The 1153433-nt window shown below is 42.8% G+C and overlaps 1 protein-coding gene and 1 pseudogene across 7 annotated transcripts; one reads left to right on the forward strand and one right to left on the reverse strand.

The window, feature by feature from the left end:
* Nucleotides 1-17636: 17636 nt before the first annotated feature.
* On the reverse strand, nt 17637-915605 carry TENM2 (teneurin transmembrane protein 2). 7 transcript variants are annotated; one of them, XM_036312664.1, is made up of 29 exons: nt 915365-915605; nt 844810-845085; nt 370256-370465; nt 297096-297327; nt 262366-262604; nt 208957-209079; nt 195186-195391; nt 176628-176823; nt 171456-171557; nt 155520-155714; nt 149332-149532; nt 147557-147742; nt 115850-115996; nt 92819-93029; nt 88378-88497; nt 85183-85444; nt 84164-84431; nt 80209-80352; nt 79317-79566; nt 72021-72041; nt 68836-69068; nt 67514-67668; nt 64620-65494; nt 58331-58506; nt 56327-56562; nt 37171-37467; nt 34100-35714; nt 21665-21795; nt 17637-19878 (listed from the first exon to the last, which is right to left on the reverse strand). In XM_036312664.1, exons 1-29 carry the CDS (start codon nt 915588-915590, stop codon nt 19117-19119), a joined length of 8295 nt encoding a protein of 2764 aa, XP_036168557.1. In that variant the 5' UTR covers nt 915591-915605; the 3' UTR covers nt 17637-19116. The 7 variants fall into 7 exon arrangements, with proteins under 7 accessions (XP_036168557.1, XP_036168552.1, XP_036168556.1 ...); XM_036312659.1 differs by lacking the exons at nt 844810-845085; nt 915365-915605 and adding exons at nt 421638-421720; nt 422271-422731; XM_036312663.1 differs by lacking the exons at nt 370256-370465; nt 844810-845085; nt 915365-915605 and adding exons at nt 421638-421720; nt 422271-422732.
* On the forward strand, nt 864785-866227 carry LOC118657932 (annotated as a pseudogene).
* Nucleotides 915606-1153433: the final 237828 nt, after the last annotated feature.

Genomic DNA, 1153433 nt, shown 5'->3' on the forward strand with positions numbered 1-1153433 from the left:
CAAGTGTAGCCGGCTCTCCTTTGGGCCCCTCCCCGGAGAGGATTTCCAGAGGGTGTCAGGGTGAGCACTTTGTAAAAATAATAGTCATGATGTTGCTGTTGTTAGCCAAACTGAGTTCGGAGCCGTCCCAGGCCGTGGGCCAGCAGCTTCACATGCTTTCTCTTCTTTGCTGCCTTGAGGTATGTTACATATTTGGTGGGAAGGGGGTTTTGAAAAAGAATAAAGGACACACAAAAAAAAATTCATCTTGAAAAAAAATTAGAAATTTTAAAAGCAGACCTGATATTTCTTGAGAAATGAAAAATATGTCATTCAAAAAAAGAAGGTGACATGATTGAGTGGGTGGTCCCCTGACTTGTCTGTGTTTCCTGAAAGTGTATCACCGTTCTTTTGCCTTGGACATGTGTCCGGAAGCTGGACTGAGGGATGACGCCCAGGGCTTCCGTGGATCCTCTTGCTGAGCCCCCACAGTCTCCCCGAGAAACCAGCATCTTGTGTTGTCTGGGCCCAGGTGTGCTGAACGAGGGAGGGAATCCCAGGTCTGTGGTCTCAACAGAGAAGACCCGCCAGAGCAGCTCCTCACCTCCAAGTGCCTTCTGCAAAGTCAATTACTTGCCTGAGGCCAGACCTAGGACTCAACTCAACATTTGCCCTTTCTTCCCTCCATCATTCCACAGATGCCACGCATAAAAATCCGGAAACGTGGACCTCACACTGGCCACCAACAACCAAAAGTAGGAGTTCCCCATCTTTTCATGGGGGATTCCCACAGCCCTCTACACTTCCTCTGCTTGGACCATGACTTCACTATATAAAAACCTCCCACGAGTGATTAGAACAGCAGTTCAAACGGAAAGCCAACATGGTACTAAGTGCTTCACATACGTGAGCTAAATTAATCCTCACAACAACCCTCTGGCGCAGGGAATGCTACTTATTATACCCATTCCACTGATGAGAAAACTGAGGTTCTGAGATGCTGTCCTATTGGCCAAGCTAATAAATAGACCCAGCTCTGTCTGACTAGAGCACTCGGGTTCTAACATTAACTTATACTTTCTTTTTCTGTTTCAATTATAGCGGGTCCTCGAATACTGCCATATTGTTCAATGGCATTTTGCTACATTGAGGCTGTAGGCACTTAACTCTCTGCAAATTGGTTTCATTATTCCTTGTTCCGTTTAAAGTCCTAGAACCTATGGACGATGTTGAATGAGGACTGACTACTCTGCAGCTCCTGGACCTACTCCTGGATCTGAAACATTATAGGTGCTGATGAATGCTGGTCTCTGTTGAAGCTTGCTTCATAATTTTTTGGGGTGAGAAGCAAAAGCTCTGGAGTCAGTCTGGTTGGGTCCCAAATCCACCCTATGATCTAGCCCTTTGACCTTGAGTAACTTTGCTCAACCCAAGTCGCAGTCTTAGGTCTGGAAAACAGCATGATAATCCAGACTCAGCAGGCCTGTTGAAAGGGCTAAAGGAGAGGAGAGATACAGAGGGCTTGGCGTCAGCAGTGAGCCATCATCCCAGGCCCATCGTGGGTCTTCTCTGTTGAGGAGTTGAGACCGCAAACATGGGATTCCCTCCCTTGTTTAGCACACCTGGGCCCACACAGCACAAGATGCTGGTACATTCCAAGTGCCGATGCCTGCTAATAAGCATACCCCAATGAAACGTGAAGCGATGCCCTAGCGGCCTAGGGCCTAGCTGATTTGGCTCAGTGTATAGAGCGGGGGTGGGCAAACTTTTTGACTCGAGGGCCACAACGGGTTCTTAAACTGGACCGGAGGGCCGGAACAAAAGCATGGATGGAGTGTTTGTGTGAACTAATATAAATTCAAAGTAAACATCATTACATAAAAGTGTACGGTCTGGTATAGAGCGTTGGCCTGCGGACTAAAGGGTCCCGGGTTCCATTCCAGTCAAGGGCATATGCCCAGGTTGCGGGCTTGATCCCCAGTAGGGCGTGTGCAGGAGGCAGCCAATCAATGATTCCCTCTCATCATTGATGTTTCTATCTCTCTCTTCCTCTCCTTTCTTCTCTGAAATCAATAAAATGTATATTTAAAAAAAAACGTGAAGCGATGAAGTGTTTTCTCTTCCCAACACAAGCCCATGATGCCCTTCCAATTCCCCTTCCTGAACAGTGTACGTGGTTGCTTGTGACAACCCTCCGAATGACTGATATTGTTTTTGTCTTATTTTGCAATCAAGCCTCCTCACTGTTTGCCTCGCTAGTGAAGGGAAAGCACCTTCTAATCTACACTGACAAATTCAACTCTCTCCCCAGCCCAGGTGCCCAAGCCCTGGCCTCTTCCAAATGGCTTGTACCTTTGGACCCTGTAGACCTGAGCTAGGGAGCAGGAAAGCGAAACCAGAGCAGGAACTGCCTCCTTGAAGCCTTGGTCTGTTTGTCCATCCTTCTTACCTCCATCCCCGACCCCACCCCCCAACAAAAGAATCCCAGGTTATCTTCCAGAAGCTGCAAGCCGGGTGAGGTCATAAAACAGATGACTGCCTGCCCCATGTGATGGTGGGTGAATCATCCCCAGGCATTCTTCAAAGCTGAGGACAAACGTGAAAGGGATTAAAGGAAAAACCGGCTAAGCCACGTGACTTGGACGTTACTCTACAGGTGACTGAGCCGCAGGAATCCCAAGGACAGGCCAGCAGCCCAGCCTCCCCCGCCTCCTTCCTGGGGTGGTGTCTGGCTGCCCCAGAGCCGAGCTGGAGGACATGGCGAAGTGACCCTAGGCCAAGCCTTTCTTCACTTGCATTCACATCCAGGTGGCCCACAGGAGACACCTGTGTCCGGGACAGGTCGTCTTGTTTTTGAAAAAGACGCCCACTTAAATCCTCTCCCCCACGGCCACAGCGAAGAAGAAAGACCCGTTTCCACACGTGTGTTTCAGAGAATCTCAGCGTGTCAGGGTAACACATGTCACAAAGATGGGAAGGAGGAGACATGAAGCTTTAAAAAAGGAACAGATATGTCAGCAGTAGTTTCCTGTTGGCTTCTGTTTTCTCCCGAAAGTAGAGGCTGTGGAAACCGCTGCTGAGGATTTTCTTGCTGCCATGACGTTACCTCCCACACATCTGAGGAGCTCACACGGTGATGCTTCTGTGACTGAGCCGACCATGCCCCCTTTCTTTAGTCATGCATTAGCTGAAGTTCATAATTGAGCCCATGTGATTTTTTTTTTTTTTTTTTTTTTTTTTTTTAGTGATGGGGAAACACGTCATAAGCCAGGGAAAATTAAGGTAGAAGAAACTTGGCAATAGAAATGGTTTCTTATTTATCTCTGGGTCCTTAGTGCTTAATACAGTGCTTGAAAATAAATCAAAATAAGTCTAGCATTGCCTACTTAGTTTACAAATAGGGAGGTGGAGTTTCTTTCCTTTTTCTTTTTCTTTTTAAAATAAGTTTTATTGATTTTAGAGAGAGAGGAAGGGAGAAGAAGAGAGAAATATCAATTGGCTGCCTCCTGGGGATTGAACCCGAAAGCCAGGCATGTGCCCTGACCAGGAATCGAACTGGTGACCTCTTGGTGCATAGGACGACACTCAACCAACTGAGCCACACTGGCCAGGATGGGAGATGGAGTTTCTATGACTCATGACACCTTACCCTGGTTCTTATTCGTCCCCTTTTACAGATGCATAAACTGAGACTCAGAGACGTGACTTTCCTATGGTCACATCATAAATAACAGAGCCAAGATTCCAACTCAGTTCCCAGTGGGTTTTACTGGTGAATTCACCGAAGTGTGGGCTCTACCAGGCCAACAAAGGAGGGATTTTGGGCACCACCAGTCGGTTTGGAAGGGGGTGGAGGAGCAGCCAGGACTGGAGTGGTTGGAGGTGGGAGGGCACATGCTGAGGTCGGAGCTGCCAAGGTCCGGGCAGAGTTGAAGTGGGTGTCTGAATTCTAAGCTGAAGATGGATCAACCTGGGTTTGAACTCCACCCGTGCAGCAACAAGCCGCACCTGGGGTTAGCTATCTGGGAATTCAACAGGCTGAGCTGTCGCCATGGGAGGAGGGGCATTTCACCCGGGTGCTGCCGGCCTCCTCTCCCCCTTTCTCCTTGCCGGTTCATTCCTTAAATCAGTGGTTCTCAACCTTGGCTGCACATTAGAATCACCTGGGAATCTTTTTAAAATCCTGATTTCTGGGCCTCATCCTCCGGAAGTTCTGTTTCTTTGTTATGGGGTGGGGCCACAACATTAGTGACAAAGAAACAGAATTTCCGGAGGATGAGGCCCAGAAATCAGGATTTTAAAAAAGATTCCCAGGTGATTCTAATGTGCAGCCCAGGTTGAGAACCACTGCATTAAATGAACTGGATTTCTCCTGGACACGAATATCCCGGGTCTGAGAGGCTTTCTACTCTCCCGTCCAAGAGTCCTCTGGGTACTGAGAGCTGGGAGCTGTGTCTTTCACCAACAAGGAAATGAATTATGCACGGAAGGAGGAGGAGGAGATGAAATCTCAGTTTCAAGGGCGGGGGTGGGGGGGGAGTGGAGAGGAGAAAGACCATGTGAGCCGAGAGAGAGAGTTCCTGCTGAGCTCCCCTCTTCTCCCACCCCAGCAACAGCCGAGGAGCCCTGGTGGGAGCGGGGGTGGGTGCCGCAACCAGCGGGCGGGCTGAGAGAAGCCTCTCTCAGGGTATTTATAGCGCTTTATACGGCCTGCATCGCCATGGTACCCAGGCACTTCAATTACACTCCAGCCCCACTGCCTAGAGACCGGTGGGACGAAACGCTCTTTACCTGTCCGCTGCTCCTGGTTTGGCTAAGAATGTTCAATGAGCAATCGGAGGGAATGTCACAAGATACTGCAGGGGAGGCTGGGGCTTAAGCCCAGATAACAGGGTGGCTGGGTGGAGCAGTGGGAAATACATGGGCAGGGGAAAAAATCCATGCATGAAACTCAGCTCTGCATCTTGGTCGATGTGTGACTTTGGGCATAAGACTGTACCTCTTTGAGCCTCAGTTTGCTTGTCTGTCAAATGGAGCAACAATACCCACCTCCCTGTTCACTCGAGACAACTTAGATGATGGAGGTAAAGTGCTAGCTAGCTCAGCTCCTGAAACACCAGAGTTCTTTTAAAGGTGGGTCCCTTCCCTTCTCAGCTCTTTATTCATTTAGTCAATAAGACTCCGGTCTGTCAACTGTGTACCAGACAATGAAGCAAGTGCTCGGGACACCCCGTGGTACCTGGTCCCATGGGGCTTACAGCTGAGAGGAGAGACGATGAGCAAATAATGAGCAAATGATGGCACGTTGTGGTCGACAAGAAGGAAACAAACAGGTGCCACGGAAAAACTTGGGAGGGTGGGGATTGGTGGAAAACCTACCTTAGCACCAGAGAAGGTCTGCGAGAGGAGGTGCCATTCAGGCAGAATCCTGCAGCAGCAGCCACGTGAGGAGGCAAAGAAGGAGCATTGCAGGTGAGGGAGCAGCAGGTAGAAAGGCCCGGAGATCTGGTATGTTCAAACCAAAGAGCCCTGTTTCCCTTCCACTGAACACCCCCGAGGGGCTTGTTTCCAAGAGGGGGTGCGGGAACCCGTCCTAGGAGGTGGTCGCCCTACAATCTTGTGAGGATCCCTGAGCCCAAACACATGGCTTCCTGCGCTGTCATTGACGTCCTGCCCCCAGGCCTGGTTACCCTCGGGCAGCAGGCCCTAAGGGTCTGACACAGCCTCGGGAAGACTGGCCTTCTCTGTCTTTTTATTTTTTTTTTAACTTTTTAAAAAATATATATATTTTTTATTGATTTCAGAGAAGAAGGGAGAGGGAGAGAGAAATAGAAACATCAATGATGAGAGAGAATCATTGATCGGCTGCCTCCTGCACACCCCCATCTGGGGATCGAGCCTGCAACCCGGGCATGTGCCCTTGACTGGAATCGAACCTGAGACCCTTCACTCGCAGGGTCAATCCACTGAGCCAAACCGGCCAGGGCGCTCTCTCTGTCTTTAGGTTTCAGAAGCTGATGTGTCCTGGTGCGGGTTTCTTAGGTTTATTTGGTGTGGGGTTCTCAGCTTCTTGAATCTGCACTTTGATGGCTCCTGTCAAAGTTGGAACATTTTCAGTCGTTATTTCTGAGTCCTTTCACAGTCCCACCCTCTTTCTCCCCTACGCCAGGGACTCCCACTTTTTATTGTAGTCCCTCAGGCCCCTGGGGCTCTGTTCATTTCTTTATTTTTACTTTATTTATTTCGAAGATGTTTAACATAGATTTTTATTTTTTTATTTTTTATTTTTTTAATATATTTTATTGATTTTCTACAGAGAGGAAGGGAGAGAGATAGAGAGTTAGAAACATCGATGAGAGAGAAACATCGATCAGCTGCCTCCTGCACATCTCCCACTGGGGATGTGCCCGCAAACCAAGGTACATGCCCTTGACCGGAATCGAACCTGGGACCCTCCAGTCCGCAGGCCGACGCTCCATCCACTGAGCCAAACCGGTTTCGGCTTTAACATAGATTTTTAGAGAGAGGGGAAGGGAGAACGAGAGAGAGACACATTGATGTGAGAGCGAAACATCGATCGGTTGCCTCCTGACATTCATCGCTCAGTCTGAGCCAACAGCACTCAGTATGTCTCAGCTGGAGTCCACTCCTTCCCCTCAGGTCAGCTCCTTATCCTGCTGGTCCTCTTCCGCCCTCTACCTCCCTATCTTCATTTGTGCTCTCTGCGTTTGCTTATCTGCATAGGAACCTGCGGGTTCTCCCGTAGATCTCTTCCTGCTGTTTGACCCAAGCCCTACCTAGCTCAGGCCCTTTTGTCTAATTCTTATAATTTTAACAGTCTTAATTGACCTCATAACGTGTATTCTCACCGATCTTTACCCCTCCATCACACCCCCCAATCTTTCTAATGCAAGTGTCTAAAGATGCATTCCTCAGGGTCAAACTAAAAAATGGGCCCTAGCTGGTTTTGCTCAGTGGATAGAGCGTCAGCCTGCAGACTGAAGGGTCCCAGGTTTGATTCTGGCCAAGGGCACATGCCTGGGTTTCGGGCTCAACCCCAGTAGGGGGTATGCAGGAGGTAGCCGATCGATGATTCTCTCTCATCATTGATGTTTCTCTCTCTCTCTCCCTCTCCCTTCTTCTCTGAAATCAATAAAGAAATACATTTTAAAAATAAAATGGTCTGGGCCCTGGCCAAGTGGCTCAGTTGTTCGGAGCGTCATCCCATACACCAAAAAGGTTTCAGGTTTGATTCCCAGTTGGGGCATTAATGGGAGGCAACCAATTGATGTTTCTCTCTCTCATCTTTCCTTTCCTCTCTCTCTAAAATCAACAAAAACATATCCTCAAGTGAGGATTTAAAAAAAAAAAAAAAGCTTAAAAAATGGCCTGGGAGCAAATACATTTGGGAAATGTTGGCTTCCATAAAGGAAAGAGACTTCCGTACTGTGGGACTTCCTGAGTGTACCTACAGCCACGGTGAGCAGCCAGGAAGACAGTGTAGAATACAAAGTGCCTACACGTATTTGACTAAAGAACCAGATAAGAAATACTTTCAGCTTTGCAGGCCATATGGTCTCTGTCGAAACTACTTAGCCTTTCATTGTAGCTGAAAGCAGCCTTGGACCATATGTAAACTCAAGGGCCTGGCTGTGTGCCAAGAAACCTTTATTTACAAAACAGACCCCTGGCCCTGGGGTTTTAGCTTACCTACCCCTCTGGTGAGATCATCAGTTTAATTACGGAGACCTGGGTATCGTGCTGGAGGCCTTCCCTTTCCCGATTCCCTATGTACGTCTACCTACAGGAGCCTTGGATTCCATTTCCTGTGCAGCCTCCCACCTGGGCTTCCTCTGCCCCATCATTCTCTACAGGCCCCGGGGCACCTGTTGCACCCCTCAATGGCGCTTCACTGGCGCTGGAATAAGTCCTTGCCATGGGACCTAAGGCACAGTTTGGGGCTGGCCCTGGCCTACCTTCCAGTGTCGATTTTCTGCCTCCTCCCCTCAGAGCGCAGTTGAGTTTCTGTATGTGGTTTGCAAACGTTTGACTCTCCTCACCTCTGGCCTGTTAATGACACTCCTCCACACTTGGTGGGCGGCCGGTGTGGCTCAGCAGGTGAGTGGTGACCCAGGAACCAAGAGGTCACTGGTTCGATTCCCAGTCAGGGCACATGCCGGGGTTGCGGGCTCAGTCCCCCATGGGGGCTGTGCAGGAGGCAGCCGATCCATGATGTTCCTTTCTTATTGATGTTTCTATCTCTCTATCCCACTCCCTTCCTCTCTGTCTAAAAAAAATCAGTTAAAAAAAAGAACATGCCTCATCTCCTGACCAATGAAGCTCAATTGGTTGAGCATTGTCCCATGCACCAAGAGGTCACCAGTTTGAATCCTGGTCAGGGCACATGCCTGAGTTGCAAGCTTGATCCCTAGTAGGAGGTGTGCAGGAGACAGCTGATCCCTGTTTCTCTCTCATTAATGTTTCTCTCTCTCTCTCAAATCAATAAAAACATTTTTTTTTTTTAAAAAAAAGCCCTCCTCCTCTTCCTTCAACTTGTGAATTCTCCTTCTTCAGCTTCCAGCTAAGATGTGACTTCTTCTCTCTCTGTCCAAGGTCAGGTTACGTGTCCCTCCATCCACTTTACCCTGTTTTGTTGTCCCTCCCAGCTAGACGGTTAGCCCATGAGGACAAGATTGTTCTATTGTCCCCACATCTCTGATGCCTGAAACTGGCCCAGCACAGCCCACATGGGCCAGTGTTAGAGGACAGACCCCCTGACACTACCTCCTAACCCTTTCCCTCCTGTAGGGAGCAGATGGCATTCATCTGTTGGAACAATTAGGAGTCCAGATGCCCCTCTAAGAAATAATTCGCCCATCTGTGGTGAGGAATGAGGATTATGCAGCAGCCCAGGGTCCTGCATGGGAAGATTTTTCCTTTCAGTTTGAGTCTGAAGTGTCCTTCTCTAAGCCTCTGTGTGAGAACTCAATGTCTTTCTTTACAAAGCCAAATGCAGTGTGTGGTGCATGAGTGGATCCTGGGTTACTTACAACAACAACCACAAAAAAGCTACAAAGAATATTCTGGGACAACTTGGGAAGCGTGCCTGCCGCGTGCACTGTAGGCAGTATCGCCGCATCGGTGTTAAGCATCCCGCGGGTGACAGCATGTCACAGTTACAGAGGAGAGCACTACAAGCTGCCGCGTTTGGGAGTGTAGTGTCCTGATGTCTACAACTTACTTTCAAATGGCTCGGTCACCACTGGGGCTTTGCAGAGGCAGGGAGGGGAGGGAGAGAGCTCAACTGCGGCACAAAGGCGAACAACTGGTAGGCATTTTATAATTCCTTTTTTAAAAAATGTTTTTATTGATTTCAGAGAGGAAAGAAGAGGGAGAGAGAAAGAGAAACATCAATGATGAGAGAGAATCATTGATCGGCTGCCTCCTGCACGCCACCAACTGGGGACTGAGCCCGCAACCCGGGCATGTGGCCTGACCGGGAATTGAACCGTGACCTCCTGGTTCATAGGTCGACGCCCAACCACTGAGCCACGCCGGCCGGGCCTGTATTTGATATTTCATTCAACACTCATCTCAGGTAGCATGGCGTCTGTCACGGAGTGCACACACCTCCGTCAATGCCGCCTGCACTTCAGCAGCTGCTGGCTGCCTGAGGCTGACACTGCATTGCTTAGGATGCTCTGTTGACTTCCTGTCTCTGAACCTCTGATACTGGGCTTGGAGCAGCTTTATAACTGAGAAGCCCAGCAAACACCCGCCTCTTTCTGGGTGAGCCATATGCCTGAGCTCCAATGGACTCCATAGAGCTTACCATGTGAATAGTGGAAGCACAGGAAACAAACCAAAAGACGGGGGCGAAACTTGCCTAGCATATTCCAAATACAGGAAAAGAAAGATGGACGTGGATGTGACTTTGGGTCACAATTGCTGGCCTGGTCCAGGGTGCAGACTCTCTCTGGTCCATCCTTCTGGAGAACTCCCCAATGTCCCTTCAGGAGCTCAGCTGCGGGCGGCCTCCGGTCCCTCTGATGTCCACCCCATGGTCCAGCCTCAGGACCGAAATCGCCCGGGAGGCTGAAGACGCTCCTGCATGGAATTGACAGGGACTCGTGGGCAAGTGGGGCCCCTTCCCTGGTCTCAGTCCCCTGGGGTCTGAGGTGGCACTTCCTGCATCCAGATCTCATTCCAGCCTCAAAAATGTATGTAACCCTGTGGATTCAGACCCAGACTTGCCTGACATTCAAATCCAGGCTGCAGAGGCCGCAGAGTGGCCGGTACAACATCACTACCCCTCCCCCCACCCCCCCTGGGAAATAGCGAGGATTGCACCTGCCATGAGAGCTTGCACCTGAGAGCTTGGAAAAGCTCCAGGCTCATCTGAGTGGAGGTTGGCATCACTGGTGTTCTGAGGGCACGAGGACCAGGAGCCCTTCTCTCCACGGTGCTCATGCTCAGCTCCAGGGCCAAGAGAAACGAATGTCCAATCAGCAAGTTAACAAGTAACATGGCTGCCCCTTCACCCCCTCCCCCCAGGGGCAAGGTTCACAGGTGCGCCTTTGGCGTGCTAGACGGGGCATGGGAATTCCTGGGGCAGGTGGGGGGCAACTTCCCAAACTGCACGGGCACAGTCCACTGCCTGGGCTTGCTCAGCTGAGCCCTCCCGTGGGCAGGGGGCCAGGAACTCCCTGCTCCGGGTGGTGGGACGGTCTCCATCTGGGAGGCATCCCCTGGGGAGGCGTGAGCGGGGCTCACATCACAAATGGAGCTCCGGAGCCAGAAAGATGGCCAACAGTAAGCCCAGTGAGGCCTTGGGGGTGAAGGAGGGTGCTCCATGAGCTCTGGGGGGTCACGCAGAGGCCGGTGACAGGGCTGGAGCCTGGTTCCTCAGCTTCCTCCCTTGCAGTGACCGTGCGCTGGGCCCGCTCCTTGCCATCCCCGCTTGAGCTCCAGGACTTGGGATGCGGGTGTTTTGTCCCTGGAGCAGGGAGGGTGTGTGCATCTGCACGCTCAGATCTCTCTCTGTGCAGCCAACAGAGCAGGTGGCTCTTGCTACAGAAGTCCCTTAGTAATAGTAAGTGGCTGATCAACAGCCACCTCCACGTGCCAGGCACTAGACTGGGTGTTTGTTACAGCAACCTGTGAGGTGGTGGAATTACACCCACCTCACCGGCCAGGGAACGGAGGCTTCCGAGGTTCAGTAAAGGCCCAGACTTGGTTAGAAAGGGCGGCGGTTGGGATTTAAAGTTCCTTTTTCCCTCCAAAGACCAAAGACCAGAACTCAAAGATGCCCCACTATTGTTCTTGAGCAGCAGCTGAGTGTGTAGCATGCATTTATTAAGTGCTGGGCACTGCCAAGCACTTTGCATAGATTCTTTTCACTAGTCTTTTCAAACAATCCTATAAGTAGATGTTTTTATTCCTATTTTACAAAGGAGAAAAGAGGGGCGCAGGAAGGTGTGAAAAGTCTACCCAGGGAGTGAATGGTGGAGCCGGGCTCAGAACCCAGTCTGGCTGTCGCATGGCAGCTGCTCTTTGGAATCTGCTTCCTGGAACCAGTTCCAGGGGCCTCTTTCAGGAGCCCCTGCCCTGAGCCCAGGGCTCCCCTGGTGGACTCTTTCTTCTCAACCAATTTAGCTGCCTCTCACCTTCCCTACAACGGCCTGCCGCGCCCAGGTTTTTACAGGAAAGGCTGCCACCTAGTGGCCTAACTGAAAACTTACCATTTACCAAGTGGACGCCAAGACTTGGGAAGCCGGGGGGAGCTTTGGGAATACTAGTAGATAAGCGGTTCTCAACCTTCCTAATGCCGCGACCCTTTAATACGGTTCCTCATGTTGTGGTGACCCCCAACCATAAAATTATTTTCGTTGCTACTTCATAACTGTAATTTTGCTACTGTAATGAATTGTCATGTAAATATCTGATATGCAGGATGTATTTTCATTGTTACAAATTGAACATAATTAAAGCATAGTGATTAATCACAAAAACAATATGTAATTATATATGTGCTTTCCGATGGTCTTAGGTGACCCTTGTGAAAGGGTTGTTCGACCCCCAAAGGGGTCGCGACCCACAGGTTGAGAACCTCTGTAGTAGATGAAGTCAGTCTCTGGGAAGAGACCCCGGCTGGAGCCGGCTTTTCAAGGGCTGCCTCACACCCAGAGTGCCAGTTCTGGGCATGGGGGGAGGGTTTGGGCTGCCCAGGAGCCTCAGGACAGAAAGTGGGGCTTGGCCGTGGGCAGGTAGGTCAGAAGTTTGTTGGAAAGTCCTGACTCAGGCCCACCCGAGGCCCCCTGAAGGTGAACCTCAGCTAGACTTTTTTGTTGTTGTTGTTAATCCTCACCCGAGAAGATTTTTCTTTTCTTTTTTTAAAATATATTTTTATTGATTCCAGAGAGGAACGGAGAAGGGAGAGATAGAAACATCAACGATGAGAGAAAATCATTGATTGGCTATCTCCTGCACAGCCCACACTGGGGATCGAGCCCGAAACCTGGGCATGTGCCCTCACTGGGAATTGAGCTTGCAACTGAGGTACATGCCCTAGACCGGAATCGAACCTGGGACCCTTCAGTCTGCCAGCCAACACTCTATCTACTGAGTCAAACCAGCTAGTGCTCAGCTAGACTTCTTTTTAAAAAAATAGATTTTATTGACTTCAGAGAGGAAGGGAGCGAGGGAGAGAGAGAGAGAAACATCAATGATGAGAGAGAATCATTGATCAGCTGCCTCCTGCACGCCCCACATTGGGGATTGAGCCTGCAACCCAGGCATGTTCCCTGATCGGGAATCAAACCCTGACCTCCTGGTTCATAGGTCAATGCCCAACCACAGAGCCACTCCAGCCGGGCTCAGCTAACCCTCTCCCAAGGAGCTCTCCTTTCTCCCAGGTGCGGCAGGGAAGAAGCAACGTTGGGACGATGAGGCTTCCCCTGGAGAGAGCCCCCCAGATCCTGCCCTGGGTGTTCCACGCGGTATAGACACTGTCCCCAACCCCGAGGGGGGACAGAAGCCCATCCGCACTTCCCACACCTGCCCCTGTGTGAGGAGCTCTCCCTCTGTCCTCAAACCCTCCTCCAGGCTGTGGCACTCGGCTGTGGCAGTCTCCCAGGCTCTGTGCTTTCTAACCCCCTCTACCCCCACCCCCCCACCTCCACCCCCGCCCCTCCACTTTGCTAATCGAAGGATTTACCAGGCGGATTTCTCCGCAGTGACGAGAACCCCACCTTAGGCTCCGCGTGGCCGGCAGGAGAATGTTCAGCGTCTGGGCCTAGTTTTCATTCCTGCCTCGTCCTCTCAGATGGGCCTGTCTCAGGCCACGTGCCTCTTGGGGGTGGGGGCGCAGTCCAGCACATGCAGGTCACCTGGGGAGTCTCGGGCTGCAGATGCCCAGACCACACCTGTGGAAATTCTGGTTTAATTGCCCTGGGACCTGGAGGTCGTGGCCGAGTATAGGAAGCTCCCAGGTGATTCTCATAGGCAACCAGCGACCTCATGCACAGCCATTGCTCTGCGCGTCTCCCTCCTGCCACACCCGCTCCCCTCTCGGCCCGGGGTGCCCTCTCCACCGCTTACCTAGGGTTCTCCCACGCGGAGCCCCTCGCTGCAGTGCTCGGGAGAGACCTCTGGCCTCTCCTCTATGCATCTCTTCTGTGCCAGCTTTTAGCCTACTGTGCCCCCCACTGATTGGCTTGTGAGCTTGTCTCATACTTTAGACCAGTGGTTCTCAACCTTGGCTGCACATTAGAATCACCTGGGAATCTTTTTAAAATCCTGATTTCTGGGCCTCATCCTCCGGAAATTCTGTTTCTGGCCCCACCCCATTAGTAACAAAGAAACAGCTCACTGGGAATTGAGCTTGCAACTGAGGTACATGCCCTAGACCGGAATCGAACCTGGGACCCTTTCTTTGTTACTAATGGGGTGGGGCCAGAAACAGAATTTCCGGAGGATGAGGCCCAGAAATCAGGATTTTAAAAAGATTCCCAGGTGATTCAAATGTGCAGCCAAGGTTGAGAACCACGGCTTTAGACTGAGAACTTTTGGACCATGTTTTATTTACCTGTGTATCCCCTGATTCTGACAGTGCCTGGGACAACACTGTGCTTGGGGACTGTGCCCCAACGGGTGTCCTGCTCAGATGCCAGTCTTCATGGTGCTGAGACACCCAACCTTCCAAAGTCCCCCGTTCTTAGAAGTCCTGAGGCCATGAGCAAGGGTCTCATGCTGAGAGTGCCTGGTCACATCCCCTGGCTGGGGTCGGGGGTAGCACCCTCCCCACACCCTGGATGAAAATGCCTCCCCTATGACGAATGGGTCATGCCTGTTTCCATGTTTAGAAAATCTGGGCTTGGAGCAAAGATCCTATATAATAAAACCCTAATATGCAAATTGACCAAACAGCAGAATGACCCGTCGCTATGCCATGCACTAACCACCAGGGGGGCAGACGCTCAATGCAGGAGCTGCCCCCTGGTGGTCAGTGCGCTCCTATGGCAGCGCTAAGGAGGAGCAAGCCCGGCTTCTGGCTGAGCCCGGCTCATGGCTGGTGAGCGCAGTGGCGGTGGCGGGAGCCTCTTCCACTTCCACAGCAGCACTAAGGACCCCTCGGGGGATGTCTGATTGCCGGCAAGCGGACATCTTCCGAGTGGTCCTCTCCCTCCCTCCCCACCCCCCAAGTGCACTATTGTCGTGCACTGGGCCTCTAGTGAAATAATAAAACCCAGGAATTCTTGAGTACTTACGTGTGTCAATGACATAGGCAGTGTTTCATTGAATCATCCCAGCAGCCCTATCTATCAGGCCTCCCAGGGGGAAACTGAGGCTCACAGATGTTGCGTTGTATGCCAACCTCTTGGCCTCACCAGCATCGTCTCCTCGCCTGCCTGGGCTCAGAGTCCGACTACATTTTCAAGTCTCCCGTGGGGTCGGGGGGTCCATGCAGCCCCTCGGAGTGTGCGGAGGGGTGTGCGTGCACCTTTCCAGGTGGGGCCTGTTAGAAATCGTCACACGTGTGACCTTGGGTCTCTTTTCCCATCAACCAGCAGAATGGAGAGGACGTCAAAGATCCAGAGGGCCTGGATGAAGGCCGGGGCCTTTGTGGACCGAGAAGAAGGCCAAGCCACCGACTGGAGGAGCCCAGGACCTTGGGCAACTGAGCGCAGTAACCAAGTCCCATCTCTGACCCACCGTGGACCCCATATGAATGAGGGTTCAATTTTTTTGTTTGTTAATGTATGTTTGGTTGTCTTGCAAAGCGGCTGCTGCTACTTAGCCTAATGGATACCCTGGGACCTTCCCAGGTCCCCCTGTTCAGTGAGTGTGGAGTTCGGGCCTGTTCCCAGGCGAGCCGACTTCCCAGGGCACCTGTACCCCGTCTTGTCCCCTGTGCTGCCTTCCGGAATTCTATGTCAGTGTGCAAATACTTCTGGAAGTGGTCACTTCATCCTGGGCTCGCCCACAGGCCACTCAGAGATGTCGGCACGGAAGAGAGTTTCAGGTTCTAGTAAAATTCGGGTGACATGACCCTGTGTCAGCTTCGCTAGGCGCCCAGCCCTCTGGGTCTTCCTGCCTGGACTTGGGGCTCAGCTGGCTGCCCCCCTGGCTTCTTGCCTGAGGTCAGCTCCCTACCTTGCTGGGCCCCGTGGTTGCATGTACCCCAGGGAGACAGGACACGGTGGTTAGTGCTCCTTGTAGCTTCCACCAAACCAGGATTTGATCTGGAGGCTGTTCTGTGGGTTCACGTCCACGTGGTCCTGGTGCTCGTCGGGTTAAACAAGGCGGCTGGACCCCAGCACATGGAGGAGCTGTTTCCTGCCTCCTGTTATTTTCCCTGAAGGATAATGGGCCAAACCCTCGGCACTTGGGGTACAGGGTTTGCGTGTGCTTCCGAGGAGGAAGTCTCTGGAACACGTTCAGGCCCCGGTTTGCGTGACCTGTTGGTGATGCTGCCAGGGCGCATGAGCCCACACCTGGTGCAAAGCCTCCCTCTCCCTTTCCTTCCACCCGGGAAACACCCGCCTGGCGAGATGGCCGGGAGGCAGCATGATTTAGGGGCTCAGGGTGAGGGACCACCGCCCTGGAGAAGTTTTGAAATCTGCTTCAATCTGATCCCACCACTTACCAGCTAGGCGCAGTGGTTCTCAACCTTCTGGCCCTTTAAACACAGTTCCTCATGTTGTGACCCAACCATAAAATTATTTTCGTTGCTACTTCGTAATGTTGCTACTGTTATGAATCGTAATGTAAATATCTGATATGCAGGATGGTCTTAGGCGACCCCTGTGAAAGGGTCGTTCGACCGTCAAAGGGGTCGCGACTCACAGGTTGAGAATCGCTGGGCTAGTGGGATGACTGGCCTGTTCCCTCACCTGCGCAGTGAATGCTTTGCAATCTGTCCGCTCAATTCACTCCCATTTCTTCCTCTGTCACCCACAGTGCCTTCACCTGGGGTCAGTGGCTGGCAGCCTCTTCCTTCCTCTCACACAGATGACCACGCCCCTCCCCTGCCTGTCCTCCCGGCACCAGAGCACTTGTTTGTGAAATTAAAATGGCTCCCTCTTGTGTTTGTTTGACAAAATGCAGCCTTCAATCATTGAATCTCCTGACCCAGCCCGAGGTCTCACCACAGGCCCTTTGCATATGCGGCTCCCTGGTCTGGAAGCATGTCCTCCTCTTCCCCTGGTTACCTCCTACTTCACGTTCAGACCTCAGCAACTTCTGTGACACTGCCAGTCTAGCGCACATCCCCACTTATGTGCAGTCACAGCTTTATCAGTCTATCCCTTTCGGCACCAATACCCCTGTCATTTTCTCCACTATTGTCTCTCTGCAACCCTGACCATGAGTTGCACGAGGTGAGGACCTCTGTTTATGTCTATTCACCTCGTTTATCCCCACAACTGAGCACAGGCCCTGGCACGTGGCCAGCTCTCAGTATGATGATGAGTGAATAAAAGGTGAGGATTAAGTGAAAGTATTGTGTGCAGGGCACTTAGCACTGTTCTTGGCATCTATAAATATTAGCTATGAATGATAATATTCTAACTAGGATTGGTGCACAAAAATTCATCTAAATCCTAAGTCCTCTTTTTACTTGGGTTGTCCTAAGTGTGCCCATTTTGAAGTAAATTGACCTAATCTGGAAGAAAATACAAACACATACACCAAGCATGTCAAATTCAAAGGCTAACACTGGCCAAATAAATGAGGCATGCGGCCCGTGGGCTGCGAGTTTGACATGCTTGACATACACACACTCCACACACAGAACTATACAAACACATGCACGTCTCCCAAAATGTGAAGGTGTTTGCGGTCAATTTCCTGCCGACACTTCCCAGAACTAGCAGGGAGAACCCTGGCTTCCCGGGAGGCCTGCAGGGACCCATTTAGCCTGGGTGGGCCTGAGGGTCCTCACTGCCCGTGGGCCCCAGCCCAGACTCTCTGTGTCATGAGAGAAGGGGCTGCAGGTGTAAGGAGAGACCAGTCTAGAATGGAGAGCGGCCTGGGGGCCCTGAGAGACCGCCAGCAAAAACTCCTCCAAAACTTCAACATATCAGCGCATCCATCCCCCTTTCTCCAGCGACTTGTACCGTGCCCTCCCCTCAAAGCAGTTCCACAGAAGACCAGTGTCCACAGGAGTTTTAGAGACTTTATTTATGTATAAACCATTTAAACACTTTGCCATAAATTATCTTTGCCTGTCCCTAGTCTTTGCTTAGCAGCAAATTAAAATTAATATAAAAACTCGATGAACAATTCATACATGTATATTACAAAAAAGTTCCTGTACCAAAGTTCTTATTAGACATTTTTTTGTGTTTTTTTTTTAAACTCTTTTTGTTTGTTTTTTTCCTTGATGGGTTTTCTTTTTTTTTTTTTTTAATTTTTTTTCTTTGTTTTGTTTTCTCTCCTCGTGGTGACTGTCATGTGATTGTCTCAGTTTCTGGACCAAACAAACACACTAAGAATTTTTAAACCGGAAACAGTGATTGTGCCTCGAGGCTAAGGTATGTACAGGGTGATCGGAAGTGGTGCCCGTTAGCAAGAGTGTCACGATGCCACACCTCTACTGCAACTGATAACCCACGAACTACGGAATCTAGACGGACTACACCCTGTGACTGCGGATTACTGTCCACAATGGAGTCTTCAAAGACAAAAGAGTATGAAATCCCCCTGCGGGGACGAGAGCCGCCGTTCTGAATGGAAGGTACACTCTGCGCTCCCATAGGTGAGCTCAGGCCCCACGGTGTCGGGACCTGAGAGTTAAGTGCTGAACGGTATTATTTCGCTTTGACGTTGGATAGGAATTTCCTTTTCCTGCTCCTCCCCCCTCGTGTTTTTTTTTTTTTCCTTTAAATTTTTCTTTAAAAAGTATGTCCAGTGCTCACTCTTTCACGTGTACGCCCCCCTCCCCAGTCGCTACGCACAAATTGCCCCCCCTCCCCCAAGTCATGTTTTAAATGCACCTGTATTGAAACGAAAAAAACGTCGGTAGTAGTTTGTCCATCAAGCAGTCTGATTGGGTCTCCTCAGCTGGCTGGGCCGGGTCAGGGGTTGCCGTCCCGGGGGAGTCTCTGCGTCGCTCACCTGCGAGTCAGTGAGGTAATAGCACAGGAGGCCTGCTCGCCTTCATCGCTTTGTTTTTCAGTCGTGTGTTTGTTTTGCTTTTCGTTTTATTTGCGTGTGTGTGTGTGTGCATGTGTGTGTGTGTGTGTGTGTGTGTGTTTTCTCTTTTGTTCCTTTTGGACATTTTGCGTCTCTTTCCTGTGTAGACCCAGAACAAGTGGGTCGTATGTTAGGGGAACTTGGAACATGGTGTGTGTTCGTTCGTTCATTCGTTCATTCATTCGTTTGTTTTGTGTGTTGTTGTTGTTTTTGTTCTTGTTATTCTCTCGGAATTGTCAGCCGGGCTTTAGTCTGCTTTGGGAGGAGGGACGTCTCACTTGGTCAGTAGCATTGGAACTCAAAAAATGTGAGCTTGCTTGCCACTGGTCCCCAAGGCAGCCCGGCCTCAGTGCCCCTGTTAGGTCTTCATCTCCTTAGGAGAGGAGAGGACAGTTACTCCCGCGGAGCCATCCAGACACAGGATGGCAGCCGGCGATTGTGTTACCTCTTTCCCATCTCGTTCTGTCTTAAGAACTGGATGTTGCTGCTACAGTCTGCGAGCTCTGGGTACTGCTCCACGGGAAGCACGTAGTAGCCCTCGTACCCCTGCACGCGGCCCGCGCTCAGGAGCTGCTGCCGCTCGCCCTCAGTCCACAGGCGGCTCCCCTCGCGCCCGTCCCTGGCCCTCTGCTGCTCCTTGGCCCAGGCGGTGCCCAGGGCCCTCTGTCGGGCCTGGTCCAGCACGCGGGCCTTCTCTTCGTCCAGGGTGTCAGAGGTGAGGCCGTAGCGGATGCTGAGCAGCAGTGTGTTGTACTGGAACTCGACGTTGGTGAACCTTCGAGTCCTGCCGTTGACCAGCAGCGTGGGCTGCGACACGGTCACGTTCACCCCGCTCTCCAGCACCTTGCGGCCGATGGTGGTGCCCAGCGTGACCAGGTCGCCGTCGGCCGCGCCGATCTTCACAAAGTAGTGGGTGTCCTTGCCCTCGATGCTGTAGTGCATTTTGTCCAGGTAGTAGGCGTTGTTCAGCACGGACGCCACCTTGCGGCTGTCCTCGCTGGCGATGCTGGACACGCCCGTGCTCACCCGCCCTTCTTTGATGGCGAACAGGATGCCTTTGCCGATGATGGGCGTGGTGGTGGCAAACCAGTGGCCGGCTTTCTCGCGGATGTTGGCGTGCAGCTTCTTAGAAATGACCTGCCCTTCCAGGGCCAGGAAGGCCTGGTTGTGCCTCTCTGTCGTCTGCTGGACCCCTGTGATGAGCTGCGGGCGTAAGAAAACACGAGAGCTGAGACCGTGGGCACAGGCTGGGAAGCTTGTTACAGAAAGGGAAGAGCTCGGCCTCCCTGCAAGACCGAGGCTTGCGTCTTTGATGACATGCACTGGCTGTTTTTAAAACATGTTTTTATTGATTTCAGAGAGAGGCTGGGAGAGGGAGAGAGATAGAAACACCAACATCGATCGGCTGCCTCCTGCACGCGCCCTATTGGGGATTGAGCCCACAACCAGGGTATGTACCCTGGGCAGGAATCAAGCAGGTGACCTCCTGGTGCAGAGGACGAAGCTCAACCAACTGAGCCACACCGGCTGGGCTCGGCTTACCTTTTGAGACTGGGACAGGCTGGCGGTTTCCAGGGCTCTGGTGGGGTGGCCTGTCCACTGGAACTGTGCCCCTAACTAAAACGACGGTATGGGGGTTTGCCACCTCGCTGGCACCCGCGCCCAGGCCTCCCCACTCGCCTGGTCTGTCCCTTGGAGGAGGAAGAGAGTCGCCGCATTCCGCATTCCGAGGGCTCGGCAGCTGCCTTGCCCACTTCACACCCAGGCTTATGCTGGCCTGAAGGGTGGGGTGTGTGTTTGAGCAGCTGGGAACCTGGCTGCCGTGACCTAGATTGTTTTGAGGCCAATGCCCTGGATATTCATGAACTTCCTTGGGTTAAGACCTTGCTACTCAAAGTATGGTTGGGAGCGGGGGAACCCCTGGGCCCGCCCTGGTAGAAAAAAAACAGAAATCTCAGACCTCATTCAGGAGCCCTCTTCTAACCAGACAGACACCCTGGGTGGTTTGTAGCATATTCATGTCTGAGGTGCACCTGGCTTCGTGGGCCAGAGGTATGGTCCCCGGGCTCTGAGTCATTTGCCTTGGATTTTCGCCCTTTCTCCGCGGAGGGAGGAAATCACCGTTATCGCCTTGGCCTTCCGTTCTCCCCTCACAAATTACAGCTTGTCTCCATTGGTGGTTGGGGGACAGGCTGGGATAATGGAAGAGGCTGTGTTGGGGAGGTAATGGCACTTAGAGAAATGAGAGAAATGATGGCTATTCATCCGCTGAGTGGTCCCCGAGGGGCCGGACGGAGAGAAGGCTATTCTCAATTACCCAGCGGCTCCTCCTCGTCGCTCTCGTTACACAGTCTGGACCGTTCTCCAGCGCAGCTGGGACCTCTCAGGCCTTTATGGTGCTGAGCGCCGGTTCCGTGGCGGGGGCTACGGGACATGCCGCCCATCCCACCTGTCCCCTTGTGGCAGAGCTCGGAGCTGTACCCACGTGGAAAATGACCACCCCTCGGTCATCACCGAAGAACCAAGGACAGATTATGTACTGAAAACTCAATCTGTATACGTTTGGGCCATAAAACTCTGACGTTTTATGCGGGGCATAAAAATATGCTTTAATGGGACAGAAACGGCAAAGCATCGTTTTATGACGTCCCATAAAAGCCGAAAGGTTTATGGTATTACAGGCAGTGCAGATGGTAGGTTGCTGCTAGATTTCTCTGTGCTGTTGTTAATCAAAGAGTCACTCAAGGGTATATACTGAACAGCCCATGATACCACAATTAAGGTCGTAATCGAGGTTCTGAAGAAATGTGTGCTGCGCCAGACAGGTGACAGCATCGACGCTGGCTTTCCTGGGAAGCCACAGCGGTTCATGCATCTTTTATACCCAGCTCCGGTGTTTCCCCCTCTGCCCCCTTGGCTCCCATGCAGTTCTCTTTGCAAAAGGGAATGGTGACAGTCCTTCGTGTTCTTGGCAGGAACCCCCGCTTACCTGTCCATTCTCACTTGCTTGGCTCTCTGACAGTTCATAGGGAGGAGGCACGAAATACATTTTGGCTCTTGGGAAGCCAGGAATTATGTTGCTTAGCTGAAATCCAAACATCACAAGCCAGCTTTTCACATCTATGGTGGAAACAAAAACAAGGGCTTCTGAAATCACCGTGGGTGGGAAGCAATAGGGGATGTTGGAAAGAGAGCAAAATAAAATGGATGGGTGGGTGTGAATCCAACAGGAGAGGGAGGCAGGAGCCCGTGAAGGTCTCCTGGTTCAGACCCAGAGCTTTTTTGCATGGGTTGGAGAAAGAAGATGCCCTCCCACACTTGGTCAGTTGTTAACCCCCCATGTGGTGACGTAGAAGACCAGTGATGGAGCGAGGTAGATCTAGGTTCAAATGCCCTCGCCGTGTGACCTTGGACAAGCTCCTGCCCTTTCTCTACGCTTCAGGCTCCTCAGATGGGACTTGGGTAACCCCTGTGCCGATCTCGTTGGGTTGTTGTGAGGGTTGAAGGAGAAAACCCATGGGAAGGGCTTACCACAGTGCCTGGCATGTGGATTGCTCCACCCAGTCACCCTCCCATTCTCCTGGGCAAGTATTTAAGGGAACATCTATTACAGGCCAGTGGGTGTGTTTAGAAGCTAGAGATACAGTGATCAGCTGGATGGGTAAGTGGTGATCGTGAACACTGCGCAGGACATCTGGGTGGGGTGCTGGCTCGTGATGGAAAGGAGAGTCTGCGAGTGCGTGGGATGCAGAGTCCTCTGGCTCCCGAGCCCCTTGGCTCAGGTGACTACTCTTCAAGGAGAGGCCAAAGAGAGTCCTGTGCGCTCAGAGTAAGACTGCCCTCCTCCCGCTAGAGGGCAAGATCGAGTCTCTCACATTGGGAATCATACCTCCTGCCCCCTGGGTCCTCCCCTCCACTGAACGGTCCGGCTCTCATAGGAAGACTGTGTCCCCCAGAGCACCTGGCCTCCTCCCCCAGTGACCAGTGGAGAGTCCTGGACATCCCTTACCACACTCACAGCCTCACCCACACCATTCGGCACCCCAACATCACGCCTTCTACCCAGCTCACGAAACATGTCCACTGGGCTCTGGAATTCACATCCATCAGCAGCGAAGTCCCCCATGTCATCAACCTCCTTCCAAAGGCTCCTTTCCCTTCCCGCTCTAACTGGAACCATCTCTCCCTCATGGACGCTGGTCTGTGTGCTTCTCCTACAATTGCTGAACCTGAGGTACGAGAGCTCCTTGTTGCAGTCATTACTGACAACAGGACACTCACCTGCATTTCTTTCTTTCTTTTTTTAAAAAAATATATTCTATTGATTTTTTTACAGAGAGAAAGGGAGAGGGATAGAGAATTAGAAACATCGATCAGCTGCTTCCTGCACACCCCCTACTGGGGATGTGCCCGCAGCCAAAATACATGCCCTTGACCGGAATCAAACCGGGGACCCTTCAGTCCTCAGGCCAATGCTCTATCCCAGTGGTTCTCAACCTTCCTAATGCCGTGACCCTTTAATACAGTTCCTCATGTTGCAGTGACACCCAACCATAACATTATTTTTGTTGCTACTTCATAACTGTAATTTTGCTGTTATGAATCATAATGTAAATATCTGATATGCAGGATGCATTTTCATTGTTACAAATTGAACATAATTAAAGCATAGTGATTAATAAAAAAACCAATATGTAATTATATATGTGTTTTCCGATGGTCTTAGGCGACCCCGTGAAAGGATCGTTCGACCCCCAAAGGTATCGCCACCCACAGGTTGAGAACCACTGCTCTATCCACAGAGCCAAATCGGTTAGGGCTCACTGCATTTCTTCATGCTTTTCTTCTCCACCATCATTCTCCATCTCTGTTCCTGAATTCATTTTTAGTGATTTCATTATACAAGCACTTGATCCTTCAACTCCCTGCCCTCTTAGTTCCTTGGTAATCCTTCCTCGCTCATTCTCATCCTCTGGATCTCATCACCAATCATTCTCATCTTCCGTCATGTCATTTTCATGCACATCACCCTGGAACCACTGCCGGGATACTCATTTTTGTAACCTGATATACATACTCCTTGACCCTCTCCCCTCCCTAGGACCTTCAATCCATCCTAACCCTCTTTCCCTCATCCCCAACATCTTGGTCTCTCTGCTTCTCTCACTGAGCACACATCCATGGCCAAGCATTAGACTCATTCCCTTGTGTATAGGCTCAGATTCTCCCCTTTCTCACTTCTTCACACTTGCTTGTTGAAGTCACAGTTTTGGTTAAATTTGAGTCTTTGCTTATTCCATGTTTGGAGCTGTGCAGCTGAATGTGCCTGGAGAAATGAATGTAATCATGCTGACTGTGTCACTTTCAATTCCTGACCACCAACCCTAATTGTGCCTTCAGTGGTTCTCAACCTTCCTAATGCCGTGACCCTTTAATACAGTTCCTCATGTTATGGTGACCCCAACCGTAAAATTATTTTCGTTGCTACTTCACAACTATAATTTTGCTACTGTTAGGAATCGTAATGTAAATATCTGATATGCAGGATGTATTTTCAGGGGTCGCGACCCATAGGTTGAGAACCACTGCTAGTTGCCTGGCCATCTGACTATGTTCCCTTCCTCCACTCAGGCATCCTCCCATTCTCCTGGGTGATTTTACATCTTCTCATCTCTGCTTTCCCTTCCTCCCTCTAGCGGCTGACCGTGTTTCCTATTCTCCTGAGAAAACTGATGCAGCTAGAGGGGAGTTTCCGAAACTCTCTCCCAGCATCCGTGCCCACATTCCCCACCTTCTTCCTGGAGCTGTTTAAGTCAACCCTCCACTTACGCACTAGGTCACATCCTTCCCTGGCCACTCAAGAGCATCACTCCAGCAACTCTCTCCCCCCCATGTCACCAATCTCCTCTTCTTTCAATGGATCAACCTCATCAGCATACAAACATGCTACTAAATGTCCACCCTAAACAATTCCTCCCTTGTCTCTACTTCTCCCTTTAGCCATCACTCGTTTCTTATCCCCCTTTCAAAAAGTTTCTCAAACTTAAAATAATTTTCTATACTCATTGTCTCCCATTCTCTTCCCATTCTCCTTTGAAACCCTCAACCTGCGCTGGCTGGTTTGGCTCAGTGGATAGAGTGTCAGCCTGTAGACTGAAAGAAAGGTCCCAGGTTCAATTCTGGTCAAGGGCATGTGCCTGGGATTGTGGTCTCGGTCCCCAGTAGGGGGCGTGCAAGAGGCAAGCCGATCAATGATTCTCTCTCATCACTGATGTTTCTATCTCTCTCTCCTTCTCCCTTCCTCTCAGAAATCAATAAAAATATATTTAAAAAAGCATTAAAAAAGCAAAAAAAACAAAACAAGCAAACAAACAAACAAAAAAAAGCACAACCTGGGCATGTGCCCTGACTGGGAATCAAACCTAAAACCTTTCAGTGCATGGGACAACACCCAACCAACTGAGTCACATGGGCCAGGGCTTAGCATTCCTTTTTATGGCTAAAGAATATTCCATTGTTTGGATATACTACATTTTGCTTATCCATTCATTAGTTTATGAATATTTGGGTTGTTTATACCCTTTTTCCTTACTATTATGAACAATGGTGCTATGACCACTGGTGCACAGATTTTTGTTGAAAATCTGTTTTTAGTCCCGGACAATTTTTTTTTAAAAATATATTTTATTGATTTTTCACAGAGCGGAAGGGAGAGAGATAGAGAGTCAGAAACATCGATGAGAGAGAAACATCGATCAGCCGCCTCCTGCACATCTCCCAGTGGGGATGTGCCCGCAACCCAGGCACATGCCCTTGACCGGAATCGAACCCGGGACCTTTTAGTCCGCAGGCCGACGCTCTATCCACTGAGCCAAACCGGTTTCGGCATCCCGGACAGTTTTGATCAATGGATAGAGAGTTGGCCCTTGGACTGAAGGGTCATGGGTTCAATTCTTGGTCAAGGTCATGTGCCTTGGTTGCAGGTTCAATCCTTGGCCTGGGGTTGGGGTGCATGCGGGAGGCAACCAATTGATGTCCCTGTCTGTCTCTCTCCCCCTTCTCCCTCCTTTCCACTTTCTCTAAAAATCAAAGGAAAAATATCCTAGAGTGAGGGTTAAAAAAAAAGAAAAAGCCTGTTTTCAGTTTTGTTTTTTTTTAATATGTTTGTATTGATAGGTGCTCAGTAAGTGTCCCTGGAATGAATGAATGAATGAATGAATGAATGAAGTAAACACTGAACAAATGTGGCAAAGGCTTCCCTGACTGGTGTAAGGGTGACAGAGGAGCTAGCTATCCCTGCCTCAGAGCATGCTTGTGAAGGGGCTAGGTCTGCCCCAGGACTGTCATGAGTTAATGCTGACTTTGTTTTTTTTAAAAAATATATTTATTGATTTCAGAGAGGAAGGTAGAGGGAGAGAGAGAGAGAAACATTAATGATGAGAGAGAATCATTGATTGGCTGCCTCCTGCATGCCCCACACTGGGGATTGAGCCCACAACCTGAGCATGTGCCTTGACTGGGAATCAAACCATGACCTCCTGGTTCAGAGGTTGATGCTCAGCCACTGAGCCACACCAGCGGGCTGTTTTCAGTTTTCTTGATCACATACCTAGGTGTGAAATTGCTGGGTCATATAGTTCAATCCTTTACGAATAGATCTAGAGTCTGTGCCACTTCTTGTCATTTTCACCACCTCAACCCTGGCCCATCACCTCTTGCCTGGACTTCTTACTGGCTTCTCTGCTTCCACCTCGGACCCCACATGCCTTATCAGCACAGCAGCCGGAAGGAGCCTTTAAACATGGAGCAGGCCCTGTCATTCCTCTGCTGCGAACATGCCATGCCCTTCCTCCCATTTCTCTCCATGAAAAAGCCCAAGTCCTCCTGATGGTCTCTAAGGAGCCTCGTCCGAGGACTCTCTGGCTTCACCTTCTCCCCTCGCTCCCTCAGCTCCAGCCTCTGCTATGGCTCCATCATGCCAGGTGCACACTCATCTCAGGGCCTGGAATGCGCGCCCTGAAAAGTATCTTCAGGCTCCCTCACCTCTTTCAAGTCTTCTCAGATGCTGCCTTTCCAATAGGGCCAACCCCAACCACCACATTTACCACCTGCCCCCACCCCCAAAAAGTCCCAAGTCTCCTTACTCTGCTCATCCCCTTCGCCCCCCAGTAGTCACATTCCAACATGCTGTATCACTTGCATGTTTATTATACCTATTGGCTCCTGTCAGAATGTAAGCTTCACAAGGGCAGGGAGTAAAAAAAAAAAATCTATTTTAGTCACTGATGTCCCCCCAAGCCCTACAACAATGCTTGGAACAAAATAGGTGCTCAGTAAGTGTCCCTGGAATGAATGAATGAATGAATGAATGAATGAATGAATGAAGTAAACACTGAACAAATGTGGCAAAGGTTTCCCTGACTGGTGTAAGGGTGACAGAGGAGCTAGCTATCCCTGCCTCAGAGCATGCTTGTGAAGGGGCTAGGTCTGCCCCAGGACTGTCATGAGTTAATGCTGACTTTGTTTGTTTTTTTAAAAAAATATATTTTATTGATTTTTTTACAGAGAAGAAGGGAGAGGGATAGAGAGTTAGAAACATCGATGAGAGGGATTGAACAGCTGCTGCCTGCACGCCCCCGACTGGGGATGCGCCCGCAACCAAGGTACATGCCCCTGACCGGAATCGAACCTGGGACCCCTCAGTCCACAGGCCGACGCTCTATCCACTGAGCAAAACCGGTTCGGCATGACTTTGGTACTGAACATACAGGCTTATAAGAACCCTTGAATGGGAGGGAATCTGGGATTCATGATGCATTCATTGGCCTTGGGCACAGACTAGTCCCTTGAGCGACTTGGCAATGACATATTAGCGCTAGCCCATTTAAGAATTATTTAACAATGCAGGCTTGAGATTGCCTTCAAAAGTGTGTCAGCATCCAGCAGAGAGAAGCCTGGCTTTAGTGCAGCAACAATCACATATTGACGAAGCAGCTGTTTTGTGCCGGATGCTGTAGAGCCTGGCTTTCCCAACTGTGGATATTCATTTTTGAATGGCCATTCATTTTTGAATGGCCTCGGCACCATTGTTTGGCCATATCTACCTATCACCTGCGCAGGCATTTACTTCCTGATTTCGGAAAAATAAAGTTTTCTTTTTCACTTAAGCCACTCCATTTTTTCTTGAAGAAAACTCTTAAAATTTTTCAAAAATTATTTTTAAAATGGATTTTTAGAGAGAGAGGATGGGAGGAGAGAGAGAGAATTACTGATGTGAGAGGGAGACAGTGAGTGGTTGCCTCCTGCACACCCACAAACTGACCAACCTAGAATCAAACTGGCAATCTTTCAGTGCACGGGTTGACACCCAACCAACTGAGCCACACGGGCCAGGGCTTCCCTCAGTCCATTTTTAAAGACAGACATTGCTACTACCATCAATGTGAAAGCAGACTCACTTGATGCAAACAGAAAATAACTGTAAAATTAAAACAAAGAAAACAGAATCGATGCAATTAAATTGAGCATGATTTTGTTGCCAGCTACTGAGGGAGTCTTAGATCTGCTCTCTCCATTAAAAAGGGAGATTAGAAGTGTTAATGAGGTGGCAAACACATCCCAGTGTCCAGGGTAGACTTTCTCCGCCTCAACTGATTGGGAGGAATACAAGGAAGACTGAAAAGAGACTAAGGTCCCCATCTGTGTTTCCATGCTGCTTAGTACCTCATCTGCACACCTTCACAGAGACGTGGGCTGTGTAGGGAGTTCCCTGAAAGGCAAGAGAGGTCTTTTCCCTGTAGGATCCTCCCTAGCACTCAGGAGGTGATTCCTGGCCCCTGCCTTTGAGACCAGGAATTTGAAGGGCCACACCCACGAATAATAATTGCTCATGCCACCTGCCTTTTTTACCTTCTAACATGGCTTGGTTTCTGAGTCTAAATCTACTGTAAAGTGTTTATTCGAGTTGCTGGTCTCCTCCATTCGGCGGGAGACACACCTGGCACCACAAGCCCCCTTCTCCCTTGGAAGTCACTGGTACGTGACGGGCTCCTTAAACATCTGGCAACCTGGTGCCTCCTAAGAACTCATTCCCTCCCTCTTCTCAGGTTCTCCAGCGCATCTGGAAGCACGTTCTCTCTCCAAAACCTGCTGTCAGCACAGCAGCTTGGTGCTAAGCAGAGATGGGAGGAGGGGGTGCGGGAAGGAGGAGGAGGCGCCTTCCTCGTCACCGAGGGAAAGGAAACCCCACAAAATCTGACTTGATGCTCACAGGTGCCTGGGGTTATAAACCCAAAGACCCACTCAGGACAAGGGGTGGGGGGAAAAATGCAAGTCATGGTGGGTGACACCTAGGAGGTTCACTTGGCTCCAAATTTGTTGGGGTTTCCGGTTTGCCAAATCCATGCCACTCAGAGCAGAATTTGGATCTGTTTCAGGGTGGAGCTGGAGAGTCCTCCCTCCACACCCCAGAAAATGATTCAGGGGTGGCGTCCCCACTCTTCATCTACAAGTTCCCACTCTTCATCTACAAAGTTCCCATGTCCAAGTTCATTGCTGTGTATGCATAGCAACCGCATTCCATTCGCCTTCGTGCTGAGCCAAGTGCGTTACAAGTCACAATTCATTTATTTTTCCCAATCCCATGGGGGAGAACTATTATTATCACCATTTTGCCGAAGAACTGAAAGCTCAGAAAGGTTAAGACGTTTGTTCAAGTTACACAGCAAGTGATGGGCAAGGCCAAAACGTGCTCATGGCCTGAGGACAGACCAGGCTCTGGGCTGGGCTCTGGTCCAGGTTTGTCCAGGACTGGGGAGTCTCCTGGGATGCTAACATTGGGAGGGACATCTGTCTCCCTGTCTTTTTACTAATACCTTTTAATCACAGACATAGCAATCATCAATATATCACCTTAAAAAAAGAACTGTTAAGCCCGGCCATCGTGGCTCAGTGGATTGAACATGTCCCATGCACCAAGAGGTCACAGGTTCAATTCTCGGTCAGGGCACATGATTGGGTTGCGGGCTTGATCTCTAGTAGGGGGTGTGCAGGAGGCAGCCGATGGCTGTTTCTCTCTCACCAATGTTTCTATTTCTCCCTCTCCCTCTTTCTCTAAAACCAATAAAAACATTTAAAAAATATTAAAAAAAACCCACAACTGTTAAAAAGGCTGCATTTTTGGATCCCGTGAGTGGGAAAGGAATCTTTCCTGACCTCCGTCGCCCCTTCCTGGCAGCTGCCCCTCTGCTCCAGCCCAGGTGTTTTGGAGCTGCTGACGGGGCCTCCCCCGCCCGCTCTCCAGGGAGCCTCTTGCATTCAGAGAGCAATTTCCCAACAGCCAAGATGCTCTTGGGCACCAGAGAGAAGGTACCGTGCTTCCCGTTCCTACCGACTACATCTTAATTATTCTTCTGCTTAAATGGCGAGCGGCAAGTTCAACCACTCGGCTGCTCTCCTAAGTGGCAAATGAGGGCTCATTGAGATGAGGTTACAGGTGAGCCACCGTGCACAGAGTGGAGACGAGTTGGTGTTCTCCGCGGGGGTCCCTGCTCCAGGGGTCCCCTCCCCTTGACGGGGCAGCGGGTGTGGGTGTGTGCCTGGCCCTGCTCTCCCCCCAGCTCCCTGGTCCAGCTGGGATGGGAAACATCAGCCCAGGCCACGTGGCTTCTCTAACACTACCGTTTATGTCAGACTCTTTCTAATAGTTTCCGGATTTAATTTTGTTGGACTTGGTTCAACCTGATTTAATTCACATTTATTGAGTCTGTAGCGCTGGAACCAGGAAAGCCGCCTTCCTGGGGCGCAGGGCTCGGGAGCGCACGTGGGTGGCGGTTCGCGAGCCGCGGGAGGGGAGGGGAGGGCAGGGGAGCCGCCGTGGCCAGTCCTGGACCCCACGGCATGAACGGCCGGTACTGGACCTCGCCTCGCGGGGTCAGCGGCTGGTACTGGACCTCGCCTCGCGGGGTGAGCGGCCGGTACTGGACCCCCGAGATGGGTGAGGCAGAGGCGGCAGCAGTGTCGCCAGCGGCCCCCAGTGGCGACTCGCCAGTTCGCGTCTCTGGGGCGATAGCGGTGGGGGGACCAGTGCCCGCGGAGCCACAGAAAGCAGGCGGCGGGATCGGAGCTGCCTCGGGCTCCGCTGCTGGGACCCCGCACCCCTAGCGCCTCCCCCCCCCCATCTGCAACGGCAGCCTCGGGGACCCCTGCGCCCCCAGCCGGAGTCAGACGGACTGGCCGGTGCTGCCCGACAGTTCCAGGTCCGAATGGTTACGGATCCATCAACAGGAAGGACACCCAGGCGGATGCCTTGGGTCCCCGGGCAGCTGTTACAGAAGCCCCGCCTCTGCGCAGCCTTGGAGAGACTGTGGAAGGAGAGAAGGTGCAGAAACTGCTCACTTAACTGGGCCCAGGGGGTTGCCAGTGAAGGGCAGCCCCTTCGCCCCGCTCAGGTCGTCCCCCCCCCCCCCCCCCCTAGTCCACGTAGATACTGGGTGAATGGATTCACTGCCGGCCTTGCCCAGCTGCCCCACCAGCCGTGGTGGCGGAAACAGGCAGCGCAGGGAAGCGAGCTGAAGACCCTGCGGGGAGGCCCAGAGGGTGGCTTCCACCACCTTCCTCTATGGACTTGGCTTTGTGCGAGGCCCAGGGACTCGGCACCAAACGGGTAGAACCTAAAGAGACAGCCCCATTGGAGGGGGAACCACAACTAGATGAGTGGGTGCCCCCACCCAGATTCCAGATACAGAAGGTCCTTCCGCCCCAGGCCACCCAGCAGCTAGCCTACCATAAGGTGAGGACGTCGAGACCAAGCCCAGCCGAAGGCCCATGGACGGCTCCCGCCTGAGCCCAGCGCCCATGAAGCCGCCCCTCCTTCCAGTGAAGACAGCAGCAGCCCCCTGGGCCCAGGCAGCCCACAGCCCAGGACCGACCTCAGCCTCCATGAACAGGGGGAGGACTCCCCCCCACCCCCCAATACAGCAGTGATTCCAACTCAGAGGACACCCAGAGCTACCATCTGGTATCTGCCAGTTCAAAGCACCAGTTTTCCCCCTTTTCCTGAGACTCAGGAGGCCAAAGCAAGAGCCTTCTGCTTTTTCTCTCTCGCCCCTACCTTGGGACGAAGGAAGGGGTCTGTCCTTTGTGTTGAGAGGCACCAACCCCCTCCCCTAAACCAGGCCGAGAAGGAGCCAGCCAGCTCTTACTGCTCCTGGTGGGTTTTCTTCCCAGCTCCAGTTTATTTTCTGGGTCCCCTCTACCACTGAACTTCGTGTGCTCCCTGAGCCGCCAGGAATAGCAAAAAGGTTCCCCCCCCCCCCCCTTTCAGAAGAACCAGGAAAGTGGCTGAGGGGGTCAGTGAGGTCGAGTGTACTCTGCGAATGATTTTGTTTGGGCCTTGGCAGCTGTAGGCACCTGTTCAGCTCATTTTGAGGGCTTTAAAAATGTGCCTCTGGCTGATCCATCGCAAAGGTATCCAGCGCCCAGCAGGGCTTAGGGAAGCCCAGTTTGGGTGGTGGGAGAGTCTTCTCCTATGCACCCCCCCGCCACATCGTTTCCTCCCGTTGCCCCCTCCCTCCCATTTCATAAAGATCTGCTCAAATGCCACCTTTTCAGAAAGGCCTCTGTGAGCACCCACGTAGACGCTGCCTATCACTCTCTAACCCTTTAGCCTATTTTATTTCTCTTCATCGCACTTATCATTATCTGAAACTATATACATATGTGTGTGTGTTTTCCTGAGAGGGGCTTTAATTTAAAACTGCAGTGAACTGGGGTCAAAAGTCAGGCTAAGCCACAGGGAAGAGAGGAAGCCTGGCAGAGTAGCATGGGAGTGCCTCCCAACGAGGTGCAGGGGGGAGGATGGGAGGGAGCCAGCGTGGCCGTAGCTCCTGGGCTCACAGGTACCCGCTGCTTCTGTTGGGGGTGGGGTACTCGGCTTGGCTCGAAAGGACCTGGAACTTGTGTATGAGGCATGGCATAGCCACAGGTTGATCGTTAAGGTCGAACTATTTCTCTCTGCAGCACGGGACATAGTGGGCCGCGCAGTGCTCCTGGTAACTGCTGCTTCCTTTCCTATCTGGGGGATGGACAAGTGACTCCTTGTCATGGGAAGGTTGGGGCCCCTTAGGCTTGATGCCTCTCTGGCCCATGGCCAAAAGCTGTTAAGTTTCTTGGAACTTGGGGGCCTTGGACTTGGGGTCCCCGTGTTGTTCCTCTATAATGCATGGGCAGGCGAGATGGCCTTGGCTTCTTTGCTGGAAGTTGGTCTCTTTGGATCTCCATCCATCCATCCATCCATCCATCCATCCATCCATCCATCCATCCATCCAGACTTCCTTGCTTATTTCCCCGAGGACGGGGACTTTAACTTGCTCTCCACTGCATCTCGGGTTCTAAGTATATGTTAGATGCTATGAAAATATTTGTTGAATGGGTGAATGGATGGATGGACATGTAGGTGGAGAAGACCCTCTCTGATGTCTCTCTTCATACCCTGTCAAAGCTTCCTGTGTCCTTCTGACTTTTGCTCATAGTTCTTCAGCCTTGAGCCCATTTCTGCCAACCAAGATCACTTTCATCAGGGGAAGTTTGACCCTTGGGGCCCTTCTGTAGTACATCAAACTTTTAAAATCTTAAGTCACACACACACACACACACCTTTGAGAGAAAGGTGTTTGTCTTGTTCAGCATTGTATTCCCCAGAAACTAGCCTGGTCACTCTAGAAATGCTTGTTGAATAAATAACAGGTACCTGTAAGGTAGCATAGACTTAATTCTGTTTTGTGTTATCATTGGTTATGTGTATATGTGTCCTGCCAGCCTGGGGGTGAGGTGGGGAACTGGGTCTTAGTCATCTCCATACCGAGGCTAACTCATTGCTTCACTAGTGACGATGATGTTAACAGCATGAGCAGATGCCCTTTGGTGAACATCCACTGTCTAAGTGCCAGGTACTAGACTTCACCTACATTAGAGTTCATGTACTTTTCAAGACCACTCTCTGGGGTGGTTTTATGAGTGTCCTTTCACAGAGAAGGAAACTACAGCTCAGAGAGATTGGACAAGTAGCCCATGGCCCATTGGTTTATAAATCAAGGAGGAGAGTTGGAACCAGATAGCTCTGACACTAGCATCCCTTTCTTTCCCTCTTCCTACGGTGGTTTTCCTCTGTGGGGGTGAAAAGCCTCTTATAAAACTTATTTCAACTAAATGGACTTGAAAATGGTCAGGACATCTTCAGACTGACTTGGTGACTGCTCTGTACTGCTGTCCCTTGACTGTCCTAGATACTGTACAGCCCAGGGTTTACAGTTCTCCACATTCTCCTAGTATAAGACATAAGACCTTCTTTTGAGGTTCCCAATGGTGTACCAGGACAACCACCCCACAGGGAGCCACTGCCCAGCTGAGGCAGCAGTGTCCTCACCTGTCACGTAGTTCTTTAAATCCAGCTCATTGCTGAGAGGATTGTTGCTCTTGAACATGTACAGGTTAAAGGGGGCTGGTTCCTTGCCCACGTTTTTCCACATGGTGTAGTCTGGAGAGGTCCATCGCCCAGCCAGCACATCATAATCACGTTGAGTGAAGTGGACCAGTTTGGTCAGGGGATCGTAGAGTCCCCCATGGAAGCCAATGACCATCTGGAAGTCGGGGTTGGAGTCATAATAAATCTCCCCATAGGCTGTATATTGCAACTGTTTGATCATGAGACCATTGATGCTGAACACAGCCAGGGGAGTCCCTGTGTTATCTGAGGCAACATAGTACTCCTCCCCACTGCTGCTCTCCATGGCAAAGAGGTGACCTTGGAGGTCATAGTAGAGCGAGGTTATCTCTGAATTGGAGTGATTGTAGACATGGGTGATGCGAGTCGGGTTGTGGAGGTCAGAGTAGAAATATTGCAGATGGTGGCCCAAGTTGGTCTTGTAGGAAGCCCGCCGCCCCACACCATCATAGCGGTATTGGACGCTCCACCCACTGGCCTTGTTGTAGGCTCTCGTCAGGAGGCCCTTGGAGTTGTACTCGAAGATGTCAGCCCCTCGCTGGCACAGATAGCCATCGTCGTCAATTTTGTACTGCACATCGCCAAGTCTGGTTATCCGATCCCGGAGGTCATAGCGCAAGGGCATAAGGCGCACACTATTGCCCGGGTTCAGCAAGTGAAGGTTCCCATTGAGGTCATAGCTGTAGCGCCAGGTCGGGCGGTCATTGACAGCCACACTCTGAAGCTGCCCGTCCCCGTCATAGTCATAGGTGTACTTGGTGGTGTTGGCATAGGGCCCCAGTTTTAGCTCTCTCTTGATCACTCTTCCCATGCTGTCATATTGCACCGTCATCCAGTACATGAGGGACCTGAACATCTCGTACTGAACTTCCTTGATCCTCCCGTGGGTGTCAAAGTGTTTGCTGAGGGTCATCACGGCGGTGGTAATGATCTGGTTGATGTCATAATAGATAACTCCAAACTTGCCAAAGTGCTCCACCTTGCCCGAAATCTCATCATAGCGGTAGAGGTCAACAGGAAGGGGAGTTTCACTTATGACGGGCTTAATGCTTGCGATCCGGAAGCTGTTGTCATGATAGGTGTAGTCGAACCTGGCATTGACCATGCCTTCCTCAGAAAACCTATAGATCTGCTTGTCCACGAGCGGGCCAATCTTCCGGTACCGGATGGTGCAGGAGAAGCCCCCACTTTGGAGGTTGACCATCTTCAAAACACCAGTGGTCTCGTCGTACCCAAAAGTGACAGCGGTACTGTCATAGACAATCTCTGATAACTTGGAGAGTTTCCCATACTTGTAGAATACCTGGCGCCCGGTGCCCAAAAAGGACGTCTTCAGGATTCGGCCATCATCACTGTAGTCAAAGATGACCGAAGCATTGCTTTCAGGCGGGTTGTAAATGTTGCGGATGTAGCCAATGGAGGTGTGCGTGGACATGCTGTGCCGGGCGACGCTGGGCATGGTGACGGCGTGGAGACGGTCGGAGGAGTCATACTCAAATATGTACTGACGCTGACTCTGAAGCAGGAGGACCATGGACTGGAGGATGGAAAGGGGAAGGAAATCCATGAGTTGGCTTTTGAGGACCAATCACTCACACGGACAGAATTTATGTCATTTCTCCAAAAGTCCATTCAAAAGGCACGAGGGATGGGGAAGTTTAGACCAGAGGTTATGAGTAGGTTGATTTCATTGGGCATGCCAACTCTGATGGATCAGGGTGGCTGTCCGGAGCAGCGCTTCTCAAACCTTAATGTGCATGTGAAATACCCAGGGATCTTGTTAAAAGGCAGATTCTGATTCATTCGTTCTGGGAGGGGTGGGGCCTGAGAATCTGCTTTTATAACAAGCTCCCAGGTGGTGCTGCTGTTGCTTGGAGGGCTTGGAGGACCGAGCTAAGAGGCATTGGTTGAGTTTGCCTATAGACTCAATAACAAGAAATCCCGAGATTGTTTAGTAATGACTTGCCACTGACGCAGCAGGGGACAGGTGTGACACACATACTATGTTTCTGCCACCCCTGATTAAAGAGAAAGCACAGCCTCCCTTTAGAAGCTACTGAAAAGATTAAATAGTTCAGAATCATTGATTCTTTGGGTAAAAAAAATGGCCTTGAACTTGAGGCCATTGGGCGATTCCTGCCTCCTCTGGTCAACCATTCCAGTATTTTATGGCATAATGAGAACAGTATTTGGGAGGGACCCAAGGGACAGCAGCCCCTCTCTTGCAGAGGAGGTAACAACAGCTCTGTCTGCAAGGGATCACTAATCAGGGGGCGAGGAAGGAATGAAATGGACCTGTGTCAAGGTGAGTCCAGCAGCTTCTGTCTAATGACGAGATGACCAGGGCAGCCTCAAAAGTCGTGACTTGTGTCCTGAAGGGACCTCTTTTTATTGCATGGCCAACCTCCGCAGACCTACACGGAGACCTGAACCTGGCAATTTTAGACACAGGGAATCTGTGGAGAGGATCCGTTGGCTGGTTCAACAATAGGCCCAGAGGAAGGGCGTTGCTCTGTGTGCTTGAGTTTTAAGCACAATCTCTTCCTCTGATGGCTAAATTCTGGGCAAGGCATTTCTAATTTATAAGTAATTTATAAGAAATGATTAGCCATTTCTAATTTGTAAGGAAGGATTTCTACTTTGTAAGTGATGATTAGCCATGTTGCCAATGGGTTGATTCTGTCAGCTTCAACAGCACTTATTAGGATTTTTGAAATAAAATCAGACAGTCTATCTGTTTTGCCATTCCTGAGTATCTAGTATTTTTTTTTTTTTTTTTTTTTTTTGCTTTTAATGGTAATAGTGCTGAGCTATGAATAACATTTCATTCAGATTGCCTCCTTCCCAGTGAGGGGGGAGAGTGGGAGGGGAACCCTTGTGGAATCCAAGTAAAGATGTTCAGATGCCTTATAGCAAAGTGTATTCGGTCAGCTGAAAAAGAGCAGCCTTAGCAAGAGACAGCCCCTCTGGCCCAGGGTGGCACGGATACCCACCTTGTCAAGGTAGGAGTAGCTCCACACTTTCCCGTCAGCAAACATGCGTGACACGATCCGGCCTTGCTTGTCGATGTCTGTCCTCTCACTCATGGCCCCACGCTGCAGGCCAGCTAAGCGCCCATTGAAGAAGTACGAGACGTTGACGGCTGCCAACCCGCTGCTGGGGAGCCAGAGGAAGGGGCGGCCCACCTGGTCGTAAATGATCCTCAGGGTGAACTTCCGGTGATCATCATAGATCTTTTCCGTTCGAATATTCCGGTCATAGTCGATGGACAAGAGATTCCTTCCGTGGACCTAGGCAAACACAAAGGGCCTGGTTTGAAATATACCACCTGGGCATGTTAGCTCAGGCTTCTATGGAGGACGTGTTTGGTGCGGCTGGGGCACAGTGTGCGTCGGAGGAAGAAATAACCCTGAATTTACCTAGAGGAGCGCTTTCTAAACTCTTACATCACGGTATGCATAGAAAATGGCGATATTTGTGGGATGTACTGGAATACAGACATGGGGCTGCTTAAGGTCACTGATGGCTGATCTGGGCATGGCAGCCAGGAGCAGTCACATGGGCTGGGATTTGCACAATTACAAGGGTGCCACCAGGTTGTAGAAAGCCTGGATGGCGACAAATGTGCAGTGCACGGCCACCGAGGGGCCAAGAGGATTTGTATATTTGCACACTTAGAACCGTTTTTGGCCATGTCATCAGCTGAGCAGCTAACAGTCTGTAATAGCAGGTGCCAGGATTTCTTCTGAAGCCTTAAGTAGAAGTACCCAGGAGGGTAGGGAGAAGGTCTTGGAAACCCATATTTTACAAAGACCTGGGAGTCTGAAGGCTCATTCTTATGTGCACTCCTTTACTTCTATGTAGAGAAAAATCTTACCACTGTCAGGGTTGCAAGAACTCACTGGGGAGACCTCAACAGGGCTGAGAGATGCCAAAAAAGGGAAGGGCTGACTCTTGAGGTTTAGCTAGTCCTGAGAGGATGGCTGGAAGTGAATAAAATGAGGCCGACTCAGTCAGGCTCTTTCAATATAATTGACTGCAAATCCAGACATCCCTGGAGTGACTGCTGAAGGCAATGGAGGATATAAACAGGCAGAGGGAAGAGATGGGAGAGATGTCTGGTACCTCCTCACCTTACCCTAATGGTTCACTAGCACCTAATGATAATAATGATGCTGGTGATGATGATGGTAACAATAACTTTCACATGGGCCGAGGGCTAGTATGTATAGGCATTGAGTTAGGCGATTTGCATCTACTGTCTGAACTGATGCTCACAAAGATCACTGGATAAATGAGGAAACTGAGCTGGAAATAGAGAGGTTACGTCCTTGCTCAAGGTCTCACAGCAATGACGTGGTGGGGTTGGTCTGGGATTTACTAGTAGCTCTAAAGACTTTGACCAGTTAACCACTTAGACATGTAACCAGGTTTACTGCTTCCTGTGTTATATGTGCATTGAGTGCCCTGAGGTATGTCCACGGAGGCAGAGACGGTAAGGCAATGCCACGGCCCTTGAGGGCTTCATGTTGCAGCGTGATGGGGAGACAAGGACTTCTTCTAATACCTCAGACACCTGTATTCTGCAGAGCAGTATTGTACTCAGGTAAAGAACGACATTTCACAGCTTCCTTTGGAGACAGGGGTGGCTAACACGATGTAAGTGATAGTTATTAGCTCGGTCTTCTGGGAACCTTGAAGAAGCCGACTCAGCTAAGAAGTAGGCACCCTTTTGTTTTCCCCGCTTTCCTCTCCTCTTAGGTGGAATGCGGACGTGATCTCTGGAGCTCCAGCATACACCTTGTGATTATGGGCTGACTTTGAGGATGGAAACCTCAAGGATGATGGCTCTCTCTCTCTCTCTCTCTCTCTCTCTCTCTCTCTCTCTCTCTCTCTCTCTCTCTCTCTTTCTGTTGACCTAGGTGTCTTTAATGGTCATCCATACCAACCTTGAATTGCTTACCTCTAGACTCCTTTTAGATCATAAAAAATAGCACGTTATTCCTATATCTCTGTTACATTGCAGTTGAAACTAATCTAAACTGATATAAGCCCCTGATGCTTTGACAGGTACTGTGCTAGGTACTTTAGATACCTGATCCCAGTTTAATTCTCACAACATAAGTAGAAGTTATTTTTTACATGGGCAGTTAGCTCAGAGGGTGACATAGCTAGACAGGTTCAGGGGCTGGATTTGAACCCAGGACTATTTGACTCTTCAAACTGTTGCTATTTCCATGGAGAGAAAGGGATAGAACATTTGAGATAGAACATTTGGAAAAGCCTGGATATAGGGATGAAGGTGGCAAGTTCTTGGGATTATAAGAAGCTTAGCTTTCAGCAGAAGATGCACACCATCAGACTCACAGCAATTGGGAAGAACAGTCAAGAAGACAACAGGGGAGGGGTAGCACTTTTTTTTTTAACCAGTCCAAACTTAATTCTGCCAGAATTACTGGGGATCTTGATCCCAAATTAGAGTCACACAGGCTGGGGCCACCTCCTCTGGAGACAGAAGTTTGGCCACATCGGGTTGCTCCATTTGGGACAACTGCAGAAGATTCCAAGACCTGAGAGTTTAAGAATTCCAGCTCAAGCCCTCGCCAATGTTTTATTCAGCAGAATGAATGATGCGGCAAGAGGGAGGAAGGATTTTTAGCATTCTCTGAGCCAACTGCTAGTGACACCCCACCATCTCCTATCTCCTATACCCATTCCCTTTCCCTATTCCCCCTTTTGCTCTCTTTGATAACAGTGTATAGCCCCCAGTGCATTTATTATTCACTAGAGGCCCAGTGCATGAAATTCATGCACTGGGGGGGGGGGAGTGGATCCCTCAGTCCAGCCTGCATCCTCTCGCAGTCCGGGAGCCCTTGGGGGATGTCCTTGGGGCTGCTGTGGAGGCAGGGGAGGCTCCCGCCACTGCCACTGCACTTGCCTGCCATGAGCCTGGCTTCTGGCTGAGTGGCAGTCCCCCTGTGGGAGCTCACTGACCACCAGGGGGCAGTCCTGTGTTAAGCGTCTGCCCCCTGTGGTCAGTGCGTATCATAGTGACTGATCGTTCCGCTGTTCAGTCAATTTGCATATTAGCCTTTTATTATATAGGATTGAATGTTAATTCTGCGCCAACATCAGGCTTGGTGCCTGTGGTGGAAGGCGGGACGAGCACCACCAACAGAGCCATGTGGCCTGAGGACCTATGATGCTCTTAGCCTGCTCCGAGCACTGCCCTTGTTTTATCTTATTCAATCCTCACAATAACACTCCTAGGCGAGCACTGTTATTATCTTCCTGTGACATGCAAGGCATGACTAGGTTTAAATGCCCTTGCGCAAGCTTATACAAGTGGTAAGTTGTGCAGCCAGGACCCCAAGCAAGAGTTCATGGTCTTCACCTGGCTCAGTCCTGCCTCTCCGACCAGCGCATGTGATTCCATCAGGCATGTGATTCTAAACCGTGGGGGCTATTGTAGCAAATCCTGCTGCTGGACTGATTCCACAGCACAGAGTCAGTTCCCAGGGAATAGAAGTGGGTGGTTCTGATGTGTGCTCTTGGTTAAAATATCTCAGTATGGGATGGCCAGCATGGCTCAGTGGTTGAGTGTCGACCTATGAACCAGAAGGTCACAGTTTGATTCCCTGTCAGGGCACATGCCCAGGTTGTGGGCTTGATCCCCAGTATGGGGTGTGCAGGAAGCAGCTGAGCAATGAGTCTCTCTCATCATTGATGTTTCTATTTCTCCCTCTCTCTTCCTCTCTGAAATCAATAAAAATATATTTTAAAAAATACACTCAGTATGATAGAAGGCCCTGTCTTCAGTTACGTGGGAGAGAACAGGCAAATAGTACATGCAACCATAATATAATCACGCCTGTGTGTGTGTATACATGTATATGTATACTATAACATAATCAGGGCAGAGACCAACATGTAAGTCACATACACATGCATGACTATCATTACAACTAAACTAGAGGCCCAATGCACGAAATTCGTGCAAGAGTAGGCCTTCCTTCCCCTGGCTGCCAGCACTGGCTTCCTCTGGCACCGGGGCTTTCCTCTGGCTGCAGACAGGCACCCAGGACCTGGGCTTCCCTCGCAGCCCCGGCTTCGTCCAGAAGGTCGTCCAGAAGGACGCCTGGTCTAATTAGCATATTATGATTTTATTATTATAGATTAGTACATGAGGGTGTTAAACCTGCAGAACTGAATAGTGGACAAGCACAGAAGAGGGGTCCCAGACCTCTGATGGCCAACATTTGGGTTTGATGCTACTACTGAGAGCTGAGGAGGCCTTTGCCCCCTTGTCTGGGTGCACCAACCGTGAAGAAGTAATAAGCACTAACTATTAGCCATTGATAATTCAAGGGGGCATTTTATTCCCAAATTCACCATGTCCCTGGGAATTGGATTTTATTATAGCACTGGTTAGAATTAACTTTTTATTTTCTTGTTTATTAAGGTGTAATTGGCATATATTAATGTATAAGTTTAAGGTGTACAGTGTAATGATTTGACTTACATATATCGTGAAATGATTAGAGCAGTAAATTTAGTTAACATCCATCATCTCAGATAGAAAAAAGAAAAAAAGAACAAACACTATTTTCCTCCTTATAATGAGAATTCTTAGGATTCACTCTCTTAACAACTGTCTTATGTATCACACAGCAGTGTTCACCGCAGCCATCAAGTTTGCATTACGTCCCCAGTACTTAGTTATTATTTTTATTGGTTGGAGAGTTAGTTGGCATTTATTATTTTTTTACTGTGGAAAGTATTATAGATGTCCTTTATTTTTTCATTTTTGCTCCCCTCCACCTGGCCCCTGCCCTACCCTAGGCCTTCATCTCACGATTGTCTGTGTCCATGGGCTATGCATATATGCGTATACGTTATTTGGTTAATTTCTTCCCTACCTGCCCCCCTCTCCCAACTCCCTTCCCTCTGAGGTCTGTCAGTCTGTTCCATGCATTCATGTCCCTGGACTTACTTTGTTCATCAGTTTTTATTGTTGTTGTTCTTTAGAGTCCACATATCAGTGAGATGATGTGATATTTGTATTTCTCTGGCTGGCTTATTTCACTTAGCTTAATAATCTCCAGGTCTACCCTTGCCCTTTCAAAGGGTAAGAGATCCTTCTTTTATACAGGTGCATAGTATTCCATTGTGTAAATGTGCCACAGCTTTTTTATCCACTCATCTGCTGATGGGCACTTGGGCTGTTTCCAGACCGTAGCTATTGTAAATAGTGCGGCACAGGGGTGCATATATCCTTTCTGATTAGTGTTCTGGAATTCTTAGGATATATTCCCAGAAGTGGGATCACTGGGTCAAATAGCAGTTCTATTTTTAATTTTTTTTCTTTTTTTTAATTAAATATTTATTGTTCAGATTATTACATTAGTTACTCTTTTTTCCCACCATAACTCCCCTCCACCCAGTTCCCAGCCCACCCTCCGCCCTCACTCCCCACCCACTGTCCTCATCCATAGGTGCACGATTATTGTCCAATCTCTTCCCTCACCCCACACCCCACCCCCCCAAGAATAGTCAGTCCATTCCCTTTCTATGTCCCTGATTCTATTACAATCACCAGTTCATACTGTTCATCAGATTATTTATTCCCTTGATTTTTAGATTCACTTGTTGATAGATGTGTATTTGTTGTTCATAATTTGTATCTTTACCTTTTTCTTCTTCTTCCTCTTCTTAAAGGATACCTTTCAGCATTTCATATAATACTGGTTTGGTGGTGATGAACTCCTTTAGCTTTTTCTTATCTGTGAAGCTCTTTATCTGGCCTTCACTTCTGAATGATAGCTTTGCTGGATAAAGTAGTCTTGGTTGTAGGTTCTTGGCATTCATCACTTTGAATATTTCTTGCCACTCCCTTCTGGCTTGCAAAGTTTCTGTTGAGAAATCAGCCTACAGTCGTATGGGTACTCCCTTGTAGGTAACTGATTTTCTTTCTCTTGCTGCTTTTAGGATTCTCTCTTTGTCTTTTGCTCTTGGCATTTTAATTATGATTTGTCTTGGTGTGGTCCTCTTTGGATTCCTTTTGTTTGGGGTTCTCTGCGCTTCCTGGACCTGTAAGTCTATTTCTTTCACCAGGTAGGGGAAGTTTTCTGTCATTATTTCTTCAAAGAGGTTTTCAATATCTTGCTCTCTCTCTTCTTCTGGCACCCCTATAATTCGGATGTTGGTACGCTTGAAGCTGTCCCAGAGGCTCCTTACACTATCTTCGTATTTTTGGATTCTTTTTTCATTTTGCTTTTCTGGTTGGGTGTTTTTTGCTTCTTCGTATTTCAAATCTTGGACTTGATTCTTGCAACCCTCTGGTCTGCTGTTGGGAGTCTGTATAATTAATGTTCTTTATTTCAGTCAGTGTATGCTTAATTTCTAGTTGGTCCTTTATCATAACATCGAGGGTCTCATTAGATTTCTTGAGGATCTCACTACATTTATCGGCGGTCTCACCAGTCTTCTTGAAGATCTCACTACTTTTATCGGCGGTTTCACCAGTCTTTTCCAGGGCCTTATTAAATTTATCAGCGGCTTCTAGACAGTTCTTTAAAGACCTTAAAAGTGTGGTTTTGAACTCTATATCCAGCAGTTTACTTTCCTCCAATTCTGTCGTTTGTGTCCTGTTTCTTTGTCTCGGCATTTTTTATGTTTCGCTGTGTCTACAGAGTTCCTTTCTGTGCTAAGTGTCCCAATTACCTGAGGTAGACACTCTTGGTGCACCCTCTTGAGGTCTTTGTGCACAGTCTTGTTGTAATTAAGCCTTGATTGTTGTAGTTATCACTGTGAGGAACTGACCTCCAGGCCAATTGGCTGTGAGAATCAGCTGTGGCTGCAGTGGGAGAACTTCTGTGCTGGAGACACCCCTCTGGGGCTAGACTTGTTTCGATGGGGCTTTGGTGCTCACTGAGTCTGCCCCCTGAGTGTGTCTTTTATTGTTCCACGGAGCTGCAAACTGGATGGTCCCACTTTGACCTCTGGGCTTCCTGGCTCCTGGATCTCTAGGGAGGTGCTAATCTAGCCTTTGCCTGAGGTTATCCAGCAAAAGTCTCCCTGCAGGGCTTGGGTGGGCGGGTCCCACGGGATCAACAGGGCGGGGTTAGCAATTATGGCTGCTCTCAGTCTTGCCCTCAGAGGCTCTGCTTCTCAGTGTCCCAGTAATTGCTGCAAGCCCCACGGAGAGAAAGCTGCCCTCGGGTTCCGACCGATGCCAGACAGTCCCGCTACTCCCGTTTGAGTCTGGGTCCCTAGAGACTCACCCGGAACTGGAGCTCAGAGCCTGAGACTCCCTCCCAATTGAAAACAACAACTGAACCCTCAGCCACCAGCCTGCTCCGCATGCACTCTGCACCTTAGTATTTTACTTCAGCACTGTGCCTCCTCTGAGTCTTGGTATGCTTTTCTCTTTCCTCCTAGTTGTAGAACTTCCACTCAGCCAGCCTTCCTGTGGTTCTGGATGATGTCCGTTCCGTCTTTTAGTTGTATTTTTGAAGTGGTTGTTCGAGGCAGCAAACTCCGGTGTTTACTTATGCCGCCATCTTGGTTTCTCCTATTTTTAATTTTTTGAGGAGTCTCCAGGCTGTTTTCCACAGTGGCTGCACCAGTCTGCATTCCCACCATAGTGCACAAGGGTTCCCTTTCCCCCACATCCTTGCCAGCACTTGTTGTTTATTGATTTATTGATGGTAGCCATTCTGGCATGTGTAAGGTGATACCTCATTGTATTTTTAATTTGCATCTCTCTGATGATTAGTGATGTTGAACATTTTTTCATATGTCTGTTGGCCATCTGTATGTCCTCTTTGGACAAGTGTCTATTCAGGCTCTTTGCCCATTTTAGTTAGATTGTTTGTCTTCCTTTTGCTGAGTTGTATGAGTTCTTCACATATTCTGGAAACGAACTCCTTATCAGACGTATCGTTGACGGATGGTTGGTGAATATGCTCTCCCATATAGTGGGCTCCCTTTCGGTCTTGAGGATGGTTTCTTTTGCTGTGCAGAAGCTTTTTAGTTTGATGCAGTTCCATTTAAAAAATTCTTTCCTTTGTTTCTCTTGCCGTAGGAGATGTACTGGTGAAAATTCTGTGATGTGAGATGTCTGAGATTTTGCTGTCTATGTATTCTTCTAGGATTTTATGGTTTTCTGACTTACATCGTCTTTTATTCATTTCGAGTTTATTCATGTGTATGGTGTAAATTGGTGGTCTAGTTTCATTTTCTTGCATGTATCTGTCTGATTTTCCCAATATCATTTATTGAAGAGACTGTCTTGACGCCATTGTATGCTCTTGCCTCCTTTGTCAAATATTAATTGACCATAATGGTGGGGGTTGATTTCTGGGTTCTCTGTTCTGTTCCATCAATCTATACGCTTGTTCTTGTGCCAGAACCAGGCTGTTTTGCTTACAATAGCTTTGTGGTATGGTTTGCTATTGGTATTGTGATCCCTTCACTTTGTTCTTCTTTCTCAAGATTGCCGAGGCTATTCAGGGTCTTTTTTGGGTTCCATATAAGTTGTATTTAGTTACTTATGACTGGAAGTTTGTATCTTTTCTTTCGTCCAATTCCCTTCCCCTCTGGTAACCACAAATAATATGATCTAATTTTCTATGAGTTAATTTTTATTTTTTTAAGATTCTACATATAAGTTAACTCATACAATATTTGTCTTCCTCTGACTTGTTTTACTTAGCATAATGCCCTCCAAGTCCATCCATGCTGTTGAAAATAGCATTTTCTCATTTTATATGGCTGAATAATAGTCCATTGCATCTGTCTGTCTACCTATTTACCTTATATTTTCTTTATCCATTCATCCATTGATAGACACTGAGGTTGTTTCTAAATCAGGGGTCCTCAAACTTTTTAAACAGGGGGCCAGTTCACTGTCCCTCAGACTGTTGGAGGGCTGGACTATAGTTTAAAAAAAAACTATGAACAAATTCCTATGCACACTGCACATATCTTATTTTAAAGTAAAAAAACTAAATGGGAACAAATACAATATTTGTATTTGCATGTGGCCCGCGGGCCGTGGTTTGAGGACCCCTGTTCTAAATCTTGGATATCTACACTAATAAAAGAGAAACATGCAAATTTGTGTCACTCCACTACACCCACCAGCCAATCAGGATGAGTATGCAAATTAACCCAACAAAGATGGCAGTTAATTTGCATACCCAGGCACAGAGCGAGGACTGAAGGCTCCGGCTGGAGTGAAGACTGAAGACTGAAGAGCCTCACTGTGGCTGGAGGGGAGAAGCCTAGCTTTAAGGCTTGGCTTCTCTGCTGCGGCCCGACCAAAGGCCTGGGTTCTGGGTGCAGGAGGAAAACTGGTGCCGGCAGCCAGAGGAAGGAAGGCCTATTGCACGAATCTTCATGCAATGGGCTTCTAGTTATAAATAATTCTTCTCTGAAAATATGGGAGTGTAGCTATCTCTTTGACATAGTGTTTTCATTTCCTTTGAATATATTCCCAGAAGTGGAGTTGCAGGATTATATAGTAGTACTATTTTTATTTTTGGAGGATCCTCCATGCTGTCTTCTACCAACAGTACACAGAGTTCCTCTTTCTCTATATCCTCATTGGCATTGGTTTCTTATCTTTTTAACCATGGCTATTCCTACAGGCACGACATGGTACCTCACTGTGGTTTTGATTTGCATTTCCCTAATGATTAGTGATGTTGAGCGTCTTTTCATTTGGTTAGCTATTTGTGTATCTTCTTTGGAAAATGTCTGTTTAAGTCCTTTGCTCATTTTTAAATTGGATTATTTGTGGCTTCCCATGGCAGGTCAGGGCTGGGAGCCACACTCAGCGTGGGTGGGGTATGGCTCAGCTCCCTTGCCTGGGTAGGGTAGGAGGGCCCATGTTAGGCACCTCCCAAACTTTCCAAATAGGCCTCCTGGTCTGGAGGGCCAGGAGCTATACTCAGCAGAGGGTGGGGCTGTGAACAACCTCCCCCTGCCTGGGCATAGCAGGGGGACCTCCCCTCCTGGTACTGGCTCTGCTCTGGCATGGTCATCTCTGCCTGTCCACCTGTGGGCTTGAGTCTTGCAGGGCTATGCAGCCTCCGGGTGTTCTCATCAGGCCTTCCAGTCAGATGGGGCTGGGCTGGCGCCAGGACTCAGCTCTCCTGCCTGGGCGAGGGCAGACCATCACCCCGCTGCCTTCCCTGGCCAGACTGTGCCACAACTTGGCGCTGCAGATGAGCAAAGCCGCTGGTTGGGACTGCGGCTTGTGCTCTGCCGGTGGGAGCTGGGTCTGCCAAGATCTGAGTGCTGGCTGTTGGAAGCCCCTCCTTCCTTCTTCGTCACAATCAGACCCCCCTGCCTTCTCTGTGGGGTGGGACCAGAACGGGGTTCTCACGAAGCGACCCTATAATGTTGGGGCAGCTGGAGGTCCCCTCGGGGCTCCCTCTTCCTATGGAGGAACCGTAGGCTCAGGGTGACCTCTCTGCAGGGCGCTGTGCCTGCCCAGGGGTGGCGCCCGTGGGCACCATGTCCCTGCCCCTCTTCTCCTTAAAGTGCCGACTGTCTTGGCCTTTTCGGGGCCGGGGATGCTTCGGCCTCTCCCGTGTTCCCTCAGGTACTTGTCTGTGAACAGTTGTCAGTTTCTCTTATGGGGGAATGAAGTCAGGAGCCACCTATGTCACCGTCTTGGTGACTTCTATAAAAATGCCCACTCCTTCTAATAATTAAATATGATGGATTCACCGGAAGCTGAGCCAAGCAGTGCAGGCCAGTTGTGCAATCTGATTAGAAGCAAGTAGCGTTAATTATGAGGGCACCACGTGTGAAGAGGAGGTGCCCCAGCTGTGGGGTGTGGGGTGCTGGAGGGCTGGCTGGCTCATGGGCACCTGCCCCCCAGTTCCGAGAGTGCAGAAGCTTTAATTTAGCCACGCCGTCCTCTTCGCCTGAATTAAATTATCCATCTAACCATATTTAAATTAACCCCGAGGCTTCCTGGAGAACATAAAAGTTATTTTGAATGATTTCCACTGCCGGGATCAGCACAGTTCCCTTCCCAGCTGGCTCGGTAGGTGCGGAGCAACACAGAAACCAATTTTTAAATTAATACAATTTTGTGTTCGTAAGGAAGCCATTATTTTTAATTATCGAGCATTTTCCTCAGCCTGGCTTTCCCAGTTAATAAAACTCAGCTATTTAGCGCGCTTTTTATTTTTGCAGAGGGCAGGCTTGGGGAGGTAGCTTCCCCTGTGGGATCCCCCCGCCAGAATGTTTGGCTCTCACCAAGCACCCGCCTGTCACAAGGAGGCTCATAAAAAACCCAGGGAAAAGGAAACGCTGGCGTCAAAACGGCCCTAGTGGGCCCATAACGGGTGACTCCAACTAGCTCGCGGGGCAGAGATGGGAGCTGGTGATCTGAGAAACCGAGGAAATGAACGCTGGGCTGGACCCCGCCCCCCTCCCCCCAGGAGGCGGCACTGGAGCACAGCAGGAGAGGCTGCAGTGAGACTGACAGAAGAACCGTTTGCCCATCCTGCCTCCAGTAAGGGAAACACAGAGAACACTAGTGAGGAAGGCCTGGGAGTGTCCACGTCTGGCCACGTTTAAGGCAGCAGTCCTGCTGTGGAGAGGTTAGTTATTCACCTTCTGAGAGGAGAGGTCTGGCGCAGATGCCATCTTCATTTCTTTCTGGGCCGGTTATCTGGGATTTATTTATTTTATTTTTATTTTACTTCTTTTTCTTTTTAATCCTCATCCGAGGACATGTTTTTTTTTGATTTTAGAGAGAGAGGAAAGGAGAGGGAAGGAAGGGGGGGAGGAGGAAGAGAGGGAGGGAGAAAGGAAGAGAGAGGGAGAGAGAGAGAAATATACATTGGTTGCCTCCCCTATGCACCCACCTGCAACCTGGGTCTGTGCCCTGACCAGGACTTGAATCTGTGACCCTTTGGTGCATGGGCCGACATTCCAACCAACTGAGCCACACCAGTCAGGGATGTCTTCTGGGATTTAAAAAGTAGCTTCTCACCTGGCTGGTGTGGCTCAGTTGGTTGAGTGTTGTCCCGTGCACCAGGGGGTTGCAGGTTTGATTCCCGGTCAGGGCACATACGGGGTTGCTGGCTCAATCCCCAGTAGGGGGCATTCAGGAGGCAGGCGATCTATGTTTCTCTCTCATCACTGATGTTTCTATCTCTCTCTCCCTCTTCCTTCCTCTCTCTGAGATCAATAAAAAACGTATTTAAAAAATAAAAAATTAAAAAGCAGCTTCTCTCCCAGCTCCCATATAACAAGACTCAATGCTACACTGGGATCAGTGCTTGTGCAGACAAAACAACTCACTAAGTTTAAATAATGCATAATCAGAAGGGCAAGCCTCGGCAAACACATTACATAATGTATTTCCCCAAGCAAACACTACTTTCGGATGACTTGCTATTTTGGATGGTGGTGAGGTGGAAAGACCTGAATTGTGAGTTGCAGCTTTGACAACGATTAGCTTTGTCACTGCAAAGCAGCACCTTTACCGCTCGTGCCTCAGTGTGCTGATCTGTAGCGGCCTGTGAGCTTCTGGTTGGCAGTAACTTCATCTCAATTCTCTTAGTGTCTCTATTATTTTGGGCATTACTTGGTGCTCAACAAACGTTTTAAAATAAGGGGCTTGAATTAGGTAGAGTTTAAGAATCCTGGCAACTCTGATGATCTAAGGTTCTCACATGGAAAACCTAGAACAGAAAGTATGGCGGGACATCTGTGATCTCCAAATGTCTGAAGGGCTTCATTCCAAAGAGCCATTAGAGTCACTCAGGGAGGCCCCCCAAGACCTGGAATCAACAGTGGTCGAGCAGATTTTCATGATGCCACCTTAAAATCCCATTCATTCATTCATTCATTCATTCAATATTGACTGAGCACCTACTGTGTGCTTGTTACTGTGATCAACACTTAAGATCGAGCAAGGTAGTTATGACCCTGCTCTCATGGAGCTTCCAGGCCAAGGATGATAAAGACACGTGAACCAACAATGAAAAATGTGAGTGTGGTAATGAGGGTAAACATAGGGAAGAGGAAATGGGAGCAGAGGAGGGACACAGCCAGAACTGGGCTGACAAGGACAGTGTCCCAAAGGCAGTGGGTTGGTGAGCAAGGGAGAGCTTGAGGAGTGAGCAAGGGCCCCCGCGCAGGCAGAGGACTCCGTGTCAGAGGCTCTGGGACAGTCTAATGAAGGTGGTGGTGGTGGTGGGGGGGCATGGGGAAAGAGATAGCAGAAAAGAGTCGCATCTGCTATGGAAGCTCAGCCCAGACGACCAGAACGAGCTTGTACTTGTCACCCTTCAACTTGAACTTTCAGAAGCCAGGTATGTCACATGTCTCCAGCGTCTAAGAAGGAAGCAGCCGGTCAGCCTGCCGATGAATTCTCCTTCGCATTCACTAGAGCAGGGGTAGGGACCTTGTTTCTGCCAAGGGCCATTTGGGTATTTATAACATCATTCGAGGGCCATACAAAATTATCAGCTTAGCAATTAGCCTGCTGTATTTGGTCAAACATTTCATTAACTCACCCCTCACGCCTGGGCAGGGCCAGACCAAATGATTTCATGGGCCTTATGTGGCCCTCAGGCCGGATGTTCCCAACCCTACTCTAGAGGGGAAATCCGAGGAGGACTTCTGTATTTTCAAGATCCTCACCAGGGCCAATAAGCCCCCATGCCCTTGATCTCTCCTCCTGCTCAGGTTACAAGCAACCGTCTTTTATGTCTCAGGGCCTTTGCACATGCTGGTACCCTCGCATAGGAGGCTTTCCTTCCATCCCATGCCTGGAAAATTCCTATTCATTCCGTTCTCAGCTCAAATGCCATTTTCTTAGGGTGGCCTTAACCTAAACCAGACATTTCCCATTGTCCTCACCCTACAGTTTTCTTTCTAGCCGCCATCACAAGTCCCATGACTAAACTCCACCAGGGTCTTACCCCTTTTCCATCACACCCTCCCAAACAGCAAGTCACCCAAAGTAACACTTGCTTGGGGAATGCCTTATTTAATGTGTCTGCAGAAGTTTGTCCTTCTAATGAAGCATTCTTTAAGCTAATATGAAATGTCTTACAAGTTGTTCTTTCTGCACAAGCATTACTCGCAATTTAGAGTCTTGTCTGTTCTGTTTACCAATAAACATGCAATGCTGAGTACAGTTCCAAGCACATACGAGGTATTTGCAAAAGGAAACCTTAGTCGGTGCAGAGCGGGTGCACTGGAGCAGGAAGGAGCTGGTGAAATCCAGGCTTTCATGACGACCGCGTATGTCAACAGATCTACCTGAATGGGCTCCTTGCAGAATTGGGTTCACGGGTGTGTGTTCCCAGGCACACACGCATGGCTGCCTCATACCTCGCTCCTCTGTCACAGTCATTCGCCACAAAAGCAAAAGTAACGCAAGCCAACGTGTAATTGCCATGTCATATTAATTATATGGAAACCAAAACAAAATTACTAACTCCCACTTCCTCTGGGAGTACTCATGACGCTAATACCAATATCATGATGGAAGATTACCTTGGAAGCAATTTTTCTTTTGTTCTGCCTCCTACACAAGCGGCTGTTTCTTGCTTTTGCAATCTTGATGCAAATCATAAGCCGGAGGAAATATCCTGGTTACATGCCTTCCTTTTCGGAGTGCATCACGCACCAAATCCATTTCAGGATAGAGCAGAAGTTTTAAATCTTAATAGAAGGGGTCAGTTTCAGTTCTGTCTTCCAAAAAGTCTAGGAAAAGAGCTTGCTGGGGGGAGGGGAGGCATTAATGTGCTTACCAATCCATCCTCAGGGCCAGCATTTTGCCTTGTGAGAATTTTGGCTTTGGAGAATGCAAAATATATCTGGTGTGTGTGTGTGTGTGATTTAACCTACATTATTTTCCTTCTTTTTTTAAAAAAATTTTTTTATTGATTTCAGAGAGGAAGAGAGAGAAACATCAGTGATGAAAGAGAATCATTGATTGGCTACCTCCTGCACGCCCCACACTGGGGATCAAGCCCACAACTTGGGCATGTGTCCTGACCAGGAATGGAACCGTGACCTCCTAGTTCACACATATGCATACGAGGTCTTTGGTTGACCTTGTTGGTGTTAAGTTGTGTGAGTTCTTTATGTATTTTGGGTATTGACCCCTTATCAGATGTATCCTTTGCAAATATCTTCTCCCAGTCAGTAGGTTGTCTTTTTGTTTTGTTGGTGGTTTCCTTCACTGTGCAAAATCCTTTTAGTTTGATGTCTCCCATTTGTTTACTTTCCCTTTTGTCTCCCTTGCTTGAGGAGGTATATCCAAAAAGATATCGCTAAGACCAAGGTCAAAGGGTTTCTTGTCTATGTTTTCTTCTAGGCGTTTTATGGTTTCAGGTCTAACACGTAAGCCTTCAATCCATTCTGAGTTGATTTTTGTATCTGGTGTAAGAAAGTGGTCCAGTTTCTTTTCTTTTTTTTTGCACGTATCTGTCCTGTTTTGCCAACACCACTTACTGAAGAGACTGTCTTTATCCTGCCGTATATTCTTGCCGCCTCTGCCTTATATTAATTGACCATAGAAGCAAGGATTTATTTCTGGGCTCTGAGAGGTCTTTCTAATACTACACACCCCTACCCATCACTCTGCTAATTAAACCTGCAACCGCCCCCCAGGGTCCTCAGGATAAATGCCAGCCCAGCAAACTATTCCCTCCCATGTGCAGCCCGCCAGCTCGATTTTTTTTTTTTTTAAATCTGCACCCCAGTGTAACACATTCCCTTCTCTCGGGCCACGCTGAGTTAAAGCTTCTGAAATGCCATTCCCTTTTCTGACCTCTTTCTGTCTCACAGGCAACACTCCGGCTGATCACGCCTTCCCTTGATCTTCACCTGGCCAATTCCTGCTGCTCCTCAGGACTGACTCCCACTCCTCCACGAAGCTCCTCCTGCCCGCCTGTCAAACCTCAGGCCTGACAGGGCGGCCGGGTCCTGCTCAGTGCTCACCAGCATTTCCTGGGCCTCCTTGCGGCTGAGTTGAAGTGACCCCACTGTGTCCTCATCCAGCCCTGCTCAGTAAGTGCCCTTGTCATCCCAGCCTGCCTCCCCTTCCCCAGTAACCCGAGAGGCCATGCGCTTACAATGGCAGGGTCACAAGAGAGAGCGATTAGAGCTGCGATACCTGGTTTGATGCGCCGAGCCCCCGAGATGTCAGGGCTTGTTCCCTGCCACAGCCTCTCCTCTCCTGACGACCCCACGCAGCGTCCCTGCCCACGGGACATTAGCCTCTATGACAGCTTACATCACTCTGCTCCCACTGCCTTCTCCACTAGACCATCAGCTTCTTGGTGGCAAGATTTCGTTTTCTTTTTCTCCCTCTAGTCTACTCCCTCCATCATCCTGCATGTAGAGTTGGCACTGTGTAAACATCTTTTTTAAAAAAATTTGAAACATGGGTTTCATTTTCAGTCCCAATACAGGAGAGACTTACACCTAGAAGAAAATAAAACTAGACCTACCCAGGAGGGCAAGCAATTATAATCATCACATGTAATGGCCTCCTAAGAGTCCATTCTGTGAAATAAATGAAAAAATTCGGGGTGTCAAAATGGAGCGAAAAGAAAGGTCAGGACCAAAGGTAAGGAGAGAAGGGCCTGCAGTCCCATGAGCCACCAGACAGCTTGGGTGAGCGGCTGCCAACTTCCCTGCCGTGGGCGCATCTGAGGAAAGGGCCGCTCCCCGGTCTCTTAACCCACATCCCACTCCACCCTGCCTTTCCACCTGCTCCCCGCCAATCTCCGCGAGCTGCTTTTATTTCATTCACTAAACAATTTATGAATTGAATTAAACTAAATGAGATGCAAATAAATTCCAGGCTTTCTCCCTCATTTTCAAATTACATTTTCAGTCCACTCGACCTGTTATAATCTCATAGTGATTTTCATTTAAGAGCTAAATGGATATGTGATTATTGTTACAGGAACTAACACTAGACAATTAAGTGTTGAGGTGTTGATAGATAAAGCTGTGTTCTGATTTGCATAAACATGATGCCAGCAAATCTAACCCTGGCAGAAATGCAGTTATAAGACCTGCGTGCCTAACTTCTGCTAATTACCAAGAGTCCCAATATTAAGGTTGTTAATATTCAGAGTTGGGATGATAGCCATTTTGTTTTAGGCCCACATTTTATCTTTATTTGGAAAACTCAGTCAAAATGCATAGCTGAGTACTACATGAGAAGGTGTGATTACTACGTATGATCAACTTCTACCATGCCAAGTATTAAAAATCAATCACACAGCCTTGAAATCCAGTTATGAAGGATTTAGCTAATGACCTCCTTTCATTTTTGTCTTTTTTTTAAAAAAGAATACTTTTATTGCTTTCAGAGAGGAAGGGAGAGGGAGAAAGAGAGAGACAGAAACATCAGTGATGAGAGCGAATCATTGATTGGCTGCCCCCCTGCACACCCCACACCGGGGACTGAGCCCACAGCCTGGGAATTGAACCGTGACCTCCTGGCTCATAGGTCGATGCTCAATCACTGAGCCACGCTGGCCAGGCCATTTTTGTCTTTAGGAAGATACTGTGCACAGCTTGCGACTCTGCAGATAGCCAGCTGATAACCTGACGTGGACAATTAGACTCCAACTAGACAAAGGCGAACCCTAAGATGGAATGGTCTGGCTCTGCAGGGCGGTCACCTGGGTCGGTTGGATTTCAGCCCAACAACCCGGCATAAGTGATGAGCCAAGTTCTCTGGAGGGCAAGCCTTTTACTCTCAGGGGCTCCGAGCATTTGTTAAACCCTGCCCGGCTCCACTGTGTCCTATTCTCCTAGTGCTTATCTCCATCTGCAGTTATTCCAGTTATTGATTCATTTACTTATTAACTGCCCTCTTGCCCCTTTCCGCCCACCTCTGTAAGTGAGCTGCGGGAGGGGAGGGGTTTTGTGTGGTGTGCCCTGTATTCCAGGACATAGCACAGTGCCTGGCTCATAGTAGGGGTTCAGTGAACACGTGCTGGATTTTATGAAGCCTGGGATCCTTAGGATTGCCCCCTGGGGGTCAGAGACAGTCCTGAGTGCCAGATAAAGGACCAGAGCAGGCCCCAGATGACCTGGGTGCCCGGGGATCTAAACGGGAAGCTGTGTGGCCTGGCGGTTAAGAATACCGGTATGTGAAATACACGGAAAGATGGAGCTGGGGCTGAGTCCCGACTTTGCCATTTTCTACCCGTCGTGCCCTTGGATGGGTTATTTAACTTCCCAAACTCTGTGCTTTCTCACTGAAAAATGTAGATGATAATAGCTCCCCCCATGAGGCTGCTGGAAATAAAATAATGTAAGTAAAGCACCTAAGGTAGCGTTTGTATCATGAAAGTTCTCAACAAATGTTATTTGTTAATTAAAAAAAAAAAATCCTCACCCAAGGATATTTTCCGATTGATTTTCAGAAAGAGTGGAAGAGACAGGGAAAGACAGAGAGAAATATCGATGTGAGAGAAACACATCGATTGGTTGTCTCCTGCACGTGCTCCTACCAGGGCCTGGGCCGTAGAGGAGCTTGCAACCAAGATACATGCGCTTGACCAGAATCGAACCCAGGACCCTTTGTTCTCCTAAGAGTCCGGATGTAGGCCGACACTTTATTCACTGAGCCAAACTGATTCAGGCTGTTATGTGTTCATTTTTGAAAGATACAACTTATAAGTTGCCTAGACTGGGGAGGTGAGGGTTGGTCAAAACTTCCTACTGTGGGTTGCTTCCTCCTGGGAAACCTGCCCTGATTCCCAGGCTGGGGGACAGCTCCTCCTCTATCTTCTCGCTGAGCCTGTAGGATGGTCCTGCATCTACATATTCCACCTGACTGTCAACTCTTTGAGTGTTTAGCAAATTACCCGGGAGGCACTGGCACCAGTTGTCTGCTGAACTGGCCAACCAGCAGTGGGCGCTGAGGGAGAAGAAGGAGTGTGTGAAATGAGGACTCAGGCTACCTGTAGCTGTAGCAGAAGGTCAGTCCCCGAGGGATACATGGCTCCTACCGTCTGGGGGAAAGACCTGTCTTTTCCTGGGAAGCTCGAGAACAGGGACATTTACTCTGCTCCCGAGAACGAAGTGCATCCCCTACCACTTGGTGGTGACAAGTTCGGTGGAACCACTTACCCGGAGCTTCCTGCCAAAGATGGTGACTTTGCCTTTAATCTGTTCCTTTCTTAGGCGCCACTCAATGGAGTTTAGGCCATTCTCCATGGGCAGGGAGATGTTGCAGCGGCCAATGGTGGGGGTGATGGTGCCCGCTAGGACGTGGGGCTCACTGTGGAAGCTGACACCCATCCCATTGGCATACATCACCCTCAGGGTCCCGTTATTACAGAGCTGGTAGCTGTTCCGCACTTGATCTGGAGAAATGCAAGTGGGGGCGGGGACAGGGAAATAAATTATCCACTCAGTCGCAAGAGAACAGAAGTCCTGTTTTTATAGGTTTCCATGGTGCTTTGCAGCTGTCAGTCTAAGGCAGCCTTCAATTAGCACACGCACAATGTTCAGGTGGGTAGCAGAGATGCTACTGATCCGTGGAAAGAAAAACATTATTAATATGTGGCACTCCAGAAACAATTATGCCGTGATTTTTTCCTTTACTCGCTGAAGACTATTAATAGTGCATTTAAAGATGTCTATCGCCTACACAATTTGTGTCAATCAAATCCCTGATCCTTAACATATATGTTAGCTCAAATGGACAAAAATTAACAAAAACTACTAATATATATATATATATATATACATATATATATATATATGTGTGTGTGTGTGTGTGTGTGTATGTGTATATATATATATATTCCCCCAACAGTGTATACACTTTTTTCCTGATAGCTCAATTGATGTTTCTTTCTTTTCAGATTTAACTCATTGGAAGTAATTATTTAAAGTGCGTACATACATTTTTGGATACCACACACAATCATAGATATACATGTATATTTATGTATATTTTCCCTTTCGTCTACCATCAAACCTGAGGTTGATGGGTTAGCCACAGATCAGATCAACTGCAAATCAAGTATAGGATTCTTCAAGAAAATCAAGAGACACAGCAACCGTCCTGTCCTTGGTGACTCTGCTGCTGACTCCAGTACCACGCCACCTCCACTCAAGAGAACCCTATGGAGGTGCAGCTGGCATGAGGCAGACTGTGCCAGTGGGCGCTGATAACGGGCGCTTATCTGCCCGAATGGAACTTCCACGGGCCCATCAGACTTCTGACCTTTTCCTTTATCGGAAAGTTCCAGGAAGGAAATGCGAGTGAGAGACCCCTTTACAGATATGTCACTTCCTGATTATTTGGCCAAAGGAGTCCAGCTGGGCTGGCCTCTGAGACGCGGGCTTCGGGGGCAGTGAGCATGCGTGTACCTGTCACTCCCGCACCCGCAGCCGTCATGTTGGGAGACGGGATCTACATCATTAATCACTTGGCAGAGCAGAAATAGAGTCGCCGAAACAGACTCTGCTGCAGGATCGCAGTCCAGAAATGTCACCATTTATCTACTGAGAGGACACTTTTATCCTCTGACAACGGGCTAACCCACTGACATTCTATCTTAATTAAAAGAAAAATTAATCTGCACAGTGCCTTTTCTCGCCAGCCCCTGTGCTTGTCTGGACTGTGTGTCATGTCGAACAGCAACAGTAACCAGGGGGTGGTCAGACACCTTTGAGACCCCAGTCTTGGCAAGAGATTGCTAAAGAGCTGTGATGGCAGGACAACCGACGCCACAAACAAATGCCTGGGAAAGAGAATCAGACTGGGAGCCACACACACACAAACATGGGGGGCTCAAGAGAATCAACAGCCTTTGAGAAGGTAGCCATGTGTCCTGGGGCGGTGGGGAGAGGTGGAGAGAGAGGTAGGAGGTGGGGATAGCACGTGGAGAAGACAACTGACTGATATTTTCAGATAAGCCTGTAGACATTTCCAAACTTTTCAATGGTTTGGTATCAATGACCTTCTCCTGAATCTGATTAAGTCGTTTTCTGCAAAGTTGAGCTCTTATAGAGTGTGTTTGCTGTGGATATTTCACTAAAACAGCAAGTGGAGGGGTGCTGTAGAGCTCTAGAAGTCTGCTGGGCTGGGTCTGGTGTGGGTTTTGAGGTTGGGGGGCTTACCTTGCACCACCGTGTAAGAGGCCTCCACTGAAGACAGGTTGGTAATGACAGTGACGTCATCGTCACGGTTGGAGTTCTCAATGTCGATGGTGATGGATTTCTCCATTTCCCGGTGCAGACTGGTCACCACCCCCGTGGGGCGTGTCACATTGGTCAGGCGGCCCTCATGGTCATAGCTGGAGGAGGAGAGACACACGGTGGTTAGAACACAGCTGTTGGGGCTGAAGGCTTTCCCAACCCTCAGAACTACACAGAGAAAGGTTCATGGGGCCAGAGGAAGAGATTGGAAGGTGGGGTGACCAGGTGGTGCATCAGTCTGAGGCCCCCCGTCACAATCCTCAAAACCCTGGCCTGCCCTGAGAAATGGTGGTGGCACTTATACCTGACTCAGCTCAGTGAAAACCTTTCCCCTGTGGCAGGGTGCACTCCATTATGCTCTCCCACGTTACTGGGAACACCAGCTTCTGAGCATCTTTTGCTCTTTGTGTGTCCCACAAAGCCCCCAAATTAACCTTCCTAAAAATGATGCTTCCTTATGTCACTTCTCTGCTGAGCTAACCACACTCCTCTTCCATTGTGGTTGCTCAATCAAACCAAAGCCTAGCATTTGAGACCATCCATGCCCATCTAGGTCTTCCACACTCATACAACCAACTCATACAACCCACTTGTCACCTCACGGTCCTCCAGACAGTCAGCCTGGGCCAAATGCCACCTGCAGGCCTTGGCTCAAGCACAACAGGCCTGGCTGCCTGTAACTTATTCTCTGACCTTATGACCCCAAACCAACCCTGGCTCCGCTCCCCAAGCAGCCTTTTCAGACAGTTTCCCAGTGACTCATTTGACCTCAGTTGTCCTCAGCACCCACATCTAGTATACCAGCGATCGAGCTCCTACCAGAATGTTACCTGAAATTGAACCCTCCTTTTTTTTTTTTTTTTTTTTTTTTTTTTTTTTTTTTTAAATATATTTTATTGATTTTTTACAGAGAGGAACGGAGAGGGATAGAGGGCTAGAAACATCGATGAGAGAGAAACATCGATCAGCTGCCTCCTGCACACTCCCACTGGGGATGTGCCCGCAACCAAGGTACATGCCCTTGACCGGAATCGAACCTGGGACCTCTCAGTCCGCAGGTCGACGCTCTATCCACTGAGCCAAACCGGTTTGGCAGAACCCTCCTTTTTGATGTGTCATCTTTTCTCAAAGTGTGGAGTGCTTTGAGTTTTTAGTAGGAGCTTCATTGTTCCATTTGATGGGGGCATTTCCCTACTCTGGAAGATCCATTGTATTCAGAAAGTGTGGGCCCTCCTTAAGCTCCAGGAAAGGGAAAGACACTCTTTTCATTTCAAGGTCTAAATGTCAAAGCCTTTGCTGTCTCCCAGATCAGCTTTGCTACTGGAGAAGGGATGAGAAGGAAGATGGAATATAGGAGATCATTTTGCTTGGAGGGTTAAAAAGAAGGAAAAACGACTCAACCTTTGGTGTGGGCCCCTCTGGATTGGAGGGAGACAGGGACAAAGTTAGAGATGGGAGCTTGGGCAGCAGGTGCAGGGAGGAGGGCCTGAGGGAGGACTCTTGTGCACAGAACCCTCTGGCCTATTTGATGTAACCACTTAGTGCCTAGGATACACAGCGCAGATGGAGGCGCTTGGCCAATGCTTCTGCAATAAAGGAACGCAGATCTGGCTCCCGACTTTCAGTGAAGTGAGGAATTTTGCTTCTGGGGCGAACTTGGAAGAGTCGAGCTCTGTGGGTGTTGGAAGGCAGTGACCAAGTGGGGATTTCTTTCCAGGGATGAAATTGCTCAATGTCCACAAATCAATCAATGTGATATATCAACAAAGTGAAGGATACAAATCCTATGATCATCTCAATAGACTTAGAAAAGGACAATATTCAACATCCATTTATGATAAAAACTCAACAAAGTGGGTATAGGGGAAACGCACCTCAACATAATAAAGGCCACCTATTATAAGCCCACAGCTAGCATCACACTCCATAGTATAAAGCAGAATGGTTTTCATCTAAGACCAGGGAACAAGTCAAAGGGATGCCACTTTAGTCAACCTAACATCAGAGAAAACCTAGGCAGAGAAATTAGGCATGAAAAAGAAATAAAGGCACCCAAATTGGAAAGGAAGAAGTAAAACTGTCACTATTTGCATGTGACATGATATTACATAGAAGACCCTAAAGACTTTACCAAAGCACTGTTAAAATTAATAAACAAATTCAGTCAAGTTGCAGGATACAAAATCAATATATAAAACCAGTTGCATTTCTATACAGTAATAACCAAGTAGCAGAAAGAGGAATTAAAAAGCAATCCCATTTTCAATTGCATCAAAAGGAATAAAATACCTAGGAACAAATTGAACCAAGGAGGTAAAAAACCTGTCACCGAAAACTATAAGACACTGATGAAGGAAATTGAAGATACAAATAAATGGAAACATATTCTGTGCTCATGGAGTAAAAGAACGAAGATTTAAAAAAATGTCCATACTACTCAAAGCAATCAACAGATTCAGTGCAATTCCTATCAAAAGTCTAATTCTTTCCTATCGACAGGGAGAATTCTTTCCTAGTCAACAAGTAAAACTCCATTAAACTAAAAAGCTCCACACAGCAAAGGAAACCATCAACAAAATTAAAAGACACCTACTGAGTGGGAGAAAATGTTTGTAAATCATATATCTTGATAAAGTATTAATACTCAAAAAATATAAAGAACTCATACAACTCAATAACAACCCCAAACTACTTGATTAAAAAATAAATAGAACAAACAATTCTAAAATTTGTATGGAACCACAAAAGATCTCAAATAGCCAAAGCAATCTTGAGAAAGAAGGACAAAGCTGGAGGCATCATGCTCCCTGATTTCAAATTCTATTACAAACAATACGATATTGGCATAAAAGCAGACACACAGATCAATGTGGAACAGAATAGAGAGCTGAAATAAACCCACGCCAATATGATCAATTAATCACCGACAAAGCAGCCAAGACTATACAATAGGGTAAAGGCAGTCTTGTCAATAAATGGTGTTCGAAAAACTGGGCAGCCACATGCAAAAAATGGTACTTGTCCACTATTACACACTACTCACAAAAATTAAATGATTACAAACTCGAAAGTAAGATCTGAAACCATAAACGACCTAGAAGAAAATAGCTCCTTGACATTGGTCTTTGTGATTCTTTTTTTTGGACTTGACACCAAAAGCAAAGGCAACAAAAGAATAAAATCAACAAATGGGACAACATCAAACTAAAAAAACTTCTGCACAGCAAAGGAAACTACTGATGAAATGAAAAGGCACCCACTAAAAGGGAGAAAATATTTGCAAATCATATATCTGATAAGGTGTTAATATCCCAAATATATAAAGAACTCATATAACTCAAATTATAACACCAACTTGCCAAGTTCAACCTATGAACCAGGAGGTTGAGGTTTGATTCCCGGTCAAGGCACATGCCCGGGTTGCGGGCTTGATCCCCAGTGCGGGGCTTGCAGGAGGCAGCCAATCAATGATTCTCATCATTGAAGTTTCTATTTCTCTCTCTCTCTCCCTTCCTCTCTGAAATAAATTAAAAAAAATATATAAATGAAAACACCAACATGAGAATATGTATGCACCACATATTCATTACAGCATTATTTACAATAGCCAAACTATGGAAACAACCTAAGTGTCCATTGATGTCTGAATGGATGTAGAAAATATGGTGTACTATATATGCAATGGAATAGTATTCAGCCATAGAAGAATGAAGTCTTGCCACTTGTGACAGTATGATGGATCTTGAGGGCATTATGCCAAGTGACAGAAGTCAGACAGAGAAAGACAAATTAAAAAAACCCAAATGAGCTCATAGATACAGAGAACAGATTGGTGTTTGCCAGAGGCAGGGGTGGAGGTGGGGTGGGTGGTTGTCATGGGTGAAGGGGGTCAAAAGGTGAAAACTTCCAGTTATAAAATAAGTCATGGATGAAACATACAGCAGGGTGACTCTAGTTAATAACACTGTATTGCACATTTGAAGGTTGCTAAGAGGGTAGATTTTGAAAATTCTCATCACAAGAAAAATGTTTAATAATTATATGGTGAGAGATATTAACTAGGCTTATTGTAGCTATCATTTTGTATAAACACTGAATCATTATATTGCACATCTACAACGAATATAATCTTATATGTCAATTTTACCTCAATAAAGAACAGTATGACCGTTCCAAGTGTTTGGGCATGGGGTACCTCGTGGAGTATGCAGTAACAGGCAGAGTCCCAGCTCTTGCACGGCAGGGACCGGGAGGTGCTTATTCTGTGGGACCCGGGCCAGGACTGAGTTCCAACCCCTGCATTACCTGGACACCTACGATGTGCAGGTTGCCTGGCTTCCGTATGACAGAAGTGGCAAGCATTGGATAACTTCCGGGGAACAGAGGATTGGGGTGGTGATCAGAATCCCAGGGGAACAGGGTGAGGAACATGTCCTCTTTCAAAGAAGATTCGGCTGCCTCCGGCTCTGCTTGCTTCCCCCGTGCAGTGGGCCTCTTCACCCTCAGGCCTTTTTGAGTCTACGTGTGCAAGGAGCTGTGGGCTCCTGCGATGGGATCTCAAGGCCACCAAGAAGCCAGTCCGGCCTCCCTCAGTCTGTGTGGCGCCGGAGGCTGCCTTTGACTCAGTTATTCAGCGAGTATTCACTGAGTGCCTACTATGCGCTTGGCACGATGCAAAGCACTGGAGACATTGCTAGCAACGAAATGGGTGAAAATCCCTGCCCGCAGGACCTGTGTGTGCTGGGCAGAGAGGGCTAAAATCAACCAAGTTGAAATGTACAGTGTGGTAGGTGGTGACAAGTGGCAAGATGCCACTGAGATGCGCTGGGTCTTTCAAGGGAAGATGAGGGCCTGGGAGGTGTCTGGGTCACTTGCATAGCTTTAACCTAATTTAGCGTGAGAGATAAAGATGGCACTCGGATGGTGCCTTTGGGGACAGAGTAACCGGGCTGTAAAATTTGGTCAAGTTCCTGTGCCTTGAAGGATGTTAGGATGCCTCAGAAATCTGAGAAAGATAGCTATACCCAAAGAAAGAAGACAGAGCAAGGGAGAGCGATTCTGCAATGCAGCAAATTCCCAGCAGGTGGCAACAGCTTCCTGTACATTCTCCCAAGCCCACCGTCACTACCATCAGAAAGTGAACATTCTTGGATTTAGGAGTGAGCAACGATGTTTCTCTCTTGTTCCCCCTTCCCTCTGTGACAACCCCTCCCTACCGTACTAAATTCTTGGCTAGCAGCAACACCCAGACAGAAAGCAAACCCCTCGAACACATAGGGTTTAACCAGATCCTTCCCCATCCAGGAGAGCCAGATGTTTGAAAATTCCACCCCCGTCTGAGGCAGCCGTGGGCAGAACGATGCCTTAGCAATTTCCTCCAGCCAGCATCCCAATGGTCAATACCTGCCGTTGCCGGCAGTGTGGCCAAGCGCTGCCTGCAGCATGAGGGGCAGCAGCTTTTTCTGGCAAAACACACGGCGGGACTATTAAGTGTGAGATAATTGTGAGGGGAAATATGACCGGCGCTGGCGTCTTTTAATATACCTAGCACTTTATCTGTATTGATCTGCTTCTGCTGGAGAGGAAATGCAGAGTTTATCTACCTGTCTGTGCAATCAAGTGTGTGGCCGGACCTATTGGCAAATTACAGGAGTCCCGCCAGGATCTTGCCTTTTAGGTTCTAATTTCCGTACACACGGCAAACACGAATAATCAGCGGAGTTAATCAGCACTTGATCTCCCAGGTGCGGCGTGTGTCCAATATCCTGACACTCTGACGACAGGCAGGCAAGAGGAATTCCCAGCTCTTGCAGGGAGAAAGCTCCACAGTGCAAATCACTGAGGAGTCAGGGAGAGCGGCCATGGGCGCCTTAGGGCCATGGGAGACATGAACGTTAGAAGGACAATATGACTGAGCAGTTCTAGAAGCTACTTGAGGGCCAGTTCTTCTTCTTCTTTTCTAAAATATATTTTTATTGATTTCAGAGAGGAAGGGAGAGGGAGAAAGAGATAGAAACATCAATGATAAGAGAGAATCATTGATCGGCTGCCTCCTGCATGCAACCTGGGCATGTGCCCTTGACCAGAATTGAACCTGGGACCCTTCAGTCTACAGGCTGATGCTTATCAAACTGGCTAGGGCGAGGGCCAGCTCTGATGCCAACGAGGGTGGGGTGAGTGCTCTTGGGACATACTTTATAAACCCACTTACTCATAGAATGTCGTCCATCCCGTTTCGTCACTCTTGGTGGCGAGGAGGCCAGTGTTCCCGTCGTAGGTCATGAGGCCAAGCTCCAGGGTCTGCGTGGCCACGACTTTGAGGCCCCCGTTGGTGCCCACCGTGAGCGTGATGATCTGGTTGTCAGGCATGAGCAGGTGGCGGGCAACGCCGCTGCTGTCCCGCCGGATCTTCAGGGAGTTTCCACTGTTGTCGATCAGCTCCGTGACGTCGTTGTCCGCGCTGTAGGTGAAATTGTACAAGTGCTCCCCCGTGACCAGGCTCACCGTGTACTGGTGGATGCCATCGGCGTTGAAGACGTACAGCTCCTGCTCCCCGGGGGAGGCGGCCTCGTACTGGTTGAAAGCATTCAGCACGGGCTTGTTCTTGCTGACCGCCCTGATCCGGATGTTCCCCAGGTCCGCGATGTAGATGGTGCCGTCGGGAGCCACGGCCAAGGAGGACGGGGCGTTCAGGATGGCGTCCGTGGCGTAGGCGTCGTCTCCCGAGTAGCAGTTGCAGTTGACGTCGTTTTTGCAGTCGCAGTCCGAGGCCGCGCCCGCGAGCAGGCAGATCTCCCCGTTGGTGGTCACCTGGCGCAGACGGTTGATCTTCTTCTCGTCCGTCTCGGTGATGTAGAGGACACCGGTGTGGGAGATGGCGATGGCACTGGCCGACTCCAGAGCGGAGTGAATGGCTAGCTTGCTGAGCGAGTAGTCGATGCCCGGGACCTGGCAGTGCATGGGGCGCCCCGCGATGATGCTCACCTGGTGGTTCTCTGTGATGCGCAGGATGACGTTGTTTTCCAGGACGTATAGGGAGTTGTCCATGGGGTTGACGGCAAGGTCTGTGGGCCACTCCAGGCGGACCTGTGGGTGACACGGCGTCTGATTAAAGAACAGCATCTAATGTGCCCAGTGTTTACCTGTGTCGGACACTTGTGTTGTTTTTTTAAAAAATATTTTTTATTTCAGAGAAGAAGGGACAGAGAGAGAGAGAGAGAGATAGAATGATGAGAAAGAATCATTGATAGACTGCCTCCTGCATGCCCCCTATTGTGGATCGAGCCTACAACCCATGCATGTACCCTTGACCGGAATCAAACCCAGGACCCTTCAGTCCGCAGGCCCACACTCTATCCGCTGAGCCAAACAGGCTAGGGCCACTTGGGTTGGTTTTATGCGGCTGGGGAAAAAGGACTTTTTACTAACATCCTGTATGGAGACCCGCCCATCATCAAACCCCTTGCCCACTGCCCATGATGATATACACGACAGAGAAGAAGAGACTGTGTAACACATATCTCTTACTGCAGTGGTTCTCAACCTTCCTAATGCCGTGACCCTTTAATACAGTTCCTCATGTTGTGGTGACCCCCAACCATAAAATTATTTTCGTTGCTACTTCATAACTGTAATTTTGCTACTGTTAGGAATCATAATGTGAATATCTGATATGCAGGATATATTTTCATTGTTACAAATTGAACATAATTAAAGCATAGTGATTAATCACAAAAACAGTATGTAATTATATATGTGTTTTCCGATGGTCTTAGGTGACCCCTGTGAAAGGGTTGTTCGACCCCCCAAAGGGGTCGCGACCCACAGGTTGAGAACCGCTGTCTTACTGTATCGTCAGCTGTGGCTAGAGCAGGTCACTAGCTCTCCCAGGATGTTTTTCTCAGCCCCAGGTGATTAGGCCAGGGTCAGAGTCATCATACACGACTGTACTGGTCGTCCACTGCCCAAGGGGCTAATGTGACCCAGCCCATATCCTGCTCACCGAGCCATGGGCTGGAGGAAGCTATGTTTGTTTTAAGATGACCCCTTTATCTAATTCACAGAAAGAAGCTGTGAGGTTTGGAATGTGGCCCTGACTCAAGGGCAGCCCCTGGCAAGGCTGGCCAGCAAATTACAGCTCGGGTGTTTGCTTGAAAAAATGAACTGGACAGTCCTGGCCGGTGTGGCTCAGTTGGTTGAGGCTCATCCCATACACCAAGAGGTTGGGTTGCTGGTTTGATTCCCGGTCAGGGCACATGCCTGGGTTGCTGCCTTGATCCCCAGTTGTGGGTGTGCAGGAGACAGCCAATAAATGCTTCTCTCTCATCCATGTTTCTCTTTCTTTCTCCCTCTCCCTTCCTCTCTCTCTCTCTCAAAATCAATAAAAACATTAAAATAAATAAAAGAAAAAATGAACTGGACAAAACACATTTCTTCTCTGCAGAATTTGAAATGAAAATCTCAGTGGAAAGTTGTCAGTTTGTTGTAGAATTTGAGCTGAAATTAATGAGGTTGACCGAGGGTTGAAAGGCCCCTGTAGGAAGGGTCCACATCTCTCTACGCCAGGTTGTTAGTCCAGTTTCCTAGGCTGTCCAGCTGCATGAGCCTGCGTTCTCTGCTGCAGCAAGAGCCCGGACTAAAGAACATCACTTGGGGCATTGTGTAGAGGGCTCTGCTCCAGCTCTGACTGCACAAAATAAAGGTTTATGTAGTGAGAATGCAATCATTTCAGATTAACAGGGAAGTTCTGATGGACGTATAACACTGCACGGTACATTCTCAAATAATGATGGAGAAGAGAGGCAATTACACAGGAACTCCTACCCTGTAATCTGCCACGGCTGCAGTAGGCACCAGCTCCACTTTTCTGAGCAGAATTTCTCTCTCTCTCTCTCCCTCTCTCTCTCTCTCTCTCTCCCTTATCCTACCTGACATTTCCCAGTCTGTCTTGCTGCCTAGTTCATCTCAAGCCTTTTGCAAACACACCTGTGATCTCTATCTATATCTCCCCCTTTCCACTCCACTCAGACAGGTTGCTGGTGAGAACTTCAGACCAAGAACCAGGTGTGGCTTAGTTAGTGATGAGAAATAGAGAGAGAGTCCTACCTGGGCCACATCCATACTGGAGTCACAGCTCAGTGGCCGGACGGCAGTGAGGTCATTCGAGCCCAGCAGGGTGGAGATGATTCCATTCTGGTCGACCTTCCGGATCATGGTGGCATCGACGAAGTACATGAGGCCATTCTTGTCCACTGCGATACCTGAGCAAGACAAACGGGGGGAGTGTGTCTCTCGGCAAGGAGCAGGGCTTGCGCGGTGAAGGTGGGGATGGATACTGGGCCTTCCCTTCTGGGACCTTACTGAGAGGGTATTACACTCAGAGCAGTGGTTCTCAACCTTCTAAGGTGACCCCCTTTCTCATGAGCACTGCGTTGAGATCTGCATAATTCCTGGGGTGCTGGCTGTATCATCACTGAACTGCAGAACAAACCTTGGGCTGCAAATGAACCAAGGCTGCAAATGAATGGATGGGGAAATAACGTTGCATCTGTTCTTTTTGGGAAAGCAGTTATTTCCCAAGTTCCTTGCTTGAAAAATTATTGGTGGTAAATTACTTGACTACCCTTCACGACTGATTGCAACACTGAGGTAGAGAAATAATGATTCTTGCAGCCACACTCGCCCCATTCAGAGTGTATCCTCCAGGAAGCATTCCCCATGAAGCCCTGACTTCACCTAGCACATCAGCACCTTGGGGGAACGCAGGTCCCAGGACCACCCTTCCCCGCCTAAGACACAGACAGAGGCTTCTAATTCTTTTGCATCTTTATTCTCATGTCCACACCCAATGCTTCTTACCAGCTGCTTTCAGGGTAGCTAAAAATGGTGACAATAATTGGACCTTCAAATGATTGTCCTTAACCTTAATTATCTATTCCTTTTCAAATAGAGATCCATTGGTTCCAAGAACCCCTCCCACCAATCCCAGGTCCTTGGAAATTATGCCCATTCTTACTGGGCATTTACAAAATGTCAGGCGCAATGCTTTAGACTTTGTGTGCACTGTTGTCTAACAGGAACATCTGGGAGAGGTTGGAGGCCACCCACTGGGCTCTGTGCTGTCTCCAGCCCACACAGCTAGACCTCTGGCTCCTTCCGACTCTGTGACTGACTGCAGTCAGAAGTCTCCAGGAGCAACCACTTTCCACTTGTAGCATATGTGGGTGGTGAAGTTTACTTCAAATAAAATAAATACACTTAAAAAAAAGACACTCCCCCACACACCCAAGCAATCGATCAGAGTTAAGCCATTCTAGGGAAAGCTGTGCTTAGAAGTGCCTGGGCTCGGCTGAGCTCCAATAAGGAGAAAGCCAAGCTCGTGGCCAGCTCTCTCTCTGGGGCGGGCTTCCTTCCTCTGCAGGCGTTACCTCGAGGGCTCATGAGGGTTGCATCCACAGCCTTCCCTCCGTCCCCACAGCGGGCCTCATCAAAGGGCAAGCATTGCTCTCCAGTCCCTGCCACGACCTCCGAGTTCCCGGCCAGGTCTTTAGCTCCGCTCAGGGACTTGACTCGGTAGATGCGCCGACTGTTGGTGTCAGACACGTAGAGAGAGCCCGACACGGGGTCTACTGCCAAGTAGTACTTGTGTGCTGGGTTGTTGCTTTAGTGGAAGAAACACAGAGAGAAACAGGAAAGGGGTGATGCAGATGACCTGCTCCACCGAAGAGATGACAAAAATCCTAGCACGACTGTAACCATTGCCAATGTCTTTCCACTTTAGTGAACTGGAAAGAATCTACCATATTAACTTAGTGCTCTAACACACCATGGTTTTTAGCTACTTCTAATTGGGCTTAACCTGCTCCCGCCATCAGAGAATCTATCGCTTCCCATCATGCTACAGTACCATTGCTTCAATTAGCCGATGCGAAAGACCCCACTCTGGTCCTGTGTGTGTGTGTGTGTGTGTGTGTGTGTGTGTGTGTGTGTGTTTTGTGTGTCAGCCTCCTTGATCCCTCCGTGGGTTTAACATGTTCTCAAGGGGATCTAGGGACACTTCCCTGGGACAATGTTCTCTTTTTAATCCGTGCCTCCCCAGTGCCTCCGAGATACTGGATCATTCATCCCGCAGCCGCTGGGAATCTTCCTGGTTTTGTAATGGGAGGCACCCCAGCCCTCAGCCTCAGATCTTTGCTACTAGTTCTCAGTGTGGACACGAATCAAGTTCGTGTGAAGGAGTGTGATGTCCTCCGGACACCACGTCCAGAATCTGAATTACTGGGGTTGGAGACCCAGTTTTTGAATCATGGGTAAAATGAGGACACAGGTATGGACCAAGATGGGCCAGGGCCCTAAGCCTCCTCAGGAGACAAATACCTTAGGTGTGTGGAATGCCTTAGGAAGACATCAAGCCTCAGAGGCCTAGACCTCTTTCTCTGATCTCCTATGTGTTACTGAACAGGACAGAGGAAGATCTGTAGACTTGGCTCAGGAATGAGACACAGAAAACTCTAATTCAACTCTGACTCGGCTGGTGACCTTAGGTAAATCTTCTGGCTCTGCTGGGTCCTAGATTCCTTGTCATGAAGAAATCAAATCAGACCACTCTCATGTTCCTTTTGGCTCAAACCCTACAGCTTCTTCCCTTTGCACTGTCTGTTGCTGGTTGGAGGTTGAGGCCAGAATGGGTGCTCATGCCCCTCCCATGCTGGTTACTAAAATCACGGCCTCGGGGATGCAAGCAGCCAACGCTTCTCCGCCCTAGGGTGACAGATGAGGTTTCCGTGCCCAATGCCTAAAATGAACGCAGGCTTTATTTTTTATTTTTTAAAAGTTATTTTTCAACTGCAGTTTGGCATTATGGGAAGGGAGGAGCTGGGAGAGGTGAAGGGTGGGCGAGGGTGATAACAGTGTTGGATGCAGTGTCCTGTAGACACCAGCTAGTAAACGACTAATTAAAACACCCCCGTTTGGGTTCTTCCCTGATTTAAGGAAGAAAAGAAGAAGGAAGCTATTTTTAGGAACAATCTGTGAAGCGAGACCATCTTTAATTCCAGCTTCTCCTCAGGTTGCTATGAAGACACATAATTGAACTAGAAGTCAAGGTCTTTCTAAAATTCCAGCCTAGATAACTAGTCTGGAAGGGAAGGCTACCCGGATCCCTTCCTTTCTCTTTCCTTTTTTTTTGGCTATTAAGTCTTCAGAGAATATCCATATATACACAACAAATGAGGGTAGAAAGGGAGATATTTGTGCCATTTTTAATTAGACGCTGTACTTTGTTACTGAGTGGACAGTAGCTGGCGTGGCCAGCAGAAGGATCGGGGCTTTGCACATCTGTGCCTATCTGTGAGCAAGATTAATTAATTCTGGACTTTCTAGGAAGCCTGACTCAGGAGGCTTTTCAACATCTCTGGCAGAGAGCAGACAGTTGAGGGTGTGGGGCTATTCTTGCTGGGGCCTCCTTCTTCCCCACGGCCTCTTGCTCATTCCCACCGGATTCTTGCAGGAAAACTCAGCTAGACGCACAGACATCCTTCCACTTCTGTGGCTAAGGTGAAGGGCCAGTGGGGTGAGTTTGAAGGGGGGTGTCCCTCCAGGGTGTTGCTGCTGCTTTTATTATTTGATCCATTGGGGTGCCTATAACCAGCCAATTTGGGGGTGCCTGAGAAGAAGGCAGAGGACTCCTCCTATGCATTGCAGCTTTCCCACTGACTGGGATGATTGTGGGTATCTGGACTCCACCCTTTGGCTAATTTTGACCTAACATTTCATTTTAAGGCGCAAGGGAGAGGCATGTCTCTCGAGTATTAAAATACATTTCCCTTGAGTATTAAAAAGCTTTGCTTTTTCTTGTCTCCCAAGTAAAAGTGAGATCATTTTTCTTCCAGAAAGCTCATGCTACATCCATTTCAGTGCGCCTGAGGCAACCTGGATTTGTCCTAACTTTGTAAGGGGAAGCTCCCCAGAGCCGTAGGCACACATATGTGTGTTGGTACCAGTGTGATTTTAAATGCTAACCTTGGAGCAATTGAATGACAAAGGCTATTGAGAAAAAAAGTACTTGGTCTATACCCTTCATACTACTTAAAAGTGACTGAACTCCATGAAAATCCCCAACTCATCCAACTGTTGGATTCATTCTGACCAGCAGATTGGCAATTAACTTGTTTTTTTTTTTTTTAAAATGACCATATATCCAGGGGGGAAAATCATTAATGAGTTGAAAATGAGTTTTTGACCCGTTTCCAGTTCATTAAAGCTTTTGTGAACCCAGTCCAGCATTTACAAAAGCCAGAAGTTTGCCTCGACTGTTTAGCCCAATTATGGACTGCACTGAGCAGTTGGGATAAAAGTTCGCTGAGGGTTCATTATCTTGCTTTTGCATCTCCCGGAAATTCTAATTACTGTCAGCTTATTTGGTTGCTTTTTGACTGCATTTCATAATTGCCAAAGCTTATCATATCTACAACACACAATCAGCACATAAAAAAGTGACTATATTTGGTACATAAAAATATACAACATTACATAAGAAGCACGAAACAGAAAGCAAAGACAAGGAAGCAAACGAACCATATCAAATTATACAGGAAAGAGTTTTTTGTCTTACCTATGTTTAAACTCTTTATTTCTTTATAGAAAGAAAACAGAAGGAAAAAGAACAAACAGTTAGCTGAAGAACTGATGATAAAACAAACATCACATTTTCGTTTATTTATTTTTTTTATAAAGGGACCGAAAATAGGCCGTCTTTTTCTCCCCCCCTTCTAGCTGACAGCTCCTGGCTCCATTTCCTGGGAAGCCCCCTGATTTGGAATTCCTCCTGGCCATTGGGAAATCTAGGCAAGAATGCTTGCATTCCTGGACCAGCAATGTGGCTGTCACACAGGTGGCAATGGGTAAGACAGGTCTTCTGGCCAATGGAGGGCTGGCAAGCAGGTGACCTCTTGCATGCCAACACCTGCTGATGAGTGATGGCTGCGGCGGGACAGGTGCAGAAAGATTCTGAAGCCAAATTCAAGCTCAGCTATGAAGAGCACCGTGACTCATCTGTAACATCTGCCCCGGGTGTGGGGGGGATCCTGGTGCCACCTGGGCCACCTACTTGCCATCGGTGCATTACAGGGTGGAGCCAGTACCACCCAGGAGAAAATCCCTGCCCACACCCAATCTTAGTTTGGCCAATACTGTCAAACCCTGAGAATCACAACCATTTCCTATGCCTGCTCCCTGCCACCTTCCCTCTCCCCATCCAGTGTTCTTCTTAAATGAAATTCATAGGTAATCAGATCCTATTGTCATCGGAGCCAAAGACCTTTCCTTTTTGGAAAACTAGTAAAAGTTTTGCTGTTTGTTTTTTTTCTCTTAAGAATAAAAAGACATGGCAATTTCAACAGGAAAGTGGTGGGAAGTTAACTGCATTACAGAGAAAAAAAGAGAGAAACTGCTCCCTGTTCCTGAGGCCTCCAGGCTAAGGCAGAAGGAGCCCCACCCTTCTTTTGCTTCGGGCCGAGGGAGGAGACTTCAGGGAGAGAACAAAGAGGGTTTGAGGCCTGGCTCCTGCTCAGGTGCTGCTCAGGCCTCTGCTGGGGGCCATCATTAGTGGTGGGTTTGCACAGGGATTACATTTTTATATTTTATTCCAACGTGTTAGTTTTTGCAAAAAAAAAAAAAAAAAAGTTAATTAAATGATGCTGATAACTCCTGAGCTCTGACTGACATGGTACAATTTGAGATTCATTCTGCAAAGCGTGGTGCACCGGGGCGGCAGCCGGGAGTCTGTGTGTCTGTTTTATATTGCTTAATGAAAGTGAAATGTTATCTGCCACCAGTGGTAGTCATATTTGGCTCTTAATTATTGCAATATCAATTCCACTTTTTTTTTTTTTTAAAGTCAAGATTTTGTAAAAAGACTGGATGGGATTTGGGTCTGCAAACCTGACCTACTTATTGCCTAAGAACATCTGCTTTAAGTTGATTAAGATAGTATCTATGTTGGAGGAAGGAAAAGGGCAAGGGTGGGGGACCAAGTCACTGAGAGTACAGAGTCTGAATGATCACATGGACATGAGCTCTGCTGAAAGGCTGAGGTCACTGCTATTCCAGTCTAGGGCCATCAGCAGAGTGGGTGCTTAGCAAGAAACCAAAATAACAGCATCGTTGGGTCTATGTATCCCTATGTTCAAAGCCCAGGCTTTGTGTCCGTGGCCTCAATAACACCAAGCTTTTAGGCTTATGCTTTGAGGAAAAAGTGGTGCCTCAGGTTCAAGAATGGAGGTGGATTAGCCCTTCACACGGTGGAGTCTCAATGACTCCCCTGGGGGCCTTCAGGGTCTCTCCGAGCGCTCTCAGCTTGCCTTGCAGAGCACTCATCAGGCTGTCTGGTGATTTATGTGTGTGTGCTTGTCTTTGTTGTGAACAGAAGAAGTAAATACGGACATGACTTATTCTCAGGCTGCTGATTTTTAGGAAGGAGTCCTGGAAAGAGGTAGACTGGGCAAATGGGTTCTTGAGTGATGGAGAGTGGGAATGAGGCTGGGTAGACCCTGCCTTGGACTGGTTCCAACCCCTCATATTCTACCCAGAATCACAAAGCTGCAATCAGCTGTTGTCTCTTTTTTTTTCTTTTTATAAAAAAATTTACCTTTATTGTTGAAAGTATTACAGATGTCCCCTTTGTTTGTTTGTTTTTCTCATTGACAGCCCTCCCCCCCCCCCCCCCCCATCCTGCACCCACCCCTCCCAGGCCTTCACTGCTCTATTGTCTGTGACCCCGGGCTATGCAGCTGTTGTCTCTTTTCTATTCCAACTCCCTCCGCACCACAGAAGAGGGTGGAGTTGGAATGGCCACATTTTTTGTTTGTTTGTTTTAGTTGTAACTAAACAAAAGTGAGTTGGGACACACTTAGTTTACTTTTAGGGGGATGTACTTATGTGGTTGCTATGTCCTCCTTGCACCATCTTGTTAGGTTATTGATAGACACTCTGGCTAGGAAGGACTTTCAGGAATGTCCCTTCCCTGTTGAGCTGATTCATCTCCCACCCTGACGGGAAGTGCAACGCCCAAGGTAGAAGTCACACTGCACTATTACCAGGACATCAGTGACAAACTGGCTGATGAGTGTCGGTCCAAAAAATATTTAGATTATTCACTGCACACAAAAACCTGAAATGCTCAGAATACTATGAAAGAAGCTTGATGAAGTTTTCCCAACATTGACAATTCTAACAATTCTCACGACTTTGCCCATAATCAATCATTGAACATCAAAGAAATATTTCTAATTTATCAGCACTCTGAAGCAACTTTTGATCAGCTATACTGAAGGCAAGACTGAATCTATCTCTTTTTATAGATAATGATGTTACAAAGTCATTGTCATATTAAGAGACAATCAAAGAGGATGCAGTCAAAAAGTGTAGGAAAACAAGTATCCTGGACATGTATGAGTAGTTAATTAATAAAAAATTTAGGTTATTTTTCTGAATTTTGTGATGTTTGGAGTAATTGTCAGCTTTTCAAAATCTGCAGTTGCTTTGGTTTCTTTTCTCATCCTAAATAATTTCAGTTTCATTCTGAAATTGCACGAAACCTAGATCTGCCTTTGGTAAAAGAGCTCTTTGAAAACAGAGCCAAGAACTGCCCAAAGTTTTATGGTGATATTGTTGTTACTGCTATTCTGGGTGCTGTGGTCTCCTGATCTCCGTGTTTATACCCTGACTACACAGGGCAAGTGTCTGCTCTCTAACTAGAACCATCTTCCTCCTGAACATCCTGTGTTGGCATCCAGCAGGGTCTGTCCTGGTTGGAACTCTCAGGCAAAGCTTATCTTTGCCTGGTGAGGCTTATTCCAAATTCTGCTGCCCTTGCCCTCCTTCCGAGGCTCCCTCTTTCTCACGTCTCCTCCCTCTCTAGCACTGACAACCCTGAGCCAGACATTCCCTCCCCTGAAGAGCGTCCCCAATGCAATGATGCCGTTGAGTCACCCCAACAGCACCATCAGAATCTCAGCATGGCAAGTGTTTTAGTTGGAAAAAAACATAATAAATATCATAATATAACTTTATATTTGGGAAATTAAAAAAATAGACTATGAAATATTATGGAAAGTGCAAGAGTCTTATGTTTGCCAAAGGGGCCACATTAAGAAAAACAGCAAGACACTGTCCCCTCCCTTATCAGTTACTGCCTTATTTTGGGGTCCAATTGCTAAGATAGTCTCAAACTGGGGGGGAAGGAAAGATTTGTCTAGGGTAGAAATTCACCCTAAGGTGGTAGTGACTGACATTTATTCTGCTCCACAGGGCACAGGTTTTCTAGGGATCACCTGGAGAGGGTGATAGTCATAAGAAGGGAAATGGGCTACAACAGGTCATGTCAGGCTTTTGGGGGAAGTGAATGTTGAAAATGTCTCCAGTGCTGGTGGCACTGAAGAAGGCTTTTGCCAGCATTGGACGTTTTCCAGGTGTGTTTTCCATAGGCAAAGGAAGGGAGAAGGACAGCGAGAGCACAACGGGAACGTCTAAATAAAGTTCTGATTCAGGCGCGGCTCTGGGGTGGGTAAGCGAGAGAGGGATGGGCACTGGCTCCTGAAATGGAATCATTGGGCTGCCAGCTCACACTGGAGAAAAGACATAAGCAAGACAGGTCCCTCCCTCCCTCCTCTCTCCCTTTGAAGGTTACTGTTTTGAAGAGCGGGGATTGACAGCCCTTTGTTTTCAGGTATGTAGTGGGAAGAAAAGAAGAATCAAACCAGTGTTCTTGTAAAAGCTTAACTTCTAATCATCTCTGGATCCCTGGCTGATGAAAGCAAGAAAGGCAGTTAAAATGGAAACAACAACAAAAAAAACCATATGGCTGTCTAGGGAAATTGGTAGTTCCATGCCCTCCAGCCATGTCATTGTCACCATGTGGGTGTGGCATAGCTCTGTGTGGGCCCTTGGCTGGTATCACTGATACTGTGGCTTCTACAACTCTAAGAAACACAGAACCAAGGGCAAATTCCAACAAGGGGAGGACACTGGTTTGTGTCTGTTTTAACTCAAGCCACAGGTCTTGAGCTGCTGGTGTGGATCAGATACTACTCTAGGCATCAAGGGGCAAAGATACCCAAACTGCCTGCTCCACAGAAACTCACACACTAGGGCCCTAAGATTTACACAGAAATATCTAAAAAACAAGGCAGTGAACACTATCAACTTTTGTGGAAAATTAGACAAAGTGACCCAGATGAGGTTGAGAATTATTTCCACTAAGGAGATCGGGCTTCAAGGAAGAAGGGGCCTTCAAATGGAGCCTTAAAGATGGGCTCGGTGATGAGGTAGAGAAGGTATTGTAAGTAGGCTGAGGGGCAGGAGTCAAGGTTGGGAGGTGGGAATGCAGCTGGCAGGTGCTGGTTCAGCGCTGAGCAGGAAGAGCAGTGACAAGGAAGAGGTGGAGGGCGACAAATGCCAGTGAGAAGCGTGACCCTCATGGGAAGGAATGCTACCTTCAGCCCCCTGCCTCCTGTCCTGGGTCTCCATGGCCCACAGGAGGCCTGAGAAGAAGAGGACTCTCCTGGGACAGAAGAGGAAATAAACATCTTGGGAAGGGGACCTCCTCGGGGAGCTCTAGAAAAAGTGGTTTGTCTGGCTGTCAACTTGGTAGGTTGAGTTTATCCAGCCTCTTCCTTTTTGCCTCCTTCTTCCTCTCATTAATTTTTTGGTTATTACACCTTATTCACATGAACTCCCCCTTTGTCCTTCTGTGGTGGTAGGTTGCTGGCTCTTCTAGAACACAGCTTGAATTGCCTCACTTGCCTGGGTGCCCATCTCAGCCTGGAATGGCTGCTCTTTGAGCTTTGGTTTCATCCCTGTCTGGACCTCAGAGCCCAGCACAGGTGTGGCTCACCATCACACTCAGGAAATGTCCACTGGACCACAGAGGTTGCAGCCTGCTAAGTGTGGAGCTGCAGTTTACTCCTTTCTTTTTACCTCTCCCAGGGCCTGGCACAGTCTCAGCTCCCAAGAATACTCAGCAGCACTTGCTGGCGCTCAGGTCATTGATCTCTCTCCCAGAAGGGGCCTCAAAGATATTAAAATGCAAGAGCAACTTGTGACTTCATCTAAGTCCCGCACCTGGGAGCTGAGGCTGCTGCAGAAGGGACCACCATCCCGTTAAATGCTCAGGTCAAAATCCTAGGCATCACCCTTGATTCTCCTCTCTTTCTCTCTCTCTCTCTCTCTCTCTCTCTCTCTCTCTCTCTCTCTCTCTCTCTCTTTTCTGTCTCTCTCTCCTTCCCTTCCCCCCATTCCTTATATCCAATCAATCAACAATTCTGATCAGATTTATCTTGAAAATATATCCCAGTTAGAATACTTCCCCATCTCCCTTGGTACCGCCCTAGTCCATATCACCATCACCCAAGTCCTGGACAACTGCCATAGCCTCCACTCTTGCAGTCTATTCTCCACACAGTAGCCAGAATGTCTCTAAAAAATGCAAATCAGATCACATCAACTCCACCCACTTTCTACTTCCACCTCCAATGGTTGTCCATTGCACTAAGAATATGATCCATTCTCATCAGCATGATAATGAGACCCTGAAGCATCAGTCCCCTCCCTACCTCTCTGACCCCCTCTGAGACACTCTCCCCTGAGCTCACCATCCTTCCGCCATATTGGACTTTATTCGTCCCTTAAATAAACCAGGTTACTTGCTGATATGAGGGCTTCTGCACAACTTCTCTCTGCCTGGAACCCTTTCCCCCAGATCTTCCCATGGTTGACTTCATCATTCAGGACCTAGTTCAAATGTCACCTGGTCTGAGAGGATTTTCTGACCACTTTACCTTATGTAGCTTCCTCATCCCTCCTCCATCCCCACCATAATTGATATCCCTTAGCCTGTTAGGTTTTCCTTAAAGTATTTAAGGCAACTTGAAGTTATGTTTTAGTTGTCCACATGATTTAAAGTTCCATATCAGACCACAAACACAATGACTAGGACTTTGTTGGTTCCTATCTACGCCGCCCCCCCCCCCCCCCCGGGCCCCCTCAGCCAGCCAGTCCCAGGCACAGTATACATTGCCCAAGTATCTGTTGAATACATTTCTCCCCTATTTATAGACTTCATCTCTCTCTACTTACAGATCCCTCTCAAGGTTCAATGGCCTGGAATCAACGTCCCTGGGAAGAGAGTTTCCAAGAAACTCTGTTCAGCACAGGGGAGTCTGGGCTTTAGACTTAGCAGCAAGCACTGAATCTACCGGGGAAGGGGGCAGGAGTTGCCTAGTGGCCTATTCTAAGTCATCCTAAGTCACATCCTAGTGAAAGTGGGAAGATGCAGAGAATTTACAGAGAGCTCACACATAGAGCTGCTCAACATAAACGTGTGAACCAGTAAATAATTATCAGTGGTTCTCAGATGTTGACAGGCACTGGAATCTCCCACCGAGCTTGTCAAGGATAAAGGATGCCTTGGCCTCCTCTAGACCGACTGGATCAGTCCTCTGGGGATAGGCTGCGGGAATCTGTATTTTTAAAAAGTGCTCCTTTAGAAACCACAGAAATGGACCAACAGCTTTGAGCAGCTCTTTCACTGTCTGGTGTGTGTTAGATTCAGGCCTGGGGGTTTGACAACACATAGCTACCCAGGTCCCAACCCAAACACCAGGACTGACATCACTTTTCTGGCTTGTAACTCAGGTATTGACAACTGTCTGAAATGCGTGTGTGGTGTTTTACAGCTACACAAAGCCTTTCCCCAAATCCTCACTTGAGTCTGGTCCTAGGTTTCGAACCTCACCCCATCACAGGGAATGCCTATTCTCTGGAGAAGCCCAAATGCAGCCACCGATTACCCATGGAGCCGTGTGGCCGTGGCAGCGATAGAACAAAAGACGGTGTCTGTGTGGCCGCTTACCGTAACTCCAAGATGCTGGTCACGTTGCGGGAGGGATAGATGCGCCGGATGTAATTAAAGTCGCCAACGAAGAGGCTCCCATCGACGCCCACAGCCAGAGCCACTGGGGCCAGCAGCTTGTTGCCTTCGGCGAGGCCGTTGCAGCTGGGGCAGGAGATGCTGCGGCGGCGGCCGTTGCCCATGATGCTGGTGATGATGGCGGGCTGCTGCGTCAGGAACTGGTTCTCCCCGGTGCCCTTGTGCAGGATGCCTGCGGGCGGTACAGAGGGTGGCCGTGCAGCCCTTAGGGCAGTGATGGCGAACCTATGACACGTGTGTCAGAGGTGACACACGAACTCGTTTTTTTGGTTGATTTTTTTTTGTTAAATGGCATTTAAATATATAAAATAAATATCAAAAATATAAGTCTTTGTTTTACTATGGTTGAAAATATCAAAAAATTTCTATATGTGACACGGCACCAGAGTTAAGTTAGGGTTTTTCAAAATGCTGACACGCCAAGCTCAAAAGGTTCGCCATCACTGCCTTAGGGAGACACTTCTATGGGCCTGCCGACGGGACGGGAAGAGATGTGGGAAAGAGAAACCCTAGGAAACATCAATCTGATTTCTTCCCTTTGCTGAGAGATGGGATGGGTAGACCCCGGGCAATGGGGTTGGGTAGGATAACATTTGTAGAGATAATTGAAGAGTTGTGAGGTACACGAAGGCGGACGGTCTGGGAAAACCAGCCCAACATTCTTTGACATTTAAAAAGAGAAGGTGGGAGAACCAGCGAGTATTTGGGCGTTTGATGAAACTGGCCGAGGGAAGGGGAGAGACTACCAATGCAGTGCAGAGAAGGCTCCAGGAGAGAGGAGGCCGTGTTTGAGGAAGGGAACGTGCTCACATACCACTCTTAACATTGAGGATGTGATGCTTGTCCAGGGACCAGCCGCCGAGGTTGGACGGGTCCAGCTCAAAGCCCTGCAGGAGGGCGGTCCTCTTCTCCCACAGGATGAGGCTGGGGCAGGTCTCATACTCGAACCCCACCGACACTGAAAGACAAGAGGGGAGGGCCGGCGGGGACCGGAGAGTTGACTGATGACAGCAGAGCACTCCTCAGGCCCGGGAAACACACGTTCACCCCAAGACCCAGCCCGCTCCCAAATCCCGCCCAAGGAGGCGGCTGATTGCTCTTCTCCTCACGATCCCACACAATATCAAATTCAAATTTCAAGCTGAACTCCACCTTGAAACTTTACACAGCAGTGCTCCGTGGGGATGGAAAGACCTTTCCGAAGAAGAGCTGGCTTTCAGAAATGACCCCAGTGACGTGGAGGCAGGAGCTGAATCATTTAAGAACCGATGTAGCTCTCCTTCCGAGATGGACAGGAGAGACCATCTCCCTCAGCCCGCTGTTCGCGGCGTGCATTTATTATAGTTTTGTTATTTATTTGCAGTTGCTGGGAGAAAGGCCTACGGAAGCTTAGTGGCTATTTTTATCGATTTCAGAGAAGAAGGGAGAAGGAAAGACAGAAACATCAATGATGAGAGAGAATCATTGATTGGCTGCCCTCTACTGGGGATCTAGCCCACAACCTGGGCATGTGTCCTTGACTGGAATCAAACCCGGGACCCTTCAGTCTGCAGGCCAGCGCTCTAGCCACTGAGCCAAACCGGCAAGGGCTTAGTGGCCCATTTATCAGGAAACTGGAGGCAGCAGCCTGGGTGAGTGGTGGCACTCGAAATGTTCACTCCGGATTCCAGAGGGTGCCGGGCAACTCAGGCACCGGACCCAGCCGCCAGTTCCATGGCAAGTCAGTGGGGAACAGAACCCAGAAACTGCAAAACCCCCGTGTTTGCTGCAGGGACAAATGGGAGAGAGAAGCAGGAGATGAAGGGCTTAATCCTCACTCTGCTCCGGCTCAGACCTCCTCGTGGCTTCCCTTTCCCACGTGGAAAACGGAGCGAGTGAGGCCTTAATTTCTCAGAGAGATGCAGGAAGGAGACACGAGATAGAACACCAAGAGGCCGTACATTTTTAATTGGAACGCTGCTTTCGAAAGATGAGCCACTGTTATTATTGCGATTCCTACTACATTAAATTCTTAACTGAGTGTGTCACCTTCGGGGATTCTTGCAGCTTCTTTTAAATCCTGAGATATAGGAGTGTCGATAGGAACAGAAGATGCATTTGATCTTTTTTAGAAAAACCATATATTTCCTAGCTTGTCCTCTGAAAATTCCAAGAAACAATGACTGTCCCAGCAGCAGAGAGAATTGCTAGTGCCTGGCTTGTGGCCTTGAAATATGATTTCTCATTAAAAAGAATCAGGGCTCCTTGAAGATATAGTCAGAGCAAGAAATGAACAAGATGAGGCCTGGGCATTTTATCACACCAGATAGAAAGGAAGGAACAAGAATCTACTGGGGTCATGTTGAAAGAATTTGGGAGTCAGCTTGAAGAGGCTTCTAAAGATGGTGCAATCTGAGCATTAGTAAAGAAAATAACTTCCATGGATTAAAACTACTATATTAGAGACACTTCACTCTATGAGTTCAGAATGGTATTTTAATTTATTTATTTAAAATATATTTTTATTGATTTCAGAGAGGAAGGGAGAGGCAGAGAGAGATAGAAACAGCAGTGATGAGAGAGAATCATTGATTGGCTGTCTCCTGCATGCCCCCTACTGGGGATCAAGCCTGCAACCTGGGCATGTGCCCTTGACCGGAATCAAACCCAGGACCTTTAAGTTCGCAGGCCGATGCTCTATCCACTGAGCCAAACTGGCTAGAGGCAGAATGGTATTTTTAAAAAACAGTAATTTGCCACCATTAGAGGATGTTAAAGAAACTGACTTATTATACTGAAAATCCTATCTAATAAAAGAGTAATATGTAAATTAACAATCACTCCGGGATAAAGATGGTGGTGCCCATAGTGGCCAGGGTGGGACGCTGGCAGCGTCATCCCGGCAATGTGAGCCCAGCGTCTGCACCCCTGCTGTGTGGAGGGAGGGGAGGGGCCTCAGGCTGGAGGCCGGGGCGAGGGACGCTGATGTTGTTGCAGGTTGGGCTGTGGGGATCCCACCCCCCACTCCCCTGTGCACGAATTTCATGCACCGGGCCTCTAGTTAGTAAATAAAGGGAAAGAATCAAGCCTTTATCCTTTCTTATTTGAACTATATCTCAAATAACCAAGCAGTTAAAGAGAAAGCATCTCTAAATGAAAGTATTCTAGCTAATCAATAAGGAAGCAATGATAGAATTAAAACACTAATTTGCAAATCCTAATGGCCTAATGGGTCCAAGCCATACACATCAATGTCCGCTAAAATCACCAAAGAAAAAGTCCAGCTGACATTAGGTGTCATCTGATGGAGAAGACACCACCACCTAGCAAGTTGTCCTGCTTAAAATTTTTTAAAAAATTAAAGAATAAAATACCTAGGAATAACTTTAAACACGGAGGTGAAAGACCTGCATGCTGAAAATTACAGGACACTGATGAAAGAAATCGAGGACGACACAAATAAAGGAAAAGATATTCCATGCTCATGGATTAAAAGAATTAATATTGTCAAAATGTCCATACTACTCAAAGCAATTGACTCATTCAGTGCAATCCCTATCAAAATACCAAAGGCTTTTTTTCACAGCAAAAGAACAAACAATCCTAAAACAATCCATAGGAATGTTGAGAAAGAAGAACAACGCCAGAGGCACCATGCTCCCTGATTTCAAACTATATTACAAAGTTAGAGTAATCAAAGCAGTATGGTATTAGCATAAAAAAGACACATAGGTCAATGGAACAAAATAGAGAGCTCAGAAATAAACCCATGCATATATGGTCAATTAATTAATGACAAAGCAGCCAAAACTATACCATGGGATAGGACATACAGTTTCTTCAATAAATGCTGTTGAGAAAACTGGACAACTATCTCACATCATATATAAAAATTAACTCAAAAGGGATTAAAGGCTTGAATGTAAACCTAAAACCATAAAACTCCTAACACAAAACACAGGGTGCCATTTATGGTGAAAATGCCTGAGTATGCTGGTTTTTTATTTTGGTAACTTACTACGGTTCTTGAAAATCACAAGCCTGTTGGTAAAAAAGGAAACAAAACCAAAAACCAACAACACAGGAATCTGCATTTTAATTAACCCAGATAGCTTTCTACCAGTAGGAAACCATACTGGGTAGGTTGACATTAATCCACAGCCCACAACTCTTCAAAGCCTGGTACCCACAGGACACTTCTCTTGGGGTGGTCTTTCATAAGTGTGTGTGTGTGTGTGTGTGTGTGTGTGATGTGATCTCAAAGGCAAAGCCTGAGACACAGCTCGTGGCTTCCAGCTCACCAGCGCCAGTTTCTGATCCCCACGGTGCATTCTGGGTCATTTGCATGTGCTCACTCGGGAAGTGACCACCTCTCTCCCCTATCTTGAATATTCTCCTTGTCCATTGCATCCCAGCCTCATTGGCCTCCTTGTTGTCCTCCAAACACACCTCATTCTCCTCTCTTTTTCTGCCAGGATGTCACCCTCTGAGGAGCCTTCCCTGAGCGCCTTGGATAAAAGGCGTTCCTAGTGTACATTACTCCTCCCTGGTACAAATCACAGTATGAGCACATATCACTGCTTGGTATTTTCTTGTCTAATTTGGGTTTATTATCTCGATCCCCCACTAGCACAGAAGGTCCCGGGATGGGACTCTTGTCTGTCTCATGGACAAATGCATCTCTATCTACTAGAATAGTTCTTGACACATTTTAGGAACTCCATAACTATTGGTCAAATGAATACATGATGAAATTCAAGCATCAATAGGGGTTTGAAACCCAAACGTACCGACAGCGTCAGAGAGTCCGTAGACCCTTTGGCCGTACGCATCGGTCTTGTCCCAGATGAAGGTGTAGGCCAGGTTGGAAGAGGCCTGGAATGACTTCTGGAAGAGGTGTCCCTCCACGGCCACCATCAGGTGGACCTTGATGAGGTTCAGGGGCACGGTGGACTGGGTCATGGTGATCTTCAGCAGCGACTTGTAGCCTGCGGTCCGGGAGCTCAGGTAGCGGAGCTTCACATTGGAACCGGGGAGCTCAATTTCCTCATGAAGGACCTGAGAACACGCGGCACACACACTGCATCAAATGCCCGCGGTGGGTGGGCTGCTCGCGACCCCGGGGCAGCCCGCCTGCGGCCACCCTCACGGAAGCATCCCGCCCCGTGTGGGGTGCAAGAACCACTTCCCGAGGCTGATAGAAAGAAGAAAACCACACCAAAACTTTATCCTACACCATGGAGCGAAGGCGCTGAGGTTATGATTTCTGGATTAATAATTAGTCTTGGTCACCATTGTGTTTCTTTTTAAAAGCCACGCGGTTGGCAAAAGATGTAAATAAGAACAGCAGGCTTTATTGCTAGCTGCACGCGAGGAGGCCGCGAGAGGCTGTAATTATATGAACCCGCAACTTCCACTGACAATTGGTATAAAGCAACAGGGAGGCAATAATGTAATATGCCCTCTGTTGCAGCCCCGAGGTAGATCATTAAAGCGCCTCTTATCATGTGTCTCTGTGACTAACAGGAGTGAAAAGCGATTTACAGGTGGGTTACACATCTGTATATTGTTTTTTGTTTATTAAAAGCGCTGGTGACGGCCAGAGTCTTGCACGGCTATCTGGAAGCATCTCGAACGTCCAGGAGAGATTCGGTCTTCTCTTCAGTGACTACAGATTCTACTGTGTTCCTACTTTTTGCTTCTCCCCTTCCTATTGGTTTCTGGGCCCCCCCGGCGGAGAGACGGGGTGGCCAGCCAGGTTCGGTCAAGGCGGTATTGAAAGTCCTACCCCGGTCCCCGCCCTTCCTACCTGGGTCTCGGGCACGATGGGGTTGTGCCCAGGGGCAGCACTGAAGAAAGTGGACAGCGGGGAGGAGATGATGATCGGATCTGGCCGGACAAAGCCGCTGAGGTCACAGCTGGGGATGGAGTTCTCCTCGGTCTTCATCACCAGGGTGTCCATGGCATAAAAGCTGTTCCACGGCAGCCACACGGTGCGCTCCTGGCTCATGAACGGGGCTCGCTCGAAGTGCAAGGTCAAGGAGGCGCCCCCATTGGCGATTAGGTCAAACCTGGAGAGGCGGGAAGTGGGCTCCCTGAGATGGTGAACGCACCCTCAGACGAGGCAGGCGCTCTGAGAGCAGAGGGAGGGGCTGAGCATTCGGGGGAAGAGCCTGGGCTTTGGTGGCCCACGGGCTGGTTGGAACCCAAACTCTTCCACTTACTAATTGCGTGTCTGTGGGCAAGTTACTGACCCTCTCTGAGCCCACATTTCTTCATCTATGAGCTGGGGATAATTACAGCAACTTCACAGAGTGGCTGAGAGAAGGAGAGATCGTGGTGAGTGCAGAGCAGGGGCTAGCTAAACCTGGCCTATCCCCTGTTTGGGTATAAAAAGTCTTATTGGAATACAGCCCATTCATTACTTATCTGCTGGAGATGTTGTGTGCTACAAGGGTAGAGCGGAGTAGGTGTAACAAGGAACCATCTGTCATGTAAAGCCTAAGATATTCGCCACCTGGCCCTTTACAGACAGTGTTTCGCACTCCTGGTGTCAAGCACTTAGCATCGTGCGAGGCTCACACACAGCGGGGCTATAGCGATGCGATGCCAGGACAGAGAGGGGCATTAATGCTTCCTTCTCACCCACCGGGGCTGTTTCTGGGCTTTTGTTTGTTTCAGAGAACCTCAACTTTTTCGAGCTACAATGGAACATATGACATTACATTGATTTTAAGTGTACAACATGATTTGATATTTGTACAGATTGTGAAAAAGTCACCGCAATCAGCCTAGTATCACCCCCACACATAGTTACACGTTTTTTTTTTTTTTATTTCTTCTGATGAAAACTTCAAAGATCTCTTAGCCACTTTCAAAGCTACAATACAGTATTATTAACGATTACCGTCACCATGCGATATATCCACCCCCGGGGACATTTCTATCTTATACCTGAGTGTGTACCTCTGGACCCCTTCACCTCCTATTCCCGTTACTGATGCTTTTGCCAGTCATCCTTAAACTACCTTCCCCGTGTGTCCCTCCAGAGCTGGACGGAGGTGCATCGCTAGTAAAGTAAAATAAAGGCTGCTCTTTCCCAATTAACAGATGAGGAGGAGTTCACGGCAAGAAGTCTCAGGTTTAAGCGTCCCTCCTCCACGGGGTCTCACCCTTCGAGGGCAGTTCATTCCCAAATCCCCGGCAGCTCCCGAGAGCCTGCGTCTCAGTCACACTCAGCGAAAACACATGACCCACAGGCTTCACCCAATTCCGGTAACACCTTTGGCGTTTTTAAGGAACGAACACGGTGCACGTGAATATTGAGATAAGGAACAGAGCATGCACAGTATAATAATTTATTTATTACAAATTTGTGTATTTACAGGGGTGGGCAAAAGTAGGTTAATAATAAAAAGGAATACAACAATTAATAGATAAATAATAACACAAGAATGAACTCTGTTTCACACACTCACAACGGTACACCTGTTTTTGTCCACCCCTGTATTTATTTGGGGGCATGTACGCTGCTCGGGATGGTTTTGTATGGGACACAGAAGAGAGGCAAGTGTTTTGAAGGGAAGTCATGTCTAGTTGGTGTGACAGAATCAAATCGCCAGTGTCAGTGGCACCCACCTGCCGCTAAACAATGGGGCTCCTCAGAGCACCCCCAAACACATCCTGTCCCTCCCATGGCTTTGCAACCTGGACAAGCCACAGAATCACCTATCGGGAGCTTGGAGAGATGACCTGGGAGGTGGATTTGGGCCATAATTAGTCAGGAAGCGGCGGAGGGAGATGGGGCAGCATAAAGTGGGGACAGACAGCAGGACGAGGTCTCAGAAATGCCCTCCTGTTTGTGACAGGACTTTGCAAGGCAAGAGCCCTGGGTTCTAAGAATTTGCAAGGGCCCGAGTAGCTCTGCATGGCACACAGTCCTCAGAAATGTGTGGGTGAGATCCTCAGAGACTTAGCAAATATTGAGACTGCAGTGTGAATCCGCAGATGTCTTCCTCGGGTTTCATAGGTGGGCAAGTGAGGATAGGGCTGCTGTGGGCTGGTAATCTTTGAAACTACCTGTAAGGGTACCTTAGGGCATTACAGAATAAGACCAGACTTTTCACCAGAGAGAGGCAAGAAGCACATTTCACGACACGGCTATGATTTCCCAGAGTCTAGTTTTATAGAAAAAGTGTTGCATCCGATTTACAGCAACAGTCTCTTCTTCCATTTGGAATAGAATATAAGTGTGTGTGTGTGTGTGTGGTTTAGCCCAGGGTGAGTGAGTTTCCCCCTTCCCATAAGTTTCTTTTATTCTTATCTTTTTCTCTGAGTTGCAACTCCGTGCCCAATGGATTAGGAAAATGACGGGCTTTCATCTTGGTGGGGGCTGCACGGGTGCGTGTTTCTAATCAGAAGATAATAGGGAAAGGTTGGCTCCTTCCCACAGCAGGGTGATGGCTAAATGTATTTAATTAGATTTCTCTGATTACATCCCACCTCCTCAAAACAGGAGCGCGGACAACACAGCTCCGAGAGCCGCAGATGAAAGCAGAAGGGGTTCACCACAGGACGCTGTGCCATGCGGCTCCTTGTCACCTGGCACTGCCTTTGATTTAAAACAGGAATGAGCTTCCAAGAGCTGCTCTCCATTCTTCTCCCCAGAATCCACCCCCAACACACACACACACACACACACACACACACACACACACACACACACACACACCCCAGGTAGACAAAAGCGTTTACCTGAGATGGGAAAAGGAGGAGGACTGTTGGCAGCCTTCCAAAGCTTGGCTGTTCTATTTTGTATTTTTATTTTTGATATCATACCGAAAAGCAAAAAACTATCTCTGGCGGAATCCTCACAGAGCTCTGACCTGGTGGGCCTTCCATCCGCAAAGGGCAGCGGCATGGTTCCTCTGAGGCTCGGGCAGCCAACAGCACCACTGCCGCTCTGTCTGCTCCCCGAGAAGGGAGAGCCCCACAAGCTACTTACGTGCCATCTTGGCGGGTGATGGTGTAGCCGTATTTTGGGTACTTGACAAAGGACACGTTCACACCAACCAGGGGCGTCCCATCTGTAGTTACGACTTGGCCTCGGATGAGAGAAACCAAGCTGAGAGAAAAAGAAACAGGCCTTTGAGCCAAGAGCCACGCCCTGGAGAACAAGGAGACAGGGGGTCCAGTTCCCTCCCCTTCCTCATCGCCACTGTTCCTCCCACCCCCGTCCTCATCTGGTCCCTCAGGCAAGACCAAGACTCTCAACAATAACTTCTGGCTCACATGACCACACCTCACAGACAGGTGTGGGCAAGAGGTTGCCTCACTGCCCGCTTCACCTGAGGAGCAGGGCTGGAGACACGCTGGGGTGACACCCAGGGCAGCATCTCACCCACTGGGCTGGGCCATGGGGTCCCCGCACACATCTCTCTCCCCTTGGCCTCGCTTCATGATAGACACCGTGTGACGTTGGTGTGGCCCAACCTCAGGCTGCCCCTTGTCACCAGGCTGTGCCTTAGCCGGGCACAGAGTACTCTGCTCGGGCGAGTGCCTCGGCGGCTGCGACTCATTCCTTTTCTTGTCTGGAAGGAAGGCAATGCTCCCTACTCCTCTGGGCCGGGATGGCAGGGGTGGCGGGGAGCACATGGACGGTTATGATGAGGCTGGACATTTACAGACATTGCTTTCTGTTGCCCTTTAAGAGCAGAGTTCCTCGCAGTCCATGACCGGCCGAGGAGAGGAGAATGTTGGAGCTATATGTTTATCTCCTGGGAGACCTAGCTTGGATTCTGGATTCCATGTGACTATGTATTTCCCATATCAAATCCCTGCTCTCTCGGAGGCAGGGGAGGTGGCTGGAATCCCACTCAGCTCCTTTCCACTGTCAGAGGAAGCTCCCCTCTCTCCAGACAACAGTCCCCAGAGCTTCCCCCAGAAGGTTCCTGTCCCACCAGCTGCTCCTGGGAAATCCGCAAAGCCACAGAGACACCACGACACTCTATTCCAGTGGTTCTCAACCTTGGCTGCACATTAGAATCACCTGGGAATCTTTTTAAAATCCTGATCTGGGCCACAGAAGTGGGCTAACGAGAGCTCCTCTTTCGCACTGAGCCAGGCAGGTCAGCAGCTGTCCTGCAGGCCTTTAAGCCACTGGGCACTTTGGCAAAGGCAGAGGGTTTTCCAGGTTCCTGGATGCACTCCCAGCTTCTGGACTAGGTAATCAAGCTGACCCGCTCTATGCCAGAATCTTGTCCAAACCGGCTCAATTTTTGGAATGCACTTAATTCTGCAGTCCCAGGAGACCCCGCAGTTGGAGGGATGCATTCTCCAAGCACCTCTCCTTTTCATTAGCAATACCCCCAACTGTTCAACCCCAACACTTGGGTGATCTCGGGAGGGTTGAGACGTTCCACTGACAGCTCTAATTGTCTGCTACTGGCTGCCTAACAAACGAAGCCCATTTTTAGCTGGTTCCAACCACAATGCTGGAGTCTTTTGAAAGTGGAAAACTAATTTATGCAAATAATTCTTTTGTTCAATTTCTGGTTCCTTATCTTAGCTCCGACTAAGATTTCTTTCAGGTCTTCCCAGGCACGATTTTAAGATCCATGACGTGTGTTGATGACCACAAGGTACAAAGTGCTTGTGATGAGAAAACAAAATTAGGAGTTCCCCCCTCCCTTTTTTACACAACTGGTAGTTCTTTTAAATCATTCTTGTAGCATGAGACTTGGTAGAGGGATAGGAATAGGAGTAGCTGGGTTGCCTCTGATTTCTACCCCCTACTTTTCTAATTCTTCATTGCTCCTGGCTTCCTATCATTTCTAGGCAGTCGATTTGCAGAAAAGCTTGAGCTCAGACATGCTGTCCATACATTCCTATTTATGATTATTGATGTGTAACAATTATCACATTATCTAGATAGTGAGATCTGCTCTATAAATTATAGTGGTGGAGTCAAGGCATTTTAGTTATTTTTGTATGCTATTATCTAGGGGAAATGCTTTCTTAGACATCTTGGATTAAATTTTTTTTTACTCTAGTTTTGTTCTTTATTATTTGACAATGTACTGTGATTCACATGCTTGGTGAACTTCAACCTATGTCTTGAAGTAACCTTTTGTGTTTCTGAACTACGCATCCATGCCCATTGTGATGGAGCGTGGGTTCACTGCGTGGTGCGCTTCCTCTAAAGCAAGTTTTTTTTGCCCAGATCTCTGGGGCTGGGCCACCAAAGATTCTGGAGTCCCTGCCTGCTCTCCTGCATCTTTGGCTCCAGGAGTCTTCTGCAAGTGGCGACTGACTATTGGTGAGGAAGGTAAGATGAAATTGCAAGGAGCAGGTGAGGAGAGAGTATGAAAAGGAGAATACCAGGAAATGACTAGGTTGAGGGTAGGAATCATGAAATGTTAACCAGAAGCTGATAGAAACAGAGCCTTTGAAAGGGGCATTTGCAGGATAGCAAGCTATATGCACACCACACCGGAATGCTTATGGCCCAGTGCAAGGACCAGTCATGGGTCTCTGGCAGTAGGAATTATGTTCATAATTAAAAAGGAAACACCCCCTGCCCCAGAACCAGGATTTAACAAGCAGAGAAAATACATTTTTGGTCAGAGATTTGTGGTTTCTTTTATTTTTCTTAGGGAGGGGTTCTTGTATTAAAATAATATGACTGTGTGTGGTATATTCTACACATATAGCTGGGGGTGGCGGGTGGAGTGGTCAGGGCTGAAATAGAAGAGGGCTGAGATTATTTTTTCCCTTTTCTGTTTTATTGTTAGTGAAACCAGAAAAGAGAGAGGCTCAAGTGGCTGGCCCAAGGTGACCTTGCTTGGAACCCTCATGTTCAAAGAGCTGCCAGGAACTGGGGCTGCATGACTTCCCAGGGAGTTCTCAGGGGCTGTCAGATTAATTAGCTCCACCATTACCCTCACCTCCCATCCCAGCCTCTCCAGGGAGGCGCGGGGTCTGAGTCCTGGCCTGAGGATACCTTCTCCCCAAAGTCTAATAGGGTGGGGTGGGCGGCTCAAGAGAACCCCTTATGAAGTTAGGGGCTCTTGTAGGAAGTGAAGTCTGGTGTTTTCTGGATGGAAGCCACTTAAACAGCATACTTCCTGAGTTGCTCCTGGCACCTCGAAGAACTAAACGAGGATAAAGAGAACTAAGGGAAAGATGGCATGACCCGGGCAACCAGGAGGCCAGGACCACCCTGCTCAAGTTCCTAGTTCCTGGAGGTTTTGTGAAAGAGGACCCAGCCAGTGGTGCTGTTTCTCCGTGGGAGGGAGCTTGGAGATAGGGTGGGACACTCCCAAGAAGGTCCTGCTGGCCATCCTCCCATCTGCAGACACAACTGACGTCTGAACCCAGACCTACCAAAAGTGAGCTGAGCTACATGCAGGCAGGCCGTAAGAAGATCCCTGTGTCACCTGTCCTTCTTCTCACCCTCAGAATCAGAAACAGTGCCTAGGCCCAGCCAGTGTGGCTCAGTGGTTGAGCGTTGACCTATGAACCAGGAGGTCATGGTTCGATTCCCAGTCGGGGCACATGCCTGGGTTGTGGGCTCGATCCCCAGTGTGGGGTATGTAGGAGGCAGCCGATCAATGATTCTCTCTCATCATTGATGTTTCTAACTCTGTCTCCCTCTCCCTTCCTCTCTGAAATCAATAAAAATACATTAAAAAACAAAAATAGTGCCTAGAGGAGAGGAGGGGATGGTCAGTGTCTCAAAGCCAACCTTTCCCCTTGCTCTCTTGAACAGGGGTACACTTCTAAATGTCCTAGGGAGAGTGGTGTAAGAGGCCAAGCTGACTATAAAATAAATCCAGAATTTGTTCCTAGAATATTCATAAACCTCAAATGAGCAACTGAGAGCAAAAATAAACTCAAGAGAAACCCCACCAGTTTGGAAGGAGAGTTTCAATGCACTGGCTAACACAATGCCTGGCACACAGCAGGCAATTAGCAGATAAAATTGATGGGGTTGACGTGGGGATCAGAGACAATCTACACAAAGTCTCTGGCTCATCACAGGTCCTTAATATATTCTACCAACTGGCATCATCTGGACTCTCAGGTGCCAGAATAAGTTATGCTATCAAGTTAATACTCCACAGAATGAAATATTTTAGCAGTGATCAAACAAAAGCCACAATCAGAGGTATTATAAAGGGACACTTCAATAATACCAATAATATCATAAAACAATAGCGCCTATAAATGATCTCAAAACCAGGCCATCAACAGGTGTCTCCAGCAGGTTCTGACGGCCAAATCCTCTAGAGATCGACCCCCAAAGCAGATACGGCCTCCTGTGAACTGGACCTTGGGGTAGTTCCCAGGCCCCCTGGGCCCACAGTAAAACCAGGAGCACGTGGTCCTGCTCTCACAGGGAGGGAAGCAGAGACCTCAGCAGCCTGCGAGGACAGAGTGCCTACCTGCTGTTGAAGGGGTTGTCTCCAGGGATGATGTGGGTGCTGTCTTTGCCTGCCAAGAGCTTGATGCGGTCGTAGAAGGACTTCACTGTGGGTGAGTCTGTCTGGCCCTGCTGAATGATGTCCAACGGGTCCCGGGATCCCCGGCAGAGCAGGCTGTTTTGACAGGCTGACTGCAGGCAGCAGTCCGGGTCCAGACAATCCACCAGGCCATCTGGAAAGGCAGAGGCAGAGATGGGTCAGTGCACTTCATGGCACAAAGCCACTCAAAGATGCTAACGCCTTTGTCCCAAGGCCACGGACCCTGCCCAAAGGCCTGACCTGGCAGCTTTCACATGACGATCCCAGTGTAATTCCAGTTTATGTGCAGAGAAAACTTAAAGACTGAACAGAAATAATTGAAATGTTGACAACTGGCTATCCCCAGGTTGTAGATGAGTGAGCTTCTCTTCCTTTATTTTTACTTCCTGGAGTTTCTACTTTTTCTATTCTAAGCAGGTATGCGTTGAGTGCTTGGGAATAAAAACATACACTTTGCTTTAAAACAGCACAGCACAAAAACTGACCCAAGGCCAGTTCTCAGGGGCCTGCGCGAACGGGTGCACAAGTAACCAAAATGCATGGGATTCCTTACATCTCGCGTTAGGGGAGAAAAGCAGTACATCCTGCTCCCGCTGGGCCAGGGAGCGTTCTGCTGACCAGGTGGTGCTCCGGGTGCAGGGAGCTTTACATTTATTACATTTATTTGCCAGGAAAGCTGAACCAATAGCTTTGGCTTGAACACCCCGGAATTAAGCCATGAGTTCACCCAATTGCTTCTGGTGCTACCTTACCGCATACCTGAAGGACTTTGAATATCCTGATCATCTTGCTTAGATTTCCACCCCTCCGTCCCTTTCCTGGGCTGATTTCTATTTGCTCATCTACCATTCAACAAATGTCTGAGTGCCACCCATGTTCTGGAAACAAAACAGGGAACCAAGAACCAAGAATGATGGTGTTTGTCTTTAAGGAGCTGACAGTATAGTGGGGCAAACAGATACGACTCATCCTTTAAGACCCCAGCAAAGTGTGGCCTCCTCCCCCAGGAAGCCTTCCTGATGGTGTCCCTCGCGAGGTTAGGCATTCCTGTTCTGTGTATCCTTGAATCAGAGGTTCTCGAGAATGGTTCTGCGTCACACTCCTGTGAGAATCGAGGGCCTGCCTCAGCCTCCAGGCACAGGTCCCGGAAGCTGCATTTTAAACACAATTCTCTCATGATTCTAATGCACAATCAATTTTAGAAACAGTTGGTAATGCCAACTTTCTTGTACAAGATTTAATGATCTCTGTATGCTTGTCTTCCTGCCTGAAATCTGAGCTCTTTGAAGGCAAGAACAGTGTCTTACTCATTTCTATATTCATGCCTCATTTAGCCACAGAATTGGGCACTCAACAAGCGTTTGTTGAATGACTATATGACTGTTTCGCATTCCTCACTTGTTCATTAACACAGAGGGTGGGGATGTTTAGGACAGTGTGTGCTCCTTGGAATTCCCTATTAGAGCGGTTTAGCTGGCCTTCCCTTATTCACTTTTCTGGGGATTGATGGAACACAGTGGAGGGGCTTGGAGAATATCTTGCTTGCCCCTCCTGGATTTGATACCAAGGCATATTCAGGCCATAATTAGCATCATAGGAACACGCACGCAAAGCCTGGGCTGTGACTGACAAACATTTGTGCTGGGATGCTGAATCGGAGGCCTGGCTGTGTGCGTTACATTCACTACAGTGCAATTTCTTTGGTTTTACCCTTCTCGTTTGGGCCCCCTAACAAAATTGAAATATGTAATTCCACCAAAGTTCCACTGTAATTTAACAATTAATGTACAATTATTTTAACGCACTACCTTCTTTTTAGCAAACAAATTAGGAGGTTGCATGCTTTACTCCGCTTTCGATGACTAAAACCAGCCTCTCATTTTCCACACGGGCAAATGTGGCTCGTGCGTCTCAGAACACAAGTGAGATTTACACAATTTCCTAGAAATGCAGGCACAGGAGGGTGAGAAGGCACACAAAGCTTTACATTCAGGGACTCTGGAAGTCGAGGCTCCGAACACCTCAGCCCAATGTGCTGGCTGAACCCAAAATCTCACACCCACACCACGTTCAGCAGGGTTTTACCAGCAGCCGTGGGATGGAGCTGAGCCACTGTTTCAGACCTCCTGGCCAGTGGATCCCAGGGCCCTTGGCAGAATAAGGGAAAGAAAAGAAACCATCCTTTCACATCACCCTCCGTGGACCACCTTCCCTAGAAAGAGGGAGTCTACCGCACAATGCCTCCCTTGGATGAAGCAATGTCCCGCTGAGCTATGTTGGCAGCGCTTCATTCCGCAGCTGCACAAACGTCTCAGGTGAGAGGAAACCCACTGTTCCTAGCGCTACAGATGTCTTTAAGGCCGCCGGCCGCTTCGCATTAGAAGTTCCATCCATCTCTGGTGGCCTTTTCTTCCGGAAGCAGGGAACGTGCCCCCTCCCGCCCCCAACCATTTATACACCCACTCCGTACCACCAGCTGGAGACCCTCAGCAGCTCAGCTAATAGCTTTAGACAGTTTTCCTATTAAGCCCTGAACGTGTTCCTCCCCGAGCCCCCTCTTGTCTGCCAGTGGCTCTGGACTTGTGAGCTCTTCAGAAGTGTGGCCCCCAAGTCTCCCCACTATTCTGTTGGTTTGTATCCTGGGCTTTTTATTCAAGGGCCTGTCTGGCAGATGTCCTACAAACACATCAGCAAGAGCAAATGGCAAATGCTAAAGGGGGGGCGGAGGAGAGAGAGAGACCCCCCCCCATATAAATGATTTCCTCCTATGTATTTACATCCATCTGCTTCAGAGATGGTGAGTTTGGGGTTCTATTCGTTATTAGGCGTGAGCACACGTGACTCCTGAAATGACCTCACCATGTTGCGTGATTACAGGCTGCCGCCGCCGAACACTTTCAGACGACACCGTGAACTTTAAATTGGCACTCCAATCTCCCGGTGGCCTGTCAGTCATGAGAATCGCGTCTTTATGCCAGCAAGCCCCTCGCGTGGCGTCTGACACGGCAATCTTCAGTAAATTACCCTGTCACTGACAATCGCGCAGTTATCTTGCAAACAATCACGCGGGCAATCAGAGTGTTCTGAATTGCCAGTTCAGGGCCCGAGAGCTGCCAACGTCTCCATTCAACAGGGGCCCGAGAGTGGCACAGCCCTCTTATGACATCGGACGATTTCTTTCTTTCTTTATTCTACCGACTCATGTGCATGTCTGGTTGGCTTCCCCCATGGTGAGGGTGGTGACAGAGGCTTGCGGAGTCCTCCCAAAGGGCCTGGTTCTGACTCAGCAGTCCTGGGAAAGGGACCCAGGCTCTCCTGGCCAGCCCACAGCAGAGTCCTGGGTCTGCGTGACTCACTGACTTCACTCTGGGTGATGCGGCCATGGAGAATTATCTAGGTGCTTTCTGTGAGAACACACAGAGATCACAGCTCTGGCTGCGTGCCCCACGCAGACAGTGTACACTAATTGTAATGGCCGTTTCAGAGAAATATGGGCATGGAGACATTTTCTGGGAACAGTAGAGAGGGCATTCTTTTTATTGCTTTTGCTAAAGAAAACCAGACTCCTCCATGAGTGTTTAGGCATAGGAAGCAGAAATTAGATTCGTGCTAAACTGAACCCTCTCAGTTAGAATTACCAATGTAAAAAGCCAAAAAAAAAAAAAAAAAAAAAGAAATCTGCACAGCATCAGAGGGATTTGGCTTTGAAGCTTGTCTCTAGTCCCCTTGGGTGTGTGAGCTTAGAAAGAGGATCAACTTGCTGAACCTTGACTTCTCTACCTTTAAAACAGTTATAAACAACACAACAGCAAAAGAAAACAAACAAAAATGATAACAACAACAAACAAGTAAAAAACACACCCAAAAAACAAAGAACAACAACAACAAACAACCTGAGTTAGAATAGTGCATGTATCATCGGGTGATGTGATGGGGAATGAATGAATTTATATGTATATATAATATCAGTCTGGCACATAGTATCTGTTCATAGTAGGTAATACTATAACCAGAAACTTCCTAAAGTTTTCAACTTTCCAGTTTATAAAAACTGGACATGAAAATAAATTAATTTCCCATTATTAGAGTCATTTACTGGTATGTGCTTGGTAGGTTGGATCTTGGCCAGAATGCTGTTTCCAGGTAGTGATCAGTTAATAATGACTGACGGTAATAATCAGTGCTATAGCTTGAACTGGATTTATATCATTGATTTAAATCCTCCTGGCAACCCTATAAAGCAGAATACTGTAACCCATAAACTGCAGACTGTGGGCATCTGGGTTTGAATCCCAGATCAGCTACTACTGATCTGACCTTGGAAACCGTGCCTAAGTTTCCTCATGTACAACATGAAGAAGAAGAAGGAGATGTGATCACGTGCTGTTGGGAGGATTAAAGCGGTTATTATGTGCATAGTACAAGGAACACTGCGTGTTTTGTGAGGACTCAATAAGTGTATTACCCCCATTATCACAATACCACCCAACCTACAGAGTTGAAAACTGTGTCAAAGAAGCAGGGTAAGTTATCCAAGTGGCTAAGAAGCAGCTTTGGATAAGAGGTCGGAAAAGGCAACCAATGAGATCATCACGTTTGGTCTTTTTTATCAGGAGGAGGAGATGCTTCCTTCCAAAAAAGAGTCAGAAGACAGGACAGTGGATGCCCATCAAGTGTTTGTGTGGGTGGCCATGAGACTTGATCACTTCTGAAGGCCTGTCTACTCCTACAGCTGGGAAGAATTTGGTTGGTTGAAATGAGCATTTGAAAAGGAATCAACAGGAGAAACAGGACGCCTGGGAATTCACTTCCTGCAATGCGGGCTGCAGGGACCACACTATCTACCTGGAAACTTCAGTGGCTTACCATTGGATTTTGTTCACTTTTCCCTGCCTTTTGTTCCCTTTAGTGTGGTATGCAAGTGACTCCCTCTTCAACCTGTGTGAACTCTCCGGCTTTCTTGGGTATGAAAGGCTTCAGAGAAACATCCAAATTTACTTTTCTCAGTTTCATTTTGTTACAGGGTGGCACCAATTGATGCCAACAATTCGCTTCAGATGCCATAGATAGCTCTGTGAGGGTCTGCAACACAGGCCCAGGCTGGTCAGCAGTTCAGACTGAAAAATTGAGCCTTGCTATTTCCAGATCACGGTTTCATGAGAGGCACCACCAACCATCAAATCCACCTTCCCTACTCATTGGACCAGGAGGCCATAGAGTGGATTGGTTAAAGTGTGGGCTTTAAAGAGTACATTCTGCTTTATTTATAGCATATTCAAGGCTAGGCAAAATTAATCAAAAGTGGTAGAAAGTTAGCAATTATAGCACCTTTATGGGGAGGTATTGGATGGGAAAAAATATAGGGGAACTTTATGGGTGGTAGGAATACTCTTGATCTTTATCTTATTCACCTGACTACATAGGTGAATGTATATATAAAAGTTCATCAAGGTGTGTATTGAAGATTATGCACTTTATGTATCTGCCCATAGACTGACTTTAGGCAAGATATCAAATTCTCTGTGTTCTGTCTTCTTCATTTTCAAAGTGGTCATGATGATGGTGATGGTGGTGATGATGGTGATGGTGACGATGATGGTGATGGTGGTGATGATGGTGATGATGATGGTGATGGTGGTAATGATGATGATGGTGGTGATGATGATGGTGAGGTAGTGATGGTGACGGTGGTGGTGATGATGATGGTGATCCCTCACAGGAGCCCTGGGAGGATTAACTAAAATAATCCATGTAGAACAGTTGTGAGTACCTAGTAACCTACTAAGTGCCTCTGAATCATTTCTATGTCTTTCCTTCTTTTTGAGTCTTTTTTGGGCACCATTTAAGTTTGTTTAGCACACAGAGTGAGGTACTTGCTAAGTTCTCTTGTCCCCAAGAAAAATACAAGGAGTCTAGGTGATGCACCCAGTACATCCTAGGCCTGTGTTTGAGATCAGTTAATGATAGGAGAGTCGGACAATCAATGAAGCATTGGAGAGAAGGAAGGAGGCAACAAGTTGAAGCAAGAAGGAAGAAAACTATACTGTTTGCTCTTTGTGATGGGAATGAAGGAGGAGTGCTGGTGGCTGGAGGGCCCTCTTTGCTCTGGCCTGGCAAAGGCCAAAGGCTCCTGAATTTTAGCCAGAGACATGAAGGGGCTTTTGGGTGAAAAGAAATATGGCAACTGTGGGATTTGTTCTGCCTTGGGAGTTATTTTGTGTTAAGGTGAGCTTTTGAGAGACCATGCCTAATGTGTGTGGGGCCCATGACAGATAGTCTTTTGCCAGGCATTTCTCTTTATAAACAATTTGATTTGCCCAAATCAGCATATCAGTATCATTTTGACAGTCTGATCTCACATGATCTTGCAAAAGAAATACTCTTCCAGCCAGCAGGAGCAATCTACTAGTCAATCTGCGCTCTGAAATTGAGGTTGGGCATTGGGCCTGGGCATCTGGTCAACCCTACATACATGGGGTTGGGAGTGAGGGATGGTAGAGGGTCAGAGAATACCCTGAAAGGGGACTATGGCAAACGGGGGTCCTACACTGGGTTGGGTGCTCCTCCCAGACAGCACCACTGACCCTGGCCAGTCCCTGGCATTGGAAAAACACTTAGAAAATTTCAAGGAGGGCACTGCAAAGCTCAGGCACACTTGCCCAGGGTAATGCTGGGCTCTTGCCCAGTTAGACAAATAGCAAAAAGAATATGAGTCAGAATGGTCTGGTTTTAGAACCTGTTCTATCATTCTATCACGGTAGCTACGCAACCATGGCAAGTGACTTTCTGTGATGGCTGTTGTTTTCCCAGCTACAGAATGGACTTAACTGCACCTACTTCACCAAAGATCACAGGGATGCTAAAGACGGTGCACGTGACATGAGGTGATGAAGGTACCGCACTGATACAGAGGAAAAGCACAATAAATGGAGGCTACTCTTAATGATACTTCCTGCTCGCCACCAGGGAAGGGCACTGTTCCATTTGCATTTTACCCAATGCTTCCTGACAAGTTGGAAGTGAGGGATAATTGAAAGTATTCTGGCTTGATGTAACTAAGAAGTGAAAGAAATGGGCAAGGCTGACTTGATTTAACTTGGCAACATGAGATTAGTTCTTCATTGCCTCTGTTAGGTCTTCCGCATTGCCAACCTTTTAAAGCAATAGATTGGCTGACAGAGTGCTCATTTGGAAGGTTTCACCTGCCATTAATACTCAGGCTGCCTGATGGACCGTTGTTCCGCAGGCGTCCCCCCACCTCTGCCCACGGAGTAACTGCCATTCTTAAATATTGCAAGAAGTAAAATTGTATTTGTGCTCCCTCTGGATGGCCTGTTGGAAGTGTTCCTCTTGCTTTTTGCCAACTCTTTTTGTCAGTCTCTGAATCCAAGGCCAGAGTTCCTTGCCCCAAAGCATCTTCTGGCTTTTCTGATGACTTAGGAGTGGAAGATCAATCATGTCCCCCCAAGAGATCTGGCAAAGTGGAGGCCCCGCTGAGAGGTGCTTTGCTGGACTTCCTACTTTTCAGGATGGATGTGGGAAAGAAAGGAAAGGCTGCTTAGGCACACCCAGGCACTGTCACCCATGGCAGGGGTATGATCCAGGTGAGACCTCTAATATGACTCTGGCTTTATCGTGAAGCTACTGGGGCATCTGGTCGACCCCACATACATGCATGGGGTTAGGGGGATGGAATGGTAGAAATTTGGTGACAATGAGCTCACAGAGTGTGTCCAGTTTTGTTTTTGAATGTTTTTCCCCCCCCGCCAAAATGCCAAGTAAGTGAACAACAAAACAAAACAAAAACAAACACCGTCAACAAAAACCTTTTAAACCAACGCTTTTCAAATTCTAACCAGCAACTGAACACTGGGGAACTTATTAAAATTTATAGATTGTAATTCTGTGGTCAGAGCCTGTGTTTCTCACAAGCTCCCAGGTGATGCCGACACTGCTGTTCTGAGCACCGTATTTCTAGAAGCCAGGCATTAACCTGCTGCTGGTCAAGGTGTGCTTCCTGACATAGGGGTGTTAAAATGCTGATTCCTGCTGTCACCCTGCCTACTGAATTCCTCAGAGTGGAAACTGGGAATCTGCATTTTCAAGAAGATGCCATGACGATTCTTTTGCTCACTAAAGCTCAAGACCTTCTGCTCTGAATTCTTTAAAACACCCTTCAAATATCCAGAGTGGTATCACTGCCCTGAGGGCGACAGCGGCTCCCCAAACGATGTCTCTAACAGGGTTTCTCTGAAAGCTAGGAGGACCTGTGGTCAAATACAATTTGTAAGACGTTGGTGAGACCAAGCTAAGCTGGTTTCCTTACAGCTGGCCTTCTCAGAGCCTTGATATGTGCGTATGCATTATGAATCTAATGTCGGGATGCAGCACTTCCTGATCACGGACCCCTTTTGGCTCAGAGCATCCATAGTCCAGTGCCATACGGGTTGGGAAGTACTTCATGAGAACATAGGGCTCTAGATTTGGGGACTCTATCTCTGAAAGGACCAGCTAAACCTTTATCTTCTCTATAATCACAAGTAGCAGCCCCGGGCTTGAGTGACCTTTCCATAAAATGCTGGCTTGTGGGTGACCGGGCCCAGCATAAACCACACCACTAGCACCTCAGCTCCGAGACCTTGTCCGTGGGCTCCCAGTGCTTCCCGAAGCCAGTGCCCTTCAGCAGAGGGACCCTGTTTGAGGGGACAGCATCCTGGGGGTCAGTGGGACGATGAAGCATCAGTGGCAGCCACGTCTAATGAGAGCTAACGGTTGGCACTTGTGAAAGCTTCCTAGGTGCCAGGCACCATGCTGAGCGCTTCACATGCGTCTCCTCATTAAATCCCCGGCAGAATCCCGGCATCATTAGCACCTTCGGTTACAGATGAGAAACAGGATGTGTAGCGAGAGATGAAACAACTCGCCTAAGACCACACGACTTCTCCATGGTGGGCTGGGTCTTGCTCCTTGAAGCCAAATCCCACATGAAGCTGCGTGGAAGGTCTGTGGCTGTTAAACACCCCGCATGGCCAACACACAGCAGCCATCGGGCCCGACACCACGACATGCTGCGTGCCTGAGCCAAGCTCTTCTATCTAAGGCAGGGCTATGCCAACCAGGAGAGGAATGACTTAAACACATGTCCAAGGGCAATTTCTTCTTTGGGAAATTGGGATGCAGGATGTTTTAGCCGGCCCTCTGCCCCAGCTCCTAACTTCACCCGGCTTACACTTCTGACTCCGGTGGGTCCCTCCAGGGCTGCCCCCGTCCCCCGCCAGCAGCCTACACCTGTGTCCTTACCCAGCCATCACCCAGCAGTGCGCACAAGAACCCTTTGAGGTGGGTCCCCTGGTTTCCATTTTGCAGATGAAGAAATGGAGGCTCAGAGAGGTTAAGGGCCTCCCTGCAATCACACAGCCAGTAAATGATGGAGGAGCGGTTCCTCCCTAGGCTGTCTACCTCTGAAGCCTATACTCTGAACCCTCAGTTCCAATCACAGTCATAGAAAGGTACCTTGTCAGTGTTGGAGGACACTGAGGGAGAAGTGCTGAGACTCAGAAAACAGCCTTGTTTTCAGGTTGTTGTTCTCTTTCTCTGTGTGTCTCATCTTCTTCATCCCCCTTACACCGCCCCCCCCCCCCCCCCGCCCCTCTCGCCCATCTTTCCTCAGCACAGACAGAGCCTCCAGGAATAAATGATCTCACTTGATCTGGTTGCCACTGTGGGCATTCCCTGACAGGCCTCTCTGACTCAGCCTCACCCTCGTTAGCCCAGGGCCATGAGCTTTGTACCTGGGGGATTTCTGTTGTGGCTACTGCTGTCTCCCCCTTTTCTGTTACAAAACCCAGTGACAACAGAGAGCAGGGGCCTCTGATCTCAGCCACCGATTTCCCCAAACACTCGCCCTCCGCTTGCAGTGTCTGGCCTCTCTCAGCCCTGGTCCCCCCCCCTCCCCCCCAACCCCCATCAACCTCCATCTCGAAGAGCCGGTTGACAGGTCAGACAGAAGCAGGCCGTGGCCAGTGAAGTCTGGCCCGGCAGGCGGTGGCAGCCTGGTGGGGTGCCAGACAGTGACCTGCTGGGCCCCTCAAAACGGAAAGGGACTGTCACCACCTCGGAGCAACAAGCCAGAACAGGTATGTCCTGCCTGAGGAGAGACCCTGTCTCCTGGGGAAGAGGGGGCTGGCCCCAGAGCTGAGAGAATTAGCAGGGGACAGGCAGGCTGTCTCTCCTTCTGCTTCATAAAAAAAATACCAGTCTGCCATCTGGGAGAAGAGATCAGACTCAGTGATCGTACCAGCCTCTGGCTGGATTAGGGAAATGAGAAGTGCTAATTCCTAAACGTGGCCATTGCCACGCTGCAGTCATGGTGCTGAGCACTCCCTGCAGATTTGCTCATTTAATCTTCTCATGTGGGTGGCAGGAGCCAGGATTGTACTGCCAGTGATGATCCCAGGATCTGGAGGTCTGCAACACAGTAGCTGTGTGGCCTTGGGCTAGTTACTGTGCCTCTCTGAGCCTCAGTTCCCTCATCAGTAAAATGGAAATAATCATATCAGCTTCACAGGGTTGTTACTAAAGATTGAATAAACCTATGCAGAAGCATCTAGCCCAGGGGTGGGCAAACTTTTTGACTCGAGGGTCACAATGGGTTCTTAAACTGGACCGGAGGGCCGGAACAAAAGCATGGATGGAATGTTTGTGTGAACTAATATAAATTCAAAGTAAACATCATTACATAAAAGGGTACAGTCTTTTTTTTTTTTTTTTTTTAGTTTTATTCATTTCAAACGGGCCGGATCCGGCCCGCGGGCTGTAATTTGCCCACGGCTGATCTAGCCTATGTAACCATCTGTTGACTGGCTTTAGAGATGGAGAAACCAAGTCCTAGAGAGGCCAAGTGACTCAACAAGGTTGGGCAGCTGCTAGTGAGTGCTGGGGACCAGCCTTGGGCTTGCTGATCTCCCACACTGCTCTATGCCATGCCCAGCAAGCCACAGTTTGGGAGGTCTGGGGTCATGAGGAGCAGTGATTCTCAGTCGGCCCTGCCTTTCCTCTTGTCTTTGAGGATGATCCTGGTGCTTGTGGCCTACGCCATCGGCCCATAGGAAGTGGACAGACATGGTGAGCAAAGCTGACAATGAGGATGTGGTCATGTCTTACTGAAAAGAAATAATGTAGCTAAGATTTGGATTTTCTTTGCATTAATCAAATAATGTCAATGGTATATAGTGACTTGGATATCATTGTCTGTATGGGTGTGTGTTTTTATTTTTAAATTTTAAAATGAAATTTATTCATCCTAAAATAATCTATTGAATAAAAGACAACTGTTCCCTATTCCAGATACTTCTCATTAAAGCTTTCATCCATTCAATTCATCTAATAATGAGTTGACCAAGACAGAGAGGGAGCCTGCAGCTTTAGAGAGAAAATAGACAATTAAATAATCTATAATAATAAAAGCATAATACTCTAATTAGACCAGATGTCCTTCTGGACGACCTTCCAGATGAAGCCAGAGGGAAGCTGTTGCTGGCAGCCAGGGGAAGGAAGGCTTACTCTTGCACTAATTTCGTGCATCAGGCCTCTAGGAAATGTATAAAAGGCTTTGACAGAGTGATAGTGTTTTGAAAGAAAGTAAACCAGGACAAAGGTTTGGAGAGGGATGGAGGAGAGAGGGAATTTGCTGTTCTAGATGGTGGTGTGGCAGGGAGGGATGGCCTTTCTGAAGAGGTGATGTTTGGGTAGAAACCTAAACGAAACAAGAAAACAAGCCATAGGAATATCTAGGGGAAGAGCATTCTGGGCAGAGGTAACAGAGGTACAAACACCCAGGGGGGTGGGGTGTATTGTGTGAGTTACAGGAACAATAACATGGTGCATGTTGGGCAATGGGAGGGAGAGGGATAGAGGGAAGAAAGGAGATCAGAGTGGAAGCAGGAACCCTCTCATGCACAGCAAAGGTGGCCACTGTTGCAGCCTGGGTGCCATCCTGTGGGAGTTGAGGTGCCCTGGGAAGGTGTGAACAGGGGTGGGACATGGTCTGACTTTTAGGAGGATTCTTCTGACGGCTCTGTGTGAAATAGGAGCTGGAGGGCCCAGCGAGATTGGTGGCACACTCTGGGTGGAGATGGAAAGACATTAAGGAACCGTGGCCTTAAGGGTTAGGAACAGAGGGAGGAGGGGCCAGACAGGGAGCATCCACAGATCTTCCCAGAAAAATGCACAGTCAAGGGCAGCATGTGGAAGACCCCAGGGATGGTCACTCAGGTGGTAGTCGGAAAGGGGTGGCATTGGAGTGGTGTATCGGAGAGCCAGGACTCAGGGGGCTGGGTCCTGGGGGGCTGGAATATTCTCCTTGGATCTGCTTCCCTGTGTTGGGTGCTCTATGAGTGAGTCCCCTTTCCCGTCCTGACTCTCTGAACTTCCCTTTGGACTCCCTGGCAAACCTGATATGCAACTACGTTCAGAAAATGGATCTGGGAGGAGAATGGGCAGGACATTTACAATGAGGAGGACTGAGCTTCCAAACTAGGGCATTGCTGCTGACCGTGGACAAGCCACTGGCTGGCTCCTCCGTTTCTTTGTGGTTTAAATGGAATCCTCTGCTGCTAAAGGTCAGCAATTAATGCAGAGATTTCTGTAGCCCATGCCGACCAGACAGGACCGGTCAGTGAGCCACCCATGCCAGGGCTGGTGGGTGTGGGATGGAGGGCGATAGGTTAGAACAGAGACCAAAAGATGGATTTCTCATTTTGGAATGTCCTGATGAGATGATGTTAATCTGAGATGATGAGCTGCTGATTGGGGGCAATGCGTGTTTGTAGAGTTTCTGAATCGCATTATAGAGGGAGATACTCATGCTTAGAGCTGCCACTGAAATCAAGTGGCATTAGGGCACCTGCTATGAATGTTCTAATCCAACCTCACAACAGGCCTATGAGGCTGGTGCTGCTGTTCTGTTTACAGATGAGGGACAGAGGCCTGGGCATGTTAGGTTCTTTGTAAGAACCGGAGCCAGAATTTACACAAGTAGGCCCAACCCCAGTGCCCGAGGAGCCCAGCGGTAAGGGCATAGCAGCGGCTGCTGGCCAAGGCGACCATTGTCCTGAGTGGAAACAGGAGAAGCAGTGATGCCACTGAGGACAAGAGCCCAGCCCCAGCTGCCACCCCCTTCTCCCAGCCTACAACTTCTTTGTTCCTGAAGCTCTTGAAAGAGGAGGGTGGACCCTGGAGGTTGGAGCCCTGAGCCCCCTCCACAGCCACATCTCTGTAGCTGAGACTTCAGTGAGCCCGGTGATGTCCCCAGGGTCCGCACGCCAATCTAGCTGCCGCCGCCTCAGGGCATGGAGCTTCTGGCCTGTCTGTCCCCAGCAGGCGGCCTAGAGCTGCCACGCTTGGAGCAATCACTGCCGGCACTTGCACCGCGCGAGTCAGTGGTTCTCCAGTGTGGGCATCCTCGGGGCACTTGTTAGAAATGCCGGGAGCAGGCCCAGCACTCTGTGATTCTCACTTAGGGGAACCACCGTGTTTTGCATCACCTCCACCTCACAGCATCCTACTATTAGCCCCATTTACAGAGGGTGAAACTGAGGCTCGGAGAGAGCGAGGCCTGCTAATTGGTAGAGGAGCTGGGACATGAACCCGACTCCAAAGCCTCTTTCCCGCACTGCTGAGCGGTCTCCTCTGCCCACGGGGAGAGAATGCGCTCGTGCCATGGAGGAGACACAAAGAAAGGCCACTCTTTCTCCCTGCTGCGCGCATGTGTGTTTAGGAACAACTCAAGCAGAGATGCCAGCCGTCTGGCTGAGGGAGGAGGGGTGGTTGCCATGTTAGAGCCCAGGAAGCTAACGGAGGAAGGCAAAGCACATCCTTGGAGTACACTGCACCCTGCCCAGCATGGCGCACCAGTCCTGTCTGCCCAGACCCGCCTCCCCTGCCGCACCCCCCTGCACATTCCACACGCCCTAGCGGTCCCCACTTCTCAGAGGTCCCCAAACACCCACTGCTGTCTGGCCTCTGTGCCTTTGCCCTTTTCTTTGTCCACAGAACCCTGCCCTCTGTCCTCATCTAACTCCTCTGTAGCTTTCAAAACTGCAGCCTGACCTGCAGGGAGCCTGGATGCCCCTGGCCTGGCCTGCCCTAGCCCCTTGGCCTTACTTCTTCCATGGGTTCTACAAACATGGCTGGTTTTACCACCAACAGTCTGCGGGTTCTTTGCGGGCCCTGTAGAGTAGAGGCCTGGCATGTACTTGCCGAATGAATAAATGATTTCGGAGTGTGGCTGGCTTGGGGTGAGGAGAGTAAGGCTCACCTAGGGTGCCACCTTAAAGAAGGCGTCACTCTCAGGGGAACAGGCATCCCAACTCATCCTTATCTAGGTGCTGGTTTGGAGACAGACCTTAGATCAAAGCAGTGATGCCAGGGAGGTGACTGGTCCCTTTGTGGGCAGCGTGGCATGGAGAAAAGTGGACTGAATTTAGAACCAGGAAGCCAGGCCTCCAGCCCAGACCTGTCCTGTTCTGTTATTGGAAGAAGTCTCTTTCCCTTTCGGGCATGGTAGCTGTTGGGGACTCTATCTTTTGGCCTTTCTGCATCTGACATCCTGGACCTCGTGACCCCATCAGTGGAAGAGGTAGTGTGCCTGAGTGTGCTGGTCACTGGGCTCCAGAAAATGGGCTGGGCAGACTGATACCAGCATAGCTCCAGGGTTGGAAAAGGGAGGGGATTCCCTTGGAAAGGTTCAGCCTTGGTTGTGAGTGGGGAGAGAGGCAAGCACGGGCACAGAGCTTTGGAAGATACCTTGTGGTTTTCTTGGATTCACATTTGACCACACAGTGCTGGCCCCGCTCCAATCCCCCAGAACTCTTGGCTGAGAAGATGGGAAGTCAAAGACACAAGCACGGGCCACGGGCAGCCGCTCTTGCTGTGCCGTGGAGAATGCCTGGTGATTTCAAGTGCGACTGCTCCTGCCAGCCCCGGGCATTCCGGTGTGTAAGCACTTTGCGGCAAAAACACATTCCCCAAAACCGGGGGAAAAGCTCAGGCCAATGCTGCTTTTCAGAATGCCGCAGACTTCGCGTTTCTGAGGGACCCAAGGGTGCTGAGCACTCTGGTCTGCCTTGCCTGATTCCGGGCTCGACACTCAGGGGCTGGGAAGGGCCTACCAGCAGGCACTGGACCTGGGTTCTGAGTCCGGGTGTGGCCGTGTTTTAGTGGAGGGACCTGGATAAACCTCTGCACCGTGGTTTCTGCTTCTATGTAAAGGATCTAAGAAGGCTCTTAGGGTTCTTGTGAGCTCTTGTCCTGATTTATTTGAGCAATGTGGGTGGAGTCGCAGCCCAGGCCTGGCCCCTTGAAGGTGCCCCATGCATCATGACCTCATGTCCTTTGACATGAAGTCAGAGGACACTCCCTGTTCTGGGACCATTCGGACCCTCACGTTTGTTCTTGGGTGATGTTAATGTCTACTCCAGTTTTCTCGACCTTGGCCTGGTTGACCTTTGGGCCGGGTCATTCTTTGTTATGGGGGCTGCCCCCTGCATATCAAATATTTAGCAGCCTCTTGGGCCTCCACCTGCTAGCTTCCAGTAGTACCTTCTCCTGACCTCCCTTTAGTGACTCATAAAATATTTCCAGTCATTGCCAATGTCCCCTAGAGCAGTGGTCGCCAACCTTTTGGACCTTATGGACCACCAGTTGGAGACTGCTGTCCTAGAGAGCAAACCTGCCCAGAATTTCAGGGCTGGTCACAGAAACTAAGAGAGTACTTGCTACAACCTAGGCAGTTTCTCCAGCCAAGGCAAAGCGCCTTAATGATATAAATGTTACCTCTTGGCCACCAGCTAAGCCTGTGTGTTGATTCTTTAATTCCCTAAAATAAGTCCATAGTGATTTAAATTATTAACATTTTTTAATAGATTGTGCATTTGAATCATAATTGTATGATGAATATTTGATTTGTTATCTAATTAGGGGATAATATAATCCCTTAAGAGACACTGAATAACCATTTAAACTACTAAAGACTTGATTAGAAAAAAACTGAAGGTGCCACATTAGGTAAACTCATAAACTTTAAACACTTTTTAGTTTTTTATGAACAAATTTCATGGCCAACTACATTTACTGGGAAGCGATTTTCAATGGGAAAGTCTTATCATCTAGGGGACTCTCTCTGAGGCCTCTGGGCAACACCACCGATGTGGAACTGGTTTGACCCTTCTTCGGAAACAGGCCCCGAATTTTCTTTGCTTTAGGAGAAATGAGAAGTTGGCTTTCATGTGGACACGCAGTCCATCCTAGTGGTTAGCTAAAAGGCCCACTTTGCATGTTACCTTCTTAACCCTCTGATTCCTTATCTGTGAGATGGAAAACCTAAGATGAAATAGACTCCCAGACTGACGTCTAGTGTGAAGACACAGACAACATACGAGACAGACAGAGGGACTGAGTTAGGAGTGTGACGTTGCTGAGACCGGGGAGAGGCAGAGGGAGACTTCAGAGGTGAAGACAGCCTCTTCGGGGAGCCTATGTTTGAGCTGAGAACTGGGAGTGACCAGAGGGAGCCAGTCACACAGAATGCCAAGGTCAGAGCATTTCTGATGGTAGCATAAGCTTAGCACCTGCAGGAGGGAGATGCGGGCCAGAGCGAGTGAGCAGAGCTGGGGTGGGGGTGGGGGTCGTGAGAGAGAAGGCAGAGGATGCTCATCACAGGCCCTCTAGGCCAAGGGGAAACATTTGATCTTGACTCTAACTACATGAGAAATGATTTGAGGGCATGATCTGATTTACAACTTAAATCCCTCCCTCTGGCTGCCATGGGGAGGAAGAGAGGTGAGGGTGGAGTTGCTGTAGAGAGACCCATGGCTGCCTGTTCCCAGTACCCAGGTCGGTACTAAGCCCAGCCCAGTGCTCGGTCCATGCCAGCCCTCAGAAATCTTACTGGTGATAGTTTTTATATTCAAAAACATGGATTCTATCATTTTTGGCTAACCTCAATAGAATAAAAGAAAACTGAACTCCAGTCTTTAGTTTCCTAAACAGAAGGCTCTCTACTCAAATATGCCCAGAAAGTCGAAGATCTACTTTCAATGGAAAGATCCTGAACACTTTCAGCGCCCTGTTACCATGTGGCCCACTAGGATTTCAGGTGGGGCTCGTTCTGCTGCCTCCCAAAGAAGAGAGACCAGCGCCTGGCCAGCTGGCAGTGGCCTCAGGGCCAAGTTCTCTTCTGAAGCATTAGATATATTGCTTTCCTCTCGGGGAGCTAAAATCGGGGACTCTGTTTATGGCTCCAGCTACATTTGCCACAGGTCTTTGGACTGCAAGGGGAATCCTCAATCCAACCCAATTAATAGAGCACTGCTGCACTTTTAAGCTGTCCCCCTCCCAACCAATCCATCAACATGATTTGCACACATTAATCAAGGCATTTACAATGGGTCCACCAAGCTTTATCTCTCACTGGACGAAGAAACGAGACTATTTGGACTTGAGAACCATAACTCTTCCGGAGTCCCTGAAGTCCCGAGCTTGGCTCTGCTCAATGCACCGACAAGGTGAGTTATTAATTAACAATTGAGATAAATGCTGGAATAGCATCCCTGAATCATGTCAAACCAATTTGGATGGTTATGGGATGGGGAGGGGAGGGAGGAGGCAGTGGGCAAGGGGAGGGTTTTGTCTGTTCCAAGTGCTTTGGACAGACGCCAGTGTTATTCCTCCTCATTTAGACCTGGCTGGAGTGCGCGGAGCGCAGGCCAGCATCCTCATCTCTTCACCCAAGGCAGCTTCCTTGGGAGAACAAGGAATCAGGCCTCGCAGATGGAGGTGGGCTGGGAAACGCTGTTCTGAGTCCTTAGTTCAGGGAGAGAAATGTGAAAGCTGTTGGTGGGCAGAGGGTCCTCACCATGGATTACTGTTCACACAGGTCTGAGGTTTAGAGGGCCCTCTAGGGAGGCAGGCTGAAGACGCTGGGCTCACCACTGTGATGGGCCTTGTCTCCTGTCCTGCGGCTGACACCCCACTCCACGACACTCGATTCCCTACACTCCTACTGCACTAAGATGCTTCACGCCCATCACGCCTCACACACAGGATTCAAATAATAATAATAACATGTTTATACATCTTATCTTTTTAGAGGGATGTGAGCTCTTTGTGGACACGTGTCGTATTTGTCTTAGTATTTCCAAAGTCTAACATTTAGTAAACATTCAACAAATGTTTGCTAAACCATGAATGGCTAATGATGGATGGATGAATGGATGGATTCACACTTAATGACACTTTTTAAATTCAGAAACAAACATCAGTCACCTCTCCAACTAGGAATCCAGAGCACTTTTAAAGTATACTAAAGTTATTCACTCAGGAAGTAAACATGAAAATATGTTCACAGTTTTTTCAATTGCTCATTTCTTCTTGAAATAAAATTCCCCTTTTCTCACATCACTCCTGTGTCCTGGGAATTCTAGGGGTAGGTGTTTGGGGTGTAGGTACTGTGATATTGGGCTGGGTCAGCAAACTATGGGGAAACCATTGTTTAAACAAGTTTTTTTCAAAACACAAGCTGCAGACCACGTACCTAGGAATTCTCTGGGTGCCTGGTCAAAATGCGGATTCCTGGATCCCATATGTGACTTAATTAATAGGAACCTGAAAGGCAAAGGCCTGGAAATCTAAATTTTAAATCAGCTCTCCAGCGTGGTTATGCAACACCAAAGTGTGACGAGCCCTAGTTAGAACCTCAGGGGTTATGTGCTGTGGGAACACTGTTGGTTGAGCTCCATCTATGTGGATTTAGCATTTGTTCTACAAAATAACATTAATACGAATGAGGTGAAAGCTAGCACAGCCAACATGTGAGGGTACCCTCTGAGCCAGGCACTTGTAAAATGTATTGCATGCATTTTCTCGCGGAGACGTCACACCTGCCCACGAATGGAGGAGGCACCGTGAAGCCCATTTTATAGACAGGAAAACTGAGGCTTTGAGGAGTATCATGACTTACAAAAGTAGGACATAAAGACTGCCTCCTGACCCCAGGCTCTTAACCCTATGATGTTAGTGTCACTGAATCTGAAACCAAGGAAGTGACAGGAGAAGGAAGAAGAGGTCTAACTTCAGGGCTGTCTTGAAGCAGAACAGAGGGGAACAACGACAGCCCCGAGTGTAGGAAGGAGGTATCTGATGCAAAGGTGACCTGTGGACAGGCTCAGCTTAGGAAGGGCTTTCTCCTCCCCGCTCCACCCCCAAGCCTCTGCCCCACGCTGGCTTAAAGTGATAGGAGTTGGGCTTTGCATAGACAGAGGGCTGGGGCTCCTGACACTGAGTTCGGGGTGATAAAGGGTGTAGCGAAGGAGTAAGGACTGTCACTCCAGGCAAGATAGTCTAACAACACCTCCGCACCTCCCGGCTCCCACTTTTAGAGGACATCCACACCCTCTCTCCTACCCCTGGCGGTGAGGAACCGAAGCTCACACCTCCGTCGTGGCGGTGATAATTAAATATTATTCGCCTGTCACTTGCTGCACATGTTGTGTGCTTGCTCAGACTTTAACGAGCTGGTGTTTGTCTTTTGTAAGCAAAAATATTTCTCGGAGTCTCTTCTTTTTCCAATTGGGGTGAGCAGTGCACGTGGAGACGTCTCACTGTTAAAAAGGCGGTCTGCTCGCCGGCGTGTCTGAACCGTTTCTACTTCTTTCTTCGGGGCCACGGCAGGTAAAGCTTGGCCCTTCCGGGGAGCAGCCAGGGCTCCCTGAGGTTAAGTCAGCCGTCGCATGGCTGGGGCGTTGCGAGATGTTAAAAGTGACGGGAGTCAGGAGGTAGGGAAGCGGCATGCATTGCTTTTGTGGGCTATTCCAAGGCAACAGGGTTTCTCCTCTGAGCACCTCAGGCTACTGAAAAGATTTGAATGTTTTCTCACGTCGTCCAAGGAAGGCACTTCGCTAGTACCATTCTAGATGCATGGGGAGAAGTTCGTTCATGGCGTATAATGGACGTCTTAGGACAGTGGTTCTCACAAAGAACCTGCGTGGGCATCCCCAGGAAATTTACTAGGAATTCAAATTCTGGCCTCCCACCCCAGGCCAAGAGAGTGAGAAACCCTGGGGGTGGGGGCTCGCCAATCTGTGTCCACACAGCCCTGTGGGTGGTTTTGCTGTAAGTTCGAGTTTCTTCACTCTCTCACGGAGGAACGCAGGTGAAAAAGGCTGTTCAGGGCTTCAATCTCCATATTCGTATTTGTATCGCTATCTAGCACATTAAACTGAGATATATATATATTTTTTAAAACGAAAAGCGCTCTTAGATGGGAAAATGATTGGTCTTTCCCAACTCACTTTGGAAGAGCGCTCTGCTATTTCCCCCTTCATGAGGTGTGTAGGAAATGTGTTCCTTGCAGCTGCTGGGAGGAAGGGGGTGCGGCATTCGCAGGGTGCCTGCTCTGACCCACCAGCACGTTTAAAAACCCGCGGAGAGCCCCTTCTGAGAAGTCCCCAAGCAGGACAGAGCCTGGGGCAGAACTCCTACCCCCACCCGAAAACAAACACAAACAAGGGACTTAATTAGCGTGCTGCAGGATTGGATCTGGAGTAGATGAGGAGTAACTTTAATATTTACCAATAAACAGCGAAGTGCTTAGCACACCTCCCCGGGAAGTAATTAGCCATAAAAAGGATACTCTGCACAGAGGACTCTCCTCCCAAAAAAGAACTCAGTTAATTGTGAATTGCTTCTGCCAGGTGAGAGAGAATCGGTGCCTGCATCTCACCTGACACAAGCAACTCTGAATTAGCTGGGAGTTTCTTTTTATAAACACTGTGCAGAGCCTGTTTTGTTTTTTTTTTGTGGTTAATGACTTCCTTGGGAGGCTCCCACAACAAGGCCGTCATTGTCTTTAGCATAATCACCGCCTCATTGGCTTTGGTGGCCTGCCGCTCTGCCTCTGCCCACCGCCTGGGAGGGACCCTGACCTGTGCCCACTGGGGAGTCTGGAAGCGCCTACCATGCCTCCAACAGCTCTACGCTTGGGGATTTTGGTTTTCTCCTGGTGGGAGCCTGGATCAGGGGTAGGGCTGGCCGGGAGGGATGGGGCTGAGCAAGGCTTCCTCGGGAGGCTGAATCCCCGCCGTCATGTGCGGATGCTAGCTTCTAGCTCAGAGCAGCTTCTTTCTGGAAGAGGAAGGAGCTGGTCTGTTAGCAACCGCTAGGCTCCGTGAAATCGCCAGGGACCGGGAGCAAAATCAGGGAACCCTACAAGAGAAGCAGTGCGATGTGGACTCTCACCCTTGAAAAAACACACATGCATTGTGTAGTTATGTCTCACCTCACTCAGAAATGAATGTAAGTGCCTTCTGTTTTGGCTCTGTTTCAGGAAGGGAAATGAATGAATGGGGCTCTGTGAGCTGCGCCAGGCCGATAAGCCCTTTTCTGATCGGTGCACTCCTACTGTGTAGGTACGTTTGTTTATGTACAAGTTACATACGTGTGCAACTGCAATAACAGATTGTGGAGACGCACAGTGTCTAGTAAGAGGGTGAGGACTATAAAGATGGAGTGACTCACACTCTCAGCCATTCCCCTGAGGGACAGTGCCTCACTCTGGACACCCCTGGAGCTGACCCCCTGGGCAGGGGCTGACACCCCAGAGCGCAGTGATCTGCACAGAGCAGGACATACACACCTTTGTTAAATCCAATAATTGACACATGGGTCCTCTGACACCTGAAACAATTTTGGTGGATCCCACACCTGTACTTATGTTCACGGAACATGGCATGCTATTCTCAGGAATTCAGGTGGCCCATATTCTACCACAACCCCATTTGCTCCCAGAATCTTAGCACTCACTCCATCAGGGAATTACAGGAAAATTCAGCTCAGAGGTTAAAACAGGGGTCGGCGAACTTTTCCAGTAAAATAACACCCGAGAGAAAAATAGCTCAGGTTTTGTCAGCCATGTGGTCAGTGCTGACCTCTGGGGTGAAAGTAGCTATGGCTGAGACATAACTGGATAGGCATGGCTATGTTCCAATAAAACTTTACATATGGACACTGAGATGTAATTTCCGCATCGTCTTCACTTGTCATGAAATTTTATTCTTTAGATTCCCCCCCCCTCAACTATTAAAAATGTAAAAACCATTTTCAGCTTTTAGACTCGTACAAAAGCAGGCTGTCGTTTATCAATCACTGGTTAGAAGGTGGACTCTGAAATCTGAGCGAGGTTTGGCCCCAATTTTACTATTAGTGACTGAGTTATCTCTCTCTCTCTCTATCTATCTATCTTATTGATTTCAGAGAGAGGAATGAAGAGGAAGAGAGAAATAGAAACACCAATGATGAGACTCATTGATTGGCTGCCTCCTGCACGCCCCATACTGGGGATTGAGCCTGCAACCCAAACATGTGCCTTGACTGGGAATCGAACCGTGACCTCCTGGTTCATAGGTCAACACTCAACCACTGAGCCACGCCGGCCGGGCTGTGTCTGAATTATCTTTAGACAGATACATAACTGCTCTCTAGACCTCGGTTTCCTCATCTGTGAAATAACATCCCTTAGGCTGCATGAAGGGATGCATCGCTTAGACAGCTCAGCACAGCGGGAGGCGCATTTAATTTTCAGCGGCAGAGATGTATTTGTGACTCCCAGGCCTGAAGGGTCTGGCAGGACGGGTTACTCAAAGGCAGAGCCTGGGCCCAGCCACCTTTCTGTGCCACATGTACTTGAGAATCCAAAGCTGCATCAAACCCCGGCGCCTGCAGCCCAAGTCTCTAGGAGCCCCCACTGCCCCGAGGACACTGCGTTTGCTTCAAAGGAAATGTCACGACAACATCTGACAATAGTATAGGGGAGATCTTTCAGGAAAAATGACTCGTGACGACCATATAGATGCCATGCTCTGTTCTTGAGGGGCTGGGAATTAGAAGACGCTTGCTCACCTCCCTCATTATCCTTGTTATCAGCACAGGAGGTTTCCATGGCAACGTTGCATCCGGGCCCTCTCCAGCCGGTCTGGCAGACACACTGCCAGCTGTTCTGACCCAGTGTGCATCTCCCATTGCCGTTGCACAGATCGGGGCAGCCATCTGGTTGGAGAAACGGAGAGGATGAGAAAGAGGGACGTGAGGCCGCGCTAGGGCAGCAGGGGAGCCATGCAAAGGGGGAGCAAGGTCACAGGCAGCCGCTGGGCCAGTCTCAGAGTGGGGCTGTGTCTGTCTGGGAGTCAGGGAAGCAGGCAATGCATGCAGCTGCAAGACGAAGTGGGGTCCCAGATGCAGGGGAGCCCCAATGACACTGACCTGTGTGTAGGGGACTGAGGCAACCTTCCCAAAGTGGGGAGCAGTCCAGAAAACTAAACTAGCTCTGAGCTTATGATAGGACTAGCGAGGCTGTTATTTCCAGCCACTGGCTCAGGACAGATGCTACCTCAAAAAAACATGTATTTTTTTTTTCTGTTTTTAGACGTGTCTTCTGTAGAAGAGAGAAAATTCCCTATCAACCCAGGAAGGAGCCAAAGTGCCCCCTGTCTTTCAAAATTTTAAAGATAAACTTATATGTGATTATCATGGGTTTCTGATGGCTAAGAACTGGATGGGTCTGCTGATCTATTTGCACTGTTTTGTAATATTTAGTTTCCAGGGGCACTTTAAAATGTTGGCTGCTTATCACTCAACCTACTTATGGCCTGACTTAAAAACACTGCAGGACCTGAGGGCTGCGGTAGGAGAAGGTGACGAGGGACAAGACGGAGGGAGGAATGGACATGTGCCTGGGGGAGGCAGTGGGGTGCAAGTAATGCTTATTTTGTGGTTTTCTTTTCTTTTTATTTTTTTTGGGGGGGGTTAGGGGGGGATGTGTGAAATCAGCAGCCTACCTAATTCCCTAATCGCTCCAGCACCCAGACCAAGGGCAGATACACTGTCCTGACCTGAGCCTCCGCAAGCAGAGCCTGAATGAAGAAAGAAGAAGGGCGGGGGCACGACGATAGCGAGAAGGGACGTCTCCCTCGTGGCCCTGTCGCCCTTTATAAGATGCGGAGAGACGCACAGAATCGGTAGGATGTGGCCACACTCACAAAACCCACTTGCTGGCAAGAATTCCCAGATAAGTTTTCTTTTTTAAAAAATTTTCTTTCTTTTAGCAGCTTTATTGAGGCATAATTTCCATACCGTAAAATGTACCTGTTTTAAGTGTACAACGCAGTGACTCCTAGTAAATTTACAGTCGTAATCTAGGTTCATTTTCTTATTTCATTTATATATCCCAAATGACCATTAATTTCACTGCCCCTAGAAAGTTAACTTTCCTGCATCTCTCTGTCTCTCTAATCCTATCTCTCCATCTGCTGACATCTCTATCTCCATTTCTCTCTCTCTCTCCCTCCTGATCTCTCTCTTTTTGTTAATCCTTACCTGGCAATATTTTCCCATTGATTTTTATGGAGAGAGTGAGAAGGAGAGAGAGAGAGAGAGGCAAGAGAGACACATCGATTGGTTGCCTTGCACATGAGGTACATGTCCTTGACCAGAATCCAACCCAGGACCCTTCAGTCCTTGGGCAGACGATCTATCCATGGAGCCAAATCAGCTAGAGCTCTTTTAATCTCTTTTTAAACCACACAAAGTGTAGGGTGGATTGGGTCATGGCAGAGGGATCAAGAGCTTTGAAATGATGGAGGTAATTGATTTGAAGCCTTTCTGGCCCAAATCTTCTGAATCTGAAGCATTCCAGAGGCCTCCCCCGGCATTGTTTCTCTCTCCTCTCCAGTACCCTACATGAGAATGCCAGGAAACCAAAAGGGGGCATGTGGCAGTGGTGGGAATTTAAAGGTACGTTTAGAGGAAAGGTCTGGAGGGTCTGAAATTGAGTTGAAATTTACTTCTCTAAGAAGTTTTACTCCTCAGTGCTGCTTCTCTCCCATCCTTTCCCCTGCAGCCTGGGTCAGGTCTGAGAGAGCAGGGTAAGCCAGAGGAGAAGCTCCGTGTGGGCAAGTCTTTAAGGAGGCTGCAGCGTCTTGAGGGGAGAAAGAAGGTCCTGGGGAACCTGTTTTCTTTTCTTTTTTTTAAAATATATTTTATTGATTTTTTACAGAGAGGAAGGGAGAGAGATAGAGAGTTAGAAACATTGATGAGAGAGAAACATCGATCAGCTGCCTCCTGCACATCCCCTACTGGGGATGTGCCTGCAACCCAGGTACATGCCCCTGACCGGAATCGAACCTGGGACCTTTCAGTCCGCAGGCCGATGCTCTATCCACTGAGCCAAACCGGTTTCGGCGGAACCTGTTTTCTTATTGCTGCACAACCTGCACCAGATCCAGTGTGCACACGATGCACTGTGTTTGCATGGCCCTCGCAAAGCCCAGATTCACATGTCCATTCCTTCCTTACCAAGGAAGTGACCGTGGTCCAGCCTGGAACACCTGGGACACACTCCCTGACAATGCCGGGAGGGGAAGCCACCCCCACTTTCAGAGAAATGACACAGACGTTTCTGCAGGAGCAAAAGGGAACTCCGGAGGAAAAGCCCTAGGGACATTTCCCAGGTCCTCCAGGAAAAGAGAATACTTCCAACCTCCAGCCACCGCCAGCCACCTCCAGCTGTACAATTTCCACCAGTTGAGTTTTGGGGAGCGGATCTCAGAGAGGACACTAAATGACAGACCCACCTACATTTGCTCAGCGTGCCATCTATTATATGAGCTTTGCTATTCAGCTACTCTGAGGTCTCATGTTTGACTAAAATCATGCCCAAAGTCTCAAGAGAAGCCTTATTCTGTAGGAAACCCACGTCCACTATATACAATTTAAATTTGCAAAGAACACTAGCGTGCCAGTCAGAGATATGCACTCAAAATACGTATGCTCCTAGATTGAATGAGGCTCCCCCCCTTCTCTTTCTCTCTTCATTTTTTTTTCTCCTTTCCGACCAACTGAAGTGAGATAAACAGACCACAGTAGCGGGTTTTCTCCACATCATATGAGGAAGATGAAAACACGAACAGTAGGAAGCTGGCAAATCTCTGAGAAGTTTCGGGGCAGCTGGGAATTAATGGACAGGACTTTGCTTTTAGCTTGAAGAGGAAGAAAGCAGCCTTGGTAGGTGCGTGGCGTTGCTAAGCAACCCCAAGCTACCCCCAGCACAAGTTCATTTTGCTGGTGGCCTTCTGAGGATGCTGCGATGCATTGTGTCTTTAAAGTGCAAAGCCAGCTTCTGCTTAAGGGAAAACAAATGTAGGGAGCAATTAGTCTGGAGGGCAAATGGGTTATCGGATGCTGGCTTTTCCCTGGGGAAGATCCTGTCACTGGAGTTGGACTGGGCCTATGGGCTCCTACTTGGCATCCAGGAGACTTCTGGCTTTCAGGCTAGCATTGCTGACTCCCTGAGTGCCCATCTCCAATCCATGATGCAGAATGCTTCAGGGCACAGGTGTTTAGTTCTTTGTGCAGCTAGAGAGCTGGCTGTCTGGAGACTTCATCTCTCATGAGCCTCGATCAATAATTCTCCACTGAGGCAAATGTGTCCCCCATCGTTCCCTCTGGGGGCATTTGGCAATGTCTGGAGACATTTTTTTTTTTCCTGTTGCTGTTGTTAATCCTCACCCGAGGATATTTTTCCATTGGTTTTTAGGGAGAGTGGAGGAGAGAGGGAAAGACAGAGAGAAACATCGATGTGAGGGAAACATCGATTGGTTGCCTCCGACCAGGGCCAGGACGCGAGGAGTCTGCAACCAAGGTATGTGCCCTTGACCGGAATCGAACCCAGGACCCTTTGGTCCACAGGCCAACACTCTATCCACTGAGCCAAACCAGCTAAGGCTGGAGACATTTTTAATGATCACATCTGGGAAAGATGCCACTGCTCAGCGTCCTACAATGCACAGGTGAGTTTCCATAACAAAGGCTGATCCAGCCCCAGATGCCAAAAGTGCTGAGGCTGAGAAGCCCTGCCCTAGACCTGAAGCTACCTGAGACCCCGAGGCTTCCTTGTTTGCTATTGGATCCCAGGGCCTGGCCTCATGCCACACACATAGTGGGCACCTGAATGAATGGAAAGCAGTCAGTAGTCCTAGATTATTTCAGCCTGGCCCTTACCTATAGACTCTCCTGAGAGTCCTGAGGAGATAGCATGGCCTCCTTCTCAAAGTCAAAGTCTACCTTCCAGGGAGAACTTTCAAGGGCATCAGTGATATCTTGGGCTCATTCTGTCACACTTCCAATGCCTTTGGCAGAGTGGAAATGGAACAGTTTCCAACACTTTCTACACACAAAATTCCAACCACTAGGAATGAAAATCTGTTGGCACAGTTACCATAGGCAGGCTTTTTGCCTTAACAAAAATTAGAGTTGCAACTGAGGTACATGCCCTTGACAGGAATTGAACCCATGACCCTTCAGTCTGTGGTCTGACGCTCTAACCACTGAACAAAACTGGCCATGGCAGAAATTTGGGACTAAAAACAAACAAATCTAAACACTCCCTTATATTCAGATGACTCCTGAATTTTCAACTCCAGACCTGGACTCCAACTTGCATCACAACATCTCCATCTGTTCACTCACAAGCATCTCAAACTAAATGGAATTCAGCTCCTTTGTCTTCCTCCCCCCACAAACTCTGATCCCTTGGTCAATGAATGGTACCTCTATGTACCCACTGCCCAAGACTGAAACCTTGGAGTCATTCTCCTTTTCCACCCTCCCTCCCACCAGCTCGCTCACCTCAGGTATTTAGGCAACAACTGAGTCCTGCCTAATCTTCCTCTTAGCTATAACAAGTCCTACCTGTCCTTCCTTCTAAATGTCTCTGGAACCTGCCCTCCACCCCCATCCCTACTGCCACTACGTTAACCCAAGCTATGCTCAACATTGCACTGGACCAGTGGTTCTCAACCTTCTGGCCCTTTAAATTCAGTTCCTCATGTTGTGACCCAACCATAAAATTATTTTCGTTGCTACTTCATAACTTTAATGTTGCTACTGTCATGAATCGTAATGTAAATATCTGATATGCAGGATGGTCTTAGGCGACCCCTGTGAAAGGGTTGTTCGACCGCCAAAGGGATTGCGACCCACAGGTTGAGAACCGCTGCACTGAACTCTTGTCAAACTACCTGGTCTCTCTGCCTCCCGTCTTGCACTATGACCCATTTCTCTCTATTTCTGACGCTGTTGGAACAATTCTACAGCTTTCCACTGACCCCAGGGTGAAGTCTGAAATCCTTAACCTGCCTTAAAATCTTATATGACCCGGTTCTCACCATGTCAGCCTATCTCAGTATCCCTTTAGGCTTTGGTCCGATGGAAGCCATTGGCCCGACTTCCTTTTTCCTTTCATCATCTGCCCAACTTCAACCCATCCTTCTGATTCCCGCTCAGAATTCATCTCCAGGAAGTCTTTCCAAAGCTCCCAAATCTGGACTAGCTACACCTGTCAGGTACCTTTACCCTATCCTATGTTATCCCGACTACCACAATGTATGGCAATGGTCTGGTACCTCCTTGATACTTGCTAGCTCATGTAGGGGCCCTCCCTTAAGGCACTTTACTGTCATCTGTTGGAAAATTGTTGTAGTAACTGTTCACAGCATTATTAACTACAATTTGAACTGTGCCCCTAGAACTGTGCAGTGTACAACTGAACAACGGCCCTGGGCACTCCTGTTATGATGTAACCCTGTCTGGACAAGGACCGCACCTGCCTCATTTACTCTTGGATTACTAGTATTCAAGAGTCAGTGGGATGAATGAATGAATGACTTCTGACTGAAACCTGCATCTCCAAGGCCTTTGGCAGAGTAGACATGAAATAGTTTCCAAGGCTTCTTTACACATAAAATTTCAAATACTAAAAAACCCACAAACAAACTGACCCCTCCCCTCCATCCCCGAAAAAAACAACAACCCCTCCATCGACATACTTACTACATAGGCAGGCTTTTTGGCTTAACAAAAATTAGGCATGAGCAAAATAACGTCTACAGCACAGTAAAAAGGGGAGCATAAATGCGCCTGAAGAAAGCTATAATTACCATAAAAGGCTTTTCTAAAAAAGCATCAAGAAATGTTCTGCCGTGTGCGGCAATTTGGAGGTAGAAAGAAGTGCCTAATGCTGTGGAAGGGGTATGGAAAGAGAAGCAGCATGTTAACATTCAGCATCAAGCACACCCGGGAACAGCAGAGAGGCCAGCACCCTGCCCCGATGGAAATGCAAGCGCAAACACAAACCAGGCTGCATGGAAATGAAGACGGATGACAAGGAGAGCGAGAGAAGCGAGCTGCTCCTGCTCGCTGTCAGAGACCACGAGGAGAGCTGCTGTGTCCTGGATTAACCCCCCGAGGGAAGTCTTTTCTGGATCAAGAGAAAACCTTAACCTTGTGCGGAGTCAGAGAGTTCTGGGATTACAACCTGGTTCTTGCTGTCTGTGTCACCTCGAGCTGGTCGACTCATCTCTCACCCTGTTAGTAAAATGATACATCTCGCGAATTCATCTTATTTATTGTCCCTCCCAACAGAATACAACCTGCTGCAAGGCTGGGATTTGTGCGCCTTTGTTCAATGAGACACCTCAGTGTCGAGAAGAACGGTTGGCACATAACAGACACTAAATGTTTGTTGAGTGAGTAACCTAACAGGGTTGGTGACAATACGTCATCAGATGCCAGAAGGGTTAAATGAAGTGACAAAGGCAAAGATTTTAGCCCAGAGCTCGGAACACTGCAAATGCTCAGCAGGTAGCAGCACCTGCTTGTGCGGCTATGATTTTGGCTATCGCAAATATTATAATTAGTGGTAGGCTTTTCCTTCCATGCCTTCTCTTAGCCTCCCCGTCAGATCAGGAAACGGACAGAGCCTTCCCTAGGGCCACCATGAGAATCCAGCTCCACTTTAGCTAAAGGCAATCCTGAGGGTTGAAGGTGGAGTTGAAGGTAGAATCAATGGTGGCCTTTTCTCTTGGGCACAATTGTACTTTCACATGTTAATTAGGGAACTCTCTCTCCCCCAACTGTTTTATTTTATTTATCATTATTTTTTAAAAAAATATATTTTATTGATTTTTTACAGAGAGGAAGGGAGAGAGATAGAGAGTTAGAAACATCGATGAGAGAGAAACATCAATCAGCTGCCTCCAGCACATCTCCTACTGGGGATGTGCCCGCAACCCAGGTACATGCCCTTGACCGGAATCGAACCTGGGACCTTTCAGTCCGCAGGCCGACGCTCTATCCACTGAGCCAAACCGGTTTTGGCTATTTATCATTACTTTTAAAATATATTTTTATTGATTTCAGAGAGGAAGGGAGAGAAAGAGAGAGATAGAAACATCAATGATGAGAGAGGATCATTGATTGCCTCCTGCACTCCCCACACTGGGGATCGAGCCAGCAACCGAGGCATGTGCCCTGACAGGGAATCGAACCGTGACCTCCTGGTTCATAAGTTGATGCTCAACCACTGAGCCACACTGGCCAGGTTCCCCAAACTGTTTTAAATATCACTGATTTCTGAGAGCTGTGCATTGTTGGAATTAAAGAGCAGCTACACACTGGAAATAGGTAAGAGTCCACCACCGCATTCCAAGGCTCTTTAGGGTTGAAAACAGCTGAGATGTTGGGGACCAGGGATCACCAGGGGTTCAGTGGCCATTTATACAAAGCAGCCGTGGCAAATGCTCAGGAAATTAATCTGGTGCTTGGAGACACTCTGGGGAAAACGCCAACTAATTTTAGAAGACTGGCTGCCAAGGAAGCATTCTGGTCTCAGGAAAACGGCAGGGCCGTCCCTCTCGCTCACGGCGGAGGGCCTCTGTTTCCAGGCACAAATTGGCACGGACGCTCAGCCATGAATCTGAGTTTGAACAGCTGCCCCCACTTTGGTGGAAAAGACACGAAAAATCCAGAGGCAGATGTTTCTGTTTGTTTCAACAGCATCCGATGCCTTCAAGGGTTTGCACAGAGGCGAGTGTGGGGGATGCTGGGGCAGGAGAGGCTGGAAGGCCAGTGGTCCTTTGCACGGTCTACTGCTCGTCTTCTGCTCGGCAGGCAGAATCCCGCCCCTCTGCCCAGCAGCAGCAGAGCCTCTGCAGGTGATGTAAAGCTGCATCCAGCTGTCTACTCTGCACATTTCCTGCACGCACCTGCATTCTCACTGATCAGCATCCTTCCCGTCTGCCTGGGAGAAGGGAGGCAGCCGGCTTAGCCTCGGCCTCAGAAAAAATGAACTAAAAAAAGCAATCTTTTTTTTTTTTTTTTTTAGGAAGAAGCGGAAAGAAAGACATGTTTAATTTTAATTTTTTTTTGCAGTTTTGATGCTTCAAGCTCTTACTAATTTTTTTTTTTTTTTTTTTTTTTAAGTAGAAGATCATGGGGGAGGAAACTGAGAGTTTAGGCAACAGAAACCAGAAATAGCTCTTCTGGGAGGGGAAGGCCATGTCAATTGCCCCGTGAACTCAGACTGAATCATGGTCACTCCATAGCACTGGGCTCGACACAAGCCTGAGCCTGCTTCCCCCTCCCCTTGGAACATCCCTCTCTTTATTCCACCTAGTGGGCTAGCTATGAGCGAAGCTCACCCTGGCCTACGCTGACACCTGCTGAGAGTGCACCTGGGGTTCCTCCCACTTCTTTATTTTATTTTATTTTTAAGATATGTTTTTATTGATTTCAGAGAGAGGAAGGTAGAGGGAGAGAGAGATAGAAACATCAATGATGAGAGAGAATCATTAATAGGCTGCCTCCTACACACCCCCTACTGGGGATCAAGCCCGAAACCCAGGCATGTGCCCTGACGAGAATTGAACGGTGACCTCCTGGTTTTTGGGTTGATGCTCAACCACTGAGCCACACCGGCCAGCCTCCTCCCACTTCTTGAGATCAGAGTGTGGGCCTAGGGCAGCTGTGGGCAAACTACGGCCCGCGGGCCGGATCTGGCCTGTTTGAAATGAATAAAACTATTGAAAAAAAAGACCGTACCCTTTTATGTAATGATGTTTACTTTGAATTTATATTAGTTCACACAAACACTCCATCCATGCTTTTGTTCCGGCCCTCCGGTCCAGTTTAAGAACCCATTGTGGCCCTCGAGTCAAAAAGTTTGCCCACCCCTGGCCTAGGACCAGCTTCAGCAATGTCACCCGGGAACAAGTCACAGATGCACACTCTTAGACTCCATCCCAGATCCCTGAGGCAGCACCTCTAGTGGCGGGCCTGGCAATCTGCATGTTAACAAGCCATGGGTGGGAGGGGGCTTCAGATGCCTGCTCCCTGTGAGGACCATGGCTTCAGAACTAAGACCTAAATTTTTAAAAGGGCCTCTGAGGCCCAGAGTTCCCTGGCCCTTTCCTGTTCTCTCCTCACTTCCTGCCACTCCTAGCTCTGCTCTCTGACCTTTGGCCGCACTGCCTTGCCGGTTCTAGAACAGAGCTGACATCTGGTCTTCTGGCCTTTGCAGATCCCCATTCCTCAGAGCTGCTCCTCGCACTCTCTTTGGCTGAGGCCGTGCCTCAGTGGCTCAGCCTGCATTTGCTCAGGAAGACCCCAGACCACCAGCTCGGGCTCCCCCACCCATGACATGCTTCCACAGCATCAGGGACTCTGGCCACAGCACCTGCCGTACTTCTAACGAAGCCTTTGTTTAAAGCTACGGTCTCAACTTGGCTGCACAAAAGAATCAGCTGGGAGCTGGGAACAACCCCGATGCTAGGCTGCGCCCCAATTAAATCAGAATCTCGGAAGAGGAGACCCAGGCATCCATATTTATGTTTGTTTTGTGAGCTCCCCAGATGATTCCTACGTGAGGCTGAGTTTGAGAACCAGCGGTTTAATGTCCACCGTCCCAGGGGCTGCTACGCCTCCCGCGTGCAGAAACGGTGACTCTGCTCTATGTGGCTGCTTTCCCAGTGCCCGCCCTGGGCCTGCGGGAGAGCCATGTGCTGAATGCATGCATAACTACACCGTGCGACATCTCTGCTGCCTCACCGTGCCCTTGATTTGGCAGCCAGGTGAAAGGAAAAGCTTCCTGCTAGCCACGCCCCAAGTCCCTGGATGGATGGCGTGTCCCCAAGCAAAGGAACAGCTGGTTGTGGCCCAGGGTCTAAAACCAAGCCGATGAGAGCGCCGTGGACGAATGCTGGAGTGGGTCTCTGCCTTTCGATGTGGACGGAGCTGACACCTCCTGACGGCAGGAGACAGAACAGAGAGCCCAGCGAGACAGAAGCGAGGCGCGCGGGTGGATTAAGAGGGTGACAAGTGTTACACAAAGGCAGGGAAGACTATAATAAGAAAGCCCAGTGGTTTAATTTGGTTTTTGGAGGGTAATCAAGTTGTTGTACCTGGTGCTGCTATTCCCACAGCTGCCCAGCAAATAATGAATGTGGTACCTACCGGGTATGGAAACAGGGACAAAGGCACGACTTTGATTTCTTATTTGTTATTTTTAACCATCCAATTTCTACACCCACTGAGCATCCTTATAGCCACAGGAGAGTCATAAAAACACAAATAACACCTAGGAGGCGGCGGGCGCGGACTTGTTACTTACTGCAGGCTGATGGCTCTCTTTCACCTGGCGGAAAATCAGGCCAACGATAAATTGCCTTGTATTTTTTTTGTTGCCGCTGTTTGCAGCACAGTTTTAGGAAATGTAAGGAAATCACCAAAATGTGTGTTTCTTATAGGTGTTTTAAAAAAGGGCAAAGAATCTGCCCAAGGACTGTAGTTATGGGTTTTAGAAAGCTTTTAATATAATGACAACAATAATAGCCAACCCTCATGTAGACATTTTGGTGTGCCTGGCACTGATCCGTGTGCCTTTCATGCATTCGCTCATTTAATCGTCACAACAACCCTATAATGCAGTTACTGTTATTATTCCCATTTTCCAGGCGAAGCAATGGAGGCACAGAGAAGTTAAGTAATTTGGCCAAGGTTGCAGAGTCGGTTAGTGGTGGACCCGGGATTTGATACCAGATGGACAGGCTGCACAGTCTCTGCTCTCAACTGGGGGGGACCAGCTGTTCCTGTTCACCTGGGACTGTTTAGGGTCAGGCACTAGGAAAATAGGTCATCACTGAGGACTCGGAGTGTGGACTTGGCTTTTTTCATTGGGGGCCATGGGAGGCATGGTGGGGATTGAGGCAACTGCACTCAAGGGCAAGGGAGAGGGCACAGACCTTTTTACTGGGTGGCTGATTTGAGACTCAGCTGCCTTCTCAGGCCAAAGTATCAGGTCAGCCCAGGAATCATTCTATTAGAAGGCTGCCTGGGTTCAAATCTCGGCTCCATCCCTTGGCTGCGTAATCTGGGGCAAAAACAATTGTTTATTATTATTCATTCCTTAGTTCCTCCAACTGTAAAACCAGGGCAGTTAAAGTACCTGGTTGTTGGGGTTTCAAAGAGAGAATACATATCACCTGCTAGCCATGAGTTGATTAAGTAAATACGTGTACATGTATGTAATACACATGCTGTGTAGACTGCTTGTAAATGCACATAATAAATGCTCAAGAACTGACAGTGATTATTATTGTTGTTTTTAATATTATTATTTTATTATTATTGTTGTTGTTGTTGTTAAAAGTCACCTGAGTCTGGACCTTTGTGGCTCAGTGGTTGAGCGTTGATCCATGAACCAGGAGGTCATAGTTAGATTCCTGGTCAAGGGCACGTGCCTGGGTTGCTGGCTCAATCCTCAGCAGGGGGTGTGCAGGAGGCAGCTGATCAATGATTCTTTCTCATCATTTATGTTTCTCTCTCTCCCTCTCCCTTCCTCTCTAAAATCAATAAAAATATATTTAAAACTAGAGGCCAGGTGCCTGGCATTCATGCACTAGGGTGGGGGGGAGGGGCGTCCCTCAGCCTGGCCTGTGCCTTTTTGTAGTCCAGGAGCCCTTGGGGGATGTCTGACTGATGGTTTAGCCGCAGTCGGACATCCTTAGTGCTGCCACGGAGGCGGGCCACTGCACTCGCCAGCCATCAGCCCGGCTTGTGGCTGAACAGTGCTCCCCCTGTGGGAGTGCACTGACCACCAGGGGGCAGCTCCTGCATTGAGCGTCTGCCCCCTGGTGATAAGTGCTCATTGTTCTGCCATTCGATTGACTTGCATATTACCCTTTTATTATATAGGAAGTATTATTAAAAAAGTCACCTGAGATGGTAGCAGGAGGGTCTGTGTGGCTTAGGGAGCTTCTGATTTGCACTTGCATTGGCAGTAAGGATTGACTGTTCACTATTATTTAAAACAGGATCAGTATAGTCAATATAGCAAAGACCCCAGGAAGGTGCCCTCTGAAGACTGAAATGGAAATGAGAACGATGAGGTAATCTCCCGAGAATTACATGAGTGAGATCAGCACATAATGGATGTGACACAGTATCCACAGAATCCCCTTAAAATGCAAGAGGTCTCTGAGGTGAGACTGTGAAGGACCCCAGGGTTTGGAAACCTCAACCAGGCTCAGAGAAGGATGCTGACAGAGAGCAGAGGTCTGCCTGGAGTGGAAAGGGGGCCCACAGAGCAAGAGCGAGTCAAGGTCAATTCAGAAGTGAGCATGTTCTGCTCGATGAAGGGAAATAAAGTCACACCACCTGCCATTGATGAGTGGGTACCAGGGGCTCAGCACTTCCTATTATTATTAATTCATTGAGTCCTTTCAAGGGCCATCTGAAGTACGAATTATCATCATCATCAACTGTGGTTGAAAAATCTGAAACTCAGAGAGGTGAACTTGCCCAAGGTCACAATCACTGAAAGTGGTAGCCCAGGGTTTGAACCCAGGCCCGTCCAACTATGAGCTCATGCACTGTGCTCCCCTTCAGCAGGTAGGATTCTACAGGGAGGGGTGGCCTCAGAATGTCTCCTCCTTGCTTTGATTCCTTGCGACCCAAGCCACCTTCTGATTTTGACCTCACTGCCCATATAGAGTTCCTTTCAGGGAGAGACTACGCTGAGAAGATGTGAGTCCTCTTCACTGTGGATCAATGAATGGATGAATCTGGGCTCCTGTGAGGGAGTCAGTCTAGAGCTTGACTCACTCTGTTAACATGACCAAGATGGAGAACCAGACAATGTGCTACAATGATCTTGCCATGGGAAGCCACCTCCACATGTTCTGCCTGAGTTGGGTGTGGTTCCTTGAGAGGTGCCCTTGGTCTCCTTGTCTTTGATGAGTCTAGCGTGCAGGAGTCAAGGGTGAAAGGACTTCTAAGGAAGGAATACTAATCCAATACCAACACTCACCGAGTTATTGTATGCCAAACTCTGGTATAGAACCATGACTTTATTTACTGTGTATCTACTAAATGCTAGGAGCTTTCTGGACACAGGGCATACAGTGGTAAGCAGAAGAGACAATGTCTTGTTCTCAAAGATTGTATTGGGGGAGATCCACAATAAAAAAAAAAGTGAGTACCGGGGACTCAGCCCTTTACATCCATATCTAGTATATTAATGATGATAATTGCTATAGGGAAGAAAACAGGGAGGGGGATTGTGATGGGGGTGGTGTGTGGTGGGGATTGCTGTTGTACATGGGATGGTGAGGGAAGTCTTTGTTGATAAGGTGACCTTGAGTAAAAAGTCTACAGGAGGGGAGGAAGCAAGTCATGCCAATATCTGGGGGACAGTAGTCCAAGCGGAGGACACTGTAGGCGCAAAGGCCCTGAGGCATACAGCACTTGGGTGTTGGATGGACAGCGAGGTGGCCAGTGTGGCTGGAGCAGAGTGAGCACAGGGAGAATGAGAGGACAGAGCGATGGGGTAGGGTCAGGTCACGCAGGCCTCGCACTCCACTGGAACGATACAGGCTTTATTCTGAATGAAACGAAGCCACTGGGGGGTTTTGAGCAGGGGGGGTGGCCTGATCTGACTTAAATTTAAAGGATCCCTTTGTGCTAGGAGAGCAGATGGGGAGGCTGGCCAGGAGGGGGCTCTTGTGATAGTCTTGCTAAGCCCTGGTGGTGGTTTGGGCATTGTACCATGCCCTGCTACCATGACTACAAGGCACAGCTAATTCTATATGTGGTTAGGGTTCGCTACACATCTCTACAAAAGGAAAGACTTTTGGGACACAAATGCCGAGGATGAAATACACTGTCCATAAAATAACACTCTGGTGGATGCAAACAAATTAAACTCCTCAGTTGGGGATCAGCAAACAAATGAGCTTGAGGAGGCTGGTTTTTGTGATGATTCTTCCTGCCTCTTCAAGTTGTTTTACTATTGAAAACAACATCTGGAAGTGAAGGGAAATGATGGCATGGGTGGAGGAGAGCAGAGGACTTGGGGGTCACCCAGGCTGTCCCTAGGGTCAGGCTTGACAATCTAACAGCTCTAGCAAGCAAACTTCTAGGAAGCAAACTTCCTAACTTTCTTAATGTAATGACCCCAGATCATGCAGCTGCATTTATTTCACCAGCTTTGTCTAGTTCTTGGCAATCAGGTCTCCTTGGACCACCCCCAAAACCCTCCCAGGTTATTATACCTGGACTTTTAATCCCTTTGCATTTTATTTATTCCTATGGGTCAGCTTGATCCATATGAATTATGGCACTCAAACACACTAAAAGAAAAAGCAATCTCCATCCATCCATCCAATCCATCCATCCTCCATCCAGCCACCCAGCCATTTATCCATCCATCCTCTATCTATCTATCTATCTATCTATCTATCTATCTATCTATCTATCTATCTATCTATCTTCATTAATTTATCAAGCCTTCCTTACCAATCTCTCCAAATTCTCTGATGATATGTTCTCAAAACACGATGTGTCCAATGACCTCATACAGTAACCATATTTTATCTTCTTTTATGTTACTTTCTGCCTGGTGCAGAAACTATAAAAACATTTCAATCTGTCCTCTTTTTTCTTTCTTCTGGCTGGCAAGTCATCTCCCATCCCCACCCTTACACATGAATCCAGTGACTTCCATCATTCACTCTTTCCCACCCTTGTGACCCAGGTAACCCTGAGTCATCAAGAACTGCTGCTGCTCTTTGCAACTCTATTCGCATGTAGTGTTCTAGTCCTTTTCTTAACACAGATTTTAGCTGATCAAGGACTTGAGGGGTGGCCACTGGCCCTTACAGGGTCTTTAGATATAAATTTCGCAATAGTCTCCACCAGCAGGTGTATTTATGTGTGGCATGGCATGGGAATAAAGAGACTTGTTTTCTGAAAGAGTACAGAATGGGAGCCAGGATCCCCACAATCTGGCCTACGCTATTGTTAGGTGCTGTTCTTTAGTTCTGCATAATGAGCTTGCCCTTAGCAGGCAAGAACGTCCTCTTCCAAATCCTCTCATTTACAGAAACAAAAAATCCCTCCTTTCAAATACATTTTAAACATGCAGAACAGCAGTAGGTTTCTCCTAAGTCACATTTTAGCTAAATGGATGATGGAATGGTGACTGGGGCCTGCTGCTCAGCTGCCGACCTGCAGAGTCTCCCCCATACTCCCAAACTGCAGCAGAGCAACCCCCAGGAGGCAGAAAGCACAACTGATTTTTCCAATAAAGCTCCAGCAATCAATGATCCTTGTAGATGGAGTCCTCACCTCTCTGACCATCTCAGAGTGTCATCTCCCTCTGCTACTCCTTCCCAACAAGCCCCCGTCTTCACCTTGGTGTATGCGACGGATGCCACACCACCAGGACTCAGCCCGAGCTCTAGCCCAGTTCTGCTGATGTAACTTTTAGAGAGGCCCCGCAATGCGTCTTGATTTAGAGACACTTGGGTTTTACATGGCTGTGGGAAATGTGGTTTAGCTTTTCCCGAGCTCCAATAAGTTCTGACGCACAGCTGCGCGTGTCCGCGTGATTAATAGTACGTGCAAGGACTTGGACCTTTCCGAGCTCACCCGTGTGTGCTGGATAATACAGCACAGATCCCCAAATACCCTGGATAGGAATCCTGGCTCCGCACAAGTGCAATGGCATCGCCTGCTGTCACTGACACTGCCCGAGATTTGGTGCTCCTCCCCACCTGAGCTTCAAAGAGACATCGCCTCCCCCAAACTGACATTTTCAAGATAAAACGGGCATCATCTTGTTTTTGTGGCTACTTTTCTGTAAAGTGTCATAGGTACTAGGATAAGCAAGAAGGCTGGGCAAACTAGAAGGCTGCTACGTTAGACCTGGACAGGTCTCCAAGTTCAGGATCGCCAGGCCGAGGTGTGAAGGCAGCGAGCGTCCATGCAGAACACACTGCGCTGTGCCATGCTGAGCTTGAGAATTTAAATGCACCAGAGTGGAGAGATCCGAAATGATGGTTCCCACAGCAACTATAACTCAGTTCTCTGGTGAATATAAAATTAACTTTATTGTAAAACATGCTGTTCAATTTACGCCTTAATATAGTCATGGCAGAGTTACAGTTGCTGTGAGAACGCGAACTCGGAATTGTTTTGAATAATTAATTTAATGAAAAGTTGGTGGAAATGTGAACTCCTGATAGAAAGTCAGCTTGAATTTAGGGACGCTGGCCAGTGATGCCTGGGCTGAGAGCAGGGAGTCATTTTCGGAATCTGAGATCACTTAGTGCATTTTTGGCCTGGGGGGCACTGGGAAAGCAGAACACCCCAAAGTGCTCTGCCAGGGGAATTGCCCCCCCATGACCAAAGAGACACTCCTGCAGGGGGTGACTTTCCTAACAGGAGAGGCTGTCTCCCTGGTGCCATATACCTTCATTTCACTGCTGCCCTCCAACACCATCCTCTTGCTGCCACTACCTGGGGTCAAAGCAGGTGATCAAAACAGTGTAATGGCTACCCCTGGTCTCTGTCGAGTGAACCGGATTTAGAACTCACCTTCCCCTGTGGCTGACAGTTACGTTACGACTTACACCAATTGCTTAACCTCTCAGAGCCAGGTCTCTCACCTGTACAATGATGCTGGTAATAGATTTTACCTCATAAAATTGATATGAGGAGTAGATGAGAGAAGCTATGTGAAGAATCCAGCATGGGGCTGGATAAGTGTGAGCTGTTATTATCTGAAAAGGGAATTCAGTCAATCAGTAAATTCAAAACACATAAAAAAAATCAATTATTTGGCCTTTCTCGTTATTTTAGTCCACAGTGGTTTGGTATAAACCCGAGCCAGCATTTGGCCAAACTGAAGGAATGGACTCTCCCAGAGACCATGTTCCAAGGGTTGGTTGCAAGGGAAAGGGGTGAAGGCACAGCCTGGTAGGAAAACAGATAAACAGGAACCCCCCTCCCCTCCAGCAATGTGCACTTCTAGCCTCTATAGTTCCCAGCCTGGCTTGAACTACTGCCTGTATGAACTGGTCTCATGCTGTTTCCAGGGCCTCTACCTCCTTCCCCTCACGATCTTGGCTTTTGGCTTTTCACCTCGCTGTGATCAGGATCAGTAATGGGTTAATGTCTCCTGAAAGACATGATTTTATAACGCTGTCATATGCACCTTCACTGCTCAGAAAATATTTTAAGGTTGCATTACTTGGTGTAATCCAATCTCACTGGTGATGGGAGCAGAATGCAAATGGCAAGGAAGAGCCGTCCCATTGTGCCGAGAGCAGTGAACCCGGCGTCCATGTGGCCTGCTGGTCTAGCCGGACACTTAGCTCAGCCTGGAGTGCCACTTCCTGCTGACCAGTGCGTCTACACGAGAACCGCCCTGGCTGTCCCTGATTGCCTGTAGGAGCCAATTGGACCCGAAGGCCAGTTCAGCCGGGTGGACTTGAATCTGCCGGCAGACCTACTGTCCGGGGTCATTTCCGGTGGTGTTCCATACACTGTCTGACAGGACACTTTGGGCTTCGCTGGATTTGGCAGCACCGAGGATGCCGGGGGCTTCCCTGACATTTTTGAATTTCTAGAATGTCATCCTGAGGCTGTTCTACCAGAGGTGTCCCCAACAGGGTGACCTTTAACTCCCAAGAATGTATGTATGTTCGTGTATGTGGATAAAACATACAAACGGTGACTTGTTGGCATGACACCTTGAGAGGCGTGATGAATGAAGCTCAAGAGGAGCCTCGCTGACCTTTGAAAGTTTCCGTTCTGAACAGCCACGCAGACAGCCAAGTCACTTTCTCCCAAGGCAGCAAAGAAAGCCACCTCTTCAAGTACTTCAAACATCTCCTACCTTAGAGACATGCAATATTGACTATGACCTCTTGGGACGAGCAAAATCAGCATGATTGGGTCTGGCTGCTCAAGCCACTGCACTTCTGACCAGACCAAGAGATTGCCAACACTTTTCTGTGGGATCTTTCAAGTTTACACCCCCAGAGGAGGCAGTCTGCTTTGACTGGTCAGTGTCTGATTGGCGGGGTCAGGTGGGAAGTGGGTGGGCACGCCAGTCTCTGGTCATCTAAGGTCAATAAGTCCAGTTCTCTCCCCAACACACGCATTTGAAATGGCCACGTGTTTCTCTGGTTCTGCACCTGCCTCTGAAGAGTGTTTATGATACACTCGCAGGCAGAGATGGTGAGTGACTGCAGTGCACTATCATGCTGGGAACGGTAGAAGGGGCTGAGCTGATTTGGGAGGAAGAACGGGGCGATCTGTAAAATGCAGGACACTTGTGCTCTGTTCTCCTGGGAGAAGGATCACAAGGTTACCCTACTGGTAACCTTCTCTCTGGGAAGATCCCTCTGAATAGAGCAGGGTAGAGAGCGCTATGCCTATGAAGCGGGGGGAAGGGGCTGGGCAGTCACAGAGGGGAAATGATGACAGAGGTAGAACTCCAATCACTGCTGGTCAGTGTGACTTTCTCGGCTGTCTCACTCAAAGCAACTCAGAGATCTTTGCTCCCAGCCCTTCACTGTAGCGCTGGGGCCCTCATCACAGCTTTACATGGCCATTCCTGTTAACCCATTGGCCAAAGAGTGGGCACGAATGCCGGCTCTGTGAGGGAGATGGAAATTCTATCGGTTTAAGGAAGAGAAAGTGACATGGGAGCCCCCAGCAGCATGAGTCATTAGCACGTGTCTAGAATCCTAAAGACACCTGTTTGAAGTTTCTAGGTATTGAACATTTGCAAAAGTAGCATTTCAGAGCGTGGCATCAGACCAAAGACAAGTGTGGAGATGTGCTGGAATGGGTGGGGATGGACCATGCTGCGCCTGCTGCGAAGTCAGATGGGCGCACACACATGCATGCACACACAGATGTGTACACACACACACACACACACACGACAGGAAGTGATTGCTGGCGGGGTTTGCCTGTACATTGTTGAGATGTGGGGCTTAGCTGTCAACTAGAGCAGATGGAAGGAAGAAAAGCCAAAAAGGGCAGCAGAGGGGGCAGTCAAGGGAAACCCATGCCTCTTGGATGCTGTGCTTGCCAAGTATGGAGGCCATGGATTTAAATCAATGAGTCAACCTAGCTGCCTGTGTACGATGCTCTCTGCTGAGGCTCATTGTGTGTCTGGGGGCAATAGCTACCTGCCTGCTTCCTGGGGGTTGTTGTGAGGTTGACTGAGGCAACACAAAGTCTTTTGAGCTCCTTGGAGAAAATTCACTGTGTAAGTGCAAAGTGTCCCCATTGTACCCTGGTATGGAGACTTCCGCCAGCTTAAACCGGTCACCAGGAGAGTTGGGCCATCAAAGAAAAGGAGCCAAAGCTGTCCCCATTTCAATCCAGGCCAGTGATGTTCCGGATTCAGTTCCAACCTGCAGAGGGGATGTGTCAATGGCCACAGATGGGGGCTCCCTTTGCTCCCACCCCGTCTCGTTTTCAGGACCTGCACAGCACTCTCGCACACTTTGAATTGCTTGCCAACTTTTGAGAATTGGGAGACTATGCATAACAACCCTGATTTCTGGCTTCTATCGAGAATTAGAAAATTTGGCAAAACTAGGCTCCCGGGCAACATTCAGCAGGGAGGTGGGCGTGTTTGCCCTGCCCAGTTGCGCTTCCTGTTCCCGTTTGAAACCACTCCCTACTGTCCTACCCCCTGTGCGGTGCACTCACGTTGCTCTAGTCCAGCCGTGGGCAAACTACTGCCCGCGGGCCGGATCCGGCCCATTTGAATTGAATAAAACTAAAAAAAAAAAGACCGTACCCTTTTATGTAATGATGTTTACTTTGAATTTATATTAGTTCACACAAACACTCCATCCATGCTTTTGTTCCGGCCCTCCGGTCCAGTTTAAGAACCTACTGTGGCCCTTGAGTCAAAAAGTTTGCCCACCCCTGCTCTAGTCTCATCCAGTCAGAGGCATTGGCGTCTACAACTCTTTCTGTCCTCCCTCCCCTTTCTTGCAGTCAACAAAGAGACCGAATTCATAGTGCCCTCATTATCCAAATCTAGGCCAACTCCCCTAACAGAGGAGAGGCCGGCCCAGCCTCCTCCTGCCAGGGGGGACGAAAAGAAAACTTGGCTTCTTCCACTCCCTTCCCTCGCCAGTCATTCCACCTTTAAACCTCAAGGTTTTCTTCCTGAGAGATGCCCAAGCAGTAAGCCAACTAAATTAGATTATAAACGTCTGAAGGTTTTCCTAATCAATAAAAATATAGCCACAGCTAAGAGAAGATGAGGCTTAATTAACGAGTGTTATTTAACAAGAACACGTTGTGCCATATATGGAGGATTAAAAGATAAATAAGGATAGGGAGGAAAATAAAAATTTAATGAGTTGCCATCTTCATTTGATTTAACTAAATTTCTTGCATTGTTGAAAATATTAACAGCTATGAGGGAGTCATTTGTGTGTATCCACACAGTTTGATACCTGACTGCTTTCTTTTACTTAATTACATTGTGTAACAAATGAACTCAAACTACCATTTGAAGTCGAAGGCTTCCTTCCTTCCTGATCGCCTTGGGAAGCTGTGAGCGAGGAAGAATGCTGAGAAGTCAACCAAAAATTATTGGCAGAAACTCCAGGAAAGGTGTCTTGAGTTAGAAAACAGCAAAGTCTCATGAGGAGGCTAAGCAGTGGGGGTCTACAATTCCTCAGACTGTCGCCACCCCTTTGTTAACCCCTTCTCTCTGAGCCCCGCTGCCCAGGGGTCACCCAGAGGAAGTACAGGCCGCACCCAGCCCCCATCAGGTGCTCAGCCGATGCTCCACGAATGAATGAACACAGCAGCCACTGCTCAGCTGGAAGCAGACAGAGCAGGTGTAGGCCCTGACATGCACGCGATAACATATGTGTGGTTCTCTGGCTTCTGTTTCTAACACACATGTTGTTACAATGGCAGTCGGATCCTCCCTGGGCCATTTCTACACTCTCCCTGCTTGTCTCTCGCTCCCTCAGTTCTCCCTTCTGTAGGCCATATAACCCAGGTATCCTAAGCTCCTCCTGCAGGAGTGAAACAGGAGGAGGGCCCAGACACCTGGCTTAACCCATCAGGGTTCCCACCAGCCTCTCTTCCTGGGGCTTTGGCCCTCTGGCTTGTGTGGTCATATGACTCCCTTAACTTGTCGCTCTGAAAAGACACACTGGGCAAACTAAGGTCAAGGCAGAACGGTGTGGCGCTAATTATTATTATTTTTTAAAATTAATTTCAAAGAGGAAGGGAGAGGGAGAGAGAGATAGAAATATCAATGATGAGAGACTCATTGATCGGCTGCCTCCTGCACGCCGCCTACTTGGGACCATGCCTGAAACCTGGGCATGTGCCCTTGACCGGAATTGTACTGAGACCCTTCAGTCTGCAGGCCGACACTCTATCCACTGAGCCAAACCAGCCAGGGTTAAGCGAACATTTATGGAGTGTTAACACTGTGTTAAGTAAAGTCCTCACGACAGTCGCCCTTAGGTGTCACTGTTTCTGATTGACGGATGGAAAAAGTCAGGTATGGAAGTTATATAACTGGGCAGAGGCCACCCAGCTTGCAGCTGATGGAGGCTGGATTCGAAGCCAGGTCTGTCAGATCCCAGAGCCCCTGCATTTAACTCCTTTGCTACCCCTTTCCCCACACCAGCCCCACCTGCTCACCACACCATAAGGACAAGAGCAATGCATCGCCAGCGAGTGTTTATAGTGAGCGGAGAGGAGGATGTTACATTCCACAAACGCCGTGTGGGAGACTTTGCGAGCGTGGAGTGGGTGTTGTGTATTATGTGCTCCAAGCTGTTTACCTCGGGTAGGTGGATTCCTGCACCAGGCGGCTCTAGGCTATGATAACATTTCCCATATGAGGCCCCCAGAGAGCAGGTCCGTAAGTGAAGGGATCCAGCTCTTTCTTGGCCCCATTAAAATGGAACTAAAAAGTTAAGTCAGTGCACATTCAAGGTATGGCGTGGTGTTGACAGCCACATGCGTAAGGGGCCCAACTCGACGTGCCTGCGCTCCCCAGTTAACAGGGAAAAGCTAGTTTCTCTTACGCCTCCAATGTCTTCAGTCTCTCTCTTAGTCCATGGGCATGGCGGTCAGCAGTGACATTTGGGCTCTGGGCTCTCCTGGCCCTCACGGAGAGGAACAGCTCACTGCCTGCTGCTAGACACACCCTGCAAAGTGGAAGCCGCTGGTGGCTTTGTGTTTCCTGTCGTTAGAGAGTGCGTGTTTCCGATGCGGTCACCTTGTTCACTTGTTGGGATAATCTCAGGTACAAAGGTCTCCTTGGTGCTTGGGCGGCAGTTATTTCATAACCACTGGGGCCCCCACCTTCCAGCATTATTTCTAGACAATTAGGGCTGTCCGGCAATTCCTCTTGATGTGAAAGCATCATTAAAAAAAGAAAAAAAAAAGAAATGCCATTCACACGTATCAGAGCCCGGGACTCTGCTTACACAGGCGACCCTTCTGGGCCACGTTCTGAACGACGTCTTTGCCAGTTTGAGCAGGTGCTGCTGCGGCCACGCTTGAAATGTGTGGCCCGAGAGTCTCATCAATTTTAATTTTTTTCTGAGCAGCACTGATGTGGGGCTTTCTGTCTCTAGAACCTTCCTTTCTCTGGGGTCTGGCAGGATGCAGTTGTTGTGGTGATGTAGTGATTTGGGCTGCGTGGCACTGGGTGGTTAGAGCCGTCAGCCTCAAAGAGCCACGCCAGAAACTGCTGGAAGCCTGGAGCCTGGAGGATATGGAAGCTGTTCTCTCTCCATTCCTCCCGTGACATAACCGTCCTGAGGGTGGGAGACCTCAGGGCTCTCATCTGCCCTTGAGCTGACGCAGAGTGGAAGGAACCCTTGACATACAGGAGGAGAGGCAGGAGGTTTTTGTGAAGCGATGGCTGTGAAGATGCCAGGGGTCCTAACCGAATCCAAATTGGGATTCGGAGCCTGGCTGCGTGTGAACTGGGGCAACCCCCACCAGCCCTGGGAGTGTGTGAGGTGTCTGAGGGCCGGGGGAGGTGAGCAGAGGCAAAGGACCCCCTGGTGTCTGTTGTGCAGCCCAGCCCTGGGACAAGCCCTGGACGTAGGCAAGAGGAGCTATTGGCAAAACGTGAAAGGCTGTTTTCTCAAAGGAGCATGGATGGAGCCAGCTGATAAAGTGTCCTGGCGTGGGGGAGGGTGGCAGCCTCTCCTTCGCTGTGTGAATTCAGCTAAGTGGGGCTAAGGGTGCCGGCTCACATACCCCTGGCATGGACCCTGGTAGAGGGGTGGTCCTGTAAGGTTCCCCTGAAGTGAATTTCATAGGCAGCAGGCTTTAATGAGAACACCAAGCTGGAAGAGCCTGAATGGGCTAATCGTGAGCATGCAAGACCCCACAGAAACTTCTAGAAATATTTGGGTTGAGAGTGGGAGTAAGTTCTGCAGTTGAGTTGAGCCCTGTCTCATGCCACCTACTCATTTTGACTAATTTCCCTAACCATGTGGAGAAGTATATATACCTCTACCGAATTAGTCTCCTCAGTTGGCACTTGACCAAGAGGAGTCAATGACATCTTCAACGACCTGGGAACAGAAAGGCAGGAACGCCACCACGAGCCACGGAATGAGGTCGTTCGTGGAGAATTCCGTGGTGAAAGCCACCAGAGGAGACTGAGCAGGCTCCGTCAGGATCTCAATAATAATAATAATAATAATAATAATAATAATAATAATAATAATAAAACCCGCTGGCTGGCAGCTTTTAATTACTTTGCAGATGTTGCTTCCTATCATTGAGGACCGACCAGGCCTCCTCCCCCTTCACTGATTACAAAGAAAATATGTTTTTAAGAACAAACACTTTACTTAAAACTAGGGATATTTTTTTAATTAGAAGAAAGATTAACTAAATGCATTTCCTCTTGTAATTTAATCCGTTCTAATTATCCCGAGAACGTTTATGATGAAATACTTAGCTCCCTCCTAGCTGCGCGATTTGGTGCGGTCTCTTTGTTACCCGTGAAGGGAAAAGCTCAGAAATGGTCAATGACAGGGTGGCCTTCGGTGGGTCCGATGACAATGATGCACAGCAATGCACGACAGAAGGACAAGGAGGAAAGCAACGGGCCCGGCCTCTGGCTGGTGGGTTTGTGCAGCGATGACACCTGTTTTCCAAAGGCCACCGAGGGGAGCCTTTTGAAGGAGGCTGTAAAACAGAGCGCGGTAACAGCAGCGGCCTGGTCTGAGATGGAACCCCATTAGGCAGGCAACTTGGGAAGAAACGCGAAATCTGTCTCTCACAGGAGCATCTGGGATTCTCTGTGTGGCTCCTGATAACCCAGGAGATGAGCCAAGGGGTTGCAAAGACTACCCAGATGTTACCCATGGGTCTTGCTCCAAGGAGTAGAGCAATTGCAACGCGGGAGGAATGAGGATAATTGTGGAGCTTACTGGGCTGGATAGGAACAGAAGTCAGTGAGAGTTTGGGTCTCCCAAAGGGAGGTGTGCTACTAAGGAGAGCCTCCTGGGTTGTTTCTGTGCACGGCACCACCGCAAATATAAATGTGGCACCCAGAGCCCTGAGGAACGAGATGGAGTAAGACAAGGAGAGGCCGGGACAAGGTGTTCTAAGAGACCCTGACCTGGCAGCATCCTCAAACGTGAGAGATGCCCGGTTCCTTCTTAGAGGAGAAGAGTATCCGTCCTAACGTCTGAAATTTTGTTCTATCCGATAACAGCAGAACCCCAAACTTCTACTTCAAAAAAAGGTTGTTTTTTTTTTTTTTAAACTGTACTTATTATAAAAGTCAATCCAGAGTTAAAAACAAGTTCTCATAGACCCAGTTTGAGACATTTTGGTTGAAAGTAGCCAACTCCAACTTCACAATACGCCTCTACTAACATAAGGACATTCAGATTTTTGATTCCAGGCACTATTGGGATGTTTGCTAAGAGAAGCAGGTTTAATTCCAGTAAGAGAGGCAGTTTATGCTTCTCTGTAAGAACCAGGTTCCAGCCACATTACAGGACTTTTTTTAGGAAATTAATAGTGGGTCAGTGTTATTTTTCACATGCTATCAACTGCCCCATGGATGGAAGGCAGATAGGTCAAAGGGAGGTCGAAATTAGTAGAAATGCGTTAGTGAGAATTGAGTTTGATAATCCTCCCTGCCCTTTAGTTTCTTACACTGGTCCTAGATAATGATGTGATGTGAAGGTGATGATGATGACATGAGCTCACATTTATTTGGCTCTTACTGTATGGTGGACACTCTGCCAAGTACTTTACATGTAACCCAGTGAGGTAGGTAGTTTTAGTATCCCCATTTTACAGACAAAGAAACCGAGGCACACAGACATTAGGAAACTTGCTTAGATTTGACCTTGGGAAGATGCACACAAAAGCCTCTGTCTTGAGCACTTCATTATCACACTTGCATTGTCCTGAGTCCAAGAGCAGTGGACACAGATAGACGAGCCCTTACTTTAACACCATCTCCCTCTTTTAACAAACACGAATATAAATGGATGAAGTGGAGCCTGGGTTAATCAGACTATGTAAGAATGTCTTTCAATGCACCAAAGATACACTAGATCAGTGGTTCTCAACCTTCCTAGTACCACGACCCTTTAATACAGTTCCTCATGTTGTGGTGACCCCCAACCATAAAATTATTTTCGTTGCTACTTCATAACTGTCATTTTGTTACTGTTATGAATTCTAATGTAAATATCTGATATGCCAGATGTATTTTCATTGTTACAAATTGAACATAATTAAAGCATAGTGATTAATCACAAAAACAATATGTAATTATATATGTGTTTTCCCATGGTCTTAGGCAACCCCTGTAAAAGGGTCGTTCGACCCCCAAAGGGGTCATGACCCACAGGTTGAGAACCGCTGCACTAGATAAACTGGATAGAGATGGGAACTAAGATGAGCAGAAAAACTAACAGCAAAGCACCACTGACTATCTTCAATAATTCAACAACACATCACCAGCTGAGCCAGCCCTCTGCTTGATCTACCCTTTAATGTAAAATGTATATTATGGAGCCAAGCAGGAAACTCTCCCTGCTCCAACAGAAGAAAGATCTGATTGTGCTAGAACAGCCCATTCATGATTTTGCATCAAAAGCAATAAAATTCTGGACATGTGGACAGGAACTTAGAGATCTCATCCACGTGTGTTCAAAATTGGTGAGGCAGTTTCCCCCTTTCGTTGTAGCTCACCTTTTGCAGTGCCGTTAAAATGTGTCCCTGTAACTTCTACCTCCTGGCCCTTGTTCTGGGTTTGGGTTAAGAAACCTATGCAGACCGCCTGACCCAGATTCAGTGAGAACTTCTGGGCACACGGCAATTGTCGGTCTTCAATAAGAAGGCTCACATTTTGGCCAAATTGTGGGGGTCGGAGGGGTGGGGGGACAAATCAGAAGTGGAACATCTTTTGTTCTTTGCTAAGAGTTGTTTATAATTTTTAACATGAAAGACCATCACCTTAGGGTTTTACTTAAAAAAAAAAAAAAAAAGATGAAGCTCCTAGGCCAGACTCCAAGTCAGGGCCCCCAGAGGAATGGGTTAATTAACCAATCGGAGAATTAGCTGCTTCCACAGACCTGGTGGTAAGGAGGCCTCCCTTCCACCGTGGTTAATTTCATCTCAATTTGATCTCAGGGTAGAGTCACAAAAGTGTGATGTTCAAGGGTAATAGCTTCAGGAAGAAAGTTTCTGTAACATAGAATGAAGCTGGACTGCGATGCAGAAGCAGCCGCTTTCAGTCTGAAGTTGGCTAATTTTGACAGCCGTTTTCTTCCCAACCTGCTCCCCGTAGTTCTGAGGCTCTCTCCCTCTTGGACTGTGACCTGTCTACTTTAGATGACAATCACTTAATCAGCCCATCAGATCCTCTCACAGCTGGTTCTACCTTGGGTAAAGACTCATTTTCCTTATTAACATCACAAGAACCTATTTCTTCCCCCAACCAATTAAAGAGGAAAAATAGAAGGGCCCCAGTGCGACAGAGGAAAGGGAAAACTTTTCTGACTTGTGGCACATGGGCAGGTCACTCAGCCCCACACGGTCCTAGAAAGAGTCCTCATGATTCTGAAAAGCAACTGGAGGTCAGGATCACATAAGACAAAATAAACAAGTTGAAATAACCATCACAGACATTACTCGCTGCCCAGATACCCAACAGTTCACCTAGGGTCGGTGCCTAGTGTTGGTGGATTTATTCTATGGGCATGTTAGGTTGTATTATTCAGAATGGATGTCTGGACAGTCCACATTCAGGAGATAATTAGCTTTCCTCCTTGCATTCAACGGCTACATGATTGTTGGTTTCTCCCTGTACTGCCCAACTATTCTGCTCACAAAACACAACTAACATCTATTCTATTTCTTTATAATGCAAGAGACGCTTCTCCCAGTTTACCATAGTTGGTCGTGATTTTTGACCTATTCTTTGGTTCCTTTATGCCCTAGTGCTGTAGCCTTGGATGGCTTTCTGCAGTTAAATCCCCTGGATTAATAAGGGGTGGCTGTGGTGGTAGGGGCAGGTTATAGAAAAAACAACGCATTTTAGAATAAAGCTATTCTACCCACACAATATGCCTTCTGACTTATTCATAAGAATAAACGCAGCCTATCCAAATAATGCTACTATATTGCAAAGATATACATGAATTGTGCTTGATTTGGATTCAAAGCTTATTTCTTCTTTATGCAATTCTGTAACTTTTAGCCATACCTTGTATTAACTTGTTAGAAGAGGTAATATAAGAATTGCTGCTTGGTGGAATCCAGGCTACCAATAACTTAGCTCTAATGGTTACCATTGAAATGGTATTCCTTATATTTAATCTCTAGTGATATGTACTCACTTTCCAAATATAAAAAATATGATTTTGTTGAAAAAATTCCAAAAGTGCATTTGGCCAAACATGGCTAGATCCCGATGACTCTACCCTATTGTGTTAGAAGTCTATGGTTTTACCCTCATCCTCCCCACCCCCTGACCCCCGCCCCGCCACCGCAATCTATCATCTTGTTTCCTTCAGCAAAATAAATCTGATCCACAAGTGCTGATGGGAGTTATTCAGTGGACTATTGGCAATGACCCAAGCAAACAGCCTCCCTATGACCTTCTGAAAATAGGCCACAGGCAACCCAATTTCCCCAACCATAGCCACCCAGTGCTCCCCCTCACCCCCAACCCCCCAGTACATTGTTTGAAGACCAGGTGCCATTTCATTCTTATCTATTTCTATTTTCAAAATACAGCATTTGAGGCTCTGCTTGGAGTGAACCAAGGAGCCCCTCTTTCCTTTCTCTGTGTTTGTAAATTGTGGCATTTACTTAAAACGAATGGACAGGAGTGTCTGCTCAAAATAAAAGATGAAAACTTCACGCAACAGCTCTGGGGCCAGAGGTGGAAAAGCAAAGGAAGCAATTATGTGCGTATGAACATCTCTAGCTTCTGAATAGCAAGTCTCAGCAACAAAGGTATGTCTGGCCTTTTTTTTTGAGTAAACCCCAGGGAACACAGCTATGAGGAGACAGCATCTATCCTACAAATGAAACCAGAGAGCTCTAATTTCTCACAAGCAAAGACTTGGTGATAAAGATCTTTGAAAATTACACAGTTGTAAGTAACTCATAAAGTCACGAGAGATCACTGTTTTGAACAAGAGGCTTGCCTGGATCACCACTCTCTTCATTTTGGGAGCTTGACGAGGCATGTAAATTTGCATTTCCTCTACGTCTCTCAAGAACTCATGTATCTTAGTGCACGAAGATGTGAATCTTGAACCAAACATTTCAAGCAGCAGAAACACCTTTTTCTAATGCATCCTTCCCGGAGGGCTAGCTAGAACGAGACATCTCCTGTGTTCTCTGCTGGCTATATCCTCACCATTTTCTACTGAGTCATCTTCTCATCTCATTTCCAAAGGCCCCAGAGACACTTCACCTCAACTCTAGTTTTCTCTCCACTCCATGTGCTGATACCGGCACCTTTCCCCTTTCTCTCGGCCCCTGATGCCCTTCAAGCTGCAACAGGGGTCCTTCTCCTCATCCAAGCTGACCCACCTCTCTTTCTCCTCTCTCTCCATCAAGAATTGTGTGACTCTCTAATTCAGGATTGGCCTTTTTTTTTTTTTTTACTGTAAAGGACCAGATAACAAATGGCTTTGTGGACTAGGAGGCCTCTGTCCCAATCATTCAACGCAGCGACACATGTGGAAACTGACAGTACACCCATGAGAGGATGTGGCTGTCTACTAACAACATTTGTTTACGGACACTGAAATTTGAATTTCATGTAATTGTCAAGTGCAAGAAGATATTAAATTTTTTTCAATGCTTAATAATAAATGTAAAAACTGTTCTTAGCTCAAAAGCCATAGAACAACAGGCAGCAGGCCAGATTCTGCCCCACCGGCCGTGGTTTGCTCTGATCCATCTGGGCTGCCCTCCTGTGAGCTATTCCCAGAGTAGAGAGGGCGGTAGGGAGGAGAGAGCCAGCAGGCATCCCTGTGGGGCACTACATCCTCGGCAGATGTGGGAAGGGGAGAGCCCTGGGGAGGGGAAGCTGGGTTGTGTGGATGGAAAGAAAGTAGATTTTCTACCTAAAGATTATTGAGGGGGCAAGAGCTCTTCTGGGGGAAAGGTCAGGGCAATAGAGGTATGGAGAACTGGGAAGTGTTTAAATCACAGTAGGCATGCAAAAAATATATCACAGGGAACGTCCCTGACAGTGGAAGCTATTAGTAAGAATCTCAAACTGTCCTGCAGTGGGCTGTGCACACCCCTCCCCTGAAAGTCTTCTGAATTCTCCCCCTGACTCTGCAGGGAGCTGAAGATGAAAGTGGCTGCAGGGGGAGCAGGGTCTGAAGCATCATTGAGAGATTGCAAAAACAATTCACTGCCAACAGGCTGTCCCGGCAGGGTCCCAGTGCTACGGCCGTGGCTCGATCGGCACGCTGCCCCTTGGATGTCCAATTAGATGGATCAGGGAAGTCTAATGCAGAGTGCACTTTACCTCTGCCTGAGCGCCCAAATGAACAGCATGGGAAACTGAGTCTGGCCCCACGAGTCAGCCCTGGATAAGCTCCTCACCCCCGTCTCTCACTTCAGGTGGACAACCTATGACTAGGGTTTTGGGGTGGGACAGAGAAGAGGGCCCCCAACTTGACAGCTAGAACCCAAGTGACTTCAAGGGGGCAAGGCAGGAGTTTGGCTGGAGACATCTCTGAGTGATTTCATGCAAGCAAGTGAATTAGCCAGCTTGGCATGAAATGGACCCCGGACCTGACTTGATAAAACAGCAGAGCTGAAAACTGGAGGTAATGCCCTAACCGGTTTGGCTCAGTGGATAGAGCATCGGCCTGCGGACTCAAGGGTCCCGGGTTCGATTCCGGTCAAGGGCATGTACCTTGGTTGCGGGCACAACCCCAGTGGGGAGTGTGCAGGAGGCAGCTGATTGATGTTTCTCTCTCATCTATCCCTCTCTCTTCCTCTCTGTAAAAAAATCAATAAAATACATTAAAAAACAACAACAACAAAAACTGGAGGTAAGATGTAGGGGCGCTCAACTGTCTGAGAGATGTGGAAACCAGAGCTTTCTTCTCCTCACTTAAAGGGACATTGGGTACAGTCAATCAAGTATTTTCCCACTCAAACTATAAGAATAACAAAAAACAAACAAAAGCTCACCACCCCCCGCCCCCCAAAAACAAAAAAACAAAAACTTGACAACTATTACTTCTCAACAAAGGAAATGATCTTTAAAACCCTCTCAGTCGGAAGCTTATACAGAGAGGGGGCTGAGTGAGAATGAAATGGGACCAGAGGAGGCATTCAATGATGGGGGTGGTGATGGGCCCAGGAGGAAGCCTGGTCTAGGGACAGCAAGAGGATGCTCAAACCTATGACAGTGGTCCTTGGCTGCCCAGGAAACCTGGGAGCCTGCCTGCATCCAACCTTGTCTAAAATAAATGAGTTCCATTGCTGCCAGCAAGCAGGGATCCAGGGACCCAGCCAGCTGGGTGAACATCGAAAAAGGGGTGACAGGCAGACCACAGTCATTGGGGAGCTTGAATCTCCAGGCCCTAACAATTTCCCATGCATGTGCATTTCCCCTCCCCAAGATCAGTAATTTGGATGGATCTTCTAATTCGGTCCCTTTCCTCCCAATCTTGAATTCTGGAAAGCAGGGAAAGCCTTTGCCGATAGGGAACCTTGCTTTTCCTTTCGCCACCCCTGTGGGGATTTGGAGAGGCAGCGAGAAGGTTGGAGAGCACTCGTGTCCCTGAAGGAACAGCCGGTTGCAATGCACGACCATCACTATCGATCTACGATTTATGAAAATAAAGCAATATGTGCCTGTTTCGGTGCCTGCCGTTTGCCTACCAATGGTGCAGTGTTCACCATTCCAGCCCTCTCGGCATTCACATTTGCCATCTTTACAGGTCCCGTGCTCAATGCAGCGGGGGTGGCACACGCGTTGGTCACAAGCGGCGCCTGTCCAGCCCTCTTCACAGCGGCAGGCTCCCCCGATGCAGACGCCGTGAGTGCCACAGTCTACTGAGCACACTTCTGGAAGAAAAACAATGATTACAGCTCAACACCACCCTGGCGACACCCTCCGCGGGAGGCCAGACCACGCACCTGGCCCGGGACCCTGGCGCAGGCCCCACGGCCCAGCACTCTGTCACCTTGGGAGGCCTTTCTCTCCCCTGGCCAGGGCCGAGTGCATTGTTACGGATTCTGCAGAGCGGTTCTCTGGCCCAGCAGCAGCACGGTCCCCTGGGAACCTGTGCCTCAGTTGGACCCGCTGAATGAGAAGCTGGGAGTGGGGCTCGGGAATCTGTTCTAACATGTCCTCCAGGTCGGCTTGATGCTCACCAGAGTGTGAGAACCGAGGCTACCGCAGGAGAGCCGGCGTGGCCATCCACTCTGGCGGAGTTTCCTGGGAGGTGCCCCCCTGAGAAGAGACCTGGGAATCCTGACTCCTTAGCCTGCTGGGTCATCGTCCCCCTTGAGAGCCTGAACTGATCCAAGGCCCATTGGGGACCACATGGTGACGTCATTCCTGCACCTAGTAGCAACGATGACCCTGGAGCTGTGCTGCATTTACACAGCCTCTTTCTCAAAGGAGCTCAAAGTCTTTTGTGCTTGGGGAGGAGACAGACAGACAGATATGCACTCTCTGGCTTTCCAGACCTCTCACGCGAGGACAAGCACGTGCCGGACATTCATCCTCAGGACGGACTACTGAGGGGGGCGTGGCTCGTGGGGCCCAGGAGGGGAAATCAGGCCACGGGGGAGGGTCACAGAGCGTGTCATCAGCACAGTGGGCCCCCCTCCCCTCATCCTTTGCAGGGTTTGGCCTGGACCACCAGCATCGGAGCTGAAGCCAGACTCAAGTGGTTTCCAGAACAGCCCATGTTAACTGACGCTTCTCTTTTGCTTTCGGCAATGAAATATTCATTTCTTTCCCACGGTCGGCAAAGCTCCGCATAGATTCACTTACTGATTGCCTGGCAATCTGACAGCTGTCTCGCTACCGGAGGAAGGGGGCGGGACCATGATCACTTGCTTGGATGGGCACTTGTCAGTGTGAGGGGAACCCTTCCCAGGAAGGCTAGGGCTGACTTGAACTGTTGAACCATTCCATTGTAAGGTCACTTGGGAGGTAAGACACACACTCTTAATTTTAGGAAAATAAAGTGTACAGCACAACTTCATTATTTGCCTGCCACGGGAGTACTGTGGAGTTTTATAGAAGGTTCTCGCTGCACCCGAGGGAGCCTCTTTTCTGTTTTATAGGATGTTCCATTCAGCTTGCCTGGGACTGAATTGTTCTGTTTGGCATTCTGGTACCTTTAGGGAGCACACATAAGGAAATTCATAATGCAAACGGAAGCATCCCTCCGGGGCCCCTCATCCCTTTGCAGGGATGGACCAACGAGGTACGAGAACCTATGCAGTGGCTTTTTTTTGTTTTGTTTTGTTTCTCACTGACTTCATGACGGAGGAGAAGAGAGTTAAGAGACCAAAGTCCAGGGACCAAAGGCCCTATGTCCCCAGCTGAGCGTGAGGAGGAGATGCCCACGCATTTGGGCTCACGGGAGGACACAGGACACACGTGTTGGGGAAAGTGAGCAGAAGACCTCGCGGCTTACCAATGGAGCAGTCGGGACCCATCCAGTTGGGATCGCAGCTGCAGAGGCCTGTGTCGGGGAGGTAGGTGCCGTGCCCGCTGCACTGGTCTGGGCACTGGACCCTCGCCAGCTCACAGTTTAGACCACCCCAGCCAGGGCTGCAAAGGCATTCTCCATTTACACAGACCCCATGGCTGGAGCAGGTGGGATCCAAGCAGTCAACTGGAAAAGACGAAAAGGAAAATATCATCACTCATGGGGGATGGGCCACGAGACACCAGATACCAGCTGAATGCACCAGTGGCTCACCAGTTCCTATCCCCCTGCAAGCAAATGGAACAGCCAGGTAATACTGACGTGGTCCCTTAAAGAATTCAAGACTTGTTATTTGTCAAAACACCAAATCTCAAATTTGAAGAGAATGTGAGAGAAAAAAGGGACTTTCTCAAGCAGAGCTAGGATGAATCAGGTATAGGGGCGTGCCATTCAACCTTGAGAACTTGCATTTATAAACATTGGTGCCTTAGAGGAACCTATCAGAGTTTCTAAGATGGAACATGAATATGTTGATACCTGTGTGTGTGGTATTGCCAAACCCAATTACCCCTCATTATTGGAGAGAAAAGTAGAGAGACTCATTCTAGCTTCACTCATACTTGACTTCAGAAGGTACCAAAAGACTAAAAAGGAAGTCAATACAATTCATAAACGATTGACTTTCTAAACTATGTCACTTAGGCTAAGCCTAAAATGAGTTTTCATTTTCTGAGCCTACATCTATTGAAGGAGTTAGTAGATGTGCAGGATAGAAGAATTGAGGTTGGGTGTGGAAATAATCCAATGGGGTAACCTCCCCACAGAGAATCATGAGTGGACTGGATGGGTGAATCTCGGCTGTGGCACCAACCAGGCAGCCAATCGAACTACTTCATGGTTAGATTCTGTTGTTCTTGTCAATTTCATGGTCTGATTGTTTGGCCATCTCAATAATGAGAGTGGATATCTATCCAGTGGGTCACCTGAAGATTATTATTCTGAAATCAACTCAAAGTGAGAAGAGGAGTGAGCTGCAAAGGCAATTCTTGAGGATGGACTTTGTGCATGAGATGAGATCCCAAACTTCAGACATCCAGCCAGCCAAGGGTGGTCAACTTAGAAGACCAGCTTCCTTAGGTATTCCTAGGAATTTGGAGAAGAGAGCTCTGCACACCATGGAGTTTGAAGGCAAATGGTGGGTAGTCTCGCAGGGGGCCCTATGTTACTTTGTAGATCAGAAAAATAGGGAGGACTCATCGCCTTATTTGACCAAAACATATCTTTCCTCCATTTTTAACAGCTTGGAAACCAGGCCTGTGGGCCTAGGTGAAAGCATTTGCTTCTGCCATCACCTGGGGGGTGGGGCACACCTAGCTTGAGACCTCTTCCAATCTTCCTCTTGAAGTGATATGGACCACACGGATCGTGTCATTCCTTCCCTCCAGTGTGTGCATGCCATCTTGTGTTCAGATTCTCAGAGAAGATTTTCATTTTCTCTCCTTGCCCAATGCCAGGATTAAAACATGTAAGATTCTTGGCCTGGAAATGGTTCACCATGACACTGAGAGAGCAACCCCTTGGGGTCCCAGCTTTTCGTAGGACAGTGTCTTTTTTCTTTCTTACGGTAAACACTATCATGATGCATTTTCAAATGGTGTACATTAGCTCTAAATATGACATTATTCAGCTTATCCATGCCACGTGGACACCAGACTTGAGGAACATGGATTTGTTAGAAATCACGATATTCTATGAAGTTTCCAAAGAGCACCCCTCCCTTGAGGCAAAAACAAGCATTTTCAGTGTTAAGAGGTGTTTCTCGGGATTCCATTAGGATATTCTCAGGAAGATATTATTTATGGAAATCAGTTTGCAACTATTTGAGCCATGGGGAAACAGAAGCTACCATTGTTTTGTTATTTATTTATTTTTTAAAAAATCAGGTGTACATTCTCAGACAGGTGAATTTGAGTGATTTACTATTAGTTGAAGCTGTTCTGATGACGGTACTTGCTCTGGTTATAATCACTTTAATGTTGAATTCATTGTCTTGGGGATTATAACTCCTGGTGAAATGAAGCCTTTCTGATACCTTCGAATCTGCTCCATTCAGGATGTGGAGCACATCTGTACGTAAATGAATGAAAGGTTCGACTACACAGAAGACATTTACAAAGAGGCTGTGCAATGCCTTTGTTGTCTCTGCCTAGCACGTATTAAGGGAATATAGTAGGTGTTCAATACACAATTGCTACATGGAAGAATGAATGGCAGATGTTGCTATTAGCATTTGTTGTTAATGGGACAAATTTCCAGTGTGAAGACTGATGAGAAAAATGGTGTTAATGACTTTTTGCTTTGAAGAAGAATGCTGTGCAATTTGGGATCTGCAAAATATAAACTAATTCATTCAGAATCCATGTTTTCCATATTCTTCTAGTAAAAGAAAATCCCTGAGTTCTAGTTTTTATTCTGACCCCATTTCTAACAGCAAAATCGAAATGTACACAAAAACACCTCATGTGCTATGTGCCTCCAAAATTACCCTTCATTTATAATTACCCACTTAAAAGGTTTGGGGAGGTGCCAAGAGCAAGGAGCTTTCAAGAAACTAAAAAACTATATCCCAATCTTTTTCTTAAAAGGATGAAATCAAAAGTAATATACAAAAAAATAAATAAAATGACATTTTTTTCTTCCAGATAAATGAACTCACCCTTCTTTATCCTGAATTATGGTATGAAGGAAGGAAGAAAATCCACTGAGATTTATTAGCCAGGACTGGTATGTCATAAAAAGAACCATTTATTACATCTAGAAATATGAGCTAACCCTTTCTCTGGTCAGGATACCAGTAAATATGCCCCACTGTGCTATGTAATTATAGCAGCTGATGGAATAACTAAGTGTGGACTTTAAGAGGGGCAGTTTCACTATGAATTTTAAATTTGGTTCCAATTTCAGCAGAGGGTCTTGTGGCCACATCCTTAGAGTCTTTAGCAGGCAAGAAGGACGATGGCATGTTACGAAGCTTTATAAATAGAAACAGTGTTATACTTAAAAGGAGGACAGTGGCCTTTACCAGCTAAGTACCATGTGCCTTCCACCACCAGCCCCCCGCAGCAGCTGAGATCATTAGAACTCATTTAGTCTTGAGCCCTCTGTAGGTTTGACGAAAAAGGGTTGTGAATGCAAGTTCCATCCCCGAGGATAAAAAAGGAGGTCAAGGAGTTTCACAAACAATAAGTGCTATAAACCCCCGAAGAACCATGAATTACATTTATGAAGTTAAATGTCATTGAAAAATGACTCAACGGTGAAACTGACATGAAAACATGGCTGACATCAACTAACATGTCAATTCCTCACTCATCACCTTCCCACTCCCTCAGACATCATCGCATGAAACCTCATGAATATGTCTGTTCATTTTCTTGGGCAAATGTGTTAATAGTAAAACAATGTTTATGCAGCAAAAAATGGAGGATGGCAACTATTGATTTCATTGCCACGGCTGTTTCAGGTAAATTGTTTGAACGTTATGACTGTGATGAATATCAGAAATAAAAAAGCTAAATGGAAGAAAAAAAGTGCTGATCCAGACTTTCTGATTCCATTTCCCATTTTGAAAACAGCATATGAATCACTCGGTTCATTCTTTTTGGGGAGGAGAAATCAATAGATGAGATTTCATCCCTTTGTAATGATCCGAGTGGTTTCCTTGTTTTGTTGGATGGCTAATTCATTCTGGGCATTTAAGTAAGATTGGTCGGGAGAGTGGGGAAGTTGAGGAGTCACTTGAAATTCCACGCAGACAGATATGCACAATCTTTACTGGAGGGAAAAAATTCTAAGGTGGGCAATGTCATAGCTCTAGCACTTTCCTCTCCAAATGATGTATGCAAGAGGTGGCTTTAACCTTCTGGTCACATTATTGGCCTCTCCCCTGTTTTCAGTGAGTGCAGCTTTGCCTTCTGCGGTCCATTTATCTCTAGGAACTTTAACCTCTCAGGCAGGGTTATTAGATCAGTACTTCCTCCATCCCTACTCCCAATTTCGTTTTATGATGCAGAAAGAGGGAGGCTACCTTTTATAACAGAGGGAAAAAGTATCTATTGAGTTGAACAAGTGAAGATCCGGGGGTCAGACTTCTGGGCCCCATTAAGGGCATTACCACTGATATATTAGAACGATCTTAGAAGAAGATGTCATGGAAGCTGACTCTCTGTAGCCATAGATCTAAAAACGGTGAAATGGGAGATTTCACAGAGGGAGCATCTGGTTGTGTCTCTAAGGCTAAGCCACCGTCATTGCTTTGTGGTGAGGGCTGTCATGGTTGGCTATTTTGTACAGAAGCCTGGAGATCCATAGGTTAATGGGATGGGACAACGGATTCACTTGCATCTGAGAACGTCAGAGCACCTGAGGTCCCTCCTTATCACCTTGGCAGTCAACAGCTGAGAGAGAACACGGGCATAGGTGTCCAGCTGGATCTTTTCTGTGGGGACATCCTGGGTAGTCCCCTGGACATCTTTAGCTGTTTCCCATGGAGTTGGCTGGGGGCTTCACTTTCCCCCTTAGTTGTTGGGTCAGCTGACAATTCTTTTTTTTCACTGGGAACAGGGGAGAAAAAATGGCGGTTTGAAATGTGCGGGGATGTTTCACTGGGAGATGGACTTAGAGAATGTGTGCTCAGCTGGAAGACAGCCACTAAACTGATTCAAAGGTAGGGGAGTAGGTGAGGGGCAGAGAGGACCTGTCTTCCACTACTTAAAAGTCCATTAGAGAAGCAATAGATGGACAACCAGAGATACCTCATTCTAGAAGGGCACACACAGAGCAGGGTGGCTGGAGGCAGCTGGACTGAGTTCCCTTGCCTTACAGGTACCACAGGGGGTCCCAATACCTTGGCAACAACTAACTCTTCTGAAAGAACTAAGCAGAGTCCCCAGGACTAGTCAGAGTGGCTTCTGAGCACTTCAGAGAAGGGCTCTTTCTCCTGGTCTCTGTTCAAGTTATGTAGGACTGGAGTCGGTTTATGACACCCCCTGACTTTTACCCACAGTGTTCGAGGCCACTTTCCCGTGTGCCCCAGTGAGCTCTTGGTCAGTACCTGCCAGCTCTCCTGCCGCACACTCACCACTGTCCCCGCACCCTGTGATGGTAGGCAACCAAAACGACTTCCCCTACAGGGTGATTTTAAGTGACAGGGACACCTGTGGTCTTTCAGGCCTGACTGCGTTCTAGTGGTATTCGTTTTTCAGAGGTATTTGCACAGACACACACTAGTATATGGGTCTTAGGTTACCAGGAACAGTAACAACAAACAGCTTTGGGGAAGACTGAAAGATTGGGTGCGGGGATTAAGGATTTTTCCTTCTTTTCCGGATAGGTTTTGGGAGTCCCAATGCAGAGCTCTTTAAATAAAGCAAAAGAAAAGAGGGAGGAAGACAGGGGAAGGGGAAGGAAGAAAAGAGGCAGGAAGGGGAGGAGGAAAGACAGTGGGAAAGAGAAGACAGAAAGACAAAGGCAGAGGAAGCAATTTAACGAGGGGGAAAAGAAGGAGAAAGCGAAAAGGAGCGAATTAACATGAAGAAAAACCACACATTCTTTCCAGAACCATTCCACAAGCCTTCTGTCTTCTCCTACTTAAAAGTCCGTCTAACTGTGCTGCATACCTGAAACGAATACAAAGTAAACCTGAATGTAAAATGTGATGGAAAAACAAAGCTTCAGGTTTTGTTTTGTTAAATCCTCCCCCCCAGGATATTTTTCCATTGATTTCTAGAGAGTGGAAGAGAGAGCGAAAAACAGAGAAATATCAAATATCGATTGGTTGCCTCCTGCACACGCCCTGGGCCCCGGGCAAGGAGGAGCCTGCAACTGAGGTACGTGCCCTTGACTGGAACAAAGCCTGGGATCCTTCTGTCCACAGGCCAACGCTCTATCCACTGAGCCAAACCGGCTAGGGCAAGCTTCGAGTTCTTAAAAATAAGCAAGTCCATAAAGCCAAAGAGTTTGAAGTTTTCTGTGCAAAATGTTGAAGTTGCCTTTGCTGAGTGTGGAGCCTGGGACTGGGCTGGTCAGCCAAGGTCTGGGCTTGCACACTCCCCGCCCCCCATCCCTGCCTGCCGCCCCACTAGCACAGCCCGCCCCCGCCCCATGGAGCTCACCTTCCTCACAGTGCTCCCCTTTGTAGCCTGCAGAGCAGACGCAGGTCCCATCTATACAGGAGCCGTGGCCCCCGCAGGAGGGGTCGATGCACTGATTCATGGGCACATCGCACTCGGCGCCCTTCCAGCCGCTGTAGCACTGGCATGTCCCTTTGGAGTACTGTCCGTTCCCGCTGCACAGCACAGGGCAGGCGGCTGCAAAACCAGAGACAGAGCACCAGGTCATGGGGGCCAGCGCCTGAAGGGCCTGGTCGGTCTCAGGAGGCGGAGCCTGCCTGGCGTTTCAGCTGAGCTCGCCATGTCCCAGGCCAGGACGCTGGCCTGGCCGGGGAAGTACAGAGGCATCTTCAAATGATCAGTAACCATCACCACCACCAGCACCACCAGCACCGCAAAAATGCTACTGACAGCAGCAGTCACTGCCAATTCAATGCTTATTATGTGCCAGGCTGGGCGCAGAATGCTTTATGTGCAATTACTCTTACCATCATCCTTGTCATCATAATCCCTCTACAAGGCAGAAGCTAGACTCACAGGTTTGACAGGTGAGGCTCAGAGTCAGGTGGCCCAAGTCACCGAACCCATGAGCGGGTTGGAAGCCAGGTTGGCTCGACTTGAAGCTGTGCCCCTCGCTAAGCTGTACGGACTCTCATGCTGTTGTTGTTGGTTTGGGGGTTGAGAACCCGCTTTGCTGATTCTTCCCCCCACACCCCCACCCCCCAGATTAGTTGATTCCTATTGCTATTATGTTCCCTAGAAAGGAAGGGGGATGGGCCACAGTTGTGCCACCATCTCTCTACGCCTCAGTTTCCTTGTCTAGACCATGATGAAATAACTGCAGCTAGCTCCAAGTCGGTGGAGTATAATCAAGTATGAGGATGGGTGTGCCGGGCCTATTACAGAAACCAGAAAGAGGAGGGCAGGTGGGAGCTGTGGTGTCATGAGCAGTTCCTGTCTCAGCCGGGACCCTCTGCATCTGTTGATGGGAAGAAAGCTGAAAGCCAGCAGGGACTGTCTGGTAGGAGATTTCCCACAGTTTTCACCCATTTGGCCTCAGTTGTACCAATTCTGCCCTTTTAGAGATGGAGAGTGGGATTGCAGTGGTTGCCTTCAGGCTTTGAACTTCTCAGCTCCGGATCGGTTTATAAAGACTCTAAATTTCCAACCTGGCTTCTCCGTGAGTCTAAAATGGGGACACGGCTCTGGGCTACGGACCTGTCATTCAGAGACCTTCAGAAATGACCGACAGAGATGTCATACTATGTCCTGGTTTCCCTGGGATTTGCAATGCAAAGGGTCCAAGAATTCAACATGTGCTGAATGTCTCCCCATCACACGAAACGATTGTACATCTGATCAGATCACTCCCTAGTCAACGGCCCCCCCGCCCTATCAACCTCTCTTACTGTCATGTTTCTGTTTAGGTTTTACAGTAATTAGCTTTCCTCTGCGAGTGTCTGATTTCTCAAAGACATCGTAAACTGCGCGAAGACAGGACCTGGTTTATCGCGGCTGATTTCCTCCTGGTGCTGCACTCATCAATGTTGACTTGATTAAGAAAATCTTTCTCCTATGTTCTGATAATCAGGGATTCCCACGTGGGAAGGTTATGGGCAGGCACCGCATAGCCATAAATGAAAGATGTGGACAGACCAATGTCTGTAGCGAACCCCTTCCCTTTTTCTGGGAAACTGACCGAAAACAAAAACATCTGAGCAGCTGACATATGACCGAGGGTATATTCCACCGAGAGGCGGAAGAGGATCGAAAAAAAAGGAGCAAATAATTATTGTCTTTATTCCTTGATAAAAGCCAGTTCGGATTATTTTCTTTATTCCTATTGAAATGGTTTCTCTTCTGCATACACTCTAAGCGGTGAAAAAAACTAGGATTGTCTAGAAGGTAAGAATGGATTTTATTTAAAATCAGGTGCCTAGGAAATCAAATTTAAAAGGTGACCTATTTAAATTACTCAGGGGGAAAAAAAAAAAAAGGAGGATAGGCAGGTCAGAGAGTTCTCCCCAGTCTAAATGCAGCCTTCCTTCAGTATGTTTGCAGCATGCTCACCGGGAGTGTGGTAAAAAATGCAAAACACTGTGATGTTCTCTGGAAAGTGGGGCACTCGGTGGCTCAGCTGTTGTCACGATAAAAAGCAGAAGGCCGGTCAAAGAGGAGTGAAGCTCTCTAGTAATCCATTGCCATCAGGGCAGAGAGTGCAAATGCCAGATGAGCGCCCCCTAGTGGTCACTCAGTTGACCTGCATGGAGAGGGCCTTGGGTAATATTCATTCTCAGACATTACTGTATGGAAGGCTCAGCCTAGACCTCTTTTCAGAGGCTGGATGTGAAATGGAAACCCCCTGTAGTAATAACTCTTCTCATACTTTTACTATCATGAAGTCCATATGATTTTTTAAATATCAGGTTACAGGACAGACAATTCTGACTTAACACCTTGCCCAATAATAATATGGAATAGAAGTGGCAAGAGCAAGGGTTTGGGTGCTAGAAAGAACTGGGTACAAGACCTAGCCCATCACTTACTGTGGGATTTTGGCAAGATTACTGCACTTCTCTGAGACCTAATTTCCCCTTAAAAAAACCGTCACTCAGAATTGATGAAGTGGTAAGTGAGATCGCGTGCTCAAGGACTCAAAACAGTAGCTGTCACCTGGTTTGCCATGAACGGGTGTTTCCTCATGAATTTCAACCCATATTTCCAAATGGAATTCAAGGGTTGATAGTGTGAAAAATGTCGTAGTTCTCAAGTGTGCGTGCACACACAAACACACACACACACATGCACCCCCACACCCACCACCACAGAAGAGCATCAGAGAGCTCTCATCTGTTCCTTCCCCAGTCTTCCCTGGCTGTGGGCAGTAGGCGGTTCCGGAATCACGTGCAGAGTGTTTTATGTCCCCCACCCCTCTCTTCTCTTCCTAAAGGCTTCCAGGAGCAGAACATCGTGCATTCGAGCTTCTACTTAAAATTAATTAGAATGTTTGTACAAAGTGACTATTCCTGTTTCACTAAATCTGGTAAATGGAAGCTCTAAGGCTCCCGTAGAAGACAAATAAATTACCGTTGTCACTGACGACTGACAAGTTAGCAGGCCAATGACAAAAAAATGACACAATTTAGATCCACCTCAATGGTGTAAAGCTCATTTTAATGATCAAGCTAGAGATTACTTTCCTTCCACCAAAGTTCTTTGTAAGGGATGGGATGAGTTATCAGTGTTATTTACTTGGTGGGAAGTAACAGGACAAACCACTCGTGTCTGCTGTTTTAAGTAAGGCAAGTCTTGTCTACTTGGAGTTGCAGTAGAGAGCATATCTGAAGGAAAGTAGCAATGGTTGAAGAGGCTTAATCATACAGGCAGAGGGAATTTCAAATAATGTCTCTTCTAAAAATGGCTTGAAATCTGATTGAAAACCCAGTTGGAAAAGAGAATTGAAAATATTTGAACCTAGTACACCAGCTAAATTGTCAAAATAGCACTAACAATTGGTTGCCTTGCATCCCAGTTAGTGAATAATATTCGTGAATAACCTAATAGGTGTTAGTAGCTGGGATAGGTAGGAGGGAAAAATGAGGAGAAAGGAAGATGCATTGATTCCCCTGAAGCAATTGAGGATGTAATGTTTGGGTCACGGAGGTGATGCAAACGGAGTTCAGTGTCATTGAAGCCAAAACTGTGTCCCACTGTCTTTCCAGACTGGACCTCGCTGGGCGCTGAGCAAAACAGTGTTAGTAAAGAGAGTCTCACTTCTTGCGAGGCTCCTGCTATTGGCAACCCATTTGGTAGACAATCAAGCTGACCTCTACTGTATGCCACACTCAAAATTAATTCCAGATACATTAAAGATGTAACTAGAAAAAACCCTACAGAACTATTAGAAAAAATATTAAAGCTAATTTTATTTTCTTGGGAAGCGGGATATGTAAGGAAGACATACATTCTAGAAACTAAGAAGGAACAGGAGAAAGATCAGAGCTGATTACATGAATTTTAGATCTTCTGTATGACGAAGAACCAAAATTAAGAGATGAACGACACCAGGAACAAATACATTTTAACGCATTTTACAGAATAAAGTTTGATGTCTGAAATACACAAAGGGTGTTTTCTAATCAATAAAAAGTCAGAGGAATGAAAACCCGGGTAGAGGACATATAAACATAAACATAAAAAGCCAATAAAAGTATGAAGAGACATGCAGTTTCATTAGGAATTAAGTATAGATAAAAATAATAATGAGAGAGAATCCTTGGCTTATCAGATTGGAAGAAAAAAAGGAAACAGCTGAAAGATGGATAAGCCCAGGGCTGTCTTGGCCGAGGGAATTGCTCTGTGAAACACAGCTGGTGGGGGCACAGTTTGCCACCATCTGGATAGCTCCCTGGCTCAATGCACCCCAGAGAGAAGCCTGTTGACCTCAGTGCCTCGGTTTTCCCTCCCTCTTAAATGGGCACAGCAGTAAAGACTTCTTGTGTAGGAAGAGTGAAGAAGTTAGAAAGCAGAACTAAGGAATGATGATGCAACTACAAATGTGAATATCACCCACCATTCTGATCACGATGGGCACCTCCGACCCGAATGGCCCCCCACTCGGACACTCGGACACTCAGACACTCTAGCGTCTCCCCCATCTCTAGCTGGTCTCAGCGGGGGCAAGATCCAGCAGGACCCCGTGAAGAGAGGAAAGCAAAGGGCGCCTCTGACAGACAGGGGCAGAGCGCAGGTGCACCGGCTTCCTCGCTCCCGTTGTGTCAAATGGCACATTAATAAGCAGGAAAGCGACTCAGGAAAGAATTTCTAGAAGGACAAAAACCTCATCAGGTGTGTCAGATGTATGACAGTCAGGAGCCACGTGGGGAAAGAAGCACATGCTGACTTAAGCGTGAAAGTATAGACGCTTTAATTAATCCGGGGTGAATTTAATTGCTTTAGTTAAGTGGAAATCGGGTTAAAAATGATGCAGAGCATGCTGGGGTGTGTTAAAAACATGACATATGAGTTGGATGAATCGATAAATTAAAAGTGCACAGATGTTTTAATTAAACCCAGGGAAGTTAACGAAGATCGCAAGAGACTTTTAAGCCTATGATTAATTCAATTCATTTAAAATACCTGTAGAGATATGGGGACGCCTCCATTTCGAGAGTTATAAAAGTTCTCAATCGATAAGTGCTTAAGCGGTTTTTAAAAAAGTCTTAAGGTGTTTTTCCTTGTGTGTGTGTGTGCGCGCGCGCGTGTGACTGAACCGCATTAATTACATAATGAATATTTAAATTCTTCAGCGCATACAGTAAGCTTTTTCTGCAGCTCCAGTCCAGGCTGAAGTAGCTTTTCATTCTTATTGCGATTCAAGCATCGAGATGAGTTTGCAAAGTATTGGTGTCCACACGCATGGAAGTTTCCGGAAGACATGGAGGGTCTGTTTATTCACTGCTGTCAGGCTGCCCGAATTTTGTGTTTTTTTTTTTGTTTGTTTGTTTGTTTTTTTTTACTCCTCATCTGAGGATATGTTTATTGATTTTAGAGAGAGAGGAAGAGAGAGGGAAACATCTATGGGAGAGGGAAACATCAATGGGGATCTACCCACAGCCTTTTGGTGTACGGGAAGATGCTCCCACAGCTGAGCCACCCTGCCAGGGACCCCTTCGCTTTTCCCCAGCGGCGTGATGACAGACACTTTATGCTCAGCCTTGATTTTTTAATCTTTCCAATGGGATGAGAATCCTGGGATTCCCACCCCACAGTGTTTTTCTGAGGATGAAATGAAGTAATGTCTGTCCAGTTCTACGCACCGTGCCTGGCACACAGTGAGAAATCTATAGATAAGAGTCTATAGATAAGAGTTTGCTATCAGTGTTGTTATTAGGGGGAAATTGTTCAACTCAGCCCATTTAAAGAGACAGGACAGGGCGGAGCACCCTCTTTCCCATCAACCGTTCAGCCAGCCTCCTCTCTAAGGACCCCTTTACTTCCCACACAAAGGTTTTCCTAAGGCACCCAACTCGGCATGCAGGTCGAGGATGTGTGTGCCTGGGCGAGTCACTGCTTCCTAAGGCTGCTCTGCGACGTACCTAGTAGTTTAGAAAGGAAAACAAAGTTTCCACCCCCACAAGCAATTCAACTTGGGGGAGGGCTGCCTGATTTAAGCCCTGGGAAGTGAGTTCTGTTTGGTAATGGGAGAAGCATGAGCCATGCCGTCAGCCGCCAGGTTTTAGAGGTTGCAGGCCTGGACCTGCATGGGGCAGCAGATAAAGGGCCCTGTGACACGGGGGTGGCAGCAGGTCTCCATCTGGAGGCGCTTGAGGAGAGCCGTGACAGGTCCTGAGAGCCTGGGAGGATGCTGGAGGTGGAGGAATGCCACCTGGGGCCAAGTGGACAGGGCATTGGCTGTGAAGACAGAGCATAAATGGCAGAGCGTGTCGGAGGTCTGTGAAACAGGAGCTGGCAGGCGACGGGATGTGGGAGGTGACGAGACATACCTGGCTGAGTGGGGTGGGGGGACAGAGGCGTTCAGAGCAGCAGGCTCTGAAGGTAGACAGGCCTCCTTTCAAATGCTGGCTCTGCACTTGCTACCTAGTAAACCCTAGTTTCCGCTCCTGAAAACGTTGTCTTGGGCTCCGACCTAAATCCTAGTGGGCGGCCACACAAAAACTGCCTGCGAAGCACATCTTCCTTCTGTCTCACATCCCCCGAGGTTAACCTCAGGGCTGGGCTGGCATCAGGGGTCCTGGCCAGAGGCCTGGTTTGAATCTTAACAAGATCACTTACTAGCTGAGGGATTTTTGTTGTTGTTAATCCTTACCCGAGGACATTTTTTCCATTGATTTTTAGGAAGAGTGGAAGAGAGGGGGAGAGGCAGAAAGACAGAAACATCGATGTGAGAAAGACACATAGATTGGTTGCCCTGACCAGGGCGGAAGCCTGCAACCAAGGTATGTGCCCTTGACCAGAATCGAACCCAGGACCCTTCAGTCCATAGGCTGAGGCTCTATCCACGAAGCCAAAGGGCCAGGGCCAGCTGAGGGATCTTGAGCAAGTCACTGAACCTCTCTGTGCTTCACTGTCCAATCTATGAAAGGGGTAATAGCCATTTATAAAACAGGGCTATTGATGATTAAATGACAGGTATGCAGTTGCTTCGTACAGAGGCTGGCACACAGTAGGAACTCAGTAAATATCAGCAATGACGATGGTGATTATAATTTGAGTTGAGAGTTGCAGCCCTAAGAAGGACTGAGTAGTGGGTACATTTGCAGGTTAAGAGGAGGAAAATGGAAGATCCCTGGTTTCTGTTCTCAAGGCTCCGCAGAAGCGGGGTAGGAGCCAAAACCAGCCTATAGGGAGAGTGAGAGGAGACTTTAGGCTCCCATGGTTGTGCCATTTCCAGGCCTCCCCCTACAGCTGTTCAGCAGCAGGAGTTGTCATTTCTAATAGCTACTCAATACGCAGTACCCAACGTGCACGGCTCTGGTGTGTTGAGTGTCTGCTGCTGGTTGGGGCCTCAAGTTCAGAACCAAATAGACCAGCCAAGGAGCCAGTGTCAAAGCACAGTCATCAGAAGCCCTGGGTCTCTTGGGAAATGCAAGGCGGCTTTTCCAACCACCCAAGGAAGCAGCGTAAGTCAATGAAAGACCTTCTAGTAAAAGTAAAATAAAAAGGAATCATAATTAAAGAGCATCGAGCCCGCAACAAATAGCATTAAAGTAATGAGAAAGCCGTGCAAGGGGAATAGTAATAACCAGACACTGTAGACGAAACAATAACTGGAATAATAAGCACAATTATAGGAGGACAGGAGACGCACAAGTTACCAGGAAAGAAAGGCCATTTTTCCTTCGGCTCCGAGTCAGAACAGATTGCTCACTGCATTGCACCAGCTATGAAATTCTACAGGGAAAGACACTATTCCGTGTAGTTCCTTTACACGCTTTCTCCATGGGACTCTGCGCATTCCCCGATGCTCACTGGCTATTTTCTTAGATCCATACTTCATTGCTCCATAAACTTCCTCATCTTCTCCTTTATAATGACCACAGCACTCAAAGCCCACATCACAGCATTTTGGGTTGAACTTGGACTTCCCACTTGCTTATCCTGTGCCTCCACCAGCAGGGAGCTCTCAGGGGCAGGGGCAGGGCCATGGCCCTCCTGCTCACCATGGTCTTCCTGGCACTCGGCACAGGGCCTGGCTCATAGAAGGCACATATTAAACATCTGTCAGATGCATGAGTAAGTTCAGTCTCTCCATGATTTGGAATAATGGGTAGGGACTCTCATGTATTCTTTCAGTGGGAGGGTCAGGTGCATTTTGACTTCTGGGCTGCTCGGGACCCCCAGCTTGGTGGGTGCTGTGGAAGAAAGGCTTTGCAAATGCCTGCTGACTCCTCTGTTCACTGCAAGGAAGTCTGCAGGCGCCTGATGTAGACTGGCAGGTTCATAAGAAGATAGGGAGCTGCCGCCCGCACCGCGCATCCGAGGGCACGGGAGGCGCAGCATGAGGTCAGGAGAGTAAATCCTCATTTCTGTCACTAGGACACATATCTCGTTGCTCAGATGTGACTGGGATCTCACTTGCTAACGTGGCAAATTCTCCCCCTGGCAGGAGGGCCGGAGTCTGCTGGTTGCCTGCAGCAGAAACTGGCAGAACTCGGGGCCTCCTGGCACAGCTGTCAGCGAAGGAGCAAAGGTGAAGGCGAATTTGTGAGGGAGGACCTTGGGCTCGGCCCTCCTGAGGGCTTTTATCCAGAAAGAAGGGGGATGATTGTGGGCCACTGCCAGGAGATGGCGTCACCGTCCTGGGTCACGGGAGACCCGAGACCAGCTGTCCTTCCTCCCTGCACTGGGTAGCACCATTACCTCACCCTGTCTGCTCCAGGTTACTTCCTGTTAACACTCAGGAGCTTCTTAGGCTCAAAAGTTGTTGGTGAGTGGCAGCCTGTGACAGCTGCCAATAACTGTGCTGGACCAAGGGGGTAGGGCCTCCAGTGTCTCTGCTTTATGTGCAAGGGGAAGTGGGGTGGGCACAGGGAAGGTACACACACATACATACTCACACTCACACACAACCACATTTTACATTTTTTTCTCATTAAAAATCAGAACTGCATGTTTGATAGGTTTCACTGAGGAGGGTGCGGCAGGCACCTCACTAAAAATGCATAACCACCATCAAGTGACGAGAAACCATCAGGTAGACCACACTGAGGGACGTGCTGCAAAATACCTGACAGCACTCTTCAGAACGGTCAAGGTCATGGGAGGCACAGAAGATAGGAAAAGACTGAGGAATCCTCAGGGTGGAGGGGACTCAGGAGACGTGACCAGAAAAGGCAATGTGGGATCTAGGCTGGAATAAAAGAACAAAACTGGGAAAAAAAAGTCTGAGAATTAGTCAATAGCATTGCATCAATGTTAATTTCCTGGTCTCAATAATAGGACGACAGTAATTTAAAATGTTGACATTAGGGGTGAACCCTATATTGAAACTCTGTGTACTGTTTTTGCAATTTGTTCACAAGGCTAAAATGATTTCAAATATAAAAAGCTGTAATCATTGGGCCCAGCCTGCATGGTTCAGTGGTTGAGTGTCGACCTACGAACCAGGAAGTCACAGTTTGATTCCCGGTCAGGGAACATGCCTGGGTTGTAGGCTCGATCCCCAGTGTGGGGCGTGCAGGAGGCAGCTGATCGATGATTTTTCTCTCATCACTGATGTTTCTATTTCTCTCTCCCTCTCCCTTCCTCTCTGAAATCAATAAGAAAAAAGAAGATATATATATATTAGAGGCCCAGTGCACAAAAATTTGTGCACTGGCGGGGCGGGGATGTCCCTCAGCCTGACCTGTGCCCTCTCACAGTCTGGGACCCCTCGGGAGATAACCATCTACTGGCTTAGACCTGCTCCCTGGGTGGCAGATGGCAGGCCCGATCTAACGGTGCCTGCCCCGCCGCCCCGGGTCATGCACATGGCAGGCCCGATCCGGGGTTGGGGAAGGCAGCGGATAGCGCTGCCCCGCCCTGCCTGCAGTATGCAAATTTAACAGCCATCGTTATTGGGTTAATTTGCATACTCTTCTGATTGGCTGATGGGCATAGCGAAGGTACGGTCAATTAGCATCTTTGTCTTTTATTAGTGTAGATCAGGGGTGGGCAAACTTTTTGACTCGAGGGCCACAATGGGTTCTTAAACTGGACCGGAGGGCCGGAACAAAAGCATGGATGGAGTGTTTGTGTGAACTAATATAAATTCAAAGTAAACATCATTACATAAAAGGGTATGGTCTTTTTTTTTTTAGTTTTATTCATTTCAAACAGGCCGGATCTGGCCCATGGGCCGTAGTTTGCCCAAGGCTGGTGTAGATGCTATAAACATTGGGAAAGGTGGTTAAAATAGGATTTACTTGATGTTGATATAAAGACGAAAAAGTATGTATTAAGTACTCTGCACAATGCCTGGAACATATTTAGTACTTAACAATGATTCTTATCTATAATAATAAAAGCATAATATGCTAATAAGACCAGATGTCCTTCTGGATGATATTCCAGACAAAGCTGGGGCTGTGAGGGAAGCCTGGGTCTTGGGTGTCTGCCAGAGGCCTGAGGGAAGCCCGGGTCCTGGGTGCCAGAGGGAAGCTGGTGATGGCAGCCGGGGGAAGGAAGGCCTACTCTTACACGAATTTTGTGCCTTGGGCCTCTAGTTTAGAAATAATCTGAAGTAGAGGCTTAACATAGCCAAGTAAGTCTGGCACTGATCATTCCATTCACCCACTAGAAGTGGGGTGTCCGTTTTTACGGGTCTCTCACATTACCATACAGGTGTAGTTAGTGGGTGTTGTTACTTTTCAGGAGCCAGGACTCAGGAGATGAGGGGTTAGAGGAGCAAGGATGGCTTCCCAGCGCCCAGGTCCACTTTGGCATCCTCGATAGAAAATCAGTGTGAGAAGCTGACTTGGATTGAATGCTGCTGAAAGGGTTACAGGTGGGATTAACATTTCCTACCAATTACTTGATTCCAGTGTTCTTTAAAAATTTTTTTGATTTGGACACTGTTCCTTTTTTTTTTTTAAAAAAAATATTTTGATTGATTTCAGAGAGAGGAAGAGGGAGGGAGAGAGAGAAAAAGATTAATGAGAGAGGAACAATGATTGGCTGCCTCCTACATACCCCCTACTGGGGATCGAGCCCACCATCTGAGCATGTGCCCTGACCTGGAAAATTGAACCATGACCTCCCCCTGGTCATCGGTCGATGCTCAACCACTGAACTACACTGGCTGGACTGAACATTGTTCCTTTTAAGGTAAAATTTCCCATGTCAACATGCTGAGCTGACTTTAAGAAATATCCTACCTAATAAAAGAGAAACATGGTAATTGGCATATGACCGCTACCCTTCCCATTGGCTAATCAGGGCAATATGCAAATTAACTGCCAACCAAGATGGTGGCCGGCAGCCAGGCAGCTTGAAACTAACATGAGGCTTGCTTGCTTCAGTGACGGAGGAAACCAACGTTCCCCGCCTGCTTTGCCGGCCTCTGAGCCTGCAGTTTAAGAAACATTGTAACGAATATAGAAGCTAAACAAAACCCCAGAAACCTGCTTTTAGCGAGCCCGGGATCTCAGAGCTGAAGTTGATACAGAGTTTCGGTTCTATAATCGAAACAAACCAGATACCTTCTTTCAGCAGCAGAAGCCTCAGAGCTGGAGCCAGAGCTAAAGCTGGCCCAGAATAAAAAAAAAAAAAAGAAAAAAAAGGAGCAGTTGGGAGCTTCAGTCCCAGCCTGAAAACAGCCCTCAGCCCCTCACCCAGACTGGCCAGGCACCCCAGTGGGGACCCCTACCCTGATCCAGGGCACCCTTCAGGGCAAACCAGCCAGCCCCACCCATGCACCAGGCCTCTATCCTGTATAGTAAGAGGGTAATATGCCTCCCTGCACCGGGATCAGCGTGACAGGGGGCAGCGCCCAAACCCCCTAATCACCCTGCAGCTCTGTGTGTGACAGGGGGCGGGGCCACAACCTCCCTATCCTCCCTGCTCTGTTCATGACAGGGTAAGGTGCCCCAACCCCCTGATCAGCCCTGCTCTGTGCCTGATAGGGGGGAGCTCACCAACCCCCTGATCACCCTGCAGCTCTGTGTGTGACAGGGTGCGGTGCGTCAACCCCCTGATCAGCCCTTCTCTGTGTGTGACAGGGTGTGGTGCCCTCCCCGCCCCCCACGGGCCCTGCTCTGTGTGTGACAGGGTAGAGCCATAACCTCCCCATCGGCCCTGCCCTGAGTGCGACAGTGGCGGTGCCCCAACCCCCTGATCAGCCCTGCTCTGTGGGTGATAGAGGGTGGCGCCCCAACCCCCTGATCCACCCTGCCCTGAGTGTGACAGGGGGTGGTGCCCCAATTCCCCTATAGGCCTTACTCTGTGAGTGACAGGGTTGAGCTCCTCAACCCCCTGATCGGCCCTGCTCTGTGCATGACAGGGGGGAGCTCCCCAACCCCCTGATTGGCCCTGTTCTGTGCATGACAGGATACGGAGCCCCAACCCCCCTGATGGGCCCTGCTCTGTGCGTGACAGGGGGTGGGGCTGGAACCTCCCCATCGACCCTGCCTTGAGTGTGATGGGGCGGTGCCCCAACCCCCCAATTGGCCCTACCCTGAGCGTGACTGAGGGTGGCATCGCAACCTCCCAATCTGCCCTGCTCTGTGCATGACAGGGGAAGGCGCCCCAACTCCCCAGTTGGCCCTGCTCTGAGCCTGACCGGGGCTGCACCTAGGGATTGGGCCTGCCCTCTGCCACCCGGGAGCAGGTCTAAGCCAGCAGGTCGTTATCTCCCGAGGGGTCCCAGACTGCGAGAGGGCACAGGCCAGGCTGAAGGACCCTCCTTTCCCCCCCGAGTGCACAAATTTTTGTGCACCGGGCCTCTAGTCTATATATATATAAAAAGCTAATATGCAAAGTGTCCCCATGGGAGTTTGACTGGGAAACCGGGAGCGTTATTGCTCACTATGATGTGCACTGACAACCAGGGGCCAGTGCGAAACGAAGGAAGGTCCCAGACGGCAGCCGGTAGTTGGGGAAGGGAGGCCCTGGCTAGAAGCCAGAAGGCCTCGATTGACCCTGATTGCTGGCCAGGCCTAGGGACCCTACCCGTTCACGAATTTCGTGCACCGGGTCTCTAGTGTTAAATAAATCACAATACTGATGGCCCATGAATTTGGCAAAAAACGTTAAGGTGGTCCATGAAAGAGCGCAGTTCGGGCAAGAAGGGCTTGGAATAAAGAAGAAAGTGCTGTTAATGCAGGAGCTGAAATTGGGTCCATTTCAGAAATACCATGGAAGGAACATCTTTGGGGCACAGAGAGAGAAGCTTCCTCCTAACACCCTTCAGCCAAGGATAAAGGGGGAAACAAGGAGAAAGCAATTTTATTCTTTAAACGCTTCAATCTTGTCAACCGTATGCATCAACAGCGAAATTAAAATGTCCGAGTTCAAAGGCTGATTTCAGGAACAGCTCCCGAGGATGCAGGAGTAACTACTCTTAACAGCCACTCAATATTTGTTTTGCAAGGATCAATTATACACCGAGGCTAATGCACACTCGGAGGGGCGCCCCGCCCCAGCACAGGTGGTGAATGCAAAACACACCGAGAGTCCTTTTAAGCAGCTAAATGCACACCCCATTACAGATTCATAATGCAGAGTGGCCGCGCGTCGGCAAATGGATTTAGAGCGGAGGGTTCTTAAATGGCCGGGGTACTTAGGCCTGAAAGGCCAGTTGCTGGATGTGCCGTCGGAACACACATGGTTTTGGGGATTAATAATGCATCGATGTGTGGCGGTGTTAATATACATTTACAGCTCACAGCCCGTGCAGCCGAGTGCTCGGCCCGTCTGCAGGCACACGTGAAAGGACTGCTCTGTCCTTGCCCCCATCAATGCCTCTACTCCCAGGAAAATTAGATTATGCAAGAAGAGCCATTCAAATGATACTGAGGTTTTCTCTCCCATAAAGCCTTCTCCAGGAAAAGCACTCAGCACGGGGACGCGGCTCTCTGACCATCTTCCTCCATCAGGGCCCCTCGGGACCGAGGTCCAGGCCCCACGGTCTGCGTGGGGATGTGTCCCCATGCCAATGGGCAGAGAGTGCTAAGGGGAAGAGCAGCCGAGAGAACCAAGGGTCTTCGTGCTGTCTTTTCTTTTTGTATCTGACAAGTTAACCGAATCTTCCGCATTAATGGGTGCCATTTAGGAATGAACCTTACACACATGCAGCCAAATTCAGAACTTTAGGCACAAAAAAGCCCCATTCACTCATCAGTCATCGTTCAGAAAGTCCTCGAAATATCATGAGTATGTGAAAGAGGATTTTCCCTGCACCTGCGGCGAGCACGGGAAGAGGGGTGGCACCATGTAGCATTACCAGAACCGCTACTAATATATTGATAATTGCCTCGCTCTCAGAACCTCGAGGAAGGATGGTCTTTAACTGAAGAGCACATACAAACAACGAAAAGGTTATGTAAGTAAATATAATGTGCATGAATTAAAAGGCGGTAAACAATAAACCCTTTGAGGGCCCACAATGCGTTCTGCTAAGGGCGTGGGGTGTGTCACACCATGCTCACAACAAACTCAGGAAGGGACTGCCCACTTTTCCAGAGGAGGAAGTCAAGATGCAGAGATGCTTGATCACTTGCTCAAGGTCACGGAGATACTTAATGGCAGAGCAAGGGCTCAGACCCTCTCCACTACTGCTTTTCAGACTGGGAGATGACCTACTGGTGGGTGGGGAATCAATATAATGGTAACCCGTGTTTAGAAAAAATATTTGTATTGATTTCAGAGCGGAAGGGAGAGGGAGAGATAGAAACATCGATGATGAAAGAGAATCATTGATCGGTTGCCTCCTGCACACGCCCTACTGGGGATCAAGCCTGCAACCTGGGCATGTGCCCTGACTAGGAATCAAACCGTGATCTCTGGTTTATAGGTTGATGTTCAACCACTGAGCCACACCAGCCTGGCTTAACCAGTATTTGTTTAAAAAATAAAGTAGGGTAGGGGGGAAAAGGGGACTATGTAGTACTTTCAATAATACCAATGAAAACAAAAGATAAACAAAAATTTAAAAAGTTAAATAAAAAAATGAAGTAGGTTAGAATAGAAAAGAAATAGAGCGAAGGCAAGTGTTGCTTTGTGAAAGTTTCCTGTCAGTGTTTTGGTTGCATTTATCTAGCATATGCATACGTGGGTGCACGTGTCTAAAAAGCATGAGAAGCTCTGCTCTCCGCTACCTTTGTGTCTGATTCCGCTGCTTGAAGGTCAAGCTCAAGGTCTCTTGCAAACAGGCATGCAGCCCCTAAACCCCCTATTCCTATGAGAGTCATTTTCTTTCTTTTATTACCTTTCCCCCAAGAATCCCAGGGCCCCAGCAATCCTGTGCAAAGCAGCGCAGATAAATTAATAATACAATTTAAAACCGATTCCACCAAGATAAATAGCACTTCCTAGATTAAGAGCATAGCTGGCCAGAATGAATGAAATTTACTAACCCTGAGATGCTTAATCTTCCATTACATAGAAGCTAATGATTATAAGAAAGGAGTGATGGTAATTCACTTCTGCTTTTACAGGAAATCCAAGCATCTCATTTTCAGCAAATCTTTCTCCTCAGCACACCTTGGTGCCAAGGATAACTGCCCTGCTCCTATAGGTATACTGGCCAATTGTCATAAATCAAGCCCTACTCTTTGCCAAAGGGCTAGGACTTCTAGCATGCATGGGCTTACAAGACGTCCCAGTGGGATTTGGTGGGAGGCCACTTGGGTGCTCCTTCTCTCCTCCCGTCCCCTCCCCTCTCCTCTGAGAAGCCTGCGTTCTGTTTTCCAACCATGGCAGGGAAGTAGGGGTAAGTACCTTTGGCACAGTCCGCTCCTAGGAATCCTGGGAAGCAGTGACACAGCCCAGACACGCATTCGCCGTTTCCGTGACAGTTACGTGGACAGTCCTGCACTGAATCTGAAAGAGAGAGAAGTTTAGCAGTTACCTTTTCCTCCATTTGCTGGTGAAGCAACTTAATAAGCAGCCACCTACCGTTTTAAAGACTAGTGACAGCGACCTCAGGGGACCAGTAGCGAGGAGCATAAGTGAGTGAAGGAAGAGACCAGGGGTTGGTGGGGACTAGGGCAACTTGGACAACGTATGGACGTACCCACCGCTGTCCATCTGATGGACCCAGGCAGGAATGTGGGGCTAATTTACTGCTGCTTTGGCTTTTTCAGAAGAAACTACTTATCTGAATATAAAACCTGAAATTCCCCATGTTTGAATATTAAGTTTTAAACACTTGGAGCACTCCCTCCCCCAGCCTGCCATCCAGCCAATCTGAGAGCTGGACTGCCAGTGGGCATCACCTCAGGTACAGAGGGTGATGGGCCACACGAAAGCAATCGTTCCTCACCTCAGGTTTGTAGAATAAAAATATCTCCTGCTGTAAGGGATTTTCACAAGGAAAAACCTACCTATGTGAGATTGATCAATTCGGGCATGATTTTGGGGTTCGTTAAGTAGTAAGTTTTGGGTTATGCAATAGCCCTTATATGCCTAGCTTTTGTGGATCTTATTTTTCATGAAAATCAATTAGTTCCTGTTTGTTTTGACCTACACGGCCATCCGATTTCATGGTTTATCTTCCTATCTGTACTCTCAAGTAATACCTTCAAAGGGGTCATTTGGAACATTTTCAACATTGATTTGGAGCTGTACAGAAGCATACATCGTCTTTTAAGATTATTATTGCCTCATTTTACTTTAAATTAAAATAAACAGACGTCCAGGTTCCAAATTACTAAGATGACGAAACAAAGCACACAGGCCACTGTGCCCAAATGTTGACATGACGCAGCCCCTGGGGAGCTGGGGACATGGATCTGGTGATGCTGCACGAAGTCTAATTGTTCCTGCTGTTGCCTGGAAAGCAAAGGAGGTTTCTCCTTTAAACGGAAATTCCCATTTATTCCCATTCTGCCCTGGAAAACCAAACCACGCGGTGGGGCTTTCTACAGCGTCCGCCTTCTCAGCTGTTGTAGTCCCCGTGCGTGGCTCTGCTGGATTTTATCCCGGGCCCGGTGGGAACAGACGAGAAGTTTTCAATGTCGGGAGGGCACCACCCAGCTTGTATTTTAAGAAGTCACTCTGCAGCGGGGCAGGGATTGGTTCTCACGGCGTAGCTGGGCCTCCGATGCTTTGGTGGAAACTAACATCGCTGAAGCCAAAGGACCCTTTTCTGGAACCAAACAACTTTCAGAGGTAAAGCAGTGAAGGTCCAGGGAGCTCATTGCCACCCCAGGCCCGTGCCAAAGGCCTGAGGTCTTGCACAGGTTCTCGCTGGGCTGCATGGCCTGCCTTGCCCTTTAAGTGAGGCATGTATCCCTCAGTCTCAGTTTAGCAAACATTTGGCTCCTGAGCGTCTTCCTTCCCGCAGTCTGGGTTCTGAGTCTGCCTCAGTGTTTCCTAAATTCTTATAATTGCCTCTTTATGTCCCTGTCTTTCCTCATCAAGCTCCCTGAGAAAGAGGCCAGATCAGAAGTGCTCACTCAGGTATCCTCCATGCTTGGTGCACAGTGGGTCCTTGGTAAACAGCAGTCAAAATCGGCGTGTGCATGCACGTGTGTGTGTGTGTGTGTGTGTGTGTGTGTGTGTATGTGCCGTACATGTGTGCACATAGGAGGGCAGAAGAATCCAAAAGAAGCAAAAACTTTAATAAAGAGTAGTTTTCATTTAATTTCCCAAGGTCATCTATCTCAAGCACTTCTCCAGCTTTTGAGCACAAAATACTAAGGCTGAAATACAAAGGGAGCCCACCCTCTTCAGGCCCCTTTCCACCCCAAAATGAAGTATGACTGCCGACATTATCAGCTTTCCTTTTTGTCCACGTGGTGTAGGTTTTTGGAGGAGACAGTGGCAGGCAATGGGAGGAAGCCAGGGCAGCGGGATTTCACACATGGCCGCAGCCTCCCCTAAACCCTCACTGCGAGAGTGCATCTCTGTTGCTCCTGAGATGACACTCTCTTCTGATAGCAGGCCGCTTCTCTCCAAATGCACCCCAAGACTTTCCCAAGTCAAAGGTATGTTTAGAGTGACCGCTGGTTGACACCGTCTAACATTTTCCCTTCTGTTCCTATCACCAGACCTTCAGCGCTCCTGGCTGCTCTTGATGGGGAACGTTCTGGTAATAGATAGGTGTGGGAGACCCTCTGAACCAAATAAAACACTGTTCTTTGCCCCGTATTGCGGGACAATCACTATCATTGCTGTACTGAGGTGTCTGCCCAACTATTAGGCCGATTACCTTTGCCTTTCTCTCTCTTTGAGCTGCAGTCCAGACGGGAGAATTCCTCTGGGGAGAATTGCTATTCCCAGCTCTGATGGGCAGGCGGGTGAGGGTAATGGTGTGGGGGAAGGGCACCCCACTACGCCAATTGCCTGTGTCTATGTGGATAAAGGAGGTGGGGGGTTGAAGCTGTTATTAGATAATCTGACCCCCAGAAAACCTTCTGTGCAGGGGAAAGGGATTTCTTTGGCTGGAATTCAAAGCAATCCAGTGGTTAAGAGCACAGGCTCTGGAGAGTTCGAATCCTGACTCCACCTCTTACCAATTGTGTGAGGCCTCAGGCAAGCTGTTTAACTTCTCCGGGTCTTGGCAGTACCTCCCAATGGCGAGGCCATGGGCTGATGGAGACAGTCCCCACAAAGAGCCTAATCCAGGGGCTGGTACCCTGTGTGGTAGTTGCTTTTGTTATTAACCAAATGCTTGTGGACTCTAACTAAGCCAGCTGCAGTGCGTGATTTGTGCTGTTATGCATGAGTTCAAACACAAGGTGACAAAAGGGATATCATTTCTCCTCCTGTTCTTAAGCTAAAGGTTGCTTTTTTCAATCTCAACATCTCAAACTAGTTCGACGTTGTTGCCGGCGTCTTCTTTTTTTAAGCTGGTTTTCATCCTTTTGCATTTCCCCCTTTGGGTACCAAACCTGATGTTGAAATCTCCCGGCTGTGGGCGACTTCTCCGGGGACTTTGGTCATACAGAGTTTGTGATGTTCCTTTAGGGCAGGGGTTGGCATAGTTTTTCTGGAACGGGACAGACAGTAAATATTTGGGCTTTGTGAGCCAAACTGTCACTGTTGCAACTACTCTGTCATTTTAGCTGCCACAGACAATATATAAACAGATGAACATGGCTGTGTTCCAATAAAACTTTATTTGTAAAAACAGGCCATGGGCCAGGCTCAGCCTGTGGGCTCTGGTGTGCCAATCCCTGCTTTGGAGCATTTGGCTGCCCTGATGGGGCCAATCTTTCCTGAGCAGAGGGAATCAGGATGAATTTCAAGCCCATCTGATTTTGTGTCATTCTGATGAAGAATTTCAGATTTGATAACATAGATTTTTCAAGAATCAGCAAGGCCCTCAGAGAAATCCTGAGGCCGGTAGAGCAGTTCTTCAAATGCAGTCAATAGAGAAACAGCTGTACAAGGCGTGCCCCACCATCAACTCTCATATAGGGACTGCCAGCTCCATCCTTGGTGTGTTCCATATATGATGTCACATCATCTACCCTTTAGGGACTTGCTCACTACCTTCCCACAAATAAAACTGAGGCTCAGGAGGAAAGTGACTTTTCTAGGGAGGATGTGGGAAAGACAAGCTGGGATTTAATCCTGGATTGACCAGATCTTTCCTCATGAAACCACCTTATCTAGGCATCTCCAGTGACCCCTGAGATCCGCAACCAGATGCTGTTGGGACAACAAGGTTCTGCAGAAAGGCAAAGGGCAAAGCCCAGAAGCCCATGCTGTTTCTACCATTTCCTGGGACCTTGAGGGACTTAGCAGTTTGAACCTCAGTTTATTCCTCTGTGGAATGGGTCTACAACCTGCTCTGATTCAGCAAGTTCCTACCCAGGACCACTTATTATCATTAGTAAAAAGATTAAAATCTAATGACAAAATAAATTTCATGAAAATATCTGTAGCTTATTTGATTGTTAAAATTCTTATGGTTTGCTCTAGAAAACATGAAATCTTCTCAAACTCAGGGCTCTTGTAGGGTTTGTATGCACATATAAGAAGAAAATTTGGATAAAATTTTAGCTTTTCCTTTGATAGCTAATCAAAAGCAGGGCTAAAACAAGCCCCAAATGACAAGTACTTAATTAAAGCATTTTGATATTTACCTACTTGGGAACAAAGTTATGATTTTTTTTTCTTATATCTGTCTTTTTCCTGATTTATTTTTGAGTTTTTTTAAGCTTTGTGTTTTGAGCTTTCCTTGATTTCTTTTTAATCCTCACCCGAGGATAATTTTTTTTTTTTTTTTTTTTTACTTTAGAGAGAGGGAGTGGAGGGAGGGAGATAGAGAGGAGTGGAGGGAAGGAGGGGGAGAGAGATGCATTGATGTGAGACAGAAACATTGATCGGCCCTCCCCCCTCCCCCGCATGCTCCCTGACTGGGGATTGAACCCGCAACCCTGGGTATGTGCCCTGACCAGGAGTTGAACCTGTATTCTTCTGGTGCACAGATGGCGCTCCAACCGACCGAGCTACCCAGCCAGGGCAAGTTTTCTTTGATTTTTAAGAGAAACTGAGCAGACGTGGTCAATATTTATTATCTCTATCACATGTTTGAGATTTATATGTTTATCTTATTTAATCCTCACAACAGCCCTGTGAGGCGGGCTCTAGAGGTTCCATTCCACATGAGGAAACTGAGGCTTCCAGCAGTCCAGGGACCTGCCTGTGTTGTGTGGCCAGGACTTGGGCCAGGTGGTCTGACCCAAGGCCTTCACCACACTGAATCCTTGGGACTCATGGTGAATCTCGCATGATTTAGGCGAGATTCCTATTTTATTCCTGTTTTAGTTGGGGCTCATTTGAGGGGGGTGGCATTCTGAGGCTTACTAGTACATCAAGGATTCTGCTTTGGTGCTCCACTCAGTAGGAACCGCCTTGGGAGATGTGTCCTCTAGAGAGAAGCCCAGAACTTGCCCTCCTCTCCTCCATGGCATGTCACCTCAGAGAGGCCTGACCTACCTAAGACGACAGTGTTGAAGGAAACCATCTCTTTGTCTTTGCCATCATTGTAGAAGGCCAGGTGCCACAGGCCCACGTCCAGGTACTGCACAAACACGGCCTCGTTCTGAACCAGGGTCTGTATGCTCCGGCGTTCCCTGGGCGACTCGACCACGCTCCACTTCTCCTTCCCGTCCAGGCGCTCCATGAAGTCATACTAGGAGAAGAAGAGAGTGGTATGTGAGACACTCGGTGCAGACCCAGTCCTGTGACCCCCATCCTTCCCACTCCATGAGTTACCGGAGACATACTTTCCAGTACATTTTACTATGAGCTCCTCCAGTAAAATGAGAGTCACAAATGTTGCAGTAACAGTTGCTGTTTACTATGCTTATAATTACTGCTAATAGTTGTATTACTAATGGTCACAATCTCTTTTCTACAGTTTTAAAATCCCAAAAGCTTTAAAACCCAAAGTTTTGATTTCTTCTTCATTTTTGTCATCTTCTTTCTCCACCCCCTCCCTGTTCTCCAGCTCTTTCTCCATCTGCAAACCTGGGAAAACATAGTACTGACATTATAGGATTGTTGTGAGGAATAAAATAATAAGTATGTTTTTATTGATTTCAGAGAGAGGAAGGAAAGGGAGAGAGAGATCAGAACATCAATGATGAGAGAGAATCATTGATTGGCTGCCTCCTGCATGCCCCCTACTAGGGATTGAGCCTGCAACCTGGGCATGTTCCCTGACTGGGAATCAAACCATTACCTCCTGGCTCATAGGTCAATGCTCAACCACTGAACAACACAGGCTGGGCGGAAAAAGATAATAATTAGAACAGTGCCTGGCACAGAGGAAACACAAAATACATGTTAGAATCTCTCATCATCATCCAATTCAATTCTTGCAAAAATCCTATAAGGTAGATGCTATTTCTATCTTCTTTTACAGCCAAGATAACTGAGGTTCAGAGAAGCCATGCAACTTATTAGAAGTCACACAGCAACTGAGTGGCCAAGCAAAAATTTGGACCTAGAACTGTTTAGCTGCAATGTCCATGCCCTCACAGTGCCTGGCCTCGGAAAACCCAGCAATTAAATAGTAAGCTCTGTTTTAATGGAAACTAGGTTCAGAACTAGAAGTCATCAGTGACAGAGGGAGTGGTCAGCAAAGGCTATCAGGATGGGGGGATGGGGATAGCAAGTGTGACTCACGAGAGGCCTGTCATAGAGAACAGTGATGGGCAAGTGGGAGCCACTGAAGGCCCTTGAGCTGTGACTGAAGCAATAAAAGGAATGTTTTGAAGCATTTGCATGTAGAGTCAGGATATGAGATGTTCTAGAGGGAGAATGAAATGAATCAGGGAGACCAGTTGGGAAGGAATAACAGAAACAGGTGACATGGGTCTTGAATAGGATAGTGCTTGGGAAGAGGGGACAACTTTGAAGGAACACTTCTAAGGCAGAGAGGACAGTGTTTGAGTGTGGGCTGGGCAGGGAGGATGAAGGAAAAGGTGAAGAGGACACCAGTGTTTCTTTTTTGTTGACAAGAAAATCGGCAAGACTGGGGTAGAAATGGGCTCATCTTGTGAACTCTTTCAAAATCGCTGCAACCAAAAAGTCATTTAAATACATGGTGACTCTCAGAAGACAAACTGTAGATCTTTAGTAGATAAAAACCACCATGGTGAGATTAAGCTCCGTCTCACCACTTTCCCTCCATAAAAGGTTTTTTGTAGTTTGCAGACATCAACTGGAACCCCTTCTACAAACTTCATAGAACAAAACTCCAGGCATCTACTAATGTGACTTCCCCGTTATCAGAATTGCTGGCTTTTCCCATCTTGAAATGTGATCACTGAAAATAAAAGAGTTTATAATCCTAAGTACAAAGGTTTTGCCATCAGGCAAACCAGGGTTTTGAATTCTGACTCTGCCATCTGCTGCCGTTTGAAGTTGGGCAAACCTACTTTTACCTTCTTCCTGGTGTGCTTTCCAGGGAACGCTAACACCCACCTTTCTGGGTTACTATAAGGATGACATGAGGTAATGCTTAGGGCAGTGCCTGGACAATAATAACCATTTAATTAAGTACTTTGTGATTGTGAGTCACTTACTTGCAAATCATAATAATAGAAGAGAAGCTCACGATCTTCGTTTTTGACACCTGGGAGAGTTGGATAGTCATTGCTTGGGGAGTGGAAATTTCCCCCGTTTCTCAGGAAACGGGTGTTTGTATTTAGCTTTCCTCAAACCCATATCCCATTGGTCATGGCTGTCTTTAAGGGACAAAATCAATGATGTGACGTGATATGACAAAGCGATGCTGCTTTCGGAGGCCTTTGTAACCAAAACATTTGTTCCTTAGCAACCTTGTCAATGTCCAGTAGCAGGACTCATGCCCACAAATTGCTGTCAGCCAGAGGAATGAGCGGAACTGCCTCGGCGCCAAGGTGAGAAGAATATACTTCATCTGGGGGCCAGGATATCACCCCCGTGAGGAAACGCTGGGGGAAGGTGATTTCGTGTGTGGGCCATTGCTCATTATTAATTTGGGCATCCGTCATCTCTTTTGGGACTGGCTGACCGGCCAAGGGGCACAGAAATGGCTTAGGGCTCACGGCAGTGCTCGCTGTCCCACCAATCCAATTACCCCAGGAAGAGGCATTTGTCAGAGGAGAGAGAAGACATTTATTCTGGCTGGTCCCTCAGCATCCTGCCACAGAAGCATGGAGGGCAGTTTTCATTTAAGGAGGGATCCACGAGCCGGGGGCTCTCGCACAGAGCATGGGCTGTGATGATACGGTGGCTGCTGCGTCCCCAGCCCGTGTCCCTTTATTGTGCTTAATTTTTTTCAAAGCACTTCTCACTCTCTAAACTGATATAATTTGTTTTTATGTCTACTGTCAGTCTACTCAGAAGAATGCAAACTCCAGGAGGGCGGGGATTGGGTCTGAGTAGTTAAGAGTGGGGACATCAGAGTTAGGCTGCCTGGGTTAGAATCCCAGCTCTGCCAGTGACTTCTGTGGCACTTGCCCGAGCCCTTTAAATTCTCTGCGCCTCAGTCTCCTTACCTTTAATATGGGGCTAATAATAGTGTCTACGTCAAACCACAGCTAAGCATGCCTTAAAAGTTTCTGCTGTCATGATTATAATTCACTGCTGTAACTAATGTATCTCCAGTGGAGTCTAATGAATACATATTTGTTAAATATCAAACAAAGAAAACACTGAATTTGTCAATGAGTTCCACTGAAAAGAAACTAAATTGGAATGTATTCAATAATAAAGACTTGTTCTTTAATTTTCTAGTTTCTCATGGGCTTTCTTGAATGGGAGAGAAAGGGTAGTGTTACAGTCAGCAACCTGGGACCACGCACCACCCAGTGCAGAACATGCCTATGGTGGGACACCATGGCCCAAGGTGTTTGTGTATGCATATATATCATCGCAATTTGAGAGGTGACTTCATAAGGCTGTTACGACCTCACTTTTCCAGTTCCCAATAGGATGATGGGCAATGCGGGCTTTCTTCCTTAGGGCTCCCTTGGCTTGTTTCCTTCCCTTCCTTCCCTTTCTCCTTTGACTCTGTTCCTTAGTGACCATTGTGGCAGTGACTGCCGGTCATTGTCCATATCCGGTCTGGCTCCTTTCCAGCCTCCTTGCCACCAGATGGAAGGATGTGATGGTGCTCCAGTTAATGGGACGTGAGCTGTGGGATGTACTCAGTTCAACATCCCATGCAGTCCCCTACAGACACTCTTAAAGCTCAAGATGTGGGCGCCACAAGACAGGAGTGTCCTGGACCCTAGAATCAACACTTGGAGGAGAGCCCGAAATTGTAACACAAGTGAGCAAGGACCACTTATTAAATTAAGCCACTGGGATGTTGAGGCTTATTTGTTATTTCAGCAGAGCCTTCCCGGATATTGACCTCATGCTTCTCTTCCTTCCCAGCTCACTCCCCGAGATGGTAGTCAGTCCCAGCATCGAATCCATGTCGTAGGGGGTGGAAAGAGAACCCGAGGAAGGAATGGCAGCATCCTCTGTTGGACAAGTTCCAACCTATTATGGGTGGGGAGTCGAGTTCACCCAGTTCGCCCAGAGTGTCCCAGTTTATACCTCCTGTTCCTTCTTTCCCTCTAGAACAGCGGTTCTCAACCTGTGGGTCGCTACCCCTTTGGCGGTCGAACGACCCTTTCACAGGGGTCGCCTAAGGCCATCCTGCATATCAGATATTTACATTATGATTCATAACAGTAGCAACATTACAGTTATGAAGTAGCAACGAAAATAATTTTATGGTTGGGTCACAACATGAGGAACTGTATTTAAAGGGCCAGAAGGTTGAGAACCACTGCTCTAGAAAGTGTGCTGGTTTGGAATCTATAGTTACTCTATTCGTAGGTTAACACGTACCAACCAGCATCACGTAGCATCAGTCACAGCTGCTGTAACCTGAGGAAGGGCTGGAGGCTAGAAACACAAGGAGGATCAGCCTGGCCAAACACAGAGAGGACCTTCCAGGGCCGGGGAGCAGGAACGCAGTGAGGAGCTGGTTAGCGCCGAGGCCATCTGGTCCGGGGGAGTCTCAGCTCACCCCGATGCCTAGACGGCGGCCTGGCCAGCTTGCTTGGCGGCCTGGCAGACACTCAAAGGAGGCCATTTTCCAAAAGCTCAGGCCCTGGCCAGAGTTCCTTCTCTATGTCCCTGCACTAGGGATTGATTGCTCAGGCTTAGTACCAGGGACATCTGTCACCTCTGCTTCAGAGACCTATCAGGCTCAGTCCTGGATATGGGATGCTCAGGGGACCAGGCTGTGCTTGGTTGACTAAGAAGGTTGCTCCACAGCACATTCTGCCTCATAGATGTGCAGAAGCCCTGGACGAGGATTAGGGGCCCGTGATCAAATCCCAGTAAGGGGGGTATGTGTGCACGGGCTGGCTGCAGGAGGAGGTCTGTCTCCCAAGGCAGCTTGTCTGTCTCGACTTGGCACTAAAGCACAGAACCCCAAATAAACACCCCTACCCCCCAAAGTTCTCTCGTTTTCCTTGGCCTTCGTTGGCATGCAATTCAAGGGCTGTGCCTTTGAGTCATCAGTCATACCCCAAAGTGACATGAAAATGCAACTTTTACGAGCGCTTGAGAGGCAGAGAAATAAACCACAGCAAATATTTGATCCAATTATAACCCTCCCCGCTCTCCTTCTGGGCAGAGACCGAGGAGGAATGGTAATTAAGGTAACTGAGTAGCTTCCAGAGGAGCTGGAAGAAAGCAGAGGAGGTTGGACCGCGGAGTGGGCCTGTCACTGTCCCAGAAGCGAAGGCACCCACAGGCAGGGCGGGTGCAGCAGAGATGCTTCTGGAAGCCACTCGGATACACACCTGCCAAGGAGGGCAAGGTTAAGGACAGACTCATGCCCTTCAGGAAGATGTTATTCCTGCGCCCAGGACCCCAGGAGAGGGGAAAAATAGCTTGACTGCTATCTGGACCATCTGCTGGTGAGGGTCAACATGGATGGGAGAAGCGATAAATGCTGACATTTCCCACCCATGTTGGATGTGGATTCTACCTCAGATGGCAGGGCATGCTCGGCTGTGGGTAGGTTTGCAGGGAAGCGGTGTGTGTGAGCGAGGGCTACTTGAAGCCACATTGCCATGGGGTTTCTTTTCGCATCCAGTGCCGACCGGCAGTGGTGGGTCACTCGTGAGGGCCCGCGAACTTCCTTCTGCCTCCAGCCAGGCCCGTGGCAAAGTGCGCCCGGCTTATTCCTCATTAAAGCTCGGCACGATTTGTCTCTCCTTCAAAGAGGCTGAGTGTTAAGGGAAGCATGGAAGGATGGCAGGGCAGAGACGTGCCCAGTGGGGGCTGGCTTCCCTTAGCGTGGCCCCACCTGCCTTTTTCAGGATTTGACGCTCAGTTCTACCTACGAGTCACTTCATGCGATGCCAACTAGCCCAGCTGCAGGCACTGCCAGGGACACTCACTCCTCTACCAGCCATGAGGGCCCCTAGGCTGAGAGGACACAATATCTGTGTTTGTAGATTGTGACAACTCATGTGTCAGACTCCACAGACAAGCATCAAGTAGATGAAGACAGAGAGGATTCAAACACAGCACCTTAAAATAAGGAGCAAAGAGGAAGAGAGCTACATGATGGGATTCTCCTTTTTTTAAAAAAAATTTTTTTAAATTGATTTTAGAGAGAGGAAGGGAAATGGATGGAGAGATAGAAACATTGATGAGAGAGAAACATCAATCAGCTGCCTCCTTCCAGTCCCCTGCTGGGGATAGAGCCTGCAACCCGGGCATGTGCTCTGTCCAGGAATCGAACTGTGACCTCTTGGTTCATGGGCCCACGCTCAACCACTGAGCAACACCAGGCAGGCCACGATGGAATTCTTTATTCTTTCATCACATGACCTCTTGCAGCAGTAGAAAAAGTAATCGTCAAAAGTGAGAAAACATTATTATTTTTTTCTGGGCACCTGCTATGTGTCAGGTATAATGGCAAATGCTGACATGTTATCTCACTTCATCCTCCCAGAAATGCTATTCTCATCCCCATTTCTCTGGAGAACAGTGGCTGTAGAGATGTTAAGTAGCGCAGCCAGTGCCATTGACCACGGTTGGTGGCCAAGCAAGGACTTGAACTTGGACTCACTCAAGTTTTCCAAGAACCCAGCTGTAGCTGCCAGCATCGCTGGCGGCTGGCCTGGTGTGGAGGTGTCCTCACATGCCTCTGAGCAGAGACGGGGGAGGAAGGCAGAGCTCAGAAGTGTGAGGGTCAGACTTTAGCAGAAGTGGATGGGGCACCCAAGGATGGGTGTTGGCTGTTCCTTTTGCCAACCTCCTAACTCCTCCTGGTGTTCCAGCCACACTGCTCATACCTCTCTTCCAGGAACATGCAAAGCACATTGCCCTCAGGGCCTTTGCACAAGCGAATGCCTCTTGCCTGGCCTGCTCTTCCTCCCCATCTTCATACAGCGGCCTGCTTCTTGCCAGTCCTGACCTGCCTAAACATCCCGACCTCAGAAAGGACATCCCTGGCCACCCGTTCTAAACACCTCTATCACTTCTCCTTTTCCCATTCTCAGTCAAATCTCATCCCTCTCCAAAAAAAGTCACTTGTCTCCTAAGCTACAGTCCACACCCCTCTTCTTGAATGAATGAAAAACATCTAGGCCCAAAGGAAATAACACCCAAAGAGAAGTCTATACCATTTTAGCGGAGTTTTGGTGATACAACTACCGGGAGGACATGACCTCTTTAGGAAATGCTTTTAGGAGATTTCAGTAAATACTGTGCAGTGTTCCTGTATTTTTGTTTACTAGTTGCTCAGGTGACACAATGAGGTAACATTTAATAAGCCCAGGGCACTGTTCTAAGTGATTCACGTGTGCTCCCTTCTCTAATGCTTACAATAGCCCCACTGAATATGCATCATTATCCCCACTTTGCATATGAGGAAGCTGAGACAGGACAGGGTTGAATCCAAGTTCAAGGTCTCGCTTGGCCACCAACTGTGGTCCATGGCACTGGCTATGCTACTTAACGACTCTAGCAGCCTTTGTTCTCTCCAGAGAAATGGGGATTAGAATAGCGTTTCTGGGAGGATGAAGTGAGATCACAGATGTCAGGAGTCGGTCAGTGGTGGCACTTGGGTAACACCTCCCTCAGGAAGCCGTCCTAAGATCCCACACCAGTTAGGCCCGGTGACCTATTTTTATGCTCTTAAACCTCCTGTACCCAACTCTTTAGTAACAGTAATAGCTAACAAGTGATGCGTTAATTGTGCCCCAACAGGAACAGCCTCTGTAGATGATACACGCATTGGCTCCAAGAAATGCACAATAGCACAGAGCTAGCATGCTGTCCTCCTTTTCCTATCCCACAAGAGCTGTGCTGGGGCTAGGCATGGCCGGATGCATTGTGCCTGGTGCCCCAGCACCTAGCCACCTCCCACATTTATAAAAGGATGGAGAGGAGACAGGAATCTCTGGGCTGAGTCAGAAGCCCCCGATCTTCGTGATCTGGATTAGAGTCTTCAGGAGGACCAGCTGAAAGTCAGTCTTCCTATCACCGCTGGTTTCAGCCCGAGGCCTTGCCTTCTCCCTGCAGAGACCGCGGGTTGCTAAGCTACCTGTGAGTGAGCTGTAAGGGCTGTGGACCAGTCAGATGGATTGACTGATCTCCATAGGGTGCTTTCTATTTGCTGGGCATTATCTCATTTATCCTCACAACAACCTGGTGGGCTGTGGTCCTTATTTTACGGATGGCAAAACTGAATGCGGAGACTCATCACAGACATACAACGTAGCACAGATAAGATTCAAATTCAGCCCAGGCTTATGCGAGAGCTAGCTCTTATCTCTCTCCCAATAGTGCATCTCACGGCCCAACAATGCTGCTGCCATCCTCACTCCACTCACCAGGTCCGCATCTCCTCAAAGGCGGAGCTGATGGCTTTCGTCTCTGCATCCTTCTTCAATGAATATTTGTTGCGTGCATGCATGGACTGATTTTATATTTCATCTTCCCACAAGGCCATGCCCCCATCACGCTACCTTTTGATCCAAGCCAGGAGAAGAGTGGAAGGTATTGCTCTGAAGACCAAGTGAGAAACAGTGTCGGGATCCTGGTGAACATCTCAAGGCTGTTCCAAGATGTACCGAAGCTCTACTACGAGGCCAGAAGAATGGAGGTCAACCTCTCAGTGCCTCGCCGATGTGATTTCCTATTTACTGCATGTTCTCATCTTTGTCTTTAGCCAATGGCTTATCCAAAAGGTCATGTTTGGTTCCTCGCCCTCCCAAGGTCAACAGGAGGGTCTTATTGTGGGCTGGTTGTGAAATGAATCAAATGTATTCCCGAGGAGAGGGAGCAAATGGGGAATGTGTCCAGTCGATGAATGATTTCCCGAGGACTACAGAGGGACAGATCCCAGGCACTGGTCGGTTTCTCCCAAAGCCTGGCCTGACCTTTCATCAGACAACGGTGTGACCTTGGGCAAGTTATGTCAACTCCCTGAGGCTCTGCTCTCTCATCCTCAGGGTGAGGATAAGAGAATTACCCACCTCTGAGGGTCACGGTGAGTCTGGCCCAGCTCATGGTAAGCATGCTCACTGTGAGCTATTCTTATGGGTATTATTATTATTGATATAAAAGCCTGACATATTGTAACTCCTTTGGGCTAGCAATTTCATTCTTAAGAATTCATCATAAGGAAATTATTTAAAAATACACAAAAGTATACCTGCAAGGATGTTTACTGTAGAATGATTACAGTGTTGATAAGAGTTGGTTAAAAAAATTTAAATCTACACAATGAATTATTTTTGAGGCATTTAAAATGAGTTCCTGGAAGAATACTCAGATTTAAAAAGATGTTCCCTCCCTATTATTAAGCAGGATAAAAACAGTACGCATGCTATGATCCTGTATTTATAAAAATGATTGCAATATGTGAACAGAAAACTGGAAAATATACTAAATATGTTAATGCTTTCTATTTTTCCTAACATCACCATATATTGCTTTTATGAGGAAAACACAAATAAAAGTTACCTTAAAAAACACAATTGAAATTTGTTGTTTTGTTTTGTTTGGGGGCTTGTGGGGCTTGCATTATGGATGCTTTGAAAAACATGCAAATAATAGCTTATATCATTTCTGCATGCCAGCATGGTTCTGAGTGCTTTATACAGATGACTTCATTTACATCTTACTGCAATGCTGTGAATGTATAATTGTATTATCCCCATTTTACAGCTGAGGTAACTGAGGCCCAGAGAGGCTGCCTGACTTGTCCAAGGTCACACAGCTTGGAGGTACTGGAAGTTGAAATTTGAGGCCAGACAGTCTGGACTGGCCCATACTCTTATGTCTAAGCTTGTTTGTATCTGAAGAGCAGCACAGGCATTCCACAGAATGCTTATTTAAACTTTATCTCATTTTGTATATTTATATATCTTAAAAATATATTTAAATCTCCACACTGACTTGGTATGTACAATAAGATCTAGTTATCTGAGGATATTTGGAATTAGTAAAAAGGACACTTAAAATGAATGCGTGTTTTTTTAACCAATGAGAAAATGATTGATGAGGACTTTAATCTTGAAAAATAGAACTAATTATGAAACTTAAAAAAAATCTCATATTTAGGAAAATTCAGGCTATATCTGCAACTACACTTCAATTGTCAGAGCAAACACCGAGTTTTCATACACTCACAGAAATGTGACACCCAACATTTCATTGTCTCTCAGCTTCATCGATTGCAAAACACATCCTGTTTTCAGAGATGTCAGAGGACCAGCCTCACGCGCACTCACACGCATCTCAGAATCGATGAACCACTCGAGAACAATACAGCATCCCTCCGGCTTGACTGGCCCAACACACTCAGGAGTCCGTCTGTAAGCATACTGGATGCTTTCCTCAAACTTTCCACGGCTGCTCTTTACCTGATCACAGTCTCCCCCTTGGAGGTGCCTCCTGTCACCTCGGTTCCTTCCCTCCGTTGCAGTATTTAATGGTGCTTCCTCGGCCAGACCCACATTCACCCAGGCTCCCCCTGGCCCATTAAGGCACACCCCAGACCTCCAGCATCCCTTACATGGGACTGCAATTCCCGTTTGGGGCCCGAGTGGCCATTGTACTTCATCAGTGACCATGTCTACGCTGCACTGAGGATGCTCCTGGGAACACCGCCCACAGAGAGGAGACAAAAGACGCGCCTGACTGCCATGTCCACTACACACCAGCTCTGTGACCCTAAACTGTCTCGGTTCTTTCCTGTGTCAAGTGGGGCTGCCTCCCTCCCAGGGCTGTTGTGAGGATCAGCTAAGGTTACTCGTGTGAGAACAGTCCTTGGCACGTCGGAGCCCTCCAGCGATGCTGCCTGTGATCACCATGGCTAGCGCCACCTGGGGCGGGACCTCTGCCTGGAGAGCATCTCCTATGAGTGATCAGATGATGAATGGGCATTTGTGACTTACGATAACTTTTGCTTCCCTAGGGAACAGCCTTCCTGAGAGGGCCTTCCGTGAACATTTCACAGCCAGTACTTGCTGTGAAGATCCTGGAGTAACCCTTTTCCTCACATTTTCCAGTGTGGGTTTGAACTCCATTACCTCTGCTGCGTATTTGGAAGTTCCAAGCACTGGTCTCTGAACGCTCGTGGATGTGTATCTGCTCAGAGTTGTATAAGCTCCTGCTCTGGTGAACCCTGTTCAACCAAGTGCCAGGCAGGGCAGGGGTACAAGGTCATGGCAGGACATTAAGCCAGGAATGCAATTTCCAGTGAACATGTGACATCTCCCATAATGACAATTTTTAAAAATAAAGGGTTTCAAAGCTGATTTTAGAAAAGTTTGGGGGTGCAACTTCTCTACTTGTGTATCTAAGGCAAGAAAGTAGTTGTTAGATAGTTGAAGTGATTTAATCTTCAAACAATCATTTCCTGCCTCCCCCCACCCCCCCAAAGTGTGGATCAACTTAATTGAAGAGTAGCCAGAGTATTTTACAAAAGACAATTAAGAAAAAAAACCCTGCTGCTTGCAACTACTTGCAGACATTCATTGTGATTTTTCTCAAAACTGCAAACAAAACGAAGCGCATAAATGAAATGAATATAGAGATCACGTCATCCTCTATAGTCTCTCAACGCTTGTTTTGCTCAAAACAGACTCAAGCTTGTCACAGATTTGCTTTTCTTAAAGAGACAGCAATTACTAAAATGAAGAAAAGTGCAAAGACTATGGTAGAAAATACCCATATTTCAGCTACTCAAATGAATAAACCTTAACATTTTGTCACATTTACTTTCAGTCTTTGTGAGTGCAGTTGTGGGAGATGGGAAGGGAGCTCGCCTTACCTTAAATGCTTTATTACAAATAAAACAAGTACTTTTCAAACCTAATTCTCAGTCCTGTTCTCCTCACCTATTCCTAGAGGTGACCACCGTAGTTTAGTCTGTCTCTCTCTCTCTCTCTCTCTCTCTCTCTCTCTCTCTCTCTCTCTCTCTTTCTCCCCTCCCCCCATATATAATGAACATACATATACAGAGATTAACATTATAGTAACAAATATGGGTTTAGACTATAAAATATACAGCTGTCACTTTATCCACTTATATATGGGGTTCTATATAAGATTTCATTAGAAGATAAAGGTCTTTGCCCAGAAATTTTGCAAAGTGCTGAACTACAGTACCTCTGAGACTCTGCTCAGTCTACAAGGTGATTGGGTGCTGCCCCCTCTGACTTATTTATGTGTTTTGTTTTTGTCTTTCTCCCCGAGCATGACCCTCTGGAAAAGCATTCACAGTGTCCTCCCTGCGCCTCTGTCAAGACCAGTCTCTCGAAAGACTTGAGCCTCCCCTGAGATTCCTCCTTAGCTCTCCATGGTGGCTGCCCCGGAGGGTACCCACCCACTGGAGTGGCAGCTTCGCTTGCTGTGCTGATGCAACCAGGTAATCAGACAGGGCCTTGAGAAAGAGCTTTCAGAAAGCATGTTCGGTCCAACACAGAAGAATCCAAGATTCTCTTGGTTTCACAAACTCTTTCTCCACACACAGTGCAAGGACTTTGGAAAGGGAGGTCTGCAGACATGCCTGTCAAACATGCCTCCTTCAAAGTGAAATGCAATTGCTCTGGGAGCTGCCAGTGCAGCCCGGGTGTTCCCACCACAGCAGGCTCACAGCCCACAGTCCCCTGGAAGGATGAGGTCCAGGGACAGCCCATCTGCCTGGTGAACGGGCATGGGGAGGGAGGGTGCAAAGAGGGTGGCGCAGTAACAGAACCAGGACATGACAGAACCAGGACGCTCAGGAACTCGGGTGATTCTGTCCCAGGGACCTGGTTAGTGCCGCCTCTAATGGAAACGTGTGCAATTTACTTCTTTGGCAAGCAAGACAGGAACAAGGAAGAAGAGAATTTCTTGTCAAATAAGTTTTCAAGCTGGAGGGGGATACCCCGAGGTGACCAAAGCTAACCCTACTCATCGCCATCTACAAATTCACTTTTAAAAAGGGCCATTGAGGGGAATTCATCAGCCCCTGATGAGGACAAATGGGAATGTTTGATCTTTGTCCACACATGCTGGAGCTGCCATATTTGCATTTAGTGGGTGTGATCATGGGGCAATTTGTGGTCTTTTAAATAGCTCCCTGCTGTCATTTTTTACTGTGTGGCTAGTTTTGCTTCCCAGTCCACAGACGCATCCCAGTGGAAAGCGCTCGGGTCAACAGCGGTCCCCTTCCATGCTCCTGCCGTTCAATCCCCAGTCCCACCCTCCAATCAACCCCCTGCAGCTGGAAGGCCTCTGGAAGTCACTGGGCTCCTGGCTCCATCCGTTGGAGAGATGAAATAGGCATTGGTAATATTTGCTAAACAGGACTGTGGAGAAGGCGAAGTCTCGGCAGGGCTCCCAAGCGGGAATGATGTCTTGTTGTCTGGGGCTAATCATGAACCTAATTTGCCGATTATTGACTTGTTCTCGCAGAGGATTGCACTTGGCTTGACACACCCGCCGCAATCAGGGAGTAACTGCCAGATGGCTTGCTCTCTGCCTTAACTACCGGATCCTGACTCGCAGCCGCGGCCTCTGAGGCGTACTGGGTGCCTTGCACTCTATCTGGGTCAGTTCTGATTCCTTTGGAAAGTCTGATGTTTCCTCTCTAGAACTGGGCTGAGCAAATCTGACACGGTTTGTAGGATTGCAAAGATCTGGCAAGATGTGCCAGGCTTCCTTACACACACCACTCCCATAAAGAATTCAAGCCGGTAGGTTCTGACTGGTTTAGGTCAACTCTCTATTTTGGGGGTGTGGGTCTTAACAAAAGTAATGCAGGCTATCAAAAGGCTGCATTTAAAAGACAACATAACATCTACCTTTCAATCTGACAAAGAGTAAACAATGATAATACCCAGTTTATGCACCAGATCAAGTAAATCACATGGGTACTTCCTCACTGCTGGTGGCGGGGACTTTCAGAAGGGCAATCTGACCATTCATGTAAGATCCTTAAGGGTTGCTTTCGGGAAAAGAATGAAGGGTGCTCACAAAGACTAGCCAGGAGGACGGGCATCCCAACACTTTACTGTAAGTGATCAGGGCTTTTCATGGACATATCTGGTGTTCCTCCAACCAGGGGCATTACAGGATTCTACTTCCTGCCCCACTGAAGTTAGGATGACTTGCTTTGGTCCATAGGAGAGGGGCTTAAATGACATGTGTCACTCCCAAGCAGAATTCTTAGGGATAGGTGGACAATTCACCACCTTCTCCTTTTTTTTTTTTCCTGCTGAGAACTAGTCCTGTGTCTGGTAGTGGAGGTTCCATAGGCTTATATCCTTGAATGAGGTTGACATTGAGCAAAGCCCAGTGCCACCCAAGACGAGCATGTGAAGTAGGGTTTCCTAACCTCAGCACGTTTGACTTTTGGGGACAGATAATTCTTTGTTGTGAAGAGCTGTCTTGTGTGTGTTTAGCAGCATCCCCAGTCTCTACCCACCCAGTCTCCACCCACCCACCTCTTCCCAGGGTGACAACCCACCACAGTCCCAGACACCGCCAAATGTCGCCAGGGTGGGGTGAACGTGCCCCTGGTTGGGAACCACTGTTCTGAATAGAAAAGAACTAACCTCTGTCGTTTTAAGCCACTCCATTTCTGAGGTATTTTTTCCCCCTCAAAATATGTTTTATTATATCAAAAATTCTATCTAAATATTTGGCAAAAGGGGACGGCTTCAAATTATATTTTCACATTCTTCCTTTTGTTTTTAATTTTTTTCTTGAATGAAAACAGTTTGTTCTTCAATAAGAAGCAATAAAACTAGAAAGTTAATTTTATTTTAAATAGCTATGTTTACACAATCACCTATTTCTATTCAGTATTTGCTAGGGCCACACAGGATTTCTTAGTACAGTGATATCTTGCATGTGTTCTATCTATATAAAAGCCTAAGCGACCATCGCAACTGAACGGACAACCGAACAGGCTGTGTGGGGCGACCCGGCCGGCGGGGTGTTAGTGAGGGGTGACCAAACGACCAAGCAGCAGGCTGTGTGAGGCGACCAGGCTGGCAGGGGGGTCAGTTGGGGGCAACCAGGCTGGTGGTGGTGGGGCAATTGGGGGCAATCAGGCCAGCAGGCAGAGGCAGTTAGGGGTCATCAGGCCAGCAGGTGGTCAGTGAGGGGTGATCAGGCAGGCAGGCAGGCAGGCAGGTAAGCAGTTAGGAGCCAGAGGTCCAGGATTGTGAGAGGGACCTCCCCCAGGGGTCCTGGATTGGAGAGGGTGCAGGCTGGGCTGAAGGGACCCTCTCCCCCTCCCCCCATGCATGAATTTCATGCACTGGGCCTCTAGTATCTTTATATTGTGTTTCAGTTTACCAAATGTTTTCTTATCTTACCTTTATTATTACAATAGTGTGAGGCAGGTCACACAGGTAGATAAGAAATCTGAGGCTAAAAGTGGCTAAGGGACATGTCCAAGGTCACCGGCGTAATACGTAGCGGGGCCTCCGTTCTCAGTTCTCCCTTTGCCCCAGGACTTTCTCCCCTCTGCCACAGTGCCCCTATCACAGCTTCTCGCCACTTTCCAAAAGTCAACTGGGACAGACTCTGATTCCTGGGAAATTTCAGCAGGTAAGAAAGGATTCTCTCTGTACTTAATATCCTTGGACATGGACACTAAACCTTGTAGGCTCTTGGTCAGAGCCTACAAGGTTTATTATTTTATTAATACTCAATAAAATTTAAGCATAGCCATTACCTGCAACACAGCCAATAGAATTTCATATTCTTTCCCCTCCCCACCTTTTTCTGTCTTTCCAGCTCATATGAGTCACCTTGGCTAGACTGCCAATCCCCATAGAACTTATGTTCCTTGATAGGATATGGCAATAGAATTGAGAAATTCTATAATGAGTTAGTCACCTATCCCTGCAAGGAGCTAAGTACCATCTCCTGGAGGAAATGGAGCCCATCAAAAGGACGTGAATGCATGTAATGACAGTGAACGGGTGTGAGAATGTGTAGGGAGTCGTATTTTCCCTTCCTTTCCTTTTTAAAAGGAGCGCCCTATATTGTACCTGTCTTGTTCATTTCTAAGCATCTGCACTGTGTCTCGCTTACTTGACCCTCCAACGCACACGAAATTTCCAAATTGGCAGCTGGACTGAAACCCTTCAAGCACATCAGCCCATGCCTATTCATTTCTCTTCCCCTGAAATGTGATGGGCCTGTCCTGGGAGTAGAGCTATTTTGAGAGGACGACCACCGGAACTATCACTAGGTTGGCAGGAGATGGACAGTGTGGTGTAGCCACAAAAGCAGAAAAGACACTGTCGCTGAGGATTTGAGTCTTGACTGTCAGCACAGCAGGGAACCTGGGGAGAGTCTGTTTGCCCACTGTCCACTATCACACAGTCCCAGAGAGTTACCTACCCAATTTCCAGGATCACCGGCTTTTCTGTTGCTCAGAGGATGGAAAGGAAGGGGGATAATGGTTCTGGAAACAATGCTGGGAAGAAGTGAGTTTTCCCAGCAAGCTCCCTGCATCCAACTGGCTGAGAGGAAAGCTATGCTCAGCTGTACCCAGAGGCATGCTCACACTTGCTTGACGAATGCCAAAAGGGCAGATTTCACCACTGCAAATCCTTCGCTATGCTGCAATAGGAGCAATGGCACCTGAAGGTCAAGGAGACCACCTCACAACTGGCAGAACTTCCCAGAGCAGCACTCTGCCATGTGCCTGGCCAGAAGTCACAGAAATGCCTCTGGGACTCCTCTCAGCTGAATTCCTCTTTCTCTGCATGAGAAGCTCTTGGAAAAAAAATTGTGTTTTTGGTATCAGGAGTTCTGCTTGGCCAGGGCTACGTTAACATATCTCTGGGTAATCAGTGCCTAGACCAGTAAATATTTTTCTGTGTGGATGGATGCTTGTTCTATTGACAACCACTTTCCATACCGGTCCCTACAGCATGGCCCTCCCTGCTCAGAAAGGAAGAGTCCCTTACACGGATCATTTCAGGCTGTAAAAATGGGATTGCTAATAAGTTTCATCTTGAGAGTCAACACTGGTTGATCATTAGTGGCTGCCTTAGGGATCCTGTTGGAGGGACCTGTACTGAGTTCAGTGAGGAAAACGTACAGCCATCGATTAGCAATGCCTGCCATATACTAAATATGAAGAAATAGTGCCCTCTTGCTTTAGTTTTGCTAATGGGTTTACGGTAAAGCTTTCAATTCTTCCAATTGACTTTTCTAGATGAATACCTTTCCAACACATTTTAAAGTCATCTTTGACTGGATGGAATACTCCTGGAATATTTCCCTAATGTACTTCCTTATGGACTTGCTGGCGTTGAAAGCAAATGAGGCGGGAAACCTCAACGATGGTTTCCTCTGGATATACAATTCTTATTGGAAAAGAAAACCAAGCTAGTTGGGTATTAATTTATTCCAATTGGTATGTATAGTACAATCCCTACCAGGACAAATTAAAGGAGAGGTGAGAGGAGGAACAATGAAATCCATCATGTAATCCAATCTCTTCGTTCCCAGCACTGGGAATAAGGCCACTTTCACAGAGTCCAAGACTTCCCAAGGAGCTCAGTTCAGGGAAGAACAGGAAGTCCCAGAAAAACAGCTGCTGAATTTTGTCACTCTTTTCACTAGGGGTGCCTCCTAGTGAAATTTTAACAAATTAATCTAATAACCAGAACACCTGAACATTAAGTACCCAAAGATTCATCCCCAGGTCTAGCAAAGCTGACTTCATCAGGTAGGGTTGTTACTGTTTTTTGAGATATAGTTCACATAACATAAATCTCACTATTTTACAGTTTGGTAGTTTTTAGAATATTCGCCATGCTGTGCAACCATCACGATCTAATTTCAGAGCATTTATATCACTCCCCAAAGAGACGCCATACCTACTAGCAGTCAGTCCAATTCTACCCTCTCCTGCCCCTGGCAATCACTAGTCTCCTTTCTGCCTCTGTGGACTTACCTATTCTGGACAATATAACTGGAATCATAGAATACGTGGCCCTGTGTATGTGGCTTCTTTCACTTAGCAAGATGCTTTTAAGGTTCCTCCATGTCCTAGCTGTAACGACACTTTATTCCTTTTTATGTTTGAATAATATTTCACTGTACGGGTATGTTGCATTTTGTTTATCCATTCGTCAGTCAAGGACATTTGGGTGGTTTCCACTTGGGGGTTATACCAAATAATGCTGCTATGACATTCGTGTGTATGTTTTTATGAGAAATGATGTTCTCAATTCTCTGTGGGTACATACCTAGAGGTAGAATTCCTGGGTCATATGGTAATTCTACGTGTAACTTTTTGAAGAACTGTCAAACTCTTTTCCACGGTGGCTGCACCATTTCAAATTCTCAATAGCAATGTACCAATGTAGCAAGGTACCAACGTTCCAACGTCTCCACATCCCTGCCAATACTTGTTATTGTTCACCCTTTAATGATAGCCACCCTAGATGGTGTAAAGTGTGTGTGTATTTTTAAAACAGTAGCTCATGGTCAGATCAAGCATGGCCATACCTGGGCATGAGATGGTGGAAGTCCCCTTCTTATGTAAACACCAAAGAGAGCGTCCTTCCCGAGGGAGATGTTGAACTTGAGGAACTGGGGCTGGCTGATGTGAATCTGTGATCTCCAAAACACGCCTGGTGGGACTTCTTGGGTCACACGCCGACCGACCTCTGCTTCGCCACTGTCTATGCTGCTGTTTTTCAATGACCAGGGCCCTGGAAAACAGGGATTGACGTCAAGTCAGCGACATCTATACATATGAGCTGGCTCTCCATTTCTGTTTAATGATATGCCAGGATTTAAACAAAACATATTAAGATTAAACTCATGGCAAGTTCCTCTTCAAGTCACAGCTTAAAACATTCAGGTATTAAATAACAAAACTATAAACCCAGACCCCAGGGCATCTGAGATACTGGCATAATGCTTTCTCAAACTTCCGTGACTGCCATTTGCTGATCAAATATAATAAGAGCCGGAGTCTGCTCAGTACATGCAAAGCTTGCAACGACCCTGAATGTAACTGGGATGTAAAAAAAATATCAGCAGGGCAGGGAGAGTGATATTAATTTGGCAGCATGTTTAATTCTTGCAGCCTGTAATTATTCTTTCCAGCCACAAATCAGTCCAGTGTACTCCAACATTTTTATAAATTAAAAAAAAAAGAAGTGCCAAAACCAGTTTGGCTCGGTGGATAGAGCATCGGCCTGCGGACTGAAGGGTCCCAGGTTCGATTCCGGTCAAGGGCATGTACCTGGATTGCGGGCACATCCCCAGTAGGAGATGTGCAGGAGGCGCCTGATCGATGTTTCTCTCTCATCGATGTTTCTAACTCTCTTTCTCTCTCCCTTCCTCTCTGTAAAAAATCAATAAAATATATTAAAAAAAAAAAGAAGTAACAGTAGATAAAAATCAGTCCAAAGGAAATAAAATAACTCAGTAGAAAACGGGGATTTGATCTTAGGCTGACCTAATATTGGGAGCAACTCCTTCTGTGAGTGAGAGGGAGGGGCTTAGAGACCCCGCGGAAACCACACTGCTCTGGTGGTGACAAGGGAGCACCATCATGGCCCCATTCTGTGGAATTGCTTGTAGGGAACCATCAGTTGCCCACACTCAGCATCTTTTATCACTTTAATCAGAGGAGCTTCAGGACTACCTATGTCATCAGAAGATTTTTAAATCACCAGTGCCTCCCACACTTCTGAGGAACCTAGTTTTATAAGGGTCATTTGTGGTTCCTTCCAATGGATTCTGAACTTGAAAAACAAAATAAGATTAATCTCCTGCCTCCTTGAGAATGTCTAAACCAATGGAAACCAGACACAAAAAGAATCAAGGACATTTTTGTTTTGAGGGTCTTTTCATTTTTCAATGGTCAGTTTGATGGCCTTATTGGTCTGGAAACTTCTTTTTCCCCCCAATCTTTATTGTTGAAAGTATTATATAAGTCCCCATTGACCTCTTCCAGCCGCCCCCCTCCCCGCCCAGTCCCATTGTCTATATCCATGGGTTATGCATATATGCATAAACGTTCATTGGTTGATCTCTTCCCACACACCCTCCCCTGCCTTCCCTCTGAGGTTCGATCTGTTCCATGCTTCTATGTCTCTGGGTCTATTTTTGATCATCAGTTTATTTTGTTCATTAGATTCCACGTATGAGCGAGATCATGTGATACTTTCTCTGACTGGCTTATTTTGCTTAGCGAAAGACTCCAGGTCAATGAACAAAGGATTAGAAATGAGCTCCCCTCTGCATTCCAGAAAGGAGGGACTATTCTGAAAATATTTCTCCGTACGTGGCCACTACACATTGCAGAGGGTTTGGGTGGTCAGGAGAGGGCATGGTTACTGGACCAGCATGGAAGGGAAATGAAGTTACCTTGCTGAGGAGACCTGGCTCTGTTCCTATCTCACCGCTCTCCCGAGACAAGACTCGGGAGTGACTTGGGCCAGTCTCTACATCTGCCAAATAAGACATGGATCTCTGAAGGTTTCCATATCTAAATTATACCTGCCCCCACCCCCCCCAGGGTGACTTGAGGGTCTGAAGTTATTTCCCCCCACTTTTCTTTAGCAAGAAAGGTGATGATTCATTTGTATGTAGCTCAATAGTGGATGAAATAAAAAGTCCACAGGGTCTTAAAATAAAGCAGGGGGAACACTGGTTTAGACCCTAAGAAGAAACTCTTGACCTCTAGAATAAAAAAGAAGCTAGAGGACAGGCTCCGGAGAGAAGTTTGGAAGCTTCCATCATATAACATCATTAAGAAGAAAAGCAACAACTAGGAAGTCCTGAATGGTTCCGAGGTTTAGGTGGGACTAGACGGCTTGTTCCTCGAGCATTTGGATGTTGGCTCACAGACATGGAATACTTGCCTGTAGGGGGAAGAGTGTTGTGTAATATGTAAGAGCAGAGGTGGGTTGACACTCTCTTGGCTCAAAACCCAGCTTTGATCCTTGGTAAATGTACCAATTCTCTCTGCCTCAGTTTCCTTATCTGTACAGTTGGAACACTATTATTATTCATTTCCCAGGATTGCTATGAGGCTTTAGCAAGTCAGTCCACGGGAAGCTTTTAGAATAATTTTGGCAGAAAGTAAATACTAAATAAAAATTAGCTTTCCTCATCATTATTATTATCTGTAAGGCTCTAAGCCTAAGTGTATTCTTTATTTTGCTAAAGTAGTGACAAGTCCAGGGGAAACACTTATTATCACCATTTGATCAGAAGCTCTGATTATAAATTGGAAACTAATTTGTATGTAAAATGCTGCTTCAGATAGACCCCCTGCCTTTCCTCCAAATTAAGGCCTTTTGGGGGGAAGGGCTATGTTAAAAAGAACCAGTGAGGAAGAAATGTAGTAAAAAAAGGCCCCAGAGGAAGAACAGTTTCAGGGCGTTGGAGAGTGACCCAGAGTAACCCCAGCAATCATAGTGTGGCAATAAGTTGAAGAAACAGGTAACGGGGGGGACACATGGTGGTGGAAGGAGACTTGACGTTGGGTGGTGAACATGCAATACAATCTACAGATGATGTATTATACCACTGTAAACCTGAAACCTATATAATTTTATTAACCAATATCACCCCAATAAAGTCGATAAAAATAAAAAATTTTAAAGAAATTATTCATCTTTCAGCTTAATAAGAAGGGCTTTCCTTTATGTCTGCTGGGCTTTTGGGGTTGCTGGGATCATGACAGGATATGAAAAAGAAGCAGGAAGTCAGCATCACGAGCCGCTACTCTGCCACTGAAATCTCAGTGGAGTTTGAGAATGTCAGGTGTGCAGAGAGTGGCCTGGACACGGAGCTGTGGGGCTTTGGTTCTGAGATCAGTGGCACCCACTTCTTTTACTAGACCCTAACTTCAGGATACCGACTTCAGTAAGTTAGCTGCCACCACCTGTGACTGCAGGCTGCCTTCTCAGGTGTCACACGTCCCCCTAGGGCAGTGGTTCTCAACCTTCTGGCCCTTTAAATACAGTTCTTCATGTTGTGACCCAACCATAAAATTATTTTCGTTGCTACTTCATAACTGTAATGTTACTACTGTTATGAATCGTCATGTAAATATCTGATATGCAGGATGGTCTTAGGCGACCCCTGTGAAAGGGTTGTTTGACCGCCAAAGGGGTCGCGACTCACAGGTTGAGAACCTCTGCCCTAGGGTTTCAGGCGCTCCCCTTCTTCATGTCCCACCCACCAAAGGAGGCAGTGCCCCTGGGCAATGAAGTACAGGTGTTGCAGCCAGGCAGAACTGGGTTCAAATCCTGACTCTGGTTCTTCCTGATGGATGACTTGCAGCAGTTTGCTTACCCTCTCTTGGCCTCCAGTCTTTATTTTATTTTATTTTTTTAATAAAACAGGAATGATAAGAGTGACTATCTCACAGGGTGGGAGTAACAAACAGAAGTACACAAAGCAGGGCTTAGTACAGTTCCTAGACCACAATCATAGTAAAATAAATGCCAGCTAGCTGCATTGAATTAAATAAAAGAATGAAAAACTATATGTGAAAGCATTTAGCTTTCTTTACAGAGTAAAGGATTTTCTAAAAGACAAACACCGTGAGTGTGATCTATATGTCTGTATACATGTATATGTGTAGATATGTATACATGTTTGTCTATTTATCTGTGTACCGAGAGAGAGGGGAGGGTATACTTATGAAATAGAACAAAATAACTATGGAACAAGCTTAAAATTAGAAATCATCTGTTTCCATTACTGATTTTTGGTTGGACCCTCTAAGAAGTGATTACTTGATTGATTCGCTTATTTTATTGAAAAACCTGCTTTATTGAATAGCACTGAAATTAAGATGCAGTTCACCTTCACACTGAAGCTCTCTTTTCCTTTACAGCCCCACCCCCACCAGAAAAGTAGGTTCTTCCCGAGTTTCCATAGCTACACTTAACGCTACCATGGCACCTGTTGTAGGTACTAGGATTGGTTTTGCATACCTTCCCAAGTCTCTCTTATTAGACACTGAGCTCCCTGTGGTTAGGCACACCTGCGAATTCATCTCCAGGTTCTCTTTGGTTTGCACTAGCTACACATGATGGTTCTAGAAACGCTTGTTGAACTGAATCAAGTGGCCTGCCCATCTGATGGGCATTTTTACCCAACCCCTGTGATTACTGGGTGAAATGAGTGCCTTAAGGAAGACTCACTGTACACAGTTGCAAGTAAACCAACTTAAACACACACACACACACACACACATACAACTACCTTTTGAAAATTCTATGGGAATATTTACCATTTAAAGTAAACTTCCTTGTGGATCCTTTTGAAAAATCATGAGCAAACTCTTAGTTATCTTTTGTGTAAAATCCTATATAATAAAATCCCAGCGACCATAATGGCATAATGACCAAAACAACCACTCGACCAGACGCTATGAGGTGCATTGACCGCCTCTCGGTCCCTCCCCCCGGCCCGCAGGCTCTGATCATAGCCATATGGCAAATGGGGAACCAGGATGGGTGGCAGCAGCGGGGCGGCACTGGGGACTGGCAAGCGGGTGGAAGATGTCCCTGACCCCAGGCTAGGCCTAGGGACCCTACCCGCGCACAATTTTGTGTGCTGGGCCTCTAGTATCCTTATAAAAACCAGAAAATTAACACTGATACAATGCTTTGTCTAATTTACAGACCTTATTCAAATTTCCCAATTGTTACACTAATATTCTTTATAGTAAAAGAGAAAAGACCTTTTCTATATATTTCTAAAAAAATCTTTACAATGAGTTGTATAACCTCTGTAATTTTAAGGACAATGAGAAAAAAAAATACCTATTTAGTAAATACTGCCTCAGAAGACATAAAAAAGGTATTTTTGCCAATTGCTGCCACCAGAGTGTCAGGAACCATTTCAGTAACTGTCCCCAGGTGTCCAGGAGTGAAGGTCTGGACTGCCTCTAAGGTCACGGGCAGCAGGAGAGGCCAGGCTACCACTCTCCCACAAACTGACCCACTCCTGAGCTGTGCCAGCTGTTCTAGGACCACAAACACGGCTGGTCCCTAACAGGCTGCCATTGAGGGACAGGAAGTGAAGTCCTGAGTTTTATACCTTTACCTCCAGGGAGGGCATCCTCCCACTGGGAATGTCTGAGACCTCAGAAGGCAGTGTGACACAGCCATGGTCAGCCCTGGGCTTGAATCCCAGTGCTGACAACCCTGAGCTGTGTGCCTTCAGGCTACTCACTGCCCTCTCTGAGTTTACCTGCTCATCTGTATAATGGGCTCCTTCTGAGGAGTAATTAGGGTAATAGATGTCGTACCTGACTTGTAGGTGCTGCTACATCTTTCTATTCTGTTGCTGTGTTACCTAAAAACACTGTAACAACCCCAGATTTGGAGGATCAATTTGTGATGGTCTAATTCAAAATATAGGCTGCCTAGTATAGGCATAATTCACTACAGAGGGCCAAGGGGCAGGGTGGGCCTTAAAGATACAGGCCATCATTTTCCAAAGCCGCCCAAATCAATATACAATGAGTGGTCAATATGTCTGCAGACAGGGAGGGACTGTCATCTGAATTAAGGTGCTATGGCCCCAGAAAACAAAGGCACAAATTCATTCGCTCCAAACTGCAGGCGTTGAAATGTATTCTAGCTGCTTTTTGGTAGGTACTACCTCTGTGCAGCCTGTGTTAGTGAAAAATAGCCAGATTTCATTTACTTAGCAATGATTCATGAGTGTCCAAAGCAATGTTAGGTGGGTCATTCATTCATTCATACTTTCATGCAATAAATATTAGTTGAGCATCTCTGATAGTGCAAGGTAATCTTTGGTCAACATCATTGGGGTCTATGTCACATTCCCATCATCTTTCATCCAGGCAGCCTGCAGCCCAGAGTCCCATGGATTCAGGCTGGGCTTGACTTGGCAGTCTCAGGAGAGGAGGAACTAGGCAGCTACTCTGCGAAAGTCTGGCCGCCCTCCTTGGGTTGTGAGCAAGCAGGATGCAGGCCAGCCCACACCTCCCGGAGCTGTGGCTTCTGTGGCAAACTTTTCTCTCTGTCTGTGAGCTCAAAGTGACAAGTGGAGATGATGATCATTTGGCCCTAAGAAGCAGATGCTTCACACACGATCGTTCTGGCTGGTTCATCTCCAGCTTAAAGATGAGATTTCTGGGTTTTTAGGAGCAAACACTCTAATGATCAATTTCACAGCAGAGCCCACCTCTCTCTATAGCTCCACGGAAGATTGCCCGTGTAAATGGGAAGCTATTGCCTATTTCAGAAACATGTACCTAAAATCCCAACCAGTTAAATAAGACTGATGCCGAGCAAATCGACAGCCTTCCATAGCCACATTAGGAGCTAATCATTTCAGGAAACGTTGCCATAATTCATTTATGGGAACAGCGAGACTATTCCCCAAACAAGAGATAACGGGAATGGCCTCCTCATCATACCGGGGAAATGAAGCCTCATCTTCATACTTCCTGAACTTAACCGAACTCCGGAGGCACCTTGGCGTAAATCTGCCTTGCAGATTATTCTGCCTCACATATTTTTATCTATTGCAAATAAAGTTGAATTCAGAATATTGCTTCAGACATTACACCTTGTTTCCATTTATTGGGGAATCAGGACAACCATCTGAGGGTTCTGTTTAACCAAGAGGTGGGCGGAAAGGTTCTCCTAAGGACATTAGCTCACTGCCCTGGATTCTAGCTCTTCCGCGGCCCCAGCAGCCTGTCGGCCTCCACCCTGCCGCTGGCTGGCCATTCGTCACGGACAGATTTCCGTTCCGAGTGTCACTGCTCCCGTGGTGGTAGTCACGGTATCCCACGGCAATAATGATTTTTACAAAATCCTTCAGTGCTTGGGGCGCTAAGCACTGAAGGATGTTATGAAAGTACGTAGCCTTTAGATCTTTAGAAACCTCAGTTTGTCACCTTAGGTAAAAATGGCCAACTCTTTGTCCCCGAGAGTGTTAACCAGTTAACTGCCATGATATTTTGAATTTAATTAAAAAAGATTCACCACTTGTGTCTATAGATGCTTATGGCATACAAATGGTCCATAGATAGTTATACATCTGGCTGTTCAGGTGGTCTTGCTTCTGCATTGCTCTGTAGTTCAGTTCACTCATATGACTTACGGCAGCTAACATTTATTGAGGGGTGACTATTTGCCATGCACCTTTGTGATCCCTCCCCCATTTTTTTTCAGATGAGAGGACCACAGAAGCAAAGTGACCTGCTTAAGGTTACACAGCTCTTAAGTGGCAGAGCCAGGACTGACAGCCGTGTCTGACCAATACCGAATCTCACCTATCTAACCACTATGCTGACTGTATTCCAGGTCCTGGGCTGAGTACAAAGATACAACAAGGTGTGCATCCATGCAGAGAGCAGACACCAGCCCCTGCATGTGTAAGGCAACCCCAAAAGAGAAGAGTACCAAGGCGAGAGGGCCACTGTGGTGGGGAGGGACCCGGCTTTCATTATTAATACCCACACCAGTCACAAGGCTGCTGGGTATAGCACACACTACGCAACTTAGAACGAAGTTGCAGGTGACAATCGGAAGCTAAATCTAGCCACGTGACACACGTAAGTGGTACCCATCTGTGACAATGGTAGAACATGGCCTCCGAAGCGAGGGGAGCTGTGTCGGTGCATAGGTTATTGGTCTATTTTCCACGAGACACGCACCGTCGTCGTAATGACTGGCTCCAACCCAATGACCCCTCGCCCTTCTGGGGACTTCACCGACTTTGAAAAGGCCTCATGCAGGGAAGTGATCATTTTGAAACCCTGAGCTGTGTTCACTGAGAGGCTGACAAGAGCCGGAGGAGGAATTACCAACCTCCCTGCTAATCTGGCTCCTAGTCCCGTGCATTAAGCCAACTAGTAAAAATCATTACGAAGTTTCTGCTGAAAGGGCAAGTGTAGAAAAACATGTTTCTAAACAGCATAACAGTCTTTGCCATTTTTCTTCCAACTTGCATACCATCTGGAAATTCTGATTTTTTTTCAAAGGGGAGGAAAGAAATGTGCTCCAGGCACAAATAAATGTTTACAGCTGAGTTATAAACTGAGAATGGTGGGGCTTAAAACAGGCTGGCAGCAATGGGACTCAGGCTGCAGCAAGACAAGGAACGCCGTGGCAGGACGGCCAGCATACTGGCCCTCCTGCTTCCCACGGATCTTGTCAAGAAAACGTCTGGGAAGAAGTCTTCATTTGGGTTCATTAGAATACTCAGAAGGTAAAAAAAAAAAGGATGATGCAGCATGATTGTCTATTATGACATTCTGAAGGCAGACTTTGCTTTTGGGAAATATAGCACGTTCCCTGGCCAGTGTAGCTCAATTAGCTGGGGTTCGTCCCACACACTGAAAGGTTGCCAGTTCAATTCCTGGTCAGGGTACATGCCCAGGTTGTGGTTTTGATCCCTGGTGCAGGGTGTACAGGAGGCAGTTGATTAATGTTTGGTGCTCACATCGATGTTTCTCTCTCTCTCCCTCTCCCCCTTCCTCTCTTTCTAAAAATCAATAAAACTAACTTAAACAAACAAACCCACAAACAAAAATATAGCCCCTCATAAGAAGTGGCAGCCCATAGAGGCTTGCTCAATGCACCAGCTCTAAGATGTCAACGACAACAACTAATATTCACGGATCTCTTATTAATTTCTGGATCCTACAGACCGTGTTTTACAAGAGTTGTCTCATTTCTGCTGGAAAGCGTGCTCATGAGGGGGGCCCATTTCACAGATGAGGAATCAGAGGCTGAGGGAGGACATGACCTACTTAAATTCATGCAACTGCCAAGTGACGAAGCTGATGTTTATATCCAGGTGCACCACGGCAGAGTCCTATATGAAAGAGGGCCTGTTCGTGCAAAGTCACCAAGATAGTATTATACCCCACTCTAGTCAAGAAGAGAAAACTCAAATATTGGGAGTTTTGTCTCTTCTTCCTAGCCTTCTATAATTTGTGTCGTTCCAGGTAAGACCAAGAAAAGTAAAAATGAGTTTGCGAATGCCATAGAGCAGTCAGCAAACTTTTTCTGTAAAAGGCCACATGGTAAGTGTTTTTAGGCTTTGTGGGCCTCAATCTAGTCTCTGTTGCAACTACTTCACCGCATCGTTGTGATACAAAAGCAGCCCCAGGCAATGAGGGGACATGGCTGTGCTCCAATAAAACTTTATTTGCAAAAACAAGCAGCTGGTCAGATTTGGTCCACAAGATGCAGTTTGCTGACCTCTCATATAAAGGACACCTTACATTTAAAGTGAGCGATAGGTTTTCAGAATGATCCATGAAATCCTACTTGGGAACTTATTCTTTCTTAAGACCAATGAGCAAATTGGCTACCTATGATGTGCCCTATAAAAGCTCTTGTGCACGTTGCCCCTGGGCCCAGCCAATCAAACTGGATTCCCTTATGCTATCTGACCAGGTCAGAACACTGTATTGAATCTTTGTTCTCAAGGCTTCTCTAATCCCAGCTCTATAGAAAACGTGCTCCAAGCTCGTGTAATGAAGACGTATGAGTTCATTCCTCTTAACATAGAAATACACACGAGATGGTGAGTGATTCTGGCAGTGCGTGGGCTCCCTTTTCTTGATCTGAAACCCAACCACCAACCCCATGAAGGTTTAATTGAAAGAGAGAATGGAGTGAAAGTAAGCCACGAGCAACAACAAACGGAAATGGGAAGACAAAGGCCAAAGAACACACTCTCCTAACTAATTAATCAAGTGCTTTGTTTCCACTAACATATCAGAGTGTGTAGGCTGCACTGTCTATTAGATTTCTTTCCAAATCTGAGAAATGTAAACACTCCTAAAGACCAGGTAATGAAATCTCTATCGATGTGCCATCGTAGATGGGACTCACATGTCCGTGTTTTGCTTACATTTCAATTTGCTGCTGCTGGATCCTTACCCAGTAATTGCTTAATAAGATTAACCTCCCTGGCCATGTGTGGTGTTTTTGGTGAAAACATTAGCAGAGGGAAGGATTGTTGTACACCACCCAAAATGGAGGGGGTGTTATTTAATTAACTTATTGCCAATAGTTCCTGATTGTCTCTTTGAAACACTGGAAAAGCAGTCTGTTGGCATTGATTCGGGTGAGCTAAATGTATAGAATTGGGGAGTGGGAGTGAGGGAGGTCACTGCGGAAAGAAATTCAAACCTCAAGTCACTTTCTCTAAAAGAGCTAGCCATGTGTGAAAAAAGGAAAACCTGTCTAATTGTTTTATTTTATCATTTTTAAAAAACATATATTTTAAGTCCACACTGGAGGATATTTTTCTACTGATTTTTTAGAGAGAGTGGAAGGGAGGGAAAGAGGTATATAGAGAGAAACATCAATGTGAGGGAGACAAATCGATTGGTTGCCTCCCGCACATACCCCGACCAGGTTGGGATGGAGCCTGCAACTGAGGTCCATGCCCAAAACCCTTCAGTCCTCGGGCCGATGCTCTATCCACGGAGCCAAACTGGCTAGGGCCTATCTAATTGTTTTATAAAACCAAACTTTACAGCAAGTTGAAGAAGGGATCTGATATCTTCAGTCATCAGAAGAGTACTGTTTTGGTGTTCAAAAATGAGGTGCTCAGAGTTTTATATCAACTGGAAGCAATTTTAAATTCTCACCCCTTTTCGTAAGAGTCCTACTGACAAAATTTATTGGACAATGATTTGGCAACCATTTTTACCTGTCTCATAACTCATTTGGAAACAGCTGAACTGGTGATGATACACGAATTACACAACATCTTCAGAAGCCTATTGCATCTGAGGGGAAAAATTCTGGTCTTTCCATGGAAAGTGTTTCCTCATTGGTGACTTAGAGACCCCACGCTCTCATGTAGGACTCACTCTCTGTGGGAGGTGCCTGCCTGGGCTGGTGGGGGAGGTTCAGGCTTAATCACAAATGGGCGGAATGGCTGATCTTAACTCACAGAAGTCAATGCCTACCAGGGGTCCCCTTTTGTGAAGGACAGTAAGCGAAGACTTTGTATATGATGTCAGAATGTATATACATTTAATAGACATTTCTGTGCCTGAGGATAGACTATGCTTATCCATTTTCGAATATGTATTCTGCATTCTTCACAAATGTGAAGGTAGATCCAAGGACACTCGTGGGTAAAATACAAGTGAGACCCCCAAAGCCAGGTTTCTCAAGGAGCATCCTGGTTGCCATTTTGGATGGGAGGGGCCTGTCTTGTGTATTGTAGGATGTCCAATGGCATCTCAGCCTCTACCCAATGGATGCCAGTTGCACCTACTCTAACTGTGACTATCAAAAAAATGTCTTCAGCCCTAGCCGGTTTAGATCAATGGGTATAGCGTCGGACTGCTGACCGAAGGGTCCTGGGTTCAATTCCAGTAAAGGGTATGTACCTCAGTTGCAGGCTCCTCCCTGGCCCCGGTGCATGCAGGAGGCAACCAATCGATGTGTTTCTCTCACATTGATATTTCTCTCTGTCTTTCCCTCTCTCTAAAAATCAATGAAAAAAATATCCTCTGGTGAGGATTAAAAAAAAAAAAGGTCTTCAGACTTGGCTAAGTGTCCCCTGGTGGGCAAAAATGAAAACCAGTCTTAAAGAAACCAAAATTGCAGGTGGTCTCAAGTCTTGGAGGTGAAGAGATGGAATCTGAGGCCAACACACGTAGCTTGGAGCTTTCTGGTCAGTGAAGGGAGGGCATGATCAGTCAAGGCCAAGTCTACTTTTCATCTTTAGGTGCCGTGTTAGCTACCTGATAATGGAAAGCATATAATTTCATCCTCGGACAAAACTTGTTCATGCTTACTTAAAGGTAATTTAGGGTTATGATTAGGATAGATGAGTAGAGCAGTTATTAAAGACTGGATAAGAAGACCAAAAGTCACACTCTAAGCATTAGGACAGCGCCAGGGAGAAAAATTCCAGCAACGTTAGCATCTTGGGATGCTGACGAACACACACCTGTAAGGGAGGCTGAATTCTGGAATCTTCTCTGTGGAAAACAGCTGATTTAAGGAAAACTCCAGCAAGCTTGCCTACAGATTACCAGGGCACAGATCCGAGTCCAGGTTTGTACCTGTCTACTTATTTGATGTGGGGCAAGTTTCTCAAACCTCTTGGGCCTCAGTTTCTCCGAGATAATCTCTCCTCCCTTTAGAACTGCTGAAGGTACGCAATGCTAAGCCTGGCACACAATAGGAGCCCAATAAACGTTAGTTCCATTCCCATCTTTGAAATGTCCCTGTGCGGTATTTTAAGAAACATGGGGGTGCACTGCCTATGTGTGCTGAGGCAGAGTGAGAATTTCTGTGTCTGGAGAAACCCTCCCGTCTGTGATTTCCTCCAGATTCAGCTAGCTGAATGATGCCACTGGCTGCTGGAGTCTTTTTTTCTTTTTTAAAGGTGGAAGCTTTTGAATAAAGTGCATTTGTAAGCGATCTGAGTGAATATAACAAATCCCCCGTTATAGTCCATTTCTACCTGTGTTGCACAGCACATTCCTTCTACTTTAGTTGCCAATAAAGGGCTACACAACTCAAAAGAAAGAGAGAGAGAGAGAGAGAGAGAGAGAGAGAGAGAGAGAGAGAGAGAGAAAAGATGGTGCAAGAATAATAGTTTTAGTCTGTCCTACAGGTCCGTGGCTGCCCATGGAGCTGTTTCCTCTTCTTCTTAGCTCCTGGCTAGTACCTTTCTTTCCCTGCAAGAATACCGTTGCCTGATTGCTTCAGTAAACATTCCCATTGTCCCCTTCACTGTTCATAGTAGAGAGGCTTGGCTCCCCAATTGTCGAAACTCCTCATTCTCCCCTAAAGCCCAGCTGCTCCGAGTCTGAGTCTATCTGCCAGGCTGTGCCTGTTGGGGCTTCCTCCCCGGGGGGGGGGGGGGGCGCCTTTCTCCCCAGGAGAGGGCTCCCTCCCTCCGCTGGGCTTTCTCCACCAGGAAGGACTTTCTCCTGCTGCTGCCTGGCTGCCGCTCTGCCCAGGCCTCGGGATGCTTTCCAGGCGCTGCAGAGCTGCCGTGGCTGCAGATAGCACAGGTATGCACATTGTTCCAAGCAGGCGCCCTGCCAGCTCCAGCGGCTGCAGCCAAACACAGCCAACAGACAGGAACAGCAAACAGCTCTGAACAGGGGCACCTCGGAAGGCGGAAGGCGATGCTCCCTCCTCCCCCTCCTTCTCTTCCCCCTTTCTCTCATTTTGCATATCTTCCCAGATTTGGATTAACCAGCTGGTGGGAGCTCTGAGCATTCCTGTGACCTCGAGAGGGCCAGCGGCAGCTGTAACCTCACCTTTGCCTCCAGATGGCATCGTTGCCACATCATCGTTTCCTGGTAAGCCGGTCCTGATCCCATTGTTAAAGGTGTGTCCATCTGCCGGCTGGAGTTGCCAGTTGAGTCCGAGCAGATGCATTGCTGCGGGAGAGACAAAGCCATGAGAATATGAACAGATAATTCAGCAATGCAAATGTCAAGGGGGAGGGCCAGGTGTCCTCTCCAAGTCTTGGCCTTTTAAGGAAGCTGCAGTTCAAAAGTATCCTGCCCCAGGCCCAGGGAACAGCTAATACAGAAAGCACAGCTCTGGGTGTTAGGTCTCTGCTGCTGTTCACAGCCCCAGGTGGAGAGGTCCCCGTGGAGGCCAGAGGAGGGAGGACAAAACAGCCCAGACCTCCCAGGTGGCACCACTGAAAAGGGGAGATGCCCCTTTGGAACCGCTGTGCAGGGCGCCGCTGGTCATACCCGGCTTTCCCACACTCTGGATGCAGGTGCTGTTAGACTGGGGGTCCAGGGGCTCTGACCAGGAGGTCCCTCAAAATGTCAGTTTCAGGACAAGGCTACTGAGATGGGACCAGCCCACCCCCAACTATTCCAAACTTTAAAAATATGGTTCCTGTCCACCTTATTCATGGTAAGTGAATACTTTACAGCCCATCACGGAAAAAGCCTGGGTGTGGTGGTGGCATGGGGCCCTTTTCTGAAAACTTCACAATTCCTCTTCTCCCCTCCACCTGCCCAAAGCAAAGCAAAACAAAACAAAACAACAACCCATACACTTGACCACCGTGAACGAGACAGGTCCCAGGCACAGCCTCTTCTCTTTGCTCAGGAGACAAGCATGCATGCACAAGTCCTGCTTTACTTCAATGTGTACCCCAAACCTCCAAATCCAGCTTCCTCTGGTCTTCCTCGTCCCTCTGTCTGTCCCATCTCCCCACTTCCCAGTTAGATGAGCAAACTCAACTCTCCCCCCCCCCCCCCCCCCCGCCCCCATCTCTGTGGCTTCTAGGGGCGTTGTTTGACTGCCTCCGATTAAACAACCTGCGTTCTTTCCAAGCCCCTGCTAGGCTCAGAAATGCTTCATTTGCAAATCAATAAGGAGTTCATTTCCCTACACATTTCCCATTCAGACAATAATCGCGCCACGTCTGTCTGGCATTTCAACCTGGACACAGGCTGACGCTGTTGCTATGAGTCCAGCGCTGCAGGAGAGAAAGGGCTGGTGACAAGGATGATGCAGGGATGGGAGAAACAATTAACCGCAGGAAACACAATTAACAATGCTTAGGAAACTGTTCACACAGCAATTAATTCCGCGGGCCTGCCACCACTTCAAGTCGGGCTGCCTCCCATTAAGGTTAAAAACCTATCTTCCAACAATACAGATTGATGGCCGTAGATAAGGTGGCAAGGTGTCCCTATACGTATAGCGGCTTCTGTCTCACCCGCGGTCCCCACGAGGAACCATATGCTGTTTCAGACATTACTCTGAAGTGCAAGGCCCTCTGCTGCAACTCTCTGAGACGATAAATACCAATAAGTGACATTTACTCACACTTTCCATCCAGGTAACACCTAATTTTCCTCTGCAGTGTATCCGTTACACGGAGGTCGCTACTTGAGGAGACCAGATCCTACTGCCTGGAGTCATGACATATTCTCACGGCACAGAGGCGAGGCAGTGGGAACGAATCATGGGTGCCTCTAGGTAATGACAGCTTCCGATTTGTAATTACAAGGCGAAGGGCACCGAAGAATTAGCTATTTTAAAATGGTTTAAAAAATGTAATGATTGGGCTATCAGGGCTTGCCTCGAGCCAGCTCAGGGCGGCCCCAGAGATGTGGTTCTGTGGAGGGTTTCTGTGCTTTGAGACAGACACAGACAGGCGTAGCAGGTGTACGGGGGCTCAGGCCTAACCAAGCGTTGCTTTTCACAGCTGTAAAAGGAAGAGGTGGCTCCACCAGGCGACGATGGCAACCTCCCCAGGGCCCCCTTGGTATGAAAACTCTTGTCCAAACTGCTCCCCTCTGGCGGGACTCTGTCTTGCCACCCCACGCAGAACACACTGCCATGCTCGCTCTGGGGGCACAGCGAGCGAAGGGCACCCCAACCCGCCTGTGCGGGAACAGGGCATTCTGGGGACTGTGCTGTTTTCAAAGACACCTGTCCTCCCTTTACATTTTGGGTTCCATAGCATCCCTCTCTCTCTTTAAAGTATTTTGAAAACAAGAAAACTATAGATGGGGTGAGAAGGGTTAGGGTCAGAGTACGCAAGTAACTTCTCAGACAACTCCCAAAAGCGCAAAGAAAAGATCAGCAAGTTAGACGGAGAAGCGAAATCTGCCGAGATCAGCTCTGTCCTCCCAGCAGAGGCAATGCCACAAAAATGAGACTCAAGTTTGGGCATATTTCCTGTTGTTCCATTGAATGTTAAGTAAATAAGTGAGAATTATAGTAGGGGTATAACCACCTGGTCTTGTTTCTTTTTGGGGGGAGGGCAGCAGGGTCTGAAATAGGCTTTTGTTTACACATTTTTTTTTTCCTCGATCAGTTCTTTCTCTTTCTTGAGTAAGACAACGGTGGGGATGGGCTGGCGTGTCCTCAGGATAAAGACCCAGGGGAGCTATGAAGTGAATGAGTCTCCTGACTAATGAGAACTGTGTTTCTTACTCGGCTACTGATCTGCTCTGGGGCTGGGGCTGAGAACCAGCAGTCAAACTCCCGCTTCCCCCTTTGTAAAGGTTTCCCTTTACAGGTGGAATAATGGCTGCTTGGGGACAGTGGGGGTTAAGCATCTGTCCCCTGGCAGGTCTCACCAAGTGCCCTACACGCGGAAGGCATTCCACAGTGTTTATCAGAACAGGTGATGCCCATGGGGGAAGATGGAGGGGCTGGATTGTAGGTCGGCATGTTCTTATAAATAAACCTAACACAGAGGTGGAAAGGATGGGATGAGATAGTGCTGGCAGCGATACGGACGAGTCTGCGAAGAGAAGCTATGTTGATTATTAGTATGTTAATACCGGTGGTCCGTCCTTGAAGCCCTTCTGTGGCCAGCACCGGAGGAGACTTCCTGTGGACATTATCTTAGGACTCATGGCTAACATTTGAGGGGCGAACTACCACAATCCCCCTTTCACTGGCCAGGAAACGGGCGCCTGTGAAGTTTGATCACAGGGGCACTTTGGAATCCAAGGAGGGTTACAGTGGCAGTTGTCACAGTGGTCTGGTGACAAATTCTGGTTTGCAATAGGATCTCAGCAAACACGGTCTCTTTCTTGCAATTTAGGACAATCTCACTGTGATTGGTGAGTGACCACTTTCTATACTCAGCACCCCTTCCTGAAGGGGGTTCTATTTTCTCATCTTGTTGAACTCAGGTGTGGGCCGAGACCAGGTGGCACGTACTTTGCCCACCTCTTTTCTTTTTTAAAAAAATATATTTTTATTGATTTTTTTACAGAGAGGAAGAGAGAGGGATAGAGAGTTAGAAACATCGATGAGAGAGAAACATCGATCAGCTGCCTCCTGCACACCTCCCACTGGGAATGTGCCCGCAACCAAAGTACATGCCCTTGACCGGAATCGAACCCGGGACCTTTCAGTCCGCAGGCCAATGCTCTATCCATGGAGCCAAACCGGTTAGGGCATGCCCACCTCTTTTCCTCTTCCACAACATCAGCCTGGGTCTTGAGTGACGGTAATGTGGCTCAGAGCCATGGCTGACTGGTGAGAGAACACAGAATGAGTGAAGTGATAAGCTGCTACTGTTGCAAGCCACTGAGTATGTGGGGTTCTTTGTTATAGCAGCACACCTGGAACTATTTAGACCAGCGGTTCTCAACCTGTGGGTCGCGACCCCTCGGGGATCGAACGATCCTTTCACAGGGGTCACCTAAGACCATCAGAAAACACATATATAATAACATATTGTTTTTGTGATTAATCACTATGCTTTAATTATGTTCAATTTGTAACAAAAAATATATCCTGCATATCAGATATTTACATTACGATTCATAACAGTAGCAAAATTACAGTTATGAAGTAGCAACAAAAGTAATTTTATGGTTGGGGGTCACCACAACATGAGGAACTGTATTAAGGGTCACGGCATTAGGAAGGTTGAGAACTACTGATCTAGACAGACACATTTGGTTTTAGGGAAAGTTAGAAATTCCATTTTCATGTACCAGGTTGCTGTGCCTTCCTTGAAGTTGTTTATTTATAGCGTGAGGATCCTTTCCAAAACCCAGCCAGGAAGAGTTAGGGCACATTGAAGGCCACTACATTTGGTTTTATAAACAACAACAAAATAGCTCTTTCAACATGATGTCATGATATTTCCAATTGTGATCCACTCTCAGAATCCGATTTAGAAAGCTAAGGGGCCTCAGAGGAGCCAGAGTTACTGCTTCTTCACCTGAAGATTGTGGGCGAACAGTGACCTCATCAATCTGCATGCTACAGAACAAGACATCCTGGATGCAGCGGGTGGTCCCCTCTCCCACTCTCCCAGGTGCCCCAGCAGCTCACCCCAAAAGGTCTTGTTTGGACCATCTGAGGGTCAGAAGTGAAATGAGTTTGGGAGGCCCTCTCCCTAACGTTTCTCACGCCCGCCGGCAGCCAAAATGCACAATTTATCACGATGTGACAGGCTCTGCTCCAGCGGGACCCTCGGACAGAACAATGGGCCTCTGTGGGTCAGCAAGGATGGAACAGGGAAAGGCTCCCAGTGGAAGCTCGCGTAATCCAGGTGGCAGCTGGGAAGGCAGCCACAAAAAACACAAGAGGCAGCCAGACTCTGTCTGGCTAAGTGGAGAGGACTTCCATCGAGTGCTGAAAGCGAACCAAGGCAGGATGGACAGACCACAAACAGACCCCACACAGACCCTGCCTGCAGCAAGAATGAGACACAGACCTACCTGGAGTTAGGGGATATTTTCTTATTGAAGTTGCTTGTGTGTTGTTGTTTGTTTTGTTTTGTTTTGTTTTGTTTTTTGTTGTTGTTATTTTTATTTTTTGTGTGTGCCAGATGGGCCCTAAAAGACAGAAGAAACCCAAGCAAAAGGAAGGGAGAAGAGATGGTTACAGGTAACAAAATCCCCCAGCAACCACAGGATCGGAGATTATACGCCTTGGAGAGTGGCAGCTTGGAACAGGGGTGTCTGAAATAGTAATTAGTACGCGTGGGCCCCTGAGTGGCACTTACGATCTCCCGTGTTCATTGGCTGGCAGAGGATCAACCTGACAAAGGAGCCAATCAATACACCAGCCATGCTTCCCAGAGAGCTGCTCTGCCCCTGCTTATCACAGAGGGCAAACATGGGGGCCCCGGGTGCTCTGTGTCTGCTGGGGTGTCTTTAAAGATCAGGCTTGTCCATACATAACCCGAGGAAGAGACTGGGCTTTCCCCTTGAAAATGGAAGCTTAGCCAAGCAGGGTTTAGGGAGTGGGAAGGGGGAGCCACGCCTGCGGAGTCCAGTGGCTCAGCGTCGTCAGACGCACAGGGGCCGCAGAGAGGATGCCAAAGCCCCCTCGGAGACCAAGTAGGATGATGGGAAAGGTCAGGGCTGGGCCTCCCAGCTCCCGAGTCAGCCAATTTAGTCAACAATGACAGGCTCCCCTGGGAAATGCAGCCAATTCCAAAAGTGCCACTGCCTAGAGAAGAGAACCACCGTGGAGTAATCAGAGCTCAAGTGCAGGAGTGCCATCCCTCAACTTGCACGGGCCACCTGCAAACGGTGGCACTTCTGCCAACAGTCGTGAAAATGAACACATGCAAATGAACCTACTCAATGACATGGAGACAATTACCATTTATTTTGACAAGGTGCCAGGTGTTGGGTTCATTAGGTTAATTGCATCATTTATTTGTTTTTTTGTCACCCAGCAAATATTTATTGAGCACCTACTGTGTGTTAGGTGTGTCCTAGGCACCCAGAATAAAGCTGCTAACAAGTTTACATGCTAGTGGGAGACAGAGAAACAAAACAAGTTAAGTGAAAAGTAGAGAATATAGGGTTAGGGAATATCAGGTTGTGGGAGGGACGGAATTAAAAGTTCTTTTGTTTAAATGAGGACTGGCCAAAGATGGCATCTGTGATAGGTGACATCTCAGCCCAAACCTGAGGGATGTGAGAAAGTAATTCATGCTGACAACTGGGGAAGAACATTCGAGGTTGGAATGGAGCGAGTGGCTCCTACCTGAGTCAAGAGGGATGACACTGAGGATTCTAAACAGGATGAAAGCTCACTTAGTATTTCCATTCCAGCCCAGTGAGGCGGTAATGAAATCTACATTTTCTAAAAAGGAAATCGAGGCTTAGGGAGGTTAAGGGACTTGCCCAAGGAAATGGGAGATGTGGGATTCAGACTTAGACTCTGGTAACTGCAGCGTGAGAGCCACCAACCCCACGCTCTCCTGCTGTCAACACCGATAGGGCATGTGGTAACAGCATCACTTACTGAATACTGTCAAGGCTCCCTCAGGGACAGACACCTCCCTTGGTAAGCAGTCACTAGTCTTCTATCAATAAGCCCAGTTTGCTGTTTAACTGAAAGGAATCGCCATTGTCAATAGAAATGACACGTTTGGCAACTTGAATAATTCACTATCAGGCCGAGGGGCACTATGTTTGGCGACTTTTCCCCTGGTTAGTGTATATCATCGTTTGGGATGCTCCTTCCTCAGAGAGGAGGGGCCCGCTGCAATGTATTAATAGCATCCTTCTTAGGGATGCTGCCAATGCCAAAACCTGTTCAAAGGAGAAGACGCAAAGAAAGCCAGGAGGGATGACGTTCTTGGAAATGCTGTAAGTCTTAAAGGAGTTTAAAAAAAATCCCTTTCAAACTGCCTTGGTGACGTGATGTCCCTGATTTCCCTCCCACTGTATTATTATACATTAAATGGAGTGAAATTTCAAAGTGCTGCGGGGAAGCTACACCCACAGAGCCCTTGCTAGCAATGGGGTGTGCTACACCCACCTCCCAAGAGCGCTCTGGCACCGACGTGTGCCTGTGTCCAACATCCAGCTCGCATCTCCCAAAATGGCTGTGAAGCTTGTGGTGTAGGAATCACACAGCAGGGGAAGGAGGACTCAGAGATGATGCCAGAATCCTGGCAGGACCGCCGGGTGACAGAGGGGCTCTGCAGAAATGTACCTGCCTTCACACCTCTACCTGCACTCCCTTGTCCTATAGCCATGGTGCTGAAACGGTCATCGTGGGGGTGTTGTCTGTGTCACCCACGTCCCAGTCCCTTGCGAATGCATGGAGGCTTTCTGTCCCTCCTTCCCGGGCGCCACGAGGATGATGTGACAGTTGCATGAGGCAGCCCTGGGACCAGGGAGCAGTGTACTCTGGAGACAAGAAGAATCCACATGTAGGGACCAGCGCATTAATCTATTCTTGTGACAGGCTCAGGACTGTACAGCGAGTGGGAAGTGGTACGGCATTAATCAATCCCTGTGTTTGGAGAGAAAAAACTGGGGCCCCTTGCAGCTTCAGGATGTAAGGAGCCCCAGGCTGGGGCCATCCCTGCCCCTGCCATCCCCGCAGATGCGCTGCAGGTGGGAACTGCGGACACTGGGCGCGCGGTGTCTGGTGAGCTCAGGTGACCTCTAACAAGGGCCCCTGCTCTCAGCATCGCCAGGCGGATCAATACGCAAGATAGACGCGCGCTCACAGCCACTTTCTGTCCCCGTGCCGGGTCTCTCGGACTGCGCCCTGGAGGACTGGCCATGATGGTCCCGTGTCCCATTGTCCCCTTAGCCAGCTCATTCTCGGGCACCAAACACATGCTTGGAGCCATTTGCCCCACAGGGTATCATTCACCCTGTTGCCGTTGCTGCTTTTCCCAGGAAAGAAATAAAATAAAAGCCTTTCTTTCTCCGAGAAAGGACCCATGTGATCAAAATACCTTTAGAGAATGATAATATCGGTAGGCTTTATTCAGCAAATAAATCATGGTCTGAGATTTTAAGAGCTTTTGTGATAGCAAAACACATCGCCGCGATCCGCACACAGACACCTAAGCGCGCTTTTCTCCACCCCCCTCCGGAGCTTGTCATTCAGGGCTGACAACCCGAACAATCTCTGCCTTTCTTTCAGAAAACAACCAGCGGCCCTGGGAAAAAGGGGGGCTAGTCTGCAAGAGCCCCAACCACAAAGGAACGGCGACGCAGGCTGCATGCGGTAGGCGCCCCCGGGACCCCAGGAAGCAGACATGGCCAGCGGTGGAGAGGATAAGATGTCACATCGATCGGTAGAGGTGCCATGTGCGCTGGAACAAAGAGGGAGAACTCTCGGGTGGAAAACAGCCTTCCGCACGGGGAAGTGGTGAGGGGGTCAGGGAGGTGGCAGCTAGGGAGCAGGCCACACTCTGTTCCTGGGGTACATTTCTTCCTTCCCTAGGCTGCAGTCAACAAGAGGTGGGTCTGGATTCATTTCCCTTCCTGAGTCCCCAGCAGCCCCCCATAAACTACGGAGCCTTCTGATTGAACTCTGGAGCCCACAGCTAGACAACCTGAGGCCTGCAGCAGAGGCAGGGAGGCCTCAGGGATGGGGAGAAGGAAGAGCCAGCTCCCCACCTGGGGTTCCCGAGATATATCCCCATGAGGGTCTGAATCTCCATATGACTACGTAGAAGCAGAGGACCCTGTGCAAACCAATTTACCTCCCGGAGCACCACATTCCTTAGCTTGCATAGTAGCTAACATTTTGCAAAGTGCTGGCTCAGTGTCATGCATGGTGCCCAGCACTTTATAAGCATTCCCTTATTTCCCCATTCCAATAAACATAGAGGTAGGTACTGTTATTCCTCCCATTTCACAGATGAGAGAATGGAGGTGGAGAGGTGCTGGGAAATTGGCTCAAACTGACAGGGCAGACAGCTGGTTAGAGAAGCCAATACAGGCTCCCAGCCACATAGTCTTGCTCTATAATTATATCTCTACTAGTGGCCCAGTGCACGGATTTGTGCACATTGAAAGGGAATCTGGCACAGGTGAACTAGATTCGGGGCCGAAAGGGCCCCAGCAGCAAGCTAACCCAGGAATTGGGCTCCACCAGGAATTGGGCTCCCTCTTTCCTCCTCCCTTCTCTCTGGGCCTGGGGTGCAGGTGAACCAGATTCAGGGCTGACAGGGACCCAGCAGCAGCCTAGCCTACTGGTTGGAGCATCTGCCCCCTGGTGGTCATTGTGCATCATAGCTACTGGTCAAACAGTTGAATGGTCAAATGGTTGAACAGTCGAATGGTTGCTTAGGCTTTTATATATATAGATGGGGAGAAGGGTGGTCACACCAATCTTATAGAGTGTGTGTATACAGGAGGCAGGGGTCTGGGCGTATTAGACACACAGGAGGCACTGAAGAAATGTGTCTCACTTCCTGCTGGGTCAGGGGTCATTGTGTCATTACCACAATGGCATCATGGCTAACTTTTACTGAGTCCTTAGTGTGTGCCAGGCACCAATGTTATGATATGTGTATATTATTTTCCCATTTGACAGACGGAGAAATTGAGGCTCAGAAAGCTGAAGTAACATGCAGCTGGTAAATGACAGAGGTGGGATTTGAACCTGAGCCGTGTGACACCTAACGCCTGTGTACTGTACCTTCCCAGCTTATAGCAGGACAACTGTCAGCTCAACTAACACTAGTGAAGACGGGGGATGTATTCCTCCTCATTTGCATAAACCCTCTCTCAGAGAAAGCTTCGTGGCTTCCTTCTTGCATTGCATCAGAATGGCAGAACCACAGTCAAGATGGGCTCAAAGGTCATGTGGGTCCAGACCTTTGCTGGACAGAGATGACCTTGAGCCCTCCTTAGGTGAAATGCCTTGCCCAAGGTCTTGACTACCAATGACTGGCTGAGTGGGATTGAACCTTGGTCTCTCGACTCTGTGGTTTTCTCTCTATTGTCCTCTTCCACCTCCCTAAAGAAAGACAGAGAATTCTGAAACCTACAAGCAAGGCGACGCCTTATTAATGAGAAAATGAGGGACCACAGAGAAAGCTTCTTCTCTCACCCACTTAAAATTTTTATTATTACCATTTGCAAGGTAGGGCATGAGCAAAAATGACCTGTTAATAAATTAGTCAACAAAGGAGGCATTCTGATCCTTTCTGATCCCAAATTCATCAGATTGGGTTTCTATGATAAATTATGTCTTCTGCAGAAGTTCATTCACAACTAGAATCTGAAATCTCCATTTTTCTATTTCTACCTGGACCAACGGCACCATGGTCAATAGAGACGTGCTCCCTCCTGCACGGGAACTTGGTAATTTTTCAGGAGTGAGAAATGAGTTGAAGAAATAAGGATGTTGAGCAAATCCTGTATATAATTCTCATCTCAATTTGATCATTTGTTCAGCGGAGCCAAATTAGGCACGTGGGGAGGCTGCTGGTGTTCTTTTCAATTTTTAATTCTTGACATGGTTCGCTCAAGGATTTTTTTAAAACTCAGAAATCAAAAATCTTGGATTAGCAAATGGAGCTTGATCTTTCTCTTAAATGGTTTTTAGTTAAGTGGATTTCACAGGTCTAACCTGAATCACTTTAAACTTGATTCTGCTGAAAAGGAACCGCATGTTAAAAAAAATTAGTTCTATCTCTCAGGGCCTTATCATGTAGTGGGAAATGAAATTCCCAGAAATACATAGTCCTAGTCCTCTGATATGCTAATATCAACATGGACAACTTTTTACTGAGAGAAAGAGAAGCTGGGGGGTCGGGGGAAGGATACTTTCTTTTTGAAGTGCAGGTCACCTGTAGCCATTAAAAAAAGAACCACATTTTCATCTGCAATGAGATAAATGACACAATTAGACTTATTTTGAGTTTGTGACCATTTACTTAATAGAGCTAATTTCAGGGGTTTTATGCAAAACTCAAGTCCCACACATTTCTTTCCTGCTAAAGGTACACATTTCTCTCAACAGGTAACAGCATTGTAACTGCTGTGGCATTTTTGGCTTATACGAAGCATTCAGTGACAGAAGAAAGACATAGGACATGGTTCATAATTAACCTCCCTCCTCCCTTTGGCTCATGCTCCCCAACCCCACATAATTCTGTGGAAAACCGAAATCCAGGTGCACCCCGATTCACCTGCAGTTGGGGGGCGGTGTCTCTAACACCAGCCTGGGATACACATTCCCTCAGACCTGCGTGTTCAGAGCTCCAGAAAGATGAACGCATTTGTCGAGTTCCCCAACTTTACATTACTTAGCTCTTTTAGGCTGAAGTTTATAAATATATCAACTCCTGCCTGGCCGGCAGGGCTCAGTGGTTGAGTGTTGACCTCTGAATCAGGAGGTCAGGGTTTGATTCCTCGCCAGGGCACATGACTGGGTTGTGGGCTTGATCCCCAGTGGGGGGCATGCAGGAGGCAGCAGATCAATGATTCTCTGTCATCATTGATGTTTCTATCTCTCTCTCCCTCTCCATTCTTCTCTGAAATCAATAAAAAATATTTAAAATAGATAAATAAATATACCCCTCCTGGTCTTCTCTGATTTAATTTAATCGTTAATGTAACATAAGACACTCCTGAGGCAGGTATTTTATCGTCCTGATTTTACAAACAAAGAGAACGAGGCTCACTGCACTTCTGCAATGTGCCTAACGCCAAGGGTTGCCAGATTTATTTTTTCTTAAATTTGTTAAATCTGGCAACTCCGCGAGTTCCCATAGTGAGGACCAAATCCTCCAAAGTAGGCGGGGCCTCAGATAGGCTCCGCTCCAAGTCTGTCAGAAAGAACTGCCCAAGCTAACCAGATGCGGATCTCTCCTCTGGACGTCTATACCAGGGGTGGGCAACCTTTTTGTGAGTGCGTGCCCATACCAGCAAAATCTCTGACTCAAAATTCTTCTGCGTGCCAACCCTAATTTTTTTGAGAATATGTTACGCCTACTTGATATCTCTTAATGTGAAGAACCTTGAAGAAATAATAAAATTCATTCGAGCAACAAAAACAAAGTATATGATGATGAAAAATACATTTTTAATGTATACATGTTATGTAAAATTATTTATTTATCTAAGATGCACCTACACTGAATTTATCTGAAAAATAAAAAAGTCGATATTAAGAAAAAAATTGTAAATGGAAGATTATAAGAGAGGGTTTGCGTGCCAGCAAAAGTTACTGGCGTGCCATGTTTGGCATGCGTGCCAGGGGTTGCCCACCCCTGGTCTATACCTTTCAACTCGGACTGTCATTTACATTCAGGTTCGGTCCAACAGAACTATAACATGAGCATATGTGACTTGAAAACTTTTAATCACATTAAATAAAAAATGAATTTAATAGTGTGTTTTTCTATTTTTACTTTAAAATATGCTTTTAGTGGTTTCAGAGAGAGGAAGGGAGAAGGATAGAGAGATAGACACATCAATGATGAGAGAGAATCATTGGTTGGCTGCCTCCTGTATGTCCCCTACTGGGGATCAAGCCTGAAACAAGGGTATTTACTCCACCCAGAAATTGAACCATGACCTCCTGTCCAAATTTGGTTCGTATTTTCATTGGTTCAAGGGACATGTGGTCTTGCCAAAACAATAAAAGCATGTTAAAGAGAAAAATATTTTATATTGCTTCAGTTTTAAAATTTCAATTAATTACAATGCAATCAAGTGGAAAATTCAGTTCTTCAGTCACGCTGAGCACGTTTTAGTGCTCAGTAGCTACACGTGGCAATTGGATGGAGCTGTTTCTAGACCATGTGGTTTTTTTTTTTCTTTTCTTATTTTTATTTTTATTGCATGGTCCACACTGGGGATGAAGCCCGCAACCCGGGCACATGCCCCGGCTGTGAATCAAACTGTGACCGCCTGGTTCATAGGTCGATGCTCAACCACTGAGCCACACTGGCCTGGTAAGACCAAGTAGTTTAATGGGGTTCTTCTGGGCTGATTTCCTCCTCAATGTGCCCTGGGATATTTTATACCCACACCTCTGACAACATTTATGGCTTTACAGGGTAATGATTTACCGATCATTCTACCTCCCCCATCCCCTCCCCCAAACTTTGAGCCTTGAGCACTGGGAGGGATGAGACTGAGTCTTCACCCCCCTGTTATGAATTTGTCCCAGGAACCAGTATCAGGTTTAGGATACACTAGTATCCAAGAAATAATTATGGAATGAAAGAATGGCTTGACTAGTCGGGTTTATAAAAATGCAGTTAATTGAGGTCTTACAGTGTACCAGGCTAAGGATAATAATGGTAATAGTAATAAACGATACCTACTGAATTCTGATTTTGTGCCAGGCTCTCAGTTACTACCAGCTTTTAAGGCATTTCTCATTTAATCACCCCCCTCCCCAACCCACCTCACCCCTGCCCAAAAAAATCAACTTTGAGGTAGGAATTATTATTCCCATTTTACAGATGAGAAAACCGAGGCTTAGAGAAATTAAGTTACTCTGTGCCAGAGCCAGGACTATGCAGACGCATCTCAACCCCGTCCCCCAACCCCCTGTATCAGTGTTTCCCTAACCACAGTCATCGTGGGCCAGGTTCACGCTTTTCACTAAATCTGATGTCCACTGGTGCCCTTTCCTTAGCACATTTTAAAATCGCCCCCCCCCCCCCGATTCAGAAAACGTTAATCCACTCAGCCTCCTCCCCAAATAATGTCCGTGAGATGAAAAGCTTGATGTTTTAGCGATAAGGTTTTGTGATGCATTAGAACAGACACGTTGAAAGAAAGTTTGCCCACACACCACACAAAGTCACAGGGTGCTTGGGGAGGCACTGCCCCTGCTCCATCACATCTGCCTTCTGCCAGTTGTCTCTCTGCTCCCAAAGGCCCAGCACTGACCCTGCGCTTCCCCTGCCCCTGCAGGGGTCTCAGCAAGAATAACACCAGCAGCGGAGGAACGGGCTGAGCGGAGGGCTCCCCAGGCCCGTCTTTTCTCATTATTTCCAACTGCATTAAAGCAACCACACGCAAACCACAAGACTTAACCTCCCACCCCCTCCGCCTTGAAGTTTTTCTTCACTTCTTCAAGGCCAGAGGACAGAGACTGCTTCAGAAGGCGGCGTCCATGGGTCAGGGCATCCTGCTGAGAGCTTCCCCACTGTCTGCCAGGCGATGCCAGGAAGAGTCTGGAAACTATTAGCATCCGAGAGCCCGTGTGCTCCCTGCCTGTCTTCTGCTCAGCCCTGAGGGGAGGGCGCCTCCTTAGCCCAGACCACCGCAAGTGCATTCCTGCACAACCCAGTTTCCGCTCAACTCCCAAATTCACCAGCAATCATCAGGCACCTACCATATATACCCAGACGCTGCAAACCCTCAATGCAATTTTCCATAAGAATGACACCAACACCAATGTTAAGTGCTTACTATGTCTAGATGCTGTTCTAAGAACTTTAGATATTTAGACATAAAATTTTTAGTTTTTTGTAGCTCAAGCATGGTAAAATATCAGTAATTTTACATGGCCCAACTTAAACATATTAATCACTTAATACAATGTCTCCGAGAACAGATGCTTTTATTACACCAATTTTTAGCTGAAGAGACCATGAGAGAGAGAGAGAGAGAGAGATCGAGTGACTTGACCAAGGTCATTCTGTCAGTAGTGGTAGAGCTGGGCTTTGAACTTGGGGACTCCTAACTACAATACTTTTCGCCTTTTACAGTAAACATACCCCCCAAAAGAATGCTGTCTTCTGAGGCTAGACTACATTTCAGGTGCACTGTGGGTAAAATATACTTTTGTGGAAATAAGAGAGTATGGTGGTTAGAGAAGCTTTGGAACCAGGCAGACCTGGCCCTGAGGCTCTGGGAAAGTTCTGCTCTTTGTTTTTCAATCTCTCAGACCCTCAGTTTCCCTCTCTGTAAAATGGGCATTTTAGAACTCTCTAACTCACCGGGGGGGTTTGTGACCTTAAATGAGATAAAGGATGCAAATCATGTAGCTCAGCTTGACACAGAGCTCAGAGCTCAACAAACAACAGGGATTGTGTGGACTGGCCAGAAATAACCTTGTCTGTCTGGAGGAAAATCTCTCTCAGATTCCAAATAGCTAAGACTCAAGCAGACAGCCTGAGCCTAAATAGGAGAGCGCCTGTCATCTGAATTAAAACCACAGAATACTTGTGGGGAAATACTTAGGGATCGCCTCCTGCAGAGTCACTTTACAGAAGTGGCTGCAGAGACCTGGAAGGTGGCGCACCTGGGCGGAGAGGCCAGGCACTGGCACCGAGAAGCGCACCTGCCTGGTTGCATTTGTGTGTACCTGTCGCACTGGCTCATGCATTATGGAAAAGGGGCGATTCAGCCAGGGTGGAGAGATGGAGAAAATGCCAGACCCAGACCTGGGCCAAAGTGCAACGGTGAAGCAGGTCCTCGAGCAGGTCTCCTCTCCTTCCAGTCCCTGCGCCCTGTCCATTCTGCCTGCCTAAGATGACCAGTTACCAGAGAGGCTCACGGCCACCTCCAGACTTAGTCGGGCCACTTGCATGGACGCCTTCTCAGTACAGGGGACGCTGCCTGGACTCTCAGCCACACACTACCAGCCACTTCAATAGCATTTTAAAAATCCACCAGAACTTATATGTGAATTCATCCACAGCCCTGAGTACGTTAGATTTTCTCCCAGTAATGGCTGTGCAAGGCTAGAGGAGAATCACGAATGAAGCCAAACATATCAACTCTAAGGGTGAACACTATAGGCACTGTGTCGGTTAGTGGCGGGGAGAGATTTTGAGAGAGAAGATATTTCAGACAGTGGCTCCCAGATGGCAGGGAGGCAAGCCCCCTCCTCCATTGTCTGGGCAGCCCTGACGGGAGGCAGGTGGGCCTTGGGGTTCCCCGCTCTGTGTGACGGGATGACTGCATTCCCATCCTGCTCTCACCCAGAGCTGCCCAGAGCCACAATACATGGGTAGCTGTGGGGGGCATCTGGGGTAGCTGTGGCGGTTTCGTCTGTAAGCATTCCCACGGCAAATTCCTTTTTCCTATAATCCCTGAGGCCAGACTCAGGAGTTTGGGCTGAGCTGCTGAGCATCTCATGGCAGTGGTCGGCAAACTCATTAGTCAACTGAGCCAAATATCAACAGTACAATGATTGAAATTTCTTTTGAGAGCCAAATTTTTTAAACTTAAACTATATGGGTAGGTACATTGTTATTAACTTAATTAGGGTACTCCTAAGGCTTAGGAAGAGCCACACTCAAGGGGCCAAAGAGCCGCATGCGGCTCGTGAGCCGCAGTTTGCCGACCACGGGCTTAGGGCTATTAGAGCTCAGCTCCACCTAGCTTAAGCAAAAAACTGGGTGAGTTGGAAGGCTGTTAGATAGCTCACAGAAGGAAAGGCGCAGCTCACGGAAGTAAAGGGGGGTAAGCCGGAGGGGGGAGGCATGGGAGACCATGGCCACTAAAGAATGCCACAGTCATGTTTGCAACCCCTGGGGCCACCAGAGAAAAGAGTGTTTCCTCCATTTCCCAGCTTCACTTGTAGACATCCTTACCTAGGGCGTCTGCTTGTCTCCACTGGGGTCCCTGGCCTCCCCTGGGTCAATCACTGGGCCAGGAAGGGAACAGCACACTATGACCCCACCTGGGCTCAGGGTGTGACCAAGAAGAAAGGACGAAGAGGGTGTTGGCGATAGATGTGGCCACCAAGTAAAATTTCCAGACTAAGACATAAGAATCAGGTCCGGCCAGGGTGGGTCAGTGCTTGAGCATTGACCTGTGAACCAGGAGGTCACGGTTTGATTCCTGGTCAGGGCACATGCCTGGGTTGCAGGCTCGATCCCCAGTTGGGGACGTGTAGGAGGCAGCCAATCAATGATTCTCTCATCACTGATGCTTCTATCTCTCTCTCCCTTTCTCTTTATCTCTGAAATCAACAAAAATATATATAAAAAATATATGTATATATTTTTAAAAAGAAATGAGAATCAGGATGTCAGTTAAACTTGAAGTTCCCATACACTATTTGGGACATATTTACTCATACTGAAAGCATTATTCGTTCTTGACCTGAAACTCCAGTTCATCTGGGTGTCCTAACACTGAATCTGGCAGTGCTGTTGCCAAGGGAGTTGGTGTGAGTCAGGCTGCCCTGCTGTGGCTGTCACAATCTGCCAGGACCCTTGCAGAGGGACCGAGTTCTCATGGGGGACAGCACTGTCCATGCCCCGCAGCCCAAGGCCCGTCTCCATTTAGCCTTGGGATGGCTCTCTGCCTGGATGAGAATCCGGATCGGGCATCTACACTTTCTACAAAGTGTCAAAACTGCCTGGCTGTCTGGGGTGTAAAGCATATGGGTGACTCTTTTTATCCACCACATGGAGTCCTGGGTGGGACCTGAGGAATTTATCAGAAAACTTCAGCTCAGATAAAATTAGGGCTGCACTCTCGGCAAGCTCCCTGGAGACATCTGACATTGAGGGAGTCAGCGTGGGGCTCACCAGCCGGTCTGAGCCCATTCCCTGGGGCTGGATGTCAGTTCCTTTCCTCCCCAAAGGCCCACTGCAACCGCGTGCAAGGTCTGCCCCTTCCTACTCAAAGTTTGGAGCCCCGAGCTCTCCGCAGGCTCCATTTGCGCCAACCGTGTGGATCCCTGTAAATATTTACTGAACTGGCTCTGCAGTCAAGGCACAGCGGTATTTCCTTTTCCATCTGAAAGGAAGTTTATTACACAAAGTAATAGGTGATGTCTTCTTACGACCGCATAAATCTGCTCCAGTACCTGGGAGCCGAACTTCTTAGCAAGAACAAACAGTTGTTCCCGAAACATTCCACGCAGAGGGAAACAATAAAACCAGAAACAAAAGCAAGACAGCAAACAAAACGTATACCGAGATTTATTCTCTGTTCGAATATTTAACATGAGATAGAGCCGCCCAAAGCTGAAGTTCAATTCTATTTCCTAAAGTGGGAAAACCAAGCCGTCTGACTGAATTTTTCTTTACAAAACGCTTTCTCATGCTGGCGACGAGGAGTGACTCTTTTGGTGCCAAATGTCCAAGAAAGAACCCTGAGCGATGGGGCGAAGTGCTGATCTCGGACTTAGGACACACAAAGCCAGTGCAGGGTCAAGGTCAGTGCTGGGTAAGATTTCAAGCAGAACCACGTTTCCTTTGTGTTCTCCAATCTGGTAGCAGAGGCTACGGTGCCCAAAAAGCTCTGGGTGAATTACCTGATAGTTCTAGTGAAACGCGAAGCCCGTGCAGTGTGCTTGGATTTAAGGGGAACATAACATTTCTTCTTCTGGGAAAGCCTCATGCCCTTGGAACAGACTCTTTAATGAAGGGGCAATGACCTTGGAGCTGACCTTCAACATCCTTTCCACAGAGCCCCGTGCTTCATACCACGGTCAGGAGCCAACACTCATTGGGTGAGCGTGACTTAGGGCTCTCCAGTCTTTCTGGGAAATGTGACTTAGGGTCATCAGGGGTGTGTGTGTGTGTGTGTGTGTGTGTGTGTGTGTGTAGCTAATTTCTTGTCAGGTGCACATGTGACCATTCTGTCCATGGGAGGGATTATCATTCTAAAAAGTGGCTTTAGCTAATTAGTTTATTTTTGCTGAGATGGTCCCATTCCACACCCCTAATGCGATGCCCTGTTCTCATGTAGAAATTGGAAAGCTGGCTGAGTCTTGAATGGTACTGAGTGATTCGCCTGCACTGGTTCTAGCTGGGGAGGCGGCTGTGTATTTGGGAGGAGCATGTCTGGTTCACTATTGTGCACCCCAAACCTAGCATAGAAAAATATCTTTATTTACCCCCTGCTTCTGCTGAGCACTGTGCTAAGGGCTGTTCAAAAACCATCTCAATTAATCTTTACACCCCCCCGCCCCCCCAGCTGAGGTAGGTACTATTACTGTGTCCTTTCACAGGAGGAAACTGAGTCACCGGGAGGTGAAGGATGTGACCTGTGCTCATGGAGCTAGTAAGTAGAAAAACCTGGACTGGATGCTGGGCATCGTGGATTGTGGAGTCTGTTCTCTTACCTTGTCCTAGAAAAGACTGGTTTTATCCATTAATAAGAGGATGACTGGTAGGAGTAAGATTAAAGTGCTCTGTGACACAACCATGGCCTCCAACCGTAGTTATCAGGCCCAGAATCCACATAAAATTCCCTGAAAGCACTGCCATTTCAGCACTTCTCTATGTGGCTTCAGCCCATGACCGTCCACCACCTCTACTGCTCATTCTGACTTCGCCCTTCAGAACGTGTGCTTCTCAGCTCACGGGACGGCTCATTGCTAATCCCATGTCAGTAGATAAGCATTTAGGTGGACACCATTTCTGCCTGCTCTTTGCATGTCGAGAGGGGTCCCGAATACTCAAAGGAACCTGGGGTCAGACCTCCTCACAACAAGACACGCTTCTTGTGACTGCAGGGGCCGGGCTGAGACTCAGCAGAGGCCCACCTGAGATCACACCTTGAGACGAGCGAAGAAATAGCAAAGCTCCCCACTACAATCCTCCCCAGAGAGGAGAACAGACCACGCCGAGTCCGAAGGTGTGTTTTTTCTCAATTCACAGATCCGCTCCCCATCACAGGGGGGGGGCCCGATCACAGCCTGAGAAAGGGAGTGTCACACCCCTGAGCTTAGGCAGATGGGACCTGTCCCAAATAGGGAGAGCAAAGCCCACCTCGTCATCAGTGGCTAATGACGCCTTTGCTGCTGGTCAGCGTGGCAGCTATTTTAGGTTAGACAATCTCTGGGTGGTCTTGTGATGCTTCCCTTTTATTACGTATGATTCACACAAGCAAATCTCTAAACGGTGGGGTTTCTGCTAACCCACAGGACATGTGCTTCTCTAATTTCACACCAAAGAGGTGGTCCGCTGGACCCACATGTTTGTGTCTGCTCTTGGGAACTCATGCTTTGTCAGTAGACAAGAGACGATGGAAGCAAACGCAACTGTTTTCTGCTCTGCTCCCTAATCACGCCACCGAGACCCAATACTTGAGTCTTCCTTTTGCCACTTGAATTCCAATTTTCAGTTCCTGTTAGAGATATCAGTGTTCTCAAGATGGCATCATCTGTTTTTATTTTTTCACATCATCTGTTAATGTCCATTATCAATGGGGAATAGTTACCCAACACTCACACCTTGGGGGGCAAGGAAAGGATTCTATGTTCCAACCAAACCAATCTCCAAAAATTGCTACTAAAGAGAAATGTCAAACACGTCTCCACGTTCAACATTTAAAAAACTTCTAATGAATCTTCTTTTCAACAAGTAATGCCATTAGCATGGATGCTATGCAAATGATATGCAGGGCCTGCATTTGTTTGGCTTCCTCGAAATTGTTTCAGAAACCTGATCACATCAAATATTTTTCAGTTTATGCAAAACAGGACCTCTCAATACATTTTTTTTTGGAAGGGAATGTAGTTTTCTATTTGCATGTGAGTCCCAAGGGTACATTTTACACTTCGAATGTAGGATGAACACATTCCCAGGTCCGTCCTGCATTTTGGAACTTAATCATCACAGTTACTTTCAGATGCCAAGGGCCTTACTCATCTGTGACTGGGTGACCTTCTAGGGAGAGCTGACCTTATAGGAGCTGAGCGCAGAGATGGCACCGAGACAAGCTGTTTCCCCATAAAAAATCCCATTTTGGTAGTTCGCTATTTCAGACAGTGTTCTTTCATAAACTGATCTCAGGTCATCGTGCAGAACTCAGGGACAAGAACACGCGACCTGTAGCCAAGAAATCAGTCAGGCCCTGGGATCCACAAGTCTGCATCTGAACCCTCTTCCGGACTGCTCTTCCCCGGTTTGGCGTGACGGCCCAGCCCGGCAGCGCCGCCTTCTCCCTGCCAGGGAGCCCGTGAGCGGGGTGCTGGCTTGAGAGAGCCACGCATGATCACACTTACTGTAGCATCGGCTGTTTTTTTCTTAATTGTCCTGAGATCCTAGAAAGGAAACCAGCGTCTGTGCTGACAGAGGAGCTCAGCGTGAACCCTCATTTTTCACATGGAGCTAATTAAAAACTGAAATTAGTTAAATATGGAAATGACACTTGCAAGCACTTTAGTAGAATTCTGGCAAAATCCCTCCGGAGTGCTGTGACATTACCTGCTGCTTCGAAACTCCCCGACTGAATTTCACAGTTAAAAGGCTGAGCAAAGGGAAAGTTATTATTGAGATTTCGGATTCAGAATGTGCCTGTAAAACTCCAAATTAAATTTCACGGCTGGCCCTTGAGTGGTTGGCGATAATCTAACGCAGGCCAATGGAGTGGGCTGCCAACAATGGCCCTGCCAGCAGAGGCCCGATTACCCCTCTTTAGGCATGGCACGGTGGGTGGCAGCGGTGCCACAGTCAGCAGGTTAACACGGGTATTTCTCCCGGAATCTGACTCAAGGCGGTTCACACAAACCAGTCCCAACAAAGAGCCTAGACTCATGCATTGGGGTGTGAGGGGGCCAAGCACAGTTCCTGAGGGGTAACAAGACACACTTCTCACATATGGATTCTCTTTATAGGTCTTTCTCCCCCCCCATCTATCTATAAATATATATATGTATGTATATATATATATAGTATATATATATCTCCTTCCATACATGTGTATGTCTTATAGGCATGTCATAGGTTTTTTTTTTTTTTAATCCTTATCCGAGGATATTTTTTCCATTGATTTTTAGAGAGAGTAGAAGGGAGTGAGGAGGAGTAGGGAAGGGAAGGGAAGAGGGGAAGAGAGGAAGAGGAAGAGAGAGAGAGAGAGAGAGAGAGAGAGAGAGAGAGACATCGATGTAAGAGAGACGCCTCGATTAGTTGCCTCCCACACACATCCCCGACCAGGGCCAGAGATAGAACCTACAACCCAGGTACACGGTGCCCTTGACTGGGAATCGAACCACGACCTTTCCATGCTCAGCCGATGCTCTAACCACTGAGATCACCAGCTAGGGCAGCATGTCACAGTTTTTATTCAGCATTGTGATTACCCATCATGAGCAGGGAGGTCAACCAGCACTGAGTCTCACAGGGAAGTGAGAAAGGTCTTCTCTTAAAGTCCCTGGTGGAATAAATAGGCTTTGCAAATGGACAATGAGGCAGAAGAGGGACCTCCCGGCATGGGTGGAAACAGACCACCGCCTTGACAGGCAAAAGCAGCAGCGTTTGCTCAAGGGCAAATTATGGTGTTTGTCTACATCTGCATACGATTTAATTAAACCCGCCTACGCGTCCGATGGCTCTGGATCGGCGGCGGAGTATTTGGGAAGTCCAGCCGCTTTCCAAACAACTGGTGCGTTGTGATTTTATTGTTTTTTTTCAACACCATCCATTTGCCCTTGAGGCACCCCCTCCCCCTGGACCCTGGCCATGACTGAAGCAGGCACTCGGTCCCGGCCTGGGCAGGCCGGCGAGAGGAGCCCTGGTGCCAATGCCGGGCCTGCTCCGGGAGCCGCTGGCAGCGAGCCGGGGGTGGGCCGGGCTGCCAGGAAGAGCTCTCTGGCAGCTCCCATGCTCCTGTCTCTCCATCTCTCCGTCACACCCGAGCTGTGTGCGTCCCGGATCTGGAAACCGTGGCTGCTTCCCCAGCTGGATGGGTGAGAAGCTGCAGCTGTACCATCAGGCCGCCTTATTCTTATTGAATTCTGAATATCCAATTTCAAAGCAATTCCAATGAATGTGCCCAAGGCCGCGGATCAGCGTGGCTGCTGACACTCTCGGCAGCAGGGCTCCGAAGTTCATATTTCTAAACAAAGGCGAGATTACAGAAGCTTTCCTTGTCAGGACCGGCGCCTCGGAAGAACCCTCTCTACCAACTCTGTTAGGGCCCTTGCTGACAGGGTGAAAGCTGTCGGGCTAATCCGTGGTCCTTGCTGCTCAGGCCCCAGCCGGTGGGTGAGCAAACTTCTCCCACCGACTAAAGACTAGTAGGGGGCCTGGCTGGTGTGGCTCAATGGTTGAGCATTGACCCAGGAACCAAGAGGTCACCGGTTCGATTCCTAGTCAGGGCACATGACCGGGGTTGTGGGCTTGATCCCCAGTATGGGGTGTGCAAGAGGCAATTGATGAATGATTCTCTCTCATCGTTGATGTTCCTTTCTTTCTCTCCCTTTTCCTTCTCTGAAATCAATATATATATATAAAAATATGGGTAGGGGAGTGAAGTGGGGTGGGTTTAACCAGACGGGAAAGAGGCAGGACATGGAGGTTGGCGCCTGTGATCTTGCTCACAGAATGCAGGCTGGACAGGCACAATGCCCAGAAGTGTGGCCCTGGGCGGACAGGGTGGCAGGGCTGACCAACCATCCAGAAAGTCAGGAGCAATTCCAAACTTGTTCTGGAACAACTGTACCCCTACCCCGCCTCCATCAAGATAGAAAATAAAAATAAAGAAACACTATCCACGCTGTGGTGTGCCTGGGCCCATGCTGGGAACCCTGCATTGCATGGAGTCTTCCTACCAGCTCCAGAAATCTGTCTTCTCTCACCCCAACACTGTCTTCGAACCCTGCTCTACCTGTGCCTGGAAGGCATTTATTTCAAATGCATGAAGCAACACTTAACCCACAAGGTAGAGGACTGAAGAGGTGCAGAAAAAAACCGGCCCTGGAGACAAAGCCCGGCTGAGTTTGGCTGGACAGTCACAGCAGCATCTGTTCTGGCTTCTTGCACGAGGACCTGGGGTGCGTTTAGGGCTTGGCCTGCCTGGAAAACTGTTTTTGAGAGGCCTCAGGACAAAACCAGGTCAGTCACTATTGATGTTCACGATGTGTCAACGCCTTCCCTCAGGGGTGAAAGGAAACCTCAGGGCAGAGAACAAGTAGGGCTGTGGTGACTCTGAGTGACCCAGACAGCGGCCTCACAGCACAGGCTGCGGCCTGCCCTTCCTCACGCTGCGCCCCATAGTCCTGGTCATGAGTGGGTACTCAATGGGTATTTATGGAATGAATGAACAAGCAAACAAAGGCTGCCTTTATGTCACCTGGGGTGCAATATGGATTTTAGAGCCAGAAAAGACTCCTAATATGACCATTGAATGGTTACACGGCACTGGATGAAGTATCTCTAGGCCTCAGTTTTCCCATCTATAAAATGTGTTGGGTAATGGGACCCCCTATATAGGGCTGCTCTGAGGATTGGAGGCCACCGCTTACAAGGCGTAGGTCTCAACTCCTTCTCTCCCATTTATCAAATGGGTAAGTCCCCTCTCTGTGCCCCTTGCATAATAACCCTATGGAGTCCGCTTCAAAAAGAATAAAAGCACTTCGAACATATAGGAGAGCCTTTATTTTTTGAAAAATGTCATAATCCTTCAAAAGGGACTGTTTTGTCTGCTCAGCGCAGTCAGTGTCGAGGTGTGTCTCGTGAACCTCAAAGGTACGCCATCAATGACGGAGCCATGATTTTCCTTAAGGACTAGTTCTTTAGATTGGGATATAGAGTGAAGACATAGAAACCAAAATGTACAACCAACAGCATCAGGATAAAGCAAAGACACCCAAGATGGAAGCAAAGGAAGGCTGTCGATGTTGAGACCCCGAAGGCTGGGGCATCCTGGGGGAGCTGGGTAGATGTTTCTAGAAAGCAGAGGGAAGGACAGCTACTCACAGGTCACTCCCCTTGAGTGTGCAACCCTGTCAGTTTCAAATCATTTGCTCCTCTGAGCAGACAGCGCTGCTGGTGACTTACCAGGGTCGGCGGATGTTTTTAGTTACAAGCAGAAAAAGTCCTACCGTAGCCCTGAAACCCCTGCCCTCATGCCTAGGAAGCGCTTTTTAATATTTATACATCTAAAGAGGGTTTGCCCTCGCAGACACGGAAAATCATTAGGAAGCCTCCTCAGGAGGCTGTAACTTTGGTCAAGGTCACGCACAAATCTACGCTTCACATTTCCGCCCAGGCTTGCCAGTAGGTGCCACCTTTGTGCCACAAACCATCCCCGGCCCTTGCTCTACTTTATTTCTAGGTTATCAATTTTTAAACAGAGAAAAGGAACAAAAATGTGCGTGTGAGCATAATTCTGAGCATATAAAAGTTGAAGAAACTTTTCTTTTTCTCCTCGTTCCTTGGCATGTCTATTTAACAGAGCTTTTTTTTTTTTTTGATTTGACTTTTTTTTTTTTTCCTTCCAGCACCGCAGATGAATGGGCAAACCACGGAACCGGTGCTCACAGCAATGTCTTGTAACAGCTCTAACTTTGGTTTGGCATGTCACCTGTCTAACGAGACCGGGGAGAGGAAATATTCCATCAAAGCTGTGAGCGTGGAAGGAACAGCCTGGACGGCGTCCAAAGACACACACAGTCTCTTAGCAACTTCTGAAGTTCAGAAAAGCCAGCACTTCGGTCTGGGAAGCTGCCTGGTGGAAGTTCCAACCTCCCCAACCATGGATCACTCATCGACACGCCCCGGGGGGAAGTGGCAGTCACTTTCAGCATCTGTACCCAGGCTGCCGAAAAGCAAGTGGCCCTCCAAGGGCAGGCAACACTGCTCAAGAAAACGAGACAAAATGACTCCCCCTGCCCCCAAACACATATAAAACAGAGCTAAGCAGGGAGGGGCAGACAGATCAGATCGACAAAAGCCTTGTAGGAGCACAGTGGCCTTCCGCTCCCCAACGAAAAGCATAACATTAACCTCCGCAGGAAGACAAGGAATGACTCTCTAAGAATTGGGGTTTGCGCCTCTGCCTTGTGGAGAGAGGGCTTTTCGAGAATCCTTCTTTCTCGCTTATCTCTGGGGGAATGGGAGACCCTGACCACTCGTTATAGATGTTTGGGGGATCATCGGGTAGCCCCAGCCCTGCCTTTTGTAGCTAAGTGGGGAATGTGTATTTGAGTGAGATGAGGACTCTATGAATTTGACCAGAAAGCCTACCTATATCCTTAACATTATCCCCCCAATCCGATGCTGACTGTTAATCCTAACGCTCTAACCCCTGACCACCCGGAACCCGGCCCTGAAGCCCAGTAAGGATCGTTATGCTCAGAGAACCCAGTACACAGTGGTCGGGAGGAGACGTCCCTGCCCTGTGCAGCCTCCCCCAGGGTATCTGCACCTTGTCTGCCCCTTCCTCTCAGGCAATTAAGTCCCAGGTAGGTGAACCGCCATTTCAAGCGAAGTGAAGTAGGTACTTCTTAAGCCTTTGTTCCTTCTAGTGCCTGTTTTTCTTAAAACCTTATTCGGTGGCAACATTGGGAAGTTTATTAAATCTCGTTCTATTGTCTTCCAACTTTTTCATGGCTCGTGTGAAAATAGCTTAGGAGGTACATTGTTGCAGAACCTCCAGCACCATCCAGCCCAACTGGTGTGCACTGATGTAACAGATGTCACTGAATTGTAGGAGCAGGGACACTTCTCTTAGCTACCCCCTCCCCCCATTCCCAGGGGCCAGCCTCGGGTCGCTGTGTCCAAGATAGAGTGCAAGTCTCATCACGCTGATGGAACCCTGCCTGGAGCCCCCCTCTTCTCTACCAGGTACAGCCAATGACTGACCCTGAGCACTCAGCCTGCACAAGGTCTCCCCTCTCTGCTCTCCTCTCGGCCTGCCCTGCTTCTGTCCTCGCTCGGCTCATCTGCTCTGCTGTCTGGGCTTTGAAACAGCCCCCTCGGCTTCTCTTGCCTCTAGTCTTGTCCTACTCACTTCCACCTGCACAGGGATGCCAGACCGTTCCATGCCCTCCTCTATCAGGTATTTCCAGCAGGTTTCGCATCACTTAAGAATCAAACCCAACACACATTCATATGGTACTTTGTGGACTGGCCCTTCCATCCAGCCCCCTCTTCACTGACACCTCAGCTCCCTGTATCTGTTTTGCTTCATTGTTGACTATCTGTGGTTCCCTACAATGTTATGCTTTCTCAGGCATTACTCCCTGTTCTTGGTGTTCTTTACCCCTAAAATGTACTTCTCCGACCTTATCCTTCTGCAAACTCCTTTGCGCCTGTCCAGCTAGAATTCAAATGTCACCTCCTCTCTGAAGTACTCCCTGATACCTTCAGGTGAAGTCTGCCTTTTCCACTTCCTACTCACTTCCTGTGGAGCCTTCCTTGGCTTCCATCTTTGGGTGTGTGTGTGTGTGTGTGTGTGTGTGTGTGTGTGTTTCTTTATCCTGATGTTATAAGTGATTGCGTGCACATCTGTTTCCCTCTGTGTGTGATGGGATCTGTTGGAGGGCAGGATCTTGGTCACCCATCTCTGCATCACTTAGAGAGAAGGAAGGATTCAGTAAATGTTTGCTGCATGAATGGATAAAGGGCAAAGTCAGTCCTTGGAAGGTGGGTACCCCAGAATCAACTCAAACTTGAGAATAAGCCTTAAAATTAAAATAGCAACACAGGGATTCTCTTGCCTAAAAACTCCCCAACTGTCAGACTAGCTCTATTTTGAGAGCTCAGTTGCTTCTTCCCCTTTCTTTCTTCCTATTCCATTTCTTTCTGGAACTTCTGGTGCAGGGATGTGAAGAAAATTGCCCTCCTCCTGCTTGAGGGTGGGTGGGGGGAAGAAGGGAGCAGCAAGTCCTATTTTCAGTCACTTCAGCAATTAGGGACCCAAATTGTTATCAATAAAAGACCTGAGCACAGAGGGCAATCTGATACTTTCTTCCTCCAGGCTCTATTTCCCTGGAAACACTTATTTCCTTTCGGAAAAAAAAGAAAGAGGGGTGGGGAGGGGGGAGCTCACAAGACCACGTTAAAGCAAATGCTTAGACAATATTTGGAAGTAACTTCTATTCACAAATTATCTTCATTCATAAAATGAAAAGGCACATTATGTGAGCTGGGTAAATTGAGCGAGAGAAGAAATTAGATTTAATGCTGGGAGCAGAGAGGAATAGGAAGAAAGGAAAAGGAAAAGACCAGTAATTCGAAATTCTATAGTAAGTAGAATTTTCAAAACAGTGAATATGTATTACTTCTATGACTGCCACAAACCAACTCCAAGATGCTGGTGGGTAGTTAATTCCTCCACATGGCAGAAAAGAAGGTTTACGCTGAACAAAGACATGCTTTCCATCACCCAATGGGAGGAGAGTTGGGGCTCGCAAGTGAGAAGTGTGGGAGAAGAGGGAGGGAAGGGAACAGGGTGAGAAGATGGAGAAGGAATGGAAGAAAGCTAACATGTCGAGAAGAACGAGGCAAGAGGAGCCCTGAAGACTTGCCCACCATCAACACTTAATGGCAAAACTGACCTGAAGAACTTCGCATCCTGAGGGGCAGACTGCTCTCCTTGGATACGTCTCTCTCTACTCGATAAACATGAAATAGCCACATATGTTTTTCAAGGTGATTCACGCATCACATGCTCTCAGAGGCCCACCAGCCCCAGCTGGAGTGGGAAGAGTTCAGAATACAAAACCACGCCAAATGACAGGAGCGGAGAACATGTGCAGAACTCAGATCACTTCTCAGTGGCCCACCGCAAGCCAACTGCCCAATCTCAAAATAACAGCCATCTTCCTATCACACGCCAGGGCGCTTCAAAGCTATTCTCTTGTTTATCTTAATGATCATGCTGCAAATATGGGCATTATTATCCTCCTTTTAGAATGATCGTCGGAGGTTTAAGTGATATCCAAATTCAAACCCAGGTTTAAGAAGATCTGAACCTACATTCTTCCACCTCAGTCCCCTGCTTCTAAAACTGATGGTGAATTGTCTCTACTCCCTTTTTCTCTAGTGGAAGGACAGGAGGCCCTCTAGCTGGGTCAGGACAAGGGGAGTGAAGAAATCCCGAGGGGCAGAAGAAGGTGGTGCTAAATGGAGCACACAGGTAGAAGGCGCATAATGAGCAGGGTGCCTGCTAGGAGAAGAAGTCCCTGCAGAGTTGGGTATTGTCCTGGGCTGGCTCAGTCGGTGACACTAAGAGTTCCACTTTAACCCCTCCTAACAAGCAACGAACGCTCACTTTACAGCCGCTGTGCCAAAAGCTGTGCATGCACCGTGCGATTTAATTTCTGCAACAATTCTCCGAGGTGCATGCATTTATTATTACCATTTTATAGATGACAAAACCGTCTCACGGAGGTTAAGGAACTGACACAGAGTCACACAGCTGTCAGTGGAAGAGTGGGGGTTAGAGCCCTGTCCTGTCTGATTCTGGAAGGTCTGCTGTTAGTCACCACGTCCCACTGAGCAGGGATCATGACCTTATTGCTCTATGAGGTCAAGGTCAAGAGGCAATAAACATGGTTTCTGAGTATCAGCTCCACAGAATCCAGGTTCACATGGGCACTGGAACTCGGCAGGCCTGACTTGGAAGACACTCCTGCCCTTCACTAATTGTCTTTGATCAAGTTTCTTCATCTATGAAGTGTTGCAGGAACTCACTGTAGAGCTGCTATATTTGGGAAGAGAAATACACATTAACTTTAGCCAGATAAAACAGCAGAATGATAGCGTCAGAGTTGAAAGGCAGGGAGCAGTATGGTTACGAGCATGGATGCTTTGCTTAGGCGGCACCTGGCTGTGTGACCCCGGGTAAGTGACTTAATGTCTCTAAGCCTCAGTGTTGTCATCTATGAAATGGAGATAAAAACAAGGTTGTTCTGAGGATGAAACAAGATGACATGGCTGAGTCCAGTGACCTGCACCATTAAGTGTTGCATAAAGGTCTGGTTGTTACGACGGGGAAACAGGCCCTAGGAAGATAAACGCTGGTCCAGGGGACACCACAGGTTAACGGTAGAGAAAGGGACATAATCCAGGCCTCCTGATGTCCAGTTCACTCTGCTTCTCCTCAGTGGTGCAATCTTGGGCAAGTTACTTAGAATTTCTAAGACTCAGCCTCCCCATCTGTTCAATGGGGACAATTCTTATTTCTACCGACAAGGATGTGGAGGGGATTAGACAAGTGATTCAAGCGATGCCCTCAACCTGTAGCATCCTTAGCGCTCATTAAACATGAGCTGCTGTAACGGTCCCTTTCCTTCTGATTTGCAAGAGCAGATTTTTATCCTCAGGAGTAAAAATGAGAAAAATGGGAGGGAACTTTTCTTCGTGGCTGTTTGCTGACTCAGAGAATGAGGTGGGGACACTCAGAGCAGAAAAGAAGCCACTGGGAAGAGGACGATCCCAGGAGAAGTCTCTGGTCACCCTCCAGATGAAACACACTTCTCCTGGAGTAAGCGGTTTAGTCCTCGTGTGGAATTCTTTCCCTTTCTGATTCTAGAAGCTTCCTGTCAGCTCAAATCAGAAGCACTTGACTGTCGTTCTCTGTGGCAGTGCTGATGCTATTGTGGGAAGAGCGGTGTTTGCGGTCTGACTACCTGGGTACCAGCCGCATACCTCCTATTTACTCGCTGTGAGCCTTGGACAAGCCCTCCCCTACCTGAGCCGGCTCCGCGGCTGTAAAATGCGGATAATGACACCTGCTGTCTACCACACAGCCACGAGGGGCCACAGGAACATAAAGCGCCGCTGGCTCTCACCATCATTTCCTGCATCGCCTGCCCCCCATCAGGAGGAAATGAGAAACCTGCACAATGGCCTTTAAAAATGCCCACTTTCCCTTCATGTCTCCAGCCCTTTATTCAAGAGGAAGCAGCCTGCTCTTCCGCTTGGGGAACGGCTGCAGGAGGAGGCCAAGGCAAAGCCCTGGGCGACTGGCAGTGGCCGCGACGGGTCCAAGACGGGGCTGTGTTGCCCAAACAGTGCGGGTCCAGCAGGGGAAGCTGGGTCATTGACACAGATCAACGCCTGGCTCCCGGTGGCTCAGAAGGGCCCCAAGGACAGTGTGGGCATGGACTGCTTGGCCATCAACTGCACTGTTTCATCTTGCTCCCCAAGGGCCCATCCCCCCTGTCGGGCCCACCAGAACAGACCCGCCATCACCCATAAGGCTGAGCAGGAGTGGTGGGCAGAGCCAGAAGCGCCCCTCTGCCCCCTGCCTTTGCCTCAAAGGTGGCACGTTTGATTCCTACACAAATCATTAGCTTTAAATGTGGGAATCCTTCCATTTCATTGTTCCATTAAAGGTGATGTCATCATTTCAGCGAACTTTAGTAAATGATGAAATGCCTTGCTCAGACAGCTCTGCATCTGAATAGGAGGAGCCATCATGCCCAGCACAGAACGCAGTGTTTTATTTGTGTTTCTAAGGCAGTAAAGAAAGCTTTTGAGAAAAAAGACATTTTTAAGCTTTAGGAAACCCATGTGCCTACCCTTCTTCGGCCTTTAGGAGCAGAGCTGAGGATAGCTGTGATAGAGGCAGACTGGATGGTGTCGAAGGGCAAGGACTCAGAGGTCAGACTGAGTTGAGACCTGGCCCCCTACTAATTATGTGAATGAGAGAAAGTCATCTAATATTTTTGTGCCTCAGTTTCCTCTTCTATAAGATAGAAGTTAGAGCCCTGAACTCTTATGGCATTGGGATGAATTAAACTTAAAAAATTCATATGAAAAGTCCAACATGTAGTAAATGATCAAAGTATTAACTATATCATTACTGCTATGATTCTATGAGGATCAGAAAAACTCTGTGTTATTGGTTGAGTTGTGCTGCCCCTCTCCCCCGAGATGTTGAAGGCCTCAAATCCCATATCTGTGGATGTGACCTTATTTAGAAGTGTTTTTTTTTCTTTTTTCAGAAGATGACATGAAGATGAACTCATTAGGGTGAGCCTCCTCCAATATGACTGGTGTCCTCAGAAAAAGGGAACACTTGGCACCCAGCTGGCTTGGCTCAGTGGTTGAGCATCGACCAGGAACCAGGAGGTCCTGGTTCGATTCCCGGTCATGGAACATGCCTGGGTTGCAGGCTTGATCCCCAGTAGGGGGCGTGCAGGAGGAAGCCAACAGATGATTCTCTCTCATCATTGATGTTTCTATCTCTCTCTCCCTCTCCTTTCCTCTCTGAAATCAATAAAAAAATATATTTTTAAAAAGGGGACACTTGTCCATAGGGACAGTAGGCACACAGGCAACATGCCTTGTGAAGACTGGAGCTGTGATGCCTCGAGCCCAGGGACTACCAGAAGCTGAGAGAGCGGCCTGCAGCAGACCCTTTCCTAGGGCCTCGGAGGGAGCATGGCTCAGTCAACTCCTTTATCTTTGACTTCTAGCCTCCTGAACTGTGCAACAATGAACGTTGCCATAAGCCATTCATTTGGTGGTACTTTGTGAAGGCAGCCCTAGCAACCCAGCACACCCTCTTTCAGAATGCCACACGGGACCAGTACACAAAAGAGATTACTTGCCCTAACCGGTTTGGCTCAGTGGATAGAGCGTCGGCCTGTGGACTGAAGGGTCCCAGGTTGGATTCCAGTCAAGGGCATGTACCTTGGTTGTGGGCACATCCCCAGTTGGGGTTGTGCAGGAGGCAGCTGATCGATGTTTCTCTCTCATCGCGATTTCTAGCTCTCTACCCCTTTCCCTTCCTCTCTGTGAAAAATCAATAAAAAAATACATTTAAAAACAAACAAAAACCCCCACCAAAAACCAAAAGAGATTACTTAGAAATAGCTGTAGGATCTACCTCAAGAAAAAGCAGAAGCTTAGCTTTTGAGTGTAAAAATCACTCCAATAAGACACTGTTGGTTTTGGGATTTATCAGACAATTCCAACCTTGTTCCCTGTTGCCTCCTATCAAAGGGCCCAGAAGAGCTTTCCTAGCCTCCTGTGAAGAGGGGAAAGCCATGGAACACAATTCTAATTAATAAGATATAATTAGCAACTAAAATTATGAGCGTGTGTGTGTTTGTGCACGTGTATGGGGTGGGGTTATGCTTTTCCTAATAAAAGGGACAAAACAACAACAACAAAAAACTTGATTTCTTTCCTTCTTTCTTCCCCCTGAAGGTGGATATGAGGTCTGGAGCTACATCAGCCATCCTGTGACAATGAGGCAGCAAAACCAAGGGAGAAAAACGAGAGTGCTGGGAATGGCAAAGTGGAGAGAGAGGAAGAGCGCATGTCACAGTTGGCACCCCTGAGCAGTACAAACAATGTCCATTGCTGCCAACCCGGGATACCAAGCTAGCTAGCTATGCGAGGAAACTAGAGCCTTGTATTTTTAAAGCTGCTGTTAGGAGTTTTGGTGGTTGTTTCTGAGAACTTAAGTTGAATGTATTTTTAACTGAAACACTGTCTTAACAGACCAGACTTTGGGCTCCCCTCCTCACTTTCAGTTTTGAAGTGTATTTCATTTAATCTCCCAATTCTTTCGGCCTGTTTCCAGTCTTCCCACCTGCCCTGAGGCGGAGAACTGGCTAAGGAATGTGTCCTTTCCTAGCTCTCAGGACAAGGCTAAGCTGTTTGCATGAGCAGAGGTACCTATTTTCTTTTCCTTGGAAGTGTTGTCGTTAGGGTCGTTGCAAGGACTTCTGGGAACACAAAAAGTCAAAGTCTCCAAGCACATATTTGTAAGTTGTTGGCAGTATACATATTGGTGAAAAGTGGACTTTGGAGTTAAACAGACCTGAGTTTTGAATTTCAAATCCCAACCACTGACTCGTGTGTGACCGTGGCCAAGTTACTTAACCCCTCTGAATCTCTTTCCTTACTTAAGAATAAGAAAAGTGAGCCCTCGGGAAGATTAGATCAGATATTGAATGTGATGTTTCTGCACATAGTAAGTCCTTCATAAATGGCTGACTTCATTGTCCTTTTCATGGAGAAAAAAAAATAGTGGTGACACTTTGGGAAAGACATACATTCAGGGGTACTTGTCATTACACCTCTTCAGTCGAACCCTCCTTTCATGGCGTAAAGTTGACCAGTTTAAATAACTTCTCAGAACTTAGCACCACCGATGCCTTCGTGATGGGATTGATGGCTTTGAGTCTGAAAATATTGCGCCAAGAGGAGTAAGTGATGGAGAACCAAAGCTGACCCCCACAGGGCAATAGAAAGGTTTGAACACTTTAATTCTGGTGGTGAAGGAGAAAAAGAATATACCGAAAGACCAGTTACAAACCAGTTATGACCTCAGCTTTGGCACTATTGACATTTTGGGTTGGAACATTCTTTGGTGTGAGGCTGTCCTGGGCACTGTAAAATGTTTAGCAGCAACTCTGGTCTCTACCCACTAGGTGCCAGTAGCACCGCCACTTCCCTTGTGACAACCAAAGGTGTCTCCCGAGATTGCAAACTGTTCCCAGGATGGGGTGGGGGTGCACTGAGTTACAGCAAAGGGAGTCCTGCAGGACACAGTGTCACTGAGCATCTTGCATCTCACTGGGGTCGATCTGCAAGTGGTCCCCAGTGCATCGTACCCCTGCACAGTGTGTGAAAGAAAAAGGAAAGAATGCCACACATCTCCAGGCCCTGGCCACTTGCTACATGAGCAGAGATTGAGGTGACTGAACTCCATCCAGTCGACAGGACAAGAAGTGAAAATATTTGGACTGCGCCATCAATCTGTGCCAAGGACTCTTCAAATCAAGTCGTCTTAATGGGTAAAATATTTGATATTCTGCAAAAAGACCCAGCGGGTTCCAATCCATCTTCCTTACACAAAGCCCTATTACAGCCAAACCTGTCTATGAAAGAGCAGTTATGAAAGGGAAGTGGAGCCTGAGCTGTTTTCTAGTCCCCGCCCCCCATCTTGGAATACCAGAGGGCACTCCTGCCTCTGGCAATGCCAGGGCTTGCTAGCCCTGCGCTCCACTCGCACAGAGACTGTGAAACACCCGCTAATCAGTGGAGCTGCGGACCAGCAGCCTTTGCATCTTACTTGCACTCTCTACACCCACCTCCCAGTAGTTTTAAAAGCACTCTTCCCCATGCACATCCCTCCTTATCCTTCATGGTTCTCATTTGCTTACAAAAACGCAGCCTTCGAGCTGCTACTCACTCAGGCTTCTCTCGGGATCTTTGTGGGAGCCCTTGGTCTTGAGATTGTAAAACACTGTTCTGTTAAATGTACCACGAAGCCCTGAAGAGGGTGAGACTCGAGGAAAAGGCCTCCCTGCGTGAAGGTATTCACACACATTAATTCATTACGCACTCGAGAAATGACAAGTTGGTGCGCAAGAATAGTGTAAGATGTTCTCCTACGATTTTACCCACGGTGAAGAGCCTGCTCACTCGGTTCCAGACTCCACTCTGCATTTCCCCTGGATGTTTTACGACGCTCAGCCAGTCTCTGAGTCCCAAGAGCAGATTCCTTTATATTTTAAAGAGGCTTTGAGAGTGTCGTGGGCTACAGAGATGCTATTAGACAATAACACCGTACTGTCCTGTGATTATTCTAATCTGGCTGGTAGGTCTACTCAATTTAAGAGCCATTGAGAATAACTCTCCATGTTTGTGATGCGCTGCTGGGCTTGCTGGAAGTGTACACTGCAATGAATATCACACAACACCTGACACCCAACCCTGGACCTTTCCTCTCAGGGCGGCAAGGGGACATGGTGGGACCCCACGGGCTTCAGGGGTGGGTCCTCATAGCATCACAGTATTGCCTCCCTTGAGGGTGAAGGGGAGAAGGCAAGGGTCTGACAGCGGTCTTAACCCAGCCGGGCTGGGAAAGGGTGACTGCTTTTGGATTCCCTCAAGACTAGCACCATGACGTAGGGTCAAAAACTGAACAGAAATGGGCTGGCTTCATAGCCATGCTTCCACAAAGCAGATAGGAAACTAGAAGAGCTGAGAAGGATATAGAGCAGTGGTTCTCAACCTTCCTAATGCCGCGACCCTTTAATACAGTTCCTCATGTTGTGGTGACCCCCAATTTCATTGTTACAAATTGAACATAATTAAAGCATACTGATTAATCACAAAAACAATATGTAATTATATATGGGTTTTCTGATGGTCTTAGGCAGGGGTCCTCAAACTTTTTAAACAGGGGGCCAGTTCACTGTCCCTCAGACCATTGGAGGGCCGGACTATAGTTTAAAAAAAAACAACTATGAACAAATTCCTATGCACACTGCACATATCTTATTTTGAAGTAAAAAAACAAAACGGGAACAAATACAATATTTGTATATGCATGTGGCCCGCGGGCCGTAGTTTGAGGACCCTTGGTCTTAGGTGACCCCTGTGAAAGGGTCGTTCGACCCCCAAAGGGGTCGCGACCCCCAGGTTGAGAACCACTGATATAGAGAAAAAAGAGATGCAGAGACATAATTATCTACTAAATTTCGGACCATCCGCACAGACAAGCCATATAATGCAAACTAAAGTGCCTTTGGGGCCTACATTATCTTGGTTAGTTTGGAAGCTAATTCTAAAATTCCCCAGGTACGCATGATGCTCTCTGTTTTACTTGGGCCGCCTCGCCTCGGAGAGGGTATTTCATGCACTTCAGCCAAACGTTAACGCATAGAAAATAAATCGAGACTTCAGTGTGGTGCAGAGAGAGGGCGGGGGGAGGAGGGCAAAGGCCCATTCCCTGCTGTCTGGCCCTCTCTGCCCAGATCCATAAACCCATAACCAACTTCATCCATCTCACCCTTCAGCCCAGGTCCAGTGAGTCAGCCTCATCTGCGGAGACGCAGGCAGCGGCATTAGAGTCTAGACCTGCTCATACAGTGAATATGTAGCAGATTTATCATAATTTCCAACCTGCCTCTAAGCAGCTGATCAAAAGGTGAGTTTCTCCTTTGAAGATTTCCAGTTGGAAGCTTCACTGCCCCAAATCAAAAAGGGCGCTGGGCCTGACCGATGCCCAGGACCACATTCTGCATTTGTGAGGCAAGTGCCTTCGGGTCCTGGAGCGCGGGTCTCTGTTTATAAATGGGCCCGCGGAGTTTCAAGGCATCTCCTGGTCCCTCTTTTTGGTTCACAGCATTTGCACTACAAATAAGCATGATGGGGTGGAGGAGTTTTGTTAGCCGTTTGAGGTTAGTTTTAACCCAGTTCTGCTCTCCTTTTTCTCCCCACACTTTTAGACCAAATCCAAAGTGAATGCCTCTGAAGGGGTCTTGGTGGGTTTTATTGGATCAAAGGGCCCTCATAATAAAGAACCCGCACACAGAGATTTACTGAGTGCATTAGAAAAGAATGGCTTCTCGCCAGCCCTGATAGAATTACACACCAATAAAAAATGCTTTGGCTCACCATGCTTTTAGAAAAGCAAGTGCTGATTTAAAGATGGTGGGCTAATTCTTAGTTTTCCGGTTTCCTCATTCTTTTAAAAATATTTTTATTGATTTCAGAGAGAAAGGGAGAAAGAGAGGGAGGTAGAAACATCAATGATGAGAGAGAATCATCCATCAGCTGCTTCCTGTGTGCCCCCTACTGGAGATCCAGCTCAAAACCCGGGCATGTGCCCTGACCAGGAATCGAACCGTGACCTCCTGGTTCATAGGTCTACACTCAGCCACTGAGCCACACTGGCTGGGCAGTTTCCCCATTCTTGACAACATTCCTCTAGTGATCCTAGTTAGAAACCTGGAGGGCATATTAGATATTTCTGTCCTCACCTCCACGGTCAACAGCAGACAAATCTGTCTTTCCTTCTTTGGAAGAAGGCTCTCACGGATTCACTTGTTTTGTTTTTTTTCTAAACTGGGTCCGCACCAACTCGCACACCCACTGATTATTGCCAGAGCCTTTCAAAAAGTCTCTCTGTTTCTGTCCCACCTACCAATCTATCCTGAACCTTCACTCAATTAGCGAATAAATATGTACAGAGCATCTACTAGTTAACTGACACGATATCATGTCATGATTTTGTCACATTCCACTCCCTCTTGTGAACTTTAAGCACCTCCCTATTGCTGAATTAATCAAACGAGACCTCCCATCACATAAGGAGGCCAGCCATCACCTGCTCCTGCTCCACCTTCCCTAGGATTCTTCCACTGCCCTTCAGCAGGCATCCTTCTTCTCCTCCCTGGCTAAGCTCCTCATTTCCTCCTCACCTCGGCCTATTAATTCTGCCCTCTCACCTTCCCTGCTGTGAGTTCCTCTGCCTGGATGCTTCTCAGTCCGTTTCTAGTTCAGTGCCTCTCTGCCCTCCCAGAACTGGGTCAGCCCGGACTTCTCCCACCCAGTCGTCTTCCACTCCTCCAGCTCTCGGGGGGAGTTTCTACTTTCTCTGAACTTCAACAGCTCAATTCCTGCATTGCAACTTAACACGTGTGGGCGTGTGCTCTTGACTGAATGCACAGAGCGGCAATAATAGAGAATATCAATACCTACTCTAAAGTTTACACAGAAAGACTATGAAAAGGTATCATCACGATTATGACTGTCATCAACCATTTCCTATAGTTGAGAACAACGAGGCCCAGGGCATTGAATTGTCTTTCCCCAAAGCCCCCACTTAGCCAGGGATGGGATCTGAGCTGAACTTTCTAAACCAAATCCCAGTCTTTCTTTGCTGGACTCCTCCAATGCCCAGCTGACCCTTACAACAAGGAGCAGTTACAACCAAGATCAGGTTTCCTGCTCCAGATGAACAATAATCCTAGAAATACTCAGTTCCAATGGCCATTGTTTGAGTTAAGAAGGAACAGAGGTAGGAAATTCTGTATTGACAATGTCTGAAAAAGAAAACCTGTCTCAAAATTGGTCATCAACTCCCCTCACCATGGGGGCCCTTGCTGCCTCTGAATCCCCAAACCTTTCTCAAATCCCTACGGAGCCCCAATCCGTTTGGCTCAGTGGATAGAGCGTAGGCCTGCGGACTGAAAGGTCCCAGCTTTGATTCTGGTCAAGGGCATGTACCTTGGTTGCGGGCACATCCCCAGTAGAGGGTGTGCAGGAGGCAGCTGATTGATGTTTCTCTCTCATCGATGTTTCTAACTCTATCCCTCTCTCTTCCTCTCTGTAAAAAGTCAATAAAATATATTTTAAAAAAATCCCTATGAAACTCATCTTTGAAGACCTCAGAGTCTCCTTGGTGACCAAGAAGCAGGATCGGCTCAAATAGTTCCTCAATGACATGGAGAGAGAGAGAGAGAAAGAGAGAGAGAGAGAGAGAGAGAGAGAGAGAGAGAGAGAGAGAGAGAGAGACCGACCTGGAGTGGGTGTGCTGACTTTTGAGTTCCCGTATTAGGAAAATCTCAAATGAAGAGTTGGGTTTGCTTGAAACGAAAGGGTAAAACTTTGTATGATGTGCAAAAGAAAAATACCCGTACATGTGTTGATGAGCATACGTGGGTAAAAATAGAACAGCAACCACCACCCCAAACCATGCCTATCTCTTTATCCCTGTCTCCTCAGATTTCAGCGGGCACCAGGTGGAACCCGACCCAAATTGCAGCTCATTAGCAGAGATGAATAGAAGTTTAAAGGAAAGTGTGTTGTGAACAATGATAATCCTGATTTAAGTGGGAGAAAGAGACCTTTCTCCCTTCCCTGAACCAAATGGCTATCTCGGGCTGCACAGCCCGGTTCGCTATTACCGGTTAATTCAACCGCAGGAGAAAATGCAGCTGTGGCCCTGGGAACAGGCTCCACCGTCAGGCCGAACATAATCCCTCATATAATGAAAAACCTATTTCTATTTCTGAGGCCTCACTACTCTTCATACTGAAGAGCCTTGTGCCTGTCACACATTTATTGAAGCTTATTACTCATGTAGGCAGCGGGGCCCAGTTAGTATTGGGAATTACATTATAAATCGCAATTTTTCTATTATTTATTTTAGGATTCCAAGGCTATGGGGAGAGCATGTCAGTGTTACTCTTTCAAAGGCCTAAAAGCCCCAAATCAAAATTCTTTTCTATGCAGAGAGCCTTTACGCATAAACGGGAAACCTTCCGTCACGACACCACAGTCACCCGCGTGTGCTGAGACCGCCGGACCCGTCCACGATCCTGGATCAGGGTGGATGCTACGCCTTCCCATGTAGCATTACAGAAATCTGTCCTGGCCACTGGCTTCACCTCCCCCTCTCACACCAGGCTCTTTGGCTTTCGGAGATAAATAGGTAGTCTCTTAGGATGCCGGGAACAGGGCGGTGAACAGATGGGCTAAAACTGTAGCTTCATCATCCAGTGGAAACATAAGAACTAGCTTAATCTAAGTCAGAGGATTATCTGAGCCGACCATGAGGCCTGTGCTTCCATTTAGTCACTGGGCCAGTGGTGTGAGCACGCGGTTCTCTCTTGTACAGAAGCCAGGGGAAGCTACAGTTCTCTTCAGCTATTCATCTGGCCTCCTTCTCCCTGTATATTCCTAGAAAAAAATATATGCCACACATACTCCAGTTACTCACAGGACCGCTTTCCCATCTTTTTCCCCTCTTGTGCCTGCTTGCTTTTTCCTGCGGTACTTTCCCCTGCTCCCTCTGTATAAAAATATTCCTTGCGTGTTAGGGTCTACACGCCACTTGGCCTATGCCATGAATGCCAATCAGATAAATCAGATAGCACTTGCCCAATATAAAGAATCCTTTCTGTTGTTCTGCAATTCACACCCAGTCAGTTTTCACGTCTGGAGTCTCTCTCTACATTTCCACCGAGAGAGATTCCAGACCAGCCATTTCAAGAACCCCCTGCTATATCTGCGTCCTGCTAAGTGAGTCTTGAACGGAGAAACAACAAGCCAAGCGCCGATTCAGTTCGCTCTGGGTGTCTTCTGAATGAGCAGGTTTTGTGATTTGTTGTCTTGCTTGGCCATACTGTGGGAGACACAGGCATGGGGGGGATTTGGGGAAGGGCTTGGAGGAGCGAGGCAGTAGTGTGTGAGGAGGAAAGAATTACAAAGGGTGTGTGCAAGATGAGCAGGGGCGCTCCGCAATTATGGGAAGAGCTGGGGCTTGGCTTCCGTGTGGTCTCTGGGTGTTCTCTCCCCTTCTTCGTGCTTTGACAGCATTCGCCCTGGGTGGGGTGCACAACCTGTTTAATAAATCCCTGAGTCAGACACACATGACGGACAATGCTTTTCTTCCTTCTAGAAAAATGTAGTCACGGATATTTCAGTTGGGTCCACTCTCCAATTTCCTCTGACATTAAAACAAGCCATCAGTAGTATTTCACTACACTACAGATAGAACTGGGGGTCAGCTGACCTTTCCAGAAGGCTTAATTCTGTCAGTTTTGAAGAGAGGAATAAAATACCACGCAATCAGTGTCTGCATCCTTACACAAAAAGTAGAGCTATTTCCTCCCAGACAGGAGCGGGAGCACGAGGCACTAGGCAGCACTCTCACCTCAGTGACCTCCACCTAGAGAACCAAGGTTGGGGTGGGGGGAGTAGAGACGGGGAAACGATGTGGATTGGTAGACCAGCAAATTTGTCAAAAGCCTGAAATTCACTGTAATGTATATATTTTCCTTTTAAAAATTTAAACATGATGGAGCAAGATAAGTCTGGCGACTTGCCCTCCAGGATACTTACAGGTGGACTGTCCAGAGGAGAGGAGGGGAAAAACAGTGTAGACAAACACTGGGAGAGATGAAACCTTTGGGGACAGGATCAGATGTGGGTTTCCTTAAAGTCAGACCAAATTTACCCATCAAAACATTTCATTAAATCGCATATATATTGCCCAGCTGCGTGGCTCAGTGGTTGAGTGTCAACCTATGAAACTGGAGGTCACGGTTGGATTCCCGGTCAGGCCACATGCTGGGCTTATCAGCTCCACCTCCAGTGTGGGGTGTGCAGAAGTCAACAAATCAATGATTCTCTCTTATCATTGATGTTTCTCTCTCTATATATACCCCTCTGATATCAATAAAAATATATATTTAAAAAATGCACACATATTAAGAAAAGTTCCTCACCAGAACATGCGGGAAAGAGTCTATGGGAGTAGCGCTGTGTGGGTACCATTTACATGCTGAACAGAGGGGCTGAGATCCCTTTGCCTGTCTGCACTGCCCCACTCCTCTGCACCCCCTGCTCGACCATCAGCCAGGACTTGGGTAAGAAGACTTCCTATCACACTGACAATATCCATGTTCTGTCTTAGACCAAGACTTGCCTGATTAGGAATTAGGAAACGCTCTGAAATGATGCTAGTTCATAAATCCATTGAATTTGATTGGGAGCTAACATTGGAGGGTAATCTCAACTATCCCCACTGGACCTTCCTTACACCATGCAGCCTGGCAAGATAAGGCAGAGAAGGGATCTGGTATAAAATAATTCTCCTCCCTCCTGTCAGTTTTTGATCAAGATCTAAAAGAAGACTTTAGAAAATGCCCTCACCTGATTAAAAACACACACACAAATGTATTCACTCCCTAACTTCCAGGGTCATTCCAAAGACAACACATCTGAAGATAAAAAGTGATTTCTGCCCTCGCCAGTTTGGCTCAGTTGATAAAGCATTGGCCCATGGACTGAAGGGTCCTGGGTTCGATTCTGGTCAAGGGCATGTACAGGTTGCAAGCTTGATTCCTGGCCCTAGTCGAGGTGCATGCGGGAGGCAACCAGTTGATGTGTCTCTCTCTCACATCAATGTATCTCTCTGTCTCTCCTCCTCCTTTCCACCTTCTCTAAACATCAGTGGAAAAATATCCTCAGGTGAGGATGAACAAAACAAAACAAAAAAGTGATCTCTAACCCTCAACTTTCGGCACTCTCCTGGGAACCAACATGAACAGCCATCCTTTCCAGCTCTTGCATCATTTTCAGTAGCAAAGATTGTAGCGGAATTACATGGATATCAATTAGACACGACCGGAGAAAACCAACCTGAGAAATGATTTTGTAGGAGGTATTTTTAGAGGCCCCCCCTACTTCATACACTTTATTTGAAATGTAGATTGATGTTCAACATTAGACACATTACTCTCCTCTATTAGGCAAGAGCCTGCCGTGTCTATAAATTCAATTTCCTTTATCATGGTGGCTTTCTGGTTTATTTGGATGAATGTTGAGCTGTCCACTGTTATTTATCTAAGTAGCTCATGAGGGAACCAAAAGTTTAATGATGTCGGATGAGGTGGTGAAACAGCACCTCCAAGCAATTCTCAGGGATTGCTTTTCATCTCATTACCTCGGCTGGACTTACTGGTTCAGGAAATCGTGCGGAAGACTGTATGTACTTTGCTATGATGGGGGTCATTTTTTCACCATAGCTGTGTCTTTTAATTGTTGCGTGTTTTATCCTGGTTGAATTTATGGTATTTCATAGTTTGTGTTGCTAGTTAATGTTTGTAATTATTCTATTCAGTTTCTTATGCCCCTGTCTTACTTCTCGTCTTAATATTATTCCACTCTTAGTATTTACTCTTCTTTCTTTGGCTCTTCACTCTTCATTGCTGTGGTCCCAAGAAGTATAAGTTAATTACAGGCTGGCTTCTTTTTTCTTTTTGGAAGTCTTATAGGTGTTTTTTTTTTTTTTAAAGATTTTAAATTGATTTTTAGAGAGCGAGGAAGGGAGAGGGAGAGAAACATCAATATGAGAGTGAAACATCAATTGGCTACCTCCTGCAAGCTCCCTACCAGGGATTGAACCTAAAACCCAAGCATATGTCCTGACAGGGAATCCAACCAGCAACCTTTTGGTGAATGGGATGACACCCAATCAACTGAGCCACATCGACCAGGGTAGAAGCTTTACAGCTTCTAAAGTAAATTCAGGAGGAGATAATGCCTTCATTTCACAAAAACAGATTGGATAAAAATAGACCCAAATATCCTCAATTTCTCATTGTGTAATAGTTAGATCACTCCACATTTCTAGGGGGAAAAAATGACTGACCTTTGATTCATACCGATGAGTTAATAAAAGCTTTTAAATAAAAGGTTCTGTGTCTTGATGGATTGGGAAAAATGAAACTCAGAATCCTTCTATCACTGTTGTGTGTGCCTGATTAACACCATGGCATGGGTCACTTGTGCAAACCATAACTTATCCAGGCTCTCTAAGCTTTCCTATTAACTGTACTATTTTATGGGGTTGCTTATTAGACTCTAGGTCTAGGAAAAACATTTCAAGTAAAAATGTCCCAGATTCTGAGACTAGTCAGCGGATTCCAGCATACCATGTGACTGGCTAATCACTTGCCTAAATAAAATTTCTTGCCCAATGGAAAAACATAAACTTTATATAATGCACTGAATACATATTAAATTAATGTAAAATAATTAACACATAAAATTAATATACAAAGTCACAAGAATTTTTTTTTCATGGGGGAAAAAAGTCTTTAACCCACAATTCTCTCAAGATTCAGGAAGTCTTCAAATCTCATTAAAAGAAAGTTTAAACACATATACTCTAACTTAGCTAATGCCCCAGAAGTCGACGTTTGCAAAATCTGGGGCATAAGGTGGCCTTAAAACTGGTTTCAAAAATACATCTGATTCAAAGGCTCACGGAACTCCCTTGAAAGATGTCATCTTGTTTATCGTGGCCCAAAGAACAGGATGCATCTGACACACTGCCACTTACCTTCCCCTGTGGAATAGAAGCAAGGCTAATCTAAACTTCATTAATGCGCCTCGAAAACGCTCATGGTGTAATATAAGTAAGCAAACGGACAGAATTGCATCATGACTGCAAAGGCCAAAGCGAGGTACCGTGGCTTTCTTTTACAAAGATCAGAGTCCCTAAGGGAGTGCCCAACATATTGGCACAAATCTTCCCACCAATGACCTGGTTCCACTGAAAGCCCATCCCAATGGACAGGCCTTCCCTGACAGCCCGCCCTGAAGAAAGTCATGATGAAAGAAATGCAAAGACTAGAGGCACAGCCGATCCTCCCTTCTGGCCCGTAGCTTTGGTTTGTGGGAAGGAAAAGCCTTTGAAAGAGGATCCATATTGTGCCTCTTATCCATTTCTTTCTCTTTGCAAGAATGGAAGACAATATTTTCTTCAGCGAAGCTCTTTTCTTATCAACATGTAGCTTAGTAGCTTAGTACAGTTATATTTTCTGAAGCACTCCAATATTGACATGTTTATTTAAGGCTACAAGTTGATAACATAAAAAAATAAAATAAATGAAATATGCAACGCGTTGCCCCTCCCCCCCCCCCTTTTACGGTAATATTAAGCATGTTAATACAGTTCACGGATCATCTGCTCTCCTAATGCAGATGATGCTTATTCTGAGCCATCAATTTAATAAATGATTTATTCGATGAGCAAAGGGCTCAGGCAAAAGTTCTGGGTGTCTATTCTTAACAACCAAAATATGAATTTTCTATAACTGGGTTTTCAATAAAGGACACAGGAATCTTGGCTTACGGTGACCTTAAGAGAAATACGAATGCTATGAAAGTTCGTTTTTGGGTCAAGTTTCTGTTGTCTGAGGCCGCAGAGCTAAGCAGGGCAATGCAGAGCACAAGCGCTTCCGTATTGCTTGTGCTCACAGACCTAATTCACCATATAATAGTTCCTTTCTCTACTTGGTGCCTTGGAGCGATTGCTTCATTTCTTAGCACATCCTCATTTACAGAGAAGCAGCCAACAGACTTTCAGATTTATGCCATTATTTGCTTCTTCACCTTGAACTCCAACTAAATCCTGCCACACTTTGGTAATGTGAGTGCCAAACGGTGGCCGCATGCCAGACACAAACACTTCCCAGCTTCCCTCAGGAGCTCCCTCCATTTCAGGGAGGCGCAGATTCCTGCCAGAGGGCTTAGCTGTGCTGCTTACGCATCCTCCCGCCGCCCCCCCCCCCCCCCAATGTTCCTTTGCCTAAACGCTTTCTAACTTGGAAATGTAATTTGGGAAGAGAGGCAATTAGAACACCAGGGAACTGAAACATCCCTTTTTCATGGAGGAACAAGTGAAACCAGGGGGCGGGTATTCTGGGTACTTTATAACGCCTTTCACAAATGGTCCAACTCAGCCCTACCCCTAAACAGCATTGATTAATCCAACAAATATTTATCATTTGCTTACAAGGCACCAGGCACTGCTCTGGGGATGCAATGACCCTAAGAACCTGGGTCAGTACACTTCTCACTGGACCTGGCCTGGGAGTGTGGTAGCCAATACAATAATAACAATATCTCCACTTAGTTGAGTTTCTATTGCATATGAAAAATAATATAAACGAAGCTACTTTAAAATGGAGCCGGACCTGCGACCCCAGAAGAACCGCCTTGTGTGTCTTATGCCTCAAAGCTTTGGAACGTTAACACAGGACAAGATAGCCTCTGGACTGGGCCTAAAGGACACTGCGTCCCAAAGAACTGTCAGGCGGGATGGCAAGCAAGCAGATATTATGATGACCAGACTGATGACTCCCAGGCTGAAATTAAACATGTCTCCCTTCTATTGACTTTGTCACCTAATGGGATCACCATTTGGGTTTTTGTCTGCATCAGTGCTCTCTTAGGTTTTTTTTTTGGTTTTGTTTTTATCTCAAATGAAGGCTGCTGCCTCTCACTTTGACCTTTTACTTTTAGGCTACCATGTGCTAAGTACTCCTGTAGCTCAATGATTCTAAGACTCGACTATTTTTTTTTCACATTTTCACATCTCTGAAATCAGAATACACCTCTTAATTGGTGCTTTCTCACAATCAGCCAGGCAGCACACTGGTCTGCTGGTGTGACCATGGACTCGTCTAGTCACATGGCTGTGCATCAATCCATCTGGCCTGTGACTACCTCTTTCCAAAAACATGAAATAAAAATTCTAAGTGCTAAGAAATCATGTCACAGGTGGTCTGTGTCTACCTCTTTCCAAAAAAAAAAAGAAATAAAAATTTGAAATGCTAAGAAGTCATGTCACATTTTGAATGAAACCTTTTTTCTCCTTGAGAATACATACAGTAATGATACTTCCCACATATGATGACATATGGAACGTGAAGAAAAGTTGTCTGTATGTATCATTTCAATGAATACTTGAAACATCTTTTCCAGGTAGGAATTATCCCCATTTTCCTTTTTGGACAGGAAACCTAGGTGCAGGGAGATTAAATAGCAAGCCCAAAGTCAAATGGCTTTTAAGTATATCTATCAGAACTTGAACCCAGTTTCTCTGACACCAAAGCCTATGTCCGTGCTTCCCATTACACCAAGTTGCTTCTTTTCTAATTAGCACAGCAAGGCAAGAACTTCTGCAATGTTGTTATAGGCAAAACACAGAATGAAATAATATCTATTTACAGTACGTTTGAAGTTGTGCCCAGAATCCTAAATCCTGAAACAAGTACAAATAAACGGACAAACGAACGACTCAAGACATGGGGATCTGTGGGCCTGGTGACTGCCCTAAGTAATCCAGTTAAACAAATAGAGTGTGTGGAGGGGGGGACAGTAATGTCACAGCCTCTCATTACAGCTGTTGGACTGGTAGGCAGCTAGAGAGAGAATTATTCCAGAGAAAGTCCAGGACTGAGGCCAGAATGGTGATCAAAGGATAGATGCACAGGTGATGAACCTGCCACACCCTTCACCTAACGTGTACTTTGGCGAGACAAAGTCCTGGGTTGGCAGCTGATATAAGTACCCTGTTTCCTTGTCATTGTCCTCAAGGGACTTGGGGTTGTAGCAACTCCTCACTTCTTCCCCCCTAGTTTAGCATTAAGATGCTCTACAAAGTCAGGACCAAAAGTTGCTTCCTCATTTGCATCCACCGAGTGTGCCCACGAAGATGGACAGCCCATGTTGGCTGACTACGTTGATTTCTGACAGGTGTCTTAGAGGGATGACAAAGGCATGCACCTCAGTGGAGAAACTCATCTTTTCTGAATGTCAAACATGAGATACAAACATTGCCATGTGTCTGCTAGGCGATTAGGGACCCCCCAACACTCCCCCCCAATTATTTACTTGACTTTCTGTAAACTGACAAACCCTTTGAAATCAGGTGTACAGTTATGACGTGGCAGTCCCACTGCCAAAGGCTCACCTATGTGTGAGCACTGACAGGACATAGTACCTGGTTAAGAGCACATTAGCAACTCAGTTGGTGTAGCTCAGTGGTTGAGCATTGACCTGTGAACCAGAAGGTTGTGGATTGATTCCTGGTCAGGGCACATGCCCAGGTTGTGGGCTGGATCTCCAGTGTGGGGTGTGCAGGAGGCAGGCGATCAAGATTATCTCTCATCATTGATGTTTCTCTCTCCCCCTCTTCTTTCCTTTCTGAAATTATATATATATATATATATATATATATATATATATATATATATATATATATATATAATTTAAAAAGCATATTAGCATATCCAATAGATAAAAAAGCTGCCACTAACTGGTCCCCTGGCTTACTTGTGGGCAGTTCTCTTTTTGTTTGTGTGACTAACTGCGAGGTTTGACCATTTGGGCCTGGAGTTGGGTGGAAATGCTATTTGCTGGATTTAATCATTAGAATTTTGCCCCTTAGATACTAAGATGTAAATACATGATTTGGAATTCACAAAGGAGGGAGGGGTTTAGCATCTCTCTGGACAAAGAGCAGGGAGTTGGAACGAGGACCAATTTCCCCCCTAGGCTGGGTCCTCACAAAGGCTGCCAGGTAAGTGTGCTGTTCTCATCATTTTCTGTCATTTTCTTTGTTTTCCCCAAACCTGCTCTGTTCAGTGAGATGGGAATACACACAAAATAGCAGCTGAGAACACAGGATTCATCAGAGTCTCAACATATCAATTTTCAAGTGTAGCAACTTTAAGCACATTGCCAGCTTTTAGTTTCCATAGAAAATAATCCCTCATTGTTTTCGAAAAAAAACAACAAAACCTGAAAGCACCCCAAATTACCGCACTTTTAACATCCTGACATGTTGATGGCCTGCGTTCTTCCCAGATCAAAGCGAGCATGTCAGAAGACAGTGCTGAGCAGCTGACTTAAAACACAGTGTTTCACATTTGGCAGGAATTACCGTAGTGAAAAAAGACAAGGTGACTTTCTACTATATATACGTATTTTAGTTTGGCAGAGATCCGAAGAGCTGAAAACTAATTTAGGATGACACAAATGCTTATCTTTCTCTCTGCCCCCTGCTTCCCTCCTTCTCAACCAGGTGGGGAGTTTTGTCAGTTATGCTGTGTATGTTTTTAACTCAGGGGGGATGGGCTGAGGCTGGAGTCACGCTGAGCCATTGTGTGGATTCTCATCTAGAATTTCTAGGATTATCTGGATTTAAACAGCAAAGTCAGACCTTGCAAGCCTCTTTCTTCTTGCTGAGGGGAAGCTGTGCAAAAACTTTGGTGCCTTGTAAGGAAACGTTAACCTAGGGCCAGAAAACGATGACATTATTCAATGACCCAGCGCTGTTACAACCTGTTGGAAACCCTTGGCGAGAAGGCGGCAGGCCCTGAGTGATTTTGAACAGGCAAAGGTTTTGCCCAGGAAGATGGGGTTTAACTGAAGATGGAGGACAATGAATACAGGGCAACATTGCAAGACAATTCCACTTTATCTGCATTGGAGCACTGTGTCAAGCAGCCTGTTAAGATGGGAACCCTTATCCTACACAAAATTTTCAACAAAGTGGCTTTCTTCTTTGAGTTTGGGGAGTGGGTCAGAAAGGCAGGTGTAATTACTCATTGTGAAATGGGAATGCAATGTCAGAAAATGTCTATCACCTGCCCACCTACAGCGGACATATGGTTGGACTTAGCCAGTTTGAAAACATTTTTCCCCCCTTTTGTAAAGGTGAAAACACTCTGAAAAGGAAATCTTAGGAAAAGAGCAGTAATATAATCAGATAGGGGTTGGCACACTGTGGCCTGTGGGCCAAATCCTGTCTGCCACCTGGTTGTTTGTACGGTTTTAAGACCCCCTGGGCTAAACAGGTATAGTTTTACACTCAGACTGGTTGAAAAAAAAATCCAAAGGATAGTATTGGTTGACACATGAAAAGTACATAAAACTCAAATTTCAGTGTCCGTAACTGAAGTCTCTTAGAGCACAACCATGCCCACTTGTTTACGTCTTTGTTTGCTTTTGCTTAACAACAAGCGGTTGTGACAGAGACTGACTGCATGGCCCGCAAACCCGAGAATGCCTACTCCCTCGCTCTTTAAGGAGAAAGGCTACTGGGCGCTGGGACGCGGGTTAGGAGACTGAGGAGGAGGCTTGGCTGCTGCCCAAGGTGTTAGATGATTCAGGGCCATGTAGGTTTGAGGCAGTATTTGGAGAACATGCCAAATGTAAACTTTAGGAGAGAGTAGTCAGGGCAAAGATGCTAGACCCGACATCAGGAAACCAAGGGTCTAGCCTTCATGCTGCAGCTAACTAGCCATGTGACTTAGATGCTCTGGGCCTCAGTATCAACTCTTGTCAAATGACTGTTGTGTGCCAATTCAAAAATATATATATATTTTTATTGATTTCAGAGAGGAAGGGAGAGGGAGAGAGAGATAGAAACATCAATGACGAGAGAGAATCATTGATCGGCGGCCTCCTGTATGCCCCCCACTGGGGACTGAGCCTGCAATCCATGCATGCACCCTGACCAGGAATCGAACTGTGGCCTCCTAGTTTATAGGTCGATGCTCAACCACTGGGTCATGCTGGTGGCACCAATTTTATTTTCTGCTAGAGTGTGTGTTGGGGGCTGTGGGTATGGTTCAAATTTCATAATTATATAAACATGCTTTAAATGGGAAAGTTTCTAACCTGTTCTTGGTATGTACACGGTAAGGATAAAAACACAGTGTAGTCAGCATAACACAGGTGAGGAGCTCTGTGCTGCTCATACAACTCAGAAATTTCGGGGTCTAGAGGGATTTCTGGTGTTGCTGGCACTGAAAGTCCTTGAGCTGCCCAAGGATGGAAGACAGCTTCTTAAGAGGGTCGCTCCCTTGCGTTCCAGCTTCTCCTAAACTGGTATTCCCTTGGAACCACGTGGGCCAGAGGCCGCATGAGGCCCCAAATGGTCCCTGAGTGGTTCATGCAGCTCCTCAAAGTAATTTATTCCAGGGTGTTCTGTATACTGGGGGAATTGAATGGAGAGTATATCATAAAAGGTTGCTGACCCCAGCTCTGAGATCAGGCACTGGGGGACGAGGGGAAGGGTCCTTCCCTGAGTTGGTAAAGGCCCCACCTTTTCCCATTTCCAGGAGAGCTAACACTATCCTGCGTCGACACCACCCACATGCTGGATCTATGGGAGAACTCGTCATGGGGCTGAACGAGTCCAGATTACTCATTTCTGGAAAGTCTCCTCTGATGGGTTGGAACATGCAAACAAGCTCATTTGACCCATGGTCACCGCTCCTGGCAGGCCTGTCCATAAACGCCCTCGGGCCAGTGCTTCAATGGAGGAGCTGTCATGTTCTACTGGAACACAGAGTCCCACATGGACCAGAATGGGCTTTGGCCCTTGTGTTGCCTCTCCCTCCTTCCCCGAAGGTTGTTTCTAGGTAGGCACCACCCCTTGCTGCTCCCGACAGCACTTTTCTCTGTGTTTGCAATGCTCTGTGTGTGCCCCTGAAGCTCTGTAATTAATAATATACTGCTTTTCATCTTCAAAGTCACCCACATTAATTAATCCTCACCATACTTCAGAGTTTCTGCACATAAATAACCACCCTGTTCTCACGTTTCATTTAGGGAACTAAGACCCACAAGGAAAGCAACTTTGTGAAGGCTGAGGAGATAGGGGTCTCTGGGGTCAAGATCAGAACTCATGGTCTTGACCTCCCACCACACTTGCAGACCTGCCAGCCCCCGTGGCTCCATGCTCTCCCCCATTGCTGCTGGGTAAATTGGCTCATTACATCACTCATTTTGAGTCATTAAACTATTCTTCAATACTCCAGGGTCAGAGCACAATCTTACCTAAAGCATACATAATAGGAGATGATGGATTATAACCTAATAAACCATCCTTAGATGCTCAGGTCCATCCAGTAGCCTCAAGACTGAGAATAAATATGTTTCCTAATCCATCATTTACAAGTTACGCATCCGATTAAAACATTAAACGCTCCCTATACGATGTCCCATTTATGTGATCGCCCTACAGAAAGCTATTATATTTTAACTATCAAGCTCAATAAATCAGGCAGTAGCCATCTATCTCTCTCTTGCCAGTGGAGGAGGAGGTACGCCGAGGACAGTCTTGGCAGTGGCTGGCAGTGCCCACCAGCCCAGCGGAACATCAAGCCTGAGAAGTGAGCTCATGGACCCTTTCTGAAGCTTCTGACATAAAGCCGAATCGTGCAACAACCCCAGAGGCAACCGAAGGCAATTCAGTTCACTTCCACTGAACAATCATCTGGGGAAGCCCATAAAACTACCTCTAACAACACAAAAACGGGTACGCAAGTGATTGAGGGTGTAACAGATGCCCTTCCCCCTCCTTCAAGTCAACCTATTGCTCCATCCTTCAAGAGGTAAGTGAGAGGCAGACAGGACTGGAACCTCTGGCCCTAGAGAGATGGGTTTAGAGCACAAAGGTGTTTGCAAAGCCCCAGATACACACAGTGCCTTTCCCCGGGATGTCAGTGTCCTCACATTTGGAGGGTACTGCTGAGAGGTGCGCCCGGTAAGGAATGTGAAACTTATTTTTCCATTTTAAGATGAGCACACGGATACTATGGGAGAGAGTGAAAACTTCACATCAGTTTTGGGCTAGTAATGGTCGGCCGTGGTCAGGGTCTAAGATCTCCGGGGGTGCACAGTCACCCTCCCTTGCCATCAGGCAAGCTTGGGAAGAATGGGATTGGAGCTCCTGAACCAGCCCTTCTCTGGCAGGCACCATACTGGCTGGCTGAGGATGAAGGAGGTGTGTGAGTCCCACTTCCCAGAGAGAAGGGGCAAAGCCAGCATGCGCAGGGCTGTCTTTTCCCCTCTCCTGTGGGAGGGGTTTCTACATAAATGTTAGGAGCTGTTTGGGGGTTGGCCTCCTTTTGCTGTTTTCTAGGTTTGCTTTGCAACATGGCACAGACAAATTGGGGAGGCCGATCATCACTGCCCTGAAACCAAGCCAGAATCGCCACGTGTTTCAAATAAACTTTCACAAATGTCCCTGTGGCCTCTGCCCAGGCCAGGAGATCTGCCATTGGCAGGCTCAGTTGACAGAGTGGCAGCAGGGGCTCTCTGTCGGGGCCAGGAGCTGCGAGTGGGCTTTGTGTCCAGCCCAGGATGCTCGCATGCATGTGGCACCCTGCCCCTAAGCTCTTGGCACCCACTGCTTCCCATAGTTACACAGGCTGCACCCCAAGGATGCAAACCAACATCCTTGGCATGGGAAAAAAGATACCCCAGCAACTTTGCCAATCTGCTACCCTAAGTCATATTCAGAGTTCCCAGAAGCACAGCTGGCATGGGAGGTGGACCTGATTTGGATTCAGTAGCATGTAGTGTTTATTCCCAGAGATGCTGATCACTATTCTTCTTCTCTTTGATTTTTGGCTGTAGTTAACCAATGCTCATGAATTTCAGAGCATACACCTGGGTTAAAATCCAGTGAGGGAGGAGACTAGAAGGCTACTTTGGGAACGAGGGATGGGTTTGTAGGAACAATTCTCAGGTGATCTCCAAGAAAGACTATAGCAAGGATGCTTAAGTTCACATATGAGAACTGCCGTTTAGAATCACGGAGAAACGCCTCAGATAGAAATGGATTTCAGGAGGGGAAAAATCACTCCAGTCTGTCACTCACTCTTATGTCTTTCAGGAGCCAACAAGCACATTTTGCAGACAACAGAGGGCCTGGTTCCCTCCTCCCCCCAACAGAGGCAGCTGGCTCCCCACTCACCGATGAAATAGGCCAACAGAATGGCCAGGAGGAGGGCGGCGGCGATGGCGGACAGGGCGGCACATTTCCAGCTGCAGTACTTGGAGGGCTTCTTCAGCTTGAAGGCCTTCCTGGAGAAGGTGTTCCGGGGCAGCAGGCGGGGTGGCGGCGTGTAAACGGTTCCTGAGGTCAAAGGGTACCCCGGAGAAGAGCTGCTGAATAGGGGTGTGCTTCCAGAGGAGGTCTTAAAGAGAAAGTGCCTGCCAGGAGAAGGGAGAGAGTCAGGATCCACACGGTGACCTGGGAGGGGCAGCCACTGCTCTCTCACACTCTGCATCATAGATGCTAGGACAGTCCTGGCTAGTGACCCTGCCTGCCCATCAGGAGTGAAGGGGCAAAATGCTACCCTTGATGGTGACACACATGAATTCTGCAAACTCACATCATTACAGACTCTCCCATATGCATCTAGATTTTATCTTCTACAACGATTCGCAATGTAGTCAAAGCAAATACAAAAATCGAGTTACTGAGAGAGATTAAAAATGGTGGTGGAGTAAGTGGATGATTCACAGACACGCTCCCAGGACCAAAATGTAATTATAACTAAAATATAAAAAAAATCCTGAATAATCAATGGAAGACTAGCTGGAGAGAATCCCGATAACTGAGGATAGAAAGTGGAGACCACATACTGGTAGGAAGGGCGAAGGTGTGAAAGAGCTGGGTGGGCTCCCATAGACAGCAGTGGAAGTTCCGGAGAGACATCTCAGCTGTGGGGGGTTGCCAATGAGAGCTTTGGGGTCTAATCCCAAGCTGGGTCCCAGCAGAGAGTACCATAACTGAGAAAGTTGTCCATATGACATCTGGCTAGAAATGCAGGCATCCTCTTAAAGGGCCAACACACAAAATTCCATGTGCAGCTACTTGTGCTCCAGCAGAGAGAGGGCAGAGTGGATTGGAGCTGTGTGAGCAAAAGCCAGGATTGAGAGCTCTGAGGTTAGGGCTCAGAAGGCAGACATCCTGGTTTCCTGTGCTGTCATTCCCTCACACTGCTGAGGTCATCTTTCTAACACAGACTTTTGCTATCCAGGCAGTTTTGCCTGGGGGGAAGACAGTTGACCCATCCTATTGGAAAATACCTTGCCCTCTGGTTTGGAGTGCTGAGGCCCATTAAGAGGCTGAGAATAACAAGTAGCCTCCAGGCAGAAGCAATTGCCTCACCCTGTTGGAAAATTCTCGCCACACTTGTGGACCATTGCCTGAAGGCTACTCAAGATGGAATCTAATCAGTCTGCAGGCAGAGGCAGTCTTTGGAGGCTTTGAGTCTTTGCCTGATCTGAGTAGTCAGAAACAGCATTTGACACTGTATTGCACTAGAGATTGAGAGTCATAGCAGATCAACCTAATACACAGTCACAAAGCCAAACAGGCAGCCAAAATGAGGAGACAAAAAAACAATCCCTAAATGAAAGAACAAGGGAATTCTCCAAAAGAAGAGATAAATGAAATGGAGATAAACTTATCTGATATAGACTTCAGAATAACGATGGTAAAGATGTTCAATAGCACGAGAAAAGACATAGTAACTATGAAAATGGAAATAAAGAATGACATAGCATAAATAAAAAACACATAGGAAGGAATACACATCAGATTAGGGGACGCTGAGGATCAAATTGGTGAATTAGAAGACAGGGTAGAAAAATATTCAATCAGAGAACCAAAAAAGAAAAAAACAACTGAAAAACAGGACAGCCTAAGGGAGCTGTGGGACAACATGAAACAACAATATTCACATAGTTGGTGTACCAGAAGAGGCAGAAAGGGGGAAAGGCATAGAGAAGGTGTTTGAAGAAATATTGGCAGAAAACTTCCAAAACCTGGTGAAGGAAAAAGTCACACAAGTTCAGGAGGCACAGAGAACCCCAAGCATGAAGAACCTGAACAGGCTCATGCCCAGACACATCATAATTAAAATGCCAAAAATTAAAGACAAAGACAGAATCTTAAAGGCAGCAAGAGAAAGGCAAACTATTACCTACAAAGGAGTTCCCATAAGGCTATCATATGATTTCTCATCAGAAACTCTACAGGCCAGAAGGGAATAGCATGAAGTACTCAAGGTAATGAAAATCAAGGATCTGAAACCAAGATTACTATATCCAGCAAGGCTATCATTCAAAATAGACTGTGAAATGAAGAGCTTCCCAGACAAAAAAAAAAGGCTAAAGGACTTTATCACCACCAAATGAGCATCTCAGTGGATTATTTAACATAGCTTACATTAAAATAAACAACTAACTCATATTTAAATGTTATTTGTACTCTAAGTACAAGAAATGTTATTTGTACTCTAAGTACAAATATTTAAATGTTATTTGTACTCTAAGTACAAGAAATGCTAAAGGGGCTGCTGTAATGAGAAGAAGAAATAGAGAGAGAAACCTAGGCCTACAGAATTAAAATGGCAATAAATAAGTACCTATCAATAATAACCTTAAATGTAAATGGATTAAATTCTCTAATCAAAAGACACAGGGTAGCTGAATGGATACAAAACATGACCCAACTATATGCTGTCTACAAGAGACCCACCTCAGAACAAAAGACACACACAGAATGAAAGTGAAGGGATGGAATTTTTTTTTCCATGCAAATAGAAAATAAAATAAAAGCTGGGATAGCAATACTCATATCTGACAAAACAGACTTCAAAATCAAGGCCATCACAAGAGATAACAAAGGTCACTACATAATACTAAAGGGATTGATCTAACAAGAGGCTATAACCCTGGTAAACATATATGCATCTAGTATAGGAGCATAGATATATGTGTGTATATATATATAATCTCTAGAGGACTTTAAGGGAGAGTCATAGTAGGGGACTTTAACACCCTGTTGACTTCACTGGATAGATCTTCCAGACAAAAAATTAACAAGGAAACAGTGGTTCTAAAGGACACACTGGATCAGATGGCTTTAATTGACATTTATAGAACATTTCACCCCAAAGCTGCAGAATATACACTCTTTTCAAGTGCACATGGGTCATTCACAAAGATAGACCATGTGAAATATATTGGCACAACTACTTATGAATAAATATTATAATATTCCCATTTACAATATGAGAAATTAGGCTTGGAGAAGTTAAGCAACTATCCATGGATTTAAACCCTGAGCTCTGTCTTATGCTCAAGTCTGTGCTCTTAAGTGTTACCTTAACCTGTCTCTCTTGAGTCTTCTTCCTAAGCTGTTTTCCCCTCCATCCTGCTTTCTGTTCTGAGACCGTCTCTCAAGGTCATGGTGTCGTGGTTCCTTCTTTGGAAACATCTTTGCCCTTGGTGGCTAGAGCCATGGGGTGACAACAGGGAAATGGGGTCTCCTGTGGACACCTAATATAACCCTTCCTCAGGGTCAGGAGACTGTTTCTCCAAGGACACTTCAAGGACCATCAACTCTCTGATCGTGTGCCATTCAGGGCTTCAAATGTAGCTTGCCACACCTTTTACAATGATAGCTTATCTTCCAAGACATATATACCAGTGGACTTTAAAGCATAGGTTAGGTAGAGTCTAGACTTTGAGCAGCTGAAAGCCAGGGGCTTTGTGTCCTATAACATGTTCACCTTTATGTGCCCAACTCTAAGTTCGTTCAGCATGCAGGGGAGATGTGAATGAACGAGCAAATGAATGAATGCATGCATGAATGGAGCTCCCTCGCTGTGTTGTGATTTTTACTTAGCTTCAATTCTAAGATCCCAAAATCTTTTACGGGCATTCCCTTCTCTTCAAGTCTTCAGTAGGTGCAACTGTATTTATGGACCACTTACTATTTGTCAGTGACAACGCTAAATGTTTTACTTGCACTAAAGCTCACATCAACCCTGGGTGGTAGGTACTATGATGACTGCAGTTGTACAGATGAGAAAATGGAAGTTAAAAGTTAGCAAGCTGGGTCTGTAAAGCTCCAGTTCTAATCTGCCTGACTCTAAGAGCTCTAATTGAGCTACTATACCATACTGCCCCTGCACACTGGGGCTAGCAAGCTTGCCCAGCGGGATTCTGAGGCAACATCCCTGTCATTACACACATTTGCATCTTGGCTGCTTCCAGACAAAACCTTGAAAGTATTTAAATCCTTGACGAAGCTCAAACAGGCCTGATATGACTAACAATCATGTCAGAAAATGAGCATCTCAGTGGATTATTTAACATAGCTTACATTAAAATAAACAACTAACTCATATTTAAATGTTATTTGTACTCTAAGTATGTTTGATGACCTGAATGAAGCTGAGAGGTTTGGGTTGTGAGGGGGCAATTTTAAGGCTCATGGGGTCCTTTCATACATAAGGCCCTGTATTCCTTGTCCAGTAGCTCCAGGTTACAAAGAATCCGTTAGCAGAGGAGGCAGTAGGCTCAGTGTGTAAAGGCAAAATTTTGGAGCAAGATACATCTGGATTGGAGTCCTGGACAAGGAAGCCAGGGAAGAGCCTGCAACCGAGGAACATGCCCTTGACCGGAATCAAACCCAGGACCCTTTGGTCTGCAGGCCAATGCTCTATGCACTGAGCCAAACTGGCTAGGTCGTAACCTTAATAATTAACGTATCTGTCCCAAGTCAAACTGTGAAATCCTTGACACTTGATACTCCAGCTATTACTCTTAGGATGTCCAGAGCCTAAACCCCAGTGCTCAACATCAGCCATATTTGTTGACAGAATCAGTAAATTAGAAACAGGAGTGTTTCAGCAACATGAGAGAAATCACAAGATGAAGATTAGGAAATTTAAGTTGGCGTTAATGTTATTTTTAATGCAGTCATTTATAGGAACAGAAGGAAATAGCCATTATTCCTGTGGTATGGGATTGCTTCATGAGATCCTAAAATTGCCTCCTTGCAATCCAGTCTATTTTCCATACCTCCTTCCAAAAAGATTACATCATAAATCACCACTCCTACCCCTCCCTCAAACAAACAAACAATAAATAAAAAGGCTGGCAATAACTCTTAGAATAAATCTTCCCATGGCCTACAAGGCCTTGCGTGACCTGCCCTCTGGCAACCCTTCCAACCAGATCTTCTACCACTTTATCCTCCCTTTATTGTCCTTTTCCTAGTCTTCATCTTAACACATCCATCATATTCCTGCCCCAGGGCCTTTGCACTTGCTGTTCCCTCCACCTGGAAATATATGCATGACTTATTTCTCCACCTCGTTTCACCACTGCTCCCGAGAAATCTTCTCTGGCCCCCCTCACTCCTTTCTCTGTCATTTTCCATCCTGTTATAACTGTTTTGTTTTTCTTCATCATATATGCATTTGTGTATTCTTTATCACCTGCATCTATCATTCAGAACTGAATCTCTATGAAGTTTAAAATAATAATGTATTTTGTCTGATTTGTTCAATGCTATATCTTAACATCTAGAATAGAGCCTGGGACATAGTGGGCATTCAACAAATCTTTGTTAAATGAATGACCTTCAGCCTTTCCAAGGTCAAAATAATAAATATTAAAAGGACATGACTGTAAACATTTTTAAATAAGCCAGTCAGAGGGAAACAAGTATCACATGATCTCACTCATATGTGGAAAATAAAGTGATGAATAAAACAGATCCAGTGACATGGAACAGACTGATGAATTTCAGAGGGAAGGCAGGGGTGGGGAGGTGGGTGGGAAGAGATCAACCAAAGAACTTGTATGCACATATGCATAACCCATGGACACGGACAATAGGGTGGTGGAGGCCTGGGGTTGGGGGCGGGGCAGGCTAGAAGAGGTCAATTGGGGATAAAAAAGGTACATATATAATACTTTCAACCATAAAGATTAAATAAACATTTTTTTAATTTTAAGATTAGGATTCCTTCTGCCCTATTGATTCTTGCTTTCCAAACAGATTTACAAGTTTGTAAAGCAAGTGTCTACATTTACACATACAGGCGAGATCCCTCCACAGAAAAACAACCCATATACTTCCCGTCAGGCATTGCCCCTCGAAAGATAAACCTCTCAGGCTGCTCAGGGGTATCACAGCGTCTGCGGTAGTCACAGCTAAACGAAACCTGCTCAGTTATCACATCTCTTCTTTCTAGTTGCCGGAGCTTCAAACGATTAAACCAAAATACCAAAGATATGTAGACTCCTGTGTAACCTGCCACAACATGGTTACACCCTGGTGTTACAAATCTTTAGAAGGTTCAATTCAGCAAACAAACAAACAAAAAAAAAAGAAAGGTTCTAAAGAAACGATCTTCAGATTGTGACCCCCAAATACCTGCTTTAGGGTGACTTGCGTGCTCCGTTAGGAAAGTACAAATTCCTGGCTCTGACCAGACCCACGCCTGGGGTCTGGGAGTGCATCCCCTACGAAGCTCCCTAGGTGATTTGAATGTACGCTTAAGTTTAAGAAACTCTACCCTAACCGTTTCTGCAGCTTTTAAATGTGTCTAACTTACAGACAACACACTAGATGGTGAGTGGATATATATTTTTTTAAATGCAAGTTTTGAGTGCTGATGTTTTTAGGGGTGAAGTGTCATGAAGTTGCCAACTTCCTTTCAAATGATTCAGCAAAAAGATCTTTATATCTCTCTGTGTACAGATGGATGAGGCAAATGGGGCAAAATGATAGCAATTGTTGAAACTAGGTGGTTATTCTATTGTGCTATTCTTCCAACTTCTCTGGGTGTTGGGAAATTTTCATAATTCCGGGTTGAAAAAATGGCAAGTTCTGATTCACTCAAGGACTGCCCTCCCATGTTGCAGAAAAAACAATAAATAAAATGAAGCCAGACCCAAAGGTAACGGTCTGGCCAGATGGCCACTGGGAGGACCAAGGAGGCTGAGAGGACTTGGGATTGTTCCCCAAGCCAGCTTGGAAACGAGGAATCATTGCTGATGCCCCAACTGAACTGCTCCCCAGCGGCTGGTCATGGAAGGGGCTCAGCGCGGGACTCCAGGCATCAGCAAAAATGCGTCGATTCCAAATGCACTTGACATTTTTCAAGCACAACTCAACTGCTCTCAGAATTGGCCACTTATGTCTTGGGAAGGAAAGGCAAATGAGGGGCCCCCAAAGTGCTGTCCTTGGAGTTTGCTGACACTCAGACGGATAGAGAGAACCAGCCCTCGAGGGCTCACGAAAAGCACCAGAAGAGCCTGCACACCCTTCCCCAGCCATGAGGGCTACCGGGCTTCGGTCCTAGCACACAGCGTCCCTCCGGGCACAGGGCAGGCCCACAGAATGGCCATGCGATTGAGTAGTGAGACTCAGGAAGGACGGCCCTCCAGGTGCCCAGCTAGGAGCCCTGGGTCCCAGGGATTTCTTAAGAATACAGCCACCATCACGTCCCCCGAAGCTGCCAATCTTTTGGAGAAATGTCTCCCCTTTTCTCATGTGAAAACAAAAGCATTTAATGAACACCGAGAGAGCTAGCAGCCATCCTTTTGGGCATTTTCTGAGAGACGGCAGAAATGTGTAGTCGAGGCAGACTCTTGGCAAACAAGGCTTTGGCCCCAGCTTGGCTTAGAAAATGAAGGGCATGCATGTTCTCTGATGAAACAACCACGGAAGATTCTCCAAAGAAGTCCAACAAACAAGAAACTCGCGCATAGCATCCATGCAAGGAGGGCGCCGTCAATTCAAAATGCCGCGGGGTTTTATTTTATCCTTGGGATGCAGAAGGAGCTTGGCTGCTCTCGAGGGGAAGCTTCGAGAAGAGGTGGCTGGTAAGATGACGTAAGGCCCCAACAAAAGACTTCCCTCTCTCTTTTCAGCGTCAATCACAAGGAAACACACTCACTAGCCACGCAGCCTACCAAAGGAGGAACACATGCAGCTCCGAGCTGCAACCAGTGGGGTCCCAAGAGGCTGGCTGCTGACCGGCTCCGGGTTTGGCTTTACTCCCAAGGGGAAGTCCTAGCAAGCCTTCGAAACAGAGACGTGCTACATAAATAATGGCATTGTCTCAGCCCCAGAGGTCAAGTTTCTGTTTTTTCCCCCTCTTTTCCTTCCTCTCTCTCAACCTGCACCCCACTACCTCGCCCCAGCTCAGCACTCAGCTAAGGGGGACGCCAATGACTGGCAGTGCAGGTGAGTTCCCTTTGGCCCATGAAGTCAGTTTCCACCAACATTCTCCTTGAAACCGAACAAAAGCCCTGAATGGTTTCGATGTAGCGCGTGTGCAAAAAGCGGCTCTGGTATCAGGAAAACGGGTGTTCACTGTTGCTCTACCGAGAAAACTGACCTCCCAGTAAATAAACTCCCAGGTGTGTGGAGCAGCGGATGAAAATATTGATACTCAGGCCATTAATTCCTAAAAGAGTTTTTGAAAAAAAATCCTCACACAAAGATATCTTTTTATTGATTTTCAGAGAAAGAGGAAGGGAGAGAGAGAAAGGGAGCGAGAAAAACATCCATCGGTTGTCTCCCATATGTGACTGTAAATCGAACCAGCAATCGTTTGGTGCATGGTATGACACTCCAAATAACTGACCACCCAGCCAAGAGCCTAAAAGATTTTTAAAAATATGTTTTTATCAATTTTTAGAGAGAGGAAGGGAAAGGAAGAGAGAGAGAGAAACATCAATGATAAAAGATACACACTGATCAGCTGCCTCCTGCATGCTCCCCACTGGGGATTGAGCCTGCAACCTGGGTATGTGCCCCGGCTGGGAATCAAATAGTGACCTCTTGGTGCAAGGTTTGATGCTCAACCACTGAGCCACACCAGCTGGGTCCTAAAAAATTTTAAAGCATAAATACCATTGCTGAAATTTGATCAAACAAACAAACAAACAACCCAGAGAAGGGATAGAGCAGGAATGGGGACGTGGGACCAGTGAGGGAGACCAGGTGTGCAGCAGAGAACGCGAGATTTCATCACATTTTACTGGTACTGGCCGTGCTCTTTGAAGCATCAGGTTTATTGTCTCTAAAGGAGTAAGTTTACTACAGAGGCAGCCTATAAAGGGTACTGTGGCATGTCAAGTTACTGTAATTAGGTTTTCAGGAGTCATAATAAAACATTTAGCTGGAGAGAGGTTAAATAACCAGCATACTTTCTGGAGTCGTTATTATACTCTCCCACACGAGAAGGAATGGTGCTGAAAGAAGGGAAACTCAATGGGTGGGACCCTGGGAGAGGGAGGGCGGGAGGGAGGAAGGGAGATAGAGATAGAGATAGAGATAGAGATAGAGATAGAGATAGAGAGAGAGAGAGAGAGAGAGAGAGAGAGAGAGAGAGAGAGAAATGGGATGTGGAGAGAAAGAGGAAGAGAGAGAGAAGCCTACAGGATGAGATGGAAAAAGCACAAGAGATGGAAAAAGCACAAGAGATGATGAGAAAGGAGACCTTGGATACTGTGCTGCTCAGCCACTTCTTGACTAGCAAAACTAAGTAATCTTTAAAGGGTTCTGCCTTTATTTTCCTTTTTGCAAATGTAAAATGTACACATTATTTAAAAAAACCAAGTACATAAATTAAAAAACAAACAAACCAGACAGCAAAGGCTCCTATACTCTTGAGGGACAGACTGGTAAACATTTGATAGAGTCAGACTTTCCCCCACATATAAACATCCCTGCATTATTGTTCTTCTTATTGATTTAACTAGAGGCCCGGTGCATGAAATTCATGCAGGGGGTGGGGGTGGGGCGGGGATTGGGTCTCCGTCTGCCCAGCCTGCACCCTCTTCAATTTGGGACTCCTTGGGGGATGTCTGATTGCTGGTTTAGGCCAGATTGGGCCTAAATCGGTACTTGGACATCCCTCTCACAATCCTGGACCACTAGCTCCTAATTGCTCACCTGCCTGCCTGCCTGGTCACCCCTAACAGTCCTGCCCTGCTGGCTGGGTCACCCCCAACTGCCTCCCCCCGCTGGCCTGGTCGCCCCTCACAGCCTGATTGTTCAGTCATTTGGTCGTCCCTCACTAACCTCCCTGCCGGCCTGGTCGCCCCATGTAGCCTGTTTGTTCAGTCATTTGGTTGTCCCTCACTAACACCCTGCCGGCCTGGTCATAGGCAGCCATCTTGTGAGGGTGTGAGGGTCAATTTGCATATTACCCCTTTATGGATTGTTTGAAACCAATAGGATTTTACCAAAGAGGCGGTACTAAGCCTACAGATTCTGGACTTGGACGACCAGGGTTTGGCTCCTATACTTATCACTGTGTGACATTGGGCAAGTGACTTAACCTCTCTGGGTCCCGGTGGCCTCACCTATAAAGTGAGAGGATGCTAGTACCCACTTCATGGGCTGGTTTGGGGGAGTGGTGAGTTTATTTACATGACATGCTTCACATTCATCTTGATGTCCAGTGAACGGTCAGTAAGTGTAGCTATTAATCCACTGAAGGGCAGCAATCATGTATATCCTGCTCTTTACTAGATCTCCTTGATCTCGCACAGTGCCCAGCTCACTTCAGCACCTTGTGGGACGAATGAGTTGTTCTAATTAGCACAGCCCCTCAAAAGTCGTTTTATTAGGAAGGGGAGGGAGGGAGGATTCACTAATGTGCTTGCTCTCTTCCCCCAGTTGGGAATTTATGCTTGAGTTGAGAAATGAACTGTTGCTTTTAAAATTAAACTTTAAAAATGTTTTAAAAAAATTGCCACTTCCCAAGTTTGAAAAAGCCAATAACCCAATTAGTATAATTAAAAGCCCATTTCACATCATGATTCCCTAAGCTTCCTCAAACTAATTTTGATTCAGGGGAAAATAGGCTTCAAGGTTTCTGATCCCTGAACCTTTCCGATCACAGGGGACACCACCACATTTGCATATGCCGTGAACAACAGGAAAATCCTCTATGTTGCCCTCTTCAAAATGTGCAGTCAGACCCAAAATGCCCACAGCTGGAATAATTAGCCACTCAATTTATTGCCTTCCGTTTTTCTAAATAGAAGCTTCAACTCTTGATATTTAAATAGTGTCACACTGTGATGTGACATAGCATTTCTCATGGTAAAACTTATTTTCCCCCACTCGCCCCCCAAGAAATGATATACTGCTGAGTGCAACAGGCAAGGTCACTGAGGTCACTAAAGAAAGCTGGTGTTGTGAGCAAATCCATTTCACTCTTTGGGATAAAATGAGGAGGCTTTTTTCCCCTTGGTGTTGTTAACTTGTTGACTTTTTTCAAGTTAATTGGTTAGAGTCTTAATGTAGTAAAGGAAAAAAAGAAACCACAAAGACTTCTGACTCTGACTTCACACTTGACCTTGACTTCACCGTACACTATAATATGGGAGTGTACAGACAGACATCTCAAATAGACTTGCACTGGCGTTCACCGGCAGCCAGAGCGAGATGAAGAAAGAATGCATGCCATCAGATACAATCAACGAGCAGATGATTTCTTCCCTCGCGTTTACCGCCGGTATCATTCTGAGAGTCAAGGAACTGTCGAGCTGAAGGAACCTTGGGGTCTGTCCCTTTATCATACTCTGCTTCATGCCATTACATCTGTCCTGTGTGTTTGCCTTGTCTCCGCAAATTACAAACTTCTCAAAGGCAGGTGCTAGATCTTCTGCTTCCTCTGTTCTTAGTAGGTGCTCACGAATGTCTGCTGAAGGAACACACACAGGATGGCATAGACAGCTCTGTGGGGGCTGGGGGTGTGTGTGGAGAGATTGAGCAAATAAGAAAAAAAAAGATAGAGAACTGATGGACATGGACAACAGTGTGTGACAGTGGGGAGGAGGTGGGAGAGTGGAGGGCATAGAGGGGATAAATGGTGGTAGAAAAAATAAAATAAAGTAAATTAGAATTTAAAAAAAGAGCCCAGCTGGTGTGGCTCAGTGTTTGAACATCGGCCTATGAACCAGGAGGTCACTGTTCGATTCCTGGTCAGGGCACATGCCTAGGTTGTGGGCTCGATCTCCAGTGTGGGGAGTGCTGGAGGCAGCCAATCACTGATTCTCTCTCATCATTGATATTGATGTTCCTATCTCTCTCTCCCTCTCCCTTCCTCTCTGAAATCAATAAAAATATATTTAAAAAAAGAAAGAAAATGGGCAGGCTTTGGAGTGAGGCACATCTGGATTCAAACCTCAACTCCACCGGGAACTGTGTGAGGCTGGGAATGATAATTTCCCTGAGCCTCAGATGCCTTCTCTAAAAAATGGGAAATAACAATATCTACATCACAGAGCTGTTGGAAGGGCTGAAAGAAATCATGAAAATAATTTGTGAGCACAGAAGCTGGCCCACAGGAGGTGTTTAATACATATCTGTAGCATATTTCCCCCATGTCCTTGGAAAGAATACAACATTTAAAATATGAAGTTATGAGTCAACCAATAGCTACGGAGCATGTGGATACAGTGGTGACTACATCTTTATCTTCATCTGGAATTTATGACTGAAGAAACATGCCAAATAAACAAAACTCAAGTCCAGGCAAACCAACAAATACATCAAATAATTGTAAATTGGGAGAAATGTCATGAAGGAAACCAGGAACTAGGACAGGGAAATTGTGGGACTACCTTAGTGTGGTTGTTCCTCTCTGAGGATAAGAAGCAACTAATCATGCAAGGAGCCCTGAAAAGAACATGTGCAAAGTCCCCGAGGTGGAAAAGATCTCATTCTTGAGGATGTGAAAGAACAGTATTGCTGGAGCACAGTGATGCAAAGAGTGAGTGGTAGGAAGAAGAGGTAGGCATGGATGGATAGTAACTATATTACAAATACTTTTGAGGGCATGGAATCTGGATTTTAGTCCAAATGCAAGGGTTTTAAACTTTGTCTTCTCCTTGCAAAAAGGAAGCAGATTTAGAGGCAGTCAATCTCCAAAATGATTTGGTAGAACAGGCTCAAGGAGAATTCAGTCCATTTCTCTGAAAACGCCTGGCTGTCTTCTTTGCCCTCTGCCTTGAGGGTTTTGCTTTTTGTCCACAATATTCTAGCCACTCCTCAATATGGCACCTATTAGTCTATGTACATTTCCATATCATTAGACATTTCAAGTTTAACATGACCAAAATACAACCCTTGATTTTTCACTCTGTACTATCCTTCTCTACCAGGCTTAACCCATGTTGGTTAAAGAAGTCATCACGCTCTGGCTGGTGTGGCTCAGTTGGTTGGGCATCATCCCATGCTCCGCAAGGTTGCCTATTCAATTTCCAGTCAGGCCACATGCCCAGGTTGTGGGCTCGATCCATGGTGGGGGACATATAGGAGGCAGTTGATTGATATTTTTCTCTCACATTGATGTTTCTCTCCCTCTCTCCCTCTCCCTCTCCCTTCCTTCCTCTGTCTCTAAAAAAACAACAAGAACATCAAAACCACACAGAAGTCATCACTATCAGTGGTATAGGTGCCACCCCAGGAAGCATTTCCTAAGGAAGAGAAAGCTGCATGCAGGTTGTTTGTTAGAAAGTGCTCTTGGAAACACCACCTGTGAGGGAGTGAAGAAAGCAGGCTGGGCAGTGGGAGAAACTGAGCTGTGATGCCACTGGAAAGGGCCCTGGTCAATCTCATGGGCAGCTCTGGAGCGGGGATGGCTCTGCAGAGTTGCTCCAATTTGGGCTGAGGGAGTGTGGCTTTATTACCCTCACATGAACCGGCCATCAGGGCAAAACCTTGGGAGAGGTGGCTCTCTTCAGCTGAAGTCTAGTCCCGAGAAGAACTTGGCTGAGATCTGTTGGCTGCCAACCTTCTCAGCCACTGGGGCAAAATGCATGCTCCCATCCTGGAGGGTGGCATCTGGTGGGTGCCATGCCATCTACATCACTAGGCTTCACTATGGCTCCTGTCCCTCCCTCTCACCTGATCCAGCATCAGATGACTTCCTCTCTGCCTCCGACACATATCTGTCCTCTTCTTACCCTTATACCTCTACATCACCTGGCACGTGGCCTACTGCATTCAGTAGCCTCTAAATGGGTTTCCACTTTGGTCCTCTACATCCAATCTCATAGGAGCCAGTTGTTGTCTATAGACACAAATCAAATCATATTCCTCTCTGCCTTAAAATCTTCCAGTTGCTTTATACTTGGAAGTAGTCCAGCTCATCATGGCCCACAAGGCACCTGGTGTGGTGAATCTCATCCCTTCCCAGGCTCCACTCACTCTGCTCCTGAGGTCTCCTCCCTCCTCAGGGCGTTAACATTATATTTCCCTCTGTCTGGAAGGTCCTGAACTCGCCCTTTGCATGGCTCCTCCCCCTCAGGTCTTTCACGTCTCCCCTTCAAGCTCACTTTCTCAGAAAGGCGTCCTTGCTCAGCCTTTCCAACCCCATCATGTTACCAGCCTTGTTGTTGGCACAGGCAGGGTGGTGGTGATGGGATAAAGGCCTGGCCTCTCATTCATTCAACACCAACCCCCTGGAGTAGCTGGCTCACTCATTTCCTTGTTTTTGTTGGCCTGGATTGAGTCCTCCTCACCGCTGTATCCCCACCCCTGAAAGAGTGCATGCTTGGTATTCTATCAATTTCTAGGAGATGAATAAAACATGACCAATGTAGATCTTGAAAAGTTCATTTTATACTGTCTTTAGGAACCGATAAATTGAACGTCTTCTGTCAGCTCTCAGACACAGCACTTCTCTTTATTTATCTTGTAGTGTCTTCTTCAAGGATGCCCTGGCACTAGATTTTCAAGATTTGGGTAAATAAAGACCATGTTCTCATGATACCTACACATAGCTATTTCAAATCCGTTGAGAAATCTTCATCTTTCTATTCTGAGGCTTTTCGAATGATTCCTGAGAGCCTCCTCACTTTCTTGACCTTGTAAGGGGGAATTCTCCACAACTTTTCTGTCCTTTTTTAAAAAATTGAGTTTATTGGGGTTCATAAAACCATACAGGTTTCAAGTGAATAACTCAACAAAACATCATCGGCACACTGCATCATGTGCCCATTTTGTTTGTTAAATTACTTTGTTCGTTAGATTCCACATATAAGTGAAATCATGAAAGAAAACAGACTGGCTTATTTCACTTAGCATACTATTCTCCAGGTCCATTCATGCTGTCACAAAGGGAAAGATTTCTTTCTTTTTTACATCTGAGTAGTATTTCATTGTATAACTGTACCACAGCTTTTTTTTTTTTTTTTTTTTTAAATCCACTTATTTGCTGATGGGCATTTGGGTTGTTTCCTGATCTTGGCTATTGTAGATAATGCTGTAATGAACATAGGGGTGCATAGATTCTCTCAAATTAGTGTTTCAGGTCTCTTCAGATATATTCCCAGAAGTGCAATCGCTGTCATTCCTGAGGTAGGTTAGCTATAATCACATTGATTATTTCCACTGAGCACACACAATGACTTCGGAAACGAGTGGGATAATTTAGATTAATGTCTAAGATGCTGTGTCATTGTGATCCTCCCTCCCCCGCTTTACACAGCAGCCCCACGGATGTTAGTTGACACTGATTTGGGGCCACTTCCTGGTTGGTAACCAGGAGCTCAGAGATAATCTTCAGGTAGGTCTGGAAGAATTTTGGGTAAATGTACCTGCTCCTTATCAGTCCCTTCTTTGCCCACTGACAGAGCAGTTTATCTTCACGGGCCGGTACGTTTGCAAACACGTTTTCTCTTCCAAATCACTTTTAAAAGAATATGATGAAAAATGGTTTCCAGCTCTGAAAAGCCCTGTTTACCTTCCTCCACCCAGGAAAGAATCCATTTATCTGTCTCCTTCTCCCCCCACCTCTGTAACAAAGGAGCCCTGCCTGACACACCTTTCTTTATTTCCTTATCTTTGGTGCTTCAGTGACTTTGGGACCGTCAACAGAGCAGTAGTTCCCATGATGCAGCATGGGGATCATGTCGACAGTCTTCCAGATGTTAACCTATATGGCATACTTGCATCCATGTATTAGTATCGGTCATATGACATATGCTGGTATTTTTTGTATAGTGCCTTCAAAGTTAACCGCTTCAAAGCATGTTTTGGGAATAGACTCCCCCTCCACACCCCCAGCATCTTTCCTGGGAAAGGCTGCAGTAAGAAGTAAATTCTCAAGCCCAAATATCTTGTCTATCTCTTGAGGAGACCTTTCGTATTGAGGGGGACACACTGGCTGTCTGTTTTCTTTTAATTAATCAGTTAAAATTATTTTATTTAGGTGAGATTCACATAACATAAAATTAACTATTTTCAAGTATACAATTTTGTGGCATCTCGTGTAGTCATGATGTTGTACAAATATTCTATTTTCCCCCAGGACATTTCTATCAGCCCCCAAGAAAACCCTGCTTCCATGACGCAATGACTCTCATTTCCTCTTCCCCTACCCCAGCTCCTGGTTACCTGGAACCTGATTTCTGTCTCTATGGATTTCTCTAGTCTGAGTAGTTCATGTAGATGGAGTCACAGAACATATGACCTGTGTGCTTGGCTTCTTTCACTTAACATCATGTTTTCGAGTTCATCTCTGTTGTGGTTTTGCCAGTACTTCATTCCTTTTTATGCTGAATACTATTCCGTTGTAACATAGACACCACACTTTGCTCATCCATTCATCCACTGACGGACATTTGGGTTGTTTCTACCCTTTGGCTGTTGTGCACAGTGCTGCTCTGGGCATTTGTGTACAAGTGTTTGTCGAAGCACCTATTTTTATTCTTTTGGGGATATCCCAAGGAGAAGAATTTCTCGGTTACATGGTCATTCTATGTTAAACTTTTTGAGGAACTTTTAGCTCTTTCCTCTATGTAGAAAATGATGATCAGCATTGAACTCCTCGGCAAGGCCAAATTCTGGCTGGCCCTAAACATTTCCTCAGTCTCCTTGCATCCTACCCATGTCATGAGCTTGCTTTGGAAAACTGTTAATGACTTAAGGGAACAGGGACCCGCACCAAGGAGCCAGGGAGCGGCCGTCACCGAGAGAGCAATAACACTTCGAATCTTACAAAATGTTTGAGCGCACCGGGTCGTCAGGCTCCCACTTCAGGAAAGAGGTTTGGGCGAGCGCGCGCCGAGCGGGCCTATATTCTAGGAAAGCTGCCCATCATGACATTTTTACAAAAAGCTTCATTGTGAGTGCATGTCTGAGCACTAGCTTGCCAGCCCCAAATATTGCAGCAGCTGATAAATGAGTCTTGGTGCGGATGAGTTGCAACAGTTTAGGCCAAGAGAAGCAAAATCACAAAGTCCTTTCTTAAGAAGGGTTTGAAGAAATTCTGGGCTCCCTACTTCTGTCGTGAGATCAGAGAGGATCCGAAATATAAGATCTCAAAGCGTGTTCTCTGGATCGCCGGGTGTATTTGCATATGGCTAGTTTTTGGTCAAGAAGGTGTTTGTTCCACGATATTCGGGAAACACTGGAGTAAACGAAATTAAGGAGATTGCTACCTGTCTTCATAAGCCTTTCATATCTTAAATAACCTAAATATCATTCTGCTAACTTATATGACCACATTTTATTTATGTTTTCATTTATTTGACCACATACATTTTAACCCACCCGCCTCCCCAGTCTTAAAACTGGTGTTCCATGGGGTATACCTTTGGGAAGTTCTGATTTAGTTCCCTCTATTTCTGAATGAGTACACTAAGGCCCAGAAAGAAACAAACAAAAAACAAAACAAAACAAAAACCCCCCAAAACACACCAATAACGGTTATTTCTTAGATTTCAGAAAGTTTTCCAGACCTAGTCACTGGGTAGAGGGTGGGAGGAAGGAAGGAAGGAAAGAAAGAAGGCATGTCTGTGTTATAAAAATTAAAAGGGACAGATTAAGTATTTTATGGGACTTCTTCAAGACTTACACAGAGAAAAACAACACCCTGGTTTATTTGAGTTGATGCATAACTGACAATAATTCTGAAATCATCAAAGCAATCCTAGATATAGAGACTGGCAGAGGAGAAAGAGTGACAAAAACAAACACAAAACCAAGAAAGAAAACTTGCTATTCTCTTTTTTGCCTATTAGATTTGCTTCTTCCAAATCAACAGTGTGTAGAGATTTCTAGCGTTTAAGTCTGGGGCTCTGTTCTTTTCTTTTTAAACCTCACATAAAAGATGGTTATCTTCAAAACAATTTATTTTCCCAGTGGAGTCTACATCAGACCTTTGAGGCATAACCAAATCTAAGATGGCCTATCAGTGTATTTACCCGCGTTTCTTTATGGGTATAATATCCATAGGTACAATATTTTCTTATTTAGCACTCTGTGAAATGATCTAAGGGCCCTTCAGGGATATTAATTAAGCTTTATGGCAACCCTGGTGACACGTCTGCCTGCCTACATATATCTGGTGGACACTCAGAAATTAATGCTTCGCAGAAGTGTGCCATTTAAGTGTGTTTGTAGGCCAGCCACATACCCACTGACGCTGCACAGAGCGGATTCATACATTTCACTCGTCAAAAAATGCCATTAAAAAAGGCAACCGTCATTTCGCATCAGCACGTAAATACTGGCCTGGCCCTTAATACACCCTCAGGCGGATCCTGCAGTAGCATCCCCGTCACAAGACAAGTCCCGGGAAGCAGACTCCACAAACCTGGCTTCCTTGAAAGGCGCCTGGTTTCTTAAATGCTGGGTTTCCTAGGGCCCCAGGCCAGGCTTTTTAAAAATGCAGGTGTCAAGGAAAACTGTCATGCATGCTTGCCTTAAGTACCCGACAAGCTTGTCACTGCCATCTTGCAAGTCGTGACGGAGATGCAGTTGGACAGCCGAGGCGTGGCGAGCTGAACGCTGCCTGACAGGGTGGTGGCGCGTTGGACTAAAAGGCAGGTGCCTACCTGCAGGCATTTTCTTTGCACGTGGCAGGATGAAACAAAACCCCGGAGGGGAGGGTGCAGGGCAGGCTGCCTCTGCAGACACCTCAGACGCGTGGTCCTGAACTGGGATCACTTCCCGGCTCTAAGGTTTTGCTTGACAAGAAGTTCAGTGGTTACATGAACCTCAAAGCCAGGTCTGCATTTCTGCCAGGGCAGGGGGAGGAGGGAGAGGATGGTGGATGGAAAGGGCAAGGGCCGGAATCAGGAGGAAGGCCAGGGTCAGGCTGGATGGGGCAGTGGGCATTGGGTAAACTACTGGCAGTGTGTGGAGTTCGAGCCTGGCTGTCACACCTGGAACCTGGGCAGCCTTTGGGCAAATGACTTCCTGTCGTTGAATCTGTTTTCTCGTATGGAAAGTGGTGAAAAGGACTGGAACTGTTTCATAGGGATATTGTGTGGCTTCAGTGAGGGAGTCGGCACATCCTTGACACCTAGTAACCCCTCAATAAGTGTTGGCTTTGGCTGCCATGGAGATGGCGATCACTGAGTCTGCAGACTGCCTGCCTTAAGTGTACATCTCTTTCCTTCCACTTTCCCTGTCTCCTCTCTTCTCCCCCACTTCCTTTCTTCACTGTGGATCCTCCTGTGAACTGCACTGGACTTTCAGTTCTTGTCTTTTCTGGTATGCCAGCCAAGATCTCTCCTCCTCTCCCTGCAAATGTGATCGCAAGGACCCCTCCCCAGGCCTCACATCCCACCCAGAACAAATCATCTGGCCCTTTACTGGGCCTAGGAGGTGTCCTCACACGGCCAGGAGGCTTCTCGAGCACTGTGTCCTGAGTCCCCAGCTAGCTGACTTAAAATGCTTGCACACTATTGCTTTTCTGGCCTTTTCTCATTCTCTTGCCTCTGCCCGAAATGCGCCTTTGATGGGGTGACTTTCACTTTGTCATCAAAATGGGACTCAGACATCATTCCTACTGGCCAGACTTCCCTGACCAGGTAGGTATGGATCTCTGCCCGCATCCCCTCTTGCCCCCCCCCCCCCCCCCCCGGCCCCCTGCCTCGTCCCCTCCTAGCTCCATCACCTGTTCCCATACATTCATGCAGCCCTCTGAGCTTACCTTCATCTTCCGGCATCCTATATGAATAGAAATGATCTGCTCAGCCATATCTCCCTCACTAGACAGTGATTCCCAGAGGTCATACCTTTTTTCATCCTTCACCCTCAGCCCCTAATAGGACCTCTGTAAATATTGGCGGAATTAAGCTGAAGTCCTATGCACACAGCTAGTAATGGGATTACCAACGGGAGGCGGGAAGTACAAAAATCCTTATTTAGCATAAAATCAGAGTTTCAGATAAAGCAACTATCTAAGTGTGGCCTGAGGGCCTCTTCTTGACAGAGCCCTCCCATTCTCATTTACAAAAGAGGTGTCTTCCTGGGGATTTTCAAGCCCTTGATCATCAGCTCCCCTGCAATAGTTAGAACAATAACACTGCCGATGGAGGCGTCGCTCTTCAACGGTGCTCAACCTGTGGGTCGCGACCATCGGAAAACACATATAGCATATCCGATATTTACATGACGATTCATAACAGTAGCAAAATTACAGTTATGAAGTAGCAACGAAAATAATTTTATGGTTGGGGGTCACCACAACATGAGGAACTGTATTAAAGGGTCACGGCATTAGGAAGGTTGAGAACCACTGATCTAGGTCGTCTTGGACTTCCCTGTAATATCCCCATTAGGTAGATAGCGGCAAGGGAGACGGGGAGAAGAGGCACATTCAAATGGTGGGAAGTTATAAATGAGAAAACAAAAGGCAGGCAAGTTTAGGTGCCGGTAATCTCGCAGGCCACACTGTGCACAGAATTTGGGAATTAAGGGTAGGGCCCTGAAGTAGGAGCCAGGGAAAGTGAGCGGCAGACTCCCCCACAGCCAGGCCTCTTTCTCAACCTACGCCTGGCACGCAAGAAGGAGGGGGGAGGGGGAGTTTCCAGAATGCTCGAGTATTTCTTAGTACATTCATCCTTGAAAAAGAAAATCCTTTCAGCTCTATGTTTAACATCCAACACCATAGACTTCGGGACTCTTTTTTAAAAACCCATTAAAGACATTCAGGCCATTAAAGGAGGAGGAATGAAGAGAGATTGGAACATTTGGATTGAGATGGGTGTAATTTGGCACAATCTATCAAAATTCAAAACGCACATTCTCCATACCCTTTGATCTAGCAATTTCACTTCCAGGAATTTAACTTTTAAATACAATCGTGTAAGTATGCAAAGAAAGGTACCTACGCAAGCCTCTTTCCTTACAGCTTTGTTTTGTAATAGCAAAAACCTGAAAGCCATCTAAGCGTCCATCAAGAAGAGATTGGCTAAATAAATGATGGCATTATGGAATATTACACAGACTTTAGAAAAGAATGAGGTAGGTCTACATGGAATTACCTATTGTGGAAATGATTTCCACAATATCTCATGAAATTAAGTCAAGAAGTTGCAAATGGTCTGTATAACACGATCCCACTTATATTAAACTTAGAAAACCTGCTCAGGCATTCATAAGCATTTCCGGAAGCCTAAATAACAAGCCTTCAAGTGAGATTTTTCCTAGAAATAGGGATGGAGGGGCATGGACTACTACTGTGTACTTTTTATCTTATTAATTGCTAATTTTTTAATCAAGAGAATTATATATTTGTAATAAAATAACTGGAAAAAAACACACCCCAAAACAAAATCTGTTGCAATATGTGTTGCAATTCTTTGTCTTCAATTCTGGACCATTCCTCTGCAGGAGGAAATGCAGATAAAGATTGCCTGCTGCTTACATAGGCCCAGAACCATGCAGGAAAAGAGGCGAGGACAGCTCCATCCAGAGGCCTGCCGGCCGCCCGCCCCACTTCGGGCATTCAGAGGGGGCCTTCAGGAGTCAAGGGGGCCTAAAGAATTCATCAACCTCAATCATGTTGACCTTGATTCCTTCTCACGATCTACCTTCTGATGTAGTGGTCAGCATCAAGGACAACTTCCCAACAAGTACTAGGTACTGTTTCTGTATCCTTATTGCCAGAGACCTTACCTCTCTCTTCCTCTCCCTACCTCTCCCTCCCTTCCCCCACCCTGTCTCCTTTTCTCCCCACCTTCTCTCCTCTCTCCTGCTTCTCTCCCTCCATCCCTTCCTCTCCCTTTGTGACACAGCCCTTTGGCTTTAGCTCTGTAGAGGTTTCTACACTTCTCCCTTTCCCCCAAATGGAATGGGGCCGTGCATTTGAAGACGGATGCAACAGGCAGGACATGAGGAGGTCCCCACCATCACACTACTGTCGTAATTCCAGACAAGGCCCTCAATGGCGAAAACTCAGAAAACAAAGCAAACCCCGACACCCACTGACTATGGCCTCCTTGCCTTCTTCTCACACCCATGCCAACACCACATACACTATCAGACTGAAATTCTAGGTGGGTTTAAATGTATGGGTGACTCCTTTCCCCCTACTTCATTGAGCCTTACTACTTCTAACTATCCAATCGATTCACGGGAATGTAAATGCAATGGGCATAATTATCGACATTAGGATATTAATTTTCTAATTAGATGTACACGGAGGCTGATGCTATCTGCATTATGGTCCAATACGGAACAGACTGGCCCCTGCAAATCGTCCTACCTAACATTTTCAACACAAAGAAGATAAAATGCGTTGCTGAGAACAGGAGCTTGGAGCATGGAGCTAAATGTTTCCCATTCGTGGTTTTAGTAAAAAAAAAAAAAAAAAAGCAAAACCCAAAGTTCTCCAAAGCACTTCAGGTTCATGAAGGTAAAACTGCTTCTCCAGCCATTTTCAGGCAATGGGAGAGGCATCGAGTTTGCTTTGAGTTAACTTTCTCATCACGAGCCCTCGTAAAGAGCACTGGTTAGTGAGACAATAAATGAGCACTTTTTAATTAGAAAACGCGGAATCCAGGCACTTTTGCAGGAAGGAAGATGATCGCTTCAAAGGGACGTCAGGAGACTAATAAAAGTTAAAACGCATGTAGGGGCCGCAGTGAACGCAAAGGTAACGTCGTGGGCCGTTTGGGATGTGAACCAGAGAGGGCGATGATTCAGAAGCGGGTGGGAAGCAGTCATGGAAGTTATTCTTTCCACTTTATAATGGGATCAGCTGTAAAACCCGTTCTGTGTCCAGGCAAGTGAGATAACCCAATGCCCCCTAATTCCTCCATCCCTTCCCCTCAGACTGAGGGTGCCCAGAAGACAAAATCACTATAATCAGGCAAGAGGAGAAGGCAGCTGAGCTGGGACAAAACTAGTATTGCACTTGACCTTTTTTCTTCTTTTTCTTTTAAATGGTCAGCTAATATCACGGTGTTTGCTTATGGCCTCACCCTTCTCTCCACGCCGCCTCCCCTCCTATCAGGCTCTATGTGGGAACATGCTCCAGGTCCAGCCAATCAGCATGGTTTGTTCCTCAGGCCTCGGGATCCGGTCTGTCGTGGGCATAGGACTCTAGTTGGGCTCCAGGAAATTCGGTCAAGGGAGTGTTACTGAAATGTCAGGAAGGAGAAATCCTTTTTCTGTTAGGTTCTATGCTAAGAGAATACAGCCTGTAGATCCCACAAAGATCTCACATAAGGAGGCCTGCTGAAGAATAATGATAGGGCCTGACCGGTATGGCTCAATGGTTGAGCGTTGACCTATGAATCCAGAGGTCATGGTTCAATTCCCTGTTAGGGCATATGCCAGGGTTTCGGGCTCAATCCCCAGTAGGGGGCATGCAGGAGGCAGCCGATCCATGATTCTCTCTCATCATTGATGTTTCTCTCTCTCCCTCTCCCTTTCTTTCTGAAATCAATAAAAGAATACATATATTAAAAAGGAGATTAATGATAGGAAACAGAGAAAAGCAAGGCTGAGAGAAAACGCCTAATGCCCCAGTTTACAGCCTTGAATCTAATTCTGCCAGCATCTTGATTCTGTCCCAACCCTTCATCTTCCTGGTTCATCTTCCCGACATGCCCGAAGCGGATGAGGGTGTCTGTCCCACAGGGCTGCAGCCGGGTAACATGGTGCCAAGTGCCTAATACAATACTTGGCACGACGCAAGCCCCCAGGAGACGATGACGTCTGAAAATAGACCAGAAAGTGCTCAGCTGTTTCCAGGAAGCGAAAAGGTTTTTACATGGCCGTAAGTTCTCACGTGGATTCTGGGGTTCAGGAGGCTTTGGTAGGTAGGGGCAGGATACCAACTAAGAGAGCAGCTACATGACACCCACACAGCCCATGTGTGTACAGCCTGCCCCATGGCCAGAGGGTCCCCCCCCCCGCATTTATTCTCTCATTTTAAGGAATCGTCCAGGGTGGGGTTGGGGTAGGGTAGATTCCCCCAGGGTCCCTCCCAATGCCTTCTCATACCATGCTCCCAAGGCCAGTAAGAGGATCTTGTTGATAAGAGATTAAAATGTCACTAAGATTAAGCTTTCCGTTTCAAATTCTTATCTAAGCACACCAAGGCAAAGGAGAGCAACATTTCCTGCCTTCTCTCAGGGCAGGGTGTTTAAATCTGTTTGTGCAAAAAAATTAAAATTTTAAGAAGCTTTTTAATCATCATACGGTTGGTGTGCAACATCTTCACAGACTGATTATTGAAAAATGGACCTGCTCTGCTCATCCCCCGTTGAAGCTGTAACGCACTTAAAGGCAATTGCAAGACAAGCTAACAAAACAGAAGTGTTACTCGCTGTCGTTGGAAATGTAAGGCATGAGCAGCTGAAACACTGATGACAGGACTTGGGGGCATTTGCTGATTCCCCAAACACTAGTTTGAGCAAGAAGGAGGGGTCCTGTAAGGATTTAAAACACACCATTTTGAGAGGAATCCTTTGTGGTTAGCAGAGTCTCGACCTCTAAAGGTGGATATTTGCAAACAAGGCTCACGGAATAGCCCAAAACTGTTTGGTGGGCTTGGGAGGGAGTAAAGCTATCTGACAAAGAGTCTCTTGAACACTCCCCTGTCGGCTAGGAGGCGCAGCCCCAGCGGCAGGGACCTGTCCAGAGCCTCCTGACGGATAGATTCTGGGGACACAAGATCCCAACTCACAAAAGGCAGGCGAGACCGAGGCTAATAAATCAAAGGAAACTTCAGAGAAGCCGCAGAACCGGCGTGCCCTGCCTGGGAGAAACAGAGGCCTTATCTGACTTCCCTGGAAAGAAAAGGATCACTGGGAGCCAGAATTAGAACAGGACTTTCATCAAGTCTCTCCCTGTCTGAGCCAGATACCAAGTCCTCTGGGGAGGCTGCGGGAAATGCCCCAAGGGGCTGACAGTCGATATTAGCTGGATGGGTGAAAGAGCTCAGACAGAAACCACGGAAATACTCCGCTTTTTTCAACTCTGAGTTTAACCCAAGCGCTTTCCACGTTTACACGCAGGGCAACCTTGCACTTGCAAGGCATGGCCACTAGGTGGCCTCCACCGGTAATCCGGTCCCCTGGCCCAGGCTGCGGAGGGATGGCTTTTGTACAAAAAGTGCTGTCTACCCAGAGGCTTAGCTGTGCTAACTTGCCCTGTAAGAAGTTCAAGTCCCCAAAGCTTTAATACACTTCACAGGGCTTTAATTTTACAGCAGGAGCCAAACGTAAAAAGGACAGCCTCTCCTTGGGCACTTCCACCTTCAAGGATGCCTCCAGGTTTGCAGACCTGGCCCAAAGCAGCCCGGAGTGGTCTTGAATAAGATGCAACGCTTGTTTCTTTCTTCATGCGCCTTGGAATCTGCACTCGTGCCACGACCCTGGGTTTCGTTCATATTAATGGTTGGAGTGCGTTTAAGAGCACAAGCCATAAATTGCAGACGAAACTAGGTTCTCTTTATTTTCCTGCCAATTGTCAGAAAGTAATGTAGGGTCTAGGGTGCTCCCCCCCGTGCCCCGCCACCTAACTGGCTTTTTCTCTACCACCCCACCCCTTGCCTCTATCCAACAACCAACCCCTTGTCTCCTCCTGCCAAGGGCAGGGGGAGGGAAGACACAGCCTGGTTTCTCATTGGAGAGCTTGCCTATCGAGCAGCTCGGTTATTGAGATTAATAAGCTGTCAGTTTCCAAGGAAGACTAAGAAAACTACAAAATTAAAGTGCACCGCGACGTGAAAAGCTGCTGGTGGCCGGCCGGGATCACGGTGTCAAGGAGGCGAGGTGCAGCTATAAAATCAGGCTGAGCTGGAGAGGCTCACCTGAGGGTCTCATTAATGTCCGTGTTGCCGCTGGTGAGAATGGAGAGGGGGCAGAATGTTGTGCAATACGGACAAATCCAGCTGCCTACCGATTCGCAAAGCGCTGGCGTGGTTTCGGTTCGCTCAGAATGAATTCTAGTTTCCAAACCTCACTCGGAAACATAGAAAGTGTAAACAGGTTACCTTGGTTTAATATTCTCAAGATCAAGCTTGTCAGCGATTCTGTCAGGAAGTTAATCCCTCAGGTGGGAAAATAAATCAGAGGACAAGTTTGGAATAGTCTTGGGGTTCTGCATGGTGACGATGTTTCAACAACCTTGCTGCTTCTCCGGGAAAACCTTACTTACTATAAAGGTCTTGCGTCTCAATTCCCAAACATGCACTAAGGCAGTGGTCGGCAAACTGCGGCTCGCGAGCCACATGTGGCTCTTTGGCCCCTTGAGTGTGGCTCTTCCACAAAATACCACGTGTGGGCGCGCACGTACAGTACAATTGAAACTTCGTGGCTCGTGCGCAGAAGTCGGTATTTTGTGGAAGAGCCACATTCAAGGGGCCGAAGAGCCGCATGTGGCTCGCGAGCCACAGTTTGCACTACACTAGGGTATCCAGACTGGGGTAACCTTACTTCATCTTGAAGACAAAAAGTGTGTTTTCTGGAATCCTGATACCAAAATGAGAGTCCTTGGATGCCATCCATCAAGCCCAAAGTACTACATTTTTTTTTTCAGTTACAGTTTACATCCAATATTGTTTGGTAGCAGTTGCAGGTGTACACTTTGTAAAGCACAGGATCGTCAATTCTTTCTCAGAGCGCTTTGCACGACTTCCTGCGAACAGGAATAACGATGACATTCAAAATACAACCCAACGGTCAACCACTGCACCGGTGGCTGCGTGGCTTCCTCCCACCTGTCTGGCAAAGCCCGGCTGGGAGATAAAAATTCTATAAATCAAGGAGCTAAAGAGGTAGCAGTGCTTCTTATTTCTAGACTGTCAGTTTGCTCTCACATTCGATACCACGCAGAGCGTTGAAGCTCTGTGCGTCAGCTCACACGTAGCCTATGCCGCCACTGCCACGGAGCAGGAGGCCTCCCAGTTACCATGCCAGGCTGCCACCAGTCCCACAGCGATGCATACAGGCTTCCTTCCATCCCAACGGGCTTATGGTTTTGTCCATAACCAAGTCTATGTCCAGCAGCAGGCCGGAGTCCATCCCATCGGGAATTTCGTGCACTGTGTCACCGTGTGTCAACCTCACCATTTCCATGGCTTGGGCAAGTTAATTTGTTTGCTATCAGAATAAGCATCATTTTGCTTTGTATTTCTAGCCCCAAAGGCACTATCCATAGTAGCTAAGAACATGACAGTTGGCCCTGGCCGGGTAGCTCAGTTGGTTAGAGTGTTGTCCAGATATGCCCAGGTTGTGGGTTTGAGCCCCAGTCAGGGCACGTATAAGAATCAATCAATGAATGTATGAATACGTGGAACAACAAATCAATGTCTCTCTCTCTCTCTCTCAAATAAAAAAAGAAACAATAAAAGAACTTGGCCTTTGGAATCAGGCAGGCCCAGGTTTAAATCCCAGCTCTGCCACTTGCGTATTTGGAGATGTGTAGGTCACTGAACCTTCCCGAGCCTCAGTTTATATTTTTAAAAAATAGGGATAGTAACATACACCTAGCAGAGGGTAAGAGGGATTAAACGGGGCCATGCATGTAAAACTAAGTGTCAAACAAAAAGTTTTTGACAAGAAGGGTTGTGAAATCAACAAAAGACAAGTGATGGCCAGGATGTGAGGAAAAGGGGACCCTATACACTGCTGATGGGAATGCAGATGGGTGCAGCCTCTGAAGAAAACAGTATGAAACTTCCTCAGAAAATTAAAAGTGGAACTCTCATTTGACCCAGTGATCCCACTTCTAGGAATATATCCTAAGGAACCAGGAACACCAATCAGGAAGAATATATGCACCGCTATGTTCATACCAGCACAATTTACAATAGGTAAGATTTGGAAATAACCCAAGTGCCCATCAGCAGATGAGTGGATAAAAAGTTGTGGTACATCTACACAATGGAATACGATGCAGCAGTGAAAAAGAAAGAACTCTTACCATTTACAACAGCGTGGATTGACCTGGAGAGCATTATGTTAAGTGAAATAAGCCAGTCAGAGAAAGGTAAATATCACATGATCTCACTCATATGTGGAATCTAATGAATAAATAAACTGATGAACAAAATAGATTTAGAGACACAGAAGCATGGGACAGACTGACAGTTTCAGAGGGAAGGTGGGGTGGGTGGGTGGGTGGGTGGGGAGTGATTAACCGGGGAACTTATATGCATATATGCATAACCCATGGACACGACAATAGAGGGGCAAAGGCCTGGGAGGGGTGAATACAGGGTGGATGGGGTCAATGGGAAAACAAACAAACAAATGGTACATCTGTAATATTTTCAATAATAAAGATAAATTTAAAAAAACAGAAGGACTGTGACTCACAGACCTGTACAACCATGTAGAATAACTGTTAAATTGAACAAAATTTCTCAAGGGATTTTTTTTAAAAGAGAAAAATCAATTGCTGAGAGCTTCAGATGCAGCAAATATGCTATTATTTGTAAATGCAGGAATCTGTGTGTTACAACTATTATTTTTGAATCAAAATACGCCTGGCCAATAACAGCTGTGCTAAGTTCTCTTGTTGCCTCATATTTGCACATGTCTAAGACCGAACTTTCGTTTTCCAAAGGCCATCGCTATCCACCTGCCCCTACGTCAAAAGCATTGGTCTTTGTGCTTACACCTACCTCGCCCACAGCTCCCAGTTCTGGCAATCATTCATTCCCACTGATCCTTCCTTCAACAGAGGCCTCACCCCTGGGAGTGTGCACCTTCCTGCCTCAGTGGTCGGAGAAAGCCACACGGCTCCGGGCACTGCAGCTGCGGGGCTCCTGCTGGAAGCCACAACACACCACCTTGCATCTCAGCCATGCAATCACCTCCAGACCAGACCTTTAGCCTTGCTACACCCTCCACCCTACGCTCCATGAACTTACTACCTGGCAGCTACCACCATTAAAAACAAAACAAAACAGTGTTAGCATTTCCTTCTCCTGTTTCAAATGCTTCAGTGACGTTTCACTGTGCTGGGGATAGAGTCCAACGTCTTTACCCCAAGCCTGCGCCATCCTGCCCTTGCCACCTTCTCAGCTTGCTTCCCTTCCTGGTGTCTCAGTGTTCCCTTCCTGGCGTCTCCCCTCCCCTCACCTAGAATGTTCTGTAAGGCTAATGAACACTGACTCATTCTTAGGGGTCTGCTTAAATGCCAGTTTCCCATGGGTCTGGTTTCTCTGTACTTCACAGCGCACTCTCTACATGTGTCAGTGTGGGGCACCTGTCTGGTCTCTCACTCACACTCTGTCTATATTCATCCTTAAATCTGTGTCGGGGAAAGGCTTTTCTTTTCTTTTTCATTGTTGAGCCCTCAGTGATCAGCACATAGTAGGTTCTCATAGGTGTTTCTTGAGTGGATCATGGATGAACTTTATTTTTTTAATTATTATTTTAAAAAATATATTTTAAAATTATTTTCAGAGAAGAAGGGAGAAGGAGGGAGAGAGAGAAACATCAATGATGAGAGAGAATCATTGATCAGCTGCCTCCAGCAGGCCCCACACTGGGGAGGGAGCCCACAACCCGGGCATGTGCCTTGACAGGGAATTGCACCTCGACCTCCTGGTTCCTAGGTTAATGCTCAGCCACTGAGCCATGCTGGCCGGCCTGGATGACCATTTTAAAAAGCAACTTGCAAACCGGTTTGTAAGCTTGAGGATCCTGATGATGAAAATGAGGGCTTTTTGTATTTCAGGGCGAAAGGAAACTCAGGGAGATTTCGTCCTGCTTAGGAATTCTCTTTCCTGCCCTGCTGCTGAGACAGGTTCTGAGGGAGAGCTTGCTTCAGCAAAATGCAGACAAGAAGAAAAGGAAGGCTCTGTCGCTGAGCTACTTCCTACTGTTTTAGATGAGAGGTGCTGACTTCAGAAACCCCCCAGGCAGCAGCGGGCCATGCAGATTCCTGCCCTTGCCCCTCGCAAGAGAGGAAGGGGAGAGAGGTGACATCCACCAAACACGCATGCGGACTATGTGCTAAGACCCGTGGGTCGGCCGAGAGGAAGGGGACGGGCAGAGTCATTTTGTTACGTAACACGTTACAAAAGACAGAACAGACTTCTTGCGATTAGTTCCCCTGGCCCATGTGTTTTCTCTTGGATTAGATAATGGTTTAGTACATGGACTGACTACTTCTGGTAACAGACATTTATCCGCATTACTTATATGATTCACAGCGATACAGAGCTTTTCCTTATATGCTTTGTCTTGTGTAAAATTCCTCATTTGCACAGTCCCATTTATCTGGCCATGCCTCCTCAATCAGCACCTCTAATTCTACTTGTCATGGAAAACGACGGGAGAAGCCCAGCCCAGAGATCTGACACGCCTCATTAAGACAGACAGAACATCAAAAAACAACGCAGAGCGGCAAGGGCTTGTTCCTCACGGGCCTGAAAACACACTGGACTTGGCCTGGAGTGTCTGGGGGTGGCGGGCTTCTGTCATCAAGTGCAAGATTATGAAATCCTTCCATCATGCCAGAAGACTGTGTGCTGGAGCGTGCAGGTGGGGAAGCTGTGTGTAAAGTTCCACTGCGTCTTCAATAGTGATGACTACGTTGCGACCAGCCTCCACGATGTCTTGCCTTCGGTGGTTTTCTCTCCTGGACGCGGTACTCAGTCCTTATTCGAGTGGGAATCCTGGTACGGCAGCATGTCCCTAAAACCAGAGCTCCCATGCCCACACTGCCTTCTGTGAGTAAGAAAATGACTCTTAAACTCACACTGCTTCAGCATTTGAATGCGTGGATCTGTCCACTTCTACAGTTTCCAAGACTATATGGGAACAAATAATATGCTATAATTTTGAGTTTGTTTTTTCCCCTACTTATTCATGAGGTAAACTCTTACTCATCCTTCAAAACCCAGCGCAAACAGCCCCTCGGCTGTGAAACATTTCCTGACCATCCCGAGAGAGTTCATCACTTCTCACACTCCGTTTATTGTATAGACCACACTATCCTTTTGTTCATGTACCTTTCTCCTCCTGTAGCTTCTGTAACCCTGAAGGACAGGATACACATTTTGATCATTATCTCCCCGGTACCTAACATAGCCCTGGGTATACATGAGGGACTCAGTAAATATTTGCTAATAAGACACCGAATGAATCATACTCAAAAGAGAAACATAAAGCTCAATAATCGTATGAATTACTGCCAAAGTTTTTAAACATGAGACCAGTTGCACATCCATGTTATATGTATTCAGTTCCATGAATGGCGTTTTAATTATCGGCTGACTTCTGTATCCCGTGTTTGATTTCCGGTAATAACTCCATCCCAAGGGCCTTGCGTTCTCTAATCCTGGGACCTTGAATGTCCTGACCAAAGAGCCGGAGAGGTTTTCTCCTTCTGCTAGGCTTACAGGTTTCAGCAATCCTGTCTACTCCCCAAGCTCTGTCTTCAACTTGCCTCCTCCAAAATCATCCTTAAGAAGCCCACATCTAGCAGAACGTAAAACAGAAAGGTGACAGGCATGGCTTTGCTGGTCCTTTCCATTAGATCAGCCGTGGGCAAACTACGGCCCGCAGGCCGGATCCGGCCCGTTTGAAATGAATAAAACTAAAAAAAAAAAAAAAGACCGTACCCTTTTATGTAATGATGTTTACTTTGAATTTATATTAGTTCACACAAACACTCCATCCATGCTTTTGTTCCGGCCCTCCAGTCCAGTTTAAGAACCCATTGTGGCCCTCGAGTCAAAAAGTTTGCCCACCCCCCTGCATTAGATCCTTGTCAAGAGAACACAAGTACAAGTGGCTCAAAATAAGTCACCGGGGAAACCAATGGGAGACGGGAGGCAGTGTGAGCACACTCGGTCTTACTGCCAAGGGGGAAATCTTTGTGAGGAGCAACCGCTCGGATGGAGCTTGCCCTGGATATGTAACCGTCAGGGCGGCCAGTGAAGGTGTGTGGTTACTCACCTGTCAGACATGCGTGGAGCCACCAGAGGTCCATCCACGATGGCTCCTAATTTACCATCTCCCTGAAGCCCAAGACCTCCCAGCAATGACTTTGCCGCTGTAACACTTAGACTCCACATATTTAAAAGGGTGATAATAATGGTTCCTTCGGACCCCACTGGATGGCTGTCAGGCTTGACGGAGACAGGCATGCAGAGCACTTGGGTCCTGCACATGCAAAGTGCACAACAAACACGGGTTGTTCATGGGGATAGTGTCCGCTTCCTTCCTCTCTGCTTTCTTCATCTCCAACAGCTGTTACATTTCTCCTTGCCTTTCTCTGCCTCCATCGCCTTCTTCATCTAGTCCACTCTATGTAGCCTTTATGTCCAGAAACTATTTTTCCAAACAACAGTCTGTCAATGTAAAAATTGGCTGACTAGTGCCCAACAAAGTCTATGGCAGTTCCTAAATACAAGGAGGAAAAGACAGAAAGTCTGATCCGGCCTAAAGACCATCGACCATGGAGACACCCTGCGTACAGCCTGCTGGACCAGGCAGCGTCAGCCTGGAAACCAGCCAGCAAAGCTGTTTATTAGAGGGTTACTAAATCAGTGCAGATGTTTAAGTCTACTGCTAACATGTAATATATGCATGGTTTCTACTGACTTTACATATTTTAAGCCTTAGAGATGAAGATTGTGGGCATGATTAAGGATAACCTATAATTGTCAGAAAATAAAATATTATAAAGCTTGGAGTGACGACAGGGACGATGGTGTACAACATATTAATGTTCACAGCCTTATTAAAACAAAAAATATTATAGATGAGAAACAATATACTATTCAGCCATAAAAAAAGAATAAAATCTTATCATTCGTGACAATGTGGATGGGTCTTGAGGGCATTATGCTAAGTGCAATAAGTCGACAGGGAAAGAGAAATACTTTATGGCCTCACTTATATGTGAAATCTTATAAAAACAAAACCAAACTCATAGATACAGAGGACAGATTGGTGGTTGCCAGAGGGGGAGCATGGAGGGTGGGAGAAATGGGTGAAAGGGGTAAAAAGGTGCCAGCTTCCTGAAAGTTGCTAAGAAAGTAGAACTTAAAAGTTGATTGTAAGAAATTTTTTTTTTATAACTTTGTTATGGTGACCGATGTTAACTAGACTTAATGTGGTGATCATTTCACAATATATATGAGTATCAAATCATTCTGTTGTATGCCTGAAACTAATATGATATTATATGCCAATTACATACCTCAGTTACAAAAAGGACCTTTCCTATTAAAGGGGACGATGCTGACGTGAAACAAAACAAAGAAACAAAACAAAGAAACAACTTGAAAATCTATGGCTTGTAAACTTGTTTTCATGTCAGCACAGAAAAGTCAATGATTGTTCCCAAAAAAATTACAGGTTATATCTATCTTTCCTTAAACATAAGTAACTTACAAGAAAAGAATTAGTATTCTTTCATCTGACATTTAGAAATATATAGTTATATTCCCAGTAAGTTAGTTTTTTTCTAAATGTGGCTAACATTTTTGCAGTTAAGACTAATATTACCTGTGCCCTCATTAAAGCTAGTATTAAACTGAAAAGAAAAAAGTCTAAAAACCAGTTAGAGCTTGGCTGGTGTTGCTCAGTGGTTGAGTGTCACTTATGAACTAGGAGGTCATGGTTCAATTCCCGGTCAGGGCACATGATCCCCAGTAGGGGTTGTGCAGGAGGCAGCCAAACAATGATTCTCTCTCATCATTGATGCTTCTACCTCTCCCTTCCTCTCTGAAATCAATAAAAATATATTAAAGAAGAAAACACCAACAAAACTCGTGTGAGAACTTTTGAAAGGGTCCATATGAATTAGCCCCTTTCTCTGTTCAGTCTTTGTGATTCTTCCAGACAAGGAAACCATAACAGCGTGAGCACAGAATCCATGCAGGTGTCCGGGGCGGGAGCACCAAGGCCTGGCCCACCCACCTGTGGCCTTCGCTGTCAATCACATCCCTGCAACCACACTGTGACCCTTGTTGCAGGCCCTGAAGGTGGGCACAATTGGGAAGACCAGAAGTGAGAAAAGGACAGAAGCAAAGGCAAACCCAAAGAGAGCCAGGCCTGAAGATCACTTTGAAACTCTCCCCTCCCAACATGCACGCGGCCCCTTTTTCTCTTGTTTGTTTTTACACATTACTGTGTGCCCCTCAGGCTGCCAGTGTATACTGGAGGGATTAAAGCGAGACCGCTTGCTGGATGAAATATAAATTAAAACTATACTTCCGTCAGTCTGGAATGAGGGATTGTTTCTCAAGGTCTCCCAAAACACTTAATTTCAAATGAGTCTTCATTTATTACTTCAAGAAAGGCCAAATGCATAATTTATCAGTAGCTTTCAGTCAATATATCCTTATAAGCATGTTTCCCATGAGCCTCTGAGGAAAAATATGTTATGCTAATTCTATTAGTTGGGTACACAAGAGCTAAGAGAGTAAACAAGCATTGAAAGGAAACACGTGTGAACAGAGAAATACCTATCACCCTACCATCCAGGGTCAAATTCCCCAGGGAACCACCAGGAGGCGGTAGACTTGCCTCATTTATTTATGCCAAGATTTTCTCCCCCACCGCACCTCAGAGACACCCAGGGGCTCAGTGTGGGTGGCTCAGGTAGGTACACGGGCATGATCGGCCATGGGGACTTACCGGGTCTCCAGCGGCACGTTGCTGTTTAGCACCCAGCTGTCCTGAAGCTGAACGGACTCAGGCGTGGTGGCCAGGTCATTGGGCGCGGGCGCCGGGGCGTGGATCTGACTCCGCCGGTTGGTCAGCGAGTTCCGGTTGAGGGAGTTGGCGGACGAGTGGTGATGGGACAGCGTGTGGTTGTGAGGGGGTGGCAGAGGGGGCCTCAGAGTGGACTGGCTGTGGTTCGGAGGGCCTGGAAAGAGATAGGAGAAACGACCATCAGTGACTGCAGGTTACAGCCGCAGATACTCTGCAAACCTGGGGAGGAAAGCCTGGAACCAAAGTGAGTATGTTGGCGATTGCTGAACGTTGCAAACTAGAGAGAGCTGAGACCACGTAAAGCATCCCAGGGTTACTAATAATAACATGCTTCCATTGGCCTTTTTCCATTGGCATCAAGCGAAGAATGAGAAAGTCGGTTAGCAAAAGAAGGCTGACCGGTGGAGTTATTTGAAATATATTAATCCTGCATGGAAAGTTCAAGGCCGATCATTCCTGCGACAAGTCCCCGTTCCATTTCCTGGTAAAACAGTAGACCGTGCACATTCTGTGAAATGCCTTCCTTTTTCTAAAGACAAGGAGAACATGGCACACTCTGAGCCACGGAGAAGCAAATTTGAACACCTGTAGGGGTCAGGCCGGACCTGAAATGCACCAGTTGTTGGATGGAGGGGAACCAGCGAGGGTAGGGGCAGCCCTCACTCAGGCCCAGGCCCACGTGGCCATGAGGGGATTAGGGCTCAAGAGACAGATCTAGTTTTTCTAAGAAAACTAATGATCTAGATTTTCAGATAAAATTTCCCACTTAAAAAAAAGGTTGACAATTAACTAAAAATATGTGTATCCACATATATGGATACATTTTTATCTGTAAGGAGTCAACACCCACACACCTGGGAGCCCGCTCAAACCAGCGGGTTGGTGCCATCTCTCCTCTGAGAGAGGAACCTCAAGGACTCTGCCTTCAGAGAGGGTCAGGGTGGATGTTTTCAAGCCATGACCTTTGACTCCAAACTGCATCCTGTTTCCCAACCTTGAAATCCCCCTCCGTGCAGGAAACACACACAAAGGAGAGCTCCACCTCTGTACAAAGTCCCTTATAACTATGACCACAGATGACAGCTCCGCCCAGGGTTTTCCGAGCAACCCACGCTCGATCCACTCAATGAGCTATGTTAAGCAGGATGAGCATCAAAGTGGTGCACGATGCAACAGAAGCCTATGAGTTGCTTTTAACGGCTGCGGAAGCATGACTTTTGATTTGTGTCCTCTGAGGAAGTTTATGTTTTGAAGCCTCCATTCAGGGTTGGCAGCTCTGCAGGTGACTGCCCAGCCTTGTCATTTTTGGCCCCTGCCAACTTCTAAAATCCTCAGCCCCTGCTGTCCTGGCTTTAAGAAGTTGGCTCAAGTCATTTAAGCTAGCAATTGGACACACATTTCAACTACTTGTATCCTTCTGTGGCCGGGCGACATCTCCAAAAGGTGTAATCTACACCCCGTGGCTTCTGTGATGCCTGCAGACTCATCCCCAGGAAAAGACAATGTGTCAAGAAGATACTAGGTTTGCAGAGCATCCTGGCCAATGAAAACGAGAAAGGAAAATACGGAGGAAAGGAAAAGACGTCCTCGAAGTTTGCATCTTTGGGCCGAAATTACTTGATTTTTTTTTTTTTTGGTGTTCAGAAAAAGACAACTAAAGCGCAAACCCAGTGGGAAATGCCACTGTACAATTGTACGGATTTTAAATCGCGTCCTCCCAATGAACCTGTAATTCGCATTTTACACTATGCACCGGTGACATTTTAAATATATCTTTGAGGGAGTTTCATAGCCATAGCAGGCTATTATATTTTCTGTCTAGTAATGTATTATTATATAGTTATTTAGCATTTGTCTCATATTAGTGGAAAGAGGTGAGAAAAGGGGGTGAAATGATGTAATCATGATCCTTCGGAGATGCTGGCCAAACCCCTCACTCACGGTTAATGAATCGCATACCTCTCTCACCAGCTCCCTACCCCCCCGCCCCCCCACGCCCATCCAAGTGGTGTCATTATTCTCCATTAGGTGGATAATGATGAGACTTGCCTGGGGAAGATGAGATGAATCAGTGTACAAGTGAGAACCTCCCTCCCTGGCCCCCAAGCCCTAACTTTCCATCTCCTTCTGCCTCTGGCTCCCCCTCTCCAGCTCTGGAGACCACACACTCTCCCAAAGTACAAAGAGGCTGTGTGAGGCATTTAATTCACTAAATGAGACACCGAAACCTGCCTGCTTCCTGTCTGTGCACCCCGAGCTAAAGCTGCTCTGCCCACTCCAGCCTGTGTGGCCCTTCTCTGTCCATCTGCACTCTGTGTGGGTAGGATTCCTGTGGTTGCCTTTCCGCTGATGATACAACGCCGGGGGGAAGCTGAGGGGGAGGCAAGCGCCGACCTGGCACGTTCCAAATGAAGTGGAAGGTGCGTTTTCCAGTTCACCGGGGGAGTCCAGCTCTCTGCACTTCTCCTACAGAGAAGGCCAAGAGCTTCCTGGGGGAGATGGGGAAAGAAGAATCCGGAGGATAAAAGCATACATAATTCTTCACTCACCCAGCCCTCCTATGGAGCAACATGCCATTTCGCTGCAAGTAAATCAAATTATTGCGAGAACCACAAAAATTACCCAGCGTCCTCCGCATTGGAAGATGGTCTCCTCATTACCTTGTTCATTTCCACTGTGACATTGATTATATCTGCTCATTTATCTAGCTATCCCAAAGTCATCTTTTTCAATTAGGAACAGGAGATAGAAGGGGAAGATATTACGATGCAGAGTGCCAAATGCCACCTCTGGGGTCTATGTGGGGTGATGTGGGAGTGCCTGGCGGGGGCTGGGGAGGGGGCATCCAGCCATGGTTAGGAGGTCAAACCTGAAGAGGTGGGCTCAAGGTGTGGGTCTGCCACTTTCAAGATGTGTGAACCTGGGCCCAGGACCTCTTTTCTTTAATTCTCAGCATACCCATCTGCCAAACAGTGCAAACAGCAGTAATTCCCCGGAGGGTTGCTGTAAAAGTGAGAGGGGAAGGATGAATGGAAACTGTGAAAGATGCTACATGATGGCTGGAATGTTCCCCCAAAACCATGTCCGTGGAACACCGCTCAGTTCTTCTGGGAATGAAAGGGCAGGCAAAATGGAGCTGCAGACTTGCGAAGGGGAAGTAAACTTTGTCTATCGAGGGCAGAAGTCACACACCGGCTGCCCTAAGGTGGGTATTGTCAAAAATTCAAAGTCAAGATTTTGTACAATGTTCCGTTTCCTGACTTCTCTTGAAAATAAAGGAACAGAAGTACTGACTCTGTATTCTCTCATGGCAGCAACTGGATAGAGCTGAACACCCTCAGTTGGTTTTTTTGCTTTGCCACCAACCTGAACAACCCCATTATCTTTGATTTTTAGTAAATCCTCACCCAAGGATATCCCCCCCCCCAATTAATTTTAGAGAGAGGAAGGGAGGGAGGGAGAGAGAGAGAGAGGGAGAGAGAGAGAAACATTAATATGAGAGCAACACATAGATTGGTTGCCTCCCACATGCTCCCAACCAGGGCTGGTATCCAACTTGCAACCTAGGTATGTGCTTTTGAGCGGAATCGAACCCAGGACCCTTCAGTCGGTGGGCCAATGCTCTATCCACTGAGCCAAACCCACTAGGGCGACGTCTGTGCTTTCGACTGCTGGTTTAACCTGGCCCCCTTAGTATTCTAAGTGGATAACGTATCCCTGACATGACAACACTTCTGCTACGACTGCTGATCTCAGGCACTACTTGTGTTTATCAGTTTTCATTACAGCCATCCCATGTGCTTGCTGGATGGGATGGCTTTCCATTCCAGAAATACAAACAGTGGCAGCAACATGCTTACTGCTCTCCACAGAGTCAAACTACATGAAAATGCCCTTCTCCAAGGCAACGGAGGCCCCTGATCTACGGTGAAACCAAAAGGACTAACCCAGAACCTTCATGGCCACTCTGTGTTTCACACATTTCTTGGGTTTAATTAATGTGCATATTATTAATGGTTCTTCTAGCACATAAATATGAAATCACATAATAATGCAATTTAGCCACAAATAACTATGTCACATAAATGCTTACATAGTATCAACCTAATCAGTATGCCATTTGCAGCAACTGTCATTAAAATCGCGGGGCTAACCTGTTGTAGTGCACCTGATATGCCTTGAGCTGAGAACCTGGGACTTATTTTAGGGACTGGGTGACTTTTTTCCTAGGGAGAAGGAGCTGTGTATCGGTTCTTTGTGAAAAGACAGGGTGGGACCGGTGAGGCACCCAGCAGAGGTAAGTCCAAGTGTGGACAAGGTGCTTCCTGTCTATTGACAATCTAAGCATTTGAATATGCACTTAATGCATCCTGTATGCTTGTTTGGTCTTGTTTGCCTGAATGGTCTCTACTTCTGTGTTTTTAGATCCGTTGTGGGGGAGTTGCCAGAAATTTTGATCTCGACAGGCATGCCATTCCATACTCTGTTCTTCCTAAATGTCAGTAGGTTGACAGTGGAGTCTTAAGAAAGATAAAGCAGTGCTTCTTTGTTGGGTAACAATATCAATTCCAACAAAGCTAGAGGTGGGGACTGGAAAATCTTGGAGTAGCAACTCTTGTGTTGACTAGACTAGCGGTGTTCTAACAGCCTATAGAAACAACCCACACCCACACTGCAAGTAACGTATAAAGAAAGGATTTTCTTTGGAGCTGAGGTAGTAAATTCTTTATAATTGACCATTGTTATTGCATCTTCTTAAATAAACAGCTGAGGGAGGCATTTAGGCTGGGCCTACCCTTGCCAAGGGGCTGGGGTGGAGGGGTGGATGCACGTGGGTGAGAGGGCAGGGATAAACTTAGATACCCTTGTCTTACTCTAGCGTCCACACCAATTTTTTTCCCAGAGATTAAAAATGATCATAAAAGGTATGACAGAATAAAAAGTTGAGGCCTGCCTGACTGCTAATAATTCACTCATTCTGGAAGAAGCCATGCCAAATGTTGGTCTTTAAATTTTTCAACCCCTCAGACCCCGAGATGATGAATTAACCACAAACTCTCTGCCTTCTACCAAATCATGTCTATGGGGCGAGTTCTATCTTGACAGCAATTTAAAGATGCTACACGTGGGATGCTGTTGGCAGAGACTCTGCAGGCTCTGGTTGATGAAAACTGGCACCAGGACGCCCTGTTCAAATGTGACCTTGAATGGGAGCCAGAGGAAATTAGAGGTGAGGATTTTCAAGAATAACAGCCTCTGGTGAGAGCTAAGAAGAGTCTGCTGCAGATAGCCAAGCTGGTGGTCGGCTTTGAACCTGGGCTCGGCCACCTACTAGCTGGGTGACCTCTAGAAAGCTCCGAATTTTTTTTTTTTTCTGAGCCATGTTCTGCATCTGGAAAATGGGTATAATAACTGTACTTCTCTCATTTGGCTGTTGGGAGAATCAAATGAGACTATCTATTAGAAGCTTGCACAATTCTTGGCACACAGCAAGCTATTAATAAGTGTTATCATATGTTATTGTGTTATAATTAATAACAGGAATCATAGTAATTACAGCAACAACAACTATGGCTCTGGGGCAAATGCTGCGTACCTCCGGGGGCACTCCCATTTTCTCAGCTCTTTGAGTGGCAGCTTTTTGTAGGGTGAGATCAAATCAACATATGGAGGCAAAATTGCCAACTTCAGACCCCATCCCCACCTTCAGATTGTCTGCAGAAGGGCACAGTGGCTAAGTGACATGGCCCAGGCATTAAGACAGGCATTCTCAAGAGCGTCACTGGAAGAGCCTGTGGGAACGAAACTTGGGATTCAGAACTGCTTCATTCCCATAAGCAAAGCAATCAATGTTCATCACTACACAACACTCCTATTGGAAACAGCTGCTATGAGTTAAGCTCTCCCTGTGTGCCTGGTCCTGGGCTAAGTGCGATAGATCAGTTATTTCAATGTAATCCCATGCACTCCTGTGGGGCAGGTTCTGCTATCATCCCCATTTCACAGATCCAGCAGATGAGGTTCTGGGAGGTCAAGTAAGGCACAACAGGTCACGTGGCTTAGTAAGAGGTAGAGCTGCTATTCAACCCCGAAGTCTCTTCCCCACTCTGACAGATGCAAAGGAGCACCAGGCCGCAGGATGCACTCACATAAGCAAAGAGCCAGACCCTGCCCTGGTGCATCCATGACCTTGCAAATACAGAGGACAACTGTCTCAATCCACTTCTTTGCACATTTGCTTAAATGGCAGAACCAAATCTTGCAAGAAATTGGAGGGAACTGCCTGGCTCCAATCTCTGCACCTCCCAGTGCTGCCTGAGTTGGGAGAAATAGGCCAGAACCACCACACTGCAGTGTGGTCCCTCTCCTGCGCCTTCCCCCAAGGCCCCCCTTAAACTTCCTGCTCTGAGCTGAGCTGCAGCGCTGGCTCGCAGAGGGATGGGTAGCAGTTAGGCTTGCCAGAGGCAGACACAAGGGCACACTGGGTTCCAGCTCAGTCCCAGCTGTCCTCCCTGCTCTGGCAAAAGGTACTTTGCCAAAAACCAGGGAATGGAGAGGTGGGTCCAGATCCAGCCTTCTCCTGTGTTTGCAAAGGGATGGAAAGAAATTTCCTGATTAGTCTCTTAAGTACTGGGCACTTTGGAGATTCAGCTTGCTTCCTTCTTCCCTGTCTTGATATCTAAGGAATGATTTGTCTCCTAAGGAATGGGCTTTTATTTTTTGACTAGAGGCCCAGCGCACGAAATTGTGTGCCCATAGCTCGCCGCCCCTTGTTGCTGCTTGTTGCCCCGCCTGCTTGCTGCCATGAGCTGCCCTGCCCGCCACTACTCGAGGGACAGGGTTGGGGGGGCAGACCGAGAGGTGGTCAATGCACCTCATGGCGACTGTTTGAGCAGTCATTCCAGTTGTTATGCTTATGGTCCCTGGCCTTTTATTATATAGGATTACTGACCAACGTATGGTATTGCTGGCTTTGCAGGGCCGTTGGCTGGTCTGCAGTGTTTGTCAGATCTGGCCACTATTGTCACAAGCTGAAGCCTTTCCCCATGGCTCAGAAGAGAGGAGAAGAAGGGGCCAAGTCATGTCTCCTTTCTCATCTCCGGGCCCGAGGCCACAGCCCTGGCCAGCGCATCCTCTGCCCGCCTGCACAGTTCTGGAGCAGGGGGCTTTCCTGGATGGAAAGGCCCCCCTCAGCCAGCACAGAGCGCCAGAGGAGGAAATGGCTGTGCTCACTCATAAGCAATGATTTGTTGTTCTCTTGCTTCCACAAAATATATGACCTCAGAGGAAAACCTTCCAAGCGCTTTCTCAAGGACACAGATCCACGCTGCAAGGCCTGCAGTCGTAGGGAGCGATCATGTGCAGGCCTAGAAACCAAGATGTGGTCGGCTCCACCTGCATTCGTAAAACACCAGGGTTTGGAGGGACATCTTCGATCATCTCAAAGCAGCCCTCGCTGAATGAGCACCAGCTGTGTTAAGCACGCGCCATATCTCACCTCATTTAAAACGTGTAATAACCTTCCAAGTAAATATTATTCTCCATTTTAAAGATGAGGAAATTGAGGTGCAGGAAGGTTAAATAATGTTTCCTTCCTTGAATTTTGTGTTTAACTGTGATACACCTGTGCCCCTCTCAAGGGCACACTGGGCACATCTCTGTTGTATAACCCTTGGCACATGGTTTCATATTCTTTTTGGGCTTTCCTGTTTTCCTGCTACACTGTGGGCTCACCCAGTGCCAGGAGCCTGCCACTCCTGTTTTCCTATCCCCAGTGCAAGGCTGCAGTGCCTGGCACAGAACTAGTACCCAGTGGATGAAGGAATGAATGAGTAGATGACTGACTGACTGAATGAATGATCAAACAGGTGAGTGAAGAACTTACACTCCTGGGGGTTACTTTTGGAGGGCCTCCGGGGAGAAGGGCCAGAGCAGGTCTCTGCCTCTGTTCTTTGAGCATTCCAGTTGTTTGCTGAAATCTGATGGGTCTTCCTTCAGCTTAATTCAGTAAATTCTTATTGCCCTTTGAGGGATCTTTAACAGGGAGACAGTTGGACACAGGGAACGCGACTCTCATCCCTTCTGTTTTTATCTGTCTGTTTTCCCTGGTTCTGCCTGATCACCTATTCTTTTTTTTTTCTTTTTATAATAGCTTTACTGTTATGTAATAAAATTCAGCTTTTTAAAGTACACATTTTAGTGTTTTTTTTTTTGTTTTTTGTATATTCACCAAGATGTGCAACCATCACCACTACCCAATTTGAGAACATTTCATCACCCCTCAAGGAAACTCCTTACCCATTAACATCCTCTCCAGTCCCACCTTCCCCAAACTCCTGGCACACAGTAATCTCCTTTTTGTTTCTATGGATTTGCCTATTCTTTTTTAAAAAAATATTTTTATTGGTTTCAGAGAGGAAGGGAAAGGGAGAGAAAGATAGAAACATCAATGAGAGAGAGAATCATTGATCGGCTGCCTCCTGCGCCCCCCCCCCCCCCCCACACACACACACTGGGGATCAAGCCCACAACCCGGGCATGTGCCTTTGACTGGAATCAAACCCGGGGCCCTTCAGTCTGCAGTGGATTTGCCTATTCTTGACATTACACATACATGGTGATTCCCTCTATTTTTTTTTTTTTTTTTTTTTTTTTTTATAACCAAGATGTCTGTTGTGAGCCCCGCAGGAAGCACAGCTAGATCTCAGATGGGGAACACTTCAGAGTTCAGACCACGCCCAAACATGTTTCCCCGGCAACCTGAAGCCGGTCCTTTAGAGGAGCTGTGGCTGGGACCCTGCTGCTGTGGATCTATTTCAGATGGAGATTGTTAGGTGGTTAATGGCCATCTGAGTGCCTGTTGCACACTCCAGGGTCCCACCGGGATCCTGGAACTTGTGCTGATGCCTCAGGCACGGCTGTAATCCCAGCGGAGAGGGAGCCCCGCACGAGAGGAGGGGGAGGGAGGAGGGAACCCTTGAATTGGGTGTAGAACCAGTGATTGCAGGTTTGGGACCATTCTGCCCAAATAGGGCAAGTTCTCACACAGGAGAGGTCAAAAGGGATTTTAATCATAGGTACCACATCATTTTCCCGTACTCCTTACACTCTTGCTTTCTGAAATCATCAGGAAAGTATCACTCAAGATCAATGTCAACTCCATTTAGCTCCTTTCCAAATGACAAAGCCGAAAAAAGACCACTTGAAATATGTGAGAGGAGCCCCTCTAAAGAGATTTCATTGCAGAGCTCATCCAGCAGCGCCTACCGGCGCATTTCAATAAATCTGCATTACCCCTGGTATCGCGGCATCCTCGGGGAGAGGCAAGCCTATCAGCGGAAAGTAATGATTTTGGGTTTTTCAATTGCCCCAAGGATCTCGCCAGTGCTATTAAGGCCCATGCTCTCCCTATCGAGAAGTTTAGGAGTGAAATTATTAATACGCCCAGGCATTATGTTGATTGTTATGCTGTCGCAGAAAATACTCTCTGTTATTTGAGCTGCATTATCACTTGCCCAAGCAGAGAATTGCATCAAAAATTTAAACTCCCCTCATTCTGGCTCATCGCTTAGCTTTTCAAGGTCTCACTGTAAAATCGGCTGGGCAAAATTTGGATATTTCCCTTCCCATGAAAAGTAATATGTTTTTTGAAGACCAAACTATATATATTTCTTTCTTTTAAATAAAACTTGAAGAGGGATTTTCTTCCATCAAGATGGCATTCTTTAGCTCTTCAGGTTTCCCGTGGGGTGTATCTCATAATTTTTCTTTCTGTCTATGAGATGGTCACAGTGCTTTTCCCTGAACACAGGGAGACAATGGAACAAAGATAAAATATGATTTTGATTCCAGATGAGACTCTGACAAGCAGGAGCCGGGGATCAGCGCTGCTGTCCAGTGTTTGTTAGTCCCACGCACACCCGTCAAAGGGCAAGTGCAGAATAGAGGTTCCTGGGCATTTTCACTTCAAAGCTCAGCAGAATTACTTACTATCTGGGTGACCTTTTCCCCAAATCTCTCATGGTCCGTGCCTTATAGTGCGAGGGAACAAAAGTTTCTCCACACTCGATAAACAGAAGTCAGCTGAATGTTAGACCTCAAGCTGCATCTGCTTTCATGGCTGGTGGCTGCTGAGGTGATGGGATGTATCGGGGGTCCTAGTGATATTCTTAGGAGACCCTTTCTGCCTTCAAAATACACACACACACAAGCATGTGCACATACATGCACACACGCACACACACATGCATATGTGTAGTCAGTTAATTACCCAAGGAAACAAATATCTGAGAGCTTCCTCAAGAAGTCCGCCCAGGACTACATTGCTTCTGGCTCTTCTTATTCTTTTTTTTTTTTTTAATATTTTATTGATTTTTTTACAGAGAGGAAGAGAGAGGGATAGAGAGTTAGAAACATCGACCAGAGAGAAACATTGACCAGCTGCCTCCTGCACACCCCCTACTGGGATGTGCCCACAACCAAGGTACATGCCCTTGACCAGAATCAAACCTAGGACCTTTCAGTCCACAGGCCGACGCTCTATCCCCTGAGCCAAACTGGTTAGGGCAGCCCTTCTTATTCTGTAGCATGAACGCAGGGGTACCCAGTGCTAAGCAGGGAAAGATGAGAAAATCCCGCTCCCCCCCCCCCCCCCCCCCCCCGCCATCCACAAGTTGTTAATAACCATTCCTACTTGGTAAAGAAAGTTCAATGAGATAGTAGACTTAAAGTGAAAGTGCTTAGAAAATGCATTTCAAATAGAAAGTACTTGGGAAATGTCATTTATTTTTGCTTAAATAAGCGAATTCTCTCTTGCGGGTGTGAAGAGAGGAATAGAAAAGACCCTGTGATTCAAAGATTATTAATTTAATGACTTGGAAAACTTCCTGTTGCCAGATATGTTAAAGGTAAATAGCACCATTAAGAATAAGGGCTCCTTTGTCCTACTAATGAGTTATAGGAGCTCGAGGTCTTGCAGAACATAAAGATAATCAGTGCTCCTTATTTTCACCTTTTTTTTTTGCAACTGAAATGAAACCATTCGATGGTGGGCAATTTGAAGGGCCTCACAGTAGCTTTTATTATTATTATTATTTTTTACCTCGTATACATTTTCTTATTCCCTCGGAAAACCAGCCCGCAGAAGGCCCAGGTTTTGCCGAATCCCAGTATTCCAGTTTAACATCAGCCCCCATTTTGCATGAACAGCCTATGGTAGTCAAGGCTTTTAAGTTGCTTTTACTCACACTCGCCCATGAACACTGCAGGTTGCTCTATCCTTGCACTTCACCACTCAACAACTCACCGAGGTCCTGAGTTATTCATCACATTTGGATGGTTTAAGTCATGAATTAGCAATTTGTTTCTCAGGGCTTCTTGGGTTCCTGAAATGTTCTGGTATTTATCATCTCCAATGGGATCACTCTTAATCCCATAACAGAGAAAGTGAGTCATCTCTCTCCTGAAATAATCAGATTTAACGGAGAAAATAATTTCTATCCCTAACACTGTTTATCTGACACTTTAATAGTGTGGTCTGGGAAGGCTTCTCAATAAGACCATATTTGATCAGAGACCTGAAGGAAATACAGAGAGAACCATTCCAGTGTCTGGGGGAACAAGGGTTCAGGCAGAGGGAAAAGCAACAACAAAGACAGTTGAAATCTGGAATGCGGATAGGATTGGCCAGAATATCAGCCTAGGTTTGTCTCTTTCATTCAGGTTCAAGCCCAATTCTCAGCAAAAACATTGAAATAAATATGAAAGGCCCAGATCCTCACTTGCCTTTGCTGGATCTGGGACTGAGCCAAGCAGGTTTCTGTCTCAGGACCTTTGCACTCGCCATGGGGACACAAATAACTGAGTGGCTCTGGGGACACAAATAATTGAGTGGCTCATGTCTTCAACATGTGCAGGACTCAGCTCAAATGTCACCTTTAATTTTTTTTTTTAAATTGATTTCAGAGAGGAAGGGAGAAGGAGAGAGAGATAGAAACATCAATGATGAGAGAGAATCATGGATCGGCTGCCTCCTGCATGCTCCAGACTGGGAATTGAGCCCGCAACCCAAGCATGTGCCCTGACCAAGAATCAAACTGTGACCTCCTGGTTCATAGGTCGATGCTCAACCACTGAGCCATGCTGGCCAGGGTCAAATGTCGCCTTTTAAGCCACCTTTTCCTAGACATCCTCAGCGGTCTCACTCTCCTTACTATACTTCCTTTTTCTCAAAAGCATACATCATCACATTGTTAAAAATTGTCCCTTAGCTCTAGAAAGTAAGCATTTTGAAGGCAAGGATGCTGTTTTAATCTCTACCGAATTCTCGGCCCCTGGAACACTTAGCAAACACAATTATGGGTTATCAAATGAGTTAGTTACATAATGAGAAGTACAGTAACTACAAAGGAGTCAAAGGAAAGTCCAAATTCTACAGAAATGAACGTCTTTCAAAGGAGCTGTTGCATGGTATGATTTGAGACAAATCTCAAAAGCTTATACTTGACCAACGTTCAAGGAAAAATCATTGTTGTGGCTTCCTTGCCAAAACACAGCTCTATCTCATGCAAGTGGTGGCAATTTTTTTATCTTCCTGCAGCAACCAAAACATGCCAACAAATGCTATCTAAGCAGAAATCCCCGTAGAACTAATGATGGCAGGGGCCTCTGACACACCCCACGTGGGAATAGACACATTTCATTTCCAAAACCTGACTGACAGGATCTCTGGTGGCCTTCTGTGCCACCTGAAGTGGTTTGCTTTCCATCGTGAATCTGTTGTATTAAAGAATCTCTGTGACAGGCCCCTGACTTACCTGAGCAGGGTGAATCCTGGTTCAGTGATGTGTATGTAGTTGGTGATACAAAAAACAACTGGATGTGGCAAAGAAAAAACTAGTTCTGCAGAGAGCTTGCAAGTCAAAAGCAAGATATATGGAGTGCCTCCCCCCTGAGAAAGACGTTACAGGCGGGATCGGATGAAATTCAAGGGCTTTCTGACGCTACGATGACAAGTATAAGGCATTTGATGGTGGCTCTGCTCTAGGACTAACATTTGAGTGAACACTGGTACTTTGTATACTGAAAAACTCCAGTGGGCCATGTTTATCCCATGAAATCTTCACGCATCTCTCTAAACTCTACATGGCACACAACTGGAAAGGGTTTTCATTCTACGGCTCTCTCTTTGTACAGAGCCTGGCAATGTCACATGCAAGTAGCCTCTTGATAAACGCTTATCTTCTGGGAGAAATCCAAAGACATGACACCTCTACCCACACAATTTCTTTTGCCTTCTCTCCGATTAAATTGCTTATACAAAACCAGGGACACATGAGCTCAGTTCGCTGTGGCAAACGATTTCCCATCATTTGTTGGTTCGTTCCTTCACTCATGTCTTCATCGGTTCACGTGCTCATTCTTTGGACAATTCATTATTGAGCATCTTTGCTGGGTCCCATGGATTTTTGAGGCTACAGAGTCTCTGACCTCTACAAAGGTAAAGAAAGGGTCATATCTTATGTTGACCTCTTTGCTGAGCTATAACAATTCCACTCTATCTTTCCCCTCCTTGTTAACTATAAAAATGCTTGACTTTTCCATATATGTTTTCATTCAGGTTTCAGCTCCATGTATAAAAATTTTGTAAGGGCCATTATGATATATTGCTCTGAAAAATTTTCATCTATGCATATCATGAAGCTAAACGTGACCATTTCCCCCCACGCTCTCCCCATCAGTTTTATCTCGCGAGGCTAGCTCACTATTGTGTTGGGCCTACATCCATGCATGTCCTGGGGTAGAAGGCTTTTTGTTAGCATACCAGGATGCTCCCTGGGACACAGAGAAATTGGCGCAAATGTTAATTATTACCTGTGGAGAGAAACTGTACCATTTTGGTTCATTTGGGTCTTCAGCTGAATGTGGTATTTAGCAACCGTCTTTTATGCTTAATTCTAGATAACAGAACATGGTGAACTGGAGTCCCCAACCTTGTATGGGGAATACTCGTGCCATATTGCTTTCCTCACAAGGTTCGGATGGGGAATTCCCACTCTGGGTTCTGAAGCAGCCATAGGACCCACGGCCTGGGGTACTCCTTGAACACATAATGAGGATGAGATATTGGATTCGTAAAGTGAAAATGGACATGGAAGGTTAGAAGAAGTTTCACCATTTGGGTTTATTTTGATTGTCCAATCTACCTGCACATCTACCAGCCCCCTGAGCAGTCACCCTGATTCCACGAACCATAGAAAGACACACCCATTATTTATGTTTTTATAATTAAAACACATGTAATCTGCACCAAAAAGAAACTATAATCAGAATTGAGAAAAGCAGGCAAATACATTTTATGCTTCTTAAAAAAAAAAGTTAACTGACAAAAAAATTTAAAGACTGTCTCGTTAGGGCACTAAAAAATAAATGACTTGTGAAATTAATCAGAATTGGCACATGACAAAAGTGAGTATTATGCTGTAACATATTGTTATTATTTTATTGATTTGAGAGAGAGAGAAAGGAAGGGAGAGAAAAAGAAATATTGATTTGTTGTTCCACTTATTTATGCAATCATTGGTTGATTTTTGTATGTGCCCTGAGCAGGGATTGAAACTGCAACCCTGGTGTATTGGGATGATGCTCCAACTAACTGACCTACTCTTCCAGGGCTAGAATATACTTTTGACAGGCATGAACTCTAGTCCAAATACCATGGTAGTAACCCTCATGCTTTGGGGTGGGAATACTAAATGGTACAGTCATGCTGGAAAACAGTTTCCCATGATGTTACACTGACCACATCACCTGACAATCCCAACCCTAGGTATTCACTCTAAATGAAACAAAAACTTGTATTCCTTCCAAACTACATGTGAAAATTTATAGCAGCTTTATTCATAATCATGGAAAACCAGAGACAGCCCAGATGCCTTGCAACAAGTGAATGAACAAGCAGAGTGGGCTAACCTGTACGATGGAATACTATGCAGGCATGAAAAGGTTGACTAAGGTACTGGCAACAACGTGGGCATAGCTCAAAGGCGCCATACTGATTGAACAAGTCAGTTTCAAAAGGTTACACACTGATGCCACTCATAGGACATTCTCAAAAAGACAAAACGATAGGACTGAGGAGGAATCAGTGACTTCTGGGGAGTGGGCCTGGGAGAGGGTGTGACTACATAAGAGAGCACAGGGAGTGTTTTGAGGAGATGGGGCTGTTCTGTGTAATGAAAGTGGTGGTGGCTATACAATCTATACATGAGTTAGGATTCATAGAACTGCACACAATAAAGGCAATTGTACTGTGTGATAATTAAAAATCTATCTATATCTATATATATATGAAAAGCCAGTGTCCGTGATGACAACCAAACAACCAGTCACCATGGGGTGCATTGAGCACCTCTGGGTCCCTCCCCCGAGGCCCATAGGCTCCGATTGCAGCAAGGCAGGCAACAGGCAGGTGGTGCTGTGAGCGTGGCGGGGTGGCGGGCAGGTGGACGGGGCGGTGAACTTGGTGAGCAGCAGCGGGCGGGTGGGCGGGGCTGCGAGCTGCAGTGGGCTACCACGTGCGATTTTGCTGGGCCTCTAGTCTATAATAAAAACTAACTGCCTCGATGAATGCAAAGAACAGGACACACTCATTTGGTGTTAATGGGGGAAGGAAAGGCAGGAGCCACTTCAGGGAGAGAAATGAGGCCATTCTCTCAAAAACAAGGAGCAAGCCTGCCCTCAATCTTGAAAGTTTGTTTTCAACAGACATATCATGTCCTTAAAAATAAAAAATAAAATCGGTCCAGAGACATGGAAGCGTGGAGCAGACTGATGAATCTCAGAGGGAAGGAGGGGGTGGGAAGAGATTAACCAAAGAACTTACATGCATATATGCACAGCCCCTGGACACAGACAATAGTGTGGTGAAGGCCTGGGGTGTGGTGGGAGCCAGGTGGAGGGGGACAAAGGGGAGAAGGGGGGTGGCATCTGTAATTCTCTCAACAATGAAAAATAATTTAGAAAGCGCACTGGAAAAAAAGGAACACTAAAATGGGACCAACCTCTGTGTAAAAATCCCATCAGCACACGGCTAATAGTTGTTGTATTTCCGATCATTTGCATATCATTTGCTAAAGCTCAGGTATCTGTGCAAGGTGCTTAAGGAGCGATGCGGTGCGAAAGGAGCAGGAACGGGTTTGCCACCCGAGCTGCCGGCTTCCCTCCCGACACTCAGCGCCATCCATAACCTCGTGGCAGCATTAACGGCGCTACATTATTCATCCCAATAAGATTATTAGTTGATGGGAAACAAATTACGGAGCTTCGCAACTTGCTCTGCTTCCTGACTGCACGAGAGGCCATTTTTCATGAATGGAGATTGCTACCCAGGAAGAGAAACTTCTGTTTGTCTTGTGAAATTTCCAACAGCAGAAGGGGTCGATGCTGGGAGTGAAAAAGTGCAACATAATAAAAGAAGAAATGGGTCCTGGCCGGGTAGTTCAGTTGGTTAGAGGGTGGTGCCTATAGGATCGATCCCAGATCAAGGCACATACAGGAATCAACCAATGAACACAATACGTGGCACAAGAAGTCTCTCTCTCTCTCTCTCTCTCCTCTCAACAATAAATAAAAACATAGAAGAAACAAAGTTTACGAAGTATTTAGAAGGCACGGCCAAGGGCACTCACGGTGCAGCAGGTCAGGTAGAGATCTGGGCGGGAGTGGAGAAACGGAGACAGTCCTCCCCGCTGCCCTGGGTTTATAGGAAAAGCACTTGCAGGGATGCAGGGACGGCCAGCAGCGCCGAGCACAGGCCTGGCGACTGGTGGAGCCGACGAGGATGCCTTGCCTTGTTCTGGCCCCTGGGTTGTGAATGCCGGCACCTGGCACATGCCTTCTCACCTTTCACATCGCACATCCTCCCGAAATCCCTGCCCGACCACGCGCCTCCCCTGCAGGTGGCACTCACTCCTCTCTCTCTCAGGGCCTCCGGGTACCACACACAGGTGGGATTTGCCCACACGCTGCTCCTTACTGGCCTTGTCCCCCAGCATGAGGGGCTGAGCCCCGGGTCCAGGGTCTGTCACACGAAGGGGTGGGGGAGCAGCAATACCCGCTTGCTGGTAAACGGATGAATGAATGGAAAGGGATAGCAAGATCTCCAATAGCAACGCTTAACCCGGGACACAGGTGTGGTGATTAGCACAGCTGCCTGTGCAGCGCCCGCACCTGGGAGCCGCAGCGGTCCTGTCCTTAGAGCCCAGAGGCTCCTCATTGATGTGCTGGGAACTAGCAGAAAGGAGAGGGAGGGAGGGGAAACGATGCTGTCCTTGTGGCTTCCAAGGGCTCGTCCCAGGAAGGGGACAGGGCAAAGAACTCGACCGGGGGACCGCAGGCGCTGACAAACAACTCAGGATGCACGTCTGCTTTCCCCTCCCCTTCCCGGCCCCCTCTCTCCCTGGCTCCGTCCTTGTCCCTAGGTGTTCTGACCGTTCCCACCATCACTCATGAGGACACAGAGAACATGCCATCTATTGTTTTGCTATTCCCCACCCCTTTCCTTCACTTCTAGTCTCAGGGAAAGTCAATAAAAAGCCCATCGTTCTGCCTACCTGGATGATTCAAGGGCAGAGGCGTCCACACAGATGCCCAGTGGATCGCGTGGAACGCCAAGGTTCCAAGGTCAGCTGCTGCAATAGCTGCCTGTGTGGCCAAGGACACAGACACTGGGCTTGGAGAGTCTTGGCCACAGGGGCGGCACCGATGTGGGCACAGTGTCCCCAATGAATGGGGACAGCCTTGGGGAAGGGCGGACAGGGGAAGCCAGGTGGGCAAGCCCCGGCCAGAGCAGCCAGAGCTACCTCCCAGGGATCACACTGTCAGTCCGGTGACTGCCCACAGGCTCCCGACGTTTCCCGTTGCTCCAGCCAAATTCCCTCACCCCGGTGTCTCCCTCGGCAGCAGCCCTTTCTCTGTGTTACATCAGTGGCTGGATGTGTTTCCCAGAAGGGGGCAGGCCTTTCAGGTCCTTGCTGGTAAAGGCGACGGCCCAGGGGGCATGTCTGTACCTCCCTGAGTCACACTCGGCTAATAAAATGGAGTGTAGTGTGAAGCTGAACAGTTTGAAAGAAAATTTCAGGAGAGAAAATGGACATCTTTCCTCTTCCCCGAGGCGGGGTCTGGGCTGCTGAGGTAAGTAGATGCAATCGTTACTCTTCACTTCCACACTCCCTTCCTCCTCCCACTGTTTAGGAATAAAACAATGTGATAGGGCGCCAGGAATTCAAAATATTAGGGAGAATATAGGACAATCGGATGCAGTAGTATTACATGGGCAGATTTTTACTAGAAAACAGCCTTTCCCAACCTAACCAAGCAGAGTGGTCCGGGGGTGGTATGTGTTCCAGGGGAATCTGTCTCACTCCTGGCCTGGCTTCTAGAACTGGGCTGAGAGCTGCAGGTCAAGGAGCACCTCCTACCAGGTGCAGCCTCAGGTGTGTTCCCCGCATTCACCCTTTCCGCAGTGCCCTTCAGTGCTGTGTGGGTGCCGAACTCATTTTCACACTCCATCATAAACAGTGCTGACAAGGATGGTAATACCAGTGGCTAGCTTATTTAAGCACTCATTTTGTGCCAGGTTCTGTGTTAAGAACTTGACTTAACTTACCACAGAATAACATATCATAATATGCTTATTTACTGATCACAGAATAATATGACTATCTAAGCAAGATAATCTTACCTAGCCCTCCTAGGACCCTAAGGGAAGGTGCCCATTAAACAGATGAGGAGACTGAGGTTTAGAGAGGTAAAGGGACCTGGCTTGGTTCACATAGCTGGAAGGGGAGGACCGGCTCAGGCCCTCTGAGCTCATCGCTCTTGCTCTTCATGCTAGGTGGGTGGCCAAGGTGTCCTCCATCCCATATTATTCATATGTGAGGGGGTCCAAATGAGTGAACTTTGCAGATAAGCAAAACTGACTGTCTGCAAGTGCCTGCATATTTGAATTTTAACCATGATGTGTATGTAGATCTAATACTTTGAAATTGGAAGCTAAATTTGGCTGCATTTTTAAAGAGAGCATAATGAGCATAATTCAACATTTAATTGATGACTGAAAACCTATTAAGAGCAAACATAATTGTGCTCTGCACTCATCTAGCTCGGCATCTCTCTTCATTTACTCCGTCTCCGTCCCCGAGGCCAGGCTGGCAGGTGTCAATCTCAGGGCTGCTCCTGGGCCTGCTGCTCTGCTCTGCACCATCACCTCCCGCTCCCCTTCTCTGTTGCTGTCCATCTCTTAAGTTCTGATTTTCACAAAGCGGTTCTATTGATTAAAAGTTGCATGTTAAATGAGAACAAATAAGACCCCAGATAAGGAGCTAATGAACCTCAGAGCTAGGTCTCCCTTAGAGCTAATTTGAGGATGAAGAAGGCATTGTAAACACTTGTTTTTCAACTTGGGGTTATATTCCGGAAAGCCCAAGTTGCCAGGGCCTGTCAAGGACACCCACTGTGTTCCAAATTGTTGCATCACCAGTTTCTGTGTAGACCTTGTTTTCCCAGGCGGAATATGAAACTGGAGGGTGGAGGTCACTGGATATTTGGAAAATGAACACAAGCCAGGGCTGAGGCCTGCAACGTTCCAAGGACTCGTCTCTGAGGATTCACAGTTTAGCTCTTGTCTATACAATGTGGAGGCTGCTAAGGGGGGATGAAACAAGGGCCACGTGCCTTGGCCTTGGGGTTGGCACACTATGGCCACAAACCATATTTAGCTCCTGAAGTACGAAGGCTTTGCACATTTTTGAAGGGTAGTAAAAGCAAAAAAGACTATGTCACAGAGATCATAGGTGGCTCACAGATGAAGCCAAAAATATTTACTTTCTGGACATTCACAGGAAAAATTTGCTAACCCCTGGCCTAGTGGAGGAGGGAAGGCTTCCTGGCGGAAGAGGTGCATGAGTGGTCTCATTTTACATTTATTAGGGTCTACTTCCTCTTACATGCATAGGTGTATTTGCTTATTGTATGCATGTGACATTTGTTTGAATGACTGGCTGATGAAATAAACAGGCATAACTGGTAGGTTCAATTAACTTTGATCACAGACTAGGGTTCTGGCTCATTCCACTGGACCGATACAGCAAGCAAACACAGATTCTCTACATGAGGCACATTCACATTCATGCCTCAGAGAAACAACTGAGGAAAAAAAATAAAACACAAAAGCAAATTTCCTTTCTCAGGTTCCACATTACCTCCAGTCAATCTAAACATGATTGAGACATTCAGCTATGAAATTAGGGCAAGGGACAAGCTGCTAAATGTCCAAAAGATGACCCCTCATGGACGTTAACACCCCCTGGCCCCTCCCCATGGACGCTCAGCACCCTACCTGAACCTGCTCATCTAGGCAGCTCAGCATGGATGCTGGTAAAATCAGGAAACATGTTTCTTCTCTGGTATTTTATATCTCATCTACTATTTGGGCTTCATCGAAACAGACAGGTCACACTGCTATTTCAGGACACTCATGGAGTTTGAACTGAAAAACATGGTAGCTGATGCCCTAGACCAGCGGTTCTCAACCTTTGGGTCGCGACCCCTTTGGCGGTCGAACGACCCTTTCACAGGGGTTGCCTAAGACCATCCTGCATATCAGATATTTCTTTACATTATGATTCATAACATTAGCAACATTACAGTTATGAAGTAGCAACGAAAATAATGTTATGGTTGGGTCACAACATGAGGAACTGTATTTAAAGGGCCAGAAGGTTGAGAACCACTGCCCTAGACACAAAGCGAGGGGATGCAGATTTCACCCCTGGAAGAGTTAAGTCAGACGCAGCCTCGAAATAGCTTTTCATCTGTGATGGGAAAGGCGGAAAGGCCCAGGCGCTTCCTTCCAACCACGGCTGGAAACCCAAGTTAAATAATCCAGCTATTTCCCAGGCAATTAGCAGTATGTATGATTTCCCAACACTCAACGAACAGAATCATTTTGAAAACCAGGGCTCTTGACACGTTTCCCTATAAAATCAATTGCTTTTTAAAAGCAAGAAGCTCATTCTCCAACCCGGGAACGTATGAGCCACCACCTGCCTGTTCCAAGAGATGCTTCGTATTTCACTTTGTTTTTTAAATGGGATTTTTTTTATGGGGTTGGGGTGCTCTCCCTTCTGGCATTATGGGAACGTTCGTGCAGGAAGTCATTTAAAATTCATCCCTACACTTCCATGACCATTCTGCAGCTAAGTTCACCAGCATCCCCGTGTCTACACCAGCAGGGAACTTTCATCTCCTGGTAGGAATGAAGCTTTGCAAACCTGATAGGATCTTAATGATCAGAAGTGCATTCTCGTCCACATTCGCCCTCTGACATCATAATAAACGGCGGCAGCTCCATTTTAGGCGAGAAAAAGCTGATTCAGGGAGTTACTGTATATGTCTGTTTGCATAGCAGGAATCAGGCCCGACTTTATTTTCTTAGAGATGCTTCACGGATAGCGGGTTCATTTTCATCAAAGGCAAGCAATTTAAAAGTGTCTCTCGCTAGGGACGGTCTGGCTAGCAGGGAGCTGGACGGATTACAGATGGCTATGCTTTTCAAGGGGCCGAAGGGGCTATTTTATTTCCAGAGCATGTGGTGTAAGGCATGGTCAGAATGGTGCTGGATTGCTTTGGGATCTTTTGCTTTTTTTGTGGAAAACAAAGGAAAATAAGGCCTCCCGGCTGAGGTGGGCACCGGCCAAGTTGTAAGCAGTATGGAAAGATAAGATAGGATACACATATCTCTCAGGAAGTGTTTCAAACTGGCCATTTTCTACCAAAGCAAAAATGGTAACTTTTTTTCTAGCCATTCTCAATGTCATTTAATGAATTTTCAGTTTGCTTCAATTAATGAAATCTTACAAAGAAATCATGCTTTCTTTAAAAAAAAATGTTTTTTGTGTGCTTTAGTAATAGTCTACTTGCTGTTTAAAACCAAGCATCTTTGTTTGTTTATTTATTTATTATTATTTTTAAAAAATGTATTTTTATTGATTTCAGAGAGGAAGGGAGAGGGAGAGAGAGAGATATAAATTCAATGATGAGAGAGAATATTTGATCGGCTGTCTCCTGCATGCCCCCCAGTGAAAATTGAGCCCACAATCCAGCATGTGCCCTGACTGGGAATCGAACTGTGACCTCCTGGTTCATAGGGTGATGCTCAACCACTGAGCCATGCCAGCTGGGTTTTTTTTTTTTTTAAAAAAAAGCTAAGGTAATTAAAATTAAACCATAAGTCAATTGTCAACAAACATGAAAAAATTAGGATTTTTGGAGCAAGGCTGGAGTCCATGCCAAAACACTAAAACATTTCTTTAAGGTTGAGGGTTTGATCCCTGGTCAAGGTACATTCAAGAATCAACCAATGACTGCATAAATAAATGGGACAACAAATCAATGTTTCTTTCTCTCTCTCCCTTCCTCTCTCTCTAAAAATCAATAAAAATAAAAATGAAAACAAACAAAAACCACCTTTTCATTCATTCTTCACAGAGTGTCTCTAACTTATCTGTTCCTCCAACAAACTGAAAATTGGGTGACTACACACCTATCAGCACCCTGATGACAATTAATTGTTAAGAAATCTGTATTTGTGGGCTGTGTTTCAGGTCATGGCGAGCTTGTCATTTCGGTTACCTCTAAAAAAGCCTCCTCCATCTGAGAAGGCCAAACCCAATTGATCTTTTTAGGTCTCTGGAAGAAAGTAAAAAATTGTATTTCCCCAGAGCACAGTAAAGAGATCTGAGCATGCCTCTTCTTTAAGCAATAACCATTAATATGGGTTCCGCTCGTACCAGACATCTGTAATGCTTTGGGCTGTATTTTCTGGCACGATAACAGCGTTGTCTTGAGAACTGGTGCGTGAAGAGGACAGAAGGCAGGGAGGCAAAGCTGAACTGCTCACTACCACTCCTGTCTAAGGGACAGAACTCTTATCTTGCAGGAAGACAGAGCCCCAAGCCACAAAGGCAAGTTTCATAAATCTTGCCCCCACCAGCTTTGTCACTCTCTATTCTAGCTCATGGCCCATGGCTGACCTTGATTGGAATCCACTCTCCCGTGTACGGATTTGAAGGGATCTGAAATAAGATACATAAGAATACCTCTCAGACCCCTTCCGGCTCAGATCCCAACTTCTTTGACAACCCATCTATGGGCAATCTTTCCTGACAATGAACCAGAAATCATGCTGAAGAGGTTCAACAGACATTTATTTATTTTATAAACATATATTTTTATTGATCTCAGAGAGGAAGGGAGAGGGAGGGAGAGATAGAAACATCAATGATGAGAGAGAATCACTGATTGGCTGCCATCTGTACCCCCCAATCCCCCTGGGGATTGAGCCAGCAACTTGAGCCATGACCTCCTGGTTCATATGTCAACACTCAACAACTGAGCCACACTGGCCGGCCATCAACAGACATTTATGGAGCATCTGTTTGTACCTGGGCCTGAGCTTGATGCTAAGAACAGAGTAATGTCTACGATTTAGTCCCCATTCCTGAGGAGTCTGTAGGCCAGTAGATGGGATTGACAACTGGAATAGAACTTGAGGAGTGGTTGAAATGGAAATGTGCAGGGTATTCTGAAAATGTCTACTTGTGATAACAGGACAAAGATGCGTATGTTTTTGCATGGACTGAGAATTTTCTAGAGTAGAGCTATTTCATGGGCAATCAAGGCAGGCTCGCACAGCCTCTCAGAGGCATTTCTCAGATGCTCTTAGAAAAGTCTGCCCTTCTGCACACATTCTTCCAACATACATTTGGTGTCTCTTAGGCACCCCTGTGGGGAAGATACAGGCATAGCGCCCCACCTTCAATGATCACTGAATAATTACTTGTGCTGCTCTTCCCATGATCAAATTTCCTGAAGCTCTAGCTATCTGTCTAAAGATCTCGTTCTCACAACTCTACTATGGTGCCTGGGGTGACATGAGGAATTTCCTTTCTGGAGCTAGAGGAAATAGATGCCTCCAAAACAGGTTAAAGCTTCACGTTATTGGATTAATCTAATTGTCACCCCCTTTCTTATCAAGGCGCAGGGTCCTGAGGGACTGAGAGATAGAACTGGTAAGTTCTGATGCTGGAGTGAGAAGGAGATGGAAACCACAGGCATTTGAAAGGGTTCTTAGAGAAGGTAAGGAAATGCTCATAGAACAAATGAGAAAAGACAAAGATAGTTTTCCATACCTGTCTTAGATTCTTCCTGTGTCTCCTCCTCTAGAAGGAGGAGGCGAAGGAACAGGTGGAAGAAGGGAGAAGACAAGGAGGGGAGAAAAAAGAAAAAGAGGAAAAAGCAGAGGTAAAGAAAAAAGAAAGAGGAGGAGGAGGAGGAGGCAGCTGTCTAGCTGTGATTAATTGACTTTCCTGTCTTCGAAATGAGATTAAACCATATCAACCCACCTCCTGGACATCATTGGGCATATTCGGATAATGTTGCTGATATTCTTGCCAAAAGAAGCAGGTAGCCTTCCTAAAGCACACCTTGATAACCACTGACCTTTGTAACCGAGGACACCGGCCTTACTGTAGTAGAGGCTCTGCTATGGCAGAATCAACAGGCCAGGTGATTTCAGAGAGTGTGGGCAGTGCCAGGAGACAGGCCAGCAATGGAGACACAAGGCAGGCGCCCTGCCACCCAGGCAAGCCAGGGCAGGCAACAGCAACCTTGCCCCAGCTGGTGAATCCCTCGTTCTTAGTTCTGTCCAAGCCAGAGCAGCCAGCCCAGAGGATTTAAATAAAGAAACAAAACACCCTAAAACTAGGTTCTGGGACTGCATGCATCCCTTGCTTTTCTCAAATGCAAGCTATCTGCTTAAGGAGGTATCCTGCCCTCCCTATGTGCAGCACACATGAGGAAGCCCTCTGTATGGGATGGCAAAAATAGGAATTGATTTATGTTCTTAAGGCTCCCAAGGGAGTGCCATAAACCCAGTTGGTGTCCCTGCAACCAGAAGTCTACATTAGCACTACGCACTGCCCGGGAGATGTGCAAATCACACAGGGCTGACATCTCCCTGACTCAGCAGCACAGATATCTCCCAGGTGCTGTTGGTTCCACAATGTCAGTGGAATAATGGGACATTCAAGAAAGGGATTCCTTGTAGTGCACGGAAATGTGGGATTATAAGACATTGGGAAGAAGTAGGGAGTGACACAGAGATTGTTGAGCTTCGACTGATGAAGTCAGCCTCATTGAAGAAGTGGATGTTTAATCAGGATCGCACAAAATGAAAATCAAAACAAAAATGGAGACATCAAAATCAAAACAAATTTAAAAACACAATACCCCTCTTTTTCTCTCTCGCCCATAAAACATGCAAACTTACATATACACACAGACACAATGGGTTATTTACAAGAAGACAAAATTCAAACTCCAAGCTGTTAATACCAAATGCTCACTGTTTTGCTTTCATTGAAACGTAAGTTTGAGACCATTGTAGATCGGCAGGCAGTTGTATGAATAATGCAGAGAGATAGTAGGTAGCCTTCATCCAGCTTCCCCCAATGGGAACTAACATCATGTAAAACAATGGCACAAATCACAGAGAAGAGATTGACATTAACATGGTCAAGACACAGGATGTATATTTACCATCACCAAGACCATCTTTTATAGCCACATGCACTTTCTTCCACCCTCCTTTTTAAAAATTCAGGTGAACTTTACACACACAATTTTTATGCATACAGTCTGAAAAGGTCTGATAAACATCTACACCCAGGTAACTTTCAGGTCTCCCACAATATAGACTACTAGTATTTTCATCGTCCCAGAAAGTTCCCTTTCCTAGGCAATCCCCCACCCGTCTGGTCACACTTATGATTTCTCTTACCATCAATTCGTTTTACATGTTCTGAAGGTATATAAAGGGAGTGATAGGATGCATTGTTTTATATCTGACTTCCTTAATGCTGCATCATGTCCTTGAGACTCATCTATGTTGTCATGTGTCTCCATAGCTTACTCCTTTGCATCACTGAATAATATTTCATGGTTTGATGTCATCGGTGCTTGCTCATCTATTCACTTGGACGTGGACATTTGGTTTGTTTCCAGTTTGTCGTTAGTGAGAACCAAGGCTGCTGCTAACATGCACGCACAAGTCCACCTTGGACATGTATTTTTATTTCTTTTGGGTTAACATTTAGGGTTGGGATGTCTGGGTATGGTCTTAACTGTAGAAGAAAATGCCAAACTGTTTCCCAAAGTGATTATGCCGATTTACAACCCCCACCCAGTGAATAGGAGGTACTCTATGCCATGCCAGTTGGTGGCGTCCATCTTTTTAATTTCCGCCATTCTTAATTTCAGCCATTCAGATGGGTGTGAAATGACATGTAACTTTTATTTCTTTCTACCCAAAGAAAGACATGGCAGAATGAGGGTCTGGAGACACAGTTGTAATCCAATGTGTGGAAGAGACTTCTTGTCTGATCTCAGTTAAAGCCCATGTTAGCTTCCAGCTGGCGACAAGTGAGGAGTCCTACAACCTCAAGCTCTCTGGTGCCTCTAAGTTTGTGGTCCCCCAACTTCATGCTGACATATAGACCTGCGGAAAGTTTTCTGCATTTCTGACATATGCACTCAGTGCAGTCCTTTGTACCGAGTTCTAATGAACACTTGATCTGTGCTTGGGTTACCTTGAGTTGAAAGAAGTGTGAATCTCCATCATGAACTCTAAATATTTTACCATTTTTACACTATCACCAGGAGAGAGAAAAATTGGCTCACAGGTCAGACCAGCCAGTTGGACATTCTCACTCACTCTGCATGCTCCTGTCGAGAAAAACAATGCTTGGCCCATCAACAGGCTTCATATTGACGCGCCTGCATGGCTCCTGGCAGGTGCTCATGGACAGAAATGGATCAGAACTGGTCCCCACGACACCAACATGGGTGTCAGCAACAGCACCCCACCTGTCATCCGTGTTCAGCTAACTGGGCCTCAGAGCCAAGAACTGCACCTGACTCTGCTCACCTGTGAAGAATATGCATAAAGACAAATACGTGACTCAAGTGTCGATGTGAAGAGTTGCTATCTTCGGATCCCTGAGCTAACATGAAGCTTCCTTTCCATAGGGTGCATCCAGGAGATAAGAGAACAGAAATAAGGAGACCCAGGACGTGGACCGTCTGTCAGCACATTCAGTTGGTCATGCATATAAACACAGGTATCCACACAATAGGCATGATTATAGAGCTTTAAGATAGACGTTCACAAATGCTTTATTCTGGCATCTTTCTGCTTCACAGCCATACCTCCTGTCTCTATAGATGCATACATATATGCATTCATATCCTGAGAAGGTCTAAGAGAAAGAGAAGGGCCAGTAAAGAGACAGTTGTGGTTGAGACAGCTTGGTACGGTAGGAAACATGGGCTTCCCTCCTGAGAGTTAACTCCAAACCTCCCAATTACAAGACTTAGGTGGGGGCCATGTGGGAAAATATTTACCACATCTAGGACCCCAATTTCCTCATCTGTAAAATGGCAGTGAAAACACTAATTTTATATGGCTACCAGGAGAAATAAACAAGCTAATACCATGGAAGTTATTATTATGAAGCTTGAAACATTATTAGGACTCAAAAGTAGACTGAATCTAACAACAGACTCTGTGGGTTACATCATTCTGGTTTGAATTCACCCGAGCTCTCTTTCTACCTCACTGGCAGAGGTTCAGAGATCATATTGGTAATTTAGATTCTTTATACATCAATTGATCCCATTTCTATTCAGACGCAAACGTGGCTGTTGGAAGAGAGGTGGCTGGTAGACCAGGTGTCCTCACATCATGGATTAAAACCAGGAAACATCCCACACTCTCTTCATAAAGCTTTGGTCAGTGTGGAAGAGATGGATATTGAGGGGAATGCATCTAAAATGTCTTACACCGAACAAGACATTGTGCAAAGGCCATAATACACCTGACCCCATACAACCTTCAGAAGACAATCCTGTGGGAAGAGTCCTGGTATCCCCACTTTACAAACAAGGATTAGAGAACTCTTCCCAATCTCAATGATCATAAAAGTACTAGTGTTTGGGTCTCATGATTACCAAGCACACTTTCTGAGATACATTAAGAGCTTCCCTCCTCCTCTCAGGCTTCCTGTCCATGAGAACAAGATTAGACTCTAGATCTGTCCTTCACAAACTGTAATGCACCTATGAATCATCAGGGCATCTCGTCTAATTCAGAGAGTATGGGGTGTGGCTTGAGAGGCTGTATTTTCCATAAGCTCCCAGGACTGCTGATGTACTGGTCCATGGGCCACACTTTGAGAAACAGGGACCCAGACTCTCTAGGCATTCGTGGAGAGGAGAAGTACATGCAGATTGTAACTACTTTTGCTCTTTTAGTGCATGTCATTTATGCTGACCAGAAAACACTTTCTTTTAGAGCAAAGAGCTTCATTGTAATTGCACCCTCTGTTTCTCCACCTTTGCATTTCACTCCTGCGAATGGGGCCAACGGAAGCTCGCCTAAGTCTTCTGAGGCTCTAAAATATATGACACCGAAGTGGGCATTAATAAAAATAAATTCTTTACTCAGTACACAGAGAGTGAAATCCTTGCACAACCAAATGTAATAAGTATATTTCTCAATGTGTGCTCCATAATTTATCACACAATTTCCCTCTCTGCTTACTGTGGCTTATCATGAGGATAACACCAATCGAATAAGATGAAGATGCTGCGAGTAATTTCTAATATTATGGTGAAATCATATATTTTCCTAGATGGCTGATTTGATACAAGACCCAAGCCCCAGCCCATAAATCTCTGGATGCTTGAAATTTGTCATGATTTCATATTTAATCTATAGCCTATCGATACATCATCAGCACCTGAGGAATGATTAAGAAGGCCATGGAAGATAAGCATGGGAGATAGTGGATAATAACCTAATTTCAAATACATTTATAGGCAGAGAACTCTGGGATGGGCAAAATAAGTCAGGTGGTTATTCCTACCTTATATTATTGATGATTTTTACTTAATTCCTAACTTGCAAGCAAGCTGGGCTCCTTTGGGACGTTTCTTAGGCACTACGGATGTGGTCATGTCAATGGCACTAAATGGAAAGAAAACTCTTCCTTCCTTTTCTGGGAATTTTATTTACTTCGAGCCTTGTATCCAAGTTTCAGGATCCCCCTCAATTATTTATCTCCTTTGAGTTCAGAATTTGCCAAGGGCTGGGTGTGAAAATGCACATGCCCTGAACACAGGGACTTTGCCTTATTCACCACCGTACCCCAGCACTTAGAATAATATTGACCCACTAGAGGCCCAATGCACAAAATTCATGCAAGAGTAGGCCTTCCTTCCCCCGGCTGCCTGCACCGGCTTCCCTCTGGCATCCGGGACCTGGGCTTCCCTTGCAGCCCCGGCTTCATCTGGAAGGTTGTCCGGGAGGATGTCCGGTCTAATTAGCATATTATGCTTTTATTATTATAGATTACAAATATTTTTGGGTGATTGAACTGTGGTGGTTAATCCTTATTCATTTATTGGAAGCCACTAATCCTTGTTTCTAAAACAGCATTTTTGCTCTGTGTTTAGTCCAGGTGCAAACTTGAATTGGTAACATCCTCCTCCCAGCTCCTTCCTGTCACATAGGCCCATCACAAGACAATCCTTGAACACCCCAAGATTCAGACACCCCAGTGTTATTTCTCTTACTCCCAACATGTTGCCAATGAGGAAAGTGTTCCCTCCTCTCACCTGGGCGGTGAGTGTGATCACTGTACTCAGACAGGAGACCAATCCTTCCTATTGGCCTGGTCTCATCTGACAAAAAGAGGGCCCTGATTTATTCTGTTTCAAGTGGCCATGATCTTTCAGGAATTTTGGAAACACAAATAAACTCGAAATGGAAACAGTTGTGATATGGACTCCCCGCAAGAGTCTTTGCTGGACCCATCGCCAAGCACTTCTCATAGGCACTCAACCATTTTCAGGGCACTTCTCATCTGTTCATTGCCACTTGCTACTCTGCGTGCTTTCTGCAAGGGGATTCCAGACAGAGACACACAGCTGCTTTCCAAACAAAACGCATCCTGAGTTCCCAACCAGGGCTGCTCACAGAGGGCATCTTTCCCGAGGCCAAGGGATCACCTGCCGCCTCCCCCTCTGGGAACCTAAGAAAGCTTGAACTCCTTTCCCTAACTTTAGAATAAAAGCTGAGGAATAACGTGTCCTTAAACTATAATTTGCTTGCGTTGGGCGGCTTTCCATCCACCACCACAATAGCCCCCTCTGTAAATCAGATTTATTTATTCATAGGCACTAGCATTTCATTACTTTCATCAAAACCAGTCAACTGCATTCGGCGGCTTCTGCATTCTTATAAACTAACTGGAAAAGCAATTAACATTCACCAGCACTTTAGAGAGTGGGGAGAGGGTGAGGGGCCCCTCCACACTCTTGGTAGCACAACCTCTGTAGGCGGATGGGGGTGCAAAATGACTGCTCCTCTGTGTCGAGGGAGATAAGGGAAGTGACACAGATTAAAACAAATTGTTGATCCAGACCAGGGAGAAGCTAGGGAAACAATAGAAGTAAAAGCATAAATGTCAATTTGGGATGATAAAGGATACAATCTAAATGCAATATGAGAGGCCCCCAGACAAAAGCAAGAAATAGAGATTGCACATTAGCAAAGTATCAGAGTACCGGAGCATTAGACCACGCGCACACGGAGTCATCTGCTCCCAGCATATGAAAACATAAGCAACACATTGCTGATTGCTCAGCAAACCCAATTACGAATTAACCCGAGATTGCAGAAATCCTCCAAAATTATGCTCATTTCAAGCTGCTCGGGAGAACATTTTGTCCCCGTGGAAACTTTGCTTCCCATATTGGCTTCATTCTTTGGCTCCTTTTTTGTCTAAGTGCCTACAGGCTACACACACGCAAAAGAAACACAACAACAACAAAACACCCCAAAAAACAACCAAAAAAAATAACACCCCACCCTGCTCCAGTTGTCAGCCTAACGGTGGGTTCTGGCCAAATGCTCACTGGTCTCTTCGATAGAAAGATGAAGTGCGAGGTCAACCTGCAAGGTCACCATCTCGGCTTCCCAAATGCTGCCATGCAGCTCCCACCTTCCTCCCTGGCAGCGTGCTGCAGAAGTCAAGATCTGAGGGCTCATTCCTAATTACTCTAGTGTCATTTCCAGTCTTGCCTTTATGGTGACAAAAATCAAACTGTGGGCTCAGCTGTGGCTCCGTCTCCTACAATCGCGCAGCATGCTGATGCGGGGGGCAGAGCTAACGGGGAGGTGTGCAGGCGGGAGCGTGCCCCGCCATCCTCCCAGGCTGGGCTGCATCTACTTCCTGAGGCCCTTCAGGTATCAGGGTGGCTATTAATTAGCAGGATGGTCAGCATGATGCCGTGCAAATCAAGGAGTTGGTCACATCGTAGAAATGTTCAGAGCTTGCTCAACACACGTCCCAGCACTTCTTTTTAGGGATTAGTCGTAACTGCTTTTATTTCCGCAATGTAACTATTTTGCTTTAATAAAAAAGAGAAAGAGAAACAAGTGCTTCTTTGCTTCTTTACCTCACAGGTGCAACGCCAAAAATGTGAATGAGAACCAACGTTTGGAAAGGCAGGCTGTGTGTGGCTTCACTATTATTGAAATTTCACTGAGTGCTATCTCTGTGCGAAATACTATACTAAATGCTATCTATCAGGAAACAGTAGCTGTTATGGTTGTCTTCTATAGCCACTAATAATAATAATAATAATAATAATAATAACATTGATTATAGTAGTTATAATGATAGAATGGTATTGGGGTGGTTACAAAAAAAATTCTTCACTTGACAAAATTATTTGTCCCAAGATTCCCTTATATAGTAGTTCCTCAACATGTTGCAAATATTACTTATTTTAAAAGTTAACTCAATGTCATCAGTACATATTGAGTCTTGATGACATGCAAGGCCATGTCCAAGGCACAGGGAGCCAGACAAGAGGGAGCTACTGGGCAATGAACTTGGGAGCGCAGACCGTGTCAGGCACTGGTTAGAACACTTTACATGGATTTTAATCTTTCACCCTCACCACATAATCCCCATTTTATTAGTGAGGAACCTAAGATCCAGACAGGTGAGGTGAGTCTTTCAAGGTCATCAGCAAGCAGGTGGCAGTCCTTGCCCCCAATCAACGAGTCAGAGCCCAAGAACACATCTTTCTTCCTGCTGCCTTATCCAGAGGTAGGGTGGGGGTGAGGAAGGCACAGTCCTTAAACACGGAGACTGTTATGAGAACACCCCCTGCCTTGGGACACCCTGACATGCCCAACCCACAGATGACAATGTCACACGTCTACTGGGTTTATAGCATTCGGTCCCATGAGCCCAGGAGACTCTGAATTCTGGTCGATGGAGAGTTCCACTCACCTAACTGTCCCTTCCCCTTTGCTCAGCCTCTGGGGAATGCTGTCTTCAGCTATTGCTGGGGTTTGCAAGTCTTCCTGGGTTCCCCAGGCCACTGGGTCCAGGAACACGTGTCTGAGTGTCTTAGTCTTGCTTAGATTCCAGGTGATAATTTAGGAGTGAGGGGAGGGGAGGAGGACAGGAGGAAGAAAAGAAATCTCCTTCGAGAGAATTCTTCCTTTGTAAGATGTGTCAGGTGTGTCTGATGCCCAGCAGCACCAAAGACGGGCCTTCCTGGGTTTGAGCGGCCCTGGCACAACCACCCGGCCTTAGGAACAGCATTTCCTCCCTACCCCTCCTACGTGCTTCCCTACACACCTCCACGAAAGGGCCCTGAGTGAGACACCCAGCGCAGTTCCTTGCTTAAGTAGCAACAGCAGGCGAGGTCGTAATGCTGACATCAGAGCGGTAGCATCGCTGCTTGGCCATCATCGGCTTTGCTCACCCTGAGAAGGAGCTGAACTGCGAGTCAAGGGCGGTGGACCACTGAGAATAAGTGAGGCCTCCCACGGATTCTCGCTCCCTTTTTCTTTCTTTCTTTTTTTGGATTCCAGGCCTCCCTCCCTCTCAGGAAGAGCCCAGCTCTGCATGCTGGCATCGCAGCCTTTTAAGGTGAACCCTCTACTCCTGGAGACGTGCTTCCCGGCAGAGGCTGGGGGAGAAGGCGAGGAGGGGGTCCACATCAAAGCTGGCTTTGAAGTGAGTATCATTTTTGGAATGTTGCTAAGAGTGTAACACACAGTTCAGCAGGAAATTGGCTCTGGAAAGGGCTTTGTAGTTGCTCCCCAGGACTGCCGATTCCTCTGACCCCGTGGCAAAGGTGTGCAGCGAGCGGTGGGGGGGGATGAAGAGTGCTGATGCTCACCGATCTGATTTAAATTTTCACCAGCCAGGTCCTTGGGCTCCGACTCACTGAACAGAAATGTAGCATCGTAAAGGCTGAGACCAGCGCCGAGAGAAATGGGGGCTCTTTCTATGAATTCTGAGCCGGCTCCGGGACTGGACAGAAAGAGCAGGAAGGATATTTTGCTTCCTGTGGTAGATGGGAAAAGGCTGTGTAGGCACAGAGACAGAAGCACTCTTACCTGACACTCGGGCACACAACATGGTGTGACAGTTGGTACAAGGTGCCCAGCACAGTGCCTGGCACTCAGCAGGTGCTCAATAGATAGCATTAGCTCCTTAATCCTCATCACAAATCAGTAAATCAGGTACTTTAAAAAATGTTTTTATTGATTTTAGAGAGAGAAAGGGAGAGGGGGCGGGAGAGAGAAACATCGATGTGAGAGAAAAATATCCAACTGTGAGAGAAACATTTATCAGGTGCCTTCTACATGCACCCCAACCAGGGATCAAACCCACAACCTGGGCATGTGCCCTGACCAGGTATCAAACTGGCAACCTTTCGGTGCATGGGATGATGCCCAACCAACTGAGCCACACTGGCCAGGGTTAAATACTTTTTAACCCTCACTTTACAGATGAAAAAGGAGCCAAAGTAACTTCCCCAAGGTCAGTCGGATAAAATGACAACACAGATAAACAAACACTCACCTATCAGAACCGGAAACCCCCTTTCCTACCTACGCACAGGCTGACTTGCATTAGGACAAGAAGAGTTAACAGTGAAGTCTATTTTGGAACAATTAATGCCTGCCAAATTAAGGAAACGCCATCTCTGAATAAAATAAAATCCCGAATATGTTTTCCCATGGAGAAAGGAACACAGAGCAGCTAGTCTTCCTTGTCAGTGCATGGGTTGTCTCTCTCAGGGATGCCAGGAGGGCGGGAGGGGTTCTGTTCTTTTGGCTATTGCCTTTCATTTCTGTTGTTGCTTCTGTTGTAAGGGGAGGGACCGGGAAATGGGGATTAGTGGGATAATTGGTGAATCGATCCAGGGGAACAAAAGATTTTGCTGGGAACATGCAACCTGGCCACACATTCCACATATCTTCCAGTTAACAGAGCAAGGGAGCAAGCTCTGGTGGTTTGTGGGAGTGGAGGGGAGAAAAGGAATTCGACTTGGGGCAAGCTTCACTGGATAGGAGGGGAAAAGACCTCTCCAAGAACAATTCAGACACCTTAAATGAAAGCTGGGTTGGGATGAAATCTGACCGTATGTTGTCAGAGACACTTTCACCTCTTTCTCCTCTCTCTCTCCGACTCTCTGCTCTACGGTGGACTGAAATCCCTGTTGACCACACTGTGTCTAGTGGTCCTTCATGTGGAATTTGGGTCTGTCTCTTCATGCAAGAATGGACATTGAGAAGGCAGCACTTCCATGCTGGGGGTAACATCAGTCTCTCTCTTTCTTTCTCACTCTGTGCTCTATTTTCTCATCCCAACCAGGAAAGAGATGTGACTTGAAGGGAGGGGTGGTGGGTAGAATAATGACCCTCTGAGGACATCCATGTCCTCATCCCCAAAACCTGTGAGTATGCTTTTTATATCTGGTGTTATGGGTTGAACTGTGCTCCCCCTAAAAAACAAAACAAAACATTGAAGTCCTAACTCTCAACCCTTCAGATGTGACTTTATTTGACAATAGAGTTGCTGCACATGTAACTAGTTAAGATGAGGTCATACTGGAGTAGGGTGGGCTCTGGGTCCTACTCCAATACGACTGGTGTTCTTATAAGAAAACAGCCGTGTGAAGACTCGGAGACATGTAGGGAGCACCATGTGACAATGAAGTCAGGAATGGACATCATGCAGTCTCAGGCCAAGGAGCACTGAAGATTGCCAACAAACCACCAGCAGCTAGAAAGGTGCAAGGAAAGAGCCCTCTACTGGTTTCAGAAAGAGAGAATGATCCTACAAGCTATGAGACAATAAATGTCTGTTGTTTGGAGCCACCTAATTTGTGGTACTTTGTTATGGCCTATCAATGGCTGAACTAATACAGAAGGCTAAAAGAGTGTCTACATAAATAAATATGCTTGGTAACATCACTTACATGTATTCTTCCTGCCCGCTATGAGAATTCAGAGGGTGATAGCATGTGAAACTTGTTGCTTCCACTGCTTTATTTAAATTTATCAAAGGCACTGATCTTTGGCACAGAGTCCACACACTGAGATGCCATGCAAAGAGGATGGGTTCCACCCTGAGAACACAGGCAAAGCCCCAGGTGATGCAGGGAAAAGAGACAGGAGGAGGCAGAGTTAAAGTACTCAGCCAGCCAGCCAGGGAGCTCTGGTGAGCACCCTCATGGTTCTCAACACCATGTCCGGGTTATTGCATTTTGCTGAGGTTGCTGCATGGTTTTCCTGGAATCCAAGGATGTTAAGGAATGAGCGCCTCCGGGCCTTCTAAGAGATACCCCTCATCCATCACTTTAATGCCTGCCTGTACATTCCTTGCTGCTTGGCCAGTCCTGTTCAACCTGGGAATGCCGTCTCCTTTCCCTGTCTTTGCCCAAGGTGTACCAGCATCTGCCACAAGGAATAATGATGAACAGAAACGTGTACACTGAGTAAATGACCTCCACTCTTCACTTGCTCTTGAGAGAAAGAAAAGGTAACTTGGACTTCTATTTTCAAAATCACAGTGGTCTAAAATAACCTTATACTGTAGTCCTTCCTGTTGCTTCACATCTTGACACTTGACTTACCTCCAACTAATTCCTTGGATACTTCTAAAATCATTTTGCAACATTTAAAAAATATATTTTTATTGATTTCAGAAAGGAAGCGAGAGGGAGAGAGAGATAGAAACATCAATGATGAGAGAATCATTGGTTGGCTGCCTCCTGTATGCCCCCTACTAGGGATCGAGCCCACAACCCAGGCATGTGCCCTCGACCAGAATTTAACCCAGGACCCTTTAGTTTGCAGGTGATGTTCTATCCACTGAGCCAAACAAGCCAGGGCTGCAACACTTTTTTGCATGCCCATGAGACGCCAAGATCTCAGAACACAGAGATGGCAGGCTTGTGCTCTTCCCTTAGGGAGCTCATTGTTGGCCAGGGGAACGTGCAAAATCACACTCACTCACTCAATGCCTCTTCTCCTCCTTTTGTATAATTGATTCAGTCAACGTGTGTGTATTGAGTGCTTACTACTTGCCAGCACTCTGCTAGTTGCTGGGGATCCAACAAGGAGCTAGACAGGCATGATCACGGCCCCCAAAGAACTTCATTCAGAAGAAAATTAAAATGAATTATTTGTGGGTTGTAAGCCACTACCTCTGGTTGCACATATTTCTATAGTCCGATGGTGCCCCCAGAAGGTAGGGAGACAGCCCAGCACACACACACACACACACACAAACCACATTCATAAATATCCACTGTATGTGTGGCTGTTGGAGTGGACTGCCCTCTGCTTCCTCCACCCTATCACACATACTCCTGTTAGAGCTGCCAGGATGGACCAGGGCCGCCTCAGCTGCCGTTCTGAGCATAACACAGAGTAGGCACTCAACAGAGAGCTCTTGATATCATGAGAGTCCCTCACCTCACTGCCCACTCTATAGCACACATCACCCTTTCTGTGAAACAAGTCCATCTTACAGCAACGATGAAAACCACAGGCCGTCATACTCAAGAAGATATGACACGATTGTCCCTTAAATCAAAAGGAGACAGAAAATCACTCTTAATCCTAGAGATGGTTGCAGTTGGAAAAAATTCAAAACTTCTAATAAGAAGTTTATATTTGGAGCTCTTAATAACGGGTTTTTGATGCATAAACATGCTTTTTCCCCCTGGGGCTTGTTTAACAACAACAACAAAAATGTATTCATAAATTGCGTAGTCCTCAATTTAGCAGAGATCCAAAGAGATTCTGAGCGTAATGATAGGTTCTTGCTCTTGTGAATTTAACTGTGCTGTCTTGGATTGACTTATTTTAATGTAACTTAGGATAAATTATTCCTCCATAAATATAACTCCTTTGAGATTCAGAATAGTTCGTTCTGTGGAAGGACTGATTTAGGATCAGTATTCAAGACAAAGGACACAGCATTCAGAACTATCTGCCCATAGAAGAGTGATTTAAAAATAGAGAAATTGTACTATAAAGGTTGCTTTTACCTTTTTTTAGGGGAAATGAATATAAATGGAGCTATAAGTTAGTGGATTTCAATGATGGCTTTTTGTGTGTGAAAGGGTTAGATCTTGGAGCCACAAAGAAATGCAAAGATGTTAGAAGTTTTTCTCCCAAACAGAATCTACTCAGTGTGCCTTTATTCTTTCATTTGTAAGGGGGGGGGGATATTAAATACACATTCTGAAGAGGCAATTATAATAGGTTTTGGCATCCTGGCCATCCCAGAGAATCACATCTGTGAGATTGCTATTTTATGCAATTACTGTCCTGAATGGCAAGTGCATTTCATCATGCATGCCAATCTGATTGATTAGTAGTGGCTGCTTAGGGGACTGTTGAGAAGTATTGGCAAGCTGCATCTGTTCCCAGCAGGAAAGGGGGCTGTGATCGATTAGTGATGTCTGTCTCGGGCGCAACAATGAGATGTGGTAGTGCATGTGCTTAATATCCGCCAAGATGGATATAATTCAAAAACTAGAAGAGAAAATTTCCATTGTGTTGGTATTGCAGACAGATAAATGAAGCTACACTTGTAAATGGGCCACACAGTTAGAGAAGTCAAAATCAAGTCCTGTGGAAGTCCTAGAAAATGTCAGGGGTCAGAAATCATATAGTAATGAGCCCAATCAGCTCTTCAAAATTAAATATATATAGACACAAAGTTTTATACTTTATACATATGTAGTTTATGCTAGGGAAAAAACATGGCTTATGCACAGTTACAAAGCCAGGTGCGAACTTCAGAAGACCTTTCTAACCACATGAGTTCAATAGTCTGTTTTCTGTTCCACTCATGATGTAAGTGCTAATCCTAAACTCATTTATTTTTCTCTACAAAATAAAACTACTTGTTCAAAATTCTGTTTCTAATTTTCATGAAAAAAATCCAGACATTTGGGTGATAATGCAACACCCTAATCTTTGTGTTCAAATCCCAACGACTTATATTTTTTACTTAAAAAGTAAAATTGTAATCTTTGCAAATACCGATTTGATGACTGATTACTAAAGGAAGGTCAGTCTTTAAGGCTCTGAGAGGATTTTTACCCTAAAATGTACTGATAAGAATTAATGGCCACACAGCTTTAAATGAAGAGGGACAGCTGAGTATTGACAAAGTGGCTCTCTTTAAGAGTGATTTTTATGGAGGCATTGCAACAATACTTTTGATAATCCCTCATTCTCTAAAGCAGTGATTACATTATGCAGCGGGACAAAGGGAACATAGATAATATTTTGAATGTAAGCAATGATCAGACATCCCGACCGTTAACCCTTTCAAAAGTCCAACTGTGAACTATGACACAGGATAAAGTAAAAATACACACACAAACTTCTGTGCGGCATCCCAGATTTTAAAAATTATGCTGTGAGTGTCTAGTTTGTTTTCTCTTCTCTCTTTCGAAAATAAAACTCTCTCCCTTGGAAGAGAATAAAACTGGCTCAATTTTTGCTTTAAAAATAAAGGAGAAGAGAAAAGGAAAATATAAAATTCAGCAGAAATGTCACACCGAGGAATCATAATAAGCATTACACATTATTTAAGTCATGCATAACCACTAAAATGTGTGACCCCTTTCCATAAATTGAAAGGCACCGAATTCAGCAGATTATGGGCCTCAAATGCTGAACTAAGGGAAGCTCCTGAGATGCTCTGTAGACTCAGGGATTAACAGAGATCCAGGGTAGCTTGCTCTCCAAGCAAGCAATGCACTCTGCCTGGGGGCATGCCAACATCTTTCTTTTCTCTTTTGTCAGAGGATATTTGTTGAGAACCCGTGTGCCGAGGACTGTGTTGGAGAGAGAGGAATAGAGAGAGAAAAGAGGGAGAGAGAGGAGGAAGGAGAGAAGAGAGGGAGAGAGGAAGAGAGAAGGAAGCGAGTGAATACAAACTTTCTCTCTAGGATTCACAGCCTGCTGAGGTCCCGCCAACAGTCCCCAGACAACGCTTGTAAGCGCATCTGTTGCTACCACAATGTGTGGTTCTAACAACAGGAAGCCTAGAAGAGAGTGATTCTGACAACCAATAATTGGCTGGAAATATTAAACATGCAACAAGAAGAAATGTTCCCATTTAAAACTTACTTTAACTAAGAGACAAAGAATTTCAGTTCTAGAAGGAACCCTAGAAGATCATCGAGTCGAATGTTCTCTGTTTACAAATGAGGAAACTGAGGCATATAGGCAACTGATTACTCTCTTGTGGTCTTTGTTGTAAAACACGGTGTCTTTATGCTACAGAGAACGGCGTGATTTCCCAAGAACTTCAATGTCATCAGTTCTAGCAGATTTATTTAAGTTAGGGCAGCATCATATTTAAAAATTAGTCATATGGCTATTAATACAAAATTGTGATGCCTTTTTTCCCATGGTGGGCTGTAAGGAAGAAGAAATGGAATGACACCTCCTCTGTATTTTTAGGTCTATACATATGCCACAATAATTTAAAAAACTATATTTTTCCATTTCCAGGATGATTTAAACAAACTAAAGGTTGTAGGACCACCTTGACCAGAAAAAGAAAATTGGGGCCTACTTTTATTTATACCTCTTTTTATTTATTTAAAATACTTTTATTGATTTTTGAGAGAGGAAGGGGGAGGAATTGAGAGATAGAACCATTGATGAGAGAAACATCATTGATTGGCTGCCTTCTGAACACTCCACTCCCTCCTGGGGATCGAGCCAACAACCCAGGCATGTGCCCTAAACGGGAATCAAACTGGCAACCTCCTGGTTCATGGGCCAACACTCAACCACGGAGCCACACCAGCTGAGCTATTCCTCTTTTTTTAAAAAAAATATATTTTATTGATTTTTTACAGAGAGGAAGGGAGAAGGATAGAGAGTCAGAAACATCGATGAGAGAGAAACATCGATCAGCTGCCTCTTGCACACCTCCCACTGGGGATGTGCCCGCAACCAAGGTACACGCCCTTGACCGGAATCAAACCTGGGACCTTTCAGTCCGTAGGCTGAAGCTCTATCCACTGAGCCAAACTGGTTAGGGCATATACCTCTTTTTATAACTGAGTTGGTCTCATTAGTAACAGCATCTAAAGGGACAATGTTCAACTTTTGATGCAGTAATTTGCAAACCAGGCTCTGTGAGCTCTAAAAATAAAGATACAAGGGTATACAGTATAAAAGTCCAAGCTTATGCTCTCAAGTTATAAGCCACCTTCATTTTTTATTTCGTCTGCTGGGCCATGGAGGAGTGAGGGTCCATTTAACTGAATTTTATGTCAGCTCTCAAAAATGTCTACTCCCAATCTCTCTCCCTCCTTTTCCTGGCTTCCTGTCCTCTCTTTCTTTATCAAAGAAATATAATGTGGTCAATCAGCAGTGAGCCTGAAAAGAGAACTAAGCAGCAACAGGGGGCTCCACTCACATTGGACACCCCCAACGCCCAACTTTCCATAGAAAACAATGTGAATGGCTCCCTGATGCTGTGCGCCCGCCTGCTGAGGGCACTCTTGGCTGAAGCTGATGGTCCACGTGGAGTCAAGATCTTGCCTCTTAAGCCCCATTACCACAGACTGGGGCCGGAGTGGGGAGGAGGTGCCGCTGACTGCTTCCAGCTGCTGACCTTGAGTCATTTTGTCAAAGGAGAAATTGAAGGGTTTGATCGTGGCCACTGCGTTCGGGGTTGGCGGGTAGCGGTGCCTTTCTCGGAAAATCAGGGGCTGCACTTGGGCAAACAGGTGCACAGGCTAATTGTGGGCTCCCCGGTGGAGTCTGCGAGCCACCAGAGAAGGCGCCTGCGCCCTCGGAGCTCTTGGAAACGTTCCCTGATTTGATTGTGAAGCACCACCCACAAGAGGCTCTTAATTGCATTCCTAGAGGCTTGGCTTTCTGCAGAAATTACTTAAAACACAGCTTAAGTGTTAAATCTGAACTGTGTAATGTGCAATTGAGGGTTTTCATTTTATTTTATTTTATTTTTTTTTATAAAGAAAAGAACCTCGCTCCCGACTGCCTCCTTGTACGAAACACTGACGGGTTCAGTGGGAAATCTCGGGGCTGGCGCACATTGTAAGTTATCTCCTGCAGGGTTGGCAGGTGTGAGCTATGTCAAATAAATTTATTACAGTCTGTGCTAATAATGAAAATTATAGAAAAGCTGGATGGAAGGGCTCTACAGCCAGCTAATTTGAAGCTACCTTCCTAGACAACAACAAGCTCCTAACAGTTTTTCCTTCTTTTTTTCTAGGAAACACACACACACACACAGACACACACAGACACACACACACACACACACACACACACACATACACACACACACACACTAATTATGCTTAATGTTCCCTGTCGCATTAGCTTTCATGGTAATTATATTTCAAAACTTTTGCAATTAGGGTGCAGTTAATATTGTGGAATATTGCAATTATTTTTCATTGTGACACCTCTATTGAAAACTGGTGGCATAATGATCACATTGTTCAACTAAATCAGAACTGTAGAAATATGGCAAATGAACCAATTACACATTATTATTTCTAATTACAGATAATGTCATTTTCTCCGCTTTTGTCCAAAAGAATTTCTCAAAACACAGGTATTCCGAATTCTCCTGTTTGTAAAGACTCCCTCGTTTTCTCATCCACACACTGGTACATGCTTCTATTAGTACTTTGAGTGCTAAATTTAAAAAGGTCTCGGAGGAATTTCCTGAATTTCCTTCCTCCGCCCCCAACTCCCTCCTGTGGGGTTTTGAAGCCAGATGCTCACTCTCATTGCAAAATCCCAGCCTAAAATCCCAGCCTAAAATCCCAGGCTAGGCCCAGCTGCAGACAGCAGGCCACCACGCCACGCTGGTGTGAATTTAGCTCCTTGTAATCATCATTCATGATGGCTCATTTTCACTCATTCAACAGTTCGAACCTCTCATCCCAAGGAGGATTCATCAGCAGTAATGTGCTATGCAACCCCCCTCGCCCCACCCCATCCATCACAAAACCACGAGGTTGGAAAGTTGAATGTGTTACCTATGAGTTTCTAACTGAAACAACAGAGACTGACAAAGGGTTTCTAGCAAACAGTTGTATTTGAGTTTGGAAATTTTTTTTTTTTTTTTGCCTTTTACCTCCAATATTCTTTTTTTAAAAATATATAATTTTATTAATTTCAGACAGGAAGGGAGAAGGAGAGAGAGATAGAAACATCAATGATGAGAGAGAATCATTGATCAGTTGCCTCCTGCATGCCCCCTACTGGGGATCAAGCCCGCAACCTGGGCATGTGCCCTTGACCGGAAATCGAACCGTGACCTCCTGGTTCATAGATCAACACTCAACCAAAGAGCCACGCTGGCTGGGCCTTCCACTATTCTTACAGATGCTCACTCTAATATAATGCCCATGACCAGGAGATGGCTATGGACTCAACATCCTTGATTGTGTATGGTGGGAAATGCTGTCTGATTTCCTCCTACAACCATGCCTTGAGACATATAGGCCATGCTTTGATATTCAGTTTTACTGGTAAAGAAACGAAAACTTAAAAGTTGCTTAAGACCTTGTATCTACTCTATGACCATCAAATGGAGAAACGCTCTCCTGACTCTTACCCACAGTGGCTACCGCCAGGGTGACCAGCTGTCCAGGCTGGCCTGGGGCCGAGGGGTTTCTGGGAGGCCAATGCAAACACCTGGACAGTCCCTGGCAAACCAGGACGGTTGTTCACTCTACTTACAAATAAAATGAACTTGTCCGCGAACCGGCAGATACACAGGTAAGATGTTCTCTACACCGGGATCCCTTTACGTTCTGAGTTTTCAGAGGAGGAGACAAAGATATGAACGGGAAAGGGGGAAAATAAATAAAAATGGCCCCCAAACCTGGGTTTAAGCACCTTCTATATCTATTTTCCCAATTAACCTGAGATCTCTGTGTTCCCCACTTGGGCTCCAGTGCCTCGCTCTGTATCCAGCTGTGGTAGGTCCCAATAGATATTTCTGAAAGACCATTATGAATATTAATAGCCCATGTTTACAGAGTCCTTATTAAATTACTTTGCTAAGGAACTTCAATGCATCTTCTCAATTCATACACAAACCAACACACGAACAAGTACTGTGTTACTTGTCTCCCTTCTCTACCAGCAAGGAGAAGTGACAGAGACAGTGCAAGTGACGTGGTCCTGGTAGGTGTTTCCCAGTAGGTGCAGCGGAGGCAGATGGGGACAGAGGGCTGACGAGTCTACAGCCCACGCTCTATGGTGATGCTTCGGGAAGAAAGACCACCATGGTTTATCCCACCCCTCCGTGGTGTAGACTCTCTGGATAATCCTACGGCAAAGCATCTAATTTAGGGGAAATAAAATGTGCTATTTTCCTGCCTGGGGGACATAGACGTACATGTTTTTCTCTGCTATCCATTCTCATGGGACAGAAGAGAAACTTCCCAGGCAGATAGCAATGGTCTGGATTAAAGTCACCTCTTGGGTGAGATACTATGACAGCCTCCTTCTTGCCGCCCTTGATCCTTCTCCATTCAGCCAGCGGCATCTTTAAAGATTTCCTTAGAGCGTGCCACACCCGGTGGCTAGCCACATGCATTTTCTTCTAGTTCCTCAACATAACCAAGGGCTATCCCCCCTTTTCCTTGATATTCTGTTTGCCACTGTCCCAGCCCCAGCCCCCCACAAACCTTGTTACATGATGACCTCAATTTTACTTTTCATCTTTCAACGAAAAAAAAATCACTTCTTCAAGAGCCTTTCCCCCCATTCTATCTAAGTAGGCGTCTTTATGTGTTTTTCTCTGTCTCCGCACCTGGGAGTTTCTCTCATTGCACTCGCATGGGTAATCATTATATTTTTATTAAATCCAAGAGTTTACATTCCCCTTGGAATAGAAGCCTCTTGAGGTCAGGGGCCACATCTCCCTTGGGGACCGCGAGGCCCACAGTATTTAGGGAAGTCCTGGCTTGGGGTGGGTGCGTGATCATTATTAGATGAATGGACTCACTGTGCAGTCACATGGTGCGTTTACTTTACATCACAACATTCGTGGGAATCACTGCAGTTGAACTACATTTCCCCGAGGCTGCCAAAGCTCTTTTTCCCAGGAGTACAGAATCATATGTAAAAATGCCAGATTTGTTTTTCTGTTCGCAACAAATACAGCGAACCTAAGTGCCTGGCTCCTTTCATATAAACTGGGGGAGTACAAAAGCAAACTGTCACACACGATCACTTCCCAGGCGGAGCTGAGGCGTCGCAATATGAAAGCAGGTTCCCCTTCATGAGATACAGAGAGCTCCGAGCACGTCAGTGACATCGGGTCTCATTCGCGATGAGTCGGCTGCCATAACACTTTATTTAGACAACTTATTCCATTTCTCCAAGGAGTTTTACAACCATCTTATCAGTTTTCCTCTTGAGGAGGTAACTCCGGAGGAGGGATTAATCCTCTTATGCTGGGGCAGCCGCAGGAAGTGGGTTATATTATCTGTGTCACAGAGGCAGAAGCAGGGGGGCCAAGGAGGCCGGAATGGCCTTGAATGGGATGTCTTGAGAAGAGCAAGGTAATTCCAATGACAGGGCAACCGAGTGCATCAAAACAGACGGAGAGTTCTGCCCTCCTGCGTGCGGGTTCCAGCCCCGGTCCACGCCTTGAGTAGAGCACTTTCTCCATGTGGTTGTGAGCACGTGGATTTACTGAGGGCGGCTGTCTGGCTCATCTCTCATACCCATGCAGCTTCCTGGGACACAGGGTTCACACCTATGCATCCTCGCCCATGCCCCACTGCCCCTCACTTGCACCACCGCCCAGAACCTGCTCCTAAAAATCCCCCGATTGCTGGCAGAGCAACTCCTCGGCCTCACTCCAGCTGACCCGCAGAAATGGAAGGGGATGTGTTCTCCAAGACAAGCCTGCGGAAAAGGAAACAGCCTGGCTCCCACGCTGTTGGTGGCTACTATGCTGTGATGACATTTCAAGGATGGTATGTTATGCACAGTTCTAGAAAGATCTACCGCCTATGATCTTATATTTATACTTCTGCAATTTGATTCTAAGGAAGCAGATACCCAAAGCAATTTCTGTTATATAAGGATGATCTTTGCAGTGATAGTTTTTAACAGCGAACACTTGAAAGAACAAAACTGCCTGAAAGAAGGGAGTAGGTTGAAATAAGTTGTGGCACGTCGGCATGATAAAGTGACATTACTATGGCACCCTGGAGGACTTTTTCATAACATCCAATGGTACTGATAACTAGTACTCACCAGCACTTATGAGCGTGCCCGTCATGGTGCTGGCATATCATATGTGGTACTAATGTATCTCCTCTCCCAAGGATGCTATGGGATGGGTACTGTTACTGCCCCACTTTATAGATTCCTGGTAAGAAACTGAGGCCTGGAGAGATTAAGTAACTACCCGAGGTCACACTGCTAGGAAGTGTTGGAATGCAGATTCCAACTCAGCCAGTCTGACTCCAGAGCCCAAATCCAAACCATAGCTTTCCTGTGTGCTGGTTCACCGTACCGTATTTGCCATATAAAAGAGGGTATGTGGAGAGTAGAATCTCAGGTTGGCATTTAAGAATTGTATAAATATGCAATTACATATAATTATGTGTATCAGATATGATATAATTACATATAATAAATACAATGTATTATCTTTCCATTATTACATCAAAAATATTTATTGAGGGTTTACTATGTGCTCAGTAAGAGTTCTAGGTGAGCAACTCAGTCATAAACAATTAAGATAAAATCCCTTCTGTCATGGATTTTATATTTTAGTGTTTCTTATACTTGGGGAAAGAGATGGGGGGGGGGGAGGGGAGAGAGAGAGAGAGAGAGAAGAAAGCCATATGCTAAAAGGTTAACTCTGTCTTCTTAAATCTTGTCTATATATTCCAACAGTTCCCCTATGTTCATAGAACATAGAAAATATCTTTAACTCAGCTCATTAATGAAAAAATATTTTAAGAGATGAAAAGGCACATACATTTCAAAAGAGACATTGCAGGCTGTGTTGACCCTCCCGTCCCCCTGGGGACTCCCCGTGAGCATGTCCTGAGCTGCCAGTTTCCAACGGAACAGTCCGCTGGGCAGTCCCTGCTGTGCCCCCCTCCTGGCAGCGCTGGCTGAGGTGCTACCAACGCCGCGCCCCCTCCCCACCCCAGCGCCCCAGGCTTCCTGCTTCCTAGCATCCCATCAAGACAGGACACGCCGGGGCCATCTCACTCTGCTGCAGCCACGACAAGGTGGTTATTAACCAACCCCGTGATGAGTGAGAAAATGAACAGTTAGAACTCCAACCCTGTCACTTCAGACACGGATCTGTGTCAGCCTCACCTACCTGTGCTCATTTTCAATTAATTCGCACAGCCCTGTGCGTTCCACCTCCCAACATGGGAGATGGCTTTTAAAAGCCGTGCGTTTACAAATCATTCCCCGGTTTCCAAATTCGACTCTGGTCCGTCAGAGCTGCCGCAATGAGAAAACAAACACAAACGCAGAGAGAGGTTGGCCTGGCGGACCGGCGCCACGCCTTCTCTTCCTGCGGGGACAGCATTTAAGCTCTCGGTTCCATGGCTTCCACTTGCATGAAACACGGGTCATAATTCCTCGCTGCATAAGTGCCGGAGTTTGCGCGTCTGCAAAGCGCTTTGATGATTTTGTAAAAACGGGGAGAGAATCGGCGCCTCACTTCTGAGGCCTCCCTGTGAAGTTGCCAGAGGAAGACGGCTCCTTTTTGCCCCTTCCTTTCTCAGCGGGTTGAGGGCACAGCGGAGGAGAGAGAGATGCTGTAAGACAGGGCATGAGGCTGAACCGTTGCAGGTGTGAAAAGAACTTTCCTTGGCACCAACCTGTGTGTGCCCTGAGCGGCAGTGCCAACAAAATTCAGGCAGGTGCCTGGCCGGTGTGCCCAATGGTTAGCACCAGCCTATGAACCAGGAGGCCACAGTTCCATTCCTGGTCAGAGCACATGCCCAGGTTGCGGGCTCGATCTGCAGTATGGGCCATGCAAGAGGCGACTGATTAATGGTTCTCTCTCATCATTGATGTTTCTATCTCTCTCTCCTTCTCCCTTCCTCTCTGAAATTAATAAAAATATGTTTTAAAAAAATCAGGCAGGTGAGCCAACGGCAGCGGAAAAGCCCAAATTGAGAACGCCTTGGCGTGAGTGGATTTAAACAGAACCCTTCAAATCGATCGACGTACTCCCTTTTATTTAATTCTCTTTGTTCAAATGTCACCTTTTTGTCAGAAGTGAGAGCCGGGCTTCGTCTCCATCCCAACAGGTGACAGGTGCTTGCCCGCCCGCCCACTGACATTCTCAGCAGAGACAATCCGCTCGCTGGGAGGCAGGGCTCCGTCTGGAGCGACCTGGGAGCTATTTCATCTCCCTGGACAGAGACTCTGGGCCCCGGGGGTTTGTATCTCCAGAAGGGCCGCCCTCTCAGTGGGTCCCGCTGGTTTCCGCAGGGTCTGCTGTCGGGCTGCCGTGAGTTCTCCCCCAGCCTCCACCACTCTTTCTCTGTGGAATCTTTGCAAGGTAATGAACAGCTCTGTGCCTCAGTTTCTCCACCTGCAAAATGCACACCCTGATACTTCCAAGGTTGGTGCCGAGTTCACAGAAAGCATTGGCTGAGAGCCCGGCTCATGATGCGGGTTATAAACACTAGCTGCTGTCATTATCTTTATGGCTTCCCCGCTTTCCTCCTACCCGAGACCCTTCCCCCTTGTCAGCCTTTACCATCTGATGCCGTTGCAATCAGGTTTCCTGCCCCCACCCCACCCCACTCTTTCTTTAGCTTTGCTGATGCTACAATAAGCGGTTCTCAACCTGTGGGTCGCGACCCTTTTGGTGGTCGAACGACTCTTTCACAGGGGTCGCCTAAGACCATCCTGCATATCAGGTATTTATTTACATTATGATTCATAACAGTAGCAACATTACAGTTATGAAGTAGCAATGAAAATAATTTTATGGTTGGGTCACAACATGAGGAACTGTATTTAAAGGGCCAGAAGGTTGAGAACCACTGTGCTACATTAACATGACTTCTCCCAACTCTTGCCCGTCTCCCTTCCTCCCTTCCTTCCTTCCTTCCTTCCTTCCTTCCTTCCTTCCTTCCTTCCTTCCTTCCTCCCTCCCTCCCTCCCTCCCTCCTTCCCTTCCTTCCTTCCTTCCTTCCTTCCTTCCTTCCTTCCTTCCTTCCTTCCTTCCTTCCTTCCTTCTTCCTCCCCCTCCTCCTCCTCCGCCTCCTTCCTCTTCCTTTTCTCTTCTTCCTCTTCTTCTATCTCTTCCTCTTCTTCACATGCAGGTGTTGCTGGAGGCTCTGTGCTCATCCTCTGTCCTAGCAGGGTAACCCCTTTCTCAGCATTGACATTCTCTCCACTGGCTTTGTATGTCACCTCTATAGATAACTGCAAATTCCCTCTTTCTCACTTTCCCAGCGTCTCTGTGTCTCACTGTTTCTCTCCCCCTTCATTCCTCTCTCCTCTTCCTTCCTGCTTTTCCCTTTCCTCCCGTGTCTCCTCCCTAAACTGCAGACTAAAATTTTCAGCTGTTGGCGGGGCACTGCCATTGGCCAACCCACACCTTAGAGTGAACTTTACTTTCTACCTCCCAACCAGGATCTCCTTCCCTTCCAAACCGCAATCTCTGCTTTCCTGAGAAAGGGCTCACGATGTCCTAGCCATGCTCAAGGACTCAGAGCTACCTTCAACTTTTCCTTCTCTGTTATTCCTCCACATCCACCCAAGATGCAGGTTCTATAGCTTCTTTCCTGACCAAATCTCTAGCATCTCCCATCCCCCAGTGACACAGCCTGAGGTAAGGTTCTCCTTACTTCTGGGAGCCTGGTCTGTGTCTTACCACAACCAGCTAACTCTTTGCACATCTCCGTCTGCCCCGCCTCCCCAGCCTGTCTTGTACCCGCTTTCTGATGAACTCTTCCCCCAAAGCCTCTGGGAGCTTTGAAACATCCTGCTGCCCAGGCTGCTCCCTGGTCCTATCACATCAGAATCTCTGAGTTGGCACCCAGGTATCCACACTGTTCCAAACTCCCAAAATGATTCCAACTAATCAGGACGTAGGCAGCCAGCTACAGCTTAGAGGTAGCTGAGCAAGACCAAGCTGCTGGATCAGTGGTCCTCGAACGTGAGCCTATGTCAGGATCACCTGAGAGCTTGGTAAACCACAGATGGGGTTTCTGACTCTGTGGGTCTGGGGAAGGGGGGGAGGGTGCTAAGGGCTTGCATTTCTAGCAAGTTCCCAGGAGCGGATGATGCTTCTGGTCTGGGGAAACCAAACTTGGAGAAGCACAGCAGCAAAGCATTCTCTCTAGTAGAGGCATCTGGAGGTGAGTTCTTTGCGAGGAAAACCGCCCTTCACTAAAGGCCGGGTGATGAAGGAGCTGGAGGTGATGCTGCAGCAAAAGGCTCTTGGAAGGTGCCCCGGGTGAGCAGGAGGTGGGAGGACGTCGTGCCTTTTGTGTGCAAGTCTGTCTCTGCAATCCCCGTGCCCGGTGTAAAAGGGCCCAAGTTAACATGTTGGCCTTACTTCCAACCTTCCAACATTTAGGGTGCTGCCAGGCGACTGGCAGATGGAAAGATCAAACAAAGAAAGAAAAAAAATCCACTATGGATTGCTCCTGTGTGATTTTCCAATTCCAACTCCTAAGGAATTTCTCAGGCTCATGAGTTTACTCTCCATCTCTCTATCTATCTATCTATCTATCTATCTATCTATCTATCTATCCATCATCTTCTAAAACAAGGCCTGGGGACCAGCCTAGGCAGCGCTCATAAATGCAGCCAAGAACTGGATGCCAACAGGCTATCCTGAAATATCTCATTACCGGAAAGAATGTGGTTGCTGCTTTTTCTTTTCATTTAGGTTTTAAAGGTAATTCTGACCTGGCAGGCAGATAAATCTGTGCTCACCATCTCCTGACAGGGATCAGGGTAAACAGCGCTCCTACCCGAATCCCTGAGCGTTTATAGTAAGAAAGGAAAATGAGGACTATAATCTGGAATGGGGTTTATACATTTTTTAAGACCTGATTCCCACCCCCCCCCACCTACCCCCACTTACTTTTTTATGCATCTGTATTACAACCAGCTCTTTAGCTAATATTGTTCTTGTGCTGAAAAGCAAAGTTTACCAGAGCCGTCTGGACTGCGAGCCCTTTTATAATTACAAGAGAAGGAAGAGTCTCTGAATTCTGAACAGGAAAAAAAAAAAAAAATACTACAAGCTGAACCAGCTCAGCTAATGGCACAAATGAGACTTAAGAGCCAAATGAAAGAGCAGAAATAGCGTGGGTCCTCATTGCTTGCTAAATTGGGGGAAAAAATCCTACAAACCTCAACGAAACCAGCTCATCAGTCAGTCCTCACTGCTGTTCTAAAAGTGTGGATTAATCAGGGAGCCAGGGAGGAAGGAGCGGGCCGGCCTCCGATGCTCTGAAGCATGCTAGAATGATGAGCCCGACACTGTGAGCCTTTCTGCCATCGCAGCCCAATGAGGGACAAGCATTTCGGGTGGTTCTAAAGATCCTCAGCAGTTATTTAGAGGCTAGCACATCCACCCTCTTGCTAGGCAGGGGACACGCACAGGTGGGCTGTTTTCTGGACGTTTAGCAAGGAGGAGAAAGCAGGCGTGGTCTGCGGGCAACCCCCCTCCCACGGCCTTGGGAGTTGATGTGTCAGTGTCTCTCCCGGCACTCTGAGGCGAAGCTGAGAGCCGTCTGTAAGCATATCCAGAACAGAACGGCCATGAGAGGTTGATCATGGGGACGGCTGTACCTTCCTGCTCTGCCTGTCTTGGGAGAGTTATCACCATCACCCGTGTGGCATCTGTGACCCCGGTCAGCAGCCTCTTGCACCGCCCCCCACTGCCCCTGCCCCCCTGCTGCTCCAGAGCTCCCGTTCTATGTCCCAATGCCTTTGGAGCAGGGCACGTTTTCGCCAGAGCATTGGATTTCAGATTGCAAATGTCCTCTTTCTTTTCCTGGAGGCCAGATTCAGGGGTGATTCTTTTTTGTAAAGTCTCCATCATCTGGCACAGGCTCAAAACCACTTCCTGAATGAATGCGTGTCTGAACACATAGCACATGTTTTGTTTAGGAGTCATGTGCCTCACCCATGAGATCCTTTAATTCCCTGACTTCCCTCATAATCCACGGTTCTCAGCAAGACCCTCCACACCAGATTCCACGCTCACACCCCGTCATTTCCCCTCCTCACCCGGATCTGGACACATCAGCGTGCTCATCATTGTATCAGCAATGCCAGCTTTCCCCCAAAGCACCCTGGTCTTGCCTACCTCCATGCCTCTGTACCTGCTGCAGGCATTTCCTGATCCCCACCTGCCCAGCCAGCTGACTGCTAGTCAGAATTAAGATCTCAGTCAGACGCCATCTTTCCCATTCCAGGTCGGGCCCAGGTGGGGAGCGTATCGCTGTGCCATTCTAGGACCATGTCCACGTCCATCAGAGCATCTGACCTTCGGTACCACAATCACCTGCTTCCCTCTGCTCTCCTTCCTGTCTCTCCTCACTCTGTGCTGCCACTAAATAGATAGGGTCTCCCCAGGGCCATGTGCCCGGTCAGTCACCTCTGACCCTCTGTCTATTCTCCATGTCAGTGGATGCTCAATAAATATTTGTGGAAGTGAAAGGAACTAGTGGTATCGTTGGAAGGCAGCAAAAACCACCAGAGTCTTCAGCTTCTCAAGCCTCTAATAACATTATGACAAAACCTACTAAACAGTGATAGTCAAGCTTTAGGCCAGTGGTTCTCAAAAGGTGGGCCCCAGACCAGCAGCATCAGACATCACCTGGGAACCTGGGAGAAATGCCAATGTTTAGGTCCATCCAAGACCTGCTGAGTCAAAAATTCCGAGGTGGGGCCCCCAAATGTGTAGCTTACAAGCTCTAAAGGTGATTCAAGTGCCCGCTACTGAGATCCTCTGCTTTGAGTAATTAGAAGCAATATTTTGGCAGGATCCAGGTTCAAGCAGCAGTGGCTCAAACCCTAGCTGCTATGCATGAATGTGCGAGTGTGTGTGGATGTGGCCAAGGTAGCTAAGTGCTGTGAGGCTCATTTTCTTCACCAGTAAAAGGCAGAGGGGCAAAAGCAAGGGACAAACTTTAAAAGCCTGGTGCAGTGCCTGGGACACAGTAAATTTCCAGATGTTGATTTCCAAACTTACTGTTTCCCCAGATGTGAGCCAATGAAGGTTAGTTCCAAAAATATTCAGGAGAAAGCAGAGGAAGATGAAAAGGAACAATGCTGCCCGGTCAATACCTTTGAGAACAAAGGCATCTATTCTTCTCTTGGAGATTCTCCATTCATATGAGCCTATTAAAGGCTCTGAGAAGTCCTACAACTTTTCTTTCCACACTTTGTTTGATCCAGTCTTTTCAAAGACAGTCCTTCCTTCCTTCCTTCCTTCCTTCCTTCCTTCCTTCCTTCCTTCCTTCCTCCCTCCCTCCCTCCCTCCCTTCCTCTCTCCCTCCCTCCTTCCCTCCCTCCCTTCCAGGATAGGGGTGTGGTAAAAAGGAGGCAAAAACAAAAGGAACATTTCTCACCTTAGATTTCAGGTTTAGATTGTTTGCTTTTTAATTGGAGTTTGGAAAGAACAGCCTCCAGAATTTTCTTATAGTAACATACTGAATATTTAGAAAATATGAATAGTTATCTGGCAATCACCCAATAGATATTTATTTAGCACTTTCTAAGTGTAAAATGCTCTCTTGAGTGTTGAGGGTATGGAAAGAAAAGAGGAGAACCAGAATTGGATTGAGAAGGCCTGCCTGCCTAAGGGGATGATATTTGAGCCAAGTGAATGAACAGATCAGCCCTGGGGAGATATGGGGAAAGATCTGGGCAGATGCAATAGAAAGAGAAAGGTGATCAAATGAGAGAGCATGGTGGTTTTGAAGAATGCAAAAAAGTCTAGAGTTGCTGCAGAGTGAGGAGAGGAAAGGGGAATGAAAAGAGAAGTTAGGAGAGTTAGGGTCCAGCCAAACCATATCATGTTAGCCATATACATGCTATGGGTTTTAGTCTAAGTGCAGTGGAAATTTGTTTTATTGAACATGCTGCTCTGGTCTGGTTTTTAGGCATGAGAATCTTGCCCTATTTTCTGTATTTTCATTGGTGAACACAGAAACTTGAAAGATCAATAAAACCAAGTATTTTTCCTTCATCCACTCATCCATCCATCCATCCATCCATCCACCCATCCATCCATCCAATAGTCATCTCTGTCTTCTGACATGTGAGGCACTGTGAGTAACAAGTAACAAAGATAGAAAGATAAATCAGACCAAGCTTTCACTTTCCAGGAGTTTATCATATCATACAGTACGTACAATGTGCAAGAGGCCTGGTAGAAGTATAAATGATATGCTTGTTTCCTTGAGCTACCTTGTCATATTTTTCAGGGTGTCAATATGCATGCTGGGACTAAATCTTTTTACCACATTCAAAAGTACGTTAGGCATACCGGTGTGCATCCTGAGCTTGTGTGGAGCACAGAAAGTAGGGTAATAAGAATTCAAAGCTGACAAATCCAACTCAGTTCCTCTGTCACATAAGACCTCATGCTGCTCAGGGGATGGCCCTGTACTTGAATGATGGTCCTACTGCACAGTTTTAAAAGCCCTTGAAGTTATTTCCTTCTTTATTTCATTAACCAACATTCCTCCCCCCAACACTCTCTGGAAATGTCTCTTATAAAGAACGTTTTCTGTTTCCTGTGGCAAAGGAGAGGAAAGGAAGAAGAGTAGCAACGAAGCATATGCTAAGGTAATTTCAGAGTTGTGAGAAGCCAAAAGGAAAAGATAAACAGCCCCCAGAAACCCACAAAGTTAAAGAGCTTGTTCCTTTTAAAGAAGTCTAATTGGACACGGCAGGGGTCTTGATCAGTGTGTCTAGTTGTTTTATGAGCGGAATTTGCTACTACAGTGTAGGAAATTCGAGTGTGTGTTCAACTTCTCTGCAGTTGCTTCTCCCACATCTATCGTCTAACCTTGAACTGATACGACTGATTTTGGAGAGAGTAAGGCCATGGAAATATGTGTGCCAACCCTGAACCTGAGGTATATAAACAGTTTTTATAGTCCATCAACTCTTTGGCCTGAGTAGCTACTGAGTTACCCTCCCATTTTGAATTTCTCTTGCGTTTATCACAGACAATGAGTTCTGAGTAGCCTACCCTCAATTGCTTACAGGAGGTGATGATGCAGAGTAAAAAGGTGGCAAGAGAAGGAGTAACCAGGGAAGAGGTAATGCTCCACCTCTGATTAGCCTGGAGCGAAATCTCAGTTATTGCTAGGTTCCCTGAGGGAACTGGGATGAAGATTCTGAGTTCTATGGGGGAGAGTGCTTGATGCCACAGCCACGCGGTGTTTCATTACTAATAATAAACAAGTAATGATAACTTGCATGCCTGCTTCTGGCTGTGCAAAGGAGAGGCATTTTCCGCCACACACATTATCTCGAAGCGTAATTATCCCTGAGTTATAAATGGTGAAACTAAAACACAGGGAAGTTAATTAAAGAACTTGCCCAAGGTAACAATAGTCCAAATGGAAAAGGGAATAAGGCTGACTTTGGAGCTCTTAAGAGAGGTTGTTTCCGAATGGTGGTGGAGAAAAAAATAAGGGCATGGCTTCCTTTTCTCCTTCTGAGGAAATATTTCTCAAGCTCCTTTGCTAAGCTTGAGCTCAGAAACATTACAGGTTCTGAAAATGGAAACACCCCTTCCCCAGTGGATTTTGGATGGTACAGACCAACCCACGTAAGCACTCTGCCCATGGCCTCTGTCTTGTTTAGCTCCTCACCCAGGGAGGGAAATCCATGCCTGTGTAGAGGACCCTTTGAAGCTTGGTTGCATTGCACTGGGAATGTTTCTTAGGAGATCAACCTAACTTGATCCAGGTTATTCAAAACATGGGACTCTGGGCATGGATGTGAGCGGGGCATCTATCTTCCATACATTTATAAAAAAAAAAATGTGTTTGGTTTATATGAAGGTATGTGCTAGTTCTCCTCCATTCTGGGGAATGGGTTTTCATATTTAACGTTTCTGAAATTAGGACTTTATGATTGACATGCATGTTAAATAAAGCATTTCTTTTTCCTCCCTTGAAATGAAGTCCATAGTATGCTTCCCATCAATACCATTTTACAGTCAATGTATCAAATGTATCTATTTCCATTGCAGGCCCCTTTCACTAGGGATGTGAGGCATCCCATGGCAAAATACAGTGAAATATAAATAGAATTGACTCAGCATAGCATGATTCCCTTTGTAAAAGTTTGAGACTTTTCCAAAGCAGGCTGGTGTCAAATCAAACCCTAGAAGCCTGTGGGTTATTTTGAAAAAGGAATCCCATACTGATCTTGTGCTGTTATGAGGACAAGTTCGGGCCAGCAGAGTCTCAGAGCAGCAGGCCTCCTCGGCGTCAGAATGCCGGGAGGAAACCAAAGGAGGTGCTCTGGTGTGACATGGCCTTTCAGACCCAGGCGATGCCCAGCACCCGAGACACGATAATCACACGGTGGCTTTTTAATCAGGATGTGCCAACAGCACGTGGCTTCTTATACTAAGATCAGAACCAGAAGCGGGCAATCTTCCATGTCATATGCTCCCATGTCAACAAAATACTTGAGTTTGAATTCTCCTTGTAACTGACCTTGGCAGAGCAGCATAAAACTTAGCTATGCTGTAAGGATATTTAGTCCAGGTTCCCTAACACTCATTTAACCTTTTCATGACCCATGCGAGCTTTCCTTCCTCTTAACTAGATGTGCTTGTTGATGAGTTCGCCCAGGAAGGCATGGAAATGCAGACTACTTGTGCAAAGGAACTGGCGAATTTGCCCATTTGCAGTTATAATCTTACACGGTAAAAATATTTAAGTTACCACTGAGAGTAGGGGTTAGATGACAGTTGAAATGTCATTGAAAAAGCTATTGGTAGTTTAAAGGAAATCAGTAAAGAAGGTAAAGGCATATTTTGGGGTAGTACAATCTTAAGGGGTAAGAATTCTATTAATTAAAATAAAGCAATAGCTTGAAATACACATGCATATGTTTTTATGTAACATAAAATGGCAAAAACCAAACTATGTGTTAATACGTGTGAACTGGTGGACAGTGTCCTAGAAAACACGGAGCATATGGGGAAAAAAAATAAAAAGGGACCTTGGTGGTGGAAACATTGAGACCATAAAAACTGACAAGACACTTGGGTTGTCTGGCCCTCAAACTTCTGATCTGGTAAGTGGAGACGGTAATACTTCCTCAGCACATGGCAGTGATGGGGGTTTTAAATAAACAAGGCACACTATGGTGCTTCCTAAAGGCAAAGATGGCATTCCAACAGGGAGACTATGATTAATGACAACGGTGGCTACCACCATGCTCATAGTCATCAAGGATGCCCACAGGTTAGATGACTAGGACGGCAAGTTCAATGGCCTCCAGAGGCCAGGAAAATCACAGAAAGGAGCAAAAGTACAGAAGGTCTGCCCCATATAAAACAGGCAGCCTCTACTTACCATGATGTGATATAGGCCGTAATGTTAGATTTGTTTTTTCAAGAAAGACAGAATTTGAATGTTTATATAAAAATCTCTTGATTTTTGCCCTGGTTGCTGTGTCTCGGTGGCTAGAGCATCTGCCTGAACACTGAAGGGTTGCAGGTTCGATTCCTGGTCAATGGCACATACCTGGGTCCAGGAGCGTATGGGAGGTAGCCAATCCATGGATCTCTATCACATTGATGGGTCACTCTCTCTCCCCCTCCCTCCCTTCCACTCTCTCTAAAAAACAATGGAAAAAATATCCTTGGGTGAGGATTAACAACAACAAAAATTATCTCCTGATTTTTTAAAAATGTTGTCACCTAAATAAAAACATTTTAAAAATAAAAGCAGGGACAAATTAAACAGGTTGGCAAGCTCATCTGTCCAACCCAAGGGCCAGATTTTGCAACCTCTGAGCTAATTAATGTATATAAACTTGTTCTTTGAAAGAGAAAATATTATAAAAACATAAGTGATAATGATTATTATTTAATATCATCATCATCCCCACCAATCCAGGAAGAAGCAACAGTCTTAGTTTCCAATCTTTGGATGGAAAATGTTTCTGTGCTTCTAAAGAGTGGTGCCAGACCCAAGGCTTCCTTGGAAGTGGTATAGTGTCTTGTGCTTGATTCTTGTTCTTTTCATGGAATTTTGACATTCGAAAGTTGGAGGAGACCTTTCTAAACAGCTGGCACAAAATCTCTCAACACTACACAAGGAAAAAATGGAGGGTGCAAGAAGAGAACTGACTGCCCAGGTAACACGGTGGGTTCCCCGCAGGATTAGGTTCAGATTCTGATTCTCTGGCCCCCACTTCTCTAGGGCTCTTCCTTTCTTGGCTTCACAGATTCTTTTTTATCTTGTGAACCCTTCCTTTCAGCAATTGGAGATCAATAAAGAGAGGCAGAAAAGGCCAAGTCTGTCCCGTGTAATATGACTTTTTCCCTCCCTGTGAATTATTTTCACAACCTCAGTCTCTTATATTCTAACCAGTTTTCTGTCTTCATGAGAAGGTGCAGAGGTCGGCAAAAGAAATCATCAAACCAGCATCCTGATATTTAAATACGTGGTGTCCCATCCAATCTCTGCTTATTTTTTTGCAGCAAATTGCTTGACCTGAATGAGAAGAACGTGAGAAGAATGCAGTAGAAACGGGGGCGGGGTCATGAGCTGGTAAAGATCACTGCTCCTTTATGGCAGCCACGGAGCCGCTGATAGAAATGTATCAGAGACAACGACTCCCGCAGAAAGAATAACATGTAAAGCAGTGTCTTATGCAGGAGAGTGAAAGAGGGGTGGGTAATGGTGGGGTGCCCTAGGGAGATGGAAAAGGTCATTGAGATGAAAATAACCTTGGGAACTTGGGAAGAGGGCTCCATTACCACAGCCCGGCAGAAAACACAGGAGCCAATCAGATGGAACAGATTGAAATGCGATGCCAGCCAAGTGTGAATGCCACGGCATGCACTGAAACTATTTGGGGAGCTGGCACGGAGGAATAGGAGTCCTGTCCCCACCCCCAGCCTACGGTTGGACACCAACACAATTCAAAAGCAGGGATTTGTAAGGTCACAACGTACAAAGTGCATCTTTGTAAATCCTATGGGAGGGCTGGGGGTGGGAAAGTGTGATGAAGATGGAGCAGGGTTCGTTCTGCACAAGGCCACCGACTGTCCCACTGAGGTGTTTAAATATGCCATGCCATCAGCTTCATTTATTATTCTTTTTTAAAGCAAAGGGATGCAAAAATCTGACTTAGCGTGGAAGAAGAAAAAAGAAAGAACGATTGATCATTGCCTTTATTGCTGGCTTTCCATGGTTGAGTGTTCTCTGATAGAATTGGTTCAACTCCAAGATGCTGTCTTAGAAACAATTATTGTTTTCCACTAAAATACAACTCTTGCAAAAAGCATTAATTTAAGTGATAACTGCCTAAATGCCTCAGTATCAAGAATGTGTGTGCCCCCTCATCTTTAGATTTATAAGCATCAGAAAGGAACAAGGATAATAAAACAACAGAAATCATAAAGATTTGACAGAAAATGACAAAAGAGAGGGCTGGGATTGGCCCGAGGGGTATTGGAGGAAAGACTGGTACAGTCATACCCTCTTTTCAGTGGAGGGTACGTTCCCAGACCCCCAGTGGGTGCCTGGAACCTCTGATAGTACCAAACCCTAGATATTCTACATTTTTTCTTATACATACCTGTGATAAAGTTTAATTTATAAATTAGGCACAGTAAGATATTAACAATAATAACTAATTATAAATAGAACAATTATAACAATACACCATAACGAAAGTTATGTGAATGTTGTCTCTCTCTCTCTCTCAAAATATCTTGTACTGTATTCACCCTTTTGTGATGATGTGAGATAATAAAATGCCTGGGTGATGAGATGAGGTGAGGTGAATGACGTAGGCATTGTGATGTAGTGTTGGGCTGTACACAAGGGTGACTTGAACCCCAGCACTGCTATACCGGACAGTCATCTAACAACAGAGATGTCTACTGAGTAAGCAATGGGCAGGGAGCATATACAGCGTGGACATGATAGACAAAGGGATGATTCACCTTCTGGGCAGAAAGGGCAACATTTCATCTTGCTACTCAAAACAGCGCACAATTTAAAACTTATGAAATGTTTATGTCTGGAATTTTCCATTTAATATTTTTGGGCCATGTTTGACCATGGGAAACTGAAACCATACAACATGAAACCGTGGATACAGGGGGAGGACTGTACTGGAATTTTAAAATACAAAAGAGTTTTTCTATATTATACTAGTTTATTTAGAATCTAGAGTTTAAATATTAACTAGTAGGTTTCTTTGCTTGCTTCTGGCTTTCTTTGCCGCCCACACTGCTATATGCCATCAGCCAGAAACACCTTAATCCCTCACCTCTTCTACTACAGAATGAGAAAACCAGCCGGTGAGCCAGGGTCTACCCCCACTACGTTCTTGGGCCATTCTTTGGAATTGAAACTACCTTATGCATACCTTTTCCTCCCTCCTTTGGCTTCATTCACTCTTTCTTTCCTCATTTGCTTAATATTTAACATCTGCTTTGTGCTAGCTAAACATGGAGAGTAAAATGGAACACAAGGGAGAAATGGTTCTTGTCTTCAAAGAGCATAAATCTAATGTTGAATCTAGTCAAATGGTGAGTTCAATGACAGAGGAGACATGGGAGCTCTGGAAGGAAGAATAACCCAGATTAGGGAGATCAAAAGGCTTCCTGGAGAAAACGACATCACATGCAAAGACTCTAAGGTATGGACAGGGCACAGTCAGTCACTATGTTAGAAGCGGGTTGAATGGTGAGATATGGGGAGAGGGAGGTGCATAAGAGCCTTTTATGATACGCTACAGGGTATAGACTATATCCAAGGAACAAGGGGGTCCTACTGAAGAGTTTGAAGTATCTTATTCACTTATGCATTTAATAGAAACTCTAATTGAGTTGTGAGAACAGATTAGATTAGGAAACAGACTCAAAGAAAAAAGAATCAATTAGAACCAATTAGATCTTCAGGCCAAAGATAATAGTAATTTGAGCTGGGGTGGTGGCAGCAGGGATGTAAAAATATTTAAGAGTCAAACTGGATAGGGTTTGGAGATTTATTCTAGGTAGAAATGAGGAACAGCAAGGGTGGTTTCTGAGTGACTGATTGGATGATAGGGACAGGCACTAAGATGAGAAAAACCAGAGAAGAGTTAAATGGAAGAATATGTTTCAGATTAAGTGTGAAGAGTTTTATTTCTGAACTTTTGTTTTTGGATTATCTATTGGACATCTTAGCTGAAATACATAGGGGGCATTTAGATATATTGGGTAAAAGATTTGACCTGGAGAAAAGGACACTGGAGCCATGAACTCATAAATTGTAATTTAGTGGTGAGTGTGGATGACTACCCATGGGAGAGTACATGAAAAATAGGGGCGAGGGGCTGGATTTTAACATATAGGTAGCCTGGCATTTAAAGGATAGCTGAAGGAGGAATTCGCAGGAAGGCAGAAGGGGCCAGAAACATGAGAAGCAGAACCTTAGATGCCAAATGAAAGGGCATTTCAAGGAGAAAGGAAGAGTGAAGAAGAGAAGTGTGAGATGTGATGAGAAATGTCTACTAAATTCAGCAAATAGGAGGTGATTTGTGAATGTAGTAAAAATAGTTACCAAGTGAGTAAACATAATAGGTTGCGGAGTATGTGGGAAGTGGGAGAGTAGAAGGGAGGTAGAAAACCCTTTCGAGAAACTTTTCTGTAAATAAGAGGAATAAATCCCCACATATTTAAATCCTACTGGCAAAGATCCTTCAGAGAAGAGAACCTTAATACAGGGAGAAGCTAGGGCCAGCAGGGATTGAGAACCTAAGGAGAGAAGGGGGATGAGGTTTCTTCATTGTAACAGAAATAGGAAGGTAGCCTTGAACTGTACTCCCACACCCAGCATCTAGCTTTTTCCTGCTTTATACTCAGCTGGATGCTGCTGGGAGTGGAACTGTGTCCCTTGAGAAGATGTTGATGCATGTGACCTGATTTGGAAAGAGGGTCTTTGCAGATATGATTAATTTAAGGTCATATTGGTCATTAGGGTGAACCTTAAATCCAATGACTGGTATCCTTACAAGGAGGGATTTGGAGACCCAGAGACACACACAGGAAGAAGATGGCCATGTGAATATGGAGACACAGACTGAAGTTATGTTGCCGCAGTACCAAAATCTCCAACAAACACCAGAAGTGAGAAGAGGCAAGGAAGGGTTCTTCCCTGGAGCCTTTGGAGGGAGTGTGGACCAGCCAACACCTTAATTGTGGACTTCTAGCCTCTAAACTGGAAAGGGAGTAAGTTCCTGTTGTTGTCAGCCACCCAGGTTGTGGTACTTTGTAAAGGAAGGCCCAGGAAACTAATACAGATGCTAAGGCCAGGCATTCCCTACTAGCCTAACTCTCTAGATTATTGGCTGTACCATCAAAAAGGTATCATCAGAGGGAATTAGCTCAAAGGCACTACCAACTCAGAAGAGCAGCTCCTAAAAGGCACGGAGAGAAATATATTCCTTGGGTCCAATGAAGACAATAGATTAGATAAACATGCATCTTTTCTCATCACTCCTTATGGTGCCTTTTCTGTTCTAACAGTGACCAAGCTCACAACCCCCATCAGAGATGATCTCAGATCTTAAAGGTATTACAAGGACCTGCCCAAGTCAGAACGTATCCACCTTTCTGTAGCCCCGGTCCACCACTGCCCTTTACCAGTAAAAGGCTACATCAATAAGGATGTCTTGGACACATTTCAACCTGCACCAAGTGCTAAATGATACAAAAAGATGAGAGAAATGACCCTTGTCTTTAAGTGGTGGCAATTTAATGTTGACACAAGTGACTTATATGCATGAAATACCAAGAGAATATTACAAATCAGAATGTAATGAGGTGCTAAATTGAATAAGGCAGACGATAAGGCTGTTGTGCAGTTCTGGCTCTGCCTCTATTTGGCCAGAGTTGGATGGGAAAGCTTTGGGGAAAAGATGGGACCTGTGCTTAGATGGATGCTGGGTTAGTAATGAGGAGGAACGGTAGTTACAGGATCTTCTCCGTCTCATGCCATCCTAAGCCTGGGATTTTTCAGCAAGGCTGGAGGCTGGGATGGGATAAAGCACTAAAGCCCTAACAACTCCACAGGGCTCCCGAATCAACAGAAGCAGATACAGACAAATCTACGGATTCAAGGAAAATGCTCCAGTGCCTACCCATTCAAGTTCATAGCACCTGGTGTTATCTCAAACACATAGCCCCTAATCAACACCTATTTGTTGAATGAAATATATCTGAGAATATTAAACGGCTACCATTTGGGGTTCTAACATTGTATTGAGTGTTCTATATGCCTGATCTCTTATTTTTACCTTTTCATCTAAAGAAAAATGCATACAAAGAGCGAGATAGTTATATGTATTTGGTTCAAGAATTGCAATCCTTTTTTTATCATCACGAAATTCTTCCTTCCCAGAGGCAACCACGTTTACCTTTTTTAGCTGATTATTTTGGTTTTTCTTTCTAGGTCTATAAATAATATGCTTAGCTGCTATTTCTTGCATTTTAAATTTTAGGCATTACCTAGAAACTTCTGACTTATAGAAGATGCAGACTTAGGCTTTTTTTTGGTGCACCTGCCAAGTCCATGTATGTACCTGTGCCATTTCCCCTTCCTTCTGATATAATACTTAGACCATTATTCAAGGTTTATATGTCATTATGGTCTCATAAATGCTGTGAAGAGTTGAGCCATGTAGTACACGATGACTATTTTTTTATTATTTCTTGAACATATCTATATTTTGTTTCTGGAATTGTCTTTTAAACATTTACTTAAATATATATCTACTTCTCATTGTGTAGACTGTATTCTTTGGGTCAAGTTCCAGCTATACTGCTTAATCACTACCTGTCCTTGGGCAAGTTACTTAACCTCTCTGAGCCACAGTTCTCCCATGTGCAAAACAGGGATGATATTAATCCCAAACCACAGTGCAATGGTGTCAATGTCCTCCAGCCACACACCACCAACAGCACACTGTTGGGTTTATGAACTCCCTGCAAGGAGGGAGAAGGCACAGGAAGGGGAGCCACAGTGCTTCAGCGGAAGGGTGCTAGGAAGGGCTGTGTGAGGTGATGTTAGGGAGGCCTCAAGGCTCACTCTCATTTGGTGTTGTCAGAGATAATTCTATAACCAGATGTCTCATTATGTCTTATCTACGAGAAGGGCTGACTAGAAGAGGCTAAAACAAATTGGTAAAGAAAGAACAGTTACACAATTTAGCCCAAAGAGAGGAATGTTTTGTATTTTTGTATTTGGGACAGCAGCCTTGTTTCTGTCTGTGTTTAGGCAAGATGATGAAATGGTACCATTTTCATTTTATGTCACCTAGTCACAGAGTGGCCTGGCTGAGTGCTGGGGTCCTGCAAGACTGCTTATGTTTAAAGACAGAGCACCATGGCCCAGTTGGAAATGCCAGGCTGGCTCCTGGAAGCACCCATTCCAAGATGTTAGTGTGAAGCCGTTCCCAGCCTCAAGGGCTACATTTGTCTTTCTTAGTGTTGAGGATTAAATGTGTTACCATTTGTAAAAACTGGTAGAACAATGGCCACCATAGAATAAACCCTTAGAAATGTGTGCTATAGGACACTAAAAGCATAGGAAAAAAGAACAAAAATAGGTAAGTTGGACAACATCAAAATTAAAACTTTTGCATATAAAAGGACATTCAACAGAGTCAAAAGGCCACTGCCAGAATGGGAGAAAATATTTGCAAATCATATTTCTAATAAGTGATTGACATAAAGCACATGTAAGAACTCCTACAACACAACAACAACAAAAAGCCTAATTATTAAGTGGTCAAAGGACCTGAATAGACAATTCTCCAAAGAAGATGTACAAATGAATGATAAACACATGAAAAGATGCTCAGCCTCAGTAATCATTAGGGAAATCCAAGTCAAAACCACAATGAGATGCCACTTCACATGCAATAGGATGGCTATCCTGTATAATAAAATGCTAATATGCAAATTGACTGAATGGCAGAACAACCAGTCACTGTGACGCACACTGACCACCAGGGGGCAGATGCTCAACACAGGAGCTGCCCCCTGGTGGTTAGTGCACTCCCACCTCCGCGGCAGCCCTAAGGATGTCCAACTGCCAGCTTAGGCCTGCTCCCCACAGACAGCGGGCCTAAGCTGTCAGTCGGACATCCCCCGAGGGCTCCTGGACTACGAGAGGGAGCAGACAGGACTGAGGGACACCCTCCCCCTGGCCCTCCGAGTGCACAAATTTCATGCACTGGGCCTCTAGTTATATATATAAAAATATCAACAGAAAAGATATCTCAGAAAGGATGTAGAAAAATTGGAAGCCTTGTGCATTGCTATGGTAGGAATGTCAAATGGTATAACCACTGTGAAAAACACTATGGCAAGTCCTTTAAAAATGAAACATAGAATTGCTATGTGATCCAGTATATTCTGAGCACATATCCAAAAGAAGTTGAAGCACGCACTTGGATAGATGTTTGTACACCAATGTTTATAGCATCATCTTTTACAATAACCAAAATGTGGGAACAACCCAAGTATCCACTGATGGATGAATAAACAAAAATGTGGTATTCAGACACAAAAAATGTTGTTCAGTCTTCAACAAAAGGGATTTTTCTTTTCTTTATTGACTAAGATATTACATATGTGTCCTTATCCCCCTTCTGCTCCCCCCACCCCCACACTCATGTCCCCACCCCCTGTTGTCTTTGTCCATTGGTTAGGCTTATATGCATGCATACAAGTCCTTTGGTTGATCTCTCCCCCTTACCTCCGCCCTCCCATACCCTGTCTCTGAGGTTTGACAGTCTGATCGATGTTTCTCTATCTCTGGATCTGTTTTTGTTTATCAGTTTATGTTGTTCATTATATTCCACAAATGAGTGAGATCATGTGATATTTATCTTTCTCTGACTGGCTTATTTTGCTTACATAATGCTCTCCAGTTCCATCCATGCTATTGCAAATGATAAGAATTCCTTCTTTTTTTTTTTTTAAATATATTTTATTGATTTTTTACAGAGAGGAAGGGAGAGAGATAGAGAGTTAGAAACATCGATGAGAGAGAAACATCGATCAGCTGCCTCCTGCACATCTCCCACTGGGGATGTGCCCGCAACCCAGGTACATGCCCTTGACCGGAATCGAACCCGGGACCCTTGAGTCCGCAAGCCGACGCTCTATCCACTGAGCCAAACCGGTTTCGGCAAGAATTCCTTCTTTTTTTTACCGTAGCATAGAATTCCATTGTGTAGATGTACCACAGTTTTTTAATCCACTCATCTGCTGATGGGCACTTAGGCTGTGTCCAAATCTTAGCTATGGTAAACTGTGCTATGAACATAGGGGTGCAATATCCTTTCTGATTGGTGTTTCTAGTTTCTTGGCATATATTCCTAGAAGTGGGTCAAATGGGAGTTCCATTTTTAGTTTTTTGAGGAAACTCCATACTGTTCTCCACTAGTCTGCATTCCCACCAGCAGTGCACAAGGGTTCCTTTTTCTCCACATCCTTGCCAGCACTTGACATTTGTTGATAGCCATTTTGACAGGTGTGAGATGGTACCTCATTGTCATTTTGATTTGCATCTCTCAGATGATTAGTGACTTTGAGCATGTTTTCACATGTCTCTTGTCCTTCCTTATGTCCTCTGAAAGGGACTTCTGACTATAACATGGATGAGTCTTGAAGGCATTATACTAAGTGAAGTAGACAGTCACAAAAGGATATAGGTTGTACGATTCCACTTATATGAGGTGCTTAGAATAGTCAAATTCATAGAAACAGAAAATGAAAGGTGGCTGCCAGGGGCTTGGGAGAAGGGGATGGGGAGTTAGTGTTTAATGGGTTTGGAGTTTCTGCTGGAAGATGAAAATGTTCTGGAACAGATGGTGATGGTAATGGTTTCACAACAATATGATTGAACTTAATGCCGTAGAACTCGTACACTTAAAAATGCTAAAAATTTCCTTTTATCTATATTTTTATCACGTTAAGTGTTAAATTAAAAAGTAAATAATATCAAACTGATCTGTTCCAACTGTCTAAATCTCCTTTCAGAATGGCATTTAATATCCCTAACAGCTTGAGGACTTACAGATGTTCACTCCTGTTTTACAGATAAGAAAACTGAGGCGTGGATTAAGTAAATTATTCAATATCATAGTGTCAGAAAGTGACTGAGTTATGATTCGAATCCAAGTGGCATGGATGTCAGAATCCATACTTTTAAGAAGATAGTTGTTTTTAATTATTATTTTTGGGAGCGATCTGAGAGGTTTACTGGGGCTGAGGCTGTACTATCTGTTGCAACTACCCACTGGTGAAAGGAATCTGTCTTTTCAGTCAACAGAGAACGGAGACATCTCTCACAAGGGGCTGGGGCCACATTTTCAAGTGGCTATCGAATATTCTGCAGAAGCTGGTTAGAAGTAATTGTAGTCTTTAAAGGAATTCTGGAAAAGCGAACGTTCTGGGTAAAAGCTGTTAGGGCAGGAAACTGTTAAGATGTCACACGGAGCCCCCAGGACATCTCGCCAACCTTCTGTTTGTACCAAGGAGCCAAGGACAGAGATGGAGAGGTGAAATGTACACAGTGCGTATCGACTTTGGGGATTTTGTCAATAGCAAGATTATTTGCTGAGCAGGAGCGGTGCTGTGCCGTATGTCACTTCCAGGCTGCACCTCTCCAAAGGAATTACCTGTCCATCTTGCTTGTGTGCTCACGTGCACCGAGGTACGGAAGAGCAGTCTCACCCTATCTGGGCTGGAAATTGTTAGACCTACGAACTACGTGTGTATTGGGGACGGTGGCAAGAAAGCACCTATGAAAGAAGAAAAGGTCTGATCTCTGTTTGCTACACTGCCGGCCAGGGAGCAGGGCCCAGAGAATCCAACAACCATCAGTTCTCAATTCTCAGGGGGAAACCTTGTTTTGGAGGCTGGGTGATGCTCTCTAGGAGCTGGGGTCAGAATACGAGGAGCTATGCCTTCTTCGCTTGCTGCTGGGACATTTCAACAGGTTTTGTAGGACCCCAACAGGAACTATAGGTCCCCAACAGGTGCTATAGGACTCCAACAGGAGCTACAGGACCCCAAACCGTGCTTTTCAATGTTTGTAGTGAAATGACGAGCTGCTGCTTTGCATGACACTGTAGGGCTCAGTTTTGTCCACGGCCCACAGGGTGGAGTGAAGTCTACACTGTCAGGACGAGGTTCTTCCAAACCTTCTTGTTTACAGATGAACTACAAAGTTCTAACATATCTCAGACAGACCCAGGTCAAATATATTGCATATATTTTCAAAAATAAGTATATTCCCCCAAGCTGAGATGTGATCTGTCCTCTTCCCCACCATTATGAATTTTTTTCCCATCATACATAATAGAATCAGGAAATTAAGAAAATAAAGGCCGTTATGAAAGACATTAGCTAATTCATTCATTTACTAAATACTGATTGAGCACCTACTATGGCCTGACACCAGGAATCCTGCTGGGGTCTCCGCATGTTGGATGAAGCTGAGAGGAGAAAGGAAAGCCTAGAAGGCAGGCTGTGAGGTCCAGTGCAGCTCACGAGGGGAGTGGGATAAGCAGCCTCACAATGCACAACGACTTTAAGAGAATGAGCTGGTATTATGAGCAGGGTACAACCATCGATGTGCACAATTATTGCTGCGAGCTATTTAGGAAATTCTAAATTAAATTACAGTGGGCACAATCTGCTTAAGAGGCAAGAAAACTTACAACATGTTAGAGGAAAAAGTCTTCCCCAAAGCTCACTAATGTAGGGGAAGAAGTTTCATTAATAAAACAATTCTGTGCCTCCCCCCCCCCCCCGCCCCTCCCTTCTCATTCAAACTCAGCCCATGGCTGGTGGGAAGGGCCCAGGAGTGAATTCGTCCAGGAGCCACACTTCAGTTTCCATGAGAGGATATCAATGTGAACCTGTCTGTGGCTGTCAAGACAAATCTGTAACACAGAACATTTGCTGTGGCTAATTCCCCTAAACATTTAGTTATGAGCAATGATATTAAAGGTTTAGTGTCTAAGGGACAAGCAGTTTCCATGGTCCTTTATGGAGCGGACGTTTATGTATGGATCAAGTTTTGTCCTTGGGCTGTGTTTTTGGACATTTGTGGAATTTTTTAAAACTGAAAATTCTTTCTATGGCATATGTGGAGGGAGGTTATAAGAATGTCAGCAGGGAATTCTTCAGCACATGCATGATAGCAGGTCACGGGAATTCGGCCTCTTGGAAGCAACTTCTTTCCAGTCTCGCTATGAGGATTGACAGAATTTCCCTGAAGCAGATGATGTGTGTTTATCTCATGAATGTTGTGCATATTGTTCCTTCTCTGTTTCCCTTTTTGCTTTGGTTTCTAGGAAGCTCAAGTATTTTTGTTGGTCTTAAATAATGGAACAGGACTTTACATACATGAGTTTATGTTTTCCTCTCTACAATTTCCTTTACCCTTATTGTCTAACTAGAGGCCTGGTGTGTGCACTGGTAGGGTCTCTTGGTCTGGCCTGCGAGGAGAGGGCTGAAACCAGCAGTCCGACATCCCCCAAGGGGTCCCGGAGTGCAAGAGGGCACTCTGCAAAGTTGCTGTTGCTCTGTGTGCTGTGTGTTGAGGGTCTGCCCCCTGGTGGTCAGTGTGCATCATAGCTACCAGCCAGTCGGCCGGTCGGCTGGTGGCTTAGGCTTTTATATATAGAGATAGAGATTATAATTTCTAGTTTTTAAAAAAATTGTCATAAGCTTTCACAAATTATGGGGGACATATAAGAAAAGGGAAGGAAAAAAAGGGATGGGTGAGTTAATAAATGAAGCTCTTTTGCTTTATGATGCCAGGTAACCAAGATAATCATTAAATGATCTAGCCAGTTGAATTCTTGGGCCACTCTAGGCAACCCCAAACTTGCTGGTTTGGATGTACAAGTTTCCTTTAGAATTGAACCAAGACATTGGCTTTTAAAAAAGGGCCTGGGCACCTTTAACGTGCTCAGTTACACTTGGAGGCTTTGCAGCTGGGAGGGCTCCCCCGTCACAGAGGACCGAGTGGGAGGGCCCCCCCCCCGTCACAGAGGACCGAGTGGGAGGGCCCTGTCTGACAGGTATCCGGTGACATTTCTTCCCTATGTCTGATGCTACTAATGAATGTTCTACACCCCTTCATTCAGACTTTTAAGAAAACGGAAAACGCAACCTTTTATGAGAGGGAGGTAAGCCAATGCTTTTGATTACAGTGTGGCTGCCCGTTTATTTTCTGCCTCATACGCTCATAGCAAAGTGCAGACCCCATTCCTGTTTGAAAGGCTGTCTCATCATGCTTGCATCTGCAGGGCCCTCTATTACGCTGCCACTCGGATTCAGATTTTTTTTCCAGATGAGTTATTTCATAGGGTTTGAAATTATGCCGCTATAACACAAGAAACAACTCTGGAGCTAATCTGGCAGAAGGCCGGACACAGGACGAGCCACCTGCCAGAGCTTAGCTTTGGGGGAAGAGGATGCTGGAGGGAAGGGAAGTGCCACTCTTCTAAGCATCTCACTAGGGTCCCTGGGTATCAGCTTGATTGGCACAGAATGAAGGTTATAGTGATTTGGCTCCAAAGGTGCCAAGGTTTTAGTACCATCCACTAAAGAATGTGCTGCACTCATAGAAAATAATGACACAGAGCCATAAAGGTAAAGCACTGTTGTTGCTTCGAGGAGCTTTTCATGTTGTCCAAAGCATTTTAGTTGTGCAGTTTATGTCTGGTTGTCTCTTTAGAACAAAGGGTCTTCGGGCAGGAAATCATGGCTTACTGTCATGCCTGTGCTGATTGTGTTGGAAGGGGTTTTATTTCACCCGAGAAAGAGATGGAGACAAAACTGATACCAGGGCTTCAGAACACAAGGTCTCTGCCAAGGGACTAACTTAAACAACTCTGTGTAATTAACCAGCTAAACACAACACAGCCAATCACATGGTTGCTCTGTTGGTGCTATGATGCCCTCAGAACAATCCGGTCCCTTTAACATCCAATTCAATTCTGAACGCCCAGGCCCAGCTCTGCACTTTGCATTGTCTGTGTCAAACTCTATTTTCTATCCTTGATGTCAAATTTAAATTCATGGCAACTGCATTCAGATCTTGATAGAATCCTCAATTTACCCTGGACCCTAAATCCATTCCGTAAGACACACACATGCACTTGCATGCGCCCCCACACATGCACACATGTGAGCACACACATATTTGAACTTGATTTGCACTCACTTTGGTTAAGCCAGAGTTCTCAGATAAGTATCCACTGCAAACAAGGGTATTGCACAATTGGGTCTTTATCCCTTATGTGAAGAAATCCTATCAGCTCAGCTCTTGTTTGGGGTGAAAATGGACCCTCCAGTTTTCTGTGGTATTTTGCCCTGTTAGGGAAGCTTAAATCGCTATCAATCTTAAGTGAGCTGGACAAATTGGAGCAAGGGATGAAAAATGGATGATATGTTTGACTCTGAACACATAGATCCATTGTGTCCACCCAAATGAGGTTTCGATTAGGCATAAAGCCAACAAGGATACCCTATCCACAACTTACATTCTGATACAATGTCCAAAAGAAAAGTCACTCATGGCCTCATCACTAAGAAAACACACTAGATGGCTCTGAGATATGAACTGACCTCTCATGAAAATCATCTTTGCTTGTGTACCTATAAATGCATGAAAGAATATAGTTTTTAAAAGCTCATCTTCTCCCAAATAATTGTCTGTTTTTAAAAAGCTATCAGCAGGTGCACCTCATTTCGAAAGCCTCTTGTCCTTCTGAATACAACATTCATCATGATTGCATCATATGAAACAAAAAGCAGCAAAACATAAGTGAGAATCGTTCAATTAAATGCAACATAATCTCAGTAGCAACAACAAAAAAAGGGTTCTGTAGCTAAAACTAGGTTCTGATAAAAGGAGAAAAGGGAATATATTTCTGCATATTTTTAATTACATAGAATTTCCTCAAACATGATTTTTTATAATATATTCCATTAAGTTAACATCATATTTGAAGAAAGAGCATTTTCCGATTTCATTTGAAGCCTGATTTTGAGCAATTACAGTGTCATTGTTCTGCAGTAGAAAGGTTGAATTCATTTACTGCATGGTTATGCTAGTTATGATTGATGTCTCTTCTCCAAATGATAAACCAATCACCCCAATGATGTAATGTCATTTTAAGAGTGCCATAATCACATTTCTCTCAAACTAGAAGCTCTGATAAGTTCTAATAAAGATTTATGATAGATTAAAGGCCTTCATAATATCAACAATGGATTGCCCGTTTGATGAGAGATTTGATTAGGTAATTTTTTGGGGGAAAGAACAATATGAGTTTACTAAATATATCAGGACTGGCTTTGAAGAAGGGCATGGGCCATCATAAGTAGCAGTCCATCATTCCATCTCCAGAATGAATCATCGTAAATGTAGTCATGAGGTCCTATCTAATTGTAGAGGCTGAGGCCAGTGGTGGCGTACAATCGTGGATGGAGCCCAGACACAATCTCATCCAGGAACATTCTTGGCATGGAAACTCGGTCCTGCCTTGGACAGGATATGTTAATGGACACCATGAGTGGCCAGTTCAGAAGATAACTCCAAAGCCTTTGAGTCAGGAGCAATTAATTTCTACAGCTGCCTTGCCTTAGGCCATGGGGACTTAAACCTAGACACTGTCCGCCCTTAGGTTCATATATTTTGTGAACACATCACCAACAGGAGAAGTCAAAATAAAGCATAATTACTGCTGGGCCCGGAGCAATTGCACCTAAGATTTAGAGGTTGGAGCTGAGGCAGTAGCCACAAAATCATCAAAAGTGAGGCAGAACCCTGGGACTTGTGAATGTGAAAACCACAGTAAGAACTAAGAGTAAGAGGCAGTGTTTATCCATCAGAAACAAGAAATTAGACATACACACAATTGGGCACGTGAGGGTGTCCAGGGTGCTTGGCTCCGACCAGAATCACAGTAAAACAAAATTCAACATTCCGCTGTCTCTCTGACTATCCCCTTTGAGACCTGCATGCTTCTAGTTGCAGCAGTGGCCAAATTCCTTTCACCGAAGGACGCCCAAACCCTGTTGAGACCAGCAAAGCCTTATTTGTGACCTTCGACAAAGGTATACTGGAACCATAATGTCACGACAAAAGTATGTCCCCCCGGGATGCGCCCCACACCACCTTCTCCCCAGCCCTTGTTTCCAAATTGCCATTTTGCTGGAGACGCAACGTGACCATGCACACAACAGCGCACATTCAGACCACAGTTTCCTTACCACTGCTGGAGGCTTGCTGGGGCCCTGAGCATGCTCTGAGCAGGTATGAATTGGGGGAGAATTCCTCATCGGGGTTGGTGTCCATGATTTGATGGGAGGTGTTGCTGTCTAGCAATGGCATCTGGCAGCTAACGGGTGGAGGATTATGAGAGCTAGGCAGCTGAGCAGATGGGAGGAGGCTAGACGAAGATGTAGGTGGAATGGGACGACCTGGGAAAGAGGACAGAGGGGTCAAAGGTCAGCAATGAGTGTCATGAGAGCATCCAGAGAAAGTTACATTGAAACCACCTTACAATAAAATTATCTAAAAGAAAGGAAGAAAGACAATGCTCCAGATGTATTATTTCAAGTGGTTAGATGTTTCTCCACAGGTCTAAATTCATACAACATGTAGTTGCATTTTTCAGAAAGCCAGTGTGAGTAGAAATATCCACCTACATGGCTGATGTGGAATCCATCTGGAAAACGTCCAGTTCTTTCCATCTCCCCTGCTGCCGTCCTAATGTAGACGGCATCATCCCTACCCAACAGTCTCCTTGCTGGTCTACCTGCGTCCCCTCTGTCCCTATCCCTTCTCCACAGCAGCAGAACATGGTAAAAATAGAAATCAGGTCATATCACTTGCCTGCTGAGCGCTCCCCCATTGCATGCAGAGAGAAATCCAGATCCTGGATGATCATCTCCATGTCTTGCCTACTCTGGCACCAGCTGCCTCTAACTCCCCTCTGATGGTGGCTTTACCACTCCCCATGTGGCTCCTTGTTTGCTAGCCACAGCGCTGTCTCTCGCTGCTTGAACGTGCCACCTCATTCCACCTTCGCAGCCTTTACCCCTCCTGTGCCCTCAACATGGAACATTCTCCCCGACTCGCCACCTAATATTCACAATCCTGCTTCTTCTCTTCGTTCAAGCCTTCCCTGTTTGTCTTCTTGAAAACGGCCCATCTGTCTGCTTGATCCTATTAGCCTGTTTAAATATGTTCCTAGCCCTTACCACTATCTGAAGGTGGACCTCTGTGTATTTTATTTGCTCCTGTGTCTGCAGTGTCTTCCTAGCGTATTGCACCTCTTGAATGGATGAACAAATAAATAAGGGAGACTAAAACCAAGTCCATGAGATTGGGTTAGACGTGGGAGAGAGGTGGGAAGGGGAACACATTTGCATCCCGAAGAACTGGCCAAGGACCCACTCTGCACCATGAGGGTTGTTTTGACACCACAGGGAATTCCTACAAAGAGAAGCACAGCCACTCCAGGCCACGGAGAGGAGCAGCGAGCCTCATAGAAGGTGGTCAATGACGTGGAACTTCTCTGGAATCAAGAAGTTCTCCCACTTGGAAGGCTGCAGCAACCTCTCAGCACAGGGCAGGGAGCTTCTGGCGGCCAGGTGCCCAGGAGGATAACTGCCATGTGCACTCTCACCCGAGTCACCCTCACATCTTGGGGTCCCTGTCAGTGCTTGCCTGCTGGCTTGTTCATTTGGGAAAAGCTCAGAAAAATGAGCCCGGAGCAGCAGCCAGGGTGCAGAGAGAAGGGTAAGGTGTTGAGAAAGCGAACTCCTCAAGATGCAGGTCTCAATTTCAACTCAGACAATAAGTGCAGAAGAACTGTGTTCCCGCTTTTTAGATGTACTATGTATGTGGGGACATTCTCAGGCACCTCAAATGGATGTTAATGTCATTGTCTTTACAATTCCATTCCCTGATCAATTCCTGACGGCATTAAGTGTTACTCATAGACCAGTATGTTTCAATGAAATGTAGGAGTGCCCCTTGCCCTCTGAGATACTGAGGACACAAGAATAAGCAAGGCATCCTCCCTGCCCCGAGAGAGCTCCCAGTCTAGTGGGGAAGGAAACAGGTGACTATTCCACTTCAGGACGTGATAAAGAGCAGGACCTAAGGACATTGTGCTGTAGGGGTGGAGATAGGGACAGTGGGTCAGCCTGGCCAGGTAGAGGTAGGTGTGAGTCCTGCAAAGGCTCCTGGAAAAGGTGGGGCCCAAGCGAACTTTGTAAGAGGAGGAAAGGGACTTGCGGTGAGAGGAAACCAGTGAACACCAGCACAAAGGCATCAAACCACTGGCCTACCACCCTTTTGAGGTGGGAGGAGTGGAAGAAAGAGACAGGAGATGGGAATACTCCTAAAGCTTAAATGTTAAGGGTTCCTGACCAACAACACGACTGAAGAAGGATCACCCCTGAAATGCATCCATAGGTAAATGGAGTTTCATTTGAAAAACTCAGTTCATTCCTAACTGCTTGGGAGCCATGTGAGGCATGCTACTCATGCCTGATGATCGGGCAAAGATGGACTGAACACATCCAAGTTTCATCAGAATCGGTGCTCACATTTAATCCATACCTTCTCCCTTAGATTTCCCTGGAATTACCATCATTATTATGACTATCTTCATTCCTAATGTTTTTGCACAAAGACTATGTGCCACTCACTGCACTAGCCACTTTACACAAGTTACGTTATTTAATTCTCAAACCAATTATATGAGGTTAGAGTGACGATAATCCCTATTTTATTGATGGGGAAACTGAGGCACAAAGCGGTGAGACTGCACAGCTAGTAAGTGACAAGGGCCCAGGAGTCAAACTCGGGTTTGTCTTTTCCCAAATGCATTCCCTACCCACTCTGCAGGGTGTGCCCTACAGCAGGGTGACAGGATAGGCAACCAATCCAGGTTCCCATCTCCCAATCCCAAGGCACTTTCAAGATTTCATAGAAGACACATTTCTTTGAATAACCATTTATAGCCACTTTCAGCTGGCAGAGTCCAAAGCCTTTCTCATAATTTTGTTATCAAGTTCAAAGCAGCTCCTTCACAGCAATGTTATTCTCCCCTCCTCCTCGCCAAGGCTCCCAGACACCGCGGTGTCCTGACCAGACACTGGGAAGTGAGGCTCTGGTGGGGACAGATTTTAACTCAGTCAATAGGCTTTAGAGTTTGTATCTGAGGATGGCTGGGGGCCAATTTTGAAATTCCTTGGAGTGACTGAGGTGGAACTGAAGTTCAAGTACAATTTTCCAGGAGCCTGATATGACGGTTCTACAAAATTGTTCTTTACATGAACTTTTTGAAATTTTGTTCAGCATGAATTCATTGCATATACTACAGACAGAACTGCTTTTTAATTTAGACAAAGACGGACAATGGGAGAGCAGTCCCAACACAATAAAAGTACTGGGGTTACTTGGGTGCGTTAAAATACACATCACAAAACTGTCCGATTCCCATTACTTTAACTCCATGCTCTGGTGGCTCCCTAAGCCAGTGATGGTGAACCTATGACACGTGTGTCAGAGGTGACACGCGAACTCATTATTTTTGGTTGATTTTTCTTTGTTAAATGGCATTTAAATATATAAAATAAATATCAAAAATATAAGTCTTTGTTTTACTATGGTTGCAAATATCAAAGAATTTCTATATGTGACACGGCACCAGAGTTAAGTTAGGGTTTTTCAAAATGCTGACATGCCGAGCTCAGAAGGTTCGCCATCACTGCCCTAAACTCTGCTTGCCAGCACCTACCTTTGCTTGGGAAATGTCTCAGCCCCTAGATCTGTCCCCCAATCAGATTGTATGCTGTTCTCTATTTGCTATGTCATTTGCTAATTTTGTTCACTTAGGCTACATTTCCTCCCTCCCCGGCCCCCCGCCCCTCTCCCTGACTATTCCAACTGACAGAGACCATCTGTACAGACACAAATAGGTTCCAAGGTGCAGGGGAGAAAGCTGGAACTTCTACAGGCTCACTTCAAGGACCATGATTTCTTACTAAAATACCTAGTGTGCAATGGCAGGTAATCAGGGACCATGCACTTACCTGCTTCCTACTTTATACACTACAGAGACCCCTGGCCCCCAAACTATTTTTGAAGTTCCATTTTGAAAGGGCATAGAGTCCCTTGCAAATATATAAAACACTGGGGACTTGATTGATTTATTAAAAAGCAAGAGAAAGCATGAGAAGGCAGCAATATGTCACTCATTAAACTCATATGGTCTTGTGTATGTGTGGGTGTGTGTGTGTGTTTTCCAAGATCCCCATGTAAATCAAAGTCTAATTAGCTGTGTGAATGGATTCCCTGTGACCTTAAAAATGAGGAGTGATTCAGTATTTTCCCTAATTTATCTGTTTCTAAATGAATACAATTTTGTGGTAGTTTCAACCCGTGCAAGTGTTCTGATGAAAATACCTATAGTCAGACATAGCAGTTGCGTGCTAACTGATGGATTGGTAGCGGCTGTTGGGAATGCTGTGTTAGGAAGGATTCTGAAGATGCCCAGGGTTCGGTGGGAAGCAGTGCCATCATCACTTAGGAAGCGTGTGGACCAGGAATGGGTGAAAGGTAGCAGATGCACTGAGCCCCTCTGCCAGCCAGGTTGCAGGCTCCATCCATCATCTGCCTCAGCTCTACCTGGGACCTTGGTCCTACACCATCTGTGGAGGACGTCACATCGCTCTCACCCCCGTTGTCTCAATTACAACACCATTTTTCTCCTTAAACTGATTTGGATCTAGGTTTAGTTTTTCTACCCAAGATTAAAGGGCTCCAATCTCCTCTCCATCCTCAGAGCAGTAGATATTATCCATGAAATTGATGCTCTGCCCCTAATTTATGACAGAAGGTATGTTGCTAATGAAATCCCCCCGTTCACTGAAAACCATGGTTCCTTTTTCATCCCAAAGATTAATGGAGAGCAGATATTAAAACGTTCTGTGTAGACGATGCATAACTGATTTCTGTAGTAGCAGGGGTATCAGGTTATTTGGTGAAATAGAGACATGATCAAGAGATAGTTTAAAAAACCCAAATAACTCAAAACAAAACAAAACAAACTCCAAAACCCAAATAAAAACCAGTAACAGGAATAATTAATGGTACGTCCAGTGACCTCATTACCACCTATATATGTAATCTTGCTTTGAGCTGAGAACTCAGCCAAGATTTCACATGTACTTTTCCCTTTTAACATTTACAGCTATGAATGGTTCATTCAACTATTTCCCGCATTAGACACAAGTGATTGAGAAAAAATGAATGAGATGTGAACCCCAAATTCATTGCTCCTCTTCTGGAACGCACCACAGAGTTCATCCTGGGGGGAGGGGGGAATGACCCAGGGGCTCATCCAGAAACAGCCACAGTGACTGCCCCACAGAACAAGTGATTTGTAAAGAGAGGAAGCAATTCTTGAGTCAAGAACTGGAAATCTTTCTTGGCTTTATAAGTTCAAAGACTTAATAAAAAGATGGCTTTTGTGTGGCTGAGTATTACAAAAAGGACAGTAGTAACATAGGCAAAATAGTTGGCAAGAGGATTTAAATATTTTCCCTAATGAATTGTTCCAATACTTGCTGTTTATTCAGATGTCTGAGTAAATTATCCACTTACCCCCACATGCTTGGGGGTTTGTGAAGCCACTATGTTTTTTGTTGTTGTTAATCCTAACCCGAGGATATTTTTCCATTGATTTTTAGATAAAGTGGAAGGAGGAAGGGAAGTGTGTGTATGTGTGTGTGTGGGGGGGGGAGGGGGGGAGTGAGAAGGGAGAAAGAGAGATTGGCAACTTGCTTCCCCTCCCTGGGCCTCTCTGATAATTAACACTGACTTCACATGTTGTGTGAAAGACTGGAGGTAATATATGGAAGGTCCCAAGAACTGTGTTTGACACACAGTGGCTACAAGGGACCCAGAGGGAGCTAATGAGACTTGCAGTTTGTTGGTTCCAGTTGGTTCACAAGCACCAATATTTCAATATATGAACCAATTTATTCTCTACCCTACCCTAATTTTTTTTTCTTTAAGCCAGCTTGAGTTGGTACTTGCCACTTAGAACCAAAATCATCCTGCTTATAACTGGTCACCGAGCCCAAGTGAGGAATGACTTGGCCAATGCCATACAGTTACTGAGTAGAAAAAGAAATGGAAATGGATTCCAGGTCTTCTGCCTCCAGAATTACGAATTTTCAGGTTTTATAAGCTGACTTCTTCCATGTTAATTCATGAGAACTCAAATCCGTGGGGTCCCAGAGAACTCATGTACGGTAGGAGATACCTGGTCCACTTATATGAATATTGTGGGCATTACAGAGTGGGGGAGAGATACAGGCAGATGGCCATCTACTTGCCACCAGTCAAGCAGGCAACACAGCAGCTGTCTGTCCTCAGTGTGGTAGGGAAACTCAGACCAACTCCTGGTTGGTGCTGGGCCTTACATGGGCCACATTAATCTTTGGGAAGGGTGAGAGGGACTCAACTTCTTACCTATGGCTTAAATTTTAAAAATAGAACAAAGGCAGTAGTTTCAACTATAATTGTAGAATACAGAATGACCTTAATGAACAGAGCATCTTAAATTAATATAGAGACTGCCCAGCCAGTGTTTCTCAGTGGCTGAGAGTCGACCCATGCACCAAGAGGTCACTGGTTTGATTCCCAGGCAGGCCTTGATCAATGGGTCTTTCATCATTGATGTTTCTATCTCCCTCTCCCCCTCCCCCTCCCTCCCCCTCCCCCTCTTCCTCTCCCTCTCCTTCTCTTCCTCTCTCTCTAAAAGCAATAAAAACATACTTAAACAATTAAAATATAGACCTATGTTATATAGATATTTAGAGTTTATATTGATATCATACGCATATTTATATTCCCTGTAGCAAGCTGCTTATATTTAGTGCTGATGTTAGCCTAGATCAGTCATTCTTAACAGCGGGCAATTTTGCTCCTGAGGGGACATTTGGCAATGTCTGGAGACATTTCCGCTGTCACATTTGTGAGTGTGTGGGGTGATACTACTGGCCTCTAGTGGGTAGAGGCCAGTGATGCTGCTAAATGCCTTACAATGCAAAGAGTCTCCCACAGCAAAGAATTTCAGCCCCAAATGTCACCATGCAGAGGCTGAGAAACCCTGCCCGCACGTGTGAAGGTTTTAGATTAGTATACTTTATGATATCTGGTCAATTTTTAAGTAGCTCTTCTTTTCCAATTGATAAGAATTGGGCAGGTATTAGAAGTGAAAATTCTGACTCAGCCAGCTCTTTCCCCCCACCCAAGAAAACTTCAAGCAAATAAGCTTAAATTGCCACTGGATAACTTAGCACAGGAGAAGTTCCCAAAACCAAGTCTAATTCCTCAAGGAGGGACGTTCTAGCACACAGTCCTCTGGAGCTAGGGAAGACTTGTTGATTGAGAGAGAGTTGGGTTGCTTTTACAGAGGAGAGACTCAAGGGAGAATGTTTTGACTGAGTTGTAGATTACTGAACCTCACCTTCGGACTTAAAGATAGAACATGACCCCTCATGTCTTCTCCGCAAGGCAACAGCTCGACACGGTTTGCTCCATTCCATAATGCCCCATTTCGAGTTTTTATTTGTATAGCGGAAGCCCTAATTGCCCTCTTCACGCGCACTTCACTGAACTCACTAAAGCCCAGTTAAGCATTTTCTTGAAAACATATTGTTTTCAGATGGCCCTGGCAAAACATCCCGATTTCACACAAGCTATTATCCATAATTTATTGGAAGGCTGTGGGACTTTCCCCAGTTAAAGGGCCTCTTTCCGGAGCTCAAGCGAGGACTGTCTTCACAGTTTGGGACCCTGCATTCTCCTAGTGAGATTCTCCCCAGATCTCACTAACACGTATGTGTGTATATGTCACACCTTCCTGGCAGCACTGCACTGGGGAAGGAGTCAAACACATATGAGCCTGTAGACGAGGATAGAGCTTAGCTTTGAACTAATGTAATTTCTGTGACTCTCTCATGCCAAAGCTTTCATATTCATAAGGTAATAAGGTAAAATGCAGTGAATCATTGTAGCTTCCCCTTTTGAGAACTCAAATTCACTTTGCCTGCAGTGATGCAACCATTTACCAAAAGGCAACACACCCTCAAATACGTTCTGAGTAGAAATTCCCAGTTGCTTGGCTATGTACCTTAATTACACCTTCCAGCTCCTTTACGATGAAATGCCATTACTATTTTGGTGATGTGGCGAGTGGAACGGAGGAACTGAATTCTTGATTAAGTTTATAGAGGCATATGTGGCTAGAGGCTCCATATTGGACAATGTAGTCTAGACCACAGTTCCTGCTTCCTGGTTCCTGGTATCACACACTCCTGTATGTCTCCCCTCCTTATAAGAGCAAATATATTTCTGAACACACACATTTGCTTGTTTCCTGCTTCTTCTCTCAACCCTCCCAAGACTCCCCACTGTCCACATAATCCAGTTTAATCTCTTGTACGGCCATTAGTTTTTGCCAGACCACCCCCTACCCCTCATACTCTAAGCCATTAAAACAACGGCACAACTGCCTACCCATCTTCCCTTCCTTGCATCCCTCCTGTGCATGGAAAGCATTCCTTTCTCACTGGTAGCCTCAACCTCTTCCCAAAAACCTCCTTAAATACTCAGCTCCAGCATCACCTTCTTTGTACGTCTTTCCTGATACCCATCCACTGGTACCCAGGGTTTACTTCCATTGTTGTACTTGAAATATATTAGGATATTTATTTGTCTAAATGGCTCATTCATGACACTGTGAGTGACTAGGTAGAGACTGTGGATTATACACTGTGTTCCCTCACACCCAACCAGAGCCTATACACAGTAAGTAGCAGTGGGACTTGTGGATGATAACAATTCACTCCGAAACATTTATCGGGTATATATCAAATGCATATGATGTTGCCTTCACTGCTGGGTGCCATGGCTGCTGGTCTTAGGTGCCTCTCAGTGTGTAGGTATCTTGCTGAGAAGAAGTGATTCTGATTTTCAATGTATTTGTTTTTCTTTTAATCAAGTGGCTAGAATATTAAGTCACTACTTCATCTGGTGCTCAAATGAAGACAGGGCAGCCTGTGACAACCTTGGAGGAAAAACTAAACTGTTAGATTTATTGAGAGACAATATCTCAGTTTCCAAGGGGGCATTTTTCTAAGGACTCTCCAGGGTGGTGGTGTGACCACAATTTCGGCCTCAGCTGCTGACCTTCGAACCTAACCCCTGTGTGAGATGTGATTCTACTCTAATTATGAAAGCTTCAGCACTAGGGAACTGCTTGGAAATGTGACCCAACAGAACACAAGGTGAAAACAATAACCTATGTGGGCAGTTCACTCCCTTATGGAGTTGTCTCTCTGAGCTGAATAACACCAGAGGATGTATTGGGCTGTTTCCTTGTTCTCCTGGAACCTACATTACACTCGAGAAAGAATGGAGTGGGAGTAAAACAGCTACAGAAAGATTTAAAGTTTCAACGATCAACCACTGAGCCATATCAAAACTTCATTTTCAGCCTGGCCAGCATGGCTCAGTGATTGAGTGTCAGCCTATGAAGTAGCAGGTCACAGTTCAATTCCTAGTCAGGGCACATGCCTGGGTTGCAGGCTCGATCCCCAGTAGGGGGCATGCAGGAGGCAGCTGGTCAATGATTCTCTCTCATCATTGATGTTTCTCTCTCTCTCTTTCTTTCTCTCTCTTGCTCTCTGAAATCAATAAAAAATATATTTAAAAAGCACTTCATTTTCAAAGGGCGTCCCATCTTCCATACACATGGGAGTCTATCTTTCTTACTTTGATCTTTACTTTTTGGGTTCGTGATACATGGAAATAACAATACTGCCAATCCCAAAGATTGGTTAAATTCTTATGATGTACCAGGCATTATTTCCAATCCCTTTACATCTATTTCTACACTTAATTTTACTTAATTATCCCCATTTCAAAGATGTTAAGACTGAGCTGAGATGGAACAAGTTGGTTGGGAAAAGAATTTGAGCCCAGGCAATCTGGCTCTAGAGCTCAGACCACACTGCACGGGCAATGACAATAAATGTAATCCTATACAGGCAGTCCTCATGTTACATCGGACTCGATGAATGCCATTTTGTGGTTATGTCTCCATCTCCCATTTACAGTATTTATATAAAAAAAAAGGTCCGTCATTTCGATACATGTACATATGTGCTTTATGTTTTTTATTATTTATTTACCACAAGTAAAGGTCAGGAATTGTTATCTTTCCATTTTTTTTTTACGGTTTCACTTCATTACTGCTGTGTATGTGCTCCATGTGAGTGATGTAGGTGCTTATGCAGGTGGGTTCTGACTTACGGCGAAAATTGCGTTATATCGGCTGTAGGAACGGATCTCCGATGTAGCCCGAGGACATACTGTAGAATAAAAGGCTAATATGCAAATTGTCCTCACAGGCCGAATTCGACTGACCTGGAGTTAGATGTGCGCTGACCACCAGGGGGCATCGGCAATGTGGCGCTGGCAGTGGGTGGCAGTGTAGGTGCTGCTGGCCCTGATGGGCCCCGACAAAAGCAGGACCACAGCAGGATGGTGGAGCGGGTGGTGCCAGGCCAAGGCGGGTGAGAAGGGAGGCCCCAGCTGGTGGCAGTGACAGGCAGCCAGGGGAAGGGAGGCCCCTGCTGGCAGTCGGCAGTGGCTAGGGACCCTACCCATGTATGAATTTTGTGCACTGGGCCTCTAGTTAACTTTACAATGATAGGGAGCCTATCTGTGATGTGGTAACATGATTGGTGTCGGAACCAGATTGAAGTTCAAACCTTGGCTCTGCCACTGATTCACTGGGTGACTTTTGGCAAGTCACCTAACTGTTCTGTTCTCAACTGATAACCAAAGTGTGTATAAACATAATTCTCAGATTATTATAAGCGTCCATTGAGGCATTTCTATAAATGTTCTGAAATAAGTGGTAAGTCATAGGATCAAACATAAGCAGGGTATGAGACAGGTGTCCTAACCCCCATCTCTTCCAGGACATTTTGAGAATTAAGTAATAACCTATGAGAGTACAAGGCACATGGCACAGAGCCCTATGGACAGTACTTGTTTCCCTTCTCATTACCGGGAGCTTTCCTTTCCAGAGGCTCTGTCTGCGGACAGTGAACCTTTCTCAATGTAAATCTGTGTTTTGCTCTGTGCTGCAGGCACAACGAAGATGAAACACGGGCTCGAGGTGGCAGATGCCTGAACTATTTCATTCCTCTACTGCCCACACTTACAGTACTCGCCCATTCATCACTGGATGGTCCTTGGTAAGGAGCTACAAATACAGTATCTTGGGAGTCCAACCACCACCAATCAACCAAAAGGCTGAAAAGCTCCCCTCAAAGGTGTCAAACTATGCCGCTGAGACTAGAATGGGAAATGTAAACTAGATGAATACCATGTCTAGTTTGTTAGGAAGCCATGGATATCATAAGCATCCTTCCCCACATGGTCATTTGAAAGTCATTGTTTTGTACTTAACACATCCCCACTGGAAGCACAGTTAGAAAGAGTCCTGGAGATAGGGACCAGGGTTCCTTACTGGGGCTGCCTGGATGCTAGCCCATTGTGTGACTTAGAGCAAACTGCTTACCCTCGCCAGGCCTCAGGTAATGCATGCAACGCTACTGTTCAAAAACGGAACAGCACTTAGTACTTCATAGAAATGTGATGACATAATTTCAGCCACAATAGAACCCATATTTTAGTGGGAGAGACTAATACTAACTTCATGATGTTCTTGGCAGTAAGCTTAGCACTTTCGTGGTTTGTAATTTACGTAATCCTTCCAGCAATACGATCTGGAAGGTAATCATTCCCATTTTACAGATGAGGAAACTGAGGCTTGTAGAAAGCAAGAGACTTGACTAAGGTTACACAGTAAAGTCATGGGCAGAGTCAAGACAGTAATTTATGATTTAGGATTGCATAGGTACACAGAGTTATTGTAACATTAGAGATATGGACAGAGAAGAGGAATTACAGCTGGGGTAGAAGGGGTAGCAGCGTGGGGGTGACGAAACAATTAGTGGGGAGCTCTCTCCTTTAGCTCTCAAATTCCAAAATTTCAAAATATTGTCCTTCCCACATAACAAGATAACTGGGTCAAGATGACAGATGAGGTGTGTCCTAGCAGAAATTCATACCCCAACGTGTACCTTCCCCATCTCCTCCCAGCCCGGCTTACATTTTTCCCTGAAGGTCAGAACGAATCTCAGTTTCTCACTTCAGGCCCTGCAGAGGCAGGTGCTATGGAGAGTGTCCTCGGAAGGCTCACATAGGACACCCTCCAGGACATCCGTGCATCGGAGCAGATAGCTGGAGACATCACAAAAGGCCTGCGAGGAGCAAGAGGAAGCATCGAGGGAGAAGAAGAGGAGAATTAGCTCCACAGCCAGGAACACGGCAATCGTGCCCACAAAACACACCAGCCACGCGGCTGCTCGGCCTCAGGCCTGGGCACGAGGCGGCGGCTTGGAGTCTGAAACAGCACAGTGCTCTGTTGTGCCTGAAAAGACGTGGAAGGAGAACGTTCTGAAGAGTCTCCAGGATTCCCAGGTGGTCTAATGGCCCCTGGATGATGCAGGCGTCTGAGTCCAGCTCATGGGAAGTTGTTTTGTGTGCGTGCATGAGCACATACGCACACGTTCTTAAATGGACCGGACTCAGCAAAACGAATACGCACCCCCAGGGTACCATTGGCCAAGTCTCTCTTTTCGTAAATAATGCCTTTCTCGCCTTTTACAAGCCTGTTTGAAGACCTGCGGAGCGTCCTGGCTACAATTCAAAGCTCATCTAATGAAAGCACCTCCACTGTCAGCAATGTTAATGTCACTTTAAAGAGTGTGAAGTGTTGCTAAATGTGTCAGGAAACAATTAGATAACATAAGAGGCATGCTTTCTCGGTGCACAGAGAAATATATTATGCAGGCAGGAGATAAACGCAAAGTTTTCTCAGTTCCAGCATATTCGGCATTCTCCCTCTCCCTCTCTCTTTTTAATCCGAGAGAGAAATTGTTTGGCAAGAGTAAGCCCTGTTGCAAATACTTGGAGGAGGGAGAATGCCTGCTTTGCCTCCGACTGCTGTCGCTTGAGCCTCCTGCTATCAGGCTCAGGGAGATACAAACAGTCTTCCACTCAAATTAAATGTGTGCCCTCCTAATTAGCATTATAAATATAGGTTTCTCAGAGCCAGAGTTGATAAAATTACAGAGTAGGGTTGGAGAGGAGCCGGCGGCTCTCCCAGGCCCACACAATGGCTGCAGCGCTGCTTGGTTAGAACAATGCTCCCCAGAGCCGGCCCCTGTCTTCAGAGGTCAGCCTGGGGAGGGAAGGTAAATGCCAGGCCGACCCGATGGCTGGGCAAGATGCAATCTGCTCTTTGTGTGTGATGGAGAGAGCCGTCCTGACTGCAAAGCATCTTTGTAGTTGTGTCATCTCCACCAGCTGGGGGGTTCCCAATGGGGCCTGGAAACCACAGGCAAGGGCTGAATAAAATGGGTTTCCCCTCCCCAATGCCACCTGGCGTCGCTCTCTGTGGTCCTGAAACATCACCATGCACTAGGAAATGCTCATTTCTTTCCTCCCTCCAACCCTGAGATGCAGCTGCCCATCGTCTTGGGGGAATTTTGAAATAAAAGGGATTGATGGCAAAGAGGGAGGGAGGGAGGGAGAGAGGGAGGGAGGGAGGGAGAGAGAGAGAGAGAGAGAGAGAGAGAGAGAGAGACAGAGAGAGAGAGGGAGAGACAGAGACAGACAGGAGGGCAAAGACTCTGGAATAGGCATAGCCCCTGAGTGATTGTCAGGGGGTAAAAAAAAAAAAAAAAGGAAATGATTTGCTTTAACATTATTTTCAAAGAATCACAATTGCTAGGAGAGAAACCATGGCTAGCCAGGCTGAAATACTGAAAGACTTCAGGTTGAGTGAGAAGCTTGCCTGTCAGGTGGCGCAATAATGATGTGCAATTTGGGGCATGAACAAACAGGTGTGTGCGGGCAACCAGCAAGCCCCATCATGGTGGAAGCCATGTGATTGAAGTTAACATGTGCCAAAATTCTCAGGCTTTTTCTTTTCTTCTGAAAATTTGCTACATTGTGCAGAAGAAGAACAAAGCAATTGGGGGTCGTAGTTCACTTTTGGGTCACAATTTATGTAGTTCTTAGTTAAGCCTTAGACGTTGGGTTGGGGAGTGGGTGGGTGTTGACCTGATGCTCATCTTCCTGCTATGCTTCTATTTAGAACATATATCTCGCTAAGGCCCTTTTTCTTCTGAGACTAGTGAAATTCATAGAATGATCTGGATAAAGACCATTGAATGCTAGTTCTAGAAGGAACCTTGGATGGTATCCGCACCAACCATTTCACTTTGCTGATGACAAAGTGAAGGGGAGGGGGTGGGAGAGAGATGAAAGAGTAAGAGAGAGAGGAGAGAGAGAGAAGCTTTCCCCACCACAGAGTGAATTAGTGATCTGAGTCCAAGGCTCTGTCCACTAAATCCCACAACTCTTGATATTCAAATTGAAGGACAAATAAAAAAACAAACAAACAAAGTTTAAAGAAAGTCTAGTTTCACAGCAAACCATATCAATGGACTACAATTCTAATGCAAGATCTATAAAAGTACCTCCCCCACCTCCCAAAGCCCAGCGTATAAGTCACACTCGTCCATACCCTGTTCTTTGGAACACTGGTCTTTCTCAGGATGTAGGCATGTATCTCAGGAAAGAGGGTTCCATGACCGAATGATTTTTGAGCAGCATGACAAAGTATGAGAATTACAGGAAAAGATTCCCACTGTACTCTATGCTGGTGTGATCACGTCTGGATCAGTTGGTCTAGGCCAGTGGTTGGCAAACTCATTAGTCAACAGAGCCAAATATCAACAGTACAATGATTGAAATTTCTTTTGAGAGTCAAATTTTTTAAACTTAAACTATATAGATAGGTACATTGTTATTAACTTAATTAGGGTATTCCTAAGCTGGCCTTTGCTAAAAACATCCTCAATCTGATTGAGGTACGTTCGCTGAGGTCGACCCCTTCCAACTCTCCTATCTTGTCTTGTATACTTGTTTCATCTATCTCCTTTCGTTCATCCTCTCTATATGTCCAAACTATAACATACCTTTCTCAATCCTCGACACTACATCTTCTTTCACTCCACAACGTTCCCTAAAATTAACTTAATAAACTTTACTTTTGTCACCCGCGCGTGATTTGCGGATGCGACTAGCACTAACCACTGTACAATGAGACTGCTGACTGACTCCCTCACTCAACTTGTGCATGAATTGCGTGTGCCTCTCCCGCGCTGTGTATCCTGTGGCGCACGACCAACACCCCCCACTTCTTCTAACGCTACTTCTTCAAAATAGACTCGCCCAGGCCGAAAACCGACTTCTGCGCATGGGCCACGAAGTTTCAATCGCACTGTATGTGCGCGCCTGCACGTGGTATGTTGTGGAAGAGCCACACTCAAGGGGCCAAAGAGCCACATGTGGATCATGAGCCGTGGTTTGCTGACCACTGGTCTAGGCTGACATCCCCTTAAGAGCCTAACTGAGAAACTGGCTTTGCCCTGGGGAGGACATTCAGACTGATGGGTGCATTAGAATCATTTAACAGGTTATAGGCCCTGAAGCTCTTGAGCCTGGGAAAGGGGTAAGGAAAGTTGTAGCAATCTTCAAATCACATGCCCCATGGAAGGACAAGTGGACTTTTATGAACCGGTTCAGATGTCAGTTCCAGAGATGATAAAGTTAAAGGAGGTGGATGCAGCTTCTTATCTACTGCATTTATTTATGTCTCTCCTTTATGCACGTTCTAGCTAGTCTTCTGGTTTCTTAGGCATGTGCCTTATCATTCTTCCTAAAGCAGTGATGGCTGACCTATGACACGCGTGTCAGAGGTGACACGCGAACTCATTATTTTTGGTTGATTTTTCTTTGTTAAATGGCATTTAAATATATAAAATAAATATCAAAAATATAAGTCTTTGTTTTACTATGGTTGCAAATATCAAAAAATTTCTATATGTGACACAGCACCAGAGTTAAGTTAGGGTTTTTCAAAATGCTAGCATGCTGAGCTCAAAAAGTTCGCCATCACTGTCCTAGAGTGTTATCTACTCTTTCATTCATTCGACACGTATTTATTGACTAACTCTTACTCTTCAAGGCTAGGGCACTGCTGTAGGTGGTTGTTGAATCTGCACTATAGGTGTTGTTGCTTTTAATCTTTCCATCTCCCAAAGCACCTAACAGAATACTAGCTCAGAGAAAGTGTTTAATAAATATTTGACAAAATGGATAAATGTGCAAAAAAAAAAAGCTTTCTCACAACAGTTGCTGAATAACAATCAATCGGCATCCTTGTAGGTAATAAGCTCCCCATCACAGAGGTTATTTAAGTATTCCTGAGCAGCCCTTGTCAGCAAGGCCACAGAGACAGTTTGGGCATTCAGAAAGAAATAGGATTTAAGGCCTGTAAATTCAGCTCCGGCTTGAAATTCATATTTTGGTGAGTGTTCTTGTCCCTATCCCGTGGGGTAAAGGGGACAGAGAGTCATTTAGAAGACATCTCTATAGTAAGCAGTCTGCCCAGAGAGTCTCCCTGCCCACCAGAAGTCAGAGACACATTCATGTCCCCGCCGTCTGCGTATCCGAAAATGTTTAGTTCCCAGCTGAAAACTGAGACCCACAAAGATTCATGCATCCTTAGAGGACTTAACTTTATTTAAAGAAAACATATCACTGTGTTCAAGAGTAAGCTCAAATTAATTATAACAAGTGTAATATTTGGCCAACCTTAGTCTCATGATTCAACATTCCCGCTTGATCAGTTTCCAGAGCTAAATGAGAGCCTGTAACCATTTGCAATGTAATAACACTTTCTGCCTTTATGACTGCTTTCATCTGAGGATCTCAAAGCTTGGTGCAAACAGTAATTAAGGTTCACCTGGGAGGTAAGGATGCATTTGCTTGGCTTCTTTGGCAAAGTGGGTGTGGGAGGGGGTGATGGTCAATGTCCAGGCAGAAACTGGCATGGCGGGCTCCCTCTTCCCACTTACATATTTTTTATGATCCCAGTAAATCAGTCACATTGTTTAAGCAACAAGTTGACATATGTGTACTTAAACTAAAATAGTTTCTATCCAGGATAAGAGAAGTTGAAATAAGTGATTATGTGGAAGATAAAAGGATGAGTAGGGGGCTTCTATCAGAATTTCTAGACTAGCTATCATAAAAAGAAATTCTTGAACTTTCCCCCTCCCCTCCCCAACCCTCATCCCTCTCTCCCTTCCTTTCCTTCTTTCCATTTGTTCAGCACACATCCTTTGAGTATCTAATACTGTCAGGTGCTCGATGGGGTGGGCCTATGAAGTGAAAAAACAAAATCTTTGCCTCCTTGGAGTTTATATGCTGGTGAGGAAAGAAAAAAAGAAACCAATAAATAAATAGCAAAAATAATAACAAATTAAAAACAACAACAACAAAATGTGTTTACAGGCACATACATGTAAACATACATATATGTCTGCATGTATATATAGGCTCTAGGGAAAGACAGACAAAAAGAAAGGGAATAAGGGGTGGCAGGGTGGGACTCCAGAGGTGGGTGCTACTTAATCAAAGGTTATCAGGGAAGGCCTCCCAGTTAAGATAACATCTGAATAGGAACCTGAAGGAAGTGAGAGAAGGAATTTGATGGGTGTGAGGGGGTGCATTAGGATGCAAGGAACTGCATGAACACAGTCTCTGAGCTGGCAGCATCCCTTGTGTATTTCAGGAACAGCAAGCAGGCCAGCGAGTCTAGGATGCAGGGAGAGGTGGGGAAGACAGAGACCTTCCAACCACTGCGAGGCCTTTGGCTCTCGCTCTGAGTGAGATAGAAAGCTCTGAGGAAGGAGTGACACGTCTGATATACAGTTTAGCAAGATCACATTGGCTGCTGTGTTGACTAGAGACCTCAGGAAGGCTTGGGCTGAGGCAGGGAGACCCATTAGAAGATGCCTGCAATTATCCAGGTCATAGCTTATCAGGGCTGGGACTGGAGTGACAAAGATCGGGAGCTGGGTACATTTTGATGGTACAGCTAACATGTTTTGCTGATGGGTTAATGTGGGTGTGAGAGAAAGCAGGGAGTCAATAATAATTCAGTTTGGGGCCTAAATAAACACAGTTACAGAGGTGTTTGTCCTACCACATTTTTAGCACAGGATGAAGGCCATACCTGAATGAAAACCCATCCTAAATGTTTGGAAATGATGCTAATTGTTGCCTAGAGAACCCTTCTTAGACAGGTCAATTTATTCACAATTTTACAAAACAAAATAGCTCCCAGAAAGAGATACCAAGAGGGCTTTTCAATGTTCTAGCTTAAGAGAGAAGTGACTAGATCAGTGATGGTGAACCTATGACACGTGTGTCAGAGGTGACAGGCGAACTCATTTTTTTGGTTGATTTTTCTTTGTTAAATGGCATTTAAATATATAAAATAAATATCAAAAATATAAGTCTTTGTTTTACTGTGGTTGCAAATATCAAAAAATTTCTATATGTGACATGGCACCAGAGTTAAGTTAGGGTTTTTCAAAATGCTGACACGCCGAGCTCAAAAGGTTCGCCATCACTGGACTAGATGGATACCCATCTGTTACCACCTTAAGGAACTCTAGTACAGTCTCAGCTGAGAGCTGAACTTTCACTTTGTCCGGACTAGATGAGCTCTCTGTGCCTCAGAGTTAAAATTTCTCTATAGATGCAGGGATAGGAACAGTTCAGAAAAGAAGCCATTTCCCCCCTGCAAACTCATATTCACATGTGGTACAGAGTAGTAAATTAATTTTGGTCCTGTTCTCTGATTTGTCCTTTAGCTTGACCTGATTTTCCTGCAAGCCTCAGGCACGGTTAATTTGTAGGGAGGGGTGCGTGTACACATTAGCGAGTGTGTATTTGTGCATCTGTGCGAGTAGATGGGAATCTGTGCTGAAATATTAATACAGCACCTTTTTGTTATTATTTATAGGACAACTATATCTCCAGGGCTTTTAAAATAAGAAGAAATGGAAGATAGGTGATGGGAAATTATTTTTTAGTCCTCATACCCTTTGGTTGATGTATAAATAATACAAATGAAATGGTAAACAGCATAAGGGTACAATTATTGAATAAACAGACACAGAGGCTCACAACAGTAAAGTTCCCAGTTGTTATTATGATAGGGAAGCGGCTATTTATGCCAAGTCCCATACGTTCGCTTTTTTTTAAGTCTTATTTGAATTTTGCTATAGTTGAATTATTTTATCACCAAACTGGAAGATAAATTTCTATCTATAAAGTTGGAAATCTAAAGCTTGGTTATAAGTGGGCCACAAATATACAACGTCAATCTGCACGGAATAAGTGAAAAGCAAATGGTGATAGTGTACGGGAATAAAAACAGTTGCTTAATTGGTTCTCAGTGACCTGTCATTCCAGACCCGCATGCCATATTAAGGATGGAGAAACTGCTTAAGCCTTTCCAGGAAAATATGCCAAGTCTTGTAAAGAAAGGCAAACATTTTCCTTAAAACAGCGACAAAGGAACCATTCCCACAGAACCACATTGGAACCATCCACTTAACAGTATGTTATGAGTGAAATTTCCTCTTCTCCAATGGGCCCTTGATTAAAAGGAGTATGTCACCCCTGTAATCTCCCATAGGGTTAGGGAACCTCATATATTTAAATTGGTTGGCTGTCCCCTAAGAGTTCTACCAATGGAATGGTGAGAAAACCCATTAGTGCCATTTTGTTTTCATTTATTTATTTATTTACTAGTATTTATTTATTAAATATATATTTTTATTGATTTCAGAGAGGAAGGGAGAGGGAGAGAAATAGAAACATCAATGATGAGAGAGGATCATTGACTGCTGCCTCCTGCATGCCCCCCTACTGGGGGCTGAGCCCGCAAGCTGGGCATATGCCCTGCGAATCGAACTGTGACCTCCTGGTTCTTAGGTCAATGCTTAACCACTGAGCCATGGTGGCTGGGCCATTTTGCTTTTAAATTTCACAGAACAGTCTCAAACTGAGCACAGTCACCCTCTCAAGTGCTCCCCTTCTGGAGCAGCATTGGCGATGGATGTGCTTCAGTCAATCATAATCCCATCACTCAGAGAGAGGTTCCCATCGCCTCACTTTCCTGCATCACTTTGTGGGTAATGAAGCCAGTGCATAATGGCATTTTCTATTGTTATTGTCATAGTTAGCGAGGAATTAATATTAGTAACAGGAAGAGAGCAAAGGGGAGGCTAGACATCGTAAGTATTGTCACCTGGGCAGCTTCACCAAGAAGCTGCAACTTCACACTCCCCAGGAAACCACTGGTCCACTCCCTGCAGACCCCTGCAGGAAGGGATCGAACAAAGGGGGAAATGGGCTCATGCACAGGGAAGTCGGGATGATGTAGGGAAGGGGCTTGCCTATCAGTCTAACCTGGGTAATGATAATTGGCTCAGGTGGTGAGGCCACTGCAAGGGTGTGAAATCTTGAAGGGTTAATTGGTTAAGCTCTTCACTATAATCTCCAGACAAGAGTTCTCTGTCTCTTGTTCTGCTCGTGTTCTCTTGCTTCGCTCTTGCCCTGGATTAAAAGGAATGTGTCGCCCCTGTAATCTCCCATAAGGTTGCTCCTCTCTTGCTCCATGATCCACACTTGCCCGTCCTCTCATCATAGCCACACGGCCTTAAGCAGCCACGTGTACTTCACTTGCGAGACGCTGGCCTGGACTGTGCTTTCATATGGAGCAAAGCCTCTAGGTAGTGGCCTTAATTCTCATCCTGCTGAGAACAAGAATGGACTTTTCCATGGTGAGATGGGGGAAAGGGGATAATGGAAACCCAGGGGTATAAGTCCATGGCAATAAAGATCACTCACCCACCCATGCAAGCCCCAGGAAATTCATTTCCTTGCAACATAGTGAGAACTCCACTTCCACCGGTAATAGATGGGGAGGCAGAGGGCGCCCTACCAGTAACACTTTCCGAATCTGGCTTATGGCAGGACATGCCATCCTTTGGGCCTAATTCTTCAGTTTCTTCTATTCTAAGAGGAGTATACACCATCTCAAATTCCATGCTAAGGAGAAATGTAAAAGAGCCAATCACATAGACTTGCTTTCCCAAAGACTCATACCCGGCTTGTACAGTAGAGGCATGAAAGCCAAAACACACCAACTACCATTAAGCCCAGACACAAAGAGATCAATGCATGGGCTAACAATTGGATGCTGTCAAACCACTACATTTCCGTCTTGTGAAATCATCGGATGGCCGTTCCTTTTTTAGTTAAAGAGGGATAAATAATAAAAAGCAATTTACAACTAAAAGATGCTAGTGTTTTGCAGCTCCTGAATGTCTTTTGGGGAGATTAGATTCTATAATGAGGCGATATAACCATCATTTTATAAAAGCTGTTGCTGTCTTGGGAAAAACACCACGGAACACGATTAGAAAAAGCCTTTTCTTCATAAACCTTTTACAGTCATGTGCCAACTGCTTGGCTTGCTTAATGATATCTCCATAGCCCCAAAAAAGCATAATTTGTTACTGTAAATCTTGACATCGTGTATTAATTTCAACTGTGCTTTTATTGGCTCTACCTTTGACTTGAGTAGTTCAAACTTGCAAAGCCCTACAAAAGCTGAAAAGCAATTCAACCACCTATATTTTAACATAGATATATGTATATATTTCCCGATAGCTTGGCTAGAAGTCTTTCTCAAATAATTTAAATATTACTTCAAGCCTAACTGCGTGCTGGTTCTCCACTTAGGGTATCAAAGACACGGTAATGGGATGAGAATTACAGGGTGGGGAAAATTCTTCATGTAGTATACACAATTAGTATTAGGCAATAAACAGCTAACATTACTATCCTCCTTGTTGTTTTAAATTATAGGGTCAATTAAGACAGTATCAACGGATGTTGCTCTGACAGTCGGAGACATTTTCTAAAAGAGGTAAATTTCTTGGCTTCTCTTCCTTTCATGGGGGAAATGAAAAGAGGAGGGAAGGAACAGGCATTGTTAGTTCCTTCTCTTCCATCTCCACTCCCTCCCAGACCAGGGCTGTGGGCATCTCCAGCTATAGCATCTCCTTAATAGCAAGACCCAAGTAGGTCCTGATCCAAAGACTCCCTTTTCCTGCTGCCACCCACCAAGAGAGAAGTGTCCTCAAACAGAGTTTCATCTCCAGAACATTCTAATTTTTTATAGTCAAAGGTCTACACTCAAGTTGATTAAGAAGTACACATTGCCAGGTATAAACAGTCACGGGGACATAAAGCTCAGCATAGGGAATACAGACAATAATCTTATATAATAAAAGCCTAATATGCTAACTGTCCAGTTGTCTGGTAGGCCATTCAACCAATCAAAGTGTAATATGCTAATGATATGCTAAGGCCACTCGCTATGACGTGCACTGACCACCAGGGGGCAGACGCTCTGACCAGTAGGTTAGCTTTCTGCTGGGGTCCGGCTGATGGAGACTGAGCAAGATGGGCTGGACATGCCCTGGAGCCCTCCTGTGTTCCCTCCCCGGCTGGCCAACCTCCTGCATCCCTCCCTGGCCCCAATTGTACACCAGCAGGGTCTCTCAGCCTGGCCTGCACCCTCTCACAATTTAGGCTGAGGGACACCCCCCTCGAGTGCATGAATTTCGTGCACTGGACCTCTAGTATTGTAATGACTATGTATGGTGTCAGATGGGTACCAGGCTTATCAGGGTGATGACTTCATAAGTTATATATAATCACTATGTTGTACATCTGAAACTAATATAATACTATATGTCAGTTGTAATTAAAAAAAAAAGTCTACCCTTAAGCTCTGGTGTGTTTATATCCAAGGCCAAAATTGGGAGCCTTTCAGGCAAACTTTTTATATCCTAAAACAAGATTAATAACATCTAGAAGGAAAATAGATAATAGGTTTTCTCAGTTTAGCAAATATTTCTATAGTGTTGGCATCATAAAAATTCTTTTTTAAAATCTTTGGGGATTAGAATAAATCAGTATATATATGTGTCTGTAGATATATTTCTTTATAATTTTTTTAAATCATCTAAAACAAAGAACTTCATACCAGGACTTAGAGTCTTAGGATAAACTAAGATCAAATTGGCTCTTCCTCAGACTTTATCCCCCACACCAGGGGTCACACAGATCAACAACCCCCCAGTTAAGCTCCCACTTACTCCAATCAACATAATTTCCAAGTAGGGAGATGGCAATCTCCAGGAAGCCTGACACAGTTCTCCATAAGCAGGTTTCAAAGGCTTTGCTCTGGGCAGCTGGGTTCCATGGAGAAATTTACCTCCTGGGATGCGGGTAACAATTAGTGATTCATTCACCCTAAGAGTGATAGTACTAGGTGAGAAAGATCACACCTTTGTGAATGAGCATGAGAAAATGCAGAGTTGTAATTATTTAGCATTTTTTTCATGCTAAACCTCCTCACACAAGTCCCAGAACCCAGCACTACTGTTAACTCCTTGCAGGCTGATAAGGAAGCAGGGGGGTGGGGTGCTATAGAGCCACATGCTTTGGAGAGGAGGTCTGACAGCACCATCAAGGTTTGTCCTTGCAGCTCCCATCTCCTGATGTAGGCCCAGAGAGTTATTTACCAGGCTTTTCCTGGGTTGCCTCTATGACTTTGCTTACTTTCAGATGCTAGGCTACATCATTCCTGGGTTAAAGATAGGAAGAGGAAAGAATTTTCTTGTTTTAAATTCTGAGCTCAGGAGAGAGGCTCTATCTTCTCTCTCCTCTCTATCTTCTAGTATAGCATAGATACTGGGACCTTCACTTAAGACCTCATGGCATCACCCTCCCCAATGGGCCTTTCCCCACTACAGCCTCACACAGAGGATGAGAATGAAGATTACAGAGCACAGTGCTTCCTCCCTCCAGCAGGACTTGTGGGCACAATAATGGGCAGCCAAGTCATCCATGTCCCAATCCTGGTAACTGAATATGTTAGCATGCATGGTAAAAGAGAACCAGTTGTGATTAAGTTAAGGATCTAGCACTGGGGTGATTGGGGGGGGGGGGTGGAGAAGAGGAAGGCAGGAGGGTCAGAGGTCACAGAAGCAAAGGTCAGAGTGATGTGAGGAAAGGGCCATGAGCCAAGGAATGCAGGCGGCCTCTGGACCTGGAAAAGGCAAGGGCATGGATTCTTCCCTGCCAAGAGCTTGATGTTAATCCACTGAGACTCCTTTAGGACTCTGACCTCCAGAACTATAAGAGAATAAATCTGTGTTGTTTTAAGCCTTTAAGTGGGTGGCAATTTGTTAGATTAGTACAGTCACAGGAGACTAACACAATGCACGATGTGGCCTTAAAGACCTGCTCTAGTGGCCCGTCCTGCCCAGTATCAGGACCGCTGACAGCAGGGTACCGGGAGTAGGGTTGACATGGTGAGAAAGATTTCTAGCCTGCTCCCTGATTCTTCAGCCAGAAAACTGACCTCTGTGGGAGCCACCAAATCCACAGTAAACAGAAATAACACTGACACTGTCAGCTCTGGCAAAAGTCACCACGTAGTGAGTCAACAAACATCTGAACAACTATCCAAGGAGGAAACGTGCTGAGAGCAGTAGCTTCGGAAACCTTTAAGAGCTGGGGATTGGCGTCTGCATGGGGAAACCCACGAGCCCATGTCTTGGTTCCAAAGCTGCTCTCTAGACAGTCTGCCCAGCGGCGGCCCGCTGGCCTCACTTGGCATACAGATGGACATACATTTTTTGGCCAAAACAGTGTTTTATCCCCTTAATTGAATTTTAATGCCTTTGACTGAAATATGCACTCTCTAGTTTGCCATAGGCCTCACCATTCCCCCTCACTTACCCCTGGTTATTTCATTCATTCATATTGCCTAACTGGTCCTTGCAGGCACTTGAGATTTCAATCTAAGGGTAAGAGCTATGGTGACTCATTATTATGCATTTACTATTGGACACTTTGAGGCAACTCTCCTGGCCTCCTCCCCTCCCCCGCCCCAACCCCAGCACTCAGGTCCTATTCAATATCTGCAGTGACCCACCCAAGTCTATTCCTTTGTATGTTCCTTTTGACCCGCCAAAGGGCTCTGCGGTTGGGCATGCTCAGTAGGTTCACTGAAAAACTGAATAAGGACACGAGTGGTCTTATCACTTGTAGGGCTAGAATTAAAACCTTCTATTTGGATAAGGAAATGAAGATCCTAAAATATCTGAATCACACACGCTGAAAACTAAGAGGGTAAATATAAAGTTCTGCATTTAGAAGAAAAGAAAGAAAAAAGAAACTGATGTAAGCACTGGGTGGGAAAATATGATTCCACAGAAGCACATATAAAAAAGCCTTCGAAGTTTTAGATTGCAGAAGCTCTGGCATGAGACACTGATTGATGTGTTTGCCCCAAACAAACCATTCTGATCAAGGAAAACCGTACTTCTACCTAAGATAGTCAGCACATATGCACAGATGCAGCAACAGTTCAAGACGGACATCTGTCAGCCGGAGGTGTTCATAAGAAAATGGGCAGGAGGGTGTTGGGAGTATATCTGAGTCAGGTGAAGGTCAGAGGCAAGTAGATGCTCAGAGAGAAGAACTGGGAAAGCAAGGTCTGGTGTGCACAGGCGCAGATTCAACCAGTCCATACAGCCCAGTTCTGTAGAGGAGATTGGCATGTGTCTGGCTTGCTTGCAGAAGGCAGAAAAGCACCATGAAATAGAGGAACAGAAGGTATTCTAAGGATCTGACTGGTACACACATGGAATGGGCTTTCCTGTATGGGAGTGAGTTCACCTTGGGTGAAGGCAATCAGGCAAATGTTAGACAGCCTTTTGAGGGAATGACAGAGAGGAAATCCAGGTGTGGATAAAATGAGATAAGATGACTTCCTTGGCCCAGTCCAAAAGCAAGATCCTTGGATACCCTACCCCCATTGTCCTCAAGATAATGTACAATTTGGAATGGGATCCTGTGGAGGGAGAAGAGGAGAAATCAAGTTTATTTACGTGGAGTAGAAGATGCCACTTAGGGACAATCCAAAGAGGCTTTCGCTTCCACTAAATTGGTCCCTGGTGAACCTCAGTCTCAGGAATGTGGTTCAGAAGCATGTCCTGGCCTATTCATTTGTTAATCAAAGAGACCCAAAATACCCTAGCTTTTAAGTTTTCAATGTCATTTGTAGCATCTTTTTCTCTGTGGCTTCATCTGTTTTCAATGTTTTAAAAGATTCTTTGCATCCTGTAAACAGCACTCACCCGTTCTCAAAAGGACGCCCAGCACGTGGGACATGACAGGGGTGAACCTTTCCTAGCATCTAAACACTGCCAACAGGTCAGGGTTTCCCTGTCCCTCTTTCCTGATTCAGGATAATTGCTAAATCAGATGATCCACCAGTTGGCACTGCGGATACATGCAGTGTATGCACAAAATAGACACAGAGACATGGTGCATGGAGCAGACTGACAGATGTCAGAGGGAAGGGGGAAGGATGGGCAGCAAAAGATCAACCAGAGAACATACATGCATATTAGAACTTACATGGCCTTGCTGGTGTGGCTCAGTGATTGAACATCAACTTATGAAAATGCCTGGGTACCAGGCTTGATCCCCAGAGGGAGGTGTGTAGGAGGCAATCGATCAATGATTCTCTCTCATCATTGATGTCTCTATCTCTCTCTCCCTCTCCCTTCCTCTCTGAAATCAATAAAAACATATTTTTTTTAAAAAAGAATTACCTATATATATAAAAGCCAAGCAACCAGAAGGACCAGAAGGACCAGAGCGGCTGGTTGCTATGACGTGAACGGTGGCTGGCCAACCAGTCTGATGGGGATGGGGACAGCCAGCCAACCTCCCGCAGCCCCTTTCCCTGGCTGGCCCGCCCCTGATCATCCACCTACCCCAATCGGGGGCAGGGCCAGCTGACCAACCACCCGTGTTCCCTCCCCCCAGCTGGCCCTGGCTCTGATTGGTCCCCCCCCTCAGGGGTGGGGCTGGCTCACCTCCCGAGGGCCCCCAGCCCTCCCACCTGGCCAGGCCCCAATTGGCCCTGATTGCAGGCAGGGCCAGCTGGCCAATCTCCTGTGGCCTCCCCCCACCCCCCCACCGGCCCCGATTGGCTCTGATTGGGGAAGGCCATCTGGACCTCACCCATGCACAAATTTGTGCACCAGGCCTCTAGTATGCATATAAGCATTTCCCATAAACACATGCAATAGTGCAGGGAAGGCCTGGGGTGGGGTGGTAGCCTGGTGGAGGGGGGCAAGGAGAGAAGAAAAATGGGGGACATCTGTAACACTCTCAATAATAAAGAAACTTAAAAAAAATGAGATATCTGGGAAGAGTGTTTTGGAAATGGTTAAAGGTGGTAAATTTAGTTTGGAAATGATAAATTCTGTGCCTTACAGCCTACAGAACACTATGTATGCTTGTCTGCCTGCCTGCCTGTCTGTACGTATAAAACTAGAATGCATTCAGCGGGTGCATAGCATTCTCTCGTTCACTTCAGGCCTTACCACGCCCTCATTTGATTCCGAATGTCAGGCTGCCACAAGCGGCGGGGAGGTGTGACTGCCTAAAACCAGAAGGACGAGCATTGAAGGGTCTGCCCACAGTGATGTGGGAGCCACGGGGAGGTCTGAGACCAGTCTTTCTCCCAGACAGTGGGAAGATGATGCACTGTTCTGAGCTGTGACGTTAATGCGGGTGATTACGAGCAGATCTTTGAAGTTAGTGGTATTTTTCACAAAGCCCTTTTAAATGGAAATAAATGCCATTCCTGCCCAATCAAGTTCGGACTAATGGTCTGAAACGTTCAGAGAAAGAGAAAGTAATGATGGGGAGACTTTCTACTTGAGGAGAGGGAAAAAAAAAAAAAAAAGGAAAAACTTCTGCAACCATTGGTTTAATTGAAATTAAATCCTTAGAGTAAAAATGAATTTTTATCTTATTTGGAAAAAAATGGTGAAACTTGACTTCCAGATGGATCGCCACTATTTGGGGCAAAACATAGTTCAGAAATAAATGTAAGGAGAGGGTTGGGAATTGATAGCTATTCACTAATTCAGAGAAGGAGAGAAAGGGGAGGAATAGGATGCCAGAGAAATAGGAGAAGACAAAGCAAAAGGTAGAAATGCTGAAGGGGGTTGACAAGAAAAGTCATAAAGGGGTTTTTGTCCACTCCCAAATGTCTAAAATAAAATGTACATATCCGAAACCTGCAAACCCAACCCTGAGGTGGGATAAAGCCCATCAGTCCATTACACCAGAAGAGGATCATGTAACGTGGGTGGGAAGAAAGCCTATGCACACGCGTTTGTCCGAAACTTATTGTTACATGAAAAATGTCTGGCAGTAATTTCCCATATTCCAGTCAGAAAATGTCAGCTTAACGCAGGTGCACTGTTTCCCCTTTTCTCCCCCAATTTGAAAACCGTTTACAAATGCATCTTGGTGATTCAGACCCCAAAATTACCAAACCCAATCACAGAGCGAGGCTGCCTAGGAATCTGAACTTTGTTTACACAATTAGGAGCCGCTCACGTGCACATTCCATAAATGACAAGGTTCCCGCCGCAAATTAACAAGAACAATTTTCCCATCTCAGGAGCTGTCAGGATGGGCCCTGTTGGCCAATTTATCTTACTCTCGCACATCTCTGGTGCTTGTCAATCAATGTGGGAAACATTTGGTGCTGATTGCCATTTTTCTCTCCACTTCCTTTTGCCTCTTGTACCAGGCAATTTCCTGCAAGTCAATCAAGGTCAAAGCCGACCTTGTTTAAATAAAACGCGGCTGAGCTCTTTTCACACCAACAATTTCAAAGACGGAATGAGCTGTATCTTTTACATTTACATTTATACTACCTCCCTCCCTACCCTCCACCACCATTTTCTCCAAAAATGCCACCCTTGAGTGATAAGTCATAACTAAAGCCACCTAGAGACTGAGAAAGCTAAGTTGACAAGTGAGGAGGAAATGTATATTTCAGGTATCTATCTTCACTGTTAAATATCCGCTCAGCCAACAGAGAGGTCTTTCCATGAAAAAATACTGATTGTCTGTCTACCAAAACTCAGCCCTAATTGGAGGCAGGACCACATGGCACAAACAATATTCCCCTGATCGTCAGAATTTGATAACTCAAAGTAAGCAGTTTGAACTGCTGGCCCTAGAGATCAGGTCCTGCAGGTGAGAGAGTTTCAGGACATTTTGGTGGTAGTTTCTGTTGTTACTGACTCAAGCATACTAGTAAACACTTATTATTATTATCGTCATCATTATTATACGCCTGGAAGAAAAAAGTGTGGGGCAGGAAGTAGCCAGGTCCTATCAGAATTCTTGAAAACAATCTACTCACAGGTTTGTTTTAGAAACCTTCATTTTTCCTGCAAACCATCGATAATCTCTTTTTCTGAATAAATCCGGCTGTGGTTGTTTATAACTCTGCACCCCCACCCCTGCAGGTGTTAAGAATACGCATTGAAATGAGGCCTGGCTGAATATGACTCTAGGAAAGAAAGGAACACAGCTGGACAAATAGAATTTCCCAAAAACAGTAACACGAAGCTTAACTGCCACAGAAGCGCTATGCTCTCAAAATGATTAATAAGAAGTCAATGCGTTTAAGCACCTACTATGGATACTTAAGACCCAGTTTCGTGTTTTCAAAAGTGTGGATTTCCCCCCTTTAAGCCCGAAACAAACAAGCGAAACATCCACAAATTCTCAGAGTAAGAACGATCCCCATCCTTTTACGCCAAACGCAATCTCACTGGGCTTACTCGGGTGAGCCCACATCTCATTTTGTTTCGTCATTTGTCAGAGGTCACTACTGATGTGGTCACTGGTTTGTGTGACAGTTATCTATTGAGTGTCTATTATGCATCTGGCACCACGCAGGTCACAATGGCAGGTGAAGCCGAAGGAGTCTCCCTGTCATGGAGCCTAGAGTCCTCAGGGTGGTAGATGCTAATGACGTCGCCTCAGAAATAAAAGTATTAGGACAGCCTGAGCTTAGTGCTGAGCAGGAGGCATGCACTGGTGACCTAAACCAGGCTGCATTAGAAATGCTCCATGAGGGTGTCAACCAGCTGAATTCTATTTTTTAAAAAAATATAGTTTTATTGATTTCAGAGAAGAAGGGAGAGGGTGAGAGAGATAGAAGCTTCAATGATGAGAGAGAATCATTGATCGGCTGCCTCTTGCATGACCCCTATTGGGGATCGAACCCGAAACCTGGGCATATGCCCTGATGGGAATCGAAACGTGATCTTCTGGTTCATAGTTCAATGCTCAACTACTGAGCCACGCTGGCTGGGATCAACCAGCTGAATTCTGACTGATCAGAGCTAAATGCCCTAGCCCAGTGCTTTTCAAAGTGTGTGGTCCATGAGCCCCCCGCCCCCCAGGCCCAATGAGAGAACCTTTCAACCAATGGACAGAAGCTTTCAGAGCAATGTGACATTGCCTGATGACACTGTCCACCAGTAGGGGTGGGTCATTTGGGTCACAGACCAGTTTGGGTGAGCTCAGCATCACACGGTGATTCCTATGTGGTACAAAATGCACACACATAAGACCATATTTAAAGGGTCCCTGAAGAACTAGAAAAATTGGAGGTGAAAGTCTTATACCCACAGACAGTCGGAGAGGTTCTGATCTGAGGATGTAAATATCCTCCCCCTGCCTCATGTTCGCTAAGCCGAACACTTGGCTTCATTTAGAGCCCAGGAAGCGACCACGCTCTCCCCTTCTTGGCCTGAGATGTCTTGGTTGCCATCAGAGCCGCATGACTGAGAGCCATACTCATGAGATCCTTTAGGAGGAAAAGGCGAATTTGGGCAAAACAATTTTGTATTTCTTTGGGCTACACAACATGTACAACCAAAGGTAACTGCTGAGAAGGGCTCCAAAGGTCCGCGTTTATGTTCCATTTCTGGTTCTGGAACTGGTACCAGGGGCGCATTCCATCTGGGCAAAATTCATTGGCCTGTGCACTTACGATATATATATATATATATGCATGCTATGTATAAAAATGCTTCCACAGAAGTTTTCAAAAATGTCAATCAAAAAAGATAGAGAAAGGCAAAGAAACTTTTTAGAGGAGGCTGAGAAGACAGGACAACCCAATGCCATGTGTGAAGCAAATGCTGGACCGGGGAAAAAGAGCTAGAATGGGCATTATTGGGGCAACTGACATTTAAAGATGGACTGAGGATTAAGTAGTGCACAAGGTCAATTCTAAGTTTTTCTTTTTTGTAATTGCACTGTGGGAATCCAAGAGGAATGGCTTTGCTTCTAGGAAATACCCACTGGAAATACCTCTTTCAGGGGGAAGGAGGATTGGTGTGGGGGCCTCTTAGTCTTAACTGGTGCAGGAGAAACAATGTGTGTGTGTGCTCGGGGGAACAGATAGAAAGCAAATGACAAATGGGGCAAATATGCACCATTGATGAATCTGGTAAAGAGTGAAGGGTTATCTCTTTCCACTATTTCTGTAATCTTGAAGTGGCATCAAAATAGAAAAGTTATAAAAATGAGGATAACAATTATAAAATCAAAGTCAACTGCTCTTCAAATGAATGAGGGGTCTTGCCAGGTGGCACACGGTTGCTCCGACAAACTGGGTGTTTTGTGAGAAGAAAAGCAACGTTGCAAGGTCTCTCTCAGCATTCAGAGGTTACCGAGGGGCAGTTCCCTGGGCAGACAGGGTTTTCAACCCAGTCTGACACAGTGCAATAGACCAATTTTTTTTTTTTACATTAATTCATTTGTGATCTTTACCCTGACACTGAGTATCTTATCTCGAGGGGGTCCTTAATGGTGTATTATATATTTTATTGATATTTCTTTTATTCTGGGTTTTTCTTCCTTGTGATTCTACCTGTGGTTACTCTCTGTCTCCTTCCAAATACAATTCTCCTGGGAGCCCAGGCACTGCTCAGAGCTTTGTGAGGCTGTCAGAATGTCCCCTGATTTATCAGGTTCTCAGTTAACACACGGGGTGGGGACAGGAAGGATGGTAGACAACACCCCAGGATGAACCAAACAAACATGTTTCTGCATCAAGTTCATGTTCACGTGTGTAGAACTTGTCAAAGGGCGACATTCAGTTCTAGCAGAAAAGGCAGACGTCCTTCAATTCCTCCCATCATCTTAATCTTCTTAAAACTATCATTATTTTATCCTTGGGTCACGTTATACACTCGAATTCCAAAGCTGTTTGCTTTGGCATAAAAGTCGGGGTCCCAACTCTGCTATGCCTGCTAGGGACTCTTTGTGGAAGTTACACCTTTCTTTCTCTGCCAGCAGGCTCTGAGATTCAAATGCTTACATATTGTTCCTTTTAGCACTTCCTTGTGGGCAAGGCATCTGTTGGACTCGCCTTAAATCAGGCCATCTTGTGAGCTAGGCCAGTAATTTAATTTTTCTCCAACCTTGGAAAATTTTCCTTTTTTTTTTTTTTTTTTTTTTTTTTTTTTTAAAGAAACCCTGCCTATACTCACTGTTAATGCAGGGAATATTTTCAATATCAATGGATATTAAGCCATTAATTGGACATTAATTTTTTTCTATATTTTCCTCTCTACTGTTTAAATACACATATGCTCACATGCATGTGCCCACACAGTCTTTCATTTCTAAAATAAAAGTTGGGTTGCCCGGCCTGTGTAATTCAGTGGTTGAGCTTCGACCCATGTACCAAGATGTCGCACCTTCGGATTCCTGGTCAGGGCACATGCCAGGATTGCAGGCTCCATCCCCAGTAGGGGGCGTGCAAAAGGCAGCTGATCTATGATAGTTCTCTCTCATTGATGTTTCTATCTCTCCCTTTCCCTTCCTCTCTCTCAAATAAATAAATAAATATATACACATTTAAAAAATAAATAAAATAAAAGTCAGGTTAAAAAAATCCATACCTCAGGTTCTATCTAACCTCTTCATTTTTCTTTCCTAAAAGCTGCGATGCCTCAGTTTTCTATGCTAACAAATGGTATATGACAGGTTCACCGATTTACTGCTCTGCGCCCTTTTTAATTATGGATGTTTGAAGGAAATTTTCACTGAAGAAAACAATAAATCACCAGTGAAATTATTTGTTAGTTGAATGAGCTGAATAAACAGTTGGCTTCGGGGCAAAGATTCGTCTGGCATCTTTTAAGTCATCCCATATTTTTTCTTTCTATTTCTGCACAAAAGCAGGACGGGGCCTGTCAGAATCAGCTGGGACTGGAGCATGTGGCTGAGAAGTAGGGAAATAAATAAGTGCCCAACCCCCAGATGTCCTGAGGGTTAAATAAAATATTTTTGGTTAAGTTTTACTAATATTCATTAAAATATTAATAATATTATTATATTATAAAAAACGACAAGACACAGAAACATTTACAGAGTATGTACTGTATATATACCTCATTTCATTTAATTCTAACAACAACCCAATTTTCCTGCACCCACGACATGGTCAACAGTTATCTTTACGCTAGAAAGTGGCCAACCCAGAATTTCAAACCAGTTTCTGATTCCAGATCTTGAGCTTTCATCCATCAAGTGTCCATAAATTTCCTCAAAGGGAACCACACCTCCTCCAAGAAGTCCTCATGTAGTACTGAAATGAAAGAGTCCAAGTTGGTGGCTAAAAGCCTGGTTCAGAATGTTACCTTAAACCTAGACAATGCTCATTCTCTCTGTTGAGGAGACGAAGAAAGCAGATTTTCTAGTGTCTCCTCTGCAAAAACTAATAATGTCAACAATAGAAAATAAACTTAAAACAATAAGTTAAATTAAAATATTAAACAAACAAACGAATGAAAACAAAAAACCCCATAAAGATTGCCCCAAACAGGTTGAGTTGAGAATCACAGGAAAAAGCACTATCACTGAGTTTCTTGGGGGAGGTGAGGGGAATAAGATTGTTTGTTTGGACTTGAAAGCATGGAAAGTGTCTGGAATGATATCTAACTGTTGCTTATTTATAATAAATGCCACCCTCAGAGTCACAAGCAGACACTGGGTGCTGGGAGCTTCCATGCAGGAATTAGTTGAGTGCCCCTCCTTGATGTTCCCATTGAACTTGTCCGAAAAGTTATGAAGAATCACAGCCATTTTGAACACATTCATGCAAACAGCACTGATCATCTTCAAGCTGGGCCAAATGTCTCTGCTTTGGACTTCCTCCCACATCAGCATATCGGCTGCCTGTGGGGAATCCCATAAATATCGCAGCTGGAAGCTTTGTTTAAGGGTACTTAAAAAGACCCTGGAGCTCCCAGCTTCGGAAACAGGTTTGAGTCTAATAATCAGATGTTCACATTGGAACTGCTGACCATTGCACTGTTTTAATTCGGACACTACCAACCTGTACTAAGAGAATTGCTTGTGATTCCATATTTCAGACTAGTAGCTCAAGTCTATATCTCTTATGAGCACTTCCTATGTACCTCATTCAAAATCAGGTGCAGGTTCCCAAAGGGCTTCACTGGGATTTTTGAGGGGAACCAAAGGGTCAAGGGGGCCCTGGGTGGTGGAAGGTAGCCATAGAGGCCCCTGGGGCAGTTAGGTTTTTGGTTTCATGTGTTACTTTGAGAGATGAGTGATCCCTTCCCACCCACTGCAAATGCGTAAGAGTGTGGCATGATGATGGCAGCAAAAGACCAAACCCTCCTTCAGACAGCACCGGAGCTAGCTGTGTGTTCCGTTCTACAGTCTGTGGTTTTTTGGCACCAATGAGCTGGTGGCCTTGAGGCAGAGTTATCTCCAGAAATTAAAAAAAAAGAATGAAAAATCTTGACTGTGTCAATAAGAAAAATGGCCAGAGTCGTGGTAAACATGGAACTTACAAATACACATCCACGTGCTCATTAATAATTAGATGGCAAAACATGACTTCACTATTGATCAAAGAAGTTCAACTTTAAAGAATGATGGAATGCTATTTTTAAAAAGTGAGCAACTGGACCAATATTTTAATAAACGTTAATAGCATATGCTGGGGAAAGTATGAAAAATTCAGCACTCTCATACACTAATGAGAGAGTGTACATTGAAGAACAACTTTTTTGTTCACATCCTTGAATCACTCAGCTTTTAGGGCATATTCTTGAGGTAGTTATCACAGATGCATACAAAATACGCAAGGTAGCTGACTATCACAGTAACATTGAGAAAGCAAATGTCCAACAGATGTGGAGTACTTCAATAACCAAAGGGGAAGCCATACTTTGAACCATTTGTAGTCTTTAGAAATAATATTTAGAATAATATTAAACCACGTGAGAAAATATAAACACTATCACTCTTGTGCACACTTCCGTAAAAATATACTATTTTCTATTATTAGTAGAATTATAGTTAATTTTTAAAATATTTTTCTCTTTGTACCTTTCTGAATTTAACTTTCAAAAAGTGAACATAAATTTAATTAAAAATATAGGTTCTTTACTCAGAATCTTGCCACTTTCGGATGTCACTGCACTAATTATACTACAAATCCTGCAGGAAGTGGACACAGTAAGACATGCTATTTTCTTCCAGAGTATTCACCCTCATCACGGTGCAATAGATAAGGCATTGTGATGATTATTCTGATGGAAATTGTGAAACGTGTGACAGTCTTCCTTTTAGTTAGTTGGTTAATTAGTTAATTAATTAAATTTTTGGTGAGGTAGCGTCAAAGCAAAATGGGCAACCCAAGGATGCAGAAGTCTGAAAATGTACCATCCCAGGATGGGGTGGGTCCTTGAAAGGTGTCACATTTGTCACCGTGACTGCCACCTCAATCTGACAACCCACTAAGTCCTATTCGTGTCCTCAAGTGACCACTTGATGGTTTTAGAGGTTTCCAGTGTGAGTCCTCTGGGGGTAGGGCCTGGTCTGAAACCCTTCAGTGAACAGGACTGTTTGTTAACTCCAATAGACAATTATGAAGGGCAATTAAAAATTCAAATTATGTTAATAGGCCAGAGAAAAATGACTGTTTGCAGAAATCAGTGGCAATTACCAGACATAATGGTTCTCAATTAGGCTGGAGGGGATTTTCAGTCATTCATAATTCACTATCTTAAATGTATCATAAAAAAGTAATTGTCACTTGTTAATAAAAGTTACTTAAAAGCAATGTTAAGTATCTTGTGTGGAAAGTAACTCTCCCCTCTCCCTCGTCAGTTTTTCAAAAGGTATACACTTAATTTAAAAATGGAGTGCATGCTATTCCAAAATAAAATCAAACAATGTGAATGTGCTTAAAATAAAGCTCTTTCTAGACCTCTCCTTTGGACTTCCCAGGGGTAAGCATTGTTTCATCCATTCAGTGATTATTCTTCCCAACGACCTCCCTGCTCCCATTAAAATGAAGGGAGGGGGCTGGGGAGACTATTCAAGGAATATGCTGCATTGATATTTTTAGTCAATTAAAGGTGAAAACATAGAAACATTATCTTGCTGCTCTGTCATGTTTATTTTTCTCCCAAGGTTTTTGATTTGTTTATTTTTATATTCATACTAGAGGCTCAGAACATGACATTTGTGCATGGGGATGGGGGGAAGTGCCCCTCAGCCCCACCTCACAGCCCAGGAGCCCTCAGGGGATGTCCGCCTGAGGGCTTAGGCCCACTCCCTGGACATCCTTAGTACTGCCATGGAGGTGGGAGAGGCTCCCACCACCGCCCCTGCACTCGCCAGCCGTGAACCTGGCTCAGGGCTTCTGGCTGAGTGGCGCTTCCCCTGTGGGAGTGCACTGACCACCAGGGGGAAGCTCCTGCATTGAGAATCTTGCCACTTTTGAATGTCACTGAGCTAATTATACCCCTGGTGGTCAGTGCACGTCATAGGGAGCAGTCATTCTGCTGTTCGGTTGATTTGCATATTAGCCTTTTATTATATAGGATGCAATCTCCACTACCCCTAGGAATACATTCAGGCATGTTGTTACAATTCTACTCTCAGGCAATGCAGTTTGTCGTATCAATCGCACTGCACATAGGGTGTGGTTCAAGGACTCTGACCAGTTAGTTCCAAGCTTGATTTCTGGTGCTTCAGGAAAAAAGGACTAAAAGAAGCAAGAAAGAAGGAGAAGAGGGTAGGGGAAGGACAGAGAGTAACTCTTAAATAAGTAAAAGATGAAAGCATGGATTTTTCCGTTGCTGAGTCCCCAGGGAATAAAGCCTTTTGTCTTCTGTTATAGATCCTGCTAAAAGAATGACAGCCACATTCTCAATTTTCTTGCCCAATCAGGAAAACTTCCCTACAACTTCAAGTCCCAAATTGTATCTCTGTGTCCACCAGAAAGACTGAGGCATGAACAGAAAAGAGGGAGACCCTATGCAACAGGAGTCTCACTCTGGTCGGTCACAGTTCAGCGGTATTTTCAGAAACTTTTCTGAAAGGAAGCTTGAGGCTACTCTGAGCCAGGCACATTACAGACCACACATGCTCTTCTTCAGTTTTCACCATCACCCAAGGAAGTGGGCATCCTTATATTTCCAAGTTTATGCTAAGGGAACCCAGATGTTTTTTGATCCAAAGTCTACATATATTCTCCTCCAATACACGGTCTCTTTGATAAAATTGTACAGACACTCACAACTGTGAGATGTCACATTTGATGACACCTCAGCTTATGACCGCCTTTTTTTTTCTTTCTTTCTTTCGTGGAAATGAGGCTGTCCACTACACTGACCAGTACGCAATCTCAGGGCTGTGTAAGAACATGAAATCAGCCAGGCATACACAAACGATCCCAATTTTGAACATTTCCCAAAAGTACTTGGTGCAGTGAACACTGCTTGGGCCTGCTGTGAAACAGTGACCAGGAAGGAGAGAAAGCACCTACACTCTGGCCTTCACTGGACCCGGGTTTTAGAAGTGGGTGCACCTTGAATGGGAGCCACGTAATTTCCATTTAAAAAGAGCATTGAGGACATACATTTTGAAATTAGACCTATACACAGACTTCCTGTCACTCACATCTAAGTTCAAAGTGTACTTCTCAGGAATGACTGCCTTTCCAGGCCCTCCTAAGTAGAGGAAATAAAGTACCTGTCACTCTCCATCTCCCCCTCCTCCACCATCATTTCACATTTTTAAAATGGTACACTCTGGTGTTTTTACTGGTCAACCTATTTCTGTCTGTCTCTGCCTATTGGAATTTCAACTCCATGAAAACAAGGTCCTTGTCTGATGTGTTTGTCACTGTGTCACCTTACTAAACCCAGTGCCTGGCATGTAGAAATATTTGTGGGTGAATGAATACGTTTGTAATATCAAGCATCTCTTTTCATGAATAATCAGGTAAGGGCTTCTGCAATGGGACTTTTATTTGGGAGCATCCTAGGAAATAACAGAAATTAGATCAGGAGTAGGGTATCACCCGGAGGTGGTTGTCATGGAGACAGAACAACTACGATAAATGACAAGGATGGGGAAGGGAGGGAGAAGCAATGAGCTCTCTTTACCTTGCCCCTTATAGAGTGACTAGCAGCGGTAACCAACTGGTGGTTCACAGACCACTGGTGGTCCATGAGGTCCAAGAGGTTGGCGACCACTGGACTAGAGGTCTCAGCATCCCCAAGTGACAAAAAGGAAGTACCAGCATGTCTTCTGGTGGTGAGAGAGAGGCTGGCCCACGTAGACGGGATGGTACATTTTCTGTGAGACTACAGCTCTCTTATTCTGAGGGGAGTGCTTTACTCTTCATTAGCAATGCTTCCACTGCCAACTCAGGGCTGCTGATTAGGTCAAGGCTGGGATAAGGTTTGGGTCAATGACAACATGAGGAGATGCGCTTTGGAGGTACCACGTGACTGTCTTCACTAGAATGTGCTGTGGGATGGGACCCAACCGCAAGCCCTCCACGCTCAGACTGACCTACATTAACCACTTGTGGGTGTTTGTTTTCCTTTTGATTTGGGAGATTTGAGTAAGCTCTCATGACCCAAGGACAATTCTTCTGGCTGGTCTCCCATCCCCTGATCATTTGATGCTATTGGTTATCCAAATTGTTTTCCTTTCGGTGTATAAATACTTTGTGCCTGACTTTGAAAGTAAACGTAATTAATTCTATGTCTATGTTTTAAAGAAGTTTCAGCAACATTTGTGGATTTTAAAAATAATGTTTAAAATGAATAATTATTAACATCAGGAACACTATAGTAATGATATTATAAAGGTAATAAATGCTTGTGAACACTTCAAGTAATAAAGAAATACGTAAAATAAAGGGGGAGAATGCCTTGTTTCTCATCACCAACCCTGGTGTGGCACCTACTCCTCCCTCTCCCGGTAAACCCACATCCCAGATGTGACCACTCTGAAAGATTTGCTGTGTGCCCAGTGGTGTGAGGATAAGAGCTCTCCAAAAAAGAAAGCTCATATTTGCAGCATTTTCTGATTTTCGTGGAGTAAACAGCCTCGCTATCTATAATTTTAAGCTAAGAATATGCTGGGATTGGGAAGGGTGCTGCACAGCCAGCTTAGAAGACGACAGTGCAAGCAGGCTCTAGCACACCGCGTGTGCTCCTTCCAAATTACCTGTATTTCTTCTTCCCTTCCTCCCTCCCTCCTTCCTTCCTCCATTCTCCTCTCTCTCCCTTCCCTCCTTCCTTCCACACACCCATCATTGCACATTCATTCATACATAAACAGACACACACGAATCAATATCTTACATAAACACTGAGTATTTCTGTTCTGCAACTTTCCCCTTTTTCACGTGGTGCATTGAAAGCTCTGTATCTTGAAAATTTCTTGAAACCCCTGGTAACTGGAAACACCCCGTGCTAGCTCCACAGCACCTTGGGGAACCACTTGGTCTCCGAGGACGTGCCTGCCGGCGTGCGTGTGCCCACACACTCGCTGCCGTCTCTCTATTGTAAAAGCGAGCCATTCATCACTGGGCAGCAGGTTCTGCTCGGATGGTTTATTGTCCTGACCTCATTAAAAGCATGTAATCCACGCCGTGCTGTAAATCTATGCCTCTAAATACTCTCCTCTTTAATTTTTTAATACTGCACACATGAAGGGAAAGGTTAAAGCCAATTAAAAGAGATACAAATACCATTATTACTGCCCTGACAAACAGTTAGTTATTGGATTTGGTCGTTTCAGTTTAGAAAGCCATTTATTTTTGGCCCTGAATGAATTAGGAACCAAGCTGTTTATTGACTGCTCTCATCTCCAAGATGAGATGTGTGAGTGTGTGAGTGTGTGTGTGTAATATTATATATATTATATATAATATTACACACACACACACACTCACATATCAGTTTTTGGTCCATGCTCTCACTCAATTAGCGTCATTCCTACACATAAAATCTAGGGACAACTTAAGGTCTAAGTGCAAACAATAACGCCGCAGCTGCCCGTGGAAACCCACGTATGGACAGCGCCATCACTTTCACGATGGTCCAGAAAAGAGCGCGCCGCTCGCTTCATTCTTATGCAGCAGAGAGTTGTCGTGGTGGCTGCTGTTGCTGTTTTCGCCTCCCATTAAGGCTATTATATGATACTGACAGATGCTTAAAAGCATTTAGAGCTGGAAGAGCTGTTGGGAAAATTGCTGCCAAAGGATTGACAAATGATGGTCTTTCTGTCCACAAGGTTCTTATTTCCTGGGCAACATGGACCAAACGAATAAAGGAACAGAGAAAGAATCATTAACACAAGGACTTGGTATTGTTTCCTGACATGAGTTCCCATTTTCCGTCGCCTTTGGTAAAAACTTGACCCTGTTTAGGTAAAGGGGGCAGCACCGCAGGGTTCTAGACTTTCTCGGGTGCCCCCTTCTCTCCTGATCCTCTTTCACTCCCTGAGGAATGTAATGCTGGCCCCATCGGGTCTGAGATGGTTGAGGAGATGTGGGGGTGCGTCTGAAATTTGATTACCTTGTTCATTCATTCCATTGTCCACCCACAGGCCCAGATATTTTTGTGAGAAACAATGCTGACCATAGCATTGGCTTCAGCGCAAACTCCCCCCAGCCCCGCCCCACCCCGCCTGGCTCACAGCTGTAAGAATTTACACAGACCGTAATTCACTTTTCTTAGCATCCTGCTCTTCTTCCCTACAAGAGGTGAAGGTCAGGGTCACAGAATACTACAGAGGTACCTTTCAGACAACAGAGCACATACTTTCCTAAGGAAACTCACAACACAGAGCAGGACAGAGGGGCTAAAATGGGGCGTTTTAAATGAGGGGGGAAGTGTCTTCTGTTTCGTCTTGCCTCTAGAAAGACTAAGGCAGGGGTTCTCAACGTGTGTTTCCTGGACCGGCAGCGTCGCCTGTGTCCAAGAACTTGTGTGATATGCAGATTTGGGGACCCACTTGGAACACACCGAATCAGAGCTGGGGTGGGGCCTATCCGTCTGTCTCAACAAGCCTCTGGGAGATTCTGATGCCTTGTTTTAGGGACTATCGTCTCCTAAGCTGCTTTTCTACGTCCATCCCTGAACCAGTCCCAAACTTCTGAGCTTGAGCCTGCCACTCGCACCTTCCTCTCCTCACTGCGCCAGGTGCACCACACCTGCCATGCCCTGCCCCGCCCCATCTAGAGGGCCAGCCTCTGGCGGCCACGGGCTGCATGGGACTCACCTCTTCATCTCAGCACCCAGCCAGGGGCCGAGACCAAGCAGGTACTGAGGGAATTAATTACAAGATAAAACGGCCCTATGAATGATCAAGAAACACGGAGTAGTATACTCATCTATTTATGTTATTAGTTCTAAGCTTATACACATAACCCATACCGAAGTAAACATGACTTTTGCTTCCTTTAATAAAAGAAAGAAGCAAACATGGTCAGAGGAACATACTCAAGCAGCCTCTAACGGGTTGCCTGTTCAGTTTCTCAGGGAAAGCAAGAAGTAATTGGACATGCCTCACACTCACAGCCTTTATAAAGTGTGCTGACGATCCAGTTGGCTCTGCATATGCCAAGAGGACCCATCTGCCCCTTTGACAATAGATGTTCCCAAATGGAAAGTAATCTGGATACAGCTACAATAAAACCACCAGAACAGACAGCTCCAGCCCCTGCCCTTGGCACTCCTGTCCCCCAGGATGGTGGAAGTCAGGGGCAGTTCTTGGGAAGAGGATATAACCCGAAGCCATTCTCATCCTCGCTCCATGAGGACCTGAAGGAGCTGGTGTATGGTGTCCCTGGCCCTTTGCAGTCCTCTCTGACACTTGGACGGTGTCCCTTTCCACCTTTACTTTCTACCCTGGGATTGACCACGGCATTATGCAAGCTGGGGGAAGCCTCTTTTATGCAAGCGGCCTAGGTCTGCCTTTCTGTGGTTGTGGCGTTGGATCACCTGGGTTCTGATCCAGTCTCCAATACTTTCTGGCTTCTTTAGCTTTTCTGAACCTCAGTTTCCTCATCTGTACAATGGGAACAATTTTAAAGCTTGAGTGTTAAGTTAAAATACACACACACACAGTAGAACCTTGAACAGTGTCGGGGTGAGGGGTGCCAAGACCTTATGCAGTTGAAAACTGACATGTAACTTAACTCCCCAAGCACTTAACTACTATTAGCCTACTATTGACCAGAAGCCTCGCCAATATCATAAAAGTGGATTAACACATATTTTGTATTTGTATTATATACTATAGGCTTACAATAAAGTAAGCTAGAGAAAAGAAAATGTTACTAAGAAAATCATATGGGAGAGAAAATACATTTATCATAGTTATTTTAAAAATCCACATATAAATGGATCTACACAGTTCAAACCCATGTTTTCAGGGTCCCGTGTGTGTGTGTGTGTGTGTGTGTGTGTGTGTGACATATATAAAATTAGTCCGATGTCTAACACATAATGGTAGTTTAATAAATATTAGCTATTATAATTACTATTACTATGGGCTATGAGCTACCGGGGTTTCTTAAACTGGAATCCATGGGCCCCTGGAGATTCATATAATGGACAAAGGTGTGTCCATAAGTGCCCTGAATAATCTGAACAATGTTTCACGTTTGCACAGAGTCCTTTTCTCTGGGCACAGAGCCCACAACTTTAATCAGAGGCTCAGTGCGGTCCACGGCTCCTATACTGTAAAGAATTGAGGTGTTGGGGCTTCGCGTAGCCAGACTGTGCGCTCAGCAAGCTGGCGGCCACTGGGAAGACGCGGTGGCTCCTCTAAGACTGGCACCTCACTCCAGGCATGATGTGCACCTCTGAGATCTCCGTCCTTAATTCCACACCATGTGTGTTTGTTTATTTTCCTTCCTCCACCTCATAACAGGAAATAGCATTCCAAATGCAAGCCACCAGGAGGACACGCAGACACTTAATTTTCGCCTCGAACGCCTCCGAGGTTTAAGAAAACAAGAGCGCTTCAATCTACCACGCCCAAGCACAACATTCTTCAGTAACATTCTCAGAAAAGCTGCTGTTTCCAGTGGGTTCCTCTTGATGCTACCAGCCTCGGGGATGGGCAGCAACAACACGCGGCCACTAGCCAAGAGCACAGGTTTGCTCTTGAACTCCAATCTCCTAACCAGCTCCCTGCCAGCAAGTGGCTTCTCCTCTTCCCGGTTCTCAGGGTCCTTACCTGTCAGATAGGATTTACACTCTAAATGAGTGCCAACCTTCTATGCACAAGGACCCAGATTTAATATAGAAATGGTTCTACTAAGCTGTCATTTCCACATCCATTGACTAAGAAAATATTTCATCACCAAAAGAAAGTTACCCTCTCCTAATGAAAATTTTTTTAAAAATGATATCATATATATATACCAATACATACATATATATGTATATTTCATCCACTGAAAAGATAGATAGATGAAAAAGATCATTTTATTCTGGCTACAGACAGCAAAGGATGAACATGAGTTCAAGGATCCATTAAACAAATATTTATTCGGTATTTATTAAATGTCAGTTACTTTAATAGGGCTCGGGATATCACGTCAAATAAAAATACTTGCTGCCTTTGTGGACTTGATAATGCTGGGGAAGGCAAATGTCAACTAAAAATACTCGTACATATAGACGTTTCAAATTGTGCTAGTGTGTGCTACAAAGGGTAAGCTGGATCCGGACAGAGAGATGGTGGTGGTGGCAGGGGTGAGTTTAGATAAGGTGTCAGGGATGGTATCTGAGCTGAGCTCTGAGGGCTGGTAGTAGCTGACCCTCCAAAGGGGCATCAGAGCTCGGTGAACGGAAGACCTTGAGCCAGCAGGATCTCGGGAAGTGCACTTAACCTCTCTCTGACTTACTTCTCTCCCTGCAAAATGGGGATGAGAAAGAACCTAGGGTTAAATTAGCTAATAAGTAAGATTTGGTTCAGACAAAGCCTGGCAATGCACTAATGAAGTGTGGCAAAGTAAGTATTATGCAGGGGTAAAAGCATGTGCAAAGGCCCTGAGGTGGGAAAGAGCTGGGTATGTCTGAGAAACTGGAAGGAGGGAGTGGCTTTTGGGCGGAGCATGGGTGGGAAGGTGGAGGAAAGTGAAGCTCGGCAGGTGGCAGGTAGAGTGGGGGTAGCTGAATCCCATGCCAAGTTCAATGGGAAGAGGGTGGAGAGTTTTACAACGTCCCCAGTGGACCTCTGAAATTCATTCCCCAGAGGTTAGAAAATTACTGTCTCTGATTTACTTCTTATATAGTTCTCTCATTCAACTATTCTATGAAATAACTCCTCAAAGGGAACAGTTTCTTTAGGTTAGAAGTTTTATATAAAGAACCACTGTTTCATTCATGCTCATTAAACTATTGCCCCCCCGCACCTAGATCTCAGCAATAATAAATATAATTATATCCATCTTTAATGACTTTGGTTCCTTAGACTTCAGGTGCTGGAATACTGTATTTATTAACATATTTTAAGCCCATTAAAAAAGACTGCATTAATTTCTATGATAATTTAGTGCCCATAATACATTCTCTGTTCTGAATAGATGTTAATCACCACAGAGTGACTGATGTGCCCGTTATGCACCAAGCCAGGATCTAACTAGTAGCTAGTAACTTTTAGGTTCAATATTGTTACTGGAACAGTTGATTAAAATGTAGTTGTAATAATTGTTCCTTGTCCCCCCAGCAGCCCTGCCTTCGGAGGACTCAAACCAAGAGAGAACAATTGGGTTCTGTGCCGCAGAAGATGGATGAGATGACTCTGAGTGTGTGTGTGTTTCTAGCAATGCTCTGCTTGGGAGAAACATTATGCTGAAGCCAGGTGTTCGGAACCACTCCTGGGTGGGTGGTCAGCTGTCTGCTCAAAATAGCAGCAGGAGGAAGGTCACTGGAGAGAAACATGCACACTAACCCCAAAGCCGGCTTGTGGGAAGGCGGCTGGACTGCCCCCTTCTGTCTTGAAGGTGGAAGAGGGTTGGTAACTCTGCCAATTTCCATGCAGTGGTGTGAGGGGTGACCTGGTCTATGCCAGGGTCCCAGCACCCTACCAACTTACGCTAAAATTATTTTGGAAATAGAAGGAAAAATGCAATCGTGAAATTTGGATCAAAATGAAATGATGGAATTGATGCCCAGCCAGTGTGGCTCAGTGGTTGAGTGTCCACCTATGAACTAGGAGATCACGGGTCCATTCCTAGACAGGGGACATGCCCGGGTTATGGGATCAATCCCCAGTAGTGGGAGTGCAGAAGGCAGCCAATCAATGATTCTCTCTCATCATTGATGTTTCCATCTCTCTCTCCCTCTCCCTTACTCTCTGAAATCAATATAAATATATTTTAAAAAATGAAATGATGAACTTCAGTATAGACAAAGAACTAATTGCATGAACCAGGCTCTGTGGTCAGTGCCTTCGGACGCATTGTCTCACTGAATCACATCAGGAGCCTACCGGGGAGGTGCCACAATGATCCCTCACTCACCTGGAGCTCCGAGAACTCAGGTACCGGAGCCCCCACTTCTCTGCAGGTTTGCTTTCCATAGTGTCAGTTATCCACAGTCAACCGCAGTCCAAAATACTGAGTGGAAAATTCCAGAACTAAAGAATTCATGCATTTTTAATTGTACGCTATTCTGAGTATGAAATCTCGTGCCATCCTGCCCGGGACGTGAATCATCCCATTGTCGATCATATCCACACTCTGTAAACTCCCTGCCCATTAGTCCCTTGGGAGCCATGTGGGTTGTCAGGTCAATGGAGCTTGGAAGTCACCCTTCTATAACCTAATGCTACGTCACAACGTGGACGTCCTTCATGCCACTTCATCTCATCATCTCACATCATCGCAAGAAGAGTGAGTACAAACCACCAAGATATTGAGAGAGAGAGACCACATTCCCATAACTCTTATTACAAGGTACGGATATAATTGTTCTGTTTGATCATTAGTTATTGTTGTTAACCTCTTACTGTGCCTGATTTATAAATGAAACTTTATTATAGTAAGAAGCATAGTATGTATGGGGTTCAGTACTATGCCTGGTTTCAGGCCTCCACTGGGGGCCTTGGAACCTATCCCCTACGGATGAAAAGGGGCGACTCTAATGTACTCCGAGTCACACAGTAGTGAGCGGTAAACACCAGCATCTGTGCTCTTACCCTTCACAATGTTGCCTCAAGATCAGTCAATCAATCAATCAATCAATCAATCATTCACGTGGGAAGGACACTGAGAAGCATGATATAGTATTAGGTGCCAGAAAACCTTTTAAAACAAAACACAACTTTTTCTCTCTTTGGGCTTTGGGCTTTGGGCTTTGGTGATGGGAAATGGTATTGTTCACATCCGAGGAGGGAATAAATCTCTAAACCATTGTCTTTTTCTTGTGGGGTCTGTTGGGAAGGAGAGAAAGGCTAAGCCCTGAATAGACTGGCTGCTGTCCAGCAGTGTACTGATGAGGCTTGGGGTCAGGGGCGGGCAGTGCTGAGCTGCTCTGCATAAATACAATGGGAGAAACACTTGCATTTCTAGCGGAGGGGGGGGGAGTGAGAGGGGGAGAGAGAGGGGGGAGAGGGAGACGGGGGGGGGAGGGGGGAGAGAGAGAGAGAGGAAGAGAGAGAGAGAGAGAGAGAGAGAGAGAGAGAGAGAGAGAGAGAGAGAGAGAGAAAGGAACAAACTGCCAGGGAGCCAGCTCCAGTGGACAGATGTTAGTGACTTTGCTCCCTTGAGTTACAGGGACTGTTTAAGAAGGTGGTGTCAAATACTCCAACTGAAATACTTCAACGGTGGCATGGAAAACTTCCTTTCCCCAAACTTTCAGCACAGTTTGCTCCACCCAGAAGGCCTTGGATGGATGAGTTTGTCTCTGTGTTTGCTGGTTTGTGATGTTTTTGTTTGCACACACCCAGGAAAAGGGCCGAGTAACTCAAGTGGGTGAGCGTGGAGAGAAAGAACAGGCACAGGGCTCAATGGTTAGACCGTTGGCCCTCGGAGCTCTGGGAGCCGCACTGGGAAGTCAATGGGAGCCTGAGCCAGGAGGCCCGCAGATGACAGACATCCTGGCTGGGTGATGGAACCGGGGTCTGAGCTCGTATCTTGGCCACTGTATATATAGGCCTCATCCTTAACAGTATTCCCACAGGGTGGACGGGTATTAGCATCCACTCTTCAGACAGATGGCTTTGCCTGTGGGAAGGATCCCAATGCACATACCTTTATACACACACACACCTCCAAAGTGCACAAATGTAAGTCCAAGATATAACCCCCCCACCCAACCAGATTTTTCAAGTGGGAACACTTGAAAACTACAGAATTTTGGAGGAAATTTATCTCCAAACACCCTGCTTATGTATACACCAAAAGCTCCTCTTTCAAATTTTCTCAAACTTGAAGCAAGTTAGCCATCAGGCACTCTGTTGTCCATCTGCACAGGCTGTGAAGTCGCAGCCCCAGGCTCCATCTGGGACCTTCAATCCCCATTTAATTGTTTGGGCCACACAGTGGCAGCAGGCGCTTTTTTTAAAGGTGACTTAGACATGGATACTGTAAGGCTCAGAAGGGCTCCCATACCCCTGTGTTGTGGCTTTGCTATGTCTTCCTTACTTCCACAGTGAGGACTGGGAAGTGTGGAAAGCTGTTCAGCTGGGGGGTGGAGGGACTTGCTCATCTTTCCAGTCTATTCTTTGCCTTCCTTGTGGCCCGTGTCCTGGCCTAATTGGACTCAGCACCTGAACAACCCTGGTCTGCCAAGGGTTTGCTGTTTTCTGGGCCTGGAAGGCCCTGCCCCATGTCTTCCAGCAGAAACTTCTGGCTACTTCTCTTGAATGACGGCCTCGATAAAGCCTATTCTGACCTCCTGAGAACTGGCTGCCCACCCCTCTGCATACACCTGTGTCCACGGGCACGCAGGCCTCCTTCCTCAGGCCCGAGCACCAGCAGCAATGACCATGCTTTATACATGTCTACTAGCAGCCCTTCCCCATCAGGAAGAAGCTCCTGAAGGTGGGGACTAAGGCTCATTTGCTTTCCCTTCCAGCGCCTGTGATGGTGCTGAGAGCTACCATCCACCTCTGCCACCTCTGGGCCACCCACAGGTCAGGGCAGTGGTCACAGAGGGGTCACGCAGGCTGCAGGCTATGTAACAGGGCAGCTCGGACCACCTTTGGATCTAGGGACAGCATGCTGGAGTGACCTCTCAGTTGAGGGGGAGGAGCCTGTGGGTGCCATCCCCACCTGTTCAAGGTAAGCCAGGTCCTACCCTGCTGATCTCAGATCTCAGACCTCAGACCCGGAGGCCGAGAGAACAGGTCTGGAGGAGTAAGCAGGGCACCATGCACCCACCCTCCCTGCCATGGTGGAGATGGGGTTCCCCACCCCCCTGCCCCGCCCTAACGGAACAGGGCTCCCTAGCAGTCCAGAGCACTCTTCTGCACCCCCATTCCAGAATGCAAACCTACTCTAGGCAGAGTTTAAAAAATTATTCAACTAGCCCTGGCCGGTGCGGCTCAGTTGGTTGGGCGTCGTTCCATGCACCAGGAGGCTGCCGGTTCGATTCCTCAGTCAAGGGCACACGCCCTGGTGGCGGGCTCGATCCCCAGTAGGTGGTGTGCAGGAGGCAGCCAATCCATGTTGTGCTCTCACATTGGTATTTCTATCTCTCTCGCCCTCTTTCTCTAAAAATCAATAAACTATTCTATAAAAAATATTCAACTAAATAAAGTATCTGTTGCTACTTAGGATGGGGTTATAACACTTTTTTTAAAGAGGTTAAAAGAACTACTTGCTCTTCAGGTCAGTCCCTGTCATAACGATTTTCTCGTGGCATATGCTCCTCTGAGCTGCATTAACATGACATCTCTGTCTGAAGCAGCTGGTTGCAGCCACTTCAAGGCATATGAGGAGCCGTACATTCAGGCGGCGTGTATAATAACATGGAGAGGTATCAGCACTCCTGTCCTCACAAAACACTGCACTTGCGTAATTCTACATTGTGTTTTATACAACATTGCGGAAGTGCTGTAGGAGATAAATCAAAGAAACGGAGGCCGAATGTGTGTGTGTGTGTGTGTGTGTGTGTGTGTGTGTGTGTGTGGTTGTATGCCTGTATATTGAGTGTGTGTGTGTGTGTGTGTGTGTGTGTGTAAATACATACAGGTACACATATACATGCATGTTTTATGAATTGGCAATTGCCTTTATTGCTCAAACATAAAGTGTTTTCCATTGAAAGAAGCTAAACATTTTAAGCATCAGACGAAAATAGAGCCCCGCCGATAGCAACACAGACAGGGAGGTAGGGCAGACCCACGGTTCAGCACTTCAAAATACGAAAAAAGGAAATTTTCCATCACAAGCCAACGGCAAAACAGCACTCTCAACATCCAGTCACATTTTCCAGATGAAGGAAAAAACAAACCTGGCAAGCCACGCAGGGCACAGGGTCTCCTCTCTCCCCTGGTGACCATCTTTATCTCACTGATACATCTACTCCATTCCCCCGAACATCTCACCCCACCTTCTTAAACAGCTCATTAAAAATCCACATGGGTTTACTAAAAGTTTACCACCTGACAAATGGCCCCAACCTTCCAGCTTTTCTTGTCCTGTGGATCCCTGTGCTCATCTTCTCAGAAGCAAAAAGGTAGACCTGCGACTGCCTTTGCACTGATGCTAAATGTGAATAGATTTGCCTAAATGCCTGCTAATAGCACCCCCTAAAATTTTACACTTGGAGTGCGTGCCTAATGTGTTGCTGGTGCTGTTTTACTTGCTTTTTCCCCCATCAGAAGAGTCGTTGGATGTGAATCACATCCGGTGTCACCCATGAGTTCTGCAGAAGGAACATACATCCCGAGACTATCCCACAGTTCTGACGCTCTGTCATGAAGGTGACAAATCCTAGGGCTCTAATGTTTCATTAAATTAAACATGAAATGTTTAATGTTTTGTTAAATTAAACATGAAGCCGTGACTTTGCACCCGAGCACCACAGCCTTCTATCAATTCCTCGCATTCCTTCAGGTCACTTTGGTTATAAAAATGGAGTTTTGTTTATTAGAACTGTTGCGTTTCTCTCTGCCGTTAAAATGCGCTTTCTTCTGGTGCTCTTATAAATGATAACCAACAGGCAGCACGGTTTGGTATGTTTCAAACATTTCTGAACGCAGGCCTACAGAGAAAAGCCTGCAGACAACCATTAGGTAATTGTCTATTACAATTTTTGTTGTTGTTGTTCTTTCAAACTTTCATAGCCATGACCCGAAAGCTTCCAAAGGCGGCAGTGTTACATTGTCAACCAGATCTCCAGCCCATTTCACAGACGGGCATGCTATTGCCCAAAGAATGGGAGGCTTGCCAGAAAACGGCTGAGACCAATCCTTCAGACCACAGCAATCTCAATGAAACTCAATCGGTGTCCTTGCCCACGAGGGCAGAGACTGACAGGGAACACAAAACAGCTCTGAGCTGGGAAAGCATGTGCATAAGCAGAGAGGAGTTTGTAGACACTTATGACTAGTGAATAAAAGTTCTGATGGAACCATTTAAAGCAGCAGGTAAACAAAGCAGGTGGGAGAGGAGAAAAGGAGGCCCAGACAAAACAAACAAACAAACAAACAAACAAACAAAAACCACCAAGCAGGTGGTTCACAGCAACTTCTAGAATTCTTCGTGATATATCCAAGGGCTCATACCCCAGACAAAATTTCCAAATACTAGTTTATAAAACGTGAGACTTTTTAAATGAAGGAGAAAAGAAACAAACACACAAACAAACCCAAACAATTATGTAGCAACTTAAAAGAGGAACATACGCATGTCCCAGGATGAAAGTAAAAAAATGAAGTAACTTTACACGTTTCTTGTGAATTGCAGGGCATGACCTCTGGTTTCCAAACCAGGTCCCATAATTAATTGTCCAACCAGCAACAACAGAAGCAGCCTCCCTTAAAGGGCAAGTCGCACAGACCCTTTCAGTCCAACCAAACGTGCCACCTATGATTTTTCTGCGCCGACCCACCAGCTCCTATCACTGGCCAAAAGCTGTAAAACAGCCCGGATTTGCTAACAGATCCCTGCTCAGAACTCCTGCTCAAGAACCCTTTCCCCAGCCAGCTACCCCAAACACCGGGAATATAATTGACACTCACCATTCTGAAGCTTCATGTCTGGGAGGCAAACTAAATACATTAAATGGATCCTGCTTTAATCTTCTTTTCTAGACCCCAAGTGCCTTAATCAAAAAGGAAAAAGAAAAAAAAAAGAACACAACAAAAATATTCCCTGAGGTCCTTCTCTAAACCACCAGAGTCAAAGCAAGAAAAAGCTGTCTTTTTAACAGAATGCCCAGAACCTGGCCCTCAAACATGAACCACCACAATTATTTCTAACACCCCGACTCCATCTCTCTCCCCGCCCCTCCTTTGCCCACACTGTTATGGTTTGTGGCCAAGACAGGGCTTAAGTTCTACTTTAAATCAAAATCTGCAAGACTCTTCACTTGGATATCTGGCTTGGCAGACCTCCTGCGAAAATCCCACATAAAGATCCTCTTGTTTCCTCCCTGCACATGAACTGTGGCATATGCGGTCCCTCCTGCCCTCCCTGGTGCACACTTAGCCTTTAAAGGAGCTTAAGCAGCAGGACTTCATTTGGGGCTAGCTGTCCCGCAAAGCTCGTTTGGCTCTTCCCATTAAGGCAAGAGGCTCTAAAAGGCTAGCACGATGCTTTTAACTATGTTGGAGGGGCCCGTCCTATCTTGGTGGCGACGGCGGCACACTTACCGGGCTTTCAGGGCCTTGTCAGAACCGTCCTGCTCCTTCTGGGATTAGGGACGCAACATGAAATTAACCAGTCGTTCCCTGGAGCCATCCAGATTCGCATCCTCCAAAACACCCAGCGAGGCGGCTCCCCCTAAAGTTTCTCCTCTGTCGGCTTCTCCTGGCATCCACCGCCCGCCCGCCGAGGCCCGGGTGTGGTTTCAACACTACTACTCAATAAAAGGATTTTAAAGGCTGCGCCGGGAGCCGGGAGCCTCAGATCCCCGTTTGGCTCTCTCCATCAGCATTCCTCAGCAAGCCTGCACAGAGCGAGCCACGCTACATTATTTATGTCAGCTCTAGGCTCTGGAAAACACACACTGGCATCCTGATTACTAAGAATCCTCATGGAGACAATTAAACCGTTCCCACATATATTTTCCCCTCGCTCTTCCCCGTTCCACCTCTCTCAGAGGCAACACAAGCACTTTGAGGCGTGTCCCAACTCATCTCCCAGGAGCCAGGAGGGCGCTGACATGTGGCCACCGTGGCCAAGGAGCCAAGGGAAAAGGACCCTTTCCCTGGAGTGGACGGAAGAAACTCCAGGGCAGAGAGTTAGGATGGCAGCCTGGGAAGCGCCCTGCCAGCGGCCTCCCTGGGTTGGGGGCATTGACACAGAGGCAGCAACACTGAGGCGCCACGAAAGCCATTTTGATGAATTCATGGAAGACTGATTTAGAATGGGCTGTTCGGGGAAGGAGAAAGCTTTTGGCAACATGACTACCTTTCGGAGCTGGATGGACAGCATTCACATTCACCCAACAAGTGCTCCTCCGTGCCCCATTGAAGGCACAGCCTTAGATGGGAAGACCACACACTTAGCCAAGTAGAGCAATGGTTCTGTCCCCAAGTCTCCTCTTCAGGGAAATGAACAAGTCTCCAAGTTGCGGTCCACCCTTTCCCTTCCTGCCCACAGCTCGACAGCACTTGGCGAGCTGGGCATAGCAGCCACGGGCAGAGGGACCCATAAGTGCATATAGAGAATGAAGGGGGATGACAGAAACTTCCTCCTCTGCAGGAACAGGGAGCCCATGAATTCCCCTGGGGCCTAGGTAGAGAGTCCCTGCTTGGCCGGCCAAGGTGACTTCACTCTGGGAAAGCCCCAGGCACCGCGTACTGAGACAACCATGGAGTGGCAGGACCTCTGGTTAAGACAGTGTATCTAGGCGTGGTGTTGGCTTGGGGAAAAGTTGTCTCATCCCAGGGTACAAGAAGCAGCTCTTCTTGCAACTTGCTTCTCTCCAAAGACTTCCTTTAAATATGCATACCTGTGTTTTGCCATTTTTATTTTTTAATGTATGTTTTTATTGATTTCGGGGTGGGGGGGGAGGGAGGGAGAGAGAGAGAGAGAGAGAGAGAGAGAGAGAGAGAGAGAGAGAGAGAGAGAAACATCAATGATGAGAGAGAATCATTGATTGGCTGCCTCCTACATGCCCCCTACTGCTGATTGAGCCTGCAACCCGGACATATGCCCTGACTGGGGATCTAACTATTTGTTACCTCCTGGTTCATAGGTCGATGCTCCATCACTGAGCCACACCAGCTGGGCTGCCACTTTAATTTTTTTAAGTGACTGTCACTTCTAGTGACTTAGTCCATTCTAATTCAGACACTGTGGATGAAAATTGGTGTCTGACATGGAAACAATGGTAGAGAACAAGGGTAGGTCAGTGGAGCAGAGCCCGGGGTGGGGGTGGGTGTGTGTGGGGGCAAACCTTCTCTGTGATATACACACAATAGCAAAGCGGTGGGGGATTAGCTCCAGTGCATGAAGCAGCAGGGCTCTGCTCAACAATACACAGATGAAAGGTAGCATGATAGGGGGAACACACATATACATACACACACCACACAATAGGACACAACTACCAGGCACCCAAAGATCTGATGAATAGAAAAGTAGAGTTGCCCTTTGGGATGATTTCAAGTTTGAATGCTGGCTTCCTAGTCCCGGAAGGCTGGGTCATCCAGCCCACTGACCTTGATGGAGACCTTGACTGCATGTGGGCACAACTGTGGTCCCAGCGAGAAGCAATATTTCTCATCCTCCCTGCTGAAGAATCTAACTCACATTATCACTTCTCTTGGAAAGGACTTAGAAGCAACTCACCAGAGTGATGAGAACAGAGGAAGCTTTGGGAGAAAGCTTATTCAATAAAACATTTTATTCCTCTAATAACTAAGCAATAATCAGCTTAGAGGCTGACCTCAGGCTACAAGTCCTGGCATGGATCCCTGGGGACCCTCTTGCTGTTCTCCAGAGCTTAAGTGTGGGAAAGGCCTGGGGGGCTGCCAGTCATTTGCTGATTTGTGGCCTTGGACATGTTGTTCAACCTTCCTGAGCCTTCGTTTCCTTATCTGTGAACTATGGGTAATGAGACCAAGGTCAAGGATTTTGAGGATTCCGTGAGAAATGCAAGGTACTAAACACAGAACCTTGTGAGCTCCTAATAAACCTTGGCTATTGGGAATTTTCAAAAGATGATTAGTTAAATGGCTCAAAAGGTGATCAGTTAAGTGATGCAAAATGTACTCCGGCTGGTTCACGGAGGCCTGAGCCCCTCTCTAAGCGCTCCCTGTGCAATCAGATTGATATTGACAATCTGTGTGCAAAGTACTATAGTCATCACTATCATTTGCCTTCAACAAACATGTGCAGATGAGCTGCCCCATGACAGAGATGTCGATAAAAATTAAAAGGAGTACAAAAACTGTAAGTATTAAGGGGAGGATCATGAGGCTTTTTTTTTAAAGGATATTCCAACCTAACACCTTTCTGGTGATTGAACTATAAACGAAACCTATTTCAGAATCTTGATATTTAAAGCAAGGCCTGAAGTCCCTTCCTTGGAACCACCATCCTCTTAATTATACCCTCCCTGCTCCAAGCTCTGAGGAACGGAGGTTGGGAAACTCTAATCTAATACAAAACTGCCATTTTGTTGAAAAGGACAAGGAGGGTTGGAGAGATTAAGGTCCACCCAGTTTTATGTCCCCCAGCACAGATGGATGGGAACCCACAGTTCTGACTTCCTTTCCAATGCCCCTCCCATCCTCCTACAAGGCTAAAGCGAAAACAGTGGAACTCACAGCCAGACTTTTTCTTCATTGTCCCACAAATTGGTTTTGATTCCAACAGTCCCTCTGCTTTAATACTGTGAGTATAGGGACAAGTCCTTCATAACGAATGCAACTTTTTTTCCCCACAATGTGATTGCTTAAAAATTTCATTTTAATGTTCTCTGTAAATGAGTTCCCACGTGCGTGTGTGTGTGTGTATGTGTGTAGCGTGTGAAGCCATTTTACTATCTGAGGGCTTCAATAAAAGTTTCTAAACCTTTTGAATGAGAAGAGTGGTACTTCAAACTCTTCATATATTATAAAGGCTGCATTGGCATTGAATGAGGACATACATTCATAATTACTAATACTTTTGAGAAATACACATGTTTGACCATGTGTCTCTTCTCTAAGGATACAGTTCACAGAGAATTACATCCTGTTTCATATAAACACAGGAGGGCTTGAATTTGGATTTTAAAAGTATATATTCTTACTGATTTTAGAGAGGAAGGGAGAGGGAGGGATAGAAACATCAATGATGAGAGAGAATCATTGATAGGCTGCTTCCTGCACACACGCCACTGGAAATCAAGCCCGAAACCCAGGCATGTGCCCTGACTGGGAATTGAACTGTAACCTCCTGGTTCATAGATCGATGCTCAACCACTGAGCCACACTGGGCGGGCTTGAACATGTGTGTTTTTAAAGTACTAACCATGCTTCTTGCTTCCATAAACAAGGACCATCAAAATTATGAATCTTCCAGAGAAATAGATTCTACAACATTTTACTGCTACAGAATGCCCACATGCATTGTGACTACATCCCTGGGCACAGCTGGACTACATGGAAATAGCTGAGATCCTTTTCTCAATCAGAGTCTCAAACAACCTCTTTTTCTGCTTCTTGTCCAACCACCTGAACAAAAATGCCGTGTGTTGCATCATGCGCCGAAGCTATTTCTCCAGTTGAAACATGAATTATGAGTCCTTCTGGAACACATCAGCCAGATCAAGTTGTAACATGGCCCCACTGTAGTCACTGCCCAGATCCCAGCTAATCACTTTCCAATACAAGTCATGATTTTACCTCATTAAATTCACATTTTCCTTCTTTTTCCCTCCACGGTACATACTGAATTAGCCAGCATTAAGTTGAACATGTCTTTTCTTACCAGGTATGGTTGACCTGAGGGTAATGCTGACTTTGCTGGGCCATATGTACTTTTATATCATGTGGGGTTGGAAAGTTAGTCTTACCATACAGGCCTTTTGTGTGTGTGTGTGTGTGTGTGTGTGTGTAAATAAGAGGGAGGCACTCTTGGTGGTCATTCTAGGTGTTTTTTATTTTCCACATGGAAGCTTGAACTCAATTCCGAATGATGAATATCCTTAAATATATACTGAGACTACTACAAGGCATAGGCGTGTCTCACTGGCAGCAGCGTTGGGAAACTGTCATTGCTTCCAGAACAACACAAGAAACTGCCTGCAGCACCTACTTCCTGTTTCCATTGAGGCAAGCAATTGTTGAAGGCTATCTTTAAATGGTGGTGGGAGATGTTCAAGTAGCAGAGGTGCAGGACAGTATACAATAGTGGGATATGTCCCCACACCACAGGGGATGCCTGAAACAGCGGATAGCACCGAACCCTACACCTATTACGTTTCTTTCTATATCTACATACTGATACATACAGACACACTTCATTCTCCATGCCTGGCATGTCCTAAAGCCTCAGGAGCCAGGCACTGCTATCACCATCTTTGCATCTTAGCTGGGATCCATGCTAGGGAGTTAGAATCCTCCTCTTGCACCCGAAAATCCAGCACAGAGCCCACTCGCCTGGAGGATTCGTCTCTGAAAGGTGTGTCTGCTGAGTGGCAGGCAATGTCCTACCTTACAGCATTTCAGGTTGATATGACAGGGGGGATTTAGGTACCACGCATGTGCAATTCTCTGCACAAAGGAAACAGGACTTTAGACAACAGGGGGTTGTGGTTCAAATTCGTTGAGTCACAGGGAATAAGTGGTGGCCTGTGATTCTGCAGGGGATGCCAGCTCAGTTTTCCCCTACAACCACGGGCCAGGGAAGGGCAGAGCCAGTCCTGATGCTCCTAACTATGTACGTGGGGAATTTCCCTAGATGGGCATTTACCAGATGTCAGTCATTGCCCCGCCACCTTCTGGGTTTTTGCTCTATCCAGTCCTTCCCTGCACTTGACTTTCCACCAGGTCCTTGGTTCTTTCCCTTAATATTTTTTCTTCAAGTTGACTTATTGTTTCTAACTTTAGCCTCATCCTCGCTAATAATATCCATGAAATCATAGTGCAGAGTATCATGCTAAGTGAGAAATAAGCCAGTCAGAGAAAGACAAGTATCACATGACCTCGTCATATGTAGAATCTAAAGAACAAAATAAATAGATTGTCAAATCTCAGAGGGAAGGCAAGGTTGGGTGTATGTGGGAAGAGATGAACTGAAGAACTTGTATGCATATATGCATAACCCATGGACACAGACAATAGGATGGGCTAGAAGAGGTCAATGTGGAATAAAGGGGGACTTATGTAATACATTCAACAATAAAGATTTTAAAATTAATTATAACCCAATGTGGGGAAAAAGATATACAGTTGAGCTTCTGGGTGTGTCTCCACCTCTCTAGTTAATAAATAAAACAATACCAATGAGAAAAAAAAAGTGTTAGCAATACGTAACTACTTACAGGGGTGGGCCAATGTAGGTTTATAGTTGTTTGTATGGAAAATAATAGTATAATTAATAAACAAGAATACAAGGATAATTTGTTTTGTGTACTCACAACTGAAAACCTACTTTTTTCCACCCTGTATATACATATCAATATGTGTATATATATACACATAATATGCATGACAATAAATAAATATTACAATTAAAAATTTTAGCTCTGTGCCTCTTAAGGACACCTTGCCTATTATACCATACACATTATACCCACATGGCGCTTGAACATGTGTTTGGAAATACTGTCCTAGATGAAAAGTGAGCCTTTATTTTTTTCTTTGAACCAGCACAATCTCTGCTTTGCACCTCTTCTTTTCAAAATTCAGTGCCTCGAAGTGAAATGTCACCATGAAAAGAAATGCTTTAAAAATGAAGTTTTGATTATGTCCTATGGCCCAGATAGAAAACTCAGAGAAGAGCCCTTATGCTACTTTTCATCCCGGGGATGGAAACGTGAATGTGTTAAAATGCTATTTATTTTCCGACAGGCTACTTGGACTTGGCACCATGTAAATCCACAGTGTTCGGAGAGGTTCCTTGGGGACAAAGGAAAACTCATCTGTATAGATCAAATGTGTGTTAGCCGCAGTAGCAATTGATCCCCGGAGACTGATAAAGACGTTTTTAGGCAGATTTTGCTGTGCCGATTTTTAAAAGCTTTCGCTGAAGTAGCTCTGGGTATCCTGGGTTTGGGCCTTTTCACGTCCAAAGTGTCAGAAGCAAAAGATGGAAAATGAGAGGCTGGGATGCGAGCGGCTCCCTTCCTTTTAGGCGAACCTCAACGCCATGGCCACGCTCCCTTCCCCCATCAATATTTCATGTTCCCAGAGTCCTAAGAAAACACATCTGTTGCTTTCCTGCATCGTAATGTGTAGGGTGGTGGAAAGATTATTACAGAGCAGTTCGAGAATTTAAAAATTCATCACCTTCTCAATTTAGAAAGCTGATGTGTGGTTAGGACATGTGGAGGCTCTACTATGGGCCTGCAATGACGAAGGAGGCTCCTGAGAGCTTGGTGCAGTGGGGGAGGCGGAAGGGGAGGGTGGACTGAATGGCGGCGCCTGCTCGGGCTGCAGAAGAGCCAGCGAGGCGCAGGCCGTAGGCCTCCAGTTTATTGTCAGCGGAAGGTTTGCTCTCCATCGTGGCGCTGCATGGGGAGCAGAGAGGATGCTACCTGGTGGTAAGCTCCAAAGCAGAATCCAAGTTTTCAACAGGCGTGGATTCTTCCTGCTCCTCCAAAGCTCCCATGCTCTTTCCACAATAGCACTGTGGAGATGAGCATTGAAGCTTTGCAGGAGCAAGGCTTAGCTTGGTTCAGTGCATGCGTATGCGTGTGTGTGTGTGTGTATAGAATTGGTAAGCTCTCCAGCAAAGAGACCCTCTCTCAAACCCTGGGCCCTCATGTAATGTTCCTCCTTCCTCTGAAGGCCTCCCAAGACATCCATCTGGGTTGGTTGGACTCTTCCTTTCACTACCGGACACATTTCAGAGACATTTACAATCATACAACATAGTGCCCTGCCCCCATAACTAGGATGCACACAGCCTTCCTCAGAATGGAGGGCTGGGCCCCTGCTCAGGAGGCAAAGGGAGCCACTGAGCCCAGCAAGGGTCCCCAGGAAACTCTAACCCTTTCTAGTGCTGGAGGCAAACCTCTGAGTTTCCAGTTGCTGCCAAACAGAAGGACAAAGGAGAGTTGAATCTGGAGCAAAATGGTTAAGGAGGAAATGAATTTAACTTTTTCAGTCTCACCCTGTGTCTACCTCTTCTGCACTAGTAAGTCTTGGGGACACTTTCACCGGCCTCGGTGCCATTCTGATCATCTCATTATGGCTTTCCAACTCATTACTGCTTTTTCTCTGCCCCCCTCCCTTGCCACTGCCTTTCTCATTTGCCTTGTCCCTCAGTCATGACACTGGGCCATCAAAGATTGGCACTGCTCCGAAAAAGGGTTTGAATGTCACCCCTGCTTAAAAATTCTCCATGGTGTCAGCACCTACGGGACAAAACCTTCATCCATCCCGTTACCCTTAGCTCCTCTCCAGCACCTGACTCCTGCTTTATGCTGCAGGAGTACCTCGCTTCTTGGATGATCACATCGTATGCCACACTGAACAGTAATACCTAGTTTTTCTCTATTTCCTTCTTAGACAAAGGAAATATTTCCTTCTTAGACAAAGGAAATATTTCCTTCTTAGACAAAGGAAATATTTCCTTATATCCTTCAAGATCCATTTAAACACCTTTCAGGTTACTTTGCATATTCTTCAAGCTCCAGGCATGACAGTCTAACATTTACACTAAAAGACTTATTCTCTGTAAAGCACTTAGAACAGTGACCACTAGCACAGAGTAGGTACTCAGAAATTTTAAAAAGTTATTATTGCATTTGTCACCTTATATTAACATTATATGGTCACCTGCCTTAAGCCCCATTAGACATGAAGCTCCTCCTCTCTGTGACTCTGTTGAACCACTAATGTCTTGTCCAATGTTTGGCACATAGTAGGTCTCAGATGGGATTTGATGACTTCAACTGGACTAAAGCAGTTTGAGTGTCTGGGATTTCTACATGGTGCCTTAGAGCAGGGACCCAACATATAAGTTTAGAGTAAGGCTCTTCTCAGTTCCATTCCCAGAGGAATAAATCTCATCCTGCCTTTTAATTCTATTTGGGTACTACTGTCTGGTTGCATTACAAACCAGGTTGGTCCCCAGAAGTCACACATCTTTGGAACAAAGGCAGCAAATGCAAGACAAGAGCTCACTCTCTTTCCATTGCTCTAATCAAGCTATGTGTTACAGCGCCTTGCCTTAATCTGATTTGAGGGGCGCCTTAATAGCCGGGTAGGAGCAGAGAATGAAGCCAGTTCTTAAGGAGCCGCTCACTCTAATGGTAATTTTGTTGTTGTCCATTTGCGACAAGTGCGGCCCCTGACTGGGGCCGATGGTTGCACTTGGACACAAACACGAGGCCCTCCCTGAAGTCACATGCGCATTTTATGGCCCATGTCTGCCTTTTCTGCCTTAATGAGAGTTTTTCTCTCTCTCTCTGTCTCTCTTGACCTTCTGCTTGATTCTGAAGTGAAGTATTCCTGGAGAGCAATAATCCTGTGAGCTCGACACCCCCCTGCGCAGCCATGAAAATGACAGAGCTGTCAAAATCTCAGCCTTACAACTTCCAGACAGGGTCAGCTCAGACAAGTGATGGCAGAAAAACTGAAGCACCGGTCCGTTCAGAGAGTTAAATAAATAAAAGGACCCAAGCGGTGGCAATGGGCAGGTTTACATGTCAGGTCACGCGGGAAACTTCTGCCTTTCTACGTGTGCCGTTAACACTCAGTGACTCGGTAATTTCCATGGGAGCTGCCGTCCCTTGGAATGCTATGTGTGCCAGAGTCAGGGCAAATGAGAAAGTCTTCTTTTTCTTCCGGAGTATGCAAACAGAAGCTTAGAGACATGTTTGCACTGGGGATTGGATGATCTAGACCAACAGCGTTCAGCCTTTTCACTAGGAGCTGGAGCTGTTTGACAAGACCCACTTTTTATCAGGCAGGTTCAAAGTCTACATACACACTGCCAGTTCTTAAGGAGGCTTCCTTAATAAGAGGGACTAATAAGATCATTTCCTTAATGATCTAACATGGGCACCCACCCTCCTACCCAACCGCAGAGCAGATTCATTCTCTCAATTGCTCACCTTCCGAGGGACAGCACTGTGGACCGGGGCAGGGCCCCCAGCATGGCACACCAAAGATGCCCTCAGTGAGATTCTCATTTGGATTCAAAGGGGCTATTATTTCTCTCTCTCTCTCTCTCTCTCTCTCTCTCTCTCTCTCTCTCTCTCTCTTTCCTTTTGGATTTGTTTTCTGTAACCAAAACATTAATTTATTTCCCAAACTAAATATAAAGGTTGCATTTTAACAGGATAAGTCAAAATCAATTATGTTGCCGGTTCCAAAAGTTTCCCCAAACACCTTGCTGCCCATGGGGACATATTTAGGCAGCTACATTAAAAAAAAAAATTAGTAAATGCAGGCACATTTCTGGGCAAGGAGGCTTTCATGAAAGAAGAGAGAAATGAGGGCATATCTATATTAGCATATGGCGAATGAGCCAAGGGCTCTATTCAGAAAATGTTTTCCAAGCTTATATTTGGATCCATTTGGGATCACAACACAATCTTCTGTTGAATGGGAAGGTTTGAGGAACAAAGATCACGTGACCATCAAACTGGATTTCTTCTGGCGTTGAACCTCTTCCTGTTTTGTGGCTCCTGTGATCTGCTGAGATGTAGACCATGAGCCATTTTGACTCTCCCATGGTTGGGTGGGATGACATACAACCATCTAAACTGGCCCTGTTTGAAGACAAGTGACTTAGATAATGGGGACCATTTAAACAGGTCACTGTATTTCTCAAAGGTGAAATGGTGGTGAGTGGACGGCATTCAATAATCTGAAAGAGGCATGAAAAAGAATTTTCTCCTGATGAAACTGGAGGCAACTCTCTTCTCAGGAGGAGAGGCAGAGGTCCTCTGTGGGGCTTGGTCCTTTGCTGCCTCCACTAACTGAATCAGTGTCTTGTGTCCCTCTGCATCCTAGGCCTAGCATCTCGGACAAGATCACATCCCACCAGTTCTGTCATGTCTATTTTGTGGCTCATTGGAACATTTATGAAACAGGGATTCCTCTTACAACTGATGGCACGTCGTATGTTAACTGGCAAAGGTTCCCCCTCTTTATTCAGACATAAAATAACAGTGAGTTATTTTGCAAGTCAGTGCATTTTAGGATTGATGAGCTATTGTCACAGATACTTAGCAAATCTTGCCTGGAGAACTGATTGACTGCATGAGCTACCTTCTCCTGGGACTACCAATACTTAAGGGAACAAATATATTTAATCACAAAGAAAACTTCAAACTTTTGCATCCTTGACTGGGATACATTTTCCCCCCATCCTTCTAGACATGTGAAAACAACACAACACAAATTCTTAAAGGCAGGATAGAAAAGACTAGAGGTTTCTGTCCCTTTTCAATAAATGTAATAATAAAAGGAAGGGAATAGTGTTCTGCCAGGCACTTTCTCCGTATTTTCTTCCAGAAGCTCCATGGGGTAGAGGTTACTAGTGGTTTCATAGATGAGGAAACTGAACCTTACAGAAGCTAAGACACTAACCAGCTCAGGACTCATCACCTGGAAAATGGAAAAGCTGGATTTGAACTCAGATATCTCCGACTACATCTGATGATTCTCAAGAGCAGTTCTGACTAAGGATTGGGTGGTGTTCATTTAACCCAGTGAATGTGGCCATTCTGGAAACTAGTGTTCACAGCAGTGGTATCTGTGTTGCTTTAAAACCCCACGACTGTGGTTTCCAAACAGGTGCACGTGGGAATCTCCTAGGGAGATGCCTGATCCCTTCCCCAGCCCCTCCAATTTCACTGGTTTGGGGTGTGACCTGGGCATTCAGATTTGAAAAGCTCTCTAATGAATCTAATGTACCACAGGTGTGGGAGCCACAGCTCAGGGAGGTTTTCACATTGCTCCAGGGAAATGAGACAGACACCTCATTGCTGGTGGGAATCTGCATGAGCAATCACACGAAGGGTCTCTTTACCAACTAGTTATCACTGTGCCTCTTGCTTGAGTCACATGTCATGTTTTAAGAGGTTCTGTCTCTTTTTTAAAAACTATATTTCTTAAGTTATCTTTAGATCATTTTCCCATGGATGTGCTAATGACATCCCATGGGGGGAAAAAAAGGTAGTTGCTGTTTTATTTACTTTGTGTCGTCTTTTTATGAGTCAACACAGACTTTCGTATGATTTTTTTTACTACTGAAAAGAGCCAGATCAATGGCCAATTTTCTCAGAACACCACCCCTCCCTGCTTTCAGTTTATGTAGTGGGCAATCTGAATGACCTTATCCCTAGGCCTCCTCGGTTAGCAAATTCCATGTCCATGCCAGGGCAATTGGTTAGGGATGGGCTCATGACTCCAAGGGAGGCCATAGCTATTATTGGAATGGTGTGAAATTGTGTAGTAAAGAATTAACCTTGCCTGGCGGGAGTGGCTCAGTGGTTGAGTGTCAACCTATGAACCAGGAGGTCATGGTTCGATACCCAGTCAGGGCACATGTCCAGGTTGCAGCTCAGTCTCCAGTAGGGGTGTGCAGGAAGCAGCCAATCAATGATTCTCTCTCATCATTGATGTTCTATCTTTCTCTCCCTCTCCCTTCCTCTCTCTGAAATCAATTAAAAAACATTTAAAAAAAGAATTAACCTTTGATCTTTGCCCTTGGCTCCTGAAAGATGATCTCCAAGTCCTTGGAATGTCTGATAGATAAGAGTCTTTGTTTACCTGGGGGCCTTGGGCCACCCTGTAGAGTCTAACAATGTGATTGATGGTGGGAGCTTCAGACCACATGGCATCAGCTGGACTTTAGGACGGACTAGAGACCGAAGGTCAGCCATGTGGGTGGTCAACCACGTCTCTGTGATTGAGCCCCAATAAAAATACTAGACAACAAGGCTTGGGAGAGTTTCCCTGCTTGGCAGTACTGTGTGTGTGTGGGTGGGTGGGTGTGTGTGCATGTGTATATGGGTGTGTGTTGTCACACGCTGTTACTGGGAAAAGTCAGCATTGTCCATGATGTGCTGGGGGAAGGGGACACAATTGGATTCTGTGTCCCAAGTCTCTTATTTTGACTTAACTTAATCTGTATCTGTTCCCTGTAAAAAACCATAACTATGAGCACAGTAGCTTTCAGGCAGTCTGGTGGGTCCTTCTAGCAAATTAAGATAACTGAAGTAGAACTTGGGGGAACCCGTCCTTTGTAGTCAATGTCAGAAGGGAGGCTCACCCTGGGGACTTCCCTGACTCTGCATTAAGAGAACCTTCCTTTTCACCGGAACTGATCTTTAGGGGAGGTCAGCTGGAGTTTCTGGTGGCCATCTTTATCACCACAGAAAATGCCCAGAGGGGAAAGAAGGGTCCAATGACACTGGTGGAGCTCCAAAATCTAACCAGCCTGGAGGCACCCCTGGGTTTCTTTTAAATTTTACCAGCAAATGCCATTTTTCTTTAAGCCCAATCTTAGCAGAGATGCTCTCATTTGTAATACACTATGCTCTTCACTGGGTTCCTGTAAAGAATCAATTAAATAGCATGATACATAAGAGAGCTGAGGAAAATGCTTGGAACACAGTGAGGGGCTTGATAAATGCTAGCCCATTAATTATTATTATTACCGTCACTTTGATTTTTAATATTTTCCTATTGAAAAAAATTTAAAGCTCAATGAGCCTAACATTAGACAATGAGGTGCCGGCTGTGCTGACTCCAGGTGACTCAGTGCCCTTCTACCTGCGGAGCCCTCTCAGCCCAGGCTGGCATCCTCTGGTTTACTCAATTGCCTGCACTTGCCTCTCTTAACTCCCGAGTTTCAGATACATTTGGGAGCACAGTCAGGACTGTCGGTGATAAAATATGCATATTTCCTGAAACCCAAAGTATTCTCACTGAATGTAATAAGTGGAAAGTTATTTTACAGGAAATGAAAATCTAAGATTAATACTCTCCGATGCCATCGAGTCCCCTCAGGACAATTATTCACTGTACTACAGCAAAATAAACTCGCAAAAATGTGGGAATTGGTTTTCTTCTTGCGTTTCTAGGACAAGTGAACTCCTGTGACTACTCCAAACCAGCTCCCGGATGCTGCACCCGCCACCTCACCTCACTAGGCACGCAGCGGGTTTTCCAGAACGCAGGACTTTAAACAAATTCATGGTCTTTCCCCAGAGCTGAGCAAAGGTATAAGGAAAAAGAAGATAAAGATTTAAAACCAATCGGCAAGCAGTTATTGTTCACTTTTTATTAGCATTGTGGGATGTTTGTTACAGCATCCCTGACCCCAAGGAATACACGACATTCATTCATTCCCTCCTTTAGGGAATGAATGTTCCTCTGTGCCAAGCACTCTGCTAGATTCTAGGACACAACATGCCCCTATGGACTTACAAATCCTTACAGTTCAATAATCATGCTTATAGGTATTTACCCCACTGATATGAACTTTTCTGTACACACACACACACACACACACACACACACACACACCTGCATATGAGTGTTTATAACAGCTTTATTCATAATTGCTCAAAGCTGGAAGCAACCAAGATGCCCTCCACACAGTAGAATGTTATTCAGTGATAAAAACTACATGTTATTAAGCCACACACACACAAAAAATAAAGAGCAGCAAATCCCAGATATGGTTCATTCCAAGAGTCACAGGAAATCCTTATAAAAACACTGGTAGCTAAGCCTTTACTCAAGACAACTGTACCCATTATTTCTCTGGGGACCAGAAACCTATTGTCTTAATAAGTGGCTCCCACGATTGTTGGGCTTAACTGAGTTTCAGAACCATGGGGATAGATGATAAAACAAACATGAAAACAATCTCATACAAGTCAGTGTTTGTGTGCTAAGTGGCAAATGAGTGGTACATTGAAGAGTTGGCTGAGGGAGCGACCACTTCAGACATTACCCCTCTTACACTCTCAGCTGCTATACAATAATGACCTCTTCCAAGTTTATTCAAGCCACCAAGTCATGATGCCTCCCCAGGCATTACCACAGGTCTGTGAAGTTCATTCCCAGGTAGAGAGTCACCCGGGGTGAGTCAAGCAGAAGCTTGTCCATACACAGTCTCACCTGTCACTCAGCCTCAAACACTGGGTAGTTCAAAGGAGAAAGTCTCAGAACTTCCACAGCCACGAGCATTCTCCCCTCAAATCATCCCTTTATTCCTAACATGTTTGGGTGGCTGTGAAGTGCAATGTTGGCTTACCTTTTCCCCTCGGGCCACCCGTTTTTCAATTTTTCTTTCCTAGTCATAGAAGCAGATCTCTGACAATTGCACTGCCCCTCGATTGCTCTGCCTTGATTCATTTGTTTAGAGATGGGATGACACACAATTGTTAAAGTAAGGGTGGGGCAGTGAGGCAGACCTGGGTTTGATTCCTGACTTTGCCATCACCTATGGAATGACTTTGAAAAATGTATTTCATCTATTTGAACCTCAGTCTCCTAATCTTTAGAAAGGGAGCGAGCCCAGGGTGAGGCTTAAATGAGATAATGTATGTGAAGAAAACAAAATAGAATATATGGTCAGTGAGTAGCAGAGATTATTAGTTATTGTCCCACTTTACTGGTAACTAAAGGCTTAATAACTTCAGAAGATGTGTTACCTAAGAAGCCGGTTCTTCTCCCTCCTGCCACTCACAAGTTCTGTTTCTCCAAATCTCAGTGTGGGATGTCAACATATCTATAATAATAAAAGTGTAATATGCTAATTAGACAGGACAGCTGAACAACCTTCCAGACATCCTTCCGGAAGTCCTTCCAGATGACCTTCTGGATAAAGCTGGGGCTGCAAGGGCCAACCCCCTTGCATGAATTTTGCGCATCGGGCCTCTAGTGGTGAAATAAGCAGCTCTGACAACTGTTCAAACTATAAAAGACCTCCTTTCCCTGCCCCCCACTCTTTATTTCTTCTTATGCCAAAGCCATTGCATTATGATAGTATAACAGACACTAGAAAAAGAAATTTAAATACATTTTTAGGATACAATATTACAAAACATACTTCTTAGGTTTCAAATATAAAATATTATGTATCAGCCAATTTTGGAGGGGGTTTTAAGCCAATTGAAAATAAATTGGGCAGGCATGCAGGAACCTTCTGGTATAACGGAAGTGCTTTCAAAATGGATTTTGGGGATGATTGCACAACTGTATAAATGATCTAAACATCATTAAACTCTATACTTTACAAAGGGTGAGTTTTGGGTGTATGTAAATTATATCTCCATAAAAAGACATGGCAACTGAAAATAAAGAAATTAATAAACAAAGAAAGAGAGGAAGGAAGGAAAGAAGGATGAGGTTTAACCTCGGAATCATAAATATCTATGCTCTGTTTTAAATAGTAAGTTTACTTCCAAAAACTCAAAATTGTCAGATCCGTGTCCTGGTAATGGGAAGTTGGAGATCCATAGGGTCCCCCTCTAGGACTGAAGCCTCCTGACTCATGATCAGACATCAACACAGAAAGCAGAACTGTTCCTGGAAATAAAACTGGGGAGTGGGAAACCTGCCCCAGGTTCATTTCTGTCTCAGTTGAAGACTCCTCTCTCTCTGGTTCACTCCTGCAAGGTGCCCTAACATCCTCTGTAAGTCTTCCATTGATCAAAGCCTACTCTCAAATCATTGTGTGGTCAAAGAAAGCAAGTAAGGCAAAGGTAGACTGAGCTCAATATGCTTAGATGCCATTTCTCTTTGGAGGACTCTTGATGGGTGGAGTGTTAAGTGCTAGACCACAGGTGCTGGGAGCAATGGGACATGCTCTAGTCCTTTCCTCCCATGTAGAAGACCACGTAAGAGAAAGATCTGGTCCAGGCAGGCACACCGGATAGTCACTCTGTAAGAGGTAAAGAATTTGATAAAAATCAAAGTAGTGATTTTTAGCAATTATCGATTTGCCACTTTTCTTGTCCGTGCTTGAGGCTCTCCCTAATGCCTCCTGCATCAGGTATTTAGTGTTGACTGCACTCAAGTCTCCGCTGGTACATGCCTGCAGTTGGCAACTGTTTCTTCAAGCACTCATCTGATTTCTTTTGAATAGACAGGGTCAACATGCCATTATTTCTAGGACTCATGCAAGTTACTATTTGCATCCTTGGAAATAACTGTTAGTCTCATAGTGAAAGAATGAGGGTTGGCAAGTATAAGCCTGGCTCAGACATCATTAGTTGCACTGCAATGCAGCTGCACTTACATAAGCATGAGCACTTCATTGCTAGGGATCAGGAAGACCCCATGTTCATGATCAGAAGGTGCAATATGGATATCCACCATTAGATACTTCAAACAACATGTACACTGCCTGGTATGTCATTGGTTTAATTATCTCAAGATGTAAGGGACATCTTGAGTATTCCTCAACAAATATTCTGAGATGTCTATAGAAGGAAAATATACCTTTCAAGTCTAAAGCTCAATTCATTCCTATCTAATAAGACCACTCATTTTAAGAAACTGGGGGAGGGAATCAATGAATCTGGTCAAAATAAATTGTTTCTCATCCTAAGCACTCAGGTGGTTATTTTACTTCATCATTTTAACTAATACTATTAGTAATCCATTGGAAAGGTGTTATCATGGATGAGTCATGAAAGGGTCAATAAATGTATTGAAAGAAATGTTAAGAATGAAGTTATGACCCACCATTCCTTATTGATGCCCCAAAGGTCTTATAAAATGAAGGGTCCCATATTTACTGGAGTTTTACTTCTCCAACTTCATTATCTCCACCCTTTCCCTATCTATTAGCCCCACCCATCTCTCTATGCAAGGTCCATGGACCCCAGCATCATGCCCCACATCCATGCATGTAAATCTTAAATATGGACCATATCCGTAATCATTTCTCAAGAGACCTTTGATTCCCTCCCGCCTTATTTCATGCCCGCTCCCCTGGGTCTCTGGTTCCCTGTCCCTCAATTTCTTGGGTCTCTCCCAACACAGGATCTCATTTATCTGTCAAGTCTTTGTCTTCATTCCCTTCTCTCTATCCCGTCCACTTCTGTTCATTGCTCTATTAATTCCACTCATCTTGCTCCACCGAATTTATCTGCTTAGCAGTCTGGCATGGTTCACTAACTACTAGTCCCATTAGGAAATGAAACAGGTACAGTGGGGCCTTGACTTAAGAGTGCCCAACTAACGAGTTTTTCGAGATACGAGCCGTCTCTCGGCCGATTTTTTGCTTTGCGTTGCGAGCTAAAATTCGGGTTACGAGCCAGCTTCAGATACCCCACCGCTAGTTGGCGCAGTGAACGTCACAGTGAACGCCACAACATCAGCCCAGCATCATGTGTCTCACTTGTTCATTTTTTGATTTGACATACGAGTAGTTTGAGTTATGAGATCCGTCACAGAACAAATTAAACTCATAAGTCAAGGCCCCACTGTATTACTTATTGCTATACTTTCAAGGCCCAACACCCTGCTGGGCACATTCCAGGTACTACCCTATTGACCAAGAAATAAATAAACACTGTCTTTCATAACCAGCCACTGGGAAATTTAAAAAAGAATAATAGTAAAACTACTCCTTCAGCAGCCCAAATAATTTCTTTATAACATATGAAATTGACAAAATATTCCTGGTTCCCACTTGAACCTTGGGGACAGAAAGTATTTTCTCCCAAATGTGGGGCCTCCAAAATATAAAAAAACAACAACAACAACCTGTAAGTGCTACATTTACTTGGCCAAAAGCATATATTTGAAAATATTTGCTCATGTTCATTTGAATGAGAGCATTGTTTCTGAAGGCAGTGGCTTTGAGACACACAGTAGTAACATCTAGAACAAAGGAAGGTCTAATATTCTGAAGCTATCAGCCTATTCATCCACTGGGACTACTGGGTATAACTTTCGCAGTGCCCTTTTAAAATTAATTTGGTTCCTGAAGGAATTTGTTCACCAGGGAATCAAGAAAAGACTCTGCAAATGATGGAAGGGACCCCCCAGACAAAGAGCGACTGGAGATGCAAATAGGGTAGGTGTGTTATTTTGCAGTCAGCACGTGGAAAACACACATACAGGTGGCAGCCCCCGGCAAAGCCCATGGGGCTGCCAGCGTGCCTCTGCGGGTGCCCAACAGGAGTGAAATTCCGTGGAAATCAAGGAGCAGATTATGTGTGCTGCAAGACTTGAAGACTAACACGCGGCCTAATGAGCATATTATAACTGCAGGCTCTGCTTGTTAACTGTTGAAAATATTTTCACAAGGCTTTGGGTATGGCAGGATCATGCTAGTTATGAAATGTCTATGCTGAAAGGGAAGTCTGTATCCGCCAGGCTCGAGCAAGTCGCCTGGATAATGGCCGTGATTAGAAATGAATCATAGCACGCTCTGGACTTGGGTGTTCCATGACATACTCCATTGGTTTTCTCAGAGACCAGAAGGTAAACAGCCTCGCCAGGCTTGAGGAGAAGGGTTGTCAGGCTCCTACCAGAGGGATGCACGGCGCTCCTCTGATCCGTGAAATAAAACCCGACCAAGACATGCCCCGAACTGAGAAAGTTTTTATAGGACATCAGTGGAATCTGTAAGAGCATGTTCTTAAGGGATTATGTGGGGCATACAAACACACCCACATTATGCACATCAAAGGGACCTTAATGGATGGTCCATCCAGCCCTGTCATCCTCATGCAGGTAAATGTTATCCCAATTTTCCAGAAGAGGTTCCTGAGGTCAAGAGAGGCCCAAGGGATTGGCAAGCCACTTAGCTGTTTGGTGCACGTGGGGCTGCATGCATCGGAAACATTTTTGAAATGTGTTTTTACAGGCAATAGAACTGTCAGTTCTCTTGCATTGGTGAAGGCTCCTTACACCGGCAGGCGTTACATCTACACAGAGCAGTCACATTCGTTTCCTCATTTTGGTCTGCACACAACACTGGGTGCCAACACTGACAGAATGCTACCAGAGAATCTCAGTGGGTAGCGGTCACTGGACCTGGGATAGTTATTAAAATGCATATACCTTGGCCCCACACCAGGCCACTGAAACAGAATCTCTGAGGGCGGGGCCCAGGTATCTGACTTTTGGTAAAGGAAAACAAAGCGAAAATCTCCCATGAGTCCGATACCCATCACACCAGTTATCAGAGATCATTACCTATGGACTGGGGATGGAGATGCCCACCCCCACATATCTTCCTTTAGATCCTGCCTTCAGGAGCCTGAAGCTGCTGCTGGATTCACCCATTACTCAGTGTTCAGAATCTGCCCCAATTTTGAAGATTCCCTGAAGACAGGCTGGAGAAGAGAATCCCACGAATGGCCACCTCTCATACAGCGGAGTCAGAGTGAACATACCACAGGCCACTTGATGAAAGCTTTAGTCAGAAAACCTTTAGCCCTTCCCTCATCCCTCCCAGTCTTTGCTCTGTGGTGTACTACAATTTACATAACAATTTTTCTTTAAGTAAATCTACATTTTTTCAGACCTAAATGCATTCAATGAATCGCCACAAGAAACATAAAACAAGCATCACCTGCCATAATAAAGGTAAAAATGGTACAATGAAAAGAAAGCAAGATGATCAAAACACCAAACCAAAGACATTCTCCTTGACTTAGCCTGAAGGACTAATAGAGCATCGAAAAGGGAATAACGTCCTATTGTGTGATTCCAAGATGTTTGATGGGCATTGCTGTGCATCAAAAATCTCAAGTAACCCCGCAGTACTACCCTGAGCTGCCCATAGGGACACTGCCCCCTCTTACCCTGCTGGGGGGTGGGGGGGGAGGTGCAGTGAGTCTGGGCTGTGAGCCCTGTAGAGGGAGCTGGAGGACAGAGACATGGGGATTTGGGGTCTGGGAGTTGCTCACATGGGTTGAACAGGGGAGGTCCACATAGCCCATGTGAAGTTCACAGTTTTGTCCAAGGCCACCCAGGCTCTGCCCCCTCCCACGGTCAAGGCCTTCCCATTTGGCATTCATGGCTGGCGGCACAGAAGTGGGGACAGTGGGGAAGGAGAGAGAGAATGTCCTTTGATTCCAGGTTGGAAGCCCATCCAGGGTAAGGTGTAGCATACTAAGTCCTTTTCTGACTGTAAAAATAAAAAGATAAAATAGCTCCCTCAACCACAGAGGAGTTTAGAGTGTCTTTGACAAGCAGCATAATTAAGATCTAGCATAAACACAGAGCCTCCCAGGACTGTAAAAGCTGACTAAATGGGAATTTGTTCTGTTTGGCTTTTCTTTCCTTTATTTAGTTTTCCTGTGGAAGTTTCACTTTGAAGCAGGGCCAGCCTTGGGCAAAAGTGTGGAGTCTGCAATCTACAGATACTACTCCCCCCACCCCACCCCTCTCACTCTGCGCAGGCTCAGTCCTCACACCCATGGCACCTGGAGTCGGCCAGGCCTGTATCCAAATGCCAACTCTCCCATTTTTGAGCTGAATAAATGTAGGCGTTCAACTGAATCTTTCTAAACCTCAATTTTCTAATCAGTAAATAGGGCTGTCTTGACCAGTAAATGAAATAAAAGATGGAAAGTACTTTGCATAGTCCCTGGAATTTAATAACCACTCACTAAAGATTTATTGTCACTGTTATCCGTATTATCAAAGATTATCCATATTACCAGAATGGTGCCAGAATCATCCACAGGTCAGAACAGCTCGATTCAAACACACGTAGTTTTGATGGGGTCAGAAATACAGGGAGTCAAATTCATGTTTCCCCCTTAAACTCATAAAGAAGATATTTTCTCCCTGCTGCTGTCAGCCATCAACAAGTGTCCCCTCCTTCCCTTTGCTGACACAGAACTCTTTTTTGACACATTCCTCCTTTCCCAGTGGCCAAACGGCCATGATCTCGAAGGCAATGAGAGAATTAATTATAGTGTGAGACATACTCAACCTTCAGATTTGCAATGACAGGCAAAAGAGCACAATTTGAAAGGGACATTGTCTCCTTCCTCATGGAACGCTTATGTATTAAAGCGGTTTCTATTTACCCACCATTCACTCATATATGATGACTCACAAGGATGCTGCTATCACCCCCACAGCCACAAAAGCTTGCAGGTGCTATCCCAGAGAAAAATGAGCACCATATTCCAGCTTCAAATTAGTCCATAATAGGGAATTTGACGCAGACATTATTTCTAAACAAGATATTCCCTAAATGCTAATTGCCTTTAAGAGCTCTTCAGTTAAAGGGGACAGATACATTCTGCTCACTAAAGGGGATGGATGGCTTTGAGAAGGAGTCCCCGTGAACGCAAGGATGCTATAAGTGGGATGCCATAAGGAATAGGAGGTCAAGATTCCAGGGATCAAGTGTCACCTCCCACATGGCAGACTGCCTTGGCTGACTTTGGATCAAATATCAGTAGATCTGACAACACTGAGTACATATTTCTGCACATCAACAATTGCTAAGTCCCCGCCACTGTCCATGTCAGGCTAAGATGAATAAGTAGAGATTCCTGATTACCACTGATAACTTCTGTGAGGGGCATCTAATAGGATTGTAACAAACTGGAGAGCAGATCTCTGGCTCCTGAAGGGAGTAGAGTTTATGTCTCCTGTTGGCAAATACTATATAGTTGATGGTATGAATGAAATTAAAAATTTACTCTAGTGGAGGACATGGCTGACTCAAGCTGCATAGGGACCTTGGAAGATGGCTAGAAAGAGGAATTTTACAGAAACACTTGAACATGGACAGCCCATCTTAGTAGGAACTTCCACTAGATGGGCATGTTCTGTTTTGGTCGCTGTCTCCAGACTGTGGAAAATATTTGGAAAAAGTATGGCATTCCTATAGCCTGGAGTTACTTCCAGCTATATGGGGGAGATAAACATTTATTAAATAATTCTGCATACATGCACACACACAGAGGCCAAATGAACTGTGGTAAATTTTTTCTCACGGGAAGGAGATGTTGTAAGAGTGTACAGAAAGGAGAATTAATCTATGGAGATTGTGGAAGGCCTCATTTAAGTATTGACCATTGAGCTAACTGCTGTAGGATGAGTAGGAAGACAGAAGAGAAGGGCAAGAAAGAGTAAGCAGAGGTAGTTGGGTACCATATGATAAGGTTCTAGTTGAACTGTGGAGAATACATGGGGGGTCCAGAGTGATGAGAGTAGATGAGTTGAGGGGCTGTGAGGGCTCCAGGTGAGAAATGGTGGTAGCCTTGGTTGAGATAATGCCAAGCCCTTTACAGATGCCATTGCTTCTATTTTTCCTAGCTCCTAAAAGACTCTTTCCTTTGGTTACCTTCTCCAGTAGTCTCTCCTACTCCTCTCTTCTCTTTCACAAAACGATCTTTTCTGTCTTTAAAAGTAATAAAATAAAACAACAACAAAAGGCATTTTTACTCAGACAGATGTCTCCATTATTTGACACCATACTTATCTCTTTCTTTCTATAGAAGTAATTTCTTATAAGGGTGGAATCTGCATTTTGCCTCTCTTTCTTCTAATCTAGTGAAAGTTTAACTTTGGTTCTCATTGCTTACACGACGTGGTTCTCTTGCAGCTCATTAGTTACCTTCCCAGTGACATCCACATGGCTCCTATTTACTGTGTGGATTTTGCTGCATTTAACAGTACTGTCCACACTCTTGTCCTTGACATTCTCTCCTCCCTTTACCTTTGGGGGTGACTGTTTTAGATAACTGTTTTCTGAATCACTCCCTTGCAGAAGTGAACATACCTGCATGTGGACTTCTCCCTTAACTCTCTTCCAACACCCACTCACAAGTCTTGAACCCTGTGGAAGATCGAGTTCACTTGTACCACCATCACTGCATCCTCAGAATGTTAGGAGGAAAACCCAGCACACAATATTCTCTTCCCCCAAATGGTTCCCTCCAAAAGAATTTTCTAACTTGTTCATCTGCACCAATCTCTTTTGCTTGTTTTTTTTTCTTTTTTTCACAGTTCTACTATATTAATCATCTGAAAACTGCATGTCTGTGAGATTGCCACTTTGCTTAAAACAAAAGTAAAAAACACACACACACAAACAAACAAACAAAAAAACCACACCTCCCTACCAGGGTGAAGTCTTCCAGCCCTGCACTCATGTCTCTCTCAGACATGGCCCCAACCTTCCTTTCCATCGAGCTGTGGCTCCCACCTACCCAGGCTGCAGGTCAGCTTAACACACTGTTCTACTCAGTATTCCATTCCTCATTCTCTTCTACATGAACTTTTATTGTGGGATCACTTTAGATTTACAGAAAAATTGCAAAGATAATCCAGTGAGAGTTCTCATGTACCCTTCACCCAGTCTCCCCAATGTTAACATCTTCTATCACTTTGGTGCATTTGTTAAAACTAAGACATTAACATTGGCACATTGCTAGTAACAACTCCAGACTTCACCTGTTCTTCCTTCCCCAGGATCCAACCCAGGACAACACATTGCATTTAGCACCTTTGCTTAGTAAGTTCCCATCACCATGGCTTTGCCTTAATGTCCCCTCTCCCTTTCAATTTTCTCCCTAAGTACCTTCTAGCTTTTTTCTTTTCCAGGGTGTTGCCAGTTTTCTACCATGGATCTCAGTCCTAACTCATCCTTCATGTGAAAGCTCTCTGCAGGACATTTGGCTATTTCTTTCTCTTTTGTTCCAACTCGTCCATAGCCTACTCTTCATTCCACTAATTTGACCCTTGTTGTATGCACACATATCAACCTCAGTACTCAGAACGCAGAAGGAATTAACAAATACCCACTGGTTCATTTATAGCCAATAATGTAGCAAATTCATGTTGTACAAGACTCATTTCAAATGCAATTCCCCCCACTTTCCTAGTAAAGAAATTATCGATGACTTGACCCTCCTAACAGCCAATCTTTCCCCCCTAAGCTTCCAGGAACAAAACAGCTTCTTTCCCTTTGAGATACACCAACAGAAGCAGCAGTTTTGAAATAAACACATGTAATTTGTCATGCCCAAAGAAATGTTTGTTTTTCTCAAACAAGTGTTTCATATGGCAAACATGTGCCACTTGTAACATTTTATAAAGGGTGTTTGTAGAAGCAGCCTTAGATTTTATCTGGGTTCTGAGTGGACCGGTGGTGACATATCTACTGTAATATATTCTTCAATTAAATAGGTGGATAGAAATAGAATTTAAATATTCAAGGAATAATAATTATTGGGGAGAGGAGCCCTGAGCGATATTGCTCACTGTCTATCATTTTCTATTCTTACTTCTCAAATTTAGGGCTTATTAACATTTTTTTAATATTCCTCTTTAAGCAAGCAGAAAGGTGAGTGCAGGAGTGAAACTGAAGAGGAGTAGAAAGTTACATTACACTGTAGTATTATAATACTCAGCACCCTTGTTGCCCATGTTGGTTCACTTCCTGATGTTTCTTAAGAATAAACTGCAGCCCAGCTGGTGTGGCTCAATGGTTGAGCACTGATCCATGAACCAGAAGGTCATGGTTCAATTCCCAGTCAGGGTACATGCCTGGGTTGCAGACTTGATCCCCAGTAGGGGGCCTGTAGGAGGCAGCTGATCAATGATTCTCTCTCAACACTGATGTTTCTATCCCTCATTCCCTCTACCTTTCTCTCTCTGGAAACAATAAAAAAGAATAAAGTGCAATTCTAGAGGTAAAATATTATTTACACATGTTTTTACCAAAGAGAAAGGAAGAAAAAGAAGGAATGGTGAAGAAGAGATAGACATTGAAAAGTATTACTATTTACCATGATCTGTGACCTATGGTTATATAGTGATTGTAGTCATTGGGTCCTTTAATCCTCAGCACCATTCCATGAGGCTGGGATGATTATAACCCCCATTTCACAGACGGAAAACCAGTGCCTCAGAGAATTCAAGTCATTTACCCAAGAGCACACAGGAAGAAGTGGTGGAACCTGGTATTCCCTTGATTTCAAAGCCCAGGTTGTACTGCACTGCTTTAGAAGGGAAGGCGAGGACATTTCATTCCAGACCACATTGTTGTTTTTTTTAATACAGTATATTTTATTGATATTTTTACAGAGAGGAGGGGAGAGGGATAGAGAGTTAGAAACATTGATGAGAGAGAAACATTGATCAGCTGCCTCCTGCACACTCCCTACTGGGGATGTGCCTGCAACCAAGGTACATGCCCTTGGCCAGAATCGAACCTGTGACCCTTGAGTCTGCAGGCCGACGCTCTATCCACTGAGCCAAACTGGTCAGGGCGACACAGTTTTATTCTGCCTATGAGAGCAAAGCCCCAGGCAGAGTCTCACCCAGCCGATTCTAAGTGCCTGTAGGAACATATATTTGCTACTCGTCCTGGGGAATCCAGGAAAGGGGGGTTCAAAAATTAAACATTTTCTCCTCCTGAACCCTTTCTGTGCAGCAGAAAAAAGGAGGCAAATTGGAAAACTCAATTGAGGACAGAAACCTCAGAGGAGAAGGTGCCCACAGAAGCCGTGAAAATGTCACTAACCTACAGCTAAACTCTTTTCTTAGCATCACAGATATTGGCATGGATATTATCATGTAAATGCCTTTAACAAAACAATACCTTGTGGGGGTAAGAACCAGTCACCTTAGAGAAAACAACAAAGCAGCCCAGCCCTCCATGCAGGTTTATCTGACCTCTGGCAACTGCTCCCAGGAAGCCATTATGTTCTACTGAGTGAAACACGGGCTCTGGAGGAAGCCCCTAAACTTCGGATGTAGACAACTGCTCTTTGTGGCTCCCAAGGAACTATTACAGTCAGTGAGGCAGGCAGAACAAGTCTCAGCAGCCCTCTGCAGCCGCCCGTGAACCAGCTCATCTTTGGAGGCATGCTTCTCGTTTGGAGGCGTGCCAAACACCTCTCTGTCACAGGCAATGCCAGGGACATGCATGGAGTAGAGACAACATCCTTCCAACACAACACATGCCACTATGCTCTGCCTTCATCCCCAAGTCGCCCCCAGATACACCTGATGACCTTGAAGCCAGAGGTCAATGGCTGACCCTTGATTCATCTGAATGGTCTGTGTGGGTTCTAATGACGTCATCAAGGTAGTTACCCTCTTTTAGCTTCAAGGGAAAGCTGTGTGAGGTGAGTGGGACTTGCAGTAAAGGCACAGGGCTGTTATGATTTGCTTAAGACAGGGTTTGCTAATGTCCAGGCCTGGAGGACCCTGGAAGATTCCATAAATGAGAGAAGCTAGCTATGGGAAATCGCAGCCTTATTGACCTGTTTCCCATATGCCTGCTTTTGATAGAGGCACTCTTCCTCTTTACTGGACGAAAAACACTATTTGGAGCTTGATGATAAGGGCACATGACAGTCATCCTCATTGTTGGGGAGACAATATGGAGAGTTGAGAACAAGGGCTCCTTGAAAAGTACCTGTTCTTCTGAAGGGTTAATGGCTGTTGGACTTCACATGACTGATGCCACCTGGGGTGTGGCTTAGAGGTCATACTGTCTCATATTTTAAACACAATTGATAATCCAGATGTTTGCTTTATTTTTAATCCTAGCCCACTAATTCCAATTTTTCTTAAGGACTCTGTAGGTCACATAAAACAGGGTTGCTCTATTCGACAATGAAAGGAATGAAATCAAAACTAGAATTCACTTCATGATTCCTAATTACAGAATGTGGGAATGATCCATCAGACTTAGGGCTTCAATTGTTTTCTTTGTGGGCTTTGCAACCACTATCCTCACTTATTCATTCAATACATATTGACTGAGAATTACTATATGTGAGGCATTCTGCTGCATTATGTGGCATATTTCCATATTTTCATATGTAGGATGTATGTATATCACATGCTATATAATAAAAGGTTAATATGCAAAATAGACGGAATGGCAGAACAACCAGAACAACTGAACAACTGGTCACTATGACGTGTGCTGACCACCAGGGGGCGTGTATGGGACATGGCAGGTATTGGCTGCAGCAGGATGGTGGATCAGGTGAGCGGGGGTGCCAGACCAAGGCGGGGTGCCAGTCGCTGCCATCAGAGCAAGCCTCTGGTGGTTACTGAATACTCTTGCTCCCATGCACCACAGTCCTGTCTGGTGCTCACACCTGCTGCCAACATTGGACCTGCTCGCACCCGCAGCCAGCACTGGAGCTGCCGCTCATACCGGCTGCCGGTGCCCAGTGCAGGTCCCGATTACTCGGCACCATCTGCGGGTGAGAGTGGCTGCCAGCCCCAATCGTCCCTGAGGGCTTCTCCACCTCCCCCTGCTCCTGAGGGGTGATTGGGGCAGCAGCCGCTGCTCACACCCACTGCTGGTGCTGGCCCCAATCGCTCCGTGCTGTCAGCAGGTGTGAGTGGGGCTGGTGCCGTCAGCGTGTGGGAGTGGTGGCAGCGGGAGCGGGGCTACTGGCAGAAAGGAGACCGGGGGCCATGGCTGGAGGGCCAGATAGGGGTGCGGAGGATGGGCCGAGACCCACCCCTGTGCCTACCACAGCCTCATGGCCCACAGTTCCTTTCAAGGTGCACGAATTCGTGCACTGGGCCCCTAGTTATATATAAAATACAGGGACATAAAAATATATCCATGCTCATTGGTATGGATATAATCCATGATTTTAGGAGTACATAGTGTACTTAAGAAAAATAAAATATATGCAAAATATTGAAATATTTTAAAAACATCAACAGAGATACTTTGTTAAAGATGTACTTTGCTATATAAAATCTAAGGATATTATAGAGATGCTATGCTTACACACTGAAGTTTACAATCCAAACCAAATGCATACTGTGGCCAGTTATTGATAAGATATGGACACAGAGAAATAAGAACCTTTAACAGAGATGTGACAGGCCATGAGGTATTGAGTCTTATGCTAGGGTTGGCATGAAAAATGAAAAGCAAGGTCTATTTCTCACTGTATTTCCAAAAAGGAGAATTAATGTGGTCCCTGAATATCTGCCTGCCCCTGGTGGAGAAACATTTTCAACATGGAAAGCATTTGATGGAGAAGCTGTGTCTTCAGACAACATTTGCCTTTCATTCATGGGGGCTTTGGGCAGAGGTCCTTGCAGAGATCTGATAGGATAAGGAAAGACATGCTGAGAACTGACTTGGAAACCAAATCCTGCCTCTTCACCACCATCTTCTTTCTGTTGGAATAGGTCTTGCTAGTCCTGATTCCCACAGGGACGGTGAAGAGGGAAGAGGGTATTCCTGTGACAGAGGGGTTCCAGGCACCCCGCTTTGATACTCTGATGGGGCCAGGCACTTCAGCATTTGGGTTTCCAGGTTTTCTTTTGGCCAGGGACTATCGCTAGCCCATGATTCCTCTCTCTATTTTGTTTTTTCCATGTTATAGCTGGAGAAGGCGAGCATGTGCATTTTCCCGCTGAGTCGAGTGCTGCTTTACCCAAATATAACTTCTTGCTCTCAGGCTTTCGGTGGGCAGCTCCTCTTTTCAGCTGAAAAACGTTCTGGTCTGCATCAGCGGCATCTTTCACTGGCTTAGGCTCTCCCATTCTGCCAGCCGTGGGCCCTGCCGGTGTGATTTCTTTTGTGTCTGCTTTAAACAGTCTTAGAAACAGACCATATGCGGCCATCAATCCAGGCAGAAAAATTGCCCTGACGTGGATGCAGGCTCTGTGCAGAAATCAAAGCTGGGGCACAGCTTCATCGTATCTTTAAAAAAGTCTGCTTTTTATTTTGCCTGCTAATAACAAAAAATACACTCAAAGAGCCGAGAGAGAGGTTAAATCAAGAAACCAGGCAAGGAGAAACTCGACTCCCACAAGGCTATTGCTTTCATCTGTAAACTATAATAGGATCTAGTCTCATTTAAAAAAATTTTCAAGTATAAATACCTGGATAATTATAATAAAACTAGAGGCCCAGTGCACAAATTTGTGCACGGGTGTGGCCTGGCTCCAAGTGGGATGGATGGAGGCTGGGCCTGTCAGGAGGCGGAGACGGAAGGAGGTTGGCCAGCTGGCCTGCCCCGATTAGGACCCAATCAGGGCTGGGCTGGCTTGGGGGAGGGACCACGGGCTATTGGCCTGTGGGCCTCATCCCCGAATGAGGTAAGGGGGGCGATCAAGGGTCAGTGGCTGGGGGAGGGGCCAGTGGAGGTTGGCTGGCCAGCCCACCCCCAATTGGTGTGTAGGGGGGTAATCAGGGGTGGAGCTGGCTGGGAGGAAGGGCCACAGGCCAATTGGGATGAGGAGGGGCTATGGGTGGTGGGCTGGCTGGCACTGCCCCTGATCAGAGTGGTGGGGGCCCATTTTGGGGTGGAGCTGGCTGGGGGGAGGAATCGTGGGAGGTTGGCTGGCCGGCCCCACCCCCCAATTGTGCCAGTTAGCTGGCTCCAGTGGGTGTCATAGCAACCAGTCATTCTGGTCATTATGGCATTCTGGTCACTGGCTTTTTATATATATGGATAATACTGATTAATATTTATTAAATACATATTATATCACAGACACTGTGCTAAGCATCTTTTGTAAAACAATAATAATAATAATCTTGCAGGGCAGAAAGTATTAAAGTCCCATTTTCCCCACTGGTAGTAGCTGAACCAAGGCAGTCTGGCTGCAAACAGCATACTCTTAACCATTTCTCTAAGCTGCCTTGGAGGAAGAAGTGACAAAGGATATTGCTGGCCCTGAAAACAAATAAATGAAAGCACACACTGAGTTGGGTTATTCAAGGTAACGGTAGAATCAAAACAACAAAATTGAAAAGGACCAAAGACGACCCTATTAGTTTATGTGACTGCTAAAATAATCATTAATCACAGGACATTTGCATTGTGCAAGCAACCTGGGGCACAGCAGGCCCACGGCCCCTGGGAAGCTACAGGGGAACCCTCCCTCTGCTCCTTCTTCCCTCTCTGGGGACCTCTGGCTCCTCTTCCATGAACTGAGGACTGAGGGTGGCTCAGCTCTGTGGAGGGGCCAGGATTTGGGGAGCGGGCAAAACACCATGGCCTTACAGCTGGTTCCTTCTGCCTGCACTCATAGCTCTTGCTTAGGAATCTCCTAGTCAGATGTGATTGAAGGTCTGATTATCCTCCTTTTAAATCCGACATTCAAGTAGGACAGAGACTAGGAAAAAGAAAATAGGAATTTCAAATGGTGGCAAATATTTGCCTAGGAACTCTTTTTGAGGCCTATCATGATTCCTTACCAGTTTGTTTCATTCATTCCTGTAATCAGTCAGGAAACATTTATGTACCAGGTACTCAGCGGGATAAGGATGATTCAATGCTACACGAGACACAGCTCTCTCCTTGAGGCACTCACAGAATCGTGTATCATGAGAAGGTGCAGCAGGATTTAGGGTGAAAGAGCTGCTTTGCCTTCTTTGTTATGTGAAGGTTGGTACCAGGACTACATTTCCCAGCCTCACCTGCATTTAGGTAGGATCCCTTAACCATTAATGGGAAGGGAGAGGAAGTGATGGGTCAGAGTTTAAGAAACAGGGTTGCTTTCCTGATGGCTGAGTAAAAAGGATGCTGACGAGCAAAGGGAAGGCTGAGCCACAAACTGGGGAAGGTTTGGGTTTCTGAATAATCATGGTGAAGGCTGGACCTCTGGCCACTGGATTGTGATGGAAATGAGATATACATGTTTCTTCCAAGTTAAGTCACTAGGGGAATCCTAGCTTTTCTATGACCCCAGGTGGCATTATCTTAACCAAAACATGCTCTATAAGCAAAGTGTTGAAGATCCATTCTGTGATGAACCATCTTGACTCTCAAAGATCCAAATATTTCCCTTATTTTCAAGATCTTGTTCAGCATTTCACTGTCGCTTGTATATGCTGCCCACAATTACTAATAACACTTTCCTCATGTTGATGAGTTATAAATCAGCTGTCTTTCCCTTGATGAGATAGATTTAAATTTAGGAAACATTTTTTACAGATCCCTTTACTGTAAATTAATCTATGGTTCGCCTGTTCTAAAGAATTTCTAATTTAAAAGTCCCTTCGGTGTAAATCACTTGAAAAAGGGAAAAGAGATACTTCCCATGAGCTAGGTACTATGCTAAGACCTTTTCATATATTGTATTGTTTCAATGCAACCTCATAAAAATCCCAAGGAGAGGGAGCCTGGAGCAGAGCATTGGCTCAAGGTCACACAAAGATATTCAACAGTGGCCAGGATCCCATTACCCGACGTCTACCATGCCTGTGTCTTCTCAAACAGTGGAGTAGAGAAGAACATCAGCACCCACTTTTTGCAAAACAGAAATCTCCCTGGACCACCATCCACCACCAGTTATTTATGTCCCCATACAATATAATCTGTACCTAGCAGATCTAATATGACTCAATACCAGGGCGTATATTGGAGAGACTGGAAAAGGAAAGCTTGTTCCCTGCTGAGATGAGCAGAAGATAAGGATGGCTGCCTGGAGCTGCCTGGAGGGGAGAGGCAGGCTCGGAGACAAAGGGAGACAGAATTGCCATGGGAACATAAAAAAGAACTCAACAAAAAGTTAATATAGAAGCTACTATTCTTAATGGCATACCAAGGACAAAAGAGAGGCAACATGATACATTGGAAAGAGTATTCGTTTACAACTAAAGGTCTACGCTGTGACTCCAGTTCTACCACAGTGCCTGCGGACACTCTCGCTGCCACCTTTCACCTTCCACCAACAAGCCTCTGGCTGCCCTTTAGGGGCATCGCTCCCACACTCCCAACCGCTGTGGATTGCCAGGGTGTCCCTCCATTCCCGGGTGCACGGCTGTGCCCCTGACGCCATGACAACCAAACAAAGCATGGTATTCCTCTGGCCACAGAGGTCAGGGATCTGTATGCAGTGGAATGTGTATCTAGCAGATCTAATATGACTGAGTAACAGGGCATTTCTTGGAACTATTTCCTTTTCTTGGAAAGGAAAGCCTGTTCCCTGCCGAGATGGGTGGAAGGCAAGGACGAATGCCTGGGGCTGCCTGGGAGGAGTGGTAGGCTCTAAACAAAAAGAGAAGCTGAAGCACATAGATACCCATCTTGCTTCTACAGGAAACCAAAGAATGAACTGATCAAGAAGAGAAGGGAGCCCAAGATGTGAACCCCTGAAATCAGCAATTCCTGGACTTTTCTATCTATCCAGTCAATACACTTCCTCCTTTTTTTTTTTTTTGAGGTTAAATTGGAGTTCTATAATTTGTAATTGTATGAATTCTGAGCGTAAAATCACTTAATTACTTGCTAAGTGGTTTTCAGGGGAAAAAAATGTTAAGTACCCATGCCTTAAAAAAATTAGTATGTGAAACTTAAAATGTAAAACTGACAAAAGAACTAGTCTGGTTGAGGCAGAGCTGGGCCTAGTTCTCCACCCAGGCCCCCTCTCCTGCACATGGAATCTGGCTGCTCCCTACATCATCATTTAGAGCCTAGCCCAGCCGATGTTCCCTACTTGCCCCCTGGGATACTCACCTCTGTTTTGTGAGAGTGTTGTATGAATAAAATAAAGCAACATGTGAGAAAACACTTAACAGAGTGCCTGATATTTAGTAAGTGCTTAATAATGTATATTAAAGAAAAGAGTGGAGAAAATAGAAGCAAAGAGTTAGTCTTTTGCATTCGATTCCTTGGAAATTGTACTGCTCCCTAGTAACCTAGTAGATGCCTTCTGATAGGTTCAGGGCACTCTCAGACATGACTCTACAAAGCCCGCCCCCCGCCCCCCCCACACACACCCTGAAGCCCCATGCTAAGGCTCCTGGGTGGGAGAGATAAGCTCTGAACAGAATAAGAAGAGGGAGCATGATCACTATCTGTTGTTTTTGCCTGCTTAGCGCCCATCATCTCCTTTTGGAACAGTGTCTCAATCTTTCCTCCTCATTCCCAGGCTAGGAAGCTCACTGGGGAGACCGCAACTTCTGGCCTAAATCTGCATATTGCTTTCTCGTGGCCATAGTGGTTGGTTCAGGGAAGGGCACAGGACCCAAATTATTCCAATGAGACTCAATCTTAGGATTTTGTTGTTTATATCTAAGAATGAGAAACTCCATCATAATTTGTTTGGGTTGTTATACAGTTAGATCTGGAAGCTTAGGCCAACCAAAACTCACCTTGCTATTACAAGGGAGTGTCTTCCTGAAAATGAGGCCAACAGAAAGGAAAAAAAGGGCCAAGAGATACAATATGTCTCGATGACACGATTTGAACATTTGGATCCAATCATGCGTTTAGCTAGAATTTCTCTGTTCTTGTGCAAGGCAATGAATCCCCCTTTAATACTTTGAAGCTGACTGAAGTTCAGTCACTTTTAAAGGAGAGAATCCTGTCTAGCACTTCAAGAAATAGCATCCCACAGAGCATGGTACCTGAGGCATTAGAGGTTGACTTTCCAAACTAGAAATTGAACTTCAAGAATGGCATTTAGTAATGACATCAGGGACAAAAAAAATAAATAAATAAAAATACAAAGAAGTTTGAGAAATTCCCAGCGTTCCACATTGGGTAAGGGGCTTCCCGTCTCACATTCTAAGTTTTTCTCTTCTGTAAAATGAGGGAGACTAATTCTGGGGCCACAGGTGCCACACTGTAGGACAAAGCTGACCCACGGATATGTTTTGTTTGGCCACTTTTTTCACTACCCCCTAGCAAGCTTTAAAACACAGAGTAAGTAGGCAGGTGTTTTGCTTCAGTAAGAATAAAAGTAATTCAGCACTCACTGTCGGATACCTGATACTTGTAGACATTGAGTTTGCAGGCCCTTAGGGTGCTTCAGCACTACCGCTCAATGCTTTTACCTTGGATTTGCCTATTTCTAAAGCCTGAATTTGTAAATTCGGCAGTTTATTACGGCAGGGCAGACCTGAAAAGGGATGAAGGTGGGCGGGCACACCTGCCTGCTTAACCTTCTCTCTGGACCCTATGAAGTTACTATCCTGGGGATTTTCCTATTGACGGGAGGATTGTTCAGACATTCAAGACGTGGATGATATCGAAGCATCCCACAGGGTCTGCATTGCAGCGATCAATCCATCTGACTTCTCCACTGCTTCCCCTCTTCCTGCAGGGCTGGAAATCAATTGTGTGTTAGCTACTCTCTAGGTCTGAATCCAGGGAGCCTGGAAATCGCAATGCACATAGTCTCAGTGGCTAAATCAGCCAGGAAAATAAAAAGGAGAGAAAGGAACTCCCCTAGGTGACTTCCCCAAATGAAGTGCATGTTAATAAACAGTTGATTTATCTTCCCATGGCATGGAGGGGGGAAAACCAGGAGAAATAAAGGAAATTCAAAGACTGCATTAAAGCATATCATATGGTATCCAGAAATGAGGGAGGTCTGGGATCGGAGACCAGGAGAGAAAAACTCTATATGTACATAAAATCCTCTATGCACACATGCCTTTGGCAGACTGTACAGGAGAAAAAATACCCCAGAAATCATGCCTATTTTAAGAATTAGATATGTGAAAAAATTTCCTGGTAGTTCAGATTGGCTCGAAATACCACGCAGGGCTGCATTAATGAAGATTAAGTCTATTTAGAGAGAATAATTCAAAAGACTTTATCAATTTGGCACTATTTCCTTCAAAATGGAAAAACCTTAATTTAACAGGATATAGATGAATTCCTAGATTTATTGAAATAGCTTGGAGTTGAATAAATTGAGTAAGAGTCACAAATCATTTGTCGCTGGTATTTTAGATCCTCTATCTTGAACTAAAACCCAAATAACACAAACTCTCACTTTTGCATGATGTTCCAAAGAGAGACCGGTACACATTTTGATATTTCCTTTCAATGGATGACATCCCTTTTAACCTTCTTTTCACCCCTTCTTGGAACAAAAGAATTACAACGACAAATGCAAATGTGTGAAATCTTAGATTCACTGGCTGGCAGAGAGGAAAACATGGTTTTCCATTTCCTTAGCAGCCAAAAGTCTCATAACTCCTCACGCTGGAGATGATGGGTTAAAAGCAAGTGAGCAGAGAATATGTAGGACGTAAACTTCCAGAGGACAGGAGCTATCCTACCTTTCAGCTGATGACTACTAGTATACATGTGATCACAAAATTCTCAAGACTTTAGTATCCAATTCAGCCTAAAATGAAAGGATAAATAATTTCTGTAAAAAGCACTATATCTGCTTCAATTGATTTAACCTTAGGGAGAGAAGGAAGAGGAGGAGGAGATGAAGCAGCAAGCGTTGAGCTCTTACTGCAGGCACTGCACAGGCTAGGTAGGCTGTGCAAATCACAGTCACGCAGTGTTTTCTTTATTTCTTAACTAAACCCAGAAAACCCAAAATCAAACCTTTCAGGTCATCCCTATTCCCACCCCCCATTTTACAGAAGAGAAAACTGAGGCTTCAGAGATTCAGCAGCTTTGTCCAAAGTCTAAAAAGTTAACAAGTGATGGAGACATAATTTGTTAGACAGTGATTCCAGCACCCAACCTTATAACTATTGTCTAAACTATGCCACTATTGGGGTCCTGGTTTGTTACGCAACTCTAAATTTGGCTGCATAAACACTCCACAAGGTTATCAGTCCATGGGCCCTGTTGCTGAGTCAGTTACACCCAGAAGCCTTTCCTCTCCCTCTCATGCAGTCATAAACACTGATGCTCCTTATACAGGGTGGGGCAAAACTAGGTTTACAGTTGTGAGTGTGTGAAGCACAGAGTTTATTCTTTTATTATTATTTATTAATTATCGTAGCATTGCCCTAGCTGGTTTGGCTCAATGGATAGAGCATCAGCCTGTGGACTGAAGGGTCCCGGGTTTGATTTCAGCCAAGGGCATATGCCCAGGTTGCAGGCTTGACCCCCAGTAGGGGGTGTGCAGGAGGCAGCCCATCAACGATTCTCTCTCATCATTGATGTTTCTATCTCTCTCTCCTCCCTTCCTCTCTGAAATCAATAAAAATATATTTTAAAAAATTATTGCAGCATTTTCCATGCGAACAACTGTAAATCTTCTTTTGTCCCACCCTGCCTGCCACCCCATGAGCTTGAGCCAGGTTATATTCAATCTGTGTGATTTCCTACCAGGACCAAGTGATTTGTGGGTCGGCAAAGAGCCTTTCACGCACTGCTTGACGTTTTTGTAGCGTTAGAAACAATACAATGGTGTGGAATCATGCCTGGGCTATTTCTCAGAGGTCAGAGCATCTCCGGGAGGTCAGCATGGAAGGAGAGGTTGGGCTAATGAATGAAGATGCTGCTTGGCATCCGTGGAGCTGAGGGGTGGTTCCACTTCCCCTCTGTCTAGGAGTGCGCTGCCATGGCCTCTAACTGCATTAATGAGTTTCCTGGGGATGGGAACCGCAGCTGCGGAGGGCTTGTTAACTGGGGTTCAGAAACCCTTCCTTCTTCAACGCTGTGCTCTAGCTCCCAGCGGTCAAAGCTGCAGCCAGGGCTGCATGGGTCTGCCCCACGGCATCTACTGGTCAGCCACAAACACGCTGCCCTCTCGCCCTGCACAGCCCCAGGCCCAGCCCTCGCCTTCTTCCATACCAGCCTGACCCTTCCTCTTGGACTGCCTGGGTGAGCTGAACCAGGTTTGTGCTGCTGAACAAAAGCATCCTAGGGGAATGAGGGAAAAACAAACAAACAAAAAAGAGATAAAATAAATTTCTGCTTCTCGTTGGAGCAGATCAATGTTTCATCTTCCATGGTGAGAACAGAACCTGAGCTCACACCCAGTTCCGGAGGCATTGGCCTCTCCCTGGGCTTTGAAATAAAGCGACCACCCTTCCTTTAAGTGGCAGAAACTGCAAGTTGGTCAGATGATCCTAAAAAAAAAGTCCAGCCCAGTGGAGACATGAGTCTGGTTAGAAATGCAGCAAATGAAAGCCACTGCTCCTATATTTGGGACTTTTGTTGCCCAGAATGAACCTGGCCACGGAGTTAGGCAAGCAGCCCCCATATTCATGGAATCTGACGGCTGCTTGATTGACTCACCTAACATTTGCTTTCTAATCCAAAGCAGCCTTCCCATAATGTTCATTTCTTTTCCGCCAGCAGTATTTTAAGCTACGAATTCCTTGGTGAAAAGATCAAAAAAGTACCCAAAAGGCAGCTAAGGGGACTTTTTGTCTCTTTAATTGCTTTCATTTCAGTTTGACGGCTCCCTTGTACTTTTCATTTTTAACATCTTTTGCTCAAAGTGCCAAATACCTTCCTTCTCTTTATCTCTGTGATAAAGCAGGTTGCAGAAAGGAGTGGCGCAGGGAGGCGCGCCTGGAAAGGATCTGGACACCTTACTGGGGTGTGGTGTGAGCGCCTCCCCTTCCCGAGGCCACAGGTGGTGTGACTCACCTTTATCAGATGAGGCAGAGCCAGCTTGCTGGGGCCACTGGCCAATTTGTGTTTAAAAGGCTAAGTCTGGGCCCTACAGGACACCTACTACACAGAACAACAGTGGCCACTCTACCAATTCCAGGAGACATAGCAGCTCTACCTAATACATAGAAAAAAACCCAAGGAAGCAGCCAAGATGCGGAGACAAAGAAACATGTCACAAATGAAAGAATAAAAGAAATCTCCAGAAAAAGAACTAAATGAAATCAAAGCAAGCAAACTACTAGATACAGAGTTCAAAACAATGGTTATAACATTGCTCATGGATCTTAATGAGAGCTTTAAGGGACTTAGTGAGACTTTCAAGGATCTTAGTGAGAATTTCAAAGACGTGAAAAGGACCAGTCAGAAATTAAGCACACACTAATTGAAATAAATAATAATTTACAGGGGTCCAACAGTAGAGGATGCTGAGAATCAAATCAACAATTTGGAATATGAGGAAGCACAAGATACCCAATCAGAAGAGCAAAAAGAAAAAGGAATAAAAATATATGAGATAGTGTAAGGAGTCCCTGGGACAACTTCAAGCGTACCAATGGTCGCATTATGAGGGTACAAGAGAATAGAGCAAGCAAGAAATTGAAAACCTATTTGAAGAATTAATGACAGAAAACTTCCCCTATCTGGTGAAAGAAATAGGCTTACAAGTCCAGAGACACAGAGAGTCTCAAGGAAGAGGAACCCAAAGAGGTCCACACCAAGACACATCCTAATAAAATGCCAATGATCAAAGACTAAAAAAGAAAAGCAGTTAGGAGGAGGAAGAGGAGGAGGAGGAGGAGGAGGAGGAGGAGGAGGAGGAGGAGGAGGAGGAGGAGGAGGAGGAAGAGGAGGAGGAGGAGAAGAAGAAGAAGAAGAAGGGAAAATATGAACAATAAAATGGCAGTAAACACACCTCTATAAACAATTGAATCTAAAATTCAAAATAAATGAACAAGGAATCTAATAAACAATAAACTGATGAATATAATAGAACCAGAGGCATGGAAACATGGAACAGACTGTTGAATCTCAGAGGAAAGGGGGGGTTGGGAAGAGATTAACCTAAGAATTTATATACATATATATATATGCATTCCCTATGGACACAGACAATAGGGTGGTAAAGGCTTGGGGCAGGGTGGGAACCAGGTGGAGGGGGGCCACAGAAGGGGAAAAGGGGGACATTTGTAATACTCTCAACAATAAAGATTTTTTTTAAAAAAGGCCAAGTCTGGTGAGCTATTATGATAGTGGCAACAGTAATTCAGAAGTCTGCTAGTAAAGATAAGGAGACTGAATTCCACTATAGAAAAGTCCTATTCTACACTCTTCCTAAATTTTGTCTAGATTGTCAAGACCTAACCTTGAGTTTAGAATGGCCATGCACTTACCTGATCACTTTCATTTAATCTTTGCTTTTCCAGTGAACTAAGTCACAGTACCTCTGCTAAATTCCTGTCAGTTATAGCAGGAGACTCTAAGGAAGCAGTCGCCAAGAACGGTGAAGAACAAGCGCCTCCTCCAATTGCAGGGTTCCATAAACTTATTTGTTGCCTACAGCCTTCACGTTTTATTTTATGTGCATAGTTACTGCCATATTTCCTAGCACATACTATCTTTTACTTAATATCTATTCTTTAACTCAGTTATTTTACTTAAATCAATATAGTTGAGGGGAAAAAAACCACCTTTGTATCACCACTTGATAACACAAGGAATCTTTACAATACTATTTATCCCATAAATAGAAGGTAACAGCAAAAATATATAATATGAAATATGCAAAATAAAAACATGAAAGCAAAAGTGTTTACAAATGCTATTGCTGGCTCATTCTAAGTATGATCTTCATGATTTGTGGTAGTTATGTGTTTTTCCCATTGCTTTTTATTTGAAAGAGTGGAAAAGAGGGAGGGAGAGATAGGGAAGGGAGAGGGAGACATCTATGTGAGAGAGACACATAGATTGGTTGCCTTCCACATGCGCCCGGACCTGGGACAAGGATTGAACCTGCAACCCAAGTACATGCCCTTGACTGGGAGTTGAACCAGTGACCCTTGGGTGCACAGGCCAATGCTCTAACCACTTGGAAACACCAGCCAGGGCTGTGTAGTTATGTTCTATAAAGTTGTCATGGACGCTAAATTGGGGGATGCTGAACCATTGCTCCCAGGGGAAATGCAGGGTTAGGCTCCTAGAAGTTTCTGGCCAATCATTTTCATCAACTGGTCACTGTAAAGCTTTGTTTTAGGTGCGTTCCTGTTTAAAGACAACTTACTTAATAGACATTGTTGTCTCCTTAACATTGAACTCATGGCCAAGAGCAGTGTACCTCATGTCTGAACAAAACTTTTCTAACGCATATGTTTATGTGTTTTCTCCTTAAGGCCCATCACAGCTGTCCTGAGCTTAGGATCCCCAGACAGCACCATGCTCAGGAGCCACTTTCAGCAGCAGAATTACCAAGAAAAAGCACAGATTTGTAAAAAACGTGACACTAAATAGACTGTGAAAGAACACTTTTTAACATTATGAGAGCTGATACATGAAGGCAGAGAGTCTCCTTGCTCTGTCTCTGCTGGGAACGGGTACGTAGGATGTCTCACAGTTTTCACTGTTCTGCCCACATCCACAGATGACTGTGCAAGTGCCACAGTATTGATCTTGGGGTTAGAAAGAAATTTTAGTGAGTATGCAAGTTCACAAATACGGAATCCGAAAATAATGAGATCGGCTATGTTATGAAGTTAGACATGCTAATATCAAATGCAGACTTTCTCCTTGACATAATAAAAGGGACTGAAAGAGTAAAAACAGAAAATACTGTTCCTGCTATGTGGATGGTACACTTATTGCCAAGTGTGTGGACCAGGTGGACTCCCCGGCAGTATGGCCAGTGCCATGCTCTGGGAAACTCTCCCTTATCGCTATCAATGTGGGATAGTGCAGACTTGTCTTGGGGCTTCCTGAGCTTGGCCCTGGCCTCTCTGGAGCACTGAAGGATAGCTCACAACCTTTCATGCAAGTATAAGAGTGGCTATGTCTCCTGCCTGCCTTCATCCCTCCCTTCCTCCCTCCCTCTCCCCGCTGCTGCCCCAGTTCCTGTTGGATGTGGTCTTCTAGGGAGTTGTTCTGGGAACAGTATTTGTGAGCAGCAATTGTAGGATAGCTTTATAATACCAGGGCTTACGAAGCATTTCCGAACGCCTGTCTCTCTCAGCCACATTTGTTCTACTGTGTTCCCTGACTCCAACATCAAATGAATAGCTATTGACTAACACATCTCTTAAAACTCAGTCATTCAAATAGTTCGGCCCTAGTTTATGTTGTTCTAAGTCTGCTGGTGACAAGACTACAGAGGAAGAGTGGGACCTAGTAAATCCGCTGTATATAGGACAATGGGAAGTAATAGGTTCTAATTTTTTTCAAAAGAGTCCAACATGTTAGTAAGTGTCCACCTAACCTTGTTAATGTAGGACACAGTGAAAGCGTGCATTTTGGGATCTCACAATCTAGGGTGTAGGCTACTGAGGATCATGTCCACTTCCTCCCTCCTCCCTCCATTAAATTCTAGAGCATTTCTTAGCTGGTAGAACAGTGAATATGTCCTCTAACATCATCTTTGTTGTTGAGTTGTTTCTTGGTTATGAGTTGCTAAAGACCTCTTGTCAACGGAGGCTTTAATAATAATTAACAGAGTACCTTGAAGATGCAGTTCAAAATCCCCTACCTTTCACTGCCAGTCTACATAGAGTTTAAAAGGTTGCATGTGGCCCTGACCAGGTGGCTCAGTTAGTTGGAGTGTTGTCCTGTACAACAAAAGGTGGTAGGTTCCATTGCTGGTCAATTGCTGGTCAGGGCATGTACCTAGGTTGTGGGGTTGATCCCAGGTTGGGACTGGTATGGCAGGCAATCAATCCATGTTTCTCTTTCTCTTTCTCTCTCTCTCTCTCTCTCTCTCTCTCTCTCTCTCTCTCTCTCTCTCTCCCTCTTGTATAAAAATCAATAAAAACATATCCTCAGGTGAGGATTAAAAAATTTTTTAAAGGTTGCATGCAGCATGCTTTTACTTTCTCTTTACATTTAGGATGGGAACTCTCTTCCTTCCACCTCATTACCACTATGATGTTCTGTACTATGATAAAGGACTCCAAAGACACCCTATGCCCTGGGGGCAGCCTGATATATATTAACACTGTTGACACTGTCAGCCAAGGGCTCAGTTGAGTGCCAGGCAGATCAGACATTGGTAACTAGCAAGGTGAGCACCCAGATCTTGCCATTGCAAAAGGAATTCTGATGGAATAAACGGTTTTAATATTGTTTCCCCCATTGAAAGCTTGTGCAGCCTACACATGGATGCACACATGCCTGTTCAAGAAAGGCACTGTGAGCCTAATTGGGGTTTTATCCAGATCAAGTATCCCATTTTGGAATTATTTTAATTCCTTTTGCAGAAAAGACTGTGCTATTCTGCTAATGTGGATAAACTCTGCCACTGACTATGTATTACTGGGCTTGTTTCCAGGGAAGAAACCCATGGCGTTCTCTTTGTGAGAACATGGGAAATAGTTCTTATAAAGATTAAAGGAGTATGTGAAACTTAATTTTCTATTCCCTCCTAACCACTATTCTTGCAGAGACGCTCTTCCCTCATCGCCACATAACTCTACTGGGCACCTACTTATTCTCCGCTTACAGGTTTACCATCTACAATCCTGCACACACCCCACTGTCAGGTAACCTCCTTTAAGCCATGTCGGGTCCATGTTTGTCCTGCTCAACAGCCCGTAATGGCTCCCTGTCGCTAATACACTAGATCTAAACACTTTTGTTGCTGCAGATAAAGAACTTCCCATTGGTCTTACCCCACTTTTTTAAAAAAGAAAAAACACTATTCTTGCACCTGAGCACTTATTGGTTTCAGCAGATTCCTTGCACACATGATAGGAATACATATCTGAGTATCCTCTTTCACCCGCCTCTTTCTAGCTCACAAAACCTTCTCTTTTTACTCCAGCCTACAAGGATACTACCTTGATGGATTCCATACAGCAGGAGTGGGCAACCTTCTTCTATAAAAAGTCAGGGAGTAAATATTTTAGCTGCTGCAGCCCATGCAGTCCCTGCTGCAACTATTCAACTCTGTCTGTTGCATCGTGAAAGCTGCCATATGATACATAAATGAAAGCTGTGGCTGTGATCAAGAAAACTGTATTTCCCCAAATAAGTGGTGGGTCAGATTTGGTCCGTGGACCATACTTTGCCCACCCAACCCTACAACATCAAGACAAACACACATTCTCACTTAATCATTTGCTTCCTTGCATTTTTCTGAGAATGATATGGAAATCTCAGCTTTGGCTCACAATTTAGGAATGAAGCCCATTGGTGACCTAAGAAAAAGAATAATGAAACAAGAACCTAGCTAGTATTTAAGCATTTTCCCTGCATCCAGTGGTCTTCTAAGATCTCGATATACCTTATCTGGTCTTCACAACTGATAGCATTAGCTGCTGGTGGTTGCTAATACCATTATCTCTATTGTTCAGTTATATAAGCTGGGGCACTATAGAGGGTTTAAAGTGTATTTACCCAAAGTTTCACATGCTAAAAGTGGCCGGTCTGAGATTTAAAGCCAGGGAGCCCGAGAGCAAAGACAGTGCTGCTAAGGAATTTGTCACACCACCTCTCAAACACAGACTGTAACATGTAACCACATTGCAGCTTTTATTTTCAAAATTTACTTAAAAATTGAGCAAATGAATACTTTGCTTATAAAAGTATACTTATTCTTTGTAAAGAGTTTAAATAATACATAGAAGAGGGAAAAGAATGACAATCTCTAAAAATTCCCTCTTCCAGAGATAAGCACTATTAACACGTGGTACGTATTCTGTCACTTTCTCCTCTCTCCTTGCTCTAGCATACACCCAAAGCCCCCCTAATTGACCTTCATTTGATTGATGGGTTGGATTAACTCCTACTCTCTGTCCCTCTGTAAAACACAAACATATCCATGGCATACAGCTTGTAGGCGACTCTCTAATAACCTTCTCCCTTCTGCTCCTGCAAATGATGTTTTCCCCCAAACCAATTTATGTCACTTGTGTTTTAATCTAATTTCACAATTCAGTTAAATATAGCACGAACCAATGAAATAGTGAAAACACAAAGCATTTTCTTGAATTCAGTGCTTTGAGGAAACCTCAATGCATGCAAATTGCTACAAACAATGCTGTCAAATTAGGTATGGATACAACTGGAAAAAACTGATGGGGAACATGTCACCATCTAGCAGGATTCAGGCTTCAGACTTCTTTGCAAGCCTTTCAATTTCTTGCTTTATTTTGAAGAACTGAAGTAGGAAATCATGTATGCTGCATAATGGGAGCTGTTTCTGCAAGGAAGAAACAATTTCACACTCAAAGGAAAAGCCTGGCCTCGCCCCTTAAGATCAGTGGAAAAAATAGTTTTCTATGTTTTAAGTAGAAACAAAATATTTAGATATGTTTGGATTGGTTTTTACGACTCCTTGCTTCACTGTTTTAGTTACCCCATCAATCCTTGCTTTGGTCATGCAGGATATGAATGCTTTTCTCTTTGTGTGTGCATTTATTTGCTTTTCACAAAATCAAAATGGTGCTACGTGTATTTCTTTGTAAGCTGCTTTCATTTAACAAAATATTTAGAAAATATTTCCTGTCATTAAAAATCCTCACAACATTGTAAATTCCTCCGAAATCTTTTAATTTGTACATGTCATATTTAACTAGTTCTCTATTTTGCATATTTAGAAATTTCCCACTTCTGCTTTTATAAATAGCTCATAATAATATTTATTTATTCAAGAAATAGTCAGTGAGCATTTACGTAGCTGTCAATCACCATGAAAGAACTAATTTCCACTTAAACATAATTTTGCACTGTTTCTTTGGATACATTTCTAGAAATAAACATGCAGGGTCAAAAGGTAAGAGGATTTTCAACTACACGCTGCTACACTGCACTATACTTACTCAAATACATGTACTTTTGCACCAATCCCTGAGGACAGAAACCCTGTCTTGTTTATCTTTTGAACCCAGAGTACCTACTCAAAAAAAAAAATGTTTATTGAATCTTGAATAATGAATAGTCCTTGACTGGAGTATTTATTTACAAGAATTACAGATTTCTGCCCCCTAAACACTCCTAGTAAAGTCAATTAAAAACCATCCCTTGCATTTGTAACAGAAAGCAGAATAAGAGAGAATATGCAGACATGAGTACATACGACTTGTCAAAGAAGCATCTCAAGACCTCATTTAAACCTTGTGTTGAGTCGCCAGCAGTTTGGAGATTAACCAATGTGTCCAAAATCTCAGGAGATCATCTCCAGGAGTCGAGATCGTCCACCAAGAGCTGGGAATTCTCAGGAGAGGAGTCCCAGCTGCCAAGGGACCTCACAGCCTGGCTTTCCCCTGCTCCCTCCCCCTGATGAGGCGGCCCTGTGAGCTCTGACATCCCACAGAAGCCCTAGTACATCTTCAGGACCACTTGCTAATTGGGCAACACTCGTGCTCTCAACAGATGCACTGGAGAGACCATATCACAGACAAAGAGAGTGTAAAGGATACGTTTTAAAAATAATTTCGGAGCAAATCCTGGGTATCTGGATTCATAGGCTTGCCCATGGCAGCCAACAGTCGTCTACATTATTTTCTCACCAGCCATTCTGCGCAGAATTCCTGAGACCGTGTAGAACCCTCTTGATCTGATGATGGATATAACCTACAATTTCTTCTCACTAACTTAAATCCCCTAGTTCACTTTAATAAACCATATTAGGCAACTGTGGGTGTGTCCATATACTAATTAAATGAGTGCCCATCTAGAAGATATTTTTGTACGGTTGTAGAACTGACTACAGGTAAGAAAGACTCTTCCTAACATGGCTGTTGAGATGATAAATGGCAAGATAAACATATAGCTCAGTTAGCACCTGGCTTGGTGTTTCTTGTCTAGATCTCAAAAAGAGTTTGGAGTAAGCCTAGATGCTTACTCCAAATATTTAGGCGAATTTGGCAATGCAAGTTATAGCCAAGGTGTGCTAACTATTCTGAGCAGTGTCAGGCAGACATTTATACAACATACATGATCTAAAGAAGCTGTCCTTTCATTCACCTGAGAGATTTCCTTACTTCTTTCCTTTCTTCCTTCTTTCTTTCCTTCCTTCCTTCCTTCCTTCCTTTCTTCCTTCCTTCCCTCCCTACTTTCCCTTAGTTCCCTTCGTCCCTCCATTCCCTTCTCCTTTCCTCCCTCCCTCCCTTCCTGAAATACAGAGATGGCAATTGTTTCTGAATGGCAACTGGGGCAGCCCTTTCTCACAGCTATGTAAGACCCCAGCTTTTGCTGTTGGCATGTGGGTCACCTGCTTCTTCTAGGCATGCCCTTATATTAGTTAATTTGTTAGCTTGCTTGAATCACAGTCGAGAAACCTTCAGCTTTGCTTTGCAGCAATAAATTCAACTGACAGCTGAAATTTGGAACGCTCACTTAATATTGATTCTGAATGTAATAACAAGCGACATGACCTTTTGGATGGTGTAAAATATGGCCGCCACAACATCTGTGCCACATTTCTTGCTGTTTAGTAATATGCTGTAACAGCATGGAGCTGGCATTAAAGCTAAGCTTTATTATCAAGCAGATCACTCCATCTCTCTGGCTTCATTTAAAAAAAAATGCTTTCAGCTTCTGGAGCTGATATGGTGTCTAATACGCGTTGCTGTTTTTGAGACCTAATTTACCCTGCAGTAAGAAGCAGAAAGATATCTGCTGACCAAGTATGTAGGCAAGGGACAATAGTGAAGGTCAGAAAGGTCACCTGGCACCCCAAATTCCAATGGACCAGGAGCTGACACAATTCTCCATGACAGTAGCAGGGAAACTAAGAATATTCAATTGCAGACTTGAAAAATACCTATGAAGTTGATGTCATTTAGTGATTACCACAAGATGTGAAATATCTTTACTTTTCTCAGCCCTACCCCCTAAAAAAGATGATCTCCAGTGGTACTTCCCTGATGCCTGAGCATCATTCTAATTTAGCATTGCCCTAGGAAATCCTAAACTAATTTGGCTAGGATGGATACAGAGATGTTTGCACCTGATTCATTCACACTGTTTTTCTTTGAAGTCTTGGTATCTTTCAAACATTCTCCAAGTAGGCAGAACATCAATTTGTGCACTTTAAAAAATCCAATTTAAGCAGGTTAAACATTGTCAAAATAGTTGTAACCATATTTTTCCAACAGAATTCCCAACCACGGAGCATACAAAAAATGCTCAACTTGAAAGCTCTCTGTCATTTCAGGATATCTCATGGCTCGGATTGGCTCACAATTGGTGGACAGTGAGGATTTAATTCTCTTTATCACGAGACTGATGTGGGCCCTGAAACAATACAGCCTCTTTTTTCACTTCTATGATATTTGGACTTTGTTTGGTTAAACCATTTCCGGAGGGTACAAGCACAAAGTTTTAAATCCCATTTCTCTGGAGAAAAAAAAAGAATTAAATTATATTTAGGAAGTCTTCTTCCTTGTAAAATACACTTCCAAAATAAAAGACCTGTCAGTAATTTCAAAGAGGTTAAACATAGAATGGAGAATAGTTTGATTCATCCTTCTGGTCAACAGGATACTGATTCCATTTAAAATGCAAGCCTGGCTATTGTAGGTACTTAAGCTTGGCATGGTGGCAATCTATATGAAAATTATTAATAGGGCACTTTTGCAGAAAAGTAGGTCTGATAGGTTCCAAAAGACTGGAGAGCTGTGGTACCTTTTAAAAAAAAAGACCAATCAAGCCATAAGTGAGATGTGACATTGGTCATGAGAAAATCTCACACAGCTGACACGCCTTTATGTAGATTTCTGACCAATAGGAAGCTAGCATCGTGAACCATGCTAGTTTCCCCCATCAGATTCCATCAACCATTAGGATTTTAAAAAATATATTACTTGTTCAAGTAGCACTCATTTCAGAAAAGATCAGAAACTCTGGAGGCCACTCCTTTATCCCAGGGAGTGTGATATATATATATATATATATATATATATATATATATATATATATATGCAATGGGTTCATTATTCATGCAGAATAACGTAGGTCAAATGTGATTGGATTCCATTATTGACACTGGCCTATGTCCGACGGCTGAAATGTCATCTTTCATTTCAAGAAGAAAGGAAGCCTTCACAGAAAAGAGGAAGCCTTCACAGAAAAGAGGAAACCTGAAGTTTCAAGGTAAGATTGTTCTTAATTCTCAGTCCCAGGGAATGTATGGCCCTCACTATAGCTACATGTTTATGATTAGAAAGTGGATTTCAAACTAAGGAGTTCAAATACAAAGTCCACCATTACCAGCAAAGAACAAACGGCATTGGGTTAGAAGGTCTGCGAAGGGGAGCCGCACCTGGATCATGAAAGACATTTCTGCATGAAGTCGTTGGCTCTGGGCGTAGAACGAATCAATCCTCAAACTTGGCAAGCAATAATTAATTCCAGGAGTGTACCTCTCATCTGTGTGTGGCTGCTCCCTCAAATAGAGATCTTACAAAACTCTCCCCAGAGGAATCCGGGAAGCCATCAGACTCAGCCATATGTTCAAAGCTCAGCACGGATGGATTGGTCACGAGACAGATGTCTATGAATTGAGATGTTAACTGCCCAACAAAATTGGAGAAGCATAGGTTGAGAAGCCTCCGGATAATTTCAGCTGTTACCAATAAAGCAACAAGCAGAAGCAAAAGCAAAAACAAAAACCCACACCTCTTCAAACATTTAAATGGACTCCCTCTTTCTTTTCTTTATGATGCAGTAATTGACTTGTCCTCGGAGATGCTGGGGTAGCTTTCTGGCTGGCACCCACTGAGGCCAACGGGAAGGATAAAGTGATTGGGAAGAAGAAGCACTCACATGGACGAGGCAAACAGGCACGAATTGGATTACTCCAACCTCCTCCGCTGAGGTAGGCTTCAAAACTAATCTGATTATATGAATATTATGAGCAACTAAGTATCTTTCTGCAGCAATTACCAAGCTTTCATACACAAAAGAGGGCATTTTCTTTAGTGCAAGGCTAATCTATCAAGTGTTTAGCTTCAAAGCAAAAAACGTTGACAGGGAAGAGAGAAAAGGGAAGAGAAGAAAGAATGATTTAAGTGGGCAAATATTGTAGCAACGTCTCCCTCTTTCTCTTTTCTCGTCTTCCCTTCACTTTCCTCCCCTCTCGTTTTCTTTTCTTCTCATTATATTGAACCTCAGAGGACTACTTTCATTCCTTAAATGCATTGTAATCGCTTAAAAATATAATACTAGTTCTCTTTAAACTCTCTTTTGGACTTCACAACTTGGTACCAGCTAAGAAAGCTATATGATTCTCTCCCAGCCATGGCATTGCCCAGTGGGACCAATAGTATTCAGACTCTAATTTCCAAGCCTCCCTCTGAGGCTTGGAGACCTAAGAATTGGTGTAAAAGTAACAATGGCTGTGTAAAAGTTCGCCTGTGTATCTTGTTTACTCTGCCAGCAGTTAACTTGGCTTCATTTGTCTGTAAATCAAACCAATGGTTATCTCTATTAATAGACTCTATAGAAAGACTACATTGACACTGGATGACACTGTGAGTCAGAAATCCACAAAACTGTTAGGGAGGCATCCTACTTCCAGCTGAAGTACAATGTGATGGTTATAAACTCAGACTGTGGTTTAAATCTGCATCTGCCATTTCCAGCTGAGGTATGAGATTATTTCACCACTTTCAGCTTTAATTTGCTGAAGCATTGGGAAGACAATATCAAAAGAACCTACTATGGACTGAAGTTGGTCTAAGAAGTTATTTCTAATGTGGCCTCCATGGACTGGTCCTTATAACTTCTCCAGAATTATTTTGGACCTTGTTGTCTCTGGCACTAGTCACTAAGAACTGCTCTCAGAACCTGACCTGCTCACGCCCCCACTTTCCACAAGGCCGTATCTTGCTTTCCTTGTCTAAGATAATCATTCCTAGTCACTAAGCTTCATTGCCCTGCTCAGTTGGCACCTCCTCAGGGATACCTTTTCTGATTTTCATGACTATATCTACATCATCTCCTCCCAAATCCCTAGAATGGAAGCTCCCAGAGGCAGAGGCTGTGCCTGCCTTTCGTCGTCTTCATATCCCCAGCTAGGGGTGGAGGGCTTGACATGTAGTAAAAACTCCACAAATATGAGTTGCAATCATGATGCCACATGGAAGGTCTTCAGGGCAGAGGTCGGGCAAAACTAGCCTCTGTCCCATGGGATCGTTAGGCAGGGGAAGACAGGCCGTGGCATTGTTTTAGTGACTTTGAATTTTCTATTTGGATATGATCTCAATCAAATTGTAATTTTAATGAGCAACACCTGAGTGTGCTAAAAAATTTCAACCAAATCCCACTGTACATGTGTAGCGAGGTGCAATCACTGCCAGGCTGCCTGAGCTCACTGGCCATTGTCTTGAAAGCATCCCTCAATATGCACCATCCTTGTATTCACAGGCAATAGCCCAGGTATTAGTATTCCAGTTTGGTCTTTTTCCTGCAAATCCACTGGCTAAATACATATTTTAATTGAGCCCAAGAGTGTTGACTTGCAGACACAGTGTAGAAAAACAAAATCACTAGAAAAATGGCAAGTGGAAGCAGCCTTTTACCTTTGAATAGAATATGATACTTACAAAACATCAATAACAATTTTCTATTGGGGAAAAGCCCGCAGCAAGAAGAACCTGCTTAGGTTTTTAAGCTGAAGCTCAACAAAAAAATTAGTGTTTCTTTTTCTTTAGAAAACAAAACTGCCACAGTAAGCCAAGTGAGGTAACTTTAACCTGGTGAAATACAATTCAATTAATTGTCTGTGATGTTAAGAGATGGAAATTATCATTAGCCAATGAAAAGTCTCCAATATCCAAAATGAGGTGAAGCAGGAAGGGTCACAGTGATTAACATGGGAAACAATTAATAAGAAACAAAATGACCAGAGTTGGGGAAGACATACTTTTTTGTAAAGAGACTATACTATATTTTATTTTATTTATTTATTTATTTATTTATTTATTTATTTATAGATAGGTAGGAAGGGAGAGGAATAGAGAGATAGAGGGATAGAGACCGATGAGAGAGAAACATCAATCAGCTGCCTTTTGCATGCCCTTCTGCCCTCCCCACCCCCCCACCCGACTGGGGATTGAGCCCACAACCCAGGCTTGTTCCCTTATTAGGAATCGAACCAGCACCCTCTTGGTTCATGGGTCAATGCTCAACCACAGAGCCACATTGGACAGGCTTGGAGGACATATTTTAAAACAACATCAAACCATTTAAGACTCAAGATTTCTTATTTCTCTTGTATAGGGTAAAATATTGCCATATCTTTATCACAGACACTAAGAACTTCATCCTATATAATAAAAGGCTAATATGCAAATCAACCAAATGGTGGAACGACCAGTTGCTATGATGTGCGCTGATCATCAGGGGGCAGATGCTCAATGCAGGAGCTGCCCCCTGGTGGTCAGTGTGTTCCCACAGGGGGAGCACCGCTCAGCCAGAAGCCGGGCTCATGGCTGGTGAGTGCAGCGGCGCTGGCAGGAGCCTCTCCCACCTCTGCAGTAGTGCTAAAGATGTCCGACTAAAGGCTTAGGCCCGCTCAGCCTTTAGTCAGACATCCCCCGAGGGCTCCCAGACTGCAAGAGTGCACAGGCCAGGCTGAGGGACGCCCACCCCACCCCGCACCAGGGCACGAATTTTGTGCACTGGGCCTCTTATATATTATAAAACACTCCACATTAATTTCACTGTCATATACATAGTTGCACAAATAATGACCTTAATGTATATATTTTTCTCTTTACCCTTTTATATTGTCTTTACATATATTTATTTTCATATACCATGTCTTTCTCATGAAAATATTTGCAGCTTACTGACAACAGTAACAGCTAATATTTATTGAGCACTTATGCTAAGAGCTTCACATTTATTATCTTAGTTAATTATCACAAGGACCTCATGAGATAGGTATGGCTGTTGTGTCCACTTGATAGAAGAGCACACTGAGGTTCAGGGAGTTTAAGTATATCATCTAAAGCAGGGATGGGGAACCTTTTTTCTTCCAAGCACCATTTGGATATTTATAATATCATCCGAGGGCCATACAAAGTTATCAACTTAAAAATTAGCCTGCTAAATTTGCTCAAACATTTAATTTACTCATTACTAATGCCTTGACAGGGCAGACCAAATAATTTTGAGGGCCATATATGGACCAGGGGCCGGACGTTCCCCACCCCCGATAAGGTTACACACCCGGTAGTGGCTTGTTGGGATATAACTCAGGCAGTCCAACTGCAGAACTCCAGACCCAGCCACTACTCTACCACTTTGTAAGCTCCTGGTTCAGACCATTCTGGAAACATCTCAAGTGAATAAAACAAGACTCCTGGGGAGATTGGGGGGGGGGGGGGGGCTTTGGCAACTCCACAGGAAGTTCAATTGTGGCCCTTTCATAGACCATTAAATCTTATATGGAGTGTTTCCTCATAACAAACATCATCTTACTAATCTAATTATTTTTAAAATCCCAAGGCACTAATGCGAGATGCCAGTGGATTTTTCCATTTTTTAAAAAAAATAAACCTTGCAGACATTCTTAACCTTTCCAGTGGGTTTTCCAATTGTTTGTTTGGGTACCATGTAATTATCACATAAAGAACTATCTACTTATACAGAAGCAAGAAAGAGAAAACAAAACAAATGGAAAACACAAACACAGGCATGTTTGTTGTTTCATATTGAGGGTTATTTAGCTCGGATAATAAATCATTACAATGAATGTCAACACTGCACAGGGGAAAGGGAGTCGTTAGTTGCATATGCTAATGGAAGACGTGCATTACTAATAAGGAAGAGAATGAGCAATTCCAGCCACATGCTAGTTATCACTGCAAATCACAAGGCAGGCCATATTCACCCAGAGCATGTAACTGCTGCATGGCAGTGCAGGCAAACATTCACATGTCAACGGCAATAGCTCCCACACTCCATCCAAGACTACTGAAGAGTTTAAGAATATAGCCTGCCTTGTTGTGACCAAGATATCAAGCTTAATCACATCTGCCAGTCAAAGGCCTTTCATCAGTCTTTACTACACCCCTCCACAAGTGTGGTCTGAAGACTTAGTGTATCAGAGTACAAATAATGAACAGTCATATCATCCATCAATAAGCCCTGTAGCTTCTGTCCTTTTATATCCGTCTCAGATCCATAGGTTCTCTGCATCTCTCTTGCCCTGGACCACTGTACTCTTAATACTGAACTGGAGCAATGACCTCCTGTCTGTCTTTCCAACTGTTCTCTCACCTCCTTTCTATGCAGTGTAAGATATAGTGTGTTTCTTCTTTTAGCTTTGTACAATTGTGGCAAACTTTACAAAGCATAAAATTTATCATCTTAACCAGCAGTAGTGTACAGTTCAGTGGCATTAACTATATTCACATTGTTAAGTGAAAATCACTACCATCCATCTCCAGAACTTTTTCATTTTTCCCAATGGGAACGCCATACTCATTTAGTAATAACTCCTCATCACTCTCCTTCCCAGCCCCTGGCGACCACCAATCCACTTCCTGTCTCTTTGAATTTGACTATTCTAGGTACCTTATGTAAATAGAATTGTACAATAGTTGTTTCTTGTGTCTGGCTATTTCACTTAGCAGAATGTCTTCAAGGTTCATTAGGGTGAGGCATGAGCCAGAATCCTTCCTTGTTAGGGCTGAATACTATTCCTTTGTGAGTAGCTCTCACATTTTGCTTATCTAGTCATCTGTCAATGGATAATTAGTTTATTTCTACCTTTTGCCTACTATGGATAATACTGCTGTGAACATGGGTCCACAAAGAGCTGTTGGAGTCCCTGCTTTCAATTATTTGGAAAATAGTCTCAGAAGTGAATCACTGGGTCATATGTTAATTCTATGTTTAATTTTTTGAGGAATCACCATACTGTTTTCCACAGCAGCTGCACCATTTTATATTCCCATTGGCAATGCATAAAGATTCCAATTTCTCCACACCGTTGTCAACACTTGTTATTTTCTCTTTCTAAAATATAATAGATATAAAAATATAGTTTTTATAACAGACAAACATAGATATCTTGATATAAAAATATAGTTTTAAAAGATAGAGACTGAAACTCAGAAACATCCTTCCATGGCTTCTAACCAAACTGAGGATAAAATAATAAGCTCAATTACCATGATTACAAGGCCCCTAGTGATCTCTCCTCTGTGGAGGCCTCTTTAATTCCAACTCATCCCATTCTGCCTCCTCACTTTGCACTAGACATGCTCATAGCCATTTAATTCTTCAAACACAACTCTTCCCTAGCTTGGGACCTTTGCAGGTACTTATTCCTTGCCTTTAAAGCTCCTTCTCTCTCTATTTTCAAGGCTAGCTTATCCTTATCTTTTCTGTCTCAGCTCAAATATTGCCTCACCACTACCAGATCGAAGGCTCCCCTCTCCACAATCCCCGGTCTTCTCTTCCAGCTGTCTTCCCTCGAGGCACTAACATCAATGCGCAGTTACAATCCCTTTGCTCATATTTATTGTTCCTCTCCATATCTCGGTAAGAGTCCTCTGGGAGAAGAGCCCAGATCTTGCTGTTCACTGTTACACTCAAAGAGCCATGCAAAGTGCCTGGCACACAGTAGGCACTCGGGGAATACCAATTCAGTTTATGAGTGAATTACAGAAGAACGCAGACCTATGCACAGCACCTGGTAGCGGGCGCCACGGATAACCTCACTCCGTTCTGGAGAGAGGTTGGAAGGCACATATCCCATGCAGATACCCATCGGCCCCAGCAACCGCAGGCACAGTGCCACCGGGGCCTGAAGAAACCACACATCTCAATAACAATGGGATCAATTTTGACATTAACACGAATATTACCAAAGCCCAAGAGATACATTTAAATTCACCGAGAGCTGCGCGGCAGATGACATAAAAGCTCTGACTTGCTCTCTGGAAACAAGAAACTTTCATTTATGGCTTCCCAGCTCTTGCTAATCCTGCCCATTAGGCCAAAACATTACATTTACACAGGATGCGAGATCATACAAGAGACTGATGTCATACTTCGGCACGAAACCAGCTGGCAGCCTCGCCACTGAACCCCCCCTCCCCGGCAGGCACGGAGCGGGTCCGTGATGCCTTTCCTGACAGCTTCCTGCATGTTCCTCATTATGGAGAGATGAAAGAAGACAAGCCCACATTCCGGGGCACGACTCTGACCCCCCGCATTTGCATAGGCAGTCATTTGTAAACGGGAAGGAACACATCCCCGCGTGTGCCCAGGGGTGAGTGTTTACTCGGAAAGGTGGCTCCTGACATTGACGGTAATGTCAGTTTCCCATCTGCATATTTTAAGGTAATGCACCCTTCCTTTAAGTGCTTTCAGCTCAGCTTCTTGGTTTCTCGCTTTCAATGAGCCCAGTGACACCCAGACCTCTGGGTCTTCATCTGAATAAGTTCCTGGGAGGCGTGAAAAATGCAATGGGGTTTCTCAGCCAGCCCAAGGACAGGCGCTGAGGGTGGCTGAAGAGTGAGCCCTGGTCCTGGAGTCCTTTCATCTTCCTTACCCGCCTCCTCCCGTCCTCGGCTGGCTAAGGGCTGCCAGGCTCACCCCCGGCTGTGGATGAATCCTTCTCTAAACTGTGGTCTATCCCTGGAGACGGCCCTGGAACACGTGCTCAGGTAGCCGAGCCGTTCATCAGCACAGCAATTTGCCTGGTCAGCTCCATCCATCAGAGCAGGGACGTGTGGCTGGCGGGGCGGAGAGGAGGCTGGCGGGAGAGCTCCCCGTGGGCAGGCAGGGAAGGCGCAGGCATCCGGAGATCATAAATAAGTATCTTGGCCCCGATCTGCCTTCTCTGCATGCGGGCGAGAGACTGGAGCCGGCAAACAGGCCATCCTCAGGCCTGCAGTCTCCAAATGCCCCGGTTCCGCCTAACAGCGGGCTCCATTTAGATCTAAAAAGGCAGATGAATGTGCCACACGCACGCCAGACTCAGTGGACTGTCTGAAACACAAAGGCAGGCGAGGGAGAAGGCTCTCTCTCTCGCTTCCAGACCACAGAGCTCGCCAACCACTTTCCACAGAGAAGCCACAGTTTGCCAGGTGGGTTCCCACAATGAGCGCGACGGCATCTGACTCCTTGGAGAGCTGACGATCCAGACAATTTAAATTAAATTGCTAAATTAATTTAAATAGGATATAAGGAGCGCTATGATGGGAAAAGCAGATGGCACTGTGAGAGCAGGGGAGAGGAACCTTACTTGAGTGGTGGGTGGTGTGGGGAGGGGGGGAGGGTCACTTAAAATTTCCCAGGAGAAGTAAAATCTGGACGGAGACTTAAAAAAACAGCAGCTTGCGGCTTAAAGTCAGGGGATAAGGAGTGGAAGAAAAACTCGGCAGTCTCTCAACTTTGTTCCCCCAAATCTATTTTTTCTTCTTGCCATAGCAGGACTGTTAAGTTGAGAATTTTCTGGCATCTCCCTGTCAACCAGACCCTATGTAAAGATGCCTATGGTAAGAAGCCAAGAGAAAGAGACACAGCCTAGAGGATGAGCAGGAGGGGCCTGGAATTGTGGCTTTCATTGCTTCGGACACCTTTCCCCAAGAAAGCAAGGATGGTCCTTTCACGGTTCATTGGCTTCTTGGGCAGGTCAGGATAAGAGGGCTAACGTTAAAAAAAATAAAAATAAAGTAAAGAAAGGAAAAAAAAGAAAAAGGAAACATGCATTTTGTAAATGAATGCTTGTCAAGTTCAACAGGTTGAAGAATTGTGGGAGGCTTAATTAAAGTAAACAGACAATTTAAAGTGAGGGGAAGTTCAGTCTCCATGGGAGAAACATTCTAGGTATAAAAAGACATTCATGAAAAGCCAGAAGTCCCCACTGCCATTCATCATTCATCAAGGCCTGGCGAGAGTGGAGTTCGCAAACTGTCCCCAAGTTTGGTGCCAGCATGACTCTGGCCATTGAAAGACACTGAGCAATGTGTTTGCGTCCATGTAAGGCATCTTTCTCCTTCTTCCTTTGTTCCCTTTGCCTCTCTTCTATTCCCCACCCACCAGAAACACCATTATCATCATAGTACCGTCCCCACTCAGCTTGTAGTGCCTCAGTCTCTCAGCTGGTTGTGGCGCCTGGGGACACGTGGAATGTTCTGATCTCTTGGGAGCTGGAGGCTGCAATTTCAAACTCTCCGCATAAAGAATCTCATGTGAAGAGCAAAATGACATAGACTTGTGAGCTGGGGGAAGCTTGTTGGTGAGAGTGTGCTTTTGGCGGGCTGTATAGGTCAGACACCACCAGGCAGGGCGGAGCATGAAGCTCCAGGAGCACTCTCGCTTGCTGCGAACACGTTTTTCTCCAAGCCATGAGCCTCGCATAGGCTGCCTTCACAGGAGGTGGGAAGACACTCCTTTGCGACGTTGAGTGCCAGTTTTTAATAGGCTACGTCCTGGTTTCTGGCATTGCTCAGCGGGGAGAAGGAAGGCCAGAGAGAAGGTGTGAAGATGAGATTTACAAGCTAGACAAATCTATCACTGTAACTTCTAATCAGTGATCATGGAAGAGGAATACAGGGAGGAAGGGAAAAAAACCCCGACAGTTCAACTGGATTTTCGTGAAGGGCCTCCTAAACGCAGACACTCTTTGGACCTAAAGACAGCAGCTTTGGGAGGGTAAGAGGCAGAGGCCTGAGAGCAATTCTTCTGGGAACGGCAAGAGGAATTCGATTGCCTTGCAACCTCTCTGCGAGCTTAATGAAACAGCTTTCGGTGGACGTTTTGAGAACTGGGTCAAAGAAAGGGGAACGACACGGCGAATGCTGATGCCACTTTCTAATGGATTGACCACGTCGTGGCAATGACTCTGTGAATGCCTTAGCACAGAAGTGAACCAGCACAGCGGAAGTCTTTCTGATATATGGAGATCCATACCAGAATATCTAAGCCAGGCTTTTCATCCCTAACCTCACCATTGCCCACTGACAACCAAGACTCCACATAGCAGGGCATCCCATCCACTGAAATCGCGCAGGGTCTCACACAGGCAAAATATATGTATAAAGGTGAGAGAATGGGAGGCAAGCAACTCCGTGGGAAGACGATTGTCTGTTACACATTTGGATCTTTAACTCTTTAACGTAAGTTCTAATGCTTTAGGCAGGTAATTTGATCTGGCTAAGTTCTCCATCACCTAATCTATATTATAAAAGGCCTCTGACCCTAATGCTGTAACAACCAAAGACCAGTATGGGAAGGCAGGGCTGCGAGCATGGCAGGGCTGTGAGCACGGCGAGGCCACGTGGGTGGGCGGGGCCATGCGATTTCATGCGCTGGGCTTCTAGTCTTATATAATAAAGGGCTAATATGCAAATTGACCAAACAGCATAATGACCGGTCACTATGACACACACTGACCACCAGGGGGCAGACACTCAAAGCAGGAGCTGCCCCCTGGTGGTCTGTGCGCTCCCAGAGGGGGAGCACTGCTCAGCCAGAAGCTGGGCTGAAGGCTGGCAAATGCGGTGGCGGTGGCGGTGGCGGGAGCCTCTCCTGCCTCCACGGCAGCGCTAAGGATGCCTGACTGCCGGCTTAGGCCCGCTCCCTCTGGGCCATCAGTCAGACATCCCCTGAGGGCTTCCGGACTGTGAGAGGGCACAGGCCGGGCTGAGGGACCCCCCTGAGTACATGGATTTCATGCACCAGGCCTCTAGTAGTAGAATACGTGTTTTTCCGCCTTGGGAGCTGGTCTTAGCTCATTTGTAGATTACCTGAGATCGGTGTATGTAGGCAAGTTCAGGTGTGTGTTTATGTTTATGTATGAGAAAGAGAGAGACTGGAAATTAGCCACATTGATTCTCTTCTAAAAAGCCATGGGATACTAGGAACAGTGTGTTACTCAGGCCAGCCCCAAGTCAGGAGGATTCTGTGTTGCTTGATTCTTTCCAGCCCAGGAGTGGATCCTATGGCACTCACAGCTCGCTGGTGCAAACATACCGATGACTCAAAGTGCCGGGAGCCGGTCCATGCTTGCTGTTTCAAGGGACCTGGCATATATGGCATACTGTTCTTAATATGTTTGCTCATCTTCTTGGCACTATGTGTTTTAACCAAGGTCTCTGAGAAAGGGTGTTTCCCCAGGTAGGGATTTTCCCCTGAAGTTAGGGAGGGAATAAAACCTCTTAACTAAGTGCCAGGCGGGTAATTAATCACTTTAACTATGAACAATCATGCTTAAGCTACATAATCTTTACTCCCTGGAATGGAGATAAGAAACGCCCTAACCTTTGTAATAGAGATTGATAGGATTGAATCAACTGGTATAAATACAGATGTAATAAGACAGCAAGAGACAGAACTTAGAACTCAGAACCTAAACACAGAACCTACACAGAATCTAGAGACAGAAGAACTTCGCTGGAGAGAACATGGCAAAAGATCCTGGACTGAACCTGACTTCAGAAATTGGCAAGAGAACCTGACTAGAACCTGGTGACTGAACCTGGCTGGAGAACCTGGCTGGAGAACCTAGCGAGGGAACATGGCTACAGAACCTGGCTGGAGAACCTGGAGAACCTAGCAAGAGAACATGGACACAGAACATGGCTGGAGATCCTAACCAGAACTTCGCTGGAGATCCACAGCAGAACCTCTCTGGAGATTCAGACCAGAACTTGGCTGGAGATCCTGGCTGGAGATCCTGGCTAGGCTGCTGATGAACTGAACGCTGTCTCCGTGTCATTCCTTCTTCGCCGGCTCCGTCCACACCTTTGGGGACCCCTGGACCTGCTGGGGCAGGACCCCGGCATGAAAGTTGAAACTTTTCCAATCAGCGATGTTGCTGCATGTGGCCCTTCTGGCACTATCTCAATGTTTTTATCGGGCTCAGTAGATATATGATCATTGTTAGATGCCTCTGATGTGGGAGGCGGGAATGCCAAGGTCATGAGTTCTGAACAGGGAAATTGTTACCATTGCTAGCCATTAGGGGGCATGGAGGAGGACAGACCAGAGGGACCCGGAAAGAAAAATCTGTATGGACAGGGCCACCTGGAAGGGGCTGTATCCCAGGTACAGGGAACTAGCAAACCATGGCACCATGACGAGGAGGATGCTGACAGTCAGTACCCTGCCTCTCTTCCCTCCAGCCTCTAATCTCTTCCCAGCTAGCAGCTAGTGGACAAGGGGCACCCATTGCTATGACCGACATGGTCTGCCTTCAGGACAGAGAGCAAGGCCATGAGGGTTAGAGGGGCATGTGAAAGGCACACAGAAAGCGTGCCACACAGTCATTATCCTGACAAACTGGGACAAATCCCAGCCTCCCTGGGACTCAATTTCTTCACCATTATAGCGAGACAATGGGACCACCTGTAATTTATACTGCCTTGCAGCTCTGACATTTTAAGGATTTATGAATTTACCCTCCACCTATTTCTCAAGAGAATAACTTCAAAAAATTAAGTATAAAAGACAGCCCTTGCCATGCAAATGGTAGTGCTATTCTGCATCTCCTCTGCACGGGTGCTGGCGAAAGCGCGAGGCAGACCTGGCAGAGGTGGGAAGGCATTTGCTGTTCTAGAAAGTAGCCAGGCCATTATTAAAGGATCTAAGAACACTTGAGGATATAAACATAGTCCCAAGAAAGGAGCTAATGTAACGCAGCACCTGTGCCATGTCTGTGAAGCAGAAGGAAAGGTGTGTGAGAATGTGCTGCCAAGCGTACTTGGTAAACCTGCTCAGAGAGGTGTCACACGCTTCCATGGGAATCTGTGTCCTGACATCTCCAGCCCATCCCTGTGTTTTCACAAAGAATCAGTGGCCACTTGCTATTGCAGGTGTGGCCTTGGTTGGGGAAAAGATGGGGGAGGGCTGAGAGAAGGTATCATATCCCCCTCAACTATATGGGGTGACCTAAACAGCCTTCACAATGTGGTTCTAGGCACCTGATGAGCTGTTCTCAGTGCTCAAGGTTGACTCCCAAGAGAACACTAGGTTTGTCTGAAGAGACAGAGGAAAACCCAGGCTCCAGGTGAGGGCATTTGCCCTCCCCAGCTTTGGGGGGCATATCTGCTCGTTCTCAAAGGCTGAGGCAACTGAGGTGTGATGATTCAAAGGATGCTGGGATTTTTTCTCTCTGTTCCCCTATGCCTTCAACACAAATCAATGGAAATGAAATTGCACCATTATAGGATCACCCCTTTGGTTTCTCTAGACTCATGAGAGGTAATATTAACCCTTTATCTGATTTATTGATGGTTTCCTTCTTAAATGAGAGGAAGCTCAAGTGCCTCAGGGTTCCTAAGGAACAAAGTGTGGGTACATGTGTGTGCACGTGCAAGAGCATATGTAGTGTGTACATGTGTGCATGCGTGGGAGTGTGTACAGTGTGCGAGGATGTGTGCACACGTGTGTGTAAATGAATGAGAGCATGGTGTGCAAATGTGGGTGTGTGAATGTATAAGAGCATGTATACATGCATGTATATATGAGAGTACATGTACATATGTGTGCATGGAAAGCGTGCACATATGTGAGAGCATGTGTAAGTGTGTGCATATGTGAGAGCATGTGCACAGGAGGGGTGTGTATGTGTGAGAGCATGTGTATATATGTATATATGCATGTATGAGAGCATGTATACATATATAAGAGCATGTGCATGTGAAAGCATGTGTAAGTATGTGCATTGTGATAGTATGTGCATATGTGTGTGCACACGTGTAGAAGTGACAGAAAAGTGTGCTCAACTTGAACTTGTTCTGCTTCACAACTGCGCCTATTGCAGCCCAAAGAGCAAAAAAGTAGTCAAAAAAGAAGGAAAAAAATAATTATGTGCACATATGCAAACATGTATGCATACACATATACTTGAATCACAGATAACATGGAAGTAGGAGCATATGCTTGTGTGGTTGTGTCTATACCACCCACAGGTGATTTACATCAGAAAAACAAACCCTGCCGAAACCGGTTTGGCTCAGTGGATAGAGTGTCAGCCTGCGGACTGAAAGGTCCCAGGTTCAATTCCGGTCAAGGGCATGTGCCTGGGTTGCGGCTGATCGATGTTTCTCTCTCATCGATGTTTCTGACTCTCTGTCTCTCTCCCTTCCTCTCTGTAAAAAAATCAATAAAAATATATAAAAAAAAGAAAAGAAAAGAAAAACAAACCCTGAGACATGAGGTGAGTTGTGAAACACCACCATGTCCACTTACCAGTTGTATGACCCCTGATAGTCCTTTACCTTTAATTTCCTCGTTTTCAAAATGGAGCGAATAAAAACAGCATACCTACTACAAAGGGTGTATGCAATGGTAAAATGAGACCGACTTGGTCACATCAGTAACACGACTTTATGAATGCAAGGCAACATTGTAACTGCATTGAAGTTGACGTGACAGCAACGCAGCCCCTTGAGGCCAAGGGCACACCTGAAGACATGCCGGCAACCCAGCCACCTGCAGCAGAAGACGCAGTAGCCTCTAAAAAGTCAGTTCGGCATACTAGCCAACAGATTACAAGAATAATGCACATTTTGAAGAAAAGTTCAATTCACAGAATAAGTCATTCCTCCTCTCTTCGTTTTTGAAAAAAAGGATATGTCTTCCTATTGAAAAAAGACAAACATCTTAACACAGAGCTACAATCCAGGGTCAAGCTGATCAGTGCACAGAGAGAGATCCCTGTAGGTCTCTGGAGGGTGAAAAATGTGACAGGTGTGGCCAGAGGAACTCAAAAGAGTATTTTGGCAACAGACACAAGACGCTTGACGTAGCATGTTTACCGTTAATAACTCCCAGTTTATATCTACTTTCACAAAATATTTTTCTAGGGATATATCTGGCAGCCATTATGCGGACAGCAGAAAAAAATTCCGATGGGCAGCCTGATGGGAATTAGCAATTACACCAGGTGACAAACTACTGTATGTTTCACTGCCAAGTCCCTATCTCCCCCTAGATGCCCACCAAAGAGTAAAAGCAAATGCTCCAACTACTCAGTCAGTGAGGACGGGTCCTTGCAAAGCCCTTACCCAGAGCTGCCATCACACCTTCCTTTGGGGACATCTCACGGGCTGAAGGGAGGCCCAGCCGAGTGCCCCTAAGAGGCGGTGTGGCTTGGTTTGACGGCGCTGGCCTCACTGATGGTCAGGAGAGGCTGGCTCACCACTGGCCTAGCTGGGAGAGGGCTGCTTTTCTTTGTGTGTCCCCCTAACTACAGATCCTCACCAGCAGCCCCAGCCCCCACAGCTGAGGCCAGCTCCAGCTGCAGAGGAAAAACATAACAGGCAATATCTGCTCTCCCCTCCTCCCTCTTCCCTCTCCTCCCTGTAGATAGACGCAGCTTGAGGTTCCTGAGGAATTAGTGGCGGGAGGACGCCTCCCCTGCTGGCAGCCAAATGCCAGCCGCACGTCTTGCCCATGTAATGTGTCTGACATTTCTGCATCTCTCCGGGTTAACACTGTTGGACACAGACTTTCAGAAATATCTCTTTAAAAGGTTTGTGCCTGTGTGTATGTGTGTGTGTGCGCGCGCGCGCACGCACAATTTCTGTTGTGTCACAGCATCATTGTGCATATTGATTATTATTATTTAAAAAATTATTCTTTTAGCTGTGGACATAGCTCTGCTTTGCCCTTCCCACTTAGGCAGAAGTAATTGGCTTCAGAAGGCTGAAACCCTCATTTGAAACCATATGCACATTCGTGTTGACGGGCGCCATACAATGTTCAATGTCATCTCCCCGCTAGTAAACAGGCATTAAAATCCAGTAGGACGCAATGTGATTGACCGCATGGCAGTCTTACATTGTGACTACCTGTGTTTAGATGATGGTAGAGCACCTGAATATAAAATGGGGTCAGTTCTCCTGCTTGGCCAGTTACCTCTAGATATACTTTAGAGCAGTGGTTCTCAACCTGTGGGTCGCGACCCCTTTGGCGGTCGAATGACCCTTTCACAGGGGTCGCCTAAGACCATCCTACATATCAGATATTTACATTACGATTCATAGCAGTAGCAACATTACAATTATGAAGTAGCAACGAAAATAATTTTATGGTTGGGTCACAACATGAGGAACTGTATTTAAAGGGCCAGAAGGTGCCGTATCCGGTTTGGCTCAGTGGATAGAGTGTTCAGTCCCAGGTTCGATTCCCGTCAAGGGCATGTACCTTGGTTGCGTGCACATCCCCAGTGGGGGGTGTGCAGGAGGCAGCTGATGGATGTTTCTCTCTCATCGATGTTTCTAACACTCTATCCCTCTCCCTTCTTCTCTGTAAAAACTCAAAATATATTTTAAAAAAAATAAAGGGCCAGAAGGTTGAGAACCACTGCTTTAGAGAGTCTGAATGGCCTCTCTCTTCCTGAACCAGAAAGCACTTGTGTTTCCTAATGGGTGAAGGGCAGGTAATCCCAGGTCTCCTTCATTCACATAGGGGTGGCCTCTGATGCAGAAGAAGACAGTTACCCATCACATCTGGGAGAAAGCTCTAGTTGTAGCCCATATCCAGAAATCAAGGCTTCTTTTTTTTTTCCTTGCAATATTTTTGGATATATTTGTGATTTTTTTCCAAAGAAATGGCATGAAGTGGATGACTCAAATGACATCAATACAGCAGACAAAGAAAACTCTACCAAGAAAGAATGATCTCAGCTCCAATGGCATGGGGAAGGAAATTGGATGGCTGTGCATAGCTGGTCGCATAGGAAGACATCACCGCCTATGTTGTGTGCAAGTGTAATAGATGCATATATTAGGCACCACTGATTGCATGACCACTGGTGGGCTCTTCAAAGACCACACTAGAAACACAGGGCAGAAATCCCATCCACAGATTCTCCAAGCAATGCCCACCTGGAGACAATAGAGCAACACAGGTAAGCCTGTGGACACTACGATCAGACTGCATGGGTTCAAATCCTAGGTCTGTCACCAATTCACTGTGTGATCTCAGGCAAGTGGCTTAACCACACCATTCCTCAGTTCTTCATCTGTACTATGGGAATGAACACAGAAGCTACCCCCAAAGGTGGTTATGAGGACTAAATTAGTACATACAAAAACACTTGCATCATTGCTTTTATAATCAGTATTATTCATAGCCAGTCTCTTCCTTATTCCTGCCCACACAAGCAAAACTAGGTCCCATCCAATTCTTGGTTAGATACTGTTGTCAGAAATTCCTTCTTCACACTGAGTACAAATTAAGCTCCCTGCAACTTCAATCGATTTTACTCCAGGTCTATTAGGAAAGGCAGTGCCAGGGTAAGTCTCATTTCTCTTCCCCTGACAATTCTTCACAATATTTGAGACAGCTGTAATGTATCCCTATGTCTTCTCAAGACCAAGCCTTCCCCATTTTTAACAATCTTTCCTTTTACGGCAATTTCCCCTTGTCTTGATCCCTGTTCCTTGTCCCTTGATTCAGATTTGCTAGCATCGTGAAATTTCATCACAACAAATAAGACAGGATTTTCTGGGTGTGGCCTAAGAATGCAAACTATGGGAGACTATTATCTTCCTTAGCCTAGACATGCCATTTCTTTAATCTTAAAACCACCAGGTACAGTCAAAATTCATATTCCAATAGCTGCCCATCCTTGCAATTATCCTGCGTCTCAAGAATCTTCTGAAAAATCAATTCACAGCTCTCTGGGATAAAAATCTATATCTGGAACTAAGTTTGCAAAACATCTGGGTGATCAGCCAATCTAGCCATCTTATTTTTCCAAAGAGACTTAGAGAGCTTAAATGACCTACCCAAGGCTCCCATACAGATAAAGCCAAGAGTTGAGTCAATATGAAATCATGTTCTAAAACTTTCCCAATACCCTTCTACATGACCAACTAAATTTTTTTCTTTCTCATGATCTCAGTAGAACACAGCCTATTTCTTTTCAGAAGAGATCCACCAGTGGAACTTGGCCACTTTTCGTCACAGCAAAGTTGTGCAGTTGATTGGCGGCTCTCACAGAAAGAGTTCTATGTAGGAATGGGAAGTAATAGATGGTAAGTAGAGTAATGTTTCCAAAGGGAGTTTTCAAGAAGGGGCCCCAAGAGAGCTATAGGAGAACTCTATATGATTCTTTCTAATTGCAACCCATTCCAGGTTTCTTAGGATAAAGAAAATGGTTTGAGAAGGTCTTCCTATCCCTCCTCATTTGCAGCCATTTGTGTGTGCTTGTGTGTCCGTGTTGTTGACTCAGCAGAAGTATGCCCTCCAAGAAGAGATTCATCTCCACTCCCTTCCTGACTGTGCTGACTGACAGGTGACCTGGAGCAAGGGATGGGGAATTCACTTACTCCTCTCTAAAAAAGAAGAAGAAATCAACAAAAACCTGCTTTCTACTTGCCTGACAAAGATAATGTGAAACTGAATATAGAACATGTGTGTGCTTGTTGCTTAAAACAAAAACAAAACAGTGGGAATGCTACTTTTAAAGTAATTTCTTATCCTGAAAGCAGTTGTGACTAAAATCAAAATAACAATAAATAACCAAAAAGCAAAACAAACAAACCTCAGGGCACTGGATTCCTTGGATCCTGCACAACACGTAAGAAGCGATTTCCCTGGTTTTCTCTGCGAAAAGGGACCTTTCCCTTTTCCCACTTGACCTTCCTTAATTCAAGTGGCATAACACATGTCCCATTAATAACTCTGTGCATATGTCCACTCCCTTTACTAGATTGGGAACGTTCGAGTGACAAGGACAAACTCTCATGCTGTTCTGTGCCATCATGGTGCCCTGCACGGTGTGACCACCTCCTATTGGTTGTCTCAGTGTCACTCTTGAGTACGCTCTCTAGCCCTTTATCCACACGGCAGACAAAAGGAGCTTTTAAAACCTGACCATTACATCCCTTTCTTAAACATCATTTGGTGCCTTCCCATTTTTCTGAAAATAAGACTCCATATCCTTTTAAGATGGCCCTGGAACCCCATAGGGGCTGGTCCTTGCCCACTTCTAACCACCAGTTTCACTCTTGTCTCCTGCTCCCTCCCTCTACCCCAGCAACCCCTGCTTCAGTTCAGCTCCTGGATGGAGCACACTATTTTCTCTCCCAGTCCACACATACTCCTCTGCCCTCCCCTCCCCCAAGCCCTTCCTCTGGTTACCTCCTATTAATCAGTTCACTTCTACAGGGAAGCCTTTCCTGATATATTCAAGTCAGGTGCCCCTGATGTTAGACACTGTCATCTTAACCTGTAAATTTTCTCCAAGACCTTCTCAAACTGTGTTTCCTGATTCACTGCAGAATATGATGTGATAAGTCCTAGGTTCTCAGAAACCATACCACCGAAAGAGGAATTCCATCTCCCTCCTGGAAATAAATGATCAGTCCAGACATATTTCAGCTAAAATATACCGTAATGCTGAGTCAGCCACCCACATCATTTTTACTTTGGAAAAAAAAAAAAAAAAAAAAAGCCCCAGGCTGGTTAATGAGTTTAATGTGCAAAAGGGTTCCCAGAGGTTTAGAGAGAGGATCAAAGTGTCGGTGTATTATTGCAATAGAGTGTTTTCAAAGTCCCAATTGGCCATCCTTGGATAACTGCCTCTATGGTATGTTAATCATCCCAGCAGCAAATGTTAGGTTACCACAAACATACCGCACCAGGACTCACCCCCTTTATCCTCAGGCTCACAACTCCAGAAAACGCGGGAGTCAAATGGAGAGGACCATCGCCGGATGAAAGGGCAATGCTCTCACCAAGAATCCCTCAGTGCAGCAGGCGTCAAGGAGAAAGATGTCAACTCTGAGGATCGGTTCCCCAGCCCGTGGGCCACTGGAGCTCTCTCTGAACACATTTACATGAACATCACCTGAATCACATGAGAGCATAAGACTAACTCACCCTGGAACAGGGGTGGGGGAAGAGGGATGGAGACATTCTATTCACTGAGCACCTATTCTGGCCAGAGGCTTTACAGCAAGTTCATCATTTAACTCTACTTCTCATTCTTCCCTTTGTTAGAATTCCGCTAGTGGGCTGATAACTCCCCCCCCCCCCCCAATAATGATCCAGTCCTACAATTAACCTTCTTATGCCTTTTCACCTTAAAAAATGATTGCCATTACTTTTGACAAAGTCTAATATACCTGATCAGAAGGCAGATGATGGTGATGGTGATGGAGATGATGATGATGATTTAGAAAGGGCAATGCAGCCAGTTTCAGATCCGAAGTTCCTCCCCCAATTGCCTCCTTCAATAAAAGTAGAGGATCTCCTTATTTACATAATATACATTGTCTGAGAGATTTGGGGTAAAAACAAAGATACTCACTAATAATAGAAATTTCTAATGCTAATGCAAGTCACTGCCTCATTAACTCAGCTTCTCCCCTCCCCCGCATACCATGACCTGGAAGATGTGGGTCAAAACACTCAATACTGAATTTGTAGAACTATTCAGCCTTTAGAAATCCTGCTCTTTCCCTTGAACTTTTATCCCCTTATATTTGATTTTTAGGGATATCTGAACATTCTTTTTGCACTAATCTACTAAAGTATAAAGCCTTTTAGAGCCAGGAATTATGTCTTATCTGTCACTCTATTCTTGTCAGCTCGTAGTATAACGCCTTGTATAGTCTTTGTCCTAATTTTTTTTTTCAGTTTTGCCTCAGTTTCCCTACTGTGTTAAAAGTGTTAATTATTATAAGAGACATGTAATGAAATCAGTGTCATGTTTGATTCCTTAAAAGGTAAAATGCGTACACAAACAACGAAATTATTCTTATTTTCATGAAAAACCAGCAGCTTTAACAGACCGAAATTTCTTTCCATGCTAACACCTTTAATATGGGTCAGTAAAACTTAGTGGAATTATAAAAGTTTTGCAACACATTCCATAAAATAATTTCATCCCTGTGTGGAAGGAACAAAGGGGAGTTTTATAGACTCTTCTTCTGGTGAAGAGAATGAAAGAAAAATATGAGACAAAAACCAATGAGGAAAATTGTTAATTATGACCAGCAGCTGAAAGAAAAATGGACAACTAATTCTTCACTAGGAAGTAGTACAGGATAGTACATTTTCATAAAGCAAATTCAATGGGATGTGGAGATTACGAAAGGTAAAACTAGACTTTTATCCCAGATATCTTTAAGGAAAAATGATCATACAACTAAAGGTTTCTGACAACTGGAAAGTCACAAGAATCAGCCAGAGAAGCTTTCTAAGGAACTGAGCAAAAAACGGAGACTATACAGAAAGAAGAAGACGAGATAAAATGCAGCATGTCACTTAAGACTACAAAAAAAAAAAGAGGCAAGTATGGGAACATCCACTATTTCATTAAAAGAAATTTTGTTTTGCTAATTCATAAAATACCTAAAAATAAAAGGCAGAGGATACTGTTGACACCGAAGATCAAATCCGAGGTGAGCATCCAAAAAGCAAATTCAATTTTCAATCTCTTCAGATGAAAGGACTTCCCCACGCCCCCATCATCAAATGACTCAGAAAAAGCCCCATCAATGTTACCCAAATTTGGCAAAAGTATTCACATTTCAGCCGAGTATAAGCTTGAGGTATTACAGCCCAGAGGCATATCTTTAGGAAAGTTATAGGGAAACAGAAATAGATTCTTAGAACCGAAATGGCTCTCTCAGCATAGGTTAATGGAAGATGCGTTATCACTAACGTAGGCAGGGAAAATGGAGAATTGATACATTAGGTTACCCAGGCTTGATAGAGGAACTGCCACTCTTTATGGAAGACTTGCAGAATATTTTACAAAGACACAGAAGAAAGGGCTTTACATTTTTAAAAGTGTCTAAGGTGTCTATTTCTCCCCATCTCTCCTGTGGGGCCCATATTCTAAGTGGCCGGGGCACCTCACTTGCACCCGCTAATTCTTTCTCCATGCGATGGCTTCATTGTGTGTTTTGATTTTTTTTTTTTTTTTTTTTTTTTTTTTTTTTTTTTTTTTTTGCTTTGCTTGGTTAGTTTTGTTTTGTTTCAATGCAAAGCTGAGCATAAGTCCACTGCATCTGGCCCCTGACAGATATGGAGAGTCCTCGTGGCGGACTCTTGTCCTTCATCGCTCTTTCCACCATTTCAACGACTCATCCACTTAATATCTGTCGCCTTAGCTCAAGCTGCTATAATAACGACCAATGACTCAAACAACCCACATTCATCTCTCACAGTTCTGGGAGGCTGAAATCAGGGTGCCTGCACGGGCAGGGGCGGGGAAAAGCCCTCTTCCTGCTCCGTAGAGGCCAACTTCCCATCGTGTCCTCCTGTAGCAGAGAGAGCTGAGCTCTGGTCTCTTCACCCCTCACAAGGGCACAAATCCCATCCCAGGGGCTCCACGCCCATGAACTCAGCCAATCTGATTTCTTCCCAAAGGCCCTGCCTTCAGCTGCCATCACATTGGGGATTAGGGATTCAATAGATGGATTTTTTTTTTTTTGGAGGTGGGGGGGCACAACCATTCAATCCACAGCATTCATCTTTCTTATAAGACTGCAAGCTCCAGGAGGACACTCTACCTGGTGTCCTGCTAAAGCCTGCAGGCTTTGTACTGTGCCTGGAACACATTTCATAAAGATTTATGGGATGTATAATTTAAAAAATGTAAAATCCTCTCCCTTGTCATATTTATTTTCTAGAGAATATATATGTATATTTTAGAGCAAAAATATTTTTTTCCCTTTAAAAGAAGCTGTAGACTACCCCATGACTACTACCTGGGAGACATGAGAAAATAAACTGCCATAAAAGATGTTCCCACTTCATGCTTCCACAGGATACCTTCCGAGCAGCTAATTGAGTTGAGCCCAGCTCTCTCTATTTGTAATTTAGCCCCCCAGTGTCCCCATAACTCAGGAAGGAAATAGACTGGTGCCACATGAGTTGTGAGAGGCCTGGGTATTAGCACAGGCTTTTAAATCATCAGAGTTCTTGTACATCTGTAGTGGGTTCTATGTCATTTAGACGCTTGTGTGTGTGTATGTCTTGTCTTTCTGTGATCAGGCCTCAAGGGGTCTTCCATGTTTGCCATTCGGTGCCCACCCTGGTGCTGAGGATAAAGCAGGTAATTGATGCATTTGCACTGGTTCATGTATCAATGTTAGAATGGGGTTGGAAGGGATCATCGGGGTTGCTTTAATTGAGAAGAGACTATGTCTATGTAAAAGAATCCCAGGGAAGACTTGCAAACCTCAGGTCCTATAAAGTGGCCACATCAGAGACTTCTAACCGGGCTGGAGGGGGCAACGGGCTTGCAGTGGCGGTTCAGGGCGAATCTTACTCTTCTGGTGGAGGTTAGAGAGGCTGTGGGGCACAGCGGGAAGGGCATGGGTATCAGTTTTGGCCCCAGAAACATGTCAAGGGAGTGGCTTCTTTGTAAGCCTTGGCCTCTTGGTTCAGATTCCTGCTGCACTGGTTGTCGTGAAGTCTGGAAATAATTCATTGAAACTGATCAGGATCGTTTAAGGCACATGAGCCTCTAATAAGTGGCAGTTAAGAGGTTTATTGGATGACATATGTCCATGTGAAGAAATGTATATGGATGCTCATAAAAGCAGAATTGTCTCAAACTGGAAACAATCCAAATGTCCATCAACGGGTGGGTGGATAAAGAAAATGCGGTCTCTGCGTATCAATGAAATACTATTCAGTAATAAAAAGGAATGGACTGCTAATACGTGCCAAGGATAAAGCTGATAATTGTTACATTTGGACAGACCTCAAAAACATCACACTACGTATTGCATCATCCCCTTGCTAAGAAATTCTCAGACAAGGCACACTTACAGAAACGACCAATAGACCAGCGGTGGCTTAGGGGTGGGAGTGGAGGTTAATAGCAAATGGGCGGTGGGAGATTTGGGGATGATGGACATTTTCTAAAAGAAGGGGAAGCTGATGGTTGTGCAAACTCCATGAGTTTGATTTTTTTAAAAAACTCATAGAATTACATACTTATCATGAGTGGATTTGATGTTATGTGAATGATACCTCAACCATCAGGAATCCAAGGCTTAGGGAACCGGAGGCAGTGGGAAATCTCCTTGGACTTCATATGGGGAGCAGGGTCTCAGGTGGATGGTGGCTTTCTGACACGGAGGCGGGGGCACTGCTGGGCATAGCGTGGCAGAGCTGGAACTCGTGGAGACTCCTGGGAAATACTCTGCCTCCTTCACAGCCCTCAGTGAGCCCTCGTCCTGTGGGGTGGCCCTGCAGCTGATGCCATGGAGCTGCTGGCCCGGGGAGTGCCACCTCCCGCAGGGGTGGCCAGAGAGCTGCCTTGGGGACGCTTTAGAAATGAGAAATGTTGGTGCTCACAGCCCCATTTTCTGGCCTCACTTTCCAGTTTCATCTCCTTGTAATTACGGACTAATGGCAGGCAGCTCCTCGGAGAAGCATGTGTCTGACTTGCTGTTCCGTGGAGGCTCTGCATGGAGGGAGTCTGCTGGCTTTCCCCTGTCTGGAGAGGTTATTCCAAGGAAGGCGGGCGATGTTGACAGGGTTGCGTGGTGACACGTGGAGACAAAAAGGTGCCAGGAAGACCATCAGTCAGCCACAAGCATCCAGGTTCCAATAAAAGCGGGGATAATTGACATATTAAAATCTATAGGTCCTAGGAGGATCCCAAACCCATCGCATTTTTTAAAAAGAGAGACAGAGAGAGCGCAGTGCCCACAATCCATCAATTAAAACCCGGCGTTGCCCCGAAGCTGTCAGCTGCACCGCGGCTGCCAGAAGTCCCCCTTCTCTTGGGGCATCTTGAAAATGAGCACCTGGGGCAGCCAGAACTATTAATAGGTGGAGGGAAGGATAGAAAATGTCACAGTGCACCTTTCCAAATAAAAACGTGTCCAGACTTCTCCGAGAGGGAAGCAGAGAGGAAAATGGCCCAAAGTACTGAAGAAATTATTGCATTTTCCTCTCTCTGAACTCCGACTATATATTACGAGGGAGAGCTTGTCACTTGCGAGGTGTCTGGCCTCTCCCACTGCAGTCCGGAGAGTCCCATAACTCACTCCTTCCTGCTTCATTCTGGTCACAGCGGGGGGCAAAGAGGGATTGCTCCTGTCCTGACAAGCACAGTGAGTGGGTCACCGTGTTGACTGTCACCAAGGTACAGGGGTGAGGAAAGATGGGGTCTCCTGACACATCTTCTACTTGCGGAAGCCCAGTGAGGAGAAGGGAATCTTGGGCCCCTCGATTCGTGAGAACTTATCAGATACACTCAGCATCCCCAAACCTGCTTCTGGGTGGATTTCAGAATAATCGCCCTGAATTTCTTTTCAGCACCATGCTTTCCTGACCGGACGGAACCCACAGGTGCTCTGTCTGGAGAAATGAAGCTTTGGTTCCTGCTGATCTGTAGAATTTAACCTTGAAATTCAAAACCTGGGTGAGCTCAGGCAAGTCACTTAACTGCTGTAGACACAGGTCCCTCCAGTTATAAAATAAGATATTCCAACATAGTGATTATTCAAGCTCCTCTGTAGCTGAAAAATTCCTGGACTGTACCAATGAGGTAAGAATTTTTCCTCTGGAACAGACTCAAGAATGCTTTCAATGAGGGGCGAGGTCAGGCATCACTGCTTCAGGAGAGGCGGGATCAAAAGATCAAACCTTCCCGCCCCCCCCCCCCCCTTTTTTTTAAATCGCAGAGGTTGTTCTATTTCTCTCCAACCAAACCCTCAACTTACAGTTGCTCTAATTTAACTTGATTGCTCTTTTGTCTTGTCAATAGGAACCTAATAGTGTCCTTAAAGAAAATGACAGCTTTTTCTTTCTCTTTGAGGTTTATTTCAGACAATCTTCTTTCTCCCTAATGAGGCTGACCCATTATTGTGTTGTCTTAATGGGAAAGTTTTCAAACAGCAAGAGGAAGAAGAAAAGCCTGCTTTCTTTCACCTATTTATTTTTGCCAGCCTTTTGTCAGTCTAAATAGTTTTCTTCCACATCCTTCGAGAAGCCCAGCCTCTTCGCAATGCAGTGCATGCGGAGGACTGTGCCTCTTTTTTGTATTTTAATAAACTCGGTCTTGTCTAGGCCATCCAGTGCCCGCATGGCCCTACCTCCTGCGGCTCTGGGTCCCCATGCTTTCCTCTGAAAAACCATAAGGGCCCAGCAGTTTTCAAGCTTTTTGATCAAGTTTCATGTAGGGAAGCATTATGCATCCACTGGCCTATTGGAAATGACCACTGAGGCATCATTAATCAACAATTACTGGGCTTTTAAAGCCTGGCCTCAGTGACACACGCCTCCTTCTCTCCGCTGACCCCCCCCCCACCCCCCGCCACCGTGTGCTCCTGGGTTTTATACTAAAAGATTAAAAGCAACCTGTGTGTACGATCTTTTTTTTAAAATATATTTTATTGATTTTTTACAGAGAAGAAGGGAGAGGGATAGAGAGTTAGAAACATCGATGAGAGAGAAACATCCATCAGCTGCCTCCTGCACACTCCCTCCTGGGGATGTGCCCGCAACCAAGGTACATGCCCTTGACTGGAATCGAACCTGGGACCCTTCAGTCCACAGGCAGATGCTCTATCCACTGAGCCAAACAGGTCAGGGCAACGATCTTTCCTTCAGTGTGGAGATCAGTTCAAAGATTTGGACCGATAAAGATATGGTGGCTGAGAATCGTTGTTTAGTATTTTAATGACTCAGACAGCAAACCTGGATGAGCCACAGAACACAGACACTCAAATGTGCAAGCAAGGTTCCCCTTAGACCACTTCCTCCTCTTTTTCTTACCCAGTTCACTCAAGGAAACCTCCCTCTTAATTCTCCATTTGATTTGAGAGCTTTCATTGGGCTCTGATAGTAGCTACTAACATACTAGCCATATGGAAATATACCTCGCAAGGGCACAGGAAAATGTATGGGGTACAAGAGCTTTAAAAGTCAGGGAGTGATAGTTTTAGGACTAGCTTTCTAACTTTAAGCCTATGAACTTCAGTTTTCTTTATGATACTATGAAAGGGCTGGGCTGAATAACTAAGGCTCAATCTAAATTCTATGCTAGGTACTACAGGAATAAAGATGAAAGTGAAAGGGACAATGAAGCAAATGACTTTGCTGAGAAAAAGAGAATTATTGGAGGAACGTGGGAATAAATTAGCGTGATGGTCCTATCATAAAACATTTCAAAATTTCGGCATCAGAAAAACTGTAGTCCCCAAATGGAGTTAGTTTAGGCTCCTGACAAAGACATAGATTGGGTAGGTGCTGCCTAGGATGACTAGCTGGGAAACAATTTATGGTTAGGAGGTTGCTGTTGAAGAAAGAGTGCTTACTGAGATGAGGATCTGGTGAATATTGTTCTTTCATCAGAAAAGGGTGACTCTAAGTTCCATTGGGGGTAGGGATGCACTTGCTTATAGGCTTAATCAGTTTCTAGGAATCATAATAGGTGATGAATGGATAGATGAATATTTAATTTTACAGAAAGTAACAGAACTCTTTTTTGATATATCGAGAATATGGGACTAAAGACAGTGATGAGTCAGTGAGGGCTGGGTTTTTTACCCCCACCCTTGAGAGGTGAGAAGATAAGCAGTGACTGACATCATATTTGGGAAGGTAGACTGGGAAGTTGCTGAGCCAGGGCTCATAACATTTTCAATAGTTTAAATATGAGGTGATAGGAGAAACTAGAAATAAGAGAAGAGGTTATGATTAGGTGGCATCCATCCCTGAGAGCAATTTTTTAAAACATATTTTTATTGATTTCAGAGAGCAAGGAAGAGGGAGAAAGAGCTAGAAACATCAATGATGAGAGAGAGTCATTGATCAGCTGCCTCCTGCACACCCCCTACTGGGGAGTAAGCCTGCAACTCAGGCATGTGTCCTGACTGGGAACTGAACTGTGACCTCCTGGTTCATACTCAACCACTGAGCCAAATCAGCTGAGAGCAATTTTTGTACAGGTTCTCGCTGAAGCAGGTTGGGTGCAACTCTGATACTTCTCAGAGATGACTCATGAGTAGAGACTCCTAAAGAACTGCAAAACTTAAATGCTAAAACCCGAACCAATAAGGCCACTTCTTATGATTCCCTTTTGGAGGTCATAAATTATATTTTTCTCTTTAATTCATCCTTCCTTAGCCCAATTCTTCCAAATCTATTCATTCAACAAATATTTGTTCAGTATATAATCTGGGACAAACATAGTTTAAAAAGCTGGAGAAAATAGGGGTCACAACACAAAGTCCCAAGCCTCCAGAAGCTTCTTTTTGGTAGTAAGAAAGTAGACTATCACAGAGTGACTGGGTGGAGATGGTGAAATCACTTTCCTAGGGTGGTCAGGGAAAGTTTCTGCAAGGAGGTAACATCTGACCTCATGCTGGGCTTCTCAGGTTGACTAAAAGGATGAAACACAGCTGTACAAAGGGAGTGTGCCAGGAAGAGGAAATGAGTGCCCAAGTATTTAGATGCGAATGAGGTTGGCATATCTGTAGGGTCCAAAGGAGGAGGCTCCTGTGGCTGGAGGCCCAATAGGAAAAACTGGCTATGGGGGCTGATGAGGTCAAAGAATGGAGGTGGATGTAGGGGTCACCACCAGGGAATTAAGAAACAGGTTAAGGGAGCTTTTGTTCAGTAAGAGAAAAATCAAGATAGTCCTGATCCTTAATCTTGCAGAATAATGCATGGAGAACCAACTTCTGGTTGAACTCTATGGGGTACCTTTCAGGAGTCCCTTGGCCTAATAGCTGAGGCTAAGGGCTGACTTGTCTTGGCAGCATCCCAATTGTGTTTGCGCAGGTAAGATAGGGGTCAAGTAGGATGTGGGATGGAGATGAAAGAAGAGAGATGGATGGCATGGTTTCTCAAAGACTGGCTGAGCCAAGGTATAAAGCCACTGGGACTAGAAATGGGAAATCCCAGCAGGAGGAGAAGTGAAGTTAGAGAGAAAGGGAGGCTGAAGGGAGGTAGAGTCAACAAAACATCATAGACAGCACAATCCGAGAGCAGACAGGAGCAGCAGTTTATCAGGTGTGGGCGTGCAAGGTTCCCCAACTTCCATTCAGTGTATTTCTGAAGCTGTTGTCTTAGGCTAAAATGCCAATGGCCCTGAATTTCTGAGATCACAATTGTTTGGCTAAGATTCTGCCTTCCTGTTTCTGTAACTTCATGTGACTGAGCAAGAGAAGAGAAGAAAGGCACTAACTTGAAAGGTAAGGTATAGATTTGCAAAGTCATTGTTGATTCAGAAAGGTGATTTCATGGGCAAAGGGCCAGTAAATGAGAATGAGTAGAACATAGCAGATCCAAACAAAGGCAGTGTCAATCCTGCTTTCAGAGGACAGTGAGCAAGAGGATGGCCTCCCAGACCAGCACAGCTCTCTAATGACACATTTCAGAGACCCCTGCATCTGTGAGTCATCCTACGGATTTTCCAGTGGCATCTTACACAGTGGAACAACTGTTTCCAGGAGAAAACAAAGGTAGGAGAATGTTATAAAACATTACTTATTTGCCGGAGGACTGCCTGGGAGGTTAGGAGAAAATTCCACATTTCCACTCTGCCATTTCAGTGCACTTGACCAGGTCTCCATCAAGCACTCGGAAGAGGAAAGAATAGGAACATCAGTGAAGGTGGGTGGAAAGTGGTCCTTTATGGCGACTCACCAGTTATCTATTCGGAGCTTTGGCGGAGAGTTGGGAAGGTGAACTAAGGTTTGACTACTATGTTTGTGGAAATACGGTCTTTCCTGTTCCCTCAACCACTGTATCCCCAAATCAATCATCCCTGGTAGCAGATGGGAGGCAGCAAAGAGTGGTTCCCTGGTCAACAAGATGGGAACCTGGAGAAGCTGGCGGCTTTTTAAACGTTGGTATTTAGGAAGCATTTGGGGGTAGAGACCTGCTTACCAGGATGCCTACTCAACTGTAACTGGAACCCCACTAAAGAAAATATAGGGTAGACTTGGAACCCTCGCAGAGTGGGGACAATTTCTTGGGGTCTCTATGAAAAGCTGCCGTGGTCTTCTCGCAGGCACAGGGCTACACGGAGAGCCCTAACACTCCCTGAATTCCTGCAGCCCTGCCTGCCTGGCTCTTAATGACGAGGCACCTCCCTTGTCATCTGGCTGCCTCCTGCTTGCTCAGCTGGACTCCCTGGAAAGACTTGACACCCCAGAGGGCTGCATGCCCCACAGGCCTGGACCCCCAGCAGGACCACATTCAATACCGATTGAGTTGAAATGAAGGAGAAGATTGCTTTCTATTGGCAGTTTTCCAGCCAGGGTCTCTCATCCTGGGGGGGGGGGGGGGGGGGTACCAGCAGGGACCTTCCAGAACAGCAGCCAAACAGTTAAGTCTTGGGGGAAGAAAGACTTGGGACTCCTGGGCTGGGACTGACTCTTTGGAGCAGGCACTGCTAGGTAGCCTCTGGCACTCTGACAGGCTTGTTCTAATCAGAGGAGAGATGCCTGCCTCCCAGGGAACCTGGTCAGGGAGCAGCCTCCTCTGTAGGAACCACAGAAGCTTTGCAGGGGCTCAGCCGGGCAAGCAGAGAACAATCACTTTCCACTTGTCCATTTAAACCGCTTTAATGCCCCAGCTCATGAAAGTGGCTAAGCACCCAGAGGTTAACTAATGAATTTAAAAACAGGACATGATGGGGAGTGACAGCCATTGTCTTTCTGGAGAACAGAGAGATCTGAAACTTAATCCCAGGTGTGACTGGGCTGCTTCTATGGCCTTGGGCGAATCTCCTGCACTGGGCTTCCTTTCAGCAGCATTCCCTCTGCAGACTGAGGTTTAACCAGCCTAGTTCCCGGGACCAGGGAAGGCAGAGGGCACCCTCCCTGGAATTCCTGTGCTGGGCTGCAGCCCCTCCATGCGGCCTCCTGCTTCCCTGGGCATCTCTCTCAGAGCCAAGGCCTTCTGATTTCAACAAGACTACTCAAGTGCCCTCGGGGCAGCCTCACTGGGAGTACACATGCCATGCATTCCTCTCTCCCACCCCCTCTTTCTGCACCTCTGGGCCCTGCTTCTGCAGGGGTCCTAGGTGACTGGATGCCATTCTGACACACTCATCAGAGCAGAACTTTAATATATATATATATATATATATATATATATATATATATATATATATATATATATGTTTCAGAGAGCAAGGGAGAGGGAGAGAGATAGAAACGTCATTGATGAGAGAGAATCATCAACCGGCTACCTCCTGCCCCCCACTGGGGATAGAGCCCACAACCCAGGCATGTGCCCTGACCAGGAATCAAATCATGACCTTCTGGTTCATAGGTCAATGCTCAACTGCTAAGCCATGCCAGCTGGGCTAGAGCAGAACTTTTGCGGTTGCTAATGGCTTTACATTTTCTTTGTGCAGACAGCATCTTTTACCTAGACCAGTGGTCAGCAAACTGCGGCTCACGAGCCACATGCGGCTCTTTGGCCCCTTGAGTGTGGCTCTTCCACAAAATACCACGTGCAGGCACGCACATACAGTGCGATTGAAACTTCGTGGTCCATGCGCAGAAGTCAGTATTTTGTGGAAGAGCCACACTCAAGGGGCCAAAGAGACGCATGTGGCTCGTGAGCCGCAGTTTGCCGACCACTGACCTAGATGTCTTAATTCAAAGACATGAGTGAGACGGGATTTGTGAAATGGATATTTTCTAGTATGTTACATTTTGGGCCTCTATACAATCAAGGGCTATAGGCAGATGGCTCTTCTGTGTTCAGATGCCTTTTGACTAGAAGTAGAAATAGGCATTTCTAAATTCCTTTAGTAACATTCATCAAATCTATAAACCCCTGATTTTTCCTCTCCTTCCTCGCGAGATGACAAGCACCACGAGGGCAGTCTAGATCTCACCCCGGCATGGCACCCAAATAAGTAGGTTCTCAGTGAACAGCTGGCAAGCGAAAGGCTATTTTGTAACCCTCCTTTTAAAGAATCTAAGTATTTCTAGTGATGAAAACTTTTGTTTACAAAATTAGATGTATTTAGTGTCGATTTTCTAACCAAAAGAAACTTGACATTTTAGTTAGCCAGAACCAAGAGGGTTTAGCTCTTCTATCTGGATTTCCAAAATCCTGGAAAGACCTTGGGTACCCCTACTTAGTTTTGTTCACCTGCAAATTGGAGACTCCGACATGGGAACCAGTAAGATTTATTATTACAAACACTGTCACAATTTGGACAATTTTCAGACACATCGGATTGTGGCTGCCTGACACACCACAGTACGATGGCAGTGGAACTGCATGGCAATTATTCGCTTGTTTATTTATTTATAAATTTTTCTAGATACACATTTGTGTCTCGACAGGACTCCAAACAGAGCCAGATGCACAGTGGATGTACCTGCTTAATTTGTCTACACCACACTAAACTGGCATTTTCTATTTTCATGGAGGTAGCCAACGCCACTTAGAAACAAAGTCAGTCCTTCCCACCAGTTTTGAAGGTTAAACATCGGGTGTATGAGAAAGGGAGGTAAAGGGAGGGAAGGAGGGAGGGAGGGAGAGAGAAGAAGGAACAAAATTTATTTTTGCAATCACCTGAGCTGTGTGGTTCCTCTCTGCCCTACAAAAGGAGGGCAGTAGGTCAAACTCAGTGTTTAATTGCCCCCTGTATTCTTAAGGGTGCAGTACAGATTATGCTAATCATTCCACTTAAATAATTCAGACCACATTACCGAAAGCTGCAGAGTCACTCTGAATTATGCCCTGAAAAACTGTGGAAATCCTACTACTGGTATCTGTTTGGCACAGAATGATGAAATGACAAAATTGAGTGTTTTTTCCTTTAACCACCCTAATTTTTATTAACCATAATTATTGAGTTATTTAAAACAGGCAATCATTTTTAGATATTTAATTATTGATGGTTCACCTTCATTGGAAGTGGATATTTCTCATGCCATTTTATAAAGGGATTTTTGAGGTCGGACATGGGTCTCCCATGTGAATCATCACAAGTCACCTCCGTCAAGTCTCAGAGATGATATGATGGAGTAGGTGTCAGGGAATAAGAAGAACTAGGACCAGAACCCCAAAGCAGCACGAATATGGTCCATGTCCTATCCAGCAAAACTTGCTTCCATCTGGTTTCTTGTTGTTATTGGGTATTGTAGTTGGTTCCCACGAATGTTTCTTAAGTTACAGAAAATCCCCGAAGCCTATTAGCATATTATAGAACCATGCTCGCTCCACGATAATATACCACCTGTGGGACAGTCTCAATGTTGTTGGAAGTCAGACAAACCTGGGGCCAAGTTCTCACTCCACCCCTTTCTGTCTGAGATGAGCCCAAGCAAGCCTCTCTCTCTCTGAGCTCTATCTTCCTCACATATAAAATGCAAAGACAATTTCTTCCCTGCAGGTCCTGTTGAGATCACACATATGGAGGGGCTGGTCCATACATAGTCAACACATAGTAGCCACTTCCGTTATGATACACTGGGGTTCTTTTGCTCAGCTGAGCTGATGTGTCTGAAATATTAACTTTGTGAAAATTTAGGTAGTTTTCTGGTCTTAAGTAGAGAACCATAGGCCCTTTTGTTTAAAAGAAAAAAATATGCTTACATTAGCAGCTACATGTGTGAATATACATAAACAGACCATCAGCCCATTATAAACTAGTCTTCAGAAGTCAGGACGGGAATTCTGTCTCAAGGCTTTCCTCTAGTTGCATGATCAGGGAAGACTCTTGACTCCTTTGAATCACAGTTTCTCATATGGAAACTAGCAGCTTTAGAATAGAGGTAGTGCTAGGATGTTACTGCCTATTATGGGATCCTGGGATCCAATTGGTAGTATCTCTTCTTCATTCCACATTCGGTAGCACATGGGTAGCTTGAAATTGACCATAGAGAGAATGTTTACACCATGGAAATCAAACTGTCAAGTTCTACATGCTGGTCCCCACTCATGCCCCCAGAACCTGTAGTTAACCATTTAGCAGCACAGCACTGAGCATAGGTACTATCAGAACTAACCCCATGTAGCTCCTTGATCTTACACTACATTTGTGTGGCTGACGATTTTATAGTGGTACCAGATGATCAGAAAAATGGTGGGCTGTGTAGCTTCCCCTGTTAGTGTCTTTTGATTGTAACCAATGGAAAACTCAACTCAGTGATCTTGAATAATAAAGGAAAAAGTATTGGGTGTTAATACTGGAAAGCCTAGAAGTAGGGCAGGCTTCAGGGATGGTTTAATTCAAAGGTTCAGAACTTCGCTTACATTTCTTTGAGATTCTTTTAGCTCTGCCCTACTTCGAGGGCCCATTTTATCTGTAGGCTGGATTCTCTTGGCAGCTAAAACTGGCAATTTCTGTCCTCATATCTTCATACCCCACTGACTCACACTCTGAGCTGCTGCATCTCAGAGTTCTAACTCAGAGTCCTGAGGGGCTCTCTGGTTGGTCCAGCTTAGGTCACATGGCCATGTGGCCAAAGGACAGAATCAACAGATAGGCTTGGTTTCCTCTCCTGCATCCCCAAGCAGAAACCAGGCACTCTTGGCAAGTGGTGATGAGCTAGGACTGTTGACTAAGAGTGAGATGGGTAACCAACAAATGTCCACCATTGCATAGGAACATGCTCTTCTTTTGATACAGGCAAGGCAATTTGAGGAAAGAAATTGAGGAGCTGCGCTGGGGGGTAAAGAAAATGGAGAAAATGATTTTGACCTTTCCGCTCCAGAAAAATATTTCCTGTTAGGATAATCAGAATCCAGTGTCAAAAAACTCCAACAAATGGCGAGTTTTCACCACGGACCCGGCTCCATCTACGTCTCTCCTTAATGAAAAGTGAAAACGTGGCATTGTTAACGTGCTTAGTATCTGTAACCTTTTACATCTGGAAATGAACAAGGAAGCATTTCCCATTTCTAGGCTCCACGTGTCAGTATCAGTTTGTCACATCCGGCAGATCTACAGGCTGTTTGTAAATCGGAAAGATTGGTTCACAGCTTTCCCCTTCAATGATGGAATAACAGTTTCTTGGAAACTAGAGCCATCCCATCCATCTCTGACAGGAAACCGTCCGTGCACAATCAAGTGAAGTGTCACTACATGTCACTAATGAGAAATTTTCTCGTTCTCCCCACACTTCCAGCCAGGACCCAGTAAGAGAGGCAGACCGTGGATCTGATCAGCAAACTCGAAAAGCTCCACTGAAATTCTGAAAAGCAAACTTTCGATCATGTGGCAGTGAGAAAACATACGTCCTTATCATCTTTTAAATTTTCTTGAAAACAATAATGTATTCAGTTCCCCCTCTCCCCCAATTGATCTTAAATCTCATCACATGGACTAAATAGGGCCCTAAGTGTAAATTTTACACTTTCCAAACCCTCAGATGCACTTAAGTTTTACATAATGGACATTACATTCACAAGGGACACATTTCTCCCTGGACAGCTTAAAAAAAATTCTAAGCAAAATCTAATTAAAACAAGCACAAACACAGTAATGGCCTGGTGGTTTTTATATATCCGGCTTCTGGCAGTCCTCCTAGGGGCGGGTAATGACCATTTGAAGGAAAACTGAACACTAAAACCCCGCACCTACGGGGGAAGGGATTCAACTGTCTCACAATTTTGTGGATTCAGAGTTCAGTTTCCAAGCAGTTTTCGACAGCAACCTCTTAGCCGTCAAAGTAAATGTCACCAAATCCAAGCCCGCGCCGGGGCTTTTTGTTCCTCAGTCATACACTGTTTAACCTTGGTTGGTACCTAGTTTTTTCATGTCCAAACCTGAACACATTAGAAGTAGGTAATCAGAAAAGAGAAGAGGAACTACTGTTACCAAAAAAGCTCAAAGAGTGCAAAGTGCTGATCATGTATGCATGTAACAAATATGTAATGAGTACCTACTATTTGCCAGGCACTGGGACAAGGTAACAGCATGAAAGCAACAGATGACAAGACAATATTATATTTAAAAAAGACATGAAAGTTAATCAAACGCAGCAGTCTGGAACCATGGATGAGACAAGTAAAAAGCTTTAAGTATCTCTGAGAAATTGATGCTTTAGCAACCCACTCCGGAGTCCATGAAGAGAAATTCAATTATACCAAACATGTCCTAGGAAGGCAAAAGAAAAATACTATAGTTTCCATGATAAAATAGGTTAAGTAAAAAAAATAAGTTTTTGTTATGAAGGAAACTAAGGCACCAGCAGCACGACTTCCTTCCTGGAGGTGTGGAGGGTTGAGATCCACCCTACTTCGACCTGGTTCAGCCATCCGGAAGTTCAGAGTAAGATGAAGATGAAAGAATAAGCTGCTTTAGATATCAAAAAGTTGGATAAATGATCATGCACTTGGTGAACGATGTTCTCAGAGCACAGACCAGAAAAATCTCACTCAGCGGGTGCTGGCAAATTTCAGCTCCATGGACGGCATGAAACTAACAGAGGCAATGTCTTCCATCTCGCACAAATCCTCAAGTGATGTGGTGAAAAACTGAAATCTTCCCCTTAGAACCGGTGGAAAAAATTGTCTAGAGGGTAAAAAACTCATTTTAGTCAACTGCAATGGGATTCTTATCGGGTGTGTCGATATCCTAAGTGAAAGATGATCTGCATCTTCCAGTGATGAAGCAATTGTGTGCACTGGAACGAAGGGTGTGGCTGTCAGAAGGCTCTGTGCATCCTACAGAAATCAGGGTGAAAGCAAAGGGAGTGTGGTACAAGTAAGCAGACTATTCTGCTGCGAGAAGTAGCATGTTAAAACTGTTAGGAATCTGAGTATATTGGCATGCTTATCACTCTACGGTTCGTGTGACATACATTTAGTAGAGAAGAGGATCAAGGTAACAGTTTGGTGAATTCCTTTGGGAGAAAATATGAGTTCAGTCTGATAAGATAGAGTTCATTTCACTAATTTTCAGTTCCAGCAATTAAATACAAAGTCAGCTTTGGTTCACAAGTGATTGGATTAATAAAATCAATACCCTTTGTCATAGACGTCTGTGGAACAAATCCAAACCATCGTCCATATGAACAAAGAAAATGTAAACAGATCAAACTCTCCCATGGTTTGGTTCCAGGATGTTGGGGTAGGACCGGACGTGGAGAGCATATTCTGTCCTGTAATAAAGGAGCACTTTGCTAGCTAGTCAACACACAGAGCCCTAGGAATTATACGTGATCCACAACCTACAACGGTTACTTTCAAATCGTGGGTGCCACTAAGAACAGGTGTTTACAGGGCAACTCTGAACTGTGAGGCTCTGTCCAGGTTTTCAAAGCCAGTGACTCACAAACAGAAAGAGATAGGAAATGAGCTTAGAGATCTAGAGGCTTACTCAGGCCTTTGTCTTCACAGCCCGAGTCAGAACTATCCCAACACCCTCACTTGACCTCAATTCTGCAAATTGCATAAGTGACCAAAAATTCCCTTCCCTCCAGCTATTTGGAAACCACAAGATATTTTCATAAATAGGTTTCTGCACAAGGCTCCGCTGGATGAGGACCCGGGCTCGGCAAGCCACAGAGCTACCAGCAACTCCATCTGAAGGCGACTGAGAAGAAGATGGATTTGAAGGTGGCTTCTTGGTGAATGTTATTTCCAAGGGTAAAGAAGCTAAGAAATGAAGACCCATAATAAGAATACTCAGTATCTTCCTAATGGAATGTGATGCTTCCCGCTTCAAGAGCACAGAGATGTCTTTGTAATCTCAAAATTGGTCCCCGCAACCCTCCCCCCCCCCCTGCCAAAAAAAGGAAAGCTATCTCAAGAAGAAAGGCATAGAGGGTCTCCAAATATTTCAACAAGTACCACAGCGTGGTGGCAGAGTGCCCCATGGCCATTTATTGCCAGCCTGAAAATGAGCTTCAAAGAGAAGAAATATCCCAAGTATAATTTCCTATAAACTGCTAAATGTTAATTTCTACTACTAACAAAAACCTGGTTTGGACAAACTGAGAGGAAAATCCAGCAGAACCGAAATACTCCTAAACCTGCCTCGAGCCCCACACTGCCATGACTTTTACCAGCACCGGTTGGTTTCCAAACTACAGGAGAGAAGGGATCGTTTCCATAATATTATTTAACCACCTCCCATTAATTGACATTTCCCAGTTGTTGGGTTCACCCAATTACATTAGCCTTTAAGCAGCCAGCGCACTGCCATAATTTTTAATAAAAATGGCCATTTTGCAAGGTTTAACTTGCTAAATAAGGGTATTAATTTCAATAAAGCAATTAGCACATTTACATAATTTGATATTGTTATTTTAATAGAACACAAGAGCTTTAAAAAGTGGTTTCCAATAAAGGAAGGAGAATAGTGGCCTATTCACATGCAAAAATGAAACTTTAGCTCCCCCACAAAAAGTTAATAATAATAATAATAGCTCTTTATATTTTAGAAATAAGGGAACTGAGAGAGTTAAGGGCATGGAAGTTGCCATTCAATAGGCTTCAAAATTAACATCTGGACCAGGAGACCACCTGGGAGAGGGAGAGAGAGAGGGAGGTCCCTGCAGGAATCCCAGGAGGCTTCTTGGAGGTAGACAATGGTGCCCACACTTTCCATGATGCCTTTGTGTTGAGCAGTTTGTCAAATGCAGGGCATTGAGAAGGACAGTCAGCCAGAGCATGAGGGGAACGTAACAAAAGGAAATAAAACCAATATGCTGCCACATTTAGGGATTTGCTGCAATGTCTTGCTGATGAGCATGCCCACATTTGGACATGACAAGTGGCTCTTACTGACACCTGCCTGGAGGTCTCCTATGGGCAGCCTGGGCCTGGCTGCATAGGTTTTGTCTGGCTCTCCTTAATGCCAGAAGCTGGACATCCCCAGGAGCCCTTGTGGTTCCCACCTCCACTGGCCCAGGGGTGAGCTGGGGCTTCTGTTTGTTGGGAGGCGGGGCAGTGGGTGGTCTGCAGGCCACTAGGGTTCTAGGCATCTAGGCTGTGGATGAAACACACTCTCCCTCAGCCACTGAGTTTAAAATTAGGAAGCCGCATCTTGTGCTTGTGTGCAGGAGGCCTGAGAATCTGTGACTAAAGGGAAGAAGGAAGGAGCTTGACTTCCTCTTCCTCGGCCTCCTTGAGATAAATTACCATAAGCAGGGGTCAGAGATGAAGTGTGGGGAAGGAAAGGAATTTTAGCCATAGGAACAACAGGTGCAAAGGGCTTCATCATAGCATGGACTCCAGCACCTGCTAGTCAGCTCAGCCTCCTTTTCATGTAATCTGGGTTTGAAACTGTTACAGATACGCTTCCTGGAGCCAGAATGTTGGCGTAACCCCTACCAGCGGTTCTCAACCTGTGGGTCGCGAACAAGGAAAATACATCCTGCATATCAGATATTTACATTATGATTCATAACAGTAGCAAAATTACAGTTGTGAAGTAGCAACGAAAATAATTTGATGGTTGGGGGTCACCACAACATGAGGAACTGTATTAAAGGGTCGTGGCATTAGGAAGGCTGAGAACCACTGCAACCAAACAAGCTAGGTGACATGCCCAGGGTCTCACAGCAAGTACCCAATGAGAAATGAGTATTCAGCACAATTCTTAGCACAGAATGTGTTCATGAAATGTAAGCTGAATCTAAATTTAAACCTTGTACAGCCATGTCCAAAGTCTAAGAATTGGGGTGGGGATGAACAAGCATGTATCTATGCTACATACTTCTCTATCCCAGGCAATAAATCTCAGGTCTGTGAAGTAGGCTTAGGTGGGACCCAGCAGACACCTGTGAGAGCCCCAGCAAGATATGTGCAAAGTAACGTCACAAAATTAATGGATTCATGACTGATTCTGCAAGCTTGGCCTTGGGTAGAGTCAGAGGCTTTGATTTGGTAACCATTGAACATTGCAAACATACACATTTTGCATTTGCACTGCTGGGATTTTTTTCAATAAAACCTATTTAGGAGCCTATCATGAAGACTTATTTTTTTCAATTAATTACTAACAATAGAAATTCAAAGCAATCAATTCTACAGGATAAAAATGAAAGCCAGGGGAGTTTAGGAGAGCTAGAGGCATTAGTGAGGCCACAACATGGAGGGCTCGGCGTTGGCACAGGATTCCAGAGTTTGAAATGGGTCTATTAAAAATGAAAGTAAAAAGGAAAGGAAAGGAAAAGAATGGAAGGAAGAGGGAGGAAAAAGTCTCCCTGCTAATGTTAAGGATTCCTGAGATGATCAAAACAGACTTTTTGGATTGTAGATCATGAAACTAAACGTCAGGTAGTAAGGAGTTTACTACATTGCCAGAGGCATTAGATTTGAAGGCAGCTTTAAAATTCAAGTACTTGCTCTATGTCATGTAGGGTGCCTGGTCCTGGGGGCCCAATAGGAACCTCATCATCCTAATGCCTTCCCATCAGCGAATGAGCCAGGTTGGGTGGCCAGGCAGGCAGCCTTGGCAAGGAGTGTAACAACCTGGTACAGACAGAGGCGGCTGGGCAGCTGAGGGGGCACATGGCTAGACAAGGAGATGGAATGAACAGAGAACGCAGCGCTTGGGAGAAGCTGGAATTGAGAGGTTGAGTTAAAATTAATCTGATCAGAGTGGACAGGATGAAGATGGGGAGAGAAAGGCATTTCTGGCAAAAGCAATATCATGAGGGAAAGGAAGCAAGGCTTCTCTGAGTTAAGGAAAGGGTTTCAGGGATGTTAAGAAGTGGCAAGAGATATACTTAGAAATGTAATGTGGGGCTCAGAGTAAAGAATCCCAAGACCACTGGGGAGCCCAGCAAAGACTTGAAGGCCCAGAGCAGTGAGTGTCATTTGCATTTCAGGAGACCTCATGGAGAAGCTGCTGCAGAAATGTATTGAGGGAGGGTGGGGGGAGAAGGGAGGGAGCCGGGGAAGGAGGGATTCTGATAGACAGCATATTTGAGGGATGAAAACAAGTATACATTCATTAGAGGTATTTAGCTTGTAAAGTCCATAGAACTTGGCTCCTAATTAATACGCATTTGGCATGGGGCATAAAATGTAGCCACCAGCACTCAGTAAGGACTTGTTGGGAGGACAAATAAATATGCCAACAGACTATTATTTAAAGATTTCCAGAGGAGACCCGCAGATCCTCAGGCTTTCAGGAAATAGATATATTTTAGAACCCTTCTCAATGCATGTTTTTCTTGGAGACCAAACCAAAATATCTCTCGTGAAATAGTATGGTGCATTTTACACCGCATGCTAGGATCTATGCGCACATTAATTCAAGGGAAAACATTTAACCACATTTGGGATAAAAAAATTATCAAATTTTAGTAAGAATCATTTTTCTGTGCTTTTCATTAAAAATGGCAATTGACAATAAATATAAGTTAGCATGGTCACAACATACCACTTGAATATACCTTTGTTCATTCCCTTTATTTTAATGGAGAGTACATAGTCCTTCTACTTAGAAATTTTAAATTTGAAAAAGAAAACTTGAATTTCCTGGGCACTAACTAGGTGGCAGGAATGATGGTGAGAGGATTCCCCCAGGAGCCTTTTTCCATGACCTTGGCTTAGTCCCCGAGCTCATTCGGTACCACGCTCACTACTACTTCCGCACAACAGTCTTTCTGTTGCCTGGGCATCCATCCCGGCCATGGCAGGGGCTCTGACCTTGCTGTTATCCCTGCCTAGAACGTTATGCCCTAGCATCCCTGTGTGTTTGATTCTTCTCAGCATTGGGATCTTAGCACAAAGAAAAGTCATTCCTGACAACTCCACCTTCATCATCTGTCTCTTCCATCACCCCAAGTTTACTTCACTGGAAACACACATCACTCATGAGAACCATCTTTTTAAATACGTCTCCTTCTTTCTTTACTTTAGGTTATCCTCCTAACAGACTGAAAGCTACCGGAAGACAAGCATCTTGTCTTGTATATTGCTCTTCCCTTAGCACCTAGGTATGCCTGGAGCATAGTAAGAGTTTGATAAAATACTAAATGAATAAATGAATAAATGAGAAGCTCACAAAGTTGTTTTTTTTAAAATCCTGCTTAATACAGGAGATTCAGAGAGATTAAGTAACTTGCCCAAAGTCACAGAGCAAGTAAATGGGAAAACTAGTATTTTGCCCACAGAATGTTCTTCCAAAGCCATTGACAAGGCTGCTGGTAAAGAGGAAGGCAAGTCATGCTGAAGCCTAATAACTGTGCTAGATTAAGAAATTTAAGAGAAGCATCAAACAGACCATCAACCCTCAGAGGGAAGGCCGGGGGGTGGGGGTAAGAGATCAACCAAAGGACTTGTATGCACGTATATAAGCATAAACAATGGACACAGACACTCAGGGGGAGTGAGGGCATGTGCTGGGGGTGGAGGTGGCCAGGGAGAGTTCATTGGGGGAAAAAAGAGACATATGTAATACTATATGTAATACTTTAAACAATAAAGAATAACAAATAAAAAAGAAATTTATATTTGCACTATTCACTGATAGAGGGTACAGTAAGATGTATAAAACAAGAATGGGCAAACATACAGGAGTCAATCTCTGGTCTCACCGCAATTTTCTTGGGTAAATTACAAAGTACTCGGGAAACTCACTTCTGATGAAGCAGGTCCTGCCATTGCACAGAGTCAGAAGGGCAGTAGAATTCATATACGTAGACCTCAGTGAGTGTGAACACGGAAATTACAGCCTACCGGGACACCACCTTTTACATTACAGTCAAGTTCCTGCCTAGTGGGCTGTACCATATATACAACTTGGCAAATGAAGGCTTGTTTTCCTTTAGACATAGTCATCAGAAATTTATTGAGCCCCAATTATGTGGCAGTATTGCTCTAAATGCTAGGGACACCACGATGAAGCATTTAGTCATGGTCCCTGCTCCTAGGAGCTAACTTTTCAGTAAGGGAGACAGCAAACAAACAAACACACACAAAAAAACAGGATATGTGCTATGAAGGAAATGAATGGTGATGAGTGACAGAATACAGGGAGTTCATAAATAGGGCTGTCATCAAAGGGTGCCATGAACAAGTAATGTTTGCTCTGTTCATTCATTCTTGCAGGCGGTTTTTATTGAGCACCTACCATATGCTTGTTGCAGAACCTGAAAGTACAGTAGCAATGAAGACAGTGAGGGAGGGAGCCTTGCATACATTTAGGGGAAGACCAGTAAGACAGGGGACAGCAAAGACAGAGGTCTACAGGTGGGAGGATGCCCAGCATCGTTGAGGGATATGGAGAAATGTGAACATGACCGACGGAGTGGGCAGAGAACTAAGGCCAGACTGTGCAGGGCCTTGGAGGTTGGGGTAAGGACCCTGGCTGGTCTCCCCACAGGGATGGGAGGCCATTGGAAGGCTGTGAGCAGTGCCCTGGTGGATCAAGCTGCACACAAGCGCCCTCTAGCGGCTGTGCTGAGAACACACTGATGAACAGAGGAGCGGAAGGAAGAGGATTGTGGACAGGGAGTTGCAGCCAGCTCAAGGATCTGGAGAAGGGAGAGTTTGGCACTTTTCAGAAATGGGAAGAAGCCCAATGTGACCATAAAATAGTGATCAGAGGAGAACGGCATGAGAGGAGGACTCCGGGGCCAAATCAGGCAGGCAGGCGTCTGGACTTCATTGGGAATATGTGGAAAGCCACTGATACAAGAATCTTTTCATGAAATAAGCCTTGGGCAGAGGCTCAGCTTCAGATGCCCTCCTTTGCTTAGCTGGCTTTAGTCAAACAGTGGGACAGAAATGTCTAATCTCTAAGCACTGACCAGAAAAAGGCTTAATTTTTGAAAAGCGTGCCAATAGAGTTGTAATTACTGAACACACAGCCTCATGTGTATTTAGTGGCAGATGCAGTGATCACGGTGTTCAAGTCCTTTGGGGATAAAGAAACCCGATACACTTTCATCACACTCTCACCACCAGGAAACTGCCTCCTTTCTCTACAACCAGTCATTCTGGAAACATACATTTTCTGAAATTCAGGAGAAAGAGGTAGAAGGTCAAAGTAGGAATATTACTGAAAATATAGATAAGAAATTGAGGATTTTTCAACCATTCCAGACATACCCCTCCACTTCCTTTTAAATCCACAAGGGCTCATGGAGGAACCAGGGGCCACGTTCCAAAGATTTCCTGGGAAAATGAGCAGCATGTTCTGGCCTCGGCATCCTTCACCTTGGAGAGCCTGGTCTGATGTGCTCAAAGAGAAGATTATCTCCGATGGGTGCACTGACGGAATTCAAAGGATTCCTTTTACCAAATATTAGCAGCTAATCATGCAGCCAGCCATGGCCGCATGCCTGCTGACACCAGTAATTGTCTGCCTGTAGGAATCGGAGCCTGAGGGTTCGAAGAAGCAACACAGCTGAGCCTCCCTGAGTGAGACATGCGGGCTGTGGGTGACGCATGGGTGTTCACAGCTGGAGGTTGGCTGGGGTGACATTCCACCAACTTCCACACTTCTTGCTGGTCCTGGGACAAATGCCACCAGCATCTTTGGGGGTTTCATTTCGACAGTGTAAAGAGGGAACCATGGTGCTGAGGAGTTCATGTCTGGGTTAATTTAACTTTAAAGCTGAAGAAGTAACGATTCATGTCTTAAAAACACTTTGACATTGGCTTTCTGATTTTTGAGATTCACTTGGTATTTCTCTCCAGTCATAGTGGAAATGAGGGCATAGGGCACAGTAGGCAGGATAGCAAACTCCCAAAGATGTCCCTGCCGTAACCCCTGGAATTTGTGAATATGTTACTTTACATGGCAAAAGGCCTTTCGCAGATGTGACTAAGATCGAGGACCCTGAGATGGGGAGATGGTCCTGGGTGACCCAGGTGGGCTCCATCAGATCCATGAATCCCTGAAACTTTCCTGGCTGGGGTCAGAGGGAACAGTGACAGGCAGGGCCAGCGAGACACTGCATTGCTGGCTTTGAAGACGGAGGAAGGGGCTGCGAACCGAGGCGTGTGGGCAGCCTCCAGAAGCTGGAGAGACAAGAGACAGACTCGCCTAGGGCTTCCACAGGGAATGCCATCCTGCCAGCACTTTGAATTTTAGCCAGCGACACTCGGCTGGGACTTCTGACGGACAGGCTGTAAGAGAATAAAACTGTGTTGGCTTACGTCGCTATTTGTGGTAATCCGTTATGGCAGCAATAGCGAAACTCTACATAAGGCTTTTAGTTGCATTGATACAAAATTAAACTACTGGAAACATTTTTTTCATCATTCTTTTCAAGTGATGTATTACAACTTTTAAAACCTGCTAAATAATGCTCGCTGATTTTATTAACTGACTTCTCTGAAAATGGTAATGGGGATTTGGTATAACATCAAGCTAATGAATGACTGAAGGACAAAAGGTCCCTAGGCTTTTAATCCCTTAATACTATAGTGAGTAGGATCACAAAAAGAGAGGAGATGTAAGTTTTCGCCTAGAAAATTAAGTAATTGGACTACTAGAATGCAGGGATTTATTATGCTAAAGACACATGCCCATTTCCTAATAAATCGCCATTTGTCATAGATTGCTGAATATTCCAGCCCAGCACACACCCAGCTTCCTCTCTGCACAGAACTCATTCCAGACCCTTTTCTGCATGATGCATATTACAGGCAAATAATTAAGGGAACTTAAGGCTTCAGTGTAATATGTAAACAAAAATAAATTGTCCCTTCCCTTCCTCTGGGCTCCCACTTGCTCGCAAAAATTCTGATGTCAGCCTAATACCTCACATTCCAACAGGGAGCATACATTATTCTCTCTCTGTGTTGAAAACCCCCTCAAAGAGGCACGGAAATAAATAAGTGCAGTATTTCAGCAGAAGAAATGCAAGGGGAGAGAATCTTTGCACACACAGAGCAATCAGATGTGAGCATCTGCAATCACTACTCACTTATAAATGGCAGCAGGCAGAATCACTTAAGGATCCACAATAAATTCAGGGCAACAAACGTCTTGAGTGTGTACCAGGGAGAAGGCTGTATTAGAATCCTGGCATCTCGATGAGGCATTAAGCTTGTTGTCATTCCTACTGTTAGAGATGGTAGGAAGGGACCACGGACCAGGACATTCTTTTGTTTCACCACTGACCCTCACGATGGAATGCTGTCAGGATGCCATATTTTGTGCCTCCATAGATTCTTTTTAAAGAATAGTTTATTGAGCCCTAGCCGGTTTGGCTCAGTGGATAGAGCAGCAGCCTATAGACTAAAGGGTCCCAGGTTCGATTCTGGTCAAGGGCACATACTTCGGTTGCAGGCTCCTCCCCAGCCGGCCTGGGCCTTGTCAGGGTGCATGCAGGAGGCAACCAATTGATGTGTTTCTCTCACATCGATATTTTTCTCTCTCTTTCCCTCCATCTTCCACGCTCTCTAAAACTCAATGAAAAAATATTCTCGGGTGAGGATTAAAAAAAAGAAGAGTTGAATTTTAGAGAGAGAAGAAGAGGGGATGATGAGAGAGAGAGAGAAACAACAACAACAACATTGACACGAGAGCAAATCATTAATCAGCTGTTGCTTGCATGCCTCTACTAGAAATCGAGCCTGGAATCCAGGCCTGTGCCCTGATTGGGAGTCCAACCAGCAGCCTTTTGGTGCCTTTTTTTTGTTTTAATGAGCCTGGCTAGGTTTTGCTTGATTCTGTGTTTAAAAAATACGCACAACTGAAGGTCAACTAAGTCTCCCTTTTCCCGAGTAGATACCATGGTATAGCCCACGAAAAGTAATGAACATGAAATACTAGATTACTGTTTCTTAAACTATGTTTTGTGGAACATTTGTAACTTACCAAGTTATTGCTTGGAAAATTGGTTTTGACAGCGCTTTCCTTTTTTATATTAAATACTCAAAACATTCTGTAGTAAAGAAACCTATTTACATTAGTGAGTCACAGAAATCCCCATATGTACTGGGACACAGGCAACCTCTCTTCCCCAAGTACATTTCCCTCCCTCTGCTCCCAATGAGTTTTATCATGTAGCATGCAAGTGGTATGCAGTTTGAAGAATACTGTTCTGGAGCAGGGTTTCTCAACCTGGACACTCCTGATGTCCTGGGCCTGGTAATTCTGTGTTGGTGCAGTGGCTGTCCAGTGCATCATGGGATATTCAGCAGCATCCATGCATTCTACCCACTGGATGCCAGCAGCCTCTTCCGAGTTGCACAGAACAAAAATATCTGCAAACATTGCCAAAGTCCTTTGGGGGCAAACTCATCTCTGGTTGAGCATTACTATTCTAGAGGATCTATTGGGTCAGTAGAAAGACTGCCTTGGTGGGTTTTAATGCAAATATTCTGTTTTTCAGGTTTTGCTTCCTTTCTGCCCATGCGTCACCCACAGCTTAGGCTATTTACTGTTTGTCATTCTGCACTCATTCTCAGTTCATAAACATTCATTTTACCTTCCACCTGCTCCGAAACACATTCCTCCCTGTAGAAACTCAATTCAAGATGGTCATGGCAACCCTCTGCTCCCAAGGACCCTCTCAGCTCAAACCCTTACGACTTTCTCTTACATCTTACAGTTGTCCTAAAGTCTTAATACTTGTCACCAAAGAGCTGTCTTCTCCAGCTAGTCTTCCGTGATAAGTCATTGAGACCCAGGGTATTGTTCCAAAAAGAGAACTTGGTCCAGTGAGAACTTACCAGCATGGAGGACAAGCCATTTCAAAAAGTGTATCTGTTTAAAAATTTGCCTTGAGAGGTGATGCATGTTTTATTAGGAATGGCATCTCCTATCAAACACATCATTTCTTTCGTCTCTTCTGTTTTAACTACATTCCCAACCTGTCCTGGCTTTGGGGGGCAGAATTCTTTTTTTTAATAATATCTTTTATTGATTTTTTACAGAGAGGAAGGGAGAGGGATAGAGAGTTAGAAATATCGATGAGAGAAGCATCGATCAGCTGCCTCCTGCACACCTCCTACTGGGGATGTGCCCACAACCAAGGTACATGCCCTTGGCAGGAATTGAACCTGGGACCTTTCAGTCTGCAGAACGACACTCTATGCACTGAGCCAAACTGGTTAGGGCACATAATTCTTTTCTTCCTTCTTTTATTTATATGCCCTTGATTATCTAAAAAAGCATTTATAATAACACATGGGCAGAGTTCAACCTCTGGTTTAGTTGTATACTTGACAGACATAGAAGCTAGAAACAATAACCAGTAATTCTTTGGGGCATGTGTGTTTCCAGGATTCTAATACACACACAAAAAGCCAGAAAGCTGGTATTGGTATCGCCATTAGTAGCACCAGATGAGGAGACTGAAGCTCAGAGAGATTCAGTCACAGAACTGATAAATTCTGAAGGAAAGGAGAAACAAATCAAATGATTGATTCAAACTAGACTTCCATAACTAGAGACCTCTTTGCTGTGCTTGGAAATGATTTTTTCTCTCATTTGTATGAATCCTGATCTATGATATGACCTCAAAACCCTTTTCTTTCCACCATAAAATGAATAAAGTAATCCAGATATCAAACCTCACTCAACCTGTCTTTGAATTACATATTTGACCTTGTCCCCTTTTAGTCCCAGAGGGGTTACACAGGCTTTGTGCTTTTCAATGTGACCAATGGCTCACCCAGAATTTGTTCGTCCCAGGAGATTTTTCAAAGCACTTTCACATAATCGCATCGGCAAAGGCAAAGAGGACAGGGGTGATTATCCTGTTTTACAGGTGCAGACACTGAGCCACAGAGCAGCTGTGACTTGTCCTAGTCACCAGCTCCTCTGTGAGTGTCCCGGGAACAGGACCCAATTTGTCAGACAATAAGCCCAGCTATGTTCTGTCCACACTGCAGCGCTTCAAGCGAGGGCCTCGGAGCAGGGCTGGTTCCACAGCAACAGAGAGAGGGATGGAGGTGGTTATGAGGACACATACAAATATAGTTGATCTACTAAAACCAACTGGGTGATGGCTTCCCTGAGCTTGAATCTGCAAAGAGAGTTTTAGTTCCCCAAGTTATGTTGAAGCTGTGCCCCTTTGATCCAGGAAATAACTATTGCAGTACGTCTAATATCTAATTTGCATATGGATGATAGATATTCAGAATTGCAGAACAACAAAACCATTAGGAATCACCTAAAGTTTACAATGGAAACTTCTTTTCAAATTCTCTTTGAAATCTCAGGAGAGGAGTCAGGGTATTCAATGTAGACCAGCTCATGGGAACTCCAACTTGAAGGACACTGATCTTTGAAAGCAAAGTTTTGCTTGGCCCAAAAGTCTCCTTTGGGACAATAACTTTGAGCCAATAGATACAGTTTCTGCCCCACAGAGATTACAGTCTTTTAATCCCCATTTTATAAATTTAGAAACTGAGGCTCATAGAGGTGACCCCAAGTTTACAAGCCTGTCCATGATGCCGTTCTTTATAACTGAGAGCTGACTTCAAAGACCTTGTCCTTTGCTTCAAGTCATCTGAACTAGAAAAGAAAATTTACTGCTTCCTCAGGAAGCCAGAAAAAAAATCATTGTATTTTAAGCATTAATAATACCTCAAGAGAGATGATGGTATAAAAACTATAGCAATGTAGCAAAAACTAATAAGCATTCAAGGAGGCATTATTTCAGAGGGTGAGATGTGTGACTATGAATTCATTCAAATACAACTCTTGGGTTCCTTTGCGATACCTGAGAGTGTTTTCAACCTATCTCGAAGCCTTCTAGCTTTGAGACTTTAAAACTGAGGAGCTGAGAGGGGTCAGGTTAGGTAAGGATGAAGTAAGCACTCAAGATACTAAGTTGAAGGTCAAGTTAAAGAAGCTGGCTGGTGGTCTGGGTAATGCTAGAACGTGTACAAAAGTTGAATAAAGATGACTTTATATTCATTTTACATACTGGAAAATAAAGGTAACAAAAAAGACTTATTATTGATAGTTTTCCTCTAGATTTCCCTACTATAGGCACAGGAGTGGCTTGCCTCAGAAAGTCAAGTTTGCCCAGCTCCATATACTACGGTTAGGTATCCATTCGGAAGAGTGAGATTTTCACAAAGCAAGTCTTATGTCTTGTTTTGGAAGTTTTACTGGAAGCTATTCAACTCATTTCATTTTTTTTTTTTTTTTAGAAGAAGCAGCAACTTCTGAATTTCTAGACCTTGGCTCATTCTGCATTCCACTGGCCTTCCTACCCACAGGCCACAATCTGGAAGTTATGTAAATATTAACACTGGAAGCCAATGAGTGAAACTGCTCTTAATTCCAGCTGACGTGAACCCATTGCCGATGAACACTCGAATCTTGGTAATAAACTCTCAGATGAAAAGCACGGGAGTGATATGCATTTCACAGACACGACACAGCAGCAGAGCCGGTGGTATTGGAGGAGATGTAAGCTGAAGTCCACTGACTAGCAGATTGCTGGGGAAGGCGTGAATGCTAGAGAGACACCATGGGTTTCTTCCAAGTTCACTTTCCTAGTCATCTTGGTCCCTCAGGTGACATGTTTACAAGCCTGCATGACAAAATCTACTGTTTCTACTACCTGGGACCTCTCCATGCCCCGGTGTTCTGGCTGATGTGGGGATCATGTTCCCCAGTGGCCTGGAAGTGCTGTGGGCTCCCAGCACACACTGGCGGCTGCCCGTGGGTGTGTTCAGTGCTAGAAAGGTTATACCTTCAGCAAGCAAAATGTGCGTAATTGCTACACCTCCTGTCTTTGTTTTGGAAAGTCCCTTTTGAAATGGTTGTTTTAGAGCAGGGGTTCTCAACCTGTGGGTCACGACCCCTTTGGGGGTCAAACGACCCTTTCACAGGGGTTGGCTAAGATCATCGGAAAAGACATATATAATTACATATTGTGTTTGTGATTAATCACTATGCTTTAATTATGTTCAATTTGTAACAATGAAATTGGGGGTCACCACAACATGAGGAACTGTATTAAAGGGTAGTGGCAATAGGAAGGTTGAGAACCACTGTTTTAGAGGGAATTTGACAATTTGCAAATCTCCCAAGAATGGAAGTATTCCAAAATAACCAAGTCCCCAAATTGATGCGGACTTCTCCTGTCACAGATGCTAAAACATGCCTGGCCGGTGTGGTTCAGGGGTTAAGCATCAACCTATGAATCAGGAGGTCACAGATTCCTGGTCAGGGCACATGGCCAGGTTGTGGGCTCAGTCCCCAGTAGGGGGTGTGCAGGAGGCAGCTGATCAATGATTCTCATCATTAATGTTTCTATCTCTCTATTCCTCTACCTTCTTCTCTGAAATCAATAAAAATATATTTTAAAAAACAAATGCTAAAATGTGGCAAAATGTATTTTGTGGTTTGTATGACCTGTATAAAATGAGAACCCAGACAGGGAAGTTTGGAACTTGCCACTGTTTTTCCTTTGCTACTTTGAGTTTTTCCTCTGTCATTTTGACTCCAAAGAAGATATAATCTCACCGTTTATTCTGGATGGATGGGTTTTGCATGGAGAAGTCTATGAAATTGATTGAGAAATTAAATTGGCTTAATCTTCCTATCTCTAGCAAATATTTTCTCAATAAAAATTCATTAATCTTGGTACAAATCTGTTGAAGATATTGGTGTTCAAAACCATAAAGTCTAAACATCCATGGGGTCAGAACACTGAATGATTCTTTAACTAGACTATGGTAAGCCCTGCAGTGGTTAATGGGTTATCATGGCTCTCTAGTCCTTTTCCATTTGGGCTTCTACATGCTGCCCACCCCCAGGTGCAGACTTCCTGAAAAACCTCCAAAGAAACAGGTGGTCATATATATGTTTTGTTTGCTTTCCCCCCTGTGCATGGATCTGTCATCCTAGCTAAATTCATTTGACTAACCCTCTTCTTTCTCCTAAGATCAAGTTCAGAATGTATCTCCCTGGGCCCATCCGGCAGATCCAGCATCCTTCCTGGGAGCCCTTCTCTAGCCTCCCCATCACTCTCCCTGTCATATTAACTTCCTGTCGCTTCCTCCCAAGGCCAGGAGATCTTTAAGGTCAAGGGCTCTGTCCTGTTCCTCTTGGTGTTCTTAGAGCTGGTCACTAAAATTGTATGAAGTAGGTACCAAAGTTCTGCTAGCAATAAAGAGTGAGCCTGCCATTTAGAGATCGTGAATCAGAGTGGAAAGTAATTACATCAGTAAATACATCAGTAGTTCATGCCTCTTTGAGCGAATATTTGGAAGCCTCACCTCGGTGATGTTTCCAGGCCCCACTCATCTTGGGGGCAAAAGCTACCGGGTAGGGTGGTGGAGCTGGCCCAGGGACATGGGTTTTGGGATAGTGTCTGGGTGGAGGGTGGTAAGCAAGAGATGGGAAAATACCCCAAGAATCTCATGGGGTTTGAGCTGGTGGGAGTTTCCCCGGTGTGGCTAGTAAATCCTTAGTAAGTGTAGTCACTTTGTCTGAATGTGTTACAAAAGCCAGTTCCTCTCCATTGCTCAGAGGCTCCACATCAGTGGTGTGTTGAGTTACATGCTAACAGGTCACAGAATCCTGAGCTCTGAGAACTAAGGAGCCCAACTCTGTGCAAAACAGGAGACGTGGGCTTCATTGGACTTGGGCAATTGGACATGGTAGAGACATGATACACCTCTCATTCTTGTTTCCAGTCCTTTCCATAGATTCAGTAGAGATCACACCAGCAATGCCCTTTCTCAACATGCGAAACAAAAAATAGTAGAATAGAGCAGAGAGAAGACCTACGGAGAGTGACAAAGCCACTCCCCAACCAGGCCACCCTGGGCCAGCAGAACCAACAACCTAAAAAATCTCTTTCCTCCTCTCATGCAAAGAACCCTGAGCACTGGGAAGGCGCTGGACCAAGAGAGCCCAGGTCCCTACAGAAAAGTCATAGGAGAGGGTTAGGACACACGCCAAGTCCCTGGGCGTGACTGCACCTGGTTGTAGGGAAGCTCTCGGTTCCGTGTCCCTCACTTATTACAACATGGGCAGCTGGAGGGAGCAGGCGAGGCCAAGGTGACCCTCCTGCTTTAGGTTAAGCCTCAGTGATTTGATGTTTCTTCTCGGCAGGCAGATTATGAGAACTCCCATACCTGGTGCATAGGGCTGTTCCGTGATCTTGTAAAAAGATAAACCCAGGGCTTGTCAGTAGAAATATCATATTCTTAACAATGATGAACTGTACAATAACCTCCAAAGAGTCTCAATATTGGGAATATTGAGCGGAAGATGGGAAAGGAAAAAAATGGAGCAAAGAAAAAATTTGAGGTCGAAAAGATATGAGGAAAAGAGCATTAGATCTATGTGTACATGTGTGTATGTGTTTGTATGTATGCCCTGCTAGGTGTGTATGTGTGCATGCATATGCATATTTATGTGTGAACAAACACACGTGTGTATATGGGTGTGTACGTACATATGTATGTGTATTTGTGCATGTGTGTGCCTACGCATGCATATTTGCATGTGGGTGTGCTGCAGGTATGTGTGCCTCTGTTTGTGTGTGTGTGTGTGTGTGTGTGTGTGTGTTTGGGCCCATGAGATCAGTACTCTGTGCCCAGACTAGTAGAGTGATTCACCAGGGAGACAGTACAAACCAAATTAAACAGGAAACAAACTACAGCTCTCTCCACAGCTTTGGCTCAGAAACCCAGAGGGAGCACACGGCGGGAGGGGAGGCAAAAGTAGTTTCCTGACTTCTATGCTGTTGATTTGGCACCTCTCACCGGTGTTATATTTTAGAAGAGGAAAAACAGATTCTTCGTGGGGGGACAGAAAACAGGGCAGAGGCTCAGAGAATTCAGTCCATCGTCATCATCATCAACATAGATTGGGAGCCGAAAAAACACAAACACTGTTGTATGCTTTTCAAATGCCATTAAAACACACACACATATACATGCATATATGAGTACATGTGTCCCAACAACACACACTGTGAGCCCATGAGGCAGGGGAGACTTTGGTCCAGACCATCTTAGGCTTGATTTCTGCAACCCCAGGCTTCCAGCCAGAGGATGCTGACATCAGAGCCAAGGATTTCATCATTTGATATAAGAAATGTGCACACACAGACATATAGGGGTGTTTGCTGAGAGAAATCCTCTGTCATTTTACAGCAAGTAAACTGTTTTCTCCACGCAACTCCTACTGGGTAGAACAATGAAAAACGTGTTTGAATTTGCTCAGATTCATGTTTTATTCCATATTCAGGACATAATCTGGAATAAAATTATGTCTTCATTGTGGGCTTTTCATCCTTGTGGGGTTTCCATCTTTACAGAAGCTACGTGTATATTTTGGAATAAGACCGGTCAGCAAAGGCATCTACAACCAATTCCTAGCCTAGGAGAGAAACAGGGATCATTGGTTCTCATGTAGTTCTTCCCTATAAAACAAAAAATAAAGCAAAACTTCTAAGCAGGGGCACTGTGGCCTGAAGAGGGATTTTAGAAACTGACCACATTAGACTTGGCTACAAGCACTAAATAAAGAGAAGCACAATTCTAGGGAGAAGACAGAGTGTCTTGCCTTATTTGTTGGTCCAAATTTTTTTCTCCACATGTTCATTTTCATATTTCTGAATTTTGGATTAAATTTGCATTGATGCATTCAATTTCCCCAAAAAATTTTCATAAAAATTTTTGAGAAAAATCCCTTATAATTGGTGGCATCTTAAGACTTGTGAACATCATATATAGTAAAAGATCTGGTTTTTGAGGTATTAATGATTTTCCCTTTCTTTGCCTTCTTAAATGTCTTTTTGTTGTTGTTGTTAATCCTCTTGAGAATATTTTTCCCATTGATTTTTGTTTTTTAAAATATATTTTATTGATTTTTTTTCCAGAGAGAAAGGGAGAGGGATAGAGAGTTAGAAACATTGATGAGAGAGAAGCACCAATCAGCCGCCTCCTGCACACTCCCTACTGGGTATGTGCCCGCAACCAAAATACATGCCCTTGACCGGAATCGAACCTGGGACCCTTCAGTCCACAGGCCGACGCTCTATCCATTGAGCCAAACTGGTTAGGGCCCTATTGATTTTTAGAGAGAGTGGAAGGAAGGGGATGCAAAGGGGGAGAGGGAGAGAAATAGAGAGACACATCAATATGAGAGAGACACATTAATTGGTTGCCTCCTGAACTCTGCCCAACTGGGTCCAGGGATCTAACCTCCAACCCAGGTATGGGCCCTTGACTGAGAATTGAACCTGGCACCATGCATGGTAAATAGTAGGTATCACTAAGTGTGTTGTATGTGTGTAGGCTTGCACATTTGTATGTGTGTATACATATATGCATGCATACACATTTGAATTTCAAGTTCAAAAGAAGTCAATTTATTATTAGTTTCTCTCACTTCTTCATCTTCCTTCTCTCATCTACCTCTTTGCATCTTCCACCACTGACTTTCACCATTCACTTCTAGTGTACTAGAGTTTTTGGAGGTTGTGCATGATTCAGAGTGACTTCCCTAACTTACCCACAAGTTTGGGATGTGAGAGCCTCACTTTTACTCCATAGCTTTGCTTTCCTTGTTGGACCTGATTGGACATTTAGCCAAGCTGGGCCGAGAGGAGTCTCTCTCATTCTTATTTTCACTTGCTCTAATATTTAAAACTATTTCTAAAGGTCCAATCTCTCGAACAGAGGGGATGTAGAAATTAGGGGTGGTATATATTGTACTTGTACTCTGCAGGGAATTCCCTGCGGTTGGGGAAGGGACAACACATTTAGGATCCAAAATGGCCTGGATGCACTGGAGCGATTGCATGAAATGAAATTCAAATAAAATGAATTCAAAAATATTACACTTGGGAAAGGAAGAATACATTCTATAAGACCTAAAGAGGAAAGTGCTGGTGAGAAAATGAGAGGGAAAAAATCAAATAACCTGGGAATTAGAGAAGGCCACACAGTGAGCCCAGGGTTGGGAGACACAGAACCTCAAGCAGGAAAACGACTCAGTCAGGGGTGGATGGGACCCAGGGGTGGGGTGTCCTCTTTCTGCTCACCCGAGACTCCCCCAGAGCCTGGTGCAGTTTGGGGGTTGTGCTTGGATTCCAGTGCTGACCAGGTCACCCTCAGGGAGGAATGTACTGATGGGCAGTTGGAAGCTTAAGTCTGACATATGAAGAAAGGAGGGAAATGTGCACTGGCCCGTGTAATGGGAGAGAAAGAATGAGGTGGGGAGGCTTCCTAGCAGATGCTAAAATATAGGCTTTGCATGGAAAGGGAAGTCATGTCTTTTGCCTTCTTGTATTTCAAAGCTGCACTTCCATTGTGTTTGACTTTTTATAAAAACCTTTGACGCCGAAACCGGTTTGGCTCAGTGGATAGAGTGTTGGCCTACGGACTGAAGGGTCCCGGGTTCGATTCCGGTCAAGGGCATGTACCTTGGTTGCAGGCATATCCCCAGTGGGAGCTGTGCAGGAGGCAGCTGATCGATGTTTCTCTCTCATCGATGTTTCTAACTCTCTCTCTCCCTTCCTCTCTGTAAAAAATCAATAAAATATATTTAAAAAACAAACAAACAAACAAAAAACAAACAAACAAAAAACAACAACCTTTGACATATGCAGTGTTAGTCAATGTATGCGAACCACCCTGATTGTGTGGTGCCCACAGTAAAGGTGTACTGGTATTTCTTGTTCTCTGTCAGACAATGCAGGTTGGCAGACAGAGGGAGGTGGGCTGTGTGTGTGGGGCTGGGGGAGGGTCTGATCTACGCAATCATTCGGCGACTCAGGCCCCATCCTCAGCTGCGCACTCTTCTAGGTCCTCTGACCTAAGCCCCCTCCACTCCTCCGCCTGTGCGTGGAAGTTAGAACTGGAGGGCTGTATATGGAGAGATTTAGTTTCAGGTCTGGAAATGATGAATGCCACCTCCACACACACATCCCATCATCCAGAACTCAGGAGCATGGTCACACATGACTCCAACCGAGGTTGCGATTACAGTCCAGCTGTGTGCCCAAGAGGAAGGGGGGTGATGGGCTGATGGGCTGACGAACAACTACCTGGTATCTGTCACCTATATTACGTGATTTAACCCTTCCAAAGAACTCTCAAAGCTAAAAGCGCATATACTCTTATTTTGATAATACAGCATGTACATATATAAGTATGTCCATATAACAGTGTATCTCTTCCTCCTCTATCATTTTCTTCCTCGTGGCAGGAAGAACTCCTTAATTGTGGTAACTCTTTTTTCTTAAACTGAACCCAGATATCACGACATCATATCTTCTCACACCCACGCCATAGTCAGTCACCCCCAATCAACAGGAACCCGAATTTGAGATAAAATCAATTTGCAGAGAAATAGCTGGACCAGGAAACTCCAAGCATCATCCATTCCTTTTCACTTTGGCACATTGTAGCTAATATTATGACTTTACTAATCAGAGCTACTTGAAGACCTTTATGAAAGCTTGGAGTCTTCTGAAGAAAATAGTGTTTTATTTTCTGATATTTACATACATCTTCAGAATGGTTCACACATTCACACTGAAGCCTAATGGAATATGGCATTGCGTTCCAGGATTCCTAGGAATTTATCATGTACAATTCATGCTTTGGATTCTGGTGTATGTTTAATACCACCTCTGTGTGTCATGAGTCTAGGTCACTGCTAAGCACAGAGCAGAGGACGTACTTGGGGAGCCATCCTGTGTGGGATGAATTAATTCTAACTTAGTGTTAGGAAAACCCCACTTCCCCTCCCCACCACAGCCAGTAAATACTAGTACAAAGCTTTGCTCTTCACCCGCTTTGAGCTACAGATTCAGAGACAAATTACAGAAGTAGACACGGAGTGGGGAGGAGGCCAATGACAGAGCCAAAGGCAGTCATAAGTACACAACATATGCCGCAGTTCCATCCAGTGAGCCAACGGGGGGAAAAAAGCAATGAAATAGGAACACCCAGATTTTCACCCATTATTCTATATTTTTGAGAATTACAGTTATAAGAAGTCAAGATCTTAGGAAATATTCTGTTTCATTGAGATATTTGCTGTCTATTAGCCTCACAATGGCATTAAAATGATCAGATGCAACAGAACATGAATACCATACCAGCTATAAGAGTTACTACAGGGACAAAGTTTTCCCTTTCAGTATTTACTATTAAGCAATTAAGTTTAAAACTTCTATCACTTCTCACATTCGAGTGCACAGAAAGCATAGGGACAGTCAGCACAGCAAGGGTGGACGTCTCTGGGTGTTTCTGCGAGTTCAAAGCCACACGTGGTGTCTGGACAGTGACTTTTACAACTTCCAACTATCCCAACCCACGTCAATAACTCCTGGCACAGGACTGACTCGAAGTAAGGAATCAATACAGCCCATTCCGTCTACCTTCACCACACTCCACAGACCTGACACACGCCATGCCTCATGCCCCAGGTGCCACCTCCCGGCATCCGCGGGAAAAGCTTCAGAGACATTAGATATTTCTCAACATCGAGAAACAGCCTGGAGAGAATGCAACAAAATGTAAACCACTCAAGTAAAAAGGGCTGATTCTTTCCATTCTATCGACACAGCAGCACGAAGCAAAACAAGTTAACTCCCACAAAGCTATTGCGATTCAAAGCCGCTTGATGCACTTTTTATTCAAAGCCTCCCTTTTCCTTGATTTTTCTGACCTTCCCTGCCCTCTGTCTTCTTGTCGTTACTGTTTCTGTACTCAATCATCTGTCTCGCCATATTGGAATCCAGTCCTCTGTTTGAATATATTTTATCTTCCTAATGGCAGTGAGGGGCGAGGGTGGAACCTTCTTTTATCTGAAGCATGTATTTCTCCCCCGTCCACCCCTCCATGAGTGACTTCCCATAAGTGCTAACTGTTGCACTGTGGGCTGCGCATTGGATGAGTGAGGTAGGGAGGGCTCCTCTTGGGTAAGGTGTGCTTAGGTTATAGCGCTGGGAAAAATAGAAGTGTTCCAGTTAAACTAGAATTTGTGCCTCAGAGAAATGAGTGACAAATATTATTTGTCAAGGGCTCAGAGTGCAGGAGAGACGGAGAGAGTGACCCCTGAAGGCAAGCGGGGAAGGCCCCTCGTCCCTCGGGGCTGGCTCCCGACCCGGTCACGTCACGGCCACACTCAACTGAGGGGAGAAGAGCTTCAGGCAAGGTCACGAGACAGTCTGATTCCACAGCCAGTCCCACCACCAAGTTCTCTGAGGGGCCAAGGTCAGAATCACCAGAAAGAATTCCTTTGCTTACTCTGCCAAACAGTGCATTCCCTCCTTCTCTCCCTCCATCCTTTCACCTGCTGCTCTGGCTCAGAGAAAGGGTCAGCGAGAGGGGATAAACAATAAAGAAAGTAACGAAACCCAAAATACAACCTTTTCATGGACAGGAACCCACCCTCCGACCTTTTTACTCTCTCCTGTTGGTCGAGGAGAAAACTACTGGCTGCATCACACCCAAAGAGCCATGCTGTTGAAGCAGCTTCCCTAAACGGAATGCATCAGTGACACTGCGAGCTTCCTGAGGCCAGGTGCCCATTCGCTGTCCTGCTTGTTGGGCCTCCTGTACGTTTCTGGGGGAAATGAAAACTGGCTTTTGTAGGAGATATGCAGCGATCCCATGATGACTCCTCTTTGTGGAGCAAATGAGAATCACACTCAATTCATGTGTTGCTTACATCAGGATTTAATGTGTCCCTTTCGATGCTGTGTCCCACTTACTGCAGGTGTCACCCAGCAGATATTGCACATGTGGCTGTAGACTGGCAGCTTCTGGACTCGTCGTAGCCAAGGCAATTCTGGGACGCAGGGTGATACTGTGAGAGGAAAGGCTGAAGAGTCTGTGTCAGTATGGGTGCATGTGCTTGTGTGTTCGCGCAAGGGAACGAGCAAGAATGGAACAGGTAAAGAGCAAGGGCCAGAGAGAGTGAGAGAGCATGGATAAAGAAGCCAATAAAAACAGCAGTTCTTGAAAAATCATTTACAATGTAAAGTGTTCACAAGGTGGTAGACCCAGCCCTTTCTTCTTTAAAACAAAGTGGAATTTGGTGAGGGATGTGCCCCCCCTGGGGAGAAGCAAGACCCAATCCAGAACATCAATGTAGAAGCAGGTGGGCTGGCGAGGTGGGGAGGGACTTGGACACTTGGGAGCTGACCTGGGAGGAACGAGGCAGGATTTCCCGAGGAGAGACACAGTGCCGAAACCCACGGTGCTCTCCTTCGTCACCTGTGTAAGGGCTGGTCACCTGAGCACGCAGATCAGATATTACTTATTCCATTTGTGTGGCTGAATGGACAGAGGGGAAGAGTTAGCAGTATTTGCTCATTCAATAGTTAAATCGCATGTCGTATCAGTTATTACATGTGTATTAAACCTTTCTTTGGTGTTTCAGGGGGATTTCTCCTCTACATAAAAAGATGTCAGTGATCCTCTCTTCAAAGGCAGGGAACATGCTTTCTAGTTTTCTGTTAAGGTGCAATATTCAAAATGGTGTAAAAATTCCTTAAATTGAATAAGCCCGGTAGGGAGATTAAAGCATGATATCCCTCCAACTTGCCAAAGCAAATACTCTCTAAATGGAACTGGTAGTAACATTTAAAGAAACATATTAACTTTTAGTATAGTTCAAGTTTATGCCAACGTACACATTAGTAATAGTAAGGAAAGGTCAAATGAAAAGTTAGCAACTATTATTAATATAAGAAAATATATGGCGATGAAGGCAGATTCTTTTGCAGTGCAAAGCAGGGCTTCATGCAATACAATAACAATAAAAGCTACAATTTAGTGCCCTACTAACCAGGAATGAGGCACTTTGCCAAACACTTTATGTGTGTTTCAACTCAGTGAACCCTTATACCAATCAATGAGGTGGAGATGCTGCTCATTTCTTTTTTTCTAATGGAGGACACAGAGCCAGAGCTCAGCGACTTGCCCAAGAGCTCACAGGCAGTTAAGCGAGGAGCTGAGCCAAAAAGCTGGCCTGCTCCCAGAGCCAATGGCCCCGACACTCCATGTCAGAATCTCTGTTGTTTTTCCTAATTCTCAGTGAAACTTCAGAAGCTACACGGAGAATGAGTGATTGCTACCGTATGCTAATTTCATGCACGGTCATTTGAAACGGATAAAAAACCCACACATCACGAAAATGCTGATATTTCATGGCTCTACCTTGCAAACCAGTGTGGAGTGTTCATCACTTTATGTTTAGCTTTAGCCAAGCCAGAAAGGCATCTCATTTTACCCTGATTTTGCAACTCGTGCAACACACACACACCCCACGCCCTGCAAGAGCGGGAAAAAATATAAGGACTGGGAGGATACACAGAATTACATTTTCTGGAGAACTGCCTCATTTTGGGTGCTCATTTTTCTAGCAGCTGTTGTTTAGAAAGTGCTACTGGTCACGCTGATAAAACATGGCAGTTCCAGCATATTAACATAAATATTTTTACCTGAATAATTCCGGCTGTTCACTGGAAACTGAAATTAATTCACATATTGTTTTCCCTGGAGTCCCCCCAAAACGTGCTAATTCCCCCCCCCCCTTTTTTTTAAGGTCGAGGACAACTGTGTGTATTGGTGCTGAACCAAGTATTATTTCTCACCAGAGGTTTTGTTTTCCTAGTGCAGGGTAATGGGACTGAATGTGGAATCAATACATATTCAAATGGAATCTGTTTATTTTGCTTTTAAAACATAGTCCCGCAAGATGGGCTGAACTGTGATAGCTGCAATCGACTGCTAATAGCATCCCCTCCTTAATGGCTGGCTTTGTGCTTCCTATGAAGACTGATTTCCTATAATCTGGGCAAGCATGGCCTTGCTGATTTAATCAGCCACTTCTGGGCCCTGAGAGAGGATGCTTACGGGGTGTTGGTGCACTGAGAGCAGTGAGGAGCCACAGCTCTGAAGCGGATGCTCCGGGTTCAAATCCCAGCTCAGCTCCTTCCTAGCTACATGAATAATCATAAGCTACTAACCAAGAAGCATCTGCATACTCCACACCGCGTGGGCTATTAACAACCCCATACGCACGGCCTCCACTGCCCTACACCCAAAGCCACCACGCACATTTCAGTTTATGTGAATGGAGCTCTTTGGGGTTGTGGGGTACACAAGGTAAATGTGCCCAGCCCCCAGCACAAATGAAGTCCCCAGGGGATGCTGGCTCCTTTTATTCTCTTTAATCCTCACGTGTGTCATCCATGGCTTCTAGTTTCACATCCTGATCCTTAAACGACTTAAGCAAGTAGGATAATCCAGGTTCCACCGGATTTCCCGATCAAGGGAGCAATGGGACTTCGTTTCCAGAGTCAAGTGCCCTTTCTATCTTTTCGGAGAAACTGTCCTTGCAGATTTCATTCTGCTTCTGTGTTATATCATGTCTGTGAAGAGGTCTGAAGACTTAAGATGTCCTCAAAGGTGTTATATAAAAATCATTCCCAAACCCCGATAGGGAGTCAGGTATTTACAGAAGTGAGTTTGGAGCCAGACGGGGCCAGATTTGAGCCCTCTCCATCTTTAGCTGTGTGATTTTCCCTAGAGAGTGCATCTTTCAAGCCTCTGCTTCCTCGTTTGTGTACTGGGGGACAATGATTTGTACCACTTAGCACTGTTGGGGTCGGTGAACTAGCGAGAGCATAGCAATGTGTTCAGCAAAAGCCTGGCGCATAGCTGATACCAATCAAGTCCCTGCCACATTAGCACGGCTGCCAGTCCCCGTCTCTCAGCCTCAGGCAGCCGGATCTTAGATCCAGAGGCCTCTTAAACGGCAAGTCATGCCACGAAATGTTGCCCCATGAACTCAGCGGGGTGCAGAATTCTTCGAAAGATAATCAGCGGGGCATTGTTCTAGTTCCAACCTTGCTGTTGCGGAGACGTGCTCGGCATGCTGAGGCTGCAGACCTCAGCGGCTCCGTCCAGAGGGAAAGAGGCCTCTTCAAGCCTGGGATCTCTGGATTCAAGCACTAGGCAAAGTAGGCAGCACTTATGTTCGGGTTTTCCTCTGACTGGTTAGTGAGCTCCTGCACTTTGGATGGTGCACACGTGGCCACCCCTGTTGGGTGTTCACGGCACATTTTGCTGATGGATCCAATAGTTCTTTTTCCTGAGCTTGGAGGAGGCCTCAGAATCCTACTCAACATAGTATTCAAGTGTGCAGGGCCTCCAGCAACCTTTCTAAGTTTGATCTGAAGGACTTGGCGTATTTGCCATCTCTGCTTAGAAACATCTTTTTAAGTACTTAGGACTGTCTTCTGCAATAGCTGTATATATTCCTCTTCAGTACCCCTAACCAAAGGTGGACTTTTATACCTAGCTCACAACAGAACTGATTTTCAGCTTCAGGGGGCTTACATGGTAAAGGTACTTAATTCCTTTAAAATAGACTCATGGAAGCCTTCTCTGTTCTTCCTACTGTGCACTTTCAAGCAAAGGGTGTGTGTGGAGGCAAGTGAACAGACGACTGCAGTCTGGCTTAAGACCTGCAAGGCCTGGGGAAGATCAGGGCCTGGGCAGGTAGGCAGGAGGGACATCCATCAGTCTTGGAAATTAAGGGCTTATTTCTAGGAAAAGGTGATGGGTGAGAATGTTCTAACACAGGGAACAGTGTGGCCAAAGCCTGATGAAGAGACATGTACCTGGTCTGGTTGGAAAACATCAAGTCCCTCAAAACCAAAAAGCACAGTGCATGGTGGGCGGGGCTCTGGGGGATACAGTGATGACAAAGGTGATTAGAAGCCATCGTCTTAGAGAAAGAGGTGCACACTGGACGTGAGAAAGAACTCTACAGGTAAACAAAACAAAACAAACAAACAAACATCCTCACCACAAACCACCCCAACATGGAGGAGGAGAATGGTAAGGGGAGTATTAAGGAGAAGAGGGCCTTTATGTGTAGCTGACATTACTGCCCACAGAGGCTGCCTGTTCAAGGTAATCAGGTCCAGACACAAGAGCAGCTCATCTAATGAGACAGGGGAGGGGGGAAGCTCCCTCTCTGAGATTGAGATGAGGTTTATTCCCTTGTCAACAATAAAGGCAAATACCAGAGCACTTGTTGTGTCCCGAGCATGGCAGCGACGCAATCACTGAGGGAGGATTGTTGGGCCAGTACTCGGCGCTCTGGGGTTTACTTTTCTGTGTTAAGTAACCCAAACCTGAGCAGTGAGCGACGGTGCTGATGCGAACACAGTATGAGGCTCACAGGGGGAGGGGATGAAAATCTGACTCTGTCCATCAAAATACAGTGATTGACATACTCCACGTGCCAGGTGCGGTGGCGAATGCTGGAAGGGAGGCAGGGCACACATCTGCATGCCTTCAGGGAGTGCACAGTCTAGTGAACAAGCAGATATTATATAAACAGGCACATGCATGGTCACAAGTCAAGAGAGCGCTTGTCTGGAAGAGTGAAGTGTGGAATGAAATGTTCAAACCAGAGGAACCATGTTTAAAAGTGGGGTGGGAGGCAACCTAAGGGGCATCCTCTGGAAATTCTGTTTCTTTGTTATGGGGTGAGGCCACAACATTAGTAACAAAAAACAGAATTTCTGGAGGATGAGGCCCAGAAATCAGGAGTTTAAAAAGATTCCCAGGTGATTCTAATGTGCAGCCAAGGTTGAGAACCACTGGCCTAAGCGATCCAAAGTTATTCGATGCCACATCAGGTGCTGTGCCTACAATCACCTGTGCACACCTGTAGTAAATAAAGACTCCCACACCGGGTTCCACAAAACAGCAAAAAACCCTCAACGAAGTGGGTTTCCCTTTGGGGCCTGGCAATGTCAAAAGCAAGAGTAGAAGAATACTGAACAGCAATATCTAGAATATAGCCACAGTGCTGGCTCTGCGAGGGAGCCCGGCTGGAAAATTAGCAGAAGGGAGTTTGGTGGCTGTTTGCTGCTCCCTGTGGAAGGGTGTGGCGCTCCCGGCGTCTAAGTGGGCAGAGCCCAGCATGCTGCTCACTGTCCCCATGCAGAGGGCAGCCTCCCGGACCTGGGAATAGCCGGGCCCAGTGTCCACAGTGAGAAACCGAGCTAAGAGGGAACAGCGCCTCGGCCTCAGGCGCCAAGGCAGGAAGCAGCGGGCAAGGGCAAGAAACTGCAGGTCAGGGCTGGCTGGGGGGCATCTGTGGGACCCCACAAAGGCAGGAACAGGCTCGCAGGGCGGGGCCAGCCTGGCTGGCTGCCTCAGGTTGGGTGGTTGTTTCCCCCAGGGCAGTGGTGAGCTCTCCTCCCTCCCTCCCCCGGGGATTTTAAGCAGAACAGCCCCAGGCTGATTTACATGCACACACACCTCATTTTGTTGCCCTTGGCTTCACAGATGTGGCACGTTTTACATATTGAAGGCAAGACCCTCCACTAATCAGCAAAGAGACTGTGGCTCGAGATCCTCGCTTCATTGCGGTGGTCTGGAACCGAACCTGCAATATCTCTGAGTTGTGCCTGTATTTCATGAGTCATCTCAAGTTTTAACTGTATTTCAGTGTTTTGCATATCTAGGCTGGCTCTGATGTGAATAGGTGGTTGGGGGATGTGTGTGTGTGTGTGTGTGTGTGTAATGGGGGTGGGGTGGGGAGGAGGATCTTTTTAAAAAACATAGCATCAGCTGTGTGAAACAGTAGCTCCCCCCGCTCCTTCCCCCCAAAACCCACAGGTATTCCATCCAAGAAAAACACAGTCACAGGTGATCAAATCTAGGTAGCAATTTCCCAAATACACGCCCCATGATCATTACCAATCCATGTATCACCTGGACTCTTCTTAATATTTTTCTGTAGATCAACTCATTTTTAATCATGGTGCTACATAGAAATTCCATTTAGCTACAACAAACAGAAGGCAGTTTTAAAAATAAGATTTAAGGGAATCAGCACAGCGTGGTTAAGTTCTAGCTCAATATTGCTGCCTAATAGAGAGACGAGCCTGAAGCCTCTCGCTCTGCTAACAAGTGAAATTCATGGGTTTTCAAGAAGCAGTAACATCTCTCATCACAGAGAGGCCTCCCTGGCAGCAGGAGGCAGCAGACAGGCCCAGGGGTTGTTTCTGTACAAATGGCGAGCTAAGAATAATTTTTGCATTTTTAAATTGGCTGAAGAAAATTAAGAGAAAATTCACATTTCATGACAGAAAAATTATATGAAACGCAAATCTCATTATTCACACACAGGTTTCTCTGGAGCCACACCTATCACTTATGTATTATCTCCAGCTGGTTTCTTGCTAACATGGCTGAGTTGAATAGTATGACGGAGCCTGTATAGCAAGCATGTCAACTCAAAGGCTACCACAGGCCAAACGAGGCATGTGGCCCGCGGGCCCCGAGTTTGACATGGTTGCTGTAGAGCCTAAGCCAGTGGTTCTCAACCTTGGCTGCACACCTGGGAATCTTTTTAAAATCCTGATTTCTGGGCCTCATCCTCCAGAAATTCTATTTCTTTGTTCTAGGGTGAGGCCACAACATTAGTAACAAAGAAACAGAATTTCTGGAGGATGAGGCCCAGAAATCAGGATTTTAAAAAGATTCCTAGGTGATTCTAATGTGCGGTCAAAGTTGAGAACCACTGGCCTAAGCCAGTGGTCAGCAAACTGCGGCTCGTGAGCCACATGTGGCTCTTGGGCCCCTTGAGTGTGGCTCTTCCACAAAATACCGACTTGTGCGCATGGGCCATGAAGTTTCAATCACACTGTACATGCATGCCCGCATGTAGTATTTTGTGGAAGATACACGGAGACTAAAGAGAGCTAGAGAGTTCTGAACACTGTCCCCGTTTAAAACACTCTTCGCCGACTCCATCCATACCTTTGGGAACCCCTGGACCGCTGGGGCTGGGCCCCGGCACCTGACAATATCAAAGGCAAGAGTAGAAGAATATTGAACAGTAATATTTAGAATATACCCACATTTCTGGCTCTTTGATGTAGCCCAACTGGAAAATTAGCAGAAGTTTGGTGGCTGTCTGATGCTCCCTGTGGAAGGATGGGCTATTTATCTATGAGGATGATTTTTTTTTTTCCAGTCCTCACCCCAGGATATGTCTTTATTGATTTTAGAGAGAGAGGAAGGGGGAGGGAGTGAGATAGAAACATCGATGTGAGAGAGAAACAGTGATTGATTGCCTCCCACATGCGCCCCGACTAGGAATCAAACCCGCAACAATTGAACCCACGGCCTTTTGGTGTATCAGACAACACTCCAGCCAACTGAGCCACTCCAGCCAGGGCGATGATGTCTCCCCCATGTAAACATTAAAACCCATTCTGATGAACAATGTGATTACATGGTCCAGTTTCAGCCAGTTCCTCTACTTAGTGTCACTTAACTCACTTAACACAACGAATGAGAGCCATTCACGCACACCCAGAGACTAAGAAGGGACCCAACTCTCAACAGCAGGGCGAAGAAAAGAACTAATCAGCAAGCTCCGCCAGCACCAACACGACTCAACCGCTAAGCTCATTTAAAGCACAACATACAAAAAGACAACACAAAGCACAACATAGGGAGAAGGCAAAGCAATGGCAGAATGCTTAGGAGCGTCCTAAAGGCAAATCCCGTGCAAACAAGGCTGGGCTGTAAGGTAAAAGCAGGAATAGGCAGGATTTACCACTAATTTGTCCAAGGAAGGCACACAAAATACAGCTCGGTACCTCTAGTCCCATGGAAAGGGCTGCTCCTCTCTCCAGCACGGGTTCCATCCTGGGCTGTGTAAGAAAACCACCTGGGAGCTTTCCCAGCCTGATCTCAGGCCACGCCCCCAACTAATTAAGCAGGCAGTTTTGTAGTGATGTCCGCATGATTACAATTAACATTCTCCAAATGTCCTACCACGTGCCCTACCACGTGCCCTGCTGCCCAAAAGATGTTCAGTGGGCTCATTGGGGAAGAGAAATTGAGCTGGGCAAGTGCAGAGGAAGTGGAGTGAGTAGTGGGGACTGGAGAGAGATGCCCGTTTAGAAGGCCGATGATTTTGGGGGAGATCTGTGATAATACTAAAACATCAACCTGATGTTGCCTGTCCAAGTATCTTAAGTAAGTGAAATTGTAAAAAGTTTGTTCAACCAGTTAGTCGGTTCTGCTTCCCTGATTTAAGTTATTTTTAAAATTTAAAAGGAAGAAAAAAATTGAAAAGGAACGATTGTGCTGGGCTCCCTGAGTTCATTCTTTTTATTTATTTATTTTTATTGATTTCAGAGAGGAAGAGAGAGGAGAGAGAGAGAAAGAATCATTGATTGGCTGCCTCCTGCATGCCCTCTGCTGGGGATCGAGCCCGCAACCTGGGCATGTGCCCTTGATTGGAATTGAAGCTAGGACCCTTTAGCCCACAGGCCGTAGCTCTATCCGCTGAGCCAAATCAGCTAGGGCTGAGGTCATTCTAAAGCTAAACCTTTGAGGAACTGAAACGCCCACTAAGGGATACTCCCATAGGTAACCAGCCTTCATACTTGGTGATGATGGTGGCACTATAGCTTCTTGGACATACTAGTCAGCACACTTTTGGTGATAAATCGAAATCAAACTTATCATTCAAGTCTATCTGCATATTGGGTTTGCTGCTGGGTATAGAATCATCTGAGCCATATTTCTTCCAACATCAACCCCAGGTCCCTTCACTCTGACTTGTGCTTCATAACCCCTGCATTAGTCAACATCCCCTCTCTTCCCCCCGCCTCCTCCGACATTTCTTAAAAAGTAGATGAATGTGAGGGGGAGGAGCATATGTTGGCATATGACAGTTACCCAGACCTCCAGTAGTTTCTCCTCAGTTTACCCATTTGAGACTATTCCTTAGGAGATTAATTTTTGCATTTGTTTGTATTAAGCCAAACTTTTTTTTCTGAGAGCCCAATTCATCTTTCAGGAAAATTATGTGACTATTTTAAAAATTCATTGACTAAAATCCTAACTTCATAAAGGGAAAGCCAAATGAAATTTGGAGGAGAAAAAATTGTTAAACAAAGTTCCATTATTCTCAGTTTTTCCATTACCCATCCAAACACCTTTGGCTGGTCCCTCTCCTGACCAATAGGGACAATATTTATTAGATTTTTGAAGACTTGGTAGAGCCATTTCTGGCAGTGAAATGGTCTGAGTTAATCTTCCCAGAGGTTATGATATTTGCATTTATTGAGCACCAAATATACAAATGCCAGACACACTGTACTGGGAGCTCATCGCACACCCGTGAGTTAGACAATATTACCCCTAATTACAGAGGAAAGATCAGAGGCTCACAGAGACTATGCAAAATGCCCTTTATCACAGTTTAATCAGTGGTCATTCTGTAACTCAGACCCAGGGCTGTCTGGCTCTAAAGCTTGGCCTCTCAATTTCTGCTTCATTCTGCCAACTGGATGCATGTAAGCCAACCAGGCAGCCCTTCAGGGGACCGGCGCAAGAACCCACCATGGCCTCGTTCCCGGCACTACAGTCCATCTGCCACAATGCTACAGTGTATCGATGCCGTTCTAGAAGAAAGCCCAGAGGCCATCTGGGCAACCTCTCAGCAGTTCTGCATTTTATTTGTTAACCTAATCAACCTGTCTTTTTTCTCGGGGAGGAGGTACCTGACTGGACAGCTGGTGTCCCTACCTAATTGCACACAGGGTATGTGTGTGCGGGAAGCACATGCGCACACTGGATAAACCTTTGAGGTTTATAGTTTTTAAACATCGTGGATACATCATTAGTTGCTTGCAATATATGAAATGAAGTTAAGGCGATGCGGGCAACAACGTTGTCTTCAGTAACGTCCCCCAGGGGAGTGTACCTCCCACATATCGGTCGGGGTGGGAGCCCTGGCGGTGTCAGTCACCTGAGTTGCTAATTAAAAATACCGATTCCGAAGCTTAACCCGAGACAAATGGAATCAGACTCTCTGGGGGTGATGATCTGGAAACGGTGTTTACAACAAAGCCCCAGGTGATAGCCACATGAGGAGCTAATTCACCGAGGTAAGCTGAATGGATGCAATTGCCTTGGGCCAATTCATTTGACTCTTGGATAAATATTTACTGACCTATGCTGTGTGCCAAGCACTGTACTAGACTCAGAACAAGCTGTGAACCAGGCAGATAAGGCCGGTCAGATGGAGCTTGCGGCCCAGTGAGGGGAGAACAGCAATACTGCCGGAAGCCGGTCCATCCTTGCTGCTTGACACAGTCGCTGCAGGAAAGAAACATCTGCACAGCATATGTTTCAAGGGACCTGGCGTATATAGCATACTGTTCTTAATATGTTTGCTCCCCTTAGCGCTGTGTGTTTTAACCAAGGTCACCTCTCCAAGAAAGGTTGTTTCCCCAAGTAGGAATTTTTCCCTGAAGTCAGGGAGGGGATGCCTCTCCTAGAAAGGTTGTTTCCCCAGGTAGGAATTTTTCCCTGAAGTTAGGGAGGGGATGAAACTCCTTAACTAAGTGCCAGGCGGGTAGTTAATCACTTTAACTACAAACAATCATGTTTAAGCTACATAATCTTTACTCCCTGGAATGGAGATAAGAAACGCCCTAACCTTTGTAATAGAACTTGACAGGATTAAAATCAACTGGTATAAATGCGGATGTAACAAAACAATAAACAGCAGAACTTCGCTGGAGATCCAGACCAGAACTTGGCTGGAGATCCTGGCTAGAGATCCTGGCTAGGCTGCTGATCAACTGAACTCCGTCTCCGTGTCATTCCTTCTTCGCCGACTCCATCCACACCTTTGGGGACCCCTGGACCCGCTGGGGTTGGACCCCGGCACAATACCATGTGGACGTGAGCATACATGGGATAATTTCAGGCCCTGGCATTGGGGCGGTAAAGTGGGAAGGAAGATGGAGAGTGGTACTTAGCGCAGAATCGGGCAGCAGATGGTGGGGTAGAAAGGCAGAGGGTGAAGAAAGAGGTATCCCCATTCCCAAAGGGTGCTAGAAAAATAGCTGAGACGTTAACCACGCAGTTTCAGACTTCAGACCCATGTAGTTAGAAGTTAGGACAGATCAGTCGTTGCTTATCACATACCTGCCCAGGGACACTGTCTCGGGGACCACTGTGTGGACACCAGGGCTGGGATGCCCTCAGCACCTCTTTCCCTGACTTCTCCTTCCCCTGCCTGTGGAACTCCTTCCCCCTTCACCTCCCCAGAGATCCCCCCCGCCCCCCTGCCACAAACTCTAAGTCCTCCACCCACTGGAGCCTCTGCGTCTCGCCCTGATGTAGGGGACAGGTGGGATGGGAACCAAGTTCTGTCTAGTTGCAATGTCCATGCTCTTTCTAAAATACCACAGGATAAAATGTGGCAAAGGGTTCATTTTTGGTGGGATGGTTGGGGGACTGGGGCAGCACAATAGTTCTGGTGATGTGGGATATCTCAGAAAACTCTGTCCATATACTCAGCTGCAGGGTCCTTCACACACTATTCATTGTAACCTGAGCTTGGCTGGGGAAAACCCTGCTGGTGGCCCACCTTAGGCCAGTGATGGCGAACCTTTTGAGCTCGGCGTGTCAGCATTTTGAAAAACCCTAACTTAACTCTGGTGCCATGTCACATATAGAAATTTTTTTATATTTGCAACCATAGTAAAACAAAGATTTATATTTTGATATTTATTTTATATATTTAAATGCCATTTAACAAAGAAAAATCAACCAAAAATATGAGTTCACATGTCACCTCTGACACGCGTGTCATAGGTTCGCCATCACTGCCTTAGGCCTTCATCTGCCTCTCTGTTTCTGTCTATTCCTGTCTCTTGAACTCCCCCAGAAGAACAGGAAGGAATTGTTCTTATTTGTTTCAGCTGTTGGTTTTTCTGCATGTGAGCCAAGATACAGAGAGAGTATTTATGCAGCCAGGGGACTCACAGTTCTTATAACTGAAGAGATGAGGGGGAAATGAGGCCGAGGGTGTGGGAAGATAAGGGAGAATGGAAATCACAAGTGCATGAGACGGAATGGATATTACAAATCATTGTTCAGTGTATCCCAAGGTGTGGACCACCCACGAAATGATGAGGGTGGGGCAAAGGGTCAAGCAGCATGGGGTTTTCAGAGCATTTTCACTACAAATACCTTGTTTTCAACTTTCCATCAAACTTTCTGATGATTACATTAATTAAGGAGAAAGTCTCATTTTGTTGCTAGCATTCTTTAACACTTTGTGTTCCTTATAAACCTTACATTATATACATATACATGGCAAAGGTATTTTGTATGTGTGTGTGTGTGTGTGTGTGTGTATATATATATGCTATGTATATAATAAAGATATAAAATAACATATAAATGATATTATTTATATATTTTTTAATATATAATAATCATACTCATACTGGTGTTCCATTCTAAACAGTGATATAATGTTTTCATTTTAAATACATTTAAGTTAAAAAGGAAGCATTGTTTTAAATAAAATATTAAGCAAATAAATTATAGGTGGTATTATAGAAGTTTGGTAAACACCACATCACCCAATCTCCTTTCTTTATAGACAAAAATACTGAGGCCCAAAGAGCCTAGCTAATTCACAGCCACAAAAATACTCAGTGTGTCAGTCTCCCCATCCAGTGCCCTTTCCAGGATGTGAAGAAAAATATCTGTGTAAATATTAGAAATTCTCCCCCAATAAGTAAAGCAAAGGAACTGGTGAAGTGGAGAAACTCATTGGCAAATCTATTCTATAGATGAATTCAGAAAAATTTAAAGACAGAGAGAGCACAGGCTTAAACGCCAGGTCTGTCCTGGCCAGGAATGTGCCAATGAGACGTCACCAGACCTTTCTGAACTTCACATCCCTCTTCTGTTGTGAACAAAGAAGCAAGCCCAACAACACAAATGAGAACATACCCCTACTGATCTCAGGAGGTTGGGAAATCGAGGAAGATGACCACAGAAAGGCCTGGCATAGAGGGTGTGGTTATATAACACAGCATTCATTTTTTTCTCCTGCTGCTCTTCAAAACATGTTTTTGGTTTTGAAAGACTGGAAAGCATGTGTTCTTCCCTAAATTCCACCTCTCCCATTCCCAGATGATTTTTCTACTCAAATAGGAGGTGGGGCTTTGAGGCTCTTGGGCCAAAAATTATGGCAAACCTAAGGGGCCCTTTCACTGAAAGCAAAATTAGTAGCAGCAATAGTGCCCCTGAGGAATTTCTAAGAGCAGATGAAACAGGTAAGGACTGAGTTAAGCACTCTGCCCTTTCCCTCCGCTGATGGAATTTAATCAAAACAGGACACACCTCTCCAACTATGGGCACCCTTTCCTGGAGTCCAATGAAGAAAGTGGGGGAGGAGAATCATTTAAACTACACCGTTCCATTTCTCTTTTATTGCTTTCAAAGAGTGGAAGGGAGAGGGAGAGAGAGAGAAACATCAATGATGAGAGAGAATCATTGATAGCCTGCCTCCTGCACGCCCCCTGCTGGGGATCGAGCCCACAACCTGAGCATGTGCTCTGACTGGGAATCAAACTGTGACCTCCTGGTTCATGGGTCTATGCTCAACCACTGAGCCATGTCAGCCAGACTGCATTTCCTTTTTCAAAAAGATACAGAGACAAATAAATGCAGGGGTCATCTCATGTCTCCCTTTGCCATTGCCTGCGTACATATCTGTAGTGACCGTGTGTAGGGCGCGGCTGCAGTGTTTTGGCCAGGTTCAAGCCTCGGACTAATGAAAGGACAGGGTCCTCTCATTGCCACGTGCAAGTCCCAGCTGGAGGGCAGGGCCCTCCCAGCACAATCATAGCCAGCGGCTGTGGTTGTAAGCTTGAACCTATGGTCCGAACACGTGGCCCCACGTGCCTTGTGATAGAGTTCGGGTGCATGTAGTTGAGTGAGGCTGAAACTCACGAGAATGCTGTAAACAATGTGATCACGCCCCTACTTTGCCTCGTGGCATCTGCTAAAAAATAAAGGCATGGATTGTGGGCGCTGTCGTTGTCTCCTCATCAGGGAGGCAGCGTCCCACCGAGACCCAGCTATTATTCTCTTGTCTATCTTTCCTTAATCCTTTCAGCCCCCCACTTGGGATCACCCTTTTTGTGCTGGCGTGGAACAACCGTGAACATGCATCCTTCAGCTCTCCTGCAGGGGGCGCAGGGGTGACCAAGAGTCCCCATTGCTGGGTCACTTTGGGTCCACCCCTGGATCTGGGGAGAGGCCAGGCTTCCCATGGCCGCTCTCGGCCCGTGACCAAGCACAGTGGGTATTAACTCGTGGCCATTTCTGTGGGATGTGGGAACACTCCGATGGACAACTCTGACTTCCAGCTGTTGTCTGGCTAACAGTTTATGAGAATGTGCCTCAGTCTGTGACTCTGTTACTCAGTCTGCCCACCCCTCCTGTCACCCTGGTGTCACACTGACATTGTCATCTGAAGGCCCTCCCCACCTTCTGCACTCCTGCTTTTGTGTTCACAGCTGTTTTCCCCTCCAAATCTCTTACGTTTTTAATCCTGTCTTGGTATCTGCTCCTCTGAGGACCCAAAGTAACACCACGTTGTCCCCAAAGTTCAAGTCCTACCAAGCAGATCATTGTGCTGAAGGTCTAAGAGGAGTAACCAGCCAGGGACTCAGACATGTCCTGTTGGTTCTAATAGAAAGGAAAACAAAAGTTCCATTAGCATTTTGTGCAAACTTACAACCACATTTCATCACCCAGAGTGTACCTTCGCTGACTACCAGATGTGTCATTAACCATTTCTGAAAAAAGTGAAATAAAACCACCCAGCATGAGAATACTGCGGAATAAGTCAATACCGGCAGATGGTGTTGATTTTGTCAACACTCATGTTAAAAAATTACCGCCTAGTACCATCCAATTCATCCCTTTAAGGTGGAAGCGTTATGTAAAAACTGCTACAGAAAATGCAATATTTTTATCAGCTATCAGTGAGCTCCTGAAAAAATAAGAGCACTCGTTTTCATGGTTTTCAGTTTTCTAGGACGTGGTGCAATTCACAGGAGATGGGTTTGTATAAATCTGACACGATGGAGTATTTTGCCAGCAGCTCTGTCTTGCAACATGCAATCTGTTTTGTTTTTCAAACAAACTTGGTACGTGAGTCAGTTGGAGAGCGAGTGTTTCCAGGACCAAGATGAAAATTCCTCGATTGGATGACCTTCTGCAGTGGGATACAGTCTACATGCCCAACAACAACGCTTCATTTATATATACTGTCCCATGCTCTTTCCCATGGAGTCACAAGGAGAATCGTGAAAAATGATTCCATTGAAGAATACATAGCAACCTTGGGGAAAGCTCACAATGCAAGACATGCAAGAATTATAAAAGATGAGGCCATATTTCTTTCAAAACCCCCCCCCCCCCGCCCCCAAGAGGCTGGATAGCAGAGTGCTTCGGAGCAGGTAATCTGGGCTCTGACACCCACTCTCATGACCTTGCAGACCTCGTTGAGGTCACTTGACCTGTCTCTACCCCATCTTCTCCATACATTGGGGAGGATAATAACAGTGTTCCTTAGTCATGGGGCTCTTTGAAGGGTTAAATGGAAAGCATTTTTAAAAGTGCCTGGCACAGAGTAAGTGTTATATAAATATTATTATTACTGTTTTAATTGTTTTATTACATATAATTGTAGAGAAAGCCCCGGAAGCATATTTCTCACAATGTTGATCGTGATTCTTGCTAAATGGTAAGATTGTAAAAGATTTTCAAGTGTTTATTTTTTCTTGGCTTATTTGTTTATTCTAATGTTTTCTCACACATGCAAACAGTACCATCAGGGAAGTAGAAGGGGAGAGAAAAGAACAGGAAGAAGGAACATTTTCGCATGCTTTTGAAACCCAATTTCTGCTACTATAAATGGTAGAATTGGACGGATAAAGTGGCTTAGTTTTCTGGGGTCTTAAACTCGAAGAACCTTGATCATGAAGAATTTTTCTTAAAATATCTTAACTATCTGTGAACTCCTGACCTCAGTGCTAGCAGGTAGGTGAACCAAATCGCATGTCAGTCAGTGTGATGCTGGAGCAAGGTGAGAACCTTGGGTACATGGGAAGAGAGGTATTCTACAATACAGAAGTTGGAGAATAAAGGGACTCCCTTGTCAATGCTTCCATTTCACCCTCCCCTTTATGATGAAAATTAAACCTTTTTTTTTTTAAATGTAGAAAACAGTGTTCTCTTTAACCTTTTAGCATATGCATAATTTAAAAAATTGTGCTGCATAAAAATACAGGTTATATATGTCTATATGCTCTAAGTATGTAAATAAGTCAGCTGTTGCATGAGTGCCTTTTTGCTCAAACTCTAATTGTTTCTTGTCACCCCATACAGCAGCCTGAGTCAATTTTCCCTGAGGTTCCCTGAGATCACATCACTGAGGCTCAGAGGCCAAATGCTAAAATGAAAGCAGAGCTGTACCCGCCCCATGCTCTGAGTATCCATTTCCTTAACTATACATGTCTGGAAATTGTTTTCAGAAATTTGACAACAGATTTTTTTAAGAAGCAGGAATCAGGCGAGGAGAATAAAACTGTTCTGAATATGATTTTGTCTCCTTCCCACCCTACCCCAGGATTTCAACAAGAGCTTGGCAAATGAGAGGAGGGCTCTTTGTTTTTTTTTTTTTTGGTTGTTGACTCACCTAAGGATATTTTTCCATTGATTTTTAGAGAGAGTGGAAGGGAGGGGGAGAGAGAGAGGGAGAGAAAACATTGATGTGAGAGAGACACATCAATTCATTGCCTCCCACATGTGCCTGGACCAGGGCTGGGGATCAAGCCTGCAACCAAGGTACATACCCTTGACCGGAATTGAACCCAGGACCCTTCAGTCCACAGATGGATGCTTTATCCACTAAGCCAATCCAGCCAGGGTGAGGGGGGTTCTTAAGTTGAGGGATTTTTAGGTGTCAAGAAGATATGTTTTACTTCTTGAGGTCTTCTTTAGTATCTGAGGCATTAGTGCCTTTAACGGCTCCAACATCCCAGCAAAGCTACAGTGGCACTGTGGTACACTAGTCCTATTTTTTCTTAATCCCCATAGTTATGCTGACCATAAAGAATGTTCCAGAACACATCTCTGAAAGTCATCTCTTTCCACGAGAATGGCCCTTGTGATACTGAGTGAGGTTGCCATAGAAACTCATCAGGCCCTACTTATGCGGAGACCTACCTGCTTTTCTACTCTGTAAACACGTTTCCATTTTTAAAGCCCTCGCTCAATCAAAGTGACGCTGAGCAGCCACTACCTGGGGAAAACAGGCCCTCCGCCTGACACTCCACGACCTCTGGGCTGTGGGACATGTGGAATAGATGCCCGAGAGGAAATAAATCTTCACAAATGTGCCTCAGCTCCTTTAAACACTTAAGCCATAAAGACACGCATCATTATTCACCCAGGATAGCGGACTCTTCCATCTCTAATCGAAAACATTTGGGATAAGAAAAGTCATAGACCCTACATAAAACTGTCTTTTTGGTCATTAAAGCAAGAATGTGCATTGCTTAACCATGAAAAAGGAGTGGGCCTAGCCTTTGCATATGCCAGCAGGTAGCCCACGTGGCCTTGCAAAGATGTCCTTTGCTGCAGGAGAGGTAAGTTATCTCAGCAATAATAGTAAGTTCTCATTAAGTTTCAGTCTTCTGATGTGCCAGGCACTGTTCTAAGATATTAATGCACTGTTTTATTTAATCTCTACAGCAATTACATGAGAAACATGCATTTATTCTTCCCATTTTACAGGTGAGGAAATTGAAGCTAAAAGATGGCAAGTGACTTGCACAAGGTAACAGTTACCACTGGTGGATTTGATTTGAACTCAAGTAACCTCATTCCACATACTAATGTCTGATTCTACAAGCTGGGAACCAACCTTTGCACTCTACTGCAAAGCCTTATGGGTGCTCTTATCCAGCCTTTGTGTCCCATCACCTCTATAGCCTTTAGCCATTTTTTGGAAAGATAAATGTACCCTATAGTTAGTCATAGGGACAAGCTGACTTTTAAAAATCACCTATCATAGGGTACTGTGTATCGTTATGGATCACCTATCTATCATAAATTTCCTCAACTACAAAGTTCTCTTGATGATGCTTGGAATTAACTCATTATGAAGATTTTTGACTCAAGAATGTGTTCATGTTTTCATAGTACTGTTGCAATCTCTGGGACCAGGTAGAAGCTTATGAGGTAGAAATGAAAATTCTCTGAAAAAGAATTATTGGTAGAGCAATGAACCGGCAATACCAACCACGGAGATACTGAAAATGAATTTCCTCCCAACAGTATTTAAAAGATCATCTCAGGGATTACTCAGGAAAAAAAAAATTAAAGAGAGAGGGGGAAAGGAATGAGAATATTTTATGATTGATTACTGGCTTGATTGATTCAAGATGGAATATAAAGGCCCAGAATTGCATGCACTCGGGGTATGAAAACAGAAGGACAGAGTTTGTCATGGCAGATATGGGTTATATGGAAATAAAAAGAATACATAACTCCTGACCTTCACAGATACATTTGAAGTCGCTTTTCAAAAATATAATTTATACTCAACAGTACAAGCATTACATAATCCTCTTTTCATTTGGTTTCTGAGGCTATGGATTTGACTGCAGTGGAAAGGAAGGTTAACTGTTGATCACTAACAAGTCCACATGAGGCTCTCAGAGTCCATTTCTAAAATGTGAACTTAGGATGGGAACCACCAAGACAGCATTGGGTATGAGTTGAGAGCTGATGAGCTAGATTTTGTGAGATCTCACTTGGGTTCCAGTTTGGCCTCTGGACCTAAAAGGCATGTTATCCTCTGGCTAACGGCTTTAGGTCTCCATGCCACAGTTTTTCTCATCTGTAATATGGTGATATTAACAGAAGCGTATATTCTTTAACAGAACTTTCATAAATTAACTGAGATAATATATGTGAGGATAGTTCAGAATAGTACATGCTCAATAAAGATGGGTATTCTTGTTATGAAAGTTACAACAATGACGACTAATCTTATTACTGACTAGATTACCCAGTGGGGTCCAGTGGGCCCACACTGATCGGGCTGATTGAGGGCAAGGCCGGTCTTGAAGAGGGGCCATGGGAGGTTGGCCGGCCGCACCACCCCGATTGGGCCAGTTAGCCAGCCGCAGTCCATGTCATAGTGACCGGTAGATCCAGTTGTTCCAGTTGCTTGGCATATATATATATATGTACACTAATAAAAGACAAACATGCAAATTGACCATACCTCCGCTACACCTTAAGCCACACTCACCATCCAATCAGAGCGACTATATGCAAATTAAACCAACCAAGATGGCGGCCGGCAGCCACAGAGCTGGAGCAAGCAGGAGGCTTGGTTGCCTCAACGATGGAGGAAGCCAAGCTTCACCGCGGTTGGCTCTGACCTCCACTCAAAGCAACAAAGTTTCAATTATAGAAGGTAAATAAACCCCAGATACCTGCTTTGAGCTGGCCGTGGCCACAGAGCTGGAGCGAGCAGGAGCCTTGGGTTGCCCCTGGCAATGGAGGAAGCCAAGATTCCCTCCTGCCCGCCCTAGCCAGCTCTGAGCTCCTCTCAAGGCTACAAAGTTTCAATTATAGAAGGTAAATAAATCACAGAATAAAAAAAAAAAAAGAAAAAAAGGAGAGGCTGGGAGCTTCCTGCCGGGAGCTGGTCCATTCTTGCTGTTTCAAGGGACCTGGCATATATGGCATACTGTTCTTAATATGTTTGCTCACCTTCTTGGCACTATGTGTTTTAACCAAGGTCTCTGAGAAAGGTTGTTTCCCCAGGTAGGGATTTTCCCCTGAAGTTAGGGAGGGAATAAAACCTCTTAAGTGCCAGGCCGGTAATTAATCACTTTAACTATGAACAATCATGCTTAAGCTACATAATCTTTACTCCCTGGAATGGAGATAAGAAACGCCCTAACCTTTGTAATAGAGATTGATAGGATTGAATCAACTGGTATAAATACAGATGTAACAAGACAGAAAGACACAGAACTTAGAAGACAGAACTTAGAAGACAGAACCTACACAGAACCTAGAGACAGAAGAACTTCGCTGGTGAGAACATGGCAAAAGATCCTGGACTGAACCTGACTACAGAAATTGGCAAGAGAACCTAACTAGAACCTGGTGACTGAACCTGGCTGGAGAACCTGGACAGAACCTGGCTGGAGAACCTGGCTGGAGAACCTGGAGAACCTAGCAAGAGAACATGGACACAGAACCTGGCTGGAGATCCTAACCAGAACTTCGCTGGAGATCCAGACCACAACTTGGCTGGAGATCCTGGCTAGAGATCCTGGCTAGGCTGCTGATCAACTGAACGCTGTCTCCATGTCATTCCTTCTTCGCCGACTCCGTCCACACCTTTGGGGACCCCTGGACCTGCTGGGGTTGGACCCCGGCAGCTTTCATCACCGAGGGGCTTGGCCAGCCTGAAAACGGCCCTCAGCCCCTCACCCAGATTGGCCAGGCACCCCAGTGGGGACCCCCCCTACTCTAAAAGGGGTGTGGCCAGCTTGAAAACAGCCAACGGCCCCTCACCCAGGCTGGCCAAACCTCCATGAGCTGAGGGTCCTCACTGGTGGGGGGGCTTGACCAACCTGCAAACAGCCATCAGCCCTTCACTCAGGCTGGCCAGGCACCCCAGTGAGGACCCCAACCCTGAAGGGAGGTGTGACCAGCCTGCAAACACCCATCAGCCCCTCACCCAGGCTGGCCAGGCACCCCAGCGGGACCCCCACCCTGATCTGGGACACCCTTCAGGGCAAACCAGCTGGACCCCACCCATGCACCAGGACTCTATCCTATATAGTAAAAGGGTAATATGCAAACTGACCCTAACAGCAGAACGACTGGGAATGAGTTGTCACTATGACACACACTGACCACCAGGGGGCAGACGCTCAATGCAGGAGCTGCCCCCTGGTGGTCAGTGCGCTCTCACAGGGGGAGCTCTGCTTGGCCACAAGGCAGGCTGACATCTGCCAGTACAGCGGTGGTGGTGGGAGCCTCTCCCGCCTCCTCAGCAGTGCTAAGGATGTCTGATTGCAGCTTAGGCCTGCTCCCCACTGGCAAGTGGACATCCCTCGAGGGCTCCCTGGCTACCAGAGGGATGTCTGATTGCCAGCTTAGGCCCAATCCCCTGGGGAGCAGGCCTAAGCCAGCAGGTGGTCATCTCCTTAGGGGTTCCAGACTGCGAGAGGGCACAGGCCAGGCAGAGGGACCGCTCCCCCCCCCCCCCCGAATGCACAAATTTTTGTGCACCAGGCCTCTAATATATGATTTCTGGTGATAGAAGAAAATAATTAAGTGTCCTTACAATAGAGTAGAGTAGTGATTTTCAACCAGTGTGCTGCAAGAATTTTTAAAACATGCAATACCTGCTTATTTAGTTAGAGGCACTGACCTCTTTTTCCTTAGATTGTCACATTTAAAAAATGACAATACCCAACATAGCAATAATGGTCTGGCATGAGTGCCCTGTCTTGAACCATAAATATATAAGTCATATAACAGTTTCATCTTATAGGTCACATCATATAATAAGGTTGCACCTGGTTGGTTAATTGTTGGTAACAGAAACCCTTATATACAAGTATAGGCATCTGGTTTTTAAAAACGTCACTTTGGAACAAAAACAGTAGGTCATTACTATTATTATTATTTTTTTAAACCAATCAAAATTATACCTTTTTTTGGATCAGATTGGAAAAAAATTACAATATATATTTTGGTGTGCCACAGAACTTTAGCAATTAGTTTATGTGTGCCACAAGATGAAAAAAGGTTGAAAATTGCTGGTGTAGAGCATGCTTGATTTACACAATAAAATTTTTTACTAAATTCTTTCATTGTTTCCCACCTTGCCAGTGCAGAACGATGGACAATGCACTGAGGAATTTTTCCTTAAATATTTCCCAAGCTCTGCCTGAGGGGACAAGAGTTCTTCATTTATCGCAGAGGCATTCTCCCCGTTTACTTCGTCATGTGCACCGCAAATGAAATGCCAGTGTGTGACCTCCTGCCTGACTAGGCAGGTGCATAGTGGTGCTTTTTGATGCTGGAGGCACAGCGCATCAGCTGGGAACTTCCAGAACACAAAAGCCTTCTGCTTTATGCCAATGCTGAGAGAAAGGCTACTCTGGTGCTCACCCACAGGAGAGCCAAGAGCCAGGCAGCATCATTTGGAAAGACCATGGTCCAGTTGGGACAGGGAGCCAAGACTGAGGCCATCTGTGTCCTGGAGAAGAATCCAGTGGGTGTTAAAGACCTCATCAGAGGGGCTTGGGTGTGTACTTTATGCTTTTCCTCATCAAAATAAATCTGAGTGTTGGTCAGGAGCCTGTCACTGAATTATGACACTGCAGATGAGCTGGCACCATGGTCCCCGGGCCAGCTGCAGGAGCAGACCCTCGGGGTTGTCCCACTGCCACATCCACACACACGGTGTGGCTTGCCCTTTGCAACAGCTCACGGGAAAGCACAGTGGCCATCGGGCCACCTAAGAGGCATTTCTTTTATCCAAGTACTACATGCATTTTTAATTTAAAAATACTTCCCATTACATTAGGATCATCATAAATAAGAGTGCAATATGGTAGAGAGCGAAGCTGGCAGGCCATTCACAGAAGGACTGTTATTAAAATTGGCATTATTATGATCCCATCAATTATTTCTATACTTTGGAATGTTTCGTTTTCTTCTAAACCTCTTTACAAGCTCTTGTGAGGTTCATTATAATGTCAGGTGTCCCTTTCCTAGGAACATAAATTCCATGTCTGACAAATACGGTTTCCGCTATCTCAGGAAAGCATTCTGTTTGGGGCATGGGGAAGATGATAGTGTCATTTCTAATGCTGCCCGTGTTTATTCCCTCACATAACTCAATTGTCAGCAGCTTTGGGGACTCCATTACAGTCAACCAGATGTTTACATAACAACAACAGCACACTCTAATTTTTAATGATAAACATAATGGATGTTATTCTATTTCACATCAACAATGATCCTGTCTCCTATGAGGTTAATGATATTTGTCGAACCAGCTAAGTTAGATGACATCATGGGACCATCTTTTCTTGGAGCAACTAGAACAAAGCAACATAAGAATGGCAGTGGGGGCACTCCTATTTTCTTGACTTTCCTATCTCTCATGTCCAGTGACTAAGAGAGACATGGTCCTGCCTGTCACAAAGCTCCTGGAAGAGACTGGTGATAAATATTCAGCCAAACACATACATACAATTAATACAGATTAATATCATAGCATACAGACACATAATTATATAAATACAGGAAACTATGCTAACAAGCATCCAATACAAGAAGCAACCAATGAATGCATAAGTGAAAGAACAAATCCATCTCTCTATCTCAAATAAAATAAAAAGTATGTCATGTGTTTTAATAGAAATTAAGTCTTGATAGATATACCAGAATCCAACAATAACAATTTTTCAATATTGTTTGTACTTGTTAACCACAGAGAAGTGAAAGAGAATATTGTATCCATAACCACAGGTTTCTGTGAAAAAGCATTCTCTCTTTGGGTATGCTCTTAGTCTCTCAACACACACACACACACACACACACACACACACACACACACAGCCCTAAGAGAAGGTCTGAATTCCAGAATAGCAGAAAGGATATAGCTAAAGAGTGAATTAGTGATTTGGAATTAAAGTCTAGGAAATCAATCACCTAGATATAGGACAAAACTGAATGAGTTGAAACTGTTTCTCCAGCTTGGCTAGTTTTGATGAGCATATGGGCAATTGGGTTCTCCTATACTACTGGTGGTAGAAGAAATTGGCACAACATTTTTGGAGGACAAAATGACTGTATAAGTATGTATTTTATATATATGTATGTATATGTATATATATGTTCATATGCATGCATGCAAATACACAAATAATTGCATAGGAATATAAGTATGTATATAACACATACATAGTTAGACTATAAATATATATATCCTTGATCTAGTTAACCTAATTTTAGGCATATGTCTGATAGAAATTAAGTGTATGTACAAAGATGTTCATTTCAGCATTGTTTAAAACAATGCATAAGATAGGTATAGCTTTAATGTTCTGTAGCAGGAGAATAAATATTATTGTGCTTTCATCTCTGGAAAAAGCTGCAGCTGATAAAAGACATGAGCTAGGATATATTTTCTAAATGGAAAGCTACCATGGAAAAGGAAAGCTACTAGGAAAAGGAAAGTTGCAGATGCATATGTAGTGCATAACCACCTTTTTATTTAAAAAGAAGAAAATCAGGATCTCTCTGTGTGTAAATGCTAGAAAGGTTCTAAAATAATCCAAACAATACAATTGGAAATGTGATTTGGACTATGGGCTTAGGGAGCTTAGCCAACAATTCACAAGGATATCTAATTAGAGAGTAAAACCTCCTGTTTTGAACTTTAACTTCATTACTGTTTCAAAATGTAAAAATATAAATAAATTTGGAATAAAAACATGACATAGCTAGCGACTTAAGTCACAACGTCTTTTGTTATAATTTAATGAAACTGTTTTCTGGAAGCACAAATATAATAACATCATTTAAAGACAATTTATAACACAGGAACAATTGAGGTTTATTTTTTAACACATACTAAGCACTTAAAATGTGTCAAGCAGTGAATTAGGTTCTACATTTATTTAAAAAACACACCCATGAATGTCTCCTAGTTTTATGGGGGATAAAGCAAAACAAGTCATTGTAATTCAGAATGGCAAAGGTGTATGTTGGATACATGCTTTGATCTCAGTGTTTTGCCATTTCTGCCTCCTCAGCATGATGGGCACCTGTCCGGTGCCTGGTGTCTCCATGCCCTCCGGCTAGTCTGGGCACCGCCCTCATGATGTTACAGACATCTCTGCAGTTTCTTAACCACTTCCTACCTGTCTGCCCTCTTGTTTTCCACACCTTGGGCTCTCTTCGCTGTGGAGCGCCCCATGTCACTGTGCATAAATATATGCTAATCTATTTCTCTGTTCTTCACATAACATCCTGACCGTAACTGAGAGACAATCTGATTTCCCTTCTACTTGATCCCCCTACTTCATGTCTACCCTTCTTCCTCTGGCCCATGATTTTTGGTTCTTTAAACCACCACTTCCTTACCCAAAATGTGATCATAATTCATCTCTGCCTGAAAACCTCTCCCTGCCCCACTCTTTTGTGAATTCCTGCTTATCCTTCAGATTTACCTCTATTATTATTTTCTTGGGGAGTTTTATTTTAACCTCTCAGGGTCCCCCATATATTTTTTCTTACAACCTCTATTCATGCATGTTTTCTCTATAAATCTGTAAGCAGCATAAGGCAGGGATCATTTCTTTATCACCATCCCTAGTGCCAAGTACTGTACCCAGCATAAAATAGGTTCAACATTGTTTGAAAGGAATGGAGTGATTAATTAAATAATTAGGCTGCCAAGCCCATGGGGAGCATGGAAAGTCCGCCACAGCCTGAGGATACTGCCTCCAAAGCCAGTATCTTGAAGAATGACAAGGAAAAGACAAAGGCAAGGCAGAGGCAGACTCTGAGATTTAGCCCGGTGGTTAGAAAATCTGTGTTCCACGATGAAGCCTAAGCCATAATCGCTATCCATTCTAGCAAAGATGCCATCCCACTGCAGGTGACCATTGCAAGAGGGCTCGACTTTCTTTTTTTCTACACGTGGAGAAAGAGACAACACATTAGACGCCTTATCAATATAAGCAAACTCTTTCTGCAGAATATTGGTCCAGAATAAAAATCTAAACTGCTTACCATGTCAGAGAGTAGCAGTTCCTAATAACAGATTTCAGGAAAACAGCCTAAGAAATTCGTTTTTCAGATGTCCCTATTAAATTGCCCTTTCTAAAATAAAAGCCTGCTTTCAGCACCAAAAGAGAAAACTGGTGAAGTGTTGAATTATGAATATAATATATTGAAATTCATCATGATCACATACCCCCTTAACTTTCAAAAAAGTCTAATTACTCCTAATCTAAACTGAATAAAAGAAGTACATCTATAGTACTTGCTGATAACATGTGAATTCATGCCAGCCTTCCTGAATTGAGAAAATGCTTTCATTTTAACAACCAGAGCTTTGGAATCTAATGAATTACTTATTTTATTTTTATCACTTGAATTTCACCATGCGAATGTGGAAAAATAAGTATCGTAGAGCAATGCAGTTTAACATATTATTAATACTATTTTTTCCCTAGGTAGATCTTGAAGACTGCATAAGTAGATGATAGCAGGGTAAATCACATTTGAAAGTTAGAAAGAAATCAGAAAGGCTATAGGAAATAGTCCTGTGGCAGCTGATATGAAATTATAGGTACTTCATCAAAACCCAGCCGGCCACAGCTACCTCATAACTCATGCTTAGAGCTTCATAACGGGATTAGGCTGCCAAGAGGGCGCATTTGTGTTTTGGTTTTCTTTTAATCGCTTGATGTTCAGCTCCACTTCCAAATGCCTCCTGATTGACGCCCATCATCATGGCGGGAATAAAGAGATCGTCAACTTTGCCCAAGAAAAGTTATTAAATTGTGGTTTTCCTAAAGGGAAACATTCCCTGCAATGGTAATTGAAAAAAAAAAAATCTTTATTGACAGTCTTTGAGGGAAAATACAATATTCAACACTTATGCTGAAACTAGATAGATAAAGGAAATACAGATTTGAAGCAATTATACAGACAAGTCGGCTAAGAAAATCAGCCGGAAGAGGAGGTGTCCTGTCTGTTCTTCTGGTCTGATTGGCAACAAGGCTGTCTTTCTTACTTTTGCTTCCTCACTCACACACTCACTCACTCCGCCAACAGGACTGAAGGCCTGAAAATGTGATGCATCTTTTCCCTCAGAGGAGATCCAGGTTCATGGTAGATGGGGGTGGAACCAAGACTAATACAAAGTGAGTGGACTTCAAGGCAAGCTTGACCAACCCCCAGGCGCTGTTACCACTGCCATCGAAGTGAAAAAGGTCCTGCATTAGGTATACAGGGGCCCCTTTTTATGATTTATTTTGAGATGCAGGACTTATTTGCTATAGGTGATAATAATACAAGTTTATTATCTGGCTTTTTAAAAATAAATACTTTTCTGTGATTAGAAATATAGCATTATGTTCATTGTAGAGCATTTAGTAAATACAGGGGGAAAAACTACAAAAATGAAAGAAATAGAAGACTCATCTGTCATGTCACTGTTTGGAGACAGTCATAATTTTATTTCAGGTATTTCTAATCCTTAGTGTGTGGGTGTTCATTAAAATCGAGTCTTGGACACAACAGGAACAGTGTTAGATAGGCTATTTTGTAGCCTGTCATTTTAAATTTTATAATATACTATAAATACTATATCCTATTTTAAAACATTGTTCTACAGCATGATTTTAATAGTCACATATTATTTTATTGAATTAATACATCAAATGATTTAACCAATTGCTTACTGATGAACTATTTTAGACTATTTGTAATTCCTTTACATCATAAACAATGTACTAGCTTTAATCTTTCAATTTGGGGAAAGAGAGATTAATAATTTATCACATTCTATTCAAATTCATCTTAAAACTCTATCTCTGATATCACCAATAAATAGGTTTATAGTATTTTATTTAATATTATATTTTAAACCATATTTTATAACTATATGGTAAAAACCAAGTCAAACCTTCTTATACAGTAGGTCCTTGGGTTACATCGGAAATCTGTTCCTATAGTGCGACGTAATGCGATTTTCGTGTAAGTTGGAACCCACCTACATAAGCACCTATGTCACTCACATGGAGCGCATACACAGCAATAATGACGTGAAACAGTAAAAAAAAAAATTTAAAAGAAAGATAACAATTCCTGACCTTTACTTGTGGTAAATAAATAATAAAAAACATAAAGCACATATGTACATACATCGAAATGACGGAACTTTTTTTTTAAATAAATACTGTAAATGGGAGTTGGCAATGTAGCCACAAAACATTGTATGTTGAGTCCGAAGTAACCCAAAAACTGCCTGTAGAGCTTTAAGTAAAAAAGCAAAATTTTAAAAATAGTGGTGCTTTTTAGATGGTGAATAAGAGTTGGAAAAACTTGAAGAAAACAGAGGCAAGTACACAAAATGCATACCATAAGTGTCTACAGATTTTGGTGGAGGGGAGTAAATGTTTAGCTCTGATGTGCCTATCAACTAATTCTATATAATAAAAGCCTAATATGCTAAGTGTCCGCTCGACCAGCCTGCCATTCAACCAATCAAAATGTAATATGCTACTGATATGCTAAGGCCACTCAACTGCTCACTATGATGTGCACTGACCACCAGGGGGCAGATGCTCTGACTGGTAGGTTACATTGCTGCTGGGGTCTGGCTGGATAAGCCAGATGGGCCGGCTGAGTGAGATGGGCCGGACACATCCTGGAGCCCTCCTGCGGTCCCTCCCCGACTGGCCAACCTTCTGCATCTCTTCCTGGCCCCTGAACGTGCACTGGTGGGGTCTGTTGGCCTGTCCTGTGCCCTCTCACAATCCAGGACCCCTCAGGGGATGTTGGAGAGCCAGTTTTGGCCTGATCCCACAGGGGGAGCACCACTCAGCCAGAAGCTGGGCTCATGGCTGGCAAGCGCAACAGCGGTGGCAGGAGCCTCTCCCACCTTCACAGCAGTCAGACATCCCCTGAGGGCTCCTAGACTGTGAGAGGGTGCAAGCCTGGCTGAAGGCCCTGCTTCCCCTCCCCCCCTGCCCAGTGCAGGAATTTCATGCACTGGGCCTCTTGTAGAAACATAAAAATGCTACCAGCCATATAAATAATAATGTCTGGGGGAAAAAAAAGCATTTGCTCATTTATCCTCTATCCCAGGACTAAACATGTTTCTTGGAGAACTTTATAAAGATCTGTGTGATATAACGAGTGACATCCTCAAATAACATAGTCAAAGTAAATGCAACTATTTATTTTATAAAATTTTATATATCATTAAAAACAATGAAAATAAATGATGCTTAGGGAATCATTTCAGCTTATGTTTCCTCTTGAGATAACTGGAAACACCCTGGAATATATTGTTAAACAAGTGTTGAGTGTTCTTATACTAGGAGCTGAGTAAGAGATTTGATGACATTCCTTTGTCCTCCACATGTTGAAAGGCAGATGGAAGAGCGTGAATGGGACACAGAGGGAAAGGCCACTGACCTCCTAGTGCCCTGATTGTACAACATGCATACATTTAGTTGAGAGAATTATCTACAGACATCAGCTGGCTCTAAGAGGTCACTTTCAGGTGTGCTGTTCTTACATAGTTTAATTAGTTTGACTTTTTCTTTACGACAAAAATCATTTGATTCCCAAAGAAGGCTGAGTATAATCTCAACTTTTCCAAGGGCATTTCAGGTGTGAAGAAAATGTATGTTTAATTCCATGAAGCATGGTTCCAGCAAGAACACAGTGGATTATTGAAAACATCTTATTTATGGGGTAGGAATGCAGAATAAAGCTGCAGGCAGTAGTTACTTTGCATAAAATTTGTCATCTCAAACTCCCTTCTTAGCTTCTGAAATGGACTCATTGGCCATTTTTCCAAAAGCCTTCCTGAATGATATCCCGAAACCATAATCACTCTCTTCCTGGACAGACATTGAATGTACATATTATAAGTGTAACAGAATAGTTTTATACTTGCCATATTGTTTTGTTCACATTTTCAAATTCACTTATTAATTTGTCAAATTACTCCTGAGTGCCAGGTATTAGAAATAAGTATAAAGTGCTGCTGTATTAAGTTTAGCTTTTTTTTTTTTACCTAGACTGCATATGCCTAAACAACAGGAACCATGTCTGTTATTTCTTTTTTTCTTTTCTTTTCTTTATTTCTTTTTTGATGATTTATAGTGTAATTTTTTAGGACTAGGGGCAGAGAAGAATAAGTAAAGAAGGACGTTAGTAAGATAAAGATGTTTAATTTCCAAAAGAAATCTGGATTTAAAAGAAAAAGGCCGAAGTTTGTACTGAACATAGCAGAGGTAGAAAAAAAATATAATTTAAGATTCATATCATGGACCTGTCACTGAAATGGTGATACTTATAACATCCACATTCTCGAGAAATTGACCATGTGTAGAATAAAAGTGCCATGTAAACAGATAGAGTGAGTTGTTGCAGTGATAAAGAGCTTAGATCAGTGGTTCTCAACCTTCTGGCCCTTTAAATACAGTTCCTCATGTTGTGACCCAACCATAAAATTATTTTCATTGCTACTTCATAACTGTCATGTTACTGTTATGAATCGTAATGTAAATATCTGATATGCAGGATGGTCTTAGGCAACTCCTGTGAAAGGATCGTTTGACCGCCAAAGGGGTCATGACCCACAGGTTGAGAACCACCGGCTTAGATGATAGGACTTTTTTTCCCCCTCAAAAACAAACAAACATCAAAAAACAAACCCCAAAACTGGCTCCTTGAATATGATTGAGGCTTCACCTTGCCTATTCTAGGTTGTTGTCAAGTATCATGGGGTCAGTAAACACTCCACAGGTTTTGAGAATCAGGCTGATCTCTGATTACCTAAGATGTGTACAATTATTATCCAGGTTACCTAAGGTGTGTACAATAACTGGGATGATGGGGAAACAGAGGGGAGAAAAGCTTTCAGTTCAAGTATTACCTGGATGTAACATTATTTGTCCTGTACTTCATATGAGAATGTGACTCTCTGACTTATAGCAATTTCTGCTCTTTATTGAATATTGAATATGTGCTAGATTTAATCTGTTCCATTTGAGTTAGGTACTATTATATTTCCCCCATTATATTGATAGAAATATAGAGTCTCTGAATTAAAATTACCAAATTCTAAGTAGCCGAGCTGAGATTCTTTTCCCCTAAACACGTGTATATGGGAGGCTAGACTGTCTCGCACATAAAGTCCTTAAACTGCGAGGTCAAGAAAACATCCTAAGATTTGGTAAAAGTGAGTTATCTGCAAATGACCCCAGGGATGCCATGGTTATAGTTGGCCAGTGCTGGTGACACTTACACATAGCCATGGCAGGGAGCTGAACATTTAGGCCTGACCTTCAAAGATGCAGTTCAACCCCCTGGTGCAGACATGAGCCATGAACTACATATGACTTCAGAAAGCCAAATATTGTTAATGGAAAGATAGGACCACTGTTGTTTGAACATAGATTCCTTTCTCTCTTACTGTGAACCTCATGTGGTAATTCACCGTTAAACTCCACATCCTCAGGTATATTTAAATACTAGAGGCCCGGTGCACAACATCCATGCACTGGGAGGGGGGGCATTCCTCAGCCCAGCCTGCACCCTCTTGCAGTCTGGGAACCCTCACTCCTTACTGCCCACCTGCTCATTGCTCCTTACTGCTTGGCTCACTGCTCTTTCCTTAGCACTGCTGCGGAGGTGGGAAAGGCTCCTGCCTCCACCGCTGCACTCACCAGCAGTGAGCTGGCTTCTGGCTGAGCTGCGCTCCCCCTGTGGGAGTGCATGGACCACCAGGGGGCAGCTCCTGCATTGAGCGTCTGCTCCCTGGTGGTCAGTGAGCATCATAGCGATGGGTTGTTCGGGTTGTTCTGGTTGTTTCGCCATAAAGGTCGCTTAGGCTTTTATTATATAGAAGATTAGCCGGGAGGCAAAAATCTTTGTGTGTCACACCAAACAACTGGAAACAAGCTACTTTATCTTCTCAATTCAAAGGAAGCACAGCCTATTAATAAACCATGCCAATCTCATTAAACTACATTACTGTTTGAAAAAAAGGTCTCAGGATATTATATTGGCATGGGCCTTACTTGATATTTTCAGAGTGCTTACATATTACTGGGTGATGTGTTTCTTTTCCCCTACCATTCAGTAGGCAGCACACCAGTTAGAATAGGTGTCCTAAGTTGAAGTCTTATTTTCTTGCATTTGTTTTGTGAGACAGAAGAATGCAGGTGTCGGAAATGCAAACTTCAAACTATCTGGGGCTAGAGCTTAAACAGAGGCCAATGACATAAGGATTGTGGTGTTTGGAAAGAGACATTTTCAAAAGCTTTGACACTGACAAGGTGACTGGCTAGTATAGCAGTGGGGGACCTCCGGCCGGCGGACAGTATAAGGCCCGTGAAATCATTTGGTCTGGCCCTCCCAAGGCAACTGCAGGCGGGATTCGAAATTCCATAAATCTAGGAGCTCTTTCCATAGCAACATAAATTTATAGAAAGCGAATGATGTTATAAATATTCAAATGGCCCTTGGCAGAAAAAGGTTCCCCATCCCTGGGCTAGTAGGTCAACACAATCTAAATTCTGGGTTTAGGAAGATTACATTTCCGTTAACTGATGTGCCTCTGATAAAAGCCCAGAAACAGTTACTCCTGCCCCTGCATCCATTAAGGCTTCTGCCATTCCTGAGCACTTACTGAGTGTTTTACATATTCATCTCACTGATCTACCCCAAGAGGGAGGCTCTATTATTGCCCCACTCTATCTGCAAGGAAGAAATAGAGACCTACAGAGGTGACATGACTTGCCCTTGGTCACACAACTAATTAGCCACAGAGCCCTGGTCTCAAATTTTTAATGTCTTTTCTTATTAACTTCCCCCTGCTATGATTAATTATGCCTTTCAAATGCATGTTTTAGACTGTCTGTTTTGGGCATCTGCCTCCACAAGAAAGGCCGTGAATGTGTTATAGGCATCAGTTGTGGGTCTCTGCGTTTGAGTTGCCTATGTTCTTTCACAGGAATAACCATTTGGGGACACCCACAGGTGAGGACCTACAGAATAAATGTCCAAAGATGCTGAAGTGGAACAAAGGTGATGGCATGACTGAATAATCGGTGTTTGACCCCAGGTGACCTGACCTGCATCATCCTGGAAATGCATTTGTCTCCATTGAAAGGGCAGCTGAGTGGACTAAACTGCATGTGGGAAGGTCAGGTGGCTTCAGCAGAGTGACTGGAGGCACAGATATTCAATGTCAAGCCCCCCTCATAGCCACACACCCTGGAGTTTATTCCTCTTTTAAAGAGAATGTAATAGAGAAATTCGAGCCAGCAATAAGTTAGCCTTCTCAGGAGTCTAATGACATCGTTATAGAACATTCTCACTTTGCTCTGTGGATACAATGTCATTAGTGCCCCTGGGGTTTAGACCACGCTATCTCAGTTATTCTACACAACCTCTCCCCAGGTTGTACCTCTCCCATATGTCGGAAAAATGAGAGCTGTTATAGACACAAAAGGGTTTGCAATAGCCCCAAGAGCACACAATATTATTTTGTTCATCAGTTGTCAAGTGCCTGCAGGGTTCAAAGAGATAGGTCAGTAGAAGGGTGTATATAATATGAATTGTTCTACACTCAGGAAAAAAAAAAGGTGTTTGCAGGAATGTGTCTCTAGGGTTCAAATGTAATAGAAGCTGCAGATTCAATTGGGGACTCTCAACCTCACCCCTTTTCTGAGACCACCAACCTGGAAGTCAGTATTTGACTTGATTTTTATTTTCAGTGATTGAATAACATCCCCTAAAGCCCCCACAAACATCCTTTATGCTAAACAGTGAAGCTGACCCATCACATTCTTTTCAAGTACTTGAAATTCAGTGCACATAGTGGGTGTGCAATATATCTGAGGTGAAGGAACACATGTTAGGGCTTGGTATCAATCTTTGTTCCAGAGAGCTTCCCAACGGACAGCTATAAGGATGAGCATCCTTCTCAGTTAGCAGTGAGCAAACCTGCTTTGGCATGGGGACCAAGTAAAAGTGTTAATGGGAACAATATTTTAATCTAAAATTAGAAGGACTTCATTTGTTTTCTCATTGTTAAAGCAGTACACACACACTACAAAAATTAAAACAATAGTAAAAAATAATAAGACAAGATTTCCCATCACCCAAAGCATGTAAGATATTAAATAATAAAATATGATTTCCATTGAGTCCTACCCACGGGTATTAGTACAGACATGGCCATGTGACACATGGTGTCTATGCATTGATAAGTCCTAGCAGACATGATCGTAAAATAATAGTGAGTGACTGATCCCTAACCAATTTTGTGATTGTGTCAAGTAAATACATAGACTTTTAAATGCTTTTGCAATTATCTCAAAGCTATTAAGAAATAATAAAATGGTCTCAATATAAATGTCATTTTAATGCATATTATCTTTACAAAGCAAATGTCTACCAGTTACCTCTATAGGGGTGTGGGGTGGGATACATGTGTGTGAGACCAAATCATATTAGTGATGTCTTGTGTCTATATTCTTTACACCTCAATAACTGTGAGGCCAAAGGCTTGACTCAAAAAGTAGATTAAAAAATGGACACAAGATTTCACATTTATTGTCATACTTGAATGAGTGTGGACAGACACATGGATGAATCCAGTTACTTGACTACAGAAGACTTCATACACTTACACGCTAAAGACAGTGCTCAGCTTCCCAGTCACTCCTAACCAAACAGGGATTAAGTTTCTGGGTGAGTGAAATGGCTTGGGGGCCAAAAGTGAGTAGTGATGAATAGAAAAGGAAACTTGCTCATGAAGGATGAGAAAATGCACCACCCAAGGGCTTAGAACTGGTAGAGTTGCCCAGAAGGCTGTTGAGAATAGGATGTGCACCCTAGAGGTGACTGATGTAGGAAAAGATGAAAGAAGATAGCTTTCAAGGAAGAAATGGAAGGGTGGAGATGGAAACTGGAAGGCAGCATGTCACAGGAGGTAATAGAGAATAGCAGTACTGTGCTGTCTTGTTGGAAGAACTTACCTGAGTAGTAATAACTATTATAATTTGAATGATCAGGTCTATAAATTAGTTTTCCTGAGTGTCATTCAGGTCTTTTAATATACATAGAAAATTGGGGTAGGAAGAGAGAAAGGGAGGGAGAGAGAGAGAGAGAGAGAAAGAATGAATGTGAATGAGTATACAGTATATCTGGCAAAAGGGAATGAACTTAATAAAATGAAACAAAGAGGCGAGGACGTGGATACACCATCACTGACATTGGATCACATTGCCCTTTATAATGTGTGTATGTTTAGTGAAATTGCACCGCTCTCTTTGTCCTTATCTCTGGCCACCTTGGGAGTTTTGATCCTTAAAATTACAAAGAGGACAGAGAAGGATCACAAAGCACTCCCTCTTGGATGCACTGCCATCCATCTTTTTGATGTGAAACATCTAAAACCAGATTCGCAAAAATAATTTTCCACTGAGCATTTATTCAGAGCTCTGTTTCTCTGGTGATTCTTCACAAAGGTTTTGTTGCTGGTGCCCAGAGGAAAGACTAATTTAAATGTAGAAAGAGACACTTAAAAATAATGTCATCTGTTGGCAAATCTCTGAGGGTATTACCTTCCTTTCACACAGGCAGGGAGCTAAACCTGATTGCATTTAGGGTTATCTTTAGCAGCTATCTTTGGAATCAAAACATTCTCATGAGGACTATTGTTCTAACTAATCTACTTATTAAGCTTTTATTCTGTTTTAATAGTCTTTTATTAAAAATAAACTCAAAGGGGACAGCAATGGATTTTGCAATTATTAGTGAGGAAAGCACAGCCTATGACCTACAACCACTGGTTTGTCTAAGGATGCTTCTCCTTTGAAAGTTGTATTTTAAAGCATTATGCTTAATTACAGGTACTCACTCCCCCTTCTGCACCCCCACCCTCTATCCCCTACAAAGTACAACCAGTATGAAGCCGACTTTCCTCCAATTTGGAGTCAGGGTAAAAAACTCAGCAGGTGTGATGTGTAACTACAGTTTCAAGAAGTGTCATGCAGCAGCTGAGGGTGGCATGTCAGAAAAAGGCAACAAACCACGGAATATTTGTGAGTAGGATGCGCAAAGCTTTGTCTAAAGCAATTCTTTGTGCTACCTAATGCGAATCTGTGTCTTTCACTTCTTGTATGCCTCTTCCACCTCACTGTCTTCAGGGGATGGAACAACCAGTCTGTATGCATTGTTCTTCTTGGGTAAGAGATGCTCCCATAGTTCTTTGGACTGAAAGCTATATTCCCCAAACCAATGAAATGAAGATTTTACAATTTCTTACTTCTTATTAAGGACTTTCCCTGCAACCTACAAATAGTATAATTTTAAACTAGAAAACTCATTTTTCCATATCTAAACAAATTACTCACTGTGCATCCAAACATAAATAGAAACCACCAAGAGCTATAGGAGAGAGAGAGAGAGAGAGAGAGAGAGAGAGAGAGAGAGAGAGAGAGAGAGAGAGAAATGCACTGTGACTTTCATGAAAACAATAAGAATCATGGCAGGTAGAATCTCACCCAAATCCTCCTGGTTTCCTTGGAAATACTCCCACTATTTCTTAATTTATTTCTTCAATTCTACTTGGAAATTCCAAAGGGAAGGAGCAGCCTATGGCTATGTTAAAAGCATGCTCATTAAAAATGCAGGACCACATGACTGCTAATTTATTCTTTAACTCCTGATCAAATATTTTAATACATTAGGCCTTTATTATTAGAAGCCACTGTTTTCCAGATCATTCTCACTCAAGGTCATGCAGAAAGGTTTTAAGAATCATCTAAAAGCAAAAAGGGAAATTAATCCCTTCCTTATACATTGGCATCTTTTTCTTTCTAAGAAGCCAGGAAATGCTCAAGGGACCTATCCCTCTATTAGAGAGCGGGGACGATGCTAGAAGTCAAATTAATGCAAATGTGGAACGACCCAACCAGTGAGAGCGCTTAACATGTGTGGAACGTTTCTAAAATGTATGAAACGACATCATCATTAGTTAACGCAACCTTCTCACACCTTCATAAGAGACATAGGATGTAAAGTGAGACAACAGACCTTGATAGCAGAAGGCAAGTCTCGGATCAACACAAGACTGGAGCTAGGATTCTGTATTTCACCAGAGGGTGTTTGTGGAGCTGAGGGAGATTTGAGTCGATGACCTTGAACTCTCATCCTTAAATACACAAGGCAGCCTCAGGAAGGAGAGAGAAGTGCAAATACTGAGCTCACATACAGGGAGTGACTCCAGGAGTTGAGGAAGTTTTTCAAAGGCGAGACAACCAGATCATGATTTCTCTGTTGGGGACTTTGTTATGAGAATTGGGGCACTGAGGTTCCAATGAAAGACTTTCTCCCGAGATGAAAGATCAATATCTAATTTGATTTGCAGGCAAGAAATAAACTTCAGGATGGAGAGTTGCTGACTGTGTTTTCCTTGGACTTCTCTTCCACTTTCCCAGGCTGCTGGCCATGTCTTAAGTAACAGACAGAGAAACTGAGATATGTAGAAGCTTCCTATGAATCCCCTGCGCTTTCTGATCTACACCAATCCATAGATGGTGGTGTACTTGCCACATCGCTATTATATTCAGAACGTGAGAAAAAACAGCAAGAGCCACTCACATCAGTGGGATAAATGACTAAAGAACAAAAGTGGACATTAGAGAGGGACTGCCCCTTCTTCCCTGTTCTTGTCAGACACTGTCGTTGGCCTACTCAATAGCCATCGGTTGTTTTTCCAATATCCCTCCTTCTCACTAACCAAATCCCATTTTTGCTTATGCTAGAAGGTTGGCTCCTCCCCTAGCCCAGAGGATGGACTTATGTTTTGTTTGATTATGTAGTGATTCCTTGCACTCGATTGATTGATGGATGGGTGGGCAGATGTATCCAAGGAAACATAAGGGAAAACAGGCTGGGTTAGAGTCTGACAATGATTTTACTCCCTGATGGAAAAAGAGATAATTGGGGTAAAGCCCTTCCCTATGTGTGTCCTTCCTTGTTTGGATGCAGTCATGACAGACTGAGATGCTTGAAAGTGAAGCTGAATGCAATGGAAGGGGAAACATGGCCAACAGCATCACAAAGACACTGTTGAACTACTGAACTGGTCCAGAAATCATCTACCTCTGGAATTGAAGGCCTTTTACTTTAACCCAGTTGGGTATATCAAGCACAAGTAAAATTTGGACTGAATTTAAAGTAATGTCTTTAATTATCCACTTTGCTTTCCAGATATAAGTTGAGGAATGGAGATCTGGAGATCTCAGACCATTTGTGAAAAATATCAAGTATAGGATAATATTGGGATTAATATCATGAATATTATATATCAATATAAATATCTGAATATATATGTAGATATATGTATACATACATATTATGTAAAATGTGCCAGACACTCTGAGTACTATGCTTGAACTATATTATTTAACTTTCAAAAAATTCTAAAATAACTTTCACATTTATTCCCATTTTACAGATGAGGCAACTGAGTCTTAGAGAGCTTCAGTAATCTTCTGAGGTCACTCAAATGGTAAGTGTTTGAAGAACAAATCATGATTTTTGTCAGCAAACCTAAGTAGATTTAATTTGGAGTTGAAAGTGTCACAAAACACATAAGTCAACACCTATGTGAACTGAGTTAGAACATCCTAAATGCTTAGTACCATTTTTTAAAATATTTTTTTTAATAATTTCTTAGAGAGAGAGGAAAGAAGAGGGAGAGAGAGAGAAACATAGCAGTGAGAGAGAAACATTGGCTGCCTCCTGCATGAACCCCGACCGGGGACCTAGCCTGCCAACTTCGCATGTGCCCTGACTAGGAAGCCAACCAGCCACCTTTTGGTGCATGGGAAGACACCCAACCAGCTGAGCCAAATGGGCCAGCACTCACTATCATTTTTTAGAAGTTTCACTTCAATTCCTTCCAACCTACAGATTGCAGCATAAGTCGTGTAGCAAATGAAAAACATCCAGAAGGCCGTGGATGATGCAGGCTCCAGTTGGTACATGTCACCCTCAGGGACCTATTGATTCACAGTCTCCATGCCCTGTGGGAGCAAAGTCCAGTTAATGGCAGTTGCTACCTCTTGCACCTTTGCTGATGGGAATCACCTGTCCTCCACGAATCCCTGTGACTTTGGTCCAATAGAAAACCACACAGAGCATTTCCAGCAGTGGAATCAGAGGTTACTGAAGCGGAAGTTATCAGCTGGGCCTATTCTGTATTAGCAGCGTACAGGAGAGGAATGAGAATGATGTTGGTGATTTTTGATCTGATTGTATTTAGAAGATAATGTCAATGAAGTTGAATGTTGCTACTAGTGCAAAATAAATGTTGGGGCAGACGGAGACATTTGAGAGAGAGTAGAGTGGCCACTTTCCGGGGAAAGCCATCCAATTGTATTAACATTAGAGCTATTCCATGCCACATGCTTTTTCTTTTTTCTTTTTTAAAAAATATATTTTATTGATTTTTTACAGAGAGGAAGGGAGAGGGATAGAGAGTTAGAAACATCGATGAGAGAGAAACACCGATCAGCTGCCTCCTGCATACCCCCTACTAGGGATGTGCCTGCAACCTAGGCACATGCGCTTGACCAGAATCGAACCCGGGACCCTTCAGTCTGCAGGCCAATGCTCTATCCACTGAGCCAAACTGGTCAGGGCTTTTTTTTTTTTTTTTTTTTTTTTTTTTAATAAAACAATTGAAGAAACCCAATAACCAATTATCAGAGTCAATTTATTTAAGGGTAAAACCCAGGATGGAACCCAAGTGACTTTATTTACTTGGTTAGTTTACATCTGTCTTTTTCAAAATGCAGGACACCCACAACAACACATCCAAAGATATTTTAGTGGTGTTTTCTGAATGGTTGACGATTTATTTTGTCATACTAGTACAATAAAAATTGAAATAGTTTAAAGGTGTGTTAACTTCATCCCTCTCATAGCCTATTCTGTCCCTCACTAACCATATGCTTTAAAAACTATGAAATGGGATATATGCAGTTTTTTTGTGATCAGGATGAAAATATTCACCAGCTAACAACAATTAAAACATCAATAATGGTACCACGAAGAACCACAAAGAATAGTTCAACTGTTTACTATAAGCCTTGTGCTAGGTGATTTTATATGCATCATCTTATTCATTTTTCACAATAATCCTACGAATGATAAAATCTTTGCCCCTTTCCAGGGAGAGTGAAAGACTTTGCCCAAGGTCACACAGCTAGGACACCAGGTGTATTTGAACACAGCCTGCTTTATTGTAGAGTCTAAGCTTCACATGACTCTACTATATGCCTTCCTCTTCAGAGTCTACTTATGCAATAAGATTTATGATACTTAAAATCATATTTTAAAAAGACCTTAGGGTTATTTAGCCCATGTCCTAACTAGTATAAGCTCAGTTCCACACAAAGCCATGCCTTCAGGTTATACAAACCAAAAATATAATGAGAGTTCAGGAAGGGTTTAGAGAAATTCTTAGATGATAGATCTTTCCCAGTTAGGGATGCCCCCTTTGAGGACAATATCACGAAGGGCAACTATCATCATGTCACACCATTGTCCCTTGGTGCTACTATAAAAGACAAAATACTGAATAGTGTAGACTATAAGTCTTATCCCACATGACTTTTTATGTTCTTATGATTCTTAAAATATATCTAAGTAACCCATTTCTACAATTCATCAAACTTAACCATGAGAAATAACTGAATCTTGCTGTTACTTGTCCAATTGGAGGCAAAGGTGAAGCCATTCTTATTAGAAGAAAGCATTGCTATTTTTGTAGCTTGTTTTATTGGACTGGAAATAATTGGACTATGAGAAGATCTGGGTCCTTTTTTCATCTCTGCCTCCCAGGTGCCGTGTGACCCTGAGCAAGTCAAACTCTGAGCCTCACTTTACTCATTAACAGCATGAACGACGTGAAGCTGGGGCACTTCCCCTCAGGGAAAATGTAGAATTAAAACAGAGAAAATCATCAGGCGGCGAAGAGCCAGCCGAGGGAATTTGTTTATCTAATGCTGAATTCTAGATGGGGAAAAAAAGTACCTTCTTAAAAATGCATCACCATAGACCTGCCCTTAGGCAAATTTTGGACTCAAAATTTACATACCCAGCATATATCAGGAAACTCCAAGACAAGGAATCAAAGTGGTCTTGACGTAGTTATATTTTATAGAACCTGGCAGAAGCCAGCACAAATTTCTCTACAAAGATTGAGTGCACCCTCATTTCAGGTCTCAAAAAATATTCACAGATTAATTCCACATAATACTAGTTCACTCTCCAAAAGTTCAAAACAAACAAGGAAGCGAGCGTCCATGAACAGTAATCAGCAGAAACAATAGGAAAAAAGCTTTAGATACAGAATTATGAGATTTAGATTATAACATAAGTATGTCTAAGTACCTTTTTAAAGAAATGAAATAGCTTTGCAGAGAAAGCAAAGAGGAAGGGGGGAAAGAAGACTCAGGTACAGAATGGTGGCTCAAATTCCCATTGTGGCCCCCACAGCTGGTCCAGGGATAGCCCAGAACAGCAAGAAGAGGCCAGCCAGTCCTTCCCACAGTGGCAGCAGCAGTGGGGGATATTTCTATGTTTTCCCTCCAAGTGTGATATTTCCTGTTGAGTTAAATTATATTTCATTTATTGCCTCAAGTAAAGTCATTTGACAAGAAAAAAAAAATTGAAATAATGAGAAAGAAGTAAGACGCTATTGAAGAAAGACCAGTCAGATTTGTAATATTAAAGAAAAAAATTATTCTAAATAAAAATTCAAGAAGTAAAAAATAAAACATTGAATAAAAACTCAATGTATATGTTTAGTAGCATATTAGAATTAGAACACAGAATTTATCTAGAATGCTGAAGAGACAGAAAAGAACTCTAAAATATGAGACAATAGGCAAAACAGGGGAAGATAAAGTGAAAATGCCTTGCATAAGTCTAACTTACCTTACAGGGGGAAAAAAAGAATAAATAGAATGTGGGAAAATAATATAGCTAAGGAGTTTTCAAAGGTGATAAAGAATCTGAATCTTCAGATTAAGAAAACACAATAAATTTGAAATGTAATAATAAGTAACATATATCTAGCCACAATGGAGTAAAACTTCCCAACCCAAGATAATGGAAAGATCTTAGTAACAACCAGCAATTAAAAACTTAGATTATCTGCATAGGAAAAACATTTACTCTCAACAGATTTCCCAGCCACAACAATTAAAGACAAAAGAGACTAAAAATCTTCTAAATATTTAAATGCCTGTTGGAAACAAAAATGTCAACTTAGAACTTTATAACTGGCTCAACTATTATTCAGTAATGAATAAGTATTTTTTTAACATACAAAAACATAAGAGTTTGTCACCAATTGATCCTAGTTCAAGGAACTCCTCCCAGAGTAGTGGCCCCATGGCCAGAGATTCTAATTTAGTTGGTATGAGGAACAAGCCTCGTATTTATATCTTTATCTCTAATATGTATATATAGAGAGATATACCTGTATGCCTATATATCTTTATAGGAACAAATCTAAAATATCTTCCAACCTATAGCTTTGAGCACAAGTCCCTGTGGCAAATGAAAAACATACACTTGGGCAGGTTCCCAATGATGCAACTCCAGTTGATACATGTCACCCTCAGGTTATATATATTAAAAATATATTTTTTTTAAGTAGGCCCCAGATTCTGCATTTCTAACAAGCTCTCAAGTGACACTGATAACGCTGGTCCATGGACCTTACTTTAGCAGCAAGATTCCATAGGAAAAGTTCAGGAATATGAAAATTTATCTCAGGAGAATGACTGAAGTTCAAGAAGCAACGATGAACACAGAATTTGTTAAATGTGGATAACTCTACACAAATATTAATTGTATAAAATGGTAATAATGAAGTTTAATTTTGTATGGAAAGCAAGTAAAACCGGGAGAGAATGAGCAGTTAACCTGTTCCAAGATCTTCATGTTGTTCGGATGAGACAGAGATACTTATCAAAATGAATATTTTGGTGCAGAGCCAGAGATTTACAATTGTTTTTGAAGCACAAGCAACCCTACACTTTATCAAGCAAATCAGAATTCCTTTGAGAGTAAAGGGGGAGCTATTAATAATTACCCTGGATAACAGCCAGGATCATCCCAGAAACATTGGGACAATGGCCCACTTCCCTTAAGAACTGAGAGGTGGCTGAGTGATCTGATCTCTGGGCCCCTTCCCCTCCCACCATCCCTAGGCCCAACTGGTGAAAAACTCCCTCTTTTTGTTTACTTTACACCTCCCAGCTCTAAGGAAATGTTCACTTGAAAAAAATATATAACGGAAACTCATGAACCCAAACAACAGCGTGGTGGTTGCCAGAGGGAAGGAGGTGTGGGGAGAAGGGGGTCCTAATATATGGTGACAGGAGAAGATTTGACTTTGGGTGATGGGCAAATAGTACGATATACAGATCTTGTGACATAGAAACCCACACCTGAAACCTATACGATTATGTTGACCAATGTCACCGCAATCAATTTAATTTAAAAATCCAAAAGAAAAAAAATATAATGGACACCTGTTGATTTTGCCTGTGTGGCATCAATTCCCTCTGTTTTTGGTAGCTGTGCCTGAATTTCCTTTTGGGAAAACCACACCTCCCTCAATCCCTGTCATTCACTCTCATTCTATGCCAACTCCAGGAATGGAAACATCTCCCAAGCCTGGCCAATAAGTTCATTCTATTCTCTTGACTACTATGATTGGCTACAGTATAAGTATATGAGTCAGGATAGCCAATGAGAATCTAGCTAGAGAATCATTAAAAAAAAGAGATCACAACTCCCGCTGAATTTTCTGGTTGTAAACATGCAGGTGCTGGGAACCAACAGGTGGAGGGGCGTGTCTGAGATCCATGCCAAACTGGAAGGAAAGATACACAGGGTCCTCATGACATGGTCAGTATCACAGAATCTAGTCTAAAACAAATTAGATTCATGAAGTGAGATGATATCTCTTAAACCATTTTGGGGTATTTACTTATTCACTTTATTATTGTTTTTACTCTTATTTACTTAAGCCAGCTTGAACTGGGTTTCTCTACCACAAGAAGTAATTAATAAGATGTGTAATTTGTGAAACCAATTGACTAAATTAACTTGGCAGAGGCTTTTCACTTTAGTGACGTCACTGGAGTGGCACCAGCTACACAAGAATGAGACTGAGAATTACTGCTTTCCCCCCCTCATAGGCTATTACTCAAATCAACGGCCTGGAGCTGCTGTGAACTTTTAAAATGCTTACTATTTCTAAGAATAGATTTTCTAACCCAACTCCCCTTAGAACTGGGAAAATGAGCCATATGTGTACAATTCTAAATTCACACTCTAAGATAGGCAGCTTATAAAATTTTATTGATCAGTTGATTTTTAAAACTTTTGAAGGGTTTGGTTTAGTTCATAGATATTCAGCCAAAGCAAGTGGCTAGAATTAAGCTTTTGAATTTCTTTGCTTCTGATTTAAAAACTCGTAACTATGAGCCATTTGAATGCATCATTGTCGGTATTCCATGGAAAGTCACAACAATAAATGAGGTACCTGCTCAGTTCAAGGTGCTCAAATGACAAGTAATAAAACATACCTATTATTTTTCCTTTATCTAAAACATTACCAAAAATTCTAAAATAGTCTACTTTGATGAATTTGAATAGTTTGATCATATATATATATATATATATATATATATATATATTATTGATTTTTACAGAGAGGAAGGGAGAGAGAGATAGAGAGTTAGAAACATCGATGAGAGAGAAACATTGATCAGCTGCCTCCTGCACATCTCCTTCTGGGGATGTGCCCACAACCCAGGTACATGCCCTTGACCGGAATCGAACCTGGGACCTTTCAGTCCGCAGGCCGACGCTCTATCCACTGAGCCAAACAGGTTTCGGCTGAATAGTTTGATCTTAAAATATAATTTGTTTCTTATATTACCAACTAAGTTAACATATATACATTTTAACATCTATTTCGAAAACAAAATTAAAATGTATGATTGAACTAATATGTTCTCAGCACCCAATAGTCCCTGACACAGAGAAGATCTTTAAATATTTGCTGAATGACTGTTAAATGAACACATATTCCTAAAAATATGTCAACATCATGTATTAGGAGATATAAAAAGTATAATAAAAACAGGAGGATGTACTAATAACTACTGTAGACCAGGGTTTTGGAACACCAGGTGTCAAATTTCAATTTTAAAAGTATTCCTATGAACAACAAGTTTAGAAAAACAAAGCTTCATATACATATTTTCTGCAGGACTTCTGAGAGCCTTTACTATGTCAGCATGCCATCCAAGAAGGAGGATAAATGAAGCAGCAGTTCTTAGACATGATTGTTCTAATTTGAAAAGCAAATTTAATTTTTGTGGAATATTCTCGTGCACATCCCTTACTGGGGATCTAGACTGCAACCCAGGCATGTGCCTTGACCAGGAATCGAACTGTGATTTCCTGGTTCATAGGTCGATGCTCAACCACTGAGCAACACTAGCCCGGCTGGAATATTCTTAAGAGTGTTCTTCAGACCCCGATTTTGAGGAATGCTCCCAGACTCTCATCGCCAACGCCCAGAAAAAGGCTTAACTAACTTTGTTTCCTTTGAAAAAATGTACTGTAAAGTGTAGCAAAACCAGAGGAAACTTTATGGGATCAGATACAGCATATAATTAACTGTTGTTAGTTAATTTTTAATCTTATTTCAGGTGTACAGGAATGAGTGTGAAGTTTAAAATAATGGTTTAAATGGTCAGAGCATTGCTATGTCACTCAGTAACCTGGAAGAGAGAGAGGGGACATTTTCTGATTCTTCTGGGTTTCATTATGGCAAACACAACACATGGGGAGGTAGGTGTGTTTCTTGCAGAGAGAGAGGAATCCAACATCCACTTGGTGGGAGAATTCCATTGAATTCTACCGACAGAATTTTTCCTTAGATCCCAACAAAATAGAGAGCTTAGAGGAGCAAGAGAGCATTGCCCTGGTTGAAGAACGGATGTGCATAAATTCATCAAAGGATCGCGCTGTGGATGCACACATTATTGAAAGAAGAAATGTGGAGATCATGTGATGCTTAAAAAAAAGTGCCCGAAATAAAAAAGATTGTGTTTCAAAACTCAAATGCAGCTCTACATTTCCTATGTATCAATAAAATGTGGATAAATGTGTCAAAGAGAGTATTGAGTATTTCATTTGCTGCTTGTGTTCTCTCACAGTTTGGATTATTCCTTATTGATTTATGATTTTATTAAAGCCCCGGGGATATGCTTTCCTGCATATTTTTAGTTGATGATTGAATGTGTATTTGATGTTTTCTAAAAAACACGTGGAATGCTTCCTTGCAAAGCTTCGCTCTCTTTTTAAAGCCGATACTTATAATAGTTCAATACAACAACAAATAAGCATCATTTGTTTCCCTTTTTATCTTATCTTCGTTCCACAGGAATTTAAATGCAAATGTGAACTAGAATGAACACCAGCAAATGCATCAACTGCTCCCGCAATATAATCATTGCAATCTATAAAGCATAACAGGCTCTCGCGTGCTGTCTGCTTACTGTCACAGTATTTTGTGGTTGGAAATACAGTCTGTGGGTGTTATTTTGCAACCAAATTTGAAAAGGAGATCTCTGAGAGCTCTCCCAGTGTTTATGTGAAAAGAGTGTAATGTTTGCCTGTGCATGCGTGGACCAGCTTTATTCTTTATTTAACTTATTTTCACAAAACAATTAAGAGAAATGTCTTTTTAGCATCAATAACGAAAACCAGGAGACTCAAAGGGAGGGCTGATCTCAGCTTTATCCAAGCTGAGCTTTTCCCCTTCCTACCACAATCCACTCCAACTTACAGGCCAGCTCCCACAACCTGCTCTTGCTCTTAATGACATACAAACCATCTCAAAGTCCTTCTACTTTGAACAAACACCCCTGTGCTCCCCTAGGACAATCAGAGGCATTTTCTCAATACTTTAGCAATAGTCCAAGGGGAAAGACTGGGTGTCTATACCAGTGGTTCTTAATTACACGCAAATTTCTCTGGGGTAAGTTGTTAAACAGAGGCTCTCAGATGTCAAACCCAGTGGCTTCTGTGTAGTGTGTCCAGAGGAGGCATAGAATCCGCATTTTCAATGTGTGTCCCATGTGCCACTGGATCAGGGATTGGCACACCAGGGCTGATGGGCTAAGTCTGGCTGGGTGCATGTGATTCTACGTAAAGATTGGTTGGAACACAGCAACATCTACCTGAGAATCATCTTGTGATTACTGTTGTACAACAACGAGAGAAGTGAGCAGTTGTGGTGGAGACCAGAGAGGCTACAAAGCTTATCATGTTGACTGCCTGGCCCTTCACAAAAATGCTTGCCCATCTGTGCTCTAAATGGTATTGTGTTAAATTTTTATGATTCAGACTTAAATGAATGTTGCAAAATAATACAGGGTTATAACACGGACATCATCTTCAGTATATCCCTCAACAACTTAAAACCTTCCAGTGGTTTCCCAAGACCTAATTTCTTATCCTGGCTTATAGAGCCCTTACTTGACATGGCCCCTGGGTCCCTCAGAAACCTCATTTCTTCCTTCTCTCAAACCTTTGCTCACTGTGTCCCAGGCACACTGGCCTTTGTTCTGACCCTCAAATATGCCATTTTGATGCACAATTCAGGGTCTTTGCATTTGAGACCACTTTGAAAATGTATACTCTCATATTTTTTATTTTTTTATCCAATGTTATGACACATTTACTATGTACTTAGGAACCGTAGTAAGTGCTTGAAATACATGGGAGAGTAAGAGAAAGTTGGTTCTTTCCCTTGAAAAACTTACAACCTAATACAGGAGAGAAACATCAAATAACTAAATACATAAAGTCTATAATAAAATTATGAAAATGCTTCAATGTTAAACAGAAGATGCTCTAAGAGAGAATAATAAGAGGTTTGGTTTGGAAAGATGAGGAAGGCCTCTCTTAGCCAGTGACATTTATACCAAGATCTGAACATAGGTAGGATTCAGAAATTTTATTATATTGTTATCAACTTTCTGAAACAGCTATCTATTGGAAGATTTTAAGCAGATGAATAGCATGTTCCAACATCTTGCTTTGACAGAGCACCAGTCTACTATGAAACCAGCATTCTGTTCTTATCCACCTTCTAACTCAACCTTCAATGACTGGTAACTTTGAGCCTAGCAAAGTGCTCTGCAGGCTTCATGTTAAAAATGGTTGAATAAAGTAAGAACAAAACTAATTTTATAAAAACAAGAAAGTCAATTCCTCCAAGGAGTTAATTAATACTCACTCTTGAAGATCAATGAATTTCAAATATCTTCTGTTTCAGAAAATTGATCTGTCTTGGATACGTAGACATGCCTGAGTTCTAGTCATAGAGACTGTGGGGAGAGCCCCTATTCTGGTGGTGGGAATGCTGTGGTGCTCCTCTATCATTTTTTTAAAATATATTTTTATTGATTTCAGAGAGGAAGGGAGAGGGAAAGAGAGGTAGAAACACCAATGATGAGAGAAAATCATTGATCGGCTGCCTCCTGCATGCCCCATACTGGGGATTGAGCCCGTAACGTAGGCATGCGCCCTGACTGGGAATCGAACCATTACCTCCTGGTTCACAGGTTGACGCTCAACCACTGACCCACATAGTTTGGGCTTCTCTATCATTTGTGACCATCCCCTACCTTTGCTGCCCTTCCTAAGGAGAAAGTTCATTACATATGGATTGCACAAAATCTAGGATGGAATTTGTTTAAAAAGAGTAAAGTTTGCAGCACGTTATGGCCTAGGTGGTCCCACTTGCCAACTATTCTGGCTTCCTTGGTTTTGGACTTTCTCAGGCTTGATTACATGATAATCAAGGTGCTTGGTCCAAAATAAAAACAGGGTCCATTTGTTGAAGTTACTAACAACTTCAAGGAAGGACACCAGTATGTTAAACTAAGTGTGAGGTTCTTCTAAGCACTGGGCAGCTGCACAGTTCAAAAACTATGAAGTTGGCCCTGGTTTCTCTCTTTACAGGTGGGTCTTTAAGAGTGGGTGAGGTGCAGCTCTCTTGGGAACAGCTCTGATTCACTGCAAAGGTCTAAACCAGGCAGCTCAACTCTGGGCAATGGGGCCAAATAGTATGTTCTTTTTGCTTTGTCTCTGTTATCCTCTGACAGGGAAGGATAGAACCTGCATTTGACTGGCCTTGATTTAAGAGAAGATCATATTTACAATCACAGAAAAGTAGAAAAACCAGACTTTCAGTATGCATCAGTTCCAGGCTATGTAGCCCTAAGCAACCCAGACAATCTTCTATATGCCCTAGCCCACCTCATTGGTAGTCTACATAAGTAATTGTGACCAATGACCAAATTAATAACAAAATGTCCCTGTGCCTAGCTTATCTGGATTGTGAACATGTTTTCCAATTGTCTTCCAGCGGGAAAAGAGCTAGTCTAGGATTGCATTTTTGGTTTAAATGAGTGTCTTACACATTCTTACTTCTCACATCTGTTGGTAAAACCATTTCAACACCACTCACAGATAAATTAGTCTGATTCCTAATAGATGGCACCATATGCTTTGAGTAGACAAATAGTTGAACTAAAATACAGCACCATCAAATTTCTGTTCTCCCCAGTTCACCCACATGCTAAAAGACCCAGATCTGTGTTTCCAAAATTTGAGGAAATTTGATGTGACTACCACAGCAAAGTGATAAAGTGATTTTGCTCATGTTCAACCCGAATTGGTAATTGGCCCAGCATATGTGAAAGTAGGACAGGGAAAGCCTTCAGATTCTAACTGCACCAAAATAATGGACATCTGTTGTTTGTGTGTAGTGTTGGTAGAACTTTTCAAGAGAATGTCTTACTTTCTCTTGGTCAAGGGGTAGACATACGATCACAACCAGGAAATGAACCTACACTCCTAGGAATTAGTTTTGAGTATAATAAGGGAAACACAAAACTTGGGTGGAATCATTGAGGAAAATTGTTTTTGTAGGTTCTTTCTATTTGTGCCTTTCTGAGACTATAGATATATGTTCTTATCCAATTCTTTGGAGCTGTCTTGCTTCCAGCCTGTTCCAATGCTTTTCTTTTGAGTCTGCTTGTTTGTTCTGATATTCCTTTCTAAAACATTTTATTTGGATTCCATTTCCTACATGTTGTTTGCAACCAATGGACTAACATCATCATAAACACAAAGTGGCTATTGATGTCCCATAATTTTAAATAACCAACAAAATTTTATATAAAATGAAGATACAGTGTAGATTGCCCATGGTGCTAATTGTGTGGACTTTGTTGATTTAATTGTTTCTCTAATTTATTTATTTAACGCTCTGTTTAATAATAGGTGCCAACTTGGAAGCAAGGTTACCGCTGAGAATTCTAGTGCAAAAGTAGCACATCGGTGCTGAAAAGATGGCTCTTTAGATTGACCTAGATAAAGAAATGTATAATTCTGGCTCCATAACAGATACAGAACTATGAAAATATAAGTAAATGAATAAAAATTCAATCTTCTACCCTCTATTCTATGTTATTTCTGAATGCATTGCTTAACAGGTTTATTACATCACATCTTTGCTGGGAAATGTGTTAGAAGTTTTTAGTGTCGTCAGCAAACCTTCCCTATAAACACTCTATATGGATGGATGACTTCAAGATGAGGAGGTAAAGGTTAAAAAAGTGGTTGAGGTATGTAGGATGAGTATAATGCTAATGAAAATGCAGTGTGGGGTGATCCCCAACTCAATGTAAAGTGAAGAATTCTCTTGAATGTACCAAAAACTTATTGGGTAGTTACTTCACTAGCATAGTTAGAGGTGAGTGAGGTGCATAAAGTGCAATATTTAAGGAGGTTCTAATTCTTCAGGTCATGTGTGTACAGAGTTAGCACCTGTGAATGAGTGCTCCCTTAAATGTTGCATCCTAGGTACTCACTTGTCACATCTTAGTCCACATCTATTTGTCAGGCCAATCAAGAGCTCTAAAGAGGAATACTCATCTATTCTAATCTGGTAAGGGACAATACAAGTTCACAAAGAACTCTAAAATAAGGCTGAAGAAGGTATGTATCATAACATGCAAAATGGTTAATGGTAGAAAGAAACTGCATTGAATTGGTAACATCAATAAAGGTTTCATGAAAGCAGTGACATTTGAAATTAGTTGACTAATTTGGAAAATCCAATTTCAACTGACTTAGCCAAAATGAAAATTATTAGTTTATTTAACTAAAAATTCAGGAGTGTAATATGACTTGATGTGGGAATCTCAAGAATTGGTTTCTTTTTCCCTATCTCCTTCTGGGTTGACTCTACTATTCAATAGATAAGGTGACTGTGGTAACTCCAGACCTTCCATCTTCTCGAGTTCATATTCTACAGGAATAAATAAAGACTGCTTCCTGGTGTGTGTGTGTGTGTGTGTGTGTGTGTGTGTGTGTGTGTGTTCAACCCAAATGTACTGTGCTAATTGGCTTAGCTCTAGGTCACATGACCCACCTCAGTACAAGAGTGGGACTGAGAGCTTAAAAGATATGTAGTCAGGAAAAGTATATACTGAGGAGGTGAAAAATAAAAGTTCAATAAATATGCCTTTACATATGGATTATATAGTGACTAACTCTGTACACACATGACCTGAAGAATTAGAACCTCCTTAAATATTGCACTTTATGCACCTCACTCACCTCTAACTAAGGACATTCTGAGAACTAATAGAGACAAGGACATTCTGAGGGAACTATTAGGCAGTATTCTAAATTAGTAAGTTATCCAACTTAAGTGAAATCCAAGATATGTTTAAGTGTTATTTAAATACATAGAATTGCTTCCCTGTTACTCTATTTTCCATTATATTCTTTGTTTCTATTAGTCCGTGTGTGTGTGTGTGTGTGTGTGTGTGTGTGTGTGTGTGTGTGGCTTTTTCTCTTCTATTAGACTGGAAGTTTCACATTTGTATTGTCAATGTTGTATCCTTGGGATCTTGCATATTGCTGGCCCTCAATCAGAACTCACTGAAAAAATAAAGGGATGAATGAATAGAATAATGAACGAAAAACAGGAAACTAGCCTTGACAAGTAGTCAGGGTTATATTGTACAGGACTTTGAAAGTCGGGCTAAAGAGTTTAGACTTTATTATGTAGTTAACACATGTTTGAGAGCATGAGCATTAAATGATCAGAGTTGTGCTCCAGAAAATAAATTAATCTTACAATGAAAGAGAGAAACGAGGGAGAATTTGGATGACCACTGGGAGGTCATTTCACTATTTTAGGTCCTGAGGACTTGATCTGAGTGAAAATAATAGCAATAGGACAGGGAAAGTACAAATAAAGGTATAAATAGAAACTTAAGCATTTAAAGGGAGCAAGTAGTGCGGAGTAAAAAGGGATGAGACTGTGAATCTGATTGCTTGTAAAAACAGAGATGACATTAATAGAAGTCAGAAGCCATAGTGCTTAGTGAAACTCCATTTGCAGAAACTCCATTTCTTTAACAAGACCCTTCCATCAATCCACTCCCTTGCTTAATCACTAAGCCCTTAGGCCATGAGATTCTGGTTGGCATCAAACTGTCTTAAGAACAAAGCCTCAGGTCTGTTAACCACAGAAACAGAGTTTCTGTCGAACTAAAGATAACATTTTGACTTCAGTTGTGTTTGAGCCCAAGGCCCATGACAACAGAATGACCCAGAGACCACATCCTCCTGAAAATAGACAGAGTAATGCCATGGTGGACATCAGGCCTTGATATTATGATCAACCACTCCCTCCCAACCAGTCAGTAGAGCCCAGGACCTCAACTCCTTTAGCCAGCATGGTTAATGATTTTCCTCCTCTATAACTCATCCCCTGGAAGTCATCGGGGAGCAAATACATTTGAGTATTTGCATACCCCTGACTCTGGGTTTGGCATCATTTCCTCAACTAAAAAACCCTTAGTTTCTTCACTGCAAACTCTTTCATGTTTGACTGGGCTTTGATGCACACAGGCAAATGGACCTCTTGAGTCCAGTAACAGTGGCATAAGGAAGAATATGATTAATTACAACTTGGACATGCTGACTAGAATTCAAGGGGGATATGTTCCACTAGCTCTCAGAAATGCACGTATGGACGGAGCACAGATATGGGTCTAGAAATCTGTCCTCCTGAAGGAGGAAGATCAGGAAGAGGAGGAGGAAGAGGAGGGGCTGAATGTGTGGAAGAGGATACAGGTGGTGAGGAGGAAGACAGTGGAAGAAAGGAACCCTAGGTCAAAAACTGCTGTTAAATATGCTGAAGAATTTTAATTTTATTTTAAATGTAGTGCAGCGAGAAACCATGGTTAGCTTTTAAACAAAGGAATGATATGATTTTATTTAAAATTTTAAAAGATGACTGTGGGTGCGATAGAGTGAAATTGCCAGTCCCAGAGATAGATCCATAATCCTTGATTTCTCAATCTAAACCTAGGGTAGTTGATCAAAGTCCTCCTTCTAGACCTTTAAAGAAAATAAAACAGAACAAAACTCTACCATTAAGTGCTGACAGGGGGAGGAGACTGCAGGGGAAGAGAACAGGATTAGTGAAATAGGATCTTTCATCCATGTTACAGCTGCAGAATTGAGGCTGAGATAATGAAGTAGCTGGGGAGAAAGGCAATGATGACATCCAAATGCAATGCCCACATCCTCTGCTCTTCACCACTAGGTTATACTTGCTTCTAGTGGACTCGGGCTAATTTTTCAAGATAGGACTCACCAGAATTTCTTTAGGTAATGCATGTAGTAGATAAAAATGTGGAAGCTAAGTGCATTCAGAACAGAAATGCCTCTTTGTTTTGACATATATTGGAACAAAGATCTCAGATCATTTGTCCAAGATCCCACAGCCTCTTAGACTTAGAGGTGGACACAGCGAACAGGCTGAGTCACGCGGGATACACTGATTTTTTCATGCTATCATGTGGTCTCTTTCTATGCTGATACTTCACTGGATCTTGAGAGTTATAGGTTGTAGCTGTAAATTGGGATCTATCTTTATAGTAGAATGTCATGCATTTAGGAGCTATAGTGACCCAGAAGGTCTCTTAACGATAAAGAGTGAAACAAGTCAGGAGTAAGACAACTATTTTTTCTGAGGCTGAGTTCATTTACTATGAGTCATCAGCTATCCAGCCTTACTCTTTGTTTCTACACATTTTGCCTGGCTCTGACATATATTTGAATGCGCAAACTCAAATGAAGACGTTGACCTGCAAAGGAAATTACTGTGAGAGGGTTCTTATTTAAAGACTGTTGAAAGTCTTTAAATAAGCCAAATTTCAAATAGGATTAATAACATTGATTTCCCATGAAATGAGGACACCCTTTTATCAAAGTACAATGTTGATACCCCTTGTCCTCATCTTCTATGTTGTACCCATGGTAATAATTAATATAACCCTTACTATATGAAAAATGATGACACCATGATTTTGTCTTTACTTCCAAGTCTTAATGATTAGCAAGACAAAGACTATTTAGATGGTTTTGTTTATATTCTCTGGCTTTCATGGATTACAGAGTGGTTGAACCATAAGACCGACCATTTCTCTACCTGTGGAACCATTGTCACGGAGAACCCAGGTGACAGAACCTTACAGTCCATACCTGATCAATTTCTACTTAGATATTCACAGTACAAATATTAACCATTAATCTTCTGTGTCACCTCTGCTTCTTAAATGTCCTTTTGATGTTATTCTACCTTCCAACACCACCTGGTTTTACTATCTGCAACTGTTGTTTTTGGTTTTCTAAGAACCCTTCATGTTACAAAAAAAAAAAAAGGGCTTCATTTTGTTTGAGCAACTCTTACAAATAGAACCAACTGCATTGTAATAAGTCTTAAAGCGTTAGCATGTTCCTAACAACCTTTCAAAGGTAGATCAGCATTAAAGATGTATTACCGGGACCACATAAAAGTTAAATATATTTCCTGGGATCCTTTGCTGAATTAGGGGCAAAGCCAGGAAATAGAATTATTACCGCTACTTTAGCCTTTAGGCCATGTTATAAGAACAGACACCCCATCAAACAGCTTCATAAATGTGAAGAACCTAATTAGAAAATTAATTTCCAATTATGCATATAGAATGAAGTCTGCTAAATGAGGAAGGGACCATGGAGGCATGGGGGCGGCGGGGGCTGGGGGGGCAGTCAAAGCAAAGTGGAAATTCTTTCAGTTGGGAAACAAACCTGCTTCCTACAGAAGGGCATAGATATTGAGACCAAGGGGACACAATTGATTTTATGGAGAAAGACCCTGTGGCTTCACTTCTCTGGCCTTGGGGACTTTCACGATTACTTACAGAAGGTCAGAAAGTCCTAAAACACTTTGCAGGATATGCTATTTCCCATGCTGGGGGCAAGAGTAAAAAGAACAAAAACAAACATAAAAACCTTATCAACCATCCTTTTAAATGAGTAATTCCAGTCCCCATGGATGCAAGCTTTATCTATATGGCTTAATTTCCATTTGAAAACCTAGAAAATGCCCATGCATAGGAATGCATATTTTATCTTTGAAATACTCAGAACTCTGTTGCCTGAGCTGCTTTGATATGAATCTACTACTTATATAAGGGACAAGGGATTCCTAGACAAGAGGATCAAATGTATTACATTTGCTAAGATACTTAATACAATGTTAGCCCCCTTAAGGTATGATGGTGACAGCCTGGGTAGTAATGGGCTCCTCTGAAACACATCCGTAGTGCTCCTGTCTCTTTTGCAAGGGAGCAGTCGCATTATACCACCTCTTTAAATGGGTTTCACGTGCAATTAAAATGAAAATGCCATAATGGGCCATGACATAAGAACAAAACACACTCTCAGAAGGTTTCCTCATGTGTTTTTCTTTTCCTTTATTTTTTTCTGAACACTGAAAATTACCTCTTTGTCAGCCCTGTGGCATGGTCACAATGCAAGGGCCTCAGAATGGGGAAATGTGTTCATTAGGAGAAATGGATGACTAGGCAAGGTGCCAGGTGGTATTGCCTTGTTTGGAAGAGGAAGGAGAGCCGAGTTCTCCTGCACCACCTGCCCATCAAACCCCTGAGCATTGTTCAGCCTTTCAGGTCAGGTCAATGTCCCGGACGTTAACTTGCATCAACAAAGCAAAGGGTAGGAAATTTGACTCAGAAGCCATTTATTTAACATACTGTCTTAAAAATCAAGACTGTGTTACAGGGTAATGCTAACGAGGAGTTACACACAAAAGAGGGATAGGAGTTGCAAATTGAGATCTAAAGAAGGAATTATCAAGTTGTTGGGTCCCTGCAGTGGGAACAGTACTGAACAATCTGATCTGAAAAGTTGTTACTTACTAGAGATGAAACTGCCAAGGCTTTGAAGGAGAAGAAGCACGCTACATTGGGATGGTACCATGGTAGGACAAGAGGCACAAAATAGGGGTTGCCACTAGAGAGGGGCCATGGACTAAGCCCGCTCATGCACTTGAACTGCTCTGGAAAACTGCCCTAAAGTTCCTCAGATCAAAGTACAGGCAGTTTGAGAACAGAGCCCTCAAACTGTTTCCTAGTCCCTCAAACCAATTTCGACTAGTAATTAACTGATTTCCAACATCAAAAGGTGAGATATTCCAAGAGGAGTCAAGGCAGATCAAAGCCTGTAGTGAGGGGTCCCCCTGCACCCCATCCATCCCCCGCCTCCTTCCCAGACAGACATCCATCAGATTGCAGCTAGCGAACCGTCACACTGCTTCTCACCAGAGACCAACATCAAACAGACTTCCAAATGACTTGCTGGAGTTTTCAAGCTCTGTGAGAAGAAAATGAGGAAGGTGCAGCTACGTGACCATATGGTCCAGATTTTCCAGGATGGTCTAGGTTTATCATATCCAGTTCTGTTGTCTCTATCCCTGGGACCGCTCCCAACACACAACAGGGTCACCGTGGTAAATAAAAGCACTGGGCAGTGCCTGGCATTCAGTATATGATGAACAAATGTTCATTCCTTTCTTTTGTGTATCACCATATAGTAGAATTCCTAATTATTAGTTTGCTCAAATATTTTGTGTGTGTGTATGTGTGTGTGTACTTTTATGCTATAAAAGGAAAGAATATTGCTGGCTTTCAGTCATTAGCCTAAGCCAGGCGCTGGGCATGAGCCTGGGCACAAGTCTCTGTGCAGAAATGGTCCTTTTCCCTAACATACTTACTAAGTCATTTTCACATGCCATCTGACACGTACCTGATTGGTCTGGTTCCCTTGCTTTCATTCACATCAGTAGTTAGTTTCTGCGGTTTTTCACAAGAATATATATATATAATCTCCAAGCAGATCTTGGGGACTGCCTTTTAGGCAGGGAAAATCCATAGCCAAAGCCTTTGCAGAATTCCTTGGAACAAAGCTTCCAGGTCACCTGTCAAAATGTACCTAAGTGTTGACTACGGGAGAAAAATGAGAGGGAAAATGAAGATAGGGCTCAAGTTTCTAATGTGGGAAGGGTTCTGCCAGTCTCTTGAGCTCAAAAGAACTAACACTGAACCTACAAGAACCTTCTCCAGGAGAGGCTCAGACTATGGGGATCCTCCAGGGCAGATGTTTATTTCTCACTTCCCTCGTCCTGACCTTGGCTATGTCTGCCCATGTGAAATAATACATGATACGCTGAATGAACTCAGTATCTTCCCTGGGAAACGTGCTCCTTTCGTTATGGACCAATGTTGTCAGCGGAGCCAACATCTTTCTTGAGAGTCTCTGTCAACACCATACCTTCTTGGGTCTTTACCCCCATCCTGAACCCATCAACTCCTCTAACTTCCCATCTGCCTGGCAGTTTCCAATGCTACTATGCTAATTTCAGTCTTTATGGCCCTTCTGTGGGCTGTAATGCCTCAGGACTGCTTTCCTTCTTTGAAATCATTGAACATAGCACTGACTATTTAGCAAATGTTGGATTTTTATATCATCAACCCCCCACCCTTGGAATTCTGTGACCATTCCACACTGACTGTAAGAGATACATGGAGAAATTGTCCAGTAGTTCCAGATCCTACCCAGGCATTAAAGGGCTTCCTGATTGCTGCCTTCTCTCCCTTTAGCTGCATGCAACCTTATCTTCCTCCGAATTTTGACTGAGATTTTGAAAAGGATGGAAGGAGCAATTGGCTTGAGTTGAATTACAACTGTGTCCTTTTCATGAGCCATTTGGCTTGCCATAGTCTTTCTATTCCCAATTATATGTCTGACACTGGGGTTGAATGTCTGTTACTTTTAAACTTGTGCTATTATTTTTCACATAATAGAGTGAGGGGGGATGTGGAATGTTCTTATTGCTCCCGTGTCTCTATGACCAGTCAGCCTGGTTCACTCATTTATATCACCTGGTTAGCCTTTGTGTCCCCTGCCCTGTCGCCTTTGTGTAATGGAACAGGCTGTAGCCACCGAAGCAGAGCAGGCTCTCCTTTAGAAAGAATTTAGCCACAACTCAAAGTTTTAGCACCAAATTGTTCCATTTTCCACGGTTCAGCTTGGCTTCCTCAGAACTACCTCTTGCATTTTCACATTTCTCCTTTCTTTTGGCATTTTAATGGAAATAACCATAGCTCCACAACATTTAATAACACCTTCCAGAAATAAGCCAGCTCTTCGATAATGACCCACTACACTGATATCATCAGAAAATAATACCCAAGGATAATAGCACAACCCTTTTGCAGAAAAGAATAACGACAAGGCGAAACCCATTACATGGAATGAATACAGGAAAAGGTTTCTTGTTGTTGCTGTGATATATATTCTTTTGGTTTCTTTTTACATATAGCCCCTTCAGGAATAACCTTTGTGAAAATATAAAGATATCAAAGTTGAACTTTTTGACCTTTCTTTCTCTAAACTGACATTGATGATATGCTGTGAAACTCTTATTTAAACTGGATAGCATCCACCGAAGCGGTAAGGAAAGCATTCTTTTATTTATTTATTTTTGTTAATCCTCACTGGAGGATATTTTTCCACTGACTTTTAGAGAAAGTGGAAAGGAGAGGAGAGACAGAGAGAAACATGGATGCGTGAGAGAGAAACATCGATTGGTTGCTTCCTGCACATGCCTGACCAGGGCCAGAGCCTGCAACCAAGATACATGCCCTTGACCAGAATAGAACCTGGGACCCATCAGTCCACAGGCCAATGCTCTACCCACTGAGCCAAACCAGAGAGGGCTGAAAGCATTCTTTAAAGCTTCATTGTCTATTTCCTTTTAATCTTTCATGTTTGCATAAAACAACAAGTTTGCTCTCTAAATGACATGTCCCTGACAAAAGGCAAAGAACACACAGGATTTTCTCATGAACATCATCAAAGAAGCCTCTGAGATTGAAGGGGAATATCTGGGGGGTTGTCAAGCTTAATTTGATTGGTGCTTGTTAAGACTCCTGTGCAAACTGCAACAGTCCAAGCCTGTATGTTGGTGTTCATCACCGTCATCCTTCTCCCTCCCACTTCTTCCCTGTTTACACATTGCTTCTTCCTCACTGCTGGAATCTCCTTCCATCCCAACAAGGAATTCCTGATTCTTTCCTCCTCTGGCCATAAGTATTCGTTTCAAGAGATTAGGGAAGTGAAAAATCGATTCTACTCAAGAAAAGGCACCGCGTGTAGAATGAATGGCTCATCCTTTAGCTTGATAAACTGAGACCTTAGAGGTCATTTGACTTGTTAACACAGTCTGGCAGCCAGCAGGGGTGTGTGTGTGTGTGTGTGTGTGTGTGTGTGTGTGTGTGTGTGTATGGGGGGGGAGGGGCAGGTCTCCTGCCTGCTATTTTGAAAGACAGTTTAGCATAATTGTTTAGAACATGGGCTTTAAGATTAGACAGAGTTTAGTGCAAAGGGCTGGCTCTGAAACTTACTAGCTTAGTGATTTTTGGAGAAGTTACTTGACTTTTTTTGAGTCTCAGTTTCTTCATTTGCTTAGTGAAACAGCAATGGAAGCTGTATTATAAGGCATTTATCTCATGGAACCCTCCCAATAACTACAACACTGTGTCTGATATATAATAGTAGCTTCCATTTGTTGAGTGCCTCATTCTACCCTTACTATGATTGTTTGGTGACCACAAACTCACCTACGGACCCTTTCCCAGTCCTCCTGGATTTCTGAAATCCACACTGTCCTTGAAAGAACCTCTTCTACCCCAAGGAGTGGAAGATAATGTTTGCCCCACTTAGAAGAGAAACTGGGAAAACAGAAAAAGGCAAATGTTATGTGCAAAAAACATGAACTTAAACCTTTCGTTGCAAAGGACATTTATGCTGCTCCAGGAACTTCATGTGAAACACCCATTACCCAGCTGGTTTAATTTGTTTAGTTAATAAACTTTCTATGACCCGTTTTTATTTAGCATGTGTACTGGAAGCTCTTTCATATAATTTCTGAGTCCACAGTGGCATGCTTTCCCTGAACATTTATGACGTTCCACAACTCAACTTCCAAAGAAACCCATTATGAAATTAAATGGATCCAGGTGGGTAATTTGAGAGGGTAAGTATATTGCATGCAGCAAAGACAATATGTAAATATTGCAGCAATCTCTCTGACATGATATTAGAATATGAAAGAAAATGAAATCAACGAAACTATGAGATACTGAATTAATTTACTTTCAAATATTAAAAGTAATGAATCTTCTACTTATTTTCAGGTCCCTATGACTCATCTTAATACTAGGATAATTTTTAACTCCATTACATTACTTAACACATATTTGCATCACAGCACTCTCCAAATGAATGCCTCGCACTTCTTCTCAAGCACAGAAATTGCTTTCAGACCTTCACCACTCTGGGTTTGAATAGCCTATTGAAAAATCATTTTTCCAAGGTGCACCAGGATGGCCAACACGTAACATGGTGTTTTCCTTACAAGATGGACAAATAAGTAAGAAAGTATAATTAGCTATGTTACCTGAGATAGAGAGCATCAAACTATTCTGAAATGGATTTATCTTGTTCTTCCTTGGAAATGTGTTTTAGTATACATATGATTAAATAAATATAGGCCCTTAACATTTTTAACAGAATCTGTTGGGATATTATTCAGCAATAAAAGGGAATAAACAACTGACACAGGTGACTTCATGGATGACGCTCAAAAAGATTATGCCAAGAAAAACAAGTCAGACAGCAGACACCATGTTTTGTATGATTCCACTGACAGGAAATGTCCAGAAAAGACACATTTATAATTACAGAAAGTAGGTTCATGGTCACCTGGGTGTGGGGATGGAGGAGTAACTATAAATGAACTAGACGGATCTTATTTGGGGGACAAAAATGGATGTTCTAATACTTAGAGTGATGGTATCTCAATAAAGCTACTAAAATCATTGAATTATACAGACAGATGGGACAATTTTATGATACATAAAACATACATCAATAAAGCTATTAAAGAAACCAACCTGGAAGCTGTTATTAATGTAAAGATGATTGAAAACTGTGCAGTCGCACGTGGGGATATGATCCGTGGGAACCCAGATGGCTAGAAAGGACTGAAACTGGTGTGATTCTGATTCAAAATCTCAAATCTTTAAATTTTACTAGTGTAGACATCATGTTTGTAAACACAAGTTTCAACAGGCACAACCAGATAGACGAAAATGAAGGCAAGTAGCATAATGACAGTGCATTGGGCCAGAAATGAGGAATCCTGGGACCTAATTTCCCAGGTCTGCTCTAACAGGCTCTACCCTTTGGTGACAAATAATGGATGTAAATAGACTTTGGCTCAGTCATGTATAAAATGAGGCATAGACCAGATAGCTGATATCCCTTCATGCTCTAGTGTATCCATTCATCTAATTGCTCACTGACAGAGTATTCACTACGAAATCACTGCACCAGGCATGGATTTAGGCCCTAAAGATAAAGAGATGAGCGAGATCCCTGACATGACATTCTTAAATGTCATGAAGCTTACATTGAGGTGCAAGATAGAAGATTAAATTAATAAACTAGTTCATTTAAATTAGTGATGCTATTTAAAAATAAAATAAAATTGGGTAAGAGGATAGAGAAAGACTAAAGCACTGCTGTAACTGAGTCTTCCTGGACCCTTGGACGACAAAAAGGAGCAGCCACATAAGTGGTGGGGAAAGCATGTATAAGGCAAGCAACACTAAACATAAAAATCCGAAGATGTAAACCAGCTTTACTTTTGTGAGAAATCAGAAGTAAGTCATATCCTTGAGCTGGGTGAGTAAGCAAATGACAACGTTTAGAAGGATAGGCAGAACCAGATCATTCATTCGTTCATTCATTCATTCATTTATTAAACATTTCATTGATTTTTTTTTTTTTTAGAGAGAGAGAGAGAGAGGAAGGGAAAGGGGTGGGGGAGAAAGAGAAACATCGATGCAAGAACATCGATCAGCTGCCTCCTCCTGCAGGCCCTCTCCTGGGGATCAAGCACACAACATAAGCATGTGGCCTGACTGGGAATTAAACCAGCAGCCCTTTGGTGCATGAGACAATGCTCAACCAACTGAGCCACACTGGCCAGGGCACAGGTCATTTAGAATCTTAAAGGGCATGTTAAGAACTGGAGGTCTTCAAGCAGAGAAAATCGTGGCCTGATTCAGGCTGAGATCACCCACTGGTTCCATGGGTGTTGAATAAGTATATAAAAGTGAGCATATACATATGCAAAAACCAATTTCAAAATTTTGACTGTTAAATCAATGCTTTCCCCTAGTTTGTTTAGCATATGAATGAGAACATACAAATTAATTCACCAGCCAAAACTGTGCCTTCACCATTGATACTTTAAGGATATTACTAAGTATTATAAACATGGGCAACTCAAATAATAATTAGGGGGAAATCATATGGAAATTGCTAACAAACTCATTAGAGTGTGCTTAATTATTGCAGTGAAGGGTTAGCAAGAGGATTGGAGCTTACGGAATAATTCTGTTTGCACATGGATTGATATGCTTGTATCATAATTACTCACAGCTGTTGGACTTTCGAAGTTTATTAGGAACTTAATTCCCAAACTTTCATGCTGAAAAGATTTTTTAAGAGGGAAGTGTTAGCCCAGTGCCAGTAATGCAAGCAGGACGAATTTTTCTAGTAATTCTTCTCGGCGATTACTTACAGAGTAACTACAGATCTCCTCATTATACATAATGAAGTGGACCTGCTCATTTTTGATTTTCACACACTTTGCAGAAAGAGCAAAGCCTGATTGAAACTGCTCGAGCCCTGTGATGAGAAGTTGCATGTAATATGTATTCCAATTACTAAACGATCTCAGAAAACAGGCTTGGTGCCTGATGTATTCATTTGAAAGCAATTCTTGGCTAAATTGATCTTTAAATAATCTATCTGTATGCTTGTTAATTTAATAGATCAACTGACATCAGGAGAAGACAGGACTGCTTTATCCTTCACAGTCTACGAGCTGACAACTAATCCTTCTTCCTCGGCAATTCATTTATTATATTTTATAAATTAGAAGAAATGTACAGGGTCCCTGAAATACAGCTGATGCTATGTCCTATAGCTTCTACTTCCTCATAATCAATCAGAAAATTAATTCTGTGCCTGGGCTAGCAATTTTTGTCTCAGTCTAATTTTTGATCTATTTTACTGATGGCTGCTATGCTGACTTTCAGCACTATTGAGCGTACATGAAGTGATCATTTGTACCTAAGTATTTCCTTTGTTTCTAAGGCTCCTTTTCAGATCAGCTTTTGATAAGGGCAAAGATTATCTAATGAGGACAATTTAAAAAGAAAATCATAACTTGAGAACCAAGTATTATCACAGTCAATGAATTTTCCATTTGCATGCATGTTTGTGTCCTCTCTCTCTCTCTCTCTCTCTCTCTCTCTGTCTATATACACCAAATTATAGCATTAAAGATCTTTTATTGTCTGGTAATTTTATTCTCGTTGCCAGATACCTTGCATTTCAGATTCACAAATTACTAATTTTCCTGTAAACTTATACCAGGCTATCATACATCCATGGCTACATCCATTTCATTCCTTCTTCCTGGAATTCCCTTCCTTACTTGAAATCACACCAACTTCAAAGACCAAATCAACATCTCTTCTGGTGAAATGGCAAAATCAATATGTAAATAAACTCTATTTCTAATACTAATATTTCTTTTCTCATCAATTAAAAAGCAAATAGCAACAGCAAACTCCAGAGTGATAGTGAACACTTATGTTGCTGTAAATTCTTTGTTTTAAGTTCACTATTCAAAGTTCTTGGTATATTACCATCTCACTGAAGCCGTACAATAGCTTTATGATATAGGGGATTTCACTTTTCTCCTTTTGCACATGAGCAACAGAGGCAATGAGAGAGCAAACGATTCCTCTGGATCATTCAGATGTTAAGAGGAGTGAGCCAGATTTTGGACTCAGTCAATGGCATTCTGAGTCCATTATTAACTCTTATGCTGTGCCAGAATATCAACCTTGCAAGGGAGTTGAAAGCCATAGAATAAATCTAGAGTGCCTGGCATAGTGTCTCAAACAGAATTTAAGAATTGATGGTTATCTTCTAGTTATGTGAAATAAAATAATTATGAAAATAAGTTGGAAGAAATTATAAATAAATCTAATATCTTTATTATTCTTTTCTCATGTCAAATGTCAGCCTATCATCTTAAGTTGATGCTTCACAAATCAGCAATTACAGCTTTTATGCTTGAGTCCACAACTCACATACAGGGTTGTGGTGTGGAAAGGCATTCAATAAACATTGAGAAAGAGAATGAATGAATGAAATTAATGAACAAACTAATCCCAGAAGCTTCTGATGGGCTTTTCCCTCTCCTCCACGATTCCCCGAGGCAAAATGCTAAATCCCTCAAAAATCAGACAAATATTAAGCCACGGAAGCATGGATTAAATCAACGTTTCCCTTCCATTTCAATGAGTTATTATTTAAAATAAAACCCACAAAGCAATGTTTTTAAAAGTCTACATCCCAAAGTAAAACATGGAAATTGCCTGATTAATGCAGATAGCCACTCACCAATTTATATTCTTGAACTCAAGAGAATCATTTAGCTAATTGTATAGGTGATTATTATGCTTTTCACAGAAGTGTGTATCATGCATTTAGAATTTTTAAATTGCATCTCCAAGAGAATCCTCTCAAATCTAATTATTGTATACTTAGAATTTTCCATAATCAGCTAAGAGATTGATTTGTTTCTTTAAAGAAAAAATCTTTTAAATATGTGGAAATCCTCTTGTGAGAAGATAAATTAAACTTTTAAAAATAATTAAATAGGCCTTTTATAAAAACTAGGCTGAAACATACATTGAAATAACTGGTTAATAATAATAAATAAAAAACTCTTCCACATATATTTCTTGCCAAGTATTTAAAGTTGAGTGTGTGTTTACAAAAACAACAACAAAAAAACCACAGGTTGTATCAATAAGTAAATAATAGTAAGAATTCTATACTTGGAAAAAGTTTCTGATGTTTCAGAAATTATTTTGAGATAAAGTGCTGATAAACTACTGAGTTTGGAGAATAGGGGAAATTCTTTGAACTTCATGTACTGGTGATTGGTTCAACTTTCAAAGAGCTACTTCTTTAAATTTGGTTTACTAAGAAAACAGATAAGCATTTAGAGAATGTTTTTAGAAAAAAATAGAAAAGGAAGGCAGAAAGAAACAAAGGAAGCAAAAAGGAGGAAGAAAGGGAGGAAGAAACTCCATGTGATGGTTTGTTCCTCTGTGTCCTTGGAGAGGAACAATGAAAGAACTAGTTTTGAGAACTCTTGTCGGTGGTCTGAAACCTATTCTTACTCATGTGTTCCTATCAGTCTTTTTAAACAGTCACAAATCCACAGTGTATGACACTTATCTATAAACTAGAGGCCCGATGCATGAAATTCCTACAAGAGTAAGCCTTCCTTCCCCCGGCTGCTGGCACCGGCTTCCCTTTGGCATCTGGGCTTTCCTCTGGCTGCAGGTAGGCACCCGGGACCTGGGCTTCCCTGGCAGCCCCGGCTTCGTCCCAAAGGATGTCCGATCTAATTAGCATATTACACTTTTATTATTATAGACTAGAGGCCCGGTGCACAAAAATTTGTGCACTCAGGGGGGAGGAGGGGTCCCTCAGCCCGGCCTGTGCCCTCTCGCAGTCTGGGACCCATCAGGAGATAATGACCTGCTGGCTTAGGCCTGCTCCTGGGTGGCAGAGGGCAGGCCCAATCCCTAGGTGCAGCCCCTGGTCAGGCTCAGAGCAGGGCCGATTGGGGAGTTGGGGTGCCGCCCCCTGTCATGCACAGAGCAGGGCAGATTGGGAGGTTGCGATGCCACCCTCAGTCACGCTCAGGGTAGGGCCGATTGGGGGGTTGGGGCACCACTCCCTGTCACACTCAAGGCAGGGTCGATGGGGAGGTTGTGGCGCCACCCCCTGTCATGCACAGAGCAGGGCCCATCAGGGGGGTTGGGGCTCCGTACCCTGTCATGCACAGAGCAGGGCCCATCAGGGAGTTGGGGAGCTCCCCTCTGTCACGCACAGAGCAGGGCTGATCAGGGGGTTGGGGCGCCACCACTGTCACACTCAGGGCAGGGCCGATGGGGAGGTTATGGCTCTACCCCATCACACACAGAGCAGGGCCCGTGGAGGGGGGGTTGGGGTGCCGCCCGCCCTCTATCACCCACAGAGCAGGGCCGATCAGGGGGTTGAGGTGCCGCACCCTGTCACACATAGAGCCACAGGGCGATCAGGGGGTTGGGGAGCTCCCCCCTATCAGGCACAGAGCAGAGTTGATCAGGGGGTTGGGGCGCCTTCCCCTGTCACGAACAGAGCAGGGCGGATAGGGAGGTTGTGGTCCCGCCCGCTGTCACACACAGAGCTGCAGGGCAATCAGGGGATTTGGGCGCTGCCCCCTGTCACGCTGATCCCGGTGCTGGAAGGCCTCGCGGCTCCGCTGATCCCGGTGCTGGGAGGCATATTACCCTTTTACTATATAGGATAGAGGCCTGGTGCATGGGTGGAGGCCAGCTGGTTTGCCCTGAAGGGTGTCCTGGATCAGGGTGGGGGTCCCGCTTGGGTGCCTGGCCAGCCTGGGTGAGGGGATGATGGCTGTTTGCAGCTGGTCACACACCCTTCAGGATGGGGGTCCCCACTGGGGTGCCTGGCCAGTCTGGGTGAGGGGCTGAGAGCTGTTTTCAGGCTGGCGGGTGACTGAAGCTCCCAACTGCTCCTTTTTTTCTTTTTTCTTTTTTTATTCTGGGCCAGCTTTAGCTCTGGCTCCAGCTCTGAGGCCTCTGCTGCTGAAAGCAGGTATCTGGTTTGTTTTTGGGTTCTATAATCGAAACTTTGTATCAACTCCAACTCTGAGATCCTGGTGGGCTAAAAGCAGGTTTCTGGGGTTTTGTTCACCTTCTATATTTGTAACAATGTTTCAAACTGCAAGTTCAGAGGCCGGCAAGGCAGGCGGGGAACGTTGGTTTCCTCCGTCACTGAAGCAAGCAAGCCTCATGTTAGTTTCAAGCTGCCTGGCTGCCAGCCGCCATCTTGGCTGGCAGTTAATTTGCATATCTCACTGATTAGCCAATGGGAAGGGTAGCATATGTAGGCTAACTACCATGTTTCTCTTTTATTAGATAGGACTAGAGGCCTGGTGCATGAATTTGTGCACTGGTGGGGTCCAGCCAGCCTGCCCTGATGGGGCCCGATTGGGGGAAGGGCCAGCATGGGGGAGGGGCCACAGGCGGGGCCAGCCAGGGGGAGAGGCCGTGGGCAGTCGAGGGGGTGTCAATTGAGCCAGATCATGCCGGTTGGCCACTGCAGTGTGCATCATAGCAACCAGTTGTTCCGGTTGTTCTGGTCATTCTGCTGTTCGGTCGCTAGGCTTTTATATATATACTAGAAGCCTGGTGCACAGATTTGTGCACCTGTTGGGTCCCTTGGCCTGGCCTGTGGGGATTGGGCCAAAACTGACTCTCTGACATCCCCCAAGGGGTCCCGGATTGTGAGAGGGCACAGGCCAGGCTTAGGGACCCCACTGGTGCACAATTGGGGCCAGGGAGGAACCGTGGAAGGGCTCCAGGGTGTGTCTGGCCCATCTCACCCAGTCCTGATTGGCTGGACCCCAGCAGCAAGCTAACCTACCGGTCGGATTGTCTGCCCCCTTGTGGTCAGTGTGCATCATAGCGAATGGTCAAACGAATGGTCAGACACTTACCATATTAGGGATTTTATTATATAGATATTATGTACTGCTGTATTACATCTACTATATTACATGTTATTAAACGTATACAACATTAACAAGTATGCAATAAAGTAAGTGACAGGAAGTTCAATAGCTCATTTCTACACCATATTCAAGAAACACTGCCCTAGACAATGGCAAAATCAATACTTTAAAATATGGGATTTTTTCCATAGGGACTTCAATATGTCAGTATCTCTTAACATTTTGATTTGCCCAAAATGGGGCCATCCATTAAAACCAATGTCTAAATCTTTTAGTTTACTTCATTAAATAATCTCTTTTTGGTGTTCATCTGTTTGACTGTAGTCAAAGAAAAAAAAAAAGTATTTTCAAGGACAAATGAATGCTTTGGGAGGCTTTTGATGCATTGAAGCTTTGTTTAATAGTTCCTCCCTGGCTGAGTAAGTTGGAGAACTTAGGGGATTCAGGTGGGATTGCTTAAAGTTAAGTACATGGTAAAAGAACTTTATTCACAGAGCCATCAATTTTTTTTATGAAGCTGGGACTACAGAGAGAACATTGGACTATGAATCAGAAGACATGGGTGCTAGCACAAGAGGTAATTCTGCAACTAAGTAGTTGGATGACCTTGACCAAGTCATTTAACTTTTCTCTGTCTCTCTTTAAAAAAATAAATTCAGCCAAACTCCCATACATTTATAGAGCCTTCTATGTGGTTTGTATAATAAAAAATAATCACATGAACGGTAACACTTTTAAGCACCTCTAAGACACCAAAAAAAGAATTTCTAATTTTACAGATATTTTCTCTTAATTTTGTGAGATTTTAACATTTAAATTACTTTCAAAGTCTATGCCATATCAGCAGAATGCCTTGCTTGTAGCAATAACCTGGATATGCTTCCCTAGGCTACATGGGAATGCAATCATTGGCCAAATAGTCATAAAATGTAAGTATCTTACAAACAGAAACAAAAGCAAGGGTTTTCAAAAATTCTTGGATCATCAGAATCTCTTGCTGAGCTCTTTTGAATCCCATGTCACAACCTTGGTACCTATGAGTCAGTACATCTGAGCCACAAATTTGTTTCCAAAGCCCAAGTTTTCTAGCAACCAACTCAAAGAGGAAGCCCAAGCAGTCACAACACCCATGGTCTACACAATACAGACCAAAGCAATTGCTCAGGAAAAGCCCAATCATTCCTTATGCAACAGGAGGAAATTTCTCTTTTGGGATTGAATCAATGATCCAAAGCAAAATTGCTGTTGGTTATAAAAAATACAGCCTTTCACATCAGGATTACAAAACGGTCTATTTTGTTCTCTGAGCTATATTTCTGGGGATGGAATTCCATTGAGGAATCAAGTCTCTCTTTTGAAGGATTATATGTAAAGGAGGTTACAGTACCTAAATCATACAAGGTTACTAATTAATATTTGTGTAAGGATGGAAGAAAATAAAGAACAGAGGGAGGAAGCCACGGGAGGGTATAACTCATCTGCTAAAATTACATTTCCAGGAGGGAAGCTAAACCACACGAATGGTTAGGTCCATTGGCACCACCAATTCATTTCTGCTTTAGGAAGATCCCTTAAGCTAATACTTGGAGAGCTTCAAGTGAGACTCTACCTGATATTATGGAGAAAATGTGCTTGGATTAAATCCAGCATTTGCCATGTGTTTTCAAGAATATTTTGACTGATTTGTTCCAATTATCCCTGAATGTCTTCTAAGAGGTTTCCTCTCTAAATTCCACTCATTTTTCAAGGGCCAATTCAAGTCTTAACTTTTTTTTAACGAAAGCTTTTGCCAACAATTCTAGCCCTAAATATTTCTTCTCAAAACTTTTATGAACATGTAAGTGTTGACAAGTATGTCTCATCAACCTGATAGGAATGTAAACTCTATGAGCAGAGAGGCCATATCTGATAAATCTCTTCGCCCAAATTACTTAGGGAGCCTACTCAGGTTCTGCATTATCTCCTTTTCTATTTCCATTTCTGGGTAGTTACAAAATGCTGCTGGATAACAAATATTTAGCTCAGTTTGAACTTCTAACTTCAGTTATTGCCTTTCACCAACACCTCAAACTCAAAATACCAAAGCTAAACTTATTTCCTCCTAGGTTTGCTCTTTTGGTGATGTTCTTTACTATGTAATCTAGAAACCTTGCAAGTATCTTCAATTTCTCCTTCTACTAGCTCCCTACTTGCAATGTTTAAATTCTGTCGATTTTACTTCAGAAAATGGTATCAGACAGTGGCTGAGTGAAGTGATAAAATGTGTGTCAAACCATATCAACTTCTGTTTGTTTTTTGTCAATGTAAACAAGAGTAGAGCATTTCCCTTAAGGGAATAATAATAATAAAAAAGAATGAATGAGTGAATAAGTAAATAAAGAATTATGTTGAATAAAAATAGCTAGATTTTTATTGTACCTACTTGTGCTGGATACTTTACTTTACACATATACCTGAGTGTGTGTGTGTGTGTGTGTGTGTGTGTGTGCATGCAAGTGTGGGCAAACATGCATATAACAGTCACTTACATTGGGTCCAAAAAAGTAAAGGAGGGGAAGTTTAATCACTTCAGAACCCATAATTGGTTATTTCTCTCAACTTGCTTTATTTCACTATGGCTCTGGTGGGTGGTTGCCTGACAAATATGTGTTAAAAAGCTGATTCAACATGTAATGCTGAGTAGATTTATTGATTCTCTCCTCCAGTGTCACTTTGGCATTTTATTATGTTTATATGTGTTCACATACTTTGTAACAGGCCACTTTATTCAGCAAGAATATGGAACGATTTTCTCTGAGAGCTTCCTCTTTCCTGTGGGTTACCTGGTATATTTGGGTCCAGGACACTCTGCCTCACAGATGCTGTCAGGATCAGCAGGACCAGTTGGGCAACAACTCTCTACTTCTCTCTCCTCAACAAGGAGTTTCTACAGCTCTTTCAAGGGAGCTGAAAGTCTGGGAAAGGGAACCTCCACAGGTGCTGTTGAAAACCCTCACTTCATCCTTGCAGACAAGGTATGGCAGAATTAGGTCCACTCACTGTCATTTCTCTGGCAGTAAACATATTGCCAGGACCAATAAGTATTTGCTAAACATGCACTGCATAGCAGACTTCATGGTAGGTTCTCAGGGTCCAATGTGAGGCAAACAGAACCATCTCCTGGCCTCACAGCACCCATAATCATGGGAAAGGAGCAGATAACTAACCCGATAAATAAATAGATCACAATAATACAAAATCTGGGTTATGAAAAAGAAGGTCAATTTGTTTATGAGAGTGTGTGATAGGCATCCTGATCTAGTTTGGGGTGGTAGAGAATTGAGGGGTCAGGGAGGACTTTAATGAAGCTGAGTTTGAAGCAAAATCTAAAGGAGAAGTGGAAGTGAATGGGTAAAGGGTAAGAGGGTAGGAGGTAAGGAGAAGTTTCTTAGGAAGGTGACATGACCTTAGAGTGGGAAGAAGCAATGCCAATCAGAAGACAAGGAAGATGGTCCCTGAGTAGGCACTCAGAGACTAAGGTGAGGCTCATAGGAAGTGAGGGCCAGGCTGTCTAGACCATGGAAAGCAATTTGGTCTCTATTCTAATGACAATGAGAAGCTCCTCCCTAGTGATTTATAAAAGTTACAATACAGGTGCAATGATGTAATTTCTACTTCAGAATGATTGGTCTGGTTGCATGGTAGAGAAGTGATTGGCAGGACTACATGGAGGTGAGAACTGACAGAGACTTGGATGGGGTAGCAGCTGTGAACAGGAAGAGTAGAGTAAACAGAGAGGCACTAATAAAGTAAATACATCAAAACCTGATGGTCGGATAAAGGAAGGATAGAGAAGACAAAAGTCATACCTGGAAGTCACTTTGCTCTTTGTAGACTTAAAAAAACGTTCTCCTCATCTTTATTTTAAACTTTGCCATGAGTAATTCATCTCCTTGCTCTCAACACTGGATTTTTCTGTTTTAAAATGTGAATACTTGTATGAGTTTGTAACTGAGCTGGCATCCACTTCTTTAGAATGAATGTATGTAGCACTGATTCAGCAATTACTTAGGCTGCATGGTGTAAATACACGGGCTAGGGAGTCAGACAGACTTGGGTTCAATCTCCAGGTCTTAATTACTAGCCATGGGCAATCATTTCACCTCCCTGAATTGTACTTGTCCCATTTTACAAATTTATAACATACTAGAGGCCCAGTGCACAAAATTCATGCACTGGGGGTGGTTGTCCCTCAGCCCAGCCTGCACCCTCTCCAATCTGGGCCATCCCTCTCACAATCTGGGACTGCTGGCTCCTAACTGCTCACCTGCCTGCCTCCATGATTGCCCCTAACCACTTCTGCCTGCCAGCCTGATCACCCCCTAACTGTTCCCCTGCCGACCTGATTGGCCCCAACTGCCTCCCCTGCTGGCCTGTTCGCCCCCACCTGCCCTCCACTGCTGGCCTGATCACCCACAACTGCCCTCCCCTGCCGGCCATCTTGTGCCAGCCATCTTGTGGTGGCCATCTTGTGGTGGCCATCTTGTGATGATGTGAGGGTGTGACAGTCACCTAGGCTTTTATTAGTATAGATCAGTGGTCGGCAAACTGCGGCTCGTGAGACACATACGGCTCTTTGGCCCCTTGAATGTGGCTCTTCCTAAGCCTTAGGAGTACCCTAATTAAGTTAATGACAATGTACCTACCTATATAGTTTAAGTTTAAAAAATTTGGCTCTCAAAAGAAATTTCAATCGTTGTACTGTTGATATTTGGCTCTGTTGACTAATGAGTTTGCCGACCACTGGTATAGATGTTTTACAAATTATATGTGAAGGTTAAATAAGTGGTGTAAAGTGGAATGTAGTAGAAATACGGTAAATACTGAACAAATGTTAGCTAATTTCCACCTTCAAAGACCTCCATTGGAGGGGCAGTAAAAATTCTGTTATACTCCATGCTAAGCCTGGAAGACCATATATAACTTGGGTGCACTTACATCATCTACTATCCCCTTCTCCTCACTCTCTACATTTCAGCCTTGTCTAACTTCTTTTTATCTCTGGACACACCCAGTTAGGTTCTATTTTAGGACCTTTGCTATAGTGATTTCTACTTTCTGGAGCAGTTGGATGTTTCCATTGATGGCACCTTCTGACCGTTCAAGCTCCAGCTCAAATGTCACACTCTCAGTGAAGCCTGCCCTGACCACCCTCTGTGAAGTAGCCCCTCTCTTTGTCATCTTCCATCCAATTATTTCATTGTATTTTCTTCATAGCCCAATTCACTAGCTGAAGTTATTGTGTTATTTCCTTCCAAACTTGCTATCTTTTGCAACTACAATACAGGATCAAGAGGGTAGGGATCTCATTTTCTTTACATCCTAGACAGCTACAACAGAACACGGCACATAGTTGGTATTCAATGAGTAACTGTTGAATGAGTGAAAGAATGAATAACAGCCACAAGTAGAACTATGAGAAAGGAGCAATCTCTGCCAGTGGCCCACAACCCTGTTGGGGTGACATGAGAGTATTGGGGAGCAGTTTTCTAAGTGGATTGAAAACAATCTACCTTCTTTATCATTTTGCCTGAAGAAGTGATTTCCCACTCAGGCGTTTTCCTGGTAGAGAATAGCTGATCATGGATATAGCTCCACGTATTTCTGCCTTGGTAATTTCCCCTCTGAGAAGTGATGCTCTTAGTACATTCCTAGAATACTGTTTCAGTTTTCCTTTAAATATCCTAAACATGGTGATTATATTTTAAATAATAAATGTTTGGGGAAGTGTGAGGGTCGAATCAGAGATTTTGTTTTTGAGACCAGTAGTCCCTGAAATGACGATATATTGCCTGGACCTTCTATATCACCCAAAGGAATAAACTAGAATTTCCAAAATTATTGTCCCATTTCTTCTTCTTTTTAAAAATTTTTTACATAGAGACTGAATCACAAGATATAACAAGTAGTACATTTCCGCATGATTATAACACACCCTGGGTGGTATCATAAGACACAAGAAGAGCAATAATTTCCCCAAATCCCAGGGAGTTTTATTGCCTTAATGTAGTTGACTCTCTATAATAATGAGAAAACCAGACGTGTGTACGTGTGTATCTACTGGGCACTGCAAAGGTGAGCACGGAATGTTATTATCACCCCATCTATGAGCCTTGAAAGTGTTCAGAGTCTGGGAAACACCACCCTGGTTTATGTTCTAGTGTAAAGCCAATTCACACACCTGCTCAGTCCTGGATTTTCTATAACTTACTTCATCTGTTTGGGTCCAGAGAGACTGTGGTGTGATACAAACCAATCAAAAAATGAGTATAAGATTTAAGTGCACAGATTGTATGGGAAAAATGATTAAATATTAATAGTTAACGTTTATAGAGCTTTTAGTACTTGCCAGGTACTTTAACATGGGTTATCTCATTTAATTCTCACAAGAACTCTAGACAGTAAATATTGTTAATATCCTCCTTTATAGACGAAGAGACTGAGGCCCATAGAGATTAGGGAATCCACCCAAGGGTATCCATCTAGAAAGTGGTCAAGCTGGATTTATACCGATGTCTCTCTTTACTTATCTCTATTTTTCATTCTTCTCTAAGTGAAATTTTTAATACTAAACTACTTAGCCTGGGTCAACCTTTTTTATGCTATATGACCTTGGATCTCTAAGACCAACCTTTCTGATGTAGAAAACAGTGATGATAATAGGATTTACTTCCTAGATTGTTATGAGGGTTAATAAAGCAGAGTACTTGACTTATAGTAAGTGTTTAATAAGTTATGATAATTATCTATTATCAGTACTTTATGGAAAGCTCTATGCCAGATTCAATTGTAAAGATTCAATGGCACAAGCTTCTTTTGGGTGCTTGCCAATATACCTAAAACACAACACAAGAAACTCATAGCAGAAAAGTCAATGAGTGCCTGGCTGATGTGGCTCAGTGGTTGACCATAGACTCATGCACCAAGAGGTCACCAGTTCCATTCCCGGTCAGGGGACAAGCCTAGGTTGTGGGCACGATCCCTGCAGGGGGCGTGCAGGAGGCAGCCTATCAATGTTGTTTCTCATCAATTCTCTCCCCCACCCCCTCGCCTCTCTCTCTCACACACACACAAATCAATAAAACCATATTTTAAAAGTGAATGAGTCATATAAGGGCAGCAGGAGTAGATGGTCAACTACAGAATATTAGCAACAATAACACTGTGCTAAAGGCTTTCTCTAGCCTTACTTTAACTCCCACTATGTTCATAAAAGGTAGGTATTATTGCCATTGTTTACAAATGAAAATCAAGCCAGGAAGGTTATTTACTTCAGGTCTTGTAATTAGCAAGTGGCAGAAGCAGAATTTAAGTTAAGGCCAGCTCACTCTAAAGCCTACATTCTCTATATCACTTTACACTGCCAGACTGTGCCCCACTGCCATTAAAAATTACATAGATAGACCTGGAGGGTGTTATGCAAAGTGATATATGTCAGAAAAAGACAAATACTTTATCATTTCACTTATGTATGGAATCTAAAAATCTAAACACACGAGCAAACAAAACAGACTCATAGATACAGAAAAACTGATAGTTGCCAGAAGGTTGGGTGGTGGGGGTATGGGCAAAAAAGTGCAGGGGATTAAGAGGTACACACATAACATAATGAGAGGCCCAGTGCACGAAATTCATGCACAGGTAGGGTCCCTAGAGGCTACTGGCTGCTGGCTGCTGGCTGGGGCCTTCCTTCATTCCATGCCGCCCCCTGATGGTCAGCGCACATCACAGCGAGTGATTGAACTCCCAGTTGGTCGAACTCCCGAGGGGACACTTTGCATATTAGGCTTTTATATACAGAGATAAATCACAAGGGTATAAAGTACAGCATCAGGAATAAAGTAAATAATATCACAATGACTTTTTAATAAATATATTTTTATTGATTTCAAAAAGGAAGGGAGAAGGAGAGAGAGCTAGAAACATCAATGATGAGAGAGAATAATTGATCAGCTGCCTCCTGCACATCCCCCTCTAGGGATTGAGTCCACAGCTGCCTCCTGCACATCACACTCTGGGGATTGTGCCCTGACCAGGAATGGAACTGTGACATCTTGGTTCATAGGTAAACGCTCTATCACAGGGCTACACTGGCTAGGCTAGCACAATAAATTTTTATAGTGACATATCGATAGTGGACTTTTTGTGATCACTTTGTAAGGTATATAAATGTGAAATCTCACTATGTTATACACCTGAAACTAATAATATTGTATGTTAACTGTACTTTAATTAAAAAGACATTTACATTCCAGAATAACAATAAGACTTGAAAAATAAACATTAAAAGGTGAGCAGAATCCATGTGCATGAGGAGAAGAATGTTTTAGAAAAGAGGAGACGTTGACTGGGACCTAGAGTATATCTTGAGGATACAGATCTCCATTCTAGTAGGAGATATTCCAGAACATGAGCAAAGAAGGAAGAACATATAAAGCATAGCACCATGAGGGAAGATAATGAAATCAATGTTGGAATATAAGGAAAATGAGATCAGGAAGGGCCTTACATGTTGAATGGCCAATTTTGGATCACCCCAAAAAGGAAGGGAAACAACTGAGATTTTTGAGCAGGGCAGCAAGACGACAACAATGGCTTTGGAAACAATTCATATGCCAGGAACATATAAGATGGAGAAGGAGAAATCACTTAGGAGCTTTCTGATGGAAAAAATAAAGAGAAATAAAGGCCTGAATACAGTGGTAGAAGTAAGAATTCAAAGATAAATGGAGGTGAGCTACTCAAATTCAGCTTCCACATTGTATAAGGCAGCCTTATGAGGGCTTGGGTGTGTATTAAACTTCCCCTGTATGGGCACAGAAATCTGATATGCAGAGAGCAATCTCCATAACACTGTTTTTCAACTGCAAAGTTCTTTAGAAATATAAGGCATTTTTGTGATCATCCTTGTTTTGTGTAACACCCACGGACACTTACTCTTTAGCAGCTTATTCAAAATAATGTGGATCTCTCAGTGGAACTGGGTAATTTAAGGTAATAAATAAGGGGTGGTGGTGAAGCAAGGATGAGCTTCCTGTCTGGAGGAATCAAAGCCTTGTGTTTTTAAAGATTTACTGGGCTATATCAAATATATATCTTAGGAATCTCCAGGCTGCAGGGAAAATGGTTGTCAAAATTATCCTATTTTTCCGCAGTGTAACATCAACAGGTGAACTCCAGCATTTGGTTTACACATTGATCATGGGACCACACAATCTCTCTTTCAAAGGAAACTTATAGGCTAAATTATCAGAGCCCAGACGAAATTCAGTTAATAGCTGAAATGCTGTTTTCTTTAGTCTGTTGCCTTATCTCTTTTTAACAAGCCTTACCTACTGCGGTAATTGCAGTGAATTCAATCCATTATCTATGGATTAATTCATTAGTGTGGTTCAAACATTGGGGGAAATGGATGGGTTTTAACACTCCTCCCCTCAATTCCACAAATCGACACTGTTAAACAAGCCTGTGCCATTTTCATGGAGGCTTCAATTCACGAACTAGAAATCAATGAAGACATTTCCTTTCCCAGCCATTGTTATGCTCCCTCGGTTGCATGGAAAGCCTTTGGGTAAAAGGAGGACAACTCTAATAAGAAAGAGAGTCATTGTCTTTGGGAAGCGTGGACAATGGATGCATTTCTGGGCCAGTGCCCTTACCACTGTGTGGGCCCCTCATGTTACTGCCTTGGGGGACATAGCTACAGAACCAGTAGTCATTGTCAGTCAGGGCCTCTTTTGGGGAAAGTGCCTAGAAACCCAGAGAGACTTTTCTGAAAGCAAAATAAGGTTGATTGTCACGAGAGTGTCAATGATTTCCCGTTTCCTTTGCAAGTGATTTGAGTTGGTGAATAAATTTGGTGAAGTATGGCCATGGTTCCCAAACATGGCTCTAATATCAGAATCACCCAGAGCTTTAAAAAACTATAACAATTCTCAGGGATCTATTCCCTAGAACTTATAATTTAGTAGATCTGGGCTACGAGCCAGGAATCTTTCTTTTTAAAAAGCTTCAGCTGAGTTACATGTAAAACCTATGGTTTATAAACCACTGGCCTAGTCATGTTTCTGTTTTCCATTAAAAAACAACAACAACAAACCACTTAGTCAAATGAGTAGGGAAGACTGGAATTGTTTTATATACAGCCCCGACAAATGGTCTTAATTTTATTAAACATATCAACCACTCTGGGAAGCCATCACTGACCACATCACATTGTCCACCCTGAGGCCATTCTGTGTACCTGGAAAGACCTTGTCTCCCAGTGGCCTTCTGATCACATTTTGAGACTGATGAAGAAAAAAATACTGACAATCTATTTACAATACCAATTACTGCTGCAAATTGGAATGGATTGTCAGTATTTTGTGGCAGTAATGGGTATTGTAAAAAATCAAATATTACAGGAATGTGATGTGGTTGTTTTAAAATGTTTACAAATTCTTTGAGGCTTTCCCCTCCCAAAGGCAGAATCTAGTCCCTCTTCCCTTGAATGTGGGCTGAGCACAATGATGCCCTTCTAATGAACAGTATGCAGCAGAAATAACAGTGGGTCCCAAGGCTGAGTCACAAGAGAGATTCTTCCTCCTTCTCCTGCTTTGGGAAAAGCAAACCACCATGAGGACATTCAAGTAACCTGTGGAGACATCCCGTCAAGGGGAACACTGGAGCCTAATGCCCACAACCAGCCCCCACATGCCAGCCATGGGAATAAGCTACCTAGGAAACAATCCTTGGGCCCCAGTGAAGCCTCCAGATGCTACAGTCCAGGCACGCATCTTGCCTGCAACTTCATGGGAGGTCTCGAGCCAGAACTGCCTAATCCATCCCTTCCCAAATGTCTGACCATTATCAGAAATGATAGTGAGCATTATCAAATGTTTATTATTGCTTTAGTACACTAAAGGGGGGGGGTCATTTGTTACACAGCAGTAGATAACTGATACACATGAGAAGACTTTTCTTATCTAATTTACATTTGTTTTTACCTCTCCCTTATTTATTCCTTATCTGAGATAAACAGAGACACAAAAATGATCACCCACCCACACAGCAGTAAATGTGTCATAATTCATAAACATTGTTGTAAATAGAGTCCCTAAAAAACTAGATAAGCAATGATTAAATCATAGAATTTCAGTAAAGTGCTAAATGATAATAGAATAGCTAAGGTAAATGTGGATGGAAAGGTAAATCTAAATAGTGGGGGATTTGCCGGAACCGGTTTGGCTCAGTGGATAGAGTGTCGGCCTGCGGACTGAAAGGTCCCGGGTTCGATTCCGGTCAAGGGCATGTACCTGGGTTGCGGGCACATCTCCAGTGGGAGGTGTGCAGGAGGCAGCTGATCGATGTTTCTCTCTCATCGATGTTTCTAACTCTCTATCTCTCTCCCTTCCTCTCTGTAAAAAATCAATAAAATATATTTAAAAAAAAATAAATAAAATAAAATAAATAGTGGGGGATTCGTTAACCAGGAAATGGTTCTTGTATATTACATCACAGCACAGGGGATTGAACAGGCAGCTACAGCAGGCACTGCGCAAAACCATCTTAGTCCTCGCTTTGCAAACAAATTGCAAAGAGCAAAGTAGGAAGAGCAGTGGCTGGGACCAGAGTACAGGTGGTGAAGGTGAGGCTGAAAAGCAGTGTGAGAGTTCTCCATTTTGGGAAAGCTGGCCATGATTCAGGGAGTGATTTGGTAAATGATACCACAAGGAATGGAACACAGAAAACCAGCAATCAGTTAACAGGGTGAACAGTTCCTTAGTGAAAAAGGATGGGAGTTAATGCCAGAAGCACCTTGTTTATAGCTCTATGATACCACGTGATGTATCTGGAGATAAACACTTCAGCTAAGTGGCTGGTAAGGGGGTTAAAAATATATCTTGTCATTCCCAACATATTTTCTGGTTGTGAAGTCCTAAGTTAAAAAAATACCATCATCTGGTGTTAAAGTTCTTGAGGCCTTACATCTTAGCTGAGAGAGTCGAATATGTGAGGCCCAGATCACTCTTTTTAACTAGATGAATAACTTGTTTTATTAGGATTTTGTTTTGGGGGAAGGTAAGAATAGTAGATAACTTATATGGTAAGTAGTGGCAAATAAAACATGAAAACCACCTAAAAGTTTAAATAGTTATTGAAATCTCCTGAAGGAGATAGACATTATCTGGCTATAACTGGAAGAAAAAAAGAAACACCCCAAAGCAACCAGCTGTTTCCCTAACATCCCTACTCAACACCAACAAGGAACACAACACATGTGCCCACACAACTAATGCATACAACCAAAGCATGCAAAACTGACTTACAACTCCCTGACCTAATTCATACACACACAACCAACACACATTATCAACACATACAGACACAACGAACATGCACTATCAACACATACACGCACAACCAACACACACTATCAACACATACAGACACAACCAACACGCACTATCAACAAATACACACAACCAACACACACTATCAACACATACACACACAACCAACACATACTATCAACACATACACGCACAACCAACACACAAACACACTGCCTTAAACTCAGCAGTTGCACAAGCAGAAAGGGAGAGGGAGGTGCAGCCAAAGCTCAATACTGGGGCTGTCCTTGCCAGGATTCCTCCAGAGACCAGTGCGTGAAGCAGCCAAGTGTGAGGCCATGGTGGCCAGCGGGGAGTGGACTCATCCAAAGACGTTCAAATTCAATTTTAAAAACCACTTTGCTGTCTAAGCAAGGTTATGTTGGCCATGATGCAGCCTGCAGACAGCCAGGTGATAATAATGTTGGGTCTGGTGGCAAATATAGGGTTAAGAAGGAAATTAAAATTGCACTGGCTACATTGTCTAGAGGTGCTGGGAATGAAGCTGAGGAAAGGTAAGAAAAAATCCTCATGTGTTTTTTGAAATGGTGCAGAGAAAGCAGATAGGCTGGGAAAAGGGGAGTCCATCCTGCCAGGTAATTTTCTGCAGAAATCCTGTCATTGACTAAAACAGGACAACAAAAATAATAATAGGGAGGACTCCATGTGAGCCAGGGAAACACATCCAGTGCCCTTTTATCAGGGGAGGGATTGGGGACTTGATTAAATGACCCATGTTGGAAGCAGTTGGCTCTGGAACAAGCAAGGGCAACCCTACTTGGACTAGGAGCCCCAAAACGAATCTCGCCCTCTTCCATCTTATGCAGTGGCATTCTATCTACTTTATTTTTCATGGGACAAGATTTTAAGAGGATTGTGTTTTTAAAAGGCCTGCTTTTCTGTTTTCCCTGCCACAAGCACAAACAATTATGTATTTTTTTGGGAAACAGAGAGTGTAGGAGGAAGTAGATGGTAACACCGGCAGCTTTGACAAGACAGTGAAAGAGTGAGAACAAAACCTAAACCCAGAAGGTGACGCAAAGGGCTTCCCGTCCTCCCGACCTCCTCTTCAGCTTTTGGATTGAAACACACACACAGCAAAAATGGCTTGAAAGCCACATCCCTCCTCCCGACTGAGGGTCTGTCATTTTCCTCCTTGGAAACGCTACTTGAAGCGACTGTCACGCCTACAGTGTGTGAGGGATTTGCGAAAACACCTTGTACTTGGAGCAGGGACACTGCTCTCACTCAAACTGTGCGGTATGGCTTCATCTTAATGTTCAGTCTTTCTCCCTGCTACCTTTCCAACCACGGAAATGGGGCGCAAAGGAACCCAAGCCTTCGCCAATACTTGGACAGAACTTGCCAAAGGTAGTTTATTCTGAACCTCAACTCACTGTTTCCTCCAATTCTTCTTCTTTTAAACATCAGTTCATCCAGGCACCCTATGCTGTTTATGCAACTCCGCATCCCTCAGCTTTTGCCTAGAGATCTCAGTCCTGAGCTCTTGTGTTACAGAGGTATGTGAGCACGGGCACCCCAACGAGGCTGCTCCTTGTTGCGTGTCATCCTCAGCCAACCTCTAGCTTACTTCTGATAATAGAATCAAGTGAATGGAATAGAACAAGAGTCATAACAGAACGAATCTCCCAATTTCACTCATTTTGCTTGAATTAATAAGGATGTGTTGTAAGTCTGCTACAAATTGACACTTATGTCATCTTATTAAGAACCAGTATAGAAAATAGCATACACACGTGCAGCTGTCAGCAGGAACCTCTCATGAATATACAACATATTAGCCTAAATATTTGTGCCTTTGAGATTTGTGTAATATAGTAGGCACTTCTTGGGAGAAATGAAAAGGAGGTCAGTTCTCACATTTCCTATGCATAAGAGTTGCTCCAGGAGCTGGCTGAAAATGCAGAATGAAAGCTCCACTCCCAGAAAGTCTGGTTCATTAGCCTGGAGGGAGGGCTTGGAAGCCTCATCTTAAATATGCCCCTCCCTGAAGACTTTGATGCAGGTGGGACCTGGCCACACTTTGACAGCACTCCAGCTCAGCTTATCAAACATACTTGCTAATTACACACCAGATCCTATGCTGGGTCTCCAGGAATACAAAAAATGAATGAGGCAGAAGCTCTACCCCATGAGCTCATAGTGGAGTGGTGCCATTGGCACAAGTCTACTTGTATTTATAGGAGATTGTTACAGTTCTACATCCAATCAGGAGAAAAGGTACCAGAGAAGTTCTTATCCCTCAGACATATTGCAGGCAGTGAAGCAATGGTTCCAAATTCATATCCTTTCCATGGCATAGAAGGTCCAAAATGACCTGACACCATGCCTCATGTCTCTTGCCATTCTCTGCACTCGACTGGTCTTCACACCTCAGGGTCTTTGAATTTAGCTTACGTTCCCCAGACCTCACCATGGCTTTCTTTTCGTCATTTAGGTCTCAGCTCAAATGTCACCGCCCCTGCACAGCCTTCTCTGAGAACCCAATCTAAACCATCATCCCGTATTATTTTCTTCACAGCAGTAGCACTATGTGAAATGATCCTATTCATTCATTTATGCAATTATTGGCTGGTCCTTCCCATTAAATGCATTGAGATCTTGTCTTCCCTTTTCACATTGTAGACCTTGCTCCCAGAATAATATCTAGCCCACATAGTTACTTATTAAACATTGTGGAATGGATGCACAAATGAGAGAATAAGTGAATAAACTCAGTCTTTTCCATTCTGTCTCTCTTCTTACTTTTTAGTGTTTTTATGAGACTCAGAAAAAAAAATTGACAGCAGGCATAAATGCAAAACATTCTCACACCATTATTATTATTAACTAGAGGCCCAGTGCATGAAACTCGTGCACTGGTAGGGTGCTAGTGGCTGCCAGCCACAGGCTGGGTACTCTCTCCTTTCCCCTGGCCGGCCATGCCCCCTGGTCCAACTCCCGGATGACCTCATGGCCTAGGGTACAACTTGCATACTATGCTTTGGCTATATAGGATTATTCCAAGACAGTCATGCATTGAGACATTACCTTTTTTATGGGGAGAAGCTAAGGAACTCATTTCTGTTATCTTAAGGGTCAGGGAAAGTAGGGGGTGGGGAAGACGAAAAATAATGTGGATCCATGAGGTAGACCAGAGCCCCAGATTTCTTTCAAACGCGAAGAGGAGCAAAAACTTTTCTTCTCTCAAGATTGTCAAGAAGTGAAAGGAGAGGACTGAAGTCTAGGGTGGCAGCTCTCTCGTTTACAAACACCAGCATTTCAAAGGAGACAAAACTGAATTGTTATATATCCTCAAAAGACATGGGTTTGCAATAGTATAATTTGAGCTCAGTTCTTGAGAAAAAATAATAAAAGCTGAGACACAATGTTTGTGTCAATCATGGTTTGAGACAGAGATTTAAATCCACAATAGCATTATTAATAAGAAAGATGTGTAATCCCAACCTATTAGCATGTTGGGGAAAAAAAGGACTGTGAATAATCTGCATCCCAAGAGTCATACGTGTATTTTAAAAATGTTTTTCAGTAAGTTATAATCAAGAGGAATTGAAAGCTAACATACTGAAAAGAGATAGCTTGAGGCCTGCTTCTCAGGAATCCATGGATTGTTCTGACTTCTCTCTCCACGGGCTCCCCACAGCTGCGACCTGTCCTCTTGGTCTAAATCGATGATTGTTATTACAGAGATGCTTCCCTAATTGCTAGTACTATCGTCAGATCTAAGATTAGGTCTGAATCAGGCCACGGCTGCCCATGCTGCCCTGTGTAACCAGCCAGCCGGCCGACTGTTGACCTCTGGGAAGGTTAACAGGTATTTATTGCCTCTTCACATTTAATACAACCCTCCTCTTAAAATACATACATATATTCATTACCAATCACACTTTGCTTCTAATCATCCCAAAGAGATTTCCTCTGGTTCTACAAGCATAACCACCAATGACGTCACATTAGATGGGGAAGGAAAGAGTTAAGAAATTGGATTTCTGTCCATCACCATGAAGCTGTCAGTCCCACTAATTTTTGAAAAATAAGAAAAGGTGACATCTGTAATACTTTCAACAATAAAGATAAGTTAAAAAAGTAAGTGCTGATTAATAAAAAAATACATTGAGGAGTCATAGGTTAATGTCAACAATTTTAAAAATCAACTTCCTTTCTCCATTCATTAAAACCATAAATCTCAAATCCAATACATTTCATTGGCACTAATTAATGCAGACTGCATTGTATAATTTTAAAAAAATATGTTTTAGTTTGTTACACAAAGTGAGCATGTGGCAGGAGAAAACATTGAGGAAGGGTATTTTTCTGAGCATTATATATTTTAGTTGAGTTTATACTGCATGTGTGACTAATTTGATGATTGGTTGTATGAAAGCTATGATCAGCTGATTTGAATATTACACAAACACTGTCATTAATATTTAAATAAAATCTAGGCAATACTTAAAATGGATGTGTTTTACAAGTTTGGACTTGTATCTTCATGATGAGTTGAAACTTTTATTAGGTGGTAACTGTTTATAGAAATATATCATACTGTCTATTTTGCTTCAGTACAATAAATACATAAGCTCTTTGTTGTTAAAAAAAGAAAGAATAATAGAGGAAAAACCTTTCAATGTCAATGGAAGGTAAGTAAAGGAGGAGTGCCGGGAGCCGGTCCATGCTTGCTGTTTCAAGGGACCTGGCATATATGGCATACTGTTCTTAATATGTTTGCTCACCTTCTTGGCACTATGTGTTTTAACCAAGGTCTCTGAGAAAGGTTGTTTCCCCAGGTAGGGATTTTCCCCTGAAGTTAGGGAGGGAATAAAACCTCTTAACTAAGTGCCAGGCGGGTAATTAATCACTTTAACTATGAACAATCATGCTTAAGCTACATAATCTTTACTCCCTGAAATGGAGATAAGAAACGCCCTAACCTTTGTAATAGAGATTGATAGGATTGAATCAACTGGTATAAATACAGATGTAACAAGACAGAACTTAGAACACAGAACGTAGAACACAGAACTTACATTGAGAGAACATGGCAAAAGATCCTGGACTGAACCTGACTACAGAAATTGGCAAGAGAACCTGACTAGAACCTGGTGACTGAACCTGGCTGGAGAACCTGGACAGAACCTGGCTGGAGAACCTAGCGAGGGAACATGGCTACAGAACCTGGCTGGAGAACCTGTATAACCTGGCTGGAGAACCTAGCAAGAGAACATGGACACAGAACTTGGCTGGAGATCCTAACCAGAACTTCGCTGGAGATCCTGACCAGAACTTGGCTAGAGATCCTGGCTAGGCTGCTAATCAACTGAACGCTGTCTCCGTGTCATTCCTTCTTCGCCGACTCCGTCCACACCTTTGGGGACCCCTGGACCCACTGGGGTTGGACCCCGGCAGAGGAGCAAGCAGGTTTACCCAATGCTTGAGGTCAACAAGACAATGAGACGAAGTACTGGGCTATGGTTTGCCTGACTTTAGTCTACTATAAACATGACACTCATTAAGCATATCTTTCAGTATTACCAGGGCCAGTGTTTTACTACTAAGAACATTATTTATACAATTTAATTTAATCCTCAGGATAACTGTGCAAGTCAATATCTGATATATCCATTTTTCAGTGAGAAAAATCAGGCTCTGAATGCTAAACAACTCATTTAAAATCACAGAGCTGGTAAGTCACAGCAAAAGGGTCCCATCTTCACCAGCTTTTCTCCAGACACCCCGCCTTTAATGCCCTCTACAAGTCTATAATGCCCTCTCTGCTCAATTTCACAGAGGAGGAAGCAAGGTCCACCAAATGCTGCACCTTGTCTAAAGACAGAATGCCCATTTCTGGCAAAGATTAGAACCCAGTGCCATTGGTAATTTGTGAAGAAAGATTAATTATTTCAAAATGCAAAGAGGTACCTGAATAAAGGCAGCTACTTTCTCTGAACTCTACAAAAGCTCTTTGGTGTTGTTACTGGTGACACAATATTGACCTGTGCAGTGTTGGGGCGGGGGGGGGGGGGGGGGGGGGTGGGGAGGGAATGGACCTAGCTACCAAATAATTTTGCATCAGAAAAACAAAATTAATAAAAAAAAATAGATTTCTGGAGTCTCCTGAAAATCTGGAAGATCCAGAACAGTGAGCAGGATTTCTGTGTGGCTACCTTGTGAGATTAGAGGAGGGCGTACCCCTAGAAATGGGACGCGTGCTCCTCAGTCTGCCCCGGTGATAATCACCCCTGTCTTTCACAGAGGGAACACTCACTATGCAAAGACCTGTCTTCATTCATTTGCCTGACTTGCCTAACTCCTTTGAACAGGTGAATTTTTAGAATTTCTGCTATAGGACATTTTTTTTTTTTTTGCCAATAGATAACTTTTTAGAGGTAAAATACTATTAAAATGAACATGAGAGGCAGATGGTGGGGGGTAGAGATGGAAAGCCTTCGGTTGAAAATATGAAAAACAGGTTGCTAACAAGAGTTCAGACATTAATTGCAAAGAAGGTGGACTTCCAGCTCCATTTCTCCAAAAGTAGATGGTGGGGGCATGTACCCTGCTTTGCTATGGTTATACCGAGGCAAAATGAAGTTATAAATAGAATGAGGAGCTTCCACTCTTAACAGACAGTGAGTGAGTTTTCACAGGCAGGGCAGACGCTTACCATGGCACCTTGGTGGGAACCCCACTGAAAATCCAACAAAATGCCCACCCAGATAAATGACATACATGCATGTGGGAGTGGGTCCAGGAAGAGGTCCTCAGGTGATTCTAATGAATCTCTAGGGTTGATAAACACTAACCATTTAAGGGCATAGAACATATATATGAAGGGGAGACCATACAAGATTCTCAGAAGTTAGACTTCCTAGGTTCAAGTCCCAGATCTGCCACTCACAAGCCAATTATGGGTGACCCTGAACACGTTATTTTGCTAAAGTCTGAGCTAGTGATGGAGTAAAGTTAAAGTGTGAGCATACATGCAAAGTGCTTAGAATACTAATCACTCGATAAATGATAACATTATCACCATCGTATGTTGCTGATGGCATTGATTCCCATTTGATGGACAGGTAATTAGTGATAAATTTTGTCACAGTCTTCCTAAATTAGGTATCACTTCAAGACCTCCAATCCCAAACACTGAACCTCACTGAAGCAATGACAATTAATGAGCTATCTTGGATTCTGAGTCCGTCACGAAGTCCTCTAAAGAACAGATGGCTCAGCAGGAACCCGAGTCCCATCTTGCTAAGCTTCAAAACTCGCATGTGAGTAAAATTAATGAATTAACTAATTCCTTCATTCAGGATAGATGCAGAGTGTTTGCTGTGTGGCCAGAACTATGCTAGAGTACCAGTTCTTTATTCACTTAACCGTCCTCTTTGATCCCATAATCTCATTGGAGTATTCAACAATCAAACGCTCTGGGAACACGAAGTACAGAGCCCAGTGTTAGGCTCTGGGACTAAAAAAGACCATTCAGATATGGACCCTTTGCTAAGGTACCATTGTTGAATGAGTAGGAAATGTATGCAATGTGCTTAGAGTGAGAGGAAGAGAATTATGAGTGCTCAAAAGGCTGGTGGCAGTAGAGTGTTGGTGATTAGAACAAAATTAATTTAATGCAGATCAAGTAGGGATCAATATTGGCTAGTAGCAGTCTAGGAGTTAATGGACTAAAATTATACATTAATTTTTGTAAACACTTTAATTTGAAATAATGTAAGACTCACAGAGTTGCAAAAATAGTGCAGAGAATTCTTGTGTAGCCTGCAGCCATTCTTCTCAATGGTATGTTACATAACCAGAGTACATGATCAAAACCAGGTTTACTATTCAGTAAACCACAGACCTTATTCAAATTTCACCACTTTTTACAATAATTTCTATGTGTGTGTGTGTGTGTGTGTGTGTGTGTGTGTGTGTGTGTGTAACTATGGAATTTTATTTTGACTACACAGGAATTTTAAAATGCATAGAAAATAGGTAAAAAAATGGCATCTCAAGGCAACACATTTTGGAGGTTAGGGAACCCAACAATAAATTAAAACTAGGGCACCCACTGGAAAAACAAAACAAAACACTATCGTTTCCAACACAGCAGCTCTGCCCCATCTGAAATTCAAAGCCATGCTTGCGTAATATGTATGGCTGGTTGTATAACGAAGTTTCAAACTGAGACTTGCATTTGTGCAGGCACCGGAGGAGAGGTAGAGTTGCAAACTGGGAAACCAGATAATGATCCCAGGTGGCTTCCCAGAGAACAAATGCTCAGTCTAAGTGAGAGGAATGAGGAACCTACATTCTCAAATACTTCAGGTGTGAATGTAAACTAACAAGAAACAAAAGTACCTGGAGAAATTGTGAGCTCAGAGGAGCACACACTGTCCTTTTTATATCTGTGAAACCCAAGAGAGGAAGAAAACAATGAAGCTGTTTCCACATGTTTTCTTGACAGCAAAAAGAATGGCAGCCCTCCATCCCCTTTCTCCCTCTGTTTCTCTCTTCCTTCCCTTGTTTCTTATTCAGGAATAATTTTGAAGAAAAATTGAAGATCTGGCTTTCATAATACTTGTATAGCCTTTTAAATAAATGCATACATGCTCATAATTACAAGGAAGGCGTTTGCTATTGTGCATTTGCTGTGGAATTTAAATTAAAAACCAAAAGGGGGTTTTCAGGAACACAGCAGAATTGCTTTTTTAATAATAGATTCGGCTCCTCTAATCCATTCTTAATCTAATTAAGACAATGGAAAGCATAGGCTGCCATCTCACAAAGTGGCAAGGATGCTATAAACAGAGTGTAATAAAGTGATCAGTTCACACCCCATCAAATTTACTCACAGTCTGAATAACTGCTCTTATTTTCTGTTTCATTTTTACAAGCGAACAAATGTTTCATTTGATTTCCACAGCTTCATCTTTAGATCTGTCCTGGGCTGTGGGACTTCCAGTTCTGGAAAGCGTGTCCTATCTGGTGATGCGACACCCAGTGTGGGATTACAGAATCCAACACATTGATGCGAACATCCCCAATAAAGCAAATATAATAATTAAGTAGCAAACCTTTGGCAGTGAAAACAGCAACGGTGTTATTAATACCCACACGGGCAGCAAAACAAACAGCATTGATGTAATTTAATTAAATGATTTTATGATTGTGTATTCTTTGCAAGCTCAGCTGATTATCCTTAGACAAGCATTTAAATAGGGAAGCTAAGATTCTATCTAATGGTCTTTCATTCAAATATTCCTTAGAGAGAAAAAAAGGTGCATATGTTTTTTAATCAAAGTAGAAATGGAGTAATGGAGAAAAAGAATGAACTGGTTTTGTCTCTATTTCCATCACCGACATAAGAGATATTAAGGGGATGAAGGCTCAGTCCAATCGGTGTTATTTCTCTTGCCTTTCTTTTTGTTCTCAAGTGATGAGAAACTCTGGGAGAAAATGGACTGTTTGCTGTTTTCCTTCATTATAATTAAGAGTATCAATGATGACATGAAAGATTCAAAAAAGTCTGCCATGTCACAGTCTGAGTCCCTCCTCCCAACACTGCCGGAATCCATGGAAGGCCAACTGGAAAATCCCCTATATTCTGAAATTGTAGCACCCCAAAAGCACCATCCTTTGCTGTTTGTTTTTGTAGAAGCAAGATTACAGTGAATAATGACTGACAGTAGAGACCACAGGAGTCAAGGGGGCTCACTCTCAGGATCAAAGACCTACAACTTGTCAATTACTTTGTTAAAAACAAAGCAAACCAAAAACAGCCAACCAGGAATCACACCTGTTTGTCAGGAGATACTAACAGTCAACTTCCCAATCCCTGAGACTGGATAAGAGTCTGATAATATTTACTGTCCACTAATCCTTAAGAAAGATTCATAGAGATAACAAGATATTTCTAAACATACAGGACAAAAAAAAAAAAAAAATCGGCCCACCCCATATTATTCACAGTAACAGGGCGGTCCAGAATAGAAATATTGTTATAATAAAACTCCTTATTAGGAGACAAAATGTATGTTTTGTTCCAAAGATAAAGTAGTTTGGAATGTTTATGAGGACTGTCAGATGCTCCATGCATCTTCCATAAATTATAATTCCACCCTTAGATTCCTCATTTACATGAAATAACAAAAAACAAGGATGCTGAACCCCCACAGTGAGATAAAGGCAGCTTTTGCTTCCAGTAGGAGCCATAAATGACGATAAAGTGCATGGATAAACGAGAGAGACACCCTCTCACATACTTGATGCGATCTTTGTGCTTTTTCTGTGGGACAATGAAAGGAGGAAGGGGGATGAGGGGCACGTGAGCTTTTTGGACACGAGTGCTATGGGGTCTGGTTTGCAGGAACCTGGAAGTGACTTGCTCAATGCGCCCAGCGTGCCCACTGCTCCTTGTTCATTCACACATTTCTTGTCTCTTCCCATGGCCTACAGATCCTTGTGGATCTGGCTGTGTTTCATCCTCATGCAATCAGAAAACTACAGGCTGGGAAATCTTTTTACTTCCCACAATCCTTAAAGCCACTCCTCTAGATCCAACCTGGAAGTGTTTTCCATTTTCCAAATATCAATGCCAAATGAGATTTTCTGTCTTGTGTGAGTTAACAGGTCACACACTTAACCCTTGTCTTATAACAAGTACAGGTGATAGAATGATGAGAAACTCACCAAAGCACAGAACTATGGGGCCTGGTTCCTGACCTACAGCCACCTGCCTGCATGACCTTGAGGAACTTAGAAGGGGACCCCGACCTTCTTTCTGGGGGAAGGTTTGCACAAATGCAAAATGTGGGGATCTGATTAGAGCTAAAGTAACAAAATGGCCCACTATGGGCCAAAAAATGCCTGCAGACAAGTATTGTTCATTTCATTAACATTTCTTTGAATTAGTTAATGATATTCAAAATCTATGAACTTTCTCAGAAAAGTCAGATAGTATTATGTTCTTGGTGGTGGTGTCTATTTTTAAAAAAATATTTTTTATTGACTTTTAGAGATAGGGAGAGTAAGAGAGAGAAACAGCGAAGTGAGAGTGAAACATTGGTTGGCCACCTCCCACACCCCCACTACCAGAGATTGAGCTGCAACCTGGGCCCTGACCTGGAATCGAACTGGCACCCCTTTGGTGCACGGGACAATGCCCAACCAACTGAGCCACACTGGCCAGGGCTATTTTGTGTTTCGTTTTGTTTTTAAAGCTGGCATATCCTCAGTTACACCAGCTGGACCTGAGCAGCAGTGCCTGCTCTCCCAGCCCACTCTGGTCATGCCAGTTATCCGTCCAGACAAGACAAAGTACATTCGCCTGAATTAGGAATCTGAAAACACTGAACTCAATCATCTGTACAGTTTCTTAAAATTTTAAAAATCTAATTTATTATTGATTGAATTTCAATTTTTCATGCCTAAGCCAAGATACAGAAAAAGAAAACAAACAATAAAAATTAACAATTTTCTCTACGCAGAGTGATAATTTCTAGATAAAATTTCTTCCACAGTTGTGTTTTGAAAACATACTTAGGTTTTTCACTTATGAATGATTTCTTTAAAGCGGTGTTAAAAACATGACATTACTTTCATATAAACACACAAAGCTTGGCTTATTTTCTTCTTCAGAGAGAAAAGGGAGCAAAAATGACAGTATATGTTTTACAAACGAACTGCCCAGTGCTGGCAGGACATCAACCTGCCTTCTGTGTGCTGGTACTTGGGTTCGTGCAGCTTCTTTAAAAATATATTTTTTTATTGATTTCAGAGAGGAAGGGAGAGGGAGAGAGAGGTAGAAACATCAATGATGAGAAAGAGAGATAATCATTGATTGGCTGCCTCCTGCACTCCCCACACTGGGGATCAAGCCTACAACCCGGGCATGTGCCCTGCCGGGGAATCGAACCCAGACCTCCTGGTTCATAGGTCATTGCTCAACTGGTAAGCCACACCAGCTGGGCATGCGCCCCTCACTTTTGTCAGTGGGCTGGCTCCTGGTGTCATTTTATCCAGGATTGGTTGATGTAGGCGGGAACTTCAAGTTCAATTACCATCTCTACAGATGAACAAACTGATCTAAAAGGTATTGTCCGTTACCTGACCCCCTGTCTCTGCCCCATCCTAGGTAGAAAACTCTGGACATAGTAAGAATCCCTTAAAGTCTCCATGTTTTCATTTGTCAATTAGCAATATTGGTAACCTCCAGCTCACAACACAGTTGGAGAATTAAATGAATGTGTGTGAAGCACTTTACGAAGTCCTGCTATGTAATAACAATAGCTAACATTCATTGACCTCACGTTGTCCTCATAGTGACTCTATGAGATAAGTAATATCATTATCCTGACCTTACAAATTACATAATTGAGGTACCTAGAGGTCAAGTGACCTACCCACAGTCACAGAGTAGGAGGTGGAGCCAGCATTTGAATTTACATAGTCTGACAGGAGAGCCTGGGGTTTAAGCATTTTGTTCTTTGGATCATGCTCTTGGTATAGCGTTTAATAGTTGAGAGCTGTGGTTAATTTTAATAAGGAAATTATATTTATAACCAGACCTGATTCTTCCATGCATGTCTCTACCTGCTCAGATATGCCAAAAGGAAGTTTTTATTCATGATGCTTTTGCCTTGACTGTAGTCCAAATTTTCCAAGTTTATATTGAGCACAAATGTATTTTTCTTACTGGAAACCCTGGTAAGACATTTCCATTTCTGAATAAGCCTCTTGCAGTTTTTCCAAATGCCACCATTTGGAAAACCTTAGAGTTGAATGCTGCCACACTTATCACTGGATGGTCTCATGTCATCCATGAGGTCAGAGAGAAGTCATACATTCAAGTTCTCCTCAAAACATTCCACTTGCCAGGGATGTGCTACATCAATGTAGCACGCTTGTAGTCATTGTATGAAAACAGTTTGTCAAATACAATTCACTGAGTCCAATTGAAATTAATGAAGGGTGTAAAAATGACAGCTATCTGACATATTTCAAATCTCAGTTTGACATTTACAACCTTTGAAAGTTATTTTTAAAAGTAGCAGTGTTTAAAATGTATTGAATATATCATATGCCACTAAGGCACTGATGGATGGTTGGGTGTGTAGCTAAGGAAATTAACACAGAGCCACATTCTCTAGCTTTAAAAAAAATCATGCAATGTGTCTGGACATAAAGGAAATAAGGCAAGGTATCTTAGGAAAATTAAATACATGCCCCCTTCTGTCTATCTTGTTTTGGAGGTGCGTACTCACTTCCCTGGAAAGATATGTCTCCATGGACAATGGGATCCGGGTAGAAACGGACCCATGTCAGCTTCGTGAAGGAGGGATGGGAGAAGGGAGCAATGGATGGTGGAGGCAGCTCTGGTTAGGAGGCATTGCGCGGCTATGAGCAATGCATGAGGGAAGCAAAAGAAGTGAGCAGGGCTGGACTTGGAGAACGTGGGTTTCAGTCCTGACTCCCACAATATGACTCTGGACAGCACACCATGACTGTATTTTTCACTTGTAAAATAAAATAAAACTGGGACAAACATGGGGTTATTAGTGCTCAATTGAGACAAATGTAGATGAAATTACTTCAGAGTATCTGGGACACGGTTCTAAATGTGAACTGTTATCATTCAATCTACAAGTTCAGTATCCTCAAACTATCTCTTCCTCAAGACCTTCTTGATACAACGCTCCCTTCCTCCCAGGATGGCATCTCAATGCGACAGTATTACAGTGTTGCTGATGTAGGCACGTGCAAGAAGAGAGGGTGAGGGTCTGTGGGTGGAGGCAGCCTTCTTCTTCAGCACCACCAGTAGGCAACCCTACGCCCGGGCTTTCCCTATCTTCTCCCAGCAAGACACTAAGCTCTAGGGAGCTACCAGGGGGTCCAGACCAAGTGGGGACCCCACACCCCTGTTTCAACCATGAATGCTCCTCTTTGATCTATTTCATATATTCCCATATGAAAAGAAATCTGCTATTAATGAAAGAAAAGTGAGAAATATTGATATATTCAATGCCTCTATAATCTAAAAAGAGTTACAGGATAAAGAGTAGTCATTGAGAATAAGATCGAGAAAATGAATAGGATCCAGTAACATAAAGCCCTGGGGCATAGTCAGAAGGTTAAGGTGAAGTGGATGTTTTGGAAGGCCTGCAGTTATTGGTCGGCAGATGTATTCTTATAAACTAATCCACATTAAACCTGTGGGAGGCCAAGACTTCCCTTGGTAATCCCAGAGCTTAGTCCAAGGCCGGGCACATAATAAGTGTACAAAAAATGTGATGAATGAATGAATTTATGAGGGATTATCTTCTTAGGAATCAGAGAGGGTTTCATCCATTGAGGTTTACTGGTTCAGGGATCTGAGTAGGTTGCAAAGGAGAGCTAATTATAGGTCACCTATTTCTCTAGGAAAAGGACACTGATAGTAACTGAAATGTCCAATGGGAATAAACCAGCGCAAACATCCGGAAACATTAATCTAAGACTTTTGGAATAAAATAAAAAAGGAATCAAATTCTTAAGAAGTGCTGCTTTATTCAACTTAGCCCATCTCAAGCTGACCACTCCAGCCTGTTTCATCCCTTAGAGCAGTGCATTCACAAGAAGCCAAAGGGGGGCCTCTCATGGCTCAACAGATGGAACAGCAGAGCACAGCAAGGTTCAGATTCAACACAGCAATCCCATACCTTCCCAGTACCAGAAGTGCACTCTCTCCAACCAGTATTTAGAGTAGTTGATTCTACCTTATAAAGTACAGTCAGATAAAAGTTTTCTACCCAGTCTGTTCCTTTTCTTTACTTTTGTTCTCCAATTTTCAAAAGTCCTAAATAAAGTTTTTTAAAAAAATCTTTTGATAAAGAAGAGAGAGAAGTCTAATTCAAACTGACTAGCGAAAGATGTGGGGAGAAGGAAAGGATGACTTGGAAATAGAGTTAGGAAGCAGCAGTGTGTGGCCCACATAGAGTCAGCTCTACAGTGTATACTTTATTGGAATATCAGTGACAATGTGGACTTGAGTCAATGGGCATGGACTAGAAATGCAAATCTCCTGTACATATATCCTGGGCAATAACCTTTTGGATTCTCAGTTTTGTCATCTCGAAAATGGGAATAAGGGTTCATGGCCAGCCTGCCTCTAAAGGTTGTTCTGGCTGAGTGATGAAACAAGTGTATGCATAACACATGAGGCTTCATGCAAAGCCTGCACCTGTGAAGGCCAAGATGACAGAAAGAAACATTCATATCCCACCTCTTTCACATGATTTTCTTATGTACCCCTGTGTTCGTTGCAGCGTTATTTACAATAGCCATGATTTAGAAGCAGCCTAAGTGCCCATTAGTAGATAAGTGAATAAAAAATGCTGTGGTACATTTACACAATGGAATACTACTCAGCCATAAAAAGGAAGGAAATCTTACCTTTTGTGACAGCACGGATGGACACGGAGAGCGTTAGGCTAAGTGAAGTAACCTAGTCAAAGACAAGTACCATATGATTTCACTTATATGTGGAATCTAATGAACAAAATAAACGTAAAAAATAAAACAAAACAGAAACTGACTCATAGATGCATAAGGCAAACTGACAGCTATCAGAGGGGATGGTGGACTTGGTGGAAAATGTGAAGGGATTAAGTAAAGAAAAAAAAAACCTCATAGACACAGACAACAGCATGGTGATTACCAGAGGGAAAGGGGTGTGGAGAGGTAGAAGAGGGTGAAGGGGAGGTACATGGTGATGGAAGGAGACTTGATGGGGATGGTGAACACACAATACCATATAGATGATGCTGTATAGAATTGTATGCCTGGAACCTATATACTTTTATCAACAAACATCACCACAATAAATTTGATTTAAAAAAAAAGAAAAAGGAAAAATAAAGAGAGTGAAGGGTAGGATGTTCCCTCACAAATAACAGAGAATTGTTCCATTCATTTTTTTAAATTATTTTTTACAAATTTAAAGTTTATAGGGTCTGGATAAGCTCAACTGAAAATCTTGCTATTGCCTCTCTGGCCACAAAGAAATGGCAGCAGTCACTAAACAGCAAAGTCACCAAAAAAAAAAATTCAACTCTGTCCTCCTTCCAAGAAAAGACCCATGGGTGTCCCACCTGACAAGCTTTCAATACCCCTCTTTAACCAAAGCACAAAAGCATTCTCAACAAACACTGGACAACCCTTCCCAAAAAACTGTGTTTTGTTTTTTGTGGGTTTTTTTTTTTGCAAATCTGTAGGCTCCTGCGGGACACAAAGCAACAAGCGCTAGTCCATTAGTATGACAGGTAGCGCTCCTACTAACAACTGCTTTTTACTCCCTCTGACAAATGTGCTTGGTGCCAGGGCTGACGTTTGTGTGGTAATCAGGAGTGATGGAGAGGGGACGTCGGCGCTGCCGAAAGTGCCCCCCGATTTAATGTGAACGATTTGTCAAACGGGCTGTGATAGCAATGCTGTCAGGCCCGCGCAGGGAAGCACTCTGTCATCTTTGCGCCAACCAAGGTCACTTTGGCAGCGAGTGGAGGGCTCTCGCCAAGGAAATTTTCATGTTTATCGGCGACGCACATGGCCTACTTTCCCAACTTGTTTTCCCTTCTATTAACAGATAACCATCGCAGGCTGTGAGAGACACTCCCCTGGAGAGAAGCCTGTTACAAGACCGTCCCCAGGGCAAGCCACTTGGCATCACTGAGCGCCAAACACGCGGGTTACAAACAGAAAAGCCGGGGGCCCATGTGAACCAAATTCATCGGGATGTCTTTGTTCCTTGCTGAATACAGCGATCACTTATTCATTTCAAAGGAAATGTTGACGATGCTAGGGTACTCATTGTTAGCACTGTATTGGGCAGGACTTCCGGTTTTACACCATGACCTTCTGAGGCTCCCCTGCGTCAAAAGAACCAGGTTAGATGTGGTCTTCGCACAATGCCTTGTCCAAAACAAAAAAAAAAGGGGGGGAAGAAGGGTAGGTAAAAGAAAAGGGAGGGCATTCTCTGTTATTAATCAAAAGAAGCAACAGAGTCTGTAAAGGAGGGTGGGTGACATGTCCTTGTTTCCTTGTCTGTCATATTCTTTCTGGCTTCGTCATTGCTCTGGGCATCTCTCCTAGTCTAGACTAGCAGCAACACAGGGCAGGGACCGTGACTTACTGAATTTTGTATCATTACCATCCAGCGCAGTATCTGCTCGGTAAATATTGATAGCATGGATGACTGTAATCCATAGAAACCAATGCCAGAAATACTGAGCGAGAGGAAACAAGGATCTGTGCCAGGGATTGCCAACTGGGTGCCAGCACAGTGCTGCATTTTGTTTGTGGATGAACAAAAAGCAATGGTTTTGTGGATGGAGGAGATGGAGTATAGGGCTCAAAGGGATGGTCATCAACGGGCAGCGTGCAGGCCAAATGGGGCATCTGGCGAAATGTTTAGTCTCTGTGGGTGTGTGTTTAAATTAGTTACTAACATTTAAATATTGGGAGCTTTTACCTAAAAGCATGCATTTTGGATTTTCAGAGGGATGATCTGGCTAGCCTGGACCGAGGACAAACAGCTGCCCCTTTAGATGGCATTCACTCTCTAGCTCTGCCAGCCCTGAGGGTCGAATGCCACCTGCCACTTGTCACAGTGTCGGCCCTATTACTTTTCTAATAGTAGGAAGGCATTTCTCTCTACTGTGTCTCCATCAAAAGTGGCTCAGAGCAGTGAATGTTTTTTCTCACAGCTACATGCTTCCCTCTTTCCTCTTTTACATGATTTGTGAGTACAGGGACTCGTGAGCGACACTGTCTTGTGGGAATGCCTTCCTGGCATATTCAGAGCACCAGCGGTTCCAATTCAGAGCCACCAGAATACCTGGCTGTTAAAAGGTCTGAGCTACAACACTTAAAGTACAAGTTTGATCTGAAGCAGCTCATCAAAGAAAGATAGTATATTAAGACTGCAAGTTATCTACACTAATAAAAGACAAACATGCCAATTGACCATACTTTCGCTACGTCTTAAGCCACGCCCACCAGCCAATCAGAGTGACTATATGCAAATTAACCCAACCAAGATGGCTGCCAGCAGCCATGGAGCTGGAGCAAGCAGGAGGCTTAGCTGCCCCAATGATGGAGGAAGCCAGGCTTCCCAGCTGCCACGGCCAGCTCTGAGCTCCATTCAAAGCAACAAAGTTTCAATTATAGAAGGTAAATAAATCCCAGAATAAAAAAAAAAAAGAAAGAAAAAAAGGAGAGGCTGGGAGCTTCCATTGCTGGGGGGCTTGGCCAGCCTGAAAACAGCCCTCAGCCACTCAGCCAGACTGGCCAGGCACCCCAGTGGGACCCCACCCGCCCCGCCACCCTAAAGGGGGTGTGGCCAGCCTGCAAACAGCCATCAGCCCCTCACCCAGGCTGGCCAAACCTCCATGGGGTGAGGGTCCCCACGGGGGTCGGGGGGCTTGACCAGCCTGTGAACAGCCATCAGCCCCTCACCCAGGCTGGCCAGGCACCCCAGTGGGGACTCCCACCCTGAAGGGGATGTGACCAGCCTGAAAACACCCATCAGCCCCACACTCAGGCTGGCCAGGCACCCCAGTGGGGACCCCCACACTGAAGGGGGTGTGACCAGCTGCAAACAGCCATCAGCCCCTCACCCCGGCTGGCCAGGCACCCCAGTGGGGACCCCCACCCTAATGGGGGTGGAACCAGCCTGAAAACACCCGTCAGCCCCTCACCCAGGCTGGCCAGGCACCCCAGCGGGACCCCCACCCTGATCCGGGACACCCTTCAGGGCAAACCAGCTGGCCCCCAACCATGCACCAGGCCTCTATCCTATATAATAAAAGGGTAATATGCAAACTGACCTTAACAGCAGAAAGACTGGGAATGACTGGTCACTATGACACACACTGACCACCAGGGGGCAGACGCTCAATGCAGGAGCTGCCCCCTGGGGCTCAGTGGGCTCCCCTGGGGAGCTCTGCTCAGCCACAAGCCAGGCTGACGGCTGCCAGTACGGTGGTGGTGATGGAAGCCTCTCCTGCCTCCTCAGCAGTGCTAAGGATGTCCGACTGCAGCTTAGGCCTGCTCCCCGCTGGCAAGTGAGCATCCCCTGAGGGCTGCTGGGCTGTCAGAGGGATATCTGACTGCCAGCTTGGGCCCGATCCCCCAGAGAGTGGGCCTAAGCCAGCAGGTGGACATCCTCTGAGGGGTCCCAGACTGCAAGAGGGCATAGGCCAGGCTGAGGGACACCCCCAAGTGCACGAATTTTTGTGCACCGGGCCTCTAGTATTTTCATAACGCTTAAGAGATAACCAATCCTTTAATATCTATAATCTCATGTAGTCTTCAGCAGAGCTAGTAAATACCATTCTCATTTTTTCAGATGAGAAAATCAAGGCTTTAAGTAAAGTTGCATCACTAGCAGGCCTGATGAAAATATTAAATCTGAACTTCACAGGCTAAGACATTTCTTAAAGGTCCATAAATGATTTTAATATACAGCCAGGGTTGAGATATAGTCCCTAAGCCTAAAGGACTGAATGTTTGTGTTTGTCCAAGATTCATGTGTTGAAGCCTTAACTCAAAAGGAGGCGGGGCTTTGGGGAGGTGAACAGGTTTGGATAAAATCATGAAAATAGGCCTTCATGATGCTTTTTGTGCCCTCATAACAGGAGACCAGAGAGCTTCCCCTTCCTCTGTCTCTCTTCCTCTTCCTCTCACTCTCCTTACACTTTCTGCATTCTCTCCTCCTCTTCCCCTCCTCCTGTCATTACCATGTGAAAACATAGAAAGAAGGTAGCAGTTTGTAAACCAAGGTAGAACCCAACCATGCTGACACCTTGCCCTGAGACTCCTAACCACTAGAACTGTGAGAAATACTGTCTATTGGTTAAATAACCCAGTCTATAGTATTCTGTTATGGCTGCACTAGCTGACCAATACATTTAGATTGCAAATTCTTCCTGCCACCACCTCTTAGATTAAAGCCATACAACAGAGATGTCTTGGCTCAAAGTCCAGGGCAGGCTGAAGGGATATAGGAAGAGGCAGAGTAATGGGAATGGCTCTGGGCTAGGCCTCAAGAGATTGGACTTCTGGTCCCTGACCTAGCAATCCAGACCTCATTGTGTAATAAGGGATATCTGATTGGAATGAGTGGTTTTTCAAGTGATTGAATGTATGAGAATCACCTGGGGGAGCTTTTAACACTAAGAATTTCCCTTGCTTTTACCCTTAATCTGGGATTACAGATTCTGATCTCTTGCGTGGCACCCAAATATACATATTTTTTAAAAGTTCCTCTCAGGATTCTGATATACACTCCCACCTGAGAGTCTTGCATGAGATGATAAAGACCCTCCAGTGGTCACAATCTATTAGAAAAAATGCCCAGTGTACCTCATGCATGAGTAGGTGCAATTACAGGAAGAGGGTGTGGTTATACAAAACATACATATATTGGTAGTTCAAAATGAGTGCCCATTAGTGAGTTTCATTGGATTTGATGTAGAAATTGATCACTGTGTGATATCTATTCTACTCCAAAGAAGAAAAGAACTAGTTCAACACATAATCCTCAGGCACCCATGCAGGTGGCCTAATTATGCGCAGTGGCAGTGACCCCAGGGGAACCTTTTTCAGTGGGGACATATGGCTATATTTAAAGGGAGCACTCTGGGATGAATAGTTATTCACTGGCCCTTTTTGGATAATGTGACTTATTTTAACCATGGTCTCTGAGAGTCACAATGTTCCCTATACTGAATGTTTATTTGGTCTCCATATCCTTATATCCAGTGTATCGACAAAAGCTGATTCATAGTAGGTTCTTAATATCAAGTGATAAATAAATAGTAAAAAAAAAAAAAAAGAATTGAAAAATGGACTACTTCTGTTTCCACACTGCAGTGTACCAAAGTGGTCTTTAAAAAAAAATGAACATCCAATCATTCATTATATTCACCTGTTTACAATTCCATACATTCTCCATGACCTACAGCATCCATCATACAGGGAAGCACTCAGTCTACTTCAGGAGCATGAGCTGGCCTGGACAACATCTTTGGTTTTCTCTCTCACTGCACTGACAAGAGATGACCTTGTTGTTAATGGCAGTTCAGGGAACACACCTTATTGCATGCCTCCAAGTCTTTGAGCAAACCACTTCTTTCTGCCTGGCATATCATCTTCCTGTTCACTTCCCCAACACCTTGCAAAATTCATCTCCATGAAATATTCATGAATCTGTACAAGTAGATTGAAGAATCACTCCTTTTCTCCTTGCATCATCCACAGATTTTACTCATGGTGCATCTTTATACCAGGTGTGCATCTTTCTTCCCTAATAGTCTGTAAACCACTAGAAGCTTGGACTTAGATTTCCTTTTAGCCCTGGCATCAGCCAAAAGAATTGCAATCACCCACCAAAAACACGCTGATACATTCCATTTCCATCCTGGTGCCCTGGTATCAGGAACATACTCAAGAGGACTTATTCTTCATGGATCGGGAAAACAGTGAGGGGTTTTTGAAGGAGAAACCTTATAGAAATCCAAATCCAACATAAGAACTTACTTATAAACACAGAAACCTACTAGATACTTAGATCACAAGAAAGCTGCCCCAAAAGATTTATAGTGACTAAAGCACTTAAAAAAACCTCCTGATGACAAGCCAACACAATATTGATCTTCAATATCAATTTGTAATACAAAGGAGGAGATTGAGACAAATGCCTCAATGCCCCATTTTATCAATGAAATGGTAATTCACTAATTACTAACTACTCAATTTGAGCCTCTAGGCCAGCCGTGGGCAAACTACAGCCTGCAGGCCGGATCTGACCCGTTTGAAATGAATAAAACTATTGAAAAAAAAGACCGTACCCTTTTATGTAATGATGTTTACTTTGAATTTATATTGTTCACACAAACACTCCATCCATGCTTTTGTTCCGGCCCTCCAGTCCAGTTTAAGAACCCATTGTGGCCCTGGAGTCAAAAAGTTTGCCCACCCCTGCTCTAGGCTCAAAGTTAAGTCTTAACTTACTAACTTATTTTACCTGCTGTTGTTTTAATTGTAGGGTGTGGACTCATTCTACCTTCTACCATTTTTGACGAATATTTTTTGATCTCCTACTATGTGCCAGAAATTATTTCAGTAGTAAGCAGGGTTGACGGGTCCTACTCTCATGTTTTGTGTTTGTCATTTTCTTTTAATATCATTCTACCAATTTTAGTCTTTTCAAATTCAGTGCTTTAAGAAAATTTTAAACAAGCTCGTATTATTTTAGTTCACCCTAATCAGGGCTCTGAGTTATAAAAATGGAGAAATTCATAGCACCACCCTGAAACACACTTCAAAAACACACGCCATATGTTACATGAAACTCCAGATCAATTAAAGGAGGTACTTAATGGAAAATAAAGCACTCTATACAATTTATCTTTCATTTCACACTGTGATGTTCACAGTCCCTCTGCTAACTCTTATTTGCAAGATCTCTGTCTTTAGCAGGGCTTGGGGTACAGATCCTTCCTGCTTCCTCCACATCACCCATGGATGGAAATGATTCGACGGTCTTAAAGAATAGTTTTAAGTATCCTGCAATTATTTCTTAACCTAAAATTTTATTTTCTATTGCCCAGAAGTGAGCTGTGACATCTGAAAGCCAACAAAAACTTCCTCCCAGAAATAGATGATGTTAAACAATTCAGGGAAACACTGCTGATCTAAGTTTTACTGATAAAACCTGAAATCATATTATCACCTCACAGTACCTAATGAAAGTGAAGAAACCATATGGTCTATTACTTCATTACTAATCCATAACATGGGGGGAAATGACATTCAAGGTGGTTGAGCTTCTAGTGATACTTAAGTTTCTACATCCTTCTCTCATACCTAGCTTCCTCTTCTTTATGTATATTTAACCTAGTGGATCTCTTTGTGATCTTCTACATGCAAGAATCCGAAACATCAGAGTCATACCCTTCCGGGATCCATGGCCTTGATGTTTCTTGGAAAGCCTTACCATAATTATTCCCATGACAGCCTCCCTCTGTCACCCAAGTCTCAGTTCAATTGTTCCTGTTTTTAAGCGTCCTTCCTTCCATGACTATCATCTTTAAGGGCACCCTCCTCATGACCAATTACTATCATATCACTCCGTATTTATTTAGTTTATAGCCTTTATCTCTTCAAAATTATCTTTTTTCCCTTGCTTATGTGTTTATTTTCTCTCTCCTTTCAGGCCCTGGCGGCTGACAGAATGTAAGTTCCATTGATCGAAGTTTCTTTGTCTGACTTGTTCTCTAGCTCTCTCTTTTTGCATCATCAGAATCGAGGAAAGTATGCACTCAATTCATAGCAAGAGAGAGGATAGATGACTTCATATGAGTTTAAAAACATTCATAAGGAGGCAATTTCCTCTTCAACGGACTTGAGCAAAGAGTCTAAAATACTCTCTACAACATATACCCTTCCCACCCACCCGCCAAAGCATATCTGACCAAAACCATGACCCAGAACACTCAATCTTCAGCAGAAAGTGATAAAGAAATATTTTTTTCTTTGCTCTGCTCTCATCAATAATGAAAAATACAGATGGTGAGCCAATGGAAGGGATGGAGGGGTGGCGCCCACATGCCTTACCGATGGCCTGCACAGGGCTTTCTACGAGGCAGTGAGTTAAAAGGTCCTGGATGTCAATTGGAAAGGAGAAGGAGCAGAAAATTGTTTGACTCATTGTTCTTTCTTTAGTGAGAAATAAAATGAGAGAAAAACAACAAGGAGCTGCTGAGGAATGTAGAATCCCAAAACACTCAATTATTCTTGATACCACAAAACTGCAGGGACAGGAATCTGGAGACTCATGAAAATGCCAGAGGAAACAGAGCTGATGGCAACTTGAAAGCTTATAGCTGTATTCATGGCAAAGGCATCCCACATTTCCTCGAAACAAAGGCTTCCTTCTCTGGGTTGTTTTAATTCTGTAAGTGCCTCCTTTGGCTTCCCCTTCCTTGCTTTTCCCTTCTTCATTCCTCTTTGCATCCTTCTGTAACCCCCAGCTCCTTTTTTGTCTTTTAATTCCCAACCTTAATACATACGTACATATACACTAAGAAAAGAGAATGAGAAGTTGGTTATGGGGGACTGATATCGAATACCTCCTTGGATGAAAATATGTTTTCGGTTTTTACTAGGCAGCAGCATAAGCTAAAGAAGAAGATTCATGGTAATGAGTCACGTTAATCAACTAAATTAATATACAATCTCAGTGAGTCACAGAGTAACAATAACAAATAAAGTACCGGACTTAGGAAAATATCTTCACCAGATTTGGGATTCAAGACATAAATATTAATTTGTAATCTGCTCAGACACTAAGATCAAGGACATTAGTTCATCAGCTCTTATCAAATATGCAAACACATAATTATTGTCTTGGTCTTTGAAAATGTTCCCTGTAGCTCATGGCATAAAGAATGAATTAAATTTATATATGCCATGACCTGTTTTTATGCCATAATAAGTACCATTTTCAAGGGTTAAAACAGGCACAAGTAATATGACATATTTTAGGCCAGCACTGTCCAGTATGGGAGTCAGTAGCCTTGTGTGGCTGTTTAAATTTAAATTCATTAACATTAAAAAAATTAAAAGTTCAATTCCTCAGACACACTAACCACATTTCATTTTCAAGAGTTACACATAGCTAGTGCCTATATATTGGAAAATGCAGATATATAATATGTCCATTGTTATGGAAAGTTTTACTGAATACTCTTCCATGGCAAACATTTATTGTGTGAAGAACGAGTTGCAAATACCATGTGAATTATTGAGTTGTTTTTCATATTTTACTGTTAGTTAGATATATCGGTGCAATCATTTAACAACATTTTCCTCCCCAAGTAGATGCCAGCTTCACAGGGATTTTTCTGCTTTGCTCTCACTATAACCTCCAAGCTTGGCAATTGCTTTGCACAAAACTGGCACTGGACAGATCTTTGTAGAGTGAGTGAATGACGGAATGAATGTTAAACGGCAATGCCAAATGATCACTTTACATGTCAGTCTACAGACACACGCTAAAGAGAGAAATGCCATTTAGTTACATCTAAATATAAATAAGTGTCTATTTTCCTCATTGTTTTATCTGCCTATGCAGAACCCAGAAATCAATTCCACCCTTAACATATGGGGATCTTCTTGCCTAAATGAGCAAATGAACCCTAACCATATCAGCTGAAGAAACTGTGAAATTAATTGTGTTGACATCTACTTGGGCAGAAAACAGTTAACCCAGCGTGACAGGGTTATGATGGTGACTGAAAACTCCTCCGAGGCCCTGGAGAAAGAGTTGTTTTCATCTCATTATGTCTGCCTTGATAATTATAACCAACTCATCAGCCTTGAGTTGCACACCACATATAATCACTTTCCTGCATATTTTTGAAGGAAGAAGCATAATAAGAAAAAAATCTGCAGACTAATTTATGACATTTGTGGATCTATTTTCAGGAAAAGAAAAACTACTACACTGTGGGGAATATTAAAATTCACTTTAAAATGGTATAGATTTATTTTAGAACTGTGCTTAAAATTTTAGAAAAGAAAATCTCCCCTGTATGGAAAAACAGCAAACCCACAACACTAGACACTGATTCCATTAAAAAAAACACCTTTTTGACTTGCCCCCCAAATCAGTCATCTTCTTTAATTTCAAGAACATGTTACAAGAAGAAAATGAAAACCTAACATCTGGTTAAATGTATAGCTTAAAATACTAAATGCAGGAACCTGCCATTGGAGAGAACACATACGGAAAATGTTATTAGCATAGACTGAACATTAACATACATGTGCATTAAAATGACCTCGGGAAGACTTTTATTCTGGATTCCATGTACAGTCCTGCCCCCTTATGTGTGAGGATGCATCCTGAGACCCCCAGCAGGTGCCTGAAACCACAGATAGTACTGAACCCTCTATGTGCCATATTATTTCCCTATACATACAACCTGTGATAATGTTTAATTTATAAATGAGGTACAGTAAGCGATCAACACCAATAACTAATTCTAACAATTGTAAGAACAATTACAAGAATACTCTGTAATAAAAGTTATGTGAATGCTCTCTCTCTCTCTCCTCCTTTCTCTCTACCTTATGGTACTCTATGTACGGCATCAGTAAGCTGGACAAAGGGATGATTCATGTCTCTGGTGGGACACAGTAGGTTGGTGAGAAATTCCATTGCACTACTCAGAACGACATACCATTTAAAAGCTGTGGATTGTTTACTTCTAGAATTTTCCATTTAATATCATCAGAACAGAGTTGACCTTGGGTAACTGAAACCATGGAGAGTGAAACCAAGGGTTGGGGACTACTGTGTCTGTACATGAAAGTGAAGTAATGAAACTCTTAACGCTATCCTCAAGTACCTTACTGAGCTTTTATACTCAGCAAGTCAGCTGCTAGCTCTCAAGAGGAAACTTCACTAGCCAAAAAACAGCAGCTCTGGCCGGTTTGGCTCAGTGGATAGAATGTTGGCCCGTGTACTGAAGGGCCCCAGGTTTGATTTCGGTCAAGGGCACATACTTCAATTGCAGGCTCTATCCCAGGCTCAATCCCAGGTCTCGGGAAAATATCCTTGAATGAGGATTAACAAATAAAATAAATAAATAAGGGAAATTTTTTCTTAAAATCACCAAATCTCTGTGCTAAACACAAAACAAAATCAATCAAACAAATAAACTCCAACAAACCATCTGTCTATATCTATTTTGGGTCATAACAGCTAAAAATGGCATTAAAGAAGATTAGGAGTGACATGGTAGGTGCTCTAACCCAGAGGGTTTTAAAACAAGAGAACAGGTTTCTCATTTTTGCCATGGGGGCCACCAAACCATTCTTGCTGGCGGAGGCAGCATTTGAGGGTTCCATGGTTTATTTTCAACTGAGAAACATTAGGTGTAGATGGTTTTGTAAAAATCAGTTAACTTGTCCATCTGCAAAACTTGGAATCTGCATTTGCGGGAAATTCCTAATTAAAGAGCATTGTTCCATCCCTTCTCTTCCTTTCCCTTGACAACTCGCTGCCCTAATAGGACATACACTCACACAAAATACCCCAAACCCTACCTTTAGCTGCATATCATTTCCCACTCTAAGTGCTCCACACTAAGTTATGCAAAGACAAAGACGCAAGAAGTCACTCCCTTCGCCTGGGCCCGTTTCCCTCCTGTAGGTCTCTTGCCCTTTAAAATTTGCCTCCCTCTTCATTTATTCTAAGCCTTGGTTTCATAGCTCAAAAGAAATGCCTAAAAAAATCTCAGCTGTCTTCTGAAGTGAAACAAAACCTTTTCATCTTCGAGGCTTTTCCAGGAGAGCGCTGTTCCTCAAATGAAGTTCAAAAGATCTCTAATGTGAGAACCTGTCCTGATGGGAGAGGGGGTGATTAACCTCCAGTCGGAATTACTCTTGTCTGACTTAATTTCCAGTTTAAGAGAACCGCATTTCCCCCCTTTGCTTTGATAACTGCCAACATTTACATACATTCCACAGTGCTTCCTACCTTGAAAACACTCTGACAATCAGCCCTTCAGCTCTAAGTTCAATGCTAACAACTCAGGAAAGAGAACATTGTTGGTAGGAAGGTTGTGATTAGACATACTTTAAGATTCGCAGTAGGGCTCTGAATTGCCGTAAGTACCCCATCCATGACTGTCACGGCGCTTTTCATCTTGTGACGTGGGATTACCCACCTAATAAAGTGCAATAACATCCTTCCTCTCTAGATATCATTTGCTATCCATATTTACCCAAGCTGGCAAAATGCAGAAAGATGACTCCTCCCAGCCCTTTTAAATTACCAAAATTCAAGTTGCTTTTAAAATACCATAGTCTCCCTTGAGATTTCAAGAGAGCTGGAGATCACCATGGCAATAAGAAGACAGTGCCAGCATCGTCTTGGCATCTCCTTGTTACATATCTCTGGAGACTTTCACACGGGAGAGAAAATGGAACTCGCGTAAAAAGCAGGCGCTCTCCCTCCTCCAATCTTTTATTTTGGGGATAAAATGACAAATTTCATGTTACAGAAGGTAAAGAAGAAATTGTCAAAACCATATGCCTTCCTCTAATACACACAATTAAAATGCAATATCAATCTGTTCTCCTGGTACGTAAAGCAAAAATGGAAAGTTAACAGACAGTGGCCCCTGGGACAAAGTCCGAGTGCCAGTTTGAATTCACTGCACTGATGTCTCATGGAGCAACCTCTCCGACTGTAGGAGGGTTCCTGCATCTAAACTCATGGAATGGGGGTATCATCTTGTTGCACCCTGCCATTTAAAGGTTGGTTCATTCATTCTTTCAGTCAACGTTTCCTGTCTCCTTGGACTATGTGAGGCCGTGAGCATCAGAAGTGAATAGTGCAGAGAGTACACAGCAGAGTGGGAATAGCATACACGTGTGTGTGTGTGTGTGCACTTGTGTGTAATTATGAAAATACCTGGTAAGTTTTCTGGGAGAAATCTGTGCAGAATATTATAGAGATACAGAAATATAGTGCCACGTATAATTTTTAAAATAATACCACAGTCTCGTCCTGGCCAGTGTTGCTCAGTGGTTGGAGCGTTGGCCTGTGCACTGTGTCATGGGTTCAATTCCCAGTTGAGAGTGTACCTGAGTTATGGTTAGCTCTCACAACTGGTAGGGGTGTGTGACCAGTTAATGCCTCTCTCTCTCTCTCTCTCTCCCACTCTCCCTCCCTCCCTTCCTCCTTCTTTCTCTGAAAAGCAATGGAAAAAATATCCTTAGGTGAGGATTAACAAAAATAAAATAATGCCACAGTCTTATACTATTAATGTAAATATAACAAAATACATACATACAAATTATAATCCAAAACCATACTTCTACATATATATTAGTAATAATATAACACTATTATTTCTAACTATTTCCACTGTCTTCTTACCTATGATGTCAAGTGTCTATTTTATCTGGTCTAAGCAAACCAATCCTAGGACATTCCAGGGGATATTTTTAAATTTTTATTAAATTTATTGGGATTACATTGGTTAATAAGATTATATAGGTTTCAAGTGTACATTTTCATGACACATGGTTTGTATATTGCCTTGTGTGCCCACTACCCAAAGTCAAATCATCTTCCATCACCATATATTTGACCCTCTTTATCCTTTACTGCCCTTCCAACCCCTTTAAGTGGGCACGAGTCCCACTACTTGAACCTGCAGAAATCCTCAGAACTCCAAGAGGACAGAGGCTGACAAGTGGAGGGCTAAGTCCAGGGAGTTTTTCTTTCCAAAGCTGGATTTGGAAAAGCCAGGCTCTGAGCTGGCCTCTTAATAGGTTCTTGGCGTTCTGTTCCAGGCTGTCCTGTGCCCTGTGAAAGTGAACTGATCACTAGAGAACACCTTGGACCCTGTCCTCCTAATCTAACACAGAAATCCTGATGAAAGAAGAGATACTTTCAGTGCCTCTGGATAGTCACTGGTGGGACAGTAGAGAGGGGATCAATGAAATCAATGGGAATGGGCCGAAGAGATTCTTGGGATAGAGGTCTGGAAGAGGCAGCCCCAGAGTAGAATGGGAAAACAGGGATGTGGCCGAGTGGGCCAGGCTTCCTGCTTCCTGGCTACGGGGCACCAAAGAAACCACTGAGGCTTTCAGGGCTTTAGCTCCTTATCTGGCAAGTAGGGATGCTATTTGCCTTTGTGGTTTAGGTCTACTAGAGATAATGACAGTGTGCTGTCTGGCCCAGAGTTAGCACTAAATCAGTGCTGTTATTCCTCTCTCAGCCCCAAGTTATCTAATATAAAACGTGCCATCACTAGAAGAGAACTAGAGGACTATAAGTAAGGTAGCATTGAGGGAACCATTCCAATAAAAAGGGGAAAACTGAATTAGGGTAGGGAGGTTTTGTCTTGGGTCAACAATATTCTTAAGTAGATGAATTTGCACACTGGAATTACATTTCAAACAGTCATTCTGATCTTCCCATAATCTTCATGCTGGGTGACTGCAATGGAGTTTTTCTTTCTTTAGTTTTGGGGGGAAGATGGTGAAGGAACATATTTTGATATGGGTTTATAGAAGGTTATTCTTACTAAGGATTTAAATAATGATCTATTTGTATATTAAGTACACTCTTACCAACTGAAGTTCAATGTCCAAACCAGCAGTTAGTTGCTATGTCATGTTTCCATGTAAGAGTCTTCCTTCCTCAGACATACATGTGTTTAAAATTGCTAAAAGAATATTAAGCAATGAAGAGAATCCAAACAGTTCTCTATTTATTGTCCTTAATGAGAATAGTAATAGAAGAAATATTTCACAAACGCTTGAGGGCTAGTATTTTTTGAGAAAGTAATTGGTTTGAGAATTAACCTTTTGTTTCAGAATGGGTCTATTTACTGCAAATGGTGGTGATGTTAGATTTCATGGCATAAAGCTCAATCAGAGACAAAAACCAGAGTCAGTTCTATCAACTCCCTAGTCCTAATTTGCTACATAAGTCACTTCTATTCTCTGGGCCTCAGTTTCCCCATTTTTCAAAGGTCAGCTCTGGGCTAGGTATGTATTGGTACCTTAGAGTTTCTGTGATTCTAAGTGACTAACAAAAAATGTAATTTCATTGCTTATAGCCTTTCGATTAAGATTTACTAATTTCTCTGTTGATCACTTAGTCTCTAGTAACTTGTCTTTCCCTTTTTTAATAAGTGAGGAGCTGTCTTGAGAGTAGCTGCCCATGTAAAGGGAGATTTATCTGATAATAACTTAAGATGATTATCTTAAATCCCTGAAATGAATGTTCTCCAAATGAAGGACTCAAAAAAGAGCATCTTGATTTTGCACTAATGGGTCCTGGCAGTTTCAAATGAGTAATTTCAGTTTGGAGACCATGGCAAAGCTTGGAAACATGCTGTTTTTATTTGAGCCAGGGTCAGAAGGAACATAATGCATTTCAAACTATGAGAGCTAATCTGCCTTTCTCTTCCTAATCTGTACTTGTAAGAATTGCGAGAACTTGGGTGCATCAGAAACTGTGTAACACAGATGAACTGGTCAGACTTTCTTCTCGGTCATCTGACATACTAAAGACGGTCACTCCTGGGCATTAGTTTTCCCACATGAACAGGCTGAAGTGCATACACAGTTCCCTTTCTGCACCACCTGCATCTTAGACTCTGTCAAAATAAACACTGAAGCATGCCACGAAATTACAATGACTTTAAGAGTGCTCAATTCTTATTCTAGGCTTTAAAATATTCCTTTTGTTTTTTAAATCCTCACCTGAGGATATTTTTTCATTGATTTTTAGGAAGAGTGGAAAGAAAGAGGGAAAGACAGAGAGAAACATCGATGTGAGGGAAACACATCGATTGGTTGCCTCCTGCATGAGCCCCAACCAGGGCCTGGGCCAGGTAGAAGTCTGTAGTCCAGGTACATGCCCTTGAGCAGAATTGAACCCAGGATCCTTTGGTCCACTAGCCGACGCTCTATCCATTAAGCCAAACCAGCTAGGGCTAAAATACTCCTTTTAATTAATAAAAACATCATCTTTTATATTAAACAAAACACACGGAAATTACATGTCTGTATGCAAACACTATTTCTAAGTTGATTATTATCTTGAGAGAACCTAATTTCTAACATATAGAAAAGGGAGACTTGTTTTGAAGTTTCTAGAACCATGTTCAGTCACTACACTCCATGTGAGTCAGGCTAATATATTTTTATATTTTATATATTTTAAACATTAAAATAAAACAGCATGTCCTTCCTCAAATTTTCATCTATGCACTTGGGTGGGAAGTCTTATGTTATCTATCAATGAGAAATACCACTTCTCTACTGGCTGGCCAGAGAAAGAGGGAAACAAAATTGGCACCTGGTGTTGTATACGATCTTAATACCGTTTAATTTTATCAAGCCGGATTTTTAATCCACTAGCAGATTTTTAAAAATGTAAGTTCTTTTAAAATACTGTATATTTTAAAATTATTTTCATTTTATACAATATTCCTTTCTATCTGGCAGGGAATGTGTGACTGAAAGAATGTACATGAAGTCTAGGTAAGCATGAGAGAAGTCACATTTCAGCACAGAGAGGTACCCAGTTATCTCAAAACTTACATGTGGTTGTCATCCAATGACATCTGCATGATATGATTAACATGGTGTGCCAACAAGAGGGGTATTTTGCTGAGGCACAAGAGAAGAAAGTTGCAAGCATTCTTGCTATCTACAAGGACCCGTTCCAGGAATGCTTCTGAAGAGTAACCCAAAGACTTACAATGGTGGTTTATCTCAAAACCCAAAAAGAAACAGCTCTGACCAGGGCATTCTTTCCAATTTCAGGAGTGTTTCCATGAACAGAGTGGACAGAACCCCCCAAAATATAGTGAATATATCATTTAAAGCAAATCTATAAATCATAGTTGAAGACAAGGAATGAACACTTATAGCTTTAACTTAACTCTGAATTCTCATCTTCTCTTCCCAGATAGAGCAGTGGACACTGACTCGAGGCCCGTGGGCTTGAGCTAGGCTCAGAGCTAAGTGGGTTTTAGCAAAGAGCATAGGTCTACAGCCCCTAAACACAGTTCAAATACAGTCTTATTTCATAGGGTCCAAACAGAGAGGAAGAATTGATGTCCATAAGATGACCACGTTAGGGGTACATGACTAAAAGAATTTCTGAAAAAAGATGGCAGAACACTTATATGCTTAGCATGACAAAGAGGGCTGGATCAAATATCCCTGAATGATTCAATTAAGACACAAAGTGATCTTTTTAGTAATTGCTCCAGAATGAAAGGAGGTTCAGTCTCAAGCAGTAGAGGGTTAATTCTACAAGGACACAGGGACACGTGTCTGTTTTATCTTCATAAACTAGGGAAGAACCATGCAAACAGTAAACACTTGACCAATATTTTCTTAAGGAATAATTGTTAAATGAGAGAAATCCCACATTTCATAAGATGAAAAATCATGTAGTTATTAAAATAAAAATTTTAAAGTATAGATAACCAGTAACCAATTTTAAAAGATTACTAATTAATATTGTGATATACATCTCATTTTATTAAAAAATCTATAATATATGCATAGAGAAATATCTGAGCCCATATTTTCTTTATAATATTGAAATATAATGATTAAAATGCAAAAAATTAAAAATAGAAAATTCCAATTCATGTTTTCCCCATCTATACACAATATGTTTTATTGATGTAATAAAATTTTATCCTTAAAAATATACTGAAAGCTAAAATTTGCCAACATAACTTTGAATAGACTTACCCTAAAGTCATGGGACATATGAAAAGTTTCCAAATTCAAGTGTTTGGAAGTGACCAGGGTTTGGTGAAAGAAAAAATCCAGGAGACAGGTAGATTGTAACCACATCTCTGCGGTACCATTTATATGAGTAAAAACTTCACAATCAATGTAAAATTTTATGTGTAACCAATACGAGGATGAAATGGATGGCTTTAAATACGCTGAAGTGACAAAATGCCAGGAAGGATCTGGGCTGCCTTATCCCCTTCGGCTGCAGCTATAAATAACACGGTTTAGAAGATCCACAAATGGAGAATTACAGTAGTCTAGACTTAAAGTAATAAAGACATTTGCCCACATTTCCATATTGTTCTGGGGCTTCATTTCCTGGAGGATAAAAAGACGCCCCAGTCACAAAGGCAGGAGAGGAGGTTTACCCATGGATGACTCAGGGGTCAACAGGACACAAAAGCGCTTACAACTTTGGGATGTCTTTTAAAATCCCACCCTACCCAAGGGTTACTGAAGAAAAGAAACTCAGCAAGCACTCGGGGCTGAGGAATGGGAACTCTGATGCCATTTTGGTTCAGTGCCATCAAGCTGTGTGACAGCCATCCATGTTCAACTTGGGCAAATGCTCCTAGAGTCATGGTGGGCGCTTCTCCTCACTCAGGACTGGTATTCACTACTGATGGAATAACCACTCCCTGAGAACCACTGTCTCAGTTCATTTCAGCTCCCTCTCTGCATTTTCCTATTCTACTACTGCGCTTATCTGAATGTGTACCTTCTCTACCACGTACATTAAGATACATATAAATTGCAAAGCATTATGGAGCTATTACTCCTTATTGCACCACTGTTGGGGCGTTTAGGGCAGGGAGTGTGTTCTCTTCATTTTTCTTGTCAATGATCATTAATTGTAATGCCAACTATATCTCTGACAGTGGCCACTCTATAAAAATTGTACGACAGGCTTTCTATGCACTTCTGCTGCTGCTCATAACTTTTGGCGAGATACTGCCCCCATTTTACAGACAAAAATTGGTCCTCAAAAAGTTTTCTTTTTTGAAAACCATAGAGCTTCTATGTATGATGACTGTCTAATACTGTCTACTGCAGCTGCAACTACTACACCATCATGAAATAAGTTGTCAGTGAGTGAAATGCTTTGAGACCTGCCTCTAACGAGCAAAGTAAAACTATCTTTCGTTCTATACCTAAAAAGATTCACAGAAACAAAAATTAACAGGAATAATGCCTGGACAATTGGTATATTTGGTGTAAGTTTGTTGGTCAAGTAGTAGGTATTGCATTTACCCCACAACAAAACGCAAACCATCAAAACAAATAATCTCCCCTTTCTCAAAAAATCACTAGATACTTCTTCAAAGAGGACATATAGATGGCCAAGAGACATATGAAAAATGCTCAATGTCACTAACCATCAGAGAAATGGAAAATTAAACTATAATGAGGTATCACCTCACACCTGCCAGAATGGCTACTATCAATAAATTAACAAACACAAGTGCTGGCCAGGATGTGGGGAAAAGGGGACACTATACACTGCTGGTGGAAATGCAGACTGGTGAAGCCACTGTGGAAAACAGTACAGATATTCCTCCAAAAATTAAAAATGGAACTGCTGTTTGATCAAGGTTTCCCACTTTGGGAAATATATCCTAAGAATCCCTAAACATCAATCAGAAATAATATATGCACCCCTCTCTTCATAGCAGCATTATTTACAGTAGCTAAGATCTGGAAACAGCCCAAGTGCCCATCAGCAGATGAGTGGATAAAAAAGCTGTGGCACATTTACGCAACGGAATACTATGCAGCTATATAAAAGAAGAATCTCTTACCCTTTGGAACAGCATGAATGGACCTGAAGAGTATTATGCTAAGCAGTATAATCCAGTCAGAGAAAGACGAATATCACATGATTTCACTCATATGTGGAATCTAACAAACAAAATAGGTCCAAAGACATGGAAGCATGGGACAGACTGACAGGTCTCAGAGGGTAGGAGCTGGGGGAGCGGGAAGAGATTAACCAAATAATTTATATGCATATTAGAGGCCCAGTGCACAAAATTCATGCACGGGTAGGGTCCCTAGGCCTGGCCAGCGATCAGGGCCAGTCAGGTTCCCTGCCTCCTGACCTCCCTGCCTCCTCCTTCCCTTGCTCCCTCAGGGCCCCACTGCCTCTGCTGGTTGCCCACCATGTTCCACGCCGCCCCCTGGTGGTCAGCACACGTCATAGGGAGCGATCAAACTCCCGGTCTCCCAGTTGAACTCAGGAGGGGACAGTGTTCATATTAGCCTTTTATTATATAGAATATGCATAACCCAAGGACACAGACAATAGTGTGATGAAGGCCTGGGGTGGGGTGTGAGCACAGTGGAAGGAGGCAAATTGGAGACATCTGTAATACTCTCAACAATAAAAATAAATTTAAAAAAATAGTAAATGCTTAATGCTGTTAATTAAATTTGGGAGAGGTAGGGAACAAACAAATCAAAGAACTTTTTATTATAAACTGTCAGAGCTTTTGCTATGATAATCGTTATTATGAAGAACCAAGTGAGGTCTATTATAGGAATTATTTCTCAAACTTACTCCACCAAGTAATACTGCCTTTGCAGAGTTTCGTGCTGGACTGATTTTTGATGGATCATAGCTTAGCGACTTCTACCCCGGGGAAGCTAGAGCCATCCGAGCTCTTCAGACGGCTCAGTGCATTTAGTGCTGACACACAAATGTATAAAGACCAACTATGTGAGCTCAGCAGTTTGTTTTGTGCAGCTACGCTTCAAAAAATGTAATCTGGCCCTTGGTAGACTAATATAATGAGCACTTTTGAACAGATATACATTATTTCTCGAGAAGAAAAGAAAGTAATGTAGGAGAAATTTCCTGCATTGTTCTATTCAAATGCATAAGGAATTCATATAAGAGTATAGAAAAAATTGCCTGATTAAGAGAAATGAGAGAGAAATGGGCCAAAACACCAAACCCACATATTCAAAAGGGAAGAAATGTTTTATTGGAGAAAAAACACACAAATTATAGACCTTCAAGTTAAAGAGAAAAATATTGTTAAAGATGGTAACATTTCTTCACATTCTATAAACACATACAGTTGATAATCAAAATGAAAATTTAATATAATTGAATATTTATAAATGAATTTAAAATTTTTAATATGATTTAAAAATATATTTTATATTTTTGAGAGAGAGAGGAAGGGAGAGGGAGAGAGTGACAGAAACATCAATATGAGAGTGAAACATAAGTCAGGTGCCTCCTACACTCCCCCTACCAGGGATGGAGCCTGCAATCCGGGCATGTGCCCTGACTGGCAATCAAATTGGCAATCTTTTGGTGTATGGGATGATGCCCAACCAATTGAGCCACACCCACCAGGGCTAAAAAAATTTAATATGACTCTATGATTTATTTGGAAAAATAAACAAATAAAAAAAAAGTTCGGAAGAGAAGAAAGACAAGGAGAAAAGCAACTTCTGTTACAGTAAACTTACTATAATCTTAGTGTACCAAAATAGTGGAGTTAACAGTAAAATATAGTATATACACAAATATATCAGATAGAGCAGAATGCCTGCCAATAGACTCTACTTCACAAGAGAGTTAATATAAAATGAGGTAAAAATTCTAATAATAGATTAACCTTTGGGGAAAATAGATCTTCATCTGACACATACATTTTTAAAACAGATTAAATTAATGTTATTATAACATTTTAAAAATTATAATAGGGATTATTTTAAAGATGAGAAACAATTCAATATATCTAAAATATTAGAAGACCTGATTACATAAAGATTTTAAATATCTTCATGTGAAAATTAAAAAAAATTGCTGGAATAAAATATTAACAATGAAAATGACCAGCATTAGTTTACCAGATCCTAAAAATATTAAGAATACGTACAAATAACCATTTACAAAAAGTATCTATTTAGGTCTGTTGCCCACTTTTTGATTGGGTTGTTTATCTTTCTTTTGTTAAGTTGTATGAGTTCCCTGTAAATATTGGAGATTAAACCCTTATTGGTGATAACATTGGCAAATATGTTCTCCAATGCAGTGGGCTTTCTTGTTGTTTTGTTGATGGTTTCTTATGCTGTACAGAAGCTTTTTATTTTGATGTAGTCCCATTTGTTTATTTTCTCTTTAGTTTCCATTGCCCTAGGAGCTGTTTCAGTGATGATATTGCTTCGGCATATGTCTGAGATTTTGCTGCCTGTGGATTCCTCTAATATTTTTATGGTTTTCCGTCTTATGTTTAAGTCCTTTATCCATTTTGAGTTTATTTTTGTGTATGGTGTAAGTTGGTGGTCTAGTGAAAGCATACTCAAAGTTACTAATCATCGGAGAGATGCAAATCAAAACGACAATGCGGTACCATCTCACACCTGTCAGAATGGCTATCATCAACAAATCAACAAATGACAAGTGCTGGCGAGGATGTGGAGAAAAAGGAACCCTCATGCACTGCTGGTGGGAATGCAGACTGGTGCAGCCACTGTGGAGAATAGTATGGAGTTTCCTCAAATAACTAAAAATGGAACTCCCATTGGATCCAGTGATTACACTTCTAGGAATATATCCCAAGAAACTAGAAACACCAATCAGAAAGAATATATGCACCCCTATGTTTAAGCAGCACAATTTACCATAGCTAAGATTTGGAAACAGCCTAAGTGCCCATCAGCAGATGAGTGGATTAGAAAACTGTGGTACATCTACACAATGGAATACTACGCTGTGGTAAAAAAGTAGGAATTCTTACCATTTGCAACAGCATGGATGGATTTGGAGAGCATTATGCTAAGTTAAATAAGCCAGTCAGAGAAAGACAAATATCACACGATCTCACTCATTTTTGGAATATAATGTACAACATAAACTGATGAACAAAAACAGATCCAGAGACAGAGAAGCATCGATCAGACCCTTAAACCTCAAAGGGAAGGTAGGCGAGTGTGGAGGTAAAAGGGGGAGGTCAACCAAAGGAGTTGTATGCATGCATATAAGCCTAATCAATGGACACAGACACCAGAGTGGTGAGGGCATGAGTGGGGGGGGGGGGGCAATAGGGGGAGAAGGACACATATGTAATACCCTAATCAATAAAGAAAAAAAAGAATACATATAAATAAAGGAAAATCTCTTGCATTGTTTTAGAAAAATATAGTAAAGCAGAAAATTCAGTGGAAAGTAGATCAGGAGAGCAAATGTTTAACCTCAACAGAAAGAATATATAAGTTAAGAAATAAACACTGTTATTAGTTATTACATAGGCAAAATGCTACAAAATGACACTAAACTATTAGCAGTATTTATTTTTATAGTGTAATTTTAAAGAATTTTTACTTTTACTTGTATATTTTCCAAATTATTTTATAATAAACTATAATTTTATTTTTATGCTTATGAAATTAATGAAAGTTGCCTTTTAAAAGTCATGGTATATATTTTAAGGCACAGACTTTGGGAGAACATTAATATGTTGTTTTTGAGTGCTATTTAATACATGAGAGAATTCCAACAGTGTAACAGTGAATGCTTGGAACAAAAGCCCAATTTTTAAAATATTTAAAAGGGTTAAATGAGCAGGTTTGGGTGAGATCGTGTGGGGTATGTATAATTGTTTTCTGAATTTTCCAAATTTCCCATAAGGACCATACTACTTTTATAGTTAGAAACTGTATATTTAAATAAAATCTGTTGATTTCTGTGGCTATCATAAGCTTACCAGTTTACCAGAGATTGTGTTTTCAAGAAAGCAAGGGATAGAATGTAGTATAAAATGTGGCATTCGGCATTCCTATGTCTGCCACACAATTCACATTTATTTTTGAATTCTGATACTACTTTTTAAACTACCTTGTCTTACAAAGAGTCAACCTTCATTGCTGATTTGCTGATATTCCACAAATGTTAAATAATGTGTATATTGTGCATGACGGGAGAGATAACGAATGACAAGTTTGTGGTTTTATAACGATGGTAAAGATGATACATCATTCTCCCATTGAGAGGAACATTAGTGTCATCTGATTTTTATGTTTCTTGGCAGAACTGAAGGAACGTTTCAAGAACAAAGAGACAAGATGAATTACATGAGACCCAAACCTGAGTGAAAAACAGAGGTCCACCTTCTACTTGTTGAATAATCGGGCACAATAACCTATATTGTCCTTTACAAAGCAGAGAGAAATTCTGCATGGGTTCTATCTGTCTCCTCTGTAAGTCCAGTGATTCCCTGCCAATGGCCTCAAATATATGCTTTACAAAAAAGAGCTACTATTCTATCAGTAGGTACCTATAGTAGGTCTTATTTAGTTTTTGTTTGTTTGCACTTCCCAAGTGGTTGGGGAGTGGTGGTTTGAAAAGGTAATCTACACCCAAGAATCAAAAGGAAATAATATCCTTTAACAATGCTTATTCATATCAATTCATTGGAATGAAAAGTAATTGTGTCTGTAGCTACATAATTATCTTCTAAAATGAATTTCACTCAATGCACCCAACTGACGGAAAGAAATAATACCATCACGGTCTGTCTAGAAATATGATAAGTGATATTTCAAATTAAGAAGAAACTCAATGCATGAATATTCAAGGCAGATACACAAACTATTCAACACCAAGATACCACATCTAAACACTACCACCAGGCACAGACTACTTTCTGTAACCAGGTGGGCAATCAAGAAAGAACATAACGATCGGAAGAAATTTCCCCCCAAACACCAGTTTTCAACGGTGTCATCCAGCACACATTTTCATGTTGCAATCATATTGCACAGTTATTCCACTTGTGATGAAACATATGGAAACTTAATTCTCTGAGAAGGTGAACAATAAGCCTTGGGAATATCACTCACTTTCAACAGATTGAAATGGTCTGACCACCTCCTGCCATTCCCTGCCTTTTTCCGAGCGCACATGCCTCTTTGGATCCCAGCGTGTGATTCTCATTAATGGCAGCAGAGGGGGGTGCCGGAGCTCTGGGGGACCGCGCGTGTGCATGAAACCAGCCTTCTGCAAACTGCCTGGCTCTCGGGCGAAGGGGGGAAAAGCGGGAATTTCCCAGTTCCAGTAATGCTTTCTGACATTCAAAAAGGGAAAATAGTTACACCTTTCACTGCATCACTGTGGGAAGCTAATTTGTTTTGACATACTGAGAAGTAATCTGATGTTCGTATTTATTCTGAGGAAAGCTGTATTAGCTAAAAACAAAGTTCATGAATAAAACTAGGGGTACATAATCAGACAGGTACGTCTACTGAGCATGTCTGATATGTAGGGAATTAAGTATTGCTCATAAAATTCTCTTTAAAGAAATCGAATTCCTATCCCTTGGAAAGCTTTCCCAGTGCCTCTCTCTAGCACTCCTAGGACCCAGGACACAGCTGTCTCCACAAACACATGGAAACATTATCCCCAGAACACTAGCGGGCATTGATCCGACCCGCTTGTCTCATGCTTCTCCTTCCAAAGGCCTTATAAATGATCTTGATTGAAGAGCTATTTCAATACTATTCTTGGCACAACGACAGTCACTGACCACCTTTCTGAGCTACAGCCTGTTTCACAACAAGCTGACACACCACCTTATTTGTTTATCTTCAGCTTATGAAAAGCTAGTAGCTAAAATTCTGTTTAAACCTAAGACTCACTAAATTACTCCCCTCTCCAAACTCTCCCGGTTGGGAAAGGCATAGAGAAATATATTGGCTGTAAAGATAACAGAAACGGGGGGAGGAACCCCAATGAAACCACAGTGAGTGATAAGGGACTCAGAGTTACAAGTATTAAAAGAGATGAATTGCATTAACCCCTGCCCTTCCTCATTATATTCACTGCCCACTGGAAACAACAACAGAATTACTAAAATCCCACACTCTCTAATGGGATGGTAATAGGATTCAGAGGCCATTAGGGTAAAAGAAATCCATATTTTATACTGTAATAAGCTCAGACTGAAGATACTGCACCCCCACCCCACCCCAGAGATCAACAATTACTAATTTCACATTAACAAATCCACAAGCTACAAAATAAACCCAACTTAAAAAGTCAACGGTCTATTTTTATAATTGTATATATGTTTTGGAAGTAAAAAGCATCTCCCTAAATTGAAATACATTTTTTACTCTGATATTGATTTTTTTCTCTCATTCCAGAACACTTTGGAAATGAGGGATACCGTGTTATGGGGTAGTTATAATTTTTTACAAATGGAATCTATTTTCTCATGGCAAGTGCATTTCATTTTTCAAAGAATTACTTTTTTTATAAAAATATCTTCTTATTCAAGGAGAAGTATAAAGTATGTTTGGTATAAAGGATTTCTACTAAAGTCATAGGAGAGGATTTGACAGCAGACTATTTGGAGAAGGAAAGGGAGAGAGACAGAAATGCACATCTGACATCATCCTCATCGAAGCCAAAATTAGGCCAAAGGGCACATTGCAAAAAAATTAAAACAGGTAGAGATTACGGTTGTGAACTCAAATCATTTAATATGCACATTGTCAGGAGGACAGTAAACTGACCAGCCTTTTAATGTTTATTAGTATAACTTAACATAATTTTCTCATAATTTGATGAGCATTTGCATTAAATTACAATCGAAAGAACTTCTAGAATGGCTGGGAGGTTGTTTCTGTTTTTGTATAATATAAAAAGGCAAGGAATTTTTTGAAATGTTTTTGATGAGTTCTTAAAATTTCACCAGAAATGAAGAGAAGCATTTGTTCATTATTAGTCTCCACATGTTCCTTTTTTTAACTTTCCCTGACGCAATATTAGAAAGTAAAATCCCTGGTAATACACAGCAAATACACCAAACTATAAAGTAATAGGGAGATCCACCTCACCCTCCATGCTGGATCAAGTATGCTTTAGTTCTTCCTGCAACCTCTGTTGTTCTTTCTGAATAATAACATCGTTCTAATGATGCTTTAACCACATAAATATATGGAGTCATCTCACCTTATGCTTTTTATAAAATATTCACTCCCTCCTTCAGACAACAACAAAAATAGAAGACAGTGAGCACAGCAGTCGATGATAAATGCATAAGGTAACTGAAAGTAATAATAATGACAAAAGACCATACACTAGTATGACTGCTCTTTCCACTGTATTCCTCATCTCTCTCACCAAGCTCATCACACATTTGTGAATTAAAAGGTATGAATATCTGGAATGTAGCTGAGTCAAAATCATAAAAGATTAAAGTTGTCCACCCCTTAATTCCAAATCCATTCGTAACCATATTTCAGGGTACTCTGAGAATACTTTTCTGCTTTGAGAGCAGGGCTCCAGTAAAATAGCCAACTAAAAAAAACCAGTAGTGAAATGGGTTTGCTGACAACTGCCCACGCTAGAAGCTCCTCAGTCATCTACATGTGTCCATCACAGAGAATAAAAATGTGGGAATCTCAGAAATCTCATGTTAGAAAGGCAAACACAAGTCTCAGGGTGTTAAAACAAAGACTGGCACCTATTAGGGTCATTCAATTACAAGCAAGCAGGGATACCTCCATCTTATCAAATCAGAGACCTCAAAGACCTTATCAGAACATTTAAGAAGGAGAGTTGGAAAAGACAGCAGCAAAGTATGATTTGGGGGGAGAAGATCCTCACGTAAAGTGACCTCAGTCCCCTAGACCCAGTTAAAATAAATCAAATATAGGGGAGGGGACAAAAGTAGGTTTACAGTTGTGAGTATGCGAAGCACAGTTTATTCTTGTATTATTTTTTATTAGTTATTGCATTATTTATTTGTATTACAACTGCAAGCCTATTTAACGTAGAATGAAGACACTTGAGGGAGATGTTGGGGCACAGAGGCAGGGGAGATGATGCCTGGGGACCCTCACTCAACTGGAAACTCCTTGAGGCTAGGACATATTTTGTATCTTCCTTATCTAATCATCTGGCAGCAAAGTAAGTAGATTGTTCATGGGAAGTGCTCCATCAATATTTATTAAATATCTACTGGATATCTCCTGATTATGACTGAAGCCACACTCAGCCTAAAAATTTTTAAAGATACTCCATGTGATCACTCTCTGGAAATGCTTAGTAGGTGGTTGTTTTTGTGTAGGCCGCACTGATTTTGTGTGTATATGTTTAAGATTGTAATGCCTTCTTCATTGCTCCACATCACCTCCTAGTGTCTTATGTATGACTATTGCTGTAGGCATTTATACAGAGGAAATGGAGCTAAAAATGCAATCCACTACAGTGTGAATACACAAATATGAGAACAGGTTACTGATAGATTAGTTCCAAGTGTGAGTGATATTAATGGTTGCAAGATATATTAAGTTCTAAGCCAAGGCATGTGACCTCAACTTAAGTGACAATCATTCCTTCTCAAGTTCTGAGGAAACATGAATCCTGCTCCCCTGCTTTATCCTGCATGGGATGGAGTGTGAGAGGCACCAGCCACGCTGTGATCAAATAGTTCATAACTACATGCCATCACTCTCTACACTTTTTGTACATGCCTTTTTTAGAGAAAAACTTGATAAACATGCTCAATTGTGAGGCAATTTGCTAAACTGTCAACTATTTTAGCTTTATATATAAAATAAATCACAATTTTCTACTACATTTCTCAACATTAGAGACATTTAGTTCACAAGAACAAACAGAATTGCGACTTATAAATCATGAAATCATTCATTCCTAAGAGTTGAGGAGGCTGAATTGGCAGCTAAAATAGAAATAGGGTTTCGGATGTAATAGCCAAGTGTTTAATAACAATTTACTGTTTTGCTCTAGTAACATTAACAATATCTTCAGAAAGGGTTCTGTAGACTCATAGTCTTATAATAGGCCCTAAGAAAGTAATTATAGCTTGGGTTTCTGTCAAGGTTCTTGCCATGCAAACGTTCATTTATCTGAAATTTGCTTAAAACAAATAGATTAGATTCATTTCAGGAACAAGAATGACATGAATTTTCATTTTTTTTGGTTAACACTGATTAATGATTTTAGTTCCTAATGTCATTAGTCGACCGATGATCATCATTTTACCATTTGAAAAATGGTCTCCAGAACATCTAGCTCTCATCTAGATGGGAAAGCCCATTTCTTATATTCTACTGACCTCTAGAGATTACATGTGCATGTATATAAATCACATAAGATACATGGCTATAAGTACATAAAACATATACATCTCAAATGCTGTAGAGATTGAGAAAAGAAGGATCTTAACCACATAAGGCCATTTCGTTTTAGAAAAAGACATACACATTGTTTACACACACTTTTCAAAGAAGACCGTATGTGCACACGTTTAATACTAACCGTGTTGACAGGACTTTCCCTGTGTTCTTGCCTGCATAGAACTCTAGAAACTGACTATCAGACAAACCAATCCGATCCTTCTTTAGCTTGTGACTTGCCTGCGTAAGGCATAATAGAGAATTCAGACATAATGGCCTGGCTTTTCCATAAAGCCAGATTTATTTTTGGTAGGGACCACATCACTTTATATGATCTTTCCCCCAAAACCGTACTTGCTTTATTTCTCTTCAATCTTCCTCCTGCCCAGGTAAAGCATGCTGAGTGTAGAGGTACCTAGTAAGGCCTCAGATGGCTTTATAACCCTTGTCATTTTTCTCTCTCTCAGTGTTTCCAATTGTTAAATATATCCATGAGTGAAATATTCAATATTAAAATAATTTCTAATTCAGGACTAGCTCCTGAACTGAGTAAGAATGATGTGTGGTTCATCTCCGCATCCCTGGTGCCTAGTACACTGCATGTCAAAAACACAGTATTTTCCCAGGAATATGGCCACACCATATCTTACCATGAATATACTCATTTTCTTGCTCTCCACTTCTGGATATAGATGTAGGTACAGATATTGAGATAGATACAGAGTTATGGGTAGAAATATGCAAATAACATACACAGAGTAACCACATATGTATATATTTATGTGTATATACATATATGTGCATGAAATATGCACACACATATAACTGAAAAGAGGCATTTTCTACATATACAGAACTTGTGACTAGATTTGTCAATGATTTTTCTAATAGTCACCAAGGTTTTCTATTTTCAGTTTTGTGTGTTATATTACTGTTTATTTCCTTATGTACAATATGGATTTAAAATTATTGGTTATTATTATATCCTCAACTACATCTTGACAATTAAAAACTTCAAGGAGCCCTGGCTGGGTGGTTCAGTTGGAGCCACCTTCCTATACACCAAGAGGTTGCAGGTTCGATTCCAGCTCAGGGCACATATCTAGGTTGCAGGGTTTGATCCCTGGTTGGGTGCCTATGGGAGGGAGTCAACTAATCTCTGTTTCTCTCTCACGTTGATGTTTCTCTGTCTCTGTCTCTCCTTTCCTCTCTTGAGATGAGGATTAAAAAAAAACTTCAAGTAAATTTCTTTCTAATAAACTCAATTTTAATCTAGTGATAAAAGAATATTTTTGGTATCAAAAGAGTAATAATGTTTATTGTCTTTTCATGTATTTCTGTCAACTATATTACACAGTATATATTTTATCACTTACATTACATAACAGATTCAGCAAGCAAACATATTGTGAAATTTGATTAGGGACTTCAAAGTGCAGCCAGTTACTTATAGACATATTTGTCACATAAGGATAGTACAAGAGAGTGGTGCATTATTTGGTGAGACATGGTTACAGAGTGGCAGATATAACTATACAATTTTGAAAATGCCCAAGCTACAACTTATGTGGTGTCAACAATAAAAAGAAATATTTAAAAAAGAAAGGAGAGGAAATAAAATTCTGATTCTGTCGCAATATCCAGGGGATGGAATTCTGTGCCCTGTTCTGCAAATTTGGAAGTGGCTGGGAATGTCTGGGCCTGTTGTGTGATTACAACCCCTCTGGCAAAGCCAGCTATGCAACCTCACACTTCAATTGATCATAAGATTAAACCCAAATTTATTAGAAAGAAATGTACTTGAATGTTGAAGTTTTTGAATGTTGAGATGAGTTGATGATTCAATACAATGAACAAGATGTTTCAATCTATATTTTAAATGACAATTTAAACAGTAATATAGTATATAAAACATACATATCTTATAGAAAATCCTTTTGTCATCTCAGACTAATTCTGGTATCTGGGAGGCTTTAAAATCCTTCAAGGACTTTGGGACTTGGCAGACCTCTAGGGGGTCAAATTCTAAATGTAAATATTTTTTTAAGGCTTGACTGTAAGTCAGCTGATGATGGAAATGGGAAAGTACTGGTGTTGGAGATTAATCAAGTGGGGTTTGGGTACCAATAACCCACTTTTGTACTTAATTCTAGAGCAGGGGTCAGCAAACTGCGGCCCCTTGAGTGTGGCTCTTCCACAAAATACCGCATGCGGGCGCGCATGTACAGTGCGATTGAAACTTTGATGCCACACACAAGGGGCCAAAGAGCCGCATGTGGCTTGCGAGCCACAGTTTGCCGACCACTGTTCTAGAGGAATATGCCAATCAGAATCCTGATAATCTACATAAGGTACACTGGCTTGACCCAAGTGACCTTCTAAAATTCCAGCTAGGCATACCACCCAACCAGTTAAGTCAAAATGGTAGTCTGTCTGGGTGTAAGAGAGGGAAAGGATATAACCTAGAACAGGGGTGGGGAACATCTGGCCCATAGGCTGTATAAGACTCAAGATATCACTTATAGCCCTGTGGCGGCATTAGGGGTGAGTTAATTAAATGTTTGACCAAATATAGGAGGCTAATTTTCAAGTTGATAATTCTGTATGGCCTGTGAATGATGTTATAAATATCCAAATGGCCCTTGGCAGAAAAAGGTTCCCCACCTCTGATCTAGAACAATGAAACCAATTACTTAGCCTCATTTACTCTGTTTGATTTGCTTTTTGCTTCTTATGGTAAACATGTGGGTAAAATTTTGATATATCAACAGCTATAGAAAGCCATGATTTGTAAATAGAAAGAGACTCCCCTATCCCAAATTGAAATTCAGTTAACTTCTGTGAATAGTTTCAAAAACATAGCCACCCAGACCTTTTCACATAATTAGCTGTTCTAAAGCGTACTTCACTGATTTGGATTTTGCTGCTCAAATACGTCCTTCCCTACCATTATCAGAGGTGCCCATGATTAGGGAAATGATTCACGTCAGGTAGTTAGAGAGAAAACAGGGGAGTCAGAGAGGAAATCAGGATAATCCCTGTGCTGGAAATCCAAACCCTAGACAATCAGGACTGGGCTATATATGCAATTATGATTCTTCCCAATTAAGAGAAATTTGTAATCCATTCAGTTTCAAGTCTATAAAGTCACATTTCTAAAAAAAAAACAACAACTTATATTTCAGCTTCCAATGGCATAAAAAGTTCTTTTTGCTAGATTGTCTCCAATTACAGAAATCCTTCCCAAGTACAAGGCAGCAGAAGTGTATTAAACCTGTAGAATACCATGTAGCTGGCTGTTTCACAGACCGTTACAGCACATGTGATCTCAATGCATGATGTAATACTACTGAAGCAATTCACCACAATCTGATAACACTATTTGTTCAGCTCACAAATGTTGTCTTACATATGGGGGGGGGGGGGGGGTAAATTGTCTTTGAACAGAAGGCTCAGAATAGTAAGCAAAGGGAGGTACACATAGATTTCTATTCACTTTAAGAATCCTGTTCCTAACCCCAACACATACACACACACACACACACATACTTCATGGGTAAACAAACATAGGACCGCAATAAAGTCAATAGATTTCTGGTCTACCCAGCACTAATGGAGTGACTGCAGTGACCACAGATGTGTGAGTCAGGAAAAGGTTTGTCCATAATGGTCTCACAGAAGGACTGGAGTCATGGTGAAAAGACAGCTCCAGTGTAAGATTCAACATTGTCACTGCACAAAAATGTGGTTAGCGCCCAGCGAATAACACATATTAACAGAGTTGTAAATTTCCATTGTATTACTATACACACTTCCAGTGAACATAAGGATGTGTACATTATGGATTTGTGAGTGCTGATTTTTTTCCAGGGTTTCCAGAGCCCTCTGCAAACACACAGAAGCAAATCCGTCAAATAAGGCAGGCTGGAGGAAACGGAAAAAATACCCACCTACGTTCAAGGTACGAAACAATAATTTCTATGCCTTTGGGATCTATTTTTTCCTTTGCATTGTAATGCAGTCAAGTGTATGAGTGATGCCTTTTGTGCTTGATAATGTCAAGTGTGAATGTCATGGGCAGCCCCCCATCTCTTATGGTATTCAAATGGTGGGGAGATGAAAAGCTTGGAAAAGGTAAATGGAACAAATCAGATTAAAGTGGTTGGAGGACAAGGCAAGACACTTATTTATGGCTCCGTTTCCAGGTGCTGTTGCTGACCCTGCCCACCTGGATAGGCGGCTTAAATCAACGTCAGGGGAAAAGAGGGGCACTCCACTTACTTAATTGTGCTAATAATTATTTTTGCTCCTTCTCATTATGAAGTCTATTGGATGCAAGAAAATATTTTCTGTATTGACATTAACTTTCTATTGTATAGTTAGAGAAGTCTCCACAGCTGAGCTCCTCAGTTGAATACACCAGGCACCTAAGGGTTTAGAGCAGGGGTGGGCAAACTTTTTGACTCGAGGGCCACAATGGGTTCTTAAACTGGACCGGAGGGCTGGAACAAAAGCATGGATGGAGTGTTTGTGTGAACTAATATAAATTCAAATAAATTCAAAGTAAACATCATTACATAAAAGGGTATGGTCTTTTTTTTTTTTTTAGTTTTATTCATTTCAAACGGGCCGAATCCAGCCCGCAGGCCGTAGTTTGCCCATGGCTGGTTTAGAGGTAAGTTAGTCAGGTTTTTGAAAGTAACTGACACACAGGCAATTCAGAGTGGCAACTAATTCTAAATAAATAAAGTATATCCCTTTTCAGAGACATGAAAACCCTTGAAGGTCCTAAAAATCCATCCTAATCAATGTCAGGAAATGGGAGATGCCTGAAACACTAAGTGATTACCCCAAATAGTAGAAAGAAATAGCACATCTTCTAAACTACAGGTCTCATCTCGGATGAAGGGTGAAGGCTTGTCTTATGAAAACAGATGCATATACACAAAATCCTTGCCTAATGAGGCCATGACATCTACAGTACACACAAGAAATTGCAATAATTATAATAGGAAGGTGTTTCTCACAGCCGCTCTCCCTTCCCTCTAGAGTATTTCTCAACCATACCTCCCAAGTTTAGGCTAATGCAATGGACTATTCGCTGGTTTCCAGTCTCTACTCTGGAGGTTCTTGGTGTTTTTTTTTAATAGCATCCCTAAAAGGCAAAGCAATATCCCATTAAGAACAATACCTCCTTAAGGCCACAATGTCATGGAGAGCAGATGGCCCCTACTAAACATTTCAGCATCTCTTGGGTGGGTGGAGGGCATAATAAAGACCCACTATTACACTGCTTTCCTGTTCCCACAGCAAGAGAACTCCTCTGGAAGCTGCCAGATCACATCCTGTGGCTACTGCAAACCCTGATCTGACATTCAAGGCCCTTCAGCATACTGACATTGGTCATTCTTTTCGGCATTATTTCCCCATGATCCCTCTGATTTTGCTCATCAGGATTATACTGTGTTTCCACATTTCACTCCTAATTCAAAGGCTGCCACCCTCGGGATCCCCTCGACCTGTGGTGACCTTTCCTCTCAGCTCTCCTAAGAAGGGAGTCAGGACCTGGCACCTTTGAACCCACTAGGCCATTCTCTGAGTGTGGTTCGCATTGTCAGTCCTCCTGAGGCTCTCAGTGAGAGAACGGACATTTGTTGTTGTTGGAGGTGTTATTTGTCCTGTTTACTTCAGAGTGCAAGTGCTTGACAGCGCTAATGAAAGTAGAGAACACCAGAAGTGAGCAGCAAACAAACCAGAAGAATAAACCCAAATCTCTCCCCAAATTATATGGCTTTTCTTATTTAAAGACAGAAAGAAAAATAATAACCACTATGGGTCAAGCACAAAAAATATATATTTGAATCAAAACCAAAAAGGAAGGAAGGAAGGAAGGAAGGAAGGAAGGAAGGAAGGAAGGAAGGAAGGAAGGAAGGAAGGGAGGGAGGGAAGAAAAAAGGAACATCCTTACCCCAGTGGATTTCTAGTGCTAATTACAAAATAGGAGTAGTTGACACTCACGCCTTCTAAATATAAGCTTTTTTTTTCCTCCCAGAAAAGAGAAATGAATGGGTGTAAAATAAAAACATCCTATAGAGCATTTCACACCTCAGGAATAAAAACTGACAAAGAAGGACTTCCATGCAAAAGAAGAAAAAAACAACAACAAACAAACACCAGGAAACAGCTTGGACTGCTTATAGTAAGGAAAAACAGAAAGCTCTACCTCCTAGGATGTACCCTTATCCTATCTGCAAGTGCTTTTGTCATATTCAAGCATGTCTCTTTCACAACTGAAATTGGTTAACTGATCATTTCCAAAAATAAATATTCCCACAGATCGAGGTCATTGCTTGCTTGAAATTGCATCAGTTCGTGTCTGGGTACCAAAATCCCAGGCTCCTCGGGGACGTCTTTGTCATTTTATCAGAGTGATCACCAGCGGACGAGTTTCAGCGTGGGTCCCCTCGGCTCCTGGCACTGATGCTTGCTCTCTGAATTCCTCTTTTCTCCATCAAGCCTGGTGGCTTTGGCTTTGGAAATCTGGCACTTAATATCCAATGTTAATTACATTTCCTAGTCTGAGGAAAATCCTATTGGGCTAATTTTTCAAAATCATATAATGAAAGGACTTCACTGACAAACCATGTAGGGTTGTGATTGTTTTTTTTTTTTTTTTAACAGATAGATCTATTAAGCACTTAATATTCAGTGGGAAAACAGTCTCAGAGCAATGAAATTCTATTACTTTAGAGGTTGCATGCTTTTAATTTCTTAATATTTCATTACATGTTGGCAACTGGTGCATATTTTTATAATGCGTTTGATCATTACTCTTCTCAGGGTATTCTATTTCAGTTCTCCCTCTGACATCATATTTGCATGTTAAAGGGTTTTAGCATTCAGGGATGAAATGTTCTGAATAGCAATGTGCAGTTAACTTGATTTTTTTTTTTATAAATGGAAAAACAGCAAACAGATTATATATAGGGACTAAAGAGAACAATTTCATAATTTTAAAAATTGAACTCAAGTTTTAATAGCTTTCTTCTATAGACCATCATAAAAGGGAATGATTCAATATAATTCATTAATTAGCAAATTATGCAAAATGCTACCAGCAGAGTTTGGGGAAAAGGATCTTTTTCATTGGTTTGTATAAGTCTACTGCATTTCATTTTTTTTTCCTGTAAAAACATAATAATCTTTTCTTTGCTCTGCAGCAACATCTACTGGAAAAGTCAGAAAAATGCTATTTATATGACTCAGATAGTTTTGAGTCAGGATAGTTTTGGTTACCATCTGCTTCAAAGTGTATGCCGAACAACCAGCCAGTGGACAGCTGAATGGTTGCTGCCTACTTTGGTTCCAGTTAGATTTCTAGGAGGATAGCCATTCAGGGATACACATAGCCAAGCCACAGCTTCAAATGTATCATCTCCTCACCTGGAAGAAGTCGCTTTCACAAACACAATGCATCTCTCATGCAGACAACATATAGCTCCCGGCCCATCTCCTCAGCACTTACCACTGGTTTAAGAAATCATCACCATTGTCGGCGGCAACACGACAACAGTCAATGGTTTGGCACGGCGAGAGTGAGAGAAAAGGTTTTCTGTGAGCCAGCGATGTACAAACACGATTGAATGGGAGAAGTGCTACTTCAAGGTTCTGCAAAGTTTCGTAAGTTGATAAAAAGAAAACTATACGTGCTGGGATTTTAAGAACTCGCTATGCTGTCACCAGCACGACGACGGCAGCCTGCAGCAGTTTCCTGTCCCTGTCCGCATCTTCCCCTGGTCTTTTCACCAGGATGGGAAAATTAAGTGTCCCCACAGAACCTCCACTGGAGATGCTCTCGAGGATGGTGTCTGATGAGGCCCATATTCCGTTTGGTGTCCACTCCCTCCTCCCCCAAATTCAGCAGCTCCCACCTGGTGTCCTTAGGAAACTGGATTCACGGGCTGCACCCATAACATGCCATTAGATGGATGGTCTGGCAGACACGACACATGCAGGGTCTGGTTTGAAGGAGCAAGTCCAGTGTGGAAACTCGGGGATAAAACAATCCTATCACCAAATACATACATAAAACACCCTCTCACTCATGGTTGCTGAGCTTGACAATGCCACCGCAGTTCTCAGCAGTTCTCTCGGCCACCAAACCTGGTGGAAGCTCTAAAGTCACCTTTCTGTGTCTGATGCCGGAGAAGCATTCTTTGCACAGAATTGTGTACTTTTAATATTCCGATTTCCACATCCAGGAAATAATCATCTAAAAATTAATCCAAACATGTCAGGTGACACCCTCGATCAAAGTCTGAATATGATTTGGATTTCTGTTATCCTTAAATGAAACTCTAGCTAATTGGATTTTTTTAATTTTTTATTTTGCATTCTCAAGTCTCGGTTCATTGATGCCAGCAATACAGGTTAGCAGCAGAGGCAATGAACACACAATCAGCCAAGACTGACGCTAGAAACAAATGTATTAAAACTTTAAAAACCAGCAGCAGCCACCAGAACCAGGTGCTGGGAGCCTAGGATATGTTGCATTTTCTATTTGTTCAGCGTTAGAATAGATGTGAATCTTTTAAACTCCTTCCCAATGCTCTTTAAAGGAGAAATGCCATCAAATATAATCCACAACTCCCATTCATAGCGCACAAAAAGGACAGGTTGCTAGCAGCCACCTACAGTGCAAATACACACACATTCTGTATTTAGGGTCTGAATGCAAAGTTCCGACCTGAGGGTGATAATCACTCCCCTTCATTATCGAGCCGCTTAAAATCCAAAAAAAACCTCATAACACAGCACCCCCAGAGTTAACTCCCATTTCACACTGTCCTCATTTAGCTCCCCTAATTATTTACTGGATCCTTTTCTGAAACATGCCCTAGCCTGATGTTTTAACTTTATGTTGCATTCGGGACAACAGTTCATCCATTTATGAAACATCAACCTGACCCAGGTTAGGAGGTATAAGCAGCGCTTCACCCCCAAGATCCAAACCAAACACACGCCGGCAGCTAGACTTAAATAAACTCTACCCTGGCTTAAACCTCCAGTGGAAAAATTATTATAACGCATCAGAAGTTGGGTGGGAAGGAAAATTTCGAATGCCGGCTCTCTCTCCCAGCGTGTAGATCCCGGAGTTCACAAAAACAGGATCAATTGGATTATTTTATTTTCCCGTTAGCGCTTTAGAACTGAGCGTAATGCAAAGTGCTACGCTGATCAAAAGCATCTTTCTCGTCTCTTCCCCTTAAATAAAAAACGGAGGCAAGATCATTCAGTATAAATGCATTTACTATACAAATCTATTTTCAATTGAATTTGCTGCATGCTCTAATTCGTCAAAATTAATACAGGTACTTTCTACGTTAAACAAAAGGAAGCCGGCTGAAAAACCACGGGCTTCTGCCGCGGACGCCGTTCTCAATTACAAAACGGTGCAAACAGAGATTTCACTAAAGCCACTCGGCCAAACCCATGGCTGGGCGCTCTTACCTGTCTCTGCTGAAGGCTTCCTTCCCTTGTTAGCAGCGTGCAGCATCTCTAGCTCGCCCCAATCCTCACCACCGGTCTCCAATTACACCGCTCAATCCGCCCCCCGCCCCCCGCCTCTCCTTTTTCTCTCCCCCACCCCACCCCCTTTTTTTTCCTCTCTCCCCAGCAAGAAAATGCTTATGGAAAGTGATTAGTTTTTGTTGTCCCTTTTAAGTCCCTCCTGCGGGAAGGAACAGGGGAGCAATGTGACGCCACCTTTTAATCTTTTGTAAGAGTGAAAAGGCAGGAAAGGAACGCTCGATCAAACTGAGCTGCACACATGACTCAAACTCGCAGGAGAGGCTGCCGCTGCCTGGCCGGAGCACCGCCAGGCTGGAGTGTCAGAACAGAGGCGAGGAGAGGGGAGAGGCAATGGAATGTCACAACTGTGAGCATCAAAAGCAGGAGGAGAGGGAGGACAATGAGCGAGGGAAGGAAGGAGGAGAGAGGGAGAGAAAGAGAGAGTAAGAGATGGGGGGAGGAGGGGGACGGGGGGGGGCGGGAGAGGGAGAGGGAGAGAGAGAGAGAGAGAGAGAGAGAGAGAGAGAGAGAGAGAGAGAGAGAGAGAAGAGAGAAACACGGGAAAAGACAGTGGGTTTCAGGCAAAGGATTCTGAGAATAAAGGCACAGAGCAGTGTCTGGCGGCTTCTGTTTTTATCTCCGCGAGCATGATACACTGCCTCTCTCATTTAGACACACATTCGTGCATCTTCCAGGTTAGAAAACTGAGATCATCTCACTGAGTCCCCGGTTTTGTCTGACTGAAATGTGCGGTGTACCTGCGATTTTTTTTTTTTTTTTGCGGGGGGGGGGGGGGTGCGTTTAAGTGCAATGTATTCTGCATATTTATTTACGTAGGCAACAATGAAAGCTGCTAATTTCTACGGCAATTTGCAGCGTAGTTTTACTGGCAGATGGAACTCTACTTATCATAACTGCTGACAAACTGCCACGGGTAAACAAAAGAAGGAACAAGTGCTTCGTCTCAATAATGGTCTCGGAGAGAAAAAGCCCACGCCAAAATATCAGCGCTCGCCAAACCCGTGTTCCCGGGGAGAGTTGGAGAGGCGCGTTCTCTCCATTAGTTTTGTTAATAAAGGCAAAATGAAGGGGTGGGGGGGAGGGCAAGGTGTGTGCAGGAGAGGCTATTAGGAACGTGGACCTGACATTCCTTCTGGTCTCCCTCCCACAGTGACAACAGGCTTGCTTTCTGGAGTGTCCTGGAACAGAGTTTTGGAGTCACTGTGCCTACAGGCTTTTCCTGCATGTTTCCGCTTCCCAGTACCATGTTATGGGAGGTTCCATTTTTAAAACCAAGTCAAAAAGCAATGATTCCCCAATTCAAACGGTTTCCAATGGTGTTGCACCAACGCTGGGCCATCTCTGCTCATCTCCTGCCCCCCGGGGGCTACCACCTCACAGTGAAATTCCCCAAGTGACCTCTCTTCTCAGGATGCACATTGGTGACCCCCAGGGGAAGTGTGTGGTCCAAGTTAAGATGCTGGTGAAAATGACTACCTGCTTCCCCCGTTGACCTGGCTGAGGCGGTAGTAAGCCAGTAGGAAGAGGAGGCTTTTCACTGGCCATCATTTAGAAATTTAAGCAGCTTTGAAAACTAAAGGTAAATCCATGTGTCCTACTTATAAGAGATATTATTTTGAGAGGGGGGGAAAATAGACCCTAAAAAATTACCACTCAGTTATTTTACTTTAACTATGGTGTGTCCCAAGCATATACCGCGGACCCTGGGCATCTGGTATTTTGAAGTCCCTATGTCTGCCTCCAGATATAGAGTGAGAAGCGGTCCAGGAAAAAAGACCTTCCTCCTCCATCCTGGCCATGCTGTATCCAAAGAGGGATTGCTTATTCTGGTTCAACCCGAAGTGTCATGATTCTTGTGGTTTGGCAATAGAGAGAATATCTTTTTAGCTTGGACCCAAATAAAGAAGTAACAACTCCTCCCCTCCCGCCATGTGATCAAGATGAAACCCTATGTATCATGAAGGCAAAGCAGAGACTGGAGAACACACAGGGGCTGAGCAGAAGGCAGCGTGCAGGCAGGGAACCCAGATCTCGGATGGAGCGGGAAAGAGGCTGCAGGGCCAGAGAGGAGCTAGGGAAGGGGGGGAAGGGGGGGGGGGCTGGGAATCCAGAGTTCTCTGCGGACATTTCTCAGGGTCTACTGGAAGCAGTAGACCTTTAAGTGGCATTATTGCTATAGGTCCTAGAGTTAAAATTAACTTTGTACAAGGGAGTGAGTAGATTGAGAATATTCTGCCAATAGAAATAAAGACCCTGCTGCAAGAATACAACTATATCGTTGCAATAAAAGTGGGAGAGGGGTCTGGGGGAAGGGAACAGAGTCAGCAAGACAAGGTCAAGGCAAGATAAAAAGAAATCTAGGCCACAAAGAGATTTGTGAAAAGCTCTAAATGGCTATCAGTGTTGTTGCTTATGTTTTGTCACTTCCTGTGTGAGGAGGTGGGCACCTTGAGAATACATTTACATGTTGCTATATATGATTTATTTTTAAGATATCTTGGGGGGGGGCTATCAGATTAACCCGGGGTGCCAATGTTGGCTCAAATGACATCAATATTTCTTCCCAGAATATGACTTTTACAAGACTTCTCTGTGGGAGAGCTTGATGTTTGTGTGCGTATACTGTGGTGTTCACAGTGGTCCAGTGCTCCGTTTTGGGAACCAGGCTTCCTGGGATTGAATCTTAGCTCCACCGCCAGCTTGCTGTGTGATCTTGGCCAGGTTATTTTGCCTCTCTGTGTGAAAATGGGTGTAATGATATTATCTGTTCCACGGGAGGCTGCCATTAGGTAAAAATAATGTATGTGCTGTGGGGAATTCCTTTCTTAGCACTCAACAAGTACTTTATGAATGTCAACTCCTATTATCACCAAATCTTCCCAACAGAATTTGTTGTAATAGCTCAGATAGACAGTATTTTATCACCCTCAGAGTAAGCCCTTTCTTCACCTGTGTGCAGTGAACACATCTGGGGCTTTCCAGGGCTCCTTTGTTTCCTTCCTTTCTCTCCCATCCCATTCTCCATAGCTATCAAAGGTCCACCCCACCCCATGGCTCTCAAGGTTATTCTTTCATCTCTAGGCTCCTGATACCTTCTAGGTCTGGCAATGTGTGCCTGGACTATTGCAATCAGCCTTTAATGGAGCGCTTCCCCATGCTTTTCCTTTCTGTCCCAAAACACACGAAGGGTGACAAAATGAGGCACCCCCTCCTCCGGGGACATTCCGAGGGTCCCGCCAAAGACCGAACCACAGTGTAACACCACGGCCTTCCCGCCCTTGAGAAAGCACTTGGAATTGCCGTGAAGGAGCCTGATGTTATTCTAGGGATGACCTTGAATCTGCTCTAATGGAGAAAGCAGCTAATCTGTGGCAAACCAATACTTTACTATTAGTGCCTTGTTAGTTGTGACACTTCTCCCGACTGTCATGACACAGCGATTGAAAACAGCCATTTCAAGAGGATTTCTTTTCTTCTCCAATTCATCCTTCACGAGCCAGAATAACCTTCTTAAAATGCCACTCTGAATGACATCTATTCCCAATAGTTATTGATTGGTCAATTGAAAGTCTGTTCTATTTCATCACCTTATGCATCGGCTTAAAAAATCTTCAAAGGTTCAAAAGTGTTAGTGAAAATTCATCTGAAGAAACAAAGAGCACGCAGAAAAAATGTAGGGAAAGAATTAAAAAGGTGTGTCAGGCTGATGATAAAATGATCATGTTACTTTTCTGGCAATTATCATATTTGTGGTTATTTTCAGCCCTTTAAAACTGTAATTAGTGATTTCTTATTTAAAATAAATATTAGTTTTTATAAGAAAAATAATCCTCAAGCGTTCACTATTCTTTAGAGAACAAAGTGCAGTTTTCTTTGCCCTCATATTTAACCACCTTTGTGGTTTGACACCAACCTACCCATGTAAATATTCATTCTATCACCTCCTCATAGGAGCTCCCTGCTCCCTCAGCCTGATCCTCACCATTCACACAGCTCTTCCAAAGCCTCACGCACTGTCCTTGTTCTTTCTAGAATGTCCTCTTCTCCTTGATCACAACATATTCAACTCCTATCCCTTTATCTAAGACCAGGATAAGTTACATGTCCTTCACAAACACTTTCTTGACCTTCCTACATTTACGGCGATGACATTGTTTTAATCATAGTAGCTACTCAAGCGCTTAGCTTTAGAATTCTTCCTAGTTCTAAATCTTGGCCCTGAAATTTGCTTTGTAATTGTGGGGTATTGGTCAAGTCCCCTTCCTCTTTCAAGCTCACTCCCCTCCTCTGTAAAATATTGTTATAACAACAATTTAATTAGCTAAGAGAAGTAAAACGATTAGCACAACAGCTAGGCTACAGCTAGCACCCACACAATAAAGAGTAGCTAGTAATATAAAAACTTATTATATGACAGGGATTTGGCATTGTTCCTAATTTCTAAACCTTTCCACAACCCCTGAAATGGCCGTTGTTAGAACCATTTTACAGAAAATGAAACTGAGGTTTAGTAAAATTAATTTACCCAATGTCACAGGAGCAAATGTCAACCATGGGATGGAGTGATTCTTCCAGTTATTCCTATCCACACCTATCATTTCCATCGTAGCCCACACTGCATTGGTTTACTATTAATTGGGTGTTCAGGTTTATGCTCTATTCTTTCAATGATAGTATAGACTAAATGAGAGCAATATTGGTGTTTAAGCATCTCTGAATCTTTATTATCTTCCAGACATCTTTAAACGAAGTAGCTAGCTCACTCAGCAAATGTTTGTTGACTCCTTGTTCATCTATGTTCATGGGGATTAAAGTTTTAACCATATGTAAAAATTCAGCAGCACTTTTATAAGGAAATGCTGTCCTCATCCTTTCTATGGGAACCATCCTAACTATACAAAATAATATAAAATACAAACATTACATGTGAATGGCGCATGTAGATAGAAACGAAAGACATTCTCCCCCCCCCCCCACAACTGTACAAAAGTGATATTCATCAATTTGATTGGGCCCCTTATGCCTGTCATTTGTATTCTGCTTAAAAATGGGGCCCTCATGCTGCCCATTCCTTGCATGGGAAAGTGGAGGTTATTAGCTGAAAGTCACCCATTTGAGGCTACAGAGAAAGGTAGATATAACCACTCAAATACCATGGTCCTCAGTCACTTTTTCATCTTACTTTTAAAATAAACAAAATAATTATAATAATTATATTCTCATTTATTTTCTCTCTGGCTAAGTCTGTACAATACTAAAACAATCTGGAATGACATAAAATATTCAATCAAACAATTTTGTTTTGTTTATACATATAAGTAAAAAGTATATCTGCCTGTATTTGCACAAACAAAAGCATTACAAATGACATGCCCTGTGTGTCCTACGCAGGATGATCAATGGTATCAAACACTTAACCATTCTTTTGATATTTGCATAAACTTCATGATGTCAGATTACATTGTTGTTCACTGCTACTTTCCTATTATGTAAAGTAGTGACTAACATACAGTAGGTGTTCAATATAGGTGTTTATTAAATGAATGAGTGAAGGAGTCACCCCCATTTTGCCTAAACCCATCTATTTCTAGCAATATTTTTATTATCACCCACTGGTCTATATACATCCATAGCATTTTGTGCTCTGTTACCTCCACATGTTATTTCACACAGAATTGGTTTTGTTAAATGTATATTTCCCCTTGTTTAATATAAAATTTCGTTGTCCTCACCCAGTCGGTGTGGCTCAGTGGTCGAGCATCAACCTATGAATCAGGAGTTATGGTTCAGTTCCTGGTCAAGGTACATGCCTGGGTTTTGGGCTCTATCCATAGTAGGGGATATGCAGGAGGCAGCAGATCAATGATTCTCTCTCCTTCTCCCTTCCTCTCTGAAATCAATAAAAATACACTTTAAAAATTTATTTTAAAAATTCTTTGTCCTCAAAGTATGCTTTCTAAGTTATATGAACTCATGGTAAATGATATTTCTCCAATTTCCAAGCACCCATTGCCTGGAACATTTTATTACATATAATTGTACAAATTAATCTTGTCCTGCCTTTGGGTATCTCATACTGTTAGTGACCTTTTATTCTTCTAATATCTCTAGATCACTCTTACTTTATTACATAGATTTTAAGTTTCCTGAAGTTTATAGGAACTAAGTGTCTTCACTCTTTCTGCATATATATATTATATTAATATATATGCATATATATATATATAAATATATATATTAACAGGTATAAAATTCTATCATTCACAAGATATGTGAAAGAGCTTATAATACAGTCCCTGGCCTTTAGAAAACTGTTAGAATAAGGCCTTAGGTGGTGTGACATTTATTTACTTCAGTATATATATTTGAACACATACTCAAAGTCCACCAGTGTTCAAGTTAGTGTCAAAATTAACTCATGCCAACAAATGGAGATTCTTGCAGTAGGAAGAATTAACAACTGCCCTCTTGAAGAGTAACATTTCCCCCAATCCTTTACACATTAGTCAGAAGTCAGCTTATGTTGACCCTTGGGCAACTAATCCTTAGAGAGATTTCTCAGTTCCATAGGGTCTCGTCTATGGGGTCATTTCAGGCCCAATTATACACTCATCTATTCTGGGAGGTTTGTTTTTCCTTAGGGGGACATGATGGGAGTGAACACTGTGGACCTCACTCCACATAATCCTTATTCCTTGGTGAAAAGGAGCTGTCTTAGGAAAGATTTTTCTTACTCACAGTGGTTCTGCCTACATTCACTGGAGAGTCAAGCTATGGGAATTGTCTATAAATTGTTGGTCTTCAAAAACAAAGAGATTTCTCTAAAATTAAAAAAGGGCATAACCTCTGAAGTTTCTGTAAAACCCTTATGTATCCTTCTTACTCGTAAATTTGAGATAATTCAGGTCCATTTTCATATCTGTTTACAAAATTGCAATGAACATCTAATATGATTAAAGGCTGGTGACATAAATAGTTTTCTGTAATAGTTTATTGAATATTTTAATTATACCAGATCTTATTTAGCCAATTTAACAAATTATTTTGCATATAAAATGACTTACATTCATTACCATGTTCTAGCATTTTGATTTTTGCCTGCTGAACAGAATTTTGTCTGGTCTGTTTCACATGTCTGTTTTGCATAGGGATTTGAACACCCCTTAAAGTGAAAAACAAAGTAACAGCCCCCTAACTATAAAGTAGAAATGGAAAGCAAATCTGGAGAGAACCTAAAATCTCTGCTTCCCATGGTGGACCAAGCAGGGTTGGCCTCAATGAAACTCTAAGAATGTATGTTTCTCTCCACTGAGTTGAATACAGGCTTTGGTGGACTCTTTGGTTCTTGTTACTGATGTTTTTCAATACGGAACATTTGAAAGCATCCAACCAGAAGTTGCACAATGATCACAGCCTTGAACGTATTCTTCAGAGAAACGCATTCACTGGTACAGGTTTTATTTTTACAGCAACTGGTGTGCTGCACTGTTTGCCGGTTTCTTTAATACTCTTGCCCATGACAATCACAAAAGGCAATTCACAACCTTACTTATCAGATAGTTCTGTTTTACAAGAATCTGGTTGCTATTTGTAAAATCCAGGATAAAACAGTGCAATTTCTGATGCTGACTATCTGAAAAGCTCTGGAAGCTGCTCGGAAGAGATATATACAAAAATAGGTAACGTGGAGGAATTACAACGAGCAGATGTTCTGGAGGGTATACACTCAAGTGCATCCCAGAGTACGTGACATTGAATGGTGCTGCTTTTGAGATTTACAAATACATTCTGCATGTAAGCTGCCCCCAACACTCACAGTCTTTCTTAACTCCAAATTTTAACTCTTTTATTAGAAAAAAACACAAAGGTAGAGACTCTCTCAAAAAGAATGATCAGTCAAAACAATCTCCATGGAATAACTGTTTCCAGGCCGAAATGAAAGCAGTGATCGCAATGAAATAGTTTATTTCACGTGCTGGCTTTCAAATCTCTGGATGCACTGAAAGCAGTGACATCTTTCTGATGAGAATTTAACACAAAAAATGGAGATGTTAACAGCTGACAAATTTCCTGTAATAAGGGACTTAAAAAACACATACATACCAACACAAACATACCACTTTTCCAGTGATTTGGCTGTGCAGATAGCAAAGAACAGTGTGTCATAGACACCCTTAAGAGCATAGATGCCAGTTAAATCTTTTTTGGTGGAGTTTTCACGACTGTATGTTAGTGTGAGAGAGAAATGGGAATAGCATGCACCACTGAGAGGCAGTGTAGCGCAGTAGAAAAAGTTACTGTATTTCAGTCCCAGGTCTGCCACCATCTCAATGGGTGGCATTGGCCATATCACTTCCCCCACACTCAGCCTTCACTTCTCCGGCCACTAAATGAGACTAATATCTCCCAATTTCTGATACTAAGAGTAATAAAAAGTTATTAGCATACTCATAAACACAGAGAAGCTCATCCTTGCCCTATGCTGTCAGACTCTACCAAAGCTAACACTACTCCAGGGGAATAAGGGATTGTAATCTAGAAGCAGAATGCTTTTCTTCAGGCGGCTGGGGCACCAATTAATAGAGTGAGGCAATCAACCACTCAATAATCCTGCATTGGCCGAGAAGAATTAATGCAGCTCACCTCTGTTGCTGTGAGTACAATGCCATGTACTCAGAGGATGCTCAATAAATATTAGCTGATGATGATATTGACAGGGCGCCGTGTACAGTCGCTTCACTAAGTGAATTACTAAGTTTTCAATTGTTCAGAAAACTCATTGAATAATTATTGGCAATAAAAGAAACCTATCCCCTGACCTCCCTTACTTTTTTTGCGATGTCATCTCATGAATAATAAGAACATTACCAATTCCTGGAAACTTAATAGCTTGGTCCTAGTGACTTAGGAGAATAAAAATAAGACCATCTTTCAAGCTATATTCAGAATATAGGCACTTCTGAAAACTCCCACTGTCATCACTCTGGTGAAATTCATCATTATTGCTTTTCTGGATCATTACAGAGCCTCCTAATTGCCCTCCATGATCTCCATTTTGGTCCCCGTGGCTGATTGCTACACTAAGGTCTTCCGATGTATCCTAGCTTCCTGTGTCCATATTCCTATGCAGTCCCCTCCCACATCAATTCTGGGATTACTCTTGTGACCTGCTATGGCCAATGGTACATAAGCAAACATTATACAGTAAGGCATGATGAGAACTTGGAAATTGGGGCTTGCCCTGTTGGAAGGGTGCCACCTCCATAAAAGGAAGCCTAGTTTGGCCTCTTGGAGGATGAAGGACCATATGAAGAGAGAGAGAGAGAGAGAGAGACAGACACTCAACCATTCCCTGGTCTCTAGCCCCCACTGACCCAGGAGCTAGAAGTAACTGAGTAAGCGAGTACACGCAAACCTAGCTGAACTGCCCAGCCAATACATTTATAATAATACAAGCATAATATGCTCATTAGACCAGGCGTCCTTTCGGATGACCTTCTGGATGAAGCTGGGGGTGCCAGAGGGAAGCCAGTGCCAGCAGCCAGGGGAAGGAAGGCCTACTCTTGCACGAATTTTGTGCATCGGGCCTCTAGTTGAGAAATAATACATTACTCTTGTTTCAAGCCACTCAGCTTTGGTATAGTTTGTTATCTCCCAATAGATAACTGTTAATGTCCCCACCCCCCCCTGATTATTCTCAATTCTGCAATCAGTGAATTCTTTTTATAATAGAAGCCAGATGATCTTATTCCTTTGCTCAAAACCCTCTAACAGCTCCTTCTCTTACCCAGAGTTAAAGTCAAATTCTTTCAAATGTTCTAAAGATTTGACATGCTTTGTCCTCTCCCCATTTATCAGATCCCAAATTCTACTAATTTCTCCTGCATTCTCTTCCCTTCAGCTACACACGCCTCTGCCTAGAATGTTCTTCCTTGTGAACGTGGGTTACTCTCTCTCCTCATTTGTTTCCTCCAACATCATTTTTTTTTTCAGTAATACCAACTCAGATCAATCTATTTAAAACTGAATCACATCCTCAAACTAAAATCCCCATCCTCCTTTATACTCCTTCTCCAGTGCACAGTACACTAATAAATCACTGTATAATTTGCTGATTTTTGTCATTTTGTGACCCCTTTCCCCAAATGTAAGCTCCAAGAGGGCAGGGGAGTTGTCTTTATGGTTTACGGTTGTATGCCCAGCACCTAGAACCATGCCTTGTGCATAGGATAGACTTAGTATTTGCCAAATTACAAAATGAATCCTGCTGGGTCAGGTTGATGGAGCTACAGAATTCTACCTTTAAAGATAACACTGAGAGTGAGGAGAGTCTGTAAGGGCACACTGTTGATGCAACCAACAAAGATTTATGGGCCATCACTTAACAGAGCACAGAAGTAGCCTTGTGGTCAAGGAAAAGAGTAGGTCAAGAAGGTTCTTTGGAAAGGATTTCATCAGGGAGTCTCTTTAGCAGGTAGTGAGAAGTGCAATCGAAAGCAAAGAGAGGTGACTCCGCATCCATCAGAATAGCCACCATGGAAAGGCTGAGAAGGAACCCAGGGAAGAGAAGGAGACTCTCCAAGCCTGCGTGGACTGAGAAGGCAAGTGGTCTAAGGAGGAAGATATAGCCAAAGGGTAAATTGGGTCTTTTTTGGAAGAAAGTTTGTGATGTGCTTGTGCTCTTTTCAAGAAAAGTCTAAGCCTAACCATAAAGAGGAAACTATCTGAGGCTTTGTCTTTCCATGCCAATTTCAGAGTTGAGGATGCACATGGAAGAATACTGTTACAGGACCCAGGCACGTGCCCAGGGATGTGATGCATTGGCAGTTACACTCCATAAACATGTATATCCAAGGCTGGCCACTGTTTTCTTAAAATGATCACAACGCTGGCCAAGTACCACTCCCGGGCTTCCATTTGAATACTTCCCTTTGTGAAAAAGTCCATCCTATAAAGGCTCAGTCTGGGCTGCAGTGGGGTCCCCAGCATCAGCTCAGGTGTGTGGCTAGTAATTGACCTTAGTTAGTGCAGAGCAGATGTGACCTGGGATAACTTAACACCACCTCGCTGACTCAATCACTGTGCAAATCTCATCAGAAACCACCCATTTTCCTACTCACCTGCCCACAGCTATTTTTTCCTGTTGTTCTGCAATTATTTATTATCTGGCTCAATAATTGCATTGGTTATAGAGGCCATGCAAACTCAATTGTTAGGGGAGAAAATGCCTCTTTGCCCAACTAGATTCTCCTGAATGGGGAATAAAGGATGCTGGTCTCTTAGAGCTCTTCATATCCAGCTCTCCGTGTTCAATTTTCCAACAAATCAAAATGGCCAAAGAGCAAAGGATGCAGGAGATAGATGGTTGGACACTGATGCAGCTGCATGTTCCCACTGACGGATGGCACCTCCTGCATGTCTGGGAGCCCTCGCTTACTCACTGCCAGGGCACCTGCTTTCAGAACAGCTGGCCACACATGGCCCTTCTATAAGCTAGTCCCCACCCCATCTACCACCTCTTAAACTGCTTCAGTTGGTCATTCCTGGCCTTCTACCAAACCAAAATACCACCAAGGAGAGCTATTACCACAGCCCAGCAAATCCCCAGGCTGATGGTAGGCCCGGGACTGAGTGACATTTTTTTGTGTGTGGTTCTCATGGATATATTTCAGGATTTGAACCCACTTCACATACAATATTTACTTCATGATTTGCAGTGGGGGGTGTCATTTAAAACAATTACTTTAGCTTAATTACAGAAGATATAAATGGGATCTCACTCCTGGAAAAATGTTATCCTTAACAATGAGGTGTAAATTGGTGTCTGCTTAATCTGCTCATGGGAGGATAAGCCTCCTCCTTCTTTCTCCCCTTTGTTTTTGTAGTCCTACCTGGGAAAATACATTCTCTGAAGCATCTCTCATTTCTTAAGGAAACAGGAGACAGGAGTTTCATGCCTGCTCCTTCTATCTGCTGCAAAATAATTTATTTTACATCATTTCCAGCATCTCTTTTGAACTGCAGACCACAGCTCTATTGTCCAGCCTCTGTCCTGGGCAGCCAAAATCCAGCCTTATTGGTTTGGTCTTTCTCCCCAGATGTGTGGCCTCCTGCATATCTCGAAATTGAGTAAAATGAGCAGGGGAACCAATGTTATTTGCACAATGACCTTGTGCTCCTGGGGGAATGGCAGGCACTATTCTCTCACTTAGGATGTTTTACATTTCAAAGGACCCAGCTCCCTTTGATATTAAAAATGAAATGTGCAATGTGATTGTTATTGTTTTATGACCTTTAATAGGTTAACCAGGCAGCATCAGGTCTGCAGAGTGTGGTTCTGTTCCAAAGCAGACGTGGCTCCTGGTCGATGAATCCCAACGAGGGCAGCTCCACATTAATATTTGAGAGAATATACATATAGAGGTTCCCAAATCCTCAAGAATAAAGGGTTCCTTTGATGACCTCAGTCCCTCTGTGTGTAACTAGAGCATTTCTCAACCTTGGCACTATTAACAATTGGAGCCCAATCATGCTTTGTTGGAGGGGGCTTCCCTGTGCACTGTAGGACGTTTAGCAGCATCCTCTCTGGGCTAGATACCAATGGCACCCTCTCCCCAATGTGTAACAATCCAATGTCTCCTGACATTGCCATACACTTGTCTGAGAGCAGAATCAACCCCGGTTGGGAATCCCAAGGTTAATTGAAAACGCAGTAGGGGGGAGCTTCCTTTAGGGATTCTGATATGCATAGAATTTACTGGCTTACATGATAATGTAATAGTAGGTAATGTGTATTGAGAACTCACCATGAACCAATTAGCACTATGCTAATTGCTTTATATGTTTGATCTCATGTGAACCTTAAAACAAACCTGAGGTAGTTATTATGATCTGTATTTTAAAGTGAAGGAAACTGAGGCTTAGAGGAGTTAAATAATTTGTGGAACAGAGAAGTATGTTTAAATCCAGAACTCCACTGAATTAGCCCCTGGCCCCTTTCCGGCTTGCCTACTCTCCTGGTTACAGTCTGAGAATCTAGATTCAATTCAGAAGTTGACTAAGTACCCCTATGTTTAGGAAATTCATCTACAAACTAGACAGACCTATTAAAAAAAAGACAATGCTTGCCCTTAAGAATCATGTAAACAGAAAGTATAAATACAGAAATCCATAAGAAAAAATGATAAGGCCACTAAGGAGATCAGATCTGAGTGCTCAGAGGAGTGGTCCTCAGGCCTCAGTGTGCATAGTAGCATCACTGGGTTTTACTAAAATGCAGGCTCGGATCCAGTCGGTGTGGGTTGGGGCATAGGATTGTGTATTTCTAACCTGCTCCCTGGTGACTATGCTGCTGGTCTGAGGACCACCCTTTGAGCAGGGAGGCTCTATTGTGCTAGGAAACGCAGCTCCAATGCCTTTGAGAAGTGAGGCCCAACAGTGTGTAGCTGAGATGCCAGGAAATCATCAACACAGAGTGGAATAGGTAGGAGGAGGGTGTGGGATTGCCTTGGTCTTGCAATCCACACTTGTCTCTCAGGCCTTCACTTGGAACATCAACCGTGTGCCTACTCATGTCGACTGCCCACATATGCAGACACAGCTACACATCTGTTATCTTAAAGGACAAATATTAATTTGAAGCATGAAAACACCTACCCATGGAACATAACTTGTTTCTGCAAATAAATTTCACTATCATAACTGATTTTGTACTTTTGGAAGATAATATTTCCATCTCTTCAACATACCATGCTGTTGGCTACATAAAAAATAGTTTCATCCCCCTTCCAGACATTGTGACTTAGACGACTATTGAACTACAAGTAGCCAAGAACTTATATAACAAAGAAAAAAATAAATGTTGGAGGTCAAAACCAAAAATATTTTTTAATCTAGTAAAAGTCACAATTGACATTATGGTTATGACTGTAGACTGGATTGCCATTTATTTAACTGTTCAGAGAGACAGAATCAAATCCTGTAATAAACATAATAAGAAAATGGTTTCAGGACCATTAGTGGGTGTGGCTTCTTTACCTAGACCCCAGGGACAGCTGCCAATCACAGATTGGTGACATCTGAGTTTAACCATAGGTCATCATGAAGGGGATGATTGTTGAGCCACTTGACTCTGAGCACACTGAGCTAATTCTCCTGCAGGAAGACACGCTGGATGAATGGCTCACTGGAGTGAAGGACCATGTTAAAGCAAAGGCTGAGAGACTGAGAGTTGGAACCACCCAGTTATTGCTAATGTGCTACTCAGATATAAATGGGAAGGGGTCGTGTATATTTGAGGTAACAGGTACCCCTGCCATTCACACTGCACTGTCCTGGTGAGTAAGATCAAGAGCTTAACTTCATTCATTAAGCATGCATTTCCTCAGCCCCTACTATGTGCCAGACCCCAGGGCATACAGAGGAATTCTCTGCCACCTGTCCTCAAGGATCATCTGGGGCAAAGTATTTCCCATTCATGAGTCATTTGTGTCACACCTTTATGCTTCTTGCTGTATCTACTACTGACTGTACTGATATTTACTCAATATTTTTTCTGTAGGTAATATCACTTTTCATAGTTTTAACATAGCTGCAACTTAAGCAATGATAGCTGTGAAGTGATATGTCTGAAGTACTTCTCAGGGATGAGCCAATCAATTGTTAAAATATGAAAGTATATTTCTGGGACTTTATCAGACAAAGCCTGCCCAAGCTTTGGGCCACCACCATCCCAGCCACCTGGCTTAACCCCGTGGACCTCCCCCTGATCCTGCAACATGAGAGGAGGCAGGCCTAACTCACGAGGGAGTCCCCAGAACTCTGAGCTCTGAGCCTGTACTCTGGACAGTGTCTGCTCTGCCTGGCCTGAGCCTATCCCTAACTCTCACTTCCACGAAGTGCTCAAGAATTTCTGATGCGGGAGTTTGTAGAGGGCCTGTAGAAATTCATTTTAAAAACAAAATAAACCCTTCTGCTCCAAAAGGGTGGTTAGATGCTCTGAGTCTGCAGTGTGAGAAGTTACATTTCTCTAAGCTTCAGATTCTCTCTTTTATAATGTTAAAAATCCTTACTTTGTGGACTAAATCAGGGATAATCTTTTCTTTTTAAAATACGTAAAATACGTTTTTATTGGGGAGAGAGAGAGAGAGAGAGAGAGAGAGAGAGAGAGAGAGAGAGAGAGAGAGAGAGAGAATGCCCCTTACTGAGGATCAAGTCCATAGCCTAGGCATGTGCCTGACCAGGAATCAAACTGCTGGCCTCTCGGTACATGGGACAATGCCCAACCGAGCCACACCAGCTAGAGCTAAATCAGGGATTTTCAACCTCAGCTCTATTAACAGCTTGTGCAGATTCCTCTTTGTTGTGGGCTACTGTCCTCTCATCATAGGATGTTTAGCAGCATCCCTGGCCTCTGCCCACTAGATGCCAGTAGCTCTCCCTCACCAAGCCTTGGCAACCAAAATGTCTCTAGACATTGCCTAATGTGCTCTGGGGGTCAAATCCTCCCCCCCCTCCCCAGAGTATGACTGGATTAAATACCAGTAAACACACCATGTAAACACATTGGCCTATTACCTGGCATAGACTACAACCTCAGAAATATTCATAGCACTAATTAAGCGCTTACTATATGCTTGGCACATTTCCAAGCACTTTAAATCTTTTGCCTCATCGAATCCACACATCACCTTGTAAGTTAGGTCCCATTATCACTCCCATTTTACAGACAAAGAATATAAATGTCAGAGAGAAAAAGGAACTGGCCTGATATTCCACCATTAGCGAGTGGCAGCGCCTGGATTCTAACACAGTTATCTGCCTCAGAAGTCTGTGTTCTTAGATCTGTGGCTTTCCTACCTTTGGAGGGGAAGAAGTCTCCACAAATACAGGCATCATGATGAAAGTCATTATAATGATGGTGATGAAGAAATTAGACAACACACAATAGGCTACGATTTCCATATGAAAAATTACACTCCCAGTCAAGAGACTGACAAGTGTATAAGGTACCTGATAGAAATTAAAATACAGATCAATTAAATATGCACATCACAGTGGTTTGTGTACACACACACTCTTCTCAAAATGATTATAAAAGCCTTAACTTTCCTTAAACTGATAAAGAGTAAAAAACAAAACAAAACAAAACAAAACAAAACTCAGTCTGATAAAGACAGATGCATTGTGCTAGAATTGGCATTATGAGAGGTTAAGGGTTCTTAGGAAGTGTCAAAAGAGACAATGTTGCTCCAGTACTATGGATGAGCACTTGGATGACCTGGCTGTGGTTAATAGGCCCAAAATAGGGATGATAAGCAAGAAATGGAAGAACATGCTGCACTTCCCTTGGGCATTGAACCTGTGTGTTTTCTCAGGGAGTCTTCCCACCTGAGGGTCCTGGGCAGCCAGGCTACAGTATAGGCATTGACACAGGCCAGACTCCATTTGTCAAGGTTGGACTAAGAGAACTCAGAAAGGCCCGTTGGCCTACTGTGGTAGCTTGAAAACTAGCTAACACTCTTGACTGTCCTTCTGCTTACCAGCCACACACATGCACACAAAATATATTGCGATACTAAGTGCCCCTGGAAACAATGTGCAGATGTATCCAGGTGCATGTATATTGTTCCCCCTGACAAACAAAAATGCATACACAAAGATCAACATCAACACAAATTGAAGAAGCAAATGCAAACACAGGATTGTGCTATGGAATATGTATCCATGAGAGGGAAGCTGAAAAGGAGATGAGGAATAACAATTCAGAAAGATGTCGGTATTTCCTTCCTCTGAAGTTTTAGAATCCAGGCTAACATTGAATTATTAAGTTTGTCATTGTGGAACAGAGAAAAATGGGAGCTTTTCTACATTTGACTGAAAATCTTTGCATTTCTATAGAAACTTGCAATTAAATCAATTAAGCAATGAAAATCAAATATTCCATTAAAATCTAATTTTCCTCATTTCTGATTGGTTATAACTCAGCTGAGTTGGAAACAGATGAGAGAGGCAAAATGACTTGACGTCTGAGACATGGAGACAGGAGAAAGGGAAAATTTCAAACACGCTCAGAGAAAATGTAATAAGAGCATCTTATTTTCCTTCTGCTTGTGTAAGTTTTGCCATTAGGGGTTCCCCAAACATAGGATTTCAGAACTAATTCTGCAGATTGAAATGCGAAAAGCAAGATTCCTTTCTGCTCTGTCTTCTGTTTGCAAACATGTCCTTGAAATTTCCTTTTCCCCTTCAGGGGTTTGAAAAGGCTAGTCCACGCTCCTATTCAGAGGTGCTGTGTCTGTGTGCACTCCAGCGGGCCTGCGATTTAGCTGCTACGGACGACAGTCGGATTGGAACTGGCTGTGTTTGCTGATTTGAGGAGTTACTGAGACCCAACATGTCAAGGAGGGATTTATTCCTCTTCATAGCAAAACGAAGGAATTGTCTCAAGGAGCTGCTGGGAAAGAACAGGCCAACTGACCTAAATGTTCTTCCCCTCTCTCCCTAGAGGTGACATAGCTGGCTACCTCCATTCCAGCAATCGCCCTGTGGATGGAAGGTTGAATCTCCAAGAATGAAGTGGAAAATGACTCCATATGTTGTCCAAAAAGCAAGTCAGGGAAAAGAAGACAGTAATTTATGAGTAAGATGCCTTTCCAAGATTTGATAAATGCCAGGATGCCCAACTGAGTCTGAATTAAATTGACTGAATTTTAAAAATATGTAAATAGGCCAAAAGACAAAAGGAGGATAATATTCAGGAACCATCGTGTGCTTGAAATTTTAAACACAAAGGTGTTGTTGGTTACTATTTTATTAAAAAATTCAATTGTCAGAACTCTTTTGGAGGCCTGAACTGTTGGGATCTTCCAGAGAGCTGTTCACATATTTGATTGCCAGGCCAGACCCTAATTATGCAAACCTCAAAGGAGAGACAGCTATGGGACCCTTTCCAAGTGCCCCTGGAGACGTCAAACATAGACGGGCGGAGGAAGAAAGCAAAGTGTTGAAGGCAATGGCTACCTACCAGTTTCCAGAAAGGTGGGCAATGGGAAATTGGCATTTTTATTCTTCACATTTAAAAAATTAATTTATAAGAATTTTCTTTGCTTTGCTGCTCACACTCCCCCCTAACCATCTGTCTTCTCTGAACAGTTGGAGCAGGTGAGGAGGAGGAGGGGGAGGAACAAAGAAGGATAGAAGTTCCTTTGAAAATAAACAACTGCTCTTGGGTTTATTATCTTTGCCACCCATTCAGCCAAATCCATTTCCTTGGTGATACACAGTGGTCAAGAACACAAGCTCTGGAACCAGACCGCCCGGATCTGAATCCTAGCCCCTCAGCTTATCAGCTTAGTGACCTTTGGGCAAATTATCTTTAGGGGCCTGTTTTCTTACCTTCAAAATGTAAATACAACAAAAACAAATCCCACAAACAAATAGTATATATGCCCTCAGGTTGTTAGGAGAATTAGTTAACCACAAACATTACTTGGAATGGTGATCATCTAAGTACTTTATACACAGCTCTGAATGTACCTATCAGTGCTACAACCACTCTGGTGACAGTACGACACCCTACAATGTCCTTTGCCACTGCACTCATTTAAATAACGAAAACTGTAGAGTGAGGTCATGGAATCCAGGCATCTGATCGGAACAACAGTCAGAAATCTACTGGAAAATAAGCATCACCTCCTTTACAAACACATATGCTCAAGTTTTTCCAAGGAGTTTGGCTCGGTTAAGACCTTTTCTATGTAGAATATTCTATCTATCTTTTGAGTCAAGGAATGGTAGCCTTCCTTGCTTTAATTTAACTATTTCCAAGGCAGATTTGGAGCAACATCATTCCCGTTTTAGAATCAAGATAAATAATTTATTGTCCAAAAGTTGAAGGGCAGTACTACAGAGTAAGTAAGTGAGGAAATGGATATTTATCTGGTGATAATTTGGGACAAAATGTGAAATTGTGTCCAGGAAAGCCCGTCTGTCCCACTGAGAGACCCCCAGGAATGCTTCAATGAGAGAGAATTAAGCCCTGTTAGAGGAACTCATTGCCTCATGGGCTGTGCTGTTGCCAGATCTAAAGAGGATCCCTCCGTTAGGACAGGAGATCCTTCCAGCCCTCTCCCTCCCCCTCTGAGGGAGACACTTGGACTCCGTCCAGCCTGCCCTGCCCACCTGGAATCTTCCAGGCCTTTCTGTCACAATAGTGCTTTAGAAAAGTCTGTGTGAAGGGGGGGAACTCTGGTATTTAACTCCATCCATCAATGTCAACCCCTCTTTCCCTGCTACCCCAACAGCTTGGTACATTTACCTAAAAGCTGAATAGCCTAAATGGATGGATTTTTGTGCTGGTCTCATTAGAAAGGGAAATTAGCCAGGCACTGTTCAGCTGTGCAGAACGCACGCTGATCCTGAAAGCCTATTCTGCCCCGCCCCCAATCTTTCCTTTATCACATATGATGCCCGTGATTCCTTTAACATTTCTTAAAGGTTTCATTATCCACCACTCTAGTTCTCATGAACACAGAGCTCCCAGTTCACATCTCCTCTCATTGCCTAGCTCCAGTTGTTGGTTCCTGCATTTCCCTCCAGCCCAGTGCATCCCACGCTCTCCTACCCGCTGCTTTCCTGCCACACCAGCCCACGGTCAGCTCCTGGGGCCCCTGTGCTCCCTGCCACCGGGGCCAGTGCTCATGCTGTTTTGTGAGATTGAAACAGTCTTTCCTGCTCTCCATCCTTTAGTTTCCAGCTCATGACTCACTTCCTGAGAGAAATCTCTGATCCCATTAAGTTTGGTCAACTTCCTTTGATATGTTTTCTCTAAAACCATGGTTCTGTCTTTCAAAGTGTTGTTGCTCAGTTTGTGGTTATTTTTATTTGTTGCTTATTTGATTGCAGTTTTGTTTCTTTGCTGGACTGTAATTCTGTTCCAGGGAGCAGGAACCATATCTCAGTCATTCATTCTTACTAACTTACTGTTGTGCACCAGCACCCATCATAGTGCTTGGTACTTTGTAGGTGTCTACTAAGTATTTGTCAAATGAATAAATATCAAGACACCAGCAGCGGCTATGTTATTAGGATGTTTAAGAATGTGATTTATTGCCCTAACTGGTTTGGCTCAGTGGATAGAGCGTCAGCCTGCAGACTCAAGGGTCCCAGGTTCAATTCTGGTCAAGGGCATATACCTTGGTTGTGGGCACATCACCAGTGGGAGGTGTGCAGGAGGCAGCTGATCAATGTTTCTCTCACATTGATGTTTCTAACTCTCTATCCCTCTCCCTTTCTCTCTGTAAAAAATCAATAAAATATATCTTTTAAAAAAAATAATGTGATTTATCTATCTTTTTTTTTGATCTCCCTAAAGATAGCAAGCGAAGAATGTTTAGTTTTCTATATAACAATCACTTATGGGACATGTGGGTCATTTCGTATACCCAAAGCAGTACATTCCTCCAATGACAATGTAGGCATTACAAGCCTACAATGGGCTCCATACAATGCACAATGCGAATGTGGCCCATCTTTGGCTTTTAATAATCTCAGTGGCATTTGGCTTTAGCTAAATGTGACAGCTCCCTAATGAGTGCTTCAAAACTTGGAGACTGATATTACAGGCTCTAGAGAATCAAAATAAAAATCATGTGAGAACTGTAATTTTCAAAAATAATGCTAAATGTGACAACTGAAAATTCCTGATGAAGTAAAAAGAAACACAGTATCCTCTCAACTCTGCCTAATGTATACCTCAGTGTGTAAGTTCCTATTTGAACTTTAGAACTTTATTGAGTTCTATTTATTAAACACAGTGATCCCAAGCTATTTGGTACAAGTGGACAAAAGGTTTTGCCTAGCATGTTCATTTGTGATCGCTTTGCAATGACAGTGGCCTAGAGTTACTTTCTAGGGCACTTGAGAATTTCGATTAATAAGTAATAGACTAAAGTGATTTATTGCAGGTATTGTATCATACGTTCTCTCCCCAGAAAACCCCAGCATAGCTGTTCAGTGAATGAGCAATTAGAGAGCAGTCACCAGGGAGCTGGCTCCTTCTGCGCCTTGCTGGAAGGAATGTCTCCATCCTCCTGGCCCTGCACCATGGACCTAGAGTTCAGCCCTTATTTGGGAGCCCCTTTCACACCAGATCTTCCCCCACACCCCTCACAGAGGTTGCTAATAGCGGTCTCAATAGAAGACAAGCTAGGGACCTTTAAAATTTTATGATAATTAACATTTCTTTCCTCATAGGAGGTACACAGTAGGGTAGGTTTGTACAACCATTTAATTTACACAAAACTGATGCCTGGCCCTTGGTAAGATGATAGATAGATGATAGATAGATAGATAGATAGATAGATAGATAGATAGATAGAGATAGATAGATAAAATAATCTCAGAACTTATATTTTATGTGTTTATTTAGATACTGTTTATATAGATATCTCTACACTGAGACATTTAATGGCCATAGCCAGCAAAATCATATGTAAACTTATATTCTGCTTATGGATTCATTGGTTTCCTGTAAATGATATGTATTTATACAGATGTTTGTTTTTTGTTAAGAGGTAGATAAAATCTTCCCTAACCTTATGTTTTGCTTACAGATTGCTTATTGCTTATGTGTTTGCTAGGCTCTTCTCAGGACAATGCGAGCACAGAGAGAGCAAACATCAGGCATTCCTTGCCCACTGCCTCACTCCCAGGGCCTGGTAGAAGGCCTGACTCCTCAGAAGCACCATTTGCTGAATGAACAAGCACGTTCCACTTTGCAGGCATCACTTTAGCAGGAGGAACCCACACAACGTTACCCTGAACTTCAGGGGTGCCTGGAAGGTTTCCATAGGCCACCCTGATCACGCTTAGTCTTGTTCTCTGTGATGACAGTGACTTTCAAATCTTGTTTCCCAACAACAGGGTAGCTCTCCTGTACCAGGAGGTTATGTGCTGTGTAAAAATCACCCAGACCGCCAGGGACACACTGGTTCCTTGAGGTGTCCGGAGTGTTGTCACTGTGTCAGAGCTCAGCCTGTCTAGAGCAAACTGCTGGCTGCAGCCCAGCCCAGTGCTATTAACGAGTGCTTGGCCACAAGCAGGGGTGTGCGCAGCTTTGTGCATAATGAGGTGACTCTCTCCCACACGGACACCTTTAGAGCCATAAATGGACCACCACTTAACTGAAATAGAAAGCAATCTCTGACTCCTTGGTGGAACAAGAATACTCCTGCTAATATTTTGATCCTAAAAGGGAAGGGTTGTGAGAGATCCTGGCAAGAATGTGAATGGAAGCCCAGGGAATCCCGTGCCACACTAGCATCTCTGCTGGGCGCAGCATGCCTCAGGAGAAAAGCCAAGCAGCAGTCTATACCACTGCCTGTAGCATGTAGCTAGGCACTTCCACTGTGCCATATGCTGGTGTCTTTAAGTAACCCATTACACAGGAATTAAATATCTCGTGACAGATTGTTTTGACACTGGAAGAAAAAAAAAAGAAAGTGGGAGAGAATGGGAGAGGTTTAAAAATTTTTTTTAAATGCATTTGACTGAAGGCAACACGTTAGGTAGATGTTAATTTAACAGATGTCTAGCTTTGCATCATCAGCCTGCAACGGGCGGTTTCTGGCAAGTCTTCCGACCACATCGCAACACAGGCTCCTCTCAATTCCTCCTGGAGACGCCTTTCACAACCTTCCAAGTGAGCCATTTTCATGCAAAGGAAAAGGCCTGAAATTACTCAGGGAAGATGCAAACACCTGGCAATAGTTTGGAAGGAGGGGTCCGTGAATGCAATGAGATGTAAAGGAACAAAAGCCAGCTCACAGCAACTTTTCAGGTGAGGGAGAAAGCAGGAGGAAAGGCATTCAGCCTGCAAAAACAGCTAACACATCACAAACTTCCTGTGTTTGATAAGAGAACCCCAACCGCAATACTGCTAACTGGGGACGCATTCTTTTTGTACATACATCATACAAATACAACAAATCTAAATTGGCATTACTGTGAAGTTGTCTGAAAATGAATGTCATCTGGAAAAAGAAACTTTAGGACCTCATTGATCCTACACAGCTTCTTTGCAAAAAAACCCCCCACAGAATAAACCAAAAAAACCCTCCCCATATTAGGTCTATATATAAATCTGATAAAGTTCTATAAATATTTAACCCTATATAATAAAAGCCTAATATGATAAGTAGTCATCAGTTCAACCAAAGCGTAATATGCTAATGATATGCTAAGTCCACTCAACTGCTCCCTATGACCTTCACTGACCACCAGGGGCCAGAAGCTCTGACAGGTAGGTTAGCTTGCTGCTGGGGCAGCTGTGGGCAAACTACGGCCCGCGGGCCGGATCCAGCCCATTTGAAATGAATAAAACTAAAAAAAAAAAGACCGTACCCTTTTATGTAATGATGTTTACTTTGAATTTATATTAGTTCACACAAACACTCCATCCATGCTTTTGTTCCGGCCCTCCGGTCCAGTTTAAGAACCCATTGTGGCCCTCGAGTCAAAAAGTTTGCCCACCCTTGTGCTGGGGTCTGGCCAACTGGGACTGAGTGAGATGGGCCAGACATGCTCTGGAGCCATTCTGTAGTCCCTCCCCAGCTGGTCAACCTCTTGCATCCCTCCCTGGCCTTGATTGTGCACTGGCGGGGTCCCTCGGCCTGGCCTGCGCCCTCTCGCAATCCAGGATCCCTGAGGGGATGTCGGAGAGCTGGTTAGGCTCAATCCCACAGGCCAGGCTGAGGGACCCCACTGGCACATGAATTCATGCACCAGGCCTCTAGTTTATATATAACTGAGAGAAGCTGACTTGGGTAGCAGTTCTCCACTTGACGTGATGTTAGGTTGAATCTTTGTGGACATTCAGTTAGACTTAATTAATTGTGGTTTTGTAATTTTATGCTCATTTTGGAGTCAATACACTTTATTTTTAGGACACTGATATTTACATAAGCCTTGTAATGTTCAAGTGTACTGGATCCGATGCTTATATGACTTATACAGGAAATATCCTACACGAAGTAAAACAAAGCTTAGAGATTTGGATGAATGTTATCCTCACAGCTACATTGCTATTCATTTCTTGGTCGAGTCCATCAGATTACCCTATGATTGGCTGGAATAAAATACCACTACTTACTCAGACCCTCGTACAGTTCCTGATGTGATTTATATTTTCTGGAAAGAAGAAAGGAAGGCAGGAAAGGAGCGGGGAGAGAGAAAGGGAAAGGAGAATTCTACTACAAAGGCTTAAGAATCCACTCTTGTAACTCAAAGGCTGCTCTACAATTCTGCAGGATTATTCATTAGCACCACTTATTTTAATAGCCAAAAACATTTTATAACTAATGTCATAAAACATTTCAAGAAACTGCAAATTTTATTGCTGCCCCCACCCAATGCACAGAAATTTCCAACAATTGCAAAACCCAGCAGACAGCTTGTGTATGTATGTGAGTGTGTGTGTAACCATTTGATTCAGCATTTTTATTTTTAGGTATTTAAAACAAATGGTCTATATCTTGTTTTCTGACAGAATATGGCAAAAGGCCATCCTGAAGGGCTGAGAGAGATTAATGATATGATGGCAACCTTTGGAGAATGCAACAAAATTGGTCTGGTTTCCAAACAATACAATACAAGGATGTGTGAGTGTGTGAGTGTGTGTGTGTGTAGGCTTCTGTGACAAGTAATAGATACCAAGTTATAGAATACCGTCCTCAGGTGATTTCACTATAAACATCTCAACCAGGGGAAATGAGTAAAATCATCCCTGTGAATTCAAAGAGGCTAAGATGTGTATTTGGAAAAAAATCCAAAAGGGGGCTAGATGTTTTACCCCAACGCACATTCCTTCTCATGAGAGCTGTGCTAAGTCAAGGGCATGATGTGAAATTGAAGAAACTGATAAGGAAACAAATATTAAAACTCACTATATGATCGCAATAAAAGAATGAGAAAGACACCTGTCAACACAAAAGAATCCTTTCTCCCTCTCTGAAATTCAAATCTAGTAATTGTGTCTGCCTTCCAAAACCCCTTCTTCTTATTATCTCAGAGTCCTTACGGTATCAAACACTCACTGAATCCCTGAGTTGGGCACAATAATTCTAGTCATTTTTCAAATGTATCTATTCTTTCAGACCTCTCATCCTAAGGAGTGGTAAGTCTGGGCATAAAAATCAGGAATCAATGAATGAACAATGTCCTTATTCCTTTAACTTGTGTTGTAATTACTTAAGGGAAACTTCTGTGATTTGCTCTGGGAAAGTGCCCTGGTGCATTAATGTAAGTTTTTTATTTGATGTGAATTATCTTAATATATTCCAATGTATTCTTGCTCCTATCCTTGTTCCCACCTTTTCCTTCATTCCTTTAATTACAAGGATTGAAGAATATGTTGGAATAGGATAAAAACAGGGATACTTAAATAATTAAAAGTACAAAGAGTTTAGTGAATATTTCCCCATTTGTGGGTCTTAGAGAATATCTTAAGAGACTACAATTAGTTAGACATATGACCTTGGGCTAGGCCCATGACCTCTTCAAGCCTCAGTTTATACATCAGTAAAGAGAAGTTTAAAATATACAAACCCTAAATTCCCTGACTGCTGTAATATTTATTGCATGATTCTCTATTTATAGCCAACATAGTTTCTGTTCTTTGACATGATAACAAGGAATAGAACTAAGATAAGTATCATCGGAGGAAGAATATTGGGGTTCAGATCTCCACAACAAAATGTGGTTGAGAAGCATTTATAATATCAAAACCCTTCTTTGTCCTTCATATGCCACTGTTCCTAATGGGTCCTGAAGAGCAAACACCTCTATTTGGCATTCATGGCCAGGTAGACTCCAGTCGACCAAAATAAGTGACCCCAAGTTTGAGCCCCATTAGAATGACTCCGTGCTTTGGACTAACAGGTTATGGCTGTATTAAGGGCAGTCACTGTGACTGGCCCTTTGAAAGTGACACAGGTGGAGACTCTATACCCAGATTACCCAAGGGGAGGCCAGCCTGGTGATTGAGGTGTCAATTATGGGGAAGGGGAGAGAAATATGTCCTGAGGGAGGTAAGCTGTAAATTAGCACACTAGAGTTGACAGAGAGATTAGTTCCTTCTTTGAGAGTGGAAGAAAGCCAAGGGACCATGGAGTATTTGATGCCTAGTTGTCATTATTTCTGCCTTGAAGAGTGTCCCCTCCCTTTTGGAACTGGAGTCCCTGCCAACATCACTCTGCAGGACACCTAAATCACGAGACTCTCAAATATAAGCACCCATTCACGATTGATCCTACCCGCTCCTTCCTGATTCAGGCTAACATCTCCAAGAATATTTACCTTCTGTGCAACCTTCTGTCACTTAAATGTTCAGTTCAGCAGTTAGCAAAGACGTAGCGTTAGTTATCTGGGGAGGTCTGAGTGAACAGAAGCATGAGGCTCCATTTCTTGAATTAAAATTCCCTTTTGGGTCAGGGATTGAAATCTCAGCAGAATAAAGTTCACATTATAAGGTGCCTGGGCAGATCATGCATTTAGAGGGATAATTCCAGAAGACAAGGACTCACTCCACACAGAAATATTTTTAAGGTCATGTAATAACTTCTGGTATTAAAATAAAATAAAAATAGAGGACATTGCATGTCAAGCTCTATAGCAAAGTGGCACAATTCACTTAGTTCATGAGTTCTCCAACAGGTGACCTGCAGAGCATGGTGATGATGCATACAAGCATGGGAGGAAGAATACTGGGGTTCAGATCTCTGCTTCCCCACATTATAGACCATGCATTTAGATGTTACCTAATTTCTTTGGCTCTCATATTCCCCATCTTCAAAATGCTAATAATATGTCCTAATTCATAGGAGTGCTTTGAACACTGAATAAACTGTTTGGTATATGGTAGGTATCCAGTAACTTTTTTATAGTAATGATATCATTTGCAAATAATTATTATTGGAGTTGTATCCTATGTGACAGTACCAAGTTCGTTTCTTACCAATATTATTGCTATCGTTTGCATGTCTGATCTGTCCAGTCTCTCAGGATGGCCAAAATGAACTCATGGAGGCTGCAGAAGGGAGCCTTGTCCAGCAGTCTGGACAGAAGATATAATTAAGTTTATTGTGCCCAAATTGGGAAGACAAAATGCAGCCCTAATGCAGGATATTCAAAGAGGACTTTTAAAAGACACACGAACTTTGGATGTGCCTACGAAATAGAAAACTATAAATATTATGTGAAAATGTGAATCAGAGTTCGGTGTAAGTGGTTTTATTACTGCCCTTTTACTGTATTTATATTTGATGAAGCACCATCAAAAAGTCATACATGTTTGGAGGTGTAAGATGAACTATGGCTGTGTTCTTTATCTGGGATGAATAACACTAAAATCTTTCTGAGGGTATGTTTATTCAGCAAGACCACGCTCTCAATGTTGGACTTGCATTGTGCACACATGCTGGAGTGATATCACGTTAGAGAAGAGGATCTTTGACTGATCTGTTCCCTTAAGACAATTTTTTAAGTGGCCATTTAAACAAAAACATCAGGAGGACCAAATTGTTTCCACAAAATTATAGAAAAAAATATGTATTAAGCACTTATTTGCTCAAAATACTGGTTGGCAGTGTCCTGCCTGTCAACTCATGTAAGCTTCAGGACAACCTAAGAATTAAGCACTATTATCTTAATTTAATGAAGACATTTACTAAACTCGGAGAGAGTAAATAATTATACTGCCTAACCTTAGTTCCAACCGGCTTTCTCAGAATCCAAAATTCATGACCTTTGCATAACATAGCAACAGTCACAACAATCTCTATTGAATTCAATTAGCTTCAATTAGAAAATACTTCCAATAATTTGAAAATGGGCATTGTACAATGACTATATTATTATTGATGATGGTGGACTAGATATTTCAATGCTACTATAACAAAAAACAAACTTCATAAAATGTGTTTTCACATGATGTCTAGAGCTATTTGAACAAATATTACTTCTATCTCCTCCCCCCCATGCCTTCCCCCCCCGGCCCCCCCCTCCCCAGCCACACACGCACATACTTCACATATACATTCCTTCTTGGCACATTTTACTGCCTGAAATTGCATGTTTGCTCTATATTTATTACTATTTTTAAATTTTATGTTTTACTTCTATATATCATCTTTGTAAGGTCAGCAAATTGTTTTATTATTATTTCTGATTCCTTACTCCCACAGTAGGTACTCAGTCCTTACTTGTGAAATGAAAGAAACAAAGAATGAGTATGTGGATATAGCTAGATAAAATACACACATAGACAGATAGTCGACGTGTTCTAAAACCCAGAGTATGGTTACATAGAAGATTTAATAGAATAAAAGTGCCCTGATAAGTTCCAGGGCAGATGATATAGAACCATCCCCTTATGCAATGGAAACGATGTATATCCTATTGCAGATGTCAATATTTTCAAACTTGAACATGATATTTTAAATGAGCCCTGGTATTATTATGCTAAATGGTATCATTGATCGCCACATTATGTAATAGGATACTTTAAAATACACAGCTCAGGAAGATACCATCTTCTGTGGCTTTTCCATCATAACATATGTAAGTATCACATTCTCCACTGACATTGTCTCCTGGGCGCCCTGTCCAGAAGATCACTAAACCATAAAACATTTATGTATCTATTCACACTAGAAGGTCAAGTACACGCAGCCCTGTGGTGAAATAGGAAGTAAGTTAAGCTCTCTGGAATCCACCCCTCCTCCCAGTATAGAGTTACTCCTTGATTCCAAATATTGTAAATATGATTAACCATCATATGGAAACCTAGGTTGTTGTTAGGGATTGAATTGTGTCCCCCAAAAGGTTATGTTGAAGTCCGAATCCCAGTCCTCAGACTATGATTGCATTTGGAAAAAGGGTCATCACAGATGTAATTGGTTTAAGACAAGGCATACTAGATTAGGGTGGACTCTTAACCCAATAAGACTGGTGTCCAAATGAGATGATGTGAAGACAGCGAGAATACAGAGGCGGGGATTGGAGTGGGGCAACGGCAAGCTAACCAGCTTCTAGAATTGTCAGCGAACCACAACCTCAGAAGAGGCAAGGAAAGATACTCCCCTATAGGTTCCAGAGGCAGCATGGTTCTACTGAGACCTGGGTTTTGGCTTCTTAGCTCCCGGGTGCCAGACAATGTTGATACATCTCCACAGAGTTCAAATACAGAAAGGATCTCAAAAAATGTGTCAATCCACCTGCCTGACTGGGGACATATCTTCCATAAGAAGAGCATCCTTTGGGATGAATTTTCTCTATAGTTATAATCACGTTCCTTCTTTCTTCTTGATTTAGTTCTTAAAATATGGTAGAAATCATGTCCTGGTGAGAGAGTTCAAGGGCTTCTGGCCCACCTCATGCATTGGCAGCATATCCTCTGTCTGTTGTTAGATTATCCCAACCCACACCCTTCCCTGCCACTCTCCCTCCCTGACATTTTCCCTAAAAACAACCTGCCCACGGTCCGGAGCACTTGCAGACTGAGTGGGCACACTGAGCACACAGAGTGACCAGTGAGCAAAAGGGGCTCTTCCAGAACACCAGCTTTTCCTGTTCTTCCCCAAGAATAGCAACCTCCAAAGCAATTCCTATCTATTTCACGGCATGTGATTATATGCTACTTGTGACTCTAATCCCATCCCTCAAATTACTGACTTCTCTGTCACCTAAAATCAAGATAATGTCAAAATATTTCCCCAATGTGTATTGTTTTAGTGAAAATACATTAGTGCTGCTCCTAACCTTCGGAGAGAAATCAAGTCCATTATTATCTTCAGTTTAAAGCTCTCCTTAAATGCCTTTCTTCATTTGCCATCTTATTTCCCAAGAACATATAAAATGATATGAATTATGGCCACATTTCAATGTAGATCTATTGATCCTAGAAAGCAATCTTACATTTCACATCGGTGGACTTTGATGGCTTTGTATGTTTGCGTGTGTATGTGTGTGTGTTGCTTAAAGTCCCGCTGCTGTGAAACACAGAGATGTTTCAGCTGAGAGAATGATTTTTATAGTTTTCCATTCACCCAAAACCCCTCGCCCTCAAACACCTCATTCTCTGGAAAAAACACACACACAAATTTTACTTATAAAGGTAGGTGGCATTTAATGAGTTATCCATCATTAACTCTGCAGGATATGGTCAATAAATTTAATATGTGTGTGCTTAAATGCAAGATGCAACAACTATGAATTGTAAATAGGAATTTGGTATAAACACAGATTTTTATGTGTAAAAAATAAGAACAATATCATTGGATCTCATATCAACAATAAAATTTTCCTGACTACTTAACTTCCTTTAGGTTTTGTTAGGAGAAGGAATTGATGCTTGAAGGCATCTGGGGACAAAATGAGGACAAGGTGCCATGATACTAGAAGCAGGAACTCTCCGGTGAGGTCCTGTTTAGTTCAGTATCTGTCCCCTTATTTATGAAGTGAGACAGTACTGCTCCTTGTTCCAGTCTGTTCGCCTTTTTAAGAAATCTTTAAGGAGAGTGAGAGAGAACCAATGCAGAAACCTAACTTTATTTTGTATCTACGAGCAGATGCGGGTCAGGGGGATGACTTTTATAGATTCTACCATGAGTTGGGTACCAGGTGAGGGACTTTCTTTAAATAACCCTATTTAATTCCTCAAGGCCATAGCTTTCATACACCTAGGAAGAGACATAACTCCCATGTTGTAAACTGAGGCTTAGAAATATTAAATCACCTCCCCAGAGTCACACTGCTAACAAATTATGGAACTGGTGTCGCCCTACTTGACTCCCCAAATTGATCTGATACATAACAAATATTCATCTTTCAATTCAGGGTGGACAATTTTTTTCTGTAAAGGGGCAGAAAATAAATATTTTAGGCTTGAGAGATGTCATCCCTGTTGGAACTACTCCACTTTGCCATTGTAGGCAAAAGCATCCACAGACAGTACATAAATGAATAACCATGCCTGTGTTCCAATAAAACATTTTTAATGAATGCTACAATTTGAATTTTTAATTTAAAATTTAATTTTTATATATCATGAAACATTCTTTGTTTGTTCGTTTTTTAAATTGTCAACATTCAAAAATGTCAAAACCATTCTTAGTTTGCAGACATACAAAAACAAGGCTGGCTAAATGTAGCCGGGGACCTCAGTTTGCAACCCTTCCTTCACTTTTCTCTAAGCATCTGGAGGTCAGGGGCTGCATTTAATGATTCTCTGACTTTGCTGAGGGCCTCCTACATTGCCCAAAACAGAGAAGCTCCTAGCTCACATTCGTGATGGATTGAATATGTAGATATCAGTGGCATCATTATTTTCTTTTTCAGTTCTGTATTCCTAGCTCTCTTTTTACTTGAGCCTAAATTTACTCTAGTGCTGCAGCTTAAAATCTTTTTCCCCAAAAAAGTTGTATCATTTAAAGTTACTGTACCTTAACAAAGGCACCTAAGTGGCACTGTTTTTGCATGCATGAAAGCTCAAAGCCTCAACAACTCCCATGAGCGATTAATCTTCTAACACTAATTAGATATTTGCTAATTAGCGTCTGATGTGTGAAATGAAAAAAACATTTTGAAACTGAAATGAATAGGGTCTAGAAAGATAGGCCTGTATTCCACTTCCCCTTTTCCCATATCATTATCATATTTCATAAATATTAATAAGACCACATGACACCAGCTGCTCTATAAAATTATCTCTCTGAAGTAAGGCTTTTGTTGGATATAATGGTGATGTGTCAATATTTTGCATATGGAAAAAGCACTCAATGAAGCATTTTTTTCTTCAGTGTTAAAGAGATGTCATATTTCATGAATTCTTTTTATGCTTGATCACCCAGGCCCACTGTTGAACCTAGACTTCTTACCATAAGGGAAGTTAGAAAACCTCTCTCCAAAACATCACTTTCCTTCCTCTCTTATACCTTAATCTTATCTTGGTTGAAAAGAAAACTTAATAGAATGGCAAATACCTTAAATCTATGATTCTATGCAAATGAAATAATAGAAATCATTATAGAACAGTCAATTTCAATAAGGAATTTGACTATTAAAAGAGACACAGTTGAAATTTATTAATTACATGCATGAGGACAATCTTAAAAATCCTCGTATGCCATCTTAGTAAAAACCAAAAGTTCTAAAGAATGGGACATAGGTTTGTGTCAGGGCTTCAACCCTCTTCCCCTCTAACTCTCCCCCCAAACAGTCTGGAATATTCAAGTCATAAATATTGTCATGTCATATTCATAAAATATAACATTTTGATTTGGAATATTTCTCAAGTGAAAGCCCACATGAAACACATTTGGTTCTGAAAGAAAAGACCTATAATAATAAACTATTTTAGTTGGTGTGGTATTTAAAAAACACACAAAAAACCACTCACCGTGAATGCTGGTCATATCACAAATTATATCTAATTATAGCATTGATACAATAATTTGAAATGATAGTTAAGCACAAGTTGACAAAGGTGACATTGGAAAATAATGACGATGAGATTGTCATTTTCTTAGGCTGACATTTTCTGATGATAATAAGGCTGATCAAGATGATTAAAATCATAATGAAAGGAAAGCGCCAAGAACCTGAACAAAACATAGCAAGACTTCAGAGAGGCTAACTATCATTTTGTCTCCTGTTTCTTCAAAACGATTTCTTTTTTCTAGCCAAAAGTTAGGCACATGTACCTGTGGGAACTGCAACTGATTGATGGTGACTTCTACCTACTTACAGAGGCTTCTGCAATGAGAGGATAAGGTCATTTATGCCAATTTACTGATTTACAATGAGGGTTGTTTTCTAATTGACTTTGAGATTATCAGCTCCCAGATACTAAACAACAATATACCTTCTGTATTGATAATCGGTTACCAGGATCCTCAGTATAAAATTCATGGTGATTTCAAGACTCTGCACTGTTGCAAACACCAAGCGAATGGAAAGAGTCTGGCAGATATTACCCTTTCACTTATCATTAAGTGAGAATAAAACCAGACGACTTTTAATTATCAACAACAGAGAAATGAGTCAAGGGGAATCATACCCAATCAAGACATCACCAGTCGGCAAGCAGACTGGCAGAACCGGGGAAATGAACGACGTTCTGTACTTGCTCAAATGAGCCTATTTAAATTGTATCAAGTTCAAAGTATTTGATGTGACTTGTAATTCCAGCTGAATTCTGAATGCCATTTCAAAAATAGAGGATAAATGTGTCTCAATTATTTAAAATCGCCTCCCCAACTATACATGTGTTCTCAAATTTGGTTTTCATTTACCTATGGTATTTGGTGTCTTAATGGATCATCATAAAGTCATGGATATTCACCTGAAAGCAATTTGAAAAAATAAATTCTCTACCATCAGCTAGATTAGGTCCAATTGTCCCATTTTGCTGATGAGGCAACTGAGAAGTAGACTGATAGGTTTGGACTACACATACAGCCTCCTAATGGAAAACTGTACGTTATCATACAGGATCCTACATTCCGCAGCATTTGAAAAGTACCCTTCACCCTAAAGGGTCACCCGACTGCTTGTTTTATAGCTCAGATACCATGGCTTTGTTACCACCACCAATTTTTTTCCAAGAACAACAAAGAGATTGTTACAGCATAAATTGCCTGATGTCCAAATGTATCCCATTCCTCAGTAAAGTCTGTATGTCATTTGTGATCTTCATCCTTACACATTCCATGCTAATACTACCCACCTGGGATGTATCACCCATACCCAAAGAAGACTTATGATTTTAATCTTTGCAACATGCCCAGGAAGATGAAAGAGGACAAAGGTCCTGAGCCCTAGTAAAGACTTACATGTGTCCACACTCAGCGGTAGAAAGAGTAGTCCTTCTCATACGTCTTTTTTTTCTTGCCTTCTTTTTTCAAAAAGAAGAAATCACCATCATTCAGAGATAACTATACTCTTCCTCACCTGTCATCAGCCTATCTTTAGAACTTTTAATTTTCTTAGTTTAAATCAACTCTGACTACTGAAACAATAATTTGAAATGATAGCTAAGTACATGTTGACAAAGGTGACATTGGAACATAATGATGATAATCATTATGTGACTGGCAATACAGTGCTAAAGGATTCTTGTTCATGGCATCAGGTGTTCTGCAAAGGTATATATGACATCAGGAATAAGGGAGCATAGAAATGACAGGGGAGTGTGGAAACATGGTTTGAGAGAAGGCAGGAGGAAGGGAAAAGCTCATCAGCTCTTACCTGTCTTATTCCTAGACCATCCTCCTTCTTCTCAGACTCTCCTCCTCTAACCTACACACAAATTAACCACCTAAATCTGGTTTCATCATGTCACTTCATTGCTCAAACACTGTTTAAATGGTTCTCACTGAAAATCCAGTCCAATTGCCTTCCAATGGCATTTAACATAGGGCTGCCAGAGAAATGCTAAAAATTGCCTGTTTACATGAAATTCAAATTTAACTGGATATTATGAATTTTTATTTGCTAAATCTGCAGATTCAAAGGCATTTCTAATCTACCCCTACTTCACATTGGAGCTTTATCTTCTTCTTACATTTCACTCAAGTGGTTTTCTTGCTCTTTGAAACGCACAAGGGATATTCCAAACTTTGCTCACACCGTCACTCTCACCTGGAATGCCTATTTTATTTTTCTCTCTCTATCCACTGAAGGGCTACATCTGGTTCCCCCATGAGTATTCTTACATAGCACATACTTCCATTCCACTTAGTGGTAACTAAACTTTTCATAATTCCTATTAAACTAATAAAACTTCAGTGTCTTTATACAGACAAAGAACTTTCATGGTTGTCAGATCAGAGGCAAGTTACCAACTTTTTAAAATATTCGTTTTCCTCACCTGCAAATGGAGGAACTATTGGGTCCTCCTTTATGGCGTGGCATGAGATTGAATGAGACCCCCACAGACCTCTCAGGGCAGCTGATTAGCTGTTTAAAGAAAATTCTAAGTAGAGACATACTGAATAAGAGAATGACGTTGGGAGAGAGGTACTCTGTTTCCCAGCGTACCTAGGAAACCGGCTCTGACTCCCAGCATAAAGGAGGCTGTGTAAAGACAAAGAGCTGTGTAAGAAGGTTTACGGGAGTTCAAGTAAGTAAAAAGACAGAAGTGCCTGGTTCTCATGCCCATTTTGAATAACTGGTTGGGCCATTATTTATTATAATAAAGTGAAGGAAACCCAATAGTTTTACACCTTAGTTGATTTTCTGATGAAAAACAACAACACAACCCTGTATATTGTAGTCTTTGAAAATAATACAAAGGAAGCCTGAAGTTTTGGCCTCGTGCTTTGAAATCACCAGTAGAGAGACATACAGGGTATTCTAGTACATAGAGTCACCGACATCCATAGCTCTAAGAAGCAGGAGTGGGGAATACAGCATTAGAAATCCCTCAAAAGTAAGGGGAGACACTGTTTCAGCAACTTCTAAGGTTTCACAAGGTCTGTACACAGAATATTAGACATCCTGTGATCTCCAGTATCACTTATTTGAAGGCAGTAAGTGAGGCCTCTTCAGGCTCCGTGTGCTCCTTGCAGTCCTGGACTTGTGTATTGCGCTGTGTTTTCTTCTCTGCAGCTCAGCCCAGCCACACACCCTCCTCAGCCATCTCCACTCAGAAGGAGGAGCTAATGCAGTTAGATTGCTCCTGGGCTTCTAGCAGGACTACTTCAAATGATATTACTTCCATTTGTGCCGCATGTCACGTTGGAGGGAAACAGCAAACAGACATGGAAGTCGCCTTGCAGAAGCAGAAGCCACGCGTCCCTGCTGAGAAGCAAGGCCCTGGACAGGGCAATCAATTTGTCAATTTCCTCAACAGAGTGCAGAGCCCTGGCCACCACCAGAAGGGGGCTCTTGAGCAAGGCAATCTGTGGCTCCATGTGCACAGGATTTGGAGGGAACGTTGATCACAGGTCACAAGCCCACTTTAGGCAACAAGGGGTCGGTGCAGAGAGAAAAAACTTAAATCAGGGCTCTCTTCTGATAACTCCTATTTGGTGAGAAAATCCACCTTGGGTGCAAAGAGAAGGGTCTAAATAAAGCAGCCACCACACTGGGTTCTGCGAGGAATAAACAAGGTAATGGAAGTAACTATTAAGTTTAGGTCCTGACATAGAGTCAAAACTAAATCAAGGGCACCGGGGTGCCAGGGTTGTCCGCACACCTACCCTCATGCACACACATATCTGTCCCTTGTGAGCCCCTGGGTAGCCGTCCCCAGTTTTATTCCTTCGCCTCTTACACCTTTTTTAAAAAAGATATATCCTATCTAATAAAGAGAGAATATGTTAATTGACCCTCAAGCTGTCTCAAAGATGGCGGCGCCCACAGCCAATAAGGAGGGAATATGCTAATTGACTGCCACGCCCTCAAAGATGGTGGCACCCACAGCCACAAGATGGCAGCGCCCAGTCCCCTCAGCCCCGCCGGGGCAGCAGGCATGCGGCAAGGACAAGCTTGCCCACTTCATGTGCCTGCCTCTGGAGACCCCCAATCCCCTCAGCTCCCCAGCCTCCCAGGGCCGGCCTGAGGCGCAGGCAAACCTTAGATGGTGGCTGACCAGCTGATGCCCAAGGTGCAGGAAGCCTTGGATGGCAGCTGCCCAGCCACCCAGGGCAGCCCGAGGCTCAAGTAACCAGGGCCGGCCAAGGCTTGTACCGCCGGCAGTGCAGCAGCAGAGGTATGATGGAGTGTCACCTTCCCCTGATCGCTGGGTCATCTCCTGCCCCTGAGGGCTCTTGGACTGTGAGAGGGGGCAGGCTGGGCTGAGGGAACCCCCCCCTCCAGGGCATGAATTTTCACTGTTCTACCATCAGCTACCAACTTATATATAAATTTTCACAATTTATATATATATACTAGAGGCCCTGTGCACAAAATTCATGCACATTAAAAGGGAATTAATTAGAGGAAATATTTTAATATTGCTATTTGCCCTTTCTCTTTAATAGAAGTGTCAGAGATGAAAGAAAATTAGTAAAATGCATATGAAAATCTCCCTCCTGGCAAAGTCTGGGGCATGCTGCAGGACCCAGAGTCAAGTCCCCGCCCACTCACATGCTGTGAAATTGCATGAGACCCAGACCCGGTTGGCCCCAACCTCGTTGGGCGAGACCCAGACCCAGCCATCCCCACACCTATCAAGCCCCGCTGGGCAGGGTCGCAGCCTCAGGTCCCCCAGCCAGGCGCTGAGGCAGGAGGTGTGGCCTGAGGTCCTCCACCCTGGCCAGGCACCATGCAGCCTCAGGTCCCTGCTGATCGGTCGTTACAGTGGCATAGTGTGAAAACTATTTGCATATTAGCCTTTTAATATATATATTGATTTCAGATAGGAAGGGAGAAGGAGAAAGAGAAACATCAATGATGAGAGAGAATCATCCATCAGCTGCCTCGTTCCTGATGGGGAATCAAACTGTGACCTTCTGGTCCATAGGTCCATGCTCAACCAGTGAGCCCTGCCAGCCTGGATCTTATGCCTTATTTTTAATTTGATTTCTTGCAGAATGGTGTTTCTCAAATTATCTGTGGGAACAACTGATTTTCAAAAAAGTTTTAAATCTGTCACAGAAATAAAATGTAATAAAAAAGGAATTGCTAGAAAAATGAATATCCTGGTAATGGCAGATTGCTCTAGAACAGTGGTTCTCAACCTGTGGGTTGTGACCACTTAAAATACATCCTGCATATCAGATATTTACATTACAATTCATAACAGTAGCAAAATTACTGTTATGAAGTAGCAACGAAAATAATTTTACGGTTGGGGGTCACCACAACATGAGGAACTGTTTTAAAGGGTCGTGGCATTAGGAAGGTTGAGAACCACTGCTCTAGAAGTTTCTCATCGTCTCACTTTCTCTCTGGGTCTTACTGTGGATTGTTCGCAGTGTGCTGGAAAAATCACACATGTTCTAGATCACTTAGAGCAGAGGACTGTTCTCACAGCCAAGGTCAAGGATCATAAATTTAGGTGTCCCCCCAAAAGGTATACACACTTTAAGAGCTGATATCTCAGTTTTGAAAATGAAATGTAAGTTAATAAACACTGCCTTTATGATGATTCAAAGTTGTGTGTACACATTTCTGGGGACACCCTATAGCAGTGATGGTGAACCTTTTGAGCTCGGCATTTTGAAAAACCCTAACTTAACTCTGGTGCCATGTCACATATAGAAATTTTTTGATATTTGCAACCATAGTAAAACAAAGACTCATATTTTTGACATTTATTTTATATATTTAAATGCCATTTAACAAAGAAAAATCAACCAAAAAATGAGTTCGCATGTCACCTCTGACACGCGTGTCATAGGTTCGCTATCACTGCCCTATAGTTTGGTGATAAAGTATATAATGAACTAGTTATAATATTGCACTCTAATTAAAATCATTTTGGAAAAGTAGCCATCCCTTTCTTTTCTAGTCCACACATGAGCATTTAACATGGTGGAAGGCGGTCCCTAGAGGACTCACCCATGCTGCCTGGTGATGCTGTGACCTCTGTCACCGTGGTTTCTAATATCACAGAGGAAGCAATCACACAGTGTAAACAGGCCAAAGAAGAAACACGCAATCTGCACTTCCCAAGTGTTCAATAGCTGTTGTTTCTGATTATACAAGGAGTAATATGGGCTTGTTATAGAACATTTAAAAAATACAGAGCCATGGATTCCTGCTGCCCCACTGTTAGGAAGCTGTTACTGAGCAGCCCATCCTTCTTTGCTAGGTGTGTGTGCATATGTGTGTGCATGTGTTTGCATGTGTGTATGTGTGTGTGTGTGTGTGTGTGTGTGTGTGTATTTTTTCTTACATACACAGGGAGCAGTACATAGTTTTTATGTTGGTAGATGATGGTAGGCACTCACACCCTGAATAGTTTTTCAGAGATGAGTCCCTGTTATCCCACTGTTCCAAATTTACCTATGCACCTATCTATACAGAAATTTTTAAATATCTATTTAGAAATTTTTAAAACTTTGGATTTCTGCAAATAGAAGCCTTTTTGTTGTTGTTGTGCATGAAGGTCCAAGAAGCTGCTGTTCAAGTATTGAATACTATTTATGTTTTCTTCTTGTTTTTAAGGTCATGAGTACATTTCTTTCTTCATAGGGCAGGTCTTTCTTCCTTTGTTAAGCAGGTTGGCCATCTATGAGTAAATTGATCTCTGAATATGCAGAAAGACACATTCACTCCCAATTTCATTCCCTGGTAACTAGGAGATAATAAATAGACATGCCTTGAAGCATATAATAATGATAATAATAGTAATCAAAAAATACAAATTGCACTCTCCTATTAGTGTCAACCTAGTCACATAACTACTGAAAATTGTCCCTAGAAACTTAAACAGGTATCATTATTTGCTTCTCTATTTTCCCCTCACACGTCTCTAACCTGCTACAAATGTCAAGTCTAAGGTGATTTCTACAACAGTGTTCCTGACCTGAGACTACAGAAGGATCTCAGTCTAAAAAGAGACCCATTGAGACATTGCCATCGGTGCACACAGAAATGAAAGGTTAGAAATGGTCCTCTAGGTCCCAGGTCCACGGAACTTCAGTAATACCCAGGGTGTCTTTTACACAGAGGACTTGACCCTATGGAAATTTCCATGTTCTTGAAATATTATTTTACTTAATCTTTTGCTAAGAAATTGCTAGCACACTCATGCATTCTTTTCAATATTAAACCCCAGTAGAGCTGAGCCATATGTTATCCCTTGGTTCTTAGAACAGAGTGCTTAGGTTGGTACTTTAGAGGCTCAAGACCTATAAATAACTCAAGGAAACACCCCTACATAAAGGAGTCTCTAACCTAAAAAAGACTGATATTTGAATATTGGTCAACATATTACTCCTTGATGTTCAAGGACGTCATCACAGTGTCATAATATTGTGACACATTGTGGTGTTGCATCAGAGCAACCCCCTACAACATACCAGTCTCAGTGATCTACCTCAACAGATTTGCACATTCAAAGGAAATCCTTTCTGATATTCTAAAGGGTGGTGAGCAGCTTGAAGAGAGGGCAGTGTGTAATTTATGCATGCAATTTGGAAATTGGCCAGCACAGTTTGGGAAGATCAACACAGAAACCGCTCATCAAGCTGATTACAAACACAAACAAGGGAGGATTCTTGTTAACAGCACCAGGTTGGGAAATACTAAAATATCCAGTTTCCAATAAGATGCTTGCAAGTCTAGCAGCAGGCACCATTTCAGATGTGTTACTGTTGATGCTGCTAGCTTCTTCCAGGTGGGGTGAGGATTAATTCATAATATAGAGGCCTGGTGTTTCTTTTACCCCATTATTTGGGAGAAAGTGAACATTTTTATATAGAAAGAAAGTGGTTCTTAAATCTGGCTGCATGTTAGATATCCTTGGTGTTATAAACTAAATGTTCATATCCCTCCCCAAATTCGTATGTAAAACCCTCATCCCAATATGATGATATTTGGAGGTGGGGAATTTGGGAGATAATTAGGCCATGAGGATGGAACCCTTATTAATGAGATTAGTGCCCTTATAAGATAAAGCTAGAGAGCTAACTCACTCTTATTCCTTATCTAAGGATATAAGTCATCAGTCTGCAACCAAGTAGCAGACCCCCACCAGAACCCAAACATACTGGCACCCTGATCTTGGACTTCCAGCTTCCAGAATTGAAGACATAAATTTCTGTTTATTAGTCACCCCATAGTTTGTTACATCAGTCTGAGCTAAGACATTTGGGTTCCCACCACCAGTGACTTTGATTTAAATGGTCAGTGGGTGGGGAGAGGGCTATGCATTGGTGTTTCCTGAAAAGCTTTCTCAGATGGTTATACCGTGTAGCCAGTTTTATAGGCTGTCCCAAGTGCGACTCTCAAAGAGGCAGCCTCAGCCTCACATGGGACCCTGTTAAAAGAATTAGGACTCACTGGGATCTACTGAGTCCGAATCTGCATTTTAATGTGATCCCCAGGTTAAGCAAACATACATTATATTTCAAAAAGTACTGCCACAGGGAAAGGATGTTGACTAATAGAGGTACTTACTGATACTTGGGAATCTACACTAATAAAAGACAAACATGCAAATTGACCGTACCTTCTCTACACCTTAAGCCAAGTCAACCAGCCAATCAGAGTGACTATATGCAAATTAACCCAACCAAGATGGCGGCCGGCAGCCATGGAGCTGAAGCGAGCAGGAGGCTTTGTTGCACCAATGATGGAGGAAGCCAAGGTTCCCGGCTGGCTCTGAGCTCCACTGAAGGCAACAAAGTTTCAATTATAGAAGGTAAATAAACCCCAGATACCTGCTTTCAGCTGGCTGTGGCCACGAAGCTGGAGCGAGCAGGAGCAGGCTCTGAGCAACACTGAAGAAAACAAAGTTTCAATTATAGAAGGAAAATAAATCCGAGAATAAAAAAAAAAGAAATAAAAAAAGGAGAGGCTGGGAGCTTCCGTCGCCGGGGGGCTTGGCCAGCCTGAAAATGGCCCTCAGCCCCTTACCCAGACTGGTCAGGCACCCTAGTGGGGACCCCCCAACTCTAAAGGGGGTGTGGCCAGCCTGAAAACAGCCATCAGCCCCTCACCCAGGCTTGCCAAACCTCCATCGGGTGAGGGTCCCCACTGGGGGGGAAGGGGAGGGCTTGACCAGCCTGAAAACAGCCATCAGCTCCTCACCCAGGCTGGCCAGGCACCCCAGCGGGACCCCCACCCTGATCCGGGACACCCTTCAGGGCAAACCAGCTCACCCCCACCTGTGCACCAGGCTTCTATCCTATATAATAAAAGGGTAATATGCAAACTGACCCTAATAGCAGAAAGACTGGGAATGACTGGTCACTATGACACACACTGACCATCAGGGGGCAGACACTCAATGCAGGAGCTGCCTCCTGGTGGTCAGCGGGCTCTCACAGGGGGAGCTCTGCTTGGCCACAAGCCAGGCTGACGGCTGCCAGTACAGTGGTGGTGGTAGGAGCCTTTCCCGTCTCCTCAGCAGCACTAAGGATGTCCGACTACAGCTTAGGCCTGCTCCCTGCTGGCAACTGGACATCCCCCAAGGGCTCCCGGGCTGCCAGAGTGATGTCTGACTGCCAGCTTAGGCCTAATTCCCTAGGGAGCAGGCCTAAACCAGCAGGTGGTCATCCCCCGAGGGGTCCCAGACTGGGAGAGGGCACAGGCCAGGCTGAGGGACCCCCCTGAGTGCAAAAATTTTTGTGTACCAGGCCTCTAGTAATTAAGATAATGCTGATTAAAATAATAGTCATGGCTAATGCTTATTAAGTTCTCACTATGTGCCAGGCATTCCTTGAAACACTTCACGTTCATTAACCCCTTTAATTCTCAGAACAACGTAAGGAGGAAGATAGTCTTACTATTTCTATTCTTTCCCCTTCTTTTATTGAGATACTAGAGGCCCATTGCACGAAATTCAGGCACATGGGGGGGTCTCTCTGTGTGGTCTGTGCCCTCTCACAGTCTGGGAGCCCCAGGGGGATGTCCAACTGACAGCGTAGTGGGCTTAAGCTGTCAGTCGGATATCCTTAGCATTGCCACGGAGGCAGGAGAGGCTCCGACCACTGCTGCTGTGCTCGCCAGCTGTGAGCCTGGCTTCTGGCTGAGCGGCTCTCCCCCAGTGGGAGCACACTGACCAGCAGAGGGCAGCTTCTGCATTGAGTGTCTGCCCCCTGGTGGTCAGCGCACAGCATAGTGACCGGTCATTCCACCATTCGGTCATTTACATATTGGCCTTTCATTATATAGGATACGCTGTAGATGAGGCCCCTTTGAACCATAAGAAATGCAAAAAATTCACTGTTAACTCATTCTGGAATTGTCCCCACTTAAAATCAAATTGCCCGTCCCCCCTGTGGGATGTGTGCTGCACCTTGGGAACCACTGTGCTTGACACTTTTCCTCTCTGAGCTTCATTTCTGCATACGCTTATACCATGGGAATTGTAATCTCTTCTCCACCTACCTCACTGGGTTGTCATGAGGTTGTTCTGAGCTAATAAACCTAGAAATGTTTCATCAAGTAAGTGATGTCTAAACAGGAAGGGATTGTTATTTTTGAGCCCATGGGTACCCTTGCAGGTAGCAGGTGCTGATTAGGGGAGGAGGGCATGATTGTTTCCTGTGACTGTAGCTATGGAAGCTTTGCAGAGGGTTCCACAGGCCTTGGAGGGGTGGGCTCTGGCCAGCAGCCCTGTAGTGGTGGTCGTCCCTGGAGGCGCTGGCTAGGGGGTGGGGGGGAGTGCTAGGGGGGCGCTAGGGGGATGGCAAGGCTGAAGGGGGAGTAACTGTCAAACCTCACCATTTGGCACCATTCTTTAGGTTGTACATGGCCTTTTCGCAGCTGTATGTGCTCAGGGTGGGGCTCCAATATTCTGGAGCAGGCCAGGGGCCAGGCCAGGCAGGCTAGGAGGGCAGGTTTAGCCGCACCCCCAACAAGGTTCAGTGCACTTCTTCTGTGGAAACGGTGCCACTGCTGTCGGGGAGGGGGTGTTGGGAGGCATGAGTCTGACCCTGAGGGGCCACTTAGGCCTGGCTCCACCCGGGTCTGGAGTTGTAGGGAGGAGAGGCGTGCCTGGCCCCAGCGGAGGGGGCCCAGCAGCAGCAGGCCACAGGCCTCGGGTGCCTCAGGGGCACTGACAGGTTGTCACAGGCATGCTATTGTTGTGGGCGCCCCTGGTGGGGGTGGGAGGGGAAGAGATTGGGAGTCGGAGATACAGGCTGCAGCTACCCCCAAGGCTGGGTCTTCTCCCTATCAGGTCAGCCTCCCCGTCCCCCTGGGAGTATGGGGGCTGGGGTAGGGTGCCTGTGCAGGGGGATTGGAAGAGCTCCCCGTGGCTGCTTCCTCTTCCTTCTTTGCAGTCTGGGCTTCTGTCAAGCAATCTTCTCAGACCCCTGGGAACTTGGCTCCGGCCGCCCTGCCCCTCCATGGCTCCCTGCAGCCCCTGCCCCACTCAGCTCTCCCCGCCACCCACCTGTCAGGAGGCTGCCAGGATGCCCTGCTGCAGGGCCACTGGGGAGTATGAGCTAAGCCTCAGCTAAGCCCCCCGGCTCACCACGCGCTGTGGGCCCCAAGGGCGTGGTGGAGGCAGCAGCACGCACTTTGCTCTCTGCTCCTGCCAGGGGCCAGCCGGCTTCGCTCCGTCGCTTGGTGCCTATGTATGCAAATTAACCACCATCTTTGTTGGCGGTTAACCGCCATCTTTGTTGGCAGTTAATTTGCATATCTCCCTGATTAGCCAATGGGAAGTGTAGCGAAGGTACGGTCAATTACCCTTTTTGTCTTTTATTAGATAGGATAGTTGATATATAACATTGTGTAAGTTTAAGTTGTACAAAATAACATAATACTTGTATACATTGTGAAATGATGACCACAATAAGTTTAGTTAACACTGATTACCTTACACAATTTTTTTCCTGTAAGGAGAACTTTTAAGATCAACTCTACTAAATGAGAATACAGAGGTTAATTAACTTAGGCAAGGTGTCACAGCTACTGAGGGCAGAATGGGTACTGTGAGAACTTTGTCCTGCATATTAAAGAAATCCACAGTTAAGTAGCCAATGATGAATGAATTGAAGGGCTTGGCATTCTGAACACGGTGTCCTAATTCAGTGAGGCTGACTCAATATGGATGAGGGGCTATATGAAATGTGAATGGCTTTGTCATCGTCATCTGTAACAAATCACAGTCCAGACAGCCAAGATGAAATGTTAAGATATTAGGCCACCTAGGGGCACCATTTCCTCCAAGGTACTCAAGGATCACACCATAATTAAGATTTTGAATTTAAATCTCAACTTCCTCCCGGGATCATGAAGCCCTATTGATCTCAGTGAAGGACACAGACTCATAAGTAACATCTCCAGAAAGAAAACATGGAGCTAATGCTTTGTGTGCTTTGCTTTGTTTTCCCTTAAAACTAGGCGAGTTCCATTTTGGGAGTTATTTTCTCAAAGAAGCAAGATCTTACTGGCTAATTTAAAATAAATATTATTCTAGCCTGGTTAGCATGGCTCAGTGCTTGAGCGTCAATATATGAACCAGGAGGTCACGTTTCGATTCCCAGTCAGGGAACAGGTTGTGGACTTGATCCCCAGTGTGGGGCACGCAGGAGTCAACCAATCAATGATTCTCTCTCATCATTGATCTCTCTCTCTCTCTCTCTCTCTCTCTCTCTCTCTCTCTCTCTCTCTCCTGAAATCAATAAAATATATTATAAAACCAAAAAATAAAAAATATATTATCCTATTAGATGCTAAATAACATCTGTTGAGTTAATGAGTATGGGTACAAAGTGCTCTCATAAAGGAAATGTTATTGTTTTTCTGAGATTGCATACTGGTAGCCCTAGAAGTGAATGTGGTCCACACCTGGATTTTTACTTTATACAAGTAGTAGACATTTTTCCTGCAATGATCCAATATAAAATATCAGGGTATTTTATTCACAAACACAAAATTCAAATTCAAGTTTCTAGCTTTTTTTTTAAAAATTGGAAACTGGCAACACTTAGCCTGTGTCCCTGTGTGCAACAATTATGCAACACTGTGGATGTCGCACAGTAGTGAGATACATGCTCACTAGTTACTTCTTGTCGTGTCCATAGTGGGCTGAATGGTGGCCTCCAGAAATATGTGTGTGTCCCAGTTCCCAGAACCTGTAAATATCACCTTATGTGGCAAAGAGTATTGTGTGATCTTGAGAGTAGGAGCTTATCCTAGATTACCTAGGTGAGCCCTCAATGCCCTCACCTGTGCCCTTATATGAGATAAGCAGAGAGACACACACATAGAGGAGGTGATGTGAACATGAAACAGAGGGAACTGGGACTGCAAGCCAAGGAATGCCAATAGCCTCCAAAACCTGGGAAAGGCAAGGAAGAGATTCTCCCCTAAAGGAAAGCAACACTGTGGACACCTTGATTTTTGCATTCTGGCCTCCAGATCTGTGAAAGAACACATTTCTGTAGTTTTAAATTTAAAATACTACCCAGTTTGTGGTATTTAATTATGGCATCCCCAGGAAACTAATATACCACCACTTTCTCTTAGATGTCCATGCATTTGCACAAGTAGGCATAGCATTCTCCAAATCCAGGCATTACTGCTTACAATGGATCTAGTTGAGAGTCACTGATTTTTGTTGTCTGCCAGGACACTTGTCATTTTTTAATATAAAAGGTATAGCTTTTAGAAAGATTTATATCTTTATAACCCAACTGTAAAATTCCAGAAGGAATGTATTTCCCATCAGGTATGAAATAAATAATGTAAGAGGATAATCATTAGAGACTGAGTACTTCATAGCCCTCATTTTACAAATGGGAAAACTAGACTGAGAGAGAAAATGAGGGGCCCAAAGTCATACAGATAATTAGGGGAGAGTTCAGCATAGACCTTCTCACTCTTAGTTCAATGCCCAGACCGCTTTCATGATCATCTGAGTTTTAACTCTTATTTTTTGATCATTGAAATAAGGTTGACTGTGAAATTCATTTAATTTAATAGAATTCCAATTTTGTTCAAAAGTAAATGTAGACATGCCTTCACTTTACCAAAGGGAATGCTTTAAGTCTATCTTCAAATGGGATTTTTTTCTAAGCAAACTAATTTATCCAAAACATTTAAGTCACTTTATGTTTAACGATAAAAGGGTCTTATCATGATATAAGTAGTGTTTAATACACTAAAAAGTAGGGATTTTATAAAAATAAATTGGACAGGAACAACTCAACAGGTAGCTTTCTAAAGGGAAGGGAGAAATGCAAGAGAATAGATCCTAACCCAAAGCACAGAGTTGAAAGGTCCTAAGAAAACATGATTGCGCTACACAATTGGAGGGTTCACATAGAGAGTTCAGTACTCAATGGACACTATCCCATATAATAAAAGGCTAATATGCAACCGAACAGTGGAATGATCGGTCGCTATGATGCACACTGACCACCAGGGGGCAAACGCTCAAGGCAGGAGCTTCCCCCTGATGGTCAGTGCGCTCCCACAGTGGGAGCACCGCTCAACCAGAAACCAGGCTCATGGCTGGCAAGCCCAGCGGTGGTGGTGGGAGCCTCTCCTGCCTCTGCGGCAGCGCTAAGGATGTCTAACTGATGTCTTAGGCCCGCTCCCCCTGGGCTTCCAGACTGCAAGAGGGCACACACCAGGCTGAGGGACTCCCCCTCACCCCCTGAGTGCATGAATTTCGTGCACTGGGCCTCTAGTAAATTAATACTGTGCACTAATGTTCTTTTCGGTATATAAGAAAAAAAAGTAGAACCTTTTTGAAAAAAATATTTTTATTGATTTTAGAGATGATTTCAGAGATGATGGGAGAGAGAGAAATAGAAACATCAATGATGAGAGAGAATCATTGATCAGCTGCCTCCTGCATGCCCCACAATGGGGTTAGAACCTGCAACTGGGTCATGTGCCCTGACCAGGAATAGAACCATGACCTCCGATTCATAGGTCCACGCTTAACCACTGAGTCACACCAGCCGGACTAGAACCTTTCAATTAATGTTTCTTTCTACAAATAATTTTTTTGGGAGCAATCTTAAATACTTCAATAAGGCAGGAGCTGACCAATGTAGTTGGTGTTGCATTAGCTAACTTTTATACATTTCTAAGCCTTAGGTGGCCAAGTCACATTTGGAATCTATTCTGCATAAATGTCACACTCCAATAAGATGGCATTATTTTCTTTAGTGCTGATCCCAGAACTCCCTAAAAACACTTGAGTCTGCATTGCTGGAACTAATTCATGAAATAAGAATTTCTGCAGTCAGTCAGAAGGCATATTAAAATGCCATGTCAATGTCAATATTAGGTTGTGCCAACAACTCACCAGTGATAAGGCTGATACTCTTATAAGCTTGATACACTAATACACAAAACAAACCTATACATGGTAAATGCTTTTCCAGAGTTTTTGGAGAAATTTAGTGGTTTCACCGCATCTAGCTCTAGTCATGCCATACACAGCCTGTTTATTCAGTCAAAGGATATTCAAAATTTGGGTCTCACTTATGTACCTCTCTTCTAGGAAACAGAGGTGCTAGAACTAAAACCAACTGACCCTGTCTCAAAAACAAAAATTCAAATATTTGAGTAGTGATATACTTGTCTCTTATTGGCTCAAGCAACGGATTTGACTTAATTCACTTAATCTGAGATACTGAAATTTAATCTTGACAATCTATCTCTGGCTATTAATAGCTGGGATGCTGTTTGTTTTTGAGGCCTGTCTATCATAGCACCCAATTGCCTAAAACCCCCTCTGCAATAACAACCGCAACTGTAGTTCTGCCAGAATGGTCAGCTCCATAGGACCATGTTATTGGCCATTTGACTCATATCACCTCCATCTCGCCAAGATCAAGTAAATAAAGTAAAATGTGAATTAAGCTGATATTTCAGGAGTTTGGATTAGTAGTGCAGAAGGGTTAAGTAGTTTACAATTGATGATGAAGATGAGAGTTCAAAATGAGAGATGAGTCAGACAGGCCATAATGGGCTACGTGGCAGCTGAGTTATGAGGAAACCAGAACAGTGAGTGAAAAATACCTTGAAATTGAGAAATGATGGACAAGTGACCATGGAAAGAATGGAGTGGAAAACACACACATAGAAAAGCCAAGCTACCCACATCATGGTCAGAGCACTAAAGTGATGAACCACAGACTCTAGTCTGCAGAGGTCATGGGAACCTTCTTGTCCCTGGAAAACTCTGTCTCAAGAAGAGTCTACCTTTGTCTGGAACAGCTTTCTCTTCCTTTATCTTTGATAGACATTATGGGCCAACTTTCCATACTCTTATGCTCCTACAAATTACCACTTGCTAACCCCTTACCGAAGGAACATGAGTGAGTCTGTTTCCGGCAAGCGAGAGAGGGAGGGAGAGATTAACTAAAAATATTACAGATACCGAACCATTCATCCGATGCTGCTACACCATTTCCAGGTTTGATTATGCGCTATTTGAGATATCTCTTTGCTTCCTGCAGGGATCCTGCTGTTTCATAACCACTTTGTTTGATGTTATATGGGCAGCTGAAGTATCAGCATCTTGATATGTGTTGCTTGATATAACCTAGTCTAACACAGACACGCAATGGCTATGGAAAAATACCAAAATGCTTTAAAGCTCAAATGTGCACTTGCCCAACTGCTCATTGCTGGGACTTTTAAGGCACTGGTTGATTAAATATCTGGTATCATTAACTCTAATTTTAACTTCAATTAAATGTTTAGGCTCCATTAAGTCTATCCTCACAAAATGGTGAATCAAGGTTCTAATTTCCAACGTTTTGTAACATCATTCTTCAGTTTTAGAATGTTTTCTATGTTGTTTTAGACATCTTAAAGCACTCATTTACTAAATCTTAAGTAATGCATCTTATAAATATCATATTAAACTCAAAAATAACATTAACTTAAAATTTAATTTGACATGCTTCTTGGGGAGTGCATATCTAAATCCAACCTGATTATGTTTGTGTAGATGTGTGTGTGTGTTTGATTATGAATTATACCTAAAAATCATTTCTAAAAAATAATGAATTCAAATAATTTTGACATTGAGATGAATTGGTTATATTCTTTAGAGTCCCCATTGTCTTAGTGCACTGTAATTCCATGTTTACTTTGAGGTTTACGAGAAGAGATAGTGATCTTTGGACACCTGGAATTTTTCCCTTCTTTCGAAAGTAATGTAACAATTTTAGTTGTTGAGCTATTGGCTCCAACAGGTAATGAGTGGGTGTTACACATGTAGAATCCTTATTCAAGGAAATGTATTGTTTTGGCATAGACGACAATGTTTCCGGTTGAATAATTCAGTGTCTTAGAAAGAACTTCTGAGGTTAATATTTAGTGTCTTACTATATAAAGGGATTAAAGGTAGAGATGGGATTGAAATTTAGAATCAAAGACCTTAATTGATCAATCAGTCAACACATATTTAGTGATTTGTTACCTGCCCAGTAATGGGACAAACTTCATATAAAATAGAAAATAAAGATAAGACATTGTTTCTGCCTTGACGGAGAGAGGTTCTAACATGCATGAGGAGATTATATTGAGGCACTAGAAGCCATGAAAGAGCCATGTAGGACAAAGTGTAATAAAATGCATGCTTGTTTGGTACAAACACATGTCAGAGCAGGGAAATTACTGGGGCTAACAGTAGAGGGGGAAAACATCATGGATATGAACCCTGCCCTGGAAGAGGAAAGTGTGTGGACGAAGTAAAGCTTTGTTCTCTCCACATTCTATGCAGAAACACTGCTGCCTACAGTTTACAAGAATTAAACCACCATAGTATGTCATACAACTTTTCTTCATCAAGTAGCCTGAGTGCTGCCTACATATATGATCCTCAAGGCCCCAAACCTCTCCCCCTCCTTCTACTCACTGGTGCCCATTAGTGGCTCTATCAGAATCAGGCTCATCATTCAATTATTTGGACTGTTTTGGAAACAACATAAAATGAACATGATCTCCAAATTCAAAAAAACTTTAGCCTAATTCTGACCTGGTTCTTGCACTGTCACTATGTGACCCTGGGTTGAATATTTAGTCTCAGCTTTCATGTTGGTACATTAGATTGCCAGAGAATTAAACAATAGACTATCTGACAAGTGCCTGGCACATACATGCAGTATTGTGGAAAGCACTAGAGCAGTGATGGCGAACCTATGACACGCGTGTCAGAGGTGACATGCGAACTCATTTTTTTGGTTGATTTTTCTTTGTTAAATGGCATTTAAATATATAAAATAAATATCAAAAATATAAGTCTTTGTTTTACTATGGTTGCAGATATCAAAAAATTTCTATATGTGACACGGCACCAGAGTTAAGTTAGGGTTTTTCAAAATGCTGACAGGCCAAGCTCAAAAGGTTCGCCATCACTGCACTAGAGTGATGAACCATAAACTCTATTCTGCAGAACCTTCTTGTCCCTGGAACACTCTGTCTCTAGAAGAGTCTACCTTTGTCCAGAACAGCTCTCTCTTTCTTCATCTTTGGTAGACATTATATTGAAGACTCTGACATGGTCAGATGTTCTTGACTTCATCTTTCTTATTAAAACCCCATTCACCTATTCACATTATCTGGAAATTTCAGAGTGAGCTAAATTAAATTATAAACATTCCACTGTTTTGTCCTACAAAAATGACAATTTCAGATGATTGAAACTCACTAATATTAACACATTAACCTATTTCTCATTATTAATACTTTTCCTATAATCAAATTGAATAGAGTCTATGATCTTTTGGGATGCTGAGGAAGGGACATAACAGACAAGTTTGGATTTTGGTTGAGGTAGACAAAAATCCAAGTTTTGGAGGTTAGATTTATTGGCATGTATAATAGGGTCACTAGGCAGAGAGAGCATGTCATTCTTGACTGTGTATATTTGAACAAGGGCTAGAACAAGAGGCAAAATGAGTTTATACTATTCAATATTTCTGCAGAAGGCAGGCCCAACTCCCTCCCTCTCAACCCTTCCTCTCCTCAACACAACCTGCACAGGGTACTCTCTTTAGAGGGCACACCAGAAATCAGTTGACTGCTACGTTGGATGGTATCAACCTTTCCAAAATAGCACCAATCCAGTAAAGGACCCAAGCTAGGCAGGAAACCATAGGTCTATTTACTGTATATGCTTTGCAGTGTGCCCAGATAAGCCTCCATTTGTCAATGACCCTGCAGGGAGTAAATGAAAATGCTTTTTCAGGCCCCTCAGCAGAGAGAGCTCCCTGAATCCGCTCACTGATGAGATAACGCTGTAGGATCACAACAATCAACTTGCAATATGTCCTCCATTAGTGCTTAAAACTATAGCAGTTCATAAGCACTAGACGTTTCCTCATTTACATAATATAGTGACAGAATTTCACCCTTCTGAGACCATCCATTATCTCCCGATCCCTCCCCTGACATATTTCAAATAGATACAATTATATTGAGGGCCATTTAACAGTCACTTTATAAAAGCCTGAATTTAAAACTATATATTCTTCCATATATATATATTTTCTTTTATGTGTGTGTATATATACAAAAGTGATATATATGTGTATATACTTAAGTCACCAAATTATTAACATATCTAGCTATTAACAGTGACATTAAGCTTCTCAGCTTCCTCTCCGAGCACGAATTACAATGAAGTGTCTGTGAGACGGGTATGTAAATAGGGAAAGTAATAATGCACAGGCTTCTCTTGAAATACTTTCCATATCACTATTAGTTTATGCGGTGACATTTTAAAGCTATTTCCCTCTACATCCTTTCCTAGTTAGCCAACGTAATGCCCACTGACAAAGAGAGAAGGCACTTTCTGATGCACTTTTTAAAAAAGTTAGTTAAAATTCATGTTATGAAATTGCAAAAGTTTAGATAATTCATTCAAACTTGGCTTCTTTCCATGCACTTTTCTAAAGAAAATTTAAAGTGTCAAAAATACATATCTTGTGCTCATTATTAAATGTTAAATACCACAGTGTTTTGAGCTGCCTCGTGGCCATTGTAAAGAAAACAGGTGTTCTGATAGATTATAAAGTGTGAGTCAGATGATGTGTAGGACAGAATTTTAATGAAGCTGCAAGCACAGAACTCTGACTGGCCTCTTGAATATGATGCTGAAAGTAATCTTAAAGACAAAATAGCAGGAACGCAACTCAAGAAGTATTCATTAATAATCAACAACAAAATGAGATGTGGGAAATCATTACTTTGAGGTGCCTCAGCATTTCAATGCAATTTAATATGGCATTAGCCTAAGGAGAAGGTGGGTATAATTTGAAAGGACATCCACATCTTTGTATATATATGCAAATATAGAAATTTGTGTCTTTATCGCCACATGAAGTTACGAGTCAAGACCACAAGCAAAAGCCACAATTCTTCTAGACTCAGAGATGCCATTTGAGATCGGAAAAGACACATGAACATGGCATCAAGGAGTAATGATCAATTTATTTAATTAGGTCTCTATTTAGAGATCTGTGAAACTTAACTTTCCTACCATTTGGTTTTTGTTAAAATGTCTATAGAAGACATGTAAGTGAAAATGCAGTTGGAGTTTCAGTTGTGATGAAATTTCAAAAGAAGACCTAGGCTACAAATGTGAACCTTCCAAGGTGGGGAAGTCAAGAGTATGCATTGAGTTAGGTAATATCTTTCATTAGCAACTCTGAAGTTGGTTTGTTTTATAGAACACTAGATCATATTTGGCATTCTGGAAATTATTCCTCCTACATTTATTTCCCTCTGCTTTTAGAGATGTTTATACATCATTATATCAATAGTGTGAATACAAATATTAGCATTTTGATATGTTTTCTGCTACTTACATACAATTATTATTAAAAGAAATTTCTGGGGAGAAAAGTCTGTGTCCTAAGGCTAATATTTCAGTTACTTCAGAGCACATATTACTATAGAGTTCATCAAAAGGACAGACCGTCCACATGAATGAAATTTCCTTTGGCCAAATAAATATAATTAATAGGAAAACTGGGAATGAACATGCCCCACATATTTATAAGGTAAATGAAATATTGTCCTGTGATTTTCTTGTCTAGCTTCTTTAATTGACTTGAGGATCTTTGAGGGCAAGTTTCTGAAGACAGCTGCCTGGGTATCCCCAGCACTTAGCATAGTGCCTGGTTCCACAGCCATTGAAAATACTCCATCAAGATTTGTTTGCATGAATAAAAGAGCTTAATATCTACACGTGATATAGAGTACTGAAAAAAATATTAAGACTACATGACAAGGTGATCTACAAAATGGTTTCTAAACTATGTGCCTCTTGATTTAAAAATCATATAATATCTGAATAAAACAACATTTTCTTTAGGCTATAATATAGGCTGGGATAAAAATAATGCTACTCTCCTATTATTTGTGTTACAGCGACGCTTACTAGTACACATATACTTGTAGCTATATTTTGAAGACAGTCAAAAATACTAACTTTGCCAACTGTGTTTATGTACATATAGTCAGAATAGAATATAGCTGCTGTTAAGTATTTGTTTTATGCTTAAATGCACTTTGGCAATGACATATTACATATCAGATTAAAAAGGAACTATGTACCATGTGAGAAAGAGCCAAAATAACTTTACAAGCATCATTCTCAATATTCAACTTTCAGAACTTGCTGGACAAGACAGTTCTCCTTACCATCCATATGAGTTGTTTGCCCCTTGTGGAGGAAGTACCCTTCCCCTGGCTTGCTACCTATACAAGTTCCACCTGTAAGTCACTCAGGCCCTGCAGTTCCTTGAAGAAGCTTTCCCCAGAATTCCAAGGGAATCCCAAATTCCTTTGATATCTTTAGTACTTCCTTCCTGATCATCACCTGTCACTTCTTATTGAATAAATACTGTCATTTTTATGGGAACTCTGGTATTTCCAAACCCTTAAGACATTTTTGTGTGTTCCTCTGTGAATGTGGTTTATGGACGGAGTCATTTCCTGAAATTCATCTGACATAGAGAAGTTAACACCCATCAACCACAGTTAATACTGCTCTGTGTTAGGGAAGATGTTGAGAGCAGATCCTAAGAAATTTCATCACAAGAAACAACTTTTTTCTTTACTTTTTATTGTGGCAATAGGAGATGATGAAAGCTAACTAAACTTATTATGGTAATCATTTCACAATTTATGTAAATCAAACCATCCTGATGTATACCTTAAACTTACACATTGATTTTTGTCAATTACTTCATAAAATGTGAAGAACACAAGAAATACTGATCCACTTATTGTCTTGTTAGCCTGCCAATCCCTTCAGGAAGTTGATGGGGCCATGGTCCTAACTGCTGTTCAGTTCCCTGTCTTCTCTATGAGGCGAATGTCTTCTTAAGAGTAGAGTAGGGATGGTGTGTTTGTATCTCCAGCACTTTGAATAATACCTACAAAACATGGATTGATACTCCATGATAGCTCTTAGAATGAGTTAAAGGGAATATTGAGAGCAGTAAGCTATGATATCCTATGCAAGGTCATGGGTCCAGGGCATTGAAGAGAGTAGGGAAAAAGCCATGGGTTTGCTTCCTAGTGACATACTCTCAACTGCATAGCACTGCAGTCTAAAGTATAGGTAATCCAGACATTTAAAGAAACTGCTAGAAGAACAGATGACTAGAGAGGAGACAATACTCAGGTGCCTTATCATTCTTCCTTCCTAGAGAATTGTGGCATTGATCTGACCGCAATGAGACCCAGGAGAACAGATTCTTAGTCAGCAGGATGAGGACTGTCGGCCAACTCCATAGCCAAGCTAACAATAGGATGTCAGGGAAGGCTGAACCACTTTTCCTCCCATGCAAGTGGCTCCTGACTGTCTAGGATGAGATATTTTGAGAAACAGGAAGGCTTCTGCTGAATGGCTATGCAGGAGTCACCGAACATCGCTGACTACCCCAGACTTAGAATAAGTGCGCTTCTTTAGAGCAGATTAAAAAAAAAAGTGTGTTCATTTCATCCAGTCAAGCACACCTGCTGGTATGTGGCCATTCTGGTGGATTCGATGAATGACACGGTGCCAAAAAGAGCACAATATGCCCAAACAAAAATTCAGAACATCAGTAATGAGGTGTCACTGAGGATAGACGCAGCTAAGTGTTCCCACCACACAGGCTCATAGGCATTTATATGTCTGCTCTGAAACTGAGCACTTTTGCTCTGGGAAGCAGGCTTCACTTTTATTCCCCCAGTTTTCAGCTGATATTTGCTATTTACCTTCCCTTCATTGAATTTTGCTCTATTATTAAAATGATGTTCTGTATTTTATTGGCCCTGAACATCTCAAGGTAAAAGATATTTTAGTGCCCAAAGAGGCACAGGCACACTCGAAAGAGGTGATTTTGAAAACCCTCACACCGTCCGTGGGTCACGTAGGTGACATGTCACTAAGGGAGACAGAAGAGGGCTCAAAGTCAGCCATTATTCCTTGCTTTCTATCCAATTAAATCAAGGCCGACAAATGGCCTAAACCACAGCAGAATGAGAGTTACAGATTTTATCTCATGTCTATGAAAAATGAGACTTTGGGGAAAGCTTTGTATTTCAACTCTTCCACAATAAAATCATATCTTCAAACAAGTTACACACAGTCTCATTTTCTTTCACAATCCAATCCTCCATCCCTTCCTCATTCGTGTACTAATCAATTATCATTCAAGGGCCCTGACAACTAGAAGTGCTCTGTGATCGCTCTTATCATCCTTGCTTCAAAAGAAGGTACAACACTGCAACTCCACCTAAAAATTATCAAAGGAGAAAAAAAAAAACATGAGAAAATGATTTCATAAAAATAGACACCACGGAGGCTCAGATACAGACAGAATTAAATGGCTTTCGCTGGAGTTCCATAGGTAATTCTGACATTTGTGTCACTAGAGGGCAATGGAGAAACTATATTTTAAAAATAATTTTGTAGTAAATCTTGGTCCTCTTCTAAATCTAAGAGGTATAGTTAGGAGCTAAATATACTGCCAAGGAAACATCAGTGAAAAGAAAACAAACATATACAAAAGAGGCTCTTCCTCTCTGTTTATTTAGAGAAACTGCTAGCACTCTTGCTGTAAATCCATTACTGTCAATGATTCACCTGTGTTTCTAGAAGGGTAGGCATTGTGATTTGTACAAAACGAAATAAAAACTGTGTCTCTTAAGTGTAGGGAGCAGCTATAGTGTTAGGTACCACCTGAACCTCATCCAGCATGGCCAGGAGTGAACCTGAGGAGGGGCAGTGAAGGATTAAAGAAAACAGACAAGAGAATATAGTTGGGACCAGGTGGATCACTGCCTGGATGAGGAAACAGTGACACAGCCTATAAGCTGAAGCTTTGTTTTATAGTCAGATCACACAAAGCAAAACAAGGGGAGTGGTCAACATGTTTACAATGTTCTTGTGAGTTTCAAATCTATTTCATTACTCAAGCCTTGTTTGGGCAGCACTTGCTGCACCTCCCACAGCCCATTAGCTACCTAGGAACAAGGGGGGACTATAAGGTCAAGCTTAATTGTGCTATGAGGGCTCTGCCCTCCAAGCAGGGACTTGTATGTAGCTCTGCCACAGGTCAGTCTAAAGCTTGACCCTATAGCTGCTCCCTACATCGAGTATCATCATGTGCCTTAGCATCCAGTGATATGGTATTCACTCTAAATGAGCTATTTTGAAATAATGTTGATGAAACTTGTAATTTAAGTAACCAAGATTTTGAGTTGCCATGACTAATTCTATTAGCAACCACCATCTATACCTCAGTTTCTATTAGGGATCTCTTATTAGATATATCAGTCATCTAAGCACATGAGTATGGGCACTCTGAAGTCCTTTCCATGGGTCCTCATGTCACATTCCTTGGAATACCAAGGTAATCTAACCATTAACTTGAGATAGCTTTTGCATTTATTTAATAACCAAATCCAACTAATATTCAAGGACTTTCAAATCTTGAGCTTCCCAATTTAATTCTGAGGTTGGCTGCCTGCTTAAGCTCTCTCTAAAAAAGAACATCACAAGACTCAAATGCTCAGTATCTCAGCTTTGCTTTAAAATCCAGGTGTGTTGTCTATAAAGGCTCATAATGACTTCCTGCGGTTGCCTCTACAAATGGCTTAAACGGAGATATTCTACCTTGAAGCCCGCTCCTCATGGAAAAAGTTGGGAATAAAGGTTTCCCTTGGTATTTTATGACCTGAAATATGCAATCTCACCTTGCTTGAACTCATTAAATGTGTGGTTGGAACTATGTGGCAAGTGGACCATCAGCTCTTCATTCCATGAAATGAGAGACATAATTAATAGCTCATTAATCTCTTTGTAACTAGTTTAGGTTTGCCTTCCTAATGTTGACATCATGGCCTGCCAGGCATAATAGGCAGTCACAGAAAATAAATTGGAGGCGGGATTACCAATCCCAGTTCTTGTCTATTTTTCTTATTCATAGAGGAGAAAATTGAGACTCACCAAGAAGAATGAATTCCTTTCTGCCACAAACCTAGTTAATGGCAGAGTCCTTAAGATTGTCTTTATGGCAAGTCCTTTTCCACAAAGTCATGCAAACTCCTTACTACTGTAGGAATAGGTTGCAAAGGAGCTTTAAGGTTGGTCAGTGCTGGGTGGAGGTTAAAAGGAAGCTGGTTCTGCTCCCCAGCAGAGGAGCAGGAAAGAGACAGTGTACAACTGCTCCTGGCGTCTGTCTGGATGGGGTCAGGAAGAGCTGAATCCCACTCTTTCCTCTAGGGCTCAGCTCACATTTCATTTTCTCAGTGGGGTGTTTCTTACCCTATGGGTCTCCCTGAAATCAAAGACGGTCTCTAGTTAGAAATTTCCACCTTCTTTGATCTCTCCTTCTTAGAAGACAATTAACATTGTGTTTGGGTATGTTTTATCTCCTCCCTACTAGATTGTGGATTAGTTAAGGATATAGGGCTATTCTTATTTATCTTGGAATTTATGCTAATCCCTTATCACAGTGCCTCATCCACAGCATATGTGCAATCGATGTCTGTGCAATGACACGGATCAAATGCAAAAGAAAACAGGGTGGCCGCAAGAATAAAATGATGCCATGTTCAAACATGATCTTCCCCAACGCTTCTATCTGTCTCTCTTTATCTCTCTCCTTTCCTCAACCATCTTACAGAATAGTCAGTATTCCTTTTATCTTAAAATGAGACATGAAGAAAGGCAATGAATTAATACTTGTATTTGGGAACATAATGGGACTGAGGAGTACATATGTATACAACAACATATTGAACGTAGCACAATTACAGTTTAAGAGATGTAGATATAATCATAGTGGAGTTCCCAGTCTAAAAGCAAAACAAAACAAAACTAAACTGTATTAAATTGTCAACCTCTTTTCTTTTAAAGAGCATTGACTTTTAAAATATAATAACAGTTTGAGAAAATAACTTGAGAAATATTTACAATATGAAATATAACATGTCGAATCTCTGTATCTATTTCCATTTTCATTCAAAAAATCTGTCAGAAGCCAGAATAAGGTGGGTTTGCGTCTGTGTAACTTAGAAATCCACTGGTTGCATCATGAGGTGCCACAGGCCCCATCATGGACACTATTTCATGGAAATTCCTAGCAGTGGGCGCCTGGGCAAATTGCCTTAGGAAAGATGTTAGCAAGCACAGTGCTGCATTTAGAAGACACATCAAAAAGAGAGTGCCTATTAACTTGAAAACTTTGGAGGCCAAATCACTCATGTATTCATAGAGCCGCATTTCAAAGTGAGCAAATACACTCTGTATATCAGTACATGTAAAAATATAAACATCAATTAAATTAAACTGAACAAATATTTATGGAGAGTGTCTTTGTGCCAAGTGCCGTGGTGTGTTCTAGATGCCAATGTACATGACCCACTGACCTGCTTTCGAATGGTCAGTGCTGTGATATAGATAAATAGGTATACACATGAAATAGTTTTCAACCACAAGAAAGGACATCGTGCTATTTATGACGATGTGGCTGGAACTCAGGAGCATTAAGCTAAGTGATGTCAGCCACACAGAGAAAGAAAAACACTGTATGAAATTACTTATATGTGAAATCTTAAAAAAGCTGAATCCATAGAAACAGAGAATAGAATGGTGGTTACCAGGTGCTGGATGTGGGGGAGATGGGGTGAGGGGACCTAATGTACAACATAATATTATAGTTAACAATACTGTACTATATAGTTAAAAGCTGCTGAGAGTAGATATTAAATACTCTCAACACAAAAAAATAGTATCTAGGTGATGTGATACAGGTGTTAGCTAATACTATGATGGTAATCTTTTTGAAATATATGTGTACTAAAAATCAACACCTTGTATGCCTTAAACTTGTACAATATTATATGTCAATTGTATCTCAATGAAGCAGAAAATTTTAAAAGAATTTAGCAAAAAATATGTTGACAGTGGAAAGGCAGCCATTTATGATGAAAACGTACTTTAGTCACCCTGAACTGTTTTTTAGGTCTAACTGTCATGCATTAATCTATCATTTCATTTATCCCCACCATATGGGCTGGGGAGCTAGATATGTTTCTAATCCTGTCTCTGCCACTTAATAGCTTTTAAACTGCATTGGGTTACTCAGCATTCTTAGGCCTAGAATGGGATGATAAATAATAAAAATATCTTTATTTAATAGTGTTACTGTTAAAATTATGTAAGGCAGTGCTTAGCGTTGTTGCTGGCACATGATAAGTACTAAATAAACATTTACTCTTATTATTATTATCACTAATAATAATGGCCTTGGCTAGAAAAGTAGAATAGCTTTAGTTATCCATTAAATTCCCAGTTATCAGATTTTTAAATAAAGTATTTTTAAATCAAAGTATTCCAACTGGGATGAGAAATAAAATTTCAAGAAAGACTTGACCAAAAGTAACTGTGTTAATTCAGAGTCAGTTAAAGGCACCTACCTTAAAGGTTGTATTTGAAATAAATCTGCAGAGCAAATAATGCTTTTCAAGTTAATCCAATCATGTTGGCTTTTTGAATGACCTCGATTATTTCAAGTGACGTACAACTAACTCTAAATAAAGCTCCCATGTGAGGAAAGTGAATCACCAATGACTCAGGGGGAAATACAGCATCCCTTCTCAGCACCATTAGAAATTTTAATATATTTAATTTAAGGACAATTAGTCTACAGTTAAAGGAGCTTACACAATGTGACAGTTACGAATAATACCCTGGAGTAGCAAAAATATAGACAAGAAGAATGACCTTTATTTGTCACAATGAGAAAGATTATACTCTAAAATGTTAACGATATGTCAGATATGAATGAGGGGAAATGAGCTTGAGGTTCTAATTTCTACATAATTTTGAGAGAGGAGGGTTATGAGACCACTATTTGTTCAGTAAAATTGACAAAATAAAAGGGAATGTCAACCATAACTTTTTGAAAAATTCAGGATAAACAGCTCCTAACATTGGCATATTTCTATTATGCACCGACAGGTGACAAAGCAAGTATTATAACTGTTCTTCCAGTCTGTGCCTTATAGTGGCATTTTTGGTCTGATGACATATAAACAACAGCTGAGGCATTCTTTTGTCCTTACTTTATTTATTTTTTCCCCTTCAAATTCAGTAAATGTGTGGAGCCATCGGGAGATCTGGTTTATAATTTAATTTTGCTGAAGTTTACACTCATAACTAAACAATAAAAGTTAAAGTAATGAGTTTCAATCACTGGACTGAAGTACATAGTTTAATTTACATAGATAATTAAAATCACCACTCCTACTGTCCTTTCTTTGTACTTGGAACTGTACTAGCAAGATAGCTGGATACTACTGGTATCCCTTTTCTATTAAAGGGAGATGGAGAAGAGAAAAGGGGTGGGCAGGGCCATTTTAATGTAATTCACCCGCCCCTTTCAGAGCTGAAAATGCTTAAAGTGAAAAAAGTTTAGGCCAATTGGTTTCAGGTCGCAAGGGAAAATTATTCTGATAATTAAGGGAAGTTTAATAAACTGGCCTGAGTGCCTCATCAGAAAACATTACTTCGGATGTACTTTCCGGCATGTTCGGTGGGGTTTCCTTGGGAAACTTGAGTTGCATCTCTTTACCTGCTGAGTCACAGAGCTCTTCCTATGGCCGGTGATTTCTCGTTCCACTCATTGTTTGCAAAGTGTTATTTAACTGTCAGATACCCATCGTGGAGAGACAAGCCCTAATTTTACAGTGCAAAGGAAAATGAAATCTGCAGAGAAAGAACCTTTATAAGTGTCATTAGAGAAAAGAAAATTCCGATTCTGTAATCACTCCTATAGTAATTGCTATTTAGTGTTGAATGGCTGCACTAGTGAATCCAGGGCAACCTGGTACCTGCTTTCTTGTTTCTTTTAGTTTTCATCAAGCTCTACAACAGAAGTTGGAGCTTAGCATCCTGATATTGTTTGACAGAGTTGAAGGGGAAGCCATCATTAGTCGTGACAATAATGCCGCCATTCCCATGATGCCACTTGGCGCAGGCCAGGGCTGGGATGCTTACATTCATCCCAACTGAAAGCATGTAGTGGTGACTGGTATTTCTGAGGCCCTGTGGCAATTCATGTTGCAATTTTCATAGAGATGGGGAGCTTTATTAAAGAAGTATACTCTGCCTTATATTTCTTGGACATCTTTGCTGGATTACACTGCATTTTAAATATTAAATACACTATGCCTTTCATATTGACCAAGTACTATGAAAAGTGAGAAATCCTACTTTTAATGAGGAGTGACAGGGAGAGTTGATAGTATATTCTATAACCAGTGAGATATTTTCTCTTAAAAAAGTAAATGACAAATTATTTGGAAGTAATACAATTTAAGGATAAGATTGAATTAATTTTTTTCCTTTTGATTTCTTGAGAGGCGGATGCTATCCGGTTTATCTGAAAGCGTGGCATATTTAACAAAATTCTAATTAGTTTACCATTAAGAAAGCTGATCGTTGAGTCCTGATACTTAAGAACAACACACAGCAATCCAATTACAAATGCAAAAAAAAAATGCTTGGGGCAACTTGTTTTACTTTTATAATATGTATTAACAATTAACTGAAATTTTACACTAGAAACGTTGTTTAAGTCTGATGGCTAATTATGTAAGTGAAGATATAACATTTATAAACACATTAATTTGATTTAATTCAGACACATTTAAAAAGTAGATTCAAGATGACAGATAATTTGCAAGGCCAGAAACTCATGTCTAGAAATATCTTTGAATAATATAGAGCAAATACTGCTATGTGCCAGTAATAAATGATTCAAAAACACACACACAAAAAAAACAGTCACTCATGTTCTACAACTAGAATTGAAGCAAGGAGTCAATGAAGTGAAACTGTTAAACTGACAGCTTTCAACAGTTACCCTTTTTATTTTCACACTTCCTTACCTGAATAATGGGATTGGTATCAAAAAAAAATGGACTAGAAGTCAAGCCACCCTTAAGTGTCATTAGACCAAATGAACGCTATGCCAGCAAATCTGACTGGATTGCTGAGTCTTATTTACTAAAAATAACTTGAAATAAAACTTCAGACATCAGCATATTTGTAACAGTAAGATACCGCGTTATTCTCTTTTTCTGAAAAGTATTGACATGTGGGTTCCAATTGTTTTTATTCCATCCTGAATTGAAAAACAACTTTCACAGTTAGCTGTAGTTATAGCAGTTCTCCCCATGTTATTCAAAGCAGACCTTTCTGAGAAGAATCATAAGGTGTCTGAGTATAGGTAGAAAGAGTAATACAATTGGATTGCATTGATTGTTCTTCCTATATAGTAGTCAGTTCAGTAAAACACTTGCCTACACAGTTCCCATGAAATAGTATTTGCTTCTCTAAAAACATAATGAAGCGTGTAATAAATAAAAAAGTGAGAACTCTTTTAAGACACTCCTATCACAGCAAATCACTGCCATGTGGGTATTTCTCTGGAATGCCCTTCTTTTCACTGGTCTCTTGGTCAATTCCTACTCATGCTTTAAGCCTGAGCTTAAATATCAATTCCTTAAAACAGATTTCCCTTGTTCAAGGTCAAAAATAGCTTCCCCCCTTGAATACTTTCTCATCACCCTCTTAATTTCTCTTTACAGAACCTATCACAGCTGGGTTCTGTGGTTTTTCAATGCATGTCTGCCTTTCCTACCTTCACGAAGACAAAGTCTGCTTCCATTTTGTGCATTGCTATACTCTCAGAAAATGAACACTTTTTGAAGGAATAAGTGAATGGATAGCCAGCTGTATCACTGCTATGTCCTAAATACTTTATAAAACATATAAACTCCATACAAATTGATGTTTTGTAAATAACACATTTACCTGCATTTTCCAATTCCCCTCCTATTTCCATTAGTTTTTGTGTAATAACAACTGTTTGGTTGACATCAATCATTTTCCTTGTATCCATATACACCCCTTGTTTTTCTAGGTTCTCCGTACTTTATATATTTAAACTCTATATAACTAATTAGCGGCTAAGACCATCATATATTCTTCTGCTCCTGTGTGAAGCCTCAAAAATAACACTAATGGTAGAATAATAACCATGAATTTTATAAACATATTTTGCATTTGACTAATTTGCACATGTTAAAGATTTGATGTAACTAATAATTCATCAGTCTTTTCTCCATGCAAACCAAGAAAATGATAACATCAGTTTGAATATCAAACATAATGATACTGAGGCAGCTTTCAATCATCTCTAAGAAAATAATAGCATCAGCTTGAATTTCAAACACAATGATACTTAGGCAACGTTCAATCATCCATGTTAATAGAATAGATACAATCCAATTCCACCAATAAATGCAGAGCCTCACTTTACCCTTGATTTGTTTTCCTCTTTAACCCATTATAAGGTCTGCAAAAAGAAGGCGAAAGATGAAAACCACCACTTCCTGGTAAGTCAAAGTAGAATAATGCCCTTTAACCAAAAGTAGTCTACTATCCTTCAGGAAATAAGAGAAGGTGGAGAGGGAAGAAATACAGAAAAGGAAGGACTCATGATAACTCACAAAGAGAATAATAGGTCCCTAGATATTCCAGAATTATATTTTGGAAGAAATTCTGAGCTATGTGTCAGAGGTTTGCCAATAACAGGAGAGATAACACAATGACATTAGGCATGAATTTTGGATCAAAACTAAACAACTAAAGGCAAGTCTATTCTCAATACTACAGAGAGGCATAACCAAGTTCAGTAAGTTATCATATGTTCATGGACACAGCCTTCCTCTACAGTCACATGGCTTTTCCTGGTCTCCCACCTCCAAGTGGTTAAAGCAATATTACTTCCAGGGAGATGCATGTAATTTTTCATTATATGGTTTCAAATCAAGCTCCAGTCTTGGAAAATAGAAACAGAAAATCAGCATTGTGAAGTATTATAGATTTTGCATGTCTAAACAGCTGTGATGAATTAGTCACAGTTGCAATGAACTGTAGGAAAAAATCTACAGGCAATATATTGCTTTTACAAGTTTTATATTAAAGTTAAAAAAAACCCCTCAAGTAATATTATATAATAAATTATTGTAACAGTGGCTGGCAGTAGGAGTAATTTAAATAAGATTAATTTAACAACCTTTAAATATCAATAAGTAATAAATATCTTCATGCATGGGGGTCCACACTTCACTTTATTTAGAAATAATGAGTAATGCCAGTTGCCTGATTTAACCCTAATAACAAAATAGTAATACTCTTCAGCTTTTAACAAGTTTTTATTAGAAGAGCTTGAATATTGCTACTATTGGGCAGAAACAGCATCTGTTCCATATGAGGCATGAAAAAAATAAGTTTTGGAAAGTTGTTCCCAGATTAACTTTGTGAAGGAAAAGCAAAATAAACCCAAACACTAACCCAAAGCAGGTGATCGACTCCACTGGCCCTACTTCTCTAAAGATCTGTTCTGAACCCTAAGGAGAAGTAGTTGTCAAACCTCAGAGATACCCAACTTTTGGCAGGGAGATTCCAGAGCCTTATAAAATCTAGTATAGAATTTTTAAGTTACTTCTTTCTTTCGGAATACAAACATAAAAATGAAAAGGATCAGTGTTAGTCTATTGATATACACACATACACACATTTGGATTGACTTTCAATTATTATCTTCCTCCTCATCCTCTCTTGCCTCTCCCTTCTGTAATCTCTCATATCACTTCTTACCCTCCTCACTAAAGACTGCACTGCCACATAGCTCCGCTGAAGTTAAGTATTCCATTTGTTGAGTAACAAACAGGAAGGTTAAAAACTATAGAGACATCTTCTAAACAGTTTTTCATTAAGTTCTTTCAATTTTTTAAAATTATAATAATGGTGTCAGCCTGCATGGCTCAGTGGTTGAGCATTGACCTATGAAGCAGGAGGTCACGGGTTCAATACCTGGTCAGGGCACATGCCCTGGTTGCAGGCTCAATCCCCAGTGTGGGGCATGCAGGAAGCAGCCAATCAATGATTCTTTTTCATCATTCCTGTTTCTATCTCTCTCTTCCTCTCCCTTCCTCTCTGAAGTCAATAAAAATATATTTAAAAATTATAATAATGGTAAAGATTTTGCATAGTGTAGTTCAACTCAATTTTTTACTGTAGTTCCAAGTTTTCCACAGTAAAATGTTTTTGATTAGTAAATAATCCTATATAATAAAAGCCTAATATGCAAATCGACCGAATGGCGGAATGACCTGTTGGTGGGGGCGGGACCAGCGAGTGGGCAGCACCAAGCCAGCCAAGGCAGGTGCCAGCAGGCAGAGGGAGGAGATGGCGATCTGGGGGAGAGGGGCGCAGTGACCGGTGGCAGTGGAGGGGCTGTCAGAGGGCAGGGCTGGCCACTCACTGGCTGGCACCCAGCCCACCAGTTGCCTCCCACAGAGGGAGGCCAGACTAAGCTGTCAGTCAGAAATCCCAAGAGGGCTCCCAGACTGCAAGAGGGTGCAGGCTGGGCTGAGCCCCCCCCCCCACCCGCCCCAAGTGCACCAATTTTTGGGCACTGGTCCTCTAGTAATAATATATAAACCCCCCAAATGTTATTTTTAAGCTAAACTTAGCTATGGTTCCTCTCTGGGAGAATTTATGAAGATCAGAATCTTAAATAGCTTATATAAAAATGTATATAATAATGAGTATTGATTTGGGATTAGAAAGGATAAATGTGGAGTTGGTGGGCTGATGACTGCTCTCTACTAACCAGACAGCTGGACATATGATCAAAATGAGAAGATAAGACAGAATGGCTTTAAAGAGCAAAATATCACAGTATAAAAAGAGAACAAGCAGGTGTAGGTACCTGCTCCATAAGAGCTGGGTTTGACCGTGAGTCTAAACAGAGCCTCCAAAATTGAGGAAAGGTTGCATTAGTTTACTATAATTAAAAAGGTAAAGTTGAACCTGCAAAGCAGTACAATGAACTAAATAAGTAAAATTTATGTAGAAAATTAGGAGTTTGAAGTTTTATTAATTTCCATGCTTAAACCAGCAGTCTTCAAAATTTGGTATGAACAGACTCCTCAATAGAAGTTTGTTAAAAATCCAGATTTCAGTTCTGCAGCTGACACTTTGATGCATTTGGTCTTAGAATTGATACAGGAATATGCATGGTTAGCATGAATCCCCACCTGAAACCAATGCAATTATTCAAGGACCACACTTTGTAAGAGTAGATCCCAACCAGGATTCTGGGATTTTTTTTTTTTTAAACTAAAATCAACCATTCAATCAGTATGTTTTTTCTAGGCTGATATACTTAAACATCTTGAAAAGAAAGAAAATAACTTAACCATGCAAAATGTAATGTTCTATTATAACTAAATACTCCATTGAAAACAGTGAATATAAAAAATATGATGGAAGGAGCTCAACAAAGATTTAAAAATAACTAAGCTTTTTTGCATTGTTTGTCCAATGAATATTAAAAGATGTAGTTGAGCGAATTAGCAGTTAAAGAAAATGCAGCAAATAAATCGATTGTAAAAACTGTAATCTGAAAGTGGCCTTTTATTTGTGTCTTGAGCATATAATACATTTTTCTTTCATTAAATAGTTGCATGCTGTTTTCTTGCATCTATTTATCCTATTAGTTCCTGATTTATATTTGACTGCTTATAGTCCTGATTCTTAAACAACAAAAATGAAGAAATAGGTCACTCAAGTTCTTCCACCAACAGCTTGCATATGCACTCAGCTCAAATGAGTCAGTGGAATCCTTAATATGGCCACAGTGCATTACAATATCCTTATCACCAGCCCTACTGGGCCTTGGTTAAATACATGCATCCTGGCCATTTACAAATGAAAAGTCGTCAGAGTTCATGTCAAAAATGAAATATTCCTAGCACATCTTCACCATGCCAAAAATATCTAGAGCAAGCAACATGACCTAGTACTTTTTTATTTTATTTTTCACTTTTGCTTCCAAGTTCTTTACTATCTTTGTCAAATGTCAAGTTTGGGAAATAGTTTATTTTCAGGGGTGTGGCAATTACACAAGGATTAGCAAACCCCAAGCCTTCTCTTGATATATTTCTATTTCACTTTTTTCTTTCCCCTAAAATGATTGATTGATTGATTGATTGATTGATTGATTCAATCAACATTTACTTCTAAGATCTGCCACCCCAAACCAAAATAATGTGTGGGGTATGGCAAAGTCCAGTTACCCCAAATTCTCAAATCTTACAAACTAAGAAGGAAGAAAGCTATTAACACTTTATCTCAACCCAGTTCAAGGAAACCAAAGAGCTCTCACTGTTGGTCCCAACTACAGAGTGGGTAATGTGAAAATAGGCAGGGGGTTGGGAGGAGGAACGGGATAGTAGGGTTTAAGGATTGGAAATGGGGAGGAATATGTCCGTATAAGTTGAAATATGAGAATGTACTAAACGTATACCTTTGACCACTAAGATATAGATTAATACAACTTTTTGAATATATCTATACAAAGCCTGCAATCAAGATGAACAAGTAGCGATGACATGAAATGCTCATGGAAAATATGAGTGTGGATGGGTGTAGAGGATGAGTGACCACCTGGTGCAGGTGGTACGGCACAGGTGGCCAGAATAGAGAAAATATGGAAGGTGAAGGACATGGTCCCTGCTCTCAAGGAGCTCACTCTCTAGCCTGAAGAAGGGGGATTATGCCCACTGGCCAGGACACTTTGAAATGACCAGCCTACAGATTTCTAACTAAGTGCAATGGAACATGAGTCATGTAATTGGGATCAACAGAAATGAGTAAGGATTAATAAGGCCAAGAAGAAAAAGTAGGCGGCTCAGTTAGAAAGAACAGCTTGATGCAAACTGGCTGGAAATGAGAATAGGCAGCATGTTTAGAAATAAATCTTTGGGGTGATGAGGATGTATAGCCTTATGTGTGGACTACAATGGCTGGAAAGAAAAAAAGAGCAATAGATTGGGGCTGTTGATGAAAGTCTATGCTTAGATATCATACTAAAGAAAGATGAAAATAATTCTATAGAAATAGAAAGTACTAAAGATAAAGGTGAAGGGCAGAATGAGCGGTTGGAAGTCATGAGGAAAAACTGAGGAGGACAGTTAGTGTTGGGGTTACCGATGAGTTTTCCTTCTGCCAAAGAGCTTGCTATCTTCCTTTTAAAGAATTGCCAGGCTTCCCTGGTCTCCCCAGTTGTTGGTGGGTGCTGGTTATTCACCACACCCCTGGAGGGTCCCATTTTCTCCCAGGATCTTCCACTCATCTTCTAGATACAGCTAAAAACCAGGCATGAAAACCATGCCAGTTCTGTTAGACACCACCTGCCTGGAATTTGGACTTCAGCCCAGGAACCAAGGTAAGTGCTCATTTTACCTGCAGTTCCCTTACTGGGAAGTTCTTCAACTGTATAATATTTTCTCCATTTCCCACTTCTTAGCCATTCAGGTCACCTTGGTTCCTATCCATTTCTTTTTATTTAAAAAAAATTTGAGACACAGTATGGGAAATTTATTGACAACAGGCGACATTGCAGGTGCTTTTTTCTTTTCTTTTTTTTTTACATTACACTACACTGATTCAAAGCATACAAATGGTATCTTCAGAATAATAGAACATACTTAATTGGGGGAAAAGGACATTTAAATTTTGGGTTTAGAATTCACTGAATGGAAACCTCAAAGGCTGAAGTTATTAACAAACAGGACAGTTCCCAACTAAATATGGGGAATACCTGCCATGAAGGACAAAGACACTTCAGCTCTGTCACCTCTGTTTTCAGGCCGCATATAATGCCAGGCCTATCACACCGACTTACACACATTACACATACATGCACACATCTCATAGAATACACACACTCCTATGTTCTGCTCCCCCATACACACTCTGTACAATGCAGACATACATATAGCTATAAATACATACTCATGTACCTAGACACACACACCTTATTTACAGAACACATGTTCATATACATGCACACACATACACCCTCGAGCACACACATTTGTTGGCTGGGTCAAGCAGAACAAATACCTGTGAACAAAGTATGTCATCCGTTGAGAGCCTCTGAGACCCAGTGGACAGTCACAGCACTCATCCCTGTGAACTCAACGTAGTTGGGAAGCTCCCAGGAGCAGCAGCCTTGAGTCTATCCTTGATGTTTTCCATAGAAATTTTAAACATGGCCCCAAGTAGAGAGAGCAGTAAATGAGCTCTCATACACCCATCACCCAGCTGCAAAACTTATCAGTTCATGACGATTGTTGTTTCCTTTATAATCCCATCTACCCTCACCCTACAATGGAAAATTTTGAAGTGAATTCTAGAGAGAAGAATGTGTTACCCATAAATATTTCAGCATGCATCTCTAAAAAGGGGATTTGGGAGAAATGTGTCCCATGCCCATTTGCAGCACTGCTTCTGCAGCCTGCCTAGCAATTCTAAGCTCCCACACTCCTTCCACGAGATTCCTGCTTTGCTCAGTTGCCCAGAGATGTCTGTGCTATACCTGATGCAGTACCTGTTGCAGGAGTCATCTCATGGTGGGCGGTGAAGGGCACCTTCTAGGCAAATATTAAAGATACAGGAACATGTCTTAGCAATAGAAAGAGGTCCCATGAGACGGGGAGGAAGGGACTGAGAGAGGGGTATTGGGATGGAGACAGGTGAGGAGAGGGGGCTGCCCGAGCTCAGGGAGGAAGCACATAGGTGGAAGTCACTGTATTCTGGCAGCAATGGTACATTTTGGTTACTTCAGGAATTATTTCCTTTGCATTGGACCCATTTTTACTTTTTAAAAGCTAAAATCTTGTTACAACCACAGTAAATGAAATTCTCAACTCTGGTTATGTAACACAATGCAAACAACTGTACATTTTGACGACTTCCCAACACAGGTCATCTTCCCTTAAAACCAAAGACAGAAGATGGTGAGATCCTTTAACACTTGGAATAAAATTTAAAAAGAAAACATGGAAATGTAGTTTTTCTTAATTCCTGTGGCCCTTGAGAAAACCCAAAGGCTCTGTGATGCCGTCTGCGGAGGGGGCTCTATTTAGTGCTAGAGTGTGAGCATGTGAGAGCAAATGCTTCGCTGACTGTCTGCACCTCCCAGCACCTGGGTTAGAATGTTCACGTGGGCAGCTGTGCAGTATGAAACATTTAGAGCACAGGGTCAATGTTTCCACTAGAAGAATAAACCTCTTTTGGTTGAAAATGAGAATCATTGAAATTCTCACAGGAATGTCACAGCCTTGGAAGTTATTCTATAAAATCTGAAATCTCAAAAATGTGAGCTAGAAAGTAGCAAAAAGTAAGCATGGTCACCGGAGAAAAATTCTTTCAATAGATGGACCTAAATTAGGCTGCAAATCAAAACAGGGTCTGGAGAAAGGCGGAAAGAGACAACTTGATTCTTTCTATGTGTTCCAAGTGCCTCTACATCCTGAGATCAGAGCTAGACAACAAGAGAGAACAGCAGATGGCATAGTCAACAATGAGATCCTAGAAACGCAGAGGTCACATTTCAGTGTTGGATGCATGCTGCTCATTAGGACAACAAACTCACCCCCTCCCCACCCTAGGAGACCAGAGATTTGTAATCTGTAATTGGTTGGAACTGAAAGGCTAGCTCACACTCTCTGGTCAGCCCCCACCAAGAGCTTCTTACCATAATTTGGAGGCTATCAGGGTCCAATGATCTGAAAAAAATATGTTTGACAGGAGTTGTAGCAGATGGACAGGTAACAGTACAATATCACAGGGATAGATGCTATTTTTGTGATCATGAATGGACTGCTCAAAGCTAAGTCCTTCACATTCAGTCTCAACTCAAAGGAAACAACTGGCACTCTGGAGCACTTAATTACCAAGTCATCCTATCCCAAGACACTCACCCAGTGGGTACCCAATAAATATTAATCACGGGTGATGATAAAGAGAGCAGCTCATTCTGGGGTGAGACAAGTTTGCTGTTCAGCAATGCAGCACCTACCCTGATAGGACTCCACAGGTAGAAGAATGAGGCAAAACGATTTCCCTAATTGAAACAACGGGGGTTCTTTAGGTAACAGAATGCAATTACGTACCCTGGAATTTGGCCAGAGCAATGGGGTGTAGGCCTCATGTTTTCAAAGAGGAGGTCACCATGGTGCAAAAGCGGGAGATCATCCATCCACATTGACATGAAGTGCCCAAACTCACCATGGTGAACGTGCAGTTGTCAAAGGTAAATGATGGTGCTGCTATGATAATGCATCATTGAGGTACCTCTTTGTGGAACATCTACTTGGAATAATTCATGAAAAGAGTCTGAGGAACGAGACCCTGCTGCAAGCCAGGTATCTTTCCTGTTCTGCCCTTCATTGTGAAAAGTTGTTCTAAGTTGGCAAGTGTTAATAGGTCATCAGGCACCAGAAGAGAGTGAAGTGAGGGCAGGTTCTTTCTCTTCTAAATATCCCATTCGGACTAGTTTGCCACTCATGCGTCTCTGTTCATCCAGACAAGTCCTTTCCGCTTTGAATACCTCATCCCACTTCCTCAGTCTGACCTCATAACACTGTGACAGTGTTTTCCATTTTAGCAGAGAAGAACGTTTGACATGAGAAACCAACACTGACTCCTCTTCAGCTGTTCAGTGACCACCTACAATGATTAAAATGCCCCGTGATTCTAATTATGCAAATACTTTTGATAGAGTCTTTCAAATGTAAATTTTAAACTGGCCTTGTTTTTAAATCTGCAACTGATGCTCTTCTGGGCTTCTCTTATTTTGTATGTCTCTCTAGGAGTACTGATTTAAACTGCTCCATTTCTGAGGACCAGGAGGGAAAAAATCAAATCTACAGATGGCTAGCATCTGTGGTTCTACAGTGTTAACATGTACAATAACACACAGCATCTAATTGAATACAAGAATGTAACTCAATTGAGGGTCTGCGCTAACATCATAAACCATGACAGTGCAGCCCGAGCAATTAATAAATAGTAACAGCATCTCTCAATTGAATTCTGTCAGGAAGAGGCATTGTAAGACAGGTTTCTGCAGTATACTGTTCTTGAATTACACCTGCTAACAAAAGGAAAGCAGATACTCTTCTAAAATCAAGTCACAGCCATTAATTTTTAATATGTAACACTAAAGACAAACAATGTCAACAATAGAGAGGAAGACATATAATGGACCAGGAGCAAGTGATTAAGGACTGATTGTTGTTGTTTGGGAAGAGTTTTGGTCTCTGACATTCAGTGTCAGCTTACTGAAATCCATCTGAACCTACGCGTCCCCTCAATGTCATTTTAAAAAATCGAAGTAAACATCAGAGTTGAAAGAAGTAATACAAAGAGACAGGGCAATCTTCTCAAGCTACCAGGCATTTCTTCCTACTGCTGATAAACATATCCTTGAACAGTTCAGAGCACTCGATGAGGAAGGAAAATTTGGTGAATATTTTGGGCAAAAGGCCTAAATGAACCATATCAAGACAGCAATGTTACCCTGGAAGTATAATTTTCTACCCTAACTTCATTTAAAACAGGACTTGCCCTGGTTCTGTTTTAAAATCCATTCCCATTGATTGAGAGGTCAAGATCTTCTGTGTTTGTGGCCTTGCTGCATTTCCTTTGTTGGCACTAGGAATTCCCTTTACTTGGGGTTACTACATGAGCGAGCCTATAAAATATTCTGCAAAAATCTTAAAATCACTGAAAAATGAAACTTGGCATCGAGGGCACAAGAATTAATTTCCAGACAGCCAATGACTTATTCTTTCTTGAGATGAAAAACACTTTATGCTGACCATAGACTGTTAGGCTAACCTAAAAAATTCAAATTGTTATTGATTGCAATTGTAAAAGGACTTTAAAAATCAAGTTCCTTTTGTTCAGTTTTGTTCTAGGTTTCAAATAATAAAAACTAATTCAGGTTATTCTAAACCAGACAAGACTTGTATTGCAAAGATTCTGTACCCCTGAACAGAGCCACATAAATAAGGAGTAATTAGGACCTCAGGAAGGACAGAAACCAAGGCACCGCCACAGAACTTTGTCAGCGTTATTCTGGAAACTTCCTTACCATCCATTACTTCCCAACTTCCATTATCTAAATATGCAGAGGAATATCTGCTGGAATCTGCTGGCTCATAAAGCATACATAGCCACTCTTGTCCCACCCTTGTGATCCTGTGATGAGAAGCTTAAAGAGGTTGCTGTTGCAGGGTGAGGAAACATCACCCTCCAAATTTTCAAGCACAACTCCCATTTTGCTATTGCCAAGTTTGACTCCATATTTGTGTCTACTCTGGCTGCTTACACTCTCAATTATGTGAACATTTAACTTTGTAGGGGAAACTTTACATTGCTTTGTGGTTTTATAAGGAAAGCAGCATGATTATTTACCAGCCTTTTTTTAAAAAATTATATTTCAAATATGTTTTTATTGACTTCAGAGAGAGGAAGGGAGAAGAAGAGAGAGATATAAACATCAATGATGAGAAAGAATCATTTATCGTCTGCCTCCTACATGCCCCTTATTGGGGATTGGGCCTGCAACCCAGGCATGTGTCCTGACCACAATGGAACTGTGATCTCCTGGGTCATAGGTCAACATTCAATCACTGAGCCACACTGGCTGGGTGCTTTTACCAGTTTTTTAACTATGAGTTTGCATTAGCAGATAACACTGATAGCGGTGTTTGACAATATTGACTTTGAGGGCTTCTCAACAAATGTGTGTGGTGTTCATTTTAAATTATTAAAATAAAAACTTTATATTAAAAAGTCCCACTACTAGAAAGATTCTACATCATCTAAATAAATTCATTTGCCTTTGTGGACGGAAAATGTCACCTAACTACAGTTCATAAATTTTAGAGACCGTATATTAAAATTATTCATAATTGTCTAAATGAAATCTTAAAAATATAAAAAAGTGAATTATTGTCATTGGTTGAATATATTAGGTTTTTCTTATCCTAGTGTTTTTATCTAGGGTTATCTATTCAGTTCAACTTTAAGCCTTGCTCATAAAAGACTACGGTAGACAGTAAAATGGCCTAATTGGATTTTTTAAAAATCTTCTATTTTCTAACAAAGAATAGAGAAAACACACTTACAGTTATTTCTTTAAACTTTCATTTCACTTGAAATTATATTCCTCTTCATGTGTTGGCTTAAATTTTTCTGTTTCATACCTGTTTGTATTTGTAACTCTCTCTTCTAGTAGAAAAACTCCCTACTAATCTTCTTGGTCTAGACTGGACACATATAGTCAGTACTTACTTACTGAATGAATGAATGATTGAATGAGTGAATGAGCAAGAAATCACACATACTAGCACATGAAGGGACTGAGTTTCCTAACTGTCCCCACACTGATTTTTTAAACATTCTATCTTATTACTTCTCTGTTCAAAAGGTTTTTCAATGACTCCTTCTTGTCTAAAGAATGAAGCTCCACATCCTTTAACCTTCAAAACTTCAGATAAGTTTACTTTTCCAGCCTTTTCTCCAACCATTAATTGTTATGTTTTCTGCAAGAAGTTTGCCGTCTTATCTTTGGTCCCATTATTACTCTCTTCCATCTGATTGAGACAGCTGCATGCTCTTCATCTTATACTCCTAGATGTTCTCTTGCATTTCTTGATAATTACAGTGACTCTCACAGACCCATGAAGTACTGGCTGAGTGAAAAATCTCGTAGATAGATTATGAAATTCTAACCATCCTTCAAGAATGAACTCTAATATGTTTTTCCATGAAGGTCACCCTAATTATTTCATTTAGAAATCATCTTTCCTACCTCTAAACTCCTTTTCATAACCCAAGGCAATGTATCATGCTGCCTCCTCAGCCAGGAGGCTCCTGACCACCCCTGCGTTCCCCATGCCATTCTCTATGCCTACTAGCCTATCGCCTATGTTTTTCTTGTTTGTTTGACTTTCTCTCTCTTCTATGACATCACCAACCCCATGATGTCAGGGACCTTTTCTTGACTATTTATAGGTATATAAACATACATGCTAAATAAATGAGTGGATTCCTACAGAAAACTATGCACATATTATTTATTCCCTTGGGTTTTATATATTTGTATTAAAATCTTTCAATTGACCAAATTCTTAAAAGTTAAGATGGTAGGTAATTCATCTTTGACTTCATATCTCAGTACTTCCATTCATTCAATATTAATAGGAATAGAGCAAACATTTATTGAGTGCTTACTAGATGCCAGGAACTGTGCTAAGATTATTACATGCTACATTTTATTTGATACACATAACAATCTGTGAGGCAAAAACTAATTTTATGACCATTTTCATGTAAGTAAAGGAAGATTTCAGGGAAGTCATGACATTGGCCTTTACTTTGAATGAAATAAGGAGCCATGGAAAGGATTTGAAATAAAGGGGATATGGTTTGGTTTAGCTTCTAAAGGGATTGTTCTGGCTGCCATTTTTGAGAACAGAGATTGGAAGAGGCAAGAGTAAAAGCAGGAAGACCTGTAAAGAAGAGGCCAATGCAAGGACCCAGGGAACGCACTGACCACCAGGGATTAGCTCCTGTGTTGAGCGTCTGCCCTCTGGTGGTTCAGTGGACCGGTCATAATGGTCGCTTAGGCTTTTAAATATAGATGATGATATTTAAAGGCTTCTCTGCTGTCTCAACTTCTCTCTGGCTCAACCTAAAGCAATAAGTTTTACATTTAAAACAGCCTTTCAGCCTTTAAAATACCAGTAACACAATTGCCATAAAATTGAAAAATTTTCCCATCACCCCCTTGCTCTCTGGCTCTTTTTATTTACGTCTTCTCAATCTGGTTTTATTCTGCTTTGTCAGGGCAGCAATTACTTGGGATAACATTGCCATTCCTATTATGTGATACCCAAAGATCTCCTGTACTTTGTTCATTCTCTTGATGACTTCTGCCCTCTTGGTATTTTTCAGATCAGGTAGTTAGTTGAGTGTGGGTGGGGAAGAGGGTAAAGAGATGAATGCACAGGTGAATGGCTGTACACATTTAATTGGAACTTTTAATAGAACACCTTTTGGACTGTTCAGACAAGAGAGTAGAGAGCTGGGTATCCTTGACGACAATGCAGGCACATAGCTAAACAAAGGAAAGACTGGGAGATTCACAGTAGGAGATTTAAGTAGTAGATCAGTGGGGTACTGCTTACAGCCTTTTGGTAAAAGCCTTAAAAAATTTCAGATGCATTTTAAAAATTTACCTTGGATAATGGCTCATTAGAACATTTGAACAAACAGCATTAATAATTGGCATAATGGCTGATGGATCACTGTAAAAACTGATGCTGTTAAATTTTCTGTATGGTTACAAATAATGGTTATACCTAATGCAGCTATGAATCGAAAAATGATCAGTGAATAAGGAATAAGAACTGGCTTTTAGCACCAGTTAACCATGTGTCATTGAGCTGAGTTCCCCCATAGGTAAAATGGGGTGAAAAATGTTTATTTTAGAGGTAATTGAAAACAATTTAGGATATTTTATGGTCTGATCCAAATTAAAGTGGATTTATTAATGATCAATCCTGTCTGAAATCTAACACTAGTAGGCATTTATTATTTAACTCCATGGCATTCATACTCATTCCAGTAAGTACCTCACAGTTTTAATGTAGAAATATACTTTCTCCCAATCTCAGTACATGAGATTCCATTTATCCTAGGAGTGGACATTTGACCCTGGAAAAGGCCATTCAGCATAACAATTCCTCATGTCACTGTGATTGGCTCAGAAATAAATACGTGATCCAGGAGATTTTTGATGGAAGTCCTCTGGCCATCCTGCACACAGCGATAGATGAAGTCAGTGAACAGACTAGAGAAATATAGAGATGCCAAGTCCTAATGACAAATACTATATTCCCTGAATTTAAGTACCGTATTGCAAGACTTCGTGTTATATCATATGATTCTTTCATTACCTTTTGTGTTTAAGCAAGTTGAGTCAGACCTTCTGTCATTTGCCACAGGGAGATTACTCAAAAAGTCAAGAAATAGCTTTATAAATTATTACCTAATAAATCAAGAAATAGCTTGAATCTAATTAGTCTTTGTTAAAAAGCCATGTTTGTATTATATCATATATTAATGTTTCCCAAATATCTAGGATAAGGCAACTCTTTTGTATCATATCCTGTACTAATTTTATAGGAATAACTGTAACATGATAAACATTTTGAGACGTGGGTATAAATTATCACTGCTTTCAATAGATCCAAGGTGCATTTCACGAATGCATCTGACATTTTTTGAAGCTTTTACCAAAAGGCTGTCAGCAGTACCCCAGTGATCTGCTACTTAAATCTCCTACTGTGAATCTCCTGGTCTTTCCTTTGTTTAGCTATGTGCCTACATTTTAAAAACAGACAATATTAATTCATAAAAATATATTATACAATTTAGAAAATGTAAAGTGACATACAATTACATTTTATGCATAAAATACAGAAAAAATGACAGATGGGGAGGGTAGCATCAAATTTTGAAAAAAAAAAAAACCAGATCAGAACCTTCATAGATGGAGTTAGTTAAGAATAATACACTGATGTTAATTTCTTAGTTTTGACAAATGTATAGAGTTGTGATATATACATACAATAGAATATTACTTAGGCATAACAACAGATTACTGCCATTTGTGACAACATGAATGGATCGTGAGAAAGTCTTGCTAAGTGAAATAAGTCAGAAAAAGTCAAGAAACATATGATTTCACTTATATGTAGGATGTATAACTGAAAGCAACAAGTGAACAAACAAGACAAACAAAAACTCATAGACAGACAACAGTATGGTGATTACCAGAGGGGAAAGGGGGGGGGGTGGCTAGTAAAGAGGGGTCAAATACATGGTGATGGAAGATGATTTGACTTTAGGTATCACGTAATAGGTATGGCAATGTTATCCCAAGTAATTGCTGCCCTAATACAATGCAATATACAGATCATGTATCATAGAATTGTACCCTTGAATTCTGTATCACTTTATTAACCAACTATAGGTCCGGTCCATGAAATTCGTGGATGAGGAGTAGGGGTCCCTCAGCCCGGCCTTCACCCTCTTACAATCTGGTACCACTGGCTCCTAACCACACCTGCCTGCCTGATCTCCTCTAACTGCTTACCTGCCTGCCTCATAGCCCCTAACCACTCTGCCTGCCTGTCTGATTCCCCTAACTGCCTCTGCCTTGGCCCCTGCCCACTATGGCAGCCACCTCTGCCTTGCCCCCACTGCCATGGCTTTGTCCAAAAGGATGTCCAGAAGGTCAGTTGTCCAGTCTAATTAGCATATTATGCTTTTATTATTATAGATATCATCCCAAGAAATTTAATAAAAATTAAAAATTGAAAAAATATTCTCTATACTATCTTTACAACCTTTATAATCTAAAATTATGTTAACTCATAAATTTATTATATATATTTTGAGTATCAAGTTGGCAAAATTATTTTTAGCAGTAATATACTAGCAAATGTAACTTACAGTGCTGGGAAAAGGGGCCCTTATAACTTGCAATGATAGCGTAAGTTAATGTCAACTTTCTGGATGTTAATTTGGTAATATATATATATATATATATATATATATATATATATATGACTAAATCCATTAAATCAACATACACTTTGGTCCAAAATTACCTCTTTCAGAAAAATAATTCCTAGGAAATGAGAAGGATGTACAAATATTTATGTAGATGTATTTATGTAAGTAGTATTCTTTACTCGAGTTAAACATTTAAGCTATGTACATATCCAGGAATAAGGATCTAATAAATGATGGCACATTAATAAATGCAGTACTGTTATACCAGAAAAACATATCATATGATAGTAGATAAGAGTACCCAGAAAATTAGAAGATTTATTGGGGGATATTTTTTTTAAAATATATTTTATTGATTTTTTACAGAGAGGAAGGGAGAGAGATAGTTAGAAACATCGATGAGAGAGAAACATCGATCAGCTGCCTCCTGCACATCTCCTATTGGGGATGTGCCCACAACCAAGGTACATGCCCTTGACCGGAATCGAACCTGGGACCCTTCAGTCCGCAGGCTGACGCTCTATCCACTGAGCCAAACCGGTTTCAGCTATTGGGGGATATTAAGTGGGGGGGAAAAGCATGTCTTATATATATGTAATATATATTTTACAATGCCAATCATATTAATATTATTATTAATTTCTACCAAGGATATATATCAGCATCTACTGTGCTTGCTGTGCTTGGCACTGGAACTGTAGACAGCAGCGAACAAAATGCACAGAATCCCTGCATTAATGGAGTATACAGTTGTGAGTACAATAAGAGCACTGCACAAGTATGTTGCATAGTATGCTAGGAGGTGGCACATTTCATAAACATAAAGCAGAGTGGGGAGATAGGGAGTGTGGGAAGGCTAGAGAGAGAAGTGGCAATTTTAAGCTGGTTGGTCAGAAATGATGTCTGAGAAAGTGATATTTGAGCAAAGGCCTGATGATAGAGAGGGTGTGCAGCTTGTGGCTTTCTATGGGAAGAGTGATCCCTAAACAGAAACCAGAAACAAGTGCCCAGGCTTGGAGGTAAGGGCAGGCCTGGAGTGCAGAGGGATAGGGAAGAGCAGTAAAAGTTTAGCAGAGGACAGACTGCATTGGTCATTGTCAAGAACTTGGCCTTTACTTTGAGTGAAACAAGGAGCCATGGAAAGGATTTGAAATGAAGGGGATATGGTTTTATTTAACTTCTAAAGGGTTTGTTCTAGCTGCCATTTCTGAGAACTGAGATTGGAAGAGGCAAGAGTTAAAGCAGGAAGACCTGTTAAGAAGAGGCCAATGCAAGTACCCAGGGAGCAATGAGGGGGCTTGGACCAGAATAATAGCAATGGGATTGGTTAGACTCGGGAGAGTCTAGAAATATTTATAAATTACTAGAGGCCCGGTGCACAGATTCATGTACCTGTGGGGGTCCCTCGGCCTGTCCTGTGCCCACTAGCAATCCAGCACCCCTCGGGGGATGTCAGACTGCCAGTTTCAGCCAGATCCCCCAGACCAGGATGAAAGACCCCACCGGTATACACACCGGGCCTTTAGTATGCATATAAGATCTTTGGTTAATTTCTTCCCACCCTTCCTCCTCCCCGCTTCCCTCTGAGATTCATCAGTCTGTTCCGTGTTTCCATGTCTGTGTGTTGAGCGTCTGCCCCCTGGTGGTCAGTGTGTGTCATAGCTAGGCTTTTATATATCTAGAAAATAATAACTGACAGAATTGGATATGAAATGAGAGGTGGCATGAATCAAAGACCATCTTAAAGATTTTGGCCTGAGAAAATAGGATGGAGTATCATTAACTGATGTGAAGAAGGTTATCGTTAGGATTAGTCCGAAGATAAGACCAAGAATTCAACTTTGAATATGTCAAATTTGGAATATTTGTTAGACTTCTAAGTAGAAATATTAAGTAAGCAGTCGCATATTTAAGTATGGGGAGGGGGTTCAGGGTAAAACTTATGTCAAGTTGGATGTCATAAAAATAGAGATATAAGACCAGGTAAAGTCACCAAAGCAGGGGGATGTTAGTGAAAGGAAGGTGCCAGTGAGTGTGTCCAAGTAAACGCCAACACTATGAAGTCAGAGAAAAGACAAGAAAATTGCAAAGGAGACCCAGAAAGAGCAGCTACTGAGTTAGAAGTAAAACCATTCTGGAAGCCAAGGGGTGAAATATTTAAGGGCAGGGGTAGGGAGTGATCTGCTGGGACAGATGTTACATAAGATGAGAGGAGGATGGACAATTGGATTTAGCCACAAGGGGGTCATTGATGACTTTTATAAGGTCAGTTTTAGTGAATAGAGTGTGTTTTAAGAGAGTGAGACATAAGACAGGGAGTATAGAGTGATTTCAACACATTGTCCTATTAAGAGAAAGGAAGATTTAGGGCCATTGCTAGCAGGGCAAGCGGTATCAAGAATAGACTCTTAAAAAATAATATGCAATGTAATAGCATATCTTATGCTTAAAGAATTTATGATAAAAGAGAGAAAGGAAAATTCCTGGAATGAGATCTTAGAGCAGAAGAAAGACAATATGATCTAATACTCATTGGATGTTGGCATGTGTACAATTCTATCTCTCCATTCAAATATTATCTGTGGATTCTGTGGGGTTTCACGTAATCTCTGTTTTCTTTATTTTTCAAAAATTTGTCACAATGTTTTTAAACATTATACATTTATTACCAGTAAATATTAAGGTAATAATTTGCAAGAAAGCACCGAATGTTTCTTTCAATTTTGCATTATATATTGTTGCAATAGACATAGAAGAAAATGATTGAAAGCACCATAGTCAATGCAGACTTGGGTGTGGAATTCCACCAGAGGTTTTCAAGAGTAACACAAGGAAGGAACTATCCTACATTTCTGTCTACCATTTCACATATCATATAGTCCTTCATTTGCTACTTAAGTAGCCAAAAGATTTAACAGATTTGGGTTTTGAAAGTAGAAATACCATTAGTGAATGCTATGGTCTGAATATTTATTGCCCCCGCCCCACTAATTCATATGTTAAAATCCTAACCCTCAAAGGTGATGGGATTTGTAGGTGAGGCCTTTGAGAGGTGCTTAACTCAAGAGGGTGGAACTCTCATGAGTGGGATTAGCACTGTAAAGAGAAGCTCCGGAGAGATCACTAGCCCCTCTCACCAGGTGAGGATTCAATGAGAAGCCTGCAACCCAGAACAGGGACCTACCCTTACTATGCTAGTACCCTGATCTCAACTTCCAGGCTCCAGAACTGTCAGCAATGAATTTCTTTGCTGTTATAAACCTCCCAGTCTGTGGCATTTCATTATAGCACAGCAAAAAAGCTAAGACAGTTAATTAAAAGGAAAAAAAAATTAGGAGAATTGAAAAGGCATCAAACCATACTCATACACACAGAATTCATAAACATAATCACATATACATACTGCACATTAAAAAATAAATGCATAAACACACAGCCATGTGCATACATATAAGTACATATAAACATGTACAAGTAATACAGGCAAACACATGCACCCATACCTCCAGCACACAAACATACATGGACACACACTCATGGATACACACAGATACAGAAAAGTCTGTGAAGCTCTGGTTTAGGTTGAAGGCTTTTGGTTTTCTCTGGTGCTTCCTTTACTCAGAGATAATTTCCCACATGTTTGTGCAAATTCAGGAGTTATTTTGAATACTTAACATCTTAGATAACTTCCTAAAGTGATACAGATATCCAGATCTTTAACCCAAGAGAACTGGGATTAGACTAAATCATGGTCAGAGTCCTCAAAGAAAATATCTCTACAAACCACTACACTGTACCAAGACCTAAGATGAGATGCCTCAGGTCCCTCTATCAGAAGTCCCATCTGATTTTTTCCCCACTGAGAGAATGCAACCATGTCTCGCTACTTATATATGTATATATGTATATTCATCTAAACTTTTGCATAAAACTTTTCATTAATTTATTCATAAATGTGAAGTATAATTGCTTTTTTGATGTTTTTTTCCCTACCCATTTTAAGTCATTGAAAATGTTTTGTTTTTTTTAATATATATATTTATTGATTTTTCACAGAGAGGAAGAGAGAGGGATAGAGAGTTAGAAACATCGATGAGAGAGAAACATCGATCAGCTGCCTCTTGCACACCTCCTATTGGGGATGTGCCTGCAACCAATGTACATGCCCTAGGCCAGAATTGAACCTGGGACCTTTCAGTCCGCAGGCCGACGCTCTATCCACTGAGACAAACTGGTCAGGGCTGAAAATGTTTTTAAAAGTGTACATCAGGCATTGATCTGGTCCTTTGTTTAATGCCATCTAAAGCATATATGTGATGGAGTTGTCACCTCCAATTTGTATAGGCAGATCAATCACATGTGATCCAGTAGTTAGGTGATGGGGAAAGAAAGCATTAAATTATATACTTCCCTCTAGTGATGCATTCTCTATATCCATATATCCATGCACTGGTAAATTGTATTTAATATTATCTAAGGAATGGTACAAAAACAAAAATATCAGACTGTGAGCTCCCTGAGGGTAGAAGCAAAGTCCTATAAGCTCATTTCTATCCCTAACTCAAGAACAGCTCTGATTATAGATGCTCTTGTTGAAAACATTTAACATGTATGAAATTAATTTTGAGTCAACTGATAACACAGGGGCCCCACTAAAGGGTTCCAATCCATCTGTGACACCCGCCAGAAAGTCTTGATGCTCACACAGTGCTCAAAGAGGCAGATGCAAAGGATATGTTGTGTTAAATGGACCAACTTTTCTTTAAGGAAAAAAAATTATTGTATGTTCATGTTTATTCACCCTTTGAGTAGAATCATTATTGTTCACTTATTGCTACACTATACCATGCTCTCTACAGAAATCATTCTGAAAACAAGACACAAGTTCATTTTCCCCCTCAGAAACTTGAAGGAAACTTGACAGACAACAATGATAGTGAGAGGCATTTCAAGGAAATGTTGGGAAAAATGTCACTATAAGGGTGGGTTACAGATGTGTATTGTGTATAGAATCTGTTGCAGACATACACGAAGGCAGGGACCTCTATCAAGCCTCACGTACGTGTGTATATGCATATACAGGTGTAAATCATTATAAAGGTGGTCATCCCCTATGTCAAAAGGAAAGCAGAATCTTGACTCAACAGCATTCTGTAGTCAATAGGCCCTGAGATACACAATGTGGACCTTATCCCACCCTCCATTTGCTCTTCTCTCCTCCCTGTAGCTCATTAGAGCACTTAGGCACCTGGTGTCATAGGGGACATCTTTTCACAGGCTTTGCTGTCTTGTTCTCCAACCTAGGGCCCTTTAGAAGTGACAGAAGCCATTTCTCAGGGAGCTCAGTAACCAAGGTCTATTTCCCCGCCCCCCTCCTGCCCCAAATTCCATCCTCCTGACACAGAAGCACAGTTAGAGATGAAAAATATGGTTCATTATCTTGGTGGCGCAGAGAAAAATGTTATGGCTTTATTTAGCAGTTGCTTTTATGCTTTTAAAAACATGTTAATTTCATTTTTTTATGTAATTGTGCATTAAATCATCTCAGACAATTGTGTGATTTGGAAATAAAAGTCCAAGAAAATAAGTAAAAGCCATAATGTGGTTTTCTCCGTGCCGCTTTGTGGAGTCTGTGTTTATGTTCCTCGAGCATTAGTGTCTCTGCTCCTTCCTGGGGAGATTAATCTGGAGGCTCAGAGAGACTCTTGCCTTCCTGTCTTAGTTCTCCCAGAGCTCGGAGCTTTTCCCTGTGGTTTCTGCATCTACTGCCCATGAATTACCAGCCCTGACAACATTAGGACTTATAAAGCCTCATAATCCTTTAGTATATTCCCAAATAGGGCCACCGGTTGGATGAAGACCTTGACCGGGGGGTGGGGGTGGGGGAGAAATTTGAAAGAGACCCACTCTGCCTAAAGTAGAATTTTAAATCCCACACTACAGAAAATCGCCATCCTCACACAGAATACCGGTGATAGATTTACTCTCTATCTTTTCTTTAAATTATGGTAGAATATAAGCAATAGGATGCATGCAATGCTATTCAGCATGGGTGGGAGATGTTTTTCTTTAAAGAAAAGTTGGTCCATTTAACACAACCTCTCCTTTCTATCTCCTGCTTTAAGTATTATGTGAGCATTGAGACTTTTTAATGGATGTGAGTGATGCATTGGGACCCTTGAGTGGGGCCCCTGTGTAATGAGTTCATTCAAAACTAATTTCATACATGTGAATTTTTTCAAATATCAATCAATACATATGAACAATTAAATTCTCTCTTTCATCTTACTTTTCTTACTTTTTTAAAGAGCATTTTAATGTAGATTATTGCTGTAAGGCGTTATTCTACCTTTGTGGGAATGTGTACTAGTTTGCTAGGGCTGCTGTAACAAAGTAGTACAGACTAACAACATAAATGTAAGTTTCACAAACAGGTTGGACGTCCAAGGTTAAGGAGCTGATGGCATGGCTTGCTCTGAGGCCTGGGAGGGAAGGACCTGGTCCGGACCTCTCTGCCTGGCTTGTAGTTGGTTATCTTCTCTCTGTGACCCTTCACTCTGTCTCCCAACATTCCCCTCGCCCGCCCCCCCCCCCCCCCACCCGCCCAGTACACTTCTGTGTCCAATATTCCCCTTTTCATCAGGACACCAGTCACATTGGGTTAAGGGTGACCCGAATGACCCCTTTTACCTTGACTACTTCTTCAGAGCCTTATCTCCAAACGAGGCCACATTCCTACAGGGTGATGGTGAGGACCTCAGCACAGGAGTTTTAGGGAACACAGTTCGTGCTGCAACAGTACATAAACCTTTTCTCGGTTTCGCAGTGATGTTCATTCAAGTTAAAAACACACAGCTTCCAAAGACTGGCATTCCGCAAACTACTAAAGATTAACTTCTTTTACAATTCTAAAATGAATTCTTATATGATTAGGCAGGAGTATACATAAAAGAAACAAACAAAATCCCTCTGAATTTACTGGTGGTAAAACCCTCAAGACAGATATATGTGTATGTATGTACACATGCTCCAACCTACACAACAACCAAAGCATGTATATATAACCAGCATGGAAATTAACTTCCGCCTCAGGCTACTGTGAAATGTCAATTAAACTGACAAACTTTCCGAGCTCGCTACTCTATCTTCCTGCCTTGGGGAGCTTTTGTATTCAATTTATTGTTAAACAAAACAGCCAACTTGGCAGCAGAGTTAGATTAACGAATTATAATAAACATTTTTTTTTGGCTTAAAAATAAGGTGAGCTAATATTCTTGCAGAACAAATGTTAGCAAGATTAAAGATTTTGTCAGAGGGTATTTGTTTGTTATCGCTTCAAATTGAGCAGGAGCAAAAGAATGTGCCCACTAGCTTGTTTGGATTAAACAGAGTCTAAAAGGAAGTTGACTAACAACTAATAGTGGCTTTGTTTAACGTTTCTTTTATTAACGTTTAATATTTAATTCGGAGGAACTGATGTCAGAAGCCCAGAGGAGCCACGGAACAGCTGTGGGCCTCAATTTAAATGTCTTTCATTTGACCCATTTATATTCCTTTTTTCTTTCTTTCTTACACACACACACACACACACACACACACACACACACAGCTAATTTAATCGGCTTGTCTGCAAAGCCCATTCATCTAACTGCAGCTGAGGCTCCTGTCTCTCCATTAAAACCCCGTGGTTCTACTATCCACCAGAAGAGATAAAGGTTCCAGAAGGCCACCAGGGCAAGGAGGCATCTTTTGTCTAATCATAGACTTCTAAAGTGTTTGTTATTGGTGTATGCAACAAGGCATTGGTGAGCTACCCGCTCACAGGGGCTGGGCTGAGTGTTTTACATATATCAACTAATTTAATCCTCACAGCAATCCCATAAAGGTGAGCCAAAGGAGAATTTAATAGAGATTAAGGGCCTGGGTCACGGGCATAAATATCATGAGTGGCATTGCTGCAGCTCTTGGAAATTCGACAGTGTGAAAAAGGGAGGAAGCTGAATTTAGTAATAAAAGAAAGACCTCCCTTTCAAAATCAGATAGATATTTCTTAACGAACGTGTATTTCTAAATGTGAGAGAAGAGGCCTGAATATTTCTATTTTATTATACGGCATCTAACATTTATTGAGCTCCTACTGAGTGCCAGACACTGATCTAAGCACTTTATGCATATTACTTCACTGAATTAACTCAGAAGACAGTTGCCCTATGTGATAGATTCTGCTATTTTCAATTTCCAGAGCTTAATAATGTTACTTAGGTCACACCATTGGGATTTAAAGGCCACCAGCTTACTTGAGTCTCTCTTAACCACTGTTTTACTATCAGGCTGTAATAGGCTAAAGCCACCTTTGTTTTATCAAGCAACCAATGATTTGCTTGACATATGCATAGGGTGTGCTTACAAAAATTAGGCTGGTTTGTCCAAACACTTCACTTAAATTACATATTAAATAATTAAAAGTAGTATATCATTTAAAGAATACTGAAAAAATAATCTGAAGTTTGACCAACTAAGTTTTTCATCGTAAGGTAGTCATAGTATTAAAAACGAAAAAAAAAAAAGTCAAAACCAAAAAAATCTTAATTATCTTACTAAAGGGGAACTTAGACCAGGGCACATGCATAGGGGTTAATAATATTAAATCATAAAAATTGCAATTGCAAAAATTTTCAAATAACATGGGAATCTGCTCCTCATAAAGTCTTAAGTTGACATACTAGGAGCAGCGATTCAAATGTGCAAGGCAGAGAAAGAAAAGTTGGGAGTCAATCATAAATCAGGACTTTCCCCAATTACTGCCTACAATTGTTTAAGGCAACCACATTCCTGGTAGTGTGGTCTGAAATGCCTGAGATACTTTAAAAAAATTCAGATTCCTGCACCTATCCCAGATCTATTGATGCAGAATTGCTGCATTTTGTCCAGAAATCTGTATTTTACATCTGGCAAGCCATGGGCTAAATCCATGGACAGACGGGTAAAGAAATTGTGGTGTATTTATACATAATGGAATATTATTTGGCCATATGCCTTTTGTGAGAACATGGGTGGACCTTGAGGGCTTTATGCTAAGTGAAATAAATCAGACACATAAAGACAAGTACTGTATAATGTCTCATGTACGGAATGTAAAACAAACAAACAGACTAACAAAAAATAAGCTCAGACTGTTGGTTGCCAGAAACGGGGAGTGGAAGGTGGGCAAAATGGGTGAAGGGGGTCAAGAGATCCAAACTTCCAGTTATACAATAGATAAATCTTGGGGATGTAATGTACAGTATGGTGACTATACTAATCAAAGTGTAATATGCTAATTAAACCGGGAAACCTTCCAGGAGACCTTCCAGATGTTCTTCTGGACAAAGCCATGATGGCGGGGCCCAGGTAGAGGCGGTTAGAGGCCAAGAGGGGAGGGCAGTTGTGGGTGATCAGGCTGGTGGGGGGCGGGGCCGTTGGGGGTAAGCAGACCAGCAGGGGGGCCAGTTGGGGGCAAGCAGACCATCAGTGAGGGTCAGTTGGAGGTGATCAGGACAGCAGGGGGGTAGTTTGGAGTGAGCAGGCCAGCAGGGGGGCAGTTGGAGGCAAGCAGGCCAGTGAGGACAAAAGGGGGGGGCAAGCAGGCCGGCAGGCAGGCAGGTGAGCGGTTAGGAGCCAGCAGTCCCTGATTGCGAGAGGAATGTCTGACTGCCGGTTTAGGCCTGATACCTGTAAACCAGCAGTAGGACATCCTTCGAGGGCCAGATTGGAGAGGGTGCAGGCCGGGCTGAGGAACACCCCTCCCCCATGCACAAATTTTGTGCACCGGGCCACTAGTAGTTAATAATGACGCACTGTATATTTGAAAGTTGCTAAGAGAGAGTTGCGAAGTTCTCATCATAAGACAAAACATTTGTAACTGTGTGGTGATAGAAGCTTACTATACTTATTGTGGTGGCCATTTCACAATATATACACATATTGAATCATTATGTCATACACCTGAAACTAATATAATGTTACATATCAATTATACCTCAATTTTTTAAAAAAATGTGTTAAAGTGGCTCATTTCCTGGACATGTGATTGTGTTTTTCCTTTTGAGCTGTTAAAATTATTTCATTTATTCATTTCAACAAATTTCTTAAAGATTCAGTTATTGTCAAGGATACCACATACAATTAAAAAAAATGAACGTGCAGTGGTGGTCTAGTAAGGAAACGCAGGTAAATAGGCTGCCACAATGCAGAGGACAAATGTGGTGACATCGACAAATTTCCAAGGTACTAAGGAAATACTGAAAAACTAAAAAAAAAAATTGTGTTCAGGTAAAGAGCCCATCTTCCCTTTGGGGATACTAGAATCTGTCTCTTTTAAGATGGTTTTTCTAGGTAATGATAACTTTAATCCTAAATTATTTATTCATGATTGAAATCTACTTATGTTTACCACATCTTTGATGCTGTTTCTAAAAAGTAATCTATGAATTACATATATCAAAATTAGTCTGTCCTTGGACTTATTTTGAAGGCTTAATCTATTCTAGATTGTTCCTTGTGAAATTTGTTATTAGATAGTTTGGGATAGAAGAACCACAAATCTTGTACTTTTATATTTAATTATGCTTAGAACAATAACATATGAAGAAATTTCCAATGTTTTGTACACAACTTAAGTGATTTGGGAGTTGAGTAAAGGAAACACATCAAAAGTTCTTATTTTCAAATATTCTGTTCCAAGAGAGAAGCCATGATAGCTCAGAGGTTTAGATAAACCTAGTTTTGTTCCAAGGTCTAACTTCCTAGCTGCCTGTCCTTGGAAAGCTTATTCTCAACTTTATCAAGTTTGTCTCTGCTTACACCATCCACACTAGATTTAATAATACATAGGTAATGTCTATAGTGTGCATAATTGATACATAAACATATGACACACATAACAAGTAGTCATGCATAATCATGCTTATATTGTGAAGATTAAATAAAGTGATGTATAGCACCTGACTCATAGCAGGTGCTCAATAAACTGATGGTAGAAATGAGAGAGAGAAAAAGAGCAAGAGAGGGAGGGGGATGAGGTTACAGTGAAACAAAACATAAATATGAAAACTCATGTCAGAAATAAGAGAGAGGAAGGCAAAAGGTAGAAAAAGGAGGGGGGTTACTCCTAACTTGAATAGCTTTACTTTTTTTTAAATTAGATGCAAGATTGCTCCTGTGCTATTTAATGTGGTAGCCACACCATCGTCTCATTGATTGAATGGACATCATTAGAAAAAATAGAGTGACCACCGAAAGGTTCCTAGTATTTCATCTGAACTCTGAAAATGTCAAGCTGTGTAGGTAGGGCTGGTGGATGGTGATAAGAAACCCATTTCCAGTTATCACTTGTTAATGAAGGGGAACAAGGGGAAAAACCCAAAGTGAGCAGAGTGCAGAGTCTATATGTAGTTTCCCCTATTTCCAGCCTCATTAAAATATGCAGATCGCATCATTAGGAGACAGGTTCCTGGCAGAGTCTTCTCCTAGAGCCGTTATAGGCACTCGCTGGCAGTTGTTAGTACAGTGAATTGACCCACAGCTATATTCTTCTATGTGAAAACAAACAAAAAAGAAGACCAAGAAGCAGAAGCAGCTTTTACAAGCCATGTTTTCATTTAGGGTATATGTCTTTTTCAAAGTATGAGTCTGTATTTTTTTTAAAAATGCCACTAATACTTGTCTGCTTTGTTTTTCTAACAACATACAGAAACCTTGTTGGACAGCTTCCTATCTTCCCCACATTTTGGCTTTTCAGTTTTGGGTGTACAGTTATATTTAATGAAATAACACACATTATACCTATATTTAATTCAGCAAAATGATCAAGAGTAACTATCGAATTAAACAATGATTTCAAAGACCTTCCTAACCAAACTTCAGTTTCAACCAGATAAAAATAACTCTACTGTTCATCTTAATTCCTTACTTCACCCACAACTTCTGTAATTTCCTCATTACTGCCTTGGTTCTCTCCTCCCTCCCTCTGTTCCTTCCTTATTGCCTCTTCTTCCATCTCTCTTAATTTCCTTCCTATCATCTATCTATCTATCTATCTATCTATCTATCTATCTATCTATCTATCTATCTATCCATCCATCCATCTACTTACCTACCTAACTATCCTCTATCTTTTCTTTTTTTTTTTTTTTGTGGTGGCTAAGGCCATATTAAAAATCATTTTATGAACAAAACCTCACAGATGAACACTTTTGATGTGAAGGCCCAGGATAGATTACCACCTTGAGAAAATTTGTTACTGAATAAAAATATAGAGTGATAATAGTTTGATGACTAGATGATCAAAATTATTTAGTGGATGTCAGCATTTAATTGTGTAACAATGCGTAAGTGCATGTCAATAATGGATGTCAGCTATTAATGCTAGTCCATAGAAATGCCATTGATTTAGTTCTTTTTTTTGTTTGGATTTTTTATTTTTTTTCTGTTAGTGTTTTTTCAAGTGTAGTCTGAGACCTCTGTGGGTCCCTGAGGTCAAAACTGTTTTCCTAAAAAATGTTTACAGATTACTTGTCTTTTTCACTGATGGTGTGAAAGCAATGGATGATAGAACTGCTGGTGTTTTAGCGTCAATCCAGGCAGTGGCCCCAAAGTGCCATGGCCACTGTATTTTCATTACCATTCTCTCACAGTTAAAAAAAAAGAAGGCTAGTTTAGCTCAAGAATGCCCTTAATAAAGCTGTAAACATTGTTACTTTTAGCCCAGTTGGTGTGGGTCAGTGGTTGAACATCAGTGGTCATGGTTTAATTCTGGGATTCTGGTCAGAGTACATGCAAGAGTTGCTGGCTGGATCCCCAATAGGGGGCATGCAGGAGGCAGCTGATCAATGAGTCTCATCATTGATGCTTTGATCTCTCTCTCCCTCTCCCTTCCTCTCTGAAATCAATAAAAATATATTTAAAAAATTACTTCTTTGATTAAATCTTGACTCTTGAGTACATTTGAAAATAATCCATATGATGAAATGGCAAATATACAGGAAGCATATTCTGCTGCAAACCAATGCATGAAGGTCTTCTTGAGAAAATGCATTTGTGTGATTATTTGAGTGATGAGCTGAACTATGCACTCTTTTCTGGGACATTATTTTTATTTAAAATAACTACTTAAAGGCAATCTATGGCTATTCAGACTTAGATACAGGGTGAAGCAAAAGTAGGTTTATAGATGTTCGTAGGGGAAATAATATCATAATTAATAAATAATAATACAATAATAAACTGTTTCATGTACTCACTCTGTAAACCTACTTGTGCCCCACCCAGTATTTAACAGATATCCTCTGGAAAAGAAATAAAGTGACCTAGGCACATGAAGGAAATCAACTGTAATAGTATTTGTTGCCAATGATAAAATGCAAGCTTTCAAGAAAAAGTAACTCTTGTACAAAGCATGAGTCCACCATGAGCACACCAGCTTCCCAAACCTAACGACTTTTCTGATAAGATTGATGGTGATATTTCCAAATGTGATTTTTGACATTCTATAATGAAATGTGTCAACATGTGGAAGATTTGCATATTTCAGTGAAACAATATTTTCTAAATGACCAATGCATTACATTACAAGTTATTGCATAAGATCCATTCCAACCTCAAGAAAAGGCCAATTAAAGAATTTTCATTTAAGAGAGTAAAAATTGTATTAATATTGTGTCAAAAAGATTCGACACTGTAATCTTTAAGAAACTACAATTTGTTGAGTTTTTGTATGGTTTCAAATGAAAATATCCATAATTAACTACAAATGCTAATAGAAATGTATCCATTTTCTATCTAAATATGTATGTGAGGCCAGATTTTCTCTATATTCTTCAACAAAAACAATGAACCCAGATGTACTGAGTCAGAATTAAAGATATTTAGAGAGAATAAAATAATGTCACTTTTCTTATTAAATATTTTGGAAATATACATGCTTTTCATAAAGTATATCCTTTATGTTAACATGTAACAAGTTTATTATTGCTGTTTTTAAACTAAAATATGAATAAATATATGCATTTAAAATACTTCTTAGTTTTAATTTTTGTAAGTAAATATTTGATTCAAAAATTTGTAAGAAATAAAAGGGGTCTTGCAATCAAAAGGTTGAGAAATACTATTTTAGTTATAAGCAATATTATCTTATATATTTAATTCTTTAGTAGTCTAGATATTATTTAATAAATTTAAGTATGAGTTATATTACCTGTTTTAAGTATTTCTCTCTATATACCTAAGTATAAGGTAAGGCCCCTCCAAAAGAAATGTCCCTTAGAAAATAGGTGTTGCATACATGTGTGTTCACCTTTTTTTATGGTGTGCTATCTCAATTACATCATTTTCACAACATCATCTGCTTGGGAAAGATACATTAGCCTGAAACACCTCAAACAATGCTAGATGTGCAAACTTTTGGAGTTTCATTGATTACAATGGAATCAGTAAAAAAGAGAAAACGTTTTAAAATAATGTACATTTTATCATTTTTTTCAGGACTTATATTTGTATAGCTTACAAATAAGCATGCAAATTAATCTTTTAAATATCACTTTAAGAAAAAAAATATGATAACCACTAGAGAAATATTTGCCTATAAAATGAAAGAATAAACGAAGAGTTATAATGGTTTTTGTGGCATGGAATAAAATAGACATCAGGCAGGTGTTAATAAATAGCTGCAACCCAGAACCCTCATATTGAAGTGGAGGTGATTTCTGAAAATGAAAACCTGCATTAGTTAATAAAGACACTAATGTTGAATACAAATGTGAAATTAAACAGAAGTATCTCAAGAATAGCAGGTTAAGTTAGAACAAAGATAGAGAAGAGTTAAATTTTTTCATATCTAAATTAATAAATTAAAGGCTTGACTATTTCATCTATATCTCTAAAAGTATGCATAATGAACTGGGCCAAAAAAGGTTTTTATTTTTAATTTTTCATCATTTGGCAAATGGCATAACCTTTTCAGTATAGTTAAGACTTCTTTATATTCAGTATAGTTAAGATTTCTAATCCTTTACAAATCCTGCTTTAAGGGAATAGTTTTACAGACAGGAATCTGAGAATGAGAGTGTATAAAAACCCCCTGACATTTCACAGTTAGTATCCATGAGAACTGGGATTGGAACCCAGGTCCACTGCCAAACCTGAGATCTTTCCATATACTCAAGGTCATGAAGTATTTCCTATGGTCCAGAGATCTACAGGACACACAGTCCCCACCCATTCACCCATCATTAAATTATCACATGAACCCACATGACAAGTGCCATTTTGGTTCTATTTTTGAAATAAGGAAACTGACACCATGATTCTTAATTAGAAGCGATGGCCGTTGAGCCTGGTCCTGTTTCAGAGTCAATACTCTAATGCCCTCTTTCGTACCACCTCCCAATCTACTGTATTACTTCTGCTTGATCTCATACAGTCAATTCTATGAAACACACATCAAATTGGGATCTTCAAGTCACTTTTTTTTCAAGGATTCAAGTAGAATATACACCTGTAAAAGCATAGCAGAAATGATATTTTTAAATATTAAAAATTAGTATAATCTTTATTTGTTTCCTGGCTCTTTAAAGGAATTTGATGTTTAGCTCAAGTTGGGAAACTACTGTGAGGAAAAGTTATATGGGGCTGAAAGGACCAGGTCATGCCTGGGATTAATAGACTCACTCTTCTTCACATACCTAACTAGTAAACATATATAGATACACATGTTCTTTTATTTTTATTTAGTTATACATGTTAAAGGAGGGACTCTCTTAATCTCAGAGATTCTATACATGTAATATATACTCTATTTTTCTATCTATCTATCTACCTACATGTTATCTAAATATGTATCAATCATCTTTCTGTCTGTGTGTCTATCTAGCTACCTATCTATCTCATTAACAGAAATAACACAGTGAGAATGATTATGTACATTTCACAAACAATTTTGGTAGGGTGGATAGTCACATCTTCATAATATGCAAAACCTAAAAAGCATTGATTGCTCACAATGGTAAGCCTATGCAAGGATGTAGCTCAACATTAATCATGAAAATATTAAGGTCTTTATTTTGGAGAAAATGGTACATATAGTTGGCAAAAATGACAGCTGTGAACACACATATGATAGTGTTATCATCCAAGAACTGAAATCATATTCAGTTTTTTGTTAGTGTGCTTGTTTTCAGTCTTTCAATTCCCAGCCCAATTTGTTTATTGTCCAGCCAGACACAGCGAAGTTATTAAGTTCCTCAAGGTCACCCACCAAGTCACAGCTGTCCTTGGGAAAGGGGCTTATATAGTCCTGAATCCCAGCGAGGTCCTTCTGCTTCCTGCGGTAGGTGGGTCCATGTGGAATGAAAGAATGCTCTTAAGCAAATTCCAATTATGGTTTATTAACTTCGCACATAGCATTTATCTCCCAGTTTCCAAAAATAGAACCAATTAAACTGTCTGTTTAGCACTAAGTTTTTTTTTAAACTTTTAATTTTTCTTTAGATAAAGCCTTTATAGAAAACTAAATGGAACATTACAGATATGAGGGGAAGGGAGGAAGCCCTGCCACCACTTCCCTGCCACCACTACTGTCTTCCTTCACCATCGCGATGAGACAACCAAGGGGAGATCTTTGCTGTTCCTGAACTGACAGTGTAACATTATCTGTCAAGCAAACCAGGCCACGCTAGGCATGATGGATAGTAGTGAAAAACTTTGATTCAAGACAGCTGCTAATGTGAAATGAAAGCCCAACAAATCCTAGTGTTTTGCCCCACTGTCAAAAACAAGTTTAAACAACTACAGCAAGAAAAATTGCAGGCTTGTAAAAGAAGGCCTCAGAGCAGTATTTTCCTTTACAGTTAAAACTCTTTCTAACTTCCAATCAGTGGTGTAAAAGGGAGACTTGGTGAAAAACCTACAGGGATCTACTGCTATTGAGTTGTCTCCTTTAAGTCTCTCATTTACAACTATCCCATTAAAAAACCGCCTGCCTCCCTAACTGGTTTGGCTCAGTTGACAGAGCGTTGGCCTGTGGACTGAAAGGTCCCAGGTTCGATTCCGGTCAAGGGCATGTACCTTGGTTGTGGGCACATCTCCAGTAGAAGGTGTGTAGTGGGCAGCTGATCGATGTTTCTCTCTCATAGATGTTTCTAACTCTCTATCCCTCTCTCTTCCTCTCTGTAAAAAAATCAATAAAATATATATTTTTTAAAAACCACCTGCCCAGTGAGGACCACAGAGGGGTAGAGTTGGAATTTCCCCGTTGATGTCTTCAGTGACCAAGAGAATGTGGGAAGTGCTTGCCCTGACAGTTAAAAGAATAAATAGGAGACATCCACTCTCAATGTGCCTAAGTTCCCATTAGCTTCCAGGAACCACAAAATATCTAAAGAGCAAATGATTGGTGAGCAACAAAGTCTCCAGCCCCTGTGGCAGGGAATGGGTTTGCACATGAAGGCAGAGATTTTCTGGAACGGAGGCTCAGGGAAAGAAAAGGGTTTCCTTGGGTCACGCTGCCCAGACCCTATCCACAGCCGCCAGACACCCAGTCCAGTTCTTTCTGACTGTACTGCAGTGCTGTGAATTAGAAATTACTTTTTTTTTTCTCTCCTCTAAGTTTTCAACACGAAACCTCCCTCGAGTTTTTCACTGTTACAGGTACCATATCCGTGTGTCTATCACCACGTTCCTGCCTGTCTAACAAGAGCTCGGGGAATGTCACGGGATGTAGTCATGCTATATGCTTTGCCACACGTTTCTGCTGAATGTGTATGGTACTGATTTGACACTTCTAAGAGGTGACAACTATCTTTAAATTATAAAATTACAATTATCTTATCAAATTTAATATTCTGTATACTTCAGAACTGATTTTTTTTTTAAATCAGCAATTGCTAGTTCAGTGTAGCTGATTGAACTCAAATTCTTAGAGTAATGTACCTTTTGTTATTTTTATTCCTAGAGTTTTGTTGCTATATTAACCCGTTCTTTCCCATGGCCATGCATTTACTTACTGGTGTTTTTTTTCCTCTTTAGAACAGTGCTAATGATCAATTCCTTCGTTATACATTTTCAGAAAACCTGCTTAATGGGAAAGGGTACAAACTTTCCCCCAAAGGGACAACAAACTGTGATTGTATTTATAAGTCTAATGCACAAATACCCCAGTCTCCCTTCATCTATACAACCTGGCAAAGAAGAACTGTCATCAATATGCAGATTTAGGAAAAAAGCCGTTCCCCTAAGTAGCAGTGTCTTCATAAAGCATAATACATGCTTTTTGAGTTAAGAAATCCTCACTAGAAAAGCTAGGGTCTTGTAGATTCAGACTTTTTTTTTTTTTACACCTCCTTCCAGAATCCTAAGAATCAAACATCTTTCGAATGATGAAACAGAAGAAGACCACAGATTCCCTGGAAATCAATCAGTTGTTCTCTCATCAAATTTCCAAAACCAAACCGCCAAACCCTTTCCAGAGACTTGGCCTCCATCAATGACTCTCTATAAATAATTTAAAAAGCATTAATAGTTTCTGAATTTTACCGTCGGATCCCTTTGTTCTCAATTATAAATGACTCACCGCCCGGTGTTGCTTCCATGAGCCTCTGTTACGGGCCATGTGATTTCTGATGATAGTACTCAAAGCATTGATTGGGCTCCTTTCAAATAGAGGAGTAAAGACAACTCCTTTAAGTTCCCCTGCATGGAACACACCGCCATTCTCAGGGATATTTGCTGCTCAGATTAGCGAAGAAATAGTACATTCGGTTCTTTAACCCTACAATTTGGGAAGAAAAAAATCTTTTTTTCTCTAAACTGAAACACAAAAATAAAAATCAAGCTAAATTAATTGCAAATAGATTTTGAGGAAAATAATACCCTTCCTGCTTAAAAAGAAAAGCAATAGTAATAACAAAAAGCAAGAAGCATTGTGAAGACTGCTCACAAGTTGTGAATACGCCATAACATGGGATTTCAGAATCCTAGAGGAATTTCAAAGGCTCTGCTGACATATATGGAAGGACAGTGTTGATCTATAATTGCATTGCAGCCACATAAAAGAAGCAATTATATTTGTCAATACAGATAAATATAATTTCTATGCTTAAGCTCCGCTAACTTGATTTATGTGTTGGTCATCATCTATTACTGCAAAACTTTCTATCACTGGCTTATTAAAGCTTCATTATGGTAGAAATTTGAATGCCCATTTGGTTCTCGTTCATGCAAAAAAGCACTGTATTCACAAATGATTGACACAAATAATCTTTTCCAGTAGACTGGGGGCTCACTGATCATTGCAATACCTTATTGTGGATAAATAGGACTTTAACTATTAAACTTGTAAAGATCATTCCTTTAAAAATGAGTGATTTTTGAAAAATACCGCCTGTGTATAGAGAGAAGGATAAAGAAAATAACAAACACTATGAATAAATTTATGAGATGATGATGAATCTAAACACATTTGCAGTTTTTCTGAAATAGAAGTAAGGGACTTCTAGTTCTGGAGAATAAACATAAAAATTCCATTGTGATCGCCTTCCATACCAAAACTATTCAGCACAGTTTCTTTTGATAAACAGACACAGCAAAATAATCCTGATGTCATATTTTTGCTAAAATAGCTCAGGTTTTCAATTGCCAATAAAATGGATTATAACTAAAAATCTAATGGGCTAAGAATTAAATAAAAACATAACTGGTGATCAGAAAAATAATCTCAGAAGTAATGTGTTATTGGCTAATGACTCATTAACCCTAACACATGCATCATAAACTCTGCAAGCACTAAAAACTGGGGTCCCAATTAAAAGGTTACGCACAATAACAATTATTCTAAAAACAATGTCAGAAAAGCCATACTTTACTATAATAGATAATCAGACTTGTTTGTAACATATTGCATGTAAGCCTCAAATATAGAAAATTGATTTATAACATTAATCTTTTCTTAGGAAAATAACAAATGTTTATCATAATCAGACTGTAATTAAAAAAACAAATAGTCTTGTAGGGGTCTCTTTTTACTGTATTTTACAAGATGTCATTTAGGTATTGAAAAACATGTTTTTAAGTAACCATCAAACATGTTTATTAAAAACTAATTACACATGCACAAAATGTACATTTTGATGCAGTGTCAGTACTAATCCCTAGTTTGATGATCTTCCTATCAGCCTAACTTTAGATTAAACACACACACACACACACACACACACACACACACACACACAACACTTACTTTTTATCTGTGTCATAATTAAACACTCCTGGTAGAGTGGCTGACAAAATAATTTGATGGGGTTACTGTTTAAAGTTCCTATGCAAATCTGAAGGCACTTCTCATTTTTAATACAGGAAAACAGGAAGTCAGAATTAAAATATATTTAATTGTGCATCATATGGGAGAACAGAGATGTTCACAAGTGGCATCCTTTTAATATGGCAAAGGTAGACCAGTCATTTGAGTATAATAGAAACGTTTTATATCACAAAAGCATCACATTCTTAAAGACTATTTGTCTATTCTTCCTGCTCAATTGTTTGAGAACTACACAGACAAAATTGAAGTGCATATAGCACACATTTTGTTCAAGAAGCAATGACTCACTGTATAGGTTCCTATAAATTGCCTAAGTGAGAAAGAGGTATCAGAAGAGCCATATCCGTATTTGATGGTTGAGTTCATCACAAAGAGAGAATTGCTACAAATTTTAGAAGAATAAGGTTAATCACAACTTTGCCTGATTGAGTTAGATTGTAGATTTATGAAAAAAATAATAATGGGAAAAATAATAATATCCTCGTAGGCAAACTACTCTAGCTATCAAAGATATGTGTGAATGCATTACAGAGAGCCTCACTATTTCCTTTAGATTTTCACTACACAGTGGACAGTTTCTAGACACATGGAATTTTCTGATATTTTAGAGTGTACCTCATGCTTCGCTTCTGAGAGTAGCATACACAGGCATTCCAGTGTTGCCGGCAGAATATTTTTATTTCTGAAAATGAAAATTCAAGAACTCCTACAAGCCCTGTTTGCACTCATGCTAGGCATTCCTTCCAGAAAAACTCCTGTGATGAAATGTGAAAACCATAGATGTCAGTTTATGGGTTTATATTTCTGATCAAGGTCTTAGTGAACTTTATTGCCCCAGAAATACCCATAAATATAAGATTTGACCAAACATGTAATCAACTCTAAGGCAGACACCTGAATGCTATCTTGTATGAAAGCTTCCACCATAGAGATAAATCAGGCAGGGCCAGTAGAATAACCTACCGCATAAAATTTTATATCAGCTGATTCAGGACCAGGGTGTTCTATAAAATGTTCTTATCTTCATCACAATGCCAGTCTTATTTTTGCTGCTACAAATATGAGAGGAAAAAGCTACCTTCCCCAAGTCCATAATGTTTGGAACAGATTCTACAGGGGACATTTTAAAGGGTATCTTGGAGGACTTCTTGAATGACCTATTTTACCTTCGTTTCTTTTTGTAAATTTTACTTTACCTCTGGTGAGAGTAAGTTTTAAGGATCAAGTTATTGAACTTACTGTTGCATCTGAAATTAGGATACCTTTCCTCAAAGCTGGCTGGGCAGCCTGTTTCATTGCCCTGCTGGCCTATATGTCACATGGGTAGACTCAGCAGAGCCCTAAGTCTCAAACTTGACACAAATCCCTATGCAGCTGAGGCCACATCTCCACAGTCAAGGGGCTTGGGGGAGGGCTGGGCTCCAATGACAAAAGCATGGGTGACAATTTACAAACGAATTCAGAATTTTGCCAAAACATAAATAAGTTTTTCATGATCCTGTTAGAAAAAGTTAAAGATATGCTTTCAAAAAATCCTCTTCCATTCAAAACAGTATTTTTGGAAAACTGAACACTGATATACTCACAAATGAAAACTTTCACATGTTTCTTTATGTTACATAGCAGGAGGAGAAAAATAATCTGGTTATCATTTGTGAATACAACCCTGTGAAGAAGTTATTGCCAGGCAAGCTATCGATGACTATGATAATTACAATAAATTAGAAACCTCAGAAACAATAGCACATAAGAAATCTGTCCCATTGTGTGTGTTGAGACACAGGTCGTGTTTGTACTCCATTCATTTAATTTGCTCTTTGCTGTTGGATATCAGACACCGTGGAACTCCAGGACAGAGCCTGAGTGTGATGCTGAGTTTCCAGTGCCTCTGGGAAAGCAAGGGGCTGTGTGATGAGGACAGGAGGTAGGGAGGGGGGTTCTGGGCCCACACACAAAGCCTCCTGCAGGGGAAATAGGAGTGGAAGGGAAGGGAGATGGAGGAAGAGGAGGTAGTGAAGGAGAAGGGTGAGAAGGGGAAGAGGGAGGAACTCAGCTGCCTCTGATCACTGGAATAGGCAGTGATCATAAAAAGGGACCCATAGTATTAAGTTCTCGCTTTACCTCCTCTTCAAGGATTTTGAATGTTCTTATCTTCATGAATATTTCTTACAGTTTACCCTTGAATAACGGTTTAAACTGTGCAGGTCCTTTTATATGCAGACTAGAGGCCCAGTGCATGAATTCGTGCATGGGTGGGGTCTGGCAGGCTGGCCCCAATGGGGGCCATTCGGGACCAAGCCAGCCAGGGGGAGGGAACATGGGAGGTTGGCTGGCTAGCCCTGTCCCTGATCAGGGTGGGGGGCTGATTGGAGGCTGGGCCAGCTGGGGGTGGGGCTGTGGAAGGTTGGCCGGCCAGCTCCACTCCCAATTGGGGTGGGAAGGCCTATTGGGAGCCAGGCTGACTGGGGGAAGGGGCCACAGGAGGTTGGCTGGCCAGCTCCATGCTGATTGGGGTGGGGGGATAATCAGGGGAAGGGCTGGCTGGGGGAAGGGACCACGGGAGGTTGGCTGGCCAGCCCCCCACCCCTGATTGGGCTGCTTGGCCTGCCGCAGTGGGCATCATAGAGACCAGTCATTAGGGTCATTCCAGTTGTTTCAGCTTTCTGGTCGCTGGCTTTTTATATAGAGAGATATTTTGATTAAATTCTGTAAATTAATTTTCTTTCCCTTATGCTTTTCTTAATAACATTTCATTTTTTCTAGCTTAATATAGTGTAAGTATACAGTCTACAATACATATAACATACAAAATATGTGTTGACTTTATGCTTTCTGGTCAACAGTAGGCTATTAGTACTTAAGTTTCGGGCCTGAAAATTATACATAAGTGTATGACTGAATGGGATCAGCACCCTTAACCCTTCCATTGTTCAAGGGTCAACTGTACTCTTACTTAAAGAGTAGAAAATACAGTGAAACCTGGGTTCTAGATGTGAAAAGTCACCATTCAATTTTTCCTGCCTTAAGTTAGATCACATGTAGATCAATAGCATTAAGAATCAGAATTTTCATTTAGTCATGCACCCAGGAGGATCGTGGACTTAGGATTAAGGCCCAGACTGATGAACTCCAGCTTTGTCATTCGGTAGCTCAGTGACCTTGCATATGTTCCTGATCCACGCTGACACTCATATGTCAATCGGAATAATAACACTTGCCCAGGGTGGCTGTGAAGTCCAAGTGAAGTCATGCAGACTGCAGATCAAGTGCTTGGTGCAAAGTCAGAGCTCAGCTCATGCTTCTCCCTTCCCCATCTCTTCTCCTCATTGAACCACAGGACAAAAAGTGCTTGAGGGGAACATGTGAGCTGTTTGATTTCCAGTTGAACAAAACTAGATACATTCACCTTCCACAGCTTCTTACACTATTTTTGAAACTCAACTACATGAAGAGAGTCCTATTAGAATGTGTAAATAAGTGCATGTGTAAACATTAACCAATCCAGAATGCTGGCTATGGATTAGCACCAAACATGAAAAGTGCAGAAAACCCCTGCTTACAACTGATGTCAGAGTGAAACTACCCTCGACATCATATAGGCACCTCTAATCAGGTGTGATTATTTTAACCAGAGAGGTGTGGACTCTTTGGGGGATCTGGGCTCTCTAAAATATTTCCCATGATAACCACATCGCTGTCACATGGCAAGTTTGAGACATTTTATTGGGAAAGTTATGGATCATAAGTTAGATTCAACTGTATGTACTTTGCATGCTAATTATCTAAATTAAATTTAAATAGATTAGCATATTTCTAGTAAATGCATAGTTATATATATATTTAGAGAATTTTCTTAGAAATGTGTCTCTAGCTACTACTAATAAAAGGGATTTGAAAACTGAAGTGGTATCCACTCTTTTTCTACAAGAGAGATTGACCATAACCTCCTATAAATTAATACAGTCAGACCTATTGTGAAGGGCCAGGGCCTGTTTTCAAATTTTGTAGGACAGGTTTACAGATTATTTGTTCTCCTACACTAAGTTGAGCACATTTATGGCTCTGCACCCTAAAGTTATAATAAAACTGGGTTCCATTCAAAGTCTTCTATCACTAAGAGTGGATAATAAGAATCATAAGTAATGCCTAATATGGTGTTCATGATACAGGTTTACATCAGCAATTGATCATTAAAGAATTTGACTCCCCCACCCTCTAGCTGCTATGAAAGCTGGGTATCCAGATAGATGATTAGATTGCATCAGCTGTTAACTTTATTACCCGTTTATAAAAAGAGGATGCATACTTGTCAGAGATATGCTCCTCAGTAATCTGAGGATGTTGGTGGCATCAAGGTTTACCTGCGTAACTGTTCCCTTTATGGGAGGGAAGAAAAGAAATAAAAAGAAGAGAAAAGAAAAGGATGCACACTCTTGACTAAGGCAGTCCTTCTTCAGATGGATTGAACTCTTCACTCATTCCTGATAAGCAGAAAGATTCCCAAGGGCGGGAAAATACTACTGTGAGTCAGCAATGAAATCACAGACAACGAAGATGAAAACTTGCCATTATTGGTAAGTTCCCTGGAACAGTTCTGGTCCCCATTTATTCATCAGAGAGTTGGGGAACCTCCGTGGGACTCTACACACAGCTATCCTCATTCTTCTTCCTTGAAATTTCAGTGAGATCCCAACCCAGAGCTTCCATGCACCTGCCTACTTCCTTACCACCACAGTCAGCAATCTAGATGCACACTCTAAATGTTTTCCTTCCTAGGAAATAAATACAAGCTCTCTGACCTTCTAATAATTAAAGAAACATGTATATTGTTCAGAAGTTGAAATGAAATGAATATACCATGCATAAAATTTAATGTCTTAAGATCCAAACATATCATCCACACCTATATTATTGAAAAGACCTTCACCTAAGTTCAAAACAGCTACCCTAGAGTAAACGCTGGCATATGGGTAATAACTAGCTAGTTAAAAAAGGTGGTCCAGAGTGAAATAATGACCTTGGGTTGGAATTCTCATTCTGCCATTTGCCACCTTTATGACACTGGGTTAGTCTCTCTTAATCTCTGAGCCATGTTTTCCTTACATGTAAAATGAGAATAAAACAACAGAAGCATCTTACAGGAGTGGTGTGATGTTTAAATAAGATTATCCATGTGAAGGGCTTATCAAGGTGCCTCGCACACAGCACATGATCAATCAATGTTAGCTACTGTTGTTATCAGCAGGCATGCATGCATGGTTATGTTTGCAATAGGTGATGGTACTACTGAGAAAGAGAATTATCATACACTGTTTTGAGCTTCAGTATCCATGATTTACAGGTAGGGAACTAGAAAACATGGTCTGCTCTTGTACCTTTGCCCCTGTCCCTTTCTGGGCTTCCATGAAAGAGTAGTACCTTATTCTATACTTTAGGCTCTGTGGGGACTGCAGAGTTTATGCATTAATTATTTAATTTGGTACTCTATGAACTGTCTGAACCTGAAGAAATCCAAGGAAGGGTTGCATGTATGTGTGTGTGTGTGTGTGTGTGTGTGTGTGTGTGTGTGTGAAATTGATCAACCAATTGGCTTTGAATCCTGATTGTCATATTTGTCTCTTGAGGATCCACTGCTTTTGGACTATGTAGCTTATTTCTGTCTCTAATTTGCAACTATTATGCTTTTCATGGGCTATTAACCACTCAAATATGTTCAACTTAAGTTCATCTCAAGTCTACCATAAAACACTATACAATCAATAGGCTATAAGTATCTGCAATTACCAAGAATACTAATTTCTAGGGGAAACACTCATGTTACCAGAAATAAATGAAAATGTACATATTATAATACCAATGTAGTTGTTATTACTTTGTACCATATGCATATTTTTCTTGCATAAAACCTTGGTCACTTGGATTTTGATAGATTGTAGTGGATTTATACATAAGGCATATGCAATACATGTGCCATTCTCTTAATAAAATATTGAGTGCCCATCTATGTAGCAATGCTGCTGAATAACCAGAGTTCAAGGCAGTATAAGATATCTTGTAAATATTAAATAGACTTTCTAGGACAAACTGAGTTTGTTGTAAAGTAACCAACACATTGGCATTAGCGTATCACACCATGTTCTACTGAGAGTGCACCTCAGCGAATCTTCAAAGTGTGCTGAAAGGTGCACAGTTAAGTCTCAGAAGAACCTTCTAGAGGGGAACCTTTTTCTGCCAAGGGCCATTTGGATATTTATAACATCATTTGCAGGCCACTCAAAATTATAAGTTTAAAAATTAGCCTGCTATATTTGGTCAAACATTTAATTAACTAAACCCCAATGCCTTGGCAGGGCCAGACTAAATGATTTCGAGAGCTTTATACGGCCCGCAGGCCAGATGTTCCCCTCCCCTAGAACACGGACTTCAAGGAAGACATTATAATGTGGTTTCTCAAAAGAAAATAGCCAATATCTTTCTTTTATTCATTTCCAAATATGTGAAAAGAACAAATAACTTCAATAAAAGGAAGTTTTAAAAATAGTCTTTCTGGACTTCTGTTGAGTTATTTTTTTACAGCACAATAAAATATCTAAATACAAACTGAAAAACTGTATACCCTTCCCACCAAAAATAAAACACCAAAAAGCCAATAGTGACACATAGGGTTTAAATAGTACCATGAGCCGTAGGGATTTTCAGGTTATATACCATTACATTACACCTACTCTAAGCTTTCCTACCACCAACAGGTGCACTGTACTAACTTAGTAGTTGCTTGTTTGTGGGTTCAAACTAAAGTGGAGTTCACAATTTTATTTACTTGCAAGTGGATGAGCAATGGTGGTTCATTCCAATAGCGTGAGATGCACAAATAATGCAATCCCGACGTGATAAATTTTAAAAAAGTATTAAAATAGGAGGAGTCCCCTTAAAGCCCAGCTAGGAGGCAAATGAAGTAGACATGTTTCCCAATTGAAATTCAGTAGATTTTTTTAAAGCACTTCTTTTTGGTGCTTTAAGAAAACCGACGTTGTCTTTGTTAGTGTTTTACAGAGGCGTGTATTTTTAGTTATACAGCTGAGACTCTGCAGCCCAATGAACTGTGGCTGCCTGTGGTGGATTCAGCAGAAGGAAAGAAACAGACACTTTGCCACTAGCTCTAAAAATATCAGTGTCATGCCAGGGTCCTCATCTCTATGTTAAGAACTACAGCGAGTCAGAAAGAGATGAACTTATGTCTTTCACACTCAGCATCTTCAGTGCAAATGAAAATTTAAAAGAACTTTTCTCAGTTTTTAAGCAGAATTATGTATTTCAGGTCAAACTCTAAAAACAAGCACACCTACAATAAATCATTCAGCTGGAAAAATGGTGGGAGATGGCTCATGTCTGAACTCCATATGGGGGTGTTGGAAATGATTTTAAAAGGACATAGCTTGTTAACATTTATAATATATTATGTAATGCTATATATTATAAATATTATAATACTATTATGCAGGGAATATAAAAATAGTGAAACCGTTGTGGAAAACAGTATGGTGGTTCCTCACAAAATTACAAATATATGTTTCATATGGGCCAGCAATTCTAGAGATATTTGTACATCCATGTCCATAGTAAGATATCTCACAATAGTAAAAAGGTCTACCAAGGATTCATGGATAAACAAAATGAGGTATGTGCGTACAATAGAATATTATTCATATATAAAAACAAAGGAAAATCTGATACATGCTACAACATGGTGAACCCTGACGTCATTATGCTGAGGAAACTAAGCCAGTCATGAAAGCTCAGATATTACATGATCCCACTCATAGGAGGAGCCTGGAACAGTCAAAGCCATAGAAATAGAAAGCAGAACATTAGTTGCCAGGGGCTGTGGGAGACAGGATTTAGGAGTTATTGCTTAATGGGTACAGTTTCCCAACGGCTACAGATGAAACATTTCTGAAGATGGATAGTGGAGATAGTTGCACAAGGTATGAATGTGTCAATGCTACCGAAATTCACTCAGAAACAGTGAAGATGGTGAATGTTAGTTTATGGACATTTTACCACAGTTAAAAATAAATGTGAAAAAGAGAACATTGGACTTGAACCTGAATGCATCCATAGTTTTTAAGGCTTGGAGAAAAAGCATTCCATACTGGTAAGAGGAAAGATTCTGGAATTCGATGGTCTGACTTGGAAGTTTGACCCCGCCTTCCCCCACAGTGTGCAACCTTGGGTCAGTTTCACCAACTCTTTGTGTGTCTCCTTTTTCTCATCTGTAAATTGTGCGTAGCAATTGGACTCTCTTCATAGAACTGTTGTAAGGCTAACGTGCTGATGGAGAACAGTCTTTACAAAGATATCTGGCAAATATTAAGAATGATGTAAGTGTTGCCTCTTGCTATTATTATTACTGTTTTCCCTAGTAAAATTCTGCTCGGATGTTTTCTTTTGTATGTGAAGTCGGCTTTATCTTATTAGGTACAACAATAAAATCCTTTCCACTTGACATTTTGAAATTGCTCACAATTATAATAAAAAGGTGAATGGCTCTTAAATTAATAGGAAAATTAGAATATTTTCTTAATTGTCTTTTTTTATTGTAATAAACAGTATTTATTTGAAAAGGTTAGGAAGTAGAGGGTCATTGTCGATGACTGATAGTTTGGTCTCTGTGACCTGAAGAACTAGCAGGATCAGCATCTTAGACAGTTAGTAACATGACATCATATAAACAAAACATGTAAGTCCCTTAGCTCTCTCTCTTGCTTTCAACAATGCCACTTGAAAATCATGCCATTGTTGGCTTATGTATGCTTCATAAATATTTTGCCTGAAAGTTGCTTGGAAATAGGAAATTTTGCTGTTGCCTCAAGGAGGGGTGTTACACTAACTCAAGGAAAGGTCTCTAAAGCAGGTTTTCATTTGAGAGAGAGAGAGAGAGAGAGAGAGAGAGAGAGAGAGAGAGAGAGAGAGAGAGAGAGGAAGAGAAGAGAAGAGAAGAGAAGAGAAGAGAAGAGAAGAGAAGAGAAGAGAAGAGAAGAGAAGAGAAGAGAAGAGAAGAGAAGAGAGGTTGCTCTTCTTTTGTGAGGTGGTGTTTACAGTATGAAATGGGCTGCTTTCAAACTCGCTGAAGAGTGGGTTCTTTCAAATAGGAATTAACCATTTTGCACAATGTTTGGGGAGGCTTTAAAAGCAGGAGGCAAATAAACTTTAATTACCTTGTAAGCTTTCACCTCTGCAATATGATTCCATTACTTTTTTTAAAAAAGTGATCCTATGGCACTAACTCAATCACTTGCTAGTGCAATGGAGATTTTCCACTTCTCCACCTGATAGAGATATCAAAGAAGAGAGAAGAGAACTCTCCAAGTTGGTTCCAAGGCTAAGGAGAAAGGAAGCTATTGGAATAATTTTACATTCTGCTTAAGGCGGTGATTTTCAACCCTTTTCATCTCATGGCACACATAAACTAATTACTAAAATTCTGCGGCACACCAAAAATATATTGTAGTTTTGGCCCATCTGACAATAAAAAAAAGTTATAATTTTTATTCCACACCAGATGGCTATTGTTGTGTTGGCTGTTGTTATTTTTTTTTTAATTTGACATTATAAAGGAAAAGAGGTTAGTGCCCCTGACTCAACAGTCAGGTATTGCATGCTTTAAAAATTCTTGTGCTTTCCGCAACACACTGGTTGAAAGTCACTGGCCTCAGATATGAAAGGCCCGTGAGAAGAAACCATAGGTTTCAAAACACCAGTGGAAACAGCAGAGGGGACAGAGGGACTCTCAAACTTGTGTTTAGCTCTGGTCACATGATTCTCCCAAGGAGAAGCCTAGCAGTGAATGCAGTCATTCTGAGAGCCAGCATGGCTTATGAATGTGGATATTCAGATATTGAAAGTACATACCTTTAATATGATCTGCCTGAACCTCATGAACAGATGGCACAGGCTAAAACCAGCTTACCACAAATATTTATACAGAAAGAAAATTAGATGGATGCAATCTAAAATGTGATGCTTTCTATATTAAGTCAAAATTAGAAATAGATAAACTCATTTATGTAACTAATAAATTGAAAGCAGAACATCCATCTTGCGTAAAAAGGAATGCTGCGCTCTGAAATGGGAAATAATATCTTACTGCATAAACACTTAGAAGCCCAGTTACTGGTACATTTTGTCTGAAAAATCATGTTTTACTAAAACCGAACAGTAAAACCTCTGGGACAAAGGCACATAAAAAACACAGACTTGCTTGTGTGTGTGTGTGTGTGTGTGTGTGTGTGTGTGTGTGTGTGTTCATAACAACTAGAAATGTATGTAGTGAAAGTAATAGAGTTGAAAAAGAGTAACAGGTTGGATTCAGTTCAAGTTGATTCATCAGTAACTTCTAGGTACCTACTACCTGCCATAGACAAAACCATAATGGGATTAGGTTAAGGAATTTAAAGAATTCAGCCTTCCTCCCTCTCTCCGGGATGCTCACAGTGGTTTTTGGGCCCCATGTTACTACAGTATTCATAAACAACCAGACACAGTGGTTGTCCTCTTCTGAGGACGTGCCCAACTCCATACTGCCCACCCTGAGATCTCAGGGTTCTCAACTAAAGAATGCACATCTTTGCTCCTTTCTGCCCAGAGATCGGTGTGGTGTATACTAGAGATGTGGTATTCAAAATTTAGGGCACAAGGGTCCCTCTTAAGGACAGTCAGTGAGGAAAAAAAATGAATAAGACTACTCACAATTCATGATCCAGTTGTTCTTTCTAACCTCTTAAGGACAATAAATTGGTGTCCTCCCATCATCTTGCTACCAGAGATATTCTACATTATTTTGCAGTGAATCTATGAAATTGATTTGTAATAAATGTCCGTTGGAGGTCAAGGTACAGCTCAGAGCAGCTGGATGTGTTTAGAGAAAAGGTCATGGCTGTTGCATATAAACAAGCTTGAAAACTATAATCACCCTTGAATGATCTCTTGGGTCAATGACAACTTAAAAGCTATGTAAACCCAAGGAGATATGGGAGACACAGACAGTCTTTAAAAGCAAAAGCCAAATGAACTTGAATTATCAGAGATAACTGGGACAGAAGATTCAGTTAACTTCTTTATCAACCAAAATTAATGTACTGACAAATTAAAAGCAACAGTGAATTACATGCATTCCATATCTGGCAGAGACATCACTTGGGGGAAAAGAGGATGGATAATGAAATGTTATATTTTAATGTTCCCAGGAGATACATTAAAAATATATATACGCATAAATCAGAAACAAGGGGATAAGCCATGCCTATGACACTTAGGAATGAATTATTTCAACATACAGCCTTTTTCAGAAAATATGCTATTTTGGTAAGCTTGAGACAAAATGCTTAGCTTAAAGAAGAGCTATATTTTCATTTCAAAGGTCAGAACAGAACCCACATAATAAACTGTATATTATGAATTTGACTACTTAGAAATGTATTTGTTCCAATGTTTATTCAGTGAATAAGAAACTCTGTTTAATAGGGAATTTCTTTGATTTTCGAAAGGAAAGAATTCAACATTAATGAGTCCATGTAACACTTATGAGGATGGCATGGGTATAAAAAAAAACTGATAAATTTGAGAGTTAGGAAAATCAGAAAGAGACCTATGGAAGAATTTATGATTATGCATTGCTTTGTTTCACACTCATGTGGGCCAACAAACACAAATTCTGTTTTATGGAAGGAAACTAGGGCAGTAGACATATGCATACTTCTGCTATCCCTTCTCTTATCTCTGGTGACAGAATTACAGTTCTCTTTGAAGAGGCATCCCTTCTCCAACTTTATTCAACATCTTTTGGGAGAAGGTAACTCTACCTCAGGCTCCCATCATGGACAGGCCTGGATAATCATAATCACAGAAATTCAGGGCTGAAAAGTGTCTAAAATCAGGCCAATCAGAGTATTAGGGCTTTTGCTGGAATTATGGTAGAATATAGATCTGATGTTAATTAGCCAAAATTTCAAGGTAAACTGTCCTGAGAGCAAAGGTAACACACAGAGGAGAGAGAGAGACAGAGAGAGGGAGGGAGAGGGAGAGAGAGACTGATTGATTCTTAGTGTCATTGTTCTTTGAACCCTGGTATCCAGCCATGCCTGGAGCCATCCATATTCACTCCTTGATCATCCTAATTATATGAGCCAGAAAATTCCCTTTCATGTTTATACTGGAGGCCCGATGCATGAAATTTGAGCATGGGTAAGTTCTGTAGGGCTGGCCAGCCATCAGGCCAATCTATGGGCATCAGGCGGGGTGATGGGGGGGGAGGGCCATGCTGGCACCCACCTTGGCCAGCCTGGCACTACCTACTCGTCAGCCTCGCTCCCAACCACCACTGTTTGTCACCTCCCACAGAGGGAGGCAACCAGCGGGGCAACGGTGGGGGGGGGGGCTGCCCTCTGCTGCCACCCGACCCCGCGCTCCTCCCTCTGCAGGGCGACTGGAGGGGCAATTGGGAGGCCCCCACTGGCACCCGCCTTTGCTGGCCTGGGGCCTGTGGGCTGGGGGCAGCTCCTGCATTGTCTACCTCCATAGCAAGTCATAGTAGTTGTTCTGCAGTTGGGTCTATTTTCATATTAGGTTTTTATTATATAGGATTGGTTTGAACTGCAGCTCCTCTCATTTGGGAAATAAACAGTTTTAGGGCTATTCAGGTTGAGAGTGAGTACTATGCCTGCTGGGAGGGAAAGAGAAGGTTCCCACCCCCACCAGCTTTCCAAGAACAAATTCTGCTCTTGTATTACCAAGGAATGACTCAAGGGCATTGCACTCACTCCCCCGCCATTCCTTTAATATACCTTTCTGGGTGCTCCCTTGTGATCCCATAATGCAATTATAGACATTGATGATTTACAAGAAGTGAAAATTCAATTGGAATGATTCAAAGTGACTTTGACAAACTACAATCTTGGGGACATGCGTATTCTTGAAATACACACTTTCATTGATTACATGTCCCTAAGCAGTGAAGAGATGGAAAATTATAAAGCTTAAGACCATTACAGGCAGAGATGGAGGAAGACTTTAATACATGCTGGTAATTGGCTGGAGCCTGATTATTCCGACACGGATCCGAGTTCCTACATACCAAAGATTCATCTCCCTTTTGAAATTCACAAGAAGAAAAGTGAATGCTGAGAGGAGTGGATGACTGAACTGAGTTTGATGTTTTTGCATTGGCTTAATTTATAGTTCATGACTCAGTTCCTAAATATCTCTTCTTCTGATCCTGAATTAAGGGCAAATTTGGGCTCTAGGGCCTGTTCTCTCCATGGCCTATGAACTACATGAGAATAAAAGAGATCAAAGGAACCTTGGCGAGACTATAATTTAATGACTTCTTTTAGAAATGAAGAAACTGAGGTACAGGAAGTTCAATGTGATTTATCCAAAGTCACACAACCAGTTAATGATAGGGTCATTCAGAAGCCTCCTTTTATTTTTATAATGAGATTCAGAGATGTTCGGAATGCCATTTCATTATCAAGAAAAAAGGGTAGATATGTCTTTTTTATTCAAACAATAGTGACTGGGCATGCTCAACCATTCTTTTCTTCAATTAGAGGAGATGACAGAGAGGTGGAAGATGGGTTTTCTGGGACCAAGAAAACAAGTGCATTATTAGAAAGAGGATTTTTGATTCTCTACAAGAACTGTCTCTTACTTGGTGTGCATTATATACTTCCTGAACTTATGGATGTTGGAAGTAAGACTTTTAAAACTCTAATTAAAAGGTCATTTAACCTGTTGCTCCCAGCTTCTATTCTACTCTGTTATATAAGGAACTGAAGCTTCCAAAAGTAGTTGTCAAAGTCTCTCTCTGGGCTGTTTTCAATATTTCACCCCCTGTTCTTGTGCTCCCTACCTCTTTTCTTCCAGCCACGGGAATCTGACATGCTCTCGGAAGCTCAACCTCTCATTCTGTTCCCCTACACCTCCAGACATTCATTTACATTTCCACAGCAGCCACATTGATCTCTGACAGCAAGAATCTGAACTCAACATCCATGAACTTGACTTACCATCAGTACAGATGTATATTAAGCTAAACAGACCCAAGGGTCAGGGTTCGAAGTAACATGGGGAGGCCATTTTGAATACGGTGTGTGCCTAACTAACTCTCTTTCCAATTCCAAAAATCTTACCCAGTCACCACATGTTGGTTGTTCGTGATACTGTGGAAAAATCACAGTTTTCCTGGGTTCCAACACAGTTTACTGGGTCCTGGTCTCATTTTTGCTACAAACAGACCCTATCACCTGGACTACCCACATTTCTCCTCTGGCTTTTTATTACCAAGCATAAGAGGTTTAATTGGGCATTTATTTACTCACAAATCTGCCAAGTATTTAGTGAGTTACTACTATGTCCCGGGCATGTGTATTCACCAACAAAAGAAGAATGAGAGTCATATAATACACTCAGCCCTCATGGAAACTTCCAGTGTAGGGCCATGCTGATCTACAACTTCCAATGCATGTGTATTTATAAAGAATCAACTCTTCAAGGGGGAAAGAGAAAGTTGTCCATCAATGTACTCGGAAGCCTGGCCAAGCCCTTAACTGACTCCAGCTAATGTTTGCAATAATATTAGATAGTTTTCTTAAACCAAGATTTTTTTTCATAAGTCACTCTTGGGTCTCTTCAAAGAACCATACAGGTAATGTTTTATGCTTTTATTTCATTCTTTTTAAGGCAGAGAAAAAGCCATCACCTCCCCCACCCCATATTTTAAGGGAACCTTCACTGACTGTAACCTTAGGGAAAAGCACTTGCTATTGGACGCCTCCTCCCCCAAAGCACCGTTGGGAAAGGCAATGTCATCCCAAGAGGTCTCCAGCAGCACCCAAGGGAAGAAGGACAGTGGGATTGGGATCCTGAAGGGGCTATTCTTTTCACTTTCTCTTATTTCAGCACAGAATCCCAAACTTCCCACAGAGAAAAGGAATCTTAATAATAATGAGTAGGCGATCCTGGACTAGAGGCCCAGGTTGCTGACCCATGAAGACAAAGACCCTTTGCATAGTTCTCAACTGTTCCTTTCTGGCACCGCACCGTCTAGCCCTGTGAAGCTGTAAGTGCAGCCACGTGGTGTGTGCAGGGCGTTCATTGCGGGCTCCTCCAGAGCAATCTCCTGGCCCAGCCTGCGGGGAGCCTCTGACAATCTTGGGGTCAAGGTAGTGTCGCTTAAATATGAGAGACGGCGCATGAGCTTGCCTCCTCGGGGAAAACTGGACAGGTTTGCATTTAGTGTATGCAGATAAATACTTCTGTTCCCAAGTACATGTTTATGATTTTATTGACATCCTCCCCAGAAGAGGAAACGTGTTTTATGAAACGGTTTAGTGATTCATTATTTCAATATAAAAGGCAGCCGTTGTAATAATTTTAAAAACAGTGATTTTTAAGATAAAATATAGGAAACCATATATTCTTGCAAAATATTACATTAGCAACGGATATCAACACATTAAAGAGTCAGAACAGTGAAATATGATGGGATATTAATAGTCATATCCCACAGAGAAACATCCTTAGTTTTTGGACTAATAAGTCATACCACCCATTAAGGTATCTAATTTAGCACAGGGTGGAAGTCATGAAAGCCTAACCGAGCTAACGCCGGCTGAGAATGAAGGGAAAGTTGAGAATATTCACTCTGGTTTGAACCTGAAACCCCCTTGTGAGTTGAGATCATTTGTGCCCCCCAGGCTACTTCCTTCATTCCAACATTAGCTCTTTTTTAAGAATCACTAATTTAGGAGAAGCCATGGACCTCAGAATATAAGTACATACATAGGAGAAGGTTAAAGAACAGCCTGGGGTTCTGAAAGTCTTAACCTCTGACATCCATTCCTCATAAAGTCAAGAAATATACAACGTGCACCAAATGACACACGGTTCTTGGCGCAAGGGAACTAACAGGAAATTTGCAAGGTCCTTGCTCTCCTGGGACTTAGGTTGTAGCAGGAGAGAGGCTGTTAACAGGAAAACAAACACGATATGTTTAGAAAATAATGAGCTAATAGCAAAGTGAAGCAGGAGGATGAGACTGCATGTGTTAGGGATGAGGAAGGTGAGAAAGAGAATTTGGGCTGACTGCTCTATGGCCAAAAAGATAAGCTTCGTGAAAAGCCAGGATGAGTGTACTGGTCATAGGGAGAAGCACGTACAAAGGACCTGAGCTAAAAATGAGCTTCATTTTTGAGGAAAATAAAAATAGCTTTTATATTTATATAGATACACTTTTTAAAGAATGAGTAAAAGGAAGTGGTATAGACCTAGCTGGGTGTTCAGTGGTTAGAGTGTCAGCCCTTGGACTGAAGGGTCCTGTGTTAAATTATAGTCAAGGGCATATACCTCAGTTGCAGGCTTGATACTCTGCCCTGGTTGGGGTGCGTGCAGGAGACAACCAATCTATGTTTCTCTCACATTGATGTTTCTTTCTGTCTCTCCCCTTCCCTTCCATTCTTTCTCTCAAAAAAAAAAAAAAATCAGTGGAAAAATATCCTAGGGAAAGGATTAACAACAACCAAACAACAACAAACAAACAAACAAAGAAGGAAGCAGTATAGTATTTGAAGTTAGGGAAGTAGGCAGGGGCCTAACATGAAGACATTTGAAAGCTATGTTAACTGTTTTTCCTATCCACCACCCTTCCCCTAAGCCATTCCACTATATACCTATACTAGTCCAAGGGGATATTTTATTTCTTTTCTTAATGAAAATGTGGTTCAACCCAGGATACATCTGAAATTTTAAAGTACCAAAATATCAAAAAATAAAATGATATATACAGATCTACACACACACACACACACACACACACACACACACACACTCCCATATCATCAGTGTGTGTGCACGTAACCACCAAAGGTAGCCAACCTCAGCTGTTGTTACAATCCAGAAGGTAACCTTCACTCCCATTGAGGTATTGTGTCTGCAGAGGGCCTGGAGCCACCACCCCTGGGAGCCTCCCACACACCTCCACCTCCTGCTCACCATAAATCCTCATTATCAGGTTGTCAGCACCAGGGTCTGTTAACCTCTCAGTGCCCAGCTGCCAGGCAAGCGCTGCTCATTCCCCGGCCCATGCTTCATTTCACTGTTGTCTGAAACACCAAACTTTTTTTTCTCATCCCAAGGACCAGTGCCGAGCACCCCAGTTAAGGCCATGAGCAAACACTAGAACGTCACCTACGTTCTTCAACTTTTACACCTAAATCGGCCTCATTTGAATTTTAGTTGAGAAATTAATTTTAAAAATTTGTTTCCCCATACCACATTTTTATAGTATACCTTTAAAAACTATATAAATGCCTTATCAACTAAGAAGGTGCAAATTCCTTTATAGATGAAAGACAACCAGGGGACATTTGAAAGCTAGGCATCTTTCCAAGCGGTGGGCTCTTGTGTTTTTCTATTGCTTTTGGCATTTGTTCTGCTGCTACTTAGAATAAGCTTGGAAGTACAAGACTTGAGTTCTGAGTCAGTCTTCTCATCACCCTTCAGCTGCCATGGGAACTCACGCGAGGTTACCACTTCACATTCTGAAATAACATGACTGGAATTAAGGAGCTGCTGTTCCTATTTATTTGCGCCTGCGAACTTTCTTGGTGTGTTTCTGCAAAAGCAGTGTCTTTGATAATAAATGCATTTAATTTTCATTCTAACATGGTATGGATTGCTCCCTGGTGCTGTGTGTTGGCTGACAGCATCAGCTTTTGCACATCCCTAATCAAATTTTTGTCTAACAAAAAGCTGAACTAAGCATATTTGTCTTCCTATTTATAGCAGCATGTGCTTACATAACATATGAGATAGCAAGATTAAAAAAAAACACACACACAAAAAACTGATCCAAATCTTAAAATGCATCCATTATGTTTAGTGTAAATAAAAGCTATGTTCTCCCATTAAACAAGAATATTAAAAACAATTGGAGACAGACAGAAGCTTATTGCTTGTTTTCCAACCAGTTTAATCACTGTGTTCATCCTCAATAAAATAGAACAGCAGGCGGAAATTTATCGCTTGTGGGGAAAATGTTCTTCCTCACCCTCCCCATTGGCCCAATGGCCCTGGCACTAACTACCCCCCTCTCACATGCGTGGTGTCGTTGGTAGCACCGATATAGTAATGAATTATTATAATGCAGCCTTGGTGGTGGTGGGGGCATGTCATTGTCCTCCATATAAGTGCAATTTCACCAAATCAATAATTCTGACTACCACTGGGAACCACTGTGGCTGAAACAGATGTTTCATGTTGATAAGTAGGGACTGGGAAAGGAATTTTTATCCCACTGTTCATTTTTCTCTGTTTCCACTCCCCATACCTGGCAGCGACTCCTCCAGTACAGCTGTCTCTTGCAAGCCAATCTGTTCAATCCGGGCTCCTAGGTCTCATTTCATAAATCAAACTCAGCCCTGGACAAGCCACGCTCTCAGAGTACCCTTGCCGCTTTCCTTGGCGGAAACGCCTCTGTCACAATGAGAGACGCTGGGCCAATTGTGCTGAAATTAGTGCATTGTCACAATTCATTAAGAGAGACAGCGTGGGCACGGGCTCTCTGCAGAGTCCTACAGTAACTGTGTAGTGTGGAGAGTCACATTGGTGGCACTTTGCACAAGGCACTCACCTTCAAATGAAGCATTTGGGACAGAGCCCAGAAATTCCACAGGAAACAGTTCCATGTGGTCCCAGTGGGGTCAGGTGCTGCTGCTCATGTTTGCAAAGCATTCCCTGGTCCTCTTTATTGGAAATAAAACTTTACTGGCTGAGCCTCAGGTCAGAAATGCTCGAGACTCTGGGTTGTAACACCTTGGTAGCTAAGTGAGGATCAAGGGAAATGCTTGTTACATTAACTAGAGAAAGAAGAAAACACTGAAACACACACACACACACACACACACACACACACACACACACACGCCTCAGGTCCAAACTATTTTAATACACTTCAGTGTCTACTAATTTAAGTGCAATTTTATCTTATTTAAATAACTAAGTACATGTCATGTAGTAATACTTTAAAGCAGCTACCATTTATTAAGTACTTATTTGGCTAGGGATGTGCCCAATTCTTAGCACACATCATCTTACTTAATCTGCAGAACACTCTGAGGAGTGGGGTTTGCTCTTCTCATTTCCTGGAGGAGGAAACTGGAGAGATTCTGAGCTCACCTAGAGCTACACCAGACTGCGTAGGCTCCACAACCAGGTCTAAGAGATCCTCAAACCCATGTTCTTGTCCATTTGTTAATTCGTATCTCTGTGTGTATGTGTGTGTGTGCGTGCATGTGTGTTAAAGATTGAAGTGGGGTGAGCAAAAAGTAAATTAGGAGAATGCCTGTGTTGCTAGAGTTAGACATTAAATGGGTATCAACTCTCTAAAAAGTTTAGGTGTTCACTGCATAATTTTACATTATTGTATGTTTGAACACAGTCATAATGAAAGCTGGGAAGTGGTTAGTTGAGGCAAAATGGAATTAGAGGAAGGCCTCTGGGGAAGTGCTGGTGGGCAGTGGTGCATGAGTTCCAAGTCACAGCTTCAGAATGATGTCAGAGAACCCACACATCTCTCTGGCCCAGGAGATGTGTGGACAGAGTCCTAAATTATAACCTTGCTAAATTGGAAGGTGGAGTAGTTTCATCGATGCCAAACAAACAGAGGAAATGGGGCAAAGCACCACTATTTATATCTGGAAGTCTCTTCCAGGCTTTAGAGTAGGGAGTGCCCTACATTTCCTCAATCTGGTCTGCATGGATCCAGTCAGCAGACCAGAATGTTTGCACTCATTTTCATTCCAACGCAAAGGATTTCTATTTCTATATCAGTCGTTAATGGATATTGTCAACAAGTGGCTACATAAAGAGGAGCAGAAACTCTCCTCCCACTGCTCAGCTTACCGCTGGACCAGCGGCCGAAGATGTCCACCAGGCCCTGGGGAAGACTGAACCTTTCGCCAGGACATTATTACTTACGATGACACCATTTAGCCACAGCAATTAGCATGTCCATAAGCACTGAGAAGAAACCAGGCCAGACTGAACAGACTGCAGTCAAGAGCCCTAAAATGAAATGGCTTCTCTCCATGTTTCTTTATGCTCCATTTGTGGTGTCCAGAGGAGGGAATGTGTGGGCAGCCCCACCATGGAGTGAGCGGTATCCTGGCCAACATGCTTGGTCTCCCGAGCCAGGCAAGCCATGGCTGAGCGGTTGGTTGTGAAACCATGGACTAGGGTCTCTGAAAACCTGGGTTCAATTCCACCTTTGCCACACCCTGGGTGCACAAGTCCGGGTTAGTGACTCCACCTCTCAGATATTTCCATGTGTAAAATGGGGGTGGCAAGGCTGGCCTTGCAGGGCTGCAGGGAGGATAGACTGTATGTCTGAAGTCTCCTTTACAACAGTTTTTAGTTATTTGCTACTGAGTTAGTCATAGTTTTTATATCCATGTTGAACACAATTGCTTTGAAATGACTTGTGCATAATTTGTCTCCCCTTCTGGGATGTACCTTTGTCCAGAGCAGAGACAACCTTGCTCATCTCCATATCTCTGCCCAGAAGTAGGGCAAAGCCTACTTAATGGTTCTTGAATGAAAGAGTGAATGCCTTACATTTCTCTTATGAAGAAAATTCTAGACAATGTATTTGTTAATGTTGGCATTATTTACTTACACTCTAAATTAGGAAATTTGGAGACATTTAAAGAGGCCTTTGACTATGATTCTTGTTTATCACTACCAGTACTACCATCACTTCTATGACTATAATTGCTATTGATCCTATGAGCAGGTAGTTGATGGAGCACAATACATCAGGGCTTTCTCAGTATTTTTTGTATAACAACTCTTCATTTTCAACCCAATCCTATAAGGCTGTTGCCATTATTATACCCACTTTTCCAAGTGGGGAAACTGAGACACAAAGAGGTTGCACCTGTGCTTACAAAAATCAAAAGGAAGAATGTATATAATTCAAAGTTCACATTATTGTCATTCTAGTTTTTGTGGCATTTTGCTGGAAACCCAATTTCAGTTCAATAATGTGTTTTAATATTTCCTACATGCTCATTTATTGCAAAACTTTACTCAAATTCTTGCCAGGCATTTTGTCCACAGATTAGAAAGAACTCCCTTATTTCCTGGTCATCATATACTCTTACCAGTGTTTTATCTGAATAAAATCACTGCTAACAGTATGAGAGGAACTAGTAAAAGTTGGAGAATAAGGATTTTGGGTAGGGAAATCTGGTTTTATTTCTTTAGGGCCAGTAACCTACTTCTGGGCAAATTCTTTCTCTACATGAGGTATATATTGGGATGCTTCCTTTAACTTGCATTTATTTTGGGTGCGATTATTTCTGTTTTTATTGTAGTTATTTTCTAATAGTAGTTTCTGATTTGTCTCCAGACATTTCATTAGTTTTATATTGAAACGTGATTGTCCCCAAACATCTGATTTCTCTTGGTCGAGAACTTTTTCATTTGTTATATATGAAAATCATCCATGTAATTTTTTTCATGAAAGCACTGAGGACAGTGTGTGTGTGTATGTACATGCATTTGACTTTGTGACAGGTCTACTGGACACTGGATGTGTGGAAATATGAAACAAAATTAATATTATAATGTGTTTCTTGGGATTTGATTATGGTTTCTTTTTATGACTAAGGCATGCTGCTGAAATATGAGGCTGACAGTATCTTCCTGAATTAGTAAAGTCTCTTGAGACTATTTTACTTATCTTGCACCATAATACCAGTCACTATGAATTGAGGAAATATGAAATATAACTATTAAACATTTATTTGCCAATGAATATGCTAATATTTTAATGCTATTTTAAGTAAGTCTTTTTGAACTTAATGAATTAACTTACTGGGATAAAAAGACAGATGTTTTGAGTAATCACAAGACAGATTTTTTTACCATTACATTAAAACTACAGAAATCCATAACCTAACCATTTTTTTACTTTTAAAAGTTAAAGAGTTACTGTGTATAATAAGCTACTTTTATCAAGTTAGAGGAAATATTATTTCAGTAATATAGAGAATATAGCCAACAACTACATTGTTTAAATTACTACTAACCACCAGTTAAGGTGTTTGTTTCTCTGATGAACTTGTACTATAATCCTCACTTCTCTTAGGACAAACAAATATATTTTCTAAACAAAATTCACTATAAGTCTTCAGCCATTATAATCCATCTTCCAAGAGAATTATTAAAGTTTCTTTAAATATTTCAAAGTAATAAAGACCACAAGTCCATGTATCTCTTCACAAACTAGTTATTCAACTTTCAGAATGTAGTTCACTTCAGGCTGTGAATAGTGGACCAGGAGTCAGTATAAAGGGCCAGGCAGCAGATATTTTACGTTTTGCATCAGATGGTTTCACAGTTACAACATCTCAACTCTGGCTTCCTAGGACAAGCAGCCACACACAATGCATAAATTAACTAGGCTTCTCTTAGGCATTCCAATAAAACTTTATTCATAAAACAAGCTTTGGACTGGATTCAGCACCCAGGCAGGAATGCTCTGACCTCTGCTGGACCAGCACCATCAAATTCCAGGGAAAAGCAGCTATCCGTGCACACCCAGTTTCCCAGTAACCACCACGACACTCTGTTCCTCAGCCTGAATGAACCTACTTAATTCATGATGGGTTTCATGACCCATCATTTCAAAGCATAGAACAGACAGAGAAAATATGCTATTGAAACCTCATGATCATTTGGAAGATGTTCACAGAATAACAAACCTTATCATCATCTCCTCCTTGACCTAAATAGCCTAAATTTTCAAAGGTTATCAACCAGTGCGATGTTTTTGTGCATTTGCAAAACTCTATATACAGCAACTTATGTGTTAGCTCAGATAGGATGGTTTTTTTAAAAAATATATATTTTATTGATTTTTTACAGAGAAGGGAGAGGGATAGAGAGTTAGAAACATCGATGAGAGAGATCGATCAGCTGCCTCCTGCACGCCTCCCAGTGGGGATGTGCCCGCAACCAAGACACATGCCCTTGACCAGAATCGAACCTGGGACCCTTCAGTCCGCAATCCAATGCTCTATCCACTGAGCCAAACCGGTTCGGCTCAGATAGGATGTTTTATAACTTGTTCCTGCATAAGCAAGTTGAACAACTCCAAGTCAAGATGCCGGGTAATTGGGGCAGGTTTGCTATGTCTTCATAACTGACCTATGGCAAGTCCTTCGGAGATGCTTGTGAAAATGACAGGTCTTTTCACAGGCTTAGAAGTGAGAACGCTCATTGAAAATTGACCACATTACGCAGTTTATCTTTGTAGCCATCTAAGTTGTGAGAAAATAATGCTATTTCTGATAAAAATGCTTCAGAGATCTCTTAAATCTCAAATATATTTCAAGCTCTTTAAAACTAACTTTTATAATTTCTATTAGGAAGGTTAACTTGCTCATTTTATAAACTAAATAAAAACAGAAGAAATGCTAGTAAAATGATATACTTTTAAATAAAATTGGCAGAAAGTCAGATTTCCATAAGATCGATACTATCAAGTGTTGGTGAGATTTTAAGGAAAGTGCATCTCATGCTATTGGTGGAAGCTTTAGCAGTATAGCCACTTTGAGGGCAACAAGGCACTATTTATTAAAATTAATAAAGTGACATTCTTATAATCCAGTAAATCCATTTCTAGTTATTAGTCTTAGAGAATCACTCACATGTGTGCAAAGATGTTCATCACAGCATTTCATGTAATAAAAATGCAAATAATATGAATATTCATCATTAGTAAATGGTTAAATCAAACATAATTAATTCAGCTAATGGAATGCTAGAAACAATACAAAGAATATAACCCAATTTTGTGTCAGCATGTCCTCATCTCAGAAGACATTGGATGAAAAAGCAAGTCACAGGATGACAGGGATTTATAAAAATGATTACTTGTAGAGAAACAAGGAAAAGGGCTTGGGTTGACATATGTACAGTTTTCAGAATGGAGGAAATTGTTTAATAATCTATTTTTAATGTTTTTTTTCTTATTTGTTATAACTAAAAAATTAAAATGGAAAAATCTGAGGCTTGAGATTGACCCAAGGACACATGTCAAGTTAGAGGCAGAGGAGACATCAGATTCTAGGCAAACACACCAAGTGATGCTCCCACTACAACTGTTCTCAGGCATTGCAACATCCTTCCAAGAGAAAAGCCCTTCCATGCTTCACCCGTCTTTCCAAGAGAAGCACAGAAACTCATTTTCAAAAGGGGACAAATAAAAGTATTATAAAGTAGAGCATGAGAAACTGTTCATTAGCAAAAGGCTTCTCACACTCTTCACCAACACAACCTATAAAAGGTCCAGGTCATTTTCCTCCCTCCCTTTCCTACCTAATAGAAAGAGTTGAGACCAGACCATAGGACTCCTTCCCAATAATAGCAACTTACCTGCTGATGAAATAGGGAACAACATCACTGTGCAATTGATTTCCCTCATTAGAATAGAGTGAAAGGGGATTTATGGGATTTAGTTGATAGAAAAGTAGAAAAATAGCTGAATAAACCCCAAATTACATTTAAGGAAGCACATACTAATAAAGTGTGCAAGATGTACAATAAAATAATTAGACTTACTTTGATGAGTTCCCAAAACATCCACAGAAAGAGTTTTATAGCAATTTTACTTGAAAATATAGAGTTAAGCTAATAAAAAATAGAAAATTATTATTAGATCCGTCTAATGTAGAGACAAGATAATAGCTAGTGACTAATGCTAAATTCCTTTAGAATATTACTTTGACCTATTTACCCCACACACAAACAAGCAAATAACCTCTGCTATAAACTGTTATTTCTCTTAGCATATGGTCAGCATAATGGCAAAAATTACCTCTAGGCTGGGCTTGGAAAAGAGTTAATATTTAGGTAAATGTTAGATTAATACCTAGGAAACCCAAAGATCAATTAACTCTCCATGAAGGAGAGGAGTCCTGGGAAGATTACACGCATGGATGAGCATGCAAGCATTTTCAAAGCAGCCAGCTCCCCATTACCTTTAGGAGTTGGGTGGGAAATGGATGCCTCCTGGGTCCTTAGCTTGCTGGGCAGTTGAGGAGGAGGTTAGCAAATAGCAGTGGGGAACATCCATGTGCTCATCAGGGAAAACTAGCTGGAGCCCTCTTTGTGACCAGGACTAATTACAAATGACCAATTAGATACAACCTCACAATCTACCATTCTAATGTGGCACAGACTGTTGATTTGCTTGGGCACCTGGCTTAATAAGTAAACATAACTATATATGCTCAAAATTTTTGAAAAAGAAGAGCAATGAAAGTGAAGGAGAACAAAAAGTTAAGGGAATCTACAAGCAGAGTAGGAGGAGGGAAGAAAGAGGAATAAGAAAGAGGACAAAGACAGGAGCTATGAGAAGAGACGTTAGAAGAGGGGAAAAGGGCCCTGATGTGGTGGCTCAGTTGGTTAGAGTATTATGCCCATATGCCAGGGCTGTGAGTTCAATCCCTGGTTGAGGCACATACAAGAATCAACCACTGAATATATGGATAAATGGAACAACAAATTGACATTTTACCTCTCTCACTCTAAAATCTATCAATAAACAAAAGAGGGAAAAGGGTTCGTTCATAATTAATAATATACGGTGCCTTTTTCTTGTCAGGGAGTTCAGTGGTTGCTACAACATTAAAGTGAAAGTAGTCTAGATTCTAGGTATTTAATATTTTTACATTTCCCCAATTACTCCTAAATTACTCCCCAATTTTACATTACTCCTAAAGGTAATGGGGAGCTGGCTGCTTTGAAAATTATAGATATTACATGGCTCATTTGGACAAGAATAATGAATATGTGCTTGAGATTCCCCATATCCTGCTCCTAAACTCGTAACCACCACGACACTCTGTTCCTCAGCCTGAATGAACCTACTTAATTCTTTTCAATGCAGGGATCCCGGAAACCATTTCCAATGAGTCGCAGTTGGCACACCAGATGAGCACTATTTTGATCTCTCTATTAGGATCAGCATCCTAGTTCTGCCTTTCACTTGCCATTGAAGCTTTTACCTCAGGAAACTCATTGTGTTATGGAAATTCTATTCAATAACAAAAAAAACATTTATTTTCATTAAATTGTTATAAGGAGAATGATCTCAATATATTATTCAAGAGACATGAAAATATGGTCATGTTATGTATAGTTATCTCATTAAAACAAGATCTGGTTATAACATATAAAGAGCTGGATAGACACTTTTAAAATAAAATCTATTTATCAAAAATAAATTATGTCTAAAAACATCAGACAGCGGTAATTGGGGTAGGGTTAGAGATGCCATGTGAAATAGGACTTTATTCCAGCCACAGGAGATGGTCAAAGGTATGAATTAAATTAGATAATGCCTTCATACTGTAACTGAATTTGAATTGGCAATAATGCATTATAGATAAAATGCTCTTTTAAAATTGTGGCCTTGGTAATGATTTATTATAGGTAGTTAAGAATGCTCATGACTCTCAAAGTGGTGAATATTCACGACATGCTACTGAATTCTTTGTTCCTATCTAAGAGAAAGGGCAGCAAAAGAATGAAGAGGGGTAATATTATTAGTACTTTCTTCTACATATAGAGAACTTACTACATGCTAATCTTCCCTGTATTTATATACAGTTTATTATTCACTCATTCATGACTCTAGGAAATTGGTATTATTTCAGAGATATAAACAGGCCTAGAAAGGTTAAGTAAGTTTCCTAATATCATAGTCAGCAGAGACAGATTCGATTGAAAGTATTTTCATCTTGGATTTAGTGCACTTAAACAACTGTTGAATCATCGAGTCCCAGCTCAGAAAGCAACGCGCAGGCATTTATATTTCTTAGTCACAAAAGCAAGTAGGGCATTTCTGTAAAGCAAACTGTCTCCTTTCCAAGTCTTCCCACTCGTTGAGACAGGTGTTGCATGAGCTTAGAGCTTCTCATCACATTTAGATTATTTTGTCAAAATATAATGTATGTCCTACCCTCTCCATAAAAGCTAGCTTCATCATCTTTGCCTCCTGGGAAAAATTCAGAGCTGACCCTTTCATGCGAGGCATATAGAAAATCTTAATTGTTCTCTTTGTAATAATTCCTGATATAATATACTTTGCTCTGAAACCATTAAAATATTTGTTCAAGCCTCATTTGATACATCAATTGCATAGATGCACCCCTAGAACCTCATACCCTGGCAAACTGCTTATGTGTACAGTTTGTGTTCTAAGCACTTAGTTTTGAACATGCTGAGATGAGAAGGGAGAAGCAATGGACATTGCATATGGAGGGAAGAGCATGAGCAAAGGCACAAAAGAGGGACAGCTTGGGGATTCATGGAGGCCAAAGTACAGGTTTTCTGGTGAAATTAATGTTGGGAAGAAAGATAGAAGATAGGTTATAAATAGCTTCGATTATCAGGTAGCTAGTAGACTATAGTAGAATATTACTAAGGAATGATTAATTGATGATATTTTGGGAGACGCTGTTTTAAAGAGATGTTTCCTCTATTACAACAATGAGAATTTCAATGAATTGACGGTATCAAATATGTAGCATTCCTCATATCTCTTTGATCATACTATGCTCCTCTCACCCCCATGAAACAATCAGCCTACCTAATAAAAAAGAATTTAAAATAATAGACAGGTGATACAGTAAATGAGACATATAAAATTCATCTAGAGTGGAGCATCTATGTAGATGGCCAGCATCCTGGCATTCAATTACTAAGTAAGCAAAGAGTTAGTAACCAAGTGATTCTACCTGGTATTTTGCTAATTTTTAGACAAGTTGGGACATTCTTAGTAGTTGGGTCATGTAGCATACTCAATTCAACCTTCCAATTAACCTAAATCACGTCTATGATTTTCTTTTTTTCCCTAAGATCTAAGAAACTCAGAGAACTTGAGCTAATAACATCCTCAATATGTGTGAGCAAATATTTCCAATAAATATAGTCTAAATTTTAGCTACTTTATTAATATTGAATTATAAATTCAATGTCCTCTCAGTACTTCTAGAATCTTCAGTATAGTAAACCTGGGTAAAATCCAGGGGTAAGACATTTTGTGCTGTGGCTTTCCTAATCATTTTTAATGACTGTTTTATAATTGCTGGATGAGGTTCATAAATTCAATAATTGAACAAAAAATTATTTTTGAGATTATATCTGAACTACAAAGTAATTACTTACTTAGAAGCAATTTGGCTTGGGTATTTTAATAAAATATTAATGAAAAATTACATCTTATAGTTTAACTTTTTTCATGTATTATTAAATTACTTGATTATCTTAATGCATTACTATAATTTCAAATATGTTTTTATTTAGTAATAGTTTATAATAAGATATTTTAGACTATCTGGAAGGTACCTTGTTCATCATGTTAATTAAAACTCATACATATATTAAATCTTTTTATTAGTTAAGAGATAAAGGGATTCCAAGCCAAAGTAATACAAAGGTATGTTACCACATTGATATTTTTGTAGTTACTTAGACATCCTTTTAATTAGAAAGAAGACATATTTGAGGGTTTTTTTGAGGTTCTAAGATCTGGACTATATGGTACTTTTTGCAAGTATGTTGATTTAAAACCAAGAGCTTTTTCAATGAAAAGGCAAAATTATAATGTGCATTATATTTTATACAAAAATATTTCTTAGACTTTATATTAATATATTTTGCGTTCAGTTAATTAGCATATTATATTTTCACTTTGGGAGTTAAAGATAAATGTGAAGATAATGTAAAGACTACATATTTTCTGCAAAAACACCAGTAGTACAAATGTAATATTGCTCTACATTCAGGTATTTACTATGTTCAGGCTTTAATGCCAGAAAATAAATTTAGTAAAAAGCATTCCCTAAATTGCTTCAGCTTACCTGCTAATTAGCAGCTCAAAAAATCTGAGAACATTTAAAGCATTAAAGGAGAAAAATTCCTCAAAGGAGCAATAGCATAAACAGAAAGCATTTAAATATTTGTCAGAATCTCAACCTGCCACCACTACCCTTCCTGAGCGTAAGTTCTGAAATTAATTGTAAAGCCATGTTTGATTGTTTTCCCTGTAACAGTACCTACTAGTAAAATAACACACTGCACAGTAGCCATTTAACTATGTTCAAGTTCTAAGCCAAGTAGAGAACGCTCACAGGTTCTGGAATGTGGCCTCAGTATCTAATCTGTAGTAAAATTGACTTGAAACCAAACAATGTCTCATAAATTCACTCTAGAAGCAAAGACTATGAGTTGCCTGCTGTTAATAAATTTAGCCCCTGTAGGGGAATATGGAAATGTATATGCCTATTATTCAAACTTCACTCAGTGCTTACTACCAAAATTCAATTAATCCTTTGGGAAGTGAAAAGGCAATATTTTTGTTGTTGTTGGTTTTTCTCTTGGCAGCGCAAAAGAAAGAGAAATAGTCTAATTATTATATTTTAAAACTGCCTAATAAATTCTCAGATTTCCCTTCAAATATCAAAGCTTAAATCTGTATTTATTTCATTTACTGACAATCTAACACAAAATTCAATCTTTGTCCCAAGGCTCATACTATAAAAGTTTACATTTCGGGGTGGGTGCATGGTTTTCACAGATTATACTCTAACCACTTTGACGTTTGCTGAACATAAGTTTCCTTTTTTCCCCCTTCCTTTACCGATAATTCTCAGAAGTGTTGAGGAAATGAGGGGGAAAGGTAGCATTTAAAAGTTAACCGGAATAGAAAGGAAAAATGTTTCTCACTTCTGAAAAGCAGCACCGATAATTATTCAATGAATTTGGAAATCAACTCCCGCAGAGAAGTATATGAGATTCCTGCTGATATTGGTCATCTGAGAAATAATGATTTATTGCTGTTTGATATATGCTTACTTATGTGAATAAAATTTTCCACCATGGAACCAAAATAAAATAAGGGTTCCAACTGCTTGTGAGGTTTCTTCAAAGAGACGGAGTGCAACAAATCGGCACTAATGAGCACGTTTAGCAAAGCTGATCCACTCGGCGACTGTGAAATGTACAACAAGCAACAGATAAATATGCGGTGGTGTTACCTGAACCCGCTCTCATTTGTTAAGCACAGGGAAGAAATGATAAAGGCTCTATCTAGGGAAATGATTATTTACAGTGATGGTAGAAACCATTGCGTTTCAATCTGTTGTTGCTTCCTGCTGCAGAAGTTAAATGTTTGTCATTCCGGTTTAAACATGGGGAGCCATGTGCGTGTTGAGCTATTTTGTGGGTATAAAGCACTCACTGAGCTTTGCCATATTGGGAATGTCTCATAAAAAATGGGTGAGTAATTGAACAGGGGTAAAAGTTTAATTCCAGGAGGGGTTTTATTGCATTAGCATTTAACTTGTACACATTTTCTTTTATCTTGGCCATTATTTTCCTCAAGTGTAGACGGGTACCTAAACTTTCATTTTATAGAAAGCATGGAAACATAATGAAAAGATAGCTCAGATTCATAACTTAAGTGCAGAGCGGTAATGATACTCGCAGTAAGTACCCAAATGATTAAAACTCTTATTTTTGTGATGTAGTAGTGAGGATATTATTTGCAGGCGTTCTGTCTGAGCATAACCTTTGCAAGACAGTAGGTGATAGGAAAATCGAGTTTATCTTATACTTCCTAAGTTATGATAAATATGTAGATAAACATATAAGTTGATAGGCGTGTGGCTGTGTACAGGGATAACAGTGTATAGGTTACTATGCATACTTTATCCTCAAATGCAATGTATTTTACAGAAGACACTGGCCAGGCAAGGAGGGAGCAGAGATTCAATAATGTAATGCAAACCAAATATTTTCTATTTCCTTCCTTTTACACTTTTTCCCCAGTATTGGGTTTGTATAGATATAATCCCATTTTTTTAAGTAACTGTCTTCATTTTATATCAAAAAGTTTTAATGATTTTTTCCCTAATAACTGGGATATAATTTTGTCCCAGGCTTAACATTCCACAGAGATTTCCCAGCTTTCTTTGCCATCAAGTTAAATATGGGAAATCCGACATTACCTGTCTTACAATTCTCTTCTAAAAATATCCTTCTTTTCCCACATGCTAATATTAACCAAGCAGTGAAATAAAGCATATCATTTGCCTCTGTATGTAATGATTTAGATAAAAAGAAATCAGCAATCGTTGTAATGACCTGCAATCTAACTATTATGCCCTCACTATGAAAATTTCATAGCAATATTATGGCTGGCCTAACAATATAGATTCATGGTTCAATTGTCTTACCGGATAGGGCAAAAGTAGGTTTGCAGTTGCTCATATGAAAAATAATACAGTAATTAATAAAAACAATACAAGAATAAATTCTGTTTCAGGTACTAACAACTAAATCTACATTTGCCCCACCCTGTATATATAAATGCTTAATTCTTTTCTTTAGGTAGAGCTTTAGGTTTGGGATTCCTCAAATAAAACAGAAGACAAAATATACCTCTTAAGTATTTGGATACTGTTTCTATAGAAGCCATTCAACTCAATATTTTACATCATTAAAAAATCTTGAATTGCTCAGGCTCCCTGAAGTGGTTAGCTTGTACAGAAACACTGGAAAGATGAAATAGCAGCAGATCACTGATTTCTACTTGCTCCTACCTGTACCCTTGAAAACTGTGGACCAAATTGTCTGCTAGGTGTTGTTTGGCTCTGACATCTGTAGGAAAATGAATGATTTTGGACTGAAAATGGTTTTGTTAGAAGAAACTTTTTGAGAGCTGTCACGTTAGCGTTTAAGTGATATGTTATTAATGGGGAAAATGTCCATTTTTAAACCCCCTAAAGCTCAAACCTGTTCTAGGACGCTGTTTGTTTGTTTTGATTTTTGCTGCTGGGGCCGCCCTGTGGGGCCACTTAATAGGCTGCACCACCTCCCTTCTCTCCGTTATTCTCTGTGTGATGGCACTTCCAGCGGAGAACAGCCAAAATTACCAGACGGGCAGCCAGCACCCCTGCCACCCCCAGAGGCCCCAGTGCAGGAATCTCAGAGAAAATTGCCAACATGTTGTGATACTAAGGGACAGGAGGAGAGGACAAAATAAATTAATGAGTGGCCCAGGCTAGAGAATGAAGGGGACACTTAAGAGACACCCAAGGGTTTTCTGGAACGCCTCCATCTGCTGAACGCTTACTGCTGACAGAAGAGGTTACCTGGATTGTCATATTTCAGCCTTCCCAAGGAGTTATGAAGATCAAAATGAGGCCCACTTTACAGATAATATTGTAGCTTAGGGAAGTGGCAGAGTCAGAATACAAAGGTTATGGGTTTGATTCCTGATCAGGGCACATGCCTAGGTTGCAGGTTCAATCCCTCATTGAGGTGCATGTGTCAGGTGGCCATTCTCTCTCTCTCTCAAGTTAATAAAGGCATGTCCTCGGGCAAGGATGCCCCCCCTCCAACTCCTTACACTTCATGGCTCGACATGGTTTTGCTCCGTCCACTCATTAGTCTCATCTCATGCCCTCCAGCTGCCATATAAGGATTTATAGAGTTTCCCTTTCCTTCCATCAACATTCCACATCCCTTCTTCTCAAGACACTTGTGTGTGGTGCTTTCTCCCTTGTTTGCCTGTCCTCTTGGCTCAAATGATGTATCTTAAGAGAAGTGGATTTCCCTGTCCCTCCTAGACTATCTCCTCTGCTCTACTCACATGTCTCATGCTGTTTTTCCATTCTGCAGTGCTCACCTATGATTTCCGTCTTGTTCATTTCTGGCTTCCCCCACTAAAATTAAATTCCATGAACACAGGGACTCTCTTGTTTACACCTGAGTCTGTGACACCTTGAGGGGGACCAGGCACCGGGTAGGTGTGCAGTAAGTAATTTGGGATGGGTTAATGTAGTCCTCACAGCCGCCTTTTGATTAACATAGGAGGCAAGCTTACAAATGAATTCCCTACTATTCAAACCACAAAGCTCGCTGCAAGGAGAAGGAACAATTAAAACAAACCCGGAGGCAAAATCATGACCACTTTCCTACAAACTGACGCTAGCCACTCATCCCTGCCAGAAGCAGTCTTAATGAGAGGCATTGATTTTGAAGGGGAAGATGGCTGATTGCAAAGCAGGTAAAACTATGAGAAAGCTTTCAAAGATATTTATATCATAGGATTGCCATTCAAAATTCCATTTATAGATTTGCCAGGAGAGAGAAAAAACATGTATGTGTCTATAAATACTTGGTAGAACTGTGGAAAGTGATGGCTGCACACCTGGAGGGCACTGCTGACAAAGGAGGACACTATTTTTATTGGTGATGGGACAGGTTATCAGTGAGTGATTGTGAACATTAGGGAGTCCCAAAGAACAAAACATGAAGCTACCTTGTTTCAGGCCCTGGCCACTAGTAAGCCGGGGGCGGGGGGGGGGGGTGCAGATTCTTCTCTATACACTGAGCTCAGCTTTGACTGAACAATTATTCAAGGTGACTAGCATTTATAAGGGACACCGGGGATAAAGAAAATGTTTTGTTTTATTTTTTACTGTTCAGGGTTTTATATTAAAACAAGGCTATTCAATTTTGAGATAAATCAGATACGTCACTCAAGTCTGCAATGGGACAGCTGTGTAAAGCATCTCAGCCCAATGAATCAGCTTTCACTTTTGCAAAGGCACAGGTACATTTTTAATATTTCTCAGTTTCAAAATTTCTTCAATGAATCAATGAGGATGAACATGTCTATATATATATAAAAGCCCAGCGACCAAACATCGGAACGACCGGTTGACCAGTCGCTATGCTGTGCACTGACCACCAGGGGACAGATGCTCAATGCAGGAGCTGCCCCCTGGTGGTCAGTGTGCTCCCATAGTGGGAGCACTGCTCAGCTGACCGGGGTGAGCAGCACTCCCACAGCGGGGTGATCCTCGCAGGCCACGCCCCCCACCAGTGCACAAATCCTGTGCACTGGGCCTCTAGTATGGTATAAAGAAAGAAAGTTTAGCCTGGATGGCATGGCTCAGTGGTTGAGCATCAAACTATGACCCAGGAGGTCATGGTTCAATTCCCAGTCAGTGCACATGCTCAGGTTGTGGGCTCCATCTCCAGTGTGGGGTGTGGAGGAGGCAGCCCATCAATGATTCTCTCTCATCATTGATGTTTCTATCTCTTTCTCCCTTTCCCTTCCTCACTGAAATCAATAAAAATATGTATTTAAAATAAATTTAATAAAATAAAATAAAAATAAAGAAAGGAAGGAAGCTTAGTTGCTACCCTGGCTCACAGTTCTACTAGCACAGTTTAGGTATTCAACAAATGATTGCTACTGCTAATGAACATATTGAAAGAACAACATGCTATTTATTTAATAGAGGTGGTGAGATTTTTTTAAAGGATCTCAGTAACCTGTGAAAGATTACAAAGGAAACAATGACTGAACTGAAATTTGGTTGCACCTGTCCAAGACACCGGTCTCAAGCACTGGGGCCTCATCGCTTTAGATGTGGTTGGGCTCTGTTTCCTGCTAATCATTTCAACGTGGCCACAACAGTAAGAGTAATTGCTTTTCTGAAAAAAACACACAATCTTTGGGAAGATTTCATTGTCTCTATTTCTATACCGTTTTGTCGTCTGCAGGAAGAGGGTATTTACTGGAAATATTCACATACTTATAAAAATTAATAACAATAGACAGGAACAAATGAATGCAGAGGACATTCTGAATTAGTCAACATACATAGAACACAGTAGACCACCAGATGTTACAACCAGAAACTGTTACTGTTAACTCCCTCTCCCTCCCTCTCACTTCTTCCCTCTCTTTTCCCTTCTTTCCATTTTCTATTTTTGAAAATAAACACTGAGCACATGAACCCACTCTGACCAAGTGACGTCCTCTCACCGCGCCATGTTCCTCGCAGGCTCCAGCTGGGAATCGACAACCGGAACACATCTGTCCTTGTGGGTTTTATTCTGAGATCTTGAAAGGACAAGCTATTTATGTAACCGGTACCACTTTTTGTAGTGAAAATTATCTCTGCGATAATCATTTCTGTATCAAAATAGATTTCACTGCATTTTTTTTTTTCTAGAATTCAATGTGCTGCTAGGTCTCCAAATTCTCAATGAACATTTACTGACAAACTCTAAAAGCAAACATGGATAGGTCTGAAGAGCAAATAGATGGTTCCAATATTGCAGACACCTGCCTATGTTTGGATATAGTTGACAAATCATTTCAGTTAAATACTAAATTAATAAATACAAAGTGGAAACCAATCATGCTAAAGTAGTTAAAACAGGAGCTGCAATACGAAAATATTAGCAAAATGCTTACATCTAGGTATATAATAACATACCAGCAAGGTTATCTAAAAATATTACTTTGAATAGAAAGGTCCACCTTTGACATGATGTCATAGACCATTTTTTATGGCATGGCTAATATTGAAATTCTAGAAAAAATGTATTTTACTGGGAGACTTTAGCATTTCATACTCACAATAACTACCCATATATGTCTCAGAGGTACCCAAAGACCTTTATAATTCTTGGAAAATATTATGTTAACCTTAATTAAAGATAGCAACGAGAAGTACATTTGTTAAGCATTTGCTACAAACCAGGCAGTGTGTAAAGAAGTAAAAACAAACAAACAAACAAACAAACAAAAAACTATAATATTTACAGCAAATGAGGAATTCAGGTGAGGTTTAAATAACTTCCCTAATATCATATCACAAGTTAGTGACCAGTGTGGATTGCAACCACATTATCCTGATTCCAGAGACAGGCACTATTTGGCCAGAATGAGTTCACAAATAGAACAATCTCTGTAATCTCTTTGTAAATCACAGCCTCACTGACAACATTTTATTTTTGTGCGATATTTTCTTCTTCAGACAAAAATGCTGCATTGTTCCAAAGCTATGCTGGCCAGATAGATGAGAAGCATATCAAATGGAGTGGAGTTGTAAGCAATATGCCTTTCTCTAAGTGGGGCCAGAGGTCCATTCCCATCTGGGAGGACAGAGAACACGCACATGAGAGATGGTGTAGGAGCAGCGGGGAAGAGACACTGAGTTACTTCAGTAACGAGGAGGAACTTAAACCTGGGCTGACCGAGTGGTCAGACACACATGTTGGACAAAGTAGATGGAGAAAGTGGATGATTGGGGTACTCAGCAGGTATAGAAAAATGGGTAATTTTGTTTCATAAACATTTTCCCACCCTGGGCATTTGTATTATTGTTCCCATGAGACTGTATGTCTTTTGTGTGATGGTCATTCTGTAAACTTGTGAGACATTTAGTACTGTTTAAAGGAAATCCTAAGACAGTGCTGACTTTGGGCTCCTCTCCCCGTTGCAGTGCAAGATATAAACTCTTGCAGCTGCCACAAACAACCATGAGAATAATAAATTGTCTGTTACAAGTGTGCACACAGGAGTCACAGAGGAAAGCAAAAAAAATAAAAAAATAAAAAAATAGGGGGCGGAGGAAGGGACATCAATAATACTTCCAACAATAAACAAACAAACAAACAAATAGAAAATGATTGCCTTGTTTGACTTGAGGGAAGGCTCACGAGAAAAGAGGAGGTGCTGTTGGAAGCAGGAAAGGATACATTTAGGGCCCTGGAGATGTCTGGATGATTTGGGAATGAGGGCCACAGTTAGGAGGCATGACAAACTCATGGTTGGAAATATGACATCATGAAAGTCTGAGTGATGTGGATTAAAAACACTTTCTAAAATGTAGATTAATTAGAATTTCAAAGAGATTGGCAGCAGTGTCCTCCTTTTGGGACGTGGTGTCCATGGTCAGAACAAAAGGCTACTTTGAAGTCCCTTCTATTCCTAAGAGCAATGCTGCGGGTGCAGGAAGCAAAGACAAAGCCACTGTTCCTCAGAGAAAATGGACTGTGAAAGGGTTTAAGATAGCGGGACCAGGGGAGGACAGGGCGGCTCAGCTCTGCCACTCCAGGCTTTCTGGGTCTCGCACATCGTGGAAGTGAGAGAGCTAACATGAGAAGTCTACTAAGAAATAGGAGAGAAATGTGATACTCTAAAAAATGATGAGTCACAGGCTATCCCCGGTTCCTTCAATTGACCTCTTACCTAGAGCAGGGTTTCTAAAGATCAACTATCCTTGATAATAATAGTGATAATCACGATATCGCATTGTGGAACCAACAATGACAACAGCAGATGGAGCACGTGCCCTGTGTCAGGTGTGGCACCGAGGGCTTCATCAGGATTATGTCCCCAGGTCTGCACCACAGCCCTGGGAAGTGAGTGCCCCATGAGCAGCAGCATCACAGTTTCACAGTTGAGAAGACTGAGATATAGATTCAATAATATTCCCCAGTTCATACAAAGTATAGAATTAAGGACTAAAAGGATCTGATAGCTTCTACTTTACTTATTTCTTCCTAAAATGCACAAGTCTAAAGGTATCTAAGAGGAAAATAAAAGCCAAGACCACGTATCAAACAGCACAAGCTATATGCTCCATGGAGATGGAGATACAGAACTCGGAGTATGTGTTACACTCTCACTTGGCACATGGTGAGCATTCAGTGGGTCTTAGTTGTTCAGTATCATCAACCCATTGAATCCACAGGGGCATTCTAGGAGCCAGGCAACATCTCTGCCATTTATAGATGAAGGAGTGAACACCCTGGGAGGCCAAGACACTTGCTGTCCCCAGAGCCTGGCTCTCTTCACCATGCCCTCCTGCTTCTCAAAAGACCAATGCCCTTCTTTTCTTTTAGTTTATTGGATTATTTCCTCTGATTGCCCAGCTTGCTTTATCCGTCACCAGAATTACAGCTTTATGCTGCCCTCCCTCATCTGTCTTCAGAGGAGCTAAGTGGTATTTAGAAATAACTCACAGATACTTGGAACTCTCAAATCTCCATTTCAATACTTACAAATAAATTTTTCAAACTGCAGAGCAGGTACTGTAACCAAACATATAAAGTCATCTATATTTCTCCTGGACATTAACATGAAATTGCACCATGCAAAACCTTATGATAACTACATTTCATTGGCAAATATTTATTGCATTTTTGATACACTTATAATAAAACAGCTTAATCCATCATCTCAACTAGATATGAATGCATGATTTGTCTGTCAATTAGGATATTTCCTTTATGAAACACTATAACTCCCAGAGCTGAGAGTATGAGGTTAAAAAAAAACATGCAAGAATAATATTTTCAATAATTTTGGAATAAGTAATATGCTAACAAGTCCACAAGTCTCCATGCTCAAAGCTGAACAGGAAAAAAAAGATTTTTTAAACATAAAATACCAATTTCACACAATCAAAACAAGATGCAATTTCTCATTTCTGGGGGGAATATTAAGAGCCTTTAAGATATGTCTACTTTAATTGTACTGTGAGGTGAAGCATTCTTCAAGGAAGCCTCTCTCCTAATAACTGTGTGGACAGAATTCTGATCATAACAATTAAAAATAAAAGTGATGAGGCTGCAGCAAAATTATTATCCTTATAAACATTGGGAACCATTTAATAATCTTCATTTTATTATAAAACATAAGTCTGAGCAGAATTTCTGCAGAAGTGTCAGGAGGTGGCTCTTTTCTAAGACGGAGAAACGTGATTCGTGAAGATGGATATGAGGCAGGCTGCATTCTGAAGGCGCTCACAGTTTGTGGGGGGACTGCTGGGGAGACAGGGGGTGGAGATGGTGGTAGGCACTTCGGTCCTTTAAAGTTCTTTGGAAATATTGCAAAAAAGGATTTGCTCTGCCTGGGGAAGGGCAAGAAGAACTATAGAGGAAATAGCTGTATAGGTCCTTGGAGGGTGCCTGGGAGTGTATTAGGTCAACAAATTCAAGAGCACATAAAATGAAAAAAAAAAAAAAAAACAAGATAGAAAATGAGTGGATGCACTGGCTATTGGCCATAAATAAGCTATTTTTTTTTTCTGGGGTCTCGGCATAGAAGAATACCTTTGAAGGAAATGTTTCCAGTTTGACAATTCAAAACCACAGAAAGGATTTGTACTGAAGAGGTCATCTTGAGTACTAAGAAGAGACATGGGTTTGTCTCATGGGGACAGCTAACACTAGTTTAGGACATTTAAGGACAGGGGGAAGAAATGTTTTCACCACAGTAGGTGGTCTCCAGTGGGAAGAAGGGAAAAATGTATATCCCACCTGAAAATCCTGGTTACCCATGAATTTCAGAACATTTCAAATTGAACTTCAGTCATGGCCAAGGTGAATGAAAATGGCTCCAGAAAGGCTAACCTGAAGCAAAGCCCTTCCTGAAGCCAGATGTGTCTTATTCTCACTACACATGGCTCAAAGTGGGGGTGGTCCTTTACCACTGCACACCTCATGGGAGCAGTCCGCACACATCATGGGAGTGGTTGGCAAACATCATGGGACTGTTCGGCACACATCATGGGAATGGTCAGCGGTAAAGGAGAGCACTTGTTTAAGAACATTTATGAAAAGAGGAAATTATTAACTTTGTAATATCTCAAGGAGGCATTTTTAACTCCAGGCACATCAATCTTTCAATGTCTCTTTCCTTAATCTGCATAAACACCATAATTGACAGCTTGTTAACAGTTCATTAAGAACACTAAAACCTTGTGATAAACAACAGCCTGCCCAACCACAGGGTGAACAGAATACTTAGCCATGCATTTTATCCACCTCAGAAATCAACCCAGTTTACCAACAATAAGTCCAAAAGGTGGCTTGGCTAATCAATATGTTCATACAGACAAGCGCTTAAACATCATGTCATCAAGCTCTCATTAAGTAGTCATTAGTAGTTAATTCATGCCTTTCAAGCTGGATAACTTAGCAGAGTAAATACATCCATGACCCTGAAAAATGCTAAAATAATTGTATTTAAATAAATGCAAGTGTTAGGAACATCACCCAAATCATAAGGAGAAACAAACAAAAAAAGACAATGGCAGACATGAACAATTTCTGTTTCTTCTTTGTCGCTAAAATTAAAAAATAAAATCTAGTTTCATGTGCAGCTTTTTCTTCTTCGTGGTCTAAAATAAGATATCTTCATGGTTGCACTTTGCAATATGCCATAGGGGCGTGGACACTATACTAGGCAGAGAAATCTATTTGAGCCATCCTGTAAGAGTGCTTCTGAAACTACTGGGTGTGCTCCTGCCTTATCTGTAGATGAAAGCCTGATTATAAGCTCATTTCAGTTAAACAAATCTCTCTGACCTCCCTGCTGAGCAGGGCATTTAAACTTTAAAAGCCCAGAGGTCTTTATTTCCTGTGCCCTGAGAGTGTGCTATTAAGATGTATGGGGGCATCTCACATTAAGGCCTTCACCACTCCACTTTACATCTTTCTTCTGAAGATGGACATCAGATAGACTATTGCTATCAGCAGCATGCATCCTAGTGACTCCCTGTTCTCCCTACCCAGAGCCATCTTCTCACAGGGCAGGGAATGGGAGAGAGAAACAGACCATTCAGGAGAACACCCCAGCATGGACAGAGAGTCAGTCTGCTGGCTTTTGGCGTCAAAGCCCCTTTGCCATATAAGATATCGGGAGAGAGGCGAAAATCCCTTAAAAGGGTAGGTACATATCTTTCCACCTATTAGCTTCACGATATTGAAGTTTATAAAGCTGCAGAACTTAAGCCATGGCTATGTTGATTTGTTTGAATAAATGCATGTCGTGGGATGCTGATGAGAAAAAAAGAAAGATAAGTTATTGTGTTGAACTATCATGGCCTTCTAAAGTATTTTGAATATTGTAAAACTGCTAGGCAATTTTTTTTGGACTAGGATATTAGGTTACCTCCAATTGGAACAGAATAACTTGTAATTATCAACTATCATCACAACTATTACCAATGCCAAACGAATATGACAACCCTATATAATAAAAGCCTAATGTGCTAAGTGTCCAGTCGATCAGTTGGCTGTTCAACCAATCAAAGCATAATATGTTAATGATATGCTAAGGTCACTCAACTGCTCGCTATGAGATGCACTGACCACCAGGGGGCAGATGCTCCAACTGGAAGGTTAGCTTGCTGCCGGGGTCCAGCCCATCAGGACTGAGCAAGATGGGCCAGACACGCCCTGGAGCCCTCCCGCGGTCCCACCCTGGCTGGCCAACCTCCTACCCCGGTGCACCAATGGAGTCTCTCGGCCTGGCCTGCGTCCTCTTGCAATCCAGGACCCCTCGGGGGATGTAAGAGAGCCTGTTTCAGCTTGAACCTGCAGGCCAGGCCGAGGGATCCCACTGGTGTATGAATTTGTGCACCAAGCCTCTAGTTACTTATAAAATTCATTATAAGATAGAAAAAGTAATCACAGCATTCCTAGGGATACTCCCCAAAGAACATTGTGGTACTTTAAAACAGTGTGTTAACATTTTTATATGGATTAGCTTGTAATAGTAATAATAATCTTATGTGGTAGATTTTCCCATTATCTCTAGGAAAATCTCACAATGAGCTGCCCAGGTGTTCACAGAACTAGTGAAAGTAAAAGAAGAACCATTTTGATCCAAACTACTAGTCTCCAAAGTCCTGCTCTGGACTAGCACGTTCAACTGACCATGGAGTCTGTCTCTTCACCGAAGCTCTAGAGGGTCAAGTGGGTGCCGCCTGTTGAGTGGACTTGACTGACTCCCTTTGAATACCTCAAGAATGACACCCTTTAAGATGCTACATGAAGACTAGTCTGATCTCTGGTTACATACAGCTATCATAGCACTTAAGTTAGTTGATTGACCAAGAGCAAGGTTAATGTGCAAACCATGGAAATGTTAATTGTGGCATTTGTGGCTACTCTGTCAGAACCATGTTTTGCAAAACAACCCTTAGCAGTCAAATATAATCATCTTTATTATTATTGTCAGAAAAACAACACTGGCCCAAATCAGAGTGTTCCTTTTAAGATGTCAACAACGCTTTTTAAAAAATATGTGTTTAGTCAATTAGGGAAAACTCTAAGTTTTAGCATCAATATTTTTACAGTTTAACTGTAACCTCAAAATACTTTACAATTTCATAAGCCTACTCTAATTTTTACTATTCTGAGCCCTCCAATCCTAAATTTGAAGATCCTCCCTGCTCTGATTAATTTACTATAGTCTTCAACTTCACCCAGGTATATCCATCTCTTTCCAAGATCGTCTTTAAACCATAAATGAATTCATTCACTCATTTCTTTTCGCAACAACTATTTCGAGTGTGTATAATCGATCAGGTTCGGCTCTAGGCATATTAGCAAACAAAACAAATATTCCTGCCACCTCAGAACATGTCAGTGGGGAGACAGATAATAAGTCGATGTAGTAATAAATATGTAAATTATATAGGACAGAGGGTAATAGTACGATGGGAAAAGGACAAGGGGTAGGTATTATGGTAAAGCAGAGGCAGAAAGGGAGTTGCAATTATATGTACTAGCCTTATTGAGAAGGTGACATTTGAACTTGAAGGAGACAGTCTTAGACATGAAGATGTCTGGGGGAAGACCACTCCAGGTGAGAAAGGTCAGGCCAAAATTTCCTAAGTTGGAGTGCATCTGCTTTGTTCAAAGATAATGTGCTGGAAAAGAGGGAGGCGGGGAGGACTGGTAGGAGGTGAGGTCATAGAACTTCTAGATTCCCATGATGGAAAGAGTGGAAAGACAGCTACAACTCACTTATTAAAGGTAGGCATGGTCCTCATAGTATAGCACAGGTAATCATACAGTCATTCACCCAATTCTCTCATCTGAGCCCAGAATGCTTTAATAATTTAATTACCATTACTCAAAACTCGAGGATTTCTTCAAATATTGGATTTCAGGATTCTCTAGAACAGTGGTTCTCAACCTGTGGGTTGTGACCCCTTTGGGGGTCGAACAACCCTTTCACAGGGGTCGCCTAAATATATCCTGCATATCAGATATTTACAATTCATAACAATAGCAAAATTATACTTATGAAGTAGCAATGAAAATAATTTTATGGCTGGGGGTCACCACAACATGAGGAACTGTATTAAAGGGTCACGGCCTTAGGAAGGTTGAGAACCACTGCTCTAGAAGAATCAGAAAATCTGGCATTCCATGATTTTATTTGCACAGGGCAGCAATTAGCAGTTGTTGGCACTTTTCATGGACACATGCTTCTCAGGTTGGGAAATACTTTTGCTTCTGATGTCCTTATTTGTTAAGTGGCTGGCCACATGTTGTAGAGTGTAACTCCCTGTACCTGCTACACGCTTAACTTTTCCTTTACAATTTTAACTAATATTTTCCCTTCAAAGTACAACTTAATTGTAACTCTCTTTGTGAAAAAAAAAAAAGTAATTGAAATGTCCCAACCGTGTTGTCTATTGCTGCAGAGTCCTGGCATGTTTACTGTGAGGGGAACTTGGACTGAGTTTCCTCTTGTTACTTGCAACATGTCTTTGACCTCATTTTAATTTCAATGAAGGCTGTGTTTCCCCTCCTTGGATCTTCTTAGTCTTATAACTTAGGTGTTTTTATTCATATTTTACTATGAAGTTGCATAACTCATCCAAAGAAACAAAAAATGATGTGAAAATTCAGGATTGTAACTCAGACCTGTCTGGCTTTTAAATGGATGCACTTTCTATGATGTTAGGCAGGACATGTGCTGAAAATACATAATGTAACTTTAAAAAAAAACATTCTCTTTGTTTCAGGCATTCTGAATAAGCAGGGCTTTTCAGAGCATTAAGTAAAATGGGAAATGTTGCTGATGAAATTTTATCATTGTAGATACAAAGCCATCAATGTATGTATTTAAGAGATTATCTTTATATTTAGGTATACACATTTATATATAATTTTATATATATATAGACATTTATTTATAACATAGTCTTTCATATATAGACATAATGCTTTATATTTTATAATGTGTATGTAATATTGTTTGGATTACTTAACATGGTTATTTACATTACTCAAATTATTTAACATCCAGTAATTGCTTTGTTTTATTTAATGCTAAAGTTTAAACTATTATGAAGCAATTATAACTTTTAATGACGTGTTTATTCATATATATGATAATGATTTGTATTCAAGGACAGTATGGGATTTATTCCTCACCCTTAGCAACAATTGCTTTTACCAATTTTCATTTCCTTATTCTTGACCTTTCAAAACAAAACAAACGGTAGAATCATTAAGTTTTTCCTCCTTCCAGAAAACACATTCCTAATATTTTTATGGAAAAAAAAATATATATGTTATTTAAAAAGTTACGAACTCAATCTAACATTAATCACAAACAGTTTTGCATCCAAATATCTATGTCCTCCAAATGGTCACAGATTCTTACCATTTATGCATTGCTTATTGTTCTTCATATGGCTAGATGGTCAGGGTTTTATTTGCAAAACTTTGCTTTTTTCAACTTTCATAATGGAAGAAAATATAATTAGTCTGTGGTTTAACAAATGGAAACAATAAAATAAAATTTAGCAACAAAGCCATCCTTACAAAGGGACACAAATAGTGAGTTGAATGCCCACTTTCATTAGGGACTATGAGTACAAAGTATTGTATTAAAGAAGGAAAACTATTTTTATTCTGTTCCTACAAAGCAGTTTAGTTTGGTAGGGATGGGGGTTAGGATGCACATGGACAAGCACAAATATTAAGTGACACGTTATCCAATGCAAATTGGAGATCCAATGAAAGTCAATGGCAAAACAGCCACACCGCCAAGGATGCCAGGTAGCATGGTGACTTACTGCAAAACCAGACAGACTGACTTTCCCTCTTAAAGCTGCATATTGATGCACATGTGGGTTCGCATCTCTGAGCCTCTGTTTCCTTGAGTCTAAAAAGGGAATCATTCCACTTTTCTTGTAGGAATGCTGTGAGGCTTAAACTAGATAATATATGTAGCGCACTTAGAACAGTGCTGGCCTCAAAAAATTATAAATGACATATATAATGAGCCAATTATGTGTGCTACGAAAAGGGGAAGAGAAAGGAAAGAAAAAAGTGCATAGTTCCATAAGATGAAACAAGAATAAGCAAAAGGCCCAGAGCCACAGAGCCACGGGGAGGCAATATGAATGGGTATAATCAGTATGTAAGAAAGCCATCTGACAGCATGGCATATAGAGGTTCTAAGGGCATAGGGAGAGGTGGCAGTGAGATGGATGGGGAAACTGGCCCAGTACTCCAGGCCCAGTACTCCAGGCACAGTACCCTGGGCACAGTACTCCAGGCACAGTACTCTAGGCCCAGTACTCTAGGCCCAGTATTATGGGCACAGTACTCCAGCCCCAGTACTCCAGGCCGAGTACTCCAGGCACAACACTTTAGGCACAGTACTGAGGCATAGTACTCAAGGCAAGTATGCAGGCACAGTAGTGCAGGCACAGTACTCCAGGCACAATACTCTGGGTACGGTACTCCGGGCACAATATTCCAGGCACAGTACTCCAGGCCCAGAGAGACGAAAGGGGATTAGGATGGTGGTTACAGAAATGGAAGAGAAGGGGCGAGCTCAGAGATTCTGCTGGGAAAGGGTCAGAAGGAGATAAGGTGGGCATGAAAGGTGAAGAAGAGGAGCTGAAAATACTCCCAGACAAGAGTGTTAGGGAGCCAGACAAACAGTGGTGACAGAGACCAAGGGAGGAGTTGATTGGTGTTCTCCTATTGCCTTCAGTGTGAGTTACCCAACAGTTAGGTTTATCAAGCTCTTGCAAATTTGTAATTCCAGGTAATTGAAATTAAGAGCAAGGTGAAGGGGCTAAAGCATAAATAAGGTACTAGGACAACAACTTCTTACAGATTTGCTTTGAAATTTTAAAATAAAAAAAAATCCACCCTTGTTTCTTTAAAAAATACAGTAAAATGAAAAATAAAATAACAAAACTAATTAATTTTAAAAAGAAAATTTTGAAATAAATGTAGCAATTAATGAAAATGACTATAACAAGAAGCAAATAAAAACCCTCTGTACTTTGTTTTTTGATCAAATGACAATCCTGCTTGAGAAACAATAATGATCAATCATAAAAGTCCAATTGCTATAACATGCTAAAAGGAAAACAGAGTAGTTTTCTGCATATATCTCGTTTGGAATAAGGATGTCAGTATCTATTTCACTATACCACTGAATATGATCTCAATAATCATTAAAATAAAACCACAAATGAAACCGAAACAAACACAGCAAGGAAATAATTCTCAGACAATAGTAGAATCAGGACATATTTATAGTTATTCATGGTTTGGTTATCCTGCAGTACATTTGGCCTAAGGTGGTATTGTACCAGTATCTGTATTGCCTACCACTGTCATCATAAGCCTTTTAGAGCCACCTGACAGTCCCTTAACTTGAAAATAATTGGAAATGAAAAAAAAGAATAAATAAAACCTAATGTTATTTTTTTAAGTTGCTTAAAAACTACTTGCAATTAGGAGCCTCAAATGTATCTTAATCAAAACAATTCAGAAATGTTTTCGAGACTGTTGCCGATGCAATACCTAGCTGGGAATTTACAGTGTTCCATAACCCAGGAAATCGTGACACCAGATTGCATTTGCTTTCATCTTACCCACAGTCACATTATCTTCTGCAACCATAAAGAAACTGCACTATCATATAAATCTATTTAAAGGAATTGGCACCGTTACAAAAAAGGCATCCGTACACTGTGGTTGATTCTCTGAAAAATCACCCAAATGTCAATGTCTAAGAACAGACTTTGATTTCCTTCTGGATTGTCACTAAGCACCCCCCCACACACACACTCTTACCCACATATACCTCAAATGAAGCAAAAGCAGGAATGCATTTCCCACCCCAAACTGAAGAGTCCTTGGTTCTCCAAATGGCTATAAATTGCGTGGCTAAGTGCATATGGCCACAGACTGTCACAGTTACTTCTCCTGACAATTCATCATAGCATACTAATTCTATAATATCATTACGGTGTCTCTTCTCACTGTACTGATCCAGCCAGTTAATTTAATCAAATAATAATAGATTCAGAAATGGATGCAAGGGGCCCTAGCACTTCAAATTACATTACTGGAGAGGTGCATCAGTGAAGAGGATGCATTCCTTGCCATTCCACATCACCTCCAGAAGTTAGTTTGGCCTCATAAGGTAGGCTACCTCTGCATATTTATGTGAAATATTACAGCCGTGGAATTTTAGTTGAAAAATTACAACCACAGAATTTTATTTCAAAATCAATGCATCCCTAAAATATATTGACCACATCAAAAGGACAGAAACCAACTCTTTTTCCAAGCTCAGGGTTCATTTTGAATATTAATAAGACATGTGAAACTCAGAAGTTTCCTATAAGTAGGAAAAACCAGCGTTCTATGATTAACTGCAAAGTGAGCCATTCAAGGATGGACAATTAATTTTATTAAATTTTAATCTTCTCTGAAAATGTCCATGATAATTAGAAAACATTATTCTTTAACATCACAGTCCATCTTGCATGTCACAAGGAGTAATAAGTTAATTTATTATGAAGAAAAAATAGCCTGAAAATGCTAGAAAATATACACCGTTAAAAAATATCACAAATATGCACATATAGCTTATCCAAATGTTCAGTAAAAGCTGTACTATTTTTGTGGATGAGTTGCTTACTTGATAGAATAACATGACTTCCTGCCAATGCCTTTCTGTGGGAAAAGAGTTGCCTCTCTATTCTATCCGTGGAGCAGAGTTCAAGTGCGGTAGGTCTGTCAGCCAACTTTGCATCTAGACTTGCTTTGCAATTAACATGTGGGTTAACTAACTGTTGCTCACTTATCCTGGCAACATTCTTTACTATACTGACTTATGTGGGAGATGAACCAGCTTGCAAATAAACTTTTCTCACCAGAGTCTAGAAGTCACCACCCATCTGATGGAAACTTATGATACCACAATATCCCTTTGGTATAATATGAACTGATGTTTCGTCAAAGTGATACGATCCGTGTCAGTTGTGAACACAGGAATATATCTGACCCTCTCACTGATTTTTCTATCTAAAGGAAAGATAACTCTTGCTGCTGGGTATGGAGCTAAGTTCTCAGAGACCCTGAGGTGGGACACCATGAACCAGCAGAGAACGTGCTGAGAATTCATCTAATTCATCTAGGATAGGTTAAATATTGTCTATACCCTTCATATTATATTTAAATTTGCTTTCAATAATTTTAAATCAAGAGAGTTCACATAAAAATCTGCATTTCTGTCTTGTGGGGCATATCACAAGATCTGGCATTGTCTTCCACCAGAGGCAAGAGCTGGATGAAGTTGAAGTTGGGGCTCTCAGTCTCCAGTCGATCGGGGTCCCCAGCATTTTTGAACAGCTCCCTAAGTCACAGGCTGAGTGTCAGTTTCCCTTTCTAGCCTCATAAAGAATCAAAGTTACCCATTGCTGTTCCCTACATTACCTGGACAGCTGGGTGAGAATTTCCAAATTCTCCTTAAACCAATCAAAAATTGTTCAGCATAAATATCCTTCCAATGCAAATATTTTTGTGCTTATCATAACTCTTTTTTCTTCTTAAAGATGTTTTTAGATTTCCTGAATGTGATGATATTTTTATATGATAGACTGATGCATTTAGAGATAGCGACCTTAAAAGTCCATGTGGCATTGCTTTTATCAGTATCTGAAAATGTAGAGCAAAATATATTTCTGCCAAAATTTAGTGCCTGCTCTGGGTGAGTCTTTCCTCTTTGTTATAAAAAAAAAAGTGAGAAAGCTGTCATCATGATAATGCTTCCGTATAGATATTTTGAGAAACAAGTGTAAATTCAGGAAACTGTCCATCCAATGTCACCCTTTGCTAACTGGGATTCAGATCATGTTTGCCTAGCCTAAATGCAAGGCATCTCCATGAGCACTGTAATATAACAAAACAAATAATTTTCCTTTCATCAATATACAACAGCTTTGTTCATTATTGAGCACCGTTAGGTGGTAAAGTATTGAGTGCTATGCATTTTATGCTTAAATCAATGTACTGTCTTGCAGTTATGCCACCTAATGTGTTTTTAAGTCATCCGCTACAGAGATCAATGTGATTCTTATTTGATATTCAGTGTTAAGTTCAGCCTCATAAATTTAGAATTGCACTCTGTTATTTTGATGGTTATATATTAACCATGTCCTGAAAGTTTTATGATTTTATACTCAGTCTGGTTGTAAATCATACCGGTTCCATATGGAAGGCATAGGGTCTGGCTTGGGTGTTTTATTGCTCTGTTCCGAGGGTAACGGCTGGCTGGCTGAATATTTGAGGGAGGTAAACTTACATTGTGTTTGGGTAAATACCTGAAGTATGTGAGCATTAAAGGCATGGTCCAGAAATTTCAAATTAGACAACTCATTGCAACCAGACACATGGGCATGGATAATAAGGCTACAGCACGGTATTATACATTGTCAATCTTTGATATTAGTGCCATCACTGGCAGGGGCCTTGACCTCTTACAAGTTCACGGTGCTCACTCTGTGGTGAGTGATGCTGACAAACATGGCGCCACCTGGGCTAAATGTAAAAGGAGTGGCCTCATTAAGAGAGACAGGGAGAACTGTTTAACACTGTTACTTAATCTGAGACCTACATATCATTTCTGAGATTAAAAAAAAAATAAGGATAGATCACTGAACTAGATTAATACTCTGATAGAACAACTTACTTATGTAGAAAACAGGTAGAAATAAATTAATAATGATCATCAGAGCCAGTAAATATTTTAAAAGCCAGGATACATCCTTTTGTAAAGCAAGATGCCAAAGTGATGCAAGAGTTGATACAATCTTAAAAATTTATTTTGCATAAATGGTGTTCCTTAGTTAAGTTACGGAAATGTTTGAAAGATGACCCCACATAATGCTTTTCACTGATACCCTTTATAAGTAAAAAATGTGATTACCGGAGATTACTTTTTACCACCTAGATTTGTGTACAAGGTTAGGCATTATTGTCACATTGGGAGTGTAGTGTAGATATTTATTGAATCCTTAGTTCTGTTGCAAGTGGTGAATACTTGGCACGGTCTCAAATACTCATATTCTTAAGGTTTTCTGTCATAAAGTCACTATTTTATTTTTGATGATATTTTCAGACTCTGCACTCGTCTCCCCAAGTTAAACATGCAGCATCTTAAACTATGACTAACTAAATGACAGGCATTATAAAACATTTCAAAGGGAGTTATACTGGGTTGGGCCAAAAGGTGGATCCAATTTGCTTTACCAGCACTTAGTAGAGATGTAACAGCCACTGTTTTCTTCAAACCATTGGGAAGTACCAGTTGCCCGAGCTTTCTATTTTGTGTATACAGTATTTCCCTGACTTCTGATTCAGGGACATAGTCAAAAAGTATTCCATATTTTTTTTCATTACTTCCAAGATTGGTAACAGACACTCTCAATCCTATATAATAAAAGGCTAATATGCAAATGGTCCCCTCAACTGGGAGTGCCACTGGGAGTTCAACCAGGGGGTGGTGCTGGCTCACCAACTGCCTGTGGCCCCTCCCCTGGCTGGCATGCAGCCCTACCCTCACCAGTCCCGCCCCCAATAGCCCCCCCACCCTGATTGGGGCAGGCCAGCCAGACGCCACCTGTGCACGAATTCGTGCACCGGGCCTCTAGTATGACCATAAGTCTGACCTTGCACACAAATCTAGGTGGTAAAAAATAACCTCCAGTAACCATTTTTCTTTCTGAAAGGGTAGCAATGAAAAGCTTTAGGTGGGGCCATCTTTCAGAAATCTTTCAAATATTTCTGAAAGAAAACACACACACACACACACACACACACACACACACACACACACACACACGTTTTATTTGCAAAGGTTGCATTTGGCTCACAAGATTGGAACCACACCAGTGGCTCTCAAACTTGAGTATGGGAGTCACCTGGAGACTTACTGACACTCAGATCACCCCCCTTCCCATAGCCTACCCTCAGTTTCTTATTCAGGAGTTGTGTGGTAGGGCTTGAAAATTTGTATATTTAACAAGTCCCCTGGTGACATCAATGACAAACCTGAAGAGACTGGTCTGGTCTGGGATTGCACCTTGAGAAGCATTGCTAAAAACATGTCCCAGCTACACCCACTCCATTCTCTGTGAGACTTTTGCAAAACAAATGTGGTCCAGGAGTAAGAACTTTGGGGATTCTCAAAACTCACTGAACTGAAGAGATTCAGGTCACCTGTTATAGGGAAATGAAATTTCCCTAGAGCTTCCAGGTTAACCTTCAAATCCCACTGCATGCAATTTGGAAGCTAGAGATTTATGTTCCAATCAAGGACCCAGAAAACATTTCTTGGTCAGCCTTCTGAGAAAGCACTTTAGAGGAAATATTCACATTTAAGTAGTAAATGTTTTTCTGGTTTTCCAGTTCTATATTTTATCTTTTACCACACATATGTATGATTTTATCAGCAATAATCTAGTCAATACAGATGCTTTTAAATGTGAACTCCTCATGGTTTACAGTGCATTCTACAATTGAGGATTATTCTTGCTCAAATTTTGTGAACTTTGGTATAAGATTTAGCATAATTACAGAGAGAGTTGATATAGATTGGTTATATTATAACTTTCATTTAAAAAATATATGTATATTTATTTATTTATTTCAGAGAGGAAGGGAGAAGGAAAGAAAGATAGAAACATCAATGATGAGAGAGAATCATTGATCTGCTGTCTCCTGAATGCCCCCTACTGGAGATTGAGCCAGCAACCCAAACATGTGCCTGACTGGGAATCAAACCATGACCTTCTGGTTTATAGCTTGACGCTCAACCACTGAACCACACTGACTGGGCTAACTTTGACTTCTTAAAATATCTTGGGACACCATGAGCTAAGTCATTTTAAGCTAAGTAATTCAACTGTGTCTCATTACACACAATGGGATAATCAATATTGTAGCTTTTGGAAACTGATTATTTAGATCAGGTTCTTGGTCTCACCTCTGATACTGATAGTTTATCTCTTTTAGTTAAAGACCCAATGTGCTCTAGAGAGATTCAACTTCTGTTTGTGTTGTACCATGAAAAGCAAAAAAAACAAAAAACAAACAAACAAAAAAAACTTTCTCAAATGTTATGTGTTTCTAGTAGCAAAGGAACTAATAACTGATCTATTAATTTTAAAACTGATTCCCTAGATAATAAGAAACAGCCACACTTATAGGAGTATACATTCACACATGCAAAGTATAATTTATTTTCAAAATTTACTGCAGTTTTGATTACTTAAATCATTATACTCTCTTATTTTCTCTCAGCCTCAGAGAGTTTAACTAACTTGCCCAATATCACAGAGCATCAAATGGATTCGAGTTTGGAACCCATCTCATAACACCACTTCCCCAAGCTGACTAAGTCAGTATCTCTTATCATGGAATTTATACTTTTAAAGACTTTTTCTGGGGGCACAATGTTTAAGACAAAAGGACACATAGCCAACATTGGGTTTCCAATACGGGATTATTTGAATGTGGCTGATGGTAGACAGGTCCAGTCTCCATTTAGTCATACACACGTAGCTGTCTATTTTGATAGGACGTTCTTTATAATACCAAATATGAGGCACTGCAGAGTACGTCCAATGCATAAAATATTAAATGAACTCTTGTCTGAGGACCCAGAAACATTGTAAATTCCTTCTGCGCCCATGGTCAACCTCTGACTGAAACAAATAAGAGTGACAGGGGAGTTGCCTTTCCTCCAGGGGCCTGTTCTGGAACAGGTTTAAACCTGTGTTGTGCATATCAAGGCAGCTGTCATTTCATCTGATCTTCAAACACATTGTGAACTCCACGGGGAGAATGTCTGGCAAATCAGAGACTGTTCACTTAATCCCTGCCCTCGCCCCCTTTTTCAATACAAATGCTGCATTCCCTATGACTATTTACCTCTTATTTGGAAGCCATGCTAATTTTTATAATTGAGTTGCAGGGAGTCTCGATATGATGAAGATATTGCAAAGAAGAGTTTTCTGTCTATACCACAAAATGGAATAAATCAATTCATTGAGCATATGGCTTATTAGGCTTAAAGAGCTCTTTTCCAAGATGATTCTGAGTGCCATATTTTGAAAGATAAGGTAGTGGGTTGTTGTTTTGGGATATTTGCCTTCATAAAGAGGGGCCATCTGTCCCAATGAGTGAGAAGAGTGGAAGGCTTTGATTGCTATTTTGCTAATCAAGACTAATTCTAATATATTTTGCTGTACTGATTAAAGACCTAATATTGTATCTTGGAGATGTTTTCTGGTTATATAACTGAAAGAATTTCATGCTGCCCAAAAATATTTCTATATACTAAATGCTGAAAATGTAGGAATTTTATTTTTTGATGATAGAGAGAAATCATGCTAAAGCAACATAGGTATATCATAATGAAATCATAGAATCTGTACTTTGTTTAACTGGCGTATGAAATTTACATTTAATTACAAGGTTCCACTCCTTCAAATGATATTTTGATGATTTCCTTGTGACTTACAAAAGCCAAGAATTTTCAAAAGTACAAGGAAATTCCACTATGAAATACCCTCATCAGTGTTAGAGATTCCATCAGGGGTCACTCATACAACTGGTATTTCCTTTATTATCCATGTGCTTAAAAAAATATTTGAATAAAAATGGCATAAGTACATTTAAACCACCATTATACCTAAAATTTACTTAAATATGTTTTCTCTATATAAAGAAATTATATTCTAGTTATTTAACAAATAAGAAAAATAGAACAACACACATAAAATCATCCTCATCCTATAGTGTACGCGAGCCACTGTTAGTATTTGGAGCACATGCTTCTAGTCTGCTTTCTATGTGAGTAGCTTAATTGGTTCTACAATATGCATGCCAATTTTTCGACTGCTTATTAACTTCACAATAGATGGGCGAGCACTTCCCTATGTTATTAAAATTTCACAATTACCTTTAAAATTGCCCCTGCAGGATATGGACGTTTTTTTTATTCTGTTTTTGCAACTTTTCTGTATGTTTGCCCACTTTGTTCTCATATTCTCATCTCATTTTCTTGACACTAAAAGTCAAGAGGAAACAAATTCCTATCTTTGGGCAATACACATCTCTCTTCACCACACACAATTGTTAGCTACTCCGTGTAATGAGAATACACAATTAAGAAATAGAATTGGTTGGTGACTTATCCTTCTACCTATTTCTTTTCAAATGATGGCTCTTAAGTCTCTCCTAGGTAGGCAGACTTGAGTTCATTTTTGCAAATAGCATGGACCAAATGACCTTTGAGTGAAGTTGTCTTTCAAGATATTCAATGAACTTGAATATTCTATTCCACTCCATTACTTCATTGCATTAAGTGATAGTGCACCCTACCAATACTACATATATGTTTATTTTTTAAGAACGATATATACATTAGAATTTTGAAAAAAAAAATACACCCAAATCATGTAGGTCTAAAATACTATTTCTTGACTGATACCTGGCCCAAAAGTAAGCACTTGAGCACATCTCTAACACACTCAATAAGCTCGCTATTATTAACTAAAGACTGCATTTCAAGTACATTATGGCATCACTTGAAGTAATAGCAACTGAAATGTACCTACTTAATGGAATCGATCTTTGCTAAAGACTGCAATAAAGTATGATCAGAAGTCACTTATTGAACTTTATTCTCCATGATATAATAAAAAGTCGCATGTCAGGAATAAAAATGTCACTTGTCACCTGAATCTTTGGCACCTCAGAAATTTTATCAAGAAGCAGGGCATTCCATGAGACATACAACGAAAGTAAGGATTTTGCGTCTGCTAAAGCTTCTGGCCCAAAGACCCTGAGTTCATTCAATACTCAGATTCAAACCCTGAAGTACGTCATACATATAGAGAGAGATGTTCTTAAGAGCAATATTTATTGCATTTCTTTTCCCAAGTGAACCCCTTGGCACCTCTACTTTCAAGATTCCCTGTGACTTTGAGAGTTGAAATGATATGAGAGGTTATACGCAGGTGAAGACTAACCTATTTTCTCTATTGTGTTTCTCCAGTTTTTCTTCTGTATGTTCGGATTCCATAGTGAACTTGTTAGATTTGATGACTTTAAGTGTAACAGGGAATCACAATGGGCCACAGTGAAATTAAGGGGATGCAAGAGAGTTTAGGTATTTCCCCAGAAAGAGAATGAGGGTTTGGTAAAGACTCTTTCTTTGTATGAATTTCCAAACACTGAAATGATCAGAATGTAACTCTTTTCACCCTTTGTACCTCAGTGTTCAATGGTGATATGTTTTCTTTCTAAGAGGAAGGTTCCTGTAGTGAAAGATGAAAATAAATAGCCTTTGGGCCAATTCCTGCTGCCTTGTGCTTTTTGTTTGTCCCGCAATGGATTTTCATTTATTAAATTTAATGAAGTCAAATATTGAGATGTCATAACTTTTTAAAAATGTATTGATTTTTACCCTAATTTAAAAACCCTCATCTAGAAAAAACAGATGCTTATGTTAAGGTAGGAAAAAAACAAAAACAAAAACAACTAGAACAGTGGTTCTCAACCTGTGGGCTGCAACCCCTTTGGGGGTCTAGCGACCCTTTCACAGGGGTCGCCTAAGACCATTGGAAAACACATATTATCGATGGTCTTAGGAACCAAGACACCGCTCCTCTATCCGTCTCCAGGCGGGTCCGTCCACATGCAGATACGCCCACATACGAGTATCCAGAGTATAAAAGGGTCGCGGCGTAGGAAGGTTGAGAACCACTGAACTAGAGCAATGTACCTCTCCTTTAATTAGTAAACAAGTTCCAGTCTTCAACAGTTCCCACCATTTGCAGGACACATGCATGTGTATCTATAAACATTATATGCCCAGTCTTAGAGTTAGCTACCTGGCTCCTATAGACACTGGCATTTTAGATCACTGCTTTCAAATATCCTGTATTTCTTCAAACCAGTCACCACAAACCAGCACTGCAATAGTAATCCTCCAACACAATGACAGTGATCCCAGGAATGGAGATGAACTTGACTGTCCCAGAAGCTAGTGGAAGCAGTGGTATTTTTCAAATGTGTATAGAATTAACCTATCCTCATTTATTTTGTTTGCTTATTTGCATTCAGTGTTTTCTCAAATGAATTGCTGGTGGGTGTTTTCCTTGCATGTTTAATTAATACTGTAAACAAACACCTTATTTTTCATTTAATTATTAATCAAGAATGACATTTACCCTGGCATCAGGAAATGCTGCATTCTGTCCACTTCCAAGTGTCCATGTGGCTCAGTGGCCCAACAATTAAGTGGACAATACTATAATATACACACAAGCCACAATAAAAATCTGAAGTAGGTAGGTAATTTCAAATCCAAAGGAACAAGTCATTCCCCAGGGAGGTAACAGGATGCAGAAAATGTAATAAAGAACTAAAATTCATAAGTGTCTGGCCCAACTGGTGTGGTTTAGTGGTTGAGCATCAACCCATGAACCAGAAGGTTATGGTTCAATTCTCGGTCAGGGTGCATGCCCGGGTTCTGGTCTCAGTTCCCAGGAGATGGCATGCCAGAGGCAGCTGATGGATGAGTCTCTCTCATCATTGATGTTTCTATCTCTCTCTCCCTCTCTAAATTCAAAAAAATATATATTTTAAAAGATAAAAAATAAAAGTCAGAAGTATCTAGGTTCTAATCTTGCTACAGCATTTTCTGTGTGATCTTAGGACATTTTCCTTGCATGCCAGTCACTTTCCTCGTCTGCAAAATACTTTTTGCTCAGTTTTGTGGAAAAAAAAATTCTGTGTTTATTATAAACTAAGACATTTTGTGAACTATAAATCAAAAGATAATACTGAGGGTAATTGTTCTAAAAATTCAACTGATGGAGCAAGGATGGTGGTTTCCTGCTGACATTAGACTCATTCACATGTTATTTTTCAAGGATTTGACCAAGCCCTGAAATATTCCATCTACTCTACTTCAGCATATGCAACTAAGCATGCAAATTCAAAAAAATAATGGAGCTCTTTAAGTTCATCGATAATACTTAATTCTATGAATATTCATGTGGAGAATATTGCCATTTCCACAGGCTGCCTAATGTCAGGCTGTGAAGAGCGAGAAGCTGATTCTGATTTGGAAACCACTGCAAACCCATCATTAAACATCCTGGATGAGAACTGACAAGGTGAATTACCACACCTCTAAGCAAACGTTACAAGTAAGTTTAATTAAACAAAAGTCTATTCGCTTCCTGCAAGCTGATTTAGAAGCATTTATTTAGGTGCATTTCTACTTGAAGTCTTGGCGAGCCACTCTCTTTCACTCAATTACTAAAGAAACTCTCAGCACGCTCTCAGATTTGTTTAAAGGTTCCCATTTGTATCCTGGGTATTCTTCTCTGGCTGAAATCAAAATGAGGACGTTTTAACCGCACACGCTAACCATCGCTTTTGGTCAAAGATGTAAAAAGGCTTAGCACTTAGGTTTCTGAAATCCGGGATTACCTAGTGAATCCATTACTTCACCTTTGCCTCAATAGATAATGCTTTAAAATGGGAAGACCCATGCTAGCTTCTCGTTTGGGCAGGCTGCTGACATTTTTTTTAATTGCACTGTATCTAAAACAGGGTTTGTGCGGTTTACTTCCTGGGATTACAGGGTGAGGCTGAGCTAGGAAAAGATGAACAGAAATAATTCTCAGTGAACCTTGCCAGTCTCTTGTGGAGCACACTGTCAATGCCAGGATATGTCTCTGATGTCTTCTTTTGCTTGATTTAAAATAGAGAGTATTAACCTGGCATTATCCAGATTACTTTTATATAAAATATACACGATCTCCATGGGAAGGCTCATATTATGTGACTACCTATTCAAGAAATAGAAAAATTACTCAACAGTTCTCTTACTTAATCTTCACACCAAGCCAAAGGGGTGGTGTAGGATGTTTATTTCTACCAAAGGAGGAAATAAGGGATCATGAGGCTGCATAACTTCTCCAGGATCCTGTAGCTAATAGGCAGCAAAACTGGGGTTTGAGCCCAAATGCAGGCAACCCCAAAGCCTGTAGTCTTTACACCACACCATTCAGATATCACTCATGCTGCTAGGGATCCAGAAATTACAGGAAGCAGACAAAAGGCGGGAACAGCCCAAAGGTCCACGAACTGATGAAGGAGTAAATAAATGTGGTATATCCATCCACTGGACTATTTTCTGTCCATAATGAGGAATGAAATTCTGATGCATACTGTAACATAAAATTCACAAACATTTTGCTAAGTGAAAGAAGCTAATCTTTTGCAACAGCATGGATGGAGCTGGAGAGCATTATGCTAAGGGAAATAAGTCAGTCAGAGAAAGATAAATATCACATGATCTCACTCATTTGTGGTTTATAATGAACAACATAAACTAATGAACAAAAACAGATCTAGAGACAGAGAAGCATCGATCAGATGCTCAAACCTCAGAGGGAAGGTAGGGGAGGGTGTGGGTAAAGGGGAGAGATCAACCAAAGTACTTGTATGCATGCATATAAGCATAACCAATGGACACAGACAACAGGGGGGTGAGGGCATGAACGGGAGTGGAGTAGTGGGGCAATGGGGAGATAAGGACACATGTGTAATACCTTAATCAATAAAGAAAAAGAAAGAAAGAAGCTAATCACAAAGACCACCTATTGTCCGAATCCATTTATATGCAACATCCAGAATAGAAAATCTGCAGAGATTTAGTAGTTTGATGATTGCAGAGGGCTGAGGGTTCCTGTTCAGTGGTGAAGAAGGTGCGGGGCGGGGGGGGGGGGTGTTGGCAGGTGCTATAGGCTACTGTGGGATCCTAGAGGGAAAGTGGGGTGGGTGTGGGAAGAGATTAACCAAAGAACGCATATGCATATATGTATAACCCATGGACACAGACAATAGTGTGGTGAAGGCCTGGGGCAAGGGGGTGGATGCAGGTTAAAAGGGGTCAATGGGGGGGGGGGAAGGGGCATCTGTAATACTTTCAACAATAAATATTCTTTAAAAAAAGTTCTAAAATGGATTGTGCTGATGGTTGTACAACTCTATGAACCTACTAGAAACCTCTGAATTTTGTAATTTTAGTGGGTGAATTGTATGCTATGTGAATGAGTTCTCAATATGGCTGTTTACGAACAGAAGTCAGGGAACAGCCTGAAGAAGCCTGAGCAATCGCTGAGGGGTGCTAGGAGAGCAAGGACATAAGCAGCACCTTGGTCATCACGGATTTCCGTGGTCCACGCCCCTGGGGTCACCTGCTCTGGAGAATGTGGGGAAAACACAGTGTCACGCAAGAGCAGTTGCGATACACTTCTGAGGGACTGTCTAGTGGCCTTGCAGACAAATGTGGTTAAAAGGGCTCCCTTCAAAGGTTTCTCTCTCTCGAAGGGCTACACCACAGTGTTCTCATTTTCAGTAGCTTCAACTCACCTCGCTTGAGACCCAAGTGATAGTCAATCATAATATTTGCCTGCAGGAATCCTGCCTCCCCTGAAATGACAGGGCCCTCTGATCTTACCCTATGCTGATGGATGCTCAGTCATTTTTCCTAGCCCCAAATCACCATCATTAGGCCTTTCTGAGGGAAAAGCACCAGGCAATTCTCCAATTTCAGAGGCCTTTCATCTCCCTCATGCCTCTCAGACACGTGCCTCTCTCTGCTACTACTCTCTCCCACCCATCTTCAAGTTTAATGACTTTCTCTTGGCCTAGAGACGAGAGGAGAGGCACAGATGGTACAGTCTGAGAACTAAATTGGTTTAAAATTTAGGTGTCATTTCCCTCATGAAAGGTGAGTAAAGGATGGAAATACTTCACAGTTTTCCACGAAACCATTATTTTTCAGTAGAGGGGGAACAGTTGGCGAGGGCATGGTGTGTTAAAACACGCAGCTCTTCTCATGCATTCCCCTCAAAAAGAAAAAAAGGGGAATCTTTCTGATGATAAGGAAATGACATTTAAAAAAATAGGAGCGGTGCCCTGCTATAAACAACCTTGGCCAAGGATGGGAGGAGGTTAGTGTTATATCTGTACTCATTTCAAAGTCACCACCAACTTTCTGTGTTATCCCCTGGTGTAAGTGTGTACATTTTTATAATGCCTTCGGAATAATTTATCACATAGTAAAGATTTTTAAAAAATCATTATCCTTTTGATCTAAAAATCCTTATACTTCAACTTTAATATGTTCTTTCTGAAGAAGTTGCCACGTGCGTTTTGCTCCTCGGAGAAATCAACAGCAGGGAGCCAAGCAAAGTTTTGGGATCATCCAAACCAATGTTTGAAAAGTTTATAAAAGTGTGTGTGTATGCGTGTGTGTGTTTACTGTGACACCTACTCTCAGGTGCAAAATGTGACCTGTGAAACGTAAACACAGAACGAGGTTGGTAGAATCATTAGAAAGAATATCCAGACATTTAAACTAATGGTTTAAAGTTAGTTTAATATTGACAAGTGCTTCTTCTTGCCCATGGCAAATATGCTAGCACAGCAAAAGGAAGCTGTGAACAGCATTGATTTATGTGTCTGTGTTTAGGCGACTTCAAACTCTCCTTTTTTTTTTTTTTTTTTTTTACTACCAAAAACCAAGGGTGGCAGACATTTCAACTTGCAAAAGGCATCTTCATGACAGCGTCCCAAACCACCCACCTGCTGCAGTATTATCCCCTGGGTATCAGGGATGAATCATCCTAAGGCAAATATGTTAATTAGCCCAAACTAAACATCGTCTTGCACATGTATCCACCCACATGCATGCACACAGGCCTCCCCTCTCACCCCCCACACACACCACTAAGCTGATGAGTCTTCTTTGAAGAAAGAAACTAGAACCATAACCAAATCCATTCTCCCTGCTTCCTTGTAAAGGGGTTTAAATCAAATCCACTGAAAGCTGCACAATTTGGATCTTTCAGGCCTGCCTATGTATTAGCTTTAAGAAAATGTTTCTTTTACGAGGCTCTTAGAAGACTACAAGGAGAGATCAAAATTAACTCAAACACTGCATCGATGCATCATCGGAGCAGGGTCACCCAAGGGTGGATTAGGAAACAAGGCTGCATGTCTCCAAGTTTGGGTACTGTCGGCTCTGAAGCAGTTTCTGAAGACCCTTGTTAAGATAGGTTTGTTTGAAAATGTCTTCTATTAGGAGAACACAAGGCACTGCAAATAGCAATGGCTACTTACTGAGTGTTTATTATATGCTAGGAACTGTGGTATGCCTTGGGCTCATGGTGGTATCCCTCTCTGTGCATTGAAGAATGTCCCTATGGTGGCGGATGGAGGAAGGAGAAAGCACAAGTATGCTTCAGCGAGCCTATGGGACAGGACCATGAATCTATCTGCTCATGTCAGACATGTCATTGCCCTCTAAGCTCACAATGTGTGTGTGTCTCAATACATGGAATGTATTCCTGCTTAGTACATGTTCACATTATGCTCTGTGTAGTACTGGAAGCAGTACACTTTTACACATGCTTACCACTGTACAGGGTTGCACACAGAGAACTGTGCATTCTCTGTTGAGAGCCAGTTTAAGAAATTTTCCGGGACGGGGTCCGGGGGGAGACTGTTTCTATATATGAATATTGTACCTCTTGTTTGAATATAGAACTAAGAGAAATCCGATGTTCTTATATTGCACTAGTTCCTATATTCCCTGCGATGACCTTTTCCAGTGGGTATTTATATTCTCTTTTGTTATTTTACAAATGGCAAAAGAGAATTTCAGAAAGTTTAAGAAATTGGCTGACCACCAGCTTTCAAATGGAAGAGGTGGAACTCAAATCCAGGTCCATCTGAATCCAAAACCTAACTTTAACCGCTTCTCCTATTTAAAAAAAAATGGTATTGCCAATCTTGTCTTATTTGAAAGGGATTATTAAAAAGCTGTAGAAATATATGACATGTTCTATTAGAGGAGAGGGGAAGGAGGGAAGCTGCTAACTGCATTTGCGGAGTGGGGAAGGAGAAAATACCCTTGCTAGAGTTCCGTTCTCCCCTTTGTTTCTCTTCTACTTCTAGGGAAACAGCAAAGATAAGCTGCAGATAGAACTGAAAACAGTCAGACCTCACTAACTAACTACAACAAAAAACAATTTGTTAGTGAGTTTTATGCCATCTATGAAGATGTGGAATACCGGGGTTCTGAAAGGAAAATTGAACCCCACACCGAAGCCTGGGAAGTCGGGGTCTTCTCCTAAAAAGATACGGGATTGATGCTAAATGGATCCCCAGAAGCCTGTCTATCACCCACCATCTGGTGCCGCTTCCAAGTAAGTACAGCCGGCTTCATGGAGGACGGAGCTGATTAATATTCACTGCTCAAAAGAGCACAGGAGCGACATTTGTCAGTCAAGCTCTGTAGCCTTTTATTCAGAACATTTCATACTCTGTCCTTTCAGAAAAAAAGAGAGAGGTTTCTTGGTTTCTAATAATGCCCCAAATGCTGCATAGATTAGGAGACTCTGACCGACTGTTCACAGTTCTCAGCAAACACAATTCCTAGAGTTCTAATTTCAGTAAATGGAAGCCTCTGCCCTCCTCCTTAGGGATCCCTGCTCTAGATCAAGGTTCTCCTGGACAGGCTATAATGAAATGGTAATGTAGTCTCTCTCCTTTAAGGCGAAGACTGCAACATACAGAGAGAGAGAGAGAGAGAGAGAGAGAGAGAGAGAGAGAGAGAGAGAGAGAAAGAGATCCTCTGTTGTATTGGAAGCATGGGTACAGAAAACACAAGGTCTTCCCATATATTCAGGATGTGAGGCCCGCTGTCTGCTTTCATTTCTTCACACCCTCTTCTCCGTGAGCCATTCTAACCAAGCCTGTGCAGGTGCCTCACTCCAGAATGCCCCATTCAATATTCCCTGTCACAGCCAAAGGCCTCCCCTCATTCTTTATCCTAACTGAACACTTTGCAGCGTATAGCACCATTGACCTGCAAGAGAACAGATTCACCTTCCCTTTTCCCTGAGCATCCTTTCCCCAACAACTCTGCTGATTCCTTTGCCTTGGACTGCTCCCCAAAAGGCAGTGTTTCTAGGGTCCTTGCACCTGGCCACTCTATGTCCCCTGTTTCAAACATCTTACCCCTTATGTAGCGCCACTTATAACCTATGGATGACACTGTCCTTATCTCTAGTCCCAGTTTCACACTCTGCCTCGTGTTCACACTAGTACATTTCCAACTGTCTATTTAATATCTGCACACAGAAGTTCTAGATAATCTACACTCGATATTTTCCAAAATAAAGCTTCTTGTTTCCCTGTTGGGTCCTCTCTTTCTAGCCTCTATCTCATTTACAAACTTTCTTCTAACCTGGTCATCCTGGTTGTAATTCTTATAACCTCCCTTAGATCCTCTGCCCAGCACAATCACTTGCTGGCCACTGCCAAGTTGCCTCTGAAACCTGCCTTTGCTTTATTCCTCCCCATCACTCTCACTGCCCTGAGTGGGACCATTATTGACCATTGGCCTTCTAATTTCTCTTTCTGGTCCATGCTCTCCTCCTCCTAATAGAGATTCCACAGCAACATTTTTTTCTAAAGTGCAGCTCCCACTCACTTGTGGAGTCAAGTCCAAATGTGTTTGCTATGCAGTTCAGGGTGGACTTCCCAGTCTCCTCTTTGTTCACTTGCAATTTTTCTCCCACCCCACCATTCTCCTCTCTGTTGTGAGATTGTTCTTTATTCCCCAGTCCTACTAACACATTAAGAGCTCGGAATCATGATTCTGCTGTTCCCTCTGCTTAAGACATCATCCATTCTCTTCCCCAACCAGACCAATCTTCTGGCTTCAAAGCCCAGATCAGATATTAATTTCTTGGTGAAAGTTTTAATCATACAGCAACATTTATTATGGTCTACAATAATATGTATCATTGCCCATATTAGAGAGTAGGTATTTCATGAAGCCCATTTCCACATCTTATTTACTCTTCGCAGCAAATCCAAGGGGAGGTACTTCCACTTACCAATGAAGAAACTCGGACTCAGAGAGATGCAATAATTTTCCATGTCCCAAAAGCTAGGGAGTGAATGAACTGAGCTTTAAACCAACACAGTCTTCTTACAAAGAAATGTGCTTGCCCTGGACAGTTTGGCTAAGTGAATAGAGCACTGGCCCTTGGACTGAAGGGTCCTGCGTTTGATTCCAGTCAAGGGCATGTACCTGGATTGCACATGTGGAAGGCAACCAATCAAGCAATGTGTCTCTCTCACATTGATGTTTCTCTCTACCTGTCTTCCCCCTCCCCTCCACTCTCTCTAAAAATCAATGGAAAAATATCCTCTGGTGATGATTAACAAAAAAAAAAAAACAACAACAAAAATGTGTTTAATTCTTGTGCTATTCTACCTGGTGTCACCAGGTGGGTATTTTTCTTCCTGCTAGGATGTGAGTTACCTGGGGCCAGGGATTATGTGAAATTTATCTTTAAATTTACATTCCCAGTTTCCAGCAGGCAGTGGATATGCAGTAACTGGCTGATGCCTTGAATGAGTGACGCTGCAGTGCTCTGCTGTAGTGCAGGTGATCTGCACTGCAGACCATGACTGGCTTCTGGCGCATTTTGATCTCATCCCAAATTTCTCGCTCTGCTCCTCACTCTGCTCATCCTAGGATATTATTGGCTTTGATCCCTTTCGCTGCTCCTTTTATCATAAACTCCGTGAGTCTGGGATGGTTGCATCACCCTATTTACTGGATTAGACTTCTTATTTAATATTTAACTCCCTTTCCTTGAAGAACAAAATGAAAGCGCAAATGAAATCACCTTTTTGAATCCCTTCTTGATATACAAGGCAGCACTCCCACTTCTGACGGCTTCCCAGAAAAAGAGGACGGCCAATCTCAGTTAAGAGTGATATAATCCCCATGGCTTTCACCACAGGATCAATGCAAGAACAGGGATTTATACTTCTGCCCAAGATTCTGATAGCTGAGGGTTATGAAGGAGACACCAGAAATCATGTTGAAATGACTTGCATGTGAAAAATCTATAAACTTTAAAAGCAGTGTGAATTGATTAAATATGGTGACAAAGAAATTTATTTTTAAAATGGTACTACAAAAATAAGTAGTACTATGTCCGAAGTGTTTTCTATGTACCAGGCACCAAAGGTATTATGATTTCATCATCTCATTTCATAATCACAGGAATAAGGGAGAGGTACAACTATTACCCCCATTACACAGAAGAAGAAACAAGGGTTTTAAGAGATTAATGGTAACTTGGCAAGTTCACGGAACTGGTAAGGGACAGAGCTAGGACTCAAATCCTTTTATATCTGGATTGAAGATTCCTGTACATAATAGATATGCCATCCTGCATCCAGTGTATTCCTATCACAAATAATGGTACTGACATCTAGTGAGATTGGGTCTGCTGTCCCCAGCCATACAGCTTAGTAGCAGAACCAGGGGAAAAAGGTAGGTCTCTAGATTTTTTCTCCTAAATCCTCTGACCTCTCCCATTAACATGTTACACCATCATAAGGCACAGAGTATATATTTTTTTCATAATACCTTTTTGTTTTGTTTTGTTTTTACAGGGACAGATTGGAAGTTGAAAGCACTTATACGCATGGTCTTAGATATAGGCATGGTTTTCCTAGGAGAAATAGTGATAGGAATTTTGGATATTTTTAAAGCATTCAGCCCACGTATTGAATCGTAAAGAAAATGACCCTGAGTCATGTTTTGACATCTACTTTTTTGGATTCATATTTCAGAAAAGCAATATTTCAGGTATATAAGATCAAACTGTCATTCCTGTATCTTCAATGTGCAGTCATCCCTCTTCCTTAACTGAATATTTCAGCAGGAATACTACCGTGCACCCTAGTATATATATTTATATTTCTTTAGAAGGGATGAAATTATCTTCCTGTCATTCCCCAAGCCCCTAGTCCATTGGCTTGTTATCACAACAGCTTAAAAAGTTTCTACACAGCAAGGGAACTGTCAACAGAATGAAAAGACAACATTTGAAATGGGAGGGAATATTTACCAATCATATATCTGATAAAAGGTAATGTCCAAAATATAGAAAGAAATCCTACAACTTAGTAAATAAACAAACAAATAAAACAACCCCAGATAACCCCATTAAAAATAGTCAAGAAACTTGTAAGTCATCCTTGATGTCTCCTTTTCACATACTTCTCAGACAATACATCTGGACATATTACTACCTCTACCTCCAAAATGTATTAAGAATCGCACCATTTATCACCACCTCTACTGGTCCTAGACACTATCATCTCTTGCCTTGGCTACTATAATAGCCTTCTGACTGGTCTTCCCATTCTTGCCTATTGTACTCTATTCTAAACGCAATTAATAGCCAAAGTGATATTTTCAAATGGGAAGTCAGATCATGTCACTTAAAAATATCCGCATAGATCTCCATTTCTCTCAGAATGAAGACTGCAGTTTTAATTATTTATGATGTCCTCTATGATCTGTCTCTCCCTTTACCTCTCTGACCTCATTCCTATTATTGTTCCCAATGTGCCATTTGCTATAATCACAATGACTTCCTCAAATACACCAAGCGTGATCTTACAATAAAGTCTTTGCACTAACTCTTCCATCTGCCTGGGATGCTCTACCCTCAGAAATGTGCACAGTAGATTTTATTTCAAAACTAAATTCCTTCCCTCCTATAAGGTTTTTTTTTTTTGCTTAAATATTACCATTTTAATAAACCTTTCCCTGACATCCCACCCTTTTTAAAACTGAAAAACTATAAACACACACTCCCAGCTACCTTTATTCTCTACTTTTCTTTTTCCATGGCATTTATCACTTGCTAGCACAGTTGTTTTTTCTTTCCTATCTTTCTTCCTTCCTCCCTCCATCCCTCCCTCATTCCTTCCCTTCTCTCTCTCTCTCTCTCTCTCTCTCTCTCTCTCTCTCTCTCTCTCTCTCTCTCTCTCATTTCTTTCTTTCTCTATGTCTTTCTCTTTCTTTCCTTCTTTTATTCTATGTTCATTTTTTTACTGTCTTTCTCTCCAACTAGAATCTAAGTTCCAAGAAGGAAGGACTTTTTAAAATAGATAGTAGTTGCTCAATACTATTCTGAATGCAGTAAAAGTTTCTAGTTAAATGTTGCCACCCATTACTCAATCCATTTTGAAATGACGCTAGAGACCAGTTTACCAGTCATATGAGACAGCCTATCCCATTTATTTAGGTTCCGAGGCTGTGCAGTTTTGCCTCCTTTGATTGAGGCAGCAGAGTTTTGGAGAGAAAAGAAAAAGAAAACTTTTGAGTTGCGAGATTATGCAGCCACACCCAAACTAGAAGCCATTAGTAGCCTCATGAAAATCATGTAAGAATGAATGCAGAACTACTGTGTTTAAGCCAAAAATATGTTTCCAGTCTCTTCTGGGTGCTCCTTCTTCTCTGTCCAACATTGAAAAAAGAGCTAGTCAGAGTTTGCCCCTACCTCTACTCTTCTTTCTTCCTTTCTCCTTGTGGGAGCTCATCAACTTCCACGGCTATGTACCAGTATAGACCACTGTTACGCTGTTGATTCTCCAGCTGATGTCCCCAGTTCTGACCTCTCGTCTAGGTTCCATTTTTAGTAATTACACAACTATACACATACCTTTCTACTTGGATGTCTTATGCCACTTAACAATGAACAAAAAGGAACTCTTGGTTAAACCCTACCCTTGCTAAGGTCTTCTCTTCTATGCAATTAGGAATCCATTCCATAGCTGAAGTCAGAGATCCTGGATTGCTGTTTTTCATCAACTCCTACATTTAACCATTTCCCAATTCTGTATATTCTATCTCCAAAATACATCCTAATTCATTTACTGCTCTACCTTGGTGAAGGCTACGCCATTTCCCCCAAGGTCCAAAAGAAATCAATAAATAAAATGCTATAGAATTCTAAGGGTTGGGCATTCACATACAGTTGAAGAGCTCAGAATGGTGTGATAGAAGACCTAGCATCTTAGATAACTCTGTGATGATAGATTAGAAGGTGACAAATGCGCGGGCTTGGGGATAACAATAAAAGTGAAGGGAATAGGACCAGGATGAACAAAGACACAGGGGAGGAAAGAATATGCTCTGGAAAAAGGAAGTAGCCCGGTTGGGCTGGAGCTGAAAATATATTTAGAGGAGAAGTGGGAGCAAGGGCTAAAAACATAAAATTGGACTATATTGTGGAGGGCCTGAAATACCACAGAGGGACAGATTAAGTTGAGTTGTATACTTCCTGCCTTCCCAATGTGCCTTGTTGCTCATAGCCATAAATGTGTATCAGCGGAAGTGGAAGAGGGCCTGTATTCTCTTAATTGTTTTGCATTTCACTAGGGTCTTTTCCATTCTGAATGTACAAAGTGTTGCCCAGAATAAATAACTTTTTCTACTCTTTTTTCTCCCCTGTAACATCAATTATTAAGCAACACTCTATATTAGCAGGACCATATGCTTATTATAATAGCAATTGCTTCCACATGATTATTTTCAGAGTATTTCTTTCTGCACTGAGATATTTATCTTATATGCAGACCTACTTCTTTTGTAAAAATACCAATAGCTGAGATACCACTGTGTTTATGATTACTATCCTCATTGAATCAAAGTTCCCATAGATGGAGGAAGTTTTAAGAATATTTAATACATCATTTACTCGATTTTATCTCCTCAAGGTGCCTTGCAGATTGTCTTAGCAGATGTGAAACTCCTTTCATCATGTGTAATTCAATTCTATCCTTGGTTTGTTATAAATTAACAATCTGAAATAATGTCCCGCGTTCTGAACAACAACTGAGATATTTGTGATGGAAAAAAATCCCTTCCCCACTCAGAGCTAACCTTATTCTTTGTTTAATACAACCCTTTCAAATGCTTTTCCAGCTTTTGAGCCTGACGGATTAAATGGATTTCTGAGATCTCCAGGTAATATCTATCTATCTATCTATCTATCTATCTATCTATCTATCTATCTATCATCTATCTATCTCCATATATATAATCACATATATTTCTGGTTTCTACCCCACAGAAACAAATCACACGATCTTGAGACTGTAGCCAAATGACTTTCACACATGTAAATGAACATTTTTAAGCTCTCTGTATAGATAAGCACAGCAGGACTTATTCAAAGATCACCTAGGCATTGTAAAAAGTAAATACAAACCTCAAAATGAGAAGACTCATTCCCATATCTTTTAAAATAAGAAATATAAGTAGACAGTAAATTCAGGGAGAGTTGCAAGCCAGAATGAAAATATTTTCACCCATAAACAGGAAGCACATTAGCACAGTTTTTGGTGCTCCTGAGCGTGAGTGGGTGCCAGGTCATTCTCACAGGGCGCCTGGGCCAAGGCCAACCTTCCTCCAGGAGACCCGTGGGGAAGAATGACAATTTTGTTTAAAAAAAAAAAGAATAACATTTTTGTAACCGTGTATGTTCTGACTCTTCTAGGAATTTGTTTTCAGAAATAAGTTAGTGAGATGCATAGGAATTTAGCTACAAAGGTTTTATTCATAACACTATTCTTTAATGCTTCCAGAGTGAAAATAAGTTAAATGCCCAATGAAAGGAAACTGAGGAAATTTCATGCTAAAGAAATACTATGAAGCCTGTAACTGTTGTAGAAGACATTTAATGCCATGGAATATATTAACTGAAAAAAAATAAAACTACACAGGGCTTGTACACGTGATGCCGCCTCTGTAAAATATGTATATTGTGTATACACATATATACACAAGCACACAGCCTGAAAAATAAATGCACCAACATATTAACCATGCTTGTTTCTGGTGTCAAATTACAGGTGATTTCTATTCTTCTTCAAGCTTTTCTGTGTGTGTATTGGTGTGTGTGTGTGTTGGGGGAGTATATATACACACATTCATATTTCCATATGTTTTAGATATACTTTGCAAACTTTTATTATATAGTTTAGCCCTACATATTTACATATTTATATATTTACATAGCATATGCTATAATATATTATTATATGTTCCTTGGAAACCATAAAGGATTAATTAAAAAATGGCCTTTTCAGCACTTATTAGTACTAAAGTGAAAACTGATAGCATTAAAATGCTGTTTTACTTTGAGAGTGCACAAGGCTAAGACTCTTTTGAAAGCAATGAAGAGGCCCTGGCCAAGAGGTGGCTCAGTTGATTGGAATATTGTCCAGTACACCATTTTGGGTTCAATTCCTGGTCAGGGCACATACCTAGGTTGGTGGTTTAGTCCCTAGCTAGGCGCATATGCAAGGCAACCAATTAATGTGTTCTCTCTCTCTCTCTCTCTCTCTCTCCCCCTCTTCCTCTCTCTAAAAATCTATAAACATCTCCTTGGTTGAGGAGTAAGAGAAAAAAAAAAAAGAAGCAATGAAGATACCACTTTATATTAAACCTATAGAACCTGGTAAATATACTTATTATTATTAAATAAGGAAGACTGAAAGTACCAAAACTTAATACTCATCTTAAAATGTTAGAAAAAAGTATAACAAAATATACTCAAAAAGGTAAAATAAGAGCATTATAAAGGATGAACATAACAAGAGTGAAAAAAATTAGAGTAAATAATAAAAAACTTGAAAGAGAAATAAATATATCTCTTTGAAGCCTGATTTTTTTTTTAAAAAAAAAAGCATAAGAGGTGAAAATAGAAATGATTAGGGATGAAAAGAGAGACATATACTTACAGAGGAAGTTAAACAAGTTACATGAGAATATGACTTCAAGAAGGATATAGAAACAGGAATAAACTTCAAGAAATTGTTAATCACCCTGAAAGAGTTCTAGACAATGTTCACCTATAATAACACAGTGTTTCTTTAAAAATAGTATTATGGCCTGTGTTTTCCTATAAATAGCAATATTTGGTGCTATTTTATTATCTAATCATGTAATTAGTATAAACACTTGAGCCCAGCTGTTTTAACACTTTGTCGTATGTGTATGCATCATAGATTCCTCTGTAAGAAACGTTCCTTATACTCAATGAGCTTCAAATTAGATGAATTTCAAACGTTAACATCTTAATTACAACTATACAACATTCATATGCTTGTCGGTGGTTCATTTCTCTCACTGAAAACTCAAAAAGCAGAAGCCTCTGCAGTCCAGCCATATCTTGGGTCCTCTGACCTGGATCACTGTGTCCCTCCCTGATAGTACGGCTTCTAATTTTGTTACCTTCCTGTCCAAACACGTGTGTGTGTGTGTGTGTGTGTGTGTGTGTGTGTGTGTGTGTGTTTGCGTGCGCGGGTGTCCACATGCACACTAATCAGAAGCTTCCTAAAATGTAATAGTTCATGTTCAATTAAACCTTGTAGCTCTCCAGTTCTTCTTGGTCAGACCATCATAATTCCTAGCAGGAAGCTGCATGCTCCGGGTCAACTGGTTCCTATATCTCCAGTGATATATATGTGCTGCTGTCCAACCAAATCACCACATTCCCACTAGTATGACTGCAGCTGGACTTTTTGGAAGAGAATGTTCCTGAAAAAATCATCATCATCTTTGCACTACCTCCTCACGCTCCGACCACCATCCACATTGGTTTTTCTTCATTTGGAACATCCTTCATCTCAGTCCCACTCATATAAACTCTAACCCTCATTTACAACCTAATTAAAACTCTATCTCCTCAAAGCCGCCCTTCCTCTTCCAGCCTGCTGACATATACAGTGCTATTTCCTTATTTCTCTGTTGAGAATAGACGGGAAATTCTCAGTAAATGTGTAGGGGTGCTTGCTTCCTTCAATAAACAACAAAGGAGGTATTTTCATCTACCCGTGTAAGAAGTGAAAGCTGACACAGGGAATTGAGAGAAGAAAATAGGGATTGTGTCAAAAAATAGTAAAGTATGATCAGTGCGGATAGCCATGAACAAAAAGACAAAAACTAATAGGTTGCCACAAGGTAATGGATTATCCGCATATTCTGGAGATTGGTTGCTTAGACTTGAGCTCAATCCCTCTCAATAACGTCCCTCCTCCCAACAGCCCTCTGTATACATATAACACAGATACCTGCACAGAGACGCCCAGTGGTTTTGTATAAGGCTGAACATCCAGCAGCCACTCCTTAAATTTTTTTTCCCCAAATAAAATAGGAATTCTCCATATTAAAGTATCTCTTCCTTAGCTACTCTTTGTCAAAGCTAAATAAAACAGAACATAATTCTATCAGCTTCACATATGTGTGTATTAAAATATGCATATTTAACCAATGCACATTAGCTTCCAAATACCAATTTTCTGCTTCTAATTCATTGCAAAGATGCTGTTTGACCGGTGAATGTATGAGAGTGTATCTCTTGCATAAAATATACTCTGAGAAATACTTCCCATACTTTCTCATGCGCCTGGCTCTCTCCATGTAAATCCACATCACCCTTTTTTTTTATGTTTAACACAAGCAGAAATACTGCTGCTATGTCGATCTTTTCTAGTCCCCTAGGGCTGATATAAACCTCCATGAATGGAGAGGTTCCAAGGAATGCTAACTCAAGTATTTCAGTCCCTTCTATTAGTAAACAGGCTTGCATTTCAATTATATTTTTTCCTTCACAAGTATCCTTGGGATGCTGAGAGAACTGGGAGTATATTGCACAGTAGGCGAGAGTATCCCTGAATAATACTTGGTCCTCTGCTTATCCACTTGCAGATAAGGGACATTTCTCAGTTTGGGGAGCACTGTCCCCAACCCGGCATTATCCTGCATGGCTCCCACACTTTCCTTGTGGGGTGCTGGCTGTCTTCATATAACCCTGCATTTTGCTTTACTGTCTTCCACTTCCCTATAACAGATTCCACAAACCACTTACTTGCCTGATCAAAATGGAACATAATGAGTACAAAGTCATTTTCCTCCTCTTTTAAAAAAATATGTTTTCATTGATTTCAGAGAGGAAGGGAGAGGGATAGACAGATAGAAACATCAATGAGAGAGAATCATTAATAGGCTGTCTCCTGCACGCCTCCTACTGGAGATTGAGCCTGCAACTCAGGCATGTGCCTTGACAGGGAGTTGAACCTTCACCTCCTGGTTCATGGGCCGGCGCTTAACCACTGAGCCACACCAGCCGGGCATTTCCCTTCTCTTTAAATGGCTTCCTCCTGAAAAGCCCTGGGGTTTTCCTCAATCAGCTCAAGTATCTAAAGATTTTAAAGTATGTTTTCCCTCTACCTATTTCCTAAAGATCCACCTAGATCCTTTTACATTAAAATGGCTTTAAGTGTATGTGTTAAAATAAGAGATTCTCACTTTAATTGTTTAGGACTTCAGGGTACCCACTTAGAAGGTGAGAGGGCATATCACCCACTTAAGATCCCCTCTGACACTTATATAATTCCCTTATTCATTTTTAAATTAAGTTGATTTTCATATGATTTCACTTTATTTTAGTTTGCTCTTAAATTTTAGTTTATCCTGAAAACTATTTTAGAAATTTGTTATAGCAAAATTAACCCCATTTTACAGAGAGGTCAAATTTACCCCAAAATGAAAAGAAAAAGATCTAACATAACTGTTCCGAACACATGTTAAATGCAGCTAAAATTGCTGGTTTCCAGCTTTGTTTCTACCATTTTTAGTACCTCTGAGTTTATATGTAGGTTAAGGTTGGTAACTCCAGTGCCTACAAAGGCTACAGTGAACCTCAAATGAGAGGAGGTGCCTGGGGAAAGCTTGGGTGACCCAGGTGACAGGAACCACCTAGAACTGCAGGGTCACTGCTTCTAACCCAATACGAAACCAAACCTAAACAGGTGTCACTGGGTATTGTAGATCTGGAGAGAAGCCAAAAAAACAAATTTCTAATATGAAATCTCCCATTTTTCAAATGTTGCTTAGTAATGTACAATTTTTAGACACTGCCTAAAACTAACCAAATAGCACAACTCCTGGGCCTACAGTTCGTGACCTCTGTTGTTAATGACTATTCCTTGGACCTTTTACTTCCACCTTTATTTCTTTCACAGTCCTAAAGCCGAGTTTAAGGAGACTGGGAGGAATAATTTCCTAGGCAGTTCTTTCAGCCTGTGCTAAATAATACTCAGCATTAAGTAATAAGTAAATGTTTTGTCCTTCTGTATATGCATGAATACACAACACCTACATATCTGCAATGTCTATCCTGTTAACAAGCCTATCACTTAAAATTGCCTCCTTCCACTTGCCCTGTCCCAGTTCCAGAACGGGTCATTGACATATCTCTTTACTTTTAATACGCACTTTTTAGTTTGCTATTATTTTCTGTGCAAATTCATCCTGACTCAGGTGTCTAGAAAATTTATACTATCAACGTCCTTAGCTTTAACTCATATTATTTATGGACTTAATAACTTATTCCATCTCTCCCCAAAGTTAAAATTTAATTTGATCCCTGACAAACAACAACGAAACTAAAAAAGTGGCTGCACACTCAGCAAAAAAGTTGAGAGTTTTCTGCGTGAAGAGGCTTCTGATTGTGAAGGGACAGAAACATGTGGCCTCTCACCGGTTTCCTGCCTTTGCTGCTTAACCGAAGTGAAAGTACAGATATCAGGAACTCAGCAGCTTAAAGCCAAATGATTACCCAGCAAGCCCAGTGTCTCCCCAGAGGCCTGGAGATTACACGTGTAATAATCAGGCTGGCCCTGCCAAAAGGAAGGCTTAGCGCTGCATTTTATTTATTGTATTTTTTGAATGGAGCCATTGCTTGATAGCCCCTGGGAGCGTTAACAAAGATGAAAGAAACCACCAAAGGAAAGAAAGAAATATAAATACCTAAGAACCATGCAACTGAAGTTTATAATGTGGAACATGCAGCGCTGGAATCAGCACATAGGCGAGGGTCCTTCAAGTTCACTATGTTACAGCAATGGAAGCATGGCTTAATCAGCCGGAAATCTAGATCACCGAAGTCTCATCCAGGTTCATTGGCCAAACATCAAGCCTCCCATTTCTTGCTCATGTGTCACGCCATGTGACAATTTGATATTCCTAAATTTTGTCTCTGATTGTCTATTCTTATCAGCTGTATCTTAACACTGTGATAATTACTAGTATATAGTTGAGACTCCTATTAATTTTGCAAAAAGGCAAAATAATTTTTTTTTAAAATAAGGTAACTCTAGAGCAGCGGTTCTCAACCTGTGGGTTGAGACCCCGTTGGGAGTCGAACGACCCTTTCACAGGAGTCGCCTGACCCTTTCTGAGGGGTCACCTAAGACCATCGGAAAACACATATATAATTACATTTGTTTTTGTGATTAATCACTATGCTTTAATTATGTTCAATTTGTAACAATGAAATTGGGGGTCACCACAACATGAGGAACTGTATTAAAGGGTCGCGGCATTAGGAAGGTTGAGAACCACTGCTCTAGAGCCTCTAATATCTGCACTTTTAGGGAACCAAATCAGAGTTATCAAAATCAAATCATCCTTTTATTTAGGAGTAGACAAGGCTGGGAGCTTGGGACATTTTGTTCTCACATCTTTTTTTTCAGTCCATGCTACCTCATTTTAAGTTCTTTATAAACATTATTCTTTCAAATTTCCAAGAATAAAAAAAAATAAAGCTCATAATCACACTTTCAAATAATTGTCATTTAAATGGATTTAAAGTTTGTTTTGTTTTCTTTCATTTTTGTTTTGTTTTGTATTGTATTTAAGGAATTAAGACAATAAGTTTCCATGTAAGTTTTTTCCGTAAGTTTTGCCTGGAAAAGAAATCATCCGCATACCAATATCAAAAGTACAGTCCAATATTACCTTGTAATTTTCGTAGCCACCTCTTTTACTACTCTTACTCCCAACTTCAAGGGCAAATTTATGAGCCCTGGGCTACAATTATCTGGTGCTTACAGTAAGTTTTTACTTCTGTTCTAGGCATTCGGTGTAGCTCACACATGCAGGATGGGGGAGACGAAAGGAGTAGAGTAGCTTCTAAAACACAAAGGAAGTTTAACAGCATGCAAGAGGAACAGAGTAGGGTTGAGACAAAACCCCACAGCAAGTCTTGGAGGTGTTTACTTATAGGGAACTCCAAAGTGAAACTTACCGAGAAGCCACATTTTGAAGAGAGAGGAAGAAAGTCACCCCATATGACAAATGAGTGCAATGTGGATGGCGGGAACCACCTACAGACACTGTTTCTGGTACAAAGGAAAATCCTCCTTCCCTCCGAGTTCATGCCTCATGTCTCAATTAACATGCAGCCAGTAGCCGTGTGCTTAGGCCCTTGGAGGAGACACGGGCACCGCAGACCTGCCAGGAGGACTCACAATCTAATAGAATCTATGTTCCACAAACACACTCTACACAAATCCATTATGTGCCCAGAGCCGGCTTGTTTTATAAATGCATTTGGTGAAATGCAATGGAATTAACCCAACATTTATAGTTTCAGCCTCAAAGCACATTATGAGAATTATAAATGTCCCAGTTGACAACAGATGAAAATGAACATTGTCCTTATTTACTTTGGGTGGAAAAGGAGAGGAGAAGGGAAGGATAATTTTTTTTTAAAGCTTTAACCGAGGACAGATTTCGTTTTCTGTAATGTCTGGCTCCCTATCCCATAGCCAAGCTTATTTTCTTTGTCTTGTCTTCTTCCTGGATTTCCAATAATATAACTGAAACTTATAATAGAACTGTGCTGGGGGAAAAAACAAACAAAACAACAAAAAAACCTCAAGGATATTTTCAAGTCCCCAAGGTGAAGAAACTGCCTAAGGGAGTCAAGGGTACACAGACCAGATTTTTTACAACGTGTGCTTCTCCGCATTTTTAAGAAGGCAATTAGTTATTCTTGTGTACTAGTGACTGCCCCATTTTCTCCATAACTCGGGTGACACAAAGGGCCTCAGAGAGGATATATTTTAAGTGGGACATTTATTACCCCAAAAAAGGAATGTTTCTAATTTAAAGTCACCGGGAAAGCCCTTTCGATAGATGCAGTGAAATTTCACAGCGGCAGAAACTTGGCCGAGCTGTTCTCAAATCTCATTGCCATTTCTAACCAAGCCATCGTTAACCTACAGACCGAGGTAAAGAGCCTGATAAAATAACCCGGACCGAGCATTTCATCTATTGAAAGAAACCCAAGCCAAGCCCGATGCTAATCTGGTGGTCACACAGTGAGCATAAGATGCAGAGCTGCGAGGGGTGATGGTTCTGAAATGTTTATGCTGGGGGGGAACAAAAAAAAAAAAGACAGACTCATCTGTGTGCTCAGTGTAATAGGATTTTCAAGTGACTAGTGGGTCATTTTTGTCCCAGCAGCAGACAGGAAGGACTGCTGCCATTGGGAAATTTACGACATGAGTTTGAAGGTTGGATACATATTTCACATTAGAGAGAGAGAGAAGTTGGGTTTTGAGACCTGTCTCCATGTTCTACCTATGCTTCATAAAACCACACTAGGAATCTTTTAAGGGCTGTTTTCAAGAAGCACTGGGAAACTATGTACCCCGAGACCCCACCATAAACATGCGATAGGAATATATGGGATCCAAGGAATAGATTCTTTTTTATGACCACATCTCCTTACAATCTAACATTAAAGTGGAGAGCTTCTTTTTCAAAGCATAGATCCTTGTTACTTCCTGTTCACGAGAGGCATACCTAAAAGGTTATCGATTTGGTTCTGAAGGACGGAGTGTTTATTATGGAGGAAGCCACTGCGGGTACAAGTGTGAGGAAATTAATGACGGCTTGGTGAGTGTCCATGCTGTGGTGAGGAATCAGTGGGGCAACTGTCAATCTATATGATAATACATTCCCAAACTTCATAAAGTCAGTGATGTGAAAACGCATTGATTTCTCCGTGAGCTAAACAGAATTTGTTGGGGAGCGAGAGCAAGAAGTGGACGGAAGTCAACGCCTCGTTGTGCAGAGAGTGTGCACCTGGTTGTTATTTGCTTAAAGAGCTTATGACATGACGTGCACAGTTTCTTAGTTTTAGTTCTGGCTGCAAAGGAGAACAGAATATGCATTCTGCACATCTTTGGAATATGGGAAATACTGAACAGTGGTTAAACAGAGAAAAGAAAACACGTTCTCTCTATTTTAAAATAACCATCTATTACCTAACATTGGACTATGGCTACAATACCCCTCTGTCCTCTGCCAGACACAGGGATGAAAGGGTTGCGTAGGCCTTCTATCATTTTTCTTTATGCATCTGACTGCATTATAACTAGCAATTCCAGAAAAAATAATGACACTGTGTCCAAGGGTTTATTTCCTATGAGTACCCAGGGATTTATAGGGACTTCCCTAAGGTGAAAATTGTTCAAACATGATGTTTCAAATAGTGTTGAAAACAAAGAAACTGTTGGCCTATCAAATACATCACTAATTATAAAGTTCTCCCATCCATACCAGTTCTGGGTAAATTCAAGGCAAGCATTTTTGGCTCCCTTTGTTCATGGAAACCTCTCTTCACTAGTTGAGTTTTTAAAGATGTATGTAGCTTTCAAAGAGAGGGTGCAAACTCCATAAGTATGTATAAATAATTCTGTGTATTTGGTTCCCATAAGACCAGTGAAAATACCAAACAAGGAAATTTTGCTAAAATACCTTGTTTAAACTGTTCCTGAAGTTCTTGGATAGCAAGGGATTTTACTTATTAGGTAAGCAAACTGCCTCTGTTGCAACTATATCCGACACATGCGGAAGCTGAAAAAGTACATCAGGAAATGAATTCAATGTATGCCTTTCTGGAAACTTCTAAAAGTAATTTCCTATCAATGAAGCACCTTGGAGTGTTGAATGTGCCAAGTGGCAGAATTTTGTCAGAATTCAAAAGGAGTCAAGTGCGGATTTTTCCTCGAGAGCACACCTTGATTAACTATGCGAACGAAGGCATAATTAAGACACATCCCCTTGTCCCCACCATGGAATACATTATTTCAGAATTAAACCTAAATTTAAATGCAACAAAGTGACACCTTTTGGATTACATGCAACTTACCCAGGAAATGATGTATTTTCAACAGTTTTGAGATCAAGTAATACTTAGCTCTGCTTTTGTATTGGCAACAAGCTGTCTGCCTGCAAGTTTCCTTTATTTATTTATTTTTTTAATGCAAGAACATACTCAAGGCTGCTCTAGGATAAGTTTATAGCATTTTACATAAACACCCTTAACTGATCTACTTGGATGCATTTTAATAGTAATTCCTTTATCAAACACACAATATATTCATAACAACCCACGTAGCATTTGATGTTTTCTTCATAAATCAACTGCACCTAATGTGATTTCTCTTTTTTTAAAAAATGGTTTTGACTAAACATAGTTGTGAGTTGCTAAGAAACCCACAAATAAGCACCTTATCTCCTTAATGACTTTCTTAGGTTTCCTTGTATTTACTGCTTAATGATCGGAAGCATTTAATTTTCAAAGTTTCATTAAAGCCTGTCTACAAAGCTGATGGATAAGCGGTAGCGATCTGTGATAGAAGATGTGGGAAGTCGTTAGCCCACATAGGTACCAAGGAGAAAAGTACACCCAGAACAGAACTCTTTTTTGAAGACAAACCCCTTCCTATTTGTCATTATTAAAGTCCAGAGCATCTGTTCTGAGTTTGATCTTCAATACAAGGCTATGAGGCATTGCCGCCTGGAAATAAAAGGCTAAGATAAGGTAGGATTCTTAAGAGATCTTCATGAAAAAAATAAATATATAACCCAGGTTGCCATTTACCAGGAAGGGGACATCAATACAAAGACCTAGAAACTTGTGGAGAGAGGACATTTTCTAGGCACAGGTCATGGTTTATGTTTCCGCGTATGCAATGTCATTTACTTGCTCATCAGACCAACCAGCTCTACCTGACAACCAAGTCATCCTCAAAACGTGATTCCTTATGCACTGGAGGTTGGCTGGCTTATTTCCTCCCCCAGCTCAGAGTGGGTAGACAAAGTCAATTTCCAAGGAAATGAATGGTTTTAGATGCCTCTTTATTAAAAAAAAATAATGAAATCCCCCCAAGCCCCACAGTGTGCAGTGCCCAGAACATGTAAAGGTATGTAAGAAGCAGGCCTACCGTTCTCATCATCTGACTTATTCTCGTTGTCAGAATCAGTCAGGGTCAGGGCTGAGTTTTCACGGCTGGACAGGCCGGAACTGCGCCTGGATTTTATCCCTCTCCCCCACAGTCTGATGGCGTGTTCTGGAGACATCCCTCCCTCGGTGTCCGAGTCGGCGTCAGATCCCGTGCTCAGGGAGTAGCCCTGGTGAAGGATGCCCATGTCCGAGCAGTAGCCACTGCGGTGCGGGGAGGGCTCACAGATGCCCAGCTCCGCAAGGGTGAAGTTAGTTCCTAGGGTGACAGCAACAGAGAGGCCGTTACAATGGCGGAAATGCTTTACAGGGTTAAAATGTTTTTTTACAAAAAGCAGACAGACACTTTCCCATCCAAAAAATAGACCAGGTTTGCCACAGTACACAGAACTAGGTCTTGGGCAAGTGTACTTAGGATATTGGGGGCAATTTGAGAACAAAAAACGTAACCATCTAAGATTAATTTGAATTCTAGGACAGAATGCTCAGGTTTTATTTAAAAATAAAAATTCTAAGCATTTCTTGCTGTCTAGGGAGCACCACGTAGATTAGTGAAAAAACACTACATCAAAAGAATAACTAATATATACCGAGCACTTTGCTCTAAGTATCTTTTATTTTGCAACATTTCACATTTTAAAATTTTTATAATAACTGTAGAATGATGATACTATTATTGTAATTATTCTTTAAATAAGGAAACTGAAGGGTAGAGGAACAGAGAATTCAAGTGACTTACCCAAGGTCATACATCTAGATTGTAGCAAAACCTGGATCTGATCTTGAGCAGTCTGTCTTCAAGTCAAAGAACCTTAATCCTCCAATAAATGGGAGTGGTGGCCAGGAGACCTGGGTACCAGTCCTAGCTTCCCACTGGTAAGTCTCATTGTGGCAAGTCTCTTACTCCTTGAGCCTCAATGTTCTCATCTGTAAAATCTGGGTATTAATCTCTTAAATTCCTTTCAGGATAGCTATGTGTATTATATGTGATCATCTACATCAAACTGTTTTGTTTAAATGAGTTATATAATGTGTTAACTAAGTCAGCGTCCTAGGGATGAAGAGTCGGTCGTTTTGTTTTTCAATGATATCAAACAATTTCTCTTTGCTCACACAATTTAACACCACAAGTAGATTTCACCTATGGAGAGTACATATGTACACATGTGGGGTATGAGGGGTGTTACGTGGTTTTAGGGGAAGCAGAAGAGAACAGGCATTTGTTGAACACATATATGTTCCCATGAGTCAGGCATGGGGTCAGGCAACGTACAGCTTTATCTCATTTAAATCCCACCGTAGCCCATCAGTTCAGGGGTTGAACACTTTACAGAGAAGTTAAATACTGGGTCCAAGGTCACACTTGGGCAAGTGGTAGGGCCCGTATTCACCTCTAAATTGCAGACTCCAAGCATTTGCTCTTTCTACAATGTCAAATGGTCTCAATCAAAAAACCCACTTGACAACATTTTTTGCATAGTGAATGCTCTATTTGTGTGCTTTAAAAATTCAGCTTCTTTCAAGACATTTTAAGGTTCCAAGGCAAATTACATGGAATCATATGGAACACTCAACTTATTGATGTATAAAGCTGATTTCTGTAAAACCTTTAACCAATGTAAGGACAATGAAAAATATACAGTGAAGAAATGCACTTCTACACTGTAAGTGAGGAAAACCTTACTCTTCTGAAGCTATGGGCTTGCTCACTATGTCTACCAAATACACTAGAGGCATTCCCAATCACTCAAGTCTGAAAACTCATGCTAAACTTCACACTCTGACAGTCCACATACATGCCATCACTGTTCTGCTTTTATTTTTAAAAAGCACCAAGCAACCGTTTATATTAATCCAGTGTGACTTTAATTTGTAACAGACAAGTATTTTTATTCTGAGGTTTTATTTTTCTTTCTTCACTGCACATTGTACCTCCCCAGCCTTATTTGGCTGTGTAAATGAAATCAAACCCATTTCCATACATAATTGTCTCTGCAGAGTGAACCCATTGGGGAGCTAACCCAAGCAGAAGTCCCCATGGGCATGGGATGATTCCCAACCACCTGTGACTGTGCAGGAGGAGGGCCAGCCTTGCCACCGTCACCACACTATCTATTCCCCAGGCCCATCTGTCCATGCTGCTGAAATTCTCTGCCCCGTGTACTCTGTTCCAGTTTGCAGCCTTGGTAACTAGGTATTATCTCATAATTGTACATGAAAATGTATATTTCAGGTTCAGTAGTCTATAAAACTGAAGTTGTTGAGTTCATATATATCTGGTACTACAATACTTTTCTCTCGATTGTTGCTTTTCTCATTCTTAAGTCAATGGAAAAAAACGTTGTTGAATATGAACATTTCCCCAACTTGTCTTTAGAGCCCATGCTTGTTCTGGAAAGTCATGAGATGTATTGCTTCCTTTTCCTACAATTAATGAAAACAAGCCAAATTGAACATATATGTTTTTATTCCACATGTGGGAATTTTCAGCTCTTGGATTCCATTGAAAATGGAGTACATACATACACTTTCCTGATGGTTTTCCCACATCGCATTATTGGGAACTAGCTTCAAAGACCTCTTTGGGAAAAGAGAAACATCTGTGTGAGGGAAGGAAGCCTCCGTTGCAGAGCTTCCCACGTACTTTTCAGTCTGGGGACTGGATGGAACAGGCGGCCAGCCTGGGGCATGGGAAGCTGTGGAATAAATACAGTGCCCCTGCTTTGCTTATCAAATTTACTTGATGATAAGGAATTAAACTATTATTTTTCTCATAAAACAAACTTGAGATCATCATGAATCAGTGAAAATTTGCATGATTTTTTCAAAGTAACCACACATGTTAGAAAAGAAAGAGTATATTTCATGAGTTTCCACTTCAAGCTCACAGCCCTGAAGCCACAAGCAAGCAATATGGAAAAATAAAACCTGAGGTACCATATTGAATTCACCAGGAAAAAATAACTAAATTCACACTGGTTTGTAGAAAGATAGGTTTTCCTCTAAAAACAGAATTGTTTCCTTGGAAATTATATCTTGTAGACTCCTCATCTTCACCTTCCCATAGGACCACACCTTCCTGATGCCACCCATTCCCCACAATTCCTGGTTGGCTACTTTTTTTTAACCTTAGTTAACTCAAAGAATAGAAAACTCATTCTCAATACCTGGGGGGCAGATTCTGGACCAAGCCTTTCCCAAGCTTCCTGGCTTAACATAGGAAACAGGTAAGCCATATTCACTGTGGTCTATTCTTTATTAAATCATTCAACAAATATTTATTGGGCCTGGTCCTAGGCTAAGCATTGGGAATATAACAGTGAGCATTATAAAAATACAGTCCATGATATTTACAGTCTAATTGGGAAAGAACATTAATCAAATAATCCCATAAACCAAGTGCAATCTATGCCATGATAAATATTATATAGGAAAAGGACAGGGAGCCATGGAAGGTCACCTGGTGGTCCAGCCCTTCACCCTTTACCAGCATGCCGCACTGATGTCCATTTAGCAATAGGTTCACTGCTTTCAGGGTCTAGACATTAATTTCATGGAGAAGTTATCATGTCTCCTTCAGTTTGCTCTTTCCATACCCATCTTCCCAAACATTCCTCTATGTGAATGTGTTTCAGACAAACATGTTTGATGTAGTTTGTCTTAGAGCTTGGAGCCCCATGCCTAGCACGTAAATAGTATGGGAACATTTTAATACTGTGTCAACTTAGTGTTTGCACTTACTTTTCTCATTGAAGGAAGACTGCTTTTGCTTTAATTCATCTTGTATAATTATGTCTTTATTAAGCTCCATGGCAGCTTTGGATGAAATAAAGAGACTAGTCATTGTATAATTCCCTAGGCTGAGGTGTCTAGTGGAAAGCAGTGAACATTTCCTTCCTCCTTTACTATCTTGCAGAACAATAAAAAGAGGCACTATATTTCAGTATTCATGAAACTCATGTTTACCCTCTATCTGCCCCCAGTCTCCTTGATATCACTGATGAGAGTGGATGTGGGCAGTGTTTCAAACCTAGGGCATCTCAGGGATGTGTTGTATAGCTATTGCCAATTAACTTCCCAGGATGGCCACATATTATATTATCAAGTTGAGTCAATATTTTTATAGATGAACTAGAGGGCCAGTGCATGAGAATTCATGCACTGGAGGGGGATCCCTCAGCCTGGCCTGCTCCCTCTCACAATCCAGGAGCCCTCAGGGGAGGGAGGCAACCTGGTGATCATAGGAAGGCGATGCCCCCATCACACCTCTGCTGTTGCCACTGCTGGCAGTGCAAGCCTTGGCTGGCCCTGGTTACCTGAGCCTCGGGCAGCCCTGGGTGGCTGGGCAGCCGCCATCCCAGGCTTACCTGCACTTTGGGCTGGCCCTGGGTGGCTGGGGGGCTGAGGGGACTGGGAGACTCCGGAGGCAGGAGCGTGGCAAGGCTGGGCTGCCCCAGCAGGGCTGAGGGGACTGTGTGCTGCCATCTTGTGGCTGTGGGCGCTGCCATCTTTGAGGACATGGCAGTCAATTAGCATATTCCCTCCTTATTGGCTGAGGGCACCGCCATCTTTGCAATGGCATTAGGGTCAATTAGCATATTCCCTCTTTATTAGGATGATTACACAAAATCTATGATATTTAGATCATGGAATTTTAGTATAATTTAAGGTGACAGGAGAGAATGTTAATGTCTAAAAACTATTAGGTGATCAGGATAGCAGAAAACAATCTTTAAACATAACTCTATTGGTAAATCACTTTTGCTTTAAGTTGTCTTTTTCTTGATCACAACCTATGTATAATACAGATTCATTTCCCCCAAAAAATTAGAGAGAAATTTTTGCCTTAGATATCAAGTGTCATCACTTGGCCAACTAATTGTACTTGGCGATGCAGCTCTAAGGAGGGATATGTCAGCACGTTGTGATCATGGCTTTATTTTCTAAGTTTTTACCAACTTCTCACACTTTCAAATAACCTTTAACTAGGAGAAGCACATATGTTGCTAAGTCAGAATTATCATGTCATGGGTAATACCAGGGAATACAAATAGCATTGAAAATGTCAGCACTTGAATAGATTTCGTACTATGAGGGCAGGAAGATAAAAATTAACTGTAGTAATGGTGGAGTACAATACAGAATACTTTTATTATCTAAACATTTACTATGTAAGTCCCCTGGATTTCAGAGAAGAAATTTAACACAGGGGAGCCCAAGTTGCTATACCATGAAAATAGTTGCTAATAGTCACTTATAAAGTTAATCCCCACCTGTTCCCACTCACTTACTGCTAATATCTGATTTCCTATCAATCATATAACAATGTCTATGTCATCAATTAGTTGCTGATAACAGAAAGTAATATAATGCTGATTTGAGATTAAATTAAAAAGCTCATGAAGATGCAGATTTTCCACAAAGTCAATACAAATGTTGCTAAAAAGCACACACAAGGATCATAAGCAGGGCCACAGCATAACCAAAATCTAACAGAATTAAGCTACTAAGAGAAACTAGAAATGGATGTTGGCATGATGATGTACTCTTCAAAAGATAATTTCATGGACTTCTGATTCCAGACCAAGATTGAATTTTCCACTTCTCTATATTCCTCCCACTAAGTACAGCTAAAAACCCTTGACAGTACATATAAAAATCACCTGGGAAGAATCTAGAAGGAGTTGAGAAGAAGTTAGAAATATTAGGGTCCTGGGACCTGAGGAGGAACATACTGGTGAGTTTCTTGGATTTTATTTTTTCCTCTTATATTCAAATTTTTTTTTTGTAAACAAAAAAAAAAAATGACCCTCTGTGATCATGTTTCAAAATGCAAATTTGAAGTAAAAGAATAATGTAGTCATACAATTTGACTGTAAAATGTATAATATGCCCCCTTACTTGGTATTCTTTTCTTTTAAAATAACTATAGCACAGTTAGAATAATAAGTTGTATTCAATATTAAATTATACAATACATTTTATTTTTCCAAAATAAAGTTGCTATGAATTATTTTTTTTATTTAATATAAATTTTGGTTCTTTTAAAACATTGATTCCTTTTTTTAAGTGGCCTTTTCTATGACCATTTATTCTAAGAAAACGAATCTCCTGTAAATAAACATGGGTCACTTATCTTTAGCAAATGCTACAAGTCTATATTTTACAGTCAGAAATGAATATCCGAATTTTTCTAACAGGTATTTTAGACATGGATATAAACTATAATTTTATAGTTCTTATCACAGTAAACAAAGTAATTTCACCCGATGCCTTAAAATTTTGCAAAATAGAGTAATCAAGAAAAATGTGGTAATTATAAAAAAATAAAACTCTATTTTGTTTAATTAATCAAAGCCTATCACCAAATTATTTTCTCATATTAAATACCTTATATTTAAATTTTGAGCAATTATAAATATGTATGAGCTACACAAAATAATTAGTCCAAACAATTACCAACATTATCTAAATTATTATTTTCATACAAGTCTAAAACCTATATATTTTATATGCAATAACAATTTTGAAGGCCAGAAGGAACTACTTATGAATTCTAATGTTTTATGCTGTGTTTACTAAAATTGTTCACATAAACTCTCTCTTAATGCCCTTCTAAAGTTCATCTGATTTTACATATTCAGATATTTTCCCAAATGTTGACAAAACTGTTCACAAAATGATCCTGTGGCTTAAAAACACAGAGTAGGTGCACATACATTATTATTCAAAAAAATGTAAGTCAATATTTATAATTCAAAAATGCACTTTAAGGATAACAATGTTCTTTTATGTGTAGCACCTAAAACATTAATATTTTAGTACTTCTCCACTTTTAGATTAAGAATTCTAATCTCTGTCTGAATGTCACATATGTCACAACTTTTTACAATCTGTAACTAAAGTCATTCCAATGCAAATAAACACGTTTCCAAATCAAGGAGACACCAAAATGGCTAGTGAAGAAGGGAGAGTGTCCTATGGCCTAGGTTTCTCTGTAAGCTTTGTAACTTCACAGAGAAAGGTGAAAGGGGCATTCTCTGAAATGGTGGCATTTCCAGGTTCCAACCCGAACGAAGTCCGATTTGGAAAAGCACAAAGCAGGCACAGCAAAAGGTTCTGCTCATCAGCTGCCAGTTCAGAAAGAGAAATGAGATGTCCAGTCATATGGCTAGCTGGAGACTCCTCTGCTGATTAAAGCTCAGACAAGATTAAAAATCAATGCTGCTATTAAAGGTGGTACCAATCACGTATTCTATGTAAGAGCAACGCGGTGGTGGACATGTGGTTGTGGGAGTCTCTGCCTCTCCAAACAGTATTTTTACTGGTAATCAGAAAAAGAAAAGGACAATAGTGAGTGAGCTACAATAGTATAGCTGTCCTATACCTGAGAACAGTTACTAGATTAGCTTACTGAGGACTTCAGAGTGTGGCAGGCAAAGTCCAAAATGCTTTTATATAGTTTTCCGATTAATTAGGACAACAGCCCTATCAAACAGTCACTATACAGCCTAGGGTTAACGTGGGAGTTCCAGTGTCTCTTTTAAAAATACTTATTGACAATATATTCTTAGAATTCATTTGTTCTGGTGAGTCTACATTTATTCATTTATTAAGGGCTCGTAAAAAATACCACCTATCTTCATAGGCTTGTTGTGAGGCCTGAATTAGGTAAGGCAGGTAGAAATGCTTAGAACATTGACTGCCAAAGAGTAACTACACAGCAAATTATAGCTATTAGGTGGTCATCAGTATACAGAGGAAGAGACTTGCTGTGATTCTGGTTTATTACTATAAAATTATTAAAATTTTCTATTTATTTTTTTCTTGAAATGATTTCGGAAGTTTTGAAACAATAGAGTTTTTGAGGAATATGCCCATTTCAGCTGTGTTGTCAACTAGTTAGAACAGTTTTCCAAGTATTTCTGAGTTCTTTTAATGTCTGCTAGATTTGTTGTTTGCGGTCTTCATTTTCATTCCTGACATGATTTGTTTGTGCCTTCTTTCTTTTAGCTGGATTGGTTTCACCAATGATTATGTCTGTCCCTCAAAAAACAATTTTTTCTTAATTCTTCCTTTCTGTTGACAAGTTATCACTTTCTCCGCCTTTCTTTGAGTACATGCCATTATTTTTTTTAAATATATTTAAACTTTTCTCTTTATGCTATTATTGTCCAGCCATTCTTCTTTTGTTAAACATTCCAGGCTATATATTGTATTCCTCTCTAAGGACCACTTTCACCACATCTCCCAACTCTTCATTCATGGTATTTTCATTGTTGTTTTGATCTAAATATTTCTATATTTCTATTGAACTTATTAAGTTTATAAATGTATTCAGATAGTGTGTTTATATTTTTGTTTGTTACTTCTAATATAATTGCACTTGCCTAGAGTGCATAATTATATCACTCTATTTAGAATTCTATCCTTGCTTGATATATACTGTGCTCCAATTTCTGGGAATTCATAATTTCTTTATTCTAAATATTTCTCTGCCATTGCCTCTTAAATACTTCTACATTCTGTATTTTCTCAGTAATTAAACTAAATACTATCACTTTCTCTAAATGTCTCTATTATATTTTTTGATCTTTTTTTCTCTGTATTGTCTCTTGCTAATTTGGTTATTTTTTTTCAGTTGACTGATTCTTTCTTTAATTGTGCCTGATCTCATATCTACTACATATACTAAACATTTTCTTTCAAAACTATTATAGCTTTTAAAGTGTTTCTGTTCAGTGCTTCCATTACTTGCTAATCTGTATATTACACACAGTTGAAAGTATGTATCTGACAAATTCTAATGTTTTAGGATTTTAAAGATCAAAATTGGTTGTTTGTTGCTTTGCTTGCTCTTAATTATGAAGGTGTGTGCTTTTATGTACTTAATTACACTTAATTTTAGTTGAGATTGGTTTATTTTAATTTTCAAAAATCACAGGGGCCTAAATTGATGATTCTTGTGTCCTGAATTTCTGTATTTGCTTCTATCTAGGCCCCGTGGTACTATTAACCACATTTCTCTTCTCAAATCTCTTGCTCATTGCAGGAATCTCAGTTTCAGGTCCTCTTTCTTGCTCAAAACCCAAGGTCCAGTCTCCTAATTGCACTCCGATAGCAGCCCTTGCTCTCAATGAAGAGCTTCTGTGATCTCGCAAATCAATCTTTAGATTGTTGTCTTTAGCTCATTTTTAGTTCTTATTTTGTTTTGTTTTAGTTGCTTAGAGATTTACTTACTGTGAAAACTACTTGCCTCATATAGTAATTGTATATATATTATGTATATATATATTATTATATTATTTATATTATTACTGAATTATTACTAGATGCCCAGTGCACGGTGCACCAGTGGGGTCCCTTGGCCTGGCCTGTGGGGATCAGGCTGAAACTGGCTCTCCGACATACTCCAAGGGGTCCCGGATTGCAAGAGGGCAGTTCTCGGGTGACACCCCAGAATTGGGCTCCCTCCTCTCTGGTTCTGGGTGCGTCATCTGAGAACTGCAGCTGCCAAGTCATGGCAGCTCAGCAGCTCCTGCGTTGAGCATAGCAGTCCCCTGGTAGTCAGTGCACATCATAGCTACCAGTCGGAGAGTCGAATGGTTGGATGGTCACTTATGCTTTTATACGTATATATAGATTACTACTATTATTATGTTACTAGTAAGTGTAAAACTACAAAATGACGAGCATGCTTCCATTTTCAAATTTTTCTACTACTATACAAATGAAATCTTTTTTCCAGTTAAGCTGCATATATTTATATTTAATGTTTATTCCATTAAGGGATGTAATATCCTACTTTCCCAAAGTAATACACGGAATGTTTGATATGTGAATAGAGGAGCTACCAAATTTAACTGAAATTTCGACAGAGGCACATTCCATTGGCATTCTTAGCACTCATGAAGGTCCCTGTCTCCATCACGTGCTTTATGTTTGGAAAACATTTTGACTCTCCCATCATGGAAGGATTATTCTAGATCTCAGCAGTTAATTAACTCATCCACAGACTGACAACTAGTGAGATAGATCACAGTCCATCACCAGGTGAATGTATGTATAGCTGATATTTTTGCTTCAGCAACTAATCAGCATCTACATTGTAAACAAACATATTTAGGGAGAAATATTAATGATATACTCTTATTTGTAAATCAATTGATTCATTACATCAACTACTCCGTCACCCACCAATCACTGTTAGGGTTTAGGTACTTGTCTAAAACCATGCAAAACATCCAGCCATTGAGCTTGCAGCCCATAGTTTCTTAGTGCCTGTTAGCATCTGTGAAACAGGGAGAGGATAACTGAAACTGAATCAACAGTTTCCCTTTTCTTCCTCTCCCACCTTGCTTCCTGTGTTCCTAACACATGTCCTAGGTTACAAATACATGTAAAGCCTTACATTTAGCATCTGGCAGCTGTTGACTTACAGAGAGTTGTTGAGTCACATAAATTCAATGTCAAAAAGAAGTTCAGGAACAGAATACAGAAGCTTGCACAGTGGGGTAAAAGAGTCCCATGTCATCACAGCTGAAAGACTCCACCATCAGCACTCTTACTATGCTCATGGTGTGAGCGCCGCTATAATGGATCAGTTTCAGCAATACGGGAGACAACCGCCTCACTGAGATACATCATTCCCAATGTGGTTACAGCCATCAACCAAAGGGCCTTACAAGCATTACTTTCACCACGTGATAGATGTGTTCACCTGTAATGGAGACAACAGCTTTACGAGAATTTCGGCATATCCACAGGCATCAACCGGTGACTTTTTTTAAAAAAATATCTGCATACTGTCCCTATAAAACTGTCACCAAAGTTAGATTTGTTAAGTAATTTAGTTGCTACACTGCTTATTTTGGAAGGAATAAGTCTCCTGAGAAACTGACAGGCTCTACAAACCTCTAACACTGACCATGTTTTGCCACAAAATGACAATTTTATGAGTAAAGAATTATCAAAAACAAGTCTTAGTCTTAATAGAGGTAGATCTCAAAATCCAAAGGTCAAGTTACTAAAGCACAATAGGAAGAATATAATGAGTGCTGTATGTTGTTTATAGAGACACATACACTAATAGGATAAATTTGAACTGGAAATATATGCACCAGATTCTTAACAGTAATTCATTCTGGAGATGCAGAGGGAAGAATGCAATGGGGGGCAAGGGGGTCTGTAATAAATGTAACAAAATAATAACAAAATTACAAGTGATGAGTATTATGTACTTCATTTACTGTACTTTTCTGTGACATAAAGCTTTTTTTTCTAAAATTTAAAATAATTTAAGAATTGAAGCCTTGGGGCAGACCATCTCTATTTCATACCTTAAAATATTTACAATATCATAATTTTCCTATTGAGTTATGACATTTAAAATGCTCATGATTATATTTTGAATTAGACTACAAAAATCACCTTTGCTTGCACGCCTCTTGAAGTCCCAGTCAATTAGGGTTAACGTTATGAAACAAAAGTAAATGCAACCAATGAATAACTAAATTGTGGTTCATCTAGACAATGAAATATTATTTGGCATTAAAAATAAATGAGCTATGAAACCATGAAAAGACCTAGAGGAACCTTAAGTGCATATTCCTAAGTGCAAGAAGCCAACCTGAAAAGGCCGTGTATGCATGATTCCAACTATATGACATTCTGGAAAAGGCAAAACTGTGGAGACAGTGAAGAGGTCAGCGGTTCACAGGGGTCGTGCAGGGGGGAGAGGACTAGGCAGCACAGAGGATGTTTAGGGCAGTGAAAATACTCTCTATGATATTATAATGATGGATACACATCATTTTACATTTGTCCAAACCCATAGAACGTACACCAGGCATGAACCCTGATGCCCCTTATGGACTTTGGGTGATGATGATGTGTCAGTGTAGGCTCATCAGTTGTAACACATGTTTATCACTGCAGTGGGGAATGCTGGTAATAGGCCAGGCTGTGCATATGGGGGAGATGGGGAGATGGGAAATCTTGGTACCTTTCACTCAATTTTGCCATGAACCTTAAACTGCTCTTAAAAAAGTCTTTTTTTTTTTTTAAAGTAAATGCAACCAAATGATTACATGATGAATATACTGCCAGAAAATGTGTGCTCTTTTCTTCCTAGGAGAAACACTCTTTATCCCTGTGGTTAAAAACACCTCAGGAGAAAGGGATCCAGAGTCTGAATCCCTACTTCACTATGTAAGATTTGATCTTGTGCAGGTTAACTGACACCCCAGAATCTTCTGTCTCCTCATCTATAAAATAGGTACAATGACATACATGCTCATGAGGCTGTACAGATAAAGTTAACCAAGCCCGTAATAGGCAGGAATGCAAAGCATGTGGGTGCAGTTGGGGTGAGTTGATTTTGGAGTTTGCCTCCAATCGACGATGGGGAAGAGGTGTTATATAGGTTTGGGGGAGAGGACAGGGAACGAAGCTTACAGCTAAAAGAGTGAGGCAATGCATATACCAGACAGTTTAGTACAAATGCAAGTGGAATTAAGGAACCACTTGAAATTTAATAAACTTCAAAAACTTCTGAGAACAAATGTATTACAATGCACACGATAACACTGAACTCATTCATCATTCACTAGGGCTACCTTGATTCACATGGAAAAAATTAAATTATGGTGACTAGATTCAGTTTTCAGAAATGAGACAATATTAAGTGCAGTGTAAAACACTGTTCTTAAAAAAGCATGTCTCTTACGTTGGGGTTGGGAAGAGAGCTATTATGATGATGTTATATGTGGACCAAATTAAGTGTAAATTGTAACTATGAATTATGAATTCACAGAAATTAAATAGTATGTGAAGAGTTCTACTTTTCATCAGATGGAGGTACCATCTTTAAGAGAAGAGGTCTTTATCTCAAAACACTGAAATTCACTTTTTTAAAAAATTCTAACCCAAGGATTTTTTTTTTTTCCCCATTGATCTTTAGAGAGAGAGAATGGAAGGGAAGGGAAGGAGAAGGGGGAGGGAGAAAAAGGGAGAGAAACATTGATGTGAGAGAGACACATCCACTGGTTGCCTCCTGCACATGCCCCAAATGGGATTGAACCTGTAACCCAGGTACATGCCCTTGACCAGGAATCAAACCCAAGACCCTTTGGAATGAGGGCTGACGCTTTAAACACTGAGAAAAACATACCAGGCCTGAAATTCACATTTTCAGATTCATGAGTGAATGGAACAATAACAAAAATGTCACTTTCAATAGGACCAGGGCCACCTTATCCAGTAAGCATAATAGACGTAGTCACTAGGGCCCATATGCTAGTAGGGTTTTATTAAAATGGTTTAATTTCTTTTAAAATCAGAAAAAAGTAAACTTTTTGTTTATAGAAAATGTTTTCATTTACGCTATAATAGATTTGTCTTTACAGTTGTCAAATATCATTTTAAATGTTTTTTTATTATTATTATTTTAGGGAGGAGGGGTAGGCCAAAGCAAACGTGACTGGGCCAGTGCAGCTCTGCTTCCTCCATGCAACCCCTCCCTGGTGGAAGGCCACAGTTACAAGGAATCTACCCACCACCCCCTTACAGGATTTTAATAAGAAATTCAGATCATGCTCTAACAGTGCTGTCAGCCTGCAATGCAGAGAGGACATCTTCCCTACATCAACACCCAATGCTCCGGCCACCTGGCTGCTTGAGAGGCATAGGGACAGGGCCTGGTTTCCGTCTCCAGGTGTTCTGGCAAAGGCTGCCCAGCAATAATGTCACCTGCCTCCTCTCATTAGCGGAACAAATGCTTAGTCATCACAGACCAATTCCTTGGCCCTTCCTCATTTCCTCAAAATATCTCTCAGAATCCAGCGAACCGACCCTACTCTCTATTTCTTCTATTTGGTATCCAGAGAGCACACGTACTGAAGATTTTCAAAGCAAACTGCTTTAGGAGTTAATATCATCCGTGGAAAGTGCAAGAATTACCTCCCCCTCATAGCAGAGAAATGGAGGTTGCTGGGCTTCTCAAAGTCACAAAACATGCCTCTGACAGAGCTGAGAAGAAGTGAGGTGCATCTCTCTGTCATTTTTTTGTTTTGTGACTTTTGTTTTTAAATCAAGGGTCATTGCTGGCAGATTGCTCTCTTCTTCAAAGGCCAACTTTTGCCCAGCTGGCATGGCTCCGTGATTGAACGTTGACCTATGTACCAGGAGGTCAGGGTTTGAGTCCCGGTTAAGGCACATAGCTCAATCCCGTGTAGGGAGCATGCAGGAGGCAGCCAATCAACGATTCTCTCTCATCATTGATGTTTTATCTCTCTCTCACTTTCTCTCTGAAATCAATAAAAAACAATTAAAATTACAAAAACAACAACAAACTTTCCCCAGCAAAACTACGGCTTCTCTAGAATGACAGGCAATGGAATTCAACAAGACACTTAGTTGTCTTCTGTTGAGACTCTTCTCTTTGCTCTGTGGAAATCACCTGTACTACCTGGCACATGGTGAGCCTTCGCCTAAGAGACAGCCTTTCCCTTGTTAGCAGAGCTCTGCTTTCAGGGGGGCACTGATCTGTATGCACCCCCCTCGCCTGTGAAAGAACCACCGGGGAAATTGCTGCTTCGCTGCCATAAGTCCCCTGTGCCCATGTCACAAGGGGTGTGGGGCCTCATTAATTCAAGTTGTTTAGGGATCAGCAATAGAAGATTATTTCAAACACTTATTTCTTGCTTCAATTTCTTCTCTCTTAGAATTGGGTCCAAATCACTCTCTCGTGTGCCATGTGCTCAAACTCCATTTGGGTTAGGAATCCAAATAGTCCTTTCAGAAAACCTATCCTTCAGCCTTAACAGGAACACACCCTGCAAAGGCTATTATGCTTGATGTGCCTGCCTATCTGGCAGGTTTTATGCTTCTTTGTACTTTGGTCTCCCCAAGAATTGCTGCCTTTGTCGGGCTCACATACATACCGAGGGGTACCCACCCTTCATCTTTCCAACAAATTAATTCAATTCAGTTCTACAAAAGGACAAAAAGGTGTGCTGAGACCTGACCGGGATACAGAGATGGGAAAACTGTGTCCTGCTACTTGTGATTGCAAGTGAGATCAACACATAAATATACAATCATGATATCATACCTTATTCCTGATGGATTTATTTCCCACTACACTTACATTGATGGGTGCGAAGACGGATGCAGGGGGAAGGTAATTTTATTTCTTTTTTCTCTAGAAAACCTGACTATGGGTGGCAAACATGAACTTGGGTAAGCTTCTTCATACTCTGAATCCTCAGTTTCTTTTTAAAATTAAAACATGGGATCAAGAAGATCTGTCATCCTTCAGCCATTCATTTAACCAGCATTTTTGGCTAAATATTTATTATTTGTACTAAAGGCCCGATGCACGAAATTCGTGCAAGAGTAGGCCTTCCTTCCCCTGGCTGCTGGCACCAGCTCTCCTCTGGCACCTGGGACCCAGGCTTCCCTCACAGCCCCAGCTTCGTCTGGAAGTAGTCTGGAAGGACATCCGGTCTAATTAGCATATTATGCTTTTATTATTATAGATAGTATGTGACAAGACTAGGTCACAAACACTTTATACAAACGCTCGTATAATCTTCAGAACAAAGGTAGGAAGAAGGCATTAGGCTCAAAAGGAATAAATAAGATCCCTAAGGCCACAAAAAGTGGAGGTGGAATAAGCTTCATGCATTTGCCTTTTTGGCTCCAAAGCTCTTATGGTATCTCACATGCCATGCTTTCTAGTTAAGTCTACAGATTTTCCCTTTTAAGCTACTGTGATTATATAGCACTAGAGGCCCGGTGCACGAATTCGTGCACCAGGCCTCTAATATGCATGTAAGATCTTTGGTTAATCTCTTCTTACCCTTCCCCACCCCCCACTTCCCTCTGAGATTCATCAGCCTCTTCCATGTTTCCATGTCTGCCCCTTGGTGGTCAGTGCGCATCATAGCTACCGCTCAAACTGTCTAAAGTCAAACGGTCAGACAATTTGCATATTAGCCTTTATATATATATAGATAGATTTCTCAGGAGATATTAGACATCACAGCCACTTTTCCTAACTGTGAAGGTGGGCAGGATGGTGGGATACTCTTTGAAAAATCTGTAGAAAAAGGACAAAAGAAGAAAGTAACCCTTTCTAAGAGGATAGTTTATGTACTCCTAGCTTTTCTTTTTTCCAAACTTTTCAAATCAATGAAACATTTGGTAGACTGTCAAAGTGAATAATACTTCTTTCTTTCTTTTGTATTTTTTTCAAAATATATGTTTACTGATTTCAGAGAAGAAGGGAGAAAAAGAGGGAGATAGAAGCATCAATGACGAGAGAGAATCATCATCATTGATTAGCTGCCTCATGCACACCCCCTACTGGGAATTGAGCCTGAAACCCAGGCATGTGCCCTGACCTGGAATCCAACTGTGACCTCTTGAGTTGATGCTCAACCACTGAGCAACACTGGCCAGGCTAGGCTTATGTCTTTAAACGCCCTTTTTACTATAAATAAATGAGCATGTGCATATGGAATCTAACATAAAGAAGTAGAAAACGGAGCATCTCTTGGTCAAGGAAGTAACAATATGTAAACTTGTCATTGACTTTGACTTCTCAGCCTCCCCTAACACATCGGGTCCTTCTCAACAACTCTGACTGACCTATACCATTGTAAAGCCAGGACTAGTGTAGTAACTGCTCAATAAACATTTGTGAAATTAATTAAACAAAGACACACAGGTAGGTTAAACATGCAAAAAATATACCAGTTTTATTCATAAAGAATGTGTATTTTATATATGCCCCTTCTTCATCCTCCCTGACATTCCTTCTACTTGTTTTTATATATTTAAAAATCCAGATAAAAATATAAAACAGCTTTCTACTTAGTGGTTTTGACATCTCTCCAACCATTCTAAGAATTACATCTTAAAAAAATTTTTTTTTTAAACAGACACTTAATACTACCCACTGCCACTGTATGGTTACTCAGACCCAAGGACTTAGACCATATGAGAGGTAAATATTTGTGTATTTTAATTTTTCTGCATTTTACTTGGTTTTATTTCAAGCAGGAAATTACCCGCCCCTCCCTTATTTTCACACATCATGGAGCCAGGTTTGCTGTGTTACACCGATTTCAAAATGTTCAGCATCATTTATTCTTTTTTTATAGTTCATATAAAGACATGGCTCCAAGACCTTCAATAACAAAAAGTTTATTTATGTATTTATTTTCGCACGGCATGCGTCGGTGAGCCAGGCTGCTCAGCACGCATCGCAGATTAGACGCCCGAGTGTGGTTTCAGGCAAGGCTCCCTCATGTTTCTGCGCATTGGCTGATAAACACTTCAAAGTAAACCCGCTCATAAATATGAAATGAAAAGCCGAGGAGTTGTTATGCGCAGCTTTGAGATACAAATCTCTTTATTCCCTTCTGAAGTGGGGTTTGATTGACATAATGAGTCATAGATCCTGTCCAGGGACACGCTGCCTTTCCCCCCCTTTTCTCTGGAGACAGGGAGACTTTAAAGAAATCCACTTCAGAACTTGGTGATAGACAGCTCACTTGAAAAAATAATAAAGTTGAATCCTATATTAAATAACTTATTATTTTGTGTTAATGCTGACTTTGACAACCATGACATATGTCAAAGTTTTACTACACATCCTCTGAAAGCCGTTATTAGCTACCACTCTAAGAAAAAGATTTGCGATTTTTAAAAAAAGTGCCATTATGTCTTTTGTCATATATATTGTTGCTATGTAGAGCCTTTGTCTGGCAAGAGAAAATCACTACTTAAATTAACTCAGAACAGAAGCCTAAAACCCTGTAAGCCAAAAGGCTATAGGGAGTCACATAGGCAATGGGGAATATTATTGTGGAAAATTCATTTAATAAATAAATGTCTCCCAAAAGGGAGGATCATACAGTAGAACCTTCTATCAAAAATAATAGAGTGAAGAACAATTGAGCATGGAGATTCAATTTATTCTTTCTCAGAAGTTTCAATAATTATCTGCTTGCCTGAAAAAGATAAAAATTTCAAAGAGGTCACATAGTTTTCCATGAGATCATATTCTGTAAATTTAAATGACTTACAGAAGCTAAGCAGTTAACACAAAAGAGCTAAGTCAGCCAGTGTAAAGGGTAGTAAGGAGTGGAGGGGGCCTGGAGAAAAAGGGAAGAGCTGGTTGACATGGGTCAGTGCTTGAGCATGGACCTATGAACAGGAGGTCACAGTTCAATTCCCGGTCAGGGCACATGCCCAGGTTGAGGGCTGGATCCTCAAGGGGGATAGTGCAGGAGGCAGCCGATCAATGATTCTCTCTCATCACTAATGTTTCTCTCTCTCTCTCTCTCTCTCTCTCTCTCTCTTCCTCTCCCTTGCTCTCTGAAATTAATAAAAATATATTTCAAAAAAAGAAAAAAGATAAAGGGAAGAGAGTCTGGTATTCAGAGCCAGTAGATTTCTGCCACTCAAGGAGGTGGAATTAATGTTGCTGGGTCTTGCACTTTTTCTAGAAAAACGTGATATATATATATATATATATATATATATATATATATATATATATATATATATATTTACTGATTTGTAAATGGTGGCCCAAAACATGCAATTCCAAAAAGGTGCAGTCCAAATAAAATAGGTCTTTGGGCTGCGAATCTTTAGTCTCTGATCCAGACTTTCTATAGTGATCATTTAAATAAGCCTTTCTTAATAAAAGAGAATGGAGAGAATGAGAACCTTAAATCAGGGAATGTTGACAGAGGAAGGATCCTGAGATCATCTCCTCCAGTGTCCATCCATGACCCCTGGGGATTCTGCTGAGCGCCTGCTGGAGTGAAAAGGACCTGACCCTCCCAAAGCCCCTTTCGCCAGAGCTGTTCTGCCATTTTATTTACATAATGATTGGGGGCCAGAAAACTTTTGAAAACAGATAATTCAGACTACATTTTCAAGTGAAGAAACCAAGTTATTCACCACCAATTCTCCCAATACCTAACTGACCCAAGGTTCCAGGTTCCACTAGGTGCCAGGGTCAGATTCTGTCTAATGTTCTGCCTGGAGACTTACCATGAGAGAGAGTTAACTGTCCACCTTAGTGTGTCCCTTTCCTTGGTAGAGAACACTGCTGGACAGTGGCTGCCCACCAGGAACTATCGCTCCCTGTTCCCACTGCATCTCCATCAGGTCTTGTGTCTGTAATTCTTGTCAACCCAGCGATGTAAAAGTGACATGTGCCATTTAAAGGTCAGAGAGCCTAGAACAAATGATCCTGCTCTATGTTCTCTTCCCCTTATGATGCAGGGGATACTGGCAATGAAAAATTTAAGATGGCGGTTCCATGAGATGAGAGAAACCTTATTCCCTGGAGAACATGAACCTGGTCATCAGAATTCATGATTTCCGATGCCACAGGAATGAGGAATTAATTTTGGTTAATGATTCTTTATGTACATCCCCTTGTTCCATCAGTTAGATTTACCCCAACTAATGCAGTCCATGTTGAAAGTTTTGAATCTGTGTTTTTTAGGTAAATTACTCATCTACTTGATCCAAAAGACAACATTGACTTCCTGTTGAGAACTTTCTTAAGCCAATAACTGCCATTTAGTCAGACCTCTTTTGTATGAAATGACAGAGGAGAAGGGGAAATTACATGACCCGCTAAAGGACAACAAAATGGTCAATAGAAAAGCAAGATTTAGTCTTTTCTTCCACACATTCACAAAGGCAGGTGGTTTTTGCCTGGGAGTGCTGAAGTCGGGGGTGGGGGGAAGGTAGTTCCTGGATGACCTTCTAGGGTGGGTTGCAGGTGGCCAGTATGCAGCTGAGGCCTATACTGAACCAGAGCTTGTTGGTGCAAGCCATCTGCCGAGTTGGGTGGAAATTGGTGAAAGGAAGGAACAAGTGATGAATAACAATTTTGAGAGGGACTTGGAGAATCTGAATCAGGAATGGATTATCTGGACTACATAACAGCATCTGCTTCAACTATAGAATATTGAAAATCAAAGTGATATCTCTTCCTTGGGTAGGAGCTTATTTAAAACTCAATGTGTTCCTAATCACCTAAATGGAGGCAAAGAAATCCTAGTAGAATATGTGTCAGTTCACTTGATAGTGCTCAAGCAAGACATTCATCCAGTGACTCCTCTTTAGAACCAAGACCATTGACTTTAAAAGCTATGTTTACACAATGGAATATTATGCAGCTGTAAAAAAGAAGGAACTCTTACCATTTGCAACAGCATGGAGGGACCTGGAGAGTATCATGCTAAGTGAAATAAGCCAGTCAGAAAAAGACAAGTATCACATGATGTCACTCATATGTGGAATCTACTGGACAAAATAAACTGATGAACATAATAGACCCAGAGACATAGAAGCATGGGACAGACTAACAAATTTCAGAGGGAAGGCAAGGGTTGGATGTGTGTGGGAAGTGATTAACTGGGAAACTTATATGCATATATGAACGTAGACAATAGAGTGGTGAATGCCTAGGAGGGGGGTGGGTTAGGAATGGGGGGGGGGGCAAACAAACAAACAAAGGGAACATCTGTAATACTTTCAACAATAAGGAAAAATAAACAAATAAAATGTTCCAGGGGTGCAAAACAAAAAGCACAGCAAAAAGCTTATAGATATATATGCATAGCCCATGGACACAGTTAATAGTGTGGTGAAAGCCTGGGGTGAGACAGGAGCTGAGTGGAAGGGGCAAAGAGGGGGGAAATAGGAGGCATCTGTAATACTGTCAACAATAAAAAATACATATTAAACTAAATATAAATAAAAGCTATTTTTGAAATATTCAAGAAAAAGAAATGTAAAAAGAGGAAATATGAGCCAACAGGAAGACCAAGGGAAGAACAAAAGGAAGGAAAAACACTAAACCACAAATAAATAAGAAACAATTTAAAGAGACCTCACTTCCTCTTTTAGAATCAGACACTGGATGAAAACCATTACTTTGGAGAAAAAGTTTAACCTTCGAGCCAACAGTGGCAAGAGGATATTTCAACTATCTTGAAAAACTGAAGTATGAATACCACCTCAAGGGATCCTCAAAACAGATGAATGCTGGTGAAGATGTAGAAGAAAAAGACCCTGACAGTCATAGATATAAACACTTGGATGACAGTGGATCTATCTCTCCCACTGAAGAGTCAGCAGAGAGGACGAGGTTGCAATGAATCTTGAATCTGGTGATGAACGTGATATCAAACTGGTAGAGAATAATTATTTCATAGTAAGTTCTGAATTACCAAAGAAGATGAATGCATCGTTAGAACAGGAATATGCTGAAGAAGCTGCTTTGTCTAAAAAAGAGGGTATCAAAGTCCAAAAACAATGGACTGAAGATAGAGTGGCCTGAAAAGAAGACAGGTATATGAATGTCATGGGTTTTATCTTGAGAACACAAGGTCTGGATTTGCAGGTATTTGGATATTCTAAAGATCTGTACTGTTCTAGGAGGTGATGGCTTAGAAATGACTGTGATTTGAACTCACTCAGGTTTACAGGGTGTCTGAACTTGAGAGACCAGGCAGATCCATCTACTCTGACCCTAGCAGTGGCCCCAAAGTGAATTACTTGAAAAATAGAGTCCCATTGATTATAGGACTGACTGACATGACCACTGGATTGAGCAAACATTCTTTTTAAAAGGGATTTAAGCCTCAAACTCAGGAGGAACTAAGGCAGTGGAAGGAATCAGAACATGTGAAATTCCTTAAATAAAAATTTATTAACTTTAAATAATTGTGCCTAGGTCACACATAATATCATATGTATATATATATGTAAAGTGACCCCCCGGGAGTTCAGTTTGATCACTCAATATGATGTGCGCTGACCACCAGGGCGGCAGCGCAGAATGAAGGAAGGCCCCTGCCGGCCAGTTGGGCAGTTGGAAGGCCCCAATCAGCCCTGATCGCTGGCCAGACCTAGGGACCTTACCAGTGCACAAATTTTGTGCACTGGGAGATATATATATATCTTTACATCTTTTCTAGAAAGTCAAAGAGCGAGAGAGAGGGAGGGAGGGAGAAAGAGAGGGAAGGAAAGAAAAGCAGGAACTCAGATTTTGACAGCTCCAAAGAAGTTCTTACCATCATACATTAATTTCTATTACAATGACATGAGTTGGTGTCTGAGTTTTCATTAAAATCCTTACTGGTCCAAATTAATAAAATTTAGCACCATTCTTATATGTCAACTGTTAGATTTCTGATTATTGTTACTACAATTTAAAAGTAAAAAAAAAACTCTAACACAAATATCTCCAAATAAAAATTTTAACGTAAAGAATTAACTGGTCCATATGTAATATTATAATATTGTATTTCAATATTAGCAATTTTATCTTTCAATAAAAAGTATTTTTGAGGCGTTCTCATACATATAAGAAAAGTGATGATAACATAATTTTTAATGGGAAAGAAAATAACCATTATATAAGTTAGCATCTGGAAGCTGTCAGCCATCAAACCCTAACACAACCCAAAATAAACAGAGACATGCCATGTATGTATGTATACATACATATACAGGGGTGTGCAAAAGTAGGCTTACAGTTAATAAAATATGATAACTATACAATAATGCAGTAATTAAAGAATAAATAAAATAATAAACTGTGATTTACATACTCAAAACTGTACACTTACTTTTGCCCACCCCTGTCTATGTGCACAAATTACGTATATTCTAATAATGAGAATTGAGAAATTAGAAAAGTGAAATGCTATATCTACACATGAAAATGATCTTTTATTAATCTCCAACTTCTATGAAGATCCAGCTCACTTTCAGACTAGGAGCAACTGTGTATCACAGTGCACAGGGGCTTTGCAATCAGACAAGACAAAGTCCCAATCCTCCAGCTTCTCCAAATTCCAATGTCCCCACTTATAACATAAGGATGATAATATCTACAATATTCAACATACAGACTAGAGGCCACATCCAAAGAAACAAAACCTAGACCCTTTGGGAGATAAGCATAGAGCATGATAATGTTCATTAGAACTCTTAAAGTTAAACCAGTTGTCTGGGACAGGAGCTGGGAGCCAATGAGCATGAGAAATCCTCTTGGGATGATGGACATAGTTTAAAATCGTGTAGTGGTGATAAGTGTCCACCTCTGTTAATTTACTAAAATTCATGCAATTGTACACTTGGAATTGGAGGATATTATGATGTGTAAATTATACCTCAGTAAACCTGTTACAAATTAAGGTGGTGATATGTAAGCACTTCTCTGTATGTAGGTAAAAACTGCACCTATAAAACCTAGAATAAAACAACAGCACAGAATAAAATAACAGCGTTTAACTCTTAAGATATATAGATTGTGGAGTAAACTATTCAAAGCTAATCTATGACTCATGTTGCATAAATTGAAAAGAGAATTATTATACAATTGTGACTTTTCTTTTGATTCTATCATGAATTTAATGGCTAAAATATGCCTTGAATAACAGTTACTCATTAACTTTTGTTTGGAAATCATGAAGGCACAAGTGCCCTGGGACTAAACTATTCTATGCTAACCATCAGGGTAAAATGAACAGCCTTTCTTTCCCGTCTCAAGGTGTTTTCATCCTCTAGACTGAGAACAGTTTGATTACACAGGCAGCACCGGGATCAGGAGTTCTGTCTCCATCTAGGAAGAAACAGCTGTCAGTCACATCTCTGTTCTCCTCCCCTGCTCCCCAGAGGACAACGGAAGCAAGCTGTCTCCTGGATAAGCACTCCTCCGAGAATTGCTGGCTCTTCATGGCCTGCAGCTGAAAGGCAGCCATTCTGCTCACTCAGTCTATTAGCCCTTTGACTTCCTTCCTCTGCACACAAATATAAATATAATGCCTAAGTGAATGATGACTGCTGTCCCCAAAGAAATTTCAATTAAACACTTGGAATCCTTAGGAACGGTACCTAGGGAGAATCCCAAACAGAGCTGCAATTTGTTATGTATTATTAAGTCTGGCTTCGGATTGTAAATCTTCCTGGTTTTTCTTTTCTTTTCTTTTCTTTTCTTTTCTTTTCTTTTCTTTTCTTTTCTTTTCTTTTCTTTTCTTTTCTTTTCTTTTCATGTTAGCTGGGGCTTTTAAAGAACCACCTCCCATATGATTTGAATAATTCTTTCCCAAATGCTAAGCAGAACAAGTATAATGGAGTTATTCCTGGATAGTGAGCCCCTGGTCCAGTTTAAAAAGCAGAGGGGGAAATCCCTTTGCCTGCTACCAGAGTTTGGAACGAGACAATCTTTCCTCTCTTCTCAAAGGGAGTGGAGGACACGGATGAATGGTGCTGGGATAGTCTTTTGTGTAGAGTTGTGTTTCCACTGACCATAATCCTGCAGCATCATATGCTTGAGAGCAAGTTACCAGAATTTAAGCTCCATGAGGGAGTATTTTGTCTACTTACTTCTGTATTTTGAGGGGTATATACAGGGTGTCCCTCAAAATGTATGCACACTTTAACAGCTGCTAGTTCAATTTTGATAATAAAAATGTATTTTAATAGACACAACCTTTATGGTTATTCAATGTATCTGTATATATTTTGAGGGGACCTAAATAGAAGGTTTTGCCTAAATAAATGTAAATGGATGAATGGAAGGGAGAAAGGAAGAAAGGAAAGAAGGGAGGGAGAGAGGGAGGGAGGGAGTAAGGGAGGGACAGACTTGGACAGAAGTCCTTGACAACTAGGCCAGGTCTTTCTGTTCCACTTCTGCCAAAATTTCATAAAATATGTCCTTGGCTACATTTACTATAGCATTATTTTGGAAGAATTTACTTAAGAATCAGATATTTGGTACAACTCATTCTTTCCTTTTACTGATTATTTGTTTTTCCCTATGTGTTATTCAGCTGAATGAAATGATTAGAGCTAATCAGATTATATTCAGAGATAAGAAATAAAAAGTTCCTTCTCAAAAAAAAAAATAAAATAAATTCTATAGGGTCAGTGGGTTGCCAAATCACATTTGCTCCTGTGTTGAGAATCTATGATTCATCCTCTTTGGGTTTGTCCAAATATAGTTTTTACAGAAATCACGATTATTAGCTCCTTTCCAGTACTGGGGTTTATGCCAATTACTTAAAATAATGTTAATACAAGAAATGCAAAGGCCCCTGAAAAACCTTATTTCTACCAAAGGCAACTATTAATTCTCCTACTAAAGCAGCAGTTTCAAATATTCAGCAAATAAAAATAAATAATTGAAAGAAAATTTAGTAAGTCCTCTCCCTTTAATACCAACTTTCTTTTTGTCACAGGCATATGCTTGTGGCCCTCAAACACAACTGATGCATAAATGATAAATGACTGAAGGTGAGTTTGTTGACATTGTTGACTATACTTCTGTCCCCTAAAAAGGAAAGCTTTGCGCTCCCCAGCACTCAGACGTGGGCTGATGGACACATGGCAGCTACTGAAGCCTGAATGGAAGGGAGGGCCTGTCAACATGGTTTCTCAAGTAGCAGTTCACCTCCTGGAACCCTCACTGATTCCTGCTTTTGAATATCTGACACCAAAGCCAAGAGGAACAGATCTCAGGAACCGGGGTTCTATTCCTCTGTAAAATGCCTATCAGCAATGCATCAGGAAGATGAAATTCCCTCTTTACCCTCAAAAAAGCTGCACTTCCTGTCCTTCTGTCTCTCAGGGCTTGGGACCCCAGAGAGACAAAGGACACTTGTGATGGGCTGTTTGGAAGCTCCGTATGTGCAAGTTTACCCCCCCCCCCCCCGCCCCCGCCAATCCATCTTTATATAAGTGCTGCAACGCTCCTTTCTTCTGGGGAGCCCAGGGGTTGAGGAAGCCTGCTCAGAAAACTTAAAGAGCAGACCTGACATCTTAACCCCCTTCACATTTCTGGTGTGCCCTATCTTTCCTGATGCTTTCCCAGCCACCAATCCCAGGAATCCAAAAGAGGAAGGAATGAGAAGTCTAGTCATGAGATGCAGAGTCCTGGCTGACTGCTGGAAGGATAAAGACAACACAGTCATGTGGATGGATTTCTTCAGGGACTTTTATCTTCATTGATAGTGTCATTTGATGGGCTATCTCCTTAGTGAGCCTTCAAAAGAAGTCTAGTTAGCTGTGCATTTTCTTTAATCCTCACCTGAGGACATATTTATTGATTTTAGAGGGAGAGGAAGGGAGAGGGAAGAAGGGAGGGAGTGAGGAAGAGAGAGACAGAGAGAGAGGGAGAGGGAGAGAGAGAGACACAAACATTGATGTGAGAGAGAAACATCAATCCGTTAGTTTCCATATACACCCCCACTGGGGATCAAACCTGCAACCTAGGAATGTGCCTTTACTGGGAATTGAATCCACAACCTTTTGGTGTAGGGGAAGATACTCCAACCAACTGAGCCACCTGGCCGGGGCTCCTTTTTTAAATTTATTTTTATAAATTCTGTAGATACATTGACCTATCAATTCTAGTTGGATTTCTGTTTTCCTCACCCCTGAATAGATTGAAGAAGAAAGCTTAGTTCTCAAACTAAAAAAAGGAACAGCCTTTTCTTTGGTGGTCATATCAGTCTAATTTTAGAGATTCTAGTAGATAAAGCAAAACATCTGGAAGTCAAATGCAAGCTTCATATACTACATAAGTGGGAATGAAACAAAAGATCAAGTGAAGTACTTCATAACTTCATGAAAGATCAGATAGTGCCTCCAAACTGCATGGTAGAAACATCAAGTTCTCAATGGCTGACCAATATTAAAGCTAAGCCCAAACAGAGAACAGAAGATAGCAAATCACAACTGATTTTGGTTTCTATATATTATTCTCAAAAAAAAAAAAGTCAAAGAAGGAGGAGAAGGAGGAAGAGGAGGAGGAGGAGGAGAAACAGACAGAGAAAGAAACGAAGGAAGGAGGATGGAAAGAAAGGGAAAAAAATAAAAGAAGAGAGAAATATATATTTTTTGGAAAAATGATTGATTCTAGGGCTGGGACAGAAATTATAGTTAGCCCGCTATACATCTGAAGATTCAACAAACCAGAAATTTAAAATATTAAAAAAAAACTCCCAGAAAGTTTCAAAACAACAACAAACTAGAATTTGCCATGTGCCCAGCACTATGCTGAATATGTGAGAATGAAATTATATGCAGGCACACCCTGCTGTACCCTATATGGAAGTATGGGTTTCAGGCAAATACTGTGTTGTTTTATATACGGGACTTAAACATTTGCAGATTTTTCTATCTGAAGGGGGCTCCTGGAATCAGTCCCCTATGGATACTGAGAGATGATTATATACAAGAGCCTGGAACATCTTGTATGCCAGAAAGTAAGAAAGCACTCAAAACAAAACAAAATCCCACAATGATGGATGTACATCCAAGGAACCCAACAGTCAACTGAAGGAACTCCTAGGGGCCAACTGGAACAATTTAAGCAACCAAATAGATAAAGCTGTATTGGTGTATAACCCAAAGTATAACATAAATATCTATGAGTCCCTGATAGCAGAAATTAATAACTGAGTAATAAAAAATGTGTAGAATGACAACTCTCACATGCAGAAAAATTCCAAATCATTTATGCAAATGCTCTAAACTCAACGAAGTGGAACATAACCCCTCACTCCCTAAGTATGAATGACTTTCTCCTAAAGACTTTCTCTTCAATGAAGATCAGGGTTAACATCAACAGTGATAAGTCTTGTTGATAGAATACACCCTTGATATAATACGATACTGTGAGAATGGCACTTGTACCTCTATAGCCCTCCTCCTAAAAACACATTACCTTACTGTAATCTGGAGAAAAATATCAGACAAAGCCCAACTGAGGAACACTCTATAAAATACCTTACCAGAATTCTCCAGAACTGCCAGGGTAATCAGAAACAAGGAGAATGTGAGCAACTGTCACAACCAAGAAAAGTCTAAGGAGACATGACTATGGAATGTGATGTGGTATTCTGGATGGAACCCTGGGACAGAAAAAGGACATTAGGGAAAAAGTGAGGAAAGTGAATAAAGTACAGACTTTAGTTAATAATGGTGTATCAATATTGGTTCATTAGCTGTGACAAATGCAGCATACTATTGTAAGATGTTAATAAATAGGGGAGATTAGCTGTGAAGTGTACAGATACTGTCTGTATTATCTTTGTAATAATTCCATAAATCTAAAATGTTTTAAAAGTTAAAACTGTTCTAAAATAAAAAAGTTTATTTTAAAAATTTAGTCCAGATATGTTCTATAACTTAATTTCATCCAGAAAGAATAAAAGGAAAAAGAGTGATAGAAAGGAGGAAATTATCAGAATGTAGGGCAATGGACTGGGGAAACTATTTGGCAAAATGTAAATTTCACTGTTTTCTTTTTTTGTAAATCACATCTAAATTCCCCAAATAATGTCTCAACTGTTACTTTGCACGGTAGCCATTCTTCGGTGGAGAATAAGAGGTCTACAACCTCATCTTCAATACTAACCCACAGACACATGGTTAGTCCTTTATGAAATTTAAGACAGAAGGTCTCTTTAATCATCTCAGATGAGAAGTACTTCATAAGAGATCATGCGCTGCTTCTATATGAATCACTTAATGTCATAGTAGAAACCAGGTGAATGCAATGTCCTCCGAAAAATCAAGGAACAAACATAAAAAATTTAAAAAGAAGCAGTCAAATGTGTTCTTTGATAAAATAGGTAGGTGACTCGGTTTAAATATAACAAATAAATAGGTCTCATAATTAATCTTGACTGACTTTCTCACCAAATATCCTGGCATTTTGGAGGATGGAAAAAAAAAAAAAAAAAAAAAAACCACCCTCAACCATCCTTCAGCAGCAGAAAGCACAGAAAGAGAATTTATCCTTAGGACAAAACTAGAACAACTTATAGGTGCGCTTGTCGTGACCTGTTTGTGGAAAAACCTCTCACTTGTCTAAAGTTAGTCCAGGGCAGGAATAGCAGGGGCCCGCGAAGCACACTGACAGTCTCTGCAGTGATGGCCTCACATCAAATGAGAATTAGTAGAGTGTCAGCAGAATTGCCTCCATTCAGCAAAGAGAGAGGGAAGGAGGCGAGATGAGAAATGACAGCTGAGCATGCTTCCCGTATGACTTGTCTTTTTTAGAATCTTGTTTAAATAAGTAAAAAAAATTAAAAGCCTGTACAAGAAAATTTTAGGGTATACATCTTGATGAATAGTTACTAACAATTTTTAGAGCACACAGTTTAATGATTTGTCAAGATACGTAATACGGTGTAGGCCATTGTAAGATCAATCCAACTTGTCTATGCATCAAATAATTTGAGAGTGTCATTCCCAAAGTTTATATTCAATCAAATTTGTAAGAATATATTTTTATTGATTCGATTTCAGAGAGGAAGGGAGAATGAGAGAGAGAAACATTAAATGATACAATGATAAGAGCCCAGTTGGTATGGTTCAATGGATGAGCATTGTCCTCTGAACCAGGAGGTCACGGTTTGATTCCCTGTCAGGGCACATGCCTGGGTTGCAGGCTTTATCCCCACTATGGGGCATGCAGGAGGCAGCTGATCAATGATTCTCTCTCATCATTGATGTCCTATCTCTCTCTCCTTCTCTCATCCTTTCTGAAATAATAAAAAAAATATATTTAAAAAAAAACACATCAATGAATTGAAATTGGTCTTATTTAAGTGTGAACCTTTTATAATCTCAACTCTATTCCCAAGGCTAACATTAGTCTCCTTCCCCATTGCCACTCCCTGATGTCACCCCATAACTTTGAACAATCCACCTGTCTCTCGATGGCCACATCGGATACCACTGAATAGTCACCCAGTGGGCTTCCTCTGCTTTGGAGTCCTCACTCCCTCCCTTCACAATCTGGATAATGACTATTGGTTCCACAACAATCATCTCAAATGTGAATTGCTGTTCAAAATCTTGGCTAAAAATCTCCAGGAACAATTATTTCTTCCTTTAGATTCCCAAATCACTTTATGGAGATCTTTATTGTAGCACTTATTCCCCTTAATTATAACTTACCTGTTAATATGTCTATTCATTGTATTATGAATCTTAAGTGGGCTAAACTATCTCTCCCTCTTTGCATTATGTAGCTACAATATACTTGTTCAATGATTGGGTGAAAGTGTCACATTATAAACTATTTCTGCCTGAAAATGTTGAATACTTAAAAAAGGTGAATAATTATGTTTATACTATTTTATTTTTTTCTTCAAAGGGAAAAAGATCATAAACATTTTTGCCTTCAATTTTCTTGTTTCTGCTCCTTGGGTTGTAGATGCTATTATTACAGGAAGTTTAGATATACTCACATTTAAGTTGGCTGGACTATGTCTGGTAACAGCTGATTAGAAAGAATAGAAGGAGCCTTAGAAGTCTCTACAGTTCTGCCTAAATTTCTCTTTGCAAACTCTGACATGTGATTTATATTACTAAGGTAATAATGGAGCTTTCTTCAACTTTCTTCACAGCCAGCCTACCAGACATCTTTAGTCTCCATCCCTGCTACTCCTGTGAGCAACAACAAAAGCAAAAAAAAACCACACAAAAAAGGCCAGGGACTAGAATGCCTTTCCAAGCTCTTCCTCACAGGCTGTGGCTGACTGAGCTTGGCATGCACGGCAAGCCGCTCTCCGGAGCAGGCCTGGTCCAGATCAGCTGGCCACAGCGTGAGGCCAGCAGCACAGAGCAACTATAGATTGCTGTACCCACCCCCCACCCTGGAGAAAGAAAGGAGAAACCAAAAAGACTGGCTCCGGATAAGGCTGTGGAGAGATTGTTGAGGGTGTATGTGTTTACATGTGTTCTAGTTTGGGAGAAAGAAGAAAAGGACTAAAGACACTTCCGGGGGCAGCACAGCATGGCGGTTGGCATCAGTAAGACAGGGGCTTAGAACTAGACTCCATCACTTACTGGCTGTGGATTTCAGGGAGTTACTTAATCTGATGGGTTTTTGTTTCTTCATTTATAAATGTGGGGGGAATTACATTAGATCCCCAGTGAGGCTGCTGAGGTGCTTTAGTGAGAAATGTTGACCATGGCACATGGCACATCATATCTCACTCCCATCCCAGCTTAGACTCCTCAGAACAATACACAGGATCAGAGTGTTTGTTATTAACAACCATTAGCATTGTACTAGCAACTTATAATAGCTTGATTTGTTGTGATGCTATGGGATGGAGCTCAATTTTTATTGATTGGTTTTTAGAGAAAGAGGGGGAGAGAGAGAGAGAGAGAGAGAGAGAGAGAGAGAGAGAGAGAGAGAGAGAGAGGAGTTTGTTGTTCTATTTATTTATACATTGATTGGTTGCTTTTTGTATGTGCCCTACCTGGGGATTGAACCTACAACATAGGTATATTGGGAGGACACTCTAACCGACTGGGCTGCAGATGGAATTTAGAGAGTAGAATGTGAGGCATGGCTAAATCTCTCAGGAGTTGTATTACCTTTCTCAAGTTACATACTCAGCTTTAGTTTCTGCATCTTTTAAATAAATGGGGCTAAAACAGTTGGTCTCCCCTGCAGCACTAATGTTGCAATCTCTAGAGTGAACTGGACTTTATTATGCTGTATGCAAAATGGAGAGGTGATAGTGATGGGTGTGGCAGTGAGTGGGTGTGTTCATAAAACAGGTATCCTAAGCAAATCACAGTCCAGGGGTTTGCTGGCCAATCCAGTTAACATGGTCAAGCCCTGTGCACAATAACCTAAGAGGCTCCAATTTGAGTACACAAATGAGTTATTTGCAATGAAATTTGTATGGAATTTCTATTCAACAATGGATTTTGTCACCTTCCTCTACTGTGATATTTTAAACTGGGAAACCATCCACAAATTCCAATTTCAAAAGACAAATATGGCTTTAGTGACAACTGAAAAATGCTTGCATATCAGAACCTCAATTCAGTAGCCTTTTTAATATGTCAGGAGAGCTTGCTACTTCAAATACTATGACCTGCAAAACCAGAGAATGTGCCATAAGAGGGCCATTACTGCCAGAACGCAATATACTTATTGCATGCTAACTCCAAGCTGACAGGTTTGAATGACATTACAAGAACAATGAAAGTAAAGAAGAAAATGGAAGGGAGAAAGAAAAGGGAAAGGAGGGAAGAAGGAAGGAGAATGCATTATTAAATGGGAATTCCTAGAATAGCAAATGCATATTGTCTGCTTGGCCCAAGTCTAAAAGGTACCACTTAGCTCTAATTTTCAGGGAAAGAGGCGGGGCTCCTACAGATATTACTTCATAATTTTCTGCCATTAAGTGTAGCTGAAAATGAATTATTTTCAAATGATGAACTATTTTAATATTAACACAGAAGGCATATTTTTTAAAGTTCACCTAGTACCTTTAAGGAATTTTAAGCAAGTTTCACTGCCCTACATCGATATCCAGATGGCAGCCACTGGTCTATTTAAGGCCAGTTTCTGTTTTAAGTTTGGTTAAAATGAGGGGGCCAGAATCAGACTTCCTGGGCTAGGACCAAACACCACTATTTTCTGTGTCAACTTTAGTAAGCTACCAACCATCCCTTCATGAAAGTATTCTGCAACATAAGGTTTTGATGGGATGATAAGCAAAACAATTTATAAAAACTCTTAACATAGTATCTGGTACATGGTAAAAACTCAATAAACATAAGCTGTAAACATTTGTAGGTATCTTTTAAATATTTTTAAATGCTATTGCTTTGTTATAAAATACATTGCACACACCAATTCACAATCAAATGTAGACACGATAACCCATATCATGGACTTACTGAGTATATTATAATGCCACTGAACTAGTTTCTCTAACCATGCTGCCATACAGAGTGAAGGGAAGGCAACCACTGGATTCATGATCCTAGAAGATCTACCTGGAGAGGGTGACATCAATTTTCTAAATCTCATTGATTTCCTAAGAAGCCAAATTCCATCCACACGTATTGTGTAGAGACCTATGTTTAAAGACACACTTTCCTCTCCATGCAGGTGAATTCACATCCCTCACCTTGGAGTATAGGGGCAAGAGCACCAAACATGTTCACACCAACCATACACTAGAAAGCAGCAACTCTAGTCTCCCTTCTATGCCACTGGAAGTCTTGTACCCAGTTCCAAAGCCATCATTTGCGCATTCCCAAAAGAATATGCCCTATACTAAGTGGCCCAAGGACATGCTAAATAGTGATGATTCTAACATTCCTTGAAATAATTTTTGAGTTGAAAGACTCAAAAAAGTTAGGAGGGAGGCTTTCTGATCAAGTTGTCTAGAATAGTTATTTTTCTGATAATAATAACAACAAAAACAGTTACAGTAACAATAACAGCAACTACTTAATATATACTAGGTATTGCTTTAAGAAATTTATGTAAATGCTATCTCATTAAATAGCCTTACAAGATGATAAGATCATTATTCCCATTTTATACACAAGGAAGTTGATGCTCAGAAGAGCAGTAAGTAGTTCTTCCGGTTCCACAGCTAGAAATTGGTGAAGCCAGAGCCCTGAAGCACATATGTGGCCCTGCCTATTCATTTATTTGCCCTAATAATAACAGAAATTCAGTCTAGTCCTCTAGACTGAAGCACCTCAGGAAAGGCTTCTCTGAGTACCTTTTCCCTCTTCATCTATTTCAGTTGCTGCCCACTGAGACAGTATTGCTTTTGTCTTTGTTAATGACTTCTGCATACTTGTTGGAATTTCTATTGCATGTCCCATTGTTTCTGGGCTCAAATTCACATCCATTTCTTCCTTATCTCCTGCTACCTTTTAAACACAATCCTTACCTGGTTTTGCATTTGTATTTGCTTATCATTTAGAAGAAAGGTTTGCCTCCTCAGCTTGGGACTCAGCCATAATGCCTACATGCAGTAACTTCCATTCCTGGCTTCCTGCATAAGTGTGTCTGAGTAGAATATTATTATTTTACTGGAATATGTAGGCCATGAAATATACAAGATAACTAACCGAATCAACGATCCTGAAAGATGATTCCTAAGTACTCAGGTGTTCAGTGCTTCCATTTTCATTGTTGAACTAATTAGTTTTTGTGCGATTAGAGTTTATGAATTCAGCCCAGTGCAAGTACATAAAACACTGCACAGGATATTTCTGAAGTGATAGGCTACATTATGAACCCCAAGGAATGAATGCATGCTCCTCAAGGGAATGAAACTGGGGCAAAGCCAAGTGCCCAGTGCCAGGTGAAATGAACTCTCGCCTCCTGACCCCCTCCCTGCAAGGCAGAACCTCCGGCTCAGCTGTTACGAAGCTGATCCCCAGGGAACAAAGCCTTTTTCACTGAGATGGGTGCACCTACCAGCTAGGAAACCGCACTGTGATTCAACCACCGTTCCGGTGCATGCACGACGAAGGAAGCAATTTTGACAAAGAATAGCAAGAGCTATCCATAAAAATGTAGAACAAAAACACAAAAAGCATAAAAGGTATTGATAATTAATTTAAAATACCATAAGGAAACCATAGCTAAATTGAGGGGGGAAAATAGAGACTCAACAAAGACAGAGGGAACGGCCAAGGCTATGAAAGCGAATGCCCCAGCACTTTGGATTGCAATTGCGATGCCCAAATTTTTTCCTGTAATTATGGTTCTACTTATCCCATCTCAGATGCATAGAAAAACTTGAGTGGATGGGGGATGACTTCACGCTGGGAATATAGAAATAAGTTTGAACAAATTGCCCATTTGTGATTATTTAAATAAAACATCGTAATTGTAATATGTTGGTCGATAAAGGCAATTTTTTTTCCTTCTTTCTCTTTTGTAAAAGAACAATACACTAAATGCTATCTTGAGTTTTTTTACAGCGTTTCTGTAAATACGGTATTTAATGCCAGGTGCCCCCTCTATTTTACATTGTGATGGGCTCTGTACGGGGAGGAGTAAATGCACTGGGAGCTGTTTGCCACACTAGTTGGGCTCTGACAAATCATTAACAACATTCTCTGCCTGGGCATTGTCTTCTAGGATGATAACATGCAGCTTGACTCAGTGGCTCACATTTAGCGGGCCTCACTTTTATCACATTTATTTTACCTAATTTATTTCAATGGTGGTTCCCTTACATAGTTATATTGGTCATCCCTGTTCTATTTTAAAATAGATCTTTTAGCCTTAACCGGTTTGGCTCAGCGGAGACAGAGCGTTGGCCTGAGGACTGAAGGGTCCCAGGCTCGATTCAGGTCAAGGGCATGTACCTTGGTTGTGGGCACATCCCCCTACTGGCAGCTGATCGATGTTTTTCTCTCATTGATGTTTCTAACTCTCTATCCCTCTCCCTTCCTCTCTGTAAAAAACATCAATAAAATATATTTAAAAAATAAAATAGATCTTTTATATTTGTATATAAGTTTCAAAATATAAATTTTATTTTTAAAATATAGCTTTTAAATTAAAGAGGTTGTCCTTCTTTTCACTTATTCCAAACAGAACAGAACAAAACAAAACAACACACGTTCTGTTTTGCTCTCAATAACAATAATAACAAAAGATAGTTTTTTTATTATCTTAAAAGGATGGAACTTCCTGCTTTGAAAATAAATCTTTCTCGGGTATGGCTAAGGAGGTTTAGACTCCCCATGTCATCACTTCTGCAGGCACGCATATGCCTTGAGAACAGTTAAAGGGCTTGGTCATATTTCCCAAGGTACCTATCTTTTGATCTTCAAAGAGTTGCTAGTTGATTGGATTTTTCCACTTTTTAGATATATATTTTTGAAATAATTTCTTATTTTAAGTAGAATTGAACAAGCTATTTTTTCTCAATATATAATAAATATAACATATGGCTTAAAAGCCCATTGTGAATAAAATGGAGGTCTACATATTAGGGACCTGAAGAAGAATGAAATATAATCCCTGCTCTCAAAATTAAGGGGAAGACGTAAGATAATGTCAAACATAAAAGCTGCTGTGGATCTCAAATGGTATAGAATTAAGAGGAACTAGAAATGATGATGGGTGGTAGAAAACTGCACTGCTGCTGACTCCTGGGTTCTCACATTTACACACAAAACAGAAGGAATTCAAAGCCACCTAATTCAGCTGCTATTTTAGGTCTTGGATCTTCTTGAAAAATGTTTGGTGAGTGAAAGAACTAGACATCCACGGATACCCAGACTCTGCTTGAAGCTATATTATGATAGGGAGGTCACTTTCTGTTAAAATAGCTCAACCCCACTGCATTCTGAAAGGTGTTCCCTGTGGTGAATTGGAATTCTGTAAGTATCCTACTTCCTCCCTCGGGATCATGCAGTTTATGACTGTGTAGTTAAGAGCATGGCATCTGGAATCAGCCTGGGCCCAAATCTGGTCTTTGAAGACAACTCTCTGATGTCCTCTTTCCATGATGTTCCTTTATACCATAAGGTGACAATGTTGAGAAAAGTTAGGTGATATAATTAAAGTCACATGTCTGTTAGGTAACTGACAGAAACATAGCAAAAACTGGGATAGCCTAACAGTCCAATGACTTTGCCATTAAGAAACATTTCAGAAAAGTTTCAAAAGTTTTAGCCAGGACAATAGCATGATTTCTTCTAAAATAAATGGCACCACAGGGGTCAAGGTAGATTTCAATATTCCTAATAACCAATTGACTCAAATGTTTTGTGAGAAATTAAGGATATAAAAAACAAAATAAATTATCTTTAAGAGAAAGAAGCTTATTGAAACTAACAGGGATCTTTGCTATAAGAGCCCATGGTTTCCATTCCCCATACCTTTTTTCTTTTTCCCCCATTTCTGTTTTGAAAACTAAAGTTTGGACATGTGACATACACCTCATAGTTGGAGTGACTCAGTAATTTCCTGATAATTTTTTCCTAATTCCACAGTCTACCTACTCACACTGCCTCCTTCACATTTACCCCCCAATTATTAACATAAAACATAGGACAGAGTGTGCTACCTACCTCTTTAAAAACTTTCTAATGCACCCCAAATATCTATTGAATTATGTCCAAACATGTTGGTAAGCTATTTAGCATTATTCTGATTATCCCCAAGTCTGCCTACACCTACCCAGCTTCATCTCCCACTGAAAAGAGCAACCTTGCAAAGAGTTAATAAGCTCAATGCCTGATATATTCCAAATGGTCAGTAAACTGGAGCTATTATATAATAGCATTTATCTTAGAAGACATGGCCCCTTCTGAAACTATGTCATTTATTTATTTTTTAACCAATATGTATTAGAACATTATTCTAGGCACCAGGGATATGGTGATTGAAAAAACACACACAATACTTCTCAGTTTATATTTTAGTGGGGAGACAAGAAAAAATGAAACATATATTTTGTTACATAGTGATAAATACTAAGAAGAAAAATTAAGCAGAGAGAGAGGATAAAGTATATTGCAAAGGAGGGCTTAGACATTGAGACGGGTGACCAGGAAAGACCTCCCTGTGAAGGAGACATCTGAGTCAAGAGCTACATAATGTGAAGCACTGTCTCATATCTAGGAAATTCCATCTAGAAAGAACAGCAAAGACAAGTAGCAGGAGGTGGAGTGTGATGGTTGTGTTTAAATTCTGTGAGGCCAGTGCAGCTAATCAGATTAAGTAGGGAGTACACTAGCAGGAAAATGATTCAGAGATTTCACATGGGGGAAGAGCATTCAGGGGCCTGTAAGTCATATGGAGGATTTTGCTTTTTCCTTTGAATGATATGGAAGGGACTTTGGAGGGTTTTGAGCAGAGGAATAAGACTGGTTTCCTTAACAGATTCACACTTGATGCTATATCAAAGATAAGTGCAAGTTTTTTTTTTTTTTTAAATATAGTTTATTGATTTTTTACAGAGAGGAAGGGAGAGGGACAAAGAGTTAGAAACATTGATGAGAGAGAAACATCGATCAGCTGTCTCCTGCACACCCCCTACTGGGGATGTGCCTGCAACCAAGGTACATGCCCTGACCAGAATCGAACCTGGAACCCTTCAGTCCGCAGGCCGATGCTCTATCCACTGAGCCAAACTGGTTAGGGCTAAGTGCAAGTTTTTAAGGTAAAGAAGAAAAATACCTCATCCCACTATATCCAGTGACTGTATCTATAAAGTTTTTGGATCCATCCACATTTTTCCATCTAATTCTCACTGTCTTAGCCCAAACCACCATCATTTTTTACTCTAATTTAACACAATATCATCATAAGTGGTTTTCCATCATTAGCTCTAGTCCTCACTTAATCTGTTTTTAGAAATTAGGATGATTACTTGATCATATGAAGTCCTACAGTGACTTATTGACTCCTTTCAATCTGCAATGTCTTATTCTATTTTGCCACTTTTTCTCTCTCAAATGGCATATCTCTAGCATTCTGACACATTCTAGAACTCTTCCCCATATCTGGACCTTTACACATATGTCCCTCTACCTAGAACTCCCCCTCCCCCAGGCTTCTGAAATAATGCCATCACTTCCTTCTGATCACAGCTTAAATGGTAGAACCTATTTAAGGTAGGCTTTTTCTGACAATTCTGTATAAAGTATGTTACTCCCTATTACTCACCATTCATTCATTCATTGATTCAGCTGGTAATTATGTGCCTATGAGCTAGATAATGTCCTAAATACCATTTTTTCCTCATTTCATTTATTCTAACTTGTGACCATATTTTATCCTTGCTTCCCTACTAGATCCCAAACTCTATGAGAACAAGAGCCATCTGGGTTTTGTTCTCCACCATATTCTTATGTGACAGGTGATCAAAAAGTGCTTGTAGAATAAATGAATGATGTTACTCAGGATTTGCTATTTTTTTCCCTTTAGGATTCTACTATAGAATTTCATTAAAAGTTTATATCATAGGTGGTTATAAAGAGCTCTTTTACCAATGGCACGCAACTTCCTTGAGACAGATACTATCATTACTGTATCTTTTGGAAGTTCTAACTTAGGAGTTTTGTAACTATAATTATTTTTGAATTGATGACTGGGTAGACATTTGGGGTTTTCCCCAGTATCTCAAATGAAGACTTGACTCAAGGAGACTTGAGTTTATTTCATTTTAAAAGGGTACGTGGAAAAGTACTAAGATTCTTGGACAGTTTAACAACCAAGTAGGTGTACTATCTATACTTCAAACCTCATGACTTTCCATTAGTACATGAAACAAAACAAAACAAAAACAAACTCCAGTGGCCAGAAGCAGACAATCCGTGCTGCTTCTCTCACCTTACTTACAGAAGGGTTTCCTTCTTTACCCACAAAGGTCCAGCCACACTGGTCTTTCTCTAGCCCTGAACTATACTGAGCATGTTCCCTCCTTAGGCCTGGGCACCTTGTGCCCCTCTATCCAGAATGCTCATCCTACTGACTTCCACAAGCTTCTGCTCCTCCTTCCGTTTCCAATTCAAATGCCACCTTTGCAGTGATACCTCTTCAGAGAACTCTGTGTAGAGAGTCTTTCCCCCACTCATCTCCAAAGTGCTCTATAAGTGCTCCAAATATATTTTTCCTTTACATTCACCACTCACAGAAATTACTGAATTTATTTATTTGCAAATCCATGGCTGATCTCCTCACTAAAAAATGTAAGTTCAGTGGAGCACAAGTCTTGGTTTGTTCACTGCTATTTTCTGTGCCTAGAACAGTGTCTGGCACATAGAACAAGCATAATAAATACTTACAGAATGAATGAACTAATGCATTCGCAATTAAAATACTCCACTGGCATATATTACAAACAGTTGCCCAGTGACTAGCTCCTGAACTGTGTGTAAGCTAAAAACTACAAGATATCATTAAGAACAGAAGTGGGACAACTCTAAGTTCTAACCTGGAAGTCACATAAGTCCCCAAGTATCGAATTTTTTCAAGGAAGAAAGGAGGTTTTCTGGGGTAAATAGTGATGGACTCTAACATGGGCAATTACTTACTAAATTTCCAAAATTGTTCTTTCTCCTCCTTGGGTCTCCAGGAACTAATATACTTCCTGGCTCACAGGAAATCTACAATAGATGCTTGTTGAATTGATCTGAAATTAGAACAAAACCTACACTAACTGCCATAAACTCCAGCATCACTCAAACTATTTTTAAACCATATTTACTTATTTATAAGTACCATTTAAATAGATGAATATAAATTTTTGTCGGCTAATTTCCAGTGATTTACTGAAATGCTCTATTTAAAAATGTCAAGTGGCCATTAGCAGTAAACTTCCAAGAATTTATCTGCCATAATATTCCTACTTAAATATTGTCATTGCATTATTTCATTTTATTGGTTTATTTTTAAAATTCTTTCTGAAATCATCAACAGTTTTTAGCAATTTGTTCTCAATTTAAGGTGATTAGAACATATGAGGCAGAAATGGGGAAATGCCCCATAGATTTACTAAAACATCACCATACCTACTTGCCAGTAGAGTCTGCTAGAGACAGGCTTATACTTGACTAAAACTAACAGGCATACTTTTTGATATTTGCCACTTGAGACCAAGTGAGGCCAAATTCAGTCAATTTGGACCTTTCTGTACAGTTAGAGGGAAGTTGTTTGGTACCTTACTAAGTTCATCCTCTTTCCTTTATCCCATAACTTATTTCAGTCATCTTTCATAAGATCTACTTATTGGGTCATAGAATATCTATAAGATGAATATCTTCAGACATTACAAATAAAACTAAAAACACTTACATATTTATTTTTATTTCTATAGCCTTTTCTTTGGTTGTACAAAATACATTGTGGCCCAAGTAACAATCTTCCTAGGAAGAGGGATTTAACCGACTGGAACTATTTAGGTCTTTCTATATGTGGCAAGAGAAGAATGGAATCCCAGACATTCTCACATGTGCATTTCAGAATTTTATGATAAAATTGGCCTATCTCTAGGGAATATCATGTCCAGAATCATTAGCTCAAAATTTATAGAATAAAGTATTTTGAAAAAAAAAAAAGCTTCCCTCTTTTAAATGAAGACTTAATTGTTGAAGAAGAACCACATGTTACTGAGTGCTTGGGTCCAACCCCAGCAGGTCCAGGGGTCCCCAAAGGTGTGGACGGAGTCAGCGAAGAAGGAAGGACACGGAGACAGCATTCAGTTGATCAGCAGCCTAGCCAGGATCTCTAGCCACGATCTCCAGCCAAGTTCTGGTCTGGATCTCCAGCGAAGTTCTGGATAGGATCTCCAGCCAGGTTCTGTTGATCAGCATAGAGAGGTTCTCCTGCCAGGTTCGGTCGCCAGGTTCTGTAGCCGGGTTCTTCAGCCAGGTTCTGTCTAGGTTCTCCAACCAAGTTCTGTAGCCAGGTTCTGTCTCTAGGTTCTTCAGCCAGGTTCTCTCGCTAGGTTCTGTCCCCAGTTTCTGTCCAGGATCTTTTGCCATGTTCTCTCCAGCAAAGTTCTTCTGTCTCTAGGTTCTGTGTAGGTTCTGTCTTCTTAGTTCTGTGTTGTTACATCTGTATTTATACCAGTTGATTCCAATCCTATCAATCTCTATTCCAAAGGTTAGGGCATTTCTTATCTCCATTCCAGGGAGTAAAGATTATGTAGCTTAAGCATGATTGTTCGTAGTTAAAGTGATTAATTACCCACCTGGCACTTAGTTAAGAGGTTTTATTCCCTCCCTAACTTCAGGGGAAAATCCCTACCTGGGGAAACAACCTTTCTCAGAGAGGTGACCTTGGTTAAAACACATAGTGCCAAGAAGGTGAGCAAACATATTAAGAACAGTATGCCATATATGCCAGGTCCCTTGAAACAGCAAGCAGGGACCGGCTTCCGGCAACTGAGGAGCACAAACTCTGAAATAGACAGTGATTGTATTCCTCTGGCTGCAATGCTATTTGCAAATTTTAAATATTAACAACAGTGTGTTTTTATCCTACAGTGCATACTACCATCTCTCTCAAAAATGAGTAGTACCACTGAATTGCTGATGAAAGCTATGATGGCCTCATATAATGACTATCATTGCTTGAGCTCCTACAATAGGCTACTAGGCACTGTATTCAGTACTTCACATGATCTATTTCTAATGTACACAGCAACATTTCAAGGTAAATATTGTCTTCACTTCACCACAAGGAACCAAGGGCTCACTGTTGGGTGACTAACTTGTTCAAGGTCACAATCTACTGAGTGGCATAGACAAGATGAATTCAAGCTCAGATTTCTCACATCAGTACACCAAAGGTTCTCTAAGTTAATGAGAACAGTCACATGGGCTTGCTAAGACCCAGATCACTGACTTTCTGATTCAGTTGGTCTTGAGTGCAGCCTGATGATTTGCATTTCTCTTAAGTTCAGATGTTGAGAACTATTGTCCTACATTCTGCTCTTGTTAGAATGTAAGCCCTGATAGTAAAAAAAAACAACCCAAAAAAACAAAAAACAAAACAAAACAAAAATTGGATATTAGTCTTACTCCAGGAGTTTTATGTATACTTTTATGAAATTTAAAATATGTCAACATAACATTTATCAAAATATTTATAGATGTTATTTCTGGAATTTCAGGCAATTATGACTTTCTTTATATTCTTCTGAATTGCTTTACTTTAAGAAAATGAACACATAATTTTTATTTTCAGTGAATAAAATGCTGATTGCATTTAGGAGAAAAAATAAAATCACAGATATCTCTCATGTATGACACAAAAATAAAAGCTTCCTTTTTCAGCCTACTTGGAGGTGGAAAGATCTGAGTTCAAATTCTGAACCAATGGCTTACTTCATTTAGCCATGTCCAGTAATTTCACTGCTTCCAATCTCAGTTTCTTCATCTGTGCATTCAGAATATTGGACTAGAATCATATATCTCATAGTTAAAATACATTTAAAAGACTAGTCTCAAAAGTTCAGCCCAGCACTATACACTCTCTTAACGTAAATCACCTTTTGGGATTTGAAGGAGAAAAAGAGCAAATATCAGGCACCTTATGATGTGAGGGTCACTTAGTTCAGACCAGAGCAACTGAAGGGTGTTCAGCAAGGTAGTTAAAGACGCAGGGTCACTTGGTCAAATGCCTCTGCTGAAGTTTTACATTTTTAAATGATATCACATTACATAATGATAGCACATGACCATTTCTAGTCTGAAAATTATGCCAGCTAAAGGAAATACCCTGGTATTTATGAGATGCTTAGTGCTTCTGTCACCATGGCCTTATGGCCCAAGTCAAAGTGATCGGAGCTATTAAGATGATTTCCCTGTTTAGCTGAGCTTTACAGACTATAGTTTTGGAGTCAGTGGAAGATGACCTCCTAATGGTGTTTAATGGTTCTCTCAACAAATTGTGAAGTACCTTGAATGACCCACTGGTGAAGTACATAAGAGGAAGATTCCAGCCTTAACCATTTAATCCTTCGCTCTTGTTCTTCTTTTGGACAGGTGTTTTATTTTCAACCTTCAGGGGGGAATGGGCAGAGTAAAAAGGGGGAGAAAAAGGGAACTAAGATTTCTTGAGCATTGGGCTCAACATTTGATAGTAACTATAATATTTGATCTTCACAACACTACAGAAGAAGGAAATATTATCTTCATTTCACAAATGAAGAAAGGTCCAGTGAGGTTGTTGAATGTGATGCATCTGAATCTAGAGCTTGTGTTTATGATGTTTCCCAGAGAGAGAAGTTCTGAGATTATTTCTCCGTGAGGTGGGTGACCCAAAGGGCCACGATGAGACCCCCAAGTGCACTGAGGCTGAGATAGGACACACAGTGAACGCTTTAGAAATGAGATCTTTGGGTTTTGTTCCTTACAAATATTTTTGGCACTTAAGTGAACATCATAAAGAAGAAAATCAAAGTGAGTCAAGAAAATAAAACAAATAACAAAGGCAAGAAATTGAAAGTCCAGGCAGGCATTTCGGGGAACAAGGAAAGAAAAGTTTGAGCAGGGGAGACTACCTAGATCTAGAATGCCAGGAGAGCATAACGCAGACATGGATCACAGAGTAGCGTGGCCACACTAGTTCTAATTGTCTTTATTCCCTTCCGCCTCAGCCAACAACCTAATCACTGGCCTAGAAACAAGCTGGCCCAGGAACCAAAGTCAAGGAAAGTTAGAGCAGACACATTCCTGGCAGAGAAGGTTCTCACCCCAGGAGTTGATGATAAATCCTGTAGACGGGGGAAAAAGGTCTGCAATCCACACAAAAGTAACTTCAATGTCACTTCTGGGGACCTTTGAGCCTCCAGATAGAAAAGGGGAAAAGAAGGCTCTAGAGAGAGAAACATCAAGAATGATGCCCATTTTCTTCCCCATCCTGGCCTGAATGCCCCCATATGCCCACCCTTGTCCTTGGTATATTTTGATACTCTGGCCAAATAAGTGAGTTTGCATTTGACTCTTGGATTAAAAGTTCCTCATTTTGTGAATATGAATATGAGCTAGAACTGCAATATAACCTCCAGTGAGGAGTGTCAATTGTTTAAAATAAAAATCTTTTCACTGACCTGGCAATTTTCTAGTCAGTTCTTGTTTATAAGAGAGTTTATATGAAAGCCGATTATTAAAGAGTAAGTGCTCTTAATCCTAAGAAAGTGAGTTAAAAGCACAAAAGAGGGAATCAATGTTACAGGTATGGTCCAGATGTGCATTGATCATTATTAGAGCAAGGTCCCTTCTAATAGTAAAAGGGATACTTGAAAATGAAGCTCTGACGATCCCTAATATAGACATCGTTTCTACATGGCTAGGCCCTGATGTATGTGTTTCTGCATCTACCAAAAAAAGAAGGCAAGAATCTAAGATGTGCTTTAAGAAAGGATTCTTTTGCATATTTAAGAACCTATCTTCTCAAATTTCTCCTGAATGAAGTCCATTCCTCTTTTTATCCCTAACTTCACTGTTGTGTGTAGGTTAGTGTACTGCCCACAGCAGTTTTAGTGCATTTTTTCATGCATATCTCATTCCCATTAGACTATAAGCCCATTCACTCCACAAATATTTTATTGAGCATCAACTATGTGCCAGAAGACAAACACTATAAGACAGATGGGACTTGCATCATATTTGCTTATTCTTCATATCATAAAATGGCAATAATAGTAGTATTTATTTCTTATGGCTTCTGTTTCAATCAAATTAGATTACACAGGCAAACTTCTTAGTCTATGGCCTGAAGTGTCAAAAATGTTCCACACGAGTTAACTATCAGTATTGCTAGCACAGTGCCTGGCACACACCAGGGGTTTAGCAAGCATTTGCAGAATGAATGCTCAAAGATTGGTTGCTTGTAGTAAAATGGTAGCAACCTTGCTTACTACATACAATTAGTTATATCGTTGGTACTAACTGGCCTCTTGGTTGACACTGAATTTCTATTTTAAAATACTTAAAAAGTCCAGATAATTTTTAAGTTGATGTTTAGGAGAGCCATGTTTCAACTTCGAAATGAAGAGAGTTAGACTAAATTTTTATGTTTCCTTCTAGCAATAACTGTCTCATTCTAAGTCATTCTCATAGTGAGATTCTAAACGGCCATTAAAAAAAATCAGATGGATAAGTTAAGTCTGCCTCTGGTTTTCCTTCCATGGCTTTCCTAGGTTGTATGGCAAATGGAATTCACATCATAATGATTACTGCTAACACTGCATGAGGACTTCTAAATGCCAGGCAATGTGTTAAGTGCCTTTACATGAGTTTTCTCATTTAATACTCACAACAATCCAAAATAGGATATCACTATGCCTCCAGAAAAACAAACTCAAACTTAGAGAAATTTACTAACTTGCCTATGGTCATATAGTTAGCACAGCAGAATTTGGACTTGTGGCCTCATGGTAGATACCCTTAACTATATAGTATGTTCTACAGCAGTGAAACAAATACAAGTCTGCCTCTCCCCACACAAATATGCTTGGTCTGAAACTTTTTTTCCCTGGTGGGTCCTTAGTGGAGTAGTTTACCATTCTATATAGGTAATGCTTATAAATAGATAGATAGATAGATAGATAGATAGATAGATAGATAGATAGATAGATAATGTTAAATCTCTAATCACGTATGTAGACGGTGTGTTTGTATGTGTGAGTGTGCACATGATTCCCACACATGTGGCTGCATATGTGCATTGACATTCCAATTTTGCATACAAGAAAGCTTCAAATGACAAAGGACTCTGCAATACATGGCTAATCATTCTCCTGAGAAAATATCATTTATCCATCCTCTCATTGCTCTTCTCTCCCTCAATTTAATGATGGACAACCCAAAGCTGACAGTTTCAAAAATGCAATTTACAAATTTTTTTTATTCACTTTCTAAACTAGTATCACATGTTCAGATCCCACTTGTTGTCTCGGTCACAAAGCAGTTAAGTGGGGATCCCGCAAGAACATGCAAAATTGCCAATGTTCAGGGACCTGCTTCTCCCAAGGGGCCAGTGGGGCTGAGCAGGGAATGAAGGTGGACATTCCTGGCGATGAGAAGACTCTAAACATGATTTCTAAGTGGAAATTAGAAAAGTAGTTAAGCCCTATTCTTACATTGCAGCAGCAGAGGCCTCAACATTAATTACAGCCTTCTATTTACTCTGACTCTGTTATCTGATATTTACAGATGAAAAGAAGACGGTTTAATCACTGAGGTGGTTTAAATATGCACTTATCTCATTTTATTCATGCTGCAGGAAAAAAAACCACCCACCTACATATTTGTATTTTTAATACAGGGGGAAAAAAAGAATGATGTCATCTATTCTTCCATTCCTTAACATACTATAAGTGAACCCAAGTTATTGTAAGTGCCTAATATATGTAGTCCAGCATTTTTCATTTCTCTTAAACATAAAACCTCTTTTAAAGACTCCTAACTTCTGAAATGGTTAATTTCAAAATACCTCTAGGTACTTTTGGCTGAGCCCCATTATTAACACATGATTGTCACTGTAACATGGTTTTACTGACACATGGGTGTTAAAAGGCAGCCACAGAGCCAACAGGAGTGAACCGAAGCCATTTATATATTGTAGCAATGCACTGACAATCCAAAGGAACATGCCATCTGCATTCTGTGTCGCCGCACCCTACTGAACTGTGAGTGTGCAATCGCAGAATTCAGAATGTCATGCCATGCCCGGCTTCACTTTGGGGAGCTCCCACAGCTGCTACTTTTGCTTGCCTGCATTCAGAATTCTGATGCTGAAGTTAATATATGAGGACTTCCCTGTGTAGTGATGGAGACTTGGCAGTAGGGCATGCTAGAGCACCAGCTATTTGTGTGTTTATTTATTCAAGCTGTGTGGCCTTCCCTCCCCACCCTTTCCCTTTGCAACTTATCAGCCTGAGCCCTCGGACCCTCACACCCACACAAGAATCTCAGCAGGCAAGAAGGAAAAGCACAAGCAAATGCACTTTAGGAAAAGATCAGGAAACCAACACTGAAATGGCCTTACTGGGCATCTCAATTTTACCTGTGGTTTCTGCTTGCTCCAAGAGGATGAAATGAATGTGTCTTGATTTCCTTAATTCAGTAATACCGGCAATAATCGCAACGACAGGCAGTGCCCAAGAGATTCCCTTTGACAGCAGCCATATAATTGGAGACAAGAAACATTTCCATTGAGTAAAATACCCAAAAGGAAGGACACAGAGATCCAGTCCCTGGTAGAAGGGAGATGGTGAAAGAGTTGAATTCACTGTGATGAACCGTAGGGTTGATGAGTTGTTTTTTTTTCGGGCCCTTCTAACATTCTTCTCAGTTCTAGCAGAGGATAAAAGAAGAGCTCAGATGTATAATCACCATAGAGACATGGTGATTATTTGACTTAAGATGAGGAAAAGAAAGTTTTGTTAAAAAAATAAAAATCAGTTGGTTTCTAAGGCAAGATACCCAGGGCAATTCTTTGATTAAGAGTAGTCAGGAGCCCACTGAAAGAATCCTTCCTGGCTGCATTACTGACTGTGGAGAATAAGCAGGTTTTCTGTCCTTAATGACGATGGCCATTTTAAGTTAGAGAAGTCTACTAGGTTAGAGGGATTGTAATTAGATGAAAGTCAAGCTTTCATGATACTGTACATTATCAATGTGATGAAAAAATAGGCAAAGAAGTGACCAGTAGAAGACAAGAAGACTGAGACACAGGATACGTTGGTGATGGGGGGTGCAGAGGAAGGCTGTGGAGTCACCAGACTGCACTCTTTTCCCCCAGCACGCTTAGAACATGATCATTAGCATAATAAAGCATAATTCTCCACAGGATGCTTGACCTCTAGCCTACACAGTGTGAGCACCTGGACTTGAACTGCAATTATCAATCGAAATTTACTTGTTACAGGCAATACTCCCTTGTAGCATCTCAGGAAATTCTTAAAAAGACATTTTAAGAGATAGGAAAATATTCATTGAGATTAACTGACTCTACTGAATGGGATATCCCCGATTAAGGTAACTTTAAGTTTACTAAAGTTACCTTAATCAATACACTCATAGAAACATCCGTGTGTGGGTGTGTATATTCACAGATATACACACATGTATATGTGAATATGTATAACTATCTCGACCTAACTGAAAATAGTACAACAGTGAGCTTCTGGAATCGACCTCCAATTCCTTCACAGTAATAAATGAAGAAACACTTAGAATGTGTCTACAGGAAAGGTTTTGTTCCGAATGCAATCTTATCTCCCATTTCAGTGTTTGCCTTCAGTTGTTAGTTGCTGCATGGTTTCTTGGTTCCACTACTGTATCTCTTTATATACCACTCTATACTAAAATGGGCATGTATTTGTAAAAGGTTTGGCATAGCAACCAGTTTGGACAATCTTTCCATCTGTGATTTTCTTTTTATTTATTTATTATTTATTTATTTTTATTTTATTGCTTAAAGTATTACAAAGGGTATTACATATGTGTCCTTCCCCCCCCCCCCCCGCCCTTGACAATCCCCTGGCCTCCCCTACCCCATAACCAAGTGTCTTATGTCCATTGGTTATGCTTATATGCATGCATACAAGTCCTGTGATTTTCTACAATTCATTAATTAATTCCTTTACTCAACAAACATATATGAAGCAACCATTACGCACCAGGTATTGTACTATCAGGCCTGAAGGACACAGTTGTGCGCAAAAGAGAACCTGAAAAACAAACAAAAAACCCCAAACTGTGTCCTTATAAAGTATACATTCTTTAAGTAACTAAGCAAGTGTCAGATTTTGAAGCATGAAGCCAAATAAAGGGGAATATGGAGTGAGTGGCAGGTGGTGTGTGTCAAGCTTTTAGATGTTACAGAGAGTAGACAGGGATGTACTGAGAGATGGTCTGTGCACTTTAGCTATGCACTTTGTTAAAGCCCTCTGTCTGATTCTCCTTTCTCCTACTTAGAAATAGGGAATTTTATAACTTCTGAAATATTAATAGAAAGGGTCATTTTTTTATCCTCACCCAAGCACATGTTTTTGTATTGATTTGAGAGAGAGAGAGAGAGAGAGAGAGAGAGAGAGAGAGAGAGCGCGCGCGCGCCATGGATCCGTTGCCTCTCCTATGTGCCCTGACCAGGGATTGAACTTGGGTATGTGGTTTGACCAGGAATCAAATCCTCAACCCTAACCTTTTAGTGCACAGGATGACCTCTCTAACCCACTGAGCCACACTGGCCAGGGCCAAAGGATCAATTTTAAAGTTGAGTACCACTTGAAAAAAATTATCCTCACTATGCCTGTTACTGACTTCATAACACTTCTCTAAGCACTATCTGTCTTGCACTACCAAATATTATTCTTGGCAACAAAAACTTATTTATTCCATGGGTATCTTTGTTTGTACTAAGTTCTATGAATATCTCAAAAGCCTGCTAAAGAAAAATTATGGCATCATATATGGGCCACCTTATATATTACCACTTGTCAAAGAATAAGATGCAGAAAGTCAAATTAAGAGAGAAAAGTGGTTGTTATTTAAATTCTTGGGGCAGATTGGTGAAAAATAAGTTAACCATATGGTACCATTTTACCTATTAATTTTGCAGAAATTGTAAAATAATGATGCAGTCTAATACTATCATTTGTAGTTGAATTAAAACCATAGTTAAATTACTGGTGTCAGTATAAATGATGAAGGTCATGTGATAGAAGTTTGATGTTTCAAGAGCCACAGAAGCATCCACTGCCTTTCACCAGTGATCTTTCTTCTAGAAACTTAATCTAAATGTATATATAATTGTTTATTGAATCTCATTTATTATAGTAAAAAAAAATGAAAGCGACCTAATTACTTAGCATCCAGGGAGTGGGTAAGTAAAATATAGTGTATCAATCCGATATGTGGCATTCAGTGATTTAAAAGGAAACCAGTGATAATATATAAGTATAACTGAACGAAAAGCATGCAAAAGCATAACTATTCTATGTAAAATGTATCCAGGTGGATGAGAGCTAGACTGAAAATGGAAAAAGAAAAATGTTTTGTTAGAAATGGGTGCTATATATAAATGTATATATTATTTATTCATATTAATATTACACATATAATAGGAATAAAATTTCTATATTAAATATTATGACTATTGTTCTAATATTATTTCTACAATTAAAAATATAATTTTCATGTTTGAGGCAAGCAATTTATTAACCAATTCTGTGAAACTGCATTAGATGGTGATGTCCCAATTTTTGTTAAATGTGTCATGTCATCTCTAAGATGATATCTATCTCATTTTATGTGAAGATTCCAGGACTCCTCACTATATTAAATCACATATTAAACATATTTTCTCATTTCTCCAAATTCAAGATTTTAATTCCGTTTAATGTCCTATTTTAATTGGAATGTTGCTAAATCCGTTGACAGTCTTACCAACCATTTTAACAGCCTTTTAATTTGCCATCTAGAAAATTATAACTCTTCATTAACTTTGGGAGACACAGCATTGCAGTTGTGATATATCATCCCTCATTTTATTAACAATCTACTTAATGAAATCCAGGCTGCAAGCAGATGATGGTGATAATGTAAGCACTTGCCCTGGATTTTTTTTTCCAAACAAAATCAAGAATTTACTGATAAGCATATTAGGAGAACAAACATTCAATTTCTCAGAAGTGCAAGAAATTGAAATCTAAAGAAAGAGATTTTTGAGTCTGCATAGGTACAATTAATATCCACATGGATTTTATCAGAACGCTCAATCTCTTTGCAACACCATTTGTCACTGTAAAGCAATACTGCAAGGCTATGTCAGTCACACAATATTTATAAACATCACCCCCTTGGATCAAGGAGGGGCGATGACATAATCTGGTAGAGGGTGCTGGTGAGCATGAAAATGACACTCAGGGAAGGAAATATGTGGAGTAGAATGGACACTCCTTTGAGCCAATCCAGAAGTTCTTTAACTTCAAATGGCATCCACTCTATTTGTACATTTAAACTTAAGGGCAGTTCTGACACATCGGATTTCACATACTGTGATATTAATAATACGAAAATAGATATATTCAAAGACCTAGAAAGACAGCTGGAGAGCTAGGTTGAGTCTACATAGAAGCAGGGATACAGGGGTCTTATTGATCATTCATGCCTTCTTTGGCCTCATTTTAGGAAAGAAAATTTGGGCCTAAATGTGTGCCTTGCCTTGGCTGGTGTGGGTCAGTTGGTTGAGCATCATTTCATGAACCAAATGGTTGCAGGTTCGATTCCCAATCAGGGCACATGCCTGGGTTGCAGGCTCAATCCTTGGTAGGGGTGTGTAGGAGTCAGCTGATTGATGGTTCTCTCTCATCTATGTCTCTGTCTCTCTGTCTCTGTTTCTTTCTCTCTCTCTCTCTCTCTCTCTCTCAAATCAATTTTAAAAAGTCACATTAAAAGGGAAAAAAAAAGAGTACATGCCTTGCCAAGGCAATTAAGCAAATTAGTGCCAGATCCTTGTGAAAGGGTTGAGGCTTCAGGAGACAGTGCCCATCTCTTACCAGGGTCCTGCCAGGCACCGCATGCTGGCTCCTCAGCTGCTGAAGCCCTGAGAACCTTGCACTGGATGCCCCATCGCCTCGCGGTGTCACACAAAACTGAGAGAGGGTCACGAGAGAGGGCTTCGGAGGGAAAAAGCGTCCTCTCACAAGTGTTTTCCTTTCTCTTCTTTTCTCCAGGTTTATGTAGCAAATGTTGTACCACACTGAGATTAATTTTCACATAAGACCTATTTTTCCCATGGGAATCCGACATCATTTCATTTTTTTGCTCCTTTCTCATATCCTGACACTGCCCTCTCTGGGGAGGATTTGTTGTATAGGTGGAAAGCTTCCCACAGATACACACAAAATGAGACAGAAAAATCCAGCAAGCCCTGCCTTTGTCTCGCGACTCCATCTTTTCTGTGTGCTTCAGCCCATGATACAAGATAAACTCCAAGTAATACGTTACAGGTAGGGCAGATAGAGACCAGCTTTCCATAGGGCTTATGGTATTTGTTATTAATTGTGGTATTGGTCAACTGATTAAAACACATCAGAACCAAACCCCATGCAAATCACTTCACTCTTGGCACAAATTATTTAAATAGTGTAACTTACTTTTAAAATGTGTTTTTAATGTATGGATATAAATACATATTTTCATGCATTTTAATATAAGTAATATGTTCAATTTGGTTTATCTAATATACATATTTAATATGTGTATTTTATGTACATATATAAAAAACTATATATGTCTACTATCAAGTGAGAAATTAAAACTAGATTCATGCTCCAATTCAAACTTCCATATGCTTTAACAATTAAACTGCCATTGCCAAAAGCCCAGGGTTGGAGGGGTATTTAACGGGGCTCTTGAGAAATATGCCAAAGAATCCCTACATTCACACACTTTAAAATTGATTTGAAACTATTATTACAATACAATGATAAAATAATAGATGTAAAAAATAAAATGCAATGAGAAAATTTGATGCTGGAATATAATTCATAAGTAAAGTTATAATTTTGCTTTGAATGGCATTTTCAGTTTACATGAGTGTCCTAAACATTTAGACCCACATGAAAGCCTAGGTAGCCCAGTCGTTCCCTTTGTCCCCTCTACATTAGTCTAATTTAAAATACTCACAAATGTATTCTGAGGAAATCAGTGATATGAACAAAGATTTATGTAGAATTTTTCTCACTGGAGTATTATAACCAAAAACGTAGAAAACTAACATTCTAGTGGAAAAACAGATTACATGAAAGGGATACTGTGGGTATATCCATATGACAATGTCACAAAGCTGTCAAAGAAATCTTATCTCAGGAGAATATTTTTTAAGAAGAGGAAAATATTGACATAATAAGTAAAAAGAGCAGGGTATGGCATCATATAATTCCAGTTCTGAAAATGCGTTACACGTATACACAAACAGCTGAAAGGCTATAGATAAATATACCAAAATGGTAATAGCAATTGCTGTTGGGAGCTAAAATAATAGGTGGTTTTAATTTTCCTCTTTATGTATTTGTTGTTTTCAAATAATTTACAATGGATATAAATTGCTTCTATAACCAGAAGAAGAAAAAATCAACTCAAGTAATTTCAAAAACACTTGAAAACTGATCTTTTAAATTATCCACAACCACAGGGAGCCTGTGTCCTAGCCTTCTGGCTGGGGAAGCCTGGTTACGCAGTCACATCAGACGCTCAGGAACCCCCAAACTCTGGGCCAAGCCAACCACTAATTTTCCCCAAATAAATAGTGAAACAAAGATAGACTCTGAGTACTGAACTACGCTAAATATTTATTCTAACGATTAATAACACAATTAACTACTTAATAAAATAAGTGGGGTTTAAATGAAGTCCTTAGCTGTCCAAGGTTCATTTGGGTCCCAGCTTAACCATTATTTGCATTTAGTATAAACTAATTTACTGCTATTATCATTTTTATTAACGTCATCAATTTCTCTGCTCCATTCGCACACCTTCAAGGGGAATCAACAACACTGATTTTCCAGCCGAGAATTTGTATGTAAGAACCACACCTGGTGTACATCTCTCATGGAAAATTAATTCTTTTCTCATTTTAGTTCTTTCGGGTTCAGTCCTAGCAAATGAAATTCAAAGCAACTATTTATTTTTTTTTTCCTAAAACATAAAACCTCCAACTTAGGGGTCACTGTCTCTGAGTAAAATGAGAGGCTAATTAAGGTGTTTGCTAAGTTTTCTATGAAATAAACACATATATACAAGAGTGAAAAGGCTCCCCCCACTACCACCCCCTTTTTTTTTTCAAACAAGTGCAGGTGATAGCTTCCATAAACAGAAATACTGAATACTCTAAGGAGGACTTTGTACCAATATTTTTAAAGGCTCCTTTTGGCTCTGAATAGAGTGATATCCTGGGGGTGCCAGAGGAGCACACGTAGGGCTGTGAGAAGCCATAATAGGAATATGCTAAGAAAATGTAAGCAAAAAATTGCAAATAAAACTGCTTATATTCATGTAACTTGTTTGGCGACAGCCATCTAGCATAAGGAAAGCTGCTATAACTCATAACAGCATCTTGTAATAAAACAGCTCCATGCATCCCTCTCAAACTGTTCAGAGCTCGAATCTCATCAGATGGCTGAGTAAGCATTACACTTTGGGACAGTAAATCTGTTTCCAATATGGTGTACATTCACAGATACGCGCTTCAGCATTCATCCCGAGACACTTCCAGCTAAGCACTTATGAAGAAAGGGTGATCATATATTTAAATATCAGGATGCTATTTTCTCTGTCTACTTGAGTAACCTCGTTCACACTGGAGCAAACCTAAATGGATCTTAGGAAACCTTCAGCAAACGCAACCCCGATGCCCAACACAGAGTCTTTACCTACAAGGGTCTCTGGGAAGCCTTCCCTTCTGCTCCCACAATACACTGTGCTTCTGTCTGCCAGGTAGTCTGTGTATGGCATTAGCACTCTCCGGCTCTTTCTCCCTCCTCTGCATTCGTGTGTTTCCCGAGAGCCAGGTCTGTACCTTTTTCATGTCTGTATCCCCAGCTCTGCAACAAAACTAGAGACAAAGCCAACCACGGGTAAGTGTTGATCTCCTGCGGTTTGAAGTCACTAGCCTGGATTTGAGAATCTGAATCCTTTCTGCAACCCTAAGGTTTGAATGGTGGGGAGGATAAAGCAAACAGCGGATGAGGGTTTCAAGCTGTTTACAGACCTTCGCTTTTTGGAGGGATCCATCCTGCTTTGAGCTTTGGTGGGGGGAGGGGTTGCTTCTATTCTGGTACCAACCCACTGGGATCAGAGAGGCCGGGACATGGGTCTTTGATCTTCCTTAGTTTCTTTGTGGCGCTATATCCATAGCAGGCTCACCTGCCTCAGCAGTGGCACATAAAGTAGGAGACTTACTAGAGGAAACAGGAATGTCCTCCTAGAATACTGATTTTTCTATTTTTTAATTTAAAACCACCCCCCAAACAGATAAAATTTGAAGCCTCTACAAAACTAGATCATGTAGAACTCTAGGCGATTCTAAAGCTAAATCTATTAAGTGGCTAGAGAGGTCTTAGATGAGTCTTGGCTCTGATTGAGCAGCAACACACCCAGCTCCCTGCCCCACCCTCACCTCCACCATGGTCTCGCTTGCTTTCAGGTGAGACTTGTGCACATATGCGTCCATTTTCATGCCTGGAGACATGGAGCATGTACACTGTTGTCTCAACGTTAAGGCTACCCCACAGTAGACTTATCTATTGGAGAGTGAACACCATCTAATGCAGAGCCCGTTGGCACATTTACATGAGGGACTTTGTGAGATTTGTGCCACAGAAATGATATTTCACCGCCAAGTGGGTGTGGAACTCAGAGTTGGGAAGGCATCGGCCCTGTGTCTGGTGGACATGGAAGGGCTTTGGTGGGCAGCTAGAGGAAAAGAAAGCACTCATCGACACCTGAATGTTCTCATGGCTTGGGGAGCCTCTGGGCTCAGTCTCCTTGGCTGGGACATGTCAACCCTAGGAGGTCTGTGTTGACACATGAAAATGGGGATTTTCACAGAGTCGTGGAGTTTACAGTAACTGGTCACTGGGCACATTGGCCACAGTGACAATTTTGGGGTAATGAAACACTGCTTATTTCATCATCAATGAACTTCATTCCCACAATTACATTTAGGAAGAGGTTCTAGGACACCAGTTGTGCAGAGGAGCACGGTTAACCCCAAAGAGACTTGCCTAAGGCTTGCCAACATCACATGGCTCACTGTGACCTGGCTTAGGGTTGGAGCCACGTCTTCCTACCTCAAATTCCGTGTTGTCTCACTGATTTCAAGCAGTTCAGAAGATCTCAGTTGCTGAAAAACCTGTGCAGAAGAAGTGAGGGAGGAGGCAGCTGGCGAAGAGATGGGAGCTTGGGATTCTCTGCAGGCTGGAACTCCCGCTTGCTCTGATCCACCCTCTCTATTCCACAAGAAATGGCAGGAGAGAGATAGGAGATGAAGAAGCTGAAGTAAGGATGGGTGAGGACACAGCAAGGAGCAGGCAGAGAATGGCCCAGCCCATCGCTTAACAAGGGTGAGGAGGTGAGAAGTGAGAAGGTTCTCTTTTGTTTCAGACAAGGGAAAGGAGCTAGCAAAAAAAAATATAGCAGTGAGGAGAGCCCAGGGCCACAGTTCTGGGATTAAAACACATACTTGCATGGGTGCTGAAGGGCAAAAGGAATAATTTCCAGCTCCTACTTTTCATTGCTCTTGTTAAAATATAGGCAGATTCTTTATTTAATGTAAAACTCAACTGTGAACTTAGGGGAAGGGACAATGAACTTGTCCAGCAGGGGATGTAGCTGGATGAATACTGAACTGGGAAGTGGGAACTGGGGTTCTAGCTCTAATCTTAGGAGCTGTGTGACCTTGACTACCACAGAAGCTCTCCGAGTTTAAGTTTCTTTATCTGTCAAATGAATGGTTTGAAATAGACAGGTCCCTAAGGTCTGACTGGTCTGACATTCTACGGCCATGGCACTTTTGAGAGAGTTTCCATATACTCACTGTCTACAGTTTCCAGAGAAATAGCATCTGTCACATCAATGACACAGCATTTGTATCCCTCCCTTTATTTTCCCTGCTAAGGTGTTTTAATCCTGACAGTATAATAGAATAAATCACTGCCATCAGAGATGGGAGTGACACTGGCCACACACATTAGAGATAAACAGTCAAAAATCACTCACCCATGCCTTCCACTTTGCCCACAGCCTCTGCTGTCTGACAACACTAAGCTTGAACTATGATTTCCATCTGGCTGCGCAGATCTGAGCACTCTGCATTTCTGAACAGCTGTAATGATACTCCACTCTCCAGCAGTCTGCCTGTCTAGATCAGCTCGACACTGGAATTGGATTTCTTCCCTCCAGCAAATGTTGAGGGAAGTAGGATTGTTACATAGTCAATCAACAAACATTTCCTCACACCAACCACAGCAGCCACTGAAGTCAGATTATGTAGTTTTGATTCTCTTTCCACTTCTTACATACAAGTTGCCTGTCTTCTAAACTTTGGTTGTCTTTAAACATAGTGATGATTTTCATGTGTGAACCTCATGGGCATACTGAGGCCCATGGCCATTGTTCAGCAAATTTAAGCTATTAACATTAGTATTATACTCTTTTCTCTCTGGGTTAAACAAGAGAAGGGGGATATTAGAGTGATGCAGAGTTGGAGAAACCAATGATGGTGACAGAAAGCTCCAGAAAAGGAAGTCCTCAGAATAATGTAAATGGCAGGTTTTCAAGATGAGCTCCTACCCATTTATTCATTTTCTTAGGTTTTCTCAACACTTGGCTTAGCTGGCATTCCCACATCTATGAAGGCTACCTGTGAACAGAGAGCTCCATACAACCACGGATGGTATGTCTGTGGATGACAGAGGATTTTCTGGTCTTTAAAAACAACAGTAAAATGGATTCTTCCCTCCTAAGAAAAAGGGGCTGTGATACACCTAAATTAAATGCCCTTTAAAAAGCTAAGGGATCACTGTCTACTAAGGAAGACTGAGGAAGAAGAAGTCAATATTCCCTGTGCATAGAGGCGAAGGAGTGGAATCCAGCAGATAGGACCTGGTTTGAGATAAAGCACAAAAGGTTCGGACCCACTGTCTGGAGTTGAACACTGCTGTGGGTGACTAGTGAGGATGGTGCTGGACTCTTCCAAGGAGCCTGGAGCTGTGCTTCTCAGGATGCAGGGGAAGGGCATTTATTATTGGCTTCCTATCCACTGGTCACAAGAGCCCCACAGCTGCTGACTCTGGGACTGCCTACACTGGATTGTTCTCATCCCAAGGGCATTCGGCACCTTGTCTTCAGCAAATTTTCGGGCATGAAATGGGGCCAGGATCTTGTGCAGAGCCTATGTAAACTGCTATACAGTGGTCATTATAGCAACATTTAAAATCTGAGAATTTTAGGAAAGAAAAAAGGTCAGATTTTTTCAAGTTTCTTGAGAAGTTGGGAGATTTAACAACACTAGATCTGAATTCCCCAATGGCACCAAATTGCCAGAGCTTAGAGGCACTGCCTGGACATACAAGGACCCAAATCAAGACAGTTTCCAACAGGACACACACTGGACACCCAGCCAGCTTCATTCCTTTATCTCACCTTCCTTCCCCTCTGAGGCTGGGCTTTGCACCCTCACTTGAACCATTGCTATGCTTAATAAATATTCACAAGGAAAAGCAGGTAGGACCCCCTCCACTAAAAACGTTACCTTTCCTTACTGACTTCATCTTTCAATATAACCAAACTTGGTTGTGTTTCTTCCGATGGTAGGTTTAAACTCATTATTGCTTTAATGTTGAAGATGTTGGATCCATTGATATAATTAATTGACGATATGCTATATTCCAAGTCAGGTACTCAAATTAAACCCTCACTTAGAGACAGGAGCGCTAAAGGAATCAGTCTTCTTGCTCCTTCTAACTCAGAACAACAAAAGGTGGACCCTGGCAACCAAGGTCCTAATACCTAACACCCAGGGAAACAGTGGCTCATTATTGGCCCAGAAACACTGCACAATGAGCTCCTGGCGACATGGCGTTTATTAAGCAAACTCCTCTAAGAATTAGAAAGCTCTGTTAAACTAGAATTATGGGTTTCTGAGTGAAAAGTGAGATTCTGAGTTACTAAGCCTAAGACTCTGTAAACTTAAAATGCTAATAGTTACCAAAGAAATGGTTATATTCTATAGAGTGTGTCCTGTTAAACTCAATCCTTCAAGATGTTTTATTTGTATAAGAATACAGTTTTAGAAATACTAATGCCTGGGTCTGACTTCCCAAGGATTCTTACGTAGTCAGTCTCAGGCAAGGCTTGGACATGGGGACTTTTCAAAGCTCCACAGAGAAGCGAATGTGTTGCCACTGGTCCAGAGACAGATGTGGCATGTGGCCACACTCACTGACCCCTCTCTGCTCAGCTAGGACAGCTCAGCACCTTGCTGGAGTCTCCCTGCTATTCAGTCTCTGAGTTGGTGAAGCAGAGAGTGCTAAGTGGGTCATCTCCAGGCAGGGCTTTTGCAACACACACAAATGGGGGTCAGCATTACACATTAACTGCATTGTCACTAGGACCTACGGAGAAATTGAACCCAAGGCTGCCAGGCAGACAGAGGTCTTTGTGAAGTCAATGGGGATTGCCTGAATTTGCACTCATGTTCAGCAGAATTGGTTTGGGCTATTTGTCCTGCAGTTGACTAGATTCTTTTTATTGTGAGGACATTAAAGTAATAGTCCTCTCTTCTATCAATGCTCCAGCTACAGCAAATAGACCCAGAGCGGTACGTTTAATCCACCGTAATTACTCTCTGAATAAATTCAACATTCTGGTTCAAACTGCTACAAATAAATTCAGTCCTTTCATTCCCCAAGCGTGGCGTGAACCTTAACTGTACAAGGACGGACCGGGAAGCATGTATCATGCGGCCAAGGTGGCAGTGGACGTGAGGGAATTTAAAAAGAAGTGCTTCAAACTATTTTTAAAATAAAATGCATCCCACTGGGACAGCAACTGTCCTATGCCTACTCTTCATAAATCAAGGTGAACAAAGAGAAGCTTCACATTTCCTAGCTCTGGCCAAAGACCTGGAAAAGGAGGGAGAGGGACAGGTTTAGCTGAGAATACAAGGAAGCCCAACCGACTTCTTTGTTTGTTTTCTCATTTCCAAAAAGACCTTTCTGTCTTGGAGAAGACACATTAAACATAATGTTCAATGTAACATATTAGTAAAAGATTCCAAATAGTATAAAAGGCTGTGGGACATTATAAATAAGTCCATGTTGCACTTATTTTGACACCTTTGCACACGCTCAGTATTTGTTCTGATTGAGCCCAGCAGAGATCTATTACTAAAGCAGATCTGACTTGAGGTTGAGTGGAAAGGAAAGCAGTCAGTGCAGGAGGAATAGCGAGCAACTTCTTGGTGCAATGGAATTTGGCTGCAGTGGAGAGAGAGAGGGCTGCTGAGATATGCGTGCCCATTAAGGTGCTCAAGAAATGAACATGAATTCATTTTGGGTACCCATCAGCCCCTTCCTCTGCTTAAGTCCCTAGGGAGGCTTCTGGGATTTCCAGATCTGAAAATTAAATTATAAACCTAAAACATGACACTGAAAATGTAATGTCTCTTTTGATAATATCAGTGTGATGATTTATCAGTGGGCGGGGCAGAGTTCCTCCTGGACCCAGACCCTAAGCCATGGTAAGACAGATATTGGCATGTTTTTCATCTGACAGTATACTTTAAAAAACAAACAGACAATAACTTCCAGTTAGAATTGTGTCCTGTCACCTATCACATGGCACCCATATGACAACAGATAGTAGGTCCCTACAGAGTCACAGTGACAATATGAATCACAAACCCAGAAAAGCTGATAGCATTATTGGGTCAATAATACTCAGAAAAAGCAAATGATAGTGCAATCAAATGTGTGAGTGTCAGAGTCTTGTAAAATAAGTAGGCATTTCACAGGGTGGGATTTGATCCTATCATGCTAGACACACAACCCACATGTTCTAAGTGGAATGCTGGTCTGAGCAGTTCTTTAAATTCTTCTCATTAAAACTGGATACAAGCCCCTAATAAGAAGACATTCTCTTAAATTTCCATCTGTGAGTCAGAGCACAAAAACTGCAGAGTACTTTGCTTATCTCCCGATTCACAGGAGTCATGGAACCATGTGCTGTTATGCTGAGTCACTCACAAAGAGGATAATAACAATAGCAACACATTAAGGGCCACTGGAATTTGGAGGGCAGAGATGTCACCAAAGAGGTTAAGTTTGTGGGATAAATGGATTTGGAATAGGTAGATAAGCATTTTACAAAGAAGGATTGAACATAGGAAGGTCTGTGATATTTTTGCAATTGCAATAGCCTTCAGGGGCCTAACATATACAATAAATGACTGAACAGGAGGACTTAAACAAAAGGCAGACATGAAGTCTAAGGCAACTGAAATATGAATAGACTGGCTACACGCACTCTATTCAAATTTTCTAAAGCAATCTGTAGGCCAACTAAAACATATTTAGGAGCCAAGAATCATCTGTGTGCATTAACTTTGTAACCATTATTTGGGATAAAAAGGAAACCAACTCTGAGTAGTAGATTGGTAAATAAAACTAATGTTTTGAATGCTAATTCAAGTCTGGACTGACTGAGTAGACCATGTAAGGAAAGTAAGGTTTCTTTTCTATTTACTCCCACTGAAATGTCTTCTTCCTTTTCCTGTTCATTGATTACCTGTGTTCTCATGTGAGCCCCCTATTTCTTTTCTTTGTACATTTTTTCTTGGATGATCACACTAATTCCCATGAAATTATTAGCTGTCAATTCCTAAATCTCTACTCTGTTCATCCCTCTCTCCAGAATTTCAGAACTGTACATTCAGCTGTTTGTTAGCTATCTTATACATGCATGGCATAAAAGCACCTCAAATTCAAAAGGTCCATTGTCACAAACTGGCTCATCCTCCATTTCAAACCCTGGTGATTATCACTAACATTTAGTCAGTTTTTGTAACCACAAACCTTTGTAAGCAATATCCTTGACTCCTCTCCCCTACCCCACTTTGCTTGTCCCATCAGATGCCTGGAAGTACTGATTCTGCTTTCTGCACATCCTCAGCTTTGCTAGTCAACATATCAATTGGCAGGGATACAATACACACTCACTTGTTCACACACACACATACACACACACACACACACACACACACACACACACCTCACATCTGCTGTGTCCCTGATTTATTTAGCAACTGGTGGAAAATTAACAGGGTATGTAGTCACATAGAGAAGTGGTGTATGCAACACAGTATTTTCCTTGCTTTGGACCAATATGAGGTGTTCTGTTGCTGGTGCTACTCTTTGCATAGGTGGGAACCTAAAATGTTGAAGAAAAAAATGCAAATTCTTGTAACAACACATTTTTATATTCAGGCTTATGTCACCATTCCAGGAGGACTTGACCTAATAATCTATGCATTCTCATTTAAGAGTTGTTTGCAAGCATTGACCTCTCCTGGCTCTTTAAGGAAATTCAGCATCAGAAAGGCAATAATCTTTTTGTAGGAAAAGAAAGTGGTTGATGCACAAAAGTCCCAGAATAATATATCTACCTCCCCTTTTTCAGTGTTCTAAAAAGTCAATACTTCCCGAACCATCTCCACTATCCCAGTTCAGGTTTTAAGACTCCTTTGCCTAGGTGAAATACAACTCCTAACTCATCTCACTGACCATCTTATCTCCCTGTAACGCATTACATAAAGCAAAGCCAGCATGATCTCCCTGAAGTGCCTTTATGATCCAGTTCTTCCCTCTACCACTCTAGCTCGTCTGTCCCCATTCCACATTCAGCTAACCTGAACTTCATTTAGATCCTTGGAAGCAGTGTCACCTCTGGACCTTTTGCATACAGGTGTGGGCAAAAGTAGGTTTCAGTTGTTCATAAGGAAACTAATGCAATAATCTTACGTAATAATAGACAAACATGTAAATTGACCATCCCTCCGCTATGCTCACAAGCCAATCAGGAGAGTATGCATCTTTGATGGCAGTTAATTTGCATACATAGGCATGAAGCGGCGGAGCGAAGACTGAAGGCTCTGGGCTGGAGTGAAGGCCTGGGTCCCGGGTGCTGGAGGAAAACCGGTGCTGGCAGCGAGGGAAAGGGAAGGCCTATTGCACGAATCTCTTCATGCAACGGGCCTCTAGTTAAATAATAATACAAAAATAAGCTCCGTGTTTCATGTACTCACAACTATAAACCTACTTTGCTATCCCTGTATACTATGTTTGGTTTGAACACTCTTTCTTGCCTGCTTGATCTCCCAACTTCTCCTCATTCTTCAAGTGCATAAAAGGATGTCACAATTTCTGATATCCTTACTGTGAAATTCTAAGTTGGCTATCTCTCCAAAACTATCCAATGTTTTCCCTTCCTTGGTGTTTCTCAAACTGTACCTAGTTACATGTCTATCATACCTGTCCTCTTCAGAATTTCCAAGCTTTTTTAAGGCTAGAAACCAGGCCTTATTCATTGCTAAGTCTCATAATACAGTTTTCCCACAAGTACCCCCCCCCCAATATTTTTGAATTAATTTCAGTAAATAGACAAGTACAGGGAAGTGCTTTAAAAACCTAAGACTATTCATTCTATGAAAAATATATGGAGGAAGTCTGAGAAAGGGAAGCAATTTAAATGGTGAAGAAAAGTTGGCAACTTCTCATGAAACGTGAACATCGGAAATGTGATAAATTAAGAAGGAATAATGGTTGTGATCTGGTGAACTGCAATATAAAGAATCAAGAAAAAAGAGTGAGTTTTGGCAGACTCTACCTAAAAAGCAAGAGTTGTGATACTATTTCCCAAAGCCGGGAAATAATAAGTGGAAATATATTTTGAGGAAAAAATATTGTTTGCCACTTGGTTATCTAAGAAGAAATACTCCAACAGCAGTGAGGAAAGTAGAAATGGAGCTTGGAAGTACCATACTTACCTTAGATTTCAGCATCACTGGGAATGTGAGCATCTGTTATTAAATCAATCAGTATCCCTTACCTACTTCCCTTTCTTTCCCATGTGGAATCTATTCCATTGGATTTAGGAGGTGTTCACTCAAAGCTATCTCCAGGCACAGGGTAAGTCTAAGTGCAAGACATAGCCAACTAAAGTCAGAGTGATAGGGACATTGTCATATGTCCATGCCAGCCCTACCTGAATCTTTCTTGGAAATGTTCTGCTCAAGTGTGGGAAAACAAACAAACAAACAAACAAAAAATAAAACAAAAACATCTCTTACCAATGATGCGACCAAGGGAAGAGAGTATGAGAGTGGGGTTGTCAAAAGAAATCTTCAAATAAACCTTTTTGAAGGGTAAAGCCAAGTAAAGGGAATGAAAACTATGAGATGAAAAGCGTTGCTATTCTACAGTCCTATTTTTGAAATAGCTAGTCTCATTTGGGATATTATTATCTTTCTTTCACTTGTAACTGAAACAATTTTGGCAAGCAGAAACAGTGAATGCTGTACTTGTAAGGACAATATCATTCTCAAGAAAATGCCATGGAGAAGAACAAGTAGAGGATTAAGGGTGGGACTGGTAAGTTACTACCAGAGAAGAGCAGGAAAATGATTGAAAGTTAGAGCCAATGTTGAATGCAGAGTTGACTGTACACGAAGGATAATGATTGGGCAAACATAAAGACTGTTACCCAATGGCCACAATGACTGAAATATATAGATGTAATCCTAGAAGGGCAGTGAATATAAACAAAGAAAATCCGGATAAAATTGACTAAGTGACACAGACCTCAAATTATTACATATGAAGTGATAAGAATGAATTAATTTCCATCCAGAGATTATATGGATGGTCTTCTCTTAATTAAACCCATTCCTAAGATTTACATTTAATTATCTGCCACAAAATGCACATCTTTTAAAAAAATTGTTTGTATCCAATAGCACTATGTTAGAGCATTTTCTCAATCTTTTTTTTTTTAACTTGTAAAACTGTCTGACTAGCAACTCTATTACAGTGTGTTGGCACGAGTTGACAGCTGTTAGATGGTATCTTTCATTCCTTTCTAAAAATAGGGAAATAAGGTGTGAGTTACATTCATCTTTGGGAGCAAAAGGTATGGTGCACAGGGAGTCAAACACACTCTATCAACAACTTCAGGAGAAATTCAGGGTTTGAAGATGTCAGAATTTTTCAAGTCACGGGAAACAAATGCAAGAGAAGAAATTTCTGTTGCACGCAATAAATGACCACCACTTTTGCTGGCAATAGGATTGAAATGACACTAATTATAATAATAGCCACTAGCCTTTAGTCATCACTTATTAAGAGAAAGACAATGTCCATAGAGTGACAAACACATAATTGTTAGAAATTATCCCAATAATTACATTGGTGGGAACTTTTACAGATAGAGAAAAGGAGAACCTAACAGGGGTGGGGAACCTTTTTTCTGCCAAAGGCCATTTGAATATTTATAACGTAAAAATTATCAGCTTAAAAATTAGCCTGCTATATTTGGTCAAACATTTAATGCACTCACCCCTAATGCCTTAGCAGGGCCAGAACAAATGATATTGTGGGCCTTATAAGGTCCACCCTGGTAGAACATGAGTACTAGGATGCTGACACAATTTAACTCTGGTCTGCTTCTAACTATTCTCCCATATGCCTCTCATATGAAGCAACATAGATTTAAGTTAGCCAGCCAGAAGACAACAAGCCTTATTACATTGAAAGACTGTAGAGTCTTTTTTTTTTCCTCTAAAGATTTTTAAAAACAAACAACACAACTGAAGACTAAGAGGCACATGTATTCTCAGTTGAGTTTTGAACAGAACTCCTGCCTAGAGGCAGGAGAATAATTTGAAAGCAATCTTCTCAAGGTACTTTTCAGCCTTCCAAGTATTGACCAAACTCTTGAACTTCACTAAAATCTAAAAGTTGTTTTTTGAAAGTAAATTAAATTAAGAGATTGGCATTTTTCAAAATAAAACCTTTCTAACTGTTGCTTTGGGTGCCTTAAAAAATAACAATTTTACAACAATGGTGTACACAGAAATGCTCACAGGTTTTTCAAAGTGTGTCAACAATTATATATAGATTAATTGAATCAATACAGGTAACACTGTTGCTTACTAGTTGTTCCTGGGTTTTAAGCTCATTAACATGGGTTAAATTTATGCTTTGGCAAATTACACAGAGCAAAAAATTATGCTCGAATTGTTTTAAAGATCACAGGAGTGAGAAATGGTTTATGAAATACCCAAATCACACCAAGCTTAATATGTATATGTGTGTATGTGTTTATGTATTTGTGCATCGAAGGGCTGCTGAAAGTTATTTCAGTGCTAGAACTGATTGAGAGAACTGGTGCAAGCATTGGCTTAAAAATCCAAACTTCCCCCAGTTCTTTCTTCTGCCTGAGGTGCAGAGAGAGAATTCGATCTCAGCCCCCTCTCCAGAGACTTGCACTGCTAAGTGGGACAAAGGGCTGGGCTGTCTGAGGAATGAGAAGCCTGGCTGACCTCTCTGGGCTACAGGGTCTTGGCTTGCTCAGACACCAGCTGGTTCTGCTGACCTGAGCAATAACATTTAGATAGCCATGCCTTTCTTGGTTAGTGTTCTAGGTTGAAAGGTTGTGCAAAAAGGTGATGACAGTAGGGGAGGGGAGAGTATTTGGACAGTAGGAAACTTTTCCTTTAATAGTGGTCTGTTGGGAGGGACTGCAGCTAGAAACACTTTCAGGGAGTCTGGGGTGGTGATGGAAATGGAGAAAATGGGTGAGAACAGGACTACGGATCTGTGGGATGCTGGTATACTCCTCATGATCTGTTCAGTCAATATTAGTGACTATAGGTCCTTTATTATTAAGGAAGTTTAAAGGGGTGGACCCCTAAAAAGTTTATGAACTGAACTTCATAGACTCTTCCTAGCCTCTGAGTCTTTAATGACTTGTCTTTTGGTTCTCTATTTATGCATCGGGGAGGTGATCAAACACATTAAATCTAACTCTGATTGGAAGCCTGTCTCTAACTATTCCTAAGTTAGTGACCTTGGATGATTTAATGAATCTCTCCACGTCTCAGTTTCCTAATCTGTAAAAAAAAAAAAAAAAAAAAAAAAAAAAAAAAAAAAAAGGAAGTAATAATATTGCCCATCTCACACGATCATTGTGAACCTTAACTGAGTTAATACAAGCAAAATGCTTAGCCCAGCACCTGACATGTAGGAAGTGCATACTGGTATTAGACATTATTCTGTTACTGTTACTGTTATTGTCACTGTTTTTCACCATAGCCTCATACTGTGTACTAATCCTAGCAAGGCACAGAATGCCTGGTAGAGTCACAGGCACACACATATACAAAAGTCAAGGTCAAGCCCAAATTTAGGCTCTTAAGACATGGCAACGTGACTTGTATATCATACCGCTCTATACCTGCACTTCAGAGTCCCAAAGAACAAGCTTATACAACTTGCCTGGGAACTCGGCCGACCTCTATTATTCAAAGTGGCACCTCCTTTACAGGGTGGATTGGGCCTGGGTCTGATCACAAATCAGACCACTGGGCACTTTTGTCAGGGGCATTAACACTCCGACCACTAGGATGCTATTTATTGCAGGATTAGTCATTAACTAATTACTCATTACTCCAATGGCCACAGACGTAAGGTCAGCCATTTCCTCCCCTCACACCAGGAGGATCCAACATGATAGAGGTCAGACAGGTAATTTGCATCGTCTTTCTCTGCTTAAGAGGCCCCCAGAAGAAGAAGGCAGAAGAGGATTCGGTGTTGAAAGCAAGCAAGAAGGTGTCATTTTGACAGGAGCTTCTGTAAGCTTCTCAGGGGAAGACCTGGCCCCTCTCTCCTGCTGGGCCCTGCAGCCTCTCACATTTGATACCTTGCAGCTGGCCAGCTGGGGAAACTGGACAAGGTCTGACCCTAGCCCTGCATCACTTCACTGGCTGGCAATTCCTTTCCACTCAGAGCATCTGGAGAGTCATCCAACTGTGTTTGCCAAACTTGCGTGGATGTGAGAAGCGTGTTTGTTTTATAATCAGTGTCTTGGGTTTTAGATAAGAATACCACAGGAGATGATCGCGCTATGATCCTCGCTAATGTACCTCTAGGCTAATAAGTACCGAGACGATCCTGCTCTTTGATTTCATGAATAGGGAAATAAAATGGGAAATGCATGACATTTGAAAAAATGATTGTTATTACTGAGTGTAAAATTTATTTTAACCCTCTCTGCAGAGGCTAAGTTTCATGTCGAATGCGTTGCTCGCCAGATTGTACCTCCTGTTCCCCCCTCTCCTTAAATATGTGCTTATTTACTTCCTGCAGAGTTCAATTTCAGAACCCATCAAAGTAGATCCACTCAGACCCTGACTACATTTTCATGCATAAATTCATAGATGTCTTCAGAAGGAATGGCACTTGCATATGCAAATACTTTCCAATGCCTTTTCATTTTTACTTTTGGCCTGCACAGTTTTTTAATTCCTGCAAACACATTACACAAACAAAGATGGGCTCAATAACAACACCATGGCATGTGTGAATTGTTAATTGCAAAGCGATGAGTCTGATAGGGCCAAGCAACTTCCACTGTTATCAATGGAGCAAGGTTAAACAGGAGGAATAAAGGTATATTGGAAAATAAAACCCCAGCACGTGGCTTCATTGTGCCTCCATATTATTAAGGGGGAAGGTGACAGGCCCGTCCACAATTCAACAATGATCTGGGCCTACAGATCAGCGCGCAAGGATGCAGAAGCCAGGAGGCACCCTTAATGAGGCTTAGGAAGGAGAGCACACTTTTCAGCACAGAACCACGAGACACAAAATGTATGCGCAACACGGCAAATGAGACCAGAAATACAGCAGAAGACGAAAGGCTTTCAACCAAGGTGAACGTGCACCACCTTCCCAAATATCTGCATCTTGTATTGGTGATGCTCTTGGAAATAACAGGAAGGTGTCACGACTTTTCATACTGGACATTTAAACACTCCCTTCAAGAATGACGCTGTGCCTCTTCTTTTCTTTTTCCACTTCCCACTACACGCACTTTGGCATTCTGGTGAGAACTTGAGGTAAAACACTTGTTGAAGTAGCTCGGAGATCAAAGGCATTTGATACAGAGCAATTTTCAAGCAACACCCCCCCCCTCCCATTTGAAATGTGTTTCATTTACATGAAGATAACTCGGAAAATAAGAGTGAAGATTAAATGAAAATTGTATCTTGCTAGGGTCTATAAGTGCAATGGAAACACAATTTTAACTGTTTCTTGGCTGATTTGGGGGAATAGTTTATTAAAGCTGGAGCTAGGATGAACTGGGAGCATATGGAAATATGTTTTTTAGCAAAGCTGCTGTGTTATAGATTTTATATATGATATATATATATATATATATATATATATATATATATATATAGTCTTCTAAGAAATAAAGAAAAGAAAGATAAGTAAAGTAATTTAAGGAAGTTAAGCAACTAGAAATGGAATTCAAGCTGCTGTAGACTGAATGCTTGTGACCCTCCCCTCCAAATTCTTATATTAAAACCTAATCCCTTTGGTATTTGGAAGCAGGGCCTTTGGGAGGTGATTAGGTCATGAGGGTGAGTGCTCATGCATGGGTGTCAGTGCCCTCATAAAAGAGGCCCCAGAGGGCTGCCTGAACCCCCTCAGCTATGTGAGGACACAGGAAAAGACAGCTGTTCCTGATCCAGAAAGAGAGCCCTCCTCAGACACCAAATCTGTCTGTCCCTTCATGCTAAATGCATTTCTGTTGTTTGTAAGCCACCGTCTGTGGCATTTTGTTACAGCAGCCGAAAAGGACTGGGAAACAAGGTAAGGTAGCCGGAGGAAGGAAATTAGTTGCAACCATGTACTGTAACAAGAAATAAAGACTCAGTAATGTAATAATCAGGCAGGCGGGGCCTCGACCCCTGGCACTGGCAGGTGGACCCTTCCCAGTGCATCCACTGCATTTCTGTGCATTCACTTGTAGCTTTGCTAAGCCGTGGATGCAAACTGCACACACAGCAAGGCTGGAAGGCAACACACAAGACTTCGGGCTGGTGAATCAACTTGGCTATACTGCTTACGCCCACACTTCCATACACTGACAGCAACCCTGAGGGGTGATAACCAATTCCTTTCGGATATCGAACATGAAGAGAATGTCAACTGTTAGTACTTGGGAGACAAATGTTTTCTTCCCCCAAGAAATCAAAATACTAGAATTCAAGAGAAATATACCCTATATGGAGCTGAGGGTCTGCTGTTAGGTTAAATCAGTCAAACCCTACCTTGGCGTGTGCCCAAAAGCAACCCCCAAATTGTCAAAGAATTTAGTATCCAGGACCACAGAAGCAATTCTGTGAAACCCACAGGCACTTGATACAGTGGATGTAAAGGACCGCTCTTGCCTAAGCTCTAAGGGACCGCTCAACGGCGCCAGGCTCTGCCCCAGTTGTCACGGGCCTTAGCCATCAATGACACACAACATGGCAAGTCAGGAACAAAGGACAGTGAGTCAGCGGGCGCCGCTCCACATACCTTGTCTTGGGAACTCATCCGACTCCCGGTGAACGAGGTCTGTGACTCGGTTTCCGTAGTGCATCCTGCTGTCATGGTCATAGGCCTTCAGGGTCTCGCTGGAGCTGTAGGACTTCTGCGTGGGCACGCGGCAGTCCTCGCTGTCCAGTGAGGAGCTGGTGTAGCGGCACTCCTTGCCACACCGCCCGCGGGTCAGAGAGCGGTGTCGCCGGTCCTTCACATCCATTATTGCAGATCAGGCAGGGCGCTGATGATTTCAGGAAAGTCAGGCCTGAGTGTTGGCACGGGTCACGTGGCCACCTAAGCACACCAAAGGAAACAAAGAACACTGTGATTATAAGAAAATGCCGCCTTTCGTTCTGACTCACGTTCTGACTCAGATAACAACATTAAAAGGCGAATTTGGTCAGTGCTGCATAATCTCCTGCAAATGCTTAATGTATACTTAAACCATCGGCCTAAATAGAAGAACTCGATACAGTAAATTACTTTTCTTGCTGTTTAATTTAATAGATTGGGGGGTGGGGGATAATAGGAAAAATAAGTCATCTTTTGATTTTCTCTATGTGCACCGATGATATGATATGTCTGTCATTCTCATGCAAGATCTTACTATGAAACAGTTGAAAGCAAGACTGATTTTATCATTCTTTAATTATATTCTTTTTGCTATAGAAGAGTTGGGGGAAACAAAAATTAAAAAAAAGTATATGAGGCATAAATATACGATCTTGATGCTTTGCAATGATACCAAATCAACTTGACTGACCTAAGCTTGCCTGGCTGGGACTGGAGAATGATAGTGTAAGGCATTCTTGACGTGCAAACAATCTTCCTCCAATTCCTTTAATAAGTCTTCAGCGTACTCCTAGTCAGTTTTCTCTCCTTTGCAAATCTTTGTGTTGGACACACCTGGTCACTTCTTCTTCCTGGTTATCTACCCACTGGAGAGCTTGCTGACAAAAGTTCTAACTGGCCCAACAACTTCATCCCCAACCTGAACCCACCACCCATCGTGTTCATTGCAGGGATATCCACTGCAGGAAAGAAGCGAGGGGAGGACCACTGTATAAAACAGGAAAGTGATGGAAAGGAGGCTCTCTTACATATAAACTGGCAACTAGGGAGCCAGCCCCGCAGTCTGCCACTTGACACCCTGGGTGTGTATGCCCAGCATCACTCGGCAAACACTAGCCTTCTGCTTAGCAAATACAACAGGAACGCTGGGATGCCGCCACGTTCCAAACCGCAGGTTCTTATTGATTTCATGGGCCATGAAAATAGTATGGACTACAGGGCCAGGGTCTGGACAGAATGGACAAATAAGGATTTGAATTAAAATGGACAGTGCAGCCAGGGTACTGATTTTTCTCTAGGCTACTGTGGCCCTCTGATTCCTCGATGTGTCAGGAACTACTTGGGGAGCAGATCTGTGGTTCTGAGCCTCTCTGCTCTTCTGTGCTTATTCAACACCCTGTAGTGGGATGTCTTTGTATACCAACGGACCAGCCTGTATACACACAATGCGGACAGCATCTCTCCCAAGATAGCAGGCACCTAGTCCCTCCCTGTCTTTTCACACCAAGAGGGCCTTCTGCATCCCGGGAAACTCAATTCATTTATACCACTTGTACATTTTATCACATTTTTCCTATTATCATGGACAAGTCTGTTTGGTGATGCAAACAACACCAAGCACACCCATGCGGCTGCCACAGCCCCTTATATAAAAAAAGCTAATAGTTTCCCTGACTCGGGACATTGAGAAGCAGCTTGGAGAGTCCCAGTCAAGATCCCAGGACCTGCTTTGAAGACACTCATAATAACTGTGGGCATGGAATTCTGTGCAGAATTAATTCAAATGTCTTAACACTAATGGAATCTCTGAATGTTAAAATCATCTCCTGTGATTTCAAACAAGTGATGTCAACATTTTAGAATCCATAATACAGGCTGGTTAAAAGCCGGGCCATTGAAGCCTGGACTGGATGCCAATGTTACCATGGCCGCTGACCAGCCGAGGCCCTTGTAAAAGAAATCATTCCTGGCCTTTCAAACTCAGTTTCCCAGTCAGTGAAAATGAAAAATAATAGTATTCACCTCATAGCGTTTTAGTAAAAATTGAAACAGATCCTACGGTAAAGCTCCCAATAGGCTGTCTAACACACCCCTGTTGGGACCTATGGGAAGAAGGTGTTTTTTTTCCCTTCTCTGAAAAATTAACATTTTGTTTTTTTTCTCTTAGCTAAGTAGTTCACAGACTTGCATTAGAGGATGGAGATGATAATATAAATTCCTGAATCTCAAAGTTCTAATTATAAAACTTGATACTTGAACTACAAGCCAGAAAAGGAGGGTGTTCAGCACCTATGGAAGGTTATACAACTGCACCAACACCAAGAGCCACACGTAGTTTTGGGGGAAATTGGGTGTGTTGAGTGGGTTTTATAATATTCCTTTCTCCTGTTCACTGTAAGTTTTTATTCCTTAATGTTTTCAGTGTTCCTGACTCAGGAAGTCCCATCTCCTCTAATTTGCATCCTGCTTAGGAAAGCGGGCTGACTCTCTATTACGTGTGGGTATGTGATTTTATTTTATTTTTTGAAATCATGCTCTGATTTACAGGCTTATTTAAAAAGCCTGAAGGCTTATTACCTAGTTATAAAGTACAAGAACTTTTATGTTTGGACATTTTGATGTCTAATTTGGTTGCTCAGTGATCTTTTCCTGCTAAATTCCTCTTTCTTGGCTATGCCCTTGATAGTTAAGTTTGTCAGCAATGTCACATCCAGACAAATTATAGCAATTTTTTTTTATATAATGAGATAAACATGACAAATCTTAGTCACTAAAAGCTAAATTTCTAGGAAACTGAGTAGAATGTACAGGCTGCTAGCCTATAGACATTTTGCATTTAGCCTGCCTATTGTTTAATTTTTTTCAATGTTTAAAAAAAGATGGGCCAGGAAATATTATATTAAAATCTGGATGTGGATCTATAGCTTATCATTAAAAATTAGGCTTTTTAAAAAGTTCTGCTCCCAGAAAGATGGAATAAACTTATGTTTATTTATTCCTCCCAATTCGTTCAGCTAAAAACCCTGGGCATTGCTGAAGAATAAATGATTAAAACAAACATAAGAGTCATCTGAAAAGTGGAAAGAAGAGGCAGATACATAGGGCCCTCAGGACCTAAGGAACAATACTGTGATGAGTTCCTGGGATTTCTTTTTTGCCTTGCACCAGTATATCCCAGATTTGTAGCTAAAGACAATGGCAACCAAGAAACATCAATAGACACAGAAGACAAAAGCTGCCTCCCTCTAGTCAAAAAGCTATGAAAGGGGCAGCCTAACAAGAGAGAAACATTGAGATAGTAGCCACCTCACTAGCCAAACAACATGGGGAAAACTGTAGCCCCATTCCCATCTTTGCCAGTAAAAGCCAGGTGGAAACCCTACATTTCCATGCTGCTGAGGAAGGAGGAAGGCACTCCCAGTACCATCAAGGTAATTTCAGAGAAGGGAGCCAGGACTTTCATCCCTCCCAGGAAGGAATGAGGCCATCTTCTTCCTCCATGGGGAGCCTGGGCTTGCACACCACTGGGTAGTAACAAGGTACCTCTCTCCTTCTCTGTAGGGGTGGTGTAGAAGAAGACCTAGTGGAGAGTCAAGACTTCCACTCTCTCCCAGTGGTAATGAGTCCTTTGGCTCCTTGTTAGTGGTTACTGTGTCAGTAGATGCCATGTGGGGAGGAATAATAAGGTACTCCTATCTCTTCACCGAGGGAGGCATCAGTGCAGGTCTAGTAAGGAGCCAGCACTCCCACATCCACCTCTCCCAGCTCCTTACAAACAGCACCTTGTGCTTGGGTGGTGACGAAGACTGAGTGGGGAACCTGGACTTCTTTCCCAACCTAGCAATAATGAGATGGGTATCTCTTCTCCGACAGAGCAGTGTCAGAAGAAATCAGCTGGAATAGGAGGTTTAAATGAGATCCAGAATCTCATAATATCCAAGTATCTACTTTTCAATTAAAAAATAATCACCTGGCATACCAACAATTAGGAAGATCTCAAACTGAATAAAAAGATACAATTAATAGATGCCAGCACTGAGATGATAAAGATTCTAGAATTATTTGAAATAGGTTTAAAAGCTGCTATAAAAATGCTTCAATGAGCAATATGGGTGAAAATGAAACAATAGAAAATCTTATTTAAAAAAATACACAGAAAGTTTCAGCAAACAAATGAAAGATACAAAGAAAACTCCAATGGTAATTTTAGAACCAAAAATCAAAGTAACCAAACAATAAAATAATAAAATGCCCCCAAAACAAGAGAACAAAAAATCCTCAATAGATGGGCTCAAAAGAAGAATGAGGGATAGAAGACAGAGTGAGGGAATTTGAAAAATAAAATGAAGAATGGATATTACCCAACGTTTACAACACATTAAGAAACAGACTAAAGAGAAAAAGATGAACAGAGCTTTGGGGCCCTTAGAATGATAACAAACGACCTACTGTTTATATTGTTAGAGTCCCAGAAGGAAAGTAGAAAGTGAGAGGGGCTGAGAAAGTGCTAAAAGCCCAGCTAAATATATCCAAATTTGCAAAAGACATAAAGCAACACTCAAGAAGCTGAATAAATCACAAACAAGATAAATCCAAATGCATCCATATCAAGATATATCATAATCAAAACTCTGAAAACTTAAAGAAAATCTTGAAAGCACTGAGAGAACTGACACTTTATCTACAGGGAAAGGCAATATATTATAAGAGTAGATATCTCATTAGAAACCATGGAAACATGGAGACTAAAAAGAAATGACAAAATACTTTTCAATTGTTGAAAGGAAAGATCTTTCAACCCAGAATCTTATATTCAGTGAAAATATCCTTCTAGAATGCAGGAGAAAACAAGAAATTCTCAGATGAAGGGAGAATAGTTCAAATACTACTTATCCAAAAGAATGGTTCAAAAATTAGTTATCTAAAACAGAAAGGAAACAATGAAGGGAAAATTGTTGGGACATCATGCAGGGGGGGAAAAACCATGGCAAGCAAAAATATAAATAAATGCAATAGACTTTCTCCTTTTACATTTTCCAAATTATTTTTGATGGTTGAAGTAAAAATTATAACACTGTCTGATGAGGTTTTAAATTTATGTAGAGGCCATATTTAAGAAATTGTATTGCAAATTGATAAAGATAAAGAGACATAAAAGAGAAAGTTTCCACACTTCATTTGAACTGGTAAAATGATGAAACCAGTGAATGGTGATAAAATATGTATGTATAATGTAACAAAAACATTCAATAACTAAGAGGAAAGTAAAAAGATGAAAAAAAGAAAGAACAAGAGAACAAAATGTAAAATGTCAGACTTAAGCCATAAAATAGCAATAATTACATTAAATGTGAGTAGCCTAAATACACAAATTAATAAGCAGAGTTGGTTAAAAATACAACCCAGGTTTATTCTGTCAATAAGAAAGTCACTTTAAATTTAACAATGTAGGCATGTTGAGAGTAAAACTGATGAAAGGGTATTTAATGCAAACATTATTTAAAAAAAGGAACAATTATATTAACACTAGAGGCCCAGTGCATGAATTCATCCATGGGTGGGGTCCCTTGGCCTGGCTGGCAATCAGGGCTGATTGGGGCTGTCTCGCCCAGTCCTGATTGGGGCCGAGTGGGGATGATCAGAGCCAGCCAGTTGGGGGGAGGGGCCATGGGAGGTTGGCTGGCCAGGGGGAGGGACCGTGGGAGGTTGGCCAGCCACAGGAGGTTGGCTGTGGGAGCACACTAACCACCAGGGGCAGCTCCTGTGCTGAGCATCTGCCCCCTGGTGGTCAGTGCACATCATAATGACCAGCTGACCGGTTGTTTGGTCAACCGGTCATAATGGTCACTTAGGCTTTTTTATATATTAGAGGCCCGGTGCACAAAAATTTGTGCATTCAGGGGGGTCCCTCAGGCCCGCCTGTGCCCTCTCACAGTCTGGGACCCCTCAGGGGATTACCACCTGCTGGCTTAGGCCCACTTCCCAGGGGATTGGGCCTAAGCTGGCAGTCAGACATCCCTCTGACAGCCTGGGAGCCCTCAGGGGATATCCACTTGCCAGTGGGGAGCAGGCCTAAGTTGCAGTCAGACATCCTTAGCGCTGCTGAGGAGGTGGGAGAGGCTCCCACCACCACCGCTGTACTGGCAGTCATCAGCCTGGCTTGTGGCTGAGCAGAGCTCCCCCTGTGGGAGCACACTGACCACCAGCGGGAAGCTCTGCATGGAGCATCTGCCTCCTGGAGGTCAGTGTGTGTCATAGTGACCAGTCATTCCCAATCATTCTGCTGGTAGGGTCAATTTGCATATTACCCTGTTATTATATATAGGATAGATAGATTAGATAAGGTGGACTTCATAGGGAAAGAAAATCACCAGAAACAGAGAGGTCATTACATGATAATGAAAGGACCCATCCACCAAGAAGAAATAGAAATTCTAAGTATGTGTGCACCAAAAAAATAGGAGCTACAACATATGTGAAGCAAAACATAATAGGTTGAAATGAAAAATAAATAAATCCACAATTATATTTGGAGGTTTCAACATCAGAGACTCCAAAATTAATAAACAACTAGACAGAAAATCAAGAAGGATATAGAAGACTCCCCCCAAACCATCAGCCAACAAGGTCTACTCAACATTTATAGACTATTCCTCCCAACCACAGCAGGTTATATAGCCTTTGTAAGTGGCCAGGGAGCACATATCAAGACAGACCATAGTCTGGAACATAAAACAAACATCAGAATTTTTAAAGCAATTGAAATCATACAGAGTATGTTCTCTTACCACAATGGGATCAAACTCAAATTACTAGCAAAAAGAGAAGAATATCTCAACTACTAGAAACCTAAACAAAAATTTTCTAAATAATTCATGGGTAAAAGAAGTAGGTCTAAGCAAAATCAAAACATAAAGTGAAGAAAAATGAAAATATAACATAAAAAATGTGTGAGAAACTGCTCTGCAAAAATCCTGTTAAGAGGATAAAAAGATAGGCTTAGAGAACATATTTGTAAACAGTATATCAGATAAAGGACAAGTATTGAGAATATACATATTCTTGAAACTGTAAAGAAAACCCAAACAATGCAATTTAAAAATAGACAAGGCATGAAGTGACATGTCACCAAATCGTACACACAAATGGCAAATGACATAAAAAGATGCACAAAATTATTAGCCATGAGAAGTGAAAATTAAAGCCACAATGAGATATTACTATGGACTTATGAGATGGCTAAAACAATGATGATGATAATAATTAATGATAATAATAATAATAATAATAATAATAATAATAAAAACCTAAGTACTAGCATGGAGGTGAAAAAAATGAAGATCACTCATGCATTGCTGCCCCAGATGTGAAATGGCACAGCCACTTTGGAAAAGAGTAGAGCAGTTAAAAAAACACCACCACCAAAAACTAAATGTAAAACTGCCTTACAATTCAGTAATTGCCCTCCTGAAATTTCTCCCAAAGAAATAAAAAAAATATATGTTCACAAATGTTTGTAGCAGAATGTTTTTTTCAATACAGCCAAACTAGAAACAACACAGATATCCTTCAATGGGTGACTGGTTAAACAATATTCCGGTACACCCATGACATGAAATATTGCTCTGCAATAAAAAGGAATGAAATATTGATAGACATAAAAATCAGGATGACTATCTAGAGAATACTGCTCAGTGAGAAAGCCAATCCTGAAACTTACAAGCTATAGGCTCTTTTCATATGACATTCTTGAAATGAGAAAAGTATAGAGATGACAACAGGTTCATGGTTGCCAGGGTATGAGGGTGTAGCAGCGGTTCTCAACCTGTGGGTCGTGACCCCTGAAAATACATCCTGCATATCAGATATTTACATTACGATTCACAACAGTAGCAACATTACAGTTATAAAGCAGCAACGAAAATAATTTTATGGTTGGGGGACACCACAACATGAGGAACTGTATTAAAGGGTCACGGCATTAGGAAGGTAGAGAACCACTGGAAGGGAAGTGAGTATGGCTCTAAATGGACAACAGCAGAAATCCTGGGGTGATGGAGATTTCCTGTGTCTTGGCTGAATCAATGGCAAATCTTGGATGTGATATTGTACTAGTTTGTAAGATGTTGTCATTTGTAGAAGTTGACTGCAGGGCAGATGCCTTTTCCAGGAGGTCACTTGCAATTTTGAGCTCGGCATGTACTCTCCTATAATTATTATTATTATTATTACTATTATTATTACTTTACTACTCCTTTTGATTTTATAGCCAGTCAGCGTCACTTATTTCAAACCCCCGGTTGGCCAATATAGGTCATTACATTTGTGACTTTGGGTATAAAGGGAAAAATCTGCTGCATCCCCTGGTAAAGATTATAAAAGGCCAGTTACAACAGAAGAAGCAGCACTTGCCAACCTATTTTTCGTAAGACAATTCTACAATCATAAGATGTTGGTTTTCATCCTAATATGGTTAAATATCCATCCTTTATCTAATAAAATGCATGTATTACCTATGATGGACAAAGCACTCTGCATAGTCGTCCTTGAATGTGAAGGTCAACAATTCATGTGGGGAAATGCTAGTTTAGAGGCTGAATTTACAAAGTAATTAAAATTGCCTTGAAGCAGTGGGAAAGATGGTAACCAAAATTATAAACCTTTCCCCAAGCCTCTGCCTTTTCCAGCACTGACAAATGGCAATTGCCGGACGGCGGGGCCTCTGTCAGCTCTTCCCTGCTCGGCTGAGGCTTGGTTCTGTCACTCTCCACATTTCCTCTCCTGAAGAGGGTTCACACTGCTTTTTTCATCAGTTGCCTGAGTGGGTTCCATCACTTTAGCAGAACAGACTACAGAGATCTTGCCTGCAAGCCTTTGTCTAATTAACTAATCCTATGAGCTGTAACACTATTCACTATTAACTTTTCAGCTTATCCTACTACTTAAGGGGGTTGACTTGTTAATCACTGACAGCCCATTTGAGATGTGTTTGTATGTGATTGTGTATGTGAGTGGACCTGTTTGGGTATGTAAATATGGGAATGATGCCTGGATAATTTTGGACACATCCAAATGGAGAGCTGTTACTATTACCATTATACTGAGGCCAATTAGTGTCAAAGTTTGCCTCACCCTCATCAATGATCTCTGACCCTCTGGGCATCATTTCATTGTGCTTGAATCCTATATAATAAAAGGGTAATATGCAAATTGACCCTAACACAGAATGACTGGGATTGATTGGTTGCTATAATGCACACTGACCACCAAGGGACAGATGCTTGACACAGGAGCTGCTCCATGGTGGTCAGTGGGCTCCCACAGTGGGAGCTCCGTTCAGCCACAAGCCGGGCTGATGGCTTCCAGTGCAGTGGCAGTGGCGGGAGCCTCTCCTGCTTCCTCAGTAGTGCTAAGGATGTCCGACTGACAGCCTAGAGGAGCAGGCCTAAGCCACAGTTGGACATCCCCCTAGGGGCTCCCAGGCTGTCAGAGGGATATCTGACTGCCAGCTTAGGCCCGCTACTACAGGAAGCGGGCCTAAGCTGGCAGGTGGACATCCCTAAAGATTGTCCTGGACTGCGAGAGGGCACAGGCCAGGCTGAGAGACCCCCCCGAGTGTGCACTGGGCCTCTAATATATATATATATATATATATATATATATATATATATATATATAGATATATATAGATATATATAGATATATAGATATATATAGATATATAGATATATAGATATATATATAGATAGATAGATAGATATATAGATAGATATATATATTCTTTATATAATCTTATAAACTGGCTATAGATTTTTGGGAGGTTTATTGCTAGAAAAACCAGCCATTTCCAGATACCCAGATGGATTGGGACTCTGTCCATTCTGAGAATAGGTCAATGTGACCACCTCACGCCCCCAATTCTAGTGATGGGAAATCACTGAAGAAGTTTGTCCAGAAAGGAGTGAGAAAATAATCAGTACATGTGAATCCGTTTTTTGTTTCTGAATTTGAGCTGATGTCACAGATATTTCAGAAATCCAATAAAAAGTTTCATTATATGAGCATGTTTATAGTGAAATAGTTAAAAAGATTAATCAGAAAGCTCCTGTGGAATACCTTTCTTCCTTCTGATGACATGTGAACTGGATTGTCTACTTGTTTCTTAGATATTGTAGGTGCCATGTTTAAAAAGATGTGATGGATAAGGCCTGAGCCCTTTATCCTTGACTCCTTTGTTAATTCTGCTCTTACCAAAAGCAGAAATGCTAGGTCAACTGAAAAACAGTGCCTTCACTTATTCTTTCCTGTGTATTAGAAACCTTCTATCAAAGTGGTTTATTTCAAAATATTTCAACACGAAATAAAACATAATAACAGAACCCCACTCATAACAGAGAGAGGAGGTGAGAAAGGGGAAGAGGAGTTGGGGTCTCACTCACTTGGCCTCCCCAGACCCTCAAGTCAGGCTCAGATGGACTTAGCATGAAAAGCAAAGTGTGTACCCAGAGATTTTCAGTTTCTCCTCTTAGAAACACGCAAGAGCAAATCTGAACATGGATCCACTCCAAATATCTAGAGGCAGAATATCCCCGTGGCCTCTGGGTGGACCAAGGAAAATCTGTTTTAAAATCTACAAAAGTGGAAGAGAGCGCCCCCATAATTTAACGCACTAGCAAATAAGAGGTCAAAGGCGATTTGTTTTCCGTTCCCCTGTGCAGTTATACTGTTATGTCTGGGGATAAAAAGCCAACTCTGGCTAATGTTCAGAGCCGCAAAGGATAAGTAAATTCACAATCGTATTTTGCTCTCTGGCATCAGAGCCTTTTAGAATCTGTTGGGGGTCCTGGAGCCATCTGCACAGGAAATGATAACAGTGGAACCGAGATCTGCTGTCTGTGAATTCCATGAATCGGGAAATGTGAGGGCATGTCTATGTGCTCGCAGCCTCAGTGAACAAGAGCCATGATGGGACGAACACAGCCTACATGTCTAGAGATTTGCCATCGCAGTGCAAGCCTGTGTGCCTGTGGATATTCTTACTCCTGATTAGCAATGAAAAGTCAAAAGTCTATGTTGGGCTCCAGCTGTTTTGGTTCATTGGATGAAACATTGGCTGGCAGACTAAAGTGTCCTGGGTTTGATTCTGGCCAAGGCCATATACCTAGGTTGCAGCCCTGGATGGGAGGCTTGAAAAAGGCAACCAATTGATATGTCTCTCTCACATGTTTCTCCCTCTGTGTCTCTACCCTTCCCTTCCACTCTCTCTAAAACCCAATGGGAAAATATCCTTGGGTGAGGATCAACAACAACAAAGTCTCTGTCAGATTTAGTCTAATTCCATGCCTTTTGCCCCCTTTCCAGTCTAAACTGTTTAACATTCAAGAAATTACTATGGTTACACCTGCTGCTAACATTTCAGTGCAACATGTGGAAGTTCACTGGAGCCTTTGCCTACTCAGCTCCACCTTCCCTACTCACTTCCTTTGCCCCCCTTTGCTCACCTCCCACTTTTCCCTGTGCCTCCTGAGAGCAGGAGCAAACAGGTGGCTGTACCTTAGGCACTGGCTAAGTTACTGTAACCAGAAAGATATTCCCTCCCCTCTCCTCCTCCCGCTATGCAGAGCTCAGCGAGACAGCAGAGCAGACACATGAGCATGCAGCCACAAAACCCAACGAAGGAGAGCCGTTCTCCCTACCCCGTCCAGTGGGGCCTCCTTGTACATGACACAGAAGGCCTAGCAGATGATCAGAGAGAGTATAGGGGCCACAGGCTTCTAGGCAACACATCAAAGTCAGAATCACTGTCAAGTCAAGCTCCCATGTATGAATGCCTGCAACACGGCAGGCCTCGAGTTGGGCTCCTTATGTAAGTGTCCACTAATTGCACAATCCTGCAACACGGGTCTCCTTGTGTGTGCATGTTTCAGAGATGGGAACATGGAAATTCTGGCAGGCTAAGTGACTTGCTAATACCACACACTTGGTAAGTATTCATGCCAAGATTGGGACTGAGAGATATCTGACTCTGAGGCCTCCCTTCATTACAAAAAGAGTAACTCAGAAAAAAGGGTAGTATCAGACATTGTATCATGTCCCTTTGGGTCATTGAATTTATAAATGAGATCCCAGTCCCTCAGTCCAAGGCAGTTTCCTCATGAAAGTCACTAACTACATCACACTCCTGATATATTCCATAAGGAAAACTTCCAATCCATTGACCAGTATAGGTGAGTGTCTCTTCTACATTGTGGGCAATGGAAACAAAGGAGAGTGAGTGACATTATGAGACACCTCATGAAGAGTTGAGAGGGACAAGCCTCAGTCTTCACATCTGGAAAATGAGAATAAGATGCCTATTTTGAAGGGTTAATGTAAGAATGTTAAAATGAGGTATGTGTATCTCCTAATAGTACTAGATTATCCTCAAACTGTGACAGGCTTCATCCCCACCACCATCCACCTCATCACTACTATCAACCATGAATAGCATCTAGCCATCAAAAATTGCTGTAGTCGTTACTTACATGATCCCCAAAGTACAAGTACTGCTACTCCAAATAATATCTCCTGGGGGGAGGGGGTGGGCAGCATGTCTGAACAATAGAGGGTTGGTATTGTGAGGATGAACACACAGATACTAATATCCCTATTTAGTATTCCATCTTTGCCTCAGGAAACAGTTTCACTAACACCAAAAATCTGAAACAGAGGTGCTCTAACATAACCCATCCTCTTACAAAGAAGATGCATTTTGCTCCGTATTGTCAACAGGAAAAAATAAGTGCATCATAGAAATGACACCTGCAATCAGGAGAAAGTGCCCTGAAAAGGTTTGGTTGTTCATAATTAATTCCTTATCTGTCCAGAAAGGTGGGTGCTGGTGACTGGAAAGTCTGTTGTTTGCAGGTGCTAAATGCTGGATTTGGAAATGTTGGATTTGAGGAACTGGGATGAGTCTAAATTACTCTGCACAATAAAGGTTTTGATTCTGGTCATGTAGAAAGTTCTTGTGAGAGGAGGCAAGTGTGGGGGCTGGAACCAGAGAAATTTAGACATGTGTGCATGGAGTATGCAAAACTGATGCATTCAGAGAGGGAGAAAGAGGATGAATGCTATCTGGGTGATGCCAACTTTGTGCTCCATGCCCTCACCTAAAAAGATTTCCAGTGCAATCTACATTCTTCATTTTAGTTATGAATTTTCTTGCATGTGTATGTGGAGATAGACTCAATGTTTTCTATCTATTATTTTACTACTAGAGGACCAGTGCACAAAATTTCTGCACTTGGGGGCGGGGGTCCCTCAGCCCAGCCTGCGCCTTCTTGCAGTCTGGGAGGCCTTAGAGGATGTCTGACTGACTGCTTAGGCCAGCTCCTGGTGGAGAGCAGGCCTACGCCAGCAGTCAGACATCCTTAACACTGCCACAGAGGCGGGAGAGGCTCCTGCCACTGCTGCTATGCTCACCAGCCATGAGCCCAGCTTCTGGCTGAGCAGTGCTCCCCCTGTGGGAATGTACTGACCAACAGGGGGCAGCTCCTGCATTGAGCGTCTTCCCCCTGGTGGTCATTGCATGTCATAGCAAGCAGTTGAGTGGCCTTTGCATGTCATTAGCATATTACATTTTATTTGGTTGAATGGCCTACCGGAAGACCAGACAATTAGCATATTAGGCTTTTAGTATATAGGATTATGAGGAAGCAAATAATGCTCATTTAAGATTTACTTCAGTGATGACATGGTGCAAGGACTGATGTGATGCAAAATCCAGAAAGGGATGATGAAAAGGAGAACATTTGCTCTGTATCTGAGATGCTCCTTGAAGGTAGGGACCTTGTCTCTGCCAGCAATCTATTTGTAGGAGTTGGCAGAGAACCTGCCTTAAAGAGCACCCAATAAAGCTTTTTTAAAACAGCTGGTGTGGCTCAGTGGTTGAGCTTCAGTCTATGAACCAAGAGGTCACCAGTTTGATACCCAATCAGAGCACATGCCCAGGTTGCAGGATCGATAATCCCCAATAGGGGGTATGCAGGAGGTAGCTGATCAATGATTATGATTTTTCTCTCCCATGGATGTTTCTTTCCCTCTCTCTTTCTCTCTAAGAAATCAATAAAAACAGATTTTAAAAAACAGCTATGTATTTATATAGAGGCATCTGAAGGCAAAAAAAAAAAAAAATTAAATGAGAAAAATATTTTAAAAGCCTTAGGCCATTTTTGTCTCTCTTAGTGTTTAACTGTCCTGAACATATTTTTCAAGTCTATTGTTAATTTTCAGGATTTACATAAGAAGTTTCATATGAATTTTGTGACAAATTTGATTCTGCTTTGTCAAACAAATACAATGTAAGTGCTTTCTTTCAAAATAGCCTCTGCTTCCTTACCTAGAAAATAAAAAATAAATATTTCTGTTTGGAAAATTATTTGAAAAATCAGTACTGGGAGCTGGCTATAGATAGGACATGAAGTCAGAATCAATGGCCTACTTTAAATCATCTTTCTGTTTTGGAAAGTACGTGCTGAGACCTGGCATGGCAACATGCCAATAGTCAACAAACATCTGTAAAGATCCAGGGGGTAAATTTTGTCCACATCATTGGGTCTGTTGCGACTGCTCAACTCTGTCACTGTAGCGTAAAAGCAGGCACATGAAATACTCATGTGAAGAGGTATGTCTGCATTCCAATAAAACTTTATTTATAAAACAAACAAACAAAAAACAATGAGCCAAACAGCTTGATTTGACTCTCTGGCATCAGTATGCCAACCCTAGCTAGGTGTAGACAGGGAGCAACCAAATGCAAGAAGTTTGGAATTCTGGCCAATTATTAGCTTGAAAATAACCATGCCTCACCAAGGATCTCCCAGAAGAGGAGGACAACCTAAGCACAACCTTTGTGACGATGTTGAATTAGCACTAGACATTCATGGTGGACTCGTGTGGGGGCACTAACCAGTACAGTGTAACTAGAGGACATTGCTTATATTTAGGAGGTCGCTATTATAAAACTGATATAATTTCGTAGGCTATACAAGTCAAAGCTGTGCTTCTCTTGAGAAGATAGACTTATAAGTTAACTGCTCTTGTGACAATAGTTTGACAGTTGACCTTTTTGAACAATGTTTTTAGTTCTTGCCTGAATGTTCCTGGTAATTATTATTTTGCTAATTATTTCCTGGCATGGATGTTTGTCTGTAAATATTAGAATCACCAATGATGACATCACCTTATTTATTTCTTATATCACTTCTTATTTTAATATCTCCATCTTTTTTTTACATGTATGAGATAGAAGACAATAATTTATTTACCAAATGACCAGAAATGTTGATAGTTCAAGTTTCAAGATCCAGCAGAACACAAACCCCCAAAGAGCAGCTCATATTAATTGTGGCTAAAAGGGGTATTTAGATGGATGTGTTAATTAGCTTAATGAGAGAATCCTTTCACAATGTATACATATATTAAATCACCATGATGTACATTTTAAATAGGTTACAATTGCCTTGGTCAATTATACCTCTATAAGTCTAAAAATAAAAGTTACTAAAACTTAACAAAAAACAACAGCTAAGGAGCAAGAACTTGGGGAACACCTTAAGAGTTCATTTAGACAAACCTGTATGAAAAGGACCCTTGGTAGCCTGTGCTTACTATTGTATTTTGATGGTAAATCAACTGGTGATATGCAAGAGAAGGTTTGAAAATTCAAGAACCTGATACAACATTTTCATGTGCATTTAAAAATAACTCGATGACATCAATCTCAAAATTATGTACTTGCATTCCTGCATTTCTTAATGATCCCTCAAGGTATATCATTATATTTTTACAGCCATTAGCACTGCCATTCACCAGAATCATAATGCTGTAATCACTCAGAGGTTCAAGGAAATGAAAGTCTCTCCCATTTGCCTACAACCCTCTGTTGTCTAATATAGTATCAGATGCTACAACAGTGTAAACTCGTCCATACATGTGGATAAAAGCCTTTGCAGGGGAAAGACAGCTATGATGAACTGCCTGAAACACAGAAGTAGCTTCTGATTTTTGAGAGGGGAACGTTCCCTCCCAATGCAATTACCAACATCCCTCATGCCATGCAATATGTGTGTTCTTGTGCAGCTACCTAGAAAGTGAACCTAGCTTTTTTCTTACCTTCGATGATAAAAACGGAGGGTCATTTTTGTGGAGAAAAGAATAAAGGCTCAAAGAAGTCATCAAAACCCTGCTTTCTAAAGATACACTTTCTATACATCCTGGAAATGGAAAAAGAAGCCCAGGCTTGTTAAATTCATATTGATCCTCAAAAGAGGTTGCTAGAAACCCTAAGTAGTCAGGATTGTTGGGGACGATGGCTAAGGACCCAAGGGTAAATGGGCATGCCAACAAAAGAAGGGCACACACAAAAATCCAGTGTCAGTCAGAATAGATCAAGTATCTTCCCAGCACCAGCAGGACAACATGCAATGTTCTATGGGGACACCAATACAACTTCGTAACATTTTTATGGAAACAGCAGCATTTTCAAAAGTAACAGGTTGATTTGGCCAGTAGGATTGGCTGATGACACAGAGGCGAAACTCAAAATATACTGAGGGGTAAACAAGTAAAGGAACATGTTTGCTATAAACCCTATTTGAAGAGATTGCAGATGGAATTAGATTGTCTGTACTTATAAAAGGCCATGCATTTACCACAGGACATTCCCACTTTCTCATTTGGCATGAGTTTATGCCAAAACAGCAATCTTCTATGTACCTGGGTATCAAAAACATTTTATTGAAATGAATGAAAATGAGCCAATCACGATCCCATGTTAAGGACTTCATATTTACTGTCTCTCTAAACTACACAACAACCATTTTATTTAGGTACCCCTAACCCCATTTTACAGATGAGAAGTAAAATAGAGACACATGGCTTAACATTGCATAAAGGCAGCAGAGATTGGATGGGAATGCAGACATCTACTTTAAAATCCAGATTTCACCCAGAAACGCCAGGTCCTCTGGTTTCTCTTCCATGTAGTCTATTGTTCTCTAACAACACATAAAAAATGACCTCTTTGTAATACTTTAAGCAATAAAACAAAATATAAAAAAAGAAAAAAAAAACACAGTAAAAAAAAATGACCTCAAATGCCAAGAACTTAGAAAGTATTCTACATTCAACTACCTCTCATTATTACCTAAATTTTGGAAAATTAAACTTTATCTCCAGTAAGAAGTCACGTCAAAAACAAATGAATGATTTTCCAAGGCTTAATCACAGTAAATTCCATGACCTCTCTTTCTGAGTTAACCCTCTTTCCACTATACCCAAGTGTGTTCCTGTGATTTGATTTAAAAAATAAATTTGAATTAAAATTGATTCCAGGAGAATTCTGTACCTCTCCTTGAGATGATTAGTGACAATTTGCAATTTCACAATCATGATAAATGACCACTGTAATAAAGAGATGCTGGAAGAAAAGGCTCAGGTGGTTGGAATAGGAAAAGAGTCAGACATCCCATCACTGGGACTTCACTTCATTCAGTCACTTGGCAAGCACGGACTGTGTACCTCCAGAGAGGAACCAGAGTGAGCACATGACCTGAGCTGGGCCAGAGTATCTTCTCCAGGACTATGGAGATATTTGGAGATGAAGAAGAGGCTAACTGACATTCACTGTCCTCCAGCAGTTGTATTTGTAATGTACATGGTAGGAAATGTGAGGTCAGTAACCCCTCCCATAAACAGATAAGCAGGTGTGGAAACCAGTTTGCAGAGTGAGAGAAGTATACAGAGAGACAGATGGAGCGTTTATGCAACTTTTCAATACTAGCTCTAGTACCTTCTAGGCCTGAGTTTAACTCTGCAGCTGGGTTCACAGAGTCAGTCCTATACCCTGAGAATAAATTTCCCATTTCAGCTTAACCCAACTTGAGTTAATTTCACATTTTTGGAACCATTAAGAAGCTTAAGAAGCTTCCACCTGAACTTACATGAAGTAAAATTATTTGATAACACCATGCTACAGTCCCAACATCCCAGCACCTACAAAACCCCTTCAGAACGGGGTCCTGTCCACCCTTCCTTTTGTTTTGTTATGGTATCTTCAGTGTCTCAGGAAAGTCTTCATTATCTTCCTTTCTGCTTGGCTCACATAAGAGTTAGCTGTTTCCAAGAGCAACATCTTAGACTGAAAAAGCTACTTAGCACACTTTCTGTCTGACCTTGCACATATCCTGGGCATCCAGATGCCTGGGTACAATTTGATGATGCTAACAAGTCCACCAGTTTGACTTGCTAAGCAAACGTCGGCAACATTAAATGCCCAAGATGTATGAACTGCTGAAGACATAATAGTCTTCAGACAGAAAAAGACACGTGGCCTGGTGACAGAAGCGTGGCTCTCGCTGCGTAGGGAAGACATCCAGGTGGAAACATCTGACTCAGTGCATGCTTGGGTCGAGTGCGGGAAAACTCAGCAGTGCAGGGATTCCTAACCCAAACCCCCATGAGGGCTTGTGCTCCTCTGCAGCTGCCAGAGGGGAGAGGCGGATGTGACACACTCCATGGGAAAACAGCCCAGAGTGGAGGAACAAAACACACACTACTCAAACCATCACATTTCCTAAATCACTCTGGAATATGTTCCGTACGCAGTGACAGCCCAATTATTCCAAGTGTGCCCCATCTTGTCTACTGCATCAGGATTTACAAAACAAGAGAAGCGGAGCAGGTGGGTGTAGGTGGGAGAGAACGTGTCCCCTGGGCAGGAGCATGTGCTCACAAGCTTAGCATTTCCATGCTAGCCCTATAGCCAAATATCAATCTTTCCATGCCTTCTGGAAAACAAACGACAATATCTAAAACATAAAAATACAGCCTCCTTTTTCAAACCAATCCTCCATCAAAATCACGAGACTATCAATGTTGGGTCTAAAATAGGCACCCCGGCTACTAAGAATCCTGTGTTTGACCTAGACCTAGTGGCTGTATATGCAGCACCAACTATGACAATATGATTTTGCTCTTTGTTAAAATGAGCAGACTTGCCCAGCATTCCTAAATGTTTTATACATCAACAGAGCAGACACCAGAATGGTGAAGGCTGGCATAAAAACGGGCATTATAGAAATATTTTCAAATTATAAAGATAGGATTATAAAAATTTTTGTGATTTTAGCATATGGGGAATTGTCAGAAAGTAGATTAAAACCGGAGTAGGATATGTAAAAATCCATGGGTGGGTCCATCCGTAGAATTCTAGTCTGAGGTGAAGACACTCTTAATTATCTGCTTCCATCTGCTATTTCCTTTCTTGGGTAACATTCAAGAGTTCAAGCTCCAGGTCCACACACAGGGCTCTGAATTCCAGCTAGAACTCCTTTTTACTAGCTATTTACTCCCAAGCAAAATTCTTAGCCTGCCTCAGTTTTTCTTTACTCCTCTGCAAAATCATGAGAATAATCATCTTCAGTTTACTAGGCTAGTATTGTAAGGAATCAGAATGACTATTCCTACGATGCATTAACACAGAGCCTCACACAGAGTAAGCACTCATACATGCTAGCAAGTCTACATTCATTCTGTCAGTCATTCATTTACTTAACCAAATGGTAGAGGGAAGGGAACATGAGTTGCCCAAAGTGATATATGTAACTGGATTATAACACAAGTATGTTGAGCATCTTAATACTCTGGGAGCCCATAGTCTTGCATTGTACTTCAAAAGTTCCTGGAATTCTCTTCCAGGGCAGGTATTAGAGACCAGAAAATACATCTTCTTTAGTCCTCTTGGTTGGGTCTGCAGCAACCTGTCTCCTGCCCTCCACCTCTCACCTCTGCTGCACTCTCCCTACCTACCACCAGTGCTCACACCCTTTTTTATCTAGGAAGAAGAATGGGAAGAATTTACAATTATACCTTGTTGCTTTCTTGCCCTGTCTGCCAAGTCACACCATGCTAGAATTTCACAAACCCATGACTGGGGGCCTTCTTTAACTCACTGGGCACCAAAAGAAATTAAATATCTCAATAAACCTGTTTCTTTAAAACAACAACAACAACACTTGAATTTAATATCATCGCCATTTTAAAGATAATAAACCTTGGGTCACTGGCCCCAAGTCATAAGCTCATGTGTGACTCCAGGATAGACACTGTTTGACCCTCCCTGGAACACTAAAGAAATGAGAGGCCGAGGGACTTGGCTGTCTAGTCCAGGGAGATAACCTGTGTATCTTTCAAATTAGAACAATTACAGGGAATAAAAAAGAAAGAGCATTTATTCAGGATAAATGCTGCATCCATACATGTTGGAAGAAAGTGCACACACACACACACACACAAACAAATCCCTGTGGGGGAAGATTAGTCAAATAAGTGTTTTGAAGGATATAAATATTGAAGCCTTAACATATCAACTCATTATTTGTGACTTGCTTTTGCCACCAAAGAGAGCAATGGTCCCCTTCGGGAAAACCATCTACTCCCTCCTCCTTGCCTTAATCCGTGCTTCTCCCTTCACCTGGATGGGGATGACAATGACAATGATGATGCTGATGACAGTGGTGGATTCACTATAATAAAAGCTATCATTGCCTAAACCGGTTTGGCTCAGTGGATAGAGCATCGGCCTGCGGACTGAAAGGTCCCAGGTTCGATTCCGGTCAAGGGCATGTACCTTGGTTGCGGGCACATCCCCAGTAGGAGATGTGCAGGAGGCGGCTGATCGATGTTTCTCTCTCATCGATGTTTCTAACTCTCTATCTCTCTCCCTTCCTCTCTGTAAAAAATCAATAAAATATATATTAAAAAAAAAAGCTATCATTTATTGAAAGGTTATGTCGTGTTAGGACCTGTGCTAAGAATTTTATGTGCACGATCTCGCTGAATGCTTAAAACAGTGACAGGGGTAACTACAAATGTCTTGCCATTTTACAGATGATGAAGATGTAAACACATTTGTTCAGGTAGCCAAACTAGGTTTTTATTTTTTATTTTCCTCCAGAAATATATGTTCCTTGATTATCAACTTTCAGTGGCTCTTAAACAAACATGCTTAGAGTCAAACAAATTAATTTAACAGGCATATATTGAAGACCTACATAGTTTTAAAATGTTCAGGACCACTTGGGAGTTATAGCAATATTAGGAGATTAAATAGTTAAGCTGCATAATTGTGTTTATATCTTTAAAGACATTAATGACATATTCAATGTCACACATGCAGTAAGCAGCAAAGATGGGACCAATGGCCAAGTATCATAGCCTCTATATCATACATCACGCTTTTGCCACCTTTATTCTTTTTATCTAAGGCTGTGCTTCTTGAACTTCAGCGAACATCAGTCACCTGGGTAGCTTGTCAAAACACAGACTGCTGTCCCACTTTCAGAACTTTTTACTCAGTAGGTCTGGGATGAGGAGAGTACAGGAAGTTCCCTAGTACCTCGGATACTTCTGACCGTGAGGCCATACTTTAAGAAGCCCTAACCTAATAGAACCGCCCTTGCTTTTGCACTGTGAAATGGGATGAATGCAGGACCACACTCAGAGAGGTTTTGCGAGGATGTAAAGACATGGTCTATGGAAGGCTCTTACAGGCAGAGGAAATGTTCAGCACACCATGGCCATGGTCATTATTGTGATTGTTTTTACTGTTGGAGGCCGGGCTGAAAGTTCATGCAACAATCTAGCCAGAATGATTTTCCTTTCTACATCCTAATATTGCCTTTGCACCACCCCACGTCAATGAATACATTATATTCTATGCTGATTAGATAGGTGTCTACCTTTCAGGATAAACTGTCAACACTACTGGGCAATGCATGTATGTCTGTTACTTTGGATTGCCCCCTGTTTTCTATTCCACAGTGCCCTGACCACAGTGCTCTCTAAGCATTTACTGACTTGCTTGTTGCTTTATAATAAAATGATTCAAAAGCAGAGAGTGAAACAAGAAGAAATTTAAATTATATTATTAGATTCAATTTAGCAGAAGATTTAGTAAGATCCCTTAGGTATCTCGCTTCAGTCGAACGCCAGCCCTTCGTTTGTTGCACAGAGCGAGAGTGAGCCATGGAAGGAGAGATAAATAGTCGGTGTAATTACAGTGACATAATGGCTAAACTTTTATAGCTGAGGGGAGCAGCAAATAGGATTTTAAAAATCAAATTAAAACTGTCATTCCACAACATTAAGTTTCCAGAATTTTCATTTTTTAATATTAATAATTTTTTTCTTCAAAAAGGAGCAAACAATGCTAATTCTACTGCTACAATGCTGTTAATGAAGAAATAAAGAATAATTTATCATTGCATAATTAACACAGTACAGTTAAGAATGTTTTAATGATTTTGTATAATAGCCTCTCATAACTAGATGATACTTGTTAGGTATAGCAAAAAAACAGCAACAAAAACCACACATACACACACAACAAAACAAAACAAAACAAAACAAAACAAAACAAAACAAAACAAAACAAAACAAAAAAAAACTGCTAGGAATCATTAATGAAGATGGATAAACTGACCAGAAATTTACTTATTTTATTCTTTTATATAAAGTGTTAACATGCTTCCTTGGTATATTTTGGCACTGGTTATTCATGAATCTGTAGGGGACCACCAGATAGTAGCACATTTTAAGTGAATCTACGCTAAGAACTAAAAGGCTAAGTACACAACTCATGTGGATCAGTAAGTTTTCTTCAGCTTTGCTTCCAAACTGGCATCAACTCTTAACTTGACTGGTGCATTAGACTTTGAAGGTAGGAGAAGATTGTTATCTCTAGCCATATGAAATAACTTACATTTATCAGATGCAGTAAGGCTATTTACCAGAATTTTCTATTCAAAACAGTTAAGGGGCCAGGAGAAAAAAAAATCAAAACAGATGAAATACAGGTGGCAATAAACATAATCTTAAAGCTATACTTTCATTTCATGTTGTTACCAAACACAGATGTAGGAGTTCTTAAAGACTGTATCTATAGGAAGTCCTTCAAAAACATCCACATCCACCTTAATCAAAGCAGATGCATATGCAGGTTTGAGTTATTACCCAGTGGGGGAGTGAAGGTGTGGGATGGACAGAGATACCTTTAGCCATTGGACAGGTTTTAAACAGGTGACTCTAGCCCAGTGGTTGAGCATTAACCCATAAACCAAAAGGTAACTGGTTCTATTCCAAGTCAGGGTATATGCCCAGGTTGCAGGCTCCATCCCCAGGAGGGGGTTTGTGTAGAAGGCAGTAGAGTTCTTTCTCTCATCATTGATGTTTCCCCCTCTCCCTCTCTCTTCTCTCTCTAAAATCAATAAAAGAATATTTAAAAAATAATAAACAGGTGACCCATATGGCCACATCCAGTGTGAAGACACATTTAGTTGACTCATATTATGTAAGTCATATTTTAGTTAGTGTTCAACATATGCAAATTGAGAAATTATACAGGAAATGTGTATTTCCAGCTGTCCTTTAGAAATCAGATCATCCAGCAGCACGGAAGCCAGGCATACAATCTGCAGAAGCGTGTGGGCTGCTGTCCCCATCAGCAGGGACTTGTGTCCCCAGATCTCTAGTTTTCAGTTTTCCTGTTGTCTGACAATCCTATTTCATCATATCCATTACCTGCTTGACCCTGCTGACATTTACTACATTTTGGATCTCGGTCTACTACAACTCTAGCACGGTGCTTCTCGAAGCATGGTCCCTGCACCAGTAGCATCAGTAGAACTTCTGAATTTGTTAGAAACACAAACTTTCATTACTCTCCCTGGCCTATCATAGCAGAAACACTGGTTCTAGGACCTGGTACTCTGTGTTTGTCAAGCCCTTCCAGTGATTCCAGTGCCCACTTAGGTTTAAGAACCACTATTCTAGAACATTCTGGTTGCATAGTTAAGCCTTAACACTTTTTAAAAATATATATATTTTATTGATTTTTTACAGAGATGAAGGGAGAGGGATAGAGAGTCAGAAACATCAATGAGAGAGAAACATCGATCAGCTGCCTCCTGCACACTCCCTACTGGGTATGTGACAGCAAATCAAGGTATATGCCCTTGACTGGAATCAAACCCGGGACCCTTGAGTCCACAGGCCGATGCTCTATCCATTGAGCCAAACCGGTTAGGGCCTTAACACTTTATTATCATTATCATTATTATTATTATTATTATTATTATTATTATTATTATTTTTACTTGTAGATGAACACATTCCTAGCTGATATGGACAATGCATCATACACATGAAAAAAGAAAGCACATTTTACATACAAAGAATATACAAAACATACTATCTCCAAATTGTGGTTAGTAAAAGACTGCTATCTCCCCTTTATTTCTTAAGACTATTAGTATCAAGTTCCAAAGGGTGTTTCAAGTCTTCTCTTTGTTTCTTGCTTTATGAAATATGGAAAGCAAATAGATATATGTCTCTCTTCACACACACACCCTTGGCTTCATGACTTCTTAACTTTAACCATATAAGCTATTTGTCTTTAGCTTTTAAAGCGTGAGAGTATAATTCTTGGAATACATTCTTATACAAAATTTGAGTCTCATCCTTCTCTGGATCTTTTCTAGCTCCTTTTTCTCATTCTTGACATGTTTTGATTACTACATTACTTTGCATATATGTGAACCAAGTATACAGTCTATTTCACTTATAACATGTTTACATCTCACTGCTCCATTTCTAGTACAGACTACAGGGAACACTTTTTTTTCCTCTCTCTTTTTTTTAATCCTCATCCGATAATTTGTTTATTGATTTTAGAGAGAGTAGAAAAGAGAGAGAAACATCGATCGATTGCTTCTCATACATGCCATGACTGGGGATTGAACCTGCAACCTTTCAGTGTATGAGACGATCTTCCAACCGAGACACCAGACCAGGATTGGGAATCCTTTCTTGATTCATCTTGTAATGCTTTTCTAAGTTTTCCTGGCTTAATTTTTATACTTTTCTATGCTGGAGCTCTTCCTTTTTTTCTAGATACCTGGATTCTTTCTTTGCTTTGCCTCAATTAATTTGGCATTTCAGTTCCAGAAAACATTAGACATCACTTATCTGACTCTTTTCTTTCCAAACGATTTATTTCTCATCATTTCTTGTCCCAGCAAAATAAAAATTTAGTATATACCAAAAAGTTTAGCTAAATAGGTACTGTTGCAATACCGTTTCTAAAAAAGCAAGTGTTTGGAAACAACTGGCTGTCCATGAAGAGGAGAATGAATTACTCAATTATAATGCTACCTTCTTATGGAATACACTGAATCATACCAGCATATAAATATATCTACAGGAAAAAGCAGGTTACAAAGCATTCTACAGAGATGGGCAAAAGTAAGTCAATAATAATTACAAGTAATATAATAATTAATAAATAAATAATAATACAAAAATAAACTGATTCCCGTACTTACACCTGCAAAGCTAACTTTGTCTAACCCTAGATATGGTAGGATCTTATTGCATGGAGGGGTAATAGGGGAAAGTTACATTATTATTTTTGCATATTCTATTTTACCTGGATAACCTAATTTATTGATATAGTGCTTTAAGCTCTTCCATCAAAATCTTGATCTATACTCCTGTCAAATAGAAAGATCCCATCTCAGCATGCTGATGCATGAGAAAGCAGCACAATTTTAGCTCCACGAGTGTTGAAGAAAAATGTAGATGCCTTTACTGAAATGTTGGCATATACGAAGAAATTGATGGAAAAGTGCATCTCACAATATTCAGCAAGCCGCCTTATGTTTTCACACAGTAAAATCTCCTAAAACCCCTGGTCTCCCCCAAATTCCACACCATGTAGCAGTTACCCTACTTTCTTTTTTCCCCAAAGTCCTCCAAAATGTCTTTCCCTATATCTGTAGTTTTTCTCTTCTCCTAATTTCCCCTTCCCTTCCTAGCTAATTTTTCACTAAGTAAATAAAATCTAAATATATTGTCCTCTTCCTGTTTACTTATATCTGCACATATTTGGATTGAGAAGCAGACAAACAAAAGGCCTTCTTTAATACTGTGCAGGAAACGGTTAAAAGAAAAGAATAAATTGCACTGATTCTTCAACATTCATATTACTAAAGGTCCTTTACATTATGCTTTGAGGTTAATACAATAATTTTAGTACCAATGACATCTCCTATAAACATCTCTTACCTTTATAATCACTAAACACCAAAAGATGAAACTTGCAGTTTCTATTTCCATGGCTGTATCCGGAGAAGTGCCCATCACTTCCACCTCTGCTTCTTTGCTTCAGATCAGCTACTCAGGATGAAGCATGGCTTGACTAGTAGATTTTATTTCTCATGGGGGGGCGGGGGTAAACTACTGGAGAGCTTTCACTATTCCTCACGGTTTTAATGTCACCCCACATCAAGGGTTCCTATCCCTACACACCCGCTTTCATTTGTAACCAGGGACTATGGGAATACCAAAACCAGACAGACAATATCTCGCTCATTCACTTGCATCTTATGCAATGCGAGTGGGCTGGCTCCAGAAAACATCGCCAAAGGCACTTCATCACTTATAGGGTGGGCACCACTTAGTGGATCACATCCAAAAGCTGAAAACTAAAGCCAAAGCTAAAGCCCAAAGAATGCCTAATGAATGGGAATAAAGAGCAGTAGCACAATAGCAATCGCAGCCTCATCAAGTTCCCCGGCAGTTTAGGAACCACCATCAAAAACTCATTGTTTCCAAACATCTCCTTAATAATGTTGAGTTCCAAAAAATTCTTGCAGGGATAAAAAATGGGTGTAGCATGTGTCCCACTGGCCTCACTGTGTACCTAATGAAGAACAGGCAGAGTACAAAGTAAAACAAAAACTGAAATCATACCAAATCTCAACTTTCAAACACATGTACCTCAGAGCTACTGTTTCTTTTACATCAACGCTGACTTGTTTTGTGGTGTGGTGTATTTTTTTTAAGTTTTTTTGTTGGGTATGTTATGCCTTAATTGAAATAGCCCAACATTTCTTGTTCTTTCAAAACTTTTACTTCTCCTAAGTAGACAAACATCAAACAAATAAAGCTGTAAAAATCAAAGCAACATATAATTGAAATATGTTTTCAAAAACAGTAAAGAATTTATAATAAAGACCAATGGTGTGCATAAAACTCATAGAAAGCATGCCAAGAAGAAAAAGGAAACAAGAGTATCTAGTGAGCTCCTCATTCCTAATTAGCCCCAATTCCCTTAACCATTTCATTCATTCCTGCCAAGATAAGTGCTTTTAAATGAGAAACATGCCTTAAAGAAAGAACATGGCTTTTAGCAATCACTCTTTGGAAATAGGACCTTCATAATGGTATAATTTCTGATACATTAAATAAAAGTCCTCATTATAGTCATGTAGAAAAAAAAAAGACTTTACTCTATTCTATCCTAAATGTAAAGGGTATTACAAAGAAATAAAGTTTGCCACTCAAGAGCTTGCAATTTGCAAGTGTCAATAAATCTTATTAAAATTCTTTTTATGATTCTCCATTTCTCTTGCAACTTGACAGACTTAGGGACTAATAGTTTGACTGTAGAGCTCAAAACACTAAAAAAAGAACTTTCAGTATTACAGAATATTTAACCACATGGAACAAAAATAAGTGAATAGGTAGGTACAAATATTTTTTATCACACTTCCGATAACATCTAAACTAGTTCCTATGACCTACGAGGAACGAATTGATCTGACATCTTCTGCTCTCACTCCTTCAGCCATATTGACTCCTCTCTCAACACAATGGTTTTCTTTCTGCTCCGTGATCTAGCTAAGAACATGCCTCCTTGTGTCCTTCTCACCATTCAGGTCCTAGTGCCCCTACACAGGAGGCCTTTCCTAGATCACTTTATCTAAATGCAACGCTCATTCTTTACTTCCTATCAGATTTCCTTTTTTATTACTTCATCAGCGGTCATTACTCTAATAGTCTAGTTCATTTTTCCCTTCTCTCTCTCTCTCTCTCTCTCTCTCTCTCTCTCTCTCTCTCTCTCTTTATTTTTTTAATGTAACCCCCATAAGAGGAATAGCCTTACATTTCCAAAGTCCAGTAAATCCTTGAATAGTGCTTAAGAGAAAATGGAGAACTTTAAGGCAAGGGCTGGATAGTCGGCTGACCCAGATAGAATTTACTCTATGTGGGAAACAGGCTAGTTGGATAAAGGAATAACTTTGGCACCTCTCATCATAGAGTTCCCATCTCATCTCCAGGTGGAGCAAGCGGGGAAGAGAGACTTTCTCTGTGTACTCAGCACCAGAGATGCTTCTGACACAAATGGCTTTCTTCTCGAGCTTTGTTGGAAGACTTTGAATAAGGCAGCTCTTAGGTGGGAAAGGGCTGAAGAAGGCAGCTATTCCTAAAACTGCCCTCTCCGTCCTTTCACCTTTCTCTCCTTGTTTCTGAACACTGTACTGTGATCCTTGGAAGCTCTTAAGTCCATATTCACTATGCCAGCTGATCTCTAGAAGTGCAAACCCTTCACTGCGTAGTATTTATCATAGAGAATGTCTTCTTTTTCTCATGTCAGCCAAGCAACTTGCATTACATATCTCTGAGGAAGAAAAACCATGAAAGAATCTACCCACTTTATTTTGAATTGATTTGGCAGGCAAGCTTTAAATGTGTGCATCCAAGTTCTTTTCCCTTATATACAATCCCATCTGAGGTAGAAAAAGTGGATGTCACTGCCATAGCAAACTCTTCAGAGTTTTAGCTTGTGACAAATTTAGATTGTTAATTCTCGGGTATTGATTCTAGAACAGTCAGATAGTTAACAAGTATTTAGGGAGCACCAACTATGCACTAAGCATAGATACTGCATAATGGGCAGAATCTGTGGGCTATACCTCATTATCAATACATTAATAATGTTAGTGAATGAAGGAGAAAATATCACTGTCTTCATCGATGCTAACACATTTAAGATAACTAACTCAACCTCCACTCTTGGTTTCTGAAACCAAATTACTTGAGACATAGGTATTCACAGGTATTTTAACATGGAAAAATTGAAACAGTGCTAAGATTTTAATTTTTAAGATTATTTCTATATTTAAAAATCATTTAAATCTCTGGACAACTTCGGGATGTAAGTCTTTTTTTCCTCATTAAAATGTTAATTCTAAGACTCAAAGAGGTTTAGACACCTACCCCAGCATACAAAACTATGAAGTCAGGAACATAAACCCAAACCTAGGCTTACGTGACTCCAAAAACATGGTCTTTGGATTCATCATATTGCTTGCATGGTTACAATATGAATAATATGATGTAAAATTATATTTAGTTGAACTTCTACCCAGGGAGCTATATGTGAGTTCAAAAGCCAACGTCCAGCTGAACACATGTAAGATACTCTAAAAATAATCTGAAATGTTAGCCCAGCCAGAGTGGCTCAGTGGCTGAGTGTTGACCTATGAATCTATGGTTCCATTCCAAGTCAGGGTATATGGCCAGGTTGCAGGCTTGATTACCAGTGTGGGGTGTGCAGGAGGCAGCCAATCAATGATTCTTTCTCATCATTGAGGTTTCTGTCTCTCTCTCCCTCTCCTTTCCTCTATGAAATCAATAGAATATATATTTAAAAAAAAACCTGAAATGTTACAAGTATTGGCTTGATATAGGATATTGTATTAACTCTACTGAAAAGTTATCTAAAGAGAAAAATATCTGTATTTAGAGTAAATAAGGTCAATGCTCAGTTGAACCAATCTGGTGGTGATCACTAGTTGCTGACCTAACTCCCAGTTCTCCTCTTCTGCCTCAGTGGACATCAAGATTATTTTTCACAGCCTCTGATTAGCTATGGCCATAGAACAGATCTACCAATGGAAAAACAAAAGTGAAGTGAACCATTACCAGACACAAACCATAAATCTCCTAGATGTTTCTCCCATTCTCCTTTCCCTATACAACTGGCCAAAATGGAGATGACCTTGGGAGATATATATTGAAGAGAGCAGAGATGATCAGCCTGGGTTCCCTTCCTCCCCAGTGGACAATGTGCAAGAGAACTACCCACTGCTTTTCACCTGCCTAATACTGTTACTGAGAAATAAATACTTTCTTGTAGCTATTTTACAACAGTGGCTGGCCTATGTTACCAAACACAGCTAGATGACATCAGGACTTGTTGAACTGTAGTGAAGGATAATATTTCCCCAAGTTTTGGGCTCAGCATCTCCTCCTCCTCAGTACCTTTCTTTATCACCTTTGGCACTGCCACTATAGAGCTCTCCTAGTTTCTACAAAATTTTCCTTAACCTCAGAGGTGATATTTCATAGTCCTCTAAAATTTTTGTTTTGGGTTTCAGAAGCATAGAGCAAATTAACCTTGTGAACTCTTACTTGAGCAGATTCCAGGAGAACTCCATCCACTAGGTGCCCCAGAAAGGCCCGACCTTGGCCCTCAGTACATTTCTCTACCTTGCTTAGTTTTCCTGAGTAATCTCTGCTAAGGATTTTTCTATGTTTCAAGTGTGGATGATGCTTCCTCTCTTAAAGATGCTAATCTAAGACTTGTTTTGGCAAATAGTCGGCATTCAACACATATTTTATACATATTTTTTATCCTTTATGCCTTTAAGAAAATTGAGCTAAAATTGTAAAGCTATAAGTTTGTATATCAAAACAACATACCCAAAGTAAGGCTAACCAACAAAATCTCAAAAATTACATAAAGGCATAGCCAGTGTGGCTCAGTGGTTGAGCGTCGATCTATGAAACAGGTCATGGTTCGATTCCAGGTCTGGGCACATGCCTGAGTTATGGGATTGATCCCAGATGTGGGGCATGCAGGAGGCAGCTGATTGATGATTCTCTCTCATCAGTGATGTTTCCATCTCCCTCTCCCTTTCTCTTTGAAATCAATAAAATATTTTAAAAATAAAATAAAAAGGGTTTGCTAAACAAATGAGCAGTGAAAACTCTTTTAAAAAATTTTACACAAAAGGGCAAAAAAGTATAGCTACCTTATTCAACTGTAGTCCAAAGTCAATTTGATTGTCTTAAACTAAAAAAGAAAACAAAACCAAAAAACTCATAGGTGAAATTCATAGTGTCAGAGAGATGTGCTTTATCTTTTATTAAGATGACATGGGCCCAGACACTTGGCCATTTTTTTTTTGTTGACACCTGTGTGGAAAGCAAACTGAATATTGTAAATTGGCCCAAGTTGGTTTACCTGAAAATAGTTTATCTTAGTGTGTGTCCACTCTTCATAAATAATAATAATAAATAAATAAATAAATAATTGAATGAAATATTACTTCTTGGCTACTTTTAATTCCAAGTGAATAGAGGACAGAATGAGACAATAAAAAGGTCATCTAAAAGTATGGTGGATATATAGCATTAGATATTAACATGCATTTTAATTGTTTTTTTTTTATATATTTTATTGATTTTTTTACAAAGAGAAAGAGAGAGGGACATAAAGTTAGAAACATCGATGAGAGAGAAACATCGATCAGCTGCCTCCTGCACATCTCCTACTGGGGATGTGCCTGCAACCAAGGTACATGCCCTTGACCAGAATCGAACCTGGGACCCTTCAGTCCGCAGGCCGACGCTCTATCCACTGAGCCAAACCAGTCAGGGCCGTTGTAATTGTTTTGACCCTACTTTCTGCTCTTAAGGTTTAGGTTCATAGATTTCCCCATGGGATAGTGCTGTTTTGTTGTTTGTTTTTATAGATTTGTGGGCTATCACTCTACTTGAATTCAGTTATTTATTTGAACCCTAAGAGCCTATCCTTCCCCAGTTGAAAGCAATTGCCAACATGCAGCCACTTTTCCTACTTCTATTGCTTAATACGGACACAATGCTGGCCCTCGGGACCAACTTTTACAACACATTCCTTTCCTTTCCAGACACCACAACCCCTCTGAACGTATTCAGACTATCAGGACCCTGATCATTAGCACTGTTTCCTATTCAGGAATTTTAAACAACGACAAGCTGAAGTTGTATCTACAGAGAATGGTCGCACTCCACTTCCATTTCTTGTAGCTTATTTTTTCTCAAAAGAGAAGAATTTGACTCCATATATTACTAGTTGTCCAAATAAAACTAAAACCCTCCACACAACAAAACCCCTCAAGCAAAAGAAAATGAGGAGTGAGGCTCATGAAAGAATATGGTTGGCATTTATATCCATTACCAAGCTTCTTAGGATCTGCTCACTAAATCTATTCACTCAGCAGCTTTCTGAGATAGTAAAATTATTGCACTGAGAGGCACAATATACCAATCAAATAACAGGTCAAAACAGTAAGCTTTTACAGTACAACGTTTCAGCAGGAAGCATGTTTTTTTCCATATAGGGACCCACCACCATGTAAAAACAAGTGATGGAATGGTCTCGTATTTCAGATCAGGGAGCAGAGGTTTGCAACACAGGTCTAACTACCCTTGCATGAGACTTCCATCAAATAAAACCATATGTATGGTTGCCATATGTCACTGCCATGTAATAGAAATATAATGGGAGCATAGATGAAATTAATGTTAATAGTATATTTGATTGAACCCAACATAACCAAAATACAATAATTTCAATATGTAATCAATATTTTAGAATGTAATAATGGGCAGTTTTACATGTTTTTATCATATGAAGTTTTCAAAACCTGTTGTGTGTTTTATACTTACAGTGTATACTTATAGTGTATCTCAATTTGTATGACCATATCCCAAGTGCTTAACAGCCACATGAGGCTAGTGCTACCATATTAGACAGCCAAGCTCCATAGGCTTTAAGCTTTGTTTGAACACAATATCACATGCCACCCTCCTGAAATGCTCCACATTACCACTTAAGCCTTCACTTACCCAGCCCTGTTCACACTCAGAGCTCAGAACTAGCTATTCAGCACATATTTGCTGAGGACACACCTTGGGCCAGGCAGCATTCTAGGAACAGGGGATAAGAAACAGACAAGGTCAAGTATCCGCCCTTGAAAGCACAGCCAATCCAAACATCACTTACCCAGAGAAACCTGTCCTGATGCCTTGAAGAGAGAACCTGTCCCTCTGTCATATGCTTTCACATACTACTTCATAGTGTGTTTTCTAGTCTAAATTATTTCCTCAATATTTATATATTTTTAATAGACTGCAAAGATCCATGAAATAAAGACAAATCTGTTTTATTCAGTACTGCATCCTAAAGCCTACCCAGCACAGTTAGTGCCTAGCACAGAGTAGATGTAAGAAAACACTTGTTGAATATAAGGGAAGAAGGAAGGAGGAAGGGAGAGAGAGAGATGGGAGGGAATGGAGGGAAGGGATGTGCATTGGTAAAAGGTGAGACCACTTTCTCCAAATATCAGCAATGTTCATTAGCTAAATGGCAGAGCCAGCTGCCATAATTTACCACCCTCTCCCTTATTTATATGCAGCCCTTTCTGATTTCTTCCAAACTCCACAGCATTGGGACTCCATACATTGTATTTCATTTGCTCTTTTCCTGGATTTATTTCAACAACATTTCAATTCTGGATATGACCTAAAGATATGGATGAAGGGGCTATATATTTTACAGTCACTCCAGTAAATTTTAAAAACTTTCCTTCCCAGTTTACATTGTATCATATGCATTCATAAGAAAACAGATGGGTTTCACCGCTGTCATTTGCCAAGGATCAACAGCATGTGAGCTGTCCACACCCAGCTCTAATTGTAAAGATATGTGGGTATTTCCCCGCTAGTGGCCTAGTCACTCTTACTGATTTAATTCGTGGATGGCCAGAATAGCTTTTTGGAGCTAACTTTTTGCTTTCATTTCTGCTAGCACATACATATGCATATCAGGCATTTTCAAATTTATGTTTCCATCCAGAGCTTTGAAATGCTTCATGATATATATTGGGTTTTCAAATCTCTTTCCTCCAAATCCATATTTTACTCATTCCCTCATTTACTTCATCAATCTATACATGCGGCTAAGTTTGTCAATGTCCTGCGAAAACTATTTGCAGCCCTCCACTCCCACCCACCACCAACACACACATTGCATCAGTGCAGGTTTTGCTGACACTGAAATTCATGATAAGGCATGGAAGCAACAAGTGGATGGTTGCTTCTTCTTCTGCTAGGAAGAGCATGTGTTTTCACTGTGGTCCAGGTGCCACCAGCAGGGACATCACCAGGGATCTTGTTGGAAAGGCAAACCTTCAGGGGTCTCCCCACACCTACTAAATCGGAGGACATGGGGAAGGGAACCAGGGCATCTGTGTTTTCTGGAACCTTCCAGGGGATTCTGATGCACACGCTGATACACAGTTTGAAATCCACTACTCTCAGCCAATCTCTTGCTCTGTGACTGTGGGGATATTATTAAAGAGGCAAAAGTGAATAACCCGTTGTGTGCTTACTTTCAGAAGCCCAATGTGGTACCATGATAGAGAAGCTTATTTATGGGGCTCATTTACATCTTAGGGTGATTTTTAAAAACTATAAAAACTCCCCAGCCAGCATGGCTCAGTGGTTGAGCATTAACCTATAGACCAGGAGGTCATGGCTCGATTCTCAGTCAGGGCATATGCCCGGGTTGTGGGCTCGATCCCTGGTGTAGGGCGTGCAAGAGACAGCTGATCAAAGATTCTCTCTTATCATTGATGTTTCTCTCTTTCCCTCTCCCTTCCTCTTTGAAATCAATAAAATTATACTCAAAAAAACTATAAACCAAAATAAAATTTACAAGAATGCCACAAGCCACGCATTAATAAAACAAGAAACTTAAAAGTGAAAATCTGTCCAATTTCATTGTAAAGGGGAGAAGAAGTGAGGGGTGCTATTTTGAAATCCTCAACATTTCTGAAAGAGAAACGTCAAGTTGTCTTTCAGTTTTGTTTACAGTATTTTTAGATGGCCCTCTGCATGCTATGCTTTCTTTTAGACGTACTGCCAACTTCTTGTATTTGTCATCTGGTTTTGGAAATGAGGTTTCTCGTGATTTTTTAAGCATTTCACCATTTCAATTGGCACATTGATGCTTGCTACATCTGGACGTTCCTATGATAGGATGGACTTAAAATCTACATTTAAAAGTGTATCAAATAATTACCAATATTTAATTTCATTTTCCTTCAAAAAGAAAAAAAAATCATTAAAGCTTCTACAGCCCATCTTCCATGCCACCCCCTAAATTAAATTTCCTGTTAAAAAGACTGTATTATAGGATTTCTCAGGCTTTACATTTTCAACTTTAAATTCAAATGAGAAGAAAGGAAGGCTATGGAATGAAGTGATTTATCCCAGGGGCTTTTTCTTTTTTAACCAGGAGATAAACTGAGAATCATGGGCGGAGGGGGAAGAGGTGAGGGGAGGGATCATATGAGTCGGCTGGCAACCTATTGCTTTGGGGTTTCTATTTCAAGTACCAATCATATACTATTTTTTTCTCCAATACAAATGTGTTCTAGATGGCTTGGATATCGTTTTAATTCTTTTTAATAAAAATCATTCCCCACACTTACACTTTGATTGTGTTTCCCCAAAAGGTTCAATCTATTAAACCAAAGTATCCTTTCATCCTCAAATGGCAAGATGACTTCAGAAAGTCAACGTCACACTGCGAAGGATCGGGCTGTGAAGGCTGCGAGGCTGTCTGGTATGCTAGCAAAGAGCATGAACCTGGGAGTCCAATTACACAGGCATGAATTTAGCTCTGCCACTCACTTCCTGAATGACCTTGAGCAATTCCTTAAACTCTGTGTCAGAGCTTCCTCATCTATAAAAAGTGCATAATTTATTTAGCCCTTGAATTGTTGTTAGGGAGGATTAAATAAGTCAGGGAATGATGCCTAATACATAATACAAGATATGTATTGATAACATTTCAATAGAACTGGTTCATCTCTGAAATGATGCCTTGATAAGAAGTTCTTTCAGTGAAGCAGTTCCATAAACTTATCAAAAGAAATTATGTACACATGACTGGACACATAGTGGGTGTGTCCAAGGAGATTCTAGCCGGGGGCCCTCTTGGGAAGCCAGAAGTAGGAAACACCACATTCCTGCCTCTCAAGCATTCCTACCTACAGGTGCCCTCCACCTCCTGCTCCTTTCCCATGCCATGCCAGCACCACAAGATGACCCTCCCATCGTCTACAGTCACATAAGCGTAAGCAGAAGAGTTCCCACTGTTCATGCATCTGTAGGCAACACACAATTCTCTTCTGATTTCTTTCCCCACCTAATGGAGAAAGGGTGCCTTGTGATACTACATAAAATTGAAATGCTTGGCTTTTCTTGTTCTAAAGAACTCCGAAAGGGCTGGGTGGAGGAAGGCAGAGGGGGTAGGTGGGGAACATCCATAATACTGTCAATAACAACAACAACAACTTTGCAAATAAGGAGATAAACCTCCAGGTCTACTTCCTTTGTTGGACAGTTACAATAAATTTAACTTTTCAACAAAAAAACCACCAGAATTTTATGATATAATAGACATCAGGTTAACTTCATAATTACACCTTTTACTTTTCCTTTTAAATGTATGGATACTTAATATATATTTAGTACCATAATATAAAAATAAAATCTAATAGACTAAAGATTTATGTTAGAAATACAAATTTTTACTATATTCTTTTATATATTATACTAGAGGCCTGGTGCACAACATTTGTGCCTCTCAACCTGACCTGTGCCCTCTCATAGTCCGGGACCCCTCCGCAGACATCCCCTGAGGTGTACTTAGTGCTATTGCAGAGGCAGGAGAGGCTCCCGACACCACCACTGTACTTGCCAGCCGCAAGCCCGGCTTCTGGCTGAGCAGCGCTCCCCCTGTGGGAGCACACTGATCACCAGGGGGCAGCTCCTGCATTGAGCGTCTGCCTCCTGGTGGTCAGTGTGCATCATAGCGACCGGTCATTCTGTTGTTTGGTCTATTTGTATATTAGCCTTTTATTATATAGGATATACTATAAATCTGTATTTAAATATACACTGAGTGGCCAGATTATTATGACCGGCCAGATTATTATGACCACCCCATCAGTACTTCATTGACACTTCCAAAATTACTGAATATTGAACACTTCCTAAGCAAATACTCTCAAGGTTTTATTATTATTATTATTTGCATATCTAATTCACTTCATTTTACTGATGGGGTGGTCATAATAATCTGGCCACTCAGTGTATATCCATTTATATATTTTATATACTAGTATGTATAAAATTCATAAAAACAGTGAATGCTTATTATAGAAAATCTTCTGCATGGATATATGAACACATCTAATTATAGATTTATAGTAATACACTAATACAAAATGTGGGTACACATAGCCCACTATACTTATTTATTAGGGTTTATAGAGGTACCAGTGATAACAACACTCTCTTCTCCTCTTGAGTCCTAAACTAATTAAGAAGCAGGGAAAAGCTGCAGGGTACTAAACGGGGAAGCCTACATCTCTATTCCTCTCTTTCCATAGAAAGAAACTTGCATAGCACCCCCTCCAGGGCCTTGGTTACTTGTCCCAGGGAGGAGTAACTCACTGCTCAGTGAACAGTGGAAAGGAAGTGACATTGTGAGCTCGCCCTCCAGCCACACAGGGAGGCCTGGCAGCCTTTGGCCTACCTGGGCCTAAGAGCCTGAGTTTCACTGAAGGAGGGGAAATGGCAGGGGTGACAAGGAGCATTATCAGGAAGCTGCTATTTTGATCTCCACTATCTGTCTCCCTCTGCTGGTTTCTTCTTCAGGTTGGGGATAACTGGGGTTATTCTCTGATCCTTCCATATGTCCTTTGCAAGACCCAAAATACAATTCTATAATTTGCTTGTTGCTCCTTCACATATTGAGAATATTTTTCTTAGTCATTAAATATCCCTTCTTCTAAAACATCATCTTCAATGGCTATTTGGTGTTTTCATTGTATGATGCTCCATAGCTTACTGAACTAGTCTCCTATTAATAGATAATTGGTTTTTTGAATTAATTTACTGTAAAAAATACAAACATATGATATTTTTCCTATACCATTCTGTTCATTTCCTAAAGATGCATTCCTAAAAGAAGGCTGGCTGATCAGCATATATCAACATTTTAAATTATGTGTTGTTTTTCTTTATGTATATAGTGCCAAGCTGTCATCCAGAGAGGCTGGGTCATTTTATGCTTCCCCTTCATGTCACCCCCTTCCAGTGCCCGGAGGGAATGAGAGTACCCGTGTGACCCTCACTAGCATTAAGGAACAGGATTCAAATCATATGTCAGAGTTCCCTTCCTATGGTTTGACAGGCTTTAGATTGCGGAAAGGGGTCAGGTGCATCCTTGGTTGGCAAGGCACCGTTTCACTGAGATTTGCCCAAGTGTGAAATGCCAGATTTCCTTAAATCCAGTTCCCTAATCTCTTGGCATTACACATATTAGCATTTAAACACCCATTTTGGAATTAAGACAAAGGCAAACATCATTGCTAGTGTACATATGAGGGAGGAGCGGGGCAGAAACCGAGGAAACCAGCTGAAGAATGAAAATGGCAACTAAGAACTCGGCACTAGGATAGAGCCAGCAGTGGGCAAGGTGAGAACTGTAATCGGAACCGATTTGATAAGAATATAGGTTTTCTGCTGCATTTTTCAGTGGGTTCCCCCGTCCCCCTCACCCCCTTTGGTGACACTTTTCGGAACCTTTGATAAAGTTGACATTTGCTTCTCATGAAACTCCTTAAAAATACCACAGGCAGTTAGGACAACACAAATAAACACAGCACAATCTTGGCCACAGGATGGCACTCCGGGTGCATACAAGTGCAAGAGTGCCCTTCTCCCCCTGAAAAAGGGCTCTCTGTCCCCTGGGAGGTTCTGAGAAACACTACTCACAGCTCCACCTAAAAGTCCAACTGAAAGCCCAGCGCCTATCCGAGGGAGGAGTTCACAAGTGGCTAAGGAGTGAGGGGCCTTTTCTCCATTCAGAATACCTGAGGTTCTCTCAGTGTGTTTGTGTCCAAATGCGAGGGAATCCCTAGATCACCTCACCTCTCATCCTTCTCCCTTCCTTGAAGGTTAGACTGTGGAGAGCAAAGGTATTCCTATTGCTTCATAGGAAGCAGATACATCCCTGAGCTGAACCCATCGGGAAATGAGACACTGAACTGCCTGTGAATCACACGGTAAAATGCATTTCGATATCGTTAATAGTTCCAAGCACCCAAAACATCAGTATTGTTTTTCTTTCAATATAATAACTATCCCACTGTGTGAGGGTGAGGTTAACACATGCTAAAGCAGTTGCAGGTAAATCATACTGAAGTTTTTTCCCATATTCGGAAAATTGACGTTGTCTTTATCATTATGGTTATTATCATTATTATTGTTTATCATTAAAATGTGGTGTAAAAAGAAAAGTATCCTGAAACTTTAAATGTGAAGGCTTCTGATGCAATCACCAGAACATTAAAAGAAGATATGAAGGATGATGTAAGACATGAAGGATGACGTAAGTCCTTGGCAGACAATAGGTGCTTATCTAAATCTTTAGTAAACAATAAATAATAGTAAAAAGATTTAGATTAGCATCACATCAACAATTTTCACTGATGGAAAGAAAGAGGAAGGCATCCCAGGCAAGGTCATGGGGGAAGGGGTGTGGATAAGAAGAAGACAGTGTGGGTTCAAAGTGAACTCCTGTCAAGGAATTACCGGGAAATAATTCAATGTGTAAAGTATGACAAAGTAACAGAAAGCCTCAAATGCCAAGCTATGGGTTTTTTTGGAAGTGCCCCAGACACAGCATGGAGGCCTTGAGCAGGGATGCTGCATGCTGGAGATGCTGTTTGGAGATCGATCAGGTATCAGGGCAGAAAGGCTAGCTTAGGAACAAGGTTAGAGGCAGAGGAGAGACAGAAGGCTTGGAATGTGTGAGGAGGATACTGCAGTTGATTAACGTAACAGGGGCTCAGACAAGAGTGGAAATGGAGAAAAATCTGCAGGTTAGAGCAAGACTTGGAGAAATATGGACTGTCCAGACCAGGTGACTAAGTGAAACTAGTGATTCAGCCTTCAAACTCACACCTTCAGCTAACCCAGCATCTGAACACAATCTCCAGTCCTTTCTGCTCTCTACAATAATTCTTTGAGCTCATTGCCAAGGACCCATTTTGCTTCTTCTATAGTCCCCTGCAGTCTTCATTCCTTTTCCTGCTCCACCAGAGTCATCTTTAGAAAATCTTCACGTCCCTTCCCCTCAAATTATTTGGCAAAACCCTGGATGAACTCCAACCAGCCATCAGGTTGTCCCCATCCTGACTGCATCTGTGCAGATTAATAGTGATGGGGATTATCCAACCAGACAGAAGGTGTAAATCCATAAGACATGACCTGACATGACACAGATTTTACTACATGTATTTTTATGCTCTGTCTCAGCAACGGATGGCAAGCATGTTCATATGCCCCTCCTTCCTTTCATCTGATAATCTTACCTCATCCTCTTTTGTGTGTGTGTGTGTGTGTGTGTGTGTGTGTGTGTGTGTGTGTGTGTGTGTGTGTTTATTGATTTTAGCGAGAGAAAGGGAGGGGGATAGAGAGGTAGAAATATCAATGAGAGAGAAACATTGATCAGTAGCCTCCTGCAGGTCCCTGAGGGAGATTGAGCCAGCAACCTGGGCATTTGCCCTGAACGGGAATAAAACCAGTGACCTCCTGGTTCATAGGTTGACACTCAACCACTAAGCCATACCAGTTGGGAACTGCTTTATTCTCTTTAAGAATATCTAGAAACTGTGATATGGAAACTTTACTCCAAATCTAGAAACCCACAGTCTTCATCCATTTTTTCCTCCCTTCTTATCACACTGGGAAAAAATTTCTTCCTTCCATTAAATGCCAAAACTTTTACATGTGCACTGGATTTGAGCCCTGCCCCATCTTAGAAAATTCTCTTTTGTATTTTTGGCCTCATGTTCTATAATTGGTATTTCCCATCCACACACAAAACATGATCTGCAATCTCACTTATTTAATCACAAAAGGTTTCATGTGTACCTACGATGTATCAGGAACTCTATGACTTAGGGATACAATTATAATTACACATACACACACACACACACACACACACACACACACACACACACAGACAAAAAATAACAAGAGTTCTAGCTACACTGTGCTAGTGAGAAATCTAGTCTTATCTAAAAAACTAATAATAATAAAACAATCCATTCCCATCACCACACAATCTTCTTTAGCTATCAACTGTTACTCTGTTCTACTTCACAGAAAAACTTCTTCAAAGAGTTGTGTACACATAACGTCACCACTTTGACATCCTGCAATCATTTTTCAAACCACTCCAACCTTGCTCCTGCGCCCATCACTCTACTAAAACTGCTCCAGTTCAAGACTTAGAAGATATCCCTGTTGCCAAATCTAACAATTGTTCTTCTGTTCACATCTCAGTTGACCCCATCAGCAGCATTTAACAGGGTCATCCATTCTTCCTTCTTGAAGCACTCGTCTCTTGACTTCTATTAGACCATACGCTTGCTGGAATTCTTTGTTCCTTAATTGTGCCTTTACCTGTGATTTTTGGCATCATTAAAGAACCATGCTCATGCCCAAACCAGTTTTGATCAGTGGATAGAGCGTCGGCCTGTGGACTGAAGGGTCCCAGGTTTGATTCTGGTCAAGGGCATGTACCTTGGTTGCAGGCACATCCCCAGTAGGGGGTGTGCAGGAGGCAGCTGATTGATATTTCTCTCTCATTGATGTTTCTAACTCTCTATCCCTCACTCTTTCTCTCGGTAAAAAAATCAATAAAAAAATAAAAAAGAACCATGCTCATGCTTTCTTTTTATCTGTCTGCCTTCCTGACTCCTTCTACTTTTCAGAAATTCTTTATTGTCCACCTGATGTAATGTGAACTCTCATTTTTCTTTCATGGTACCCTGCTCTTTGTCTCTCTCTCTCTCTCTCTCTCTCTCTCTCTCTCTCTCTCTTTCTCTCTCTCTCACTCTCTCTCTCTCTCAAATATATATTTAATGTTTGTAAGCATCAAGAGTTTTTTCCACCATTATATAGCACTTTTAGATTACTAACCTATCTAGTAGTGACAATACATTCCCTTACAGGCCTATTGGCTGGATATTGTAAATAGTAGTTGAATGAATGTAGTAGCTCTTTTGCTCTTGGATTGTACCATCTTTGGAATTGATGAGATAGAGTCAAAAGTAAGTCCTTGTCTTTTGGAGTGGATAAGAAGGGAAATTTCAATTGAATTCATAGTGGAAGAAAATTTGAAAGTGGACCGGCACTGAGAGAAAAGACTGTGATCCATTTGGGGACGTGTGATTTGAGCTGTCACTAGGACATTTACAGGAAAGATAGAGCACACTGATTATCCACTCCACCTCTTTCCCATTGTGTGGAAGCCATCATACTTAGCAAGTTGACTTCCACTCAAGTAGTAAGCTACTTATGTTACTCTCATTCCCCCTTGCCAGGAACTTTTGTGAACCGAGGTCTAAGCCAATTAGTATATAATATCTATATATCTATAATAATAAAAGTGTAATATGCTAATTAGACCAGACGTCCTTCCAGATGACCTTCCAGATGAAGCCAGGGCTGTGAAGGAAGCCCGGGTCTGGGTGCCAGAGGGAAGCCAGTGCCAGTAGCTGGGAGAAGGCAGGCCTACTCTTGCACAAATTTCACGCATTGGGTCTCTAATATATATATATATATATATATATATATATATATATATATATATATATATGCCTAATATGCTAAATGTCCCTCCAACCATTCAACCAGTTGCTATGATGTGCACTGACCATCAGGGGAACAGATGCTACAAACGATAGGTTAGCTTGCTGCTGGGGTCTGGCTGATCAGAACTGGGTAAGACAGGCCAGGCTGGACATACCCTGGAGCCCTTCTGTGGTTCCTCCCTGGCCCCAATCATGCACCAGTGGGGTCCCTCAGACTGGCCTGTGCCCTCTCACAATCCTGGATCTCTCAGGGGATATCAGAGAGCTGGTTTTGACCCGATCCCTGCAGGCCAGGCCAAGGGACCACACCAGTGTACCTAGCGCCAGTCCTCTAGTTCAGTGATAATAGGGATTGCCTTGAGCATAAGTCCCAACCCAAAGCTAGCAGACATGAGCAAAGCTTTCTTAAGCCATAATGGAAATGTTTCATTATTTTAAGACTGATAAATGGAGATGTACCCTTTTCTGCTTAACATGAAAGAAGAAGCACATAGCCTCAATTGCTACTGTTGATTTTCCCATGCACAGCCAAAGGAAAGCCATGCTTGAGATAAAGCCAACATGTGGATAGCAAAACCAAAAGACAAAAAGATTCAGGCTCCATGGTTATTTCATGAATGGCCACGCCAATAATCCCTGACGCCACCTAACTGCTTTTCCCTGTCATTACCTAATAAACCTATTGATAGAGTTGGCTTGTTTATTTATTTTTACTTTTTTTTACTTTACTTAACTGATACACATGGGCAAGACCTTGATGAACAAGTGAAAGTAAAACCAAGAAAATAGACAAGCTCAATGAAGGAGTGACATGATTCCCAAAACAATGGAGGAATCAAGCAACAAGAGAGCCAAGTATTATATCTAAATGAATGGCTAATAGAAAGATTAAGTATAAATATAAATAAATAGGGCAAAAGAAAAAGACCACCTACCAAAGTAATTTAGTTATCTATCCTGTTGTTCAGAGGAGTGAACAATCATATGAGAACAGTATATAAGAAAAGGAGATGAGAAATAGTACTTCTAGAAAGAAACTTCAACAAAATTATAATAAAGAATGTCAAAGACAAGACCATTAATTTATTCAGACATAGAAAACTTCACATGTATTTCAAAATCGTTTCACCATTTATTGAGACATGGCTTGTATTCTAGGCATTGGCCTACTACTGGGTCCAGGCAACATTGCCCACAAATTCCTGGGAGTTGTGATCATACAGCAAAAATATACAAGAAAAAGAAATAAGGAGCTCACATGAGAACACAGGTGATCAGTGAGCAGGAAAAGGAAGAAGACACTTCAGTGGGAGTGGATAGAAAGAAACCTTACTTTCCTTACAGGGAGTACTCAGTCAGTCCAGACTTGACGGCATTCATTTTCCCAATTCACTACTCTGATAATGAATCAGAGATAATGTTCACTTAAATAATGGCAGAGAAAGAACAGAGCAGACACAAACCAAGTGGAACGAGGCATTCCTGCATTTGGATTAAGAGAAAGGGTGCACAAGGAGAGGTGGCCTGAGTGGGAGAGACATCCTACAACACAGCATGTGACAGGAAAGGGACTGAGGGCAAGAAGCTCCTCTCACTGAATCTTTACTTCCCTTTGACACCTGTGGATCCACCTAGTAGATGTCTTTATAACTCTCATGAGCATCCCAAATTCTAGAACTTGTTTGCCTAGATGTAGAATCTAGATCACTCAATTCCTGCTCCATGCATATTCCTGGATGCTGTCCTCCTGTCTGCCTCCTGCTATAGCATACCTTTCAACTCAGAATCATAAAAAGACAACAACAAACAAACGAACACACAAAACAACAGCAACACTCTTCAAAGGATCTTAGAAGACTTCTAAAATCAATTCCAAAAGTCAGATTGTTTTAGAAATAAACAGGAACCTCCATACGGAATGCAAATTGCCCAAGAACACTCCACTTCCTTCCTATCATATACCCGTCTCTGACAATGGAGCCGTTTGATTATTATACCTCCTGTATCTCTCAGCCACTTATTCAAAAACAGGCATTTCTCTCTCAGACACTTGCAGACAGCTTTGTATTGTTTACTGGTATACTAGGGATGATAGCAGCTTCCCACAGAGGAAATAACCTCCACAATGTGTGGTTTACTGAGTTGAGCAGCTAAACTACATATATGTACACACTTACACAGGCAGAGACACATATGTGACTCCTGTATGTCAAGCACTGTCTTGGCTTTAGATGTATGGGAAGTAAAATGATGATACTCTTGCTCTGAGAGATCTCATGCCCAGACAGGAAGAAAGGCATAACACAAGTTTATGTAATAACCAAGAGGTGGAAAGGTAGCATGTGGTGGTGCTTCCTCTGCTGAAGAGTTCAAAGATGATTTCAGGGAGGAGGAGATGGCTGAGGAGGGATAGAGAGATAACTGGAAGTTTGTGAGGTGGGATTGGTGGAGTGACCATCTATTGATTATGCCTATTTAGCACCCTTCCTCCTGTCTCAGATAACGGAAACTTCAATTTCCTGAGGAAACTCACCTATCCCTCACTTTGATGCCATGTTATTCCTTCCCCTTGACTAAGGGCCACCTATGTGGTCCAGGTCTCATTCACCAGAGCATTCCATTAACCTGACCACAAGATGGTTTAGTAATGTATAAAAGACTATAGCCAGACTAATGAAACTTAAATATGGGGCTTTTGTTAAAAATAAGTGAGAAAGGAGTCTCTTTCTCCTGGAATTATCAATAGGCTAGATTGTAATTTGGAGCACTTCCCCATCACATGTAACCACGAGGGAAAGCCTATCTGAGAATGGAGCTATTACAAAGGAAAGCAGACAAGTGGGGAGTGAGATCAATACCCGATAAAAACATTAGAGTACCTGGATCCAAATGTGCCTGAAGCTGTGATAAATCTACCTTAAACTTTCCAACGGTGTGAGTCAAGAGTTTTTCTTCTTTACTAAAGCCAGGTTGAGTTGTATTCAGCATTTAAAGGACTCTTAATGGAGAAGTTGTATGGGTGATGCATGTGAGAACAGATGGATTTGGAGGGACAGAGATTGGAGTGTTATGGGCTGCACTGTGTTGCCTAAAAATCCATATGTTGAAATCTTAGACCCCAACACTTCAGAATCCTGTATAATAAAAGCCTAATATGCTGTGTCCATTCCACCTGTCGGCCATTCAACCAATCAAAGTGTAATATGCTAATGATAGTCTAAGGCCACTCAACCACTTGCTATGATGTGCACTGACCACCAGGGGACAGATGCTCCAACTGGTAGGTTAGCTTGCTGCTGGGGTCTGACTGATTAGGACTGAGTGAGATGGGCTGGACATGCCCTGGAGCCCTCCTGGGGTCCCTCCTCGGCTGGCCAACCTCCTGCATCTCTCCCTGGCCCCAATCATGCACCATGGGGTCCCTTGGCCTGGTCTGCACCTTTTCACAATTTGGGACTCCTTGGGGGTTTTGGAGAGCCAGTTTCAGCCCAATCCCGCAGGCCAGGCTGAGGGACCCACTGGTGCATGAATTTGTGCACTGGGCCTCTAGTGTGATTATATTTGCAGATAAGGTCTATAAAGAGGTAATTAAAGTTACATAAGGTCATTAGAAAGGGTCCTAATTCCTTACGAGAGGAGATTAGGACATAGTCATGCACACAGGGAAGAACCATGTGAAGACAGAGAGACGATGACATCTGCAAGCCAAAGGAAGAAGCCCTCATAAGAAGCCAATCATGCTTAGGTTTTAGACATTGTGACCCAAATCTTCAAACACTTACTTGTTCTGAAATGTATCAAGGACCCACTTCTGCCAAATGTAATCAACCTTCCCTGCTATGTTCGTGGAATAGCTCTTTCACAAGAGCCCACAGTTGTGATGTGTCATGTTGGATAAAAGCCTGGTATATATATATATATATATATATATATATATATATATATATATATATATATATATATATATAATGGAATATTACTCAGCCATAAAAAAGATGAACTACTGTCGTTTTCAACAACAGAGATAGATCTTGATGCTAAGTGAAGTAAGTCAGGCAAAAAAGGCAAGAACCATAGAATTTCACTCATACGTGAATATAAAACTGAAAGTAACAAATTAACAAACAAGACAAACAAACAAAAACTCCCAGACAGAAAACAGTACGGTGGTTATCAGAGGGGAAGGAGGGTGAGGGGAGGAAGTAAAGAAAAAAGAGGGTCAAATACATAGTGATGGAAGATTTGACTTTGGGTGGTAAATACCCAATTCAGTGTATAGATGATGTATCATAGAATTGCACACTTGAAACCTATATACTTTTATTAACCAATGTCATCCCAATAAATTTAATTTTTAAAAACTCAAGTTGGTCTCTTCAAGTAGTCTGGCTTCTAAGGGTTGTATTATTGCTGATTTTCGCTTCAAAGTAGTATGTGGCTTTATTCTGCCTGCGCATAGCACAGTCTTGATGAAACAAAGTATAGCCTGGCCTTTAAAAAATGATGACAAAAAAGCCTCAGTTGTTGAACCTTCAAAAACTTCCCTGCCTCAAGGACATGTTCTTCGCTGTTACCGTAATGAAGTCCCTCAGCTCTGGGAGTTAGAGAGGAAAAGAAGAAAAATGAAGGATGATCCAAAAGCTGGAGGAAGAGAGCAAAGAAACTTCTGTTTGAAAAAGAATTTTTAAAATTGGATTTGTTTGCCCTTAGCCTGGGTGTGAGGCCTTATTAGGAACTAAAGTCTTCATGTTTCATCTGGATACACACAGACAGAGCTGGACTTAGCTACTCCAGGGAACCTGTCTCCTGTGTTATTTCCAACTCTCCACTTATTAAAGTCAGGCCAGCTCTTTTCTCTGTCCTGCGTTCCATCAGACATTTTAAAGTGCTCTTTACTCGCTTGACAGAAAGCACCTGGGCGCTGTGGAGTGTCCTCATGGATTTTTAGCCATGCTCACATAAAAACCATAAGGTTTGTTTTTAAAGTACCATTGCACTTTCTGATATAATAGTTTATGAATTTTCAGACCACTCTCTAAATCATGCCCCTCATGATTTAGACTGTCGTACAGCCCTGAGTGTGCTGTGAGGGTAAAAAAATTTTTGTTTGTTTTAGAAATGATGCTTCCTTCTCCTAGTCATTGATGCTAGCTTTCAATCTCGGTGGAGACCTTTTCTGTTGAGTCACTCTAAAAACAACTCCTTCTAAATGCTTTTTATACTTAGGGGGGAAATGAAATCCAGTGCTTACTTATCGTATTAAGTGAATACATTACATGTTTAACAAGCATTTTTGTTATTTTGTTGTTTTTTTAATAGAAAAATTGTTAAACACAATTTCACTCTAAAATAATTATAACAAAGCAGATTTTGCTTTTTGCCTGAAGTATAATAAACTCTCTGAGAAACAGCAGTCACCCCAAGGGGGGGTTGCAATTCTCGTGAAAATGCTGCCCCTTTCACAAATAGATGTAATTTTATAGACAGGTCAGGGCTTTAGGCCCTTCCTAAACTATAGATTTCCAACTGGATTTCTGCTTGATAGTTTCAGACATTGCTGTAAATACATTTAAAAACAAAGAGGGGGGAGGCATTATTTTGCTAAAACCCATAGTTACACATGCAATCATACGGCCTTCTAGTTTAAAAAAGTGTTTGAGTTCATCTGCATGAGCAGACATCTAACTGCAGTTATACTGACTTTTAGAAAAATATTTATCTAATTCCTCCACAAACAGCAAGGTCAGGCTTTTGCATTCCACCTTCTCTCTGAGGCTTGCAACCTCATAGCCCACACGCCGAACTCAGAGCAGTTATTGTTGCTGTCGCTGATCTGGTGCTTAGCATATGCTACCTGGCATTGTTAATTATCTTCTCTATGTACATGCATTAACTGCCCAAGTAGCTGATTCTCCTTGACTGTAAGGACAATATCTTCGAGGATTTTATAGCTCCTGCACGTAGCAACGTACTCTTTGCTGGAGTAGGTTTTCAGCATATGTTTCGGGATGAGCGTGGTGATAATGTAGTAAAGGAGAGGCATTATTCAATCTGCCCTGTGACACACGGTGAGTGGGGCATGCTCTGCTATTGTCTACCATAAAGTGTTGTATACTGTAGGACCTGAGCGCATGTTCGGAAAAATGTAGGCAATTTTCTTTCAGTCCAAGAAAGCTGGTATTCAGCTCTTGAACGAATTCACATTACATTTCTGTATATATTTTCTTCTTCTAACAGGTTCTTCCTCATGGAACACTTTTACCAGTGGTTTGCCTTCTGGCTTTATATCCAAATTACTTGACAAGCTTTATAAAATGAACATGCCAGGCCCCCACCGAAAAATTAAAATACCAGAATATTTGGAGATAGCATCCAATTGTTTGCAGTTTTATAATATTGGTGATTCTGATGTGCAACCAGGTTTTAAAATCATTAAAAATCCTACTCAAAGACTATTTCTTGCTAATGTGTAGCCTTTTCCCCTCACCTAAACTATCCCCAGACTTTATATATTATTGTAAAACACATGAAATAATGGTCCATGCAAAGAGAGGAGAGATCAAATGTATATAACTTATGTGTGTCTATGTGTCCACATATCTCATTGCCCACATTGTTTTACAAAAAAATTTGAGGCAGCTTTCAAAATAATTTGAGAATAAATAAATATCCAGGGAGTTAAAACTAAACAAATATAAGCGTAGAAAATAAATAACTGAAAGGTACGAGGGTGATGTTTACAAACAGAGAAGCATAGTGTCCTGTTTAAAGGCTTAAGGCAGACCATGGATTTATTGCAAGTCTGCATTCTCTAGCAGCCAAAGCAAGAGACACACACAATCTTTATATGGTAAAAGCAGTCCATGCTTCCAGACAGCGAAGGGTCTTTATAAAGAGGAAGATTGTTAGCTGTGATAGACAACATCTCCCACTAAGTCATTGTTGCACACAATAGTGCATTTTCTCCCACTATTTCTCGATGTTTCCATCAGTGTAGTACAATTTGGCAAAAGCGATTCTGCAAAGAGCCTAAACTGTACAATTATCCAGAAAGCAAATTTTAGAGAATCAATGCCCTTCATTTAGTCTTCCTTAAATATTTTTGCTTGTGACTTGTGGTTTGGATAACAATTTGTAAAAGGTTAAAACGATCTTCAGATAGGAGAGCCTGGTGTATCGATATTCTCTATTGCTAATTCAGGGCACACTCATTTGTTTGACCATCACCTGTATAGACAGATAGTTCTGGTCTTTTTATTAAAAATCCAAATTAAGACAGTGCTTGAGATGCTGAAAGTCCATCTCTGGTGGCAATGGGCAAAAGCTTTCTTTATGCTGGGCCCAATTCTTCCTCAGAAAACAGTTCTTAGTGAGATTTAATGTTGAAATAAATATCGCTTACTTACTATGTAACCCAACACACTCTAAAGCTGAGCTATGCACCAAAATTTCCCTTAAATATGAATTTCAATAAACCATTGTGCTTGTGGTCCTTACCAGCTCTTCAAATAGCAGTCTAGAGGTGATGGTCACCTTGAACCTACCTACAATACTTAGTCATGTGGTATATGTGCTTCTGTAATGAGTACATTTATTCTGAAGTTAAACCAAAAGGACAGAATTCGGATGCAGAGAAGAAGCCAGCCATTGAGCACAGGATTCCTGGAAACCTGATTTTCTGCCTCCCACCAGTCACCGGTTGCCTGGCCTAGAAGGAATCCATCTCTCCTCACATGCAAAAATCAGTGTTTTACTTGGTATCACGGTGTTGCTTAGCATTGTTGCTAAAATTAAATGTGTGACTGTTGGTGAACAGCTTTTATAATGTTGGAACTGCTTGCTAACTGCAGGTATTTGTTTTTCCTTGGGTTCCTTAATGGTGCCAGCACGGGGATTGAAGAGGAAGACTTGATCTCTTAGGAATCAATAGAAAGCAGCCACCTGGGGGCGCCCAGGAGCCCTCATCTCCCCTTCTCTCTTCACTTTTGCATACAAATACAATGGTGGCTCTAGTTTCATAGTCCTCCCCTGATTAGCTCAGTCTTAGGCATAAGCACAAAATATATCACTTCGGCATCATAACTCCAGAACATTCTTCTTATCGCTTTGCTTTTCACTTGCTTTATATGGCCCTGGACGTGTGTTTATTATGTAACACAGTATTCATTACAGGCACCGCGAGCTGTCGCATGCCTTTCCAGCTCTTGCCCACAACTAGCTGTAAGCCCCAGGAATCATGCCATCCAGGTAACGGCGGTATCCCCAAGTCCTTGTAAGTGTGTCACACGCAGTAGGTGTTCAATAAAGAGCTGTGGCAGTTTCTCGTTCTTTGGTACCTGTGAGTATTGTCATTTCCATTTTCCAGGTGAAGAAATTGAGGCTCCAAGAAGTGGTATCATTTGCCCAAGGTAAGGAGGCTAACACCTGGCAGGGTTGAGAGTTGAACCCAGCCCTGTAGAGCTGCCATGGCCCTATTGTGTATTACCTGCTCTATCTATAGAGGATGCAGAAACTCTCTGAGGTGCCCTTTGTGTAGCTCAGGGCTTCATGGGTCGCACATCAGTTCGTATTTGTAATACAATAATTGGACTTATACATGTGTCAGTAAAGTAAAATGAGCTATGTCCTTGGTTTGGCCTTAAAAATACATCATCTTTTCATTTTTTAAAAATTTTATACTTCCTATTATATTCTTGCACACCGAAGCTGAAATGTCCAAAAATTGGCTCTTAGCTGCCTTGTGATCAAAAAGAAAGAATCTAACACTATTGGCCATAAGAATCAGTGCCTATAAACTACCAAAAAAGGACCTTTTTTTTTTTTTTAAGAGAAGCATTTCTTTTTCTCATATCGAGTCTTTTCTTTCCTCCACAAGCTGTAATAAGGAAATGTCATCCTCTTCTGCAGCCTTGCTTTGGGGAAAACACACACGGAGTTAGCTCCAGTCCAGTCCAGAGGTCTCTGCAGACATCTACCTGAGCCAGACTCTTGCACTTCCAGGCCTTGGCCTGAAGGAGGTATGGTCCTCTTAGTACATACTCAAATCCTATCTCCTTTGTGCGGAAAAATAAGATTTCATGCACAATCAAGTTTATCTACCCCAAATCAATAAAAGCATTAAAACAGATATAAAAGAAATACAGTTAAGCAATTTAAATATTATTGAAAGTCTTGTAGAGCTACAGATATGCTGAATGTGAAATTTCCTAGTTAAAAGGTGTGTGGAAAGCGTTTCAGGCAACACTAGAATGCTTTCAAACTATGCGCAGCCACTTATGAAAACTATTCAGGTGCTTCCCCTAATCTGAAAGGGAGTGCTTTTTCATAGCATTAGTTTTATAATGAGGCTTTTCAGGCAAATTTCAAAGGGTGCATGGTTCACATACTTTAAACTAAATTTGCTCATAATTTAGCATCTGACAAAAGCTAATGCTTAATTGTCTCTAAAGAGGTTATAGAAGGAAAACATTTTCCTTATTCACAAACATGGAGCTAAACAGTGGGGCTCTCTCCCATTACCACCCTTCCCTAATTTTTACAGGTACAATGGCTCTATAAAGAGCTGGCCACAAGGAGACTGGGAACACATGTGCCAGGGTGACTCCTGCCACCCCTGGTCTGAATACCCTCGGGGATCAAGAAGGGATGCAGATTTGCAATCGATGTCAACATGGGATATTCACCAATTTACTATTGTCTGGTGCCCTGAGCTAAGACATGTACATTAGCTGAGCTCCACCCAAGTCTCTCAATGGCAAAATGAGGAGACATCATCCATGCTCAGGCCACTCCCTATGTGCCTTTGGAGTAGTAAATTAAACTCTCCGGGCCTCAACTGCATCATCTGTAAAATAGTGACAATTTTAGTACAATCCTCCTAGGGCTCTAGTATTAAGTGAGTTCCTGCACACAAATAATGTAGAAAAGTGTCCAGTTAGTGTAAGAAAGTGCTATACACACCTTAACTGCTACTATTCTTATTGTTATTGTTACATTCTTCCCAACTCTCATATTTTTAGACTCTCGGAAAAGCAACCACCTGTTCTCTTGCTTGTCTTCAATTATTGTTCTTCCTGCGTGTCATTCAACGAGTGGCATTCTTCATTCTTCCTTTCATTCTAGAACTTCTGCCAAGTTTAAGGCACAAATGCCTCCGAGGGTGATGGATACTTGGGAGAGGGAATCTTCTTAAACAATGGCATCAAGGAGGGTGACAACCCTGGGAAGATGGCGTGTTGATAAGCAATGACATGAGAAAACCCTTTTGGGAAATGAAACTTAACCTACCCAATCCTGAGAAAACTGTAGAAATAATCAAACAGGGGGGGAAAGTCTAAGACAGAAAGAAATCTTGCTCTTGTAAACCTTTTAAAATTGCAAGTACTTTTCATAATCGTGACACTTAGCACTGTCTGATAGTATCTTTTATTGATTCTCAGGTTTTAAGACAATAATCATTACATCATTATCTGCAGCCTAAGCAGTGTAGCGTAACCTCCTAATTAGGATAAAGAGCAGAGCCAGGAGCGGCCCCAGCAAGTCACAACAAGTCAATATTTTTAATAAAGATTAATTTTAAAAAAACTCTACAAGGTTGTATTCCAGGCAGTTCCGGCATGTCTATTGATTAACAGTTGGCATTACATCTCATAAAGGGCTCATTATGTAAAGCATCAATCTAAGTGCAATGCCCCCCCCCACTTTTAAATACTATTGATTTGTTTTGATGTGTTTTTTAAAGCACAGTTGGGGAAAGAGAAGACTGAGAACAGGATCCTGCTTTCACACTGTCCAGTGCATTGTGGGACACCCAATAAAAATGGCAAAGATGACCAATGTCTTTTTCTCCCTGAAGCTGGCTTCTAGAGCTTCTAGAGATTGACAGTGGGGCAAGGGGAAACCTGCTTGCCCCACTGTCAATCAAAGGGACCCCGTTTCATAATCAGCATCAAAAATCTCAGGGCACTGTGGGCTTGAGCTGGCATTCTCCTGAGGGAGGGTGGAGTTTCCCTCCCTAAAATAATTTTGCTTGTGTTTCTTCCCTACTCCTGACTATTTCCTTTATGTATTTACTTATATGCAAATAAATAACAAAGCCCTCTGGGAAGCACCTCCAGTGCCCTTCCAGGACTGCTTTTCAAGGAATCTGCAGGAAGACAGGCGGCCACAGGTGCCTGCAGCTCATGAATATGCAGCTCTGACATTTGAAACTCCTCAGCAGATTTCGAAGCCCCTCTTCATTGACACCAATTCACTCCCAATCGCAAGGGCTTTCAAGTAAACAGCATCGGTGGGAGGCTGTTGCAAATACTTCCGGAAGGAATCTCAGTTCCTGCTTCTTAAAAGATTGCAGACTGATCCGCTTAATAATATTTTAAATACAGAGAAACCTCTATTTTTTAAAAAAATTTAAAAAGCCTGTGCCTTGGATGCTAGGTGGCAGTGCTGTGTAATTAAAACTCCAAAGGATCCCACTAGAATTTGTGACTTGGGCTACCTACTTCTCTAAACACAATCAGAAGGTCTGATAATGAGTAAAACACATTCGGAACTCGGGGTTCTTCTTCAGAAACTCACTAAGAAGTCCTGGCAAAATCTTCACCACCTGAGGGTCAGTATTTTTCAAAAAGAACTTAAAATAGGATAACTACAAGTGTATATGTTATGCATTTGTTAAATAACCAAGCTGAATAATAATAAGCTACCAGAAGATGCATTAGTTGGGTAAAACAAACTATATTTTTTCTATTATCAATGATATCATGCATATGTCACTTTAGGACTTTCCCACTAGTAAATTTTTAATAACGAAAAACCTAGAATACCTGCTATCTAGATGCCATCCTGTAGCATGACCAGGAATTATTCATTTGTTCCAAATATCTATGAAGACACAGTAGATAGGCTAAGTATAGCATTAGGCATGAGAGGGGAACAAACATGCATAATTCATAGACTCACAGATATTGTAGTGTAGAAGGGAAAACCAAGTAGCGGGCAGATGCTGAGTGTAGAATGTAAGCAGGAGTCTTGCAAGAAGGCACACAGCAGCCTCTACAAAATGACTCCAATGGGCCAGGCAAGCCTTCAGTGCAGACTGAGAGACAATGAGACTTGCCTGTGTTCCTTCCACTGAGTGAGAGATATCCTTCCCCCTTGAATGTTCTACAGCCCTCTACAGAGCTGAAAAAGGGGACACTGGACTGGCTCTAGTTCTGAGTGGGGACTTTGGAATGTGACCAAAGCCACATTCGGGCTCTATCCTTAACTAGATAGGTGACATCGACCAAGTTGCTTAGTCTCTGTCTTAGTCCCATCGTCAAGCAGAGTAACACTGGACCTAGGATTGTTGTCTGGGTTAATGAGCATGAGCTTCCTTTTTGAGGTGATAAAAAGTGCTCTAAAATTAGATTATTACATCACTCTGTAGATATACTCTGTAGATATCACTGAATTGCACACTTTATTTGAGCAGATGAATTTTATGACTTGTAAATTTCATATCAATAAAGCAATTAAAAAAGAGATTGAAGATAAACCAACTGTGGTATGTCTATACCACAGACTACATTAAGTAATAATAAAGAAGCATTGATATATGGAGAAAAGAAGTTAATACATATAGAATGGTTTGGCCCAGTGCATGCATTCTAAAAATATTAGCTCATCCTTTGGCCCTTCAACTATAGCTTGCCTGAGCTTGGAAAGTCACTCAGCATACCAGGAAAGTCTCTTGAGACTTCAATTTCTTACTAATCAATGTGAGGCACTGGGATACATTCCCCTATAATGGATTTTAGTTCTAAGATTACTCTAGATCCCTGGAAATGGCTGCTGAGATTTCCTACTCTTTCTTTCCCTATCTTACTGCAATGATTCCTCTTCTGGCAAGTTGCTGCCTGGGAGCTGTCTGCCTTGTACCATTGAATGCACAAGCTCTTGTCCACTAAAATTTCATCCTTATTTTTATGTACTTCATGGAGCCTGAATTGCTTTTGACTTGTGGGAAAAGAGAGAGAGAATATCATACTATAGAATAATGGTTCTCAACTCTGGCTCTGTATTAGGGTCACCTAAGGCACTTTTGGAAAACATACCACTACCAATACCTGACCAGAGACCAATTCATTCTAAATACCTAGTGGCTCCTAAACATCGTTTTCAATAAACTTCTCAAGTTATTTCCATGTACAATGAGGGGTGTGAACCACTGTTGAGTTAGCCCTGAGCAAGGTGAGATCATGAAAACCTATAGCAATTAAGGGGCAAGGCGGTACTATTTTAACTTGTGTCTTGAAGGGCAGTAAGAGATGCATGAGGAGATGGAATGAAGAAAAGGAATTTGTAAACACAGCAGCAACTTGCTCTGCGCCATCTTATTCCAGAAGATGAAGCATTCCTAGAGAGGAGAGTATAAATAATCTAAGAAAGGAGCAGAAAGAAATATATTCTGAAGGGAGGGTTGGAAGGCAATCAAAAGCAAGGCCAGGAGATCGGCCAGGGAAGGGACATAGCACTAAAGGAAAAGAGAAGGAGAAAATGCACTGCTGTGGATCTAGGACAGGGCCACATGGAGAAGGCCCCCTGGCTAACATCTACATCTGTATGATGAGGTAAATCTATCTGCTGCTAAGTCGACTTCAGTTCATCTATCTTATGCAATCAATGGGCCCCTTAGTCTTCTTTCCTCTGCTGCAGGTTACACCGTACCTAATGCTAGTCACCAATCCAACCCCTGGGTCCATCACTGCTAATCAAATCAGAATGTCAAGTCTACTTAATTGGAAGCCCTATGCACATTTTTCTTCTGCTCTTAGAAGAATACAGAGAGCTGGAGAATAATTGTTACATATCCAAATAGAACACTATGACAGCGATATTGATGTATAGACAGCGAATGAGAAAAGAAGGAGAGTCATATTTTGTGCCTCTTAAATATATGAAATGGGGGAAAGTTCTGAATTATAACTCAAATGATCATTTTAATTTTATAATTCTGATTATAGTTACAATGATTAAATTTTTAAATTAGAATTACACAATAATTTTAATTTCAAAATATTACTTTTAAAAGCACTACAAAAAAGGTAAATGCCTCTGGATAATTAAGGATTGACAGAAAAGTTTTCTTATGCCTATATATCCCTCAGGCAATGGTATGCTGCAGCCAGCTAGCTCCAGCATAGAAATGCTGATTGTTAACTTTTTAGGAATTGGGTTAGCTGACTGACATCACATCCCATTGGTAGTTTGAAATTGGTCATGGTGGGAGTATTTGCACCATAAAAACTGGCAAATACCACAAGTCAGGGCTCCCTCAATTCCAGAGTCCATTGTTAAGCACTTGTGAGCTCACTACTGCTTCCGGGCCACAGGTCCACCCAACTCTAAGACACACCATCCACACAGATTATAATATGAATGTCTCCTCTGAAATCACATGCATTTTCCTCCTGAGTTGATCAACACCATAGTCCTGCATCTCATTATGCTGACGTTGATTTGTTAGAATAGTAGGACTGTTATTCCACTTCTGTCCAAACAATCCGTATTGAAAATGGCCCATGGTGGCCAACTTATCAAGAAATCAGTCACCAGTTTTCCATTGGTTTTCCAACTCTAACCCACCCCTAGTCATTTTGATGCAAAGCACAATTCGTGAAGACCCCACATAATTCAACACTTATACAATTCAAGAACACTTTTCCCTTAGGGATATAGTTCTGTATCCATTAGTAGCATGTTTGCTTTATTTCTACTTTTAATTTTCTTGCTATCATTTCTAATATTTTATGGAGACCATTATTCCAAATTAGCAAGATAGGGTATATTGGTGGTTGTTACATCTTCTTCACAAAGCTGTCTTCACATGTAACTTCCTTTTAAATATTACTGATTTTAAGGAGAATTTTTGATATAAGTGACAGTATTACCAGGTGTACCAGTTACTAATGCGGATTTTTTCAATAGATGGAGTTACACATATGTTGATATGCATGCGATTTGATATATATGTTATTTTGTTGTATTGACAGCAAGCTTCAAAACTTCATATGTCAAATTTTCTGAAGGGGTTATCATCATAGATATTTTTACGCTTAAAAATGTCGAATTTTGTGCCAAAAAAAAAAAAGAGCATTTGCGGGAAGTTTTAATTCATTACATTATTTTGAAGAAAAAGTTACCGTATACTTCAGGAAGCTTATGGTGAACATGCTCCATCTCAAGATACTTGTGAACACTGGATTAAACACTTTAAAAGTGATGATTTCAATATGAAAGACAAAGAACGTTCAGATCAACTGAAAAAGTTTGAAGACCAACAATTACAAGCATTTTGGATGAAGATGCATGTCAAAATCAAAAACAACTTGCAGAAAGATTAAATGTTGCTCAGCAAACAATTTCCGATTGTTTACAAGCAATGGGAAAGATTTTAAAGGAAGGAAAATGGGTGCTATGTCAACTGAACGAAAGACAAATGGAAAACCGAAAAGTCATCAGTAAAATGGTGCTTCAACACACAAAAGAAAGTCTATTTTGCATAAAATTGTGACTGGCAATGAAAAGTGGATTTATTTTGAGAATCCCAAATGCACAAAATAATGGGTTGATCCAGATAAACCATCAACATCGACTGCAAGGCCAAATCACTTTGGAAAGAAGACAATGCTCTGCGTATGGTAGGATCAGGAAGGTGTGGTCTATTACAGTGATGGGCGAACCTTTTGAGCTCGGCGTGTCAGCATTTTGAAAAACCCTAACTTAACTCTGGTGCCATGTCACATATAGAAATTTTTTGATCTTTGCAACCATAGTAAAACAAAGACATATTTTTTATATTTACTTTATATATTTAAATGCCATTTAACAAAGAAAAATCAACCAAAAAAAATGAGTTCACGTGTCACCTCTGACATGCGTGTCATAGGTTCGCCATCACTGGAGCTTCTAAAACCAGGTGAAACCTTAATACTGATCGCTACTGACAACAAATAATCAATTTGAACCATGCTTTGATCATTAAATGACCAAAATGTGCCAGAAGACACGGCAAAGTAATTTTGCTTCATGATGATGCACCATCACACACTTCAAAACCAGTTAAAGACACGTTAAAAGATCTTGCCTGGGAAGTATTAACCCACCCACTATATTCACCAGACCTTGCTCCTTCAGATTACCACTTGTTCCAATCGATGGCACACGCACTTTCTGAGCAGCACTTCAAAACATACGAAGAAGTGGAAAATTCGGTCTCTGAATGGTTTGCCTCAAAACAAGAAAAGTTCTATTGGGACATATCCACAAATTATGTGAAAAATGGGGGAAATGTGTAGCTAGCGATGGACATTCCTTTGAATAAAGCTCTTTTGAAGTTTTTTCTTGAAATTATCGTGTTTTCTTTGATTATAAAATCCCCATTATCAACTGGTACCTCTGGTAGTATATAATGAGTACTTAGATCTCCTGGTTATAATTTACAAAACACATAGCAACAGTAGCATAGCAATGACAAAAAATAACTACCAAAATTATTTGTAAGTAAGAAATTCAATGTGGGTCAATGATACTAAAAAACAGGTATTTGAAATTAGTAACTAACTTAGCATTGCTGATAGTAAAATTTATAATTAATTCATCTGGTCTGCCAGTTTTAAAATTGTAAATTCCAACTGTAATGTTTATAAGCTGAGGGAATCACGTTGTTTCAAATTTTGCATATACTATACATTTTATTTTAATATATTTCAATTGTACTACTCAGATTCACATAAAATATGTGTACTAGTTACAAGAATAGTCTGGGGTACTTGTTAAAAGTGATGATTCCTGATTTTTACTTCTGTGTCCATAAAAGTTAGAGGGCATTTTTGACAAGCAACCCAAATTGCATTAGAAAATTCTGGTGTGAGTGGTATCAGTGGTCGGCAAACTCATTAGTCAACAGAGCCAAATCTCAACAGTACAACGATTGAAATTTCTTTTGTGAGCCAAAATTTTTAAACTTAAACTATATAGGTAGGTACATTGTTATTAACTTAATTAGGGTACTCCTAAGGCTTAGGAAGAGCCACACTCAAGGGGCCAAAGAGCTGCATGTGGCTAGTGAGCCGCAGTTTGCTGACCACGGGTATAGGTGGTCCAATGAAATATTGACCTAATTCCTCTATTGTTTGAAGATGCATGCTGTAAAATCCTTAAATGAAAGGCTTCAGCTCATACACTATGAAGCAGATGTTTTTAATACAGCTCTTCACATTTAACTCTGTATATAGTGAATACACTTGAAATGTAGTTCTTCAATAGGGGATGGTTCAGTAAGACATGGAACATCCATGAGCCACAGGACAGCTACCATTGTGTATCATCTCAATCTTAGAAGAGCTCTACAGGGAAAGTGTGTCTGAGAGATTCATGCCACGCCTCATTTTAATCATGGACACAATAACCCCCATCTCTTCAAAGTCATTTAGCTGTGAATTTTCAAGAATACATCAAGTAGATTTTCTATGGGCCCATCTGTGAGGCACATTTATTTTCTGTGACTGTTTTGCTGAGCACAATGAAAACCTTGACTACTAATGAACGGGTAACCCAGAGAATGCCTGGCTGCTGCCGTGGGCTGGGCTGCTCTTGATGAGAGAGGAGCCTTTTCACCTGAAGCTGCAGCCTCAGGTTTGTTGATCTGCAGAAGCTTTTCAGCCACAGCCTTTTAGCTGAGCTGTTTCTCCTCTCTCATGCACTCCACTTGAAGAGTAATTTCTATGTGCATCCTGGCTACAAAGCCAAAAAGCTAAAAGCAATCTTCTCTCCTGTGTTCAAGTCAACAGAACTTGGGGTTCCCATGAGCTGTAAATATCCGAAACTATTAGAAAGAAAGGCTCTGGTGTGCAGGCACTAGACATTTAAAGATTAGAAATTTGGGCTTTGGAGGCATCACTTTCATAACTCTCAATTTCATCATCTGTAAAATGGGATTACTAATAAAACTGACCTTATGGGGTGGTTAAGGGGAAAATGAAATAAAGCATGCAAAGTTCAGAGCAAAGAGATGGCAAATAGTAAGCATATAATCAGTCACTATATCATATAAGTGACATATCCTATTTAATAATAGGCAAACATGGTAGTTAACCATACCTCCACTACGCTTCCCATTGGCTAATCAGCAGGATATGCAAATTAACTGCCAACAAAGATGGCGGCCAGCAGCCACACAGCTGAAGCGAACATGAGGCTTGCTTGCTTCAGTGATGGAGGAAGCCAAGGTTCCCGGTCTGCCGCGGCCCAGCTCTGAGCTCCAGATGCAACAATGTTGCAATTATAGAAGCTAAACAAACCCAGATACCTGCTTTCAGCCGGCAACGGCCTCAGAGCTGGAGCCGGCTCTCAGCTCCAGTGACAGCTATAGAAGGTAAATAAATCCCAGAATAAAAAAAAAGAAAAAAAAAAAGAGGCTGGGAGCTTCAGTCACCCACCAGCCTGAAAATGGCCCTCAGCCCCTCACCCAGACTGGCCAGGCACCCCAGTGGGGACCCCCACCCTGAAGGGGTGTGACCAACTGAAAATAGCCATCAGCCCCTCACCCAGGCTGGCCAGGCACCCAAGTGGGACCCCCACCCTGATCCCGGACACCCTTCAGCACAAACCAGTTGTCCCCCCCACCCCTCCGCCGTGCACCAGGCCTCTATCCTATATAGTAAAAGGGTAATATGCAAACAGACCCTAACAGCAGAAAGACTGGGAATGACTGGTCACTATGACACACACTGACCACCAGGGGGCAGACGCTCAATGCAGGAGCTGCCCTCTGGTGGTCAGTGCGCTCTCACAGGGGGGAGCTCTGCTCAGCCACAAGCCAGGCTGACGGCTGCCAGTACAGTGGTGGTGGTGGGAGTCTCTCCTGCCTCCTCAGCAGCGCTAAGGATGTCCGACTGCAGCTTGGGTCTGCTCCCCTCTGGCAAGTGGACATCCCCCGAGGGCTGCCGGGCTGCCAGAGGGATGTCTGATTGCCATGTTAGGCCTAATTCCCTGGGGAGCGGGCCTAAGCCAGCAAGTGGTCACTCCCGAGGGGTCCCAGACTGCGAAAGGGCACAGGCCGGGCTGAGGGACCCCCTACCCGAGTGCACAAATTTTTGTGCACCGGGCTTCTAGTTATTTATAATATATAATCAACCTAACATCAGCTATCATTAGTGTTACTGAGAAAAAAACAAAAACACACACCCTGTAATCTTATAGTCATCATCACCAGTCAGTCTATGCATAGAATTGCCAATAATAAATCATTTTCTTGCAAGGTACTATATACAGGGGAACACTCATTGTCTGGGGATTATAATCTTTGTGATCTGAGTAACATATCAACTGAGCACTGGCTGAATAAAATAGTGCTTGTTGTGTTATCATACAGGTACAAGAGTGAGGAGAATACAATCCTGAACCAAGCACTCTTCAACATAGCACTGTAAGTGATAAATATATTTCCAGGGAAACTCATATTATATTATGGGCTATGGCATCTGTTATACCTAAATCAATTATAAATAATTATTCTGAGTCCACATGGATATCTCAACCATAGATGATGATCAAACCATCTAATTTTATCAATTCCTATTAAAATGTTTATAATATTTTACAGAATTTTATCCTCAAAGTTAACTCAACATAGAATTTACAATCACATATTTTATCCTATTGATTGAATGGTATAATATTGTAATATTCATAAAACCTTAGTAGGTTGATTGTAATGTCAAGTTAGACTCAACAGTCACTGTGATTTTTTTCAGAATGTCCTATGAAACTGGTTTAAGAAAAGCAGAATTGTGGGAAAGATACTTTTTTTGAAGAAGAAGTAAATCAGGTGATAAGAGATTATTTCAAATGAGAAAGCAGAAGTAGAACCAGAAAGTTCTTCCAAGAGGCATCCTAGGTCCCTCCCCCATGTCTCTGCCTTTCACTGAGTCCTCACAGGTATATGTATGCCCAGTACTCACCACATCTCCTGGGTTTTATCATTATTTACTTATCTGGGTTTGTTAAGTGGCAGTCTCCTGAAGGGAAGCTAATGCATTCTCATTTATGTTTTTTCTCCCCTAGTGCCTAGTATGCAATTTTGTTCATGGTATTTATTTGCTCAATATGCTGTTGGAAAACATAATTGAAGTGTGAACAATATTGCTTAAATGTCATAGAAAAAGTGTGTCGAGGCAGGCATTTAAAAAGGTAACAAAGCTGTAAATAGATTTGTCAATTCAAGGATGAATATTAATTCAAGGAAAGAGAAATGAATCTCTTTTTAGGTAGGACAAATATTCTAATACCTAGAACTGCCTTGTAGAATATGATTGTGTTCTTTCATGCATGCCTTCCTTCAGCTCCCCATCAGGAGGAAGTGTAGCAGGGTAGACATGAACTCTGGTCTTAATTGTTTCAGTTCTAAGTCCTGTGTCAACCACTATTGGCTAAGTGATCTCCAATTAAGTTAAATCTCTAAACCTCAGTTTTCCTAAGGTATAAAATAGAAATAACAGAAACAATAATGCCTATTTTATGGAGTTGTCGTGTAAGATAAATGGGATAATCTTTGCAATGTTTTAAAGAAATTAGCCACCAATTTTATTTGAGTCTATTACATTTATAGCACTGTTTTACTCACTGCATAGAGTTTAAGACATTAACTTCCTATTCCTAGAGATTTACACAATACCAGGTAAGCAAAACACAAAGGACAAAGTTTAAATTCATATGATTAAATGTCATATTAATTCAGTGGCAACTGAGAGTCAATACAGTTGAATAAGAGAAGAATATATTTAGTGAGCCTTATTAGTATCAGGCAATATTCAGAAAACCAGATTCATTCTCTCTCTCTCTCTCTCTCTCTCTCTCTCTCTCTCTCTCTCTCTCGATTACCCCTGGACTTGAGGAATGTGATATTTCTGGCACTTCAACAGATTCGGGTAAATTATGTGAGAGAAAAAAAAAGTGGTTTTAGAAAGAGTAGGAAATAGTATAAAAATAAATCATTAGCTGCCTTAAATTAGAAACTTTAATCACTCTGTCAATATAAGTTGAGGAATAACAATATTACTAAGAATAGCTAACAGTTATAGAGTGCTTCCCATATGCCAGGAAAGCAAAGTTCTTTTCACATGGGTTTTCTAATCTATTCCTCATAACAGTGCTATAGCCCTGGCCAGTTTGGCTCAATGGATAGAGAGTCGGCCTACAGACCGAAGGGTCCCGGGTTTGATTCTAGTCAAGGGCACATACCTCGGCTGGGTTGCAGGCTCCACCCTGGTCTGAGCCCTGGTCAGGGCATGTGCAGGAGGCAATCAATCGATGTGTTTCTCTCACATCGATATTTCTCTCTGTCTTTCCCTTTCTCTTTCACTTTCTCTAAAAAAATCAATGGAAAAATATCCTTGGTTGAGGATTAAAAAAAAAAATAGTGCTATGAAGTAGATGGTCTTATTGTTCTCATTTTCTGCAAAAGGAAAATGAAACTTGAAGAACTAAAGTGATGTGTCCAAGGTGCCAAAGTAGTGTTACTGTCAGTAGACCCAAGCAAGAAGAAAGATGAAGAGTGATGAAGAAAGCCATGTAGAAAGGGTGCAGCTGCCTGATTCTTCCAGTTGACTCACCTAGAAAGTTAGAAGCTACTACACAGGGTGGGCAAAAGTAGGTTGACAGCTATGAGCACACAAAACTGAGTTTATTCTTGTATCATTACTTATTAATTATTGTATTATTTAGCATTTTAAACTTCTTTTGCCCACCCCTGTATTCATGGTTCCATCCTACCCAAGGGTGAAAGAAATTTCCACAGGGCAACTTTATTCTCATTCTGACCACTGACTTGAGAAGCACAAAAAAGCAAAGCAAAATGGTTCCCAAAATGTAATAAAGAAACAACATGTTCCACTAAATGTTGACATGATCTGATGCACCCTTGGCTATCTGGAGCAAGACTTATGGGCCAAGAGAGCTCTCAAGAACATAGACAAACCTAGACATGGTAAAATGGGAAAGTTTTCATTAACTTAGCTTAAACTGCATGGTTCCTATTAAGAGAAACAACAGTTATGTGAGGCTATGCAACACCCCTGTAACTTTACGTCTTCTTAAATGAAAACCATTAAGAGCACTCTAATTCATGCCATTATACCAAAGTAAATGGACCTGTAATTTAAATCCTAAGGTAATATCTGCATTCTCTATGCCTTACAAAAACATTAATTATGTCCATGTGGTTCTACGTTCTTTGGTGCATGCCTGACTTATTTGTTTTATAGCATTTCTCACGTCGAAGTTAGCAGTTCAAATTTATGAGACCATTCAGTTGCTTTCTTCCCAGGATGTGGTAGCTCAGAGTGTTTTACTCCCAGCTTCTAAAGCCATCTACTCATAGGTTAGAATGACTAATGCAGACATTAAGCTATGTCAATTTTTCTTAGACAATCATATCATTGCAAAGAATAAATGTTTACTTGTCATGAGAATCAGAGACAATATAAAATGGCCAGGAAGAACTAACCAAGAATGTGTATATCAAACCTTTTCTCTTTCTCTTTGTTTCTGTGTCTTCCCCCCCTCCCACAAACACACGCACAACACACACTTCCTAGAGTGTACATCTCTCATAAGTTGATTTTAGATTTAAAAATGACATTACTTCCTTTTTAAATGCAATGGAAGACTTAAGAATCCCCCTCTGTAGTTACTTATGTAGCCCTTTATATGTTACAAAGCTCACTTGTGCGTGCTTTCATTTTACTGTAAGGAAACTAAAGCATGAGGAAGTCGTGTGGCCAGTGCTGGAAAAGAATACCAGGTGCAGAGGAGACTGGATTACTGGCAGCCCCTGCGGGCCACCAATGGTCCAACTCCACCTCTGACTGCAAACCACTAGTCTGGGGACCTCATTTGGTTTGCAGATGTGTTTTACATGGTCTACACAAGAAACGTTAAAAACTAAATTCCTTGTCAATATTTAAAAATGATTCTTTTGTAACACAGATAAAATTTAGATTTCTAGCTCACTTTCAGACCTGTATCGCTCAAGAGAGCAATTGGCGGGAGCTCAGTAGCCGTGCCCATTATCATCTCTGTGCTGCTTTGGCTTTGGCTCATTCATCCATGCTGCCTCCTTGAGGCATATGAATTTACACTGTCCCATTCATGTGCAATACAACAAAGATCCCCCCTGTGGAGAAGTGCCACCCACGGCCCACCAATAGAGCATGGAAAGCAGACTGAGATTTTGAGCTTTTAAAGAAAGCTCTTGGCAAACAGAACTCTGATGTGCAGTAGACATAGTACTTCTCTATTCTCTCAGGACTAATGTCCTCAGGCAAGGGCACCAAGACTTCCTAGCCCTGGCATCACTGTAAATTCTACCACTGCAGCATATGGTGCACGGTGCTGCAAATGTGGCCTCCCTGAATCCCAGAATTCAAGACTGGCAAACCTAAACAGAATTCCACTGAGGATGTCTATGCATTTCTAATTCCTGCAGTGAGGGGCAAGAATCTTCTGGCATCTGCTCCAGAAAACCTGTGCCTGCATTTCATCTGAAGAGCCTATCCAAATTCCTCACCTCAGGTTCATCCCGCTCCATTGTGGTTTGTCCACATTAATCTTCTCACTGATTTATCTCTGCTTATCCTGAACAGCTTGAATGCAATTGCTTCAATTACTGGACTTTCTTTGGGAAATTATTCTGTTGTCTATGTGGCCCTACTATTATTTTTATTTTCTAATATCTGATTTATTCCACCCTCCTCTCCCCCTTTCCCCTGCCCTCACCATTTTAAGCAATTACTTCTTATTTCTTTCTGTTCCAGACAATCACATTTTTTTCTTTCTCAAGACTTACAATAATCCCTAACAGAAGCAAATACGTACAGAGTACATAACACCCACAACAAAGACACTGAGATGCAAAATTTTATACCATCCACTCACTCTTTCCATTGCACATGTAAACCTTTCCCTATTGGTATCTATGAATGACAGATTCTCTTTACCTGGATTTTATAACTCTTCACATTTTTTATAACTCAACCAAATTTTTTTTCTCTTTTTTTTTTTGTCCACAATTCCTCACTCCTTTTAAACTTCCTTTTCTCTTTTTTCTTTATTTCTTTTTGTCTTCCTTTCTTTCCCTTTTTATGCAAGACTAACTGTTTTCATTTGCCTACAGAAGCAACAATTTTCTTTGACACATTTTAGAAAAATATGAGAAAGTGTAAAAAATTTGAAAAAACTTCATAATCATAACAAAAAAGGAGATAACCAACAATAAAATTTTGCTACAGTCCCATTATCATAACATGACATAGTCTAACCCAAGGAGGGCTTTATCAAAATCAATGGTCTCTAACCTTTTTTCATGAGAGCCTTTACTGCCCAACTTTTTTCAAATGCAGAGGACCTTTCCTCATTCCTGTCCCAGCTGATATGAAAGAAAGTTGTGAATTTTTACAATAGTTTGAGGAAGAACATGATTGCTTCAGTCCAGGGAGGTTAGGACCTGATTGTGAAAGTGGTGATAATTAAGCTCCTTTGTCAAAGGAAAGTATTAACTCTCTTCTCCATGTGCCATGGAAGGTAGAGAGCAAGAAGGGTATTTTAGAGAGAATCTGTGCTGTGAGGAAGATATGCACAGGATTTGAGCAGCAAGAGCAGTATCTGAAGAACACGAAATGGTCCTACAAAGTAGGGCAGAAAGGGCAACAGAAGTGATGCAATGGGCCTCAAGACTAGGAAATTATATTAGCCCTGTGGATTGTGAGGGTGCTGAGTGGCAAGTCTAGAAATGTAGGGGACAGACAGTCCCTCAGGATTTCAAGGAGAGAAGTGACATGTCAAGATTGCACTTGGGAAAATGACTCAAGAAACACTGGATAGTGTATGGTGAAAAGAACATGAGTGTTGAATTGGATTGGTACAGATTCAAATTCCAAATTCTCCATTTATAAGATGTGCATGTTATTTAGAAAATTACCTAAAATCACTATTTCTCCGGTTCCTCATCCATAAGATATAAAAAACAACCACACAGGGTTTGTTCAAGTTTCCTGGGAGCAGAGGCTGAGGGGAGGATTCATGTGCAGGTGTTTGTGAAGAAAGCTCTTCTGTCAGGACGCAGGGGAGAGGGAAAGGGAGTAAGTTGAGTGAGAACACGATTTCAGACTAAGTCCAGAGATTAGCTTCAACCTCATCCGAGGTGATTCTGGAGTGCAAGTTACACCTTAGGGATATCCTGAACCAAAGACAGGAAGCTGGGTTTTCTTGCCCCTAGGAACCATGCATGAATGACTGGGAGGATAGTGGAGTTATTCACTGGAATATGCTTGTCGACGGGTAGGATTTTGAGGAGGGGAGCTAGATAATAGATTCTACTGTGGACATGATTAACCAAAACCATCGGATACATAAACACAAATGCAAGGTAATTTCAGTGTAGTGAGAAATATAATTAATCATTGTTAGTCTTTTAAATGCCTTCAGCAAAGGAGAAAGGAATCCTGGGGAAGATATGTTCTCTGAAGATCAAAGGTGAATGGCTTGGGAGGCAAACTGCCTATGTCCAGAAAGAGGTAAGAGGACAGAAGAAGAAGTAGTGATGGAAGATCTGAGGGGAAAGTAGGAATGAGACCATTAGATGCAGCAGGTGATGTTGAAGAAAGATCCAGAGGGAGAACTCAAAAGGATCTGAGAGAATTGAAGAAGGCTATGACAGTTGTAAAGAGAGGAGAAATTCGGGGAATCCAAGACTTCTTTACCTGTATTGTTCAGGGAGTTTTGCTATTGAATGTCTTCCCAGGAAAAGCCCACAACCGCTCTGTCTTTAACTGCTTTATTCAAGAGTGACAGTGAGGCATGCATAAGTGTGTATGTGTTGGAGGGATACCAGAAGGCTCCTCATGTGTTTCCAACTGCTTTGAAGTCAATTATCTTTGGGTTGTGCAAGAAACCAGTTCACTGTAAGAAAACACTACCCAGCAACTCTGAGAGCCTGGTCTCCAGGCAGTCAGAAACAACCCAGAACAGATCAGGGACTGGAAATGGTGGGGAGGGAAGAAACTGCATCTGAACTCAATTACATCAGTCAGCCAATCAGTTCTCCAAGGCACTTGCATATTATTCAGAGTAAAAGTTAAAACAAAAAAAGAAAATGGGAACTAATCATAAAAAAATCCTAATCATGAAAATAGAGCACACATGCATCTCTAAACAAAGCACCCTTGGAGCCAATCACAGGCGCAAAATGAAGAGATATACAGTATAGTTGTCAACTGGCTGAAACATCAGGAAAAAAACCCAAGTTAATCAGAAGGCATTCTTTCCATACAGTTGGCTCCTACCCATTGCAATCCACTGTGCTAATGACCATTACTCAAAATGACATCGGAACTAAAATCACCATTTGTTCAAGTTAATTTCTTAAAAATCTGTGATTTTCCTCTATTGCATTTAATATTTATGAATCTTAGCTCACTGGAACTTCTCTATTTCCTAGCTATTCCCATTCATTTTCAGGATGTAAAATGAAGGTCATTAAAGTTGGACTTTTCCTTTTCTTTTTCACTTACCTAGCATTACATCTTTAAAAGGCGATATAATTCCAATCAAATGCTTGGCATACAATCACAGTGTTACCATTAGTTCAATATTATGTTATTGGGGGAGGGGGGTGGCGGTGATTCTAGTCTCATTAACATACAAGCATTTCTCACTTTAAGCAATACTTACTTTCTAACAAATCTGGTTCAAAATGGAGTACTTTTGTTAGGGAAATCCTGTTTTCATTCTGACTTCTATCATAAAAGGGGGAAAATACTCAAAAGAAATTGAAAACTGCTGTCAAGGGAGAACTGAAGTTGGCAGGCAGTTTTGTGGCACGTTGGGTACAATGTTCTGTGTTCTCCTTCCTCATTCTATCCTCCTTCCCTGGAATTTCTCTTTTGTCTTGGGATACAATGTTCTTGGAACCCAGTGCCGTCCCACTTTGTCTGGGGCCTCAGTGTGTGTAAATGGAATGGGTCCTGTAATCCAACAAATGAAATATTCTTTCATTTTACAAATCATTGGATTCTGAAAAGGAAGTGTATACCCTATGAAGGAATTTGCTTAATTGGAAATCTCTAAATCTTAGGCTACATTGAGTAGTGGCTGCTACACTGAGATACCCCACACCCTCATTCTCATGCTGTGCCCTCCATGCTTGGCATCACTGGAGATAAAAATTTTAATTAAATACATTCAAAAAAAAGGAGATTTCAATATCCACAATATCCTATATATTGATGGAAGAGTTATTCTTACAACTTCGTTTTTTCTAATGCTTCCCCACTCCCACTCCTTATCCAAACTTTGAAAACACTTTTCTCAAAGAGAAAATTTCACAAAAGTTGCTCTATCATTGCCTTTGGACCCCTTATGCACATAGAAGGAAAAAGAGAAAGGGGAAGAGAGGGAGCGAGAGGGGGGAGAGAGAGGGGGAGGAAAGAGGGAAGGCGATAGGAAGGAAGGAGGGAGGGAGGCAAGAAGAAAGGGGGAGAGGGACTAAAGGAGAGAGAGAGAGAGAACTTAATGAAATAAAATGGTGACAAAAATAAGGGCTAACTGAAAAGTGAAAGGTTTCACTCAGACTGAACTGATATGAGGTGGTCTCACACTCGGAAAATGAGCTGAAAAAAGCCCATACTGGAAATCAGCTCCCACCATTGCTGTAAAAAATAATAATAATAAATCCCACCACACAGATAAACTTAATGCCATTTTTGAGTTTCAAATGAAATACTTTGCCTTTGAGAATTCACACAAAACAAAAGGTTTGGGGAAACACATTTCTGCTTTACTCTCTTTAAATTAGTGAAAAGATTCAGCCCTTTCCTTTGGTTGGCTCATCATTGGAGGAGGCAGTGAGGGGAGGAAAATGGAGCTTTCCATTGATGTAAACCAGCCATGCTAAGAAGTGCTTCAAAGTCCCAGCTCAACCTGCCACTAGTCACTCTTGGTGATGCATAGGTAGGAAACATGTAGGTCACACCAATTACAACTTGCACACCGTGGGCCAAGTGGCGATGGGCTATTTTTCAGGCTGCTTAAAAATAATAATAATAAACAGTTGGCATTTAAAACAACTCATAGAAAAGAAAAAAATACAGTCCTTTTTTTTTTTTTTTTTTTTTCCCTAGGAGCTCATATTCTAATTTAAGGACTTACTGAGAGCCAGTTGGAAAACATGTCAAAGGAAGTAAGGAACTCCTTGCCACCCTCAATGAGCTTATTTCAAAAAAGGGAGAGAATGGGAATCAAGCAAAATGGTAGAGCTTAGAAGAGTTGGACAGGCCAGAAGAAACAATAGCAGATGCCGAGAATGACAACACAGAAGGAGAGAGCTCACCCCTCTCCTGAAGATGGAAGGCAGTGTCTGTCCGGTTATTGGCATATCAGTGGAAAGTAGATCTGGTGTATGAGAGGTGACTGAGAAATATGGAATAAAAACCTCTGAAGATTCTGGGTCTGGCATACTCAATGAACATAGGTAACTCAAATAGTGGCCCAGAAGTTGATCATGGATTTGATCCTTCCCTCCAGGGAGAAGATGAGAAAGCCAGCTATAAGGAAGTATAAATTGAACTACCAGATAGCAGGCCGATTAGAGCAGAAACATACTCTCAGAGCAACGGGAAGTATTCACACGTCTTTATGTTCACAGTCCTTTAAACACGAAGCAACTCGATAAATTCCTATTTATGTGATGCCATCAGCAGCATTGGTGCCTAGACAGTCTCCCTCTTTTGTTTATAGGCAGAAGGGGATACAATGCACTTGATTTCTCTTTCATATCAGCCAGCGACTGCCCTTCACGTCGAAGTGCTAAGATGAGAATTGAAAGGATGTTGACAGTTTTACCATACGCCTTTTTATTCACAGAGACTTCTAATCTTGAAACCGGTTCTTTGTTTTAAATCAGGCATCTATTGATTAACCGTGAGACCCGGCGCGGCTCACTGGGGGCTGAGGTGGGGTGTACACTATGGAATTAGGACAGTTAAACACTGAAATCGATCCTCCCTTTCTCCTGCCGCTGCTGCTGTAGCAAGCAGTTTCTCTAAGCTATTAATTTTATTATTAGCACACCTGGAGGCATTGCTTCCCTCAGGGAAAAGCAATTCAACTGTGCATGCTACAAGGCTGGTGGCGGAGGATCAATGACACGGCTGAGATGGGACAGGCAGTTACACGCCAGCCCCCACTTATTGGAAATGTGGGGGTGATCTTTCTTGCAAAGAGGCAGGGCACAGAATGAGATGCTGTTTCTGATCTCCTCCCTGCACTCTTTTAGCCAACTCTGGCTACCAAATATTGGCTTGTTTGTATGGTTTTTAAAGAAACTGTGGAAAGAGAAGTCCTGCAGGTTCTAGTCCTCGCTCTGCCACTTTAGCCTTACTCGGTTGCACCAGATTGGGCTGCTAATGGGCTACACTCTCCTGTCCAAGATACTTCCTTTGGCCATGCAATGCTGGCCCTGTAGACGGCATACACAGGTGGGTAGGTAACTTTTGAAAACACAGCTTTTTGGCCAATTTTCAGGAAGCAGGATGTTCCACATCAACGTGAGGCTATGTTTCCTCCTTGAGAGTGAGATGCACACACAGCACTGGACCTCCGTGGCGTATTGCATGGCTGTGGTTGAGGAGCTACTGTTCCTTAGAGGACACGCACGCTTTATGGCTTCCCACATCCACACTCAGCTCACATCACCTGCTGCTGTTACCAGCGTGGCCCCTGTGGTTGCGTTTTCTGTCTCCGGTGGATCATCGCCACAGCAATAACAATTTAACGCATCTGAGAATATTCCGATACAAATAAATCTCTCCTCAAAATAAGTCAGGTCTCTATCTTCCCTCAGTCTTTCCTTCTTCCCCTTTCTCCTTTCTTGCTTCTCTGTCTTTATCTCCAGCTCTATCTCTATCTCCACCCCTATCTCTCATTTCTCTCTCTCCTACTTCAGAAGGAACCACGTGCTTAATGCAAGTCCCTTTTATAATAGAGGATGTAGAAAGAGGCTTTCCAAGCTAATGCCACTGTTTTAAAGGTGCCCAGGTGGTGGGGGTGAGGTTGCTGGGTGTGTGACCATTTGAACACATATTTTTCTGTTAAAACAGTGCACCCAGAACTGAACTAGTTGCTGGAGAAGCCCCGGACACAGTTTTTCCTTATTCTCCTCTATTTTCTGATGTTTTGTACTGGTTGATTTTGCCGGGGAAGCACATTTTACTCTGAGGAGCAGGTTTTGCTCGCAAATGATCAATATACTGAGTTCTATCAGCATCAGGCAAAAATTTCAGGTCAGCGACCCTAGTAATTCAATTTTGCAACCTCTAAAGACTCCCCCCCTCCCCCATTCTTTGAACAAATGGTAATTGAACAAATACTACCTGCTAGGTTCTGTTCCAGAAACAAGTGATGTGGGTCAGGTGAGTTCCCTCGCTGGCCTGCCACCATCAGAGACAGTGGGAGTCCACCTACAACTCCTAGCAAACCACGCTGTACAAGCCCATGCTTTGGAATGAGATGTGCGCGGGTTTGAGACCTGGTTTTATCACTTATCATTCACTGTGTGCCCCTGTCCGGTTACTTAATCTCTCTGACTTTACGTAAATTGGTCACGATAAGGCCCATCTGCAGCAGGACAGTGTTCAAAAAGTAACTGCCCCCTTCCAGACACTGAATGGACTGGCAACTATGGCCTTCAGCACCCAGAATCAATGAACCACTTGATGAAGTACATAGCTCTAGATATGAGGATGTGTGAGTTACATAGTCAGTGAGCTACAGAATTTCACAGTGATATTTGTACATTTATATAGATTACATACACAAAACATTAAAACCTAAACATAAATAATTGTATGGAAAGGATAGGGAATGAATAGAGGTATAAATGATATGATAGAATGTTAATATGTGTTGAAGTTGGGTAATACATATATGGGGGGGTTACTAAACTATTCCATTTATTTGAATATATTTAAACTTTTTACAATAAAAATATTGTCAATGATTAAAAGAATTTGGTATCCACATACAGGACTGTAAATTGTATAAATTAATCTGTAGAAATCAAAGAAAGTATAGAGAGTACTTTATGAAGTTAAATTTACTCTTTATTCAATTTTAAAAATCATCTTTTTTGTCTTAGGAAATCATATTTTAGTATTCTTGTATAAGAGAATAATTAATAACCTATTGCTTATAACAGCTAATATTTACAAAAAGCAGGCCTGTGACCTAATTTTGGGACCAAAGGTTTATAAAAACACGCTCTTCCTTTACATACTGTCTACAGCTACTTTCATGCCCCAAATGCTGAATGAAGTACTTGCTACAGAGATCACTTTGCCCACAAAGTCTAAGATATTTGTCCCTTTACTGAAATTATTGCTGCCTCATAATATATGCTCAATAAATACTTCCACCCTTTCTGTCTTAAAGACCAGTTCCCTCAGGTCTCTTGCAGGTGACTGAGAACTAATTGGACACATTAATTTAAGCTATTAACAGCTGATAATGGCTTAATATGTCACCACTCCCAGATAAGACACGAAACGCACCCCCTTAAAATGCAAATGTTAGCACAAAGACACAGTTCATAAATCACTCCAGGAGCTGGAGTTGCAGTGCTCTTCTGTGTTGGGGAGACATTTCCCACTGAGATTGTTTTACCGACGCCCTCCGTACATTCCACCAGCTGCTCTTGGCATTTATTCTATTTTTATAATTTCAGGATCAGCATCAATACTGGTATATCATAAGCTCACGCAGGCTAGCTGGTATTTTTTACAATGGTTAACCCCTTTTAGGAAATAAGCCATGGGAGCATAGTAAGGTAGTGAAGAGCCAGTGTTTTGCAACGACCAGACCTCATTCCTTGGTCTCTCAGTAAACATCTGTGTACTTTAAAACCCAAGACTTAAGCTCAGTGTCTCCATTTTGTATAATGGAGAAAAGAACAACATTCATCTTCAGGGTTTTTGTGAGGATTCATGAGAAACTGCAGAGGAAGTGCTTATCGCAGCTAACATTTATGGAGCAATACTATTTTTACACCTTGTGTTGCAAATGTCAGTACTTCCCAGGGAAGACAATGCCTGCTAAACTGAGTTTGTCCAGGGACCCAAAGTTAGAGTGTGTGACCTTCAAGAGCTGCTCCCTGTCCCATCCCCCTCTCCCTTCTCACCTTCATTAATCCTTGACCTCAAACCTAATTTCAGAGGGAGGGGAACAGCCTTCATAAAGTCCCAGGTGCCTCCTATGCAAATCTCTTCCAAGTTTATAAATTGGTAACTCGGCATGCTACCTTAATAGTCTACAGTTCTAGTAATAAAGATGGGTTAATTTTGCATTAGATGAGCTTTAACGTACATGCAGACATCAGAAAGTAGCTTAGGTGTTCATTAGTGGAAATCTTACCTAAAGTGGGTCATGTCAAACTGGGAGAGTCAGAGGCTTTGGGAAGAACGAAGGTAGCTGGCTCCATGTGTCATCTTCTATTCTTTCTGATGAGTTGGCCAGTTGTGAATCACATGAGTCTGATGTGTTTTCTAATGTATCACTGGCACAGGATGGTTTGCGAGATCACCAAGGAATCTGCGTATCTCATGGCTTTGGCATCCTGTGCCCACCTTCAGCAAAGAGTGTTGGGGGATGTTGTGGCTTCATTACCACTGAGGTGGCACCTGGTACAACCTTCTCACTTGGCACAACAGTGAAGAGGCATCCTCAGCAGGGATCTGCTCTGATCTGGAGATGGCATGCAAAGAACTTGGGCTTCAAATGAGATAGACCTGTGGCTTGCTCCTGGCTTTGCCAGCAATCTTGGGCGAAGTGCCTGACCTTTGACAGACTCAGTTTCCTCATCCAAAAAACCCCACAACAAAACAAACACACACACACACAAGAAAAAACTAGAAACAATGATTGCTAGGAAGAAAAGGGTGGAAGGGGGTCTGTAAAGCACACTGCACAACTCCTGTTAAATAAGCTCTAAATAAATGTATTAGTTGTGAAGCTCCTTAAAGGGCCCTTACATACAGTAAGCACTCAGTAAACCAAAGTCATTATCATCATCATCACCACCTTCATTGTCACCATGGTCATCAAAAGCTGATCAGGAAGATCAAAATTATGCTATAGTCCTCATCCTATATGATAAAGTGTCTGGTCATCCAGTGACCGGTTGACTGTTCAACCAATCAAAAGCATAAGATGCTAATGATATGCTAAGGCTGTTCAACTGCTCACTATGACATGCACTGACCACCAGAGGGCAGGAGCTCTGACTGGTAGGTTAGCTTGCTGCTGAGGTCCGGCTGATCGGAACTGAGCGAGATGGGCTGGACACAAGATGGAGGCCTGGAGCCCTCCCGTGATCCCTCCCCAGCCTGAATGTGCACCAGTGGGGTCCCTTGGCCTGGCTCTTGCAATCCAGGACCTTTCGGGGGATGTCGGAGAGCTGGTTTCAGCTCAATCCTACAGGCACTCCCCTCAGGAGGGCGCCAGGCTCAAGGCTCACAGCTGGCAAGCACCGCTGCGCAGCACGAGCCTCTCCCAATGGATGGGGACTGATTGGGCATGAGCCCACAGCAGGTGCAGTGGAGCCAGGATGAGCTGGTGGCAGGTAGGAGCTGCAGGCAGCGTAGACTACGGGTTCCGCCTGATCTCCGCAGGCCACCCAGAGGGATCCACCCATGCCTGAATTCGTGTACCAGGCCTCTAGTGGTCTATAACACCTCAAATAGAAACAGTAGTAGGTTCAAATGACAGCATGAACTTCAAAAGATCACTATAGATCTCCTGTGCCCCAGAAACTGACTAAGGCTAGAGGAATGTATACGTAAAAACACAGATGTTCTGACTTGTTGAGAAGAATGCTTTTGGTTTCTCCCCTCCACCTTCCATCTAATATAAACTGTGGGGTAGACAGGTTCCTCAGGCTGTGTACAAAAGAAAGAACTCACAGACTCTGCTTAAAGCACGCTGAAATGCTTGAGAAAATAAAAATATCTCCTGCTTGGGTTTCCCGGGTGTGCATGGGGAATAAGATTCACACTTCAACTTAACAGTCTCAGGAATTGCACACCTACAGTGATTTCCCAGGGGTGCAACACTGAAAATGTACCCCAAGGTGTCAGGAACAAATGTGTGTGATGCTGTCTGTCTTTCCTGGCTGCAACTGCAGCACAAGAGTCATAATGGATTTACAAGCCATAGGCACTGACACTCAGATGGCACTTTTTGTGAACGAGATGTATTAGGTGTCTTCCACACTCCTCCTCCCATCAGCAGGACTGTCCCCTCTGAGAGCAAAGTGCTCTGGCTCTGCTTCTACAGTACGCTGGCGGCACAGATCCAAATACAGGCACTCCTCATGGCTGACATAAAACTTGCCCGGAAGGGGAACTAGTTCTCACATATACCATAGACTCTTTAGCTACCTTCCCCTTCACATCCATTACAGGTATTTATATCCTGTAGTAGTTTTGTTTTTTCTTTCTTGAACCTCCCCAAATGCCAGATAGGTACAAAGAGCATCATCATCTATCATCACCTTCATGAAAAAGCTCCATGGCCTGGCTGGTGTGGCTCAGTGGTTGAGCATCAACCCAGGAACCAAGAGATTGCTGGTTCCATTCCTGGTCAGGGCACATGCCCAGGTTACAGACTTGATCCCCAATAGGGGCCGTGCAGAAGGCAGCCAGTTGATGATAGTTCTCTGTCATCGATATTTCTCTCTATCCCTCTCCCTCCCATCACTCTAAAAATCAGTAAAAACATATTTTTTAAAAAAATGAAAAAGCTCCATATTCATATAACCTAGATCAGTGATGACACGCGAACTCATTTTTTTTTGGTTGATTTTTCCTTGTTAAATGGCATTTAAATATATAAAATAAATATCAAAAATATAAATCTTTGTTTTACTATGGTTGAAATTATCAAAACATTTCTATATGTGACACGGCACCAGAGTTAAGTTAGGGTTTTTCAAAATGCTGACACGCCGAGCTCAAAAGGTTCGCCATCACTGCCCTAGGTGGTCACAAGGAATTTATCTCTGTTACCTCTTAGCAAAGGGTTAGTACAGTGTGATCCCCAGCCAGCATGGAAATGGTCTCAACAAAAAAGAATGGGCTTTCTCCTTCATTATCTGATCTCAGTGATATGATGGAAGACCTTACCGTCCACGATGTTGGTTCTGACAAGTATAATCAGTGGGGTCTTGACTTACGAATGTCCCGACTAACGAGTTTTTCGAGATACGAGCCATCTCTCGGCCGATTTTTTGCTTTGAGTTGTGAGCTAAAATTCGGGTTACGAGCCAGCTTCAGATACCCCACCGCTAGTTGGCGCAGCGAACGTCACAGTGAACGCCACAACATCAGCCCAGCATCACGTGTCTCACTCATTCACTCTTGATTTGACATAGGAGTAATTTGAGTTACGAGCTCTGTCACGGAATGAATTAAACTCGTAAGTCAAGGCCCCACTGTACTGTGTTACAAGTTTGGAGAATCGGTTTCCAGCCCTTGCTCTGCCCCTGGTTGGCTGTGTATGGGGAATTTTCTTCTCCTATCTAGACCTCACTTTGTTCACATGAAGTAAAAAGAAGCATGAGAAAAAATAAAAGGTTTCATGCATGTCCTTTCCCAACACCAATCCACGGGTAGTGGCACTATGCATGACTGTGTTGAACAGGCCCAAGGTGTCAATCTGGACTTAGCCGAAAGGCCATCATGATTGACAGGTGCTGCCTGCACTAAGATGAGAGGAAGGAGGGGAACAGTGCGCACCAGGTTTGCTACATGTAAGTTGCACCCGAATGATGAATATAAAAACATATCATCCAGCTTTAACATTGTGGGTTACCCTGGAATGTGTCTTGAGAATAAAATTATTCCTTGGAAGCCATGTACAGATGTTGCTAATGGATCTGGGGACATGTCAGTGTGTCAGCAAGATCAGCCTCCCTGTCCCTGCTGCATTGTCATGTTATTTCTGTGTGAATAAATCAGAATTCAAGTATTAGGAAGTAGAAGAACTTTTCACACACATTGAGTCTGACTCACTTCTCTTTATAAGCATACCTAAACCAACTGCCTTTCTGATCCCATTGGGAGTGCATTTCCAAGTCTTTGAGATACTATACAGATTGCTGCCATGGTGGCATTTCTTTCCTAGGTCCACATACCATCGTGTCCAAGTGTGCCATATCTTGTGCTTTGCCTACCCTGTGTTGACTTCAGCTAAGCTATTTCCCCATTATCAGAAAGATCACTTACTTCTGTTACTAATATACATGGTCTTCTTTTAAGGAAAGATTACAACAAAACTAATATAAGGGTGCCCACAAACTTACAAAAACCCCGCCCTAAAATATGAACTGATTAAAAAAAAAATACTGACACAAGAATTCTATTTGAACTACAAGGTTTCTTTTACTGAACTTCTATATTACTACGGTTGTTCTTTGATTCTTCTATGTCTAGCCATACACACACACACACACACACACAACAAACAAACAAACAAAAAACATTGCATTTAGCAAGGAACTCAAAAATAAAAACAACAAAAAATAAAAACAGACAAACAGTGTGATGAAACCAGAGGGAAAGAGGGGGTGCAGGAAAGTATAAGAGAAAAATGTAGCAAGGAATTGTTATGAGTTAGTTCCAGGTATTTGAATGTAATTTGTCACTAAGGGATTGCTCAAGGGAGAATTGGGTATGACAAGTGTATTAGTTTTCTATGGCTTTGGAACAAGTTACCACAAACTTAGCAACTTAAAACAAAGCATTTACTATTTCAGTTTTTATGGATCAAGAGTCTGAGCATTGCTCAGCTGGGTTCTCTGCACAGGGTCTCACAAGGCTAGAGTCAAGGTTGTGTTTGGACCTGAAATCTCATCTGAGGCTTGAGGTCCTCTCCAAGTTCACGGATTCTTGGCAGAGTTCAGTTCCTTGTAGTTGTAGAGCTGAGGCTCTCAGCTCCCAGTTTCTGGCCACATGGTTCTCTTTTACAACTGGGCACTATGCTTGGTCCTTCAGGGCAGCTGGAGCATTGCTCTACTCTTGAGATCTTTTTTAAAACATTTCACCAGATTAGGTCAGACACACCCAAGATAATCTCCCTTACATTAAGTTAAAGTCAATATACTGGGGACTTTAATTCCATCTGACAAATCTCTCACATTTGTCCTAGAAGGTAAATTAAACATAGGAGTAAAATCCCATTGTTTCACAGGCTCCACCCACACTCAATGAGAAGGGATTATTACAGGATGTGTATTACAGGACATGTAAGGGGATGAAAATCTTAAAGACTTAGAATAAACCTATCTACTCCAAGTGTATGTAGAAGTGCATGGATGACTGTCCCCAGGAAGAAATGGAATACTGAACAAAGCATTTCAGGAAGAATCATAAGCAAAGTTTTCAATCAATGAATTAATCATTCACCAAAATCACATATATATTTTTCCTAGCACCATTTATTTATTAATGTACAATTGTGCCCCAAACACAAAATAAAGAAAAAAACAGAAAAATATTTGCCTGTTACACAATAAAAGGTAAGAAAATTAATTTGAAAAACTCGACGTAAAACAGAAATTAAGATGGTCACGCCAAAAATGTTCAATTTCCAATAATAATACAAAAGAAATCATGTTGCCCACCTGCTTAATTAGCAGTTTTCAAACAAGGAACACATCCAGGTTGGTAGGAGTTGGTGAAATGGGTCCTCTTCACACTGATGCTGAGAGTGTGCAAAACAGAAAGCCAACAGGCCTTAATAATACTCATATATTTTGACCTAACACTGTATTTAGGCTACCTGACTCTTTCCTTACCTGATGCCATGATTCTTAGAAAACTGGGATAAAGCACTAAAGGGAAAGCAAATTACCTAGATAAATCCTCAGAGGTTTTATTGGTCACATGACTTATATCACACCTTGAGAATCAAGCAAAATACAGACTCCCACCTGGCTCAATGATAAAGAATTTTGTCAAATAAATAAATAAATAAATAAATAAATTCTAGTCATACAATAATGTAAATATTCCCCCATAGAAATGCCATGCCTCTCTTGCTGCCCCTGTGGCATCCCCCATATCTAAATGGACACAGCCAGAGGCATGGAGCTTTGTGAAAGGTAGAGAGAACTTTAACCTTAAGCAGAGTGATAGGAACAACCCTGGTCCTATGTTGAAAGTATTTTCTCATCCTTGATACCTATATGCCATAACTTAAAGATCCTAAATTACAGAATTTATACATCAGATTGGAGAAACCATCATTATTTTTATTTTCTGCTTATACCTTTGTTGATGGAGGGCTGTGACCATCCAAGGTAACCCTCCAGGGCTGCACGCAACCTCCCAACTCCAAGATCTGGGCATGACTGTTTAATAGAGATGTTCCAGTTCAATTAGCCAAACAAAGAATAAAACAGAGACATGCCAAGACAAGTTGTTACAATTATGCAAATGCCAGGTATTCCAAGCCAGCCTGCCTTGAAGAATTTGGATAAAGTTTGATTTAAGGGTGCCATATTGCAAGTTTTTAGTTCATTTCCAATCATCTTCTTTTAATTTTAAACTTTGGTAGGACTATTAAGTCTCACCTAATTCTAATGTTAAAAATGTATGCTAAGCAAATAGCCTAAATCATGAATGACGAGATATATCCCAAGGTACCTAGCAAGGTTTATTTTTAACAGTAGAAGAAAAAGAAAGATACGTATGCTTCCACATAGGAGAACTGGGTATTTAAAATTCGGTACTTACATCTGGTTGAATACTATATACCATTAATAATCCTTCTACCTAATGCTGCTGTGATTTGGGAGTGTGAAGATTATAGCATGAAGTTAAAAAGCATATATTGAACCCTTAATTATATCCTGTGGCTTTAGGAAACTAAATTCACACAGTGACAACTGCACAAACTCTCCTCCCTCACTGTGTAGTAAATATAAATGGGAAACCTAACATCTCCTTCAGACCATGAGTGATTCTATATACTACAGTCATTTATAAAGTAGTTTTCTAGCAAAAGAGCCTCATTTGCTTATTTTTGGACTGCTGATTATATTGTCCCTTCTGTCTCAAGCTGTAGCAAGTGGCTTTCTGTTGAGGAAGGTGATGGAGAAGACGTGACTGCTGGTTTGACCTGTGAGCTGGAAAGGGTAAGCTCCCCATTCCCTCCACTTGCCTACCCCACACTAGACGTTGCCCACGGTCAGTCTGGAGACAGGCCTGTGGTGAGGAGACCATCTGGACTCATATACAACTGACGAAAGCCTTTTAGGAATTGGTGGGTGTGGAAAATGAGTTGTCTTGCCCAAGACAAGCCTCCTAAGTGAGTCCCCTGGCTTATTACACCTGCCACCTACCCATCTGCAGAGGCTGCCTTTTTCTTTGATGTTCACCTGCCCTCAGAGGGGCAATCTGGGTTCACATTCCTCCTCGGAGAGCTGCCTAGGAGGCTGCAGAGCAACCCTTTCTTACTGTGGTCATCTTCCCAGGGGAGAAACAATGATTCAAACAAACTCTTTATTGATGTGAATTACTTCATAGGTGAAGATGAGTGGAGAGTAACACAAATAAGTGTTGACACCAAAAAGCAAACACATAAACCTCAGCAGAACAAAGACATCATGGGTCTTGGGGTCATTCGCACTTGATCCAATCCACAAATCCCATGTGTTTACTTCGTGTACAGAAGGACCAGGAGAAAACATGCCGAACAGTGTTCATCACCTTATCTGTCACTAGATTCCACATTTCTAAAATATATTCTTTCTAAGATTTTTAAAACCTCACAGGCAGATGAAACGATGTTCAGAGTGGGTGCAAACTTGTCTTTCACAGCCACCTCAAGACCCCTTTCTGGCTGTGCTAAATTATTTTCCTGGGAAACAATTGTTTCAAGGCACATAGCGCTGGTCACATTATTTGTCCAAAATTGAAAACCTTGTCAGACTCTTCCCTTTGTGGCTTACAGTTGGTTGTCAAAGTGTTTGCAAAAGCAGCAGAACAAGGGGGGAAGTGGTCTATTTCCCTTTTACACGAAGTGAAGGGTCTCCTATAATTTTAGCAGTCGTTAAGATTTACTAATGAAGACTTGAGATGGAGTCGAAAAAAGGAAATATAAAGTTAAGTGGCTCATTGCAGGTTTTGAGAGGTAAAATATTAAGGGGAAAAGAAGTGCCATCTCATCAATCACGAGCCACATAAGAGCTGGGGGAGTAAGGCAGCCTTTCGTGCAGGGGCCTGGGCTGGGGAACACCATGGGCCTAGTGAGACTACCCTCTAATAGGTGAGAGGTTATTTCAATCTCCAACCCGCTTCATCTCAGGACTGTTTGAGCACTGACGGCCAATTACACTGAACAGCGTGTCCTAGAGTAGGTTTGTGATCAGGGCTACAGTGCATCGGGGACCCAGCGGAGACCACCAAGTTGATTTGACAAGCTTCTTAGAGCTGGCATGAATAAATTAACGCGACAGAATGATTCTGATGAACAGAAAATTGCAGCCAAACTCCCAGAGATGCAAGATTAGTGACTAATCAGCGCTAACACCTGCCTTCCATCACATTCTAATAACAAGTCCGCGCTCTGCTCGCACAAAACACAACAGCCTCCGCCAGGGGGCAAGATGTAGCACAGCCTCAAAGCTATGGCTTGGGATGTTTCATTCAAGACAGGATGGATTTCCCCTGTTCTTGAAAAATTAAGAGCAGTGGCAAGCGGCAATTCCCACCCCTCCACCCCTTTTTAATGGAATGGAGAGTGGGGATGGCTGGGAATCCCAAAGGGCCAGGTTCCTGGGAGAGCAGATTGAATGAGAAATCCATGCCGCTAACTTTTCAATTCCACTTTCATCAGCTAAAGGAGAGAGGTGGGGGCAGATGGTTGGGGGAGATGGGATGGAAGAGGAAGCCCAACAGCTAATGCTGATGGCACTGTCCTGTCACATCTTGAAGTGGAGAGAGAGAGACCCCAGGGAACACTCAGGTCTGGCCTCTTTCCTGCAAGTTCAGGGTAAACAAATGGGAAAACCCCAGAACACTACTTTGGTTCATCTGGAGAAGATGCCAGGCCGCTAACCTCTGTTGTGCAAAGCTAAGATTCAAGGTGCAACCAAATGGCTCACCCCCAAAAAAGCTAACATCTCCAAATACACCTAATGTTTCCGCCCCCCCTGGACCCGCCCCTCCTGGACCCGCAAGGGGATACCATCAGGGCCAGCGCTTTTCAACAGGAGAGGTCGCCCACTGAATACCAGCACGAGCCACTGTCATTTGTCCCTTTGACCATTCACTCTAAAGCACGTCACTGCCAAACCGGTTTGGCTCAGGGGATAGAGCGTCGGCCTACAGACTGAAGGGTCCCGGGTTCGATTCCGGTCAAGGGCATGTACCTTGGTTGCGGGAACATCCCCGGTGGGAGGTGTGCAGGAGGCAGCTGGTCGATGTTTCTCTCTCATCGATGTTTCTAACTCTCTATCCCTCTCCCTTCCTCTCTGTAAAAAATCAATAAAATATATTTTTAAAAAATTTAAAAAAAATAAAGCACATCACTAATGCTGGCATGTTTTGTTAAGTCAGAAAGCCCTCCACTGAGAGTAGTTGATTCTCACAGGACCTAGGGGATGGATGTGGGAGGGAGTTGCATTTTGTCATCTAGCAGAACAGAGATATCAAAGCATTAGGATGATTCTCTTATGGCTGCTTACATTTCTTCTCAGCACATCTCTGTGCTAACCTCGTGTACAAATCTAAGAAACTAACAAAACCTGACTGAATGACAACAAAGTGTGTGAAGCCATGGTTGGTGTTCAGGAGGGATTACCCACATTACAGGGGTGGGGGTGGGAGGGGAGGTTTGTTTTGCATCAGACATGTGGGTAAGTCTCCTGTAATTTTTCAAAGAGAACTTGATGCCAGAGAATGAGGCAAACACTCCACCTTACAAAGAAACAATCCTTGTTTGTAAGGTGGGTTGGCCCCTCTTTGCAGCTTCTATTTACAACTCTGATTTCTATTCACACAACTGGACTTTCCACTCAGGATCTGTTTAATTCTGTCAGTTCATCTCTAGCCAGGGGTCAGATCATCCCTGAGACCTCACATTTCTTTTTTCTGCAGATTGCTTCCCCACGCAGACACGTGGCCCTGCCCCACATTCGTGTGCCAGCCTGTGCAGACCCAAGCTTTTTGCGGTGACTGACAGAGCAGCCAACGGCACAGCGTCCCAAGGGCTGTTTCCAAATTTGGTCTCCCAAAGGGAACCTCGCTCAACTCCTCCAGGCATGCTCTAACACCGACCCATTTTCACAGCTTTGTTCTCGCACCTGATTCCTCCTTTGCCTCAGCAAGCCTCGCACAAGGAAGGCGGGCTGAAGAGCCGCTGTTATTTGTTCTAGAAGTCACTCCTGCACCCCTTTTTTAGTGTTCACCCCCAAACTCCAATAAAAGCCCACGTGTCAAAGGTGAGAAACAGTTCTTTCAAATGCAGTATGTGACAGACAATCAGCCTATAGGAATTCAGCGCCAATATTCTTTATATTGCCTTATTTTCTCTTTGTTGAAATATTTTAGTAACTACTGTTCAATGAAGTAAAGATTCTTCCTGAAATAGACTCTCAAAGGGAAATTCAGGGGAGAAAAGTCAATCTTTAAAAGAGTTGATTGAACTTGTAATCATAAAAGCCACACTCTGGGACATTTGCTGCATTTCACTTGGTTCAATGTTTTATCTCCTCACCCCAAATTATAAATGCCCTAAACCATAAAAGAGAAAAGAGCCAGCCATCATCAGTGTTCTGCTGAAAGTCCCCTGCCACCCGCACAGGGCCTGCAGGTGTTCACCGTGGCCCACGCAGCCTCCATGGGAGCAGAGGGGAGCAACTCTGTGGGCACAAAGCGTGGCTGAGGACATAGGTGCTCTCATCACAAAACCCTCCCATCTGGAGCGAGGCAGGTTTTGCCCCCTGCCCCTCAGAGACAAGGTGAAGGTTCCTGAGGGGCATGAAAGGAGCATGGGAGTGATGGTTAATCTAAAAATGTCATTTTCTAAACAACAGCAGCAACAAATAATCTCCCAGATATGAAACTAAATAATGTCCTAGTTCATCCCATGAGCTTCATGGGGTCCCACCTCACAAAGCTGGCACCGGGCTGAGCAGGTAAGAATCTCGTGGAAGAGCTAGAAGCCTAAAACAGTGACCAGATGGTGCTTCTGAAAATCTGGTGAATCAGAAACACCTCCCTCCCAAAATGCCAAGTATTTTCGTATACATAACAATGTGCCTATTAGTTCAGGCTTTCAGTTAAGGATGAGAATCACTGGAGAAGATATAAATGTAATTTATTTTGGCCATTTACAAGATCATACTGGCACACTAAAATCCCCATGTCAACTAGGTTCTTAGGTTCAAGATACAGGAGGGAAAGTGGTATGTGAAATGGGTGATAGTGAGCAAAACAAAACAAAACAAAAAAACACAAAAAAACAAACAAACAAAAAAGAAAAGGAACCTAATGATCACCTGCCTGCCACCAAAGCTTCATTCATGTAACACAAAGGGAAAGAGCGGGGCGGGAAACAGAGAAGTCGCAAAGGGGAATATATTGCTTTATGACATTTGCTACCAGAGTAAGAAAAATCAAGGAATACCTTCTGATTGTGATCCTTCTATCTGAAAGTTTCAACAATCAATGGGGGGCAAGAAGTTAAGACTACAAGGTGCATCGTCAGGATCTTTTCCGTGGGCACTCGGGTCAGATGCTAGTTCATAAAATGAAGATTCAGTTCCTTCTCTATGAAATCAGCATGTTGAGTGCACCCAGCTTACAGGCAGGGCAGACAGGGAGCATTAAATAGGGATTTGCAGACTGTTGGGTACTATACAAATGTCAGCCATTATTTTTACAAAGGGCTGCAGACTGTCAATAATATTCAGATTGGATAAAATCTCAGGAGGTCTTGGAGTCCCTTTTGCTTGCTCCTACATTAACCCAACAACCCGCCAGCGGAAATATGTGCTCTGAACTCTGTGTAGAGGGCTGCAGTGGACAGTGGACATACACTTTTATCCAAACAGAATGAGTAAAGCAGCTGAAGTCTGCAATTCAGTCTGCAGCCTTGCTAAACCAGCATCGACTGGGTCAATTATATCTACTGTTTTCCTAATGATTTAAAACAGCAGTCTCCACAAGGGACTGCACACCTCAGGTGGGAGGGCAAGGAAATCACTGGGGTGGAGGGAAGAAAATATGAAAACTACTGTTCGTTGTTATTTCTTTGACTTGTTTTTATTTATTGATTTTTATTGATTTCAGAGAGGAAAGGAGAAGGGGAGAGAGATAGAAACATCAATGATGAGAGAGAATCATTGATTGGCTGCTTCCTGCACAGGGGATTGAGCCCACAATCCAGGCATGTGCCCTTGACTGGAATCAAACCCAGTATTCTTTAGTCCACAGGCCCATGCTCTATCCACTGAGCCAAATAGGCTAGGGCTCTTTAAATTGTTTTTGAGAGAAGTGATCATTTTTACTTTACAATATACAAGGTTTTATTAGTACTGTTACGAGGAGCCTATCTAATAATAGACAAACATGGTAATTGACCGTACCTTTGCTACGCCTCCCATTGGCTAATCAGCACACTATGCAAATTAACCACCAACAAAGATGGCAGCTAATTTGCATATACCAGCTGGGAGGGAAGACTGAAGACAGGGTAGAAGGAAGCCAAACAACAGAGCTGAGGTAGTGGAGACGGGCGGGAGAGAAGCGGCAGAGACGGGTGGGTAGGAGCCACAGAGACGGGAGTGAAGCCCTATTCTTGTAGGAATCCTCCTGCAACGGGCCTCTAGTTTAATTTATATGTAAATACGTATGTTGGAGAGTGTGTTTAAGTATTTTACAGGTAGGTGGGTATACTCAAAACATTTAAAATATACACATCCTTTTATATATACAACATTGTTGGATCCTCCCATCTGTGTAACCTCATTATTCCCATTGTAGAGCTAAAGAAAGTAAGCCTGTGAAGCCCGTCGAGAGCACCTAGCTGACAGGCATGTAAGGAGCCTGGGGAAAGGGATTTGTGCATCACCATATCTAGCAGGACCAGACCGAATTCCAGCTTTGGCTCTAAGGCCTGTACCCCAGACCAAGCTGGACCCTTCTGAACTCAGCATTTGGCAAAAGGACCCAGAAGATAAGGTGAGGGCTGTATAACAACTATTGTCATCTTAGAAACCACACGTGGGCTGAGAACATAAGGAGGGGAGATGGGATGACTTGGGTGGTCAGTTCAGAGCTGCTTTGCTAATGCTATAGAGCCGTGGTCGGCAAACCGTGGCTCACGAGCCACATGCAGCTCTTTGGCCCCTTGAGTGTGGCTCTTCCACAAAATACCAACTTCTGTGCCACACTCAAGGGGCCAAAGAACCGCACGTGGCTCGCGAGCCGCAGTTTGCCGAGCCGCAGTTTGCCGGCCACTGCAGAGTAATAGAGACACATAAGTGACAGACACTCAGTGACCCCAAGCACGGCACACTGATCCCAGTGTCTACCATAGAGGGCCCCTGAAGTGCTCCCGTAGGTACCGAAACCTGGTAGAAATGAGATGCTTCTCTCCACCCCCAACAAAGTAATAATAATAATTTAATAGCTTGTTACCATCATTATATTCACACATATACTATTTGCAATTGGCATTTTTAATGTTTCTTGCACTTTCTACTCTACTTAGTAGAAGGTGCTATGTAAATCAAACTCATGTCTGTATTTAACAATATTCCCTCAGCCAGAGGGAAACTATATCTCTTGGTTTCTGCACTAAGGTCACAAGAAGCAGAAAGGCAATTGCCTATTCTGGGTCATAACAACGTAAACTTAACTTTGTCACCTTGCTCTCTCCTCCCTGTTTTCTGACTCATAACTATGTTCTGAGCCAAGAATTCATTTTCTCAGATGTCTTCAAAGGATATGATTTCAACAATAGGACTTACTATAATTCTTGACAACACCAACTAATCTGTTCTTTTGGTTGAGTTTTGTGTACACATGTCTAGTGTCCAGAAGTGGGCCTAAAATAAACCTATTTTCCTGAATATGGAGATTTCAAAGGCATGTGTGCTTCTGGGCAAAATAATAAACGTGAGAAAGCTTTGTCCGTTCAGAAGTCAGAAAGAAAACTGTAAAAGTACCTTGAATGTGTAAAATGAGATGGGCATTTAACAATTAATTGACTATACTAGTTGTCGTAAATTAATTATATTAGTACATTTCCATCTCTAAAATCCATATCTGATGGGGTCTTAAAAATTCAGTACGTGGCCATTTTTCTTTATGGTTCAGGTGATTCCTATTGCTGATTTTGCAAGTTAGCCTGCTTGGCTATGAGCCACTTACATATAAAATACATGTTATGGAATCACAGAATGTAAAGGCTGGCAAAAATCCGTTAAATAAGGTAGTTGGTACTTTATTTTTAAGAAAAAGACAGAATGTTTCCGAATTAGAGAAACAAACAGCTGAATTTGTAAATAACAGGAAACCTAAAGGTCTTATATGTATTTAACAAACATTTGCTGAATGCGGGGCACTGGCCTGACACTGGGTACGCAGTCGTAATATTCAAAGACAATGACAGAGCCTCACAAATTATCAAAATTAAGGAAGACATTGGATGTGTCATTTAGCTGACAAGGAAGATGTTTAACAACATGTTATTAAGTCTTCACAATGTAAATACATTTGTTGCTCACAGGGCAACTTCAATTTAAACATCTGTTTTACAAATAAGTATTACTTTACACCTCTCAGATTTTCACACCAGGAAACTGAGAGGAGATGGTTTCCTAAAAACTGTATATTGAGTAAGTGATAGAGTCAGGGCCGATATAAATATCGTTTTTACTGCCCTGAATGCATCATCAAAACAGCATCACTTTCATGCTTGACTCTGTATCATCCCTTCTAATCATGCCTGTGAATGTGAGGTATACATAGACGACTACGAGGAATGATTCACAGCAAATCGCAGTGAAAAATAACATAATGGGCCTTTAAGTGCAACCTTACCTAAACTGTGTAAGTGATGTTCATTCCCCTTGCTTTAATTTGCGGGAGAGGCAGAAGGACAGATATGAAGACGAAATGGGAGATAAGTTTTTAACAACACAGGGACACTTTACTATCAGCATCTTTTCTTGAGTTTAAACACAATGTTAAAAAATTTTTAGCCTCACCGGTGTGGCTCCATGGTTGAGCATTGAGCTATGAATCAGGAGGTTATGGCTCGATCCCTGGTCAGGGCACATGTCCAGGTTGAGGGCTCGATCCCCATTGGGGGGGCATTCAGGAGGTAGCCGGTCAAATATCCTCTCTCATCATTGATATTTCTATCTCTCTGTCCCTCTCCCTTCTTCTATGAAAGTAAAAAAAAAATAGATAAAAAATGTTTAGGTGTAAATATTTTTTAATGTATTCATATGGATGGGAAAGGCACACATTACATAAGCTCTCCCTAAATAAGATATATATATATATATAAATTTGGGAAGATTTTCTTATAAAGGCAATAGAGGAGGAGTGGAATCATGAATTACTGTAGGTCTAAATGTTATAAACATAGGAGCTTGGTAGACTTGTATTGAAGCTTCCTATATTTCCATACTTCCTCTTAAAAATGAAAAACTTACTTCTCTGACCATTTATGTGGGATAAAGTAAAAAGGCAAATGAAAAATTAAAAGTTATGGATTTTTTAAATTTAGAAATTTTCTAAAGTTGTAAAAACAATAAAGGTCATAAAAAGGTTAGGAAATATTTTAGAAAGAGTTCTAAAGCCATTTTTTAAAGTATTCTTTCTATTCACTGTTAGTCATAGATTATGTATTAGAAAATGGAAGAAAAATGTCAGAATGAAATACCAAATTAAAATCCAACAGGATTCAAAATACTTAAAAAAGCAACAAAAATTTTTCAAGAAAATAAGAAATATTTACGTAATGTTTAATGGATGCATGAACTTCTATAGCAAGTTATATGAAGAGTAATTAAACTTAGAAAAAATCATTAGAAATATATGGATATTAGTGGAACTTTCCCACATGCAGAATTTTTTTTTTAAATTTAAATCAATATTATCAATGTTGTTTTTCATCCAAAGACCCAAATAGCAAATGCTAAAATAATGTTTACTGAAATGTATTTTACTGTATTTAAATTGTGATAAGCAAACAAATTGCATCTACATATGAATTTAATAGGGATTATTATTTATCAAAAATTGCAAGATCTCCCTTAATTTAAATTGAATTATGGATAAAACCTCAAATAAGTTCTGCTACTTAAAAATGACTGTGCTCTTTTGTAGCAACAAACAGGCACTACCCTCACAGAGTTCTGGGACATCAAGAGTAAAGAGAAGTGTTTAATTCTAAATTTCTTCAAAAGAAATATAAGATTTCAGACAAAATGTAATATGTTGACTTCTTAAGTTTTATAACAAAAAATGTAAGAACTGCATCCTGTTGTATGTACTGTTTTAAATAAAAAATTACTTTATCATGTTTGTAAAGTAATCACTCCACTGAAAACAACATACCTCACAATTTCATTAGGCATAGAATTGGCTATATAGAATTTTATATTTATTTTAATATAATTATATGCAAAAGTAGTAATTAATTTAGATATTTTCCATTTGATGCAATAGAATTTCTTATATCCATGTTGAGCTGAAGGCTCATTTAGATCTTTTCTGCTTTGCACAACAGTATTTCTGTTCCCATATTGACCTCAAGGTAGAATATGTGAACATACACAATACACACAAACTGTTTCGTATCAAAAAACAGAACCAAGAAAAAACAGTTTAAAATGTAAACACTTGTATTGCTTTTTAAAAAAACAGAATGAAGAAAAGGAAGGAAAAAAGGGAGAAAGGGAAGTTGGGAAGAAGGAAGGAACATTAATGATGATAAGGAAGAGAGGAGTAAAGGGCTGTTGCTAGATTTGTTTCACTAGCAACATTAAGGTCTCATTTCAGAGAAAATCAGGCAACCTGTTCAGCGTTCTTGCTGTCGGGAGTTCTAAGATGCCATGGTTGCTGTACCCAAACTTCCCACCAAACTTCTTAGGAAAGCCATTTGTCACATACAGGATAGGCTATTTCTAGCAGGTCTCCTTGAAGATCAGCTTGAAGACTCTCCATAGGCAACTCAGAAACACCAGGGCAGAGGAAGCAAAGAACCACAGAAGGCAAATCTCAACCAGCCTACAGGGAAGTGGGCCTGTAAGGCCTGGGTGATTTATGTCTCCAGAGAGAATAGAGAACAGCGAGGAAAGGAAGGAATAGTGAAGGATTTGTATGATCTAAAAAGAGCTGGGGGAGGGAAAGGTGAGCAGGAAAACAGTGGAAGAACCTAGGCCAATGGCTCCAAGGTGACTGGGCCTTGGCCTGAGTCAGCCCCTTGTCCACTTTTCCAAGTCCCGCCTTACGTGACTATCCATCACGTCTCATTCTTCACTTCTGTTCTCCATCTGGGAAAACACGTCATCTTTATCACTTTAAAACTTTCCACATGGAGCTGCTGTCAGGGTATTCCAGCTCGAACTCTGTGCCCAACCACAAGGACCATTTCTCCTGGTGCGCCCTGAGACATTCAATGCTAAACCCTGCGGAAAAACTGGGTTACGTCGGTCCCCTCCTTAACCACGAATTTCCTATCTTGTCCACTTGTCCCACCAGTCACACAGACCTTCTTAACTAAGTCAGAGCAAGAAACAAAATAAGTCAAAAGTTATAAGCATAGAACCGGAAGTTCAGGGAGGCCTCAGGAAGCCTACGCTATTAATAAGCCTTATTTACTAAAGGGGGGAAAATCACCTGCAGTGTATAAATCCTACAGCAACTGTTAATCCCCTCCAAGAAAAAAAAAATAGAAAGAATGCAGCTGATAAATTACTTAGCGAAAATGTAATGCTCAAAGCAGTAACCACAATGCAATAATTACTGGGCTTGATTCAACATAAAAATAAATCTGTCTTTTACTTCTCTCTCATCCCATTAGTACGCACAATAAAAGGAAAAGCCTTTTTAAAAGGTACCTCATGGTCAATCCTTTTCCCCCTTAATTCTGCGTTGTAACAAACAAAGGTAAAATCAAAAATCATGCAAGCGAAGTCTAAGCTTTTTCCCATTATCCTTAGAGGGGTGGCAGTGCCAATTAAAAACACACTTCATGCAGCTCTCTGCGTTGCTTTTTCTCCTTAACTCCTTATTAAGAGGAAAAGAATCACAAAGTGCAATAGCTTATGAACCATCGATATTTTGTGGGTTTGGGGGGAAACCAATCTATTGCTCTCAATGTAAATGAATGGAACGTCTCCTAAATAACATTCTATGTTCATAAAATCTGAGATGAAAATGAACATCTAATTTCCAAAAATAAGTGCTGAGAACATTGTCTCTGTTAAAGTAACAAGAAACAGTTGGATTATACAACAAATCATGGTCAAGCTGAGTTATTTCTGCTCCAATGGGAAGACTGTGGACATATTTTATACGCTTGTGTACTCGCCTCAATGTGACTTTTTCCCTCTGTTGAGATACTTGGCTTTGATTTTATTTTTATCATTTACGCTCTGAAATGCCAACACCATGGCATTCCTACAAAACACCCTTTTATCCGTGTGTTTTGGGTTTTTTTTTTAAGTCCACATTCGAGTTAGAAAGTAAGTCATATCTCCAGATCTCGTTTTGTAAAGGTTGTACTCGCCACAGGCTTAACACAACGGTGGGAGACCGCGTGGAAGGGATCGATAAAACAGTATTACGCTGTTTGATGATGAGTCTCCGCAGGACATTCTGGCTTTGCCCCGCTGTCTGTGCTAAGGCGCCCTGCTCGCCCACTGGGAGCTGGCACTAATGCCCAGTGATGGACCGAGGGCCCCGGGGAGGATGAGAACTCCCTTCCTTCACCCCCATCCTGGAGCTGATTTCCTAAAGCTGGAGGAAATTTTGGATGCTGCGAGCTAGGGTTTCAGATCAGAAAGACAGATGTGTTCCCAGCCTGGAGTCTGAGGACTTAGCTTGACATGCAGAAAGGTGTATGCATCAGTCGGGGACCCCGTTCCACTCTGACAGGAGGCCTATACCCACAGCCATGCCTCCTCGGCAACACATCACCTATGATTTTTAAAATATATATTTTATTGATTTATTTTATTTCTTATTAGAGAGAGAGGAAGGGAGAGGGACAGAGATAGAAACATCGATGAGCGAGGAAGTCATCAATTGGCTGACTCCTGCACGGCCCCCAGGAGGGATCGAGCCTGTAACCCCGGGCATGCATCCTGATAGGGAATCCAACCATGGCCTCTTGGTTGCTGGATTGATGCTCAACTGCTGAACCACACTGTCCAAGCCACCCATGATTTTAAAAAGCCACCTCCAGTGGTTTTAGGAAAGCAGTGCTGCAGGGTGATGAGCTTATATTAACTGCCTCCTTCACCTGCCAAGTGGACTTCGGGAATCATACGTTCAATTCGCCTCCAAATTAAATGGTTATCATTCTCCATGTGTCACTGTGAGGGCAAACTTACAAGTCAGGGTTATGACTGCTGTAGGGTGTAAGGATATAGTCGCCACTCCTGTTCCTGCTCACAGGGAGGAGCTGATGGATTCAGGCCTGAGACTGGGGTTTGTGCCTTTGCGACAGGGACAATAAGGATCTGCTGTGGTAAATATTTTCTCCAATAAGTGTACTGAGACATTCATTTAATTAAATAGATCTCACTTTGTTGTCCAGGCAAAGTGCACAAGAAGTAACGCACATTCACCTGTGGGGCCTTTTGAGACCACAACTAACTTCAGTCCTTTTCTGTGTCCCTGTCATCTTTCCCATCACATTGCAGCTACTTCCCCTGACACAATACTGGTGGCCGCCTGTTCCTCGTCCTCTCTCACATCATATACTCCTCTCGGTAGACTTGAACTTTTCTCTGAACCTTGACACCCACTGGGGTCCCTTGGGTAAAGCCAAGTCACTTCTCCTTCATCTATTGTACCTTCTCATCCCTGTCCCCACATCAGTGGATAAACATGAACACAGAACCTAGAGTGGAATACACACAAATAAGGAAAGCTCTATAAAGAACTATACTCCCTGCCTCCCAGCCAATCTATTGCCAGAGATTGAAGTGCAGCTGCAATATGACATTTTGGGATTCAAATGACTGGGCGACCCTTGTCCATTCTAGGAGAGACTTAAAGAGGTAGGTTTGTGATTTTGGTCTAACTACCTATTTTCCTTATTTGTAGTGACTCTCCTGTATTCTAATATTTTAGGACATATTTCTCCATATCTCAAACGCTACTACTATACTGTAGAATTACTACCCATTCAGCACCAACACCATCCATTAAATCTTGTAGGTCGTCAGGTAAAGTAAAACAGAGAAAAGAGCCCTCTCACTCTATTATGTGGAATGAATTTATTTCCTTTCTGTCTCCACTATCCCTGGCTGGAGTACACCTAGTTGTTACTTTGATAACTAAAAGCATCATTAATGTGATTAACTGAAGAGCCAGCTGCCCTGGGTCAACACCCTCAGCAACACTAGGAACTTGCTAAAGTTTTGACATTGAAGCTTCTCTTTACATCATCCCAGCTAACATTCTTAGGTAGAGAGACCTACAGCCTGTAAAAGTGGGAGGGGACGGTATTCAAAATAGACTCTCTATCTAGGTTCCCCATCTAGATCAACGTTGAACTGGACGGGGAACCTGGATAGAGCATCTATTTTTAAATATCGTTCCCTCCCACATTCTTTTCCAACCTGGTGGAGTTCTGTTTCCCTATTTATTAAATTGATATTGGTTTTTATAGTTTCGAGAAAATATAGAACTATCTATAAGCCAACTTTCATAGAAGATATAGTTGTGAGAATGAGGTCTGGCTTCAGAGAACAGAAAGTCTGACAGAGAAGAGAAGCCACCCGGACAAAGGGTTGTAAGTGAGGCCACTCCAAAGAACCAAGGTTTTGAAGGAAGACAAGCATGGCCCGCAACAGGACACTTCGGCGGCTGTGGAAGCAGAGGTTAATGTGGATCTTGGAGCTGTATTTGCACCTACCTTTCAGAAATACTAGAGGAGTGAGATTGCAATTGTGAACCCTCTAGCGCAGTGTCTCAAAGAATACACATCTAATGAGTGGTGTCAATTTTAATAATTAAAGTTGTAATGCACAGCCTAGTCGGGTGGAATGATACAATGATACAGAAAGCTCAGTGAGCTTGGGGGAGAGAGAAGGGATGACCTCATGTGGCCGGTGGCTCAAGGGTGACTCCTCAATGGTAAAGAGCTGTATTTAGTCACAGAGAATGAACTAAGTACAGAGAATAGGGTGGGTAATTTTCAATGAAAAAACAAGGGAGGGCCAGGAAACAAGGGCCCTTTTATCAGGTTAATAACAGTCATAATACCCCCTGCCCCACCCTTAAAGAAAATGATGGCAGGGATGAAAAATTGAAAAAGAAGAAAATACAAAATTGGTGATTAATTGGCTGTGGGGTAGAGGAAAGAAACAAAAAAAAATGAGACATTTTCAAGTCTAGAAGTTTAAGAATGTGACAAAATGTTAAGCAGAAGAGAGTAATCAGTGTTGGAGCTGAAATTAGCTTTAAATCACATAAGTTACCTTGGTTCTATGTCATTTATAACTTGAAAAACAAACTGCCCTATCACTGCCCATCGGAAAATAAAATTACTGATGCTTAATATGCTTCAGGGCATATTCAGAATCTAAAATAAAGGGGTCCTAATTCACACAAAAAATATAAACAAATGCTTTAAAAAATTTAAAGGACAAAAATATTTCAGCACACCATCTTAAAACTAGGTAACATGGCATCTACAGTACAGATTTACACTGATTACAAATGAAACTTTGTCACATGTTAATTCTATTTCCTACCCATCACTCTGCAGTATTTCATGAAACAAGGTCTGTATTTAACAGAACTAATAATATGTCAAAACAGCAGTGTGGGAAGTGAGGGCACCAGGGAGAACCCCAAAACAAATTCGCCCATCCGGAGGAGGCATTCGCTCCATGTGACAGAGAAAATTAAATCTTCATGCCTCTGTAAGTGCATAAGAATAAGCCCAAGTTGAAGGTAGCACTGATCTCAATCACTGTTTATTTGTGGGTGTTTAGACATATTACACGCAGGGTATGTTTCCATTATTGTTGTTTTGAATAAAACACACAGCATTTCATTGTAAGAAAACCAGGGAAACAATTTTCTCAGTGGCAGAACTCTAGTAACAAAGAAAACAAAATCTACAAAACTATAGTTCATGCAAGCTGCTCAGCCCTATCTTCCTTTCAAGGGGGTGGAGGAAGGAAATCAAGAACACACTTGATTCCCTCAAATGTATTAAGAACAAATTTTCTGCCTTAGTCTACATTTTCTGTTTTAAAAATCATCTGTGATGCATTAACAAAGATTAAGATATGTCTGAAACGAGTTTCAGCAAGCAAGTGGTTAACATTCATCATAGCCTTTCAAAACAAAATTGAATTCTACTTTACCTGAAAACTTTCCAATGAAATATTACTTTTTCTTATGTATACAGCCTGCAACTTACCTAGGGCACTATATATCATTTGGACAAGTTAAGTACACCACACACACACACACACACACACACACACACACACACACACCATACGCGCACACACACCCCATACATACACAAAACATCACCTTGAAACAAATGAGAAATTCTCTCTTGGGAAGCTCAAAACTGTATTAAAATGATAAGGAGAAAGTCTTCCTTCATTAACTGAGGTAGACAGGAGTGATGTACACAGACAAAACACACACACCCAGGTTCCAACATGCTCCTGGTGATAATAATCATCTTTGCTTCCCCCATCTCACAAAGTTTGTTCATTTTCATGAAGACATTATAAGCTGTGATAGAAAAAACAGTACCCAGAGGCCCTTCCAATTATCCACACAGGTAGCCTTGCTCATCTGGGACTACCAACAGGTATGGGTCAGGATTTAAGGATTCAAAATAATCATTGCAAAAAAGGGCTTGCATGTGTAATTTCTCTTTACTATCCTGCTCGCCAATGTGGGAAAGCAGAGAGAAAGGAAGCAAAAATTTCGTGTTTCAAAAGGTATCGCTAAGTCAGCAAGGAATATGCCGGGGTCCAACCCCAGCAGGTCCAGGGGTCCCCAAAGGTGTGGATGGAGTCGGTGAAGAAGGAACGACACAGAGGCAGCGTTCAGTTGATTGGCAGCCTAGCCAGGATCTCTAGCCAAGTTCTGGTCAGGATCTCCGGCAAAGTTCTGGTTAGGATCTCCAGGGAAGTTCTGGTTCAGGATCTCCAGCCAAGTTCTGAGTCCATGTTCTCTTGCTAGGGGAACCCTGTTCGGGCGCCAGATTCTGGGGTCCATCCCCAGCAGGTCCAGGGGTCCCCAAAGGTGTGGACGGAGTTGGCGAAGAAGGAATGACATGGAGACAGCGTTCAGTTGATCAGCAGCCTAGCCAGGATCTCTAGCCAGGATCTCCAGCCAAGTTCTGGTCTGGATCTCCAGCGAAGTTCTGCTTTGGATCTCCAGCCAGGTTCTGTAGCCATGTTCTCTTGCTATGTTCTCCAGGCAGGTTCAGTAGCCATGTTCCCTCGCTAGGTTCTCCAGCCAGGTTCAGTCACCGGGTTCTAGTCAGGTTCTCTTGCCAATTTCTGTAGTCAGGTTCAGTCCAGGATCTTTTGCCATGTTCTCTCCAGCGAAGTTCTTCTGTCTGTAGGTTCTGTGTAGGTTCTGTCTTCTTAGTTCTGTGTTCTAAGCTCTGTATACTAAGTTCTGAGTTCTAAGTTCTGTGTTCTAAATTCTGTGTTCTAAGTTCTGTGTTCTAAGTTCTGTGTTCTAAGTTCTGTGTGTTGCTGTCTTGTTGCATCTGTATTTATACCAGTTGATTCAATCCTATCAATCTCTATTACAAAGGTTAGGGCGTTTCTTATCTCCATTCCAGGGAGTAAAGATTATGTAGCTTAAGCATGATTGTTCGTAGTTAAAGGGATTAATTACCCACCTGGCACTAGTTAAGAGGTTTTATTCCCTCCCTAACTTCAGGGGAAAATCCCTACCTGGGGAAACAACCTTTCTCAGAGACCTTGGTTAAAACACATAGTGCCAAGAAGGTGAGCAAACATATTAAGAACGGTATGCCATATATGCCGGGTCCTTTGAAACAGCAAGGATGGACCGGCTCCTGGCAAATTCCCCCTTTTTTATTTTTTAAAAGGAGGCATTAAAAAGAAAAAAAAAACCCAAATGCTCTCTTGTATCCATTTTAAGAGTAGGATTGGCGCCTTCCGCTATTACCTGAGGCCTGATCTATCACCCCAGGGAGAGCTTGCCAATCCTGCACTTTCCCACGGTGGAAAGGCTGCAGTGGGGTTAAGGATAAGGCTCCTTGGGCCTACCTTCTCCCATGCCTTTACATTTACCTTTCCTTCCTCAGAAAAGCATGGACATACTTCTTGTATAAAACGTTCTGTCTGACTAGGAGTAACCTTAATTCCTCTGCTAGCAAGCATATGTGTTAAAAGATCAATACTGAGTCTTATTTCTTTAGACTCAGTATGGCACATCTTCTCAATCTAAGTTCTGTACTATCCACCTTCTTACCCTACTTATCCTCTATAGGGGGGTCTATAGCACCCTGGTGGAGTCCTATCCGTCCCGAGTGTGGGGGTTTTCAATGGGGGGGGGGGTGGGGCTTACCTAGGGGAATCCTGTTCCAGGAGTTCCCAAAGGTGTGGACGGAATCGGCGAAGACTATCCACCCTCTTCCTACGGTGGAGTCCTATCCATCCCGAGAGTGGGGCTTTCCTAGGGGTCCCTGTTCGGGCGCCATTTGCCGGGGTCCAACCCCAGCAGGTCCAGGGGTCCCCAAAGGTGTGGATGGAGTCGGTGAAGAAGGAACGACACAGAGGCAGCGTTCAGTTGATTAGCAGCCTAGCCAGGATCTCTAGCCAAGTTCTGGTCAGGATCTCCGGCAAAGTTCTGGTTAGGATCTCCAGGGAAGTTCTGGTTCAGGATCTCCAGCCAAGTTCTGAGTCCATGTTCTCTTGCTAGGGGAACCCTGTTCGGGCGCCAGATTCTGGGGTCCAGCCCCAGCAGGTCCAGGGGTCCCCAAAGGTGTGGACGGAGTTGGCGAAGAAGGAATGACATGGAGACAGCGTTCAGTTGATCAGCAGCCTAGCCAGGATCTCTAGCCAGGATCTCCAGCCAAGTTCTGGTCTGGATCTCCAGCGAAGTTCTGCTTTGGATCTCCAGCCAGGTTCTGTAGCCATGTTCTCTTGCTATGTTCTCCAGGCAGGTTCAGTAGCCATGTTCCCTCGCTAGGTTCTCCAGCCAGGTTCAGTCACCGGGTTCTAGTCAGGTTCTCTTGCCAATTTCTGTAGTCAGGTTCAGTCCAGGATCTTTTGCCATGTTCTCTCCAGCGAAGTTCTTCTGTCTGTAGGTTCTGTGTAGGTTCTGTCTTCTTAGTTCTGTGTTCTAAGCTCTGTATACTAAGTTCTGAGTTCTAAGTTCTGTGTTCTAAATTCTGTGTTCTAAGTTCTGTGTTCTAAGTTCTGTGTTCTAAGTTCTGTGTGTTGCTGTCTTGTTGCATCTGTATTTATACCAGTTGATTCAATCCTATCAATCTCTATTACAAAGGTTAGGGCGTTTCTTATCTCCATTCCAGGGAGTAAAGATTATGTAGCTTAAGCATGATTGTTCGTAGTTAAAGGGATTAATTACCCACCTGGCACTAGTTAAGAGGTTTTATTCCCTCCCTAACTTCAGGGGAAAATCCCTACCTGGGGAAACAACCTTTCTCAGAGACCTTGGTTAAAACACATAGTGCCAAGAAGGTGAGCAAACATATTAAGAACGGTATGCCATATATGCCGGGTCCTTTGAAACAGCAAGGATGGACCGGCTCCCGGCAAGGAATACAATTCAGGTTTGTCAATTGCTTCCTGTAGGCAGTACACAGATTCTGAAAGAGATCTTTCCAAGGTAAATTCTGACAGTCACAACTCACAGATACCTCCGCCAGAGCAGTGTTATGTCCCCTGCTATAAATATTCACACTTTATAATTCTGGGCCCACACTACCAGCCAGAGGGGAATCTATTTTAATAGTTCACATGCATATTTAGGTGGGGACAATGGATGTGGTCAGCAAGAGAAGCAAACATCCTTTGACCCTGCTCTAGATGTTGTTCAGATCCATGAAAGAATCCAAATTACTTTTTGAGAGAGAAAATCATGTAGGAAATAAAGAGAGACTTTCCTAGGGATTTCTCTTAAAACATCAAAAATCAAAAATGAAAGCACAAAATATGAATAGTTTCTGCTCTGAAACCACCACTATCCCATCTGGGAGGCACCCTGAATGGTGAGACTAGTCCAGAGCTAGGGCTTTGGATCGAAAGTCCCCATCTGGACTGCACGGGTCCCAGCACCACTCCCGCTAGGTGCGTGGTCTTAGGCAAAACTATCCTTCATTGAGCTCAGGTTCGAAACACATCAACAGAGAAAATGACAAGAGCCCACTGGTACTGTTGTTAGTTGCTGAAATGAGATGCCCTCTCCATAGCTCAGCACAGAGCCCATGTTCCATAGATCACATAGATTCCTGGATGTCAGGCAAGCTTTCCCCAATGGTCCTCAGAAAAGATCATCCCTTTAGATATGTAAACCCCAGTATCTGTTGGAAATGCTCTATTGAACAGTGCACTGTATATCCAAGTACGGTAGATCATTCTCATTTGTTTGGCTACTATGCTCATTTTGAGTGCCTCTTGCATGCTATTGTTAAATATTTTGAACATCGTGCCTGCTGTTTGGAGAAGACACATGGGCTTGGTGTGACTTCAGCCAAGGTCAGTTTGGATGCTGTAGAGTCCGCCTATCAAAAAGGAGGCAAGGGCATTTCATGCTGATTTTGCAAAGATCCCCGGGGCTGTGACATCACAATTCCAAGTGTCACATGAAAATAAGTCAGAGTTTAAAGATCCTCTGCTACTTTGCTTGTGTTCACTCCCTGGATCAATTCTCTACTCTTCTCCGCCCTCTTCTGGTTGCTAACAAACTCAACAGCCTCACTGCCCTGTGGAATCCTATTGGATTCAGCCAATGGGGGACACAGCAAGAGTGCAGTGGGCTAGCAAAGGGGCAGCCCATGGTTCTGCTTCCCGTTTTATCTTCGCCGGCTCCCTCTGCTCCTTGGAGCGGCCATGGTCCTGTGGTGGCTGCCTTCTTCTGCCACACACCTGCTGACAGCCCCACCTTCACAGCTCCCATCCCCACTGGCCTGGGGCAGCAATGGCTGTCTCCAGCTGCATTCCTTATTGACTCCCTTAACCCTGCCTAAATCTTCAGGCACAGTTCCTTTATTGACCTCTTCAGTGAAACCCTTTGGAGTGCGCCATCTGTTTCTATTGGGCCCCTGCCTGGTGTAATGACTCTAAAAAGCGTTCGAGGCAGTGGTTATGTTTGTGGAGATCACACACAGAGGCAGGTCAGAGAGGGTTTGGCTGGTCCAATGACCATTAAGGCTTGTAGAAACGGATAGAGTGAGCCAGGCAGCTCCCAGGGAGAATAATTTTCTAGTTATAGTGAACAGCAAGTGCAAAAGGAGAGACCTATTTGACATTTTGAAGGCAGGCACAGAGGCTAGGGTGGCTGGAACAGAGTCAAGGGGGGAACAGCCCTTGGCTTTGAGATGGCCTAAAAGCCAGGGCTGGAATGAAGTCACCCAGGTAGTGTGTGTGTGTGTGTGTGTGTGTGTGTGTTGGGGGTGGGGGCGTCAGAAGAGAGCTGTGGAAGGCAAGGGGATGGGCCAGTAACCAGCAAAGGATACTGAGAAGGAGAAACCGGGACGACATGGGAACAAGGAAGAATAATACCTAAAAGGTCAAATGAAGAAAGAGTTTTAACAAGCATAGGAGTGGGTCAGTCAAATGAAACTATACCCCTGGATTTAGCCATTTGGTCCCTGGTTAACCTTGCCAAGGGCTGCTTGGGTGAAGTGGCTAAAAGCAAAGTCTAACTGAAGTGGTTTCAAAAGAAAACAAAGGAAATATTAGAGGTCGATGCTTTTGAGAATAAATTAAACAAGAACAAAACCCAAAAAGCTGACCTAATATTATGCCAATAGATTTTTGTGTCTTGCTATAAAACCCCCAGTGGGAGTATCCTATGGAAGCTTAAAAGCCCTGTGGCTCAGACAACTGAGCTGGCGAGTGATGGGCCAGAGAAACTGGATAGGAATGGTGATTTTAGTCAATATATTAAATATTATCAGAGGCATGTCATTATCCCTATCCCAGAGTGTGTATACATTCAATTTGACCTAAACAATGTGTATTCTTGTAAGAAACTTCATGCGAACACACACACAGACACACACACACGCATGCGCGCTCTCTTGTGCTCAGGTGCCCGCCCCAGACTAGCATTTATGCAGTAGGTTGTCATGCTGCATGTGAGATTCAAACCAAATCCGATTTTGAGACCGACCTGCAAACCAATGAGGCTTTACTAGGTTGGAATAGTAGTTACAACTTGATTGTACCTTTTTCCCCTGAGAAGGAATTGAAAAGAATCATATTTGTTAATCCTCCTACAAGGACTTCTCTGGTGTCTTTATCCCTTCTTAAAAACAGCGCAGACTATTCTCCAAGTAGAGGAAATCAGATTCCATGTAAGCGCTCCATCCTGTGTGTACTCTTGTGATGCGAGCAGGAGAGTGTATGAGGCCTACAGCAGGCGGGTGGGGGGCAGGAGCACTGGAGGGGGCACCTGGATTGACCGCTCCGAAGGAGGGAGGGTCTGCTGTGGCCTGCTGCGTATCCTCATACTTTCCACGGTGATAGATGCTCTGGTCTGCCGAGGGCTGTCTAAGCATCAGCTACATATAAATCACTCAGCAAGGCTATTCTTGCAGGGAGCCCCTTCCTACAAAAGTGCAAGTGCACAAAACAAAACCAGGAAGCCTCACACATGTTCATGTTACCCCCAACCCCAGCTGATCCCCTTTTATTCCATGGCACTGAGAGGAGGGCCAAAGAGGAGAGGAATATGGATCCTAATGGGATTTTCCTTTTGGAAAAAAGATTTTTTTTAATTGCAGAAAGGATAACATTTCCTCCGTGACAATGCAAATATGGGCAAGTGAAATTATCAATTGGCATAGCTGCTAATATTGATGGGATGCTTACTATGGCCTATGCGCTGGGCTGAGTGTGTTCCGTGAGGTCTCATTCCTCTAAATGGCACTGTGAGGACAGGTGGGCGGACTACCTTTTAGATTTGACAGGGAGGGTAGTGGAGGCTCAAGGACTGAATGTGACTCCCAGGGCAGAAGGCCACCCACAAGTGGAAGATTTGGGATATGAACACAAGGAGTCTGATCCTAGTGTCTACAAAACATAACATCAGGGTGATACCAGCTCCCATTGGATGGATATTTAAGATGAAGCATGACCTTGAGATGGATTTTATTTTCATGTTTTTCTTCCCCAAACTACAAGGATCCCATTTTACAGATGAGAACAGAGAAACATGAAGAGCTGGCATAGATTTCCCTGGCTCACACTGCCACCAAGGGAGCAGACTGTAATTTAAACCCAATTTTTCTGACACCTAAGAAAACACTGCACTCCTCTGCACAGACACTTCCCTTCCAAAGTTCAATTTTATTGCTATTACAGAGACCTGGTGCATGAAATTCATGCACGAGAACGGTCCCTAGGCCTGCCTGTGATCAGAGCCATCTTCCTGAGCTGCTGGCAGCCGGCCCCACCCCCTGCCACCACCCACCCAGGTTCCCAGTTTGCCATCAGGCAATGAGAGCCTGACGGCCAGTGGGGAGGGACCAAGAGGTCGACCGGTCCTTCCCGCTTGTGGCCCGGCCCTTGCCCCTGCCACAGGTCACCCTCTGTGGGTGGGGTAACTGGCAGGGCGGGGGCTTTGGCCTGACACCACCTGCATCCTCCATCCCCAGGTCCCTGGTCACCATTGGGCAATTGGAGCCTGTGGGCTGGTGGGAGGGACCAAGAGGTCAGTCGTTCCACTTGCTTGCTGGCCCTGCCACCAACCGCCACACACCCTGGTTCCCCATTCACCATCGAGCGATGGGAGCCTGCCATTCAGGGAAAGGAACAGAGAGGTAGTCAGTACACCACATAGTGACTGGTTGAGTGGTCATTCTGTTCGTTCTGCCATTATGGTCGCTGAGCTTTTATTACATAGGACTAGAGTCCCAGTGCATGAAATTTGTGCATGGGGGGGGGGCGGGTTGTCCCTCAGCCCAGCCTGCACCCTCTCCAATCTGTGACCCCTCGAGGTATGTTCGACTGCCCGTCGGCAGTCGGACATCCCTCTCACAATCCAGGACTGCTGGATCCCAACCACTTGCCTGCCTGACAGCCTGATCACCCCCTAACCACTCCCCTGCCAGCCTGATCGATGCCTAACTGCTACCCTGCCAGCCTGATTGCCCCTAACTGCCCTCCCCTGCCAGCCTGGTCACTCCTAACTGCCCTCCCCTGCTGGCCTGATCACCCACAACTGCGCTCCCCTGCCTGTCATCTTGTGGTGGCCATCTTGTGTCCACATGGGGGCAGCCATCTTTGACCACATGGGGGTGGCCATCTTGTGTGTTGGAGTGATGGTCAATTTGCATATTACTCTTTGATTAGATAGGATTAACCAGGGGCATCATTTTCAAATATGAACACATGCTTGTAGCACAGTTACTATGGTCAAGGTCCTGTGTGAGCTGCTGCAATTGAATGCAAATAAGAAATGTCCCTTCCATTAGTAACCTTAATGCTGGGAAAACAATGCCCAAAAGCTCATAAAAAATTAAGGTTTGATTCTATTAAACATAATTCAAAAAATGTTCTGCACATGTCAGAAGTAAGCATATGGTTATTTGAATGGAGAGAAAAATTCCTAGGATGCAGATATCTCTGGAGGCTTGCTGAACCACAAAAGTTTTGGAATGAAGCTTCCACGGGTCTTAACAAAAAGAGGTGGTCTTTGGGAAAAAGTGAATGATATGAACAGAAGATGATGAAAGATGCATGTCCAATTGTAGGAGAGACAGCTGGCAAACACAGTGGGACATGGAGAAGAGTTCAAATGCAGGTACAGAATACATGAAGAGATGTTTGACCTCGAGCAAGACATGATAGCAAACACTGCTTGAAGAAGACATTTTCCATTGTAGATAAATATAAACAATTCAACCGTATGCCCGGAAAGCAAATGAAGCTACCACTAACTGGAGGATCCATGCAGATTTTTTGGAACACCTACGCGACATCGCCGATCAGCATGCATGTGCTCACACTGGAAAAGGGCAGAGCCATGTTCCCTGAATAAAAGCTGCTTCAGGCTGTTCAGATGAGTAAGTGCCCAAAGCAGCCATGTGCTTAGCTGCCCTTCCTTTATGATGACTACCTATTTTTTTCCTCACTCTACTCAAGGTGTGGCTCTAAAATGGTAATTCTTCACCTTCGGGAGTAGGCACACCAATCAGTCACATGATCTTGTAATCCCCCTGCTGGTTGTAAGAGGGATGTCCATTCATTCAGTCAGCCAATGGCTGTTTGCTGAAGAACCACAGTGCCAGGCCTGGTGACAGGCTTGGAGATTCAAAAATAAAATAACTCCCTATTTAAAAGCTGCCAGTCTGCCCAAGGGAGACAGGTGTGAGCAGTTACAGTATGTTGCTGAAGGGCTGTAACTGTGCCACACACAGAGTGCTTGTGCTCACACATCAGAAATCTTTCATTCTGCCTGGTGCATGCTGGCATGACTTCCAGAGAAAGACATTTTTCAAATTGTTGACACTATTACAGATGTTCCCCCATTTTCCCTATTGACACCCGCCACCCCACTTCTGCCCCTGCCCCAGGCCTTAATGCACTATTGTCTGTGTCTATGGGTTATGGATTATGCATATAAAGTCTTCAGTTAATCTCTTCCTTCCCCCCTCCCCACTTCCCTCTGAGATTTGTCAGTCTGTCTCATGTGTCCATGTCTCTGGATCTATTTTTTTTACATCATTTTATTTTGTTCATTAGATTCCACATATAAGTGAGATTGTGTGATACTTGTCTTTGTCTGACTGGCTTATTTCATTTAGCATAATACTCTCCAGATTTCTCCATGCTGTCTCAAAGGGCAAGAGATCCTTCCTTTTTATAGCTGCATATTATTCCATGGCATAAATGTACCACAGCTTTTTTTACCCATTCATCTATTGATGGGCACTTAAGAAATTTTTAAACTGACCTGTGAAGAATAAGTAGCATTCTCCAGGTGACTGAGAAGGGAAAAGACACTCCTAACAAAGATGAAGGATGTCCAAATGCTTTAGAATGTGTGTAGCTATCAGAAAAAGTGATCCAGAGCCAAGGTTAGGACTAGGGAGGGTTCGAGAGGGGCTAGATATAACACAGTGTTTTAACTTAATCAGCTATTTCATTTGTACCTTAGAAATAACCACAGAAGGAGACATAAGGAGTGAATGGATAAAAACCAGAAGAAAATCCAAGTCCACCTTAAATTTATCATTACAAAGGTAATCTAATGTTACCTTTTGAATTTCTCCATAGTCCTAGGTAACTCAAGAGACCATGATTGTCGGAATTCGGAGGTAGAACTTAATGATCCCAAAAAAACTGTCTTTGTATATTTTTGGCTCTAAGTCAGTAATACCAGATAAAGAGTTGCTATTAACCTCCCTACATGTTCACTCTGACAACATGTGGGCCAAGCCTTTTTCAGAGACAGTCATCCAGGTGGCTGCAGTTTGAAAGTGAAGAAATGAGGAGGAAGGTTTGGTCTCACCCACTGTAGAAATTTGAGGCCAAATCCAAGATCCAGCTCTGATGAATCTGAATCTGGGCCTGGGACATCATCTTACACACTGTCTATGCTGATCCTAGGCTCTGAAGACGTGCCTCACTGGGTTTGGAATGACTAAAAGTACCCTCTCTCCAGCTTTGAACACCTGTACCCTGCACGTCCAGAAGATGTGAAATTATCAGAGAGGAATGTTATAACATTATTAAGAACAAGCAACTTATCTATTTAAAAATCAAGTGAGGTTCAGACAATTTATTCATAATTTTGTAGCAAGCAAATGGCAGAGACAGTCCAGAAATCTGGTGGTTGACTCTGTAGCACAATGCCAATACAAACACATCAAGAAAATTTCCAAATTCTCCCAAGTTATTAGTATCTTTCCCTTAAATAGTATTTACACATGCCTAACCCTATTGCATGGCCATACTCCATTTCTTATTAACAATGTGGTTATTCACCCACCTTATTATTATCACTAACATCATAGAAAAAAACATTGTCATGCCCAGCATAAGGCTTCCATGCATTGGGTTCACCAAACCTATCAGTAGTTGACTTCAACTTGGTATCTAGGTCTCTTGGAAGAGACAGTGAATGTTCATTTGTATCCATGCTCTCTCTTCTTAGTGGTCACTCTGCCAGATCACAGCCTCTGCCCGCCTTGAAGTTCATGTCAGAGATCTGATTAATGGCCCCTGAATGGAAAGGGGGCCCACCATTTTCAAGCTGAACAAATTAAGGAAAGCCTCCCCTGTATAATCTTCACTCCTTCTTCCATCCACCTGAAGAATAAAGACCCCAACAACCTAGAGAGGGTTGAAGCCACAATACAGAGGGGTCTGGGTCCCTGAATAACTGATGGGAAGAGCCCACCCCCTCATATCCCTGCTCCCCTAGATTCCCTGATCCCACAGACGTGCATTGCACTGCATGATATGAGCAAGACATAAACCCTTATGGTGGTAAAGCACTGAGATTTAGAGGTAATTTATTACAGCTGTTAGCCTACCCTGAGTAATACAACTCTTCATTATAAGAAGCTAATAGCTACAAAGAACTAATATTCAATAACAGATTCCAAAAGAGCATACATTGTAAAGAGATTTTAATAAGCTATTTCATATTGCTGACTCTGAGAATACATTTGGGGAGGGGTGGAAACCACAATGCTACCCTTTCAAATAAAAACATAATCATGAGATTTTTATGATCAATCAAATTTTCCTACTACAGAAATCCTTAGGTCATGATAGATAAATTCTATGAAGCACACATTGTAATATAAGACTGGTATCAGATATTCAGACATTCTAATAATCAAAGCACGGATGGACAAATCTAATTTAAGTTGGGCCTGCTGAGTCATTCCAGATATCTATCTACCCCAAATGAACATAATCCATTAGCATCAAAATAACAACGTTCCCCCAAACGCAGACGGGCCGAGCTCTGTTCATGACTTTTATCAGCATGACATGTGGCTAATATTCATTTATCAAACAGTAAGGGCATTGTTTTGTACTCACATAATTATTAGTTAATGAAGCTTTAAAAAGAAAGAGTCTCTTATATCTAGGTTGAATTATTCTTTCTCTGGTGCTTACCCTCATATTCCAAAATACTTAAAAATGTTCCAATAGTAAATGAGGTCACCTTATGGAAGCTCAAAAGCAATAGGATATTTCAGCCTCAGAGCACAATAGTAAGAATGTCAGAGCACGTTCATTCAATTCAAAAACGGAGTCTAACATTTCCTCCTTGGCTACATGCCTTTTACAGTTACATCTCTGGTGAACACAGATAATCTCTAATGTCCTTTTATCATAAAATGGGAAGTCCCAACAATTCCATTTGATAGAAGATGAAGGGTCTGAGAGGTAAAGCAGCTCACCTAAAGCCACCCAAGAGTGTACTCCTGGACGGATGAAGACATCTAAAAATCTCGCGTTGGTGGCTGCTTGTCCCAATGCCTTTAAATTTATTTTTAATTTATGTTTTTATTGATTTCAGAGAGGAAGGGAGAGGGAGAGAGATAGAAACATCAATGATGAGAGAAAATCATTGTTTGGCTGCCTCCCATATGCCCTCACTGGGGATCAAGCCTGCAACCAAGGCATGTGCCCTGACTGAGAATCAAACTATGATCTTCTGGTTCATAGGTCAATGTTCAACCACTGAGCCACACCAGCCGGACCCAGTACCTTTTTATTCCCACCCTGCCCCGTTCACAACCGAGATGCCAAAGGTCCGTATTTTAATCTGGAAAACTTTACAGGCTAGGACACTGACTTGGAGGAAACTGAAAAAAGATTTACTGTTTCTAGCACTCTTAATGCAATTGCACGCGCACACTGAAACAAAGGGCGTTGGATGCACAATTGCAGAGAACCCGGAGCCTTCCCAGCAGGTGGAAGGCTCAAGGGGGCGGGTATGATATGAGCATCCGGCTCACAGAGGATTCAGAGACTGCACCTTCGTCTCATCTTTCTTTCCCTCCAGGTATCCAGAGGACTTGGCAATGGAGGCTGTGTCTACTGAAACCTTCAAAATAGCTTTGTTTTGTCTTATTATAGATTCAGTCAAATACTCCAGAGACGAGTGACTTGCTGGGAAGCAGCAGCTTGCTGGAATGAATGAAATAGCCAAATCTTCCCTGTAATGTAGTCAGGAGCATCAGTAGCATAGCCTGTGGTTACCATAATCAGAAATCTCCAGGGAAGCACTGTTTGAAAATACCTCTCCCAGTCGCTGGTGCCAGTGTCAAAGCCTAGTGCAGCGGCATGTAACGCATAGAATAGAAAAGCCCAGATAATTCACAAATGAATTGTCTTTTATTCCTCCATTATTATGATTCACAACTTTCCTCTTTCCAGAAGAATTTGTATTTTTTAATATATTTTTATTGATTTTATTTATTCTTAATTTTTATTTTTTAAATATATGTTTATTGATTTCAGAGAGGAAGGGAGAGGGAGAGATAAGAACATCAATAATGAGAGAGAATCATCCATTGACCGCCTCCTGCACCCACCCTACTGGGGATTGAGCCTGCAACCTGGACATGTGTCCTGACCAGAAATAGAACCCGGGGACCTTTCAGTCCACAGGCCAACACTCTACCCAGTGAGCCAAACCAGTTAGGGCCAGAAGAATTTGTTTTAAGTCATGCCCATTTCCAGTATGATTTTACTGTATCTGAGAGGGGTGCCTATTCATATTTAGAAGGGCCACCCCAAAGTCAAGATTGGTTTAGCTTGGTGGTTCCACTGAATGAAGGGATAGATTTTCTCAAATCAAATGTGGGCACCTCTTTCCTTGAAACTCCCCCAAACATCTATTTATGACAAGGGTTGCATTGCACATCACACCTATTTGTTTGACAAGTACACCCAGCCAGCATTATTAGCTCATTAACTGCAAATGCTTCACCTTAGCTACTATTTTTAAAAGCCATGTTTGTCCACAGACTGCAACACTGCCTTGGCAAGACAGAGCTGAAACCTGTTTTCTCCCCACATAGTTTCACCTTTCTCTGAAATGCACTCTGCTTTCTCTAGGATGGACTTGGTCATGAGTGTCAGGCTTCTGGAAATAAACTTTTTTTTCTTTCCATTACAAAACAAACAAACAAAAAACCTGATTGCTTAGGGTTCCCTCCCACAATACCAGGAAGATATTACTCATGAAGAAGTAAATGGGCTTTGGAGAGGCACAATAGACTCTCTATTTAAAATTCCAAATAGTGCTCGGGCTCCTTTCCCCACTCTTGCAAGATTGACCATATGTGAAATTTGAATGTAGATCACAGTGTTTCTATTTAACAAGATTAAGGTGTGATTACATTGGTTATTTTGTAATTTCATACTTTCTCCATTAAGGGAAGTCGGCATTTAAGATCCCTCTCCGTCATTCTGAATAGCATGCTGAAGTGGAAAAATAACCCTTGCCGTCCTAGATTGCCAGCCACTTAACTTTCTTTAGTTTATATTTTCTTATCTGTTATTTCTCAAAATACATCTCTCCCATATCTTCTCCACAATAATCCAAATTATCAGCCACTTTACTTTCTTTAATTTCTACTTTCTAATCTTGTTTTTTAAGATAAAATTGCCCAATATTCATAGTGAGAAAGAGAGAGCAGAAAGCATAACACTTAAAAAAAAAACACACTCCTAGAATATTTAATCTTAATTTGCTGATAGACATTTCCATTTACCCATTTTCTAAGGAGGGGCAAGGCATCATGATGCCAGGGCATGATTCCCTCCCACCCTGGCTCCGCTGAACACTGGCGTCCCATAAGATACCAGTTTAATTGAAAGGAGTAAATCACAGCTAAACAGTGGTGGGAGATGCTGCATACCATATCAGTTTCTTGGAGAGCCACACGCACATTTGCATATTAAAGTCTCTTGGATGTCCTGCGGTAAAGAAATATGTCCAATTTTCTTTAAAGAATTGTGTCATATCCACAATTTATTTGAACACAGGCCCCCTTTTTTATTCTTAGGACATCCATTAAGATTTATCGGACACTAGTGTTCAAGGACCACAGTTTAGAAAATCCAATTAGAGTTGGAAGAGCATTGGTTTGAGGGTTCAAATCTCTAGATACTTCCTAGCTGTGTGGCTTTGGACAAGATACTTAACTTCTCTGAACCTCATTTCAACTTTACATTCCAACCAATATTCACTGAGCATTTGTGGTGTTCCAGACCCTGGGCTAACTAGGCACAGAGAACACTGCAGTAAGTAAAACAGACATACCCCACCCTCAGGTAGAAGAGCTAAACGTTACACAAATACATGTATCTTTGGATTATTGACAAGTGCCGGAAAGGAAAAAGAGTAAATGGAGGAGATAATTACAGGGAAAAGTTAATACAGATTGAGTGGGCAGGGATATTCTCTGCGGAAGTGACAATTCAGCTCCAGAAAGACATGTACCATCCAGCTAAGCAAATGGTAGCAGTGATGGAAAATGTTCCAGAAGCAGGAAAAAGCAAATGAAAAGATCCCGAGACCAGTTTTGCATGCTCACTATTTTTAAGACAGAAAACACGAGACTTAAAAATTCTAGCCGAAACCGGTTTGGCTCAGTGGATAGAGCGTCGGCCTGCGGACTGAAAGGTCCCGGGTTCGATTCCGGTCAAGGGCATGTACCTGGGTTGCGGGCACATCCCCAGTAGGAGATGTGCAGGAGGCAGCTGATCGATGTTTCTCTCTCATCGATGTTTCTAACTCTCTATCTCTCTCCCTTATTTTCTGTAAAAAATCAATAAAATATATTTAAAAAAAAAAATTCTGACGCTATAGCCTCCTAACCTTATTGGATTTGCTTGTATTGGAGGAGCAGCAAGGACCCAGTGCCTGGAGCACAGTGACCCTGCAGGGGACAGGTGAGAGCAATGAAATACACAGGTGTCAGCCCTCCGTCCTGTTGATCCACACTCACAAGAAAGAATCTGGGTTTTACTCTAAGTGCAAAAAATACCAGGATTGTACTGTCTGATTTAAGTTTTATTTTTCATTTAAATATATATATATATTGATTGATTTCCTAGAGGGGAAAGGAGAGGGAGAGAGAGAAATATCAATGATGAGAGAAAATCATTGATCAGCTGCCTGTTGCACACACCCTTCTGAGGATCGAGCCCGCAACCTGGGCATGTTCCCTGACCAAAATCAAACTTCAACCTCCTGGTTCATAGGCCGACCCTCAACCACTGAGCGACACCAGCTGGGCTGATTTACGTTTTTAAAGATTGCACTGGAAACAAGGAGACTAGTTAGAAGTTGGTAAGGAAGAACTTCAGTTTGCTCATCTACAACCCTAGGGTATTAACTCTTAATCATATTGTTGTAGGAGAGTATTAAAACCTGTATAAGAGCCTGGCACAGAAAAGATACTAAAATAGAACTTACTGCTCGCAGTTATCTCTTGAGACATGGAATCCAGCCCATGTAGAGAAGTCCATCCATCGGCATTGACTTCCCCCCTCCCCACCTTGCATGGTCCACTTGGCTTTCTGAATTACAAACTCTTGAGGCTGTTTGCATCTCAAATGGGCCACGGTGAATAACAGCAGAGAGAAGGCCTTTCCTGCTTTGCCTTCCCTCTCCAGTGATGGTGAAGTGTGCACGCCCCCAGACTGTCCTTAGGGATTCAGAACCCATCATTGAGGGGCGTCACAAGGCCAAGTTTGGGTTCAGATGTGCTTGCCTATCCCAGCAGACTGGAAATGCCCTGGGGGGAAGGGGAGGGAGTGATGTGGAGGCAGGACCAGAAACTAACCAAATAATGACTATGCACTTCCTAGAAAGATCACTGGCCATTTGGACACTTTGCCTTTTTTAAAGTTGAAATCCTGCTTTAAAAACAAAGCAGACACCCAATGTCTTCATCAAATAAATAGTATGGGAATTAAGAGATACAGGGGGAAATTGTGCATTAAAGAGACTTAAAAATAGCCCCAAACAGATAAATTTCAAACATGATATGGAGAAAGGCATCCCTGGGTGAGAAAGAAAAGCAAGAAAGTGCTAACAAAAAATCTGATTAATGATTAGTTTTTGAGGGATGGCAGGGTTTTTTAAAAAAAAAACTTGTGATGGGATGTGACCTGTGTAGGACTCCTGGGGAGGAGTGGTGAGGGCCTGGACAAATTCTATTTCCTGACCTGAGTGGTCGTAAGTGGGTGCTGCTTTATGACTTATCCAGCTGTATATTGGTTTTATTCGGTTTTCTTTATCTCTGTTTTCCAAATAAAATAATTAACAACAAGAAGAAATTAAGGGCAAATATATACTGAATTTTACATGTCAGTTATTTCAGTCAAAGCCATGATGCAAACTTTTTAAAGTTAAAAAAAAAAAATAGAATAGAGGTTGGGGTTCACAAAATGACCTGATTTATACTGCTATTGGAGGAAAAATTACAAAAGGAGAGTAATGATAGTGTCACATTTTCTGCCAAATTTTTTCTCCTTTCTGATTGTACATCATAAATGACTAATTAAACTGTTATTTTATTACAGAATTCAATTAATTTATATGTCACTTAGCTGCCCCCATATCTTGATATTGTAGGACAAAAGTATAAATTACATGAGCAACAAGAAGGCAGTCCTACTGATAAAACTTTTAAGATAGATTATAAAAAAATCTTATCTGCAAAACAAACTAGACAATTAATTTTATAATTCATTTTAATTTCTCAGTAGTAATTCTACAATATAGTCCATGGGCTTTAATGTGCTAATAAACAATTAACAACTACAGGTTTTCATGTTCACATAGATATAAAAATATTTTCCTTCCTAAACTGCCTTTTTTTCATCCCAGACATCAGGAGGGAGCTTACAACTCTAAAAGTCCCTAGTGACTGTAAAAACCCTCCATTTGTGCAAAGTTTCCAGGGTCTTTTATTTGGGCACACATTCTTTTCATGCCCCCATCCTTACTAATAAAAGCCTAAGCAGTTCTCAACCTGTGGGTCGTGACCCCTTTGGCGGTCGAACGACCCTTTCACAGGGGTCGCCTAAGACCATCCTGCAGATCAGATATTTACACGATGATTCATAACAGTAGCAACATTACAGTTATGAAGTAGCAATGAAAATAATTTTATGGTGGGGTCACAACATGAGGAACTGTATTTAAAGGGCCAGAAGGTTGAGAACCCCTGGCTAAGTGGTTGTCATACTGTGATACCCTCATGCCGTCAGAAGATGGCTGTGTGCACAGCAGGCATGCACAGGTGGGCGGGGCGGGGCTTGGCACTGCCTGCGTGGCCCGGAGCCTGACTGGGAGTCCTGGGGGTTCCAGCTCCATGCAGCGTGGAGGCGGGACCCCCGGCTCTGGCCTACCTCTTTGGGGCAATCCATCGAGGAGCCCTGGATGGGTGGGTGGGACCTACCTCTTTGGGGTGATTGATCACGGGGCTCCCTACCATGACAAGGCACAGGCCAGGCTCGGAGAACCCCCACCCCCCAAAGAGTGCACGAATTTCATGCACTGAGCCTCTAGTGATATTATATGGTAGCGATTGGGATGTTTCCTGTTTAAGTGCCCTGACAACATGTAAATTATTACCTGGTGAGCAGGAGAGGAGCTCACTCTAAGTGAGGGGTGCATCGATGAGCAAGCCGCCCTCATTTCACTTTGACTTACTCTGTCTGGGTACCGTGTGGGATCTTTTTGTCTTCAACAAGGAGAGGCTTTTGAAACCTAAACACTGGAGAACAATAGCAGGTGGAAGGCATTCTTTGCACAAAGCAAATGGGACCACTGGGGCTACTGTATGCGATATTTTTCCTACTGTAACAGATTGCCGAATTATCACAGCGCCAACAGCATTTGAGCCTACAAAACTTCTTTATTAACTCAGATGCTGGGATATTATGAATCGCACCTGCATGAAAACAAATGGCAATGCTTAGTTCAAAAAAAAAAAAACAACAAACAAAAAACAAATGTGGGTTTTCAGAAGTTGGAAATACCACAGTATATTTATCAATAAACAACAGGCCACCATAATTTACCATTTCCTCTACCTGACTTTTAGCTTTAATCCCCTTAAAGTACAGCTATGAATATGCAACCTAAGTATTTCAGACACCAAGAGGTGTCAAGTCTAGCCATTTGGACTCAAAATTCTCACAGTCTAGGCACTTTTTAAAGCGTTATTTTATTCTGGATAAAGGCTTGATGGGGCCAGGTGTGTAACCAAAAAAAGCGTATTTTGCTCTCTTTGACTTTCTCAGCAGGTAAGTTACCTGACTAGAATGGCTCATTTGCATGCCAGTACCCATAATGCTCTGTTGGCTCTCCAAAACCTCCCAGTAGTGTGGGGGCCCAGCTCTGTGGGGCAAGGGAACTGAAGAGGTGCTCTCTGACTTGAAGATTAAGAAGAGCTTGAAGCTAGGAAGAGCAATGACAAAGGAAAACCAAAAAAAAAAAAAAAAAAACCTGTCACAGCTTTCACAGGAAGACTTCATTGGTGACTTTCCATTTTGGAAAAAAATCCCTTATGGGGCAAACACTAAAAAAAAAGAAAGAAAGAAAAGTTCTTTTTTTTCTTTTTTCTTCTATCCTGTGTGGTGAAGGTGACAACGGTGCAATATTTTCAAATCCCAGTTCAGTGTTTGCAAGGGCAAAAAGCAGGTGAACGGAACAGCCTTTACCAGAGCTCATTTCTCCAATGGCCATAAGCACCAAGTCTGAAGCTGAGTGTAGGGACAGTCTCTGTCCATGCTACTTAAGTAGTGACAGCAGGGGCCAGCAATAAATCATCTCATTTGAGAAATCTCAGGTATGTCCAAAACATGCGTATTTGCTCAGAAGCCTCCTCTTCTGGAAATTTATAAATAGATTGTCAGCAAAGTAATAAAGGCACTTGTTATTTTTATTCCTTAGCAACTAGACAAAACCCACTTGTCCCATCACTTCATTTGCCCACTAACAAGACATCTGAAAGTCATAAAACCTAAGTGCTTTGTTATAGCGATACCCAGACAACTCGAGAGTGACAGTGAAGCAGTTAGTGGGATGCAGGGCCCCAGGAATCATTTAGCGGAAAGGAAAGAGGTTGAGGAGTCCAGTGCTGCTCAGACATATTGTCATTTTCCCCACACACTGCATGAGCACACGTGTCTAGCAAAACCCTGCCAGTTTCCCAAATCTTCCCGCTTGTCATTCAGGAGTAAATGCACTGAAATGCAAGTGAGTGACAGAGTCTGGGTTACAGGGATCTCCTTGAGTTGTTTTGATTTGGTCTTTGTAAATCATTTTCAAATTTCAGTACTTAACTGGGGAACCGCACACTGCCAGGGCACTGTGGAGTGTCACTAGAAAGGCACAGTTCTGTGGGCAGGGACTTAGAGCAACATTTCCCGAATCCTGATGTTCACGATATTGAGCCCTTGACTTACCCCATGCATGCTAGGGCACCCAAGGTCCTGAGAAATCTTGAATCACAGGTCCCTGATTGTTTCATGAACGTTCTCAATATTATCTGACCATGCATGGGGGGGTGGGGGGACTTATTATCTTTTTGACACAATATCCCACAGAACATAGTTTGGAAATTTTTGCTCCGTAAACCATAACGAGCTTTTAAACATGCTACAAAGAGCAGGTCCCTGGATAAGGGAACCCTTGTTCCACCTCTTACACCAGCCCTCTTGACCGAGCAGAATCTATGTACATTTTAGTGAAGTCTTAATCTTGGATCTACAAAATGAACCTTATTTCACAATGCATTGTGTTTTTTTGCCACTTCATAAGCAACACCAAAGAAGCATATGACAAGAGCTTACTATCAAGGTGGTTAGGATAGAATTAGGTTCATCTAACAAGAAACCATGAAAGATTACAAGGGAATACCCATGACTTCCATGCTTTTATAAGGCAAACAGGATTGGAAGTCTTCACAAAAGTAGCTTCTATCTATTCAGCACTTTCTATGTGGCCAGCACCCTTCTAATTACACTTGGATCTAAGGGCAAACTACAGATTAGGTTCTAATTTCTGCCCATTTTACAAATAAAGCAATTCAGGAACCGCAGAGCTAAGTAACTTGCAAAAGGTCACCCATCTATTAAATGACACAATGAAAGAAGATAATAGTGGACTAGTCTGAACATGATAATAGATCAAATGACAGTGATTAAAATGCTGCATTCTGATACACCAATGACAGAATCAGATGGTGTCTGCCACACACACAAAAAAAAAAACAAAAAGAAGAAGAACATTCTTAAACTAAAATACAGGAATTTTCCTTAAAACACTGCAGTGTCAAATCCATAATCATGTTCTAACTAGCCTATACTTTAATTTTTTTTAATGTGTGATTTTGATGAAAGAAATATGGAGATCCTTTGTGTTTTGACACGTTTCCTTCCTTCACAGGCCAGCTTCATGCCGAATTTGCATAACTCAACAAGGCAACAGAAAGGGACCATCAATTCTATAATCACCTGTGTGGTTCATGACCTGCCCAGTACACTAGAAAAGGATAAATATTTTCAGCCCATGGAAAACGCTCACAAGATTTTAAATACACTTTTCAAACTCAATTGCTTCAATAAGTGCAATTTTCACCTACAAAACAAAGGCCCTATTCTTCAACACCTAGACACAAGAACGGATCCATTTGCCATCTTTATCATTTAGCTTTAGATCAATTGATTATTGGCAGGCTATGTCTGGTCCCAACATCATAAACAGAAATATTCATCTCCGGAAGAAAATTGGTGTTCAGTCTCATTCTGTGCACAAAGAGAGTTTGCCCTTGTATTTCACCAGCTGAAAGCAGCCTTTATTGATTTCACGTTGCACTGAATTTGTTACAGTTTCTGCAGCAGATGTATAAACTCTATTTGGCAATGTTTTTAACTTAAAGGTGAAAACATAGATTTAGAAACAGGAAAAGGTGAATATTAGGAAATGCTATGAATTTCTGGCATATCTGATAATTGCATTAATTGTGACAGGCATTTTTTTAGATTTTTATTTACAGATTGGGTAAGAGGATTAAAGACCTTTCATCTTCATTCTTAAAGTCAAACTGATATAAATGTTGATGAATTAAAAAAAACTATATCATATCACAACTACAATATATATATATATATATATATATATATATATATATATATATATATAACCTCCTAATCATTCAAAATAGTTACAATCCTAATGTATCCAAGTCATAAACATTCCCAAGAGAAGGCAAATCAATCTCTGGTAACTAGGACACTTTTTTGTCAGTACTTTTTCAGAAATGCGTACACACATATCCTTACTGTGGACTATGCTTGAGAGGTTTTCCTTCAGTTAAATACTAGGTAAGAGCTGCAGCATTGTGGGTCTATATTAAAACTGTACCCCTGGTTTGGACCTATAAAACTGAATGCTGATTTCATTCCCAATTTGAGAGGCAAAGAACTCTCCCGCCTAATAGCTTCCACATTAGAAAGTCTTTCATGACATAAATCTCAAGACAAATTCACAAGCAGATCTGAACCATGTGGGGGTGTGTACATACAATTATTATTATAATGATATTTGAAGTTTGGCTATGTGTCAACCAAGCCTATACCCTTCCGTTTCTAAAAGCAAATAAACTTCAAAATAAAATTTCTGCCCTATTCCATGAAAATTTCCTTGTGGGGAAACAAATAGAAAAACAGGGTGCATGGTACATAAATAGGTAGAAGAAATCACAGCAGCTTGAAAGCATGTATAGAGCCTTGCTTCTCCGATGTGATTATTTCCCCGACAAAAAGTAGCAAATGTTGTATACAAGTGCGTCTGCCAGTGGCTCAGGATTGAGCCCCGCACACTACACTGGCTTAACTATTAGGCATCTAAATGGAGCATGAGAAAAAGCCAGAGTGGATGCAATGGCTGGGTGGACGAGGCTTCTTTCCTTTTTACTTGGAGCTGCTGAATGTAGAGAGAGTCAACAGGGATTTATTGACCTCCCACCGAGTGGAAAACCACATATTACCACAGGGTTTTAGGAACATTTTTAAAGAATAAAAGAGCTGATTTTTTTTTTTTAGCTGTAAACAAAGAGGGCTCCAAATGGCTACTACTGGCATGTGAGGAAGGTCATTTGGTGGCAGCTGCAGGAGGGCTCCTCCCTGTGCCCTCATATTATCCTCAGAAATCATAAACACTAAATGTCAGCATGCTGTTGTGATGTCATCAGAAATATATACTTGGTCTTCGCCTTTGATTCCTGGCACACCTGTTTATGTTAATGAGGTGACTTTTGGAAAGTCCTCAAGGATGGGAGTGTGGGGGCTGGTTGCCAGAGGAGCCAACCATGGCATTTAAGTGTGGGAACTTGCAACCCCACTCCCAGACCACAGGTCAGAGAGGGGCTGGAGATTGAGTTCAATCACCAAAGGCCAATGACTTAATCATTGGAATGGAATCTCCATCAAGACCCTAAACTGCAGGGGCTGAAGAGCTGCTGGTTCAGTGAACACCCAGAGGTGCTGGAGAGGCACAGCAGCTCTGCACCCTCTTCCACTCCTTGTTCTACAAATCTCTTTCATGTGGGTGTTCTTTAGCTTTAGCCTCCATAATAAACCAGCCATAGCATTTTCCTGGGTTCTGTGAGCTGTTCTGGCAAATTATCGATACTGAGGAGGGGGTTGTGCAAACCTCCTGATTGAGAGCTGGTCAGTCAGAAGGTCGGAAGGCCCCTGAATTGCCATGGGCATCAATCTTATGCGACTGAGCTCTTAATTTGTGCTGAATCCAGATGGTTAGTGTCAGAATTGAATTATCCATCAGAAGATGCCCAGTTGGTGTCCACAGAGACTTGAAGAACTGCTTCCTATGTAAAACCCACACACTTGGTGTCAGAAATGTTGTGTAGGTAAGAAACACATCTTAAGAGTTGAAGAGCATTGTATAGTCAACTAATTCTCTACCTAGCAGTACCCCTCACTTTATTCAATGGACACCTTGTTGAAAGAGGGTATATTCATAAAATATCCTCAAGTGAAAAATAAAATGTTTGAGAAATTCCCTTGAAAATGAAAACTTAATTATGCTAGATTGGCTTATGATATTAAACATAATTCAGCTTGTAACCACTGCCATGAACCAGCTTCTACATTATCCAGGCTCCAGGTTAAAATCCTCTGAGGTTTGATGGGATTAGCCTGCAATCTAAACTACCTGGGTTAGAATTTCAACTAAACTTCATGTGAGATGTCAGGCCCCAGAGCAGTGGTTCTCAACCTTCTGGCCCTTTAAATACAGTTCCTCATGTTGTGACCCAACCATAAAATTATTTTTGTTGCTACTTCATAACTGTAATGTTGCTACTGTTATGAATCGTAATGTAAATATCTGATATGTAGGATGGTCTTAGGCGACCCCTGTGAAAGGGTCGTTCGACCGCCAAAGGGGTCACGACCCACAGATTGGGAACCGCTGCCCTAGAGAAACTATTGAACTTCTCTAGATCTCAGTTTCCTCATCTACAAAAGACAGAAGCTATATTTAATTGGGTTGCTGTTCAGAATTAAATGAGTTGATGATGTAAAGCACTTGGAATAGTTGCTGGCATAGTAAGCACTATAAGTATTAGCTATTGTTGTGAGAATTTCAAGAAATGAATTCATAAAAAACGTTCTATTCTAAGACCAGAACACTGTTCTGGCCCTTAAGATGTGTTGTAAAAACATGATGATAAGATAATTAAATTGAACTGACCCCAAGGTAAGTATTTAGGAATAAAAATTTTTAAGCTTGCTACACGGCAATGATTCTTTTTTCCCCTACCATGATGATTTTGTTTCTGAACTATCAGAAACAAGATTATAACAATCTTAATACAAGTAGAAATTAATATTTCACCACCAGTTCATCAACATAGGTGACCATTAAAATGCATTGCAATTCATGGTGGGGTTGCCCAAGGAAAGGGGGAAGGAAATCAAATGAGCAGGAAAGAGAGAAGGAAACACATAGTGTATTTTTAATAGTGAAACATTCATAACACCTATAGTAATCTTTTTAAATCCTCTAATTCCCCCTCCTTTCTCTAACTTGTGGCTGTTCTGCCGTGAAGGTGACTCCTATTGAATTGGCCCGTGGTCGGCAAACTGAGGTTCGAGAGCCACATGCAGCTCTTTGGCCCCTTGAGTGTGGCTCTTCCTAAGGCTTAGGGGTACCCTACTTAAGTTAATAACAATGTACCTACCTATATAGTTTAAGTTTTAAAAATTTGGCTCTCAAAAGAAATTTCAATCGTTGTACTGTTGATATTTGGCTCTGTTGACTAATAAGTTTGCCGACCTATTCAATAGGCAATGAAGGGTTTTCTTTGGAGTTTTCCTTTTCCCTTTCATCCCTCTTTCCTTCTTCCCTCCCTTCTTTCCTTCCTTCCATATGGCACCGGCGATGCCCCCTTAATGCCATGCACTCCACTAGGCACTGGAGCTGTGGCAGTGAATAAAACCCAATAGAACACCAAAGTCCCCAGAATTAGGAAGATGGTCACAGATGGAAACAAAAATGTGGAAGGGCAGCCCAAGGAATGCTGGAAGAAGGGGGAAGGAAGCTTTTCTGAAAGAGGATCTAACTGAGTTGCATCTTCAAGAAATAATAGAAATTGGCTTGTGGGACCAGGAGGAAAGGCACTGAGCGAGCAGGGCAGGGTATCCACGCAGAGGGGAAGCCTGGCGAAGGCAGGGTATTGAGAAGCCCTGTGATCTGCCGAGGAGACAGAGACTCAGGTCTATGTTGGTGGACTAAGGAGGAGAAACTTCTGAGATGCCCTAGTGCTGGGGTCCAACCCCAGCAGGTCCAGGGGTCCCCAAAGGTGTGGACGGAGTCGGCGAAGAAGGAATGACATGGAGGCAGCGTTCAGTTGATCAGCAGCCTAGCCAGGATCTCCAGCCAGGATCTCCAGCCAAGTTCTGGTCTGGATCTCCAGAGAGGTTCTGCCTAGGATCTCCAGCCAGGTTCTGTAGCCATGTTCCCTCGCTAGGTTCTCCAGCCAGGTTCAGTCCAGGTTCTCCAGCCAGGTTCAGTCACCAGGTTCTAGTTAGGTTCTCTTGCCAATTTCTGTAGTCAGGTTCAGTCCAGGATCTTTTGCCATGTTCTCTCCAGCGAAGTTCTTCTGTCTCTAGAGAACGTTCTGTGTAGGTTCTGTGCCTAGGTTCCGTCTCTCTTGGTTCCGTATTCTAAGTTCTGTGTTCTAAGTTCTGTGTTCTAAGTTCTGTGTTCTAAGTTCTGTCTTGTTACATCTGTATTTATACCAGTTGATTCAATCCTATCAATCTCTATTACAAAGGTTAGGGCGTTTCTTATCTCCATTCCAGGGAGTAAAGATTATGTAGCTTAAGCATGATTGTTCGTAGTTAAAGTGATTAATTACCCGCCTGGCACTTAGTTAAGAGGTTTTATTCCCTCCCTAACTTCAGGGGAAAATCCCTACCTGGGGAAACAACCTTTCTCAGAGAGGAGACCTTGGTTAAAACACATAGTGCCAAGAAGGTGAGCAAACATATTAAGAACAGTATGCCATATATGCCAGGTCCCTTGAAACTGCAAGGATGGACCGGCTCCCGGCAAATTCCCCCTTTTTTATTTTTTAAAAGCAGGCATTAAAAAGAAAAACCCGAAATGCTCTCTTGTATCCATTTTTAGAGTAGGATTGGCGCTTTCCGCTATTACCTGAGTCCTGATCTATCACCCCAGGGAGAGCTTGCCAATCCTGCACTTTCCCAGGGTGGAAAGGCTGCAGTGGGGTTAAGGATAAGTCTCCTTGAGCCTACCTTCTCCCATGCCTTTACATTTACCTTTCCGGCACCTTTCCTTCCTCAGAAAAGCATGGACATACTTCTTGTATAAAACATTCTGTCTGACTGGGCGTAACCTTAACTCCTCTGCTAGCAAGCATATGTGTTAAAATATCAATACAGAGTCTTTTTTCTTTAGACTCAGTATGGCACATCTTCGTAATCTAAAGATCAATACAGAGTCTTCTTTGGACTCACTATGGCACATCTTCTCAATCTAAGTTCTGTAGTATCCACCTTCTTACCCTACTTATTCTTTATAGGGGGGTCTGTAGCACCCTGGTGGAGTCCTATCCGTCCCGAATGTGGGGGTTCTCAATGGGGGGGCTTACCTAGGGGAATCCTGTTCCAGGGGTTCCCAAAGGTGTGGACGGAGTCGGCGAAGACTATCCACCCTCTTCCTATGGTGGAGTCCGATCCGTCCCGATTGTGGGGCAAAGACTATCCACCCTCTTCCTACGGTGGAGTCCTATCCGTCCCGAGTGCGGGGCGCTTACCTAGGGGTCCCTGTTCGGGCGCCAGATGCTGGGGTCCAACCCCAGCAGGTCCAGGGGTCCCCAAAGGTGTGGACGGAGTCGGCGAAGAAGGAACGACACGGAGACAGCGTTCAGTTGATCAGCAGCCTCGCCAGGATCTCTAGCCAGGATCTCCATCCAAGTTCTGGTCTGGATCCGCTACGGAGTCGGCGAAGAAGGAATGACATGGAGGCAGCATTCAGTTGATCAGCATAGCGAGGATCTCCAGCCAGGATCTCCAGCCAAGTTCTGGTCTGGATCTCCAGCGAAGTTCTGCTTAGGATCTCCTGCCAGGTTCTGTCCAAGTTCTCCAGCCAGGTTTAGTCCAGGTTCTCCAGCCAGGTTCTGTAGCCAAGTTCCCTCGCTAGGTTCTCCAGCCAGGTTCTGTCCAGGTTCTCCAGCCAGGTTCAGTCACACATCTTCTCAATCTAAGTTCTGTACTATCCACCTTCTTACCCTACTTATCCTCTATAGGGGGGTCTTAAGTACCCTGGTGGAGTCCTATCCGTCCCGAATGTGGGGTTCTCAATGGGGGGGGGGGAGACCTTACCTAGGGGAATCCTGTTCTAGAGGTTCCCAAAGGTGTGGACGGAGTCGGCGAAGACTATCCACCCTCTTCCTACGGTGGAGTCCTATCCATCCCGAGAATGGGGCTTACCTAGGGGTCCCTGTTCGGGCGCCATATGCCGGGGTCCAACCCCAGCAGGTCCAGGGGTCCCCAAAGGTGTGGACAGAGTCGGCAAAGAAGGAATGACATGGAGGCAGCGTTCAGTTGATCAGCAGCCTAGCCAGGATCTCCAGCCAGGATCTCCAGCCAAGTTCTGGTCTGGATCTCCAGAAAGGTTCTGCCTAGGATCTCCAGCCAGGTTCTGTGTCCATGTTGTCTTGCTAGGTTCTCCAGGTTCTCCAGCCAGGTTCTGTAGCCATGTTCCCTCGCTAGGTTCTCCAGCCAGGTTCAGTCCAGGTTCTCCAGCCAGGTTCAGTCACCAGGTTCTAGTTAGGTTCTCTTGCCAATTTCTGTAGTCAGGTTCAGTCCAGGATCTTTTGCCATGTTCTCTCCAGCGAAGTTCTTCTGTCTCTAGAGAACGTTCTGTGTAGGTTCTGTGCCTAGGTTCCGTCTCTCTTGGTTCCGTATTCTAAGTTCTGTGTTCTAAGTTCTGTCTTGTTACATCTGTATTTATACCAGTTGATTCAATCCTATCAATCTCTATTACAAAGGTTAGGGCGTTTCTTATCTCCATTCCAGGGAGTAAAGATTATGTAGCTTAAGCATGATTCTTCGTAGTTAAAGTGATTAATTACCCGCCTGGCACTTAGTTAAGAGGTTTTATTCCCTCCCTAACTTCAGGGGAAAATTCCTACCTGGGGAAACAACCTTTTTCAGAGACCTTGGTTAAAACACATAGTGCCAAAAAGGTGAGCAAACATATTAAGAACAGTATGCCATATATGCCAGGTCCCTTGAAACAGCAAGGATGGACCGGCTCCCGGCACCCTAGATTAAGTTACAGCCGCTGGAGGGAGGGTGGAAGAGACAGGAGGGGTTATTTAGTTAACAGCTGCAGGCCTGAACCAACCAAAGACTCGTAACATTCCTGAATGTGTGTGGAAACTGGGAATTGACTTCCATGTGACTATTTTCAGGGAACTTACTAGAGAACAGCCATCATGTCCACTGCATCTGCCTTATGCATGACCTTCCCGGACTGCTGCCCACAATCTTACAATCCAAAGGGGCAAACGCTTCTCGCTTACTGACAACACACCAATCCCAGAACTAGCCGCTCTTCACCTTCTCCCAGCTCCTTATCTATAAGGAATGTAGATTCTTTTGAAACAACTTACATCTTTCTTCCCTAAACTTAATATATAAAGGAGCACCACCGGCTGCAGGATGGCAGACATGCTTGTCTTTCCCAACTAGCCCTGTGCACCTGGGTTAGACTGTGCACCCCTGAACCTGGCGAGCACGTGGGGCAATAAACCCTGTCTTTCAGCAAATCTTGAGCTGTGAAATTTACTGTTCAACAGCACTGTCGGTACTCTGTGTATTTGTTCCAGATTTTACGCAACATTTATTGTTTTTAAAAATATCTCAATAATACAATGTAAAAACAGAATTGATATCCTATTTTGGAGTGTGTACTTTTTTTTAAGAAACACACAAGGTCCTTTTTCTGGATGGAAAATTCACTAGATAAATAATAGTTAAAGATCTAATTTAGGCCAGACCCTTGTGGACATTAGACATATGAGTTAGAGCACAGGGCCTCAAGGCTTACTATCTATCACTAGACAGGGAAAATCAATAGATACAGTTCAACTGCCTAAAATAAAAATATTCATTTTTATATTAAAATAATAAGCTAGTTCTCATTTAAACTACATAGGGAAATTAGTGAATTAAGTTACAATTTATCAGGGGCTGTGTTCCTTTGTAAGCTTAGTAATAATAAGTTTTATTGTTAAGAGATTTAGTCCATTAAGTCATTCAATTCACCCATTTATTGGGCACTTACTATGTTACAGAATACTCAATTAACTGAGTTGCTTGGAATATATCCACAAACAAAATGGACAAAAAAACCCTTTGATTTCCCTTGTTTCCCTTTCATTCCTCTGACCACTCACAGTAGAAAAAAAAATTCCTTGATTCCTTTCTCATCACAATGATTTTATAATCTTTCTAAGAATATACTTGAATATCAGCTACATAACTGACTAGAAAGCAAGAATTACAGCAGTCTGGCCATATTCACCATTCTTCCTCTTAACTGAAATATACAGACATTTGCATTTTTTAATCAGTTCATTCAAACTATCTAAATAAAAATAAGTACATCAAGGTGTGTATGTAAATCTTGGTAGCCCGGTGACATTTTAATAGAAATATATAAAACCATGGTGGGGTCCTTAGCAGACACAGAAGTCATGAAACCACAATAAGAAATGTAATGCCCACTACAAGTGATCTAATATTTCAAAGATAACAACATCCTGCATTGTCAAACAATAATTTGAAGGCAGATTGAATGGAGTCTTGCAAATTTCATAGGGGAAAAAAAAAGTCGGCACATTTTTGTGATTTTTCTTTTTTGACACATTTAATTGCTCTTCCATACACACGGAGAACAAAAGCAGCAGCATGCCATATTTATTCAATGAAGGGAGAGCCACAGGGGTTGTGGAACATTCTTCCTCCAACACTAGCCAAATTATCTCAGTGCCCAACTTGTAAGAGGCTGCAATAATACTCGATCATTTCAGCGTACTGGTAGGGTGATGCATCATTTTAACAGCATGATGGCAGATTGTGATCATCTTCATGGTATAGGAATCTAGAGATAAGTGGCAGGCATGGTGAGTCATTTTCATACATCCTCATTCTGCATGGAAACCTTAAAGAGATAGTCCGAAATTGGCCTCCTCTGGCACGGACTACTCATTAACTCCACAAGTAAGGAGGCCGGTGTGTACTGGAGGTTCATTGGTACAGTCATCATGGCCTTTGGTGTTCACTGTATAGAACAAGCCAAGGGAGACGGTGTAAAGTCACCGTGATTAATAGTGTGCTATCTAGTGACACTGCAGCACAGAACAAGGAAACTCCAATAAAATGGACTGGAAGTGCCACCAGGGCAGGAAACATGTCAGTTACATTTACTGATTTATATACTCAGTGCCTGGCACAGTACTAGAAACTGATAGCGGTTAATAAATGTTTTTTCAATAAATGATGCACCGATGAATGAATGGATGATGCATCTATAACAACTAATCAATGTGTACATTAATGGTAGCTTTGCTCATGTAAAACAGTCCCTGTCAATCTGAATATCTGGCCACTAAAATACATTTTAAACAAATAAGAATTTTTACTTGTCATCATAATGTATTTGTTTGCACTGAACAGCCACTGCTTAACTACTTGAATAAAAAAGACATTCAGCGTGTTTATGCCAATTCAACCGCCATCAACATCCGAATACCCACAAAAAATCATCATCAGAGATAATCAGTTCTTTTGGTAAAGGCACAAAGCAGTTTGGAAAAACTTAATTGAAAACTGGACACAACTGGATGATGATTGATGATGAATGCGTTGGTGATGAATTAATTTATTTCTTAATGAGCAGGCTCAGATCCTTCATTTCCTCTAAGAGATTAGCATATTTAAATACAATATGCTATGTTTTCCTATAAGATCTAATCTTTTAAGCAGGATGCCTAGTTCAAAGACTATTTTAATAAAGGAGAAAGGATAAAAAATAATTCGATGTACAGCTAAAGCTGTGAAAGCACGTGTTTTAGGAAAAGGTGAGTTGTAAATCATGCTTTTATATTTGAAATACAGATGTTAGTCTTAGAACCTGTCAAGCCAATGCTAAGTGAAAAACTTCAATTTTAAATGATGCGTCACTGAAAATGGGTTGGTTTTTTAACTGAACAACCAAGGGGTCCAGGCTGCCTGTCACTATTTGAGCCAATTAATCAGAGACAGGGTTGAATCATATGAGTGTTTATTCTAATAATGCCAGCAAGTATGGGAGAGCAGTAGGTCATCCACAAAAATCTTCTCTGCCCCCCCCCCCACCATAAGCCAGCTGCTTATATTGAGTAGAAGAATAAAGATTACATAGGAAAGTAGAAATTATAGGCATGGGAAAGTAGGCACGGTATAATCATTACAGGTTACAAGTCATGTGGGCTGGGGGTCAGGAGTCGCATAGTGCAGGTGCCTCTGGGCACCACTGGGACCAGATTACAGGCAATAGGGGTTGGGGTTGTAAAGAGCAGGTGTCTCCAGTACTAGATTTTTCAGCCACAAGGTTGTAAATCTTTCCATAGCGATAGGCAGTTCTCAGGACGGGAGGATGGATTGCATTCTGATGTTAGCTCCCATGTCCCAGGGCATACAACTCCCAGCCAGGTTAGAATGTGTGCTTTCTCTAATCAGAACAGAACCATCATGGCTAACAGAGCATGATTAATATCCTATATAATAAAAGGCTAATATACAAATTGACCGAACGGCAGAATGACCAGTCACTATGATGTGCACTGACCACCAGGGGGCAGGCGCTCAACGCAAGAGCTGCCCCCTGGTGGTCAGTGCACTCCCACAGGGAAAGCACAGCTCAGCCAGAAGCCAGGCTCAAGACTGGTGAGCACAGTGACGGTGTTGGGAGCCTCTCCCACCTCCATGGCAGTGGTAAGGATGTCTGACTGACGGCTTAGGCCCACTTCCCCTGGGGTTCCCAGACTGTGAGAGGGCACAGGTCGGGCTGAGGAACCACTCACCACGCCCCCCCCCCCAAGTGTATGAATTTCATTCACCAGACCTCTAGTTCTTACAATTGTAGCTGGTCCCCACTATTCTATTTCTGTCCCTAACAGTTTCTCCAGTCCTTATGTTGCCACAAATGTACCATCACTGTCCTAAAAATAATAAATAATAACCTATATTTTATGTCCAATCATGACTGTTCCATTTTTTTTCTGTTCATCTGTTCCTTGTGTTGCCCATTTTTTGTTTTTGTTTTTTTTTTATTTTTCAGAAAACTTTAATTTATTTTAGGTTTCAGTAGATTCCTTTCTTTTCAGTACTCTTTTGAGATGTCTTAAAATCAGGGATGAGAGATTTTATGTAAAATTCGTGTGACTCAAGAGTCAGGGAAGACTATAAGGGAATAAAGATGTCACTTCACCAAAATGGCACTCCAGGTCATTTTTAGGCTCAAGGCAGTCAAGCTGGACATGGCTGATACTTATTTCTCTATCATCTACAGTGGTAAATACAGATTTTACTTGGTTTGGTCCCGTTATCCAATTACAAGCACTTTACACAGAGAGCCCAAGTCTTTTATTTCATTTCTTCTCCTCATAGTACTTGGTAAATGATGTCCACATGGACTCAGAACGAAGGCTGTGCCCAAACTGTTAAAAATCAAACCTGTATTACACAGAACCACAGAACTAAAGTTATCAATGAATCTCCCAAATTAGGACAGAGAAGAATATTGAAATAGAATGTTCTCCACAGATCTCCTCAACTCTCTTGGGGTATTAAGAGATGACCTGGGGCACCAACGTGAATTAACTTTTAGGGAATGAAATTTCTGACCAACCAGAACTCCTATTGCCTTACCATTTAAGATACCAAAGCTTTCATTGTAATAGTGGCGTTCATAACAAGGCTAGTTAGCCCAAATTGTCAGCTCCATAAATAATTGGGTCCTAGAAGGACTGGCAGAGAGCTTTGGTGATTTACAGCTACCAAGAACACTGAAAAACTGTGATCAGGCTGCCTTTGTTCGAAAAGCAGCCCATCTCAATATAAACTCAGAATGGCAGTGGGATTGTGCAGCATAAAACAGTCCGACAAATTAAGTTCCCATCTGTCACAGGGAGTTCTACCCCAGGACAGAGGTCACCTGATAATAATAATAATAATAATAATAATAATAATGAGAGCAATAATGTGAATAATGACATCATCATAATAGGTGAATGAGCCATAAAGAGTACAAGGGGTGTCCATTGTCAACTCAGCCTCACTGAAGAGCAGCTTTGACTGTCTTCCCAGAAGATGAGCAAATCAAATTCAAATGGCGATTGTTCTCAACAGGGGCCAAACCAGTCAGGATTTTCAGTCCCGTTGGCATCCAGTGACACAAGGCAGCTGGATGACGGAAAGAATCTGTCAAAAATCACTAGTGTACTTGACCCAATATTGGGAGGTGCAGTAAGAAAATGACCTGGTTCATAAACATACTAAAAAAAAAAAAAAAGAGAATGTCTTAAAGGTCACTCCCTGTCCACCATGTGCTTAATACTTATCTACCTATGAATGCCACTCTTGGAACATAAACTAAAAGACTTGCCATTTCTATTGACCAATAACTTGGCTGGATTAAATGTTTGGAATGTCCCATTCCTTCTACATTTAGTTCCTAGAGCTTGGGTAAGAATTAAATTTGTGGAGCACCTACTGTATTTCATATATTTTCTGTAGAGTTGGCAGTATTATTCCTGTTTATTGGTGGGAAACTGAAAAACTTTCCCAAAGATAAGTGGTCGGCAATTGACAAAGTCAGAACTCACATCCAGATCCAGCTCCCTCCTAAGTTCATACCCTGAGGGAGGCTGCACAACGGCCTGGCAAGGATGTCCATGTCTGAATTCCCTGGACTAGGAATACGCTACTTTACCTGGTGAAAGAGTTCTTTTTTTTTTTTTTTTTTTTCAATCTGTTTTCAAGTAAGGGTTTATTTGCATTTGGGGAGGATAGAAGAGAACTCACAAAAATATTTTGAACATAAAAAAATATGCAAAAGAAAGGAAGAGAACACACACAAATCTAGAGTGGTTGGCTTTAGAATAAAGTATAAAATTCATCAGTTAAAGAAAGTTCCACAGTCTGGACACTTTCTAGATACCTGGTGAAAGAGTTCTTACAGATGTGATTAAGTTAAGGCTCTCCAGATGGATTATCACAAGGGCCCTCCCAAGAGAAAGGCAGAGGGAGATTCTAGAGAAGATATGAAGCTGAAGTGGCAGAAACAGAGGTGGGAGACCTGTGGCCAAGAGGCAAGGAACGCCACAGCCCCTAGAAATCAAAGGATTCTTCCTTGGAGCCTCCAGAAGGAAACAGCCCTGCGGACACTTTGATTTCAGCCCCACAAGACTCCATTTTGGATTTCTAACCTCCAGATTTGTAAGAGAACAAATGTGTGTTGCTTTCATCCACTAAACTTGTGATAATTTGTTATAGCAGCACTAGGAAACTAATACATACCCTGAGTGGCAATGCTTTCCTAACTAACAACTGATGCTAAAAAGTCAACTCTGCCATCTTGATTTAATTAACAACATATAACAGGGTGGTTGGGGGCCAATAACCAATTTCTTCCCAAAGAAAGAGGGAAATAAATGAGACCTTAATGGATCCCGTCCATCTCTTGGTCTGTGGAATTTGAGTCACTGGTCCTGGGAATGTTAACTGTTTAGGAAACATGGCCAGGACATAAAACTACCCAATAAATTGAGGAGAAAAACAAAATAAAAGGAATCTTAAAGACAAGAAACTTTCTACCCTTTTCAGGTTTCACTTATTGGAAATTGTAACTTAAGAAAAATGAAGAGGGGCCAGAACAAAGCATCTGGGTTCTCTTCTGAGACAATAGTTCACCTAATCAAACATTATCAAACAGCCCGGGCCAGTGTGGCTCAGATGGCTGAGTGTTGCCCTGTGCACCCAAGGGTCACCTGTTTGATTCCAGGTCAGGGCACAAACCCAGGTTTGTGGGTTCATCCCTGGTTGGGGTGCGTGCGGGAGGCAACTGATCAATGTTTCTCTCTCACATTGATGTCTCTCTTTCTCTAGCAAATAAATAAAAACCTATTTTTTTAAAAAAACACAGTATCTGTCAGCCGGAATGGGCACACCGTGTTCCCGAATCTCTTCCCACCTGCAGCCTGGGCTTGGCTCCTCAGGGATGTGCTACTAGGAAGAGTACTCTAAAGCAGACAGGCTCCCACGAGCTCACACACATGCGAACCGCTGCCACCACCACCGTAGTCACAGCCATTGACAGTTTTTTGTTGTGTTTTTTTTTTTTTTTTTTTTAAATTAAAAATATTTAATGAGATGTTTACGTCACACCCATTTGGGGAAACTAAGCTCGTATTTATGTATGAATAATACAGCTGCTTGGGTTTTAAAAAAATCCCTTCATTTCAATGTGAATACAGCACAGCTGCCTTGATGAGCGATCGCAGGAGGGTGGCGGTGCCATTGGTCCAAAGTTGGAATATGTAATGACGTCTCATCACCCATGGCTCCTTTACAAAAATAACGCCAGTTTCCCTGCTCCGTTTTGTCCTACAAAGGGGTCGGTCAACTGGGGCCCGCATATAAGCCCTGCGGAGCGAAGCATGTGCGCAATGTGAAGCGTTGAATATATATGTGGGTATATTTAGTGCCTTTAAAAGCGCAGTGGTCATCCGTCCTCACGTGGTTTTGTAAGAATAGGCTTCGTTAGCATCAGCTGCACAAGTCACTCTCGCGTGATGTAGAGCTCGCATCATCTGACAGTTTGTTCTAAAAACTACTTTCAAAATGTCAGCAAGTCTCCAGACTTGCACTCGGCGGATAAGGCCTACTCAAAATCTGCTGCTAGCAACCACTGCGCATTTGGTGCGGTTTTCCCCCTCACGGTGAATATTCATACAGGAAAGACTTCACTGTTAAAGAAGTGTGTGTGGGGGTGGGGGGGGGCGGATATTCTTCCTGTAACCCCAAGATGTATGAGACACCGATTTCCAGTTCCAGACAACATCATTCACAAAGGAACTAGTCAGACTGAATGGAATTATAATACAGGAGGTAAAATACAGGCATTTCTACCAATGGCAGGAATGCACAGAAAGCTCATTCATGATCCCCCACTATTGTTAAGGTTGAAATCCAGGTAAAGCAAACACAATTAAGAAAATCCATAAACTGAGTTTCTCTTTCACATGATTGCCAAGCAAACGATTGTAGAGCTTTTTGTCTCCATCGGAGGTATCCATGGTCATAGCTAAACCTCGTCAAGCTCATCAGTAAATAAAAGTTCATTCCAGCCCAGCCTGTGTGGCTGGGTGGTTGAGCATCGACCTGTGAACCTGGAGATCACAGTTCAATTCCCAGGCAGGGCACATGCCTGGATTGGGGGTTCGATCCTCAGTGGTGGGTATGCAAAAGGCAGTCAATCAATGTTCTTTCATCACTGATGTTTCTATCTCTCTCCATCTCCCTCCCTCTCTGAAATAAATTATATATATATATATATTTTAAAAATAGTTTGTTCCAGTGCCCTTAAGCACCAAAGGACGGCACTGACTTGGATTGCTCTGGTTCATAATGTGAGGGTAGTGGATGCCAATAACTAATGTTTGCAATGACAGCCAACAGTGTAGATCAGTGATGGCGAACCTTTTGAGCTCGGAGTGTCAGCATTTTGAAAAACCCTAATTTAACTCTGGTGCCGTGTCACATATAGAAATTTTTTGATATTTGCAACCATAGTAAAACAAAGATTTATATTTTTGATATTTATTTTATATATTTAAATGCCATTTAACAAAGAAAAATCAACCAAAAAAATGAGTTTGCATGTCACCTCTGACATGCGTGTCATAGGTTCACCATCACTGGGTAGACCAAGTATGTCCAACTCAAAGGCTAACACAAGCCATGGGGCCTGTGGGCTGCGAGTTTGACATGCTTGGTGTAGACAGTGCTTAAAGGAACAGTATCTGGGTTTCTGCCACCTGACTGCTAAAGCTTCCACTGGACATCACACACTGTGGGGACTAAAGCAGGCATCAGGGCCACCATGGGACCCAGCTTTTCCCACTGTCAGGGCTCCTGAAAGCCCCTCTGACCCTCCTCTATGGGACTTAAAGGACACAACTCACTCAGATTTGCCAGCTTAAAAACAGGCAGAAAAGTTAAGAGCTGGACACTTAGAAAGTGCAGGATATTGAATAAAGCAGAGCAACAGTCCTCAGGATGGTGGGAGACAAGGCGTAAAGATGTGGCAAGCACATGTAGAAAGGGCGGAAGAGCTGGGGTAGCAGCGAGGATAGACACAGACAAGTCTCTAGCAGGAGGGACAGCTCCCAACAAGCTTGGAATAGATGGAAACATCTTATCCTATATAATAAAGAGCTAATATGCAAATGGTCATCACGTCCTTGCACCCTCACGCCCTTACACCAGAACTGCTCAGACACTCAACACTAGGGAGAGAGGAATTAGGACCAGCCAGGCTGTGGCCCGGGAGAGGGACAAGCCGCCCGCCCTGTGGTCCCTTGCAGCTGTGGCTGGCCCGGGAGAAGCCGTCCCGTGTCCTGGGTTCCTGCAGCTGGCCCGAGGGAGGGAAGCCCAGGTTCCGGGTGCCTGTGACGGGCCAGAGGAGGGAATCCTGGGTCCTGGGTATGGGGTGAGGCAGAGGTGGTTAGGGGCAATCAGGCAGGCAGAGGTGGTTAGGGGCAATGAGGCAGGCTGGCAGGTGAGTGGTTAGGAGCTAGTGGTCCCGGATTGCGGGAGGCAGTCAGACATCCCCCGAGGGGTCCTGGATTGGAGAGGATGCAGGCCAGGCTGAGGGACACCCCTCCCCCCCCGCATGAATTTCATGCACTGGGCCTCTAATACTAGTATAAACACTTGTACCTCCACACCCACAGCAACAGCCTCACAGCAGTTTCAGTTTTTTAGCACTAACTTGACTTGTGCATTTCAGATTTGCCAGCATGTAAGGAGCTATGCATAATGTCACACTGATTCCTTCTGCCCCCCAACCCCCCGTTTGCCACTTTATGAAGATATTTTCACTGCTTGTCATTGATCGCAATTACACACAAGTGACTACTCCTCATTAAAGACTTGACACCGATGCACAAATACCTATTGACACAATTAAGCTTTGACACCATGGCCGTCAAATTCCTTTTGTCCTCATGATGTATCTATCCCATATTATTTTTTTAAAAAAGGAGGAAATTATCTGTTTTAACCAGAGCTAAACTTGCTCAAGTTTGTTCATTGTATAAATATGAAGAAATGCTAAAAATAGCCAGTGCTCTATCCAGTATATTATTAGAATTCATAAAGAGGAACTGATAAAGCAATGTTAAGACACTGAAGGACAGATATCTAATGCAATGAAAAAAGAATAATTCAGCATGGAAGGCTCTAAAATAAGAGAAAGTTTGTCATTACCAGTGGCTACAAATGCAGTGTGGTGACGGATATTCAAACAATCTATATGTCTAAGCATATAACTGAATATATTATCCACAACCTGTTTCATTTCAATTCCCAAATTCTCAAAATTGACAGAGTTGTATGTTTGCTAATTTAGTCAGTGCGTAATTACTCTGGTCAGTATGAATATTTAGCAAATGTTGAGAAAAAAGGATAGCCATTTTTCTTTCTAAAATAAAAAAATGGTGAACAAAAAATTTAAAGCCTTATGCAATCACTCCTATCAAGAAAGATAATACCATCTACTCTCTTCCAAATATAGTTTAGGTCACATCTGCTACAAGAGAGCTTGAAATATTATCATAGAAATGTTTGGATAATTAGCAATTAATTTCCATTGACTAATATACAATAAAAGTAGAGCTGCATATGCATGAAGCGAATCTCAGTGTGTGGTCTCCCTTCCTTCCTGGTCACATTTCCACATGGGTAAAATCTGGTGGGTACGAATTCCAAAGGCAGTCTGAATCAACTGAAGGAAAAAATTAACAAAAGACACTACATAGAAAGTGAAGGAGGCAGGAAACAGAATAGATCTCAATGTTAATACAAAAGGAACCTTGGCTGGTAGCTCAGTTGGTTAAGCAGTGGTCGGCAAACTGCGGCTCGTGAGCCACATGCGGCTCTTTGGCCCCTTGAGTGTGGCCCTTCCACAAAATACCAACTTCTGAGCATGGGCCATGAGGTTTCAATCGCACTGTACATGCATACCCGCGCGTGGTATTTTGAAACAACAAATCAGTATATCTGTTCCTCTCTAAAATCAATTTAAAAAATTTAATACTAAAGGATATTGTTGCCAAATTCTATATCCCACCCTGCCCTAATGCCCTCTACAATACATCTGATTTTAATGATTAATGTAGAATAGAGCTTGCATAATTTTAATTGTGTTTGTAAGTTTATCTTTGTTCTTTATTATGTCACTGATAATAAATATTTTAAAAGAATTCCAATTCCCATATATAGCCTTCTCCCATCTGGTGTCACTCTCTCCCTTCAGTCACTTGATTCCTCAAATATTAGCAAGGTGTGCCTGGGACCATCCTTCTGATTAACAATAGCCTTAATGCCTTTCTGTCACCATGCTTAGAGCATCCATCCTATATAAGAATATATAAAAAGTTTTTTTATTTATAAGGATAATAAATATTCTCCAACTAATGGTATTCAGCATTATATGTCTCAGGCAAAATCTGAGAATTCATTAATATGAAATATTTAGTCCAAGCTTCTAAAAACATGAAGTTACCTATCTTATAAGGGGCAGTCTTAGCTGAGGAATGAAGAAGGCAGATAATGAATTGGTTAATAGTAATCAGATATTGTGTAGTATTATATGTGTCAAATCTAGAAATTAACATCGTATTCAGTGTAGAATTTTGCCGCTTTTTAGCTGTGAAACTTAAGTCACACAACCTCTATAAAAATAAGTCCCATCACCTACAGAAAAGAGTGAAACCCTTTTCATGATGCTAGTGTCAGAATACAATGTAAAAATATATATTAAAATGATTAGCATCTTTCGCTATCCAATAGTAGGAATAGAGAACCAACTGTTAAAAAAGCAAGAAATGGCATATCTTAGGTCTTTACGACCCTTGGTTTTGACTTTTCAATTTTATTTACATTTCCCTTGTTCTGAAATCCCCCCGCCCCCACCTTTTATATCTTCTGTTGTGCATGTTCATTTTGTCAGTTGCTTTAAATCTTTTGGGGTTATATAAGATATAAAACAAGTATATAATATACATATGTGAATTACATACAACATAGCAATAAAGCTTTCTGTATAACAAAATAATGCACAACCATTAGTTGGTGATTGACTTTACCCAGGGAAAATTGTTTCTTGTGTGTGCGTGTGTGTGTGTGTGTGTGTGTGTGTGTGTGTGTGAGAGAGAGAGAGAGAGAGAGAGAGAGAGAGAGAGAGAGAGAGAGAGAGAAAGCCTTCTAGAATTTATTTTACCAAGATCATTACAGATAAACAAGGAAGGTCTATGTCCAGAAGTTTATGAATTTGTTTGAAGTTTGAATTTTATGCCCTAAATTCATTTTTTTTTTTAAAAAAAAGGCAGACTGCATAAAATAGAAGTGATTTAAAAAAAGTGAATGTATCACTGAAATTTCGCCACACACATACAATTCTTGGACTGAACTGTGCGTGAACTCCTACTTCTCTGATATTATTATTATTTTTTGCTACAGTTACAGTGGCCATGAAAGCAGCACCTGGGTCTTTTCATTGGGTGGGCCTTGCCAGACCACCACTCAGCTCTCCCTCAGGGTCAAGAACAAGAAAGGAGTGAAAACCACCAGGCCTTGCATTAGTATATAAATGAAGAGCATACAGCATTCAAAACACAATCACACAGAGCATCTCTGCTGACCTCCCCAGTACCCATGCAAGATCAGTGAAATAATTGTCATTATTGTACCTATTATATAGATGCAAAAACTGAGGCTCAGTAAAGTTCAAGGCCTTGCTCAATATCAGACTTTTTGAGTGGCAGACCAATTTATGACATTGGTCTACTGCTATTTCAATTCTCTGGCAAGCTGACCCATTGACTTTTATATAGTTAAGTGTCCAGTCACTTCAGGAAGTCACTGAATTCCTTCTCAATCATTCCATTCCTGAGTCACTCCTGGGCTTCCTTAATAACCTTGTTTTGAGTCAATTTTTTTAAAAAAAATTCATGATTTTTTTTTTCATTATAGTCAAGTGGTATATCTGGCTCTTAGAAAAGCAAAATATGCCATTTCACCTACAGCTAGATGTCTCTTTGATTCCTTTTTAGGTAAACATGTCTTTGATTCCTTTCTACATCTTTGAAAGCAAACATTAGAGATCCGAACAGCCGGTAATGAGGCTGACTCTCCGGCTCCTTCTCTCTGCCTAACTTTCAAGCAACATTGGCTAAATCACTTTATAATCTGACTCTGGAAGTAGCTATGCCAGAATTGATTATATAAATATTTTAAGCCGTTAATATAGATAGATTTTTATTTTCTTGACTCTTACCCTTAGAAAATGGATTAGATGAATTTTCTGGTCAGTTTGCTACTCCATCAAGAAAGCAAGGGCGTCAAATTTTGAAATGTGAAAATGGCTGATTGGTCTTTAATGAAAGATTCTAATTTATACCAGTTTCTTTGAAAACACATGGCTAGTTTCTGTTAATAGCCTAAATGATCACAGTTCCACCAATTAAAGTTAACAAGCCAGTAGCCAGTACAGCTCGCATCAAGAAACAAATATATATTATTCACAACTCTAAATCTGGGCTCAGAAAGGAGAAGTAATGGAATTAATAGAAGCCACATTTTGTTCCTCATTTCCCAACTCTAGATATGCTCTAAAGCAGATTAAGATCATTAGTATAGAAATACAGAATACTCACAGCTTGAATCAACTCTCCAGCTTTACCAGTAATAGACTATCTGGCACATCTGGGGAGATTCCTAAATTTAGAGCTGGCAAATATTTTATTTTTTCTTTTTTAAAAAATATATATATATATATTTTATTGACTTCAGAAAAGAAGGGAGAGGTAGAAAGAGTTAGAACATCAATGATGAGAGATAATCATCTATCAGCTGCCTCCTGCATGCCCCACACTGGGGATTGAGCACGCAACCTGGGCACATGCCCTGATTGGGAATCAAAAATCGACTGAACAGCAGAACGACCAGTTGGCGGGGGTGGGGCTGGTGAGTGGGTGGCTCCTGAGGGCTCCTGGTCTGCGAGAGGGCACAGTCCGGGCTAAGGGACCTCACCCCCAGAGTGCACGAGTTTTCATGCACCGGGCCTCTAGTATTTTTATAATTATAAATTTACCTTTTACTTATGACAAATGATATTAGTCTTCTACTTTCAGTGCTGATATAAAACTCACTTTGAAAAGTAATTATGTTGAAAAGGTGGAAATGGAGAGGTCAAGGTCTTTTGACACACATACAAAAGATAGAATGGTTGGTGCTATGGGCTGGACTGTGCTACCCTTTCCCCAATTCATGTGTGAAATCCTTACCCTCCCCCCCCCTCAATGTGATAGTATTTGAAGATAGGCCTTGGTAGGTAATTAGGATTATACGAGATCAAGAGGATAGGTCCCTTGAGAGGGATTAGTGGTTTTATAAGCAAAGGAAGATAGATTGGTTTTTATCTGCCAAGTGAGGACAGAGAGAGAAGGCACCCCTCTTCAAGCCAGGGAGAGAGCCCTCACCAAGAACCAAGTCAGCTAGCACCTGGATTTCCCAGCCTCTAAAACTGTGAGAAATAATTATCTGTTAACTTTGTGATATTTTGTTATAGCAGCCAAGAAGATGAACACAGAGAATTTAGAGAAACATACAAAATATCCAACACCCTGGGATGAAAGACACTATAGGAAGAAGAAAACCGGGTGAGCCGAGAATTCAATTGGAATTTGATCAATAGTAGGAAGAACATGCTGAGGCATCTCTGAGCAGGTACGCCTCCTGGGCCATCTCAGTAGCAGGGCCTCTCCCCATTCTAATGATATCGCAATGAAAAAAAAAAAAAAAAAAAAAAAAAAAAAAAAAAAGAGCAAAATGGTACTGAAGAAGAAGCAGAGGTAGGACAACATGTGATGTTATTAACTCCATCCCAAGGGCAGGTCTGGAGAGAAATTTGGATAAGATCTAGCAAAAAAGAATGAGTAAAAAGATTTAACAAGGCCACAGTCCTAAAGAGTTCCTTAATATTGTGTTGCCTTGTTGCTTTTTCCACTGATTTATTCACAACTGGTGCCAATAAACCAACATAGTAAGGCTTCCTTACTTCTGATCTGTTTTATGAGTGTCAATGTCGAGAAGAGACTTTGGGCTGAGACGTGGGACTCAGTGTCTTGAGGACCAGGGTAGTGGCAGCAACATGCTGACTGGCCCGGCCAGAAGGGTTCAGACCTCAGGGAGGAGATAGAACCACAAATCACAGAATAGCCCCTTTGGGTTGATATGAAGACATGAGAAATACTCCTAAGACACCTAAACGACTAAATGTAGGAAATATTGATTTGATGGCAAACTTTTTAAACCTAAAATGTAAGTAATAAATGCATGTAAAGGTTAATCACCCTCTCTCATTAGAAGTAGAACTTAGAGGTTGCCCATATTTGTGTAATATATTAATGAGTTAGGTGGGATCTGGAGCTGGGAGCTACTTTGTTACCTGTCTCATTAAAAATGGAAAATCCTTAGGTACTAATGTACTCCTGGAAATAAAATCGACTTCTTTCCCTTGCTCTTTACAGTACTCTCAATAAATCAGGATAAATAACCAAGTTCATTATATGCTTATGCAAGAATTGTCAAAATATATGCTATTTGTTTCTTTATCTCTTAAGAACTAAGGATGTAGAGGCTTACAAAATAAAAAAAGATAAGAATATGGCTTTGAAAAATGAGCTAGAACAACATTTTCTATTTATTGGCAAACACTTGCTCTCAGTGGACCTATAATTCTATGCCAAATTTCAGGAATTCCATGCATAGCTGAACAGTGTGGAAGGGCTCAATGTACTGAGAGGTGAAGTGCAGTGCTGAAATCACTTGATGAAATAAATGGTATAGTGTCCCTGTTTCGAAATTGTTAGCAAAACCAGGATCAGTTGTGACAGTCATAGAATGAGATTAATAAATAACAACAATAATAAAAACTGAGCGCTAAGCCCCAGAAAACCAATTTTGAAACAATTACAGGCAACTATTATGGGATGCCTCTAAACAGTTTTAGCTAAATTCCCCCAGCACAGCTCTGATGGCGATAATGCGCACGGTGTATGCAATTCACTGCACACACTTGAAAATGTACTCCGCTGTATTTTGTGTTGATGAATAAGTCCACCGGCTTAATACACCATCGTTAACGACGGAATTGCTCACAAGTGTGAGGGGACAGCAATGTTTCCTCTGCGACCTCCTATGCAGGAGAGAGGTAATTTTTTGTGTGGGTGTTTGAAAGTCATTACGGAGGCCTCTCCGGCTATTTGCGTTGTGGTGTTATGCTTTAATTCTAGCTGCAGAACGCCTAGAATCAGTGAGGGGAACAGTGTACTGTGAAGATAATCATTTCCTTAGCCAAGATGGGGATGGTCCTAGCCAATGAAATTCGTATTTGCCCAATAAAACAGTGGGGAAAGCAGGTTAGAGAAAGCTGCGTAATGGTAGGACTCTAACTTCTAAATAAAGGAAATATGCAAAATCAGCCAGGCTGGGCTCAGAGTCTAATCCCACTTTGCCAGGCATTTTGTAAACTCTCCACTTGCTGGAGGATGAAATGAACAACCATGACCGAGTTCTCCTAAAAATAAAACAAGGAGAATGTAACACGTGCATGTTGTTAAAATCTACTGCTAAAAAATGAATTGCTATGAACAATCACCTAGTTAGAGAAGTCACTCACCTCTACTAATTTTTATCTTTTCTCCTTTCGATGTTTTATTGGATTTTATACACATGTGGGGGAAAAATCAAAATTCATTATATACAGTGATGTCACTAAGATAATTGTGGAAAAGCTGTCCAATATATGACTTTTAATGAGTCTTTGACCACGTCAATGACAGTTTCTTCTTAAGTGTCATATTAAAATGTTTCTGCTATTAAAGCAATTATTCTTTTTCCAAATCAATAACCATTTCTTCCCTTGACTTTCAAGCGTCCCAGCTTTGCTGTTATTGTTTATTTTGAAACATGTTATTTAACATAAAAAAGCTGTCACTGTACTTTGTTAAACAGCACTCTTATGTTTGATAACCATTCTATGGATAAATATTCTGCAAACCATAGTTCCCTGCCGGATCATGGATTTCCACAGCTCTGTGGTCTGTCGTGAATATTATTTAGAGTTTTTTGGAAGCTCTGGAGTTGATGCCACAATAAAAAAGCTCCTGAAATCACAAGAACCACCTTTGGTTCAAATTTAGTTTTAAGTTTTACTTGTGGCCTTAGAAACAGTCCATACACGCTGGGGCTTAACTTCTCTTCTTGGAAAATGTGAATAATAGCATATCTTCCCTTGAAATGTTAAAGGAATTAAATGAGAACATATATGTTGAGATTACAGGGAGGAAGTTAGGTCTCTAAGAGGTGACAAGGACACGAAACTGAAGTCCTGCAAATTGAATTCAGAAGGAGGGCTGGATTGGCTAGCCAACCAGTTTGTTTTGTTGGTTTGTTATTTGTTTTCAATTTTAATGCCGTTAAACAAGGCACCCATCCTTAAGTTTGCTAAATCCCATGAATTTGCAATAATTAATACCTAGCAGGAAGCTATCATTTTTGATTGAGTTTAAATTTCTGGTAGCATGGCTTGGTAGATGAGATCCTGATTCCACACCACACTGCACTATCCTATCCTATCCTATGCTATCCTATCCTATCCTATCCTATCATATCCTATCCTATCCTATGCTATCCTATCCTATCCTATCCTATCCTATCCTATCCTATCCTATCCTATCCTATGATTCTATTCTGTTCTATGCTGTGATTCAGATATGATTGAACATAAACTGCCAGAGACCTCAAGTGAGTACTAACTCTCTGTCAACAAAACCCCATGGCACACGTACCTCACTCAGAGAGCATCGCTAACAGAGCTAGTCAGGCCTGTGTGGCATGGCACCCTGAACCGTAAGAGCAGGAGATAGACAAGGATGCACATGTCTGCCTCATCACTGACATCCACTCCTTCCCCCTTCCCTTGTCATCTTAGCCACTCTCTGCCTTTAGACTAGATGGTCCCTCGCATTCTCCACCCACCCCTCCTTCCCTCTTTCCTGTCCTCTGATTAGCCTATCCCTTTGCTGCTGTGCTGTGTGTCCACCTCTCCAACCATGTGCCTCTCTGATGACTACCTCTCTCTGATTCTGAATCCCTCTCTTCCTTCCTTTTCAAGGTACTAAGAGCGCCAAATTCATGCTGGTATTTTACTAAAGGTTTTATGTGACAAGCTCGCTGTCCTAGGAGAGCTTCCAGACTTTTTCCACTGAAGATACCCTAGGCGGAGAGGAATGAACACATACCCCTGGGGGATCTGGGGGCACAGCCCAAAGCAAACCTGGGAGAGCTTTAAAGGATTATGCTTTGTTTTAAAAATTCATGGGGATTTTATATTCTGTTCCATAAATATCCATATTTGTGTAACTATTAAAATAATAATTCTTCCCACTGGTTGAGTAAAATTGATGCTTCTTGGAAGCCTTGTCACGTTGGTCCCAGGATATTTTGTCATATTGTTATGCCATCGTCTACCCTCCAGGGGTTCCCATACCTAATGCAGGTGGGGAGGACTTCTCCACTCCCTTGTGTTGGGCGATCTATTAGCATAACACACCTGGCCCACCTGGAGGCCTTGCTCATTTCTTGGGGGAGGGAAGCCTGCAGGGGTTTAATCCCTTGATCTGCTGGGTAAATTTGAAAGGCAGAAATTGCTCAGCCATAGCCCAGGCCCTTTCTCTCTCTCTCTCTCTTTCAAGCTTTTTATGAGATGGATAAATAAATGCTACTCTGTCCCTCAAGTTCAAAAGGTATGAAAGGGTCTGTTCAAACTGCATGCACTTCAGAGGGGGCCTTCTGGAATGAGTCACACATGCTAAATCTGGGGGGTTGATGTTTCGGTATACACATATTTTATCCAGCTGCAGATTTCCAACTTTCCTTTTCATAAGTTAGACATCACTAAACAACTGAAACAACAACAACAAAACAAGGAAACCACTGACAGCTTTAAAAGAGAGCCAGAGGTGTGATGCTTCTTCCTTTTCAGGCATGTCTATGGGGTTTCAAGTCTGGCCTGTGCCAGGCAGAGCATCTTCTTCCCTGTCCCTGCACTGACATCAGTTTTGGGTGATGTTACTTTTATCAATGGGATGATATTTTGGTCTCATCTTCCTCACCCTCTTGTTATTTCTCTGTTGATCCGGAACTCGGAAATGCTTCCCTGGAAGGTCTGGGTAATGAGGGTGGTGGCCCCCTAAGGAAGCAGCTGCTGGCCTGTGACCCTTCAGAGCGTGTAAGGTGGGTGAGATTGCAGTGAGGAGCCCCAATGGTATCTAAGACTGATCCCCGGGTTAGAACTGTACGCTCTGGCACAGGCCCTCAATCAGGAGTGCTGACACGGACAGGTGGGAGGGACAGCACTGGGCCTACAGCCAGGAAAACAGGCCACAGCTTGGCACATATTAGGTGTCTCAATATGGGCCATTGCCTGCATCTTCTGTTGCCTGATTTGAGCTTCAGTGCCCCTAAGGAAAATACATAGTAGATGTATATACAGAAACTGTGCTTTCAAGAAGAAATAAAAATGTTTATACTACGGTAAGACTGTCCACGCTTCCAACCCATCATTGAATGTATTAACCTACCCGTGATGAGCTATGGCTAAGCCAGGAAGCATTTCGTTGTATGCTATTTTCACAGAAAATATTCAACAGAAATGTGGTGACAGGCTACAAAACTACATGAAGACATGGTCAGAGTTCAAGTTATGCTTAATTATGGGCTGTCAGTTACTGAATGGAAGTTCAAAATGCAACGGTTAACCGACACCCATGCTAACCTGTTCCACGAGAAGAAAAACATTTCTTAAACAGCATTTAACATTTGCTACAAGGCCCTGGAAAGAAGCCAGAAGAAAAGAAATAACCAAAAGATTGTTTCAAGTGACAAATTTTCTTATCTGAGCAAATAAGTGGATGGTACTAGTATTTGGGGTGCATGTTTACCCCAAGGAGGGTGGCAATAAAAACTGGCCACAGAAGACATTCACTGAATCACTGTCACTACTTGGGGAGTGATAATGGGGAGTCAGGGTGATGCTCCAGACAAACAGAGCCTGGGCATAGCCCCACCTGCCTAACCCTCGCCTGGCTAGCATGCTGGGGGCACACCTTTACAGATTGGAAGCTAAAATAGGAACTGCCAATGACCTTTGGCTTGAGAGCATGGACATAGAAGCCATATTGTCTCAGGCTCATGTGGAACTAAGTGAATGATCTCATTACCTCACTCAGAAATTAAGAATCCTAATAGCACCAACCTCATGATGTTGTTCTGAGGATTAGATGGCTTAGTAAATGTAAATGCACTTGGAACTAGGTCTCATGCATTGTCAACCCTGTATGTGTTAGCTACTATCATTGCTGTCCATCCCAACTAGTTGCTTAGGAAATCTCTTCATTAGCTGTACCATCTGAAGATTATAAGAGCGCATGTGCACACACACACTGATGTGTAGAGCTATGCCTGTATAAACTCATTAAAATTTCTCTGTCATTCTTGCCCAACTGGAGTGGCTCAGAGGTTGAGGATAGACCTATGAAATGGGAGGTCACAGTTCAATTCCTGGTCTGGGCACATGCTCAGATTGTGGGTGTGCAGGAAGCAGCCAATCAATGTTTCTCTCTCATCATTTATGTTTCTATCTCTCTCTCTCCCTCTCTGAAATCAGTAAAAATATACTTTTAAAAAATTATCTGTCATTCGTTACATGGGTTACTGTTTGCACATTGGGTTCAAATAACTCAATTATTAATTGAGCCCAAGCTATCTAATTGAGTCTGTACTGTTATATTATTAAAAGATAAATGCTTCCAGTAGTATGCAGTGGTACACATGCAAAAAATTCTAAGGTCCCCAAATCTTCTTTTTATTTGCCACATTTCAACTAATTCTTGGCTTCTAGCCTCCCAACTACTATATGGCTGTGGAGCATAAATGTTGCCTGCCAAGCACTCCATCCCTGGTCACTGCCTTTTATAAACTCCAACCTTGTGAAAACCTGCACTGAATTACTTCCTTAGTAATGAATACTAGGTAAAATATCATCAAAGGCTTCTTCAGGTGTGGTGAGCTTTTCCTATCCAGGGATTCTGTAAATTCTTTTTTGGATAAAGGACAAACTCACTTACCATGTGTTTACATGACACAGCCTGGGCCCATTATGCACTTACCATTTATCACAGCTGCCCCCATATAGCTCTGAATCTTGCACACTTTCTATATTCCAACCACTGGGCTAGGTTTTCTTACATGTATCATCTCATGTAATACCCACAAAAATGTTTTATTCCCATTTTACAGATCGGGAAAGCGATGTTTAGAAAGCTACAGCACACGATCGGTGGAAAAGCTGGGATTCAAACACGGGTCACTTTCACCCTCGAGCCGAAGGCTAGATATTCAAATTGGTCAGTTTAGAAATGGTTTCCTCCATGATGTATTCCCCAATGGGCCTCTGCAACTCCCTCTCACACAATTGCTTACTTTCGGGTTTCATTATATCTTGCTTGAGCTATGGTGGTAGCTTTCTATGAACTGTCTATCTCTCATTTGGCCCAGGGAAGAGGTGGAAACTAGGATTCTGAAAGATATTCTCAGGAAGGGAGTGGAGAGATGAGGACACCAGGGTGAATTCAGCTAACTTCTCAGAGGAGGCTGCCCTGGCCTGGAGCACACTCTCAGCATCCCCTCATCCCACACACATTTCCCACGAGTCTCCACCGTCCCAGCCACTTTAGCAGGTTCTGGGGGCACTGAGATCAATAAAGCAAAGCTGCAGCTCTAACAAAACTCAGTCAAATGGAGGGGGGCCAAAACAAAACTTATGAGCAATGAATGCCTGGGGGAAGGACTGCCTCTTCTAGCAAGTTAGAGAAGAAGGTTTTTTGAGACTTAAAAAATAGTACCACAGAGTCTTGGAAAAACAGACCAGGATTCACAATCAATGTCAATAAATAACAGCATTTCTGGAGAAAACTAATCTTACAAAGACAAGGGGATGAACGGAGGGCATAAGGTGCATGTTTGGTTGTTCATTCACACAAGCAGAGTTTAGTTAGCAGCTACCATGTGCCAGGCAGCACCTATGACCCTCACATTACAAAACTGAAGGCGACATGGACTCTGCTGTTGGAAGAGCACACGGTTCAGGTGGATAGATAAACGTGTAGCATGCAAAGTGAACAATTACAATGCAATGCGAACAATTACAATGCAAGGTGAACAGTGCAATAGAAGCAAATGGAAATTAATGCTTGCAGAAGTTCAAAAGGCACAACTGCCAATTTTGGCTGTAGGAATTAGCAAAGGCTTGGATGAGGTGCCTGGGAGCAGGGTCTTGGTGTCAGTTTTCCAGGTGATAGAGGGAAGAGTGGCATTTTTTTTAGATAGAGCAGACTTCACTGGTGGTTCTTAGAGTGTGGTCCATAGGCCAGCAATATCAACATCTGTGAACTTGGCAAGATGTTGACTTCTGAGCCCCATCCCCACTGCTATGGACTAAAAAACTCTGAGTGCGGAACCCAACAATCTGCGTTTAACAATCCCCCCAGGATATTTGTGATGTACACTCAAGTTTTAGCCTCCCCTGGCCCAGAACATAAAAGAAGAGGCGAGGGTAAGATGGGAAAAGAAAATGGTAAGAAATAACTTTTTATAGTAAAATGGGGCCAGTTCATGGTGGGCCTTATAAGCCATGCTGAAAAATATCATTTTTGAACTAAATCTTAATATCATTTAAAATATGTTTTTATTGATTTTATAGAGAGAGGAAGGAGAGAGAGATAGAAACATTGATGAGAAAGAATCATCGATTGGCTGCCCCCTGCATGCCCTCTTCTGGGGACTGAGCCCACAACCCATGGTCATGTACCCTGACCGTAAGTGGAACCAGCGACCTGCTGGTGCATGGACAGTGCTCAATCAACTGAGCAACACTGGCTGGGCATGACCTTTTTCTCTTCTTAAGGATGGCACTGTGCCAAGCATATTTGCCTAGGTCCTTTCATTCACCCTTCAAAGCAACTCCTTTTAATAACAATTGCTGCTCTTGGAGAGACAAAAAGGCTCTGTAATTTGTCCCAGATTCCAAAAGGAATATCAGAGACTGCACCTTCAGCATTAACTTCTTTGCTAGAACATTGTGAAAGACCCTGGGCAATGGGGCCTCAGGTGAGGGTGCTGAGATGCTGGAGGGTTGGAGAGGGATTCGTGGCCCTATCAGTGTCTTAGGAAGCTCCAGGCAGTGGCCGGAAGGCTAGCCTGGACAGCTTAGGATTTTGATAAAAGGGTCAACTGCCAATGAGGCACCTCATGAAGAAGTTTGGGATATGCTATTGCTTTGTTTAACAGAAATCACTAAAAATGAATATTTTAATGTGTTCACACCATCCAGTATTTCACAACCATAATGCAAGTGAATATGCAGCTCTGAGAACAGAGGCTCATTAATTATTCATTACAGACTCTTTCTTTTTTTCTCCTTCCTTCCTTCCTTCCTTCCTTCCTTCCTTCCTTCCTTCCTTCCTTCCTTCCTTCCTTCCTTCCTTCCTCCCCCTGCACTCTAAAGGCAGGACTCTCCTTTCATGACCATTCCTTTTCAATTCATTTACTATTTCCTTGTAGGGTCACCATGTTAATTTCAAGGTTATGTTTTAATGGCTTTCTAAGTGACACTTACATTGTAGTGAAATGAATGCATCAAGCCACTCTTGCAGGTAGAGAAGCACTACTGACTCATAGTTAGAATGGCATCAACATTTCCAAACCACTAATTTGAAAATGTATTAATAACTTGAATTTTTAAAGAAATGGAATAAAAGCAGTGCTGTTTTCACTAAAGCTATTTAGTGTTCGAAAAGCTACACATAAACTTCCTTTGAATCCCTTGTAGACAATTGCCTTTGCTCATTTTGCAAACCCCTAATTCTCACTGAGAGCTTAGTTTTTAAAAGGGTCCATTTTTACAGAAGGTACAAATTTGAGAAATATTTCTGCTTCTGATAAACTAACGAGATTCTTATTTTCAACCCAGATCAATATTACTGATCTTTCTTAGCCAAAGATGCCTTTCTGGTGGCTGCATGAGACCCTGCTGGGGCAACTTCAAGTCCCAGGGTAGTTTTCAATTAGGTGAAAAGACAGGAGAAGAAAATGCCCCCATGAATTTCACTTCTATATCGAGTGCATTTTATGGCTCCACTAAAATGCTCTGATTTTAGAGACTGTCAAAATGACTATGTATGAAAATAGAAGTCAAATCATAGTACAACAGTCTGGAGCCATAACCATGCACAGAAGTTGATCTTATACACTTAACCTTAATAAGCCCGAAATTCCATAGGCTCTTGGCTGCCAAAAACCTTCCCTAATGGCATAACTGAAATTTTAAGTGGTAATCTTTGGGGATTTTCCTTGATACAGTTTTTTTAAAGGTAAAAGAGAATGCATGTGGCTTATCTTAGTAATTAAACCAATATATATATTTTGCAAAACATTCCAAGCAGTTCTATAAGATAACATTATTGCAGTATATTGGTTTTATTATTAATTATTAATTCATCAGCAGTTTTACTACTAGAAATGAATGTGTTTCCCTTTGTTTATTTTCTAACTTATAATTCTTCCATCTTCCATTGATAAAAAGGAATTTGCAATTGGGGAAATATGCATACCGTGTGTGTTTTCTGGTTTTATTTATGTCATTTAACAAAAAGACAAAATTAACACCAAGGACATTTAAAGGGAGGGCAAAAGGCAGAGGAGGGCGAGCTGAGGGAACTATGTGAAAAGAGGGTGAAGTGGAGAAGGATCTGGAAGTTGGAGAGGGAGGATGTAGGATCAGGTTCGTGCCAGCTGAAAGAGACACCTCTTCTTCTCCAGTTGCTACCGCCCTGAAATATGCCTGATTATCTATTTATATCGCTCCTCTCCCCAAACCCATGCTCTTATCCTCATATCTAGGTCCTGGTTTGCCATATTTTAGGAGTAGCTCAAGTTGCTTATATCAATAGGTTAGAATTCCCAGCTTCTCTGAATTTGCATGTGACATTTTAGAGGTTGCTCTGAACCCAATCACCTGATCACTTTTCTCCAAGTCATGAGAAGTCTGGGGACAGAAACAGCACAGGTTTCAGATGAAGTATAAATTCATGCGGCAGCGTTACCTTTTTGTGCACATACTTTTAATTAGAAACACATTCTATCCCATGAGCTCTTCATGCAGTGGTTGAGAGAGAGGAATCTAGAGCCAGACGACATGACTAAATCCTGCTCTGTTGCCTACTAGCTCTGTGATCCTGGGCAAGTGACTTAATCATACTGTGCCATCTTGCTTACTATAAGTAGAATTAACAATTTCTACTGAAAATGTAAGAATTTAGGATTTTGTGTAAAGGGCCCAGGACAATGCCTAGTATAGAGTTAGTACCTAACCTCCCAAAGTACAAAGCAAACTGCATTCTGAATATCATTGTCATCAATGATTATTTCTGTATATGTGTGTATATACATATATCTGTGCAGTTAAAGTATGGAGTTGGCTCTTTTTTTTGGGGGGGGGGGGGTGAGGGTGATAGGACCAAGGATATATTTATTAAAATTTTTAAAATTAAATCTTTATTGTTGAAAGTATTACATATGTCCCCTTTTTTCCCCTTGATCCCTTCTAGCCCACCCCACCCTAGGCCTTCATCGTCCTATTATCTGTGTCCATGAGTTATGCATATATGCCTACAGAGGCAGAGAGAAAGGGAGAGGGAAAGAAAGAAACATCGATAAGAGAGAAACATAGGTCCACGGCCTCCTGCAGCCCCCTACTGGGGACTGAGCCCGCAATCTGGCATACGCTCTGACTGGTGACCTCTTGGTGCACGGGGCGACGCTCAACCAACTAAGCCACACTGACCAGGGCTCACTTTTGTCTTTGGCATCTCCCTATCACACACTCCTCCCCAGGTACATCCTCCAGGTCTCTATTCTCTTTAGGGTACATCAGAATCACAGATTCCTGGACTCAACCCCTAAAGTTTCTGAGTCAGCCCAACATGAACTTGCCTTTCACTGAAGTTCCCAGGTTATGACTGTTCCAGGAAACACTGTATGCTGTTCCAGAAGCAGTACAGATACCTCGTTCCACTCTGAGGAAATAATATATATTTTGCAAAGCACCACTGACCGGTATTAAACAAGTCCATACACCTGTGAAGAAGCCACACCATCACCTAATCACTATAGGGTGTTCTTGTTGTTTGTCATATTTAAGTCCCTTAGATTCTGAAGAAAATGAAAATCATAATAACACTAGAAATTGTATGCACAGCCAGTGGGGAACCCAGCTGTCATTTTCTGGCTATTGCTAGGCATTGCCGAGACCCCTGACATTGGCGACTCTCTCATTTGCTGGTGTCTATGTACTACCACTCGATTAAAAACTTCCTGGGATAGAAGATGGAGATTTTATAACCCTCACAGCATCTAGGACAGTGTTCTGCTCATAACAGATGTTCTGGAAAGTTTTACCTGAGGACGGAAGGAATGACATATCAGAAATCAAAAATAAAGCGATGATGCCCATTTCCATAAGCCACACAAGAACAGTACATGAGAGGCAGCCATCCAGTAGAGACCTGTGTTGAATGCTTACCGTGGGCAATCCTATATAATAAAAGGGTAATATGCAAATTGACCCTAACAGCAGAACAACTGGGAATGACTGGTCACTATGACACACACTGACCACCAGGGGGCAGGTGCTCAATGCAGGAGCTTCCCCCTGGTGGTCAGTGCGCTCCCACAGGGGGAACTCTGCTCAGCCACAAGCCAGGCTGATGGTTGCCAGCACAGCGGTGGTGGTGGGAGCCTCTCCCACCTCCTTAGCAGCACTAAGGATGTCCGACTGCAGCTTAGGCCTGCTGCCCGCTGGCAAGTGGACATCCCCCAAGGGCTCCAGGGCTGCCAGAGGGATGTCTGACTGCCAGCTTAGGCCCAATTCCCCAGGGAGCAGGCCTAAACCAGCAGGTGGACATCTTCCAAGGGGTCCCAGACTGTGAGAGGGGACAGGCCTGGCTGAGGGACCCCCCCCAAAGAGCATAGATTTTTGTGCACCGGGCTCTAGTGTTTTATATAAAATTCTATTTTATATCAGTTTTAACCTGCAACCTAGGAGGGGGAGCATAGCAACTATATAAATAATTATGTCCCAAGATGGACATATGCTAAAACAACACAGACAAATTGCTGGGAGAGTTACAGCTTCATACAGTGGAGACAGACTCAGACTGGCACATGGCAAAATCTCCTTCTCTCCTTACAAAGACTTTTATGATTTTTGTTTTTATTTATTGGAATCATAGAACTTTATAGATGAGAGTTACCCTCGAAATAAGCTTTTAGCTAACCTTTGGTTTTTAGACGAAAAATCTTAGGTCCTGTAAAAGGGAAGAGCCCAAGCTCATGAAGTGCATGTTCTTAGTAAATACACATCCCTGGACTCCTAGATCGGAGCTATTCCCAGCCAGGCGACAGCGATGGCCTATGAAGCCATTATCCGCACAGACACCACTGGTCCATATGGCATCAAGGCCCAGAATACATATTTATATTGATTGCAACTAAAAAAAAAACTTTTAAAAATTCAGAACTCAACCCAGATTTATTTAGAATTATATGATCTCACAATCTACCTATTGAGAAGAATTTAAAAAATATATCACTGATGTTAAAAGCTCAGGAAGGTGGTAAAACTAGATATGCATATAATTTTTCATTTTCTGTACTTTTGGAAGAATCATTTCCTTTCTGCATGTACCTGCATATACCTTTATATAGAAAGCAGAATTTAAGATTCATTTGTCTTCCTCTGAGGAAGAAAAAAATACTGCACTGGGAGATCATAAAATGCAATGTATTTTTAGCTTAGTTAATTAAGTAGATTCAGTTTTAAAGTAGACTGAGAGGTATCCCTTTAGAGTGGGTTGTTCTATGCACAACCAAGTGTATCCATGGATGTATACCTGGTGCTACACACCAGGGAATACACTAAAAAAGGATGTTAGGGTCCATTTATTCTGCACTCCTCCCTTATGAGTAATATAATATCACGGGCTAATTACAACTTGGAATAGGCTCCGAGATCGCAGATCAACAAGAGAGTAGACAGAACAACCAAAATCTGACCTGTTCATAGAAAAAATACGGTGGGGACAAAAGACACAAACCCAAAAGATAAATATTTTCTATGAAGTGGAGGAAGAAATGATTCCACATAACCTCATCCTTCCTGTAGTTCACATCTTTTCCAGGCATTACTTTGCTCATCAGTATGTATTTTAGTCCACCTGTTGAGAAACATTCTAGGTGAAGCTCACACCTCAATATCTCCACGTCAGAAACAGCACTTGATTTCCATGAAATCCTCCATAATGAGACCCACCTTTTAGGATGAGAGTTAGCTCAGGGAGTAGGTATATCTTGATGATTTGAGGGGCACACAAAGTCCTTGACTTTCCCCAAATGTATTACTTTCCATTAGCTATAATGCTGACCTCCAAATCTACTTGGCTTCCTAATTCTGCCATTAGTCACTCCTTTGAGTTAGGTATTAACTAACCATCAAAGGTCACCATTAAAGTGTATACATGCTATGCTGAAGGGGAGTGTGGACCATTAACATCCATTTATACATTTGCCTGGATTTATTAAGCTCATAAGCTGTCACACAGAACAGGTAAATCGGCCTGGGGAGGAGGAGGATGGGGGAGAAAGTGAGGGAAGGAAAAGGACAAGGCAGTTAATGGAATATATGCAAATATTAAATGGGGCAGCCTGAACTTGACCATTACACACGCTAGCAGAAAATATCTAGGAGCAAATTGCCAAATAAAATAAAATTCAGCAGGCTCAGCATCTTGTTCAAGTACATGAATCTTAAAAGATTCATTTTATTTGTTTCTCATAATTAGTAAGATAAATATACCAATTTGGACCTTATGACTCAAAAATCAAAGATTCTAATGATGCTTTACCACAGTTTAGATTTCAACCATAGATTTATTTATAAATTAACGTGTGTGAAATGTATCTATTAGGCTGAATGCAAGACTATGGGAAGAAATCTAAAAATCAAGTAATTTAATCTCTCTGCCTCATTCTATTCATCTGCAAAAAAATAGCTGTAGCTATTCCCACCAATTCTCACAGGGTTGGTACAAGATTTAAATGAGCTTCACAATCTTTTTTGAGATTCTCTAGGAGCTGCCTGCAATATATCAAAGTATTTAAACTGTGTTCCCCATTGTATAAATTCAAAGCACTTGTCAGCACCCCATGAATGTTTTACTAAGGTCACCTGAAGGAAACACACATATTCCAGGTTCCTATTTTCCACTCTAATCTGTATAGAGCCAAGTGTTTGATCCTATCAGCTGTTTGATCTTGGCAGTTATAATCAAGGAGTTTCCTATAAAAAGAAAGAAAGGACTATGTATTCATAGAGACTTTCAAAAGAACTGAACTAAGAAACTGAGACCAAGGGTCTAGCCCCTCACTTTGTAACTGTCTGGGGCCACTGAGCAGGACCCTAAGACTTGCTTCCATGAGTGATGGAGAAACATCACCTGGCCCCCACCAAGCTCCCCCATCTTCCCAAGTACCACTGTCCTACTCACTCACGGTGCCCTAGCCCTGCAGGCCTTCTTTCTGTTCCTCAAACTCTGAAGCTACTTTTAGCTTTAGTGTCTTTGCACTTGGTATTTGTACTGACTGGTGTATTCCTCCATCAGATCTTGGCCTCACTGACTCTTCTTATACAAGTTTCAGCTAAAAAGTCCTCTTTTCTGAGGAAACTCTCCTGACTGGCCACCCACTGTCATGTTTTATTTGTTTTACATCATTTTACATCACCACACCCAGACTCATTGTTTTCATAATCTTCAAATGCTGTCTGATTTTATCTTCCTTATTCATTTATTTATTACCTGCCTCCCTCTGAAAGATCCTCACCATGAAAAGAGGGTTCTTATCTGCATTTTGAAAAGCTAAAAATATAACACAAGAAACAAAAACACCAGCAAATATGATCTGGACATATAGTCACCCTAGGCAAATATTTATTGAGAAAACTAGTGACCCCGTGCATGGATTCGTGCACATTGAAAGGAAATTAATTAGAAGGTGGCTGATGGGGCAGGATTGGGCTAGACAGGCCAAACACGCCTTGGAGCCAACCTCCCTCGGTCCCTCCCTGGCCAGCCACACCTGGGGTGGCACCATGGCTCAAAGAGCATCTGCGGGGTCCCTCTGGCAGGTGAGGTCCCTCGGCCTGGCCTGTGGGGATAGGGCCAAAACCAGCTCTCCAACATCCCCTGAGGGATCCCAGAGTGAGAGAGGGCACTCTGAAAAGCTGCTATCGTACAGGGTGTGGAAGCAAACGCAAGTGTGCAGTAAACCAGATTCAGGGCTGACAGTGCCCCAGCAACAACATAACCCACAGCCAAAAGTGGAATCACACGTCCCCGTGAGGAATTGGGCTCCCTCCTCTCTGGTTTCAGGGTGTGTCACCCTAGAACCACCACTGCCAAATCACTGCAGCTCAGCAGCTCCTGTGTTGAGTGTCTGCCCTCTGGTGGTCAGTGCACATCATAGCGCCCGGTCTGATGGTAGGAGAGACACTTAGCATATTAGCCTTTTATATAGAGAGATAATGAAGTGTCTCAGCACTGGGAGCCACATAAACTGGTTTTCTTTGCAGCTATGCTCCTAACTAACTCTGTGACCTTTGGCACATCCTTTAAGGCTATGGGATTGAGTTCTTTGTCCTACAGATGGATATGTATGTCTGCTCTACCCTGCTGCTCCCAATATCGGCATCTTTAGTTGATCTTGTCACTTTTCCACCATACCATATGGGCCTCATATTCTTTGTCATCACAGCTCTCCAAGCAGCCACAATTAACTCTGCTGATGGCACTTGAGATAAAAAGTTTTCTGCTACCATTTCATTAGATGATCTTTAATGGTCCTTTCAGACTCTGTGGAAATACTATCTACAATGTAAGAAAAGGGCCAAAGAAAATCATACATTGAAGTCCTTACTTCTGTGTCGATGTCAAAAGTAATATGTGGAAATTCTCTCATGTTTTGCCAAAAAATTAGGTCCACACACCAGGACCTAGAAAGAGGGAAGCAAGAGGTGCCAGTAAGGGATCTACATTCACAATGTCATAGGATGGCATGAATGTCTAATAAAGACAACTCCTGACAACTCATTACACATTTCCCTCCTCCTCTGAAGGTCTGGAAATAACCTTCCAACATGGTGAGAAGCAGAGAACTTCACTTTCATGCTTTGTCCTCAATGCAAATCCACTCCAGAGTAACAGTCAGTGTGACTTTGTTGGAATCCTACAAGCAACCGTTTCTGTATCCATCTCTACTGTGTCACCTCTCTCAAGGCGATAAGGGTCAAGCGTCATCATCACTCAGCTAAGTTTTATCAAATTGGACTTTCAGCCTTTTCTAGTCAGCCTTCTCCCAACCTTCCCTCCACTCAGCACAAGACTACAATTTATCCAATAAAATCCCTAACTCTCTGACCATGTCACTCCCCTGCTGAAAATATTCTGGTGGCTTCCTTTCTCTTTCATGGTAGTGTCTATACTCTACCACGATCTATAGGGCTCTTCCTGACCTAGCCATGCCATTGCATTCCCCTCCCTGCTTACCATGCTCCTCACCATACTCCATGGCTCCCTTTGCCTTCCTCAGTGTTCAGTGCCTTCTGCCCCTGACTCAACGTAGACTAGACTCATACGTCACTTGCCCTGGAAATCTTTCTCCATCTCAAACCCTATGCCCAGTTTGAGATGTGAGTCTCTCAATGGAAATATATTACACTGTGTTTATACTTATCACATCATCTGTCAAATTAACTTATAATTATATTTAACTTTCCTTCCTCCATCAGACAGAGTTCTTAGAGAACAGAAATGCTGACTGGTATCTCTGCCTCTTCTGCGGCTAGCACAATGGCCTCCATGAAGCAGGTGTTTAATAGTCACAAACTGAGAAGTAATTTTTTTAAAAATGTGACCTATTTCTTGCTTTGGGTATCTGCTTATGTCTGAAGTTTTTCTTTTTGGTTGTGATAAATCACCAACACCTAGAAGAGTGCTCAGTAGATATTATATACTCATTATGAATTTTAAATATTTGATTCCCATGGAAAAAAAAACATTGGCATCATTATGTGCCAGGTAATTTTTACATACTTTATAGATATTAACTAGTTTTCTCTGCATTTGTGTTAGGATCCAATATCCGCACTTTACAAATAAGGAAACTGAGGCAGAGAGAGAACAAGTCATTTCCTCAGGGTGACAGTTAATAGGATGTAGAGCAGGGAGGGGAGCCAAGTGACTCATGGGATACAAGCGTGCATCCACATACACAGAAACAAACCATGGTTGAGTCCCGTGATTACTATATTAGCTAGAACCAATGCTTAGCAGCAGGCAACTCCTTGTCAGCTCTCTTACCTTCATTATCAAAAGTCTTTCTTTTCTTATAACACTATTTCTTTAAGTCCTTCTCCAGAATAAAGAGTGAAGAATGAGAACTCCTTGAAAAAGGCTGAGAGAAGACAAAGCAAAATGGGCAGAACTTGACAATGCCCTTGCTAAGCAACATCTGCTCCCCTCCCTTCCCCTTCACTTGTGATATATTGGCACATAAGCAGCACTGATACTCATGAGAAAAATTACAGTCATCAAGGTTATCTCCCCAAGAAGCAACTCTCTTTCTTTATTAATATGCTTTGGATTGTTACAACACTGCAAAGCCAAAAATAAGTTTTCTTTGATCAATAAATTGTAGGCTGGGAAAGAAAATACTAATTTTCCATTTCTTTGAGACCCAGCACTACTACATAGCAGTGCTTTCCAAAAGGGTTCTCAGAAACCTGATATAGAATTATCTGAAATTACAGTCAGCCATCCCTACAAGATCATTCTCTTCACTGCCACTTTAGAGAGGTGTCTTCTGAACTTGGCAGGCATTTTCTTAAATAAAAATCTTTGTGTACAGATAAAAGTTTTTTATTTAAGTATAAGCTGGGCAAAGAAAGCATAATGCAGGTCCAAGTCAGTCCCTCAGAGAAAGACTGTTGAACTCTCTCCTGTCAATTTGAGGCTTCAAAACATGGCCCTTTCACCTGCAGGAGGAACTTCAATTTTAATCCAATATAGGAAGAAATGTCAAGCCTTGCCTTCTATGCAATAAGATGCATGTAATATCAAGGAGACTACAAACTGGAAGAATGCAAGGAATAGATATAAACAGTCACAATGAAATAACAGTAAGTTTACTGGAGATGATTTATTTAATCACATATTGACTCAGATGGGCAATGCAGGGTAGCCGAAAGAGAACTGGACAGATGCCTAGTCCAGGGATTAGAATTGCAGTGCTTGCATTACCAATGGTTTTGGTCATGTATTTAAACTCCCATGGTTTCTTTGGTTGCCTAATATCTAGAACAGTGGCTCTCAGATGGGGATGGTTTTGTTCCCCCAGGGATATTTAACAATTCTAGATACCTTTGATTGTCACAACTGGGGTTTGCGGGGAAAGATGCTACTGGCATCTAGTGGGTAGAGACCAGGGATGATGCTAAACATCCCACAAGGTATCGATGTTGTTGTGATAACCTGTTAATTATGTAACAGGAAATGAGGAAAGGAGAGACCAAATAATATAGGCATGTTATTTATACAGCTTTGCCAAAAGCTGCAATTAACACTTTCCAAGTCTGTTCCACACTGATCAATGGGGGAAGGTGACTGGAGAGAGGCAGTTTAGATGCATGCCCAGTAAGATCTGAGTGACATAGGAGGGTGGCAACTCTCTGCTAGTCATACCTGGGAACAAATTAGTGGCCAGGATGCGTTTGGGCACTTCAAGTGCACAAAATCTAAACAGATAAACTTCTAGCATGGCTGGCATAGCTCAGTGATTGAGTGTCAACCTATGAACCAGGAGGTCAAGGTTTGATTTCTGGTCAAGGGTACATGCCCAGGTTGGAAGCTAGATCCTCAGTATGGGGCGTGCAGGAAGCAGCCAATCAGTGATTCTCTCTCATCATTGATATTTACCTCTCTCTCTCCCCCCCCCCCACTCCCTTTCTCTCTGAAATCAATAAAAATGTATTTAGAGGCACCTTTCTTGGCTCCAGCACGCTGAGCTCCTGTGACTCCTGTTGCAGGAACACACTCCCCTGCATCCACATGGTGCACAGCCATGTTGGACTCCACACATGGACTGATGGACTTTAATTAGCCTAGATGCTGAACCACACCCGGCTGCAACATGGACTAGAAGCTCTGGACACTGGCCTTGCTTCTGGCTCTGCTGGAACCCCAGCTGCACCTTTTCCAGGACTGGCTTGAGGGACAGGGGACTTTGGAACCTAAGAAATGTAACTTCACACAAATAAAGCCTTCTTCCACATCCTACCCTCCCATGGGAATCTTTGAAAATTCATTTTCTGAAGATAGTACAAGAACCTCACTCCCTGAGGGTCAGGGGAGTTTGATTCTCCGGTAACAATGTGGGACAGTTCTTGACAACTAAGAATTTTCTCCCCCTTGTTGAGAAACCTTTAAAACATAAGCCATGGACACAGACATTAGCGCAGTGAAGGCCTGGAAGGGGAAGGGGGGTGGGAGCTGGGTGGAGGAGTCAATGGGGGGGGGGGGCATCTGTAATACTTTCAACAATAAATTTATTTTTTAAAAAATTAAAAAAAGAATATTTCTTAAACAAAAATGTTTAAGAACCACACAAAAATACACAATACAGTAAAGTAGGATTAAATGACCTTTAAGGATTCTGTCATATACCAGAACCATTCCTTTCTAATTTAAGCATCAGGGATTTGGGTTTGAATCATGTTTTCTTCTATATATTTACTAGAGGCCCAGTGCATGAAATTCATGCACTGGGGGGTGGGGGGGGGGCAGGTATGTGTCCCTCAGCCCAGCCTGCACCCTCTCCATTCTGGGACCCCTTGGGAAATGTCCAACTGCTGGTTTAGGACAAATCCCATAGGACTGCTGGCTCCCAAACACTCGCCTGCCTGCCTGCCAGCCTAATCACCCCGTAACCACTCCCCTGCCAGCCTGATTAACAACTAAACTGCTCCCCTGCTGAACCGATGGCCCCCAACCACCCTCCCCTGCCAGCCCAGTCATCTCTAACTGCCCTCCCCTGCAGGCCTGATCACCCACAACTGTCTTCCACTGCTGGCCTCTTTTGGCTGTGGGCACTGCCATCTTTGAGGGTGTGGCAGTCAATTAGCATATTCCCTTCTTAGTGGCTGTGGGTGCCAACATCTTTGAGGGCGGGGCAGTCAATTAGCATATTCCCTCCTTATTGGCTGTGGGTGCTGCCATCTTTGAGGGCAGGGAAGTCAATTAGCATATTCCCTTATAGTTATGGGCGCCACCATCTTTGCGATGGCATGAGGGTCAGTTAGCATATTCCCTTTTTATTAGATAGGATGCTTAGGTTCCCTAATCCCTCTGAGAAAAGATCACAGAGATAAACTTGAAAATGGCAAGAAATTAACTGATTCGGTGAATAATTCAACAAATACTTACTAAGAGCCTTCTATGCCCCCATCCTTTTGTGAGGCCTCCGATACGGCCATGGACACCTGATGCAGAACTTAACAATCTTCTTGCATTCCAATCTTCTGTATCTCTAAAATTGGTTTTTGGATTCAGTGAGTTAAATTCTTCAGGTGCCATATATTAAATAGTGGAGTCTGATTCACCAACATGCCTACTTACAGTAATCATCAGATAAAACTTTCTGGTGGTAAAGGTTAAATTCTTCATAATTTCAAATATAAGAGACTTGATTTGTTTCTACTGATACATGTTTTCATGTGAAATTAATTATAATAAAGTCTTATGAAGTCAGGCTAATTGGAAGGATAGACTAGTGGGAAGAAACCTTTGAATTATAAAATAACTAAAGAAAATACATTTTTACATTCCCAAAGCATTTTTCACTATTTAAAAGAAACAGAATGCCTCCATATATATTAGCTCACATCTTTAAATCAGTCCTGAATAAGTGTGTAATATTTATTATTTTATCCCTTTCATACATGAGGAAATTGAGGTTCAGACAGTATACTCTGAATTAGCTATCAAAATGCTAGAGTGAAGGAATGCTTTAATAAATCAATACTGATGATTTATGAGGACTGTACCAAATCACTAGCCCAAGCCATGGCCCCTGCTCACACCTGCTGCAGGTCACAACACCCTAGCTGCTGTCTCTCTGATCCTACTAGCACATTCACACAGAGCCCTGGCTTCTCCTGGAATGTGGGCGGCCTATGACTGCACAACCTCCTTCCTGTGGGACATGAGAAGCCTGTGGCCCAAGGCCTCTGCGTTAACTTGCCCCAAACTTTCTAGGAGCTGAGATTTCTCCTACTCAATCCGCTTTCTTTCCTCCTCTTCTTTCACAGGTGTCAGACCTGCATGTGATCTGAAGGCTTGTCCTACTGCTCCTGCTTCTCCCCCTTAATCCTTCTGGGATGTTCCCCTCAATAAATCCCCTGCATGTATGAACCCATCTCAGCATCTCAAAGGATCTGACTTAACAGGGGCTCTTTATGCCTCAGGCAAGAACAAGCAATATCAGAGAGCTCACCATGGGCGAGGCAACTTGCTAACTGCTTTAAAAGTATCTTATTTAATTTCCAAAACAACCCTATCAGGCAGACATGTATTATTTTTCCAGTTTTATAACTGGAGAAGGGTCTCAAGATCTCTCAGCTATTTCCTGGCAACCCTAGGCTCTACTCTAGGACTCTGTAGATGCAAGTTCTCTTAACCACAGCTCTAAACTTTCCTAACCAACTCTCCTTAGTATAGGTAAACATTACTACTAAAGCATGCTTAATTCATTCCGTCATTAAAATCCTCTTTTTCTATTATGCTTATGCTATTTTTCTTACACTGTAATTTATTTTCTATTTTTAAACTTATTTTTAAGATTCCCAAATAATACAGGAGCATGCTCCTATTCTAACAGAATCAAACAATACAGAGGCAGAAATACTATTTATAACCAACCAACTACTGACTGTAGCCTTTGAGGAGGTGAATTTCAATGAGTAGTTCTCTCTCTGAATTATTCTTTATTCCAAGTGAATATAGCACCGTGATATTTGAATCCTGGTGTTCAGCAGTGAATAAATGGTGGGATCTTGAGAGGCCATGGGTGTTCTAAATTTTAAGGGGAAAATGAAGTCCTTGTTATTAAGAATAAATACATGTAACTGCAGTGAGGGGTCCATCTTTTAAAGGAGATAAAATGTCAGTGTCCTCAGATTTATTTTACAGCCAAAGTGGCAGTTGCTCACCTCTGGGAAATTGTTTTATAGACTGAGACTAGCCCAGACTCCTGAATTAGACTCCCAGAACCAGCCCAGGTAGCCTTACTCCTTCAGAGTCTCCTTCCTGTGATCTCTCCTTTATTGTACAAATTAAACTTTGGGCACCTACCCACTTTTCTTTAACAAAAGTTATTATTTTTAAGCCCATAAACTTGGCTATCAGCTTCTAGGTCTTCCTGGAGTTTAGCCCAGGTGACTTTGTTATTTGCAAACCCAGGTTGCCTCCTAGGCTCTCACTTGATGCTAATGCCCTTTACTTCTCATTCAAAGTTTCAGAATATCTCCTCTCAGCAAACAGAGAAGGCACGGATGAGGCCGCATTCCCTTCTCTTGTGCCACATTTCAACTTGATCTTTTCACTCTCTCTGTCAAATTCAAATGTCACTCCACTATTCATGTGTATGGGGAGGATTCTAATATACACTTCTTTGGCTTCTTTCAAAATTGCTTCAATTTCTCTGAAGTCAAAGACCTTTTCAACCTTTGGAAATTATCTATGGAATCCATTAACATGACTTACTCAGTACACAATACAGATACTGTTGAGGGTTCATGAGAAAAGAGAGAAGGTAAAGTTTAAAAAAAAGCAAATAAAGGTTAGCAAAAAAAAAATTAAAGAAAGGTTTAGATGTGGATTTTTTCATAAGGAATTATAACTTATGTGAGTGAGACCTCAGAATATTTGTTTCTTCCTTATAAACTCTTGCAGTTAATTTTAACTGATGCCTTTTCTAGCAAATATTAGTGACTATTTTCCTGACAATACAAGTGGAAAGTTTAGTAAATTTAGTCCTCATAGTTTAGCAAGTGTATTTTTTAACATGGGAATTTGCTAATTAACTCCTTCTGATTTTTCCTAAGGAAATAAAAATCTGACTGGGTGTATATTTGCCTCTGCATAATTAAGCAAATAATTTAAAACCATGTTTTTGAAGAGTCTTTCCATAGTGATAAGGAAAATAGTAAAAGTGTAAGGTGAATGAAAAGGGCAGCATACAATGTGATACACACACTATCAGTTCACTTTTGTCATATGGATGTATGGATAGTCAGATAATAAGATGGAAGATAGACAGATAGATAAATAGATAGATAGAATTAAAATGCTTGAAAGAAACAGAAAAAATAATGAAATGAACTTTCTGTTAACTGATGTGGCTCTTTTGGTCGTGGTTTGGGGAATGGAGAATCATATCAAATATTTGGAATAATTTGTTTGGTGCTAGCAAAGGTTATAGATCTTCATCATTCCTGTGGCCACACCTCGTGAGGAGAAGGATGGAGACCATGCTTGCTCAATGCACCCTCTGTCTATACTGATTTTTCACAACCTTATTTAGGCCCCACAAAGCTTGTGAATAAAACTGATAGTTGTCTATGAGTTTTATTCCCACCATCTCTGTACTCATTCCCAGTCTTCTGGGACAAAGGATAAGACAGTCAGCTGTGATTATTTTTGGGTGGCGAAAGGGAAAGCATTCCCTTATAGTTTTATAAATGTTCTGCAATGAGTATGTGTTGCTTTAACAATTAAAATGCCATAAGGTAAGATAGAAGATTACATGAATTTTGCATAAGGTTCAAGGAGGTTGACACTTCCTATGTGTTTAACTTCTTAAAAGAGTGAATACTCTAAGCCTTCAGGGCAGGTCTAGAAACAGACAGGAGATAATGAACCCTGGCTCTGCCACTGCCTGCATATGAAGCTCCTTTACAATTCACAAAACTTCTCTTCTACAAAATAATTGGATTATATACCATTAACTTCCCATCTTTGCAAATTATCCATTGGTAGTTAACTATGAGAGTCCCTGGTCAATATCTTACTTTCCAGCCAATGGCTGTTCTCCTTCCTTGTTTCCCACACCCCTCAACTCCTATACACCCTCACCCGAAATTGTATATTTTGGTAACTCATCTAATGCTGCTTCCAACTCCCCTATATGCAACATTTCTTTCAGGATATGGTTTGGAGACCATAAAATTAAAATTTTTAAATGTATACTATTTTCCAAAGAGCAGCATTTTTCTCTTCCACTCTCATTACCATGTGCTAATTTGACTAGGATACATTTGGAAAGAGGCCACATTCATGATGCTATATCTTCTTGGCCCGTATCTCTTGATGCCACACCTCTGCTCTAATTGCTCCATTCACACTGTGAATTTCCCAATCTTCCCTTTAGTAAAGCGCCCTGGAATTTCAGAAGAGCAGCATGATGCCAGATTGTATAGATTGGAACATTTTCAATTCGTGATATTTAACTGGCAATATTAAATAATTAATTATAATGAAAATGCAAAGAAACAGAATCTTCAGTGAGTTCCATCTGGGAGCAGTCTTTTCTTATGCCTCATGCAATTTTTTGAACCAACTTAGCCTCCTAGCTTCTCTTTCCTTCATGTAATGTGAAATACTGTACTATATGATAATAGACCTAAACATTTGATAAAGGCTATCATCAGATTCAGTGTGTTCTCAAAACAATGCATTGCCCCCAGAAAAGGTGTCTATGTATCCAGTCTACAGTCCAAAGATACACAACATTTTCCCCAAGGGCCTGGTTTATATTTTAACTATTCTGAGATGTTATGACATACACATAAAAGGACTGAATATGACTCAATAGGAAGCCACTGAAGATGCACACACCTTTTATTGAGTTAAAACAGCTACTAATCTAGGCAGAAAGAACCTATTTCCATTTACCACAGTGTAGAGAAAAGGAGAAAGACTTGGGTATTCATCCCTACCAGACAGGATTCTCTGCTGTTTACCTGAATGACTTTTTAGGTGCATTGGCTCATCTCTCATATTTAGAAACAAAGATGAAGTTGTTGCCAGGAAAACAGATTCTGCGTGTCATATATGGATTAGCCTCCTCCTTGCCCTGCAAGTTCACTGTCAATCACTTTAATGTCCCAGCCTAACATACTTTTGCAGTGTGTATTTTGGTGTAAACTCACAATATGTCAGAATAAGGAAAAAAGTGTCAAGGGAATTGATATCCAGTTCATGTCAAGACATCCGAACATATGGCCAAGTGAACAAATTAATACAACTAATGCAGAAATAAGAGAATGCATTACTTATATTATTAACTTGGAAAAGGCATGATAAAAGGGAATAAAAACAAAAGTAAAGGCTATAACACAGATTAATTCAACAATTTTACTATACTGATGCATAAAACACTCTCAAAAATGATCATATCTCATCTACTATAAACAGGCTATATTTAATTATAGCAGTTCACTCAAAATGCCTATGTTTTATGATTTCTGAGATTTAAGAAAAGAAAGAAAATGAATTAAAATATCAAAATCTGCATTTTTGGTTTGAGTGCAGACCAGGTATATTTGTCGATTTAAACAATAAATGTAGACACTAAACACAGAATAGAAGTCAGACCTGAGCCTAGAGAAGGGACTTGAGTAAGCTCTTACTCACAGAAAATGGCTGTGGATACCTGTTGGTTTTCTTAGCTCTGTAAGCCTACGACATTGATCTTTCATTGAGCTGACACCATAGGATGTCACTCTGCTTTTCTTTTTATCTTTGTAGCTTAATGAATATGCCAGGTTTTCTAATAATAACAATAATGATACATGTGTCAGTGAACAAAAGAGTTATTATACTCTAGTATAAACTCAATTGCAGAGGTTAAATTAAGACAATTACTTAGACACATCCATAATCAAAACTGGCATGGAGACCTTGCTCACAGCCCAATGGTTATATTTTGCTCTTCTGGGTTAACAATGAACTACTACACACAATTTATTAATATTGTTCATAAATGAGAACAGTACATATAGCTATACTTAAATAAACCCAAATACAATGGGGAAGTTTATAAAAAAAAAATCCTATAAGATTATTTAAAATAATCAAATGCATTTTAAAACATTCTATAAAAACATAAATTCAGCATTTTTGTTTGTTTACTTGAATCTCTCCAAAAGAAGGTGATCAAGTTACTAAGAGAGAGCGATAGAGAAAGATAGAGAGAAAGAAAAAGAAAGAAAAGAGAGAGAGAAGACAGAACAAACTAAGAATCTATGTCAGGGCAAAACAAACAATCAAAAGAAAGAATGCATTTACATGTATATTTCTGTCTTTTCTACTATAATTCTTTTTGTCACAATGAATCAAAATACAAATCCTCCAGTATAGGAAAATACATGCATGAGAAATGGTAGCACACAAATTTTCCATTATGGAGAAATCCTGTTTCTGATTGGGCCTCCAAAAATACTTTCATTATCCTTATATAATAAAAGCCTAATATGCTAACTGTCCAACTGTTTGACTGCTCTACCAGTCATGATGACACGCACTGACCACCAGGAGGGGCAGATGCACCGACTGATAGGTTAGCTTGCTGCTGGTGTCCGTCAGATCAGGAGTGGGCAAGATGGGCTGGACACACCCTGGAGCCCTCCTGCAGTCCCTCCCTGGCCCCGATTGTGCACCAGTGGGGCCCCTCGGGCTGGCCTGCAGTCTCTTGCAATTCGGGACCCCTCGGGGGATGTCGGAGAGCCAGTTTCGGCCAGATCCTTGCAGGCCAGGCCGAGGGACCCCACCGGTGCACGAATCCTCTAGTAATCCAATAAAACAGCATGGTTTCAACTCATGAGAACCTAGGTTTAAACAGAGACGGTCCCAAGAAAAAAAACAAAACTAACAAATGTTCAAGGTTGAAGAGCTGGTAAATGGCTGAGGTAGAGACCAGATCTTCTTCCAATTTATTTTGGGAAAGTATTTGACTTGATACACTTAACCAGCCAATTAAATAGGTAATCTGGAAATAGTTATGCTGAATGCTTTAGATGTGTATATCAGGTCATAATTAAATGAGTTCTAGCATTAATAAAGAATGAGCAGTGAGCCCTAACCGGTTTGGCTCAGTGGATAGAGCGTCAGCCTGTGGGCTGAAAGGTCCCAGGTTCGATTCCAGTCAAGGGCATGTACCTTGGTTGCGGGCACATCCCCAGTAGTGGGTGTGCAGTAGGCAGCTGATTGATGTTTCTCTCTCATCGATTTTTCTAACTCTCTATCCGTCTCTCTTCCTTTCTGTAAAAAAATCAATAAAACATATTAAAAAAAATAAAGAATGAGCAGTGAATCTGAGGGAAGAGGGACTTTTCAAACTTTAGTTCTTTCTTCGTTTACTACAATGGATCCTCTCAAGATGGGATGGCTTTGATTGGTTAGGCACCTACATATGTCTCTCTTTTGTTCTCTGTATTGCCTACAAATGGAATTAGACTACTTTTGTTAAAGGAACACACCTCCCGTTCTTCTACATTGCTACTCGAGTAAACAAAGTTAGAGATAGTAAAGGGAAAGACAGACTGTTTAACTTATCTGACATATCAGACTTAAAATTCAGAATTTTGAGATTTGTCAATAGATTCAGTGGTAGACAATATGACATGGAAAAAAGGCTAGCCACAGATAAACTACCCCTCCTTTGGGGACCCTCAGCCTCCTTATCTGCCCCCCTGCCCTGCCATATGGTGATTAGTTATCCTGGTAAGGCAAAGGAAATTGGTGGGAAACTCTTATAATTCCAGAACTTATAAATAAAAATTATTTTGTACAATGCCTCTGATAGGCAAGAAATAAGACTTTTCCTAACTCCATGGCACAAGGGTACACCATATGGCCAATAAAATTCTCAAATAATCTGTCCGCCAAAAGACTTCTGTCTTCATTTCCATTTCTCTAAGGACCACATGTGTGGTAGGGGGTAGAGAATATAATAGTTACTAACATTTCTATGGCAACATTCGGAAAAAGGCTGGTACCAAAACTAAATATTGAAAAGCCAAAGAATGGATGTTCCATTGACTGTAATGATTAGGGTTGAAGTGGGAAATAAACCTTATTTAAAGAGTTTAGAGGAGCCCTAGCCAGTTTTGCTCAATGGATAGAGCATCAGCCTGAAGACTAAAGGGTTCCGGGTTCAATTCCCATGAAGGGCAAGTGCCTTGGTTGCTGGCCCCACCCCAGCCTGGGCCCTGGTCAGGGTGAGTGCAGGAGGCCTCCAATTGATGTGTTTCTTTCACATGAATATTTCTCTGTCTTTCCCTCTCTTTTCCACTCCCTCTGAAAATCAATGTAAAAACATCCTCGGGTGAGGATTAAAATAATAATTAAAAAAAAGAGTTTAGAGGACTTGGATTCAGGCAAACGTCAACATTCCTAAGAAATACCTATTTTGGGGGGGTCTGTTTTGTTCAATATTTAGGACCACCCTTTGTAATTTTCTTATAAAATGTCCACTTTCTGCTGTATGCAAAATTGGTCATTGTTTGTTAATATGAGGAAACAATCATTTCAAGAAGCTTCTAAGCTGACTCAAAATTACTGTTTCTTGGTGAGCATTTCATTATTGTGCATCCATTTTATCAAATAAGAACTGTTTCTTTATAATTAGTTCTTGGGGCTTTTGTCCTCTTCACTTAAAAAAAAAAAATTAAAAGCCTTTCAAAGTGTTCTATTTGCCCACAAGGTCTAGCTGTATTAAACAGATAGTGCCTCAACATTTTCTAACATACAGTAAAAATACCATAAACTTCTGCAATTAGCGAAAAAGTAAAAAACTCAGCAAGAAGTCCAGTTTATCTTCTCAACTGTGCATTAATGAAGGTTTCCACATTAATTGCCTTTTCATTACAATTTATTTATAACCATTTCTTAACACTCTATACAAAATCAGATTAGCTCCGAGGCTTTAGAACAAGCTGGGTAGTACTGTTGTGGACTCCCTGTTTAGAACTGGGTTCTGTGAAATTAGTATTGAACATGTACCTTTCAGATACTGCAGAAGACTGACATTCAATGTTTTGTGGGTTGTTTCTGTTGTTGTTTGTTTGTTTGTTTTGCATTATTATGGAGCTCCTTTATTTAAGCCTTCTCTGAAATGAGTCATATTAGGCAGAATCCTATTATCAGGAGTACTGATTAAAAACAAACAAACAAACCCTCAGTGTAAGAGAGCTATGCTCATGCCCCCAAAGTATTGTCTATGGAAACAAATGTTTTTGTTCCTTCCTTCCAAGGGTGTGAGCCTACTGTGCACACAGTACTAGTCACCTGGCCCTCTTTTTGCTTTAGACAAGGGTTCATATTTTCACCTATGACTCAACTCTTTGGAAGACTTGGACAAGTTGTGGATTGAGCTACATGTTTTTTTTTTTTCTGAAAAATGGGGATACTTATAGTATGAACTCACTGAATTATCAATAAGTCAATGCAACTAGAGCACTTAGCACAGTATAAAGTAAGGCTCTGTACTAGCTATCCCAGGAAGGCAAAGATAATGCTTGCACTCAAAATGCTACCCTCAAGACAAGAAAGAAATATGGTGCATTAATGTCTACAATGAAGTAGAGAGAACCAAGGATCCTAAATGATACCCAGAAAGGGTGCAGAAGGGTTAAGAGAGAGGGAAGGATAAGGTTGGGAAAAAAAGGACAGAAATAAATAACCATTGACTGTCTCCTGGAGGTTAAGTCCTCTGATGGGTACTTGTGAATAATTTCATATCAAAAAAGAGGTTAATCTAGCCATGAAAGGCCAGCAAGAATTGCCACTGAGAACTGGATTTATTAAACATGAATCAGATCTACACATTTTCCTATAGGTGTGGTTTAAGAATACGGACTTTGGAGATAAATAAGGATTTGAATACTTATTTTACATTGGGCAGTTAACTTCATTTCTCCAAGCCTCAGTTTTCCCAGTGGGAAATACAAATATTAATATCTATTCCTCCAAGCTTCTCTATTTTTTTTATCTTAACTGAGATAATTCATGCACAATTATTGAGACTGAGCCTGGCACAGTCTCAATAATTGTTACCTAGTACAAGTGAGAGAAACATGAAAGAGCCAGGCCTTCAGATCTGTTGAATTTCATTTCAATGCATTATTTTGAATATTAATTAAAATTCTCACATTCATACATCATAGCAATCACAAAAGCAAATATTGACAATAACCCTCCAAAACTTTTATTCGTTCCCCCAGCCTCTCTCCTAGACTCAGAATCCATATTTACAACACATCCGGCTATTGATCCTGTGGTCAGATCCCTTATATTTAAAATCAAATATGTTTGCTTCAGCAATAGCAACTTGTTGGGTTTTCTTTTCTTTTTTTTTTTTTTTTTTTTTTTTTCGGTTTCTATCTGCATCAATGGTTTCAACATCTATGTAGCTGTGCAGTTATTCCCACATTTTCTAATACCCTTGTCTACCACAAATGATCTCTCACTGATTAGACCTGACATATATCTTTTCAGTTCCTCTCCCACCTATTTTTTTTAATCTCTACTGCCACAGCCCCAGCTTGGGTTTTCACTGTCCCACCCAAAGTATAGCAATGCTAGACCAACATACACCCTCTTCTCACTGGTCTCTTCCCTATCTAATCTCCTTTCACACTTACCACCAAAAGTAGCTTTCTAAAATATAAGTTGAGTCATGTCAGCCTTCTGCTTAAACATTTTCAGTAACTGTCCAGTGTCTCTAGAATGAAGTCAAAATTCCTCAGTACATAAGGTAACTTGTGAGTCCAAATTACTTTTCTAGTGTCATTTCTCAAGTTATTGAGCCCTTCTCCTTGGCAATATAGGTTAGCAATATACTCAACATGCCGCCTATATTCATCATCTCCACGCAGTACCTGCCTTTTATTTTCTTCTCCTTATTTAGAATATATACTCCAAATTTCACCTGCTTCCTACACAATCCTTCTCACCCATCAGTAGATAAGGGTCCATCCTTTGGGCCCATGATTATATGACCCTCTGAATCTCAGTTAACTCTTTCATAAAATGGAAATAAATGATTCCTCTTCAGAAAAGAGGACAATTTGATAATCAAATGGAACAATATTTATTTAATACTAGAACACTATAAATCAATATAGAAATAGTGCCAGGCAGGGAGCCAAGTGCTTTAAAGACATTATCTCATTCAATCCTTAAATATTAAGCAAGATACCATGAGTGAGGAAATGTATTCTTATTAAAATAGAGCAAAGGAAAAAGAAAGAAACCCTTCCCATTTGCCTCATCTGTTATTTGTGGTAAAATACTTTACCCTTCTCACATCTCCTTCCATACTCATTACTCCTTTGATCACTTTTCTAAATATTATATTTTATCCCCACTTAATAACACTTAATTACTTGACTTTACCTTGTCCACTGTATAGCACTACAGGCTATTAACCAGAGATCTAGAATTATGTTAAAGTAGGTGGGGTTAGAGTCACATTTGAAGGGTTAAACAGCATTAATTAATTATGTAAGTTAAAATTCCTCATGAGCCTTGGGGCAAAGGACCAATTCACAGATCGGGGGGAGAATGAAACAGAAACCCAATTGTGCATGTAATTAACTCTTTCAGTTATATGGTGATAACATAGTATAATAAAGTTGCTATGAAAATGCTCCAGGACCATGAGGGTATCACTTGAACATTTTCAAGAATATAACCTACACTGACATGAGAACTTAGCCTTTTGAAGGAAAAATTATACTCCTTTAAACTATGTTGATATGCTACAAACATTTATTAACCCTCCACAAACAAGTCAATTATTTTGCTAATATATTTTTTTCTATATACCTTGAAATACTGTGTCTGGCAAAACACATTTTCTCCATAGTTTTTGATAGACAGAAAATCTAAAATAATTCAAAGGAAAAATGCACTTTGTGGAAGTAGCTTATTTCATTCTGGAAACTAAATGCATTTGCAGAAAGGATTACATTTTGTTTGGCAATTTATTTTATTGACAAAACATATTTCATCGCATATTCTATCACATTCAGTAGACAAATGCATGTTGTCAACTATCCTGTTTCCTGCTTTTGATGAGAAATACATTTTTTTCAGATTCCATATATATTTTTTAAATGGTAGAGTTCTACAGATAAGCTCCATTTACTCTAAATTGCCCAGAGATGTCTAGATTTGGATTCTGCCCAAGGCATATCACTTCTTCTTCCAATATGATGTAAATTAACCTCATAGAACAAATTTATATGCATCTTCATCCTTAAAAATATCAAAAATTCAGTTTACAATGTAATTATTATGATAGGATCCTATTGTCTATATATAAAACTCAAATGGTTCCCACATACTCACTGGCTGTTAAAATGCAATTACCCTTTACAAGGTAATGTACATACAAAGTAAATATTTAATCTCACCTATTTGTATATCTGTTTGATGCTGGTAATTCAATTACTGTCTGCCCTTTCCATATTTGCCCTCATGCCTGATATACGTATTAAATTATAAATAAGTTCTTAGAGGTCAAGAAGCAGATTCGTATAATTTGTTCTGAGGGGCACTCAGCACAGTGTTTCAGGAAAACAGGTGCTTAATAAATCAGTGGCTGTGGTACAGTGGTAATGACCTCTCCCATCCAAAGCCTTTTATTGCCAAAGCATTTTTTTCTTTTTCATCACATCAACAATCATTAAATGAGCACCCACCATGTGGCACATACTGAAAACACTTCAAGGGATGGAGAGGCTGATGACCATGGTCCCTGCCCTCAAAGGGTTTACAAACTAGTAGGCAGAGTAGTCATGAAGGTAAAGAATTGTAATACAAGGCAAGCCGGGAAGATGGAGTACAGAGGCTGGATGGATTGACACTAACCAGGAGAAAAGCAGGATGAGTTTAAGGAGCTGACATGAGTAGGGTTTTAAGGATAAACAGATGTTTGTCACTGGATACAGTGAAGAAAGTCATTCCAGAAAGGGAAAAAAACATATTATATGCTACAGAGGCAAGAAGTGTGTGTGTATATCAGGATAGTGTTAAAGTATAGGAGATGGTACTAAAGAGGTTGATAGGACTTTGAGGGGATTTATCAGACAATCTCCCAGGGATGACCAGCAGCCCCTGAACGATGGATGAACAAATTACTCTGACACAGTTTCACGGTGAAAGAGAAGGCTAAGGGACAGCCCAGCTAAAGAAGCCAGGCAGCCTCGATTGCCTGCCTTGTTAGGCTTTTATTGGAATTTTTATGTTTTAGATACAATCAATAGGGTGAGTAATCTTGTGAAGACACATGTGTTTACATTGTACTCTAGGCAAGGGCATATAGGGATTAAGCATAAGGATTCCAGTAAACACTTGGGGGTCTGCACATGCACAGACTTATTTGGAAAGGTCAAGTAATAATTAGGGGTGCTGCCTTCGACACTCCCCAAGGCTCCCCTAAGTTGGAATTCTGATAAACAGGGCAGGTGGCCTTCCACACACTTCCCTTTTCTTAGAATATCCTCCTTACAACTTTCCAACCAAGTGTCTTGTGCTCCCCAACAACAATCAGCTTGCAAAATCTAAGTCTTGGAAAAATCACTGATAATTTAAGCATGGTCAGATTTGCATGGAGTGTGGATGGGACCGGTGTGCCGAGGTAATAAAGCACAACAACATATGAGAAGCCTGTTGAGTTACTCCAAGAAATATGTAGAGGGTGTAAACAAGGGCAGTAGCATTATAAACGAAAAGAGCTCAAGGATCTAGAGATAATTAGGTTGCAACATGAATAGGACGTGTATAAAGGGTTCAGAAGGAAAAGGACATCTGGACTTCTGCCCTGAGTGACCAATAATTGAAAACTAGATATTTCCAGCTTTTTAAGTCTGTGAACTCAACCTGTTAACAGAATGGGTTCAAGAAACCTCCTAAAACCTTATTCACTCTTTCACTTACCCACTTATATATGGTCCACTTATACAAGAAGGGTTTACTTGTAAGGGTGGTTCTCTCTCAGTCAGAAATCATAGTACATTGTAAATGCACAGGATGTTGAGAAATATTTGTGGTCCTCAGGTTTGAGAACAAAATAATGTCTACCGAAGTCCAAAATCTATTTGAAAAGCAGTTTTATAAACAGAAATAGAAGTGGACTGTGAGTCAAAGGGCCTGGTACCAGGACGAGCTCTGATCTACCATAGGACCTTAAACTAGGAATTCAAGCTCCATAAAACTTAGTCATCCTTTGTACATGGGATAGCCACCTGTCCTACACACCTAAACTCAGTCTTCTAGTAAGTACCAAATATTAGAGCTGCATGCCAAATATAGAAAACTGAAGTGCCTTCTAGATATAAGGCAAGATAATAAGAATGTGTTTTATTATTATTATTATTATTATTATTATTATTATTATATAAGATTTGTCAACTTTTGCAATGCCTACTTCTGAACATTGCTATTTTAATCTAATGTCTTTTACTGGCCTTGAGTAGCATTACTTATTTATGGCACTATTCGAATGTAAGAGGTATTTTATCAAACTTCCAGCATCATTTTTACCACTTCCTATTCTTTCCATCCTTATATTCAATTTACTATTAAGCTGTGCCATTTATTTATTTGAAATTTCTCTAAATTCACCACTAATCTCTATTACTGTTTTCGCCTGCCTATCATTCTTTGGGGCTAATTACAAAGCATCGTAGCTATTCTATTCTTCGGACTGCCTCCCCCTCAGGTGTGCCCAGTCTCCATATCGCTGCTCGAGTAACCTTCTATTGAACTGCTATTCTACACATGCTCCTGCAAGATTAAATGCCCCAAATGCTGTATCTCTAAAGGAACTGTTCTAAACCCCTTCACCATCCTCCTCCCCAGCTTCTCTTCTAACAGGTTTGTCCTGCATCCACCCACTTATTAATTCTTTTCTCACTTCTGTCATTGTTCCCATGGTTACCTCCACATTAAATTCCTGCCTCTCCTCTTCTACCCTTCTTATCTAAATCTTTACACACCTGAACAGGCTCAGTATAAACTTTGTCTCCTCCCCAAACCTCCCAAAGTCTAAAACTGGCCCACTTGCTCATGATCAGGTCTCTAAACTCATGCACCAGAGCTGGACCACAGCATATTTAGTCCTTAGATATAACAACTGTGCAAGCAGGTAGGCACAGAGGCTCCACATTCTCTTCCTTCACTTACTATGGGAGTGTGTGATTCACCTCCCTGCGCCTTAAATTCCCTTGTCTACAAAATGGGATGTCCAAGAATGCCAACCCCAAGGTCCTTGTGAGGATTATGTAAGCAACAGGTTACCAATTCTGGCATGTAGTAAGCAACAAATGGAAACTTTCATTAGTTGATTATGATTATGAGGCATATCAGTAGTATCTCCTTTACTGAGCTGTTTTGTTCAATACTCTATCATTAGATGCAGGCAGGAGAGAATCAGCCTTAGTGGTATAAAACGCTATCAGATTCTGTGGGTCAAGACTTTGGACAGGGCTAAGAGGCTTAGACTGTCTCTGTTCCACAACATCTGGGGTCTATCCTGGGAAGACGGACAAGTCTAGGGTCTGGAATCATCATCACTTAGACCTGATTCTTGGGTGGAGATGACCCAAAGGCTAGAGTTAGAGCACCTACACAGGGCCCCATCATGGGGCTTGAGGTCTCAGGGCATGGAAGACCAGAAACCCTTGTTCCAAGAGAGTGTTCCCTGAGTGGGAGGGTCTGGAGAACACATGTTCCCAAAGCTTCGGGTGAAAGCTGCCTGACCTTTTCTGACCTGGCCTCAGAGGTCCACTGGTTACCAGTGTGTCACCAAGACCAGCCCCAGTCTAGGTGATAGAAAATATACTTTACCTTCAGATGAGGGAGTGGCAAGGCCACCTTGCAGAAGGCCAGGTGGGATGGAGGATATTACTGTTGCCCTTGTCTTTGGAAAGTACAATACCCCAGCACTTGATATTGTATAAAATTCAGTACTTCTTCACAACTCAATTTAGTTATACATAAACAGTAGTAGAACCCTTCCTGGGATACAGTTGGTATTCCATATGTAATTACTGAATAAGCAAACAATTTCACATTAGTTTCACACTATCTTTTTCCCTGAACTAGACCACAAGTTTCTTGAAGGCATCACATACTCTTTGTATAGATCAAACCAAGCCAAAAAAATTACTGGAATGAAGGTAGATGAAGTATAACACTGCTGACTAATATGGGAACATAATATAAATCTTGAATTCATTAACTGCAAAACAAGGACATTCAAAACTTCAAGCAGGGAGACAGAAATTCTGTATTTTGGTTATAGCATCATACATTTTAGTTATTTTTCTATTCCTAGGACTATATATTTGAAAAATGATGCCAATGATACCTAAACATGTATCTCCAGAACTGTGGCATCACTTCTCTCAACATAAACTAATTAAATATGAATAACTGCAATTACTGCCTTTTTAATCCTTTCCTACTCATGTTAAATTTGTGTCACCTTGTAGTATTTAGATCGTGTTCTGTTTGCTGTGATTCAGATTCTGAGTCATCAAAATGTTTGAAATAGGTCTGAAAATAGTCTGAATTAATTCTCCGGATTGCTGTTTAGAAAAGATATACAGGGGAAGCATTTCATAATTTTAAAGGAACACTCACTTTTTTTGCCAGAAAAAGAAGAAGAAGAAAAAAGAACTGAGAAGTTGCTTCTCAGGAACAAGGTGTGTTAAAATAATGTAACAGGAGCACAGGAGACGTTAAGAAAGATGCTTTCCTTACATGAAAAAGGGGGAAATATCCAGTTATTAAAGGAGCAGTTATTAAAATGTTCAGTTATTAAATATCAGCAAAAGGAGCAGAGTCTTCAATGCACTGATTAAGAGCGATTTAGAGGACCCTCTTAGTCTTCCAAATTGTGGCCTCAAGAAAAATGAAAGGGGTTTACCAGCAAGAACAGCAAAGGTGGGGAGAAACAGTGTCTTTGGAGGCAGTCACAGAGGACTAGTGGTAACATGGTAATGGGAGACACAGTGGCCAGTGTGCTCCGGGTGATCACGGCAGGTGTACTGGGACCAGAAGAGAAACAGCATCGCTGACTCCGACTCACACCACTCAGGTGCCACTGCATCTGAACCGCGGGGATCATTCACTCATCTGCATCCGTGCCTCTCCCTTTCAAGTTTCCACCAGGTGACCAGAGGAAAAACACTGTCGCTCACTCAGCCCCTCCGTCCAAATCGCTATGATTAAAGCCCTCTAGGGCCAAGCATCCAGAGTGTGGGGACTTGAATGAAAACATACACAATGAAAGCATACAGCCATCTTTACCAGGGAAAGGTGAAGGGCACGTTTTAAATTGCTGGAGCCAGACAGCCTTCAGTCTGCAGGTGTGAGGGCTGAAAGCCTGCTCACGAGTTTTGGCCATGGCCCTTTGCAAAGGTGAAGGCGCTGGAGGGTGAGGAAGTGCGGGGGGGATCTGCAATATGGTTCAGCCCCTGAACAGTACAGCAGGGCTCACCGGGAGCCAGTCCTGGTCCTCTAGCCCTAGAGGCAGCCTTCTACAGGCTGTAGCCTAGAATGAATAGCCTAGTGCAGAAAACCTACCTGCTTTTAATTTTTATCATTTAAAGTTCCTTTTGGGAGAGAGCGACAGCGGTAGAAATTGCTATGCTTCCAAAGCATACCAGGCTTCTGTTGTTATGGTTATTCTACAAGTCAGACACAGGTAAGCTTCAATATAATTTGATATTATGACTACTTTTAATAAAGCAATAACAACTACATTGGCACAATCACAACTACAATTCACACTTCCCGGCACATTGGATATTGGATATTTGCCAGGCACTGAGCCAACTGCTTCACGGGGATTGTCTCACTGAAGTCCCCAAACAGCCCTAAGTGATCTGCCGTTGTTATCTCCCATTTTACAGATGACAAACCACGAGGTCAGGGAACTGAGCAAGGTCACAGACAGCGAGTGGCTGGGCTGGGGGGGGGGGGGGGGTCAAAGCCAGCTGACCAGGCTCCGCAGCCCACACTGTTCACAGTTTTATGTTAATAGAGTCAAAAGCCACATATTTTTGGCAAAGAAACATCTCACACAGAAATCTTAGAAACCGACTCCGAGGCCCCTGGCCCTGACTGCAGGGGTGCGGATCCCACAGGTTGGTGTGCGGCTAGAATTCTGTGTTGTATCAAGCACTCCAGGCTGTGCTAATGCAGATGTTTCTCTGACCCAAAGACAAGGTCAGACAAACATCACTGTTACCTTTTCTTGGTTAATAAAGAATGAAAAAAGTCATGCTTATCAATGTAGTGTTGTTTTCAATCAGTGTGCATCACATGTATGGATAGAATAACCCCCCCAAGCATGAAAACTAGGTCTTAGGAACTGGCTTCTTTTAGACAAAATGCTTCTAAAACTGACCATTCCCTCCTGAAAGGGCTCCCTTTTTCTCAGTGTGTTTTCAAGTTTTCCTATCAAATAAAGTCTCCCTCGGGTTCTAATATGCATCGAACAGCTGCTAATCTCTTCTTGAATAAGAGAACAGGCAGAAACAACAGGCCTGACCAGCTCTGAGCAAGAAGACCGTGAGGCTGGAGTGGCCCATGGAAACAACAGCTGGCTAATGTATGGTTGGGGCTCATGGCCCAAACATGCCCACGTTTCAATACTTTCTTGTATTAAGTTTAAAGAAGCCTAATATTTACTGCTCATTCAAAAGCGGCTCTCCTTTATTATATACACAAGTGAAAAACCCACTTAGAAACAAGAAGCAAAGAAAGGAGTGATTATCTGACTGAAACATTCTCATCTGTTAACAGGTCATTTGTGTGACTTGCACTTAAATGTCATAGGGACCATCAGGTCAAATACTCCTACTTCCACATGTCATTTGTCAGAAATCTCATAAGTGTTTTAAAAATAACGTATTAGAGCAGAAATAATAGCATCGGGTAACTCTGTATTTATTTCCCAGATAATGGCCATATAAAATATATTTCAGCATAATTCATTTTCTTGGATTAGAATTCTATGACTTGAAGAATTTTTAAGAAGAGAAAAAGAAGAAGAAAAAATTTGGCATAATATAATTTTTATAAGTAACATCATTAAAATATTGATGTTAACACAAACTGATGAAAATTAGAAATAATTTGCAGAAAGAAGATACCCCGTGAAGAAAAAAATAAAGTATGTAATAACCCACAAAAGCAAGAACATTAAAGTTGCCGGGGCTTTATTTATTGAGCTCTTACTATGTGCCAGGTCCTTTTCCAAGTATATGTGAGAAACATGAAAAATAACAATACAAACTATGAGAAAAAGACATTTAGAAAGGATCATTCATCCCCCGCCCCCATGAAATGCCAAAGATAGGACTTGCAATAGAAATAAATGTGACTCTCCTTTGGAATCAATATATGTCTTTGGTATCTCTGTGCTCCTGCCCAAAAGCACTATCTCATTCAGTGATGTTGGATCTTAAGCACACGGAAATGCAAACAATGGACTGTGACTAAGGCATCAAAATACACAAAATGCATCATCGAAGCCACCCACTCCTGTGCAGGCTACCTGCAGGTGAACGCCACATCTGACTACCCCTACACTGGTAATTCCATTCCAGGAGCCAAGTGAGGCTGGAGGGACTGCACACCCTCATTATCCATTAGCAACAGGCTACATTAACCTTTGAATATTTACCTTGGTGCCAATTAAATATTTGTGATGGCAGCATCCACAAGGAAGAAAATCTTGGCCAACACCCCATTTGGCCTCGGTTTCTCTGCAATTCTTTATAAATAACATCCTGAATCTTTAATGCGTCAACCCACACAGAACGCATTAGATCAAATCATCTTTAAAACAAGCAAATGCCACTGATCCAGTACCTCAATAGACTACAGGACAAGCTCAGACAAATACTTACCACTGACAAGCCAATGCTGTAGCATCTGACTTTCTCAAATGAGGCAGCAGACAGTGAAGTCTGAACCCACAGAAAGGTGTCCAGTGTGCTCTGGAGTGTGTACACCTTCAGAACTGGTTGACTAGGTTGCAGACAAGAGGACTCACAGCGCAAGATACATAAACACAGTTTCAGCAGTTTTACCAAACCAAGACTGCAAAAGGTTTGGGCCAGTACTTACACATGCCATGCAAGACTTTCCTTTTAAACACTGCAGGCTGCATTGAGACAGAATTTACTGCCTCTCCATTCTCTATTATTATTATTATTATTATTATTATTATTATTATTATTTTCTAAATCATTTAGAATTCTCATTCTCATTCTGGCCATCTATTTCTCTGTCCTCTTTAACTCGGTAGTATAAATTAAAAGCCAGTGAGGAATAGCTGAGAAATAGTCGGTGTGTATGGAGACCACAGACAGTTCTGGGATGGATTAATTATAGGCTTCAGGCTTTATGAAAAGGTAGGAATTGAGCTGTGGCTGGTAAGGCGCACAGACATTGGGTGGGTACAATAGAGGAGAGAAAATCTCACTAGGAAGTGACCATGAACACAGAGGACCCGGAAAGTCTGAGAGTCATCCACTCAATAGGTGTGTGGTAGGAAACAGATTGGGGCCAGGACAAAAAGGGAATGATGACTCTTAAAACGTGTTATGATCAAGGAGGCCAATGGGCATGCAGGTCAGAAAACAATATGGAGATGAATCTTCTGCAACTTTTCTCAATGTTGATCTTTTCTGAAAGCAAATAAGAAAAGGCCACAAGGGACTTTTTTGGAATTGAAACACCCTGTATCTTGTTTTGGATGGCGGTTATGTAGTTGAGTACAATTGTCAAAATGCAATCTGAACACTTAAAGACCTATTTTATTGTATAAATTTGATTGATGGCATTGTGTTAACTTGACTTTGTTTATAAAATAAAATTAAAACACAGAACACAAAGTCAGATATTATCTCCGTTAAACTCCTCCAGGGTCTCCTAGCTACGTTTAATACAATTAAATTCCCAACTCTTGATCGTGGCTGCTACACCCTTACATGGTCCTCCCCTGCCTATCTCTGTACCTTCACCTGGAGTCACTCTTCACCTGGTCTCTCTTCCCAGCCAAATCCTCTGCCTTCGTGCTCCATCACCCAGGAAAGCCCTGCCCACTTCAGTCTTTGCTCTCGGAGTTCTCTGTGCCTCCTGGAATGTTCTTGCCCCACTGCCCAGCTCCTCAGCAAAGCCGCCCATGGCTTCTTTCTATACAATGGTTTTCTTAAGTGACCAGTTCATCACCCTGTTTATTTCTAGCATAAACTTTATCTTAATCTACTATATTAAGCCTACATGTTTATATGCTTACTTATCTATCACCTGTCTCTTCCACTAGAAAGTAACCTCTGTGATTGAAGAGAAGCAGACATTTCCACAGGGTCTAACTCAGGACCTGGCATATAATAGGTGCTCAATAAAGTTATTTGTGAATTAATGTATATAACGTAGCTTTTTGTAACTACGTACTCATATTGCACTGGAAGTCCCTCCAGGGCAGGGACCGTGTCTTTGTCATCTCCATATCTCTGCTACCAAATACAGTAATGGACATGTATTAAAAGCCCACAAAATATTGGTTGAATTTATAAAAATGTTTTAAAGCTAACATACCTTTTTTCTGTACATCCAAAGAATATGTCATTTGGCAAAGACATTCCTTTGCCCCTAAGAACTACAATTCCTTTTATAATTTTAAATCACAGAGCTGAGGTTTACAAGAAGTTTTCTAGCCTGTTGATTAGACATTGCTTCCTAAGTCAAAGGGATAAGAAATTCAACCCGGAGCGAATTCACCCAGGTCTTCTCCAGGTGACCCATCCTAGTAGAACAATATTTTATCAAATCACTTCAAAAGTGATCAATTTTAGAGGACTTTTGTTATTTACTCTCATTGGACTGTAAAAACATTTAAAAAATTAGTGTTAGATTTTAGACAGTGGCAAGCGAGGTAGCTTCCTATTTCATTTCTGCTGTAAGAATTGTAAAGAACAATAATAAAAACACTAACTAATGATTCACAAAACAACCTGGGCAAATCTCCTCTCACTGAGTGAAAGAAACCAAACTCTGCATCCCGCCAAATGGTATACATGGAATGATTCCATTCACATAAGATTCCAGAAAAGCCAAACTTAGAGTCACAGTAAGCAAAGCAGTGGTTTCCTGGGAATGGGGGTGTCTACAGGGACAAATGACAAAGGGGAATGGGGACAGTTTTGAAAATGTTGATGGAACTGATTATGGTGATAGCTTCATGGAAGTGCATCTATGTCAAAACCCATCAAACTGTATGCATTAAATCGGTGTAGTTTGTTGTACATCAATTGCACCTCAATGAAGCCATAATACAAGCATGTCAAACTCGCAAGTAAATGAGGCATGCGGCCTACTGGCCGTGATTTCGACATGCTTGCTGTAATGTATAAAGATAAAATAGAAAGTTTCCATTTAGAGTGATTTTTGAAACTTTACAAAGGCCATCCAGTTAGCAGTATTTTAATGTTTGCAATTACTGGTCATGTGCCAATAGCCTGCTGCAGTACTCTACCTCCTCCCTGCCACCTGTTCACTCTTACCCTCTGAACCCCAGCCCAGGCACCACTGTCCCCTACTCTTAGAAGGATATGAAGGGCACTTCTCATAACCCACTGGGTTAGCGAGCAACCCTTTAGCTGTGCTCTCTAAGAACCACTGCCAAAAAATACCACAGCACTTTGATGACTATGAGTAGGTTCTTCTAAAGGTAAGGATGACAAGAATCATCTTTTCATTCCTCACCAAAAATCAAGACAAATGTACTTGCCTTTTGTGTAAGAGGCATTCAAACCCTCTCCCCCCCCTCTAGAAGCTGAAGGAGTCCTCCTGGTCCTTCCTATATCTGGCTGGTAAGACAAGGCACATAGTTGAAGACTTGGGCAATTGACTGGTGTTGGCCAAGTCTTTTCTCTGTGTGTCTCCTCATCTATAAAAGGGGAATAACAGTACCACCTCATAGAACTGCTGTAGGAATTTAAGGACCAATATCCACACACAATAGCACAATTTCTGGCACAAACAAGGTTCTTTTTCAATGTTAGCTGCATGGATTAGACATTAGAATATTTTACATAATTCACATTTTAAAAAATGCACACTGATAACATAACCAGAATCTAAAGTAGATGTGAGAAAACTTTTCCAGAAAGGACCAGGTAGTAAAGAGTTTTGGCTTTGTGGCGCAGGATAGCTTTGCCACAACTACTCAACTCTGCCCTTGAAGCATTAAAGCAGCCACTGACCTTATGCAAACCAATGGGGGTGCTGTATTCCAAAACACCCTCATTTATAGACACAGAAATTTTAATTTTATATACTTTTCACATGCCGTCAAGTATTTTTCTTATTTTGCTTTTTTTTCCAGTCATTTAAAAATAGCCCAGTCTATGTGGCTCACAAGGTCATAGTTCGATTCCTGGTCAGGGTACATGCCCAGGTTGAAGGCTCAATGCCTAGTAGAGGGCACGCAGGAGGCAGCCAATTGATGATTCTTTCTCATTATTATTGTTTCTATCTCTTTCTCCCACCCACTTCCTCTCTCTGAAACCAATATAGACATGTTTTTAAAAATGTGAAAATAATTCTTAGCTCACAGACCATATAAAAACAGGCAGTAGGTCAGTCAACTTGGTCCATGGGCCATAGTTTCCTGTCTCCTTACCTAGAGAAAGAGATAAATCCTTTGTATGACCCTTGCTTGAGACAAATATTCCTTTCCAGACCTCCACCTGATGTTTTGTGACATGCTGCTAGACAGCATGGTAAATCTTGATCAACAAAGCCATCACTGTAACCAGGAGATGCTCAGAGTAAGTTGTAAATGCTACATCAAGTGCCAAGATTTTCTTTACACTGAATTTTTTAAACTTTCGATAAAAAGTCACAAACAGCTATTCAAGTGTATTTCTACGTGGTTGTTAGAAACATTATCTTCTACTTTCATTTTATTAGAGGCATCTTGAAAGGAAATTAACAGTTTGTCACCTTAACAGTGTGAAATTATGCAGACAAACCCTGTAATACATAAAAGATAATGTCTTTTCTTCACTTATATTCATAGGCATTTACTAGAAATATCTGTATTTAGATCATTTTTTTAAACTTCAAAAATTGTAAAAATGTCACGACACTGAAAAGATTTGCTTGACTATGTAACATTTTTATTCCAAGATTGCATCCAGTTTCTAACCAACAATGCTTTAATTCCTTGTATAATGTACCAAACTATGTATACCTAGTAGCACCTGAAACTAATGTCATTGTGAGTTTAAAAACATGTGTTAGTCCCTCTATTTTTTATCTGTGCTGTAAGTATATCACAACATGCTAAGAGAAAAATTCTTGTCCAAATTTCTACTAAAAGTGATCATTTCATATCCATTGTATTTTTCTTGACAGTCATTCATACATATGTAAGTATTATAAACATCCTAAGTTTGAAACTAGATTCAAACTAGATAATGTGATGAGCTACTCTACATCTAGATATCAGAGCCATATTCTCGGACTTCAAAAAAAAATCACTAAAAGCTGTTTTTATATGCTTGGTCTGTCTTTCGGTATTACCCATTTAACAGTAGTTTCACGCAGCCAGGCATGTGCCAAACATAGGGCCAATAAAAAAAATACGGACTTAATATAATTTGCTTCCTTGGCTGCTGTGGAAGCAGAAAGCATTGAAAAGCTGTTCTGTGTTTACTAGTGAAGCTATTGTAGAGGGTGATTGGGGTTTCATTATAAGGGGCCCGCAAACAGATTTAGCACAAATGCCAATATACATTTTAGAATTGAGTGCAATTTTAAGTATTTTCACTCAAATGGTTTCACAGAATCTACAACTCAAATGAGAAGTAATATTGTGTTTCAACACCAGCAACAACTGTTCTACTATTTGTTGCATTGATCTCCATTGTGAATGCTTCACACCATTTTATTGCATGAACGGTAATGGGCAAATATATTCCCTGGAATCCCGAGGTATGATTAGTTACTAAGCAATCAGAAAAATCACAGCAAGGCATACTTCTGAAATAAATTAGAAAGAGTAAAGATCACTTCTCTATTTGTGTTCCATAGCGAATCACACAATGCCTCATCGATGGTACTGTATATATTAGCTAACCACCATGGGCTAGCTGGGAGCTCATACATCAATGAAAAGATCTTTGTCAATTGCTGTATGCCTCATTATCTCACTAAGATTTCTTGGCAACAATTAACAGCTACCCAATTCATAGAAATTGCCTTTATTATTTTTGAAGCAGCTACTTTCTTTGGCTTTAATGACTAAGAGAATAGAGACAGATGTCTCTGTTGCTAGGGAGATTGGATTTAAAAAAAGAGAGAAAACCTTTGAAACGAAGTAAATAAGCAACTACCATCTTTTTTAAAAGGAGAATTTGGTTAGTTTTGAATTAACTATTTGTTTTAAGAACAAACCAGCAGTAGCATCACTTTTTAAGGAAAATGCACTAGAATGGCTTATTACTGTTCTTCTCTGACAGGAATAAGTCATTAAAAAAAAAAAAGAAAGAAAGAAAATAGGCCCACCTGTGCACTCAATATCAATTGAAGCTGATTATCAGGAACTTGTACTTTCTTTGTACTGGTACCTGAATTCAAGGGCATTACCTTTTCTATGCCATCTGTCAAGCCACTATCACTAAAAAGAAAGCAGCACCTTCCCTGAGTGAGAAACACCAAGGCCTGGAAGACAAGGCTTACCGCTGAGTTCTTAGAGCTCAAGCCCTCTCCTCACCCAGCTCCAGTGTGACCTGCAGCCCCGTGGCCAGTACTCCAGGCTCTGGAAACCAGTAAAGCTATCCTAGCCAAGAGCAGCTTGGCCACTGAACCTAACCCAGGCAATATTTTTCCTCTCAAACCTCCCTCTATGCTCATCCTTCTTCTTCTGTCTTTATTTCCTGATGCTCGATATAATCCACCTACTGCACTTGTGTTTTCATATATCTCGGACATGCATATTTCATTCAAACCCTCCTGCCAGCCCACTCCTTCTATCAGAATGCTTTAAGAGGAATGATATCGTCACACAAAAAGAAAAAAAAAAATCCAGTTTGAAGTGAAATCACATGTAATAAAAACAATTAAAAATCCACCTAAATTATTTGCAAGATCCCCTAACCTCCTGTGGCATCTATACCAAATCATCCAAACATTTTAATTAACCATTACTGGGCATCATCATTCAATGTGAATATAAACCAAAATTTAAATGTTGGTTTTTGTTTGTTTGTTTTTTGCCTATGTTGCTTCTGTGGCCCGGGGACCTGAGCCCTATTCATAACATTCTTCCTTTGTGAAAGTGTATGTCAAGCTCCAAATAAAGGACTTTAAATGTTTTCAAAATTATAACTTGAAGACTTCTTGGACTTATTAAAATTCTAAATAGATGGGATGCAGTTGGTATGGAGGACAGGGTCACAGCGGACGAGACTGGCTCCAAGTCAAGCAATGCATCACTCCAGGTGAACACAGCAGCTCCGGAGTCCATGATTCTGGGCTCAAGTCCCATTTCAACCATGTACCTGAGGTGGGACTTCAGTCCATTGCTTGACTTTGCTGTGTCTCAGTTTTGTTGATGGTAAGCTGTCCATGTTAAACACCTCATCAGTTTGCTGTGAGAGTTAAAATGACCTAATGTATATAAGTATTTGGTCCAATGCCCAGCACTAAGGAAGCACTCACAGTGATAGTCATTATCATCATTATTATTATTATGAGCTGCTTCTCAGTTTTCTGAGACTATTAACTGAAAATTAAGATATAACTTTCAAAGGTTTTACTGGAATTAGGGACACCATGGGCGCACCACAGCAGCTCTGACCATATAACAGACATTTGTACTAGATACCAATTGTGATCTATTTCCAAATACTGTTTTCACTTGGACAATTTCATTATATCATGAGACTGGATTAATCTTAATCACAGCTTGCTCATCACAGCCAAGATAACTAGTGTGTTCTACTCTCGGCATTTCTTACTCAACCTCGCAAGAGATGCTGCTCCCCTTACAAACACCATCCTGCCGATACTTTATGAAAGGCCACCCTTTTGTTATTTGAAATCTACTCTGCACCTTACCTCAGCTATTGAGAGTTTCTAATGAACTTAGGGAGATTTTCCAATGTCTTATAAGAGAGATTCTCAGCTTCATGTACCACACACAGAACATCCATGTTTACTGGGCACCTACTGCATGAAAGTTACTGTTCTAGGTACTAGAAAAATACAACACTGAACAATATGGAGAAGACCCAGCCCACTTGGTCCCAATTAGTAACTTAGAAAAAATACAACAAGTTGTTTCAAGAGTTACTAGAAAGAGTGTGGACAGTCAAGAGTGATGGCCCCCCAGGGATGGCCAACCTCATGACACACAGCCCAACTCTGGGAGGCCCTGCTCATGTGTTCCAATGAAATGACTCCTGAACTGGGAGCTAAATGGCACAATGGGAATGGCCATGCAAAGATCTAGGTAAAATGTATTTCTATAAAAGAGACAAAAATTCTAAAGAAGGAATGAACTTGGTAGCACCAAGAGAAAACAATTGACTGCAGTGTCTGAGCACAAGGGCAGATGTCTGGAGGTGAGGTGGGAGAGGTGGGCATTATGGTTCCCAGGTCCAATTATCTAGTACTACCTACACAGCTTTAGCAAATATGGGTGTGTGCACCCCAGCCCTGACCAATGAAGTCACAATCACTAATGCTGGCATTCAGGCTCTGTGTGTGTGTGTGTGTGTATTTAAAGCTTCCTAGGTGATATTAAAGGACAGCCGGTATTAAAAGCCGCTGATAAAGGGCTTCATAGTCCCTGATAAGGAATTATGATTACTATGCTGTTTTGTTCATTATTGTTCCTGGTTACTTTTTAGTGTCTCATCTCTCATTTAAAGTTTGTGTTCCAGGCGTGTCTGATAATTATACCCTTGCAAAATGCCAACTAGATAACTCTGCATGCAATAGATGTGCAATATAAGGCTGTGATTGTCTTCCATGTGCCGAAATCTGCTTAGAGTGCACCAGAGAAACAGGTTCCTGCTTCCAGGCATATTCCCAATTACATTAAAAAAATAAACAAACAGGTGCCTGCAAACTCCAGCACTTAACAACTGGCTCACATGCATTTCCTTCAGGGAAATGAAGACACTGGCTGGGAATTCTCCAAAGTATCTGAGGAGAAAAGGAGACAAAGGAAGGTTGTTTTGATTTTTTGGTTAGAAGATAAACAACACCAGGACTTTCTGGGCCATGAGGAAGAGGGTCAAAACTCCCAAATCCTGAACATTCACCAAGATAGTCCTCTTTGCCAGAATCCCAGTGACTTCTCTAAAGAGGAAATCGTTGTTTCCCCAATTTTGAAAGTCAGAAATCAGTGGTACAGAGGAAAGAACTAGCTGATGAAGGTCACATGAAAAGCAAGAAGGAGATAGAACATAAGCAAAAAAATTTTGGTGCTTAAAAATGACTATTGGCACATGCAGAATTCCAAAGAGTCATTCCAGGATTGTTTGAGGGAGGTCTCGCTGTGACATCTGTCACCACGATGGCAGCCAGGGTTGGTTTCCATACATCTCTGCTTCCTACGCTCGGTTTAAGAGAAAGCCCTTCCCAACTGGAAGAGAATCAGTTTTCAGCTGTGGCTGACAGGAGTTGCCAGAACGCTTCAGGGGAGTACAAGGGTAGGCAAAGGTAGGCCTCTGTTTGTATGGAAAAGGATATGCAGGTTATGGTTATTACAATAGTTTTATTAACTCTGTGTTTCACATACAACTCTAAACCTACCTTTCCCCACCCTTGTATTATGTATGGAAACTTTCCAAAGTGATACTCAGTGAATTTCTTCATGAGACATTCTAAGAAATAAGAAATATTTTACATATATTTTTTATTATATGAGGTTCTTTGTCACAACATCACCTACAACATTTTAAATGTAAGTGCCCTTGTAAATAATTTGCCTGGCTCAAAAATGATAGAAGTATTTCTCACCAAATTTATCAATTCCAGATCATGAACTTCAAATTGCTCTTTTGTGTCCTTAAAGGTGACCTTAAGTGATGCAGAAATTCCCTTGACCTTGGAATGACTCCAAGAGACAATTACAGGCAAGACACTGCGGCATTCGAGGAGAGCTCAACGTTAATTTGAATGTGCTCCAAAGAGGGGCAGTTGTCACCATGGTGATTGTATTCTTTCCTACACTGAGCTCAAAATGAAAGGGGAGGAGCTTCCAAAGCAAAGACGCTGAAATAGGTGAATAAAAAAATCTCCATAAAATTACCAGCCATTATTAGAAATGTGGTGCTTAGTTTGAAGTTTAGAGCTTATAATTTGGATCATATACTCAGTCAATATAGTGATATACAGTGATTAATAGGTATCCTGAGAGAGCACCCCTCTTGTATGTATGTGTGTGTGTGTGTGTATGTGTGTGTATATCTATATCTATATCTATATCTATCTATCTATCTATCTATCTATCTATATATATATAATCTGCTTGGGTTCCCATCCTGACACAATAGATCAAGCAAAGTGGAGTCTCTTTTTATAGCAAACATGATGGGACGCTGAAGTATACTGTGAAATAATTTCTATTTCAATGCTGAGTCCAGCTTAGTCAGGAGATAGAATCTAATAAAAAAAATTCAGGTAAGGCTGGTTGACTGGCCAAAGTTTTAGAGAGTACAGAAGGTAGGAGTCTGGAGTGCCTTGTGGAGTGCTGTGGGAATTAAATGAGATGATGTGTGTTGAGTCCTTAGCCGAGCTGGACCATGACATAAGGCAGTCTCCATATGTTGGCTATTATTAAGTGCCAGAATGTATTATTATTACGGTTGTTGTTGTTATTCAATTTAAAGACTGGGTCTAAAATATATCTACATTTTCTGAAATTCTGGATCTGTTTTGTATACATAAAGAACTAAAACTGTATTACCAATCAATCCCACATCACAGATCTTATGGGGAGAGGCAAAATCCTGGATATCATATAGACACACCTTCAAAATATTATTCAGTACAGGGAGAGGGGTTTTGTTTGACAAAGTAGTCTGAACTTGAAACCACTGTTCAGTAAATTTGGAAAAGTATGATGTGGCATCTCTTAGCAAAAAATATTTTTTAAAAAATAACTACCTTTTGCCAAAGCCGGTTTGGCTCAGTGGATAGAGCGTCAGACTGGGGACTGAAAGGTCCCAGGTTCGATTCCGGTCAAGGGCATGTACCTGGGTTGCAGGCACTTCCCCAGTGGGGGATGTGCAGGAGGCAGCTGATCAAAGTTTCTCTCTCATTGATGTTTCTAACTCTCTATCTCCCTTCCTCTCTGTAAAAAATCAATAAAAAATATATTTAAATAAATAAATAAATAAATAACTACCTTTTATTATTTTTTTAGTTAATCCTCAAGTGAGGATATTTTTTCCATTGATTCTTAGAGAAAGTAAGAGGAAGAGAGGGAGGGATGGAGGGGGGGAGAGAGAGAGAGAGAGAGAGAGAGAGAGAGAGGTGAGGAAGACACATCGACTGGTTACCTTCCACACATGCCAGGCAGGACCAGGGCCAGGGGTGGAACCTGAAACCCAGGCACATGCCCTTGACCAGGAATGCAATCCATGACCCTTCAATGGATGCGCCAACACTCTAACCACTGTGAAACACCAGCCAGGGCTCAGTAGCATTTCCCACACCCGAATTAGGAAGCACACCAACAGCACAATTTCCTATAAATGGCTGAATTCACAACTCCTCGTCTAAACTGATGACCCTCAGTATGAGATTTACATAAAGATGAAGCTCTATAGGGCTACACTAGAACCTTCGGTTAACTCTTCTGAAACAATTTCCCTTGCCAGCCGCAGATTGGAACACACACACACACACACACACACTCACTCATACGTACACAGTGCAGTACAGAATTATTTGTCTCGTGCGTCATCCTGCTTTCTGTCCTGTTAAGACCGCGATGTCACTATGCCAGAGCTCAGTCTCTCTGCTCCCCAATGCCCCACTGACATGCCTTTCCAGCCCACTGCTGACAATCGTGAAGACTCCTGACGATTAAAACTGATTTGTTCCTCTAAGAAAACTCCGTGGTCAATACCATTTCCTCTCCTGAAACCCCTCCTAGTTGTCCAGAAGTGACATGCACTTTGGGCCTTTTGAATCAATTTAATATCTCAGTTTATGCCACGGATGTGTCATCCAACGTGGGTGGGTCTCTAAAACACTTTTATAGTGCTGACCTCATTAATGGTCCTACATCTATTACATTTTGAATGCATTCACTCTACACCAAAACCATCAATGTTTTTAGATAGAATCACACACCTATAAAATAAATGCAGTAAAGGACCCTCAATGGGCAGAATCAACTCCCTCATTCAGAAAATATTTATTGAACAGCTATTATGCCCCCAAGAAGTTGGTTAGCCCCAGGAGAGTTAGTAAAAGGAGGGCAGACACAGTGACTGCTGTCCAGGAGCTTAGATTCATGTGGAGGAAAGCATGAGTCAAACTGAAATATTCCAACAAGACTGGTGCCAGGTGGGAGTGGAAATATCAGTGGGGGGGGGGGGAGGACTTTGTAAAGTACACAATTGTCCAATTGTCTAACTACTGTGCTGTACACCTGATACTAATGCAAAATACTATTAAATGTAGACTGTAACTGAAAAATAAAATTAAAATATAAAATAAATTTTAAAAGCTTCCGTTCTTTAATTTAAATAGCAAAGAGTAGCACCACCCACTGGCAGCCCTCACCTGAATGCTCTGGTTTTGAGAAGAGGTTCTGCAGAGCAGGGCTGCCTGGTACACCCATGTTTTCTCCCTTCTCTGGTGAAATGAGAAAAATGAGAGCTTTGCCAACCTGCTATTCCACTAGTTCTCTATGCAAACTCTCTGTCCTGGTCACAGTGGCTCCTCCCTGGTGTTTGCTCACTCCATGTTTATTTTTTGCCAGAATCCTGTAGCACACCACTTCACAATCATATATATTTTTTCAATCCTCATCCAAGGATACTTTTGTGGCGAGACGGAACAGCCATGGCATACTGCGCCCCAGGGCGCCTTATGTGCCACGCCAGCTCAGCCAAGTTCAGTGACCCTGAGAGGGGGCAGTGAAGGATGGAGAAAAGACAGACACAGAATAAAATCTGGGTCTGGGTGGGGTGCTGCTCCCGGATGGAGAGACAGCGCCATGGCCTACAAGCCATGTCTTTATTTTATAGCCAGATTCCACAAGGCAAAGTAAGGGCATGGTCAAGATGTTTACAACCTTCTCCTGGGTTTTAATCCTACTCAATTACATGCACCTGAACTCTATCAAGTCCACATCACTCAGGCAAGTGGGGCCACGTGTCCGGACCATAGGTTCAAGCTTACAACCATAGCTGTTGGCTATAATTGTGCTGGGTGGGCGCTGCCCTCCAAGCTGGGACTGTGCCCTCTCATTAGTCCGAGGCTTGAACCTGTCCAAACACTGTGTAGCCGCTCTCCACATATTTTTCCATTGATTTTTAGACAGAGTGGAAGAGAGGAGGAAAGACAGAAAGGAATATAGAAGTGAGAGAAACATGTTGGTTGGTTGCCTCCTGCATGCACCATGACCTGGGCCTGGGAGGAGACTGCACCCGAAGAATGTGCCCTTGACCAGAATAGAACCTGGGATCCTTTGGTCCACAGGTTGACACTCTATCCACTGAGCCAAACCGGTTATGGCCCAATTGTATTTCCAACACTACCTTCCAGTGGCCACTGTCTCACACCATCAGACTTATTTCTTAATATTTTTATTTATTTTGACAAATGTATGTTTCTTAAACATACCATTTTAGAAGTTAATTATAAAAGACCCATATTTAAAAAGTATCATTTAATGTGAATAGAAAGTAGCTATTAAAATAAATCTCATTTTTAAAACATTTTCTAGTTTTAAAAATGAAATTTATTTTAATAGCTACTTTCAGTATTGGACAGTGAAAGCTCTGAGTCCAAGTGTGCTGTCTTTTCTCTGTTAACAGAGAGAAACGATCAAGGTTGAGAATTGCTAAAGTCACAGGAAATCAAATGGAGACTCTCTTCTTGAAGTGATGCATGTTGTCAAAGAAACCTGAAATGAAGATAATTCCCTCACTGTTCTGTTTCCCTGTTTCCCTGTTCTATTGCTCACTGATTGTCCTCCCAACTCTGCTGATATTCATTTTGCTTTTTGGGGGTAACAACGCTATAGTAACAACAATAAGAAAAATGGTGCTGTTACCACTGCTGATGATAATAGTAATACTCATAATTAAAATAAAACCCACAATAGAGTCTTACTATATGCCCAGTGTTTTCAGCACTCATCCTAACAGCCTAGGAGCAAAGCACTTTTATAGGTGGAAACTTGCAACCCTAAAAAGTTGAATAATGTGTTCAAGCTCAAAGAGCTATCAAGTTTAAAAGCAGTCACTAATCACACACACCTCAGCTCTAAGTCACACAGACCTTGTTCCAGCTTTGTCATTTACTTTGTAATACTGGACAAGCCACTCTCACACCAATTTGCAGGAGAAACCGAACATTGCAGAGGTGACAATTAAATAACATTATACACCTGGCATAAGGACTCGGCAAGGAGGAGAAGGAAGAGGAGGAGGAGTAAGTGGGGGAGAAAGAGATGGAGTAGGAGAGAGAAATGGAATTTGAATCCCTCTGCCGCCATTCATTAGCTATTTAACCTTGGGAAGGCTGTTTCAAGTCTCACTTTCTTCATCTATAAAATGAGATGATATCAATTCGTGGATAACACTGTGGCAAATGTTTTGAAGTGGCGGCAGTGAAATGATAGCACAGTAGTTGGTATGTAATAGGCCCTCAATAGGCAGTCCTGTTATTATGCTGCAGTGCGCTTATCAAATCCCCAGCCATTATTCACGGCTCACTCTGTGCCATCCGTTCTCTGATGCTTTCCCTCATGCGTTCTGCCCACAATGATAACTGCAACGATAACTCTTTCCTCTGAATTTCATATCACTTAGTTCATATTTTTAAAGATCCAACTTGTTCTTCGAACATAATTGAACCTTTTAGGAAGCAGGAAAGATAAACTTCTTTCTACCACATCGGATTTAACACGCTATAGCCTCCCAAAAGGCACACAAAGAACATTTAGTGAACTGATCTGTTAAATTAATAATTATACAAAACGAGAAAGGTGATGGCGGCAGTACATAAGAAGGTGAATTCTGATCAAAGTGATAGGGAGGGAAATAGAGCATCTTTTGTTTTCTGAGACTATTTTTCCCTCTTCATGTTATTTCTCCACAATGCTTTATAGGAACAGCACCACCTTCTGCAAAGGACATTAAATGCTCATAAAAATAAGATATTCACATCTTTGATAAAGAGATGGCTTAACAACCAAGACAACTTCTCCATTTGGCCAAAAGAATTTCACATTTTAATATCTGAGCACTTATATCCTCTCTTACTTATTTCTAATTTTAAAAGTTACATAAAATTGTGGTAAAGTTAGAAAAACACACACAAAAAATAAATAAGAAAATACAAATTTCCAGAAATAACCACTATCAACATATCCTGGTATGTCTCTCTCTCCTTTTTCTTAGTGCCGTTTATCACATTTTAAATAAAACTAAGTGTACTAGGATCAGGCTACATACACATTCTTAAAAACAGTATTTTCATATTCTTGCATATGCTTTAAGAAGATACAATTTTCAGGGCTACGTAGCACTTCTTCCATTGTGCATGTCATTATTTAATCAAGCTCTTGCTGGTAGACGCTTAGTTCATTTTCAAATTGTCCTTATTTTAAATGGTTCCTAAGGTAACATCTTCCAGTAACATCTTTCTGTTCAACGTTGATTCTTAGCATAAAACGATACGTGTGTAATATTAGGTTCAAAAGTGATAGCATTGTAAGCTCCTAAGCACTAGTCAGGGGTGGGCAAACTTTTTGACTCGAGGGCCACAATGGGTTCTTAAACTGGACCGGAGGGCCGGAACAAAAGCATGGATGGAGTGTTTGTGTGAACTAATATAAATTCAAAGTAAACATCATTACATAAAAGGGTACGGTCTTTGTTTTCAATAGTTTTATTCATTTCAAACGAGCCGGATCCGGCCTGCGGGCCGTAGTTTGCCCACGGCTGCACTAGATAGTGATTGGTGACCTTTCATACCATGCATTTACCATCACGTTGGGGGACAATATTAAAAAAAAAAATCTTTGACAATTTGACTAGAAAGCCAATGATGGTAACTTATACTTTATGGACTTTTAAAAACATGATGCTGCTTAATCCTCAACTTAGAATACCAGTACTCTAGCCACTCCACCTTCTGCTCAACTTATTAAAATGACTATCCAAAGAAAGCCTGCATCATGGAAGATAACCATTGTGAAGTTAGATAAACAAGGAGGCCGTTAGATTCACGTGGCTCCCAGGCTGTGGCAGCTTACCTAAGCCAACCCAATTCTAAGCCTACGAAAATGCCTCCGGGTTACAAACTCAAGGCACCGAGGACAAGGGGTGACACCCAGCAAAGGGGGACTTGAAGCTTAGCTACTCAATCATTTCCTGAGTTTGCTTCCGCCTTTTCTCCTAACAGCCCCTCCCCGAGCTCCTGCTGGTGGGGCACTCCTGACCCCTTTCAGATTTTGCTCAAATGAAGTATTAAAATGTTGAGTCTTCCCCCGTCAATCCTTGAACAGTTCTGATGTCAGAAGAGGAAACCGAAGGCGCACCCCGACTACCCCCAGGAGCACCGAGCAACTGGTCACAGGTACCTGCTGAGCCCCTGAGCTCACTGTGTTCTTGGCCCCGGAGGTCACAGGGAAGGTCCTCGCAGGTCCTGGCGCCTGGCCCACAGCCTTTTCATCCCGAACCAGCTTTCAGGCTTCGATCCAGCATTTCTCCCTCCCACTGACTCCGAAGTGCATGGAGTTCACCTGGGCCCCACTTAGAAACTGGACAGGCCCAGGGTTCAACTATGAGGGGTGGGCAAACTTTTTGACTCGAGGGCCACAATGGGTTCTTAAACTGGACCAGAGGGCCGGAACAAAAGCATGGATGGAGTGTTTGTGTGAACTAATATAAATTCAAAGTAAACATCATTACATAAAAGGGTACGGTCTTTTTTTTTTTTTTTTTTTTTTTTGGTTTTATTCATTTCAAACGGGCCGGATCCGGCCTGCGGGCCATAGTTTGCCCACGGCTGGCCTAGGTCTTACTTAGAAGCTGGACCTGGCCCAGGGTCCAGGTGGGTCCAATTTATTAAGCAGAGCGGGTCCAGGATTAGATTGGTTTGCATATGAGGCCTCAGGTGAATACAATTTTGTTTTAAGGCTGAACAAGCATGTGTACCTTACCAGAGATAATCTTGTTTTTTAAATCCTTGCCTGAGGATTCATTTTTTTTTTTATCATTGAATTTTATTTTATTTTTTTAATCCTCATCCGAGGATATTTTTCCATTGATTTTTTAGAGAGAGTGGAAGAGACAGGGAAAGACAGAAAGAAATATCGATGTGAGAGAAACACATCGATTGGTTGCCTCCTGCATTCACCCAGATCAAGGTCCAGGCCATGGAGGAGCCTGCAACAGAGAGAGGTATGTGCCCTTGACTGAAATGGAACCCTGGACCCTTTGGTCTTCAGGATGACACTCTATCCACTGAGCCAAACGGGCTAGGGCTCATTAATTTTAGAGAGAGAAAGCGAGAGAAAGATCAATGTGAGAGAGAAACATTAATCAGTTGCCTCCCATACACTCCCTGGCCAGGGATGAAACTTGCAACCTAGGCACATGTCCTGACCAGGAATCAAACCCACAACTTGGTTATGTACCCTGAACAGGCAGGAATAGAACCCTCAAACTTTTGGTGTATAGGGTGATGCTCCAACCAACTGAGCCACAAGGCCAGGACACCAAACATAACCTTGAGTTACAGCAGGCACAGTGGAGAAGTTTAAACCACCTTAGGTTAGCTTATCCATTTACCAGGCGCCTTCAGCCAGGTTCTCACTATACAAGGTACATGGGAAATTACTGTTCCTCCTCTGGTTTCTGGAAAGCAGGATGAGACCCAGTGGGACACTCTATCCCCTCCAGAGCCTGCAGATGGGATCCTGGGAAAACTGGCAGAAGCTGGCAAAAGGGTGAGGATTCTTACTAAAGTCAGTGCTTCCAAATTCAGACTGGCAGGCAGAAAACATTGAGTATCAACCATTTTTCTCTCTGGGATGGCTATTTGCCTTTTTTTTTTTTTTTTTAATCTCATTTTGTATCCTGATAAGGTAGTTTGACAACCATCAGGTTGGGGGTCCCCAAAATATAACCAGTCAGAAATGTGGGTTGCACCCCACTTGCAGCTAAGGGTCCTACTGAGAGTTGCCAGCTCTCAGGGGAATTGTCTGAGTCTTTCTTTTTATCTTTGGGAGTGGCTCAGGGTCTTGGAAAGGTAATATCTTTTGCACCCTTGTGTCCATGGGGCTGTTCAGTACTGCCAGGAGTATTTCCTGTTTGTCCTGGCTGAAACCTGAGAAAGAGATTCGAAAAGTTGTTCCTTTTTTTAGTTTTGTTGTTGTTGTTAAGTAGCTCTATGGTCCAAGTTTGCCAAATTAGAAGCTGATATTCAGAACCTGATAGAAACTATTTTGCATGCCTTTTCCTCACAGCTAAAAGGATACAATGAGCCCAGAGGCAAAGAAGCACATTATGAAGCCACTGTGGAAGGACTTACTAAACATTACAAAATAATGCAGCTCTAAATCCAGAATATAGGAATCTGGGAACTTCCATCTTAGCTGAAGATCTCCTCAATATTCAGAAGCAAACTGAGGATAGTGTAGCCGGATGGCTGGGCCCGCTCCTGGGTATCATTCAGGTCACTACCTGATTCCCTGAGAAATTAAACACACCTGTACTTGTCTTACAACTCAAGTCTGCATGAGACTAGGTAGAAACTGGGGCTGTAGAAGCAGTTCACAGCCCACCTGTCCTTTGTACCGACCCCCAAACCTCTTCTACTCAAAAGGCTGCAGATATTGTAAAAGGTCTGGATTTAGGAAACAAGATCCCTTCTTGGAAGAACTTACATTCTTTCTCTGTGCCTTTGAGATTTAAATGTTCTAACTGGTCTTCTCTAGGAACCCAGAGCCATCTACTGAAATGCAAATTTTAGGGAGATAATTCTTATCAGGAAAAAAAGGGGTGGGGGGTATTTAGAAACCCCATGAATGAAAAACCTTTAAAGTCTTTTTCACAAATATTAGTAAAAAATTTAGCCATCTGAGCAGATAACTTGTTTGTTTGTTTGTTTGTTTGTTTGTTTGTTTATTTATTTATTTATTTATTTATTTATTTATTTATTTATTTATTTATTGTTAATCCTCACCCTAGGACAGTGGTCGGTAAACTCATTAGTCAACAGAGCCAAATATCAACAGTACTTCTTCAAAATAGACTCTCCCAGGCCAAAAACTGACTTCTGCGCATGGGCCACGAAGTTTCAATCACACTGTACGTGTACCCGCACGTGGTATTTTGTGGAAGAGCCACACTCAAGGGGCCAAAAAGCCGCATGTGGCTCGAGAGCCGCAGTTTGCCGAACACGGCCCTAGAATATTTTCCCATTGATTTTTAGAGAGAGTGAAAGGGGCTGTGGGGGAGAGACACACAGAGAGAAACATTGATGTGAGAGAGACACACCGATTGGTTGCCTCCCACATGCTCCCCGACCAGGGCTAGGGATGGAGCCTGCAACACTGAGCAGGTAACTTGAAATTTTACCTGCCAGAGACATAATTTGATCCAACTGTTCTTTTGTAAACAAGTGAGTTTACCAGATTATAATTCATCAGATCACATTCTTCATAAAAAAACATATGTTCTTCTCTAGAATAATCCCACATTTCTACTTGTCTAATAAAGTTCAATTGGTGGGTGCATATATGGACTAATAGATTGGACTAAAACATATGGTTCTTGTCTCTACTTAGCTGTGCAAACTTGAGGGAGACATTTAACTGCTTGGACTCATGGTTTACAGAATTAAAATGATTTTGTTTTATGGTTAAATTACTAATTTATATTTAAAAGAAAAAATAATTTAAATGTGGTACATGGCATGTATTAATAACTGTTCCTTTCTACTTTTTAGTCCCTTCATAACTGTTCTATTAAAACACCACATGCATCATATATTAATTCTGGTTCCTTAAGTTCTATTTCATTCTTTAAATTACCAAGAAAATGTTTTGTGAAGTATGTAATATTGCATGGCTTTATGTGCGAGGATGTGAAATATTTAAAGAAAACCTGTTGCGAATCTCACAATGTTAATAGGCAACTCAGGCATGTAGTGTAAGGGAAAAAGAATCTCAAAATGCATTCATCTTAAAGGTTAGCTGTTGAGTAGGAAAGGGTGTTTCTATGCTGGCAAAAAAGGAACAGGGAGAAGGAGCTCAGTGTAATACTTCCAGTGCTAATAATTCCAGGTCTTACACAGAAGTGGATTTTCAACCAGAGGGAAAAATGTGTTCTTCTCATTTTTTAAAGAGACTTGGTCACGTATATATTCAGCACACATTAATTGCTATGAACTCTTTAAATGGGAAGGGAAGTGTAAAACAGCAACTTGTTTTCTACCGATGGGAAATTAAATCCACACTTCACCCCCTGAGGATGTGTTGCTGAAAACACAGACTTCGTATCAGTCTGTTGACATTCCCAAAATGTCTACCTAAAATAGGGTTTCATTTTAATATCAGAAATCACAAAGGCCTGTCTTAGCCCTTAGCAAAGGCAATCTTTAGAAGTATCAGGTGCTTTTCCTGTGATGTTTAAGTCTCTTTCTCTTTTATCTTCATTGTTTAAATAATAAAAAAAATAACCAAAAAGCATATTTTTAGTGAAGGACAGAATCCCATCTTGCATTTTATTCTGGCCTGGTTGAAAACAGAAAAGAATGTCCTAGAACCCAACCTGGATTCAGAACAATGTTATACCCGACTTCCAATTAAGCAAAAGAAGACCAGTGGGCATGTGGAAGGCCGGTCGCCAGCTGGAGAAGCTGTGTGCCTCGGGATACTGCCTCTTATGGGCAAAGAGAACAGAATTGGAAACTTCAGGCATAAGCCTAAGTGGAGAGGAAAAGCCAGGAAGGTCTGGGAGGAAACAAAAAACCTGGGCAAACACCGGCTTATGTGTATAAAGCCTCCTAACGCTGGGCAGAGCCAGTGTCATTTATTAAAGTTGAAAAAAGACACAGGTGAACAGCAGAGGGCAGAAGGCTTGCAGAGTCCTTTCAACACAGGTAGGTATTTCTTGAAAACAGGTTCAAGAGCGTGTAAAATAGAATGCCAACAGGTAGCACAAAGGACTTCAAACAGTTGATCGTTTTCTGCCAGCCAAGCCCCGCCCAAGGAAATGGCTTATTATTTAGCCAAAATTGAAAACATATTTTGCTGCAATAGTAAATTATCAAAGTGTGGGCCCTAACTGAAGGACAACAAAACATCATGAGAGCATTATGCTGAGAAACCCTAATAAATTTCAGGCCAGCATGTTAGGCAGATCACTGAGATCTGCATTTATGATGAAGCAATTTCCCACGACCATGTAGCCTCTTCTCTCTCTCTGCCCACATTGGCGTGCTGTTCTCATTATTCTCTGCCTGTTTCCCTGACCCCCACGTACCAAAGACCTTCAATACCAGAAAACTGAATTGGAAGATTAAATTAGATGCTAAGATTAGAATTATGAGCAAGAAAGAGGGAAACCAGTGGGAAATTGTTGAATTATAAGGTCAGGAAACACATCTTCGAATCCACAACACAGCCCACGTCCTCCATGGCAGGCTTCCTTCTTCCAGGTCCTTCCCCAGCAAACTCACCTCCTCTAACTGTGCCATTTTCTAATCTGTCACTTGCTGTCAGAGAGGACAGATGGGCTAGCATAGGATATGCCAGAATCTTAGGTCTGTTTCACCATACGCCCTCCTGTTTCTTCCAAAACTGACAACTCTACATTTATAATGGATTTCCTAAGCATGCGGTGATATTTACTTAAGAACAAAAGCAACGATAGACTTACGTTTCCAAGACAGAACGTGGTACCAGGGGATGCTTCTGGGAGAGGATGGCACCTGACCTGTGCATGAGCGACTTTGGAGTCAAAGGTGTGTTCTAACAAAGTCAAGCTTTCCTGGCACAATCCAGTTTGGATCTGACCTCCAAGACGCCAGCGACAGCTATGTTTCAGAGACAGTGAAGGCGTTCTGAGCATGATTACATCAAATGCCTTTCTCAGAATCAAAGCATAATCAAAGCCAGAAAGAAGCCCCTAATAGGAGATTCTCCCCTCTCAGACCACATGCCTAAGGAAACATGGCGGCAGCCAGAAAAATGCAGACAGCTAGCTGTGACGGAGAGGTGGCTTTCAAACAGGTTGCCTGAACTTCACTTTCCTAACCAGCAACATGGAGCTGGAGCAGCTCATAGCATTCATTCACCCCTGTGTGTCCAAGCACCAGGACAAGTACCTTATTGCAGCATCTACTTGAATTGTTGTCAGAGCCTCAGGAGACTCCCATCCAGGCTGGTAGTCTCTGCTCCATAAGTACTTTCTACACAGACTGTTCCGAGCAGGCTGTCTGATTATTGTATTAAGCCCACCCCCTTCATCAGGCTGTTCACATCATCATCCCTACCCTTAACGCCATTCCCACTATCTCGGCTACCTAGGACTTGCCCTTGACTCACTGCCTCATTTTGACAGAAAGCTTCTGCTAGCAATCATTAATAAAGGGAAGAAAATTAATCTAGTAGCTTTCCCCTTTATCCACGTAATCACTTACGAGTCTTTGTTCTACCTCCTCTCAGACCTTATCCTTGGCCTCTCTAGTCACATGACTGAAATAGTGCTGTCATAGATGTTTCAGCTAAGGCAGCTGCCCCATCTCCAAATCAGAATTGCATATTGCGCCAGTTGTCCTCACAGAACCTTTCCATTGTCCAGCCCAACATGAGCCGTCTCGGTAGGATTTGACCTGTACAACTATGAAAGCAAGCTCTAAAAAGCATAAATCTAGAGAGGGGGAAACAATAAAAAAGAATGTATGAGGCCCAAGAAAGAGACTTAGAAGGACATTTGATATATGGCACTAGATGCTGTTGAAATACACGGATAATTCCAGTTCAGAGGTAATAAGAGCAGAAAGGATTCTACCAGCAGCGTCGGAGAAGCTTGCTGGCCTCCTTTTGGCCTTCTGCCTGCGCTGATTAACAACATTACACAGACTGAGGGGCCAAGCTTTTCCATCCAAAATGTCTTTACAGACTACAGTGAGATGCTATGGTCCAGCTAATCACAACCATCCCCTTTAATTTCCATGTGTACATAGCAAATAAGAAAAGTGTGGGAAATGAAGTATAGCAGCCAGGGGATAGGGAGGGGGCGTGGGAGAGGGGTCCATCCAGGTAGAGAAGAGGCAGGTGCCTGACTGAAGAATTGCAATCATTCAGTTGGGTTGGGAGGGGCAGGGGCAACAGCAGATTTTGGAGAGAGAAAATGATAGTGCAAATTACTTTTGTCCATAAGGAAAAAAAAGGAGAAAAAAAAATCCAGCAAAATCCAGCTTTCCAACGCAGAGCTGGGAAAGCCCTATTTTGTGTGTTCGATAGGAAGGAAAGCACTTAGGTCAGTGGTCGGCAAACTCATTAGTCAACAGAAACAAATATCAACAGTACAATGATTGAAATTTCTTTTGAGAGCCAAATTTTTTAAACTTAAGCTATATAGGTAGGTACATTGTTATTAACTTAATTAGGGTACTCCTAAGGCTTAGGAAGAGCCACACTCAAGGGGCCAAAGAGCCGCATATGGCCCGCGAGCTGCAGTTTGCCGACCACGGACTTAGGTCAATAATGCAAACATGGCTTGAAGCAGAGCAAAATACAGAATCGTAGCTGTGATTCCACTCACCAAAATGTGGATCTTCGATGTCCAATTCAATGCACGTTACTGGAGGGCTCCACAGCAAAGCCCTGTGATGAAGCAAGCACCAGGCTTTGTAGGCAATGAAATGCTGATGTGACTGCTGAAAAGACAAAAGAAAATAGATAAGATTCAAATGAGCACATAAAACAAACAAACAAAAGAATAAAAATGCAAATAAAAACCATACATCTTCAAAATGTAGAAACATCAGAATTAGAAGCTAAATAGCACACCTTACCCTTTAAAATTTCTTTCAATAGAAGAATGTAAAATATGGTATAAACCATACTAATTAGTTCAGTCATTTTAACTATGGCACATAGTTACCATTAAGATACAAAATTACCACAATAGTAAATCCACTTTTTTATCCTTCAAATGTGACGCTGTTATAATATAAACATTGAAATACACAGTATTTGAATGGCAGAAGAGTTGAACTGTACCTTTCTAGCAGTATACAGTTTTTAAGGTTGCTCTGTGCATTTACAAATAATTTACTTCATCTTAAAATTTACAGTTTGCTTCTCCAGTTTGAGCATTTATTTTGCCAACTTTTAAATTCAAGTACTTGGAGTCAGCACCATTGTCAATAGGAGGTGGAAATATATCAGGGAAGTCCCACTAACCCTAACACAACTTGCTTTGAGCACATATCTTAAGCTTTAACATGAGCTTTTATCTAAAAATTGGGACATCATAGCACCTATTTCATAGAAATGTTGTGAAGATTAAACATAAAAGCCCATTAGAAGCACGTAGTACAGTGCCTGACACATAGTCCTCCTTCAATACATGTCACCTGCCATCAGCATCGTTGTTACCATCATCCCGATGCCATATGTCTGAAATGTCATCCACAGATTTGGGACTCATATCCCAATGATCAACTCTTTAGAAAAACGCAAACATCCCCTCTTTTCCTCAAAAGCCTAAATATTAAATGAATCCACAGTAAGACATTTGCTATTCATTAGGTTCCCTTCTCTCCTGGCCAGAAGACTGGGGCAGTGCCCAAGGCAAAGGGTGATTTCTTAAGTTGGCAAAGGGTTCGCTGTTAGTGCAAATAGAAGGTAGACAAAGGAATGACAAAAACTGAAAACAAATGGCTCTCATTTCCCAGTTTTGCTCGTCATTCTTATTTTGGGCACTGAATGTGTACCTCCACATGTAAAGAAGAACTCCTTCCTCAATCAGCATCTCCCAAGCCGGTATGGTGTGACATTCTCTGATGCACTGGAGAGGTGTCAGTTTGGCTAAACCCATCTGTAGTTCCCATACATGTCACTGCCAGCTACCACACTCTAGGCCAGCCGTGGGCAAACCACGGCCCGCGGGCCGGATCTGGCCCGTTTGAAATGAATAAAACTAAAAAAAAAAAAAAGACTGTACCCTTTTATGTAATGATGTTTACTTTGAATTTATATTAGTTCACACAAACACTCCATCCATGCTTTTGTTCCGGCCCTCTGGTCCAGTTTAAGAACCCATTGTGGCCCTCGAGTCAAAAAGTTTGCCCACCCCTGCTCTAGGCCACACTCCGTGAAGGGGCAAGCAGTATTTTCAAACTGATGGCTCTATTCCACCTTACCAGGAATCTCTGAAAAGATTTTCTGCCCTCTACAAAGATTCCTCATAACACAGAATAAATGCTGGGTGCTAGTATCTTCCAGACAGTCAAAGGGCTTATCACAATACAGTGGGAAGTATGGGATTTAAATCACAGCAGATATGAATTTGAACTATGTCTCTATCACTAATAAGTAAAACCTCATGCAAGGCTCCTAAGACCCTCTGAACCTCAGTCTTCTTGTCTGAAAAATGGGAATGTGGCAAAACACCTACTACACAAGGATTGTGTAATAAGGAAAGAAAATGTTTCTAGCACATAGTAGGCATCCAACAAAAGTGAATCATAATATCAGCTTTCTTTGCTCTGCTATCGTGCTTAGTATGGTACTTTCATAATCTGATTATAAGAGAATGATAGATATAGAATTGTCTTATCAGGACTATGTGTCTTTAAAAGACAAATTGACGAAACTGGACAGCATTATTATAAGACCTCTTGAAAACTTGCTCTGTTTTTCTTTTGTTTTATTTTTTTCAAGTTTTCAAGTGGTAATCAGAGCCCAGCAAAACAATAGGGTTCTTTGATTTCCACCTTAGAAAGTCTACAGCCTTTATTGTCTTTATGTCGTACGACTTTAGTACTTAATTATATTCTACCTTGTAATCATTAGGTGTCCTTATAATCAAGTCTGTTTACTCACTTGTACAATTCTGATCCTTTAATCTCTCTAGAATATTAGTTTTAAATGCAATTAAGAGCCACAATTTAACAAGCTTATTACTAAATAAAGTTGCAAGAATATTTTGAAGAAGACTCACCATCTAAAACTTATTTTTAAAATTAGGGCTAGTACAAAATCATAAAAGTAACCTCAACAGTAGAAGCACCTGGGGCTTATGCCTTCCCACTGACCACCTGTGTGGCCTGGAGCACGTCACTAACCTTCATCTGTGGACCTGCAGCTGGGCTTGCTCTTGAGGCAGATATTTGTTTTGGCTAGATCTCACGTTTATTTTAAAAATTAAATTTTTTATATAATAAGAAAGCTGTAAATTTTAGGCAGCAGAAATGCTACTTGCTTTGTTATTATTTCCTATCATGTTAATTATATATTTTAAAGCCTGCTGCTAGAATGTAAAACAAGACAGGCATGGCCAGTGTACATAGTGCACTCAATACAATGTAATGATTAAATCTCTGGGCTCCACAGTTAAACTGGTAGGTTTTAACACGGGATAACAACAATTATGTGATCTAAGACACTTCATAATCCTCTGTGTTCCTTAGGTTTTTCTTGGGTAAAATACGGATAAGAACAATATCTAACTCACAGGGCTGCTGTAAAGACTACAAAGATAATTCGCTGAACCCAATGACTGGAGCTTAGTAAATGTTGTTATTGTTTATATTTATTAGTGAAGTAGGATTATTAAAAATGCACTAATTTCTAAAGTATTTAACTCGCCCCATATTTTATTATATGCATTATGAATATCTGTCAAATGAATACATGAAAATGATTTTTTAACCAGCATATTTCACTCGCTATATATTCAGTAACAAATGATACATGCTTTATTGCAATACATTTACCAAATGTTATTATTTATTATGTTTTCATCTGTATTAAGATACATCAGGTAAAGCCTATATGTTGATTGAAATTAAATACCACATTCATTAAATTATGATGAAGTTAAACAAATTAAACTTTATCTTTTTTTCTGAAACATACATTTCTGTTATATTTTACACATGGGATTTTATATAACTATGAGATCTATATTTTCATATTTATTTTTAAATATTGTAAAATAAAATGGTATAGTTAATAAAAAGAAAGAAAGCAAAAGTCATTCAAGGGCACAGTGATAACCACTGCTTACATTTGGGTAAGCCTCCTTCTAGACATCACTCTATAAATAAATCCACCTTGAGTAGACAAAATTGTGCATAAATAGGATGATGCCATCCATCTATTTTTATTCCAAACCCTTTTTATAATAGAAAGGCACTTTCTAGATTATTGATGGCAGTTAATCTGGGTCTCCTTAAGATACAATCAAATTACTTTAACTTTTCATTTAATGTTTATAGGAAATTTAAGAAATATAAATATCCTATTTAAAAGCATTATGAATGAACAATTTAAATGAATTAAAGAGTATTGACACCTAGGCAATAATTTAAGAATGTTTCACGTTGTGTCTTTTAGGTGGATTTTTCCACCATTGAACATATAAATTAAAAAAATAAGTAAATACCAGACTACGTATTTTACACATATTCCACAAAACGAAGTGATATAGACAAACCTATAAAAAGCCAGACAATAGGGATAAAACTTACAAGATATTGTTATTTTCATTCAAGCTACCCGTTCCCTTAATGGAAATTAAGTTTATGGGCTTCAAAGAAATATTAAAAATTTTCCCTTTAGATATGAAGAGAATGCTATTACAGTATGAGGAATGGGAGATTAGTAAATGCAAATTAATTGACTTCTTTCTAATGAATAAAAATAAAGATTTCACAGACATAAAAATATGAGCTTATGAGTTTCATTCCACACAGCCGAAGAAGATGAAACGGCAAGTTCAACTGAATGAATTTCAGAATACTCAAGCTGTTTGCATTTCACTATTCATATAACTGTTTAGGAACTTCAACAATCTTTAAAAAAAAGGAATATTCTAAGCCCAAATAAAAGCTACATCTATTACTTAATAAGGAAATTCGATAAGGATCATTTGGACCTGCAATAAAATAATTTGCTGTATGTACTAGATCTAGTTAACTAGTATCATTCACTGATTTATTTGACAGGTATTTAATTGAGTAGTGATCATGTATCAGATATTACTTCAAGTTCTAGGTCTATGCTGTCCAATAGAATAGCCCCTAGCCTTTTATGGCTATTGGCTATTGAACAGCTAAAATATGGCTACTCTACACTGACATACGCTGTCAATATAAAACCTGATTTAACAGATTTAGTGTAAAAATAAAAAATAAAAATCTCAATAATATATTTTTATATTGACTATATACTGGAAAAATAATGTTTGCTATATTGAGTTAAATAAAATACTTTAATAAAGTTAATTTCACCAACTTCCTTTTGTTCCTGATAATGTGCTTATTAAAAATTTTAAAATATCATCTGTGTCTTGCATTCTACTTCCATTGGACAGCCCTTCCCTAGGTGATGGTAGAAGGTAAGGAAACAGGTCTCTGCATTTGTATTTGCATGTTTATGCTTAAGCAGTAATGCTGTTTCAAGACTTGTGTGAGATGCTGAGGAGGATGAATTAAACTATAAGCTTCAAGCCAACCACTAAAATTTGCAGTCTAGGAATATGAATCAGAAAGACACACCACAGGAAAGGAGGAAACAAGATGGCAGCATAGGTAAAGGCCTATACTTGCTGCCTCCCACAACCACATCAAATTTACAACTAAAATACAGAACAACCATCATCCAGAACCGCCAGAAAGCTGGCTGAATGGAAGTATTACAAGTAGAGAAGTAAAGAAGAAAGCACACTGAGACTGGTAGGAGGTGTGGAGGTGCGGAAGGTACTGGTCTGGCACCCACGTGTGTTGCTTTTTAATCAGGAGGGAAATCATCTCTGCAGAGGCTGTCCAGAAGAGCAAGGGGTCCCAGACCCACACCAGACCCCCATCTTAGGGTCCCAGAGCTGGGAAAAGAAGTCCCTATGGGCAGTAAGAACTACAGGCTGCAACAACCAGTGCGGATCGGGGCTCCACAGAGGCTGCTGGAGACCCAGCTATTCCTCTTAAAAGGCTGACACCATGAACTGAACTTACAAGGTCCTGCTTCCTCTGAGCTCCAGCACCAGGGCGAGGCTCTGGGGAGACAGACATATATAAGGAGGAATGGATTGTCTGGCATCAGGGCAGTAGCTTTCTCCCAGACAGAGGTGCTCCCAGGGATGATTGTTCCTATGATGGGACCTCCCTGGATCCAGGGCTGACTGGCAGCCATTTCTGTTTGCTCTGCCCTCGTGATTCCCTAAGACCCTGCCCCATCCAATTTACAATCCCTGTGTGCAGCGGCTTTTGCATATGAATGGCCTGTCCCTGCTCAGGCTAAATCTCTCAAACAAGCTGCAGCTGGGTCAGGGAGCTCCAAACCTATCATTAAAAGGCCCAAGACTGGCACCAGCACTAACCTACCTTGCTTCCTAGCTGGGACTCGTCTGGGCACTTCCAAACCCAATACAAAGAGGAGGAATCTGCAGACCTCTGTGTAAGTCCTGTTGGGTGGCCCAGGCAGTGGCTGACTTTGCACCTCTCTGGAGACTCAAGAGCCAGTGTACCCAGTGCTCAGTGTCAGACCATACCAGATTACAACTCTACACATCCATAAGTGACACACTCAAGGGGCAGACTCAGTGAACACCAAAGCCACACAGAAGCAAGTCCTGTTCCACAGGGGTGTCTCCTGAACAGCAGCTCTCCCACTATAGTCACAGGTAGTCCTTGCAGCCACTTGGTCTGGAGGTCAATTCCTCCCAGTGACACCAACAGCAATCAAGTTTCAATTACAACAAGACTGTGCTCACAGCCCACAAAGGGGTTCACATAGAGCTCCCAGCTCAGGTGACTTGGGAGACTGAGCCACTGGGCCCTATAAAACATCTACTACACAAGGCCACTCTATCAACTCAATGAGACATAGCAGCTATGCCCAATACATAGAAACAAACACAGGGAAGCAGCCAAAATGAGGAGGCAAAGAAACATGTCACAAATAAAAGAAATGGAAGAAAGCAAACTACTGGATATAGAGTTAAAAACCATGGTTATAATGTTACTCAAGAATCTTTTAGAAACCTCCCCAAAAATGGAAAAGGACCAGTCAGAAATTAAGCATACACTGACTGAAATAAAGAATAATATGCAGGGATTCAACAGTAGAGTAGAAAATTCTGAGAATAAAATCAACAATTTGAAATATGAAAAAGCAAAAGACATCCAACCAGAAGAGCAAAAAGAAAAAGAGAATCTAAAAATATGAAGATAGTGTAAGGAGCCTTTGGGACATCTTCAAGCATTATGGGGGTGCTAGAAGAAAAGAGAAAGAGCAAAATATTGAAAACCTATTTGAAGAAATGATGACCAAACTTCCCCTACCTAGTGAAAGAAATAAACTTGCAAGTCCAGGAAGCACAGAGAGTCCCAAACAAGAGGGACCCAAAGAGGACCACACTAAGACACATCATAATTAAAATGCCAAGGGCTAAAGACAAAGAGAGAATCTTAAAAGCAGCAGAGAAAAGCCGTTAGTTATCTACATGGGAGCACCCATATGACTGTCAGCTAATTTCTCAACAGAAACTATGCAAGCCAGAAGGGAGTGGCAAGAAATATTCAAAGTGATGAACAGCAAGGACCTACAACCAAGAGTACTCTACGCAGCAAAGCTATCCTTTAGAATTGAAGGTCAGATAAAGAGCTTCACAGACAAGAAAAAGCTAAAAGAGTTCATCACCACCAAACCAGCATTATATGAAATGTTGAAAAGTATTCTTTAAGAAGAGGAAGAAGATGAAAAAGATCAAAACTATGAACAACAAAATGGCAACAAATACATACCTATCAACAATTGAATCTAAAAATCAAAATAAACAAACAATAAATCTAATGAACATAATAAACTGGTGAATAAAATAGAATCAGAGGCATGGAAATTGAACAGACTGACAATTCTCAGAGAGAAGGGGGCTGGAGGATGGGAAGAGATTAAAAAAAGATCATATATGTATATATGGATTACCAATGGACACAGACAATAGGGTGGTGAAGGCCTGGGATGGGTTGGAAACTGGTTGGAGGAGGGCAATGGGGGAGGGGGAAGAGGGACATCTGTAATAATCTCAACAATAAAGATTAAAAAAAGACACACCACACATCTCATGATAGCAAAGCTATAACATACAAATACCCTAAAATAGAACACTTTTATGCAAAGAAATCTAATACAATTATGGCTGTTCCATACGGCTCCCTTTTATATCATGAGGAGAAAATTAGGGCATGCTGCCGGGGTTGTGGATGTGTTCCTCAGGATTCAAGGGGAGGGGTACTCAGGTTTCATTAATAGTAAATGTGTACAGTGGAACAAGGGAATGGCCTCATAACAAATGCTATTTGAAACGTATGATATCCCCGAGCTATAAAATTAGACCTTGGGAGAAGGGAGCCAGGAGAAATACTTTCAAAACATCCGGAGCTCCCAAAAGCATCCCTGAGAATCTGAAAGCCCACTATGGTTGAGACAAATGGATTAGAGAATAGATTGGGATAATCTTTGGTGGCTCTGACCAACATAGCAAAGAAATTATGGGCAGCCAAAGTAACAACAAAGTAAGCTTAGAATACATTAACAATAGCAAATTTCTACTTTTATAATATATTTTATTTCCCTCCAAAACCACTCTGGCTGAAGAAGTCTCTATTTCTCACTATACAGAATTTCTCAATTTTCACTCTTTAGAATAACATTTCAACTCATTTAAATCATCTTCTCTCTCACATAAAGAGTTCCACAATAATCTGACAAATTCTGGCACAAATTTTCTCAGAATACATGGTTTCTATCAGAAAGATGTGCCAAACCAATGAAAACAATGGCATTTTCAACATTGAAATGCAGGATCTGTGATCCAACCGACTCAGTCAGTTTTGTATTAGAGTCATTATCAAATTTGACTTTTTTCCATGAGCAACTACTTAATTGTTAATCTGATCCCCTCACCTACTACAATACCCCTCAAAGGACTACCTAGTTCTTGAATATGTTCAGTCCAGATATGGAGATAGCAGAACCCCTTTCCTGAATTCTCACCGCCCAGAGAGGGTTATTCAAGTGAGCAAGTGGACAAGTGATCAGGTGAGCCAAACACCTAAGATGTACACCAAGGAACAGGCATCCTTCCAGCTCTGGCCAGGTAGTCAGTGGTTGAGGTGTCTTCCCCATATGCCAAGGTTGTGGGTTTGATCCTTGTTCATGGCACATAGGAGAATCAACCAATGAATGCATAAATAAGTGGAACAACAAATATCTCTCTCTCCTCTCTCTCTCTCTCTCTCTCTCTCTCTCTCTCTCTCTCTCTCTCTCTCTCTTTCTCTCTCTCTCTCTCTCTCTCTCTCTCTCTCTCTCTCTCTCTCTCAATAAATAAATAAACAAATAAATAAATACAGAAAAGCAGTCATCTCAGGTGAGAGTATGCCCTGAATACAGAATAACCCTAGAATACAGAACCTCAGCATTCTATCAAAAGCTATAGAACAATGTAACAAGCCAGAGAGAAAGCTTAGGGCATTCCATTTAAAAGAAATTTGGTTGCCAAATATATGAACTGTGGCCAGTGCTGGTCTATGATACATTTTCAAAGACAGAGTAGAAAATTTTTTATAAAAGAAATTAATAGAATTGATAGACTTATTCATTCTGTGAAGCACTTTTGAATTTGCTTTATCCACACTCAATTTGAAATGATCAATTTGCAAAAATTCATAATTGATTCATATTTGCATTAAAAATAACTGCCAGTGGACTTCTGTTTACCAACACATTGCCAGCCATCACCGTTTCACTTGCAGTTGAGTAAAATTGTATTCCTTTAAAAATTAATACGTATCCCTCCCTTTCATTCACACTACTCATACATCAGTATGTACACATATCCACATATTTTCTCCCTTACAGAGATGTACAATTCAACTCAATACAGGCCACTAAAATCTATGCAGATTGAACATTTCAGAATAAAAGTGGAGAAGGTGGTAGAGAAATGCGGAAATAATGTGTTCACAATATTTTGAAAATTAAATATTCCACATACCAAATGTCCTGTAGATATAATTATTCTTTTGGATTTTCTAAAAGTATACTCATTAAACAGGTGAAGCTATTAGAATATTAAAATAAAAGGTGATGTTTTAAATGTCTTAAACACAAATAATGCCTAATTGCTATCAGACCTAATGACATCAATAAAAGTTAAGGATACACATTCAAAATCAATTTCAGAGCTAAAATGAACTTACTGTATGAGGTGCTAGTAAAAATAATGCCTCTCTTCCAAATTAAGAAATAAAAACCAACTGGTTTATTTACTGTGTTGGTCTCACCAATATGAACTCTACCCTTTAGAATATAAATTCTCCATTAAGAGTAAATAAAACCACACTCAAAACAAGAAATCAGTATGATTAATATATATTCAAAATATCCCCAGAAAATTATATTAAGTAGCATGCAAATGCTTTCATCCCTTTCCTTAACCCTCTACTAATTAATTCAAGATTGGCACAGTCTAAGAACTAAATTTATTTTCAATTAAAATAAGAAGCCCGTATGTCATGATAATTTTTTGTTGTTGTTACTAGTATTTCTAATGTGCAAAACAAAGGTTTGCTGTTAGCATTTGAACACAGCAATCAAAACAAATCCTTTTGTTTTCAATGACAGCAAGGATACTTGAAGAGTTGTTCTCTGAGGAAGGTACTACCTCAATGGTTAATCCTATTAAGAACTGAGCCTCACACGGCCACTAAGTCCTCTGGGGAATTTGCAGAATCAAAGGCTTACTGCACACTCCCAAGGTAACGACTTTTGTAAAGGGCTCTATTTTATGAGGAACAAAAGAATACCACTTGCGTCCTTAAATATCATCTGCTTTTCCTTCCAAAAGACTCCATTTTTAAGTAAAGATATGTGATTTAAATGTATTTAGAGTTCAGCGTTGGCACCACTCTCGCTTCTGAGTGGAGCTGCCATCTGCGGGCCCCATGGCTCAGGCTTAATGATATGCTTACAAGCTGCTTCCCTTTTCTGCACAATGTACCCTTTTCACTTTAACATACATTTTCCATAAATTTTTGAATAACAAATTGAGCCCTGGAAGTTTGGTGAAACGGGACAAGGGAAATGCCTGTAGGCTAGAAAGAGGCGATTTTACTAAAGAAATTGGTGCAGTGGAAAAATATCCACTCCACCTGCACCCCTCTCCCCCACCCCCACCCCCGCCACTGCCGCATACCTATCTTGAGCTGTGATCCTTTAAAATTGCACAGGGAACCTCTCCCCTCCATACACTAGGTCTGTACATTAACTTGGGCAAAGAGCCCACATGCCTGCCCTCCATTACACCTGCTGGGTGACAAACAGATGAGAGTCAGCACGCAGACTCCCAACGTTTGATCTCCAGATATTGCCAGATGTCCCCCATTTTCATTCAAACACAATCACGGTCATTAATGCAACTCGCCAGGCTGGCGTTTAATAGGGGGAGAAAGTTGAATTCTAATCTAAAATCCTCACTATTCAAAGCTTTCTGTAAGTGAATATGTGCACTATTAAATCTGCTTCTATTTGTCTGAGTTTCTGGCTATTAAGAGAACTGATTTCATTGTTCAGGTGGGAGTTGATGCCGACAGGCTGATTTTAACCATTATTTCAAAAGGGAAGACCTGTATCTTACCCCATTTGGTTTCTGAATTTTGAATTTAAACAACAAAATGGACCTTCACTTTGTCTTCTGTATTCTTAAAGACAATAAGAATAGTCTTGTTGGCTCCCATTCAAATACACCAGTTACTGAAAGTAAATTAGTAAACAAACAATAAAAGCCAAGGCAGCTATGAACGGAGTAAAGATTCTTAGTTTCTTCCTTGCTCCCTCCCCGTGGTCGGCGAACTGCGGCTCATGAGCCACATGCGGCGCTTTGGCCCCTTGAGTGTGGCTCTTCCTAAGCCTTAGGAGTACCCTAATTAAGTTAATAACAATGTACCTACCTATATAATTTAAGTTTAAAAAATTTGGCTCTCAAAAAAATTTCAATTGTGTCGTCGTGACCAGTTTGGCTCAGTGGATGGAGCGTAGGCCTGCGGACTGGGGGGTTCCGGGTTCGGTTCCGGTCGGGGGCATGTACCTTGGTTGCGGGCATATCCCCACTGGGCGGTGTGCAGGAGGCAGCTGATCGATGTTTCTCTCTCATCGATGTTTCTGGCTCTCTGTCTCTCTCCCTTCCTCTCTGTAGAAAGATCAATAAAAAATATATATATATATAAAAGAAATTTCAATTGTTGTACTGTTGATATTTGGCTCTGTTGACTAATGAGTTTGCCGACCACTGCTAATAGCACTTACGAAACTGCTTACTGATGAAGTTAATTGGACTCTATTATCCAACCAAAAGGTTGGTCATCAATGCATCCTTTGGATTGATTTATGACCAAAAGAGGGATGTGTGGACAAAAGGGGCCACATGCTAACCTGACAAGCTCAGGGAAGGCCTGCATGGAGGTCTTGCAAACTCAGAGACCTAAAGTAACCACAAAGGGTGGTATGAAATTAAACTTTAACTAAAAGCAGTTAGGGTGAGTAGTTACATCCTAAACTGGTATCTTCGCTGACAAGGTCAACCTTTACCTTAACTGAGCCTATCTGTCTTTTTGCATCTATAATAACATATCCTTGAAATGTCTTGGGTAACTTGTAACTTCTTTCTGGACCCCTTGGGGCACAACCTAACGTGCCTGGGCACCAGGGCAGATACCACAAATTCCTTCATTGTTATCATGTGAATTGTTCCTGCACCCACCTAAGTGCGTGTCTATCACTTTACTTTTTATCCAATCCCAGGGATTTCCCCCTCACTTTGCTTTCTCCCGCCTCTCTAGTCTATCACCAATAGATTTCATGTAACTCACCTACATCCCTTCCTTTGACTGCAATGTATAAATACAGATGTAACCTGCCATTCTCCGGAGCATTATCTCAATCCGTTGAGGTTCTGCTTCCCTGCAATTCTCAACAATTTGGCTCAAATAAACTCACAATAATTCTTTACAGGTTTGAATGTTTTTATGTTAACAATTCTTTTGAAATCCATCCTAGACCTTGAATGTGGCAACTCCTGGAAGTATATGCAGGAATGATTCTTGAGAACATGATTTAACAGTTTGGCTTTTTGTCTTTCCTGTTCTTTTTTACACAGAAACATTTACAGTGTGTCTAGCCTGAGCCTGGCACTGGGCACTTGGTACACACAGAATCGGTAAGACTAAGGGTTTTCTCTCTGTAGAGTCAACATGTGACTCTAGGAATAGACAAACATTGCCTAATATTATGAGGGCAGAGAGATTCTGATCTAAGAACTAAAGGGATTGAAAAAGCCTTGAGATTCTTTCCAGAAAATCACAATGTCTCCATCAGTTGGATACTTCCAGAGGATTTGGGGAGGAGGATACCACTAGACCTCGTACAAAAGCTCACAACACCTATGCCTGGTGGGGCTCTGACTATTTTACGGAAAATGCTGAATTAAAGATTTAAGGAGGAAGCTAGAAAAGATCTTAGCTTCTTTCTGCATTCTTCTTCTATTGATACTTAAATCCATTTAAATTTTCTGCCTCCTTCTAGCTTCCTCTCCCTATGGATTGAAAATACTTTCTCTTCAGAGGTGTCACTGAGCAGTTGCTCTGGACCCCTCGTCACTCTCCCACAATGTCGTGTCCTCTCTTCATCTCACTATTGCTATGTGAAATTATTGTGTTCTTTTATTTATTCATCTTTTTTTTCTGTCTCCCTAATACAGAGCGGAGGCCCTGCCTGCCATCACAGGTCCCCATGACTTAAAATAACATCTGACATGAAGAAGTGAGTATCCAATACATGGTGGATGAATAAATGGATAAACCACATAATTATAATTACTATTCCTTGATCTCTTCTGTTACCAGACATAGATTTTTTTTCTCCTCAGTGTATCTTCTTGGATTCATTGTATTAATGAATTTTCCATTTGCAATCCAACCGGATTCTTTTCCTATGGTTCTTTTGGCCTATCTGTTATCTAGCCCTCATTCATTGGGGATGCTTGCACTTGGACTCCACTTACTAGCTATGCATTTTTATGCAAACCCAATACATCTGTGGCCCATCTCTCATTTTAACTTATATAATATCATATTGCCCCTCAGCAGGGACAGGATTCCAAACCTATTCCATACTTACATTCCATGCTAAAGAAGAACAATAAAATCCTCTCAGAGGAACAATACTTGAGCAATTTCTGTTTCAAGGTCAAGGCAAGAGAGGATAAATCCTGACCATCAACACATAGGAGAAATTAAGCCTTGAAATCATTGATTTAAGGCTTTTGGTAACACTGGCAAAACATTAAATTAGGCTTAAAATTACTAAGTACTATTGGGCTACTTTTATTTTAGTTTTTTCTCCAGCTGCTCAGCACATCCCTGCAATTTCATGGCACCTACTAATGGAAAGTGAGCTCAGATTCCATTGACGATTTCATGACAAGTCATACTTCACCTTCCATTGTCCAGTCTTCTTAGCTGCTCATTATCTTGACTGCTGTGCCTACCAGATAATGATACAGTCTGCTTCTACCCCTGACTGTAACACATTTTTGCTCCAGGGTTCCTTTTAATTGAAACACACTGTCTGTGTTTCCAGTGTTTTTTTGTTTTGTTTTGGGGGTACTTTTGTGGGGTTTTTTTGTGTGTGTGTGTGTTTTTTTTGGTGCAAAAGTAAACACATTTAACACAAGACTTTAGTTTGTATTTTGCTTCACCAATGGGAAGTGTGTAAAAAGGTACCTGCCCCCAGAAGAGGGACTGAATGATCCCTTTTTACTTTTTTGGCTCACTTTCATTACCACTTGTCACTTTTGTGGATATGATAATTATCTCTGTGGAAAAAAAAATATTATGGCCATCCTTACCATTTCTCTAAGTGCCCCAAACCCATTTAAGATGTATTGAATAATGTTTCATTAACCCTTACGCATAAAATTGACTGAAAATACTTTAACTCTAAAAAAGGGGTCCAATAACTTGTGCCTGTTAAATTATGTGTCCATTGTAAAGCCCATTAAGTAGCCACCAATTGACTAGAATAGAATTGCCCATCTTCAGGATTAGTGGCAGCTAAACATGGCCAAAATGCTGCTCTGTCCTAACAGACATTCTCAGATTTGGACTTTTCCAATGAAAACAACTGAATTCGTTCTGCTGACAAATACATTTGAAAAAATAAATACACGTGTAAGAAGCATTAAGGTTTATTTTCTCATTAATTGGCTGGCAAAAAAAAAAGAAAAAAGGAAAGGATGACATACTAATATACATACCATGTTAAGCACTGTGCAGATGTTCATTTTATCCCTTTCAATTGTGACAATCATACCCATGATGTTGGAACTTTCTATATTCCCATTTTATGCATAAGAAAAACTAGGCAAAGAAATACTAAACATATTGTCCAAGGATACACCATACAGTTGGGGGTTAGGAATGAGGATCTGAAGGCTCAGGAAGCTGACCGCTCTAGTCCCTGTCCCTTGTGCAAGTGTCTTGGGACACTCATGCCCTTCCTCCTGCAAGTGGCTAGAGGTCATTGGGATTTGGTTACAGCCATTTAGCTGTGCCCTCTCAAAGGGGAATGGGGAAAGGGAGAGCCCCAAGGGACTTTTGCTTCTGAGTGATGCTCCTCTACCCCTGCACTGTCGGGCTTCAACCTTGTATTTAATTAATTAAACAAGCTCCTTTTTAAAATCTTAAACAAAAGTGAAGCTAGACCTTGAACCTGGATCAGCCTGATACCAAATTCCAAGTTCTTAACCACCAGTTGGCTATGATACCTATTATCTTAGAAACTGATTTTTTTAGTGTTAAAATATAAAATCAGTCCAATGAAACCATCTAATGATTCTCACATATTCTTATATCAAAATGTGTATGAATTTACATTTTGAAATTTACATTTAAAAAATATAAAACAGACTTATAAATTACTCAAAATTCAGACTAATCTAACAATTACTCTTTGTTAGTTTTTCTTTTATTTATAACTTGTTACATTCTTGTCTCTTCTTATCACTGTGAAAAACACTCTTCTTTTATTTTAACACCATCTACTAGTATTTGGGAAATAAGAGATGAAAGAAAGTGAATTTACTGTCTCTTCCAGAATTGACTAGGATTAACAAAGTGTGTGTGTGTGTGTGTGTGTGTGTGTGTGTGTGTGTGTGTATCAGTAAGAGGAAGTGAGAAGGGATTAAGTATTCGTTAGCCTTAGAAGTAAAATGATTCTTAAATATTAACATGCAGAAGAATCAGCCTGAAAATTTTTTAACTTTTAAATTAAATTAATTTTTTTTTTTTTAAATTTCAGATCAGTAGACCCTTCCTCAGAGACTATGATTTAATAAGTGTGGAATAAGATCGAAGAATATTAATTTTTAACAAGCAACAACAGGTGATTCTATTATAGGTAGTCTACACCTGTATTGTTCAATATAGTAGCCATTAAGCATTTAAAATATGGTTAGCTCTAGCTGGTTTGGCCAGTGAATAGAGCATCGGCCTGTGCACTGAAGGGTCCCAGGTTTGATTCTGGTCAAGGGCACATGCCCAGGTTGCAGAATCAATCCCCAATAGAGAGTGTGCAAGAAGCAGCCAATCAATGATTCCCTCTCATCACTGATATGTCTATCTCTCTCTCCCTCTCCCTTCCTCTCTTGAATCAATAAAAAAAATTAAAAATAAAATATGGCTAGTCCAAATTGAGGTGTACTGAATATAAAAATTCACATTAGATTTCAAAGACTCAGTATGAAAACACGAATATAAAACATAAATAATTTTTACACTGATTACGTGTTGAAATGACAATATTTTAAATATATTGGGCTTAATAAAATGTATTCCTAAAGTTAACTTCATGTATTTTGTTTTTACTTTTTAATGTGATTTTTTAAAATAAACTATGACCTTTTACATTTTCTTATATTTTTATAAGCTATCAAGTCTAAATTACATATGTACTTCATATTGGTATTTCTATTGGACATAATATTTCTATGTGAATTTATTTTTCTTTTGGGCAACATTGGTTGACACTTTCATTCCAAGGCAAAATAAGTAAAAGAATTCTAAGTTTAAATCAGAACCAAGATGTGTATAATAAAAGTTTTAGTATGTAAGATATTTTTGAATATTTCTAAAGATCAGACAAAGATATATGCATTGACTAAATTGCCACATGCATAAATTACTATATCCAATTAAGTTTTTAATTAAAAAATCTTGAAATAGTAACAAAGTATTCTTAACCAGCATTCAATGATTTTTCAAATCCCATCTGTGGCTGGTACTTGCATTCAATCATGAATTCCCCTGGGAATGACACAGGTATGTATGCATGTTTGTATGTATGAACACTGTTTATAGAATCCAACACAAGTATGACTTTACATTCAGTGCCTCACCTACAGATCAGTAGAAACAATAGGTAAGAAAACTTTTCAATATAATCCAGTATGGTTATAACTTGCATTAGCTATATAATGAGATAAATGGGTTTATATGGCTGGGTGGGATCATAAACACCCTTATTAATAATCTCTCAATTGACCATGGGCTATCTCCAGATTGACACTAAACATAGATTACTCAATCAGTTGGTCAGGCAACAAGTATTTATAGGATGTATAGTATTATACTAGTATATACAAATCTCTACTCTCAAATAGTTTATGTCCTATAAATAATCTACACATGCATATTTCCGTCATGATTCTAAAGGAAACAATCCACATGCCTCAAATAGGGAGCTCAAATGGTTATTGTCACCTAAATTCTTCTATTTCTATCTTTATTGATTGTGATTATTTTTATTAGCCTGTGATTACAAACTCTTGTGATGGCTGGGAAATCTTGTAAAACTCTGAAAATAAAGTACTTAAAAAAAAAAGCGTTGCTCTCATTTTAAGCACACAGATAGGGATAGGGAGTCAAATAGTGACAAACTCAGCAAAAATTAAAAACTGACCCTCAACTTCCAGTTTTCTGCCTGGCATGTAAGTTGCTTAGAAGTCACCACTCTGTTCTAAAAACAAGTAAAATGCTGAAAAAACAGAAAAAATTACAACTTGTCCTAGATATGTCAGAGAAGCACGGTCAAAGGGCAAACCACTGCCCTCAGAAATGGGAGAGACTGGTGAATACAGAGAATTACAATTTACCAAAGCAAGATCCCATGATCAGAAACCTTCACAGAAACTAGTGTCACAGTAAGATCTGAGCTATAATTAACAAATTACTGGAGATTCAATATGCATAAGTCTTGCAGTTAAAAACTCCCCGTTATAGGGAGTCCCCCATACTTTTGCGTTTTACCCCTAGGAACCCTTATCAGATTCTCACAGTAACTCTAGGAGGAAAATTCCCCTGGTTTCTTGCAAGGAAGAGGAAAATAAAGCATTTTGAAATATACCAAGAGAACTCTGTACTTCTTAATGCGATCTGACCTCAGGAGAAAATATTTTACCAGAACTTAACCTGGCAGGACTTACCAAGGCCTAACCTATTTGTGAGAAGGAAAATAGCAAATATCACTTTTGGGCTTCCATATGAGGGAAGTAAACTATGCAATTCCAGCCCCCTCCAGCCATCCTGTTGCATCTAATAGGGGAAAAGAAACTCAGAAATACTGGTGACATTCACAGTCCAAGTATACTGAGATCTAATCATAGGCTATAGAATATATATACCCTCTCCACACCTTACCACGACATTACTAAAGACCTATTTACCACAATTAATTTTATTCGGTACATCATGTCTGCCTATCAAAAAAAAAATTACAAGACATACTAAAGGGCAAAATGCATAGTTTGAAGAGATTGAACAAGCATGAGAACCAGAGTCAGACATGGCAGGAATATTCAAATTATTAGAATTTTATTAGAATTTTTTAAAGAAACTGATTAACATGCTAAGCATTTTAATAAAAAGTGCAGACAACATGCAAGAATAGGTGGATAATATAAGTAGACAAATACAAATTCTAAGAAAGTATCAGAAAGAAATATTGGAAGTAAAAAATACTAGCATAAATAATATCATTGTTGAGTTTGTTAGTAAACTGGACATGACAGGAAAGACTCTCTAAACTTGAGAACTTCACAACAGAATCTTCCACAGACACTGAAATCCAGGAAATTCCGAGAACACTAAGCAGAATAAAAATCAATCCAAGCTAGCAAAGGAAAAAAGAGAGAAAAACACAAATTACTAATATCTGAAAAACCATATTCAGATATATCATGTCTGAACTTCAGAAAATCAAAGATAAGGAAAAAATCTTGAAATAAGTTAGAGCAGTGGTCGGCAAACTCATTAGTCAACAGAACCAAATATCAATAGTACAATGATTGAAATTTCTTTTGAGAGACAAATTTTTTAAACTTAAACTATATAGGTAGGTACATTGTTATTAACTTAATTAGGGTACTCCTAAGGCTTAGGAAGAGCCACACTCAAGGGGCCAAAGAGCCGCATGTGGCTCGCGAGCCGCAGTTTGCTGACCACGGAGTTAGAGGAGAAAAAACAACAACACTTTACCTAAAAGGAGCAAAATAAGAATTACACCCACCTCTCAGCAGAAACCATGTTCAAAATATTTAACATTTTGAGAGGGGGAAAAAAACCCCACCAATCTATAATTTTATGCCATGAAAAAATATCCTTCAAAAGTGAAGAACTAAAGACTCTCAGATAAACAAAAATTAAGAGAATGTCACCAGTACACCTATTTTAAAAAGATTTTCAGAGAGATTAAATTGCACACTTCTAAATAAACATGGGTCAAGAAGAAATCTGAAATTTTAAAATATTTTAAGTTAAATGAAAAAAATAGAACTTATCAAAATTTGTGAAATGCAGCAAAAGCAATGCTTGTAGTAAAATTTCCAGTACTGTATGCATATATTAGAAAAGAGGAAAGATTTAAATTCAATAATCTAAGCTTCCACCATAGGAAACTTTAAAATTCAAAGCAAATAAAATTCTTAGGAGAAAATAAATAATAAAAATGAGAGCAGATGACAATAATATTGAAAACAGAAAATCAATAAATAAAATCAACTAAACTAAAAGTTTGTTCTTTAAAATAAAAATCAATCCAGGCTAACAAAGAAAAAGAGAGAGAAAAACACAAATTACTAATATCAGAAATAAGGGTAAGTGAGAAAGGAGGGGACACCACTACAGGTTTCAGCATGCTAGAAATCTTAGATAATGCAATAAGATAAGAAAAAGAAAGTTATACAGATTGAAAATAGAGAAATAAAGATGTCTTTTTTTCCACAGATGACATGATTATGTAGAAAATCTAAAAGAATTAAACAACAACAACAGCAAAAAAACCCATCTGGAACTAATAGATTATAGCAAGGTTGTAGAATATACATGGTTAACATAAAAAACTTGATCATTTTCCTCTATACCAACAATTAACAGGTGAAAATTGAAATTAGAAACACAATACCATTTATATTAGCACCCCCCAAAATGAAATACTTAGGTAAAAATCTAACAAAATATGTATAAGAGCTTTATGAGGAAAACCACAAAGTTCTGATAAAATATATCAAAGAAGAACTTAATGCATGGAGAGAGATTCCATATTCATGAATAAGAGCATTCAATATTGTCAAGATGTCAGTTCTTCCCAACTTGCCTATAGAATCATGCAATACCAGTCAAAATCTTATTAAGTTACAGTGCTCAAGACAGTGTGGTATTGATGAAAGAACAGACAGTTAGATCAATAGAACAGCATAGAAAACCAATAAAGAGATTCACATAAATATAACCAATTAATCTTTAAGAAAGGACAAAGGTAATACAATAGAGCAAAGATAGTCTCTTCAACAAATGGTGCTGGAACAACTGGACATTACATGAAAAAAATTGTATCTAGGAATAGACCTTATTCCCTTCAAAAATCAAAATGATCATAGAGCTAAAGGTGAAACACAAAACCCCTAGAGGGTAACATAAAGTAAAATTAGATGACCTTGGGTATGGCTATCACCTTTTAGATACAACACCAAAGGCATGATCCATGATAAGCTAGACTTCATTAAAAAAATAAAAATAAAAGCTTCTGCTCCATGAAAAACAAAGACAAGAGAATAATAAGACAAGTCACAAACTGGGAGAAAGCATTACAAAAGACACATCTAATAAAAGACTGCTATCCAAAATATACAAAGAACTCTTAAATCTCAACATACAAAACTAAACAACCCAATTTTAAAAAATTTGGCAAAGGACCTGAGCAGACACTTCACCAAAGAATGTATACAGATATTCAACATCATATATCCTTAAGGAATTGCAAATTAAAACAATGAGATACCACTAGACACCTATTAGAATGGCCACAATCCAAAACAGTGACAATATCAAATGCTTGTCAGGATTTGGCACAACAGGGGCCCTAATTCATTGCTAGTGCGAATGCAAAATGGGGCATCCACATCGGAAGACAGTTTGTCAGCTTCTTACAAAACTGAATATACATTCACCATAGGATCTAACATTCACACTCCTTGGTATTTACCCCCAAAGAAGTGAAAACTATGTCAACATAAAAACCTGCCTATGAATGTTTCTAAAGTGTTATTCATGATTGCCCGAACTTGAAAGTAACCAGGATACTCTTTAGCAGGTAAGTGGATAAACCGTGGTATATCCAGACAATAGAATATTATTCAGCATTAAAAAGAAATGAGTCATCAAGTCTTGAAAAGACATAGAGGAATCTTAAATTCACATTACAAAGGGAAAGAAGCCAGTATGAAAAAACTTCACACTGTATGGTTCCAAGTATAGGACATTCTAGAAAAGGCATAATTATGGAGGCAATAATAAGACTAATGGTTGTCAGGGGTTAGAGGGGATGTGGGGAGGGGAGATAGGCAGAGCACAGAGGGTTTTAAGGCAGTGAAACTATTTTGTATGGTGGGTACATTACATATTTGTCAAAATCCACAGAACATACACCACCAAGAGTGAGCCCCAAAGTGAACTATGGACTTTGGGTGGTAATGATATGTCAATGAAGGTTCCTGAATCATAACAAATGTACCACTGTGATATGGGAATTTGATAGTAAAGGAGATTGCATATGTGTAGGAACTCTGTACTTTTCACTCAGTTTTGTTGTAACCCAAAATTTAGTGTTAAATATGATTATTATTAATTTAAAAATAAACGATGACTCTCAAAACAAAGAGCTATGTCTCAGAATACCTGTTAGCCATGCAACCCTGCACAATGATGAGGTGGTTAAGATAAAAGACAAATGCATTGTTGTGTGAAGTGGATGGAGAAAAACGATGCTTCAAACCAATTAGGAATTTCTAGTGATGGAGGAGTCCATGGATAGGCATCGGGGGTGTTTACAGCTAATACTTTTGAGAGTACAACCCATTTAAATTGAGAAAATAAGCAAAATGTATTGAGAGGAGAGGGGTGTGACCTCCAGCAGTCACTTTCAGCATATGCAAAGATCTGCTCCCATGGCGAATCTATTTATTCCACAGGAACTGATCAAGTGGCTACCACATGGGACACACTGTACAAGCGCTCCGGTAGATGTAAAGTCCTCTAACAAGGACCTCGCAAGTTCATAGGGAAATGCCACGTATATATAAAAAAATCTTCTGTAAGTCTAAGCAAAAAGGAAAATGAAGAATGAAGTAAAGAAAACTAACGTTGGAGAAAAACTTCTGTCTGAAGAAGGTAGCACAAGGGCCAAGTCTTGAGAGATGAGCAGTGACCAGGTGGGACTGGGTGGAGAGGGAGAGGCCCACCAGAGGTAACAGCCGGAAGCAAAGGGAGAGAAAAAGGCTCCTGCTCTGAGGGCTGGAGTTTGGCTGGGGTGGAAGGTATGCAAATGAAAGTGGGAGAAGCCAGACTGGAGAGCTGATTGTAAATGGCAGTTTGGACTAGATTTAGTCAACATTGGGGCAGGAGGCTTTGAACAATTTTAAGCAGAGGAAGATAACATAATTCTCACTGAGCTTTAAAAAGATCGAATCAACAGGACTTTGGGTTAGATATGAGAAGAGAGAAGGTGAGTGATTAAAAACAAAACAAAACCAAACCAAAAAAACTATCTCCAAGGGTGCCCAGGAGAAAGAAATAATGTTTACTTAGAGGGGGGAAAAAAAGTCAGAAAACATACATCTTGGCTTGCAATGAAAAAGTTACAAATGCAGTTTATGTAACAGTAACATCAACATAGCTGCAATTCTGAGAGGAATGCATATTTCAAAGCCAGCTAATCCAGTAATCTGGTACATTAAATCACCGTAAGTGAATTATGAGAGTTTATTCTCTGTATCAGAAATGAAATGCAATTTAAGCAATTCATCGTTTTCCAAAGTGTCTTTTAAAAGCAGCATATTTGGTGTATCATACACTACAGTGCTCAAAGCACCTTTTAAAATAAACCACCACCAAGTCCTCTCATATGTGGAACAACATTAAATTCCAGCTCTGCTCAGAGCATAATTAAGTACCCATAACACCATAAAACTTTTATTAAATTATGGTGTTGGGAATGAAATGTAAATTTGTCTTCCAATATGATACTGGCATTTCAACATATTTTTTGCAGCCTGAATATCATTAATAGTAAAAGTTCAGGGAATAAGTAAAGCTGAAGTGGTGGGTGGAATTCAAGGTGTCACATAATCATAAGTGTTATTGCAATTATATTCTTGAGGTATTCTCCATCCCCCCTGTTTTACCTAATTTCTAAATAACCATCATTGATATAGTTTATGACTATAAAAGAAATAGTAAGAGGGGGTTAAACTGCGAAGCACCATGGATAAAAGAGCTTTATCTTTTATCATATTATATGGAAGACATAAATGGCTTTACCTGTCCATTGTTTATGCTACAAATTGTGAAAAATATGAATATGATAAGCAGAAGATATTCCTTGAAATTCAAAAGTGCAAAGAAAATGTTGCAAAGAGAATACTAGTATAGATTTCTCTTAAAATGCAGAGGAAGTAAACAAATCTATTTAAGCTTTAAATCAATTGAATATACATTTTATAAAATCTTTGATCTGCCCTATGGACAGGCAGGACATGGGCAAAAGTCAGGGAATTCAGCTACTTGTAGGGTAGGTTTATTATTTTCAGTATTTAAAAAAAAAACTGTTTTGGGAATATCCTGCCTGAATAGAAAAATCTTTCCATCTTAGAAAAGGAAAAAGATGCTTGCATTTCAGAAAATTCACCTTGCCCCACTAGAAAAAGCTGCCAATGTAAATCTATTCAAGGATGACATCTGTCTGGAATATGTTGTGAGCAAGCAGAAGTTTCTCCCACCTTCCCCAGGCCCCCGGGAGATGTGGCCCAAAGAGAACATGAATAGAGTTTTCCATTTTGTTTCACATTAGAGTCTCCTGAGAGGCAAAGGGGCTGGGAAACCAAGGCCACCACACCCAAAGCATCCTTCAAGCATATGTCCTAGTAAAGGAAATGCATACTTCCCCCCCCCCCCCCAACCTACCACTTGCTCCAAAATGATAAAATCACAGTCTCCAGGAAAATCACACCTTCAAAAAATTGTTTGTGTTGGCTGTTCTCTTTAGAGAAGTTGAATTTTCCTGGAAAGTTAACATTCCTTGTCAGAGAGGAAATAAAAATAAATGTGGCACAGGCAAAGATGACATTTGAATTCAAACAAAAGTTTGCCTTTTGCTTCCCCCACCCCTCCAGATCATACACTGAAGTGCTAAGAAAAACAGTCCCGATTTAGCTTTCCATAAGCCCTTCGGAGTGGCTCACATATATAGTCTCTCTCCTAGGGAGTTCGCTTGCACACCCTTGTCAAAAAAGGAACAAATATGCCATGTGAAAACTGTGCGTTGGATAGAGGAAATGGATCAACAGGGGGACCACAGGGGAGAAGTGCCAGTGGCTTATTTATTGAATGATTCAATGTTTTAGACAAGAGGAGACCAAAGTGGGCCTCCTGAGCCGAAACCACCTTCAGGCTGACAAACTCACAAACCCACAGAACTTATAAACATTAGAGTGTGATACATTAAGTTCGGGGTCCAGTCATACGATTCTTTGCTAAACCTTGGCCAGTGAACAGTTGCAGACTGAGGAATCCAGAGCTATTGGTCTGCCCACCTTGCTTTTCCACTGGACCTGGACAAGTGTCTAATATCCATTAAGGGCAGCGACACCAACCACTCCAGACTGAAGAACTATGCAGATAGAATAGAGGAGGAGCCCCGACATTCTGAGTTGAATTTTGAGTAGGATCACCTTCCCACCGGATTCCTGCAAAGACCCCAATAACATGGCTCCCTGGAGGCAGTGCTGCCTTATTCTCATCCACTGCCCACAATGTAACTTCTCACTCTCCTGTTTAAATGCGTTAATGGTTCTCCATGGACCACAGGATGCAATCCAAACTCCTTACCATAAGGTGGTTCATGGCACACAGCCTGCCTTCTGAAGTCTCTTCTCCATAATTTCACACCTTCTGACTCCAAGTCCCAGACAAGGAGGCTTTGGGTTTCCCATGCCATTTCCCCTTTGTGTTCTGTTGTGTGCACTCTGCTGTCCCTCCACCGGGAGCCCTCTCCTCCCCCATCATAGCCCTTCCTTGGCCCTCATGACCGGGTAACTTTTATTTCCATTACATCCTATGCTGACTATTATTTTTACACAACAGACTGAAGTACACTGCTCAATTTTCTCTGACATAAACACTATCAGTCTCTAAAGACTACCTAGCACAGTATCTGGTGCCGGGAACCAATTCCAGCATGTCATAATTTAAAGAGTTTCATCAAAATGTTGATGAAACTTGGGGACTCAACAGGGTTGAGTCACACATGTAGTCACCTGTTGGGAATGGCTAAAGGCATTTCCCCAAACCTGAATAGGAAACTGATTGTGGCTGCCAGACAGTTAAAGGGCATCTTCATCTACATGTTATTGCCTCCTACTGGCCAAACACCTGGACAGCCATAGGCTATTCCCCAAACTGACAATGCTTCTGTACCCTTTGAAACCTTACCCTTTGAAGTGTATTATCTCCACCTTGCCTTAGGACAAATTGTGTTAATAAAAGCAAGGGTCCTAGACAAGGAGGCGCTCTTCAGTTCCTTTAGCCGAAGCTCCTCTGACCGCCAATGTCTTTCAAAATTATAACTAGTCTCCGGACTCTTTATTAGTCTCTGGATTCCTATGTCCTCTACGCACAGCCCCTTCTCCCGATTCCTGAACCCTTCTTGATGCTGGGACAAGAACCCTGGCAATCTGGCCCAATGGAGACATTTTTTAAAAAGTATCTTGAATAAATAAATGACTAAAACAGAGTCACCTAGCTTCCAAGTTAAATAAAATTCTCACAAAAACATTAGGCATGTTGAAATCTGACCATGAATCACCATGGTAAAATTAGGAGTAATTACCATAATGTCCCAGACTTAATAAACATTCAATAAATGTTAGTAGCTACTAATATTGTTTAGATTGCTAAAGCACTTACGTATTAGAAAACACAACTATTTCCTTTCTACTCCAAACTCATATAAAGATTATCACTTAAAACTCATTGAGCCAGGCTGGCATGGCTCAGGGGTTGAGCGTTAACCTATGAACCAGGAGGTCAGGGTTCAATTCCAGGCAAGGGCACATGCCCGGGTTGCAGGCTCAATCCCCAGACTGTGGCATGAAGGAGGCAGCCGATCAATGATTCTCTCTCATCATTGATGTTTCTATCTCACTTCCTCTCTTTCCCTTCCTCTCTGACATCAATAAAAATATTTTAAAGAACCTGTTGAAATATGGGTTGGTATATGTGTACATTTCTTGCAAAGTAGTTTTGCTTAAAGTGAAGAAAACCTGCAAAGACAAAAGGATCTTGGCTAACAATCTGAGTACATGCTACTGCAACAAAAGTAATTATCACTAAAAATAGCTCATCTGTAACTCTATTTATGTGGAGATCAGGGAATTTTAAGACAGAAGGCAGCAATGAAGACTCCCAAATGCTCCACAAATACTTAAATAATCATAGTGCTATACATGTATGTGGGGTGTGTGTCATTTGAATAAAAGTACCTAGAGGGCGATGGTTTGCCCTGTTTTTCTATGGATCTATGTGGCAAGTACTGCACATATATGAGTAATACTTGTGGGTAAGCACTATTTACTCTACAAATAAATGACTATGTAGCTTACGTTGTTAGGGTTGCATGATAGCCCTATCGCTGAAAAGACTGAAATAACCATGCATTTATCTTGTCACTACAGGTACTTACAGTGTAATTACAAGGTCAACAGTTACTATGTAATTACGTAGTTTCAACATTGTGGTTCTGAAAAAAAAGTACACTGTCCTCCCAGTACCTGCTGAGAACCCCTATCTCTGCTCCACCATCCTCACTTGCAAATTATAAATTGCTGCAAATAAAATTTTTAACAGAAATAAATCAAAGCATCATTATTGGAATAATGGTTATCTTAGAATTATTATACAATTGTAACACTAAGATCTCAGACATCTTCTGGTCCTATGTCCTTGTTTTCTCAAAAGTTTTGTTTTTCTTTTCTTTTAATTTCTTATAGAATTATACATGGTTTAGTAAGTAACTTAAAATAAAAAAAATCAATAGACATTTTTGTTTAACTACAATTATTTTATGATGGTTGCTTATGTATACATAGTAATGAGATATGGCACATTTTTTAAAGGATGCATTTCCTGATTTGATATAATCAAAGCAAAATGGTACTAAATTATAGCATAATAATTTCATTTTTTTGCAGTTCAAATCTTAAGTTTATTTCTGTAGGTCTGATTAACACTGGCATCACATTGTATAATTTGCGGCTGGTTGTATGTGTGTGTGAGTATGTGTGTGAGGGTGTCTGAATGTGTGTGTGAGTGTGAGTGTGTGTGTGTGTGTGAATGTGTGTGTGTGAGTGTGAGCGTGTGTGAGTGTGTGTGTGTGAGTGTGTGTGTGTGAGTATGTATGTGAGTGAGTGTGTGTCTTTGTGTGTGTGTGGTATGACTAACCCTCTTGTTTCTTTTTGAATGTCTGATGATACTGAAATCATGAGTTTCATTAAAACCTTATAAAACTCTTCAAATTCTTCCCTCCGCCTTTATTCAGAGAAGCAGAAGGACACTGCTTTGATAGTCAATATTTGAACAACTCATTCCAAATTTATTATAGGTTACTATCATACAGAGAATAATAAAGATTTTTTTAATTACTTTAGCTCATAAGAATGGGCTGATAGATATTCCATCAATGTTATGATTCCCTTGGATGGAGAAATGCTAAATGCTAACCCAAACAGATTTTAAAACCATAATTACTTGGTAAACAAGGGAATCATAGCCAAATAATTATTCATGAATACAGATTAAATTCATCTAGATTTAAAATAAAATTCTTATTGAATTCTTTTATCTGTGGCAAAGCCACTGAGCCCAGCACTATCAGGGTGGTATTGCTTTTTCAACATGTTTTACACAAGAGCAAGCTGTGCACAGGTTTTTGCTATAGAGTCTTCTTTCTCTCCCCAGCGATGAGGCAAAGATAAGTTGCCCAACACTAGTGTGTGTGCTTCATATTACAAGAGGAAGCTTGTTCCCTGATGTAGCAATTTATTGGAAGCAAAAGGAAAAAAAAAAAAAAAGGCAATCAAACAGGGAACATCACCACACAATTAGTTCTCACAACTGGAGACTTCCTATCATGATAGTCACCAACAAGGAATGCCCACTCTAATAGATGACTCTTTTCAAAAGATAATGGCAGAAGAGGAGATTGTCAAGTTTTCAAGAGAAAACATAAACCAACCTCTCTCTTATCACCTAGTAAAGCCAAGAAGCTCACCTAAATAAGTACAGACTTTACCTTCTAATATTTGCACATAATTCATTTACATGTGAAGGGTTTCTTTTTTTCAATAGTTTCAAATTGAATCTAAACATTTTTGGTAAGTCACACATTCCAAAGTAAGAAAATAAAATAAGCCCTCTCTAGGACCTATGAGAGGTTGAAGAATGTGAGGTACCAATAAATACCAATACTATGATGCTTTTATGTTAAAACAAAATGACTACATATATATCAGGCTGAGTAGAGAGCTGGGAGGGGACCTAGATGGATGATGAAGTTTAAGAATGGCTTTAGTCTTATCTATGCTGTTTCAATATGATTTACAAGAAGAATATTTAAATATTAATCCTATCTAATAAAAGAGAAACATGGTAATTAGCGTATGACTGCTACCCTTCCCATTGGCTAATCAGGGCAATATGCAAATTAACTGCCAGCCAAGATGGCGGCTGGAAGCCAGGTAGCTTAAACTGAACATGAGGCTTGCTTGCTTCAGTGACGGAGGACTGCAACGTTCCCCACCTGCCGCTGCAGGCCTCTGAGCCTGCAGTTTAAGAAACATTGTAACAAATACAGAAGCTAAACAAAACTCCAGAAACCAGCTTTTAGCCCGCTGGGATTTCAGAGCTGGAGTTGATACAGAGTTTTGATTGTAGAACCCAAACAAACCAGATACCTGTTTTCAGCAGCTGAGGCCTCAGAGCTGGAGCCAGAGCTAAAGCTGGCCCAGAATACAAAAAAGAAAAAAGAAAAAAAGGAGCAGTTGGGAGATTCAGTCCCAGCCTGAAAACAGCCATCATCCCCTCATCCAGGCTGGCCAGGCACCCCAGTGGGGACCCCCACCCTGATCCAGGACACCCTTCAGGGCAAACCAGCCAGCCCCCACCCTTGCATCAGGCCTCTACCCTATATAGTAAAAGGGTAATATGCCTCCCAGCACCGGGATCAGCGTGACAGGGGCAGCGCCCAAGCCCCCTGATCACCCTGCGGCTCTGTGTGTGACAGGGGGTGGGGCCACAACCTCCCTATCTGCCCTGCTCTGTTCCTGACAGGGGAAAGCGCCCCAACCCCCTGATGGGCCCTGCTCTGTGCATGACAGGGGGGAGCTCCCCAACCCCCTGATTGACCCTGCTCTGAGCGTAACAGGGGGTAGCTCCCCAACTCCCTGATCAGCCCTGTTCTGTGCGTGATAGGGTACAGAGCCCCAACCTCCCTGATGGGCCCTGTTCTGTGCATGACAGGGGGCAGCGCCCCAACCCCCTGATTGGCCCTGCTCTGTGCCTGACAGGGTACAGAGCCCCAACCTCCCTGATGGGCCCTGTTCTGTGCATGACAGGGGGCAGCGCCCCAAACCCCTGATTGGCCTTGCTCTGTGCGTGACAGGGGGTGGCGCCGCAACCTCCCCATCAACCCTGCCTTGAGTGTGACAGGGGGTGGTGCCCCAACCCCCCAATCGGCCCTATCCTGAGTGTGACTGAGGGTGGCATCGCAACCTCCCGATCCGCCCTGCTCTGTGCATGACAGGGGGCGGCACCCCAACTCCCCAATCAGCCCTGCTCTGAGCCCGACCATGGGCTGCACCTAGGGATTAGGCCTGCCCTCTGCCACCCGGGAGCAGGCCTAAGCCAGCAGGTCGTTATCTCCCAAGGGGTCCCAGACTGTGAGAGGGCATAGGCCGGGCTGAGGGACCCCCCCCCCTCCCCTCCGAGTGCACAAATTTTTGTGCACCGGGCCTCTAGTATAGTATAAAAACAAATATGAAAGAATATAGTAACATATAAAGATAATAAAGCATACACAAAGAAAAAGAAGAGTATTTCTCCATTAGTCTAGAGCACAGTTTTTCACTTTGTTGGCAAGAGGTCTACGGGCCCAGTCTGTTGGATAGAAGAAGACAGAGTGGGGAGTATTCTTCAGCCTGATTAACAGGGAGATGCATGGGGAAAACTATAAACGGGCACACTCATGCTGACCTTGTAGTTGCTAGAAGTGAGAAAAATGTATATGATTAGTGGTGTACTGACCCATAGGATCTAACCAGGAAATGATTCACACTGTATTTATTCCACACTTTCAATAAGCATGCATTTCAACGCCTGCTCTCTTTCCATTTTTTGGTGGTAATTTTCAGTAAGGAAGAAGCACTGTACCTTTAAGTTTTAAATATAAAAAATGACACTGATTAACCTTTAAAATGATGCCATTTAATCAAAGCAAGTAGATCTTTAATGGGTTTTAAATGGACTAATAAATCACAAGATTCGTTTTCACCATGGAAATAAACAAAATATTTGAAAAAAAATCCCATTACACCTGTCAGAGTGTCTGTGTGTGAGGATGGGCTTGGGGAGAGGTGACAGGGGCCACGCATGACTATTCTCCATGTCACTATGATTTGGAAGGTGACAACTTTGCCTCTGTTCCAGTTAATTCGTTATTTGTTACCTAAATGCTCACAGGCAAGACTGGAAGTGACTATGACAGCATGTCTTAAGAAACTCTGATAAATTATGGGTCCTGAGCTAAGAAATGTAGTTGAGCCTCATATTGAAGAAAATTAACCGTTCATTCTATAAGAAGGTCATCCTAGATCCTAAATATGTTTTACTCATTCCCCTGCCATCACTAATCCTCCTTAGACAAAAATAAAGAACCAAGCAATCAGCAATCTCAGAAAGGGCAGACTAGACTCCCTGTGTTCAGGGTCAGTGTTTGGGCAAATAACCCATTCATTTGCCTCCTGATGCTGCCTTCCCCCTGCTCCCCATGGGCGGGCAGGTCTATCTCAGCCCTATAATATATCCTCTACTTGGCTTAGAATTGCTTATGCAAACTAGTTGAGTGAATGAACTGGCTAAAAAGGGACAGCTTGGTAAAGTAAAGTAGTTGTGCTTTCTGTTTGAACCATGTACAAAATTAAGTAGAGGATACACTCCATTCACAATAAGTCAACATTCAACTCTAAGTAGCCACCCAGGATCGGCTTAGGAAAATGCCAGGGTAGGATCGCAAGTTGGAAGAAGGAGATGGGAATGGAGAGAAGCTACACCTACAGAAGGGGATAAAGAACATCTGGCAGGATACAGAAATGAAAGAGCTCTATATGCAGCTCTTCATGATAGCCACCATTTTTAAGCACTTACAATGTGCTAGGTACAAAACAGAATTTATTTTTTAAATGTTTTTATTGATTTTCCAAGAGAGGAAGGGAAAATAGAAACATCAATGAGACAGAATCATGGATTGGCTGTCTCCTGCATGCCCCCTACTGGGGATCAAGTTCACAACCCAGGCATGTGCCCAGACCAGGAATTGAACCAACCATGAGCTCCTGGTTCAGAGGTTGATGCTCAACCACTGAGCCACACCAGCTGGACTAAACTGAGAATTTTATAGGCATCATGTCATTGAATCCATCTAACTCAATAAGGTTTAGATAATTAGTGTTGCAGTTTCAAAGATGAGAAAAGTAAAGAATAGAGAGATAATAAAACTTGCCCAGGCAGGATCTCTATTCAGAATACTGCTGTGGTGGAGTATTACCCAGGTCAACTCTTCCCCATGAATCAAGTCTCTTTCTACACTATGCTTCTCTGCAGCCAGGAAATGTGTGCTGTCTCTCCTCCTTGTCAAAGGCAGCTTTCCACCCCTGCTATTGATGACATGGCATCTAGGAACATTCTTTAACTCATCCCCTCCCCTCTAGGTCCAATCTTTGCCATTCCAGTGTCTTCTTTAGTCTCTAAACCTGCGCAAATCTGACCTCTCCAAACCCACTCCTTGACCCGTGAACTTTCTCTGAACACCACCTCTTTGTTCTGGAATAGTTGTCTGCACTTGGTTTTGCCTATCTCCTCTCTGGCCTCTGCATTAGACCTCAGCCCTACCTTGCCAGGGACTGACTCTGCTGATGTCACCAATATTCCACTAGTGGACAAGTCAAGTGGACACTTTTCAGCACGCATCTTGCCATGACCTGAGGCTTCTGGCTCAAATGACCACTCATTGAAACTCTCGCTACCCACCTGCCTGCTCTTCATTCCTTAGTAGACACCAGTGGTTTTTCCTTTAAATGTCTCAGAAATGTTGGTGGCACTGAATGTCATCTTTGGCCTTTCTTTTCTGCTAGCTCTGCATGCTCACAACCTCGTGGGAGAGTTGACACCATTGTGTACACCACTGATGAGTCCTTTACCTATACAGCCAATCCATATTTCTCAACTGGAAACCAGAACCGTAGATACCACTGGGTATGAGATGCATTAACCTCGTGAGTGCAGGCCAAAGCCAGACTCAACATACTCCAAACTGAGCTCACCGTGTCCTTACTCCTCTTCTCCAAACCAAAGTCACTTTCCACCTGCATTCCATTCATAGAAGCCAAAATTCTGAAAATCATACTTGACACCTCAGTAGGAATGACAGCCTTTTTTATTCCTCCTAAGTAGCTTCTCGGTCTACTAAGTCCTCTCTAAGAAACCATCTCCCTTTGTCATCGTTTGGCTGTTGCCACTTTTTCTTGGGCCAAGGAGAAGGCCTAGGTTCTTTGTCTCCAGTCCTACTCCTGCCCCTTTTAATCAGATCTGTCCTTTGAATAGTATATCTGAGACAGAAATCAGATCATGCTTTCCATCTGCAAAAACCTTTCCCTGGCCTCCCTCTGCCAATTTCCTTAGCCAGTCTTGCTGGGATTTGGCCCATCTTGTACCACACGCATAATTATCTCATATCTCCGGCACAACCGAAGGTCCTGAGTGTGCCACGCCAGCACGACCAAGGGTGATCCCGAGTGGAGGGGATGAAAGAATTAAGGAAAGACAGACAAGAGAATAATAGCTGGGTCTCGGTGGGACGCTGCCTCCCTGATGAGGAGACAACGACGACGCCCACAAGCCGTGTCTTTATTTTATAGCAG

Source organism: Myotis myotis, unplaced genomic scaffold, assembly GCF_014108235.1.
Source record: "Myotis myotis isolate mMyoMyo1 unplaced genomic scaffold, mMyoMyo1.p scaffold_m19_p_6, whole genome shotgun sequence".
Classification (NCBI taxonomy): domain Eukaryota; kingdom Metazoa; phylum Chordata; class Mammalia; order Chiroptera; family Vespertilionidae; genus Myotis; species Myotis myotis.

Excerpts from the sequence above, each read along its gene's own strand:
- TENM2 (XM_036312664.1), bottom strand. The coding sequence starts at position 915,590 with ATGGATGTGAAGGACCGGCGACACCGCTCTCTGACCCGCGGGCGGTGT. Across the intron at positions 209,080-262,365 it reads TCTGTTGGCCTATTTCATCG|CAATGCATCTGCTCGGACTC; the intron begins GTGAGTGGGGAG and ends TCTCTCCCGCAG. Across the intron at positions 171,558-176,627 it reads CTTCAACACTGTCGTCTTAG|ATTCAGTGCAGGACTGTCCA; the intron begins GTAGGTCAGGCC and ends TCTCTCTTTCAG.